General features: G+C 48.8%; 290 protein-coding genes and 10 non-coding genes across 300 annotated transcripts; 142 read left to right on the top strand and 158 right to left on the bottom strand.

Moving 5' to 3' along the window:
- Nucleotides 1-388: 388 nt before the first annotated feature.
- On the top strand, nt 389-2814 carry BKA55DRAFT_557472 (RanGTP-binding protein-domain-containing protein). Its single transcript, XM_046191803.1, has 4 exons — nt 389-513; nt 713-936; nt 1006-1040; nt 1120-2814. Exons 2-4 carry the CDS (start codon nt 757-759, stop codon nt 2759-2761), a joined length of 1857 nt encoding a protein of 618 aa, XP_046053706.1. The 5' UTR covers nt 389-513; nt 713-756; the 3' UTR covers nt 2762-2814.
- A 532-nt stretch (nt 2815-3346) lies between these two features.
- Nucleotides 3347-4368, top strand: BKA55DRAFT_502611 (uncharacterized protein; the record flags this gene model as incomplete). Its single annotated transcript, XM_046186938.1, has 2 exons — nt 3347-3399; nt 3558-4368. The coding sequence occupies 2 exons, from the start codon at nt 3347-3349 to the stop codon at nt 4366-4368; spliced, it is 864 nt and encodes a 287-aa protein (XP_046053705.1).
- Nucleotides 4369-4620: 252 nt separating this feature from the next.
- BKA55DRAFT_502168 (uncharacterized protein) lies at nt 4621-5527 on the bottom strand (the record flags this gene model as incomplete). The annotated part of the gene is made up of 2 exons (XM_046186903.1): nt 4621-4650; nt 4724-5527. 2 exons carry the CDS (start codon nt 5525-5527, stop codon nt 4621-4623), a joined length of 834 nt encoding a protein of 277 aa, XP_046053704.1.
- A 783-nt stretch (nt 5528-6310) lies between these two features.
- On the top strand, nt 6311-7428 carry BKA55DRAFT_685454 (casein kinase II regulatory subunit-domain-containing protein; the record flags this gene model as incomplete). The annotated part of the gene is made up of 2 exons (XM_046198800.1): nt 6311-6469; nt 6562-7428. The coding sequence occupies 2 exons, from the start codon at nt 6311-6313 to the stop codon at nt 7426-7428; spliced, it is 1026 nt and encodes a 341-aa protein (XP_046053703.1).
- A 1298-nt stretch (nt 7429-8726) lies between these two features.
- BKA55DRAFT_503397 (putative phytochrome-like histidine kinase PHY1p) lies at nt 8727-13198 on the bottom strand (the record flags this gene model as incomplete). Its single annotated transcript, XM_046187005.1, has 2 exons — nt 8727-9176; nt 9227-13198. The coding sequence occupies 2 exons, from the start codon at nt 13196-13198 to the stop codon at nt 8727-8729; spliced, it is 4422 nt and encodes a 1473-aa protein (XP_046053702.1).
- A 7737-nt stretch (nt 13199-20935) lies between these two features.
- On the bottom strand, nt 20936-22110 carry BKA55DRAFT_685452 (ketopantoate reductase PanE/ApbA-domain-containing protein; the record flags this gene model as incomplete). Its single annotated transcript, XM_046198799.1, has 3 exons — nt 20936-21895; nt 21950-22016; nt 22097-22110. The coding sequence occupies 3 exons, from the start codon at nt 22108-22110 to the stop codon at nt 20936-20938; spliced, it is 1041 nt and encodes a 346-aa protein (XP_046053701.1).
- A 9803-nt stretch (nt 22111-31913) lies between these two features.
- Nucleotides 31914-33769, top strand: BKA55DRAFT_590380 (uncharacterized protein; the record flags this gene model as incomplete). Its single annotated transcript, XM_046195081.1, has 5 exons — nt 31914-31967; nt 32044-32293; nt 32373-32864; nt 32901-33407; nt 33600-33769. The coding sequence occupies 5 exons, from the start codon at nt 31914-31916 to the stop codon at nt 33767-33769; spliced, it is 1473 nt and encodes a 490-aa protein (XP_046053700.1).
- Nucleotides 33770-36001: 2232 nt separating this feature from the next.
- BKA55DRAFT_502543 (uncharacterized protein) lies at nt 36002-38408 on the bottom strand (the record flags this gene model as incomplete). Its single annotated transcript, XM_046186931.1, has 4 exons — nt 36002-36594; nt 36650-37179; nt 37233-37631; nt 37690-38408. The coding sequence occupies 4 exons, from the start codon at nt 38406-38408 to the stop codon at nt 36002-36004; spliced, it is 2241 nt and encodes a 746-aa protein (XP_046053699.1).
- Nucleotides 38409-42118: 3710 nt separating this feature from the next.
- Nucleotides 42119-43005, top strand: BKA55DRAFT_534920 (uncharacterized protein; the record flags this gene model as incomplete). Its single annotated transcript, XM_046189649.1, has 2 exons — nt 42119-42262; nt 42319-43005. 2 exons carry the CDS (start codon nt 42119-42121, stop codon nt 43003-43005), a joined length of 831 nt encoding a protein of 276 aa, XP_046053698.1.
- A 1255-nt stretch (nt 43006-44260) lies between these two features.
- Nucleotides 44261-48737, top strand: BKA55DRAFT_557454 (ubiquitin carboxyl-terminal hydrolase-domain-containing protein). The gene is made up of 11 exons (XM_046191802.1): nt 44261-44457; nt 44602-44709; nt 44764-44939; nt 44990-45116; nt 45165-45751; nt 45802-46221; nt 46271-46521; nt 46566-46705; nt 46752-46856; nt 46907-47568; nt 47616-48737. The coding sequence occupies exons 1-11, from the start codon at nt 44437-44439 to the stop codon at nt 48478-48480; spliced, it is 3462 nt and encodes a 1153-aa protein (XP_046053697.1). The 5' UTR covers nt 44261-44436; the 3' UTR covers nt 48481-48737.
- A 368-nt stretch (nt 48738-49105) lies between these two features.
- On the top strand, nt 49106-51550 carry BKA55DRAFT_590376 (uncharacterized protein; the record flags this gene model as incomplete). The annotated part of the gene is made up of 2 exons (XM_046195080.1): nt 49106-49349; nt 49413-51550. The coding sequence occupies 2 exons, from the start codon at nt 49106-49108 to the stop codon at nt 51548-51550; spliced, it is 2382 nt and encodes a 793-aa protein (XP_046053696.1).
- A 128-nt stretch (nt 51551-51678) lies between these two features.
- BKA55DRAFT_557452 (uncharacterized protein) lies at nt 51679-53664 on the bottom strand. The gene has a single exon (XM_046191801.1). It carries the CDS (start codon nt 53417-53419, stop codon nt 51761-51763), a length of 1659 nt encoding a protein of 552 aa, XP_046053695.1. The 5' UTR covers nt 53420-53664; the 3' UTR covers nt 51679-51760.
- A 684-nt stretch (nt 53665-54348) lies between these two features.
- Nucleotides 54349-54978, top strand: BKA55DRAFT_534916 (uncharacterized protein; the record flags this gene model as incomplete). The annotated part of the gene is made up of 2 exons (XM_046189648.1): nt 54349-54403; nt 54461-54978. 2 exons carry the CDS (start codon nt 54349-54351, stop codon nt 54976-54978), a joined length of 573 nt encoding a protein of 190 aa, XP_046053694.1.
- A 191-nt stretch (nt 54979-55169) lies between these two features.
- BKA55DRAFT_503150 (cytochrome c/c1 heme-lyase) lies at nt 55170-56229 on the bottom strand (the record flags this gene model as incomplete). The annotated part of the gene is made up of 3 exons (XM_046186979.1): nt 55170-55437; nt 55492-56102; nt 56152-56229. 3 exons carry the CDS (start codon nt 56227-56229, stop codon nt 55170-55172), a joined length of 957 nt encoding a protein of 318 aa, XP_046053693.1.
- Nucleotides 56230-57000: 771 nt separating this feature from the next.
- On the top strand, nt 57001-59141 carry BKA55DRAFT_685443 (uncharacterized protein; the record flags this gene model as incomplete). The annotated part of the gene is made up of 2 exons (XM_046198798.1): nt 57001-59040; nt 59097-59141. 2 exons carry the CDS (start codon nt 57001-57003, stop codon nt 59139-59141), a joined length of 2085 nt encoding a protein of 694 aa, XP_046053692.1.
- Nucleotides 59142-63355: 4214 nt separating this feature from the next.
- BKA55DRAFT_685441 (uncharacterized protein) lies at nt 63356-64303 on the top strand (the record flags this gene model as incomplete). Its single annotated transcript, XM_046198797.1, has 3 exons — nt 63356-63406; nt 63467-64166; nt 64218-64303. 3 exons carry the CDS (start codon nt 63356-63358, stop codon nt 64301-64303), a joined length of 837 nt encoding a protein of 278 aa, XP_046053691.1.
- Nucleotides 64304-64656: 353 nt separating this feature from the next.
- BKA55DRAFT_685440 (P-loop containing nucleoside triphosphate hydrolase protein) lies at nt 64657-65758 on the bottom strand (the record flags this gene model as incomplete). Its single annotated transcript, XM_046198796.1, has 5 exons — nt 64657-65012; nt 65060-65284; nt 65337-65456; nt 65508-65634; nt 65696-65758. The coding sequence occupies 5 exons, from the start codon at nt 65756-65758 to the stop codon at nt 64657-64659; spliced, it is 891 nt and encodes a 296-aa protein (XP_046053690.1).
- A 328-nt stretch (nt 65759-66086) lies between these two features.
- BKA55DRAFT_557439 (apoptosis-antagonizing transcription factor) lies at nt 66087-67903 on the top strand. The gene is made up of 2 exons (XM_046191800.1): nt 66087-66185; nt 66235-67903. The coding sequence occupies exons 1-2, from the start codon at nt 66125-66127 to the stop codon at nt 67803-67805; spliced, it is 1632 nt and encodes a 543-aa protein (XP_046053689.1). The 5' UTR covers nt 66087-66124; the 3' UTR covers nt 67806-67903.
- On the bottom strand, nt 67853-68251 carry BKA55DRAFT_685438 (uncharacterized protein; the record flags this gene model as incomplete). The annotated part of the gene is made up of 1 exon (XM_046198795.1): nt 67853-68251. One exon carries the CDS (start codon nt 68249-68251, stop codon nt 67853-67855), a length of 399 nt encoding a protein of 132 aa, XP_046053688.1.
- A 186-nt stretch (nt 68252-68437) lies between these two features.
- BKA55DRAFT_557436 (uncharacterized protein) lies at nt 68438-72071 on the bottom strand. The gene is made up of 5 exons (XM_046191799.1): nt 71355-72071; nt 70963-70979; nt 69789-70857; nt 69472-69738; nt 68438-69423 (listed from the first exon to the last, which is right to left on the bottom strand). The coding sequence occupies exons 1-5, from the start codon at nt 71667-71669 to the stop codon at nt 68737-68739; spliced, it is 2355 nt and encodes a 784-aa protein (XP_046053687.1). The 5' UTR covers nt 71670-72071; the 3' UTR covers nt 68438-68736.
- Nucleotides 72072-75204: 3133 nt separating this feature from the next.
- On the bottom strand, nt 75205-76684 carry BKA55DRAFT_502092 (thiolase-like protein; the record flags this gene model as incomplete). The annotated part of the gene is made up of 3 exons (XM_046186894.1): nt 75205-75785; nt 75841-76475; nt 76554-76684. The coding sequence occupies 3 exons, from the start codon at nt 76682-76684 to the stop codon at nt 75205-75207; spliced, it is 1347 nt and encodes a 448-aa protein (XP_046053686.1).
- Nucleotides 76685-77809: 1125 nt separating this feature from the next.
- On the top strand, nt 77810-79422 carry BKA55DRAFT_685435 (cytochrome P450; the record flags this gene model as incomplete). Its single annotated transcript, XM_046198794.1, has 2 exons — nt 77810-77928; nt 78012-79422. The coding sequence occupies 2 exons, from the start codon at nt 77810-77812 to the stop codon at nt 79420-79422; spliced, it is 1530 nt and encodes a 509-aa protein (XP_046053685.1).
- A 14-nt stretch (nt 79423-79436) lies between these two features.
- BKA55DRAFT_557415 (Bud-site selection protein) lies at nt 79437-80972 on the bottom strand. Its single transcript, XM_046191798.1, has 2 exons — nt 80747-80972; nt 79437-80691 (listed from the first exon to the last, which is right to left on the bottom strand). Exons 1-2 carry the CDS (start codon nt 80930-80932, stop codon nt 79489-79491), a joined length of 1389 nt encoding a protein of 462 aa, XP_046053684.1. The 5' UTR covers nt 80933-80972; the 3' UTR covers nt 79437-79488.
- A 5546-nt stretch (nt 80973-86518) lies between these two features.
- Nucleotides 86519-87577, top strand: BKA55DRAFT_534905 (mitochondrial carrier domain-containing protein; the record flags this gene model as incomplete). The annotated part of the gene is made up of 2 exons (XM_046189647.1): nt 86519-87468; nt 87529-87577. The coding sequence occupies 2 exons, from the start codon at nt 86519-86521 to the stop codon at nt 87575-87577; spliced, it is 999 nt and encodes a 332-aa protein (XP_046053683.1).
- Nucleotides 87578-88127: 550 nt separating this feature from the next.
- BKA55DRAFT_t65 lies at nt 88128-88211 on the top strand. The gene has a single exon. It is a non-coding gene; the product is annotated as a tRNA-His (tRNA).
- Nucleotides 88212-90845: 2634 nt separating this feature from the next.
- BKA55DRAFT_557404 (uncharacterized protein) lies at nt 90846-92050 on the bottom strand. Its single transcript, XM_046191797.1, has one exon. It carries the CDS (start codon nt 91936-91938, stop codon nt 91183-91185), a length of 756 nt encoding a protein of 251 aa, XP_046053682.1. The 5' UTR covers nt 91939-92050; the 3' UTR covers nt 90846-91182.
- On the bottom strand, nt 90848-90929 carry BKA55DRAFT_t54. The gene has a single exon. It is a non-coding gene; the product is annotated as a tRNA-His (tRNA).
- Nucleotides 92051-92361: 311 nt separating the features above from the next.
- On the bottom strand, nt 92362-97783 carry BKA55DRAFT_557403 (uncharacterized protein). The gene has a single exon (XM_046191796.1). It carries the CDS (start codon nt 97521-97523, stop codon nt 92640-92642), a length of 4884 nt encoding a protein of 1627 aa, XP_046053681.1. The 5' UTR covers nt 97524-97783; the 3' UTR covers nt 92362-92639.
- A 1542-nt stretch (nt 97784-99325) lies between these two features.
- On the bottom strand, nt 99326-102087 carry BKA55DRAFT_590363 (uncharacterized protein; the record flags this gene model as incomplete). The annotated part of the gene is made up of 4 exons (XM_046195079.1): nt 99326-99940; nt 100082-100972; nt 101019-101833; nt 102036-102087. The coding sequence occupies 4 exons, from the start codon at nt 102085-102087 to the stop codon at nt 99326-99328; spliced, it is 2373 nt and encodes a 790-aa protein (XP_046053680.1).
- A 627-nt stretch (nt 102088-102714) lies between these two features.
- BKA55DRAFT_534901 (uncharacterized protein) lies at nt 102715-103845 on the top strand (the record flags this gene model as incomplete). Its single annotated transcript, XM_046189646.1, has 3 exons — nt 102715-102937; nt 102984-103347; nt 103407-103845. 3 exons carry the CDS (start codon nt 102715-102717, stop codon nt 103843-103845), a joined length of 1026 nt encoding a protein of 341 aa, XP_046053679.1.
- Nucleotides 103846-104030: 185 nt separating this feature from the next.
- Nucleotides 104031-104102, bottom strand: BKA55DRAFT_t53. The gene has a single exon. It is a non-coding gene; the product is annotated as a tRNA-Asp (tRNA).
- A 2606-nt stretch (nt 104103-106708) lies between these two features.
- On the top strand, nt 106709-108369 carry BKA55DRAFT_228025 (uncharacterized protein). Its single transcript, XM_046185264.1, has 8 exons — nt 106709-106935; nt 106990-107009; nt 107091-107127; nt 107183-107250; nt 107308-107565; nt 107620-107741; nt 107788-107849; nt 107896-108369. Exons 1-8 carry the CDS (start codon nt 106809-106811, stop codon nt 108360-108362), a joined length of 1161 nt encoding a protein of 386 aa, XP_046053678.1. The 5' UTR covers nt 106709-106808; the 3' UTR covers nt 108363-108369.
- Nucleotides 108370-108652: 283 nt separating this feature from the next.
- BKA55DRAFT_635519 (fungal-specific transcription factor domain-containing protein) lies at nt 108653-110980 on the top strand. Its single transcript, XM_046197011.1, has 3 exons — nt 108653-109453; nt 109499-109936; nt 109989-110980. The coding sequence occupies exons 1-3, from the start codon at nt 108726-108728 to the stop codon at nt 110833-110835; spliced, it is 2013 nt and encodes a 670-aa protein (XP_046053677.1). The 5' UTR covers nt 108653-108725; the 3' UTR covers nt 110836-110980.
- Nucleotides 110981-111968: 988 nt separating this feature from the next.
- BKA55DRAFT_685425 (uncharacterized protein) lies at nt 111969-112514 on the bottom strand (the record flags this gene model as incomplete). The annotated part of the gene is made up of 1 exon (XM_046198793.1): nt 111969-112514. The coding sequence occupies one exon, from the start codon at nt 112512-112514 to the stop codon at nt 111969-111971; it is 546 nt and encodes a 181-aa protein (XP_046053676.1).
- A 2463-nt stretch (nt 112515-114977) lies between these two features.
- Nucleotides 114978-116208, top strand: BKA55DRAFT_557384 (uncharacterized protein). Its single transcript, XM_046191795.1, has 2 exons — nt 114978-115245; nt 115297-116208. The coding sequence occupies exons 1-2, from the start codon at nt 115163-115165 to the stop codon at nt 116048-116050; spliced, it is 837 nt and encodes a 278-aa protein (XP_046053675.1). The 5' UTR covers nt 114978-115162; the 3' UTR covers nt 116051-116208.
- Nucleotides 116209-116624: 416 nt separating this feature from the next.
- Nucleotides 116625-116873, bottom strand: BKA55DRAFT_685423 (uncharacterized protein; the record flags this gene model as incomplete). Its single annotated transcript, XM_046198792.1, has 2 exons — nt 116625-116699; nt 116751-116873. 2 exons carry the CDS (start codon nt 116871-116873, stop codon nt 116625-116627), a joined length of 198 nt encoding a protein of 65 aa, XP_046053674.1.
- An 872-nt stretch (nt 116874-117745) lies between these two features.
- Nucleotides 117746-119304, top strand: BKA55DRAFT_227952 (uncharacterized protein). The gene is made up of 2 exons (XM_046185263.1): nt 117746-118246; nt 118298-119304. Exons 1-2 carry the CDS (start codon nt 117917-117919, stop codon nt 119114-119116), a joined length of 1149 nt encoding a protein of 382 aa, XP_046053673.1. The 5' UTR covers nt 117746-117916; the 3' UTR covers nt 119117-119304.
- A 116-nt stretch (nt 119305-119420) lies between these two features.
- On the bottom strand, nt 119421-120842 carry BKA55DRAFT_534896 (uncharacterized protein; the record flags this gene model as incomplete). Its single annotated transcript, XM_046189645.1, has 1 exon — nt 119421-120842. One exon carries the CDS (start codon nt 120840-120842, stop codon nt 119421-119423), a length of 1422 nt encoding a protein of 473 aa, XP_046053672.1.
- A 1454-nt stretch (nt 120843-122296) lies between these two features.
- On the bottom strand, nt 122297-123384 carry BKA55DRAFT_734271 (uncharacterized protein; the record flags this gene model as incomplete). Its single annotated transcript, XM_046201256.1, has 1 exon — nt 122297-123384. Exon 1 carries the CDS (start codon nt 123059-123061, stop codon nt 122297-122299), a length of 765 nt encoding a protein of 254 aa, XP_046053671.1. The 5' UTR covers nt 123062-123384.
- Nucleotides 123385-126058: 2674 nt separating this feature from the next.
- Nucleotides 126059-127108, top strand: BKA55DRAFT_685419 (uncharacterized protein; the record flags this gene model as incomplete). The annotated part of the gene is made up of 5 exons (XM_046198791.1): nt 126059-126361; nt 126417-126525; nt 126576-126660; nt 126732-126958; nt 127023-127108. 5 exons carry the CDS (start codon nt 126059-126061, stop codon nt 127106-127108), a joined length of 810 nt encoding a protein of 269 aa, XP_046053670.1.
- Nucleotides 127109-128084: 976 nt separating this feature from the next.
- On the top strand, nt 128085-129007 carry BKA55DRAFT_557379 (uncharacterized protein; the record flags this gene model as incomplete). Its single annotated transcript, XM_046191794.1, has 1 exon — nt 128085-129007. A coding segment is annotated over exon 1 (247 nt), but the record flags the coding sequence as incomplete, so codon positions are not given.
- Nucleotides 129008-129571: 564 nt separating this feature from the next.
- On the top strand, nt 129572-130948 carry BKA55DRAFT_534893 (uncharacterized protein; the record flags this gene model as incomplete). The annotated part of the gene is made up of 1 exon (XM_046189644.1): nt 129572-130948. One exon carries the CDS (start codon nt 129572-129574, stop codon nt 130946-130948), a length of 1377 nt encoding a protein of 458 aa, XP_046053668.1.
- Nucleotides 130949-131883: 935 nt separating this feature from the next.
- BKA55DRAFT_227656 (uncharacterized protein) lies at nt 131884-133462 on the bottom strand. The gene is made up of 4 exons (XM_046185262.1): nt 133308-133462; nt 132384-132468; nt 132190-132234; nt 131884-132130 (listed from the first exon to the last, which is right to left on the bottom strand). Exons 1-4 carry the CDS (start codon nt 133356-133358, stop codon nt 132012-132014), a joined length of 300 nt encoding a protein of 99 aa, XP_046053667.1. The 5' UTR covers nt 133359-133462; the 3' UTR covers nt 131884-132011.
- A 1565-nt stretch (nt 133463-135027) lies between these two features.
- BKA55DRAFT_557375 (uncharacterized protein) lies at nt 135028-136300 on the top strand. Its single transcript, XM_046191793.1, has 4 exons — nt 135028-135442; nt 135538-135589; nt 135655-135838; nt 135889-136300. Exons 1-4 carry the CDS (start codon nt 135310-135312, stop codon nt 136048-136050), a joined length of 531 nt encoding a protein of 176 aa, XP_046053666.1. The 5' UTR covers nt 135028-135309; the 3' UTR covers nt 136051-136300.
- Nucleotides 136301-136833: 533 nt separating this feature from the next.
- BKA55DRAFT_685416 (Homogentisate 1,2-dioxygenase) lies at nt 136834-138299 on the top strand (the record flags this gene model as incomplete). Its single annotated transcript, XM_046198790.1, has 2 exons — nt 136834-136901; nt 136955-138299. 2 exons carry the CDS (start codon nt 136834-136836, stop codon nt 138297-138299), a joined length of 1413 nt encoding a protein of 470 aa, XP_046053665.1.
- Nucleotides 138300-138363: 64 nt separating this feature from the next.
- On the bottom strand, nt 138364-139343 carry BKA55DRAFT_557370 (acyl-CoA N-acyltransferase). Its single transcript, XM_046191792.1, has one exon. The coding sequence runs from the start codon at nt 139100-139102 to the stop codon at nt 138392-138394; it is 711 nt and encodes a 236-aa protein (XP_046053664.1). The 5' UTR covers nt 139103-139343; the 3' UTR covers nt 138364-138391.
- Nucleotides 139344-143637: 4294 nt separating this feature from the next.
- On the bottom strand, nt 143638-144069 carry BKA55DRAFT_606580 (ankyrin repeat-containing domain protein; the record flags this gene model as incomplete). Its single annotated transcript, XM_046196599.1, has 1 exon — nt 143638-144069. A coding segment is annotated over exon 1 (312 nt), but the record flags the coding sequence as incomplete, so codon positions are not given.
- A 3729-nt stretch (nt 144070-147798) lies between these two features.
- On the bottom strand, nt 147799-151757 carry BKA55DRAFT_590355 (integral peroxisomal membrane peroxin-domain-containing protein; the record flags this gene model as incomplete). The annotated part of the gene is made up of 5 exons (XM_046195078.1): nt 147799-148159; nt 148210-148828; nt 149474-149942; nt 149993-151411; nt 151746-151757. The coding sequence occupies 5 exons, from the start codon at nt 151755-151757 to the stop codon at nt 147799-147801; spliced, it is 2880 nt and encodes a 959-aa protein (XP_046053662.1).
- A 1633-nt stretch (nt 151758-153390) lies between these two features.
- BKA55DRAFT_734264 (uncharacterized protein) lies at nt 153391-154483 on the top strand (the record flags this gene model as incomplete). Its single annotated transcript, XM_046201255.1, has 2 exons — nt 153391-153516; nt 153584-154483. The coding sequence occupies 2 exons, from the start codon at nt 153391-153393 to the stop codon at nt 154481-154483; spliced, it is 1026 nt and encodes a 341-aa protein (XP_046053661.1).
- A 3485-nt stretch (nt 154484-157968) lies between these two features.
- Nucleotides 157969-158577, bottom strand: BKA55DRAFT_685409 (uncharacterized protein; the record flags this gene model as incomplete). The annotated part of the gene is made up of 1 exon (XM_046198789.1): nt 157969-158577. One exon carries the CDS (start codon nt 158575-158577, stop codon nt 157969-157971), a length of 609 nt encoding a protein of 202 aa, XP_046053660.1.
- A 1106-nt stretch (nt 158578-159683) lies between these two features.
- On the top strand, nt 159684-163442 carry BKA55DRAFT_557349 (glycine cleavage system P-protein-domain-containing protein). Its single transcript, XM_046191791.1, has one exon. The coding sequence runs from the start codon at nt 160034-160036 to the stop codon at nt 163193-163195; it is 3162 nt and encodes a 1053-aa protein (XP_046053659.1). The 5' UTR covers nt 159684-160033; the 3' UTR covers nt 163196-163442.
- A 201-nt stretch (nt 163443-163643) lies between these two features.
- On the bottom strand, nt 163644-164257 carry BKA55DRAFT_685407 (glycine cleavage H-protein-domain-containing protein; the record flags this gene model as incomplete). The annotated part of the gene is made up of 3 exons (XM_046198788.1): nt 163644-163960; nt 164007-164069; nt 164119-164257. 3 exons carry the CDS (start codon nt 164255-164257, stop codon nt 163644-163646), a joined length of 519 nt encoding a protein of 172 aa, XP_046053658.1.
- Nucleotides 164258-165013: 756 nt separating this feature from the next.
- On the bottom strand, nt 165014-166670 carry BKA55DRAFT_534883 (serine hydroxymethyltransferase-domain-containing protein; the record flags this gene model as incomplete). The annotated part of the gene is made up of 4 exons (XM_046189643.1): nt 165014-166140; nt 166191-166422; nt 166471-166527; nt 166575-166670. The coding sequence occupies 4 exons, from the start codon at nt 166668-166670 to the stop codon at nt 165014-165016; spliced, it is 1512 nt and encodes a 503-aa protein (XP_046053657.1).
- Nucleotides 166671-167409: 739 nt separating this feature from the next.
- BKA55DRAFT_685405 (fungal-specific transcription factor domain-containing protein) lies at nt 167410-169241 on the top strand (the record flags this gene model as incomplete). Its single annotated transcript, XM_046198787.1, has 3 exons — nt 167410-167486; nt 167543-168359; nt 168408-169241. 3 exons carry the CDS (start codon nt 167410-167412, stop codon nt 169239-169241), a joined length of 1728 nt encoding a protein of 575 aa, XP_046053656.1.
- A 252-nt stretch (nt 169242-169493) lies between these two features.
- On the bottom strand, nt 169494-170337 carry BKA55DRAFT_534881 (class I glutamine amidotransferase-like protein; the record flags this gene model as incomplete). Its single annotated transcript, XM_046189642.1, has 3 exons — nt 169494-169778; nt 169827-170053; nt 170100-170337. 3 exons carry the CDS (start codon nt 170335-170337, stop codon nt 169494-169496), a joined length of 750 nt encoding a protein of 249 aa, XP_046053655.1.
- Nucleotides 170338-172205: 1868 nt separating this feature from the next.
- BKA55DRAFT_557342 (uncharacterized protein) lies at nt 172206-173222 on the top strand. Its single transcript, XM_046191790.1, has one exon. The coding sequence runs from the start codon at nt 172361-172363 to the stop codon at nt 172820-172822; it is 462 nt and encodes a 153-aa protein (XP_046053654.1). The 5' UTR covers nt 172206-172360; the 3' UTR covers nt 172823-173222.
- Nucleotides 173223-173374: 152 nt separating this feature from the next.
- BKA55DRAFT_660514 (heterokaryon incompatibility protein-domain-containing protein) lies at nt 173375-175498 on the bottom strand (the record flags this gene model as incomplete). The annotated part of the gene is made up of 3 exons (XM_046197556.1): nt 173375-174408; nt 174458-175322; nt 175490-175498. The coding sequence occupies 3 exons, from the start codon at nt 175496-175498 to the stop codon at nt 173375-173377; spliced, it is 1908 nt and encodes a 635-aa protein (XP_046053653.1).
- Nucleotides 175499-175604: 106 nt separating this feature from the next.
- Nucleotides 175605-177408, bottom strand: BKA55DRAFT_557339 (amino acid/polyamine transporter I). Its single transcript, XM_046191789.1, has 2 exons — nt 176131-177408; nt 175605-176082 (listed from the first exon to the last, which is right to left on the bottom strand). The coding sequence occupies exons 1-2, from the start codon at nt 177344-177346 to the stop codon at nt 175703-175705; spliced, it is 1596 nt and encodes a 531-aa protein (XP_046053652.1). The 5' UTR covers nt 177347-177408; the 3' UTR covers nt 175605-175702.
- A 2287-nt stretch (nt 177409-179695) lies between these two features.
- BKA55DRAFT_557334 (uncharacterized protein) lies at nt 179696-180915 on the bottom strand. The gene has a single exon (XM_046191788.1). The coding sequence runs from the start codon at nt 180708-180710 to the stop codon at nt 179907-179909; it is 804 nt and encodes a 267-aa protein (XP_046053651.1). The 5' UTR covers nt 180711-180915; the 3' UTR covers nt 179696-179906.
- A 415-nt stretch (nt 180916-181330) lies between these two features.
- On the bottom strand, nt 181331-183279 carry BKA55DRAFT_685399 (kinase-like domain-containing protein; the record flags this gene model as incomplete). The annotated part of the gene is made up of 2 exons (XM_046198786.1): nt 181331-182323; nt 182371-183279. 2 exons carry the CDS (start codon nt 183277-183279, stop codon nt 181331-181333), a joined length of 1902 nt encoding a protein of 633 aa, XP_046053650.1.
- Nucleotides 183235-185615, top strand: BKA55DRAFT_557328 (uncharacterized protein). Its single transcript, XM_046191787.1, has 2 exons — nt 183235-185531; nt 185578-185615. Exon 1 carries the CDS (start codon nt 183637-183639, stop codon nt 185413-185415), a length of 1779 nt encoding a protein of 592 aa, XP_046053649.1. The 5' UTR covers nt 183235-183636; the 3' UTR covers nt 185416-185531; nt 185578-185615.
- A 615-nt stretch (nt 185616-186230) lies between these two features.
- Nucleotides 186231-186461, bottom strand: BKA55DRAFT_685397 (uncharacterized protein; the record flags this gene model as incomplete). The annotated part of the gene is made up of 2 exons (XM_046198785.1): nt 186231-186391; nt 186440-186461. 2 exons carry the CDS (start codon nt 186459-186461, stop codon nt 186231-186233), a joined length of 183 nt encoding a protein of 60 aa, XP_046053648.1.
- Nucleotides 186462-186835: 374 nt separating this feature from the next.
- Nucleotides 186836-186909, top strand: BKA55DRAFT_t66. Its single transcript has one exon. It is a non-coding gene; the product is annotated as a tRNA-Val (tRNA).
- A 66-nt stretch (nt 186910-186975) lies between these two features.
- Nucleotides 186976-188459, bottom strand: BKA55DRAFT_606557 (uncharacterized protein). The gene is made up of 2 exons (XM_046196598.1): nt 188252-188459; nt 186976-188202 (listed from the first exon to the last, which is right to left on the bottom strand). Exons 1-2 carry the CDS (start codon nt 188321-188323, stop codon nt 187243-187245), a joined length of 1032 nt encoding a protein of 343 aa, XP_046053647.1. The 5' UTR covers nt 188324-188459; the 3' UTR covers nt 186976-187242.
- On the top strand, nt 187007-187080 carry BKA55DRAFT_t67. The gene has a single exon. It is a non-coding gene; the product is annotated as a tRNA-Val (tRNA).
- Nucleotides 188460-189469: 1010 nt separating the features above from the next.
- On the bottom strand, nt 189470-192970 carry BKA55DRAFT_590346 (NADP-dependent oxidoreductase domain-containing protein; the record flags this gene model as incomplete). Its single annotated transcript, XM_046195077.1, has 8 exons — nt 189470-190000; nt 190051-190101; nt 190155-190357; nt 190410-190734; nt 191215-191649; nt 191704-192163; nt 192213-192840; nt 192919-192970. 8 exons carry the CDS (start codon nt 192968-192970, stop codon nt 189470-189472), a joined length of 2685 nt encoding a protein of 894 aa, XP_046053646.1.
- Nucleotides 192971-194130: 1160 nt separating this feature from the next.
- Nucleotides 194131-197450, bottom strand: BKA55DRAFT_503257 (uncharacterized protein; the record flags this gene model as incomplete). The annotated part of the gene is made up of 5 exons (XM_046186991.1): nt 194131-194709; nt 194789-196035; nt 196100-196685; nt 196737-196960; nt 197018-197450. The coding sequence occupies 5 exons, from the start codon at nt 197448-197450 to the stop codon at nt 194131-194133; spliced, it is 3069 nt and encodes a 1022-aa protein (XP_046053645.1).
- Nucleotides 197451-200268: 2818 nt separating this feature from the next.
- Nucleotides 200269-200862, bottom strand: BKA55DRAFT_226747 (uncharacterized protein). Its single transcript, XM_046185261.1, has one exon. It carries the CDS (start codon nt 200756-200758, stop codon nt 200393-200395), a length of 366 nt encoding a protein of 121 aa, XP_046053644.1. The 5' UTR covers nt 200759-200862; the 3' UTR covers nt 200269-200392.
- A 76-nt stretch (nt 200863-200938) lies between these two features.
- On the bottom strand, nt 200939-203318 carry BKA55DRAFT_557307 (major facilitator superfamily domain-containing protein). The gene is made up of 3 exons (XM_046191786.1): nt 202741-203318; nt 201581-202692; nt 200939-201502 (listed from the first exon to the last, which is right to left on the bottom strand). The coding sequence occupies exons 1-3, from the start codon at nt 202969-202971 to the stop codon at nt 201244-201246; spliced, it is 1602 nt and encodes a 533-aa protein (XP_046053643.1). The 5' UTR covers nt 202972-203318; the 3' UTR covers nt 200939-201243.
- A 342-nt stretch (nt 203319-203660) lies between these two features.
- Nucleotides 203661-208336, top strand: BKA55DRAFT_502823 (peptidase family M1-domain-containing protein; the record flags this gene model as incomplete). Its single annotated transcript, XM_046186957.1, has 3 exons — nt 203661-204209; nt 204301-204784; nt 205506-208336. 3 exons carry the CDS (start codon nt 203661-203663, stop codon nt 208334-208336), a joined length of 3864 nt encoding a protein of 1287 aa, XP_046053642.1.
- A 375-nt stretch (nt 208337-208711) lies between these two features.
- On the bottom strand, nt 208712-209903 carry BKA55DRAFT_685388 (uncharacterized protein; the record flags this gene model as incomplete). Its single annotated transcript, XM_046198784.1, has 2 exons — nt 208712-209041; nt 209091-209903. The coding sequence occupies 2 exons, from the start codon at nt 209901-209903 to the stop codon at nt 208712-208714; spliced, it is 1143 nt and encodes a 380-aa protein (XP_046053641.1).
- Nucleotides 209904-210098: 195 nt separating this feature from the next.
- Nucleotides 210099-210832, top strand: BKA55DRAFT_557302 (uncharacterized protein). Its single transcript, XM_046191785.1, has 2 exons — nt 210099-210204; nt 210251-210832. Exons 1-2 carry the CDS (start codon nt 210144-210146, stop codon nt 210652-210654), a joined length of 465 nt encoding a protein of 154 aa, XP_046053640.1. The 5' UTR covers nt 210099-210143; the 3' UTR covers nt 210655-210832.
- Nucleotides 210833-212613, bottom strand: BKA55DRAFT_557300 (uncharacterized protein). The gene is made up of 3 exons (XM_046191784.1): nt 212300-212613; nt 211294-212073; nt 210833-211245 (listed from the first exon to the last, which is right to left on the bottom strand). The coding sequence occupies exons 1-3, from the start codon at nt 212346-212348 to the stop codon at nt 210980-210982; spliced, it is 1095 nt and encodes a 364-aa protein (XP_046053639.1). The 5' UTR covers nt 212349-212613; the 3' UTR covers nt 210833-210979.
- A 2666-nt stretch (nt 212614-215279) lies between these two features.
- Nucleotides 215280-216263, top strand: BKA55DRAFT_590337 (uncharacterized protein; the record flags this gene model as incomplete). The annotated part of the gene is made up of 2 exons (XM_046195076.1): nt 215280-215381; nt 215448-216263. The coding sequence occupies 2 exons, from the start codon at nt 215280-215282 to the stop codon at nt 216261-216263; spliced, it is 918 nt and encodes a 305-aa protein (XP_046053638.1).
- Nucleotides 216264-217026: 763 nt separating this feature from the next.
- On the bottom strand, nt 217027-217902 carry BKA55DRAFT_534863 (cytochrome oxidase c assembly-domain-containing protein; the record flags this gene model as incomplete). The annotated part of the gene is made up of 2 exons (XM_046189641.1): nt 217027-217583; nt 217641-217902. The coding sequence occupies 2 exons, from the start codon at nt 217900-217902 to the stop codon at nt 217027-217029; spliced, it is 819 nt and encodes a 272-aa protein (XP_046053637.1).
- Nucleotides 217903-219625: 1723 nt separating this feature from the next.
- Nucleotides 219626-220941, top strand: BKA55DRAFT_685383 (ribosomal protein L13e; the record flags this gene model as incomplete). The annotated part of the gene is made up of 5 exons (XM_046198783.1): nt 219626-219634; nt 220072-220105; nt 220170-220216; nt 220308-220466; nt 220546-220941. 5 exons carry the CDS (start codon nt 219626-219628, stop codon nt 220939-220941), a joined length of 645 nt encoding a protein of 214 aa, XP_046053636.1.
- Nucleotides 220942-221248: 307 nt separating this feature from the next.
- Nucleotides 221249-223320, bottom strand: BKA55DRAFT_502345 (armadillo-type protein; the record flags this gene model as incomplete). Its single annotated transcript, XM_046186915.1, has 3 exons — nt 221249-222762; nt 222811-223065; nt 223113-223320. The coding sequence occupies 3 exons, from the start codon at nt 223318-223320 to the stop codon at nt 221249-221251; spliced, it is 1977 nt and encodes a 658-aa protein (XP_046053635.1).
- A 572-nt stretch (nt 223321-223892) lies between these two features.
- Nucleotides 223893-224400, top strand: BKA55DRAFT_534860 (Pam16-domain-containing protein; the record flags this gene model as incomplete). Its single annotated transcript, XM_046189640.1, has 2 exons — nt 223893-223895; nt 223987-224400. The coding sequence occupies 2 exons, from the start codon at nt 223893-223895 to the stop codon at nt 224398-224400; spliced, it is 417 nt and encodes a 138-aa protein (XP_046053634.1).
- A 593-nt stretch (nt 224401-224993) lies between these two features.
- On the bottom strand, nt 224994-226397 carry BKA55DRAFT_671833 (uncharacterized protein; the record flags this gene model as incomplete). Its single annotated transcript, XM_046197982.1, has 2 exons — nt 224994-226225; nt 226282-226397. The coding sequence occupies 2 exons, from the start codon at nt 226395-226397 to the stop codon at nt 225085-225087; spliced, it is 1257 nt and encodes a 418-aa protein (XP_046053633.1). The 3' UTR covers nt 224994-225084.
- A 444-nt stretch (nt 226398-226841) lies between these two features.
- BKA55DRAFT_534858 (uncharacterized protein) lies at nt 226842-227876 on the bottom strand (the record flags this gene model as incomplete). The annotated part of the gene is made up of 2 exons (XM_046189639.1): nt 226842-227793; nt 227845-227876. The coding sequence occupies 2 exons, from the start codon at nt 227874-227876 to the stop codon at nt 226842-226844; spliced, it is 984 nt and encodes a 327-aa protein (XP_046053632.1).
- A 311-nt stretch (nt 227877-228187) lies between these two features.
- On the bottom strand, nt 228188-230148 carry BKA55DRAFT_534857 (uncharacterized protein; the record flags this gene model as incomplete). Its single annotated transcript, XM_046189638.1, has 3 exons — nt 228188-228994; nt 229279-230059; nt 230117-230148. The coding sequence occupies 3 exons, from the start codon at nt 230146-230148 to the stop codon at nt 228188-228190; spliced, it is 1620 nt and encodes a 539-aa protein (XP_046053631.1).
- A 906-nt stretch (nt 230149-231054) lies between these two features.
- On the bottom strand, nt 231055-233264 carry BKA55DRAFT_534856 (biotin-protein ligase; the record flags this gene model as incomplete). Its single annotated transcript, XM_046189637.1, has 5 exons — nt 231055-231545; nt 231592-231863; nt 231913-232488; nt 232539-233172; nt 233228-233264. The coding sequence occupies 5 exons, from the start codon at nt 233262-233264 to the stop codon at nt 231055-231057; spliced, it is 2010 nt and encodes a 669-aa protein (XP_046053630.1).
- A 176-nt stretch (nt 233265-233440) lies between these two features.
- Nucleotides 233441-233989, top strand: BKA55DRAFT_685376 (CHCH domain-containing protein; the record flags this gene model as incomplete). The annotated part of the gene is made up of 4 exons (XM_046198782.1): nt 233441-233505; nt 233570-233601; nt 233750-233814; nt 233921-233989. The coding sequence occupies 4 exons, from the start codon at nt 233441-233443 to the stop codon at nt 233987-233989; spliced, it is 231 nt and encodes a 76-aa protein (XP_046053629.1).
- Nucleotides 233990-234190: 201 nt separating this feature from the next.
- BKA55DRAFT_557282 (mitochondrial genome maintenance MGM101-domain-containing protein) lies at nt 234191-235389 on the top strand. The gene is made up of 2 exons (XM_046191783.1): nt 234191-234885; nt 234933-235389. Exons 1-2 carry the CDS (start codon nt 234251-234253, stop codon nt 235198-235200), a joined length of 903 nt encoding a protein of 300 aa, XP_046053628.1. The 5' UTR covers nt 234191-234250; the 3' UTR covers nt 235201-235389.
- Nucleotides 235390-236925, bottom strand: BKA55DRAFT_557280 (uncharacterized protein). Its single transcript, XM_046191782.1, has one exon. The coding sequence runs from the start codon at nt 236461-236463 to the stop codon at nt 235528-235530; it is 936 nt and encodes a 311-aa protein (XP_046053626.1). The 5' UTR covers nt 236464-236925; the 3' UTR covers nt 235390-235527.
- Nucleotides 236461-236925, bottom strand: BKA55DRAFT_671830 (uncharacterized protein; the record flags this gene model as incomplete). The annotated part of the gene is made up of 2 exons (XM_046197981.1): nt 236732-236925; nt 236461-236610 (listed from the first exon to the last, which is right to left on the bottom strand). Coding segments are annotated over exons 1-2 (177 nt in total), but the record flags the coding sequence as incomplete, so codon positions are not given.
- Nucleotides 236926-238586: 1661 nt separating this feature from the next.
- BKA55DRAFT_226345 (RTA1 like protein-domain-containing protein) lies at nt 238587-239960 on the top strand. The gene is made up of 4 exons (XM_046185257.1): nt 238587-239090; nt 239161-239221; nt 239269-239682; nt 239740-239960. The coding sequence occupies exons 1-4, from the start codon at nt 238787-238789 to the stop codon at nt 239864-239866; spliced, it is 906 nt and encodes a 301-aa protein (XP_046053625.1). The 5' UTR covers nt 238587-238786; the 3' UTR covers nt 239867-239960.
- A 7158-nt stretch (nt 239961-247118) lies between these two features.
- BKA55DRAFT_502202 (uncharacterized protein) lies at nt 247119-250610 on the top strand (the record flags this gene model as incomplete). Its single annotated transcript, XM_046186905.1, has 1 exon — nt 247119-250610. The coding sequence occupies one exon, from the start codon at nt 247119-247121 to the stop codon at nt 250608-250610; it is 3492 nt and encodes a 1163-aa protein (XP_046053624.1).
- A 4283-nt stretch (nt 250611-254893) lies between these two features.
- Nucleotides 254894-255946, bottom strand: BKA55DRAFT_685371 (uncharacterized protein; the record flags this gene model as incomplete). The annotated part of the gene is made up of 1 exon (XM_046198781.1): nt 254894-255946. One exon carries the CDS (start codon nt 255944-255946, stop codon nt 254894-254896), a length of 1053 nt encoding a protein of 350 aa, XP_046053623.1.
- A 980-nt stretch (nt 255947-256926) lies between these two features.
- Nucleotides 256927-258553, top strand: BKA55DRAFT_557263 (uncharacterized protein). The gene is made up of 2 exons (XM_046191781.1): nt 256927-257244; nt 257314-258553. The coding sequence occupies exons 1-2, from the start codon at nt 257104-257106 to the stop codon at nt 258079-258081; spliced, it is 909 nt and encodes a 302-aa protein (XP_046053622.1). The 5' UTR covers nt 256927-257103; the 3' UTR covers nt 258082-258553.
- Nucleotides 258554-262971: 4418 nt separating this feature from the next.
- BKA55DRAFT_590331 (fungal-specific transcription factor domain-containing protein) lies at nt 262972-264891 on the top strand (the record flags this gene model as incomplete). Its single annotated transcript, XM_046195075.1, has 3 exons — nt 262972-263626; nt 263691-264138; nt 264189-264891. 3 exons carry the CDS (start codon nt 262972-262974, stop codon nt 264889-264891), a joined length of 1806 nt encoding a protein of 601 aa, XP_046053621.1.
- A 1343-nt stretch (nt 264892-266234) lies between these two features.
- Nucleotides 266235-267845, bottom strand: BKA55DRAFT_534848 (cytochrome P450; the record flags this gene model as incomplete). Its single annotated transcript, XM_046189636.1, has 3 exons — nt 266235-266386; nt 266436-266699; nt 266753-267845. The coding sequence occupies 3 exons, from the start codon at nt 267843-267845 to the stop codon at nt 266235-266237; spliced, it is 1509 nt and encodes a 502-aa protein (XP_046053620.1).
- A 2171-nt stretch (nt 267846-270016) lies between these two features.
- BKA55DRAFT_660493 (uncharacterized protein) lies at nt 270017-274174 on the top strand. The gene is made up of 3 exons (XM_046197555.1): nt 270017-271711; nt 271761-273673; nt 273723-274174. Exons 1-3 carry the CDS (start codon nt 270221-270223, stop codon nt 273904-273906), a joined length of 3588 nt encoding a protein of 1195 aa, XP_046053619.1. The 5' UTR covers nt 270017-270220; the 3' UTR covers nt 273907-274174.
- A 60-nt stretch (nt 274175-274234) lies between these two features.
- On the bottom strand, nt 274235-275623 carry BKA55DRAFT_502679 (uncharacterized protein; the record flags this gene model as incomplete). The annotated part of the gene is made up of 2 exons (XM_046186947.1): nt 274235-274614; nt 274678-275623. The coding sequence occupies 2 exons, from the start codon at nt 275621-275623 to the stop codon at nt 274235-274237; spliced, it is 1326 nt and encodes a 441-aa protein (XP_046053618.1).
- An 886-nt stretch (nt 275624-276509) lies between these two features.
- BKA55DRAFT_685365 (uncharacterized protein) lies at nt 276510-277409 on the top strand (the record flags this gene model as incomplete). Its single annotated transcript, XM_046198780.1, has 1 exon — nt 276510-277409. One exon carries the CDS (start codon nt 276510-276512, stop codon nt 277407-277409), a length of 900 nt encoding a protein of 299 aa, XP_046053617.1.
- A 128-nt stretch (nt 277410-277537) lies between these two features.
- On the bottom strand, nt 277538-279911 carry BKA55DRAFT_734225 (acetyl-coenzyme A transporter 1-domain-containing protein). The gene is made up of 2 exons (XM_046201254.1): nt 278153-279911; nt 277538-278101 (listed from the first exon to the last, which is right to left on the bottom strand). The coding sequence occupies exons 1-2, from the start codon at nt 279547-279549 to the stop codon at nt 277759-277761; spliced, it is 1740 nt and encodes a 579-aa protein (XP_046053616.1). The 5' UTR covers nt 279550-279911; the 3' UTR covers nt 277538-277758.
- A 584-nt stretch (nt 279912-280495) lies between these two features.
- On the top strand, nt 280496-281746 carry BKA55DRAFT_226095 (Cenp-O kinetochore centromere component-domain-containing protein). Its single transcript, XM_046185255.1, has one exon. It carries the CDS (start codon nt 280831-280833, stop codon nt 281662-281664), a length of 834 nt encoding a protein of 277 aa, XP_046053615.1. The 5' UTR covers nt 280496-280830; the 3' UTR covers nt 281665-281746.
- An 824-nt stretch (nt 281747-282570) lies between these two features.
- BKA55DRAFT_226098 (uncharacterized protein) lies at nt 282571-283590 on the bottom strand. The gene is made up of 2 exons (XM_046185256.1): nt 282643-283590; nt 282571-282597 (listed from the first exon to the last, which is right to left on the bottom strand). Exon 1 carries the CDS (start codon nt 283398-283400, stop codon nt 282711-282713), a length of 690 nt encoding a protein of 229 aa, XP_046053614.1. The 5' UTR covers nt 283401-283590; the 3' UTR covers nt 282571-282597; nt 282643-282710.
- Nucleotides 283591-283663: 73 nt separating this feature from the next.
- On the bottom strand, nt 283664-285529 carry BKA55DRAFT_557249 (uncharacterized protein). Its single transcript, XM_046191780.1, has one exon. It carries the CDS (start codon nt 285414-285416, stop codon nt 283827-283829), a length of 1590 nt encoding a protein of 529 aa, XP_046053613.1. The 5' UTR covers nt 285417-285529; the 3' UTR covers nt 283664-283826.
- Nucleotides 285530-293092: 7563 nt separating this feature from the next.
- Nucleotides 293093-294854, top strand: BKA55DRAFT_502078 (cytochrome P450; the record flags this gene model as incomplete). Its single annotated transcript, XM_046186893.1, has 3 exons — nt 293093-293443; nt 293496-293766; nt 293815-294854. 3 exons carry the CDS (start codon nt 293093-293095, stop codon nt 294852-294854), a joined length of 1662 nt encoding a protein of 553 aa, XP_046053612.1.
- Nucleotides 294855-295990: 1136 nt separating this feature from the next.
- BKA55DRAFT_590324 (major facilitator superfamily domain-containing protein) lies at nt 295991-297728 on the top strand (the record flags this gene model as incomplete). Its single annotated transcript, XM_046195074.1, has 4 exons — nt 295991-296062; nt 296114-296325; nt 296388-297444; nt 297672-297728. 4 exons carry the CDS (start codon nt 295991-295993, stop codon nt 297726-297728), a joined length of 1398 nt encoding a protein of 465 aa, XP_046053611.1.
- A 64-nt stretch (nt 297729-297792) lies between these two features.
- On the bottom strand, nt 297793-297880 carry BKA55DRAFT_t52. The gene has a single exon. It is a non-coding gene; the product is annotated as a tRNA-Arg (tRNA).
- A 3312-nt stretch (nt 297881-301192) lies between these two features.
- On the top strand, nt 301193-302979 carry BKA55DRAFT_534837 (P-loop containing nucleoside triphosphate hydrolase protein; the record flags this gene model as incomplete). Its single annotated transcript, XM_046189635.1, has 4 exons — nt 301193-301264; nt 301366-301428; nt 301677-301815; nt 301871-302979. The coding sequence occupies 4 exons, from the start codon at nt 301193-301195 to the stop codon at nt 302977-302979; spliced, it is 1383 nt and encodes a 460-aa protein (XP_046053610.1).
- A 738-nt stretch (nt 302980-303717) lies between these two features.
- On the bottom strand, nt 303718-307797 carry BKA55DRAFT_225737 (mitochondrial inner-membrane-bound regulator-domain-containing protein). Its single transcript, XM_046185254.1, has 3 exons — nt 306410-307797; nt 306054-306355; nt 303718-305998 (listed from the first exon to the last, which is right to left on the bottom strand). Exons 1-3 carry the CDS (start codon nt 307626-307628, stop codon nt 303758-303760), a joined length of 3762 nt encoding a protein of 1253 aa, XP_046053609.1. The 5' UTR covers nt 307629-307797; the 3' UTR covers nt 303718-303757.
- BKA55DRAFT_557232 (MAGE family-domain-containing protein) lies at nt 307759-309109 on the top strand. The gene is made up of 4 exons (XM_046191779.1): nt 307759-307983; nt 308044-308263; nt 308313-308444; nt 308493-309109. The coding sequence occupies exons 1-4, from the start codon at nt 307957-307959 to the stop codon at nt 309038-309040; spliced, it is 927 nt and encodes a 308-aa protein (XP_046053608.1). The 5' UTR covers nt 307759-307956; the 3' UTR covers nt 309041-309109.
- On the bottom strand, nt 309110-309753 carry BKA55DRAFT_557229 (splicing factor 3B subunit 10-domain-containing protein). Its single transcript, XM_046191778.1, has 3 exons — nt 309624-309753; nt 309363-309569; nt 309110-309311 (listed from the first exon to the last, which is right to left on the bottom strand). The coding sequence occupies exons 1-3, from the start codon at nt 309744-309746 to the stop codon at nt 309267-309269; spliced, it is 375 nt and encodes a 124-aa protein (XP_046053607.1). The 5' UTR covers nt 309747-309753; the 3' UTR covers nt 309110-309266.
- A 658-nt stretch (nt 309754-310411) lies between these two features.
- Nucleotides 310412-314335, top strand: BKA55DRAFT_685354 (uncharacterized protein; the record flags this gene model as incomplete). Its single annotated transcript, XM_046198779.1, has 6 exons — nt 310412-311404; nt 311452-311744; nt 312527-313069; nt 313116-313304; nt 313356-313630; nt 313677-314335. The coding sequence occupies 6 exons, from the start codon at nt 310412-310414 to the stop codon at nt 314333-314335; spliced, it is 2952 nt and encodes a 983-aa protein (XP_046053606.1).
- A 2612-nt stretch (nt 314336-316947) lies between these two features.
- On the bottom strand, nt 316948-318408 carry BKA55DRAFT_502841 (uncharacterized protein; the record flags this gene model as incomplete). The annotated part of the gene is made up of 2 exons (XM_046186960.1): nt 316948-317180; nt 317277-318408. The coding sequence occupies 2 exons, from the start codon at nt 318406-318408 to the stop codon at nt 316948-316950; spliced, it is 1365 nt and encodes a 454-aa protein (XP_046053605.1).
- Nucleotides 318409-320710: 2302 nt separating this feature from the next.
- On the bottom strand, nt 320711-321427 carry BKA55DRAFT_557200 (uncharacterized protein). Its single transcript, XM_046191777.1, has one exon. It carries the CDS (start codon nt 321343-321345, stop codon nt 320860-320862), a length of 486 nt encoding a protein of 161 aa, XP_046053604.1. The 5' UTR covers nt 321346-321427; the 3' UTR covers nt 320711-320859.
- Nucleotides 321428-327792: 6365 nt separating this feature from the next.
- Nucleotides 327793-328857, top strand: BKA55DRAFT_534830 (uncharacterized protein; the record flags this gene model as incomplete). The annotated part of the gene is made up of 1 exon (XM_046189634.1): nt 327793-328857. One exon carries the CDS (start codon nt 327793-327795, stop codon nt 328855-328857), a length of 1065 nt encoding a protein of 354 aa, XP_046053603.1.
- A 1243-nt stretch (nt 328858-330100) lies between these two features.
- Nucleotides 330101-331290, bottom strand: BKA55DRAFT_534829 (ras family-domain-containing protein; the record flags this gene model as incomplete). The annotated part of the gene is made up of 8 exons (XM_046189633.1): nt 330101-330273; nt 330332-330589; nt 330647-330675; nt 330749-330771; nt 330836-330915; nt 331054-331080; nt 331174-331205; nt 331262-331290. The coding sequence occupies 8 exons, from the start codon at nt 331288-331290 to the stop codon at nt 330101-330103; spliced, it is 651 nt and encodes a 216-aa protein (XP_046053602.1).
- A 5386-nt stretch (nt 331291-336676) lies between these two features.
- On the bottom strand, nt 336677-337237 carry BKA55DRAFT_534827 (uncharacterized protein; the record flags this gene model as incomplete). The annotated part of the gene is made up of 1 exon (XM_046189632.1): nt 336677-337237. One exon carries the CDS (start codon nt 337235-337237, stop codon nt 336677-336679), a length of 561 nt encoding a protein of 186 aa, XP_046053601.1.
- A 1283-nt stretch (nt 337238-338520) lies between these two features.
- BKA55DRAFT_590317 (uncharacterized protein) lies at nt 338521-341994 on the bottom strand (the record flags this gene model as incomplete). The annotated part of the gene is made up of 2 exons (XM_046195073.1): nt 338521-341638; nt 341780-341994. 2 exons carry the CDS (start codon nt 341992-341994, stop codon nt 338521-338523), a joined length of 3333 nt encoding a protein of 1110 aa, XP_046053600.1.
- Nucleotides 341995-343431: 1437 nt separating this feature from the next.
- On the top strand, nt 343432-343985 carry BKA55DRAFT_557155 (uncharacterized protein). The gene has a single exon (XM_046191776.1). It carries the CDS (start codon nt 343517-343519, stop codon nt 343781-343783), a length of 267 nt encoding a protein of 88 aa, XP_046053599.1. The 5' UTR covers nt 343432-343516; the 3' UTR covers nt 343784-343985.
- Nucleotides 343986-344101: 116 nt separating this feature from the next.
- On the bottom strand, nt 344102-345485 carry BKA55DRAFT_685348 (uncharacterized protein; the record flags this gene model as incomplete). The annotated part of the gene is made up of 3 exons (XM_046198778.1): nt 344102-344857; nt 344909-345161; nt 345214-345485. The coding sequence occupies 3 exons, from the start codon at nt 345483-345485 to the stop codon at nt 344102-344104; spliced, it is 1281 nt and encodes a 426-aa protein (XP_046053598.1).
- Nucleotides 345486-345936: 451 nt separating this feature from the next.
- BKA55DRAFT_718210 (uncharacterized protein) lies at nt 345937-347743 on the bottom strand. Its single transcript, XM_046200941.1, has 2 exons — nt 347595-347743; nt 345937-347531 (listed from the first exon to the last, which is right to left on the bottom strand). Exon 2 carries the CDS (start codon nt 347428-347430, stop codon nt 346423-346425), a length of 1008 nt encoding a protein of 335 aa, XP_046053597.1. The 5' UTR covers nt 347431-347531; nt 347595-347743; the 3' UTR covers nt 345937-346422.
- Nucleotides 347744-348769: 1026 nt separating this feature from the next.
- On the top strand, nt 348770-349150 carry BKA55DRAFT_685346 (uncharacterized protein; the record flags this gene model as incomplete). Its single annotated transcript, XM_046198777.1, has 1 exon — nt 348770-349150. The coding sequence occupies one exon, from the start codon at nt 348770-348772 to the stop codon at nt 349148-349150; it is 381 nt and encodes a 126-aa protein (XP_046053596.1).
- A 78-nt stretch (nt 349151-349228) lies between these two features.
- Nucleotides 349229-352451, top strand: BKA55DRAFT_557151 (heterokaryon incompatibility protein-domain-containing protein). Its single transcript, XM_046191775.1, has 3 exons — nt 349229-349250; nt 349523-349856; nt 349907-352451. The coding sequence occupies exons 2-3, from the start codon at nt 349527-349529 to the stop codon at nt 352295-352297; spliced, it is 2721 nt and encodes a 906-aa protein (XP_046053595.1). The 5' UTR covers nt 349229-349250; nt 349523-349526; the 3' UTR covers nt 352298-352451.
- A 133-nt stretch (nt 352452-352584) lies between these two features.
- Nucleotides 352585-354672, top strand: BKA55DRAFT_557149 (pyruvate kinase-like protein). Its single transcript, XM_046191774.1, has one exon. It carries the CDS (start codon nt 352707-352709, stop codon nt 354387-354389), a length of 1683 nt encoding a protein of 560 aa, XP_046053594.1. The 5' UTR covers nt 352585-352706; the 3' UTR covers nt 354390-354672.
- Nucleotides 354673-354698: 26 nt separating this feature from the next.
- BKA55DRAFT_557147 (fungal-specific transcription factor domain-containing protein) lies at nt 354699-357162 on the bottom strand. Its single transcript, XM_046191773.1, has 4 exons — nt 356906-357162; nt 355845-356860; nt 355450-355794; nt 354699-355405 (listed from the first exon to the last, which is right to left on the bottom strand). Exons 1-4 carry the CDS (start codon nt 357047-357049, stop codon nt 354865-354867), a joined length of 2046 nt encoding a protein of 681 aa, XP_046053593.1. The 5' UTR covers nt 357050-357162; the 3' UTR covers nt 354699-354864.
- A 363-nt stretch (nt 357163-357525) lies between these two features.
- On the bottom strand, nt 357526-359900 carry BKA55DRAFT_635405 (uncharacterized protein). The gene is made up of 5 exons (XM_046197010.1): nt 359664-359900; nt 359585-359617; nt 359411-359526; nt 359256-359357; nt 357526-359208 (listed from the first exon to the last, which is right to left on the bottom strand). The coding sequence occupies exons 1-5, from the start codon at nt 359703-359705 to the stop codon at nt 357660-357662; spliced, it is 1842 nt and encodes a 613-aa protein (XP_046053592.1). The 5' UTR covers nt 359706-359900; the 3' UTR covers nt 357526-357659.
- A 299-nt stretch (nt 359901-360199) lies between these two features.
- Nucleotides 360200-360996, bottom strand: BKA55DRAFT_671802 (uncharacterized protein; the record flags this gene model as incomplete). Its single annotated transcript, XM_046197980.1, has 5 exons — nt 360862-360996; nt 360791-360801; nt 360485-360736; nt 360388-360436; nt 360200-360337 (listed from the first exon to the last, which is right to left on the bottom strand). The coding sequence occupies exons 1-5, from the start codon at nt 360865-360867 to the stop codon at nt 360200-360202; spliced, it is 456 nt and encodes a 151-aa protein (XP_046053591.1). The 5' UTR covers nt 360868-360996.
- A 144-nt stretch (nt 360997-361140) lies between these two features.
- On the bottom strand, nt 361141-363965 carry BKA55DRAFT_660478 (uncharacterized protein). Its single transcript, XM_046197554.1, has 8 exons — nt 363821-363965; nt 363728-363751; nt 363559-363677; nt 363068-363507; nt 362721-363016; nt 362224-362658; nt 361927-362162; nt 361141-361880 (listed from the first exon to the last, which is right to left on the bottom strand). The coding sequence occupies exons 1-8, from the start codon at nt 363878-363880 to the stop codon at nt 361448-361450; spliced, it is 2043 nt and encodes a 680-aa protein (XP_046053590.1). The 5' UTR covers nt 363881-363965; the 3' UTR covers nt 361141-361447.
- Nucleotides 363966-364136: 171 nt separating this feature from the next.
- Nucleotides 364137-368570, top strand: BKA55DRAFT_606473 (P-loop containing nucleoside triphosphate hydrolase protein). Its single transcript, XM_046196597.1, has 6 exons — nt 364137-364502; nt 364550-365394; nt 365451-365877; nt 365930-366082; nt 366130-367713; nt 367763-368570. Exons 1-6 carry the CDS (start codon nt 364404-364406, stop codon nt 368438-368440), a joined length of 3786 nt encoding a protein of 1261 aa, XP_046053589.1. The 5' UTR covers nt 364137-364403; the 3' UTR covers nt 368441-368570.
- An 810-nt stretch (nt 368571-369380) lies between these two features.
- BKA55DRAFT_557142 (uncharacterized protein) lies at nt 369381-371100 on the top strand. The gene has a single exon (XM_046191772.1). It carries the CDS (start codon nt 369413-369415, stop codon nt 370973-370975), a length of 1563 nt encoding a protein of 520 aa, XP_046053588.1. The 5' UTR covers nt 369381-369412; the 3' UTR covers nt 370976-371100.
- Nucleotides 371101-371368: 268 nt separating this feature from the next.
- Nucleotides 371369-371457, bottom strand: BKA55DRAFT_t51. The gene has a single exon. It is a non-coding gene; the product is annotated as a tRNA-Trp (tRNA).
- Nucleotides 371458-371975: 518 nt separating this feature from the next.
- Nucleotides 371976-373270, top strand: BKA55DRAFT_671798 (dienelactone hydrolase family-domain-containing protein). The gene is made up of 4 exons (XM_046197979.1): nt 371976-372272; nt 372327-372444; nt 372491-372831; nt 372885-373270. Exons 1-4 carry the CDS (start codon nt 372143-372145, stop codon nt 373085-373087), a joined length of 792 nt encoding a protein of 263 aa, XP_046053587.1. The 5' UTR covers nt 371976-372142; the 3' UTR covers nt 373088-373270.
- Nucleotides 373271-373282: 12 nt separating this feature from the next.
- Nucleotides 373283-374540, bottom strand: BKA55DRAFT_590306 (hemolysin-III related-domain-containing protein; the record flags this gene model as incomplete). Its single annotated transcript, XM_046195072.1, has 5 exons — nt 373283-373435; nt 373683-373911; nt 373967-374132; nt 374178-374269; nt 374392-374540. The coding sequence occupies 5 exons, from the start codon at nt 374538-374540 to the stop codon at nt 373283-373285; spliced, it is 789 nt and encodes a 262-aa protein (XP_046053586.1).
- A 717-nt stretch (nt 374541-375257) lies between these two features.
- BKA55DRAFT_718187 (uncharacterized protein) lies at nt 375258-375934 on the top strand (the record flags this gene model as incomplete). The annotated part of the gene is made up of 2 exons (XM_046200940.1): nt 375258-375314; nt 375398-375934. The coding sequence occupies 2 exons, from the start codon at nt 375258-375260 to the stop codon at nt 375932-375934; spliced, it is 594 nt and encodes a 197-aa protein (XP_046053585.1).
- Nucleotides 375935-376985: 1051 nt separating this feature from the next.
- On the top strand, nt 376986-380153 carry BKA55DRAFT_590305 (uncharacterized protein; the record flags this gene model as incomplete). The annotated part of the gene is made up of 6 exons (XM_046195071.1): nt 376986-377715; nt 377762-378042; nt 378292-378775; nt 378849-379159; nt 379218-379290; nt 380104-380153. The coding sequence occupies 6 exons, from the start codon at nt 376986-376988 to the stop codon at nt 380151-380153; spliced, it is 1929 nt and encodes a 642-aa protein (XP_046053584.1).
- Nucleotides 380154-381526: 1373 nt separating this feature from the next.
- BKA55DRAFT_590304 (uncharacterized protein) lies at nt 381527-383365 on the bottom strand (the record flags this gene model as incomplete). The annotated part of the gene is made up of 2 exons (XM_046195070.1): nt 381527-381670; nt 381716-383365. 2 exons carry the CDS (start codon nt 383363-383365, stop codon nt 381527-381529), a joined length of 1794 nt encoding a protein of 597 aa, XP_046053583.1.
- Nucleotides 383366-384120: 755 nt separating this feature from the next.
- Nucleotides 384121-384627, bottom strand: BKA55DRAFT_534809 (uncharacterized protein; the record flags this gene model as incomplete). The annotated part of the gene is made up of 1 exon (XM_046189631.1): nt 384121-384627. One exon carries the CDS (start codon nt 384625-384627, stop codon nt 384121-384123), a length of 507 nt encoding a protein of 168 aa, XP_046053582.1.
- Nucleotides 384628-385648: 1021 nt separating this feature from the next.
- BKA55DRAFT_590303 (fungal-specific transcription factor domain-containing protein) lies at nt 385649-390118 on the bottom strand (the record flags this gene model as incomplete). The annotated part of the gene is made up of 9 exons (XM_046195069.1): nt 385649-385689; nt 385984-386320; nt 386451-386691; nt 387329-387395; nt 387843-387982; nt 388037-388827; nt 388879-389734; nt 389794-389903; nt 390077-390118. The coding sequence occupies 9 exons, from the start codon at nt 390116-390118 to the stop codon at nt 385649-385651; spliced, it is 2625 nt and encodes an 874-aa protein (XP_046053581.1).
- A 1470-nt stretch (nt 390119-391588) lies between these two features.
- On the top strand, nt 391589-395908 carry BKA55DRAFT_685331 (ABC-2 type transporter-domain-containing protein; the record flags this gene model as incomplete). The annotated part of the gene is made up of 3 exons (XM_046198776.1): nt 391589-392370; nt 392420-393317; nt 393371-395908. The coding sequence occupies 3 exons, from the start codon at nt 391589-391591 to the stop codon at nt 395906-395908; spliced, it is 4218 nt and encodes a 1405-aa protein (XP_046053580.1).
- Nucleotides 395909-396410: 502 nt separating this feature from the next.
- On the bottom strand, nt 396411-396806 carry BKA55DRAFT_685330 (uncharacterized protein; the record flags this gene model as incomplete). Its single annotated transcript, XM_046198775.1, has 2 exons — nt 396411-396679; nt 396749-396806. The coding sequence occupies 2 exons, from the start codon at nt 396804-396806 to the stop codon at nt 396411-396413; spliced, it is 327 nt and encodes a 108-aa protein (XP_046053579.1).
- Nucleotides 396807-397678: 872 nt separating this feature from the next.
- Nucleotides 397679-399326, top strand: BKA55DRAFT_606460 (Six-hairpin glycosidase-like protein). The gene is made up of 2 exons (XM_046196596.1): nt 397679-397961; nt 398008-399326. Exons 1-2 carry the CDS (start codon nt 397770-397772, stop codon nt 399286-399288), a joined length of 1473 nt encoding a protein of 490 aa, XP_046053578.1. The 5' UTR covers nt 397679-397769; the 3' UTR covers nt 399289-399326.
- Nucleotides 399327-402210, bottom strand: BKA55DRAFT_557123 (fungal-specific transcription factor domain-containing protein). Its single transcript, XM_046191771.1, has 8 exons — nt 401975-402210; nt 401847-401927; nt 401167-401801; nt 400910-401112; nt 400842-400862; nt 400382-400783; nt 400011-400333; nt 399327-399960 (listed from the first exon to the last, which is right to left on the bottom strand). Exons 1-8 carry the CDS (start codon nt 402117-402119, stop codon nt 399371-399373), a joined length of 2400 nt encoding a protein of 799 aa, XP_046053577.1. The 5' UTR covers nt 402120-402210; the 3' UTR covers nt 399327-399370.
- Nucleotides 402211-402530: 320 nt separating this feature from the next.
- On the top strand, nt 402531-404760 carry BKA55DRAFT_534802 (uncharacterized protein; the record flags this gene model as incomplete). The annotated part of the gene is made up of 3 exons (XM_046189630.1): nt 402531-403401; nt 403450-403666; nt 403713-404760. The coding sequence occupies 3 exons, from the start codon at nt 402531-402533 to the stop codon at nt 404758-404760; spliced, it is 2136 nt and encodes a 711-aa protein (XP_046053576.1).
- Nucleotides 404761-405556: 796 nt separating this feature from the next.
- On the top strand, nt 405557-406338 carry BKA55DRAFT_534801 (uncharacterized protein; the record flags this gene model as incomplete). Its single annotated transcript, XM_046189629.1, has 2 exons — nt 405557-405668; nt 405722-406338. The coding sequence occupies 2 exons, from the start codon at nt 405557-405559 to the stop codon at nt 406336-406338; spliced, it is 729 nt and encodes a 242-aa protein (XP_046053575.1).
- A 425-nt stretch (nt 406339-406763) lies between these two features.
- BKA55DRAFT_590298 (uncharacterized protein) lies at nt 406764-407895 on the bottom strand (the record flags this gene model as incomplete). Its single annotated transcript, XM_046195068.1, has 2 exons — nt 406764-407486; nt 407548-407895. The coding sequence occupies 2 exons, from the start codon at nt 407893-407895 to the stop codon at nt 406764-406766; spliced, it is 1071 nt and encodes a 356-aa protein (XP_046053574.1).
- Nucleotides 407896-408156: 261 nt separating this feature from the next.
- BKA55DRAFT_734189 (uncharacterized protein) lies at nt 408157-408930 on the bottom strand. The gene is made up of 3 exons (XM_046201253.1): nt 408812-408930; nt 408643-408753; nt 408157-408592 (listed from the first exon to the last, which is right to left on the bottom strand). Exons 1-3 carry the CDS (start codon nt 408875-408877, stop codon nt 408437-408439), a joined length of 333 nt encoding a protein of 110 aa, XP_046053573.1. The 5' UTR covers nt 408878-408930; the 3' UTR covers nt 408157-408436.
- Nucleotides 408931-409071: 141 nt separating this feature from the next.
- Nucleotides 409072-409981, bottom strand: BKA55DRAFT_557119 (uncharacterized protein). The gene has a single exon (XM_046191770.1). It carries the CDS (start codon nt 409705-409707, stop codon nt 409204-409206), a length of 504 nt encoding a protein of 167 aa, XP_046053572.1. The 5' UTR covers nt 409708-409981; the 3' UTR covers nt 409072-409203.
- A 1131-nt stretch (nt 409982-411112) lies between these two features.
- BKA55DRAFT_502605 (major facilitator superfamily domain-containing protein) lies at nt 411113-413087 on the top strand (the record flags this gene model as incomplete). The annotated part of the gene is made up of 8 exons (XM_046186935.1): nt 411113-411419; nt 411469-411655; nt 411713-411885; nt 411936-412163; nt 412216-412457; nt 412514-412600; nt 412659-412860; nt 412921-413087. The coding sequence occupies 8 exons, from the start codon at nt 411113-411115 to the stop codon at nt 413085-413087; spliced, it is 1593 nt and encodes a 530-aa protein (XP_046053571.1).
- A 460-nt stretch (nt 413088-413547) lies between these two features.
- Nucleotides 413548-414298, bottom strand: BKA55DRAFT_685322 (uncharacterized protein; the record flags this gene model as incomplete). Its single annotated transcript, XM_046198774.1, has 3 exons — nt 413548-414067; nt 414103-414180; nt 414252-414298. The coding sequence occupies 3 exons, from the start codon at nt 414296-414298 to the stop codon at nt 413548-413550; spliced, it is 645 nt and encodes a 214-aa protein (XP_046053570.1).
- Nucleotides 414299-415030: 732 nt separating this feature from the next.
- BKA55DRAFT_635382 (putative C6 transcription factor) lies at nt 415031-418030 on the top strand. The gene is made up of 5 exons (XM_046197009.1): nt 415031-415612; nt 415662-416180; nt 416232-416896; nt 416965-417466; nt 417523-418030. Exons 1-5 carry the CDS (start codon nt 415115-415117, stop codon nt 417562-417564), a joined length of 2226 nt encoding a protein of 741 aa, XP_046053569.1. The 5' UTR covers nt 415031-415114; the 3' UTR covers nt 417565-418030.
- A 1123-nt stretch (nt 418031-419153) lies between these two features.
- Nucleotides 419154-420090, top strand: BKA55DRAFT_534795 (uncharacterized protein; the record flags this gene model as incomplete). Its single annotated transcript, XM_046189628.1, has 3 exons — nt 419154-419344; nt 419398-419451; nt 419505-420090. The coding sequence occupies 3 exons, from the start codon at nt 419154-419156 to the stop codon at nt 420088-420090; spliced, it is 831 nt and encodes a 276-aa protein (XP_046053568.1).
- Nucleotides 420091-420811: 721 nt separating this feature from the next.
- On the bottom strand, nt 420812-422223 carry BKA55DRAFT_590294 (putative MFS transporter; the record flags this gene model as incomplete). Its single annotated transcript, XM_046195067.1, has 3 exons — nt 420812-421605; nt 421656-422014; nt 422069-422223. The coding sequence occupies 3 exons, from the start codon at nt 422221-422223 to the stop codon at nt 420812-420814; spliced, it is 1308 nt and encodes a 435-aa protein (XP_046053567.1).
- Nucleotides 422224-424756: 2533 nt separating this feature from the next.
- On the bottom strand, nt 424757-425781 carry BKA55DRAFT_534793 (uncharacterized protein; the record flags this gene model as incomplete). The annotated part of the gene is made up of 3 exons (XM_046189627.1): nt 424757-424793; nt 424901-425680; nt 425738-425781. The coding sequence occupies 3 exons, from the start codon at nt 425779-425781 to the stop codon at nt 424757-424759; spliced, it is 861 nt and encodes a 286-aa protein (XP_046053566.1).
- Nucleotides 425782-432871: 7090 nt separating this feature from the next.
- BKA55DRAFT_557114 (adaptin N terminal region-domain-containing protein) lies at nt 432872-436247 on the bottom strand. Its single transcript, XM_046191769.1, has 5 exons — nt 436112-436247; nt 435736-436046; nt 434363-435680; nt 433500-434312; nt 432872-433449 (listed from the first exon to the last, which is right to left on the bottom strand). The coding sequence occupies exons 1-5, from the start codon at nt 436185-436187 to the stop codon at nt 433217-433219; spliced, it is 2751 nt and encodes a 916-aa protein (XP_046053565.1). The 5' UTR covers nt 436188-436247; the 3' UTR covers nt 432872-433216.
- A 53-nt stretch (nt 436248-436300) lies between these two features.
- Nucleotides 436301-436731, top strand: BKA55DRAFT_224316 (uncharacterized protein). Its single transcript, XM_046185252.1, has one exon. The coding sequence runs from the start codon at nt 436376-436378 to the stop codon at nt 436616-436618; it is 243 nt and encodes an 80-aa protein (XP_046053564.1). The 5' UTR covers nt 436301-436375; the 3' UTR covers nt 436619-436731.
- Nucleotides 436732-436844: 113 nt separating this feature from the next.
- On the top strand, nt 436845-437999 carry BKA55DRAFT_501863 (uncharacterized protein; the record flags this gene model as incomplete). Its single annotated transcript, XM_046186869.1, has 2 exons — nt 436845-437148; nt 437200-437999. 2 exons carry the CDS (start codon nt 436845-436847, stop codon nt 437997-437999), a joined length of 1104 nt encoding a protein of 367 aa, XP_046053563.1.
- A 1556-nt stretch (nt 438000-439555) lies between these two features.
- On the top strand, nt 439556-441206 carry BKA55DRAFT_501989 (aspartic peptidase domain-containing protein; the record flags this gene model as incomplete). Its single annotated transcript, XM_046186881.1, has 3 exons — nt 439556-439763; nt 439814-440889; nt 440943-441206. 3 exons carry the CDS (start codon nt 439556-439558, stop codon nt 441204-441206), a joined length of 1548 nt encoding a protein of 515 aa, XP_046053562.1.
- A 1200-nt stretch (nt 441207-442406) lies between these two features.
- BKA55DRAFT_557106 (uncharacterized protein) lies at nt 442407-445141 on the top strand. Its single transcript, XM_046191768.1, has 7 exons — nt 442407-442849; nt 442899-443134; nt 443179-443544; nt 443600-443759; nt 443812-444072; nt 444120-444454; nt 444507-445141. Exons 1-7 carry the CDS (start codon nt 442810-442812, stop codon nt 444837-444839), a joined length of 1731 nt encoding a protein of 576 aa, XP_046053561.1. The 5' UTR covers nt 442407-442809; the 3' UTR covers nt 444840-445141.
- Nucleotides 445142-445147: 6 nt separating this feature from the next.
- On the bottom strand, nt 445148-446999 carry BKA55DRAFT_501856 (major facilitator superfamily domain-containing protein; the record flags this gene model as incomplete). Its single annotated transcript, XM_046186868.1, has 3 exons — nt 445148-446091; nt 446144-446757; nt 446809-446999. The coding sequence occupies 3 exons, from the start codon at nt 446997-446999 to the stop codon at nt 445148-445150; spliced, it is 1749 nt and encodes a 582-aa protein (XP_046053560.1).
- Nucleotides 447000-447682: 683 nt separating this feature from the next.
- BKA55DRAFT_557100 (uncharacterized protein) lies at nt 447683-448928 on the top strand. Its single transcript, XM_046191767.1, has 2 exons — nt 447683-448130; nt 448201-448928. Exons 1-2 carry the CDS (start codon nt 447980-447982, stop codon nt 448911-448913), a joined length of 864 nt encoding a protein of 287 aa, XP_046053559.1. The 5' UTR covers nt 447683-447979; the 3' UTR covers nt 448914-448928.
- A 3865-nt stretch (nt 448929-452793) lies between these two features.
- BKA55DRAFT_475600 (uncharacterized protein) lies at nt 452794-453549 on the bottom strand (the record flags this gene model as incomplete). The annotated part of the gene is made up of 1 exon (XM_046186170.1): nt 452794-453549. A coding segment is annotated over one exon (756 nt), but the record flags the coding sequence as incomplete, so codon positions are not given.
- Nucleotides 453550-453858: 309 nt separating this feature from the next.
- BKA55DRAFT_671778 (uncharacterized protein) lies at nt 453859-454441 on the top strand (the record flags this gene model as incomplete). The annotated part of the gene is made up of 2 exons (XM_046197978.1): nt 453859-453989; nt 454087-454441. The coding sequence occupies 2 exons, from the start codon at nt 453859-453861 to the stop codon at nt 454334-454336; spliced, it is 381 nt and encodes a 126-aa protein (XP_046053557.1). The 3' UTR covers nt 454337-454441.
- Nucleotides 454442-459080: 4639 nt separating this feature from the next.
- Nucleotides 459081-460793, bottom strand: BKA55DRAFT_557091 (kinase domain-containing protein). Its single transcript, XM_046191766.1, has 2 exons — nt 460074-460793; nt 459081-460018 (listed from the first exon to the last, which is right to left on the bottom strand). The coding sequence occupies exons 1-2, from the start codon at nt 460681-460683 to the stop codon at nt 459243-459245; spliced, it is 1386 nt and encodes a 461-aa protein (XP_046053556.1). The 5' UTR covers nt 460684-460793; the 3' UTR covers nt 459081-459242.
- Nucleotides 460794-461181: 388 nt separating this feature from the next.
- Nucleotides 461182-462032, top strand: BKA55DRAFT_224195 (uncharacterized protein). The gene is made up of 2 exons (XM_046185251.1): nt 461182-461483; nt 461537-462032. Exons 1-2 carry the CDS (start codon nt 461347-461349, stop codon nt 461832-461834), a joined length of 435 nt encoding a protein of 144 aa, XP_046053555.1. The 5' UTR covers nt 461182-461346; the 3' UTR covers nt 461835-462032.
- A 1156-nt stretch (nt 462033-463188) lies between these two features.
- On the bottom strand, nt 463189-465604 carry BKA55DRAFT_635364 (uncharacterized protein). Its single transcript, XM_046197008.1, has 2 exons — nt 465415-465604; nt 463189-465336 (listed from the first exon to the last, which is right to left on the bottom strand). The coding sequence occupies exons 1-2, from the start codon at nt 465455-465457 to the stop codon at nt 463448-463450; spliced, it is 1932 nt and encodes a 643-aa protein (XP_046053554.1). The 5' UTR covers nt 465458-465604; the 3' UTR covers nt 463189-463447.
- A 2123-nt stretch (nt 465605-467727) lies between these two features.
- On the top strand, nt 467728-468491 carry BKA55DRAFT_557086 (uncharacterized protein). The gene is made up of 2 exons (XM_046191765.1): nt 467728-468162; nt 468216-468491. The coding sequence occupies exons 1-2, from the start codon at nt 468003-468005 to the stop codon at nt 468383-468385; spliced, it is 330 nt and encodes a 109-aa protein (XP_046053553.1). The 5' UTR covers nt 467728-468002; the 3' UTR covers nt 468386-468491.
- A 126-nt stretch (nt 468492-468617) lies between these two features.
- Nucleotides 468618-469073, top strand: BKA55DRAFT_534780 (uncharacterized protein; the record flags this gene model as incomplete). Its single annotated transcript, XM_046189626.1, has 1 exon — nt 468618-469073. The coding sequence occupies one exon, from the start codon at nt 468618-468620 to the stop codon at nt 469071-469073; it is 456 nt and encodes a 151-aa protein (XP_046053552.1).
- Nucleotides 469074-469757: 684 nt separating this feature from the next.
- BKA55DRAFT_557084 (uncharacterized protein) lies at nt 469758-473826 on the top strand. Its single transcript, XM_046191764.1, has one exon. It carries the CDS (start codon nt 469811-469813, stop codon nt 473678-473680), a length of 3870 nt encoding a protein of 1289 aa, XP_046053551.1. The 5' UTR covers nt 469758-469810; the 3' UTR covers nt 473681-473826.
- A 302-nt stretch (nt 473827-474128) lies between these two features.
- Nucleotides 474129-476560, bottom strand: BKA55DRAFT_734174 (uncharacterized protein; the record flags this gene model as incomplete). Its single annotated transcript, XM_046201252.1, has 3 exons — nt 474129-476293; nt 476346-476434; nt 476485-476560. 3 exons carry the CDS (start codon nt 476558-476560, stop codon nt 474428-474430), a joined length of 2031 nt encoding a protein of 676 aa, XP_046053550.1. The 3' UTR covers nt 474129-474427.
- Nucleotides 476561-476903: 343 nt separating this feature from the next.
- Nucleotides 476904-478072, bottom strand: BKA55DRAFT_557082 (U3-containing 90S pre-ribosomal complex subunit-domain containing protein). The gene is made up of 5 exons (XM_046191763.1): nt 477772-478072; nt 477537-477714; nt 477443-477488; nt 477287-477392; nt 476904-477217 (listed from the first exon to the last, which is right to left on the bottom strand). Exons 1-5 carry the CDS (start codon nt 478004-478006, stop codon nt 477036-477038), a joined length of 747 nt encoding a protein of 248 aa, XP_046053549.1. The 5' UTR covers nt 478007-478072; the 3' UTR covers nt 476904-477035.
- Nucleotides 478073-478245: 173 nt separating this feature from the next.
- On the bottom strand, nt 478246-479709 carry BKA55DRAFT_557079 (SH3 domain-containing protein). Its single transcript, XM_046191762.1, has 2 exons — nt 479301-479709; nt 478246-479207 (listed from the first exon to the last, which is right to left on the bottom strand). Exons 1-2 carry the CDS (start codon nt 479358-479360, stop codon nt 478473-478475), a joined length of 795 nt encoding a protein of 264 aa, XP_046053548.1. The 5' UTR covers nt 479361-479709; the 3' UTR covers nt 478246-478472.
- BKA55DRAFT_557076 (MmgE/PrpD family-domain-containing protein) lies at nt 479710-481967 on the bottom strand. The gene is made up of 3 exons (XM_046191761.1): nt 481493-481967; nt 480567-481344; nt 479710-480512 (listed from the first exon to the last, which is right to left on the bottom strand). Exons 1-3 carry the CDS (start codon nt 481763-481765, stop codon nt 479896-479898), a joined length of 1668 nt encoding a protein of 555 aa, XP_046053547.1. The 5' UTR covers nt 481766-481967; the 3' UTR covers nt 479710-479895.
- A 5849-nt stretch (nt 481968-487816) lies between these two features.
- On the top strand, nt 487817-490037 carry BKA55DRAFT_503207 (DASH-cryptochrome; the record flags this gene model as incomplete). Its single annotated transcript, XM_046186984.1, has 2 exons — nt 487817-488319; nt 488393-490037. 2 exons carry the CDS (start codon nt 487817-487819, stop codon nt 490035-490037), a joined length of 2148 nt encoding a protein of 715 aa, XP_046053546.1.
- A 342-nt stretch (nt 490038-490379) lies between these two features.
- BKA55DRAFT_223883 (cryptococcal mannosyltransferase 1-domain-containing protein) lies at nt 490380-492016 on the bottom strand. The gene is made up of 2 exons (XM_046185250.1): nt 491598-492016; nt 490380-491541 (listed from the first exon to the last, which is right to left on the bottom strand). The coding sequence occupies exons 1-2, from the start codon at nt 491851-491853 to the stop codon at nt 490442-490444; spliced, it is 1356 nt and encodes a 451-aa protein (XP_046053545.1). The 5' UTR covers nt 491854-492016; the 3' UTR covers nt 490380-490441.
- Nucleotides 492017-493599: 1583 nt separating this feature from the next.
- BKA55DRAFT_557064 (uncharacterized protein) lies at nt 493600-493825 on the top strand. The gene has a single exon (XM_046191760.1). It carries the CDS (start codon nt 493608-493610, stop codon nt 493806-493808), a length of 201 nt encoding a protein of 66 aa, XP_046053544.1. The 5' UTR covers nt 493600-493607; the 3' UTR covers nt 493809-493825.
- A 374-nt stretch (nt 493826-494199) lies between these two features.
- Nucleotides 494200-496680, bottom strand: BKA55DRAFT_223815 (uncharacterized protein). Its single transcript, XM_046185249.1, has one exon. The coding sequence runs from the start codon at nt 496487-496489 to the stop codon at nt 494336-494338; it is 2154 nt and encodes a 717-aa protein (XP_046053543.1). The 5' UTR covers nt 496490-496680; the 3' UTR covers nt 494200-494335.
- Nucleotides 496681-499230: 2550 nt separating this feature from the next.
- BKA55DRAFT_223657 (uncharacterized protein) lies at nt 499231-500822 on the top strand. Its single transcript, XM_046185248.1, has 3 exons — nt 499231-499256; nt 499352-500161; nt 500389-500822. The coding sequence occupies exons 2-3, from the start codon at nt 499416-499418 to the stop codon at nt 500588-500590; spliced, it is 948 nt and encodes a 315-aa protein (XP_046053542.1). The 5' UTR covers nt 499231-499256; nt 499352-499415; the 3' UTR covers nt 500591-500822.
- A 684-nt stretch (nt 500823-501506) lies between these two features.
- Nucleotides 501507-502770, bottom strand: BKA55DRAFT_223638 (P-loop containing nucleoside triphosphate hydrolase protein). Its single transcript, XM_046185247.1, has 5 exons — nt 502468-502770; nt 502378-502410; nt 502062-502301; nt 501771-502003; nt 501507-501718 (listed from the first exon to the last, which is right to left on the bottom strand). Exons 1-5 carry the CDS (start codon nt 502495-502497, stop codon nt 501655-501657), a joined length of 600 nt encoding a protein of 199 aa, XP_046053541.1. The 5' UTR covers nt 502498-502770; the 3' UTR covers nt 501507-501654.
- A 1284-nt stretch (nt 502771-504054) lies between these two features.
- On the top strand, nt 504055-504127 carry BKA55DRAFT_t68. Its single transcript has one exon. It is a non-coding gene; the product is annotated as a tRNA-Cys (tRNA).
- A 243-nt stretch (nt 504128-504370) lies between these two features.
- Nucleotides 504371-506902, top strand: BKA55DRAFT_590277 (centromere kinetochore component CENP-T-domain-containing protein; the record flags this gene model as incomplete). The annotated part of the gene is made up of 4 exons (XM_046195066.1): nt 504371-504734; nt 505284-506037; nt 506090-506731; nt 506779-506902. 4 exons carry the CDS (start codon nt 504371-504373, stop codon nt 506900-506902), a joined length of 1884 nt encoding a protein of 627 aa, XP_046053540.1.
- Nucleotides 506696-508192, bottom strand: BKA55DRAFT_223609 (SURF1 family-domain-containing protein). The gene is made up of 5 exons (XM_046185246.1): nt 507884-508192; nt 507324-507833; nt 507167-507272; nt 506796-507110; nt 506696-506740 (listed from the first exon to the last, which is right to left on the bottom strand). The coding sequence occupies exons 1-4, from the start codon at nt 508104-508106 to the stop codon at nt 507011-507013; spliced, it is 939 nt and encodes a 312-aa protein (XP_046053539.1). The 5' UTR covers nt 508107-508192; the 3' UTR covers nt 506696-506740; nt 506796-507010.
- Nucleotides 508193-509596: 1404 nt separating this feature from the next.
- Nucleotides 509597-511622, top strand: BKA55DRAFT_534765 (uncharacterized protein; the record flags this gene model as incomplete). Its single annotated transcript, XM_046189625.1, has 2 exons — nt 509597-509947; nt 510012-511622. 2 exons carry the CDS (start codon nt 509597-509599, stop codon nt 511620-511622), a joined length of 1962 nt encoding a protein of 653 aa, XP_046053538.1.
- Nucleotides 511623-511682: 60 nt separating this feature from the next.
- BKA55DRAFT_557047 (uncharacterized protein) lies at nt 511683-512833 on the bottom strand. The gene has a single exon (XM_046191759.1). It carries the CDS (start codon nt 512475-512477, stop codon nt 511797-511799), a length of 681 nt encoding a protein of 226 aa, XP_046053537.1. The 5' UTR covers nt 512478-512833; the 3' UTR covers nt 511683-511796.
- A 1135-nt stretch (nt 512834-513968) lies between these two features.
- On the top strand, nt 513969-515003 carry BKA55DRAFT_223318 (uncharacterized protein). The gene has a single exon (XM_046185244.1). It carries the CDS (start codon nt 514150-514152, stop codon nt 514924-514926), a length of 777 nt encoding a protein of 258 aa, XP_046053536.1. The 5' UTR covers nt 513969-514149; the 3' UTR covers nt 514927-515003.
- Nucleotides 515004-515025: 22 nt separating this feature from the next.
- BKA55DRAFT_557044 (uncharacterized protein) lies at nt 515026-516365 on the bottom strand. Its single transcript, XM_046191758.1, has 2 exons — nt 516122-516365; nt 515026-516076 (listed from the first exon to the last, which is right to left on the bottom strand). Exons 1-2 carry the CDS (start codon nt 516239-516241, stop codon nt 515081-515083), a joined length of 1116 nt encoding a protein of 371 aa, XP_046053535.1. The 5' UTR covers nt 516242-516365; the 3' UTR covers nt 515026-515080.
- Nucleotides 516366-516802: 437 nt separating this feature from the next.
- On the top strand, nt 516803-518241 carry BKA55DRAFT_590274 (ubiquitin-related domain-containing protein; the record flags this gene model as incomplete). The annotated part of the gene is made up of 3 exons (XM_046195065.1): nt 516803-516881; nt 516932-516984; nt 517039-518241. 3 exons carry the CDS (start codon nt 516803-516805, stop codon nt 518239-518241), a joined length of 1335 nt encoding a protein of 444 aa, XP_046053534.1.
- Nucleotides 518242-518515: 274 nt separating this feature from the next.
- BKA55DRAFT_534760 (uncharacterized protein) lies at nt 518516-519085 on the bottom strand (the record flags this gene model as incomplete). The annotated part of the gene is made up of 2 exons (XM_046189624.1): nt 518516-518759; nt 518886-519085. 2 exons carry the CDS (start codon nt 519083-519085, stop codon nt 518516-518518), a joined length of 444 nt encoding a protein of 147 aa, XP_046053533.1.
- A 520-nt stretch (nt 519086-519605) lies between these two features.
- On the bottom strand, nt 519606-521466 carry BKA55DRAFT_590273 (uncharacterized protein; the record flags this gene model as incomplete). Its single annotated transcript, XM_046195064.1, has 4 exons — nt 519606-519687; nt 519738-520046; nt 520095-520360; nt 520432-521466. 4 exons carry the CDS (start codon nt 521464-521466, stop codon nt 519606-519608), a joined length of 1692 nt encoding a protein of 563 aa, XP_046053532.1.
- Nucleotides 521467-522121: 655 nt separating this feature from the next.
- Nucleotides 522122-522785, bottom strand: BKA55DRAFT_685285 (uncharacterized protein; the record flags this gene model as incomplete). Its single annotated transcript, XM_046198773.1, has 3 exons — nt 522122-522322; nt 522372-522547; nt 522605-522785. 3 exons carry the CDS (start codon nt 522783-522785, stop codon nt 522122-522124), a joined length of 558 nt encoding a protein of 185 aa, XP_046053531.1.
- Nucleotides 522786-523222: 437 nt separating this feature from the next.
- Nucleotides 523223-525081, top strand: BKA55DRAFT_557033 (ketopantoate reductase PanE/ApbA C terminal-domain-containing protein). The gene has a single exon (XM_046191757.1). It carries the CDS (start codon nt 523526-523528, stop codon nt 524936-524938), a length of 1413 nt encoding a protein of 470 aa, XP_046053530.1. The 5' UTR covers nt 523223-523525; the 3' UTR covers nt 524939-525081.
- A 106-nt stretch (nt 525082-525187) lies between these two features.
- On the top strand, nt 525188-525973 carry BKA55DRAFT_557032 (PDCD5-related protein). The gene is made up of 3 exons (XM_046191756.1): nt 525188-525244; nt 525298-525386; nt 525439-525973. Exons 1-3 carry the CDS (start codon nt 525221-525223, stop codon nt 525713-525715), a joined length of 390 nt encoding a protein of 129 aa, XP_046053529.1. The 5' UTR covers nt 525188-525220; the 3' UTR covers nt 525716-525973.
- An 85-nt stretch (nt 525974-526058) lies between these two features.
- On the bottom strand, nt 526059-526990 carry BKA55DRAFT_503386 (coenzyme Q biosynthesis protein Coq4-domain-containing protein; the record flags this gene model as incomplete). Its single annotated transcript, XM_046187003.1, has 2 exons — nt 526059-526705; nt 526762-526990. 2 exons carry the CDS (start codon nt 526988-526990, stop codon nt 526059-526061), a joined length of 876 nt encoding a protein of 291 aa, XP_046053528.1.
- Nucleotides 526991-527393: 403 nt separating this feature from the next.
- BKA55DRAFT_534754 (uncharacterized protein) lies at nt 527394-528848 on the bottom strand (the record flags this gene model as incomplete). The annotated part of the gene is made up of 1 exon (XM_046189623.1): nt 527394-528848. One exon carries the CDS (start codon nt 528846-528848, stop codon nt 527394-527396), a length of 1455 nt encoding a protein of 484 aa, XP_046053527.1.
- A 453-nt stretch (nt 528849-529301) lies between these two features.
- Nucleotides 529302-530920, bottom strand: BKA55DRAFT_502779 (uncharacterized protein; the record flags this gene model as incomplete). Its single annotated transcript, XM_046186951.1, has 2 exons — nt 529302-530712; nt 530766-530920. Coding segments are annotated over 2 exons (1566 nt in total), but the record flags the coding sequence as incomplete, so codon positions are not given.
- A 2632-nt stretch (nt 530921-533552) lies between these two features.
- Nucleotides 533553-534950, bottom strand: BKA55DRAFT_502022 (kinase-like domain-containing protein; the record flags this gene model as incomplete). The annotated part of the gene is made up of 1 exon (XM_046186885.1): nt 533553-534950. One exon carries the CDS (start codon nt 534948-534950, stop codon nt 533553-533555), a length of 1398 nt encoding a protein of 465 aa, XP_046053525.1.
- A 4364-nt stretch (nt 534951-539314) lies between these two features.
- BKA55DRAFT_501884 (uncharacterized protein) lies at nt 539315-540681 on the bottom strand (the record flags this gene model as incomplete). The annotated part of the gene is made up of 4 exons (XM_046186871.1): nt 539315-539494; nt 539554-539769; nt 539881-540230; nt 540384-540681. 4 exons carry the CDS (start codon nt 540679-540681, stop codon nt 539315-539317), a joined length of 1044 nt encoding a protein of 347 aa, XP_046053524.1.
- BKA55DRAFT_557021 (uncharacterized protein) lies at nt 540601-541219 on the top strand. Its single transcript, XM_046191755.1, has 2 exons — nt 540601-540683; nt 540888-541219. The coding sequence occupies exon 2, from the start codon at nt 540983-540985 to the stop codon at nt 541163-541165; it is 183 nt and encodes a 60-aa protein (XP_046053523.1). The 5' UTR covers nt 540601-540683; nt 540888-540982; the 3' UTR covers nt 541166-541219.
- A 72-nt stretch (nt 541220-541291) lies between these two features.
- Nucleotides 541292-541624, top strand: BKA55DRAFT_685276 (uncharacterized protein; the record flags this gene model as incomplete). The annotated part of the gene is made up of 1 exon (XM_046198772.1): nt 541292-541624. One exon carries the CDS (start codon nt 541292-541294, stop codon nt 541622-541624), a length of 333 nt encoding a protein of 110 aa, XP_046053522.1.
- A 121-nt stretch (nt 541625-541745) lies between these two features.
- BKA55DRAFT_223214 (uncharacterized protein) lies at nt 541746-542880 on the bottom strand. Its single transcript, XM_046185243.1, has one exon. It carries the CDS (start codon nt 542576-542578, stop codon nt 541868-541870), a length of 711 nt encoding a protein of 236 aa, XP_046053521.1. The 5' UTR covers nt 542579-542880; the 3' UTR covers nt 541746-541867.
- A 136-nt stretch (nt 542881-543016) lies between these two features.
- BKA55DRAFT_685274 (uncharacterized protein) lies at nt 543017-544220 on the bottom strand (the record flags this gene model as incomplete). Its single annotated transcript, XM_046198771.1, has 3 exons — nt 543017-543126; nt 543191-543753; nt 543808-544220. 3 exons carry the CDS (start codon nt 544218-544220, stop codon nt 543017-543019), a joined length of 1086 nt encoding a protein of 361 aa, XP_046053520.1.
- Nucleotides 544221-545271: 1051 nt separating this feature from the next.
- Nucleotides 545272-546135, top strand: BKA55DRAFT_557017 (uncharacterized protein). The gene is made up of 3 exons (XM_046191754.1): nt 545272-545577; nt 545635-545721; nt 545772-546135. The coding sequence occupies exons 1-3, from the start codon at nt 545493-545495 to the stop codon at nt 545810-545812; spliced, it is 213 nt and encodes a 70-aa protein (XP_046053519.1). The 5' UTR covers nt 545272-545492; the 3' UTR covers nt 545813-546135.
- On the bottom strand, nt 546136-548559 carry BKA55DRAFT_557014 (WD40-repeat-containing domain protein). Its single transcript, XM_046191753.1, has 5 exons — nt 548094-548559; nt 547913-548038; nt 547522-547853; nt 546350-547472; nt 546136-546303 (listed from the first exon to the last, which is right to left on the bottom strand). The coding sequence occupies exons 1-5, from the start codon at nt 548290-548292 to the stop codon at nt 546140-546142; spliced, it is 1944 nt and encodes a 647-aa protein (XP_046053518.1). The 5' UTR covers nt 548293-548559; the 3' UTR covers nt 546136-546139.
- A 118-nt stretch (nt 548560-548677) lies between these two features.
- BKA55DRAFT_557013 (uncharacterized protein) lies at nt 548678-550008 on the bottom strand. The gene has a single exon (XM_046191752.1). It carries the CDS (start codon nt 549535-549537, stop codon nt 549046-549048), a length of 492 nt encoding a protein of 163 aa, XP_046053517.1. The 5' UTR covers nt 549538-550008; the 3' UTR covers nt 548678-549045.
- Nucleotides 550009-550689: 681 nt separating this feature from the next.
- Nucleotides 550690-552536, top strand: BKA55DRAFT_503066 (uncharacterized protein; the record flags this gene model as incomplete). Its single annotated transcript, XM_046186977.1, has 3 exons — nt 550690-551481; nt 551537-552410; nt 552466-552536. 3 exons carry the CDS (start codon nt 550690-550692, stop codon nt 552534-552536), a joined length of 1737 nt encoding a protein of 578 aa, XP_046053516.1.
- A 1260-nt stretch (nt 552537-553796) lies between these two features.
- Nucleotides 553797-556550, bottom strand: BKA55DRAFT_685269 (uncharacterized protein; the record flags this gene model as incomplete). The annotated part of the gene is made up of 1 exon (XM_046198770.1): nt 553797-556550. One exon carries the CDS (start codon nt 556548-556550, stop codon nt 553797-553799), a length of 2754 nt encoding a protein of 917 aa, XP_046053515.1.
- Nucleotides 556551-558408: 1858 nt separating this feature from the next.
- BKA55DRAFT_534743 (uncharacterized protein) lies at nt 558409-560472 on the bottom strand (the record flags this gene model as incomplete). Its single annotated transcript, XM_046189622.1, has 5 exons — nt 558409-559604; nt 559655-559803; nt 559864-560046; nt 560106-560133; nt 560304-560472. The coding sequence occupies 5 exons, from the start codon at nt 560470-560472 to the stop codon at nt 558409-558411; spliced, it is 1725 nt and encodes a 574-aa protein (XP_046053514.1).
- A 3621-nt stretch (nt 560473-564093) lies between these two features.
- On the top strand, nt 564094-566951 carry BKA55DRAFT_685267 (uncharacterized protein; the record flags this gene model as incomplete). Its single annotated transcript, XM_046198769.1, has 2 exons — nt 564094-564394; nt 564448-566951. 2 exons carry the CDS (start codon nt 564094-564096, stop codon nt 566949-566951), a joined length of 2805 nt encoding a protein of 934 aa, XP_046053513.1.
- Nucleotides 566952-568076: 1125 nt separating this feature from the next.
- BKA55DRAFT_685266 (uncharacterized protein) lies at nt 568077-568497 on the top strand (the record flags this gene model as incomplete). Its single annotated transcript, XM_046198768.1, has 2 exons — nt 568077-568293; nt 568457-568497. The coding sequence occupies 2 exons, from the start codon at nt 568077-568079 to the stop codon at nt 568495-568497; spliced, it is 258 nt and encodes an 85-aa protein (XP_046053512.1).
- A 2483-nt stretch (nt 568498-570980) lies between these two features.
- BKA55DRAFT_222436 (uncharacterized protein) lies at nt 570981-572063 on the top strand. Its single transcript, XM_046185242.1, has one exon. It carries the CDS (start codon nt 571084-571086, stop codon nt 571840-571842), a length of 759 nt encoding a protein of 252 aa, XP_046053511.1. The 5' UTR covers nt 570981-571083; the 3' UTR covers nt 571843-572063.
- Nucleotides 572064-572342: 279 nt separating this feature from the next.
- On the bottom strand, nt 572343-572903 carry BKA55DRAFT_685264 (uncharacterized protein; the record flags this gene model as incomplete). The annotated part of the gene is made up of 2 exons (XM_046198767.1): nt 572343-572675; nt 572727-572903. The coding sequence occupies 2 exons, from the start codon at nt 572901-572903 to the stop codon at nt 572343-572345; spliced, it is 510 nt and encodes a 169-aa protein (XP_046053510.1).
- A 1401-nt stretch (nt 572904-574304) lies between these two features.
- Nucleotides 574305-575840, bottom strand: BKA55DRAFT_501958 (uracil-O(2)--methyltransferase; the record flags this gene model as incomplete). Its single annotated transcript, XM_046186879.1, has 1 exon — nt 574305-575840. One exon carries the CDS (start codon nt 575838-575840, stop codon nt 574305-574307), a length of 1536 nt encoding a protein of 511 aa, XP_046053509.1.
- Nucleotides 575841-578019: 2179 nt separating this feature from the next.
- On the top strand, nt 578020-578782 carry BKA55DRAFT_685262 (translation initiation factor SUI1; the record flags this gene model as incomplete). The annotated part of the gene is made up of 4 exons (XM_046198766.1): nt 578020-578047; nt 578260-578334; nt 578492-578584; nt 578634-578782. 4 exons carry the CDS (start codon nt 578020-578022, stop codon nt 578780-578782), a joined length of 345 nt encoding a protein of 114 aa, XP_046053508.1.
- A 772-nt stretch (nt 578783-579554) lies between these two features.
- On the bottom strand, nt 579555-580624 carry BKA55DRAFT_685261 (uncharacterized protein; the record flags this gene model as incomplete). The annotated part of the gene is made up of 3 exons (XM_046198765.1): nt 579555-579800; nt 579866-580013; nt 580245-580624. 3 exons carry the CDS (start codon nt 580622-580624, stop codon nt 579555-579557), a joined length of 774 nt encoding a protein of 257 aa, XP_046053507.1.
- Nucleotides 580625-581248: 624 nt separating this feature from the next.
- BKA55DRAFT_685260 (uncharacterized protein) lies at nt 581249-582825 on the bottom strand (the record flags this gene model as incomplete). The annotated part of the gene is made up of 3 exons (XM_046198764.1): nt 581249-582515; nt 582573-582635; nt 582686-582825. 3 exons carry the CDS (start codon nt 582823-582825, stop codon nt 581249-581251), a joined length of 1470 nt encoding a protein of 489 aa, XP_046053506.1.
- Nucleotides 582826-590971: 8146 nt separating this feature from the next.
- Nucleotides 590972-595192, top strand: BKA55DRAFT_534735 (uncharacterized protein; the record flags this gene model as incomplete). Its single annotated transcript, XM_046189621.1, has 9 exons — nt 590972-591104; nt 592084-592117; nt 592174-592479; nt 592532-592664; nt 592727-592817; nt 592867-593054; nt 593107-593347; nt 593394-593461; nt 593531-595192. 9 exons carry the CDS (start codon nt 590972-590974, stop codon nt 595190-595192), a joined length of 2856 nt encoding a protein of 951 aa, XP_046053505.1.
- Nucleotides 595193-596219: 1027 nt separating this feature from the next.
- Nucleotides 596220-598852, top strand: BKA55DRAFT_556983 (uncharacterized protein). Its single transcript, XM_046191751.1, has 5 exons — nt 596220-596419; nt 596473-596552; nt 596674-596706; nt 597268-597612; nt 597661-598852. Exons 1-5 carry the CDS (start codon nt 596358-596360, stop codon nt 598707-598709), a joined length of 1569 nt encoding a protein of 522 aa, XP_046053504.1. The 5' UTR covers nt 596220-596357; the 3' UTR covers nt 598710-598852.
- A 331-nt stretch (nt 598853-599183) lies between these two features.
- Nucleotides 599184-600624, bottom strand: BKA55DRAFT_556981 (uncharacterized protein). The gene is made up of 2 exons (XM_046191750.1): nt 600238-600624; nt 599184-600134 (listed from the first exon to the last, which is right to left on the bottom strand). The coding sequence occupies exons 1-2, from the start codon at nt 600467-600469 to the stop codon at nt 599443-599445; spliced, it is 924 nt and encodes a 307-aa protein (XP_046053503.1). The 5' UTR covers nt 600470-600624; the 3' UTR covers nt 599184-599442.
- Nucleotides 600625-600956: 332 nt separating this feature from the next.
- On the top strand, nt 600957-601795 carry BKA55DRAFT_534732 (complex I intermediate-associated protein 30-domain-containing protein; the record flags this gene model as incomplete). Its single annotated transcript, XM_046189620.1, has 2 exons — nt 600957-601035; nt 601083-601795. 2 exons carry the CDS (start codon nt 600957-600959, stop codon nt 601793-601795), a joined length of 792 nt encoding a protein of 263 aa, XP_046053502.1.
- Nucleotides 601796-601991: 196 nt separating this feature from the next.
- Nucleotides 601992-604450, bottom strand: BKA55DRAFT_501781 (anaphase-promoting complex subunit 5-domain-containing protein; the record flags this gene model as incomplete). Its single annotated transcript, XM_046186864.1, has 3 exons — nt 601992-603495; nt 603547-603640; nt 603688-604450. 3 exons carry the CDS (start codon nt 604448-604450, stop codon nt 601992-601994), a joined length of 2361 nt encoding a protein of 786 aa, XP_046053501.1.
- A 1056-nt stretch (nt 604451-605506) lies between these two features.
- BKA55DRAFT_685254 (cytochrome c oxidase, subunit VIa) lies at nt 605507-606268 on the bottom strand (the record flags this gene model as incomplete). Its single annotated transcript, XM_046198763.1, has 5 exons — nt 605507-605552; nt 605685-605692; nt 605746-605905; nt 606028-606052; nt 606124-606268. The coding sequence occupies 5 exons, from the start codon at nt 606266-606268 to the stop codon at nt 605507-605509; spliced, it is 384 nt and encodes a 127-aa protein (XP_046053500.1).
- Nucleotides 606269-606495: 227 nt separating this feature from the next.
- Nucleotides 606496-609202, top strand: BKA55DRAFT_556970 (DNA lyase). Its single transcript, XM_046191749.1, has 6 exons — nt 606496-606818; nt 606868-606880; nt 606937-606982; nt 607039-607171; nt 607222-608784; nt 608912-609202. Exons 1-6 carry the CDS (start codon nt 606791-606793, stop codon nt 609022-609024), a joined length of 1896 nt encoding a protein of 631 aa, XP_046053499.1. The 5' UTR covers nt 606496-606790; the 3' UTR covers nt 609025-609202.
- Nucleotides 609176-610545, bottom strand: BKA55DRAFT_671728 (mating type 1-2-1 protein). Its single transcript, XM_046197977.1, has 4 exons — nt 610155-610545; nt 609836-610098; nt 609495-609788; nt 609176-609441 (listed from the first exon to the last, which is right to left on the bottom strand). The coding sequence occupies exons 1-3, from the start codon at nt 610355-610357 to the stop codon at nt 609577-609579; spliced, it is 678 nt and encodes a 225-aa protein (XP_046053498.1). The 5' UTR covers nt 610358-610545; the 3' UTR covers nt 609176-609441; nt 609495-609576.
- A 1221-nt stretch (nt 610546-611766) lies between these two features.
- Nucleotides 611767-613224, top strand: BKA55DRAFT_556968 (mating type protein MAT1-2-3). The gene is made up of 4 exons (XM_046191748.1): nt 611767-612185; nt 612246-612575; nt 612628-612801; nt 612848-613224. Exons 1-3 carry the CDS (start codon nt 611918-611920, stop codon nt 612723-612725), a joined length of 696 nt encoding a protein of 231 aa, XP_046053497.1. The 5' UTR covers nt 611767-611917; the 3' UTR covers nt 612726-612801; nt 612848-613224.
- A 1513-nt stretch (nt 613225-614737) lies between these two features.
- On the bottom strand, nt 614738-619128 carry BKA55DRAFT_556964 (ANTH domain-containing protein). Its single transcript, XM_046191747.1, has 5 exons — nt 618762-619128; nt 618565-618705; nt 618024-618511; nt 615552-617965; nt 614738-615314 (listed from the first exon to the last, which is right to left on the bottom strand). The coding sequence occupies exons 1-5, from the start codon at nt 618794-618796 to the stop codon at nt 615228-615230; spliced, it is 3165 nt and encodes a 1054-aa protein (XP_046053496.1). The 5' UTR covers nt 618797-619128; the 3' UTR covers nt 614738-615227.
- Nucleotides 619129-620577: 1449 nt separating this feature from the next.
- BKA55DRAFT_503000 (ribosomal protein L21e-domain-containing protein) lies at nt 620578-621251 on the bottom strand (the record flags this gene model as incomplete). The annotated part of the gene is made up of 3 exons (XM_046186970.1): nt 620578-620908; nt 621024-621139; nt 621216-621251. 3 exons carry the CDS (start codon nt 621249-621251, stop codon nt 620578-620580), a joined length of 483 nt encoding a protein of 160 aa, XP_046053495.1.
- Nucleotides 621252-621637: 386 nt separating this feature from the next.
- Nucleotides 621638-622355, top strand: BKA55DRAFT_534724 (uncharacterized protein; the record flags this gene model as incomplete). The annotated part of the gene is made up of 3 exons (XM_046189619.1): nt 621638-621702; nt 621782-621880; nt 621944-622355. The coding sequence occupies 3 exons, from the start codon at nt 621638-621640 to the stop codon at nt 622353-622355; spliced, it is 576 nt and encodes a 191-aa protein (XP_046053494.1).
- A 323-nt stretch (nt 622356-622678) lies between these two features.
- Nucleotides 622679-624082, bottom strand: BKA55DRAFT_501672 (Pre-mRNA splicing Prp18-interacting factor-domain-containing protein; the record flags this gene model as incomplete). The annotated part of the gene is made up of 1 exon (XM_046186854.1): nt 622679-624082. One exon carries the CDS (start codon nt 624080-624082, stop codon nt 622679-622681), a length of 1404 nt encoding a protein of 467 aa, XP_046053493.1.
- Nucleotides 624083-624431: 349 nt separating this feature from the next.
- Nucleotides 624432-629563, top strand: BKA55DRAFT_502099 (uncharacterized protein; the record flags this gene model as incomplete). Its single annotated transcript, XM_046186897.1, has 2 exons — nt 624432-624666; nt 624714-629563. The coding sequence occupies 2 exons, from the start codon at nt 624432-624434 to the stop codon at nt 629561-629563; spliced, it is 5085 nt and encodes a 1694-aa protein (XP_046053492.1).
- Nucleotides 629564-633235: 3672 nt separating this feature from the next.
- BKA55DRAFT_501972 (uncharacterized protein) lies at nt 633236-635242 on the top strand (the record flags this gene model as incomplete). Its single annotated transcript, XM_046186880.1, has 1 exon — nt 633236-635242. The coding sequence occupies one exon, from the start codon at nt 633236-633238 to the stop codon at nt 635240-635242; it is 2007 nt and encodes a 668-aa protein (XP_046053491.1).
- Nucleotides 635243-635975: 733 nt separating this feature from the next.
- Nucleotides 635976-637813, bottom strand: BKA55DRAFT_556949 (autophagocytosis associated protein). Its single transcript, XM_046191746.1, has 3 exons — nt 636959-637813; nt 636442-636907; nt 635976-636385 (listed from the first exon to the last, which is right to left on the bottom strand). Exons 1-3 carry the CDS (start codon nt 637480-637482, stop codon nt 636332-636334), a joined length of 1044 nt encoding a protein of 347 aa, XP_046053490.1. The 5' UTR covers nt 637483-637813; the 3' UTR covers nt 635976-636331.
- A 299-nt stretch (nt 637814-638112) lies between these two features.
- BKA55DRAFT_502997 (uncharacterized protein) lies at nt 638113-639105 on the bottom strand (the record flags this gene model as incomplete). Its single annotated transcript, XM_046186969.1, has 1 exon — nt 638113-639105. One exon carries the CDS (start codon nt 639103-639105, stop codon nt 638113-638115), a length of 993 nt encoding a protein of 330 aa, XP_046053489.1.
- Nucleotides 639106-639637: 532 nt separating this feature from the next.
- On the bottom strand, nt 639638-640637 carry BKA55DRAFT_502303 (nucleotide-diphospho-sugar transferase; the record flags this gene model as incomplete). The annotated part of the gene is made up of 2 exons (XM_046186911.1): nt 639638-640476; nt 640529-640637. The coding sequence occupies 2 exons, from the start codon at nt 640635-640637 to the stop codon at nt 639638-639640; spliced, it is 948 nt and encodes a 315-aa protein (XP_046053488.1).
- Nucleotides 640638-641769: 1132 nt separating this feature from the next.
- On the top strand, nt 641770-642216 carry BKA55DRAFT_685241 (uncharacterized protein; the record flags this gene model as incomplete). Its single annotated transcript, XM_046198762.1, has 1 exon — nt 641770-642216. One exon carries the CDS (start codon nt 641770-641772, stop codon nt 642214-642216), a length of 447 nt encoding a protein of 148 aa, XP_046053487.1.
- Nucleotides 642217-646876: 4660 nt separating this feature from the next.
- Nucleotides 646877-652696, top strand: BKA55DRAFT_503399 (uncharacterized protein; the record flags this gene model as incomplete). Its single annotated transcript, XM_046187006.1, is given in 4 exon segments — nt 646877-647347; nt 647412-652471; nt 652489-652495; nt 652520-652696. 4 exon segments carry the CDS (start codon nt 646877-646879, stop codon nt 652694-652696), a joined length of 5715 nt encoding a protein of 1904 aa, XP_046053486.1.
- A 1532-nt stretch (nt 652697-654228) lies between these two features.
- Nucleotides 654229-657212, top strand: BKA55DRAFT_503390 (uncharacterized protein; the record flags this gene model as incomplete). The annotated part of the gene is made up of 2 exons (XM_046187004.1): nt 654229-654704; nt 654755-657212. 2 exons carry the CDS (start codon nt 654229-654231, stop codon nt 657210-657212), a joined length of 2934 nt encoding a protein of 977 aa, XP_046053485.1.
- Nucleotides 657213-666188: 8976 nt separating this feature from the next.
- Nucleotides 666189-666411, top strand: BKA55DRAFT_556932 (uncharacterized protein). Its single transcript, XM_046191745.1, has one exon. It carries the CDS (start codon nt 666212-666214, stop codon nt 666374-666376), a length of 165 nt encoding a protein of 54 aa, XP_046053484.1. The 5' UTR covers nt 666189-666211; the 3' UTR covers nt 666377-666411.
- A 1008-nt stretch (nt 666412-667419) lies between these two features.
- On the top strand, nt 667420-670548 carry BKA55DRAFT_590243 (kinase-like domain-containing protein; the record flags this gene model as incomplete). The annotated part of the gene is made up of 2 exons (XM_046195063.1): nt 667420-667507; nt 668414-670548. The coding sequence occupies 2 exons, from the start codon at nt 667420-667422 to the stop codon at nt 670546-670548; spliced, it is 2223 nt and encodes a 740-aa protein (XP_046053483.1).
- A 2343-nt stretch (nt 670549-672891) lies between these two features.
- Nucleotides 672892-674627, top strand: BKA55DRAFT_671715 (uncharacterized protein). Its single transcript, XM_046197976.1, has 3 exons — nt 672892-673852; nt 673903-674090; nt 674141-674627. The coding sequence occupies exons 1-3, from the start codon at nt 673385-673387 to the stop codon at nt 674367-674369; spliced, it is 885 nt and encodes a 294-aa protein (XP_046053482.1). The 5' UTR covers nt 672892-673384; the 3' UTR covers nt 674370-674627.
- Nucleotides 674628-674783: 156 nt separating this feature from the next.
- Nucleotides 674784-676958, top strand: BKA55DRAFT_534713 (uncharacterized protein; the record flags this gene model as incomplete). The annotated part of the gene is made up of 1 exon (XM_046189618.1): nt 674784-676958. One exon carries the CDS (start codon nt 674784-674786, stop codon nt 676956-676958), a length of 2175 nt encoding a protein of 724 aa, XP_046053481.1.
- An 876-nt stretch (nt 676959-677834) lies between these two features.
- Nucleotides 677835-679849, top strand: BKA55DRAFT_685235 (uncharacterized protein; the record flags this gene model as incomplete). Its single annotated transcript, XM_046198761.1, has 2 exons — nt 677835-679294; nt 679348-679849. 2 exons carry the CDS (start codon nt 677835-677837, stop codon nt 679847-679849), a joined length of 1962 nt encoding a protein of 653 aa, XP_046053480.1.
- A 656-nt stretch (nt 679850-680505) lies between these two features.
- Nucleotides 680506-681300, bottom strand: BKA55DRAFT_556925 (Caleosin related protein-domain-containing protein; the record flags this gene model as incomplete). The annotated part of the gene is made up of 1 exon (XM_046191744.1): nt 680506-681300. The coding sequence occupies one exon, from the start codon at nt 681298-681300 to the stop codon at nt 680506-680508; it is 795 nt and encodes a 264-aa protein (XP_046053479.1).
- An 853-nt stretch (nt 681301-682153) lies between these two features.
- Nucleotides 682154-684456, bottom strand: BKA55DRAFT_556922 (uncharacterized protein). The gene is made up of 4 exons (XM_046191743.1): nt 684063-684456; nt 683354-684003; nt 682837-683304; nt 682154-682784 (listed from the first exon to the last, which is right to left on the bottom strand). Exons 1-4 carry the CDS (start codon nt 684274-684276, stop codon nt 682227-682229), a joined length of 1890 nt encoding a protein of 629 aa, XP_046053478.1. The 5' UTR covers nt 684277-684456; the 3' UTR covers nt 682154-682226.
- Nucleotides 684457-684627: 171 nt separating this feature from the next.
- BKA55DRAFT_671711 (uncharacterized protein) lies at nt 684628-685586 on the bottom strand (the record flags this gene model as incomplete). The annotated part of the gene is made up of 3 exons (XM_046197975.1): nt 685321-685586; nt 685046-685272; nt 684628-684894 (listed from the first exon to the last, which is right to left on the bottom strand). Exons 1-3 carry the CDS (start codon nt 685373-685375, stop codon nt 684628-684630), a joined length of 549 nt encoding a protein of 182 aa, XP_046053477.1. The 5' UTR covers nt 685376-685586.
- A 1-nt stretch (nt 685587) lies between these two features.
- BKA55DRAFT_t50 lies at nt 685588-685681 on the bottom strand. Its single transcript has one exon. It is a non-coding gene; the product is annotated as a tRNA-Glu (tRNA).
- A 297-nt stretch (nt 685682-685978) lies between these two features.
- BKA55DRAFT_734110 (IMP-specific 5-nucleotidase) lies at nt 685979-688225 on the bottom strand. The gene is made up of 5 exons (XM_046201251.1): nt 688063-688225; nt 687939-687974; nt 687630-687785; nt 687275-687580; nt 685979-687213 (listed from the first exon to the last, which is right to left on the bottom strand). Exons 1-5 carry the CDS (start codon nt 688085-688087, stop codon nt 686396-686398), a joined length of 1341 nt encoding a protein of 446 aa, XP_046053476.1. The 5' UTR covers nt 688088-688225; the 3' UTR covers nt 685979-686395.
- Nucleotides 688226-689171: 946 nt separating this feature from the next.
- On the top strand, nt 689172-690918 carry BKA55DRAFT_685231 (pyridoxal phosphate-dependent transferase; the record flags this gene model as incomplete). The annotated part of the gene is made up of 3 exons (XM_046198760.1): nt 689172-689216; nt 689271-689992; nt 690042-690918. The coding sequence occupies 3 exons, from the start codon at nt 689172-689174 to the stop codon at nt 690916-690918; spliced, it is 1644 nt and encodes a 547-aa protein (XP_046053475.1).
- Nucleotides 690919-692351: 1433 nt separating this feature from the next.
- BKA55DRAFT_221427 (armadillo-type protein) lies at nt 692352-696410 on the bottom strand. The gene is made up of 8 exons (XM_046185239.1): nt 696139-696410; nt 695833-695911; nt 695273-695748; nt 695027-695211; nt 693108-694969; nt 692881-693056; nt 692705-692828; nt 692352-692658 (listed from the first exon to the last, which is right to left on the bottom strand). Exons 1-8 carry the CDS (start codon nt 696226-696228, stop codon nt 692450-692452), a joined length of 3201 nt encoding a protein of 1066 aa, XP_046053474.1. The 5' UTR covers nt 696229-696410; the 3' UTR covers nt 692352-692449.
- Nucleotides 696411-698171: 1761 nt separating this feature from the next.
- On the bottom strand, nt 698172-700072 carry BKA55DRAFT_685229 (uncharacterized protein; the record flags this gene model as incomplete). The annotated part of the gene is made up of 4 exons (XM_046198759.1): nt 698172-698864; nt 698921-699289; nt 699341-699927; nt 699985-700072. 4 exons carry the CDS (start codon nt 700070-700072, stop codon nt 698172-698174), a joined length of 1737 nt encoding a protein of 578 aa, XP_046053473.1.
- Nucleotides 700073-702801: 2729 nt separating this feature from the next.
- BKA55DRAFT_556908 (Chloroperoxidase) lies at nt 702802-703951 on the top strand. The gene has a single exon (XM_046191742.1). It carries the CDS (start codon nt 702849-702851, stop codon nt 703764-703766), a length of 918 nt encoding a protein of 305 aa, XP_046053472.1. The 5' UTR covers nt 702802-702848; the 3' UTR covers nt 703767-703951.
- Nucleotides 703952-705823: 1872 nt separating this feature from the next.
- Nucleotides 705824-706414, top strand: BKA55DRAFT_685227 (uncharacterized protein; the record flags this gene model as incomplete). Its single annotated transcript, XM_046198758.1, has 1 exon — nt 705824-706414. The coding sequence occupies one exon, from the start codon at nt 705824-705826 to the stop codon at nt 706412-706414; it is 591 nt and encodes a 196-aa protein (XP_046053471.1).
- Nucleotides 706415-707463: 1049 nt separating this feature from the next.
- On the bottom strand, nt 707464-716058 carry BKA55DRAFT_590236 (uncharacterized protein; the record flags this gene model as incomplete). The annotated part of the gene is made up of 13 exons (XM_046195062.1): nt 707464-707544; nt 707815-708097; nt 708629-708713; nt 708888-709539; nt 709596-709658; nt 709726-711091; nt 712400-712462; nt 712763-712787; nt 712936-712993; nt 713042-713068; nt 713286-713302; nt 713333-715131; nt 715832-716058. The coding sequence occupies 13 exons, from the start codon at nt 716056-716058 to the stop codon at nt 707464-707466; spliced, it is 4746 nt and encodes a 1581-aa protein (XP_046053470.1).
- A 1490-nt stretch (nt 716059-717548) lies between these two features.
- Nucleotides 717549-719110, bottom strand: BKA55DRAFT_590235 (DHHC palmitoyltransferase-domain-containing protein; the record flags this gene model as incomplete). The annotated part of the gene is made up of 3 exons (XM_046195061.1): nt 717549-718234; nt 718285-718716; nt 718774-719110. 3 exons carry the CDS (start codon nt 719108-719110, stop codon nt 717549-717551), a joined length of 1455 nt encoding a protein of 484 aa, XP_046053469.1.
- A 6780-nt stretch (nt 719111-725890) lies between these two features.
- Nucleotides 725891-728354, bottom strand: BKA55DRAFT_503161 (uncharacterized protein; the record flags this gene model as incomplete). Its single annotated transcript, XM_046186980.1, has 3 exons — nt 725891-726718; nt 726776-727158; nt 727205-728354. The coding sequence occupies 3 exons, from the start codon at nt 728352-728354 to the stop codon at nt 725891-725893; spliced, it is 2361 nt and encodes a 786-aa protein (XP_046053468.1).
- A 3655-nt stretch (nt 728355-732009) lies between these two features.
- On the bottom strand, nt 732010-733890 carry BKA55DRAFT_734102 (CRAL-TRIO domain-containing protein). The gene is made up of 2 exons (XM_046201250.1): nt 733044-733890; nt 732010-732993 (listed from the first exon to the last, which is right to left on the bottom strand). The coding sequence occupies exons 1-2, from the start codon at nt 733541-733543 to the stop codon at nt 732198-732200; spliced, it is 1296 nt and encodes a 431-aa protein (XP_046053467.1). The 5' UTR covers nt 733544-733890; the 3' UTR covers nt 732010-732197.
- Nucleotides 733891-734950: 1060 nt separating this feature from the next.
- Nucleotides 734951-737590, bottom strand: BKA55DRAFT_534696 (uncharacterized protein; the record flags this gene model as incomplete). The annotated part of the gene is made up of 5 exons (XM_046189617.1): nt 734951-735994; nt 736044-736745; nt 736842-737153; nt 737286-737324; nt 737384-737590. 5 exons carry the CDS (start codon nt 737588-737590, stop codon nt 734951-734953), a joined length of 2304 nt encoding a protein of 767 aa, XP_046053466.1.
- Nucleotides 737591-739228: 1638 nt separating this feature from the next.
- Nucleotides 739229-740540, bottom strand: BKA55DRAFT_556872 (uncharacterized protein). The gene is made up of 5 exons (XM_046191741.1): nt 740345-740540; nt 739958-740284; nt 739777-739902; nt 739683-739727; nt 739229-739625 (listed from the first exon to the last, which is right to left on the bottom strand). The coding sequence occupies exons 1-5, from the start codon at nt 740345-740347 to the stop codon at nt 739617-739619; spliced, it is 510 nt and encodes a 169-aa protein (XP_046053465.1). The 5' UTR covers nt 740348-740540; the 3' UTR covers nt 739229-739616.
- Nucleotides 740541-740619: 79 nt separating this feature from the next.
- BKA55DRAFT_556870 (uncharacterized protein) lies at nt 740620-742845 on the top strand. The gene is made up of 2 exons (XM_046191740.1): nt 740620-740930; nt 741004-742845. The coding sequence occupies exons 1-2, from the start codon at nt 740915-740917 to the stop codon at nt 742677-742679; spliced, it is 1692 nt and encodes a 563-aa protein (XP_046053464.1). The 5' UTR covers nt 740620-740914; the 3' UTR covers nt 742680-742845.
- Nucleotides 742846-743039: 194 nt separating this feature from the next.
- BKA55DRAFT_685218 (uncharacterized protein) lies at nt 743040-743391 on the bottom strand (the record flags this gene model as incomplete). Its single annotated transcript, XM_046198757.1, has 2 exons — nt 743040-743210; nt 743263-743391. 2 exons carry the CDS (start codon nt 743389-743391, stop codon nt 743040-743042), a joined length of 300 nt encoding a protein of 99 aa, XP_046053463.1.
- A 1440-nt stretch (nt 743392-744831) lies between these two features.
- BKA55DRAFT_534692 (histidine phosphatase superfamily) lies at nt 744832-745896 on the top strand (the record flags this gene model as incomplete). Its single annotated transcript, XM_046189616.1, has 4 exons — nt 744832-745010; nt 745202-745465; nt 745544-745762; nt 745818-745896. 4 exons carry the CDS (start codon nt 744832-744834, stop codon nt 745894-745896), a joined length of 741 nt encoding a protein of 246 aa, XP_046053462.1.
- Nucleotides 745897-746836: 940 nt separating this feature from the next.
- Nucleotides 746837-748317, bottom strand: BKA55DRAFT_556865 (uncharacterized protein). The gene is made up of 3 exons (XM_046191739.1): nt 747876-748317; nt 746917-747806; nt 746837-746859 (listed from the first exon to the last, which is right to left on the bottom strand). The coding sequence occupies exons 1-2, from the start codon at nt 748002-748004 to the stop codon at nt 747288-747290; spliced, it is 648 nt and encodes a 215-aa protein (XP_046053461.1). The 5' UTR covers nt 748005-748317; the 3' UTR covers nt 746837-746859; nt 746917-747287.
- Nucleotides 748318-749725: 1408 nt separating this feature from the next.
- On the bottom strand, nt 749726-750547 carry BKA55DRAFT_220253 (uncharacterized protein). The gene has a single exon (XM_046185236.1). It carries the CDS (start codon nt 750349-750351, stop codon nt 749938-749940), a length of 414 nt encoding a protein of 137 aa, XP_046053460.1. The 5' UTR covers nt 750352-750547; the 3' UTR covers nt 749726-749937.
- A 7629-nt stretch (nt 750548-758176) lies between these two features.
- Nucleotides 758177-758615, top strand: BKA55DRAFT_220750 (uncharacterized protein). The gene has a single exon (XM_046185238.1). The coding sequence runs from the start codon at nt 758215-758217 to the stop codon at nt 758485-758487; it is 273 nt and encodes a 90-aa protein (XP_046053459.1). The 5' UTR covers nt 758177-758214; the 3' UTR covers nt 758488-758615.
- Nucleotides 758616-759047: 432 nt separating this feature from the next.
- BKA55DRAFT_220748 (uncharacterized protein) lies at nt 759048-759819 on the bottom strand. Its single transcript, XM_046185237.1, has one exon. The coding sequence runs from the start codon at nt 759602-759604 to the stop codon at nt 759137-759139; it is 468 nt and encodes a 155-aa protein (XP_046053458.1). The 5' UTR covers nt 759605-759819; the 3' UTR covers nt 759048-759136.
- A 2531-nt stretch (nt 759820-762350) lies between these two features.
- BKA55DRAFT_220155 (uncharacterized protein) lies at nt 762351-764105 on the top strand. Its single transcript, XM_046185235.1, has 3 exons — nt 762351-763122; nt 763189-763804; nt 763883-764105. The coding sequence occupies exons 1-3, from the start codon at nt 762499-762501 to the stop codon at nt 763969-763971; spliced, it is 1329 nt and encodes a 442-aa protein (XP_046053457.1). The 5' UTR covers nt 762351-762498; the 3' UTR covers nt 763972-764105.
- Nucleotides 764106-768136: 4031 nt separating this feature from the next.
- On the top strand, nt 768137-769508 carry BKA55DRAFT_718052 (uncharacterized protein; the record flags this gene model as incomplete). Its single annotated transcript, XM_046200939.1, has 2 exons — nt 768137-768736; nt 768793-769508. The coding sequence occupies exons 1-2, from the start codon at nt 768637-768639 to the stop codon at nt 769506-769508; spliced, it is 816 nt and encodes a 271-aa protein (XP_046053456.1). The 5' UTR covers nt 768137-768636.
- A 3945-nt stretch (nt 769509-773453) lies between these two features.
- BKA55DRAFT_534688 (uncharacterized protein) lies at nt 773454-775222 on the bottom strand (the record flags this gene model as incomplete). Its single annotated transcript, XM_046189615.1, has 3 exons — nt 773454-774657; nt 774722-774963; nt 775025-775222. 3 exons carry the CDS (start codon nt 775220-775222, stop codon nt 773454-773456), a joined length of 1644 nt encoding a protein of 547 aa, XP_046053455.1.
- A 3524-nt stretch (nt 775223-778746) lies between these two features.
- BKA55DRAFT_219736 (uncharacterized protein) lies at nt 778747-781007 on the bottom strand. Its single transcript, XM_046185231.1, has 4 exons — nt 780727-781007; nt 780548-780630; nt 779999-780472; nt 778747-779944 (listed from the first exon to the last, which is right to left on the bottom strand). The coding sequence occupies exons 1-4, from the start codon at nt 780800-780802 to the stop codon at nt 779012-779014; spliced, it is 1566 nt and encodes a 521-aa protein (XP_046053454.1). The 5' UTR covers nt 780803-781007; the 3' UTR covers nt 778747-779011.
- A 1339-nt stretch (nt 781008-782346) lies between these two features.
- Nucleotides 782347-783955, bottom strand: BKA55DRAFT_590226 (uncharacterized protein; the record flags this gene model as incomplete). Its single annotated transcript, XM_046195060.1, has 2 exons — nt 782347-783768; nt 783821-783955. The coding sequence occupies 2 exons, from the start codon at nt 783953-783955 to the stop codon at nt 782347-782349; spliced, it is 1557 nt and encodes a 518-aa protein (XP_046053453.1).
- Nucleotides 783956-784777: 822 nt separating this feature from the next.
- BKA55DRAFT_220116 (uncharacterized protein) lies at nt 784778-785757 on the top strand. The gene is made up of 4 exons (XM_046185233.1): nt 784778-784917; nt 785006-785132; nt 785223-785334; nt 785463-785757. The coding sequence occupies exons 2-4, from the start codon at nt 785063-785065 to the stop codon at nt 785659-785661; spliced, it is 381 nt and encodes a 126-aa protein (XP_046053452.1). The 5' UTR covers nt 784778-784917; nt 785006-785062; the 3' UTR covers nt 785662-785757.
- Nucleotides 785758-787822, top strand: BKA55DRAFT_220117 (uncharacterized protein). The gene is made up of 3 exons (XM_046185234.1): nt 785758-785998; nt 786059-786153; nt 786201-787822. Exons 1-3 carry the CDS (start codon nt 785854-785856, stop codon nt 787725-787727), a joined length of 1767 nt encoding a protein of 588 aa, XP_046053451.1. The 5' UTR covers nt 785758-785853; the 3' UTR covers nt 787728-787822.
- Nucleotides 787774-788401, top strand: BKA55DRAFT_219845 (uncharacterized protein). Its single transcript, XM_046185232.1, has 2 exons — nt 787774-787885; nt 787936-788401. The coding sequence occupies exons 1-2, from the start codon at nt 787840-787842 to the stop codon at nt 788220-788222; spliced, it is 333 nt and encodes a 110-aa protein (XP_046053450.1). The 5' UTR covers nt 787774-787839; the 3' UTR covers nt 788223-788401.
- Nucleotides 788402-788479: 78 nt separating this feature from the next.
- Nucleotides 788480-789373, bottom strand: BKA55DRAFT_556815 (uncharacterized protein). Its single transcript, XM_046191738.1, has 3 exons — nt 789123-789373; nt 788996-789067; nt 788480-788908 (listed from the first exon to the last, which is right to left on the bottom strand). Exons 1-3 carry the CDS (start codon nt 789319-789321, stop codon nt 788778-788780), a joined length of 402 nt encoding a protein of 133 aa, XP_046053449.1. The 5' UTR covers nt 789322-789373; the 3' UTR covers nt 788480-788777.
- Nucleotides 789374-791283: 1910 nt separating this feature from the next.
- Nucleotides 791284-793367, top strand: BKA55DRAFT_590224 (uncharacterized protein; the record flags this gene model as incomplete). Its single annotated transcript, XM_046195059.1, has 5 exons — nt 791284-791386; nt 791750-791863; nt 791925-792737; nt 792813-793277; nt 793345-793367. The coding sequence occupies 5 exons, from the start codon at nt 791284-791286 to the stop codon at nt 793365-793367; spliced, it is 1518 nt and encodes a 505-aa protein (XP_046053448.1).
- A 276-nt stretch (nt 793368-793643) lies between these two features.
- On the top strand, nt 793644-795799 carry BKA55DRAFT_219571 (mitochondrial carrier domain-containing protein). Its single transcript, XM_046185229.1, has 3 exons — nt 793644-794256; nt 794355-795099; nt 795157-795799. Exons 1-3 carry the CDS (start codon nt 794057-794059, stop codon nt 795367-795369), a joined length of 1158 nt encoding a protein of 385 aa, XP_046053447.1. The 5' UTR covers nt 793644-794056; the 3' UTR covers nt 795370-795799.
- Nucleotides 795800-796414: 615 nt separating this feature from the next.
- Nucleotides 796415-797022, bottom strand: BKA55DRAFT_534681 (Phox homologous domain-containing protein; the record flags this gene model as incomplete). The annotated part of the gene is made up of 3 exons (XM_046189614.1): nt 796415-796419; nt 796463-796784; nt 796882-797022. The coding sequence occupies 3 exons, from the start codon at nt 797020-797022 to the stop codon at nt 796415-796417; spliced, it is 468 nt and encodes a 155-aa protein (XP_046053446.1).
- Nucleotides 797023-797736: 714 nt separating this feature from the next.
- Nucleotides 797737-799973, bottom strand: BKA55DRAFT_219582 (Pre-mRNA splicing factor PRP21 like protein-domain-containing protein). Its single transcript, XM_046185230.1, has 3 exons — nt 798505-799973; nt 797993-798451; nt 797737-797930 (listed from the first exon to the last, which is right to left on the bottom strand). Exons 1-2 carry the CDS (start codon nt 799796-799798, stop codon nt 798141-798143), a joined length of 1605 nt encoding a protein of 534 aa, XP_046053445.1. The 5' UTR covers nt 799799-799973; the 3' UTR covers nt 797737-797930; nt 797993-798140.
- A 688-nt stretch (nt 799974-800661) lies between these two features.
- Nucleotides 800662-802666, top strand: BKA55DRAFT_590220 (uncharacterized protein; the record flags this gene model as incomplete). Its single annotated transcript, XM_046195058.1, has 4 exons — nt 800662-800792; nt 800829-800863; nt 801030-801474; nt 801526-802666. The coding sequence occupies 4 exons, from the start codon at nt 800662-800664 to the stop codon at nt 802664-802666; spliced, it is 1752 nt and encodes a 583-aa protein (XP_046053444.1).
- Nucleotides 802667-803912: 1246 nt separating this feature from the next.
- BKA55DRAFT_503301 (Dolichyl-phosphate-mannose-protein mannosyltransferase-domain-containing protein) lies at nt 803913-807050 on the top strand (the record flags this gene model as incomplete). Its single annotated transcript, XM_046186998.1, has 5 exons — nt 803913-804217; nt 804301-804590; nt 804650-804933; nt 804988-806454; nt 806511-807050. 5 exons carry the CDS (start codon nt 803913-803915, stop codon nt 807048-807050), a joined length of 2886 nt encoding a protein of 961 aa, XP_046053443.1.
- A 1025-nt stretch (nt 807051-808075) lies between these two features.
- BKA55DRAFT_219507 (uncharacterized protein) lies at nt 808076-810683 on the bottom strand. Its single transcript, XM_046185228.1, has 2 exons — nt 810369-810683; nt 808076-810203 (listed from the first exon to the last, which is right to left on the bottom strand). Exons 1-2 carry the CDS (start codon nt 810374-810376, stop codon nt 808190-808192), a joined length of 2022 nt encoding a protein of 673 aa, XP_046053442.1. The 5' UTR covers nt 810377-810683; the 3' UTR covers nt 808076-808189.
- Nucleotides 810684-813987: 3304 nt separating this feature from the next.
- BKA55DRAFT_503206 (S-adenosyl-L-methionine-dependent methyltransferase) lies at nt 813988-815215 on the top strand (the record flags this gene model as incomplete). Its single annotated transcript, XM_046186983.1, has 2 exons — nt 813988-814267; nt 814329-815215. The coding sequence occupies 2 exons, from the start codon at nt 813988-813990 to the stop codon at nt 815213-815215; spliced, it is 1167 nt and encodes a 388-aa protein (XP_046053441.1).
- Nucleotides 815216-815344: 129 nt separating this feature from the next.
- BKA55DRAFT_502869 (mate-domain-containing protein) lies at nt 815345-818366 on the bottom strand (the record flags this gene model as incomplete). Its single annotated transcript, XM_046186963.1, has 5 exons — nt 815345-816913; nt 817114-817154; nt 817501-817896; nt 818113-818207; nt 818260-818366. 5 exons carry the CDS (start codon nt 818364-818366, stop codon nt 815345-815347), a joined length of 2208 nt encoding a protein of 735 aa, XP_046053440.1.
- Nucleotides 818367-819518: 1152 nt separating this feature from the next.
- Nucleotides 819519-821693, top strand: BKA55DRAFT_635199 (uncharacterized protein; the record flags this gene model as incomplete). The annotated part of the gene is made up of 4 exons (XM_046197007.1): nt 819519-820097; nt 820153-820494; nt 820554-820616; nt 821042-821693. 4 exons carry the CDS (start codon nt 819519-819521, stop codon nt 821564-821566), a joined length of 1509 nt encoding a protein of 502 aa, XP_046053439.1. The 3' UTR covers nt 821567-821693.
- A 1-nt stretch (nt 821694) lies between these two features.
- On the bottom strand, nt 821695-830911 carry BKA55DRAFT_556775 (uncharacterized protein). Its single transcript, XM_046191737.1, has 3 exons — nt 830379-830911; nt 827761-830320; nt 821695-827480 (listed from the first exon to the last, which is right to left on the bottom strand). The coding sequence occupies exons 1-3, from the start codon at nt 830429-830431 to the stop codon at nt 822135-822137; spliced, it is 7959 nt and encodes a 2652-aa protein (XP_046053438.1). The 5' UTR covers nt 830432-830911; the 3' UTR covers nt 821695-822134.
- A 2462-nt stretch (nt 830912-833373) lies between these two features.
- Nucleotides 833374-834489, top strand: BKA55DRAFT_590211 (t-SNARE; the record flags this gene model as incomplete). Its single annotated transcript, XM_046195057.1, has 3 exons — nt 833374-833617; nt 833688-834387; nt 834465-834489. The coding sequence occupies 3 exons, from the start codon at nt 833374-833376 to the stop codon at nt 834487-834489; spliced, it is 969 nt and encodes a 322-aa protein (XP_046053437.1).
- A 1022-nt stretch (nt 834490-835511) lies between these two features.
- BKA55DRAFT_503065 (NADP-dependent oxidoreductase domain-containing protein) lies at nt 835512-836657 on the top strand (the record flags this gene model as incomplete). The annotated part of the gene is made up of 5 exons (XM_046186976.1): nt 835512-835569; nt 835633-835898; nt 835950-836111; nt 836163-836409; nt 836461-836657. 5 exons carry the CDS (start codon nt 835512-835514, stop codon nt 836655-836657), a joined length of 930 nt encoding a protein of 309 aa, XP_046053436.1.
- Nucleotides 836658-837111: 454 nt separating this feature from the next.
- On the bottom strand, nt 837112-838849 carry BKA55DRAFT_635188 (chaperonin 10-like protein). Its single transcript, XM_046197006.1, has 3 exons — nt 838442-838849; nt 838017-838387; nt 837112-837965 (listed from the first exon to the last, which is right to left on the bottom strand). Exons 1-3 carry the CDS (start codon nt 838496-838498, stop codon nt 837251-837253), a joined length of 1143 nt encoding a protein of 380 aa, XP_046053435.1. The 5' UTR covers nt 838499-838849; the 3' UTR covers nt 837112-837250.
- Nucleotides 838850-839304: 455 nt separating this feature from the next.
- Nucleotides 839305-840771, top strand: BKA55DRAFT_671675 (uncharacterized protein). The gene is made up of 4 exons (XM_046197974.1): nt 839305-839646; nt 839699-839911; nt 839959-840625; nt 840676-840771. Exons 1-3 carry the CDS (start codon nt 839524-839526, stop codon nt 840403-840405), a joined length of 783 nt encoding a protein of 260 aa, XP_046053434.1. The 5' UTR covers nt 839305-839523; the 3' UTR covers nt 840406-840625; nt 840676-840771.
- Nucleotides 840772-841223: 452 nt separating this feature from the next.
- On the bottom strand, nt 841224-841804 carry BKA55DRAFT_501947 (acyl-CoA N-acyltransferase; the record flags this gene model as incomplete). Its single annotated transcript, XM_046186877.1, has 2 exons — nt 841224-841467; nt 841518-841804. The coding sequence occupies 2 exons, from the start codon at nt 841802-841804 to the stop codon at nt 841224-841226; spliced, it is 531 nt and encodes a 176-aa protein (XP_046053433.1).
- Nucleotides 841805-842186: 382 nt separating this feature from the next.
- Nucleotides 842187-842260, bottom strand: BKA55DRAFT_t49. The gene has a single exon. It is a non-coding gene; the product is annotated as a tRNA-Val (tRNA).
- A 1201-nt stretch (nt 842261-843461) lies between these two features.
- Nucleotides 843462-846812, top strand: BKA55DRAFT_502650 (uncharacterized protein; the record flags this gene model as incomplete). Its single annotated transcript, XM_046186944.1, has 1 exon — nt 843462-846812. The coding sequence occupies one exon, from the start codon at nt 843462-843464 to the stop codon at nt 846810-846812; it is 3351 nt and encodes a 1116-aa protein (XP_046053432.1).
- A 166-nt stretch (nt 846813-846978) lies between these two features.
- BKA55DRAFT_502311 (glycosyl hydrolase) lies at nt 846979-847962 on the bottom strand (the record flags this gene model as incomplete). Its single annotated transcript, XM_046186912.1, has 1 exon — nt 846979-847962. One exon carries the CDS (start codon nt 847960-847962, stop codon nt 846979-846981), a length of 984 nt encoding a protein of 327 aa, XP_046053431.1.
- Nucleotides 847963-848637: 675 nt separating this feature from the next.
- BKA55DRAFT_685188 (uncharacterized protein) lies at nt 848638-849284 on the bottom strand (the record flags this gene model as incomplete). The annotated part of the gene is made up of 2 exons (XM_046198756.1): nt 848638-849071; nt 849125-849284. 2 exons carry the CDS (start codon nt 849282-849284, stop codon nt 848638-848640), a joined length of 594 nt encoding a protein of 197 aa, XP_046053430.1.
- A 1259-nt stretch (nt 849285-850543) lies between these two features.
- On the top strand, nt 850544-853440 carry BKA55DRAFT_219312 (uncharacterized protein). Its single transcript, XM_046185227.1, has 2 exons — nt 850544-853102; nt 853155-853440. Exons 1-2 carry the CDS (start codon nt 850709-850711, stop codon nt 853350-853352), a joined length of 2592 nt encoding a protein of 863 aa, XP_046053429.1. The 5' UTR covers nt 850544-850708; the 3' UTR covers nt 853353-853440.
- Nucleotides 853441-853995: 555 nt separating this feature from the next.
- BKA55DRAFT_556760 (eukaryotic mitochondrial regulator protein-domain-containing protein) lies at nt 853996-855362 on the top strand. Its single transcript, XM_046191736.1, has 2 exons — nt 853996-854538; nt 854711-855362. Exons 1-2 carry the CDS (start codon nt 854110-854112, stop codon nt 855251-855253), a joined length of 972 nt encoding a protein of 323 aa, XP_046053428.1. The 5' UTR covers nt 853996-854109; the 3' UTR covers nt 855254-855362.
- On the bottom strand, nt 855363-856648 carry BKA55DRAFT_556758 (protein-tyrosine phosphatase-like protein). The gene has a single exon (XM_046191735.1). It carries the CDS (start codon nt 856276-856278, stop codon nt 855469-855471), a length of 810 nt encoding a protein of 269 aa, XP_046053427.1. The 5' UTR covers nt 856279-856648; the 3' UTR covers nt 855363-855468.
- Nucleotides 856649-856879: 231 nt separating this feature from the next.
- Nucleotides 856880-857169, bottom strand: BKA55DRAFT_685184 (uncharacterized protein; the record flags this gene model as incomplete). The annotated part of the gene is made up of 3 exons (XM_046198755.1): nt 856880-856972; nt 857029-857095; nt 857153-857169. The coding sequence occupies 3 exons, from the start codon at nt 857167-857169 to the stop codon at nt 856880-856882; spliced, it is 177 nt and encodes a 58-aa protein (XP_046053426.1).
- A 2348-nt stretch (nt 857170-859517) lies between these two features.
- On the top strand, nt 859518-860130 carry BKA55DRAFT_685183 (uncharacterized protein; the record flags this gene model as incomplete). Its single annotated transcript, XM_046198754.1, has 3 exons — nt 859518-859664; nt 859742-859891; nt 859957-860130. The coding sequence occupies 3 exons, from the start codon at nt 859518-859520 to the stop codon at nt 860128-860130; spliced, it is 471 nt and encodes a 156-aa protein (XP_046053425.1).
- A 2728-nt stretch (nt 860131-862858) lies between these two features.
- Nucleotides 862859-865097, top strand: BKA55DRAFT_590202 (uncharacterized protein; the record flags this gene model as incomplete). The annotated part of the gene is made up of 3 exons (XM_046195056.1): nt 862859-863111; nt 864235-864400; nt 864467-865097. The coding sequence occupies 3 exons, from the start codon at nt 862859-862861 to the stop codon at nt 865095-865097; spliced, it is 1050 nt and encodes a 349-aa protein (XP_046053424.1).
- An 838-nt stretch (nt 865098-865935) lies between these two features.
- Nucleotides 865936-869704, top strand: BKA55DRAFT_219059 (uncharacterized protein). The gene has a single exon (XM_046185226.1). The coding sequence runs from the start codon at nt 866080-866082 to the stop codon at nt 869266-869268; it is 3189 nt and encodes a 1062-aa protein (XP_046053423.1). The 5' UTR covers nt 865936-866079; the 3' UTR covers nt 869269-869704.
- A 2082-nt stretch (nt 869705-871786) lies between these two features.
- Nucleotides 871787-873925, top strand: BKA55DRAFT_590200 (uncharacterized protein; the record flags this gene model as incomplete). Its single annotated transcript, XM_046195055.1, has 1 exon — nt 871787-873925. One exon carries the CDS (start codon nt 871787-871789, stop codon nt 873923-873925), a length of 2139 nt encoding a protein of 712 aa, XP_046053422.1.
- Nucleotides 873926-875013: 1088 nt separating this feature from the next.
- Nucleotides 875014-876702, top strand: BKA55DRAFT_685179 (uncharacterized protein; the record flags this gene model as incomplete). Its single annotated transcript, XM_046198753.1, has 4 exons — nt 875014-875580; nt 875684-875776; nt 875845-876385; nt 876437-876702. The coding sequence occupies 4 exons, from the start codon at nt 875014-875016 to the stop codon at nt 876700-876702; spliced, it is 1467 nt and encodes a 488-aa protein (XP_046053421.1).
- An 851-nt stretch (nt 876703-877553) lies between these two features.
- BKA55DRAFT_734061 (uncharacterized protein) lies at nt 877554-878227 on the bottom strand (the record flags this gene model as incomplete). Its single annotated transcript, XM_046201249.1, has 1 exon — nt 877554-878227. Exon 1 carries the CDS (start codon nt 878118-878120, stop codon nt 877554-877556), a length of 567 nt encoding a protein of 188 aa, XP_046053420.1. The 5' UTR covers nt 878121-878227.
- A 381-nt stretch (nt 878228-878608) lies between these two features.
- On the top strand, nt 878609-880052 carry BKA55DRAFT_556736 (Alpha/Beta hydrolase protein). The gene is made up of 2 exons (XM_046191734.1): nt 878609-879952; nt 880003-880052. Exon 1 carries the CDS (start codon nt 878838-878840, stop codon nt 879615-879617), a length of 780 nt encoding a protein of 259 aa, XP_046053419.1. The 5' UTR covers nt 878609-878837; the 3' UTR covers nt 879618-879952; nt 880003-880052.
- Nucleotides 880053-880656: 604 nt separating this feature from the next.
- On the top strand, nt 880657-881705 carry BKA55DRAFT_590197 (uncharacterized protein; the record flags this gene model as incomplete). Its single annotated transcript, XM_046195054.1, has 2 exons — nt 880657-881304; nt 881403-881705. 2 exons carry the CDS (start codon nt 880657-880659, stop codon nt 881703-881705), a joined length of 951 nt encoding a protein of 316 aa, XP_046053418.1.
- Nucleotides 881706-881876: 171 nt separating this feature from the next.
- Nucleotides 881877-884392, top strand: BKA55DRAFT_556731 (uncharacterized protein; the record flags this gene model as incomplete). Its single annotated transcript, XM_046191733.1, has 2 exons — nt 881877-883180; nt 883226-884392. Coding segments are annotated over exons 1-2 (2039 nt in total), but the record flags the coding sequence as incomplete, so codon positions are not given.

Below are 884392 nucleotides of genomic sequence, written 5' to 3'. Positions count from 1 at the left end.
GGCGAGTACAAGATGAGTTTTAGGCACCAAAGAAGCCTAACAACTTGTATTGATTCTGTGAATATCTTTCCTTGTGTTTTCCTTGGTGGGGGGAGGCAAAGAGCCAGGCAAGGTTTAGGCTGTGAAAATTATTGCCCCGCTATGGATGGATATCATGACGCCGCACCAACTGCCCTGGAGATTCTTACAGTAAACCTCATGCCCTGAAGGAAAAAGTTTAGAGGGGTAGTTTAGTGGGCTGGTACTGTGCGCGATCATCAACTTACACGTACATCTATCAAAAAAGGGACGGAACAGGCAGAATCGGGTGTTTGTTGTTCCAAGTGTCTCGGACAATGCGTTTGTATGCGCTTCAGCCTTATGACTCGCCTTTTGACTCATCTCATCATTCGAGTTCAAGCCTAATGACGGACTGGGTATCGACACCAGCCACAAGCAAGGACTGCACGTACCATACAACGAGGGGCATGGTTGTAATTCTCACACTGTACACGTTGCCCCTCTATACTCAGTGTAAGTGCCCGAAGCCTACACCGTCTATGCGTTGGCGGTCAATTACGTGCAGTGAATAACGCTGCTAACGAGCTACGACCACCAATCCAATGCGGCATGGAACTCTCATAAGGGGACGTGCAATCTTTTGTTTGTCTTTTCTCTCAATCCGCAGCTTCACCTTTTCTCTTCTATTAACATTTCTACCGGTGCTTCTAAGCATGATACAGTATTTGATAACGGCGAGTCTCGAATGTCCTGGTCATGGATGAGTTCCTCGCAACAGTTGGCGTTCAAGCCATGAGATATGCCATTCGCTCCGGTATCGCCTTAACTTCATCATACGCCGTCGGCCAATGTTCGAAATTACTCAAGTCAGTTGAAGACAAGGCTGTCCATGCTGAACTCAAATCCTTAAGAAACTTGCTTGATAGCAAAATAAAGGTGCGTCATAAGGCATATTCATTACTCTGGGGTACCTGGTTCTTGAGACCTAACCTATCACCATTGCAGATCATCTCACCAGCCATAGACTTGATCGAGTTCAAGTAAGCACCCCATTCGCTCATCAACTACACAACTAGTTCGAGCTACTTCTCCTAGTCCGATTCTAACACTTTCGACTAGGTCAGGTCGTGGAAATGTATTTCTCGAATCAGCAACTCCTCTTGCGAAATCATTGCATAAGGACATTGTCTCGCTGGGGCGTCGCATAGAGTCAGCAACTACTATCTGTTCAAACTCAAGTAGTAACAATGCCCAGACACGTTCACCATCTGCCAGCCACGATAACCTGCTGGCTATCATCACCGCCATAAAGGGTCTGCTGGACCGAATCGATCGTGAGATCCCGCTTTTGCAGTTGGCTATTACTGCGTCTGGAGAGAGCCTTTCCACATCACTACCTGCTGGTATATCACCATCTAGACTGCTGCAGGCTAGCACACTACTCACCGTTGGCGACACACAATTCGCACAAGATCCAACGAGACCAGTCCAAATTGGCCCAGTCTTTACTCTATCTCTCTACATGCTCTTTCTCGGACATGCATCCACCCTGATGCCACACAGCGCCTCCCAAGTTGCAGACACCACGATCTCTACGAATGGCCACTGTTCAGAAACCTCAAGCATCAGGGCTGGTTACGGGTTAGGGGAAGGGGAGCGGAAGCCACTGTGGCAGGAAGTATTACACAAGGCGCGAGTTCGCATCTGCAGAACTCGCAAGGACTACTACTTTGACAGTAAGCGAGGTTACTGTTCGAAGCCACTTAAAGACCACGATTTTCCTCTTCCAGCCCCTGAAGCGACCGGTGGGGGAGAGTATGCGTACCACCTGGAGGTCATCGAAGACCTTGACGATGGTCGTCTCCACGATGACGAACATAATATTCAGCCATATGACGATATCCCTCGAGCAGGCATTCGCGAATCCATTCCTGTGCATCAGTTATCCAAGATATTTTACACGGATACAGGCAGGATTCTGAACATTGGTTCCGCCACTGACAGTGAGCAAAGACCAGTCTTGCTTTTGAAACGAGATACTCAAGCTCTGCCGGCCCAACAGGAAACTGATGATATTGCTGGGTTTCTCGAAGGACTTGAGGACGATGACAAAAGCGAGACATCGGATTCGACCAGTGACGATGACGATGACCAAGCCGAAATAGACAGGCAACTTCTGGAGGGACTTGGCCGTCCGGTGCTGGAAGACCGCAATGTCGTGCCGATGAGCGAGCATTTCTTCAAGTGGAAATTCCCGTCACATCTTGATCCAGAGTGGATGGCCCTCGAGGTGTACGAAGAAGATGACGATGATGATGTTGGGGAAGACGACGATACCGAATCCGTGGATTCAGCGAGGCTCGAACTGCCAAACTGCATGACATCAAAGCCTGGGACGCCTCGTGACAGGAGATCTCTAGACTCAAATGTTGTCGATCAAATCAAGAGACTATCTTTGAACAGTCCTGACAAGCTGGGCTCCCTGCAATCAGTCACAGCAGCCGAGACAGAGAACTTTGTCGCTCGATCGCCATTCGGAGCAATCACGACGTCTTTATCTCTAATGGAGATGTTGATACGACTGGCTAGTCTCCAGGAGTTTCAGCAGACATCTCATCTGTCTATTCCCGACCACATCCTCACTTTCTTCCTAGAAGAGACGTCGACCACGGGGTTGATTGGCGAAACGCAATGGAGGGCTCGGAGCGAGGCAAAGCGTCGCATGGGATTCGATCCTTATACTGACGCACCGACGAAGTAGTTAATAATTTCTGAAAAAATGTGACAAATGCGTATAATTTGCCTGGGGACAACCTCTACTTGTGCATGCTGTGTGATATTCCATCGTGATATCAATAATTCACTTACTACAAGGGCATCGAAAAGATTAAACTCGATGAATTATGATCATCTCTATTCTGAGCAATTATCATCACTTGTATATGAATGATACGTTGACATAAATCAGCTCAAGTAATAATGTAGACTATTTGTCCGCGCGTACCAAGTTAAACGGAAGTGTTTAGAAGTTGACGACGAAACACGATGACACAACGAGAAACAGTGAGCGTTTCTAGAATTTGATTTTACCAACTCCTCTTAGTATTTATTGTTCATATATATATATAAGCCATTGACTCATGTTGACCATAACCCACAAATATTTATGCTTTGCGAATACCTTACCCTATGGTGACGACATTATTTGACACAGAAAGGTAACACCTTTACCGAGGCCGAGTTTCACATCTTATTAATCAAAGACTGACAACTCCAGCATCAACTTCTACGTAACAACAAGAAAATCATTCAATTGGGCAGAAAATAGAGCTCTTCATCATAGGAAATGGCTCCTCTTGTCCCTCGGTTCCATCTCTTTGAGATTGATGATCAGACTTGGTACGTACTTCAGCACCAAGCTCCACCAGCTTCGTCAACCCCAATATCTAAGCTCTACTCTGGAGCTTCAACCAACTGAGCCCGGAACAGAAAGCTTCACGATACTCGACCGAAACGCAGTCGCTATACCAACGTCAATCGTACTAACATAGTATCAGGTTTCCCGCCTTTCTTCGTGCTCGCGTCCAAGATGGCCTTACCCGCGCCTGGCTCTCCAACACGCCTCTCCAGTCCCAATCTCCCGCAAGTCTCAGCGCCCAAGTTTTGATCAAGCAGCTCAACACGACTCTACCCGATTATACCTATATTGATTTCTGTGCCGGTGGTGGTGGCCCTACGCCGTCGATAGCTCGTACCGTCAATGCGCACCTTCAGTCTCGAGGATCGGATCCTGTTCGCTTTATCCTCACGGACTTGCACCCAAATGTTGAAGCCTGGGAACAGGTTGCCCAGAAGAACCCGCTGTTGACGTACGAACGCAACTCTATCGATGCGACGTCTGCCCCGAAGTATCTTGTCAAGAGGGAAGATGGAACGAAGCCTTTCAGACTATTTAATCTGGCGTTTCACCATTTCGACGACGACTTGGCCAAGGCTATTCTGCGTGATACTGTTGAGACAAGCGAGGGTCTTGCCATCTTCGAGTTACAAGATCGTTCTTTTGCGAGCGTGTTGGCGGTTACGTTCTTAGGCATTGGTGCATTCTTCAGTGCTCCATTCTTCGCGCTCAAGTGGCGATCACCTGCAACATTTATCTTCTCGTGCTTGATCCCTATTCTACCGTTCGTTCTCATGTTTGACGGGTACATTTCAGCGCTGCGAACAAGAACACCCGAGGAAGTTGAGGCTTTGTTGCGGTCTTGTGGTGCAGACACGAGCAAATGGGAGGTCAAGAGTGGCAGTGAGATGCACCTCTGGCCTTGCGGATATGTCAATTGGGTCATCTGTAGACCTGTTCGTAAAAACTGATGTTACATAGTCTAACATTGATGATGTACAAGAAGTTTGCGACACCGCAATATCTGTGGTTGCTTCATCGAAACCACCAGTTGACTGAGCAGTTCACTTCTCCATCCCATCCCACACTCTTAACAGAATGCCAATAGTGTGCAGGGATGAACATGGAATCGCCAGGCTCTAGCACAACCTCGAAAACCCCCGCTGGCGCTTTATTGTCGTCCCAAATAGCAGCATGCAGCTTTTCCCGCTCCTCGCCGTGCATCATGTCCTCCGTTCGTAAACGACCATTGTCTGTCTTTTCCATTTCAGCTTGAATTTCGTTGAAGAGTGCGTCTCCTGACTTTGGTAGCATGAGCCTGAGAACCTTGTTCCCGGACAGCTGGCAGAAGAAGTTGGGGTTTGGATCTCGGTGTAGAGGTGTGTATGTCGGGACTATGCCGAGCCATATGCTAGAGTCATACACATCTCCCTTCCCAACAAACTTGATAATGTCTGGAGTGGGAAGGTCGTCCTGGAGGGTCTTGGGGAGATCCCCTATAGGGCACTGAGCAATGTAGACTGATATTCTGGGAAGCCCCATGCTCAGCAAAACTCTGTTGAAGTGGTATATCTTATTGAAAAGACGGAGAGGTGCAGTGAATCGATAGAAATCCCTGTTGGCTGTATTGTTGACTGTATCGTCGAGGACACCGTCAACCACAGCCTCCTGATTGAAACAGTTGTCCCAACTCCTCACAATGGCATCATCATGGATATCTCTGTCAAGAGAATCTCGAAACATCACAAGGCTGTCTTTTTGCTTCTGAGATGGAGCGTATATCTCATAAGTGACCACGGGATTGCGAAAGCGCCGGAAGTGCCATGACAAAGGCTGCCGTGGGGTGTCTGTGTAGGTTGTGTAGTATGGGTCTTCCTCGTCTATAAACCAGTTTTCCAACGCAGGCAGATTAGCAGCCGGTGAACCCTGGTCTTTACCAAAGACGACTGGCTTCTCGAGTTCGAATGATCGTGAGCGGAATGCTTCAGTGGTAGTGTATTCCTCGGCTACTGCTACCAGTCTCGGTATTCCCTTTCTTGGTGATATTGTCTCACTGAAATAACGGCATGAAGGAACCGTCTTTGATATATGCCGACTCCAGGGTGAGAAGGTGGATAAAACTTTGCTCATGATTTCCCTATTTTCGATCGAAATAGATTTTCATAAAATGAGTAGTGAGAAGAGATTGTCATGGTATTTCTTGTAGTTCCATTTGAGAATAGATCGACGTTATGTCCTGCATTCATTTAATGGGTTGGGTCACACTTTTACCACCGTCTTGAATATGAAAGGCGAGATCTATGCATCGGAACCGGCAAAACCCTGTCCCGAAGCAGGTACTGCGAGATAGAAGTGGAAACCAAGATTTATCTTTGTATATTTCTGTTGTACCAAAAACTCTGAATCCTGGCGCAATCGACGAAAGAGGAAATTGCTCTTCATTTATACAATTTTAGTTTATTATAACGGACACTCTTTATTGCATATTATCGCAATGCGCTGATGTTCCATACCACTGCTGTTGTTTTTGGTGAATTACATACCGGGGACATACAAACCTCCACTACCAACACCGATCGACTTTAGCGTAGCGCGTGCGTGCCCTCCACTGTAGGTTAGGTCAGGTTAGGCTAGGTGTAGTGCTGTGTGCCCGTGGCTCGCGATATCTGCGCCCCTCAAAATACTCACCACCATCCATCACCCCGCCTCGAGGTAGCTTTACAGCTATCCTATCCATACCGCGACCTTCAGCACAGCATATTAACGCCCTCGCAATACCTCGCATTTTTCTCGCCTCTCCATTGCGATTCATTCTATACTACGCCACTACCGAGCGCAATCCCTTGGCCCAGCCTCGTCAACTGGCATCCGTTGCCCCTCGACAACGAGAGAGACGACCACGATAGCGACACCATGTCGACCTCTTCGGGTGTCCCCGAGTCCTGGATATCCAGTTTCTGTTCCCTGCTCGGCCATGAATACTTTGCCGAAGTCTCGGAGGAGTTTATCGAGGATGACTTCAACCTGACTGGTCTGCAGTCCCAGGTTGCCATGTACAAGGAAGCATTGGAGGTATGTTTATCTTGTCTCGCGGGCGCGTCGACGTTTGCAGTTTTTCTCTCTCAAAGACCCAGAATTGCTAACGTTGTACCCCTGTCTCACAGATGATCCTGGATGTGGAACCAGAGGACGACGAAGAGGAGGAAGAAGAGGAGGAGGAAGAGGACGAAAACGAGTCAGACCCAGAACGCTTGACTAAAGCAGCCAGCGAGCGGAGGCATCACCGCATGGCCAGCGACTTGTCCGTCATTGAATCCTCTGCCGAAATGCTGTACGGCCTCATCCATCAACGCTTTATCTGCTCCAGGGCCGGCATCCAGCAGATGAGTGAAAAATACGAACTAGGCCATTTTGGCTGCTGTCCGAGGACAAACTGTGACCAAGCCCGCACTCTGCCTGTTGGTCTCTCCGATATCCCTGGCGAGGACACGGTCAAGCTCTTCTGCCCATCATGTTTAGACGTTTACGTCCCGCCCAACAGCCGTTTTCAGACCGTTGACGGCGCCTTCTTTGGTCGTACTTTCGGCTCTCTCTTTCTCCTTACTTTCCCAGAATATGACCTTACTAAGCGTGGCATCGAAGTGCTCTCATCCACGAGCTCCCGCGTTAACGAAGGCGATGGCCTCATCAACGGCATGTACGCAAAGAATATTGGCCCTGGTCTAGGCCGTGAGCGTATATACGAGCCTCGCATTTATGGTTTCCGTGTTTCTGAGAGAGCCCGATCTGGCCCCAGGATGCAGTGGCTCCGTGAACGCCCCACAGATATCAACGAGCTTGACGAAGCCCGCCTCTATGCAGAACAGAACCCTGACTCGGAGGATGACGACGAGAACAGCGGCCAAGCTGGCATGAATGGCAGAGTTATGGTTCGTCGACGCCCTCCTGGAAACGCTCGCCTTCGCCAGAGACAGAACAACAATGGTAGCCCCATGGCTCTGTCCACTAATGGAGCCGAATCCGAGTTGTAGAGTGATGGGCGCATGCGGCTGGTCTCATATATATCCCTTCGCGACTCCAGCCCCGGTAGATGTTAGGACTGTTAATGAAAGATTCCGATCTGTTTAAAGGGAACGTTTCGACATCAGACTACCTGGATATTTGGCAAGAATGCCTAATGACTGAGTCATGGAAACAAGGCGTAGACATACTGGAGACGCATTAGGAAGGGCTAACCATGATGGTGTCACGGAGTGGGAGGAAGGGTGCCATTGGGCTTTTGCTTTGCAGGATTAATGCATAGACGGCGTTGAACGTTTGATAGGTAGGCTATGGAAAATACACATCAAATGCACATTCACGACAGCTCAGGAACCAATCAATACGTGACTTGCAGAACTCAATGATGGCATGTGTGCTTAAGCTTAACACGTTATTACTTGTTTAGATCTCAGGGGATATGTGATCATCACTCGCCTATCCAAATTGCTCAACTTATGATGTGTTTTTCCTTCATAGGCATTAAGCATGAATTCTATGGATAGACATATACATGCTGCTACTCCTGATGCCTTTCGCCCTTTTCCTCCTCCAACCACTACCAAATCGCCAGACCTGTGGCGTCGTGTTGTACTCCCTCCCTCATGCGGCCGTGACCCTCGCAGGACAGCCATGCTGGAAATTCCCTCCTCGCCATGAGTTCGCTCGATGCTCTTGTTTTTGTAGAGCAGAAGCAGAGATCGATCAAGAAACAAGTAACAAAAACAAAAACCTTTCCTATCACCAAACACCCCGTCCTTGAACCCATGTTATCGTATACATCATGGTCCTCGTCTCTCGTCCGTTCTATGCTAACAAAAGGGAAGAACAAAGTAAAAATAAAAACAAATTGATAGACCGTCAGCGATTATGAGTGTCCACGCCGTACAAGAACTTTTCTGCTTGCATGGAAAGGATAGCCTGCGACATCAAACCGCATTGCGATGGTGAAGCGTACTTCAACGCCTGATAGCTCCGAACGCCCTGTTGCCATTTCCATTCCCATCATATCTATCGTGTACAGTGCGTGTATCCCGTGGGCTAAAAACCATTAAAGCAAAAAAGAAAAGCGAGAATGAAATAGGAAAAATAAAATAAAACGAAACTGGCAGCCACAGTTGAGGGGCAGCTGAGGGTGTGAATATCGAAGACGTCGAAGGCTCGAGAAAAACTGCCCGTCCTTTCGAGAGACACCGGTATATATAATCCCAGAGAGATGGGGGATGCTCTACATCAACCTTGAGCTGATGTTGGCCAATGGCATGTTTGCTGGTGCAATAGTGCTGGCGTTTTAAGTACTGGGCGTAGGTTCCACAGCACCGCCCTCCGCCTTAGCCTCTTCAGCAGCTACTGTGTTGCCTATATCTTTATCTTTGGCATCGTGTTCGGCCTTGGGTGTCGTCTCGTCGCTAGTTACTGAACCACCAAGACTGGCCCTTGGAAGAAACCAACCTCCACGTTCCCACTGACCTGGTTCGTATAGGCAAGCCTTGCGGACCTCCTCATCAGAAATACCGGCAAGCAAAGTGTTGAGGCGTTTGAAATCGATCGGCTTGAGTATCCAGCCATCAAAGCCGGCATCGACGTAGGTCTGCTTCTCGCGCTCAACGAGAGAAGCCGAAACCGCGAAAACCGGGATACGATAATTTGAACTGGCCAACGAAGAATGGCCTTGATGCTCCGCGGATGCCTCCAGTGACCTGATCATTTTTGTGCTTGTGAGTCCATCAACAATTGGCATCTTATTCATGTTAGTAACGTATTTATTTAAGTTGATTTAGAATGACTTACTTGCATATCCATTAAGACCACGTCAAACTCCTTTGATCTTTCGCGATACGCTGCGGCACAGTCTTCACCGTTTACAGTATGATGCACGCCATGGCCGACTCGCTCCAAACGCTTCCTCAAGATCTTCATGTTGATTGGGTCGTCTTCGGCCACAAGGACCTCCAGATGTTGTTGCTCAGTCATCTGAGTTCCTCCACTTGTGACGCTCTCTGTGGCGGCCTTTGTTGCGGGGCGATCGTTTCCTTTTATCTCAAAAAGAACACGAGAATGCTCGCTGGGCTGTGGTTTTTGGGGCACATCGTTGTACTCGTCGGGAATCTTGACAGCACGTATCAGAGTTTTTGAATCCACCACCGCTGCGCTTCCGGGTTCGCTATGTGGTTTGGTTGCCACAGGGCTTCGGGGAGGGCTCACAGATCGGCCACTGAGGCTGACGGCTCCGCTGGACGTGGGCCGCATGGAGCTTCCTCCTGGATGCACACTACCATGAAGAGGGTATTCATTGCTTTCCTTGTCGTTCAGAGACAGCGGCGTTGAGATCGCATCAATAAGTCGATCGGCGTCACTTTGTTGGCTACCATGGCTGCCACGGCTACTCATACTTCGTTGGCTTGCTCGGCTTCCTTGTTTCATTGATGAGTCGCCCCTTTCGACAGCAGAATTCATGGAGCTAACCCTGTCAACGAGTGTAATCTCCCCCTCTCGAGCAGCTGTCAGAGAAAGTGGGGCAGATGTTGCAGTGTTGGCGGAATCTGCACTGTTCATAGACTTGTTTGTTGGGCCACCCGTAGGGGCGTCTCCGTCTCCTTGTGAGCTTGGGCACTCGTTGGAAAGGAGGAATGGAAGTTGAACCACGAATCTTGAGCCTTGGCCAACCTCCGACTTTAGGCGAAGCTGTCCATCCATGTTTCGAACAATGCGGGCAACAACAGCAAGGCCGAGTCCTAATGTTCGCATTTCGCGAGGCATCTCCTCCAGCTTCTTGCCCGGCATAGGCGCGTCCTCCGAGCTGACCTGTTCGAGGTCACGGAACAATGTATCCAATTGGGCGGCACTCATGCCAATACCAGAGTCCTCAATGACAAAATCCACCACTGCCTGCCGATCTTTGACTTCTGACACAAAGACTTCCACCTTGACGTGGCCACTGTGCGTATGGGCCACCGCATTCGCAGTGACATTTGAGAGTGCTTGGCGGATACGCCGTTCATCGCCATGTACGAATCGCGGGAGCCCAGGATGTTGAACAACGGTGTAATGAATTCCTTTTCGTTTGGCATCATTCAGGAATGGACCTGTGGCTTCTCTAATACAGCTGGCAAGATCAAAAACCTCATCCTTGACCAAATTTTGTCCTTCCTCAGTCTTAGTCAAGTCTAGCAAGTCGTTGATGACATAGATCAAAGACTTGGAAGCAGAATGGGATCTGGCCAAGTTCTCGCGGGTTTCTTGATCGAGGCTGCCCTCAAGGGCGATTTCCAAATAGTTGATGATGGCATTAAGAGGTGTCCGGACCTCATGAGCAGAATTAGCAAGCAACAACCGGGTTAACTTGCTGTTCTGAAGAGCCATCTCTTTTTGCCTCCAGACCTCAATGAATTTGCCGTAGACGAGACAGAGCACGGCTGCGGTTTCGACTTGTTCTTCATTCCATTCGCGACATTTGCCAACAACAATTTCATGCCAGGTCTTGAAGCTCCTTCTTGGTTCCAAATAACCGGCAGTGCCCTCTCGAACGAACTTTTCGTAGGGGTTGCCGGCCCACTTGACTTCCTTGATCTGGCCCTTCCGGAAGAAGACGATGAAGTCGTTGCCGCCAACGCTGAGAGGTACATAGAGTAGACCGGCTACAACTTGGAAGCCAGGTGGATACCGTAGGTCAGGAAAGTCTTCTTTCACATCCTGCGATGCAACAACAGACGTAAGTTGTCGCATTCGTAGATATTCCAGCATCGCAAGGGCTTCCTGGCTTTGTTCGACAAGGCCCATGATTTTGGTTTCGCCTTTGATAGATAGCAGCCCAAAATCGGCATCAAACAGCTTCAAAAGATCCTCTGAAGACGCAATAATGTATCCAGAGGGATTCTTGTCTGTAGGTGCAGTGTTGATCAACTTGCGAGCTTGTAGTCGCGAAGCATAAGATAGTCTCTCAATGTTCCTGGAAGCGGTGTCACCGACAAGTCGACACATCTTCCGAATTGGAAAAGATACTCGCATGCCGTGATTACCATACGAGTGACAAGAAATAAGGCCCCATAACTCGTTGAAAGCATTGATTGATATCGACATGGACGATCTCACTGCCATGTTTTTGAGATATTTAATATGGATGGGAGACATGGCTCGCAAGTAGGAATGACTCATGTCCAGAGGAACGTCCAGGTCTTCCTTAGTCCTGCAAACTATTCTGGAGGTGTCTTGGTCCCGGTCGTAAAGCAACCTGACCTTGTTGAGTTTGTATAAATCGCGAGCTTGTCGTGGAATGTCTGATGCGGGAAAGTGGAGGCCCTTGTACAGATCTCTTGTCATTGATGTGTCAACAAGCTCTGTTACGACTTTGCCGTTGAAGGAAGAGTCGAACTGGTAGATCATGACACGGTGGAAGCCAGTCAATTCTTTGACTATGCCCACCAGGATTTTCAGGAACGCTTCCAAGTTGGGAGCTGAGGAGAGTTGCTCTTGAACCTGGGACATGATATCAAAGACTTGCATGGCACCTTGCTCGCCCCGCCTCTTTCTCGCACTTCTCAATATTCTTAAGGGTTTGCTGAGAACCTCTGTGCTGTCTTCGATTTCTTCCAATGTTGGATTTGACTGAAGGGTGTCGTGTGGGGTATCGAGCGTCAACTCGTCAACTGGTCGTAGAGGATATTCAACGTCATCGTCTAGTTCGAATTCGCAAATGATTAAATCGGGATGTGCTGGGTTTATGTGAATAGCACACCAGAGTTTTGTGCTTTTGCGCTTAGGGGACCGAATCGACAAACTAAAGACTTCAGGCCCATTAACGGCTGGATCTGCATCTTCGTCACGGATGAAATCGATGTGGTCAAGAAGATTATCCTGCTGTTCCTCCGTCAAAATGTCTAAGAAGTTTTTGAGTTGAAATATTTGTTTGGGCGTGTAGCCCAGCAATCGCTCAGAGTTTTCGCTAACGTATCGAGCAACGAAACAGCCATCATTCTCTTCACGGAGCGCAACGAGAGCACCGAATGTTTGAATCGCACCAGGAGTATGAATCGGTTCATCTTCGCAGCGCTGAAGGACACCATCGCGGCCTGTGATAACTGCATGGCCGTCATCGGTCACAACATGAGTGAATCGAGAGGTGACAAGGGGAACGTCAGCACTTGATTGTCCCGCAGAAGAAACATCGGGCTCGTGTCCAGAGGGTGCAAGCACAGGTGCGCTGCGGCCCATTGGTCCAGATTCTTCTGTTTCTGTTTCGTTGTCTGAAGTGGAGATATCGAGCTGAAGTGGTGTTGTGCTGCTTCCATGGCGGTTTGCATCTAGTTGAATGCTGGACATTGGGCCGCTCATAGTGTTCTTCCTCCGCATAAGAGCATCGATGCGCTCACTGTGGGCTCGTGAATGGTAATTAGCTGGGACGGTGTCTGACCGTCTCAGATCTGGCCCCGTGTCAGCTCGGGGAGCACCTGGGACATGTACAGGAATGCTTCGGCCATCGCGCTCAGGCAAGGTCGGGAAATAATCGTCACTGGCAATCTTACTAGGGTTGGGGTCGACGCTTATGACGGATCGTATAGGAAAGACTCGGTCTCCAGAAATGTCTGAAGCAGCAGAGTGATATCCCAATTGCTTATCTGATTCAACACTCCAAGGAGAAAACGGCGGATCGGAGTTTGCAATACTATTCTGCTCGCTAGGAGCAGCAGATGAGGCAGCTCGAGTCGTGCGTGTCGGAGTTGCGTCGGGAGGATTTGTTTGCAAGTTTGGCAAGTCTTGGCCCATGGGCCTAAGGGTTGATGAAGATGCTGTCGAAGACTGAGGTGGAGGGGGATAAGAAGTATAGGTTAGACGAGACGTAGACGAGGGGTCGTGTTCCTGCTCCTGTGGCCCTTGCTGCTCAGACTGAGCTTGGTTGACGTCCTGCTCGTCCTTCTCGTGAGGCGCATCCATGGCGATGCTGTCTGATCGCTAACCTAACAGTTGCGAAGCGGATGCTGAAAGGATGAAAGCCGAGAGGCAAAAGAGGGTGGAGAGAGAATGCTCGAGGGAGAGGTGAGGCCGGTCCTGTAAAGTAGCGTCGCGCATTCCCGTTATAACCGATATCGTGTAAGTGTTAGGGTGACAGCCTAAGAGGATCCCGTGAGATCGAACGATTGGGGTGGCCCAGGTGAAGTTGAAAATCGTCCGTGGTGTTGTCGTGGTTGTGGCCGTGATCGTGGTTGATTGCTTGCCAGAAGGAGCAGCGCAGAAGCTACATGCACAATGATAGAGCAGCTAGCGTTGACGGGAGTAACAAGATCCAAGTGGAAGTGACGAGGTTCCCATCCAATTCGATATCAACAGGGGTTCAGACTTAGAACTGCTCTCGAAAGACCAGACAGTCAAGGCCAGACCAGGCGAGGCGTATGAAACGAAACGGAGCTATCACGGTCGACAGACAGACAGACAATAGGCGGCGATAGATGGCAAAGGGCTGCGATGGCGTATCCCAATGCGGAAGGAGTGACGAAGTCTCTGACTGTTCAGGCGACTGATTATCGATTGATACGTAATACCAGTCTAAATGACGAGGTAAGGAAAATCGAGAAGAAGGCGAAGAGAATATTAATCTGCCAGCCCAAGGTGGCAGCTTCTGGCTGGGGGGAAGGTTTTGGCACAGGACAAAAGGTGCTTGTAGGATGTTAGTTGATTGTGTGGAGGTGGCGAGTTTCGATGCAGCACAGTACAGTGTGACGCCCCTCACTATTGACACCTGCCGGAGAGAAGAGGACCTAGAGCGAGAGTGGCCAGGGTAGCCCAGTGGCCACAGCGCTGAGGGTCAAGTGGAAATGGGAGCCTTGGGGGCAACAGCACAGGGCATGGAGCAGCACAGCAAGGCAAGGACAGGACTTCCATCCCTACCAATGGCTTGCTCACTTGCCTCACTAGCTCCGTCGATCTTGTCCATTTTCCCACTCTCGCTCAGCGAAACACCGCATTGCATTGCCAAGACTATTCAGAATCCCATCTTTATCCCTTGGAAATCCCATTATCCGCCATCCCTGGTCCAGGTCTAGGCTTTCAGGTTCCCACCAAGACCCACGATGCACCGGGATGCACTCCTCACGATTGAGCTGGGGGCAGCTCATATTAGGTAGATACCTTCTTCCATTGCCTTCCTTCTCATCGTCTATTGTAGACAGGTCAGCTCTAGCCATTGACTAAAGGGTCTCGTGATGAATAACTTGGTGGTTTCGATGACCCCAAGAACTTTCCAGCCCGAAACAATCCTCCACCACGAAACCATCTTCAAGCCAGACTTCAGCAGCCAGGGGAGGAACTGTACAGTGTCACTATGGGAAAACGAGCTTTTCACAGCATTCTCGCTTTTACTGTGCTCTTCCCTCTTGAATAACAGGCCCCGCCATCAGGCAAGGGTTCTGCCATCGCGACTACGGTACAGTTTGGCTCCAGTCTTCAAAGATTGCCCCATAACCTTTTCAATGGGGCATTTGGCTCAGTTTGGGCTGACCGATCATCGTTTTAATTCAGTTCACATCCACAGCCTTGCCCTGATCATTCTGTAGATTGCAGGCTTCTCAAGTGAAGCGAGATCGGCAAGTGTCCCTCAACCCTATTGATTTAAGACAAAAAATACACAACTCTGAGATGAGTCCTGACTCTCGTCAACCCGAGACCCGTACACGTTCCTATTTGCAGCATGATAGGCTGGTCTTTCACGGGAGATAAACCAACCTGGACCCGTGCGCTAATTTGAAAGCACATTACCATATTGCAGTTGTCATTGCTCTGTGAACTAGGAGTTGCCCGAGATGCGGCGACTCATTGACTTTGACGGGGATCGAGGACTTTAGAGCCGACCGTTGGGGGTTTCCGTCTTCAGTAATAGCTGGCATAAAACGTTCCTTTCCCCTGACAACGGCATCATGACAGAAATGTGTCATCCGCATTTTCAAAAGCTGATGGCATTCCCAGACCATGAAACAAGAATTACCGACAGGCCAGCCAGACCGCTCGACAATGTTGTGAATCGGCGATCAAGACACCCTAGACCTTTCCAGGACCAACCAGCCCATAGATGCTTTGCTAGCTTGAAGAATGGTCCCAAGAAGCAATTGGACCCCTCATATCTGTGCCAGTCCAGGTTCAGGGCACGATGGCGCATGGCACTTCGCTGACCCTTACCCGTTAGTCTCTCTCGAGGCTAGGGTACCTGCTGTCATGAGGTGAGTGAGGCAAAGTTTACGAGCCCCTCGCCGATCTCGTTACAGGGGTCTTGGGCGCATCGTGCACACTAAATAATTGCATCCAGTATCCTTAAACACGGGTGCGATGGCAGCCAAGTTCGGCATTTGTGCAACAAGATTTCAATGCAACATGCAATATCTGGAAGAGTCGTTTATCCATGATGGATGGGCTTCTCAGCCCTGACGTCTTGCACTGTGGGTGCGCCACATACGATCGTGACATCATTACAGCCGGTGCGTTCTCTCCGGTTTTGGAGACGTGCATGGGTAGTTTGGCAAATCAAACTCGTGAAGCGATTTGGGATCATGACGATCATCTCTTTGAATGCAGATCTTGTCGCACCAGCCACTGGTGGCGTCAACGACCCTTGATCCACTTTGTTTGTTAATCCGTCATATCCGCCAAGAATCCAGGGTACATTATCAACTTCAAGTTCAGCGGATTGGTTGTTTTTTTCTTGAAAAGGAAATGATTTGGCCGAGGAAACAAGTTTGACAGCATTAGCATTGCTCCTCGGAGGTACTATACAAACATTTATCTCTACATCGTAATTTGTGGTTGGTACCTGTTAAGTAACACAACCTCAAGACATATCTTGTACGTACAGTTGCCGTAGCTGTAAGCCGTCGAGAAATCTCTTTACATGTGGGCCATTTTGACAATGGTCCTTGAGATTTAAACGGTTGACACTGTCATTCGGGATTTGTCGTGTCCGCGTTGCCGCCTGTCTACGAGATCCCCTTTCTGATCATCTCATTTCACTAACTCCCATCAGTTTAGGCTGCAACGGAGGAGCCCAGCGCTAAGACCAAACACCGTTCCAGAGGTGCTCCGAAGGGCAACACTCAACAGAAAAAGACATCCGTCTCATATTAGGGGCAGCAAGACTCGATTCTGAAGCACGTCTTACTTCATAAGCTGGAGGAGAGACTGATTTGATATATATCCACAAAATAAAATCTCTGATCTTGGGTTTGCCAAGCTCAAATCAAGTGCCATCCGTGCTGGGAAGCTGACTTGCTAGACTAAGGTACAGTAGATTACCTTTATCCTTATATCAGATCTCGAGAGGCTCTCGCCTGACCCCTGCTCATGAAGGAACCATCTAAAGCCTGGTCATAGTGACCCAAAATAAGCTCCCCGACGCTAAGACAGTGCGAGAACATGCAAATAGTTTATTGGCTGGGAAGCTCTCAACCTGAAAGTCTGGGCAAAGACTCCAAACCTCTCAAGCCTCAAATGGTTTAACCACATATATACATACTATGTTGGGTAATAAACAAACTCAAATATCGTTTTCAAGACCCTGAATCCATAAAAGCTAAAACCGCTTACTCGTTTGTGACTATTACATACCTAAGTACCTTCAAATTGAAGCCTTGACCCCGCATGACATTTGGGAATGCTCAACTACATAAGGTTGCTGGTTGAAATCATCATGAGGGTTGGATGAATAGTCTGATATCTGGAGAAGTAGACAATTGTTCTCTCCATGTTTTTCCAAGTCATTCACTCACTCCGATGCCTCAGTCTCCCTGTATAACGCTCTCGACTACTGTAAGGTCAAACTGTAACGAGCCTGGGCTCTATACCTATGCTGTCACCTATTGCATGGTCAAAACAATACCTTGACATTATATTTTAAAGGCAACAAAGCAGACTGTGGGTTACAACTGTACATGATAATAAGGCTTTTGACGTTTGACTGTCCCGCACGTTGCTTGCTGACATGATTCTCAACCACCCTGCATTCATGGACCAACATACAAAATTCTCTTAGGCCCTTGAGACCTGGGAGATCTTTACCGCTTCTTGCCAGATCACCGAATTGGGTAATATATCAAACGTATCTTGATAATGGTGTGCTAAGCTGTAAAAATAGCAGAAAGTAACCACACCAGGTCGCCTATGCTAGTGATCCCAGGCATTAACGCTCTCATACAGCCAGAACACTCCTCTTCAATGTGATAATTTGACGTCTGCTCAAGTCGGTTATTCAATTACGACAATATAAAAGGCAAGGGAAGACACATCACCAGGAACTATCCTTGCTTAGCTTATTCGGTAGTTGTTACTATCCACAATAGACACGAAGTTTTGACATCGCAGACTGCGCTGCCAAGCAAATACAGCCATGTCTAGCTCGGGAGAGCAACACAGAAATTTGGCTACTAAACGATCTGACGATTTTTATCCATGGATACCCTGGTCTCGAACAGAGAAACCAAGCGTAACGATGAAGTGAGTGGGTTAGATTATGCCACGAAATCGTCTAAGCTCCAGATCAGTCAAGATGGAGATTGTGAGATATGACAGCTTTTGGCGATCCAATGTTCGAGAACGAGAGAAAGTCTAGGATGCAAAAGTGTATTTGCATGGTTCTTCCTAGCTCCATATGTTATGCATTGTTAGTTGCACGGTGCTATCTTCGAAGACTATTGGTTGGCTGAGCTTTCTTTATCTCGGTTGGTCGATCTACGGAGTTTGAAACGAGTAGCTTCATCGAGCTTATCCTAGTTGATCGCCAATACTTATCTCAGCTTCAGCTCCTCTACAGCGATGGGTTGACTTGTTAGGCGGCAAGTTGGGATTACTTCTTTTTGTTGCAAAGGCCTCAATTCCGAGCGCGGGCGGCTAAAGTCAGACGTGAAGCTGTTGGAAACATGGTTCGGGGATCACTCTACTACGACTGCGCCGTAGCTGAGCTGTACATACTAAGGACATGATTTCGAGAAAATAGGGCGGGAGACGAAGTATCTTGTTTTCGTGTCCATCTGCAAGCATGAACAACCGCCACAGTCTGATGCCACCTCATCAGTCGAACTTCCTACATACATACACGTGGAGGATGGACAGAAGGATTACCATCGAGAATCCTGCCGACCTTGCCCATCATCCTTTAAGACTTTCTTTGGTACAAGCACCGCTTGGTTGGAGTCGCTCCGTTGAACCTCAATGAGGATGAGTATCCACGAGCGTCTGCGCCCACCGAGGGAGCTTATAGCGTCCAGAAATAGGGAGGATCAAGACAAATTGAACATGCCTATTTTCGTCAGAGGATCGACATTCAGCTTGTGGGCCATGTGCCTCGATGGGATAGCAGCTGGGCTGCAGAACACACGATCTACATAATATCACCAGCCTTGATGTCAGCCAACCTGAGAACTCTAACAGGGTGTCTCGCCCGTTGCGGTATATAACTGACTGATCTGTGCTGCTCTTCAATGATCTGCGCATATCTTATCAGATCTTACTTGTTTCTAAATATAAACAATTACGTAGTGAGCTCCGATGACGTTTCTGGAATCATTTATCGTCAAAGTCAGAACTGGGACCTCCAATAAAGACAATAAACCAGCGACTACAGGACCAAAGGTTTATGGGAACACTTAGAGTCATAGTTTTAATATAAACGCTCTTTCTTTTTTCTTTGAGCTCCTCTGCTATACCAATGTTGTGACTTTTGACCTTGCCTCGACAAGGGGTTTCCTTACTCAAGGGTTTTGGTTCACCATAGTAGAACACATTATTAGAACAATGGTTAAGCATATTTATTAAGTCCTCTATTCAATGAACGGATATACTCATTTAATGCAGGGGGTCTTGAAATGGCTCTTCCCAAGCTTCCAAACGAATAATTCTCAGAAGTCAATAGTACGTTGCGGAATACTGACATGAGTGTGACAATGGGTATATATGAAGACAGGACCATATTAAATAGGCCTTACACAAGGAATGGGAAATCAACCAGCCAGAACGGTTAGCTGGTGATGCGTCTCAACGCCGCCGAGATAATCTGGTCAGGGTTATGATTAGTTTATTGTCAGACAATGATACACTCCCTGTACCTGGAGTAAATACCAAAGGGTTTGGCAACCGTTAAGAATGGAGTAAATTTGAATTGACGTTCTCATGCTCTTCGTCAGTCCTGGCCGTTCCAATTGTGCAGGGACAGCGGCCAACGGAGGCACGAGTTTGTTGTTTATATGGACTCTATCGCATGTTCCAGAATCCTAATGCATCAAATGATAACTTTTCTTATTTAACCTTTAAGTTTAATTTTTGCTTTAAGATATTTAATCCCCTGAAGATATTATTTGGGCTATGAACCCAGCAAATAGTTGGGAGCAAATGAGAACCATAGGATGACACTCAGAGCTCAGAGCCAAACAAGTCTAGTTATGAGTGATCTGTAGAGAAGTAACAGATTCTCTGGTTCTATGCTACTATGTAACTCAAATAAACCATATGATATAACAAATTGTGATGAGAATGCCTGTGAGCTGGTGCTAAGTGACTGAGAGATCCTCAAACCTTGTCCCTCCAGGCCATTTAGTATGCACTTTCAGCGAGGCCGAATAATATACAGTTGAGATTATTACGCAGCATTATAATGATAGGTTCAATTTGAATGGATTTGCCCAAGTGAAAGTCGACATTAGGTTTCAATCCCTCTGATGGACGCTGGCCGTCGAGAGGAGGATGTGAGTTTCCATGAAGCAATACTAGCATTACAATAACAAGATTATATGGTTATAAAATACGTTCTTCTGGCTATCTAAAGTTAATTTCACCGTTAAATCAAGTTAACAGAAACCTCACGCATTCCCTTTATCCTTTAGGAGCTTCACTAGTGAGGACACTCCAAGTTCTAGGATCCCCAGTGACTCTGAGTATCTTGAAGAAAGATAGTTCATAGAAACGGGAATGACTTACTCACTCAATATACACCAAATTAGAAAATGAGATGGTCTATCACCGTGGCACACCATAGCTTGAAGCTGGGAACGGCTGGGTTCAAGGCAGGAGAGTCAAGATGCAAGAGCAAAGAGACGTTTAGCGTCGAATGTTGACCTGAAAGACCTCGTAGTTCATTGGTAACCCGATTTAGAATTGCTATATGCCCCTCTATGTCGTAACCGCGATACTCAAAGTTCGTTCTTGGTATCTTACTCAGGAACAACCTAAGCATATTGACCTACGATTTACCATTGAAGAATGTTGCTGGCCTGTGTTCTTTCTACTGCATGCGACTGATCGTATTAATTCATTTAAAGATGCGTACCAGCTCAGAAAAAGGGGAACTGGCCACGTTATCAACAGTTCGTATTACGAGAAACAAAGCATTTTGCAAGGCGATTAAGTGGAAATCATGTGTATCAATAATTAACAATACACAATTCGCCTACGTCTTTGTCTTCAAATGACAACATTATACTGGTCTGAATGGACGATAAGAGAGTACCACTGGTTTACGAACAACATTCCAACTCAGAGTTTCCCCTCCCTCTTCCTCATGGCCTGCGCCGACCTCAAAAGCGCATACAAGCTCTGCAACCTGGGCATTTCAACACCTCTCTCCCTTGCAATCCTCACAGGATTACCCAATATCACCTCAAGCTCTAGAGGCTTACCGGCTTCCCAGTCCAGAAGCATGCTCGGCCTGGCGCCCTTATTGCGTGCTGTGCTCTCAACGATCTTCTCAGGTTTGGCCATATTGTCCGGGAAAGGTCTCCCGAGAATCTTGGGCACAGCATCTCGAATCTCATGCATCACGCCTAGGAGATGTCGCTGGAGCTCGTCATCTGCTACCATGTCGGCGTTGCCACGACCGCCTGAGAGCACAGCGGAGGGGTTCATGGCTGCGTTGATACAGAGTTTGTGCCACCGCACAGTCTGGAGACCGACTTCATCATGGGGATCCACGTCTTTTATACCACCCAGGTCTGTCCACCAACGACGCAGTGCTTCAGTCGACTCTGTGCCACGACGACCTAGCTCCGAGTCCTTCGAGGCTAAACCATCCGTGTAAGGTCCAATGCTGATACGCGTCCAGCGGTTCTGGCGAATAGTACCGGGAGAAGTTTGCTCTGCACTAACAACAGTAACAGCGCTGACGATGGGGTTGTTAGGGAAGCGCTTGCGGAAAGGCTCCTCTACACCGACACCATTCTGGATGAGGACAATACAAGACTTTGTGCCTACCAAGGGTTCGATGATGGAAGAGTCATCGCTGATATCTGGAAGAGCCTTTGTTGTCACAAAGATATAGTGCCAGTCTCGCTTTGCGCCTGATGAACTGGCAGCCGCAGCCGCATCGACAGATGGGAAAGCCGCGTCGGGGTTGAAGGTGTAATCACCAAAGCTTCGTGTCAGAAGCTTCACGCCGTCTTTTTGAATAGCAGCATAGTTAGAGCGAGCTACAAGAGAGACGTGAATATTTTGGGATGGCTACCCTTTTGGTCAGCGAGTGTATGCAAGTTATCATGAAGCTGGGTACGTTACATGATGGAGGCGTGAAGCGTAGAAACAACCAACGGCGCCAGCACCGATGAAGATGATATCAACGCGGCTATGACAGATGTATATGTTAGTAGTCGTTTTAGCAGTGGCTCATGCGCAATTGGGTATTGTATGATGGGTATTTCTTACCTGTTGTCTGCCATGATGTCGATGTATCGGGCCTTTCTAGCCTACACTCAGTACGGTATCCAATGAATGGCGTTTTAATTGCGCCGAGAGATATCTCGATAGGCTTAAGGCTTGATGAGTAACGAGTCAATGTATTGTTCCGATACAATGCAATACAATACGAGAACCACACGAGGTTGAATTACAATCATAGAAGCTCTAACTCAAGCTCAAAGCAACCCAGCCCCGCCACTTCCGCCCCGAACACCGAGGTCCATTCCGTAAGGGGACCGAGAGGTTGGAGATGGAGCACACCATCGAAACCCAGCAAAAGCCAAGCATTAGGATATCTCCTATACGATACTTGAGATTCTATACGAAATATAGCGTCTGACTGAGCAATTATTCAATCAATTAACGACATCTTCCCGTCGGCCGATCGACCGTCATAATAGACCCAATTACATACTTGTCCTCTCAAAAGGATCATGAACCTCGACAACACCATCTTGTGCCAGTGATCGGCCACCACCTGCTGTATACGGCACCTCTTTCCATCTCATCGGACTCACCCGTGCTCGTCACGTCACTGACAGCATGGCAAGCCCTGTGAGACTTGTGATTGAACTAAAGAGAAGCACCGCATGAGCGAACACAAGCACAAGTCAGGTTGAATTGGCCCTCTACTCTAGTCCCTCCAACATCGGATCGGATAGTTTTGGCATCAAACAGTGCAAGTTCCAGCTTCTTCTCGTGGTTCGCTCCGAAACACGGCAAATGCAACACGAGACGAAAACCAGTTATTCTAGTTCCCTTCGTCTCCCGTAATGTGTCAGCATCGTTGTTCAAACAAGGCAAGTAATCAATCAATCAATTAACCATCTCGGGAGCTATTCACACCCAAATTCCAAGTTACCAATCGGCGACGCCGTTCGCCCGGTTCGGAACACCCCGCCGATCGTTGATGATCGGTTTCAATGTGTGAGAATGAGAGGACAGGTCATAGAGACCAGCAACTATCATCATCAATCCCACGCGACGTAAGCCACGTTCTTGATGCAGGGAAGCTCTCATGATCCCAACCAATGTGTCAACTGCCGACTCATCAAGACTCGCAGCTATTGGAGCTGTTGCTGTCATCAAAAACTACTGGTCGTTTTTATCAACCCGACTGGATATCAAAGTACTACAGAATCAAAATGTCGGGTATGGTATTGATTGGTATGTGCCTACAGCTGATTCCCGGCTTCTCCAAGAAGTCAAGACGACATTCTCAAAGCCGGGTGCCCAGCAACGAGTTCAGATTTATCTATGCCAGAGCAAAAACATCCAGGTCTATGGAGAGCAGACACTGAATGCCGATTACCACGCTGAGAAAATCTCAACGCAGTTGCTGGCAAACATTACACGCGAGAAACTGTTGGGTATATGTTAGTGTTACGGAAAACCTATTATAGCATTGCCTCATGCTTGAGGCTCCCGCAGTACGCAAAGATGATGCCATGCTTAATGGCAAATAGCAGCGACGTGAGATACTGCTATCCCAGCCCTGTCAGGCAGCATCTTTCGCGTCCAGCATTCAAATCAGAGTGCACATAGCATGTCGGAAGCGGCCGCTTCCTAGACAGCTTCTCAAATCAGAATCATGACGATGAAATCGACGCAAGAATAGCCTTGGGCTACAGCAGCTGTCGGCGATCAGCGATGATGTATGGTATGTCTTGTTGAATACCTCGTGGCGCCCAGCCAAATGGTTGTGGTTGTGGTTGCGGTTGACCCCAACTTTGTTTGTTTGTGTGGTTGCAAAGGGAGAAATTTTCTACTTGTGAAAGATATGGGCGAATTTTGATTTTGCAATTTGGCCTGGTCAGCGTGGGGGTGGTTGTGATTAACCGATGGCTGGGTGACCAATTACATGTTTTCTTTCTCGAATCTCTTCTGATCCAATAGAAGCTTCAGGGCAAGGCAAGGCACCGCGTTTAAGCCAATCATCTTAAGATCACGCTCGAGTTGCCTTTTACGGTCGTCAACGGCCCGGCCACCGCACCGTTGTGGTCATGTTCGTCGACCTGCCTCACTCGCTCTCATGATCCATTGATAGCCACTCCATTTTCAGAATAAATGGAGAATCATGACAAGCCGGCCCGTTTGGAGATTCCTTTCAACTTTGTCCACCAACAACCGCGGCTGCCCTTGGTATACCGAGCCCATGAGCTGTGCCGTGCCGTGCCTGAAAGCGGTAGCCCCTGGGAGACGAGGCTCTGTCTGACAAGAACAAGAAGCTTTGCTAATATCATAGTCTATGCATGGAAACTGTCTTTTGCCAATTTGAAGGAGGTGCATTTCCCATTCCATTCTATTCCATTCTCCACTTCGGTTTTTTGTGGCGTTTAGCCGTTCAAGGCTTCATTAGGGCTCGCGTTTCGTTTCATTTCACACCGAGCCTCACTTTCCACTCTCGCAGTCGATGGTGGTAATTGAGCTGCGAGTATCCAGTCAAAGAGACTCCAGCAACAGCACCAGAGAGGCTCAAGAAACACATGACAAGGGTGACCCTCACCCTCTTGCTTGCCTTGACCTGAGACGAGGAGATTAGCCACGGATCGAAGCAGATGCGGCTAGACGGAAGCGCCATCGCAAGAGTCGACGTGCAGATTGAACCCAAGACTCTTTGGGAATCGCGCTCAACATAGCTACCGTCGAGCGTCGCAGAGGAGCCCCATCGCCAACAAAACAAATGTGAACGGATACCTACAGCCATAAAACTGCCAGTGTCGTTAGTAACCACATAACCGGTCAACAAATCTCCTCGGGTCTGTCTTGTAGGCGAATCATCGTTTCCTGGTAAGGGGTAGCGAATCCTCATTCCATGGACGAGTGGCCAACCTCCATACAGACGTGGCCAAGCTACCAAGGTCTTCAACGCAGATCAGCAACACTTCGTCGTTTGCTACGTGGTAATTAGCTTACAATGATCATCCAATTCCACTCTGAACATGGGGTAAAACTTTACCTAAGAAGCACGGATGCCAAAAGAAAACCGAGGATTAAAGTCTGCTGAGGCTTGTGCATCCCACAGAGACATTGATTGCTGTTGATTCATGTGCAAGAGCTGGCACATACTTTTTCTGCGGGCAATCAGAAGCCTGACAGCTTGGTCCAAGCTCCCCTCCGTTGTACCACAAGGATGCAGGGGCGCGGGCTTCTAGAAAAACTACTAGAACCTAGCAGATCAAGGGTTGGGGTGTCTAGGTGTGAAGCCAGCAGACAGCCAAAATCCTGTTTGGGGGAATTCCGCTATAATGCCAAGAACCAATCATATAAGCATTTAAAGATGCGGGATGGTGGGGGCGGGCAATGGGGCCCCCGATGGGATGTCTGGAGTCTTAGACAAAGCCAGGCAAGGATTCCGGTCCGTTTTCGAGTGACTTGAGGACGGTGCAAACTGGAGACATCCAACACTGTCTCGGGCTTCGTTCTGGCTTCTCGTTTTGGGTGTTTATTGAATGATGTTCAGTGTTGGCTGGCGCTTTGCATTTTCGAGTCTATCAATCTGAGACTGACGACGGGCCTAATCCAATCTGCCCGTCTGTGCAACCTCTAGGTTTTCGCTACAAAGCATCTCCTGCTTGGGCTACCAAGAGCCGAAGTCACACAGCCGCAAACGCAAACAAGTCAAGCTTGCAAATAGTCCGGGAATGAGACCTCTCGTCGACATCTCCGAAGTAAGGATGAGCGGATATCAGGCATTTCTATGGCGCCTATGTGGAGAGCCTGTTGGTAAAGTGTTGATCGATAGTGGGCCAAGAGGCTATAGTTAATTTCCCCAGGAAGTTATATGTACGTTGCATGTATAATATATCATGAACAATGGCAGGGAACATCAATGTCGTATTTCCCATAGATCTCAGGACATTATCAGCCAATTCACCGACCCCTGCTTTGTTCTTGTTTTTCCCCAGAGATGCGGTAGACTAAGTCACAAGTGACAGTGACAGATGCAAGTAAGTAGCAGACAGGTGTGTACAGACCCTACGTGAACCTCGTGGAGTAGGAGCAAGGAATGGTCTGCCAGAGTGCAGAATGGACCTCCAACTCAGACCTCCAATCGCTGGACACGCAGGAGATCACTCTGGTACCTGCGTGACGTTTCTGACACCGCATATGTTGCGGTCAGGCGACGAGCCTTTCATCTTCCCATTTTGAGGCGGAATCTTGATATTCTATACACACACGTGGACGACACAGAAAGTCATGTATAGATCTTCCCAGGCGGTCAGATCTAACTCCGATGACCCCTCGGTATCCCACCTCAGATTGAGGAGCGGGGGCAGGAGAGGCGGCTGTCGCTTTTCGCGGCTGTAGAATTCCTCAGACGGGACTTATTAATGCGGAGCCCGGAGTTGTCTTTTCCAGTTGCTAACCCTTGGACAAGAAGAAATTACTTCACTTGTCTGAACTTTGCTGGCTGGAGAGAAGGCGGAACTCAGCGACGCATCGTCATTCGCATGAAGTGTTACATAAAAGCGGGACACTCGTTGTGACTGGGCTCGTGGTCCTCATTCTTTGTGTGGATGAAGGGACCTGATATCCATTAGCAGTCAATGTAGCCGGCAAGTAAGACTCAGAGAATTAGGGTTCGTTGAATAAGTCAACAAGCATGATGTAGCCAACATAGAAACATCGCGGAGTACATATGATTTGACACAGACAACATGCACCTAAGCAGCGGCAGAAATCGGGGTCCCATCCCATGTTCGTCAGGCCTGGTCGGTTCTGGTGGTTAACGGAAGCACGATGATTGGGGAATAACTTGGTGTGCCTGGTAATAGATATCCTCCACGACCTGAAGGCGATCCTCAAGATTCGAGACAGGTTCGTGCAAGTCGCCGAAGCCGATCATCGACCGCCACACGCATCACATGGAGGAAATGACATTGACGTTGGTCCAAGGAATACGTCCAAATACTTCTCCTGAACGATCATGAGTCGTCGCTGCGTTTAAGCCTGGAAGCCATCTTAGTTAGAAGACAAACTCCCGGCACCCGCTCGCCCGCACTATCCCGTCGGGATCCGTGCATCGTGGGGGAAGTTGGGGAAATGCTGGCGTCTAAGCTGCAGGATGCTCATGTCACAATATACATGAACAAACGAGTGTCTACCGCACCTCGGAGGGTATCCGTTTCTAATGATTCCGGAACGAATCGAAACCAACGAAATTGAACCGAAAGTGCACCAGCCGGGCGGAGACGGATGGTTTTGTAATGCTGATGACGCGGAAAAGTTGAGGATGCCAATGGATGGATGGGTGATGTCTCAGCCACCCGCCCTGCACATCTAAAGGAAGCAATCACAGCTCTGGACTTAGTGCGTTGAAGAGACCAGCTGAGGTGTCAATCTATGCGGTGCATTCTTTGTTGGTCAGCTTGTCATAGGCTCAATATCTGTGCTTCAAATGAAAGACGAAGCACCGCATATAGTCCGAAGGATTATACCAAGATAGGCAGTCCAACAGGTAGAGACAAGGCTACAAATAGCATCGGCGAATCTCTACAGCCAAGACTGCTCAGCCTGGGTTACCTACCCCTGGATCGGCGGTCTGCACACAAGTGCACTCGTCATGGTAACACCGTCGGTGCTTAATTTGGTTTGGAGGGCACCCTGGGACCCAATGATTTGCAGGGTCCACGAGGGCCATCCAGACTGAGACATTGTCATGAGACATTGTCATCTTTGTCTTGATGCACATTCTCGGCATGTCTCGACACGAACACCAGAGAACCTATAGCTTCGTCGTCCAGCTCCGACACATGGAGCATGTAGGTCTGTATTGGCGCATAAGTGCGTATGATTCAGCCGGGGCGCTGGGGCTCTGTGGATAAAAGTCTCCGGGACGATTATAGGGCTTTTGATAATCTGGACCTTGAGTAACAGAGTCGCGTGGACTTTGGACAAGGGGCTTTAGTAGCATAATGATGCTGTTGCCTGCGGCAAAATGGAGTCAGCATCGTCAATCGAGAAGCGACGCACCGCGCAGCAACTCGAAGAGCTGTATGACAAAATGATTGCCAGGGCACCGGCCATCAGCCATCAGCAAGCGAGAGCGAGATTGCAGCCGATGCATGATAAAAACGGACTAGGCCGTATACTCGAATAGAGCCGCTTAACAAAATATATTCATGATGTATCGGCAATCAAAACCGAAACTCCCAATCTCTCACGGAGCCGCGGCGTTACTGTTTCTGCCAAGCAATCAAGCCAGGGCCACATCCAGATTTCATGAACAGCATTCACAAGACAAATTGTGGATGTAGGCGAATACAAGCGCGCCCTATCTAAGTAGCTGGAAGGAGTCTGATGCAGGAGGATGTTGATAGGTGGAGCTGTGGAGGTGCAATCAATCAGGATGATCTGGTACGGTGTGCCTACAGTGAGGCACAGTACATACGGTTGTCTTTACTTGAGTGTTCTGCAGCGGCACAGGCGGGAGCCTTGCAGTTTACATCCGTCGGCTCTGCCATTCTTTATGGAGCTCTAGAGGTAAGATGGCTATTAATATTATACTTGACATGGAGCCTGTTGGGGACGCATTTCAATAATACAATCAGCTTACCTTAGTCATTTCAGTAATTGCAATAACCCACTGACCAACCAACCAGAGCAAGGACTGCGAATTCCCGAACAGATACCGGACACCACCAACTCATCTTTGATTGATGGATGGATCGTCCCGAAGATGCTCCGCCGATAAGGTGCTGTGCTGCATGTACGTAAAACTTTTTCTTTTTTTCGTTTTTGATGACCTTCATCAATCTGCCAGCCTAACCTGGTCTGATCGTACCCGTTTAAGCTTCGGTGCAGCCAATGGCTGCAAGGCATTCTTGAACTTGTTGTGCCGCGATCCTCGTTGACGAATGTCGACTCTTGCCCTGCCCCCAGTCTGATAAACCCAGCCAAACGGCCACTAGACGAGCCTCTGAGATATGTCAATGTACCGTCACGTCAGGTACAGGGCAGGGCATTGTCTGCACGCGACAATACCTGCACCAGAGGTTCCCAGGTTACAATAGAGCCGATGTCCGGCTGCATGAGGCGCCATCTGGGCGTCAGATTTCAAGCCCAAGTCACAGCGGAAGTGGATTTGATGAGGACACGAAAATGTTACTGTCGTGTTGAATTTCATACAGCCGATTTTAATTACTTTCCTTAATATCGTCTTGTACAGTACAGTACGTATCGCCCGGTGGTCCTGTCTTTGTTGCACTATTCTCCTCTTGACTCGAGACACGGAGCGGCTGCAACACGAAGGATTAGGTGCAAGACCAGAAACTGTGGCTGTTTTGACCCTGAACACTGGGATTAGGATGTTAGTTTAAGCCAGTCAGCGTCTCTGCTGAGCCCGGATTCTCCCATAAAGTTAAGCATGGATATATTCTGATCGTCCCTCCGTCCCGTTATGCCAGTCAACCTAATTTACCCGCAGACACTCTTTTACGGTAGGCAATCCCGAAAACAGCAACCCCTTCCCATCATCCATTTACCTGGTTCCCGATATTGAACTGCTATTTTCTGCTCCGTATTGCCAATAAGGAGGAAGGTGATGTAGAAATTGGATTGTAATTACATGATTATCTTACTGAGGACACATGTGAACCACGAATCCATGTCTAATGCCAATGCATGCGGCTCCTCTTTCCCTTTCTCCTTCTGCTTCTCCTTCTCACTTTGTACACTCCGCATCTCTCCACTGTAATCTGTCTCGCACAAATCTTGTACTACTTCCCCCATTCAATCGTGATCCATCCACTATAACGTTCATGGATAAATCACCCTCCCAAGGGCCAGGAGCTCCACAAATCCCCCCAAGCTCTCACTCGACAGTTGATTCATTCATGATGACAACCAAATGGCTAATGAGTTTGAGAGCCTATGTATGCGAGCGTATCAAATCTTGTCCTTTAACACGGCTGAGAAATGTCGATCTGGAAGCAACGCAAACGCAGCGGCAGTATGTTCGGTAACCCTTCTCCCGCCGCCCCAATCCCACACACGAACGTATGCCCAGCGATTATACTGTACATCACAGGCTCATTCACGACTGAACCCTTGAGAGAAACAACCAGAGGACGCTATCCCGAACTCGGTCTCAATCCCACGTCTTCAGCAATGGCCCATGCCATGCCACGGGCCACAACGGAGGATGACCACTGACGATGCCTTCTCTATGCTCTCAAGCTCGTCATGGTTGCTCCAGAACCCTTGTCCCCCATCCCAGCCCACGCTTTCCACCCCGGTGCCCCAGCCCGGTCACCTTGTTGCTTGCGCCATCGTCCCACACTGCACAGCCGAGTATCCTCGATCGCGCCCGTGTCCACGACCTCCACGCCTCGCCTTGCTATTCAAGGCAAGGCAAGGATATTGGGAACATGGGCCCTAGGGACCGTAGGCAAAGAATGCCCAGGTTGAGCGGGCACACAGACGGAATTAACCAGCGAGAAAGCAAGAATTCGGTTTGACTTGTGCGGGAATCGATTCGGTACAGTACAACTAGATGATCAAGGGATCATGATGGTCCAAGGGTCCAAGGGTCACGGCTGGCCTGCTCTGTTGCTATTCACAGACACATCATATTGTGATGGATGTTATGCTGCCCACCACGCCTCGACGCTGCTGCTCTGGTCTCTGGCCTCTGAGCTCTGGGGGTTTTGTGCTGCAGTTCGTCATTATCTCCTGTTCTATGCAATGCCATAAAAGAGGCCCCTCTTCCTCGAATCTCTCCTGTGTCTTTCACTTTTGCTTCTTTCCTCTGTTTCCCAACTTCGCATTTGCACAGCGTCCTTCAGTGTGTTCCTCAGGGAGCACGCTTAGTTGTGCGGTGTGTTCTCCGTTCTCTGCTCTCTGTTCACCAGTTGGTGTCGGCCGCCGACGTCACCAAAGCTACATTACCAGGTCCGACGAGCAACGAACGCAGAACGAGAACGCTCCGACCATCCGGGCCGACATCTCCACCCACAACGTCTCCAGCAGGGCGGCTTGGCTTGACCTTGGTCGTCGATGTCGTTGTCTTAGCTGGCTTTGGCTCTGTAGCTGAAGGCGCCAAACCCGCTTGTGCTGTGCAGTCTGCAGTGCGCACCAGAAGAAACCCCGGTCCTGCCGCCGACCTCGTCCGCCCATCCATTTCAGGTATTCCTGCGGCGCACTCCCACTCTACTACTCTCTACACCCACCACTACAATCTGTATCGCACACCCAGGGCCCAGGGTTACAGTAGCGAGCGATCCAACCCGGCCACAAGCTAGGTCTAGGAACCTACTGTACCGTACAGTTCCAGAGGAGACCCCAAGACACCCCAAGGGAAAATTACCCACCCACTGGCCGGTGCATCTCCACTCCGTTCCTCTCTCTCATCAATTGGTGTTGTCCAACTTGCCCTCGAAAACTTTTATTATAGTCTTCTGCTCCCTCGTTCCTTGTCTGGATTCAGTTTTCAGCCTCTTCCAGCTCTGCCCAAGCTCCGCCGCGATATGTTACTGTAACTCAACTGTCCGGTTTAACAAAGCTTTCTCGACCCAGTTTCCCCAACCTCAATCCACTTCCTTTATTAGCGTGGGAGTGCTTTTGCGGGACACTTACACACAAGCCTTGGACATCGGTGTCGGTAGAAACCCACCATATCCTCCCTCCACCTTGGCCGGACCGAGCATACTCAACTCGAACTTGGTCACCTTGGATCCTACATATCTGGTTTTCGTCAAGAAACGACTGTTTTCACGATTTCCCTAGTTCGCCGTCTAACCTCGAGTCGACTGCACCTTGCGCCAGCCTACACCCCGCCAAAATGATAATTGATGGAGAAAAGTATGCTTGCGAGGCTTGCGTCCGCGGCCACCGCGTGAGCAATTGCCAACATTCAGGTAAGTTCAGACTCCAGACTGAAGCATGTTATGTATTGTCGGTCCCAGTCGTAGCCTCCGGCTGGATGTAACTTCCAGTACTCGTCCATGGACATGTCTCCAAGCTTCGCTCTGTTCCCCGTTGCTGACCACAACCCTTCGATAGATCGCCCACTTCAGCATATCAACAAAAAGGGTCGACCAGTTTCCCAATGCGCTCACTGTCGCGCCATGCGCAAGTCGCGCTCTGCTCACGTCAAGTGTGACTGCGGCGAGAAGACAAGTAAATGTGCTCACTTGCAGCCAGCCGTTGAGGGGCACACGGGTGAGCTTCCTCTGATTTCTCGAGGTGTTACAGACCTCGAGACGCTCGACACTATTCGCATTTTCTAAAACTTTCGCAGAGACATGTTGCTGCAACCATGGTGGCCATTGCAGCTGCTCCCACAAGAACGAGCCTGCTCTTGACACCGTTCCTGAGTCTGACTCGGAGCGCGAGTCTTTGACCCTGAGCATCAGTGGCCGTCCGAAGCCTCCTGGTCGACGACGACGAGCCAACACGGTCCATTCAGACGGTGTCCTGACCTTCGATCAGCATGGCAACCACAAGCCTGCCCACCGAAGCAACCGGGTTTCACAAAAATGTGGCCCATATCAGCTTAACAGGGTGAACTCGGCTCACAGCACTGGCAGCTTGGGCGCCGACAGCATGCTGCAGAAGAGCACACGGGAACCTCCCAGCAGCCGAGCACGCGCCGCTACCAATCGAGAGCGTCGAGTCAAGTCAGAAACCGCATCGCCCCTGATGAGCGGTGCAAGCAGCTTCCAGAACCTCAATGGCAACCTGCCTCCTCTGGATCTTTCAGGCATTGAGTACCCTCCTTATATGGCTAACAGCACGTTTGACCTGTTCGGATCTGGCTTCAATTCAGAAACAGATGCGCCCATGTACAGCGCTGGCCTCAGTGCTGCTTCAGTCGACTGGAGCCACTATGATCTTTCAGAGATGAAGGGCGAAAGCTTTACGCCTTCCAGTTATAGCCAGGCCGGCACTCAGAGCTTCAATGGTCTATTCGATTTCGGTAGCGGTTCAGAGCATCTTCCTCACCTGGCCAACACTACATCAACCTCGGGAGAGGTTTCCGAAGTGGAGGATCTTCTTCCCGGGGGAGACGGCGACTATGACGGCCTGGAAGGATTCAGCCGCGCCGATAGCTTCATCCGACAGAACGGTAACGTGATGACCAACTCGACCGACCTCACTACCATCGACTACGACAGCTTCTATAAGGGAGCAGACAGTGGCCCTATGGCCGGAGCGGGCCTATCCATGGTTGAGGACGACCCTGCTTTCTGGATGCCCAACTATAACGAGGGCATCACTACAATGGACGAAAGCCCCGATCCTCTTGGCCCTGCTTCAGTGCCTAGCTTCTGGGGCATGTGAGAAATTATCGGGGTTTCGAATATTTAGGCGTACACAATACCCATTCGGTTTTTTATTTCAAGTCATTAGGGTGACGCACCGGCAGGCGTTGAAAAATACCATACGAATTGAGGCCATGAGGGGCATGGCTTCTTCTTTTACTCATTTCGCGCGAAGAGCGCAAACACATATACGTTTTATACAGAGCCAATTTACGCTCACAACCACCCGCAAACCGATCGCATCTGCCCGATGCCTGGGTTTCTTGCCGTGATGATTACGACAGACAACATTCTCATCCATGAAGTAGATGGTTTGGGAATATTGATGAGCATGAGTTTTCCTACTATCGACTGGGAGGAATGGAAAGGATAGAGCAGGCGCAGATGGCTTTCTGAATTATACAAGAAGCAGAGCAAGGACAAAGAAGAGACGAGCAGCGCAATTTGTTTGGATGATTTAGCTTGCGGAAAGAAATGTGATCAAGACAGACAGAATCCAGTTTGAAAGCAATGGCAGACGGACTATGGCAGTCAGGCCAAGAGAAGAAGATCATGTTGCAATTATGGTCCGTCGAATTGCGCTCGATTTTATCTGCACATGGGGATTTACAAGCTGAGTGATGCAAAGAGGAGGGAGATTGCATATTCTAGACTTGATTGCCAAGCAGTTATTGCGTCTGTTGACTCAATTGTTTATCATCGTTCTTTGTTATTTCTGGTTCGATGTTTCTGCTTCTGGCCTCAAGCTGGGTACGACAAAGAGTACTCAGCGAGGACTTGATTTAACGCAATAGACTTTTATGACTGAGGACCAAGACCAACCGAGTCGAGGTCCATGAGCCAACACCACCAAATACCGTTCCATTCATACATACATACAATTAGTGATTTTGTCGACATGGATTGAGGATCACTGACATCAGCTTGCTTCGAACCTCGGTGGTATCACTTGTCGTTGCTACGAGATAACATCACACGGATCCCATTGCAGCCCGTCGTCGGACGCCCGGAGATGAAGTGGTTCGACCGGCCAAGTTGCGTGCTGCATGGGATATTCAAAAGGATGCCTTCTGCTGTCTGGGGGTCCAATGCAAGAGGTGCTTGACCAACAACAATGGCAGGTCTCTAGGCCTGGATTCAGAAACAGCCAGCGTTTCTTTCATGTTGTTGGTGTCCTATAGGCCCGGGCCAGCGCCGCCACAGATGGGCACTCTTATTTCCCCGTCATCTCTTTTTCTCCCCATGATTCCAGGGATCCCCAAGCCGGGGTCAACAGGGATAAAGGAAGACGTGGCACTTGGACCAGGACATCATCATCCATCTATATTCAATGTGTCTTGCTTTACGTACAAGCTCTGCTGATGTTCCTGATTGTTTCCAGACACCGTCGATCATCCGAGGTCCCCATGAAAATAGTCCAGAGGCTGGATACTGTCATGAAAAATGTCACCAAAGACCCCACACACATAAAAGATTCTTCAGCACATCTGCATGTACGCTACTTGCTTTTTTCAAGCTCGGAGATACACACAAACAAAACAGACAGATGCACTTTGCTTTTCCGTGCTCTGCTTCTGTGTTGTACATGCATCTAACGATCCATACCGGGCCCGGTCCGGCACAGAAGCATCAGCTCAGTGATGCAGGGCCTGGCCTGGTCTTTTTCTTCCTGACCTGCAGTCCAAGTTGCATTTGGAGGGGGGCGTACAGCGTATGTACGTACTTCATATCAAGCAAAGAAGGTTTCTATACTGCTTCTGAAAATGGCAGTCAGGTACGGTACACAAAACAAGTGTCTCGCATGTCCTCGGCCACGACAACCAACCACACAAGCTAAGTAACTAACAACTTAGCAAGCAAAACATAGCTTCAGGGATTTCAGGCCAGCCCCTTTGTCGTTCGCACGGCTAAGCGGAGCCATAGTATCCACGTACTTTCTTTCTTACTAACTAACTAATCGAATAGTAGAAGCCTTCGTCTTCAACTACGGTGTACTGACCGGCGGCTTCACAAACAAGTCCTGTTGCCCTAACTAACTGCTAGTCTGCCGGTAGTCGAGTGGGAAAAGCCTCTAATTTGATAAAGACCCATTTACGTAAACTCAATTCTCCCATTACTCGTTTCCCGAAACGTCGGTTTTTTTAGCTGGTCCGGTACTCGGAGATGGAAAAGTCAGTGTCGATCAGGTATAGCTAGAATATGCACGATTTTGACTTTGTCTCATTTGACGCTATATAACAGTTCGAGCTATGATTGACCAGACAAGGTTATGACAGCGTGGGAAAAACTCTGTTTTGGAACCGCTACTGCACGCGAAGGAAAAGTCCGGCTGTGAAGCTTTTTGATAGGACAATTATGGGATTACGAATATCAAAGTTGATAACTATCAAAATAGTATCTCAACAAAACCAAACGCCATCGTTCGTGGCACAAGCTTGGCAACTATCATCTACCATCATTGTTCCGCATTTTTCGTTACCCCAGTTTAACAAATACCAAGAAGGGGAATAATAATCAATCATACACGACTCATTGCCTAAACAATGGTCATCGCCTCTTCACAAGTGTGTGCATAGGTCTTGTTGTGTTTTTTTTCAATGATGTCCTATGCCATATCCAAATATCCTGATGCCAATGATGGCCCAAATGAGATATCATCACCTCCCGGCGCAATGCCCTCATGTGCTGTGGCAAGGTCTGCCAGGTGTTGAAGGCCTTGGCTTGCTGCCGCTTCCACTGATGATGTTGGACGCAAGAATTCCGCAAGTTTGTCGCGAACACCATTCCACATTTCGTTGGGCTTTTCCACGATGTCCTTGATCAACTGTGTGGCTTCTTCTCGCGACTTGTCGATCTTGACAAGCTTCGCCAGAGACATGGTGACAAGAGACACAAAGTGATTAACGAGTGGACTACGCAGGTGCTCATTTGCGAAGAGAAGGTTGATCACTTCCTTGGTAGGCCATAACGTCTCCGTTGGTGTGGCGCCTGGTGTCAAAAGCACAACCATGAGCTTGCAGTGCCAGTATGCCAGATGCACCACGGGATGCGACGTAGCCAAGATATGCGCCGGGAGATCTTCTCGGTAGTTCTCAACATAATCTGCGAGTATGCGTGCCACTATCTCCTCAGTTGTGGACATTCCCAGCTGCAATGTGAAGATAGCATGCCAGAGACTGTTGAGCAGCTTCGAAAGTCCTAGAATCCCGTTTAACAATCAACAGTTACTTGAGATGAACTGCGTATCACTTACGAGCAAGGTAAAAGCACACGTCTCCCAGGATTTTCTCCAGGCCAGGAGGAGCGACTGTACTATTGTCTGGTATCATTGGTGGTTTTCCTTTGCCGACAGCATGCCAACGGTCCATCAGGATCAATGACCACCATATCCGCACTGATAGCTGGTCATCTGAGTCTGAATCAGACTCCAATACCAACTCGACGGGAGTGTATCGCCATAGGTTGATCGAATTGGCCAATCCAACCGCACGAGAAAGCAAGTAGGGCAAAGTTGGTGATGAACGCCAGTCTGCGTCGATAATAAGCAGCAATAGCGTTTGGGCATGCACAATATAGGTGGCTTGTGTGGCATGGGCTTCGTCACTCTCGCGTTCCATAAGTAGCAAGCTAGCGAGCTTCGTGTCACCACCGGATCCTACGACAGCAGGAAGGGCATTGGCAAATGCATTCTGAACAGATGTCGGGCACTGCGCGAGTAACGCCTGCATTCGACTCTTTGTGCTTGGTAGTATCGGATACACAGGTCCAACAGTTGACAAATAACTAAATAACGACATGTTAGTTGCAGGAAGGGGGTTCGGCGAAGGCTCACTAACCTCTGTAGCATGCTTTCATCGATGTCCACGGTCTCGTGAGCATCGGGCATTGATACGTCCATGGCAGCCACGGGAGGTTTAGAGGGCGTATTGTCCGGCCTGATGGGTGTAGCTTGGGGTGCCAATGAGTTGTTATTGTTGTAAGATGAATATGCTTCAGAAGTCCCTGGCGAGGCCTGCATCCTGTGGTCCGAGCCCCATGGCATTTGTCGCGAGGGCGTGACAAAATCGTTTGTCGAGATACTGGAAAAGGGTCGTTTTCGGGCAGCGTCCTCGCCTTGGCTTTGTCGAGGTCGGTCCGTGGAAAAGAGTCTGTCTATGTCGTCTTGACTCAGGCCTCCATCGGACTCGAGCTTGTTCTCGATGCTATGGATACGATCTGCAAGTTCCTTGATATATCTGTTGAGGCTGTCAGTCTTTCTCCTTCGGTGGGTAACTACAGGTAACAAAATCATACCCTTTACTTGGGCCTCTTTTCTGCGGTACGCGGCTGAAGAGACATCTGATAGATGACCTAGCACAACTAGAACAGGGAGCGTCACCAGTATCTGACTGAGCGTCACACTTAATTTTCTTCCTCCGGCACTCGTCGCATGCCCTTGACACCTTTGATCGTTTTCTGGGTGGGATACTACTGTCGATAGGGTATTGGGGGCCCATGGGCGGCCCAACAGGAACAGACATGGCGTGCGACACCATTTGGTCGCTCGTCGGAGTATCGTGAACATAGGACGGCGTCTGCTGTTGGTCGGGGTCGGGGTGAGGCATGATGCTTCGCAAGTTGGGGTCTTCGACGTTCATGTTGGGGTCTGTAGTGGACATCATGGGCGCTCCAGCTAGGCCCTGGCCCAACTGGGCTGCGAGCTGAAGTTCTTCCAGATTGGCAGGACGAGGAACGTGCTGTTGAGGGGTTTCTGGTTCTTGAGGTTGCAGGTCATTCTGATTATGCTCTGGAACTTGTACATGCTGTACTTGTTCCGGCGCATGATGGTCTGGCTGTTCATGGTGAGGCTCGTGATGGGGCTCATGATGCTCATGATGCTCGTGCTCTTGGTGGTCTTGCGGAACGTCTCGACCACCAGTGTTGTAAAAAGGGCCAGCTTCCATCGCCTCGGCGCCGGGTGAAGGATATGAGATGTTGGCATCCTCAGCCTCGGTTTCTAGCTTTGCACTCATAGCTACAGCTGGCTTGACATGCAAATGGTACAGTCGGTTGGCACTCGAGGGATTTTACGGGCGAGGACGATCGTTAATCGACACATAAATATGCGGAGATGAGTATTGACAGGCGCAATGCTTCAATTGTTCCAATAATGAGACGCGATATAACGGCGTTCCACCAAATTAAGCCCTGCGCGACGCGCAACGATATCACTGGACGAAGCCATTGTTAGCAATAGTTCGACGCGATGTTGACCAAGTGCACACGATCGTGAACCAAGCGAGGGATGTCACGGAAAATGATTTTGCGGACAGACGCGACAACATGATTGTGTTCGTGCTGTGGATGAGGGAAGCTATATCTTGGTCATGGCGACTTACACGACTCTTGTTCTGGGATCTCGGAGCTGGATAAATGCGATACGACGGCGACGCCTCGACGGAAGAGGAAGAACTCGGCCCCGATGACTTGGGAATGGGCTGCCCTTGTGTGGGTGTTTTTGACAAGATCACGGAGAAGGAAGAATTTTTCGGAGTGTGGCGGGAAATGCTCGGCCTGAGCTGTTGCTCGCTTAGTCAGCTACCCTGGAGTTGGGTGTATAGGGCCAGCAGCCACCATGTAATCAATGAGACGTTTATCATCATTCCATCAGCTTGTTAGAGCATAAAATGTCAACTTGAGTTTCCACAGTATATGTTAGTTCAAGTCTGGCCTTTCTCAACCGCTTTGATTTATCGGCCCCCTTTTGTATTCATACGTCAATCAAATCCAACCATCCTCTCGTTAGAGTTAACCAGATGGTCAATGACAGACACAGACGCAGTCACAATCTTACTTCTGTGAACAGTGATTACAAACATAAGAATCGGTGTCAGGAACATGTAACTCACAGAGACAGCATGTATAAGTCGCCCATAACGCTATCGAAGTACCCTATCTCACGAACTACAGGTCTCCGAAGCTGTACGTTTACAAAGGGACTTATGACAAGCCACGATTGAAGTTAAAGGAAGCTGTAATACTTAGTAGCTTGGATGGGGTGAAATGAAGTCCGTGTGCCATGTCCTTAAATGCATCTTACTTGGGAACAGTGAAGAATAGCGTTCTTATACCGAGTCTCTTCCAAACTTAGCGTTTCCTGAAACTTTTAAGTCGTCTACGTAGTAGGCAGGCTATATAAAGACAGGTCAGAAGGGCACAACTATATAACATTGAAGCGATCCAATACCAAAAACACGATGTGAGGTGAGAGTCCTTGGCACCTGAAAACCAGGGGCTAGTGAACGACAACCTGCCTATCTCTTGCTAGCGTGCCAGGAAATGTTTCCGCATAAGTTGTGTAGCCGCAAGATCTTCATTAAGGAACGAATTGAATATGGAAAGAGCAGCGGGATGGTGTGTTATAGTTCGAGCTTAAAGCTTAAGTTAAAGATTGTGTGGTGGGAGTGGAGGTTACAAAAGGTCACCTATGAGTTACATTGGTGAAGAGGTAATTGGGTTGCAGTAACATTTCATTAATTCATCGTTAATACTGTCTTGTGCTCAGAGCTTCCTAACAAGACTCGGTCTTTCAACGTTTCCGACGCTAGGCTTAACACTCGGGATAATCGGATAGAAGAAAGGTATTCGTTACAAATGAATTTTGCGATAGTGTTATCGATGGCAATTAGGAACGGAAGAATGAGGTATTCAGGTTGAAGGAAGAGTCCTGGGTGAGCGCAGATTGAATCTCAGTCAGTTGTAATCTCAGAGTGCTGGCATTATGCCCTGATATTGGGATTTGAAAGGCCCTCTGGGTTATTGTCTTGACGAGAATCCACCTGTATAAGGTACTTGGTAATCATGTTTATCAAGGTCCCTAGACTGACCTGAACAAGTGTCGGAAATTCCCCCAACTTGGGTCTTGGACTCTGGGGAGAGGTGCCTGAAAAACCTCAACTGTCCGTTACTTCACCAAGGAAATACTCCCAGTCTACTGTACAACCATATGCTTGCGGAGGGAGCATTCGGGCTGAAAATGGATTAGATAGCCATCTTTGATACAACTACAAGTGTTAAGCTTTCGGATCTGCCCTCTGGTGTATCAGGATGCTAGCTACAGGCCCTGTCAACACCACGGCAAGACGGGACGTTGAGACTTTTTGAGACGTTGTCTCAATAACCCCTGGCAGCCGCATTCTCGGCGTTGTTTTCCGCGGCGGAGGCTAGCGGGTAAGTTAATACCCTAGTCATCTGTAGAATGAGGTCCCCGCTTGATTGCGAAGCATATCAAGGTCATCAGCTGTTAGTTAAACGAGCTTACATATGTTTGCTTCTGTTGGTCTTTACTGCGGACGGAGCCAATGAGACAAGGAATACTATCTGACAACTCACAGATGAAAGATCACCCGAAGAAAGTTGTACAATGAGTGGCGTGCTGGTGACGAAGTGATGGGACGAAATTGCTTGCTTTTGTTGTCTCGACGATTGATAACTGACTGGTAAATAACAGACGATATGACCGCACTTGTGCACTTTGGGGGTCTAGGGGGTTGAGACTTTTACAAGTCGAACCGCGGCCTTTCACTTTGGTGCAGCTGAATAAACTCTCCGAAATCCACTTACACGGGCAATTGATATTTTTAATCAACAACCAGATATCTCGTCTCAGTGACAAAAGTTGTCCCGAGTGAGAGGCCGGAGGCGTTCAAACATGGAGACTTTTTGAACAAGCCCAGGGATAGGAGAGTGGGTATTAGAAGAGTTCCGGGAACTCCTAGTGGGCCAAGGAGCGCTATAACAGCCCTGGAAACAGAGTGTGGTTGCAGCCGGAGCGGCAGTCGTGGGATTAATGCTTGGGCTGATTGATTGGATTGGATGGATCAATTTCGTTGACGATTCCAGAATCTCTCGAGTCTTGTCCTCAAGGAGCTGCCCTTGTACATCATTGGCCTTAACTAAAGTGAGTTAAGGAGTTCTAGAGCCCTGCATCTCGACTTTCTTACTCGGGCTTTCTCTCGATTAGCTTGGTCTTTGGACAAAGCCATGTCCCCTAATTGCTCTATGCTTATTAGATTGTTGAAACGACCCTAATTCTCCTTGTATCCGCGCTCATGTTATGGATCCCTGAGTTAATTACCCTACCTAGCTCCCTAGGGCGGCAACTGTAGGTACATACTACGTAGTATGGATTTTATCCTTGAACCTTGTCCTGCTCGCTCGTCTCATGGGCAATGCATGCAAATGCAAGGCAAGCTTATTAGTTGATTCGGCGATATGACAACCGCAAAAGTCCCTACCCTGCTTTGATTTACCTCCTTTGCTTCTAAGGTTTCCTACTAAGTTTATTTCGTAACCCGCGCGTTACCTTACATACTCTCTGCTGTAGCATCCACTCGCTCGCTCGTTCACTCTCGCTTTCTTTTCTCTTGTCTCAGACAATTTTTGATCTCCGAGTCTCCCGTCTCTCCCTTTTTTTGTTTTTGTTGAAACGCCCTTGTTTCCTTGAAATGGCATCATCGGCTGTCGGTCTCTTGCCGTAAGGTTTCGGGGTCTTCTCTCTCTCTCCTACTTCACTTTTCATTCTTCAGCAACAACACACTTTCAACTGGAGCTGACACAACGGCATTACACTTTCAATGACGCAGACAATAAACCCTTTTCGTCGTCCCACAGCAACTGATCTACCTTGTCACTTTTTAAGTTGGGTCGCACAACCGTTGACATCAACTTCACTCATTTCACCATGTTGCTAAGCATGGATGTCATGAAGGTGCGGGATTGGACCTATCTTGAGGATCCCCCTAAAGACATTGGTCCAGCTCGACATCTTCTCGAGGTTTACAGCAAGATTCCTTATAATGATTTAGACGGCCACATACGCCGCGTCGTAAGTATATGTCCCTGAACACTAGCACATAAGCTGATATGACCTTCTGCATTCAGCGAGAGAAGGCTTGGTGCATCTCACAGTACCCTTGCGTTGGGCGATGGAAATTTCTATACATCCCAGATCCAAAAGATCCTCGTTACCAACAAGCTCTCTTCCGCCTTAACGTCGCCGGCTCTAGAGATGTCCTTCTTGATCTGGGATGTGGGGTTGGACAAGTAATTCGGCAGTTTCGTGCAGATGGAGTTGACGGCGCTCAACTCATTGGCACCGACCTACAGTCCAAGTTCATCGATATTGGCTACGATTTGTTCCAGGACAGACACTCACTCGATGCAACATTTGTCGCGGGCGATATGCTTGATCCCGCCGACAAGGATATGGCCTCTTTGCGCGGCAAGATCACCATGGTTCATGCAGGCAGCTTTTTTCACCTCTTCAACTGGGTTCAACAACTTTACATTGGCAAGCGCGTCGTCGAATTCCTTAAGCCTGGCACCAAAAATGCGTTGATATATGGCCGCCAGGTCGGCACAAACCATCCAGGGCCGTCTTCGACTAGCACGCGATCAGCTTATTTACACGACCAAGCAAGCTTCCAGCGACTATGGGATGAAGTCGGAGCCCTCACCAAGACACGATGGCAGGTACAGGTCGAACCTACTGGAGAACCCATCTCTAAAGTCCCTGGGTTCAGCAACCACGCATTCCCCGTCAATTTCACCGTCTACCAAGTTTCATGAGAAATTGCTCCAATGCAATTCGCATCATAGCAACTTAACCGGAATGAGCGACGATCGTATTACGACCCCGGTCCCGCCTCATTTCTCCTCTTATCCGGCGACTTCGACCCTATCGTGAAGCTGACATTCTTCCAAGCAGCTTTTCTACTTTGGGTTGGTTCGCATATCGACTCATACTAGCGTCTTCGCGTTCAGTATTCCCGGTCGGATCCACGACCAAGGCCACGAAATGATGAGGCATCAAATGTTGGAATTTTTGGCTCGCCTGCACTTATTTAGACTCGGCGATTTACAACAAGCGAGCCACCAAGTTGCTGCCGATCAAACCTATCTTGGTTTAAAAAAAGGGTCGCCCAGCCTCTCACCGACCGGACTCGGCAGTCCCTTGCTGCGGAAACGTCTTTTGTGCTACAAGTATTCTCGATCTACGGATGCTCTCCCGCGATTCCTAAAACTCGAGGACAGGTTTTGCGGCATGATTTCGTGACACAAGCTGGCGGCTTTGTTTTATGGAACCACCAAAATTTCAGACAATGACTTACTTAGCAGTCAAAGCCACTTTGTGAAAGGGTTGGGCTGCTTGGAAGACCATTAGGCACGATTATTGATTAATGATACACGATGATATTTGGCGGCTGGCAACGTGCCGTGTTTTCATGCTCGGACACTTGACTCATGCTAGTCCTTTTTTGCGGCGTTTAGCGAATAGGTATAGAACAAGTTCAAGATAGACGGGGCAAGATAGACTGTATACGGGAGTAGATTAATACAACTGCAATTACTCTCAACAGCAACGTTGGCCAGTCTAGATGGTTTGTGGTTTATTCGTGAGTGAAATCTATATATACATGGCCGTTTGCCTCAAGTAAAGTACCTTAAGTGGATACACTCTTTGTAGTTAAGGTACCTAAGGTAGTTGAGTTTTGAAACATGGTGTAAGAAGTCTTCTTCAATTTGCACCTATATCGAATTGGGTTGAACAATAGTTGGTCCTGCTCATTTCGTATGGCCAGCACAGCACCATACAACGCACCTCCATGGGCAGGAACACCCACTAGGCTTACTTACCACAAGAAGAAGATAAACCGTAGCTTCTGCATAATGATCTGTGACGGAAAGATAGAAAGCTCTCTACCTTCCTCGAATTTGGAGTTCAACCGCGTCAACTTCGCGCGCCGGATGAACGTCGGCTAATGGGAGCTTGCTGCCCCTCCAAGCTTGGGAGCTGATATCCCACTTCCGTCACCGGCATTTACTTCTATCAAAGAATCCAATGTGTGAATATTGAACGGGCAAGCTTTATTGACTTTTGTGTTTTGGACTACCATTCTCGCTTCTCCAATTCTGCCCAGTCCTCTCGGAGGCTGGCGCACAAGCTCGCGCTCTTTATATAAGCTATGCGCTTACAGATAATGCCCATATCCTTTCACAATGGACGGCGATTGGGCTGAGGTATGTTTCGCGATGTCTGTGTCGTAATTTAAACCTTTCATATGTTTCAAGTATAGAAAGGTGTCTGTCTTGCATGAACTTGAAAATAATCATATTCAGTCGTGAATGAGGTGTCAAGCTTATGCTAACCCAGTTCTTCTACAGGTCACCCGGATTCCGTTCCCGCCTCCGGGCGTGCACGCGATGCCCACTCCGGTTGCGACTATGACCTTCGACAACTCCCAGGAACTACTTTGGACGGGTAATGAATATGTACGTCGAAAGGGTAAGACGCCGAAGCTGAACTGGCGCTGATTGGTGTTCCAGGGTCGAGTCACTTCCTTCTACGGGACCGAACTACAGCGGTATACCTCTTTCAGGGCCCATGCATCCTCTGATGGACCGATTCGTCAAATACTCGTTAATGAGAAAGGCATTGTGTCCCTGGGTGCCAAAGATGTGCATATGGCTATTCGGAGAGGACTGCCTATATGGCACATCAGGTAGGATGATACAACTGCATAGGAGGTTGACTGATGCTGATCTTTGTCAGACATGATGATATGAAAGATTTACGATGTATGAGCTTTACGTCTAAGGGAACGGCAGAGATTATCGCTGCAGGAATGCAAGATACAATGCTTGTCATTGACCTCATTAAGGGTGATGTTGTCAAACAGGTCAGTATCACTTTCTCGGTAATTGAAAGCTATACTAACTTCCGCTAGGTACCTACCGAACATCAGTACACGATAATGAGACGCGGGCGTTATATATGCGCCGCAACTCAGACCGGCTCTGTCAACTTACTAGATCCTGTCACATTTGCTGTTGTCAAGTCTTGGAATGCACACTCTGCCTTGATCAATGACATGGATGCTCAGCACGACTTCATCGTAACGTGCGGATACTCTTTGAGGCAAGGCCAGAATTATATGCTCGACCCTTTCCTCAACGTCTTCGATATAAAGAAGATGTCATCGATGCCCCCTATCCCTTTCCCAGCCGGCGCTGCTTACGTGCGCATGCATCCAAGGATGTTGACAACTAGCATCGTCGTCTCACAGAGTGGGCAGATGCATGTTGTTGACCTTATGAATCCTAACACGAGCGACGTACGGTTAGCTAATGTTACTTCCTACTTGAGCATGTTTGAGATTGCACCCTCCGGTGAGGCAATTGCCCTCACAGATGCTGATTGCTCTATTCATCTCTGGGGATCTCCAACAAAACTCCATTTCGTGGACTTACCAACTCCGATCGAGTTCGCGACTCCTGAAGAGCCCTTACCAAACATTGATTGGGGCCCAGATACGTGAGTTTTGATACCGAGTTGAACGTTTGTTCCTTTACTGATCGCTTTAGGCCCTTGAACATGATAGGATTGCCGCATTATCGAGATGTTCTGGCATCCGCTTGGCCAGACATACCCTGCGATGTTGGAGCGCCTCCTGTTAAGTTTGATCCACAGTTCCTGGCAGGGCTCAAGCCGACTGAGTTTGGACTGTACGGTCGTAATACTCGGGGTTTGCGAAGAAACCAGGCTGAGAACACTCGAAACGTAAATAAGTCAGGAAGCTCTGGGCTCAAGGCTCCCAAATTCCTCAGTGAAAAGGCTCGCGAGCTCGCCACTAGTAACGCTGCTGCCAATGATAAGAAGGCTGACGAGCTGATCAGCTCTCTTACTGATATGGGACTTGAAAGCAAGAAGTCTGACGTTCCAGTCATGTATCGAAATGTTGAGATCAAATACAGCAAATTCGGTGTGGACGACTTTGACTTCGGGTTCGTATTCTCCAATTTTCGCAAATGCAAGGTCACTGATCAGAAGCAGTTTTTACAACAGCACGCGATACTCTGGACTCGAGACTCATATCTCGAATTCATATGCCAATTCACTTTTACAAATCATGCACTTCACCCCTGTCATTCGAAACCTTGCTCTTCAACACGCTGCTACCTCTTGCGTGAGCGAGATATGCCTGCTGTGCGAGCTTGGATTCTTGTTTGATATGCTTCAAAAGGCTGAAGGGTCAATATGTCAAGCAACAAATTTACTAAAAACCCTAAGCAGTCATCCTCAGGGTATGTTGAGTGACGCTGATATGGATCATTACTAACTGGCTCAGCTGGTCCTCTTGGTCTACTCGAAGAGGATCCTCATGGATCATCTCTTAACGTTATGCTCCAGGGACTCACTCGCTTTCTCCTGGATAAAATCGTGCATGACTATAAGACTATCAACCCATCATCGACTGCCATGGACCAGGTTGGTTGATTGACTGAAATCAGATGGCATTTGCTGAATCGTCTAGGTACTGGCCACTTCCGCAACGACCTCAATCAGATGCATAAACTGTAGGAGCGAATATACTCGACCAGGATCAACATATGTCAATGATCTGCTTTATCCATCCCCTGTAAGTTTGATGCTGAATCTGTATGAGCAAAAACTTATCACTGCCAAAAGGCCGGGAGCCGAAATGCCAAGTTACCGCGCATCAGCTTTTCTCAGGTTCTCAAAAATAGTGTTGAAAGAGAAACGACATCTAAAGGATGGTGTAGTCGATGTCAGCGGTACCAAACCATAGCGACGAGAAAGAGCATTCACAGTATACCGGCTGTACTCATGCTAAACACTGCCATCACGAACCAAGATCAACGAATGCTTTGGTCAACACCAGGCTGGCTTCCCGAGGAGATTGGAATCATTGTAGAGCAAGGACAGTTTTTCTGTTACGAAGGGGAAGACCTGAAACTTCATCTCCAGAGGGGCATTCATAACATCACAGTCTATTCATTGACAGGTATGGCCATCAACATTGAGAGTGGACAAACGCAAAAGTCACATCTTGTCTCGATGGTCAATGGTAAGTCTCTTACACCCCATCGCCCCTCACGGCTGACCAAAGGAATAGTGGCACATGCAGAACCAGAAGCACCTGGAGAGAGTCGATGGCATCTTTTCAATGACTTCTTGGTGAGATCGGTCAGCACGGAAGAGGCACTTGCTTTCAACACATCTTGGAAGGTCCCTTCTGTAATTGCATACCAGATAAAGGATGAAAACAACAAGATCGATACTGAATGGAAGAACAACATCGATACTTCCATACTTTACCAAGACTTCAAGTATGTTCTAGCCTGCTATAAACTTTTATGTTGCTAACATTCTTCAGTCCAAACGCCGATCCATCAACAAAGACATATCAAGTGCTCAACCCCGAAACCGAGGCCCCTGGCCCCGATACTATCATTGCACTGGACACTGAGTTTGTTGCTGTGCGACAACCCGAAATTGAAATGAACTCTGATGGTGAGCGAGAAACTATACGGCCGATAGTGTACGCACTAGCTCGCGCATCAGTTGTCCGTGGTCAGGGGGAAAATGAAGGCACGCCCTTCATCGATGATTACATTAACATCAAAGAACCAATTGTCGACTACTTGACATCGTACTCGGGAATCACTGAACAAGACTTAGATCCTAGAGTTTCGAAACATAGTCTCTTGTCATTGAAGATGGCATACAAGAAGATGTGGATTCTTCTTAACCTCGGATGCAAGTTCCTCGGTCACGGACTAAAACAAGACTTTCGAGTCATCAACATACACATTCCTAAATCACAGGTCATCGACACGATCGACTTGTTCTTCCTTAAAACTCGGCTAAGAAGGCTATCGCTCGCTTTTCTGGCGTGGTATCTCCTCAAGGAAGATATTCAAATGGAGACCCACGATTCGATCGAAGATTCACGGACAGCACTCAAGTTGTATAAGAAGTATCTCGAGTTCCAGGATGCCGGAATCTTGGAGACGATGTTGCAAGATATTTATCGAGCTGGTCGGGAGGTCAACTTTAAACCGCCTCGCAAGGACGATCAGCATGTCCCAAGGACGGACACACCTCCACCTTTGCCAATCGATGGCTCAACAGGGCCGGTAACACCTGTCAGAAGTAACAACATTCTGGCACAGACACCTGGATCTGCATTTGGAGGTGGATCTAGCTGGACACCAGGAAAGGGATCACCATTACCATAGGAATCGGAAGGTGGAAATTCCAAGAATGAGGATCCAGGAGAAGAAGAGTTATTGATAGCTTTGTGAGCTCGAAGAGGTGGACGAGCATTGGAGGGAAAGGCAGCAGCAAATTCACCATTGATGAGATGGAAATTCAATCAGCGTTAGAGAGTATAAAGTCAAATTCGATATGGGAGAGTTGACGCTGAGCGTACAGTGGCTCTCAAACGCCTAGAAAACAAGTAGCGTACTTAGAGAAATTTGCTATCATAGATGAGTCTCCTTGTGTTCTCGGTTCAACGGTGATTGACATTGGCATCGGTACTAGATCTTAACTAGCTGAGCTCTTGCTTCTTTCCTAAGATAGGTACTCAACTTCCATTCCTGCCAAATGGAAATAGGCCAACAGAAAAGGGAAAGAGTGTACCCACTGCGTGTATCTCTGCTCATGAGGCATCTAAGATCGTCGAAGTCTCTTCTCCCACTCTCAGCCCTCTTCAACCACCTCGAAGTCGTCATCCGGATGATTCTTTACTCACCCTATCTCATGCTCTAGCACCTTGAAACTACTTCATCACCTACATGCATACTCACTCTCTACATGATTTGTCTGAAATATTCTAGACGGCAATCGTACTACAGCAAAATGGAGGGATACGACGACGATGACGCTCGATGTCTCCCTCGAATGCCAAGAATCTTCACTCCCCCTGACACTCAACCTGAAGTCGTTCTTTTCTCTACGGCCGCCGAAGATGAGACTTCCAGCAAAAGCAATGCTCTTCATGAGTTCGCAATCTGCGACACTGAGACTGATGACACGACTTGTCGTGACAAGGAAGCAGAAGCAGGCCCAAGCAATGCACCTCACTCGACCCTAATGAGCCCTGGTAATGGAAAAGCGATGTTTTAGAAAAATGATGACGCTAAAGAATATCCCGAACCCTCAAAAGTGTTCGCGATCAAGAATACACGATTATCACAATCATCTCAATCCTCGAACGGTTTTGTATCCGCAATTGATCATTATCAAGACGAGACTATTCAAAGACTCAAAGATATTGCCAACAAGGCTCACGCACTAAATACAAACCTGAATGGGGACCAATACAACAGCTCAGGCGAGACGACGCCAACCGGACGGTCCTTAGAGACAAATTCTTTCGAGTCGTCAACCCAAGACCGCGCACCACAACCCCTGACACGAGACCGCCTACGATCTATACCTGATGCAAGACTCAACAACCTTGGAGCAGTCTACGATCGGTTACAAAAAGCCAAGGAGGGTTCCCAGGTTGCTACAAATGGCAGTGATACGCCACGACCAGCTGACTTAGATACTATCTCCATCAACACTTCCAAAGCTCACGAAGCAGCTTTTGGGGATGAACACCAGGCATATTACATCTTCGACCCACGATCAAATGGCTCAGCATACTACATGTATAAAGATACCGAAGCAAATGATGGCTTCAAAGTTGAAAAGGTATCTTTCAAATCCTCAGCACCGGAGCCAGGGGTGCGCGCCTACCACCTTGAAGCTTCAGACAAGGACCAGGGCGTACTGAGGCATGGAAGCCACGAAGCGATCTGGAGGCTGGATCCATCTCAAGTTCCTGCAGTGATTATTGATACAGAGAGCTCAGCTTCCCGTGAAGCAGAGGCGGAAGTAGGCGATCCATTGTATGCCGGCGAAGAAGCTACCCAAAGCATCGCCAGAAAAGTGAGTGATCGCCTCCAAAAGATCAGGCACTTAAGAGAGCATCTGCATGTCATAAATGGTAAAGGCCAGCAAGTCCCAGAGGCTAAGGGGTTGTACCTTATTAGCGACAAGGACATCCGAGATGTCGTTAGCATTGTCCTGGACGAAACACTGAAGAATGGTCACATTGCCTTGCCTCAGAGAACACCTACAACAACAGGGTCATCTGAAAGTCGACCTTTACCACGGCTCGACGAGAACTCAAATGCTATCCTGATTCCCTCCCCGATGGCGATCGACCCAGCGACCACCATTAATTTGCCTAGCACATCTTACACAAACACCAACGCAACTGACATGCAAGTCCATACCAAAACTCGAGGCGGGGCTTCAGAAGCAACGACAACTGTTGTGACACGCCGAAGTATTGCTGAGATTACGTGGGCTCGGGCATATCCAGCAAATTATGATTCGAGTACACGGACACATTGTCGAACCGTTTCGGACTGTTGCTCACCCACGCATGGGGGCTCACATTCGTGTCCAGATGATCGCCGACAGAGTTACCAGAGGCTAACCAAAGGCGAGTCTGTCCTACGACACTATGCCACCCCAAAAAGCACAGCTGAGATACTGGCCGATATCATGTGCAATAAGAGTTTCGAGCAACAGCTGAGAGTTAGCGATGGGACCGTCATTACTTCTTTCCCCAGACTCTTCTCCCGTGACTGCACCACTGACCTCACCTTGCAAACTGAGAGTGACCAGTCGAAAAAGCGTACACCGTCCACGCTGTACCAAGACGGTGTCGATGCTCACTGCGGTCTCGACGAATTGGTCGCATCGAGCTCTCCTGTAGAGGCCCCAAATGTATACTCATACAACAACTCCTTGTTCGCTGCGAACCCATTCAGAGCGCACCCGACCAAACTGACTGCGTTGGGGAGACATTCACCAACTCCTCTTGCGGCGGAAAGAAAACTAAGTGCCTCGCTCGACGCAGATACGCGACGACGACGAAGTACTCAGGTCGCTGGTATTGAGGAGATAATCGATAGTCAAAATGGTTCACGGCAAAGTCTGATGGACAAAATCAAACAAGGAGGCCACAAGCTCTTTCACAAGAATCACTTTCGCAAACCGACTGCAGGAGCTCCGACCAGAACAGTCGAGGATGATATTTCGCCGGGCGGCTTCTTGCGCTCACGGGACAGCATTGTCAGGGAACTCACGCCTGAACCACCTAAGCCCGATGATTCAGGGATATACGAAGCCATGACGGGGAGCAAGCTCAACGCTCCACGCCCCAGAGAGGGGACATGCTCTGAAGACCATCAACCTCACGAATGTGTGAATGATTTATCGTCTCGCGAGATTTCATCGAAATAAGCGGCAACTGATGAGAAGTCAAGGGGGATAAGACATACGTACCTAGATAACTCATTTCATAGGAAGAATCGACCCTAATGATACTTTGAGTAAGGCATTCAAGTTTTGGTTGTCAGAAGAACGTTGGAGTAGGATGCTTGAGTGCACCATGAGAAACCAATGAGAGTGTCATCATGTGCAATTAATGTCTATTATCCATATCCTATGAGTCTATACCGCCTTACTAGCCCTCGCCTTGTTCTCCCTATGTCGTTTCTCCTTGGCAGCAGTCTTGCGACGCTTCATCCAGGATCTGTTGAGGTCGCGTCTGTTATTCCAGAACCAAGCCTGAAAGTCGCTTGAGCTTTGTGGGGCAGAAACATCCTTGTCTCCATCCTCGTCGAAGCCATGCTCTGCCATGTCGGGATCTTCTTCGCCCTCTTCCTCATCCTCGGGCCAGAAGTTACGCATTCGTGAGGGGTGCGCGGTGTCGGGCGTGGGCGCAGCACTTCTAACGTTGCGCCATTCGAAATCCTGGCGAGAAAAGGGCGTCATGGGCGCGGGAGTTGCGATGGTTTGGTTTGCGGGGTCTTGGTCCTCTTCGTCTTCGATGTCATCGTTGTCGGCACCTCCAAAGAAGCTGAAGGGCTCGGGTTCCTTCTTAGCGAGAATCTCTGTGGTGACCTCGTCGGGTTTGGCACGCTTATAAAGGGCCTCAAGGGGATGAACTTTGGTAGAGGGTGTTCCGGGAGGGGGTATCTTGATGGTGAGGCTGCGGGAGGAACTTGAGGACATGGGTCTTGTTTCGTCGGCTTTGATGGCTGAGAGGGGTGTTGCTTGTTGGGGTGGTTGGGGCGAATCAGCTTCAGAGTCGGAGGACTCATCGTCTGGTTGAGGAGTTTCTCTAGTCGTCTCTTTCTTCTCCTTCTTCTCTTCGACTTGAGCATCAACCTCCATTTCATCCTCACTCTCCTCATCGGATGAGCCGCTGCTACTAGTACCACTGCTACTGGTATCGTCATCTGACTCCTCGACAGGACGAGGAGTCGCCTTCTTGACCTTATTCTTCTTCTTGGGCGCGGCTTCGGGAATCTTCTTCTCCTTGACGGTCTCGACTACATTGCCATTCTCATCCACCCAGCCTTTACCCTCAACAAACTCGGTGGCTGTGTTGGCTTCTCCCTCATCGGCCGAGGTCTTCAAGAAGCTCGGGAACTTTGTGGTCTTCTCGAATTCGTGAACAATAACTTCGCGTGACTTGCCCTTCTTCTTGCGCTTTCGGGGTTGATCGTCCTCAGGGAGATTGGCGATGGCATTAGGAGGAACCTTGGTCTTGAGCAGACATTCATCTCCGTCGGTATACTTTGATTTTAGGCGCTTCTTCTTCTCGGTGTGTTTGCCATCCTTCTCTTTTTCTTTGTCCTGCTTGCTCTTCTTTCTTCTCTGATCGGCGGGCTCTGTCCATCCTCTCTTGACTTTGCGATCTTTCAGAGCGACGCCCTCGACAACCTCGGGATCACGCTTTCGTTTTCTCGATTCCTCTTTTTCTTCCTTTGTCTTTTTCTTTTTCTTTCTTGACTTCTCCTCTTCCTCCTGATCAATTTCACCAGTAGATTCAACCCTCTGTTCTGGTCTGGCCTTTTCGATTCGTATTTTGTTGCCCTTCAGCACAGCGCCATTGAGCTTCTTTTTTATCTTGTCAGCCTCCATGGTTGGTAGTTCGACAAAACCGTAGCGTCGCTCGGGAAAAGTCTCGATCGTGTGATATGAGATGTTGCGCGCCTTGGGGGCTGCAGAAGCTGGAACAACAATCTTGAAAAGCTCGGGATCGAGAGGGCTTATATGAAGCCTGATGTAGTCGCTTGAAGCAGACGTGGCTTCAGCCGACATTTCGAAGCAAATGGCGCTGTCGTGAGGAGTTTGTGCGACACAAAGAGCGTCGTTGAAATGAGTATGTCGCTTTCAATAAAAAGGGACGAGCTTTTACTTTTGCGATCCAATTTGGGGGAAAAAAGTTCCAGGGACCCTTAGAGAAAGATTCGCAACTTCTGATTGGTCAATGGAGCGACTTTGATCCGGGGCCCTTGATAGTAGTATATACCTGAGGTAAGCTGAGATAATTAGATAAAACAAGCATGGGAAATGAGAAACAATTCTTGGAAATTGGTAAAGAAAAACGGTTTAGGTTTTAGATTTAACCAAGAGAAAGTCTCGTCTCACGAGTACATGCCTGAAACTTGGTAGACAAGCTGACTAAATGATGTCTCACTTACCGCTCACATCTCAACTCCTTTGTCGCAGATATTCTGCCCAAAGAAGTATCTGCCAGATGGGATTATGCACATTTATCGGAGACAGTCTGAAATAGGAAATGGGATCTGAATCGATGTAACTCTACACATCATCGTTGCAGTTCTAGACTTTGGTGTCGATAGTTCCCGGGTCCTATTGTGACAGACCAGGGATCCTTGAAACTCTTGGCCTACGCTGCTGGGACGAATAGTGTCACAGCGAGCTTCACAGCAACCGCCATGATACAGGTCTTTTGGGGTTATACTGAGTCGAGATATTCGACATGGAGGCACCTCCAGGTCTAGAGTTTGGTATCATGTTCGATTCAACTCTATGCTTATGCTTAACGATGGCCACATATACTCTCAGCATATAAAAGGCATGTAGATCCTGTTCAAACAACCAGATTCTAAACAAATACATCACTTTTCATCTGTTTCTCTTCAATTCGTAAATCCCTGGAGGATCATTGTTTATAATAATTGTTATATCTGTCTTTATATTCTTCCATCACTCACCCATCCAAAATGCACTTCCCTGTTCTTCCCATCCTTATCACACTGGCTGGAAGCGCTCTCGCAGGTATGTATCCTCTCCAGTCCACATCTCTTCACGAGTATACCAACTAACGCATGTAAGCGCCTCATCTACCCAAGAGACAAACTCCTTGCTTTGTGACTGGCTCCGAGGCTCTCCCCGATGAAGTTTCGACACAGGCCACAAATCTGGCCTCCGTCATCACCTGCGACAATTCGAAAACAACTATCGATGGCGTCCCTGATGTGAGCTCTGGCGGTGTGACCTTTTCCTCCATCAACTTCGCCGAATCAGGTCAGAGTCCTCTGGCTTTCGCCCTCGACCGATTTGCAACCACATCACCCTTGGCGAACAACAACCTCGATGCGTTTCAGAATGAGCTCAATGTTTACCTCGCAACCGAAGCTGGTATCAGATCGACTGGTGGAAACCTTGCGATCAAGGTTCCCAAGTTTTTCTTGCAGTTCCAGATGGCTCGTATTCAACAGGCACAGGGTGCTGTGTCTGACATCCCTGGCCAGACCGTTGACCACCAGTTGGAAAAGGTGCTCAAGAATGCAGCTGGAGAAGATCAGGCTCTTCTTGATCAAGTGAACGAATTAGCTGTGAACTTGAACTAAGTTCTAGTTAATGGTATATAATACAGAACTGCTCCAATTCCTCCGTCTTCGACCTCGTACAAGTAACTCCTAGTCAGCTATCATTATAAAAATACATCCAATCATAACAATCAGAGAGGAGAATGCAATACGCCGGAACCTTTTCAGCAAACACCTGCTTCCATCATGACCCGAGCGCCAGAGAAATCACTTTAAGAAGAGCCGCGGAACCACGGCTGGGGATCCTGCTCGTGCCTGTCGCCGCCAATGGCCTTCCACCAGGTATCAGTACTCCAGCGAATGATACGCTCGGCGGCACCCAAGGGTGTAGCGGCAGGACGCACATCGAGGAAGAAGACAGGGTCGCCGTGGGCATCGGGCTCGCCAGAATAATAGTCGATGATATATCGGATCTCCTTCCTCTGGCCATTGATTTCTCGCGCAACGTACCAATCGTGTCGGTCAAAGGGAGGCTCGGTACTGAAATGTGTTAGCCAGCCAATCTCTCGCACATTAGAATTCACGATTACTTACCCAAACTTTGAAGGGTAAATCCAGCCTAGCACCTGCATCATGGTGGCCTTTGGTGTCAATTCCTTGGGTCGACCCTGGAAGCGAACGAGACTAGGCTCGGTGTCGACGCCATCCCATTGACGGTCAAGCTCCTCCTGAACATGGCCCTCGCCTCTCTTGCAGATCTGCCACCCCTTGTAAAGTCCCCGCGCAAATCGTTGTTCCCAACCAAGAATCTCCTGCCATGCGCCCTCGTTCAAGAAGTTGTGTACTGAAACCATGCCCTCGACAGCGGTGATATCGGTATCGGTGTATCCCTTGCGCAGCAGTGCGTTGTACATCTGCTGAGGAGAAGGGTACTCCCAGTTGCCATCACCAGTGCCCTTGGGAATGGTAGACTCATCTCGGGTTGTTGGGAGAGCGAATGATTGATTGGGCGCAGGTTTTTGCGATAGATCGGGGAACATGTAGTTGAGAGGGTTGAGCTGGGAAATCAAAGATTTGGGCTGCTCTTGGGTTCGGGCGGCGTGAGGAACGGGACATCCTGAGGTGGAAGGAAGATCGACAGGCTTCTTGGGCTTAGCCACAGGGTTCATGGCATCGGCGGACTTTTGGTGCATAGGGCAGCCAGGCTGGGAGAGTCAGCTACATGATAAAGATGGAATGGAATTGCGATCATACTGGAGGAGCCTTGGCGGTAGTAGCTGGGTGTCCGACAGGAACCGCAGGAACGGGTGTATCTGCCCAAAACCAACCCATTGTGAATGATTATATATTAGAACTGTAATGTTCGATGAACTGTGTGCGGAATGGAGTAACTCGGCGTTGTTGAACTGAGTGTTGAAAGAATCGAAAATTGTGGTTGGCGATGATGACAAGGACAAAGAGTTGGATGGATAGAAGCAAGAATTTCCTCTGGTTGCCTCTACTAAAGGAATGCGCCTATCAAAAATTTGAGGCCAGCCCAGAGCGGGAAGACCGGGGGAAGCCGCACCAAGAGCAGGTGGGTTACAGTGAAAATCGAAAACTATGTATTTCTCTTTACAGCGTTTGAGCGAATCATAAGGAGTCTATTGAAAATATCATGAGCATTATGACAAGAATTGTAGAAATTAGATAGAGAGATGATTGTTGAATTCATAATATCTGTGGTATCTCTCAGTATTTGATCTTCGAGTTAGGCTCAGTCAGCATTGATGATCCATCACGGTTGAAATATTCCTCATGATTCCTTTCCGATTTATTTCCGTTAGAAGAGATACGGTGGATGCGAATGTTGTACGTCACTCTAGTTATCAACCCGACGTCACTAACACCAATTGTTGCTCTAGCTCGTTCCCAGGGGATCCATTGGCGGGCATCCTTGTAGACTCTAGTCTTTGCATCATTAAGCACATGCTAGACTCGTCTCTTGTTTATATCAACTTCCGAATCTGACCACTCTCCGAATGCAATCGCCCCCAGGCTTTGCTCGAACATGAGAGTGTTCGCGTCAGAACAATTCCCTAGAAAGACACTCCCTCTTCCGAGATGAGAGCTGGCTCCTTCGTAGGCCGGCTTTTCGTCCACCCGGGCTTCCGAACTTATCCCAATGTCAACGCCCACGCCAGGTTCACCATCACGAGTCTTAGTCGTCGATTCGCATCCCAGAGCTCCCGCGGCCCTCGATTCACACAATGGCCTAAAGGCGCACCGAGAAGAATAGCTCTGCGTGCTTCCGGTGGCGCTGCGGCACTAGGAACAGCTGCTTTTGTTGAGCTGTCGCAACAAGAAAACGGCAATGATCAAGAGACAGGCGAGAAGCGCATGCTTGAGGTATCAAGGGCCGAGGTGAAAAAGGGCGTATCAGCTGATGCTCACGGCCTATCGAGGTTCGGAGAGCGCATCAAGTACTTGATCGAGCTCTTGATCATTGAGCCGGTGTGCACCGGTTTTCGTTTTCTCCAGCTTGTCGTCATTTTTGTTCCAGTAATAATCACTATCCCTGCCATATACTTTGGAAAGCGACAACCCGATAGAGATAATGAACGATCAGGCACGCTCTGGTGGTATGGCTTCTTGGTCAACGAGATGGAATTGGCCGGCCCAGCCTTTATCAAACTTGGACAATGGGCTGCTTCGCGAACCGATATCTTCCCTACCGAAATGTGCGAGATCATGTCTAAACTTCACTCGAATGCGCCGGCTCACTCGCTCCATGCCACGCGCGTGACTGTCGAAGCTGCATTTGGCGGCCGCCCCTTTGAAGAGATCTTTGACGAATTCCAGGAGAAGCCTCTAGGCGTCGGCGCTATCGCTCAGGTCTACAAGGCCAAGCTGAAGCCTGGTCTGGCCAAACCAGAGGAAGCTGATCTCCATCACTCATATCCTCTGGCGCAAAACGTGAAGCGCAATGTTGATACAGTGCTCAAGAGCTCTCCGCAGAGAGTACCCTCGTCCTATGTTGCAGTCAAAGTGCTGCACCCGTATGTCGAGAGGACGGTTCGACGAGACCTTCGCATCATGGGTTTCTTTGCTTCACTGCTCAACTTGATTCCAACCATCGAGTGGCTCTCACTGCCGGATGAGGTTGCTCAATTTGGAGAGATGATGAAGCTTCAGCTTGATCTTCGCATAGAGGCCGCAAACCTAGCAACTTTCCGAAAGAACTTTAAAGACCGATCTACAGCTTGGTTCCCATATCCGTACACTGAGTACACAACGCGAAATGTCCTTATTGAAGAATATGCACAAGGCATCCCATTGGCAGACTTTATGGAGAATGGCGGCGGCGTCTTTCAGTATGATATTGCCGATGAAGGTCTCGACGCTTTTCTCCGCATGTTGCTCCTTGATAACTTTGTCCACGCTGATTTGCATCCTGGCAACATCATGGTGCGGTTCTACCAATCTGCTCACCCCGAGTTGCGTCTGCGAAAGACATTGACAAAGGCGCATCCCGATGAGAAGGAAGATGTGACTGAGCAAGTTCTTGAACGACTTCGACCATATCGACATCGCAAGGACCCCAAAGCATGGGAGGCGGAGCTGGCTAAGATCGATGCTGAAGGTTTCCGACCTCAGCTCATTTTCATCGACACTGGACTCGTGACTGAGCTTAATGCTGTGAACCGGGAGAACTTTCTCGACCTCTTCCGTGCTGTCGCTGAGTTTGATGGTTACAAGGCCGGCCATCTCATGTGCGAACGCTGCCGCCAACCAGATGCTGTGCTCGATAAAGAAGTATTTGCCCTAAAGATGCAGCATCTGGTCCTCGGTGTCAAGAGCCGTACCTTGGCCCTCGGTAATGTTAAGATTGGCGATATCCTGCAAGAGGTGCTTAGCATGGTTCGAAACCATCATGTCCGTCTCGAGGGCGATTTCGTCAACGTCGTTATTAGTATCCTGCTCCTTGAGGGTATTGGCCGCAGTCTGAACCCCGATGTCGATCTACTCAGCAGCTCACTGCCAATCCTCCGTCAGCTCAGCGCACAGAGTGGTCCAGGTATGGCAAAGCATGGCGACTTTTCCATGCTAGTCGTATGGCTGGGATTGGAAGCAAGACGATTTATGCAAGCCAGCATTGAAGACGTAAGTTGCCCGATAGCAAATACCTGTTCTAGTCATAATATGCTAATCTTAACCAGGTCGAACGATGTGTCAAGTATGACCAGCTTTCACCCAATATATAATTATAAAGATCTCGTTTAAACTAGAATTCACGGTGTACAGCATCAGGAGGCGTACGGGTTGGAATGTTACATACGTGAGGCATATATGAGAGACGCGGCTTGACAAAGAAATACTCTTAGACGTGCGTAAATTCATTGAATTACTATATAAGCTGGTCCCCTTTCTAATCATGAGCCACCGCTTTCACGTAATAATGCCGTGAGTCTACATCATCGCTTGATACCGTCTAAATTGACGCTGTCTTGATTCACGCCTTTCTATCTTTAGGTGCCTATTGAGCACTTCCTATACCATAGATGCACCATAACGCCTTGATCCCTAGAATCACGAAGAAACGAAAAGGAACTCCTAATCCGTGCTGGCACTCAACTCCATAGACTTGTCCCATAAGTTCCTCAGTATGGCTGTGGTACCATCTTCCTCTTCACCACCAACAAGGCTTGATCCGCTTAGCCGGTCTGTCAACCTGCCATCGTCGTCGTTACCGTCATAGCTTGACGAGGCACCGTTTGTCCGTACCGAGGTAGGGCGTTTGGGGGTCATGGGTCGTCGAGGATCAGGCATACTGACATTGCGGGTGTGTTGGCGCATAGTGAGGTCTGTGGAACGTTTGCCATTTGTAGAGGCGGTGCCGGGGCGTGGGATGCGCAACGATTTGTCCATACCAGGGAGGTGGTTGAGACGCTCGAGTGAACGAGAAATAGGGTTGAGATGTCTTCGAACAACGAGATACTCCATGCCTGTACGCTCCAAGAGCTTGCCTACGCGGGGATCTCGACTGTTGCCCCCGTCATATCCGGGACCACCGACACCGATGAGTGGAGTATGACCAACTACACCTCCGACACCGCCAACTGCTTGCCCGGGCTCAATCACAGAACTGGCTCGCTGCAGGTTAAGCTTCTGCTGTGTTCGTGATGTTTGAGCGGCAGGCGGCGCTGCCCGTCGGGCCGTCTTAGGCGCTAATGCGCTGTCATCAATCTCGTCTTTTGGTGCGCTTGTTGGTGGTTCTCGGCGCTCTTCACGGTCGCCTTGCAGGCTGGTCACAGAACGAGGTTTTTGAGGGGCGTCATCGTATCGACGAAAGTCTCCCCGAGGTGGTCGGTAGAAGGATCCCTCACTAGTCAATCCAGAACCAACAGCCTCGACAAACCGGGACGTCAATTCATCCTGATTACTTCCCGCAAGAGTTCCTGATCCTAGGGCATCAGCAGAGGCTGGCGCAAAATGGCGAGGAGAGATCTGCGCCAGGTCTGCGCTCATTTGGGGCGGAGCTCCGTGGGACGGAGTGCGCTGTAATATGCGGGATGTGAGATACTCCTTGTGATGTATAGTCTCCAACTCCGGGCTTGTTGAGTTCCGCTGCTCCGGTTCGTGTTGCGGTTGCTCGGCCGGCTTTGGAGCGGCGGAATCGTTAGGTGTAACCGGTCTTGATCCGCCAGCGCGGTCGTCGGGATGGTGCACGGAGTGGTTACTACTGTTGAGAGAGCCCTTGCGGGAGAGGTAGGGGGAATTAGAGCCACTCGCGTCGACCCATTCGTCCTCCTCGTTACCCAAGTCAAAATGGACCTGCGACTTGCCGTGAGAGATTTGAGGTTGATAAACAATTGTTGTACTCGAAGCGCGCTTCAGTTCTGCAGATCGAGTGCGCTTTCCAACTTCTGTATGCGAGCGATTGCGCTTGAGTTTTGAGTGCGAAGGACTCTTGACAATCCTTGTATGTGAGGGACTTTTGACCAGTTTTGTCTGGGAAGAACTCTTGTTGAGTTTTGTATGGGAAGAATTCTTGGTCAGCTTTGTTTGGGATGCGCTCTTGGTAAGATTGCCAGACGAAGACTCGCGAGAAGAGAGTTTTGCGTCGCTGAGAGCTCGTCGATGAGAATTGGGACCGGACGAGATTCGGTGTTGCTGCTGCTGCTGTTCGATCTGATCGGGGGTATCGGTATGGCGACGACTGAGCTTAGGCTGCTTTGGGGCAGTTTTTGAGGCTGGGCCGCGGGCGTGGTGGAGGTGACCAACAGTGTGCTGTCGCTGGTGATGACGATGGTGTTTCCGATGCTGCTGCTGGTGTTGGTGTTGGTGTTGTTGGTGAACACCGCTGCTCTCGCTCTGTGAATCACTCTCCTGATGGTTGAGCGGAGGTCGTTTTGATTGGCCGCTCAAGGACGATGCGCTGTCCGCATCTCGGGTGTGAGGCATGGTTGTTAGGAATTGGAGGTATAATACAGCAAGATAAAGGTTGCGCGCAATTCGTTTTGGGTGATGCGACGATGAATTGGTCGTATCCGATCTCGAGTGGTAAAATATTTCAACTTTTCGCAACAGTGGCTTTTTCCCTCCTTCTCCTTTGTTGTGTTTGCGACCGACTACAATGTTATATTCCTTTTTTGGTTGTACTGATGCCCAGGGTAGGTATATCTTATCATGAGCGCTGCAGCAGCAATTGCAAATAAATACGTGACAAAGAATAAGAAAGGTTGCAGGAGATTAATTGACTTCGTGTCGTTTCAAAGATTAGGTAGGCAGTCGTCGTCGGATCGCGAATGGCGGTAGTTCCGTCCCCGTTGCCGATTATGGAGCTGGTCCCTTTAAGTCAGATTTGTAGGGCTCCCTTTCAGTGATGTCAATGTCAATGGATCGGCCGCGAGAAGAATCGGTGAGGGTCGAGAGTAGTGGAGGAGCGGAGATGGACCGGCGATCACTATGAGTCTGGAGAAGAAGTCGAGAAGATGACGAAGAAAGGGAGAGAAAATCAAAGAAGAAAAGTGCCTGGCGTTGAGCAGAAGCAACTTTTGACGTAAGGGAAGGTCTAGTAAAAAAAAGTATGGACAAGGTCGGTAGGCGAGTAAGAGTAAGGTAAGGTCTTGTTACTAGTATAGGCGAGTAATTCCAGACCAGACAGACCAGGCATGGCCCTAGAAGCAACGAACAATCAAGAGCCAAACAAGTCCAACAAGTAGAGCGGCGGAGATGAAGCTAGTCTTTTGCCGAGACACAGGCTGGCAGTGCTAAGACCAGTCAACTTGAGTTGAAGAGGAGGGGAACGCAAAAGAAGGCTTGCTAATTATCAAGATTGGATTTGTCCATAAAGGTTTTAGTTTTAGCTCTGACTCTGACCTTGAAGTATAACGTAGGTATCCATATAAGTATCCGTCTGAGTGTCTGCTTGAACACGGCCGAACAATAAAATGAGTTGGAGCTAGTGAGCGAACGAAATAATTACTTTGATCGTGCAGTAGCAGCAGTGATTAGCGAGTGAACAGGTTGAGGTGTGAGTGCGAAATGCCAAGCAAGCAAGCCAACAGAAGATTAGAGGCATTCTATTAGAATACGACTGAGATGAGTGAGATTCATGAGATTGGATATCTATAGATGGACGCAGGCGGACACGGAGCCGCGATCGGAACCCATGGAATGCCCTTCTTTGGCAAACCGAGGCCAATTACGAAGCCTTTGGTTCGCTGTGTAACTTGTCACAAAAAATGAACGAACCCAGAAACAAGAGATGAACTAAAAAGAGAAACATGGTTTGAGTTGAACATCACCAAATCATAAATGCGTCACCTGTAATACACACTGCATTAGCTGCCCTGTAGTACCTACGAACCGCTCGGGGCTCGCGGGGAACTAGGTAATCTGCTAGACGGAGCTTGGCTCGGCCTTTGCCTTGCTCTCTTCCGGGCCGACTTTAGGCGGCATAAGCGTGTGAGTGATTCAGTAATTTTTAACGATCGTGATAGCCACGATATACGTGGGACGAAAGAGTGGTAATATCGATCCATATGATTTGATTCTTGCTAATCAAAATCATATCCTCACTGCCTGTCTCCTTTGTTGTTTGAGCCTCTTCTTCCAAGACGCGAAAGCAAAACCTATCACCAGATATGATAGCCGATAGAAACGTATAGGCTACAACTGAGAAAGAGACCATCTGCCGTTTGTAGATATAATACTCTAAATACACTGAAATATGGCTCGTCAGATTTGAACATCTTTTTTTCTCGCCCTCGTCTTCCAAAAGCTTTTGGCGGTGATAATCTGGGTTGTCTTCCCTGGATACTACGCACGTGACCTTTAACTCCAACTTGGAATCTTCAATCTCATCAAGGAATCACACGAACTAACCCGTCGCCGCTTTCAATACTTACCTATCAGAACCCCCGATTTTTGGCATTATTCATCCCTTCCGACCTCAAAAAGAAGATCCGAAAACATGTCGTCTATCGCTGAAATCGAAGAAGAGAAGAAGACATACCAAGAACAAGTACGACCCCCCCATCCATTCCTGCATGATATGCCATTCATACTGACCCTTTTCCTCCAGTTCGACATCGTTCTTGGCCAACTACGCGATGACCCTGATAACGTCGAGCTCAAAGCTTTAAAGGACGAGTTGAACAGCTTCATCGATCTTCTCAATGAACAAATTGCTGAGCTCAAGCCTGCCCAGGCGCCCAAGCCCGCCCCCAAAGAACCATCACCGCCACCTCAGCCCGAGAAATGGTCTCGCGAGAACCACCCCGCCTTTAAGAAAGCAGCTCCGGCCGAGGAAGAGAAACAGGCTCCCATAAACTACCAGGTCAACGATACCATTCTAGCCAAGTGGGTTTCTGGTGACAAGGCTTTCTACCCAGCGCGCATTACATCTATCACTGGATCCTCAACAGATCCTATCTACACTGTCAAGTTCAAGACTTACGATAACACTGAGACCCTGCGATCTCGCGATATTCGACCTGTGTCAAACAAGCGAAAGGCGGACGGTACACCAACAACTTCGGCACCAGCAACACCTCCAGCCCCTGGGCTGGTTTCATCAGCGGGTGCGACGGTATATCCCGAGGCGAAGAAGGCAGCCGAGCAAGATGGTGAAGCCAAGCCTCCCAAGGCAAAGAAGATCAAGGCCAAGAAGGAACTTGAGAAAAACAAGAATAAGTGGCAAGAATTCAGTGCAAAGTCCAAGTTTGGAAAGAACCAAAAGAAGGATAGCATGTTCCGTACTCCAGACGGTGTTCACGGTAGAGGTATGCGCTTCTGTTTCTCATTTTATGAGTCAAATACTAACTTGTTCTCAGTTGGCTTCACGGGCTCTGGCCAAGCCATGCGAAAAGACCCTACTCGAAGCCGTCATGTCTATCAAATGAACGATGAGCTAGACTAATCACCTTTCTCTCTTGACAGGGCACTCGGTTCGATACTCAAGAGCACACGGGGGCGTTCGGGAAGTATCAGGAGCTTATTGCTTTGTTTGGTAACATGCCTTGCATTTGATCGCAGCAGAGGCTAACGACTTATCTTTCTGGCGTTTAATCCAGTTCTTCTTTTTCAGACTCAAGTATGTAGGAGCGACGCGGTCTTCATAGACCAGCCGAGGTTAATCAAATAATGTTACATGAGCACATAACACCTCTCCCCTTGACTTTGAGTGTTTTACTAAGTTGAGCTGACAGGAACCATTACTGTACAAGTTATTCTATATTGTTGATACATGGCGGCCGAGTAGATGGCTGGTGATCATGTACTACTCAGATCGATCTTGGGACAGATATCCTGTGCTATCTTCAAAAAGGCATTTGCCCTCTCGCTCGTAGGTTCTGCTACTACTGTAGGTTTTCCTCTGTCCCCATCGTCTCCAATATTGGGGTGTAGTGGGATATCACCCAGAAAGTCGATCTTGTGCTCTTGACATAGCTTCTTGACCCTTGCATTGGAACCAAAGATATTGGTTTCTCCGTGACAATGAGGACATGTGAACAATGACATGTTCTGTACCAAGCCAAGGATATTGACATCGACTGTTTTGAACATGTTGATACCTTTGACAGCATCTTTAGTGGCAAGAGTATGAGGGGTTGTGACAATGACAGAGCCTGATGATTGTTAGTAGAAGCAGACGTGATATCTCGTAGACACGCACCATCTAAAATGACCTGCTGGGTAATAGTCAACTGTGTATCTCCTGTACCTGGAGGGAGGTCGAGGACAAGGACATCGAGACCACCCCATTCTACCTCATGCAGAAGCTGCTGAATAGCTTTCATCACCATGGGACCTCGCCAGACTACTGGTGTATTCTCGCCCACCAGATAGCCCATGGACATGGTCTTGACTCCATAGTTCGTAAGAGGGACGAGCTGGTTGTCTTTTTTCTGTCAGCTCATACTCAAAGGTCACTATGAGCTCTAGTGACTGACTATTTGATAACCTAGGTTCTCCTGAGAGGTCAAACAAGGTTGGAATAGATGGACCAAAAATATCAGTGTCCAAGATCCCAGCACGAAAGCCAAGACGAGCAAAAGCCAGAGACAGATTTGCTAGTCGCCTTCGTTAGAACACCTCAAGTCTCAGGAAAGATCTATAGATACCTGCAACTGTGCTTTTGCCTACACCTCCTTTGGCGGATGATACTGCGATGACTTTCTCGACACCCGTGATCTTTCGACGAACTGGACGTTTACCCCAGGTTGGCGGTGTTCCTGATCGAGGAAGACCCTGGAATAGATTCAGTTATACTCAAACTCCATAACACTGAGCATCAAAGAAGATCACTCACTAATGGATTTTCATGTTGCAGCGCTCGGAGGCTTTGAAAGAGACGGGCAGATGTTGGACGCATACTGAGAGTATTTATAGCTTAAGACGGGATATGACTCAGGGCCTCGGCGTACTATAAGCTTGAACTCCTCAATTCTGAGTTATAGGGAGTTTTTCAATGTCGAAAGTGTCTAAATAAGCAACATATTGAATTGTCTACCCATAGGATATCAACAATACACGAGTCTGACCAAATAAAGTGTCATGGAACCCATAGACGCTGGGAGCTTGAGCTAGCGGGCTCTACAGGGCTCACTCCACTAACACTGAGTTACGACGATTCTGCCCTTTGCCACCGCCTAAAAGTTCAAGGCCATTCCTCAGAAAATTTCCAACGTGGGGGGGCTTCTGTTTGTTAGTGGAAGACTTGACAATTCAATCGATAACAATGGCTAAAGCAAAGGGTCGCGCAAAGCAGTTCCAAGACTTGGACGAGCCTATCGCCAAGGGTAAGTTGCTTTAATGTCATGTTGTTTACAACTTCTAATCATTTAAAAGACTACGACCCCGAGGCCAATGTCGAAGTTAGCGAGCATGGCAGCGGTAGCGAAGAGAGCGAGGACGAGAACGCGGGTACTGAGCACTATGTTTCTGTCGGAAAGAGTAAATTGAGGAAACAGGAAGGCTTGTCGCTTGGTCCCCAGTACCGAGGCTCTCGAGTCTCGCGAGATGCGCTCGAAGAAGAGAGCGAGGACGAGGACGAGGATGAGGATGAGGAATCGGGCGATGAGGAATTCGACGATCCTGAGACCGCAGATCTAGCACGCGACGAGGCTGAGGCCAACGACTCAGAAATCGAGAGCGACGACGCTCTTGGCGAAAGCGACGAGGAGCGCTTCAAGGAGTTTACTTTCCGAGGAAGCTCCAAGCCTAAAAAGCCTGCTAACAAGCGAGCTACCGCTGCTGACTACATGTCGTCTTCCGATGACGGCGGCGCTGGTGTTGGCGAAGATGAGGATGACGAACTCGAGTCGGATGAGGACGAGATGGACGATGGCCTTGACGCTCTAGTCGATGGCGAGGAAGACTCCGACGATGAGTCAGATGAGAATGAGGACGAAGAGGGCTCGGGAGAAGAGGATGAAGACGATGATGATAGCGAAAGCGATGACGAGGAATCAAAGGCGAAGGCTAAAAACGCAAAGCCCATGATGGCAGCCCTATCAACTCGGCCCGATGTTGACAAGGGCTTGGCAATCCGCCAGCAGCGCAAGGCTTATGACGGACTCCTCAACATGCGAATTCGTCTACAGAAAGCCCTCATTGCTGCCAACACCTTCGATACCCTCGACGCCAACCCCGAGTCCGAATCGGAACCCTATGAAGCTGCTGAAGAGGCAGCCATCAAGCTCCTCAACACCATCAGCAGCCTCAAGGATAACTTTGGACCATCTCGAGCTGGCGAGAAGCGCAAGCGTGAATTAGATGTCTCGATGACTACAAGCGAGATCTGGGAGCAATTACAAGCGGAGGAACAACGATCTATCAAATCGAGGGAGGATCGTCTGGAGAAGTGGTCTCGCAAGGTGCAATCTGTTAATGTCACAGCACCAAAGGGACTCGAGTCACGAAACAAGACTCTTGTCAGTGCCCTCAAGGAGCAACTCATTGACCCCGATAACCGTCTCGCCAAGCGCTCACGCGTCCCTCGTTCATGTGCCCCTGCGCAAGCTGCCAAGGGTGTATCAGAGAACAGCAACATCTACGACGACGCCGACTTCTACCAGGTTCTCCTGAAGGAGCTTGTGGACCAGCGCACAGTGGAGGGCTCATCAGGAGCTGGAGCTGGTGCTGCCATCCCCACGGTGGTTCTCACAGCAGCCAAGGACGTCAAGTCACGAAAGAATGTTGACCGCAAGGCCAGCAAGGGCCGCAAGATGCGATTCACAGTTCACGAGAAGCTGCAGAACTTCATGGCGCCTGAGGACCGACGCGCGTGGGAGCAGGGTGCTATTGACCGCTTCTTTGGCACGCTGTTTGGTCGCAAGATGGAGCTTAACGAGGACGAGAGCGAGGATGATATGGATGTTGATGTTGAGGAGGCGGGACTCAGGCTGTTTAGAAACTAAAGGGCGGCACTTAAAAAGTTGTAATTGTAGATGTCATAGACTGTTGCTTAAGCATTACCAAAATACCAGGTACAGACAAACATGGTCAACAAAACTATGTGAACTCCTAGATGCACCAGTGGTCCCCCTAATGTCTTGGTTGTTGAAGCTTCTCCCTCTTCTGTATAGCCATTTACGCGCATAAGAGCGCGATAAGAGGGCCAAATATGCCAGAAGGAAAATGCGAGCGCCGCTTGACGAGTTGCATCATCAAACGGTCGGCGGATAAAGATGAGAGCAATGAGGTTGCTCGTAAGAAGAAGGCCACCAAATGACTGAAGAATCAGAGCTGCCGATGGAGGAAGCGGTTGAAGTTGTGAGGATGGTTTCAGGATGAAGGTCAAGGCAGCGGGGGTCTCGATGAGAGCGTGGATGAGGAAGGGGATCGTTGCTGTAGATAGCATCATGATGATCCAATGATGGAGCTGCCAAGTTACCAGAGGTCAATGATAAAGAGTAGTAGAATATAGACAACGCTGAGAGTTTCAAGATAAACAGATATGGTTCACAGATCCTGACTTACTAAGCCAACGATTTGCTGACCGTACCCACAACGAAGACAAGGATGAGTTTATACATCTGATGTTTTATGCCCAAGCTTCTCACGATACCGCAGTATACAGCAGTCTCGTTTATTTATTGAAGTCTTCGCATAAATGTGAGATACTAGCGTCTCTTCCAACCATAACGGCCTCGGAAACGATTCAAGTGCCTGAACACGAAACATTAAATCTTCATTATAAAATGGTACATTACCAACTCAATTCGTATCTCATATTTTTGAGCGCCATGATACGCCACCAGATATATCCAAGATTATCCGGAAGTCAGTGTACAGGAGGGGATATCATATCTAAATACTGGTAATATACAAAATCCTCAGCATAGATGGCTAATACATCTCCTTGAACTGAGGAAAGACAGTACCATCAACCCCAAACATGCCGCCGTTGGATGCTTCAGAAACTTCAGCAGTCGGCCCTTGTTGTCCATCATTTTCGTTGTACTGGAATCCATTCAACCCTACATAGCCCTCGAACATTCGTGACATCTCGGCTTGAATTCGTGATCCATTCTGAGCCATCGAGTCTGGTGTTGCTGCTTGTGATTGCTGGCCCGGAATAGAGGGTTTGCGGAACGGTTGCTGCTGTTCCATATGGCCTCGGGCAAGTCCTATCATTCCTAACGCTGCTGTTGACTGAGGGTCGTCTTCGGCATTAAGTCCGAATCGCGGTGCCACATCTTTGAGCGATCGGATTGTGCGCCAAAGTCGCTGTGATGCCCAGCTCTTGGCGGATAGGTCCTTTACCAGCTCAAGGGCCATATAAAACTCCTCGCGACAAGAAGCGCTGAAGCGAACCGGGGCATGGACTGATGCGAGGAAGACGACAGCAATCGCAGATGTAAGGAATTGGTGGTAGAACACCTGTACTCGTCTATATAAGTTGGTTGTGTTATTCAGATGGCTAAGATATCGGATGGTGTCTTTGGCGATGTCAACTACACGTTCTGACTGCGCAGGATGTGCCATGATGCTTGTGGCGCTATGCAACACAGGCGTGTAAAGCCAGATCCGCATCTGCATATTGTTAGCTTACACCGACTGAGTATTAAACACAGCACTTACCTGATTCAGCCGCAAATATGTCCAGATTCGTAGGCGTTGCAGATTATAGGAGGGTGTCGACGTTATATGCTTCTCCTTGTCCCAGTTGCGAACCTTAACCTCTTCTGGAATCTGCTCATACCACTGTAACAACTCTTGGTCGACATTTTCCAGTTCCGTTGAGCGCAAATCGCGTGCAAGAACCGGCCCAAAATGAGCTACTTGTCGCCACACCTTTGCACCTATCCGAGAATAGGTGATCATGGCCACCAGATAAGGGTACTCCTCCTTACAGATCGTTAGCTAAGACAAGGACTGTGGTTTCACCAAATACTAACTGGAAATGGCAGCTCGGAATCGATTTCCTCATCTTGAACGACGAAAGGTAGGCCAGTTGCAAAAGCCCATCGCCTATCCAGCACGTATGCCGACCAGAAGCTGACAAGAGCATTCTTACGTTCCTCTTCATCCTGAATTCTCATTAGGCCTGTTCTTTGATGGATGCCAAGCTCCAGACATAAGCGTGCGACATGACCCATGACTCGCCAAGCCAAAACCTCGTCGTTGGAGAGAAATCTGTACCCAGCAACAAGAGCCAGGATTGGCAGGGTTGCAACATCCGCAGCCTCAGCCATGAGCTTTCGGTTAAGCACCGTTTCCATGCTCTCAAACAAGCGAATGGCTTTATCACTATGCCCATGCTCCTCCACCACTAGAGCACAGCACATGATAATTTTGAGCTGCAGAGTCTTATCGTCGTTGACTAATTCTCTGGGGCTTTGTTGTCGCAGGGTTTCGAGAAATGTGGTCATGTTCTTGGCATGGGATATCACGGTTTGAATGTTAAGCACTGGGTACATGATACCAATCTCTTCCTCATGCAGACGACACAGGCGAATCATTTCGTCCTTGTCGAATTCGTGGAGGGGATCTCTTGGTCGTGTCGACATGGGGCCCATACCGTCGTTGATGTGTGGATTTTCCTCGTCTAATATGCCTTTGTAGCCCATGTTGTTGATAGTATTGTTGGCAACGTCGAGACTAAAGGCCATGCTTGTTGGGCCCCGGAAAGAACCGTATTTCGAACTGTCCTGGCGGTTAAGCGAAGTAGAACTATGAGAAGGTGAAGGGGCGACTGCTGGCGTGCCGTGGCCGTGGGTCATTGTTCGATCACCAAGTGAAGAATAACGGGCAGGTTCGGACTGAAGGGCCTTGACGGTCTGGTGAAGCCAGCCGACTTCTTCTTGAAGGCGACCTAGTTGTGCTGTGACCTGCTTGAACTCGTCCGATTCCTTAAAGTTTCCAGAGCAGCAGTTCGGGGCATATAGACAGGCCAAGTTGAGGTTGCCGCATCGTTGGCAAGGAGTTTCGCCATTACATTTTATCTTTCGTCTCTTACATTCATTGCTATATGTTGTTAGCATTTGTCTTTGTTAGGAGCCAAGACAATGCCGTGTTCTGCTACGCGGTCGCGGCGAAGATGAACGCATTCAATGGTGGAAGGATACTGACCAAGCTATTGATATATACTATCATAGTGAAGAATGTAACGTTAGCCTGAACGATCTTCAAGTACAGTGACCCGGGAGTGGCCTGGGAATGAGTAGGATCAAAGGGCTGAAACAGGAGTGGATTCGGATTGCCGACCCAGCCGTCTGGGTTCGTTTATGTAGTGCAACAAAGAGGCCGAGATGTTTGACGTCCGAGGACTTGAAAGGGCTTGATAGGCGAGTATCGTGCAGTCTTGTGTCGCACTCTCTTGAACAATCCCCTCTTCGGTCGTCATTAAGCGCGTCCTGTCCTTCAAAGATGCCTCACCTCATCTCACTCATCCTTGTCTCAAGTGATCTCATCATAATGGTCCGGGGGTTGATAGTAGATGTAACGAGATGGTCAGAACTCACTCTGTTTCTTTTACTTCTTGTTTGCTTTGATCCATTGCCTTGACCATCATCTGTCGACTTCCTCTTATTGGCATTAGACGCGCTCGCACCGTGAGCGGAATTGTCGCCGACAGAGGCGGAACTTGGACTGGCATGATTCTCGTAAGCAATAGGAGCACCCGTAGAGGCTCCCACGGCGCTCCCGGGGGTACGGGCTGGAGTCCCGCCACGTCCGGCGCCGGAGCCGGGGCCGAGAGACGGGCTCGAGGTTGGATTCAATACAGGAACTTGGGCAAGGAATCGGAGGTCGCTTGCTTGTGTCTCGATCTGCTCCATTGTGCCGAAATGGCCATCGACTGTAGCGGAGTCGTCGGAAATGTGAGAATGAGAGAGCGATTGATGTGTGGGTAATATCTGATGATGAAGAACGTGAGGGTGAGTGTAGGGTGAGTTTGGTTGCGATTGAGGATGAATGTGAGGGTGATTGTGATTGTGATTGTGAGCGCGAACTGCTAAAGGTGACGCGAATTGTGCATGCGTAAAAGGTATTATCACTGGATTTCCAGTTGGGCCTTGGTCTGGGGCCACTAGGTCAGTAGCAGTAACGGGGCGCTGAGAACTGCGCCTGCGCCAACGCCAGGTGCCACCATCGTTCCTCCCAGGTATGCTCTGGTTGCTAGGATGCGAATGATGGCCTAGCGGTATACCCACGTGACCTGGATATACTGAAGTGATAGGAGCGGATTGCACGGTCCTGCTGCCATGGAAATCATCGGCTTCGATCACTTGTTGCTGCTGAATAACACCTTCATCCATATCCATCTCCCCCTCGGCATCCCCCACACCGAAGACGTGATAATAGCCCTCCAGCCTTGCTTTTCTTCAGTAATCACCTGAAAACTGAACCGTTACGCTCTCCCGTACGCACAATGCCGGGAAAGGCAATTTCAACCGGATCCAGCCAAAAGCGTCCCTCTTAGAACTGTCGGGTCCGCATGGACTGACCCAGAGTCTCGGAGCCGAAACCTAATCAGCACGTCCCGTCCACTGGGTAATTTCGATTGGGCAACAATTCCAATGAGGCCGGTGCTGGTTGGTCGTTGCAGATTCCTCAACAACGACCGAGTGTGTGTTGTGTTGTGTCGATATCGATGTTGATATCGTCTTGGTATCCATACAGTTGAAAGATGGCGATCGCAATAACAACCCAATATGATAATGACTGTGAACAATTGTCGAAACTCCTGGGTCTTCCAGAGGAAGTTGAACCCGGCTTTTGATAATAGCTCTTTGATCTCTCGGTTGGCGATTCCTCGACGTCGTGATATGCGATACTCCTTTAACACAATCATTGATGGGGATCTCGCTCAACTTAAACAACTATACCGGCTGTTGAATATTCAACGGCGAACTCTACAGAGCGCTCACCTCCCTTGCTCTCTGCCTTACCTGTGGAGATTGACCACCGCTCTAGCTTCCTTTGGACAATGTCCTCTTATCACGCCGCACGCCTAGCTTCATAGTCACAGTTTTGATGCCCTCTTGGCGGAGACTCCTCACCTGCACGCCGTCAAGTTACTCAAGGGGCATACAACCCACCCTACCTAGCTACCTGACAAGGCCCTGACCAGACATCAACTAGGCCTATGTAGCGTGGCCTTGATCCGAACAGGCCGGTATCGCACACGTCCCACGCCTTACGCTCAGAATACTCTTCTGGGCCATAACACGCATCACAGAAGTTTCAAGGATGGAGAGACATTGGAAGTTCCTTGGCCATCCTAGATCTTGAGTCAGAACTTGCAGGTTATGAATGAAGATTTCTTCCCATGGCGTCTAGGAGCTACCTATCGACAGTCACAAGATATAAAGCTTCGGTTCTCGAACTTGGGCTCAAGCCTCTTCCCCACGGCCGGGTCAGCAACCCCCGTCTTGCGCGCCGTGCACAAGAGCTTAAACCCCCGATACGTGCTTCACCTCTCATACGACCGCAAATCGAGCTCGTATCATGTAGATATTGGTTGTACCTTCATCGACTATCTGCGGGAAACTTCATTAACTACCATGCTAGTGTGGGTGGGGCCTCCGTCAAACCTGCAAGCCACAGGGTGCTTCATATCGAGACGAGTTCCTGTTTCGGGACGCCCTCGTCTTTGAATCCCTTCCGATTGGACTCACCATTGTTTCGTTAGCCGGTGGCTGTCAAAATGCCTTGGAACTCGTGGGATGACCCTGCCTAGTCAAGCCTTTTGTCTCCTGAGGCCCCAGCCATCCCTACAGCATACAGCATGGAAGCATGTTTCAAAGATCAGAGACTCGGAGGTCTTTAGCCTTGTCGATGCCACGAGGTTGAGGATCGCTTTGCCCACTTTGTTAGTAAATCCAAGCTGAAAGAAAATACGGGGCAGAATCCACTTGATGAGTCGTCATTGCTCAAGCGCTGTAAGTTGGCGCGGCAAGTTCCTTGTTCATCCTTGTGAGTTGACATCTTGGCGGCAGCTAATCCACTTCGAGGCTGTTTCTCGCGGATGTCACCTCAACTATGTGCTGATCTTTAACCGACCACATGGCATAGCGTTCAGTGTCAAAGCTGGCGGCGCTTTTGTCAGTCTCGGATTTCGGGAAAGGATTAACCTAAGCGACAAGGCTCTTACATGATCAGATCAAAATGCTGGAGAAACACCCCCTGCCTAGTACCGGTACATGAACGTCTTGTTACCGGGAGCTCCACTAGCCTCGGTATGCAGAGCGTGAACTTTGAAGAATATGAGGCCCTTTCGCTGAATCATATCTCGGCCTCAGAACGATGAGCTTGAGCGCTCTTCGCTGCGTCAGACTGGCTCGATATCTGAACTCAAGTGCTCATGTGTCGAAAATATCTTGTCAGTCCAACTTCAATCCAGCATCTCGACTTGAGTGCCCAGGGTCAGCCCTTTGGCTGGTGATTATCTTTGATTAGAAAGCCATTCTAGGGATCCTCTCATTAGTCTTTGATGCTTCTGTCTGATCTGTCATTTACGCCTTGTAACGTCCTATAGGATAGGACCCCTCTTTCTTTTCCCCTTGCATGCAACTAACGCTTCTTGACCCCAGTCTATACTACCGCGGTTGGCGTCAAAGTCAGGGCGGGACAAGCATTAAGAGTCATCAAGCGAATTTGTTGATGAAAGCCCAATTTCTTCTGCAGTTAGGCGTATCAGGGCTATCGTCATCGTATTTGAGACCAATGAGCAGACAACGTTGCTCAGCCGGGTAATAACCCATAAGTCGAGACTGTCAAGTCACTGAACAAGTATGGGTTACAAGAGGGATATCTGGATATGTTGACGAGTTCGCCGATCCTCATTCCTGATTTGATCAGCACACCAACCGTTGGTTGTTTTAGCAAGGCGCGCTTCACCTTCATCCATCATGCAGGAACAAGAACGGACCGCTCTCTCAAACCGGCAATGTATTCGGCAAAGGCTGGGGCTTGGCAACGGCTTTCTTTATATTCGGATGAGGCAAAGTTAACTTCTCTCCTTGGTGTGATGTCTCTGCTAGTTACACTTGCTTGCAGACGATCTTGCAGGTAACGCAATAGGAGAAAATATCCGTCGTACTTCTCAGACCGCCGCAATTCTCATGGCCTGCTCGGAACGAGGTCGTGACGACTGGTAACATGGTAATTATGGTTCGAGCTATCCGCACTTGATCGTTCTATCCATAACCGAAAGCGAATTGGGGGTCAAAGTATTAGAACACACCCCTTGTGGCAGACGTACAAGTGTACGTAATATCATTACCTCTAATCTTTTGTTGCTTGCTTCTAACTACTGTCAACCAACGCCCTCGAACTGTATGGTAATTCACCTTGTTTCACAACTCCATGCTAATCTAGATCTAGATGCTCCAACGATTCGGCCACAAACAATGCATACTGATCCTGTGACTCGGCCGGATCTCCGCTCGACTCACGGCCCCACTCGCCATCTCCGTCCCCGATTTCACTCGGTTCTGTCTCTGTTTCGGCCGGCGTCTCTGGTGGAGTTTCTAGGCCACGCAGGCCTGCGCCGTGAGACATATTCCGCTTCAACATGCACATCTCGACTGTGATACCAGGACCGAAAGCACAACCGACGACATAGTCACGAACTCGTCCGTCAGGTGCCATGGCATCCATATCTTTCGAACGTAGGCGATCCATGACACTGAAGATGGTAGCTGAACTTGAGTTGCCGTGATTGATGTATGTGTCGTAACTTGCCCGTTGGTGTTCTGGTGTAATATCCATGGCTCTCTCGGCGCCGGAAAGGATGGTAGCACCGCCAGGGTGCATCGCCCAGTCGAAGTCGGCTGCTTTATGGTAGTCTGGAGGGAGTTGAGGCAGAGCTGCCTTAAGGTCGTTGAAAGCTGGGCCAATTGAGGCAGCAGTGAGCTTGGGAACACGAGGTGTGAGAACAACTTTCCAGCCTGTCATGCTGTCAGTTTAGGTCTTACACAATACCATGGAGGCATTGAAGCTTACCAACTGGGTCGACATCAAAACCCAAGTCATCCTCAGTATCTGGTATGGTCCTGTGGTCCCAGCCGAGGAGGTCATATACCGGTTCAGAAGGTTCACCGATACCGTTGCTCAATACAGCGGCACTACCACAATCCGAGAAAAGGCATGCGCCTATTCTTGTCTGCTGTAGCTCGTTGATGCTATCTAGCTCACTTCGCACCATAGTGGTGCTGACCTCAAGTGCTACACACAGGACGCGCGCGGGCAAACCGCGTGCTTTATGACCAAGAGCTAGGTTCGCGCCTGTTCGGAGAGTTGCTAGTCCACCGCTGCAACCAACGCCATGAAGCAAGGCCTTCTCTACACCATGCGTTATGCCCAGACCTTTTGCGACAAAGTGGTCGAAACCCGGGTTTGCGCTGTCTGTGCATGTTGTGGCGACTATGTGGGTAATGAATCTTGTGTCAATCTTGGCCTCGTCAATGGCCTTTCGAGCGGCTCGAATCGCGAGAGGAACACCATCGGAGAGAAACAGACTGTGGAGCTCTGCTATCGAGGGTGCATCTTTCTTGTTAACAGCCGGGTGATCAGGTGTTCCAATAGATGACCGTGTGTCAATTCCGGTATATCTATTGATTCCAAGGACTTTTTGCATACTATCATGACCTATTAGCCACTGAGGGAGGCATCTTGGTGGTGGTGGTGGTGGTGGTGGTGGTGGTGGGGGGACTCACGAAGGTGTATCAGGATAGAACTTGTCACTAAGGGTGTTTAGGCAAGTATAATCTAGCGAATATGGTGGATACTCGGCGCCGATGCCGATAATGGAGAGACCCAGCTCTCCAAATGTGCTCGGAGCTGACATGACTGATGAAGCTGTCGTGAATGGTGGCGGGCGCTTAGATCTATATCCCCAACACTTTGTCTGGTTGAGGGTGACGGGATAAATGAGCTGCAGAAAAGCGATTGAGCGTTACAACGGTCAATTTAGTATGTTTGAATGGAAGGTTGACATCAGGCACATCCAATTGATATCGTTACAGAGGGATAGAATGTCGTTGACGTGTTCAATCGCTAATATCTGTTATCTCGTTTGGCCGCGTGAGCTTAATCGATGACGCTATCTTGATGCCAGGGTTAGGGTAGCTGCAGGTTTAGATGCAGGGGTTGAATAAATAATTGGGGGGAAAAGCAAAAAATGGTAATGATGATGGTGAGAGGAGAGAGTAATAGAGGACAGAACAAGTTGTTGTGGGAAGAGGAATTTGTTTATGCGGCTGTGACACCAAAATGCAGTAACCGCGAACCAAGACAAGGTAGATGTCACAGTAATGTCTCAAATATGGTTTGGAGGGGTTACCCAAGCGAGAGGGACGTTAACGATATGCCGAAATAGTTAAAAAGTCAAGTCAATGAATGAGATGAGCTGCTTATTCTGTCAAAATGATAATTTAACAAGGTTCTCACTTGTCTTCTCTGGGCTACGTTGATATTTATAAGCGTTGACTGTTTCCCACGGCGGAAAAAAGTAGCAGTGAATGCCTGTGATAACTTCTATGATCTTGTTTATGAAACGAATACTGAAACCTCGTTGGTTCATGCTTTTCTTGATTAACGTCATGCCTCGGTTGAGATGTACGTAAGTTGGACCGACGGATAGAATCACGTTCCGACAGAAGGTCTGGGGATATCTTGAATATGTTGATTAGGTTACTAGAGTGGTTGTCCATCGGATTTCTCGTGACGAATACGAGGAGCGAAAACACAGCCCTCCTTGCTTACACTACATGCGAATACGTTCACAAAGTCGATATTTACAACACTAAAGGGGAACTTCAATAGGAAACTCACTAAGGTATATACTCCTGTGGGTGTTTCTACTCAACTTAATAGTTTGTGGTCAATACGTGGATTCAAGGTTACATCATGACACCGCATATGGACTGAGACAACTTCAACCTTGCAACCCTCATTCACAACCAAGACGACAATGAACTATCTCAGCTTCGTCTTGGAACAGCCCATTGTTCTATCAGTGATACTCGTTTTATTCCTGTGTTCATTAGGGAAGAAAACAACCAAGCCTACGTGCAATGGCAAGCCTCTTAGGTTGGTATTCACTCAATTCACATACCACATACCCTATGCTCACTCATCATGCCACTTTGTCACATATACTAACAGTCAACCAGAAAACCTCCAAACTCACTACCGCTGGTAGGGAATGGTATTATCTTCCTCCAACCTCGCCAGCGTCTCTTCTCCTGGTTCCATCATTGCGAGCGTCTTTACGGCTATGAAAGTCTCCACATCACCGTTCCTACCCTCCCCCCAGGCGTCATCATCAACAATCCCCAGAACTTAGAGTTCATCTTTCGCCATGAGGGGATTTTTGAAAAGGGAGACTTCTTCAAACAGCGGTCTTGGGACTTATTCGGTCATGGTATCATCAACGTGGACGGCGAGTTCTGGCGTCTCCAGCGCAAGGCTGGTCTACGATTTCTTTCCACAGCTGCTTTGAAGACTCTGACAAGCGTGCGATTACCAGAGTACCTGGAAAAAGCTATTGAAGCTCTCAATGGCAAAGCAGGGGGAAGAAATGCAGTGGATCTGCAGGCTGTGATCCATGAGGTGACGACGCAGTTAATGGGACGAATGGCATACAACATGGAGATGCACGCTGACGACGATTTTACCGTTGCTTTTGAGCACGCTTCAGGAGCTACGGCTGAAAGGTTCCAGAACCCTCTATGGTTTGTGACAGAAATGTTCTTTGGAACTCGAATGCGTCGTTCTATCAGAACTGTCAAGGCATATGGGCAGCGCATCGTAAAGAGCGCAGTAGCTGATCGCGAGGAAACGAAGGGAAAGGCTCAATCGGATGCGCCAGGAAGTCTCATTCAGTCTTTGTTGGATTCAATTGGTGATGACGACCTTGTAGCAGATGCCGCACTGAATTATCTCTCAGCAGGGAGAGATACTGTCGCTCAGGCACTTACGTGGACGCTTTACCTTCTCATGAAGCACCCAGAAGTAACGGCCAAGCTATGCCAGTCGATCCAAGACCTACAAGATGAAGTCAGAAACCAAGATCACTCCGAGAACGACCCTGAACTTCTCACCCCAGTACGACTCCCCTACGTCCTAGCAGTCTTCTACGAAACCCTCCGTCTTCGACCTCCCATTCCCTTCGAAATCAAACAAGCTCAACAAGAAACAATCCTTCCTGATGGAACATTCCTCCCAAAAGGTGCTGTCGTGTTATGGTGCGCTTGGGCAATGGGTCGGTCTCACACAACTTGGGGTCCTGATGCAGATGAGTTTCGTCCAGAGCGATGGCTAACTACGTCTCCATCTGGTGACGTGATAGTTATGCAGCGTTCAGCAGCCGAGTTTCCTGTCTTCAACGGTGGACCTCGAGTATGTCTAGGGAAGAAAATGGCAGAGTTGGTTGCAGTGCAGACATTGGCGAGGTTGGTACCTCTTTTTGACTTCAAACCTGCTTTTGAAGGAGAGAGAGTCAGTAAGAGTAGTTTGACCCTACCAATGGAGGGAGGCTTGCCGGTCTACGTGCATCATAGAGAATCCTCAGAGACATCATGATAGAAAGAAAGCCATGTCTTAATACAAACTTTTATTACTCCTGGTATCGCTATATATAGAGTACGCCTAGTCAAATGTAATCTTCGATCCCGCAAATGCCGCCGTCTTCTCCGCATCCTTCGCCTGCTTCCTCGCTGCCCAACTAGGATGCAACGGTCCTTCATCATCCTTCTTCGGAGGCGGCCTCTTCACCTCGGGCTTGCTCTCCGCTCCCGCGCCGCCACCTTGCTTGGCCGCAAGAGGATTGCGAATGCCCTTCTTCCAGGGTGTTCGCGGGCCATCTCCTGGCTCTACAGCACCACGCTTACCATCCCATCCAGAATCGCGGCCGCGTTGTGTTTCCCAAGCAGGCTTTTGTAAGTGCTTTGCCTTGTTACCGAACTTCTTCTCCCAAATTGCCTGGCGGGCTCGTTGGCCGCGACGTTTCTTTGCTGGAGCAACATCAACGTCAGAGGCGGACTCAGAACCTGATATGTAACCGCCCATGAGTGTGGGTAGGAAGGTCGAGTCGCGAGGACGAGCGGATGCTGATGCCTTCTCCTTGCTCTTCTTCTTCTTGGCTGGGGGTGGCGAGGGTGAAGCTGAGATAGAGAGTTCTTCGTCATCATCTTCTTCCTCTGATTCTGAACCGAGTTCGGGTGCGGCATCTGAGCCAGAAACGGAAATGTCGTCGAGGTTGACCTTCTCTTTGCCCTTGAAGCGCTCGAATCTCTCATCGTCGAAATCGTCTTCATCTCCAGAATCGGAAGAGCCGCCTAGCAAGTGATCGTACTTGGATAAAGCCTTCTCTTCCTTCGCCTCATCTTCACTGCCAAGCTCTTCAGGTTCTTGAACAGGATCGTCATGATCTGAGAAACCCTCGAATTCCGACTCTTCTTCTTCAACCTCTTCCTCCTTCTCAATCGACGCTCGCACGTCTTCCTTAGCCGACCTATCCTCCGCATTTGACCCCTCTTCTATCCTGTCGGATGGTTGTGCCTCTTTTTCTTCCTTCTTGGACTTTCGTACGCGTTTCGCCTTTCCGGGTAGAGGGACGTCGAGGGCCTGGCAGAAGGTGGTGATGGCGCGGTTGATGGCTTGTTTCACGAGTTCACGATTATATAGTGCACTGGTAACATTATGTAGCGCAGCCTGTTCTTCGGGAGTAAGTTCGGGTTTGGGAACGCCGGTGCGAATCTCTTGGGGGAGGTCGGTGGATGCGGCGAGGTCCTTGACTTTGAGGATCGACGAGTAGAGGTGAGCGCGAGCTGTTTGATGAAGGTCAAGAGACTAGATAATTCGTCAGGAAAGGGTAATTGGGATGATGCGACAAGTCAAAACTCACCTTCAAGACCGTCACCTCTCGTTCCAATCTTTCCTTCTTATCAGGCTCAACTCCATCTTCATGAAGTCTCTTGCTATATCTCTGACGCTCGAGACCCTTTGCAGCCTTGAGTGCCTTTGAGACATCATTACAGTGCTTCTCGAGCTTATCCCCAAGATTGGGCTCCCCGCGCTTTCGTTTTGGCATTGTTGGGCCTTTTTATGTTGTTGGAAAACCGCTTCCGCAGTGTCGCAAAAAAGTTCTACATCGGAGCCGCAACGAAACTTCCGGCAGACCCACTATTCACGCACATGGCGATGGTGGGGGATTTTGATATTGGATCGATTTGGATGCGGGGGATGCGGCACCGATCATTAACTATCCATGTCTATTATAACTTTGATGGAGCTAGTATCAGATTGTGCATATAAAGAAGCTTGATAGAAGTCTATAGCTATTGTAGATGGTATGTGTTAGGCTAAGCAAAAGTAAACTGTAACTTATAGGTGCTGAAAGAAAAGTTAGATTCTGCGTCTATCAACATATATCTCTTTTCACAAACATGTCCTATTTCAGTCTCAGATACCTTTGAACAACAGAGGAATCCATAGTCAAGTTTTTACCACCGTTTTATGTCGGAAAGAAGAATATGTTGCATATTGAGTCCATATTTGATCACTTTACTCGGATTCTATCTTCCATTCCCTCGGACATCGACCGAGTGTAATTCAGAGAGAGCAACAATAATGATGCTTTTCTTGATATCATACAGTCTCATCCTAACACGTCATTCAGTTTTATGACAATGATATACCCGCGGTATTGTTCGGTTATGGTGTTTCAACAACTTGTTGATCCTATTTGGCTAACTGCCAAGCGGTGTATGTAATGTCCATTTGAAAAGCGCGATACAAGTCGAGACAAGCCTTTGTCCCTATAACCTCGGATATATCACACAAAATGCTTCGCCTCAACTCCTAGATCGCCGCCACCAACTATTGGACCCTGAATGGAGGCATTTAAACTGGGTGTGTATTAAGTAACTAATGCCATTCGCTCGAAACCCTGTTCTCAGGGAGATCTTTCGTAATGACGAGGCAATTCGGAGCACGTTGTTACATCTCGCAATCCGAAGGGCTCTATATTCAGTCCGTTCGGCTCGGTTAGTTGCCGGCCAGTTATCGTGGACAAGTTTGCAAACTCAAGCATCATCGTCAATCAAATCAACGAGATGCCGTTGGAGAGATGCTTGGTGGATCTAGACTGAGACTACATGGATCGCTGACAGGGGAGAGAGATACATTCCGCAACTTGAAGTCCGGCGCAGTCCTCGCTCGCAGCTGGTGTTGAGTAACAATTCAGCATAGCTTGGCAAGCTCAGCCGTGGGGTTTTAAGACATGGATCAGGGGTAAGAAATAAGTCGGGATGTGGACAGGAAGAGACCAATAATATGATTCTACAGGGCAGGCTGTGTTTCTCGCACATCAAAAGCCGAGCGAGGTAGCCAACCATTCATCATGATGTTATCTGAGGATATGACCTTGCGAGTTTTGCATTTCCGCCCAAACAATCTCAAACATTTACGGTGTCTCTTTTCGTCAAGTGTGATTCTTGGCGAGGAACAATATCTGGCAACAAATAGTAAAAGTCGGGTGATTTTGGCGGAGAAATCTGGGGGACCTTCGAGATGGAGTGTTGGAGTAACCCTGTTGGAGATGGAAGTCAACTCTATCGAGGCGTTGATACCCGTTCCTTGCCGTGTTATGGGGTGATTGGAAATGACGAGGCCTTCAAGATATGGGGGTTAAAATGGCTCAACATCATATTGTTTGACTTGTACAAGTCCCATGACGTGCTTTCCGAGGTGTTATAGTGAGACCTCTGATGCTCAAGATGGCATCCTGCATGAAGGACTGACTGGTAGAGGAGAACCCCCAAATACTCCAAATAGTCCTCCGTAACATTACAAGCTTACCATCTGTGTTGATTCCCCCAAGCTATCTAGATAATAGGTAGGTAGATAGGACCGAACAAACCGGAGATGTCATAAAACATTCGGGGCCCCGCACACTTTCTGTTCTTCGTCATATGCAAGAATCTCGAGATTTTGGGGTCAAATTACTAGGGCTGAATCTTTGGGGGTTGGGGTTCCAATGATGAAAATTCCCATGTCTCAACTCCAATTTTGGAGACAAGATCTTGGGCTATCGAGTCTTGTTGAAACCCCAACCTAATTCACATGTTTTTGCAATTGAATCTCTGCTATGATAAGATATGGAACTTAGGTTGGTAAGGTACCTAGTTAGCGGTCTGCTTATCGGTAGTGACGACTCCGAAAATTGGTGCCTCCTCGGAACATACTTCCTCGGGACCTGCGCCGGATTTGTAACAATCCAATGAGTGAGTATCGCCCTTGATCGACCACGCCTAGAATTTCTAGAGACTCCACTAGTGAGTAGCCTTGTTAATGGATGCTATCTCAAGTTGAGGCTCTTGTTTTAAGACCCATTCTAACCGCCCTAGCCGTGCCTTGATATGTGTGTCTGTTGTTGAGCGCCTTCAGGTTGCATTACATATCTTGTTATAAACGGGCCGTTATGAGCGGCTCTGTTGTTGAGAGAGTCAAGACAGTTTACATGTGAAATACAACATCAGCCTGCCATAACATGAGCTCATAGTCATGGCTTAGATGAGCGAATAGCCTTGATCTATTGAGCTAATCTTCACCCCATCTACGGATATCTTCCTCGGATTCCTGGAAAAGTGACGTGTCTACACAGCCCGTTGTATGAAGTTTTTCACACCATAACCGAGGATAGCAAAGATGAACGGACCAGTGTTGCGGCTTTAATTAGACAACAGCCAAGCTAAGCGTAAAGAATGTCGTAACTTTGGTATCCTTGCATCATGCCAGGACTTCAATGTCCTAGTTCGAGACGACCCTTGCTTGGTTCCTGATGACGGCCGGGGGTGGGACGGACGGAAATAGGGTCCGGGAACTAAACAGCTCTGTATGCAGCTGTAAGGTTTGAGAATTGGATGTTTCCATGATAGAACAGGTTTTTTTGACGCGCGATTTAACTACAGTCTGGCCATTGTGTTGGTATCTCGAAGCATAGAAGCTTTGGAGGGGTAGTAATGAGTGAACAAAGATCAGGGGTTTGCAGTGATAGAGTCCATTGGATAGACTCTCTGTAGCCGTAGCCCTGTGGAGTCTCTCAATCGGCAGTGTTGACGCCTGTATCCACTACGAGCCGCGCTGGTGGATCAGGTCCAGTTGCTGTTGAGCATTAATATCTTTTGTTGGTGAGGCTTGACTGTTGTGTTGCACAACTAACCAACAAGAGTCTCTGCTTTCTTCCTACCGAGTGGGATGTATCCGGCTTTTAGCAGGCAACAAAAGCAAAACAGCTGCCGTAGCTAGCACATGCAAGATGCAGCATCAGAAGCACATTACGCTCGCTTTCAAGGGACGACTATTCTGCATCTGATATTGACCCCGGCCCGGAACCGGAGTTGAAATCTGGCATAAAATGCTCAACAGGCGTTACATAATGGAAAGCCGGTCCTGAATTGCGGCGGCGCAAGCGGCCGTAGTACAAGCGGTAATTTGCAGACGCATACAGTTGAAGTCTCTACTATTTTCAGATCATATAGATTTTATTATCTCTGAATTACTCACCGGATTGACTCTGTATCTTTCCGCTATTTTATAAGTTTTAGACGGTGAATGTTGACTTTAATGGACAGATAAATCTAGCCTATCAGATAGCTCCCGTTTATTACCGTCGGTTGCGTCATACCTTGAACCATTCATTCCACCTCTCAATTTTGGTGTAGAAAAACACGAAAGCCCAGGCCTTGGCTTTGAGAGTGAGTTTGAGAGTGAGCGAGCGAGCGAGCTTGTGACTGTTTCACACCTGCCGTAGCTGCAGCCACTTCCACATGAATTGCTTTTGGACGTGGCCAGCCCCTCACTTTCAAGCGTAAGCAAGTCCAAACCTTGAGCTGCACTGCAGCTGGAGCTCTATTGAAGTGGAGATAAATGTAGAACAGTCAAATAAACATAGACAACGCTGATTCTTACAATAGCTTTGAGAGTATTGCTATGACTGAAGAATCGACGCCGGTCCAGCCAGTCAAGAACACGAACAAGAACCGGGTTTCTACCGTATGTAGTGTGATGCTGTAAGAGCTCTGGTGGTTGCAGTTACAGAAGAATGAGGGGTTGCCAATCCCGAGGCACCAACAGCGTCACGTTGATTACAACTCGAATTGGCTAACCTTTGTTACTGTCACTTACATAGTGCTAACTAACTAAACTCTCGGGATCTTGATCAACATGTCATTAATCCGCTTCCATCAAACCAGGCCCTGAAGTATCTACCCCGCAGCTCAACAGCAACAGCAACTAATATCACTGTGCAGTTGTATTGTTGCAGCCGATAGCCCGTAGCTGAACGCGTAAACAACAGAGCAACCACTCACTGTGCAACAGCTTACAACTTTGGGCCAAGCTTGACGCCGGACTGAACCTTGGTATGGTGACGTTCCTCGGTGAGTGGCTCGGCGTCTGCCCTTCTCTTCCATCTCTGGCCACTGGTGGAGGGTCGCCAGTGGTTCATATCAATGCGCCAGTAGATGCTGAGTTGGATCAACATCACGGCAGGTCTCGTGCTGCCTTTGATGTAGCAGTAGAGCTTCCTCTTTCTCGCCTTTCTCTCGGTTGTCGGCCCTCTTCGGAGAGACGCAATCCTATTCCCCTCTTTCATATTTATCTGAAAGAGGTATCAATAGCCCATCCTCTGTTGTTCTTTAATTCTGCCTTCCCTCCCACATCTTGCTCCTCCTTCATCATCTGAACGTGACGCAGATCCCAAAGCCTCTTTTTTGTCCTCGCTGCTACTCTATTGAACCATTGTTGAGAGACCCGCATAACAACAATACCCGTCTTGTTTCCCAATATCAACAGTTCCGGATTCTTCCTCTTACTCAACCGTCAACAAGTTGGGTCGCCGTCTCAGTCAGCTTTGTTTCGCCTTTCAATCTCCGCTGTAAGCAGTCCTCGCTCTGGGCTCGTCTCCATATCCAGTCTGTAACGTCGTCAAATTGTTCGCGGCAATTAGACGCGGAATCAAACGGGAGGCTCGAATCCTCGGATATCGATTTTCTTTCTGCTTGTTGTTTTGGTAAGCTCTTCTCTGTTGATGCCCATGTCATTGCTCTGCCGTGCCCTGTATCCAGACCCAGCTCAGCGAAGCCAGAGCCAAACACATCGACGGGCCATGGCGGGGGCAGATCCACTGTGCCGCGGGAGGGACCCAGCGGGAATCTACCCCCGGCCACAGTTCACACTCCTCCTCTACACACGCCCTCCATGTCCCTCATAGACCCCCCAAGACAAGCCTCGATATCCCCCACACCAGAAGGACATTCAGGGCCGGGCATCCACCTCCATCCAAGTTCCAGCCCAAGGCCAAACCCAGCGGCCATGCCACCGGCCTCGGGTCAAACGCCGGAAGTCTTCGGTTCCTGGATCATCATGTATCATGGCTGTGATTTGAGTGTACGGCCATAGTCGGTTGTAGTTGGTGGTGACATCCCATCCATAGCAGCCATGATATTATAAAGCCCCAGCCATGCCCACGTCTTGGGACTGAACTTGTACTTACACCAGACCAGTCTCAAGCAGCTCATCCTATCCATCCTCTTAGACGACGACTCACTTGAATCGAACTCGTCTTGACTTAGATCGATCTCTCCTCGACCCGAACCCACCTTACCCATTCATCATGAGCCAAACATTTAAACAAGCAGCTGAATCAGCTCGCTCAAAGACCAGCGATGTCTTGGGAGCTGCTCGAGGTGACTCGGCCGCTATTGCCAATGATATCCTTCACACTCCTCTCATGAGGGCCGCTCTCCCCTTCATCAACGGTGGTATCAGCGGTATGGTGGCCACAACTGTCATCCAGCCTGTCGACATGGTCAAGGTCCGCATCCAACTCGCTGGCGAGGGAACTGCTTCTGGTCCTAAGCCTTCTCCTCTCTCCGTCACTCGACAGATCATCGCCAGCGGAAAGGTCCTTGACCTCTACACTGGTCTTTCAGCTGGTCTTCTGCGCCAGGCCGTCTACACCACCGCCCGCTTGGGCATGTTCGACACGCTCATGAAAAACTTGTCCGCCCGAGCCAAGGCTGATGGCCGTTCAGTCGGTTTCTCAGAGCGAGCTACTGCTGGTCTCACTGCCGGTGGTATCGCTGCCATGATTGGTAACCCTGCTGATCTCGCCCTCATCCGAATGCAGAGTGACGGTCTCAAGCCCCTGGCCGAGCGAAAGAACTACAAGTCAGTCATTGATGCTCTCACCAGCATCGCCAAGAGCGAAGGTGTCGGTGCTCTCTGGGCCGGTGCTGCTCCCACAGTCGCACGAGCTATGGCTCTCAACTTTGGTCAGCTCGCTTTCTTCAGTGAAGCGAAAGTCCAACTCAAGAACAACACCGATCTCTCCGCCCGCACCCAGACTCTCGCTGCCAGTGCCATCGCTGGTTTCTTCGCCTCGTTCTTCTCGTTGCCCTTCGACTTTGTCAAGACACGTCTGCAGAAGCAATCCAAGGGCCCCGATGGCAAGCTTCCCTATCGCAGTATGATGGACTGCTTCTCCAAGGTTGCTAAGCAAGAGGGTCTCGGCCGCTTCTACCGTGGATTCGGCACATACTACGTCCGCATCGCTCCTCACGCGTAAGTCTCTTTGATACTGCTGATAGATACTGTTGAATAATTCGCTAACTTGACTCGCAGTATGGTGACATTGATCGTTGCTGATTATCTTGGCTGGATCACCAAATAAACGACTCGATAAATGAGAAATGAACGGTTGTGCGGATAGAATTCGACACCATCCAAGGCGTTATTTGGCGTGGGGCATTGTAAATGGGATTATTTTATGGATAGGAGCTGTAGGATACCATTGCTGCTACCTTTTAGGTCTTTCTTTTGTTATTAAGGCAGCATCCGACAGAATAAAGAGCAAATAAAGAATAAATGTTAAAACTTAATTGTTGAGCGGGTGATGTTCGTTGTGCAGGTCGAAGCGTAAATTGGCTCAAGGCAGTTATTGCTTCCTTTTCTCCGTGAGCTGACTAAATACTCAATGCAGGACCTTCAAAGGTAAATCAAGCCAGTATTGGACCTAGATGCTGTTGAATATCTTTGAGCGAAGAGTCAATTTCATAACAATTCTTGCTTTTTAGCTTTGGGAAGGCCGCTGCAATTGTAAATGATTTGTGCGTTTCGTGAGAGAAGCTCTGAAGCTTATACCAAACTCTGCCGATAACGGAGTGGGTTGAAAGCAGACGTACATAAGCTACAAATTTCGACCCCATGTCAAGCACTAAAAAGCCGTCATCGTATAGGGGTCAGTACATCAGTTTGTGGCTATCAATGAAGCACTGAAAACGCAAGTTCGAGTCTTGCTGACGGCAAAGTAATTACCTTTTGCTATTTTTGCTTGATTATGTTCATTCTTGGTGATGACTTTTTGGAGTTTTGCAGTGATGACGACGGCCCGGTTGAATTGCCCCTCCAAACCCCTCCATCACAAAGGATAGCGGAACAGTGGTGGTTAATTGGTGAACAATCACTTATATGCCTTTTTCTCGATGTTGAAGCTACCTGCTTTGTTTATTGCTGGTATTTTGTCTTTGTCTTTGGTAAAGTCAATTACAGTCTGTTGAGAAACCTTGAGCTTGCAAGCATCTACAGAAATAGAAGTCTCAGACAGCCAAGTTCAACTCATACAACCAGTAAATGAAAGACAGCATGTCGATTCAAGACTATTATACGAAAGATGTGCACTTGAAACTTTGTGTTATATTCTAGATTAAGATTTGACTCAACGAAGCTTTGCCAACTGTAGGGCTATAAATTTTAAACTATTTCAGACTCTGGAGATGCTTGGATATACCTTTTAAGGCTAACTTGTAAACTTAAAAGAAAAAAAGAAAAAAACTAGATTAAATAACTTGACGTAAACAAGTGCTCTTATATAAACGCAGGGCTCTTATATAAACGCAGGGCTCTTATATAAACGCAGGGCTCTTATATAAACGCAGGGCTCTCACGGAGTGAAGAACTAACAGCTTAGCTGATAATTTATTCAGTGCAACCTTACACCAAAAGACTCCAAAAATGCTGACAGCACATCTCGACAACTACAAAAAAAGCAGGATCTGATAACGTGTTTTATAAGCGAGTGACCCATATAAGCGAGTGACCCAAAAATCTCAACCTTCTCAATTAAATCGGCAATAAAAATACCACAAATTATCAGATCAATTAAAACTAATCGCTATATTCTTCTAAATTAACCTCAATTTCCTCCTGACAGGTCCTTGTATTATGCCCGGCCCTGCCGCATTTGCTACAATGTAAAACCCTCGGTCCCTTAGACCTTCCGCGACCACCACTTCTCGACGATTCGGCTGCTACCTGCGTATCAACATCCATCTGATCAATTGCTTGTGATGCCTCTTCTATAGTCAAAGGCCCTCCTTTCTGTAGTCTAGTCCTTTTCCCCCTCCGGCGTCGCTTTACTATCCGATTCTCTTGTTCAACTTGTTGAAGCCTATCCTCTAGTAGGACTATCTTATGGATAAGGACGCTTGTTGCCTTCTCAAAATGCTTAACAGCCTCAATAATTGACTCTGGGGAGCTGCTCTTATGGTTTCTAACCCTTCCCTGTAGATATTTAGAATGCGATTGGGCCTCTAGTAGTGTCTTTGGGGTCCTTGCAGTCCAAGGGGTTGAAGGTATCGTGACCTCTGCGGGAGGTGTCGGGGTCCGTAATTGCACATCAAGCTTTGAGATGACATTTTCTGGGTCAAAGGGAGCAAGCCCAGCTCCTCTAAAACCTCCTTTGATATTACTTTCTGTAATAGTAGCTCGGTGGGCGGCATGAAAGGCAGGAAAGAACTCGATCTTGGTGATGTGGTTTATAGAGCATCCCATTAGACGCTCTATTTCTCGCCCATAGGCCTTTTTCAGCGGCCCAAAGCACCCTACATCAAGAGGCTGGAGTAGATGAGAGGCATGAGCAGGCATACAGAGGGTAATAATCTTATTCTCCTCACAATATCTCTCGAATTCGATAGAGTGGTGGCTTTCATGACCATCGAGGATTAAGAGACGATAAGAACCAACTGATCGGTCCTTTGTTGATCGATCAAAGTGCTGTAGCCAGTCAAGACCTAGCTGGTTATTGGTCCATCCATTTTCGCTCAATGCAATGACCCAATCGGCGGGGAGGTTGCATTCTCGGTACCAATTGGCAAGATGATATTGGCCTGAACCAATGATGAATGGTGCGATCGATTGACCTTCTGCATTGACCGCTTGAATCACAGTAATCCATTCACGATTTCCAGGCTGTATCTTCTTTGGTATCCCTCGCCTTTCTGAGCTTGTGACGACCATTCCGGGCTCAATCATACCCATCATAAAGCCGGTCTCATCAAAGTTCCAGATATCAGCTAATTGGATACCGTATTTCGCGATCGTATTCTCTACGAGGCGAAACCAGCCCTGAATAATAGTCGGATCTTCGCATTTAGCTCTCTTATAGTCATATCTCCGAAATCGACATGCCTTTAGCTCTGGTTGTCGTTGGATAAAGTTATGAACCCAGAGCTTGCCGACTGGTAATGCCTCGCGATCGGCAAGTAGAGAATTGGCCATTTTTTCCACAAAATCGCGCCGAGGGGGGAAACCTCGGGAATCTAGGTCAAGGATAAATTGAACTATCGTCTGTTCCTCTAGATCAGATAGGTTCCGTGATTTTGTGGTTATATCACGCTTTGAATGAATGCCATTCCGGCGGCGACCTAAGGTGCGGTGATTGACCTGATATACAGTCGCCGCCTTTCGGATACTTAATTTCGGGTCATTTTGAAGGGCCTGAAGGGCAAGAAGTATCCTAGCTTCATATGAAGGCTGTGGCATATCGGGTTGTTGAAAGATATTGAATTGAATGATGATAATGTAAGTTGAGGGATTTTTGGGTCACTCGCTTATATGGGTCACTCGCTTATAAAACACGTTATATCCTCAAAAGTTGAAGTTTTGCCGTCAGCAAGACTCGAACTTGCGTTTTCAGTGCTTCGGAGAGCCACAAACTGATGTACTGACCCCTATACGATGACGGCTTTAGTTGCTGATTAAGCGAAAAGTTATTTATATTTATACACCCACAGCTTCACTCGGACGTGTAACACCAATTTAGAATGTTTACTTTGTCACTATAACCTGAATGATCGATGTATGAAGCCAAGTCCAAATTTATTATTTCTATATCCTCCTCTATTACCAGAATAACCTTTTCCTATCCCAAACGCCCAACGTAAAGAATGCATTCTAAATTTAACCACCAAACACCCAAAGAGTAGATCCAGGTTCTTTCTACTGATCCCAAACGACCGGTACATTCTTGAGCATAAGGCTCTTACCCACTTGGCGAGACCACATGATGCTCTGAATGAAGGTCCAGCATGTGTTGAAGATCTCCTGCTGCTTCACAAGGCTCTTAACCATTTGCCCATCAAGCATTTCTCCAGTTGCGATAGGTCCTTGAACAGGGCACTCCCACTCATTAAGCACACGCGAGCAAGCTTCTCCATGGAAAGTATCGTGCATGGTTCGCCGAATGGCAATGTCGTTGCGAAGTGCACCCAGCTGATCCTGTGTCTGGACAATGAGACGACCAGTGTTGACAAGGTTCTGAACAGCCTGCTGGAAAGGAGGTAGGACAGCCGTCAAGTGTGGCATCTTTCCAATGAAGAGACACTTCTCCAAATCTGGAACAGAGTCCCAAGGCTTCACCTTCTCTTGAATCTGGGGAATACTCCAGAGAGAACTGAAGTTATCGCCGAGCATGTTTATGGGACCCCAGATATTTCGTGGTTTACGATGAGATTGGACATAGCGATGAACTTCGTAAACTTCGTTGCAATCAGCAACGTTGGGACACCAATCCATTTCGAGCTTCTTCATACAGCAGCCATGATCCTCGCATCGAAGGTAACGTAGGACGAAGTGCTCAGAGCTGCAGCTGCAGGGGAGGGGATAGGCGAAGGGATCAGTGTAGACGTTGTTACCGTCGGAAATGACGGGCCGCGCATCGCAGCGCATCGCGTGAGTGAAGATTCGGTAGCACATATTGAAGATGTTGTAATGATTGTTGGTTTGAAAATTAGTTGATAGTTTAGCTTTTGAAACTGTTGTTTTTGTATTGATGTGAAAGTTGTAGTGAGGATTGCTTGGTTTCTGGTTATGTTGAAGCACTTGATATACATATATATACTCATAAGCCATAAACTCGTTTGAGTGGTGTTCTGAAGCTCCTTTGTTCATAGTGTGTTAGAACAAGACATCTTTAACGGTACAATGAGTGAACAAGCATGCAAGCAAACAAGTAGAGGACTTAATGCTGCTGTTCTTTAAGTCTTTTGTTGTTTGTCGCTTAGTGCATGTTCTGTGGCAGAACAAGTCAATGTTCGGTAAATGTATCCAGAAGTCACAGCTTTGAACACATGAAAGGTAGGAAGACATTCGCTGAAGTATGTCACAAGTGTAAAAAGAGCCGTAGCAAAGCATGGAGAACAACCATGTAACTAAAACTGTCATGTTCACCGAAAATTGAAGCTGCCAGTAGTTTCATTGTCTGATGCCAGTGGAGAGAAGGAAGAGTTACGCGGACATGAGAAAGGCACAAGCAACTGTCAACCAAGACATGCTCACTGAAGCGCCAATTAGAGATTCTTAAATCCAGCCTAAGGAGTTTTTGCTATAATGATTATAACTTCTATTCAACAAAACCTCTCGTCAACGCCAAACACCGCGACCCTGATGAAAGTGCACTATGACCTTCCAAACATCCAGATCTTGCGCCAGATGCTTTGCTTCTTCTCTTCTGAGTTCTCTTCCTTCACGTTGTGTTGTCCGACAATAGTCAAGAAGACCTGATCCAGCGTTGTTGGCATGACACTGTAGTGACCAACACCAAGTTGTTCCTTATTCTCCTCCAGCAGCACAACTAGGTGTCCAATGGCACTCTGGCTCAGATCTGTCTCTTGGTCTCTTGTGATCTCTTCCTCCTTGCGACCAGAAGTTGCTGCGAGGACTTGGCCAGCACGGACTGAAAAGCGGACCTGGCCATGATACGTCTTCTCATTGACATCGGCTGAGGGCAAAGTTTGACGAATCCAGTTTGTCATCCTGTCCATCTCCTCCTGCGTAGTGCGAGGGGCACTTTTGGCGACCAGATGAATATGTAAGGCATCACCGAAGCGATGGCGAAGATTGTCTGGTGTTCCAAGAGCAAGCATCCTTCGAGCAAGAATACCAGCACGGCCAGCCAATGCATCCGCCTCCTCCATGCTGTGTGTCGTAAGAAGAATCGACCTTCCAGGGACTGTAGCCTCAAGCGTCTTCCACATAACACGCTTTGAAGCAGCATCGAGACCAGAAGAAGGCTCATCAAGAAGGACAACAGTGGGATTGCCCATTAGAGCGATTCCTAGACTCAGTTTTCGTTTATTGCCTCCAGATAGAGCATGCGCCATGCGAGTAGAAAACGACTCGAGTCCTACCGCCTGCATAACAGCCCGAACATTGTGCTCAATGTCGGTGACACCTCTGATCTTGGCGTAGAATTCGAGATGCTCTCGTACCGTCATCTGATCCATAGCATCGAACTGAGGGCAAACGCCCAAGTTGGCTCGAGCACCTGCAAGGTTCTTGTTGACGGATATATCTTCCACCAACACATCGCCTCCATTTCGGTCTGGCTTGATATCACCTCTGATAAGAGAAATGGTTGTTGATTTCCCTGCACCATTCGGACCAAGCAGAGCAAAAACTTCGCCACGCTTGATACCAAAGGTGACGTTGTCGACAGCTATGTTGTCACGGAAGCTCTTCGTCAGGTGCATAACTCGGAGACCATGCTCATTCCCGTCGTTACGAGTGACTTTTTCGCGCTCATCAATGATGTCTTCGTCCACATGTTCCTCATCTGATTCGGCTTTGTTCCCTCTCTGGAGAAGACCTCGGAGTGAGGCTCCCGCTGACCCAGTATCGAGCCAAATCAAAAGACCAAAGAAGATGAGTGATTGGAGGATGAGGTATAGAATGGGTCCACCATAATACAAAATACCGCTTGGGTTCTTTGTCAGCTCATTGCCATTGCATGCCGTAGAAAAGAGGTTTGTAGAGATGAAAAGCGCCTTCAATGCTGAACCAATGGGGGCAAATGCGGAAATGACAAAGTGAACAAGACGCAGGGAGCTGTCAACCTTAGTTACGGGCGAGTAAGTCAACACCGACATGTACGCAATGATGTAGACGACAAAAATGAGAGTCTGACTCGCAGCTGCCCAGGCGTACGTTCCAAGTTGTGTTTTGGTGAAGAGAGAGATAAGGTACGCAAAGAGCGTCGAAGCTATTCCGTAGAGGAACAAGACGAGGAAGACGTAACCAATGTTGAACCAGATATCGGAGACAACAGCCCATATCGCCACCACGATGGCTGTGCTAACCAGGACAATGATCAGATCAAACAAGAGGTAGGCTATCCAGAGTGGGAACGGTCGAACACCATTTGAGTATTGTAAACCACGGACGAACCTGCGCCGCTCATTGCTTGGGTAGAGTGCGAAAAATGCAGGATAGACTGAGAGTGCGATCGACATGTAGACAATCATTTGAAGTGCGTCACCCGTAGTGTCACTGATGGGAATATCCAAAGGACTCCAATTGGTTGCGATGCTAACGTTGGACAACATGATATCGAGCATCTGCTGTGCCAAAATAGGACTGGAGATGAAGAGATTGGCGACCCATGCAAATGTAGGACCTTGCTCATCATCGCCCAGCCAGACTCCAGTGGTGATGTTTTTTCGATCCGTCTCGATCCTGTCCTTGAATTGCTGGAAAGTCTCGACCAAGTCAAGGCTGTTTGTTATGTCGAAGCTACTTTGTCCACCCGTGCTTCCACTTCCATCTTCACCACCGAAGATGGGATTTATGAGACTGAACATGTCAGTGCTCAACTTTGATCTCGGCCCAGCTAAGAAGAGTACTGATTTGTTGGATTCTTGTTGAGTGAACGCATTTTCCCTGGAAGTAGCTCGGGTTGATTGCTCTCCTGGCACGCAACTAGGCGTACTTTCGCCAATGATAAAAAGGACAGTCAATCCACCGGCGAAGATTGGAAGAAGAAAGGCAAGCAGATACAAAAATCGATTCCGCTTCAGAATCGTTAAGCGCTTGCGGAACAAAATCAAACTTTGTTTTACGTATCCGACTCGTTGTCCATTTGTAAGTGCCAACCCTGGCTTTTCGCTTGCGTTCTCTTTGGAGGTGACTTTTTCGGATGACGGGACAGACAAGGCGTGGTTTGCATTGCGGAAAGCTTCTTCATCTTTGATCTCCTCAGCAACCTGTAGGAAAACATCCTCGATAGTCGGCCCCGAGAAGCGATATTCTGTGATACCAGCCGCTTCAAGACTCTTAATGACAACAGCTGCGAGTTGTGAGGTGGGAGCAGTGTATGTAATGAGGTCGAAGGCATCCTTCTTGGCAACTTGATCAACGTCGGGGGTTTCTCGAATGCCAGTGTCCTTGGGAACATGTACCCGGTAACCACCGCCCATGTTGTCCTTTAAGGCCACTGAAGAGCCTTCTGCGCGCAGAGTTCCCTTGGAAAGGATGGCGATGTGGTCGGCGAGTAGATCGGCCTCATCCAAAAAGTGAGTAGTCAAAATCATCGTGCGTCTACCACGTTCAGCCAGAATGATGTCCCAAAGTTTTCGTCTCGACAACGGGTCAATGCCACTGCTGACTTCGTCAACGCAGCACACGGCGCTTCCTCCCGTCAACATGAGTCCCAGTTGAAGCTTGCGCTTCTGACCACCTGAGAGAGTCTTTGCAAAAGCCTTTCGCTTCTTATAGAGGTCGACGGATCTGATCAGATCTTCAATCGCTTGTGTGGTAGCCTTGGCGTTAGGAGCTTTTAGATGATTGAAGATTCTAATGTGCTCTTCCACAGTCAAGTCATCCCAGAGCACGTTCTTCTGGGGAGCGATACCAAGACCACCTCTGCCGTCGATTTCGATCGATCCACTTGTCAATTTGTTCATGCCTGCAATAGCATCGAGCGTCGTGCTCTTTCCACTGCCATTGGCACCCAAAAGTGCGATAATTTGCCCCTGGCCAATATCGAGGTCCAGCCCGTTGACGGCGAGCACAGGCAGCTTCTTATTGGGGCCTCGGCGGAATATCCTTGAGAAGATGCTGGGCTTGTAGGTTTTTGAGAATTGTCGCAATTGCACAGCGTTACTCCCAATCCGGTCCACGTCTGTCTGGTTGAGCAAAATCTTTCGGCCTGGTGTTTCATTGCTATACAGAGCATGTTCGACAAAAGCTCCTATTACTGGATAAGCAAATATCTGGACAATCAAGAATATCCAAATAGCAATGCCCGGGAGCGCCGAAGGGCTGTTAGGGGCCACTTTCAACAAGTCAGTCCGCATTTCGAGCTCCTCAAATCGTGCCATGTTGCTGATAAAGAACACGAAGGCGCTAGGTGTGAAGAAGATCGAAAGAACGGTAACCGGGACAGTGCCAGGAGAAGTGAGGGTTTGCGAGAGAATTCCGAGTAGGGCGACGGCCAAGATGGCAGTGATACCACTCAGCTGAGCCTTTCGGAAGAAGGATGCGAACAACATGGACATAGACGAGAAAGCAAGACCAGTGAGAAGATGGAAAATGAGGACAATGCCAACGCTAGTCTTGGCAAAAACACCACCGCGAACAATAATAGAGCCAATAATCCATGCTGGTAAGTAGATGAGAGAGAACGAAAGGTGGTGCGCAATAATTCTTGCGACCATAGCGAGCCATGGTTTTCGCACTGGCATCATCGCATCGATCAATGTGGACATGCCACTTTCGCGTTCTGTGGCAATGAACCCAGTAAGATGATATGTGACCCAAACAACAGTTCCCAGAAACGCAACACCCATCCAGCCCTTGATAGTCTTTTGGAATCGTCTACGAATCTCTCGGTCACGTTCTTCGGGTGTCATGCTGGTGTAGGGGTATTCTTGGGTACCATTCAAGTTGTTGGTACTCGAACTGTTGGCGAGAGAAATAGCTCTGTCGACGGAGTGTTGAAGAGGGATAATATAGATCTGCTGGTCGTTCGATTTGCTGATTTCGAATTTTGCAGCTGCAAGTTCGAAGGCTCCATCAGCCCGAATAGTGTAGTTCCAGATACCCCCAGGGCCTTCATCAGGCGAAGAAGCCATTACGATGGCACCAAAGCATCTAGACACTCCTCTCAAGTTGCTACGGCATTCTGCCCTCAAATCGTCTTCGCGTTTGATAGAGACAACATTAAAGTTGATGCTTACAGACTCGGCAGCATCTTCAAATTGTTGCTTCACAGTGCTGAATACCCGATCAATATTTCCTTCTGTGAAATTGTTGTTGACGAGGACCAATTTCTCACGTCCGCTATTGCTTGCTTTCTTAATGGCATCGCCGAGGTCGAGAACCGGGGTTGGTTTGCCGATACCAAATTCTGCTGGAGGAACAAGGAGGTTTTTTGTGAAACTAAAGAGCGCGGCCAAGAAGATGGGCAAGATAAAGGCCATCCAGATACATAGTGCAAGATGGCGCATTAAAAGAATGCGAAAATTCTTGCCCATAAGGGTCCCGACCTGTTTGAGGAAAGTCATGATGATGACTTTTGGTTTTTGAAACAGGACAGAAACGCGGTATTCCCGCGGGGGCGAATGGAAGGGAAGAGAGCGCGGTATAGGTAGACTACCTTATCCAATTAAGTTTTCAGGTTTCAATATTAAAATATGATTCGGAAAGGTAAAATGCTGTTGGCGATGCATCCTCTGCATCGCAAGGTTGAATGAAGTTAATTAAGTCCCTTAGCAGTAACGAGGTGTCGAGGCTGATTTAAAGTAATACCTCCACAGAGCACTAGAGCATCCACCAAGAGACCACTGCATATAAGCCCCGGAGACAAGTCTTGGCGCCATGGGGCAGGCAGCCACTCCTTAAGGAGCCTGCATTTGACCACCCGGAGCCGACGCCACCAGTCATCATGACTGTTTCTGAAAGACCTCAGCAGTTGACCTAATGAAATTCGAAGTACAGAAATCACTCAAACTTTATGATTTCGCACTCTTTCTATGATATGAATCTTGACACTACTGACTGATTGAGATCATAGATTTCTTGGAGCATCAACATCAGGGGAAAACTTGAGACAACCCGGATGAAAGCCCGTAACTTTCCTCCGCTCCGTACTGGCGTAGCATTATTGCGACGACAAAACTTACGAATACCTTATTAGCGAGCGGCCCGCAGAATTGGGTTTATATTTACGAGATACGGAATACGATTTTATAACGAGACCCAATTGCAACATTTTCTCTTTCCCTCTCTCGTTTCACCAACTGAGGCATCCTGCAGCAGCAACATCAGCATAAGCAATCCTCCCGCATTGTCCATTTATCCACTCATCTCGGCTGTGCCGTTTGACACGCGGCCCACCTGTCATATCACGATATTTCAATCTATGATTCTTCCTTTTCTTCAACAGACCGCGGACTAGATCCAGATAGGAAATCGATTCAAAGCGATACGCGAGGACCATTAAAATGACAAGACAAATATCCATCCAATAAGAATCTGCTCGCATGAAGGAATCGGCTCCGTTTACCATGAAACAAAGCTCATGTCGGGAGTTCGGGTCAAAAATCACGCCGATTATCAAAAGTCGATGCTGTCAGCCCAGGATGCCAGCCCTTGTAGCGTCGTGTTCTACACTTGGCAGACATTTTGACCTCGGTGCCCGATCAAAGTGATTTTAAGGGTCCCGGAAAAGGGATGCCTCTTCCGACTTCGCTTGACGATGTTGACAATGCTAGTACTCGAACATGATATATAAACTTTACAGTCTCAGGATGATTATCTTGGCTAAGTCCCAAGGCATATTGATATCATCTTCCTGCGTTGCGTTGTTTCCATCCAGAAAAAGATAAATACCCGATGCCAACTCTTGCGGCGACGAGAAAGATACTTCCTGCAATCAAACAAAGGGACTTAAAACGTACCTAAGCGCTGTTCTTGACAGGTAGGCTGGGTGATGAGGTCCTCCACATTCCACTCTGGCCCTGTGTCCAAATATTGAACACGAGGAGAAAGTTGCCAAGTTACTTTGTGTCACAAAAAGATCACAAGAAGCTGCACAGCCTCATTTTCGTAATGCTACTCTGTATCAACCCTCAGCAAGAACCGAAAACCTATCATGTTCTCCGTCTCCGTCTCCGTTTCTACGGCGCCGGTCCTCAAAATCGTACCGACGGGATGCCGGTTGCCGCTGTACGAGCCCGGGAGGCCAAACATGACCCGGCACTGATTGCAACGATCCTTCATTATATAGACCAACACGCGTCTTTGACACTGCCCTGTTGCAGAAAATGACAGTAATGGATATTTGCTTTGTTCTTTCCTCTAACGTCTATTCCACCAAAAACCCTCCGCCCATATCGTCATCATCTGCCATGTCAAACTCCTCAGTAACATCACTCGGCGCATCCTCAATCTCTTGATCCAGCTGTGCCTCTTTAGCCGCTTTATCATCCGCTGCCTTTCTTTCATCTGCATCCACACCGCTCCAAATCTGTTCTCTAATACGTAACGCCATCATAAACTTCCTCCAAGCCTTGAGTGCTCGGTGTCTTCTTCGCTCATCCTCTACTTCTTGCTCCAGATCACCCAGACTATCGATTATGGCTCGCACAGCTTCTTCGTGCTCTTTTGCGACCACTATGCCGGTTAGCACAGCTGTGCCATGTCTTCCTTTGAATGAAAAGCCGGTAAGAGCGGGTGCATAGTCGACTCCAGCCATAAATGCTGCTCGTGCTGCATGCTCGTGGATAATATGTGCGCCTCCCGCAGGAACCATACTTGGTACATAAACGTCGATGTTTCCAAACTTATTCTTCGGTACCACGCCATTCCACACTGGGGGCGGCTCGTAGAGCTCTGTCTGATCCTCGGTGTAGATAGGTGTCCCAGCATCTCCTTGGGCATCCTCATCTTGGTCATCATCCAGAGGGTTTTTGGGCTTAGCCTTCTTCGGCAGCCACTTCGCAGGTATTTCCAACGGCTTCACCTCCCGACCCAGGCGATACCATTTATCTGCACTTCTCGCAATTCGAACATCTTTCCGCCGAAAAATCTTCTCGAGCGGTCCTCGACTACCTGCAGCAACTGTTCCGGAAGGTGTAGCTCCAGGAACAAGAACTTCGTGGCGTCGAAGATGTCGTTCAAGCGCAAAGACTGGGTGGTCTTTGAAGTCCTGTACGTTCCGTGGCATAGGTTCTCTCGCCTCGATTCCTACGAGTTCGTTATCCTCGATTTGGTCGAGATCTGTCCGTCGTCGTCGGCCGTAGAGTTTCATGACCCGTCTCCACCAAATATCACCGCCTTCACAGGCAGTATCGATTCTCGATCTTCGGGTCTTTGCTGTATAAGCCTTCGCATACCTCCTTGTCACGTCTTTTGCAGTGCCATCTTCATCAAATGCAACCACGTAGGAAAGAAAGTTCTCCTTATCAGTAATGGGTGGCTCCAAGGCCTTCGGCTTCCAAAAAGTATGAGTGACCACAGCATCTACCGGTTGCCACTTCTGATGTCCGACATCAAGAATCTCGACCCAGTACACAGGATATGAGGATTCTTTTATTCTTTTGCGAGTTTCGAAAGTTGGCTGAGGTTTTGGGGGAGATATCGTCGGTGTAAAGTTATATGATGTTGCGTTTGGATGACCCAGCCGTCGACGTGCTGAAGAATCGCCAGTTGGTGAACCATATCCAGCACTGGCCATTTCTTGGTACTTAGCCATCGTAGCTCGTACTTGTGCATTCTTTTCTTCTATTGTCGAGCGTTTTTTCGGTTTTTGCTTCGGTTTTGGCATCGACGGGGCTCCAGATGTACATGCAAGAGGTTGTAGCGAGCACACCAACCGTGCTTGTACACCAGCACTTCGCAGAAGGGCGCAATATAGCTGTGCTCCAACGTCTCTGGACCCTTGTAGCTTTTTTGCCGCTTCTCGAAAATCGTCACGATCTAAGCAGCTTTCCATATCATCTGGTGGTTCATACTGTGCATCTGTCAGCCGAGATCTTTCGACTGAGCACTAAACTTACATCTTTCAACTGCTCTGGGTCTTCCGCCCACAGAGCACGTCGTAGACCCCTTTCGGTAACTTCATACTTCGTCTTCCATACACTCTCTGCCTGCTTGAGACCAGTCTTCAGGCTCTCGGTCCTTCCAAATTGTGGAAGATGCGCGCCGGGAGTGAGGTAGTTGACTGTCTTGTCCGTTAAATGCGGTCGCAGGTGATCCTGTACTTTGCCATCGTTACACCAATGATTGCGACGTGCAGCGTGTGACAGCAGACATAGAAGATGTGTTTTGTGGACATCCATCCGTGTCTTGCGCTCCTCTCTACTAATTGGTTTGCGCCGCTCGGCAGCCTTCTTTACCTGGGCCGTAGATGATTGATGCGCTGTAAGATTGAGCTCCAACGACTTTGGTTCTTCGGGTTTGCCTAAATCTTGGAGAGGTGCTGTAAAGTCCACATCCTCGAACACGATGTCTTCGTCCTCATCATCATCATCGGATTCAAGCTCCATGGTCTGCATCGTTGGCTGTGGCAAGGCAACATCTTCAAACTCAATGTCCTCGTCTTCGTCGTCATCTTCTTCCTTGTCTGCGACTTGTGCCGGAGGTGCTTTACTTGGTTCTGCTTGCTGTGGCGCTGCTTCTGATGGGTTTCCTGGCTCTGGTCTTGCCCTGCTTGGCCCAGCACGACGTCGTTTTAAAGGTCGCTCTGGCGATGACCGATCCCGTGAATTCACGCCAGCTTCCGCGAGCATATCTTGGTAGATCTCTCCTCCAGTCGGCACCGTAGCTGCAGCTCCCCTCCGAGCGCTTGCCCTTGTCGCAGGGCGTTTGCGACCTACCATTTTAGTGTCATAATGTGAATTGACTTAAAAGAACTGGTTTTTGAGTGAGCGCGCAACTTGTCGCAAACTTGGTGTGAGTGATTGCCCGGTTGCGTCATACGGGTGGCACTACAAATCGCGAGATCACGTGCGTGTCATGACCTGCGTAGCATCTCTAACAATGTACCAGTTTGGTTTCTGGTCGGCTTGACTAACATTCGAATAATCCAGTTCTATTTCCGTATAACATATCAGTACCGGTTTCCATATTCTGTATCAGGCTGCAGACTGTCTAGGCCTAGCATGGATACTTCCACCTCGAGACATCAGTGCTTGAGCCTACCCTGAAACCTTCAAACGATGAGGCTCAAGATCAGTAATTCCAAGTCCTTCAAAAGGAAACGGCTCAATTCAAAACAGTTTTGATTTACTAAGACCTCCGATCAGCAGATTACCAAGCTTTGTACTAGAGGACTGATGAAACTTGTTAACTAGAGAGGTATTGTTGAAGTCTCGGATGATCAGTAATCGGCCTATGCGCCCTAGCTTCCACAGCGGCCCCCACAATTAGTGTGCTTATACATCATGAAGCGTTCCTGGGATACTCATCCTTTTCCGCCAATAACTTTTCACACGCGCTCATTCAAGGTCGAAGTACCAGTTTGGACACGAAAGATGTTTGTGGCCATTCAACTTTCAATCGGCATTCTTATGGCCGGGTCCGAACGTCGTGTAATATTGTTGCATTCTCACGAAGCTAGGAGTATTGATATTTGTCAGTATGAATTGGAAGGACATAAAAAGGGGCAGTATGGCCTTTCAGGAAACTTTTATCACCATAAAAGATAACTTCAACACTATTCAACTATTCATTCATATTCATTCTCGATTCATCATGTCCAGCAAACCAATTGTCCTAGTGACTGGTGCAAATGGCTACATTGCCGGGCCTGTTATCGAAGCTTTTCTGAAGGCGGGCTATGCCGTCCGTGGAACTGTTCGCTCCAAGTCTTCAGCAGATCCTCTCATTAGGGCCCTGTCTTCATATGAAAAAGATCTTGAAATTGTCGAAGTCCCAGACATTGTCGCGGCAGGAGCCTTCGATATTGCCGTCAAGGGTAAGTGTCTTCCGTATCTGTGATAACTTAGATCTCACGATATTAGGTGTTCATGCTATCGCACACCTTGCTGCTGGGGTGAGCCTCAGCTTTACGGACCCGGACCCCATCCTTGAAGTCGCTATTCAAGGAACACTGGGTGTTCTCGAGTCTGCCATCACCGAGCCGTCTGTTAAATCGGTTGTGCTTATGTCCTCTATTGCCTCCATTGTTAACGGCAGTAAAGAAGCACCTGCTAGATTCACAGAGGCAGATTGGAATGACGAAGCTTTGGCAGCTGTTAAGAAGCTCGGAAAAGAATCACCCAGCCCTTTGATCTATGCTGCGAGCAAGGTGGCAAGTGAGAGAGCCTTTTGGAAGTTCCGCGATGAAAGAAATCCCTCTTTCACAATGACTGCTCTCAACCCAGTGTAAGATATCCCTGGAGACACTGCCAATTCATTAAGCAAGTCTAACGATATCGTCCAAGTTTTGTTATGGGACCGCAACCAGGCCTTGAGTCGATCTCAAAGATTGGTGGAACAACTGCCTTTATCTGGCAGATACTTTCGGGTCAAGAGATCCCCAAGCCATTGACACCAAATCCTGGCTATGTTGATGTTCGTGATATTGCACGAGTTGCTGTCTTCAGCGTCGATCACCCCGACAAGGCAAACCGGGAGCGCTTCCTGTTGGCTTCAGGACTTGTACCTCCCCAGGCTGCTGCAGACGTTCTTCGTAAAGCATATCCTGAGCGACAAGACATCATCAAGGCTGGGAATCCCGGGGAGGGATACTTTCCCGGCTACGAGTTTCCCGAGGAAAGAATTCTTGATGCTTCGAAGGCGGTCAAAGTAACTGGACAAGACTTTTATCCCGTCGAGCAGACAATCATTGATACAGCCAAGTCTCTTGAGAAGTTTTTGTAGGATTGATACATGCCAAAAAATAGTTAATAGAGATGATAAGAGTTATTATTCTGCGACTAAACCCCACCCCCTGAGCTACACATCAGGCAAGACTACAGTAAAAAGAAGCCTGCACTTCACAACGTCTACATTAAAAATATCTAGAAAAAGAAAAAGATAAACCTGCGTACCGCAGGTGGCTGGATCTCTCCCGCCGGGAATTGAACCCGGGTCTCAAGCGTGACAAGCTTGCATACTGACCACTATACTACGGAAGAATTCCGGGCGTTGTCGCCCAATGTAGAGAGGGGGGTTGTGATCAGAAGCAAATAATGGCAGTATATATAGTCTAAGCGTAGAAATATGCCTGCCTTAGAATTTAGAAGCGGTTTTATTCCGCGTCTTTGTAAGAGTTGCATAAATCATCCTTTGGAGCACTAAGTAAAGACACCATTGGCCTTCGAGATAAGAAGTTTCCCTAGTCTGCATTACTGGAGTATGATCTGGTATAAAAACAACTTCAATGTAAGGAATATCGTCAAACAAGCGATGCAGACTTCCTAGCTGGGCCCAGATGATAATGCATCTCTCTCTGTAGTTCGTGGCGGCAACTCAGGGATGGTCTGCCTTGAACTCAATCAACAATTATTATAAGGTGGTAATCTGCTTAGAATACCGATGATCTTGGTGATTTTAAAAGCTGACATGGTCTAGCTTGAGATGCCACGATAACAGGGTGAAGATAATGAGATCCAATGCTAGTTGGCACTAATAAGACTTCTAATAGGCGCAATCTAGGGTCCTACGCGACGGCTTCGCAAGGGTTCGCAGTAGTAATCGAGCTATGAAGCCAGTGTTTAAGCTAATTCCCCTGGCATATGCTTTCCGGTTCTCTCTTTGACCCAGGGGCCCTCGTAACAAGCTGCTGATGTTTGATGTCTGATTATCTGATCTCCCTATGCCGCTGTTTACATACTACCTACTACGTGCATTACCTCTCAAAGGCTTTTTAAGGTTGCATTTATAGAAAATTGTTCCTGGTTTTCAGATCAGCCACATCCGAAGTGGTGTATATCTCGCCTCTTATAGATGGGACTTGGATGTACCCATCGGATCTGGGAATATCACACGTCAGACAGTTGCTCCATGATCGACCTCATTCCCCAGGTATCACCGGTCGATCCTCAGCGGGAGAGCGGCCGCGGTGGGGCCGATAGATTAGAGCAAAGTCCCCTTGCTTTTGTCGATCTTAGCAATGAGTTATTGTTTGTTTAGTATAAGAGGCTTGACTGTTCTAGGAACGAGTACTTGTTCTGCCACAATGGATCCATCGCTTAAGGCCCATTAAGCCATTGTACTTTAGTACTCGATTATAAAGCTTTCGTGGGTATCATATATGAGGGATTGTCGTTCATATTAACAGATATGGTAAGCTTAGTCTTCATGGCCGCGAGCTACAATAGATGATACGGAATCCCTTTCAACCCCCAATAAAGCAGCTCAACATTTAACAAGGATAATGCCGTGACTCGAGAACATGACTACCGTGGAAGCTAGTCAAGCCAGGAACAGACTTCCTCTGCAGAGCACGACGTCAGGAAGATTCCGGGTATTCACTTCGCACTCGAATGCCAAGAATGTGCATCAAAAATGAGGTCTCGCGAGTTGCTAGCCTGTTTCAGCCCTGTAGATTCATGGCCCCGGCTGTTGAAGCTAGACGCTTACGCTAGTTCCTGGTGATAGGTGTGGCTTGTCCTAAGTTGTGAAGAATCAGCAACCTTGTCTTCCGCTGTACCTTAACTGGGATCGGCCATCCCCTCAGTGTTTCCTGTGTTGATTTGTGATAAATAGCATCAACTTCGCCGATAGCAGTAAAGGCTATGTTCGCTAGATATTGTGATCCTCATGTTAAAAGTCCCATATAGCAGAAACTCCGACAGGTATCTCTTATGCAAGATGGTAAGCTCGTAGGCGTGTGTGCATGGCCTGGATAGATAGACCATCGACTGACACTGTTCACAATGAAAACAGATTCCCCGAATACTAATGAGCCTTCCAGAAAATTGGGGAAATGATCTTCGATGGCGTTGAGACCGTTGCAGACTTCAGTGGTGTTGAAAGTTGCTGAGCCGGGCGCCTGACTCGCATCTCGAATGCGTATTGGAAGGTTTCCCTTGCCAAACTAAGCAATTCGGTTCTTTCCATCGATAGGCCACTACCGAGCCCAATTTAGCAATGGATGACGACCAACACCACAAGAAACATTCTGGGCATGCTCGTATTGGTACGAAAACTAACGGGCTCTTGTGGCTGAAACTTAAACAACCCCCATCTTAACGGCGTCTTCCTTTGAATCTTTACTAACAGGTTCATCATCCACGTCTTAATTTCCCTTAACAGACATATACCGCCTGTTAGTTGCGGCCTTGTGGACTGGGCAGTCCCTTGTCTCCCCAGGCATCTCCCGCTGACGGTTCAGAAAGATAGCTCCCCCGGCGGCCTACTGGCATAACTAGATCCTTACATGGATGCATTAGTTTGGGATCATGCTCGCTAGAATGACATGAATTGGCTTCGCAGTCTCTGACGCCAAACCCGGAGACGGAAAGGTTGATTGAGATACAACTTATATGGCCCCGTTCCCCGGTTTTCTGTCACTGCATTCCATAACGAAATCACCAGACGTGAGGGGACGCAGCTTAGCGCCTTGTTCACCACTACCGGTCTTCCAATACCGCTGTCTGTCGTTCTCTCAGAGGAGCTTGTGTCCAGCTTCTCGCCCATCCCGACGGATTTGGTACAGCCTTGGTTATCTGAAAGGTATTCATATATCTGGAGAACGGTGTTGAGCTGCCTCCAGGAACAGACACTTCATCTTGAAACCTTCCACTGAATACCGCTACCATCAAAGAAGACTCGCAAGTGTAACTACAGAGGACCATTATTTCGACACGAAGAAGTAAACGACTCATCGCAAAACTGTCATGGCGGCAGATGACTTGTCAGGGGCATTGCTCGCAGCATCGATAACGATAATTTCTCTTACTACGGTGTTTATCGGTACTCGTTTATGGATCAGATCCAGCCTGAAGACGATTGGAACAGATGACTGTAAGGCTTGAATGATCCAAAGTATTCAGCAAGAACGGTACTGACAGTTGATAGACTTAATTACAGCAGCATGGGTAATATTTCTCGGATGATGAGACAGGGGCAATAAACAATGTCTCACATATTCTATAACTCCGCTAACATGGCATCGGTAGGCATTTTTGACAGGACTCTGTATATGCACAATTCTCTGTAAGTTTCGTGCATGCCAACTAATATGACGAAGCAGACAGCTCACACGAAATAGCTGCGCAAGTGGGATTCGGAAAGCATATGAATGAAGTGTCGAATCAAGATCTTCAGAAATTCCTCAGAGCGAGTGGACATTTCACCCCAACCTACCTTAATTCATCTGCTGACCACTGTTCATAGTATACGACAGGATGCTCTGCGACCTTTAGCCTTGGTATCGGCTGCGCAAAATCGTCATTCGCCGTGCTATATCTTCGAATCAACCCTCAGCCTGTTCTTAGGATCCTTAACAAATACCTTATTGTCTTCTTAGCAATGCAGGCTATAGAAGAAACACTCATTGTTATCTTCCAATGCCGGCCTGTGATGGCAGCTTACATTGTACCTCGTCCAGCAGACGCCAAGTGTCTTGACCTTCGTGTTCTCTGGTGGTGTACGGTGAGTCGCAAAAAGCATGTGCGAGAGCTGCGGGTATTGATCGACTCTGAACAGTTTGTATTCAATATGTGTACCGACCTGTTCCTCTTTATCCAACCTATTCCTGCAATGTGGAGGTTACATCTTCCAGCGGCGAAGAGACTGGGCTTGATTGCCATGTTGTCCCTTGGTTTATTGTAAGTTGTCACTCATTTCTGTTACAGCTTGAACTTACCATGAAAGGGTTTGCGTCACGTCGATTATCCGCATCATATTTGTCACTCGAATTGGACCCGATGCTACTTGTAAGTCCTGTGCAACAACTCCTTCGCCGCTTCTAAGAGTGTCTAGATGAATTCGCTGAGCCCATGATATGGTCGCAAGTTGAACTGGCCTCTCTTATCGTCTGCTCCACAATCCCATGTCTTCGCCAAGTTATTCAAAAAATCCCCTGGCTCAACCACGCCTTGGGACTCTCGAGTGGCCGGAGAAGTTCGAATAACTACTATGGATGGAGCGGCTCCAAGAAGATAGGAGGATCTATCCCGCTTAAAAGCTACAACCAGAATCATAAGGAGGGCCACCTACAGAGCAAGTCAAAAGGCAACAACGCATATGGATTGACGAGCCACGCTGTTGGCGGTGCACATACCAAGAATGATAGTAAGGAGGAGATTTTCCCACACAAAACCGACGGCAATGGTGCTATTTTGGTCACTCATGAGATGACTCGGGATGTCGAATCACATACATCCTCAGCAGCACCTTCGATAGAACATGTTAATGACTATGAGATCAGAGATAATAAGGGGACATGAAAAGGGGAACCGGGCTATCGCTGGGTCATTATAAGGTTAATGTTGGTAGGTTGTAGTACCAAAATCCCGATAGCGCGTATTGTAAAGACAAATGCCAAAAATATATGTAGCCGGGAATTGGTGATTTCAATATAGAGAAATCATAGGCCAGGCGATTTATTAGAAATCCTTTTGTAAACGATCTCTACAGAAGCTGCTTGGTTTATACCAGCACTGTCACATGCACTGTACGCGGACTGTGTCATCACTTTCCCGCGGGGAAGCTAACTCCTCTTATCAACACCAGCTTCACCACACTCCGCGGAAAGTATTCTCCATCAACTTACAGCAAGATATCTTGCATTTCGGCTACGAAATACCAAAATGGAGCAGGTAGCTTCTAATCAACGACCGTACAGGTCCCATCTTCGACCGGCCTGTATTCCATGCCGAAAACGCAAGTCCCGCTGCCAGTCCGAGGCATCTTCCAGCTGCTGTCTCATGTGCCGGGCACATCGCACGGATTGCATCTTTCCCACGGAATCTCGCTCAAGTTCTCGAACCCCTCGGCGTCGGAGACAAGCAAGGCTGTTGACAACTAGAAGTCCCCGTCAAATCAGCCTGGCACCGGGACCCCCGGCAGGATCCATCTCAGACAACTCTACTGTCGAGCAGACAGTGTCTGTTATAGAACCAGCCTTGACTTCAGCCCTTAACAGGTCGTCGAGAAACACCACGTCCCATGAGCACCGAGTGTCCAACGTCTCTCCCGCGGTGCCAAGAAGCACAGAATGGCCCCAACAAAACGCTCAATCGGAGGAGTCACCTTTGGCGTTGGGCTCAAACGACGAACAACCGCACAATCTTCACATAGTTGGGCCTGCGGTCACTTCGGACAACCAGGTTTTGTCGGACTACTTATCTTCCATGCCTAGTGCCTCAAGGGGTTCACGGTTTATCAGACCAGCCATAGGCAATAGATCTCGACCTGTGCTATTTACTACTGTACAGAAACGACCAGTTGGGTTGGATTCGAACCTCAGTTTCGCAGAGGAAAGATTGCAGCTTATAGAGAAGATATTAGAGCCTTTCACCGGTGATCTTCTCGACGTGTAAGACTTTGACATATTCGAGTTACAATCACTAACATTGCTCAGCTATTTTGATAAGGTCAATTCTTCCTTTCCTCTTCTTGATGAAGCACATTTTCGTAAGCAATATAGAGAGAACAAATCCGGAATATCGCCAGCGCTTCTCAGTGGCTTATACGCCCACTCGATAACCTTCTGGAATAGCTCTCCTATTCTTTCTCGCCATCGATGTCCTGATGGACGCTTCATCTGGAATCTTGCGACTGAGGCAGCTTATTCCCAGATACATAGATCTCCAGGAATATCCACCATAGAAGCCTTGGTTCTGAATATAGGCGGTCGTGAAGTGACTGCTTTGATTGGAAATGGCGTTTTATTGGCGTCTTCAGTTGCTATGGCACATTCCCTGGGTTTGAACCACAGTCCAATACCCTGGGAAATACCACAGTCTGAAAAGAATTTAAGAATGAAGATCTGGTGGGCTCTGTTGATTCACGATAAATGGTACGTTGATAACACGCACAAAACCCCCCTTCTAGCCCTAACGTGTAGACAGGTTGAGTCTTTCACATGGAACCCCACCACTCATCTCTCCGACTCTAAATGATGTGCCCCAACCTCTCGTAGAGAATCTTTGTGAAGAAGGGTCTTCTTCGGACCGAGCTCTCAATGCTTCAGTGTACATTGCTCTAGTAAGCCTGACCGAGGTTCTAGACTTACACTTAAGGCACGTCCATCAATTCAGCCTTTCAGATGAATCCACAGATACGACACATTTGGAATTGGCTCTGAATAATTGGATAGAAACTCTGAGCGACGAAATCCGCCGGATTGTCATTCGTGGAAATAACCTGAGAATTCCTGGTGCTGCTAACCTTCGCTTGTCATATCTGACAGTCAGACTACTATTGCAGAGAATCGAACTTGAAGCTGAAAAGCGTGATCGCGACACAGGGGATAGTCGCCTGCTGAATCGTTATATGCAAGCTCGGAGAACTGCAGAGGATATTCTCATCTTGACGCAAGAGTTACAGCCCGAACATTTGGCTGATTGCTGGTTACCAAGCAGCGCTTTTGCATTTTCGACAACTGTTAGCTTCCTTCTCCGATGTGCACTTGAGACAGAAAACTCAACATCGGGGTTAGTTCAAAGCAGCTCATTGAGGATCGCCTCGGATTTATTGTCGGCTCTTCGTGAACATAAAGAGAAGCATGACTGGGATCTGGGTGATATTTGTTTGGCCCAACATGCAGACGTTGTCGAGAAGCTACGGGCCATGACGCCGCCTGAAGACCCAAGTTCTGAAGAGGCTTTGGACTTTTCTAGCTTTGCTATGGCGGAATCTTCTTACCTCGATCAGCTTTTCCCAAGTCTATGGGACCCTCTGCAGAATGTGTGGTAATAAACAGCAATTCTTTTCCGCGGGAAACTTGTCGGATGTTCACATCGGCTCAGCCGTATAAGCAACTCTGTGCTTGTTACTTGCGGCTACGCATTAAACACATGCATGCTATCCCTCGCGTCTTTTTGTGAAGAACATTGTGCCTACAGTTGTGCATCGGCGCTGCCATGTGATTGTATATGCTTCAATCAGGATAGAGCCTGGGGTCATGGTTCAAATATTTGACCCAATACTTCCGATTTGGTTCACAAGAGACTTACGAAGTAATATTGAACGACTTCAAACATTGCCGTGGCTAATCTTGCTATAAGTACATATGAAGAGAGACAACGTGGCGCCCTTGAACAATACAACCCCTGAATATGTAATAGAACCAGATGAAACCCGACACACCAGTGACTGATCCCGCCAATATTTATATAATAGTAGTAAACACACTCTATAAATGACAACTCCCGAGTTTCTATCAAAATCTCTTCCCCAATCACGCCCCATTTCGGCCTCGGCCATCATTCTCATCAAAGGAAACACATACTGGTTGTGGCTCATCTCTAACTTAGAAGCATTGCTGATAAGGCCATTCAAGGTTCTGCCTCAGTTACGCAGTAATGCTGAACCTCGATTCGCTCCGTTTTAGTTATTTTGTCGAATTTATTTCAAGAGACCTATACCCACTTAGAGCTGACGGTGGTCAGCAAGACAAAGATAGGAGCTTGGAGTTGACAAATAGTGCCTTGGTGATGGTCACATCATATCTCGCATCGACACTCAAAGAATACATCAAAAAGCGGGAGATGTAACTGAAAGCTACCTCAGGTATCTATTTATGGTTTCAATGAGAGGCGAGGATAGCAGCTTGATGAGTGTGTCTATAGTAAGTCAAACGACAACAAGGGTTCATGAAAGAGCAGCGACCTCTTTTTAGTACAGTGCCTTCGCCATAGCTCCTTCTAGAAGTGCATGAAATGTCGATACGATACACTGGCAGATAGGTTTATGCATCCTGAGACGGATGATCGAATCTTCACGTCGAAACTCCACGACTCACTTGGACCTCGCACATCCACGGGGCCTGCCTGTAAAACAGCTAGAAAGGAGCCACAGTTGTTTCAAAGCTTGTATCTAACCATATATTAGACCATCTCTTCAGGGCTTGTGTTCCCCTTGAAACTCTTGCGATCAGGATGCACAAACTTTGCCAACGAACAATCCCAGCTCCAATCCTCTTCGTATATGCTCGCCTCACCTCTAGCAACTCTTACTGCGAAAGAGTCGTCATCATAGTCCGGAAAAGCATCATAATATGTAAGCTCGTAAATCTTCCTGTTCGCAACCTCGATCGGGACACCCTTGCAGAGTAGCATTTCGCGGCAGTCTTCGCAATGCACGTAGATGGGTAATTTTGTTTCGGCGCAACAAAAGCGTACACAGCGTTGCTCCTGAATTAATCGAGCGCGCATGGTATCCTCGAGAGCGGCGCGACCAGGTAGAAATCCTCTTCGATTTAGGTGGTATACACACCAGTCCCGTTCTACGCCTCCAAGAAAGACTTCGATTTCGTCCTTGCCCATCTGGGATTCACAGGCTTCGCATACCTTATTCTCGCCATGTTTGGGATAAAACTTGCAGTGAGGACACTGGCGTTTAGGCTGGTCCCCAAAAATGTTAGGGGAGTCCATGATGACGGTTGCTTCGTGATCCATGAGTATAACACTACGGTAAGGAGAATTCGAGTTCGAAAAGTGACTTTAGTATCAGCTTTACAATATTCCAGTTTTGGTAATAAAGTGACAACGTGAAAAGTAAATGGCATTAACTAGAAAATCTGGGTATATATAGTCGTAAATCATATCTTCCGCTGCAAGTGAACAAACACATTACTCCTTGAAACCATGCGAGATAATGAACAGCCTCCTCTCCTCTTTGTCCTGCTAGTAACAAAATGCGCAGGCGTTGTGTTGATGTTGGTGAACAAAGGAATAAATGCAATGATGGTGGTAATCGTGCGTGGTAGTGGTCAAGCGCCAATTTGGGGTTATCGTTCTTCTTCGTATCTCTTTTCTCGTCATCTTTCGGATCGTCATAACATCGTCTTTTCCGTATCGGCATGCGCAAAGTGGTAGGGAGCATATTTTGCGGAAGCGGTTGCTGAACGTATCGTTTTGAGTTGGTGGTTGACTTTGACTCGCTTAACAAGGGCCATAGTGATGACGCCCAAAACCATAAGAACTTCAATGACGAGGAGGCCGATGTAAACAATGTTGAGGATTTCTTGCTCACGCAAATAAGCAATGGTGGTCATGCTGCTGGGCAGCGGTGCGGAGCTGGGAACGAGAGGCATAGCAGGTTTCTGTTCTCTTTGTTAGCGCTGAGGTGTCAAAGAGACTGCAAGTAAGTCAATTACCTTGAATTTTCCCAACCTGCGAAAACAAAAAAAACTTTTAAACGATACTGATATACTACTCTCCTCCTCTGAGCGAAAACTGTCGATATTTGAAAGAGTGAAAAGGTGAGCACGAGAGCGGTGAAATCACCAACAGAGGGGAGGCCAACAAAACTGGGAATCTGGGTTCTTTTTAGTTTGTTTCCTTGGCGCGAAACAATTGCCTATAGTGTGCTCCTTTCAAGGTTAGAAGTTGATAGTGACTGGGCTAGGGTTGCAAAATTCAATCAATGCGGTCTGGGGGAGGCGAGAACCGCTTTGACCGCCTGGAAGCCCGTGAAGGAATCCGTTTAAATACGAGAGGGGCGCCCATGGAAAGCCCGTAATCAATACTTTAATGCAGTGAGATATACGAATATGACTGCAACGATGACTGCAACCTTGGCTGTTTAGTGAGCGCCACGGGAACGTCAAGTGTCCTCTATTGCTTTGAGACTCTAGTCTCTCCCCTTTGTCCAACTCGCTTGAGAAGATGGGAGCGAGTCTGTTTTTCGTCTGAGCAAGGATGATGAAGACCCTTGTCAATGGAGAAGATCGCCAAGTTGGCGTGTGACCCCCAACGCTTGTCTAACGAAGCGGGAGAGTGGGTTGAAGGAGCAACTTTGCCATATGAGGAAGCGTTTAAAAGAGAGTGGCGAGGCATCACGACAAGTGTTGTCGCGTGATAATGAGGTTGTTGATATATCTGATGCCAGACAATGCTGGCCATAGTGGAATAGATATCATGGCATGATAATAGCATGAGCCTTTCTCCTGTGAACGAACCATTAGTTCGAGGTTAATGAACGAGGATTGTTGCAAATTGATGAGGACGGAAATTGAAGTCGCATTGGAAAAATCCATCAGCGCTTGATGGACAGGGGTCGATGCGATGCAATGGAGACGGATGAGCTGGCGTTAAAATTTAGCAAAGGCGGTGTTGAAGAGCAGATGATTTGGCAATGGCAATTGAATTCAATGGTGTAAGTTGACTTTAATTGAGTATGATGAGTCGATAAACATGTATGTTCATAACTGATCACACGTTCGTTGTCTTGAGCATTTTGATACGCCAAGTGGTTATTAAATTAGAAACTCACGGTACCTAACCCACCAAACGGGAACTACTGTACAGAGAGAGTATTAGCGCCCATAATAATAATGCTAAACCCAACACATAAAGCGTCTCCGAATGACACAGTTACAGTACCAAAAGCAGGAACAGAGGTAAACGCCTCAAAATGAAGGCAGTAATATCAATATTTCCATTACGCGTATCAAGACGCGTAGACAGTAAATCTCGTGGTGTTGTTTGTATGGCTTATGAGCATAATGTTGAGAGGATAACGGATAAGCCTCGATGATCATATGCAAAGACGATCAAAAAAGAAAAAGGGTCCTTCACATGTGAAAGAAAAAATCATTCTTCTGCAACTTGATTTGGTCCGAGATTGTCTCATCACCTCGCCACAAGAACGACGCAAGGGCAACCATGAGTGACAGCTTCTAGTTTGTTCTCCAAGAGATCAATCTCAACAATTCATGACGCTGCTAGAAGGTACTTGTTGCGCCACCAACCATGGGTGTGGGGTCATGTAGCTTTCATCAAGCATATCATGCCATCACACATGGCACCCATCGATGACGTCGCTCTCTGCCCCGCAGTGAGTTAAGCGTCTAAGCTCAAGGGAATGAGGGAGTCGCCTCCACACAAGCTCCTCCTCACACTGCCACTGCCTCGTTGCCTCGTCACGATCTATCACGGTGTCGTCATTCCTGCTTTTTATTTGCCTTGACTCTTTAAAAACACTTGCCTGCTCTTTGCTACCTCCAAACCTCAACACTACAATCTTGATACCCCTCATAAACCATACCAAAACACACAAACACAACAACACATTCATCATGTCTGCCAACTCTACTATCCACGTCAAGAACATCGCTTCCTCCACTAGCGACAGCGAGATCAAGGACTTCTTCAGCTTCTGGTAAATTCTTCTCACTTTCAAATTCCGTGATTCACAGCTAACATCCTTCAGTGGAAAGATCGCTGATCTCAAGGTCACCCAAGAGGGCGAGACCAAGACTGCCGAAGTCATCTTCGAGAAGGAGACTGCCAAGAAGACTGCTCTTCTCCTCAACAACACCCAGCTCGGTCCCAACCATCTTGAGGTCACCAGCGCCGGCGCTGACGGCGAAGACGATGTCCACTCTGCCACTAAGAACGCTGACCGAGACTCCGATGAGATCACCCAAGAGGAGAAGCCCCGCGCCCGTATTCTGGCTGAGTATCTCGCCCACGGTTATGTCATAGGCGATGCCGCCATCCAGCGTGCTCTCGACCTCGATGCCGCTCACAATGTTTCCAACCGCTTCTTCTCTACCCTCCAGGGTCTCGACCAGAAGTACCACGCTACCGACCGAGCCAAGGCCACCGATGAGAGCTATGGTATCACCCAGCGCGCCAACAGCCTCTGGCTCGGCCTCAGCTCTTACTTTGAGAAGGCCTCCAACACACCCACCGGCAAGAAGATCGCTGAGTTCTACACTCAGGGCAGCCGACAAGTCCAGGAGGTTCACGCTGAGGCTCGTCGCCTTGCTGATCTCAAGAAGGAGGAGCATGGTGGAAGCGCCTACAAGGCTGCTGGTCTCGAGAAGGTCTTCGGCAAGGAGAAGACTTCTGGTACTGCCGCTCCTGAGGCCGGTCAAGGCAGCCTCGGAACATCAGTTCCTGCTGCCTCGGCCGACAACGTTCCCAATGTGAGCGCTCCTGAGGGTGGTGAGAAGCACTAAGCTATAAAAATTGGGGAAATATGAAGTAATGAGGAAGAAATGGGGTATTTCTTGAGGTCTGATGAGATAGTCATATGACGGCTTGTTCCAGTCTGTTAGTTAACGAATTGTTACGACTTTTACGCATGGCGCAATCAATAAATTCCAGATGAAATTTGCCTTTACTACTTTTAATCGTGAATAGTAATCTTGCATGTAGGAGGAAGGGCTACAGCTTGGGAATCATGATATGTGAAAAGTGACCTCTTGGTTTATTAAACGGCCATCAACGCCGGAAATTTATTTACACGTAAATTATAGACAATTTGCATTCACATACACATTATGCTTGAGTTGAGAACGAGTTTGCAAATGAAGCAAGACTGCTTCAGTCATTATTAAGGTGCTATTTTTGCTGTGTTGCCCAGTTCCATCTGGCCGAGATATCGATAGGTCTTACTCAACTGAACTATTTCAGGTCATGATTTATTAATTCTATCCATGCACCAATCCATCAAGTCATAATCATCGTGGGTTCGTTTGTTCTACTCATGTTAGCAATTGTTCGATCGAGGTCATTCTTTCGAATTACTGACTATTTCTTCTCGGTCTTGGAGAACTTCTCCTCTACAACATCGTCGGTGAGACCCTTAGGGTTCGATGAGAGGTTCTACATATAGTTAGTATCACGATCAGGTACTGAATCTGGCGGGGTCCTTACCTCAAGCTGGCCCTTGGGGTCCTTGCCATCGGTCTTGTTGATACCGTGACCAGAGGCAGGAGGATCCTGCTGCTGGCGACCGCTCTGATCCTCAGGAGCTGGTGATTGACGTCCCTCAGGCATGATTGCTGTGAATTTTGAGAGTGTGAAAAGTTTCGAGATTGAATTACTATTGAGAAGTTTGTTTGAATTTGGAATGGTCTCAGATGAGGAAGAGTGAGAGGTTAAGTACGAGAAGTGGAAAACAATGATTGCAAGTTGACGTCGAAGGTGGGATTCTATGCCGTCATAGGGGGATTACATCATGGGCAGGCAGGAGGGAGATCGAGATGATGTTTTTTTAATGGACTAACGACGCGAGCCAATGATTTACAAAAAGAGGGTCGAGATACGGGCCTTTTGTGGTTTTAATTCAGGAACAGTGAGAAGCTGCTGATAAGTTGTTCTCAGTAGGTGTGAAGCTGTCAGAGCTTGTTTGTGACTTGAAGCTCCCCCACTTGCTTGTATTGGAAGTTTCTGGAGTTTATCATGCTTACTGTGAGTTTGATTAATGGTGACAAACATTGATAAGAATCATTGAGCGGTTTGTAATCCCTCCCGAGGTCGGAAAAGCTTGAATTGTTCTATTCATTGCGTCTTCTAACTCGTCATCAGTAGGCTCACAGAGGTTCGTTAAATGCAGCTTGAAGCTTGTCAATGTCACAAGCCTTAATAAATGGGCGAACCAAAAACACTACCTGCCCAACTGGTCACTAAAGGCATTATGGGACTTATTAAATCTATCAAAGTGTTCTAGCAACCCAGCTCACTGCCACCATGAGTTTTACAGGATGCGATGGAGTCTGAAACGAAAGTGTTATTATCTTCTCCAGGGTAGGCAACATGCATATTATCAAACATCCTCTATACGTACCGCAGTTTTCAAGACCCCACCAGTCGGAATCTTTCAGGGACTCCCCTAGGGAGCATCCAGTGTTTTAGCGTCCACTTCACCGGTGCAAATGGGGCCCATGCTAGTGACCGGCCCGCTGGACCCCGCTCACCCCTCTGGTGACGGCGGTCATGAACAACGCGCCAAAGCTCACCTCAACTTCCAACTACGCGTCACTTTTACTTTTATACAAAGCTCAGAAAACGACTAACTTTCCATACCAAATACGAATCTCATGACCGGCATGCCGGATTTAAACTCAGTCCCTCCCTCTCCTCATACTCTAGCGGCCTCTCGTCGCCAGTCTTCGACCCAGATGGCTACTCCGCCAGCCCCAACTTCGCCATCTCTTAACATCCTCCCTTCCAACCAGAATACGGTGAACCCGTCGCATTCGCCTTCTCTCCCATCGCCTGTGTTGAATGCTTCCCAACCGCCTTCTCAGACTCCATCAAATGTTCTAGCTGAGCCTGGTGTTGGACCTGGACCTGGACCGATAAGACATCCTCGTCCCTTGACCGCCGCCGAGCTTCATCTGCAGCTTGAAAAGGAGCAAGAGGCTGTGGTGAGTACAAGATGTAGACCGTGATTTGGCACCCATATCTAATATCTTTAGGTCAACCGTTTGACCCGTGAGCTTTCTCTCCTTCGAGCTGCTCAGAACGCTTCCGTCGTTTCCAACACATCTTCTACCTCTGCCGCCAACTCAACTCACGATGTACCCGAACAGTCTCTCCTTTCAGGCTCGGGTTTCTCAATCCCCACAGCCCGACATCATCGAACATCCTCGACCACGTCTCAGAGCTTTGGAAACCAACAGTTGTCATCGTCCTACGAAGCACGAATCCATGTCCCTCGTCCCTCCCAGGCTACTCCTCTCTCACGGCAGGATAGTACCGCCTCTCGAAGGAGCCTAACAAATTCTCCCGGACCGCAACACAGCAGCCTAGATCCGTCCAACTATTTCCAGCACCAGAGAATCCCCCCACCTACGTCGATTCCACCGAGTTCAGTTGGTGCAACCCCTGGAAGTATGAGCGAGCAATTAAGTCCCGGGTTGATGCCTACAACCATGCGTTACGAGGAGACAGCATATTATAGAAACGAACTCGAGACTGCCAAGAAAGAGAATGACGCTCTTAAGCGAAAGATTAGAGAATTAGAGAGACAGGTCCGCCAGCGAAGAGCCAGTGATGCAAGCCGACCCAGAAGTGGAAGCGCAAGCACCAGTGCCAGCGTGAGCGTTACTCCTGCTGGAGGAGCAAGCATAGCAGGTCCTCGAGAGGGATTACCCATTAGACCAGGCGGTGAGCGGGAACGAGGCATGACGACACAGAGTATTGCTAGTGTAGCCAGTGTCGGTGTTGGTGTACCCGAGGAGGAGCTCAAGGTTGGAGAGAGTGCTGCTAGTGCTGGAGTTGCACAGGGCCAGTAATGGCCCGAAGCGATGCTCACGGGTTACTCCGTTTCTATCAACTTATATAAATGCAAGGCTAAACGGCCATGAAATCACGATTAGGAATTGGCGTTGGATGCGGTTAGAGTTATGATAATAGCGTAGTATGCTATTCGAATCAAAATGTGCCGCTTTTCTATCCTGAAACAATGAACAGCAGTTCAGCTCATTAATAAACTCTTTTGTTTACCAGCTCCATGTAATTGACGACTCCGAGGGACCCCAAGGGATCTCTCAAGATGAAGGCTACAATGCGTTCCGTCACAACAAGTTGTTCTCCAGGCTAGTGATCGCACTGCTTGCACTTCACGGCCATCCCATTGTCCTGAGGCCATTTTATTGAAGTCGATTCAGCCTTCTCCTCGACAGTTCCCCAATACTCAAACTCAGAGGGTTTCCAAGTGGCAAACGGATCGAGATGCTGGGGATCCTTGCTATTGATGTAGCTCAGTACCGCTCTCTCTGGAACAATTCGAGGTTCCTCGACGACTACTTGTTCCCCATCTGGATATGACTCATCCAGAAGCTCAACTCTCGGGTGGCTCTCATGCGCCGGAAAGATGGCGAACCGATGAAGATGAACATTAGGGCACGAGGCAGCAAACTTGATGATGCGAGCAACTTCCGGGTCGCTGCGGCAGTTGTGAAGCATTATGTGTCGTAGAGTTGCTGAATGCCGTTGGATGAAGGTCCTGAAAGGTTTGGCGGAAAATGTGAATTGGATAAAGGTGAGATTGAGGGTTTTGAGATTCTTCCATCTTCCGTGAAAGAGGTGCTCCAACTGCCAACCAGAGTGAATAAGAGGGCGACCGGCAGATCCCATCTGATCAGTTCGTCTCCATCTGACTGACAACTCTTGAAGGTTGACTGCTCCCTCGAGAAAATAAACAAGTCTATCACCGACTTGTTCATAGCAATTCCATTTACCGCCAGCGGTATCAGTCTGCAGATCAAATGTCGTGAGTCCTCGCAAGGCACTCCTCCACTCCCAGGGGATCTTGGGGTATATCCATTCGGTCTCTCTGCCAAACAGCGGAGCAGTACACGAGCTCAGCCTTGAGAGTTGCGGGCTGCTGTGTCTGCAGGTAAAAACATTCCCGGTGCATATTTTCGGAATCAACTTGATCATCTCTTCAGGGGGTCCCATGGTCGCCTTGATCTTGGACAAGAACCAACGCATGTAGTTCAGAGGGTCTTGACATCTGAGAGTTGTAATTCGAGACGAAGACCGGCATAGAGCAGGGAATATGGCACATACGAGCCCGTCAATATGCTCTTTTGTGGCAGTGTCACTGATAGGACCCAGCTCAGACGTAAAAGTGTGCAGGTTGGGCGGAGAATCGACACAAGCCAGGAACTTGCGTCGGTAATCTTTGGCGTACTCCTGATAATTATCGTCTGTAAAGACTCGTCCCCATCTATCGCCGTGCGTGTCACGACTTTGAGCAGTGGTAAAGACAAGTTCTTGTACGTAATAAGGATATGTCGATGAAACCGCCTGCAGTCTCTCAATATCCCTTTTAGCAAATGTAACGTAGATGGTTCTGAACAGGCGAGACAGGATTACTCCATCAAGATGACGCCAGCAGAGACGAATAGAAGCAAGAGAATGTGGAGGAAGTTGTTCGATAATTATGTTTATCAGTTCTGGCGGGAGATTCTCGAACCGCGCAAGCTGAAGCGTGGGATATGAAGGCTCGGCCATGTTGGTCTAAAAAAAGATGTTGATAAGTTTGAGCCAGTATCCCATTAACGAAGATTGGAAGTTCGGCCCAAGGAATTAAAGAGAACGAGATGTCAGGTGAGTATGAATGGGGGAGCAGTTTGTTTGCTTCGAGATTGACTAAACAGTGGCGTCCCTGCATTTACCACTCGCAGCAGAGTTGTCGGTCAAGTACAGATGATTTACTTGGAATATTCATGCAGACGCAGATTCCAGCTCAAATTCAGAAGACTTATGCATGATGCCGATATAAACACCTGCATGCACCCGAAATGAAGGAGAATGATATTTGCGTTCCTATCCTCTCTCAGTGCCAAGCAGTGCTTTATTAAAAAGCATAGAGGTTTTTTACCAACAGGCTTGAGGAAGAAACTGAAATAAAACAACATTGTTCTGGAAGAACTCACGGCCCTGGTGGGAGAATCTGCTGATTTCAGTTGCTTGCAGTCTGAGACTGAAACTCCAGGGTTGCTGGGGTAAATGGAGATGGCGTCGGATAGCAACAGGAAAAGCAATGAGGTCAGAGACAACTCAACACTAGGAACATTTCACACCTGTAAGCTTGTTAACTGGGGGGGAATTTCGAGATGAAAACGGCTGCCTGCTTTTGAGGATATTGGATATTGTTATATATTGTGCTTGTTTTCACTTGGCAACGGGAAGTTGCATGGAGTTGATTCAAGTATACAGGGCTTACAGGGATGGATGTCAGTTGCGTATCCGAACAGTATGGTGTTTGGAGTTTTGATGAAAAATATACTGTTCCCAACATGCCCCAAACTCAACGTTTAGCTAAGGAACCAGTTTAATGTTTTTAGACTTATGATGGAACCAGAGCGAACGATTACTACCGAGAGTATGCTGCCAACCTCTACCATTTTGGGAAAATAAAGCAGGGAACTAGTCGTGAAATTTGAGGCTTGAGGACTGAGGACCGGATGTTTATGTAAGTTTAAGGAGCGCGAGTCTCAGAGCAGGGGTTCCTCGAAGTTATTATATGACCGGATGCAAGTCATCGACAGGGGTGTTTATGTAGGGCATCATATAACAGATCCATTATGGAAACGTATTTCAGCAATGGCTAAGTAAAAAAGTATATATCATGAGGAACTCAAGTTTGTCCAAGCATGACACAGTCACTCTCACCTTGCTAATGCTTGGGCAACTACCTTAGTTTATTGAGAGTGTAGTTAAGCAATAAGCTAGCAAGCGACACCAATCAGGACTCAATGTTTTGTGTAGCAACTTGGTACAGGCACTCAACCCCAATCATGTTCCAAACGAACAAGCTTGACTCATTCGTGGCGAAAACTCCAATTCCTCAACTCAAATGATTGAGCATATGTGGACAAAAGCTGGTTTGTGCTGACGTCCAAGTACTCCCAGACCAGTCGTAGCAAGCACAGAATAATGAATGTGGCATAGTTTGCTGACGTCTAAACAGACATCTGGACGTCTTCATCCTTCTTGACACTCTGTTGAGCATCCTGTTCGGAAACTTTGTCGTCAATCTTGTCAGCATCTTTGTCGACGATGATGATGCTTTCATCAAGCTCTTTAGAACCGTCAACAGGTACTTTGGCAACATCCACAGACTGGCTCAACACTATGAAACCCTTCTTATCAAACGATATCGAGAACCCAGCCTCCCTCAGACACTCCTTCATCTCCCTCTCAATTCCAGTCTTGTGCGGAAGCTTCTTCGCCATAGAAAGGACCTTCTCATACTGAACTTGGTGCTCCAAGCTTGGAATAATCTTGTACGCAGCGCGAAGAGCAACGAGGGAAATACGATTGGCAGCAACTTTGCGACCCAGGGCGGAAACCAGCTTAGCAACTTGGAAATTGCGACGGGAAAGCTTTGCCTCAGTAGCGCAAATTTGTTTCTGGGTTGACTCATGTTTTGCTTGTAGGTCTTTGAGCTGCTTACGCAGCTCGCTCAGATCGTCCCTATAAATACCCGCCTCGACCTTCACCTTGTCGAGGAGGACATGCAGACCCAAAATTTTAGAGTCTTTCTGTTCGAGCTTGGCTTCGTAGAGAAGGCGAAGGTCTCGGAGCATCTGAGCCTCGTTGGCGTGGAAGTCGTTCTGGGCTCGGAGATTTTCGATCTCGGTCTTTTGTGCCGCGTCGCTTTTTCGAAGGCTGCCGAGTTCGGCGATCATTTCTGTAATTTGATGGGCGATAATAGCCTCTGCCATCTTGATGTTCCTGGCGACTGCCAAAGCTTGCTTGTATCACGAGTCCTGACTGAGGTTAGTACCTGACGAGGGTGGAAATTGATGAAAAGTGAAGAAAACTGACCGACGGTTGCAATTTAGGCACATGTGCATGAATGGAAAATGCTGGAGGGTAAGCAAAATTAAGTACCTTGGAGATGGAAAAGGATACTATGATCATGAGGTGAACCACAGTGGCACTGCAGTGTCAATAGCAGTGGCCCCATATGACAAACCAACAACTCACATATTGTTGATCACTGGCGGACAATTACAATAGCCCTCATACAATAAGTAAATCAGCTGTTATCTTTGCGCATTGATCTGACCGTCATTAAGAGAAGTTGACCAACAACACTCCTGAGTATTGAGGCATAGCAAACGCATCTTGACCAACTGTCACTCTTTCACTCACAAGACCACCCCGACATTTCTCAATACTTTTAACCATAATTAAGAAGCAAGATAGGGGCGTTCAGGCCCCATAGACCGGATGTTCTCTTGAAAGGCCGCCGCTCCGAGAATCCCCCAGGCGGACAACCCATTTTTGAACGGATAAATCCTGGTTGCAGACGAGTATCGAAAAGTCTCACATATATTTACAAAACACGAAATGTGTATAGTTCCCTTAATCCATTCAAGTTTCACTTTGTTGAGCGATGCTCTTAATATTAATTCTGAACTCAATCAGTTCAAGCCTATCAATAAACCAGAGAATGCCACTATGTACTGGCAAGTCTCATCAAGGAGCCGTCCAATCACTGTACCTTATATATAAGCAGTAGCGGTTCCTCGAGGAGAGAAGAGAAGAGTACTGCATATCTCTTTCCCCAATCAACTCATTCAAAGGGCATGCAATTTGCCACTACACTACTAAACAACCTGCCATCACTTCCTCAGATTTCAAGCAAAATTATAGCCAAAGAGACACTCAGTTGCCCAGAGACTAAAATATCTGAAGACCACTGTAATGGGAAGCGTCTTGTTTGTCGCACGGAAGACACATACCAGCCCTTCGAATATCCTGCGAGGGACGACGCATAGTAAGAAACCACGAAGGGGGCGGCCCTTGTATAGAAATGTCACAGTAAGGCCAGTCGAATCCTCTTCATCAGAATACAGTCATAGTTCTTTTGAAAAATCCTTGCGAGTTTTGAGGTTCTGAAAAAGCGAACCAGAAAGGAAAAACCATCAAGTGATGATGACCCTCATGAGCAATATTACTATATATCCGAACTCTCATTCCGAATTCGACGCACAATAGCCCTCAACAAAACACCCGCCAGGGTAATCATAGGCGCCTTTATCTAAACGGAAAAGGACTTTTCCAAACAACAACCCGGTGTTAAAGAAACTCTAGTCGGGAGTCTAAAACTAGGACTGCGGTTAAGAAGACAATAGATGGAAAATCAAGCACCCCGGACACTCGGCCAGCCGTACCCGCCAATTTTGATGCCGATGGAAATTCACCGGTGACTATAAGCCTTCTGGGTGACTGGGATGAACCTAATCAAGAATACTTATAATATCTTCAATATACCACTCTGATCTCTCTACCACCAGAGATTGTTGGTAAAGTCGGCAATCACCCAAGGGATTCTTCGCCTTGAGGAAGAAACAAAGAGTTGTGGCATAGGTACCATTCCTCGATTACAGACAGAAGTACCTACTGAATGCAAATTGTCTTTTGCGCCCAAATCAACACGGATGCCATTGTTGATCCCACCATGTGGCCCACGCCTTTGACAACTTCTTATACACGCACAAGTACCAGAACAAGTGGTTTTTATAACCAGGACCTGTGCAAGCCCTTGCATGCAAGCAGCTGCTCAGGATGTCTGGGAGCAAATCACAAGTGAGAATCGAATGTCTATGGCAATTGATTTGGTTTGCGATTACTACAGTGGCAGTGGGTGTAAATGAGATTGACTTCGGCAGTGGCAGACACAATCGAGACAATAGCCTATCCCGATATCGCCATATCGTAGACTCATCTCAAATTCTTTCCTTATCAACATTCTGTCATCTCGTTCGGCCAAGAGGAGCACCAACAACGATTTAATTTTCACCAATATCATGTTCGCGACGGACCTCGGGAATGATGACCCGGGAGTCGTCGCGAAATCAATTCGGGTCTTGAACGGCAGAGATGAAGGCCAGTTGTTCAACACAACGACTTCCTGGACGGCGGCAGCTATCGCGGTGGTGAGGATTCAACATTCCTCAGCAACGAGGCCATTTACAAATGGGGCGATAGTCGCCGACCACGTCCAGTTGATAGCGGACTCGGTCCGTGTCAGTCTGCAATTACTCGGCGGTGAAACTCTTCATATAGACCATAAAGGGTTTGATACAAGAGCCCAAAGAGATCAGCGGTCAATGGCAATAACTATACGGGAGAGATGAAACACAAGTGGACAACGGCCCTGTTTTCCAACTGTCCACAAGAACCACGAAGTGATACCAGTCAACTTTAAATATATTTTCAGAGAGGTGTGCAACAATCCAAAATCTAGTCGAGCAACCAAGCCTGGAACACGTCCGGAGCAAGAGCGATCATTAAGAGGCACATAATACGCCGAGGAGGAGGAGTTTAACAATAGTTCACTTTAGATCTAGAAGAAAAAGTGGTGTTAATACCTGAATTCAATGACATTTCTGATTCCAACTGCACAGCATCAGATTACAGCTCAACGATCATTATGCAGCCATTCGCGACTTCACGGTTATTGTTCCTCAAACCTGAAACAATAATAACACGAACAATGATTTCAGGGCTTGTAGCACTGCTAAAGCACAGATGAATATGTATCAATAGAATAGAGCCTCATTCTAAACAATGGCAGTGGCAGACGGCTGGCAGGCCACTAGCCTGACAGGAGGCAATAAAACTCCCACAACCTCACGAGCATGCATAATTTCGATCTTCACACACTACATTTAAAACTTTATCTATTTCGTTTTAGAGAAAGCAGAAACATGAATACTGAGACCGATCTTATCCTAGGCCACGTCGCATTCGTGGCTGATCCCGGGAGTGATGTCCCCAGCATCAAGACTAAAGTCATTCAATTCGCTGATGCCCCAAGCTTCCCCCCGGAACTATTCCAGGACTCAAGTGAATTTTGGAATCTAAGAGGGATGAAATCATTCAAAGCCCGTCGACGAACTACGGAGCCCCTGAACAATGCGCTCCGGGTTCTCGACCACTCACGCTTTATCGCCGATGCCCTTCGACGCGACCTTCAACTGCCCAAGACGCCAGAGACTCTCGAAATTACAGTAAGAACCAAATGCCATTTCTTGTCGCCGGTAATACCATACTGACCCTAGATAGATCCTTTATGGAAACCCAAACCCCACATCTCAGTTCCTGGACATCTGCCAGGTTGGGCCCATCTCCGTCACTGTTAAGCAAGACATCCCATCATCTCTTGCGCGACTCGGTAAGCCAGGAATATTACCTGGTGGAAGTAGGCCTCTAATGTTGTAACAGATCTCGACTTTTCTCTAGCAGAGAGACGTCTCCAGTTCCACTACGGGAACGACGCATATCAATGCATGCGTTCGCAACACACAAAGTGGCAGATTGTCGAGAAAAGTCATGATACCTGATATATATCAGATTAAGAACTAATATGTCTCGTTACAGTGTGTTCCATCCTCCCAATGAGAGGATGGATAACTATCCGATCGTCTTCTGCCACCCAGAGACCTTCAGTGAGGCTCGGGACGTCGTGCCCTCTTCAGGAGCACCGGCTTCTGGGAGGCTGGTCAGGCACAACCAGCAACAACGCTGGTTATGTTTGGCTAACCAGACACCAGCCCAGATCTTGGTGCATCGGGTTGCATCTAGCAACCTGGATGACCCCATTGGTGGTAAGACCTTGAAGAATGCCTTTCAATACTTTATAGAAGGGTGCTAACAAAATCATTGAATCAGGGCCTATCCTCAGTACGAATGTTACTGGGGATCTTCTCATCAAACCAGAAGACCGTATCACCGTCAGATACGTTATCTGGTCATAATTAAGAAGGTGTTGCCTTCACAACCTACAACTAGCTACAGCCGTTCGACTGTCTAATATCCTATATATTCCTCTAGACTATACAGATTCAATTGATGGCGAGTAGAGCGATTTTGCCAATTAATTTTATATATATGCCGCCTTGGGCATTAGACACTCAGCAAGTGTTAGTTGACAGAACGTCTGGAGAAAGGAGGGCTCTCCGATGTCACTACGGTGACGAGCGCTTGCGACAAGGGCAAGCATTCCCCCTAGGAGATTCTTGAGTGAGTAATAAGTTTAAAGAATCTGCAGTTGGCGTAACAACTAACCCTTATCGATGCAGAGCGCACCAATCCATAAACGACAGTATGAAGACTTGTCCTCCCATCTTCTGTGATCCGGCGCCGCTGGATGCAGCTTAAGATTTTGTTGATGCCGCGGAGAACCACTGGGAGCCTCCCTCGGCAAAGCTGCTCAGGCGCAACGAACAACAACCCAGCCGGACGGCTTAGAGACATTCCAATGCATGAATAAAGCTTTCTTTCTATAGCCAGTTGTTATAGGTTCTGCTGCTGCTCCCATGAAAGCTATATCTGACAATTCTTTATGATGCCATCATGTTTGGTCCCGATCTCAATAGGTCAGTTAGGGAAGGTTCTCCAGCAATACTACAGTGACAGTCCATTCAAAGGACTACCCTCCCAATGTCCAAGCTGGTAGATTATTGAGTAAATTATTACTCTAAGAAAAGAAAAGAAAAGACCGAGACTGATGTTTGTTTCCGCAGGCTACAACACCCGCCTCAATATCATACCCAGCAATCAAGACCTTCAACGCCATTCTCAACATTGAACCTGGACGTAGCATCCTTGCCTATTTGTTCTATATATACAGTATTTCCTGTTAAATGACCTTCGCTTCCTCAAGACCGATCGTTTTGGCCTGAGTTCCATATCAACGTCTTGAAATAAACACTTGAGATATTGTAAATTAATCGGGTAATATATACATATAGGTAAAGGGCAGTGAGTTATTGCCGATACATTATCAATTTGCTTTAGGATTGTGACTAACTACAAATATATCAGCATATTCCCAACTAGATGGTCTGCCAGACGCGTTCCATATCATGTAGTGTGCAGCCCTGACCCAATTCAATGTGGGAAAGGCTTGGTGGAGATCACGAAGCCCCTTTTGAGGCGAAACGCCGTATGAAATCTCCGTCGAGATGGGTGCGACTTTCAGTCCACTTCTCCACACCTCATCCGAATCTCGCACTATGGCCAAGCTCTTCTATCGAGTTCAGCTGCCATGCCGCCGCATGGACGACGAAGAAGAAGCCATGTTACATCGCACACCAGACAAAGCAGAATTTTACAAAGAGTAGAAATATCCAGTCCGTAAGTTAAACTTCAGTCAACACCATGATTTCAGAAAAAAAGCCTAATAGAAACATGAGAGTTATTGCTTTGAATCAGAAGTAATGACGACACTGGCGTTTCGAATCTTGAACGGAAGAATAAATCGAGGCAATATGCGCATCTCCCTATGGAAGGAAATGCTTTGGCTTGTTTCTTTTTGAAAAGCAAAGGCTATACTCCGTAGTTTTGAGGTGCCGCCATTGTAATTCGAGATAAAGAAGTGAGGACAATACGGGCGTTTTCCGCAAGGATAAAAATGGGTCGCTCTCTAAACCATGGCTGTTGAGTCTATCGTAATTCTTAAGCCTATGTACAAGCTTAAAATAAACAGAAAATCACTACACTCTTTATAGTGTTGGTGTCATTTGAGTGTTGAATAAGCCATGTCCCATCGGCGGCTTTAGGGTGGACGTGCAAGGTTGATGCACTGCCTCATTAAGCGACCATGTTTAAAAGCCAGAGCAACTTCCTCCTTCACATTCATTCTTATTCTTACTAGGACCTCGTCACTCCGCTCCTTTTCAAATCAATCAAAGATAAAGAAAGCGCGATTTTTGTGCAAATTAATTGTCCATCACTGAGGGGATGAAGGGGATCTGATGGCCCCATACAGAACCATTACGCGGCCTCGATGCTCATTTTGAGTCCAAGCGACAAGACTTATGCGGAATACGAACAGATATGGGAGCTTCGTCATGGAATAATCAACCATTTTAAAGAAGGATTCATATTCGTAAGAGGATTATCACTCAATGGATTAATTTTAAATAAAAAAATTCTCCGTCTTCAAACAAGTCCCTTTCATCTTTGCTTTGGCTTTGGGTGGCGGCGTAAGAGCCGACTAATCCAATTACTCATGGGGCCACGCAATGCCACGCAACGCATCGTAGCTCCTCACCATCAAAAACTTCCTTCAGCTCCGCCCAGAAAATAACATGCCCAGAATACCAGCAAATCCATTTTCCCTCTTCCATGGAATCTTCAACATGAGACTCTTGCGGTTTAACCGTAAATTTTGAGTTAAACACTTCCTTGACTATGACTATGACTGCAACAAGACAATGCCCCCACCACATCCCCCCGTGTTATCCATCACGCACGAACACGATCATATTGTCGATGCTTCTATTTTGAGCATCATTAAGCCACCGCTGCCAAGTCGACGGCCGAGAACTGCTCAGTCACCGAATAATGCCGAGGTTTTGGTCCCGCCACTCATCGCTGGTGCACTCGTTGCAGCTTTCGCTACTGCCCTTGCTGATGGATTGAATAACGAACTCCTCACACACTATTATCTCCCCGAGCAAAAGTTTCGCGTCAACATTGATAGGATATTGGATCGATTATTGTCTGAGTTCACGTTGATGCTGTGGGATGAGTTGTGGGCTTTCTATTGCGACTCGAATCCGGACTCGACTGAGCAGATTAAGAAGTTGTTCGATGGACCTGTTTGTCAACTTATATTGATCCTTAATGGACCTGAAGCACCACGATGCTTGCTTGATAAGCTCGGCCCGGGTATATCAAGACGTCCAGCGACATGGTCCGAGTCAGCACGGGGCATTGAACTGCCAGTTGCTCTCCAACTCCTCTGCAGTTACTGGGATAGAGAATACCCGGCCCGCTCACCTAGGGGTACCCCAAATGAGATCGCTGCATCTCTTCATACCTACATCACGACAGGAAGGTCTGCGAGACATCTAATCTCAAGGATACGCGAGGTCTTGATCTCACCCCACTATGTGCAGATGCATCTAATGGAATCAGCTCTGTGGCACATCCTCATGAAACCCCCCTATCGACCCCCTGGAGACGGATTCCACGCCATCCAGTTCAAATTTGAGTGTCAACTCTTTGGCCCCCTTCAAGGTATTGGAGACCCTCAACTCGCCAAGATAGGCTCCTTGCCGGCTATTACTGGCACCGCAAATGACTGCGTGTACACCACGATATCTGAGTATACAGTGAAGCAATGGCCCAAGTGCGGCGAACTCCTCCTGGGATGTATCGAAGACGCCGTCAAAGAAGCTTCAACGTCAAGCTGCGAGGGCCACTCATTCACCGGCATGTCGATTTGGGATGGTACCGAAAACCCCTTCTTATGTCCCGGCCTACGCCTGCTGCATGTCGAAGTCGAAGATGGCTCAATACGGTTGACAGTCTCAGCATGGACACATACCATGATCGAAATATTGCAACAGATGGCATGGACTTGTGGAGCACTCAGCTCCTCGCCGTTTCAGGGTTCACTTTCTGAGAGTGCGGTTGAAGTGTCGGATTGGCAGTACATGGACGATTCAATTTTTGTCGAGTGTATTCTTTCGCATCGACCTGTGCCAGCAGGAGATGGCTCAGCGTGGTTAAAACAATTAGAAGGGGCCGCTATTGCAAACGGGTTCCCGATAAGTCATATCAGGGAAGATTCTCAGATGACATAGAGCGGAGGTAAGGAGGGCCAAAACGCAAAGAGTGTATGATGAGAGATTTTATTGTAGATGAAATGATACCCGTATTTAAGCATTCAATACTCCGTCAACAATTCGATGTTTGGGAGATCCGAGTGGGGGTAGGATGAGAGGACACCATGTATCCTTTCTGTCTTATTGAGAAGTGCGGTCAACAACTGGTCTCACTCTGTGAATGCAAGATTTGACCACCGTCTATTTCTGCACCATCTCGCCATTCTCACAATTACCAAGATATCTTTGTTGGTTATTGGCGTTCCTCGCCTGAATACCCAGGTTCCGGGCCGGAAGACATGCGTGAAGAGTCACGCGGAGTTCCGTGAATGCCTTCTCACTGGCTTTGCACTTCCGAGTAAAGCGATCAAAGATGGCCTCATAAACTCTCCATCAAAAGCGAGCTGGGTGATGTTGCTCTACCTTCCCGACGAAAAGGCGATGGCTTTCTTGAGTCTTGTCCTTCACAGCAAGGTGTAAGTGATCTTGCTGGTGCTAGTGTTGAAACTCGTCCCATCACCTTCAGTTGAAGGATCATCTGGTGGCAGTATGTGGGAATTCTAGGCGGTGGTGTCTTGCCCTCTTCAGCATGTTTCGTAACATCTAACAATGCAGAGACATATGTTTGTTGCCTTGAGCCCAGATTGCCACGATCCAACCAAAAAGTCGGGATTCGTATTGCATCTCATCATGTCGGTTGCGTCCTTTGTGGGTTTCTCCTTCATTGCGTAATCGGGTTTGGAAACGTGTCGGATGAGTCAGCCAGGCCAAATACAGCCTCTCCATGGGAGCATTGTTTCTGTTGAGAACGAAGAAGTGCCTTGAGCGGCTTGGTTGAATATGTCTCAACTCGTGTGCCCATAATTAGGTTCTGAGGAGATACCATCAAATTGGTGGGAGTGTAGTATTCGTTCCTGATAACCGTCGACAAGCCTCGAAATAACAGTACATAAATCCACTATTCAACGGTATCCATGGTGTTGCTCGATAATACATGATAAGTAGTAACATGACGTTTAACGAAATTGAGGGGTTTTACAAGTCAATCCTGCCCTCTCGTAAGCCCCAACTCTCTGCTGTCGAACATGGCGACTTTCAGTGGCTTAGAAACGTGATGGTGATGGGAACAATATTCGGTCGGCTTGTAATCCATGTCATAACCTTATTTTTTTTTTCGTCAGCTAATGCTTCCAGTGGGGGGACATTTCCGAGCTGGTTACCTTCTGATTCATCGTCCAAATGTATCCAACCCTTTTTACTTCGCCCTTCTCCTCCAGGGTAACATTAAAGCAAACTCCCCCGTTTATCCTCCATAGCTCTTATAATCGTATACGGAACAGGCGTCATTGCAGATACGTGGTCGTCACATGATGATCGGAATTGGCGTCAACTTTTCAATGGAGTATGTCTTCACTTGAACGGGCTCGAACGTCGATTGCGAGTATTTTCACGGATGGCTTGGACGCATCATGATGCTTGTTACTGTCGCTCGAGGCGGAGTCTGGCGGAATGTGGCGATGGAGGCTAGGGACTAAAATCTAATCGGACTATGCTAAATGAAAGACGGCGGATGAAGTGAACCGAGTCACAAGAAAATCGAATGGATGAGCCTCAAGGCGAGAACTAAATGGAGAGGCGTGATATCGTCAGTTTCACGTCCAAAGACACCGATACATACCATTCCCGGCTGGTTGATTATCCATGGGTTGGTCTATATCCTGGCAAAATACACGGTGGATTGCGTTGCAGTTATTCCTTGTTGCGTATGCGGCTGGACATGTCTATTCCTGGGGTTATGGGTAGAATGATCTGCCGTTGCTGAAAGAAAGTCGGTGTCGACCTGGTCTGAGCTTGATTTACTGATTGATTTCTTGCTTATCGTTGGGCCGTGCCGCGGGTACGTGCGAATTGAAGCTCCGTGGATTATCATGGGATCGCATCACGTGGAGCTTGTTCCGTTCCCGGGAATGAAGTCATTGCGCATCGAGCTTGTTATCGCTTCGTATCGCGTTCACTGTAAATTTGGAAGGGAGAGAGTCCAGATGGATGGGAAAATGAGTCAGAAAAGAAGTTCTCGTGATCAATCGGTTCAACGACATGCGAATCATCCAGTTTTACTGTTCAACTCGTCGTTCTTCGACTGCGTTTCGGCGCTCGCCTCTCGGCGGTCGAGTTCGTTTAAAAGGTGGCATGCTCGCTTGAGTGAGCTGATAACGCTCTAGCCAAAACTCCAGGTACTGAGTGAGTGAGCGAAAGAGGGCCAGGGATTAACGGGATCCATCCAAACGTCTCCACTTGATGTCGCCTGTTGCCGACCCCACTATCGGATGTTGACGATGGCCAGGGAAGACATGGGGAGAAAGATAAAGAAGATGATAATGTGAGGCATAGAACGCAAGAGGAAAAAATAATGAAGAGAAAATGAAGAGTTCGGACCTCAATACTGAGGCTAGATGAAGTTGTATAGACCAGTGAGCCTAGGAATGGAGGGGTGGCCGAGATGCAGAGATGCCCTCTTTATGTGGGAGTCGTCTCCTTGCGGCAGCGTTACGAAAACAGCAAGGTACATTTACATGAATTCAGGTACAAGGAACATGTCACAAGGAACTTGGCACGCGCCCTCTGCCCATGGGGAGACGGACGTATCGCGCGCCATCACGGCAGTCCCAACCTGGTCTCGAAAGCATGACGCTGGTACGATATCAGCGGCAGCATAAACAAGACCCTAGCTCAAGCCGATCTCAAGAAAGGATTCCTGTAAACATGACTGATTGACACCCATCTGATACCAAAGGCGTCTCGATTGACTCGGCGCATCAAGGTGCAAGCTAGTAGTTACTCGACTAGCCAATCGACCTGCACTTCCCCTCAGTTTGATGCCACAAGGTTCACGCGGGCGTTGCTGAAGGAGGGGAACGGGAGATGATGATTGATTGATTGATTGCAGAAGAGTCTCCATCGATGTCGTCTTTACAACAAAGGTGCCTCTTACTCCTTAGCTACAACCTTAGGATGCCCTCAATGCATGTTCAGCCGCAGTAGTGTAGCCATGCCTTGGACATATCAATCGTCAGGTGCGTTGTAAGTTAAGGCCAACAGGCGCCAAAGCACCGCACCGCATCCGCGAGCCGAAGTCTCCGGGGGGCACGGGATGGACGAGCCTGTGAGGGGCAGAAACGCAACTGGCGATCCCTCGTCATAGGTCATGACAAGGGGACAAGGGAATGGATGGCATGTCTGAATCGCACCAGAGTGCCAATCTTGTTGGTTTGTCCTGATCAGTCACACCTGCCCCTCTCGAGATCTGTTCCTGTAACTTCACCTGCAGTTTCCCAATTCTCTCACCGTCTCAAGATTCAATGATCGACCTCATGATTCTACCGCGGCCTTCCGCGAGCGTCAATTGCTCTGTGTCCACTCAATCACTCGATCGCCCGGGACCCATTTGCACACGCGCCACAACCCACAACGACCGATCGCAGTGGGTCCCTCGACAAGCTTTCCCCGGATTCTGGTGCCCTGCGCTAACCCAAGATGGCATCCAAGCGGGTACCAGACCGGTACGTAGAGCGGGTTCCCTGCGTCAGTGGGTTTGCAGCACGTCGGCGCTAAACCCGTTGCGGCTCCAGGTCTGGTCTGCTGAGCTTGGAGCCAGGGGCGTCACGCCTTCCGTCAGGCCAAAGTCACGCGATTGTCCAACAGCGTTTATCAGAGCACAACACAACACGGCGCAACAGTGTGTAATGATGGAATCCACAATAACTTGAATGCATTCGTAGGTACTCGTAACTGTACATTGGCTAGAGTAGCATTGAATTGTCTTGGTTTGAGGAACGGAGCGAGGCGCAGGCGCAGGCACAGACTCCTCAGTACCACAATCATCCTCATACCCCCCTAGGTCTCGTCCTTCCGGGTGAGGTGTGAGGTGGGCAGTTACCCCGCCCAGTCTGACGACAGCTAAGTACAGTACAGTAATGGAAGTGAGTGAGTGAAGCCTTGGATGACTGAGGATTCGCATGCCCCAATGCAAACATCGGACATGGACGACGCCGAATGGCAAGTGCGTTTGTGAATGCAATAAGTAACAACCCCTTCCCCTCCATCTGGCCCTTTCCATCTCCTCCCTCCTCATCACACCTTCAAAGCACAACAGTAATCCATTCTCACTTACAGTCTTCTGCTTTTAACGCAAAAGGTGCGTATCTCTTTTAAACCTTATACACCATCATTCCTCCCTTCAATACCTCTTTTCTGTAACATCATCACTAACATCACCATCTTTTAGCAGAACCAACTATCGAGCCAGATCTTCTCGATCAACCACATAACAACAACTCAACATGACGGAACCTCTCTCCAAGGTCGATTCAGCCGTGCAGGGCCTCTCAAGCTCACCTCCTGCCAAGGATGACAAGAAGACACGGCGACAAAGCTCAGCAGCAGCACCTGGCGTTTACAACGTCAATGACCTTGGTAAGCCTTGACATCACTGCCCCGATGGTTCCTTCCGATATCGGATAAGCCACGAGGGCACCGTTAAGAACTCTCCCTGACTCTTTTCTTTATAGAGGCTGAGGGCATTGAACTCGAGCTCGCGCCCGAAACCCAGAAGACTGGATGGTATGTTTAACACCGCATTCTGACTTACACACATTCATCAAGAACAGCCACTGACCCATTCATAGGAAGATCAACACCAGCCCCAACACAGTAGAAGACCCTGCCATTCTCAAGCTTCATCTCTCAAAACCGCCCGTCAAGAGAATCGACCTTCACTTCCCACTAGGAAAGGAGGTAACAGCACGAAACCTCAAGGGTGTAACAATCAAGGATGCATTAGATGCCATACATAAGGCATACAAGAAGCGGGTATGTTTGGAACCCTGACACTCTCCAAGAATACTATCTGACATGCCTAGGCCGATGATGAGCTCGACAAGCCCTACCTCGCTGGTTTCGAGTGGGACAAGGAAGAGTCATGGACCCGACTTGTTGTTCACCTTCAGACTCAGCCCACAAGCACATCAATGGGCGGCTCTGGTGGTGGCAAGAAGAAGAAGAACAAGAAGCAAGACGAATAATTGCTTCATACCACCCTAGTATCTGTCTCAATAGTTCCTATAATTCTTGATCGTTTCGCTGGTTTCGTTGCGAGTCGGCGCTCGGGATATTGCGTCTAGATATTCTCGGCCTGGTCATGTTGTATGCGACTGCTGGAAGCGTCGCTTGGTGTACACCTCTATAGTTCTTGTTATCGCTGGTCGGTTAGGTCGGCGTTTAAGGTTCCATGTATAGTGGTTCCTTGATATAATTTATAAATTCCCCACACAATTAGAAGTTCATGAACGCTGTGAAGTTAATTGTCAGTTGACGTTGAATTTGAGAAGATATGATGAGCCTATTGCCCACATGTTCCCCGGCTTAAGCTCCTCACCCATGAGGCCCACATGAGTTACCCCGCGGTGATGGCTTCGGTTACCTATAATCGGAAACCCTTGAGCTAGTTTCCGATCGGAAATCTCCAAGCCTAGCTACATCTTGGTTAATATAATTAATCAGCTTCCATATTCCTGTACAGATTTATTCCGACCATATGCGATAAAATCAGCTGTTATCGGGTTAAATCCCCTCTGTAAGGTAACATTCATCAGCGGAACACAGGCGCAATGCTTCCCCGGCTAACGTCGGGCCGTTTTCCATACTCAGTGCGGAATTGACAGTTGACGGCTTACACGGCTACAGAACGTCATCCGTTGATCGAGACAGGGAGTTTGCAAAGCCGTGGGAACACAGTTATAAGCTTCGTGCTCGCACATATACTGAGGGGAAATAACACTTAAACTTAAACAGCCAAAGATACCAAGATGCCTGTCACAGCGTTTGATCTCAAGGAGAAGTACAGATATCAGAATGGCTTCAACTGCTATTTAGAGTGAGTATCATTTCCGTTCTACGGTTTGTGAATATTTTCTGATGTTTTGCTAGATCTGAAGCTGTTGACGGTGCTTTGCCCATCGGACACAATTCTCCTCAGAAGCCACCTTATGGTCTCTACGCCGAGAAACTCTCTGGAACTGCCTTTACTGCACCACGACACGAGAATAAGCAGACATGGCTATACCGCGTTCTACCATCCTGCGCGCATCCTCCTTACGAAGAGGATACAAGGTCAACAGGCGAAACTAATAAGACCCTCGATGGTGCTGAGGATGGAAAACTGCATTATATCCCCAATCAGCTCCGTTGGGATCCTTTCGACCACAATGAATCCAAGGATCTAGACTTTGTCACTGGCTTGAGACTCGTGGCTGGTGCTGGAGATCCCACGCTTAAAGAAGGACTGGGTATGTATATCTACGCCGCTGGAAAAAGCATGGATGAGAGATCAGCGTTCTACTCTGCCGACGGTGATCTTCTCATTGTCGCACAGGAGGGCGCTCTTGATATCCGCACCGAATTTGGATGGCTTCTCGTTCGGCCTATGGAAATTGCTGTTATCCCTCGAGGCGTCAAGTATCAAGTCCATCTTCCCTCCGGCCCAGCTCGCGGTTATGCTCTTGAGCTTTATCAAGGCCACTTCAACCTCCCTGAGCTTGGTCCAATTGGTTCAAACGGTCTTGCCAACGCTCGTGACTTTCAGTCTCCTGTTGCTTGCTTCTCTGAAGACTTTGGAGCAACTGCTTCTGAGGGTTCGAGCAAGTATACTGTTTCCGTCAAGTTCAACAACAACCTCTTCAAGACAGTGCAAGCTCACACTCCCTTCGATGTGGTAGCTTGGCATGGAAATTACTATCCTTACAAGTACGACCTCGGACGCTTCAACACCATCGGCACGATTTCCTTCGATCATCCTGACCCATCCATCTTCACCGTTCTCTCAGCACCAACAAACACCCCTGGTACAGCAGTAGCCGACTTCGTAATCTTCCCACCGCGCTGGCTCGTAGGCGAAGATACATTCCGACCACCATGGTATCACCGCAACACGATGAGTGAATTCATGGGTCTAATCCAAGGCGGTTACGATGCTAAGAAGGGCGGCGCAGGTGGTTTCGTCCCCGGTGGTGCAAGTCTTCACAACGTCATGAGCGGCCACGGTCCTGATGCGGAGAGCACGGAGGGCGCGAGGAACGCAGAGCTTAAGCCTGCCAAGGTTGGAACAGGAAGTTGTGCGTTTATGTTCGAGAGTTGTTTAATGGTCGGTGTCACGCAGTGGGGATTGAGGACATGCCAGAAGGTTCAGGAGGGATATAATGAGGAGAGCTGGGGCGGTGTTGTTAATCACTGGAAGATGCCTGAGGGTCTGAAGGTGAAGCCTCATACTCTGTGAGAAACAAAATTGGCGACGAGATTGGGCATGAGTAACGATTAGCAAATTGCCATAAAATATGAACTTTTTACTATTCTATTTGCTTTGATGTTTTAAATGCCTGTTCTTAGAACGACATTCGATGGTAAATCCCTATCCTTGAACTCATAATCCATGTTATAGACAGTCTCTGGCCCCTCCTGTTTAAAGCCCAACTTCAAATACACCGACCTTCCCATTGTCGATCCCTCAGTAACACACTCCAAATTCCTTCTCTTGGCCTCATCAAGACCATACTGCACCATCTTAGACGCAAGTCCCCTCTTCTGAAACTTGGGATCAACAGCACAAAGATCCATTACAAAAATTGCAGGGGGAGACGCCGTAGCCTTTTCATTGATAATCTCAATTCGTCGCCCAAAAAGTGACTTATCCGCCTGAGCAAGAAACCTCTGCTCCGTCTCGTTCTCGGGGTACAACATCTTGAAGTAACCCGCTGCTTCAAGATCACTGGGAGGATTGCCATAGCCTGGTACAACAGAGGCCTGTTCCCATATCGCGAGGCCAGCGATGGTGTTGTCGACGGTGGCTTTTACAAAAATGGTGTTGGGCTGACCGTCGCGGTTCTTGGTGATGTGGGAAAAGCGATCGACTAGACGTTGAGCACCGACCTTTTCACCCTCGGAAGTGTCCCAGCCAGGGTTAAAGGCCATCCAGATGGCATCGCGGGTTTGGTGGCCAAATGCATTCGCGACAGCCTTGAACGCCTGCGTGAAGTCGTTTGGATTGGTGATTGGTTCGACGCGGATATCTGAGGACGACATTTTGGTGATGAGATTGTGAGTTTTTGGTCTCGTGAATAGTGAGAAGAAGTGAGAGAGAAAAGATGTTTTGTACGCTCAGCGGATAAATATGAGAATTTGTTTCACTACGAGTGAGGTATTACTTCTATTGAATGCATGATACTTGATCCACTTCTCTTCAAAGCATAGCCCCGTGGGGTTCTATGGAGTCGTCCAAGAAAACGGTGAACAATCCAAAAGACACTAACGGCTTATAACAAAATAGGATAATTTTATGGTTATTTGAGTATCTCATGATGAGTTTATGCATTGTACCCTAATCTTAGTGGCCAATTTAGGATAATATCCTAAACTTAGGTGACCTCTGTTCGGCGTGAGTCACTATGTGCTGAAGGTGCTGGCCTGTAACGCACGCAATAGCCAGCTACGACCCTCGAGAGGGCGTCTTCACTTTTGGTCTAGTTGGTATCTCACACTAATGGATGTTTCAGCTGCCGTATTCGGCCTTGTTCGTTATGAGGGCTAGTATGAGAATAGACAATCTTTTACATATCCAAATCTCGTATCTAACTCAATGGAACTATTCGACTCTGATCATTTCCAGCCCTAATAACAAGGACTGCAAATCTGTCGTCCTGCTAATAATCAGAATCATAGTTGTTGCCCCAGCCTCCTCCACTGTATTGCCCACTGGTAGCCTACTGACCCTGTTCATCGCTGTTATAGCCATTATTCACGCCTTGATCACTGTCGTAATTACCGGCTCCGTGTGCACCCTGTTGCTCTTCATCTTCGGAATCATATTGTTGAGTTAATTGCTGTTGATTCTGCTCACTGTGGTAACCCTGTTGCTGATATTGTTGTTGATAGGGCTCTTCTTGAGACTCGCTTTGTTCAGTCACTTGATTCTGCTGATGCCCACCGTGGTAGCCCTGTTGTTGGAGTTGAGGCTGGAAGCCTTGTGATTCATCCTCTTCCGATTCATTTTGCTCAGTGACTTGATTGTGTTGATTGTAGTAACCTTGCTGTTGATACTGTTGGTGGAAACCTTGTGGTTAGTTCTCTTCTGACTCGCTTTGCTGAGCTACCTGCTGCTGATACTGACCATTGAAATAGCCTTGTTGCTGATACTGAGGTTGAAAACTTGGCTGCGAATCTTCCTCAGACTCAGACTCTTCAGGTATAGGTTGTTGGTATTGTTCATTGAAGTGCCCTTGTTGCTGATACTGCTGGTTGGTGTATTCCTGTTGCTCAAATCCCCTAGACTGAACCGACTCGTCGACTTCATCCTCGGATTCATTGTTAACTGACTCTTCCTCGTCAGACTCGGAGTCTTCTCCGGCACTGCCTTGGCCTGGGTCTGTGTTGAGATCACTATCCGACTCAGCTCCCAAGTCGCGAGCACCCAGATCCTCTGCTTCTGAAGTCTCACTATCTGTAAAATCAGCGGACATGTATGGGCTATCCAGGTCAATTTCATCAGAGTCCGAGTCTTCATGAATCGATTCTTTGTCTGACCCTTCCCAATCCGAAATCTCGTCGACAGATGAAGCTTGACCTGCAGAAACCTCAGAGTCAGAAAGCTCAAACTCTTCTTCAGATACTAAGCCATCAGAGTCACTGTCGTTGATCGAGTCGGCTTCGTTATCAGACTCAGAAAACTCTTCAGAATGATCTGAAAACTCCACATGTGTCACCAGCTCCCGATCAGAGTCATATGTAGATTGCTGGCTCATACCTGCGTCCATGTGGATGTAGCTGCCATCATCGGTGATGCTTGGATTAGAGTAATTCTCATGAATCTCAGAAGACAGGAAATAACCACCAGCAGCTCCAGCTAAGACACCAATGCCGGCAGCTGCAGCCATCTTGCCACCAGACATACTTCCCGTTTCCGTCTGTTGTGTGTTTGGGTCGTAACTGTTTGTGAACTCTCTGTTTGAAGTAAAAGTTGAGGTTTGCGTCTGTTCGCCGTATTGTCCACGGTAGAGAGGTTCGGGATAATGAGGTGCTGGAGATATCGTGGAATTCTTGTCAATGTACTGATTGGGCTTCTGGCCAGAACTGCCTTGTACTGGGATGCTCGCAGGAGACTTGGCGCCTCCGGGGTCCGGTCCAATTTGTGATGGAATGGGCTTTCTTTGATCAAGAGTTGCCTTTTGAGGTTGAGCAGGGGTAGTAGATGGCTTTGTAGGGGTTGTGGTAGAAGGATTAGGGGTTGTGGGCTGTTTCTGTGCAGGTGTACCACCTTGAACTTGAGGCTTCGCTGGTGGACTTTGAACTTTTGAAGCAGGTGCTTGAGGTTTCTGCGAAGGTAAACCACACTGAACCTGAGGCTTTCCTGGTGGAGTCTGCGTGGTTCCTAGGGGACCTTGCATCTGGTGTGCTTGGGGCTCTGCTTTCCCATTTTGAGCCTGAGGTTTGACTGTTTGGGGTTGTACTGCTCCAGTGGGTGTTTCAGGCTTGGGTGGTACTGGTGCTGGTTTGCCAGTTTGAGCCTGAGGCTGCACCTGAGGCTTGGCAACTTGAGGTTGCGTTGCTCTGGGAGGAGCTTGAGCTTTGGGTGGTACAGGAGCTGTCTTCTCACTCGGCGGATGAGCCTGAGCCTGAGCCTGTCCTTGAGGTTTAGGCATCTGGGGCTGTACCACCCCAGGAGTAACTTGGGGTTTTCTTGTAGGCATAACACCTTGAGCTTGGGGCTTTCCTGGCGGAGCTTGTGCTGTCGCAGGATGAACTTGGCTCTTACCAGGTGCAGGCTGTGAAGCCCCAGTGGAAGCTCGAGGTTTGTTTGATGCAGATGGCACTGGGACACTTGGAACTTGATTCTTCCCTGGCATAGACTGCGTCGTACCTGTTGGAGCTTGTGGCCTGCTTGTAGGAGCCTGTGCTGGGCCAGCAGGGGCATGCGGCTTGCTCGGCCAGGACTGTGTCGTACCAACCTGAGCTTGGGGTGGTACCGGAGGAGACTTTGCTCCTGCTGGAGCTTGCGGTTGCTGCCACGGAAGAAACGAAGATTGTTGAGTAGGCCTTTCGGCCGCTGGCTGCAGAGCAGGCTTTCCTCCGACAGGTTTGCGTACTACCTGAGGCATAGGGGGTTTCGCTGCAGGCACTGGATTTTCAGACTGCTGATAAGGCGCATGAACCTGTTGCTGAGGCATATTTGGCTTCTGGGACGCGGCTCCAAATGGTTGATATGCTTGTGCTGGTGCTTTCTGACTAGCTGGGGAGCTAGAACCAGAACCACCACTTCCAGGCTGCCCCCAAGAGTTAAGTGAGGGAACGGAATACCTCTTCTCGAACTGACTCGAAGCCACTGGTGCTGGGCTTGAAGAAGCCTTCTGGGCTTGGCCGGTTGAAAATGGTTGGAATGTCTGGAAGGGCTGGGCTGAAGCCGGACTTGCTCCTGGGCTTGTTTGGGGCGAACCGGGATATGGAATATAGGCCTTCTGTGACTGCACTGTCTGAGCAGGTGCGGGAGATCCCGATGCCAGGGAACTGTAAATATCCCAACTTCCTCTCTGTACCATGGGCGCTTTCACCGGAACAGAAGAAGCACCACTACCAGGGGAAAGGACCTGAAGAGGCTTTGAAGACTGTTCCTTGGCTTTGACATCTGAAACACTTCCACTTCCATTCCCGCTGGGGATCTGGGGAGGTTGGTAAGTCGCAAAGGAGGAGACTGGTCGAGCTTGCTGTGTCCCTGGCTTTACTGATGGTGCCGTTGAGGTGCTAAGGGTTGTCATCTGGTTTTGTTGCACTCCCGCGGAGGCCTTCGGGGCTGAGATGCTAGTGGCTAAAGGAGCAGATGTGTTTGCCGTTTTCTGAGGCCGATTTTGGCTCTGAACCTGGCTCTGGGGCTTGCCCGTCACTTTGTTCTGCGGTGCAGGCTTAGGGACACTGCTGGGTGTCTTTGAGACCATATTGGCCGGAACCTTAGAGGACCTCCGAGACTTGGGAGGCTTTGAAGCAGCATCGGTGTTCGATGGAAGCGGAGCATTCTTAACCTTGGAAGGCTTGGCTTTACTCTTCATCTTGCTGCTTGCGTCCTTCTTCTTCCCATGTTTGGCCATGAACTCTTGTTGACACTCCTTCCACTCAGGATGCCAAACCTGATACCTTTTCTGATATCGTCTGAAGAGTAGCGAAGCGATCGATTGTTCTTCAGAAAGAAATGATACTGCTTTCCCTCTGAAAACGGCATAGAAAGCGACGGTGTGTCCTTCGCGACTTAGACGATCAAGATCCGGATTCTTTTCCAACAGGATGCCGGTGAGTCTCTCGTCGGACGCTTGAACAGCAACCATGATCATGGTGAAACTATACTTGTCCATGGCATTGATATCGGTACCGCCTTCCAGCAAGAGTTTCAAGAGGCTCCCGTGTCGGCCTTGGATAGCATATACTAACGCCGTCTGACCATCGTTATCCCTAGCATCAACAGCCACTCTGTGCTTCAAGAGAAGTTGTGTACAAGCCTTGTTCCCTGACAAGACTGCCTCGTGGAGAGCTCTTCTGCCGAGATTATCTGCGATATCTGTCCGAGAACGCCTCTCAAGCAATGCCTTGACAGCAGAAGAGTGGTCTCCAACAATGGCGAGGTGCAGAGGGGTGCGGCCCTGGGCATTCTGTCGGTTGACGTCTGAGCCCCTATCCAGAAGCAACTTTATGATACTGGACTTTTCTATATTCACAGCGTGATGCAAGACAGAGTTGCCATATGTGTCAAGAGCCCTAAGGTCAGCTCTCCTTTCAAGTAAAAGTTTAATTGCAGACGAGCTTCCTCGAAAGACGGCTGAAAATAGTGGCGTGTGAGATTGGCTATCTGCCACCGAGATCAAACTCGGGTCACGCTCGAGTAGGTACTTCATAATACTTTGATGACCCTGAAGGACTGCAAAGTGAAGCGCTGTATTCCCGCTGACTGCTTGGCCATTCGTCCTTGCTCCCGACTTGAGAAGTTGCTTTGATATACTCGAGTGACCATGGAGTGCAGTCAGGTGTAAAGGCGTCCTCTTTTGGCGATCCTGGACATCAAGGACATCATTCCCAGCTTTTCTAATGGCGACTGAGAGGAAATGAGCATGGCCATAGATGGAAAAAAGGTGAGTCCAGAGTGACCCCTGGAAATCGCCGAGTGTGGACATTTCTTGGCCAAGTTTAACCAAGACATTGAGTGCTTGATCCGACGGCCAACCCAATACCTTCAGAATCTTTGAAGCTTCTAGCTTTCCCAAGCCTGCAGAAGTGATGTGATAAGACCAACTAGTCCCAGCGTATCCGACGAGTTGGAGTGTTGGGTCTGTGCGAGCCATAGACTCCCATCTTGGTTCCTTGGGCAAGATTGCAAGGCATCGCAGAAGACAAGTAGCGATTGAATGATGAGCCTGCTGAATAGGGGAGGTCGTGGCACTTGCAGCCTGAGCTTTGTAGAAAAGGATATCCAACCCCTTCGAGATGAAGAAATCCGACACGCTGTCATGCATGGGCTTCACAACTTTCTGACCACCCACGGTCACGGTTTCAAGAAGGCCCCAAGAAGTAGTCTTGATCCAGGATTGAAAGCTATCATCAGAAGCGAATCGAGTAAAGTACTCTGTCTGTGACAATTCCTTGATGAAACAAACCTTAGGGAGGGCATCGAGAGCCAACGCGACCCGAAGCTCAGACAGACTAAGTGGCTTCGATGACAGGCAACACCATTTCAGGAGTGAAAGAAGACTATTGCTACCCTGATGTGCCATGTCCTGGAAGTAAGCGCCTAGCAAGAACGAGATTGGCGCGGGCGTAGGGGATGGCTGTTGAACGAGGGATGACTGCCCAGGTCCGAAGAGCTTGATGTGATTGATGATCAAACGAGCTGAGACGAAAGAAGAGCCGGTCTTTGTTGAGACCAACCGTTGTGTATTGAAGTCGATGTTGGAAAGTTGTCCTTCCAAATACTTTCTCAAACTTGATCCATTCTTCTCGTCAACTTGAATGCACGATCTTGGGAAGGGATCCTTCATAGGATAAGGTGTACTGGAAAAGATGATTCTAAGTCCATGAGTCGTAGCGGGATCCTTGGTGGGAATCTGAGACTTTTCGACGAACTTGGAAAAGTCTTGCACAAGCTTGGGCGCCGTTTCGCTCTCGGAGTAATTGATGCCATCGACATAGATGGAGACAGAATGGGCCCTGAGAATCTTGGGAAGAACCTTGATCAGCTCATCGAAGAGTTCTTGTGCGTTCCAAGCTACTTGTTGTTTGGGAGGTAAGCAAGACTGAATCTTGTCAAACCTGTCCTTGATGCCTTTGAAGGCCTCTGGTGCTTGAGGGACCAATTGGCGCAGAAGGGACTTGAACAGGCCTAGACGTGTTCTGGCCTCGTCCCCGGAAGGGGAAAAAGAATAGGTCAAGTGAATTGAACTTAGCCCCTGGCACGATTCAAGAGCTTGTTTCATCAAAGTTGACTTTCCACTCCCTTCTGAACCTCTTAGCCAAAGAAGACCGCTGGAAGTCCTCCATTTGGTAAAGAGGGCATCTTGAACCAGCCATTGATTTATACCAAGGTCTCCAGAATTGTGACCAATCTTGCTGTTCGCAACGGAGGGGAACTCGAGGCTCTTGAGAAATTCTGTGTAATCTGTCTTGGCATTGGGGGTGTGCAAAGGTTGAGCTTGAAAGATGAAGTTAGCAATGTGACAAGAGTATACATGTAGCATAAATACCTTGTTGAGAAGTATTGGGAATGCTGGAGAGTCTCTTCTTGTCGAAACTCTTTGTCTTTGGGGCATCTGATAATTGCTTCGGTGTAAAGCCTCGCGGAACGTCGGCAACAGGCTGTTTCGGCACAGTGCTCGCATAGTTTGTCTGAGGGTTGGATACAGAAACATCGGAACCTGCAAAATAAGGCATATCGTATGATTGGTCGCTAAAGTCAACTCTTGATGAGTAAGACTGAGTTGGCAGTTTTGTCGATGAAGACCCGGAACCGAAGGCCGGGTAGGGCTTGAACTGCCCGGTGGGAGATGTGAAGCTCATTGCGAGGGGCTGAAGAATGAAACAAGATAGAATGATAGGATAGAATGAATATGAAGAGAACCGAGGGAACAAGCCTTGGCAGTAGGAAGGGGTCCTCTATATATGTGTATGCAGTACTAACAGTTCTCCCTCCCATAAGAGAGACTTAACCGCCACGCACGGGCGGCACCATAAAGCCACTCCATAACGTGTACCAATATTAGATAGTGAAGTTTCAATACCTGAAATGTAGCAGTTGCATTCAATTCTCTCACAACTACCTCCTCCGTCGTCCTTCCTATTCAAAGTTGGGGGCCAAGTGTCAGTCCCTATGCAGCAGCCTTATAAACCCTGTATGCGAACCAAACAGGCAAGGATAGATGGGTTAAGCATATTGAGCTAGGTCAACCTTGTCTATACTCGACCGTTCAGAACTACATCTTCCAGCGTCGGTTGACTCCTACAATGTGCTTTGGCCCTTTTGTACTTACTCCCACAAGGTACAGCTCGCTTATGATGCTGATATGCACATGTTGGCCGATTACTTCTTGAAATCTACATATACAGGGAGTACAATTATATGTAAATATTAGAAACATTCATAATGTTCCTCTCGGCCGAGTGTCATTTTGTCACGGCTCCAGGATGCATGGAAGTCTTATGATATATACTCGTACTACCAAGGATTATCTTCTACCGCATTATCCTATTCGCTAGCTCGCTCAATAGACCTAATAAACTATCAAACCCTGCCTAAAATCCGAAGGAGTTTCCGGTTATGCTTACTTTCTTAGAGTATTGTTTCAGGAAATCCCTAAAAGCCTAGTATTATATTAACACCACAGAGAAAGCAGGCCAGGGGATAGTAAAAACGAACTTTAGACTTTAATTCTAACTAATAAAAATATTTAGAAAGGCCTAGAATATTTAGAGAATCTTATAGTATTTTATACTATTTTATAAAATTTAGGATAAACTTAGTGGGTTCTTTGACTTGGTAGTTTATTCACTCTCCCCGATTCAAAGTCTCAATTCTTCTGACACCCGGGGCAGGTCAGAACAATTGGGGGCCATTCTCAACCTCATTAACTATCCTGGAGCTTCTGTTCCAGACCAAGCTCGCCAAGATTCTTACCCATGTGTCAATACTACCTCAATTGCAGGAGCGTGATCCTACGCCCACCTTTTGGGTCGTTTCTCTTCAGCCTTGTGGAATTTCCGCTCCAATTGAGATAATAGGCCGAGACGGAATCTGCGCGAGTAAGCACTGAAAGTCTTGGGTCAATTTCAAATAGCCGCAGTGGCACGTTATATCCGCTGTTTCAAAATGGCTTGCAGTGCGGTTGCTCGAATAGGTAGGAGTCCATATGAAACGGATGGCCCTTCGCGTAACCATCGGCCTGGTCCAGACGGTACTTGAGTCGTGGTGGTTGCTTACTTTAGGTGGACGAGAAAGATACTAGATGAGGCTATGATCTTCTGATTTTGAGGCCAAAAACCGCCAAGAGTCCAAAGTTCTGAATAAAGACTTGTTTCTTGGAGGCGCTATTCGACTTCAACAGTACTATCTGCCATGGTGTGTCCATGTTGCACTATCTGGCCACTATTCCAGTTAGATGTTCAACTTGAGAGACTGAGTAGGAGAAGACCAAGAAAAGCCTTTGTCTTGAATTCCTACTGGGCTCTGTCATTCAGAGACTCCTTGTTCCTGTACCTCCTCACACAGACTCCCTCCTCCCATCCCAAGGCACAAACGTCCCGTACAAAACCGCCCTCTCCTGATCGCCTTCATCATCTTGAGACTCTACTTTCCATATAACAACAGCTCGGATGAATCCAAAGAGAGCAAGTCCCCATATCATGACATTGCAACCCATCAATACACCTTTGACACTGCGGCTCTCCTCTTGAAAGCACCGCGCCCAAAGCACGAGACTAGATACTGTCGTGGCAGATAGAATGAGAGACTCAAGGTAGAGTAGTGCTACAGACGAAAGGAGTTTGACTTCGTGGATCAGAAGACTTGCTGAGCAGAGAAGAAGGACAACGACCAGGGTGGGGTCCGCGAATTTCCAGAGCCTGTGGACTGTTAGACTTTTGGTCTAGAGGTTGTAAAGATGGTGACTTACCAGTTGTCAAAGTCGTTACCAGGTTCATTCTCCTTCCAAACGGTAACCCACATCAAGGCACTGAAAACACCTAGTGTCACCGCAAATTGCAACATGAGCACGAGTCCATGTACCACAGAACTAACAACCCATCTCCCCTCAACCCTCATAATAGTCACAGGAACATGCCCTCCATCATAACTATGCCTCTTCCCATCCGTCCTCGTCATAGACCCCTCCCAGTTTCTGTTCTCGCACTCTCCATCACCTTCATCTTCCTCCTCACTAACCCATGGAGGAAACGGCGTAAGCGGTGGCGAGCCACCTCTTTCATGCACAGTAGGAGCTCGAATGGTGAGTGCTGATTCGGCGCGGGAAGGGTAGTCGATACTAGCGAGTGATGTTCCTGGTGATGGACCGGAGCCGGAGATGTTGCGGTGATGTGTTGCTGATGAAGCGCTTCGAGAGAGAAGGTCGGGGGAAACGAGGGACGATCGCATTGACGGCGACGCTTTCGCAGGAGAGGTAAGGTTTCGTTGCTGAGGTTGTTGAGCGCGTTCGGGTGATAGGGAGAGGGTTAGGGCGCTGGAGCGGTTGCTTCTCTTTTTGCGAAGAGTGCGATTCGCATCTCGAGGAGGGACTGGAAGTTCCATGGTATATATATATATATACTCTTGTGGATAGTTGAAAGTAATGTGGAAGGGTTCGTTTGTTTTGGGAAGAAAGGGTGTCGGAGAGAGGTTGGAAGTCAACGATATAATGGCTTATGAAGTTGGCAGTGACGGGCACCTGGCAAGGAGCGACACCAGCACTACCACTAAACAGCCGTCGTAAAAAAAGGTAGTTATATCCATTTTGGCATACCGATGGACTATAGTCTCAGTGTGACAACCTTTTTTTCTGTGTATCCCTTTCAACGCGGCCAAGTGTCACGAGCCGTTCTTTGTTCTCATTCGAGTATCATCATCAGATCGAACTGCCGAGAACCGTCACTGCCTATAAGCTTGCGAAGGGATCAATTTCTTTGTTCTTAGTCAATCGAGTAACGTTATTGGTATCCGTCACAAGTCTCGCTTCCATACTCTTGTACATAATGATCAATCAGCCGTACGCCATCCCTCAAAACCTATCCCATTACCAGTCAGTCGTGCTTCGAATCGTCGACCCGTATGTCCCAATCCATCTAACGCCGATAACCTCAATGCAGTATCGTCGTCAAAGTGCACCCGTTACTCAAGACTCATTCGTGCTTCATCGCCTATCCCCCATTGTCCGCCGGGCCTACCTTGTTTCTGGATTTCAAGGGCCAACTCAGCACTTAGAGCATCGGCGTCATCATCGTTGTACAGACTACTCGTCCTACTAGTCCTACTGTCTCTTCTGGTGCGCTCTTTGTTATCCGCTCCGGATCGGTCAGCGATTCGTTTCCGCATCAAAGGCGACTTGAAGAAAGATCTGGAAGATGTCGAGTGTACTGACAAGGAATCGTCTGCTGCTTTGGAGCTCGCGTCATCGTTACTGACGTCTTCAGCGTGACTCTGGTCGGGCACAGCCCGTGTGGGAACCATGGTTTCGTTGCTGGAGTTGTATGGTTGAGACCTGAGTTTTGTTACTGAAGGAGATTCTTTAAGCTCCTTCTCAATCTCCTGGCCCTCTTCCGGCCGATCCACCTCAACCAACTCGGCATCACGATACCACTTTCTTCGTCGGGTCCAGCGACCCCATCCATCCTGACCCCGTTGGCCATTTTGCCACTGATAATTTGTTAGAGGACAATACGTTGCCATATATGATGGCTTCTCACCTTGTTGTCATAGAAGATCCAGCCATTCTTCCCCTCATTCCCATCATAGTCCACAGGACCATGCTCATCAGACACACCGTCAACACGCCAACGGGTTCCAGGAACCCATCGCCACTGCATACGACTTCCGTCTTCTACCTCGGGTAGTTCAAAATCATCTTTAGCGGGAACTGAGTTGTTATGGTCGTCCGTCCAGGCCGCTCGTTCATATGCGAAGAGATTATTCGTCCAGCCCAGACCAATCCATCGTCTTTGGTTCTCATAAATGATAAACGTGAACTTGACACCCGCAGTCTTTGCATTGCCATTCCTTCTTCCATGATTAGTCTGGAAGCTCGACGACTTGCCAAGGGCTTTTGCAAGTTCGGATTCCTGCTGTTGAGCAACACGGTCCGGGCCTTTCTTAGCAGCCTTAGCCAAGTCCTTTTTGAACGGTTGTTCAGGAGTATCAAACTGCAACCCGGTGATGGCGGCTGCAAGTCGTCTAACTGTGGAGCTTCTCCAGAGAATGGCCCGCGACACTCGCAGAACCCTTGCATGCCAAGTCAAGATGATAGTTCCGGCCACTAGTATTACACGTCTTGTTGTGACAACTCTCCAGGGCGGAACAGTAAGCGCAATCCAAATAGGCGTGATGATAAGCAGTCGCATGAAGATGACCGTCAGCGCAGGGCGCGTGGTCGCACTAGTTGGGGTCGTCTGAGTGCTTAGAAAATCCGTCATGTCGAGCAGAGGTTCCATCAGAACATTACATCTCCCAGTAAGTTGTTTAAGAGTCTCGACGATCTCGTCTAGTGTCTTCTGATGTTTGGTGTTGGTAACTTCGGAATTTCCCCTTGCATGTTTCGACTGTTTCTCGCTGGCGTTTGCCTTTCCATTCTGCTGGCTGCTCTCGCCGGCGTTTTGATTTGCTCCCTTGGTGCCAGCATTCTGACCTCGAATATCAGTCCACCCACTACTACTGAGGGGACTGTATCTCCGGCCGTACATGCCAACAATGAGTGCCACTCCTACCAAGACAGGGCCGGCCCACGTTATTACTACATCGCCATACAGAACAACCGCCCAGAAGAAGCACAATAGCAAGAAGCTCTGCCAAGGATCGCCAGTGCTCCAGGTGAGGAGACCTGCGAATGTATTTAACGGGAGGAGGAAGGGATGGCTGTAGGCGAGAGCGCGGGTGATCTGTGGAGGAGTAGCGAGGAGCAGGGGGCTCTTTTGATGGACGAGGATGGTTGATCTTCGGGACGATCGGGATGGTGTATTCGCGGAGAGAGTCACTGGAGAGAAAGATGCAAATGTCGGAGGAGCACCAGTATTTGAAGGTTGTGGTTCGTACGAGGGAGGTGATGCGCCATGAGACGCATCATCACGGGAAGACATGGGCGCCGGTGCAAGATGCGACAGCCACGGCGTGTCCTATTGAAGTTGTTTCGTTAATAAGCAGGCCAGACGATTCAATGGATATTTTGGCAAAGTCGATGAACAGTGTAAATGAGAGCTGTGATAGAATCTTGATCGTAGTGACTTGCCCTCGTGGCCGGCCGCGACGCGACGTCAGAGGATCAAGTCACTAGAGTGAAGCCCTGGATCTGGGCTGAGAGGACACAGACGGTTATGTCATGGGGCGCCACTTTAGCGACTAAGCTTCTAGGGCTGCCTAAGAGGTATAGAGGGGAACACAGCAACTGAAATGGACGAAAGAGGGATGCATCGAGATAAAAAGGGGAATAATAGTGAAATAAAGACTTACAAATGCTGCCATTGACAAGTCTCTGTCTTCCAAGTTTTGCGATTGTTCTGCAACGTTATAAGCCACTGTTCAATACAGGCGTCATTCAGCATTGGCATTACCCCAGATTGATGCTTTAGGCGCCTTGCCTTACCTTGCTTGCCCCGCGACGTCAGCTGTGCAGCGGCATGTCAGGATTAGATCTCAATGTAAATTCGTCTTCACCAAATTAAATCAATAAAAATGATAAGAAAAGACAGAAACATGTCAAAGAGACAAAGGGATATGAAAAAGTCCACGTGAGTTTCCTTGGTAGGCGCAGTCATCCATTCATGGCCTGTTCTTACTTTCTCTCTCGGCTTGGTTCTAGCTTATCACATGCTTTCTCGGCCACCAAATAACGGTAACGCGAAGCACATGAATCAGTTGCCGGAATGGACAAAGGCCAGGGCTTGCTTCTAGTGATCAGCAGTGGAGTCCAGGGTCTATCCTTTTCCGATGAGAAGTCACGGGTCTTTTACTAGAAGATGGCATCTTCGGAAGCTAGTATGAATTCGATATTGGCTCTCATTCGTTGCTGGAAGGCTCCCTCTCTGTGTGTCACTGCTGTCAATACAAGACTTCTAATAATGATAATTTAAACAATTTCAGAGGCTTCCATATGAGCTTGTATCACAACATGCACATCATAGCAAGTCACCTGCCATGTCACTTGCATGCCAAGACTATGATGCGACGGGAGGTTTCCCATGTTGCCGGCTCCTTTATCTTTTACGAAGCACTAAATCAATATGGACCATTTTCAAGACTCTTCTTAATTTATTTTGATGATATGCTAAAATATAACTGGTCCAAGAGTCACTTCAGTGCTGTGCAGCACTGCCTAGCTGCCAAAGATATGCTTTCATCATTCTGATGTTGATATTCTCATATCAATTATATCCGAGAAAGTCCTTATAGTTCACGCGTACAATGAACGACCTATGAATAGGTACTTCACGACTCTTAATCCTACAACAGCTTGTATCTCGATCATGTCTATAAATTCGGCCTGCACGTCTGTTTCACCTAGTATGAGCCCGAATGTCAATAACTTGGGATTCAGTCCACAAATGCTAGCACTAGGACACAGAGAACAAGTACAGAAGCGATTTGATCAAACAATCTTAATCCTCATTCATCAATCTGTCTTCCCAGGACCCATCCAACTCCCTATACCCAGACGGATCGTTCAAGATGTCTGATCAAAGACAGTGCCATCTCGCAGCCATCCCAATCGAAGTTTTCCATCGTATCAAGTCCTTCCTCCCGAACAGCGATGCCAAGACCTTACGTCTCACATCTGCTGGCTTTGGAAGCGCCGTTCTCTTGCACCTAAAACAAGTCTCTCTCAGCAAATCTTCTCAATATCAAAGTTCTCCGAGAGATTGCGGATAGCGATAAGTATCGCGAGTTCGTGGTCGAGCTGATATGGGATGACACGTCTTTCAGCCACGTGGGGAGTATGGCTCGTCCAAGAGTTCAGAATCGCCATAAGGACTTAGTCAAACGATGCCCGATGTGGTATCACCGCGGCTCCATGGATAGTATTGCTCGGCTTGAACACAGCAAATGTCAAGTTAAGAGTCAGAAGCATGCTGTCCCAATGCCCCAGCTGGCAGCAGCTATGTCACCAGAAGATTCCTACCCATACTACTACAACCTTGCAGACCAACAGCATCAGGAACACTTATCCAGAGCAGATATTGATGCCTTTTTGTATGCCATGGAACGATTCCCTTCCCTCTATCACGTAACCATATCGGCCAGAGCACATGGGCGCCTATTTATGCCTAGGTACGAGACTCCTATGATTCGAGCATTTCCCCTATGGCTTCGTGTATCCTCTCCCAGCGCACAAGGTTTTCGTTACAAATACCGATTTCTTGTGGGATCCCAAGGAGTTTTCTGTGACACCTGAGCTCATCACCAGGCGTGGTTTCTGTTCCGCTCTGCGCATGCTTGCCAAGCATGAAAAGCACAAGGTCTTTGAGTTCGTTGTCGAGGATCATGCTTATACTGACGGGGTGGACATCGATATTTTTGACCGGACGGGCTATACTTACGCAGACGTCATTTCTCTCATCCAGAGGCCCGGCTTTTCCAGGCTGGATCTGCCTATTTGCGCGGCAATGGTTTCACCTTCTGAGCGTTCTGGCCTCCCTGACAAACCCCTTGATTATCTTCATAAGACTCTCAAACAGGCGGAAAGTCTCAAGAGCTTGAACATATTTCACGGTGGCTTCAATGATGACAGGGGAAATGGTATTGATCTACGCTTACCCCTACTTATCAAGAGCCCATTAGAACAACTTCGACACCTCACACTCCGAGGCATCCAAATAGCCAAGAATGACTTGTTGACTCTCCTGGCTTCATTACCCAATCTTCGCTCTCTTGAGCTGCGGTTCTTTACGTTCTTGTGTCCCTACTCCTTCCCCCAATTACTTCTCGATATGCGACAGAAGCTTGGTTGGTGTAAGAGACCCGTGGCGATGAGACCAAAAGTCACGTTTGTCTGGATTGGCCCAGGGACGATAGAGGGCCAGATCGTCAAGCATATTTCTTACGATCTTGTGGACATTGCTGATGTGACTGAGCTAGATGAGTTTGAGCCAGCGCATGAGCCGCTAAATTTTAACTGCAGATTACAGCAGCAAGTCCGGACAACGGGATGGGCAGGCTCTTTGCGATGGGATGGTGAACAATGGCCCATCTAGCCTTGAATGTACCCAAGTATTGGAGATCAGGGACCAGAGGAGGAGATTAGGAAAGGCAAACAGTACAGGTTGCGGATTTACATGTTCATGATACTTAGGTAGGTAGTTGACTCTAGAGATCGCGTGTCAAGGGATTGTGCAAGTCAAGTCCATGAAGTGCTTCTGGCTTGCTCATGACATTATAACACATCAATGAATGACAAGATAGTACATGGACCATTTGGGCACTAAGTAGGCGATTATGGTGATGAAGAAATGTATTTCAGAATTGCACTACAAGCCAACCAGTGAACATATAACTCCAACCGTCATCTCCCCAAGCACACTGGACTCAACACCAACATTTATGAATCCATAGGCTGTTTCGTAGAATTTTGACAAAGGCCACGGGTCGTATCTCAATAATTCGTAGTTGAAATGAGATCGGAGAGTTTATTTGCCGCAGCCGGAGCAAGAGCCTGACACATGTTAGGATCGATGGATTGATGGGAATAGAGTCATGTTGACTTACAGCTAGAGCCGCAGTTGCAAGAAGAGGCACCAGAGCAGCCACAGTCGCCAGCCATTGTGATTATTGTTTAGTGGATGAGGTTTAAAAAAAAGAAGAGTTGAGTTTGTACTGAAAGTTTGTATTTGAGATGAGGATGAAGAAAAAAAGAGAATGATCGGATCATGCAGGGTCTTATATAGCATGTAGGATGCGGCCTTTGTGCGTTTATCTCAAAAAGACCCCTCCTGTAGAATGAGGGGTCCTGACGTGGGATTGCACTCTGGTTGGCGATCTGAGTTGGCCTTGTGGGGGTGATGTGAGTGATTTTGGCGGTTCCTTGACTTGGCCCAGCTTTTTAGACTCCGCGTGATGATCCACGATGGTTCGAGGTTTGGGGACAGGGTATCGCGGTATCGGGAATCTCGAATGTTCTCTACATGTCTATTCTTGATAACATTTGAAGTCTATTAACGCATTTAAAGGCTAATACTGTTGATTTTATTGGTGAGAAAAGGCCACATAATCCAGCTTTTCTGTCATTGTCATTGTACAACATGCAATCTTAAGAAATCTCAAGGCCAAGCTTTAAGGCTCGTCGCCACTAACATCACCCATCCTGGCTACATCTTCTGATTGGGTCGCAATAATAACTCGTCCTTGCCACTAACACCACCAAACCCGGCAGTTCACTTAGGCTTCTACAGTATTCACGTGGCTCGATCATTCACATAGCCTTAGCTCGTTATCTTGGTGAGGTAATGTGACGGTCTTATGCTTGAGGTAAGGCAAACGGAGAACGGAGCATATTATTCCATTGCTGACTATACATCAGTCACAGATAAGTTGAACAAGCAGCACTATATGATATACTTATTACCTGTCCGGTATATAAAACCAAGGACACAAAAGACCACGCGTATGTGTTATCGATGTGTTTCGGCAGAGTCAGTCTGGGGTAAAACAAGAAAGCGTGTGCAGCTCACTTGGGAATACAAAGAGCTGGCGATGGCAGTTTCCTCCCTCTTCTCAGATATGTTTCACAGAAGCATGTTATTTCTAGGTCGTATACCCAGTCTGTATTGAAGAACTCAATTTACTAGAACTGGATCAACATCCCTCCAGCTGTCACTCTCAAGGCAGAGTTGCCACTATCCTCAGATAGCAAATCCATATGCTGACTGGGTTCACTCAATTCAGTAAGTTCAAGGCCATAGAGTCAACGCAGTAGTGGCTCCGAGTGAGAGTCTCTTCTCTCTTCGTCGGTAACTTCCCTCAATTTCGTAAATGTCTTTAATCATCATTCATAAAATTATGAGGAATCTACTGACCAAGCGGACTCTGAAAACGACAAAGTTCTGTCAGAAGCAAAGTCAGGGGTCCAGGAATATAACTTAAAGTATACTTCACCCGGCGAACGAAACTATCGCAACATCTAATTATTGACCGAACTCTTTTATTCTGCAAAGGCTATGGTCTTGACAAGGGAAGCGACCACGAGCCTCAGAGTAATGTATACCGATGAACTCAACAAGGAGACATTTGACTAGTAATAGAACGCTCCTAGCAGTAAATGTGCTTTGCACAGAGGTGACTATTTCGAAGAATGGTACGGCGGGCCAGTTGACTTACGGACAGCAGCATCGAGTGGCAAAGCCTGTCAGGGTTGTTACCCAAACTTCGCTCCAAGTTCAACGAGAAGTATGGGTGACTTCATAACCTTTCCATATGGATAAGCATGAGTTAAGTTACAGATGATGACATAAACAGTCCTCCCTATTACCTGTTGTCACCAACTTTCATTGTTTCGAGGTATATGTAAGTTTTCTCAGACGAATCACGTCAGAGTACTTTTGTTGCTCATTGGGTGCTTCAATAGCTTTAGCTCGATATCGGTCCATTGATCAGTTAAGAACTGCCTGGAAACCGTCCCGTTTTGAAGCATGTTCAATCCCGTCGACAGATTGGCATCTACGTGGCCTTTGTTGAGTTTTCTGGCATCAGTTGAAGTCAATTGTCATACTATGTAGAATTTGGCATTATTGATGTCTTGTCGGTAGCGAATTACATATCATTCTATTTATACAGCGTTCCGCACAACCCGCTCTTATGTGTAAGGCAGTGGAGGTTGGTGACAGCTTCATAAAACATGCAAGGGTTTTCTCGCACAAGTTCCATGTCAATCATGACGCTTCTCAAGAGAGCGATAGAAAACTCTATATAATATATTGAATCATAAATATACAGTTTTTCCTCCCTCCTCCCAAGACATTCTTTCCTTTATCATTACCCAAGTGCAGTCACCACCCATATATCCAATACAACAACCACAACCACAACCATAATCATGGCCGACGACGAGATTCAACCTGTGGATAATAAAAAGGGCAAGGCTCTGGCGGCTATCGGTTTCACTTTTGCTTCTCTTGGCTTGGCTGGGTTCCTTCTTTGGTATTTTGTCTTGCGACCGTACGTAGGCACCTCAGACCTGCACCTCACGCAGCCAATCTTAATTCTTTCAAACAGAGCTGACCTAATAAATATAGAAGTGGCGATAGTGACGATTCCCGCCGCTCTCACCATTATATTCGCTCTCACCTTCGTCATTTTGGTCCAGGTCTTCTTGGTCCTGAATAGGCCGCCTCTTTCACCCTCATGTTCGTCATCGGACAGGTCAACTGCCAATTAATGGCCTCCATGTCACGAGCACGTACTCAACCACAACGAATATAAGCGACATATCACAATATGGAGAGAAAGTTTCGGGCTTATGACAATTCACGGGTTGTATCTAGGAGGAACCAGGCACAATCTCCTATGGCAATTGTATCCCAAGCTGGTTATAGGGCTAGATTAGGCAATAACATGGCTACCTTCAATTGATCACCACTTATACCTCTTGCATACTTGTGTCTCACTCATACCGTGGTTATTAGTATCTCATAAAGTTTGTGGTCCTTTGAATGTTCCCTGATACTGTTCTATAGTGGCCAAAAGCTCACAGGAACATGAACATTGGTTGTCTGCATGCATCGATAACATATGACAAACCTTCTCCCTGAGACATCTCAAATTCTGCTGTCCCAAAGTCCTTCCATATGTTAAGCTTTGGAGGACGGCCAACAGGTGCCATATTAGCCTGAGGTGCCGTGGGCTCCCCCATGAATAGCAGATTTTCTTCAGTTGAATCGGCTGTCTCGGATATGCATTCTTTGCATGCCCAAGGAGTAGGTCCAAAGGGGCAGCTGAATTCTTTATCTTCTGTAGCATCTTTCTTCTCCTTCACCTGCTGCTTTTCTAATGTGATGAATGAACTCCATGCCTTCGAGTTGTGTACCGGATAGTTGGTTTTCCGTTTCTTCGTTGTGGACTTTGACAAATCTTCATCTGCTCCACGTTTCTTTGTAATCTTTCCAAGTGGATGCTTGTCTTTTGCAACTCGTCGTGGTTGAACTCGAGTTGGTCCCGACTGTGTCTTGCTTGTTGTTGTTGACTGCTGTTTGACTTCGATCTGCTTTGTGATGTAGTTGAGCATATAAGATTGAAAGTGCGTTTCGCAAAGCGGTGCACCAGTAGGTAGCCTTATCTGAATTGATCTAGTTAACATGGTTAAAAGTGTTGATCTGTAAATTTTGATCTTTAATTGTTGAATAACTTGAGCCTTTCAGCCCAGAGTGCTCCTGTATCTTGGGTCTTAAACGTTGATGTTATGGCTGTCATCGGGCAACAGTTGCTCACAATCTATACCTGAACTGATGAACATGATGTATTCTTTATCAGGCACGGCCTTTGTCTTTCCGTTTCGTCATAATCAAATGTAAGAAGGCTTGATGGGATTTTCATGTCTTGTTCTACCTGTCTTTGTTTTACTTACACGGACTTCCCTTGATTATAATAGCGCTTTGATTTCTATGGAGCACTAATACGTCAGGGAGAAAGGATGGTTGCTTACTCCAGCTGTTAGCGACTGTGAAACCTGTTTCGACCTAATCATCTATTTCTAGACGTTACTCATCATGTTTTCGACATTCAGGAGAAGTAACTCTAAAACAATGCGTGATTCTCTTGCGAAAGCATTGGTTTGAATGACTGGTTTGTATCACAACACGACGTGAAATCATAAGAAACATAAATGAAAAGATTTACAGGAGATCCAGCAACTATTTTCTCATCACACTTCATTTGTATTACCGAAAGACCTCGAAGTAGAGGTTTTTCTGTCGTTGGTCCAAGTGCAGCTACCCTATGCCAAGACATCGGAGTTTGGAGACCCTGGCAGCCCTGGCCAGTGGGGGCTTGTACTTTATTCCGGTATTGCAACCCCGGCTTCTACACCGGAAATCCGTGCAAAGTCTATTTGATGTGGTCTAAGACTGTCACAAGGACAACCTGCATAGAGAATTTCTAGAAGGCGTACCAATAAATTCTTATCATGAACATCAAATCAACTGACGAACAAAAGAACCGGCCAGGCCACCCCGAGCTCGGGCCCAGGTTTCGGTCCAACGCCGAGGAAGTATTTTCAGGGCAGAACACAGTGGAACCAACCCCAGCTTGGCCTAAAAATCAAGCGATAAGACCCCCGCGGCTCATTTACCGACCACCTGATTTGTTATGGTGCATTTGACTCAGTGAAGAATTACCGTTGACTCGGTGAATTTGCGCGCGATAGGGTAAGGTAAGCGTGGTAAGTACTTATCTTTCACCGAGTCACTTAGTTTCACTGAGTCAAAGCCAACGAATCACAGCTTTTATCGCGCTTTAGTTGCCGCGCTGGCACTTTCACCGAGTCACATGAAATGTCTTCTGGAAAGGTTCAGATCCAGATGTACCCTCATGTACCTTTCCCGGCCGGTTTGGAGAAAGGAACCGGCGACATGATCGGACCATGACGGCCGACGCCACTCATGCTCATGTACCCTTAAAATCTTTGGATGCGGGCTGTGTTTTTGATAACACTTCATACTCATAATCAGTCTTTTTTCCCTCTTCCTTTCTTTCTTTTCTTCATAATTCAGAACTGAATTGTGTTGAAGAGGGGTCTAACAGGCAATCATCCCATCATGATGTCTGCCACTCGTATTGGACAACGGCTCTGCCGTCAGTCTCGTCGTTCTCCCATCACCCTTCAACCACGTCTCACACAATCCATTCGTCTCAATGGCGTATCCCGGGCATTCTCAGTTACAGCCCAAGTCAGCGCCCCTCGCTTCGTCGACTCCCAGAGCAGCACTAAGCTGCACGAGCATGAGCTCTTCTCAAGGAGACACATTGGCAGCGAGTCCAGCGAGCAGACAGAAATGCTCAAGGTGCTGGACCCTCCCGTGAGCTCCATGGAGGAGTTTCTCGAGCAGACTATTCCCCCGCAGGTTCGGAGGAAGCAAAAGGGTCTGAACCTCGTTGAACAGTGGTATGAGGGCGGCGAGGAAGCTGCTGTTCCCGCTAATGGTCGCACTGAGCACTACATCCAGCAGGAGATGCGAAAGCTTGCCAAGAACAACAAGGTCTACGAGTCTTTCATTGGTGCTGGTTACTATGGAACTCTTGTTCCTGCTGTTATTCAGCGCAACGTTCTCGAGAACCCTGCCTGGTATACCAGCTACACCCCCTACCAAGCTGAGATCAGCCAGGGCCGTCTTCAGTCTCTCCTCAACTTCCAGACTCTTATCACCGATTTGACTGGTCTCGACATCGCCAATGCCTCTGTTCTCGATGAGGCCACCGCCGCTGCTGAGGCTATGACCATGTCTATGGCCAACGCTCCCAAGGGCAAGGGCCAGAAGGTCTTTGTCGTCTCCAAGGACTGCCACCCCCAGACCATCGCCGTCCTCCAGTCCCGAGCTGAGGGATTCGGCATCAAGCTCGTCATTGGCGATGTCCTCGCCGACAACTCCAAGCTCGTTCGCGAAGTCGAAGGCGACCTCATTGGAACCCTGATTCAGTACCCCGATACCCACGGTGGTGTCCATGATTACCAAGCTCTTGCCGATATCGTCCACGAGAAGAAGGCTCTTCTCAGCGCCTCCACCGACCTTCTCGCTCTTACCATGCTTAAGCCCCCTGGAGAGTTTGGCGCCGACATCGCAATCGGTAACTCCCAGCGTTTCGGTGTTCCTCTTGGCTACGGTGGTCCCCACGCTGCTTTCTTCGCTACTTCTGAGAAGTACAAGCGCAAGATTCCCGGTCGTCTCGTCGGTGTTTCTAAGGATCGTCTCGGCAAGCCTGCTCTTCGTCTGGCTCTCCAGACTCGTGAGCAGCACATCCGTCGTGAGAAGGCCACCAGCAACATTTGCACTGCTCAGGCTCTTCTCGCCAACATGTCTGCTTTCTATGCTGTCTATCACGGTCCTAAGGGTCTTAAGACTATTGCTGAGGATATCTGGAGTAAGACCCGTCTTGCTCAGAGTTTGATCCTTGAGAAGGGCGAGTTTAAGCTTCACACTGAGGGTCTTCGCGAGGATGGCTCTGTTCTTTTCGACACTGTCACCCTCAAGGGATCCCCTGAGGCCATCGCCAAGGTTCACAAGAACGCCGAGTCTCAGAGTATTAACCTTCGCCGTGTTGCTGAGGACAAGGTTGGCTTCTCTCTTCACGAGGGCGTCACCCTCGAGAGCCTCGGTAACCTCGTCAAGGCCTTTGGCGTTTCTGAGGCCGAGTTCAAGTCTGCTCTCGAGTCTGACAAGGCTACCTTCCTCAACGACCAAATCCCTGCTTCTCTCCAGCGAAAGACCGGCTACCTCGAGCAGCCCGTCTTCAACCAATACCACACCGAGACCGAGCTCCTTCGATACATCTACCACCTCCAGTCCAAGGATGTCTCCCTCGTTCACTCCATGATTCCTCTTGGTTCCTGCACAATGAAGCTCAACGCCACAACCGAGATGCTTCCTGTTTCCGACCCCGGCATCAACAACATCCACCCCTTCGCCCCCGTCGAGCAAGCTTCCGGTTACCAAGCTCTCATCAGCTCTCTCGCCAAGAACTTGTCTGAGATCACTGGCATGGACGCTACCACTCTTCAGCCCAACTCTGGTGCTCAGGGTGAGTTTGCTGGTCTTCGCTGCATCAAGGCTTACCACGAGGCTCGTGATGGAGATAAGCGAAAGGTCTGCCTTATCCCTGTTTCTGCTCACGGTACCAACCCTGCTTCTGCTGCCATGGCTGGTATGAAGGTTGTTACTGTCAAATGTGACGGTAAGACTGGTAACCTGGATATTGAGGATCTTAAGGCCAAGTGTGTTAAGCATGCTGATGAGCTTGCTGCTATCATGGTTACATATCCCTCTACTTTCGGTGTCTTTGAGCCCGAGATCAAGCAAGTCTGTGATCTTGTCCACGAGCATGGCGGTCTCGTCTACATGGACGGTGCCAACATGAACGCCCAGATCGGTCTCTGCAGCCCCGGTGACATCGGTGCTGATGTCTGCCATCTCAACCTCCACAAGACCTTCTGTATTCCCCACGGTGGTGGTGGTCCCGGTGTTGGCCCCATTGCTGTCAAGAAGCATCTTGCTCCTTATCTCCCCGGTCACCCCGAGATTGATCCTCAGCGCATCGGTGCCGAGCGTGACAGCACTGCCGTTGCTCCCATCAGTGCCGCTCCTTGGGGTAGCGCCTCCATTCTCCCCATCAGCCACACCTACATCCTCATGATGGGTGGAGATGGTCTTACCAAGCAAACTGGTACCGCCCTCCTCAACGCCAACTACATCATGTCCCGTCTCCTCCCCCACTACAAGGTTGTCTACACCAATGCCAACGGCCGCTGCGCCCACGAGTTTATCCTCGACGTTCGTCCCTTCAAGGAGACCGCTGGAGTTGAAGTTGCCGACATCGCCAAGCGTCTTGCAGACTATGGCTTCCACTCTCCCACCATGAGTTTCCCTGTCTCAGGAACACTTATGATCGAGCCCACAGAATCTGAGTCCCGCGCTGAGCTTGACCGTTTCTGCGATGCCCTCATCCAGATCCGACAGGAGATTGCCGACGTCGAATCTGGCAAGGTTCCCCGCAAGAACAACCTCCTCACAAACGCCCCCCACCCTCAAGAAGACCTTCTCTCTTCCGAGTGGGACCGCCCTTACACGCGTGAGGAGGCTGCTTATCCCCTGCCTTGGCTCCGGGAGAAGAAGATGTGGCCCTCTGTGGGTCGCGTGGACGACGCTTATGGTGACACCAACCTGTTCTGCACATGTCCTCCCGTTGAGGGATCCGAGAACTTGTAGATAAAAAGGAAGAAGTAATGGTTTAACGATAGATGGTGGATGGATCATATTAAGCGATTGTTTTTATGTTTTAGCGGGAAAAGATATATCATATTCAACCATGATGGGTCCCTGACATGCATATGGAATGGTTTTTGGGAAGCTATTCAACCAAGGCGAACTGATCTCTGTATTGGCGGAGTTTTGCGAGATATGACGAGATTAGAATAAAAGTTCTAAAACTAGAAATTTACGAGTTCAAATATCCAAGTAGAATTTTGATCACAGGTGGAGTGAGCATGACTGGCATAAAAGACAACGTCTCTTGCTTTAAGACTTAGGCGCTCGTTATGATCAAACATGAACACAATCTGCAAACTGTGCCTTGAGACACCGAAAATTAATGCGAAAATTCTGATATCATTTGCTTTTAAATCACCAATTATTTAACATAGACAAAAACCATCGCTTAATGCTCCTCGAGGTGCTTAGCATAAGCAGCCTCGTCCATCAATGAATCAAGGGCAGAAACATCCTCGGCCTCAACCTTGATCAGCCAGCCCTCACCCTCAGGGTCCTTTCCAAGATCAGCGGGTGTGTCGACGATAGGATCGTTGACCGCCACGACAGATCCCGATACAGGAGAGTTGATGTCAGAGGCAGACTTGACGGACTCAACGCTGCCGAAGGACTCGCCCTCAGAAACATCCTCGCCCTGGGAGGGAAGTTCTACGTAGACAACGTCGCCGAGAGCTTCAGCGGCGTAGTTGGAGATGCCAATTGTGCCTGGGGATGTTAATTGATGAACTTTAAACCGGACGAATGAACTTACAGGTCTTGCCATCGGCTGCGACGTCAACCCATTCGTGACTCTCAGTGTATTTCCTCGCGAGGACTAAAGATCATTAGATTTGATTGAGCTTCAAAAAGGAGGCAGTACTTACGGTTCATGGAAACTGAGAAGCATCGTCGGGGAGCAACGCTGTTGACTTTGCAGGTAAAAGCAGTCTTGGGAGCTCGAAGAGCAGTAGATCGGAGCTTAGAGGCAGAAGCCCAAGCTTGACGAGCAAAGAGACCAGACATTGTGAGTGAGGAATGAACTGAGGTTGAATGAGTGAATGTGAATGTTTGAGATGATGATGATGATGATTTTAGGTGTCCTACTCCCCATTTACAATCCCTAGCACTTCTCATCCCCCGTCTTCGGCGGCGCTCCGGTCAAGTACCTCGGAGTCACTATCCGGCCCCAGTTCAAGCGGCGCTTCGTAGCGTCATAACAGTTGGAGAATCAGGTCATGAGCGGTACTTCTGTGTACCCACAACTGTTCGTAGCGGTACCTCTTATCTCGCCAAAAAGATGTCATGATAGGCGGTGTAGCCAGCTTTAGCCGCTCGTGAAAGGTATTCACTACTGACATCTTTCACTGAGTCAAGTACCGATAACCCCAGATCCAAGGGCCCTGAAATAATTTTTTTGGGTATGCGGGGAAGCTTTGGAATTCCGAGGAGTGAGATATTCGGAGTTTGGCTACGGGGAATGAAGTGCAAGGCAATTTTATCATGTAATTTTGGTCAATTGGGTCAATTGTTATTGGAGCAAGTCGGGCCCAAACTTGCATGACCATTGATGTGGTGGTTATTACACAGCCGTGGTGTTTATTGCAAACAGGTTAACTTCCAAAACTCTGGGCCATCATGATTACAACATGGACGATCAAGACAGCTACAACATAATAATATTGGTGAGAATCATGCAATAGACTCTTTAAACTCATGTAAATTTTGCTGTGATACTATTTTCCGAACGCCAAAAATGATCTTCACTCTTCATCAAAAACATCATGACTTGAGCCAAGGCTGAGGGAATCCTCCAACCCACTCAGCGACCTCATCTCGTAGCGCCTTAATCTCCTTAACATTAGATCCATCACCCAAGAACTCCAAAAAGTTCTTAACAGTACCAGGGTTCTTAGCACCCTTGGCCTCAGCAGCCGCGCGGGCATCCTTATCAACCGCTAGAGTGATCTTCACACCGCGGTCCACAATATCAGCCACGCGCTTGAAGTCCTCGCCGTTGAAGCCCCGCGTTGTCATGGCGGGTGTTCCGAGACGAAGACCACCGGGCTTGAGGGCGGAACGGTCACCGGGGACAGTGTTCTTGTTGCTGGCTACACCGACGAGTTCGAGAACACGTTCGACGCGTGCGCCGTCGACGCCCTTGGGCTTGAGGTCAACGAGGACGAGGTGGTTGTCGGTACCGCCTGAGACGAGACTGTAGCCCAGACCCTCGGAGAGTTGCTTGGCCAGGGCCTGGGAGTTCTCGAGGACCTTTTCTTGGTACTGCTTGAACTCGGGCGTCTGAGCCTGGCGAAGGGCAACAGCGAGGGCAGTGATGGTGTGATTGTGAGGACCACCCTGGTGACCAGGGAAAACTGAAGCGTTGATAGGGCCCTCAAGATCATACATTATCTGCTTGCCCTTCTTATCCGTGCTTCGAACGCCCTTGCGGTAGAAGATCATGGCACCACGAGGTCCGCGAAGGGACTTGTGAGTGGTGGTAGTAACGATATCAGAATCCTCAAAAGGTGTTCCAATAACGCCAGCAGCGACGAGACCAGAAACGTGAGCCATATCAGACAGAAGGTAGGCACCAGCCTCGTCGGCGATAGCACGCATGCGCTCGTAATCGATCAGGCGGGAGTAGGCAGATGTACCAGCAACGATAACCTTAGGACGGTACAGAAGAGCGTTCTCACGAAGCTTGTCGTAGTCGATCAGACCAGTCTCCTCGTTCAGTCGGTAGGGGAAGGTCTCGTAGTACTTGGACACCATAGAGATCTTCTTGTTGGGGATTTGGTAGCCGTGGGAGAGATGGCCTCCATGAGGGAGGTCAAGACCCATGATACGGTCGTGGGTGTTGAGGATAGCAGAGTAAGCGTAAAGGTTGGCGGGAGATCCAGACAGGGCTTGAAATTATTAGCATTGGCTGAGTATCAGAGGGTAAGATGAGACTTACGCTGAACATTGACACCCCATTTCTCAGGGTCAAGACGGAAGGTCTCGAGGGCACGTCTTTGGCATAGACGCTCAGCCTCATCGATGTGTTCGTTACCACCATAGTATCGTGCGCCGGGGTAGCCTTCAGAGTACTTGTTTTGCATAACACTGCCTAGGGCATCGAGAACGGATCGCGAGGTGAAGTTTTCGGAGGGGATGAGGTTGATGAAGTGGTTCTGGCGCTTCTCTTCCTACAATGGTGTGAGATTGGGCCAATTGGTATATGGGGAGTGACTTACACGCTTGAGAATGGCGTGGATCTCGGGGTCACCTTGCTCGAGGCTGGCACCGAGAAGCTATAGAGTGTCAGGTATTGTTGTATTTGGCTTCATTGAAGACTTACATCAGACTGAGAAGCAAATGTCCTGGTGGTAACGCGGCTGGCCAGAGATGGCTTTGTGCGAAGGTATTGCTGCCGAAGGAGCCTCAAATTCATCATGATGTGTATTATGAGGGGTATCTCTGCGTAAACTGAGGAGAAAGGAAAAGGAAGATGAAATTACGATACAGTCTCAAACAACAAGTCCAAGCCAGAGCAGCACAAGATCTAATAAGAATGTCCTTGTCCGCCGCCTTCGGCTCATGAGTTCCAGGACCGGAGCATGAGATCAAGATACCGGTACGTACCTAATGGTCCATGTCACCGAGTCAATCTTATCAAACGTCACTGAGTCGAGATCTAAAGCCGGGGGTGGAAGAGTCCCACATGATCCTCGGAGGTTTGGTCTTGGAGGGCCGGGTGTGAGTTACCTGATGGTACATGGCGCTATCTCTGAGCCTAGAACACTTTTAGAAGCTGACTCGGTGAACGGGGATGAAGTGGCTCGGTACAGGGTAACCAATTATTCCCGTTATGTAACTGAACTGAAGTGGCATTAGTCTAGAAGCATTCTCCGTGGCCTTGATTTGACTCCCCCACAACAAAAACAAACACGATCCACTCCCAAGGCCACGGACGTTGCTTTGCGGTTCGTCTCGCTTATTCCGGAGCCTCCATCCGATTTGCATTGCACCTGATTGATTGTGCCTGTGTTCACCTCTAACCGCGCTGTATTGTACTGCTTGTTTCCCACACAAAGCCAAGCAATCCACTTGCTTTGTCACCGAGTCTTTTCGGTGGCAAAAAAAGAGGGCTCAATATGTCACCGTCACCAACAAACCCAACCCCAAACCCCTCAATGCGTCCCGTGCCTATAATCCGCAGTAGGACGGGCTGTTTTACCTGTAGGAAGCGCAAAAAGAAGTGCGACGAGAGGTACTATAAACCACTCTCCAGACAGTGCTCTTGACCTGGCTTACGTGATAATGTAGTAAACCAATCTGCAGCGGTTGCAAACGCAATAAGCTCGACTGTATCTGGCCTGAACCACAGCCTGTCAAGGGACCATCACGGTCTTCATTTGGTGCTGCATCTACAAGCTCACAGCAGAGTGTTGCTTCGCTGAGACAGGGTCAGGATGCGGACTCGGTGAATGACCCGGTGATACCGGACCCGGTGCCGGAGGAGGACCGAGCTGCTGAGAATCCCGATGTACCCCAGAATGGCGACAGTTCTCCGGTGCATGGGCAAGGGGACACCCACATGGTCGATGCTGAAGCTGATGTGGATATCATTGAAGCTGTTGATGATGTTGATCAGTTATCTCCATCACAGTCATCTAACTCATCAGACTCACCGACTGTCATCACAACATGGGATGCAGATACCGCCAATGCTCTCACTCTCGCTCTGCCGCCCTCCCCAGACACAGGACTCTCATTCAATGGAGCTATTACGATGCCAATGTCGATGTTACCTGAGCAAGGACATCAGTCATATGAGCTCCTCAGTTACTACCTATCGCGGACGGCCAATAGCATGGGCAATGGGTCCACAGACGTCAACCCTTTCATCGCCAAGCTTATACCATTGGCCTTCTCAAAACCTCTTGTGCTACAACTCATCCTAGCTCAGAGTGCTGCCCATCGTCAAGCATCAGCAGAGAGACATCCAAGCGATGAGATCGCACAGAGATATTACACCGACTCGTTAAGGATGTTTAGGAACGTTGTCGATGAGTATGTATCTGGAAACGCCGAGAACACCCTCGTCTTGACCGTCGGTAGTCTCATTATGTGTTTAACTGAGGTCGGTACCGCTCACTTCATTACATGATCATTGACTAACATGTTACAGGTTGCCAAAGGAGACATTCACGGCACAATATTTGATCATTTAACAGCGTCCAAGTCATTAGTGAGCACATTACTCACAGGGACGCAGAATATGGTATATGACGACTTGCCAGACTTTCTAATCGAGTACTACATGCATATCGCAGCCACCAGCATGATCTCGATTGATCCTCAGTACAACTCGCAGTCATTACTCAGCCCTGACATTGAAGTCCGGGCCAGAAATTTAGTCGCGAGGAAGTATGTCGGCCAGTTATGTGGCTGCTGGCTCGAAATCCTCATTCTTATCTCCCAGATCTTTCACCTTGGGCAAGTAATGTCTTCGCCGACTGTCGATGGAGAGATTTCACCAAGCCCCGACAACATTGTCAACTTCGCTTTCCTTCAATCTCAAGTAATGGGCTTCTTTCCAGACCCTTCTGTCACGCCATATACACGTCTTGCTGGATTGGTCTGGAAACAAGCTGCCCTTTTATATCTCTGGACCGTCCTCGGCAAACCCCATCAGCAACCTGAAGGCAGCTTCCAACGAGCATTGGTAGAATCGGCCGTCGCTGAAGCAGTCACATTACTTGATCAATTCCCCGCCTCGGTCAGGATAAATACGAGTCTTTGCTGGCCACTCGCCGTTATCGGGTGTAGCACGTCAGATCCTACAGTCCAGCAAGTGTTGAGGACGCGATTGCAAACTATGTTAGACACAATTGGATTGGGAAATATGAGACAGACATTAGTATTGCTGGAGCATATTTGGGAGCAGCCCCCGGATCAAGTCAGTCCTTGGACGCTGTGTAGAGCGATGCGTGAGCGTCAGATCTGGATCTCTTTTGCATGAAAGGACACTATTAATCCCAGATACCCGCCTCGATATATAACAATAGAGTCCTTGAGGCACATGCAATACAGATGCCATATATATGACCGTCACCACCGATTCCTTTGTCCTCAATATGAGCACCTAGCTACGCCAGGTGGCTGTCGAGATTGAGCACATCAACGAGGCCACCGTCGAACTATTTTTTATCACTTATGTGGAGTAAATTACGTTGGATTTGGTCAAATAAAACGGTTTATATTGTCTAATTGTTTAAAGAAGGAACTCCCAAATCTTCGCAGCCACGAGAAGTCCATCATGATGCGCCCTCGCTCTTGTTATACCCTCCTCATACATCTCCTTTGAGAAGATCTGCTGGGCATATCTGGCCTCCATAATCTCCTGCATGATAAAATCGTCAAACTCAGGATGAGCCTGGAACGAAATTATACGCCCAGGCTTGTAGAGTCCTTGAACCTCACACCTTGAGCTGCTGCCGAGACTGACCAGACCTTCAGGAACTTCTAGGACTGCATCGCGGTGCATTTGATGAAGGCCCTGTTATTCTGTCAGTGACGTCTTATAGAAAGGCTTGGTGGTACTTACGAGAGACGAAACACCCAATAGCTTCTGGCCGGTCTCGTTGAGGTTGATTCTATCAACACAAACCTCCCATCCACCAGGGCTCACCGCAACTTTTGCACCAAGAGCCCTGCCAATGATTTGATGGCCAAAGCAGATTCCAACAATGGGTTTCTCAGTCGTCGTATAAACCTTCTTGACAAACTCAACAAGCTTCAAAATCCAAGGGTCATCAGCGAAAGATGTATGTTCTGTACCCTGTTAGCTTTGCAGATACGACTTGATAAAGAAACTTACTGCTTCCAGTCAACAAGAAACCATCAGCATCCTCGATATTCGGGTATTCTTGAGCTGTGACAACATCCCATTTGCTGAGGTCAAGGCTCACATCCTTGCCCTTATCACCAAGTGCTTCATTCTTCAAACCCTTGGTTAGAAGATCACGAAAGATGTCTCCATAAGAGCCGCGCTTTTCATTAACAGAAGGAAAAGGCGTATCGCACTCCAGAACAGCAATTCGATATGTTCGAGTCATAATGACGATATTGTGTGGTGATAGTGGTTTAGATCAATAAAGGTCAAGAGTGTTCGTTATCAAAAATTATAGATATCCAGCGCCCTTTAATCTACAAGAATCTCCCCACCAACATGGAACCTCATGACCATGTCGTTTACAAAGGACCCTCATTTTAGTAATGTTAGCCGGAATGGCGGAATGTGAGTCTATTGGTGCTTTATTCGGTCCGCGTTCATAGCCGCGCTTTACCGCGCTCCACATAGATTTGTACACGTTAGTATTGATCTTGAACATGGTTAAGGAAAGAGTGAAATAAGGCCTGAAAGCCTATCTACGGATCTTATCACTATGTCCTTCCGATAGTGTTTCTATAGAGACAGTGAGAGGCATAATACTGATTGAAGGTAATCTGTTTACCAGCGAAATACTGATTTCCGTTTTTCTCTCTCTCTTTTTCTTATGAGACAGATTTCAACAGGTCTAAACCTGGGTCTAGTCATATCAAAAGTCGTAGAAAGGATATATGTTATTTTATATTCACAGCTGTAATAACCTCCTGTAGCGATTTGCTTGGTCATGGTAGCACGTTCTGATACTGTGATCAGTCGGGAAATTCCCGACTGTCGGGAATCGTGACATTGTCTGATTCATACAAAGTATGATATGATAATATATGATTTGCTGAAAGGCTTTCAACTTTGTTAGACTGGTATATAAATCGCTTGAGCTATTTAGATAGTTTGAATGCTGCATGTATGTAACTATGATATAAGTTGTTGCTGTAGGAAGTTGCTTCAGGTTTCTTGCTTTAAATGATATTAGCTCGTCTCTCAGTGGATAAAAATAAGTCAAGGACAAGTCAACTTATCATTTCAACTCATATAGTAGCTTCTAATTCCAGTGGCATAATGGGAACAATCATGAGGAATGATATTCATCAGTGTAGCGATAATAGAGGCTAGATTAACGTCGATAACAGCTGAGAAACATCAAAATCAAGTCTCTCATAGCTATTATGTAGTTTATAATGAATTAGGTTCCAACTGACTGTCCTTGAGATGTAAGAGTTCTCATGTTCCGAATTTTGTACTCCAAGATATGTTTGATAGCCAGCTTACAAAATGATGATTTCAGAGGTGAAACTGGACATTGACTAAACACATCGAATGGCTCCACCGAATGAAGAGGTCTGTTAGAATAAAATTTCTATTATAAGACTGTTCTTGTGTTTGAGCGCTCTGACCATGTCGTTGAAAATTCATCGCCAATTCTTTCACGATATCGAACCAGCCACCTCATAGAGGCTCATATGATAAGATCGGATGTCTCGGATATAAAACGAGATAAATATTGCATGAACCTCGGTAGTTCGAATTAACAAGCATTCAGCAACACATGCAATTGCTCAGCTGAATCTCATCCATGAATGTGAATGTGGATAAGCCTTTGATTCCTTTGAATGTCAATCAGCCTCGGCCCAATTGGCAAGCATAAAAAAGAAAACACGAGCCAATGGGACGAAAGTTTCGTAACAAAAGCTCCTACGTTTGGATCAATTCCAGGCACTGCCGTTTTTTAGCGCATCAATTAACCAAGTTTCTTGAATTGGGTGGCCGAGCTAAGTCGAAACGAGCAAGGATATGGCTGAGAACAAAGAGCTGTAGACGTCATAAATATGGCAATCAATTACCACAATGAGACTGACACATTAACCGGAAGGGTTAAGTAGACACTACCAGCCAAGACCAGGTACTAGGATTAAGGTAGAGTTCTAAAAGGTCTCGTGTGAGAGGGGAGTTGCAGTGAGATCGGTGATGACAGACATTTTGTCCATGTTGATGATGTTATGACGTCCAAAACCTCTCATTTATAGTTCATCCATTATGTTATGTTATCCCAGCCTCCCATTGATGAGAATTGGGTTTGCTAAATCACTCATTAATTGACACTAGAGGCTGTACTTAAACCGAGCTGCATCCCACATCAAAATTGACCACCTTGCACTCGTCTCATCACTCTCTCATTGTCATCGTCGTGATCAATGGCTCCGCTCAGTTCCCCGCAAGATCTCGGCTTGGGTGCCATCCTCACCAGAGCCCTCTCTTCTCCAACATTGTCTCCTCCTCCAACTCTAGTGGCTCGGCAAAACACCGAGACTGTTACTGTTACTTCGTCCGGCGATAATGGCAACAGTGCCCAAACATTGAGCGGAGGCGCAATTGCCGGTATCGTCATTGGTTCGATTGCTGGCTTTCTTCTTCTTCTTTGGGTTATTCGGTCGTGTCTCAATTTGGGCGCACCACCTCAAGAACGGGAGAAGTGGTATCACTACAAGGAAGAGCCTCGACGACATCATCATCGCTCTCGAAGTAGACGATCGCATCGATCAAGCATCTCAGCACCCCCTCCAATTGTTGTTAGAGACTCGAGATCCCGCAGTCATCGCCGTGGACGATCGCCTGGATATTATGGAACTGATCGCGGCACACGTTATTACGTATAAGTGCTGCGCGACCGACACGACAATAAGCGTTTGCAACATAGCAACCTTCGCTTCAATACCTCATGATGCTTTTACAATGCATCAATTCAATTGACCAGAATAGGTCAGGTCCGATAAGGACAGGAGTTACGGCGTATGGATATGATTAGCACGTCATGCAAAATCACGACTTATGAGATGAAATCATAGATCACGTCACGACGGAGAGGGAATTGCACGTATACGAAGGCATTGGACTTATGTGAATATTTTGATACCATTTCTTGTTACGTACGATTACTATGAGAGCTCGAATTTCCCAATTATTGTTCAATTGCACATAAAGATGGCCCCAACCCATGTCCAAACCTTGCATACGCAACACAAGGCATTGTTTTTCGTATCATCTCGCACGTGCAACGATATAATTAAGCTTAATTGATAACTTGGCGCTCGCGTCACCTCGTCCACGTCGTACTCGGGTGAAGCCGTCCACGTCAGTGACATCTGACAGCTCGGCCGTGGCGCCGCAACACGTATTCAGAGGTTGTATCGCCAAGCCATGCCCTTCGTCTAAACAAGTTGAACCCTATTGAACTCCAGTTCCCCAAGTTCCAATTCTCCATTCATAATCCCATAAACATAAGCATCCCCAACTAAGTTCAACGACGTATCTGCACCCGAATCTCGACGAAATACATGGGGAACTTCAGCGCCTTGTAATATGCCCACTTCGTCGCCGACCTGAATAGTCTGGGGTGCAAGCCCGAGATGTCCTTTCTTCGTCCGAAAAAGACTTCTTTTGTGGGATGCAGAACTCCAATCAAGCTGTATCAACGAGGTTCGAGTCTTCAGGCTCTGATTTTGAGACCTGCTGGGCTGAGATTCCAACTCGATTTGTCGCACTGTTTTGTATGTTTGTCGATAAGGATGTAGTAAACTTGGCAGCAAGTCTCCATGGTCCCGAATTCCTATCAAAAACAAAGCTCTGGAAAGACTGGCCTCGGTGTTTTCGAGTAGTTGATATACCATATCTGGGTTCGTCTCTGAAATGCTCAGCCCTAGCATGCCATATGTCATCTCTCCAAACTGACCAACAAAATCATATGAATCATAGTCATATATTCCTGCCTGGTCAGCCGTCAAGGTTCTGGCCATTACTGACAGGACATTGTCTTCTCCGAACGTCTTGACAGGAAATGGGCTCAAAGCGAGATTCAAAATTTCAATCATCTGAGAACATCCCTCGACATCTTCCCAATATGCAGTTGTGACGGCAGCAATCGTGTCGAAGTAACAATATGGGGTGTGTAAGATGTATGGCGAGGTGATATCGTACTCGATGCAGACTTGTTGGTGAGTTGCTGTCGTGAAAGTATCTTCACTTCGTCGCTGAAGAAGTCTCCAAGGGATAGCTTGTGTATAGTCCGGAACCCAAGATGGAAGATTAGGGATGCGGTACCTACTGCGGTCTCCGATATAGCTTAAGCCTCGCCAGCCTATTGTGTTGAGTAGACAATGTGCTGCAGCTATCGAGAATACCTCCTGGACCGGTTTTGAATAGTCAGCAACTACCGGTTTCATGTAAGTATCTGCCGTGGTCGTATCTGACATTCATTAGCCAGGTCATTTTGTTTTGATATGGGGAAAGGTTACCAGATATTGCCAGCAGGCCATAAACCTTGTCCCTAGGATCTGTAGCATGCCTCGCACGATGATAGTCCACTTCAAACCCAAGCGGCGAAGGGGACGTCCCATTAACTTCCTTCTTCAATTTAGCTATCAAGTCGTAGGTGAAGTTCATCAGCCACGTAATTGCTGGTGTCCTTTGGATATCTTCCGTAACACTCCTCGACGAGTAAGAATCATGTGCAATACTGCTTCCAGCAAGGATAACATCAACAGAAGCATAGACTGTCCCGCACACAAATGTCATTTCTCGAGCCAGCCACATCTCCTGAAGTGTCCATGTCCGTCCAAACCAAGCATGGTCAGTGAAGAAACGAGTCATGGCTAGCAGTTCTGAGTCTGTGAAGCTGCACGACGCGAATACTTTGTCTCTCAGGACGATATGCTCATCTGAAAGGAGTTCTTGTCGGGTGATGGGTAGCCTTTGAAAGCAAGCCACTGCTGTCTGGGTGTATTCTCTTTCATGACCGAGCCAGACGATGACTTCTTCGGCATTCTTATAGATATTTGCCATTTGTGCAACTTGGGTGTTTCGTTCTTCTATATCGTTTTGATTAATGCAAAGAGCATCTATCCATATGGGTCCAAGACTTCCGGATTGACGGAGTGCAATGAGCGCATTGTAAAGGTTTTGTCTGACATGCATCTCAATCCCATCGATAAGGATAGCCTGAGTCGGTCGTGACCAAGTCTCATCCGTTTCATCTCCGCCAGGTTCGCCCCAGGTATATGACAGACATTTGTATATTGGATTGTCATCAAGGTGGGTAACACTCATCTGGCTCGAAACTACGACATTCTGAGTTCCAGGAATGATTTTTAGAAGTCGAATCTGTCCGGGTAGCAGCAGGGAGTCATATGTGTATACCATCTCGAAGTTATACAGAGCTGCGGTTCCCAATGTTGGTCCTTCATTGAGCGATTATGTTGCCAAGGATGACGTCTGAGATTGCTTGACAGGGTTGACCGCATGGGGTCCATGTCCCTTTTAGGACTGACCAGGGTCATGGTTCCTTGTAACGATATCTTGCAATCTTTTTCTTCTTTGCTTCAATAAAGGCTGGTCGGCAGAAGGAGGAATTCTTCATCGAAAATCACTAGACATAGAGCAGAATTCAAGGAATAATACACGGTTTGTATTTAATCTAGCTATTCGATGATAGTCTGTTGTTAAATCCACGCTCTAGATATGTTCACAGCACATACGCTGATTTAAGCATGATGATTCTTCATATCATCTTCAGGATTTGAAGTGCATGTGGTCTCGGCCATAGATGCACCCTCAAGAGTGGCACCATCCATGTTAATTTCAATGAGAGGGCCCTTGTAGTGTTTTCGACCATCAACGATCCAGGTGACCACAGCAATCAGAAGGATGACTCCGAAGGCAGCGATACAGTAGTTCATGTTGGTGGCAGTGACGGGAAGCTCGGGTGGGAATACGAAAAGGACGGTGGTGAGGATAGCCCAAGCAATGCCAACAAGACTACAAACCCATCGGACGGGAGTGCTGAGCTTGAAGGGTCGGTCTTCGGGAAGTAGGTTTCCGCCGCGGAGGAGATGAATGGCGGGAGGGATCGCGTAGGTGACACCTTTGAAATGTTAGTTGAGAAGAGATAGAGATGGAAGAGACAACGTACCGAGAGCAACAACTGAAGCTGCAGTGATAGCATTGAAAGCGCTTGAGCTTCCGAGAAGAATCAGACCGAAGATGATAACCCAAACTGTAGTCCAGAGAAGAGCGTTGAGGGGGACCTCGAGGGCGTCGTTATACTTGGCCCAGATATGGCTGAAGGGAAGACCTCGGTCACGGCTGAAAGCATAGGTCATGCGAGCACTGGTAGTCATGATGGCAGTGGCAGTGAAAACCATGCAGACGATGGAGAAGACGATGAGGCAGATACTTCCAGCCTTGCTGTTGGTAGCGTCGAAGTACATCTGCAGAAGAGCTCCGGCGGGGGACTCGATAACGGCTTGAACGTCCTTGAGAACAAACAGGAGGCAGGACAGGAAGATGAAACCGGAAAGCATGCCGATGAGAATGCACCAGATCATAATTCGGGGACCTTCCTTTCGAGCGTTGGGGATCTCTTCAATCATATGCGCAGCAGCATCGAACCCAGTAAGGGCAAAGGCACCCTGAAGAAGTCCGAGCATCCAAGAGAGACCATCAGGCCAGCCGACTTCATTGATAAACTTTCCATAGACGAAGGCACCACTTTGATAATCAGGAGCAGCACAGGCCAGAACAGTTATGCTGATGATGATGAATCCAGAGATACTCCATAGGAAGGCGGCTTTATTGAAGAGAGGAAGAAGTCGAGTCGCAAAGGCGTTGATGACAAGGGCGATGAGGGTGAAGGCCAGATAAATCAGGAATTGGTGCCACGCCTTGGCTTCGTAAGTAGGATGCATGAAGGTAATCGAGTCCATAACAAATGTGCTTCCAAGCAGAGGTGCCGTCGCCGTCAACACGACATAACCGGCAGCGTTGATCCAACCGGTGACGTAGCTAATACCCCTTGACCATTTTGGCCAAGCAATAAGAGCAGCCCAATGATACTGACCACCAGCAGTAGGATAAGCCGATAACATCTCAGCCAGAGGAGCAGCTAGACACAAGTTGCAAATACCAGCGACGATGAGACCCCAAATGACGGAGCTGGGGCCGCCGGAGGGGAGGGCGAGACTGATAGAGGCTGACAAGGCGGTCCATGTGTTGAGAATAGCAAAAGCGAGACCGAGAAGAGAGATTTTGGAAAAGTTTCGCTTGAGTTCCTGTTTATGACCGAGCTGTTCTAAAGCAGCTGAATCATCAATATGGACATTTCTGTCCCGTGGTGTTTGGGACTCCATGAGTACTGAAATGGGGAAGAATATCAAGTGAGGTCAGGGTGTGACATATTTGGAGGTTAGCAAAGCAGGTATTTAAATGCCAGACGTCAAGCCCGTTAACGGAGGATCACTTCTCCTGTTAGGCTAGGCTGTAACTTGGACTATTTGGTATCTAGTTCGGCGATCGTAGCTATCTCTGGGGGCGTCATTGTGGTTGCGTAACAAAGTCGCTTTTCCCCATCCTCAGGGAGCAAGAACACTTCTGACCCAGAAAAGGTATCAAAAATAACTAGTCTAAGTTCTACTAAAACCTATACTAAATTTACCTTAATCTTTTTGTCATTTAGGATAGAGGTCCTAAGTTTTCTTGCCTCCCCTAGCCCATGTCGCCGTGACAGTCTAGGGATGACGATCCCCCCTTCGCGGTGAATAGGATGGATGACGTTGTGGGGATTATGTCCCGGGCCGGGGAAGGGCCTATCTCTTTTTGTTCTAGAATTGTTTTGGGGTGATTGTCTGGGTTGGGGATTGGGCAGGCGATCCTTGGATGAGGCTTTTGAGCGCTGAGTTCGATTCATGTTCTAGAAGTCATTCATGGTATAAAATGTTTTGTAAGTTGATGAATTGCATAAGCAGGCAGCTGCCCAAGACAGCTATACTCCTGCAAGTAATGCAGTATTTTAGAACACTCATCGAATGATTACAGGGGTCTGTCTTATCCTGTCCCTCTATCCAGTACCCATACATATGGAGATCTTCTAAGCTGAAGTCTATGCTTGCAACAATAGCGCCTTTCGGAGCCGACTCTCCCAAAACCAAGACCATGCTCCGGAATCAGCGGCCTTTTAGTCTCAAACAAAATTTCCTTCTCCTATGCGCCCTTTTTTAGGCATGTCATATCTCCAACCCTTTTTAATTGGTTTGAAACACGTGATTATGGCCAGACTAGAATGAATCTAGCTCCCCCATGAACGGATATGCGGCTCCCTAGCTGAATTACCCCAACTAAGGAACAATTGGAGATAAAAATCAGGAGACCTCTGGAAAAATAACTCTAACAGGGTGAGGAGAACCTGGAGCTGTCTATCTTTGAGGCCCATTTCAGTGGAGATGTTCCTCAGCTTGGTGACTTTTGGATATTGTTCATGAATAAGGCAGATAATCAATTTGCGGCTCTTTGAACATATTCTGGTCCGTGCTGTCTGCTAACTCATCCGTCTTAACCGAGTCGACCGGCCGAACCGGCAGATATTGCATAAACGCATAGCTATCACGGTCTTTATCAGGGAATTATAACTCTTAGGACCGGCATCGACCGGCTTCTCAACGGGGTTGCCGTGCCATGTGGGAATATTAAATTGGAGCTTAGTGGCGAGAGAAAAAAGCTTCATTGTTGAGTTTCAATCCCCTGTATTAACGACTCTGGAGAAATGATTTTTATTACGTTTTGAAATATGACAAAATGACCAGTTTTACAGATTTTACAAGGCACTCCGCGATATGACCCCGCGACCCTGAGGGGTTTTACTTTTCCCCAGGCTGTTCTCCGACTTTTTGGATTTGTGTTGAGTAATGAATATTCACAACGTTCCACTTTGTTTTCGGAGCTTGACCGTTGGGTCGGAGGTGTTCCTTTTTGAGATGAGAGCATGAAGTCGTTATTGTTTTGGAGACGAGGCTAAAAGAGACTCGAACGAAGTGGAATCATCGGCATTTCAATACGGACCACCGAAGATGAGCTGATCATTAGGTCCTGTAAGTCGCAAGCGACGAGACGTTGGTGATGACGACGTTGATAACTAAGCCCCAGAATTCTTATTGCTTCTGACGAAATCCGTTAAATTAAGTTTGTTTTCGGGTTTACAGATAACGGTAACTCAAAAGTGACTACCTACACTGTCTCAGTAGATAGCTAATATCAAGTCAATATCTAAATTGAACTTCTGATATTGAGGCTCTGTCGCAAATCGATTCGCCAAGAGCCGCCAAGGCGGGAGGTGTATGGGCTTGACAAAAAAAAGGCAACGGAATTAGTTAATCCGATTCCGCCAACCCAAAACAAACAACACCAACATAACAAAACGGTCATCATAGTATCTTATCATCATCGCAATATGGCGCATGCTTACGACATAATCAACGAGTCACATCTTATTCCTAACGTTCAAGACTCATTTGGTCGTCAAGTAAGAATAATCCACCCTGGATACTACTACTCAGGCGGCGATCCGGATTTGGATGTCCTTATTTCCTTTCAAGCTTTTGATGACGGCGGTTCTGGGGTTGACGACTATGACACAAGCCCTCTTTAATATCCTAAGGGAATAAGAGTCTCCTAGCTAAAAAAATGATTTACTTACATAATACTAGTAATACTAACTACAACACCACGACCTTCCATTGACCTAAAGGGCCAGTCCTCTCCAAGATCTCCTAACGAGAGCACAGTACCAGAGTCTTAATAATACGGGGGTTCATTAAGACATAGACAAAGAAAATATAGAGCAGGCAGTGACTATTAATGAGCTATTAAAGCAGATGACACTGAGACGGCATCGTGCTCATTTTCTTCGACAGAATATCACAACGGCTCCAGAAGCTTGCACAATTTATCATAGAAGCGTTTGATCTCCCACTCGCTGTACTCCTCAAGTGTGTTGCGATCCTTCTCGAGAAATCCGAAGCCGTACTGGAAGATCTCGGCGGTCATGGCACCCTTCCAACCCGGACTTGTCACCAGCCGCTTCCTCTCTAGTTTCCTGCTCCGCAACTCCGCGTCGTCCTGGAATGCTTTGTCAAGCGGCTGCCACTCAGCAATCTCAGACAGCACCATCATCAAAGACCAGACTTGATAGGGCCAGAGAGGTTTGTCTGCTTGGTATTCAGGATGTTGGTACATCTCGGGAGATGCTTGTCGCCCCCAATCGAGAACATAGGGCTTGGTAAAGTCTGGTTTATTAGGATCCCCAAAGAAGACAAAACTTTCGGTCCGCAAAGCTGGGTGATGAATCCGAAAGTGGACGTACAGGGGCCGGACCTGTGTCGCTATAATTCTGCTGAGAGCACGCCTGTCTTCCGAGGAGGGCTTTTGGATGCGTGTGATGGCATCGCGCAGATGCGTAGGCTGCTCAACGCACCTGTAGATTAAGGCGTTCCTGCGCCCATCGTTGAAAAGGTGATCAATCATCAGGGTACGAGTCTCTTCTGGTCGGCTCTCCTCTATGGGTATTCTCTCTTCGACAGTTGGCAGATATGTCTCCAAGGTGTCTGGCACCGCTGTTATCCATTCGATGAGTCCGGGGGCAGTATGCTCGCCCCGAGACCATGTGCCTATGTTTCGCGGGCCTTCTGGGTTCGAATCGACGTTGTCTACCAAGTCTGGCATTTTGCTTCGCCTCAGCTGTGGAAGGTCAGTTGAGAGTTTTCACGTTACGGTGGAGCGGCAGACCTAGCAGGCTTCGGGGGTATTAGTTGAACATTTAGTTGGCCTCGGTAGCTCGCTTGGATTTTTCCATTTCAAGATTAGAAATGCCCCAGAGAAATATATTCCTAGTGCCACATTTTACTACGCAAAACGCTGCTAGAAGGGAGGAGGGTGGCTGTATCCCTGAGACCTACCGTGCACTGTTACTTCCCGCAGCCGTTGCAGGCCTACATCATTCCGCCTTATTCAGAACACAAGCATCACCCCGACATCAGCGCAGAACCAATCCATACTATCTCGCAGATCGTGTAACTCATAAGGGTCACTGCCTCCAATGCAGGACTTTCCCGGCTAGCCGTCCAGCCCTTAACCGCCCGCATACACAGGTGAAAGCCCGCGGTCCAATCATTTGCAGCGGTACCTTATGTTTTAGGTGTACAAATCTCTTTCACTGAAAGAAGAAATGATTAGATATACAAAATTCTCGTCCAAACATCAGGCTTAGCTGCCAACGAAACCCCTATGACCTCGTCATCCACCAGCCCCTCGGAGAAATATTGGCATCAAACTATTCCTAATGCCTACTTCTCCTCTGCCTTACGCATCCGTTTCGGTCTCGGCCGCAGAGTTCTGCCTGATGTTCGTTCTGATTCCCCTGAGGAGTGAGATGGTGCATCGGCATTCGGCGATGACCTCTTACGCTTGTGACCTTTCTTCTCCCTTTCGTTTCGAGACCTCGCAGACTTGACAGACTCTCCGCGCCTGGCTCCTGGCTGTGCCGGTGGACTGGGAGGCACGTTTAGCGATGCAATTGCCACCAGGTTAGGTTGCGATAGCTGCATGCTCTCATTGCGTTGCTTGGGCTGGAAGAACGCTGTGGGTACCGTTTGTGTCCAGTCCATGAGACTAGGTGGTGCGGAGTGTATCGTTGTCGTTCCGTTTGGCTGGTGCGAAAGCGGCGGTGCTGCTAAACTCAAGGTGGTATTCATCGGCCAGTTTTGTACGCTGAGTAGGTCGCGAGCCGTTGGACGTCGATCGGTGTCGACGGTGACCATAGATGCGAAAGGAAAATGATGTTGGTTCAGACTCGTCTGGAGGTACTCGTACCACTGCTTCCACTCCGGAAACTGTCTTCTCCTCTCGTGTTCAGGTTCTAAATGCTCTAAGCACTCCACCACTGTCACGCCGAGCCCCCATATGTCAACTTTAGGCGTCTGCTTCCTGTTCTCCCTGACTTCAGGCGCCATATACCATCCCGTTCCAACGATAGTGTTTGATGTATCGACGGCTTTGGCGATCCCGAAGTCTGTCAAAAAGAAGTTGCCGCCGCGGTGGAGGATATTCGGAGGCTTAACGTCTCGATGTATGATTGGCGGATCGTGAGTATGAACGAAATTCAGTGCCTCTAACATCTGGTATAGCATCTTGCTGGTTATGGTTCGCACCTCCTCTTGCGCTTGGTCTCTGAGCCCTTGCAGCAGATCGTGGAGGTCACCTTCATAGATAGGCATGAAGATCTGGATGTCCTGTCCGATTTTGAATCCTTGGGTGTGTGTGTACGGCACGATATGATGCTGATATGATTAGCGTGAGGCAAGCAGACTTAGAATAGGAAGCTTACATGCTTCAGCTTCTGAACCATTTTTACCTCGTTTTCCACTTTTATCCTGAAGTCGCTCTCGGAATGGATCTTCCACTCCGGCACTTCCGTCCTTACACCGACGATTTTGCAAGCGTAGTGCGTGCCGGTATACATGTCAACAACCTCGTGCACTTCACCTTGGCCGCCTCTTCCAAGCGGTTTGAGCTTTGTGATTCGGATCACCTTGTCCTTTTCCGGCTCGGGTGGGGTTCGGAACCGAGTATTATGGGATTTAAAAGCTGGCAATCCCTTGGGTTGCAGGTCGAGCGTGCCGAGTTGCTGCAAAGTTCTTTCGATTGTCCTATCATTGTTGGTCTTTCCCGCGAACGCCAGCCTCTCCTTGGTGAGTGCTGCTTCACTCCGGCCATGTGTTCTTCCTGGTATCAAGCGAAACTTAGCGTCACGGATCTGGAAGAGCCACTGGCGTTCGACGCCCTCGCGGTACAGGTCAGGGCGGAGAATCACGACGCATTGCCGACGGGTCTTCGATATTTGGGGACGAAGCAGCTCCTCCTTTTTCCCTTCCTCTTCGTTGAGTTCCTCTTCCTCTTTGTTGGTGATCAATTCGACGATCTCGTTGAGTTGCGCATCGCTATCTTCCGATACGCCGTGGAGAAGAAGCTCTCCGGTTTCTTTATTGAAATCGAAATAGCACTGATCATTTCTCCGAAAGAACCTATTCAGGATAACATCGTTGTGGGCTCGTCTGCCGAAGCTGACGAGATACGGTGGGCTCTTGGACTCTCGGTCCAATCCAATTCGCAGGCACAGCGTCTCTGGGTCTCTAGGGTTCGGGCATGTTCGGTCGCTATTATCTGGATCTCGAACGATCTCCAACGCACAGTCGTTCTCCGGGGTGAGGTAGAAAACCGTCTGATCGGCGTCCATCTTTGGAATGCATGATTAACGAGAAAAAGAAGCTCGAACGAGCAGCTCAAGAAGCGCTTAAGTATATCTACGTGGATTGCAGGCCATGGAGAGGGATACGGGGTCTGCGCTTAGCAAACAGCTTAAGCAAACATCCTTTGTTCTATCCTTCACTATCCCCCCTAACTTATCACCCATCAACATCCTTTGTTCTATCCTTTGCCATCCTTTGTTCTATCCTTCACCAGCCCCCCTAACTTATCGCCTATTAATATCCTTTATTCCCTCCTTCACCATCCCCTCTAACTTATCGCCAGCAACAGACCCTTTACTACCCTACGATCCTTAACAGTCAATTCCACGTCCATTATCATTTCGATGGCTCCACAGACGCGCGCAAAGCGCAGACTCAACAACACGCCAACACTACCTCCATCCGTCGAGGCCGCCTCTGACGATGTGCGCCCTCTATCCAACGGCGACAACCTCAACGACAACGGTCACCCGGCTGACGACCCGCAAAGCAAGGAAAGAGAGACATACTCTGCATTAGTATTGGGCAAGGAGATGCTGGTACCACGAACTTACGATCCTGATACTTACGATCCTGATGCGCGAATGCCGTGGACGCCCGAGCCAGAGCCCTATGATCCCGAAACCTATTCGGCTTGGGGTAAGAAGCACTTCGGCGAAGAGTGGTACCAATTGCGGAAGGCTATGATCGAGGAAAGGATTCCCTATGATAAGTATGAACCAGTGTACTTGGAACGCCAGCGAGCTCTGAGGGTGATAGAGCATAAGGTTGAAGGGCGGCCCTTCAAACCATACACTCAGTTTGGGGGAGAGAATCTCAAGGACCAAGGCTGGAAGCGCTTGTGGGCTCGAATCTCCAACAACGAGTTAGGCGTTCCCAGCAGTCCTTCCCCGTCCCCGCCATCTCTGCCACCTCCGCCACCAAGCGACAGCGATAGCGACCTCAGCGCCGAGTCTCGCGAACCGACGCCTGTCCCGGCAGACCCATGGGAACAACTAGAGTACAAGCGAACGCATTGGGCCTTGACTGAGGAGCAGTACCTGTTCGAGAGGTTCTTCCTCAAGGAGGGCATCATAGACAGGGCCAGGTCGCGGCGTGAAAATGAGCCGGGAAACAGGCAAGCCCGTGAGAAGCGCGAGCTAATGGAAAGCTTTCGCTACGTGGATCCTCCTCGGTTCTATCTCGAACAGGACAACATTCAAGACCATATCGACCTCCCCAAGAAGGGCTGGACGCGGGAAGAGATCGTTGCTACGTATGAAGCGCACGTGGCCATACTTGAATGGAAACGGAAGAACTCTCCACCAAGAGGATCTGGTGATTTCGGTGAGAATATAACCCCGGAAGAGGAAGCTGCATCGGCCAGCTGGCACCAGGAGTTCCATGACGCCTGGAATCGCTTCTACGGATCGCACCCTCCCGAATTACCAGAGCATACTAAGAATTACGGTGTATGGGATCGCTGGCGCAAAGGTACCTACGCTCGCATCTCCCGCCAGCGACAGCGAGAGGCCCTGCTGTCTGATACTACGGGCGATGCTGCATCACGTGCAGAAGAGTTGCAAAGGATTGAGGACGAAGAACGAAGAGACCGTGAGGCTCTAGAAAGGGCCATTAAAAGGTCAACAGAATTGACAGAAAAGGCAGAAAGAACGCGCCGCCTACCGCCACCTCAAACTCAGGAGGAAATGAATCATAGGTTCCGTGTGTGGGATGAACTCGACGTCCCTCTCAAGCACCAGAACAATCGAGCTCGCGAATATGGTTTCGGCGAAAGAACCGCTGGGCGCGAAGTACCGCAGCCGCCAGCAACAGCTCCCCGAGCAGGCGCCATAGGCGATGCCCCGGGTACTCACATGCATGGCTTCAACGAAAGATCCACCGAGCGCGAAGCAGTGGCGCAGTCGTCAGCAACGACACCTCAACCAGCGAAAGACACTCTTTGCAAAACTTATGGTGGTCGGATCACTAAGAATACATTGACGCACGCGGAAGCCTCGCCACGAACAGCACCCCAACGCCACAATAGGCAGCGCAAGACGTACAAGAAGGAGCGGGCAAGTCGCAGGCTCGCGAAGATGGAGCCTGAGTATGGGATGCTAGAGGATGCTAGAGGATGCTAGAAGGAGGTGAAACACGATCCTCCTTGAGATAACCAAGATAGTGGGCGAAGACGCGTTGATTATGCATTTTATCGAGCTCGGTCTCGAGCTTAGTAGCCACGATTATTATAGAAGGTATACAGACTGTTAGCTTAGATGAAAATACCAATGTGCTTTTAGTACCTCTCTGTTCCTCCTTCAAAACGTGACATACTAAAAGCATTCTGAGAAAGATGATAGGATAGAACTTAACAGACTTAAGCAGGCAGCATGAAAGCATACTCCTCCTGCTTAAGCTCTGCGCATGTCTAGGGTAGCAAGCCTTATAACCGACTTATCGATAAGACATCAAAACTCAAGACTCTACATTAGTGGTCAGCCGTAGTCTTTCGCAATTAACTTCGAACTTAGAAGCGATGTGAAAACATGATAATGCTTAGCTCCAATAGACAATGTCATAATTGTCGATGCTATAGTACCATGTCTGCCCTCCAATCGTCAAGTATCACACCTCGGTCACCGGTTCCCATTTGAATTTGTGGCGGTGCAAGTCCGCGTCAAGGTATCGTAGGTAGTCGCCCTCAAAGCGCCAGTATAAGCCCTTGCGAAAATCGGCGTTAACGCAGCTCAACGGCTCTCAGGCCAAAGCGTCCAACTTCAACATCCCGACAACCCTACGCTAAAGTCATAATCTCGTGTCTTTCATGTCGCTGTCTTTCATTTATTCAACCAGTCCAATAATAAAATCCAGTCTTCTTTCGTTACTTCTAGTCCTCCCAGTAGTTGCAGGAACAGCGCGGCGAATGTAACCGTAACTGCCTTCTGGAGTGCTGTACCTAGAGACTTCTAGGGTACATGGATGTTGATTGCGCCGCGGTGGCCATAGCCACTTGAGAAGCAGCTTGAAGGTCCCTCCTAGCGGCGTTGAACTCCTCAGCTATCTGCCGCTTCTCATTGTTGGACATGGAGCGATCGCTTTTCGCAGCCTCACGAATTGCTGAGATCTCGTCAAATATCCTCTGGTGGTCTGCTACACTGAGCGTACTGGCAGTTCGAGCGATAGACATTGAGGTGAGAAGCATAAACTGAGATAGGAATGAATGTATAGGAAGGCAAGCGGCTGGTTATGACTCTGGAGTGGTGTGAATTAAGGGGCCTCCAGTTTAACGTGTAAAGTGAGCATACCTGCAAAATGTTTACAGATATCTAGCCACAGGGTAACTTCCAGCACAATTAACAGAATTTCAAGGCAATAAGTACTAGGAAGAGGCTCAGAGGACCCCAGGTCTGAAAATAACCTTTCTTTTTCTTTATACATAACATCAGGTGGCAGTCCTTCAAGACTCCGCATCCAATACTCGGTCCGCAAACGCGCATCTCTATAGACGCTCCTACGCCCTCCCCTGGCACAATTCGCCAGAGATCTCATCTCACTAACTCAGGTTCCGTGGTCTAGTTGGTTATGGCATCTCGTTAACACCGAGAAGGTCCCCGGTTCGATCCCGGGCGGAACCACATTTTTGCGGATCCAACAGGATTTGTTTCTCATTTTCTCACCGCTCCTCGCTCTGCGAACTTAGACTCAAATCTGACCTCATTAAGCATCTCTATTGGTCTCGTGGCCTAGTTGGTTATGGCATCTCGTTTACACCGAGAAGGTCCTCGGTTCGAGCCCGAGCGGGACCATTCTTTTGCTCGTAAGCATTTCTTCCTTTTTATCACTCATTCAAACATTGGGGAGTGCAGTTATGCGTGAGTGACAGTATTACTTGTTCGTCTAGAAAGTCCAGTCTATAAAAGCTTCTTATACATCCGATGCCAATTCCTTCTCGTTGTTGCACTCTACCTTTAATGGTTTCGGTTCACGAAGTAGTTGTAATTATCCTCAACCATCTTCAAAGCCCTCTTATTGGCCTCATCCACATCTTCTTTTGGCAGACCCAAAGCCTCATTCGCAAGGCCATGCTTAGCTTCAAAGTTTCCATCACCATTGGGATAGAACGTTCGAGCATACATGGCAAGTCCAAAGCCAGAACGATCGCCCTTCTTAAGAAGATCCATGCCTCGCTGCCAGCGCTCCTTGGTACCCTCATACTCAATCTCCCAATCCTTATCCGTAGTACCAGTAATCCGTTGAAAACTGTCGAGCATCTCTCGCTGAGAGATGAGAAAGCTGGAGATGTAGAGGGGCTTGTTGCGCCACTGGGAGATGGTAGGTGACATGTCGTTCTCATCATCAGGAATAACCTTCAGGCTCAGAAGAGCGGCGAAAGCTCGACCACACTGGTCCCAGGTTGAAGTGTTGATCCGGGTGTTACCGTCATCGTAGAAAGTAACTTTTTTCTTGTCGCCGGCCAAGTCGAAGCCATACCATTCAGGACCTTGAGCAAGGGAGAACTCGTACCAGAAGGAGCAGCACATGGCAATCCATGAAGATACGCCGTTTTCTTCAACGGCATTGATTCCTGGGAACACACTTCCACCAGTCAGGTTCTCCTCGGCGAGTGACTTATTAGTAATGTCGATTCCGTAACAGTTAGGCATGATCCAAGGAACACCTGCTGTGGCGGCTGCTTTGATGATCTTCTCTTGAGTACCAGGGGGTGCGGACACTGAGAGGGAGATGGCGAGGAATTGTTGGCCTCGAAGGGCCTCAACGATGGAGTTCTCATCATCGTAGTCGACAGTGGCAGTGCGGGCGCCTTTATGGACCTTGCTAGTGCTGCCTTTTCGAGTGACGGCAGTGACTGTATGCTTGCCTGTCTCGATGAGGTACTTGGCCAAGTACTTGCCAACACTTCCACCAGCCTGTAACATGTTAGTTATTGAATAGAAGAGAGATGAAAAGGTTACTTACGCCAATGATGGCAACTCGCTCGATCTTGTTGATAAAGCCCTCAGGCTGGTCTTTGGCGTATGGTTGAGACATTTTTGAGATTCAAAAGATTTAATGTATGTGAGAGTGGTAGTAGTTGTTGAGTGAAGTTGATGAGTGTGATGATGATGAGATATTTCTCCAAAGGTCAAGACATGCCGACATCTTTATACTTGAGTGCTCACTACCAGCTTTGAGTATGAAGAACTTAATTGCCCGGACATTTCATTAACTCCTTCCCTCCCCATCATCGCCGTTGTCAATGATGCTATCGCGGACTTTGCATTTGGTGTCGGTCGAGACTTTTACCCTATCCGGTAAGTGCTTTTACCGTAACAGGTAAGAGGGTCTCCGGCTCGGTGCGAATGGCCCCCACCAAAAAGTCGCGAACCAATAAGAAGTCGTCAAATACGAGAATGAGTTAACAGACCTTAAGAGCCCCTTTGCAAGACAATTTAGGGTTGTATCGCTGATAGTGAAACCAAAAACGCGAGTCCGAGTTTATCTCCTTGCTCGTAGTTCGGACTTCTCTTAGGCCGGAGTCGTATGATGATTCATAATGTCGCAGCTTGAGAAAGTGCGATCTGCCGTCTACGGCAGTTGCTTCCCGAGAGCTCTACCTTGTTGAGCTGATCACTAGTTCAGAGGACATCACATCATAGGTGCTGATTAGAAATCGTCTTGTAGAGTTTTTCTGCAAATACTTACCCGAGTCTATGGATACTCTATCTGTTTTTAATATCAGGTGCATATATTCAAGCTAATATTATGCATACAGTACGCGAGGAACTTCAAGGAATATTCAACCGATTGAACATATATACAAAGTACAATCAAACTTTGTTCTCCACTACAATGAGAGCAACAGAGCAATTCCTAATAATATATCAAATTGTGACTTCTTAGCCAGAATAACCATCAAGGAGTCGAGGGAGAACGACATATCTCCAGAGTCTGGCTCAAAGAATCATCTCTGTAATGTCGAATCTCCTCACAACTATCATAAGAGTCTGGGTTAAGGGCACAACTTGATATCTAGATTCAATTAATTATATTCATGCTGCAGTTTAGGAGAAAATGCTTTGATTTTACATCTACTCTTCGTATTTCATATTTTCATGATGTCCAAGCTTCGAATATGGCCTCAATATTCAATGCTTTTCATACAACAAATCTTCCTTGAATTTTCATTAGAAGTCTCTAGCTCTGTCTAGCAGGGTCCATCTCAACCTTGTTCTTCGTAATAGCGTCAATCTCCTCCATAATCTGTGGCGTCAACTTATCAAGAATCTTCAGCGAAGCAACAGTATCATCCAACTGCTCAGGCCTGCTGGCACCAGTAATAACACTGGTAACATTAGGATTCTTAAGACACCACGCAATACCAAGTTGAGCCTGGCTGATGCCCAACTTATCAGCAATGGGCTTCAACTGGCGAACCTTGTCGATCTCCTCCTTCCAGTCATCAGTGCCAATGCGACCACGCATGAAGTCGGCAAAGTTGTCCTTGCTGGCCTCAAAACGGGAGTCCTTGGGGGGCTTGCCGTCAACTATGTCGTTGTACTTTCCACTGAGGACGCCCATTTTTAGAGGGGAGAATGAAGTGATACCGAGACCAGTGCGCTCGTATAGGCGTTGGAATTGGCCTTCCACTCTGTCTCTGACGAGGATGTTATAAAAGGGTTGCTCGGCGATAGGTCCAATCATTCTTAGATCACGAGCGATTCCGACCTGTTGTTGTGAGAATTTAGGCAGATTAGGTATAAGTGACGGTGACTTACAGCTTCGGCAATCTCATCGGCGGACCACTCTGATGTACCCCAGTAGAAAGCCTGGTGACTTTGTCAGCGTTGACACGATCAAGCTTGGTGAATGCTATGCAAACCTTTCCATTGTCAATCAGGTAGTTGAAAGCTCGGACAGTCTCCTCCATAGGAGTCAATCTGTCTGGCCTGTGAGCGTAGACAATGTCCACGTAGTCGAGTTGAAGACGCTCCAATGAGGCGTCCAGGCCCTCAATAATGTGCTTTCTTGAGAGACCATGGTTGTTGACAAGAATCTCTCCATTGACAGCGCCCCAGTTGATCTCTGAGAAACGTCAGCATAGAGCCCTAAACACCTGGGGCATTTGGAGACTCACTTGTGCTAATGACCAAATCGCTTCGCTTCCACCCAAAGTGCTTAATAGCCTTTCCCATAACAATCTCAGCCTGGCCAGCAGTGTAGTTCTCAGCGGTGTCGAAAAAGTTGATTCCGAGGTCGTAAGCCTTCTTCATGCAAGCAAATGCCTCCTCATCTTGAGCGTAACCTCCATAGGTCATCCAGCTACCGAGACCAATCGCAGAGACATGTAAACCAGATCTACCGAGACGGCGGTAGATCATACCAGTGTTTCTAGGTTCAGCCCAAGCCATTGTAACGTTTATGAGGCCTTTGTGAAGGAATTCTTTGCAATGTGAATGTTTCTTTATAACTTGGTCAGTATAAAATGGTGAAAACGGCTCGTCGCCGAATTGGGGTTGTGTAGCCGGAGAATATTTCGGAGATTGATTCGGAGCCGGGATGACTTACAGGATCGTTTTGGGAATCAGTGCCGCCAACAATTTGGGGGGGGTTGTTTGTTGAGCTAAATTGAGGAGAGTAAGAAAATTTGAGGTGTTGGCAGGTTGACTCATACGGCGAATGTATTACAGCTTCAAGTCAAATATTTGGACTGCCTTATTGTCATCTCTGAGCTTCTGCATCTGCAGGTGTCTTGCAGCGGGGAATTGCAGTAGCTCAACAAGGGTGCAATGGCGCAATATGAGGACCTCGTTGCGCCATAAGCCAGCGATGGAAGAATCTTCCAACTTTAGGGTGGGCTTGAGGCTTAGTTTCGTCTAAAGACCGTAATGTCATCGATCCTTTACCTAAACTTAGGTCGGTGTCTCAATTATCTGCTGGACCTCATCTTGCTCAGCAACATCGCGGGGCATCGACTCCAGTAGCATGCGAGTAAGCGGCGACGGCGATCGAACCAAATAGCCGAGGTCTAGAGGTGGCCAGCAAATTTGAGAAGCCTGGCCTTCCATGAATTGGTATGTCGGCATCGTGAGGTTCGGTTGTGCCGTCAAAAGCTCGGCAGTATCTTGAAAGGTTGACGGGAGGTTTGTCTCAAAGGCCACTGCATCGCCTTCTGATGCTTCAAGCATGCGGCCTGAATTGAAGATTGCATCCATTCGTATTGTGAGAAGTGAGAGTAAAGTACGATTGCCTCCTCGACAGGACGAAAGTATGTCGCGTAGTTGATGGAGTATTGGGCCAGATTGGTCGTTCTGTATTGAGTGATCGCTCGCAATTGCATCGATCACTGCTGTAGCAATCTCGAATGTCTTGAATTCCTACCACGACTGTAAGCTTGCATCATATTACACTTTACACGCAATGAGGCTCACCAGCGTCGGCCCATGAGACTCAAGCGCAGCCTTTGGAAGCTCAGAAACCAGACTCAGGAAGTCCTTGGCGATGTTGATCGGGTTCATGGAGGGTATGACAATCCCAAATCGAAGAGCCGCTCGCCATAAAACAGCACGCATCCACTGTCTTGTAACAAACATGTCTGCTCGCTGGACTTCATTTATCGGGCCCCAATCGTCATTGTCAGCTGAGTCGAGAAGCTTTTGCTGAAGAAGCTCCAGGCAACTTTGAGCCACGGAGGCCATGTTGGGTATGTCTGAGTCCGCGTCGATGTTGTGAAGTATCTCGAAGATGTTGGACTGATCAAAGACCCAGAACAGATGAACCAACTTCAGAAATGCTGGTAGAACCTCAGCACGGTCATCAGCTCCTCCGAACCAAGGGAAGAGGATGTTTGGTTTGAGTACTATGGGAAGCTTGTGCAGCAGGGCAACACCTCTAAGCCATAAGCATCAGTAAAAGATCCATCTTGAATGAAGATGCCTACCTCTCAGTGACAAACAGTAACCAGAGAATCCGTCGCGAAACATGTTGATCGGCTTCTGATAGCGAAGGATATGTAGACTCACGATCAAGCCTCAATATTTGTGCCTGCGTAATAGCTTCACGCAAGTACACAAGCGACTTTGTGCCTCCGGGCAAAGCATTCTCATGATAAATATGTAAGAAGAAGGAGATCCTTAGAGCATCTAATAGACCCAGCTTCTCACTCAGCCCACTTGTTTCCGCTTCCTCCACACTGGGGCGCCATGCAGTGCCCAGTTTCAATTGAGCAATAGCAGCAAGAGCCACAGCATTAGCAAGACATCTTGCTGCACCGCCTTCACTGGGATTCTGTCGAATTTTGTTCCTTAGGTCGGTTGCATCGACGATGGGCCAGATAGGGTACAGTCTTTCAGAATAAACCTCTAGAATGTCAAGTAAACAAGTTACTTCGTCAACAGGTGACGGTGATTTCTTGGCAATAGCTTGATCTGGGCTTGAGGTATCGCTCTTTACTCCATCACCTTGGCGTCTTCGCTCAATCTTATCCAGCGTTCTTGGCCTCAATCCTCTAGGCCCTCTCGTCCCTTGTGAACGATTGAAGGTACATTCTATACCTGAGGCTTCACATGCTGTGCAGGGGGGTGTTTCTGAGCAGCGGATCTTTCGAATCTTGCATGAATCGCAGGCTCGTCTTGCGAGCTTCTGACGAGAACTCGGAGGGTTTTTCGGAGGTCGGGAGGTAGATGGAGGTGGGGTCATGGCTTCAAAATTCAAGGTGTGAGTGAGTTCCAGTTCAAAGGATCACCGTTGGCCGACCAGTGGGAGAAAATAAAGTGCGGCAAATGAGAAGAGTCTGAAAAACGAATTGTTCCTGTGCTACGTTTGGTGCAAATGACGTGCTGAAAGGTTGTAATCTCGCCTTGAAGTACCCCTGTCTACCCCGGATTTTGGTGCCCTTTAAGCCTCGGTAGCTCCCCCGCCATTCTCTAACGAGATCGCCCTGGCATCTTTGCTTCCCTCTCCTCCTCTAGAAGATATTCTCTTGCTGTTACCCCGGGCGTCAGTCCGAGCTTGTTGCTCCTACCCTGTATTATGAATCAGCTTAAGAATACAAATACTTATGAAACTGTAACTAACACGAAAGGTTGGCAGAAGGCTCCTGTTTGACAATTAGAGCTGGACTTCGGGAGTTGGTAGGGGCACGGGAGCGGTGACTGTAGGCCAGGCTGTCTCAACGGTATCGTCCCATTGCTTCCAGGAAGCATCCTCTTCGGAAAGGGACATCAATGTAGCTGCCATTGTTCTTCAGCTAAATTTGGTGTAAGATTCGGCTAGGGCGATCTGTTAATGATATGGGAACTCGTATGGAGGCTGGATAAATGCCGTGCCTACCGGTCGAGATAATTTCGGGTTTGTGTGCGCTCCTTTAGCCTAGGACACTGAATCACGCTGGGATAGTTTCTCCTGTCACGATGAACGAAGGAGCTGGGCAGGTTACCAGTGGAGAACTTGGGAGGAACGTCCATTTTCGGCAGACGCGGATGGCTTCTCTCGGAGCATTATCTCATTGAGTGTTAATGAACTCAGTTAAAATTTGAGAAATATTGTAAAATCTATAATAGATTTAGAGTCTATCATCATAGAATGATCATAATCTTGATCTGTGGTTATGATCATCTTCCGATTCTATTCAGTGTCCAAGGTGAGTTCCTCCTCGCATAGCATGTGTGTTGAGTAATGGCAGACAGAAAATGGAAGGGATATATTGCTAAAAAGGTATAAAGAACTGAAAACTCCTCATTTGAACCATACTTCCAAGAAACACCAGGCAATCGCGAAACTCAAGAAATAGCTCGGTGTAACACAAGTGAATGCGACCCAAGAGACCTTCACGCCATACCACAACACAGCAACAGTCTCTAGATATCATCCTCCTCATCAGCAACCTTCTCTGCTAGCATAAATCTACTCTTTCCAGTCTTCTCATCAACCTCATGCTCAATAGCAAGCTTCTGCAAGTGACCGAGGATGTTCTCCAGCTTGGTATCCTTCTTTCTACGGTCCTTCCTACCGAGATTATCCAGCCAAGACAGCTTATTGAGAACAAAGTAAACGATAGCAATGACGACAGTTACACCGAAAGAGTAAAGCCAGACGATCACAACAGTTACGATGTCGACCCAGCCATTGCTGCTCTGCTTGAAGTTCGACTCGGGGTGGGAAATCTCGCCTCTACCGGACATCCAGCCAAAGAGGCAAAACAGAGTAGCGAGGATATCTACGCCGAGAATTGCGAACACTAGTTGCCATGATGGCCAGGTCTTGCCGCCTCGTGTGACGAAGATGAGCCAGTTCTCAGTGAGGGCGACTTCGAGGAAGAGGATCTCTTGGATAGAACCAAAGTTCTGAATGAAACCTCCATTCGGCAGGAACATAGCGCCTCTCAATACCCAAGTTGCAAGAGCTAGAAGGATCCCAAGAATCACACTCATAACCCACTATTTCAACGTTAGCCTTTGCCATCGACAGGTCAAACATCACGACCATCACAGGTCAGAATCATATAAAATAACTCACTATCTTGGGTAGCTGCCACTCTACAGGTCGTGGTTCCCAATGAGCATTATCATAAGCAACTGCAACAGTTGCCAAGTCTGCAAAAAGTGCAAGGAAAACGATGAGGTCGACTCGGATGGTTTCGTTGATGACGACCATAGAAAGCGTGAGATAGATCTCCAAGTGAAGACAGAGCGCAATACGGTATTGGATATACGCCTTCATTCTTTGAAATATCTGACGAGCGGTCTTGATTGCCAGGACAATTGTGCTTAGGCCTGGAGCGAGGAAAACGATATCTGCTGCAGCTTGGGCAGCTTCTGAAGCACCCTCAACAGCAATACCACAATCCGCTTTCTTCAGGGAAGGAGCGTCGTTAACACCATCACCAGTCATTGCCGTGAGATGGCCTCTTTGCTGAAGCATTTCGACGACCGTGTACTTGTGCTCTGGGAACACTTCTGCAAAGCCATCTGCACGCTCGACGAAGTCATGCTGTACACTTCCAGACAAGCCGCCATGGATCAGTCTCTCAGAGTTGTAAACCTTGGTTCCAAGAGACAGCATCTTGCAAGTTTCTTTTGCAATTGCAATTGCATCTCCAGTCAACATCTTGACGGGGACTCCGAGATGACCTGCCTCGATGATTGTCTGAGCTGTGTCCTCGCGAGGAGGATCAAACATGGATAGCAAACCCAAAATGACCCAGGGACCATCGTTCTTCTTGTAAGCAACACCAAGCGAACGGAAACCTCTTCGAGCAAAGTCTTGGGCTTTCTCTTTGTAGATTCGGCTTTCCTCCTCAGAGCCTGAAGCTAATTTCAGGACCGCTTTGGGCGCACCTTTGACGCAAAAATAAGTGTCGTTCCCGAGGCGGCAAACCGCAGTGATGCGCTTAGAGACAGGGTCGAAAGGTGTGAACGACTCAGTCACCCATCCCTGCTTGAGAATCTCTCGCGCTTCGGGGTAACGCTTGAGAGTAAGGATGGTGACTTTGTCGATTGGGTCTAACGTTCTGAGATTGTGACTAGAAGCCAGAGCTGCGACTGCCATCATCCAATTAACATCCTGGCCTTCTGCCAGCCAAGGATCGCGAATCGATAGCTTGTTTGCAGTCAACGTGCCGGTCTTGTCAGAACAGAGAATGTCGACGCCAGCAAGAGATTCAATAGCTGTAAGCTTTTGAACAATGGCCTTTTGTTTCGCGAGATAGGCTGCTCCAACAGCGAGGGTCGTGGTTGTCACCACTGGAAGACCAACAGGGACACCTTTGGATCGATTGTTAGCCAAATTTACTCTGTGATAATGGAGTTAGGGTTCTTTGGGACCTACCAATGATAAGAAGAACAAGAGCATAATGAAGAAGATTCTGCGATCCAGGCTCCGTCATTCCAATGTGGTGGAAGAATCCTCCAATCCAAGCTATGAGGATCCAGAACATAACGAGAACGAGAAGCGAGGTTCCAATGTTGTTCATGATAGCCTTGAAGTGGCCTTGATCCTTGGCTCCCTGTACAAGGTCTGCAGTACGGCCCACGAAAGACTCTTTAGCAGTGGTTTGAACAAGGGCAAACGCCTTTCCTCTTTTGCAACCAGTGGTATAGTAGACCATATCGCCAAGATACTTCTCGACAGCAAGTGACTCGCCAGTGATAGCAGACTGATCAATGGCTGCGAGAGGACGACTGCGATAGTCGAGTGGCTCTTGCTCATGAGTGTGATGATGAGCATCATGTTCTGTCGATGTATCATGATCTTGTTCTTTGTCTGGGCCATCAGCAAATTCATCTTCCTCATCGCTACGGTCGAGTTTATCTTCGGCTCGGAGGCGTTTGTACAGTTCAAAGTCTTCGGGGCGTGTATAGTCGCAGATAAGACGGGCATCTGCAGCGACTGTACCGCCTTCTTGAACAATGAGCTAGGGCATCAATCAGCAAGCCTGACGGTTCCAAGTGGAGGGTACACTTACAATGTCTCCTGGGACGAGTTCTCGTGCCAGAATTTCTTGTTCGTTGCTGTCGCGTATGACTGTGCATCGCATTGCGATATCACCCTTGAGACTAGCCACAACATCTGCGGCTTGCTTCTCTTGGTAGAACCCGACGAAGGCGTTAAGCATAAGAATACCGACGATGACTCCAAAGTCAACCCAATCCCCCAATCCGACCGCGAGAAGTGCTGCGACCTCCATAACTGTAATGCGATGATCAGTAAGTGAGTCCCTCAGATGGAGGATGCAAGATGACTTACCATAAAGAATTGGACCGGTAAAGAAACCAAGAAACTTGGCAAACATATTCTCCTTCTCAGAAACCAACTCGTTCCATCCTGTTATCTGCCTTCGTCTTTCAACTTCATCCGACGCAAGACCAGTCGTGAGATCCGTCTCAAGCCAAGCATCAGGAGTACCCTTCTTGGCGGGGGGCTCCTCCTGAGCATCGACACCACTACCAAACTGCCACCAATGCTTCTTCTTGACCTTCCCATCACGATCATCAGCTGCGCTTCGACGGCGGTCTTCGCGATAGTTGCTGATGTAGTGATCCAGGGCAGGATACTCGCCGAGACTGTCGTCTACAATGCTGGCGGCTCTCCCGCCCCTGGAAGCGCGAGAGGCCCGCCGGCCAGCGTTGGATTCCAGGTCATCGTTGTTGTTCTTGCGACGACGGAATAGTTTAGACATCGATGATATCGTTCAAGCAGATTATGATAGTATAGAGAATAGTTAAGGTCACGAGATCTACGTTTACACACTTGTCTTGAGAACAGGCTGCAAACACACACTCCGACACATCTTTCCACGCGCAACGAGCTGTTATTTATTGCTTTTCGCATTCTCTATGAGCGCATAGCTTACTGCCTTTTACGGATAGCTCTCTTCTTTCCAGCGTTGCAACCCGTTCACTGCAACCTCGCGTTCGCGAATATGAATATTGACCGACTTCCTGTGACTCTTGAGCGTTATTTTCCAGAAGCTCCCGTGTGATCCGGAAGGCTGATCTGCATGGCTAGAAGCGAATTCTCAAAGGGTTGCATGCCAGGATGATTCTGTCACCAGCAACACAATTTCCGTCAAGATGTACAATAAACAATGAGGGATTAAGAATTGAGTTTCTGGATATTTCATTAAAGCCGGGCGATGCGTGCATAATTATGACGACCTTCAGGTGCCGTATAGCCGTTGTCAATTCGTGATCTCGGTTCTGACGGATGTGATATTCGACAACTTGGATACATTATATAGTGTAGCCTCAACCCCGCGAAACTGTGAAAGATACAATTGGCCGTTGTATATTTGGAGTCATGCGGAGAGATTTATCGGCCAAAATGCCTGCCGAGTCGGCAACCCCCAGTGACCAATTCCTTGTTTTCGGAAATCAAGACTAGAGCTGAAGAGTAAGCTCTTGGGGTCTTCTAACAACTGGGCTCAGCTAAAACTTCCCGTTAGACCCTGACTTCAGAGGTGGAAGCATTTCCATGGAGATGAACTTCACCGACCAATGTCACATCACGTTGCGCGGTTGGTTCGGTTGGTTCAAATGCTGTGTCGTGTTTGCCCAAAATCACCGATCCAGTAACTTTTTACCTATAGTCATAAGTCGTTTGCTAGTACAACAAACCCCAATTTCCAAGTCTTTCTTGCTTTCCTATGCCGTTCCATTTTGAACTCCATTGTTGTTACCCGTCAACTCGAAGTGAAAGGGTCTGATCAGAGCATCTCTCTCATCGAGAGTCATCATCTTGAGCTCGGCAATATGTTTGATCTTAGTAGTGCTACAAAGATATCTGTCAGTTCACAGAGTCTCGAATGTATGATAGCGTCACTTACATTTCCTTGATCTAATCGTCAGCCGTTTCAATCGAGCTGGTCAACACGACTCTTCAGAGCATCCCAGCCAGTGAGTCGAGAAGTCGGGTAAATACTGCGGATTTCGTTAGTCACTTCGAATATCATATCATCGTCATATCATGACTTACTATCTGTACGATTGTTAGTTTCTGCAAACATCAATTCAAGAGTGATACGACATGCCTTGATAGTCCAAGTCCTCAGGCTCAAGAAGCTCATGTGTGTCAGGGGCCTTGAGCCTTGGTATGGCCACCAGCTTTGTGGGTGAAAGCACAGAACCCAGTGATATGTTTGTTGAAGGGAACGTTGATATAGTGTGCCGGATATCAGTTGAATAGTTAGAGGAGTCAGGACCAACTTCCCCCAACAGCCTGGACGACAGTCCTAAATGGCCTTGAGCTGGTGGAGCTTGTATTTGGATAGGATGTAGTTTCTGCTGGTGGTCATGATGCAGGAGATCTAGAGTTTGGGTCAGACACCATGCAGTGTGTGAGGAGAGTATTCATCATACAAGAGCTCCGAGAGGGCACATACCGTTCCTCTCTCTCCAATACCGAGGACAGATGTCAACTTAGGGGCAATATGTGAGTATTGAAGCCATTGATACTGCCCAATCATCTAAAGTCCATCTTAAATATACTGAGTATTATTCACAGTCACTCATCGCTCCACGGAGTGGACTTACGGGTAGCACCGCCTCGAGGGCAGTGAACGTGTTGTAGAAATGATTAGCAAACTATCCAAGACATGGTTTTTGTGTAACATATTACAACAACACATCCGGTGTCATCGTGGGACTGGACCTCATTAGCCAAACGTCACGTCATGCATATTCGTGGTAGCGCATACATGAGCTTCAATATCAGTCGACACAGACTCGAAGAGTTCTGACAATGCCATGGGAAGACCAGCGGGTGAAACATTGAGGAACTCGCAAAATCACTCGCATAAACCTGCCTGATAGTAAGTGTCAGCAACACCAACTCATCCAACTCGGATGTTGCTACCAGCACGAAAGATGGAGAACAAGTCGACAAGATAAGGGCTTCACCTATGTTAGCACAACGTCTGGCCAATACCAGCCGACTCCTTCAAATCTGCGCTAAGCATCCTGTCAACAAGCTTCTTGCAACGGTATCTCATAGCCATCCCTGACGGGCAGCCACATTTCACACCTTTACTCTCGCTTCGGAACCTCGCTATTGCTGCCGGCGGCATAGGTCTAGGCTGGCAGGAGCATGTCGATCAGCGATCGGTTTGAGGGAGTCGGCTGAACGAACGACGAATCGCACTCATCAGAAAGAGTCTTGTGGTTCGGCTTGCTCAGCGGGTATTGCAACTAAACTCAGTTGACTTGAGCATATCAACTTGTTTCAGTTCCCAAGGGACACCGTACAAAGATAGAATGGCCTGCGCTTGTTCAATGATGAGCTTGGGGATGTTAAGTTTGGCAGCCGCATGATAAAAATAGTCGTTGGGTTTCCATAAAAGGGTATTCCATAGCCGCAACACCATGTAAGTTCGCATCACATCAGATATGAAGGTTTTAGTGAAACAACAAGCTGGTATTGAACAGCGTCAACACATTTGCTGGCCTAAGACAAAATGACGCCATATTTCTGCAATACCGGGCTCTCACATATTCACTAGAAAGAAACTGGATAAATAAACACATCAAGCTCGATAAACTGTATATAAATCTTACTATCCAGCATGTTAGCGGCCAAATGTTACCAAAGCCTAGGGAACCCAATCCATACTTTCACAATAACACTCTACATATCCAACAGAACGAGTCCAAGAGAAAGAGCCGCGGGAGCGGCCTGGATGTAGAGAATCTTCTTGTTGGCCGTGAGACCACCATATGCACCCGCAACTAGGACACAGCCGTTGAAGAAGATCTGAAGCTGCTTCGAGAACTCAGGGTTCGGGTGAAGAAGGGACCAGATCAATCCAGCAGATAAAAAGCCGTTGTAGAGACCCTGGTTGGCAGCCATTGTCTTGGTCTGCTCAGCGAATTCGGGTGTGAGTCTGAAAGCCTTTCTTCCACGAGGCTTCGTCCAGAGAAACATCTCCAGAACAAGGATGTAGCTGTGTAAAGCGCCGACCAGGCCAGAGGCTGTGAGTCCGATGACGCCCATTTTGGCTATGTTTATTCAAGAATAATGTTGTTAAGAATGATAAATGTGTGAGACAAGGCGATTGAGATGGCACAAGAAGAATTGGACGGGAATTAAGTTCCAAGACAAAGTTGGCGATGTGCCTCGAACATGCTTAATTTGATGACTAATAAATACCACAATCACAAAAAATGTCATTGCGCTCGCATTCTCATCCGCGTTTGGGATTCTTGGCCGAAGGCAGCGGGAACAGAGACTAGAATCAGTAACGACTTGAACTCTAAATCTAAATAAAGCATGGATTGCTGTGAAACGGGCAGTTTTCGCAGTCACAAAAGGGTTTCACAACCGTGGCACCACAGGAGACCTTGCTCCAAATGTATAGAACATATCCAATTCGTGACCATTCTCAGGCTTTGAAGAAATTAACTGTTTAACATACAGCATATGCATATGTTGAAGAATACTAAATCGACCCAATTACCACATCACCCCTAGTTATCCTCTCAGTAAGCAAAGCGGAAATCGAGTCGCTTGTTTCCATCAATCTCTCGCTGTTCCTTGTTCGTCTGATATTCGAGCTTCTGTTCCGGGGTCATCTGCTCCCACTGTTCGATCTTCTTCTTGTTGAGGTGGATGAGCCAGAATCGTTGAGCGAGGAATGCAACGACCGAGAGGCACAAGATCGAAATGAGCACCTTGTTTCCGTTCTTGTAGTAAGGAGCATCCCACTTGCGGTAGATCTGAGAGCTTGTAACGCTTCCCCTGTTTTCTGTTAGTATGTGTTTGTTGGACGGGCAATGGCCGCGGGTCAAGAGCGACAGTCAGAGGGGTCTAACTCACATTTGAACGATGACGTTGTATGTAGCCGCAGCAATGGCTCGCTTCTTAACATCGAAAGAGTTCTCGGAAATCCAAGAAGAAACCAGAGGATGAAAGTAAGGGTATCCAGAGATCAGAGTAATGATAGAGAATCGTCCCCATTCTCGGCCCTCATCAGGAAGAGTGAGAAGTGCCGTAAGAAGTGGAAGTGACCAGATCTCTCCGAACAGACAGTGAAACGTCCTCTCATTGAAGTACTCAGAACTGTATGCCAGCGCAAGCATAGTAACGATCTGGAGTGCAGCAGAGGGTGCAGTGAGCAGGTTGCTAGCCAAGGTGCTGAACTTTCCAACTCGCTTGAGTGTAAGAGTCAAGTAAGCCTGAACAGGTGCGGCGGGAATGTAAGCAACGAGGCCGATGAAGTATAGACCCCAAAGCGAAGGGTCTGACCATGCGTTCTTGACATCCTGCCATGTAGCAGGCTCCTTCAATGCTGTAAGACCCTTGGCAGGATCATCTCGAAGGATACGGTTGATCATGATAACCTCCTCGCGCTCAGTGTACCAAGACTTTCGCCAGATTAGAGACGTGGTGCCTGTTGGCGAGGTAGGAAGATAGGCCATGGAGAGGAGACCAATGACCACGGTAAGAAGACCCTCGAGGAGGAGAAGCCAGAACCAACCGGGATGGCCGTTGACACCTCGCATCTCAATCAATCCAGCAGCAAGGAGAGCAGAGATGACACGGGCGATGTTGAGAGTAGACCAGAAAGCGGCAAGTCGAATAGACAACTCCTTCGAGGTGTAGAAGTAAGTCGCCATGAGGATGACACCGGGAATGAAACCACCCTCAAAGGTACCGATCAAAGCACGGGTAACGTAGAAAGCAGCTCGCCCGGTCATGAAGGCTTGGAAGGTTGAGACAAGACCCCAGCAAACCATGAGCGTGGGAAGAACATGCTTGAAGCCATATCGCTTGGTGAGGAACTGAACTGGGAATTCAGCTAGCAAGAAGCAAAGGACCTGAATGGTGGTTCCGTTGTTATAATCATCGGTAGTCAAACCGAGATCAGTCAAGAGGTCATCAGCGAGCGCGTTGGAGATGTTTCCACGATCCAATTGCAGACCAAAGAACTATATCGTATAAGTCAACTTCATCACCAATTGAGTAACAGCACATACCATAAGACACAACCAAGTCAAAAGCTTGAGATCAGTCTTTCGTACAGCCCGTCTCTCCTCTTCAGGAGTCCATGTAGCCGAAGGATCCCACCGATGGCCGCCCTCGTAGTCGGCATGAGGCGGCAAAGCATCTGACAATTGCTCTCGGCCAACTCCGACTTGCGACTTGGTGATTTCCACCGACACGCGCTGGGCAACTGCCGAGCTCGTCTCGATATCCGGATTACCCATTGTAAACAAAGAATCTCACTCAATAAGTTTTGGTGACTATTCAGAGACTCAATTGAAGTGATCGTCGCTGAGGATTGATCCTAAAACTTGGGTTCTCGGTCAGATATATAGAGACATCTACAGTTTGACCATGGATATAGTTTATCGCCGGAGACTCTTTCGGTAGGTAGTATACACAATAGTCCCCTTGGTGGGTGGCTCGATCGCGCACGCCATAAGGACATGAAGCCAGATCTGGTAACACTCAATTCTCATAGTCAAGGGCCATGATCCGCCAAGGGTTCTACGGGTGAGATGCAACAGGTGGATTAGGAATTCAGAGCATCATGCAGTGACCATCTGGCAGGGCACTTGTAGAAATTACAGCTATGAGATTGGTCCAAACCCCTCGTTAGAGCTGGGGTAGATTCTCCGAGAAATTCTCCTCTCTCAAGCATGCCATCATTAGTCCCGATGTCGTCTTTGCGGGGGGAAATGATTCGGCATTGTACGTTTGGCCTGTAACGGTCTGAAGATTCCATTCCTGGTTAGACTCATTCCCGTCATGCCGGGCCCTTGTTATTTATCAATGTGTGGTTATCCTCCGAAAGAGACTCCGGCTTGGATACAGCTTCACATAATTGTCACTGTTTGCCCTCGTTTTCTTATCAATTGACAAATATTGTTCGAACTCAAGCACATATTGCATCATGCCTTCTGCTGCACCCGAGACCGTTTCTAGCAATATCGTCGGCGGAGATGCCCAAAGCCGTCCACGTCTATCAGAACCCTTGACTTACACGGGTAGTCTTGATGACATTCCTCAGCTTGACGTCACCCCTGTCATCGGTCGTGAATACAATGGTCTTCAAATTCGGGACCTCTTGAAATGGGATGAGAGGCACATCCGTGACCTTGCAGTCACTGTTTCTCAGCGAGGTGTTGTCTTTCTGAAGAACCAGGATGTCACCCCTGAAGAGATGAAGGACTTTATGCTGCGGCTTACAGAGGTTGCTGGATGCCCGACTAGCTCAGGTTTGCATGTGCATCCTTTGACTGAAGAGGGTAGTGAGTTGGGTGATCAGATCAGTGTTATCTCAAGTGAGAAGCAGAAGAAGGGAGGTGGTTTGACACATCAGCTCAGCGATGTAAGCCGATATGCATCTGCTGGGTGGCACAGCGATATCACCTTTGAGAAGGTCCCCTCAGACTATGCTATGCTCAAGATTCACACACTACCGAAGACGGGTGGTGATACGGTATGTCTTTGCCACTCAGAGGTTCAAGCAGCCCACGTTGCTTGGTTCTGTTCTTCTCGGCTGTCACTTTCATCTTGCTAACCTCGAACAGCTCTGGGCATCCGGATATGAGGTCTACGATAGACTCTCAGACCCTATGAAGAAGTTCCTCGAAGGATTGACCGCGACTCATGACGCCAGCTTCTTCCACGACGAGGCACGACGTCTCGGTAACCCAATCCGTAAGGGCATCCGTGGCTCTCCTCTGAATCAAGGCGAGAACCTCACATCCGTCCATCCTCTTATCCGAACAAACCCAGTCACAGGCTGGAAGTCAGTGTTTGTCAACAAGGGCTTCACCAAGCGCATTAATGGATTGTCAAAGGATGAGAGCGATACACTACTCGCGTACCTCTTCAACCTAGTGACACAGAACCATGATGCCCAGGTCCGGTATCGTTGGAGCAAGAACGATCTTGCCATCTGGGATAATAGGTCAACTTTCCATTGCGCGACGTATGATTATGAGGAAGCGAGAGCTGGAGATCGAGTTTGTAGTCTTGGCGAAGCGCCTTATCTTGATCTGAATAGCAAGAGTCGCAGGGAGGCACTCGGTATCTAATACTCTCGGCTTATGGATAAAATTGAATAAAGAATGTGTAATGTCACCACATTGTACTGTCGTCTCTAGCGATAATAAGCGTATGATGACCGCTCTGTTAGTGGACCTCGGGGTGTCAAAAGATATCCGTAATACTCTTCTCTTGCGGAAATAAATTTCCTTAGGTACTATAGTCAAAGAGCCTGCCAAGTTTATACTGAATTGCGGTAAATTTAGGTAAACTTATCTAAGTCTTTTTGACACTTAGGACTAAAGTCCTGAAATTTTAGGTAAATGAGGATGAAGAGGTCTAAGTTAAGACGAGAATTGAAGACTTGATCAATCTATTTTAGTGCTCGTTAGCGATTAATATGCATGGCCCAAGCTTTTTATCCAAGGGTGTGGTCCAGTCTGCACGAAATCTTCCGAATCACACTCAATGTGTTTCTTCGAGAGCAATTGCAACCCTGTTTCCTTTTTCAGGGTGCAATGAGATTATTTTCGCGTTGCTGAGGACTCAATGAAGAATCAATTGATATCTTCAAGCCTGCGGCGGGCTCTCCTGCCGTTCAGTGCTCCTGCTCCCGCTGCTCCTCATTCAGCGCTGACGAAGCCCGGAGGTTACGATGCCGACCTGCCGATGATCCGTCGCACCTTCCATTCAGGACCCCTCCCCCGCATCAGCTCAAGAGCTAGAGCCTCAACTTACGGGTCAGCTCCTTCTATAACAACACCATATCAACCTCTTCACCGCTCTCAATCACATTCCTTTCTCTCCTCTACTTTTACCACAGCTTCTTCCTCTCGATCGATTCTCCCTCGACCTCTTCACAACTCAAAAGTCTCATCTCTCGTCCCTCGTCAGCAGCAGCGCAACTGCTCTTGTCGACGAGCCATGTATCGCAACGGAAACGACGTCGCTAGCGCGAGTCTCGACATACGTCGTGGACGCGAGGTTCTTCCCAAGAATGTCAAGCCCCTGCACTACGATCTCACCCTCGAGCCAAACTTCGAGACCTTCAAGTATGAAGGTACCGTCGTCATCGACTTCGATGTTGTCGAAGATTCAACCTCTATTGCCCTGAACACGGTCGAAATTGATATCCACGAGACACTCGTTGAAGCCAATGGTGCCACTGTTAGCTCCTCGCCTACCCTCGATTACAACAAGGATACCCAAACCACCACCGTTAACTTCGATAAGACGATTCCCGCTGGCCAAAAGGCGAGGTTGACTCAGCGTTTCACCGGTACTCTGAACGATGACATGGCAGGTTTCTACAGGTCATCATACAAGGATGAAAATGGCAACACCAAATACCTTGCTACCACCCAATTCGAGGCCACCGATGCTCGCCGTGCATTCCCTTGTCTGGACGAGCCAGCTCTGAAAGCGACATTTACCGTAACACTCATTGCTGACAAGGATCTGGTATGCTTGGGTAACATGGATGTTGCTTCTGAGAAAGAAGTCAACTCCAAGGTTACAGGCAAGAAGCGCAAGGCCATTACCTATAACAAGACTCCCATCATGTCTACCTACCTTCTGGCTTTCGTCATTGGTGACCTCAAGCACTACGAGACCAACAACTTTCGAGTCCCTATCCGAGTTTGGTGTACTCCCGATCAAGACCTTGACCATGCCGTCTTTTCCGCCGAGCTAGCTGCACGAACACTCGAATTCTACGAGCAACAATTTGGCAGCAAATACCCTCTTCCCAAGATGGACATGGTTGCTGTGCCTGACTTCGCTGCTGGAGCCATGGAGAACTGGGGTCTCATCACATACCGAGTCGTTGATCTTCTATTGGATGAAAAGACCAGCAGCGCCGTCACCAAGAAGCGCGTGGCTGAGGTCGTGCAACATGAGCTGGCTCATCAATGGTTCGGCAACCTGGTCACAATGGATTTCTGGGATGGCCTGTGGCTAAAGGAAGGTTTTGCGACATGGATGTCTTGGTATTCCTCCAACGCTTTCTACCCCGAGTGGAGGATCTGGGAAGGTTATGTTACTGAGGATCTCCGATCTGCCCTCGGCCTCGACTCTCTGCGCAGCTCTCACCCCATTGAAGTGCCCGTCAAGCGTGCGGACGAGGTTAACCAAATATTCGATGCTATCTCATATGAGAAGGGTTCTTGCGTCCTGCGCATGATCTCAAAATTCTTGGGCGAGGACGTCTTCCTGAAGGGTATCCGAATTTACCTCGACAGGCATGCATACAGCAACACTGAGACCACAGACCTTTGGGCCGCTCTCAGTGAGGCCAGTGGTAAGGATGTTGAGCGCGTTGCTGACATCTGGACCAAGAAGGTCGGTTACCCAGTCGTAGCAGTCACAGAAGACGAAAGCAAGGGCACAATCCATGTCAAGCAGAACCGGTTCCTTAGAACGGCCGACGTCAAGCCTGAGGAGGATGAAGTCCTTTACCCCGTCTTCCTCAACCTTCGAACCAAGGACGGTATCCAGGAAGATCTGGCACTCAACACACGTGAGGCCGACTTCAAGGTGCCTGACTTGGACTTCTACAAGGTCAACTCTGGCCATTCTGGTATCTACCGTACATCTTATACTAGCGAGCGACTTCAAAAGCTCGGTCAAAACGCCAAGGCGGGTCTCTTAGGTGTTGAAGATAGGGCCGGTATGATTGCTGATGCTGGTGCCCTTGCCGCTGCTGGTTACCAGAAGACATCTGGCTTGCTGTCGCTCCTCCAAGGATTTGACTCTGAAGACGAGTTTATTGTCTGGGATGAGATCACTCTCCGTGTCGGATCTCTCCGTGATGCTTGGATCTTTGAAGATGATGATGTCAATGAGGCTCTCAAAACTTTCCAGAGGGATCTGGTCAGCAAGAAGGCTAACGAGATCGGTTGGGATATTTCTGACGAGGATGACTTCACTGCCCAGAGAATGAAGGCTCTCATGTTCGGTAAGGCCGCAATTGTCGAGGACGAGCCTACCAAGAAGGCCGCTTTCGACTTGTTCGAAAAGTTCGTCAATGGTGATCGAGATGCCCTACAGCCCAATCTGCGACCTAGTGTTTTCGCTGTTGTGGTTACATATGGAGGTGAGAAGGAGTACAATGATATTTTGAAGGAGTATGAGACTGCCAAGCAAAGTAGCGAGCGAAACACTGCTCTCCGATCGCTTGGTTTTGCAAAGGATCCTACTCTTATCAAGCGAACTCTGGAGTACACTCTCACCGACAACGTCAAGACCCAGGACATCTACATGCCTCTCAGCGGTCTCCGCGCTCACAAGGAGGGTATCCTGGCTCTTTGGGGATGGGTAAAAGACAACTGGGACGTTCTCACCAAGCGGCTCCCACCTGGCATGTCACTCCTTGGCGATATGGTCGCTATTTCTACAAGCTCTTTCACACAGAAGGACCAGATTTCCGACGTGAAGAGCTTCTTTGAGCAGAAGGGCACCAAGGGATTCGATCTTGAGCTGGCGCAGAGTCTTGATTCTATGACCGCCAAGCAAAACTGGCTTGCAAGGGATAAGGAGGATGTCAGGGAGTGGCTACGCAAGAACAAATACCTGTAAATTAGTTGCATAAAGAAGTGAGACGAGATTCTCAAGCATGGTTGCATTTGCATGAATGAGCAAGTTAAAACAAGTAACCATCTTTACCATTCCGAATTTTATGCTATATACTTGTGCTACACCGATATGTGGTCTGTCCTCGTATAATCATGCAGAAGAGGCGCCACGGAACGTGCTCCAAAATTGTTCCTGTACAATAATAGAAGTCGAGGATATTAGCTGTGTGGGTTATTATCTCGAGATAGATATAGTTGGTCAGCTTGCTGCATTACATCAAGAGTATAACAACATGATGCAAGATTTCTTTGTTCGTCTATTATACATGTACAGATATACAGTCATACATCACCTCTGTTCATACACCTCACATGAATTTTAAGCCTTACCAGTCAGCCAATCCCTTTCCTTATTCTTGCCATATTTCCCTGTGCCAGTAACAGGCAGATCACGCTTCTGCAACTCCTCCTCAATAACCTTCCATCGACCAACAGCAACCTCACGGTCGATAGGTGTGACTCTCCTGTTGTGCACCTTGACGTTAGGAAGTGTGAACAGGGCCTTCTGATCCTCAAGAACCTCGGCAAGCTTCTTGCCCCGCTTGGCGAATGTTAGGGCTACAGTGATGAGCTCTTGAGGTGTGCGGGCGGCAGCGACCTTGACGTCGGGAATGAAGTGTCCTGTGAGTTGGTAGAGACGCTTGCGGATCTGCGTATTGTTAGTACAAGTCACTTCTGGCAAGAGATGGGAGGCATACAGCAAACTTGAGGTGGTCATCGTCAAGAGTGGCGGTCTTCCATGAGGGGTCCAAAGCATTAACCATCTGTTGAGCCTCCTCCGGAGAAATCTCGACCTTTTCCTCAACCTCACCGGGCCTAGCATTCTTCAACTTCTCTGTGACAACACTCCAATGAGTGCTGAGAAGAGGCTTTCCATCCTTAAATCGAATTCCCACAGATAATGTTCGGTCCAGGTGAGCCCTGTCACCAAATGGCCACTTCTTAGCCGCATATTCCTCAAGAAGTCCTCGCTGCTGGTACGAAAGTGACTCAACCAGAGCTTGACGAACGTAAATCTCCATAACTGCTTGATCCTCTACTCGGTTTGCACTGCCGAAGCCTTGGAATTCGCTCTCCTCACCCCAGTGGCCTGGTTGGTCCCACCATGTTTTGACGGGTGAAATCTCCTCCAGATCATCAATTGAAGTCGCAGGCGTATATTCGGTGTCGATAGACTCGACTTCCTTCTCGGTCATAGCTTCGGAATGGCTTAGGGGCAGCACGAGACGAGTGTTGCGCACAGGGTAGGGTCTGCGGTCGACATTTGATAGATCCAAGGCCTCCTCTGGCAAGTTTGAAGTCTGTTCTGGTTCCACTCGCTCTTGATAAGGATCATCGCCTCCAGGAGCTTCACCCTTCCACAGCTTATCTCGAAGCCATTCGGCCTTGCGACCGGCTCCGTGGACGGGGGTTGTTGAGAAGGCGACGCGGGCAACGAAGGGGACTCGGTTGACGGGGACGACTGTCGATGGGAGAGAGGCTAGAGCCCCTACCCGCGGTATTCGAGGCATTTTGAGGTGATGAATCGGCGGACTGAGGGGAAGCCGAAAGAGTCGTGATGATGGGACGGTTTGAGACCGAATTCAATATGGAACTTTTTCCAGTGTGGTTCTATTGGCCAATGGGAGTTTACGAGGCTGAAGTGGGTACTGTGGTTGACCCACCTGTTGTCAACTATCGATAGCCTCAAGTGATTGACGTGCGACCTTCATGATCGATAAGATACTATCCACAGCCCAAGATTAGCCGCAATGGCACGAATATCTTTGTTTATCCTCCTGCTAGGAGCTTTGGTCTCGCTCACCGCAGCGTGTTAGTATAACGAGTATCTACACTGAACAAAGCTGACACATTCCAGCCGCGCCAACCTTCTGTAAATGTACATGCTTTAAGAACAGCACCATTATCCCCCTCGGTCCTAAAGGCGAAACATCCTCATCCCAGCTCCGTCGCGCCGTTCTCGATTCCTCAACTCCTCAGCTCGAACCACGCTCGAAATCGAAATCATGCTCCGAATGTACTAAGGCCTTCTGTCTCAAGCAGGGCATTGACTTCTGCAAGGACGCGACAGAAGAGGACGTCACGACTATGTGCTTTCAGCGTGACAGCAACAAAGACAAGATCATCGTATGGGCTTTCATTATTGGCACTGTTGGATTGTTGGGTTGGGCTGCGTTCAAGAAGTTTGTGGCGTTGCGCCAGGGGCTTACGTTTGGAAGACAGGGCAGCAATTATGCTCCCATGCAAGGGAACTTCCGATGAGACGATAAATGATATGGCATCGTACTCATCTGTGTTTGGATAGGTGTGGTATCTGCGGTTCCATCACTCGGTAGAGGAGTCTGGCGTCCTTGGGTTATCTGAAGTTGACAGGAGGTCAGTTGACCCCTTTAGCAATGTTCGGAATATTCATGAGGTATATGATAAAAAGATCAGGCATTGTGCCAATTTCCATGCAACCTATATGCGCCGACTTTTCCATCACCTGACCTTTCTACCTAGGTCTATTCATTAACTCCCAAAACAACACAACATTTTTGAACTAAATCCTCGTATTCGACTCCTTCTATTCCACAGGTGCAACCTTCTAAGAGTGGTTGACCTTGCGGCGAGTGCGGACAGCATCAGCCAAGTCCTCGAGCACAACGGCTGTGTCCTCCCAGTTGATGCAAGCATCAGTGATGCTAACACCACGCTGGAGAGCAGCAGGACCCTCAGCGGGAACCTTCTGGTTACCCTCGCCAATGTTGGACTCGATCATAACACCAATGATGGCCTTCTCACCCTCACGAAGTTGTTCACCAACAACCTTGGCAACCTTGGGCTGGTTCTTGTGGTTCTTGGAAGAGTTGCCTGACACATGTTAGTATTTCAATCAATTGGTGTAGTTAGGAAACGTACCGTGGGAGCAATCGATCATGATAGCCTCCTTCTGCTTCTTGTCCTGAAGGACCTTCTTAGCAGCCTGGACGCTCTCCTTATCGAAGTTTGTGCCCTTGGTTCCACCACGGAGAATAACGAAGCAGTGCTCGTTACCCTTGGTGCGGGTAATAGCAGCAAGGCCCTGCTTTGTGACACCCATGAAGTGGTGCTGAGCAGCAGCAGCACCAATAGCGTCAATAGCAACACCAAGACTACCGTCTGTGCCGTTCTTGAAGCCAACAGGGAAAGACAGACCGGAAGCAAGCTCACGGTGAAGCTGGGACTCGGTAGTACGGGCGCCAATCGCACCAACGGAGATACAGTCGGCAAGGAACTGAGGAGAAATGGTATCGAGCATCTCGGTAGCAATAGGCAGACCCTTGCTGGTCAAGTCAACGAACAGCTGACGAGAAACGCGGAGACCCTTGTTAATCTTGAAAGAGTTGTCGATATCGGGGTCGTTAATGAGACCCTTCCAGCCAACGGTTGTTCGGGGCTTCTCGAGGTAGGCGCGCATCACGATGCAGAGATCGTCGGAGAGCTTGTCAGAGAGCTCCTTGAGTCTGGAAGCGTATTCCTGGGCAGCGGCAGGGTCGTGAATGGAGCAGGGACCGACAACGACGAGGAGTCTGTCGCTCTGGCCAAGGACAATGTCGGCAGCATCTTGACGGCCCTTGACAACGGTGTTTGTGGCCTTCTCGGGAAGAGGAATCTCGGAGGTGAGAAGAGCGGGAGGGATCAGAGGATCCTGTCCGAGGACTGGTTCGAGTTAGCTACAGTTCTTGGTGTGTTGCGAATACAGCGTGGGGGAATCGTTGCAATTCGAAATGCTGTGAGAGCCAATTGCAGAAAAGAAGCTCCCTGTGCGACCTCCGAGGTACTGAAGCATTGCGCCGCAAGCAGAGTTGCCACAGGAAGTATCATAACTTCCGACCCAACTACAGCGCATTTTCAAAAGAACAACAATCTCAGCGGAAACACTAACCTCTGGTGTCATCGGCAGCGATAGTGACCATCTTTACGGCTGAAGGCATTGTGAATATGTGAGCTGTTGAACTTCTCCTAAAGTTGAAATTTTGATATGGAGGGGTATAATTCTGATCTACCTTTGGCGGGAAGAGTTATAGTATTTCAGTGAAGCTCAACGGAGGAGGCGACCAAGGTGAGTCAAAAGAAACTTCAACACGAGCGCCACGAGGCTGGAGACGGTGATGTGCGTTGAAAAGGTAGGGAACAAGTATATAAAATCGAGAGAGAGATGGAGAGAGAGGTTGTAGACACAATTTTTAGCTTAGCTCAGGGTGACTCTCGCACCACTCATTCACTACCACACCGGAGGTCCTTCGGAGGGGACCCCACCGAGGGGTTGTGTTTTTTGCAGGGAGTTACATGCGAAATACATTGGCCAACTACGTCAGGGTTCTAGAATCTCTGAAATTATCAATGGTCTAAGCTCAATTGGCTCCGGTCTGGGTCCGTGGTAGAGCTCAACATCCATCTCGGTGAGGCCTGGCCAGTAAATATTGAGAATAGCAGCACAACTGAACATTAGACATGTGTCGCTGGCTTTGAGATAAATACACATCACATGTCCTTGGAACAAAGCTCAAATGGCAGACCGCCTATGCCGGAGGCTGCTGTATGCAAGAAACGGGCGATACCTTTTACCGCCGCGCTCACTTCCCTTTCAGCTCGTGGGTGCAACCTCCGCAGTTTTGTGAGAGGCCATCCATCATGCACCACGGTTCACTGTCGTATTGCATTAGGTCTTGGCGAGTTGGTGCGGTAAGACAGAGGAAACAAAATACTCGAATATCATCAAGTTCTCTCTGAGATGATCATATCTAGCCATTGGGTATCCACGATCCTTTCTCCCAGACTCCTATCCCCCCTCGTGTTCATTCACGACAATAATGGTCGGGCCTACGGAGTGTAATAATTTCGATCCGGGGTTCAAGGGTCTCGTCCCAAGAAACTAGCGTCCGATAGCACCGTCTACTTCTCCCTACCAATAGACGCGTCTCGGAAAACAACGTGAATCAAAATACGATAATCAATAGCAACCCTTTGGAAATAGGTAACATGGACTTCATATCCAAGAGAATTACATAGCGGGAAAACGGGACAAGGGATGAGTTTCCGGTGACGTCGGTATGTGAAAATATTGTGACACGGTCTGTTGGTATCGTGGCTGTTTGCAAATCTCCCCACGTTTAGAAGTTTGTATGTTCATCACAGCAACACAAGGAATGTGCGTCGCCGAGAAAAGGGGGGACAGCAAACCGTCCAACGATTATTCAACGATTTATCGTAATTCATGCAAACGAGGATGTGATACTGTTAAAGAAGAAATAGCTCGTATCACATCCCCCAGATAGTTTTCGACGATCGAGTTTTCGTACAACTCACAAAATACTTACTACCCTACATCGACTCGGATGACCCAATGGCCGAGCAATGGATCGACCAACTGCAGAAGCTGTCTCAGACATCTCCGAGCCAAATCGAGACCCGTTTCTGACACCTCAGAAGAACACGCACTCACTGAGATCCAAGCCGAGCAAGCGAAACATAGCTGAAACCAAGACACACAGAGTTCCGTTGCCAAATGTCAACTCTCACAACTCTCGTCAAACATGGTGAACCGCGTTGCGTCTGAGAGCCTTGCCTCGCCTCGGGGAGCGGATCTGTTGGTCCGTGAGACCCTTGTTGTTAACCCAGGCTGTCCACTCAGCCCGTCTCTTTACTTTTCTCGTGTAACTCGTGATAGCATGAACATGAGCATGAGCCCTCGTCATTCAAGGGTCGTGCCGATTAAGTCATCGGTTTCTTCAAGGGATCGCTCGGATTCTCGGCGACCCCACGGCTAATACGACTTTGGCAAGTAGCATGAGGCATTGGAATCGGATCGTCTGGTCTGTTGCAAGGTGCGCCGTGGCGTTGGTACAAACTTTTGGCTTCCTACTACGTATTTCTTGCACTTTCATTCACAGAACCAACCAACCAACCCCTTTTCCTTTTTGACAATCATTACAATTCAATTCAGTATCTTCTTTTGTTGAGCTTCTAGTTAAGCTGTAGTAGCATTCACTCTTTCTGTTTCCTTTATTCAATTAATCCGATTCGTCAATTGCTGTGCATCCCATCTTCAACCACCTCTTTTTATCCTTTGTTTACTTTCATACTTTCATCCCATATTCTTATCGACCAACGGCCTCGCCCTTCACCAACGTCCGGTTACCCCCAAGCTATATCCAAGACATTATAGATCAACTTATTTCCCCGCTCCTTCCAATTGTCTCACTTATTTTCTGATATTCACATCCTTATACCCTCTTTTGATTTGCTGTTGGTCCTTTTTTTTTCAAGTCACAGTCAGCCCCAACCAGCCCAAAAACCAATTCCCAGCCTCCGCCCACCCAGTTTTACTGTTGCGTTCCAAGCTTCGCTCCCCCCCACAGGCTATTACAGGCTACCACAGGCTGCCTACAGAGCCCAGCCGATCCACCCTAGTCCGTGGCTTCCTTCGCCGACGACAGGCCGCCACTTCCCTCGTGAATCGGACTCTCACTAACAACTTGCCCACGCCAACCAAACTCTCTTTAACTCTCTACAGCCCAACCTCTTGCTCTTTACCTTGGCTTTGTCATTGACGTTATCCCATCGCATTCATATTTGTCGGCAGCACCACCGCTGACTCGACGCTTTTGCTTTATCTCGTATTATCACGTTACTACATTACATCACTCGTCTTGCATCGGATACCCCCGCGGTACTACTTACTATTGTAACTACGACCCTCCAAGGGACCTTTTTCCGTCGATATTGCAGAGCCGTCTCCACCTGTGTTAATACCCAGGGTCCGACAGCAAGGTCGACATCACTTGATCCAGCTTGTCGGATTTGTTCAGTGTTTTCTGACCGCAACTACTTTTCCAACACATCAGTATACAACCAGTGACAAAATGTTTGCCGTTCAGCATGCTGGTTTCGATCAGCGGAAACGAGTCCGTGAAGAGGAAGAGCTCGCTAATGTCAACGGTATGAGCTTCAGTGAGCATCGCAGCGTAAGTTTCCCACAATCACAGCCACGGCGGCGTTTTCACATGATGTCGAATACTAAAATGTGGTAGAAACGTATCCAGTGCCTTCCACTCCGTGCATATCCTAGAACGACGCAACAATGGCAATCTGATTCGCCCATGCCAGCACCAAGCTTCGCCCCCCACGATCATCTTCAACCAGAAATCCGACAATGGCCATCGTCGACGAACATGACATCACAGTCACAAGGGGACACCGACATGGATATGATGCAGACAAATCAACTTCAACATCATGAACCGGGCCGACTTGAGGTGATGTACCAAGAATCTGACAACGCAAACGGGCGTCTGCCCACGCCTATTCAGCCTAGCTTTGCTGCACAGGTTCGAGGTCAACAGGCTGTGACAACCCCTAATGGTGTTGCAAACCTCGGTCACCAAAACACCGGCTTCGGCGATGATCAAAGTGTCCCTCGCACAATGGTTGGAGGATGGCAAGCCATCCAGAACGAACGACGTCTTCCCTCACCCATTTCCGAAGGTGACGATTCCATGGCATGCCAACCCATCACCCCTACCGGTATGCAATTTGATGCCAGTGCTCACGGTTTTGTCACCCCCGGTATGGAACATCCCAATGTGACTGTCGAGCCTTCACCTCCCCATGACGTGGAACATCCTATGATGGATGTGGAATCCCACTGCTCAGGTAATTCAGTTGATGGTGATGGTGACCCAACAACCCCTTCTCCTAGGAGAGGCCATATCCGCAGCCGACACACCGTCAACAACTGGACATGGCAACCAGGCATGAAGAAGAGCTTCAGCATAGGATATCGAGCAGACTGTGAAAAGTGCCGCTTAAAGGTTCCAGGACACTTCAACCACATCATTGTGTCTTAGGGAAAGTTGAAGATTATACTGGATCCTGATGAACAACCTTCACTATAGGACAATGGTGTAAGGCCGCTTGATTGGAGAGAGAAACGACAGAAGCGCAAACTTGCTTTTAGTAATGTCGTTTCGGGGGAAATTGCCTCCATTGGCTAAACGGAAAATTGCAGCCCTACGCCCTTCTTTTGCACTGTAAAGGCGTCAGGGAGTGGAGAAGTTTGCTACCTTGTGAGGTGATGCAAACAATCTGATAGCTCAGACTATCACAGACAGCCATGGTTCAGGCTCTGACTGGACCTTCAAAGAGACGGACTGGAATCTGCCAGTTCAGGACGATCTTTCATTTTTCATTTTGTTATCTGGCGTTATAGGCAATGGGAAGCGGGTACGGGTAGCATTTGGTCATTATGGGTATATATTTATCACCCTGAAAATAGGGAATCAGAAGTTAGCGATACGATCTTCAGATCGTCAGGTATGCATGGTAGTACCAGAATAGCGATAATGTCAATTTAAGTAATGGAGACATTCGCAGCTCATTGTCTCACTCAACTTGAAGAAATAGTGATGCTTGTTTGATCGCTTGGTATTGAATAGATATGGTAAGTAGACTTGTTCCCTGATGGTACATACAAGATGGTCCTCCGACGCCGTCTAATGCACTGCCAATCTACACATATGATACACTCCTTTTGGTCCCACCACATACACTCCGCTTTGTTTTCCTTCATGTTGCCATTCGTTCCTCTTTCCAATTAGAATTTTATACACATCACCAGAACTTCCACCAAGACTTGCTAGGAGTTGAGCCACCGACAGGCTCAACACCTAACCTGTCTAGGGGGCCTCCATTTTGTTGACGCTCCCGCTCTGCTGCCATCGCCTCCTCCAACCTCACCTTGACAGCTCCCGACTCCACTGACTGCGTCTGATAATTCTGGAGGCCTTCTGCCGACTCCTCCTCCTTCTCCCCGCCGCCTAGCACACCGGAGAAAATCCCTAGTACACCCTTTCCATTTGACGTCTTTGTAGCACTCTCCTCTGTGTTCTCCTTAAATGTGGGCTTGATGTGTTCTTCGAAATGTGTGCGGTGTGAAGGTGCCTCGAGCAAAGGCGGTAGTTTCTCGCCTCTTGCCTCGGCAGCTTGGTTGGCTTCCTCAACGAGGAGAATCTGTTCCTCTGTAGCTTCGCCCTTGATGTAGGCGAGACGTGCCATGGCGAGCTCATCGGCTTCAAGTAGCTTTTGAGCCTCGACCCATTCGGCTCGGCGGGCGCGGTTGTAACGAATCATATCCCAGACAGAGTATCCGGAGACAACAGCTGCAACGACTAAAATGCTTGTCAGCTGGCGAGTTCAGTCGAATGCCTTTGTACAGTCGTTCGTACCTGTGAACACCACAATGCTTCCCACCGTCCAACGATGCGCTACATCGAAGATTCTCCTCGAAGCATCAATAAACTTATCCGTCTTGCTAACGCTAGCATGCTGAGCAGCAAGATGAGCCTGTCGCAGTCTCCTCACTCGCTGCTCGGGTGTTTCGCCTGGGATGCGTGGTGTTCTCTGAGCGGCCTTCGATGTAGCGTGGGGGATTGTGGACGTAAATCGTGTTGCGTCCTTTACGCTCCGAGGGCCCATCCTGGAAGCCATTGTCTCTGCGTGAGGGAGGGTTTGTTTCACGGAGAAAATAATTACCAGGGCGAAATGATCGAATGGATTGGCCGTTGACGGGATGGATGGAAAGTGGTGTCATGAGATTTTTCGAACTGCTGCGAGTAGGAATTGTGGGAATTTGATTGGTGCGGAGTAGCTTCGGGCTAGAGGATGGTGGGCTGTGAAGATGGAGATATTGAGAGATGATGTCGACTACCTGGGGACCTCGATCCCAAGCGTCAAAAAGACTTGGGCAAATCTAGCAGAGGCTGAGGAGACTCTCTGATGAGCTGATTTTGGCACCCTGCCTCAAGGACGAAGTTTTCGTGCTTCTCGAGGACTGAGTGTCACTGTAAAATGGACATATTTCGATGAAGCCATCAAGATGTACGGTTAATCGATCTGGCGTTTGTAATGACCGTGGCAGTTTGTTTGGCACATCTCGAGAAAAACAAGCATGACAAGGAGCTGACCCTTTTGTCAACCATTCACATCCACGGAATGCCATGCTGTAACCAAGTGACATACGGGTCGTGTAGTATCGAATTATTGGCACATCATTTCACAAGCTACGGTGGTTGGGAGCGCCAGACTAAGGAGTGCCATATTGACTTGGACTTCACAACAAAACTGAATCGCGAGACTTCATAGTTTCACGGTTGGAGTTGAGCGACAACACTTCGCACCTGGCCCAGCTGTCACACACGGTTTAGGCGATTACAATCAATCTTAAGAGCAGGGACGTCATCTCACGACATCACCAAGCTTCATCAACATGGTACAAGACTCTTCTTCATGAGATAGCATCAAGCCATCAACACAATGAAAAGTGGTTTTAAATCAAAAATTCCGCCGACTATGGCCCCGAAGGACAATAGAGCATAGAGTGACTCCGCGATGTGCAATGCAGGCCCTCCATGCTGAGGAAGCCAATTCTTGAGCTGGCCTCCTCTCAACAAGGTAAGTATGAAGAAGAAAAGAAAAACAGAACAAGAGGAGGGAGGGAGAGCGGCCTTTTATAGGCAGATGGAGAAGGGGTTGATGCCTTGATGCTGAGGCGATACGTGCCTGGGAAATTGCAGGCAGCAGGGCAGGGGCCACTTTGTGTGGATGCTTGAAATTGTGCAACAGCGCCAGCACCTGTGTGCACCTGCCAAAACAAAATTGGGTTAAGATTTTATGAAATTATTTTCTGAGGGATTGCTTCCGCGCAACTGGTGGTTGTGGAGTGCATTCGAGAGAGAGAGAGTTTGCAGTGGCTAGCGCCAACGCTGGAAATGCACGACCAGTGACGATTTGACAAAGACCTTGCTGCTCCAGAGAGACTTCGCGCAGTACCTGCACCTTACATGATTATCCTTTGCATATTGTACATATTAGGTATACTTCAGAAGCCTCAGTGACTTCTCTTCAGTCGGAGCCTCATGATGAGAACTTTTTAGCTTTCCCTAGAACTTCATATCTGGTAGCATCCGTCTTGTGTACACGACGATGGCTAATCCCAGCTTTAATGGCTGCTGCTGAAATGCTGCTGAAACCATATTTCAATTTGAACCATTTTTCACTTGGGGGAATCTCATATCACAAAGATTTGATATTGCATCGTTTCCATACTCAGAGGATAATGAGGTTCAGCGTACTGAGACCTTCAATAGTAATTCCCATCAAGCATGCAAACCCTCGTCTTTGTGAAATTTCTGCCACACTTACAACAGCAGATATGGCACTTGTAATTACTCACATGAATCGCCAAAGTAATATACAGAGACGCCTGCGACTCCTACAACTCTTCGACAGTCTCAGCGTGCAGTACCGTTCTGAATCACTTACACCAAACCAGCCCAAGCTCGCCCGTCTAAATCCCGGCGGCGCCGCTGCAACATTCTCCCGATCATGAATTTGCAAGCCCACCCTTAGCACGTGATCCACACTTTGAGCAACTCGCTAACCCCCCACTAAATCTGCAGCACCAAGTAGGGCACGAAAACCCTTCTTGGAATTTGACAAGCCTCATCCCTCCGAATTTTACACGCCTCACGACCCGACATCGACAATCGGAGCACGTTGATCGCAAGCAGACACAATGGTATGGAGATACGCCCAATGCGATGGATAATATTCATCGCGCTCGAATGCATTCGCATTTGCTGACTTGATTTACTACAGGCGATCAAGCACAACCAGAAGCTCGTCAACAACCGTGAGAAGCACCACCCCCGAATAACGATATGATAGAGGACTTGAGGGACTGACTCCTTTAACAGACTTCCGCAAGGATTGGCAGCGCCGGGTTCGAACCCACTTCGACCAGGTATGACGATACACCCGACGAGAAGAGAAGAAACGATTCATCTCGGTTTTCTGGAAATTTATTTGGCACACAAATATTGACTATGGAATAGCCCGGCAAGAAGTCGCGGAGACGCACTGCTCGTCAGGCCAAGGCTGCTGCCCTCGCTCCTCGACCTGTCGACAAGCTCCGACCTGTTGTGCGATGCCCTACCCTCAAGTACAACCGTCGTGTCCGCTCCGGCCGTGGTTTCACCCTGGCTGAGCTCAAGGTATGATTTTATGCGTCTCGGTGGACTGCACACGACACGAGATACACCACAAAAAAATACAGATCTAACAACCATACAGGAGGCCGGTATCCCCAAGGCTTTCGCTCCCACCATCGGCATCGCTGTCGATTTCCGCCGACAGAACCTCAGCGAGGAGTCCCTTGCCGCCAACGTCGCCCGCCTCAAGGCCTACCAGGAGCGATTGATCCTTCTCCCCCGCCGATCCAACGCCCCCAAGAAGGGTGACACCAAGACCGACGTCTCCAAGATTGAGAAGGCCTCTCATATCTCCGCCACTCTCCCCATTGCCCCCACCGACATCGCTGTCAAGGAGATCAAGAAGGGTGACATGCCTTCCAACATCGAGGCCGGTGCTTACCGAACTCTCCGTGTCGCTCGTGCCAACGCCCGATACGAGGGTGCCCGACAGAAGCGTGTGCGGGATGCCGCCGAGGCCGAGTCGGCTAAGAAATAAACTTGCAAAAAGGGAACTGGTGTTTGAGGGTTTTGCTCTTTGCGTCTCTGAGACATGGGCAACGTCGGTTCGAGGCTCTGATGAAAGGCTTGGCCGGGTATGGAGGAATGATACTCTAGGTCCAGCTCAAGAAATTTACTGCATGATCACCGGCTTTGCTCTATCATTACTTGGTCAATGGATGCATTACGTGCATATGGTATCTCTTTTTTAAAAGTTACTCGTTATGATTTCAATGGTCTGAATGATTCGTAATGTGAAGTCTATGTTCCCAGCATTTGTGTCTATCAGGTATTTCGGGACTCTGCTACTCTTCTGCCTTTTTCCCTAGCAACTCTGTACCCTGTCGAATTAAACTTTGCAATCGACTCACTTGCTCTGACTCAAGAGTTTCCCCATTCTTGACGACTTCGGTACACAAAACCAGACAATTCTCTCTATCCACCTTGGCCATATTAGCCTGTTGTTTCGGATCAACCTGCTGAGGTTCCAGTGCCAGCTCTTCAGGAATTGCTGGGGGAATTTCTGGGGCGCCGCCCTCGATCTGTGGTGTTTCGTCGTTTGTCGTCTTTCCAGTGACTGCATAACTAAGAGCATCCATAGCTCCAGATACAGCAAGGACTTCAGCGATAACTTGGGCGCCGTCCTTGGATCGTGACATGAGAGCAAAGACGAACCAAGCCTCAGATTTCAGAATAGGCCACTTCTCTTGAGTGACGAGGAATGACAGCACTTGCGAAAGGTCATGTTCAGAATAGAACAGATCCCTTGATGGTGTCTTATCATCTTCAGTGTTCCATCCTGAAAGAACCTCCTCGGAAGGTGCTGTATGAAGACCTCGGCATACAGTAGCAACACTCCGTGCGGCTTCCAGTCGGGTAGGTTCCGTATCAGATCGATCAAACAGCGAGATCACATCGCGGACAGTTGTATGCTTGCCAGACCCCTCTCCATCGATTGCTCTGGGAGTAACCACTCGACGGACGTTATCTGGGCAGTTCACAAGCAGCAGACGAAGTAGTGAAACTGCCGAGAACTGGACCTGAGGAAGAGTATCGATAGTCAATATCCTTGGTACGCTCTTTGACTCCAGCAGGTCCCCTAGTAATGTTTTGTTCTGTGCCGGAATTGCGAGATTCTTGAGGAAAGACAGTGCTGAGTGAAGAAGCTGGGCATCCTTGATCTCGGGGTCGGAAAGAATTGCGATCAGAGGAAGATGAGCCTGATACTTCTGCAAAAAGGCCGTGGAAGCCTGATCTGAACGGGAGAGGTTGCCCAGAGCCAGACAAGCTGCCGACTGAAGAATGACATGCGGCTCCTTCAACCACTTAAGAAACGACTGGGGCACTGAGCTTTCAAGGGAATAGTGACCAGGGAAGGCGTCATTGCCAGTCAGATCAGCTAGGGTTGTAAGCAATGAAGTACACAGCTGTCCCAGTTCCTTAGCAGTATCTTCATCATCAAGCTCTGAGTCGAATTGGGTATGTGCGATGTAAAATGCCTTGACGAAGACGTCTGCTTGTTTTGAGTTGAGGAGTCGCTCTTGGAAGGATTCGTTGGCAAGATAACTAGCTGCAGTCGACACAAGAGCGAGGAAGTCCTCAATATCAGAGTTGTGGTCAGGACTGACGGCCAGCTTGAGGAGGGTCGACACGGTTTCAGGGCCTGCAACGGCTACCTCGCCATCTTGTTTGATGAGAAGAGCAAGGATCTTACAGAAGTAGGTGACAAGGGGGCTGAAGGCAGCACGATTGGGTGACTGAAGGAGAGTGATGAGATGACTGCTGAGCCGTGACTCTGAAGCAAGACGTTGAGCAGGTTCTACGAATATCAGTGTTGTCCCAATCGAATGTCATCATTAAGACTCACCATAGTCAACAAGTACATTGTACAGTACAGGAATCAAGTATGGAACAAGGCTCGTATCCTGAAGGTGCTTGATGAAAGAAACGATGTATTTGCCCTCAACAACTCGAGCTCGATTTTGGTCTGTATCAGCACAAGAATTCCCAGTAACACGTAGAGCCTGGACTTTGACACCGTGAGGTTGCTGTTCGTCTGAGGCAAGAATGTCAAGGAAGAACTCGAGAATTCCTGAATCCCCATAGGGTAGCCTCCATGCCACTGTGTCAAGGTTAACGAAATCACAAACGGTGAGGGGCTTCACTTACCATCTCGACTTCCGTCGCCCAATGCCTTGGCTGTAGCCTCTAGCGAAGCAGGATCTCGTTGCTTAAGAGTCTCGACTACTGAAGATAATAGCGTTGTTCGTTTCGCAACGGCATCCTGAGGTTCGTTGGCGGCATCGTAAGTATCGGGTGATGCTCCACTCCCTTCACGCTGTATCAGGACAGCCACATCTTGAGGTGTCATAAACATGATCTCAGCTTTTCTTGTGGAGTATGAGATGTGATGCTGAAGTTGGTTGTTGGATTAGTTACACCAATATCCACTTAAGATACCCTATACATTTCCATGGAAATGGGTGCTTACAATGAATAAAACTTCCTAGACCTTCACAAAAGTACGAGAGCTGAGAAAATGAATCTCTGTGCGCTGCTATGTTTAGAATTCAGTAACAGGTTTCAGTCTTGATTCGCGAAATTAATTTACACCCATGCATCTCATTGCGATCAGCTAACATTCTCTTCTCCAGCTCCATCGCGGGGCATATATATCGGTGAAGCTCGGTGAATGGTGGAACGATTTCTTACTACTCGGCTAAACTGCGGCAGACGTTGCTGCTGCCGGTTGATCGGAGGTGCAAAATTCCGACCTCGGAATGATCCGCCTCCGCCGACTTTGCACCCGGGGAAAAAGTCTCTAGCAGCGCCATCACGATCCTCTTCCTCGTCGCGAACGAGGGCCGCTATTTCAACGTCGCTTCTCAGCGATATCTCCACCTTTCCTCCCGATAGTCAATCCGTCTACATCACCCATAATCCTTCAAAATGGTATGTGCCCACGTCTTGGATCATGCCCGCTATGTTCTTTACTTCAAGAATCGCCGCGTTGGTTAGAGTGGCGGCTAACATATAATCCCAGGCGCACAAATTCGTGGTCACAGCCTTTCTAACAGGCTCCCGAATCCTCGGTCGATCATTCGTCGCCGCTTACAAGCAGGCTCAGGCTGCTTCAGCGTACCAGCGAGCGCAGGCCAAAGCTGGCAACACATCCGCTGGTGCCTCTCTCTCCTCCGGCATGACCCTCGATGAGGCATGCAAGATTCTCAACGTCAAGCCCCCAGCTGGCGGACAAGCCAACGTCGAAGAGGTTCTGTCACGTTACAAGCGACTGTTTGACGCCAACGATCCTCAAAAGGGCGGCAGTTTCTATCTTCAGAGCAAGATCGTAAGAGCAAAGGAGCGATTCGAGCGAGAGATCGGTCCTATAAGGGAGAAGATGGAGCAAGAGGCCGAAATCAAGGAGGGCTTCAAGCCCAAGGTCTACAAGGACTGATCTGTTTCCTGAAGCAAATAAAATTGGGAAAAGCGACACTTGTACGATGGCCTCGTAAAGGAGTTCTGAGGGACGGGAGGGAGGAGTTTACTTTCTCCATGTATACAATGTACATCTTCACTCGACTGCGGCATGGCACGGCGTTTATTGGGTTATCGGTGGCGTGATGAGCCGCTCGAGGTTGGTTGGTTCTTAGAGGAAAGAGAAAAAGACGGACGACCTATGCTATCTTATGTTTAATACAACTGTACGATATCAATGGAGCACTTTTGGGTTGGATGTGAGTCAAATGCAGGGGTGTAAAGCTGACGGTGTATATTTCGGCATCAAATGCATCGTCGAGATGAAGGGTCATGCCATATTGGACAATGTGGTCTTGTGGCTCATCATGACAGTTTAGCATCTCCAAGAGAAACACACCTCATTGGGTATTGATCTATTATAAACATAAAGCCATTCACAGTGCCAGATTCTTCTAAGGCTTATAAGCCACCTCTAGGTGTTACACGTGGTGTAAAAACAGGCTAAGTCATGAAAAGGAGCAATTGCATTGGAAGATCAAAACACGAATTTTCCCACCCACGAAATGTGAACACGCTGATTCAACTATACCCATGTAACCAATTATACAAATGTAACCAAAACTATCTTCCATTCTGTTCCATCCAAAGCACAATCCCAAGATTAAATCCAGCCATAATTTCTGGTTTGCACCGGCTCTCCATTTGTCCTCCGTCCATGAAGCAGCGTATGTTCTTCTTGTCTACGATAGGATCTGTGAATTGAGAGTGGCCTGGGTATTTCGAGCGAATTTGGATACCCGCTGTCCTGGCTGTAGATACTCGAAGTAGTCCGATCTTGAGCTGGATCTTGAGCTGGCACTTGAGCTGAAGGGGTCCAGACTTGATGTTCAGGAATAGCGGGAGGAGTACGTGGGCTGTATGCATGTTCTACGTCAGCGGGAGCTTGACCTGGTTGCACAGGAATAGGAGGAGGAGAACCCGGACTGGGCACACGTTCCTCTAGAACCTGGGGACCCGGTTCTTCAGGCTCGTCTATTGGAAATCGAAACCGGTTCCTGTTGAACCAACCCATGATGACACCTGCCAATGCTCTGGCCCGGGGTCTGTCGGACCCTGAGTCTGAATCGTCGAAGGAGCTGCCCCCAACGGCACCAGCATGACCTCTTTGGTCCTCAGGGCCCTGATCAGGCTGAGGCTGACGGAGGCGTTGAAGGTATTTCCAAGCAATAAGAGCGGTAAATAAGATGGAACTTATAACCCCTATCACGATACCGGCTATTTGACCGCCAGTGGAGCGATTCTTCTTTGACGGTGGTGGAGTGTCGGTCTCTTCTGGGTCCGATGTTGCTGAACTCTCACTCATACCCATCGACGTTGCTGTACTTTCATGCAGACCCATCGATGTTGCTGTACTCTTTCTCAGACTTATAGTAATGGATGCCGTTTTAGTCGTGGTCTCGGTCTCGGTCTCGGTATGCGTTGTTGTTTTCGTAAACCAAGAAAAGGTAGTGCCATCATCGGGACCTGGGAGAGTTGACCATCCAACACGAGGCTTCGTCTGTGTTATTCTGATACTCGTGATGCTTGGCATCTCCTTGGGCAGTTTGAGCAGTGTAATCGAGCTGGTTATGACCTTTTCTGGTCTTTTAGGGCCATATTGACTGCGGCATTCGTCGCAAAGCCTTCTGTAGCCTTCATCATTGTCCTCATCGTATTTAAATTCATCAGTGTCGTCCTCGGGCATCTCCGGGTGGGTTCTGAAGGAACAAGTATGGTCGTCTGGATACATGCGACAAGGGCCACTATACAGAGAGAATATATTAGCATAGTCTTGAGAGATGATGAAAGTATGACTTACCAACCTGCCAACACCCAGTCGCGGTTTCTCGTCATGTCTGTGTCTTCGGTTTTGCAGCGGAGTGCAGCCACGGGTATTGCCATGGCTGCCAGGAAGGGAAACTTGAGAAGCAACATTCTTGCAAGATGTTTGAAATAATTAAAATCTTTGGATATTAAGAGGTTAGTGTAGTCTGTTCGAGTCTTTAAAGAGCCGTAGCAAACAGAATAATCTTGGGGGAATCAAGACGAAAAAGGGGCGGAACGTATGAGATGAGGGCTATGTCCAGATGTTTTGCGTCTCAAGTTCCATTTTATATTCTTGTGCCTGTCGGCTTATATATATATATACATTTGTTGATAAAGTTTGTGCGTGAATTCTCTCATAGCTGTTGAAACTCTACGACAGTTGTTTGCTGCAGATTGTAGCGTTTGTCACAGCATCACATGACGTTTATTCAGACACGTAGTCAAGGTTTAGGGAAACAGTTTAAGTCTGAGTTATATGCGAGGTTTAACTGGAGCTTCTCATATGTGAAGAGAAATCAGGCTTTGAGAAACACTTTCTTATACCAAACTTTGCTATTCTGCAGGATTTCTCGAACTAGAAGCTTCGCCTTTATAGTACTTCAAACCCTTATTATATCCGTCTTTATCGATATCAAAAGACATGCAACGTGTGTCGGTAGTTAGAAGCATATTTGCCTCAGTAGAGCGATGGGGGGCAAATACAGTCTTGAGCCCTCGACTGTCTGTCCAGTTCGATGGAGTTGGATTTGATCGCGAAGTTTCCGAGAATCGAGACACGCCGTAGGGAAAATTAAAGCGGATATTGGTGCCGTTTCGGTTTCGACAGTATTTTAGATAGCGATACATTGAAAAACCTATTATACCAAGGACGACGCACACACCGATAGCGACACCCACTACCCCGGCTGTTGTTAGAGAGTCGTTTGAAGAGGAAGCTTCTGTAGTTGTTGGTAGATCTGGCTGTTCTTGACTAGTAGTATACAATGTAGTCAAGGTTGAGCTGGGCGGTATCGTATCATTTATAGTAACAGTACTCCAAAGTGATGGATTAGTGCTCTCATCAACGCTGGGAGGGGACGGAGGGTTGAGGTATATGGTTGACCAACTTGTCCAAGCAGATTCCGTGGAATGGGGTTTAACATCTTCCACTGCTGTTATTGTAATATGGGTAGTGATCTTAGAAGTGACCTTGGGCAATGGATCGACAGGACCTATATGCTTTGTTTCGAATATAGTGGTAAATGAAGTTAAAGTTGCCATCGAGGTAAGGGTTATCGTGTGTCTTGAGGTGAAGGTCACAGGTTCTTGAGCCTCTTTGCGTGGGATTGTAATAACCTTCGCGTAGGTGGAATACGGTTCCTGGTTGGATTTCATGTCGCTATAGGTATGACCTAACAAATCGATGAAGATACGGGGCTCATTGTGGATATAGGAGGTTTCTTCATGCTCGAGTTCCTTATTTTCGGTCGTTTCGAGGTCAGGAGACTGGCTTCGAGTCTCGTCGCTGCCATAATGTCAGGGGGTCCAGCGAATCCAGGGGCTCGGTTGTACTTACATGTACTCGAATTTGGGAAAAGGAACAGGCATCTTGAGCTCTCATTTGAAGTCTTGTAATAATAGAGAAAAGCAGTCTGTAATTTTTATGGTTCGTCGAGATCGCTCCCGGGAGAAAGCCCCCAGAGCTCCAGTATATAGTCGCCATGCTGAGCTGATTCAAGGTAGTCATTCGTTGTGAGTTGTTGGGTAATGGAACTTATATAATTGTGAACAGACTCATCAATAGTAGTTGAATCAGTGAGAGATAAATGCTATTTGTGTAACTAATAAGTGCTATCATCAGACTCTGCACCTGTGTCAACCTACGTACAACCAGAATCATTCCCATGCCGCGCAATCATTCATGACTTCCAAACCACCGGCGCTGGCTCTTCACGCTGCAAAGGCTCTGTGTAAGCATTCTCAAAGGGAGCGTTGTCGAGTTGGATGTTGTTGATCTGATTGTGTCTAGGATGTGAACGGAGCTTCATGAACACGGTCGCCATGATGGACAGGAAAAGCAAAAATAAGGCCGCGGCTAATACCAAGACCCATTCGGCTGTTGATAGAGAGGTGTTTGGAGGTTCAGCAGCAGTTGGAAATGCCAAACTAGGTGAAGTCGACGAACTTGAAGTCAACTCCTCGCTAGAGGTTGTCGGAGTTGGACCTGGCAGCGTCAAATGGCTGATGATACTGAGTATATCAATATCGCTGCTCGTGGTCTCCGTAGGGCGCAAGATCAGAGTGAATATCTCTTGCCTATGCCTTGTATACCAAGTGAAAGGTTCCCAAGTCTCGGTACCTATGACTACCTCACCATTTTTGGTGGAAGTGCTATCGACCTTGTCGATGACTGTTACATCCTCTCTGTCTTTGCCTGGGAGTTCTTCTGATGCAAATGTAAAAACTGGCTTGAAGCCAGATGGAATCGTGCTGTAGACACTGCCAGTCAAGTCCACCAGCTCTCGACGGTCATTATGGTTGTTGGACGAGACGCCGGTCTCATGAGAAGTGGAGACCTCCTGATTCTTCATGGCCCAATAGATGTTGATATTGTCGATGAAAGAAGGGACACGAGCCAGGCTTTTTACTTCGATGATTGGGGAGTTTGACAAATTCTCGTGGAAGTTTGAGAAGAGATCGAACACGACAGGAGGTGTCTTGGAGGACTATATATAAGTGGCACACTAAGGTGATTCGAGGTATTTCAATCTAATGACAAGATGCATTTTATATGTTGTGAGTCACTAGACGAGAGCAGATAGATCCGACTGTAATCAGGCTGCATAATGTATCGACTCAGAAAAGGCAATGATATTTTGTGCAACTAAAGAAACTATGGAAAGGCTCTGCATCCATGTTCAATCATATCCTTGTAAATCAATGTCACCATGAGCCGTGAATATTTTCAAGCTTTCCATCCATTGTCCAGAACCGGTTGTTGGGGCTGTACCTCCACACGGTTGTGAGATACATTGTTGAAAATGAAATTACCTGGTCGTTCATATCGCGGTTCATGTCGTGGTTCGTATCGCGGCTCACATCGCGATTTTCGTCTCTCTACACACCACAATATAAGAAAAAGGATGGCTATCATAATCAACACGGCGAGAACACCTGCCCCAGCTTCTATTACAACTATTTCGGCATCTGATAGAGCTGGTGTTTCGGAGGGAGTTGCGGGAGAGGAGGATGGTAGAAGTTCTGTGCTTGAGGCGGTTGTGTATGATGTAGTCCAAGAGCTTTCTTCACTCGATGTATAAAAAGATGAACTGAGTAGAGTAGTCTCGGTGCTTAAGCTAGGCACATCAGTAGTCTCCTTAGGTGAAGTATTCTCTGACCCCTGACCGAGGGTCGTCACGTCTGACGTGCTGCTTGGGGGGATGAACTTCGTTCCATCAATAATGGTGATTATCTCTATCTCGGTACCTGCGGTGAGCCTTCGCGGAGCACTGGTAAAAATCGATTGTTCTGGCCGAGTGATTGTGGTGAATCTCTCAATAACAGTCAAGTCCTCAGGGAGATTCGAGATGCCTTGGTCAGGACGCTCTGTCCATGGTATGGTGAGTACTGGCTTGAAATCTGGAGGGATTGTAGGGTAATTATGATCAGTGAGGTCTTTGAAATCACGAGGCCCGTATCTTTGGTAGATTGGTGCAGCCTCATTCTCGGACAGTGTTTCCCCTTGGTTGTTCATGTTGAGGTTGGTAGATTCCAGATCGGGTTCATCAATGCTGTTGATAAAATGAGTAAAAGTCCAGTATACTAGCCTATTTATCTTGAAGACTTACGTGAGATTAGGATCGGTAATTAGGAAGCACATTGTGTGTTTGAAAAATGTATTTGTGTCTACCCAAGGAGGATGACGTTGGCGAAGGGAGCGAGCAGTCAAGAATTTCACGTTACAGAGCAGTCCTCCTAGAACATTAAATACTTGTAACGATGGCCGACTCAAGAAACAGATTAACATTGACTAACTGCAGTATCATCTGTGGTTAGATGCTAGGCCTGACAGGGCCGTGAGTAACAGAAAGCAGAGATTCATACACCCAGAGCATAATTCCAGCTCTGGGCAATTGTACCAGAACAAAAAGCAGCCCAATAGCCATGTATTCAGTCCGAATAAGACATATATAAGATAATCTGGAAAATTCTTCGTTACTGAGCGACATCTGATGTTTGGGATGACAGCATCACTCTAATAAAAAAGAGCTGATGACAGGGAACACATATATGAATGATCCAGGTACTTCTCTAGCTCTTGATTCTTCTCCTTGAATTGACTCGCAATCTCTGAGACCTGGCCCTGCGCTCATCGATATGCATTTGATACTCTCCCTGCTCATTCTTCTGGGCGTCGACCTTACCAAGGGGTCTAATTATTCCATCAAACGCTGTCGCACTCTCCATGACCTCTGTCAGTAGAAAATGTACCTAATGTGACGGCAATAGAGGAGATACAGTCAACTGTCCGCAGGAGTCTGCCATCCCAAGGTCAAGACGATCATCCAAGATCCAAGATGTCGGTACAGGAGGGTTTAGGTCGCCGTCTGAACTTCCACATAAGTGAAACAGTTTTCAGGAGGACAAGTTTGTGATTTGATTCTCGATATTGACAGATCATAAGATGGCATGGTGTAATTGAAAGGCAAGTGTGGTAATATACATGGATAGCGTTGGTCAATGCATATCTGCCTACTTCCAGCGCCTCGATGCCACATATTTACACTCACACCTTCCTCCTGACCAGGCCCTTCCAGTAATCAAAGCTATTTTCATCACTCTGCAATGCCCAGATCTTTCCTGTCGACCTCCCACTAGCATCCATCTCTTCGACTTTCAACATTCCCCAATCCCGCGTGATTCCCATTACACGAGCCTTGACACCACCTTCTGCCTCAAGAGTAACATCTTGTCTTGTGTGTAGCCAGTGACGGTAGTACCGGGCTTCAAGATCAGCTGAAAACCCTTCTCGAAGGAACTGAGCGTAGATGGCTTCTATGCGTGTAAGAACGCGGGCTAGAAGGGTTTCGAGATGAAGTTCTGGTGCGCCTGAGGGAACGAGGTCGGATATGGAGATTGTGGGACGAGGGTTGATGGTGTTGAGGCCTACGCCGAGGATTATTTGGTAGTTGCCGTCGAAATAGAGACACTGAGAGAGAATACCGCCGACTTTGACGTAGTGCGGTTTCTCTTGTGACTTTGTGGGATCAAGGGCATCTAGCGATGTTAGACTTGCTCTTACAAGGTGGCGGAATTGACTTACAAATGTCGTTGGGCCACTTCAACTTGATGGGAATGTTCTCGTAGCCACGATCATAAGACTGCACAGCCTCAACCATAGCAATAGCCGTGATATACTGAATAAAAACTACAGGGCGAGTCACAGCGAGGTGAGCTGGGTGGTTGATAACAGTCGAGAAGATGAGCATTCCAGGAGGAGCAATCCAGACGTTGGAGCCACGGCCACGACCGGCAACTTGGGTGGTAGCTGAGACAGTGAAGCCGCTTGGGAGTTTTGGCATGAGCTTCGGGTTTCTGGTACACGTCAGTATTTCAAGTCTCCTATTTCGAAGGGGGTAAATACTTCTCAAGCATGGTGTTGGTACTTGTGACCACTTCGCCGTACATGAGCAAATCACCCCATGCTCGAGCAGTGGGTTCAATCTGTCGATAGTGCTTTAAGCTTGAAAAGAACAGGCCATGATTGAAATGCGGTGTAAGCTTGGGATGAGGAAGACCCTTCTCGTGGGGAAAGATCTTTTTGATGATCTTGCTGTAGTCAATGCTACCATTCTCAGAGATGTTGGAATCCGTTGTCTCCGTCAGAGATTGCTGAAGACCTTCGAGACTCCAGATGGTATCTTCATTCTGGATGTGAAAGGTATCCGTTTCCGCTCGAATCCATTCTTCGCCGTTCTCCTTGTCGATGATGTCGCCCCAGTCGGTCAATAGCTCGGATACGCCTGTGTTGGTAATGGAAGAGAGGTGAAGATGGGAGAGCGATGGTACACCTGTATCGTGAGGGCTGACCTCAAGACCGAGCTTTATGAGACATGCCTTGAGAAAAGCAGCTCGTTCCATATCAGCGTCGGCTAGCTTGGTGACCAGTTCATCGTACCCAGGGACATTTGGCTGAGGATTCAAGTTGGCCGCAGCGAACCTAAAGTGCGTCAGTAAGTACATGTAGACGGGGAACAGATGGAGACGTACTCTGGGTGAGGACCAGTAAGCAAAGCTTTGCCATCCCCAACTGTGCAAAGAACAACTGCTGCTTTTCCATCACCACCGTCGACATCAAGCTCCTCATCGTAAGTAGCCAGAACCTCGACCTTTCTATCCTTAACCGAAGCAGCATCAACAAAGACACCTCCTCCGTTATAGTAAGAGATGATCTCAGACGCAACCTCTTGTTCAAAAGCACCTTTAGGTACCGTCAACCGCACAGCCCTCGCTCCCCTTTCACTCCGATACTCAAAGCCTTTGAACGCTCCACCTCGACAGGTACCAGGGAAGAACCCTAGCTCTCTTCGCCCAACTACCTCCATGGGCTTGTTTCCCACTTCGAACTCACATCTCTGCGTTCCGTAGTAGCCACCAGCACAGAAGCCTAGATATGAGCCTCCTCGACGAACATAGTCGCCAATACGACGATTTCCCTCACCATTCAATGCCTGGCAGTAGCCGAGATCGCCGCCACCTGGGAACACGAGTAGTGCACATGTTGCTTGCCATGGCTCTTTGAGAACGATGTTCTCGGTGATGGGGATGACGGCGTAATTGGGGCCGAGAAGACGGCGGAGGGACCAGATACAATGCCGCACTGACTCAACTGTAGTGCCGAGGCCTTGGTAGTGAATCAGTGAGTGTAACAACCAGTGAAAGGAGACGATGGATCGAACCTGTGTAAACAAGTACGTTGAGCTTTGCCGGCGCCATTGTCCGTATTTGGGTGATTCTGATGATATCGACGCTGTATGTGTAGTCTTGTCACTTGACTTTTGCTGGATCTCGCCTCAGCCAAATCTCCGGCTCGAACCACCTTTAACCTCTTTCAACGATAACACACACAAGACTCAATCACCACAGTTTGTCGAAAAATACCAAGCGAGATTATGACAAAAGAAGAGAGTAAGGCTCAGCAGAGCACACAAGAAGATGATGATGAACCCGATGAATGGTGAGTGAGCGCTCTTTTCCGTTGAGACACCGAAAGCCGAGGCCTTTGCTAACCGCTGATGAAGGGACAAGCGGATCTTTAGCACTGGATGCGCTGGTGAGTCTCTCCTTTTATACACAACTCGATGGCGAAATCCAAAGGACGATATAGGGCCTCTGTGAGGTTTTATAAGTCTACGCCTCAACCACCAGCTCATCAGCCGTTTTGTTGAGAAAAAGCTTGCTAACAGACATGACCAACCTAGATGAGAACGCAAAAATGACGGATTGCTACTTTGAAAAGAAGGATTGGCGCGCTTGTGCTGCAGAAGTGAGTATCATATCATAAATCCAAACCTGATTTATTTTATTTCTTTCGAGATATCTTATCATATTGCTCTTTATGTTGTCATAGACTTGAACTGACAGTATCACAGATGGAGCAATTCAGACAGTGCTGGAAGGCTCATAACAACGACGAGCGCACAGAGACCAAGGACAATTGAAGTCGCATTTGGGGATATACAACCGCAAAATATTGTATTATTACTGTATAAAATGTATACTAGCAAAATTAGGATCTCCTTTTCGGGCAATTAGGAGAAGATGGCGACCCGATGCCTTCACTCAATCAAGGCATCATGATATGATATACACAGTATTAACACTGTCCCCACCGGACAATCTATCCACCCGTCCTTGAAATTATCACCACAGCTTCATCAAGCTTGAAGCTCACCATATCCAACTCACCAAACCAACCCATAATGTTCGTCCCCCGTCGCGCCCCCTTCGCCGCCCGAAGACTCCCCACATCCATTCGTCCAATTGCACGATACGCCACCGAAGCATCAGACGTGACACTGCAAAAGCCTGCTGAAGATGTCACACAAGTGAAGCAAGAAGACGTTATCACAAAGCCGAAATACACTCCCAGAGCTAGATCTGCACCTGCACCCGCGAAGCCAGCACCTGCGAAGTCAACACCTGCTCCTGCGAAATCGACATCTGCGCCTAAGACGTTTCCTGCAAAGCCGACGACGAGCAGCAAGAGCTCTAAGCTGGAGAGTCCGCACAAGGCTGTTGCAGTGTTGAAGAGCATTCTGAGCGAGACTAGCGAGACGGATACCGAGAACACAGAGCACATCAATTGGGAGACGAGCTGGTATGGTCTTGGTGTGAAGCCTGTTACACCTGAGCAGAATGAGATTCTCGCAAGACCAGTTGATGCTGAAGATGTGGAGGTCAAGCCCGATGGTATTATCTATCTGCCAGAGGTCAAGTACCGACGGCGGCTGAATGAGGCGTTTGGACCGATGGGTTGGGGAATGGTCCATCGTGGGGATGTTGTTGTCGGTAACCAGATCGTGACGCGTGAATACGCTCTCATCGTGAACGGCCGGTAAGTAAACAAATCTCTAATAGCATCACATTGACTAACAAGAACAGCATGGTCTCACAATCGCAGGGTTACAACAACTACTTCAACCCCGAATCTATCCCCGCCGCCATTGAGGGTGCCAAGTCCAACGCCCTGATGCGTTGCTGCAAGGATCTCGGTATCGCCTCTGAACTCTGGGATCCAGTGTATATCCGCTGGTTCAAAAAGCATTATATAGAGGAACGATGGGTTGAGCACCAGGTTACCAAGAAGAAGAGGACTTTCTACTACAAGAAGGGTCTCGCTGAGGCAACATACCCTTACAAGTTTTGTTAGACATCTGTCATGTCTCCCTTGTAACTGCATTTGTATAGAATCTTGGGGCAAAATATTTCAGTGTATGATACGGATGGATTAGACATATGGCTTTGGCGCATGGAGCGATACTGTAGTAATTTGGAGGAAAATGCATGGATCAAGAATCATCAGACCAAAATCTGGGGTTATCTTGGAGAAGAATGAGGTCATGTACACCAATTCCCATTTATAGATATACACTGGAGCAGTTATCGCTTCGAATATCAACGGGCCCCTGTCAAAAAACACCATATCTATCTAGCAAGACCCATGATCATTCAAAACCCACTTCCCAGAATGGAGCTTCTATCTTTCCCTTCCGGAGGCGCTCGCTCCGCCTCCCGATGTGGCATCACCGCCCCATCCCCAAGGAACCCATGAGCCTGATGCATTTCTAGTGCCGGCTCCCTGGTTTCTTCGGCGCACCTGACGATGGTCTTCATCCGAACTAGTTTCCGCGTCGATCCTCTCAAAGTCGGTTTCACTGCGACTCTTGCTAATACCACTCCATGCGCTTAGTCCACTAGGTGGTCGCTGGGTGGGTTCATCTCCCTCGTTGTTATCATAACCTCCGTAGGCCATCGGATCGCGGCGAGTGCCTGTGCTTGTCTGGGCACGCTGGGCTTCGGTACGAAGATCCTGGGCCTCCCGATCAAGTGCCGAGATCAGGACATTTAAGCGATCGCGCTGAGCCGAGATGAAGTCCATTCTAGCACCAGACTCGCGAAGATGCGGTGGGATCAATGCGCCCGAGTTTGTGGCCTCACCTCCAACCGTTCTCGTACCAGCCGACTGTCCACCTGCGTTCGTAGCAGCTGCCACGGCGCTGGAGAGCAGGCTGTAAAAGTCGGTCCCGGTGCTGTTGTTACCAGCCCATCGCGCAGCAGGGACGTTGAATCGTGACAGAAGCGACTGCGTATAACCTTGCGCAGGCTCGGGGGGAGGCGACTCGGGTTCGGATGGTGGAAGACCGAGGACCTTGACCTTGAACTGCTCGATAGCGAGCTTGAGGTAAGATATTCCGGCAGCAGTCAAGCGCTCATGTGCGCTTGCGATGAAGTCGTCAATCTGCGTCTCGTTCTTTTCAAGATAAGGATGGACGTATTCCTCGTATAGACGTCGAGCGCCCTGTGTCTGTGGGAGGATGAGGTAGAGGAGGAATAGTAAACGGAAGTAACCGTAAAGAGGGATCCTGCTGGTGTCAGTAGAGAAGATGTCCGATATGAGTTTTAGACATACCATGAGACAATAAACCAAACCCAAGACTCAGCGAGAAGACAACAACTGAGCACGACCCAGTACATCAGCCATGGCGTCAGTTGGGTGGGATCATGTGTCTTGAGCGCTTTGTAAGATGCGAAGATAGGAAACAGATAACAGGCGACAGAACTTTGCAGAACAAGCGAATAGTCAGTAAATCAGATCCATTGGCGTTGCGAAGTGATTGAAGTGGTTATCGCAATTGCAAGAATGACGCCTCATGACGAAGAGGTATAGGGCTGAAGCTTACGATAAGAGCATAGGAAAAAGGTCAAACATGGCTGCGATCGGAGGTGAAACCTCGTGCGTGATTCGAAAGTTAAAGCTGAAAAGAAACAGGGGTTTTGACCAACGGAGAAGGGGGTAATTGTCTCCGAGAGGTTTAAGGAAGAGGAAAAAGGGTTTATTGTAGGTGTAATAGAATAAGATTGAAGGAAGGTAAGGTTTAGTGGTTGAAGCTGAGCTGAGCTGAAAATGGAAGTGGTGCAGGCGGGTGAAGTGGGCGCCGAAACTCCCGCGAGCGGGGGCGGGGCACTTTTTTCGCGTGACGGTGATGGCTTAGTGAGTGACCCACTGAAAGTTGGTGCTACAAATGGAGGAATAGCATCGAGTCAAAAGAGCTGATCACCTGAATGCAGACTTGCCCCTCGTGATAGAGGCGAGTGTCTTTTGTTGAGCACAATGACGATTTTTATTCTGATTCCTAAAATGAACACGGTATCTTTGAAGGTTCTGACTCTTTCAGTTGTCTAGTTGGTACACGTGGCTTGGTTGCGAGTCCTGTATCTTGAAGACAAGTGTTTTCATATTCGTGGATAGCATCTAGGCATCAACCTTTTCCAAACCAACTGCAGCAATTTATCTGCAATGGACACCTAATTACCGCAGATACACAAGGTCTGTGGCCGCAACTGTCGCCTGGTGAGGATACATGATACGCGTGGTAACAAGAGTCTTACTTAACCAAGATCTTGGCAAGAAAATTTATGCAAGACTGAATCCATAAAATGGGGAAAGACAAAACAAGAAAATATCTTATCAGTGATAGGATATGGACGGGATTATAAATAGTTTCAAATTGAAGGATCGCTAAAAAGGTTTTGAATTGCCGTTGACAACGGAGTCGGCATGACTCGGGCCCGGTCGGAGGCGCGGGCCAAGCCTCGTGCTCCGGCTTGGCTGAGACCGAACTTCAACTTCAAGTCGGCACCAACATAACCGATATCTGAGAAACCGTTGAGTTTCATTACTTGACACGAGAATGTCCTTATTTTCTCTTTATTCGTCATAAAGAAACACAAACTGACAACTGGTTGAATTGTCATTTCTTGATCTGATTTGAGCTGTAAAGTATCTATCATAGTTGTCAAACCTACCCTACATATCTTGACAACTTGGACCAAACTGGCCGTAAATATCCAGAATTTAAGCATAGACTTACAGTGAGGGCAATGCTTCATTAGGGCTGAGTGCGAATACAACAATATGTATGCTAAAATGAATCTAAAATAAGATCAACATCGCCTTAGACCCTTAGTGTCCTGTCACAATGCAGCCATCACCATGGACTGTATATCCGGTCACCACTGCCGAGCCAGATCATGCAAGGTACGGACAAGACAGATGTCCGTTACTGCCGAGATAATCATGCTAGGATCACTAGATATGGTGTAATGATAACGAATTTCACAATATATCTTTGCATATCCAATGGCTTCTGGCTGGCTAGCCACGTTCTCTACCCCTATGAACAGTCCACAACAAACTCTAACGCAACAACACTCGTGCCAACCATGCCATGCTGACGTGGAATCTCATTAAATCTAGAAATAGCTAATCAATCTTCCTTGTATCAATGGAATTCATAGAACTTTATAAAACTCAGCCTCATGTTCCATGTCCACTTCGCCCGTCCGCCTCCCGCGGGCGCCCGATCGGCCGGAGCCCCGGATGGACGGGGCACCCGGACCCACCTGATCCTGAAGTGCACAATCGAGTTTTCTTCTCCACCGCAGCTGAAATAATATAGGAATTCAGGATCAGTGGTGTGAGTTGACGTAGTTGGGTCGTTATGCCCGCGGAGTCAGATCCTGGGTATTTGTTCCGACGGGTGCCGAGATCTGAAATCTTGAATCCTGCCGCTTTATAAAGACGTGAATCTGCTGTCTTCCCCAGATATACAGCCCATCATATCATAACAACAATCGAACAGTAAACAAGAGCGAGCTTTGATCAGATCCTGCATATCCAGCCCTACCGAAAAGTTTGTCAACTCTAACTCGACGACGGTGTGAAGATCGCAAAGATGAGCCATTCACCATTACCCGACGGGCTTATCTCATTCGGCTCCGATGCCAACTGTACACTTGAATTATGTCCCCTCGACTCGAGTATACTGCGATACCAACCAAACATTCCCGCCAATGCCATCTTCATCGGAGTATTCGGAATGTCCATGGCTCTCCACATCTTCCAAGGTATCAAGATGAAGACATGGGGCTTCATGTCGAGTATGATGGCAGGATGTATTCTCGAGATTGTCGGTTACGTCGGACGACTTATAATCCACGATAATCCATTTGACTTTATTGGCTTTCTATTGCAGATCAGTAAGTGTTTCCAGTTCAAATTCGAACAAGGGATGAATGGAAAGGGGGAACTTTACTAACTCTGGCCCAGTCTTTATCACCATTGCCCCCGTTTTCTTCTCTGCTGCCATCTATGTTCTTCTGTCCCAAGTGTAAGTTCCCTCAATTCACTCAGAAGAAGCACAACTGACACTCTCAGCATCAACTTCGTCGATCCAAATGTCTCTCGATTCCCTCCCAAGTATTTCTACTGGATCTTTATCCCTTCCGACATTATCTCCCTCATCCTCCAAGCCGTCGGTGGTGCAGTCTCAGTCGTTTCCACAGCGCAGGACGACGTTAAGACTGGAGAGGACATCTCCATCGCTGGTCTTGTCTTCCAAGTCGTCACTCTCGTTTGTTTCGTTGCATTGTTCATCGACTACGTTATCAGGGCTTCCAAGTCGCCGGCCCGATATCGCCTTACGAAGCCCATTCTTACTTTTCTCTTCTTTCTTTTCCTTTCAACTATCTTCATCCTGATCCGATGCGGCTACCGCATTGCTGAGCTCAATGGAGGATACTTCAGTGCTATCTTTCGAGACGAAGGCCTCTACATCGCTCTTGAATCCTGGTAAGAGCTCATTAATGCCTGTCGCGTTTGCAGTGACAACTTACTGACTGTTATTAGCATGATGTGCATTGCTGTTCTTCTATTGAATGTTGGCCATCCCGGATATGCTTTCAAGGAAACTCCCGAGTTTACCAAGGAAATGGACCAAATGGACCAAGATGACACTACTGTCTTTGGAGACTAGGTCTCGTCTTCGTCAGAACTTGTAAGATGGAAAGTAAGATGGAAAACATGCTCGCCAGGACAACGAGATCCGGAAAGGAAACTCATCAACTGACCAAGGCGAGCTCAACGGATTTCTCCTTTATTATCAGTATTGTGCCTCGAATTTTAGCGTGTATATTGATAGTGTGGCGAACATGGCGTTAAGATATGGCAGATAACTGCCTGGAGGATTATAGATGGTCTTTAGAACATGGCACAGGATGTGCAGGCCTAGGTACAAGGCCCTCGCGATTGGACAACATGGGGAAGCTTAGATCTCCTGTCGAGTTCGTGGTAAAAGTGTTATATAAAAGCAACAAAAACAAATAGATAAAACAGTTCAAAATAAACAAAAATACAAAAAAAGAAATAGGAGAGAAGAAGGGAGAAATACATGCTTCAGCACCCGTACGAGATCAGTTGTTTCCACTGTAGTATTGTCGAGTCTTCCACATGCATTTTGTAGTCTGATCCGGGGACAAGATGACGAGTGCAAATGACTTTGCTCTGATACATCTACGCCGAAATAACGCCTACTGAACGCGGTATTGGAACCTCGCCAAAGGTGAGTTAATTGTCCAGAGCGGTTAGATAATCGGAACATCTTGTTCGCCTCGGCCTTTGAGGTGATGGGTTTGGCATTTCATGTGAGTATCAGACCACCTTGACTTTGCCAAAGGCACCGACAGGGGAAAGGAACTCCAGTCGTATCTCTAATCACTAATGCTGAGTCTGCATGCTGAGAGCGAACTTCATCTGATGGTTTCTTAAGGGATGAGCCGAGGAATGGAGTAAAGAACACCACTTTCGTACTCGCTCCTGAATATTCATCTGTGACATCGGTCACGTATGGCTCGTTCTGCGGCGTACTGTTAGTTCTTGGGCATACCTCGATCATTGCTAGATCCACCGTGCAAGCTGTCCAAGTTCATCTTGCCAATGGCAACGACAGTCGATACCGGCCATGTTGGCTCCAATAACCAAGTTATAGTAAAGCCTCGAAATTGAACAGTTTGACAGACGAAAAGCTTGAGATTGTCTCGGCAGACTGGAGTGACAATTGACGGAAGTGCAATAGACTTTCGTTCTGGGAGCGATCCCAATCATACAGACAGCATCGTTCTGGCCCGTAGTATGTTGTATCTTCAATGACTGTAGATTTTCACATCATTGCGCGAGCTGGAAGACCTGTGTTGCCCTCCAAACTAGATAACAATACGTCGGCCCGAGAGTCGAAATCCTCTTGTCTTGCTTGACATATCTCCTATCAATTATTACTGTGAGTTCGTTCATCACCAACTTACCCCACGAATTTCACTCGAGAAATTAAACGGAGCGGGTGGCTTTTTCAGAGTTTGGTGTATTCATTAAGCTAGATCCGAGGCCAGGTAGGGGTGGACCGTTCAGTAGATTCTGCATGGTAAGCTTGCTTGGTAAGGAAGCGGGTATTGCTTAAATGAAGACAATGATTCATGATTTCATGACCACATTTCGCCTCCAACCGTGAAGCGAACTGCATCACGATGGCAGATGGAACGGTTGTTTGCTGTTATGCGGAGATTATACCGGCCTAGTAATATTAGCGCGTGCAAGGGCAAGTAGCAAAGACCTGGGATCCCAGAGTCAAGATGAATTGACCGAGAGAAAACACTTAAGATGACGCAAAGGACCGAGGGACCCTCTGAGAAATTGGGGTATCGGAGGAACCGCAAGGTGAACCCAACACTATAGAGGGCACTGTGTTCCTGAGGCCAGAGTATGTGGTTTCAGCAATGAATGGTTTCCGGTGTGGCGGAGGAGCCCTAGAAAATAGACACTTGAGCGCATTTCGGGAGGAAATGAGTTGGTATAATAATTCTATACACTGTATTGGATGGAAAACGCATTGAATGATTTCTGTTAAATAGAGACCGGGATCTTGGTGGGCAGTTGCCATATAACATTTGCGTTACTATTCCATAACCACTGCACCAGGCTTATACATCCCGGAGGTAAGTATGTAAATTCACCGTCACCACCGTAGACAGTACCCAATAATTAACTGGGGTTGTGAAGATTGATCTGTAATCAAATCGCCTTGGAAGCTTCTGAAGAAGCATGGGAGGAACATGGTAGTAGTTGACGAGGCTGAACAAAGCGCCTGAACTGATAGGGCTTGAACACCGAATGTCATCATGTCGGTTGTTGGCGAGGCGAGCCGTTAGGCGGTCCCAGCGAGTTGGGTGAGAAACCGGGGTGCCAGGTCTATTCTCCTCAGAGTTGTGATCAACAAACAAAGAGCTGAAGACCATTCAATTGGGGTCGCCCAAGCTGAGCCGAGCTGTTGCAGGCCTCGTCTCGCCTCCTACAACCGAGAGCACTTATCCTTCAGCATAATGTTAAAATCTGTTCCTTTTCCTGCGAGCAGAATTTGATATGAACATGTTGAATTCGGATAGCGCAACGATGGCCAGGACTAGCGCCGAGTAACTCTCATGAACCAATAATTAAGGATCGTTAGCGTAATCGCGTTCATGTCGTGCAAATTGAGGACCATTTCCATACCAAGAGAAACATCGACCATGAAGGAGATCGAGCTGGTGGTTGCTAATGATGATATGGGGAGAATATTTTCCGCGTCTCAGCAGTTTCCAGCAAGTTTGAAAAAGGTAGATCCGATTTGCACGATGTTACCTTTCCAACCTAAGGTAAAACCCATGTGCGTAGCATCCACCAGGACAGGGCAGCCCACCTTTTATCCCCTTGAACGTTGCAGCCAAGATTGGATTTAGCTCCAGGCACAGATCTGTTATTGGCTCGCGGAACGCTCCCACCGTTGCCGCCAACCAAGGGAGCTGATAGGGGTTTGTCTGAGCCTGACATGTCGGAGTCAGCGAGCGCTCGCCGCAGAGCGCCGCCTAATAATGGCAATTGGCTTTCAAGTAAGGATCATAGAATAGCCGTTGTAATAGACTTTGATCGATGCCGCCATAGGAAGCATGTACTCACACCAATTTTGTTGGTGTTTGACAAATAAAGAATAATCTATTCAGAGAGCTTGCTGAAGGCTTAAGCAACGGCAAGCCTCATCACACTATCACGCCTCCGGCAACACCTTTTTCAATATATATAACGACAGCAACAATGACCTCAAAGGCGCATGAAGCCTCGAAAAGACGGGAAATCCTGGAGAGCTACCTCCGCTACATGATCGGTGCGGCTTCTTTCTGCTGAGTAGGAATCGAAATCCCGGGAATTGTATGAAGCCATGAGTGGAACACCTTCATCTTGTTACTATGCTGATCTTCTGACCATTCAATCATTCTTTCGTAGAGGAAGTGGCAGGCTTGGGCTGACTGCGTTTGTAGAATGGGTTTTTGGAAAAGAAACGGGGGTCAGGATGCCGCTTTACACCTTAGACATGTGTAACCAGGCACAAAGGGGTCGCACTATCCTGTTCTTCTCGCAAAACAACCCCGGACGGGCTGTGGTTGAGGAGAAATCGTGACCGAAGATCCAAACATTAGTCGAGTCTGTCTGGAGTAGGAGGACCGACAACGTTGAGCCCTGATTCGTCGAACGGAGAGTTGAGCTTAAAGCGAGCAAGGACTAGCAAAGTAACAGCATGCGTTGTAAGCCAATGCAATAAACATATGCAGAGTTGGGTTTTGGAACGAGTCGATCAGGTTCCGAGGATGGCGCTTTTGACTCGGGAGTTTCCTCCGTTAGTGGCGAGCTTCTTGGTGGTTCTGTGAGGTTAAGTATGACAGTAGGCTCTGTTCAACGTTATCTGGACGATTTCATTAGTTTTGGCTCTGGTGCCAGTGTCGACTTTAAGACTTGAATGGGACAACTGCAGGGGCTCTCATCTAAGGTCTGGCAATTGGCTGGTGGGGGCGGTGGAGGATTTTGCGAGTTAGTTCCCCCATAACTAAGTGCTGACGGGTGAGTAACTGAAAATGTCCGCGCTGCAACGCTGTAACTTGCATCCGATTTGACACCGTCAAACCTGGGTCCTAATACGATGAAAAAAGTAAATAGGTGAGCATCCTGCAAATGTGGTTATTGCGATGGGGCATTGCCTAATTCTTGCAACTATGGTTGCAGGATGTGGCTGCAAGCCCCAAGGGTATTCAACACAAGTCAGAGTTTAGCCTAGCGGACGATGGATAACGGCTGCGATCCGTCCAATCTCCATTCGTCGTCGAAAGGGAGCGCCTTTTCTGTTTTGGATTTTTGAGTTTCCACCGTTCGTTCTTGAGCTCCAAGAGAGTTTAGATACTCGATAACGGAGCCCCAGACGTTTAGCTGTTGCTGTACTAGGGAACGGATGGCACGAGACGACAATGTGACCAAACCGCGTTCCTTGCAGTAGCTTCTGCAACGGGTGGTGGTTCTTGCTCAAGTGGAGAAGGTCTCAAGCCCCAAGACGCTGACCCCTTAAGCCAAGTATGAGACTAACGAGCGACAAAGAGGGGACTATGACATTGCTTCTTAGCACTGCAGCCACTGTCTCGTACCCTGTTGATCTTTGAAGTGTCGGATGATAAAGCCAATGGATGGTTCTGTATTCTCCTTTGAAGCATGATAGGTTGCACTCGAAATATTTGCGACGGAACCTGGTTTCGTATCAACGTCACAAGCATCTGTAACATATCATTTCCACCTCAAAACCAAGCTGAATAAATATTTCGTGACATTCGAGATAGGGCCGTCGGCTGCTACTCCGATCCCTTGAGGCGTCCAAATACCAAGACGCAGGTGGTGGTGGCGGACAGGTATGTAAGACGGGTTGCAGTCTGCAGCAAGCAAAGCACCCGTCATGCGTGGCCCAGCCAACATGGGCAGAGTCTCGAGAGCTGGGCATTGGAAAGCAAGGTAACCAAAGCCATGGATCTTTATGTGCGACACGGCATGGTTTGTGGAGGACGTCTGACTGACCTGGGATTCGGTTCTTAAATTGTTGCGTTGGACATGTGTAGTATTTTTGTACTCACGAACAGGAGATACAAGATGCAGAAGAGTCACATTGATCACAATGGCAGCAAGGTTGATTAGAGTACTCAACCACGTTTCCGAGCCTGGAGATGAGCGAGCTTCTCGTTGCTCTACACGCGTTCCGATGATTGACGCGTAGAAAAGGAGATTCATCTCCGATCGTGATTGTATATTAAGAGCCGTGTTGGTTCGTATGAAGTCAAGATGACGCTGACGGCTGATCCGTTTAACAAACACTTGGAGAATCCCAGTGCTAGGGCCGTGAAGGTGTGTGAGGTTGGCCCACGATCTATCGGGTCAGGTTCCATGTTGAAAATCATCCATTAGTGGAGGCCGGATGGAGTGTCCCTCCTCTGTGTTGAACTCCCAAGCCCACGACAGTCCACTAACCTGCACGAAAAGCCAAGCAGTCCACTGAAATTTGGGCAGACTCCAGGGCTTTCAGTTAACAGAAACTTGGCAGTTAACTGAAGTGAGGGCTGTTCGTGCCTGTCTCCCTTGCCGCACCATCTCGAACGGCCGGTGGACTCCCCTCCCCCCCTGCCGTATGCTATTCACACCCCCTAAATCTTGCCCTGTCCTTGGAGGTGAGATGGATGTTCCGTCCCCTGTGCAGCTGGTACCAACTCAGGGAGAAATGGACTGTTCGTCCCATGTCCTGCAGCGTACTCGCCTTGATGAAGGTACTTTGCAGCGAACGCTTAACCACCTGTTTTATGATCGCTCTCATGTACCATCCTTGTCAACCATGAGCCATCGTTTCATTCAAAGCTAAATCCGTATGATACTTTAACGGTGTTAAGCTCTGGCATCTCAGCCATATCTAAGAATAAGAGGTAGTTCATGAGAAATGCCTCAGACTGCTACCTATTTGATCTCCTCGAATACAGTAATCTTCCATCTATAATAGTGCAATACCGTTAATTTATGATGCAGCAGGTCCGACTGAACAAAATGGTACCTGCCTGTTGGCTTTCCCGCTACCATTCCCCTTTACGACTAGGCCCCCTGTCCCCACACCCTCCTTTCCCCTGTTCCTGGCACACCCCACTCTCATTCCTTCCTTCGTCTTTTGCTCTGGGGCGCCCTGTCAATCTAATTCCCCCTTCATCGTTGGCACCAAATTTCTCATCCTACTCAAAATCTTGAGAATTTGTTGGTTCTATTGGCTCAGACACGCCTCGTCCTAAACGGTCTTCTTTCCCGTTCTCTCGTTTGTTAACTTCATTCATTCTTTTCCCATCCATTCATTACTCTCATTGACCGTTGCCCTTCGACTCGCCTTGGTACCTGTCAGGATCACGAGTCTTGTGCCGATCCAGTGGTACCCCAGATTGATGAGATCAAATCAAACTGCCGGCCAGCAAGTAACCATTTGACAAACCTTCTCCGACACGATCGACTCGCACCCTGTGACAGCATTCTCCCTTGAGATCCGTAGAGCACAGTCAAACCAAACCAAACAAGGCCAATTCGACTCACCACTCGCTCAAGCTTCTAGCGGAAATCTCGGTTGTTTTGCTTTGTTCATTCTCTCCCCGAGTCTGAGACAACCTCCTTTAGCCATCAAACTTGCCTGAATCCTTTCCATTTCTGGACTCGACATCCGACCCGTTCTTTAACCTAACTCGGGTACCTGCGTTTTCCTCATCCCTCTTACAAGAACTCATCTGCTGTCGCTCGCTGTCGGCCTACAAACTTGCCCTACTACGACCATATCAATCCACGAGGCTCTTGAACGACGACAAATCCGACGACAATCCTGCCGTGCGAATCCATCGAGTAAAAACAATCTTGCCTCGCGTGCCCTGTGTGACTACCGAGCCACTTAGCCCGCATCGATATTGGTCTTCTACATCAGCAGAGGCTGGCACACATATTCTGCCAGCACGGTTTTCGTCAATTTCACATCTGCAGGTACGAAACTCATTTCTTATTAAAAGCGATTGGTTGTTATTGCATGGGAAAACATCTGCCCCCATTGTATATCGAAGCGGCCATCCGTGTCCACCCTTGCATGGTCATGAAGTTCGAAGAGCGACCGGGTCAGATAATTTCTTCGTGAAGTCGCATACCGATCAACAATAGCCAAGCTAACCAACATAGTGTTTGAAGCAAGGTTGGTATAGTTACCAATCTAATTCGACCTATAGCAACTTATCAGTTGTGATGAACTGAACGCCTCGCAAAGCATCTCCCACGACAATAATCAACCGAGGCAAAATAACGTTTCATCCTCGGGACTTGTCTTCATTATGAATAGATTCAGAGGCAAGAAGAAGGGCAAGGATGACCTCGAGGCTCCACGGCCATCGATTGAGTCTGAGTCTTCAAGCCCCTTCAGAATGTTCGGCAAGAAGAAGGCTCCGGAAGAGGAACCTAAAAAGGAGATCGACCTCGCCACAGCCCTTCCCTCGACTGATGACTTTCGAACAAGTCTTCTCATGACCAACCTTTCGGCACGGTTCTCTATGCTGCGCGAGCAAGATGACCCAAACACCAAGGTTGGCAAAGCTAGTGACGATAGTGTTCTGTTCCCTAAAAGACAATCGAGAATGATGGACTTTGGATTTGCTGCAGGGTTGGGCGACATTGCCGAGGTCGAGTCTATTCGTGCCCCCTTTGCACGCTCATCAATGCAGTCTAATGATGATACCGGTTCAACAAACGGGAGTGTGATGGGCCGGTCGAAGCCGATTGAAGGAAACAACTTGTTTGGAGGTCGACAAAAGGTTTACAAAATTGGCACTGGAGGGAACAAAGGGGCTATGAGTGGTCGTGTTCTCTATGATGACGATGTCGCCCAGTCAGCTTTTCAGAAGTGGAGGCAATCTGAGAAGGACAAGCAGTCATTCGAAGACCTGCAGCAAGACGATTTGATTTACTCAGAAAATGCTCGGCCCGAGTCTCCTTCTCAAACCGAGTACAATCGAAAAAGAGAGACAAACTCAACAACATCGTCGGGTCCATCTGCAGCTCGGGACTCAACAGCTGCCACATCTATCACATCATCTCAACCCTCATCTTCAGTCGTGGACCGAGAGTCCTTCGTGCGCACATCTCGGACCGTTAGCCCAACACCACCAATGGAGCGAAGCGTAACCAGAACCCGTCGACTCTATGAGCAAAGCTTGAACCAGGATCTCCAGGACCAACAGTCATCGGCTCTCTCAAGAATCGATACGCTATCAAAGCGAACACTCGGCAGCAGAACACCAGATCTGACACCTCCCGTCCCTTCTCCAGCAAGCGCAACATTTGGTGATCGCTTCATCACTCGATCGGTCCTGGCTAAGGCTAGTGCCCCTAACCTACGATCTTTCAGCCCTCCATCTCAAATGAGCCCTGTGGACTCGATGAACAAATTCCCAAGCATGGACCAGAAGGCCTTTGGTGCTACACCTCCTCTCAGCCCCCCTATTAGTGAGACAGGGGAGGCTCAGCCCTTTGATCGAAGCAGAATTATCAGCAGGACCAGTAGTCAGTATGATGAATCAAGGTACGCTCAACGGCAAATGCAAATGCAGCAGGGTCGCGAAACTCCCACCAACCGATTCCGCACCGATTCCAACTCGTCACTGCCAGGGCCTCGATCTCGGTCGTCTTCTGCCCACCGCCCGCAAATGGAAAGGAACGAATCGGGGTCTTTCCAGACTGAGCCAACCGTCCAAGAAGAGTCGCAGCATTCAACCTTTTTTGATGAAGACGATGATGATCAGTCTGTCGTGGACGAGTCACACCTTCAGCCCATCTTTCCTCTTCAAGTCAATGTTGAGAAGCCAGCTGATAATGAGCACCCAGCCTTCAGACGCACTGCAGTACCAACGCCTCTGTCAGTTGCTGAAGGAACTGGAGTTGCGCCAGCCAGCTCAACAGAGCAATTACCCAAGGACTCACCTACTTTGGGACCTACCTCTGGTGGATTGAGCGGTATGGTTAGGCAGCATCTTCGACATGACAGTGGGGCCTCCTCGATTTATGGAAGCTTACCCAATGATGTTGACCTGAGCTCACGATTCCCTCCCGAACGCCCTGATGCACACACTTATGAGCCCAAGGCGGTCGACTCGAATGCCTGGGAGTCAATCGAGAGAGACTTGGCTATGTCAATTGACGGCAGCGTGACTAGTCCTACTAGATCATCTGGTTTGATGGAGGCCCAGATATTGTCTAGACCCGAATCTATCCAAAACCCGAAACCGCAGGTCAACCCACAGCCAGAAGAGGAGACAGATGACTTTGCTCGTCATCTTGCCGACGGTGCGCGACGTGTCAGGGAGAGACTCACTTCTTTTGTCGAAGCTGATAGCAGCATTTCGTCACCGGAACCCCCGCCTCTGTCTGAGCTTCCACCTCCACCTCGCCCGAACGCTTTGGGTATCTTGAAATCCAAGTCGAGTCTTGGCTCTTTGGTTGACAGAGGTCGAGGGGACAGAGAGAATGGCAGCCAGTCCAAAGCGAAGAAGCTCCTTGGCCTCCGAGGCCCGTCACCTGCCCCTGCCGCAAGTCCATCCCGCCGTGGCTCATTCGAGGCGAACGAGAGGCTAACACAGTCTCCTGAGCCAAGGGATGAAAACCTGCCAAGAGATAGCGAAGAAAGGGAAGGCGTCCACGCTGGCCTGAAGGCTTTCCGACAAGCCCGTCGGGAACTCCAGAGGATGAAGGAACTTGAAGTTCAGCAACGATACCAAGGACCCTCGAAGCCTCCTTCAGCAGGCAGAGAACGAGCCCAGACTACGACATCCCGACCACCATCTCAGGAACGTAGACCACCCCCTCCTGTCTCATACAATCGAGTCCCTAGCGAAGAAGCGAGGGCCAATGCTGGCTCACGCGCTGGCTCACGCGCTGGCTCCCGCTCAGGATCCCGAGCTCCCTCTGAGCGTGATCGAAGTGGCTCTGAAGCTAGCAGCGGAGGCAGATCTGGTAGTCGACCACCACGCCTTAGAAACGGATCCGTACCTCGTGATGATTACCAAGGACCCATGGGATCTCCGGTTGGAGGCAATGGCAAGCCTCGGCAAGGCCCGATGATGAGAGCACCAATGATGCCAGGACAAGACATGCGACGATCACCACGTATGCCGCCTCAACCATATCCCGGCAACGCCTCGCCCGGTCCCTTCAACCGCCCCGACAACAGCTTGCATATACATCCTGTCTATGGACACGATTCCGGTCACCCCTCACCAATCTCGCCACTTAATGGTGCCCCTTCGCCTCACGGCGCACCTTCTCCCCATGGATTCCCTGGACCTGGTCCTGGCCCCCAGAGACCGTATGGACCTTCTTACCCAGGTGGAATGATGCGCAACCGAGACATGTCGGAACCTTCAATCAAGCCGCCAATGTCGCCCATGGGTCACCGGGACGGCCTTCGACATAACCCTGGTCTCAACGGTGGTGCAGTCTCTACGCCTAACCTGCATAGCAACATGACTGCTCCCCCTTTGCCACCAATCAACCCTCGACGCAAGAATACGGGAGCTACCCTTGCAGAAGGCACCATGAGCGCGCATCGCCGCCCGATGAGCCCCAGTATTGCGAACGACCAACGCAGTGGCTTCCGAAGTGATGATGATGATGGCGCAGGGATGACCCGCCAGAGATTGCGCAAAGCCACTAGCGAGGCAAACGGTATGAACGCACGAGCAAGATCAATGCATCAAGCTCCTCCTCCGCCTATGGCAGCACCACCTCTGCCTCCTAGCATGAGCAGCAATGCAGTTCCCGGCGGTATGATTTAGCAGTGCAAACGATCACTGTTTTCTTTATATTTCTTTCTATTCTCTTAATTCGTCTTTTGCCGACAGCACGAGACTCATGACAAAGATACCTCACGGCCCTTTTCATTTCATAAACTTAATCTCAGCGTCCTGAATCATCGAACAAAGCCTTCGATGATAGGACCCCAACATTCGTGTGTATTTGTGGGGTGAAGGATTTGTCACTCCTTGTATGTTTTCTTTTGGGGATAATTCGGTCATTGACGGATGGATGGTGGAAATCTAGTCTCAGGCGCAAATTAGCCAGGCTAGCAAGAGATCGAGCAGGTCCTTGATTCGAGTAGCTGGCGTCAGGCAAGGTGTGGAAGGAAATGATATGTCTGGAAGTAGAATGGAAAGGAACAAGCGGGCATGCATTCAACAAGGCTGGGGAGGTGTTTGGTTTTGTACGTATAGGATTGGAAGCTCACGGCCGAAAGGCGTAGTGAGGATACTACGTCAGTTTATAAAATGTTGACCCATGGAGTGTTTTCAGCATTTCAAAGGATGGCCATAGTCGAGGAATGGGGAACAGGCTTTCGTGTCCTTGTTGATATGTCTTGAGCGTGATATGCCCCCCACGATTCCATCAAGTTTCATGGATGAGCACCTCGGCCCGTAAAAAACAGGTCACTGTCGAGAGTCTTGTTTTTCACAAGAGTAAGTCAGAGTACACAGAACATCACGAGCTGCATCACAACTACAATAGAACAGTCTCACAACGTCATAGAATTAGGCTTTGTTCAAAATTTTGCCATATTCCTATTTCATGTATTGCCTCCAGGGTATGCCAGCACCCCGCGTGCGACTTTTTGCGTCTCTTCAAGCAGCCACTGCTGATCTGACGGGATCTGACGGGACAAGTTGAGGCTGCCAGACTCCATTTTCACTTACAATCAAGGCTGTTGCTACTGTTGTTTTCTGCATTTATTGTCGGTGCGCCGTGGCAATGTGGTTCCAGCTTGTGGACATTGCATTTCCAAGCCTGAGAGAAGGGCCGACGTGAGGTTTGCTACATTATGTAACGAAGGGAATTTACCGGAGGACGGCTCGAGCTGTATATCGGGCGAGTCCGGGACATTGCGCAGAATTTGGGGGAGTTTTTTTATGAAACAAGGGTCCAACGGAGGGTTCAGCAGTGGCAAATAAATCTGGAATTGGCAATCTGCATTTATGATTGGAGCGTTTCATTTCACGATGTACTCACCAATTCAAATCACTGCATTAAGCGCCGGAAGAAAAGACGCCGAAAGTGGGTTGATACAACTTGGTATTGATTCTTGTCTCTAACTCTCAAAAAGTCAAGTCGCCCAAAAAGAGACCGCGGGTATCGATTATTGTTACAGTTGAAAATCCGTTGCGATTCATTCCCCGTTAACCCCGAGACAAGTCCAAAACGTAAAAGCATAGAGTAATAGAACGCCCAAAACCCGACGTCATATCTTTCCCATGGCGCCTTCGCATAAACACCCCCAAAGAGGCTGATAGCAAAGCTTTTGCTATTGGAAAAGAGGATAATTGCTTGAAGAACCAGTCGCTGAGGTATCAATCAACAAGAAGTGAATTGGTGAATGTGACGACCAGGTCATAGGTGAGAATGGAGGAGCAGGTTCCGGGCAGAACAGAAGCGCCGTCGTGGAAGTCGTCAAGAAGTCGTGTCTCGTACCATCGATCGTATCCAGACTCTCATCTCGTCACGCTGTAGGCCTTTGCCATGATGGAGATCCATGCAAATGTTGCAAGAGAAGAGAAGGACATTGCCGTCAAGACGTCTCTGTGGGTGAATTATTTAGCACAGAGGGCAGTTGTTGCATTGCTTGTGGCCGCAAGCGGTGCAGGTGGTGCTGATGACAATCATGCCTCCACACTGGCAGCAGTACTCATAGGCAGGCATGTTGGTGATGTTGGTTGGTGATGGAGTTTTGTGGTGTTGAAGTGTTGGAGTGGTCTTGTTGAAGTTGAAGTGGTCGTGGGTTGGAAGAGTCTGGTGAGTGTTGATGAAGAAGAGAGAGAAAGGTCAGCTCGGAAATGGAGGGAAGAAGAGGAATATAAATAGTTGAGGAGGAGAGAGAAAGAAGGAGGCGAGGCAGGGTAAGGCATAGTAAGGCAACCCAACGGAAGGGGATACCCTCAGAGTGCTCGGATATGTTGATCGGAAGTCGAGCGGATGAATCAAATGAGAGACAACGTCCAAAAGAATGGGGGTTAAATTACTCTGTACTTGGAATGGGCTGGTTTCGGCATCTTCTAAGACGGGTAGAGACCTGGCCTAAAATCCACATTCACACATTTTCAGTGCAGGTCAATGTTTATCCCCGAGCCTAGAGCCTCAGCCAGAGCAAAGAGTGGGCAGTTTTTTTCTTGTGTGGTGGTCACTGGTGGTCCTGACTTACACGCTTCGCGCTAGGCAACCCTTAGATTTCAAGGTTCAAGGATCCCTTGGCTTGGCTTGTGTTGGACGTCTCCGCTCTTGGTGACACAAGCGTTTGTGGTGAGGGGAACTCTGCATGTGCCGTACCGAAGAGAGGGTGGGTGATCTCAGCTGAGGTTTTTACTGGTTGGTTAGTGGAAGCGAAGACATATACTTTTTACAGTACGATTTTGATATCGATATCTCTTACATTCATGCTTATTTTCTGTCTCTTACTATTGTCTGTCTTTTATTTTTGTGATGGTTTTGCCTTGCTTTTGGACTGAGGCTTAGACTAATTTAACTCAGGACCCTGGCGTCACAAGCTAAGGCAACTCCCATGTTGATGCGTAGGAATGTTCACGCAGGATACGTCATCGTGCAATGACGATGGGTGTCTTAAGGTGCCTAGCTCGATCTTTGAGATGGAGAGAAAAGAGACACGGAACGAGCCAAAAAGTAACGAGGCAGTGTGACGAGAATGTCTAATCCAACCAATACCCTTCAAAAGGTTGATCCATGCCATCCAGGCTGGTCCCTCGTCACTTTTTTGCTCACTCCACGTTCACAGGCCGCTAAAGAACATTAAAGCGAAGAGCAGAACATCCGTCCACTCACAACCCCCGTTCATCATCTCCAGATGAGGCTAACGAGACAACCCCCAAAGTCGGCTGTTTCTTTGGACTCTTGCAAGATCTCAGCTTTTTTTTACAGCTGCCTGTTCCCATCTCATCCGCACGCATATGTACGGTTTGGTATGGTGTGGTAGACTCACAGGGAACAATCCATTGCATCCGAAGAAACTCACAAAATTGGTGATGATGAACTCAGAACTGCGCCTCGTACTTGGTCATTCTTAGCTGACAAGATCATCAAGATCAAAAGCTGATCACACCCTTTCGAGCTGTACAACTTGCGGGGTAAGAGACTCTTGTCACCACCATTCATCTGCCGTAGCAGAATCACAAGTCCAAACTCACTTGCCGATCTGACAAGAGTCCTACGGATGAATGCTACATGCTACGACCCCGGATTTTCGCCTCTCGATGCCCAAAGATTCTCGACTCAAAAGCCTCCTTGGCCTCTTCTTTGTTAGCGGCGAACGGGATGACGCATTCCTGTCGGTAATTTGCAGCTCCCAGCACGAATCGGGTCGACGGTTGCATTGGTAGGGTCCCCCCGCGCGCAAGGGCATGCGCCACCGGGGATCGAGAGCCCACACACCCCCAGAGGCTATTATGAAACAGTATGGGGTAAAGCTTTGAGAGATTCGATATCTCTCGCCTGTCATCGTCGAGCATTTGACAAAGTAGCCTGACTGATGCGGTTGCGGTTGCGGCTGCGCTTTGGTCTCAACGGGTGATGGGAAGCTCGGTAAAGTTAGGAAAGCGGCTAAAGAGGCATTTTTACTGCTTTATGCAAATATTTATTCATGGTCGTTCCCTCTTTTTGTAGGTTCCGTCTTGCACGTGGAGGCCGATTGAGATGTTAATGGTTGATTTCGTCTCCGAGCGTCCGACGAGGCTATTGCCAGACTTTGACAATTCAGAACAGAATCCCCATGAGACTTCATAATTATCATTAATCAGTATGACCAATAACAGGTAAAGCAAATTAAGTCAATTTGGTATGTAGCAATTGTTTGTTTCGCTTACTTAACGACCATGTTCTTGACGCCAGAAAATGCAGTGTGTGGTTAGTAGTGGCCTGTCTTACCATCCTAACCCTAATCCCTGAACTCCAATGCCAGATTTCATCCGTCCTCCAGCAAAATCTAAATCCATCAACTCCATAACGAAATGTTTTATCCCAATGATATACCATTCTCCTGTTTTCTATCCATCTAACCCAGTGTTTATTCGAATCTGAAGATCTGGCCACTGTTGCTGGTCATTCGAGGGCGCTCGTAGTAGTACGCAGGCGGCTGATGATTGACGGACTGCAGCGGAACGATCTCCTGGGGTTGAGCTTGAAAGTGCTGTCGGGGCATGCTGTCAGCAGGCCTTAGTTGGGAAGCTTGAAACCTCCCGAGAAGATCAGCGAGCAGTCGATTGTGTTCCATCAAAGTTCGGATTTGTTCGTCCTGCTTCTCATTGTTCTCCCTCATGGCTTCGGCCGCCTTGAGCATTGGCTCTGAGATTCTCTCCAGAGAAATGTCGTTGTCGGTCTGCGTACCTGCGTCTCGGAGGACAATTCGTTGCTGCGAGGCCTGAAGCTCTGCAAGCCTATGGACTTCAGCAGTGAGAAGTGCTTGATCTACTTGAACGCTTGCACGTTTGTTCGCAGGCTGGGCTGGGTGTTCAGGGGCAGGCCGTTTGACAGCGCGAATGGGACCGCCGAAATCACCTTCGACCGATGGTCGAATAATGTTGTTCCTGTAAGCAGCATCGACTTGCCTTCGATCTGTTCCTTGGCTACTGGCTCCAGGTTCAACTTTGACTCGGGGTGTCTCTGGCTCAGCTGAGATAGGTGTTGATACAAAGGGTAGGTGTTTCCTGAGCTGGTGCTCCACCCATTGCTTAAGGCCGCGCTTTCTGACTTCTTCGATGAACTTGACATTGTTGTTGCCGAAGGATTCATGAACCGCAAGTGTGGCAAGGAAGATTTCAGGATCAGGCTGAGCATCAGGTCCAGAGACGCGACACCAGGCTACAAAGTTCTTGTAGAATTGAGTATCGCTCCAGCCACGACGAAGATTACTCTTCTCGATCAATTCCACCACACGCCGATACAGAGCAGGATGCTTCTTGGCGTCAGGGTGAATGCGAGCGATTGCGGCGTCCCATCTCTCACGAATAGCTTCGACGTCGTCCCTGGAGATCATGGGCTTGGAGGACTTTGCCTTTCTTGCGGGGGGAGCTTCGACCTTATCAGTTGTGTTGTCGGCTGACTCTGTTTCGGACGACATTGTCATGGCGATGTTGGTAAGATGTAGTTGACTGATGCATGTCAGTATTGGACGAAGCGATGAATGGTTGATACGACTGATGATCTGACCCATGAGATGTAACGAGATGATGATGGTGATGTAAGAAGCAAAGAGAGAATAAGAGAAAGGAACGAATTGTGGAATTTATACCTTGAAGTCAAGAGGGTGTGAGTGATTTAGTGCAACCTATCGATGGATCGAGGATGCTAAAGGGGACGAAGCATTTGGCGAGTGAAGAGAAAAGGACGGAAAAGATGAAGACGAGATAAGAGGAAACCATACAAGTCTATAACAAAGAAGTGAGATGAAGAGAGAGGAAACAGAAGGGGAGGGAGGGAGGGGAATCTGTGGTCAAGTCACAATGTTGTGGTATTTTGCACCAAAAAAATGAAAAGGTCAGAGGTTTCCTGTAATGGAATTCCCTTTGATGCCTCGAATTTGGTTGCACTTTGCACCCTAGCGAGATTCCCTAATGTGCTCGAGTGGGCTTGTTGTGCCCCAGTTGCGGCTCTGTTGGTGTTGCTAAGCGTCACCAAATCGATGGGCCCCTCCAAGCGGCATCAGAGCCACAATCGCTCGGCCGGGCCGCCACCACCTGCTCAAAGATTTTAAGAATTTACCTAAGACTCATCCTAATATCATAAACTATGCACTGTGATTTACTGATCTTTAGGATGCTTTGATCCACATGAGGACCCTTTAAGCCGGCAGAATTGGGGATGGATCGTGCCAAGAGCTGCATGACCTGATATATCAGAAACATACCATGTCAGCATCCTGCATCGCCAATCATGCCTTGCAATCGATCATGCTATATAAATATTGGCTACCTATCTCATATACATATAGTGCCACAAGTGGTGCAAGGATATTGCAGATCGTGGGGTTGGGCGTTGAGTCCTGGGGTATAAAAGGGAGGGTCACTCTTGGCTGCACGCAGAAACATATCAAGATATCTTCTTCATTTACATACAACATACTCATCTGGCACTGCTCAGACAAGAGACTGAATATATACGTCACTAATATCAGCATTTTCGTTCGAGTTCCATCTTTGTGGCAGACATCATTTGCCCTACTCGGCACACAAGCATTGCACTGCTAAAGCACTTGCATTGCCAGGCAAAATCATTGCCATGGTTCGAGCGATCAATCTTATGCCACCTGCAGGGCGGCGGGTGCCTGGAAGCAAGTCCAGAGAAAGTTACCCCTCTCCACTTCAAAATTACTTTCCAAACACAACACACTCTGGCTTCGTGACCACATCACGAGAGTTGGTGAGTATCCCCTTTCACGGTTTTATATCTTGTCAACTCTACTAAACTCTGTGTTCTTCGTCTATAAAGGTCATCTTTCCTGAATCCTGTACCACATCCTTTTCCCCTTCTCTCCACTCTCATTATTCCCCGTCTGCCCACTCCTCACGCAATCAACAGAGCACACAACGAGAACAGACCAAACCCTATCATTTTCAAGTTTCTTTACTCGACAGGGTATTTTGTTCCTATCCTACACTTCTACTTCAAATATTACATCTTCTTACCTTCAAGATGGTTCGTACCTTGCACATGAGCCACCGCCACCCCTTGACCGTGGACATGTTCGAGAGGAACGACTATCTGCGTTTCGACCTCGAGCACCCCCAACAGGCTGTGATCGTACCTACAAAATACAACAGCCGTGCCAAGATGGAGAGAGATGTCGACGAGATCGTCGCCAAGATGAAGGAAAGTCGCGAGCGTTTCGGGGTCATGGGGCGAGACAAGATCCTTAACCATGGACATGTCAGATCCACCATCTCGACCGCCACCAACCTCGTGGACTCCATGCAAATCATCGTCAAGAGGTATTACTTCGACAGAGAAGAGGGATTGCGCATAAAGCAGCAGCGCGAGTATGCTGCTATTGAAGATGCTGGCATGTCCAAGCCTTTTAAGCATGCTGCAATTGCTATTCGCTACAACATGGACCTCCGCGAGAAGTGGTTCGCTTTCAAGATGTCTCAACGCGGCCGTCAGCTCGAGGACGGTCTAGAGAAGCTCAAGCGCTACAGTGCTGAGGCACTGTTCGTTTCTAATGGAAACGAACCGCATTGGGGATCAACCCTCACCTGAGACCCTCTGCCGCTTCAAGATATCCGACACAGACGCCCATCTACCTATGGCCTAGAGCCCACTGGAAATTTGTCTGTTCAGATATATCCAGCTTGAAGTAAGTCTAATCGTGTCTGTTGCCTCTTCTTCATACTTATTCCATCCAGGGATCTCACTTGCGGGATCTATTGAGAATGAACATTTTGGGAGCATATCGAACAGGGACTACGACAATGGATTTCGTACTGTATACCATAGGCGTTTGACGACAGACCCATGGATTTTAATTAATTGGAGGGATCGGCACGGGTACGCACAGTAATGGTTATTTTGGAGTTGCTATGCGTTTGTTTGTGTTTACATCTCAAGGGAATCAACGTTACCAGTAGTATTTGTTGCTACGGCACTGGTACAGCTACGCATTACGGATTACGATTTACGGAATATTCATCAGGGACATGAGAAATACTATGAAGGGCATCGATGTTAATACACAGGACATCGCATTTATTCACTTGAAGTGCTTACTTGTTTGTGACTGTTCTGCTTCTACTTGATCGTGATGGCTGTGACTGCGAAGTGCTTCTGTTCGCTGTCATTCCATGCTGGCGAGAACATCGCGTGGGCAACAAAGACGCTTGACTGTAGCATGCCAACCTCCAGGCCTGAGATGCCCTCGCTGTCTCTCCTGATGTGACTCATACTGCTACGGCGGACAACTCAAGATTCACGATCATAGTTTTCATCAAAGGTCAATCATTGCAGAGACTGAAGACTTGGCCAGTGGTAGTACGCAAGACATGCTCATCAGTGAGTCAAGAGTGTCGTCTGTAAACTTTCCACAAGATGCAAAGTATATTGGCTCTCAATTTAAACCCATTCAACGTGAAGATCAAAGTTCTCACGTACTGAACCTTGTCTCTTACAACCAATTTGGGTCTCCACCATCGCAGCGATTCGTTGTCTTGTAAGCCCCTTCCGTCGTGTAAGTGCGAAGTATATGGCTGTCACGGTGTCTCGAAGAACGATAAGGTTTCGCAACGGTAGCATAAGCTTCCATTATTGTTCATGCTAGATTGGGAGACTCGCATCGTGGTGATTCGTTGTTTTGGTAGCCCCGTGCAACAGTTTGTAAAGTTTAAGTTGATTGGGGAGATTAGGGTTTCGAGCTTTTCTTGACGTCTTGTGACTTAGTCAGTCTCGAGGTTAGACTTGAGAGTATATCGAGAAGCATACTGACGTTTTGGTATACGAGCGCTTTGGGGGCAATCCTGGAACAAGGTCGATTCGGGTTGCTTGTAACTCTGAGCTTGTCTTGGGCTCTGTCACTTTTGTTAGTCAGGATTCTATAGCTTCTGGGATGCTTTCGGGCGGCCTTGCTAAGTGAAACTGGCGAATCTTCGCGCAGTCACTGGTGAACGTGATCGAGTTGAGTCGCTGGTGGCCCTGCGGTCGTTCGGGAGGGTTGCCAAAAAGCTAGCCAGGAGATTGAAGATCCAAGGAACTGGAGCGGTCTTTCAGAGGGACAGCGATCGAACACTCGTGTGTTATTCGAAAGATCCTGAGTAGATTGATGGTCGCATGTAGCGCTGAGCGTGCCGTGAAGCTTTGTCAGTCACTTCGGCGATCCTTGTTCTTCGGTGGATGTATGGCAACCCTACAGAACGGCGGCGGTCAAGTTCTCTTGTACCAATTCGTACATATTGAGTAGAATGAAGCTTGTGTGAAGCGCTGATCTTGTCTTTTAGAACTCCCAGGGCGCCCGCCTAAGTTGGGTGCTTCAGGGGTTCTCACGTAACCTTGCAGTTAGCTTCTAACACGGCGGCGGTCGAGCGCTCTCGTACTCTTCGGCGGAATATAGATCGACTGGAGGTTGAATGGGACACTAAGCTTGTCTGTAGATCTTGTAAGCCTGTCCGCCACCATTTTCTGCTTCAGGGGTTCTTGTGCACACTTACGGCAACTTTGCAGGGCGGCCGCGGCCAAGCGTTTTTGCAGTAACTTGGGGATCCGGAATCGACTAGAATATATACGAAGTTCCAAGCTCGTCTTGAGGCTTTGTGAGCCAGTCCGCCGCGGTTCGTGACTTCAGGGGTTCATGGGCAACGCTTACGGGACGACGATTGATGAGCGCTCAGACGATAAGTGGCAAGCTCAAGGTCAATGGCAACAAGTCGGAGCTTCGAGACAGTACATGCATCCTTTTCCAGGAAGGACGTGATATCAGGGGGTCTCGAGCGAAAATGCAGTGGAACAGCGGTATCATACTCAAACTTGAGCGCTGGCGGCGGAAAGCGAGGCTAGTACTTCTGGTCACTTCCTGTGGTCATTGCTATCGTTAGTTTGACTGGCGGTAAACTTCGAGGGCATCAAGAAGCCTTAGCTGCTAAGACCTATGTCAGTCTTGACGTCGATTGTGTGTGCTCGGAGTCCTGGGATCTCGTTGACAAGCGGTCTGGCTGGGGACTACAGCTGGAGAGTCTGGCCGGCGCAACTACAATGGTAGTCAAAATGCATGATGTTTGCGTTTAATCTGGCTCAGGAATGAAGTTACAGTGCCAGGAGATGGTTCCGCCAACTTCCTGACATTACAGCTACAGCCGGCTTGACTGGGCGGACAGACTCAGGGGTCAATGAGTGTTACCATCGACAGCTCGGCTAGCTTTCAGATGACACAAGACACTCAGGGAGCTTGCTTTGAGTGAAGTTATCTTGTCCGGGAGGCTGTAATTCAAGGAGATCGAGCAGCATCGTCTGGAGGATGGCTGGAGGGTCGGATCTTGTGCGTACTTCGATTGAAGGAATACAGAGCCACGGGGAACTGCTTTGAATCGTTTGCACCATTTCATGAAGGTGAAAGCTGAAATACAAGCTGGATGGAGATGCTCAAGGGCTTCAAGCTTCGTGATGCTCGTGTGAGTGGAAGACGATAATGAAAAAGGGGCGTTTGGGAAAACAAGGGGGGGGGGGGGGGGGGGGGGGTTTATAGTCGCAGAATGAGAGGAAGGAGCGTGTCTCGACACCTCAAGTTTGGTTATGGAGAGCAAGAAGCTGTTTCGATTCGATCGGAGCGCTGCTACCTTGATAAGCTTGACTGTGTGGAATATTTCAGGGGCCAGGTGTCTTACCTCATGGGCGTCAGTTGCTCCTCGACACGATGGAAGGTACGGAGGGTTCTCGGTTCGCTTTGATGCCCTCCCAGTCGGGTCTGAGGCTGTTGGTTTACTGGAGATCGGGCAGGTCTGGGCGGCGGGTGGTTCAGCGGTTACAGAGTTCCAGGTCTTGCATAGAAACCGATGCTTGCACTTGGTTCTTGCCATCGCTGCGATGACGAACTCTAGGTAATTACAAGACTGGATGCAAAATAGGACTGCGAGGCTTGCTGTGACGTACTGTGTTGATGCTGCAGTGGCAGCGTAGGGAGAACCCGAAAGGGCACTACCCTCGGTCGTCGACGCCAAGTTGTTTTGGACCTTCAAAATTGACTAGACTGTGTATTTTGGTGTTGGCATATTGCAGGGTCGAAGGGGCAATAAATTTGGAAGGACGGTCGTTTTGGTATTGGCGAGTGTCTATGCCGCATCATCGCGCGGGAAAACAATTCTGGCCTATTGCACTGACACTGCACAATATTTTCAGACCGAACAGCACAACAAGGCAGTTGCCCGTTAAATCACGATATACTGAACAACCATTTTCACTGTTTATGGACGCAATTGACATTCTTTGGGAAATTGCGAACAGCCCTCCCCCAAAGCCGTGTTCGTCTCAACTCGCTCTTTTGGAAAACGGATGATGGAGGCGATGCCCGTACGCAAGTCACTGATGTCCTTCTGACCTTCTTCTATGCTAACAGCTCGAACATCATATCCAGGAGCCACCTACTCCCGTCGCTAACCTTCCCACGTCTTATGATCCGAGACACAGAAGAGGTTCGAAACCCGAACACCCACGAACCGAGCGAGGCAAGCATCCTTTGATCCCCATGCACCTGAATACTGGTCGTCGATACCATCGAGATCACACTACAAGACCGAAGAAACAGACCGAGCATCGCCAAGCACCGAGCTGCTCGTTACGAATAGGGGTATGTCGAAAAGGACGAGTTTTCGCTCCAACGTTACATTCGATCGAATTCCGTCCCCTCTCGACATGGCATCAACTTTCATGTGAGAACGAACCATTGGTCATTGTTAGAACAAAGGAAAGAACTTCAGCAGTCGGTATCGGGCAACTCGACAACCCCTTACCGCGAGAGGCAGCGTAACCTGTTTTTGTTACAAGTTCGCCGAACCGAATGACTCAACGAGCAAAACTCAATGAAACTCTTACGTGAGGTTATCCGGGAATAAATAGTCTTTGTCACTGGTTCATTGCAGTTGGTCATCAAGTGGCGGTTATTTCCGAACAGTCGGAGTGATCCATTGAAAAAGGCAACTTCCGCCCTATCAGGCCATGACTAGATCTTGTCTTATCTGTTTTTATAGATTATCAGGTAGTATTCTAGATCTCATGAGACTACCGGCATGCAGCAGTGTCAAAGATGGTGTCTAACGAGTTGGGGAGATGGTCGAAAGGTTGCAAAATAACTGCCATATCCGGTCTAGTTCCAATCCCCGCCCGGGTCCGGCCATAGGTGAGACGCGAGGATCGTTCAGCGACAACTAGAAACTTAGACTGTACAATAAGATATTCTTTCCAAATATTGCCTACTACAGAACGCAATTGCCTGCAATCATCATTCGATTTAACCTTGATCTGTAATTGTGGCTCTTGCTTCTACGCCGCACTCCCAGAAGCGGAAGTCTGCCTCACTCTTATACGTTGATCGGCTGGACCCTTGTCCTGGCATTTCATTCCTACCTACACTGTTGGCTTTCTTTTTCCCTACGTATATACGCGGAGTACCCCATGGCTCCAGGAAGTAAAAAGAAGGGGAAAAAAGTACCTTCTGGACCTGTTGCCGACAAGCCTTGTCATAACTGTCGACGTCGAAGACTTCGCTGTGATCGTCAACTCCCCCACTGCGCAAAGTGCGACGCCAAAGGTGTTGAGTGCCTGGGCTATTCTCAAATCTTTCAGTGGACGGGCGCTGTTGCTTCGAGAGGAAGATTGGCTGGTCAGCAGTCCAGCGCTGCCTTGTACACCCCGGCACGTCCTTCTACTGCTCGCTCAAGAGCTTCGTTATCTTCTGTTTCTTCCCTCTCTTCAAATTCACCTGCCTCTTCCTCCTCCGCCTCATCCGTCGCTTCACCATCCGTTCCTTCATCATCACCCGCCTTTATTGCCCCGAGCCTTTCTCAAGTCGAGGAAGTTACAGAAACGTCAGAAGCCGAGTCTGGTTCGGAAATAGACTTATTCAATGACATTGACAACAACATTGATGATGAGAACGACGATGAAGATGATGCTGCGACCCCCCTGGCGAGTGGTGATACACAACTCATCTGTACCACCATCCACAACCAGAACCATCCCCTGGCATCGGAAACGTCGACTCCGTGGGTGCTCGTCGATCCCTTGTACCAAGACATTACGAGCAACCACAGACAGTATCTCGCTTATTGTAAGCATCCCAGGACTTCATTGGTTGGAGAAACGAGAGAGACATGACTGACAAGCATAACCAGTTGATGCGCGGCTCAGTCGAGATTTTGTAGCCTACGACGTGCCCGACAACCCCTTTCGAAACCTACTCAAATTCACTCAGGCCCACCCTCTGCTACGTCAGGTCATCATCGCCGCCTCGGCGACGCACATGTACAACCGCTCTCGCCCGTGGCTGTCCTCGGACTCACTAGATAGAGGTCTTGGCCCGAGAAATCTGCTTATGGATGCTCTCGAGGCTAAGCATCAGGTATTACGCATGTTGCCGTCTGCACTGCAGAGTATTGAGTCTATCGGGGGTGACATTGTCCTGGCGGCGATTCTATTCCTGATCAATGTAGAGCTGATAGAGTCTGGTAAACATAACTGGAAGGCTCACTTTGATGGCGCTGGGAAAATTATGAAGTTGCTCGGGCCCGTGTCTGATGTTGATGAGAGCTTGAGGGACTATATCGTATCTGACTGCTTCATGTGCGTGATCTTTATGCCCGCCGCCACCTCCTATCGCTAACATTTGCCAGATATTACATTCTAGAGTCAACATTCCGACCAACAGATTCGGGCTCGCACTCATATTTTGAATCATGTCAAGCGCTACAGATACTCGGCAAAACCACGAATAGCTACTACTGCTGCCCACCAGAACTCCTCGAAATCATGCTAATAGCAGCTCGACTTTCCAATACAAAACCGGACGATGTGGTCTCGGCTGACATGGTCACCGCTGCTGGAGCAGCATTACTAGACCGTGCTAGGAATTTCGACGTTATACCGTGGGCGCAAGATATCGACCTCAGCACCATCCCTTCCACCGAACAAGATCCGGTCTTAAGTCGTTTTCGAGTTGCGACATCCCACCGCCTCGCCATCTGTCTCTACATCCTCCATGCGATACCCGCCGTGGGAGCTTGGGTTGGTGAGGATCTCGCGGACACGATATTTGCCGAACTACATCAAGTGCTGAGCATTATTCCCGACGACGATACGAATTTCAAGGCTACGACATGGGTTACGTTTGTGTTTGGTGCGTGTGCCAGGACGCCGGAGATGAAGGACTGGGTTACTGTTCAGATCAAGAAGCTTATGCTTGAGTCGCCTTGGGGATTCTTATATGCTGCGAGAGATGCTCTCCAGATGTTGTGGAGTGTTCAGGCCGAGGGTATGCCGATGACGAGCTGGGTGCAGACATTGAGGGATCTACATATGGACTTTTTGATCGTCTGAAGACGGGGCTTTCGTCAACAGCACTGTTGGGTCAGAGCTCGAAGCTCTGGATGGCAAGAGGCTTGGAAAGCTACTGGAAGTCCTCATATACCGATATTTTATCACATCTTTGATGTTTCAACGATCTGGGTCTGGCGTTCATTGGGTCTTTCAATCCAGGGTATACCAGGGTGGACGCCAACAGGGGCGGTTTGGGATCCAGGAGTATGTTTGGCATGGGGCTCAGCAAACTGAGCACTGGACGATTATCTACGGCGCTATGATCTATGATTTACAAGTCTGCCATTGTATTGGCGACGCTTCCAACAGAAAATAATTCCTTTAAAACTTCTTGCGTCAACAAGTGACGGCCATGTTTCCTAAACCCTTACTCAAGCTCCCCTTGATAGCGCCTTTCCAATCAGCCAGCCCCCAATGCTTCTTGTCAGCCCCAACAAGGCCTGTCAAACCATCATCCACTACAAACCGCCTATTTTCGGAACTCTGGGGCTTAGTAACCACGGTCAGCTTGAGGTTGTACACTCCCCTCGACCGAGTATGTCACACAATCCCCACCTTGATTGCCCCTGACTGACGGCTTTCGGAGAACATGTGCCCCGGAGAGATGAGCAGAAACAACTGTGCCAGGTGGTGTTCTTGCTGAAGGCACACCTCGTGGTTTCGGGCGGCGACATTGTTGTGCAGGCGGGCAGACGTCGGATGGCTTCCGGTTCCCGCTGGTGATGGCACGAGGGTTTAATTTGAGGTTAAGGTAATTCGATTTGTTGGGATGACATGTCTGCGTGGGATTCTGGGTATTGAAGGATTGGTGGTGATAGGACGGAAGATATTGAAATCGTCCGTCCGTTACGAGACGAGTAGAGTCTTGTCCGTCCTGTCTCATTACTGTAGCATGGCGAGGCTCGGCCAAGCTGAACGAGCTGATGGATGATTCATGATAAAAGGCCGAGCAAAATATTCGTGAACGCTCTCCAATGTCCAACACTTAGTCTTTGTGTGTAGCTGGCAGAGACATGGTAGATGATTAACAAGGTGATAAGAGTAATACTACATGAAGGTTGACAATGGGTCTACCGGGTCCCATATCTAGAAAGTAGAAAGCTCTAAATTCATTTGAGTGAAAGTCCCGTCTCCATGAATACATCCCGCATAGAAGAAAACAATTACTCCCCTCTGATATCCCGTATCGTTTGCGCCAGTACATGAACCCATTGCTTAGCTCCGACTCCATATTATAGCACCCTGTAGCAATCGTAACTTGAACTAGCCCCCATCATCTGCCGGAGATTCCCCCAAAATACATCAAACACGTACAGATCATATAACAAATTGCACACTATTTTTTACCTCTTGAGGGCCACTCGGCAGCCGTTCTTCGAACACAAGGCCAAAGCATACAACTCCATCCACTCCTCATCGTCCCTTGACTCGAGCACACTGTAGGTCTGCGCCATCCTCGCCACGACGTAATGCGTTTCCAGAAGAGCGTACTGTTCTATAATCCGACGTTAGGTTTGTCCCACACACATCCTTACAAGACTTACGACCAATACACGCGCGAGCACCGCCGTTGAAGGGCAGGTATCCCCAACCAGGTCTCAGATCCTGCCACCTTTCAGGGACAAACTCCTCGGCCTTGGTCCCGAAAACATCTTCGTTTCGATGCATGGCGTATACATTGTAGAACATGGCTGTTCCTTTGGAGATGAATAGTGATGACTTTCCGTCGATGCCGCCGCCACGAGGGATGGTGGTGTCTTGCACTGCGACGCGGGCGTTTGTGGGGATGACAGGATGCAGCCTCAACGCTATTGGGATTTTAGAAACGGTTTAGGGCTGAAATGCGGGAGGTTGGACTTACATTCGTTGACGCACCATTTTAGGTAGGTCATGTCTTTGAGTTGACTTGCAGTAGGGGGCTCTTGGCCAGCGGCTCTTAGAACGTCGTCTCGGAGCTTTGCATATATCTCAGGCTTCTTGGCCAGGAAAAAGAATAGATTGCCGAGAAGACCCGATGTAGTGTCTCGACTTGCAAGAAGAATGTGTAGGATATGATGACTGAGCCCTTTTCTGTCATTTGCTATAGCCATCATCGCTGTCAGGAAGCTGCTGCCTGAACCCCCCTCAGAATTATTCAGGGACTCCTCGATGAAACCATCGAGATACTCGTACACTCTTTTCTTCGCCCTCTTAGCTGCAAAGTTGAATTTGAGGGAGTGGAGTGGACCGAGCTGCATTTGTTGGATGATCTCTTCGGAGCAAACCATGTAATCATCCACAAACTGCTGTTCCCGAGCGTGGTCTGCATTTTGGCTGAGCATATTGGTCGAGTGCCCCATGAGAAATTCCGTCGAGACATCCATGGTAAGAGCCAAGAAAAGAGGCTGAAGATCAAAGTCAGAGCCATCGGTAGGGACATGCGGGAGGAAGGACTGAAAGTTTCGTTCGAGAGTGTCTAGAAAGTGAGCGGGATTGTCTTTCCTGAAACTTTGTCTCAGTACAGCCCGGGCATCCTTCCAAGTATGGCCTGATAGAACGAAGATGCCTTGACCAAAGATATGACCAATGACTGAAGTTCGAAACTCGGGAAGGTCAAAGTCATCATAGGCAGTGGCAAGGATTTGTTTGATGTTCTGAGGATCGCAAGTGTAGACGCTTTGCCAAGACCACCTCTTCTCGATGTAAGTAGTGCCCATCTCCTTGAAGGCTTGCCAGGTACTGTCAAGATATCGTTCAGGGGATTTCTCAAAGAAGACCTTGTAGAGGAAATCGAAACCAATAATAGGATCTCTCACGGGCACCTTGCTTGTAGCTTCTTTACAGCACTGGGCTTGTGCAAGTTTCCATCTTCGAAGGTATGTCTCAAGTACACGAAGAGGAACAGGTAGAAGGAGAAGAACGATAGTGGCAAGCAAATGCTGCTCTAGAAACTTGATAAATAATAGACTGAACATGTTGAAAGAGGCTGAAGTTGATAGTCTTAGGGGAGTACGAGTCGGATTGATAGAAGTGGAAGGAGGCTTGGGCAGCCATGTCCAAAGTGGGATCAGGGAGGTAAAAGTACAACAAAGGAACCAAGTAAAAGCCCTCAAATTATCCCCGAACCTTTGGATCAATGTCCCAAATCTAGAGCACAAGAACAAACAGGGACATGCAATGCGTACGCCCCCTTTTATTGAGGTTGGCCATGCGGATCACATCCCGAGTACTGTACTGTAATGTGTTGGTTGGGCTGCTCTCCGTTGTGCAGTCTCAGGCGCCACGATACAATCCCATTATCCCAAAAACAGAGCTCATAGCAACCCTGGAGCCTGTTCATTACGACGATATACTCTCTGAGAGCGTTTATTGGAGCTGTTGGCTCTCCAATCAAGCCGTCTATCTAGGGCAAGGCTTAGAATAGGGTCCCTAGTATATGCTGCCCCCACAACAGACAGACGTGTGCTGTCTGCTGTCGCTGTCACTAACAATACCATCTGCAGTGCGACAGAGAAACAAGAAAATCGAATCATGGATCTTTATCTTTTTACCCTTATCCTCTAAGTGGCATCGGGACCTGGCGTAGATTAACGGGGGATAGGATACTCAGGCTTGTATCAGGAGGGCAACCCACATACCGGCTGTGCTGGTAATTGCTTGGTCGGTTGATACCATCAGCTGAGGATATTGCTTTCTCAGTCCTGAGAGGTCAGCGCCACTGGTGACACGAGTGATGACGGGTTCTATCTTGGTCAGGGGTAGGAGAGGAACCCGGGAACTGACAGCGGTGCATGAGCATGAGGCATGGGCATGAGGCATGAACACACATAGGCAAGGCAAGATTTCAGATGCGGCACAGACCGAGACAGCGTAATGTATCTTACCATGAGACACTGACAATTTACAGGAGCTTTGCAGAAGTTGTGCCATGCCAAGATACACTTGAAGATTAGGTCCGAATACCTCGATACATTGTATAGTATCCATGCATGATATGCAGATTGATGCTTTTGGGACATAGAAACCTGCCTAATTCTATGTCTACCTTGATAGAAGATATAGACCACACCGCCAGAGACCGCGCAGAAGGAACTGCAACCAACAGAGATACGACTACACTCGAGGTTACAGAACAGTAATATCCTCTGTCTTGATATGTCTCTCCCATCAATGTCTTAGGTTGAGGACTGAATCTTGTCTTGGCTGCCGCTAGTAACCCGCATTGTTTTAGTCTGTCTTGTGGAGATGCTATCGTGTTTAACTACTGCATGTCATTATCATAAATATCTTTTTAGGCGAGGCGAAGGCGGCTCGGGACGGGACACTCGGAGGTCGACCGTTTTCCTTCCAGGGTATCCCCTGAAAAGAGTGAGGCTTTAAAGGTCACTTGTCAGTACTGAAGGTTCACAAGGGTATGGGTGCATACAAGTGGAAAATGGCATAGAGGCATTGGGTCCCCAGAATTTGGGTCTGATAAGATTCAGGATTTATGATATGTCAATATCAGATTGAAACAGTTGGAAACGTGAAGAATTGATGTTCCGGCAAACAACAAGTCAAAACCCGCCTCACGGCAGATTACGGCGATCATCCTGTTTCCCAAACGTCCGCATTAGTACTATTGTCTCAGATATAATGTCTTAGTTCGTACTTGTCGAAGCACGCACACACCCATGCCCCGTGCTCAAAGATCCTGCAACCTGAAGGTCATGAATAAGACAACAACAGCAGCAGCAGACCAGAAGCAAGACCCCGGGAGAGCTGATGTCGTGCTTCCAGACGATAATACATGCGGTTCCGTCGTTGGCTCACAGGGCGAGTGGCTGTAGACTCGAGATAGTGATTGGATCGGGTGCGCCATCTGTGCTACTATTATGAGCTCTCTCCGACGTGTACAGTGTCAGCCGGGTTCGGGCGGACCAAGCTGTCGGATCCTTCTATTTTCTGCTGTGATTTGTTGTATGTTGAGGTTGCATTGAACTCTTTTCAAATGATCTTACATGGTTAACGAGTCAAGTCAGTATCGTAGTGCAGTGTAGGTTGTGCCTAGTATTGGTGTTAGTGTCAAAATGGGTAGATGCTCAGATGCTGTACACTCTGAGGACCGTCTACTTTTGGTTTTCAGCAGATAATTTCTAGGGATCGTATTTAACCCTGCAATATTCCCTTCATGGCCCTTTACTTTATGCTGATCATCTTTCATCGGTCTCTGTACCACTTACATGCGTGTTCAATATTCGTTTTCTGATTCAGCCTCTTTTTTTCTGCCCTCTCTTACCCTTCCTTCCCTTTCCCACTCTCTGCTTTTTCTTCACCTGAACACCATACTACACTACCTACACCACACACTATGGAGCCAACTGTCTCACAGGAGGGTAACTCGATCGACGCCTCAAACAACGAGACTACTGTTTCTGAAGTATTTGGTCATCCTATTCTCGATTTGCACCTTACGCTCTGGGATCTTTTCCAAGACGCTGCTCTTTCGAGTCCAGACGCAGATGCTATCGTCTCGCTTTGGCAACCACACAATCACTTGTCGAACGACCATCCCCAAGCACCCAATGGCACTAACGAGTCATACCTAAGATGGAGCTATTCGCAGCTGAAAGACAAGGCAGAACGACTCGCCGAGTCCCTAGAAAGGTTGGGCTGTCGAGAGGGTATGCGACTAGCCGTCGTTCTTGGCAACTGTGCTGAATGGGGTCTCTTCTTTTGGGCAGCGGCCAAGATTCGCATGGCTTTTGTGCCCCTTGACGCAACAGTTCCTCGAGATGCAAAGAAGACGATACTATCCGTCAAGCCACATGTGTTGGTGGCACAAGATGCAGAGGGCGCAAAGGCTCTTGACCTTTCTGACGCCCAGATTTCACAGTCAAGTGTTTTTATACTGTGTGCAGGGGGCGACCTCGATAGCTGGCTCAAGCTGTCTGGTCTTTTGAACCCTACAGAGCAACAGGACTCGACACGCACGATCACAGATAGTGTTGACTACAACCAAGACGAAGACCCAGCACTAATCATCTTCACAAGCGGAACAACAGGCGACCCTAAAGGATGCTGGCACACGAACCGCAATCTCATCTCCCAGTGCTGCGACTTTGACCCCGAAGTCAACGCCATGGGACCGTTGAGATGGCTTATCCACACGCCCGTCTCCCACGTCTTCGCCATCAACAACGCCCTTCGCGCATGGCGCTGGAGTGGCACTGCTGTGTTTCCCTCCACGTCTTTCAACGTGGATGCCACTCTCAAGGCCCTTGTGCAAGAGAAGTGTTCCATCATGTCAGCCACTCCCACCCTCGTCAAAGCCCTCATGGCACATCCCAGCTTTCCCAGTGCAGATCAACTCGATCTTCGTATTGTCACCATCGGCGGTACATCTATCGGCGCAGAAGACATTCGACTAAGTCGCGAAGGTTTAGGTGCCCAGATGGCCATCCAAGTCTTTGGCATGAGCGAAGGCGCTCCCATCATCACCTGGCAACGATATGACCCCGATCTGGTAGATGGCTGGCATCCTGGTGTTGGCAAGGTTCTTCCAGGAGCGGCAGTGAGGATCTGCCGGCCCGAAACACGAGAAATACTACCTCGATCGGAGATCGGAGAATTGCACATTGGCGGGACATCTGTCATTACGAAATATTTCAACAGGGGTGCTGATGGGTCCATGTACACTGATGAAACGGGCAACTGGTTAGCCACTGGAGATCAAGCCAGGATCGATGAAAAGGGCGTCGTGTATATCCTTGGCCGGTACAAGGATTTGATTATTCGTGGCGGAGAGAACATTTACCCTATCAACATCGAGCGGGAACTCCAGCAACTCGATGGCTTGCAGGCAGGTTGAACATAAATCCATGCATTCCCTGTTACTAACTCTTGGACAGGTCCAAGTCATCGGGGTGCCAGACGATCTGGCTGGCCAAGTTCCTATTGCTATCGTCGCTCTACCCGAAAACATGACTAAAACGCAAGTCATCGAAAAGGCAAGAAAAGCCGACCAACGCTATGCCCTCGACAGCGTTTACACCCTACAAGAGCTCGGACTGGAGAGGTTTCCGTTGACAGCTCTCGGCAAAGTCAAGAAGCAACAGCTCAAAGCGCAAGTGTTAGAGCATCGACAAGCGAACAGCGCACCCAAGATTCAACTCAACAATAGAGCATCGACACCACCCTTCGTCGACAAGCTGCTTGATATCTGCGAGCAACTCACTGGCACTCGGCCCTCGGTGACGGAGAGTTTCAAGTATCTCGCCGACAGCATTACTTTGCTCCGTTACTGTGATCATGTGCTTCGCGTCTGCGGCCAAAGACTATACCTGCAAGACTTTGTCGAGAACGATACAGTCGAGAAGCAAGCCCATCTTCTATTATCTCGAAAGCTACAACAAGCTCGCCTTGTCATTACCCCGGAAGTCCCCAAGTACCATCCGCCCTCATCCAGACAACAAGCGCAAACCTCTAGCTTCAGCTCTGGGTTTACGGGTACCCCTGCCGAAGAGAAGGACACGTTCTTCTTTGCAAAACGAGCGGTAGTACGCGCAGGCTTCTCCCCTTCCGACATAGAAGACGTTCTACCGATCAGACACTCGCTCCATCGGACGGCGATCGGGTCACGGCCGCAGTCCTACCACAACCGCATGGTGTTTCGCGTCTGCAACGTTGCGCAGCATCAGATTCTGCGCGCCCTGCAAAAGGCACTGGACTCGAGACCGATGCTCAGGACGATTGTGTTCCCTGCCTTGAATCGTGTCCCGTTTCACGCTGTACTGGCAACCAGTTCCGCACTTATTGATCAGCTTGTTCACGAGGTTGAGGTTGACTCTGAGGATGATGCGTGGGGCATCTTCAAAGATGATTCTCCGCAGGGCCATTCATCGCCTTTCATGTTTCAAACTGATGTTGTAAGAACTATGTCAGATGGTCAGCTGTTTCTGAGTTTCACGTTCAATCACTCTGTTATTGATGCGCTTTCGATTACTCAATGGTATCACGAGCTCGATCACTGGATTCAAGACATCAACGCTGATATTCCAGCCTTGACCCCATATCGATTATTCTCAGACCTTTTCACGCAGTATGAAGGTAGTGAGCCTGCGCAAAAGAACATCGCATTCCATGTACGTAAACTTCGCGGCGTCTCTCGCTTCAGCGACGCCTTGTGGCCACCTCAGCAAGCCCCTGGCGTGATGATTGCAAACGACGAAGGCTCACCACTCGCAAAAGAGCGTCGCAAGGTTCGTGATAAAGTTTGGAATGGCGAATGGGATACTCGCGCACACGAGTTCCAATACCCACGTTCTGGTCGAGTCCTTGCATTGTCGGGTCTCACAAAGCTACAGGAGGAACACAACATCCATCCGTCACTGTTCACCAAAAGTGCCATAGTACTGTTCAACGTTCTTCAGACTGGTTCATCCCACGCACTGCTCAATGTCTGGGAGAGCGCACGCTCTTGGCCTTTCATTCCGAAGTGGATGGACAAGCTCCTTCCGCCAGCAATGAGTATTGACGGTCCTACTGTTCAGTGGGTGCTGAACATGACTGAAGTCACCCGCAACCAGACTGTGCTCGAGTTCCTCCAGCGCATGCTGGCTGAGAGTGAAGAGACAAAGCAACACGAACATGCTCCCTGGAACAAAGTTGTTCAAAACCTCAGCGACGAAGGACCAGCTGCAGTCGATGCGTCATTCAGACAGTCTTTCGTCTGGGATGTTTCCCTAGCCATGAGTCTTGCAAAAGGGCCTCAATCCAATTTCGCTTCTCTTGAGCCCATTGCTCGTTATGACTGGCCTGACTGGTAAGCCCAAACCTCTCTCCTTCTGGGCCTACAACTAACACGTCGATAGTGAATTTTTCTGGAACGCGTTTATGATCGATTCAATCAACCTGTATTTTATTGCTTCTTGGGATACGGCGCAAATGAACGACAAGGAAGTTGAAGGGCACTGTGATGCTTTGTCCGATGTAATGAGAAAACTTTGCGATGAAGGTAGCTGGGACAAGAAGTTGAGCGATGTGTTTCTACTATGAGTAATGATGGGATCACGAATGGGAATATGAAGGCGTTGTCGGGGATATGATATTGGGCGATGTGCTTCGACTACATGAGAGCTATGACGGGTATGATGGGATCACGGCAGAGTATTGGGAGGTGTTGTCTATGTTTTTATTGTCATTCATTTCCTAATCATTTCCATTTTTAAGTCCAACTCGATGTCAATTTCTTCTATCCAGGTACCAAAGGGCAAGTCTAAGCCCATCAAGAGTCAATCCTATCCATGTCTAGACCTAATAAAGGAAAGCAATACCTCAACAACCACCGTGTTTCTCTATCATACACAACAATCGTTTACCTCTCTCAGTCGTTACGACCCCGACTCACAGAAGACTTCACCGAACTCTTAGAGTCCCGTCTCCAATATGAAGGATGCAGAGGACTCATTCCACGGTTCGGATCAGCCTGGAACGTCGCCAGTTTTCTGAAACGTGCAGCCGTGGTGAGTGGTTCAGTTACCGTTTCAGGGATCCAAAGCTCACATTCCTCCCGATGTATTTGATTCCCATCTTTCTTACTGAAAGCCACAGCATCGGTGACGATCCCCATGACTTCAAGCACGACAGCGGCGCGAAAATCCCAATGGCAAAGGACATAAATCCACTCAGCTCGAAGCTCATCAGCAGTACGATAATCCTTCTTGGGTAGAAACCTCTTGATCTCATCGTCCATGAGAGCAATAGCTGTGTGAATAATTCCACAGTCTGCTGCTGGACTTCCTGGGCTCAGTTGGGGTGCGAATTCACCATAGACATGCGTGAGAAAGTCTTCAAGGCGGAGAAGACCAGCCAAATCACGAAGTTTGAACCCTCGATCCTCAGAGCGGCCCTTCTCGTCTTTTTTTATTGTCAAGTGGCGCGTCCAGAGCTTGCTCTTGTTGTTGGGACGCTTTAAAGGAATGACACACCCGCAAAGCATGTTGGGTGACTTACCGCACGTCACCATATCTGTTCGAAGGCGAAGTTCCAGAACACGAAGACGGCGATTAAGTGCTTGGAGGTGGCTTTCTGCGAGGATTGGGTGATACTCTGGTCGAAGCTGAGGGAGCATGCGACCAACAACAACATCGAGCATAAGATCAACAGCCTGTCTGAGAATCCCGGCATCAGAAATGACACAGTTCGGCTGCATTCGAAGCATAAGGTCCCAGAACAACTGAGTTGAAAGCCAGAGATCTTCATATCGAGCTTTTATGTCGTCCATCTTTTCACACTGATTCTGAACCTTCTCTAGGAACTGCGATCCTGAGAGGTTAAAATCTTGACAAAAGTAACCTGCGATCGGTGAGCGAAACTCTCTTACACTGAACAGTTGTAGGGGTGAAGGGGTTCCGAACATACCCGCTGGACTGGAAATTCTCGAGTCGACGAGCTCTCTGTGATTTTGGCTTACTGCTTGCGGGGAAGAGATAGGTCGAGCTTCCTCGGTTTCCATATTGCGCTCAGAGCTCTGAGCCGGCTGGAGCGATTGCTCTCCTGGGAGTTTAAGATCTGGACTAAAATAACCAGCAACAGGTGAGCGAAACTCGGATATATCAGGCAGTCTAGAGTTCTCAGGGGGGCCAAACATACCTACTGGACTCTCTATTCTCGAATCGATGGATTCATTGTGAGGCTGACTCCCAGCCTTCGAGCCAGGACGAGACCCTGAGGGGCCAGGAGTATCTCCTCGAGAGCTAGACCTAGAGTTCATATTTAAAGCAGGCACGATAAAAGCTGAAGGTGAAAGTTGGGGAGGGGGCTGAGAGAGAGGATGGTTGAGAAGTTCAGACGGAATGGGCTCGTCAAAGACTTCTGTAAACTTTGACTTTCTGGGAATGTCTGGCTTGGTAGACTTTGAAGACTTTCGGTTCAACGCGTCACTCAATTTCCAGGGACATTGAGTTGAGTTACAGTCTTTGGGGTCAAAATGTGTGTTGGGAAGTGTAGGAAGTGTAGGAATGGATGGCATTATATAAGAACCTGGAACGGCCAAGCAGTGAATTCTTATTCAAGGGTGACAATTAACCTGGCAGTCCTAGATAAGTGAAATATGAGTGTTTCTGGCTGAACAAAGACTCATAGCATTGGGTATGATCTATCAGTTTAACATCCTAACTTGTCCAAGTGAACCCAACCCTCCATCAAAGAACATCAACCACATCAACATTCCCACTACTATACGTTCGTTCGTTCAATCTGTCTTCTTCACAAATCAACTAGTTTAATAACCCTAGGACATGCCTGAATCTTTAACAAATTCCTCAAAGAGCAGTAGTCCATCTATGGAACAAACAGCAAATTCACCACACCCTCTTCATGTTCAGGCCCTTTGTTCAAAGATCCTCCCGCCCACACTCCCGCTGTTCCCGTTCTTCACTAAACCGTGCTTGTATAAGAATCTTCAGTCTGCCAACCCAAAGTATCTTGGCGCTTCATTCACATCAAAATCTTCTACAGCAGAGCTGAGGTTTTTGTTTGCTTGTAGGCCTCATCTACTGACGACCACTACTCCCATCACACCTATCTCCATTCCAACAGGCCTCCCAAAGCTTCTTCTCGCTACTCTCCTAAAACCTTCCAATACTTAGATCACCAGTATGAGTTATCCCAGCGGTCGCGAGCACTACCACGAGCCTCTTCCCCTCCGTTCGGGCACCAAACCATACCGTACCCTACTCTTCTCTCAGCGTCCTCGCAACAACAGACCTGAGCCCTTTGATCTCGGTTCAGACTCCAGCTTCGGCGAATTCTTCAGCCCTGTTAGTTCTATATCAACTCAGGGTCCTACCATTGCAGAGATTCAAGCAGAGTTCGGCGCTTTGATTGGCAACACCGATAACGGTGAGGGCTGGGGAGAACAATTCCGACAACAGAGGGCTCGCTTGCATCCTGTCCCTAAGATTGAGCGTCCTTCGGTTAATATCCTTGAACCTCCCTCTCGGAGATCTAGAGCGCCTATGTCTTCAAGCTTGGGAATACTCCCGTTTGAGAGCAACCCATCGTCTGAGTATAGCTCATCACCCACCTCAGAATATCATACTCCGGCTCGAGTACGAAAAGTCTTCCCTAGATCGCTAGGCATTGAACTGGCAAGGCAATTTGAAGCACCTCCGTATGGGAGCAGCTCATCATCGTCTGAGCCCAGTTCGGTGACTTCATCTGAGAGCCACAGTCCCGGTCTGTATATGCGTCCGAGTGAGCGCATTCACCTTCTCCCACCCACTCCCAGATCACCAAGGGTTGAGGTGACAAACCCAGTTGATAAACTACAACCTATTGCTCGACATCCCTACAGACACGGTTCGTACCTGAATGACCGTTACGATTACTCGACTGTAGAGGAGCACAGGCGATGTGAGGAAGACACCGGGGAGACATGGGGCGATGTATGGCTTGACTTTTTGTACTTGAGTGTCTTGTTTGTGTCGTTTATTTCCGTTATCTTTGTGTATGCATGGGTTGTGCTTTCATTCCTCCGCGCCTGGTGCCGTACATAGCGAGCAGAGCATCATGACTTTAGAATTTGGAGTTGGTTTGGGTAGGTATGGTTATAGCAAGCTGGGCATCATATATAGAAATTGTATGGCGTTTGGCTTTATCGGGAATTGTCGAGACAAGAGTTGAAGCTATGTATTAATATCAGACTATTTAACCCATTAGAACTAGGGTAATAACTAAACAAGCGTTTGTGACTTGACCGATCAGGACTACTATCTTGTGAATGAGCAACCATCCAAGTATATTGTGCTAATATGTCCGCGGGTATCAAGCACTGCAGCGCGTGCTTCCCAATCTACTACTTGTACATGTTGCCAAATTAACATTAGATTTCTCCCTCCTCTTGATTTATCGCTTGTTCTCGTTTCCCGGTGCTAATCTCCATGCCCGCAGAGGTAGACTCTGGAGATGCAACACCTTTGGCTTGATGTACCAGAAGAAAGTTGCAGCACCAAACAGGACACATAATATGTTCACTGTGTAGTATCCGTCATGAATCATGTGACATGTTCCGCCACCAGCCTCACATCTCTCTTTCTCAGACTGCACAGCGCATGAGAAGGCGTCCTTGATAAGCGTGCCCTTGATTGTCGTGGCATCTGACTTGCCAGGCTCGCATGTAGCCACAGTGAAGCTGTCGACGAGCCGGAGTACGAAATATCTGGGGAATGTGCCGCCCAGGTTGCAGACACTAGAAATTGTTAGCTTCGTAGCCACGACGTATGAGTTCGGTGTTACTTACGTTGCAAGGAGAGTCATGTAAGTGCCGCCAATGACGGGGTCAGACACTCGAGCATGGAAAGCGGAGACAGCGACAAACATGATGGTGTTTGTGAATGTTGAGAAAAGGTGTTCAGCGATAACCACCAACAGATACCAAGATGTAACTCCTTCATCAGGGAAAATGGCGACGACAAATTGAGCGGAGAGAGCTGCAACAAGTCTACCCACAAATCCCCAGCACCAAAGGCGCATGGGTGTATACTTTTGCGACCACATTCCAGCATAGTAACCCAAGCCAATCTCGAATGGGAAGTCGATGAGAACCGTCAACGCCATGTTGTCCTTGCCAAAGCCCTTGTCGAGGAGCTTGAGGTTTGTAACACCGTCATTAGCCTGGAATCCAATCTTAGCAATCAGATGAACAATGATAATAGTTTGGACGTTCTTGAGCTTGAGAATACCCCACATGATGCGGTAGACATCCCAGACACCATCTTCGTTCTGCGACTTGTCCTCCTTCTTCAAAAGGCCAAGTCCAATGGTAACAATGATGTATGACCAACCCCAGAACTTGAGATATCCTCCTAGCGAGAGAAGACCATCATCTGAAGGAACTGCTCTAAACCACTTGTTGGCAAAATCAGCGGCATTGAAGGCGAGGAAAACAGTGTATGACATAAAGTGGCCAGCAGTAAGACCAACAGTCTGCGCAGTTGAAGCGTAGGATACATTTCCAGGCGTCAGGAGAGTGAGCGCCCAGCCGTCCACAGCGATATCTTGGGTGGCGCACATGAGAACGAGGAAGAACCACCAAAGCATAAACGAAAACGCTGTCATGCCGCCAGGTTTACCGGCGGATGCCATCATGTCTTCAACATGAGATCCCAGCCAGAGCATGCCGAAACCAGAGAGAAACTGGATTGGGACGATCCATGTCTTGCGCCGACCAATCTTGGGACTCCAAACAGCGTCCACGAAAGGACTCCAGAAGAGCTTCAGAGAGTAAGGATATGAAGCAAGACTGAAGACACCGATCTCGCTGTACGACATATGGTTCTTTAGCAAAAAAGGCACAGAACCTGTGGCCAAGCCCATAGGGATGCCCTGCAAGAAGTATAGAAGCACTAGGAGGAGAAAGTTCTTCTGGTCTTGTCGAGGAAGGTCGAAGAAACCGTGATTGTTCAGAGAAGGGGTCTTCGGAATCGGATCGTCGAGGGAAAAGGACTCGCTCTTGATGAAGTTGGCAGCGACGTTATCAGCGTCTGGGTTGGCCGCCTTGCGGCGCATCTCTACTCCGCTGCTCATTTTGCCGTTGCCGTTGAGATGACCGTTTCCATTCGCATCCTCTGCTTCTGTCTTGATCGTCAGGGGCGGCCGGGCGGGTTTGTTTTGAGGTCGTCGAGCCCTGGCGGTCATAGGGGCCAAGAGTAAAGGAGAGTCGAGACTACGGCGCGTACAGTATAAATGAGTGGTAGTACCGTAGAAGGATGTAAAGGGGGGTTGAACGAATGCGACGAGGCGTCAAAAGCGTCAAAGTCAGTTGCGGGTGGGTTCGAGATGTCTTGTCGTGACGTTTAATATGGAGAATTTCAAGGATAGGGGTTGTAAGTTGTGTAAAGCCAAGAAGTAGAATTTGAAGAGAAGTAGAGAATAATGTTTGAGTGAGTAAGAGAATGTAGTTGAAGGAATGAAGAAGAAATGGAAGACTTGTATTTGTCAGTTCCTGAAGTACTGAGCTAGGTTGGTACCAGTAAATCTGAAGCGGGCCTCAGATACAGAAGGTCACTACTGGCCTGCGTTTCGGATACGGTTTGGCGTGTAAAAAAAGGGAACCTAGCAGGCTCCCGCTACCGTGGCCTTTAATGGTGAAATATGATTGGCCTGTTTTCTGAAAATGGATCTAGGATCTTGAATGGGGATAGGTAAGGATGATTAATTCTTTAGCTGGCCTTTTTGAAAGGCTTCAGTGGCGATAGGGTGTCAACTACGTAGGATAAATCTCAATTTGACGTAACGACAACGGTTGAAATGCTCGAACCCCTCTACAAAAAAAGTTTCCAAGCCGTTGAAACAGTTGTAGCTGATCCTGTACCCAACAAGGTGCAACACTCACAAACCGCTGAGTGAACCTAGCAGACCCAAACCCCAAAAGCCAAGGACTCTTCGGAACTCGCGTCTTTCCAGAAGAGGAAGCGCGTCAGGGGTTGACTGCTGATGATGTTCCGGGGTTATGGCCAATAAGAGCATGTCCAGTCTGTCACTGGCGGATGACTTACAGATGGAGACCAAGACATGACTGAAATGCTAACAAAGATGCAGTAGCAATGGTAACATTATACGGATACTTGATTATCCCCAGAAAAAATACTCATAACCTCCTATACTTTGACCCGTGCACTGAAGGCCATTAGAGGTCACATGCCCATCCCATTCGATGCTAGTCAAATTTTGGAAACTTGACAACTCTTATCTTATCGTCCCCCCGGTCATAGCTTCCACCAATTGTAGCCAAGGAACCAATTGTTTGTAAACACAATGTAACAAAACAACAGCATCAGCAACCTTACTCACCATCTCTTCATCCCATATACACTTGAACAACCATGTCGTCCGAAATAGCTGCTCCAACCGATGCCGAACTTCTTGATCAAGAGATTATAACGCTTAAAGAACAAGGTTAGTCGTCATATACTTACAATGGCGCATTCAAAACATGATCTAATGCATACAAAAGCTGCTGCTCTGCGCAAGTCGCTCAAAATCGAAACATCAACAATTCTTGCTGCGCCCTCGACACAAGCTTTTCTCAAACCATCAAAGAGCTTTCTATCGTCTCGAAATACCCCTTCCCGTACGAAACTACTCAGCGAAGCCGACAAACAAAAAGCATACAACCAGCAATGTCTGTATCGCATAGGCAGCTCTGTCACTGCTTTCAAGGTCCAAGACCCTGATCCCAACGCAGTTGACGGTGGACATGTCCTTGGCTTGCGCTTCGAAGTCATGTCGAAGAGCCAGTTCGTGCTCCCTTACTATGTCATGCTTAACAGACCATACTTCAATTCCAAATACCTGCGCATTCATCGAAATACTCTGCCTTCTGCGATACCCATAGCTGGCTTGGCAGCCCGTTATCTTCCGGCGCCACGGCCTGAGAGTGACAGGTCTCCCCAACAGAACCTGGATCGCTTTGTCAGAGCGCTTCGAAGAGAAATTGTGCGATATCACAACCGGCTTGGTGTTTCTGCGGACCTGCGGCGAAGCCTTGGATTGCACGATAGGATGGACGATACGGTTCTGCCTGATGACATTGTCGAGGTTGGAATAGCTGATATCGAGGCCAAACAGATTCGCTTTTCTTGGGCTGATGATCGAAGTGGCAGAGTCGTTATGGATAATGACGGCAGGGTCGTCAAGCTTGTAATGTTCGGTAGAGAAGGCCGTGATTGGGAGACAACGAAGGAGCTCTATGGAAAGTATGAGCGAATCGAAGATGTGGTCAAGACCCTCCAGGCATATGTCAATGGTTGAGGTCCACGATCAACGGCAAGTCATCTTGGACATCAACAAGCTTTTGGTGTGACGCACAGAGCTCCCCATCGACGGGCCTTCAAGTATGAGGCGGACCTACATGGTACGGTATTCTTGAAGAACCGAAAGTGGCCTGCTCGAGGGTGAGAGTATCGTACCTCGATATGCGCTCAGCGAGCTACAGTCACTACTCTGCATGGCAGTCGATTGAAGTGGCTGTTATCGCTGCCCCTTCAAGCAGCAGGTCCTTTGGCACCTCGAGAATGCAACACCAAAGAAGCGGTGTCAGGATGACTATGATGCAGCTACGAGCCACAAGGATCACAATGCATTGCACACGCTTATCAACCCAGTGAGGGCATTACGACGCTTGCTACCTATCGGGTGCCTGGTATTGTCAACGTGTTGCGCCTGAGAGAGTTCGCATGGGCTGTTGAACTGTCGGTGTGTCAGCGAATATGGTGAATAACGCCAACTGGAGCACCAGGCTGCACAGAGTGACACGATATGATCTGCCAACAAGACTGGTCACTGTGTTGCGTGGATAAATGCGCTACTAAGGATCCGAATAAGAGAATATTCGAGTCTCGGATTCCTGGAGTCGTAGTGGGACTCTGCTCTGTGTCATAATGCTTCAGTATCACCGAGATAGCTCAATTGATACACAGCCAGATGTGTTTCTAGTCAGTTGCCTCGTGTCCATCATCTTACAGTGGTTGAGTGGATCTTGAACTTTCGGCACGATGGCTTGCACCGTACTAACAGAGGCCAATGCCAATGAGTGAAGTTTGGTAAATATGTCGTGGGCCATGAGAATCTCTCTACAGTAGAGCTGCGCTTGGGTGCATCTCGTAGCAACAAATACAAATTAACCCTTTGACAACTCATGCAAATCCCACATGCCATGCTTCAGGTTTTGCAGTATCTTTGAGTCTAGCGTGGTCAGCAAGCGAACTGCAAACAAGACAATTGACATACCTCAATCTTTTCCATGCACACTTATACCCCCGTATTCCTTCGTTGCAGTGATGGTGATTCTCCTATGTTCACCAATCTAATGGCTTCTTTGCTGTCGGTGCAGCCCCGGAACCAAGTGGTTCATCCCTCTCCAACCTAACCCCAGTCTCATCATCCAAAATGCTCCTATCTATCTTCCACAAAGCGACTTGCTCATCCACGATCTTCGTCCACTTCCTGACAAGTGGATGAGCATCAGCCACATCTGAAAACACAACATCTTCGGCCCCCGCAGCTAGAGTGACCTCATATTTCCAGTTACCATCTTCAGACCAATATTCAGGTGTAAATAAGCCTTGCGTACTTAGTTCTTCGTGCGCTTGTTTCGTGAGCTCGGCGAGTTTGGAAGAATCTGCATCGTTGAGCCCACGGACAGCTTCGTTGATGCCTTCGAGCAAGCCCAAAATTTGACCTGCTCTCATGCCAACGCTTGCACCAAGACTGAAACCCTCGTCAAATCCAGCTTGTAGACTGCTTTCTTTTGAAACGGTAATGCCCTCACGGTATCCAGCAGTTGTGTGCTCTGTTTGCAAGCGGCGAATATCTGAGGGGTGTGCTGTAGCTGACTCATCGTCATGGCGATGTTCTGTGGGCGATGAAGGTCCTGAGCCAAAAACGTCGTCAAGAGCATCATTGGCGGGTGCAGTATCAGCTTGTGCGTCCTGAGGACGAGCGGTATATGCTTCGTCGATCATTTGCTCGACTGGTTGAAAATGCATATTTGATGTTGAAAGTGATCAAGGTTTAGGGTACGTGGGCTTATTCAGGTGCAGTAAAGATTTGATGTTTGACGTCGTAGAGTGGGACTCGTTGGGTGGCGCCAAGAGGTAAAAAACCCCTGCATCTGCGGAAACCTTGAGGATGATCCGCCTTGATCTCTTGGACTTATAAGCTATCTGTGTAAGAGGTCAGTTTGGCAGATGAAGACCTTATTCTTGAAATTGTCACATAAGGTAGTGCGCTTGAGGCTTCTGAATCTAGAATGACCCAATCCTCTGAAAATTGGCATGTCAAACTGGGGAAAGCTTGGTAATCATCATTCATCATGGCTAATCCTGTTCTGCCTACCTACACATACTACGTAGGATCATAACGTTTATTATCCTGGTCAAGTACTTAGACACCATCCAGACAGTATCATCATTCTAAGAAGCGACCGCTTGCTCACCAGCATGTGCAGGCATCCTTCCCTCGGTGTTCAACGGCTGCAACATGTGATATTTCTCGCGCAAATAATCCTTTTGGTTCTCTCTCATCAACCCCAAATCTAGCAAAAAGTTGACCACGTAAAGGAAGTCCTTGACATGTGGCCTTAGTCCGTCCTCTGCTTGGCTGTGCGCTGAAGGCAGAGCGAGCACGTCGGCAATTGTGCTGGCGATCTCAAAGAGCTTTTGTATGATACCGCTGCCTTGCGTCGCTATACTCACAATGCTATCCAGCTGCCCGACCAAGCTGCGGAGTTGTATTGATAATCGAGACGCTGGGAACTGCAGCGATAGGCCTTCGTGAGTCGTATCTGATGACCCTGAACGCAAAAGTCCTTGTGAGAGCGCTAATTGCCAGAGCAACGTGCGAAGCCAGAGTCTAGTGATGAATAGATCCGCACGCTGTAGTTCTGTGAAACCTGCGTGTCCCTCGGAGTGCATCCTTGCCTCGGCCGCTGCAGCATTCATCTCAGCTTGGTCAAGTTGTACTTGCTTGCTTTCAATCCACTGCACCGTTAATCCGCCGATTGCACCTCTTTGAGACTGCCAACATGCGAGGAACGTCTCGTCCAAAGTTAGGAAGAGTTCTATTAAGCAGTTGAAGCCAACTCGAATATGTTCTGGCGTAGAAGAGTCCGGCGCTGAAAGATTCGTGTGTAGAGGCCCCATGATACTGGGATACCCATCAGCGATGGTAAGGAATCTCTCGTGGATGTAGGCTTCCCAGTAGACTTGCTGAAAACGGGCCATAGGATATGGTGTCCGTGTAGGATCTGGTAATGTGCGCTGGTGAGCCTCCATGATCTGAATTAGTGATATTGCCTCCCGGATGAAGCTGAAACTTCGGTCGAGTCGAGGCAGTCCCATAGTTGATATCTCGAGGTAGATGCATGTCACGATGCGCTTGATGTTGTGAGGCATCACCTCATCTACACGTCCTGGACCATGGGAGCCAACGGCAGCACGGTGTTGTGCTTCGAGACTGTGATACACCAGATTGTTTATTTGAGCCGCTACACTGCCATGTGAGTTGTCCGCGGTTTGTGATAGAAATGTAGTAACAGCTGCATATGCGTATATCAAAGCTGCATCCTCAAAGTTGTGATGCATCATTGATATCGACCTGACAATTTCATCAGGAGTGATAGCAGGGCTGAAAGGATAAACCACCTTCTCAAACTCGGGCAGTAACGAGTGAAAGAAGCCTGTGGTGTAGGCCTCAGAGTTTGGCGAATAGGGGCCTGATATCGCTGAACCAGGGCTACTCCCTGGTGGCCACTCACTAGCCGCATGAGGCGTTGAGTGAACTGCCGAGGGAGACACAGAGGCGCTTGGCGAGAGTGCGGTTTGCTGTTGGTGCTGGAGGTTTGCTTCTCTGGCCTGGGCTACAAGACGCCCGCGCTTCGGGTTCTGACGTTTCCTTGGAGCAGTGGATCTGATGCATTGCACATCAAACTGGCGGCATGGCGAGCAGGGGTTTCCATCATCGCACTTGACCTTGCGTACTCGGCAGCCATGACAGGCGGGCATCGCGAAGGGACAATCGTATTAGACAGTGCAGAAGTTGATATAAGCAGTTACGAAGAGTGGAGGTCAATGTCTGTCTGTCTGGAGACGAGGCGCGTTTAGTTTAGCAACAGATGGGGTCAGGTCACGTCTGAGAGCCCGAGCGGAGCTAAACGTATGTGGAAGGCAGGCAGTAAAAGTCACGTGAAGAGCGAGTACCGTCATCTACAGGTAGGTGGCTTACAATTGAATGCCAGAATAGCAATTGAAGCTATTCATTCAGTAAATTGACATGAGCTATAGTCTCATAGGACACTCCTTAGCTGTCAAATAGTGATCAGAATAGTGGTGGAGTTCTTTGTCGAGCTAGGTGCTATAGATAGCTGGGCTGTAGTTTGAGCCGTTGACTCGCGTTTAGCAAGGACGTAGCCAGATAGCTCGTTCCCCTGATTCTCATTCTGATTCGGACTCTCAAACTCTTATACAAAGTTTATAGACGTTGCGTCTCCTAAACTAAAAGCATATCAATATTGCGAGTCATTGACATAAGACCTTGAACACGATAGGCTGCTGGACGTTTGCTCCGCATGCACATTGCTTTTTGGTGGTAGATCTCGCGTACATGGTTGGTACAGAGATAGCATGAACCTGACTTAGACCCTTGAGTTCATGAGCAAGCATGAATGTTACCCCGAGTTAGATAAGTATGATTCGGTTTGTTCATGAACTGAAACTGAGCTATCTTTGGTTGATGCTGGCGACGCTGAAAGCTCAATCAAGGTTGGCCGATATTCCTTTCGTCGTAATGAAAGATCATATTTCACATGATCTCATTAGCCAATTGTCCCTTACATGACTGTTTACAGCCGGGGACATTAACCCGAGGTTATTAACAAGGCGGTGTCCTGATATTGAAACATTATCTACCCACAACATGCAAAGATTGCTCAGTCTCGACTCGTTTCATCTTGCACCACATAATACTGATAAACCTCCTATTTCTATATGTCGTACCTTGCAACACCCTTGGTGCAACATCATACACTATAGTCACAAGTCGCCTGGCAGGGTTGACTTGTTGGGAAATATTCTGGAACTGTAACCCAACGGCAGAAGAACCCACAGGCCACAGCAACCATGTTTCTTTTACGAGCCTCGTTGTTCAAAGCGGATCTTGTCCAATCTGACATCTCGGCCGGTAGTGGTACACATCCCTAGAAAATAACAGGCGGTCTGGGATGCATAGTTCATCTGTCATGGGTTTTTCTCCATCACGGGCTTCCAAACCCTATTCCAGATTCTCGGCCAGCACAGAATTTTCCTTCGCCTACTGTTATCAACCTTACAGGTGGACGCAGTTTTGATCCTGAAACCCTGTAATTCCCCCGGCAGCAATACCAGCTGACTAGCTCGTCGGCACCGGAGCCACGGTTCTGAGTCTGACGCTGCCGCGGTCCGGGGCCTACGGGGAATGTGATCCCTGCGTCCGGACATGCCTGGGTTGGGTTCAACTCGTGCTAGACAACGTGTCTGTACATATGGATGTTTGCCAACGACTTCTGACTTAGACAGAGAAGCGGTCGACTTGTGATGTATCCGTAAATCACACCCCCAGCATCTTCTTTGCAACATCCCGTCCCTTTTTTCGATGCGGCACTTGCACGGCATCTGTCGAACCCCCAAACCACGTTCAGTTCAGATTTGCCTCTGATCGCATGGCGAGCAGGGATTCCATTGCAACGGTCTAGCACATCCTATCGAGAAATGAGCACCACCGCCCCGGGTGATCTGACTCTTTCGGTTCCATGTACCGTGGAATTAAAGAACCCACCCACCACAGTCAGGGTCGGGGTGGGAAAATAAAGGAAGGGGAAAAAAGGAGGACGGGTATGATGGATACCGTACTGTACATTTGGTTATTAGTTAGGATTCGGAATTTCAAAAAGACTAAGACAGGACCGTCCTCATGGAACGCACTCCGATTGGCGATCTCATACCCTCAGACCCTTCATCAACGAGCGCCGTTTAGAAAAAGTCTTTCGTATTTCCTGTACGGAGCACCCTTGCCCAAATTGCTGTTTGTTTATTGCCAGTGACATTATCAATGACCGAGGTGAAACTTCTTGGGCTTGAACCGCCCAAATAATACAGTAGAGATAGCTTCTTGAGCACATCTTGTTGTCTGTCAACTTGGAGGCTCGCGTGTAAGAGGATGGCCCCAGAATACCAACATTGACGTGTCGCAGTTGTTTGGCCCCAAACCTGTCAAATGTCGGAGGAATAATACCTTACCCTTACCAATAACCACCCATACCTTGCTTTACTTTGCTTCACTTCACTTCACCTAGCTAACCGTACTCGGGATCTTCCTTGCCACTTAGACAATCCCAATCCCCGGAACTTCATGAACAGTATCCGAGCGATCGGCAGAGGCACGGGACCGTGGACCTGGGATGATTTAGCAAGTTACAAGGCCAAGCAACAGCGTTGCCGTTGGTGCGGTGCGATGCGATGCGATGCGATGGGCAACGGAGGATGGTGGGAACTCAAACTCCAGACGGCCGTTGGTATTTACTCCCGGTTGGCTATCTCGTCTCGACGGACTGGCAGGGCTGTGACAGGCGGTTGGGTCTTTCTTAGTGTCCCCGGTTGAAATAATAACGTGGTCATGACCGTAGTCCGGGAAATGAACTGGCTCGTGCGAAGGAGATTCTTGGCTAGGCGATGGAAGTTTGGAAGAGAGAGAAAGGGGCCCTGTAACTGTACAGTAGGCACTGCAACATCGTGTGCATCAATTACACGATAACCTGCAACATCAACATGGTTAGCATGACAGAGCTGGAGACTCTAATAGACCAGCTCAGCTAAAGGCTAGGGCCAACCCGAAGCGGTGGGCATACAGACGTCACTTAACTTACATTGGGAGACAAAAATTGATGCAACACGGCCTGAAGAACCGGGGAGACGTGTACATACTTACTTGACGGACGCTTTTGTGCATCAACGCAGCTGGTGCGGTGTGGTATGACATGGGATGATGAGAGGTTGCGAATACGCTTTTGCTTCTATTGTAGGTATGTACAGTACAGTATTGTTTTATTCTCTATTGCTTTTTTTTTTTTTTTTTTTTGGTTTGAATCAGTGTTTTTGCCTTTTTGTTAGTCAGTAATTAAATGTATTGACTTTTTTTTTTTTAATCCTTTGTTGTCTCCCTGTTTTTGATCTTGTCTCAATCAGAATGATGTGTCGTTTGGATCAATGACAGCCATGGCGACTTGTCATAATGCCACACCGAGAAATGCCATCATAGCTGAATCGCTCACCGTCCCTTTTTTTTTCTTATTCTTCTCTTTTGTGTCTTGGTCTTTGCTTTCTTCCTCCCCTTGCGCCCCAACGTATTAGCGAACTTTTGGTCCCCAAACAGCCCAATGCTCATCGTGGCGTCTCTTCTAGAATTCTGTTTGGAATAGAGGTCCCCAGCAGGTAGCAAGCCTTATCCTGGTCCCCAAAGCCGCTCTTTTAGTATTCCCCACAAGCCTCCTGCGCTGGTCCATCCACCCATCCTCATCCATCCCTTCGAGTTTGACAACCCCTGGTCCATATCAAACGCCCTTGATCTGGTTCATCTCGCTCGCCCTGCGTTTGGCAATTCCGATCCCATAGTGCAAACTGGAGAGTTCTCTCCTCTCATGTCTGAGGTATCTTCTCTCTTTCTCATCTCATCTAGATGATAGACATAACGCCACAAACAATGGCTCCCGATCCCGAACAAACAAGTTGCCACCTCTTGTAGCTAGTCCAGGGCCCGGATACTTGAGTTGTCCTCCCGACAGTCCAGTGCCAGTGCTAATTCCCAGAGGCTCACGGCTCACGGCCCCTGCCGATCCTAGTAACTGTAAACACAGGCACAGGGGGGTATTTGGAGGTTATCAGGGGTGTAGCAGAGCGCTGACCGCCTGGTTAATGACCAGACCAGACTGAAGCATCGGTGCTTAGGTTAGAAGCCACGCGAGCCTCCAAATTTCAACGGGGGTGCTGGCTGTAGTCTCCCAGAAATGAAATTTAAGACAAATAGGTCCCCGACATAAATTCTTCTTTTCGTGATCAGTATCCCTTTCATTGGTTTTTCATCAATATTCTTCGTTGTTTGTGCGTGCCCTTGAATTCCAGTCGCTCTGCATCTTATCTGCTCTGCCTTTCTCTGCCGCTGTTTTGCACACAATCTGCAGCCACTCTATCGTCTCATCAACATATTGTCTGAATTTCTGGGACAACGAACCTATTTGCGATACTCAACAACCACAAAACAAACACCTTCAACATGCCTCGCGGACCTTATGACACTACTGGCGTTGCGAAGCCCAGCTGCCCCAAGCCCCCGAAGGGAAAATGCCCCCAGCTCGTTTGCCAACAATAGGACGATGCAAGCTTTGCGATAATACTCTGTCATGAGCCAGCATACCTCAGGTTAGTTCTCTTGCACTCCCAAACTCTTACATCATGTTTTCTAACACTCCTCAGTCATGCTGTAAAAAATCAAGCCAACATGCTTGCACGAACTGCGCACTGCTTTAGCGATGATGATATCGACTGCCGATCGAAATAAAAGGAACTCATGGGATGACGGTGCTGTGGAGTTATGCTTTCTTCTGTTTTGGGACGGTTCGGAAAAGTACTAGACGGAATACTCAGGTCTCGGGATTATGATCTATGGGATTGGATATCAGAAGAGGAGGAAATGGTAACATAACATTGGATGGCTATAGATTTGAACGTACATATTAGTGCGTCTTTGGTCGCAGGACCAACTTAATATTGATACTGATACCTTACCTAGTACCTATTGAAATACGATTTGGAATATCGCATAATCGCTTGGCGTTCCAGTTGGATCTGTCGACAACGGTCCGTTTGATTTCAATAGTGCAACCGTTTTGTGGACTATTGAACCACCGGTAGAAAACGTTGTTGCACTGGTGCAGCCCTACAGTATTAGCTATGAACTATCGTGACCTCGAACCAATTCGCCGGGTTGGTTGGTGGAGATGAGAGTGGGATCTTGTGGAACCATGGTAGCCGACGATGTAAGAAGGGCTAACTGCATATTACCCAGGGATATCCCAGATGATGGATTTCGGAATCATACATCTTGTCTTCTTCAGCTCATTTCAAAGGAATTATCTTAGCCTTCTCGCTTGAGAAGCAATTCGCACCAGCGAGATCAGCAGGGCTTCCATATTGATTCTGGCACTCTGGTCGTGCCATTTGGTTAGCTGACGCAAGCTTCAAGCCATCAGGGAGAGTGGAACGACAATGACGGTGGCAATTGGATTGATCGACGATGGAATGAGGAATACGAGGGGTTTTCGAGGGAGAGGAGAGCTGAGGGTTGGCGATCGAAGGATCTGAAACCCGTTTATCCGTGGCGCGTTGGTTCCAGACGAGGTAATGAATGGCCGTTTTCTTCCCAAGGCATATCGTTCGCCGTAATTAAAGCAAAAAGCCTCATGAAACTCCCTAGAAATGCAAGGTCCCGTTGATCTTGTCGCGTGTCGTCACTATCCAACTAAGTAAAAAGTCCGTCCTGCGGTTGTGGCTACGAGGTTGAAGTTGATATCCATGTGATGTGACTTTTAGCGCGGGAGGTCTGACGATGCGGAAGCAGCCGCAGTCTAGAAGGTGCAGAGACGTCACAGACAAGACAAGACAAAATTTACAATGGAGGGGTCACAGCTCTTATCTCTTTAAGCTTGACAGCCCGTGTACATGTGCAGTAACTTAGGTGCTTCATATCTGGGACTAATAAGAAACTGGAGGCATTTACCCCGGATTTCTGTGTGGGGGTGGAGTATTAAACGCGGGATGTCGAGTTGCAAACCCCATTTATATCAAAGTTAACCTACCTTACCCTCTCGATCCCGTGTCTACCTCCGCTACTGCGTCTTTGGCTGATGCATGAGATCTGATGCGGCATTCACACTTGGAGGGTAGTAGCTGTATCGTTATCTAGATAATCTAGTGTCTGTTCAGTGCACGGATGATGAACCATACACTGGTGTTGTGATCTATGGTATAGCTTCAACTTATACCACGAGATGCAGAGGTGCCTCAGACCCAGTAGTCCAATACCATTCTTTACTCCAGCATGACTGTTTTATACTCAATTAATCAGTCAGTATCACGACATTCGCCAGGTTTCATTGATACTTAGTGACTTAGTGGCGTGATACATGAAGCATGCAGACCGGGCCGGCTTATTTTTCTCATCTTCGCCGGCGATATTCGTAGCCGTAGGATGAAGCTATATCATGCAGCCATTGTTGTCATTAGATTACTGGTACGGTGGTTTTCGGAGCTTTAAAAGTGGACAATTGTTGTTTCTATAGCAGCTTGACATTGTACGGTGTGCCAACCATGAATGGCCTCAGAATGGTCTGACATATCCGGCATTCTCGTACCAGCTAGATATCTACGCAAGGGTTACGTTTGCCGGATCGTCCAAAACAGTCGACAGCTCGACCGTTTCAGCACTATAGTACCTTTTAGGCCAGAGTATCTCCGAGTTGTCAATGGCAACAGATCAATGAGTGAGATTGGTGAGGGGCTGCTCTAGGGTGGCTGTTCAAAGGTATCATGGCGATATTTGAAGGCATTCAGATGGTTGTGAGCGGCAAGGAAGCGGTTAGATGCACAATCACGGCGTCTACGCTTTCATTGAATAGGTGTTTATTATTATTATATACATTAGTTGATGTAGTATTGTAGATATAATTGTATACATTGTACGGAGTAATGATATAGAAAATCAAGCTCAAGTGATATCTTCTGCACATATGCCGAACAAATGCCTACATGGCCCGTGAGTACTTCTTAGCAGTACGTCAAACACTCATGAGCATTATCTGTGTGTCTTTGATCATCTCATCTCCCACTTTTTTGGTCAATGTGCATTGAACCTAATTAGCTCGGATGCAACCGATCAAAGGCACGATTTCATCCCATTTTCGTTGGTCAATCTGCCCTTGTCACCGCCAACCACCAACTTCCAACCTCTCACAGAATCCATGTCTTCCGCCTTTACAACGACCAACCTCTCACTCTGGAAAACTCTTTATAGAAAATTGGTAACCAATTCATCCGCCTAACCCCTGAATCACCAACCTCGAGCTAAAATGGTTCCTGATTCTCCCTCTCTAACGTCGTAGCGGTCCAATGGTTCTTCCCTTTTAAGACAAGCGTTGCAAGCTCCCCGGCTTCCGGCTGCACCACCTATTGGCTTGATTATGTGACCACGATCGTTCGAATTCTCGTCAACCAACGATCTTTACAGCACTTGCGGTGACAGCTGGCCATGCCCTGCAAGACAGTACCCGAATTGCTGTTCACCGCCTGAAGGAGTCTCCACGCGGCCCGCTCGCGCACCCGGGAGAGGGTTCCCCGTCTTCCAAGCCAATCCGCTACGACCGATCGAGAGGTCTAAAAGTCCATGCGGTGAAGGCTTGACCATGCTCATGCCTGAAATACAAATGCAGCACCACCTCGCATGCTTCTTGACAAGAGATCTATCTCCTCAAAGGCTTCTGCTCTGCAGCCTGGAGAGCCCATGGCCACTCCAGTAAAACATATTTAATCTTTACTTCCTTCAATGACAATACCGTCCTGTTAGGGCGAGTCGCTCATGAATGGCTTCCAACACCTTCATGGCGGTCCAAGAGACCATTGCTGCCCTCACCTGGCAGCAGACCGGATGCTTGCTTGCGGGCATCTGGCTCATCTATGTTGTCCAGCTTGTGATTTGGAGACTATGGCTCAGCCCTCTGGCCCATATCCCAGGTCCCAAGCTGGCCGCATTGACTCAATACTATGAGTTCTACTACGACTTTATCCTAGGAGGACAATACACCTACAAGATCATCGATATGCATGAACGATATGGCCCCATTGTTCGCATCAACCCCTGGGAGGTCCATGTTGGAGACCCCGAATTCTTCTCGGAGCTCTACACTGGACCCAGCCGACGTCGGGACAAGTGGACATTCTACACCCAACAGGTAAGCAACTATGTACTCAAGATAACACAGATCACAACTAACGCATAAATAGTCCGGCGCCCCTCGTACCCGTGTTCCTCACCCAACTGCCCTCGCAGGACCCAAGACTGCGACAGAAGGCTCTCTTGCTGCCATCGACCACAGCCTTCACAAGTTGCGGCGAAGTGCGCTGAACCCTTTCTACTCAACTCAGACTGTGCGCGAATTGCAGCCGGTGATCGAGGAGAGAGTGGAAGCTCTTCTGGATGCGTTCCTCAACTACGCTGAGGTGTCCAACGGACAGCCTCTTGATGTTATGTATCCCTACTCGGCTTTTACCAATGGTGAGTCATCAATTTCCAATACAATGACAACTCTAACAATGACCTCAGATGTCATCAATGAATACGCTTTTGCTCGAAGCGACCATCTTGTCGAGAAGCCTGATTTCGGTGCTGAAGTCACCAATGACCTTCTCATCGGTACTCACATGGGACCTTGTGTGCAGCAGCTCGACTGGGTTCTCACTCTCGTCAATGCTCTACCAGAGTCCATCTCAAACCGATGCATGCCGGGATGGGGTGGTTTCTTGAAGATGAAAAACGACATTCTTGAACAGATTCACAGCGTCGATCCTCCTCAAAGCAGCGGCAAGTGGATGATGGATGGAGGTCACCCTACCATGCTCTCCACCAGGACTCGCTCCGTTCGTGACAAGACTGCCTCTCGCCAGACACAGGAAAGCCAAATCACTGTTCAGGGTGGCACTCTTACTACGTCGTGGGCTATGTCACTTGCGACTTTCCACCTTCTGAACCGCCCCGAGACCCTTCGCAAGCTTCGCGACGAGCTCTTCGATGCTATCCCCGATGCTTACGAGACTATTCCTCTGTCAAAATTGGAGAAGCTCCCCTACCTTCGTGGAGTTGTCAAGGAAGCTCTGCGCCTTGGCATCGGAACTAGCAGCCGCCTTGCACGCGTTGCCCCCGATGAGGCTCTCGTCTACCATGATCGTGAGAACGATGAGGAGTGGAACCTCCCTCCAGGATCCATCGTTGGCATGAGCCCTTACAAGACTGTCATGGACGAGAACATCTTCTACGACGCCCGTGGCTTCCACCCCGAGCGATGGGTTGAGGATGGAGAGCGACTTGACAAGTATCTCAACATCTTCTGCTCCGGTTCGCGCATCTGTCTCGGCATGGCTCTGGCTCACGCCGAGCTTTATCTTACACTTGCCAAACTCTTCCGCAGATGGGGAAGTGGTGGTGTTGTGTATGGAAGCGATGATGGCGACCAGCGCTTTGGAGACGTCGGCTACCTCAGCATTTTCGAGACACGAGTTCGAGACTGCGAGATTGATGCCGACTACTTCATGCCTATTCCCTACAAGGGATCCGAGGGATTCCGCTTCGTCTTCGAAGCCTACTAAGTGAAGCCAAACACTTCACTACTATATCAAGGGTTAGGTATTTCTGCTTTGCTCTGCTTTTGTCGCCACTGTGGCTCTTACCCCTGCTCTGCTTTGCGATACCCAACACCTTTTATGTCTTTCTTATGAACCTTTTGATGGAAATGAGTTTATATGATGGAATTACGATCATGTCATGTCATGAGAAGTTATGAGTTTCATGTTTGATGTTTATAAGATACGGCACATACGTGCCTTTTTCTATGTCATGAGTTTACGTTTTGCATTGCTTTCCAATAGCCTTCTGGCTTTGTTTGTTACCGTGTTTTGGAGAAGAGGATGTTGATCCTAAAGCTTTGCAGCATCTGTGTTGAACATGGATGAACAACAAGGCCTTTACAGTCAACACCAAATCTTCAAGCCAAATGAGGCGCACGGATTAGAGGTTGATCTTCTTTGTCATGATAAATACGATATATGGACTTTCACGAATACCGAATCCGAAAGGATCATGAGATACAGAACTGTATCCTTTTTCTTGTGTTGAAGGCCAGGGAACTGGTTGGATAGGAGAATCGGAGAAACAGAATCATATCAAATACCCTTTTTACGAAAAACATCAGATTCGATAAAAACAACGAAAAATTACAAATATCCCATTCAAAAAGCATATTTTCTAGCTTCTTCTCAATGTGACCCTGTAATTCGCTTCTAGTGTCGATCTATCACCTCGTATTGAAACATTCACGGCAGTTCCATCGATAGCTCAAGGATTAGCAACCATCGAGAAAGCATCAAATGTGGAGTGCCTCCGTCAAGAGGTTGCAGCAAAGACCCCCTAAATTACAGGGGATACCCGCACGCCACAGACCTGAGACCATTCACATCCACTCTTCTAGTGGTAGTGACGCAGCTATTTCTATTGGGCCTGGTCAAAGCAAGCAGCCACCAAACACCACGTTTCTGTTCCGAGATCAGATGCCGTCAGACCAGCAAGTGTCCACTGTCTCCTGAGCTTCTTTCTTCGGTCTTTTATTCATTTCTTGTCCCTTTTCTTCTCTGTTTATACATAATTGCCATTTTGTTTCCTTGTACATCCGTTCCATATCTCTGTCTCTGTTCATTACTTCAAATCCATCTGTCCTCATATAGCGCCAATGTCTACTTTCGATCCCGCAGCGAGAAAGCGAGTCCTCCGGGTCATTGCTGTCTCGCTACTCCTCGATCTGGTATGTGATAAGAACAATTCAATATGGTTTCCTTACTAATAAAGTTGCTAGATTTCCTTCACCTTCATCCTTCCCTTGTTCCCCAAGCTTCTCGAGTTCTACCGCGACCGTGAAGGCCAGGAGCCAATCGGCCACGACGGACCTCAAACTCTCCTCCAGACCGTCCTATCAGGCCTCCACCGATACAAGGCTTCTTTCTCCCGTCCTATCGAGTCGCGACATGACATCGTGCTGCTGGGCGGGGCTCTAGGCTCTCTGTTCTCGTGCGTAACCGTCGAACAAGCCAGTAAACGTTGAGGCGCAAGCTGACAATCTTACTCTATAGACTTCTGCAAGCCATTGCATCTCCTCTTATCGGCGCCCTCTCCGATCGATATGGCCGTCGCAAAGCTCTGCTGGCTTCCATGTGTGGCAACATTCTCTCTGTCTTGCTCTGGGTCGCTGCTGTCGATTTCCGTACATTCATCGCAAGTCGTGTCGTTGGTGGGCTATCAGAAGGCAATGTCCAGCTCGCTACGGCGATGGCAAGTGATATCTCGGACGAGTCGTCTCGCGGTGCAACTATGGCTTTGATCGGCGCGTGTTTCTCAATCGCTTTCACCTTCGGTCCTGGTCTTGGCGCGTGGCTCAGCACATTCTCGACATTTACGGCGAACCCCTTTGCCGCAGCTGCGGGATTCAGTCTTGCGCTGATTGTTGTGGAAACAGTGTATCTATACTTCAGCCTGCCTGAGACGTTACCATCGCTACGTGGTGCTCAGGCTAAGGACGACGGGAAGAAGAAGGCCACGCCCAAGGCTATTGAGAGGACCAACTCTCACTTTCTCTTGAACGCCATCCACTTCGTCTTTCTGCTTTTCTTTTCCGGCATGGAGAGTTCTCTGTCTTTTATGACATACGAGCTCTTCTCGTTCACTTCCGGCAAGAATGGAAGATTACTTGGCTATGTTGGTCTTGTGGCTTCTATTCTCCAGGGTGGTGTCACACGACGACTCCCACCTTTGATGTCTGTTCGAATCGGCACCCTCGCTTGCCTTGCGTCCTTCATTCTTCTGGGACAGGTCAACACAATTGGTGGTCTGTACCTTGCTGCTACGTGCCTGGCCATTACATCAGCTACTGTCGTTACGGGTCTGAATGCACTTTCCAGCTTCGAGGCTCACGAGGACGAGCGCGGCAACAAGCTCGGCATGCTACGAAGCTGGGGTCAGCTCGGTCGAGGTCTCGGCCCTATCCTGTTCACAAGTGTGTACTGGTGGGCTGGCCGTGAGGTGGCATATGGTATGGGCGCAACAGGTATTGCTGTTGTCGCTGCGGCGGTGTTTGGTGGATTGAAGACACCCAAGGGTGTGGACACTAAGGGCAAGAAGGTTGAGGGTAAGGTCCAATAAGGGCTGTATGAAGGAGATTTGTATATCACATGGATCTTGGTTAAGCTGGACTTGACTGAAGGTACATAGCAGCATTCATAGATAATCGTAGCATATTCTGTACGCTTGATGCTTTACGCTTAGTTTTGGTTTTACTTTCGACATGAGATTTCTACGGTGGTGGTGATGTTGGGCAGACTTGAAAGTTGAGTGTACAGCACCCTACCTCCTATTGCGAGAGTCTCCCAAGACAGGAAGACCAAGGGGGTGTTCGAACCGCATTGCGTGCAGAGTAAAGCGTTGGTTACTCAGCCAGACTTGTGCAGCAAAAAGTGGAAGCCCAAAAAATGCAAAAAATACCACCCGCACCCGGATTTGCACCAGGATCCTTGGCTATCGCCTATACTGTTATAGGAGTCCAACGAGTTAACTATTACTCTATACGGGCTTTCGTTTGCTTTAACCGTTCGACCACGAGGTCTTTGGTAGCGCTTGTTAGAGAGGGTACTGTTGTGACGGGCTATATCCTGTTGAAAAAGGGGCGGTTATAGGCAGTGACGGGATGCTGCGGGTTCACAAGACGGGAGCGTGCAGGGCGCTGCACAGTAATTGGATAGAATTCGGCTTTGGGGGGGCGGTGGTATTCGAGTCATCGGCACTGTTACTGTTATTTCGCGGCTGCTGATTGAGTGATTGAGTGGTCGCAGTGTCGTTGTTTCGTGGTGTTGATGAGCTTCAAACCCGAATACACCTCAACTCTCGGGATTTCGATAGAAAGCAATTGACTTCGAGATCTGAATAATCAATTAAATGGCCAGTATCTTCGGTTTTGGTAATTCGTCTTGAGCCGTACTGTCTGGGATAATGTGTACGAGCTTACGATACCCAACTCAGACATTCATGTGTAACACAAGCCGGGGGGAGGTTGTCTTTATATGGATTTTGGAATGGCTCCGCTTGGCCGCCAGGATAGGTCAAGCTCAACAGGGAGGTGATAGCGGCACTCAATTTTCACAATTATTACCATTGGTCATAATAAACATACACAGACTTTCATAATGATCCCTCGATCCTCGATACCAGTAAAGCTTGGCTTGTATCAGGTGGTGTATCATGATGCTACCCTAAACTCGACATCGAGATCATCAAAGTTCTTGATACCTCAGGTTCTCTACAAAATCACATCCAATACTGGTAGTAGCGGTCTAGAAAAGCGAAGAGAGCGTGAAATTTCTCATCGATGAATCATGAGACGTTCACATATGCTGCATCCTCCACGGAAGATATCGTGAGACTCAAGTGAAGTGAAGGAGAATTTCGAGGCGACAGGCCTCCAGCGGAGCCGATGCATGCAGCGAGGGCATATCCACAGTGGACAAACACTCTCAGACAGAGTTCTCCATAATGGCAATGTGACAACAAAAAGATATCAGGATGGAGACGATGAACACTAGCCGCCGTGAGTATGCGCCCAAACAAAGCCCAGAGATTGTTGACATGTGTCGCAACAATCCATCAACAAGGGCACAGCCTCCATGAGTTCAACGGAGAAATCTCATGGCCAAGAAGATCCCACAATGCTCAAGAGTTCTTCATTAGGCTTACACTGATACGTTTCTGCCATCAGAGCCATCAGGGTGGCAGTTGGACGGTAGTTTCAGCTGTGTCATACGGATAAAGTGCAGTGATGCTAACTTTTGTGTTTGACAATCTGGCAATTCCTCAATGGCTCGAGATATCAGAGTGGCACTTGAGGCTGCATGAAATCGCAAAATCCTCATCTGGACCTCCACCAAGAGCACGACTATCCCACAACAGATCAAGGTGAGCTGCAGCTGTGCTTGATGTGGGCTCCACAGTGGCTGGACATAAGTTTTTTTGCCCCTCCTTTTTTTTTTTTTTTGCTCTGGCGCGCTTGGTCGTTGGTTAGAGCCTATTGATCCCAGCAACCTTTGCTTGGGCTGGACTTTCATGGAGGGGTTGTTGACAAGGAGGGGGAGGGGCACAACACGAGTAAACAATAGCTTGAAGAGACACAGGCGCAAGACCAAGACGAGAAAATGCAACAATGAGCGGAGATTATGGCCAAAGTGATTTACCACATAAATGTTGTGGATATTGATGGATGGGATCAAATACATGATCTACGTGACATCATGATACCTACTGAACTGTTGATATTCGCTTCTTCCTCACTGTATTACCCCTCCAGCTTGAAAATTTTTGATATGAGACAATCAACTTCCTGTTTGACCACCTCACAGCGACAGGACATCCCAGCCAAGGCTAGATCTTCCGTGCACTGGTCGCGCAGCGGTGGTGGCAACCCACAGGCGCTAAAAGAATCAGTGGAGCATGACGTTGATTCGTGCAGGGAGTTTGAGCCAGAAACAGACCACGCAAGAGAGGAGGGGCAGTTTTGAAGCTCCCCCTCCCTCGATGATCGAACGTGGAAGAAAACGCAGAGCCAACAGAGAGAGTCATTCGGACAGAATACTCGTATCGGCATGGCATTCTCGCGAGAGTATTCACCGAATACAAGAATAAGATGATAATATTACTCAAGTGACTCACGCCGTGGTTGCGTTGGGCTGACGGACGTGAAATTGAGGGGCAAAAAAAATCCTGAGATGCTGCGTTGGGCAGAACAGTCCCAGAGCCATGCTCGTCTCGTAGCAGGCCACAGGCCACAGGCCCCAGACAATTTTAGGACGCGCCCGCGCATCCACCACACGAAAGGGTAACCCACCGAGCCTCGACCGCCAGCATGATCGAATTTTTCTTCAGGCCGTAGTGAGAAATTTTCCTTTGGGCGGCGATGCGCACAAGAAAGAATCGCAAAAATTCTGCCCCGCATGTACCCGCCTAACAGTTCGCTTGTACCTCCACACAAAGCCAGCGCCTTTGATTGCTCTGGTGGAAGACAAATATTGAAAGAGGTCGAGATAGGTTATTGAGCTGCTGATAGAGCAGCTAAAGGCGCTATGGTGATGTTCTTGTTTCTAAATAACGTACGTAGTACACTGGAAGACAGCATATTTACTGAGTTCCTTTTCGAGTGCCGAGGCTTGTTCGTTCGTTGAGAATCGATACGTGCTACGCTGAACCTGCCAGCTTGCTCATCCAGATATCAGCTTTGAGAGCGGCCAGCAACACCGCAAAGACTCCTCAAAATGCGCAGCAGTGTAGAGTGTGATCTAGGAATGGCCACAGTAGATACTTGATCAAAACCACTCGATTTTAACGACAAACCTCTGATATCTTTTCCTCGTCAAGCTTCTTCTGCCCCTCCTCGTACCATTCCTGAGGTCTGACCAGGCCTTTACTCACTCGCCGTCATTATGCTTTACAGCTTAATGATTGGCTGATATGACCCACTTGCCTTGTGAAAAAACCTCTGAGCTGTTAGGGCTTCCCAAGCTGGTTGCCCCGCGGCGCTGCACCTGCCTTTCACCCCACCCCACCCCTCCTTCCTCTGGCTCACCTTTTAAATCTCCTCCTCCCACCACTTCCCTTGAATTTTTTCTTCTCTTCCCTCCTCGTCTCGCATACCCGGTTCAAGCATCCGATCTGCGATTTTGTATGTGCAACCCTTCAAGGCCTTGATGAAGAACATCGACAAGATCTATTGCTTCATCGCAAGTTTCTTTCGCGATTCTCTTCGTCATCGCCTGCTTTCCTCGCATCGTCTCTTCGGCCGCTGACCTTTTCACAGCACGTACATCAAAAACCTTATCACAAATCATCCACAACCGTCAAAATGGGTAAGGAGGACAAGACTCACCTTAACGTCGTCGTCATCGGCCACGTCGACTCTGGCAAGTCGACCACTGTAAGTACAACCCTCGACGATATGCTTATCTGCTTTCGTCAATCCCGACCAAGACCTGGTGGGGTATGCTTCAATCGCAACATGCTGACAGTATTTCACAGACCGGTCACTTGATCTACCAGTGCGGTGGTATCGACAAGCGAACCATCGAGAAGTTCGAGAAGGTTAGTCACTTTCCCTTCGATCGCGCGCCCTTTTGCCCATCGATTTTCCCTTCGACTCGCCGCTCCCATACAACTCGAAACTTGCCCGCTACCCCGCTCGAGGCCAAAAAATTTGCGGTGCGACCGTAATATTTTTTGGTGGGGCATTTACCCCGCCACTCGAGACGGTCGCGCTTGCCCTCTTCCCACACAATCACAATGAGCGCGGATCATCACGTGTCAAACAGTAACTAACCACTCAATAATAGGAAGCCGCTGAGCTCGGTAAGGGTTCCTTCAAGTACGCCTGGGTTCTTGACAAGCTCAAAGCCGAGCGTGAGCGTGGTATCACCATCGATATTGCTCTCTGGAAGTTCGAGACTCCTCGCTACTATGTCACCGTCATTGGTATGTTGTCGCTAATGTCTCATCACAATCATCATTGTACTAACGTTTCATCCAGACGCTCCCGGTCACCGTGATTTCATCAAGAACATGATCACTGGTACTTCCCAGGCCGATTGCGCTATTCTCATCATTGCCGCCGGTACTGGTGAGTTCGAGGCTGGTATCTCCAAGGATGGCCAGACCCGTGAGCACGCTCTTCTTGCCTACACCCTTGGTGTCAAGAACCTCATCGTTGCCATCAACAAGATGGACACCACCAAGTGGTCTGAGGCCCGTTACCAGGAGATCATCAAGGAGACCTCCTCTTTCATCAAGAAGGTCGGCTACAACCCCAAGGCTGTTGCTTTCGTCCCCATCTCCGGTTTCAACGGTGACAACATGCTTACCCCCTCCACCAACTGCCCCTGGTACAAGGGTTGGGAGCGTGAGATCAAGTCCGGCAAGCTCTCTGGCAAGACCCTCCTCGAGGCCATTGACTCCATCGAGCCCCCCAAGCGTCCCGTTGACAAGCCCCTCCGACTTCCCCTCCAGGATGTCTACAAGATCGGTGGTATTGGAACGGTTCCCGTCGGCCGTATCGAGACTGGTGTCATCAAGCCCGGTATGGTCGTTACCTTTGCTCCTTCCAACGTCACCACTGAAGTCAAGTCCGTCGAGATGCACCACGAGCAGCTCACTGAGGGCCAGCCCGGTGACAACGTTGGTTTCAACGTGAAGAACGTCTCCGTCAAGGACATCCGACGTGGTAACGTCGCTGGTGACTCCAAGAACGACCCCCCTCAGGCTGCCGCTTCTTTCACCGCCCAGGTCATTGTCCTCAACCACCCTGGTCAGGTCGGTGCTGGTTACGCTCCCGTCCTCGATTGCCACACTGCCCACATTGCCTGCAAGTTCGCCGAGATCCAGGAGAAGATCGACCGCCGAACCGGTAAGGCTACTGAGGCCGCCCCCAAGTTCATCAAGTCTGGTGACTCCGCCATCGTCAAGATGGTTCCCTCCAAGCCTATGTGTGTTGAGGCTTTCACTGACTACCCTCCTCTGGGTCGTTTCGCCGTCCGTGACATGCGACAGACCGTCGCCGTCGGTGTCATCAAGGCCGTCGAGAAGACCACCGGTGCTTCCGGCAAGGTCACCAAGTCCGCTGCCAAGGCCGCCAAGAAATAAGCAACTTATTTCTGAAATGACAACCTTCTGTGGGATCTCACGACTTCGATCTCACGCCCAAGGGCTGATGTACTCGCTTCTACGACGAAATGATCATGTTGGCATGAGCACTCGGCTTTTGTCTGGGGGCACATAATGAGAGGCAAAGAAAAAAGGCCAGGATCTCGGTTGTGTGCAAATCAAAAAAAGAATAGAGAGTCTAGAAGTGATTCGTGCAAAAATTTCTTGTTCCTATATGATGCTTGTGATGTGATGTGACTGCTGCAAATGAAGCTTGTGATGTTACCAACGCTCAATCGCTGAAGTGCTGCACCCTTCTATCCGCTGTATGTCTCGCAATATTTGTACGTTGACCCCGATCGTCAACGTGTCAATAGGTTGTTCGGGTGGACTGCTCATTGTGCGTGGCAGTCAGTGATGCAGTCTGCTCTGTACCGCGATGTCTTGATGCTGTATTTTGGTGTGTCTGATGATACATAATGCTCCCTTCCTCTATATATTCGTCTAATGATGATGTTACATATGATATACATGCTATTTTAACATACAATATTATCTTTTCCTTCTCCTTCTGCGTGTCCAGAGCTACCTCTTGCAATGTTTACGGTCTCCTCATTTGCAACGTTGCATGTCACAACCGACATTGTGCTGTAGAGAAAGAGAGGCGCGAGAGAGTGACGCGCAAGCATCATGAATAATCGTCCTTGTTCATACCGACATTCGTACTCCTGACATCGTTTCGGTCGTAGCATGTCCAAACACTTCGTTTGGGAGCGGCTCAAGGCTTCCTGCGTTTCGAGTTACGCGATGTCGATTGTATTCGTTTCGGACCAGGCTTCTTCTTTTGAGCGGGCTTCCTTTTAGCAGGCTTCTTCTCGTCTGGAAGGGTGTCGAAGAAACCAACGACGCTGTTTTGGTCCTTTTCTCTGTTCTCTGAAGTCGCTCGTCTGGCAAACTGAGCAGCAAATGCATCTGCATCTGACATTGTGGCGGGCTTCCATAGATCTGGGAGGGTATATTTGCTTGGCTTGTCCTTGGCTTTCTTGGTAGCTGCTGGTTTCTTTGGTGTTGCTTTGGGCTTGGGAACTGGATCCTGGGCTGCGAAGTACTCACTCTGGACCTTCTTGCGAGTCTTCTCCTTTTTAGTTGCAACATCTTCCTTTTGAGGTTTCGTGGGTGTGGCCTTCTCTTCTGGCGAGTCGTTGATCGGAGTATCCTTAGGAACGCTCGTCCTTGACTTCTTGTGGTAGTAGGCAGCATCGATGCCGTAGAGCTTCTTGTTGTCTTCACTCACAAAGGCCTTGGGGCTGGCGTACTCGTCGAGGAAACTCATGAGATCATCTGTCGCTTTGCTTTTAGTAATAGCATCAGGCTTTTCCTCCACAGCCACTTCCTTGTCAGCCACTTCCTTGTCAGCCACTTTCTCGTCAGGCTTTTGCTCGCCAGGCTGTTGTTCGTCAGGCTCGTGTTTCTTGTCGGTGTTGACCTCAAAGATCTGGCCCTCTGCTGCAAACAATGCGTCTATGTCATCAAAAGTCTCAACTGGAGCCCCTCTCTTTGGCTTTAGGCCCGGCGTGCGTTCATCTACGCCGCCACGGAAATCAAGCCTGCCATTGTTCGCCCTCGTGGCTGACTCATGCTCACCGACACGACCATGAGAATTAGATCTGTCATGACCTATCTTGATGGCTGGTCTATGTTGATTGACACGGCCATGCAGCTCAGGCTCGTCACTGTCTGCGCCAGCGGATCTGGATCGATTGACGCGGCCGCGCGAATCAAACTTTTCATTGTCGACAATGACATCCTCAGGGAGACCTTCTTCAGGCAGATTGTAACTGAAATCTTCTAGTTGGCGGCTCTTGATGGATTTGTAGCCTTCAGACCAAGAGAAGCATTTTCCAGTGGCCATGTCTTCGACCAGTTGTAGAAAGCTCACACGTCTCTCACCCTTGAAAGCAACTGGGTTCTCGTCTGGTAAGCCAGCCTGGAGTGTAATCTCCTGGCGTTGGCCGCCGTGCTGTCCAGCTTCGATACTAGAGTAGCGCAGCGTGTGGCCATTCCAAGGCATTTCCACCGTCTGATGGATCTCAGTCCCACGGAAATCGTAAAGGACGTCTCTTTTTTCAGTGTTCATCCTGCCGCTGCGACTCCCTCGCAACCATGATCCGGGAACATTGAGCATGGCCTGGCTAGGTGTTCGAAGTTGACCTTCACGAAGGTTGAGTTGCGATTTCTCAAAGAAACTCTTCAGGCCTGTGTGGGTTATTTTGAGAGTATAGGAGCGCTTGTGCTCAAGGCGGACATCGACAGCCTCTGTAGGAAGCAGCACGTCGCTGTTGTGCCAGGGCACATAACAGTGGGCGGTTACGTCGTCTGGGATCTCGAAGTTGTCGAGGTCGGCCTGGGGGTGGACGGGGATGGTAATATAGACGGCAGGATCTGCAGGGGATTTCTTCTTAGGACCTGTTACTGGACTCTTTGGAGGATCGACGTGAGGTGAAAGGTGCATAACAATGGAAGTAGTCTCCTTTAGAGGCAGGTTGTTGTCGGGTTTGAGGGCGGAGAAAGCAGCGGGATGGGGTGTAAGGGGAGCTAGGATTCGGCGTTTGCGGTAGAGCCCCTTTATCGAAGTGCTAGCGCTTTGGTGTAGGATATGGCCAAACGTTGCTGTAGTAGCGTCTGTATTTCCAGTGCGAGGACATTTCTCTTCGGGAATCACTGATAGGGAGGGCAGCCTGAGGGGTGAATTGTTTTGAGTGTTCTTGTTGATGGGTGCGACAATTCTCAGCCACTTCTGAAGCTTGTCTCTCCATGACATAGCCCGAGCCTGGCGTTGTATAGGGACCGGCTGGCCAGTGACTAGGTCTTCTTCGTTCGATGGCGGAAGACACTGGAGGACACCGTGATCGGCGCCCGGGACGACACGGCCAACGATTAAGCGGAATACTGTGTCTGCAAGATCTTCTGTCTCGGTTGGAGGCTCGTCAGGGTTGGGCATCCAGGAGACGCGCAACTTCTAGAAGCCAGTTAGTATGATATTGTACGTTTTATGAGCAACTGGAATTTCATACCTCCTGGGTGCCATGCCTTACAGGGGTAATGGAAGTCTTAGTTAGCCGGCCGAGCTCCTTACGCTCTGTCGACGTCAGGGCTACGGATCGACTCTTCGGAAGAAAGGGGGCAACGTCGATAACCCGGCTCTTCATCCTCTGCACGGCCTGGTCGATATAGGCGAGGATACCGTAAGTAGTTGACTTCTTCGCTGTAATATTAAGGCGGCATTTTGGGGTATGTAGTGTTAACTTCTCGTCTTCGCCAACTACGAAATCCCTTCTAAGCTCCCAGAGCAGACGCCCTATGTTGTTGGGACCATCTATGATCGTCAGTCAGCAGATATACCACCTGACTCAGGTTTTTGGGAACAAACATGTGAGAAAGGGGAAGATGTCAGGGTCCATCCAAATGAACGCTTTTCCAAGATCGTCCACATGTTCCTGAACCTCGATCTTCCATTTATCCAATACGATCTTCTGAGCAATAGTGGTCTTATCATTACCACGTAGTCGAACTGAGTTCACTGATGTCCATGGTACACTCTCTTCTATCCACTCGTAGTTTACTATGTCATGATCCTTGGTTTGTGGCTTGCGAGCACTATGATACTCCCGGAGCTGGGTGACTGTGAAACCGTTGCAAAGAGCGTCAACGAGCTTGTCGATATCCGTTAAACGCAAGATACGACTCACGGGGCGAAGCTCGTCGATATTTTTGAATATCTCTTCAGCTTCGGGCTCTGTCATTTCGGTAGGAGTCAACTTCTCCCAGTCAAGATCTGTGTTTTCCAGGGGTTCCGCTGCCATCACGGTTGGGGCTGGCCGCTCGATGCGTGTCCTATTCGGATTGTTGATGATAATGGCATCAGCTGGCATTCCCAGAGTAGAGACTCCAAGGGATTCGTCGTGCATGAGGCGATCGTGGAGACGTCTCTTTGGTAAGGGCATGAGTTCGTCCCCAACATCTTGGGCTTCTAGTTCAGGTAGTGCAGATACCTCGATCCCTGGCTTTTGCGATTCTCCCAAGAGGTCGTCCAGCGCATACTGTTCGGAACTAGGTGAACGTCTTGACGACGATTCGGGGAAATCGGGCAGATCAGGTAAAACATATCCTGACGCTTGTCGTTGTAATGAGGATTCGTCCAATGCATCGTCCAGTATTGCTTGTGCATCGTCAATTGGCTTCTCGGGGGATGTCTCGTCGTCAGGAGAAGCCTTTAAGTCGAGATCAGGTTTGGAGATCGGGCCCTCGTATAATCGAATTTCTTCGGAGCTTCTAGTTGGCTCAGAGTCGACGTCGGTGGTGGAGGGATGATTCGGAGCCGATGTCGCATCTTCTGACTCTGTAGGTGAAACCTTTGACTCTTCGTCCACTTGCTCTTCTTTCAGCATTGTTTTCGAAGCGTCCGTATTCGTTATAAAAGGCTCAACCTGGTTCTGCCCTGCATTTCCAATGTTGGATGTATATAATCGTCGTGCCAAACCTTCATGGACTGGACTTGGCCGGAAGCCCAATCCAGTGCTGCGTTGTGTTATTAAGCCGAACCTGCATGCCAGGCGAATTCGCGGCACTCGGACCGCTCTAGAAATCATCGAGAAATAAAGATTAAAAAGGGAAGCCCCATGAGGGAGCAGAATGCGACAATGCGACCGAAATTACCCAAAACTAGAGATCAGTGTTACTAGAAATTTTATCCGATAAGCGATAACTCGATAAGCGATAAGCTACCTGCTTGATAAGACTCAACGCGTCTAAGTTGGGGAAACCGCGTATAGCCTTTCGTCAGTAGGTATAAGCCAGCCCCTCCATCTTTGTCATTCATACAAGTCGCCAATATTTGCATCATTGTACCTTTAGTTGCATTGGTCTGAGTGTCTGTGTAAGATTGATATTGAGTAACAACAACTGTTTGCCATTACTATGCCTACACAAAGGCGCCGCCGTCCTGTGTGTTCAATTCGTCCGTGATTCACCAACAGAACAAAGCTAACTTACTATACGCTTCAGGCCGAAGACGAGGAATCAGAGGAAGATGTTCGCCCTCGCCAACGGAATAGAATCGAGTCTGAGGACGAGAACGAACAAGAACCAAGCGACGCCGAAATGGATGGAGACCAACGCCATACCCAAAGTGCTGACGATCAACTGGTGAAGAAGCTGGTGCGGTATGTTATTTCCTGCGAATATTCGAGAACCGCGATCCGTCGAGACGGTATCAAAGAACGAGGTAACAATGGCAACCGTGGATTGACAGGCCAAAGCTAATTCAAGCATAGTCCTCGGCACCCAAGGCCGATCTTTCAGGCGCATCTTCGACTTGGCGCAAACACAGCTCAGACGAGTCTGGGGCATGGAATTGAGGGAGTTGCCTGTTAGAGAGAAGATGTCACTCCAGGAAAAGCGCCAAGGTACAGCTATCATCCATCGTTCCTGATCCAGCTACTAACAACGCATAGCTATGAAGGCTAATGCCCAGCCCAAGCTTGGTTCTGGTGCCTACATCCTTACATCGATATTACCAGAAGCGTATCGCCATGCAACAATTCTCGCCCCATCCAAGACACCAAGTGCGGACGACGAGGCTACATACGCAGGATTCTACACAATGGTCATTTCATTGATTTCTCTCAACGGCGGAGAACTGAGCGAACAGAAGTTGAAGCGTTACCTTCAGCGGCTCAACGCCGACCAGAATGTGTCAATGGACAAGACAGAAATAATCCTTAAGAGGATGGAGAAACAAGGCTACGTCATCAAGAGAGTTGAAAGGCCACCTTTGGGCCAAGACGGCGACCCAACTACAACTTGGCATGTGGGCCCGCGTGGAAAAGAAGAAGTTGGCCTCGAAGGCGTGATGGGCATGACGCGAGAGGTTTATGGCGACAGCTGGAACGAGGATAACGAGAAGAAGCTTCGTGCAAGTCTTAACATCAGAGATGCGCCTCAGCAGGATGGCGAAGAGGACGACGAAGCTGTGGGTGAAGCTAGTCGAATGCAGGATTAAGACAGAAGGGACAAGGACTAATGTCGACATTATGATACCCCAATACAGGCCAAATAATTAATCTTAAAGACCGAGACTGTTCGCAAGATTGTATGGTGAAATATCGTATTGTAGGTCTAAATCTTCCCTACCATAGGGGTATTAATCCTTGACGCCTTTCCAAATTCCCGAGCGAAACCAAGTTGAATATTTTAACTCTGTATACAACGTCCTATATTCGTCTGTTCTAATCCTCGCGTGGCGGAGGAGGACCACAAGGCTGTACCATTTTCTACGCCCAAAAGTTAGCTGTTGTTCTCTAACCAGTAGCAACTTCACATACCCTGATCATCTGCGCGCGAATCTTGGAGATAGGTTCATTCTCAGCAAGCGCGATATAGGAGAGAAGAGGTCTGTGGCCGGCGATGGAGGAGTATGTGTCGCGCTGGATGTTGGTGCGCCATTCCCAGCTGGTCGTGTCTGGGTGACCAGTGCCGACGTATTTCGCTTGGAGGCGCTCGAGTTCTTGCTGGGTGCGGAGTTTGTCGGCCTTGCTTTATGTCAGCATTTGAAGTCCATAATTCTGGAATTGGATGGGGCATACCATGTTGCTTGATATGAGAGATGGTTGTTTGTTAGCAGACGAATGCGCCCAGATCGCGAAATGATGAAAGTTGATGCGACTGATAAGATAGGGCGCCTCGGTATGTGCATAACGCCAGGACATGTACAATACAATACCTTACCTGTTGAAGTGACAGGAATTGATACAAATGAAATATTATACTAGGAAGATTTACTTCATCTCCTTTTTTATTAAAAAAAAAATTATATCTAAGAAATGATTCCGTTACTGTCATTATGGGCATTGTTATCTGATTCATGCCAGGCAGTTATCTCAATGTAAGTCAGGATGTTGACTGGTGCCGCTCACAGCCTTCTATCCAGGCCAAAAACAAAGGGTGTAATGCATATCCTCTTATCCTACATAATATCTTAAAAGTATAGAAGCAAGAGAGAATTTGATTATGGCCTGGTAACGATTGAGGAGGAACCAGTTGCCCAGCTGATGTACACCGCTTAAACATCGGCAGTTTGGACTTTACCTACAGATCTCCAGTCAATGACCCCTGCTTCTCATTTCATCAAGAACAATAGACGGCGGTAACACGAATTGATAAATCACAGAAAGGCCACGCATTAACTACAAGCTGGTAAGCCATCGACCTAACCAGTACCGTTTCCCATATTGTATATAAATTTCAACAACCTTAGCTTTACTGGCCTCTTGCCAACCCCCCGAATCAATCATTCTTGCAAGTTTACCACTTAGAGATCAAGAACGGATTCCATCCAGTCACGTCAAGATTGGGAACTCCCGCTGCTGGGGAAATGGGTTCAACTGGCAAGGTTGCTCTGCCAGAGCACTGGACAGAGTTGAGCGCAGCCAGAGTGCACAGACAACAATGTGCCGACGAAGTGGATGCCATCAAGAAGACGTGTTTATCAGAATGCGAAAAAGCAAACGTGGTGGAATGCGAAAAATGTTTCCCCAAAGTCCTCGACAGGATGCGTGCTCGATATTGCGATGCTGAAGGCAGAGAGTGGTTCTCAGAGCGAAGAGCATTTCTGAATGAACTGGACGTCATGTTTACCGATGTTAGAGATCACAAGAAGATCGACCTCAAGTCAATCGAAGACAGTATTGCATCGGAAAAAGAGGCATGGTACCGCTGGGTGCTACGCATGTACCCGCAGTTCCTCTCAGTAGGAGACGGCGGGGCAGACCAAGACGAACTGAGAGCAATGCTAGACGACCCGGTTAAGCGCTGGGAAGAGCTTACTGAGAGGATATGGGAGGGTGTTGGCAAGCCAGCCAACTGGGAAGCCGATGTGGACTCCCTTACCGATCAGATTACAGTCGCCAAAAACGATGCAGCATCATTGAAACAGATCTATATCAACTTCTTCTTCAAAGATCCACAAACGGGTGAGGTGGTGGAAAATGCGCAGCAATACCTAGAAGCGTATGCGGCCAGCGACACAATGTCCATCGAGCAAGTCATTGACCGGATTTCACAAGATCACAAAGCGAGCCTTACGACGGAACCGCAACGTGATCATCACAAAAACCGACTGGATGAGCTGCGTCGAGCAAAGATGGCGTTTGAGCAGAACAGGCTACAGAATAAGACTCGAGCCCAAGCAAGCCAAACGCCTGCTGTTTCCCAGGACCTATACAGCCTACCGCCATGTGCGGTTTGTGCAGATACAGTGGACCCTAAGAATGTTCTCTCGTGCTCTGTCTGCCAAGCACTTGCTCATATGGGTGGCCAAAGGGAATTAACAGTATGGTGCTCGGATGATTGCTTCAACAAGGGTGCTGTGAGTGTTGCAATATTCTTCAGACTGGATGAATCTAACCTGAGCAGGGCGATCACAATGAAATGGAGCACGACTGCGAGAGCGGAGATAGATGTGTGCAGTACGAGGACGAAGACATCGAAATGCAGGACTGGACTAGCAACGCAGTGGCGTGCGGAGAATGCATCGATCAAAAGAGGGATACTATATACTGCTCCATTGGATGTGCAGCATCCAATCTCGCAAGGCATAGACACGAAAAACATGGACTCAAGACGGCTGCCTATGAGATTAAGAAGCTGGCAGTACCGTTATGGGATGTTGTGGACAAGACTCTGAAGGAGGCAAACCCGGGACTGAAGTATACGGTGGTTGAATGAGGTGTAGATGTATTAGTTCTGTCAAGACGACGGTTGGTGTATTATTATTTGGGTGTTAGTATAGGTTTCGTTCTGGCGTCTCAGAGAAAGGGTCTGGGCAAGATATCAATTAAATTACCAGTGTATTCATAACTCTCGAGCGCTATCTTATCTCTTCTATTCTATTGCCCGGGAGAATCGTTTGAGATTCTACGTTCCTACTGGCTGTATATATATGTGCTTACTTGATGTTGACAATACATGTCAGCTGTCTTGTGTGGGTCATAAGATCCGAGAGCTGTCGGCGATTGAGCATGATTCGGTTCCTCATTACCCCGGCGCAAGTCACGACTCTCGCTTTCACATTGTCGCATGAGGCATCTTAGGCTGTTTCTCCTTCTTTCTTTCATTGTTCAATCGCTGGACTCGTATGTCTTTCAATTGATCAATTCAACATTAAACCGCTACCAATCGACATCTCGCACAAATGCCGAGCGAGTCGCCATCAACTGAGACTTGTCCAGTTCGCAAGAGGGTCTCAACAGCCTGTGAAGCCTGTCGCGCTACAAAGATAAAATGCCAACCGAGTGAGCAGCCTGGAGTCTGTCGCAAGTAAGACCTCTCAATCGGAGATGCGTTTACAGACCATGATCTGACGTGGAAAGGTGTCTGGAGTCCAAGAAAGAATGTATATCGCGAACAGGCCCGCGAACACGCAGACGAAGAACAAAATAGTAGGAAATATTCTGTCGCATTGGGGAATCGGGCTGATAACTTCATACAGCGCGATAGAAACTCACCAACCACCGCCTCCGCCACCACCAGCGCCATCAAAGACTTTTACCATTGACTTTGAAGTTCCAACACAATCAGACGTCGATGAGAACTTTGACAACCTTCGCGACTCACATGCGCAGTTCATAGACTCGATATTTCCATCAGATCCAGACACGGATCTCAGTAGCTTCGAAGACTCACCTCTCACGGGCTTTCCTACACCATCTTCGTCTCACACACATTCGATACAGTCTCTTCATGCAAAACCCCAGTTCAACCTTGACTCTGCGGAGTCGCTGTTAGTTTCATTTCGGGGGATGTTGGTTCATTATCCTGTTATTGTGTTGAAGCCTGATGAGACGGTGGCCAGTCTTGCTGCTACGAAGCCTTTTGTTTTGTTGGCGATATTGGCTGCAGCATCTGGATCGCGCACTTTGCAGGGACATACGCTCTATGACGATGAATTCCGAAAAGTGTTGGGCCTCAAGTTTGTGGCAAGCGGTGAGAGGAGCATGGAATTGCTACAAGGGGTTCTCATCTATTGCGCTTGGTTAGAATCAGCCCTGAACCGATTGGCATGTTGTTAACATTCACAGGTACCCATTTCACCTAAGACCCAAGAACAGACAAGCCTTCCAATATTACCGTATGGCTTGTGATCTGTTAAACGACCTTGATCTTGACCAAGAAATGCCTAATCTTGAGCACACGATACCGGGCGATATGAGCAGTATGCAACTCGACAGACTACGGGCGTATCTGGCATATCACTACGCCGTGTCAAAGTACGTTCTCCTCAAAATACACCAGCACCAACTTACTCACAGTTTGGACAGCTTCCTCTGCACTTGGAAGAAGATAGATCTTCTCATGCCTCAGTGGACGCCCTGGACCACAACGTGCTGCGAACTACTTCACCGCCATGCGGAAGTTGATGGTGATGTGTCACTGAGCTACCTTGTTCGACTTGCAAATATGACGACCACGGCGAATAATTCGATACGAGATAATGATCCACAGGTGAACCAGCAGGTTCAACTTATGCTGTTGGGACTCGAGACGCAGCACAGGGAGATGAAAGAGATCATGGTACCACATCTCTCTCGTTCAGGTAAGCCATCATTATTGCAGTGCCACCATTTTCTAACGTTATCTAGCACCTGTGAAACTCGCACATCTGTTCTTCGACGTCTTTTTGCAAGGTGGTGCCATCTTCTACCTCACACGCACCAACACAAGAAAACCTCATTTCATCCACCCATCATCAGCTCGTCTCACACGTTGCGTGAATAACACCCGCGCCCTGTTCGACTACCTCCTCAATCTCAACAACTTCCAATATTTCACAAGCATTGATTGGACAAAGTTCATCCTCTCCGTAATCCTCGCTGTGCGACTCTCTTTCCCCATATCTGATGTTCCAGACTGGGATCATACTTGGGCACGCTCACAGTTACGGTTTGACGAATTTCTCGAGTCCATGTGTGACGGACCGGAGGATCTCACACCGTCGAGTAAACGTGTCGACGTACTCTCCGCAAGTCGTGTGATACTGCGTGTTGTGAAAGCAAAGTACGACAGACGCATTGCTATGCTCACAGCACCGAGTCTGACTTCAAAGGGCGTGGGACACCAAGGATGTCCCATGTTCGATAAAGATATGCAGCCATACATCTCGGCGTGGGACACAGACTTTGACATGAATTCCGCAATGCTTACACCGAGTCTGAGTATCGATGGGCAGCAAACTATGTACCATGATCTATGGGCGACTATGACCATGGGTTGGGCAAATGATGGCTCGGTGGACTCGTAGAGCTAGTGGAGTCTCTGTCTTTTGTATATCTACCGCCAATGGGTGCAATATCTCAACTATCCTCAAACAGTTGGCGTTGTCAACATCGAGCTTGAACACGACTACCCTGGTAAACATGTGACAGATGCTTCATTCACGTAGTAAGCAATCTCATAGCTACAGTTTCAGTTTCATTCTAGGTAATTTGCATACCCGATCCCTGGGTTCATCGACTACTACAGAGTACTGCAACTCCATTTCCACTGTCACCACCGTCGTCCCAAGTTTATCACACCCGCATGAGCATCCCCCTCACATATACCTACATAAACACCAGAAGCAGATTATCTGATCAACCTCTCAACTTACACCCTACCCACCGGATCATCTCCGCCTCTTCTCTCATCCAATAACCTCAGACCACACAATCTCTGTGCCTCTGCAGGCGTCTCAACATAGAAATCACCCATTCCCACCCCCTGTCCCTCGCCCACACACCCCCTTGCTACCGGTTATTCCCACATGACAACCTCCCTTGTCACACTGCATCTCTCCCCCTTGCCAATTTCCGCGCCCGTCTCGCCCGCCCGTCGAGGGCTCGGCCCGCGAACCTGGGTAAGCTATATTGTTATGTAGTAGAGTGTAACCCATCTACAGGCTGTAAACAGAGACAGATGCATATTGGCAAACACCATCCTTTGGGGGCTCCCGTCACCGGTTCCCGAGGGTGCGTAGCACGAGCACGAGCATCTACACAGGCACAAGCGCCTCGGTCTGTGTGCGAATCGCCGAGTGCAGCGAGTGCAGCACCACACGAAGCGCGTACTCAGATACACGGCCTACTTTAACTTGCATCTGTCAAGCCACACAATGCTACCTTACCCTGTCAGCATTCGTATGCGTGGAAGTCTCAGAGCCATTGGGTAAATAACCCGGCTCATCGAGATGGATATGCCTCACCGGTGATGGTGGTTGATACTCAGATGATCAAAACTCTAGGACTTAAGCATATACAAGTTGCATTTCTTGATCCTGGACGAGGATATCGTCGGCTTCAGTTTCGATGCACCATGTTCTTAAGGGTAGTAGTTACAACGCCAAGCTGACTGGGTAGGTATTGAGATTGAAGGTGCAATTCAAGCGCTGACAAACCAACAATCCCGTGATGATGAGGCTAATGGTATGAGAATGCCCCGAAAGATTTATCAATACTTTGTGACAAGGACGGGGATCAGACAATTCAGATCTAGACTCATTGATGTGGCAGGTCAGGGCAAATTGGTCAAAGAACGAGGGAACAGAATGTCATTTACATGCACAGAGACACAAAGGCTAAAAACAAACAAACAACTGAAACTTGTACTCTATCACTAATAACCGCCTACCGACCGAAGGTAGGCATCTGTAGCCGTGTTGTTGAGACAACAACATTTACCAGAAGAAAGCCTGTAATCCGCCGTGATATGCTTCATCCACCTTAATGAAGATGTAAAAGGCTGTGCTTGCTAATGCATGCCCCAACTCGCGTGAAAGCCCAAATTCCGATGCGCGGAAAAGAAAGAAAGAAATAGAAAAGAAACGCCCGATTCCTACGCCTGACGCGGTGCCTATATGGATATATCGCGTTAAGCCCAGTCCCTTCCCAATGTTCCATTCAATGCTGTCCTCCCCTTCCAAATGCGACATTTGAATGAGCTCTGATTCAACAGCAACAGATAAGCTAAAGTATGCCTTGTGTCGTTGCCCAAGTCTGACCAAGATAACCATCAAGAAGGACTTCAAACGCCAGTTTCCGTTGTGATGGATCAAATAAATGAACTCCTCCATGCCGATGCGGTTTGCTGGAAATGCCCAGGGGTGATATCTTGGTATGCGTGTGTGTGTTGAGTCCTTGATCTCGTGTAGCCGTCCAATCCCATGCTCCAATCCTTCTGAATGCAAACGCGGGACGACCGCTCCAGTTTCTTCCATGCTCCAGGAATCCTGATCCATCCTTACCTTGTCCCAAATAAACTCCCAGCGTTGATATGAACCAAATGAATCTCAATAACCCGCGCTTCCTTGAACCCCGTTCTTTCATGCAAAAACACTCTCCCTTGTGACTCGCCACATCTCAACTCCTGACCATCATTCTTCTTTGCTAGTCTCAGCAATATTTCGTCGTGCTCTACTCTCTTTGTTTTGCTGCTTTTCTCTTCTTCTGGTTTTGTACCGTAAAGTTATAGATCGCGCCTCAGTTGCAGTTGCCAATTGTATGGAGAGAAAACAGGGTGCGGCCAAGTCGAAGGTTGTAGCTCGAGTTTGTGGCTTAAACTCGAACTATGAGATCCAGGCGAACAGTGCACTAAGTTTAATCAGATCAAGATTGACTGATACTTGGTATCTGTCGGCTTTGAACCATATCCACGCCCAGCCTAGCCATCCACAAGACGACTGTGAATTGAAGAAGCACTCCCAACTGCGAGGAATCAAAACGCCGTATATAAACGATGAAAATAAATGGGTGTTCGTAAAAATGGGGAATCATTGAGCAAAATGAAAGAAAACATAAATAAGCAGCGCATGACAGGTAGAGTCACACAGGATACCGAAGCAGGTGGACTATAATCGTCGACCATAGTCGAGCAGGTTGTTTAATTTCCCAGCATGTAAGCCGAACCGAAGGCTGATGATGGAGCATGGCCACCATGAGGCGATGGCGTAGCATGGTTATTGAACACAGGAACAGGCCAGGCTTGAGGTGTGAAACCACCAAAAGAGCCAGCGGGACTGGGGTTCATCGGGGCGGCTCCATGGAAGGGACCTCGGCCGTTTCCAAGCATTGGTTGGGGAAGACCAGGAGGTGGTCCAGGAGCTGGTCGGTTAGCTGACCCGAAAGCATTCACAGAACCAGCAAGGTTGCCGTTCATTCCACCCAGTGCACCCGGGTTTGCATGAGCAGGGTTCTGACCAGCTCGCACACCAAGGGGGTTCTTCGAGAAGCTGAGTCGAATTCCACCCTTATTGCTGTTGGACAAAAGTTTCCCGTAGAGTTCGGTCAATGCCTTCGAAGCGAATGGAATGTCTTCGAATTCGACAAAGCACATAGGCCCATTTCCTTTCGTGCGAAAACAAAGACGCTTGTAGCCCCGCTGCTTGGAGAAGAGAGTCTTGAGCTCCTCTTCCGCCGTATCCATGGGAAGGTTACCAACATACAGAGTATTGCAGGGCGGATTCTGATCAGCTGTATTGGCGTGTGGATAGTTCATGCGTCCGAATGGTGATTGGTTTGGAGCCTGGTATCCAAAAGCACCCTTGCCTGAGGGAGACATAGGCCCAGACTGTGCTGACAATCCGCTTCCATACTGAGGTAGAGATGAAGGAGCGGAAGGTGGCATGTTGGTGTTGAGTGAAAGAGCAGTCAACCCATTGATAGGGACAGTAGGGGCTGTGGCCCTGCGCGGTGCATTGACGTATGAAAGTGCATCATCAACAAGGTTGGGTGTATCATAATTATCGTCAAAAGAATCATTGGCGATGAGGCTCTTCCCTGTCACCCTGCCAGGCTCCGTCAGGTGATTGCCGATGGGAGATTGTGAGGAGAAAATCCTTTGCAAGTTGGCCTCAGTCTGAGGAAGCTCGTGTCCAGGGTAAACATTGGTTGTTTGAGGGGAGATGCTCTCCAGTGGTTGAAAGACCCCGTTGTGAACAGGTTCTGCCGGCTGTTGGTGCGTGACAGGGGGGTCGTCGCCGAGAATTTCGACTATCATCTTTTCACCGGAAGTGTTCGAGCACCCATCCAGCAGCCTTTTGGCATCCTGGGCGCCTGCCATTGTTCGGAATTTTAGCAATGCTGTAAGATAGCCCTGATCTGTAGATTTTTCCACAGGAAGCAGTTCGACTTCAACAAGTTCTTGCGACCAAACCAGCATGAACCGCAGTGACTCCTTGGAGGTCTCTAGTGGCAGGCGCCGAATGAAGACGGGAACCGTGGGGGGAGATGAGGAGCCTATCGGCGCCGGTGCGTATCTGTGGATATCGCGCGAGATCTGGGTATGAGTATATGGTGGTGGCATATGCCGAAAGTTAGGAGCGAGAAAACTAGGTGTAGCCATGGCTGAAAATGTTGCGGCAGATGCAACAGTACTTGTGGTGTTGGATAGCGTTGTCGTCGCAGCAGAGGGGCTGACTGAAGTAGTGGATGGAGGCGGCAAAGGACTTGCGCGATAGGAAAGATTGGCTGTTGGAGATGCTATCCTTGCTGGATCGGATGGTGGTGCGCTTCGATCAATGTTCATTGCCCACTGTTCAGTTGCATAAGTTGGAACAAGACCTAATTCGCCGGGGAAATATGATTTGGGGTTAAGCGAATGCGACGATCGAGGAGATCTGGGAGTTCAAGGTTGTCGTGATCGCGTTCGTCGTGGATACAGGCGCAGTCGCGGGCGCAATCGCAAAGTTGAGGATGAACGGTGTTGTCAAATTTTGAGAGATGAGTGACAACCTAGTAAGGGCGACTGGTTTGAGGGGGATCGCAAGCTGGCGCAATCCGCCTTTACAGAGTAGTGAGGATCGAGATAAACAGTTGCGCGTCGATAAGTGACAGCGATGATTGACTCGAATGATCAAGCCGTATGCAATTGGGCCTGACGGTCGCTATAATCAAGACAAGAATGATGTGTCGTCTGTACGTGCGATGTCGCGTTAGCAAGATGATGTATAGAATGCGCTGAGAAAATGACGTGAAAAGGAGTGCGACAGGCAGACTGTCGCAGTGAGCAGAGCAGGCAGGTGTGTGGTGCAAGTTGCAATGAATGTTGCGTGGATTGGGGAGGGGGGCCGTTGTGGTTAATGTAGGGGGGCGCCAGAAACTCTCCATACCCCAGCCGCAGGACATGGCTACCTACCTTAGGTAGGGGAGAAACGGTAGCGGTAGCGGTAGTGTCTGTAGCGAGAAGATGGTGGGAAGGATTGGAAATGCTTGGTAGATTTGGGGCTGCGTGGGAGGTATGGGTGTCCCGAAGACCAGACTGGTATGTGACGGAGATGCGCTGGGGTGAGGGAACACGGGATTGTACCTTGGTGCCTGAATCAAGCGAGCGAGCTTTAAACACCTTGTGTAAGAGGAGCCAAGGGAATGGAGACCAAGCCAGAGAGTGTGACTCGGTGGGTAGCAGCAGAGTGACGGGACAGGCGGAATACCCCTAAAAGCTCAGATAACACCCAAGAGTGGTACGGATACTGATGCCAGTAGTTACTTATCCTGGGCTCCCAAAGATTGAATAGAGAATGAAACAACAACCCTGCGAAAACTTGCAAGTGTGTGTGCGGATAGAGGGATGATGTTGGGAATGAAGAGGAGAAACGGGGAAATGAAGTGGATAGTTTGGAAGAAGGACACGGGAGATGGACGGAGAGGGGGTACGAAGACCGTGTGATATCATTAACCACCTTACCTTAGTAAAGTAACTCACTTATTGTAAGAGAGATACAGATGATGTGTAGGTAGGTAGTGGAGATAGGTGAGAACTTAGAGGGTAACAACGGCAGCGAGAATCGCAACGTGCGGCGCGGGCGTAAGGTAAGGTGGTGGTGGAGGTAAGCTGGTAGGGTAAGGAAAGGTTGGTCGGTAGCTAGAGGTGAGAATCTATCGCATGTCCTGGTAATTCCTCAGCTAGGCCAAGGTACAGTAAGGTCGGTTTCTTTCTGACGCTCGGTCCAAGCACTGCTGATCGATTTGGTATCTTGCTTGGGCTGGGCTGGGCTGCTTCGGCTGCTTCCAAGTCTTTGGTTCACTGGAGTAAATTGGATCCGTCCCTGTCCTTGTTGCTGCTCCAGGGCGCGCTGAACGCTTTGCATGTGTTTGGGTGGACACGGCCTTTGCTAGCGAGTATCGTGTCCGGGGATCAGGTCCGGGGATCAAGGGGCTCAGGAAAGCTTGGACTAAAGTGGAATGGTTGAAAAATAGAGTGGTTTTCCGCTTAGCTTCGACGATGCTATTGTTGATTCATACACCTGAGAAAATGTTGATGAGTAGAAAGCTATTAAAGAAGCCCCAGGGTTAAATACGGAAGATGGCGCCGGTCGCCTTTATATTTGATATCCAAGGATCGAAATGCGTCTCTTCCAGCTCCGGCAGTGGTGCCCTGGACTCGGTGTTGTATGTATGCGGTTGACCGATGCAGTGCAGTCGAAGCTGTTTCAGCCGCGATTGAGACTCGATGTGCCTGAGATGGTTCGAATGTCAGATTAGCCATTTGAGGTCCAAGCGGTCATCTGTATCATTACGTACCTACACAGTCAGTTGCTTCCAGGTAATTCGCAGGCAAACCAGTCCGTCCGTACTATGAATGAAGAGGGGTAGAAATGCACTTTGAGAGGTCAAGGAGGGTCTCGGATTTTTAATAGACGGGCTCAAAGGGAAGCGAAAGTTTATTTATTTATGAAGCAACCTTGGACCTTACACGACCAAAGCCTCCCCCAGTACGGAGTACTACTCGGCAGTACAGAACTTGACGCACACAGATAATTTAACAACTTATTTTCTGTCCGACCCGAATTAAAACTCACTTTACTTTAAATTCTAACCACAGACCTCCCCCAGACTGGATGCAGATACGTTGACGCAAAGTTTGTATGTGTGCATCAGCAAGAAGGTGAGAAGAGACTCTGGTAGAGTGGGAACTGATTTGTTGGACCAGGAGGTGAGTGAATGTGAGTGACTGAGTGGGGTGTGTACGCAATTCTTTTGGCGTCAATCGTTTATTCGTCTCTGGGCTATCGTACCAATCGGAGCACGATCGCATGGGGTGATGCAAAGTCAAAACAAAAGAAAGTCTGTCTACCTGAAGGTTAGCGTAATCCGGCGCCATCTGGCGAATGAATGACTTCTTCTGAGGTTGAAAGTGGTGGATGCTAAAGATGGAGGTCGACGCTAACATTTCACAACCAGCATCAAAGAAGCAAAATGCCGACCAGACAAACAAGGAGGAGGGGGAGAGGAGGGGGAAATGCGCCAAACCAAAGACGAGCCAGACAAGTAAAACATACATCAGCGAGGGGCAGGTGATGTGATGTAATGTAATGTTGGGAATACAGTAGGTATCCAAAGGTCAACAAAGCAAATTCAAACATTGATCCCCATCAGAGGCAGCTATAGAAGACGTATTCAGTGTCGCACATGATCCTAGTGGCTAAACGCAATAACATTACGGGCCGGTATCTGTCATTTCACGCCGCGTCGCTACCGTTCGATTGCATCCAAGGCTGGCAATTATCCAATGGAGATGGCAGATTGATTGGAGTTTGTAGATTGGATGGTTGCTAAGCCTGCAAGTCAAGCGCCCTTGAATGGAGAGATCTAAGATCAAACAAGGTCATCAAGATCGAAGTCTGTCATAGAACCCATCTGGGCAATCCCTTCCTACCCAAACCAGCGAACAACGTCGTCAACAGTGCAGTACTTTCCATCTCGTCTTGTTTCCCCCGGCGGCTCCTACCAATCTTACATACGTGCAGCAGAACAAAGAACAGAGAGCGGGGAAAGATCTTGCTTGGCCATCCACAACTCGCTCATGCAGAATTAATTACCAGGCTGCGACTTCCTCACCCTCCTCGGCAACTGAATCGCCGAATGATATCTCGGCAAGCGGGGACATGGAAAGTAAGCTTCCTGCTGAATTGGTGGATTTACGATCACGATGATGACAGAGTTGGCACGTAGTGTAGTGTAGGTATGAAGCTTTTCACGTCACGTACATCATAACATTAGTATTTACATCATTTTGCTCTTATTACAAAACCAAACCAATGGACTTGGTAAGAGTGTTCTTTACTACAGCACAAGCTTATCGTCAGCTACTTCCATACCAATGAGATCATTCGCAACCGCGCCTCAGCCTGAAACTGAAGGGTCCAAACGCAAACTCAGACTTTAATTCAACCCTCCCATGGACACAAACAAGATCATCAGGGCCATAATCACCCCAGTTTGGCTTTCGCAGAGCTGTTGTCATCATTTGTCCGTATTATCGTCGTTGCACAGAACCCAAACTCGGGCTTGCGACTTTGTTTACTTTTCGTTACCTTGTGGGCGGCATACAAGCAGCCACAGTAACACTGCCTGCGAGCTCAACTGGGTGTGGTTAAAGTTCGTCTGCATCTCAAATGGACTGTAACCTCGTGCTGCTGCAAACGCAACCTGGCTCTTGCCTGGATGTTTGTGGCAAGACGACGTTGACACGACAGCCAGGGAGGGGAACACTGCTTCCTTCCAAGAAGACACTCTAATGATGCGAAACCAGGGAACTCTGACCGAAGCATGAAAAACACGTCGGCCCGTTGAGCTATCAGCACGCAAATAAAAGCCATCCAAAGTGCGCCCTCTACGTACCGAGTGCCTCTGGGGCGTGTTGTCCCGACAGGAGCCACGTCTACCCCCCATTTTCGAGGTGCCCGTCGAGAACATTTTGGACCCTCTAGCGAGTCCCCAGTCCTGTCAACCTCCCACCTCAGTTACAACTAAACCACCCAGGGCTGTGGCCGCGGGCGGGAGGGGTACACAGCCGGTGAGCCAGCCATGCAGCAATTGTTAACAGGGGTAAAACAGGCCCCTCCCCTACCTCCTCCCCTGGCCCTGTTAATCAACCAAGATCCCCTGTCGCTTGAAGCTTTCTTCTTGCCGTGTTTGTCATCTTACTGTCCACTGGCGAGCACGGTCTGGGTGAAGAGGATGCATCTCTCACCAGTTTCATGGTGTCGATAAAAGTCAATGCGCTCGTCAGCGCAGACTAAACAGTATATAGAGGACAAAGCAATGGCGGGCCTCGGAGTCTTGTGCTTCCGGAATTCGAGGTTTGTCCATGTGGTTGTGCAAAATGAGAGGACTCACTTGGTGTGACTCTGTCAATCTGGTTCATGGTCAAGCAGGTGCATGGATGACCATGGCCATGTTTCTGATACACCCACAGGTGCCGTGCGGGAAACCTAACTTTCCACTTATATCGTTATCAAGCTCAAGATTGAGTGACACGGCAGAACAGCCTTGGAAGTAAGACACCACTGCCAGTATCCCGCCTGCATATAACTGCTGGGAATAGACGCAAGAACGACCTGACTTTCCAGATTATTGGGCTCCGGATCGATCGAACGGCCCGCTTGCATCCACAGGCCTAATAATTGGCCCCCACCGCGGACATACAGCTTGGGGAATTGGAACTGAGATATGCGCTAGTCAAGGCCAGTTTTGACGATTAGGTGAAACTGCAACAGCTGCACAGTTTCAAGCTTCACGGAAACATACATACTTGGGAGCTCAAGACCAGGGGGCTTGTCAACGGAAACCAGGCATCCTATGAGTGGGGTCATGGCTTGAACTCTGCAGTGTACATCAGGAATGGCTCCGCTTGGTTCCAATGCCTGGATATCCTTCTCGTCCCGGCGATGTTTCATCCCTTCTTAAAGTCGTACAGACCCAGCCACAGATAACCGACACTATGAATTAAGAGACGGATCTTAGAATTCGTTCAGGAATCACCTCGACAGTCCTTGGAACCTTGACAATGATGAATCCAGCTACACCTAGCTCAGCTTCTAGTCGAGTTCTGAATTGACCAAATAGCAGAACCTTTGTCCTACAAGGCTCTCGTGCCTCCTTGGATGAGCACCATGAGACTTCCGACAGCAACAGCCCTTTCAAAGAAGGGCATCCCTTCTTCTCCCTTGATCGGTAGCATGCCTTCCTCGCACCCATATCACTTTTTTCAGCCACCAAAAAGGCACGGCCCCTGGAGGATACCCGTTCCAGAACCGAAGCCCACTCCACCTCAGCCTCCTCATTCCCTTTAAGGATGTGAAAGCTGAGACTCAAGCTACTGGATGACCTCATAGTCCTCCACGTATCGTAACTCTACCGTTACATTCGATATTTGGAAGCATTCTCATTCTCATCCTTCACTATTATTTTGAGCCGGATCCTCCAAAGGCTGTGCGGAGAATGCAGGGAGGATGCAATGACACCGTCAATGAATCGTCATTTTGAGTTATTCCTGATGAAAGTACGGAGAGGCATCAAAGCATATTCAATTGATACTGGCATATTCATTCCAGGACCCCATCTATCAATGATTCAGCGTGCTGGCACTTACCACAAATCTCAGTTCAGTGGATGATAATTATCTTTCGCCAGAAGGGAAGGTGTGTCAAACCTCACTTACTCTTGTTACAAATGGCCAAACAAACCGTACATAGGTAGTTCACTTCCAAAGTCGCCTGGGGTCATCTATCTCACCAATGATGGTACACACGCTTTTTTTTCATCAATAGAGAGGAAAACACAACAAATGTAACAATCTCTTTCTCCGTTGCCGAGACTGAGTCATAGGCTTATCGCCTGCCAAAACCAAGGTTATGGTGTTGTCGCAGATCTATTGCCCGGCGTGAGGATGCTATGTACACCTTAAAACTTGAAGGTTGACGTTCCTGGACAACGACCCTGGGTCGCATCGTCCTCCAGCCCAATTGGGTCATCAATACTAGATCCCGATTGGGCTTTTGCCAACCCATACCTTCAGAAAAGCTTGGGGAACAGGACGTTTTGCACCCCTACGTTTGGTATCTTATTGGTTTGGACAGAGGTGTGTGTGATCAGACCTCGTGGTGGTATCGCATAGCGTCTTACCAGTCATCGTACTGATGACGGATATGAGGAATCTTGGAGACTGAATAAGCGCCTTGTTGGGAAAATCAATGTGAATTTTCAGCAGCTTATTGCTGAGTTCCAAATTTGCAAAGGCGGGTTTCACGTTGCGTCGAGGGTTGCCCACAACTCTTCCAGGCATACGCCGCCAACAATCCAGCCGCACATACGGGGATCTCTTACTAATTTCGCTTGTTTGGGGCGCCATCACATCTCAGATAGGTACAATCGTGCACGTTGGGGCGATCCCCATTGAACGATTTGTCCATTGCTACCCACGCAGGAAACCAACATGTGGTCTAACGGTACCACGTGAATGACGGATTGCGGCTGAGTGCAACATTCTCAGGCACAAATTCAGGGTCTTGGTATAAAAATTGCCAAACGCATACGCTCACCGAACGAGTTGGCCATTCAACAGAACCCAGCCATTGATCTGAAGTCGAAGATATTGCTAGCTACGTACCGCAACACGAGGTTATTGCAGCATAGAAAGGAAAGCTTAGATTGCTTCTCGTTGAGTTGCTATCCGCAGGTCATTGACTTTGACCGTCGTGTGGAGGGAACCACCCTGCTTTGTTCGATATGACAGGGATCCCCCTGGCGTGGCATTTAACGCCAACAGTCCAGCCCAATTTACAGGCCCGCGCCCTAGTCCGTGATCGAGGTCACCGAGGCATGAGCGTGCCAGGCCCGGCATGTTGGACATCGGAACTGGTGCGTCTAAAGCCCGTCACATCCCGGTGAACCCCTCGCTAGATGCCTGGTAAGAATGAATGATGCAAGGCCCTTCGAGGCTCAAGCAAAGTCACGACTACCATTTCGAGAGGCCGCAGCCAGTCTGAAAACTTGGTTTTCTTGACCACAGGCGGATAATCTCGGGTCTGGCTTCACCATCAGATGAGACCACAACGCAGTCAAGTTATGCACTGCGTGCTGATGGGTGACGCGCCCTGGTGTCGACGTTGGGTTCCATCAATTCTAGACGAAATGATCGACGGTGTCGGTAACCGTCGATACTCATGTGACACATTCAAATCTTCTCTCCCTTCTCGAGACAGACTAGAGTCCTAGCAGCCACTGTCTAAGTCGTTGGGTGGATAATCTTGTTCACACTAACGTTGAACCCTTGCCTTGAGACAAGGAGATAACTACAGAGCCACCTATGACGAGGGAAGACGATCCTCTGCGCGACTACGTGAAATACTCCGAAAGCAAGGGATAGCTGTTGGTTCAACGCGAACTTCCATTTTTCTCACCCCTGCGTTTTCTGTTCGACTTTTCTGCTGTGCTCGTTTCAGTTGCTGACATGGTTTTGGCAAACAAAACAACTGTCATTGTTTCAGCATCGGGTCGTCAGTACTCCACGGCCTCTGAAGCCAGAAGAGTCAGAACAACCAAGTTGGCAAAAATGATGCTTGGAACAACGGGGATGAAAGCTTACACCCAATAATTCTGCCCCAGCATAGACTAACAGACAATTTGCAGACGTGCAGCTCGAGGTTCCTGGGCTAGACGATGACAACCACACCCTCCCAAATCGACCGCCTACATTGAGCAATCTTGAAGGTGATCAATTTCATCATCCGCACGATCATATATGATGACGAAGATGACTGCCAAATCTCTTGTATAAGATCAACGGTCGCCTGACCAGCAATAATTTGCCTATTTGCCGACTTGGCATTCATGCCGGGTGTTTCAATGGATAAATGGCCATAGAAAGGGCAAGTTATCAATCAGCACATCAAAGTTCTCAGCATCTTCTGCGAAGTTCTGAAACTACACAGCCTCAATATGCAAATATTGTTGCCACCTTGGGGCTTACGGCTGTCTCGAATATAGATTGTTCATCTAGTCTTTCTCAAGCAGAGCGGTTCTGCCGGGCCTTCGAATCACAAGGAAAAGCCCATAGCGAAATGTCGTTTATACCACAACCAGTTGCATACCAGGGCTACTGGGCTCTAATGAATGCCGATTTTCATTCGTGGATCTCGGCAATGTAGCCTCTTGTTGAGATTTGTGTGTAGAAACTCATGTCTACTCTGTCGTCCGAAAATAATCAAGCGCCTGGCTGAGACTGCTAACCTCCGAACAACCATGGGCACCCGAGAGGTGAACGGGGAACATGGCGATGTGCACCAGAACCTTAGCACTTCTTCAGTGAATACTGAAGGAAGTTCTCCAGCTTTGTGTTCTTCAACCCCAGAATTTGTTTGTGCATTGATGTCCCCATCACTGTCATGAACTGCGTTACATTACAACAGTAAATGCAAGAAGCAGGGATTCATTGCCATTGGGGGCCTTATTTATACCAAGCAATTCTTGTGCCGCATTCTTCTCCTCTCTTGGTCTTGTCCTCTTCATCTTCATCTTGGTCTCCGGATTTCAAAGCGTCGGCATCATCAACAACTTCTGGAGTGGATAGCCAATACCTACCAAGCTCGAGACGACCCGCTAAAGCTAATTTATCGGGCCTTCAAGGAACAACACGATACGATAGGCAGATTAAAAGGTGAGATTGGGCTGGACCCTGCAAAAAAGGGCTCAGACTCCACACGGGAGATATTTTTGGTCAAACGGCTTTTGGTTTGATAGCTGAGCAGTTGAAGCTGAAGCTGGGGCTAATTTGTTTGGGTTGACAGGTCAGCAAATCCTTTTTCAATAATCGCAATCACTATCATACCGTGTTTGTTTCGTCCATCACTCTATACTTACAGAGACAGTACACCATTTGCCGAGACCATTTCAACTCTTTTCACAGCAAAGATCCTACCTACCCTAGTACATACAACAGTCAGCTATGGAGCCCACCAACGATATCAAGGGCCTCATCCGCCAGTCACCGCCCGTTGATGTGTCTAAGCCCTACGATGCCACAACTCTCAAGGGCAAGACTATCGTCATCACCGGTGGTGCTAATGGTCTTGGCTCTCACATGGTTCGCGAATGGGCATCCCATGGTGCAAATATCATCATCGGCGATGTCGCTGACGCAGCGGGCGAGCAGCTCGTAGCTCAACTTGCAGCTCAGTATCCTGACTCGGCCTTTGCCTTCCATCATTGCGATGTCACCGACTGGGAATCACAGGTCAGTCTCTTTGAGACGGCTGTTCACGTCAGCCCTCATGGAGGCATCGATATTGTCGTTCCCAACGCGGGCATCATCCTTCCCGACGTCTCCATCCAATTCGAAGAGCCTGTTCTCAAGAATGGACGTCTCCCAAAGCCCAACACGGCTCAGTTTGATGTCAACATCACGGGTGCTGCCTACACCACTCACCTCGCCATGTACTGGCTCCCTCAGAATGGATCTTCCCCGCGAGATCGTTGCCTGCTTCTCGTCGGCTCGCTTGCATCTCTGTGCCCTTTCCCAACTCAAACCATGTACACGATGAGCAAGCATGCTATACTTGGTCTCTTCCGCACTCTTCGTGCTACGTCGTTCCGGAGTGGCGTTCGTGTCAACATGATCACTCCCTACTATGTCTCCAAGTCCAACATGCTCAAGCTCCCCATCGAAGCAGCCTTCCTCTCAGGCACAGCAGGCGGGGCAATGATCGAGGATGTTATTGATGCTGCCACTCGCCTCATAGCTGATGAAGAGATTGCGGGTCGTGCGCTCTGTGTAGGTCCCAAGCTCAAGTCCGCTGGTGTGGAGGGTGTGGAGGACGTGGATGCTCTCATGGCTGTCCAGGACTCTGAGAACAACGGTCAAGGGCGCGCTGTGTGGGAGTGTTACGCTGATGACTATGACAACGTCGATGCGTTTGTGAAACGCTTCATCCTACTTCTGAACGCCGCTGAGAGAGTCAAGGGGTGGTTTGGTATCTTCACTGACATTTGGGGCATGCTGCGACGCAAGTGAGCGGCAGCCGAGGATCGTCAACGATCCAGTGTGGTCACCTTGGGTGTCAGTTTCATGAATAGTTTTGCGGTTGGATTGGGATCAATCTTTGGAGCCACGTCATAGTCAAGGGTTGGTTACACACGAGATCGTACATGCAGACCAGTACCAAGTCATGAGGATAACATGAGACGTGTCATACTGGATAACAGGAACATGGGCATTAATGTACACAAATAACAAGTCAAATGATGTATTGTGATGATAAGATAAGATCTCGTATATATGACGAGTTGTAGCCTCAAGGCACGAATGTCGTTGGATAAGTTGAGGTGATCTGAACACGCGGCTCGTCACAGCTTCATGCAGTGATTTTTAGGAGATGGTGGCACAAGGGATGGCGGGTGAATGTTGTGTGACATGTCACGATAAATTCGTGGCCAAACTTCACGACGACTGCAATGCAAAGTCAAGCTTAGTCAGTGATACTCGAAAACTCGGAAGATAGTTCACGTGGTGCTGCCACACAGCTTGAAGAGAAGTTCCGAGATGCGAGTGACCCAGGGGGAAGGAAATAGATTGGGCACAAACTAAAAGTCATCCTTGTCATATCAGAATTGAAGCTGATAAATGCATGCATTTGCATAGCTCATGCTGCTTCATTCTCGTGACTTGGAGCATTCGTATCAATGCAAAGGTCGTCCTACTTCATCATCTACACAACAGTTTCTTATCCATCTCACCGTGGTTCAAGAAGTAGAATAAAATACCCATATGAAATCCTCAAAGCAATAAACAGGTGCAGAACCTGTATCCCAGGTCGATATCCAAAGCCACCAACGCCGTAATATGGAATACAATATGGGAAGTTGTCGATCCCAAAACACCCTCTGCTTAGCTCAAGCATGCGATGCCATGCGATTCGATTCGGTTCAATTCAATTCGGTGTGATGCGTTATGTCGTCTATACGCGTCGGTCTCGTTTCAATAATGCGATTCGATTCTGCCGCGAGTCTGGGGCCAGATCGCAGTCAAATATCCGTTCGCCTCATGAGACCGCGAGGTCGTTCATGTGGTCCTTCCGAAAAAAACAGATATCTTTGATAGATTTATTTTAAATGGCCGTGATACGCGTAAAAACGTGCTGTATAGTGTGAGAAAATTGAGGGGAAAATGCCGAGGCCTAGAAAATTGAAAGAAGTGAAAAAATTCCAGTGCTTGGATGCCATCCAGTGGCCATTGTTCTGAAAGCGGTTCATTAAGTTCACAGGATCACACATCGGGGTGAATCCTTCTTTCGGCGACGTCGTTGACGTCTATGAGAACTTCGGCCGTGATCATACTTGTAGTCGTCATTGGGTCCGTCATTCGCGTGTTGTTCGTCCTCTTTACGCAACATTTGCCTGCAGAGATCGATAAAGACCTCATCAACGTTGGCTGCATATTGTTAGTCCGAATGCGGCGAAAGAAGCCATGAGTGGACGGGCAAACTCACTCCTTGTCCTCGCGCTAGCCTCGTAGTAGGGTGCGCCCCATCGTTGTGAGATGGAGAAGCCCTTGGCTCGGGGCACAGCGCGATTCTCCTCCAAATCGGCTTTGTTACCGACAATAACAAGAGGTACATTTTCATCGTCTTTTATCCGGATGATTTCTTCGCGCAAACCTGCTAGTTCGCTTAGGGAGGAAGACGATGTGATACTGAATACGAGAAGAAAACCTTGACCGGTTTTCATGTACAGATCCCTCATGGCGACTGTACCAACATCAGTACGAGGGTCGTGCGAAAGCTGTTGAGACATAGAGGACCTACCGAATTGCTCGGTCCCCGCAGTATCGAGGCTAGAGGCCGAGTCAGTGACACCTCTTCTCCAAACACGGATTGAGTGGTGAGACAATCAAGGTGTAAACTCACATTTCGAGGATAACTTGACGTCCCTGAGACGAGCGAGTCAGTCAGAAGGGGTCAAGCAGTGGCATTGTTGCCGTGCGCAATACTCACATCAACCTGAAGCTGCGTGCGATAAGAATCTTCTATGGTGGGATCATAGCTCTCGATCCACTCATTGTGGACGAACTGGGCTGTTCTCGCATGAGCCTTGTGCTGCAAAGGGGAAGACAGGGAAGCGTAGGAGGATTGCGGATGCAACGGTGGGACGCAGGCGCAGCAACATGAAGAACATGGGACGAGGGGAAGGTGAAGGGAGAATGACAACTCACCAGTTAAACAACTTTTGCCCACGCCGCCTGCCAAATGATCAACGAGTCAGACAAGCGCACATGTAAGAAAGGGAGAGTCAAAGCGAAAGGGTTGCGTGGTGGTGTTGGGTATGGACGAACCTGCTCCCAGGACTACCACATGGAGTTCGCGACTGAGTAGTGAATTAGTATCAAGTACTATGGAGCGTTGAGGGTATATGAGCCAAACCTGGGCTGGTAGTGATAATGTCGTGGCATGATGGTAATAAAAAACTGAGAATTTCGTGATGAGCGAGTGTATGCCGAAACAAGGCGAGCGACAAGCAATATATGACCCTCAAAAAAGGTATATCAATCAAGCGATAAGAAAAATTGGGTTGCTGATGATGATAGTGAAACTGAACGTGTTCAATGCGCAGTACGAGCGAGGGAAAACCAGACACTAATAAGTCCGAAAGTCGATAAATTGGCGATAAACAGGTACAGATAGATCGGGGAACTGTTGGTGAGGAATGGGACACAAAAAAGTCGAGACTAATCGTGCCGGTTGCGGTTATGTATGTTTTTGGAGTCTCACAGCCTTGAAGTTGATGGTTGAGCACCCAATCGTATATTGCGACGTTGAAAGAAACCAGCACGCGCACGCCAGGAGGAGACACGGGCAGAACCGAGATGTTGAGTCAAGCTCAAAAATAATGGTGTGAAAACGAGCTTGGGGAGGAGGGAGTAAAAGAGACCGAGAGGGGAGATAGAGCCAGCCAGATGGATGACACTAGAACCAAATAAAAATGTCCAGGATTTGTGATGCCTGAAATTGAGTTTCCTCGTTTGGTCCCAGGACCGGGAGTCTGGGAAGCGCCCGTGGCGGCTAGCTCGAGGGTTTTCCCTTGGGGAAGCGGAGGGCAGCCACTGAAGGGTACGTACGCAAGACGGGAGACGGTCGTTCTGTAGACGGCGCCTCTTTTTGACTTGGGTTGGTAGATTCTCAGAGTGCAAGGGAGATGAGAATGACCGGGGAAAGGCGGTGATTTTGTTTCTGGCTGAATTAAGGCCAAGCACCGCCCCAAGAATTCGAATGCTAAAAAAGAGGATAGTGCTTAAAATGTAATGGTTGTCAAGTTTTGGCGTTCTAGAACTGGCTTGAACCGAAAGCAAGATCTTCAAGGCCCGGGACCAGGCTGGATCGGGCTGGACTCGGCTGGACTAGAGCTTGGGACGAATCTAATATGACTGGATTGTCCAGAGGTAGCACCCAATTCGAGAATGGTGGGGATAATGGCGGCAATGAGAGTGATGTAAGGAGAATTGCTGTATATATGTTTGTTTGCGTGCTTGTATGTCGGGGTTTAAGAGATGTATTATACCCGCCGCTGTCTGATAGACCAGTTTAGAAGGCAGCTTCTCGACAGTGGCAATCAGGCAGGGCGCCAACGAGGCAACTTATAACTCAATGATGACAGGGAGAGAACGTGGCTAAGACCTGCAAATGAGAAAAGAGAGCGTAGCAACAGGCATCCGTAATAACAATGAGAATTCGGAGGGGGAAAGTCAAAAGCAAAACTTGGCCAGGGGTCTTTATAAGAAAGATGTCAAGGTGGAGGGGCCTAATCCATCAATGAGAGTCGGAGTAAAGTAGTAATAGGGAGTCAGTGAAAAAAGAAGGTTGATGGAGCAATGTATCATCGGCAGACTGTGGCAGCCGGGTACAGGGATAAGCTTGTGAAGGGCAACACGACATATGAAAGCGACTGGACAGAATCAGAACCACGAGACAACTGGCGAAATTCAGATAGACTGAGTACGATATGGGGCATGAGGCGAAAACCTTGGGGCAATTCAGCGCCCCAAGGTCATTACCAGAGAGTCACTCTCGGCAGCCAGTCATCGTCCAGGGTTGGCAGCTGTCAATCGATGACAATCAGGAACACGGACAGGAGAAGAATAGAACGAAAAGATTCGGCCAACACGAGCCGAGTTGAGGATCTCTAGCTGGGATCCGGTATGGAGGGGCTTGTTGGAGAGAGCCGGATAGAGAATATGGTTGGTCCATGAGTGAGTTGGCTGATTCCAGGCGACTTTCACAAAGCCTCCTGGTCCCTGAAAATATTGCATTGTTCAAGGTCGATGGCCAAATAATCCGACGTGAGCTTGAACCGGGCAGTGCTAGACTGCCATTGATGGGCTACGGATAGAAGGGGTAGGAGACAGGCGGATGGAGCGTCAGGTCCCGGTTAATGTTGGTGCAAGGGTATCGTTTGGTGGTCCACTCTCTGTACCAGTTTCGCAACGTTCCTGAATGTCTCGGATCCAATGATTAACAGCATTGATGTCAGTGCAGCAACGACGTCAACATCTGCTATAGACCGAGGGCGCACGACGCAAGAGTGAGGATAGAAGAGACTGAGGGCCCAAGTGGAACACTTGGACGAAGACATCACCAACCCCAGGTCTGATGAGGCCAGATTTTTATTTCTGGGGCTTCTCTCTGTATCTTTTTCTCAAACTTGACTCCAGTAGCTCGGGAGTGCTCCCAATGCCGTGGTTAAAGATGGTCATCCATTGGTCCCCTACAGTTGGGGCTAGGGGAGGGCTAAAGGTAGCGGGAGACGATATGGCGGACGATTTGGGCGGTCGGCAGCCTTGGATTGCAGCTGCAGCGGAGTTGAGGTGGGTCACTAGGAGGATGACAGCAGCAGACAGCTTGGGGTGTGGATCGGAGACGTCTTAGGCCTCGGCCACAGGGGACGGGGGAGCAGCATGTTTCGCCGCGGGAGGGGAGGCTGAAGGGTCATTGGCAACGCGCTATGCGAAATACCCGCTTCTAACAACCGAGTGAGCCTTGGAACCGGGTCGACCAAGAGTTGGATCGACGAGCGGCCGCTGGAGAAAGTGTCCCAGTCTGGAGACGGAGATGAGAAGGGGGAGAAAGCCACATCACCAACGTCAGTGTCTTCTCGAGTGAGGATTCGCTAATTGCTGTGAGCTAGGCCAACGGGAGAGGCTGGCTGCTGGGCCCGGTGTTGAATGTGATCCTTGCTTGGGGTGGCTTGGCTTAGGCTTGACTGCCGGGACCAGCAAGAGGATTGGGACTGGAGATGGCACGCACTGATGTCACCATCAGAAGTGGTTCTGGGCGATGCAAATCATGATTTGCGTGCGACGGGCTGCAATGCAGATGCAGATGATGATGATAGAAGTGGACACATTGTTTTGCTGAGTTTTCAGGGTAAATTGAAGTCGGCCAGCCGCTACCTTAGGCTGAGGCCTAACTGCTTGGTAGGCCGCTGTCAGTAATGCCACGTGCCTTCCTCGGAGCAGCTGTCTATTCCCATTGTCATTTCCATCCGATGCCGTCTCCATATGCACTGATCCTGCCATTTTCAGCACACTTGGACCCGACGTCATGGAAGCATTAATTTAGTTTGCTTTAGTAAATGAAGTGAATGAGCCTGAATGGTCGCATTTACGAGTGTACCTGGGTATGATCTTCTTCCCTCTGCATCTTGTAACTTGTCCACCATTACATCTCCACCACATCACGGCAGTAAAGAGTGCATTTACGAGTGTGTCGCCTCGTTCTCCCCTACCTGCACATCATTCCAGACCATCCTACCTTACGGATCACAAAAGGTACAAAGTGATTCCCGAGTCCAGGCCTCGGAACAAAGGAGATAGCCTATCTTATTCGAGGGCGTAAAAAGAAAAGTTAATGAGTCAACAATTACTACATATTAACCGTACCCGTCCGTTCACTCCACCGGTGTATGTACGCCGGAATACTTTTTCCTGCCCTTGCGTTGATGTGAAAACTCTTCACGGCTTGCATCTGTCTCGATGCCTGGATGCACGGTCAGATTCACATAAACAGATCTGATGCATCCATACCCAAGATTTACGGAGTAGATCGGTAGTCGAGCCGGGAACATCCTTGAAAGAAACGCTCTGTACCTGCACCGGCTACGGTATCCACGATGCGCTGTTCTGCACGTTGAACCTGCAGAGTAACGTCGAAGGTGTCTTTGCATACACTCACTCGACATGGTCGTATTTGCTTATGTTTCAGCAAGATACATGTCAGGCTGAGATGTGAATCACTGTTTCCTCTCTCCCCTTTGGGATATATTGCCATCACCGATATGGGCTGGAGGTGGTATCAAAACACCCAATCTAGGCCCTCCGGATCGAGGATCGAATCGAGTGACGTTACAAACAAGCCACTCTGGGACTTTTCAGCCCTGTTGGCTTTTACGCAACGACACGTCAAATATCAGTTCATGGCGCAGCGCAGGGTGAGATCCTCTGAGACTCGGTGTATGGGAAAAGAAAGGTTTTGATGAAACTGATGTCTCATTTCTATGCGATGCATTGTTTGCTCCTCTTCTTGTCTCCTTTACAGTACGCCCTTGAGATGAAAGCGTAAAGAGACAACTTCAACTTCGCTTAATGGAGGGTACTTGTTTGCCGTGTTCACGGAGATATCAGGTCTGGATCTAGGACATATGTCGGCCAACTGAACCCAACACAGCGGTAGAGGGCGGGATGATAAACTTTTCTGGCGCCCAACCAGAGTTGTAACCCTCTCCCATGCCCACATCCAACGGTGGGCTTCTTAAGGCTGAGCCTGATCAAGTGACAAAGGCAAAGTCAATTAAAATTGAACAGCCAACAAGAGGCCACAGCCAGGATAATCTTTAATTGCCGATCATTTAGAGTTTCACTCAAATCGGGTCATTTTCCCTCTTCCCCGTTGTAATCTTGGATCTGGCTCCCGTTCCCACTCCCGCTTCTGGCGGCGGAATAATTCCCAGCCAGTAGATCGCTAACCAACACTCATCATGTGCCAACATCAGTAATCGACCAAACGCCGCAAAAGGCTATCTCGACTCATCTTGATGTAATATTATTGATTCATCTCGTCTATCAGCTCGCCACAATGCTCTTGGCTGGATCATTTCCGCCAGGAATGTGCAATTGGGAGGGTGTGAGGCCTGGAGCCTGGGCATTCTTTCTTGGTGCTAAGGATGGAAGGCTAAAAGTTGACGCCTCTATAACGTCCCTTAGCGAAGGGTATGCAGTAGTAGATACCAGAAGGAGGCTTAGAATGGGTCTGTGTTTCATACTGCCCTAGAAGACTTGACCTCAGCCTTATACAGACAAACTCGTCTTCTGTGCTTAGAATTATACGCCACACAGGGTAGCCAGTTCTCCTCACTCTTGAACACCCAACTCCTACTCTTCACCCATAGTTTCACTGCTCAAGGGAGACCTGAAAAGCTTATAAGTGCCAATAGAATTGAATCCTCAATGCGTGGTTTGAGAACAACTTTTGCAAGGAGACGTTTCTTTTACTGTGCTCGCTGATATGTCATATGGCAGTTAGAATTCTATTCGATGTGTAGGCAGACAAACAACGAACATGACATCACGTCAGCCGTCAATGAAAACCCAAGTCTAACGACTGCAAGCCCAATTGTATTTTATGTGGCTATCGCTTAATTTCCAAATAAATCCTCTTATCAAGAGAAGACCCAAGTCCAACGCCTTGCCATTGCTGCATCCACAGCCCGAATAACCCGTTAATAAATATTAACAAAAGAAAAGTAAGTAAACTGTGAGCGACAGATGCATATCCAAGCAACCGAGCCTAATCATCGTCATTGTTCTTCCACTGCACCTTCACAACACCCATCAGAATCCCCATGATCAACGCAACGAAGAAGATCATCACCGCACAAAGCGCCAAAGCGAGAATCTGCAGTTTCCTCCTCCGTCGCGCTCTCGCTGTAGCCACTGGTCCCATCTTGTACGGTGCGTTCAGACTAGATCCAGCACTGCTGCCTTGCGGATATGGCCATGGAGTTGAAGGCGGGTACTGAGGCGGAGGTGGGGAGATTGGCGATGGTGGTGCGAGTGGAGAGTATATCGCTGGCGGACGGGACGGATCGTATGGAGGTGGTGGACTTGAGGGTATAGCAGGGGACCATGGTGATGGTGTTGGGCTGGAGTATGCGGGGATGCTGGCGCCGAAGTGTGTTGGCGGTGGTGTTGAGTAAGACTGTGGTGATGGTGAGGATGGCGATGCGCCGGGAGTAACCATGTTTTGCGGTGAGTGATCGCCGGGTCGATAGGGAGAGTCGTTGGGATATGCGGCGTCTGGGATCGAGTCTGACGGATGACTTCCATGCCGAGGATTTGGAGCGTCCATGGTTGAGATTTTGTTGTGGTGATGTTGTGATGTTGTGATGTTGTGATGTTGTGAGGTGAGGTTGAAAATGATATCGTGATGCAACAAATAAATGTCGCAGTCGCACAAACCAACGACGAGCTCCCTCTGATCCGTCAACGTTTCACCAACACCTCATCCAACTTCTCAGATGAACTCTTTCGTTTGTCGTCGCGAAAAACAAGTTCTGTCAAGCTTGTCGCGTATCCATAATCTCCTGCCCAAGTGTTCGTTTCGTGTAAATTTGCCCTGTTTCGACCCCAACGCTCCGTCTCAAAAATCGACACTCCTGGATAAATATCCTCTATTTTCCTTGTTTTTCGGCAAAACGCATTGAAAGTTGAGGGTGTTGGATAAACCGACCACTCTCGCTTTGTTGTTAGCGACGCCTGCCGATATATGAGTGCGATATTTGTTGTTTGATGAACCGTAACACAGGATATTAAAAGGAATGGAATGAGCACAACAGCAAACCGAGAATAGTGAGATTAAGGCAAGAATGGCGTGAGAAAGAGTGAAGAAAGGGAAAGACGGTAAGAAAAGAAGCACTGCCCCCTTCTCACGGGCACGGGAACTATAACAAGGATTGGCACAAACGAGAGAGGAGTCTCCCAGAGCCCTTCAATTGCGGGGGACTTTCCTATTCCTTAACTTTGGGGACCACTCTGTGGGAAATAAGACGAATTAACGGTGTCCTGCACTGCCCCCATGGCGCCAAGCCCATGACAGGGGATGTGAGGACATGGTATCTGGGAGAGTAAAGATAGCAGATGATCGACTGTAAAGGCTTGGCTTGAAAGAAATCTCATGATGGAATAAATAGCCATCTGCTTTACGGAAGTCAGGCCTCGTTCGCGGCCCCCGGATATCTGACAAGATCGGTCTGAATGGCTTCAGCATACGAATATAGCATCACTGCTTACGAGGCGTCTCACCTCAGAAGAGGCACCGTAAACTAACACGTTAGTCTAGTTGCCGATCTGAAACCGGTTCGACCCTTGCAAAATCTCCGTCAAGCAAATTCCTCCATGCTAAGATCACCAGGATCACCCTCATCACCTCGATTAGACTCATAAAGTGTTGATCAATCCGCATGGTTCAATCCATGGATACAACTCTCAAGACCAACATGCGATGACAATACCATTTTTCTTTTGCTCAGAGCTCTCACAAATTACCCTAATATCGCTATTCTACAAATCAAATCAACCGTCGCTGTTACCCTCCGTTCCTTCACTCCTAAACTCCTATTATATCCATATACCCTAGTATGGAGGTTTTGTCACATTACTCAAACTTCCCTCGCTCGGTCGACTATCAATTCCTCGAAGGAGATCCTGCAGATCCATGGTCTTCGTGTTCTGTGAGCGTACCGACTTAGGCCGAGTCCCATCCCCTCCTCGGCTGGTCAGGCTGCGCCGTGCCGATTTATCCTGGAACGACGTCTCAATCGACTGAATGGGACTCCTCTTGCCCCCGAGCAAGTTTACGTCTGGCAGTGGTGGCACAGGAGGAACCGACTCGTCCTCCTGGTCGTTATCGTCATGTAGATTTGGCGCTCCTCCAAGGGGAGGATGAGCGCTCAGAGGTCCTCGCTTGGAAGCCGTGCCAGGGCGCTTGGTGCTAGTTGGGCTACTTGGCTGATCATTCTGCGTAGCAGGGTTAAAGCTCATCTCTGAAGGACTGTAATCGTAGCTAACCATGCTGTCTCCGCTGTCATCGTCCCCAATGATGGCTGTCTTAGGTGGAGGGTTGCCTGATAGCACAAGCTTCAGCTGATCCACCGACGCAACGGTACCTCGGTTGCCTGTTGAATGGGCGGGGGAGGCAGCACTCCGTAAGCTGCTCTTACGGTGCTTGGGAATTGTTCCCTCTCGATCCTTCTCGCGATGGCCATGCGACGAGTGAGGTCTCATTAGATTGTACTGGCTTCCATAAGGTGATGTTGGTCCATTCCCGTTGGCGAATCCGTTTCCGTTCGTCTTCACTGTGAGGTGACCTCGATATGTGCCCGAGGTTTCTGTCTTGGATCCTGTCAAAGATTCCGACTTTCCAGCAGCGGCAAGCATGGCGCCCGCAGCATCTCTGGTCCAGTCTGCCAGCATCTGCTCGCGGAATACAGCTGGCAGCTCCGAATCAGGCTCAGGTTGTCCGGTCAGAGTTGAGCCTAGTATCGGCCCTGAAAGAACCCTACCCGGGGACGGGCCAGGACTGCCAGGAGGTGCTCGAAGACTGTCGTGGTAGTGCGACACAATGCACTCTACAAGCGCCTCTCTGTCGTCGAAAGGAAGTAGTTCTTCTCTTTCGAGCGAAGCAGAGTCCCAATCTGGCTGCGAGCGCGCCTCACCCGGAAGTCCAACCCTATCAACTTCTGGGGGCGGCATGGTGATGCCCTGAACCCAAAATCCCTTTCTTCTGCGGCGGGCCACCTCTTGCTCAATGGCTATACCGATGTCAGAGTCCTTGAAATCAAACTTCTCGGTGAGTGCCCAAAAGTATCCATGACAGAGGGCTGCAGTTCGGACCTTATACAGAGGCGTGTCAATCTCCTGGATATCCTCTTGTAGTCGGTAGATCATTGGCAGGCCATACCGAGCGGCATTAACGCCCAGCTGCAAGACCAATCTTGTAAGAAGGATATGGAGCATGACAAGATCATTCTCGTACTCAACGAACTGGAGGGCATTGTCGTAGATGACCAGATGCAGCAACGCCAGAAATTGCGACTGTCGTGGCTTGGATCCTCGCTCTCGATGGGAGGCATTTGAAACGGCTCTACGGGTCTCCTTGTTGATCTTGAGAGACGAGCGGGAACGGGGAAGCTTTTCCTCGATAGCTATCTCATTCGCGAACGAAGTTTCTCGGTCAAGCCATGTAATGAGAGCGTCCATATATGCCTTACGAACGTGACCATCTGGATCACGTAGAAGCCAGTGGGTTCCTTCCCAAACATAAATTGGCACAGGGTTGCGAGACAGACCCATGTTGCCGGTGAGCTTCTTCTGAGGGTTTGCAACTAGGAGAATTTCCTTGATAGCTCGAAGGCCAGATGCCCTGCCCGTGTTGAGGGAGAAATAGTGGTCAAGCTGCTGGCTGTCACTCAATTCGATGGTGGAGGCGCCGGGCCCAGCTTCGTTGTTTCCATTCTTTTCGCCTCCAGGGGAAGAGTTGACGCTAGCAGATCGAGAAGGTTTGAGACGCAAGATAATAGCGGAAATCATGTCTGAGATCTGATCTGCGTAGTAAACATGAGTAGCCAGGTCGCCAATGCACAGTTCAAGTCGGCCCACAAGATGCTTAGTCTTCTGGCGCACGACTGATTCAGACTCGAGGGCAGCAGCGTTGCCATCATCGCTCTGGCTGGTCGGTGTTCGCATCCTGAAAAGCTTCCTCATCTGCCTGATCAGACCAAGTAGAACATCCATCATACTCAATCCAATGAGATTGACGTCGGACCGTAGGAGGGAGCTCATGATTGTTACCAATGCGAGTTGTTCGTCCAGTGTAGAGTCCTGCACAGGAATTCGTAGCAGGGTTTCTAGAGCAGCAACGAGAATTGTGTATCTGTCTTGTACGGGAGCCCAGCGCGAGATAATGCCGTATATACTGATAGCCCAACCGTTGTCTCGTTCTCGATCATCATGGAGTTCCACCACGGAGCTACCTTGTGCAACCTTTTCTTGGATAAATCTCAGGAGAGAGACCGTCGCGCCGTGGATCTGGGAGCGGGTAGGGACAATAAAGATACTCTTCAAACATTGGAGGGCTAATACCCCAACCTCTTCTTCCGCAAGCTTATCGACATCACCCGCAGTTCCTGAGAGAGCAACAGGATTCGGGTCGTTTTCTCCGTCGGTCCCAACTGTCGCAATACTAGTTCTCCGCCTGAGCTGCTTTTCGGTGTCGACTTTTTCCTCCGTTTCGAGTCGTTGATGTAGAGTGTCGAGAAAGTCGGGGGTTTCGGACCACAAGTTCTCGAGAATGCGAGGCATGATGACATCCATTTGATTGCCCGTGATCGAAGATAGTGCATCCGCCGTAGAGATGCTACGAATAGCTTCAAGGCCCGCGTTCCTCCATCGAACTTTAACAGGGGTGGTGAGAGATTCCTTGCCTGGCGCAGGCTTCGTCGAAGCAAGCTGAACATATAATCGAACAATTTCCTCGTATTGTTGGAGGTAAGTCTGATCAGCCATGAGAAATGCGGCGTCATGATAATCGCAAAAGGCCGCAAATGTGGGAAGGGAGGACTCGATCATGGTGATATCGTCAGATCGGAGGACGGTGTCGAGGATTTTGAGTACGAATGGAGCAATCAGGACCGAGTCCTTGTGAAGCTTTTCCATCAAGGCTGACAGAATTTGTAGAGTGACTTGAACATTCCTGTCGAGGGGCACATATTAGCAATCATGAATTCCGACTGATCATGACAAGTCCCAAACGTAAGATCGCATTACGGGAGGAGCCTCGAAGTGGGTGGATCTGACACATCGACGTTTTGAAACTCAATGACATGCGACGTACCCAATACGTAGACGCCAGACGTCGCTGGCTGTCTTCTTCTCCAAAAAAGCGCCAATCTTCTGGATCTTGGAGCGACGACTCGTAGCATAGTAGAGAAGGTAGCTAAGCTCGCTGCTATTCGGCTTCACATCTACAGCGCCTTTCGTAGTCCGCGGATAGCATTTTAGGACGAGGACCTGGTGCTTCGGCCGACACTTTTGCTGAATTGCGTTCATCGCGCTCGCGTTTCTGCTGAGCTCAGCCAGCCCCGTCAGGTCGTAAAGAGAGATTCGGTGAAGTCAAGGGGACGAAAGGCGAGAGGTATAGGAGTTTGAAGCAATGAGACAAGCAGACGAGCAATATCGAGAGACCAAAAGCGACGCAGCCGAGGGAAGTCGCCCTGAGTTGGCAACCTGTGTTTGAGGTGGTAAGTCGGGGAAGGGAAGGGCCAAGTTTTAGATGGAAGGTGAAGGGACCAGACTTCGGGACGGGAGTTACGGGGGTCGAAGGTACTTCTTAGGTACCCCACTTGCTGCCGAACTAAAAATCTCAGCCATCCCAGTGCAGTGAAATTCCCTTGGGCAGAAAGCGGGAAAAGGAGAAGAAAATCAGCAACAGGGATTATAAATAGGAACAGGGGGAAATTAGTTGTTCATCGTAATCTGTAACATTAGTTGGTGAATAGCTGATGCTTCAACTCAATCGCATGAATATTCGTACAGAAGACCAGACTTGATACTGCCCTAATCTTTTGGTGACTTGCCTGCTTCTTCTCAGTCAAGTACACGTTGTCTTTCACGTCTGTGCTGTGCCTCTTGTTAGGCTGCCCAGGGGTTTCCTATCGGGTTCAGCGGATGGCTTCTAACTCCGAATTTTGTCTTAGTTTGCGAGCGAAGTATCGTCAAAGTACCTCACTAGAGTCTAGACCATACTTCCCTGTCGACTGCCTGTACTGACAAAATGGAGCCCGCGGAAACTTTCATGCATGTCTTGGATATTCGCATTGTCTTATTATGTGTGCGTTGTCTTGAGTTAATCTTTCAGCTCAATCAATGTTTCTTGTTTACTCACTTAGAATGGATGGCTTCACTGCAGGGAAAGTTCTAGGAATATCCTCGATATTAGGCTAGTGACAGCTGTGACACAATTGTCGCCATCACACCCACCATTATAAGATCGACATCATCGTCATCATCATTCTTCACCAGAGTGCAACAATAGTACAACCAACCCCAACTCGGGTCCTCCCAAAACGCTTCTCGTCCACCATGCCATGCTTTTTTTTAATCGTAAGTAAGTTACAGATTGCTGAGCCTCTGGAGCGCCGTGGCTTACTCTGGCCGCCAGAAGGATCCATTGACGTGTTTGTGAATGTATCAGGCTGACAGACAGAACTGCACTGTTATCGGCTTAATTCTTTTCATCATGCGCTCACTTGTTCACCGTCATTCATCAACCCAGCAAACATCGTGAATGGATGTTTCATCCAATCCCCAACAGCCGCATGCAAGAGTGATTTTAAGACACTGTCAGCATCACCGCTTCCGACAGAATGGTACAGGGTGAGTACTTGGCTGTCAAGCTGCTACTTTGACCAGCCACGTCTCAAAACGTCGTCATAGTAACTATCGTCCGTTTCCCCATTTGGAAGATCTACAATATCAAACGCCGTAGTAAAAAATCGTCAATATGTTGATCATTTGCAATAACCTATTCTAGCTGTGCTCTTGACACGATATTCGCGCAAAGAAGCGCACAATGCCACGGTCAGCTCCAAGTCCACTTGCTCGCATTGTTCATGCAAGTCTCGTCCTGTCCTTTTCCTCACCGCATTCTTCTGCTCACCTCCTATGCCACGTTGTTTCTCTTACCCCAACATCTTCACGTTACTTGACTTGCATCGTCTCCCGATTCTCATCTAAACCCGCGGTTTATCTGTCCATCTCGGCCGATTCCGCTCAAGTGGTAGACTCCACACTAGACGTGCTGGCCGTCAACTGCATGACACTTTTCGCGACCGGATGATCCGCATTCAAGACCGGCTGAACTTGGATAGAAAGTGCCCCATGTCTGTAACGGTCTTCCGGCAATTGATTCTCGTCAGCCTTGCATCGTGGTAATTAAATGCCCTTTCTGTTGTGTCCGGTGCAGCCGGTCACAGAGGCCTTGTGACCTATGGACGTGACGGCGATCGTTCTTGTGACACTAGCAAGGACGAACCTCAACATTTTCTGTTCTTTGCAATGTTTGAAGCCGTTGTACGCGTAAGATATTGATAATTTGAGCAATGCGAAGATTTCATGGACAGATCTGTTGGGGAACTGAATACTGCTATTTCCGCGCTCAGTTTTCCTTGTTATCCAAGCTATCAAGAACATCATCAACGACAGTCTGGATATCATAGTAATACATCCAGCTCGATTTCTTGCACTTCGTTCTTCTCACCTTTGCTTCAATCTCGTCGTCCACGGATAACCTTTCTGCCGCAATCTCTTTGCCAATACCTGCATACCAGTCCAGAACATTATATAGATCATGGTAATGTGGTGACCTGATGCGATCGTATAACTCCAGTGCAGCCTTGATACCTCCACCTCGAGTCCAAGCCCACTCGAGGGTTTTGGACAGTGTATACACATCCTCAAGGGCAAACCCAGCTCCCGCCCCAAAAGCTCCTGACAAGGGATGCGATGCATCTCCGATCAGAGCTATCGAATCAAGGGCAACTACTCGATCTAGTCGTGGGCCGGAGAACAGAGCAAATTCTTGAGTCTCCCCCTTTGCTGCTAGTTGAACAACTTGGCGAACGGGCTCGCAGAACCCATCGTATTCGTGAACAAGTGTGCTGAAGTCAAAGGGTCGGCCCCAGCTAACGTGGTCTTGACCTTCCGAGGGCCGGGAGATACGTGCTGTGACCTCAAAGTCGTCGTCCCCCAGCGGACTTGTAAAGACGTATCTACCACCTAGATTCTGCCAGAATGTCGAGGCTTGAGGAATAGTGCCAAGAGCATTAACTTCAGACTTGCTGATAATGGTGCGATATGCAGACTGGCCATTGTATTTGATTTTGTGCGAAGGAAAAGTAAACGACCGGACGATCTGGATGGTGTTAGCGTTTTGATCTTGAATGCTAGATTGTGCTTTACTTACTGATCTTATGCCATCTGCAGCAACCAAGAGATCAACTTCATCTGTAAAGCCATCCTCGAATCGGATGATCACTCTTCCACTGGGTAGCTTTTCAACGCCAACAAGCTTCTTGGAAAGCTTGATTTTTGACTGATCAACCTCTTTGAGAAGAGCTGCTTGCAGCTTGGCTCTCCTCTGACGGCCGCTGCGTTGGTGGATGGGTGTATCTTCAGGATGATAACTTTGCTCAATAAGCTCACCCGTTCGCCCGTTTCTGACACACAGTCAGCTTTGGAAGTTTGCTGATCACTTGCAAGATGACCTACCGCTGTTGTCCACTGATACCGTCAGGAGACCTCCACAAGTCACTGGGTTTGATGTTCTTGGCTGCCCCGTTCCATTCAAGCATCTTCCATGTATGTAGTTGAAGACTGATACCACCGCCTGTCTCGCTGATCTCTGGCTTCTTCTCATACAAAGTCCAATCAACGAAGGGCAACTTGGCAAGGGCAATTGCGGCACCTAAGCCTCCTGGTCCTCCACCGATGATAGCAGCTCGGATATTGCCATTGCTATTTGCAGTGTTCTTAACAGTCATGGTGGTGACTGGATATATACAGACGAGCAATGAGTTCAGGTTTGCGATCAAGATGAACCTTAGTTGTTGAAAACAGATCAAAACTGAGGATAGGCTTTCTTTTGACTTTATAAGAGAAGATAAGGAATTGGCATGGTAGTATTTCAGTAAATACTGATAGTGATGAGGCCATTTCAGATGTATGGCGCAATCAGTTCGACGGATTGGCAATTGATTAAACCCGCAATCGGAGGATTCTGGGCCATCTATTAGTGGTCCAATTGATTAAACAATTGGATCTGCTGATTAATAGTAGATAACTCAAACGGTGATTTTTAACATATCTTACGACTTTAGTAGTGACGCCTATGTGGGATGCGAACAGCTTTAGGATGAGACGCTTCATCAAACATCAAGTGGGTATGGTTGCACTGAAAGGACTTCACTTATTCGACCGCTAAGTTGACTAATCTCCCAACGCCTGTTGAAGAAGCTGCTTCACTGTAGCCGGATCCCAATCCACCAGGACTCTCTCCTTTGCCTCATTCATCTTTCTTTCCACGATCATTTCCATAGACCTTTGGGCCTCCTCCCCTAGAAGATGAACCCTTGTTGCCCAAAACTGAGACTCTTGTATATCCTTATCTCTAGGCCCAAAGAACTTCTCATCCAAGTACTTCCAGAATATCGTATCGAATACCCAACTCTTTCTCGTAGCGTAGTCAAGCCAGAAGCGACCACTCAACCAGCTCTCATGCATATAAGTTGATAGTTTCCCCGGAAAGTTGATATCCTCTCCTTGTTCGGCATCTTCCATTGCAAGTAGCCAGGGTCTGAGTCTGTCATCGTAGACTCGCGACCAATCATCGATTCCAGAAGACCACAGCTCTGGAAGCTCCAACAACAGCCACCAGGGCGGATCGAGGCTGAACTGCGTAGGAGCGGAATATGCAAACTCCTAGTCAAGAGCTGCCTCGATATTATCGCTAAGGTTTAAAAGAATATTATGGGGCCTCAGATCGTCACACCAAAGTCGAAACGAGCCAGTTCTATTTGGCATCGGGCACGATAATTCCAAAAACTTGGACTGGGCTGACCAATTATCCTCAAGAAATCCAAAGGTAGACAATTGACCCTTCTTTGCCAGTGAATGAAACAAGTATCGCGCTACGTACTTATTTCGGCAGTCGTCCTCTGATTGAACAAGATCGTTATGCTGGAAAAGCAACTGTGCCATGTGCATAGATGCCGAAACGGTGTACCATTCGTCGGCTCTCTGATAAACCTGGTTCGATGGTGGGAAAACTGATCTCGGAATAGAGGCCATATAGACCATGTCGTCCATATTTTGGGTGATTGGTCGGCCAGCCACTGAATGATTCTCGTTACGCTCAACTAAGGACCCGATCTTATCCAGGCTTGGCTTGAAGAGCTGGATCAGAAGCTTGCACATCTTCCAATAAAGCCTTATGAGATCCTCTTCATGTATCCCTGGGTCCAGAACCTGTGTCTCCTCAGGATCTTGATCAGGCTTCGCAAGGGCATCTGACATGTTCCGCCTACTTTCTATGTATGGTAAGATCATAGCCGGTCCGATTTCTGATGATGATGATGATGAAGTGTAAAAGAAGAGCATAGGAACCGGTATTTCAGTGTGTTTGGCAAGGTAAGACATCGTTGCAGCTTCATAGAGAGTCTTTTCTGCGGGGAACTGTACCAGATCGGGGCACGGTCGCCGAACAATAGTATCGAAGCCATCTCCTTCGCAGCGGACTCGATAGAGAACATTATACCCGCCAAAGGTAACTGGAGGGACGAAGGATGCATGCTGATCGCAAACATCCTGGACAAAAGACTCAACCTGACGACAGGTCGATTTGAGTCGAAGCCGCTTGTAGGATTTCTTCCAAGCCTCTTCATTTAGACTCCATGCAAGATGGTCAAAATTTTGCCGGGCTTTGGTCATGGCAACGTAGCAAGCGGTAGGATTAGACACTGGGCAAGTTATTCAATGACATGCGAGTGAGAAAACATGCAACATTTGGGGGTTGCAGATACAACTGCGTGCTGTATGCCTGAGGCAGAAGATTAATGATATGACACAGTCGACGACTTCGAGATTTGCTTTACCTTATGTATTCTGTACGTACTTGAACCGGTGTACTCTTTGGAGTTGAACTTTTGAAAAGAACTCTCCAAGACAAAAAGAAGGCACCCCGGTGGGTTAAACTGCTCATAACCCTCACATCCTATTCCAAATGTGAACCGCCGATGAACATCTGCCGGTTGTTTTCTGCGTCGTCTCAAGTCGTGCTTACACGATAAGAAGCCAAAACGGGTTCTAGCAAGGTACTTTTGAGACCTTCGTTTCTGTTCTGTTGATACATTGAGGCCTGAGAGACACTCGCCTTGGACATCAAGATCGCGGTTTTGGTGTGGAACACGAATGTATCCTCGCTAAGGAGGATTTCCTATTCAGTCGCGAATGTGGTAGCACATCCCCCTCATATAGCTACTCGCAGCAACTTGATCATTCGACAATGATGGCCAGCTGCATGAGGCATGCATGTCGGAGGAAGATAAGTCCTACGGGAGCAGGCGCTGAGGTTCGTGCTTCTAACCGAGGCCAGCCACCTCGCCCGATAACCAGGTCCCAGACCGGCCGGAGGAGTTGCAGATTATACCCCTGGCGATTTACTCGCCACCCGTAGCTTCCGTGAGACATCTTTATCGGCAGATCATGATAATTCGGAGAAGGGCTTGTTGCTTTCAATGTGGAGTGTCGTATCTGTAGAGCAACGCTTTTGGAAATGTGCGAAAGCAAGGAAACATGCATTGTGGTACGTGCATGGAAATTGAGAGGGGAAGTTTGTGAGACGCTGCGTGAGAAGTGCAATGTCACAGTGAGGATTTGCAGAGATCAACCTTGTTTGGAAATGATAACGAGAACCGACATATCTTCATGCGCCGTGGCAATACAACCTTGAAGGTGATCAATAAAACCCGCACCAATGAACATTTTGCCAATAAGCCTATCAATTATTGACACAAATGTCATGTCACGTCTAGCCTGTGATGCAACAACATTCGGACTTTGTAAAATATCTGCATGTATGTATCATTTTTGAGAAGAGAAAATTGCTTGTGTAACAAGTGTAATCAAAATGAACAAATCACACCGCCTCACTTTCAAGTCCGTCTGCCTCGTCTAGGCAGGAATCCCGATCCCGCTCGCATTGATCATGTTGCGAACCAGCTGACTTGGAGTTATATATTCGGGGTCCGGGTCCAACAGTCCAGTCCCCATGCTTGATCTGGACACTTTTCAATTATCTACCTCTCCCTGGAGAAAAATCTCTACTAAGCAACTGCACACTCTCAGAAACCACTATCAAATCAACCCAGTCATTACTGAAAAATTCAACATGTGCACACAGACAGAAAACGTGGAAGAGTGCAGCCGATGTGGCTACACAACTGCCATTCTAGACCCGATTGAGGACTGCGGTTTGAGATCTCCGCAGTCGTTCGGCGGCCCAAAGATGAACTGCTACGTCGGGAGATGCTTCGGCGTGGCCTTCACTTCATATGTCGATGCCGTTATTTGCCAGACTTGTGTTGCGAAGGAGGAGCGGGACTGCATCAGACGGAACAACAAGAAGGCTGCTCAGGTCTTTGAGAAGTGATGGATTCCTACGTGAAGAGATGGGCGAAATGGTGTTTGTATTGGGATCGGAGGATGATAGGTTAATGATATGATTGTCATACGTATGGACTTGCTGGTTACTGGGATAGCGGAGGACTGTATTAGCATAGGTAACTGGAAATTGATTAGGTACTTGGCACTTCAAGAAAAACGCAAAAGAAGGCACCTTGAAGCAAATGATGCAGATCATTGAAGCACCGCAGCGAGAAGAAGCCAATGCTTTACCTGTAGAGGCATCCTGCTGTCTGTCTGCCTTGTGACACAGCCTCATTCCAGCATAAAACCTCTGAACCCCGCTTGAAAACAATCATATCAAACCCTTGAAAATTGGCATATCATTATCAAGACCTACCAAAATGGAATGGCATGACACCGAGTGTCGTCGAATGGATCCTGTTCCATTTGACAATGACCTCTGGACGTGCCAAGCCTGTGGAACAGTTGGTCCTCTCAGATTCTTTGCTGACTCAATTGGCAAATGTGCGACCCCGGAGCTTGCGAGTAACGATGACGTGCACAAAGAGCCCATAAAACGTTTGTCGTGGCCAGCATGTGTCGAATATTCTCAAGAATCATTCAGTCAAGATATTGAAAAGGCTTTGTGCCTCGTGAAAGTCAATTACCCAAGAGTAGCCACAGGCGTAACTTACCGAGTGGGAGAAGTGAGCGATGCTTACGGCCGAGAGGTGAGCTCTGACACCTACAGCAAGTACTGAAATCTCACCGGTTAAATCAGATACTCCCTGTAATTTACCCCAAGTTTACAGAACGCTCGCAAATCCGGCTTCTGGAGCTCTTACCTGGGCCTCGAGAAAAGGCCCTCGAAGGCCGATTCCAGGTAGTCGACGTAGAGCAAACGCCAGCCTACCAAGCTTTATCATATACATGGGCAGATGGTAACAATGATGCTTCCCTGTGTCAGCGCATATTTATCGGCCTTGGCAATAGAGCTCTGCCCATCACGCTCAATTGTCATCAAGCACTGAGCCGTCTACGTCGCGAGACTGAGTCTTTGCTGATATGGGTGGATTCTATTTGTATCAATCAATCTGATCTTAGTGAGAGGTCTGACCAGGTTGCCATGATGGGCACTATCTTCTCACAAGCAACGGAGGTACATGGATATGTGGGCGAAGACCCTGACAGCATCGAAGGCGGAGAGGTTGGGGCAATGACCCTCCTCAAAGGTGAATTCAAGTCCTCCAAACAGCCTTCGAGACAGTTTAACGACAATGCCGAGGATGCTTTTGGAAGATTCTTCAAACGGCCATTCTTTTCTCGCCTGTGGGTGGTACAAGAAGTCTTACTGGCCCGTTCCATCATCCTTCACTGTGGCGATTCGACTACACCAGTATCTGGGGACATGTTTATCAAAGCAAAGTCACGCAAGGCCGAAGTCCCTTGGTGGCTAACGCAAATAGGATGGATCGGATCACATTCAAAGGGCGATATGCTGGAACTCCTCTCCGCAACCGCTCTCTGCAAGATGAGCGATATCAGAGATAAAATATTCGGCCTCGTTGGGTTGGCTGATGGCAAGGAAGCCGAAGTATTGAAAGCAAATTACAAGCTGATGGTACGAGAAGTATACATTGGGACTGCCCTGTACCTCATCCAGCAAAGAAAGCGGCACAACATCATTGAACTTGCCGAGTCTATGACAAACCTCAAACTTCGTTCTATGTACGGCATCCCCAGTTGGGTTCCAATGTGGGATTTGCAAGAGACTGCCTACAACTCAGTCGACCTATCGGAGCGATTGGGCGAGATAGAGCTTGGCTGGAAATTGCGTTGGCATCGGGATCCTATTCTCTCGTCACTGACGGGGAACCCTCCCTCTCATCTATTCAGAACCGTCCCATTCCTAACCAACTATGACATAGCAGGAAATATGAGCCCGACGACGCAAAGCTTCAAGGCTGTAGATGCTGAGACAGGCTGTCTCATCACATCCGGGTATGAGGTCGCCGTTTTATATTACACCAGCTTCATGTCTGGTGATGAAAATGCCACAGTTGACGGCTTGTTTCGTGAGACAAATTATCATATGCTCAACAACTCCGTTTTCCTTGCCATCAGCGGGCCCATGTCAAAGTTCCGAGCCCAACCAGAACGTATACTGGGGTTGAGTGACCTCCTTGCTTTGGTCAAGATATCCGGCTGCAGAATGCCTTTTCTTGCCAATAAGCATATACAGGATGGAGATACCGTCACATACGAACTTCTTTATCCATGTGCCTCGGCTATCATCTATTCGATGAGCAAGGATCATCTTTACAGTAACCATCCTGATTTTGACAAAGTCTGCACCCTGGAAGTGTCGTATCCCCTGACTCTGGAGATTATCAAATTTCTCTATCACTGGAGGCGCATGCTCAAGTTGAGAAGCCAACCATCTGACGTCAATGAAGCTGATTGCTCTTCCTTGAAAGACGAAGAAATTCGTGCCTGGAACTTCTTCATCAGACATTCAGTTCTCACTGGTACTCAGGAGGTCTCAACCTTTTCAGGAGAAAGACAAGAGTGGAGGCTTGAACTGGAATCAAGCCCTGGCTGGAAGACAAATCGGCAATCGGTACTAGTGGACAATTTGCTGTCAGAGCTCGCGGAGCTCATGAACTTTTGGAGCTCGGAAGCCTTGGATGCTGTTGAGAAGCTGATGGAAGAACTGGACATTTCAAAGACGACTCAGGAAATAAAGCACTGGCAGAGGACTCTTGGTCGTTTTTCAACACGCTTTTGCGCCCAAGGTTGGAAGGGCGACGCCGATGCCCAGCGCTCGTTAGCAGAGGCAAAGCTTCGAACATTGAAGAAAGCGCACGAGTTCCTCTTCAACACTTTCAGTAAACTATTCCCCACATGCGCTAAGAAAGAGACAATGTTTTTGATCCCGATGGCGTTTGTTGAGATTTCTCAGTTATCGGAGTCGTGGCTGGGAGGTTATCGAGATGAGGAAGAAGCGATTGCGATCATGGATCAGAGGTGGATGAACTGTACGAGCTTGTTTTCAGTACTGGCTGAGTCTGCGGAACTTCGTGGAGAAGCTAGACGAGTATTAGAGGGAAGACAAGAGATGTCGAGAATGTTTGGCATTGGGAGGGAATCTGAAAGGATCGTGATCGAATGAGGCCCATATTGGTTTAGCTTTCTACTCTCGAACAATATGATTGGTAGATGAGCCTAGTTAAAAACGAAAGATATTGGAGAGGCGCGGGTGTCTTCCTGATTGATCAAGAAAGGAATAAATGTGATGTGTTTATGCCGCTGCCCTGAAGATCAGGTAGGTCTCAGTTGGAACGTGGCACAAATAGTGAATGCTACAGTGGTATTGCTGACTCGCAATGGGAAAGGTAGTCGTGCACTATGAGCGATAAGATAGAGGAACTTTTGAGGGACTTGCTTGATCAGGTTAAGTGGATGTCTGCTGGTGATCCTTCACACAACATTTTCTCAAATACCTCAACCAAGTTGACTCAATTCTTCCAACCTCTATCAAATATCGCACTTGGAACAAGGCAGAAACAAATAACACCAAAATGTCTCTCGCCATCGAAAGCTCCGCTGTAGGTCTAGCCCCTCTTCCTCCCACAGATACCCTTCTCAGCTTGCGAACAGGCAAAATCCGCCCGCTCGGCGGTGTAAACATCCGCACCGCCATTAACAAACGAGCGCGGCAAGGAAAATGGGAAGTGACCCCTCTTGGACTCGTCGGCGATGAGCAGCAATTCATTCACCATGGTGGCCCTGAAAAGGCTCTCCATCAGTATTGTGCTACTCACTACGATGCCTGGAACGCTGAGTTGCCTGGTCGAGAGGGCCTCTTCAAGGTTGGTGGCTTTGGAGAGAACCTGTCTACAATGAACATGTCTGAGACCAATGTCTGTATTGGAGACATATTTCGTGTAGGACGGGAGGTGCTCATTCAGGTTTCTGGACCGAGACAGCCGTGCTATAAGCTCAACCATCGCTTTCAGCACAAGAAGATCTCGGCGATGACGCAGTCTAGTGGCCGAACCGGATGGTATTATCGCGTTCTTCAAACTGGATTCATCGAGCAAGGCGATGCTTTGGAGCTCGTTGAACGCACTAACCCAACATGGTCTCTCTCGCGAGTTCAGAAGTACCTTTACCATGAAAAGGACAATATTGAGATCTTTCAGGAACTGGTAACATTACCTGCCCTATCTGAAGAGATGGTGGGAATATTTCAGGGTCGACTTGATCACGGCACTGAGGATATGAGTGGCCGTCTTGAAGGTGATCGAGTCCCTGTCGTCTGGAGACCTTACAAGCTGGCCAGTAAGACGGACCTGACCCCAAGGATCAAATCCTTTATCTTTGAATCTGAGGACCAAAGCGAAGATTTGAAGTTTGGTCAATTTCCATTCGTGCGGATCCAGTTTGGCCCTGATGGAAGCATCTCTCGTGCCTACTCTGTCGTGTCCGGAACCACGAGCCGCTTCGAACTTGGCATCGCTCGGGATGATAACTCAAGAGGTGGATCTATATACCTCCATGACGATCTCACTGTTGGAAATGTCATCAAAGTCGCCCCAGGGCACAACGCTTTTGCATCGCAGAACGGAGGGGTGGACTCGAATGCATCCAAGCACATCTTCATCATCGGTGGTATCGGAGTTACAGCCTTTCTTGGTGAGATCAAAAGACTATCTCGGGAGTCAGCTGAAGTTGAGATTCATTATGCTGTACGAAGCCTTAAGGATGCAGCCTATTTGAGTCGCCTACCACTCGACAAGACAACCATTTATGCAAAAGGCGATGGCCAACGACTCATGCTGGGTCAAGTTATCCCTGAGCTTACAAATGACAAGAAAGACGTGCCTATGGTTTATTGTTGCGGTCCAACATCCCTCATGAACGCTTGTCGTAACCTGACCACCAATCTTGGATATCCAAAGGCCAACGTCCACTTCGAAGAGTTCGGCGACGCCACAACAGGAACTGGGGAGCCATTCGAGGTAGAAATCAAGTCAACTGGTCAAAGAGTCCAGGTACCTCGAGAGAAGTCTCTTCTTCAGGTTCTCTCCGATGCTGGGTTTGAGATCGAGTCGTCGTGTCTGGTAGGGAACTGTGGCACATGCATGGTGGACTATTACAAGGGAGAGGTTGACCATAAGGGCGTGGCTCTAGACGAAGAGCAGAAGAAGGGATCTATGCTGAGTTGTGTTAGTCGCGGGAAGGGGAAGATTGTTATATGATAAAGAATTGGAAGGTGGGCGTCTGTCAGTTAAAGCATGTCTTGTCGAGACAGTTCTGGGGACTTTCAAGTTAGACTTAAACTTTCCCTCATAGAGTCCTGTCTGACTAAATCTGTTGGACAATGGATCTCTCGCTAAAAGACGAATATATTTAGTGATTTGAAATTTTACTGGCCTTTCCGAACACATTCGACAAGGAGAAGCCCCGAACCTCGAACGTCAATGCTCCTATATCGCAGACAGAGAGCACTAGCAACAGAGTGTAATTTGAAGGATTCGCAAGACTGTTGGGATTGAGCTGATACCTGGCAAGAGAAATTCAAACAGCTCTTTGTTTATATACCGAACTACTCCCTATTGACAAAGTGATACCAGAGAACTATCCTGCGCTGTAGTCCTCGCCAATCCTGGTCAACCTTTTCTGTATTCCCCACTCTCACTCTCACTATCGCTATCAACTCAAGCTAGTATAGTGCTACTCATCGTCTGCCGTGCCCATCCCTATGATCTCAGCAGCTACATCGCGGAGGTTCTTTCGTTCTTGTTTTGCAAAATCCATGTTTACAGGCCAGTTTGACTTAATGAGGCTCATGAGCCTTGCTATGATCTGAGGGTCATCAAGATCCTGAAAGGTTGTGAATTGCTTGAGGGTCACCAGGTCCTGAGAACGCATCTTTGCACAGATCGTTCGTAGCGCGAACTCTGCCATAAAATAACATTTACCTTGGTTGTCGAGGCTCTCTAGTGCCAAAATCAAAGTTGAAAGCGAGACTTGATGGCCTGGAGAAGATGCCACTTCTTCTAGCGCGATAAAACTAAGCTTGAGGAGGAACATAAAGAGCCAACAGTCGTGAGTTTCCGTCCCATGCCGCAGGTAATAAATTCGTAGCACGAGATCTTGTTTTAACCGAGCATCTCGATATATCTCTGAGGACGTCATATCCAGTGCTTCTGTGTGCTCATCCAAGTCTGCAAATGGCTTGAAGAGATCCATCAGAAGAGACCAATATTGAATACTGCAGCAATTAGAAAACAACTTGAACAAAGGTTAATTACGTACTGTAGCTTCAGTTGAAAAGGTAGAACTATTCTCCCTGGCTGCAAGTCATCTGGTAGATCCTCGAACCAGGACTGTAATCGAGCATAGAACTCAGCTGCCTGACTGAGGGAAAGTGACGGGTTCCGTCCAGGCGGAAACGAAACGAGTGCGATATCGTTGAATATGGTCCAAAACCCCAAGTAAGCCTTGAAAGTTTGGTGATATTTGGTTGATATGGATACTTGACATGAGGGGTATCGAATCCAGAGATCGCCATACCAGAATGGGAATTGGGCGGGGTCCGGACAGGACGTCTGAGGTGGCTCTGTGATCAGAGGCGGGTCATAAAACATGGAGGACATGATTCTGTTTTTGATCTCAGCTTCAGACGGAAAGGGGGAACGTAGGAAAACTACCCTTGCCAAGCGAAAAGAGCCCAGGCTGTCACTTCACGAACGACGTTAATATCTGAGTCCGCATATTGCTCCATGTTTTCCCTGGGCGAGTTGAACAGACCCATGCGCTGTGCGAGAGCTACGGCCTTAGTCAAATACTGATATGAGGCGCCGTCAACACCCTGCTCGTTCATGGTAATGTTCATCACGAGCATCGCCTGAACTGTTGTGATTCTTGATCGATCAGCTTCAAGTTCCAATAAGCGCCGGACCTCGGCGAGGAATATATAGCCAATATTTCGTGGGTTCCAATGCTCATTGCGGTGCGCAACCTTGGGCGTAGCGTGGCAAGCATGAGCTAAGACAGCATTAACAAGTAGGCTGGAGCAGAAACGTTGAGATCCAGAAGTCAAATCTCGGAGGAAACATTCTTTGTGAAAGAGGGGGAACGCGGTAAATATATGCAGGAAGTAAGCTTCCATGAGACTGTGTAGCAAAGACTCATCTGTGCACACTGTCGTCCAGGCAGAGATCGTAGCGCGATCTAGCATTGGTTCAACTAGGTTCGCAGAGTGGTATGGCATATAATATGGGGCCTCTAAATCCGAAATTGATTGGGACCCAAACGGTTCTGGAGGCTCCTGTCCAGGATATGGCGCCTCGAGAACCAATGCTTCCATATATGTACTCTTCGTTTCGACTAGGACGCCAGGCATCGCACTCCGGTATGGGAATGTGTAGCGGAATTGAGACGAAGGGGCTAGGTGCAGCTGCATCAGTAGATCCCCATCCTCCACCAAGCTGAAGATAGCATCAGGGTCCGCTCCTGTCCGAATCTGCCTCAAGATAGAGAGTGCTACATCCTCGGGCTTCTCTCGCAACATCGAATAAATGGTTTGGAAGCGACTGTTACCAGCTTGAACCTCGGAGTATTTACGTTGCAGTGCCCGATGATGCACCTTCAAATCGGCCGTCGGATTCAAGTAACAATCAGTGTTGCGACGCTGACATGGTGAACAAGGCCACGGAACAGTGCACTGCACATATCAGCCGAGCTCTCGCTTTAACAAAGACAAGTGTACCTTTGACTTCCGTTTGCGACATTCTTCACAGGCTGAAGACACGGGCTGTTTGCGCTTTCGCACAACTATTTCTCGTTGGGGCACAGCGGCTTGGGATTCCCCTGTTTTGACAGGAGCAGGTAAGAGACGAAATGTCTTACCCATAGCGAAGTATTTTTGAAATGAACCGTCAAGATTATGGTTGTAGGAGATGCCACGCTTAAAGCGAGTGGTTGAAGGGAACAGACGCGCTAGATAATATGTGTTCTTTGCCTTTGTGTTGGGGTTAGAGCTTTTTATTGCCCCCCTCAGCCTTATGACTATACCATAGTTAATGAGATAAGGGTGCAATATAGGTTACACAGCAGCAAGACACGTCAGAAACACGGACCCGGCATTACTATGAACCGTAAGACTCTAGATCATAAGGACATCATAATTATATCCTAACTATTCATTGAACAAGTTATGCCATTGTAGCTGTTCTTTCGACTCTTTTTCTTACTCCTTTCTCGCCGCTTATAGCTAACTTTTTAAGTTTATAACTAGTCCTGTTATACTTTTACATAGTATGCAGCATGTCTCATACTACTAGGAAATATACATATTCAGGACAATTAGACTTAATATATTTAAGCTTAGTTTAGGATTATTATTCAAAAGCAGAGAAAGTGATATCTCTTGAATTTATAGGAAGGCAAGGATCATTAATCTTGAAACAGTAAGCAGCAAGCAGGCGAACAAAATCATGTTTCCATCCTCATAGACTTTCCACCTAACCCGAACACTTTTCAGCGTCAGCATCGTCCTTTTGAGGGGCCTGTGTGCTCTCCTCAACCTTTTCCTTAGGTTCTTCCTTGCTCCCCTCTTGACTTGATGTGTCCTTCTTCTCTTCTGTGATATCCTTCTTCTCGCCTTCGCCACCCTTCTCTTCAGCTTCCTGCTTTACACTCTCTTGAGTCTCCTTTTCTCCCTGAGAATCACCATCCTTCTTTCCCCAGATCCTCACACTGGGCATGGAAACATTACCCAGTGAAGACACGGAGCTAGGCACCTTGGGCATACTGGGCATGCTTGGCATGCTGGGAAGATTTGGCATTTGCGGAATCTTGTTGGGGAGCCAACCTTTGGCGTCAGCACCGGTTTGCTGAGCCACGCCGAAGAGGTAATTGAGGTAGGTTCGCTTCTCAACTGTATCAGCGCTCTCGATATCTGCATCGCCAACGATACCCTCACCCTTGTCGTTAGGGAGGGGTACGAGGGAGGCAGCGTTAGCGATATCCAGGGGTGACTCGTCCGGAAGTCCAGTATCATTTTCACTATCTTTGTCATTTGCGCCCTCAGCCTTCTCATCTCCTTCAGTTTGGCCGGGATCCTTTTCAAGAATCTCCTTGGTAGTCTCGGTCTCTTCAGTTTCTTCAGGAGGTGTCTCGCGGAATTTCGGATCATCGAAAACGTTCTCCTCGCTCTGGAACCACTCTTTGATGAGCTCAGCTGACTTGTCCGTCATCTCCTCGTAGCCTCGATGTCTCTCAGGCCTGAACATGTTGAGATGCGCTTCAATCTCATCTTCAGCTTTGGGCATGACGCATCTGTCGAAGATAGGATAAGCTGAGTGACTCTCCTCAGGAACAGCACAGAATGTCCGCTCAGGGACGAAATAGCCTCCGCTCCAGTAGCCATTCTCACCAAGAGAGCAGTAAAAGTCATGCATGCCAACACCCTTGAGTGAGCCGATGCGTTCAAGTCGACGGTTGAGCTCCTTTTGTCGTAGCAGTGCACCGACAAACGTGACATGATCCGAGAGCCAGGCAAAAGACTTTCCGACATTTCCGCGGTTGATATAAGCCAGGCCTTGTCCAAGGGCATCCATACCCTGGCGGTAGCTTTCGGCAACAGACTCCTTGTTTATGTTCTTCATGCTTTTCATCCCCTGAATGATGGCCTCTCGGTTCATGTACGCTGCTACACCACCAGCTGCGATGGCCCCTACTGTGCCCGTTTTAACAGCTACAAGCTGCCATGTCTTCCATTGAGGTCCCCGTGTGCTGCCTGTAACAGCAGTGGTTGCAGCCCGTCGGGCGCTGAGCCTTGCAAGACTGGCGGGTGCAGCGGCAGATATAGCAGTCATGACATTGAAGACGCTGTTGACTTTTTGATAGTTGGAGAAGGCGCCATATACGAACATGGAGCGGGCAAGGCCATTGTAAGGAGTGTCGAATGTGAGGATGCCTTGGATTAGTGGAAATAAGGGGTCATTCTCGTCTCCATTGTTAGCTCTGTCGTTGATGGCTAGGAACAGAGTATCTGCTGCAACGAAGCCCCTGGTAGAATGTTAGACGGTGTATTTGGGTGAGTCTCATCAACATACCCCATCGAGTGAGCAACGAGAATAACTCCTACATCTCTGTCATGAGGAGGCCATGGCTTTTCTGATTTCTTCTTTCGGATGTCCATCACCCGCTCCTTGAGCCTGTGCTAAAGGTTAGCATTCTGGATGTTTTTGATTTATTTGAGTCGACCTACCACTCTAGAAAGCCTTCTGCGGCTTGAGCCAATTCACCAGTAGTCTCATACTTGGGATATACGACGGATTCAACCTTTTCGTCTGGGAGTTCTCTGGCGACTGCTTTCTTGAGGTCCTTTGACGGTATAAGTTTGAGCTATGGAGACTTGTCGCATTTAGCGTGGGTCACTCACATAGGGAAATTCATGAAAGGTATTATCGGTACCCTAAAAACGTTAGTAGCTAATAGCTTAAAATATGTGAGTATCATACCTTGAATCCGTGGATGAAACAAAGCAATAGAGTACGCGGCATCTTGACAATTCGATGTAAATTATCGATGTAAATTATCGATGATTCCGTCCAGAAGCAGAAACCCTGGGGTTCGGAGTAATAATACAGACAAATAAATAAAGTTTACAGCACCTCAAACAAATGATGACGTTGTCGGTTGTAGGACAAAGATGATGGGGTTCCAGGTTTTCCAGCCACACTGGATGGAAGTACGCGTGGCGAGTGTGTATGGTATAAAAGAGCCAATCCAATCCTGTTGTGGGGAGATGAAAGGCGTTGACGTTGTGTTGGCGTTAACGTCATTTTATGGCATGGTGCAGCACTAGCACTGGCGATTGGCCACGTTTTGGCTGTTAGTGCAATCAGAAGATCGAGATCAAGATCAGCCTTGAAAAAAAGCTTGATTGTTTCAGATCCTTGTCTAGAACGAAGATGAAAAGGAAGATGAATTTTAGAGGCATTTAAATTACTTGGAAAACACTAATAACCATAACTTGGAGACCTGAATATTGGCCTCATTTTGCTTTGCCACCACTTGCAGTCTTGACCAACTCCTCCCACTCAATATCCTCTTGATCATCAGCATGGATAAAAACACTCATATTGACTGCTTTCTTCAAATATTCCATCGTACTAGCATAGAGCATGCGGAGCTAATTTCTCAGTTAGTAATTTGAGCCAAGTTAGCATGTGATAGCCATACCTTGATAGGTGAGTTCTGTGGGACCCAAGATATAAAGATCGTCTTGGTTCTGTCACCTTTTGTCAGTAACTTTCAGTATGAAAACAGTAGAGCTCACCTTTTCCCATCTTCTCCAAGATCATAATCAACATCGTAGAGAGCATAGCGCGGAGCTGACTTTCCAGACTTGTCAACCGCCGAGAGAAGTTTCCGGCGGAAAGTCTCATATTCGGTATCAGGAGACGTCTCTTCAACAACAACGCTCTGCTCGTCGTCGGTTATCTTGAAGATAACGAACTTGATCTTGCTCGATCCCTTTGCAAATCGAAGGTCATTGGCTGCGGTGATGCAGTCTTGGTCAATCAAAACGCTGTGTATCAAGATTAGCCGTAGATCGTAGGATGGATCAAATTAGAGGACTTACCCAGAAGCAGACTTCACACAAAGAATAAGTTACAGTAACGTTAATGAGCTGCAAGGTATAAGTAAACTTACCGCCATTTTGTAGGTATTGCAAGATTAATCACAGACAGAACGAAGAAAACAACGTGATCAAGAAGAACTGAAGAGATGTGAAGTGTCAAGTAGATTGAATTTCCAGTAGCAAACACATATCAGCGAATATCACATTCATTAAATAGTCGAAAGGTTTTCTACTCCCACTAGAAACCAGAGTTTCGTATCTGCATTCTCGGAGAAACATTCAATTGTCTAAGGGTCTCTGCCTAGTCAGGCAGACATGTAATTCACTGCTCATCAATTTGGATCCAGTTTCTGTACTATTCGCTATGAAAGAGCGGATCGCATCCCGATGTTATCATAGTAGCCTTGAGGCTAGGAAGCAATATGAGGGATTTGCCACGGCCACGAATTTGAGGCAACAGTAATATTCAATCTGGGACATCAAAAGTCTTGCCAAATATAGTTGCCTTAGAGAAGCCGCACATGTTCATCAGCTGCCTGATTTTATGGAAACTCTCCACCAGTTACGCGTTCCAAAGACGAAATATGTAATTTCGTTTATGTTTCAAGTGGTGTCAAAAACTCCGATCTCATGTACATAATGAAGCTATTAATAAGATCACTCCCCAAAGTCCATAGCAAACATATCAGATGCAGGGGGTTGTCCATTGATCCAATCAGCCAATATGTTGGTCATGTCGTCATTGAGAAAGTCCGCAAAACCATCAGTTCCAGCCTGTTGTTCCGAAGGCTGACCAGTCACCTCAGTCCAAGTCAATGGGACATTCTCCGACACGCCAGCCACCTGGAGTGTATCATTACGCTGATCATACATGCCCACTGATGTATTTCGAGATTCCACCATGCGACGAGCGAGTCGTGCGAAGGTAGAGCAGATTTGATAGAGCTTCTCAGCACCAATGTTGATGTCTCGGGCGCTCCGGAACGTGGTGACTACTTGCTCGAGAAGTTCTACGTCTTCAAGACTAGATGCTGCTATCGAGTGCAGGAATATGACGACGAAAGGTGTGAATGACGCGTTGTGAAGAGCCCTGCTAGTGTAAGCTGACAGGTCTGAACAGGCTAGGGCCGGCTTACCAGTCGATGTAGTCTGCTTTCGAGAGCATCTTGTCGCCACCGTAGCCCGAGAACGCGCGAAGATGACTTTGCAAAGAGAGTCTCGCGGCGTGAAAGCATTGGGATGTCATGTCTGTACCTACTCCTGGCATTGCTGGAGCTCGTAACAGAATGGTTAGAGTTGAGTAGTACATGATGTCCCAATGGGTCATTGAAAGCTTAAGAATTTCCACAAAGCGCACTGTGCTTCCATCCATCTGCGTAAGTGTCAGTTCAGTGATCAGAAAAGATTTGAATAAGACCGAAATAGAAGCCTACATGATCCAATTCATATCGCCATTGGTGCATGTCAGCAACCAAAGCATCGATCCATTGTCTTCGGTCTACAGCAGGGGATTGCAGACCGGTAACAGAATAAAGCTTATCAAATATCAAACCTTGAATCTTGGCCAGCCTAATGGCCAGTTGAAACAGTTCAGTCCAGGGCTTCTCGGCTGGGTCGTCCGGTATAGTAGGATAATGCGCATCAACTTCGAAGTCCTGGACTCTCGAGGCATTGCCGAAATGGAGAGAGTTTGTTTTATCAAAAACATAAAGAGTCCAGAAGAGTCGACGTTTGTTGTCAGCGAAGCCACTTTGGTCTTTCTGATAGGTTACCTCTCGATGGTAGCCCATCATCTGACAGTGACTGAGGCCTGCGTTGACTAAGGAACGAGCCAGGACAGGAGCGGCTTCGTTTTGAATCTTGAGAACCTAAAGTGAATAAAAGGTTTGATTAAAAGCCTGGCTTCAAAAGAAGTCTGAGTATAACTGACCGCGGCTGTGATAGCCAGAATATTCTCAAAACTGGGCACCGTCATAAGTTCAAAGGTTTGGAGACCTCGGTCAAAGTTTCGCTCAGCCTGCGCTTTTAGTTCCTCCAGATTATGCTCTTCAGCGAGGCTATCCTTTGTGATGATAAACTCACGGAGGATAAGTCGCATGATGCCATTGACGCTTGTGATATGTCCAAGGGTCACTGGTTCCGTTGGGAAGTAGACCCTTTGACATAGATGCTCAATTAGACGTACGTCAGTAAGGGCTTGGCCAGGTAAGAATCTAGTTGGTTGAGCTATGAAGAGGGTTAATATGAAGTCATCTCTCAACATATAATGGCTACTACCTTTGATCTTGCGTAGAATAGTAAGGACAAATGAGGCTGGTAGAGGTGTAATCTCTGGCATGGAGCGAGTCGAAGCAGCCAAGGGCAGCTTCTTATCATTCTGATTTTGGAAGATGGAATTTAACTGGTTGAATGATTCGCTGATTGTCTGTGCTGCTTCAGGACTCTCCGTAGCTGCAGAACGTTGAACCTCTTGGCTAGCCTGGACAGATTGCTGAAGAAACGATGATGTTCCCTCGTACAGGGCACCACCCGGAGATGGGGCTACATCGTACACACTAGGATCCGAAGAACCAGCCGGAGAAACAGATGAGGTCTCTTTCGGGCCCGCGGGCGCGGATGCTGAAGCAGGCGTGGAAATCAATGGCTGTTCGGGTTGTTTGTCTAGGCGCAACTCAACCTTGGCCAGTCTAGCCTCAAGAGTTGCCACATATTCTTCTCTTTTCCGAATTATGAGTAAGTTTAAACGAAGAGGGAGCAAACGGGCTTACAATTGACTTATTCGATTGTCTGGCTTTGGACGTGCATCTGACTGAACAGAATGGGCTTGTTGACAGGTAATACCCGCAGCTTTACAATTACCACAAGGATGGGATCTGTCACAGCGAATCTAGAACAATCAGCATTGAAGAGACCAGTTTGAGTAGGTATAGTAATCACCTTGCGGACTTTGCATGCTTCACACTTTTGCCTTGTTAGAGTCTTGAGACAGATTGGGGATAAGAGGGGGGGCTTTGTCTAAGCAGTACGTACCGCTCGTGGGACCTGGGAGAGCCTAGCTCGCCTAGCCAGAATAGTCTCCTCTCCTGACATACCCGAAATAAACCAAGTTCCTTCCACTAAGCGAAAATTAATGCAATGTGAGGTAAAAGCTTGTGTTGCGGGAGAACGGGCTCACGGAGGAGAGGGAATGCTGACACCTCGCTACCTCGGAGGCGCGGGCCCGTGGCCCCGAGCCCTACAAGATGCCCCTAATTTTGTTAGTGCAGATCATATCGATTGGCTGTCCATGTCTCCCGCGGGTCCGTCCAAATAAGTGATCGAACAGGCAGCGTATTCAGGGATGGGGATTGACTGTCTTGGCAGGGAAATTATGGGAATGCAGTCAGCATGAGCCATTCTGTATGACCCGCTTGCGTGAGTATGTGAGCTCAGACATGTCAACGGAGGAAGGAAATAAGTATTCCACAACGCCACCGTTTTAGCTCGACATCAAACAATCTCAACTACAAAGTTCTTTCACTTGAGCGTTCCTTTAGGCTTCTAGCCTTCGTTCTTACTTTCTCTTCTTCTTCTCTTCATCACTTTATTAATAGGTTCTCCACTAACCTCCAACATGGACGCCGAGAACGAGAAGAAGATCCTTGTCGAGGATTCGACTACAACAACACAAAAGGACGAGGCTGAAAAGCCGGCTGAACTTGGAGATCTATGGGTAGGAATATTCTACTGGACTGAATGTTCATAACTCACACATTATAGCGCGTATTTCGATTCGCCGACCGCCTTGACTGGATCCTCAACTTCACATCCCTTATTTGCTCTATTGCTTCAGGAGCAACACTCCCCTTGATGACTATCGTTTTTGGACAATTCACCGGCCGATTTAGCGACTATGCGAGTGGCAAGATTGATCCTGAAGGCTTTCAGGACGAGGTCAACACGTTTGTCCTATGGTTTGTCTACCTCTTTGTTGGCAAATTTGTCCTCAGCTACATCGGCACGATAACTATCTCGATTTCCGGGATCCGAACAACACGAGTCCTTCGACAGCGTTTCCTGGAACATCTTCTTCGAACCGAGATTTGGTACTTTGATACGGCTAATGTTGGATCACCTGCGACTCAGATGACTACCAACGTCACACGCATCAACCAAGGTATCGCCGAGAAACTGTCACTTCTGGTCCAAGGGCTCGCCATGTTTATCTCATCCTTTGTCGTCGCCATCGCAGTTCAATGGAAGCTGGCCCTGATCACCCTGACTGTCGTTCCCCTTTTCTTTGTCATCATTGGCGTTGGAATGGCTCTTGACGCGCCCATCGAAGCAAGGGTCCAAGGCACTTACTCCCAGGCCAATGTCTTCGCCCAGGAGGTCATGGCTTCCATCCGAACTGTCCATGCCTTCTGGGCACAGGGCAGAATGACAGTGCGATATGACGGCTATCTCAAAGAAGCCCACGTGTACGGAAAGAAGAAGTCTTTCATGTATGGTGTGATGAGCTCATCAACTTACTTCTGCATGTACGCTGGAAATGCTTTGGCCTTCTGGCAGGGGTTCCGCATGTACCAGAGTGGTGAGATTGACTCTGTTGGTACTGTATTCACGTAATGATCCCACTCTTGACTTGCAAAATCAGAAATAACTGACCATTAACTCCTAGAGTTGTACTATCTGTCTTATTGGCATCATCATCGATCGGTCTCCTATATCCACAGGTTCCCGCCTTGGCCAACGGTGCTGCAGCCGCTTCCGAGCTCTTCAAGATCTTCGACAAACCATCTTCACTAGATCCTCTCGGTAACGAAGGCAAAGTCCCCGAAAGCTGCCACGGCCACCTCGAGGCCGAGAACGTCTCGTTCTCCTATCCCTCACGACCCGACACACAGGTTCTCAACAACATCAGCCTGAACATCCCAGCAGGCAAAACGACCGCGATTGTCGGGGCCAGCGGTTCTGGAAAGAGCACTATAATTGGCTTACTGGAAAGATGGTATCTGCCAACTTCTGGCCGCTTCCTACTTGACGGCGTGGATGTGTCCATGCTCAATGTGAAGTGGCTACGGTCTCAAATGGCTCTTGTTCAACAGGTAGGGCAATTTCTCTCCATTCTCAGTTGAAGTCGATCTAACACTGTTGTAGGAACCAGTTCTATTTAGGGGAACCGTCTTTGAGAATGTGGCCAAGGGTTTTACTGAAGCACAGAAGGCTCTCAGCCCGGATCAACAGAGGAAACTAGTGCAGGAAGCCTGTGAAGCCAGCTACGCCCATGAGTTCATTCAGAAGCTTGAACAGGTAAGCACCTTCTTCCAATTCTATCCCTAATGCCTGACAACCTCTAGGGCTATGATACATATCTCGGCGAGCGAGGCGGTACACTCAGTGGTGGCCAGAAACAGCGAGTTGCCATTGCACGCAGCGTTGTCTCTAATCCCAAGATCCTTCTCCTTGATGAAGCAACGAGTGCCCTCGATCCTAACGCTGAGCGAATCGTTCAAAAGGCTTTATCGCGAGTTTCTCAAGAGCGAACAACAGTCGTCATTGCGCATCGCCTATCAACCATCAAGGACGCTGACAACATTGTCGTTGTTTCAGCCGGCCAGGTTGTTGAGCAAGGTACCCACGACGAGCTGCTTGCGCTCAATGCTCACTATGCCAGACTCATTCGCGCGCAGAACTTGGCAGTTCCCGTGAATGAAGTTCACAAGGACATAAGTGCAAAGCAGGGTATGGTCGAAGTTGATACAGACGAGGAGGTGGCACGCGTCATGACGGCCCAAACTGAGGAGTCCATGGTCCTCAAGGATGGTGATGCTAAGCCAAAGGACCGCTCTATTCTGACGAGCATCTTCCTTATCCTAAAGGAACAAAAGGCCCTGCTCCCTCACATCATTGTCGCTGGACTCGCCTGCAGTATCGCCGCAGCTACCTGGCCGGGCCAAGCTGTCCTGTTCTCCCGGCTTATCACCGCCTTCTCTTCTAGCCAACCCTCCGAATCAGATGCCAACTTCTATGCCCTCATGTTCTTCGTCATCGCTCTCGGAAACCTTATTGCGTACTTCACCATCGGCTACATCGCCAACCACGTTGCTCAATCCATCTCTCACCAGTACCGCCTTGAGCTGTTCAGCCGCATGGTCGTCATGGACATTGACTTCTTTGATCGAACTGAGAACTCATCTGGCGCATTAGCTTCGACCTTGTCCTCGGTTCCTACGAGCTTAACAGAGCTTTTTGGACTGAACATTTTTGTCATTCTCGTCATGGTAGTCAACCTAACTGCCAGCTCAGTTCTTGCACTCGCATATGGCTGGAAGCTCGCTCTTGTGATGGTGTTTGCAGGATTGCCTCTTCTTATGGGATCTGGCTACTTCAAGATCCGGCTTGAGTCTAGACTTCATGAGAGCAACGAGGTGCGATTCCGTGAAAGCGCCAGTCTCGCTAGCGAGGCTGTCTCCGCTTTGAGGACCGTTGCCTCTTTGACTGCCGAATCGGATTTTATTCAGGCATACTCTGAGACTCTCTCAAGTATCGTCGTCCAATCAGTCGCATCTCTCTCAATCTCTATGATTGCATATGCATTCTCACAATCCATTGAATTTCTGGTTATGGCCCTTGGATTCTGGTACGGCTCGCGACTCATCTCTTCTGGAGAATACACATCGGAACAGTTCTTCCTCATCTTCATGGGTGTTTTGTTTGCTGGTCAGGCTGGTGCCCAACTCTTTGCCAACTTGGGTAGTCTCACAAGAGCAAAGGGTGCGGCAAACTATCTCCTTAACCTACGGATGGAGCAACCAGTCATTCGAGAGACCGATGAGAACAAAGACCGAGGTCCGGATCTTGACCAGCCCATCAGTGTTAACAACGTTCACTTTAAGTATAATAGTCGCAGTACTAAGGTTCTTCACGGGATTTCAATGGATGTAAGCCTTCCCTTTACCCCTCTCACATTCACCTACTAATCTTTCCCAGATCAACCCGTCTCAATTTGTTGCTGTTTGCGGTCCCAGTGGATGCGGCAAGTCAACCCTGGTATCTCTGCTTGAGCGATACTACGATCCTACATCTGGCAAGATCTGCGTTGGCGAGCAAGACGTTAAGGATGTTTCTCCTCGTCTCTTCCGCAACGAGATGTCCATAGTTCAACAGGAACCTGTCCTCTACGAAGGAACTGTACGAGAGAACATCTTGATGGGTCTTGATGGCGACATTGAAGACACATCTGACAAACGGCTCAACGAAGCTGCTCGACAAGCCAATATTCTCGATTTTGTCTCTTCCCTCCCAGAAGGCTTCAACACTCCATGCGGTGCACGAGGCACAGCATTCTCAGGCGGTCAACGTCAACGAATCGCCATTGCCCGTGCTCTTATCCGCAAACCGAAGCTACTTCTTCTCGATGAGGCAACTTCGGCACTGGATACACACTCGGAGCAACTCGTCCAGGAAGCACTTGAGCAGACGAGAAAGGAAAGCGGATGCAGTGTGATTGCGGTTGCTCATCGACTTTCGACTATTCGAAACGCTGATGTCATCTTTGTGCTTGTTGGTGGAAAAGTTGTTGAGGTGGGAACGCATCAAGAACTTCAGTTCAAGGGAGGTGTGTATGCGGATATGTGTCAGGCTCAGTCCCTGGATAGAGAAGCTTGAGGGATAGACTTTTTGTTTTGTTTGGGATGTAGATATAGACTTTTGTAGCCATCGTAGAGAGCTCATCTGGCTCGTTTCAGTTACATTCTCATTATTAATACTTGGAATTTATTAATATTTGCATTCTTATCCAAGAGTTCTCACATCTACGTGTTCACTCCTTGAGGTTGGCAAGCGGTATCCTACAGGTTAGGGTGAGGTCTGACCTGAGAACAGTGACATACAACCCCTGCATATATATCTCATCATTCGGTTCGCCCCGTGGGAGCGGTTGGTACAGTAGTGAGCACGGAAAAGTTTCTGAAACACGTAATTAAGCCTATTATTAAGCATCCTACACTGACGATATTTACCAGAAACACATGGGACCTTACCGCGATGGCATTCCTCTTATACTCCATTAAGCCAACCCAACTAAGATGGATTTCCGTTTTACCCAACAGGCTGAATTACTCCAGACAGAAAGGCCCACATCTGCTGCAACATAATGCCAGAAAAGGGTAGCAACAAGATTCTTATCCGTAGAAAACGGAACAAGACCTGGATAAAGAAGGTAACGAAATCTAGAAACGTCGGAACCTGGCTCCCCGACTGGAGCTACATGCTGACAAGTCCCCATAAAATGCTGCAGGTTTAGAAGGAATCTAATACCGGTAGTTGAGTCAGATAAAGTGTGGCTTAGAAGATCATGCCCCTTGAGGCATATTCCCCTTTGAGAAAGGAACGTTTGTATGATACCATTGTCGTAAGTTTAGTGATTGGGACCTTTCCCTAATAGGATGGAAGTTGCTCCTGGAAGGATTATATCACAGTGATAGCCGTGCTGTAGGAACGTTGCATTTTAGCCTGTTAAGCCAAGGTGAGTTGTGACAGGGTTTGTTGGTTTTTCCCCTGCAGCCAATTACTACAAAGGGCCGAAGCTTAATCCCGTGTGTTACCTCAAAGCAAAACAGGCAGCAAGACATAAATACAATGATAAACCGCCCATATGAATTGATCTTCTTTTCCCAAGCGTTGATCTTTATCTCTACAATCATGGCATCTCCACGCTCTCTCCGACGCTTTGTCTTCGCCTCTCTCTTCTCCCTAGCTTTTGCTCAAAACAAGGCTGAGGAGTTGACAAAGTGTCTCGACAAGGCTGGCGTGCGAAATGTCATCGAGTCTGACAGTCAATGGGCCGCGGAGACTACTCAGTTTCAGAAGCGTATCCGCCCCCAACCTGCTGCAATTGCGTTCCCCGAATCTCGGGATGAAGTCGCCCTTGCGCTAGAGTGTGCGCGAGACGCTGATGTCAACGCAAATGCCCTTGGTCCTGCGCACTCGTTCCAAGGAAATGGTTTCGGAAAGCCCGGGAACTTGGTCATCAACATGGCTGCGTTTGACGACGTCAAGTATGACTCCAAGACCACCCTCATGACATTCGGTGGCGGTACCCACGTTGGTCCAGTTGCCAAGTATCTTTGGGACACTGCTGGCCGTCATGTTCCTCACGTCCGTGGTGCCCACGTTGGTGTCACTGGATCCAGCATCGGGGGCGGTTTTGGTACCACGTCGCGTTATCTTGGTACTCCCATGGATAACATTGTCGAGGTTGAGTACATGCTGTATAACGGCACCGTTGTCAAGCCCGGAAAGGGCTCTGAGCTCCTCTGGGCTGCTAAGGGCGCTGGAGCTTCCTACGGTATCATTCTCTCCATGACTACCAAGACTTTCAAGCCTGAGTTCAACAAGGCTATCAACTTCACTCTCTCCATGGGTAACCTCAGCCCCAGAGACGGTGCCAGAGCTCTCGTGGCCATTCAGGACTACGCTACCAGCAAGGAGTGCCCTGATACGTTTGCTTTTCGATGGAGCTTGATGGCTCCTCCTTACGATGGCACTGGATACTTCTACGGTAACCCCGACAGCTTTGACAACGTTATTCGTCCTCTTGTCAACAAACTCAAGACCATCAACTCCAACGTCGAGGTCAAGAAGACCGTCCTTCCCTGGTGGGACCTTGAGGTCGCTGTTGCTGGTGCTGGCATGAATCAGCCCGACGGTGGATTCCTCGGTGGCCGAGCATTTTACACCCAGTCTCTTACCACTACGACTGACCACCCTCTCACCCTTGAACAAGCACAAATTCTCTTCGAGAGCACAACACTGGCCTTCAACCGAACTGACCTCACAAAGTTCGCCTATCTTGATCTCTGGGGCGGTGTCTCCCGCAACATCAAAGACAGCGACACAGGTTATGCTCATGGGAGAAACCTGTGGCTGATTCGCTGGGACGCAAACTCCGTCAACCCCTTCAGCTTCCCTGCTGACGCTATTCCTTACCTGAGAGGTCTGATGAAGCCATTCGAGGATGCTCTTGTTAAGGGCGGCTCCAAGCTTCGTGGCTTCGTCAACTATGCTGATACTGAGCTTACTGAGCAGGAGTGGAGCTCACGTCTTTATGGTGCTAACTATGAGCGCCTTAAGAAGATCAAGGCGAAGATTGATCCTGAGGGTCTGTTCACTGGTCATAAGCAGTCTATCCCTCTGCCTTAAGCTTTGTAGTAAAGACAAATGTTTATTGTTTATTGTTTATTGTAGGTCGATTGGAAGCAAGATAGTTCCGCTCAAGGATCACATAGAAGAAAAGATTAAGCCGGAGATAAATTATAAAAATAAGCTCATCTTGTCTATTTCAATGTCTATGAATGAAATGGTTGCCCCCAGATTCATGTAGAGGGTAGTCCGTGAATTACCCACCCAATTGGGTAGTGAGTGGGTCAAGGGCACTTGATGGCTCATGTAATTGGCTCAATGGATCTAAGCTTAATTTAGCTTGGCTCAGTTGTCTTGAGGGGGCGATACATAATTTCCAGCTAAATCATCTTGTTGACATTCTAGCTTGGCTAAAATAGATCCGCCTCATAAAAAACCGAAAAGAAAAAAATATGAGGCACACCGGATTTGAACCGATAACCTTCAGGAATCTCCGTGCTTAAGAGCTGGAATCTGACGCGCTACCGTTGCGCCAGCGCCCCACTGTTGATAGAAACGTTTTACATAAAAAGAATATACTGGCTTGCTCCGTGATATGCCCAGGTAATGAGAATTGGTGGTATTATAATCATCCAGTCTTTACATCTCTGAGCTATGAGAAGTTTTTTATATAGGGTTTAGCTTCTTTTAAAATATATATCTACTATAGATTTTTACTTTTTATTAAAGTGCATATTAGCCATAGCTGGAGAGTCTTAACGCCTTCATAAGCTAAAACAATATTGAAATCACGAATTGGACACTAATTAGCATATTGGGGACTTAACCATAATCCTAAGTGATGACAAGATTTAGGTTAGTCTAGCATAATTTTAGAAAGCCCTTTGACTAGTTACTCTTGGCACCGTCATTCAAGATATGGAATTTCTTGAGGGCAGATCGGGGAGGGCCAAAGAGCGGCATTTTCTTTGAAATAAGGTTGTATCGAGTAAGCATATTCCCCTGTCACCCCTGCCCCAACGTCGTCACGGACTTTTATCATTCTTTAATGCCGTCCAATCCAGGAACGTCAAGATCATAACAGGGGTAATGACGACAGTCAGGTTCCTTTAGCCTGATGATTACTGAACCATTCGTAAGCGACACCTATCCTGAATCGTTTTATAAATTCCCCTCCTCCTTGTTGCTGTTCCACTTCGACATCTTGAGACTCTGCAAGCCATCATAATGAAGTTCTTCCAGCCAATCGCCGCCTTCCTGTCTCTCCTCACCTCTGTCACCCCGAGCGGGGTGATGGCGGCGGAAGGCACGGCAGTGAATCAACATCAGAAGGGCGAGACTGTGAAATACCAAGGATGTCAGTATTCCTTCGCATATAGCCTTGGCTGAATGCGCAATTGACTATATATAGTGAATCTCTATGTATCCAAGCCTGGGAGGTTTAACCTTGGCTACAAGAAGCCCGGGAAAAGAACCGGTGTTCTTCTTCTTACCGATGTCTATGGCATCCAGCTGAAGGAGAACAGAGAGTGAGATTGTCCACCCACTTTAACCTTTCTTTACTGACTGATGCAGATTGGTTGATGACTTTGCCAAACAAGGCTTTGTTACTGTTTCACCCGATTTGTTTAATGGTTCTCCAGCAAAGGAAACCCCAGACTTCAACATCACTGAGTTCCTTGCCAAGCATCCTCCCAGTGTCACTGATCCAATTGTTGCAAAAGCAATCAACTACCTACGCAATGAGCTCAAAGTGAACTCCGTCGCTGCAACAGGCTATTGCTACGGTGGACGTTATGTATTTCGTTCACTGGGCCAGAACGGCAAAGTTGATGTTGGCTTCACTGCTCATCCCAGCCTCTTGGCTACTGACGAGATCGAGGCTGTCAGAAAGCCTGTATCCATTGCTGGTGCTGGTCAGTTTCAGCGCGTAATAATACAAGGAAATCAAAAGCTAATATGGATATAGCCGAGGATCAAATCTTCCCCCAGCCCAGACAAGCGGAGACTGAAGCTATCCTCACCAAGATAGGCAAGCCTTTCACTTCGGTTCTATACAGCGGTACTACCCATGGCTTTGCTGTTCGCGCGAATGCATCGAACCCGCAGCAGGTTTTTGCGAAAGGGGAAGCGTTCTATCAAGCTGTGCGATTCTTTAATGCATGGGACTAATTTACAGCCCACAAGCTACAGATCAAGGGCTCTTGAAATGAATAGCAGGGGCCTTTCACTTTCTTTCTCTTGTAAGGATTCCTGGCACAGGACAGGGAACATGCACCATATAGTTACCTGATAACATTGTCCATACTTGTGATGGCCACAACCATTTCAATTTGAACTTGGAGGCATCTGAACCAGAATGGTTCTCTATATACACCGGGGTCCGTGTTCGTGACAATAATCAAAATTACCAAGGCATCCCATGACGTGCATCATGCCAGCAACGATGACAGGAGCATGAAGTATTTGGTGACTTTGTCCCACGATGTCGAATCTTCCTGGGAAGAATCTCCCAGGCACCTGTTGTAGAGGAATGTATCAGTAATCGCTGAAGTTCAGGCGCGTGAAATAGGATGTCAGTTGCTTTACGTAGTCAACTTATTCGAAGAGCGTAAGCAAGCACACCAATACCGTTAAACAAAGCCACATATGAGTACCAAATCAATCCCATCCTATCCTTTTGAACGTCCCAGCCATACTTAATCACAGCATGAATAATTGGTGCAAAGCTGCTAGCTCAAAAGGCAGAATAAAGGGCTCTGTGAACAGCCTTAGCTTTGACAGTTCGAAATCTCGGATGCATTGTGGATAGAGCGCACAATCCAGCGTTAACTGACACCAAGCCCCAGTACATATTACGCAGAAAGTGGTCGCAGACGAAACCGTAGTATATAAGGGGAATCATGGCGCTGTACATGAGAATAAGGATGCAGAGGTAGTCGAATTGAACGCTGAGATGATGGACATGAGAAGGATGGTTTGAAACTGTGTGACAGCTTTATGAGTGTCAGAATCAGATTAGGCTAAAGATACTGAGAGGGATGGGCTTACGTTGCGGATAAGAAGAAGCATATGGTCACGCCAATGAAGTATATTGTGCGTACTGCGATGTCTTCGCGAGTAGCAACCTTATACCGGGGAGGGATCTCAGTCGTAAAGACATAAACCGGAATAACCAAAAACAGAATGCACCCTAAGATATGGGACCAGATATTGACTTGACATGTATGTATGAGTACACATGCTACTAGGGAAGATTTACCTGTTTCATTGTGTATAGATAATATACTTCGGACGCTTTTCTTGATGGAATTAGAAGAGGCTCTGTAGCCTGTCTGAATAAATTGACTTTCACTTGTAAGATTAAACAGTCAGCTGAATGAATGTAATATGGGCGGAACACTCACTGTAGCCACTCAGCTGATGCGGTCACTGTGTCAGTAATGTTTCAAATAGTGACATTGAGGCTGAGATACTAACGTATGTCTGCTATGCGCAACAGACCCTGTATCAACACATTTCTCCCAACGGTAGTAACATCACCCTCATCGTGAGAAGCTTGTTCTGTCGCATCAATAAGTGGTTGAGATGGAGATATGGACGCTGTATTCCGATTGCGTGACATGTTGATCAAGTGCAAGCAGCTAAGCGGTGCAAAAGTTCTGAACCCAAGCTTGTAATAAGTGCTAGTCTGGTAGGGCTGAAAGGGCAAATGAGTTGTTTATTGATTCAGGCGCTTATGTAGTGGGTTCAAGAGGCTGGGATACGACCCAGACGGACGAGGAACTCTGGGGATAACCTGGTCTTGCATCCTCACACTCGCTCTATGCGTCTGGAGTGCCTTACACCTGAGCATCCTTCCAAAGGGTAATACGCCGCTTCAGCATTGGCTACGCGTATTTCGCTGGGTACTGTTGGGAATTCTTACGCCTGAGCTCGTTCTGTGGGCATCATGGAGGCAATGGAAGAGCGCTAAGCTTCTCACGACTGACATGCAGAGAGTCCTCCAGGAGCAGTCCCCTGAACAGCCTCCAAGGCGTCATGAATGGACAGAGTTGCATAGCTTCCATGTTTGCATGGGTGGATTTGTCGTTGACGCTGATGAAGACTCGGATCTTTTCCCAAATACGCAGAGGCTGACATGCTCGCCATCTGCAGTTCTTCTGGGCCAAATGTAGTCATCTCCCTGACATAAATCCCAGCGGCATCAAAGACAAACCCAAAACAGATAGCCTGGCCAAGGCTATCGTTCTTCTTCAGGCTCTATGGTTCCTTATACAAATCATTGCTCGAATTGCACAGAGATTGCCAATTTCGCTCCTCGAAGTGAACACTATTGGCCATGTCCTGTGTGCACTGGTCATTTACCTTCTCTGGTGGCACAAGCCCCGAGAGGTTGGTGAGCCGACCATCTTACATGGACAAGGGATCGATAGCTTGGTTTCTTTTATATACATGAGCAGCAGAATCAATAGCGTCCAGTACCGACACGGGATTAGACCTGCTGCTTGGATTTCACCAGAATTGGAGAATTTGGTCTACACTACCCCCAGAGATAGCGAGGATGCCAACACTACTGCGACAGAAAGCATGGAGAACAAAGTCATCAACTCAACAACACAAAAGCAAGGAAGCGAGGAAAAGAGCAACTACGAGCCCGAGAGAACTCTCGGATCCTTTCGGGCTGGTATCCGACGACAGGACACAGCAAATACTGCCGATCGAAAACGAAAACTCGGTTGGGAAGTCGACGAGAAGGCGAACAACAACGCTTCGTCTCGACTCGCTCGTCATCGTCTCTTCGCTCAAGCCATTCGTGACTTTCCCTCCGTCAGGGACCAATTCTCTCAAAAGACCCCAGAGTCTTATGGATTTGTTACTCAGCTGCATCAATACGTCGTGCTCAACGCCGTCAACTGGCCCACGGACTTTCTGCTCCGTGCCGTAGACACCCAAGTTGTCGGCATGGCGCTTTGGTTTGTGTCTATCATGTACGGCAGTGTTCATCTCGCCGCATGAAGGAGTTCTTCCCAAGTGACGTAGAGCGTCTTCTTTGGCATATGTCAGTTGGGTACATTACTGCATGTGGCGTATGGCGGGTTGTCGCTCATGTTCTATTCTACTTGTGGCCGTGGCCTGGTAAATGGTGGGATAGATTTGTCAAGCTAAGATGTCATTGGTCTCAATATGTTGTTTATGGATTCTTGATGATGTGTGCTGGGACCTTTTACGTCCTGACTCGAATTTACTTGACTGTTGAGGGCTTGGTAAGCCTCAAAGCAGCACTGGAATCGTTGTACGATACCGTGAACTGGCTCGACTTTATTCCACTTTTCTAAAGAATGTATATGTCCACGTTTAGTCAAACTCTCAAGACCTTCCACATCGCCGTGACTATACAGATATTACTAAATTAATAAATTTCTTTAAACAAAAATAGCCAAACCAATCATTTCCTCCGTCACCCTTAAGGGTGACCACTTTGCTAGTAGCGTGGACGTGGTAAGGTGAAACTCGGAAGCACCGGTGATAATCCGTAAACACCGACAAAACATGAACTGAACTTATGCATGTCACGTCGAGACTCATGAGACGGAAGATGCCGACCCAAGAGTCCGAGAATTAAGACCAGCCAAATCTGGCTAATAATGAAACTCAGTTGTGTTCACCGCTTATGCCTCTTTGGTCTCGTAGTTAGTGACTAATATTCTGACGAACTAGTTCCGAAAAGGATTATGCTCGGGCTTCTCGGGCTTGTCACATTTATCCAATTGGCTTCCGAACATCGTGGCTAATATTTAAGTTTGTTGTTTGAAATGTCATCAAGGCCACAATAATGCATTATCGGAATAGGGATTTGTCACCAAGTGAAACTCGGTTACGATTGGCAGAAATCCCGACGTTCCTCCTGTGGTGGGTTGACATCGTCGGCTAGCTCTGGCGTCAGGTATACTAATGAGCCGATGAGAGAAGGATATAAAGCAGCCTTGAACTGCTGCACTCTTGTTTGGTTGATCCATTCGTAACTCACAACCCTTCCTCGTTCTTCAACATCCATATATCTACCACAATGTCCAATCATCCAACAGCAATCCCACAGGGCTCATGGGTTCTTGTAACAGCCGCCAATGGTCACACTGGGAGTCACATTGTCTTCGAGCTATTGAAGAGAGACTTCAAGGTCCGCGGCACTGTTCGGGACTTGGAATCAAGCCAGTGGCTACTAAAGGATGGCTTTGTTTCCAAGTACGCCGAACGCGGCAATTTCGAGCTTGTAGTTGCTGATACGACCAAGCCCGATGACTTCGACAGAGCCGTACAGGGTGTCTCGGCCGTCATCCACGTTGCAGTCATTGGGGACGTGGTCCCTGATCCCAATGTTGCTATCCCAGCAACTATAGAATCGGCCTTGTCTGTTTGTCGATCAGCAGCAAAGGAGCCTTCTGTGAAGCGGTTTGTCTTCACCTCAACCTTTTGGGCTGCTACCTTTCCAGTTCCTGGTGTTAGTGATACCATCACGAACCTTGGCACTTGGAACGATGCTGCGATTCAAGCTGCTTGGGCCCCTCCTCCATATGAACCGGATCGAGTTCTGCCGGTGTATTTCGCAGCTAAAGCTGAGGCAGAAAAGGCAGTCTGGAAGTTTGTCAAAGATGAGAAACTCCCCTGGGCAGTCAACTCGGTCAGCCCTTGTGTTATCCTTGGCGACCTTCGAGATGATAAACATCTACGGTCCGTACCGCCCCAGCTGATTGAACAGCTGTATTTGGGCAATCTTGAAAAGCTGCAAACTCCTGCTAGTAAGTACTATCTCTGCAACTGATACTCTTGGCTAATTATGAGAAGTGTATTACAGCCACGTCACCGATGTTGCGATTATCCATGTCGCTGCGGCAATTGACCCCGAAGTACAAGGTCAACGCATCCAAGTGCTCGCAGCATCATTTACATGGAACGACTGTCTCGATATCCTACGGAGGGCCTATCCAAATATGAAATTCGTTGACAATTTCATTTCTGGTGACCCGAAGCTGGTATACAATATTGAGAACAATATCGCTCCTGGTCTGTTACAGAAGTGGGCAGGGCGCGATTGGATCAGTTTGGAGACGAGTATCAAAGAAGTGGTGGATTACTTGATCAAAAGGAAGAGACTGGAATATGAATAGGCAGGTGTCATTGCAGACATCCATGAATCTGGTTATCATGGCTTATCCGCGAGCTTATTATCATTAGCCTAATAATCGCGGAGCATCAGCTGACGATTGGTTTTGCCCCGCTTAGTCAGATTCGTGGTTAAGGAAAGAACAACAGTCTGACATTCTTTTCTTCCTTTATCTTTGTCATCCTCGTACTTTAGCTTATCAACAATGGAGAACCCTACTACAGACACAGAAAACCGATCAGTTGCCCAGAGCCAAATGACGCTAGTTAGAAGAAGAGGCCGCGGCAGATTACCAAAAGGCCAAAAAGGCAGTGAAAACCCAAGCTCTCGGCCAGGAACACTACAATTCATCAACTCCGCTCATCCAGACGAAATAACGAATACCAATAGTATCAGGTTGATAAGATCACATGCAGCAAAGCTTTCACGTGCTCTTCAGAAAGAGAGAAAGCAAGATGAAGCTCTTCTCGAGGAAGGCAACGCTGAGAATGTTCAAGCGGAGGCAGAGTTGAGATCGATGATCCACCCAGCAAGTAATACACAATACCGAAGGATCATGCCTAAAATACAGCCACTTGAGCAAACAGGAGATCACCCACCGAGTCCAATCCAGTTGATTGGAGGTGCTCGCAGTGACGCATGCACAGGATTTGCAAGACCACTCTCAGATGATGAACACTATCTCTTTGACTTCTGTACGTCTATTCTTTCATCTACTTTCAACAAAATGAACCAACAAAGTGAACCAACTAACAGTTTCTATCACAGACCTAAACTATGTCATTTCTTACGGATACACAGCATGCTATGCTCAAGACGATGAGCAAAACTTTAATTACCTAATGAGGCACATTTGGGTACCCAATGCAATGTCTACACTCAGCCTGATGACCGCTATCTTCCATGTGGCGTGCCGGAACTATGTCACCGCCACAAATAACAGTCTATCCAGCAAATTTGGTGTCAAAAAGCTTCAATACCGGCTTATGTGCATTCAAATGGCTAAGGATGCCATCGAGTCGGAGGCTGTCGCTACAGATACAACAATTGCATTGGCTATGCTTCTGGCCTCTGAAGCAGTGCGCATCCCTTCCAGGGTTTTATTTCATTAACAAAAAACTAACTTTATTATCACAGTTTCTTGAAGGAGATATGAATGCATACTGGAGTCACGGCGCTGGCGTTATGAAAATGGTGCGAGCGAGAGGAGGTGTTGATATGCTGGGAATGTCGGGATTCTTGACTAGAACTGTCTCGGAATCTATCTATCTCACGCAGACCAATATGGTAGCTGGACCAAATATGTTGGACCCAAATATCAATGTTTCCTGAGTTGCATTCGATAAAATAACTATCAAATTTCATAACCTTGAACAGATCCAGGATCGAACTATGCAATTCTGCATGAAAGCCCCACGGACGTATTTTATCTCAGTTTCGTTCAATGAATTTCCCAAGTACGCGAACATACGGTATGATACGCACCAATGACTACATATGTCGGTACGTGCGTTGCTAGTAAGCCGAATAATTCGGCACCGAACAGTAGTTTCCGATGAGATGTGAGAGCGCACTGGGCACAGGACGAACCTCTCTCCATTGACCCCAGCCCATAACTCTTGGTACGTCAGGGTCTTTCTGGGCGTCTTTGTGACTCTCGACTGTTACCCCTGTTTCAAGATTCATCTCGAGCTTCCCATCGACCGCGCTGGCATAGAATTTATAGTCCGTGTCAGGCTTAAGTTGGGATTCATCGCTGTATATCATTTGTATCTTCATTGCCCCTGTGGGTTTTAATCCTGGCCAGATCAATCCACGGAACTCGTAGGGAACGCGCTGACCATTTTCATTTATGGCGGACACGCTTATACTGTTAGGAGTGTTGATCGCGACAATTCCTTCGAGGACACGCATCTTTGAAAGAGTGTTAGTGAATCGCCGTATGACTTTTAAAACCGTCACCTTCTTACCTTGATGGATAGTGATGATATTCGAGGGTTTTCAAAAATGTGCTTGGTGATAGGCTCAAGGTCGGCGGTCAGCTCACGGGTTGAGAGACTAGACAGATTGTAAGAAGGAAATTTTCATGACTGATCGGAGGTCAGGGCAGGTTTATATATGGATTTGGAGGACGCAGTCTCTCAGGCGTGATATTTGGTAATAGTTTATGAAAAGGGTGTTACTTTCATATCTTATGAACTTTGCTTACACGTACAGTATGTCATCTTCTATTTACGGGTGACTTCTATATACCTCCAATGAGATGGTCTCCAACTGAGAGGCTGATAAGCAAAAGCATTTTTGTCTTGATTTCAAAAACTCTGTTTTGAAATACAGCCTGGTGGCAAAAAGCTTGAAAATCAAATCTGGCCTCTCAGTGGTTAGTGTTATTTTTAATAGACATTACGGCCTGGGCGAGGTTGATCAAATCAACAGATTGAAAAGTCTGTTTCTACCTAAGCTAAGTTGTACAGACACTGGCTTTACAAATCTTCAGTGTGCAGCCTGATATCACCTATCATTATCAAGCAACATAGGAGGCTCACCTAAAGGTTGGCCATTATTTAGTCAAGGGCCACAACGGTTTTTAATTTCAATGGGTATATGGAGAAGCGTAAGATTGCTCAGTTGGCCGCCCCCCATTTCGAGCTAACAGGCAGTTATTTATCTTGTCGCGATCCGAGATTATGATTCAAATTTGAGCCTGGCGTGTCTTTTGCAGTTGAGGTCCGTGGCTGAAAGCCGATCTTTATCCTATAACTTAGGAATTGGTAGGTTTGTGTTTCTGTCTAATATCTTGTCATATTAAATCAATGAAAGCCTTCACAATCAGGCTATATCTTACCTCTATGTTCTTTATCGTTGGCCGAGGTAACGCAAGCAGTGGAGTGTTACTGTGGTATCAAAATGCCATTTGGTATCCTTATGATTAGACTGCTTCCGTATTTTCACAACATACTTCTTCGACGTGAAGCCCGCAAGAGGCTAATGGATATGCTTGGCCGAATATCCTCAAGGATCAACAAAACTAACATGAGCGCATCAGGCAATAGAAACATGTAGAGAAATCTGCGGTCCGGGATAACCCGAACGAGCTTCTCCTAGCTTCATTTCCGTTATCTGAAGCGATCATCTTCGCTTTAGGCATCTCATCTTAGACGATATAAGGTCTATTGAGCCTCGATACTCAAGGTCACTTCAGTGCAACCACCTAACTGTCGTCACAAAATACTATAATACTTGTTCGAATGAACAAACTGTCGATTATATCAATTTGGAGTGGCGAGTTGGAATATAGATACAAGTTCAAGACAATGCAGTTCTATTCATACTTTCTTCAGGTTGCTGGGTCAAGCTTGGGTTTGAATTAATCGCAAAAGTATCATAGCTTGTATTTGAACAGCGAAGATAGGGCAACTGGGAAACTAGTCGCCGTCTATCAGGGCTTAAATTGAATTAGACCTATGGGTAGATGTTTTCAAAAGCCATCCATGAAGATGTCCACCAAAGGTAGAATGCACATCTCCTTCAATGGGTTCATCATCTTCAGAGTCCAAGTTATCAATCCACTCGTGTTCTCGAATTGCTCTCTCAGCAACTGGGAACCCATCATCTCCACGAAGTCAAGTGAATACATTTCGAGTCGCCATTTCAGAATTCTCGTCCTCTGAATCATACTCCTCGTAGTCCACCTCCAATTCCGAGACAGAACCCAGAAGCCCTCCATTCTTCAGCCTCGTTGCCATAGTCGGAACCTTAGGACCCTGCTGAACCTTAGTACCGTCGCTGCAGTGCCAAGTAAGATGCGAAAACCTGAGACTGTGGTCCTGGCCACAGAATATATGTTCGTGAACATCGATATTTGTATCCTCTATGGCAGTCGAGCCGAATGGTGGGAAGGGAAACAGCGGCGGAATGGTATAATTAAGGTCATGACAAAGATAGAGTAATCTGAATTCATCGGCACGTGAGATTGACCGGGTGTCAGGAGCGAAGTGAGGGACTGGCATCTGAATAAAGGACATGATTGTCCCTGTCCACGCAGCTTCTCCAAGATCGATATTCCACCAACCAGCGCGGCCTTCTCGAAGTGCTTTATCGTAACCACCTGTGATAAACGAACCAAGCCATAAGAACCCAATATCAGGGTCTCTTCTGATCATAATTCGCAAAAGGGAATGGGGGTTTTTGATCGTATCAAGAACCGCAAATGAACCCTGCAGCCACATTCCACATAGGTTGCTTGACACTTCAACCTCGCAAAACACACTGGTAAGAAGTGCTTTGGTTCCTTTGGCATTGCAGCTGAGTGTCAATAATCTATCCAATTGAACTTTGTTTATGCCCGTGACAGTTGAAGATGTTTGGTATAGGCGTCCATCCTCTTCCGTTTTCTCACCCAAATGGGTTTCTGGAATTGGTAGGGCGATCGATCGGCCGTCATATTTGGAGGCAGGGATCATCAAGGCTCCTGCCAAGGATGCTAGATAGACATCATCATCGATACGATGGACGCTACAATATTCGGCCAGATAGCTACATGCTGCTGATAAGGCAGTTGATACATCTGCGGATGCTGAGGTTGTAGACTTTCCCTCTGCCGAGATAAGGATGGGAATTTCTGACTCAAGAGATATGGACCATGGTGAATGAAGACATCTGCCCTCCTTGTTGGACATTGTCGCACTCCAGCCTCTTTCGACAGACAGTAAGGCAGTCCACCACTGAACAGCACCTTTGCTGACTGCTTCGAGATTTATGGTCACTGGAGACTTGCTGTTGTGTTCGGGCGGTGATCTGCTGGTGTTTCCATTTGACAAAGGAATGTCATGTCTGGATAGATGGGCGAGCTCAGCCCATCTGGCGGAAAGAATATAGGCCCAAGCCTGTAACAGAACCGATATGTGGTGACTATGCTTTCCAAAGATATCAGGCAGAGTTGCCCTTGAATGTCGGCCATCTGCCGTTAGAATCACCCTGGTTGGCTTATCCCAAGCAACGTGGAAAATAGATTCAACTTTGAAGGGCGGCAAATGATCAACTTCATTGGATGCAAGCCATGTCGTAGTGGCCTTAACCAAGGCGACGTTTCTGAAGTTTTTATCGGTCTTGACGTTTTGGGGAAGCCGGGGATGATCGGGGAAGGCGGTTCGCAAGCGCTTAAGGCAATCTCTCCACAAGTCCGTCTCATCAGAGGATGTTCTATGGAGTGCAGACCATGTCTGATATCCTTTGGCGAACGCGCGGTGAGCGCATTGCTTGTTAGGGCGGACTGCGTCCTGCATAATTGAAAGAGCGCTAAGGACAGCAGATGTCAAAAATGAATATATAAGAGGATTTCTTTGTTCATCAGCGATACTGAGTTCCTGAACAAGTGTTTGGCATTCCGCCATGTAAGCGAGCACAGACCGCCAGGGGTTGGTAATAGCCGCAGTGTGCGGGCCAGTCAGGGCTTATTGAGTTTATACTGTTCAATGTTTTCGAGAGAACTTCTTGGCCAAGCTGTTAGACCGTTCGCTATAAGCCATAAAGTTTTTCAGTTCTAGTTAGGAGTCCGTTATCTCTGGGATAGAACGTTGGAACTGATAATAGGATGTCGAATTTTCAAGACGCTTGCGACTTTATCAACGTTTTTCATCTGAACCTCCTCCACAAGTAAGGCTGTGTTCAGTCCAAGGTTGAACGATTTCTACCTGACGATCATTATCAGCATGACCCAAACTCCTTCCCTTTATGGGCTGGCAAGTCTGAATGGGCTTATGATCTTCCTCAGGGTCATTAGTCTCACCGTTGACTGGAGGGGGAACAGTAACTCATAGTGAGGTTCTAAGAGTCTCCAATTCGGATTAAAGGGCCGGAAGTTAATGGATAGGACTCCAGGTAAGACTGAGAGATATGTGAATTGAGTCTTCTCATCAACCGTTGGCAGAGCACCCGTTTAATTGCATTATGATATTGATGAGAACAGCTAGCGTTAATAACATTGATTAACTCGATGTGCTGGATTTGGACTGAAGCGACATGCTCTGTCACTGAGGAGTCAAGAGATTGTGGTTATATAAGCTATGGAGGGAATTGCAAGCCATAACATTAAAATTTGTGTAGATAACAGAGGGTCAATCATGAATACTCGCTGGGGAAACTTCAATCTTCCAAGGCCTTCCCTTCGCGACCCCAGCAATGTTGTATATATAACCCAAACACCACCGTCAGCTGTCACGCCCACAAATAAGCGGGGCGAATCAATATCTTTCTCCGCTGTCTCATCAAGAAGTTCTTGGTAAGGGTTGCGATACCATTTGGCTCCCAGAAGTCGCATTTTGGCGCAGTGAGCCTCTTCCTTCTCAGGATCATGTGACATGTTGGTCCGTTGAAATCGGTCAAGACCAAGAAACTCAAGTTCTACCAGAGAGCAGCTATGAGTGAGGTAGCCCCCTTTAGCAGGCCAACCGATGGCTGTCCCACCAGTACGGTCACCAAAGCCGCTTCGTGGAAACACTGTCACCCCAAAAGGTCCATACACGTTCCCACCCGATATTCTAGACATTTTGGGTATATTAGCCACTGATGTAGAGTTGCTAGGATTTTGATTAAATAGATGAGAGTTGCAGGATAAACAGAAAAGAAAACAGATGTAGATGAAAGTGAGTGAAAGCATTAGATTGCCTGTTAAAAAGAAATTTTTAGGGAGGTTTAATAATTTAACTCGAAGGATTATTGCCGATGCCTGAGAGGGATGAGTGAGGTTTATATAGCTGCCTGGGGAATAGTTGGTGTTCCGTTCCTGTGGCCAGCACACAACAGGCATCTTAGCTTTCCAACATAACAAGGTACCTTCGTGCCAACAAGCTACTCTGCCCTATCAAGCACAGAATACAAGCATGACTCGTATAAATAATGTCTTGCATGTGATGAGATCCATGACACCAGCCTACTGCAATATCAATCCTTCGACCAGCTAGGTGAAAAATGCTGACTTCAGTTGTACGACCAACAGATTCTTCCTTTCCTTGTCACATCTTCAGTATACAACTCATCATGAAATGGCTCGTCCGTAATTAACGACCATGGCCAAGAATAGATTGTTTCAAAATCTGCTGTTGGTTGGTCTTTATGAGAAAGCTCAACAAATCAGATTCATGCATTAGGCTCTCGTTCCCAAGCAGCGTTGGTTGGCTCATGTCTGTGCTTAATGCAATGGCCAACATCATATGATTCTTCCAATTTCTGAGTCCGAGCGGGGGCATCGATTTCTTTCAGCGGCTGCACTTCTAATCATCTCCTTCCGTAAGTACTTCGTACAGAGGCAGTCACATCGAATATTAGGCAGACGTCTTTCGAGCCAGGAATGATGGTCCGAGCGGGAATTGAAGCTTTTGCAAACTCTACTCGTAATCTGATCTCAATTTGAGCGCCGCTTTGTCATATCCTAATCGAACTTCCTACGTTCAGGACAACCGGGACCCTCTAGAGTTGTGTTATCTCCGTGAGTTCTAAGATGACCGAGTGTGATGGGGTGAGGATATGCTAGGGTTTTGAGTGTGATTGGTTGTGGTTTTAGTATAAACTTATTTTGTTTCAAGATTCTTGCAGTCAAGATGTATTGTATCTTATTGAGTTCTATAGGTTTTGTACCTCTATGGGTAATCAATTACGTCCCTGTCCATAACTCTATGGTATCCATCTCGGACCAAACCATCTCAACGGGCTGACAAGAATTGAAGGCTATGCAATATCCCGTCGCAGAAATACAGCATCAACTGGAGGGTCTTCATCGTCCAAATACAAGCCAGGCTCCATATGAATCAGTCTGTACCCTCGCCTCTCATACCAGTCCTGGTTCGTTGACTAAAACGTGTCAGCCCTGTAAAGTGTAAACGTTCACAACGACTCAGACTTACACCCAATTCCCTTCCGTGTTTATCGCGATACAACTTCTTCTGCATCTCCTTCTCAGCGGTATCAAGAGCGAGGGTTTTAGCACATAGCGGCTCGTCAATTGCCATTGACTCAACGATGTCCATGGCTGCTCGACCGATGCCTTTGCTTCGAAGTGCTTTTGAAACGTAGAAGGTCTTAATCCAGTAAACGCCTTCTTTCGGGAGATCGAGTACAAAGTTCCCTGTTTTCTCGTTTCTATCATCGAGTGAGATGTGGCCCACGGGATGGAACTTGGTGTGAGTTGGTGTTCGCGGTTTGGCCCTGAGGCTTTCGGCTGTGTCAACCAATGGTGCCTTGTCCTGAGAGACGTCAGTCATCGCAATTATTTATCAGAGTCAGAGGCTTACTGCAGGGTACGCATCCAAGTGTAGTTGAAGTGTTTCGCGGGTTTCGGCGTCATCTGGTCGCAGTGTCTAGTCAAAGTTAAACCTTCGCTATTGTGAAGTGAGCATTGAGAAAACTCACAATCCAAAAAATAGATTTTTGACCCGAGACTTGTCTCTCTTTCCATCCTTCAACTAGATTCTTATCCCAACCACATTGCACTCGTTGCTCGTAAATGCGGTTGACATGGTCTGGAGACTGGGGGTCCCAGGGGACTAAGACCAGCTGATCATGACGAGTTGCCGACGGCATAGCTGAATCGTTTTTGTATCGAAAACCCAAATTACTGTCGCATTAAGAGTGGGATAGAATTGGGGAGACAATTCGAAAATATCAAGACAATCATTGAGACTTCAATGAACTATTTGTCATACATGGTAATGAGTCATTGGAGGGCGCGGAATACGAGTTTGTCCGAGACAGCTGGTGCGATTTCGTCGCTAAATGACGCGCCGCGGAGTTGGACATTTCGCCCCGGACTGCCTTTCTAGTTCAAGATAACGAGATTTACAGGAACTTTTGAGTACTATAAGCTCAGTTGGGTTACTTCAAGGCTTACAATCAATGGCTTGCCATTGCTTTAGGTTTCAAGAACCGACTCTGTTCAGTGGTTCCACTTATTATCCCTGGGTTCTCTGTCATCTCCACGCTCGTGCAGCCAGCGTCTTGATATGTATTTAAACTTTCACATGTATATCTTGGTTCGGAAGACCATATAGTGAAATGGATTACTATATAACTGCTATATTCACGTAAATACATGCTTTTCACGTAATCATAAAATACTGACCGCCAACACCGGGTACCATTTCGGCACCCACGGTGATACACAGTTGTGCAGGGTAAGTGGTGTGCAGGTTTAAGGCCTAAGGTCGGTTTGTTGAAGCCGTATGGGATATCATTCTTCGGCAGTTACAACTGACCAAAGAGGGGTCTGTATGTTTCTTTGTGCATCATTGTGTATCAGTCTCCGCAGGCATATGAGGGCGTCTAGTTGGAGAGGGACATCAAGTGGGTGGAAAACTTATCTTCGGCCCCTCTGTTCATCATGCACGCCTGAGTGTCTTGCTTCACTATCCACCGGTGAAAGTAACAGTACGTCAAATTATAGCTAGCTCCACCGGTCCTTCTTGTCTGACCAACCACCTTGGGAAGTTCTTAGCTTTCCGTGTCAATCTCATGCCAACCATGCGTAATCATTCTATATCCCTTCTATTAAATCCACTATGGTATACCCGACACGCGCCCCAAACCCATTTGCTAAAGAATACAAATTATAGAGAAATTGCCCTTCCTAGCGTATAATCATCAACTGTCTGTCAAGCTCCGTATCCCTTTCCATGTTTGCTTTGCAGATTGCACTCCTTCCAAGTCGAACCAGCTCGATAACAAAGTCATTGATGAGATTCATGTGTGAGACTTCGTAAGTAGTCAGACGCCGCACTGGGAGGTTATTGATAAGATCAGCCGCTGCCTTGAGAAGCTCGAGGTCTTGCTCTGCTCGTTCGTGAAGTGGATACATAAGGATGTTGAAGAAAATAGTGATCATGGCTGCTGTGGGATAGAAGACGATAATCCTACACAAAAGTTAGCCACAGGGCTAGATTTAATTGGGGTAAACTGCGTCTTACCAAAATGCTTCACCAGCGACTCCACACATCGCTGCTCGCAAATACACAAGTGTCGAACGACTAGCTTCCAGCGCAAGAGCAGTGCTTGATTCGACCCCCGGGATCCATTCCGACTGATCTTTAGAGTTTCCAGGATCAGGCTCCATGCATCTCCCACTCGCCCGATGAATTGCGATCATCAGATGATGGTAATCGAGATGCAGAGTGATGTGTCTCATACTGCGTGGTAGATGCATCCCTTGGAGAGCGACTTGAGACTCATTGGTGATTGAAAGTGCAGGACGGAAGGAAGGGGGCACTGATTGTCTCCATGCTTCGAGCTCTTCGTCAAGCTCTCTGATGTCGCAAAGTAGCTGAGCATGAGACTTCTTCGCAGCTTGAGCCGAATATAGCATACGGCTAGTCTTGTCTTTAATATGGCTCAGGCGAGGGTCGCCCGGAAGGTGAGGCATGAGACTCTCTTCTTCGAAGGAAACTTGGGGGAGGTTGTCATGGAGGTTGGGAAGGTAATCATAGCATTCGAAATAGTTCTCCGGAAGTGTAAGATCGCAATAGTCGTCGGACATAAGTGGCGGCTGACCTGTCCGTAGAGCAATATCTTTATCAAAGATATAGCATAGCCAGAATAGCAGTCGAAGTTGGCGACGTTCCCTCTCTGAACGTGTTACTTGTGAGCTTCGCGGTTTACAGGATATGTACGCATGTCCACCAAGTGTGAATACCATGCGGCACGCAATGGCATGAAACATGGCACCAGATCGAAGGCGTCCAGAGAATATCTCATGCATGTTCTAGTCGTTTGTCAGTTATGCTTGGGTTGAATGTTCAGGTCAAAGGCCTACCAGCATGAAGACTATTTGAAGGTTGTTGACACTAGCTATCTCAAGGACGTCTGTAAGTAGATAACGTGCCTTTGTGGCACATAAATCTGTATCAACGTACGGCATGTCCACGGATGAGTCTTGAAAAAGTACTATCATGGAAACAAAAGCCAAGACGCCAACCTTGGCACTGAGGTGCTCCAAAGAAGGTGCCTCACCTGTATGAGGCTGATACGCTAATTCGATGGTATCCTTGAAAAGAACCCGTTCCACGACAGGAAAGACTAAGCTGAAGGAAGAGTGAATAAATGCGTCGAAAACCTTCTCAGTAATACTCTTCTCAGGGAGTTCGTATAAGTCGCGTTGGTTATGGCAATAGTGGGATGCTGACGATCGGGCAGGGTTAGAGTGGTCTTCGGCACCTGGGTCGAACAGAACTTCTTGACCAGTCTTCGCGGTTATCCATTTTCTACCCTGCTCTGACAGCAGAGGCATTCCATTATGCTGACTGATGTGGCCGAAGTGACAACCACCATAATGGAGTTGCCCATAGGAAACAGAGCTGGTAAAGCCACCAGCAGGAGATGGAGCTTGAGATATGAACGGCGATCCTTGGGATATACTTGCAGAGCCCGAATCTGTAGCTCTCAAAAAGGAAGAAGATGGCCGGTTGAATGAGAATTTTTGAGGGGTATCGTTGGCTGAGTCTCCAGTACCAGGGTCTGAACTCTTGTAGGGATCAGTGACTAGTGAACTTGGAGTCAATGGTTTGGCTGCACTGGTCTCGGAGTTTTTCTGATTGGAAAGTGTCTGAGAAAGAGCATCTTCAATGCGCTTGAGGCGTTCTGCAAGGCTTTGCTCTGACGTTTGACGAGATCTAAGAGACCAGTTAAAATGAAGTACTCCACGGGGCTGAACGCCACGGTTAGAACCTACCTAGCCTTAGCTGTCTTCTTACGGCCTCTCACTCGGTTAAATGTACAATCCAAGCCATGGTGCTCACACCAGTTGCAGGGTGTATCTGCGCTTGTTGAATCGCATTGGATCTAGAAGAATGAGGGCAGTTTGTTAGCCAACGGGGTAAAAAGGTGATACACCTTTACGGAGACAGGCATGAAGGATGAGCAACATCAATCTCGCCAAGAGATGTATGGAACCGATCGATAAGGGGGAAGCGGAGGTGCCGGGAATGAACGGAGATGGGGCAACGGATACGTACCTTTCTCTTATGACAGGCATCGCAGGCCCGTTTCTGCATCATGATTTCTTATTCAACTCTGACATGCAAGTATGACTAGATTGCAGGAAGAAGGAGGTGGGTTAGTTCGCCGAAATCGAGTTTGGCCAGCTTCTACGTTGGCCCAGTTCCACAACTGAACCAAACGGCCGGAAGATTGGAAAAAGTGACAGTGAACAACGATATGGTGTAAGCCTACGGCTGAAAAGCCAAGATATGAGGCAAAATGAGGCTAATGTGTCAAACTCGCGGTCTTTTCGCCAAAAAGTCAACGACCGAGAGATTCGTAAACGCGGAACATGAGGCTCTCCGAGGATGGTTCGGAAGATGATGTCGAAGAAGAATGCGACACGACCGCTGAATAAGCGGAAGTAACTTGAAGCAGAAACGAGAACGAGGTCAGCGCTAAACGATATAAGACAAAGTGTCAAACCTTGAACCGGGATCCCACGTGAAGATCACGGCCTAAACCTGGACTAGACATGGGTTGATCTGCCGAAGACAGTGACTAAGCGGAGGATTCATGATTTCCTCTTCTTCCGGCCCATTTTTACCAACGGCAGATACTTTTCAATTTATAGATCCCTCTCCAATTACCCCTTGAAATGATTCCTGTTGATTCTGTAGGGGGTCAAAGTCGGAAAGACGGCTTTAAAATGACCGACTCGGATGCGGCTTATTATCTTTTGCGTCATTGAACTTTTATACTTTTTTCTCAGCCGGAGCTCGTCGCAGTTTTTTACAGTCCGTCTCATATGTTAACGAATGCGAAGCTGGCTGTGCGGGCCTGTTTCTCGTAGTCGGTCTTTCGCACTTATTCATTTGTCCGCAATTGTGACAATCAACAGTGCATTCCTAAGCTGACTGCTTGTAATTGGAATCATTATTGTCATTTCTGTTGTAATGTTTGCTGAAAATCACCTCACGTTTCACATGCATGTGAGCCAGGCCTTGACGCGGCTGGAATAGCCCCTGTAAAAAGCGCTTTTCGTTCTGCATAGACTGCCTGGGTTAATGGTTGAATCACCACTATTTCCAATTACACTATGTACGCTGCAGCCACCAACAACACTAAGGCAATTGACTAAGCGGTAAATTTGACACTCGGCGTCGGGCGTAGAATATTCTTATCAGGGTCCGTAGATCAACAACATCCGTCAGATCCAAGTGGATCGAAGAACCCGCTCGTACTAAAATGCTTGTCAAAACAGGAACCAGATCCAATTATTTTATTGGTCTCGCTATTTGTTCCACCCTGCTGTCGGACACCGAAAAAGCCCGTCAGTCTCTAAAGCCGATGCTTGTCAAAACGTGTAGTAGTTTATAAGAAGCACGCAGCCACTTTGCCTGTAAAAAGATGCAGGAACAAACACCATCTTATACTTCTTTAGAGTTTTGTTTGAAGACAAAAGCTCGGTGCGCAATTCGGCGGTCGAGGCTACTTTCTTTAGCCAGGGCGAACTTGAAGCCCACCACCAAAACAACAACAGCAAAATGGACTCGGACAGTAACGACTCGCAAACGGTCTATGAACCGACACCCATGAAGGAAATCCCCCACGATGACACCGAATGGTCTATGAAGTCTGAGGTGGTGGAGTACAAGGAGAGGGATAAGGCATCTGGCTTCCCTGACAGAGAGCTTGGTGTTACATGGACCAACCTCACTGTCGACGTCATTGCTGCTGATGCCGCCATTCACGAGAACGTCTTGTCACAGTACAACATCCCCAAGCTCATCAAAGAGTCTCGTCAAAAGTCACCTCTCAAGACCATCCTCGACAACAGCCATGGCTGCGTCAAACCTGGAGAGATGCTCCTTGTTCTCGGCCGTCCTGGCTCAGGCTGCACAACACTTTTGAACATGATCGCCAACAAACGACGAGGATACGCCGGTATCAAGGGTGATGTCCACTACGGATCCATGACAGCCGAAGAGGCCAAGAACTATCGAGGTCAGATCGTCATGAACAATGAGGAGGAAGTCTTCTACCCAGCTTTGACTGTTGGTCAGACTATGGACTTCGCATCTCGACTCAAAGTGCCTTTTCATCTCCCCAATGGTGTCAACTCGCACGAAGAGCTGAGAGTCCAGTCAAGGGACTTCTTGCTCAAGTCTATGGGTATCGAGCATACTATCGATACCAAGGTTGGTGACGCGTTCATTCGGGGAGTCTCTGGAGGAGAACGAAAACGAGTCTCCATCATTGAGACTCTGGCAACGCAAGGCTCAGTCTTTTGCTGGGACAACTCAACCCGTGGCCTCGATGCCAGCACGTGAGTACTGATACTGAAACCCTTTACGTACTTCTCTAACTTGATCCAGTGCTCTAGAGTACACCAAAGCCATCCGCGCCATGACCGATGTAATGGGTCTCGCCTCCATCGTCACCCTCTACCAAGCAGGCAACGGCATCTACGATCTCTTCGATAAGGTCCTCGTGCTCGACGAAGGCAAGGAAGTCTATTACGGTCCTCTCAAGGAAGCCAAGCCCTTCATGGAGAGCATGGGCTTCATCTGCCAGCATGGCGCCAACGTCGCAGACTACCTCACTGGTGTCACTGTCCCAACCGAGCGACAGATCCACCCCGATCACCAGAACCGTTTCCCACGAACCGCAGACGCTCTTAGAGCAGAGTACGAGAAGTCCCCCATCTACGAGCGCATGCGGTCTGAGTACGACTATCCCACTTCTGCGATCGCCGACGAAAGAACCAAGCTGTTCAAGCAGGGGGTTCGTCAGCAAAAGGACGAGAAGCTTCCCGATAGCAGCCCCATGACGGTCGGCTTCATCGCACAGGCCAAAGCTTGTGTGATACGTCAGTACCAGATTGTCCTCGGAGACAAGGCTACCTTCTTCATCAAACAAATTTCCATGATAGTACAGGCTTTGATCGCTGGCTCTCTGTTCTACAATGCCTCTTCTGACTCGAGCGGTCTTTTCATCAAGGCTGGCGCCGTCTTCGTGGCTCTCCTCTGCAACTCTCTGGTTTCCATGTCTGAGGTCACCGACTCGTTTACTGGCCGTCCTGTTCTTCTCAAGCACAAATCCTTTGCTATGTACCATCCTGCTGCCTTCTGCATCGCGCAGATTTCGGCTGATATACCTATAATCCTGTTGCAGGTCAGCACCTTCTCAGTTGTGGAGTATTTCATGGTCGGTCTTACTGCCACGGCCGGACACTTCTTCACCTTCTGGATTCTTCTCGTTTCCATCACAATCGTAAGTGTATTACTTCCAGCTACTATTTTTTCAGTGCTAACACTAGTCATCAGTGCATTACCGCCCTTTTCAGAGCTGTCGGTGCGGCTTTCAGCACCTTTGATGCTGCTTCCAAGGTTTCCGGTCTTCTCATCAGCGCCACAATCATGTACTCTGGCTATCTTATTCAGAAGCCTCTCATGCACGATTGGTTCGTCTGGATCTTTTGGATTAACCCTTTGGCATACGGCTTTGACGCTCTTCTGTCCAACGAGTTTCATGGCAAGATCATTCCTTGTGTTGGGCACAGTCTCGTACCAAGTGGTCCTGGCTTCACCAGTGGTGATCACCAGGCTTGTTCTGGAGTAGGTGGAGCCAAGACTGGAGTGAACTTCGTTACTGGAGATGACTACCTGGCATCTCTCTCGTACGGCCATGACCATCTTTGGAGGAACTTCGGTATCATTTGGGCTTGGTGGGCTCTCTTCGTTGCCATCACCATCTACTGCACCACCAAGTGGCATGCTTCCTCCGAGGACGGACCCAGTCTGGTTATTCCTCGAGAGAACGCCCACATCACCGCTGCTCTCCGTCAGTCCGACGAGGAGGGACAGACAAAGGGCGAGAAGAAGATCATGGGGAGCAGTGATGGTGGTGTTGTATCTGGCGACGACACCGATACCAGTGGCGAAGTGGGTGGTTTGGTGCGCAACACCTCTGTGTTTACCTGGAAGAACCTCAGCTATACTGTCAAGACTCCTCAGGGAGATCGCACCCTTCTCGATAATGTTCAAGGCTGGGTCAAGCCAGGCATGTTGGGGGCTCTTATGGGCTCTTCTGGTGCTGGAAAGACTACGCTGCTCGATGTTCTGGCTCAACGCAAGACTGAGGGTACCATTCGCGGCTCTATCATGGTTGATGGCCGGCCGCTTCCGGTTTCTTTCCAGCGGTCTGCAGGCTACTGTGAACAGCTTGACGTCCACGAACCTTACGCTACCGTCCGCGAGGCTTTGGAGTTCTCTGCCCTTCTCCGACAAAGCCGTGACACTCCTCGTGAGGAGAAGCTCAAGTATGTTGACACTATCATTGACCTTCTGGAGCTTCACGACCTTGCAGATACTCTGATCGGCCAAGTCGGCGCCGGTCTGAGTGTCGAACAGCGCAAGCGAGTTACTATTGGCGTCGAACTGGTCTCCAAGCCTAGCATCCTCATCTTCCTTGATGAGCCTACTTCTGGTCTTGACGGACAATCTGCGTATAACACCGTTCGGTTCTTGCGGAAGCTGGCTGCCCACGGCCAAGCCATCCTCGTCACTATTCACCAGCCCTCTGCCCAGCTCTTCTCTCAGTTTGATACCCTTCTTCTCCTCGCTAAGGGCGGAAAGACAGTGTACTTTGGCGACATTGGCGAGCACGGTAGCACGGTTACTGGCTACTTTGGTCGCTACGGGGCTCCTTGCCCAGAACATGTCAACCCTGCTGAGCACATGATTGACGTCGTCTCTGGACATCTCTCGCAAGGCAAGGATTGGAACCAAGTCTGGCTGTCTTCCCCTGAACACGAGGCTGTCGAGAAAGAGCTCGATGGCATCGTCAGCGAAGCTGCTTCCAAGCCCCCAGCCACTACCGACGATGGTTACGAATTTGCTACCTCTCTGTGGGAGCAGACCAAGCTCGTCACCCATCGCATGAATATCGCCTTGTATCGCAACACAGACTATATCAACAACAAGTTCGCTCTACACTTGTCCTCTGCCCTCTTCAACGGCTTCACATTTTGGCAGATTGGATCGTCTGTCGCTGAACTTCAATTGAAGTTGTTTACAATCTTCAACTTCATATTCGTCGCTCCCGGTGTCATGGCTCAACTTCAACCCTTGTTCATCCATCGTCGAGACATCTTCGAGACGCGTGAGAAGAAGTCCAAGATGTACTCTTGGGTCGCTTTCGTGACTGGTCTGATCGTTTCAGAAGTCCCTTACCTGATCGTTTGTGCTGTAATCTACTACGTCTGCTGGTATTACACCGTTGGTTTCCCGAGCGATTCTACCCGTGCTGGCGGCACCTTCTTTGTCATGCTTATGTATGAGTTCATTTACACTGGCATTGGTCAGTTCATTGCTGCCTACGCGCCCAACGAGGTGTTCGCAACACTGGTAAACCCGCTTGTCCTCACTATCCTCGTGTCTTTCTGTGGTGTCCTTGTACCCTACTCCAGCATCCAGACCTTTTGGAGGTACTGGCTCTACTACATCAACCCTTTCAACTACCTGATGGGTAGTATGCTGACTTTTGACATGTGGGGGGCCGATGTCAAGTGCAAGGAGAGCGAGTTTGCTCGTTTCAGCCCTCCCAACGGTACCACATGTGGTGAATACCTCAAGGAGTGGCTTACACACGTACCTAGCAAGCTGATCAACCCCGATGCGACCGAAGAGTGTAAAGTGTGCACGTACAGCAAGGCTGAGGACTATCTCCGCACTCTCAACATCAAGGAGTACTCATACGCTTGGAGGGACGCCGGTATCACTGCTGCGTTCGTTTTCACTTCGTATGGTCTTGTTTACATTCTCATGAAGCTTCGAACCAAGACTTCTAAGAAGGCTGAGTAGGAGCGATGTCGCAACCTGATTCGGTCAGGTCTTATAATTAGTTCTTTTCTTATTCAAATATCATCATAGACTGTATAGAAACCTTTAGACTGCGCAACTAGACTATCACCATAGCACCCATCATAATAACAAATTGTTCTTACCATAAATTCAACTAATATTTGGTGATGCTGCTTTCCCAACGAAGGGCTTTACTACATCCCTCTGCACTATGATGGTCCTTACAACCTACAACCACCTCCTAACCACAGAGGCCATTTGGCATTGTTCCAGTGGGTACCACAGCTGATGTTCTGGCTTGGCTCGTCCAATAATATTCCAGGCTCATTGGGAGCTCAGAAACAAGAGTTTCCTACGAGCATCGAAGCTGTGTCTCTGATGCAGGTGTCAACCTACAAAAGCTTGGAAGTTGTTGATCAATATCTGAATTATACCTCTATCCTACAAGCTTATTCAAGGCCTTCGATTTATACATTTCTTATCCTCCTTCCAAGAGGTTGAGCTACCAAACTAGTTTGGTGTTCTTCTTGGTCTTCTGCTTATCTGGCTTCTTAACCTGCACCACAAACTTCTTGTCTTTAGGGCTTTCATAACTCAGATATGGGTCCTCAAGTAGTTCCTTCGCTGTTGCACGTTCCTCAGGAATCCACTTCAACATGCGCTTGAGAAAATTAACCAAGAGGTCTCGTTCTTCGCGTTCAATATTCGGATATGGCAGGCTCTGAAATGTGAATGACTTTTCGGGTAGGAGGTCGGAAAACAGGAATTCGCCTGGCCTTATTAGTGATGCAGTCCTTAATTGTTGCAGACCAATAACCTACGGTCCTCCGAGAAGTATACCTAGTGAACGGAACTTCTCATGTCCACGGTCATAAAGCTCATCCAGCATTGGACCCATTAGTGGAATCATTTGAGCAACGCGTAATCGGTCTTCGACATCAACAACATTGAGCAGTCCAGAGGCAGGATTCAAGCCTAGAAAACTAAGCAGCACGAGACCGAAATTCCATATATCAGCAGGATATGACCAGTATGCTTTTAAGCAACACTTCTAGGGCCTAATAATTATCAGGTATCAAGATCTTGTAGAAGTCATAGGTCAGATGACACAATATGACGAATAACATAAGTAAATGACTACTCCCTTTCTCTTGATATAGTATCTCTGAATACATTTATCTACAACCTTGCGAGTCAATATTGTACTTCAATATACGTACGGCGTAAAGCGTTATGCTAATCTGGATAAGTGGGGCTCTTTGGCTGGTCAAGATGAGCTGGCTACCCTGAAGCTAGAACGCCTCTTGTTGAGCAAAACAGAGCGCGAGATTTGGACACGTATTTGTTCTCTGAGATGGTTTTCATGTATCATATTATACCTATACAGTGATAATCATAGAATTCTCCATGTAATCACCAACATTTCATAGCTTGTTACGTCCAAAACTCTCTATAACACATAAGAAGCATTTATACCAGCGATGACTGATTCAGGTGTAGCGTTGGAAAAAGCTTGACGATAGATAGCAAGTCAGGCAACAAGTGAAAAAAGATAGTAGATCAGTCCCCTTGTCCTTTTGATACCAATTCTATACGTTTTATCTTCTTATTGCTTGCCCATTCCGTCTGAGTGCCTTTCGATGCCAGTGATGTCATTCAGATGACTAAAGATCATGCAGCGGGCATCGGGTCAAGTCTCGGGCTAACTCTCTCGGAACTTCGGGCATTTCTCATTCAGGCTGAGGTCTAAGACAAAAGACCACTGTAGATCTAATTATGACCAGCATTTAAAGGAACCAATACTAAACAATTCAGTCAAACTTACACACTCTACGGTAATCACTCCCCTATATCAGAAATCATGACAATCTCCAACGGTGTCAACGGTCACACTAATGGCCACGCAAACGGCAATGAGACTGCTCCTTCAAATAATGGTACCTTGTTTGCCAAGCCTCACAAAGCGTCCATATCATCCATCGTTTCAGAGCTTTTTGAGGATAATATCACAGCAAAGATCTTCCACGCTGCAGAGTCAGGCCTTGTAAACAACGTAAGCGCAACTTAGCTCGATATGTACATCTCACTTACACCGGTAGAACCCCCCATTGGCATACCCCGAATATGTCCCCCAGACTGGGTCAGATGCTGGCAAATATGTACTCAGAGAGAAGCTCTTCTGGACATGCGGCTTCTTCCCAGGTTCCATATACTCGCTGATTGAGCGTCTCATCAAGTTTCCGCAGGCTTCAGCTGGAGACGCTAATAAGCAACAACTGCTCAAGCAACTGCTCGCGGTCGGACGTGCTTGGTCCGATCCGCTTCATCAGTATGCACAGAGAACAGATACTCACGACATGTCATTCATGATCCAGCCATCTATGAGAGTTCGCTGGGAGACTCTACACGAGTCGACGGCCCTTGAGTCTATCATCACTGCCGCGCGTTCACTCTACTCAAGATACAACGCCAATGTCGGCGCTATCCGTTCATGGGATGTACTATCCCAGAACGGCGTCGACATATCAAGCATGACGGAGGACTTTCTCGTGATTATCGACTCGATGTGCAATCTCGATCTGCTGTACTACGCGGCTGCACAGACTGGCCAAACTGAAATGGCTGAAGCAGCAACAGCTCACGCCAAGGCCCTGATCAAGGCCTTGCTACGAAAGGAGACAGACGAGTCTGTTGGAAGAACCATGTACAGCACATTCCATGTTGTCAACTTCGACCCCAACAACGGATCCATCAAGGAGAAGAGAACCGGTCAAGGCTACGCGGCCAACTCGACTTGGGCTCGTGGACAAGCTTGGGGTATTCTGGGATATTCGCAGACGTACAACTGGACCAAAGACCCTGAGTTCCTGGATGCAGCCATTGGACTCGCTGAGTACTTCATCTTCAGACTACTCAAGTCCCCAGACTGTGTCGAAGTCCCTGTCTCCGGAGAGAACCGCACAAAGGGTCGATACGTTCCTCTGTGGGACTTTGACGCCCCAGTTGATACTTCCGCTCCACTGAGAGACTCTTCAGCAGGTATTATCGCCGCGAATGGTATGCTTGTACTCTCACAAGCTCTAGCTGGAAGTGGATCGCCCGACTTGAGTGAGAGATACCGATCAATGGCGATTCGAATTGTCAAGGACACGCTCGACTTCTCACTGGCACAGGAAAAGTCGAAAGTGGCGCTGCGAGCAGATGGAAGCTTTGAGGTCCAGGATCTGAAACCTGATGCTCACTTTGAGGCTATCCTGAAGAACGCCACGGCCAATCACAATGCCAAAGACTATAAGAGATACTGGGATCATGGGCTGGTTTATGCGGATTACTACTTGATTGAGTTTGGGAACAGGTTGTTGAAGATGGGATTAGTATAGACACATCTTTCGAAGTTTCAAATGCAGAATTAGTGAAAGATCTTTTCAACTTTAGTCATTATATAGTTTCTATATTCCCTCGTCATCCTAATGTCCAGTTGTTCATCGAGAAAGGACCCCCTTGATCATCAATCGTCTGAGCTGTAAACATCATGTCATCAAAGCTGATTACTCGATCCAACTGCATAAAGTCCTGGTCCATAAGGACGGTTGAGATGGCTGACAGCTCATCTGGTGAATTATGTTCCACCCCGGGATTGGTCGGAGATATCTGGGGGAGGAAGTTGAGCTGGTTACTTGGGACTTGAGAAGTGCCAGGATTAAGAATAGATCTCTGGGACCCGCTATCAAATGAGTTCTGCAATAGGCCGGATGCTACTCCGCCCTGAGCTTGGTTGCTGTGCTGATTTTCGGTTTGCCCCTGATGAAGACTATTGGATGTCTGCGTAACAAAGCCATCGGTTGAGTATCCAACAACGTCTGGAGAATAATCCGGATCTTCCTCGCACTTCTTGTGAAGAGAGCGAAGTTGAGCGCTGTACTTTCCGGCTAAGGAGGAGTTCGATTTCGAGCGGAATAAGGGGCCTGCCCATCGCTTGGCGAAGTCGTCGAGACTTTCGACTAGAACCCAAAACTCAGGGGCTAGGTCAGTTTTGTAAAACTTCCAGTGCACTAGGGGATTATCAGTCGAAGATCGTACGCATTGGAGTGGAGTGTCTTACCAAGCAATGCACGCGCACTGACGAACACGCAGAACGCGAATTGGCTATTCACGGGACTGTTCTCCGGTGTGTACTTGAGATATTTCCGTGTGATTGTGGCCGTCTCCGCTGCGGCGATCTGACAAGTCTCTGCACTATGGGCACTAGGCATCCGTACGATACTGGTCCATTGAGGTGATGGGTATGCGATCTGCTGATGCAGTAAGATCATGGAGGTATTGTGAGTAATGTGAGCAAGTGTTAGGTTCGGATCCATGTTAATGATGGTCGGTCTTCGAGAGATGTTGGAGTCTTTCCATTTTTGAGGGAGGAACATCTTCCAGCTGCCATAACTGTTAGTCAATGTCTCCAGCGTAAAAATGGAGACGTACTGGACAAGACGTAAGTCCAGTTCCTTAAACCTGGTAAGCCAGTTCCCAACCTCTTGACGATCCCTGAAATTAATTCTCTGTTGGAGGAAGTAGGTAGTAACTCGACTCAAAGACTCAGTCGCCTCGATGCAATAAGCGAACGCCCCGACAGTTGTCATATCTACTGTGTCGTTGCCCTTGGGCGCCGTCGTGTTCGTCGATGGTGTCTCGGGCGGTGCTTCGGCGACTTGATCAGGACTCGGGTAGTGCGCTGGAAGGAATACGATCGAGTTCCCCATCTTCGCGGCTGAGCGATCCCAAATACCGAAGTAGGGAGTCAGTACTGTTTCTTCTTTATGCCAAAGACCTCCATCAGCTGGTAATCGTCTGCGCACATCGTCGGACGTTAAACTGGTGTTCCATCTGAGCTTGTAAGTAATGGCCTGATATTAAGATAATACTTTGGTTTGTGCCTTCTTACCCAGTCATCACAGAGCAAAGTCTAAGCGATTAGCTGGTGTCAACACTTATCAGCTGATGTAAGCCTACCTGTCAAGGTTGAAGATGCTCCAGAATACTCTCCTCCGCTCCTCATCTTGAGTCCAGTTCTGTGACGGCGGTAAAGATGTCAATGGTTTTAACAACGGCCCTTGTTGTCGGTCATCCGTTTCGACACTGAGCTGAAGATACTCGACAGTCCTTGTAAGTGAGCCTATGATAGGCCAGGCCCTGGACATGTCTCCGTTACCCATCTGCCAACGCTCCAGTCAGATATTGTATACTTTGTAGAGATGCAGCGCACTTACGTCTGTGAATGCTATAATACTCAGTGCTTGTAAGTTCTCGACTGACATGGCGTCCATAGCCGATAAAAGCACTATACTTCTGGATCTCGAAGTCCATGTCTCCAGCTCCTTTTCGGGCAGCTTTTCATTCTCATCATCAACAAAGCGGATGGCAGCGACCACTATTGCATGCAACAGCACAGTGAGGCAGGGCAGTTGCTCATGGTTGTAGAAGCGACTCCTGAACCGTGTCTCGTGAAGAATGGGTATCCATGGCTGAACCAGAATGAAGTACGCATTGATGACTTCTTCTAGGAGTTCGGGAGGGGGTAACTGGCTTGAAGTGCTCCCTAACTCATTGAGCTGGCTGGCTAGCTCTATGTTCGGATTGCCGCAGCTATCCACTCTTCGCCTCTTTCGCGGTTGGTGTTGGACATCGTTCGGGGATGATAGAGATGCGGATGCTGGCGTTGTGTGTTGGGCTTGGGCTGTTGATGAGTGAGCGGGCGGTACTGGCAATGAGCCCCCTGAGTTGGAAACCAAGCCTCGAAGTTCCTGAATGAGACTTGAGAACGCCCCGATGATTTGTGAAGACTCGGATGACGGTGCTGGGTTGTTGTGCCGCGCGTTATCGAATACTGTGTTCTCGAGAGCCTCTGATCTTGGTTAGTTGTGAGTGGATTTATCACCATTCTACATACCAACACGACGATTCAAGCCTTCTATAACCCCGGTCTTGATCCCCGGTTTGTTCTTTTTCGTGTCGTATACACAAGGCGAGTCTTTGCAAGTCAGTTATCATATCTCATCCTTCGACGCCTCGGCATACCCAATCTCTGACAATGATTACACATTGGCTTATCTCTGGAACAGCGGAGCTTTCGCCGCCGACACCCTTGACACGAAGGGACTTCGGCGTCCCCAGCGGCAGACCCATTGCCAGCTCCGCCTAGCTGCGTATTCTGATGGTCCATTTTGCTTGTGATTGTGTGGTTATAGAGTTCGCCCGCTGCCCGAGGATTTGCATAGTTTATGTAATAAAGAGAGAGTTCGGAGAAGAGGAGGCGTTCGCGTGTCGATCCTTGACCAAAAACAAGCTCTGGATCGTTACCCCATGGGGATGGTGTTGTAAGCGAGCCAATGGTTGGAGATCACCATCGGCTGATGATAGCTTCGGATGTGAATGGCCCGACGCCCGAGGCTGGAGCTGATCAATTGTCGAGAGCTCATGAATGTCGTGTCGTGAGTCAAAAGTGCCGTTTGTAGTGATTATGCTGAAAATTCCGTAAATTTGGTTCTACTTGTTGAGTCTGTTTAATCTCTCACCTTGTGTTACTCAGAATCAAGAATTTCGCATTCTCCAACCTCACTTCAGTTACACTAAAATGCCGCCGCTACCAGGATTCTCCGACAACCCTTTCCAAAGCCGAGATGACTTTATTGAAGCCATAATTGCTCTAATCGACCCTCTAAAACAACATTTCTCACCTGGCAAGTCTCGCGTTCGTATCCCAGTCGCGACAGGTGCACATTTCGATGAGTCGGCAGCACAATTAGAAGGCTTTGCACGGCCCTTATGGGCGATCGCGCCATTACTTTTCGGATATGGCTCCATCGCCAATAGAGACCTGGCAGCCCGTGTAGATGAGCTAGTCCAGCCATGGGTTGACGGCTTGATCGCAGGAACTGACCCTCAGCATCCGGAGTATTGGGGGGCTATGAACGACATGGATCAAAGAATGGTGGAGGCAGAGATGATAGCGTTTGCGCTCATAGCAGCACCGAAGCGATTCTATGAGCCATTGAACGAAGACCAAAAGAAGAACATCATGAACTGGTTGAGCTCGATTCGCGGAAAGAAAATGCCCCCGACGAATTGGCGCTGGTTTCGTGTCTTCTGCAACCTCGCTTTAGTGAAGACTTGCGGCGTCCCTTTTTCACAAGTCAAGGAAGAGATGGATTCCGACCTTGAGCTATTAGACAGTTTCTACATCGGTGATGGATGGTCAGCGGATGGCCCTTGGCAGACAGTCGAGCAAGCGAGACAAGAAAGGGAGCTGGCTGAGAAGACGGGACGTCGAGATACCGTCGGGACCGGACGACAAGCAGACTACTATTCTGGTAGCTTCGCTATTCAGTTCTCTCAGGCCCTCTACTCTAAGTTCGCCGCTGATCTGGATGAATCGCGATGCGAGATGTATCAACAACGAGCCAGAGACTTCGGAGCCCAGATATGGAGATACTTCGATTCTCAAGGTATGCTATAAGCAGAAATGAACTTAACAGCAGACTAACAACAAACAGGATCTTCAATTGCTTTCGGTAGATCCCTCACGTATCGCTTTGCCTGCGGAGGTTTCTTTGGCGCGCTGGCGTTTGCCAAGGTGCCTAATATGCCTAAGCCGCTTGATTCACCAGGAGCAATTAGGGGGTTCCTAGCCCGGCATCTGAGGTGGTGGGCACATAATTCCAGTGACATCTTCTCAACTGATGGCACTCTTACAATTGGATGGCTGTATCCGTAAGTCGATCGTAGTACTAAGTAGATGTGTCACTAACACCGGCAGAAATATGTACATGGCCGAAGACTACAACTCTCCCCAATCCGTGTACTGGTGCCTCAAAACACTTATAGCTGTTGGCCTGAGTGCCGACGACGAATTCTGGAAATCCGAACCCCTTCCATATCCGCCCTTTGAACCCCCGACACAAGTCGTCCGAGCTCCTCAGCAAATCCTATGCAACCACCCGCTCGGAAATCACCACTTCATGCTCACTCCAGGGCAATTCGTTGCTTGGCCGATGAAAGCCAACCAAGCCAAATACTGCAAGTTTGCATATTCTTCAGCTTTCGGTTTCTCCGTCCCCACGGGCCCCCTGATCCAACAGATTGCTCCGGACAATCAACTGGCGCTGAGCCGAGATGGTGGAGAAACTTGGGCAGTGAAGTGGAAGTGCGATGAAGTCAAGTTTGGCACCATGTCGACAAAGACTGATAACCAGAGCGTGATGAATGTTTCCATTGCAAGCGTGAGATGGTATCCTTGGGGAGATCGAGCCGTGGCTGTCGATACGATCTTGATCCCGCCGACTGAACAATGGCCGGATTGGCATGTAAGAATGCACCGCATACGATGTCAGAAGCCCATCGAGTCGCTTCGCGTCGTTGAAGGTGGTTTCGCTATAAATGGCCGTAAGCAAGCAGATGGGATGAACTTGCCAACGCTTCCAGTACCCGACGATGCTGTGCCTGGTCGTTTCGAGGGCAGCTTCTCAGATGAAATATCAACAATCATCTCTTCTAAACCCGGCTCTAGTGGTATTATAACTGAAGCTCTTTTCGATAGACAAAGGGTTGAGGTGGAGAGCTTCCCTCTGAAGCCGGACTCCAACACGAATATCGTTTGCCAGCGAACATTGATTCCAGTTGCATCCGTAGACATAACAGCAACACTGGAGCCAAGTCAAGAAGTGTGGTTGAAGAGTTCGGTTTTCGCTGTTTCGTCCAATGTTGGCGAGGGACGACAAAGTGATGTGGCGAGTCTCAGGGAGAGATGGTCTCGATCTCCGACCATTGAGGTAGAGAGCTTCGAACAGATCTTACACAATATGTAATATTAAAGAACGAGTATTATGACAATAAGCAGGTGTATTTCGGCAGCACTACGAATAGTATTGTCAGGATAAGGGGCATGCCACTTACTTAGTTTGGAGTGGCGGTTTATAGCCTGCTATCCGTACTTTGACCCCCAAAACAGCGGGAGAGTAACGCTGCTGCCTGAAAGTGTCAGTAAGAGGTGCTAGACAGGGCGGCGCCCATCAACAATCCAGGTGTGGTCAGCACAGGCCCCTAATTTCCACGTCCGGCAGAAATGATACTCCGAAAATTGTTGACAACGAATCAGCACATCCGAACGGGCAATATCCCGCTGGAAATAAGTAACTATGAACATTAAGAAGGCAATGAGAGCCTTGAGTTATCTTTTATTGTGGCCAGGGGAAGCAGCGGAGCCAAGTGTCCGCCGACCTATGCTAGTCCGCGTGGCAGCAAGTGCAGTCATACACTTGCTATTTGGGAAGACTTCTTATGATTTCATCAGTCTATAAGACAATATAATGCACTGGATGAGTGTTTAAAGTCAATAGGGTCGAATGTTGTGGAATAATCACGGAGTTGCCTTTGTCACTGACCCCTCCGCGTGATGAAGCCAAAGACCAATGCGGAGCGATACCTGAGCACTGCCAAGGCGACTAGACCTCCCTGAATATTGCCCAACGTGCATGAAAGAGCCTTGTAACAGAGCCCACCGCGGAAAAGTCACGGGATTCGTCATCGTCCCGTCTATTTCAATCGCGTTTCTTCGCCTCGGTTTTTGTTTTTTTCTTCGCCATCCCCATCAACAACAACAGCATGCGGGACTTTACTCCCACTCCCAGCCCGGACAGCCGTGCTGACTCCCCCACTCGCGAGGAAAAGGCGAAGGCCTGTCATATCATTGTTAAGGGTCAAATCAAGGAAGAGAGTAAGTAGAGAGTCGGCAGTTACGAATCCGTGGCAAGGCTAACTATTGCATAGTCCTGAAGAGGGCTAGACGCACCTATCCCAAAGTGCTTCCTCCTCCCAAGGAGCCGATGCTAATCTGCTACATCTACTCAACTGGTGCATACGCCAAAACCCGCAATCCGCTCGCGTATATCTCCAGACCCACTACTCTCGGTCCGTCTGAGATTGACTGTCTGTCCAAGTACCTTCGATCTTTTGACTCCAGCCACCCTAGTAGCTACATGAGACTTCACCTCATCCAGCACGGGGATCTTCACTACTTCTTGACCGCTGTATTCTTTGGTTGGGACACTGACAAGGAAATTGGGCCTCAGCCTGTCCTTCGTGAGCGAGTCCTCACCGACTATGCTTTCCGTGCTGGCCTTCTAAACCATGACATCGGCCCCATCATCAACAAGGATGGACTCCTTGATGAGTCTGGACGCCGCTTGTGGGACTATGCCTACATGGCTTTCAAGGTCGACCACATTACCCTGGAGTGGCGGGTCTCTTGGGTGGATCGTAACGGCAACGCTGTTGAACGCGATGACGTGGACCTCTTCGGCTGGCTTGACTACAAAGCCGCTGTCAAGGAAACCATCAAGAACTTCGACAAAAAGCAAAACCAGCGAATCATGGCCTACAACTAGAAGCTCGCCATCTACGCCGCTCGCAATAAAGTCATGAAGTTCCGTGAGACTGGCATCATTCAGAAGGACTACTGGCCTCGCCCGGAAATCATCGAGCCCGAGAAATGCTTCCTTGTCAGCCACCACCTCCCCAACGCGGGCGAGTTCGTGGTTAACCAGCCCGACTACTGAGTATTAAGAGTTTGAGACTAGGTACTACCAGGACTCCAAGGGCTTGTCAATCACATAGGGGGAACAAACTCGCTAGTATCATGTAGGCCACGAGGCCCAACATGTTTTTTTGTCAATGTCAGCTGTCTGAGGTGGCTCTATGAATTAATCGTTTCATGGAATTATGTAGCCGTTGACATCGGAAGATAGCAAATGAAGGATTTAAGAAACTCTAATTCCCGCAACTTGATGCTGTACTCGTATATAACAGCTTATCAGGCCTCACCATCACAATATCTTTGGGATATTCTGCCTCGTCTCTCTAATGCTCGGTCTCCAGCGTCACCCTTGTCACTGTGAGTGAGATAGTCCAGTTTATTCCACACATCCCTCAGTCTTTGATCATACACATCTTCACCAAGCTCTGAGCGATCCCATATATCCCTGTATATCCCGGTTGTCTCAGGAGATTCTTCAGGGTCGATGCGGTAATCATTTTTCTCGTCGGGCAAAATTGGTAGGGGGCTAGGGGTTTGGTCTTCAGAAGTAAGAAAGTTGAGGAGCTGTAGCTTTTGCTCAGAGGTCAAGCGACAGATTCTATAGGTTACGTTCTCTCTATCAGGATGGATGTATATAGCATCCCGGTCCACGTCAAAGCCTGGTGTTGGCTGGCGCCGGTCGAATAAGACGACACCCCCAAGAATTCGAGATTCGGCCCAATACCCAACCATTTCTGCTACCCCGTTGGGGTACCTATCGTGGCTTAAATACCAATGATGAAAGAAAATCGTGGGTTCAGGCCCATTTGGGCAGTGTGTCCACCAAATCTTGTCGGATTTTGGTGGTGCCCATTCAATGACGCCATCGTTCTTGTGCAGGCCTTCATCAAGATTGAAGAGAATCACAGCGATCTGATGGACTGCTATCGCGATTATCTCGATGAGGCGTGTATTGAAAGATCGTGACCCTGGAGAAGCAGCTTGGTATGCGAACAGAAGCTGGTCACAAGGTAATTAGTTATTACGATAGACGTAAGACTATATGAGAATCGATACTCACTCTAGAGTCGAATTTAAGTATAAGAGGGTCAAATCTGCTGCGGAACTCTCGTGTCTTGTCCAGAACCCCTGCGCACAGCTCGTCGTGGCAATGATTGATAGGATGATCACGGTGAGGCATTCCACCTCTTGATTCAAACGCGACCTCGCCCAGGGGCAGTCCATCGATGATTTGAGCATATGTAGTCTCTGCTACTTCAGTATTGAGAATGCGTGCAACTGCACTCGTAAAAATATCCTGATGGGTTTCATCTAAGACGTCTATCGCGAGTTGTTTGAACTCTGGACCAGTCTGGTTGCTGGTAGAGCCACTTTGAGCTGCTGATTCGTCAAGTTGTTGAGACGACATCTGGATTGGCGAAAACAGTATTTTTGTGAATCAATTGAATGAAAAGATTGGGTTTAGTGATGGGAAAGCAAGGGCTCTGTAGATGGGAGGAGTTGAAGGCGCCTAAGATTTACCGCCGACCAAAAAGCGGTAGGGTGCACTGCCTACCCTAAACGTACATGGTCTCGTAAACTTTTTGACTTACACCATATATAGTAATCGATGGATGTTGGCTCTACATTTATGCAACCTCGCACCCGTTAACTGAAACATGTAGTAAAATCCCTCAAAAGTGAATAACAGACTAGCAATTGCGCTGATCTGGGAATGGAAGCATGCAAGAAATTCACGGAGAAGGACTGTGTGAACTCTGTATCGTGAGATGAAGTGGGCGCCGTGCTGGTTTTGTTATTTCCTTTGTCTGCATACTGGTTTTGACTGGAGTATCCTGGCTTTATGTATTATTGGCTATTTGAAATAAAGAGACTGTATCCATTTGGTTTTCACTTATATATGAAGGTCAAATTAGGTTTTGTTTTAGTAGCGAAGTTCCCGGTCGACTCTAGTAAACGCCATTCGTAAAATCAACCACAATGGCCTTCTCGAGAAGACCACCAACGTTAGCTATGAAAGCTTGATGAGCCGGGTCAGTCTTGACGTAGTAGTCACGATCCTCTGCTGACTCAAAGGTCGCAACGAATCCATGGGTTATCCCGCCCTACCGTCAGTCAGCACCAAATTCACGCAAGGATGACAGGGCGGAGTTACCTGCATCCCCTCTGGCGAGTTATCCTTGCCGCCTTGCAGTGACGCAATGTAAGGCTTGTTGCTTGTAGGGTGTATACATTGGTCTTTCAGTTGGAGGAAATCATCGCATGTCTAAGTGAAATCGGGTTGTCAGTCAATTGGCCAAACAACCTTTATTTGTGTCACGTACCTTTTTGATGTCGTCTTGGTCGACATCGGCTTTGAATTGAAAGAGCACAGTGTGAGTGATTGACATGTTTGCGGCACCAGCTTTTAGATGTTGTTGAAGATGTTTGGTCTGGTGCGGAGTATTCTAAGAATTAAAGATCAAGACGTCACAAATAGGACAACGGTGGGAACCCAAGACGCCATGTTTTCGAAGCTTATTGGTCAAATACATCCTCTATATCACGTGGAGCATTTACGGTGTGTGAGACCATCTTTGAAAATATTTGTCTCGTACTTTGCAAAATGAAGTTCGGTTTCAAAAAAGAGAGAGTAAACCCATTGAATACATTGCTTCAACCTGAAACCTCTCGAGGGAAGACACTATGAACATGACGCATAATTTCGGTGCTGCTCTCATACCCCGCCCTCATTAAGTCTGGTATCGCCAGGCAGAGCCATCGCCAATCGAGCCAGGTCCTGGAGAAGCTTTTCATGCTGTAGAAGCCGCGGACGTCTGGACATCCCCGCAAACTCCGGTGTCACAGGCTCACCGTAGGTCAGCTTGAAACAGAGGACGTCTGTGGATTTGATGTATTCTGCGAATTTGGGAAGGTCCTCCACGACCAGTCTAGCGAGCGCATGGAGCTGGAACTCGATTGCGAAGTCGTAAATAGCGATGGCTCGGGCAAAGAGGTTGGTTGATTTACATATGCAACGACACTGGCCGGTGTGGAGGTTGTAGAATCTGCCATTGCGCAGAAATACAGTGACGATGTCGATGATGCATGAGCAACGCCCGGAATACAGGCGTCGAGTCCTGGACTGACGGGGTCTGGTGAAGTGTTTCTCAAAGGCTGGATGATTGGAGACTTGTGAAGCAGGTATTTTGATTCTCTTTTTCTTGTTGTTGTAGATCATGTATCTTCCAACACTTGGAGCAGTTAGCAACCAATCATAGCACGGTTCAGTCACGAAGTAGGGCTCTTAATGCTTACGGAACGTTGTTCAGGTCTGCCATGTGGCGGGTATAGTCTCCCGGGTCCGGAGCGATGTGCGAATAAGCTATGGGACTTGCGTGCTCAAACCCCTGTCGAGTTGAACTAGGCTTGGTAATGGCTCCGCTTCGCCTGTCAGATGTATTAGATTTTGTAAGGACGATGAAAAGAAGGGATATCATTAACTTAAAGTTCTGAGTGTCTTGAAACTTCCCAAGTGACGCGCTTCCTTGTACGAGAATCGAGGTTGAGGAGGAAGATGGAAAATGAAAAAGTGGGTTCACTCTAAGATTCCAACAATATCGAGTCGGGTTTGCAGCATTTCACAGTGGACAAGCCTATGAGTGGGGCATGGCCAGAAAGGGGAAACGAGCACTACGACTCTGCGTCTGAGGGATCTTGATATCAGATCCCTAGCTCTCGGTTAGTCCTGACCAAGTTGACCCCTACTTGCCCGTCTCTTCGCCGACCCCCACGAATACAACGCAGAGGAGGTGGTGCTGCCATCTTGAACGCCACTGCCTGACTAGTACCAGGCATTATGCATCTCAGGATCGGATATAGAGAACGGAAAACAGGTCTGGACCACCTACTGTGGAACCATATGTTGTTGGCGTTGACTATAGTTGGGATGAGTGAGGCTCTGCAAGAGTATCTTACAAATTCTTTCTCGAATGCTTCATTTGTTTTTTGTTATAACCCCCCTGGAACCCAGATTTTGTTTATGAAACGAAAGTTTAAATGGTGATTTTGTTGTCTAAGCTATAACTCTCATAGGCCTCTGTCGATATCCCAGTTACCCGACCAATTGACACTCGAAAACAACCGAAGACCGAATTCTCAAAGACAATGCATACTTGGGATGAGATATATCATGGACATATCCCACTTCGGGTCCGAGTTTATTTTGCGCAATGGTTAAAGATAAGGGACCCCGTCCGTTATTACCGTCTAAGGCTAAAGGTGTCATCAACCCCAGAATCACGCAACACGCACCACATAGCACGTCCCGACGTCGGCCAACCAACCCTATCAGAAAAGAAGAGTTGGAAAATCGCTGCGACTTTCTATCGATTAAATCGACCCATAGTTTCGTTCACTTCGGCCAAGTTGGGTAGCAGCGATAACACCCGTGGACCCCATCTGAATTGACGCGATCGCTAGCAACAATGACTGCATACCCACCATGCAAGACACGGCGTATAAAAAAGAACTGCAGATCTCGCCAAGTATGAGCTCGTTTCTAAGTAACTTCTTTGTGTCTGTCTCAACCCCAAGCCACGCTGCGCCAAGCAACAACGGTGCCTGCCAAGCAAACACCATCAGAAATGGCTGAAGTCAAACAGACGACTGCCGTTGCGGTCGATGATCGTCGCTACGATCGCGATACCGATAACTCAGCGACTGAGTACGAGGAAAGCGAGAAGCGCGGCAAGTCGTGGAAGAGCTATGTCTGGGATACATGGGAGTTGCCCAAGGAGCAGCGATGGCTTCTTTTCAAGGTTGATGCTTTTGTCTTGACGTTTGCTTCGATCGGTTACTTCCTCAAGAATATTGATCAAACAAACGTCAACAATGCTTTTCTTAGTGGGATGAAGGAGGAGCTCAACATGTATGGCAACGAACTCGTCACCAGTAAGTCACCCATACCATAGGCGTTACGAATCCAACTGACATCCGACAGGCACATCCATCTGGACCGTGGGTTATGTTGTCGGCCAAATCCCTTCCAACTTGCTTCTCACTCGAGTGTCGCCGCGCTGGGTTATCCCGTCACTTGAAGTCGGTTGGGGCATTGCAACTATCTGCACTTCAGCTGTGCACTCATACAAGGCTTTGTACGCTTTGCGATTCCTGGTCGGTCTCTTCGAGTTAGTGAATCCAATTACATCCCTATCTACATGATCCAGTTGGCTTACATGCTTCAGATCTGGCTTTTATCCTGGTATTCACTACATGCTCGGCTCCTGGTACACCCCTCGCGAAATCGGCAAGCGCGCCATGATCTTCTGGTTGGCTGGTAGCATCGGTAACATGTTCAGTGGCTTCTTACAAGCAGCTGCTTATACGAACTTGAATGGCGTCCACGGTCATGCAGGCTGTAAGTCCTCACCACTCCTCCTTCGATACGTAGCGCTGACCAACGCATAGGGCGCTGGCTCTTCATCATCGACGGCATCATCACCCTTCCCCTCGCCATTGCTGGCTACTTCTTCTTCCCCAACCTTCCTCAAGACGGAGTCAAGACTTGGTGGACTACACAAAGGGAGCACGAGATCTCTGTTGAACGGATGAACGCTATCGGGCGGGCTGGAAAGGAGAAGTGGACAAAGGCCAAGCTCAAGTCCATTCTGCTGAGCTGGCACACATACTTCCTCCGTAAGACACCGGATGCTACGAGCCTTGTGATTTTTACTGACTTAAGACTTAGCTATGATCTATGTCCTCTGGAACAACGCATACCCCCAGCCAGCCATGGGCTATTGGCTCAAGAGCTTCAACGCCGACCCTCCCCCTGTTCCCGGCACCTCTTATTCAGTCGCACAAATTAACAACTTGCCTCTACCGTCGACTGCAATCTTCATCGTTATGGCTCTATTCTGGGGCTGGCTTTCCGATGGGCCCATGAAGGGTCTCCGATGGCCTTTCATCTACGCCGGTGCCATAATCGCTGTGAGTTCACTACCATTTTCAAATATAAAACAGACAATGACTGACCCCTTCAATAGATGGCCTTCAACATCGCTCTTCTCAAGATGCCCCTTTACGGAAACAACAGAGACCGAACTCTTGTTTACTGGTTTGCCAACATTGGTGTAAGTCTCTCACACCCAACATAGCGGAGAACGGCAGAAGTGCTCACAAAACCCTTAGAATGGCGCCGGCCCCCTCATTCTCAGCTGGATTAACGAGATCTGTTCCGCCGATACCGAGAAACGAGCCTTACTAGTAGCTGCGGCTAACGACTTCGCTTATGTGGTCCAAGCCGTGGCTCCCAACTTTGTCTGGAAGACGACGGATTTCCCCAGGGCTGCAAAGGGCTACACATGGTCCACCGTGCTCAACGCTCTGCTGAGTAAGTCACCCGAAAACCTGATCGATCAACTGGGTTATGCAATACTAACTGTTTCATCAGTCGTCTGGACCGCCGTTGTTCAGCTCCTTCTGGCCTGGGATAGGAAGAGGCAAGCAAAGGCTCGGGAAGTGGTATCAGAAGATTCAGAGGCCAATTCACAAGATGAAGCACACGACGATGGGAAGACTTCTGGGTATCCTGCCGAGAAGAAGACGGATCTTAATTAGGGCTTTCAGCTTCAGAAGATTGGATAAAGGAAACAGTTCAAAGGTCATTGGTGGCAGCTGTAAACCTTTAGCCATTGGGCCATATTTCTGAATCGTTAGATCGTCCGAAGACATTTCTACAACTTATCCGACGTGCTTATATCTGAAATCATTACTCAGGAAGTAAAGGCTGCTGGTGATCTCTCGCACCTTCTAAACCGTAGACGCCGGCTTTCTTTTTCATGTTAGAAGTACAAAAAGCTGGTCTGAACCCCCTAACAACCGACACGCCTCTGGAGCATTTGCAGCATTTGCAGAAACATCCCAACCCGTAGCCTTCCCAGGGATTTGTTCTTTCCATCACCAAACTTGTCTCGTTTGACTTGAACCAGGGCACCTCCTAACTTCACCCTTCTGTCGAGACTAATGCTTTATCTCTGTAGCGCCGTAAAAAAGCACAGATAACATGTTGATATCTGTCTTACTCCAAGGGCCCGCCCTCTGTCTTTACAGAGTCTTCCCCAGTCTCCAAAGGTCCGTACTTCTCTTCATACTGCTGGAGCTTGTGCTTCATCTCGATCATTCCCACGAGGGCGACGTTGGCGAAAGTTCGTCTGGCGCTATTTCCGCTTCTGAAAATGGTGATCTGGTCCTCGGTGATGGTCTCTTCGCTCATGGCAACTCGTTGGGTGAAGTAGTCAGCCAATGCAGTCTGGTTGCTGTGAAGTGTCCAGTCAGCATCTTTGAGCATCTTCATGAGCTCGAAGATTGAGAGTCGATCAGCCATCTTGGTGAAGTCGACAAAGGTAAGTCTAGCGAGTTCGTCCATTTCGTACTCCAAAGCGAGACCGTGGGCCGACAGACAGTGCTGCATCCCATTGTAGGATTCCAGCGATCCGTTCAAGCCGTCTGACTTACGTCTCTGCCATTTTCCGTTGCGGAGATAGCGGATGAAGGCGTCCGTCTGTGTTTCGTTCAGCCAGTTGAGCTTCACGACACCCCTGTAAGCGTCGTAGGAGAGCCTAAACTTGGATACCTATCCAACAGATGGACTGAGATCCAGTAGATTGAGTCATCACCAAACATGACCTGGACGGTGCTATGGGGATAAGGACTAGTGAGTGTTTGGTCAGTAAAGAAGCTGCCAAATAATGTAAGCGTGTAGCTTATGCTTCGAATACTTACGACTCGGTCAGATAGTTGCCGTAGATCCAGACATTTTGACCATTCATCGTCAGGGACTTTCTAGAGTTTATCTCCAGTTTTTAAATTTCAATAGTGGCTTGATTGAATCGTTGTCTGGCGACTATAAAGTCAGCATAAACCAGATCAATCTTTGCAGACAAGCACTAACCCTGAGATGTGGGAGCATGTGAAGGAAGAAGAAATTCCGAGGTGGGCAATAACCAAAGGGACGAAACATGGACGCGGGTCTTTAACAGTAATATGCGGTCATTCTTAACATGATAGAAGAATAAATCAAGGATAGATTAACATTTTAATAACTACTAAACTATTAATATGTCCAAATATAATAGGTAAATTATTACTGATGCTCCCAGACTTTAATAAAAGGGCATATGCTTGAATTTGAGAATCATAGGGCAGTAAATAATTAATTCTTATTGCAAACTAACCTCTTTCCTTACTACTGAGTGCAACATTACCTTATATTTATTTCATTACTTGCCAGGCCAATGTCCAATACTCGCCTCGCCCTATTGGTTTATGGTCCCAGCTTTCATAAAGCACGTTTGGCTGTTATATACTAACTCAATATCTCTTATTTATGTATGATAAGTCTTACCATATCAATAATTATGCTAGTTGTTGATGAGGCAAACCTTGTTTGTGAGCTAACATCCTCGTCAGTGGAGCCAATAGGAACCTTTGCCTGCCAGCTGAAATCGATAGACGCTCTTTTAACGCTCAGGCCATAAGCGCGTCTTATTCTCCACCACTCACCTCTGTTCACTCAGTACCCATCTCATCATTAGCTTCAAGTCCTATCAATTGGTCTTCCAGCCCCCAGGACCTTAGCTCCAGCGATGGATACCCAGCCCGGTAATTCCGAAGTCAATCAAACCAACCGAAAGCGTGTCATCACAGCTTGTCTGACCTGTCGCCATCGAAAAGTCAAGTGCGATCACACACAGCCAGTTTGTTCGCCATGTAAGAAGGGGAATCGCGTTTGCACTTACACCAGCCAGCAACCAACTTCCCAGTCTTCCCGCCCTGGAAACGGCAACCGAGTGTCAAGAAGCAACCGACCAACTGGCCAAGACGAGATCCGGAACCGCCTTGAACGGTTGGAGCAACTTCTAGAGCGTGTACTCGGCGGTGGCCCAGCCATCGCACAACAGCCGGCGGAGACAACTTCCAATCCGGAACATCCGTATTCAAAGCATCAGGGACTGGGTTCATCACGGAATCCTCAGTCGGAAACCTTATCAACCGATGGTTATGATGGCGCTTTGCTCCTTGAAGGCCAGGGGGGTAAATCTCGCTGGGTATCATCTCTTCACTACTCTCTCCTGGCCGATGAGGTAAGTCTACTTCCTCACTAAAGCTTCTGTCCCTGACAAAAGACTCCAGATCCGTGATGTTAAGATGCTGCTCGGAGGCCCGTCTGTCGATGCACCAAGGGAAGGCTTGCCGACAGTTCGATTAGATTCCCCCTTTCCATTTTCAGCATCTTCGACGAATGACCTCAGGACATGGGCGCCGACTTCAGCAGACATATGCTTGATTCTATTTGATATCTTCTACTCTCACGTTGATCCGATGACTAGGATAGTTCACAAGCCTACGCTCAAACGACGACTCATCCAGTACATCGATTACACATACGGCGTGAACGCTTCAAGCTCTGACAATGAGGACTTTCCGGCCGCTCACTCCAGGGAGGATATTCATACCTTCGAACCTTTGGCGTTGGCTGTCTTCTACTCAGCCATCAACAGTCTCTCGCCTGAAGGCGTATTGTTGCAATTTTCTGCTGAAAAGGAATCACTTCTTTCCCAATTTCAATGTGGCGTGCAGGTTGGTCTTGAGAGAGAGAACTTCTTGACTACACCAAGCATTGAAGTACTTCAAGCATTTGTACTGCTTCTGGTTAGCTTGTACTCCCATATCAAGTCTCAGCCCTAGTTAACTTGCCCCTAGACCTGTCAGTCGCGGGAAGATGACATGGCAAAAACCTGGACTCTTCTAGGTCTCGCTCACAAGATGGCGCTTTCGCAAGGTCTTCACAGAGAGCCCTCACTGTTCACGTCCACGGGCATGGACGTCATCCAAGTCGAGATTCGCCGCAGGTTGTGGCATCAGATATGCCACCTCGACTACCGCTCTGCAGAAAGCAGGGGTCAAGAGCCGACTATATCAGACGAGGACTTCACTACCTTTCTTCCACGAAATATCTCGGATAAAGATCTCATTGAAGGGGGTCTCGACGGGACATCAACACCTGCTGGGTTTACCGACATGACGGTTCATTTGATCCGTCTGTATGGTCACCATTGTTTTAGACGAATTGTTCGAGGCACTTACAAGCTTGAAAGAACGACCAAATCACAAGAAGCCAAACATAATGGCAACATGAACCCAATTGCTAAGCTTCGGTCTCTATTTGAGGAGGTTAGGGGCATGGTGGATGAGATGGTCAATCATTTCCAAACACAATATCTACAATACTGCAGTCCCCAGATTCCGGAGCAACGAATGGCAATTGGACTCGCAACAGTAGTTGAATGGCGTTGCTGGTCTATCTTCTGGTTACGAACGCCGAAGCAGTACCGGGAATCCGTGATTACGCCTGAAGTCCGACAAATGTACGTATGACCCCGAAACAATGCCCACAGCCTTTCTTTGACAAGAACCAAGGCTGATATACCTTAAGAATATTAGATAAATCGGTCAGCCTCATCGAAAGCTTGAATACGATGTCAGGCGATAAAGACGCCCAGCGATTTGGATGGCATATTGGTGGTCATGCATGTTTCCAACCTATCATGCATATTGTCTCAGAGCTTGACATGCCCGACCTCGAGGCTCCCAACCGACAAGCGATACGGTCACGCGCCTTGGACGCATTGAAAAAGACCATGCTCACGAGGGGGCGAGAAGCAACGCCAATGTGGAATGCGATGAATCGCATCATCTCAAACAGCCTCGCCAAATCTACCTCGAGACATTTCACCATGACGCCATTCCAGGCTGCGCAGTCTGACTTATCCGTGAACGAAACACTCCAGGGACTAGCTTCTTCTGCCACTGTACCGGGCCCAGCACTGCTGCTAGATATGCCAATACCCGGAGAATTTACATCATCAGCTTTGTTGCCTAACCCCATAACGCTGGGTAGTATAGAAATGCTGGAACCTGATTTTATGTTTGACTGGGTACGTGAACCTTCATCTCCCCTGAAACAAACACTGCCGCTGACAAGATCGACTAGGGATTCTGGAACATTGATCCTACAGCTCCTGATGCGTATTGAGCGCCATTGCTGTTCGGCCTGTCGCAAACTAAGGCCGGCAGCCCTGAGAAGACGTGCTGTACAAGTCTTAGGGAATCTCTTGGTGAACGGATGGCTAGAGTCGAGCCTCTCTGAAACGTCATTGTGTTATTGGCCTGTCTGCTAGATATTCATGACTCCACTTGCTCTTAAAGATCACGAAGTCAATTTTTGTGCTTGTAGACTTGTTTTTGGGAGGATAGGGGGGGCTTCGTCGTGTGCCACATGGAAGTCCTATGCGATTCGGTTAGTAAAGGCTGAGAAGAAGCCACAAGCAACTTACAAATAACTTTATACCATGCTGCATGAGACGCTGTTCGAGGTCTGCCATGGCCTAATAGTACACAAAAGATCAGTTTTTGTGCTGGGCAGTTTTCAGTGCAGTATACTAGGACACAACACTTTCCTTTTTGAAAGGCTACATCCTGTTGATGGCTCCTGGTCGAGGGCGAATCTATGTGTTAATCTTCTGTTAGTCGTCTGGTACTAAATCTAATGATTAGAAACGCTCCACCGGTCTCGACCTTGCACCTGATTCATCTGGTATTCACCACTGCATTCGGCGGCCATCGCCTGATCACATATAGAAGGTATATGGGGCTAGTTACTCCGAAGTTTACAGGATCCAACTCTTAAAGGGCATATCTGGATGTATGATCGATCTAGGCTAATTTTCCTGATTCAGGGGCTGGGCAAGACGGGACAGCGCGCAGGTGACAGGGGAGCAAAGATAGTAGAGCGATTGTCGGTATGTATAATCGTCCACCAAATTCACGCTGGTCGTTCAGCGTCCTGGAGAGACCGCAGGACGAAATTGACTGCTCAAGTGGTGAAAGATGTTGTGAGAAAGTGCTGTAGCAGCACCTGCATGCGATTCAGAGTTTCTACAATGCAAAATGGGTGCAGTATCGGAATAGTCCTCACTGATGTTTTATGACTCTCTCTTTCTCATTACTCATATGTTGGTGTGGTTAGTGACAGGGTAGTCAACGAATAACGAAATGTAACATGACTCGGTATGGGGGATCGTGAGGTCATTTCGAGTCCTGTAGCATCGACAGCAGAACGACTTTCAGTGTTTCTATCATCATATCAGCTTGGGAATCTTGTTAGCTCACCTCAATATCCTTTTAGTAACAGAGGGTCTTGGTGAAATTACTTGACATCAACTTACCTAGAAGAGTGTTTGGTGGCTTGCATCTGAGGCTCTGAGAGAAAGCAAATGGTTTGAGGCAAAATAGATCTGTTCTCAAACGAAATAAAGTTCAGCAGTGAGTGATACCAAAAAGCTGCAGCCTGCAAGGAAGACTCACCACTGACAAGGGGGTGGTCCAGCGGGTAGTCACATCTCTTAGTGGAGCTGCAGGCGTCTGGCCCACCACAAAGCTCAGTCTCACAATAAGAAGAGGGCCAAGGAGCGAGATTGTGCGTTTGTGTTACACAAGAGGCTCGGATCCTCTTGTTTCCACCCACAACTTTTCCCTCTTTCCCTTCTTCTTCCAACACTCCTCTACAAACTCGGCAACCTGCTTCCCCTGCTACAAGAAAATCAAAGATCGAAAGCAGACAACATGTCTGACAACCGCAACAACCACAAGGAACCCTCTAAGCGGGAGTCTCGCAGGGACAGGTGGGCTATGGATGTCGCTAAGTCTGGTGGAATCATTGGACCCGTCGAGTTCAAGGGCCCAACCGAGCAGCAGCCCGCCGGAGCCAAGAGCTCTTCTAACGGTGTTTCCCTCACTGACATGGGTCAACGTCTGTATGTATCGGTCTCTTCTCCTCTCATGTTTCTTTGCTGACAATCAACTTCAGTCTTGGTGCCGAATCTTCCAAGGATGCTTCCATTGCTGCCATAGGCCAACGTCTGTATGTATCTGTATCAACCTGTCTCGTTGTTCCTTACTAACAATCAATCTTAGTCCTACTTCCCAGCTCACAGTCGCCATCCAGTTCCCCCATGGCGAAGTCTGCTTGCCCTGGCCTGTTGTTGGCCGCTTCCCCGTGTTCGCTGCGATGTTTGAGGGTGGTATTCTCAAGTGGCCTGGTATTTCCCAGCGTCAGGCTCAAATCATCACTCATTACCTACAGACCGGCAACTACAATATGGTTCCCTGCAACATTTTGATCCATGAGGAGAGGTTGGAGCGGGAGTTCGCCGATGCTTTGGCAGTCAACGCTCAAGCGGCTGCTTTCCATCTTCCTGAGCTTTCCGGTCTGGCTCTGACCCACATGGAGCAGTATGGAAACATGATTTCCCTTACCAGAATCCTGGTCAACTTCATGGCTCAGGGCGAATGGTACCAGCGAAATGGACTCTATGTTATAGACTACGTGATTCGCCGTTCAACCTCCACGATCCCGCCAGCATTTCAGGCTGACCGCAGGGAGTTTCGACTCCAAACTGGCGATCCCCTGATCGACGGCCTTGTTGGTGCAATCAACAGTCTCCGCTTCCCTTACCTGCCCTCTCCTCCTCCCCCTCCCCCTCCCCATCGCCACTACTAAGTCCAATCCTTGAAGACATCGCAGGTCACTGTAAGACTACTGGATCTGTTCCTAAAATGCTTCCAAATGCTAATCTCATTCAAGATCAGGCCATGACACCTTGAAGTTATCTCCAGAACAGCGGACTTCGCGCATGCTCATGGAGTATAGACCCTTGAGACTGGGAACTAAGGTAATTACAGAATATATTCAATCTTCGAACTACATTCTGACCAGATGACAGCTTCGGGATTTGAATTAATGATGAGGGTTGCCAGGAAGACTATTCGAGGTACTAGACATGGCCCGGTTCTTGCATCATAGCACAATAGGATAGATAGGCTACCCCAATAGGCGCTCTGGGATATTTTCGTGACTCAATGGCGTGATATTTTGATGTAGATTATTGGATTGTAGGTGACGACTTAGGCTGTTATTCCAAGTGATTATCATTAGGCTGAAACAAACCTAATTAGTTTTCAATAAGATAGATCCAGCCAGCCTACTGAAAACAACCTTTTATCCCCGACAAACTTTCAGGCAGCATTAACACTCACCCATATCTAATAAATACTCCCAACAACACGCCAATGATTATACGACTTTTCCATGGGAAACCAGCCTCAATTCTCGCAGGTACAAAGTGATTATTATTAATAATCTATCTACCAGAATCCTCTTCACCTGCTTTTACTGGAGCAACATATCTTTCACCATGCCATAACCTCCCCGGCATCTCCAACTAGACCTTCTTCAGGAGTTGGGCACCTTCCTTGAAGACTCGAGCGGTGGCCATACAGAAGCTTCCAAGAAGCATAGACGCGCCCGCAAAGCACATCAGCCCGGTAAACCTGTTCCCTTCGCGATCCTTGATGGCCCCTTCGATGGGAAGTCCAGTCAGAGCGCCCAGGGCAATCGCCAGGCAAAAGCCTCCCAGCTTGACCCCGATCTCATCGACCCGATCTTCGGCAAGGGAAACAACGCACGGAGGGCCCAGGCTGACGAAACCGCCACTGGCGAACCCAAAGAGCAGGGCGAAGGCAATGATACCACCTTTAGAGGTGTAAAACTCGAGAGGAAGCCAAAATGCCAGGACGAGAGCTCCGGAGAAACTAGTCACGATGACCATGGTGTTGAAGTGGCCGACCTTGTCACTGATCCAGCCAGGCACGATTCGGCCAAATAGGGAACCGGCGTTGGCAATGGCCAAGGTATACACAGCGAAGTCTTTGTATCCGTGAAGTGAGGCCATCTCCGGGAGGTAGTTCAGGGGTGCGAAGAGACCCCACATGGTGAAGAAGCAGCCCAGGATGAAGAACCCCCAAGGTCCTCTCTTGAATCCGTTGATCCCACTGCTGGGAATATTTGCTTCTTTTGCTGGTCGCGAGACTTTGCCGAGAGGTGGGAACGGGGAAGAGCAGAGAGCATTGGCGACGACTAAGAGGATTCCTTGCAAGAGTGCAGTCCAACGAACAGCAGACGCAAACCCGACTTCCTCGATGAGTCGAGGGATCATGCAGGGGTAGATCACACCTCCTAGACTCATATTAGCAGACTGCATATAGAATAATGGTTTGCTGCCTTACCTAGGCTGCTTCCAGCAGAAACAATACCAACAGCCAAACCCTTCTTTGTCGAGAACCATTGAGTGGCGGTTGCCATGGCGGGAAGAGACAGACCGGCGGCGGCCAGACCAAAAGCAACTCCCTGAGCAAGCATGACTTGCCAGTACTTTGTGCAAAGGCTCAGCATGCAGACGGAAAAGACAGCCATGATACTGAAGGGCAGGAGTGTCTTGCGGCATCCGTAGACATCGATCATCTTGCCAACAGCGGGACCGAACATGAACAGCATAAAGATCTGGAGTGTAGTGATCCAGGCCAAGGCAGACGACGTCTGGTCCTTGAACATGACTTCCGAGTAGTACAACTGAAACATGCCGCATCTAATATTCAAATGTAAGTGAGCGGTTCTCGCGATGGGGAGAGGTCAAACTCACGCGTTTACGTAACCAACGGAACAGAACTGCAACAAGAACGAGCCTGCGACACAAGCCCAGGCTTTGGCTCCTCCGTTGGGGGGAGTTCGGTCATTGTTCTCGCTTGACTTGTTGCTCTCGAGCTCAGGTGAATCGGTCATGGTGGAGGGATGCATTTTTCCAGAGAGGACGTTGAGAAAGAACTTGACGCGGTAGTGGATAGAAGAAAAAGCTGAACCGATAAAATCGGAATAAGTAGAAGACAGAAAGAGATTCATGGTGAACAGGTGTCGTTGTCTTTTATGTCGAGTTGAGGGATTCTTTGGTTGATTGATCGAAACTTAGACGGACCAAATCTCGTGCGAGGTTGAGGAATATGTCACAGTATTGCGTGCATAACAACTGTGCTGTATGGACCGGTATAATCCTTCTCGGTCTTCACTAAGAATTTCGTACGAACTTGACCTCGCACGAACTTAGCTCACCCGAAAGACCCCTGTTGACCAGGACAGGGGTGTGATTTGGCTGACGCTAAGCCCATTATGGATTGGCTTTAACCAGGACCCCTGACATGATCGGAAATCACTAACAACCTGCGAAACTTCATAACTGCCCAGAGTAGCCATAGCAGTAAACAAAAAGCTTATTGTGCCTCGATTTCCAGTAATTCATATCACTTCTTTAAGTTCTCTTGGATTGTCTCCCGAGAATGACAAGACATTTCTTTCACTATCTATAATATGCCCTTTACCTCGAGATTCAGCTACAAATAATATAACTGGCTCACATTTAGAGATTATTCCATAATACCTCTTTTCAATAAGACGGAATTTTGTCTTCCATAAATCCGAATTCTCTCCGCGGTCAGCTGGCCCAACTCTGGAAGCTGGTACTTGATGTCAATTTTGTAGGCATATACAGTGGTGCTGAAATCGGTGGCACAAAACTCTTGTTCTGTACCATGAAACTTGAGGTTCTAGTACTCCTATGTGTGTATATAATGTAAAAACACACGTGGCAAGGTGATAAGTGATGTCTAAGAGGTCTAACATAGTTTGACACTTCCAGTAGGCGAGAAAGTCTGGATAGGGCATGAGTAATTCTTCCGGCCATATGTACTCGCCAGACTGATTTAGTTTTGTTCAGCAGATAACAAGTTGAACACTCCTCGAGACGAGGCTTTAACCAGCTGGTCTTTATTCATATCAGAGGGGCCAACGTCCGATACCTCTGCTGATAGTTTACCCATCACTTCTTCATTGTGTGATCACTAATAAGTAGATCAGCCTGTTGTAGTGCTATATGTTGGTCTTGAGAACGTGTGCTTGGCGCATTTGAGCCGTCTGATCATTCACTTCCGGCGCGTCACTCCACAGGCGACCTACAGTTACAGGACTGCATTATGCAGTGTCAGCCCAGTGTCAACTAACTACTCTCAGCTCTTTTTTCACTGCAGTGACAACCTACAGTTAGCATCTTCGCTCACTCGGATGTGGTAAGCTCTGAAGTACAGCTCCCGCAAGCATTCATGCGTTCCAACATGAGATCCAAAGCACCATTACATATGAGTGTCTAATTGTAGAGTGTCTTTCATCACCGGCTATAGTCTTGGGTGTTGTAGTGTTTACCGTTTGGCAAACTGCCAGTCCCGCGCCCCCTTTTTTATGGAGTTGATGAATGGACGTAGCTCCAAGATACCTGTAGCAACAGTGTTGACAGTGACATCAGGTTCTTCAGGAGTAAGTCCATGGGTGGATTGCCTCAGGCAAACGAATCTTCCGCATTCGAGCCTTTGTGTCTTGTGATTGCCCTGGACCGTTTTGTTGACATCCAAAAGAAGGGCGGTCACGTGCAGCATTCACAAACACTCAGTTCATCTGCTCCGAATCCTAATTGCTGCCTATACTCGCAGTTTTCTGGTAAACTCGCAAACTTCTGTGATTTCGCACGCTCTAATGAACCTGGCTTGTTCGAGCTTTGTACTGGGGCAGCCAATCCCTCGCTTTCATGGATGTACAAACGCCTAGCCCTGGTGAATAAGCATGTGGTGCTGGAAGTTTGCTGCCCTGTTGTTATGTAGCTGAGACCGTAGATGTGCAAAAGCAATATGTTGTAATTAAGATAGATTGTATCATTCCTGTGTTCTTTCAGTCAATGAATTAACGTGGGCCGCTTGTTGTGACTGGAGGTTTCCTTCGCGCATGATTTTAGTGTTGACCAGTAGGCTCCAGCCCTGCACTCGATAGGTACTGATGCAAGCTTCCGCCTTCCAAAAATGGTGTACAATGACTCTATGAAATAGGTAAATAATTCATGGTAGGCATCGTCAGTTTCAAGCGCATCTCGCTCTCGCAATCGAGGAGTTACCAGTGACTAGATATAATGTCTCAACTTCCCTTGTGCGTTTCAATCATGTTGTGAAAGAAGTGGTTCAGTGAGCCTAGGCTTTTTAACTGGTATACTCTTGGAAAGAGGCGGGATTTCTGTGGCCTTCTGTGAAGGTAAAAGAAAGGTGAAGATCAAAGTCTCCAACTTCCATGCGCCCTCTGTTCTTCTTCCGAGTCCGCATAAATACAGTGAGATCAAACATTATGAACAGACCACTGTCGTGGTTAATATATATAAGGACATGGATGGACTGTATTCCGGGGGATAATCTTAGCTAATACTACATGGGCAAGACTCCTTCCCACATCCCCTCGTGGTCAACTACTGATAACCTCCATCCCCATTATGCCAGCCAGTCCTGCTACGACCATCATTACATGTCCATCGTTACATCGTGTTCGTCGTTACATTTCCTTCGTGCATCGTCCAAAACTCGATCGGTCGTTGGATACCATTGTAGCTTACCAGCGGTAAACACCGGGTGGGTAGTTGGCCAGGTCGAGGTTGATGAGGCCATCATCGCCGATCACCTTGAGCTTCCCGTCGCTGTCATAGGTCCCATCCTCTGTTTCCAACTCTGTTTCAGCCTCGGTTTCTTCAGCCTCGGTTTTACCTTCGGGCTCTTCATTAGTCTCGGTTTCCTGCTCGGATTCTTCTCCAGACTCCTCCTCGCCATCTTCGTTGATTTTGACCCAGGCGTTCTCTCCGCGGTTGAGAAACTCATTGAAGCTCTGCAGATCCGCCTGACGCTCGGCCTCAAGGGCCTCCATGAGCTTGTCGTTGCCGTCGTTAGGGCTCCAAAGGGCGGCTTGGGCTTCAACCCACTCATAGTTGAGATCAGGATACAGGGGATCGAGAACGCTGTAAGTGTAGGCCAGCATCAGGAAAGGCTCCATGTACGGAAAGAGACTCTTCATGTACTCAGTGGCCTGATCCTTCATTTTCGTGATCTCGCTGTAAACAGCCTGGGAGTACACATGGATACCAAGATCAAAGGCCTCTTCGACGTCCCGGCGGAGAGTAAACTTGTGTACTTCATGAAATGGGACTCTTCCAGTGTAGAAGAAACGGACGATGGCGTTCCTGACGTCCTGGGGAGCATGTGGAAGCGAGATGATGCCCCATTTAGTAACTCTCTGGAGGAACTCAGGGCACGTGAGATGAATTGCCTGGGCGTGAACGAACTCAACCCCAGGAGGTAAGTCACCGCCATCCCCTGCGCCAAAGTAGATGGCAATCGTGGCGCTGTTAACATCGGTTCTCAGTACTCCCTAACGTGAATCGATACAAGTGTCAACTTACCCTTGGCCAATCGCTCGCTCTGCATCTTCAGGTGTCACATCCATGGTAGCTCCGCTTTGGAGTGAAGGTAGTTACCTAAGTCAAATTTAGCACGGAAAAGAAAGGAGGAATACGCTGAAGGAAAAGAGACACTCACGTGTTGTTTGTTCGGGCAGAAAGGTGGAAGAAGTTGACTTCGAGCGGAAGTCGAAGAATGTTGAGAGGGTTAGGAGAAGAGAGGGGGGAAGAAGCTCGAACGCGAGAGAAATGTTTTGATATACGTGCGGGTAGAGCGATTTGACGTGTGACGAAAAAGGCCCCGGTGCCCGGGTGACCTTTTTTACAAGGCACACCACACTAACGAAACGTCACTGGCCTCCCAAACCAGACATTCATACGCTACTCTTCTACAATTTACGTATCTGGTCCCCTAAAGCTATCCTGCATGAGCACTGAGTGCTTGGCTGTAGACCCACATGTCTTCACAGGAATATGTGTGCTCTCTGCTATTATCCCCCTCCATACACTCCGACATATCTCACGACCCCGTCTTCCAAACTTCATCCGCAACTTGTCATCCCTTCACAATGTTCATCTTGACCTTGTATTATCGTTCCTTCACATCTGTGTCGCCAGGGAACAAAGCAGGCCCATCGATGACTCGACTGTGCATCGTTGCCTTCGAGTGACGCTGACAACGCTTACATCCAACAAGCGTTACGCGCGCCTCACCCTTCAAATCATGCAGAATGTCACTCTCTTCACCAAGGACACAACCATAATAATCGTACATGCGTTTATCCTAGCCCCTGGCTGGTCTTCTTCATCTAATGCCTCCAACCAGTGCGCAGTAACTGACTACCGCAAGGCTCTGACACGCTCTTTATTGCATAGGACGCTTCCTGCTCCCAGATCAATCACAGTACTTTGCCAACCACGATATCGCAGCAGTGGTACTGGTCAGCGATGATTCGACACTCGGCCCCCTGACCTTCTTAGCAAACCATTGGGGATCGTGAGCACCAGACCTTATCAAGTCGGCGACTGGGGCGCTGCAGCTTCTTACAGCTCCCGTGTTCCCCCTTAACAGTCCCTTTCAACCATTCAGGAGATCTTGAGGCGCTACAAGTTTTGGGGCGATTTGTCGGAGACCGTTGTGTTTCATTGCAGACTGACGTAGCTCGCACGCTGATCAATCGTCCTTCATTGCCTTCCTCCCACCTCTTCAGCTCTTCAATGAGCCTTTAACTGACCAGATGTCAAGTCCATTCAACTGTGCTCTTGCTGGTCCCACCTTGCTGACAAAAATGCTACAGGTTCTTCAGCAGCGCTGCCTCAAGAAGCACCCAACTCGCTAGAACACCATCGTGATCGACATAACAACCGAAAAGAAGTTACCCTACCGCGCCATCAGCTATTGCAGCACTCATTGACCTCCAAGCACCCCCCCTTCAAAAGTGTCAGGTCCCAGGGGGAGAAGAACGCTCCCAAGGAGACGAGTTTCTTGGTAAAGCCTCAAGTTGCCACGGACCGCCCCTGAGTTAGACAAAGACAGTCCTGCGGACCTTGGAACCCACTAAATCACTGTTTGAACTTCAATACCGCTGCTATTGAAAGAAACATCTGTTCTACAGGCTTCATTATAATCGCCGCGGCGGTCCGTCTCTGTCTCGGCATTCTCAGGGGCTGAACTGTTTCGGTACGCTTGACCGCTTGTGCCAGGGCCATTTCCACGAGGCTGCCTTTAGTGCAACCTACCTGTGTATTTGACAATTTGATGGCAATAGCCGATAATCTTAAGGTCAAAGAGGCTCAGGGGTTGAGCGCTCTTATACCGAGACATGCACTCATAGTTCTTAACGTCAACTACCCTATCAGGAACCCATCACTATTCGGCCTTGCTCCAAAAGGCACTCTTTGGTCAGGGAACTTACCCAGGTAAACGCCTTGCTCGTTGTTGGAAGTACTTGACGACACCTAGCAAACTGTGGGCTCGGTTTGCGTTCTTCTCATCACTCTGTGCAGCCAGGATTCTATCAGGTTTCTATGAATTGACCACTGTACTTGCATTATCGCTGACCTGTTCTGTCTGAAAAACTATTACCGACACACTCTCCCCTATGATCACGTTCAACGATCCCACATAACCCTCGAAGCTCCCGCCGCGACCATGTCTTCACAGACTCATAGGAGAGCATCCCCCAAATCATCCCAGAACCAAGATAGGGGCTACAGTTCTCCCCAAGCTTCGACTCCATCAGAATAAACGCTCCCCTTAGTCAAAAGAAGAAACCCCTCAGATAACGAACACTGATAACCCGTTTGCGCCTTTTCAAGCCCTCGATCGAAAGCTCGGCGTATCTCAAGCTCGTTTCAGACTCATGTAACATCAGCATTCTCGTTTGAATACAGGTCGACGGTTTTCTCTGTCCTATTCGACGGGATGAGCAACAGGCCCCTTACCCCTAATTCCCAAAAGCCATGAGAACATGTAGGCATTACACTGCGCTCACCTTCTTATTGCGAATCGGGAATCTAAAGAGCATCTTCTTAATGTTGAAGCTCTTAAACCGAGATAGTCTGGAATATTGGTCAATGTGTCGACAAGGCTTCTCTCGAGCACTAAAATTCGTGCCAGAGCGCTGAAGACTCGGGCAAGCAAACTGTGATTTTTACTATAGTCATGCACGTTTGCTGTCGGCATTTCAAGATTCCTGAACTGACTCTTGACATTTCAAGGGATGGAAACATCCCACCAGATGCTCTGTATATCATTTCAGTCCGCGAGGAAGCACTTCACTACCGCCATTAGCAGACCTAGGCGAACAAGCGAACTGAGATTCTTCTTGACTGAGAGGTGGAGACTTGCCAGTAGTAATATACTTGGTGGCTTCCAGTTCGGTGTGTATGCCAGCTCATCGATATTGCGAGGTCACAGCAGCTATGGGGAGACTTGTCTTGGATACCCTTTACGGTGACGGGATGTATATTATCAGCTGGGTGAGTATAGCGAGATTATGTCTTCTGCCAATTCTTTTCAAGGTGCCTTGTTTCTCCATGTTCGAGTCTAGTTCATTCCTGCTTCTCTGGTGGACACATTTGTGGTATTGATGCATATCTGTTCTTGAGGGGTATGGGGTCTCCTTCTGCCAGCAGCGGAGTGAAACTGCGAGGCGATCTGTTGGATTGTGAGAAGAATGATGCTGACCCCAAAGCCAAGCAGACAACCCGATGTTGTTTCATACGTTTCGCCCCCCCTGCAAGGAAACCCTCACCACCATCGCCAATTGGGTTTCCCTCTTTTCTTCGGAACGGACTCACCGAGACTTGCGGTATATGTCCTTCGCTTAGGAAGAGGATCGACTCCATTTGCTGTGTACGAGCATCTGGAACATGTCAAGAGAATGGCGACTCTTCAAATACGTCTCGCATTGTTTCTTCATTGTCTCGGACATTTTGTCCACCATGTTCATGTATTGCGTGTCACGTCGACGGATATTCTGCTCTTCAGAACTCCTTTGAGTCCCAAGCAGCCCGTCTGAACAATTGCATCTTTTGGTAGCAATAAATGTCTTCTATTTCACCGTCTGAACGTTGCTCTCTCCTCGTTGCCTATAAACCAGTTGAGAGACTCCCTCATGCCAGTAAGTTAAAATAAAGAAACCTGTTGCTGACATATTCTCAGAGGCTATCATTCTCTGAGTCGATGCTTCAGCGATGATGCAATTAGAAGACGCTCCCTCAAAACTCATGAGTTTGACGAGGCCATGACCAACATTCATACTAGCCAGGCGAGAACACTGTGTCGGGTTGAAAACCAGTCAGTAACAATGCTATAAACTGTAGGTCCATGCCCCTGAAACTCGTGACTGATGTTCTGAGTTCAAGACCGGCAGGTTCAGTATATGAAATTGAGTCTCAGAGACATCAGTGATCTTTTTCAGGCGAAGACTGGTATTTGCGACTCACAGGTTTGTTCAGGGGTTATCTTTGGCTTCATTTGGCCCTTGGGCGTTCATACAAGGCAAGCTTCTTCTTCTGACTTATATAGTTGGTGGTTGATCATGTTCCACGATCTGTCGTGGATCTTCCATGATTCGACTTCTGCGTAGGGCATTTCCACAACCTATTATCGATGCTCCTCCTCGGTCTTGGCCTTACCGTAACGGATGCTCAGCCTGCAAGTATAGCAAGAGCCTATGGCATTAACTGTGTACCCATTGAGATCTCGCAAAGCCAGACCAAAGTGGCCACCATAGTCGCAGGCCGGCGTATCCCATATCATTCGGTTATTGTATGATAATCCGTCTTACTTTGTGACCCTTTGAGAAGTTTCGTTGATGATACCATGTCGCCAACTATTTGTATCTAGATACCGAGCTTATACAATGGACGGCATCTGAGCGAGCTTCAAGGTTGAACGTCATCAGCTTTAATTTTCCGCTTGACATGCCTCTCGTTGTCTGCAAAGAATCATTGGCATCGGCTATTATATATAGGTTGTCGTTATGACTACCGGTGCCGTAAGGAGAGCTATCTCAGACTTGGTAGTCGTTGCTCGGTTTCATGCTGATACCAGTACTTTGCAGGATAGTTCTTCATTGCCATGCCGTGAACGTGCAATGCGCCCCTTTCCCTTACAATGAGCACGGTACTCTCTGCCATGCTTGGGGCGAGCAGTAGCAAGATGGTGGGAAAGGCCTTTGCCGCGGCTCTCGTATACCTTCTTCCTGGGCTAGCATCCTGGAATTCAGCTGATACACTATGCTGCAGAGAATCATAGAGCATGAAGCGGATTCAAGTTGGGTTAAACAGATCCAGTGCCTGGTGACCAACGTCTCTCAGGGCTGGATACGAAAACACACGTTATGTCGTGCCTATCGTAGGGCTGCAAGGGCAGGGAAAGGGGCACTTGGCTGGCGATGGGGCTCGAAGTAAGGGGGGCCCCGAGCTTCAGGATGGCCTCGAATTAAGTCCATGAATCAACAATGTACTGCTTTCTTTGTCCCTTATGGCTCTTCATCAGGATCCCCCAAGCGAATTGAGAGATTATAGCTGAGGATAGCACCACACAAGGAGAGAGATAGGCAATTCTCGTCTCTAGGAAGGATGTTTGGTGGCCATCTGCTTCTAAGATGTACCGAAAAGATCGCGGCTTTTCAGGGGGGGTTGCATCGTTAGCTATATACAATTGAATCGAGAGTTGATGTGTTAGTTATTACCTGGTTCCTTGGTCACTAGTACTTCTTACATTGCCTTTGGCTCCTTTCATGATGTGAATTGTTCCCAGTCCATAGTTAAAGTTTGACGGAGCATCAGATGGCTCACTCTGGCAGCGGCGATGTGCTTTTTATATCACTCAAGGACGCCTACATTCGGAGCTTTCTTCAAGCTGGTCAAAGTCAAGCCCGCTCTGTAGATGGGCATTAATACATTAGCCGATGCAACATTGCTTGTTAGGACAGAATCTTGTACACCAGGAACTTAACCTTCTTATATATACTTGTAGGATCCAGGGGAAAATGAAGGAAACAGTGAGATGAGGCTTCATCTTCCAGCAAAGATGTTCCAATCTTCCCTATCTCCGTTGGGCCAGTTCCCTGGAATGGGCCGACAAGACAGGCCAAGAATGGGTGATCTGGTTCATCTCACATGTTTCTGTGTGGCTTGAATAGTTCTATGTCAATGGGCCGGAGGTGATACGAGTCACTGATGTGACTCTATATTGATCTCGGCCAACTTGTCGAACACCATCGGTTGCTGTTGTTGGCGCACGGTCGATTGAATCTGTTGTGCCTCTCGGTGAAGCCGTTTATAGTGGGATTATGTTGTGATGAGAGAGTATGAGATATTGAGCCAGCCAAATCGACCACTAAAATAGCCATTGTCGAGGACTAACATCACTGACCCTTGCGGACCTGGGTTTGATCACTCCGCAAGGCAAAGAAGTCTGGATGCAGGATGAGCACTTCTTCTAGGATGCTCACCCAGTTGTTGTTGTCGTCGAAGTTCAGTATGCGTGATCCTACCAGCCAAGGTCTCAAAACACCTCTGTGCCCTGGGTGGCAGACACAGCCGCAGGCTCGCTCTTCACCCACTTGATCTATACTGGTACACATTCATGTTCCCCCTCATCGGTATTGTCATCGTCGTCTTAATGGCATTATCATGCCCTTGTTCCATGACTATACAATGGAAGCGCTTCCTTCTTACTGTCGGGTAATACATGAGAACCTCTTCTGCAGATTCATGTAGGTATTGTCAATTCCGGAAGCATGGTCAGCGAGACGATGACATACAGCACCAGCACAACGCTAGGCACCAGATCCAGTACCAATGTAATGAGTATAGACTAAGATGGAAAACATCCTTTGCTTGCTTTTAAATGAATGTGATTCTATGCTTCGAAGCAATATATTTAAGTCAGGAGGATGGTAATAGTTGAAGGGGAAGAAAGAAGGGGGAGGATGGAGGCGGTAAGAAATGAGATATATGTACTTCAGGACCGCACGTAGAGGAATCAGTGGGAGTCTCATGGCCTTCCGAAAACTGCGTCAAATCGTTGGCAAAATGGAATGCTTATTTCTCTTTTGCTCGATGCAAAACCTACACCAAACTACAAAGGGCTTCCTTCACCTGTTTCATTTTGTTGTACGAAGCAATACGAGTGATCATTTGCTTTGATAACACCAACATCTCATGGACATTAACGCCAGTAGCCGTAGTATACCACACCCACTAATTCCCTGTTATCCCCAATCAATTGTCCTGGCTGTGACGTTGCCTGAGTAAAGCTCAGGGATTAAAATGAGTGACGGCGTGCCAACATTGTCATAGTGCGGCAATCTCACTCGACCAAAACGGAAACAGAATAGTTACACAAACACGAAGCAAGAGAAACATGAGCCCGCATACTATATCACGTCTCTGCCATAAACGCGCAATCTTATGCTACACACATGGTCTGATGCTGCGACTTGAACATGCACTGGCTCTGCAACCTGTGTCACCCACAAACGACAAAAGCATCATCAATAAACCTCATATCACCGCTTACAAACATTTAACTTGGTCTAGCAAAGTAGCACCTGCATGCTGAGCAATGATTCCGGAGCAACTGGCCTCTAGACAAGTTGCATGTCCCGAGTTTTGCTTGCAGACAATTGTTACACCTCACATCAAGTCACATTTCACTGCATCAAGTCTGAATAGGTAAATTCCATCTTTTTGCAACAAATAACATGGCCCCAACAACCATGCTCCGATAAAAAAACATGCTCTTATACCTTCTTCGCTTCCCTCTAACCACCCAATGAATATCCCCCTTATCACTTTTACGAGCCTTTAACCCCCCCAAGTGACAATCGTGATTCCAGGATAAGAAAACGAATCGTAAATAATCACATTACTGCCACACTTGTACGGTATGTCTAAAACCGTGACAAAGCTTTCGATACATCATGATCCTTTCAACGCCCGCTTTGCTTCTGTTGTTCATCTCTAAGCGACCGACGCGATGACTAGCGCAGCCACATTCTCCTCTTCGCTTCGCACCGTGATCTTTGTCGTGACACCAGTTTTTGATGAATAAGCCATCCGTACGTTAGCTACCACCCGACCTCCACCGACTGTCTTGCCGAGAAGCTTGAGTGTGTGAGTGGTCTGGTTGACGGGCACATCGGTGCCTTCGAGAGGCTGGAGCGACAAAGCCTTTGTGAGTTGCTCTGTAGCGTCTGTGAAATAGTCAGTGCCATGTCTTCTATGAACTCGATATTCGACTTACCCGCAATGCTCTCCATGCCGCTCAATTGGAGGGTCTCTGTGACCTCCTCTCCAGAAGCACCAACCTGTTCCCAGATGTGGCTAAAGTTGCCAGCGAACGTGGGGATCACGTAGTCACTACCAGCAAGGTCGAACTCGGCCACCTCGTACTCATCATCGTAGCCAGAATCCTCGGGCTCGCCTGTTGAGGGGTCGATCTCCTTGCTGGTGAACTTGAGGACGTTGGAGAAGGTGGAAACGGGCAGAGAAGCCTCACCGCCAACCTTCTTGAAAGCGACATAGACCTTACCAGGCTCATCAGTCGCGAGCTTCTCAGCCTGGATGATGAAGACCTCCTCGAGCTCGTCATCGTCTGCGGGAGTAGCGACAACGGAGACGTTCTCAAGGACAGTGTCGGGCAAGGTGTTCTTAACCTCATATTGGAGGACAATATGCTCCTTGAAGATGTGCTTGACCAGGCTGACAACGTACTCAGTCTCGGCCTCAGTAAGCTCGATAATAGGCGAAGACTTGAGGACACTGCCAAACTCCTTCATCTCGGGGATCTCGAGCAGCTCCTGGGCATACTGCTGAGCCTGAGCAGAAGCAGAAGCAACAGCCTCGGCTCCGGTAGGCTTAGTAGGGCCAACCTTGGGAGCCTTGAGTGTAGGGGCAGTGGCAATCAGCTTCTTGGATCGGTCCTCAGCGTCGGCCTGCTCCCGAGTAACCACAGGGATCTTGGAAATATCGAAGGGACTATCGAAAGCGGACTTGTCGTCTGATGTGACGTACAGGACAAGCTGCTGCTCGAAGTAGGGGAGGGAGAACATGTTCTCTGTTTGCGCATTAGCGGTGATCGACAGTCAGTGGTTAATTCATGCTTACCATTCTTGACGAATCGAGCAGCCATCTCATCATCCTCCTCATTCATGAGCTTGAGGTTGAGGGCAGCGCGATCACGGACCTCGTCATCGACATCATCCAAGCATCGGGTGAGGAGAACACGGACACTGCTCTTAACCTCGGGATCCTTCTGTCCAACACCGAACTTGGCGAGGGCAGTGACAGCAGCAGCTCGCACAATGGCGTTCTCAAGAACCACTCGGTTGTAAATATATCGGATATACTTAGTAGGCTGAGCGGTCTTGGGGCCCTCAAGGCCAATAAGGTGAAGGATTCGGACAGCCAGCTTGGTGAACTCGCAATCCTCAATAAATTCGCAGAGATGGGCAAGCGCATCCTCCTTGGAATCAGGAACGAACTTGATCAAATCGAACATGCTCTCCACAACAGCCCTCTTGAACTCATAGCCACCCTCATCACGCAGAATACCGCTGAGGAAGGTAAGCATACCAGCCTGCTTGCTGGGGAACTTGAGGCAAAGGGTTCGGATGGCCTCCACAATCGTAATCTTGAACTCGTCGGTAATCTCGGACATGAAGGTGGAAATCTGCTTCATTAACCTGTCGACACTGGCCTCGTTACCGGTCTTAAGGAGCGTGGTGATGGCGAAAGTGGCAATGGATCGGTTGCTGTTGGAGATGAGAAGCTCGATATCGGGGTTGCATGCGTTAACGGCGGTAGGCTTGAAGCTGGCAAAGTTGTGGAGGATTCGGAGAGCGGCGAACTTGGTAACAGCGCGAGGAGAGGTGAGGAACAGTTGAAGAACGTGGACAGCTTGCGCTACCTCAGCATCGGTAACATCTCGCATATCGCAGATGGCCTTAGCAGCCTCGAAGTTGACCATTTCGCTCTTGTGTCGCAGCCAGCCATCGAGGAGCTGCATCATGGGCTTCCTCAATGAAGCATCCTCCTCAGCGAGCTGTGCAGCAAGTCGAACCAGCATGATGATAGCAGCGGGGTTCTTGAGAGCACCAGCAGCGCCGAATTGCTGAACCATCTTGACAAGGGCCATTCGATCGTGCATGCGCATTTGATATAGAAGTCCGACAGCGTGGTATTGCGACATGGTCGAGTGGTTCATGGGAACTTGGCTGCTTGAGGTAGAGAATCCAAGGGAGAAGCCACCAGAGGACTTGCTAGAGGCAGCAGCCTCTTGGGTCTCGCTCTGCCATCGTCGGACGACATCCTTGGCGATAGGAAGAAGGTGGTATGAGGAAACGAGAGCGGCAGAGGATACCGAGGGGTTCTTATCAACAATTGCAGTCTTCATAACTCGTTCGATCGATTGGACGGTCGTGGCCTTTACAGTGTCAGCATCCAGGGGTGTCGGTGTACCTGCCAGCAAAGCAACCTACATCGATAATGCGGCAGAGGGCGCGAATAGCATTTGGTCGGTAGATAGCATCGGTGCTGCCGCCGGTATCCTTCATAATCGTGCTGGTAACCATAATAATATCCTCAGCTGAGTTGGCAAGCTCCTTGATAACAAGGTGGACCATCTGTCGGAGACTGGCATCCTTGTTCTGGAAGAGCTTCGAGATACCGAAGAAGAGAGTTGTAGCTTCGTTGGTAGGGAACTTCTCTCCTGTGTAGAGAAGGAGAGCGATCTTGGTGAGTAGAATGCGACATCGTCGAGGCTGAATAGGAGAGCTGTTGAAGAGTCGTGCTGTTGGACTATTTAGCTTGACTGTGGGGGGGAGAAGAGGAATAAGGCGATTGAAAGAGACGGACCTTCTTGGAAGACTTGAGTTCGGTCAACCTTGACTAGCCCGAGGTCGGCATCTTCGTCCTTCTTGCCGTAACTCATGTTGGGCAACTGGGTTGGGGTGAAAGGTTTGGTCGAGGGAGACTTGAGGTTGCGGTCGAGGCACTCCTAAGGTAGAATCACCACGTCGCAGTTACGCTTCAGGGATGAGTGGTGCCGCATCACGTGATCTTATCAGCCCCTTATCGGACGGGGATTCGTGTCAACTTTGGCATTGGCTTCAGCTTGAAATGTCGACGGTAGGAATTCAATTGCTGATTCTTCGATCTTTTGCAAGGGCTAAGCTTTCTCCTATGTCTTTCATATCTTCTGCTCTCATACGATTGGCATTTTATACCATTGTCCCGACTGGTATGATCATGGTACTTAGGCAAGGTTGCTGGAGAATGGAGCACTGCACCTTCAGGTACCCGCAACCTTTCAGGTGCTCAATTAAACATACATTGATACTCTTAACATATCTTAATAGGTAGATTAACTGTTAGAGATTGCCCTAGATAATATGATCATCATATTTAAATGTCAAAAAAGAGTTCCTGGAGCACTTTTCATAGCTCTCACCTTCAACAAGTGACATCATGTCGACCCTGAATCCACCCACTCCGAACTTCTAGCCGGACCCAATTTTCCGGCTCGCATCTTTAAATCCTCCAGCTTGATTCTCTCAACCTCAATCCACGACCCAATTCGTCGCCCAGAATGAAGTCTGTAACACGGCTACCACTTCGCATCGCGCCTCGGCTCGTCCAGCGCCCGGCTTTCGTCCGTCCGATTCACTCGACCGCTGTCAAGGCCGCAAATGTCGCTCCGGTGGTCGGCACCGGCCCGCCACCAGAGCCGCCGATCCAGCCCGCCGAGAATGTCCATCAGCGAGTCGCCAGGCGCAGGAGGCAGGCTGAGATGCTCAAGAATGCTAAGGAGCTTCGAAGTGCTAGTGCTGGAAAGGGAGGTGGTGGTTTGAAGAAGCGATTCTGGAAGGATGTTTCTGTCAAGGAAGTTGATGGTAAGTAAAGATACTTACCCCACCATCAAAGCGTATACTGATGAGATACAGGTGCTCTTCAAGTCTTCCTCGATAGCCGACCCTTGAGACATCCTGTGTCAAAGGAGATCGTTCGAATTCCCGTCACAAAGCCCGATCTTGCCTCCGCTCTCGCCCTCGAATGGGATCTTTTGACTTCTGCCCAAGATGCTACAAGACATCACTTGATCCCTCTTACAAGTCTTACCTGCCGAGCTCTCGATATCGCCGCGGCTGATAATACCCCTGGAGGTGAAATTTCAGAAGTCCGGAATGCCATTGCCACAACGTTGTTGCGATATCTCGATACCGATTCTATTCTCTGCTGGAACCCTCCTGCAGGAGAACACGATCTCAAGAATGAAGCTGGAGAGTCGCTACGAGACGTACAGAAGCGCACAGCTGAGGAGGTTGTGTCTTTCCTGACAACACATGTTTGGCCAGGCATCACCATCAACCCTGTCCTTGACGGCCATTCCATCTTGCCTCAGTCACAGGCACCTGGAGTTCGCGAGATTGTTCAGGGCTGGATTACTGGTCTCGATGCCTTTGAGATTGCTGGACTTGAACGTGCTACATTGGCTGGAAAGAGTCTCATTGCTGCCGCACGATTCGTCGTCGAGTGGACTGAGGGTTCAGTCGCAAGGGGTCATTTGAATCCTGGTAAGAAGTTTGGTGTTGAAGAGGCCGCTGTTGCTACCAGTCTTGAGGTGGATTGGCAGACCGGACAGTGGGGAGAGGTCGAGGATACCCATGATGTCAACAAGGAGGATGTGAGAAGACAGCTGGGCAGCGTCGCTCTGCTGGTATCTGGCACAGGTTTGAAGGCATAAATAATATGAGGCTGGATAAATGGCACGACTTGTAAAATATAACGACATGTAAATTACCAGCTAGATAAAAAGGCTTTGGAATACTTTAGATGGGCCTCATAAAAATAAACATATTGATGATCATCTTAGTCCCTTATTTTCACTGACTTTTCATCATCAAGTCGTTAGCCAAATTAAGCCCACTGATGGCCCCCAACCACACTCCAAGAACATGCTGTAACATCGAATCACAGTGAGGCCGCCGATTAAGAATTACAACCTAGAGACTTGAGTACCATTATTAAGGAGCAAACGTCGTTGTACATGGCTTGCTCATGATCAATGCAATCTTAAAAGTCCTATGTCTTACCCTACATCAGCTTCACGAACAAGGATTCCACGCCAGGGCTGAGAGCCATCAGCCCAAATAAAGTAAAACAGACACACCAGTGCATTCGGGTAAAACTCTGATTGTCGAGTGGCAGGCTAGGATATGCTTGAGAAATGAGGTGGGGGATCATCGAACGTTACTGTAGATAAACTTCCGATCATCTTTTTCTTGCAACCATAAGAGTCGGCTTCCGTGAGCTTAATTTCCACAAGCAACAGGGTCAAGTTTGATTGTGTGTCCAATCGCTTCACACGTTTGCATCCAACGTTTCACTTTCTATGCGACTTAGAATAAGCATGCTATCGTATTTCTCCCAAGCCTCCCTCTCTAATTCATCAAATGCCCGTTCTTTGATCTGTGGCACAAGGCGCAGAGCCAAGGGACGAAATCGCCACGGGCTGAGATCCCTAATCCCAATTGAGCTTCAAAGACATCATCCGCTGCAAAAGGCCGCGCAAGCCCCTACCCTTCTGATTTTTAAGCTGAATGTTAGTCCCGGGGTTTAAGGGATCACCCTCTCTTACTGCATCCTTCAACTGGCCAAGGCACTATAGTGATTGCCGTGTTTCTTGTGATCAGGAAGAAGACGAGTCTCATTGGGAAATAACCGATGATCTGCTTGGATAGGTTTAGCCTGGTTGCTAGGAAGAGAGGCGGAGTCATGATAAATGAGCCAAGCTGAATGGATTACGCCTGTAACGTGAGACATGGGGGGCTAGCGAGCCTTGAATTGGCACTCTGATTCAACGTAAAGAAAGACATTGTTCGACAGAGACAAATAATAGCTGTCTCTTGTTAGGAGAGATTCACTATGCAGAACACATGATTTGAATAGAAACAGGTTACACAACTGAAGACAACAGAGCCTTCTCATGCGCAAATTAACGCCCCAAAGCCCAATTATGCAGGTCCAAAACCCCTACGTCAAGGACTTTTCAGCCGTACCGTATTACTCAACGTCTAAGCAAACGCCAAGACCGCAGCCAAGCACATCCCGCTAATTCCGTCCCTTTGATCCTAGCACATCCACCAACCAAGGCGCAGCCCGGGGGTGAGGTAGGCAGGGAAAACGCCACTGGAAGGCCTTGGAGTTGTTAGTTTAAAGACGAGGTAGCCTCTCCCCCCTGGGGGCGTCGTCGAAAACCGTTGTAGTCTTCTGCAAAAACAAAACACCACAGAAGTCATCATGAGGTGGACTACGATAACTACAGCCGCGGCTCTGCTCGGCAGCGTCGACGCCGTTAGCTTCCCGAGATCGAAGGCTGGTAAAGGTTATCTGTCGATGCACGTTGGTACCGTTGAGCGAAACAAGAATAAGCAGCACGATAAGCGTCAAGACGGTGACGCTATCGCCGTACGACTCGAGAACAAAGATTTCTTCTACGCGACAGACGGTATGTCACTGCAGCCTCCATAATTAACTACAGTTGTTAATACTCTATAGTCGAAATCGGTACTCCTCCTCAAAAAGTCACAGTCCTGCTTGATACCGGCTCCAACGAACTCTGGGTGAACCCCGACTGCGAAGAGGCTCAATCCGCTCTCCAATACAACCAATGTCTCGACTTTGGACAATATGAACCTCGGAAGTCAAAGACACCACCGATCGGTCCTTTTGGTGGCGAGACACTCAACTACGGCGACGCGTCCGACTCATCGACGCATACCTCTGCGACGATTCGATACTACACAGATCTTATGACATTTGGAGACTCAAAGTTGAGGAACCAGACCTTTGGTGTTTTGGTTGAGAGCAATGGTATTTCACAGGGTATTCTGGGTCTTGCGCCTGATCTGAGGGCTGGTTTCGACGGCGATGAGCCTTATAGCTTATTGCTCACTTCAATGGCTGATCAGGGACTTATCAACAGCCGCGTGTTCGCGCTTGATCTACGACATTCTGATGATACCGAAGGTGCTCTGATCTATGGTGGTATTGATCGCAGCAAGTACATCGGCAAGCTGGAGACACGGCCTATCATTCGCGGCGAGGGTGGTGAGTACCGTCTCGCCGTGGAGTTGGATAGCCTCGGCGTCACAATTGGCGGTGATTCACAGGACATTCGTGTTTCGAGTTCTGATTCCAACGTTATGCTCGACTCTGGAACTACTCTCACCCGCATGCACATGTCTGTCGCGCGACCAATTCTGGAGGCTCTCGATGCCCAGAACGATGGTGAGGGCTTTTACATGACCGACTGCGAAAACCGCGATCTCGATGGCACGGTTGATTTTGGGTTTGGCGATAAGATCATTAAGGTTGCCTTCAGCGACTTTATTCTTGAGCTTGGACCTGGAACGTGCTACATTGGTCTTGTACCTACTAGCGACCAGCAGATTCTTGGTGACTCTGTTCTGCGAGCCGGATACTTTGTCTTCGATTGGGATAACAAGGAGGTTCATCTTGCTCAGGCTGCTGATTGTGGTGATGAGGACATTGTTGCTGTTGGATCTGGCTCTGATGCTGTGCCCAGTGAGACTGGCAAGTGCAAGAGTTCCGATATCACAGCCACCGGACGTGTAAGTCATGAAACCCTGGTACTCCTGCGTGATAAAACTAACGATGTTGATAGGCGGCTACTGCCACTGGTACAGGCCGCTCGTTCCCTACCTCCGCGTACACCACCACTTACACCATCACCTCATGTCCCGACTTCGAACGCGACTGTGTCACAGGCGTCGTGACGACACAGACTTTCAGCGGTCGACCAACCGTCACAGTTACTGCCGGAGCCGGTAGTGGCGGTGATGATGATAATGCAGCATGGCAGCCTACGCCACTAAGCTGGGTGTTTGCCGTCATTGGCGGCTTTGCTCTCGGAGTCAACTTGTTGTAGAGGGAGATATGACTGTACATATTTTGATGACATCTCTTGGACATGATGATTGTAATTGATAGACCGCACTCAGGGTATACATGGTATGAAACATACGGCGGCGTTTGATCTTTGCATTATCTCACTTTGTACCCATGACTTACGTGACTTGGAAATTGCCTCAGCTGTACTGGGCCTCTCCGCGTGTATGCTGTGTACTGCAGAAGGGAGCACAGCATGTCATGGCTTCACAATCGGGAGATACTTTCGGAGAATTTCTTCCCTCGATGTAGACTTTTTGTGCTCCCATGGTGTTGGATCAATGCGCTCTGCTCATGGTGCCGCAACAGCTGACAGCCACATCTTGCGCAACGCGGGAGGAAGACTTCGGATATCTCGGGAGACACTCTGTATCCACCAAGACTTGCTCGTGTCTGTGTAATCATAGGCGCGGTAGTGGTTTGAGTGTTTTCTTGAGAAACATCGGCGCTCTGCTGTAGAATGCAGAATCGCGACGGTCGATGAATGGCATCTCTTTTGAAGCTCTCACAAGGCTGTCGTGTATTGCCAGGGAATTGCGAGATTTCTGAGTCAGAGAGTTACATCGTGCGTCCCTTTCAGAATTATGCTGCGCAGTAGCTCTTGGCGGTGAGCAGGAGACTACAATTGTGACTCTGATTAGATCGAAAGTTAAAAGAATTGTCGCTATGACTGGACGAAGTGGTTACTCTGATGAAAGCAATAGAACTAGGGTGTCGGAGCCATTTTCATCAACACGCTAAAAGAAATACATGATGGTCTGTAATCAGTAGCCAGAGCCAAGTGTGTAGTTGCTCTTGATGAGTAAATTCGGTATCTGGACATCATTCTCTCTGCCTTTTTAGGCAATCTGAGTTGATCCTAACTGGTGGACGTCAGCGCGGGCAGAAACGTGCAACGGTAAGCTTATCTGAGCTTAATTTGACTTTCGCTTGTAACAAAATGGTCTAAGTTGTTCGCGTTGATACAATACAGCATCTCCTCATGCCATGGCGTCGATGATAGAGTCGTAATTCATGGTTATATGTGCATTCTCATCGAGGGACAACGCTCCTTATCGAGACGGGAGACGTTGGACATGGCGGAACTAGGGCGGAATTCATGCAAGCCACTTACCGAGGCATCAAGATACGATACGGTCCACTCCCTCTACCCCAATTCCTGCAACGATAGAAGACATACAGAAGCTACTAAGCTCAAAAATACAATACCAAGAAATACTGTCAACCTTAATTTTTTTTAGTCACATGCACCTTTACTTCAGCTTTGACCCTAAACAAGATCTACGTAACCCTATGGCAACGACCCTATTCATCTACCTCGGCTGGCACCGAGGTCTTGAATCGCAGCTAATAGGGCCAAGATTGGTGTAATGCGGAGATGGTGGAAATCAAATGGCGCTAAATTGGGTCTTCCCCAGATTTGGAGGAGGCCCCGAAGCGACAAGGAGGAGAGAAGAGCAGGGAACCAACTACGTAGTACATATTCAGCTCCTCATCTTTTTTCCCTTTCCTTTCATCTATTCTCCTCATTCTCTCCTCTCCCCTCTATTCTCTCGATATCCTCACTTTAATCCCTATTCAAGATGGTCTTCTATCCTCCTCCCTCAGTTAGCCTGCCCTTTGGTAAACTCACCCTGTCGTTAGTTTCAGCTTCTCTGCTCACATTCCTTAGATCCTCCTGAGTCAATCACCATCCCCGACTTCATCTTCAGCGATAAGCACGCTCGTAAACCCATTGCTCAGTCTAGAAATCCCTTCACATGTGGTATCTCCGGTAAGACGTATACCACAGAAGAGGTTATCCAGCGTGAGAAACTTCTCGCGCGCGCTCTTGCAAAGCGTCTTGGCTATGATGTCCACGATGGAACAGAGTGGGATAGAGTAGTGGCGCTGTTCTCAGTCAACACTGTACGTTTGAGCTCAGTCACACAAAAACTCAACTAACGTATAAGATTGACTACATTACCATGACCCATGCTGTTCACCGTTTGAATGGAATCGTCACACCCGCCAGTGCCGCATATTCCGCCCCAGAACTCGAGCATCAGCTTCGCTCATCCGGCGCCAACGCACTTTTCACTTGTGTTCCTCTTCTTGAGACCGCTCTCACTGCCGCGAAGGCAGCCGGTATCCCCGAGGATCGCGTCTTCCTTCTACCCGTGCCCGGCTTTGAGTCTAAGCCACCTTTCAAGTCAATTGATGATTTGATCGCAGAAGGCAAGGATACACCTGAGCTTCAGCCTCTGAATTGGATCAAGGGTCAAGGCTTGAGGCAAGTTGCGTATCTATGCTACTCCAGTGGAACATCAGGTCTTCCTGTAAGTCTCGCCGAATTTTGATGAGAAGAATGCATGAATGGCTCACAAATTGTAGAAAGCCGTTGAGATCACGCACGTCAATGTAATCGCAAACGTTATGCAAATGACGGTCCAAAATGAGGAGGGCCGTAAAGCAGCGGGAGTCGACACTCAGGTTCAGCTTGGTCTCTTACCACTCAGTCACATTTACGGCCTCGTCCCAGTCGCTCATTGGGGTAATGCCATCTCACTCTGTTCTTGAGTCTCACTGAACTAACTCGTACCAAGGCATCTACAATGGCGATGAAACAGTCATTCTGCCCAAGTTCGAGCTCAAGATGTTCCTTGCTACCGTTCAACGCTTCAAGATCGAACAAATGGCCCTCGTCCCTCCCATCATGGTCCAAATGCTAAGTCACAAAGCTGAATGCCAAAAGTACGACCTCAGCTCTGTCCGCTTCATCTTCAGCGGCGCTGCTCCCCTTGGAAAGGAGACAATCTTTGGCTTGAACGAAATCTGGCCCAAGTGGAATATCTGCCAAGGCTACGGTATATCTCCCTTAATCACGCGTCATCTCTCATCACTAACTTTGTAGGTCTCACTGAAACATCACCCGTGGTCTCGTCAACCACCGAACTCGACATCGACCCCGGCTCCTCAGGATCTCTGCTCCCTGGTATCAAGGCTAAGGTCATCGATGCTGAAGGCAAAGAGGTTACAGAATACAACACCCCGGGTGAACTCTACGTCCAAGGCCCCAGCGTCGTTTTAGGATATCTCAACAATGCAAAGGCCACAGCCGAGACCTTTGTGAACCACAGCGATGGCCGCTGGATGCGAACAGGTGACGAGGTTATCGTTCGCAAGTCACCTAAGGGCATTGAACACCTTGTCATCGTGGACCGAATCAAGGAACTTATTAAAGTCAAGGTAAATTTCACTATCTCAATGTCTCTGCTCAACCACTTACATACTTCACTAGGGCCACCAAGTCGCACCAGCTGAGCTCGAAGCACATCTTCTCAGCCACCCTCTTGTCGACGACTGTGCCGTCATTCAAGTCCCTGATGACCGAGCTGGCGAAGTCCCCAAGGCCTTCGTCGTCAAAGCACCCGAGGCCAAGGGCAAGTCCGACGAGGAGGTCACAAAAAGCATCAACAAGCACGTCGAAGAGCACAAGGCGCGGCACAAGTGGCTCAAGGGCGGCATCGAGTTCATCGATATTATTCCCAAGAGTCCTAGTGGCAAGATCCTGCGACGTCTGTTGAGAGACAAGGAGAAGCAGGCCCGAAAGGAGAAGGGGGCCAAGCTGTAATGATATGGTGTATAGAGAGTGTAAGAAAGAGAGGGAAAATATTATGCGCTTCTTATGAGGAAGCGGAGCGATTAACGACTATTAGATGCAGTTTCCAGAATCACTCGTGAAATCACATTGGTACAAGTCCGAGCATTCATCAAAGCACTGAGACGACTGCCTTGTATTAAAGAAAGTCTAGTTGAGATATCTATAAAGCGAATGGAACTTTTGTATTACATCAATGCATTAATCTTTACCTGAAGACTCTTAAGATCCTCCGCCCCTTTTTTATCTAGTCTTCTTCACACGTCAGTCCAATAGACCTCTTAGAAGACCATGCCCTTGGCCTGCTTGCTCTGAGCATCCTTCTCCCTAATGTCAATGTTCCTCCACATGAAGAGACAGACGATACAGAGGGGGATGAAAGCGCAACCAGCGTAGATCATCTTCTGCTGCACATAGTCATAAGCAGCAATAATGGCGTCTCGCTCAGGGCTACCAGCAGGGTAAGACAACTGAACGTTGATGTCGCCATATATGGTAGCAGTCATGTTCTTGGCAGACTCGGGAAGCTGCTTGGCAAGCTCGGTGGGGAGCATGTTTGTCCAGATGCCACCAGCAATAGCCACACCGATGGAGGAGCCGATACCACCAAACATACCCCAGATCGCCAGAGCGACGGCGACATCCTGATGCTTGACGGACGACATAACTGCGATACGGGCAGTCAAGGACCAGATACCACTGTAGATGCCGTTGAATAGCTGACACATGACGAGCCAGTTGACGGCGGTTTCAGGGTGACGGAAGTGGATGAGAAGAGCGGTACCGAGAACCAAGAAGGGCACACCAACGAAAGAAGGCCACTTGAAGCGTCCCAGGTATCGAATGGCGATACCAACGAAAGGGCCAACGAAGGCAGCCATCAGAGAGAACGAGTTGAGGATGTAACCAGAAGTAGTGACACTCTCAAAGTGAACAACCTGCAAGTAAGAACCGTAATAGGTATCCCAGCAGAAGATAGACGCAAACATGATGCCATAGATTAAACAGGCACCCAGAATCGTACGATCGGCGAGTAGGTGAAAGGGGAAGTAAGGCACGGGGGCGAAGAACTTTTCCCAGACGACAAAGCCGGCAATCAGAACAACACCAAGGATAGGCATGGCAATGATATAACCAGTGGCCCATCCATTGGGGGCAGTAGCAGCGATGCTGAAAGGGAGCAGGAGTAGAGCCCAACCGGCACTGGTGAGGAAAAGACCAATAACTAGAATAGTGTTAAAGACTGTGCGTTTAATGTGGATAAAGATTAAGCTCACCATCGAACTGCACAAAGTAATACTTGAAAGACTCCCAGATAGTGCGGTTGTGAACCTTCTCAGGGGCAAGACCAAACTTCTTGGCCTTCATCTCATTCATAATGAAGATGACCATGACGGGAATGCAGAACGCCAACAGGATAATGCAGAACGAACCAAAAGCCCATCGAAAGTTGACATTCTTCAAGAAGAGCTCAGCAATCTTGGGTCCAGCGAAAGTGGAGCTGATGGTAGGCGTGTAGTTGATACCCATGATGATCAACCGGTTGCGGAGAGTAGTGGTGTCAGCGACGACAACGTCAATGACATAGATGAGACCGAGATGGCCAACCCAGTAAAATGTATGAGCAGCAGCATACATCTCGACACTGTTGCATGTGGCCTTCATGATCATACCGACAACGATCAGGAGAACCATGGCACCGAAACCCCAGACTCGACCCCAGATGTCAATGATCTTGGCAAGAGTCAAGTTCCAGACGGCACCCAGAATCGAGGCTACAATACCAGTTGAGGCGAGAAGACCATGGGAAGCGAAAGCCGAGGTGACGTAAGGAATGAGGTTACTTTGCACATTCTGAAGAAGACTATCGACGAAGGAGACGAGGAAAAGGCTGGAAAGTCTAGAGTCAGTATGGCCATGGCAAGGCAAGCTAACCACTTACAAGACAAATGTGGCAATCAGCATCTTCTTGGTCCAGACGCTGGTGATGGCCTCGGCTTTCTTGACACCCTGCTGCTTGAATTCATCATCGGAGAAGTCCTTGAGATCCTCATCGGCCATGATGTTGTTGTTGGCAGGAGCCTTCTCGATGTCTGGAACAGACACATCGTTGACGGGCGTGGGCCCGTTCATGGTATGAGTCGCCATTGGAACGAAGGATGTTGGAATCGTTCCAAAGGGAAGAAGTGCTCAATTCTGCTCAATTCTGCTCAATTCTGCTCAATGGAGCAAGGGAAGAAAGAGAAGATTAAGCTGAAGGACTGCTCAGTTGATGAGGGGACTAGAAGATCGCATTGAAGGGGAGAGAGCACCCATTAAGTACCTTGCCCTACCAGGCCAAGATCGTAGCTCACTACAACTCTAGCTACATAGGAAGCTCTCACTAGAGCGAGAATTGGGAACGGGATAGGCGATGATCATCCATGGCTAGATTTCACAGAACGAATCCTTCGGGAGGCTAAAACGGTAACTGGTCTCCGATGGGTAGACTTCCTAAGCCCACCTATAACTGGCCGCGGTACGTTTGCCATGAACCAGGTAAGGATTAAGCTCATTGCGACCCTGGGCAATCAACGGCAGAAAGCCCCTGTTCGAGAAGAGCCCTCTCGCAGTAGAGACGTCCCTGGTTCTTGGCTGGTGAGAAAAAGACGCACTAACACCGATCATCCACGCTCTATTTGCTTGGCCCTACGAGTCTAACCTTTGGGAATAGCACCATAGATGTGCCAACTGGAGACCTTGCAGTATCGAGAGCACCATCTATTGGACAAAGCTTATTTCCAGAAGCTATCCGCACATCGACCGGGGTGAGTTGGCCGAGAGTGGCGTCGCTCCAACTGCTTGGTACGGTATGGCGCCGTTTGGTGTTGACCCCCAAGAACACCAAACGCAAGTTTTTCAGCGCTAGTCGCATATCTGATCATCTGATAATCTGATAAGCAGCATCACCACCGAAGATCGCACCTCTTGGCCTTTCACCTTCACTTTCCAGTGTGCGGCGTAGCATTGGCACATCAATTTCGTCCGTCCTTCTCCGAGTACAAGCATGTGATGGAAAGTTCACTAACATTTTTGCCTCAGAAAAGGCGAGAGTTCCTCCAGGGTTCCCTTGCATGTCGCTTATCATCTATTGCGAGACAGATGGGATCGGTCGTAAAACCAACAACCAACAGCGCGTTTATGGCGTTTCTTTAAACGCAGCACTGCATAATAGGCCGTGGGGCCGTATAAGATTATTTTCCGGCAAGTGGGCGCTGGTCCATAGTAAGAAAAGCCAGACTCCGATTTGGCCCTGATGAGTTTTCAGGTCATTTCTAACCAGGAAGGGCAACAGAGGCGCTTTTTGGCGTAAATAAGGTCGCGAGCCTTGCTCTTGGCATCAGGCAATCGGAGAAAAAATGGGCAAGCCACCAGAACGGGATTCCGAAGCATAGTCTTAGGTCCTGGGCCACATCTCGAGGCTCTGCGGGCCGGTGCTCTCTTCTTTGTCCTTATCAATCTTACCGTGATATAACATTACAAGATCGAGACTTGCCCCAGTGGCCTGGAGCTCCACAGGCCAAAGCACGTCTAACTGATTTCGGATTCACTGACAGAGCTGTTGAAGATCCGGCCAAAAGGAAGTCGATTGTCAACTTGAGGCAAATTCTCTTCCTCACCGGGGCCTTTGGCGTTCGGTTCAACGTCTTGGCAAGTCATCTGTCCAGTCTGGAAATAAGCCTTACATCTAGAGCTTGTAATGTGGCTCGGAGCCATGATACTGGGTTGAATCCACTGTGGATGTTGAGAATTGGATTGACTGCTGCCTGGCCAATATGTTTCGTTTTCTTAACCTGCTTGTCGTACTCATGTGGGGGTCCGGTGATTGATAGGCCGATTCTGCTGGACCACATCCGAGGAATGGTCTTGTTTGATGTTCTAGACAATATGAATGCATCGCAAGAACAGGCCGTCCGGGTGACATTTTCCATAAGGTGGGCCAGAGAAGTCCTTGTCGTAAAGTTAGAGGCTCTTGGCGCCGGGGAGCAGCAAATCGTCTCCCAATAGCATCGCAGTATATCCGAACTACTGTAGTCTTTTTTGTAAGCAGGAAAGAGCCTTGTCTTTCCTGGGACCAAGAAAATGGTGTAAAGAGGCCGAGATGCACGGCCGATCTGAAGTTTGGCAAGGAGAATGGAGTCTTGCGAACCTCCCGATTTGATCCGCCAAAGCGTTCCTCCAGTTGCCGAGGATGTAAATGCACTTGGGATGGAAACAATCACTCGGAGAGTATCACATCTCATGATAGCACTCTGCGAGGTGAATGATGTCCCGATTCAACGGCATCGAGGGCTGGGTTGCGTTGCATCGCCGATCTGGTGTTTGCCACCAACTGTAACTGATTGATTTGATAAGATTAGATTATCTTGAAATGCTTAAATTGCCATCATGTCTTGGCATTAGACCCTAGTGGCGCTGCGAATCCTTCGAGTGTCGTTGATCCATGATTTTTGTGTGCACATGATCGGAGAAGCTGCCGGTCGTCTTACGACATTTGGAATGTACATAAATCCTAAGGAAGCAAACGATTTGAGGAACGCGTGGCCAAGCCAGGGGAGGTAAGAAAACTCGACATCAGTATCACAAGTGACAGAAATACTTGGTTAACTTTGGGATAGCCTTGGACAGCCTTACTTTGAACTCAGGAAGCTTAGATCAGATAATTTAGTATCCTGAAAGAAGGCCTTTGAGCTTTCTTGATGCCAAGGTAGAGTAAAGCTGAGGGCATCCGTATATAAAATGCCCACCATGCCGATATCGCAAGTTTCTATCATCGAGCTCGAGAGGCCCTGAGACTTTTAACAAGGATACTCAGGTATTCGTGGGGGTTTCCATGCTGCTTACACTTGACACTATACATTCTGTGTAGTCGAACAAGGATGCTATCAATGGCGACATCCCTCTATCAGTAAACCATCTGTAATACCGCTGAAAATGCTTGGCCTCCTTGCTTCGAGAGCGTAGAGGGATATGAGGTAGGATGGGGATAATTTCGTAAAGAGTTTGTACCTCATGTTCCACGTAAATTTGCGAACGATGGTAAAGTCTTCCTTGGGCGTCGGTGGCAAGTTGATCGCTGTCAAGTCTGTGGAAGAAACGCAAAGTTTTTCCAATGACCAGAAGATACGTGCAAAATGGAACAAGAAATAGAAGCGGAATGTCAATGTCATAATGTTGTCGAGTGGTGATTCTCAGAGAGGGCCCAGAAGAGTGCTATTGAGTAGGTGCTGCCTTCCATCTTATTCGGTTCTCGCATGACATACAAAAAGGTATTGGTCTTTATCACAAACATATAGAAGCAAGAAAAGACGGTTGAAAGAACCATGGTTCATCATACGGTCCTTGACAAATGTTCTGTGATGTTGGATTGGCATTGCTTCGATTTGATTTCAGCATGTTTGCGTTAATACTATGGTAGGTGAGCTACCTCAATGGCAAGTGGCTTCAACTGGTAGTGTGTGTTATTCAGTAGCCAGCATTTACATTCTTTAGACAGCCAATTGTGCTACGAGTTGTCGACGGTCGATAGAAGCGTAGTCACTACAGCCAGTGGTAAGCTGCCGAGGCTTCTTCAGAGTCATCAAATGTACAAAATGATAAGCCATTTGCAGCTTCACAAGAGAGAAATACTTCACGAGTAAAAACATAGGCGAGCATTGGGAATTGATTCAAACAGAAATAAGTCGATATTAACATTAAACAACCAGCCAGCGGGTATATATGCTTCTGTGCATCTCGGCTCAACTGGTAACTTCCCTTGCTCTTTTTCTTTTCTACTTCATTTTTTTCTTCGACCTCCAGACTTGATGTCACATGAGGATCCGGTCAGTACCAAGTTTCCACACTAATGCATAGTTCGTAAGGATCGTAAGAATGATACATGTTTGATGAGCGCGCTGTCTAGCTTCCCTGGAAGCCCAAGCGGTCTCGGGGTACGGGCGTACATAGCATACATACAGGTCCCGCCTCAGGTACCAAGACCTAATCTATAAACAACAAGGAAAACAGAGATGATGTGCGAAGCGCATCATGACCCTTACAGGGCAATGGCAACAGCCAGGATGGCGGCGGCGATGCCCATGCCGTTGCGAGCGGCACCAGCAGTCACGGGAACGCCAGTAGCGGTGGGAGCGGGGAGACCACCGGTGCCGACAGCAGGCTTGCCGGTGATGAGAGTCTCACCAGCGCCGGGAGCCTCGTAGCCGGGAGCAGGGGCCTCAGTACCAGCAGCGGGAGCGGTAGCAGGGGCAGTCTGAGCAGGGATGGGGCCGTTACCAGCAGGGCCGGAGGTGAAGCCAACCTCGGGAACAACGATCTCAGTCTCAATGGTCTTGACGGTGGAGGAACCCTCAACAGTGGTACCGCCAGCGACAACGGGCTCAGTGATGGTGGTAGCGACGACGACGGTGGTGTAGTGAGCAGAGGTGATAATGGTGGTGCCAGTAACAGTGATGTGCTCAGTGACGGAGTCAGCACCGGTGGCAATACCGGGGTTCTTCTCGACGTAAGGAGCGCAGATACCCTGGAAGAAGGAGACGGCCTGGGCGACAGTGTCGTCGTTCTCAGCGTGGGCGTAGAGGCACTCGAAGACGTTGTCAACGAAGTCCTTGGAGGGGCAGTAGCAGGCAGCATCAGTGTTGTCCTTGCAGTCGGAGACGTAGTCAAGGAAGGTGTTCAAGCAGCTGGGGACGACATCGGGAACGTTGTAGCCATCCTCAGGAGCCTTAGGAGTCTCAGGCTTCTCGTCGGAGCCAGTCTTCTCAGGCTTAGGAGCCTTGTGAGTGATGGTCTCAGTGACGGGGCAAATGGTGGTGGAAACGGCAACAGTCTCGGTGACAACAGCAGGAGTTCCGGCGGTGACAGGGCAGTTGGTGACCTCAGGACCGCAAGAGGTGATGGTCTTGACCTCAGTAGAGTAGATGGTGGAGGTGCTGTCGTAGCTGGTGACAATGGTGGTGTGCTCCTCGGGAACATCAGTGGTAGCGTTGGGGGAAGAGCCCTCAGTGGTCTTGGCAGGCTTCTCACCAGTGGGCTTGTCGCCAGTAGGCTTCTCACCAGCAGGCTGAGTGTAACCGGGCTTGTCACCACCCTCAGTAGGCTTGGTCTGGCCGGGCTTGTCACCGGTAAGAGTCTCAGTGACAGGGCAGATGGTGGTGGAGATAGCGACAGTCTCGGTGACAACAGCGGGGGTACCAGCAGTGACGGGGCAGTTGGTAACCTCAGGGCCGCAAGAGGTGATGGTCTTGACCTCAGTGGTGTAGACGGTGGAGGTGCTGTCATAGACGGTGGTGATGACGGAGGTGTTCTCGCCAGCGGGGACGGTCTTGGTGTTCTCGCCAGCAGGGACAGTCTCAGTGTTGTCACCAGCAGGGGCAGAGGTGGTCTCAGAGCCAGAAGAGCCGGAAGTGGTCTTGCCGCCAGCAGGGACAGTCTTGGTCTCTTCGCCAGAAGGAACAGTCTTAGTCTCCTCACCAGCAGGGACGGTCTCGGTGTTCTCACCAGCGGGAACAGTCTTGGTGTTCTCGCCAGCAGGGACAGTCTCAGTGTTGTCACCAGCAGGGGCAGAGGTGGTCTCGGAACCAGAAGAGCCGGAGGTGGTCTGCTCACCAGCAGGAACAGTCTTGGTCTCCTCACCGGCAGGGACGGTCTCGGTGTTCTCACCAGCGGGAACAGTCTTGGTGTTCTCGCCGTAAGGGACAGTCTCAGTGTTCTCACCAACGGGAGCAGAGGTGGTCTCAGCAGGAGAAGAACCAGAAGTGGTCTGCTCACCGGCGGGGATGGTCTCAGTGTTCTCGCCGTAAGGGACAGTCTCAGTGTTCTCACCAACGGGAGCAGAGGTGGTCTCAGCAGGAGAAGAGCCGGAGGTAGTCTGCTCACCAGCGGGAATGGTCTCAGTGTTCTCGCCGTAGGGGACAGTCTCGGTGTTGCCACCGGCGGGAGCAGTTGTGGTCTCCTCACCAGCAGGGACGGTCTTAGTGTTGTCACCGTAGGGGATAGTCTTGGTGTTCTCGCCGGAGGGGACGGTCTTGGTGTTCTCGCCATAAGGAGGGGTGGGAGGCTGAGGCTTGTCACAGTCGAAGTCGATCTGGGGAACCTCGACACGGCACTTGTCCTTGGGCTTGTTGGGCTGCTTGGGGTAGACGAAGCGAACATGCTTGGCACCACCACACTGGGTGTTGTAAACATCGGTACCGTCCTTGGAGCAGTCGGCCTGGTGCTTGCAGGTAGAGCCGTCAGGCATGTCATAGTGGAACTCGAGACGGCAGTCAAACTCGGGTCGGACGTGGAACTTCTTCAGAGAGAAGGACTTCTCCTTGCTGCCAGCGCCGCAGCCGAAAGAGGGAGCCTCCTCCTTGGCGGAGCCACAATCGGCAGAGATAGACTTGCCAAAGTGTCGGCCAGTGAGATCGCGCTTCGACTTGTCGGTTCCACAGGTCCAGCCCTTGAAATCAAAGTCGTTGTACTTCTCGAACTGGCCGACCTGGAGGTCATCCCAGTACCAGCCCTTCTTCTGGTTCTCCTCACACTTGTTGTCGATGGCACGGGGAGGAGTGTACTTGGGAGCATCCTTCCAGTTACCCCAGTGAGCGGAGACCTCGCCAAGGCTGGCAGTGAGAGCCAGAAGGGCAAAGTTGGCCTTCATGGTGAAAGATTTGTCGGGGGTGGTAATAACTAGTTGTATGTGTAGCGAGTGTGTTATATGCAGAACAGAATATTAAGAAATGGAGTCAAAGGAAACGAATGACTTTGACACCAGAACAAAAAAGAGAGAACTTTGATGTAAAGAAAAAGGGAAAAGAAAAGAGGTGAGTGATAATCCAAAAGAAAGAGTCGAAAGAGGTGGGAATGAGAAGCATCTATATACCCACGAGTCTCTCTATCTATCAAAAAAGCTGGAGGAGTGCTTGCCTGCGGAGGCAAAGGGCGGCCAGCCCGGCATCTGGTGCCAAACATGGCTGGTCTCCTCTATGGCCCATGCCTGGTGGAGATACTACCGGCGATGGGAACCCCTGATACTCAACCAAGTCAGGTTGAGCACCGGTGGTCGGCTGAAGGTTCGAAAAAGTCTCTCCAAGAATTCAGGTCCGTCCGGTGAGGTTTGACACAACGGTTCGTAGTCCAGGGCGGCTCAGGGACACTGACAAGGATGAGTATCCGTGACAGGGACCCATGTCGTTAGAAGTTTCTCCATCGACAGGGGCCTTCAACAGCGGCTCGGTGCAAGCCCAATGATCTGTGGGAGCATTGTCCAGGGTGTGTATCTCTCTCAGGTCTTGGCTGTGGATGGACTGATGAGCGAGCTTGCTCACACCATGCGAAGCGCAATGCCCAACGGTAGCCAATGCGATGCTTGTGCCTGGCCATGGATGGGAAGCAACCTTGTCGTTACTCGCCTTGCCGAAGTGGTATTCTTAGAAAGGTTAACATAACTTTTTGTTTATGCTTGACAGGGCTTGCTTCAGCTGGTCCATCTCCCGCTGCTGGGCTGCGCTTGAAGAGGCCGCAGTGCATATCCTGATCTCCAGGCGCTTGCCATGAGAAAACAGTGCAGAATGTGAACCAAAAGGCGGTTATGCATATTCTGATTAAAGCTCCGAGGCGCTACTGCATGTGTTGATGACCACTAGCAGAGCGCCTCTCAGTAGGCCAAAAGCGAACAGAGCCTCTAGCCAGTTGCCGAGGTGGGCGTTTAGAGCATTTTTGCGGGGCATCGACCGCGGGAAAATTCACACCCCGCTGTGAGGCTTGCACTTGGACGCTGAGATAGCTGTTAACTAAGACAATGAGGATACCTCCTATCAAGCAAGGAACAGAGACAATTCAGGTCATGGATGTGTACCTCACGTTACAGTCAAGTACCACAGACGCATAATACCTGTCATAACTTACAACGTCAAAAGGGGTTCGTTCTCTTTCCCTGCTTGAGATGTTTCTTTCCTTTTCCCCACGACAAATTGCTCCTTCCGCGTCTGCCGTCCATTTCTTGGGTATCATCCATCTCTACGAATGGGCAAGTGCAACTGATGAATGAAACGCTGCGCCACCTTATTAGAACATGTTAAGAATCAGGGGCATCGATGGCCCGGGCCCGTTAACGTCCCGCACAGGCTTCTGCAGGTACAGGTACCATATCCGCCAATCGCGCAGCAGCGCTTGCTTGGTGCCCTGGCGGTTGCCAATTGGTCGTTTGGGTATTTTTCGGCGAGCCACTAAAGGTGCTGGATCAAGGCATCAAAGGCACTTGCTTTTGTTTTTTGTTGCGGATTTTCCCCCTAATGGGAGTATCGTAGTCCGGCGCTGTTTCCCCAGACCGCCACCGCAAGCCACTGACGGTTTGTCGCGACAGATGGTGCCAAGGAATCCTCGCTTGCAGTCAGACCGTTACCGACTCGCTACTGGGAAATAACGTTTGGCAGGTCACTCACTTGCTCGTTCCCTGACCTGGAAGGGTCACTTGTTAGCAGCGAATGGATGCTGGGAATTATCGCGATTCCATTATCAAGATTGGAGAATGTTTCTTGACAGATCCTAAAAATAACATCGCCATGTGATTAACCCTCGCACTTGTTCCTCTCCGTGGATCTACAGCAGGCCTCCGAAGAAACCACGATTGAGTAAACCTTACACCTTCAGCATGTCAATATGGTTCAAACGCGGGTTGCTACGTCAAAAGAGATTACAGCACCAAGGGACTTGGCCTATTTTCCCTTTTGCAGCATCTCGCCGATTGATAGGAGAACGGAGATATTGTAGGGCCAGTCCATATATCCACCGTTTCCACCGGACTTGACGGGGATGCAAATCACGGAAGCAGGCCATTTATAACGGACAAGGTTCGTGGAATAAGTGATCATGGATCTGGCTAACACGGCCAGACGCAGGCTTGGCATAACTGATGGCCTGACTGATTGATTCCAATCGCTTTATTGGTACATCATCTCGAGGCCTCATTTGCTGTGATAGCTCTGAACAGGATGGAAGCTCCAATTCGCCGCCTATTGCTATTCATGATCACTGGTCTTCCTTAAGGCTAGACTATCCCCAAGTCTTCCAGGTACTGTGATTACTGGGAACTTGTTAGTGGACTACGAAACATGGCGCTTGCGTACCACTCGAGATCTATGCATAAGAATCACAGTAGGGTAAGGAAACGTGATATAGACTCTCAGCTATTACTTTCATCATGCCGAAGATGGCCAAAATTAACAACGCCGAATGGTCTCGTGGCTACCCAGCTTCCATCTCTATCTTTAGCACGGAGGTACTGGCGTTCATTTTTAGCACCTAGCGCTACCACCCGTCCAGTAGCATGGCGAGACAGATCCTGGGCGCGTGTGTTTGACGCCAAGGAGTCTCAGGACCAGGCCGCCCTAGTCTGTTTCAACATCAGGGCAGCCAATCATCAATTACTGAGCAACGAATCTGCGACGAGGCCAATGTCTTCCAGCCCTATCACCCTTCAGAGGTTTTTTCCTTCACTATCTTAGCAGATCCTATTCTGGACCTGAGAGCATCCCAAAAGAGAGGTCGCAAGGGAAGAGCGACTAACAAGGACTCTCGGGTCAGAATATCGCAAACCTACCCGTCCGGTGTTTCTCAAGTCCGGAACGATCGGCAAATGCTTGTTTGTTTTGGCAATCATGAAGTCCCGGGTAGGTTTCGGCGATACAGGAAAGTATTCGCCTGCAACTGAAATCGAAGCCAAACAACATCCAGACACGATGCGATTCATTATGGAATAATTTGTCAGGTTGAGGTGTCATCTGAATGTCTTCAATAGTCAACTGAATCCCATACCAACCACGTTGCAATGTTCTGTCCCAGAGAGAGCTTTGAAGACAACAATTATCTGTTTGCTCTTACAATATCAAAGTTTGAGTTACCAACCTTGAAACTATGCTTACTTGGCTGGCACCAGAATGGGAAGTGCACGGATTGTTTCATTCAAAAGTTAGAATGACGAAAAGGGCAGCTTGAATAGCCAGTCGCAACTTGTGGTAGCCCTGTGCTTCACCTGAATCCCCAGTCTGCAACCGGCCTTAGTCAACAACGATAATTTTGATCTCGCCGGACCACACAAGCTGACTGATTTCCTATGTCGTCGAAATTGCAGCAATACTTGCCAATACTGACTTATCAAGTGACTAGCTGCAATCGCTTACAGGATTTCGACCGCACACTCCACCGACTTCCGCGCACTCGAGATCAACGGAACTATTGATGAAAGCTCCGGTGGCTTGCTCGCGTCATGGCGTCCATGAGCATTAGCCTACGTGCGCTACCAATCGACATTGATGGGGCCCCATCCAACGCCTGTTCTTTAGCTTAAAAGTTTCTCTGTGATGGTATTCCCGCAAATAAGAAACGATGTCCCATGTTCACAACGGCGAAAAGCGGTATTCCAAAAATGGTTCAAGTCAATAACCAGGTTGAGATCTTTATGGAGTCCCTGTGCTGGTACTCCTGATAACATCGAGAAGACCATGTCGGTAATCTTGACAACGTACCATCGCCGTTGTCGTTTCGTTTTCATCCCGGGATTGTCATATTGTCGATAGCTTGACTAGCTTCTTCTGTATGCCACCGCGTTCAGTCGCCTAAAGCCCAGGCTCGCGGAATAAGGTCGAACCATCATCGAATGTAACGATGCCCTGAAGACCCCTGAAGACAGAACGATGCAGCGTTACAACGCGTGTTCTTGGGCCGGACAGGGGAGATCCCGGCCGAGACTAGTTCGAGTGTCCTGTTGGGTTCGACTTAGCGTTTTCTCTTCTGGTCGTTCCATGTTTCGAGTTACGGCCGTGGCGGCTTTGGATGAAACTTGCGATCTGCCAGACACTACTCTGTACACAAACGGTAGTTGTATTTTTTGTTTTGAACGTTGAGGTGACATGGTTCTTTGCTTTTTTAGTAAGGTCAATTAATTGTCACCAACAAGTAACAACCAGAAAACGATCTTGAGAGCAGACCCTTGCGAGGCACCCAGTGACCAGACCGGTCGTACGTTTTCATGATAATATGTTTCCGCAGCAAACGAAATAAAATTATGCTCAGGCTAATTCTGCTGCAATATGCTGATCGTTAGTCACCTCATCTTCGATCGATTAGACAGTGGATTTATCGTTCAGGTGGTCGATCAGCTCGCGCCAAATAACTCCACTGATCGTCATATCCAAGCGTTATTCTTCGACCTCCGGGCGTTTCACGGACTGTCTCCAGCTTACACGGATCACAGCTGACTCACCTTGCAGCAGTTGGGTTCAGCCAGGAGAAAAAGACTATCACATTGGCGTCGAGCAGAGTCCTGGCATGTGTGTCTGCTGTTGCATTTCAGTTGGTTCACTTGTCAGTTTCCTTGCAAGCACTTGCATGGGTATGGAGGTAGCTTTACAACCTCTCAGGGGAACCAAAGGTTTCTATGACAATTCACCTCCACCAACCCTGATTGAGTTCACAAGACCCAACAAAGGCTCAGACTTGCGAGCGTACCTGCATTTATCTTCCGAGTTCCGTCCATTTAGGGACCGGACGGATGCTGCATTGGGTTGTACAAACCTGAACTTGGCCGATTCCGTTACCACTTCGGGGAGCTAGGAGGTGGCTGTGAAGTTTAGAAGTTTCCATTTCTTTGCCTTTCTTCCGAGCTGAGTGGTGGAATTCTTGCCGGGTTCACTCATCCTGGTCCTTCTTCCGGTCAACAACGGAGTTAAGCAATCACAGTCCCATAGTTCTACCGTGAACTGAGAAATTCCGACCCAATCCGCGTATCACTAAGCTGGGTTCTTCATCACTGGACTATTGTGATAAGTAAGGTGACCAAAACCTGTCGAGAGTGAAAGCACAAGCTTTACAAAAGCAAACAGAGGCTTTCATGTGACAATCAGTAGCTATTCTGGAAATTGACCGGGGCCAGTTTCACCATGGAGAGCCACTTGAGCACGAAAATCCCATATTGCTAACTTTCTCAATGAGTTAAGCATTCAGAGTGCGCATTGGCCCTCTTAAATTCGAAACGACGATGTTGAAGCTGAAGAAAGTCAAACACTGGCCTGCCGGCCTGTCGATGTGACTGGGAGGGAGGCCTTTGAACGCAGGAAGATCTTCCACTTGACCTGTCACCTATCTTGGAAAGACATCTGGCACGGGAAATTCATTGCTCAATACTGGATATGATCGTTCCGATGCGATCTGAATGAATTTCTTGATTTCTATCAACGGTATCTAAATATCATATATCCCCTGATCTATATATCACCAATGACGAAAGTTCAACCCAATCGCATGGGAACATTCAAGTTCAGTATCGCATAATGAGTTTCCCTCGTCAGATCCCTTTTAATCCAGGAGTTTACGCTCCCAAGCTTTCTCTGCAAGAGGTAGAGCCCACTTACTCATCCACTCCGATCGCAGTACCTGATCAGCTGTCATCCGTTCTTCTGGTCTGAAGCGTAGCATCCCTTTGATCATATCTAGAAAGGCGTGACTCTCATCATGATCCATGTGTTCCGTGCCCTCTTCCATTCTCGGTTCCTGGATATTCATGTGAAAGCGCTTTTCAAGCGACCAGAATTCCCTTTTCCCTTTTGGCTGCCCGTCTTCCTCAAATTCATTCAACTTTGCCTCCCACTTCTCCCACCATTCCTGTGGTAGTGGGCCAAGTGCATCGATCTGGTCAGCAATTACCTCATCCCAATTGAAGAGAAAGCTGCTCATAAATGGTCCATCACCCATGACCTCCCATACCATAAGTCCCAGGCTCCATATATCAGAGGAGAACATGAGGGGTTTCGTGGGATCAAACTTAGCTTCTGGTGGCCGGTTTTGCAAGTGCGTATAAGACATCAGTCTGGTTTCCTGTAACGGGTTGAAGGCTGTTCCAAAATCGGCGAGCCACAGCTTGGCTTCGGGCAGCAAAACCTCGTCGCTGGGTTTGCCGAGCCAGTTTGGCGTATAGACTTTCTTTGGCACTGATGCTGAGGTAACCGGCTGACCGTCGGTTCTAGCCACGGGGTAAGGCTCTGGCTTATAGTATTTCTCATACACCTGTTGGATGGAGAGGTGGTCGATCTCAGATCCAGGCAATTGGAGCAACACATTTCTTAGATGAATGTCTAGAGAGGATCAGATGTCGTCTGAGCGACCCAAACACGTGGGTTGGGTACTTACCACCGTGAACAAAGCCGGCCCGGTGGACGTATGCCGTTGCCATGATGAGCTGTGCAGACAGTGCCCTGGCTACGTCAAGTCGGAATGAGTTGTATCTAGAAGTCTTGATCGATTCGGCCACGCTACATTTGGCCGGTGCAGTGACAATGCAAGGGTGTGTGCCGTTAGGCCCATTAAGTGTGAAATGATCAAGTACTCGAGTGATGAGGTGACCAGAGAATTCGTTGGTCGGATTGTCAGCCAATTTGAGGAGAACGTCTCTCTCTTTGGAAACTTGGTCAGCCGTGCCGACTTTGACGGCGACGTATTTATTGAGCTTCTGGTCGCGGGCAAGCCATATAGTAGAATAACCGCCCTTGCCCAGCTTATCGACTATGATATATCGCTGATTCAGCTTATCATTAACCTCAATGGGATGGTAACCTCCAGGACAGTACCTGTCGATATTTTCGACATTCCTGTAGAGCTTGTAGGTTGGGAGATCTGCAGTGGTGGTAGACATTGCTCTTTGAGACAGATTGCGGTAGTGGTAGTAACGCCGTGTCCAGGAAGTGCAAAGCGGTAATCTCAATTGAGGCTCGTGAAAAAATCGGTAGCTCCGGTGAAGCATCTCGGATTTGATTTCGAACTGGTGAGCTTATATGATATCTCGTCAAAGTCTCAGTGAAAGCAATGGGCGTGCGAGACCTGCACATGCCGAGTCCAATACTCAACTGGTAGTGGATGCCAGTGGAGGCGACCGGCTGCTTGAAACCGTAAGGTGCCAGAGCAGGAAACTGTCTTAGTCAGCAGGTAGACTTTTTATAGAAGTGATGCCATTGGAGGCAATTACATGGTGTGGCTTAGGTTTTCCACTCAATTGAATACCGCCCGTAGTAGCCGCCTGAGCAACTCCACCATGGTCACTTTCTGATCAACAATAAATATGATCACCAACAACATCACCAACAGATGCTCTTGTGCTCATGATGACTGGCTGCAGTTATTAGTTACATATGCGCGCGCTTCTATGTGTGCATATTGGCAATGCCTCTGGCGGTTACTTGATATGCTAGCCCGAAACCTTGACGGCCAGGGCATGGATGATTCTACAATTGAACCAACATCGACAGCGAACGTCTTATGATGGGCGAAGTAGATTACCATAAACTATAAATTCAACGCATTTCTCCGACTCAATTGTGTTTGGCAAACAATCAAACGGTCTATCTCATCTACATCACAATACTCCATCACAGCTCAAAACTTGAACCACATCTAATCGTCCACCACAATGTCCACTGTCAACCGAGTTAAATATTTCTTCCACAAGAACGCAAGGCTCACGGAAGAGAAACGAGAGGCACTAGTACGTCTGGCTTACCAGACAGCGACTGCAAAGAATCTGTATCCGAGAATGGTCTTCATTAGGTACGTCCTGGGATGTTTTATTATTGTCACTCGAAATTCTGACTCCCCGACAGGTCTGATATTCACGACACTACCATAATCAATGGCAGATACCAGAAAGACCCCCTTGGCGATCATATAACTATGTGTTTCAAGGACGACGAGCATATCCGTGCAGGCACCCATATTGCTTGCCATGGTTATGTCGACGACAAAACGAGCCTGGAGTTTCGTGAGACCACAGACACCCCAGAAAAGTCCGACTCTACCCTTAAAAGGAACGATGAACCTGTGTGGCCACCAAACAGCAAGCTTTACGAGTACCCCCACGATGGCTATTACAGTCACCTGGATGGACAGAAGAAGAAATAGCCTGTAGTTAACTAGAGAGGTGGGAAAGGTTATGGGCTGCCGGACGTGTGTAGTTAAATCGAAAATAGTCATTGGCTTTGTCTCGGCTTCTCTTTCTGGTAAAGGCCGTGTCAACAGGTCAGTGGCGCAAGTGATCAGTACATAAGATGCATTTTGTCCCTTTCGTAGAACCACATGTAGACATAATCAAGGGCCAATTCAAACACATATAGGTACCCCTAGCATGAACAGACATGGCCTACTTCCATCTTCCTAAATCCACAATTTTATTCATCAGCACCATACTATACAAGGCTGCCATAGGTCAACCGATGTTTTGTGCAGAAACTACTTCTTTGTTTATGGCGGTGATTGTTCTTGCGGGATGGCACAGACTGGCCTAAACAGAGCTTATCTTGTTGTCATCTTTCCCGAAAGTGTGTTCGGTTCATGAACATACTAAAGTGCCCAAGAGAGTCGTAGGATATATATACCTTCCTGTATATCTATTTTATGATATTCCGTTCTACTCTCTTACATCGCACATTGTTCTTTGGTGATCGAACTGAAGACAGCACGAGAAAACTAACCCACACGACACAATCTTTCAGTATGGCTCCAACCAGGACACGCAAACAGGTCCGTTTCAGGGATCAATATGAACGCCCCAGGAATAAGTTCTCCTTAAATGAGAAAAAAAAAAAAGTACGGATGGCATCAATATTCTCACCAGAAAGGATGAAATATGCCGTTTCATTACCGGCGCTCTCTCTAGATTTCTCAAACCCATTGAGATTCCCACCAACACCCATCTCATTGAGCATCGGCCCTGGGGCGCAGGAGGTGTATATACCGTTCGATCTGTTGAGCCTATTCTGCCCAATACTCGGTATGATCTCGCCACGCGTGTCATTATACACCATGAAATAGGGTGGGTGCAGGTGATCTTCTCCATTGCGAGAGGTTTGTTTGATAGAGTCTCACTTCCTCCTGTGCAATGGCTTGAAGTGCCGAACATGGAACTTACGTTGAACAATGGTATGAAGGTGTGCGTTCAGATTGAAGACTCTATCCATGGACAGTTGTTGGCTTCTTATCTCAAGAAGTTGGACTTGCTTGAGTTGCTAAGGAATGGACCTGCTGATTTGGGAAACCCGCAAAGAGACAGCGGGGGAGATATTGAGATTGACTGAAGAGGTTACGGTAGTCATACAGATTGTAAGGTATTTTGGAGTTAGGAGTCACGGTGGTGGAGTTGGACTAGGTTGCAGCCATGGCCTGGTATGAAGGACTTCACTGATCTCAGTTGGTAAAATTGACCTAGATTCCATATTTGCACGTGTTTTCCCATTAGACTGTTTATACACGAATATTTGTTCGTGGAAGGTTTCTGAATATATAATCGTTTATCATAAGCTATTACGCATAATATAACAAAAGGTGAAGATGAGAAAACGCCAAGAGACCCTGAATTCTTAACAATAGGAGATTGTGCCGGGTAACTGAGACCACAAAACTCGCAAAAAACTCCTTAAACTAATGGACCTTTGTCATGCATCGATACAATAGAACCATGATGTAGTATGCAGTGGCATTAGTATATTCTGAATATTGATCCATTATGGCACTCAAGCTTATCCGCTGCCTTGCATCCTCCGTAGTCTTTCCTCTGCAGCTCGTGCTCTCCTCTCACGCTCCAACCTCATCCTCATCTCCGGCGTTAAACCTCTCTCCTCTGCTTCCCTCCTCTCCTGTGGTGTCTTCTTGAGCCCCGCCACCAGAGCATTTCCCTTCTGTTTTCGTCCCTCTGAAACCTTTGGGCCTTCAACTTGTAATCTTTCCTCCTCGGCGCGCCGACGCTCAGCCTCCTTGTCACTGGCTTCCTTCTTCTCTCGCTCGTCACGCTTATCGGCTTCAGCCTTGGTAATGGCTGGCGGCACCTTGGCATCATCCCAGGACCACTTGGACTCCCCAAGCTCGGAGCGGGCAACCCGGAAGGCATCCCGCGTTGAGCGTTCGCCAGCAAGTTCGAAGGGTGTTTTCCCGTCGCTGTTCTTTATAGTAGGATCCGCGCCACCACGAACGAGAAGACCCAGTACTAATGGTGCAGCGTTTTGCGCAGCAGCGAGATGAAGTGGTCGTGGTGCGTGGTGATTCTGCTCCACAGGCTGAAACTCGAAATCGGCCGATATGTTGTTATTCTTGAGATATGAGAGCAGTGCGGGTACTTTCGATCTTCGCACAAACGCTTGAAGTTGAGACGTGTGGAGCAAAGCAGTCTCTTCCTCTTCTGTCAACTTGGGTTTTGAGGGCTTCGTACTCGTCTTTGTCGGGGTCGCAGACTCCGTATCCTTCTTCTGTTCCTGCACAGGCTCTATCTCGCGGACTTTGAGTCGTGTCAGCTCGATAAAGGATCGCATGAGTTCATTCTGCGTCGCTCGCCGCGTGCTGAAGGGAAAGCCCCGCAGTCGAGTATCATTATGCTTCAACACCTGTCCCTCATATGGACCGAAAAGCGTTCTTCGATTTGTTACACCTGTCGCTCGGATGAATAGCAACTCTGATGTGTCGATGAGGGCTTTCCAGTCTTGGAGAAGGGTCCTCACGTCCTCTACCAAAGCTTGTTCATTGTACCGTCGCAAACTTGAACCAGCTGAGTGTGCAGCACCCTTCGCATTATCGTTGGCTGATTGAGAACCACCTTGCTTTCGTCGGGTTGTGTATCGATGGAAGGTCTTGTGCGCAAGTACTGTCGCTTCCCGATTCATGGTCGTGCCGCTCTTGTTGGGCCGTGGGGCAAGAGATACAACCATCGCCGCAAAATGACCACCTCCAATCATGCAGAGAAATATGTGAGGGCCCTTGTACGCGACCTCTGGTAACGCACCCTCCTTGGGAATCTTGGGCATGGATATAGGCTCGACCTGCTTCTTCTTCAACACCTCCACCAGATCCTGGTTTCTTTGTTCCTCGCCCGTCAAGATTGCGCGATACATGCCGAAGTAGGTCTTCTCTGGAAGCAGAGGAGAGCTGAACCATACTAGAGGTGGTTTGCCGCGACCTGGTTTTCCTGCAGTTTCGTCCTCATCATCTCCGTTTGCATCGTTCGCCTTATCAGCCAACCTCGCCTGCTTCTTCAAAAGCGCAGTCAGTGTTGACTCTTGTCGGCCATCTTCCTCCTCCTCTTCTGACTCGTCTGAATCAGAACCTGACAATGATTCGTCTAGGTTGCCAACGAGCTTCTCGAATTCTGCCTCTGACACGGGTTTTTGTCCTCGCAGCTTTTGTTTGAGGTTATAGTGGTGAAAATCAGACTTAAGATGCCCCCGCTGGTCAATCACTGTTGTGAATGTGAGACCGCATAAAGAGCACGCTTGTGTCCCAACGAGAGTCGTATCTGACGATGAGGCGCTTTCAGAAGGAGATGTTTTCGTGGATTCGGCAGCAGCAATAGCTTCGGCTTCGGCATCTGTATCAGATTTGAGTACCAAAGTATTCAAAACCTCGGCGGGCAGATCATAGACTGGTCAACACGTTAGCACTTTGCGACACTCAGACACGCCGATCCATGGCGGGGGAGGGGTCTGAGATGAATACATACGATACAAGGGCCGCCGAAGAAGATCCTCGTTCGTCTTAGCCATGGCGACTGATATATGTACTTGTGGGAGTACAGAGAGCCTGGCGGGAGAATTGGAGTTGTTCTGAGCTGATGTCTCTGTCGCGATATTTGAACTTTTTAACAGCCCAGCTGAGGGCCATGCGTCTGCGTCATAGCGATTGACTCTGCGCCCCACCAAAGCTTGAGTCAACCGGCCAGACAAGAACCCCGCAAAGCCACAGAAATGGCCGCACCGCCTCAATTCTCACAGTGTGTCAACTGCTAGAAGTGGAGAACTCTCTATTGAGCTCTATTGTCCACACCCAGACATCTACCATTTTATTGGTCCAGAGTTAGAGTCCATTAAACCCTCCACTAATGACACCCCTCCTCTACAGGTCCTCCCCAAGCTCTTCTTTTACAATTCTTCTTCAATCTTCATCGAAATCTTTTTGCTGTGCAGTACAATTGTCTTCAATCTTTGCCCTCAAAACAATCATTCCAGCAATTAGTTTACATTCACGTTTCATCCCAATTCTCTCATCTTTCTTCATTGTCTTCTCCAGTCCATTGCACTCAAGCTTCACAATGGCTGCAACCCTCGAATCTATTCTCAGCACTGTCTCCATGATCGAGCATGAGCTTGCTACTCGTGAGGACCTTGCAGCTATCAACAGTGCAAAGCTTGACGCGGTCAAGAGTTCCATCAAGCAATTCTCCAACCCCAAACCTCAACTTGCTGGTAATAACCCACAGCATCTTAAAGATGTGATGCAGACTGAGCAACTCTTGCGTGCTGCTTGCCTCCCTAGCAGTTATCAGAGAGCACATGCTGTTCAGTTTCACGCCCGGGGACTGCCTAAGCAGGCTGTCGCTCAAAGGGTCAATTGGACTCAGCCTCTAACTCGTGCTGCGACTCGCGTCAGAGCTCGTCAAATATCCGGCAAGTCCCCTTGTACCGACACCCGACACCCAGCCCCTACCATCGTTCAAGCCCGAGAGCTAGTCAGGTTCATCAAGTCTTCTCCTCATGCCCGTCGCATGCCCCTCTCTAAGATCGCTGCTACCCTCGGATTGGAAAGTTCTGAAATTGCCATTCGCAATGCTCTCGGTCGTTACGGGTTCAAGTTGTACCCGGCCGTCGTTCGTCCCTACATTAACGAGGAAACCCGAAAACTCCGCCTTGAATTTGCTCTCAGCCATGTCAACTGGACCATCGAGCAGTGGAACAAGGTTCTCTTCACTCTCGAAGTCCGAATTTCCCTTACAGACGCACATGAACCCTTGGTCATTCGACAGTCCGAAGAGGAATTTCACCTTGACTGCATCAACGCTGAGCCTGCTGAGCCTTCAACCTGCAATGATACTGAGCTGTACTTCGCCCACTTCTCAGGCCTCACGGGTAAGGGTCCTCTCATTGCTTGGAGCCGCGACGCGGACAACAAGTTCGGCCCCCTCAGCCCTGAGAATCACTACAAGGTCATCTTCCCAGGCTTCTCCAAGTGGATTGACGGTCAGCCCTCTGGATCCCGCTTCGCTATGCGCCCAGATATGTGTGCCCACGCCGCTGTTGCCGTCAAGGACGAGGTGCGAGGACGATTGATGCCCATCGAGCACTTCCCCCCCGCCTCACCCGACCTGAACCCCATTACCGAGATATTCAACTGGGCCAAGGCCAATCTCAAGAGCGACAAGGACAGCTCTCTTTTTGGGGAGGTCGCCGAGTGGCGTATCCGGCAAGTTGTACGAGGCACCTGGAACAACATACCTCAGGAGCACATGAGAGCACTCATTGAGAGCATGCCTCACCGATGTCAGGCTGTCATTGACGCCAACGGGATGTATACCCGAGACTAAATATAACAACTACGACTCACAACTTCACGATTACATGAAAGAACTGCATTTACGCTGACGACCAAAAAAGTGACGACGATACGACAACAAAAAACGGCGATGGTTGACGAGAGATAACCGGCATGACTGGGCATCAATCGACAGGGGTTATGAAAGGGGGGCAGGGACTGAGATTATGTTTATGATACCCATCTGTTTCAATAATGCTACACATTTACTTCCAACAATCTGCACTGTGCTTATGCAGTGATTGTGTAGTCCCTGTGATATCATCGCCAGTTAAACGTTGGTCCAACTGCGGAGCAGAGCTCTCCATCCATAGCAAAGCTTACCCCGCACGTCAGCGCTCCAGTTCAACCCTCCAGGCGGTATACCACCCTAAAACTTGGCACGCGAGCTTAAGCTTTATGCTACCGCCGCACCTTATCTTGGTCTGGCCATCCCTGTCGAGCTGTCCACCAATACTTTTTGGTATCAACGTCACTGCACATCATTTTTCAGCTGTGAAAGTACGATCCCCCGGTCTCACGTACATGTCCTTGTTTTTAGTTGCGTCAGTGGTTTCTTTGCCATACAGTGAATCAAGAATTGCTCCTTCCCCCGCCTGATGTGCTGCGTGACTAGTCGTATAAAAGGGAGGATCTCGTCCGCTTCTTGATCTTTCCATCTTCATACTCATCAACCTACATACTCCAAATTCCAACCTCGAACTCAAAACTCAAATTATCATCATGGATTTCGTCAAGAACCTTGCCGGTGGCAACAACAACGCCAACAAGACTGAGGGCCAACAGGCTCCTCCCGAGGCTGGCGGTAGCTTCATGGACAAGGTCAACGGAATGGCTGGCGGTGGCGCACAGGGCGAGAAGAACGAGGACGGTCTTGACAAGGGTAAATATCTCCATCTAAATTCCCATATATTTCTATACTAACAACCTTTGCAGCCGTCGATTTCGTGCAGGAGAAGTTCCTCGGTGGAGGCGACCAGAGCAACGAGAACGCCGCTGAGCAGGCCAAGGACGAGGCTATTTCCGATGCTATTCGCGACCAGTACAAGACCGCCACAGGCAGCGAATTCCCCATCTCCGACAAGGACAAGAAATATGGAGCTTAAAATGGTGTCGAGGATCACGCGAGCTCTGAGGCAAGAGCGAAAACAAACAATGTACGATTAGATGATGACAGCACCTGAATGATCACGAAACCTATTACGTTCTAATGAGACAATCCTTTCCTTGTTGATGTGAATACTATTCTAAGCTATCCCCTTTTGTCAAGTAGCCTCTTACCTATTCACCATTGTGAGAAATGCCACCCTTTCATCACCTCAAGTTCATGCTGCCTTGATGCAGATCGCCACCAAAAAAATCTCATCAGCCATTGAAAGTGGTCGGCGCGAAGGCCATGTCCGAGTTGGAGGAACATCCTCATCCTTCGAATATCAGACCTTTCAGTCTACCAACTTACTCCAGCAGCTTCAATGCCTTCATGCGCATGAAAACAACCGTCTGCAGATGATCAATTGCGAGAGGCAAGTTCTCGCTGGCAGCCAGGATTCGAGCTGTCTTGACGGTGCTCCTGATCTGTCGGCCATTCAGAGGCATGCTGGCCAGTTTCGCAATCGCATTACTGTCTTCAGCCAGCACCTTGTTCTCTCTGACGAGGAAGTTGTACCAGATCTTGGCCCGGGAGGCTGGCTCCAGATCCTGGAAGACGAACGAAAGATCGGCAAAGTGAGAGGCAAATCCGGAAGACAATTGCCCAACAGCATGACCTTGAGTAGCAGAGCGGGTTTGGCTTAAACAGAATACACTGAGGGAGAAGATTGCTGCAAAATAAATCCGAAATCAGACATCTCGTACTGTTTTCGCATATCTTGACTAGGTGCCTTGTCTTATACTGTGGTGATCCACATCCTGAACATCAAGATGATAACTCTATGCCCAAAACTATTACACAATTTTCATTCTTCTATTGCTGTTACAACAAGTCAGCAAGAAAACACTTTTCCTGTAAGCTTGGCCTTTATGCTTACTGCTACTCCCCCCACCACTTCAGCTATATCAGTCATACGCCGATCCAACAAGTGGAGTATCACAACATGATGATCCCATAGCATCCGCAGAACTCCAATAATATTTTCTGAAGTAGCACAGGTTTAAACCACTTCGAGTATCATCCTGAAATTATGATCCAATCCTGTCAAAGACACAAAGTCGCCCTATGGGGTTCTTAGGGACGATAAAAATATCCGGCAGACCGGCATAATCAAGTGGATGAGATGCTGCCGAGTTGGGAATGGAAGCAAATATCTATTGGCTTGTCCAAAAGATCTGCTGTTAATCTTCAGTTTAACTTAGTCGCTAATGTTAATAAGAGTGTCGGGTACTTCCTTCTTGGTCTCGCCGGACACCTTTCCGTCTTAGGCTGCTGCATCTAACGGCAGTAGCTGGGCTGACGCTATTTAAGTGACCGCTTCCCTGCCTCATATCACAACAATACATCATTTCAACGACGATTGCATTCAATCTTCACTACAATGACGCGCTGCAATGAATCAGAAATCATAGATGATCTCCGCCAAACTGAAAGTGCCACTAAGAGAAAGCACACAATTCGCCAATTCACAAAAGCCTTACGACGTGAAGACCGCTTCCAGCCAGCATGGGACGCTGCAGGAGGAGCTTCAGGGCTGGCCCGCCTGATGGCCGAGTTCAGCATTCGAGACGTTCGTGATATGTGCAAACGTCTAGGTTGGACGGCCTCAGCTCAGAAAGCACAGCCTCAAAGACGTGCAGCTCTTGGAGAATTGGTCACGATACTCTACGAGGGGCGAGAAGATGATAGGCCTCTGGCCAGCTTCTACCAAGACATCATCCCGGCGTGTAACCTTGAATTGGTACAGAAGTTTGAGAAGGACAGGAGGATCGAATGGACCCCTCCACAGACCAAGCGTCTCTTCCTAGGTCATCGCGAGCAGCACGAGGATAAATTCCTTGGTGAAATCTTCTCCAAGGACAAAAATATTAGGTTCTACCAGCATAGAAGGCTTTTCCGTGGCAACATCGGATTTTGCGAAAAGATCTTGACAATTCTTCTCGCAAAAGAAGGCAAGGTCCACGTACCATCTGATTTGATCGATGAAGTGGCTATGCCCGTGCTTAGGCGCCTTCTCAAGAGCAGATATGACGACGGAACTCGCATCAAGTACCTTAGTCTTGTACTCCAATGTGTCCAAGAACACGAAGAAGAAATTGCAGGGCAGCTTGTTCTCAGACAAGGTGGCTTGCTTCAGTACACTGTCGATCGGTGGGCCAAGGCTGCTGATGATAGTGAAAGCAAGCGACAATATGAATCTTGTTTGGTACAGGCGATCGAGCTTTTACCGAAAGAGAAATCACCAATCGACTTGGAGAGAATACGCCAAACTTTGAGGGTTCCCTGGGAGCTAGATGTCGATGGCAGATATGACTTTTTTCGTCTCTTCATTTTGCATCACAAGGACTATAAGATCGACATCGAAAGCGACTCGGAACAAGATCTTTCCCGACTCAGGAACCTTCCTGAAAGATCTTGGCCCTCTGACCTGTTTTTCACCATTAATTACAAGAAGTCGTTGCGTCTTTTTGAGAAGCTGGAAAGCCTATTTCCCAAGAACGACTTCCTTCAAGTTGCGAATCAGAGCGGAACAATACTCAATCAGTCTCAGGGACACATCAAGCACAGTGGCTTTGGGGACGTTGAAATTGTACGAGCTTTGCTGATCTGCAAGTCAAACACACAAGATGAGCACCCAGGGTGGAGTGATCGCGCCATTGGTCTCATCAACGAGAGGAAAACGAATGCCCAACAGGCTCGTGAGGCTGTGGAGCGCGCATACTGGGCGAGAAGTGCTTTGAATCTCTGCGTCGCCGTTGGAGACCTGCAGACTCTGAACGACACTATTATCTGGTCTCGGCGCTTCATCAAGGACTCTCTCACAAGCTATAGTTTGTTCAGTGTGAAAGTCTTCAAGACAAAGGAGATTGAAGAAGTGTTGGGTGCTATGCCAGATGAGCGTGTAAGCTCACCAGAAGCTGTGGTATCGTTCACATCAGCCCTACGCAAGAAGTACATTGAGTTTGCAGACTATGTTCTCATCAACATCGTTGAGACTGCAACACTCGCAGTCGGAGAGCCCGGATTCAAAGTTCAGAATTGGACCTGGCTGTTCAATCTCGTTATGGCTGTGACTGGCCAACGCATGAGCAGACTGGAAATGTTCTTCAAGAATCTCGCAAAATGCTCAGAGGCGGATCGTGAAAGATGTCAAAGGTACATGATGGAAATCGTCTGGAAGCCAACAACGGATTTGCTTATCGAAGCTGGAGCTGTAGTTCGAAATCCAGCTTTAGCGACCGCACATGGCGGCTCGCTCTTCGACTCTCTCACCACTTCATCGAATCGTGAGTCTGTCAAGGGTAGCCACGTATACCGTTTACTTTCAAGAACATCTCTATCGCCTCCCTTGCTTGCAGAGCTGGCACGATTCCTTATCGATAGGATGAGGGAGCGACTGGGATCTGAAGCCATACGTGCGCAGATGCAGGATATTGTATTCGTCATTGACCGTCTGGCTTCTAGCGATCAGCCATCACTGGCGTGTCCCTTCATTCGTGACTTGGTCCTGGACAATGAGGGCGCCAAAGAAAGCTCTTCTTGGCACCGCCATCTTCTCAGTGTCGGCTTCCTCTCTGTCCTCCCTGCCAAGGCTGCAAAGGAAGTACTATACACTATGGCCAGTGCGATTAAGGAGAAGATGCGAGAACAAAACCAGAACACGGACGCTAAAGAAGAAGCAGAAAGATCCAAGGAAACCACTGAGGACGCATCAACAGATCCCAAGCCCTCTCAGAGACCGTCCATCAAGGTTACTACTGTCAAGATGCTCGCCCAGATCTTGCAGTATAACCTCTTCATGGACCCCTCTTCATCCTGCGAAATTCTGGTTGGTCTCCTTGCGGAAGCACGGCATATCGATATCCGTATCACCATCACAAACAGTCTCTTTTCAATTTTGGAGGAACCTACTTGCCCAGCCACTCTACGAAAACGAATTCTTGACGCGCTTGAGGAATACATCATTCCAGCAGCCGCACAGCTCAACGAGAGACGCGGACTGACTGAAGCTGATTGGGTCGCTGCTTCGACTCAAGACACTCCATTGCCTGAGATTGGCAACGAAATTCCTCTTCTAAAGCTCTTGATCTTGAAAGTTCGGGGGCAAAGTTTGAACGAAGAAGACAAAAAGAGGCTCGCGTCACTGGTTATGGGTGCAATAGAGCAATCGGCTGTCAACAACACCCGCTGGATGAAACTCTTCTTGGCTAAGAACAACTTTTCTCTCGACGAAGAGATTCCACATCTCCCCGTACATCTCACTACAGTATCTGCTCTTTATGGGCAGCTCCAGCCCTACACACCTGTATCAGTCTTCAATATGGTTCGCTCCGCCGCACTAATCAATATCGACCCCAGCCCTGGCATACAACACATCACAAAGGCCATCCAAGAGGACCCGGAGCTCGTTAACTCAAAGGCAGGCAAGCATTGGGTTTCACAATTTTCCAACCCTGGTCGCGATTCGTTCAAGTTCGGAATCTTGCTGTCTGCGGCAATGGTACAGCAGAGTCCTGCCGACCGAGACTCTAAGCTGGCTGAGAATGGAGTGTCTTTACAGATGCTCCAGTCCTTTGTGATAGAGTACACCAAGAGATTGCTCAAGATTGGCCAAGCCGATATGGTGATGACGCTCGTCATGAGACTTGGCGGCGGACGCTTCGAGGACCGACAGAATTGGAATGAATGGAGGGAAAACTCGGTGCCCACGATCAAACAGATAATCTCGAAGACAGAAAAAGTCCAAGAACTTATCCGTAATAAGGAAGTCGAACCTCGCAGGCTACCCAGTGTGTTCCGGATGAGACTAAGAACGATACCTGTCCCCCTGTCCGATGCAAAAGCCGAAGAAGAGCAGACATTCTTAGAAGAGCTTTACAAGCTCATCGGGGACCTCGGAGGACGTCAATATCATCCGTATCATATGGACTTTCAGAAACTCAAGGAAGAATTTGACTACTGGCCCCTCACACAGTCATTCGGCCGTGTTGCACTCAACTTGGCAGAATTACAGGACTATGATCTTGCTTCCACAGAACAGCCAACACTCAAGGATTATCTCTGCTGGGAGGTCATAGGTCATATACTCACCAAGGCAAAGGATCCAAAGGATGAAAATGTTGTTCAAGATGTCAGGCAGTTGATGCGGAAGTGGGAAACTTGTGAGGATGAAGCAATGAGGTCAATGGGGATGAAGTTCAAAGGATTGCTGAAAGATCATGCCGAAAAGACTTGGTATAAGCGAGAATAAAGAAATAATTACGAAATTAAAAGATGAATCTCGATCAATTATCACTCCCTTCTGAGTCCAAACGGATAGGCATAAACTCAACAGATGCCGGTTATGGAGCGGCGTGACCTTGAATCACCTACCTCATGGAGGCTGGTAATGTTACAAGGGGTACCTGGCCAATTCTGGCTATTGGTTCTTATATATTACAGGCTCACGAAGTCATTGTAGTGTCTTTTCAAGTACAAATCGTTCAGAAACGTGTCATTGCATTTGGGTATGTTGCTATAACAATAGAAACTACAATAGTATCATGCCATTTCACGGGTTTCATCCACCACCATCTACTATCTAAACCACCAATCAATACAGATTTCTTTGAAACAATGCAAGGTCTTTAAACTGCCACACTACCCAGGCACCCAGGCTTATAAACACAAGAAAGAATGTAAGTCATAGCATCATATCAGTAGCCATGAAGAATGTTGCCACAAACACCACCAGAATAGGAAAAATAATCGACGACTGTGAGGGTCTCTGGGCTTTTGTCGAGTCGCTTGAAATAACGAACGAAGGCTCGGGCATGCCTGACTGGGTCGGAATGTCCGCTTGGACAACCGATGCCGCTGAAGCAGCGCTGGGTAGGGCAGGGATGTCATCCGCAGCAGTGTCATTTTCCTGACCATTCTCTTGCCTTCGTTCTATGTCAGCCATGGCACGTTCCTTCAAATGAGATGGTGATGAGTACATTGAAGGGCCATTTGTCGGCTAGACTGTCATGACCTTTGTTGCTGTGCTCTCTACTTGCGTTGGTATAATTACTGTGATGACCTGAGGTCCTTCATGGGCGCCGCCAACAGCGTTGGAATCGGTAGGATGAGGGGGTCCTGGTTGAACAGGAAGTCCTGGAAGCTGAGGTGAAGCTGCTGGTGCAGGCAGAGCGGATTTCATAGGTGGTGCCGTGATTCTTGGTGTTTCGGGCCCGAGATCACCGTTCCCGTTTCCGTCATCACTGTTGCCACTTCCTGTACCGGAGCCTTCCCATCCAGCGCCATCATCGTCATTTGTAGGATTATCTTGTGGGCCGCTAGGGGCTTGGCCTTCTGGAGAAGTTGAAGGCGGAGGCGCAGGAGGAGGGTTAGCTGGTTGTGGGATTCCTGGGTCACCATTTCCTGGACAAGAGCCAGGTATTCCACCGCAAGAGACCCCGTTGTCAGGAGAAGCGTTTGTATCTGGTTGAGAAGGAGGGGCAGCTGGTGATGGACCTACATCGGGAGGAGGCACATTAGGACTACTCGGTGGCGGAGGGTGTTCAGGCAGGTTGCTAGATCCTGGATCATGCCCACCGTCACCTCCTTTGTTACAAGGTGAGTTTTCGTCCCCAGGGCAGTCATTTGGAACAGCAAGGGGTGCTGGCTGAGGAGGCGGCTGGGGCGATGAAGGCTCAGAAGAGCCACAGCCAGTGTTCGCGTTGGGATCCGAGCACTCATTTCCATTGCTACCATCGCCACTTGGAGGCTGGTGAGAGGCGGGGCAGTCTGGTATGCCGACCTCAGCACCACATGGAGGGTTTCCTTGAGCAGGGACGGGACCAGGAACAGGAGCGGGGCTTTGGGGACTGGAAGAATCCGGTGCTGGAGGTTGAGGTCCAGGAGATCCAGGAGGTGGCTGATTCTGGTTGGCACACTTTGGATTGTTGACATCAAAAGAGCAGTCCACTGAGCCGTCAGTATTTGGAGGAGAGGTTCCAGCAGCATTATTTCCAAGAGAGTTAGCATCTAGCCCTGGAGGCGCGTTCTCATCACAATCCTCTCCCAGGCCACCAGTTCTATCTTGATTTGACGCTCCTTTGCCTCCATCAGGGCTTGAGGGAGCTGGTGCAGGGACAGGAGCGGGTTGAGGTCGTGGATGTCCTGGGTTATCTTGGTTGGGATTATCAGGTGAATTATTTCCATCGGCAGCATCTGGTCCTGGAGCAGGAGGGGCGTTGGGCTGGCCATCCTGCGGGGGACTGTTGTTTGCAGGCGAGTTGGCAGGAGCAGGAGCTGGAGCCGGAGCTGGGGCAGGCTGAGATTCGCCACCGCCGTTGCCAGATTGTGAAGGTCCATTATTGGAATTGTCTTCTTCGCAATCGGCGTTAGGATCTGAGGACTCAGCTCCATCATTACCACCGCCTCCTCCAGTGCCTGTACCTCCCGAAGGGCCACCTTGACTGTTACCCGAGCCTGCTGTGTTTCCTGGTAAGGGCCCATTGTTTGAGCCTGTGGCACCCCCTGTTGGGCTTGCTCCGGCATTAGAGTTGCCATTCCCAGCTCCTGGGGAGGCAGAGGAACCACCATTGGGAATAGATTGGTGAACTGAAGCGGTGGGTTCGGGGAGAGACAATGTAAGAACACCATCAGAGCCGGCTTTGCAGTCGACAGACAAGCTAAAACGACTTTCAAATCCGAAGCTGGCTGAATCAGAGCGTGAGACGAGAGGCATGAAGTGCCTCGAGGCAAGACTTATATGTTGTAGTTCCACTGGAAGGAGATTACTGATGGAAGCACCATGATGAGAACAAGTGGAGATAGTATGTGCCAAAGCTTGACCATACTGATCAGTGCAAGAACTGGCTAGACATGAGAATAGTTCCTGTGGATATAGTCAGCAACCATCACTCGATGCAATAGAAGCAACCACCTACTCGCTGAACGGCCATGTCATAACAGAGACCCTCAACAGTAGAAATACCATGATAGTGCATAAGTTCGCGAGAGCAAATGGTAGCACATTCTACAATCTTTGTCAGAATATTCATTGGCAAGAAGGCTTAGAATCCTTACCTGGTGTAGGTGTATCGAGGCTGTATGTACAGCTAGCTAGGCTCGATAATAAGCCAGCGAACAAATGAGGCCGCATGGCTGTTTGAGAAGCGAGAAGTTATTATGGGGGAAGTGTGCAGAAATCGGGTGCTGGTTTAAACGACAGTACCAAAAAGTGAGTGAGTGATCAAGGGATGGGTTCCAAAAAGAGAGTGAGATGCGTTCCAAAAACGAGCTTGAGCTGAAGCTGAAGACAACGGATGAAGATGAAAAGTCAAAGATCGAGGGCATCTTCAGGGATCAAGAAGTAGGCGGATGTTCTGATGCATAGGGGGGAGGTGCGGTTTGGTGATGGTGAGGGTAGGAGCAAGCGTCAATTCTGGAGGCAGCCCCTTCCGTACAGGAGAGATCATCTACCGTAGAATGGAGAAAATGGAAAGTGAGATGGTATCTTCTGTATTGTGGAGATAAGCAGTCTAGCAGGTAAGATCTATAAACAATCGAGGGTAAGTCTCAAAACAGAAACAGCTTCATAGCATTCAACTTTTCTTGTGTCAGGGTATCACATCCATCTAATAGAACAACAAAGCCAGCGGCTTCTTCTCATCACCGTATCTGTCCTTGAACTCTTTCTTGGATAAGAAACGAGCTAAGGGCATCATGGTATCCTTCATGTCCATCACACCTCGCTTCTTCTGGTCGATATGCGAGGCATCAACGACTAGACGCTTCAAATTATCCAGGGAGAGAGCGCCTGTTCAAGTCAGCGCCTGCTTGTAACTTTGAGGGCGATCGAAAAGGGAAGGATTGATACCGAACTTACCGTTGTCGATGAGATCCATAAGTCGGGCAGGCGTACCGACACAAATGCCGGTTTTGTGGTTCTGGAGGAACTTAACTTGTTCCTCGACTTTCATATGCTTGGCGAACTTGCATGTGTTAGCAATATTGTTCCCATTCATCTTGAAGAGAAACATACCAATTTCGCGACTGAGTTCTCTTTGCTTTGAAACTTGCGCATCGACCTGCCTATAATCAGTCTCTTTCTCTCAAACTGGGTCGCAACAACGTACCTGACAATATCGGCAGCTCTCAAACCCGCTCCTGCAACAATGAGGGTATGAGGTGAGCCCTTCTTCTTGGGCGCCTTCTTCAAACCCTCGGGATCCTCTGACACCTTCTCCAGGAAGTCGGGGAACTTATCCAATGTTCTTGACTCTTGCCATGAGGTGGTATCTTGAATCGCGTTGGCTGGAAATTGTGAGTGAGATTTTCAATAAAAAGGCAATTGGCAACATATATTCTTACCTGATACAGTCATATCAGAAATCTCAACAGCGCTCAAGTCGGTGCCGAAGCGTCCCAATTTCTGGGCCAGATGATCGGCCAAGAGCTGGTTGTCCATCTTGGTAAAGAGTGTGTTGAGACCAAGCTCAGTATCGAGCAATTCATCGTCGGGTGCATTCGCCTTTCTCTTTTTACTTTTCTTTGGCTTTGGCTGAGCGGAAGTGTCCTCTGCTTGGCGCTTTTTGGAAGTCGACATGATGAAGGCTGTGTCTTGATTATGATGTTGTTGAATTCTTTCGTTTAAGATTTCTTGAGCGTCAACAAGAAATTTTGCGATGTACAGTGCACATATTGATCATGGCTCGAATTCGCGTGATTATTAGAACATTCGCACTGTATTAAGCACAGTATACCCGGTCAATCAGCTCCACCAGCCATGATGAAGAGCGCCTCATGAGAACCAGCATGGACTGAAAATGTTCAAATTCTATCGGCATTGAATTTAAATATCGGCTTCACGGGTATTGCGCCAATCATTTCATATGCAAGCAAATCCTTATCTTAGCAGCGGTCATTTAAACTCCTGTATACTAAACTAAGACTGACCACAGGCTCAGTATCGTCCTGAGATACTTGTCTATGAACCTTTCGAATCCCTAACGCCCAGTATATGCGCCCAGTGACTTAAAAGCAAGCCAATGCATCTTTCCACTGTAGAGACTCTAGAAAATGCTGTTGACGATGTTTCCTCCGATGGTGGCACCAGCACCAAAGATAGCTGCGTTACCCAGCTTCTTACCAAACTTCTTGCCGTACTCGTTGACCTTGTTATCCTTGCCGTCTCCCTCCTGTCCCTGCGGTTGTCCAGATCCCTCGGCGACAGCCATAGGTGGCACATGCGAGTTGTAAGGATTCTGTTGAGGAGGAGGACCCTGAGCGTAAGCAGGGTAGCCGTACTGAGGCTGGGGAATAGGCGCCACAGGTTTCTTGGTCTCCTGGTCGACGAGAACGTAGTTGCGGGGGAAGATTCCCTCCTGTCCTGTGCGCTCGTTCCGGCCCATCCACCAATCCTGGTTCATGTACTCGTACACGGCGATACGATCATCCTTCTCGAATCCCAGGTCACGACCGTCGGAGGCAGCGTAGCGGTACAGGGCGCGGGCGTTGGCAACAGTAGGCTTGATGTTGCGGGGGGGAGGACCAGGAGGAGGTGTCTGATCGTAAGCGGGTGGCGCGGGCGAATGCGACTTGACTTTGAGATCCTCGAAGGCCTTGGTAGGAGGCGCGTGAGCGGCCGGTGCGGGAGAAGCGGCCTTAGCAGCGGCGGTGTTGTTGTTCTTGTTGCCGGTCGCAGTCTTGAGGGGGCCCGAGAGGGAGGACTCGGCGGGAAGAGCGGTGTTGATGGTATCGTAGACGGAGTCGTCAATCACGCCTCGTTCAAGGAGGTTCTCGAGTTCCTTTGTGGTGTTAGTTGATGTTCAGTAGGAAGGCCTAGAAGAGTATGGTGGCGCCAATGGAAGTTCCGATGAGGAGGATGCGAAGGCACTCACATTTTTGATATTACGAAGCGACCGGTTCACTTCAATAATAGTCTGGCGATCTGAGGCCATGATTGCGGATGGTGCGGCCGAAAGGGTCCGGACTTGCGATGCGGGTATAAAGATGCGTTTAACGCTGATAAATCAATGCAGGTTCTGATGGGTTTGGAGACACTGATACAACGTGACAAAGGTACAGTAATGACAGGATGTCAGGTTGAAGTTAGATGCAGGAGGAGAGTGTTTTGACCTGTTACCAATGCTTCTTGGGATTCGGAATTCGGCCAAGCACCCAAGCCAAACCCCTACCAAATAAAGCGGGCATTTGAGGCGGTGCTGCCCCTCGCTCAACCCGACCCAATCACGAGATTTGATAGTTCGTAAATCGCTGAATATGGCTGCGGTGCAACAGGCAACCCAGACGCCTTTTATTACACGTGGGAGTAAGGAAAGGTGCTCATAGATTCTTTCATTGAAACTTGTTGACTTTTTATATTCATTGGTTCATTTTAGGCGTGATATTTTCATTCTATCCAAGCCATACATAGCCTTCTTTGGGCTTTGCGATTAAATATGCGTCCTCCACCTCTTCCATTCATAAATTCCTTTATTGCACGAACTTGCTGCTCTCAACAGTGTATAGATCAACATACTCATCAACGGGGGTAGACTCAAGCTTCTTGGCGTCCAAGTTGAGCTCCACAAGCTCCTTAACGCGGGCCTCGGGGTAGTGAGGGCCAAGGTGGCGCTTGTACTTCTCGAGAATGACGGGCTTGGCCTCCTCACGGCGGAGACGGTGGCCAAGAGGAGCCTCAACAGCGACCTCATCGAGGACAGTGCCGTCGTTAAGCTCGACAGTAAGAGCGTTGGAGATGGTTCGGAGCTTGGGGTCATGGTAATCCTTGGTGTACTGAGGATCCTCAACACACTTGATCTTCTGGCGGAGAGACTCAACCAGAGGAGAGGTGGCAGCCTCACCACCGTCGACGTAGTCAGTGGCCTCAAGACGGCCGAAAACAAGCATGGTGGCGCACATGTACTGGATACAGTGGTCACGGTCGGCAAAGTTGTCCATGGGCTTGAACTGCTTGTCAATGATGCGGATGCAAGCCTCGTGGGTTCGGCAAGTGATGGACTTGATGTCAGCGGCAGACTTGCCCTGAGACTTGAGGAGGTGGTGAATCTTCTCAGAGGCCTCGACGGCGGTCTGAGAGTGGAACTCGGCTACTAAATGTTAGACCTATCTCATATATACTGACTGCGGTGATTTAAACTTACCAGGGTAGGAGACCTTGAAGAGAACGTTCTCCATGACATAGCTGCCATAGGGGCGCTGGAACTCGAACTTCTGTCCCTTGAAAAGGACATCGTAGAAACCCCAGACGGGAGCGGACAGGACAGTAGGAACGCCCTGCTCACCCTTCAGGACCTTGAGAGCCAGGTTGACGGCACGCTGGCAAGCATCACCGGCAGCCCAGGACTTTCGGGACATGGTGTTAGGGGTGTGGCGGTAGGTTCGCAGAGACTGGCCATCAACCCAAGCCTGGGTAACAGCGTCGGCAATCTGCTTCTCGTTGAGGCCGAGCATCTTGGAGACGACGGCGGTAGAGGCGACCTTGACAAGAACAACGTGGTCAAGACCGACCTTGTTGTAAGAGTTGAGGAGAGCCAGGCAACCCTGGATCTCGTGTGCCTTGATCATGGCCTCAAGAATATCCTTGACAACAAAGGTCTTGCCACCAGCGAGGTTACCACCAGCCTTGTTGGTACGGTTGATCCAGTCAGCAACAGCGAGAATAGCACCCAAGTTGTCAGAAGGATGACCCCACTCAGCAGCGAGCCAGCAGTCGTTGAAGTCGAGCCATCGGATCATAGCACCAATGTTGAAAGCGGCGTTGACGGGGTCAAGCTGGAAGGGAGTACCAGGGACCTTGGGACCGTTAGGGACAACGGTGCCAGGGACAATGGGCCCAAGGAGCTTAGAGCACTCCTTGAACCTCAAACCTTCAAGACCGCAGCCAAGGGTGTCGAGAAGGATCCATCGAGCAGTGTCGAACTGTTGAAATATGAATTAGCAATGGATTTTAACGATTGAGTGCCATTGAGTTCTCGTGATAATTTGTTGGTGTTGAGGTTAGAAGCTTCGAGGCGGGGTATTTTGCCGGGGTGCAAAATCGACGCCTCGGCAGATTGACAAAACTCACAGCAAGCTCAGAGTCAATGGTCTTGTTGGCGACATAGTCGGCAATATCCTTGATCTCAGGATCGTATTCACGGTCGGCGGAAGACATGTTGGGCGCTCCTGATCGTCTAGCAGCAGAAGTTGAAAAGGCGGCACCGTGAGAAGCGGGAAGAGAAGAGCGAGCGGCGCCGAACGCCGAGCGGGCCACGAGAGGGGCGGCGACACGAAGACCCCGGGGAGACTGGAAGCGCAGCTGCTTGGAGGCCGTTCGGAGGGTCCGGTTAACGGCAGACATTCTTGGGGATAATTGGCTTGCTGTCTTCTTCCTGCGTAACCACGAAGAAGAAGGACGAGGTCAATTGACGTGGGTGATGATGAGGGGTATCACAAATGCAACGAAGGAGGAAGGGTAAAGAGAACAACCTCTGCAGGGCCTAATATCCTAGAGATTTTTGTCTTGGAGAAACTTGGTAGGTATTCATATTTATTACGCTCGGCTGTAGGCGCTTCAGTTTGCCGTAGCTTACCGCAAAACTCCCTCGGCTAGCCGCCGGCTGGACTTACTCGTGGACATTTGTCATATTCACACTGTACAAACGTCGAGTATTATGATAGAGTTGTACGGTGCGAACAGTCCAAGATCTCCAATTATCACGATCAGAAAAATGAAGTCTTTCAGGGGCTTTTCTAGTGAGGGGAAACTCAAACCCCATATACCAGCCAATCAATGCACTCAATTGTTATCTTTTGTTGAATTGGCTTCAGAGTCTTGTCCTCACTGACCAAAGCTATCCACTTGAAGGATCGTTGGAGATACTATTTATTGATCATATGTTTGGCTTCATAGGGAGACCAATATGCCTGTGCGTTTTTCGTTATTCGTGTCTTGGCCTGGAACTCACGCAGTATCCATCAGCCGAGCTGTAGTTTTGATAAGATCGATGGCTGATATGTAGCAAAACGCAGGGCATAGATACTCACGATCACAAGCCTCAACTACAACATTACATTTACCTTAGTTGATACCGTTAGATTGCTATCCCTACGTATCTCAAGCCAGTGCTTTCAGTGTTCTGTATACCTTGGTAATACAACGCCTACGGGTTATAGGTAAAAGCTAATATTAAGAATTATCTATTAAGGAGGAAGCCTCCTTCAACTATCTTTTTAATTGAACCTGTTCGTGATTCCCCATCTCTACCCCAGCTTCCCCTCGCCGAAAATCTGGGGTCGTTTTCCCCACGCTCCGTCGTCGGACAAGATACGCGGACATACGACGATGTGTCCGACACGCTCCGACCGAGGATATCGTTGCCTTCGAGTTTATCATCTCGATCCGTCGGTAACTGATGGGTATTGAGGGTTCTGGCAGTACTCGGTCGGTTCAGACATGGCTGTTCATATCATGCATGTATCAGTCAATAGCCTACCCGGTAGGTTGATAAAACATCCAGATAGCATCAATGACGAAGTCGGCGTTGAACAATCTGCGACAGGGTCTCAGTGATATAAATTGTACATTACCATTGGTGGCCCTATGGTTGTGAGTATGAACCAATTGAGCTTTGTGCCTGAACCAAAGTTGCAGGCGATTTTTTTTTTGGAGATCTCGATTCAAGAGAAATATGACGAACATCGCTTACATGTGTAGTTATGTCGTTGGGTCGTTATGCATAAGAGACATCTGCATATTGCTGCGAGGAGAATCTGACTGCAGGAAGGATAAAGACGATCCGAAGCCTTGTCTCAATTATTATATGAGCTATGAGCCGAATATACTATTGCCAGCGTTTTGATATGGTCATATGCAGCAGCTCATTCGTAGCGGCTTATTTTGTCTTGTAATGTCTGAATAGGCTTTGTCAACTCAGCTATCTGAGTTCTATCCACATCTTTGCTTCGTGGAGTTCCAACGCGCGCTTCAGTGAGACATTGTGACAACCCAAAAGAAAGCAATAATGCACCTCGCGAATATCAAAATGTCGCGAGCAAGGCCGAAGCCTTCAAGCGCCCGTTTATGCGAGTCTGGATACCATGACATGGTAGGCGTTTTTCAGGTTTTGACCGGTTCAACATCGTGGCGTGTAGTATTGCATTTCATGTTCTAATTACGACTTGGTCTATCAGAGGGCGTGTCGGAAAAGATGATCCAATGCAGATTCGCATGATCACACGGAGTAAGTAGAGACTCAGGATCGAACAAGATCGTGACAGTTGAAAATATATTGATACAGGGTAGCTCTAAGTTAACTTGACGTAAGTTTCTTAGACTAGAAATATGATAGAATCGATAATTAGAGATTGCCCATGCTAATCAGGGCCTAAACTCCTTTCTGGATCATTGGAAAACGCTTTCTAAGTTAGCTCTGAGTAGAGTTCTTGTGTATGAACCCTGATCTTCATCGCAACGTGCGATGACTTCACGATAGGTCGACGAAAGCGCGTTAGTAGTGGCGATCCTACGCGATCTCAAAAACAGTCCAGAGAGTGTCGTCATGAGCGATGTCATGCCCCTGACCGAAACCCACGAATAGCTCAGTGCAAAGCAGCATCGCGATGGAGTATCCAAACAAGAGAACATGAGCTGGTTTGATACCTGCACATTCAAGAAATGGGCTTAATCGTCGTCATCATTGCGCAACTTATGCTGCAGTTTCAGGAGGATAATCGAAAGGTTGGTTATTTCTCTGAATCATAGCACTGGCTAACCTGTTAATACAGGAAACACAGGGAGATTCGTGGTTTCAAGACGCGTGTGATTCAGTTGCATTGATTCACGAGATGATTCTGGGAAGTCTTGCAGCTTGTGGCTCGGAACTGGTTGCGACAATACCCCGGTCGAGGTTATAGTGAAAAGCTTGGCTGTGATCTGCTCTGCACTCAACTCCGTTGGCCATCGGAGAAACACCGATTGGAAATCGTTGCATGTGGGCTTTATGCAATCAATTATTCACACGACATTGTTAAAATTTGAGACACGCATGTTGCTGAGACGGGAGAAGGCTGGTCCAGGCTGGGCAGCAAATATCGGGTTGATTGATGTGTTTTGGCATATGAGAAAAGCTGGTGATCTTACGAAAATAACTTCTTGATATTTTCTAATGGGAAAACCAGAAACTCTATTCATAAATGCCGTTTGAACTACCGTAAACTCAGATCAAACAAATTGCTTGCTTGCGTGCGAGCGGTAGAGCCATCATCAGCAAAAGATATGTAAGAGAGCCATGAGCCCGATCGTTGGGAACGCACGCTATCAACGGTTATCGGAGACTGGGGTACCTTTGATGGAAAAAGGGCTGTTTCCCATGTCGGTAGAAGAAGAAAAAGAAACAGAAGAAAAAGAAACGAAAGGCAAAAAAACATCAGGCCATTTCGGGGGAACACGACGCTCGGATTGATTGGTCATGGATCCATATGGACATGGATGAACATGGGCCAGAAAATGGGTCTGAAAACTCTCGAGTCTGGACTTGACTTGACAGGATCTAGAACCCCCTTGTTCAGCTCGATGGGCGTGTGTTAGCACCCTACGTGCAGATCTGAGAAACGGGAATCAGTGATGATGTTGATAGCCGGGCTTGACAGCAATTGATTGCTGCATACTCGTGATAGTTGCAACCATTGCAGTGAATCGTGTACCAGATCAATTTCCAAAGCAACTGCATCAACTAAAACACTTGAGTCCAATTCACGGGTATTGAAAAAGCCCCCATCAAGTCGTGATGTCATTGATCGGCTAAACTGGTTGGACCCTGATTTCTCAGAGACCCTCTCTCGATCACAGTCAAGCTCTCAACCATCACCACGATCACCAACACAGCAGAAGACCACAGGATACGACACGCGGTACGCCACAGAAACTTGACAGCCCGCAAAGGATCCATTTCTCACGAGGTCTTGTCCCGCCCCTTGTCGTGTCTCAGAACGTTTGCAGGCAGCACAACACAGCACAGTACCAGTAGTCAGTGTAACAGTCGTACACGCCCTCGCGATGGCGATGATAATGTCGATAGCCATGCCGCTGCATCGCATCTCAATCGTTGGCGCGACACCAGATCACGTCGTGCAGATTTGACACACAAGACAAGGAGAGGAGAGAAGTGAGGCGGAGACAACATTGAATACACGTACGCAAGTAGTAGGTGAGGCTTGATAGGGGGGAAGCACAACAGTCAAACGTTCATCCAGGGCGAGCAAGCTGTGATCAATTTAGACATGATTGACGGTTTACGGATATGAGGTTTCTGTTTATGGAAATCTTCCCCTTGTTAAGTGTCAGCTTAGGAACGTCAATCATTAACGGTCTAGTTTTTGCTAAGTTTGGTGAAGTTCTCACCATCAAGCCCAACCCCACTTACTGTGCCTGAACGCGACGAGACGAGACATGAGGGCCGAGCCTGGTCGGACACGCCCTGAAGCCCCCTGTAAGCCTCCAGCTCCAAAGCAAAAGAACTTGAGGATGAGGTGCGAATGGATGGATGCAAGACTGCGCGTCGTCCCGCCCCAGGCCAAGTAGAATCACCTCACCTTGGGTTGCATTTGCTGAGGTACCTAAGGTAGGTAGGGAAAAAAAGATCATCGCTGGAGCGAATAAAACTTGACACACTTTAAACTTTTTTAGCAGCCTCTTTCCTCCCCATCCCCTGTCATTGCTTCTGCTGTGGCGTCCAATGGCTTGAGCCCTACCCTTAAACCCTGTAGGCTAGAGCTCCCGTCTTTGGTCCGATCCAGAGGTTCGTTGTCGAGGCATGGGAATCGACACTGGATCACGACAAAGCAAAGCGCATCGTAGCAACATAGCAAAATTTACAGTCAAATCATCATAGCAATGGCGCGCCTCCGCCGCAACAACCGGGTTCTCCGTCATGGGCCGATCAGGGTCCAAATGTCGATTGGTCTCTTTACTTTTGCTTTATTTTCTTTTTGTTCCAAGTTCTGAATTCCTTTCTTTTTGTTCTACCGGTATCTCCATCGTCGTCGCCATCACCTCTTATCACCGATTTTACCTATTTTGGACCTCGCTGTGGCATCGTATATCGTGTTAAACAACGAGATACGGATATCGAGCTACCCTTTTAAATCAAAAAACGCGCTTTTATGATTGTCCCGAGCTTCTAGACCTGGACAAATCGGAGAGTTATTAGTGTATCGATCACTGCATTCTGCAGGTCCGGCCCCTTGAACGAAAAAAAAAACAACGCCGTGGCCTAGGAAGGAGGATCTCCATTCACCTCCTGTACCTACCTAGTCTAGATTCTATTATCATCGTCATCATCTGCATTCAACTCTCACCTTGTTCTCTCACTCCCCCTGTTACGATCTTCTCTCCACTACTTCGGTTGGTTGAAGTTCATATCTATCCTTCCACACTCAACTCTCCTGCACTCATTCTCTGTCTCAGTCTGCCTTTCAGCTGCAGACACAGACACCCTCCTCTCAACCATCTAGACTTGGCCTCTTGAGTCAAGTTGAGCTGAACCGGGGTTCAAACAGCTTCACTCCCGCGTCTAGGGGACCTGAATGCCATCATCATATCCACTATCAACTACCAGAAGAACCCACCCGTCACTTCACTCACGCTAGGCTCCCGCCTAGCTTCCTCCTTCCCATTCAAGGGTCGCGGGCAGGCGATATATACACCCCTGTGGCTACATCCGCATCGAGGCGACGACGTTGCTTCACGGTATATCTGGCTAGGAACCGTTGAAGCTGTTAAACTAAGCTAAGACGAGCTAAAGCTATAGTAGTAGCCAGATCCCAGGTTCCGATATCCATGATCTAATTGATATCTTCAGTATCCGCTGGTTCCCCTTCTAGTCAGACCAGATTCACTTAGCTTTGTCTTAATCACTTACGCAATACCTACATACAACCCGACCCGCTGCCCTTCTACCTTCAAGACTCTTCTGTCGAGTTACCAGACTCGTTTGCTTCTGAGAAGTTTCTCTTCCTATCCAGCTTTCGTTCAACTTCGTTTAGCCATCATCGCATTATATCTTCACAAGTACGGAGTCTAAACCCTTGTTAACGCCCACAAATACAACCACTTTCTACTCAGCTGCTGCTGCTGTTACTGTACTGTACACGGCCCAACCAAATACCTCCCACACACTCTCCCCCATCCGTTTAAACGAAATCACTCAGTGGCCCGAATATTGAGCCCTCACCCCATTCCAAAACTAGGCCCCTCCCGCACAACCACATAGTGGAAGATCTGACAAAGTCCGCCATTTCAAGATCTCTCCCTTCGGATCCGAAACCAGGTCCCTGAACTACATACCATACCATAAACGCCCCATTTACGCCTCAACTTGTATTAGGATAACATCATTGTAATCTTGACATCATGGCTGGGAATAAACTCCTCGTCTATCTACTTCGACGCGATCTCAGGGCAACCGACAACCCTATTCTTCACCACCTGGCCACTTCTGACCATGGTTTCACCCATCTCCTCCCCATCTACATTCTTCCTCCCCACCAAATCGAAACCTCAGGCTTCGTTGCTGAAGGACAAAAATCCCCTTACCCCCCAGCCCGAAGTCAGGTAGGCCGCTTCTGGAGATGTGGCCCCGTTCGAGCCAAGTTTCAAGCTGAGTCTATCTGGGATGTGAAACAACATCTTGAGGTCATCGGCAGTGGCATGTTGGTTCGTATCGGAAACTTCGATCACGTCCTAAAGCATTTGATCAAGTCCCTGCATGATAACCATCAATCTGTCGATACGGTTTGGATGACCGAGGAAGTATCGAAAGAAGAGGTTGATGATCAGAACGCTGTAGCATCTGTATGTTCTGAGAACAACATCAACTTCAAGCTTTGGCAGGACGAAAAGTATTACATCGACGAGTAAGTTCAGCTTATCACTCTTCTTGAGTGACAAGAAGTCTATATTGGATAACTCACTGATGCTTGTGAATAGCCGCGACACTGGTTTGGATAACCCCAAGGAGCTTCCAGATGTTTTCACAACCTTCCGCAAAACTCAAGAACCCCTCCGTGAGCGCCCTCGCGCCTCTCTCCCTCGTCCGAATGTCGGATCATTACCGTCTTTCCCTTCATCGTGGGCACCAGCTCAGGCATCTCCGTTTCAAATTCCTGACAACTACAATGACTTTGAACAACGTCTCCTGGAGCCCATCAACAGTATGGTGCCTGACCCTCCTGCCTATCCTGATGATGCTAGGACTGCACACCCATTCAAAGGTGGTGAGAAGCCTGCCTGGAACCGTCTTCGCCATCTCATCAAGTCAGGCTCCATGACTACTTACCAGGAAACCCGCAATGGCCTACTCGGAACCGACTACAGCACCAAGCTTTCAGCGTACCTGGCACTCGGATCTATCTCGGCTCGCTCTATCCATGAGGAACTTGTCAAGTTTGAGGATGGCCAAGAACAATCCTACTCTCGAGCTATAGGTTTCGGACAGGGCGAGAACGAGGGCACCAAGGCTGTCAGATTTGAGCTCTTGTGGCGGGACTACATGCGATTGTGTACCATGAAGTTTGGCTCACGTCTTTTCAAGCTTGATGGTTTTAAGGGAGCCAGTGGCAAATATGATAAAAAGTGGAAGACAGCTCTGAAGGAGGAGGCCGACGCCGATCAAGATCCTTCACCTGAGGAACTGAGTGATATCATTGACAGGTTTCTTCGAGGAACAACCGGTATGGGTTTGATCGATGCCTCGCAGCGAGAGCTCTATCATACCGGCTACACCTCGAACCGAGCCCGACAGAACGTCGCCAGCTTCTTCGCAAAGCATCTTGGCATTGATTGGCGATATGGAGCTGAATGGTACGAAGCCATGCTGGTAGATTATGATGTGTCTTCCAACTGGGCGAACTGGCAGTACGTTGCGGGTGTCGGTAACGATCCCAGAGGCGATGCACGTATCTTTAACCCAATAAAACAAGCATTCGACTATGATAACAACGGCACATATGTTCGAACCTGGGTGCCTGAAGTCAAGTATATTGAGAAACTGGAAAATGTTTTTCAGATATGGACGACTGACGACGATGAGCTCATCAAGTACGGCATCATCGATGATATAATGGTCACTCATCCCGTCAAGAGGATCGATTTTCAGGTCGATCGAAAGCCTCGTGGTCCTCGACGACCTTACCGATGGAGACGGGGAGGACATGGACGTGGTGCCCGTCGAGGTGGGGGCCCAGGAAATGGTTCTGGTGACTATAACGATGGCCGACGATCCTACCACAATGGGCCGCCTTCACCTGAGAGCGATCGCCAGTTTTACCATGGAGGTGATGTTTACCTGCAAAGCAGTGGCCAGCCACGAAATGGCTGGCCTCAACGGGGAAACCAGATGTCGTGGCGAGGCAACTCTAACGGGCACGGTCCTAACAACCACGGACCTTCTCCTGGACGAGGAGGCCACATGGCCCCTTTCCGTGGTAACGGGTTCCAGCGAGGATTCAATACCAACTCCTTCAATGCACCACCTCCCAGGCAATACATGCCTAACCCTCCTTGGCCTCCTCAGCAATTTGCTCCTCAAGCCTATCATCACCAACTTCCTCCTCACCTTGGACCCCATGTCTAGCAGACAGGGGCCAGGCCACTCTCCTTCCCATCACGGTGGGCTTTTGATCCCGTTGGGCAGCGCTGGTATTGGAACCAATAGACAATGGACTATTGGAAAATGTAATTGTGCGAAATTTGGATTCTCTCTCTTTTGTCGGTGGAGTCAAGCGATAGTGGCACACGATACCTGTTATATTGGACAAAAGTTGACGTTGCAGCCAATAGAATGGATAAGGTTGCAAAGGCATATATGTATTTATAAGAAACATCCAGCGGGATCATGGATGTCCTTCGATAGGACATGTGTGAATACACACAAGTCTGTTTGCTTTTAACATTCATCACTTCAAATACCTTGTGATTGGTGATAATTTCGAAACCCTATTCATTATGATGCCAATTGTCGTCTAGCTCTTTCTATCATTACAGTGTCTCGTTCCAGGGTCTCCAGGACTGTTTATCCCAAGTTGGCATACATCTCACCTGCTCTGGTGGATCAAATACCCAATCTATCGCGCTATCTTCTTGACCTTCAACTATGCCCGACACATAGCCCTTCAACTTCTTTATATCCGCGGCCTTCTCATCAGAATACTCAAGATTCACACTCGGCACAACTGCAATCTTGCGGAAACCCCTGTACCACATATCCTTACAAAACAACTGGGGTTCGCCCTGAAAACACTCTCCTTTGCGAGTATCTCGAAACCGAAGACCATGTAACAATGGCGCTGCAGTAAACGCTGTAGCCCCGTTCCAGCAGGCGAAAACTTGAAAAGGCTGTTTTGCATAATATCTTGCGCGAGTATCAGGGGCGCTCCAGAAAAGGTTCCACGCAGAATTCCAATTCCCGTCCGAGCCAACTTCGAAGAACGAGTCTCCTGATATTGTACGGGCTATCCAGATGTCGTAAAAGGTTGGATCGGGTCCAACATAAGTCCAGTCCATAGCGCAAGTCATGTCTGCGTTGAGACTGTGTCGCTGAAGAGCGAGTTCGAGAATATCTTCTGCGCAGGCGGATACATCGTTGATGAAAAGGACTGTTGTGTCGTCTGTGACTTTCACTTGTTCTTTGTAAAGAGGAGTGAGGGCTAGGTTGCGTAGTTGGGCAAGTTTGCGGATGCGTGCATTTCCTTGTGCTGGGTTGATCTTGGAACTGTTGTAGAAATAGACCAGACCGATATCTTCTAGGAAGGGTTTCAGAGCTGAAAGTACATCGGAAGTCCCGTCAGGTGAGTTTCCTTCAACAATAGACAATGCGCATCGATGAGGTCCGAGGAAGCGAACAGCTTCAACGATGCTGTCCATCAAGCGAGGAAGAATGCCTATACAGTCTCGTAGGTTGAGAGCGAAGAAATAGTCAATTTGCGGGTCTTGAACCTCATCTCCGTGTCGCGATCCCTGAAGGATCTTGTAACGGTTGACGTTTAGAACAGGGCATTCTAGAAGGGGGAGAACCGTTGATGATGGATTGAGTATAGCTGAGATGTAAGGTGATATACGCTCAGCAGACAGTATAGTACCTATACGAAATGAACACAGAGGTCTTGGATAAAGACGCAAGGTATTGTAGACTCACCATTTGAGATCGTTGGAGTTAAGAGTGAGGTTGCAGTTGGAGTTGGCGTATGCGAAGTGCTCTCTTGAATCTTAGCACTTTTTGTAGTGACTGTTGCCGTTGATTTCAGACTAGGGCCTTTCTCTACCTCGTCTTGCTGTACAGGAGTGTAAGAACTCGAGCGCCAAGTAAGGTGATCACGCCTAAGATAAAGACTCGTAACGACAAGTAAGAAGCAAAAGACTGCCAGCAGTGGTGCTATAAACCTGCGATACATGGCTTCAACGAAGCAAAAGGCTCACCACATGAGTTCGTTCATTGCTAATCTAGAAATTTTGGAAAAAAAGAAGAGAACAGACGTGGGCAGAGCAAAGAGGAAACCGGTTCAGTCACAACTAACAACCAACAGAAAGTTCCCTTGTAGGCGACAGGGGATCACCATACCAGGATGTGTATTTTTGGGTCGTCTAAGCGCCCGAGTTTAAGTGAGGATAACCTGGTTGTTTGATCTTCCTGAGAGGACCAATGGTGATCCATAAGGCTGAATGGCATATTCAAGTACTCAACTTGGTGAAGACTTGCTAAATAAATCTGATACCTAATTATTTACATGTATGATAACTTCGAAAGCACAATTTGTCTTCTAATAATTGAGCAAAGTAATGCACATCTTCCTCTTGATACAGCAGCACCCTGGACTCCAAGCTGCATGTTGGTTGTTAGTCGTTGCGAAAAACCCACTCTTGAAATGACAGGACACTACATTGCAACCCACAAACAACATCCCACCATTAAGAAATGACAGAAGGCATGAGAGGGCCTCCTTAACTAATGCAGTTCCAGAGATGTCCCAATGCCAAAGTCTTCTGTCGATAGATGCTTAGATATATGTCTGAGCTCTCTTTCAGAGCTTCATACTGGACGATAGACATCATCAAGAATGTATAATCCTACAGAATAATTCCTCCATATGTTCAAAACGCCATAACAAGGCAGTTATAAGAAACCCAAAACAAGGAAAGACCCAATGGCAGACTCTGTGCATGCGCCCCAAGTCCTCGGGTTCTGGTGGAGGGCTGACTCAACCAACAACTATACCCATGTAAGCTGAGTCTTGGAAAGTGAAAACATGAGCAGAAAGCTTGGATCAATTCAGAATGATAAGGAGGTGTTTTGGCCCCTAGGATCTTCATCGCGAGTTACCATCTTGTCTTCTCTCTGAGTCTCTGACCGTCTCTCCATGTTGGAGTAACTCAACCTTCACGATGAGGCCTCTTTCCTTATATCATCTACTAATGGTCTCTCAAATTTTCCCATCTTCCAGTCTCGCTATTCATGCGGTATTTCCTCCTGTAACGAAAGCCCCTTTTCTCCCACAACCGAGCAACATCCTCGAGCCACGGGCTATGTGGCTATCTAGACGGTGATCCCAAAAAGAAAAGAACTGCCGATTCCGGATTCAACTGTAGAGTTGATACTCGCAATGGCCTCTGGGGCTTTTGTCCTACAACTGTTCTAACAGCTTCGGATTGTGGATTAGCGGGGAGTTGTGTTGATCGCCATGATTGCTCAGACGGATGTGGTATGACTGGCAGCAAGGACTTGACGACATTTACTTGGTACAGTACTAATCTGTATCGATATTCTTGGGGCTTGAAGCACTGACATGAAGTTAGTGGCCGCAAATCATTCTGTTCCATGGCCCTTCTCACCTTCGGCGTGGATCAGACATACTCCTATATCGCCTGCGGGACTAAAGCCACTACTGATCATTACTATATAACCCCAACCATCGGTACCACGACAACCTCCGAGTCCACTGAATTAACCACATCAGAGACATCACAAACACCCTCAGCCACCTCCAGTGATACAGCATCAAGCACCACTGATATCACGCAGAACGCTTCTACAGAAACGATAAGCGGTTCTTCGGAGGAGGATTCATCATCTGTAGGCTCCTCGACTAACCTTGGGGCCATTATTGGAGGACTCATCGGAGGGCTCGTTGTTATCTGTGGTACGATAATTATGGCAATATTCCTGCTTCGAAGAAACCGAGGTAAGGATACTCAGACGGGCACAATAGAGCAAAGTACAGCAAACATTTCGATGCGATATTGGAGACGCAGCAAAACCAAAGGACCACAAGAACTTGGAGGCTGGAATATACATGAAATGCCAACTGAGGAACAGAATGAACGTCAAAATCCCGTGGAACTTGCTGCGTGATTTAGCAGACGGAGGAGGACATCTGATTGAGTATGGTCATCGACTAGGAGGAGTTCAAGCCCATGAACATTGTATTATTAGTCATTCGAGCAGCCATGGGATGTGATTCGTGAAGAAAATCAAATTGTGAGATATATAAGACATAAAGTATACATATTCAACCGAGTAAACCGCCGTGCCCAAGGAGGAGCTGGACTGGTCCGATACGCCGTGGACTGATGATGCTAATAACAAACCCGGGAGCGCCCTTATCATCAAGTGGAATTAATAAGACAAAAGTAAAGAGAGCCGCAACCCGAAAGCAAGCACTGCAGTTTGAGCCATGACCATTGGCAGTGAATTGAGGCAGCAAAGTTTATCATGCCTCTTTTGTTTATCCAAGACTCGCTTCCTCGAAAATGCTGTGGGCCAAAAAGCCCAATGCTCAGGTTTGATTTCTGCTGTGGCCGTTAAAGTAAAAACATTGTATGAGTGGCAACATGAAGGTCGTAAATTCGGCAAATGGGGTATTATATATGAAGACACACTCAGACAGGAGTCCAGTCCTTTAGCCATGGGTGAGACTGGTTCAATTCTGGAATGACAGCAGTGCTGAGGCTGCGCTCTCCAACTATGTTTCCGAGAGAATGGTTGATCATTTGTAAAGTAGCACGGCGGGAAGGCTCGACGGCGACAGGAAGAGCAGTTGGGGGAGGAATTGGCGCAAGAGAGTTGGGAGAAGGGACAAGATCGAGGTTATCTGGGACGGTTGAGTCAAACCGACCAGTCTCCTTGCGATAGCCAACATGCACTAAAGGTTGGAACGATGCATCATCCTTTGACCACCAAGTCCAATGGCGGTACTCTCGACGATGGCCTCGTTCGAGCCATGGGTACAGATCAGGCTCGATAGTTTCTTTGGGAATTGAACCAAATGGGAGCCAGCCATAGAAGAGGGGCCATGGATCGCGAAGAGTCAGCGTATGACGATGCTGAAGTAGGGCAGCACGAGGGACAGCCATGCTGAGATCATGGTAGGCAGTAGCCGTAGGGTCATCTTGATATGATTGAGGTGCCCCTGTCCATACCGCAGTAACAATATCCGGGCGAGACAGGGTATCGTATGAACATCCCTCGTCAAGCGTAGTCAGATAGTTGCGAATAAAATCCAAGATCTTGGAGTTACCAAGAAGGAAGAGGCCATGCCACCACATGGCTACACGAGGACGGCGGAGCAGAAAGATCTTGATGAGCATCTCGAAGTCGCAGTGTTTGAAGGCGGGCTGAATGACGCTGGTGATGGCAGCCAACCAAGGACTAACAAGGTTGCACTGAATATCTGGTTGCCAAAATATGCTCCAAAGGACTGGCCCCAGAGCGTAAGGATGCATGCTCAGCGTCATGTAGTAGCGTGCTTCCGCCGTGTATCGATGAACATTAGCTGCCTGGTCAGCCTCCATGGGGGTGCTCTTTCGTGGTTTCAGAGATGGCCTGGGTAAATGTGGTTCTAGCTTGGCCATACGATAGAATGGAATTGCGAGGGCTGCAAGGAAGGCAGCCTTGATCGGTGACAGGGTACTTGTATCTTTAGATCGGCGGGGTTCATGGCCAATACCAAACAAGTTACAGAACTCGATCAAGAGGTCCGTAGCTTCGGTGGGAGCTGGGGGTTCCACATCGCTGTCAATTGAAACTTGACCTTCGGTAGCAATGATGAAGCGCACGTCACTAGTGAATTTTGCATCCCATGGTGCACATGGCCCCCCTTGGCCATCGGCGGCCCAACCTGACTGTGACGCCAGAATCGCACAGAGCCAATGCACGAGGCGTGAGGATACGCCTTCAGGGAGGTGAACCAGGATCTCATTCTGGGCGAGATCCCCGATCGTGTTAATCGGGACTGGGCGGAGACAGGAGTCGGTGAAGTGGATCTTTCTGTTCTGGAGTTGCAGTAGCCGTGTGGAGAGAATGTAGGACCAACACACGGTCAAGATGGCGAGCCCTTGCGGGGCATTGGAGGCATCAGCTGTGCCAGCTGGATTGCCATAGTGGCAGGCGCTTGGGTCTGAAGAGATGATGCAGTTGATGGGTGATGGATAGCTGAGGCGGAAATATTTGGTGGTGCCAGTAACGTTATCGAGGTCAAAATCAGGTCCGTCCCGAATGTGAGGTTCCGGATCCGGGACGAGCCAGGTTGGGGCTCCGGCCAGGACTCCCTTTTGCGGCACGGATTCGGGGAGAGCAGGCATATCCTGGAGCATGATAGACAGGTCGAGGCCAGGGGGGAAGGTGCCTCTTGGTAAAGCCAGCGCCTGGCTCACGAGTTGCTGCCATGTATGGCGACCATTATGAAAGATGCGACGGACGTCGACTTGCTTTGGAATCAGAGGATCGTCCACATTGTCGGCGACGGCAAGGAATTGTTGCTCGTTCAAGGTCGGGAAAGGTTTAGAGGACCGGAAGGAGTCCGGCGCAGTAGAAGCAGCAGTCAACTCAGTGATTTGGGAGGCATGAGTTTCTCCCTCAACATCTGAATGAGCACTTGCATTTTCAGGCTGGGGTACAATGGCTGCTTCAGAGAGGCCAGTGACAACGGTAGAACTCCAAGCAAACGGGCGATCGAAAGAATTGTCCAGTTCGTAGTCCCCGTTAAGGACCCAGGACCGGACATGGTCCATTCCTAGGTCCCAGGTCATCTTCATTGTGACAGAGGAAAATGTGAGCTTGTTCTAAGTGGTCAACCAGTCGGTGTAAGTGCTCAAGACGACAACAAGTCCACTTGACGCAGGGTGTTGAAGAACTGGGCACAAGCAAAAGTAGAGCCTCTGACAACGAAAAATAGAAAAGGGAAAAGAATAATTAAAAAGGACTGAGGTGTGAGAGAGATTCGAGGTAGATATGAAAGATATGGGGATAAAAAGACAGGGGACAGTGTAACAGAGAAAAGCTGAAGATTCCGGTGGCCACCCACCCTGGGAGACGTTATGTATAAGAAAAGAAGCAAGCAAGCAAGCAAGATGCATCAGAACTGACTACAGTCAAAAGCGCAGAATTTCAGGCTGGGGCGGGTATGGCTGTATCTGGACTATTGATACGCGGCGGGCCTCATCTCGCATGCCCATTGTTTGTGCTTGCCAGTTGGACCATGATGCCTGTGTTTGACATCAGTTGTCCAAGCCATGACAATGTCCTTCCTTGACCATGTGTGTAGAATACCGAGTAATGCGGGTACCAACGCTGGTTGGGTACGGAACGGGCTCAGCTGGTTCAGCTGGGGGTGTAAATCGAGATGGAGAAGGAGATGGAGTGTCGGAGGAGCCGGGTCAGAATCAAGAGAATCTGAAAATGACATGAACAGTTGAGAGGTTGAGAACCGAGAACTGAAGAGAGACTAGACAAAGAGGGCCAGAGAGCATCAGAGACAAGACACGGGAGCTTGCAGGAAATGTCAAAGTTGTGGACATATCAGAACCCCTGTCAAGATTTTGGTCTGGCAGTGTTTCTGCGACAAGAAACAGAGCAGAAACAGTGTTGTAAGATGGAGAAAAGCAACTTCAGGTGGTTCTGGTTGCAGCAAACTAGGCAATTGGAGGGACGGGGGGGAAACATGGGTGTCACAAAGCCAGGGAGCGTAGTCTAATGAGGCGTACAATAACTACGAAGCGGAGTTCAAGCCGTAGGCGAAGCGGAGATGGCGACGACAAGTTCGGCAGAGTAGAAATGAAATTTAGAATTAGCAGAGGCGTTGGAGAAAAAGAAACAAAAAAGAAAAGACGGTATAAGAGGGAGCAAGACAAGACTGAGTCGAGTGGACATGGCTTGATGATGGAGGATGACGGTTTAGAGAGGGTTGAGTGGATGATGGGGCATTCAGCACGGGGCAGGGACAAGGGACATATCGACAGGGATGGGGTCTTCCACTTCTCTATTCTTTCTTTTCTTTTTCCTCTACTTCCTCCACTTGAACACGCACTCACTCGCAGTTAGGTTACACTTTCACTTTACAGGCGGCTGTCAGTTGCGGCGTAGGGAGGTGCCGGACCGCAAGGTATCCCAATATCTCTTGCTTGCATAAGGGCAGTTAGTGAGGTGGATGTGGATGTGGAGGGGGAGGGGCATTCTCGAGACACGTTTGTTAGTGGGAAGTCTTTGCTTTTGCTTGTCGACAAAGAGGCAGTGCGGCCGTTGAACAGTCCACGTTTTAACGCTCTAAAGACCCTTTTGCTCCTCGATCGTCATACAAACGAGGTGAATGACTCGCTAGATGCGGTCAAATAACTCCAATAGTCGACTCCATTTAAGAACCATCCCATTTCAAGGGTCCCATCCTTGATATTGGGACGTCGGAATAATGGAACGGATTCCCCAACCCTCGACCTTTCAGCTGGGTCAATATGCACCATGTTGCGCCTCTAAGCTGCAGATGGCCTCGGCTTGATCAAGATATGTCATATGGGTCCGAGAACCTCCATGTCGGTTACACAGTGGTTGATAGACGTCCACCGCATATTCAGGGTTGACTCAGCATCAACATCAGCATCAGCATCATCTGCAGCTGCAGGCGCAAATGCACCTGGGAACTGGGGTACCTCTACCGTAGCGTAGCGTTGCAGCACGGGATCTGGAGTCTGTAGGCCAGTCACTGGTGCCATGACGGATACCTTAGTCGTAATAGCCGCTGATTAAGTTGAGCTCGTGGACCAAGAGCCCGGCTGGCATTACAACCTGAGACACATCATGTACGTGCGTACATAACGTGCAGCGTGTGTTTAGTGGCATGAATTACGTGCCGGCCTAGAGGGAAATAAGTGAAAAAAAGAAAGGTTCAGACTAAGACAGTCGGGCGAGGAAAAAGAAAGTAGATGGCCCTAGACCCGAAAATGCAGTTTGACAGTGAAGAGACTTGGGTTATAATAGCCTATTACTGGAGACGGATAGGCTATCATTACGATGTACCGCTTTCTAACATGGAAATTTGTACAGCACCTGGTTGACTCTATCGTGGAATACTACAGGTAGATTACCGCAATAGAGTGTTCATTCTGACAGGCAGTACCAATATAGTGGCCAACCAGTAACTTTAGTGTATTTTTATCCATCATATTCCCGGCAGTCAGTATCTCGGCTTCTCCCGCCTTCCCTAGCTTCCCTTACTATTGGGTTGGATTATCACATCAACCCTCACATGAACATCCAATCCTACTCTTTTCTGTACGTTTTGGCACGCGCAGATCGACTCTCCTCAGAATTTCACACCCCGAGTGCAGCCTCAGCTGCGAAACCTTTCGATAGGTTGACTAATAAGGTGTCTACTTGCACAAGCATCAGCGGTACGCTTCCGAAACAGCGCTAGACTAGTTTGGTCCGGAATATTTCCTGCCTCAAAAAAATTGTCCTACACCGACGATCAAGCAAACAGCAGCCGTAAGCGCAATCCTCCCAAGATTATCACACTGCACCTAATAGCCTGTAAGTTTGCTCGATCGAACCATTGTGTGTTTCTTCTTTAAGCCACATGTTTTACATTGCGACGCGGCACAAGTTCACTGACGTGATAACGGCAGATTCTGCATCCAGAGCCCTTCCTATACGATACTATTTCAGAGCAACCCACCTTAATTACCGACAATGAAGAGCAAGCGCGCAAGAGAGGCTGCCGAGGTCGACGATAAGCCTGTTGCTTCTGTTAATTCTGAGGCCCCAGCCAAGAAGCGCAAGCGCAGCGAGGATGATGGGGCTGATCTGAAGAAGGCTAAGAAGGAGAAGAGGGACAAGAAGTACAAGAAGGAATCGCGCAAGGAGCGCAAGGAGAAGCGCAAGAACCTCCAGGACCTCCCCGAACAAGACGATGACGAAGAGGCGGCCGAGGATGCTCCAATGGCTGAGGCTGATGACAAGCCTGCGGATGCGCCAGTAGAGGCAGACAAGTCTGCAAAGAAGGATAAGAAGGCCAAAACCGACGAGTCGCAACAAAAGGACGACGCCAGCGTTGATGTTGAACCCAAGGAGGAGCCAAAGAAGAGCAAGAAGGACAAGAAGAAGCAAAACAAGGCATCCGAAACAACGACCACCAACGATGAATCTGCTGCTGGCCCTGATGCAGAGGCTGCTGATGGCAAAGGAGACCGTCACATTGTCTTCGTCGGCAACCTGCCCTTCACCGCCACTGCCGAAACAATCAAAGCCCACTTTGCCTCTCTCAACCCAGTGTCAGTTCGCTGCATGAGCGATCCCAAGGATAGCAAGCCCTGCCGTGGCTTTGCCTTTGTCGAGTTCGAGAAGGTCTGGCATATGCGAACATGTCTCGACAAGTTCCACCACTCCGAGTTCTCAGATGGTGTCTCTTATCCCCGCCGCATAAATGTCGAGTTGACGTAAGTTGCTTTCGTATTTCTGTCTTAAATGATAACTCACCTCATTGCTTTGACTCCACACCCCTTTCCCTCCAGCCTGATTCAATACAAAAGCACCTCGATCTGTGTAACCACCCTAGAACGACTAGTCTTGACTTGACTCACGCTCACTACTGCCTCACCGACACTCACCTGCACGAACAGCAACTTCATACATGACTAGAAAATACGCTAACTCTGTGTAACAGTGCCGGTGGAGGTGGCAAGACAAAGCAGCGCCAGGACAAGATCAAGGAGAAGAACCGCAAGCTCGACGAGAACCGCGCCAAGCGTATCGAGCGCGAGAGGACGGCAAAGGAAGAGTCCAAAGGCAAGGGTGACACTCGCCAGGCTGGCGAGGATGGCATTCACCCAAGTCGACGTGCCCACGTCCCTGGCAACCGCTGGTAGAAACAGCTTACCAGGCCTCAAGTCAAGGGTGTGAAGCTCAAGAAGGAGTAGGTTTTTGAGGGTCTCTGAATGTGTTTTAATGATTTGTATTGGGACCGGATACACAAAAGTTGAGTGTGCATTTACATGATAGTGAGAGATACCCAAAGCGGATGGACCTTTGACCTCACGATGACGAAGAGCATGGAACAGTAGATGAATTATATTTCTATATCTACCACTTCGTTGACTGATCCTAGGATATTTCTATTTCAGGTGAAGGGTCTACAAGCAGACTGTTGGTGATATATATCAATCAGTGCGAGGTATAGATTCTTTTCTGTTCACGCTCCAGGCTAAGTCAACGTATACTCTATTGAGAGCTCTAAAAGCAATGCAATTTCTTTCGCCCAATTAACACACCAAAGAGACCAGTTCAGAATGAAGACAGATCGATCGACCACTGCTGGAAGAAATCCAACGACTAGACATGCAGAAACGACTTGCCAAAATGTAACAGTCTCGAGATAGTGAATGCCAAATACAAGACATGATAATCAGGGTCATTCAGCATGCCTCCACAGGTAAAGCGGACACTTCTCGAAGAAAACATCACAAAGCAATCGCAAGCAGTCATCTGTCCAAAGTGCAAACCGGTTCTTGAATTACTGGCAAAATCGGTATAAACTCCGTGAGGAGGCCACAGCATGAGATATGAGCAAATAGAGATAAATAATAAAAAGCAACGGTTGGAAACACGTAACCGCAGATAGTAAAACCCAAAATTCATTCAAGAACCGCCTCGCAAATAAAAGCCATCGTCATATGCAGTTGCCTCCGCATGATCGTTGCGAGGGTCATGATCTGGGGACGGGTATCAGGCCTCGAGAAAAAAGCAATAGCCTAGTCCAGCCCAGCCACTCCCAGGGATATTCCGTCAAGAGCCGCCGTCTTGTATCGCTGAATGCCTATTAAGCATTCGTCCTGAGTTCTTCGTGTCGTTTCGCGTCATCCAGACGCTTTCGTTGAGAAAATCAAACGCGTGCTTTTGCCACGCGCGGGAATAGCGTTCATTAGATGGATATCTACAGAATGGAGCACTTGTTCTTCTTTTGCTTCGAAGGTGTGGGTCGGGGGTTAAGAACAGCTCTAAATAGGAATTAGATGCGTACTGGAGCACATAATCACGATTGATGCTTACCGGATGGCCTCGTCAAAAACGCTCTTGAGGTTCCTTTGAGTGAGGGCAGAACACTCGAGGTACTTGTAGGCCTTGATCTCCTTGGCGCAAGTCAGCGCCTGCTCGTATGACACAGGCTCCATGCGCTTTTGTCGAAGCGACTCGAGGGTGGAAGCGTCTTCTCGAAGATCAAGCTTGGTTCCGACAAGGATAATGGGAATGTTAGGCGCATGATGATCAATCTCGGGATACCACTAGAGAAGGTGTCAGAAGAGTCGACGTGTTGTGGCGATAAGGGGGGAGGCGACGTACCTTGGCCTTCACGTTGTCGAATGAAGGAGGGCTGACGATGGAGAAGCAAATGAGAAAGACGTCGGTCTGGGGGTATGAGAGAGGTCGCAGTCTGTCGTAATCTTCCTGACCAGCAGTATCCCAGAGGCCAAGGCTAATAGGCTTGCCATCTACCATAACACTCGCCGAGTAGTTGTCGAAGACAGTGGGGATGTATTCGCCGGGGAAGGCATTTGTGGTGTATGAAATGAGTAGACAGGTCTGGAAGCACAGTCAGCGGGAGGCTCTTGTTGTGAAAGCCATCGCGTTGTAAGCGGCTGTTTGTTGTCCAACGTACCTTTCCAACAGCACCATCACCAGTCACCACGCACTGTAGCAGCGGTCAGCCAACCATGTATTGCGTCAGGTAACCATCGGCTCAACAAACCTTCAACGATTGCACGCCGGGCTGAGCCATTGTTGCGATCGGTTATGGGGAAAAGCCGAAGGAAATGGGTATAAAATCGACGAATTGTGTCGAGGCGCAAAAAGTCGTCGAGGGGCAGATGGGGATGATCGAAGCGACGATTGTTGTGTCTGTACGGAGATGGATGTAATGTAGAGTACAGGTAGAGTAGAGCCTGGAGAGGGGCAGGTTAAACAGGCAGGACTCGAAGGCCGGATGACGGAAGGGAAGAGGTGCGACGATGACGATTTTGGATGCGACAAGCGGCGACAGAACTCGAATGGATCCTCAGGTGAGTTTCACAGCTGCATAAAAAGATAGGTCAGAGAAAGAACTTGACACAAAACCGAGGTGTAGTTCACGCGTTTTGTGCCGCAGAAGGTGAGGCCACAGGAGGAGGTTCAACGATGGGAGCCGCTCCACCTCTATCAGTATCAGTGGACTAGACTGGACTAGACGCCCCGAAACCCAGCAAGCCCAGGCAGGACCACGAGAGAGGCGCCCAGGGTATGCCACCAGTAGCCACCTCCCGTGCCACCTCAGGCCCTGTTCGCAGTAATAAGCCAAGACCTAGCCTCGCCGACTAACTTAACTTATCCGCTTGGGATAGGATAGGCTTGAGGCAAGGCAAGGAGTTGATGGCTATCAAGAGCTTGCTCAAGGCTATAGGCGCCTGGGGGTGGGGGAAATGCAAGGGCCCAGGGGCCAACCAAGCACCGTAATTTGGGGTAAAGGCAGCTCACCTGCTATATCGCTGAACTCCTTCGTGGTAAGGATTCGCGGTTAATGACCGTCTTGGCTAAGATGGACTCTCGGTTGCGGCTGGGGATGAGATTGAAGATGCCGGATTGGATGGAAACCGAACAAGATTCCAGGTTATGGAAAGAGAAGAAGATGGAGAGGCTGTAACAGTTGGGAGAAAAACAAAGGCAAGGAATAATACCCAAGCTACAGCAGATGAGATTATCCCAAGACCACACAAGGCGCGGCTATTCAAAGTGCAGGCGGTGGCTGTCGGTGCAGGTGAAAGGCGGAGAGAGGCTGCGCGATTGTCAGTTGGCGCAGAATACAATAAGCTCTGTACCATAAAGAAGCAGTACCCCCTCACTTATTTTTGAGACAATGCGATCGAACAATTATGAGCTGCGGCGGAGAATTTGAGAAACACCGAAGCCTTCTGCTGCCATGCTATTTATCTGTCCCTATTGTACATGGCAATCCCTAGCTGGGAAGGGGATAAAGGAGAACTGCTACCGTAATGAACAAAACCACCGAATCATGAAACCTGGCCGATCTCTTCAGTTGAATTCAACCTCCATGACTCACGCCAACCTCAAAGCAGAAACAATTGATATCATCACAAGCTCTTTGTTAAGAATCAGGTAGCACTTCAAGACAGGGATCAACAATAAAGAGGTTGGAGATAAAGATATGAAGACCAGGGATGCATGTTGAGAGTTGTTGAAACCTCCATTGGGCGCTTAGACCCTTGTCCAGAAGGCCACTGCTTTCTGTTCTGCTGCACAAATCTACATAACCTAATAGTTTGACGCTGTTGACAAGTAAAAAGGATCGATAGCTCAGTGGTACGAGCGAGGGATTGCAGATCCCTAGGTCGCGTGTTCGATCCACGCTCGGTCCTAAGACTTATTCTTTTGCTTCTTTTTGCGATTGCTTGGCGATCTCATCTTACATGTAATCTCATCTGCTTGCTTACATCGAGCTGTCAGCTTATTTGATTCAAGAATGTTCTGAGCGTTTAATATTTCGAACTTTGTTTTCATTTTTTGCCTAAATACCAATTGGTAAGCGTTCTCTCTAGTTGATATTGTAGATTTGCAGACATTATACTAATACAACTTTAGTAACCGACTGATATCACGAAATGGCTTCAGGGTTGTTTTCCAATGTCTCTCCATGGCATATTCCCGCCATGTTTATGGGCACCGCTTTCACTCTCGGTGGTCTTCTTCCTTTGAGAGCCCCAGACCGTGCTATGCGCGAGTATGGGTTGCCTGAGGGCATCGTCCGGTCAGAACCAGCGCAATTAGCATTCGGTATCTACGGCACTCGTGTGGCTGCTTATGGTGTCGCTCTGTGGACGTTCTATCTTCGTGGTGAATACCATGTAGTTGATACGCTCATGAGCTTACTCTTCCTGTGGGGTGCTGCTGATCTTTGGATTTGCCTCAAGGCTGGTGTACCCAGGACAGCTATTTGGAGATTTGCGAGCAGCATCATTATTGGCGGTTACGGATATCTTGGATTAACTGCGAAGGGATCTCTATGAAGCTCTGCTTTGCATAGGATTGTTTGGGTGGTTTGAGGTATCCTCCAGCTTCCATCTCACCCCATTGACTGGTGGGAATATCAAATACACATCTACAACATAGCATCGTTGTCTGTACAAATCGATTTAATTGCACCTCAAGATGTCTCAAATAATTGTGATCACGTCTGCCATGGTCATTTACCTTGTCTAGCTTGTATCGATGAACATGCAGGTAAATAGTCCGTGCACTCAAGCTCCCCTCGTCGCGTATGGCTGAACCTTGTCGCGTTCCCACTTGAATTGACATTCATCATTGACATGGATCGATAACATCAACAATAACCGAAAATACAAATAATTCTCCGAAACGCTGTGCTCGCATTACGCCCAGGTCTGCTCAACGTTCTATGGATGAAAAACTCAACGATTTCGATACATTATCTGCCAGTTGAGTGGCCGTCGCTCCGCCAGCCACTCCGGCGCATCTAAACAAACACCACAAATATGTCAAGTCTATCGCCGCCAGGTAAAGCCGCATCTCAAGAAACACCCGCGCGAACTCCTTCGAGAACTCCGAACCGTCGCGCTATCAGCGCTGAGCCGTACTCTGGCGTTCACACACCTCTGGATCGTAGCGGCGCCCGAGACCTGCGTGCCTCTCTTCGCCGTGGTACACCAGCATCTGCCGGTCGATCCAATGCGCCGACTCCTCACGCCAAAGCCGCTCGTCGGCTGCTTGACCAGCGCCGGACGGCAATGTTCACGCCTGGAAAGAACCGCAGGCAGAGCATGTTACAGCAGAGAGAAACACCCTTGGATATTTTACGAATGCTTGGTCGAACACTAGCGCCTAAGAGCCAGCCTATACACTCGTCATCTTCGTCGTCTCCAGGAAATAAACGGAGCTCATCGCCGGAACAGAGGGAGGAAAGCAACTTGTATGATGACGACGATGATGAAGACGACGATCTACTAACGAGGCCGCCAAGACTATCCTTGCCGTTAGACATTGAAGATGCTTCTAGTACCAGCTCAGATTTGCCCCCACCAATGTTGTCACAATTAGATGAGGACAATTTTACTATGCAGTCTATTGAGATGCCCCGAAGGATTCTGAACGAGTCTCGGCTATCTCGAGGGAGTCCCGGCAGTGAGCGCATGAGCGACTACTTCAACAATGAAGCCACAGAAGATGATATTGGCGAACCATCAGATTTCTTCCCCGGTCTGCTGGCGGATCTTCAAGAGAGAGCTAGACAGGATGATATGACACTTGAGCCGTAAGTTGATTACTGGCGAATTAAATGTAATGCACTGCTCACATATGAACAGGATAGAAGCGGACCGGACCCGGCGAATGACCGAGGGACGAGGAAGCGACTTCAACTTCGAGTACCCTGGTGGACTTGATGATGGAACTATTTTTCAAATGTCTGATCCCGCCAACGATATTCAAGCAACATCCCCCATTGTCGACCGGTCTGTTGCTGGAGCCGGGGCAGATGAAGTTCAAGACCCCCGCCCCGATATTATGTACGGATCTGACTCCGATGCTGGCGGCGCAGACTTCGGAATGGATGGTTGGGATTATAACGATGGCGGTGTCGACGATCATAGTTCGATAAATGAAGAACCAGGGGCAATACCAGAGCCAACAGTCACAGCTGGGATGCGTCATGAGCCGGCTGGTGATAGGCTACCTCGTGGTTTGAAAGCAAACAAGAAACGGAAACGGATATCACAGCATGGTATTGAGTACCCGTCGCTGCCTCCAGCTTTCGTCAAGCGAGTGGCCCAGACAGCTCTCCAATCGTCAGGTCTCGGCAACCAGCGTCTGTCGGCTGAGACATTAGATGCACTTATCCAATCTTCGGAATGGTTCTTCGAGCAGCTGGGTGACGATCTAGGGGCCTATGCGGATCACGCGAAGCGCAAAACAATTGAGGAGAGCGACGTCTTCACACTCATGAAAAGGTATGTTATCTCACTGGGGTATCAGCTCCGTATTTTGTTCTAGCCAGAAATTCTAATATCGTACAGACAACGTCAGATAGGACCGCGTTCGTCCATGTTCTCCTTGGCACAGAAACACCTCCCAAGAGAGCTCCTCCAAGAGCTGAGAATGCCAGTTCCGCAACCCGCTAAGCAACACAAAGCAAGGCGTGTGTCGGATCGAGGCGACGAGGGAGAAGTTGCAGAAGATGTAGAAGACACATGAGTTTTATACGGTGTATGCATGATGAGATTTACAGCTTACAGGCCCTTCGAACGGGCTACACGACGAGCGACATCGTTTGCAGGCTTTTTGACTACCATCCAAAGCATGATGGATGTTGCGACACAAAGGCCATACCTAAAGCAAGGAGTTAGAGCGCCCGGTGCAGGTCGACATAGAACGAGGCAACTTACCAGGTAAAGATATACTGGGCGTGGTTGTTTCGCAGGTTGACCTCCGCGGGTCGGCCATAGGGAATACCTCGAGTCTCGAAGTCGACCATTTGCATGAACTCGGGTTCTGATGTCGTTAGCAAGGCATCAAGAAGAAATATTATGATGATAGACATACCCATAGTAGCCTCAACCCAGACAGGCTGACTGCCGGTCAAAGCAGCCATCTGCTTCACATCCGGGAAATAAAACATGCCCTTCTTGGGCTGATTCTCTGGTGTAAACATGTTCTTCTTCCACGGCTCTCTTAGAAGTCCCTCCACTGTAACCTCACCCGTCGGTAGTCCATCAGGTCGTGTCCTCTTATCTCTATGCTTCTTGTCGATCCAGCCTCGGTTCACTAGAATTGTCGTACCGTTCTCTCGCTCCAATGGTGTGACTACCATGTATCCATCTGTCCCATCACGCATGCGCGGCCCAATGAGCATTTCTTGATCATGTCGAAAACGGCCCTTCGCTACCACACGGCGATAGTCGAAGTCATGAATGGCATCGGGATCGATGGTTGGTGGGAGGGGTAGAGGATCGCGGATTAGTCGGTCTTCGAATTTGGCGATAAGTTCGGATTTCCAGCCTAGACGCTGAACTTGCCATGTTCCGAGAATGAAGGCAGTGATGGGGATAATAGCTAAATTAATTAGATCATACCCTATTCAATTGATGAGCTCAAGAGCATACCGAGAATGATTAGACCTGGGCCATGGCGTTTTCCAACACGGACAAGCTTGGGTGGTCCATCGAGAATCGAGACGAATTCTGGATCGTCGGCTGATGTCTGTTGCTTGCGACGGAAGAAGGAGGATGTGAATTGTCTCCTTGGTGGTGCGTTTGTGAATCTTTTACACCGGGGGATTTGTTTTGACAAGCGCAGGCTGCGCAAGATTGTATTAGGCGCGTTCATTATGTCTGATGGCGCATTGAAGGCGTGAGGTTAAGGTGATAGCTAGCTTTGGCAATGATGTCGATTGTGGTGGGTTCGGTCGGGAATAGGACCCACCCAGGACGTTGAACCCCCTAGGATCTGATACGGCTCACCAATATATCTTACATCGGGTTACGCTTTTGATATGGCCAAGCAATAAGTCCTTTTGTAATTAAGATTGCAGGCTTCTATTAGAATATGACTTCTACCCACTCTAAGATACATTCAGTGAGCCTTGTTGGATCCTATGGGATTGGCATCGTATTTCAGCCAGATATTGAATAACTAACACCGAGTCTGACGGCTTTTGCACCCAGGAATATAATTGGTTGATACAGTCCTTTATACAGTGCAATACTGCTTAGTCAGGAGGGGTTCCATGTGTGGTGCCATACTGTGTTGTGTAACCTAGCGTCGTTGGAATCGCTTTGTGAGCTCGCGCGGGTCGGTCGGTCAGCCACATAGAAGTACGGTAATAGCGTCAAAGTTGAAGGTTATGAACAGATAAGTTGATAAGTTTGGGTAGCTATGTGGAATCCGTGTTGGATTTGATATGCAGATTGCGATAATTCACCCAGACTGCTGCCTATCCTGCCTAGCTGGCCTGTTTGCCTTGATCTTGGTGTTTGTCCTGGCAATTGACAATCACGTTGCAGGCACAATCTTACACGCTTTATAACATACCCTGGACCCCGAGTTTGGATGGCAATTCAGTCAGAAGTTGAATAACATATAATTGGTTGACCAAAATACAGTGCAATCACTGCTTAGTCAAGAGGGGTTCCATGTGTGATATCGTACTGTGTTGTGTAACCTAGCGTCGTTGGAATCGCTTTTGACATACCCTGGACCTCGACTCGAAATGGATGGTATTTCAGTCAGATGTCGAGTAACACTGCATATGCATATGATCAGTTGAACAAGTTGCTCTACACAGTGCATTCACAGCTTAGTCAAGAAGGGGCTCATGTGTGATGTCGTACTGTGTTGTGTAACCTAGCGTCTCTGGAATCACCAACCTCGATATCAAAGCAAATAAGGCTGCACCGTCAGCTTGCCTCAAACTTCAAATACCCCTTGAATCCCGAAAAAGCAAAAACAGATGCAATACTTGTAGCTTCCTACAAAAGTGGCGAAATAATTTTAGCTTTCATCTTCGGCGGTCGGAGATAGGTTTGTGGCAATATTCCTACTCATCTGCAACCACCTGCGGCCACCCGTGATGTTCAGGACCTTTTGGTCCGACTTCGATTAACCAACACGAAGATTCTCTTCTCTCTTCTTTGGTTCAACAGATGCACTGCATTACAAAAGGTTTTCGCCATAAAACTGAGACATACATGTTGTTGAGATAAGCAAGAAACGCCACGAATCACCTGCGTATAAGTAGGCTGAAGCGCCCGCCTCACTCTCACATCCTCACTTTCACCTCTATTCTTTTCCCTACCAAAGTTTACATGGAAGTCACCATGGACAACCAACCCAAGCGAGTGCGGCTCGGAACAAAGAGCTGTACTGAATGTCGTCGTCGAAAAGTGAAATGCGTTTTCGACGATGACCAGGCTGAGTGTCAACAATGCAACAGACACTCTCTCACCTGTCAGCCGCAGAATGCAGAATCTTTCCCAGAAGATAAAGATGAAATCATTCAAGAGGTTTCACAGTTTGCCGGGCAAGTCGAGGCACGCATGATTCGCATGCAAGCTGCAATCGACACCTTGGCTAGTAAACTTGACTCGCAAACCAACCCCAAGGCAAACCATAGAAGTAATGCAGGCTCTGGAGCCGAGTGCTCTCAGATTTATAGCCAGCAATTTGAGGTTGGTGTCTGGAAGCTCTGAAGGTCACATTGGCTTGAGTAATCTAACCATCTTTGCATCACAGACACCACAATCGCGGTTGACGGCATCGCTCAAGGGGCTTTTACCTGACAAGCAGACTCTGCCCAAGATTCTGGAGTACACTGGGAGGTTCACCAACAATTGGACCTGCTGGCCTCTGGCATTGCTGTCATATCAACAACAAGAGAACGAATTCCTCCCTGTCCAAACAGTTACGCTGTTTGATGCTGGGTTTCCGAAAGACATCGAGTCAGCGTTGTCGTTCGTTGACAAGTCAATGCAATCACCAAACCCCGGTGTTGTCTCAAAATGCACAGTCTGGCTCTGCCTATCCTTCAAAGAACTACCCTGGAAGTTCAAAAAACAAGGCGGCGTTCGAGCACCACTATTGGAGTCAAGTATCCTTATTGACAATTGTATCGCTAAAGTTGAAGCCCTGTATCAGGCCAGCTCAACACCGGTCTGCAACATCGACTTTGTCCAGGCACTGATCCTTCAAAACGAGCTATTCCTCTCCATAGGTCGCCCAACAAAGGCATGGAAATGTATTAGGGCTGGCATCGAGAACGCCATGCTTCTGGGCGTACACCATGGCCGGTCCAACCTTGATCGAGGTATATGGGAGGAGTTGTGGATACGAGACCGACAGCTTTCGCTATTCCTTGGGATGCCCCAGGCAGTCCCAGCGCAATTGTCGCCCAAAATAATAGCAGAAAAGTGCTCAATGACTGAAAAGGAAATCTTTCGCAAGATAGCCACGGTATCAGGCCTTATTATAAGCCAAAACCAAATGAAAGACGACTGCCCCAGTTCCACAATCACACGCACCCTCCAAGAAATGAAGGAATTAGGTGCAATGATTCCGGAGCACTGGACGAAAGGGCACTCGAGATATATCTCTTGTCTCCCGCAAGCCTTTACTCACGCCAACATCAAGATCTTCCACCATACACTTGAACTTATGATAAACTGGCCCTACTGTCAAGTGCCAATCGACGCTATCAGTTTAGAAGCTGGCAAGGAAATTGACGACTTTGAAATGTCAAGGAAGTCCACAGTGGAAGCAGCGGTAGAAATCTTAAAGGCGCACCAAGACATGAGAACCCTGGAAGTCGAGCCGCATGTGGTGATGAGGGCTGACTTCCTAGATTTCCTTGCTTTCAAGGCAGCGCTTGTAATGGCAGCAGCTTTGGAATGCAAGAGAACCCCTTTCTTAGACGACGTAAAGCAACGATGCTGGAAATTGATAGCTGAGTTGGCGGACAGACTAGGAGCGGCAGCTAAAGCATTTGGTAACGCATTTACCAAGCAGGCTGCCCTCACACTCAACATTCTACATGGCGCAAGAGAAGGGGAGATGATATGGTCTGGAACGTATCGAGTAACTATACCCTACTTTGGGAGACTCGAGATTTCTGAAGTATTCAAGGTAGCGCAACTAATCACACGCAACCGCAAGGAGTCACGCCCAAGGAAGATGATTGTCAAGATGGAATCGAACCATGTCACCTCTGGACTGCCGTATGAGCATGTGCCGGAACTGGAACTGGAAGCGGACTGGACCGCAGTGGAATCTATCAGGACTATGGATATGGAGTATGGGTGGAAGGGCGTTTTTGAGTTTGATTGTGTTAATCAGGTGGCAGGCTTCTGAGATGTGTTCTGGGCACCGACCCGTCAATATAGGAGTAGAACTAAATATTGGTCAATTTTGTGACCTAATGAGACGTATGCCATCTACAACTTTTGCAGAACATTGGATGCAGATGTGTTCTAACACCCTTCAGTGACGGAATGACGAAGCATCTATCATGGACATCTCTATTCATTACAGTCCACCTCCCTCCATCGCAGCCATCATCTTTCTCATCTGTGAACCATCGCCTCCTCCAGGGGCACTCAGATACACAGCCTCTCCAAGCATACGCAACTGCATAGGGAAACGAGGATCTCCATAGTAGTCAATGATCTCCTGCTTGCTCGTCGTCGTCTTCAAGTTCTGCCACTGACTCAAGTCCATTCCTAAGTTCTCACACTCTTGCTGCTTCTCTGGTGTCCACCATGAAGGAAGTACTCCTCTTCGAACTGACGCCTGTCGCAAGAAACGTTGAAAACCCCGAAGTCCGTTTGGGGCGCCGCCGTAGAGACTGTCTCCATCTGCTTGACCTTCAAGGTTGTACATATCGTCCATACGGAGGCGATATGTGTCAATCAGGAGTCGATAGACGTCTTTCTCAGGACGGTTTTGCAAGTAAGTGCCGTTATCGAGACGAGTAAAGGGGTTGGGAACAGACTTTTCCAGTCCCTTCTTCGGGGACTGGCTCATTTCGTCTGGATCATGGACGTTGGAATCAGCAAATGAGTCTGCCTGCTTTCCACAGATCTTCTTGTGGGCTTTCCAGTCGGTCTTTTGACATTCGCGAGAGCAGTATGGCGTGGTGGAACACTTGGCACACCGCTTAAGCTGGACTGTAGGTTCTTCCTGGTTGCAGGTAGTGCAAGCAGCCATGGTAGAGTTGTTAGTTGCCAGTCTTAGTCTTCGGTCTTGAGTCTTTGGCCCTTTGTTTGATAGAGTTCAAGTTGATACCAAGAGAGGAGATGTGATTAAGTGATGTGGGTGGCTTAAGGTTTGCGGGGATATGAATCAGCCAGGATCACCCTGGTCACTATCATCAATTCTCGACTCTTCTTCTACGAACAATTATGATATGATATTGCTCTGCAACTGAGGCTCTTTCCGGCTTAGACTATTCAATATTCCCGTAAAAGTGACCAATGGATGTTTCCATTCTCAGTATAGGCGGCTTCTTTGAGAACTGCCCAAGGCACAGTGTGAATGTTGTCAAGCTCAAACAAGTTAGTGACTCCCGTTGAGTATAAGTCTCAACTATGGATACTTTACTTAAAGAACGTGAGTTGCGGATATATATACATAGTGTAGGTTATCATGTAACGTTACTTACTCCATGACGGTTTGCACGGACAGCCAAACAAGAGTGTAGTCTCAGGCTTGTCACCAAGTGCTTGCTGCAGCTTCACATTCTTTGTACATGATTGCCTCACGGTGGCTTACAAGTGATAGCGCCAATCAAGGCAAATTAAGAGGATAAAGGCTCCTTCACACGGCGTCTGAAGTGTCTAACAATACCAGCCTAGGTAGGTGAAGACGACTGGCAAGATGCTTGTTAAGACAAACATGTGTTGGTTTGGAGTCTTTACTAGCAGCTTGCACTTCGTTTTCGTAAAAGCTAGTGACAAACTTGTATGACCTTTGCCTCAGTATAAAGGGAATGGAGGTAAACTAGTTCTGAGCATATCTAGGATTGAGGCTTGGAGAGCTCTTTGCGTTTCTTCCTACACTCTTCAAGCCCAAACAACCTGCGCCTGTTGCCCCAAGGAGATGACCAGACCTACCTCATGACACATATTATTATGTAGTACTTATATCTAAGTCTACTGTAAGTCAATATGTAACTGAGACCATGGCCCAAATACTAGCAAGTGCCAAACAGGGATCTATCGTGGTACAACAAGAGGGAGACTGCCTGTTTCTTCCTTTAGCCTTTGAATGCTATCTAGCGAGCTCAAATCCATGTATTTTGCATCGTGGGTTTTGCCTGTTGAGACATGTTGAAAGAGACCCCCAACCATCGTCATTCGTGGCATAGATTTCTGACGGCCAACAACCTTGCAAACGGGGCCGGATATATTGATTGGACCGGATGCCATAATTACCGCTCCAGGAACCAAGTGCTGGTATGCATAAATGATAGCTAACGTTAAGAGCTTAGGTTGCGATCTGCGATCTGCAAACTGCATAACCGGCAGTAGCTTGATCTTGGCTCATCTTCGTTACTTACCTACCTATCTAGGTGGGTATATTTCCAGCGGGTTAATTAACCCCTGTCATATAGATTTCTGGATGACAATGACTCACAAATGAACTCACCCGCCCGTCTCTTGACTTCCCCACCCTATGCTGAGCTGAAAAGCATCAGATTCAACATGATGTTAGTCAGCGATATAACTTGCGAAGCAATATACAGCTTATCAAGCCTAAGAGAAGTGCTCGAATTTCGGGTGTGACTGGGACTTGTAGGAGAAAGGCCGCTGCCAATGTATTCACCGACCTCGACATCTCCGATGCCGAATCCACCTTGAGACTGGGAAACCAATGTCTCATGAAAAGTACCAGGACCAAGAAAGCCCCCAAAATGAAGCAAAGATGCGGATTACTCGACTTGCCAGTGGAAATCCGGCTCAAAATATATGACCTGCTCCTCGTCAGTCGATTTAACCGATGTGACCACCCATACTGGGCAGTTGGAGACAGTTATCAGAAGTTGATCATGCTGGATGTACTTCAAAATCGACGGCACCGAACAATGGAGCCAGCTATACTGCAAACATGCAAACAAATCTACCACGAAGCAGTCCCAATTCTTTACTCGCGGAACGTCTTTCGCATCAGCGGTGCGAGTTGTATGTCTCAACTTATGGATCAGATCGGGCAGACAAACACAAGGATGATTCAACATATTGATATCTACATACCTCCTAATTGTAACAAGTCTTCGTGGATGCACCTGTTCCAAGTCCTGCCCGAAACGACCCTGTGTCTGAAGAGCGTAGTCGTTAGGTGGTGGGGGATCTATAACAACCTTTGGGAAGAAAGCTTGGGAAAGGATATACCTTTTGCTCAGGCCCTCGCTAGACTTTCGAAACTCGGCATAGAGAAGCTGAGACTAGAGGGATCCTACGCTAAACCCTGGCCTGCGTACTTTCGAGATAAGTTTGGGGCGCAAATGGTTGACGTGGAGGATGGTTGTCCGCGTCCGCTCAGAGGAGACAACGACGATGACGATACACGCAAGTGGAGGGCGGATACTTTGGAGAAATTCAGAAAATACCAGGAAGGAACAGAGTCGCTGAATCCATGGGAGGGAGATCGCCATTGAAGCATTTTGCCTTGGCAAGCATGAGCTTGTCCTTCCTTTCCAGATACATGAATATATTGTCACCATGCGCATCAACTGAGTCACAAGATAGAAGCATACAGCCAGGGTCATGCATTATACATGGCCGGTCTTTGAATAAGTATTCTAGCAAGATTCATGAAAGTGTTTCTATTGTCTTGGTCACCATGGTCTCAATCTGCTGCCATCTGCGCCGCAAGAGTTCGCGCTGGCTACTCGAGCCACTCTCTACCTCATCTATATCACCGAGTGTCTTTTCAATGATGTTCAAGAAATCTTTCAGGGCTGTCAACAATAATTCATCAACCTCAGCCTGTGATGAACGTCCATCGTCTTGAGCATCAAAGAACCGCTGCCATTGTCTTTGTGTGCAGCATAGCATTCGCAGGGCGACCTGAGTTCTGTGACAGCCTATTGTCTGGTCATCGAGAGTGTACCGTCCGAGAAAGTTGATACTTTCAAGGTCGGCACGCTGTGTCTTGTTCAGCCGTGGAAGAATCACTTCATCTAGATAAACCTCGTCCCATCGGTTTGTATCCAGAATGAATCCGTACTCGGAAAGTAAAAAATCATTTGAGTGAGGGCCATACGATACGTAGACTTCCTCACCTTGGCGATAGACTCTGTCAGCTTGGACGCTGTATCCCAGGGCTGAATATGCGAGCTTGCATCCTTGGTCAGCATGATTGAAGAGGTCGGCTGTTGGCATGCAGACTAGTCGGTCAGCATGAGCGTAGCCTTTCATCTTGGGCATGCTGTTGTAGAAGGTTCTGGTGTTGATAAGCACCCAAGAGTATAGGTACTCATCCCTGGTCAACTTTGGGAATGCTTTCAGGACAATTTCGCACTCGCGTCTGAATGTGGTATTCTGATTATCCAGGAGGTCCTTGGCCCTTTTAGGGAGAAGAGCTTGAAGTTCACTCGGCCACATCATGGGCACACCAGCCTCTAGGTCTTCCCGAGTTGGTAGGACTGTTTTCCATACAGAAAAGTCATCACTTTCGTCAAGGGCAATTTCGGCAGCCAAGACGCCATGAACTGAGACTCCTTGAAGGGCTTCGGTGATGTTCTTTGGCACTGTATCAATAGTGCGAAGTGCCTTCATTGGCACACTCAAAATAGTTTCATTTGGCTTAAGAAAAATTAGTATAATTCCGAAAGGGGACTTATTGCTCACCTTGATATCGCGAGTTGCGACAATACCAATACCTCGACCTGGAAGAATTCGAGGTTCAACACCTTTTAGTTTGACTCCTTTACTTTCTGCCCATGGCAGAAAAGCAGGATCAATGAGCATTTTGGGCCAAATCTACTCTCAATAGGAGAAGTTAGAAAGTGAAATAAAAAGTCAAAGCTGTATAAAATATGTACATGTTCCCTTTGACTCATTCATTCACTTTCATGTTAGATCCTTTGCAAAGTTTCTACTGGATGGCGAGCTCAATACCGCTGAGTAAGCCCCCGAAAACCGAAGGTCGGCGCTGAAGCCACGGCCACGTGATGCCATAAGCGTCATAGCTAGCTCTCATAGCTGCCTTCACTCATGATGGTTTGGTTCACATCCATTCAAGCCTTGTTTGACCGAGCATGATCAGAGTTGATTCTTGCCAGTAACTTTTTGTTTTACTTCTTTAACTGTCCGATTTATTTGTTACACAATTAATTCAGACGTTCTTTCTTGTTCATTCACATGACAAATATTCACGAAGTCTCAAGGGAGTAGAAATAAAGACAAGACAACTCTAACCTTAACAACACGTCGCAACTTTATCTTGCTCACAATCGCTCAGTCGCCCACTATTTTTTCAACTTTTCCATAATTAAAGTCAAGAACTTCTCATCGACAACATAATTCACTATGTTTTACGAGGGAACCCTTCAGGAAGGCATCTCGACAGCCGTCGGCCAGCAGAAGCTCGTTCTATGTTTCGTGACAGGTATGTTTTGTCATCACGCTGACCCACGCAATAACTCACATGCCTTTTAGATGAAAGTGATGAGAGCACACAATGGGAAAATGAGTTTCTGGTCGATGATACGGTAGGGATTATGGAAATCTGCAGATCATATGTGATGGGGCTAATTACGGTGTAGTTGAGCGACTTACTCAAGGAGCATTCTATTGCACTCCGTCTCAAAGCTGGGTCCGAGGAAGCCGGATATCTAGCTCAGATCTTTCCTCTACCACGGACTCCGACTGTTGTTATCATTAAGAATGGAGAGCTGAAGGAGTATATCACACCGGGGACCAGCAAAGAGGATTTCTTGCGGAGAGTTCAGACTGCTTTCAACTCCACAGCTGCAGCTGCAGCTCCAACCACCACTCAACCAACCCCAGCACCAGAGCAGGCCAGCCCACCACAACACCAGACAGAGACACCTGCAGCTTCAGAACAGCAGAACACTCCACCAACAGCAGCTCCTTCAACGTCAGAAAATGTTCGTCGGATATTAGCTGAGAGGGCTGCCAGGCTGCAAGCCCAAAAGGAGGAGAACGAGCGCAGGGTGAAGGAGGAGCGCGCGAGGACGAAAGAGAAAGCCAAGGCTGAGGCCGAAGCTGGTATGGATACGGACAATGCCCGAGCTCACAAGGCAGCTGAGGCAGTGAGGAAGAAGAAACAGCAAGACCAAGAGGAGAGAGCGCGAATTCTCAAGCGCATCGAAGACGACAAGGCAGAACGACGCCTACGTGCCGAGCAGCGTGAGAAGCAGAAAATTGATAAGCTCAAGGGTGGCGACGTTGCGGCATCGTTAGTGAGCGCACCAGAGACGAAGCTTTCTAGTTCCTCCAGGACCGGCGCGATAACGGCTCTTCAAGTACGCTTATTTGACGGATCAACGTTGAGGAACCGATTCAAGACGACTGCGCACTTGAAGGAGGTCCGACAATGGGTGGATGAGAACAGAGGCGATGGTTCACAGCCGTACACGTTCAAGCAGGTCCTCACACCTCTACCGAATAAGAACATTGACGAGACTGAGGAGGGCAAGCCGTTAGGAGACCTCGGGCTTTCTCCGTCTTCGACACTGGTGCTTATCCCTGTCAAGAAGTTTACGACCGCCTACGATGATTCACAGGGCATTGTTTCGAAAGTCATTGGATTCATTCTCAGAATTTTCACATGGTTTTTCAGTCTCTTTGGAGGCGGTGATGAGCGCACCGGGCATCAAGGGCCTACGAGCGATGCGCCGGCCAGTTCGCAGGAGCGGGTTCAGTCATTCCAGAATCGCAGAGATCAACAAAGAGATCAACAGTTGTACAATGGCAATTCGGTAAGACCCGACAGCCCACTCTGAATCATGAACTTGCTAACACCACAAAGCTGAACTTTGAGCCACGACCAGAAGAGGAGGAAAAAGATGATTGAAGGGGTTTCCCAATTTGAGTGGGAGTAATGTCTTTTTTTGTTGTATTATACAATTGACAGTGCTGAGATGTAACAGTAGTATTTCCCCGCCAGATTCCTATATGCACGCACGCTGTCAGGAGATATATATCCCCGATGTTGTTTCCCTTCCCATAGTGATATCAAGTCCCTTTTGTTCCCTTTAACCTCTAATTCGTCCACGCTTACTGACCGGCGGCGGCCTGGCAAGCCTTGAGTTGCTCAAGGTACCAGTTGCAGATCTGCATGTTTCCGTTGTTCTCATCCATGCACTTTGTGAAGTTCTGGGCGACACCAGCGCAGTTGTTCTGGTTCCAGGACTGCTCTTGGGTAGCGGCCTGGGCCTGGACGGGGGCAGCAGCCTCGGAGGAACCGCCGGAGAAGAGACCGCCGATGGCGTGGCCTACTGAAGAGCCGATAGCGACACCGCTGAGAACGAGTTAGCCACACGTGTTCGAAGTGTAAGCTTTACAGGTGCTTCGGGGTCTATTGCTCCACCCGGAGCTTGGAACTCCGAAGACACCAATTGTTGTAGATTCGCAAGGGGATGCTTACGCAGCAGTGCTGGCCATCTGACCGAACAGTCCAGGGCCCTGAGAACCGGCAGCCTGGGGAGGCATAGCCTGGGCAGGAGGGTGAGCAGCGGCGGGAGGAGCAGCGTGGGTGGCGGCAGGGCGAGTCTGCTGAGGAGCAGGCTTAGGAGCAGCAGCGGTAGGGCGCGAAGGAGCGCGGCCGACGGATCGTTGACGAGGCATTGTGGTGGTTGGTTGTGAGGTTTTGCTGAAAGATTTGGTGATGTGGTGTTGGTGTTGAAGAACAGAGTTCAAGATGTTGAGTTATGAGGAGAAAGATCGGAAAGAAAGAATACCGGAGGCACGGATTTCGGAGGCGCAAAAGAATCAACCAATCACAAGAGGCAAATTTCAACGATGGATGGGGAAGATTGGCCAGTAGGGCCTCGGTAGAGGCATTTCCCCAAGTACCAGGGGTCCAGAGCACTCCAGGACCTTCCGTTGACAGCCGCTGGGCAACTTTTTAGTGGATACCTCCATTAATTGAGTCATGAGGTTAGTGAAGGCTACGATTGATTACGACCGCTTTCAACAACGGAGATATCGGGCATTTCACTATCGGATATAGGTCTTTTGTAAATGCAACAAACGGTGAGTAAAGCAGTCTCGCAAATTCATTCTAGACGGTAACTCTAGAGCGGTCTGTTCTACTATATCAAAGCCCTGTACTCCATTTTCGTTATACATCTCATAAACGCATCGTTTACGGTGTGCATCTGCCCATGTAACGGGGATACAAGCAAGCTTCTCGCACAGTCCAGAGCTTGAGAAGCCACGCCAGGAAACTAAACAGTTGTCAGTATACATCCAATTGTTGTGGTGCCAAATAACGTACCGCTCAGCTCCCAGACCGTATCCTCCGTGAGGAGTAGATCCGTACTTGCGCTGGTCAGTGTACCAGAAGTATCCTGTTGGATCAATGCCCTCTCGCTTGTAACCGGCCATGAGCTCCTCATAGTCCCAAATTCTCATGCTGCCACCGACAATCTCGCCAACTCCAGGCATCAGAACATCGACGGACTCGGTCACCCGGGGGTCGTCCTTAGCCCTTGACATGTAGAAGGACTTGATCTCGACGGGGAAGTGAGTGAGGAAGATGGGGCGGTTGATCTCGTCGGTCATCTTGCGCTCAGCAGCCTCGGCACTAGTTCCCAGTCAGTTTGGGCGCATTCAGAACTCACGAAACACTTACATATCGTCGCCAAAGGTGTGGTCGTTGCCATCCTCGTTCTTAATACCGCGCTCTCGTAGCCAGTCGATGGCATCAGAGTATCGCATGCGCAAGAATGGTCGAGAAGGCTTCTCGAAGTCAGGGTTGTACTTCTTAATAGCCTCAGCGGCAATAGGGTTGTCGAGGGTCAGGTCAATCACACGGCAGATGACGTGCTCAAGATGGTCCAGGAGGTTGTCGAAGGTAATGAAATCCAGTTCAGCCTCGACGTGGGAGTACTCAGAAAGCTGCATTACAGTCAGATGCGGTTCACTCGGATAAAATATCTAGCGAGTTTTGCCAAAAAGGAGATACTTACATGGCGACGGGTAAGAGACTTCTCAGCACGGAAAGACTTCTCAATGCAGTAGCAGTCACCAAGGACAGGCAGGACAGTCTCGAGGTAAAGCTGACTGGACTGAGTCAAGTATGAAGTCTCGCCATAGTAGTCGAACTTGAAAAGAGTAGAACCACCCTCGACCTGAGTCTGCACAAGGGCAGGGGGGCTGACCTTCTTGACATCCAGCTCGTTGTAGACGGTGTGGAAAGCATCCTCAACGATGTCGCGAACGAACATGACAGCGGCGGGCTTCTCGTGGCGGAGAGTAAGGTGGCGGAGGTTCATGAGGGTGTTGATGTCACCGTCAACGGGGACCAAGTTGGTGAAGGCCTCATCACCACCAGGGGCCTTGGCGATGACCCTGAAGTAGTCGGCGCGAAGTTCGCGATCGAGAGGGGCGTGGGCACCGGCGGGAACCTCCCAAAGCTCACCAATGATCTCGAGAGAGGTCTCTCGTGAAAGGGTAAGAGCATCGTAGGTCTTGGAGAGATCTCCAGAAAGCAGACATTGCATGTAGTTGAGACCGCGGCGCAGGGTCACAAAGATGAGACCACCCTGCTTAGCAACACGGTTAACACGGCCCTGGACAGAGACGCGCTTGACTCCCTCAGTAGGCTCATCCTTGCTCTTTCGGAGTGTACCAATCTTTGAAGGGTCGGTCTCCTGGAGGTTGATCGTAACAGGCTCAGGAAGTGAAGGGTCGTTGGTGATCTTAAGCTTCTTAGCCTCCTCGAGAACAGCCAAACGAGCGGCCTCGTCCTGGGCATCCTTCTCAGCTCGCTTAGCAGCAGCCTCGGCCTTCTTCTTCTGCTGAGCAGCGTAGGCGACAGCCTTCTTCAAGGCTGACTTGGCAGCAGGCTTGTACTCCTCATCGTCCTTCTTCTTAACTTGGTACTCGGACTCGGCTCCGTGGCGGTAGTAGGCTTCAAGAAGAGTCTTGAAGGGGGCGGCCTCAGTGCCCTGAATCTCGGGGAGATCGCTTCCGGCTTCTTCGTCGACGTAGATAACCGCCATTTTGTGCTGTGCTATGTTTTCTGCTTCAATCGATGCGAAAACAGAAATCGCGGCCTTGGGTTGGAACTTGGAGGGGTTGTGGTGCCCCGCGATTGTTCCCCTTGACTCACGTCCGATAATGGTGGGGTGAAAAATTGTTAGTCACCTCAATGTCTTATCTTTCCACGTATTAAAGCGATAAGAGCTCAACTTTACCAGAATCCTTATGCGATGCCGGAAGACAAGGTAGATGCTATCCAGTAAGGAGCTCCTGTAATTTTGATACCTTATCTTAACTTCACAGTATGTGCTAATTGAAATACATATGTATCTCTCCTCTCGAAGCCAAGTTCATGGTATCTAAAGAAACACAAATTTCGGAAGCAAGCTGCGTTTCATAAGAGTCTGATGTCTAATTGTAGATGTCTCATCACTATCTCCCTAATCAAAAAAGTCGATCCCAAGTTCCGAAACGCCATGCCCAGTGAAATCAACTTTTCAAGGAGGCCGTGTAGGCCTCATCCATCTAAGCCCTTTGCGTTTTGCCTCACACGATCTGGGTATCATTGTAAGCCTCCTCCTGAATCTGCACGCTGAAATCAATCATCAACAGTCGGCGCCAGATTCTGTGCATTTTCTAACCCTTTGGCTCATCGGCATACTTCTGGGTTGCGATTCAGTTCTTTGACCTATTCTTTTTGTTCTTCTTCTGCTTCTTCTTGCTCTTGTCTTTTCCTTCAGCAGAAGAGCTAGGTTGAGATGGAACAGGTGACTCCTCTGCAGGTCGCTTTCGGTTCTCGACAGACTTGAGCAGTGCCTTGGCCCGCTCCTCTGCAATCTTTTCGGCGAGCTTGTTGCTGATTGTTTTGTTGTCACCCTGTGAAAAGTTAGTCTTGGATCCGTTGTGATTTTAGAAAGCTACATACCAGGTCCGCCTTGAGGATACGCGCGGTAGCCTCTTGGTTAATAGTCAGAGTACGCGTTTCAGGCTCCGGAGGAGACTCGATGTTCTTGATCTTTCCAAAGTATTGCTGAATTCGCTTGAGCTCAGTAAGAACGGCTTGTGTTTGTGTGTCATTGCCTTCGTTCAATTTCAGCGATGCTATCACGAATGTTAGTATTAATCATCTGGCGTCGTGTGGATTTCGGGAAAGCTCACAAAACATTAGAGATTCGATTGCGTAAGCTGTGAGTGAGAACAGTTTTGCCTTGTCTAATAGGGGCAACTGAGAGGCCATGCCTTCGAGGTTGCCCAGCAAAGGCTGTAGCTTTTCTTCGAGATCATCAAGCTGATTATCCAGCCGGTCAAGATCCGGTGTGATATCCTTGACGTCTGTCATCTTGACTTCGTTGTGCGTGAGTATGAATGTTGAGAGGCGCAATGTTGAGATGTTCACATCGTCGCATGAAAGACTTCGCTCAGGCGCAGAAACTTGTCAACCATGAGACCCAATTAGGCTTAGCGACTTTGGCATTCATGAAGCGAAGTCATGCAACTAAAGGGTAGCGTATGTAGACGAAATCTCAACTTCCTTGGGCTGAAAGAAACAAGTGAGTGTTGAAAGTGTAAGCTCTTCATAAGTTGCGAAGCTCTTTCAGCTTCTATGATTTTAGTTACTAGCATTTCTTTTTCATGATGCTTGTAGTCTTTCAGTATCACTGATTTCGGTATCAGCCCGAACGATATCGGAGACGAGCACCCATTGGCCAATTATTGATACTTCAAGCCCCACCACTGAAGATCGAAAACTTAGGCTCTTGTTACTCTAATTGGCCATGGTCTAAGTCCAGCTAAAGGAAAAAAACGGGCTCGCCTCTGTCATTCTTTCAATGCATCACCAATCTGCTATCGATATCACCACCTTTAAGTCAACTCAACGACTTCACAACCTGACGAGAAAGAAACCCGACGCATCTCTAAGCGACTTTACCAAAAGCCGTGTCCCACAGGCCAGACCTCATCGCTTCTCGCTCGAGTCCGGATGCGCGTGTGCGCATAATAAACTACCGATCTTTCGGCTTTTGAGCCACCTTTTCTCTTCACGACGACCCGATCACTACCGTCAAGCTGGCAATTCTAATGCAACCGCGGGCGACCGCTCAAATAGCGAGGACATCGACCCGATGGCTCCGAAATAGGCTCAATTTCGGCTATACACGACTCTTTGCTTCGGCAGTGCCACCGACAGAACAAAAGAAACCAGAGGCCGTGCCCCCAGAACTGGGCAGTGCGCCATCACGGCCATGGCAAAGCTCTGGTACCCAAGCCGGATCGGTGACACCTACGTCAACAAGCCCTTCGTCGAAATTCTACGTCCCCTCGGTTGTCATTCCAGCTGAAGCAGCGAAATCTGGACCCGTACATAAAATTCATATCCTGGGCGAAGATGTGAGGTCAAGATTCATCGCCCACGCTCTATGCAGTGTTTACGATTCGGTTGAGACGGTACCATTTCGCGAAATGCCCAAGTCAAGATATCGAAATGTCGAAAAGGTTCAACGTGACAGAACGAGGAAGAATGCGTTTGCCGAGAAGAATGCAGCCATGCCCGAGGACAAGAACGAGCCAATCCACGAAGTTGTACCTGAACCTGACCGCTCGCATATCGATGAGTTGATTGTTACCGGCCGTGGTTTTGAAGCTGTCAAGGCGATCGTCTCAGTCAAAGACCGGATCGACGATAAAACATCGATTTGTCTTCTTAATGATGGCATGGGAGTTCTCGAGCGAGTCCGCGAGGAAATTTTTGACGGAACCCAGCCTGAGCCTAACTTTTACTTGGGCCATATGTCGCACGCGCTCGTTTTCAACCGGAACAGGGATTCCGTTAAGCAGTTGAAGACTGGGCGAACAATTTTCACCAAGGCCGATCCGATACTGAATGCGCAGAAAGAGCTCTATACCCCCGCCGAGCAGCAGCCCAGTTTGATGCATTCTTTGAAAAGGGTCAAAGAGCTTAACACAACTTTCAGCACTTATGAGCACTGGCTAAGGTTCAAACTGCCTTCCATGATGTTCACAGCTGCTGTTGAGCCCGTCTGCGTGCTCCTTGACCTCCCATACCAAGGTCTGATGGACAATCGATCTGCTCAGAAGATGATGAATCAGCTTCTGGCGGAAATGGCTCTGGTGACGGAGAACATGCCCGAGGTCAAAGACTCGCCAGACCTCATAAAGTTTCTCCGTGGAGAAGGTCTGAAGAAGTTCTGCTACCGCCGCATTACTGGCAAGAGCAAGGCTCCTAGTGATCTGCTGCAGCGCATCAACAAGGGTCTACAAACAGACATGAACTATCAGAATGGATACTTCTTGAAGCGAGCCAAGATTCTCGGCATAGACACACCAACGAATCAACTGATGGTGCAAATGATCAAAGCCCGTCGCGCTGAACAATTGGCAAAGTTACAGTCCATCATACCAGTCCAGGAGGCATCGCCAAACGATGTTAGGAAGAAGACTCAGCAGCGCATGTTAAGAAATGGCTTTTTGTAGAATAGGGCATTGACGAATTGCATCCTTGGCGCTTGGAGCATTCTATATATAATTGGATATTCTTAAAATAGCACTTTAACTATTCAAACTGAAGATGGTCAACAGTTTCTTCTTTATTAACAGAATATGGACACCAAATCAAGAGTATCATGATGTTTAATGTGTTGCTTGATTTCGCTTACGTAACCCAAATGCCCCTCCTACGATGTGCAAAGCAACCCCGCGGCGTTGGGCTGATCTCGCGACTTACAAAACCGTTAAACAACGTCACGTATCAAGATCATGGATGACGCAGAGCTAGAACAGGTAGCTCACTCTCGTGGCTTCTATCGAGAAATAATCACTGATGTTCTTCACAGTTACGAAAAGCTCGTCTAGAGCAACTGAAGGCTGAGGCTGGTGGCAGTGGAGGCGGTTCTTCTGGTCAGGAACAACAGCAGCAGCGCCAGTCAGTTATCTCGATCCATATCGTGCGATGCTTTCTTACTGACCTTAAATAGACAACAGCAAAATGAAGCTCGCCAACACATCCTCAACCAGATCCTCCATCCCGAAGCCGCCGACCGTCTAGGCCGTATCCGACTTGTGAAGGAGGAGCGCGCCGCCGACATTGAGAACCGACTTATCACGCTTGCGCAGACAGGGCAGCTACGACAGAAGGTCACTGAAGAGCAACTCAAGGAGCTTCTCAATGCTATGTCGGAGAGCAAGGAGGAAGAGAAGATTGTTGTGAGCAGACGCAAGGCGTGGGATGATGATGACGATTTGGACCTGTGAGAGGTGCTTGTGATACCATGGAATTGAAGATCAGAGCGAGGAAATAAGGCAAATTCGTAGGCGGGACCTGCTTTTCTGTCTCGAGTGAAAGGAAACAAAATGAATGTGATGGCTCGGTGCAGAACCTGGGAAATTTTCCTCAGATTGCTGAGGACGCCGATCGGGGTTTCAACCTGTATGGTTTGATGATGTGCATGATTCAATTTACTTCACAGTCGGATTCTGGAACAATAACTTTGGCCTCAATAACAACGCTAATTGGCAATTCTAATATGTGACACCTTTAATACAGTAAAGTACAAGTATTATACGAGAAGTTAGATGGAAGAGGACCAGCAGAGAATTATAGCCCTTGCTCTCTCAGTTCTTTGAGTCTCTTCTTCTCCTCCCTCTCCCTCTTTCGAATGTCTCTCATATCGGGCGGTTGCTCAATACCCAGCTCTTTTCTCAAGTCACTAACGTCATCCTCAAGTCTCTCTTCCCAGAATACATTGATAACCTCTTTGCTCCGTGCTCCGTTCTTCAGAGCCCAGGGTAGATATATCGAGGCGAATCGCTGTCTCTCGCTCCTCTTCATGGTAGCAGCCGCAAAGATACTCAACCCGGTCATGGGAAGCAAAGTATTGGCAAACTCAAAAGCCTTGAGAGCAACTTCACCCTCGCGCACAATGGGCAGGCCAGTCAAAGCGTGGTAGAAGTCGTGGCACTCGCGGTATCGCTGCATGACATATGCGCACTCTTCGTCGTCGATGTACCGCACTGTAGCTCGGGTGTCGGGGGAGACGCCTTCGCGATCGAGCCAGCCTACGTAGGCGCGGCCAACGGAGTTTTCGGGCAGTGCGCGTAGAGCTTCGAGGGAGAGGGTTTTTGAGGAAATTCGGGGTCGAGCTCGGAGGATACGACGGCCGGTTGGGTCGGCAAGCATGGCGTCGCGAAGGCGGTAGATAAAGTAGGGTGTAGCAGTGGCTTCGCCGGTAGCGGCGATGAGGTCTAAGGGAGGTCAGCCAGGAAAACAGAAGGGTTATATAAGGGAACAAATCACATACCATGGCGATAGGGATCGAAAAAAGACATGACGCTGGCTCCAATGGCCAGCCCAGCCCGTTCAACTCTCGTTAGAGGAACATGGCCTGGGTAGTTTGGTGGGGGGCGGTTTAAGCTGGTGAAGCTCCTCGATGACGAAGAACAGCAAGATGCACAAGATGCTGCCCGTATCAATGTGCTAGCATTCCGGGCAGATCCAATTGATCTTAGTTTAGGAAGTGCGCTCTCCATTTGGGCTCGTTATCTGAGGAAGATGGTAGTGGTTCGATGTTTAAGCTCTGGTGGTGATCCGATGGGCTAGGTCATGACTCAGCTTTGAGAATTACCGAGAGAACCATAACGAATCAGCGCTGAAGTTTCTTAGGTGGAACTGTATGTTCAATTTCATCTAGTTTGACGGAAATAATTTAAGTTTTTGTATATCTTATCAAGATCTCGGCAAGTCGACGGAAATAATGAACGAGTCTATTCACAGTATCCGAAATGATATCTTGGTTCTATACTGTAACCAGCCTCGTAAACTCAACCCTTCCAGCAAAGGTAAAAACAAAGAGAAGATGTTCGGAGCAATAAAGGCTTCATATTGATTGTGTAATTGATCAGGTACATTCGGGTCTTGTACTCTAGAACTACCTTATTCAACCCGAGTCGCTGTGGCCAAGAAATGTATCATGCCGAACCCCGGATTTCCTCTTCTCCGCACCCATACACCTTTTTTTCCGATTTGCCAGCCTCCCAATTCAACAACTTCATGCATTTGATGACCTCGCGCCTCCGGCCCCGGCGGCGGCTTCATGTGGACTTGTTTTAGAGTCGGTGGGGCTTGTCGGAGCCTGAGCATATTACAAACTTGCTGCTCCGTCTGTCTGACTATATTCAAGTCACACGAGCAGCCTTTCACCCCTGGTTCAAGAGTGAGAATCTCCAATGACTGGGGGAGGGCGTCATGTAGCATTATCTGTTGCTCTGTACCTTCACCTGTGGATCCAACTAAGTTGAGCCTGCCAATGTATAGATGTCTAAGGCCTGTCAGTTCTCTGAGAGATCCGACGTAGTTATGTGGCCCGGCTAACTGAGGATCGTAGATTGGTTTCGATATTGAAAGCTCGACCAAATTCTGCCCAAACTCTCTCAGAACGGAACCAAAGTCCTCAAGATTGCTTGTAGGATCGTCATGGCCTCCAAAGCCCTCAAGGGCCAAATTGAGATGTTTGAGATTTCTGAACCTCTCCAAGATGCGTTTGAGTAAATAGGGTGTCAACGCGCAGTTGTCAAAGTCGAGACTTGTCAGGTTGCTAGGCACATTGCTATGACACAAACCTATACAAGAACCGCGCAACAGTACAAAGCCGTCAAGTTTCAGGGCCTTGATATTTGGATGGTACAGAAGGCCCCTCAAGGTTCTCGCTCGTGTTGGCGGCGCATTCGGCGAGTCGTAACCGACTCTGAGAGCTACCGTCTCGAGATCGCGGAAATAGCGCGTGTTGGGGACAAGGTCATGGCGGGAACGACCTTTGTCGCTCTCAAGTCCATCACAACCGTAGTCCTCGTCACGGTTGAATCTCTCACTCAAAAGAAACGGCATAGAATTCATGTCGTTAAGTGTCAGGTCGATCTTTTGCAGACGTGGCATCAGAAGCAAGAAGAGCGCTCGCAAACTTGGGTATGGCCTATCCCATATATCGGATTCCAACTCGCGCAGTATGACAGTCCTGAGACCTGGGGGAATGCTATCACAGTCGGTTGATAGGGAAAAGTTTAAGAAATGCTTGGCCAGGCTGTGAATAAGATCAGGGGACGCTATGTGATCGAACCTCCCGATGCAGAGCTGCTTCGTGTTGAGACCTAGTTTAGGATCTCGCTGTAGGTCTGTTGCAAGTTGCTGCCATCGTCGACCGTCGTCCTCCTCAAGGAGAAAAATGTTTGTATAAAGGGATGCCTCCGCAAGCGGACGGAATTTTTTGCAAACGCGGCTCAGGGACAAGAGTGACGAATATGAGGATTTGGGGTCCTCTTCATCTTCCGCATCCTTGCACTCAAGGTTGGAAAAGATGTGAGCCAAAATCTCGTTGGGCATGTGCTGCATCATGGCGATGGTGATTGAGGTAGTGATTGAGGTACAGTGGAATGGAAATGAGGGCAGAGAAGATGTTGGATGCCAATGGATTATGAGCAGGCTGCCAGCTCATACTTGCTTTAAGTACTAAAGGTACTTACGTTAGGTACATATGTTGTGTAACACACGATAGGTAGGGTATCACCAGAGTCACATCATTCACAGGCAGGCTGCGACCAAATCAAGACTATTGCCGTAATCTGGAATGAGACCTTACGTATTCGCCAATTACACCGCTTTCTCTCTAAAGATGTCTCTTTCCTCTTTCCTCAGCTGAAATGTCTCGTGTGTATCACACCGGTTACTCGTAGAGACGTGATGCAATGAATCTGTCACACAACAGTCTGCTTGCTTTTCCTCAAATTGATCATTTCTTTCCAAGCCACATTTTCATATCTCGTTAGGTAGGGAGATCCAATATCCATCCTAATCCCCGCGTATCAATTCAAGTCTCCGATAACGTGGCTCAGTGGTAGTCAAACAGCGTAGTTCTGCTGTGTTCTTGACGCTCCAGCCCTTAACTTTGGTGAAGTTGGTGAGCCTGTCGTCCTGGTCGTTCATATAACAACCATATACGACCTCCTTTAGGTTAGGGAATCGATTGTTGTTAAATAAGCGAATCACTTCGTCGTCGTCCGCAGCAGACTCTTGTGCCTTAGTGTCGCTATGTTTCGGCCAGTACTCGTCCACGAATTCCATTTCAAACGTCTCAAGTGATCCAGGCAAGGCTTCCGTTAGTGGGATTGTGCCCTCGCCTGCACCAAGAAGCACAAATTTTGGAACTGAAAGGTGTCGGAGGCGCTCAAGTCCTTTTAGAGAGCCAATCTCGCGTTGAGCGTACTCTTCGTCCTCGTAAAATCTCAACTTTAGGCTGACAAGATCCTGTCCAAAGTTTCTGAGAACGCTTCCAAATTCTCCTAGATTCACCGCCAAATCCGTATCCTCTATGTCGTAGCAATCTGTAAGATCCAGGTCCAAGTTCTGTAAGGCCTTGCATCGAGAAAGATTGTACTGTAGGAAGGCAGGTCTGATCATACCGGCATCGATTCTCAAACTCTGTAGCCCGCTTTGGAAGTCTTGGGCCATGGATTTGTTAATAATGAAGGAGGGTTCGAAAGGTGATAAGAAGAGTTTCTTGATGTTGGGAAGGAGTAGTAAGGGTTCCATGCTAAAGTTGCTCCAATCTCCAAGCTTGAACGGTATTGGCGACCAGTGTACTTCTTCTAGTTGACCGAGGTAGTTCGCAACTAATTCTGGTCGATCTGATATGCCAGGTTGGGGATTCTTCAACTCTCCCCCTAGGATCCAAGTCAGTGCCTTGGATTTTGTCTGGTGGTCTGTCAATGCGACCATCCGAAGGTTTGGCATGAGGGCCAGAAGCAAGCATGTCTCAATCTCAGTGGTAGAGTGTCTGTCTATATCTTCCTTCAGTAGGTCTCGGAGTCGACTAGGGATTTCAACACGTTCAATGCACGGTGGCCAAAACTCACTGTCGACTAAGGAAGTTTGCCAGTCTCTTGAGTGACTCAGATCGATTGCACGGATTTCCGACCTTAGCTCCGAGTTTGAAAGGAGCGTACGGGCGAGTAATCCCATCTTCATCTTGTTCTGTTGCCTGGATACATTTACACTTGAGATGGTACGATACAGATTTCGCCTAGCCAATCTGTAGAACCTATGGCTGACAAGACACAGTGATGTAAGAGTTGGGATATGAGTGTCTTTGCGGAATGGATACAGGCCTTGATCCGATCCATCATCGAGATCTATGGTATCCTCCAAGTTGGAGAATACAAGCTGCCAGATCTCATTACACAAGTATGGAAGCATCTTTGTGCTAGAAGCTGCGTTAGTCTTCGGTATCTCCTCCTCTTTCTAAGCGACACTTACATGTGTTGAGTGTTTTTAGTGAAGTGGGGTTTCGAGTCGTCAAAGATCGAGGGAGCAGAATTAACCACAACGAGAAGACCGGCTCCCAAAAGCTTTTTATAACCCCCTAGAAAGAAGCTTTTGTGAGCTTCATAACTCTTGGCGATTACCTGAAGCTTGATTTCAAAGTTAGATGCGCCTGAACTGGATCAAAACTCAGAGCTAAGAGCTTATTTACCAACTGTAAATATCCTCCTACGCTGTACCGTACATGAAGCTTCTTATTGTGAAGTCAGACTTCGGTAAGGACATACTCAAGGGAAGTCACAAATGACTGAAGGACAACCAGTACATTAGCTAAGAAAGTCTCACCCCATGTCAGTATAAGGTAGATATGGCTGACGCCCTTTGAAGCGCATTTGTTGCCGTCTAGCGGCCAACACTCAACAACCCAATCTAAGTCCATGGGCTACCAAATACTATCTAAGCCATTCAAGTCTTGCGTATTTATAAATACTTTTCGCTTATCGTGAGCTAATTGAGCTAGGTAATCTTATTCTAACTTCTTACTGGGTCTCATGAGAACGCTTATTCTGTGGAGCATGTCGAAAGAGCCAGGCATTTATACGCAGTGGACATCTGATTCCCAAAGGAAGATTTGTTGAGAAAGGACAACTAGTCTTCATTCTTGATCCTCGCTTTGAGCTCTTGTCTCACATGCAGCCAAAGAACATCATTGCAACACCTGTACTGTACAGCATGATCCCAAGCCCGGTGGGGTTCGCGCAGCAACGTTCAAAGTTACAATGGCAAGCAAGGTCTCTACACCAGTCGAACACAAAACATTACATGATTGCTGACTCGCTATGCAATGACAGATTTGCCTCTGGTACGGGAAAATGGGGAATATTTCCACATGCCATGAAAGCTACATTTCAGGGAAGCATGGTCAACAAGATCAGGCACAATAAGACACAAGCCATCCAGCTGTAATATTGGCCCAGCGTGGGTCAACTACCCCCCTTCTAGAGAGGGGGGCAAAGGGACTTCTCGACCCGCCGGGTAATGGTGGTTTTTATTGCCTGATTGGACGAGTCGAGTTTCTCGCAAGCAATTTTCTCAAAGGATAGATCTTCATTATCTGTTCGTCTACGTGAGTTCGGCTGAAAAGCTCCGGAGTTGTCAGGGATCTAAGTATATCGTGCGACTTGTCAAGTAACCTATCACAACCTCTCTTGCGCAAAAGTGCAATCTACAGCTATCGAATCATTGAGTATCTCGTAAGTCAAACTGTGACTTTGTATAGATAGCATATGCCTAATGACTTCTCAACCAATACTGTGTGCTTCCAGCGCCAAAGGTAGTGGGGGAACAGCCCTCCCTGAGAAAGGGTGCCACCACCGACAACTCCCTTTACCTCGCTGATGAAGTATTTGCCAAAGTCTCAGTAGCTAGTTAGATGTTCTTTTTAATTCTGGCGATACACGGGATTTTGGGCGTTTTCAGAAGCATCGACCAGAGCTTTGCTGAGAACGATGTTTCTCCTTTAAGATGCAAAGACAAACTTTCGAGGATCTGACCGAGTTCATCCTTTCAAAGTACCAGCTCTAAATCATAGTCTCATCTGCTTCTAGCCACTTGGCTCTCGTTTTTATTTTTTTTATTTTTTTATTTTTTTTAAAAAAAAAAAGAGCTCGGTCAGTCGAAATATTCTTCAGTTACTACTCTACCAAGGGGGTTTCCAGTTGCTTTCTGTTCCCTTATCACTTTTTCTGCCCTGAAACTTCGCTTCGTTTAATCACAAAGACTCATATTTTCTATTTACAAAGTAGATGATCGAAATGCTGTGCAGGTCTTGAAGTCGAACGGCAAGCCATACCGCATGATAATTCCAAAGGCTTCATAGAGGAGCCACTGTCCTGGGGGTTTCAAGCCAGACAGAGAACCGATAAATTGAGGCCCATCTCCTTGGATCAACTCATCAGTTCAACGCAATTTAATCGGCGCCCTGGACTTAGTTAATTAGTCGCTGAGTGCAGAGTCTGAATAACAACAATGAGACTTGGATTCAAGACACCTGAAAGCCTTGACATATACCAGCTATTTGCAGTAACTCCTTAACATAATACATGTTGTAGCAATACCAAAAAAAAAGTCTAATAACAATCCAAAAAGCAATTCTAATAGTAAATCAAAAGGCAAGAAAGATACTCGCTCGGGCAGCCTTGCTCAGTGCAGAGACTACTGTTAGTCCAGACTGAGCCACTCTATACCCAAATCTCCTAAACTGCACATCTCTTTCACCTCTCCCCTACTTCCCTTCTTCTTCCTCCTCTTCACATTCAGATACCATACACTGTACTTCACCCTTCTTCTTCCTCCTCCTGGATGGTATCCTCCTTCGCGTGCCTCTTTGCCTCTTTGGTCACCTTGTCGGAGCAATAGGGGCATCGGCGATTGTGCTTCATTGAATAAGCAGATTTACATCCACCGCATATAGCGAGATGTTGTTTCTTCACACATCGGGTTTTGGCACTTTCATTGCACACAGGGCTGTCTTGTCAACTTCTGTAGTCATCCATTTGGGGCTTTACTTACCAATGATGTTTTCCTTGTCGCTTGCATGGCATGATGATAGTTTCAATTATCAGCTATGTGACTGGATTTGGGTGTTTTCTTTTGTGGTTCAAATGATTGCAATATGATTTGATTTGGTAGTTACTTTTCGTGTCATCTCTAGGTAGTACTTATACAAAAACGAACATAAATCAATTCTCTAGGCTTCTTTGTCTCCCATCTAAACTCCTTTCAACCTTCTCGTGAGGGTGTGACTGGCGGACAGACCAAAGCTTTCAACTTGTATTCCAAGTCTTCCCAGTCTTCTTTGTCAAACTCACCCTCGCCAATTTCCAAAAGAACACCCAGACTGTCTTCTTTGTGCAGATTTAGGGCGACTTCAACAAACTTGCGACAGATCTCCAGCCTGCTCATGGAGCTGAATGCCGCAATGAAGACGGCTTCAGCAATGTGGGAGTCTTTCGTAAGAGCACAGTCTCCTTGCCCTGACAATTCCTTACACATCTCTTTGTTGTAGTGCGCTCGATATCGTTGTAGGTCGTCTGGAGAATCCTCAAAGCCTGGCATATGGGGCCAGCCATACATCAAAGGATCCCAGTCCCTAGTGATCCATCCTGGATAAGCGGCGTACCCAAGGTGACGTGGTACCGTCTGGCAATGATCCCAGTCAATGAATCCAGTCACTTTTCCTTCTTCGTCCACAAGGACGTTCTGGGAATCAAAGTCGGGTGGACACAGAACAAAGTGAGAATGAGAATGAAGAAGTGGTGAGTTCTCCAAGAGAATTTTGAGCACTTTGGCCTCTGCATATCCCCAGACGTTGTCTCTAGTTGCAGGCTCCATGCTGCACGCCATAAACTCATCTGTTGAGAAGTATGTGCGCCCAGCTTTAGCATGCACACTGCCATCGTCCTTCTCATCCCATTCAAACACTGGACCGACAAAGATGGAACCGTCTTCTGCTTGCATGAGAGAGCCGATTTTGTCGAAGGTCATGGAAGAGAATTTAGCCATGATGGCTGCGATGCTGGTCAGAATGTTGAGACGAAACTGTTCTCGCGCCTCGGCATCCATTGAGTCTTTGAACCAGACACTAGACACGGTCTCTCCAGTAACAAAGCTCATGCAGATGAAAGGCGCACCAATTTCGTTGTTGTTGGTTGGGTCCCAGCTGTACACCTCGGGCACAGGCGCTCCGGTTTGTTCTTTGATGAAACGCATTGTTGTGACTTGCGACGCAAGGGCATCTGCTGCTGCCTTTGTCATTCCATAGCCCCAGCCTGTAGCGGGGATTCGAATAACGAGCTTGACGGTTTCTAGCTGCACAATGTGGACGATGTTGTAGGAGCCGGAAACTGTTTTAAGAAGCTCTGCATTGCCCGGGAGAACATGCAGCACATCTTTGGCGATTCTAGTGGCCAGAGCGAGGATGGACTCCTCGCTAATGTCAACGAGAGGGCCAAAGACATCACGATCAAGCTCTGAGCCGTCATCAGAGTCGTCATCAGAGTCGCCATCTGAGCCATCGTTTGAGCCGTCGTTTGAGCAGATGTCCGTGAGGTCGTCTGAGTTGATTTCTGAATCAGTGTCTGTCCATGGGTCTGAATCGTATTCCAAGGGGCTCAACATATTGGCTAGGTGAGGTGAATTGAGATTGAGGTTTGCAAAGTGTTGTTGATTGACAATGAGGGTATGGGATCACGAGAGCCCGTTGAGTTGAAGTTGGTGGTTGTTGGGTCTTAGGTCGTGGAGTTAGGTATTTATAGATCAAAGGCCATTGAATCTCTTCGCACCATGTGCTGACCTAGAACAAACAACCAACAACTGTTCCATTGGTCCACACATGCACATCTTGAACACTTTCTTTGTTCAACATCTTTAGCTTGAACATGGACGGACTCGAGTCACATTGCCCAGCACAGACCCTGAACAAATGTTTGCCTTGGAGAGTTTGTAGTCAGCCTTGGCAAAGGGCGGATGAGTTGAATGGCGTTTTGAACCAACAACCACCAGCCCAATAAAGAAATATGCAGGTCGTTGACAATTACAGATCCTCTATCAACTTTTACGAATAACTACATGAAATTATCTTTGTAGAATGCAGGAAACTTCAAAGGAGACCAGGTAAGCCAATGCTGTTCCAATGCACGCCTCCGCGTACAGGGAGGAGGGAATATGCATGACAATTGCAAACACAAACTTCTAGAAGAATGAACTTCATGTTCTAATTCACTGAACAAATTTAAGTAGATTGATTGTTCGTTTGTTTTTGAAAGGAATCGGAAACTTGATGTCAAACCTAAGTTGTAATGTCTGAACAGAGAGAGGTTAGGTGACTGAGGTTAACACCAAGTATCTAGGTAATGGAATCACGATGACCCAATGATACGTCACTCAATCTCTCACGGGCTTATACCGATATCTTCTATCAGGTACCTAGTTCAATTCCTACGATCAAAATGGCAAAATTGAGAGACAGATGTAGCTCCCTAGACCAGTGACTCCCTGGAAGCTGACTGGAGTGATGGTATTACTCGATTCTCACTCTCTTTTAGTCTTCACTCTGGCTTTCTCAGTACTCTTATATTTTTATGCCAGGCCTATCGTATTTAATGTGTCTTTTTAGGCAATTAGCCAATCGCTTCACAAATTGAGTCGTGAGTTCCGTTGATGTGGCTCCGTCTATACAAATTTGAACGGCGACCAACCACGACTCGGATTTCATCCTGTTTTCGGATATTAGAATGCAGCTTCTTATGACTTTTAATAATTCCATATAAGATCTTCATCAATTTGAATGACTATGTCGATACTAAGATTTAACAGTTCCTAATTTAGAACAGTTCTCTCCAAGATCAGATGGCTGAATCACTGAATCATTGAATGACATTGAGAGTGAATCACAAGCAGTAGCAGTAAAGCGCACTGCCAGACTAAAGCTTGAATCTTTCTAGCACATATAATCAAGAGTTTGTTAATGTTAACAGATTTGCATACTTAAAAATCATGCTCCAAGCTCCTGCTGCCCCTGATGCCCCTGAAAAGGGGAGACTGCACCCTCGAGTGCGCTAGATCACCTGACAGCTGGTAGTTGTTATTCTTGACACTGGCAGCTGAGGGAAGCACCGCCTGACGCCTTCCTCCTTCTTTAGGGGCCGATGTCGCAGGCAAGTTCCTTCATCTTGAAAAGCGGTATCACGTGGGGGCTCGCAGACGACACGGGAAGGCAGATGCCTTACATCTGCACTCAACCCACTTGCCTTCTCAAAACTGCACAGCTTCGGTGCCACTTCCTCCCACTTTGATCATTTGAAACAGACTTCGGATTCATCACCATGGATCACAGCCCGTTTCGCGATACAACTGCGGAGGATGCCATCCGTCTTGAAGACGGCGCAGCTCACCCTCTCCGCGAAAATGATCTTCATGGCAGAAGATATTTCGAGTTACTTAGTATGCGCCGGCAGCTTCCAGCCTCAGCAAAGCGCCAAGAGTTTCTCGACCTTTATCATCAACACCAGGTAGCTACACTCTTCACATCTAGGAAGATGGCACTAATACCTGCAGGTGATTATCGTGTCAGGCGAAACGGGTTCAGGCAAAACCACCCAGATACCGCAGTTCATCCTGTTCGACGAGCTTGGGTCATCAAAACCTATCGCTTGTACACAGCCCCATCGACCATCAGCAATTCCAAGTGCAGAGCAGGTCGCCTCTGAGCTAGATGTCAGAGTGGGTGAAGAAGTGGGATATCAAGTTCGCTTCGATAAACGCGTCTCCCGGGTCAAAACACGCTTAAACTACATGACCGACGGAATGCTTCTGCAGCTGGTTCAGGGCAATGGTTCCTTCGGTAAATACGTGAGTATTGTACCGAACGCCTTTCGCCACTTGCTAACACCTCCTGAAGAGTTGTGTCATCATTGACGAGGCCCACGAGCGCACCATACCGACAGACCTGCTTTTAGCACTATTGAAACGTGCCTTACCACTCTTTCCTGAACTGAAAGTGGTCATCATGTCAGCCATCCCTAACGCGGATGCATTCCTGAAATACTTCGGTCAAGGCAGTCATCTCCCTCTATCCGGCCGAGAGCATCCTGTCGAGATCCGGTATCTCCAAGAAGCGACCCCTGATTACGCTAGTCTAGCTCTTCATACTGCTAAACACATTCACGAGACTACCGGAGATGGTGATATTCTTGTCTTTATGCCGTCTACTGCCGAGATCGAAGATGCTTGTGGACAGTTGCGATCGGCAACCTGGGATCTTGAGGTGTTACCCCTTTATTCTCAGTTGGCCAAAGCTGAACAGGAAAGAGTCTTCAGACGATCGTCTCATCGTCGGTGCATCATCTCTACCAATATTGCCGAGGCCAACGTGACTGTTGATGGTGTTGTCTACATCGTTGGTATGTTGGCCATTATCAAATTACTATTCAATTCCGAACAGAGCGACTTACCATGATATTGAGATACTGGGCTGGCCATTGAGTCCCGCTACAATCCCCGCGTAGGCCTCCAGACAATTTTTACCGGGCCAATCTCCAGGACTGCAGCAGAGCAGCGAGCCAGTCGCGCTGGCCGAACTAAACCAGGCGTATGCTATCGCCTTTACACAAAGGAGGACTACGATGAAATTCTTCTTCCGACAACCCCCGCTTCTATTCACACTAGCGATCTTTCTCGTTTGGTCCTACAGATGAAGGCTATGGGATTCGATGATGTAGCCAACTTTGACTTTATTGACAGGCCTGATCCTGAAGTCTTCTTCCGTGCTCTCGAAGATCTTCTTTCTATGTACTGTCTTCCATTTTCTCATCTCGTTCTTTCTTGACACTAACTGAGAATAGGGGTTATCTTGATGATACTGGGACTATCACTCCAAAGGGTGAGAAGGCTTCAAAGCTTCCAGTCCATCCAGTATGGTTCAACGCCCTTAAAAGGGCTCATGAACTTGGCTGTAGTAGCGACATGATAACTATCGCAGCCATTCAAAGCACACGGCATCCGATCTTTATCCGTGGCCATGGCCCCAATTCCACTCCAGGTCCAGCACAGCGGTTTGTCTGCTTTACATCTGATCACATCACCCAACTCAACGCAGTGGACACATATATGAAGAAGGAAGACGAGGCCGAGGATCTCAGGCATGAGGGGATTTACATCGACATACAGCAGTGGTGCTCGGATAATTCTCTCAGTATGCGTGCCCTTGAAGAATTCAAGCGTATTCGCATGAAGTTGAGAAAGTCATTCGCCGATTTATTCAAGGATAGGCCCAAGCGATTCGCGCTCGAGGTCTCTGAATGTGATGACAATCTCCGCCAAGCGCTTGCTTGGGCCTTCAGTCATCACGTCGCTTTCAGCGACGTTGGCAGTGGGAATGACCGCTACAGAGTTCTCCATCACAACTGGCACGCTGGTTTATCTCCTGAAAGCAGTCTTGAAGGGATCAACCACAGGTGGGTCGTTTATGACTCCTTCCGCATGACTAATTGTCAATTCCTAACAACAATCACGGCCATCGAGCCCGAGTGGCTCAGGGGCGCTAAGAACTTCCGGGAGGTGAGCTGGGCGTTGAAACGTGGGGGCAAGACTGGCCCGTACAAAATGCCACTCGCAAAGGCATCCTTTGAAGAGGCTTGTGGGCCACGCACCAACGATCAAAAGGATTGGTGGTAATGAACATGTTTAGCAGTGGAAGATGTTATGGAGATTTGTTGTATTAAGGTAGTCACATGTGTTCACATGTATGTCAAGGAGCTTAGCTTTGAGTCGCCCAGATTATCGATTATCTTTGCCCTAACACTTTTGCCTAATCCGTTGACTATTTCTTATACACTTGCCCTGAGCCGTCGCCAGGTCCTCCTTCGTATGCCATTATAAACTCTCCATCTTGTCGACAACATTGTTTCATGAACAAATCTCAGCATCTGTCAAAATTACCCCCGTTCAACCATCACTAACATCAATATCACTCATTCCTTTCTTCAGTTCTTGCTCTTTTTGACTTTCTGCCACAAGTTGGGCTTCTTGAGGGTTCTTCGAGATTCAATCTTGGTTGAATCTGTGCGTACGATATGAAAACATCCCGTCATCTCGGAAATGAAGCTCATGTCGGGGGAGTTCGATTGCCGAAACCTCTGAGCTCGCACCATAGACTTTTCAACCTATGTGGGCCATTAGTTACTGGTCTTCCAAGGGTCTCAAATCAAGTGCTTGTTCTTACCTTGCGGCCAAGTAGCTGCCACTCATAGAAACGATCAAAGTCACCCCAGCCAAGTCCAACTCCTGGAGGGCGCTTGTATGAAACAATATGGCTGCGGCATGTCGCCGAAAGGATATTGGCGCCCATGTCTGCCGGGTTGATGAATGTTTCAGAATGAGAGATAGTAGCTCCCTGCTGGGAGTCCGGCCCAAGGACGCGGCCGGGTTGCCAATACAGCTGAGGGAGTGGTTCGGCCATTTCTATGTCCATGCTTCCATCCTGTGACTCCTATTTCTCAGGCCTGGAAAGGGCTACTGCCCCGTCGGGAGGGGTCTGTCCTGGGTTGACCGTGATTGCCAGTCCCGATATCTTGATCCCTTTCGCAAAGATATTTGCTGTGCTAAGGAAGGGTTTACCTGCTTCCCAGACATCCTGCAACTTTGGAATGTCACGATGATCGAGATGCTCTGATTTCCTTGGTGGGAAGCAGTCTGGATACTGCACCTCGTGGTTCACATTCTGCCGGAAGGATGCAGCTGGTGGTGGAAGGTTCCTTGCCGAGGGGTAAAAACCAGGATGCTCGGCAGGGCGGTGATGATGATGTGATGAAGGACCCGGGTATCTAAGCACCTCGTAATCCTGGAAAAAGGTATGAGGGTTAAAGCTTTGAAATTTGTTCGAGAACGAGAATGGGTTTTCTCGTCGAAATGGATTGTCATAAATTTCTGGGCGGTCTTGGAAGGACGAAGGCCCGTCTTGAAAGCGAGCCCGTTTCTTTAGGGGATGTTAGTTAAGCCACTGTGAATCACTCGCACGCTGCATCTTTAGGAAAGCATCGCTGGAGGAGAAACTCACAGAGTTGGTAGCCACGTGCCCTGTTCTTAGTATTCTTCCGCAGAAAATGGCGCCGTTGAGATTGTTAATCGCATAGCTCGCATGGTCGTGGCGATCGAACCGAGCCCAGCACCAGCCGCCGTGAGATCTTTCGCCGGCTTCAGGCCAGTAAACAGTGCACGATATGCCGCAGTCCTGAAGAAACTGTTCGAAGTCGATTGGATCGGCATCGTAGTGGACGTTTCCAACATAGATAACAAGGCCCTGAAATTTATCGTATTCTTCCACGTCGCGAGGACGCTTGCGCGTAGCCATGTCTGTCGGAATCAGTATGCACGAGGAGATTTCAGAAAAGAGCGCTGATGTTGTTCCGACTAAAAGAGTGTCATCTCTGCGCGTGGTGAGAGACGGGAGTGTTGGGGGGGGGGGGGGGGGGGGGGGGGGGGGAGGTGTTGAAGGAGGGGGGCGCTCTTTCCTTTTGAAAGATGAGATGAATCGGTGCCTGCCTGCCTTCCACTTACCGCTGGGCAACAGTGCACTGCCTCCCGGCGGGGCAAAAGAAATCCAGGCGTTGAGTGACGGATTTTAATTGATACATTGTTTAATTCGGACTGAGATGCCCTGTGTTCAATACATATATGGTAACTTGGGTAATCCAGACTGTAGACTGCATGACAGAACAAACAGAAAGATTATACAAAGCCTCACACGACTCAAGTCACTTATTAATACTCATCGCATATTGCAATACCTAACACCTAAATCTCAATTTTCATGGCTCCTGATTGTGATCTTGTAGCTGATGTCTGTGGTTGCCGATCAAGTGACGCACGTCTGCATGACTAACAAAGCAACCACAACAATCCGCATCAACAACTTCAGCCTCCCCAACATAACATTTATTTCTCTATTATTTCATCTCAAAATGACAACCAGGAACCTCAATAAAACCTGGAGAGACATCGTATTCGAGCAATACCAAGCCGATCTCGAGGCAGATTCCCCCTTTCCCATTCGCTACCTCATCTTTCTCCACCGATGGAAGAAGGATACCTTCATCAGCATCCCAAACAAGATCGAAATAATGACCTTTCGCCGCGCTATCTTGGACTTTGTACGCTCTAGAGATGGGGAAGAAGATCCCACTTTTAGCAATGAGCATATTTCGGTGTGGCCGCGGAAGACGTTTCGCGAACGTCAGGAAGAAGAGGCTGCAAAGGAGGGCAATGAGACTAAAGAGACTGGGTTCTTGGATTGAAACAATGTCACATATTCTTCTTAACGGCAATGAGCGCTGTCATATGCCATTCATACCCCATGTATGCAATCCTCGAGTTATCAAATAAACGCTAGATTCAGAGTCTGCGCTGTGCTATCTCCTCGAAGTTGACTTCTCTCGACGGAAACTCAAGTGGGATTCCACCATCAACCACCCTCTGACTGAACGTGCTCCTGTGTCGTCTCCCGCAGTATTCGTATCCCTGATGCTAAGCCATATCTTCTAATCAACAGTCTTCCCAGTGAATGGCCAATTGTGCTCAATATGAACCACAATATCCATCCACCCCCTCTCACGAAACTCGGACTCAATACCATCAATGATACCATCCCACTTGGTCTCGTCAGACTCTTCAAGGCATCCAATGTACACGGTGATAGGGTTGTCTTCGGGCTTGGAGAAGCCCCTTCTGGTGAGGGCGAGAGTGCTTAAATGATCGCGTGTTGCATTGGAGGAGTCGAGATGGCGCTTCGCAACAGCACGAATGTCGTCCCATGGTAAATCTTCCTCGACAACGCCGATGTACACCGTCTCGTAGTTTTCCGGTGCTATCATCTCAACGTGGAGACCTCTGTGGATTGCGCTTTGGAAGTGTTTTTTCATGGCATCCACGATTTGTTCGACCGTTTGCGCCCACTTTGTCTTGCTGTCTTGCTTCCATGGTGACTTGATCAAGACAGTTGGGTTCGTTCGACGTACGACCAGTTCGATTTCAGTCTCTGGCCCTGAGATTTTGTTCTTCTGGAGGATTTTCTCAACTCGGTCGAAGATCTCGCCTTGTCGATCGTAGATACTGGATGGTAGTTGCGCTCGTGAAACGTCTAGGGGCAGTCGTGGAAGGGAAGGCCAGGCGGCGCGATATCTGATGCAAATAACGGGCTGTTGAGTGTCCATCGCGATGGGCGGGTAGATTCTGGGGGCGGGATAGTCCATCTTGATCGATAATTATGTGTGATGACAAAACTAAATCAATCCGGGAGAAGACTTCATGTCCCTTATATACTCGAACTCAGTCCAGGCAGGATCACAATTCACGCAACTTCCTCTCCAGTGACTCACGAAACTTAAACAAAACGCTTTGTTGACGCCAATGCCCTAACCTTAACATCCATAAATCTATGTTACACGTGCCCAGTTACTGCTTTCCATTATCCCTCAACCTTTTTCACTCGATGACACATTCATACGGGTTCGCAAACTGCCCAAAACGCACTCATCGTTGGCCTAGAGATCGGAAATAAATGCACACATATCAGACTCTCATTTCTGTCCCGGTTTCCCTTTGTCCGTGCTTGTGCTTGTGTTTGTGTTTGTACTCAGAGGCGCCATTGGAATCGTTTGGCGCGGAATATTAGGTCCAACGACGGGGTACTACTCTGGTCGTGGTCTCTTCGCCCCATGCGGGTTGCCCCAGTCGCCGCCGCCCTGGTTCTGGTTGAAGCCAAAGCCGGGGTTGAAGTTGGGAGGCATGCCTTGGAAGCCTGCAGTATATTAGCTTTGCACTCAAATAGGCTCGTTTGTCGGGCACTAATAAGGATCACTCACCAGGCATACCGTTAGGTCCCATCATGCCCATGCCCATGTTTCCAGGCATACCCATAGGCATCCCACCCATAGGATTCATACCCATCATGCCTCCTCGACCACCTCGCATACCACCAGGGCCTCCGCGCATGCCCCCTCCCATCATACCTCCGCGGTTGTTGAAGCCAAAGTTACCACCACCGCCACCGCCCATGGGTCCATTGTATCCACCTCCCATGTTATTGTAACCACCCATATTGTTGTTGTTGAAGTTGCGATTGTAACCACCTTGGGTCATACCGCCACGGTTGTAGCCGCCACCCCTTCCTCCTCGGAAACCACCACCAAAGTTACCGCCCATATGGCCGCCTCGGTCATTGTTGTATGAGCCGGATGGTGCACGGCTTTGATCCTTGCCTCTGGCAGGGGCATCTTTGGGGAGGGTTTTGAAGGGGTTGTTGGTAGTGGCCCAGTAGGTCAAGGTGAGCTTCTTCTGGGCCCCTTGACCTTCAGCTAGAATCTGTTCGATACGACGCTTAGTGGCAGTAGATGCTTGAGGCGAGTAGAACTCGATATAAGCTTGGCTACAAATCTGTCAGTCATCTGGGTCCCGACACTTGGAGCTAAGAATTTCGTACCCCTTGCTTTTGCCATTGACCTTGTGTTCGCTGAAAGTGATATCCTTAATCTCATCTTCGCAATCGGCTTCTCGCGCCCAACCTCGAATGTCATCATCTGTGTTCCACCAGTTAAGTTCCGAGATCATGAGCGCAGTTGTGGCAGATTGGTCAACTGGTCGGCCATCATCCTCCTGTTTCCTCTTGGTCCCTTGTTGAGAGCCATGCGCTTGATGATGACTTGAATCGTGGCTGCCCCCCGCATGGTGGTGGTTGTCGGCATGGTACTCTTCCATGTTCTGGTCGCCATGGCTATCCCTTCGATCATCGCCTTGGTGATGACCCTGGTTATTGTCATCGCCTCGGTGGGCATCTTGTTGATGGTCGTTGCTCTCATCGCCGTAGATATCGATCTCAAAATCTTCTTCAGCCATGTTTACTGACTAAAAGCACTTGGCACAGATTAATGCCGTGCAGATATCTGGGGAGTAAAGAGGATATTGTCAAATGTGATAATTAGGCTGCCTGCGAGATACAAGAGTTGGCCTCTGGTCTTTACACATAAGTTATCAGCCATTGAACGTTCCATCGCTAACAAACGCTGCCCACAAGACTCAGAGGCCTTGTACACCCGAGAGAAATGAATTGGACTGGAAGCTTGCAATACGTACACTCCGCGTAACAAGATTGGGGTCCTATTATAGGTATAACCCCCTGATAAGATGGTTCTTGACTCAAAGATGCGATACTGAGGACGAAGCTCTGTGCTTGCAATCCTCGCTTTCTAGCTCCCGATATTCCGAGCGAGCGCTCAGATACAGATGGGGAGCAACGGAATAGAGGATGCCGTCAGCCCGATCAATCTCCTCCTTTCCTAAACCTCGATTTCGAAACAGACCGCGATCGAATTCGTTTGCGAAGAATCGCCTAGTTACAGGGATCTACGTGTGTTAGTTGTCCCAATGTTCGATCGCCAACGGCCGTGTTCAAGCGTCGATTTTGGCTGATGATTGAAATCAGGCTCTGGCGCGCTCCAAGCTTGATCGCAAACAAGAGAGGTCGAATGGGCAATTTGTTGTAATCAAAGCGTGAGAAACACTTTGAAGCTTCGGCCTAGGCTCGTTGTGAGAGTGGAGGAGGATGGAAAGATGAAGGGAAAGAGGGTTAGCGGATGACGGAAGAAAGAAGAGAGCTTCACGCTTTCTTTTCTGGGGAAGAGCTTCGCAAGCAAAAGCACTGCAACTCGCGGAAGCTGGCGTCTACCTGCTAGCGCCTGCGCGTTTGGGGCCCGGGGAAATAAGCTGGGAAAGAGAGCAGGCACAGGCACACAGATCCTTCCCCACAGGCCACCTGACTCCACTGAAATGTAACTGTCAGACAAGTCAGGTCCAGGTCCCGGGTCATCTCTCGGGCCGAGCGAAAATCAATCTGGCCTTGCCCCAATTGGAAATTAGGTAAGGTAATTGTTAACACGTCGACGCATCAGAGGAGAGGCCAGAGAACAGAGCTGTGCTGTCCATTAGATTAGCTAGGATCACCACCAAAAAGAAGTCCCCTTTAAACTTCAACTCTCCTTTCTTCAACCCCTCGCGACTCCGACTCAATTCGACGATTCTGCCTTTTCTTCTACTCAACAAAGCTACATCTCTTCTTTCGCGGCATCTAATTTTAATAACTCCCCTTTCTTTTCCACATACACACACAATATGTCCGACCAGGTTCAAGAGATCCTCGAGGTTCCCTCCGAGTTCGTCAAGGACGGAGTTCAATTCGTGCGACGATGCACCAAGCGTATGTCGACTCATTGCGCACTCACACCTTTACTTTTACTAATATACTACTCTGCAGCTGACCAGAAGGAGTTCCTACGACTCTGCCAGGCTGTTGGCGTTGGTTTCCTCATCATGGGCGCTGTTGGCTACGTTGTCAAGCTGGGTATGATATCCAATTTCCTCCGTGTGTAACATTGTCTAACACGTTCCCAGTGCACATTCCCCTCAACCACGCTCTCGTCGGTAGCGCATAAACGATCACACGATCAGGCGATGAAGAGATTCTGGATAGTGGCGACTTGACAATCCAAAAACCCGCGCTGCGGGGGTGGAAACGAGGGCGATCACAACAATTTTCTTGCTGCGAGTACGTTCAATGGGGCGGAGTTAAATGAAATTATGGCGGGCACGCGACACACTTCTTACGCTGGAATTTGATCGAGCGCCGTGAGGATGAGAAGGATGTGCTTTCACGTCTAAGGCGCGGTTTGCATGGGGTTGAGAGATATCCTTTACAAGACTGCTGGCTAAGGTGACCAATTGTACAAAATATATCCAACGTTATTTCTGGCAAACTTGACCTAATGCACTCCATATGTTGAGTTCTGATATAGCTCAGGTTGTTCCTTGAGCAAGTGGTTGACACTCTGGCCCATTGGTGGTTCTCCTTCATCGTCCATGTTCTCATTATGCGAATGTAGCGTGCATGTTCCTCTTGCCATGTTATACCCATTCCAAGCAGACGCTATTGATGTTAGCTAATGTTTTCAGGTGAAAATGGGGGAACATACCAACAAGGAGAGGGGCAGTGGGATGCCAGCTCGCATCGCGGACGCAAGTGCCCCAATTGCCTGGCTCATCGAAATGATAGAAGCGATGTCGATTGTCCATTGGCCGAGTGCGCATGGTAGCTTTCTTGACATCCACAATTCCAGCCAAGCTTGCATCCATGTTCCAAATGTATACCTTGCCATCGGTGCTGCCTGAGTATACGTATCGTGAATTAGTGGACGACGGAGGTGAAAAGTGGCATCGAATAAGAGTTCGAAGGACTTTATGGCCTCGGAAGGTCACAAGCGAATTATCATGGGGGTGCACATCCCAGTCCTCGTCGTCATATATGCCACCCCGGTAATCGAAGCCACTGGTGTTCACATGTGCTGTAGGATCAAGTTCGTTGTATCGATCGGTTGACATAGCCATACGTATATCCCATAATTTCATCGACTGGTCTTTTCCGTTACTGAGAATATATCGTCCATCTCCCTTGCTGTCGATGTATGTCAAGCCTTCGATGTGGCCGACGAAAGCGCCAGCTTCTCGGTTATCGCCCATGCTTCGCCGATCCCAGACTTTGATCGTTGTATCGTCGGAACCCGAATAAAGAATGTGCGGTGACATCTTGTCAGCAAAACATACAGCGTTGACATCGTCCGAGTGGCCGCGGACGTGGTGGAGAACTGTTCGCGACTCGATGTCATATACCACGATTGAGTCCGCGCTTGTTCCAGCCACCAGTTCTCTTCCATCACCTGAGAACCTAACAGACCAGATACCGAAGCCACGTCGCCCATGCCATCCGTGCCGTGGCGGACCGTCATCCAAATCCAGTGTATAGGGATCCCCAGTATCGCTGGGATCTGTAGGAGCTATGGAGACCATAGTCTGAATAGAAGTGTATGCGAGCCATTTGTTGTCAGGACTTAGAGACGCATCTGTGAGTGTCCATTGTCCCCAAGGGTAGCTGACTGTCTTATAATGCTTCCAATTGTATGGGCTGGAAGTGTCGTACATTCGAACTTTGAAGTCTTGAGAGCAGGCGAAAAAGAAGTTTCCATCGTCCGAGAACTGTCCAGAATACACAGGGTCATCGAAATGAATAATTTTTTCGGCTCTCGTTTTTGGTAGTAAACTCTGGACACTGTCAGCCAAATCGCATTGATGGAAAGGTATGGGTTCATGCCTGGTTGATAAGAGCATTATTTCGTATCCGATCTTCACGATTCCCCAAAGCCAACTCCCGTTCGAGCATCCTCGTAGCAAGTGGCCTCCTCGCTCTGAAGTTATAGTTATTTGCACCAAATGCTCCTGATCGCATAAGCTTCATGCCCTGCTCACTTGGCACTTTCGGAAAGCGATTTGGGTCCTTGGGCGTTCGACGTCGGTTGAAAGGCCAATTATTTAAGAACTCGGCGTCATCCCCAGGATTATCTTGGAAAAGAACACTGGTAAGATCCGGGCTCTGCATCAAGGCAATAAGTTGTCTCCGAGTTAGTAGTCCTGTTCTAGCACCAGCTAGTTTTATCCCCAGTGTCAGTCATATCTTTCAGAATCATTGAAACCCCGAGACTTACTCCGTACAATGTTTACGAGCCGTTGCGTGTCAGTAACTCCTTCAATGTCGTCCTCGTCTTCGTCTTCGTCCTCGTCGTCATCACCTCCATTCTCCATCAAGATTTCGATGTCACGATCATTGGCACCTATATGCTGCGATTAGTGAAACTTGGTATGACTCAAGCAACGGTTTAATCTTACCTTGAAAGTCGTCTTCATCTTCTTCATCGGGTTCATCCTCATAGTCTGGGTCTTCCTCATCCTCTTCTTCATCTTCATCCATTTGATAGTACCAAGCCGGTCCCTCCGATGATTCATGTGTGCTCTCATTACGGTTCTCTTCGTCACTTTGATCCACTGAAAGCGGTCGCGAACTCCTCTCTTCTTCGAGAGGAGCCATGTTTGAAGTGGGTGATGTTTGGTGAGACGTATGAAGGTCGAGATGAAAGCCAGATAAAGAATGCTTGCTAAGCACGAGACCTTGGAAGGGCGATACGGTGAAGATAGTAGTGAATGTGATCGAAAAAATGATAAAGGAACTATTTTACAGGTTACATGCGAGTTTCGGGCAATACTGGTCTTCACGGAGGTCACGACGGGTTAATAAATTATCAATGATGCGATGAGTGTGATGCTTTAAGACAGGTACTGCATCTGTTGGGTGAAGTCAACTTAGAATGGAGGAGCTCCCGGAGCTTGTGACGACATCAGCCGGAGATAAGATAAGCCCCGCGATAAGCTACCCTGGACTCAACATTCTGGCAAATTGGAGTTTACAAGAATCTCATGTTTTGATATCAACTGCATATTTCTGGACATTTCAGGCAGGTAAAAGGATACATAAATTACACAGCATAGTCGATTAAATAGTATGCAAAACTGGTGGAAGGTCAGAACTACACCAATTTTCATTTGGGAGTGCAACAGAATAATTTGATGACATCTACATTATCATTGTACTACTGAGGATATGTGCTAAGTTGACCAATATGTTGACTGGTACAATAAAAAAACGAGTTTTGTCAACTCACCAGAATACCTGATATGTGCTTCTTGCGCCTGACTGACCTGGAGTAGTTTACCTCAGTGCAGATTGGTTCAGGACTCATTCTTCCATCACATTGAAAGAATACTTTAGACCACAGTGATCGCTTCAAGGAACAACACGTCCATCCTGACCTGTAATATTATGAGGGTGTAAAATCTCAATACCAACCGACCGTAGCCTAAGCATAGCGACCTTGTCCAATCGACGAGCTGGGAACCTTTGCTTTCCATCAACGCCCCAAGTGAAGCCTGGCTGGGAGTTATGAAGCTCAACCCAAGCATCCACAAGGCCATTGTCTTGAATCAGGGTATCGTCCCGAGGAAGAACGGCGTTGAAGTCACCAGCTACCAGGCCACGCCCAGCTTCTCGCAAAAGTCCAGAAACGATTGACAGTTGTTCAGAGCGTTTCGAAGGCTGAAGAGGGTGTGAGTCGAGGTGCACATTTATAAGTCGCAACTGAGATGTCTCATTTGATGGTGACGAGGGTACAGAGGCATCGCAACAAAGAGCGTCCCTACCAAAGCGACTGGGATACTTGACTCTCCAGACTGGTCCTAGGCTTGAGCTGTTAAATCGGTCCTTTGATAATAGCATCATGGTCGCGAAAAGATGACCTCCCCAGTTAGTCAAGTCTTTCTCGCTTGAGTACCATGATTGGCGGATCCGGGGGTGCTCTAGGTGCAGGCTTGGAGACTTCTTGGAAAAAACATGATATCAACGTGGTGTAAGCCAAGAATATGAGATACGATGGCTTCCGAGCGTTCAACTGAGAACTTTTCCCCTGCGTCAATGTTCCAAGAAACAACTGTGAGGTCCAGAATTCTATTGCCGACATCCGATGCTGCTTGGCAGCTCGTGTTTGAGGTTTCAACGACAGCCCAAGATTCAGTTGATGGAATGAATTGGTGCCAATTTTGGTGCCACGATTCGTTAGTGGACGCAATGCCTGAGGAGTCTCTGCCGAGAGCACGAGACTCGTCGTTCATGATTTTAATATCAGGAAATTGCTTTTTGCATGCAGCAAATAAATGAATAGTGTTGTTCTTCGGATGTGTAAATGAATGACCCCCTGTTTAGCATCATGGAAATGCCACTTCGGCCCCTGAAGCTTGGGTAAAAATACCTGGCCCCTAGGCTACATAAGGCTTAGTGCTCCACGGCTGGGGCCACGTCGCCACAGAATTCGGTCGTCCTAGGGTCCTTCTCCAGCAGGGTGATACCCCTGTAGCCATTATTTTAGGCCCGTTCAAGGCTGCAGCTGTTGGGAAGGAGCAGGGAGAGAGTTTCCTCCATCGTATCGAGTACGGAGCGGATCTTCCATTTGATTGCCCCTATGTAAATCCAAACCAATCCAAATCATCCAATTCAATATCCAAACCTCCATCTTCATTCCAGTTCCAACCTTTCAACTCCCTTTTTGTCTCTTTAACTCAAGTAGTCAACGTGTAGCTCGATCTTTGCTCCGCACGTTGATCGCCTTGTGGGAGACCCCTTTCTCATTCCTTGGTGTCTGTAACTGTCGGAAGTCAGCATCAGGGCCATCTCCGCAAAGTTTATTCTACCTACGGCTACCTTACACGCGACTTCGATTGTCGCAAGGTTGTCGGCTCCAAACTTTACTGATCAACGATCCTTTTCGACACTCTGCTCCTCCTTTCGAATCGCGGCCTCGACCGCCGACAGTTTTTGCGACCTAACGATCGAATCTCTGTCTTGTCAACTCAACAATAACGATCCCAACTGCCCATCATGAAGATCCGAACCACACACTCGCCTTTGATCCTTCTCCTGCTCCCTGCTGTAGCAAATGCGCTTTCTAATGACATTGCCGACCTACCTGCTCCAGGAGCTGCGATTACAGAACAGACCGATGGCCTTCCGCAGGCTGGCGTAAAGCGTCATGATATTCCAACGAAATATGCCCCGGTTGATGGCAGAGACGGAAAGCCTCACCATGGACCCTTTATCGAAATAGATGATCACAAGAAGACTCCTGAAGTGGCCCTTGATGCTGGATCCGATACTGCAGCGGGATCTGGCCCAGGAACCGGAGCTGGTGCTGGAGCTGGTGCTGGAGCTGGTGCTGGAGGTGGTACCGAATCCAAAACTGGAACCGAGGCTGCTCCCAAAATCGACAGCAACCCAGATTCCCTTCCTGGACTTAAAGGCCGACCCGAAGACCCGACTGTCGTAGATGGCGAAAAGATCCCCGAAACCAATGATGGCGTCATGTTTGACACTAACCGAGTCCATGCTCAAGAAGGCACTACTGGAACCGAAGGCGGCGTGACTGAGAGGTACAGAGCCCGAAAACTTGAAGAGGATCTCGCTGGCGAGGAGACCTTCAGGAAACCCTCATCACCTAAGGAGGCGCCCCCTCTGCCACACAGTGAAGAGGAAAAGATTCGCGCTTCTGGTGGGGACAAGGTCAAGGAGCTTGGCGACGAGACTGGCAGCGCGAAGCCAGAAGACGTTGTGCCCAAGGCTGCAAAGCCTGTCATCAGCAATGACGATAAGCATGACTACACCGCGGGACTGGAGGTAAGCAAGAACTGCCATCCGTTATATCCTAAATCAATAACTAACATTTATACAGAAGCCTGCCGATCTCCCCAACCGACCTGTTGGACAGAACACACCCGTCCAAGATTCTACAAAGACTGAGCCCATCGATCTGAGCCGAGGAAAGACACACGATGGACACCATGATGAAGAGAGTATTATCCAACCATTCCACTCTTTTGTGCTATCCTTCACCATGATTTTGGTCTCTGAAGTTGGTGACAAGACGTTCTTGGTTGCAGCTCTCATGGCTATGAAGCACGACCGTATGGTTGTATTCACTGCTGCTTTTGGCGCTCTCCTTGTCATGACTGTTCTTTCGGCTGTTCTGGGTCATGCTGTTCCTACTCTCATTCCTAAGCGTGTCACCAGTTTCCTCGCTGCTGGCCTCTTCTTCGTTTTCGGTGCGAAGCTGATGCGAGAGGGTATGCTGATGGACCCTAATGAGGGTGTCTCTGCTGAGATGCACGAGGTTGAACAAGAACTTGCTGAAAAGGAGAAGGAAATGGGCCGAAAGCGAGGTGATTCGGTGTCTGCTTACACTCTTGAGATGGGTATGAATGGCAATGGACGCAGGTCTCGACCTAGCAACCGTCTGATGTCTCCTCCTCGATCACCTTCTCAGTCTCCTGTACGAGACGCTCGCTCTGGCTCAGGTGCTGTTGCCAGCATTGTTCAGGGTGCTACCAACCTATGCTCTCTGCTGCTAAGCCCTGCTTGGGTTCAGACCTTTATCATGACCTTCCTCGGCGAGTGGGGTGATCGAAGTCAAATTGCTACTATTGCCATGGCAGCCGGTCAGGATTACTGGTGGGTGACCTTGGGTGCTACGTGCGGCCATGCCATCTGCACTGGTGTTGCTGTTATTGGTGGTCGAGCTATTGCTGGCCGAGTTAGCCTGAAAGTTGGTAAGTTAGCAATCTATAATTTTCTTGTTGAATCAAACGAGCTAACATACTTTAGTCACTGTCGGCGGTGCCGCTGCCTTCCTTATCTTCGGCGTTATTTACCTCCTGGAGTCTCTCTACAGCTAGAGGTGCCCTCTCGAATGCCAAAATTTCTTTTCTCGCTAATAGACCACGGTTTGAGGACCTATCGTCATCTGAGACCATTTGCCTACTTGACGCCTAACTCGTTGTAATATTTAACGGCCTCTCTCTTTTTTCTGACAGGAACAAGCGACCAAGGGACCAAGATCTTCAGGCGTACTCTGCTGGGGTAGATCTTTTGTATAATTACGTGGCTGAGACAATCTCAGCCTCATATTCGATTCAGTGCACATGGACACTGATCCCCTTAACCAAGACGTGTGGCTTGGAGTATTGGGAAGGGGAATGAAGACTAAGAAAACAAACGCAAGGGAGGAGCACGAACTGGAAAGGAGGTGAAAAAGGGAAGAGAATCAATTGGACTGTTCACCAATTCTTTGTACGAAATGTTGGGAGTTGCTTCAAGCCTTGTACGAAATGGAAAGGAATGAGCCTGAATGATATTCATGGATTCGAGCTACGATTAGTTGTAAATAGCTGCTGTCTCGGTATAGCCGTGATGATACATTAATGTACGACGAGGCATTACAAGACATGTCCGAACAAGAATAATGACTCGTTTTGACATCACGCACATTTGCATATAGGCTTCTATGGGGTCATCATCATCAAGTCACTGCAAAAATGATATTGAAAAGGAGCCGGTCATTTATTCCACCCGCCATTCATTAAATCTGCCAGAGGTATATCCTTCTATCATCTGTCCTTGATCAGCGACCGGACCCAAACATCCTTCAAGCTCGCATCGTCTCCCTTTCCATTGACACACCCACCAACAGCTAAGCACGACTCTGACAACTACCTCAGATCTGGGCCAGAAACCCCCAGCTATGAGCAAACTTTGACAAATTCGTCACCATCAGTGAGTGACCTTTCATTTTCTTCATGATAGACCTTTGCAGTCTCTCTTTTCCCACCGTAAAACAAGGCAGTAAAAACAACATAGCAAGAATGAATAAAAGCAAAGCAAAAATAAACCTCCTCAATCATCATCAAGGTATAGCACGTTCCCGAATTTCCAACATTGGGAATACATGTGTGGTATCTGACAGTCGATCTCAAACATCTTGATGTGCTCTCACATGTCGTTACTGAATCAAATAAATTCTCGTGACAATTGACATTGGACTGGTGGCTTCGATATCTCTATACTGGAAAAGATGCGCTTCCTTCAAACGTTTCTGTCGTCATTCGTATTATCCTCCCCCATCATGATATGGAGTTCTGGGTATCGTAGTCTGACGCTCAATCCTCATCCTCTTCGTTGATTGGGGCAGGAGTTCGTCGCTCCGTACGCCTCTTAGGTCGTCGGTGTCGTGAACTGCTGATGTTACTGGCCGAATCATCAGGCATGATGTCGACATCATCAAATGCCCAGTCATCGTCACTTCCCGGATCACGATCGCTTTCGCCAGCCCAAGCCGGGCGCTCATAGCCCGAAGCTTGGGAGTTTCCGGAGTTGGGGCCGGACAGCACGTCAATACGACGGCGGTTTTGCAAGTTCTGCATCAAAGCAGCTCCTCGCTGACGCAGTGCATTCCGGACAACTTCGGCCTTCTTATGCAACTTCTCGAAGGCATCCTCCAAAGTCTCCATTCCCTTATAGATCTCTCGTTCAATTTCTGCAATGGCTGCCATCTCCATCTCCTCATCGTTTGAGACGGCCTGTCGACTTCCGGGCATCCCTGTAGTGTTGACACTGACGAATGAGGCTGGTGTTGTGCCTCGTGAGTAGACTGAAAAAGGAGTCGTGTTTCTCGAACTGAACGACGATGAAGCTCGAGGTCCAGGGCTCATCGTTCGTGTGTTGTAATAGGCACTAGCGGGGGTCGGTCCGCGTGATTCAGGGTGAGGAGTTTGCGGCACATCATCATCAGCTCCTGACCAGAGGAAGCCATCGAAGCGACCAGAAATAAGAATCTCCCATTCTGAATTGTTGATGTTGGAAAGTGCAACGAGGAGATCATGCGTATGCGGGTTCTTAACCAGATACGTAGCCGATTCAGCGTCTCGTGGTACTTGCTGCAATCTGTATAGCCGCTGCAGGGCCAGGCCGGTCTTGATGAGGAAATCTGTTCGTGGTCGATGTCCTGGTGTAGGAGCACGAACTGACGACTTCAGCTCCTTCGAGCCGGTCATGATAGCGTTAAAGTAAGGGCGGTCCTCTGGGTCAAGGTTTGTGAGAATAGCAAAGGACAAGGTCTCGTCATCGACATCTTGGGGAGGTGGCACTGGTGTTTCTCCAGTGTTGGATAGCCATCGGTCCACAGCAGAGCGAACTTTCTTCGACTGGCGGAGATAGTGCTCCCTAAACTCCTCCGCAATATCAGGGTCCAGTTGGACAGGCGACTGAGGTCGAGGAGGCCTATCACCGGAGATTTCAGCAGCCTTGGTGCCAACTTCGGCAAGATCAAAGGGCGGCCACTGCGGGAGGTCAATTCGACCGCTCACCCACTCTAACACATCACCCCAGTTGAGACCATCGTGAATTTCATGAGGGTTATCGCACATGATACAAGTGCAACCATGAGGGGGCAGGTCGCGAGAAAAGACATTCTCGAGGCGGTCCAACAGCCTGCGAGCAACAGAGCGGTGTCCGGTAGCGACAGCAATTGAGCCCTGCTTGCTGAGTACTGTGTTGTACTGGTCCAATAGATTATGGAAGGGAGCAAATAGAGTGTCTGTGCCGACCAGAGGAGGGTTTGAAGGTCGGTTCCCATTCTGACGGGGCAAAACAGAAAGGAAGTTTTTAGGGGCTGTGTAAGCCAGGCCACCGTTCTGAAGCAAATAGTCGACTCGTGGCATATCGTGAACATCGAGCGCGGGAGGGGGAGGAGGTGGCGGAGGCGGAGGAGCAGCACCAAAAGCAGACGCAGGCGTTGCTGTCTTTGAATGCAGGTTCGAATCGACGTCTTGGACATCAACGACTGAAGGAGTCTCAGGCTTGGCATCCGGGTATCCATGAGGAAAAGGGGCTTGGGTTGGTGTCCTGGGAGATGAATCCTGAGCGCTTGAGGGAGAAGATGCTCCATCGACATCATACCTTCTGTGGCTTCGAGTCGATGAAGTCCGATGCACAGAGCGATGAGAAGAACTAGATGCCCGGGACTCAGAACGGCGAATCTTGTCGCCAGAGCGGCGCGACGAAGATTTGACATAGGTAGCTTGGCTCGAGACTCCAGACCGACGACTGACGCGGGAGCGCTCCTCGTTTCGTGATGCCGAGCGAGAATGACTGGATACTCTCGACTTTGGCTGTTCAAGACCAGCCTCGGATGCTGGGAGTTCTTCTGTAGGCGTTCGGATCCTTGGAGTTTCCTCTCTGAGTGTCTCAACCTTTCGTGTTTCATCCTCGGGGGCTTCCTCTTTGGGAGACTCGTTCTTGGCTGGGTCCTCTGGCGTCTCCTCGTTCACAGCGGTTTTATCCGCATCCAGATCAGTTCGGGGTGGACTGAGCGGCACATCTGGGTTGCCACTTTCAGAACCCTTGGGGGATCTGGAATCTTCTGTAACTGGAGCATCCGTCGGTTCAGGAGTAGGCGGTTTGGGACTACGCTGGCGAGGGAGAGATAGGGAGTCGCGACTAACGATAGCCTCCTTACTGTGTGCCTTGCTGAAAGACGGGTAAGGCATTGAGATGCGATCAGAAAGAATAGATGTGGCAGCTGTTGACGTCCTGGCCATGTCTGAGCTAGCCAAGTCACTGGTCGAAGCTGCGCGGTGATGACGGTGTTGGTGCTCGTCACTGTCTCTTTCCCTACGGTGACGGTGACGGCGACTAGATGTGTGAGAAATGGTGTCGCTCACCTCACTGAGCTTGCTTCTAGAAGATCGTGAGGTGCGATGTCGGCGACGCTCGCGGTCGGGGTCCCTATCCTTTTCCCGATCATGATCTCGGTCGCGATCTTTGCGGTCCTTTCGTTCGGATTTGGAGCGTCTTGCCTTTTCGCGCGGCCGCTCATCGGCTGGGACCTCGACGTCGTGGTCCTTGGAGGACATGGTGGACCATGGAGATGTGGTAAGAGTACCGTATGGCAGATAGTGATTTCGCGGTTATTCGTGATTGTCGTCGATAATTCCAAGGGGTGTTCAAGAAAGCGGTCAAGAATAGTGGGCGCAAGGAGGAGTCGATAATGATATCGCCGTATGACAGGGGAAAAAGCGAGGATTAAGCAAAGTGAGATTCAGGCTGTAAAAGTGAGAATAGTGGTAATGTTAGGCGAGTTTGGTTACAGCGAAGCAAAGCAAAGTCGTGAAGAGGGGATGGTTGTACTGGCTGTAGAAGTGCGTGAGGTGAGGCGCATTGAATTGGATAGAAGCAAGCTAAGCGCAGTGTCAGGCTCGGCTTGGTTGGTTCATTCCCTGCAGCCCAGGTCTCAGGTCAGGTTCCGGGAGAAGAGTCAGGCACTAAGGCAGGACAGAAGGACCCTCAAGACATGCATTTCATCCATCCATTCCTTTCCTTCTTCCTATTTCTCACCGTCAGAAGCACGGTTGTAGTGAGATGCGGGCGATTAACTCAATGTTTCCTGATTTAGAGTCGCCTATTAGCTCCCCAGCCTGCGATTTAAAAACTCGTTTAATAGGGGATCGGAAAGCTTGGACTTTCACTGGGGAGTGATTCAACAGCGGTGATCAACTGAAACTGTAAGGGATGGATCCTACAAAAATGATGTCAACCTTTAGAGGCTTCGAGACCAAGAAAACCAGTAAAAATCACAAGCAAATCACCACCAATTTTTTATTTCTCGTCATTGACAGAGCCACCACAAACACACAAACGCATACGCAATCTTCATTCTACACAGCCCGATTATGGAAGCTCCCGTTTATCCCGTCTCCCGTGGCCCGGCCCCTTGGGGAGCAAGAAAACTTCTGCTCTTTAACTAAGGTGCCAAAAGTCTTTAGTCTAAAGGGCTCATTAAGTCTATGTCAAACTTGCCTAAGTCTTTTTGTCGCTTGGGATCGAGGTCTCAAGTTTTCTTACCTCCCCAAGGCCCGTTCCCCAAATTCTGCTGTGGAGCCCAACTTTGTTGAACAAAACCAAAGCCGAGCATGGGCACACCCATTAAAGAGATTTACAGGGGAGTGCTGTAGATGCGAGGTTGGAGGCTGGGCACAGAGTGAATGACGACCAACCACCCTTCAACATCTTAACCGCCTGTCCACCCCTGGTAGAAGCATATGGAAGCCATATTTAGAACATGAGAACGTGTGACAGAGGCCTTTGTGTTAATATCATTCATTCCTTAGAGAATGCAAAACGGTATGCTAGACTAGATTCATATGACTCAGAAATATCTCATCTCCATCCACAGCTGCCACGCATCAATCTCCATCTTAACGGCCCATATTCTCACTCAATTCTTAGCGGTGCTGCCCAATCCTTCAACCAACGATTGATTAAGCGCTCAAACCGTCACGAGTTCCTGCAACATCCATTCACAGGCTAACACAACTGACAACCGTCACACTATCATTGGTGATAGGCCGCCGAGTACGCAGCCCACGTATCACTTGCATATGCTTGCTTCTGAAAATAGTTTGATCATGATCTTCATTGTATCGATCCTAATATATCCCAATACATCTTCGTCATCTAATTGATCCAGGAACGTGATATAATTCACCACGTTCGCGCTTCTTTTCCCCATCCGTCTCATTCAAATTAACGCCAATTCCGTTTATCACTTGCGCTGTTATTTGCAAATTTTCGTAGAGCGAGCGGTATAATAGATATTCATACCACGACGCTGCTTTTAGCCACGCCACCCATGCGCATCGAAGCGGTAGGCAGATGTAGCTTGCGGGTATCTCCCTCGGCTGAATCCCGAGATAATTCGTCCAAAATCATCATTTACAGGCGGTCGAGAAGACCGTTGCTCTCGAGGAGCAGAACAATCTGATGCACAATGGATCGGACGTTCTGCTTCTCAAGGTCGACGACGAGGTCGGGCTTGGCAGGGGCCTCATAGGGGTCATCGACACCGGTGAAGTTCTTGATATCACCGCGGCGAGCGGCAGCGTAGACACCCTTGCGGTCAGTCTTCTCACAGAACTCGAGAGGAGTGGCAACGTGGACAAGGAAGAAGGGGCCGGACTTCTCGACGAGGTCACGCGCAGCCTTGCGGGCCTCCTCGAAGGGAGCAATAGGAGCAGCGATGACAGCGGCACCAGCCTTGGTCAGCTCAGAGGCAACAAAGGCAATGCGCTGGATGTTGAGGTCACGGTCCTTGCGGGTGAAGCCAAGCTCGGGAGAGAGCTCGTGTCGCACGTTCTCACCGAGAAGCATGGAGACGGGGCGACCACCACCCTGGTTGAGAGTAGCTTGAAGAGCACGAGCGATTTGGTCCTTTCCGCTGTTCTGGTAACCAGTCATGAAGACAGTGAAACCCTTCTCAGCAGGGAGAGGGTTCTCCTCACGAAGAACCTTGACGACCTCGGGGTAGGAGAACCACTCGGGGATCTCCTTGCCGGTTCGGAGACGGTGTCGGAGCTCAGTACCGGAGATGTTGAGAGTGCGGGTACCCTCGGGGATCTCGTTGACGGGGAGGTACTCGTCGGAGTCGGGGAGGTAGATCATAGCCTGGAACTCGACCATCTTGATGCCAAGCTCCTCCTGGTGCTCCTGGACGAGGACCTGAGCATCATAAGGGCCGTAGTGGTCCTTGCCCTGCTTGTTCTTTCCGGGACCGGCGTGGTCACGACCAACGATGAAGTGGGTAGCACCGTGGTTCTTTCGGATAATGGCGTGCCAGAGAGCCTCACGGGGACCACCCATTCGCATAGCGAGGGGCAGAAGAGCGAGAGCAGCCATGCCGTTGGGGTATCGGGGCAGAAGAGCCTTGTAGACACGGACACGGGTGAAGTGGTCAATGTCACCGGGCTTGGTAAGACCGACGACGGGCTGGATCAGGACGTTGGCCTGTTGGGAGCGGGCGGCGCGGACCGTCAACTCACGGTGAGCTCGGTGCATGGGGTTTCGGGTCTGGAAAGCGACGACCTTTTGCCAGCCGAGCTTGTTGAAGTGAGCGCGGAGCTCAGAGGGAGTGACTGGTAGTTGTTAGTCTCATGTTGCCTCTCAATTGCTCGTAGTGACTTACATCGGAGGTCGAGGAAATCGTAGTGCTCGAGACGGTTGATAGCCTCAAGCTTACCACCAACGTAGAACTCCTTAGCGGTGTCGAAGAGGTATTTGACACCGGGGTGAGTGTCATCGTCGCTGCCGAAAACCTTCTTGGCCTCGTTGACCCTGTTGTATCCGTATTAGCACCAATGCCACATGCGAGTGAGAGTCGTTATGATCACGTACTTGTCAGGTCGGTAGACATCCTCAACAGTCAGGATAGCAAGGTTTCGGTCGTCACGGAAATCGCGGAGAGTGATGCGAGCACCAGCCTTGATACCGAGCTGGTCGATCTGGGCCTGGTCAACATCGAGGTTGATAGGCATGGAGAAGAGAGCGCCATCAGCGAGACGGTTGTTCTCAACAACGCTAGAAGACTCTGTTAGCTTATGAACGAAGCCATTGAATGATTTCACAATTCAACTTACCCATTGTAATCCTTCTCAGTCAAGAAACCTATAAAATAACCAGTCAATCTCTATTATTTCTCACTCATGATAGAATCGTCGCCGTCGCAAAGTGCCCGCCGGAGCCGGAAGATGCGGGGGCGGGGCACCGAAGTCAACCCCCCATCATCACAGCGGGGGAAACAAAAGATCTTCACAGGTAAAGCAGGAGGCGCATACCTTCGAGAGGAGAGAAGCCACCGTTGAGGATCAGCTCAAGATCGCAAAGGTGTCGCTCGCTGAGAGTAAGAGCGGGGAGCTTCTGAGACTCAGCCTCGAGCTCGGCCTGGCGAGGCAGATCGCGAGCGAAGAGGTCCTTAAGGACACCACCGTGAGGAGTGTTGGCCATTGTGATGTGAAGGTTTTGTGGTGTTTAGGAGGGAGGAAGATGAACGGAAATGTCAAAAACCGAGTCGTGTCTCGGGGTTTTGTAAAAGAAAACAGAAGTTGGAGCACGCAATCGTGGGGGTCAACGATTGCACAGGTGTTACTCGGAGGAAGACGACGACGAACAGACCAGAAACAGAGGACGAGAAGAATGAGAATGAGTAATAGGAGAGGAGGATGTGCTTTGATTTTAAATCCACTACCTACCAGCGGGATATAGAAAAGTACCTTGATCTTCAAGCCCATCCACTACAGAGAGTACGGATACCACATCCACCTCAATATTCTTACATCCACCCTGTCATGATTAGTCCCCTCTCCCCGTCCCCTAGCTCAGACGATTATTACTGGGGTTAACTGGACCGGAGGGGTGTGTATGATGCAGCGAGTAAGGGAAGAAAAAATTGCGTTTCCATGGGCAAAACGGACGAAATCGGCCAATGCACCCAATCCTCATCCTCTGAACGTATCCTCACACTCGAAAAGAGGAAAAAAACAATGGGGTCGTGGTTTTAGCTCTCAATGACGTGCTCGGAGCTTGAGGCTTATACATGCCGCCGACGACCCAGAAGACCAATCAGAGACGACATGACCGGGCAAGGCGGCACTAGGTCGTCGGAGCATCGCTCTCGGCGGCGTTGGAGGGCATGGGGGGATCATGATGAGAAACTTGAGTAGATTCTACGTTTTCCGAGGAGTTTATTGAGGTTGTTACAGGTGCAATGGGTTGAGATACGGGCGTTGATGTTGCGGCTTACACGCTGAAGAAATGTCCATGCTCGGAACTCGCAACACATCAAAAGGCGATTACAAAGCGGAACGAGATGCACAACATGGATTGGATTATCATTTTCCTATTCGAATCTCTCATGACCAATTCAGTTCCTGGTACCTTGGAAGCGGCAAGGAAACTCTTCAAGTGCTGCTACAGCTGCAGAAGGGTCCCTCTTTAGCCCCCTGGTTACGCTTCTGTATCCATCTTCAGCGCAAGGGTAAACGAAATAGATTCAACGGACATGTTCCATGGCATGACCAATCGACCACCCATTCATCCACATGTAACCCACGGTATGCATCTATATCCACTAATGGTTTGCTTGCAAAAAGAATCGTGGCTTGTTGAGGCTTTACAAGATGTTCCCTCCTCCGGGTATCTCTTTCAAGCTGACTTGTCTTGTCATGATAGTATTTGAGTTTGAAGCAGCTTAGACATGAAATCTCTTTAACAACGCCTTGAATATAATTGCCTCCCCGATCCTGATCCTCCGTAGCCTTGCATCTATACGGTTGCTAGGGGGCATTTATTCAGTTTCCACCGACTGGGGCGTCAAGTTTCCCCGAGTCAATGCGGTTGTCGGGCGATCGCCCGGCAAATGGGGAAAAGACGAAGCACGCCTTTTTTTCATTTCCCCTCAGTCATGATGGATCAGAGATCTTATCTTAGTAATCACGCAATTATGTGACGTTGATACGACACTTTTGAAGGCTTTGACTGATCGGCAAGGCCACGCGGAAGCAAATATCTTCAATTTGGAGATCGATTTTTTTTTCCTGCAGGGCAAATCCTAAAAATTTCCCATCAGGCTCACTCGTCTTCTCTGAGATCTGGTCACGATCCAAGGGTCTATGATTACAGGCTAGAGGTATGGCTGGACAACATATCCAGCTTCGCAAGGTACCGTTTGGAGCCTTCCGAAATTCTGTAGGAGGCCCATATTGGATGTGAGGTTGGTGTCATTTGTTGAGTGATTGCTCTTCAATTGAGTTCTTCCTCAAGATAAGCGTACATAGTATGTTCTTGGCAACACCCCTGGTGACCTGGAATGAGCTTAGAATACTCATACAGATACTGTATATCAGGTAGTACACAGTGAGGATGCTGGAGAAACGCGACAGCTGACAAGCTTGCCTCATTTTGTGGCATTTAGTCGCAATCGTCCGCCAAGACCCCAATCCCACGATCTAGCCCCATTCACCCACCCGCATCTTGACGAGGAAGCCAAGAGTCATTGCTTGGGTCAAAGCTGCGACCGACGGTCCGAAAGCTGGTTATATATAACGCAGACATGCCCTTTTTTGAAGCAACTCTTCTGCTAATTGTACACCATGAAGACTAATGTCCTGGCATTGTTGATGGATAATACCAATATCCAGTATTGTAGATATGCTTTTCTGCGACAGGAAGAGCGGTATTGACCAAAATATCAGTGGGATAGCTTGCTGGATTGGAATGAAAGACAATTTGCCAGAGATTCTCTTAACTTGGCACATGACTCCAGTCAATTATCCAGACGTTCTGGGGTAAGTTCTGTAGAGGACGCTGCAAAACGTTTCGTTTGCAACGCTCTATAGCCGCTATTGACATGATGCATCACTTTCACCTCTCTCCAATCAAAGGACAATCCAAGAGCTGCCAAGTTGCAGAAAACAGTCGCAATCGTTGCAAGCCCGACACGTGGAAAGGGCAATTCCCCGCCTCTTAATTTTTAGTTTTGGAGAAGCGTTGCTGGCCAATCGATAACAGCCAACTCCCCGATGGTGACGCCAGAAGCCGGTGAGAGCGAGCAAAACCTTGCTATACTGAGTCGTGTAGTGAGTACTCAGAACGAACTTTCGGTGTGAGCAATTTGCAGCAATTTGAGTGAATTGATTATCTTGCACGAAATATCAACCTTTAGAGAGATAGGACTTCATCAATCAAGAGAGGACTTTTGTCTGGGGTTCGGGTCTAGAACATGTCGTGATGGAAGAAGATGCCGAAAAACGATAAGCGCGGTCAGGTAAATTGAAAGTATTCTCGCTACTGCTCACGCCAAATTTAGTGCGTGCCCAGAAAATGTGGTTGGATCAAACTTCTCCAAGATCTAATCCCAACCTTCCCTGTTTCCGTGCATTTACCAAGATTCAATACTTGGTCTAGTCTCAAATTGCCGTTGTTTTTCTTTTGACTCAAACAGAATAAGCTCTTGTCTCTCATTGAATTCAATACCTCTCTCTCGGCCTGTTGCGAATTAAATCTCGAATCTTTCCTCTAATTAAAACCCCTGCAGCTACCATCCCGTCAACCTTAATTCCCGCCCGCCGTGAGGTTGCCGATCTTTAGTGGCTTCTCCCGGCCGCTGCGCCACTGTTGTGTCTCTCAAAGTCTTGGGGGGTCACACCTACGTCAAACAAACACGAGATTTTGCATTGGCACAAAGAACACCAAGCGTTAATCTCCCGCGAGTAACTTGGCTTCTTCTCCCTCCTCTGCCTAGTTCAACCTACGTATGTTCGATCATCGACAAATTTTCGTTTACGTTTTTGCGACGAACCCCTTTACGCCGTTATAGCCGCATGCGAAATTGTCAAAATATTGCTCGAGAACGTCAACTACCTATCTGAGACCTGCAGTTCCTGATCTACATGCCCGAATCGACCAAATTTCCACCACCGAACTCCTCAACGACGTTACACACTCCCTTCACTCCTACACGATAATATTCGATCCCAAAGAGAGTGACGACGATATCGTGAAAACTGCCCTGGCGGGCTTGCCCGCTTTCCGCATCTTCCGACCCCCTTACCACATCTCATCGTCAAGATGTTCGCGACACAACGGCCTCTCACAGCATTGTCATGCCTCCTCTCCGCCCTGAGCGTTATACCAACTGTATGCGCTCAAGATAAGGTTTACATCAACGGAACTGGCGACAATGGAGTTTTTCACGAACGTCTCGATGTTAGCCGGACCCCATCATTATATACGGGCGACTTTGACGACTGTCTGAATGATGGAAGCCTGTTCAATGTGACGGGCTTCGACACGGCCTATTATTCTGATAACCTCACTGTGTCGTTTCACGTCTATGGGAGCACCAACATTCGCCAGGAAAGTGTCATGAGTATGTTGCGAAACTTTATTACGCCCTGCCTGAATAGTCTAACCAGATTCTAGTGCATCTTTCCATTGAGGTATACGGAGAAGAGCGTTTTAACAAAACATACGACCCGTGCGCAGAAAACGTCACAAGCCTTTGCCCGTTGAAGGCCGGTGAACCCATCGAGGCATACATTACAACTTCAATATCTGCCAATGACATTGCGGGTATCCCGTCGATTGCTCTCAACATTCCCGACCTGGAAGGATACTCGCGCCTCCGGATCTTTGCCAACTCAACACAGACAGAAATTGGATGTTTCCAAGCTACTATGAGTAACGGAAGGACCTTTTCACAGCCTGAAATTGTGGGATCAATATTGGGAGTATTCACTGTGTTTGCGGTATTGGCCTCATTTGCGACAGCCATCTATGGCGTTCAGATCCCGCATATAAGAATGCACTACGCCCATTCTTTTTCGATTCTGATCATTTTTGAGACCTTTCAATCAATCTTCTTTTCCGGGGCACTATCTGTCAACTGGCCTGCCCTGCTTCCTGCTTGGTGGAGTAACTTCGCCTGGACAGCTGGCATGTTTGCAAGCCTCGACATGATTGATGCCATCAGCCCATTTGCTGGCGTCTCTGGGAATGCCAGTCAAGTTGGCTCTGCAGGGTCGATTCCCATCAACAACGGTGGTGGACTTGCGCAGCAGATCTTCGGCCGAAGCCTTGGAAGTCGATCTGTTCCTCAACTGGAGAGTGCTGTTCACTCGTTAACCCGTCGCCACGATTTCAACCCTAACAACCCATATGACTATAACTGGGCTGGTGAGCCTCGAAATCCTGGAATGCCACTCCCAGGTGACTATTCTGGCTTCCCTGGTGTACTGTCTGTGGTCGGCATCCCTCGAAACGACGCGTTCATCATTGGTCTCATCTGGTTTCTTGTTGTCCTGGCAGCCGTGGCTCTATTTGTGGCATCGTCCAAACTCGTGCTTGACTTGTGCCGCAAATTCAAGCTAATCAAGTCCGATGGCTTCGACTTCTTTCGTTCACATTGGCTCGGATACATGGCCGCGGGCCTACTTCGAACGCTCTTTATCGCTTTCTTCGTCATGATGACACTGGCGATGTTTCAGTTCTCTATCAACGCTCCACCGGGCCCGACTGCTATTGCTGCAGTTATTTTCGTCATGTTCCTGGGCTTTGCTGGTCTAACAGCGTATGCTTGCTCATCCAGGCTACGCGAGGGCAAGTACGAGGTTGTGTCCGATACGCTTCGCTTTGAGCAAGGATTGATCCTCAAGAAAATTCCATTTGTGGCAACGACACTTGAAAGCTCCATCGGCGAGGAGGAACAGGCTCACAAACCACGCCTCTTTGCCAGCCTGCCTATCCGACGCATCAAATTTGTCGACAAAGACCCCGAAAGGCCCAAGGTTCACCAAGACGAGCCCTACATCAAACGTTACGGATGGCTTTCGGCACGATACCGACTCTCCCGATGGTGGTTCTTTACAGTCTACTTGGCGTATCAGTTTATCCGAGCATGCTTCATTGGCGGAGGTCGAGCAAGCCCCTTGGCCCAGGTCTATGGTCTCTTTGTCTTTGAAGTCGTTGCTTTGGCTATTATCATCAAACTCAAGCCTTTCGAAGGATCTCGCAACACGACAGCGGCGATTTGGTTACTATCGATCTCGAAGATCGTCACCACTGGCCTTTCCATTGCATTCTTGAAATCCCTCGACCTCAGCCGCGTTGCAGCAACAGCCATCGGCATGATCATCCTTGTAGTTCAGTGCTTCCTTGCCGCAGCCATCTTGGTCCTGATTGTCCTCGGAATGATATCGACGTGGATGTCTTTGTCTCGTAACCGCGAGGATTTCCCAGAGAAGATTGACGATTTGCGAGTAAGGTACTTCGAGCACATGGAAGATAGAGCAGGTACATCAAAGCCCAAGGAAGACGAAGTGGATGAGCTTGCGGAGTTGTCCAAGTCCATCTTCAGCGTCAGCAACGTTCGACGCAATACCCAGAACAATGCGTTCCCAATGGTAGAGGGTTCAAACTCGCAAGTCCCATCTCATCCAGCGCATCCACTCAACCGACGCAGGGCAAACAGTGGCGGCTCGAGTCGTTACTCGGTCAATAGTTTGCCTCGAAGTGGCCGTACCCACCGTGCGTCGTGGAGTGCGAAAGACTTCGCAGAGTGGGATGCCGACATGAATAGGGGAGACACATCTCGAATGAGTCGCATGCGAACTAGCTCCCTGCGTATGCAAGCATCGAGGTACTCTGGTAGTCGGCCACCAATGACACCGACTCGAGAATCCGCCGAGTTTCCTCGGGTGAGTATTAATACCATGAGCCCAGAGGACAAAGATGCGATCGTGCAAGACAAGATCGAGGAGAATGCTGCTACACCAAAGAGAAGAAAGAGGACTGTAAGCTGGGCAGATCAGAGTTCAATCTGCGAGGAGCCCATCAACGAAGCTCAGAAGGTGGACGATAAGCCACTCGAGAAAATAGACTCGACAGGTGGTCGAGAAGAAGAGGCCAAGCCAAAACCTGAACAATAGTCGCCTTGGACTTCTTACGGAGATTCTGGATTGTTTCTCGCAAGGCGGCATTGCCGACTACTCGCATTTGGATTTTATTATGACCTTGGCGTTTTGCAGTTACCCAGATTCCCCTCTGCCCAGTCAGCGATGCTTGGCTGCTGGGTGTTGAACATTTGCATTTTGTACATATCGAGCATGCTTCGGTCCTCCTGCCGGTACAGGAAGCGAAGTTCGAATTCTTTCCATTGGAGTATATTGAGATGCGACATGAAAACACAAAGGCTATACAGGAATTAGTCAACAATGATGTCTGGAGTTTCAGGTTTTGGGACCTCAGATTGAGAACAATTATAGATAGTTAATACATCACTTATGATACAAACACTCAGAATCACCTCATGAGAGCACAATACCTGGGCATTTGACGTGCAACGTATCGGACTATTGTTGGCATGTACCAAGGTAAGTGACAGTGCCCTTGAAAGTGTTGCAGTGCACAAAACTCAATGGTCAAGTATCGCATTAAACAAGGCGTGTTGCACGGTCATTTCAGTGTCTAGAATACTGAAAATTTGACAATTGTCATCTAACTCTAATAATAAACCATGTCTAAAACACTGGGAATTGGCCGTTATCATCGAACCTAATAATAAACTAGAAATTGAACAGTCAAGCATCTCTTGTTGATATGATCGGGCTCTCCGTAGTTACGTTGCACATTCTACAGCCTTTTCAACCATGATATCCCTTGATGGTCATGTCGGATTCTCAGATATCGTTGTTGAAGTCTGCTTATAGACTCTTGGTTTGTTGGGATTGGGTTGAACGCAGCAGTGCCTGCTTTCACTATTGAAGCAAACACTCGTTCACCTTTCTCTATCAAAAGACCCTCGTTTTCTTATTGTCCCTGTTGCAATTATTCTCTCTCTATACTGCAAACACTGCGTCAATGAGAGGAAACCTCAATGAAGCGTTTGGCTCTATTGTCAACGCCGTTCGCTCCTTCTTTGCGACTTTCCTTCTATTTGAGACTGACCGTCACGACTTACAATCTCGTTCTTCTTCTTGTTTATCATTCATCGACATCTCAAGCTTCATTTGACTACTACAAAATACATACATCACTCTCACCAACTGTCTACCATGACGGACAACAACAAGAATGGCAAGAAGCCCGAGGAGAAACCTCTAAGTGAAGAAACCCGCGAAGACCTGCGCCGCATGACAGCCAGCCTCACTGATCAAACCACCATCGAGACGCTCTCCCGTGCCGGTATGATGGCCAAGAATAAGAGAGAGCAGTCGCACTTCACTCGTGAGAAAGCGGTCGCCCGCGTCGAGGCTGGGGAGAAGAAGGAGGGTGAGGCTGAGGGGGACAAGGAGGAGAACAAGAAGCAGATTTGAGTCTAAGGCACTTTGACGATGCGAAACTCGACCTGCAATGGTCGTTTGAGCTTTGATCGACTATCTTGAGGGTAAGATATATTCACTACTATCTTGAAAGCACACTAATAGTAAACTAGCTGTCCCGCCTTACAAGATCAACCAAGATACACAGACATAGGCCACGAGTTGCTATCCGAAAAGGACAATGGACCGAGAGATTGACGAAGGTCCAAGCGGGGGATCGGAATATACTGCGACTCGAGTGTGACTCACGAACTCGAGAGTTTCTTTTCTTTACTTTTTCTGTTCTTCTATCAATTTCCTTTGTCTTACATACTAGGGCATGGAGGAGCGTTTCTTTTTCTGTAACAACCCGCAAGAGGAAGCATGGCATGGGCATGGCAAGGAATGGAATCAGCGGGCATTGATCAACTGAGCACGAAAGAATAAGCTGCAGCACCGTAATCACGTTTCCTCCTTGAAAAAACCTGGTAAAGCGCTGTGAGTATGGAACATCCATGTGTATGTATGTGCATTAGCGCGAGACAACAATACGAACGGCCAACAGCATAGTACAATACCCGTTTGTACGTTTTGGAGGCTTGCATAGAGCATCAAATCATGGCTTTTTTGGAACATCATCAGGTCATTGCTTACAAGTCGATTCCCGTTTTCCAAGAGTTGAGACAGTTTGAGGCGACAAGTGGAGTTGCCTCAGGTAGGCTGTAGGCTATGTGATGAGTTCTCACGGGCTGCGGCTGCAGCTTCAGCAGCAAACGATGAGATCTGTCTCACCCAAGAATATGCTGTATCCTTTCATTTGATCGTCATTCACTTCAAGCCATGCCATGCAGTGTCACTCTCATTCGTTTGCTTACTCCGCCCGCATGCATACAAAATAAGCGCTTTCATGCTGTATCCCGTCTCACCGGTCTGGGGGAATGCATATGTAGTTGCGTTGCATTGGTAGGCGTAAATGTCAGTATCCTTTCAGCCTTTACACGGTAGAGACTTGTTATCTCTGTCTGCCCAAGTACCGACGGTAATAACAAGCTTGACTAATTAATTAAAAGCCAGACCCATATCAGCTTATTGTCAGGGGGGACCCTTGTTAGAGCAACCATATCCTGCAAGTACACGTCTTGGCGAGCCTGGACTCAACTCTTCTAGCCTCTCCGGCGTTTCAATCTCGCAATCAACTCTTAATTTGGGATCACAAGATAAACTGAAGGAGCTTAGCTTAACATTGACGGGATGAAGCAGGGGACTCGGGTCAGGATTCAAGGGTCAGGCCTCAAACTCCAAGATCGAATGACTTGATCATGACACGATCTCATCCAAGCACCCTCATCTCTTTAGCCTGGATCCGCCTGCAAACGATCTGTAAGCGAGGCCCTTCAGATCGGCGGGATATCGAATCAAGGCCAAGGGAGTATCCGGGATCTAACGAGACCAGACCCATCGAGCGATTTTCTTTATTTTTAAGTATCTGATATGAGACAAGTCCACTTCGAACCCGATCTTTTTCTCCGATCTCAGATACGTCCAGGGTCTATATGCCCCCTGTCTCTCTTACAGCCCATCGACCCGGCTGCAGCTCGATCGAGGCGCACAAGTTGCCATACAAGGGCTGATATAGAAACGGTGACACCCATAGTGCGGGCGGACTCTGCCGGATCAGTTCATCGCCGTTTTATGCCTGTTGGATAGTCTTTGGGGTGTGAGTCGCAACAAACGGCTGCGTACAGGACAGTATATCATAGCTCAGCCGTTAATTTATGAGCAAGGATGAGCACCCTCTCCTTCTGGTGACCGACAGACTCGGAAGTCCGAGCCGTCTGCATCTACCCATAGCGTAGCGTCCTGCACCTTGGAGAATAGAGGAATCGAGCTGCTGCGAGGGGGTTGATGTCAGTCGCTGCAAGCACGATTCGCCCCCGGTTGTCGTAGGCTATGGCACGTTCAAACGACAACTACAGTAGCTTATCTGAACTGCATGCATTGGGGGCAGATAGCCGTTTGCGCTTTCACCCTGGTCGACACTAGAAAAAGCAACCTCCCGAGACTTGCAGGGGACAACAAGACTCCTGAGGCGACGACAACTCTCCACTGTGAGATCGTCCTTACTATCCTGACAAGTCAACTGACAACATATTTGCTTCTACCCAGCGAGGCCGGGCCTATCATCACGAGCCTAACGATGTTGAGTAGGCGCAAAGAACACTGAGACGGAGAGAAAACGTGGCGGCGCCATCGATAGACCTTTAAGGCCTTCGACAGCAAGACTAATGCCGTTTCCCGCGGAGATGGAAAGGCGTCCCGTAAGGAAAGCCGTTGTTCCCGCTTGATAGTGGAGTTTTGAACTGAAACTCGAGGCAACGGATGCAAGATAGATGTAAGACTCTTCGTTTGCTCATGCCTGCAACTAAAAGAAAGACTCCGTAACACAAGGGAGTCGAAGGAGAAAACAGAAAGACCTATGAGTCGATGAATGATGTCCTGGTTTGCATCATCGTCTGTAGCCAGAATAAAGAAGAGATCCTCCTCCTTGTGCAACATATTCAAGCCAAGTCTCCCCAGATGGAAACCTGCTTTTCGTAACCGCCATCTCCAGCCTCCATCATTACACCACCTCACTCTTCGCCAATCAACATAAGAAACATTGCACTTATCCTCAAGCTCTATAGCTATCGCTCCTAACAGTTGCCGTCCGGCTACTTCCAGTTACCAACACCAAGCTTTGCCCAAGGGATAGCCCGCCACCATGTCCCAGTTTCAGTATCGTTGGGTCTTCGAGTATCCTCACGTGGGCTTGAACATGGTTTCTGAGTCTCCTCCTAAGCTCCACAATCTTCATGAGCCCAGTGAAGGTTCCGACCTCAAGCTAGACCCACACGCCTGTTCTCACGAAATTGCTTCGGATACCGACACAGATGATGAAGACAGTTTAGTTGACTTGGAAGATCTGGAACACAACAATCCTGAATCCGATAACAACCAACACAGTGCAGAACGTGGTCGCTGGCATCCGCATGCACTTCACTTCCTCGCTCAAGTTCCTCAAAGTGACGCCGACTGGTCCCGCTACCTCTCTAACAACGTCGATGTCCGCTCCTTGTGCTATCGTCTCAAGATACCCTACCTGTTCCCGGGCTTTCAAGCTCACCTCAATTGGCCACGGTTCTTCAACGAATGTACCTGGCATCTTGCCCGGGCTTGCAACAATCCCCCGCTTGGTTCCCTCTTCTCACTCATTTTCGTGGCTGCCTGCCATGTTGCGCTCATCGATGGCTGCCCGCGAGAGGAAGTGTACAATGGCCTGAGGGCTTGTGTGAGACAGTGCGGTATTTCAGAAGACGAATTAACGCTACCCATGTTAGACAGGGTGAGAAATGGAGTTATCACAGGCATCGGAATACTCAGAGAGTATAGTAAAGTGGTTGGCTGTCGTGCAAACGAAATTCCTTTGCATGGTAAGTTTGAAAGATTCCAGATTTTCCCCATACCAGAACTCTGTCCCTAAGTCTTCTCCAGCACACAATTGTCTCCAAGTGTTCCAATGTTGCAACCCTGCCTGCATCCGCCTCATTAAAGAGCAGATGTCATTAGGCTATCGGCCGACAACACCCCTCAACTCTGAATACCTCGAGATACCCTCTCTGGTTTATGAAGTGCTTGGGGGGCGGCACTCCAAGTGGGAGTAAGGTCTGTCCGTGTCCTCGCTGACTCTATCCTCATGCCTGACTATTGCTCATAGATACGAAGTCATCTACCATATCCTGTGCCCTCCAGAGACCGAGAGGATACATGTATATGGTAGTGTTGATATGACTAGTGTGATGGAATTCGATGAACGCGATGATGTTGTTGAATGGGATGGGAGCTTAGATACTGAGTTAACGTGTGTATCCAGTATCGCTGATAACTAGGAGGTGCTGTACACGTGGAGATTGAATAGATAAAAAGAATCCGCCATCTCAACCCATGTGTCCATACTCGCTGAGAGCTCTTGTGATAGAAGATTCACCAAACCTGACGTTTAGAGCAGGGTGCTGTCTGGAACAAGATGTAGATGAACCGAACACTCCCATTTCCCTGAAACTGGATCCCCATTTCGTTCAAGTGAATGACCGTTCGTGGATCCCAGTTATGCATGATGGCCTCATTACTTCCGCGTGGGATCAGTTCAATATGCGCATTTCGGTTGCTCAAGGGCACGAGCAGCGCAGTGGAATGATATCCCGGCCACAAGACGCTGCCTTTCTGCAGTCGGAAGGCTTCGGATCGGAAAAAAGGTCTCTGGAGATCTTGGATGACAGCACCACGGCTGGTAGCCCATCTCACAAGTGGTCCACTCTATTACATCTGGTCAGAAGACACTCGATTGTTACATATACTGAGACTTACCAGGCCCCGAATCACTTCATCACTCAATTCTGCACATGGCTTTTCCAAGCCATACGTGCCTAATCTCGATTGCTTCTCTCCAGGTGTCGAAGTGAGCACTTCCACGATGGCCTTTTCCTGGAGGGACTTGATGTGGTCATTGAAGCGGTAGACTTCGATGTAAGGCACCTGCGACATGGCTTCAGGGGTTGGGGGCGTGGGTTTTATTGGGCTTCTGGTTGAGGAGAATGCAACGTTTGGTGTTCAAGCGGATAGTAAAAGCACACTTGTTTGTGACTGTTGAAATTCCGTGATAAGAGCACTGGGACGAGGATGGAAATAACGGTGGAGAAACCCGGCGGCTTTATACTTATGTTTTATGAGGGAGCTGTAGCGTAGGCGATCAAGTATGTGAGCGTCGAGTTGCACTGCTGTCTGTTGGCTTCCACATGGGTATCTGCGACGCATAAGCAGCAGCAGAGCGGCAAGGTTCCTAGGGTGAGCCCGGTCTGTATACCACCATTATACTGTGCATCCGGCCTGAAGAGGTCCCTCGATAAGCATTGCATTGCATTGCATTAGTTCATCATTCGCTCGCTCCACGCTCCGGCAGCCCGGACCCTTGTGCCGTCACCCAAGGTGTCTCAAAACCTCGGTGGAAATAAGGGAGTGTCGCTTGGCGAACGGCTACCTGCAGGAGGATATTTCTAACATCAACGTTAGTGCAAGGAAGGTTCGTTTGCTGTCATTCGTCCGACAACGCGACCGGGGTGTTATGATGTTTGCTATAACATCCTGGTTCATGATGCATTTCGCTGATCAGCGGGAAGGGAGCTGCAGCCAACTGTTGAAAATTGGTCGAGCTGGTGCCGTGTCCAAATTCAAGATGAAAAAGAGGGGATACATTCTTGTTCAAGATAGAAAAAGGCGGGCCTTCATATGAGGCTGTCCCGTTCTCGTGGAATCGCACTAATCAATCCATGCTATGAGCAAGCAAAATCGAAACACTAATGACCCTCGCAAACTATCATCGAAACATCCCGCCCGGCAGCAGAGCCGAACGTCTAAGCGAGGATGAAGGTCATGGAACCGGATGGCGATCGCAAAATGATGGCTCGATTTTATTTGTCCAGCACATTTGTCCCAGGCTTATGTGTCTAATCCTGCCTATAACATGGCTTGTGTGGATTCCACATCAAGAAGCGGCTGCAGTACTCATGCATGAGCAAACGAAACTGTCACACTCTGGGACCAATGCGGACAATTTGCCTCGGTTATATGACGAGAGCGATACTGTGTGGGAAGCATTGGACAATCAGCTTTCGTATCGCCAATCCCTAATATACCCTAGGTCGTGCAGCTATTGAAGGCCGTGGACACGGACAGTCTGGAGTACCGACAGATCAAGAACGAATATTCTGAAGGTGGGGAGTTACTTAGTCGATCGGCTAGACGATCATCTGCTGCGCCCTTCTAGCCCCATTCGCCGCATGTATGGCATCAAGGTGCGTTTGCATATCTAGTTCATTTGCTGTTTGACAGGCCATGGGCAGCTTTGACTGAGGTAGCGTGGACAAGATTGTGTTCAGGTTGGTGTGCTCAGTGTCCTCTGGGGGACGACTTGAGCAGCTTAACAACATTGTCGTAATACCCTTGTACTCCTCCGTACTTCTGCAGTATCCCGTGTATATCGACCTCTTCAACCTCCCTTGTGTTCTCTCGGCCGACCAAGCCCGTGTTCCTTGTACTTGGTATCCTCAACATCTCCGTCTCAACGTTCCACCCGCAATCTTCCGCTATTTGCGTAACCCAGTCGACTAAAGATGCAAACATACTCTTTGATTTGGTCCTGTCTCGGGGCGGAGGTGCTCGCCATCTGTCTCCTGTAAGATTGTGGCTGCAACATGGTATCATGATGAAGGGGCATTGAGATATGGCGGCAAGAATTGGTGTCCAAGGTGTTAGCTCGTCGGCGTGGTTGGAGATTATAAATGTGCCCTTAGGGAAAAGGCCGTCATGAATATTTTCAGAGTTGACGACTCTCGTATCATCACTAGCTGTCTCCCTGGGAATGACACTGGGAAGTAAGAGCAACCTCTGGAGGGAATTCCCAGAGGGTGATCCTGGGAACGGTGAGTTGTACTGAGACCAAGACCTACGCTCGCGGGCATCGAAACCCCATCCAGCATATCCTTCCATCCTTAGGATATAAACCAGTAGCCCGTTTCCGCAGCCGATGTCCACAAATCCTGGAAAGCCCACATCGCTGTACATCTCTTTCCACAGCTCAATCAGAAATGCCGCGATACCGAGATCCTCGAACACATGTTTTGTGGGATCTGTAGTCTCAAGCCAGGACTTGACGAGAGCTCTGGCGTATTTGTTCTTAAGTTCAGAGTACTTATCCTGAAACCTCTCTCGGGGTACAATGACATCGTGATGAACTCTCTTGACGTAGCCTCGAGCGGTGCTGTGACCATGTTTGTGGATGGTCTGGAGAAGATGGTAAGCAATCCTCCCCAATTTTACTTGGTCGACCTCTTCCTCGCCTGTCTCAGGATCAAAGAGTGCAAAGTGGACGGATATGGTGCCTGTGTTGGTGGCTACATCCCATTCATGAAGCTGACTGATACCCTTGACCTTTGGGTGATAGAAGGGTAGGTCTGCAGCAGAGGAGGTATGCGGTATATACACGACCAGTGATCTTGACGGGGTGGCTTCCCCGTCAGCTTCTTGATCCTTATGACTACTGGAGTGATAGAAGGAGCATGTCTGGTCTAATGGAGCATCGCGAAGTGTGTTTCGGGGTATCAATCGGCGCACAATGGTTCTCTGCCGGCTGAATCCTTGGAAGTCTATAACCCAAGGGTAGCCTTGGATGATACCGTCAGCTTCAGGGGCAGAAGTCTGACTGTCATCATCGAAGAGAACATCTGCACGAAATAACCACTTGGAGTTGAGGTTTGGGTTCTCAACAAGGTTGAGCATAATCATGTCGAAATGCTGAGTCTCAAACGTGCATGTGTGGCGGCACATAGGTAACCAGGTAACTTCGCCGCAACGTTCGCGGATTACGGGCGGCGATCCCGGAGGAAACTCCTCGGGCTCGAATGGTGCTTTCTTTTGAAACTCCATGCTCAGTCAATATCCAGAAACGGAAGGGTTGCCGACAGGTCCGAAGATGCAGGCTGAAAAGTGGTCAGACACTGTCTGGTGCCAGCAGCCATGAGGTGCGTTCGGAGGGTTACCTTGACCCTACGGTGATCACCACCGTCAGAACGTACTTAATCGGATTTGGTCCGGGATTTAAGTTCCCCGGGATAGTGACGGTGGTCGTGGAGATCGCGAATGATGCGAGCACGTATTCAAGACTTCCTCCGAATAGGGCTAGCTGTGCCCCAGGATCTAGGCAGCTGAAGTTTGAAGCCCTGTTTAGTAGTCTCGGCTCCGGGAAGCGAAGTGAGATGGTTCGATCTAGGGCCCAAGAGCTGGGCGAAACACCCACTGATAATGACGAAATAGTCTACTGTAAGAAACATGTGCTTCGGTCTTGGGAAACGAGGCAAAAGTGGCACCGAGTTCTGTGGAAGCGGGCGGCGGGGTGTAGACTAGGGCTCAACCCAAGCTTGCGTGTGAGAAGGCAATGCCACGGTCAAGGGTAACAGAAATGAAACAAGGTGGAAGAGGTTATGCATTCCATGTAAGTCTGTACAATACAGTATGAGGTGGTGATCCGATGTTGCCTTGGTGGTTGCTTTACGAAAGTCCCCCGAGTTGGCAGCTACTTTACTGTTTCGTTCTTCCCTCACTCCCACATAGGTTGTCTATATCATAACGCGGCACGGAAGGAGCCTTCCGTGTTGACATCGCTGCTGAGATCTATAATATTTACCACCCCTGACCTGATTCTGGCAGGTACCTTTGTGGTGGGTTCTTTTCGGCTCGAAAACCAGAACATCTTGCTTGATCTGACCCATTTCTCTGCACTGTTGCGATTTGTTTGCATCATAAACTGGGCTAATAACTGCGTTTGGGTAAAAGTCACTGAGGAAATGCATGAACGAATCAGGAAGTTCAGGGTAAGTGGCGGTGTCGCTTCAAAGGCTGACTCTTATCTGAGTTGCGTCCTTCCAACCACATGTTGCATTGAGAAGAGTCACTCCGTCACTCATCACATCAATCCAACCCAAGGTATTGCAACACTGGCTTTTCGGATGTCAGGATGTGGTCCTGCGCGTCACAAGCGAAGCCCGTGTGACTTGCAGCAATAGTGACAACCAACAACTTCTGCTAGACCATCAGAGGCCTCAATACAACGCAACGCAATGCAATACAACACAACGCCGTACTTTTCAGTTGAACAAGGACTGCACAGGACGATGAAATCACAGGTATCATATCACAATATGTACCAAGGCGCAGTGCATCCAGCCAACAAAATGCCCGACAAATGCTACCTTTCCAAGATATGTGCCTAGAGACGGAACGCCATAAGGTACCCGGTGAGCTTTCACTCAACAACAGGCCTCAATCGATTGAATGCGATTCAAAGGAAGCTGGATTCGGGGGTAAGACATCTGCCGCTTTCAACGGGCTTCCCGAAATAAAGAAAGGACCAACGGTGGCTGGGCTGGGCTGGACTGCCGTGTATTGGTTGGAGCGTCCGGTAAGCTACTCCGTAGATCTTGGCCAATATCGCGGCTCGAGAGAATGACTGCTTGCACCAATGGCAGTGGGAAATATCGCATCGATTTTCAACTTCCAGAAAATGCCTTGCCTGCTAATTTGTACTTCTGAAAATAATCGATAAACAAAAGTGTAACATAAATAATGGAAATTATAAGGAATATTTTATTCGCAGTTGCCCTCAATAACCTATTTTCAACTTCCATTGCGTTACCGCCTAGCCACTGTGTGATTCAGAGCCCCATTCATAGATAACAGTGGATGTTCACCGAATTCATCTCACAAGGCTTTCTGCCTGAATATTTAGGCCAACACGTGAGCCAATGGCACGCCCGTGCTGCCTCCTGCCTCCCACCAAAGCCTAAAGCCCACTTACTCATCTTTGCCCCTCCCCCTTCTACCAAACTCTCCCGACTCTTTCTTCTCCCTAACAACGTCACCAACACAAATACCCGCAAACTCCAAAGACTTTGCAACCTTGCAAACCTCGTCGCTAGACATCCTCATCGCTTACACGCACTACTCGACACTTCCACAGCGAGGCGCTATATTGCCAGCGGTCGCTGAAAACATCCTCTTCCCCTTTACAAAACCCATTTCCCAAGGTCACCCCAGTACCTCCGAGTTTATGTCCATCGAAAATCTCAAGACCTACGGTGAGTCTCTGCTACCCTTGAGAAATCTTCTCCCCGACTCCGGTCTTCATCTGCGCGGATCGTCTCGACTATCGGATATTGACATGCCGTCTCATCCTTTCGTACCTGCATTTGTTGCCGCCAAGCCACATGTTGAATCTCCACTCATCTCCATATCCCATCACAACAAATACGATTTTGAGGAACACCATAACTAACCATCGCGACACTAGACCCCTTCGCCGAAGCCGACGAGGACACCGGAGAAACCAAGCAGACGCAGAATTACATCCATATACGCATTCAGCGTAAGTCACCTTCTACTCCAGCCTCGCTAGCCATGGGCGCATTAAGTATCATATCACACACCAACCTCACGTGAGATTGCCGTGTGATTGAATGAATCCATGTTACACCTGGCTCTAGGTAGCATCGCTTTCGCGTACAATGCTAACATGTCTCCAGAGCGTAATGGACGTAAGACTTTGACCACTGTTCAGGGTCTCCCCAAGAAATTTGACCAGAAGAAGATTCTTAAGGTCATCAAGAAGAAGTTTGGTAAGCTCCACACTCCGCCGCCGCCGACTACGAGGCTAATGCGAACCAGCCTGCAATGGCACTATTGTCAACGACTCCGAGATGGGAGAGGTGATCCAGCTCCAGGGTGATCAGCGCAAAGATGTTCAGGAATTTCTCATCGACAAGAAGGAAGGCCTCGAGCTAGATGCCAAGACCATTAAGGTCCACGGTTTCTAAAGCTCTGCATGCCCCGTCGTCCTGTCAGTCGCCGTTCCCGGGCGTCTTGACGTAGAGGGACAGGGACGCATGGCCTCCCCGGCTTGTGCCTTTTCCGGACGTGTTCTCTTGCTCTCGCAACAGACACACCGAGGCTCGGCTCCGATTACTCTAGGACGACGGGCATCCACTCAGGGCGAGTTTTACTCCTGGTGGCTTTTTTGGAAGAGTATTTATTCTTATGCTGCGCGTTCTGCAGCAGGTGGATGATAGCTTCTCGGCATCCACCTTGCTCACGTGCACGAAGACGAGGCTACGGGCAAAGCATTTGTTACTCAGACATGGCTTGTCAGTCACTCGTTAGTCAGATATGTCTACATGGGCAAGCCCCGCAGTAGTCTCAGGCAAATACAAAGTCGATTCCGAATCCTTGACGTTTAAAATTGATGTGAATTTGTTTCAATCCTAGTTGTGGTGGTAGATTGACGTCAGAGCCCACCCGTAAGGCACGGCAACTGGAGTCGTGCTAACCAAAATCCAGGCTTCAAAGCTACACACTGCTTGGATATTACAGACTATTGTATACATGAGTTTTCGGTTACAGCTACAGCCACACAGAATAATCAGACATGGACAGCCCTAGCGTGGGCGGGGATATCGGAATTCCAAGAGAAACAAAAAAAGTCGCTGAAAGTCATTCGTTAAGGAAAATAACAACGGTTCGCCTGCTCTCGTATGCATACACAAATACAGAGGCATTTCATTCGCCTGAAGACAGCTGTGAAGTCCTGTTCTACAAGTCTTCATGCTGCTCGATGCTTCCCCTGATCTGAGTGATTACGCGCGATGCCTCGTCAAAGGCGCGCCGACCAGAAGCTACAATTGGCATCTGGGGGTAGTCAGGTGTGGACTGATGAAGGTGTACCAGCAGAGTCACCATGGTGATGGAACAAGCTATGGAGAAGACGTTGATAGAGGTGGACGTCTCCTTGCGAATGTTGATCTTTTGGTGAGTGATGTGGTACATCATGGTAAGAGTCTGAGGCGTAGTTGTTAGCTAGTAAACCTTGGTTGCGGTGAGTGCCGTGTGCGGGGAAGACATACAGTGGCTATGCCAACCCAGCCTGGGAGGAGGAGACGAGGGTCTTGGAAACCACCCGTGAAAGAGAGCACAAACGCAGTGAGATATGCGTTACAAAAGTTGGTTGTGAGCAGCCGAACCATTGTTGCTTGTGGGGTGTAATTGATGAGCCTGTGAGCTAGTTAATATGGTGGTGTATGGCGAGACAGGTCGCAACAGGAATGACGGGATAGCCTACCATCTGGACATCAGACAGTCTGTGAAGAAGAATGATAAATATCCCGAAGCAAAACACTAAGCAACGTCGAGCATATCAGCACAGCACTTTTTGGCTTTCGATCTCCTCGAGGGATCTCCCAACGCACCCATATAGTTGCGAGCCCAGTCTCAGTCAGGGCGTACCGCGGATCTGCCTCGACACTCATAGCCACAGATCCTCCCGTCGTTGAAGGCACAACAACTACAATTTCTGGCCCTGGCAAGACACGTAACAGCAGTTGAAGCGCAGAAGGCAATCCCCACCACAACGCCGGCAGAATAGAGAAGAGCCGCAAGGCAAAAAGCCACGGGTGCCATGGCTTCGGAACATTAAGAACGACGGCGACACGGGGCTGGAGAAGAGAAGGATGAACGGGACCATCGATCTCAGGAGGAGCTGTCGTTGTCGTGGGCGGTGGCGGCGGAGATTTGCTAGACTTCGAGGTCACGGGCGCAAGCGGTTGTGGAGGTAAAGGTAGATGGCCTGTAGAAGAGCCCCGACGAACGGGGGGAGGATTGGCCATCTCACATCGATCGTTCAGGCCATCTGAAGCAATTCGCGATCAATTGTGTGGGAACTAAAATTACAAAGACCAACAAAAAAAAAAAAGGAGGGGAGAGAAATCAGGTCGACGCAAGGGGGGGCAGCCTTGGTAAGGCAGCTGTTGGTGATGGCGTCAAAGGAGGAGGACAAGCTGCAAACTGCCTGCACAATTCAGATTGAACCGACAGGGGTCGTGGGGGTCTTGCCATTGGAAGTGGGAACACAGGACCCTTTCCGACGTGGCTAGTGGAAGCTGGATCACACCTATGGGTTAGGGTTGACCGTGGCAAAGCATGGCTGCATGGATATCTCGAGTATTAAATTTCACGGCCAAGAAATTCATACTTATGTAGTTTGATTGATCTCTCAGATATATGCAAATATTGAAAATTGTCTCGATAAATCGCCAGTGAGCATCACATATCTCACAAGGTTAATGCAGCTTCTTATAAGCTTGACCAAACTCCGTTTTCCTGCTCTTACAGGCCCACCATGCCACGTACATCCAAGTGATTCTTAACTCCTCAAAATCATAATAGATAACACCGGCAGCAAGTCAAAAGATTCCCATAAAAACATAAATGTGACCCATCATCTCTTCCTGTTATCTCGCTTCGTATTGATCATTGCCCACATGTTTGGATCGCTTCGGGGGAACATTGCTGTTCGTCCGACTAACCTCAGCCGAAATACTCGCAAGACGCTTTTTGCTTTCATTCCGTTGCAACCCGGCAAGTGCGTCCATCAACTGGGTGCGAGAAGAGTCAATGCTCAGCTTCTGGTCGTCGCTCTCGTCGCTATCAGTCTCCAAAAGCACCTCGTCATCCACACCCACATGTTCTGTCGAAGGCGGTAAACCAAGATCCTCCTCTATCAACGGGACCTGCTGCCGCATCCATCGTAAAAGCACTTGGTGCCTCTGGGCTCCACGCCTTGCCTCGCGATAGGCACAAGTAGTCTGGAGAAACACCTTGATCGCATCCTTCCGACGTTGGAAATAATCAAACGCTTCCATTGCAGAGTCAAGCTTGGCTTGGGCCTCAAAGAGCTTCCGTTGTGCTACTGCTCCCCTGACACATGGGTTCAGCAGATCCCGTTCCGCTAACAAGACACTTGAACTGGCTACCTCCACAGCTTGTCTTAGATTGGTCCTTTCACCATCCGGTGATGATGTATATCCTGCGGCTTCAATCTGATCTCGGTCTTCGTGCGATTCTAGCATATTGGAGTCAACGAGTGTCTGCCAGGCGCTTTCATACTGTTGGTTATAGCGCTTATACCACGAGTACTTTTTGCGTTCTGACACCTCAAAGCATAGATACTCAAGCCATTGTGATAATGGATCCTGGTCTGTCGGATCTTGTTTCATATGAAGTAGCGTGGTGAAGGACTGTTTAGAGAGGCACTTAGTACATCGCGCCAGGTATTCGTCAAATGTGTCCCGGTTTCGTCTAACTCTCAGCTGATAACGGCAAAACTGGTTCCACCTTTCCAACTGACGTTCAAACACCATCCATTGTTGCGTCCCTGATCCGGCAGCGTCTTGTTTCCAGTACTCAAGAAGCTCGGCATGGTTTTCTGGATTCTGGGCGACTTGGTCAATGAGCTCGCTGGAATACCAGGGGCGTCCTCCAGCTTTGGTCAGTAGGTCATGGAACGCCCTCTCGCGTTTGATGTCGTCGGTATATTGCTCATCAGGAGACAACGGGGCCTTGACCTGGGGAATCGGGGAAACTCTCTCGGTAGTTGTTAGAGTTGTACTAGACTCATAATCCGGGTTCCACCATGGCAGCATGCCCATGTAACTGCCGGACTTGTCAACTGGGCGTACTACGCTGGAGATGTCTGGCAGAAGATCGCAATAGAGAACCCTGGGGATCATCAGAGAATGAAAAAGACAGGTAGAGACGCATGAGAGATGGGGTTACCCGTACTGTAGTCCGTCTCTCATCCAGCGGGTGACCTTGTCTTGCCCTTGGGCCTCGAGGGATCTGAGCTCAATGTCAGACGAGTTCAAGAAGGAGTCAGAGCAAGAACTTACAAGCGTCTCTCGTTTTGCTGCCGTTCATCTTCTTCCTCAGACCACTTTACGGCTTTGAAGACGTGATCCATCGGTTGGTCTCTGGATTTGGCGACTGGGACTGGTATAAGTGTGACTGGCGGGCTTTGAGGCTTGTCCATTTGGTGACTGTAGTTTCGGCGGCTTCTCTTTTGTTTGTCAAGTCAGAATTGACAAAGTGTCCGTGTGACAAGCTGAACTGGATGATACCGCACATTAACGGTGTACGAATGCGCTTGTAAAGGAAAGACGAAGGGCCGGTGACGGATGAAAGATGCCACAAGTGAATGCGTCACAGATGAATTTTGAGTGAGACAAGGGGAGAATGGAGCAGATGAAGCAAGACAAATACGGGACGGATCGTGAATGTCCTGAGGCTGAGCCTCCCTAATGGCCGAGAAGCCAGCCTTAAGGTAAGGCAATTTGTTTTTTCCCTCTTGCCTTCCCTTTCATTTCCAGCCCAAGTAGGGAAGTTGCATGTAAGGTCGTACGCACGACCCTGCTTGGCTGTCGCAGAATGTGAATTAATGACTGGAAAGCGCGGCCCAAGGACCAAGCGCCCCTGTATCTGAAGTCCGGGCGAGCACTCCCATGATCCGCGCCCTGCAGCAACAAACCTAAAGATTGGAAAGACACGACCCGGGTAAGTATCCGCGATTAGCGTCGGGCAACTTTCATTGGATGCCGACTGAGTGTTCTGGCATCTGGGCTCCAGGGAGGGGTGCCCGCTGTGGGGAAGATGGAAGAAGCCGCCCTGGAATCGAAGCCTTCTATCCATTCGATTGTGTCACTGTTTCCATCAGTGAAGTCTCAGTCTCAGTCTCATCTTTACCATTGCCGCGGGTTAAGCGCCAGAAAGTTCTAGGCAGCTGTCAATCTCTTAGCTTCAAACGATCTCAAGAGACCCTTTCTCATGCCTCGGCTCAATCGTATAATGTCCATGTTATCATCACTGTTACCCTGGTCCCTGACCCACGCACCATAAAGAGTATGCAGCTCATTCATGGCCTCGTGCATTTCCATTGCCACAAGGGACAGCTCAAAAGTTGGAAGTGACGACGAGTTCCTTACATGCATCATTCTGTTCTTGTGACCTCTTCCAAGTTTCCAGGTCCCGTCTATCCCATCTCATCTCCCTTGCTTCGTATCTAGTAGCATTGACCTCTCTCTGTTTTTGTCATCAAATCCCATAAAGTGGAAACTGATGATGAAGCGGCCCTCGCTGTTTGATATCCATTACCAAGCGCGATATCCTCAGATAGATAATCACCGAGTTCGTGCCGGTCTCCATACTTACACGAGAGATTGTCTCTCACTCCAGGTTTGATCCAATACAGGCTCGGGGATTGAGGAAATTTTGAGATTTCGACCAGAAGTGTCTAGATCGGTCTCTGATGGTTATGGGGAACCCTGTAGTCTCTTTAACTGGTCATTCTTTGGTCCTTTGATCAAAGGCCTCAAGCCTTTTTGCATCCCGAACATAGTAGTGATGAAACCAAGCTTTTGACCCCGTTTGGCTCATTTCCTGAAGATCCATGAACTACGAGATACTACGCGACAAACAACACATAACATAAGTTTTTAGGTTTTTTTTTGGCTCCAGATCCCAATTGGTACACTGTTGAATGGGCGTTGACGGAGTATCCAGGGACTTGTTCTACTTGGTCCATTTGGTGGTTGCCTCCGTCATGTCGAGATCCAATGCTTACCCTAGAGAAAAAAAGGTGCCAGTTCACTTACACGCATTCTCACCCGGCTTTCATTAGCTGAATTATACAATGACAAAGGAGAAGGTCCTTTTACAAGTGGGATGATTTAAGTTCATATCGGTACTTTTTTCTTGTTGTCTATTGATACTAGGTTACGAACATGCTCACTTGCATTGAACTAAATTGAAGGCCGGAGAGTGGCAACAACCAGTAGCATCAATTCCAACTGATGACGGTTACTAAGAATATTTTTTACCTCCATCTCTATCACGATGTAGCCGATTCTATGAACCCCGGTTTCCTTCCTTCCATCATGGAGTCGCAGCTGAATGGTCTCTGGCATCATCCATGCGCTTGGATTTACAATGCCAGTGAAATCTCAGAGCGCGCTGAAGCAAGCACATCCCTGAAGCCTTGCTATGGGCGGTAACATAATTCAGTATTCTCACGATGGAATTGGACCACTGTCAGCTCGGAGGAAAGCTCGTGGACGTCGTGGGCTGTATCCATTAATGAGCACGCCCAGTCTTCGAGCAATGCAACGCCTACCAAGAGCGCCCAAGACCAAACTTCGCTGCGCAGAGCTCGAGTGGTATTTAGTGAGTCCGAGGCCAGGTTTCGAATGGAACTGATCCGCTCTGCCGTGTTCTCGTAGGGTGGTAGGGGGAAAGGGTGAGCCGCCAGGACAATCCGCTGGGGGCAAAGTAGAAGACACCACGAATATTCGTTTCTGGGTGTCTGGATATTTGATAGGACTGCAACAAGGCTTTCTTGGAAGAATACTCGTGTTGAGTTTCCCAGGGAGCTGAAGGTGAATTGCTCGAGCGTTATATCGATCTCGATTTCGGAAGAAGGGGAAGTTACTGCCGTACATTTCTCAAGTCAGCATGGGCCAAATTATCCTAGACGTGATGAGAACCAGGGATAGTGAACTCGAAAGAAGACAACATTTTCTGATCAAACCATCTTCAAAATCTCCCAGTCTGGTTCGATTGGGAAGGCTCAGGAGACTTTGTTCGAATGCCCTGTGCCTCATACATCCTCACATTTTGGCCACTTGCTTTTTCCCTATATTGGTTCTTTAAAGCTAATGTATTTACCACAGCGCTCCAATATCTGTATCTCGATTAGTCGTCAGTTGTATGTACGAACAGAAACCGTAACGGGCCCTGAACAGGATAACGAAAAACACCACTGATCTTGGAATACCGTGCTGTTTGTGAGCTTGTTGGCAGTCTGAAGCTGAAGCACACGGTGTCTGTTAAACTCACAAGAGCCTTACTGAGATATACTCTCTCTTTGAAGTTCTCTGTATGGGTATCCTGCGTGCTTCATACCGAGGGAGCACCATGTCGACTCCTTTCCCAAGCGCCTCCGAGGAGATGAGCGGGGTTTGATGCCACTCGAATCTTGTAGAGCCATCCTACAATAGTATGAGTCTTAATCGGCAAAAGAATGAATTCGGCACATAAGTTAGTTAGAGCTATGAAACTGGAGAAGATAAGTGTTGGAGAATGTCGCCAACTCAGGGGTAGACAACGCTCCTTCTCGGAGGCACAGAAAAGCTTCTCCCACAGAAACCTCAAACATATTTCTATGGACACACAAGCATTTTGATAAGTTCCAAGTCTCTTTGACCTGATTATAGTATCATTGAATGTCTTGTAGGCAGGCAATGGCTGACCAGTTCCTCAAACTTTGGCCGCCTGATGCCCGGACTTCTTTAAACGCTTCGTAGCTCGAGCCTGATATCTAATCGACTGTCGTAACATGTTTCAATGGTATGTGTCGCATCCAGAAGTAATGTGCTGAGGTTTGATTCTCGGATTGGTTCTTCAGGGTGCGTTCTTTCTCAGAGTTGACGGGCAGCTGTAAGGATTCAACTGCACAACATCCGTTAGCTCAGAAATTGAGTTTTGGAAAGTATTGAGGATAACAGGTGGATGGACTTTGAGGCCGCCTACTGAGTGCAATGTGAAAGATAGTTTGAGTGTGTAAATGGAGCCTCACCGTGGAACCCCTGAGATCCTTACTCGCTCTCAACAAGATGAGAAAAGAGGGCGAGAAAGCCTGGCTGAACAAAATGTTTCGAGTTATTTGATGAGCGCCTCTGATAGTAAGTCCGGAGACAAGCCAGCCCCTGAGTGTTGGGCGAGGCGTGTAGATATATGAGGTTCTCACACAAATAGCCTTTCTTGAGCGCTCTTCATGAGCATATAATTTCTCAAAGCCGGAAAGGTCCTGAATGATTTCAGCGAGCCTGGTGACGCGAGTTCTTCAGGACAAATAAGCTAGTTCTTGGGATACTCGGTTTAGACGGTGTTGGTGCTACTCGTGAACGAAGGGGGATCGAGACTGGTTATGGGAATCTTTTGTCGGAAAAGTAACGGCCAAAGCGTACAAGCCCCTGAGAAAATGGTTAGCAATGGTTTATGCCGAGTGAGTTGGTTTCTAAAGCTCCAAGGGAAATCGTTCCGCAACCTTGAAAGAAAAGGATCATGCCAAAGAACGTATTGAAGCGATTGTATGAGGGCCGAATGTGTATGAAACATAACACGAACCTGTGGTATCACTGATGTGTCCTCGTCAGTTTAGTCAGAGGCATAACCCGTTCTTTGGGCTTCTGTCGTGAGCCCCTGAAGGGTCTTTTGGTAAACCTGGATGTCCTCCAAAGAGTACTGGAGAGCTTATTGCTTTCAACGCTTCATCCAACAAAGGGTATGGAGAAGCCATTCACTTTCTGACAGTCAAATTCGATATTGTTGTAAGATCCCATGGTTTCACTCTGCCTTGGTCACAGCCACCGCTGAACGAAGCTGTGAACAACGACTAGCTCAGTGAGCTCTAAGTGTAAAAGCAATTTGACTCTGTCCATCGTACCAAGGCCAGGTCTTGGGATTTAGCTTTGCGGTATACCGGCCCTCCAGCCCCAAGGTCATGGATTTGGCCAAGACGATTCCAGCGAAGTCATTGTAGAATACCCAGACGGCGATCTGGTCATCGATGATTCTCATGCGCTCAAGGACGAACGAAGCCGCCTTGGCGGGACCAAAGGGGGAGACAATGAGTTGGAGTCGGTGCGCATCGGTATTGCCTGCAGCTCAGGGGTCTTTCTTCTTGGCTTGTAATAAGAGGGTGTCCGATGGTGCAGACAATGAATGTGTGTCTGTCGTGGAAATGATCCGACTGTTCCTAAGCTCCTTGAGCTGCTCGTTGGACATAAAAGTAACTGTCAGACAACGTTTCCACAGGCAAGGAGAGGACTGAGGCTTCCAACTTACAAACTCAACCCAACGTAACCGACCCCCCTGAGGGATGGCCGTCATACTCATCAGATCTTGCTGTCTGCATCTCTAAGAGCAGGCCAGGCGCCATGTCCAGTGCTCCTGGGTAGGGGGTATCGGGGACGCTGTAGGGTGTCTCCAACTGTCAGCTTATGCTATACCGTCTTGTGTCGCCAGGGGCCATGGGAGTCTGCATTGCTAGAAGTCCTTGTCAATATACTACCCACCAGAGCCTCAGGGTGTGAGATGCCCTCAGTTGTACGAAGAGGAGACCGAGACCTCGACTGACGCCTCTATGAAAGCAACCGCCGCCTTGATCCCAATGGCCGCACTCTGCACTTGTGTTGACCCCGGGCAGACTCAGCGAGCTTCACGTTACCTCTGAGATAATTAATTCTGTTATTGAGTGAAACCAAGCTCACTGTCGACCAAGGAAGGGCTGGCGATGGCTACAGAGGACTCACACGGCAGTATTCGCCGCCTTTCGGGCGGATTATCGCCCAACCCCTGGGAAGCGACGAGCGCTTGAGTGCTCACTAAATATTGAGTCTGTAACTGATCGAGGAAGACGGATGTGTTGATCTTGACTTGGCGGTGCAAGCTGCTGATGGTTCTTCCCGGTCGGCGGTCGGTAGCGCCTCAGGAGCATGATGTCGACATCAGCCCCTGGTATCTCTTTTGAAGAGTAACAGCAAGTGGCATGGCTATCATAAGTCAATAAGACAATGCGAGAGAGTTCTCATGTACATGAGAAGACTGCAGAGGGATCTTTACAGTGGTGATGTAGTGTAACGTCATGCCAGGTGGGGAGGGTCGTCCACCGCCAACTTGAGTGATCTTCAACATGAAGACATACGGAAGCTCCAAGAATGATAGAGCATGCTTGAGAGACTTAGAAGTATCGTGGATCTTTATGGGAAGGATAGATAATGGTGTGTTGGTGCAAGGTGGTGGAATTACCACTAGGCGCTGTAGACCTGAAAATGGCTGGTATGGGTCCAAGATTGATACCTCACGAAATCAGCGGAATTATTTCACATGGGCAGTACAAACAGCGTCACAAAGGTCTGGTGAGAGTACAGAAACAAAATGCTAGCAGGTCAAAGGATTGTTGAAGAGTGTTTGCTGTTTGCAGCCTGTCATTCTTTTGTCTTGCTATTTTTCTTTGACATTTAGTATTTTACCTGCAGTTCTACGATTCACAAATATGCATTCACAGAAGACAATAGAATTTCAACCTAGTTAGAAACACAGTTTCTTTTCAGGTACACTTCCAGTGGAGTAGGTATATGGGTATACTTATGGCATTGCAAGACTCATGAATTCTTGTAGGCCTATGACATGCAGTCTACGCAAACCTTAGTAGTTTAGTCCCTAAGAGACATCATTCAGGGGACATAGTTCTCGTGTAACAGTTGATGTTAGCCCATATGCGAGAAGTCGCCGCACCCGCCGACGTCGGTATCCGGCATGATGCCATGTCGCTTCAACACCATAGCTGCTTCACAAACACATTAAATCACATAAATGAAGTTTGAACATGTATTCGTAGCACCAGGGGTCATATTCTGATAGTTTGCATCACCAAATCTTCATTCTTCGTAGGTCCAGAGTGATCTGTCGTAGCAGTCGGAGTACAGACAGTACAACTGAACTTGCCCTACCCCTGGATCCTATGTTTCACCGTGTCGTGCCCCTACCGCCGATGTGCTCACCGGGGCCTGGCTCTCTACTGTATCTCCACCCCGCTCCCAAGCTCACAACTTCTCCCCCTCTTCTCCTCCATCATCACCAACAACAAGCACGGTAAGTCCTTTGTTTTCAACAACGCCACCATATCACAGCTCATATCGAATACCTTCTTATCAAGAAGATCATTTTCATCATCTTCATCGTTTTCTCGCGTTCTGGCACTTGTTGTTGCCCCTTCACTCGTTGCCGTTCGCGTGATCCTCTCTCTCTTCTCGCGAGGAGATCACGAGCTTCGCCTTCGCAACTCACCACACAACACATAACAGACTTCAGAATACGATAAATACTGAGCTAAAGTCCATCTCACCGTCTTCATCATCTTGCGTTCTGGCGCTCGTTATTGCCCCTTGACTTGTTGCCGCTCGCTTGGACCTCCGCATCTTCTCACGAGGAGATCACGAGCTTCACCTTCTCAACTCAACACACAACAAACAACAGGCTTCAGATCACGATGATTAACGAATTGAAGGTTATTGCATCATAACCATCGTTTCATCGCGTTCTGGCACCTGCTGTTGCCCCTTTACCTGTTGCCGCTCGTTTGGTCCCCCGTGTCTTCTCGCGAGAAGATCATGAGCCTCACCTCCTCAACTCAACACAACACACAAAACAAAACAGACTTCAGATCACGATAAATACTGACTTGAAGGGTATATAGTGATACCATCGCTCCCATCTCTCAAGTCAAGCAAGAACGCAGAAAAGCGCGCCAACAAGGTAAGTGAATCGCTACCCCCTTTCATCAAAACATCAAAACCACCACCTCCTTCTTTTCCTACACTTCCTGAACTTCTCTCTTCTTCCTTACAACATCCCTCTCTCGACTTAAAGCTCACATCATCGTGTTACTCCTTACCAGACCTCATTTTTCCGGCGAGGTAAACGAATCACTAGCCCCCCTCTCATCAAAACATCAAAGACAAAACATCATCTTCCTTCTGCTTCCCCTCCCTACACTTCTTCCTTCCAACATCCCTCTCTCCACTTGAAGCTAACATCATTGTGTTACTACTTACCAGATCTCCGTTCGCCGACAAGGTATATGAATCACTGTTCCCCCCCTCATCAAAACAACTGAACCACCACCTCCTTCTCCCATCCCTACACCTCTTCCTTCTTCCTTCCAACATCCCCTTCTCAACTTGAATCTTAAATTACTGTGTTGCTACTTGTCAGACCTCAATTCGTCAACGAGGTTCATGAATCACTGTCCCCGCATCAAGCCATCAAAACTACACCCTTCTTCTCCTCTGCCTACACTTCTTTCTTCTTCCTCCCAACATTCCCATCTCAACTTGAAGCTCGACTCATCGTCTTTCTACTTACTAGACCTCAATTCGCGAAGGGGGTTCATGAATCACTGTTCCCCCACCCCCACTCATCAAGACATCAAAGCCACATCCTCCTTCTCCTCTCCCCACACTTCCTTCTTCTTCCTTCCAACATTCCTCTCTCAACCTGAAGCTAACATCATCGTGTTGCTACTTATCAGACGTCACTTCGCCCTCGGTGCCGCCATCATCATGTCGACACCTGAGTACCGAACACCGCATGCAGCCGCTTCTACGAACCGCACGCTTCGAAACGCTTTCTCTGCCCTGAACATGCACTACTCGGGCGACGAGGAGGACTCGGAGAGTGATGGCTCTCCCAGATGTAAGTATATCCTTCTTGTTCTTCTGATTCTTCTCCCTGCTCTACCTTGACCGCGAGCACAAGCGCCGGGTTGTTTGATTTCTAGCGAAGACACACTGGCTTCTTGAGTCTCGTTTTCTCATTATTTATTATCTTCTATTCCTGCTTTTCCTTCGTCCATCAGTTCTTTCTTCAGCGCGAAGTCGGGCTCCTTTTGTTTTGATCTCTGGCGTCAACCTGTCAAGAGACGCTCATCTCGCGCAGTCTATCTCTTTAGGAATCCCCTCATCTCTTTTGTACCCTCTTGAAGAGAAAATATAAGCGCTTCTTCTTCTTCTTCTCTTGGTTCTCCTCCTCTTCTTGTTTCCTCTCCCTGTTCATATTCAGCGCGCCAGACTTCGCGCTGTGGTTTGATCTCTAGCAAAGACGCTCGTTTCGCGCAGGCCTACTTCTTTGCAAATCCTCTCATCTCTTTTGTATGATCTTCAAGAGGAAATACCAGTGCTTCTCCTCCTTCCTCTCTCTCTTCTGTTTGTTTCGCCTTCGACACGAAGTCGGGGTCTTTGTGGTTTGATTTGTGGCGAAGACACTCGTTTCTGGAATCTGCAGCTCTATCGCTTTGGGAATCCCCCCATCTCTTTTTGATTGTCTTGGAAAGCAAACATCAGCTCTTCTACTCCTCTTTCTCTTGTTTCTTTTCCTTGTTCTCCTTCAGCACGAAGCCGGGTTTGCTGTGGCTTGATCTCTGTAGAAGACACTGGTTTCTCGCGGCCAACGTCTTTGAAATTTGTTCATGTCTTTCAAGTTGCTTTGATGAGAAAAGATCTGCGCGCTTTCTTGGAGTGTCGATGGCTACTCTCGTAGTGTCGCGGCAGCTTCTGGGGTAGCCCCTTTTCGTGTCTTTTGGCGAGCAAGCAGCTCAGGGGCTTCTCCCGAACAAGCTTTCTTTTTGATTCTTTTTGCCATTTCCGGAACAAACAGATATGCTAACAAAGCTCAGCCTCTCCTAGCCGACCGCTCTCTAACTCCAAAAGGTAATCACTGGTTTGAGAACGAGTTCAAGTTGAACTTTGCTGACAGAAGTCAACAGCATGCCATCTCTTGTCCAGAAGGACGATGTCGCTCAGCCTGGATACAGCTCTTATCCCTACAACAACACTAATCAAGCAAGAGAAGGCAACGCCGACTACTCAGGGGCCGTAGAGCCTACCGCTCAGATTGTGGCAAACCAGATGCTCATTCCTGAGGAAGCCCTCGCCGGCGGGTTCATGTCCATGAACGAAGTTGTCCAAACCGTCGCCGCTCTACCAGCTAACGTGGATGCCATTGCCAACATCCCCCGAGAGTTCGACGCTCAGGCTGTTTACCCTGGAGATGCCTGTCTCTTTGTGGCCAAGTGAGTAACTTGTCTGCTTGTCGTGTAACTCGTGTACTGACCTTGAGTTCAGCCTACCTCAACACGTCGATGATCTCACCTTGAGGGCTTCTCTTACCAAGCATTTTGGCAAGTTCGGCACAGTCTTCGTCAAGGTCAAGCGTGACCGCACCAGACACATGCCTATGGCCTTTGTTCAATACACTGTGAGTCGACCATGATAGCCCATCAGTCCTCTATGACGCATGGTGAACTAACTTGTTATTAGCAAATCAAGCACGCCGATGTTGCGGTGCGTCAGGCCCGTGGAGATATGATCCATGGCCGTCCTATCCGAGTTGAGAAGTGCGGCGGAAACCGTGCGTCCTCCTGGCAAAATTTTCTGTCCAGATGCTAACTTTCTCATAGTCGCCTATATCATCTTCCGCAAAGACACTCGCCCCGTTCGCGTGGAGGAGGCTCATTCTATTTTTTCCCGCCATGGACCAATTAAGAAGATCGATGTTCTTGACTACGATGCTCAGACCAAGCTCGCCGTTCCTCCTAGTCTTCTTGTTCTGTTCTCTAGATTTGACCCCAAACGCGATGTCATTCGGGTAAGTTCGATCTTAGACAACTTCATTCATCGTAGAGCTAATATAGTTCAAGGACATCGGTACTACTACGCCCTTCGTCATCATGGCTTTCGATCCCAAGATGGTTCAGAAGCGTTCTGACCGCCCAGCCGACGATCAGACCTTCATGGAGATGTACGAAAAGGACTGTCGCTCAGTCTTCTTCGGCGGACTGCCTCATTACGCTGACGAGGCTATGGTCTACCGACTGGCTGGAATCTGTGGGAATGTTCGTTCTGTTGATCTACGAATTTCCCCTGACCAGGACGGTGGTCGTAAGTAACTCCAGTCCTTGAGCTTGGTCTCAACTAACTGTCCCAGTCCCTCACCCTTGGGCTTTCGTCGAGTACGACGAGTTTGATATCCCTGACAGAGCCATAGAAGAATTCGTAAGTTCTTCCTTTGTCTTCCGTTGGGCTCTGAGTGCGTACCGAATGTCTGCTAACACCTGTTCCAAGAACGGCAAAGAAGTTGAAGGCTGCTTCCTTCGGGTCGAACGAAAGAGAACCAAGCCCACCCCTGAATCTCGTGTCACTGGTTCCCAAGTCATTGGCACTCGTCTGCCCGACTCTGGTTCTCGCTTTCCCAATTCTGGCTCCTCTCGTATGTCTAGCTCTGGTTCTTCTCGCATGCCTGGTCACGTGGATGATGCTCGCATGTATCCCTCACCTCTCCGCCCTATCAAGCGTCCTCATCGTCGCTTTGGCTCTCGCGTCGCCTCCACGGCCGCTGCCCCAAGCACCCATCGTCGCATGTTGTCGACTACCGGTCTGTCTCAAGAAGAACTAGAATTTCTTAAGACTCACCGACCCGAAGACGTACTCGAGCTAGCGAAGGTGCAGCCACGACCGCTGCCAGTTCCAAAGCTGGCGGTCCCAAACACTAGATTAGACGAGGTCACTCCCGTCCAATCCCCTGATAAGTACCCTCCCACCGCTGAGTCTGGAAACATGGTTCGTTTCGCGCCCTCTCCAAGCACCCTGCCATCCCACGCTGGATCATCCCCTATTCCCCTTCAGATACCTGCACCTCCCGCGGAGTTCAGTCCACCGAACCTTCGGGCTTTCAAAGACCGCCTTGCTGCCGGACACTCGCGGGTTACGGCCTTTTCGCCTGCTGCAGAACTTGCCGCGGTCCGATGTGAGGTTGCTGCCGAAGACAAGGCCAACGGCAAGGGACACCGCCGTGCTGTGTCCATGTTTATCACTACGAACAACCTGCCTCCCCTTGACCTCTCGGAGAGCGACGACAGCACCTGGCGCGAGAGTGGAAGCTCGCAAGACGAGCAGGGGTCCCGGAAGAAGAAGGCCAAGAGAGGCCTTATTCGACGTCGCCATCTGTCCGAGGAGAACTTGAAGCGCAACCTCTTGTACCAGGCCAAGCTCAAGCGAACCTATGCATCTGAGGAGAACATGCGCGGCAGACCTATTTCTCGCGAAACCGTCCAACCTCGTGGCAAGAGTGGGAAGTCTCGCAAGAGCGATGCCACCGAGCGAGCTCCTGAAGGCCAGCTCGTCGTTGCTTCTCAGCAAGCCCCTGAGGGTCAGCTTATCGTTGCTGCTCAGCAGCCTATGTACCAGCCTGCTATGCCCTACACGCACATGGTCCCTCAATACCCTCCTCCGATGCCACCCATGGGCTACATGCCCATGCAGCCTCAAGCGATGGCTCCCGCTCCCGCTCCTGGTGGCTTCACATACATGGACATGCCTCATCACCCTCACCCGCAGTTCCATGAGCCTATCCAGATGTATCCGGGCCCCTCTCACCATCAGTACGCAGGCCCAGGACCATCCCAGGTTCCGTATCCCCCTCCCCCACATCCCGCCCTCATGTATCAGGGGCAACCTCAGGTGCCCTTCCATGAACACCACCAACGCGAGTATCACGAGCCCATGCATGTGTCCCAAGATGCTCGCAACCACCCATACCAAAGCCATGGTAGACCTCAGTACCAAGGTCGCCGCCATGCTTCGTACGCGCATCCTCAGCAGATGCATTACCAGGGGAATTACAGCAGTATGCCCCACTCTAACTTCGCTCCCCATGGACCAGCAGAGTCCTACCACCAGAGCCGCCAGCGACTGGAAGCAGAGCGTTACCGTCGCTACAACTCTTAGACGTCCAGACGCCCTGCCACAACCTCTATATCCAGGTATACAGCAGATGGCATCTAAGTGTTCAACAACTCTTGGACCATCAGACCTGGCCCTTCAGCTCGACTTTTTTGGCGCCTTTATTCGGCATTTCCCATCTTTTCTTTCGATTTTCCAGCCTGTAAGTGCTATGCACAGCTATATATCCATGCGAGCCTAGGAGCCTAGGCTCAGTTGCCATTTCTAAAGCTCGACCTGATCGCTCTTTGACGACTTTTTTTTGTTTCTCAAAAAGTTTCCTTCGCAACCGGCCACCTGTTTTTTAATTCCCCGCCAGGCACATCACCGCACCAGCATGCTAGGCATGCATTTCCCCGAGCCACAGCACAAAGACAGACGACAAGATTTACAAGAGACATCACATCACACCAATCATATCGGCTTGGATGCCCTTAGACAGAACAGATCTTCGACACAACAGGGTTGGATGAGACTGGATTGCTTTCGGAACCACGGTCAGATACGAGAGACGAGGTGTCTCTGTGGTTTTCTCGTCTATGTACGGATTTGCTTACTTGACGATTTCTTTTCTTTTCGTTCCTGTTCTTCATTTATACTGTCAACCTCCCAGAAAAGCACAAAAAAAGAGAACAAGGGAGCAATCCCACTAATAGGACTTTGTCCCACCAAAACTCTTGTCCCTGTTTCTTGAATGCACGCAATTGTGAATGAATGAATGAATGAGTGATGATGTGACGATATGACTGAGACTTACAAAAAGGGCCGAAAGTTGCCACATCCAATGATATGATATGATATGATGTCCCTCAGGGAAATTCAGCGTCGGCCGATCATCCATCGTGGGCCATGATCATGCGGTTTACAGTGGCCCATGGATACTACAGTGACCCCCACTCTCCGTAGTAAAAGCGACAAGCATTTGATGGTCCAGATTTCCTCTATGCAGTCAATTTGGCGATAGAACGTTACTAGATCGGGTGTAGAAGGAGGTTCTATTCCTACGCTAGCTAATCATACCAGACCAGGAGCGACTTTTTAATTGACTTGAGTTGCAATTTTTCTCGCACTCTTCTTCCTCTTCACTTACATCGTCAATTGACAATTTCCATTGAGAAACGACTTGGACGCATCTCATTAACGAAGAATCGTCGCCTTGATTTAACTCACAATGGGTTTTCCCTCGTACACGGCGTCCAATGCCGTCATCTATGTCACTTACGCCCTTTTCCTGTTCGTATCCGATATCGCTTATATTTTCGTATTGAAGCTGACTTTCGGAACAGACTGATGGGAACTGGCATTGCTTGGAAGATGAGAAATCAGTCAAAGGCCGATTTCCTTTCAGGAAATGGAACTCAGACGGGTTAGAAATTCCCAGTTACAAGATGCTTGTGAGAGGTGACAAGGCAACTTTGCCCCTCCACTCACAAACATCTCAGTTTTCAGCTCCCACTACAAAGAACACAAACTAACCACAATAACAGCCTTCCCTCTGGCCCTCAACTTCATCGCCTCCGGTGAGTAGAGCCACAAGAGCTCTTGCTACAGCACTCCGGAGCGGTGGCAAACTGCAACATGTCAGCAAAAACGAAGAACATGGCTGTGAGACCTCACACAGAGACTCCAACCTGACACTTCTCGGTCGAGTATATACCAGTCAGAAAATGAACGAGCAGGTTCGTACATTGAAAGAAGATCTTCCTTCTCTTCCCCCTCCCCTCCTGAGTTGCTCTCAGACTCTGTTGCTACTAACCCCATCCAGCTCAGTTGAGGTCACTCTCAACTGAGCTCGGCTACTCGAACTACCTGCTCCAGAGAGGCAATCTCGGGAGGCTGGGGGGAGAGGATGCGGCTCACTACGGGCGCTGAGTTGACGTATCGTCTGGATCCAACCTCGGAGCGTGTTTGCGATTGCAGACATGTCCCTTCTGGGGAGATCCTGGCGTGCGACGACGAAGCTGAGATTGTACCGTAAATACTCGATCAAGTTAATGCTTGCGTGGGAAAAGTGTTGCCGCTCCAATCTATCCCCTGCCCCCCCCCCTTTTCAACGTTGGAATGACAACTGACTCTTGTAGCTCTCGGATCCGGTATTCTCTTCTCGTATCCCGAGTTGGCCACCATTTCTGGTGTCCAGGGCATGATCGTCTACGCTCTTGCGTCGTCGCTGCCTATGCTCATCTTTGGATACCTCGGCCCTATCATTCGACGACGATGCCCTGAGGGTTTCGTCCTCACCGAGTGGACTCGCCAGCGATACGGTGTTATCACTATGCTGTATCTGAGCTTCATGTCTCTTGTGACCTTGTTCTTGTACATGGTTGGTGAGCTGTCGGCTATTGGGCAGGTTGTTAACGCCATGACTGGCCTCAAGCCTCTTCCGGTTATGATTGTCCAGTGCGCTGTCACTACTATCTATACCTGTGAGTTTCCCTGTGTTGCGGTTACATGGCTTGTCTAACTGTCTACAGCCCTTGGTGGATTCAGAATCTCGTTCATCACCGATGTTGCCCAAGGTACCATGGTCATCGGTCTCGTCATCATAGCCGCCATCACCATTGGCGCTAAGACCGAGATTCAGCGACCTCTCATCGAGGAGTCTGGTCTCACCAAGTCCAACCTCCTCGGCTGGCAGCTCCTGTACATTCTACCTGTTGCTGTCTTGACCAACGACTTCTTCCTCTCCTCCTTCTGGCTTCGAACTTTCGCCTCCAAGACTGACAAGGATCTCCGAATCGGTACCACCATCGCCACGATCGTCATTCTGTGTATCCTCACTCTCGTTGGTTCCACTGGTCTCATCGCCGTTTGGTCTGGAGCTCTGTCTCTTGAGGATGCTGCTGGTTCTGGTTCAGTCGCCTTCTTTGTGCTCCTCGAGACCCTTCCCAGCTGGGTTGTTGGCATTGTTCTCGTCATGGTCGTCACCATGAGCACAGCTGCCTTTGACAGTCTTCAGTCTGCTATGGTCTCTTCCGGCTCCAACGATCTCTTCCGCAACAAGCTCAACATCTGGTACATCCGTGCCTTTGTCGTCCTCATCATCATCCCCGTCATCGTCATCGCTCTCAAGGCCCCCTCCGTTCTTCAGATCTGGCTCATCACCGATCTCATCTCCGCTGCTACAATTCCTGTCCTGGTCATCGGTCTCGTCGATAAATTTTACTGGTGGCGTGGCTTTGAGGTTGTTGTCGGTGGTCTTGGAGGTATCCTGACCGTCTTCATCTTTGGATGCATCTACTACGGTAACGCTCAGGAGGCCGGTGAGCTTCTCCTTGTGCAGAAGGGTCTCTACGGCAATGACTGGAGTGCCTTTGGCGCTTTCGTCGCTGCCCCTGTTGGAAGTCTTCTCTGGGGCTGTGGTGCTCTCGTCCTCCGTCTCTCTTACCAGTACATGTCTGCTAAGATCCGTGGACATCGCTTTGATGCTTTGGATCGTCCCGTGGACCTTCGTCCTTCAAGCACGGAGGAGGACATTCCCACTGAGAACCTCGTTTCTTCGACCCCTGGCAAGTTCTTTTAAAGGGGACACTAAACAGATGCCTTTGGATTCTGTTCTATCATAAAAGTTTGGCAATCAATTGGGGGTTTGATGCAATATCGGTTTCGTGGTTGGAAGGTTTAGCAAAAAGTAATCGATAGGTCAATCAAGAATATTTATACCAGTATTTTAGCATAAGCCTAATCTTTCAGCTCAGGAGTTCCCATGCCACAACTTTTTTACCGACCTGCAGCACTAGCTTAGAACTCGCATAGCATGAGAATTACTATGTCTGCCAGATTAATCATTTATTTTGTCCTGATAAGAACGGAGCCAGGACATGCCATAAACTGCCTAGCGATAGCACTCAGTTTATATAACAAGACGCCAGGGATACCACAGTGACAATCTAGTAAATGGCATCCCCAATAATTCATGATCCAGCAGAAACACCACTGTACAATATCCAATACCAAATCAATTGATCTCTTCTCATTCGCTTCTCAAGAATACTATCTTCAATGTCACCTTCTACGCGTTGAATCCTCAAACATGCTCTCAAATGCACCATCACACATATCAGCAACTGATCGCTTGAACTGAATTGGAGAAGTACTTGATAGCTGTCCGTTCGCCGGTCTCAATGCTAAGGTATTCTAAAATAATAGTACAAAACATGCTCATCGTACAATACACACTCTCATTTTACATGTCTCCTCCTCCTCCGCTCACTAACATCATGAGCATTACAGCGTATTTATACAATTGCACCTTTTTATTTCAGAGGTCCTTCCCATCCAGCTCGCTTGGCCTGTTCCCTGGTGATCCAATCCTGCTCCTCCTGGAACGCTTCTAGTGTTGTTGGAGAAATGGTTCCCCATATGCGCCATGGTCCAGCCTGGAATGTCTTCTCGTTGATCTGTCGTGAGACTACCACGTATTCCATCTTGTCCTGCACCTTTGTGCTTCCGGGGATGAGCTCGCCGGTGGCCTTCTTGTATTTTGCTACCTTTTGTGTTGAGGCAATCGCAACAACAGCCTGTTCTGTGCTGTGCTCCTTGTCGTGAGGATTCACGTTGTGGACCTGATGTGCCATCACGCGAGGGTATGCCCATGTCGAATTGAGCTTGACAAGCTCAAATGTAACACGCTCAGCGGGGTTTCGACGATCGATAGCGGCGATGAGCTTCTTTCCGAACTGGCCCAGACATAGCTCGTTGACAGCAGCCTTGTCACCGGCAGCAAAGGCCCCGAGCATCTCCATGTACATGTTCTTCGCTGTGGGTGCAATCTTGCCGCGGGCGATCTTCCATTTGGGCCGTGTTGTCCAGTCAGGCATAGACTTGAGCTTCATCTGGAGGAGGGAGAAGTATTCGAATCCAAATTGTCGAAGCCGGTACCATGAGTAGTTGAACAGGTTGGAGGCGCCAGAGGGGTATCGTGAGAAGGGGAGAGAGACAAATGTGCCTTTGCGCTGTTAGTCTTCTCTCCTGGTTTAAATTACTTGTCTACAGCCTCAATTGGCGCTTCGAGAAGTCTGGGGTCCTATAATAACTTCATCATAACTCACCAGGAAATAAAGGACCGCCCCCACCCTTAAAGTACTCATCGTTGGCCTTCTTCTGAATCGCCGACATCGACTGAGTATCCGTCTTCTTCGTATCCTTATAAGCCGCCTTCTGCATCTCTCGAAGAATCTTTCCCTTTGAGGGCATCGACATGTGTCGACATTGCACCCTCGCCGCTCCGAGAACGCTTTGGCGCAGAGCGGCCGGGCGTAGCGCCATTGCCGAGGAAGACATTGGCGAACCTTTTATTGTACGAATTTGCTGAACCGAGAGAATCGAGACGTGGGAAAGGTTTATAGGGACACCCGGTGGTTACCCGCGGCGCAGGGTCATTATCGAGCTCGAGCTGGCTTCGGCAAACTACGTCTTCTGCCGTTGAAGAATTTCTTGGGTTCTGGGCTGATGACGGATCAAATATGCCCCGCCGACCGATGCAGCGTTGGGTGGTGAAAATGTGGGGGATCTCCAGCTTGAATTGAACCAATTGGCACATACTAGACAGGTGCAAATTATCAATATCCCCAGTTGCAGAACCGCAACTTTACAACGACATCATAGCTCAACAGCCTGATACTCGACCAAAGGGTCAATTTTAGCCCTTGCACCGTTATTCTGGTTATATCTCATGTTATTAGGCTCTCGGTGAGCCAATTGGGCTCTAGAAAACAGCTTGCGACAGCTTCAAACTCGATATCATACCTAAACACCAAAATTGCCCATCATGAGGGCCACACAAACACTCCTCTCAAGAGGCTTCTTCGGCCGGAGTATGGATGAGCTCAAGCGGCGCACGCAAATAGGTAATTTGTACTTAAACTCTAGAATGTATGGAAGCTAACTGTCGCAGCTGTGAGCTTCGAGGCCATCAAAGGCGCTACACAGCCCAAGCCTCTTTACGATTTCAACACCCCCGGTAGCGTCCGCGACTGCATTGTCATGACTGATAAGACCATCGGTGGCTTCTCAGAGAGTAATTTTGACTTCCACAAGTCCGACGATACCAACAACGACCCAAAGATACCCTCCGCCTATGCCCGTTTTCATGGCAACATCTCTACTCGCCTCCCCTCCGACCGCCCCAACATCCAGCGAACTGGCTTTTCCGGCTTCCGATCTCCAGATCAAAGACCTACCGCGTTCGGCCGTTCCATGTGGGATATTGATCCATACATCTACCTCGCCCTCCGTGTCAAGTCGGATGGCCGCAGTTACTTCGTCAACTTACAAACCGAGAGTGTCGAGCCATCAGATCTACATCAACATCGATTATTCCCTAAGCGGCCAGGCCAATGGGAAACAGTGCTAATAAAATGGAACGACTTTGTCAGGACGAATCATGGCTTTGTGGTGGAACCTCAGACTGAGATGCTTCGACAGAAGGTCTTGACCGTGGGTATTGGACTAACAGATCGTGTTGACGGTCCGTTTGAGCTGTGTATCGAGAGAGCGTGGGCCACCAACGATCCCAGTGAAGTGGAAGTCACAGAAGAACCCGAGGCTAAGACTCTTACGGAGGGCGGCCAGCTGAGGAACAAGAAGGGAGAAAAAGTACGGTGGTAGACAACAAGCATTGCTGGTGTTATATGGGGAATATGGCATCATTGCGTGTGTATTCATAAAGCTTCATGATCTTGGATAAGAATCCCCTTTAGGGCTGGCTGACATAGTACCCGTCTCTGTATAAATAAATGGTATAATGAACTCCCATATCTCGTTTCTAGCCGTGCCAATGATTCTTGTTTGGCATTACCGATGCCTATCCGTCAAGACTGAGTGATTCAGCAGTTTTCCGCAATGATACGTACGCTGCAGCGTAATCTGCAGCCAGAACCATATCCCCAGTCAGTTTCATGATCATTGCCTTCTTTGCCATCATTTGGCATTGCATATTGATGTCTTCGATACTTGAGTAATGGTCAAAAGACTTCTGCACAGCTGCGAGAGCTTTCGTCATGTATTCCGATCGTTTGGCTGACTTGGGTTCGCATTTACCAGCAAGTCCCATGTTGGCATCGGCGAGGTAGCTGTAGAGCTGGGCTGTCAGACTCTCAGTCTCACACTCCAGGGAACGAGGTATGACAGCCAACAGAAGCTGAGAAGCTGCTTCAAATTCCTTCAAAGAAACCAGAATATTTGACACAGAACCGATCGCTTGCCAGAGGCAGGGAATGAGACGAGCTCCCCACGATATGCTCGCTGCTCGCATTGCTGTTGTAAACCCTCTCTGCGGCCGGCCACACTGATCAAGAAGGGAGGCTTTTAGGAGCAAGAGTTTGACCTTAAGTGCCACATCCTTCTTCTCATTCTCTAATTCTGACATCATGCTATCAACTTTGGCAAAGGCAGCCTGAAGATCTCCACGACGGGTGAGATAGTCAATATGGAGGGTGTCCACCAAGAACGCCACATCAGGTTCAAGGTCATCCATCTTTGATTGAAGGAGCTGAGACAGAAGCCGTTCAGCTCCTTCGAGGTTGTTGTGATGCAAGTCCCTTTTCAGCTTGATGACACCTCGGTACTTGTGCCAGTACTGACTAGGCTTCCAGGACCTCAGTGAATTATCCTCCAAGTCTTCCAATTTAGTCATTGCATCGTCATAGTTTCCCTGTGAAGCAAGTAATAGAGCGAGTCGGCAAGTTAACTTCAGCTCATCATCGAAGATGGCATTTCGGGCGTGGCATTTCAGGAAGACCTCGCAGGTTGCTGACGATAGGGTCGAGAGTCCGAGCCTGTCCCATAGAGCTGAAGTGAGAGAAAGGTGTGATCCAAACATGTTTTTCATGTTCCTCTCGACGATAATGTGAGAGCTTCGCACAATCGACTCAAAAGCTGTAGCCACACTGTCACCATTCAATAGTCCGAGTTTTGCTTCGCTGAGGAGAACTGAGCTCCAGAGCGTGAACATGCCTGTCTCTTTGGCCTTTACACGGAGGAAAGCCAAGTTTTCTTTGCCAGTACCGAGCATGCTGGTCGATTCCAGATTCTGGACGAGATCAGGATGGGCACGCCCGAAGTGGAAGAGCCAGTTCAAGGCAAAGTTGAGGCAAGTCATGTCTCGGTTCTCTCGCGCTGTCGACACGGTTTCAAGCATGGCTGCTACAGCTTCTTTGTAGCAACCGAAGTCGGCTTGCAAAACAGCCAAGTTCATCAAAGCATACTGGTAGAACAGGCGATCTCTGTTCTGCATGGTGTAGTCAAAGTAGCGGTGCAGATAGTCGAATGCAGTGGGATAGTCTCCAGCTCTCCACGCATCGAGGAATCTGCCCCACGTTAGCTAAAAGGTTCACCGATATTGATTGAAGGTAACGTACTTGAGATAATGGGTGAGACTAGGAATGAGATAGCTGTCGTTGAGTAGATCATGAAACTGATGACGGATTTCGAGGGGTATTCTGTTTCCAAATTCTAAACATGTCAGTACGCAAGATCATCGGAGTGTGAGAGTGACTTACTCTGCATCTGCTCGATTTGGAACTCGAGGAGACTCTCGATGTCATCTGTGCTCACAGGGAGCGATCCACTTTGATCTCCTGTGAGCATGTCACCGTACGCCACAGAGGCCAAGTCCATGACGCTCTGGTGGTCCCAGTCTTCCTGCTCGCCCATCAAGAGAACATTGTCGAAGCTTAGCCGCCCGAAGCTTGGAATCCTGCGCTTGAGATAAGGGGCCGTTGGTTGTCGATATCGCACAAAGTGCTTCCATAGCTCTGCACAGTCATGGAAGGGTAATCGCTGGTATTCGAGTCGCGATCTGCGCACAAAGGCTCCAAAGGGGGAGTTCGCTGAGAGCTTGATGCCTTCTTCCTCTTCCACTGGCTGGCCTAACTCAGCCAGTCTCTTACGCTCCTCCTTAGTCTTGGCCAACAAGCCAGATAGGTTATCGAAGAAGTTGTGCAGTGCATCCAACGAGTTGATATTCCACAGCTTGCTTAGAAATTGATCCCATAGTTTTCGTCCAGGCATACCCATGAGAAAGGGGTAGCTCCCAAGAAGCTTCTCAAACTCTTTGATGCTTATGACGAGGCTGACGGTTTTCTCTGCTTTGCTCCATCTTTCGGACTGATCGGCGGATGTTTTTGGTGAAGAATGGTCCATGAGATGAGAAGTGACGAAGGAGAGCACAGGAAGGATAGCATCACTTGGTACAGCTCCTTCAACATAGAGCTCCACGAGAGCGAGTAGGCCAATCTTGGCCGGGTTGAGATAACGAGCCATTTTCAGGCGGAAACTATCACACGATTATTGAGAGTAACGGTAAATGATGAAAGAGTGAAGAGTCACGGGGTGAGAACAGGGTGAGAACGGCTCAAGTGCCAATGCCCTTCAATTCGGCACCAAGACGCGCCTGCCAAATTGTTAACACATAGAAACGCTCCTGTCCAGACAAAATCTAGCTACCTTAATGATATTCTGACCTTCCCATCTGAATCAACAAACTCTCATTCGATGAGAATAACAACTGTTGTCTCTTGGTTGGCGCGTCTGGTCGCGATGTTTCGTTACTGGTGTTTGTTATTTGGCCGGGGCATCTTCGGAGTATCCCTGTCAAGACGACTTAAAGTGGGATGACACAATCTCAATTGGTAGATATGCATCACGACGTCAAAAGGGCAGAATAACAGGATATACAGTGAATTGATTACAATTTTAATCATATTAATCCAAGCTTGATGAATTATTTATTGATAAGGGAACCTGTTGAATATAAGTCCTAACGTAGACAAGATCTGTCTATGGCCTGAATCTCGAGAATGGAAACCAGATGAAGAGAATAATGAGCTTAGATGATGTCAGACAATACTTAGAACATGCTTAGAAAAGAATACGGAGTAAATTCAGGCAGAACTTAGAAGAAAATGACATGATATTAGTGGTTTTTAAGACAAGATTTAGACAAGACTTGCAGGCGTTTTAGATGAGAAATGTAGAAACCTGGACTAAAATTTAGAGCTTTACAGACATAGATGTGAAGATGGCCGATAAAAATTAGACGACGGATGTCTATACACAGAGAATGATAAGGCTGAAGCTAAACCAGGTAGTAGCTCTAGAAGACAAGGAAACACTCAACGACCTAGGCGAAGCTCAACTAGTCCTTATACATGACACATCCAGTTTCATGTCACTCAACATACTCAAGATTCATGGTCAAAATTTCAACAATCAGTCAATTCGAGTCTAGGGAACATGTACAAGGTATCTCCAGAGGGAGTAGTCCGTGACGGAGTAATCCAGCAATTGTCCAACGCATGAGCTGTCGACAAATCATACTTAGGAGGCCTTGTCCTTGTTGTGGTAGTTGACCTCGTCGTTCCAGCTGTACACAGTTAGTATGATATTCACAAACGTCATAGAGCATGACAGCTCGGAGCTCAATGGCGTGAGAGCTGGCATCCAAGCTTCTTGAAGCTCTTTTGAAGCTCTTGTCCGAAATGATGTCACAACTTACAAGAGAGTCTGTGAGATGTCAGTAAAGTGCCATTGAACCAGAGTATTCATTCCAAACTCACCTTGTCACCATTACCCCACTGGTAGTTCTTGGTGCGGATGTTCTGGTAAGGGTACTCGGTGCGCTCCTCCAGAGGAGGCATGTGGTTCCAGTGCTCCCAATGCTCGTTCCAGAGCCAGTAGGCGTTGGCACCGGCGGCGATAAGGCAGGGGGCGACACCACTTCGATCTTGTTAGCCATTGCTATCCCAACGCATAACCACTACCTCATCGTCTCCAACTTCCGATACTCCGGGTTCGACGCCGGATTCGTAATTCGCTCAAGGGTTCGGTTTCGGACGTACTAGAGGGAGATCTTCTTCCACAGCTCTGTCCATCGTCAGCAACCACATCCAAAGCTTCCAATTGACCCAATTCTGCGTCGTCGGGTGTCGACTCACCAGTGGTACCGACAGCGTGCTCCTTGATGTGCTGACGCTCCTTGATGAACTCGTTCTCGGTGGTGCTGGCAAATCGGCGCTGGAGGGGAGCGCGGAGCTGCGCAGTGGCGCGCGTAGCAGCGCGAGTGAATCGTACGGCGGACATTGTGGACGACGACGTTGTTGTTCGCTTTGACGGTTGGTGAGTCTAAGGCAAGTTTGTGATCAGGTCATTCTTGAACAAGCTCGGTTAGAACCGCCAATGAAAGTTGCCTCAATTGTAAGGTACCAATTTTTTCCCCGGCTGATGGCAGCGTACACGTGATCTCGTGCTGGGGGCGCGACGTTGAAGGCTCAACACCACGCGGTGGGGCTCTGCGTCATTGTAGGAATCGCGACCTTTTACTTCGGGTGTCTTGTTCTTGAACGACAATAACTTGAGCCCCACCACTCTCACGCTTCTGAATCCTTTTTCAGGGCTTATATGCGACGTTTTCTTACCAATCTGTCTCTCTATAGCTGCCAATTCACCCTCTTTCTCAACTTATCGCGAAGTCTCTCTATCTTTCAACTCATGGTATTCAGATCCTCAACACCACGAGATGAGATGTGAGACACCCATCAGGGCTGTTTCTGATATTTCATGAGGCTTTTCAGCACTAAATTCTACATCTCATAAGCTGCAATCATGGTGTTTCGGATAACCACCTGGAATGGTGAGTTTGGCCGCCTCTTTCTTGGCTCTTCCACTAACATCATCTGCAGTCAATGGCATCCGGTTCGTGATTCACACCGAAAAAACCCTAAACTCATCCTAATGATTCGTCATCATAGAAATCCTTTCGGTTATCAACCTTGGAGAGAAAAGAGAACCTTCCAAGTGCGCTCCTTCAACTCACAACTTACACCTGAGCTCCTCAACTCACAACCACACAGGCTATGTTCGAGATTCTTGAAGCAGACATTGTTGTTATGCAAGAAACCAAGATCCAGCGAAAGGACCTTCAAGATGACATGGTTCTCGTTCCCGGCTGGGATGTCTTCTTCAGCTTGCCAAAGCACAAGAAAGGTACGGCACCCACTCTCATTTGTGCGCTGCAACGCCTGACAATTCTTCAGGATACTCTGGAGTCGCTATCTACACACGTAACTCAAAATGCGCGCCGATACGAGCAGAAGAAGGCGTCACCGGCATCTTGACACCTCCCAAGTCTACAACCAGATACCGCGACCTCCCTGAAGACCAGCAGATTGGCGGCTACCCCCGACCCGATCAACTTGACGGCATCACCGACGAAGCGACTCTTGACTCTGAAGGCCGCTGTGTCATTCTCGAGTTCCCCGGCTTCGTGCTCTTTGGAGTCTACAGCCCCGCTACCCGTGATGAGACTCGTGATGACTTTCGCATTGGTTTCTTCCAAGCACTGGAAGTGAGAATACGCAACTTGGTCGCCGCAGGCAAGCAGGTCATCCTCACGGGTGATCTAAACGTCGTCCGTTCCGAGCTTGACTCAACCAATGTTTCAGAGACACTACGCAAGGAAGGGATTGAACTCAGCGACTGGATGAACGCACCTGTGCGGCGCATCTTCAACCAACTCATATTTGAGGGAAGTGTGATAGGCGAGAGAGACGAAGGCCGTGAAAAGCCTGTTCTCTGGGACCTCTGTCGTTGCTTTCACCCGGAGCGAGTGGGGATGAATACATGTTGGGATACCAAGCGGAACACACGACCTGCAAACAACGGCAGCCGGATTGACTACGTGTTGTGCAGCGATGGCATCAAGAGCTGGTTCAACTACTCCAATATTCAAGAGGGTCTGATGGGATCTGATCATTGCCCGGTCTTTGCGACCTTGTCGGACAAAGTGACAGTGGGCGACAAAGGGTGTGCGTTACTCGAGATGATGAACCCCCCGGGTATGTTTAAGGGGGGCGAGCGTCTACGAGACTGGAGTCCAAAGGATCATCTTCCTTTGTCTGCAAAGCTTATACCAGATTTTGACCGCCGGCAGAGCATCCGCGATATGTTCACAAAGAAAGCCGCCCCTCCACGAGAGTTGACAAACACAGACTTACCTGCAGAGCCCTTGAAGAACGGAAATAGTAGCGCCTCAGGGTCACTCGACAAAGCAGACGAAGCTTCAGGGTCACAGACCAACATCGCCTCCACACCGAGGCTGGGAGAGACTACCAACACAACCAAGCTTTCAGCATCTCAGCCTAGCTCCAAAAGACCTGGAACGGCCGCTGACACGACGAGTCGACCGTTTAAGAAGACCAAGTCTTTGACAAGCGCCAACGACACCAAGAGCAAGGTGGCGCAGGGCCAACGAACATTACAGGGATTCTTCAAGCCAAAGGCTCCCGCGGCTCAAGATGGTAAGGCAGAGCTAGTAGCGGCAAGTTCGACGCCATCTACAACAAAGAAACCTACAGGATCAGGAAAAGCGCCAGCAAGCGCGCAGAGACTATCGAATACCCCGCAAGCTACACTTTCAGAAAAGTCATCACCAACAGTCCCTCTACGCGGCAAGGATCCCGACCCCTCCGACAGGGTGTTTGACCCGATCGAAGCCAAGGAGTCGTGGTCTAAGCTGCTGGGCAAGAGGGTTGCACCAAGATGTGAACACGACGAACCCTGCATCAGCTTCACCACCAAGAAGCCCGGAGTCAACTGTGGTACGTTATACAGCGGCAGCTGATCCAGAGTGCATGCGGTGGCGTTGCCGTTACACAACGCCGCGGCTGCAACGTCGCTTACCGATGCAAAGTCAAACTCAGAAAGCTAATTTTGATGACATTACAGGTCGAATGTTCTACATCTGTCCGCGACCGCTAGGACCATCAGGTGAGAAGGAGAAGAACTCGGAGTGGCGCTGCAGTACATTCATATGGAGCAGTGATTGGACTGGCTCATGATGGGAACTCGGGGAGCTGGGAGTGCAGGAGCCTGGTTGGGAATTTTGTACATACACTACGTTAAGAGCTGTACGGTAGAGAACTGATATGTGTTAAGATTAATAGTACCAAGTAGTCATGTCACCGATAGCATCGTAAGCACAATAAAGTTGAGTCTTTAGTCTCTATTGTATTTCCTGTCCACCACAGAACAACGTGATACGTTGTCGATGTGCTAGCTACCTATCCATTGGGCTGTTATCTCCAGAGAATAGATGCTACCTATTAACTAGTGCAACAATAAACAAAGCGAGTGGGTTGCGCCGCTTGCAATCCACGGGTATCGTCAAATCCACAAAGATATCGCTTCCTTCATCTATGTCCCAAACTCAGAGCAACCGAGATTAGGTAGGCGACAAGCAAGGTATTCCAGTCTTTCTGTATCAATCAGAATTAGTAACTGTTGTAAAGCTTTGTATCCTTTGACTTACGTTTGTCGTCTCACGATCATGCTCAAGGCCACAAAGATGGCCAGTGCTCATCGAGTGAAGAAGTTCCAAGAGTGATGAACTCTTAGGCGGTGATCTGCTGTGTACCAGTAGTAGCCGCAGTGTTTCTGTCAGAAGAAGTGTTGTTGCGGCGGCGTCGCTCAGAAGGACGACGAGGGCGGTACTGGTAGTCGGGGTACTGTCGGCGATGTTCGGCCTTTTTCTCATCCGCCATTTGCTTGTAGAAAGCGCGAATCTCACGGGTCTCGGAGTTCCAGAGGCGGCCAAGGACCTGGGCTAAAACGATGTCAGTGATGTCTTGTAAATCGGCATATACTACTTACAGATTTCATTGTTGGTGATGTCGGGGCGTTGAGCCTTGACCGACTGGTGACGTTCCTTGCGGTAAAGAATGTAGGCATTGGGAGGTCGTGGGATCTTGGCAGGGAAAGCAGGTTTCTCAGAACGGTGAATGAAAACAACTTCAGCGGCACCGGGGATGTTGACCAGCATTCCACCCTTAGCGAAGAAGTCGCAAGGAGCTCCAAGGTAGTAGCACTTGTTCTGACTGTCGCGAGCAAAGAGGACGGGCATGCCACGTTCAACCCTGTTTGAGAATCGTCAGTGAATTCAGGTGAGGAATTCTGTGATAAATACACTTACATGTAGAGGTTGGCAAAGCCGGCTTTGGCACCGGCATCCATCTCTTCGTAGAGGGAAGGGAAGATCTTGAGGAGCTTGTTCGAAGGGTTCTTGCTGTCAGGAGAAAGGCACTGGTAGATGCTATCGATGTGCTCCAGGGTCCATTTGCTGGTGAAGACGATGGGGCTGGAAGCGCCGGGTGGCATTAAGATGAAGGTGGCCATGATCGTGGTTATTGAGACCTAAGCTGGCACTGCTGGCGTTGTAAGAGATGTGAGAAATCTTCTTAGAGCGAGTTCAGGAACTTCAAATAAATTGAAGAAGATTTGTTGTTGTGAGGAGAGAGAAAAGAAAAGCAGATGAGCAGCCATGCCTCGCATTTGTAGCAGCGCCCTGCAAACGCCGCTTTGCAACAAAAGGCTGAACGTCTTATTGTTTCTCTATTGACGCAAGAAAGTGGGGCATTCCAGAGGCTAGTGGGGCTTCGTGTACGTACTTTTTGATTCCTAAGAGACACCTGTCGCGCACTGTTCTTTGTCCGATACATTGGTCTGTGCGATCCCGCTGCGCACTGGAGCCCAACACTGCGCGAAGCCACAAGGCCCGGCTATGGGCTAGTGATACTTGGCATGCCAGGGGACTGGCGATCTGGGTTACTCTCCTGAGCTTGGTGTTCTTTGAATGGAGGATGAGAAGGTTTAATTAAAATGATGAGGTGATTTCTTTAGCTGGTTGTAGAATTATCTAAACTCCCTTTTCAAGAGATGAGAGTGGATATTTACCCTCTTACAGTTCATTGGCAACATGTAGTCGGTGTCTTGTTTTAGGAGTTCCACCCCAGACTTTTTCTAGCTTAACTTTTTCCCCCAAGACATGTTCAGGTGTAATTGTGATGCATTTAATTAGGTACTAATACTACTCTAATATAGCTATGATATGCATTTCTCTCGAGTCTTTCCTGTGTCTTTGTTAGCAACTGTACTAAAATCAACTGAAGTTAACGATTACACTCGACAACAGCTGGTAAACGTCAGCCCCTACTTCACCAGCATTAGCTCCATTGTGCAATAAATCATATGGTATAAGTTGGTACTTAAGAGTACTGTTAGGAAGATGAACTCTTTTTGAAATATGAGATACAACCTGTAAAGCCATGTTAAGTTTTTTATTACAAACTTGAACTTATTGTTACACTCTGTTTATAAGAAATTTTAACCTTGCTTTAAGATCTAACATTCTTAGCATATTAACCCTTCCTCTCTTCAACTCTATGTATAGAAATCTTACATATATTACTATATAGAAATAATTAAAGTAGATTAATTACTATATATTAAGCAAAGACTTATACTATTATATATAATCCAGGCAAACATCTTACTGGTAATTATTCTAAGTGACATACAATAACCCAATAACCATCATGCTGGATGGATGTGCATTGATTTGGCAATCTCTTGATGTTGTCTTGAAAGTTTCTTATATCCCAGGTGAACAGAGTGGTCGGCAGTGTTGGTGTGTTGCTAACAGTGCCAAGCCCTGGCGGCGGCGCGTAAACGCCATCTTTGGATCCATGCTCTGGTTATTGATGGCATTGTTTATGGGTGTGAATTTCTAGAACCCCACTGTATATCAAACCCATCGCTTTCACCGGGACTTCTCTCCCTCTTCACCTACCCACTAAACATCATTCTCCCGAGTCAGATCTTCTGGTCTTTGTGCTTGGGTGCTTTTATATCAGCGTTCTGCTTTTCAACATTCTCCGTTCTTGACTCGCTAGAAGCATGGAATCTCAGCCTGTGAACGGTTCGCCCATGCCTGCTCGAGCCACGATGCAAGACATTCAAGCTCTCTTGAATGGGGAAGCTCTCAATCATCTGGCGCCTGTTCCCGGGGGTCGATGGCAGATGTTGTCTCGTGTTAATAACATCATCCTCGTTGCCTATGTTTTGGAAGACGGTACCCAGGTTATGACCACCACGGTCAATCTGGCATTTGATGCTGAGACTGCTACGACCCTTTGTTGGCAGCACATCTACAACTTCCCAGCAGGTAAGCGCTTGGTTTCTCTTACTGAACTCCGAACTTGAGACTCAAACAAAACATCAACAGGCTGTAACCCAGACGGAACTTGGGCAGACGAGAGTCCACAGGCGCCACCTGCTATTAACTCAAATGTGCAGATGGCAACCTCGGCCCCAATGAACCAGCAGGTGGACAACACTTGGACAGCCGGCCCCACGGTCCTCCAGGCTGGCGGCGCACCAGTCTTAGCCATCCCTCAGCTCGATGCTTCGTATCAACCCATCAACACCGTCCAGGGCCAACAGCAGCCTCACGAACAAGCCCAGGCACTCGTCGCACCAGGCTCGGGAGCGATGGGTCCGTTTCAGCATGCGCAGCCAATCGACATGGCTGGGGGTCAGCCCGGTGATCTTTCTGGTAAGTTTGTCCACTCTTCTCAGAGCTTCTCCCATAGCTTACGGTGTAACAGCGTTCCAGGATGGAAGCCATACGATCTTTGATGCTGGACAGTTTGTCGCCCAGAACGGACCGATCCAGAATATCCATCAATGGCAGCCCTTCCCGTAGAAAACATTATCGCTATCATTAAGGCTTCGCAGGAGGCCAACGTTTGTTCTTGGAACACATTTGTGCTCGATTGAAGGTTTGTTATTCTATGCGCTCTCTTTGGAAGTTCTAACATGACATAGCAAGCGACGAGACAACCTGCAAAGTTGTCAGATTGACGTTGCGTCACCGAGAACGTCAGGGTTTTTTCTTCGGTTGTAGTAGGTGATGTGGCTAGGAAATGGCTCAGGGTAGAATAAGATCAACTCCCTCTTAGATGATGCTTTGTCACAGTAACGTATTGTAGGCAAATACACTTCGATCATTCGCCTCTCATGGAACGTTCATGGCTCAAGAGAACATTTCTGTTCTTCTTGGGAATAGTTCTGATGATTAAGAAAACTGTGAATATCATGGATTTTTTAATTATGGTGATTGGTCGATCATGAAGTTACGTGCCAATCCTCTGTATTCCTTGCATTTCTTGGCTGAGGTTGGAATTATGTTTGGTACGGCCCACAACGAGATCTGAAGGTGGGAAAGCGCAACGCTCATGACAGCTAGAATGATTAGCTATCAGACTCTTGGCGATGCTCACGTTTGAAGGACACAGGGTTTAAATTACAGTGTGAGATCACACAGTCCGTAGACCCTGGTCCTAGACGTTGTGGGCGATACAACCCTGGACCGTAACCAAAAAAAACCAGGGCGGCACATCCGATTGCCTTTCGATTCCAATTCTTGCTTCGACCCTGACGAGCAAAGGGTTCATTCTTGAGATTTGATACTGATTTCCGGAGTTCATAAGTGAATCATCGACTCAGATATTGATGCCTTTCATCTAAACCGTTCACTCGAGGACACCTGCATGTATATCTACTACGTAGGTAGTCTGTCGTTTCAATTATAAGATCAACCGCCAAACGAAACATTGGTTGAGCTAGCTCCATTGGGTCGAAGGACGCCACAGGGTGGGAGACAAAATAACTCCAACACACAAAAGTCACGATGCAACCAGTATTGCTAATATCAAGCCTAGGTTTAAGGGATCTCTACGATAGCCGTCACGGCAATTGAGGTTCTTTAATTCTGCAGTGATAATGCTTGAGAGCAGGGCTCCAGTACATAAATCATTGCTTGTTTGGCAACATGGGCAAGATTGCTTGACCAAACGAGATTGATCTGCGATTCTCCCTTCCTTGTAAGTCGTCAGCCCTACAGCTTGAAGCGGAAATAGCATGGGTGTGTCACCATCAGCGATCGTGGGGGACCAAGAACCGGGCTAAGATCACAACCTATCCACTATGGTTTTAGGTCAGTGGCGGCCGTAAGGAACTAAACTGGACTATCAGACTATCCTGCTTGAGACATGGACATTTAGACTGATATCTTACCACCATCAAAGAGCCCAGTCTCGAGGAATGCTTAAGTTGGTTCCGAATTAGTTCCCCTTCGCTGAGTATCTTGCAAGGAAGGTTGCAGTGGCTATGAGTTGGTGGCGTAACCAGTGCAGAATTGCTTTTGGAAGCAAGATGCGTAATCAGCGATGGTCATACAGGGCAATCCTTGACATTTCATCTTCTATACGTTTGTGAGTAACGAAATAAATGAAAGGTATTTGACTGAATCACATATTGACTACAATTGGTCATCTGATGATAAATTCGGCTGGTTACAGGCCAATTGACGAGGGCAGTGAGGAGGCCAGGGTTATCGTGATATCAGGTATTCAGTGTCATCTTCAAAGAGTGTTATGGCTATCAAGGGCACAGTTCTCCAGTACAGTATCCGATTGACAGCTTCCGACAGTTTCACTTACACCTGACAGTCTCAGACATGAACTGGGATACAGCTGTTTGCGTAACATCGTTGACGCAGTTTGCACAAGGCATGTGCATTCCACTTGGTTTCGCGAGTGTATCGACTCTCAGCCTGCCTGAGTCTAAACAATCGCTTCACCGTCTGACTCCCCGCACTCAGCTCCAGCTGCAGAGGAAACGAAGATTCTCAGACGCATGTCTTACAGATCCAAGAATTCGGAAAGTGAACATATTTCGCTAAGCTACGCCTGTTTCTAACTAGTAACACAAGAAACACTATCCGCATCGCCGGCCCAACAGACACTAAGCCAGACTAACACGGTTCCATCGAAAGGGACCACGAGTTTCGTTCTTCATGAAATCCTCCGGTACTGTACGGACCGGCGACGGTTACGGGTAGTCCGTCTCTATCTCGCGTCTTTGCTCGCGTCGCGAAATAAAATGAAGAAATGGGGAGTGTAATTGTCCATGCTCAATGCCCAGACTTCTTCCCCTCCTCGTGCCATACGAAAAGCGACCAAGACTACGCAAGTGCAAGCCATCCCCATCAACTCTAATACCTTACTATCCAAAGGGGGGGTTGGGGTTGGTGTGTGTGTGTCTCATTTGGTTGTGCAGTCTCACTCTTCAAGCATGATTGGTCGCATGTTGATAATTGAGGCTGAAGCCGCGAATGCCTTCAGCAGACCCAAATCTGCGCCCCTTACTCTTCTTGGTATGAGATCTTCCGCATCTCGCCCAAACGATGTCGAGCCGACGCCAAGGCGTTCTCCAATTGGAGGATCTCGACCTGTTGATTGTTGGTGGCTTGTCAGTCCATGATCTTACACGAGGGGGCTAAAATAAACTTTGCCGGATATAGTAACCGTTACGAATGCACTGGCCCGGGAATGAACTGGACCTGTGAGTGGTATCGATGTGTCATGGTAGTTGTGATGTGATATGTGATGCCACGACAGGGGGAGATGAGAGAGGCGACCAAGGGAAAGGGTTGCCAAACACATGACGGGGAGGCTGCTAGACTTACTTGCTGTTCCATCTCCCGCACCTTAAACTCGTGCGCTCCAAGCTTGGAGTAGTCCACCTGGTCCTCCTCTTGGCTACGCTCCTTGATCAAGCTCTGCACTTGGCGCACCAGTGCTCGACATGCCGCACCCACGGCCTTACTGGCCTGCTCGAGCTTTTCTTGGCTCTTGGACATGAACCCTGCCTTGACTCTGCTGGCAGCCACAAGCTGGGCAGTCGATGCCGCCACGTCGTTCGAGGCCACGATGAGCTGTTCTGGACTGTTGCGCCCTGAAATCACTCCATCTGCTGTCTCGATCAGAGTATTAGTCGACGACGCCACAGCCTTGGCAGCAGAGATCAGTCCCTCAGTCCACCGGTTGTTCTTCTTGTAGAACGCTGTTCGTGACGTCGATCCACGACCTGCCTGCACGATCTCCTGCTGTGTCACTGTCGCCGCCTGAATCAGTTGCGTAATGGCGTTGGTGATCGCCGTCGCCGCATCCAGGATCGAGTCGTTCACCTTGAGCTCATAGGTTGAGTAGCCATCACGAGGCTTGTTCTTGAGCTTGGCCAGTCGTGCAGCAGCTGCGGCAATTGCATCTGCAGCTTTACTGAGCTCCTGGTCGACGAGGTCACCCAAGTCTCCCTTCTTGTTGGCGAGCTTGCCGAAGCCAGGGGCAAACGACTCAACAAGCTTGTTGAGCTTCTGCAGGTTCATCTGGACGTCGTTGTTGCTGTTGATGACCACATCTGTCTTTTGCAAGGGGTCCATGCCCTCAAGTCGGAAGCTCTGAAGACCACGGAGGAACTGCACAGCTGAGATAGCAGGCTGGCGGGTTCCGTTCATAAGAGCATCGGTCTTCTTATCATCTGTAGCTAGACGGGTAAGACCCTTGGTGTTGCTGCAGACATCAGCAATCGCACCAGAGAAGACATTGATAGCCTTGATGAGGTCGGCGTGTGTCGCATTTGGTCCATCCGCGATGAAGTTGTTGAAGGATGTAGCAAACTCCATAGCACTAGCTGAGGCCTTCTCGATCTGTGACAGTACGTAAGAGGGAGAGGCATTCTGGTTACCAGCCTGCATGCTGGAATCCAACTCGTAGAGCGCATCATCCACGCGCGCAACACCAGCCTGAAGAACAGAGTCGATAATGTCGTTGATCTTGTCAAGGTTGGACATGATGAGGGCATCAATCTGGCCATCCAAAGCATGATCGGTGTCACCCTGGTTCATCTTGAGCTCGTTGAGCTCGATGAGAGTCTGATCCATGCCCGCCTTATACACCTCAAGCTCCTCCTCCTTGTCACGGAGAAGCTGCTCAAGGTCAGAGCTGCCATCTCGGAGGTTCATTTGAGCATCTTCCAACTGTCGTGTCTTGTTGCGCAGTGCCTCCTCGAGATCCGCCATCTCACGGTTGTACTTGGCGAGCATTGTCGAAAGCTCATTGCCCTTGCTACGCTCGAGGTTGTCGGCCTTGTCCTGAGCCAGGCGCAGTTCTCGCTTGAGCTTCTCGACCTCATCCTTGCTGCTGCCAGTCGCGCGGTCCTTGTCGTGAAGAGCGCGGTCACGCTCACGGATCATGTCGGCCAACTCGAGGTTCTTGGTCTTGATCTCACGCTCGAGCTTCTCACGTCGATCGATGGCCTCCTGAGCGCTGGCCGCCTTGAGTTGAACGGCCTTGAACTTTTGGAGGAGATCGAGATGCTCGTGTCGCAGCTGAGAGTAGAGCTTGGCCAGTGCCTCGTATTTCGTCCTCCATGTGTTGACCTGCTCCTGGAGGGCCCGAATCTGGTCATCCTTGCTGTTCATTTGCTGGCCGAGACTGTTCTGAATGTGCGACAGCTCACCCTCCAGAGCCTTGACTCGCTGGTCGTACTGTTGGAGCATCAGTTGATCACGCTCATACTGAGCGCGCGCGTTCAGGTTCTCACGCTCCAGCTCGGCGAGGCGTCCCTGGGTTTGCCATTGTGCTTGTTGCGCCATGAGCGCCTCTTGCTCTCGCTGTTGCTGCTCCATCAGTTGCTGTTGTTGTTGCTCAAACTCACGTTGAGCCTGAAGTTGTGCCTGCTGCTGGGCCAGGAGAGCTTGTTGTTGCTGCTGCTCAAGAATGCGCTGCTGTTCTTCATACTCTCGGTTCTGGCGATCCAACTCGCTCTTCCAGAATTCGTTCATCTCATCGGGGGCGTCGTTCTTGGGCTCAGGTGGAGGAGATGGCTTTCGCTCAATCTCCTGTTTCGGCCGCGCGGGTAGCGCAGGTGCATCGTCGTCCTCGGCCAAGAGGTTTGGAGGATCTTGAGGAAGCTTGGGGATGGTGATGAGACTGGTAAGGTACCGGAGGTTTGAGCATTCGTAGTAGAACTTAACTAAGCGATAATGCTGTGCGTTGTAACGTTCACGAAGAGGTTCAAGAGCCTCGTCATCACCGGTTGCTTTAATGATGTTAACCCTAAGGATCCTAAAGGTGGGGTGGGGGAGTGAATGACTGACTTGAATGCATTGCGCGCAGCATGCTCGTGATGAACTTGTAAATTCCGTAGCTCTCCTGAACAAGGGGCACGAGGGCGGCAATTCGGCACTCGTTGTTTCCAACATTTCGGAAGTGCGAGAAGATCAGCTTTTGGAACTGCTCAATCTTATCCTGCAGCACCATCAAATCGCTGATGGTCTCGTAACCTTCATTGGGGTCGTTGATAGCCTTCAAGCTCAGGTACTCCTCATACTCGAAGGTTCCGTTGAACTCGGGGTGCTGATGGTGGAAAGAGAGCTTCGCAAGTAGGTAATAAACGTATTCGCGGATCAAAGGTGCATAGCCGCGCATGCCTTCTCCTCCTCCGCCCATTCCGCGGTTCAAGCTATCGATCCATGCGCGGTTTGCCATTGCCTCCTTGAGAGCACTGGGGTGGCCTTCTTGGAGTACCTTGTGGATTGTGATCAGGGCCTTGAATGTCTGGACTTCATCGGCTAGGATAGGTTGGCTGTTGGTAGTCGATCAGCGGAAGTTGTCATGATGAGGACGTATGAGACGTACACCTTGATGCCGGACCAGAAGGCGGCGGAGGACCGGTGGTCCCATGTATAGACGATACATGCTCGGACATGCTTTCGCTTTGGAGAGATCTCCTCGGCGTTTGTAGCTTTCTTGATGTTGATGGCGAGCTCTTGATCGGTTCTGCGCAAGACGACGGGGTTAGCTTGTCGGACATGAAACGTGATGGTGTCGCTGACTTGGTATGCTCGGTGCCGCGCACAGCAGCAGCCATGTTTGCAATTGGTGGCGGGTAAGCTCCGCGACGCTATTATTCGATAATAGGTAAAGATGTTTGCGCAAGGAAAGTTCGTCGGGTCTTCGACGATGCTATAGTAACCCCTGGAAATCACGAGACAATTTCCCAGTCAGGCCGACGCCGCGCAAGCTTAGGAGATTAGGCAGAGAATAAACCGTAGGAAATGAAAATATGATTAAAGAGATCGAGGCAACGAAGTTTGTGAGGATGCGACTGTAGATCGAGTATTCGCGGTCGTCGTCAGCCTTGACAAATCTTGGGCGACTCTTGGGCGTGGCTCGTCTCTGCGATTCGATGGATGTCGTAGTAGCTTCAGTGGCTGGGCCGCAAGAGCCAAGAGGGGAGCGTCATACGGGTACGTATCGTTCGTTGTGTGGAGCACGGCTGTGGAAGACTTCAGTGAGCTTCCTTGAATTGGTGGCCAAATTATCCCACTTAGACGACCGCTTTGAAAGGTTCCAGCACCATTTTATGGCATCTCTTAAAACGAAATTCTCTGTATATGCTTGTTTTGGATTGTGTTGGTCCCTGTGAATATGTAGCTAGAGAGCTTGGCTAGAGAATCATTGTATGTGAATGCCTGAGAACGCTGCAATATTTTAGAGTTCACTTTTTGTGATAGCCTAGACTACCTTAATTTATGAGCATATCGTCTGAGTTTCACCACTTAATTTACGAGCATATTGTATAAATTTCACCACTCTATACTCCTTAACTTTGATCATTTTGTATGATTTCTTATGGAAAGAACACCACTTATCTCTGGTCATTTCATGTAATGGTTCGATGACACTCCCGAATTTATGGTTATTTCGATATGCACCATTCTTTTGCAGTATACCAGCTGGGAGTCTTGCGGAATGCTTTCGGTGTACAAGGTCAACTCGACTCATGTACCGTATTGAAAGGCTCTCTGTTTCATTATGATCCTCGACATGCGAAATGAATCTGTCTAAGTAGTGTAACAACAACTCATATAAGCTTGTTTTATGAGCCACTTTAAGTGTCATGCTAATTCACGACGAGTTGACTAGCTACGAGGGCGACACAGAGATGAGAAACGGTTGAGAAGGAATTTGATCCCATCCATTGACAAGAGTCCCATGTGGCACTTGGATGCTATTCTCAATATAAAATGCTGCGTGAGCTCAATTGCTTGTAAGAATGGACAAGTAACTTACAAGGCCAGACGTCTGAATAATGTCAAACGCAGAGGTACAGGGTAAGCGGCCGGTGACGATTTATTTGAAGTGCAAAAACAATCCTTGGATCACACTGAGCTGCAGACAACACCAATCGTCAGAAATAGGTGGTCTCTATAAACGAGAATATTATCACAGAATGATAATCCCTGTAAGTACAGTGTAACGAGGGCTCACGTTACCAGACGACATAACTGGGTGAGCCATACTGTGACACTTGTCGATCCAAGAATGGACCTGAATCTGTACATGGCATTGACCCTACAACTCAATATTTGACAAAACGACATCGTTTTATCACACGGAATGAATGAGGGAGAAACGCCAGTTCATTCAGACTTCAAGCAAACACCACGCCCGTTATATGGACCAGGCACAATTCACTACAGGTATCTTCAAATACAGACAGCGGCATGCTTCAAACGATGTCTTTTTTTTGGTCTCATTGCCTATGGACATCAAAATGCAAGCCCTTGCCATGCAGAGTTTCCCATCCGGACGCAATACCCCAGGTAAAAAGAAGCCAGCACCACCAACCCCGCAATATCTTTTCTTTTAGATCGTAGTCTCGTAGGGAAGAGGAGTGACGGTCTGAGGAGGGTTGTCGGCGAGCGACAGTGTGTGAGCCTCACGGGGTCCAGCGGGCTGACGCTTGACCTGGACGACGGTACCGTTGGCCTTGGCCTCACGCTTGGCCTCGGCGTTAGCCTTGACTCGCTTGAGGAAGTCCTCACGAGATCGGGACTGCTGGATGTGCTCGATTCGGACGTTGATTCGCTTCTCGATGTATCGGTGCTTCACCTGCTTGTAGATGATGACACCGACAGCAGACTTGGTGACGTTGTAGATGACACCAGTCTTGCCGTGGTACACCTTGAAGGGCATACTGTAACCATTGTTAGCCCTCCTGTTCCAATGCCCACAAGAATTCCTCCAAAAAGCGTCCAAGTCTCGCAATTTCGCGTGTATTGTCGCATGATGGCAAAGGGAGCTCTGCTTACCCCTTCTGGACGGCACCGTTCGCCTTGATGTCGACGATATCACCAACGCGGTACTGTCGGAGATAGGTGTTCAGGGCAATCATACCCTTCTTGCGGAAGTCCCGGCTGAAGGCATACTAAAAATTCACATCGTCAGTCTCATGCCAACGTCGTCGAAATTTCATTCTCGCAGGAATCGGTGGTTGAACATACGCGGGTGCCCGCTCTCTTTCCGTAGGAGTGACCCATCTCGAATGTGATATGCCGGTACCGGTCGGGTTGGGGTTAGTAGTCGTGGTTGGCGAAAGAGATGGTGAAGTCCTTCGCTTTGGTGTTGTGGATTTCTCGAAGGCGGCCTTGTGGGAGCGGGACCTCAGATTTTCCGAAAGTTTTTTCCCACCTTAGTAGGGCAAGAGCGATTGTGGGTGGCTCCTGCCCTTCACTTTTCTTAGGGTTCTTGTGCTAGCACACGTGATCTATGAGCTCCGCCAAATTTCTGTCCGCACATTTTGCTACGAATCGCATCTTGTGAGAAAGTTCAACTCCCGCAGAACACCCAAGGAGCAAGTCAAGTGAGTATATCACCACCACCACGAGTGCATCACCAAAGGACATTAATTAACAAAATCTTCAGGATGCCTCCCCGCGCCCACTCCAAGACCTCCCGTGTCCCCCGCCGACCCTTCGAGTCTGCCCGACTGTCAGTATCACCGGCCACTGAACATGAGCTTGTCTCTGTTTAAGTCGTATGTGAATGAAGACTGACCGAATAACAATAGTGACTCCGAGTTGAAGCTCGTCGGCGAGTATGGCCTGCGCAACAAGCGTGAGGTCTGGCGAGTCGGTCTGACTCTGTCCAAGATCCGTCGTGCTGCCCGGTATGTGAACCTTTGCACTTTTGCGTGCGCTGATGAAGAAGAGTCTTCTAACAAATTTCACAGTCAGCTTCTTACCCTCGACGAGAAGGACCCCAAGCGTCTCTTCGAAGGCAATGCCCTCATTCGACGTCTTGTCCGTGTCGGTGTCCTTGACGAGTCCCGCATGAAGCTCGATTACGTCCTGGCTCTTAAGATCGAGGATTTCCTTGAGCGCCGTCTCCAGACCTGTGTCTGGAAGCTCGGTCTTGCCAAGTCTATCCACCACGCCCGTGTCCTGATCCGCCAGCGTCACATCCGAGTCGGAAAGCAGATCGTCAACGTTCCCTCTTTCATCGTCCGTCTCGACTCCCAGAAGCACATCGACTTCGCTCTTACCTCGCCCTTCGGTGGTGGCCGTCCCGGCCGTGTCCGCAGAAAGAAGGCCAAGGCCGCCGAGGGCGGTGAGGGTGGTGAGGACGAGGAGGACGAGGAGTAAATGCAACCAAAAATGCAAAAACGGTTCTCCCTGTCTAGGGCACTTGGTGATGGAATACCACTCATGGGAAGGGGATTCTCTTCATAGCTTGCGGCGTTGGCCAGAGGATAAAAATGGAATGATTTCACCGGATAACGACAAACAAAAATTTCCCGGTGTCTCTCCACCTGTGTACATGAATCTCATGAAACATGAATCCAATCACGACATCCACCCATAATTTTTCATCTGCTGTGAATATTTCGATGTCAATGTTGCTATCGCTACGTATCTGATGCACCCTGTTATGTAATAGTATTGTAATTATGTGTAGTAAGGCATCGCTATGTCAAAAGTTCATCTTTGCCCAGTAGCTTTGCCATTGGGTCATTCGTCACCGTCCGTTTCCTCCTGTACTCATCCATCTCCTCTTCTGTCACGCCATTCATCATTTCTTCTCTTGTCCGCTTGCGCGGCTGCTCTTCCTCCTTGTTCTTCTCTGCCTCCTCCTTTGAAGGCTCTTCTGTCTCCTCCTCATCATCCTTGACCAGGTTGGCTCCAGTTCGTTGACGCTCAGCTGCCTCCCATGCCAATTTTCCATCGTCCCCAGTACAGTAACTGTTTTTGATGAATGAATGACAGCAAGCGTAGCCCCATTTGAAGTTGGACCACCAGCTTCCCCATACTGAAGTATGATTGTTGATGAAAACATCTTCGGCATACTTGGACTTGGCCACCTTCTTGGGCGCACCCTTGATCAAACCAGCCTCATCGTACTCAACAAACGTCTCGGATTCGGTGATAGCCATGTTGCGCAAAGCAGCCGGCATAGCCTTCTGATCTCCACCGTACTTCTCGAGCAGTAACTTCTCTCGTTCCGCACGCTTTGCCTCTGCCTCCTCCAGCTCCTTCTTTCGATAAAACTCTCCTGCCGTGGGGTTTGCTTGCAGATGCTGGCTTGTGTTACCAGACTTTTCTTGAGCCTCCCATGCGTATCGCTGGGCATTCTCGAATGCGCCGGCATCGCCTGAGGATCGCATGAAACCCTCCTCCGCGAACGCATCTGCTGCCTTGTCTGCCGTTGCACCTGCATCGACCAGTGATCGTGTTTTCGGATCGTACTTGGCAGATTCTAGATCGAGGTTCAAAAGATACTTGGCTGTGTCCTCTCGTATTCGCAGTTGTCGTGTTGCTGTGCTCTGATGTTTACTCATATCATTCTCTTCCGCATACTTGTCGCCTTCTTCTGTCTCTTCATCGGCATTTTCGTCCTTAGTGGCCTGCTTGCGTAGCTCCTCCATCTGGTTGAACTCGTCGACCACGCTGCGATACTCCTTCGCATCGTATCCATTCCAGCGATCGCGCTTGGCGTCCCATCCCATGTTGACGTCTTGAATCACCTCATCGGCCTGAATATCTTTGCCTGTCCATTTCGCACCCTTCGCTCGTGGTCGACTCAAGCAGTCTTTCTTCTTGTGTGTCATGGCACCGCAGTTTTCGCAAGCACCTTTGCGATACTTGGTAGCCGCCGGGCCGGCTTTTCTGCCTCGATCATACCATTGGGATTTATCGTTCTTCTCTTCGCGACGCTGATGCTGGAGGTAATCATTCTCGTCGCCTTCTTCGCCGGCGTAGAACGGGCGTTTGCTGATGAAGGATGGGATGTAGATGTTCTCTTCCTTCAAGGCGGCACCAGCGCCACCAGGGCCAGTACTTGGGGGCGGTGGTTTTGCGGGTGCAGTAGGCATGTTGGGTAACGTGCAGCTTTATCCTCTGTTGGATTGTGCGAAGTGCCACACAATGAAATAAAAAACCGAAGCACCAAATGTTCAGAAGTCAAAACGGGTGATGCCTCAGTCGCAGATCACTGAGCCTAGAGCGGCAAGTTGTTTAGATAAGCGGTCTTATCTGCACGTGATCGCGCGCGTCTGCAAGAGGTTGGTAGCCATGGCAAAACGCGTCTCACAAACAGTCGAGGTTACACAAAGACCTTCAGAGTGAATTGAGCTTATTGAGAACACTTCTTTGAGCAATATTCGACTCTTTTGTCCTCAATAAACAGTTTTGAGCCCCTGATGGATTCAAACTTCGCAGAATATGGACTTGTTCCGGGTCAGACTCAACTGTATCGACCACTATCAAGCGACACCCTCGCGATATGACCCCCAGCTTCGTAACGACATTCGTCCCTCTCAGATTTCCAAGGGACCCAGAGTCCCTGTTGTTCGCGTGTTTGGATCTACTGAAACGGGACAAAAAGTATGCGCTCATATTCACGGCGCATTCCCGTACTTGTACGTGGAATATGAAGGAGGCTTAACTCCTGATGAAGGTTCGTTGAGTATACTAGTGAAAACCTATCAATACTAAATTATCTAGTCGGTGCTTATATATATCGCTTTCATCTGTCCATAGATCACGCGTTAGCAGTCAGCTACCGACGAGATCAGAAAGGTGACAATGCAAGGTTCGTAGCAAGGATCACGCTTGCCAAGGGTGTCCCCTTCTATGGCTTTCACGTGGGATATCGCTTCTTCTTGAAGATTTACATGTTTAATCCTATTGTCATGACAAGATTGGCGGATCTTCTCCAGCAAGGAGTGATTATGAAGAACAAGTTTCAGCCATACGAAGCACACCTTCAGTACCTTCTTCAATTCATGACAGATTTCAACTTATATGGATGTGATTATCTGGATGCATCTGTTACTCGGTTTCGATCCCCAGTCCCAGAATATGAACAGGGATCGAATTCGTTGCACAAATGGCACAGTCAATCAATTTCCGGAGATCACATTACCGATGAAACTACGCTTCCTCGAAGTAGCCACTGCTCGATAGAAGTGGATATATGCGTACAGGATATTATCAACCGATACAAGGTCAAGGAAAGGCCTCTTCATCATGACTTTACGGAAAGAACCAATCCGCTTCCTGGGGGCATGAAGCTTGTCTACAGCATGGCTGGACTGTGGAAAGATGAGACGAAGAGACGCAAACGCAAGATGCAAGATCCGTCTGAGGGCAGCAGCCCATTTCCTCCAGAAGTCCTTGTATCAATGTCAGCCAACGCTCGCGACTCTCAACCGCAAGGTTGGCTTCACGAGGAAGAATACAGGACTGAGATTCGGAATCTCATCTCTGAAGAAAAGCTTAGTGCCGACTCCGAAGAGCTTACCTTTGAGACGTTTGCGAAGCCGCATCCATACGAAGAGCATGTCAATACTACATTGGAATCAGTTGAAGACCTCTTCCCATCGAAACTTGCACCAGCTTTGGGATTGCCCTTGGGTGTGGAGGCGGAACAAGATCTGAGAAGCAGTATTGTCGTTGATGAGGGTAAAGTACGCCAGGCTGGAGAAGCGCACAATGACTTCTATCCTGAAGATTCCGATGAAGAGGCCATTGCGGCGCTTGTAGCAATAGAGAAGGCTGCCGCAAAAGGCTCTCGCGGACCAACAGACCAACTACCAGAAGAAGATCTTGAGCTAGCAGCAGCTCTCAACATCGGCCCCGAAGGATTTGATAAAAAGACATTTTGGAGGTCGACCCTTGGGGTCTGTCAAAGTGGCCTGGTAACTGGCCAACTTCCTGACATCCCAGTGAATCAAGAGTTGCTCGATTATGCTGAGAACGAAGGATTTATTGGACGGACGGAGAAAGCACCAACATTTACCTCGTCGAATTCGACCCAGCTCAAGCGACTGCTGGACGAACCTCTATCATCCCAGGCGTCCAACAAAAGGTTTAGACTTAATGAACAGTCTGTGATTGACGAAGATGAAATGGACTTGGTTCCTGTTCCCTCAACGGACGCTAACAAGAATCTCGCCCCCTCCTTCAGAGGAGCTTCTATTCTTAAAGGTCCTTCATCGCTCAACAAAAATACCGGTTCTGTATTGAAAGGCATTTCTGGCTCCAACCAAAAGCTGAATTTTCCTACCGTCAAAGATCAGAATGATCCGAACACCAAACTCCGCCTCAGTCAGATGAGCCAGAAGTCTGCTTCTCAACAGACCGATGACGAGCGTCACACAAAACATGTTTCGTTTGACCCCAGCAATTTTCTCCCTGCTGAGGCAGAATTGTCTCAAATGACTTTGTCATCCTCCATAAAATCGTCCGGAGGACACGAAGACGATGATAGTCGTGAATCGAAAATCCAGCGAGCCATGGGTAGATTTGCCAGTCCGCAAGTACACTTGGTTTCTTCTCTACCCCCTTCTGCGGCCGCTGTGGCTTCTTCCTTGAAAGAATATATGCTTCCTGATGTGATCTATCAAGATGCTTATTACAGTAAGGAGAAGGATGTCCCTGGGCGGATGCGAGAATATGCTGGGAAGGAGTTTCGACTGGAAAGCAACACACTGCCTTTTCTACCTGAATTTGACCCAACAGGGACATCTCCAGCCAACTACGGGCTCAAATATGAGACTTTTGACAAGACCACCGCAGAACTTCGGTATGAGCGACAGAGGAAGAAGTGCTCGTTGAGAAGCTGGGAGCTTGCGAATCCACCGCCCACATATAAAGAAGTCGAGGAGTGGTGGGCAGAAAAGGAACGCAGAGCAAACTCAACAGAAGGGTCCAAAGTGCCATCGACTCCCAGGCAATATCAATCTCAGATCGATGGGCCCACGCCAAAGAACAAGCACGGATTCAAGTACACCCCAGGCAAGAAATCGACCAGCGTGCAGCATGAGGTTCAATACATGAGCACCATGAGCTTGGAGGTTCATGTGAATACCAGAGGGAAGTTCGTGCCGAATCCTGAGGAAGATGAAGTCCAGTGCGTGTTCTGGGCGATCAAGTCTGATGGAAATACTTCTGGGAGTCAAGATTCAGCTGGTTTCCTTACAGGAATCCTGCTGTTGTCTAATGACGCCGACTTTACTCGGCGTATCCAGCGACAGACAAATGCCGAAGTCATTGAAGAAAATTCTGAACTGGATCTCATGGTTCGAATGGTCGAAATCGTAAGGAACCATGATCCCGATATCCTTACCGGTTACGAAGTCCATGGCAGTTCCTGGGGTTACTTGATTGAGAGAGCACGACTCAAGTACGATTACAACCTTTGTGATGAGTTTTCTCGCATGAAGACAGAATCGCACGGCAGGTTTGGCAAAGAGAACGATCGTTGGGGTTTCAATACCACATCAACTATCCGGGTTACCGGTCGACACATGGTAAATGTCTGGAGGGCAATGCGAGGAGAACTCAACCTTCTCCAATACACCATGGAGAATGTCGTCTGGCACCTACTCAACCGAAGAATACCTCATTATTCTTGGAAATCCTTGACAAGTTGGTATAAGAGCGGCAAGCATAGAGAGCTCAACAGGATGTTGAGATACTACCAGAACCGCACAAAGATCGATATCGAGATTCTGGACGCCAACGAACTGGTTTCGAGAACCAGCGAGCAGGCACGGCTTCTGGGCGTGGACTTCTTCTCAGTCTTTTCACGAGGATCGCAGTTCAAGGTAGAGTCGATCATGTTCAGAATTGCCAAACCAGAGAACTTCCTACTTGTTTCACCAAACCGCAAACAAGTTGGTGGTCAGAACGCTCTAGAGTGTCTACCACTTGTCATGGAGCCACAGAGCGCTTTCTATAATAGTCCTCTTCTGGTTCTTGACTTCCAGAGTTTATACCCGAGTGTCATGATTGCTTACAACTACTGCTACTCGACCTTCTTGGGACGAGTAACCAATTGGAGGGGCATGAACAAGATGGGTTTTACTGAGTATAAGCGCCAGCAGGGTCTTCTTGCCCTACTGGAGGACTACATCAACATTGCTCCCAATGGTATGATGTATGCAAAGACAGAAATCCGCAAGTCACTACTCGCCAAGATGTTGACTGAGATACTGGAAACTCGAGTCATGGTGAAGAGTGGCATGAAGCAAGACAAGGATGATAAAACTCTCCAACAACTTCTGAACAACAGACAGCTTGCTCTTAAACTGCTCGCCAACGTCACCTATGGTTACACTTCAGCATCATTCTCTGGTCGTATGCCATGCTCCGAGATTGCAGACAGCATTGTACAAACCGGCAGAGAAACTCTTGAACGAGCGATTGCTTATATCCACTCGGTTGAGAAATGGGGCGCCGAAGTCGTCTATGGCGATACTGACAGTCTATTCATTTATCTGAAGGGCCGAACAAAGGACGAGGCTTTCGATATTGGTAATGAGATTTCCAAGGCAATTACCGAAATGAACCCTCGACCCATCAAACTCAAATTTGAGAAAGTCTATCATCCCTGCGTTCTCCTCGCCAAGAAACGCTATGTCGGTTACAAATACGAGAGCAAAGATCAGGTGAAGCCCGAATTCGATGCCAAGGGAATTGAGACTGTCCGTCGTGACGGTACTCCAGCGGAGCAAAAGATCGAGGAAAAGGCACTTCGTCTACTGTTCGAGACTGCAGATCTCAGTCAAGTCAAGGATTACTTCCAGAAGCAATGTCAGAAGATCATGCGCAACAATGTCTCAGTACAAGACTTTTGCTTTGCCAAAGAAGTGCGTCTGGGTACATACTCTGACAAAGGTGCACCACCTGCAGGAGCTCTCATCAGCACCAGACGTATGCTTCAAGATGCTCGCGCAGAACCGCAATATGGTGAGAGAGTCCCATATGTTGTTATCACGGGTGCTCCAGGAGCGCGACTCATTGACCGATGCGTTGCGCCCGAGGAACTTCTCAGCAACCCTCACTGGCAGCTCGATGCCGAATACTATATCTCGAAGAACTTGATTCCTCCTCTGGAGCGCATCTTCAACCTTGTGGGTGCAAACGTACGCCAGTGGTACGACGAGATGCCCAAGGTGCAGCGTATTTACCACGCAACTACACTGGGTAAGAAGAAGACGACTCTCGAATCCTACATGAAATCCACACACTGTCTTGTGTGCGGCTCCAAGTTCTCTCAGGAAGACAGTGCTCTTTGTCCATCCTGCCGCAAGAACATTCCTTCATCTCTCCTTACACTCCAGACACGGCTCACAACCGAAGAACGTCGCCTTCAGGAGGTACTCTCGCTCTGTCGCAGCTGTTCTGGCCTTGGACCTATTGAGGACGTTCAGTGTGATAGCAAGGATTGTCCTGTGTTTTGGACACGCATGAGGCAGGTTAGCAAGACGAGGGGAGAGCGCAATGCAAGTCAACCTGTGATACAGTCGTTGGTGGAGAGTGTGGAGAAACTGTCATTGGAGTGGTGATGATGGAGGATTTTTAAGTGATTATGTGTTAATTACGAGGTGGTATTGTGGTTTTGTATATGCATTGCGAGGCGTTTGGACAGTGTTGAGTTGGATGGTGCAAGATCATGGGATGCAGTTAACTACCCTGCAGGTTCAATTATTTTTTTCATATATGATATTGACGATCATTCATCGTTTAACCTGGATCACTTAAATCAAGCTGTGATTTACAGTGGTCTCTTTTTGTATGGTAGTTATTGCAATGATTTTAGAGGGTCATCAAACGTTGCTTGTCATATCCAGAGTCGACAGACGTTAATAGTCCTCCCATTCGACAAACAATCACGATTCAAATTCAGACTCACATATTAGTTTCATGTTTCGACTCATACCCTATATTACTTGGCTTTCACGACTCTTATTTCAATGCCGGAGCATATTGACCGTGGACATCGATGTCAGTCCATATATCTATCGCGGTCATGGAGCCATGATTCCGACGGAGCGGTTTACCGCATCACGGCCCCACTTGTGATTCGTCTGAACCTGGCGTGGCCGATTGAAGGTTTTTGGTCAGTCCCATTCTTAGACAAAAACGACGGGCGCTTCTTGTCTCAAACAATTTATTTACAGATACGAAGACGCCAACACTGACTCGATGGAAGTGAATCATGCACATGCGATAGTAGCATAACATGTGCCTATATCGTCACAGAACCCTTGTTGAGATCTAACCCGGGTCCTCCGGGACTATCAGCAGCTGGGCAGGAAAGCCAGGTTCGAAGGGCTTCGAGAGAGACCCCTGTCAACAGTAAGGGACCGAATAGTTCACGATAGCGGCCGCTGATCATCAAGCTGCTATCTGTACCGTGAATAGCATGCATCAGAGCCTCTCCAGCCAAGGTGAAAGAATCACATGTCTAGAACAGCTACGGATAGAGTTCCCCAACATTAATCTGTGCACTATCCACAAATAGATCTCAGGTACAGGTCCAGGTCAGACAATCACTGACATGTGAAGCAGACCGAGATCGAGAGCGAAGCTTAGCGATCTAGATCAGGGACCAACTTGGCCAGCTCAACCTTGCTTGGATGGGTTGGTTGGTTTACGCGGCGCCTCCACATTCCCGAAGTCCAAAGACAGCCAGCCACATGGCATCGCTGACTCTGATAAAAACGACCGGAGCAAAATGTGAAAAAAGGAGACGGGGAGGGGCTGACCTGGATGAGACGAGACTAGGGCTTGGCTGGGCTGCAATGCGTTGCCAGCAAACCTCACCTTCACCTATCTCCTATGTATGACTCCTTGAGATATATTGCGCGGTGTGAGGTGTGCCTGTACTGTATGATGCGTTGTACAATGTACAGTATCCGTAAGCTCGGCTCCAATGTGGAGAAAGGAACAAGTCATTTTTTGGGGTCGCGTACCGTATTTTGGTTAGTATTGACCAAAACATGAGTTAGCTGTCAATGCCTAATCAAATGCATACATACCTGTTAAGATAGAGCAACAGGCAAGTAAAAAGAAACATCGATTTGCCACAAGGTACACCGTCTAGATCATCACCTATGTCAGTAGGAGAGCTATTGATTTGAGTTGTAGAGAGTCGAGAATGTGCCTGAGCGAGGGCTGGAAAGATGGCCAAGATTGACCCCAAGACCCAATCAAGAGCTTCTAGATATCAGCCAGCTCCAAGCTAGAACGTTGAAGGGGCCGAACCGCAGTGGAGGTTGCCCTTGCAGTGGAAGACTGGATGCGTTCCGTGTGGTCTGGTGTCTGATGACTGCCAATCATGTAGATCAAGTGGCCAATATCGATGATGATCTGAGGCCAGGATGCGACCTTGACAAGCTTGATAATTCGACAACTGACAGCCAGGCACAGCTTTGAGGGATGTCAAACATATCCTGAGGAATTCCGTAAGGCTCCAGGTTGTATCAAGGAAATTGTGATGAGGAACAAAGATTGTAGCCGATATTGGATTAACCTTGTCTTGCTCCAGTAGGTACCTAATTGGAGTCTTTCGAAATCATATGGGTTCCAGTGATAAGGTATCGATATTATGGATGTCGAATATCGCTTCTCCATAGGTACGAAACAGCTATATGGCTGTAACACTGCCGAAGGATCGATTCAACGACCTAACCCTGTACAAAGGGTCTTCTGAACTCTGTCCGCCTGCGTAGAATCGGCAGCCAACCCCATGCTGTGAATCCCCTGCCCCTGTCTGTCTCGCACATCAGCCGAGAGGAGCGTCTAGCATGAATCTCCGAGGGATGGCCGCAGAGAGACCGCCGAAGTCTGCTAGAAACAAGAAAGTGTATCAAGAGTCTTGTACTACTGAGATAGTTTAGTGACTCCATCTATGATATCAAATTGATGTAGATTCTTTGTTAACTTTAACAAATGTTTGTTGATCGTACCGTCCGTGTCCCCGTTGTTGGTCTTCCCGCCAGTCCGGTCTCTGCCGCAATGCCCCGTCCCTTGCTAACAACAGAAGCAATTCAAATAGTAACAGGCGACTTTCGTCGGCTGAGATAGTGGAATGCTTGTAAAACCATATCAGCAGCAATACAGTGGTAATATCGCCACGAGCTGCAATCTAGTCAACGGAACGCAGCTAAGAAGTCGTCTACCGCCGAATCATGGCTTGTTCTGTGTAAGACCGAAATATGACTGCAAGACACGGCCCATTTGGGGAAATATACTCCCGTCTCGGCAAGTCACCGATTCCATTTCCAGCCATTCCAGCTCACGGAGGAGGGAAGGACAACATTCAGCATCCAATTCAGCCAAATTGGATATCCATTACAGGGGGTCACACCAGGTGCTTCAGAAGTTCAATGCGCTGCGCTACAAGGGGCCCGACGCTGTAAGGCGAGCTGCCAGGCGCCGCCACGACCCATTGGGCCCAAGGGTGGTCTGTTACCACATCCACTAGAGAGCAACTTATTACCGGCAAGGCGACCCTCCCCACACCTTCCCTGGTCTTTTCGCGGCACGCGCACCTCCTTCCCCCCTTCCCGGGCAGCAAGAACGGATACTTTTGGGGGTGGCAGGTACCGACCCGAACTTGGCTTTGGCGCAGGAACGAATCATCAATGTCACCGTCTTTTCTCTAATTTGCTCTTACCTCGTTTTGACTCATTCCCATATCCCATATGATCTTGCCATCTCTCCACCTCCAAATTTATTGCTCCCCTCTCCAATTTCTATTTTATGTCGATTTCGATATTATCTAACAACACGCCTTTTTGCGCTACCTGAGCTTATCATCGTCAGCGCAAACAATACGTAGCCGACCTTCTTCAAGATAAAGGGTCCTGTGCCTTGCGCTTGGCGGGTCCCATTTGCGTCATACCTAGATCTCGAACTCGCTCAACATCCCTTGAATTAGGTCTCGGATTTGGTCTCACCTTCCCTCTCAAGTCAGTAAAAGGAAAGAGACAATCATAACATAAGCCAATTCCTCTCACTTCGCCTTCCTCGACTTTTTCCCAAATTCGAATTCATTTCATCTCGACGACTTTAACGACCAGGAACGACTTGCATCAGTACCAAGTTTTAGGAAATCGACTAGAACAACTTCAAACACCCTATGCCTTCCTAACGAAAAATCGATCCCACACTACTCCTCCGATTTATTCCACGCTCCGCAGTGACAGACCTTCTGCACGCCTTCCATGATCATGGCTGCGAGGTTCACGCCCGAGGCTTTTCTGCCATCGGGCGCCTACGACTCTGATGTTGTTCTTTCCCTGAATAACCATCTCCCTTATCGCAACACGTCCAGTATTCCGTCTCCGCCTAACTCGTATCCTCGAGCTGGAACCCTTCGTCATCAATATCCACAACACTATCTCAACCCATGTCAACCGCAAAACCAAGATTATAGCCAGAGTCAATTTCAACGCGGCCGAATTCCACCCGCGAGCACCTTGCCACTTCAGCACAAAGATTCATCTCCTCTCTCACTAGAGTCTTTAAGGGCAGCTCAATCTGTTCCGCCGAGTTATCGACCATTTCCGCAACAGACTGAATCTTTCGACACATTCGACGCCCGTCCTACGACTGTATCTCCCACTCACGGAGGTCCGCCTCCCGTCCCAGAATTTCGCTTTCCGGCATCATCTACAGCTCCTCTACCCAACGTTTCCTCGTCTTCCGGGCTCGTTGGTGCATCCCTCTCAAGATCTGTCTCGGCAGACGCAGTGGCTGCCTCTCAATCATCAGTGCACGTGGTTCAACGCCTTGTGCAGCAGAACCAATTGATCCGTGAAGCCTGGGAAGCGGAGCGGAACCATCTTGAAGCTAATCGACGACGAGCTGAAGAAGTCTATCAAGAAGAGCGGATCATCATGGATGAGGTCCGGGATAGCTGGGAGGCCGAGAAAGAGGGCATGGCCCGAGAAATTGAAGAACTCAAGGAACGCGTTTATCGACTTGAAGGAGAGAACAGTGCACTCAAGGCTGTAACAGCGCAGAGCATCCAGGTTACGGGCGTGGTATCGCCTCTCGCGAGTCAGCGTGGCGGAAGCGGTGAGGGCTCGATGGACAGTTCCTACTTCCAAGCTCCACCAGGACGACTCGCGTCAAGGGGACAAAATCCAACCATTCCAGCCGGTCTTTCCATGTCTGATGCGTCATCTCTCCCACCTGGTCTTGATGGTGCATCCCGTCGACCTCACTATTTCCAGTCAAGCAGCGCTCGAGTATCTCCCACAACACAGCCCGAATCATCACCTTTTGTCCCTCTCGACCCTAGGATGCAGACACAGAACCCAGTGGCCAAGGACTTCCTATCGTCCCCTACAGAGGACGTAGCCACTCCTGTTCCAGTCATTGATGTTCAGGAAATCGACCCTAAGTTGGAAGGTATCCCACTCAAGGCTACTGCGGTCCAGAAGCCCACATTCGCCGGCGGTGCATCTCCTCCCGAAAACCCAGCATCCCCTGTAGCATCCCCTCCCGGTCCTGCCACTCGAAGCCCAGAGCAGTCTCGACGCCCCACGAATGCCCGGGCCTCATCCAAGGAATACACGTTGCAAGCTCTTTCTGCTGTCGAGTCTCGACGGCTAACAATGCATGCCGGCCATACACCCAATCATTCCCTGTCTTTGTTTCCTAAAGTCAATCCGACCGACCCAGGTTCCATCATTGGTGAGGGCGCCACGCCTACCGTTGAGTCTGTCATCAATCTGGATGCAGCTGTGATCGCGGAAGAGGAGAAGAAGGACACTCTGTCAATACCAGTGCAATCTGATAGGCGCGATTCTAAGGTGTCGTTTATATCAGTTACAGAAGAGCTCGACCTAAACGCACCAGATGTCATGATGGAGCCTAGCGGCAGTGACAAAGCTCTCAAGGGGCCACTCATGCTAAGAAACATGCCAGCCAAAGATGAGCTCTTTTTTGAAAAATTGCACGAAGCACTGGAGCCTATAAGCCAAGGACAAAACGCTCTCCCGGCCGTGATGCAAGGTCACGGGTTGGGATCTATTGCTGGTCCATCTGGCTCCAACGCTCCCGCACATGTGCCTAAACAGGCCCGTCCAGTCGGTGGGGATGGATCTGCTGACGCCCAGCGAGATGCCGATGATAGTGACGGCGAGGGCAGTGGCAAGGCTATCGAAATTGACGTTCCTTTAAAGTTGAAGAGCACGTCCAACTTTGGTGCCCCTTTTGGTGCCATGTAGGACAGCATCCAAGGAGCCACAAGTCATCGAGCCAGCTCGAGCTCGTGCAATCAGGTTCCACCGTCTTCGCCGGAAGATTTGGAGCGTTCTCAAGCATCCCCTTGACGTCTTACTCACGATGATGAAATGTTTTCGCGTTGAATGCCTATTGAGCGGTCTTGAACGCACGTCACGATTTATACGCCTGTCAAATTTGCGAACTGTCTTTTCACCTCGGGTTGGGTTTCCAATCAGGTTCAACGGCAAGCGAGCGCACATGCGATTTTATGGGACAAGGGATAAAAAAAAAGGATGCACATTTATAGAACAGGAGTATAGGAGGACTGGTTATTAGACCTTTTGCGTTTTGTTTTATTGGGGATCACGGATTCTACAACATTATTGTCGCAATAGCGGTAAACAGTGACGCGTTTATGAGCTTATGACAGGAAGGCAGGCTCACCTGGAATTGTTTTATGCAAGTTGGAGCATTGGTGGAGGTCTGTGTTTGAATACCCTCTGAATGATAGGAAGTCGGTGTCGGAATCGGATCGAGGACTTGTTGGGCGAAAATGGTTAAATGGGAGTTGTCTGGAGCAAGACTTCATCTGCTGGTTTTCGTGGAAGAACACAAAGGTGTGGGTCGTAACAAAGGGAGTTGAGGATATATATATCAGTAGATATTAAGGAAATGGCCTGTGGGCAATAAGGGATTCTCTTTCATCAGTGCGGTATCTGTTATGTGACTTGTTTCCACGATGTTCCCTGACGGTCCCTTTTGTTGAATGCCTTGACTAACATTTCTATCTTCTTTGAGCCACGACATACGCAACACCGCGAATCAAGTTGTACGTCATCAAAAGATTGAATGGGTGATGGTCATCAGGCTGACACATTCAAGTAAGTATGCATACCGTAGACACCGTTCCATGTATTCATGCTGGAAGTGAAAGAATCTACACTGTCTGAATACAGTCACTACCATAGAAGATCTTATCAATCGAACACCGTCAACGCCTATTCTCCTGATATAGTTATTCCCAATCCATACGTTCATGTCCATCTGTATCTCTTGCTCACACGTCTAATCTCAGTCATTGTTTCATCCGATTAGACACCCATGGTGAAATCGTGCTCGATACCAGGTGTCACACTGGCCATGAACTAGAAATAAGGTTAGGAAATGGAGAACAATTCCACGAAAAAAAGGATAAACATACCTTGAGGAAGACAACTAGGTACTGATCCACTCGGATAGCGACCTCCTGATCATCGATCTCGGCCTCCTGGACCTCCTCCCACTCATCCTTGTCCGCTGCCTCCTGGACACCCTTGACATCCAACTTTCCAATCTCGTCCACCAGGCCCTCCATACCAGAGGGTGTCTGGCTGCTACCGGCACGAAGCTTCTCGCGACGTAGGCGGAGAGCGGCATCGGCACGGTCGAGTAGTGTCTTCATGACTGAGGCGTGCTTACAAGGATGCACAGAGGCCATCTTGATGTTGTTCGCGAAGAAGGGGAAGTCCTCAAGTGTGACTGTCTTGTCCTTGTAGTCACCGACAATGTCCTCTGTCATGTCGTTAGGGGGGAGAGGCTGGCCGCTGGCAAGATAGCCTGAGAGATACAGACGGGGTGTTCGGTAGTAAGGGGAGTACATGATGTAGAGGGTGTATGTACGGTGAGCGCTGATAGATGCTGTCAGTAGACCTTCTTGGGACGCGAACTATGTTGCATACCTGTTTTTGGAATCGGCGCCAGAATCACGGATGATAGCCTCATCATCGTCTTCATCCTCCATGTCAGGAATCTCATCATCATCCTCCACAACCTCTCGATCACCGACATTTCCGGAATCATCCACCGTCCTCACCTCCTTGACCTTGAGCGGCTGGGAACTAGCCAGGCCACCGGTCCTCAACCAGCCATCCTCATCGTCACCAGTAGCTCCCTTGAAGTCCTCGCCGTCGTTGACAAGTGCCTCCTCATGACCCGCATCGCCTGCAAAGTCGTCGTTTAGACGTCGGTGGCAGGGAACGTTGCGTGTGACGAGGAACTGCTTCCCGGGAGGAAGATGGCTCACTCGATGCTCAGGAGAGTCGGCGTCGCCCCACGACCAGGTCGGGAACTTGTACACAAGGTAGTCGCCCGCAGCGAGGAACTCTTCTGGTGTGATTTGACCGGTCTGGCGGAAGGTTGACTTGTGGGAGACGGGAGTATAACGATCCCGTAGGGTGTTGACAGTGGAGTATATGTAATTCATGATGGCTCCGCGTCGGTTCGCTCGTTCGATAGATGTGACGTCTCTCGATGTTCAAGAAGTCGGACAGATAAGCTTGTCGTAGTAGACTGAAACGCTGTATCGTTCAAAGGATGCGGGGTTGAGATTCTGTACAGGCTTGATGACGCAAGTATAGAAATAAGTGAAGAGTTAGGCAAGAATAAAAAGGTTTAGAGTATCTCGTCGTCTCTCCGTCGTCTGCCTGAAAAGAAAGGGTGGATGACTGATAAAGACAAATGTGTCAAGGTGCCTGAGTAATAGATATTCACTGGTGAGGCGATCACATGGAGGTGTATGCCTGGACCCCTCATTGGCCGTGACGTGGGGAACAGCCACTCAGAGCCTGTTGAGCTTGACTGATGTGGGTAACGAGCTGGGCTTATCTTATCAGCATGCACGTCATCTTCCAGAGGCTCTGCTCACGTGTATACCTTGAACGTCTCCTGAGCAGATGAGAATAAGTCTGGTGCTTAGATCACAAGGACAAGAGAAGCAGAATTAGCCATGGTCAATGAATTGGTATAAAGTGATCAAGTGCTCTATTCGAAATATCGTGGTATCTTTTCTTTCTCATAACAATATTTTAGAAATACACGTCTACAAGCCCAATGCTCATTGCTCCTCCTGAGCCTCTTCCTCTTCCTTCTTTTTCTTCTGCTCTTCACGCTCTTTCTTTTTCTCTAATAGCTTCTTCAGCTTCTTCGCTGAGTTGAAAACGCCGTTCGTGCCAGCTCCACAGGACGCGCATGTTGGATCCTTTCTATATCTCTTCAGAGCACATGGCTCACAAAAGTAGTGTCCGCACCTGGTCTGAATAGGTTCCCTATAAGGCCCCTCGCAGATGATGCATGCGAAAGGAATTTTCTCCAGCATAGCAATCTCTGCCTCATCTTCCGCCTTCTCTTCCTTCTTGTCGCGGTTGGCGCTCGCGATGATGGTACCCCCTAGGTTCTTCTTCCCCTTGGTGACTTCCTCCCATTCTTTATCGAGCTGCCAGCCTTGCTTTACGTCCGTTCTATCATGTAAGTAGATGCACGAATCGCCAAAGCCACAGTGACCGGTCTTTTTGTAATCTTTGCAGATATCTGGCTTGAAGTCCATGATCGTGATGGTACGAACATTTGAGGAGGCCTTGACGGGACCCTTCGCTCTGTTGGGCGCATCGGGGTTCTTTTGGATGAAAGTCGTCTGATTTGCGAGTCCTTTGTATGTTCCATCTGGCTGTGAATCCTTTGCGGCAGTTCTTGTTGAACCTAGGAGATTCTTTGCTGATAGCGCATCCTGAGAGTCTTCATCGTACCAGTTGCTGTGTTTTGTCGCGTCATTGGTACTTGTAATGGGAACATTGCGGTCTGCCGTATAAACCGTCGCTGAAAGATCCTTCTTCCCTGTTGCTAAGTCTTTAGAAGATGCTGTGACGGTGGCGGTCTTCTTGCGCCGCTTGACGCGCTGTCCAGACTCGTCTTCTGATGATGAGTAGTCGCTATCATCACTATCGGCGGGTGGTGGCGTCGCAGGTCGTTTTCGTAGGTTCGCTTTGCCCTTTGCGCCTCGCTTTTTGAATACTGGGGCAGGAGCTTGAGGTTCTGTTGTTGAATCGGCCATTTTTGTGGTTTTCGGTGGTCAATTTAGAATTGACGGGGGTGGTTTTTGAATGCGACCGTTGGAGATTGGAAATCAAACTTTCTTAACTGCAAGATGGAGGGATCTAGAAATGATCATGTGACTGCGCGTAGCGTTGGTGTCAGAGTCGGGACCAGTCAAACTTGAACAACGTCATTTTGCAATTGCCAAGTCTTTTTTCTTTTTATTCGATATGAGACCTCGATTATATCCTTTCCTTTTGAACTCGTTGTTTTCACTGAAATGTAGTTCATCCTCGGTGAGAATGGATCCATTTGAGGGCCAACATCCAGGATGCACATACCCCATATCGTTCAGTATTACGAGGATATGATCTATCAATCAGTAGAGGTACCTCAAATTGGCATCCTTCTTTAAATTGAAACCCCAGGGTGTTTTGTTGTATATAAAAATGATCTCTTATTGGTTGCCCCTAGACATTTTCGAATTACCATAACGCCCGGAATGTCTCCCATAATATCACCAACGCCCCCATATATGTCGCCTTTCTGCATCATCCAGGATGACCATCTCGCCATGATCCGATAAATAAATGCTCAACGAGGATGATTGGGTCTCCTTTATCATGAGTGTGTTCTTGGGGCAGCCATCCAAAGCTATCCTTTGGCAGGACAAGCACATCACCAATCAATCGAGGCTCTTCAAGTCTATCTAGTTCATCTCCGGTATGTTCCACGCCTGTGGACTCCTTGAAATAGTCCATGAGAACTTTTGTGAAAGCAAATGGTCCAGTAGTCGACATGACGTCCTCAAAAGAAACTGCCTCCCCGGGCTGCTTGGACTCAAGAAGCTTCTTGAGATCCTCTACCACTTGGCTCACGAGCGTCTTGATGGCAGGATGATTTGGCTTGGCTAACACCGAATATTGACATAACTGCACGGAGTACGGAGAGCCAGGCCAGATGGGCTGTTTGTGATGGTCATTCTCTATTCCAACGACAAGATTCACTGAGCTTTGAAACTGTTTTGGGATCCATTTCGATACTGGCTGATGCGGGTAAACGTCGATATCAGCCCATACGCCACCTTCGCGCAGCAGTATCAGGTACCTCAAGAAATCGGCTTTGAGAATTGGATCCTGCAGGCTTGTGAATACGTCTAAGATGTTGGCATCAAATCGGTCGCGAACATAGGCGTCATTGTTGGTATCAGTAATGCGCTCGTACCGCCAATCTGGATTGACTACACGCCATTGATGTGGAAAGCCAACCGTTCTATCAGTTGGATTCTCTGTGTCGTCTTTCCAACTTTGCCATATCTTGTGTGGAAAAGGTTCCTGTTGAAGAGTGACAGGAGCCGTAGGCAATGGGTCTTCTTTAGCTAAGCTGCTTGCTATCATGTGCATTAGCAAACAACCCAGGATGAGTGTGTGCGAACAACTAACGTCTTATCCTGCCACTATATGCGTAGTTGACAGCTAAAAAGATGACGATCACGACGGCTATCGAGGCAGTGTAGACACACTTTCGGTGCGCAAGAGCCGGTGATAACATCGTGGCCAAACTGATTCAATGAGTTGAAGGGAGTTGAAGCGACAGAATGCGATCAGCTTCGGGCAGAATTACAATAAGACAATTTCAGCCCTGTCGCCATTAATCGCGGCGATGGATGGACCCCTGAATCGGTGTGGGGCCGAGTCTCCGGCCGTGTCGGGTGAAGCGCCTTGCAGCCAATTATCGATCCTCTCTTGCCGCCCGGTATAGGATACCATTTAACCACAACTATCTTCAACCAACACACCAGTGAGAGTTCATGATATGGTATGATGTGGAATCTACAACCAACATAACTTCAGCCCTCGTTAGAAATGTCCCAAAGCCAAGTGATGATCGGGACAATTCCTTGGAACGATAACTGCTGGCTCAGCCAGCGAGCGTCTATTTCTGTATAACACTAGACCAGCGGCTTCGTGCAGCTTCTCATACACTCCCTTGAACTGCCAAGGTTGGTGTAACCAACAGACCTAAAGACGATTTGTTGCATGAGTCTAATCTCTGATCTGTTGGGTCGCTCTTTAGTTTTCTCTTCATCCTTTCTACCCAATTTTCCCTCAAAACTCTGTGCTTCTTTTCCCTGCATGGTACACACACTTCTCTGTACTGTTATGCAAGTCGATTATCACGATGAAAAGTTTCCTCCTTTCTCTCCTATTTCTTACCTTCTCCCAATTATGTTTCGCCTCCAACAAGTGTTACTATCCCAACGGCATCGAAGCCAAAGACCACCCTTGTGATCCCAATGCAAAGCAGAGTGTCTGTTGCTCGGGAGGCCTAGGGACAGTATGTCTATCGAACAAGCTATGCATCGGGGCCGATGGAAATACCGTGCGAGGTTCATGTACGGATAAGAACTGGGCATCACCCGAGTGTGCTATGTTCTGCCTGGGTGGGTGACGATCAGACAAAAGATATCGCACAGTTGTACTTACTCTTCCCAGGCGCTGACACAGGAGGGACTGACCTGATCTAATGCTCCAACATTACAAACAGTGACACGTCTTATTGTTGCGACCACAATACCAACTGCTGCAACAGCGGCGTTGGCAGATTCAATGTATTCCCATCTGACCCAAAAGTTTGGGCGACATGGAACCAAAAGGCGACTCAATATGACGTTGTTGGTACAATGATTAGTGGCAAGTCCACGACCGAAACCGCATCGGCAACAACAGATGTCGCATCTTCGACAGCCTCTGCTTTTTCTTCATCCACCACAACAAGCAACGCATCTCTACCGTCCAGTTCTGAGCCGGGCAAATCAGAGTCATCTGAAGCACCTGCAGGGCTTTCCACTGGTGCAAAGGCAGGAATTGGGGCTGGTGTCGGTGTTGGAGCCATCATGGCTGTTGCTGTTATATATCTCTTTTGGAAGATGCGCAGAAACGAAAAGGCTGCCAAGCAGGGCGAGCAACAGCCATCTTTGAGTAACAACTCGATGACGGATGCTCGGCAACAATCTCAGTACGTGTGTGCTTCGAAGGGGTATCAATATCAGCCTCAAACTCCACAAGAGCTATCTGGGACTCCGTTGCAGGGCTATAATGGGCGGGCTGAGTTGCCAGCACATAACTGACGTCCGTGAAAGTCTTGTCTAAGATCCAGGGTGATGGGAGTTCTGGCTGAGCCCGTGTATATATCATTAGATTACGCTTGAAACATTGAATATGTAGCATAATATCATTAAGAGTTAACGTTGACGATATTCTATGGTAGAGCATTTTGAGATTGATGATGAACCTAGTGCTTTGCAAGACGTGTAAATTCAGATTACTTGTCTCGGCTTAAACATGGGGCATACTGCATGATCATTTATTTAGACAGCAAATTTTGCATTCTGTAAATAGGGTTTTTGCACAGACCTGGAGTTTCTGGCACCTAGACCCTGATTTTCCTAAGTCATGGGCAGCCTCACTGAGGGCAAATATTCAGCCAAGCAGGGGAAGCCCTGTGACCAAGACGTATTTTTTTTTTTAATTCAAAGCCATTTGTACTCTTTCTATTTCCCCTGGGAGCCTGAATGAATTGTGTGATTTTATGTGCTGATATGTTCGACGATCATGAGTCGAAGTTGCTACCCTGTACCCATGTATTTGAAGCTCAGAGAATCGAGCGTCACTCTTTGAATTGGAGTTTAAGGCGAATCAAGGCAGACGACTTAACTTATGTCTAAGTACTGGAGCTTATCGCCCTTTGACTACTAGGCAGTTGCTTGTATGAAATTAACTGCCGCAATCTTTGTTGATATCTTCGTTTGACGCGACAGATGCTACTTCAACACATTGTCACAGAAACATAAATGACACGTATAGTACTCACTCCATTGTCCAACGATGGTCTCTATTACATCAGAAACCCCTTTCTCCCGCAGGATACATGAACTATGATTCACCAGCAGAGGCCATCGTCAAAGCAGTGCATGGAAGCGATATTGAGATGTGAGGCTTAGTTCTGACGTGTCTGTAGAGGAGTTGCCCACAGAGCTGCAATTGGCCAAGACGCCAAACGATAGCTCAGAACCAATGCATGTCGTATTAACCAAACGGAGCTGAGAATTACATAACCAAAAAGATCCAATGCAGGCAAAAGAAAACTTTCTTTTAGTTTCTGCTATTTTATTTTTGGACACGGTCTGGATCGATCGCGGGCAGCTCCAAATCCAGATCTGATCAAGCAAGCATCACATCACATCACATCTCATCTCTTGTTGGGAAAAGTAACCGACAGAGGGCAAAAAGTGAAAGCTTGCAATGCCAATTAGTTAGTCAATCGTCTCCGCTAACTAACAAGGTTTGGCAGCTAAGCGTAATTGGCCGAGGAGACCCTGGTCAAGGACAACCTTGGCAGAGAAATGAGATGAATGAGGGTGTTTATGCGGACCGTTGGAGAAATCTGGGCGCTTATTGGATTTCGTTTTGTGCGCATCTTATTGATGATGTGATGACGGCATGTGATACTAGATAATCAATTCCTGGTGGTGGTTGGTGATGGTGTCGTGTTGTTGACTGCTTGTATCTGACCAAAAGTCAATATCACGAATCGCGCCATGTTGTTTGTTTGTTTTCAACCATTCCAGGCTACTCTCCTCGAGCTTCACAACCGCTACTGCATGCACATGCAAGCTAATCATGCCCTACCCATAACTATCGTTTGCATAAACCCCGCAGCCTTGCTCCAGATGACACCTCGAGAGTAGCAATGCATCTTGAGCTCATTGCTACAGAGACATGTTGAGTAAACAAGGAAAATGTCTACAATTGAGTTCCCAACACCGGATGATCACTCAAGATTTTGGCTCGTGCTGATGAGTTGGCGGTTCTGCTAGCGGCATTGAATTCTTCGATGGGCGGGCTGGAAGCTCTGTCTTTGATGTGAGGCGTTTGCCTAACGGCGACTAAAGAAAGTGTGGCAGCTCTTGACGATGATGAAAAGCCATCGCGAACGCCTTAAGTCGAGGCTGCCCTGAGGGTTTATCAGACTGGACCTATCATAGCTGGTGTTGAAGTTTCCAAACCGCATGCAGAGTGCAAATGTTTGTATCGATATCGAAACATACTGTCCGTTGGCTGATTGTAGATGCAGATAATCTTTTCATTCGTCCACTCACGCATGACAGCAAGAGAATAAAGCTGGGATGAGCATAGCGGGTAGCCTACAGTAGCATTGTAAATCAAGCCCGCTCGTTACGTAGCCAATAAGCATATCCTTGTCTGACCCCTTCTCGAAGCTGGAACACAGACCTTTTGAAGGTCCTTGCCATGGAATTTCAGGCGCAGAATTGGGTACGATACTTTACGCAAACAAGCTGATAAGAAGCAACATCGAGACAAACAATGCATTGAGTAAACAGGATCGGAACAAAAACAAACAATGAATAGCTCAGCCTGACTAGCAGATCGAGCTATGTATCATCCAGAGACAAGTGAGATTTTAGCTACTACTGTATCAATCAATAATGCGGTGTCTTTCACGGCCGTCCCACTCTCCACGTTCCACTATAGACTCCACGTTCATCCCAGTCATTGATACTCTCATTCCCGGTTCAGCAACTCCAAACAGAAGAAGCCAAGACTTGAGAGGTTCTGCAGCGCACTGCAGTCAGCAGGTCAAGTCCCTTGTCCATGGACATCTCGGTAGCCAGCGTAGCTCGACGCAGGTACTAACAACGCAGGGGCAAAACAGCGGAAATCATCAGGTACCGTGCAGAACCGCTAAAGCAAAAAGGGCCTGTATACCGCAAGTCATCCAATCCATAGCTGGTTGGTAGCTAGGAATAGCAACATTCGGTCATTCACAGAGGAATTCACTGTAGATAGCCCAGGCTGCTTAGATTCCCATGAACGCACAGCCTACAAACTGGAGCCTTTTCCTTGTTCAAACCTCGTCATTCAGTGAAGTTAGATACCTAGACAGACCCGAAAAAAGAAGAAAGAGAGGGAATCAGAGTGCTCAGCTTCACTTCTCGCTTCACCCTGGGCCTGGCCTGAGCTAGCAGCTGTTCCCCAGTCAATTCTCCATTCTCCTTACCTGACCGTATCCTCAAATACTTTTTCACAAAAGTAATCCTAATCCCTTCTCTCTTTTTCGTCTTCGACCTCTCTCTTTTTTCTTCTCCTCATACTCGTAATACTAACCCAACAGCAAAAACCAGCGATACCGACGGGCGATAGGCGATAGCCCCGAAGGAGACGGAACGGAAACAAAGGGAAAACAGACGGCGCGTTTACTTGACCTCAGTCTTGGATGCCCTCTACCAATCACTCGGCATCGTCGTCCCCCTTTCGATACTGTCCTGTCTTTTAGGTCACCGTCACGGGGCCATCCATTCTTTATTCTTTTTTCTCAAGGACAATCGATTTCGACTTCGACTTCGACTTCGACTTCGACGCGACTCTTTGAAAGAACTTGCTCCTTCAGCAGTTCTTGTTGCTCAACTTTCACTGTTACGGACGGACGTCTCTCAATCACTAGTGTATCTGCATAATTCCTTTTCCTACTGCTTCGTATTTCAGCCAACCTCGGACCCTTTTACAAGGGCGAAAACGTCACAGGCCGCCCGCCCTTGAAATCAGTCGATCCACCCCAGTCCACTCTGGAATTGAAAAGAGACTTTGTCGCCGGAGCAGACTCCACCTGAGGGTCAGGTACCAGCGCGCACCAGACAAACATCTCTCGCTGTCGCGCTCTCTCGAGTCTGGACTCATCTTCTTTTTCTTCGTCGTTTCTTTTCCGCGTCAATTTCAACAAACGCCCACGTCACTGCTGGGAAACTCTGCCTGCGCCTCCTTTGTCGCCGTTGGCTTGGTTGCATTGGTAACAGAACGCCCCTCGAGCGGTAACAAGCGTTTTCGGCCGTTGGAGATACTCTGAGTTGCCAATTCCACTCGGGAATGAGCAATAAGATCGCTGTCGCATAAGTCGTCGGGAAAACATTCCAGGAGCCAGCACCAGAAGCTCCAAATACCACAACTACCTTGGTCTGTCAGAGGTGCGACGCTTGAACCAGAGTCAACAGGGGTAAATTCCCACTAATTACTGGTCTTGGTCTTGGTACAACCCACTGTGTGTGTGTCGTGCAGTCTGCCTGTGCTTTGCTCTGCTCTGCTTGTGCGTTGTGCGCGTGTGTGCTCTGCTTTGCGGTACCTGACTAAGGAGTGTTGTTGACTTGGACACACTCTCACCCGCAAATCTGGGCATTTCCAATCCCATTTTCTCTCGACGACCGACCGACATTTCGAGGTTTCTCCCGTTTGCGCTGCATTACACTCATTCTTTGAACTCTCTTTTTGCTACTGAAAGCTTCTTTTTTTCTATTACGGTCTGAATCGCCTTTCACTTTCACTTTTTTTTCTTCCATAATAAGTTCTTTTTTTTCTGTGGGAATTGTCTTTATTTTTTGTTCTCGCAGCCGGGTCTGCTCTCTTACAGCACCTTAGCTCCAATCTTACGCACTCTCCCTGCAGGTGGCATTGCTGCAATCTGACTGGTCTGTCTAATCTATTACGGTACCGGTACTTTAACAGGTGCTGTACCCCGTCTTTCAACAACAAACACAACCCCAGCTTCATTTAGCCAGCACAACACGTTCGAAACTCTCAACACACCACAAATACAGAGCCATCACCCCTGCGACGGGCCTGCTACGTCGTCCGTCTGCGTATCTTGATGGTTTCAAGGCGTGATTGAGGAAGTTTTCCTTGCCCTCTTCGGAAGAGGGCCACTTTTGCTCTGCAATCATGGCTTCTTCACTGGCTTCCGACAAGCCAAGCTTGCCCGCTCCCGGCGCAGCGCAATATGACCCTTTTATCACAACAACACCGCCTGCGCCCGCGCCGGTGCCCGCTCACCACCGATATTCGAACTACGATCATGATTTCTTCGTCACTGGTCCTGCTTCTCCCGAATCCGCCAAGCGAGCTCTCGCTGCTCATTTACAAGAGACCGAGCGTCGCCTTGAGGAGGCGGGAAAACTGGGTAATGCCTTGGTTCTCCAGCGCAAACAACTCACCGAGCAACTGAAGGAGATTGAGAAGGTGAACAGCGAGGAGGAACTGTCACAAGAGCTTCGCGAGCGAATGGTTGGCATCGAGAAGGAGTTTAATACATTAACTCGAGAGTCCGCCCGGAATTTATTGCCCAAGCAAAGAGTTCCTAGCAATGAAGTCAACCCCAATTCACCTTTCGCGCCCGAGAACAAGGGTGGTAGAGTATGTCGCTTTCGCTTTCCCAGCGTCTAAATATTTTTTGCAGTTGACTGACATTTATTTTTAGCGATCTGTTAGCCCATCCAAGTTCGAGAGTCAAGCAACAGGTTCGCCTACGAAGCTGACCGTGCCTAATCGCAAGATTCGCAACCAGCCCTCCAACCGAGTTCACGATATCGAGTTCGCCGCCGAAATTAGTACTTCTCTCATCGCGCAAGTTCGTAATCTGCAAGGTGTTCTCGCCGAGCGAGACGAAGAGAATAAGGATCTCAAAACTGAAAAGGCACGACTTGAGCTTGAAGCAGAGGGTTTTCAGCAACGCTTCAAATCCCTTGATGAGAGCGAGAATCGATATAAGGAGGAGAACTGGAATCTTGAGACCAAGTTGCAAGAGCTCACTGCTCAGCACAAGGAAGCATTGGATCGTGAGAAGAAGCTCACTCAGTCTCTCAATGTCATCAAGACGGAAAAAGTGACTATTCAGCGAGAACTTGATGAAGTCAAGGTGCACCACGCACGATTGATTGACCAACATGCCGCTGCCGTCAAGCAACACGATATTGAGCTTGGTACTGTCAAGCGCAATATTGCCATGGCAGAGGGCGAACGTGCTGCTATGCAACGCCGAATCGATGACCTTACTGGACAGAACCAGGAGCTTGCCAGGGCCTTCGCATCTCAGCGACGAACTGTCACAGAACTGGAGCCTACCATCCGCGCCAGCGACGACGATCTTGAATCATCTGCCGACCATCTCACTCCCGAGCATTCACCGCCAGTGTCCCCTATCAAGGGCACTCCCCGCCATGCCATGCTTGAGACCGAGACTATGAAGTCATCTCTTTCCCACGCTCAGCGAACCATCCAGAGTCAACGAGGTCTGCTCCACCGTGAGAAGACCGAAAAGCTTGAGCTTCGACGCATCATCCAGGACCTTCGCGATGATCTCGAGAAAGCACGAAGCGATGCTGGTGAACACAAGCCCCACCGAAAATCTCGTGTTAAGGAGTCTAAGGAATTCAAGAAGCCTCCCCGTCTGCTTGGATCATTCCGCTCTAGCAGACAAGAGGTTATCACTGACGACGGCGAGTGGGAGGACCAGCATGATGTTTCTCCTCGTGCCTCTGTCTCGCCAATGAACTCTAGGTCTCCTCTCAGCAACAGCACCCAGACTATTCTCCCCAGTATTGAGACTTCTCACCCAACGGATTCTGAGCAGTTCGAAACCGCTAATGAAGGTGGCGAGTCTGCATTTGAGACTGCTAATGAGCGTGGTACTGAGACCGAGGACTTCCAAACAGGGGCCGAGGAAATGTCAGGCAGCGATGATACAGAGACTGAGGGTACGACCCGAGGCTTTGGTAGCATGAAGAATGCTCCACGACTTCCTGCCGGCTTCACTCGTCATGCAAGCAGCAACTCACTGCATAGCACTGCATCGACTTCTGGCGACGAGGACGACTACTCATACACCAAGACGCCAACTGGCACTATTGGTTCTCAAAGGAGCAGTCGCTTCCGTATGAGCCGTAGCATTTTCAACCGCTCCAGACAAGTTAGTGAGGAACCTACTTTCCAAAGCAGCCCCGTTAGCTTTGCCAGCAGCCGAGAGGGAACACCCCAGGCCGGAGGCCAGAGCCTGTTTGCCGAGCTGCAAGATTTCGGCGGTAGTGACGACGACTCAGCCGGTCCTGGTACACCCAGCCGCATGCGCGCTCGCTCCATGACTCCCGGTTCTATTCGCCGGGGATCATCACCACGACCTGCGGTACCTCCCATGCCCAAGGTTATTATGGTGGATAGTGGTATGATGACTGAGCCTGTGAAGATTGTTCCCAGACTTTCTGGCCTTGGAACGTCTCAGATGGTTACTACTGATGCTATGACGGATGATGGAGACGAGCATTTCGCTGAGTCCCCTGTTAGTGTCGTGGCAGCGATCCGACGTGCTTCCATGCATTCCTCAATCGGACCATCTGGCGATCGTGATCGTCGTATTCCTTCTTGGGCATACGACAGCCTCGCTGACTCCAGGCCAATTTCTATGGTCTACAGTGATGCTGGTGCTCAGCACGATCCCGACATGGAGAAGAACTTGGCCTTGTTCCCAGCTCCTCCCTCTATGCTACCCATCCTGCCTCCCAACTTGACCATGTCCTCGATCGCATCTGAGGAGGTTGAGCCTGTTTTGGAGTCTGAAGTGGTTCCAACTCCTCCAGCACTGACTCTCACAGCTCTTTCTAACCAGAGCGTTGAGCCCGTGTCCGAGCCTGAGAGTCTTCCTGATCTGACAATGACCTCGATCATCTCTCAAGAGCTTGAGCCTCGCGCTGAGCCTGTGATCCTTCCTCCTGCTCTCAGCTTGTCTGGTATCGTGGCTCATAGCCTCGAGCCTAAGGCCGAGCCCGAGGTGCCTCTGCCCGATCTGTCCATGACTACCATCGTCACCGAACAGGTTGAGCCCATCGCAGAGCCTGAGATTCCAGCTCCAGCCCTGAGCCTCTCCACCATTTCAACCGAGACTGTTGATCCGATTGCTGAGCCACCTGTGGAGCCTGTCATGTTCATGCCACCACCTCCGGCTCTGTCCATGTCCTCCATTATTGGCGAGCACGTCGAGCCTATCGCCCACAAGAACCCCGAGCTCAGCATCTCCAACATCAGGGGAGAGAACATTGAGCCCATCTCCGAGCCCGCTGTTCCTGCTCCTGAGCTTCTTATGTCTACCATTCGAAGCGAGCACGTTGCGCCAGTTGCGGAACCTGAGCCCGAAGCTGTTATCCCGGCTGTTGTCGCTCCCTCTCTGCCTCCAGCTCCCGCTCTGAGCTTCTCTGCTATCCAAGGAGAGAATGTCGAGCCTGTCGCTAGCAAGGCACCCGAGCTTGCTATGTCTAACATTGTCGGTGAGGCAGTCGAGCCTATCGCTGAGCCGGTACCCGTGCCAACCATCTCTCAACTCACCATCTCGACAATTCATGGTGAACAGGTCGAGCCGGTTTTCGAGTCGGCTCCTGAGCTGACCATCTCTGCCATCCAGCGAGAATATGTCGAGCCAAGTGATCTCCCTGCTCCCGATCTGGCTCTCTCATCCATTGCTGTTCAATCCGTTGAGCCCATCAACGAGCCTGAGAAGGTGGTTCACAAGCCATCACTCAACATGTCTTCCATCTATGCCGAGGGCTGCGAGCCTCGTGAGGAGCTCCCTCCCACTCCCACTACCCTCGTGTTTTCTGGTCTATCTACACAGAATGTTGAGCCTGTATCTGAGCCTGCCCCATCTCTGGCTTTGTCTGGTATCACCTCTGAGAACGTTAAGCCTGTTCATGAGCCTCTTCCCCTCCCTCCTACTCTGGTCATGTCCGAGATTGCGACCGAGGGTGTCGAGCCTGTCAGCCCTGTCTACAAGACACCTACGCTCCCGGCTTTCGGATTCTCTAACATCGAGTCTGTCGAGACCTTCCCTGTCTCTCCTCGAACCCCTAAGAGAGACGGATTTATTCTGCCCCGCGATATGAAGTCACCTTTCATTGAGCAGGATGTGCCCAGAACACCTGAGAACCAGCGCAGCATTGATCAAGGGTCATCGCCTCTCATGGTTGAGGATGAGAACGGCCAATCTCCTAGCGATACTCCTGAGCCTGCCACTCCGGACTCCGAGCGACCTTTCGACAAGCCTGTAGTTATTATGAACGACCAGGGTGCGCAGACATCTCTCACGGCTGATGTCATTGATGCCATGTTCAAGGCTCGTGCTCAGCCTGCCTTCAGCCATCAGAAGAGCCTGTCGATGGCCAGCATTGGAACTCCGGGAACCACTGGTACCTCTGGCACGGTCCGAATTCGCCGATCACAGGAGATGTTCGAGACTCCAAGCCAACACGAATGTGACACCGATGATGTCTTCAACACCAGTCCCATCCGTCGCCCTGGTAGCTCCAGAAGTGGTAGAGCATCCATCCAAGATGCCCCTCCTCTGCCTGCAAACCACCGCCAAGTCATCGAGGCTGCGCGATCCCATTCGTCTCACGGCACCCAGAACAACATGGGACCACCTCTTTGGCCTGCTTCCGCGCTTAAGCAGAGGCCAACCACACCAGGAAACAGGGCCGCCTCACCAGCATCCACAGCTCGTGCCACGCCTACACAGCGTACTGTCCGAAATCCTGTCAGCTACGGTGAGCTCGGAAGACAATCGCCATCGAAGCATACAGCAGCATCTAGGAAGTCATCTGTATCCTCGTTCGCTTCAGAGCTTGACACTCGATTTAACATGCGTCCTGGCGAGATGGGCATGGATCCTTCTGGGTTCGGACCCAACACTGACCCCCGCATGATCCAGGCTATCACCCAGACCATGATCGGTGAGTATCTGTGGAAGTACACTCGTAAGACAGGTCGTGGAGAGATGTCAGAGAACCGACATCGCCGCTACTTCTGGGTTCACCCTTACACCAGAACTCTTTACTGGAGCGACCGAGACCCCTCAACCGCCGGTCGCACTGAGCTAAAGGCCAAGAGTGTTCCTATCGAGGCTGTGCGTGTCGTTACTGACGATAACCCCAGTCCTCCTGGACTCCATCGTAAGAGCTTGGTCATCATCTCTCCTGGCAGAACCATCAAGTTCACTTGCGCAACCGGACAGCGACACGAGACCTGGTTCAACTCTCTCTCGTACCTGCTTCTCCGCACCAACAATGAACAAGCTAATGTCGAGGACATGGCGGAGAACTTCACTCGAGAGGATGTTGATGAATTCAACCCCCAGTTTGGTCAGCGCGCGGCTAACGGAACACGACCTGGAGCACCCCCCTCTCTGTCGTCTTACAACTCTCGAACAACCCGTAATGAGTCGCCTGCAGTTGGTATGTCTATGAACATTCCAACTCTGACACCCAAGGCTCAGCCACAACGTCCCACTGGAACGCTGAGCAAATTGAGTGGTTATTGGAAGGGAAGCCAGCTGTCTGGCACACTCACAAGCCGTCGCGGTCGTGGTAGTGCCCATAACGTTAACATTTATGAAGCTAGCGAGGCACACGATAGTGCCGAGGATGTGAGGGAGATCATCGAGCGGCAGGATAGGGAGGCTGACCGCCTCGAGAATGTTCGAGCATGCTGCGATGGTAAGTTTATGTGGTTACAAGAATGAGAGTACATATGCTAACAGCGCCCTAGGCAAACACGATGTTGGAACTCTTCACCATTTCTCTAAGCGAGGCCGTCATGGCAACAGCACTCACACGCACTCTCACCCAGGACTTACACACTCTCATACTACTATGTCTTCTCTACGCTCTCGAGTTTAAGCACATGCAGACTCATACACCTACACATTTATTCCATTACCTGTAGAACACCATTTCGAGCAATACACTGTTGTATGGCGAACACCAACTGTTACGACCGACATCCTTCACGGACTTTCACGAGACCTATGATTTTCTTGACTTTTCTGCTGCGCGTCCTTGACAATGAACCCAGGAGCACTGCACCCAAAAGACTATAATCACCTTACTACAGCCAAACACCGGCTACGACCTGTCAAACTTTCCTACTTTGTCTTTGTTTCTTATAATACTGTATGCAAACGCAATCACAACCAATCAACCACAATTAGATCTGCCGATCGAGTCTACTATCGACGGAGACGGAAAACACCAAAAAACATCAACACACCACACTGCATTTTAGCCAACACATTATTTGTTTGAGCAGACCTCTCTCAATCGGATCAGCGCATGGGAAGCTGGGAACGGACCTACAGGAGTTTTTGTCTTGTCTACTATCCAGGTGTTGTCTAGTATAGCACAGCTCACCTGAGAAGTATTGATTCATGTACTGTTCTCGAGGCTGTGGTCAAAAAAGAAGGAGCTTGCGTATAGACGCGATGTGCTTGGAGAATTTCTAGGCGAGGGGTATTGATGACTGAATGAGATTTTCGTATTAGACTGATATATGCTGTCGTTGTGAGGTCTATCTATTGTATTACTGTATTTCGACTTGTACCGGGCTTAAAAGCTAATGATTCGTTTGTTTGCTATAGACAGCCCAACATTGTCATTTGAACCATAAAAATGTTGAGTTTATGAGCTGTTTGCACTTATTAACCGAGGCCGAGGACAGATTTCAGTTGATAAGTGGTCATATGTAGCCTCCACCCAAAGACAAGAGACCTTGTGATGCCTCCACTAGATTTGAGTTTCAGGTCCCAGCAAAACCGGCCTCGACTTTCATGGTTGTTAGTTCGGTACGTAGTTCAGCCTATTCCCATCGAAGAATTAGTGCTTCTACGGCGATCATTAGTTTTGCCAGATCAAGTATCCTGTTAGACTTGAGAGAACCGTGCCTCACGCGATGTACGGGGCTTTGGAGATATTCATTTCCTGGATGTAATAATGAGAATATTAGTGACTGATAACTGTATTTATCCATGAGACCCGCTGAAGCTCCTTCATTCTTTTGCCGTTTTCTCCGTGAATAGGTCGGCTCTACAAGGTACCTTGTCCTAGTCGTGAACGGCGGGGGAGGCCTGTCAGCCAGTGGATTCATCACATGACGTATGTAGCCCGTAAGCTCGAGGTACCTAGCCTTACCTCACCTTCCTTACGGTACCTCTAGCCTCTAGCGGTGTCACTTACACTCACTTGAAAGTGCCAGCCTATCAACTAACTCCGCGTATAATCATTCCGTCTCCCCCAACCAAGAACTCACATCGTCAACTACTTTTTTCTCCCTTCAATAACTGATCGACCTTAATCTTTTCCACTCCATCCGATGCGTCTTTCCCGCTGTATCCTCTAGCTATAGCCTAGGGTGTAGTATAGTGCCCCTCCTGCGCACAAAGCTCCCTTGAGAGAGCCTTTGTGGCTCCGGAATTCGGAGCCATGGCCAGCTTCAAGTCTCTTCTCATAGCATACGTCCTCGGCGGATTGACTTTTATACCGCTGGTGATAGTGTCTGTGCTGGCGTTCATATTCTATACCTCCCCCGTCGTCGACGACACCGCGAACGAACCGAAATACAGCCCTATTGTCGACAAGGACGATGATACAACCGCCCTCGAGGCCGCTAAGCGGTCGCACAAGAAGGACAACCGCGCGCACGAAAACGACCTCGATGTAGCCGCCGGCTTCTTCGCTGTGTGCAGAGAGTACACGCCCATGGGGATCAATGCGAAGCCTATCGAACGGTCAACGCCTGTGGGATCTACAACCGTGGCCCCTTCGAGCCCCAGCGTCTATCAGACCATGTACCGGAGCATATTCGAGAGGAAGCCCACACCAGGACCTCTAGACAACAATAGTAATAGTACGAGTCAACGGCCCAAGAATGCGGGCAACGTTTTCTATGTGGTATTGAGGTTTGTGCAGCTTATCCATACCCCACATCCCTTCGCTGACCTTTGTCCAGACATGGCCATCTTATGTTATTTGACGACGAAGAACAAGTTGAAGTTCGGCATGTTGTTTCTCTGGCATACCACGAAATCAGTATATACTCAGGTGGCGATGTCACGCCTGAAGGCGAACTCTTCATCAAGCGAAATGCGATCCGTTTGTCCCGAAAACAGACTGGTACCGAATTGACCTCCGATAGCCCGGTTTCTAAACCTTTCTTCTTGTTTTCTGAAAACTGTTCAGCAAAAGAAGACTTCTACTTTGCCCTGCTCAAAAACCAAGAGCAGAGTTTTGGGGTGGATGGCCAAGTGCCTAAGCCATTGCATTTCGATGTTAAGAACATCATCTCACTGGTCCAAAAGCTTCACTCTACGGAAGAGAACGTCCATTCGAGATGGTTGAATGCACTGCTTGGAAGAGTCTTTCTGGGAGTCAACAAAACAAAGGATATTGAGGCCTTTATCCGTGAGAAGCTCACTAAAAAGATCTCGCGGGTGAAACGACCTTCATTTCTCACTCACATCACCATTAATGGAATCGACACCGGCGAGGCAGCACCCTACTTTACGAATTTGAAACTCAAGGATCTTACAGTCGAAGGAGAATGTGTCGTTGAAGCCGACGTCAAATACTCAGGAAATGCTCGTATCGAAATCGCTGCCACGGCAAAGATCGACCTTGGAGCTAGATTCAAAGCACGAGAAGTAAATCTTGTTCTCGCAGCTGTTCTCAAGAGAGCTGAGGGTCATATTTTGTTTAAAATCAAACCGCCACCAAGCAACCGAGTCTGGGTAACTTTCCAAAGCATGCCCAAGATGGAAATGGATATCGAACCCATCGTTAGTGCGCGGCAAATTACTTATACTGTCATTCTCCGACAGATTGAGAACCGTATAAAGGAAGTTATTGCAGAAACAGTCGTATTGCCATTCTGGGACGATATGCCATTCTTCAAGACGGAGCACAAGCAGTGGCGAGGCGGTATCTTCCAAGGAGATGATGCCACAGTTCCTACTGATGCTGAGAGTATAGTTGCTGCAGCAGGAGATGTCGCAGCTGTCAGCCATTTTGATGGAAACCCAGATTTAACAGAGGAGACTAAACCTTTGGACAAGAGCCATACAATCCCTGTTATGGAAGCAACACCGCCACCAACGGGTCTCTTTGGGCGCAGACTTAGCAGGACAGGCACCAACCCTCAAGCTTCTGCTTCATCAACCAGTGTCGACTCTAAGGGACCAGGTGCGAGCCCAGTATTGAAGCCCAAGATCTCTAAGACGTCTCTACAGCCTATCGTGGGTACTGATGCCGCTCACGCTGATATTTTCAAGCCATCGACATCACCCCCTGATCATGCGACCAACTACATGGCTGCTCTGCACTCGCGCTCACACGACGCTTCTCCCAAACCCCATCAGACTGCAGACGCGCCCTTAGAGTCATCATCTGCTTCCCAACGGTCAAACCGGTCTTCACGCTCTTCCTCATCGGCAAACGAAGCCCTCAACAATGGTGTCCCGGAAGATACTCAGAAGACGCCAGTTGCCATGGGACGTCGCAACACGACCTCATCAACTGGTTCGTCTCACACAGATGAAAGACCAGGATCCTCCGCTGCCTCTTTGAAGGAGTCCGTCAAGAGCCAGACAGGGTCATTGGGAAGGAGTTTCTTTACACGCCGTGAACATCCCGAGGTACCTGTTCAAGAGGAAGAGGAGACAGACTATAGTGAAGCTTCTCGAGATCATCAGCATAATCCACTCCAGAGACAGACTACGCTCGCGGCTGTTTCGAATGCAGCATTGCAGGCCAAACAATGGGGCTGGAATGCCTATCAACGACACAAGGAAGCACGAAGACAGGCGGAACAAGCAAACCATCTTGATCTCAGTCAGCCCATGGGAAGAGGCCAGCCACTACCTCCTCCGGGAACACCTCTTCCTAAGCCTACAAATGGCATGACGCGGATAGCACCCCCGACGAGTGTTCCTACAAGGAAGCCAGTCCCTGGACATAACTCGGTAGAATCTCTCGAGACTCACCACGAAAACCATCCTGAGCATGAGCATGAGCAACATGGTGAATACCGTCCTCCTTTACCTTCTCGTGGACGACGTAGACAGAGCCACGCACCTGAGCCGGACAATGGACAGAATGTATTCGTCGTGGCTGCTCCAGAGGACTCTCAGCCCGCCACACCATCAGGCGATGACCCTGCAAACCATCAAGTCTGGGCGTCAAGCGATGAACAAACAGTGACAGACAGTGGAACATCTCATCCTCCCTCAATGATCACAAACGAGTCCTCACTTGTGCAAGAAGACGAAAAAGCAGCCAGTCCTATAGTGGCAACGCCTGCCCCTTCAGCAGCAGCAGACGATGATGAAGACTTTTCTGGATGGATGGACAATGAACCGTTAGATATGGAAATCAACGACCCTGTACAGCCCACTGCACAGGAAGTCAAGTAACAAACAAAGAGATAGGATCAGGCGTTCTGGGCTACGCAGGTTGGGGATGACTAGAAGTCTCTGATGGAGCAAGCTCCCTTTAAACTTGCTTTGTTTTATAATTACTGTTGGATTGGCGTTGTTGGACGATGGATGGGCTCTTGGTTATAGGTACTACATCAGAAATACCTTAGGAACTGAGTAGTAATTACGCTGCCTACACTGGGCATCGAAATCGCTGTGTCTGTCAATGAATTGCAAGTGTCGTCTGATGTGCTTTACTTGTCTTGGGCCGTCGAGCTAGCACATGAAAGAATGGTGCTTGAACATGCTGAGCAGCAAGCGTTCTCACGAGCGTGTCCCAGGTTGATAGCCCTCAGCTCGCTGAACAGAATGACAGATAGCCAGATAATATTTCGAGAGCGTTGCTTTGACTTCAAAGCAGCCCTCAAGGCTTCCGAAATGGCAAAGAACTCTAAATCATACCGAGTAAATGCCCTCGTCGTGTTGCTCTCAGCTCGGTTAACGGCATCTTTGACCCTCACATCCATCACTGGTTGGCTTACCATTCCTCTAAATCATTGAATGAAGGCAATCAAACAACAGCGTGGCTATCACACATGTAAGAGATTATTCTCACATGGTCATTTCACCGGATGGTTATCGTCGTGAAGCCCCACGTGTTAGTCACAAAGCAGTTGAGTCGTGGGCGATCTCGGAAGATATTCCAATGCAAGAGACGCCCCTCGACTGATTAAACAAAGATACAAATGCAAGACAAACATCGTGAAAGTTCCGTAACGCCGAGATGGAGGTGTTGAAAGAAGTTGAATGCAGGCATTGTGTTGTGTCGGGTTCCGGGGGCCAAGTTGTATGCGTGTCAAACAGGCCAACTGGACAGCATGGTCATGCCTGGTTTTCATTGTTGCATTCACTTTGCCACCACTCGGCAGCAGCACAAGTGTCAGATACCAACCGATAACAGTTCTGAACTGGCTCGTCTTCGTACCGAGCGAATGTTTCATGTGCCCTCGTGTATATCACATCGGCCGAGTAAGCACAAAGAAATGACGTCTATAGCCAGCATCAAGTGCTCACTGTAACGAGTAACCAGCCTGGAAGGTAGCAGCTCAACACCCAAACAGTCTATACCCTCGGTTCTTCAGAACGGACAAGCGGGAGAAGGTGATATCGAGGACCTGTGTGTTGCTTTAACCCAAGTTGGTGTCATGTTATGCAACAGAAAGCATTGAGCAAGGGCAGAATGCAGCATTCTTGATGATTGGGTCTGCTCTCAGCTCAACTCAGCTCACGGCATCGTGAAATTATACTGTGTAGCACCATCTGTAGTCCGTAAAGGGTGCGCAAGGGCCGATTCGAGTCCTGCTTTCCCGCCACTGATGCACCCCAGATGCAGATGAATTTGGTGATACCCAACGCAGAGAAACCAACGCGTGGCAGACTCCATCACCATTAGGTAGTTTTAGTCTGGTCCCCCAGGTTCTTCGTTCGATTTAACGCAGACGTCTCCGCCAAGAATATGGGGTACATGGCGGGGGAAAACGGAAGTGGCTTGCTCCTCATCCACAGTTATCCTCGTAGTACAGAAGATAGCTTTGGACGTAGGTGCCTGTCTCAACAACTTTATGTGTTTCTTAGGCGAGACCACCAGGCCAAGAAAAGCCAAGGTTCAAGCGACGAGCTGTGCCGCTGAGAATGCACGTTGCTGCGTTGAGAAAAGAGCTTGTTTCCCCTCACCTAAAATAGCATTGCACTGTAGCAGCAAGCCTCGATAGTCGCTTTCTTGGCCATGGGAACCCCTCGTCAGTTACAGTGCAAATGGTAAGCTTGTTAAAAAGCTTGTTGGTCAGTTGCGCGGCCAAGCCGACGCCAAAGGGGTCTAGAAAAGATGCATGGAAAGAGTAAAAATACCCTGACCATGAAAGTCTATCTCCTCTTGTAAGATGCTCGGCGATCCTGGAATTGACCAATCCCGTGGTTGCCTTTGGGCGCCGAGAGACTGAGGGGAGAGGCACGATAGCATCATCTCACCCCTCATCTCAATAACCTAACCGACAAGTAGGGTAAAACGCCAACACCTGGTGACATGCCTTGTGCAGCGTCCACAACTGTCACTCGTCATTGAAAGCAACGCCGTAGCCCAGATCGATATAGTTTCCTTGAGTTTAAATGTCATGTTGCAGTTCTGTACTGTAACCGCGACCCCACGTCTCATGATGATACGTAATTGGTGTCTCGCTCGCTCTGCCGTACCAAAGCATGGGATTGATAAACGACAGGTGCGCTTATTCAAAGAGACTCTCAATTCAAGAAATGCTGAATCCATCAAGCAAATAATGTTGTAGGTGCCGAGATGAATGACGCCACCATGACCTGAACAGTCCATGGCTGGTGTTGATGTTGATTCATTCCATCAAGAGGTTGCAGTACGGTACAGCAATTGAGTTGTGATGGAGCTCGTGTTTCCAGGCTGTTGGATTCAGTCCAATGGAGCCACTTGCCAACTCAGGCAAGTAAATAAAAGTTATCCGCTGAAAGCCGTTCAATGTGCCTTGTTAGCTTGCTTGGCTTGGCTAAGTTGGCTTGTTGTGGTGAGGCATTTTCTGTCCCTCGTCAACTCTCAAGCGGAGCCTGTCGCTGTTGCACCGTAACTACCGTCCATATCCATACAGCAGTACAGTGCTGATGCATATCTCCTCTTATTATGCCCTGGCCTTGTACGTGTCAGGTATTGCACTTGCAGCGGGTCTCGAGTCTGGAACATCGTGGGCGTTAGCATGGCAATTTTCGCCAAGCAATTGACCAAACAAGAAGAGCAGTTCATGTCCGCTTACACCTGGAGCAAATGAATGATCATGGCCTGAGTCTCAGACCCTGAGAGTTCTCAATTGGCCTGACAAGGAGATTGTTCATCGGATGTAGCAGTTCTTTTGTGTAACCGAGCTGGTCTGACATCAACTGAGTGTTGCAAGGCTGAGCGAAAATGTCATACCTGTTTGCGCTCCCCAAAAACGTGAGAGCTCACTGTATGCAAGGCATCGAAACAACGCCAGGTCCAGTGCATCGGCGTGGGATGTCTAGGGCCCTGCAGTTGTCAACCGGCAGCGAGACGCCGTTGTCGACAGATCCAATGCCAATTGAACGACGATAGGCTCGTGTAAGCTAACCACGGACGGACCGACATTGGGTCACGGATGCACACTCCCTCCTGGTCGTAGCTGGCACAGTTATCAGAATTGGATCTAACTTCGGACCACACGTTATCAGTAACTGCTCTTCGGCTTCACCTTTGAGCTGCGAGCCGTGCCTAAGCTTTCTTTTGACTTTTGTGTAGCAACAGCAAGAGCTGAGCTTGACTTGGTCTTTACCGTCCTAGGTGTAGTACGTCTCACCCAAAGCGAGAGATCGAAAAGGTGTGGCAAGATCCGGCATTTGCTTAGATCTTGAAGGTCCCTCATCCGACCATTCGGGCTTAGTTATCTTGAAGGTGTTGTGATGTTCAAGCCAATCGACGTGATACTCCATGGGCTCATGCAAGTCTTATCCGCCACTGTTTGATGCACGATGCAAAACTTTCTTTTCGAAATCCAATAGCAGATATTTGCGGGCCAACGGGCCAAGAACGCAACCTCTATCGGACTTCAACGCCGTGATCAGGTAATTCTCGATCCTTTTGACGTTTGTTCAAATGGGACTTCTTGGCGTCTCTCCTGCCTGTGTGGCATGATAAGTTCATGGATGACTCTGGTGGGACCAGGTCTCGCATCCATTATGAGACTACCTCGATAGGATCGAGACATCTTTGTCGACGAGCTTGATTTGCAGTAAAGATCAAATACCTATTCGCAAGACTTTGAGATCGGCTATAAAAGTCACGAGGTAAAAGCCGGCTTGCTAATGCAGGCTACTGCTCGTTAGCTCAGATGTAAATGCTACTTTCTTGGATATCGGCATGTGTGATAGTGATAGCAGCGGAGTCACTACTGGAGAGAGCCACTTCATGTCGTGGAAATGGAGCAACCGAGTATGGAGAGAGAGAGAACTTGAGGTTTGACGCTGTGGTTCTTGATTATTGTGTTAACGTGCCGCTTGTGGGTATCCTGCGCTCGCAACTGACGTCTTTGTGCTTGTCAAAACTTGTAAATCCTCTGACTTCAGCTGATACAAGGCCGATCATGTGTTCAGCTTGAGGTCCCTTTACGTGTCGGTGAACGTTTGGGGTCGATTCTCATAATGACTAGATTCATACCTGACGTAGAATTGCGTAAGACGAACCACGTATCTCAGCATGCTGAAGCATTGCCTTCAGTGTTTGACACTCGATAAGCCTATGATGAGGTACCGGGCCGATGAAGCTCCCTCTGGTCAGGCATCAGTATCTGATCAGAGCCCTCTTGCCCAGTTCATTAAGAAAGACCCTTGTAAATGCCTTGCTTGGCATCTTTAAACATTCGACTCTTTGGGCTTGACAATTGACCCTTGCCGAGAAATAAAAGTGATTTGCAAAGCACGTTCGGCAGATCACCATTAAGGCTGCGGTGAAGAGAGAATTAGACAATTAACCCATGGACGATGTAGCAGCGTCCGTCTGCCAAGCACTTCCGGTGCGGTGGCTCAAATTGCCAAGTTAAATCATTGGCTTTAATGCGCTCTAAATGCCGTGTTTGAGTCAATGTGAGATTGATTGCCGGTGGTGAAGCTCGAGAACTTGACTTGACAGCCTCATCATTGAACCTTGGCCCCTGATCAGCAGCAAATACCTGAATACCAAAACATTAGTTTGAGTCCGTCAAGGCATCAAAATTATCAACACTGCCGTCGGGCACGGGCCGACAGAAACTCAGTTTGAATTAGAAATGACCGTCGATCGTGAGTTGTTTAACTCAACGTGTACAAGACTTTGTTTCTTACACGCGGATAACCTACGGCCAAGACAAGATTGACGATATCCAGTGTCCAATGAGCGATCAAGAGTGTGTTAGAGACACAAGAGACAGGGGACCGTGCCACGGGAGATCCAGGGATTAACTCCACCTCCTTGTCTCTCCGGGGCGCATATGACGCACTCGTACCCGTGTCAGCCATCCCTGTCATGCAGAGGCGAGAAAGATGGCTTGAATGGTGTGGCCTGGGGTGGGAGTGGAATGGAGATCCCGCACCGGACCGGCTTTGGAGGAGCTCCCGACCTTCAGTAGGCGCTTCCAGGTTTATAAAACCACGAGATCATTCAACTCGAAACCACAGCCGCTGCAGGCGCGTGTGAATATGACGATAGAGTCATAGGCTTCATGAGATCGTGGAGAATGGGCCAGGATTCCACCAACTATGAGTTGTGATTAAAGACGAGCTAGGCAGCCCCAGAAAGGTCCCTTGATTCGCTGCACTGGTCAAGATCTCGGTGTCGAGCCACTCAGAGCTGCCAGAACAGGGGAAGACATTGACGGTCTTGGCGACAGTCTTGGCGACAAGGGACTTGAAAGACCAAACAGTGCAGATATCAACGTCGTGAAGCCAGATTTGCGGTGCGACCTTTGTATCCCCTTGTTTCGCGAATAAGTGGAAATTTTGATGACCATCATTTCCTGTTTTTATTATTTGCTCGATGTCAAATGTCTGGAGAAGTATCCTTATCCCTGACTTGCTCAGAGAGATCACAGAGAGGCAGACCGACACTTTGTCCCTGCTACGCCAGGGGGCTTCCCGAAATCCAATTTGCGCTTAATCAAATCCCATGCGATTTGCGTTGCACATAAGGAAACGTAAATGCCGCTTGCTATGTCTATCAACGCCGATCAGGCGTGACATGTATGAGTTAGAATTCAAGCTTACTTTGAATAATCTCAAACCGCCGCGCAACTTGTCTTACTTGTGCGTCACTTTGAGGCGCAATCGCAATGCAGCGAGGGTATTGACGGGAAGGGACGCGCAAACGCAGATCTGTGTCAAAGGACATTCGTCGTCCGGATACACAGCAGCACCTTGCGTGCGCGTCTCTTGCAAAGTTGAACAGGGGATACTGCAGACAGTAGTGACGAAGTGAAGGCGATCACTGTCGGCAGATTGAAACCAACCCGGAGGCAATGGCACTGGTCGCAGCTTCTGAGGTCGAAACAAGACCGCTCAAAATACGTCGGTCTAAAACTTCACATGAGATAGCTCCGGATAGCGAACCGGGATTTTCGCATCATTGGAGGCTTGTTGACCGGATAAGCGCCGTTCAATGTCCGATATCAGAGCCGCAACGGCAGGCAAATTCTGGGCTGATTTTGACAACCGCGGTGTCGCGGATGAAAGGATATGTCTGATTGCGGCTCTTGGATGTCATACTGGCCAATCCCAGCCAGGATCCGGCACCATGGCAAGGCTAATGATTCGCATGCAAATGCAGTTGAAGTTGGAGGGGAGGGAAATTGACGGGTTGTTGATCAGTTACACTCAACTCCGGCTCCGTGGAAAATGCTCGCCGTCCTTCTCTTGATGGGAACTGCCGTCTCTCCCGAGCAACTCCAATCAAGGGCTTGAGGCGCTTATCCTGGTGGATTTTGATGCTGCCGTTGCCCTGAGTGGTAGCAGTGCAGCCGGCTATAGAGGACCGAGAGACCTATAATTAAATTTCCCAGGCTCCGTTTCATGCTATCAGGTCCAGCCTCTCCGTCGACTCAGGCGAGGCGACAGAGCGGGTACGCGTGGTGGTAGTTGCTAGCGCGGTATTGGTATTGTCCGCCGTTCATATCCCATAGAATTCCATTTATGCTTCAATTGAGTACCAGTGGAAGAAGCATAAGTTTAGTCCAATCGTGGGCTGTACTCTTCATCATCCCATCACAACTTCCTCAAATCGTAGGCTAATTTTATACAATATACCTTGCCTTTTGTGGAAACCTCTGGGATATAAACCCGCGGCTTGCGTGGGGCATTTTCGTAGCAACGCAGTGGCCCAGTCGGTCAGCTAAATTGGCTTTGAATGATGGCTGAAATTGGCTCAAAGGCACGCGAGCTGGCTGACATGCCGTAAGGGGTTGAAGGAGAAACTTGACATGGCATTCAGCCATTGCACCGCCAGTTGCTGACGCCAGGTTCGTTCCCTTTCGAGGCCGGGCGAGACAGGGCTGAGGAGAGGCGCGGGATTATTGACTGCTTGCGCCTTGTTCAGGAGATGGTAACGCTAATGATTTGATGAGGGCAGCAACACGAATGCTTCATGTGGAGATTCATGATACGTGGAAGATCGTCACAAAGGGTGAGCATTGAGCACGAGACACGGGTGCTCATCATGGAATTGACTGCTGTTCCTGATTGACTTCTCGATGATGTAACTGAATTATCTGATGAGCTGGAAGATTATGAGTCCCGTTGTGCAGCGTCACGATCGCTTTTTGAAAAGTCTTGGCTGTGACAGGGTCTCGGGCAGATGGTCGCTCTGGAATTGCATGGGGTTAAATCTGAGATGACGAGACAAGATCTCAACAAACACGTTTTGGAGACAGAAATTTCGGTGAATGTTTGTGGAGATGTGGGAGATGTAACAACGAGGTTGCAATAGTTCAGTTCATCACGCAAAGGTGTATAAGGAAAGTTCATGATGCATTTGCACCTTGTTCATGATGTTTGGAGATTTTGGCACTGGAGACAATGCGCTTACCCGATGCAGGTGAATGATGAGTGGGTGTCCGCTGTCGCACTTGAACTTGCACTTTAGAGCAGGACAGCGAACCGCTCGCTCCAAGGGACCCCAGGTGGGGAAAGAGAGGCCGGGACAAGGTGAGCAGGCCAATGAGAAAACACGAAAAACTGGCCGAATTGCTCGCCGAGGCTTCTCAGCAGGTACGGTACAACGTTGATTTGATGGCATCTGCATTGTCATTTGATTAGCGGGAGCTTGTCTTGAAGACTCAGGAGAGCAGTTGCATCACATAAGGTATGTACATATGTTTCTTCAGAAGCCAAAAGAAACATAAAAATAAACTATTATTAGGTCTCACGCTGTTGCTGTATGGTCGAGGCGCTGCAGCTCTAGAACCCAAAAGGCAGCTGCTGTCACCGAATGTATTGGTAGGTACTGTAAACAGGAGGCTCAGGGCAGGGCAGGGCTTTAGGATCGCCAGACTAAGCGACAAAAATAGTTAACTAGTTAGCATAAACTCAGGGGGCTCTTTGATGAGTTTATTTTGGCACCCTATCTCGAGGCCAGGGCAGACTCAGGAGCACTGGACCTCAGTAATGCAATCCAATGCAGATGCAGAGACAGAACCTGGAAAATTGGGGCACTTCGGTCATCGTGAAGGGAAAGACAGTTGGCCAAGCTTTTTCCATGGCTCACCCACGCATAATTTCCGTGTTGGCGCTTCTGCTCTACCTCGACTTGGCCTGTGAACTCCAAGCTGACAGTTCTCATAACCTTTGAAAGTACCTCGGGCTTTCCATCAAAAGAAACGCCTTTGCTATCTGGTCTTGCACCTACGTAGTTGAAGAATTCCGCACTCTTGTCGCACCCCTAACTGGGCTGCATCTTTCTGGGTAAAAGGCGATTCCAGTCACCCACTGGGTCGCATAAGATGTGGATTTTTAGTAGATAAATCACGCACTGTGCTTATATGTACGTATTTTACTAGGCCCGACGGAGCAAAATGGACCAGTCAAGTTTCGTTTATCTATCCAAGGGTTCCATGGACGGGATTAATAAACCAGAGGACACTTGTTGATTGCTGCTTTTCTCTTGATGAAGCAAGCAGTTGATGGTCTTGATAACTCAGTATCAGTTCTCGGTCTCTTTCTCCGTATCCCGATCTCCAAAACTTATACCCCCACTCACACATGAACCATTTTTCTCTACCCCAACCCAAGCAGAGTTACCTGCATGTCAATCATTGCATCCAATACAGAATCAGTGAAAATTTTGGCTTTGTGTATCTGTACGTACACTCGATACTGTACGTGCATATCGCTGAAGCACTCAGACGAGTAAGAGTGAGAATGAGAATGAGAATGAGAATGAGAGTATGCGCACGCCCCTCCCCATGGCGCATCCACATCCACATCCTGACCCTTGTCGATGTTCCCCACGTCGACTTGTGGTCTGTGATCCACCTCGAAGCTTTGCCAAAGTAAGAGTGGAGGGTTCCTTAGTTCGGTTTGGCTCTGGTGGGCTGGGAATAGACTGGTGAAGGGACCGAATTGATCGACTGCACCGAGTAAGTAATAGTGTAGCAGCTTCATAACTTGTACGGACACAAAAGACAAGCTGCGCGCTTTTTTCTGCTCGTCTTCTTGCTTCAGCTTTCCTTTCCCCTTAAACATTTAAACATCTTCTTTCCCTTACTTTTATATCCTAAAAGGGAAGACTTGTCGATCGTGCTGCTCATTTGCTTCACTCTCACGGTTATAATCACCCGGCTACTACTTTTGATGCCGCCCCCTCCTCGTCTTCTTATTCTCCTACGACCAAGTCGACGTCCCATGTCGTTTCTCTAGCATCCCATTCAACAATCGTGGGAGATCATACAACGGATAACAGCGTGGTTGAAGACAAAAGAGAACAGTCATCGTTCAATTGAAGACCGAAAAACGGACATCGAACCCCGTTTGAACGCATCGACATTCGACAAGCATTCTAGGCTTACACTGGCACGAGATCTTGATCAACGCAGTCAAACGCCCCGGCATAATCGACCGTTCACAATATATCAGTTGTCAAGTTTTGAAAAAGGCACCATACGCTCAAACGCAACACCTTTTTCTTAATCACGGTATTCTACAGCAACCTCGTGGCTATTCCTCTGGGTCAAAGTCTGCTGCCAAGATCGCAAATCTTGGATACCATTTCGCCGCAACGATTCGGTAGTGCCGTCAAAAGCGTTTCTCGCATTTTGCCGACGAACCAACCACAAACGCCATTCGCCCAGCGACAGAAGCACAACACAGCACTCTAGTCGCTGAACCGTCTCCATCACTCAACTGACCCCAAATCCTTGGATGGTGTGTGGCTCTGACTTACAACTCTTGGTCCCTCGCTGCTGTTAGTGACCAGCTGCCCTCCCCCAACCGACAGCACTTGCTCTGTACTTTAGGCGCCGCCTGTACACCGAAGCTCTGTACCCCCCTCTATTTGACACCGTCGCCATTCACTGCAAGCCCGTCCGAGATAAAAACAGCAGAAGCGCCCTCAAGGCTCAATCTCGCTATTTCTCAGCACCAGACTTCCAAAAAGATGGGCATTATGGCGGCACTCTCGGCCCCAAGGGCCATGGTAGCACCCCACCAGCACCAACCACAGGGACCCTCCACCCTCGTCACAGGTATGGACATCCAATTCTCTTACTGTCGTTTGTCTCTGTAATCAATGGAACTGTTTCTCTCCTTGATTTGCCTCTTTCTATCCTCCCCCAAACCCATCTGGGCAAACATTACCCGTCCATTCGCCCGTTTTAATTCAAGCCTATTCCTGTTTCTATCCCCCCCTCGTGTTCATGTCTTGGGTTTCTCTTTGATGAGCAGCAACTCATTTCATTGTTTCTCCGCTTTTGTTTTTCTCATGTTCATTTCGTCATTCCCACGTCCACCGGAAGCGAGAAGTCTCTCCATCTCCGTGGACCCTGCGCCGCGGACCAAGCTGCAAGTTGAGTAGTGACGCGATAAACGTGGGACCTGCAACTGAGCCTAGACTTGGCTGAATCAAATCGGCTTTGAGCGACGGCTTTTGTAAGTGGGCTTGCACTTTTTACTTTGTTCTTTGCTGAGAAAGCAAAGGCAAAAAAAAGAACAAAGTAAACAGCAGCAATTGGATGGATGCAACCAGAAAGTTGGGCTCTTTCGGACATTCGCTATTTGTTTATTTCCATCACAATTTTCCCCATTATAATTCCGTTAATGTCACTTGTCACTTGTCATTGTCACCGTCACGTCCCTCGCTGTGCCTTGTTGGGCTGAGGCTAGACTTTACAAATTCATGACATTTGCTGAGCCTTGGCATACTTTGAGGGTCTTGGTCCAGTTTATTTATTTTACTGCATGATCACTCGTTCTTCTTCCCTCTTACTCACAACTCACGTTCCATTCTATTTCTGCCTCATGCACCCCCCGGTTGATCCCTAGTTCCCCTAGTCTTGCTCCATGTCAACCCGAACCCTGCAACTGCAACTTCTCCAACATCAAGATCAAGTCATCCCTGCCTGCTGACGTCTTTTTGCTTGCTCCCGCCACAGATAAAAGTACCTCATCCTCTACCTTTCGCCCAAACCAGTTTCAGTCCCTATCGTCGCCTCGCGAATATAGTACCGACCTTACTGAATCAATTGTCCTAGAAGAAGGTGGTGAATCTGGAAGCGAATCCGCCGTTGAACCCGTCACACCTGTTAGTGGTCGCCAGTCCCAGGACTTCACCCTTCAGAGCCAGGACCTGCAGGACCTCCAAAATCTGCAGTCTTACCAGACGGCTTCAGCCACATCTTCAGGAGTTGTACCTATCGCGATCCCCAACTCAGGAAACACCAACAAAGGAACATATATATCACAATCCGTTAATAACAGCCGACCTCCTACTACTTACGAACCAAGTACTCCAAGAGCAACAGAACCTGAGCCAGGCAGTTCTCTCACCCGTCAATCAACTCGAGGTTCCATCTCCACCTCGAGTTTCAAGCGCACCATGTCGAGCTTCTTCCGCCGATCAAATTCCCACGTTAAAAACGATTATATACCCTCGGAATCTGCAACACCCTCGGTCGTGTCCGCACCAACGGAACCCCAAACAAATGGCCAACCACGTGCTGCAGCTCGCCGTCGTTTCTCCATGAACCGCTCCTCTGCCACTACTCGTTCCAACTCGCCCCCTTCGCCTAGCGACAATGGATTGGAAATGGCTCCCGCGCATTGCGAAAGTGCCTCTGACAAGTCTCTTCCCAGTCAAGGAGACTTCAAGAAGAACCGTGCATCGACTGGTCTGACTCTGCGCGGCCGAGCTATTAACTTCGTTGGCGCTCATAACACCAACAACCGAGGAACCGGGCACAAGCGTCCTGAATTCACGCGCAGAGCTAGCAGCTATGACAGTAGCCGACCTAACACCCCTCTCCCACCTCCTGCGGAAGGCGACGAAACAATGTACCCACCTGAACGAAGTGTCTGGCCTCTTCCCCCTGACTCCGGTACTGGTGCCAAGGCTCGACGCATGAGTTTGAGCCTTCCTGACGATTTCGCCGTGGACGTAGCTGAGCTTCAGAACGAATTCGAATACCAGCGCAAATTCCTTGGTCGTCATGGCAAGCATCTTGGCAAGGGTGCTGCTTCCAAGGTTACCCTCATGATGCGAAAAGGCTACCCAGAAGAGCTCTACGCCGTCAAGGAGTTCCGTGGCAAATCGCACCGGGAAAGCCAGCAGGACTACGAGAACAAGATTAAGTCAGAATTCAGCATTGCGAAGAGTTTACATCATCCCAACATTGTCGAGACTTTCCGTCTATGTACCGACCACGGACGATGGAACCACGTCATGGAATACTGCTCGGAAGGCGATCTTTTCAGCTTGGTCTCCAAGGGCCATCTCAAGGGTGACGATCGCAAGAAGGACCGCCTGTGTCTCTTCAAGCAGCTCATTCAAGGTGTCCATTACTTGCATGCCAATGGCATTGCCCATCGTGACATCAAGCTTGAGAATCTTCTGATCACCAAGGACAGCAAGCTCAAGATTACCGATTTTGGTGTATCGGAAGTTTTCTGTGGTACTCACCCCGGTCTTCGTGAAGCTGGCGGACAGTGCGGCCGTAACATGAGCGGCGAGATCCGCCTCTGCTCACCTGGTATCTGTGGAAGTGAGCCCTACATCGCCCCCGAGGTCCTCGCCAAGAAGCAAAACTACGACCCCCGAGCACTCGATGTGTGGAGTTCTGCGATTGTCATGATCTATCTCACCTTTGGTGGCGCCATCTGGTCCCGCGCTGTCCCAGGAGAGCTCCATTATGACAAGCTTGTCAAGGGCTGGGAAACATGGTACGGGAAGCACCCTGAGTGCGACGCCACTATCTCCGATACGGATTACCCCAAATGCTACGCCCTCGACGTGGGCATGTCCCCACCTGCTCTCCGTCGTCTTGTGCTACAGATGTTGAACCCTGATCCGCAAAAGCGTATCAGTATCGAGGACGTCATCCACAACCGCTGGTTGAAGAACGTCGAGTGCTGCCAGGTGGAATCCTACGATGACCCCGCTCTTCTCATCGATGCGACCAAGAAGGACAACACAACCAACGGCAACAAAAAGATCTTTTGCCATAACCATCTACCCCCGAAGGGCACTGGCTCCCACTCACTGGGCAAGATGCCAGGCCAGCCGGGCTACTAGACGACCTAATGACTGATGGAACGACATTTGAAATGTCGTACAAACACTAAACAACCATTTCTTTGATACTAAGAGCACCATTGGATTGTGCGCCTTATAACTTTTGCATTCACCTATATTGGCGTTGGGGTCAAGCTGGCCATGGATGAGCGGCTAGGCCTGCATGGTTTGGAGTTGGTGAATTTCGGTCGCTTCTTTTCTTTTGCACTCCAACCTGTACATAGTATACACCCTTTTCCCTGTTTCCGTCGGACGACGACGCACTACAGTCGACGAGGATGGGGGATGTCTTACAAGCAAGCAGACATAATACCCCCGAAGAAACAGTCTCTTGCTCTTTTGGAATCTGGTGGATAATGGATATTTAACACGCCATTGGCCTGCGGATGGACAGAAAAGTCGGGTAGAAGGATGACCATGGGGGTTTATCAATCCACCCGTTTTACTCTTTTCTATGAGTTTTTGGATTCAAAGATGCGCGCGACCCCTTGAAGATTGCTTATTCTACAAGTATCACTTACATATACGTACGTATGTATATATGGGCTTGCTGCTCTGGTGCTCTTGTGCCATTGCTACCAGTCTTTTCTGCGAACTAGCACAAGAGACTTGCGTTCTTTGTTTATTCAATTATTGTTACTTCTGCCTCCGTTCCTGTTTGGGTATCCATAAAAGAAGGGCCGTCTTCGGGACCACTTGGTGTTGTGGCCGTGATATTTGACGTCTTTATCAGGTGCTTTGACCTTTTAACATAGCGGTTATCAATCGCCTGACGATTGAGTAAGAGCATTATCTAGATTTACAAGGATTGAAACGAGATCTATTTTACTAGAAGGACGATGGAAGCATTCCACTTGTTGGTATCGTAGCACGTTATATCACATGTCATTGCTGCAAGAATGATGTTTATTTACTCGAGTGTCTATTTACCCGGCATTTTGGGACAGAAGAATACACTCCTCTGTGGCGTGTACGGATGCGCCGATGCTGTGGGCTGGGATTTTTTCGGTGATACATATCCAGAAGCAACAGAAAGCATCCCACGCGATATGCACGCATGTCTCACCACGATGATGATTATACTGTATTAGCCATAACCAAAGTGAAGTCGGGCTGAGCGATATATTGACTTGGATATGATGCTGGAGCGGTCTCACCGCTGATCAATAGTAGCAGTGAAAGTGGAAATGTCACAGGATCTCATTGGACTTGGACACAAAGTGAGGCTTTGCGATGACGCTGAGTATTGGAGAGGAGTGTGATGCTTTCAGAGCATGTGAATGAGAGAAGGGCGTGACGCTGATACGCCCTCACGATATCCCTCACCGGTCGTCGTGGGTTTCCACTGAGTTGCACTGGTGTTGGGTGTCTGTTCCGGTTACCTGGCTAGGGCTGAAGTTGTCATCAACACGAAGGTTCTGGACAAAGTTGAGACACAGTGTCAACCCCCCACGTGGTTAAGAGGATTTGACGGAACAAAGAGAGTCTCACGACCAATGTCTGGTTCACAAGCTCTGGCTTCAGATCACATTACTCTCTTTGGAGCGGTTCTACATGCATGATCCGCGTGACCGGTCATGCTTAACACTTACTCCGGTACACAACTCATGCAGCATCGCGGAAATAACATGCCGAGCGAAACATAAGAAGAACTGAGGCTGATCAAGCGCGACTACCGCGCTGCACGAGGGAGAGCTGGCACACCGAAAGAAGCCTCCTCGGATATCAGTGCCGAGAAGAAGGAGGGCTGATTCGTGCCCGCATTGGAGATTTCGTGGGGGTGAAGGTGTTTTTTCTTTTGTTTGTGCTACCAGCGGGGAAGTTGTGATTGTTGGGATATTGGAGAATGGAAGTGTCTTCCCCAGATGTAACACGAGAACCCTGGGGAAAGAGGCTGGCTGAGGGATGGGGAGTGAGAATAGATAGATAGTTTTGTGAAGGAGTCAAGGTTTGAGGGTTGATTTGGTGGACGGTTACTTTTTGAAGTCTGAGCTTGATGGCGGGGAAGAAAAATAAACTTGCCGTGCCGTGCCGTCAATTGTAGGAATGCGAAAATGATAGTGCTCACCTTTTCTGTAAGCTTAAAATTGAATGATACCTGATATACTTTGATAATATGAACTTCCCTTGTTTATGAGTCCTTTCGGTAGCCAAGAGCTTCAAGTGCCGATATGAACGGCACTTAATGTGGAGCTCGGCCGACGGTGGGTCCGCTTCGTCCCGGAGCTTGTAGAGGCAGGGAGATAGCTGTCTTCTCCGCGGAGTCCGCTCATCGGACATTCGTCCAAAGATGATCTAGGAACTTTCCAATAAATCATTACTATACAGTAAATAAGTCTTTATCTCGTCTCAACATATATCCACCATCTGCCCCGTGTTCTATTCCTGAAACTATCGCCGAAATATCGGAAGTCCGCTACAACCCGGCTCCGGTTCCTTAATTAAACCTTATTAGGATCTAAGCTTAGTGCGCCCAGTTAAAGTTTCTCTGGCTTCTGGAAAACGTTTCAGATACACCGTCAACTGCCCAGATTTAATAATTCCTCCAATGGTTGATATAAATTTACGGGTGGAATAACCGACTTTCATTCCCAAAGTGGGATGTCTTCTTCAACTGCCGCGTACACAAGATTACAAACATGGCCTGAAACGGAGCACCTACCGAATTACCCGATCTGAAAAGGGTTCTTGTCAAGATGTATATTAAGACGCTGTTGCATCGTAATCATATGGTTCTGTAGCATTTTGTCTTCAAGTTACTACTGGCTAGTATTCATTCATTTCTTTGTATTTCATTCATTCATTTATCAATCGTATATATCGTCCCTCGTTCACCATGCGTGCCGCTGCATTCATCACTCTTCTCGCCTCCGTGGTCTCTGCCACTCCCTTCGGCCAACGCTCTCAAGTTCTCGCCAGAGCAAGCGAGACTTGCCCCGTCGTCTTCGATGGTCGAGTTCCCGCCAATGCCTCTCTGACCGACTTTGACAAGGAGAATGGCGGCGGCTGGAACCCTTACAACCCCGGCTTCGTCAAGGGAAACAACATCTCCTGGTCCGAGATTCTTCAGCTCCCCAAGACCAAGACTCAGTCGCGCTTCGATACTGAGGCTGGTACCATCCCTCTTGAGGTCACTATCAGCGATAAGAGTATATTCATGAAGCAGCTTGGCTTCAGACGTGCTGGTCTGCAGTTCAACAAGGATAGCAATGAGGGTAGCCCTGGATCTAAGGGTGTTAAGACTCTGCACTTTAGCATCCTACAGGATGACAAGCGCCCTCTTAACCTCAGCCATGAGTACCTCGTGAGTATATCCCGTACTACTATTGAGGTTGTTGATGCTAACAAGGATAGAACGTCTGGCACGAGAAGTCCGATTTCTCTGGCAACCAGTTCCAGTTCCAGGCCGGCCAACTCATCGGACAGAACGGCACTGCCGCTACCTGGAAGCTTCTCGACCAGGACTTCAAGCTTCTCTGGGAGACTCCTATGCTCAAGAAGGTTTGGCAGAACTTTGCCATCACTCTCAACTACGAGAAGAAGTAAGTTCCTACCAACACCACGGCACAAAGAGCATAGCTAACGATCACAGCACTATCCAAGCCTATTACTCCAAGGGATGCAAGCCTCTCAAGGTTGCTACTCAGCCTATCGCCCGCAACTTGACCGGTCAGGGACAGTTCCAGATTGGTATCCTCAAGAAGCCTACTGGTACCGATGATGTTGCCAACTCTGGATTCCAGGAGGCCAACTTGAACGAGGGACTCATTTACGGTGGTATCTTCCTTGAGGACAGCGCGGATGGGTGTATTTCTCTCTAAGTTCTTGCTTGACATGGACGCTGTAGATGTTGTCTAATAATGGTCTAGTTCTAGACTCTACGACATTACGTACCTATCGGCTTCTAGAGGAATGTACCAAAATACCTTACCTTGTTTTATAATCTTCATTGTGGTGCATGATGTGTTTTTCTCGGCTGTTGTCGAAACCTTTGAATTGATGCGCCTGTTCGCGCGAAATTGTATTCGAGGATCAATATGATTGGTTTTGTGGTAAAATTGAGTGAGATAAATCTCTTGTAACAATCGCATGTATGGTTGGTAGCTGTAACATGGTCTGATCCGTCTTCATTCTTGAAAATTCCATGTCACGTGTTGCCCCAAGTTGAAGCTTTACGCAACTTTTCGAACTCTCGCCATCAGAGAGTTAGGAGCTCTTGCCCAGTTCCCACGAAAATGGCACCTTTTTCCTTGTGTCAACTGTCAAACGCGAGCCGCAGAATCTCCTTGAACCTTTTGCGTCAACATCGAAACACGCTCGCGGTTTCGACACGACAACTACGCCCAATTCGTCTCTCTCTACAGCAGCCCAGATTTCTTCACACCAGCGACGACGCGAAGCCAGACCAATCGAATAGCGATAAAATCGCTAAGGACGAGATAAAGATTGATGGTTCTCTCGAGACAAGCGACAATGCGAAGGCAGAAGAATCAACACAGATCAATAGCGATATTGCTGCCGAGGAGGGTATAAAAGCCTACAGCTCTCTCGAGACCAGCGACGAAGCGAAGCCAATCGTAGACCAGTCGGCCCAAATCAGCAGCGATACCGTTACCAAGAATGATATTGGAGCTGATAGCTCTATCGAGACGAGCGAAGATGCAGAGGCGGACCAAACAACCCAGATCACTAGCGATATTGTTGCCGAGCATGATATAAGCGTCAACAGTGCTTTGGAGGCGAGCGACGAATCGAAGCCAATTGAAGAGCAATCGATTCACATCAACAGCGATGGAGATGCCAAGGATGATATTGAAGCTGATAGCTCTATCGAGACGAGCAACGATACAGAGACAAAACAATCAACCCAGATCAATGGTGAGGTCGCTGTTGATGTTGAGATAAAAGTCGACAGTTCTCTTGAGACTAGCGACAATATAAACCTAATCGAAGACCAATCGACCCAGATTAATAGCGATGTCGCTGCTGAGGATGGTACCAGACCCGACAGTTCCCACGACACAAGTGATGGTGTAGCGCCTATCGAAAACGGCGCGACTCAAACAAACAACAATGTTGCCATCAATGATGGCACCACAGTTGATGCTTCCCTTGAGACGAGCGTTAGTGCGACGCCCGCTGAAGCAGAGTCAATTCAAAGCAACAGCGACATCTCCACTGATGCCGGTGCTGCAGCTGACAGTTCTGTCGAGACGAACGATAATCATGTGCCTGTCGCAGACGACTCGGTTGAAAGCAACGACGATACTCCTAGAGAGCAAGACATCGGTGACAGTGATGCCCCGACCAGGGACCTTCCTACCTTTTCCTCAGATCCAAAAGATGAGCCTAAAATCAAGGGAAGGCCATGGACCGAGGAGGAATTGGCCCAGCTCGAGGAGTTCATCAAACGACCAATAATCAGCCTGAATTACATCGCAATTCGGATGGACCGAAGTGTTCCCAGTGTCATGTCCCAGCTCAGTCAGATTGAAAGGCGTCGGGGAATCAGCATTTTGGACCGAACTCGTCCTGAGACTCCATGGCAACATCCAATGGATGCCACCCCAGAGCAAGTCGCAATATTCGAAGCGAAGCAAGATGAGATGCAACAACGTATGGAACACATCGTAGAAACACTCATGACCTTGCCAAAGAGCGACCAGTGGGAAGAAATTCTCAAGTTGAAATCTGCCTCAGAATGGGCATCAGCGATATTGAAACTAATACCACTGCGAACCTGGCACATCTTGGCCGCCGACCGGCCGCCAGGTTACAAGCAATACATGACCATTCCATTCATTGATCGGTATAAAACGATTGGCGTGTTCGCCCGAACCTACCGGCGCACCGTATACATAGGCTTAGCTGAGCAACCATTTGGCATGATGGTGCCGCATGATTCCAAGAATCCCGAGCAACAAGACCCAACAAAGAAGAAGCCCCACAGAGTAAACAAGAACGATTCCAAGGGGTCGGTCGTCCCGTTGATCCCAGTGTCTTTATTAGACTCTAAGAGGTTAACTTACAAGGAAAAGGTTGAGCAGAAGTATGTACTTGGACTTGCAAGGGCAGCGCTCACCGCATGGCTTGGGGCACTTCACAGAAACGGTCCTCTTGAATTCCGCCAACTGTACGCATGGAAGGATATAGATTGGAGTGGCCCTATTGGTATGGGTCCTTGTAACCCCCTCGAGTACAGAATCCGTCTTCCGTTGACGCCAGCGGAAAGTGCTGCCAGAAAGGCTAGTAAAGAGGCAGCATGGAAACGGGAGGCAGAGGAGGCAAGGAGGTCAGAGGAGTCATGGGGGTCAGAGGAGCCATGGGAGTCAGGGAGACCAAACGCCTTTGAGAAGTGGGCTACTGATGCTGCAAAAAAACCTAAGGATCCATATAGGGGTCATCTGTAGAAAAGTGTATGATTTGCTAGTCAAGAGCCAGTCGATAGGCTGTGTATGAATAGAGAAAGTGAAGCCTGTCATGACCTCCTATGTCTCTTCCTGATCTCCATGACAACTCAACAGAACTGAGACCCGATTCCACAGAGACTGAATGATGGGCGAGGTGGTGGGATTTCTGGTGAAGATCGGGGTATGGTTTTTACATGATAGTCATCATTCCGAGGATCTAAATCACAAATGATTGACAAGTCATCGAGCATGGAAGAGCTGCGCTCATATTTTGCCCTCGGGATTGGTCAGTGTATGAGAATTGAAGAGTCTTCCAACTTACTTTGTGATCGGGCCTCCAAGAAGTCGTGATATTACTTCCATATTTGCAGTAAGTTTTAGGCGTAAATGTTCCAAGCGAGGTAAGAATACGGGGTGAAGTTATCTCTTGAATATCACTTTGGAATCGGTTATTTCATAAAGATCATGGTTACTCTAGAGTCATCCATCACAATTGAGTCGCAATGTGTATATGGCACACATTGAGAGCTGAACACAAGCTTACGACTTCGATATTCTGTGGTTGCTAATGATGCTCTAGGTCGTATTCTGGCGCAGCACAGCAGAGAGTAGTGATATGCGTTATATAAGGAGCAGCCAGTAGATATCCGTTCTTTTATGCAAGCATACACAATTGTGTTTATTGTCGTCTCACGCAAGCAGAACCTATCAAGAGTCAGGAACTGTGCGAAGCTCGTATTCTTTGTCCGTCAAGTCTCCTCTGGCTTGTCTCCGCGTTTTGTATAACTTTGACAGAGCCCCCCTCTCTCTTCCTGTACCTACACATCGTCACTTCAGAGGGACTACACCTCGACATCCATAACAGTGTTTCTCGTCATGAGCTGCAATGACGGCCAAATGGTGGTGACTCCCGTTTGGGACAGCCCACGTACCCGTCCACGTTATGTGTTGGATGTCTCGAGTTCTCCGCTTGAGATCTCGCGCAAGTATCCCGAAGAGCCTGAACGAAAAGTTGACGACAATGACTTCTGTCCTCTGCACATACCGACCAGGGAGAATGACGGAGCAAAGGATACCAACGCCGTGGACTTGAATCATGAACAAGCAAGGAGCACGGGGCAGAATGGATCTGCAAAGGATAAAGCGAAGAGAATGCCTCGAGATATGCGTTCCCATAACATGCATAGCAAAGCCAGGCTTCAGGTGGATATGCAACGTTATCTTGGGCGAAAAGAATTCATCAGCAATGAATACTTAGGTCAGAGCGTTGATGATATACCAGGCAACAAACCCTCACCATACTCTATCATGCCAAAGGAGTCACCGGTCTCGCTCAGCTCGAATGCCTGCCTATCTACAACATTGAGATTAGGTGAGCCGATCCACATCAAACCATCAAACGTCCATGTCGATTCCAAGACTCACAACTCGGCGACATCGCTTTACGATAATGTCGTACCCCCGGGAGATATTACACTCTTAACACCCCCAACAATTATTCTGAGCTCTCACGGTTCCAACTTTAGTGGCAGGGTCGAGCCTTTTCTGGGGAAATTGGGAGCATATCATTCCATGGACGAACACAATGTCATTGGGCTTGCTAAAGAGTATCATTTGCCTTCAAAGCCCACTTACAGAGCAGAGCTCGCAAATACTTCTTCTCAAGGGCACGAAAGTACCTTTGGTACAACGCCGGATGGCGAGAAGATATCAACAGAAGATTGTACGAGTTCATGCGACCTTGATGTCTCGGATAGCAATAGCTCTGATGGGACAACCCCTATTCAAGCCGTCGAGGTTAAGAGCCATGCTATTACAAAGCTACAACAGCGCAATGTGGCTAAAGCCAACACGAATATGGCAAGGCCTCGCCAGATTGGACTGGCAAGAGTGAGAACTGAGATACTCTCAATAGCTGGAACGCGACGGGCACAGCGGCTAAGCAAAAGCTCCAAATCTTCAGATAACGCATCAGAAGAAGCTATACAAGATGAGCCAGAGGAATCAGTATTGGAACAGTCTAAGGAACAGCAGGCTGAGTGGAGGCCTCCGAACAGCTGCGATTATGTCCCCTCTACACAAGCATCTGGCGGAAATAGAGATGCCTCCTCGTCTACGAACCCAAACAGAGACCAGCGTGGCGACCCAGATGACGGAAATTACGACACAAATGAAGAGAACACTGCCCAGACCCAGAACAGCCTTTCCGGACCGATAAGGAGCCAAAGTTCCCAAAGATTTGCATGTCCTTACCAAGCATTCGAGCAATTCCAAGGTTGCTTTAGACCTGGGCCTCGAAATCCGAATGGGGGATGTACCAGTATCCAACGTTTGAAGTAAGTCGGTTGTAAATACGGGCATGCTCAAAATAATACTAACTCGTGAGTAGACAACACTTATACCGTAGGCATATGCGGTCATATCGCTGCACCAGATGCTGGCAATCGTTTGAAAAGAAAGAGAGATTGGAAGCCCATGCTTCCCAAGCGGCATCTTGTGCATCGAAGGATATATCATCAAGCGAAAGATTTATGAGGCCCGAAGACGAGACAGCAGTTGGCAAGTTGGGCTGCTTTGGTTCTCCAGAAGAAGCGTGGTGGAAAATGTTTCAACTCCTTATTCCTGGTGCTCAGGACAAAGAGTTGGGATTTTTGAAGATTCAGTATTACCCTTGTGAGTCTCTGTCACTCGAACTATCATTAAAGCTCACCAGTTCCGACTATTCAGATTACGTCTGCACCGACTCCTTCGATGTCCCCTCCATGAGCTTTTCAAACGTGTCTTTCGAGCTGGACCAGCCTGATGTTCCAGCTGAGACATTACAAGAAGGGTGTGTATTTCATGTCATCTTTCTAGCAAACTTTTCCCAAATTTCCTATGGTCAAGACTGAAATCTTGCCGTACGAGCAGTTCAACATTCGTGAATGGCGTTCCGCAGACTGCAATGCCAGATATGAACCAAGGAACCTTTTTATACAATATGCCTTCATACACAGCTCACTTACCTCTGTTGAGTTCAACCATTGCGAATGAATTGCATTGAGAAGACCGTTACTTGCAGAAATCGGCTCCATCGTCTGTGGCTCCATCACAAAGCCTTGGTTTCGGTTCGCCAGCTTCAACACAGACGCGGCACCCCTCGCAAGATTCGGAATCTGTAGATTCAAGCCGAGAGCAGAGACTTATGCGCCATATCCAGATGCTTAGAGAGAAGTATTCAGAGGCAGAAACACAGATCACATCCTTGCAGGAAACCACTCGCAACACACTGACTCAAATTATTAGGGCTGATGAGGTTATCGAAAACCTCTTGGCTCCCGACAAAGGTCTCCCGAGTCATATCTACGAAAGTCTGTTCGAGGTTTCGACTATTCTCTCGAACATTAGGAGGGGCTTGAGATGATTAACTGACTAGCTTGCTGGAAAATGAATGCTTTCTAACGTTGCTATCTAGTTGGCTCTTTGGGACTTGCAGACGATATCGTGGACGGAATTGAGGCTATGTTCTTCGAGGACGGGTGCTTGGTTTTGGCCTTTCGAGAGCCTGCTAGATTGGAGCAAAGAAGTTCCTCATGCCAAAGCTCTTCCTTTCCATATAATCGCCGCTTCTCTCTCTTTCGTCTTTGATCCTCCAAAACAGGCTTCCGTCGTAACAGGCTCGCAGGTCATCCTTTTTCACAAGACCATCCTCTTGGAGAAGCACATATGTTGTCCACCACTCCATGAAGGCAAAGGTCCAACCAGCCGGGTCGGCCGCACAGCGATCTTTTGCCCATAGTCTCCATAGATCATCAGCAGTCAAACCCCCTTCACCTGAGGTGTCGAACCGCTGAAACATCTGCTCAAATCTCTCAGGGCTGAAGTTTCCATCAAAATCGAAGATGCCTGTGTCGGAGCCATGTTTGGCCTTGTGGATATCATTGACATAGATGCGGAACAGGGGGTCAGGCAGCCAACTGTGACCTAGCCGTGTTGGATATGAAAAGAAGATGGGAATCAGAAGAGATCCTATTGAGAAGAAGAGGCCGAAACCGAGCTCGCGGAAGCCGTTGTAGACGTCCCATGGATGTATGATACCGTCATTGTCGCGGTCCCAGAATTGAACGTGTTTCTGGAGAGGGCTGAGCTTTTCAGAATGATCTGAGCATACTTTGGCGTATGTACTTTTGCTGAGATGGCTATCGACGTCGTTGGGTGTAGGCTGTGAGATGCCGCTGTGGTTCTCGGCCATATTGGCATTGGCACTTTTATTTCCAATCGAAGAAGCGAATAAACCAATTTTAACAGTGGAGTTGGCTCTACTATTGATGTAAAAGGAAAGATATTGCTGTCTCATTGTCATTATGCTGTGGCTAGCCTTGAGACACCGTTTACGAGCAATTGACGTAATTGCAACACGCACATCTCAAGGCTTCTAACATGTGATTCTACCCGATTCTGATATCAATGATGCGCTGATAATAATAGAAACATATGTGATCTGACGCCAAGAATAGTCGCGTATTTTTGAATTGTGAGAACTGGAGACATCCTCTTACTACCCGCGATGAGTATATGGGAAGTCTATATTCCCTCTCATCTTGACTTGCTGGATAAGGTTGTTCTTACACGGCGGTTTAATTATCTGGTAGGATTGCAAAGTGAAAACGTGAAGAAGTGGAGGAAGAAATGGATATCATCACGACTACATTCATTCACCTTTCGCCATCCACCTCATCTATCCTACCTCTAACAGAAGTCACAGACGTCAGCAACACTGAATACACTCCTTTTTCAGCTCCAGGCTAAACGCGAACAATTTAAAACTACGCTATACAACGCTCATAAACATGTACAAACAGTACAAGACCAACTTGCCCAAGAAACATATCAACATCAAGAACAATCTCCAGAAGAGCCGCCGCCTGCCTTGCAAGCAGCCGAGGAAAGTGCTTCACAAGATCGTTCACGCTACACCCTGTCATACAAAAACCGCTATACTTGGGCCTCTTTGGGCAGGATCGTCAATAACTTCCATAGGTTAGGGAAATATCAGCATAAGGCTTAGGATCGCGATGAATATAACTTAGGCTAGACTTGTATAAACTCGTCACTCGAAGTGATCAAAATACAGAATTCTTAGCCCCCCCGAATTCTCTCTCTGCCAGCGGTCATCTCAGGTCCATGATCAAAGAGGCCAGTCAGAGAACTCTTCATTGAATTTTAGAAAATAGTGGTGGTTTGTTTTTATTAATAGTCAATCATTACATATCTAACGGCCAAATCAAGTTAATTGCGCATCATCAGCATTATCTCTGGTGGGAGACTTCCTTTCCACTGAATACTCTCCCACTCCAAAGAGTCCTCCTCATACTCTGGCTTCGATAAATAGAATTCTCCCAAGATGTGCTTCCCTTCATCCAGGTATCTGCTACCGAGATAAAAGTATGATGGATCGGTCACAGACAGAACCTCTTTCGCGTGATCGAAGCGAAATCTCCCAACACATGCCTGGCTTCCATCTTCATAATGAAACAACAAGCCGGATATTGATCTGCTCCCTTTCTGTGATTGTTCTCTGCAGATCTGAACCTCTTTAACAGCATCAAGCGAGACTTCTGAGGTCTCAACTGGATCTGTTTCGGATTCGGGGATAAGTCCTGCTGGTAAGGGATCCTTGTCACTTGCTTCTACAGTTGGCGATGCGAATAAAGAAATGCCTTCCAAACGAGGGCTGAAGTACACTCGCATTGGAGTGCCCGTTGATTCTTTGGCTATGCATTTCCATTCGCTGTGCGGTGAGCTGCTTCTTCCTATGGTAAGTGTTCGTGACTGATTAGTGACCAGCTAATACGAGTCAGCTTCAAGCTTCAGGGGGGTACGGTGTGTCGAGTCTTACCATTACCGCAGTATCTGATGTCTCTGATCGTCTCTCATCTTCAGATGTGTCCTTTTCGTCTGATTCCTTTTTTGTGCGTAGCCAGACTTGTTCAACACGTTCTCCGGAACTCAACGGATGGTAAGTCCAATGAGGGGCTGAACTTGTGGTCGAATCATCTGACTTTTCCTTAGGCAACTTGTGCTTCGCCATTTCGTCCAGCTCACGATAAAATTCATAGGACTCTCCAGTTTTGTGCATATGAAGATCGACCAGCTGACCCTTATACCAACAAGCAGAATATCCCGTGATCTCAGGCTCATTGAACTCTAAAGCCACCATGCGAGCTTCTATAGTCATACCAAGGCTTGAAGATGAATCGTTGATGACGTGGTAAGCCATATTGTTCAGTGCAGCTGGGGCCATGGGATATGGCCAGCAGATAGTGGGATTCAACGGAGCAGCTGCGAAGCTACGCAGCTTGAGGCCCTGCCTTGACGTTAGAACGGCAACTGATGATAAAAGGTACAAAACTTACATCGTCAGAGAATGAGAGGGCTTTGCTGGTGATCGGGAGTGTACGCCACCAGCCTGAGTTACCTTGTTCCGTCGTAACAGCTGCAGCATCATTAACGATCTGACGAATACCGAAATAATCTTCTGATATGAAAAGAAAGTTCTCTTCCTGATCCTTGGAGTCTCTCCAGAGTAATCGACTTCCTGGCTGTGGCGTATTCGACAAAGAAGCTATATACTCAGTTCCATCCAGATTAAAGTGAGTGGCCCACACATCCTTCAATGGCTCAATCGTGCATTGGCTCGACTGAGAGGCATGAGATAGGGAAGCAATCGCATAGTGAAGGACCAAATGTTTGCTGACCATCAACAGTATCTCTGGTGGTAGATTTGTGAACTTCTCACTCATGATCCGGTGTAAGTGGTTCAAAATCCACTCTCGTCGCCGCTCATCTTCTTGAACTGAAGGCTCATAAGAGTACCGAGCAACTTGCACAAAGGCTCTCTTCTCAAGCCCAAATGATGAAGCAATCTCTGAGCATTCAACGTGATATCCGATTGTTGCACATGATTCGTGATCGCTTGTGCAGCGTCTGAAGGTTGCGTGTAACTTGTTATCGTTGAAGGAATCGCACGATTTAAAAGCAGTTGTTTCAGTGCCACCAGATGCTCCTTTCACATAGTCAGTCAGCTATTGCTTCTCAAGGTTCAATTTGGATAATTGAACTTACTCGCTGTGATGAGGTCGCCGGGCTTGATCGTAAAGCGACACCATCCGCATCGACGACTGACACAGTAAGACGGATAAGGTACCATAGGAGGAAGAGGGTTGATATAATTCAGCGCATGCCATTCCCACCCTTCAGCGAATTCCATCCATTCCAAGTCCATTATTCGATCAAGTCGGCGAATTTCTTCAGAGCTGAGTCCTCCAGCGTAGTCCATGAAAGAAACACGAATGGCTTGAGGCTGGAGGGAGCTAACCGAGTATAAATAAGCCAGCCAACCTAAGCTGAACCAGAACAATGAATTGGGACGGACTATTTGATGATATCACGTGGCTTCATTTATCCAACGTGAGAAATAAGAGGGAATGGAGAACAAAGGAAATTATGTTTGTTATATAGCCTGATTGATACCTACTTCAACAGTGTATCATTGCCAAGACGAATGTATACATGCGCGATACGTGTAAGCTTACGCCCCCATTGATCAAGTATGCGTTGAAATTACTGGGCAATCCATAGATACTATTATCTTACACGTAATTCTTCAAGATTTGATACTAACTTCTATTCAGTGTGGTTGCTGATTGATCCGAATAGCCGATTGTGATACGATATGTTCGTTGTTTGCTTTTGCCCAACATTTTATCTTCTTGAGTGTAACAACCTTGGCTAATATGCGGTTGATGTAGCCAAGACTGGTTATAACCCGACCTTCGTCCGTGGTAAAAGATCCCCCTGATGATATCAGTGAGACAGGGATGTACTTATCATTAAGGAAACCCGCCATTTGATTGGGCTCATGCGAGTTTGTGAACCGGCCCGGTTTGTATTGAAGCTGGCTGGGTCAGTAGGTGGCAGATTTATAAGTATCGCGCTCGAGCTTTTAAGTCTTCGAATACACTATGAACAAAGCTCAAGCATTTGTATGACTTGGTAAATATCGCCTTTTTCGATGTTTTCACGAGCTGCCGTGAAAACATACTCACGGGTGAAGGAAGCTCTGTTGTCACATAAGGACCGATATGCCACTCTTGCGTGATGACTCTTGAAAAAATGTGTTGAGTCTTGATTTTGTTGCTTTCAGAGGACGATTGCAACAGGCGAACTGGATACACTGAGTTGTTTGCCAAGGTTGGTGGATCGAATGAAATGAGTTGTATGCATAGAGGAGGAGGCATAGCATTTAGAAGCTTTACGACTAGATCACGCGGCACTGGATAATGGTAGTTACTATGTGTTAAGAAGATGCAGGACAACGTACTTCTCATACAGGCGTTGATAATGAAAAGTATCCGAGTGACATGACATGCATGCATGCCTGGCTGTTTGCTGTTGTTGTTGGTTGATATGTTCGTGACAGTATCAGGCCATTTTCAAGCTGGTCGACCCGTCGTCGATGGCTACAATACTATGAGATATCGGTGCTAGGTAGATATATCCTTGAGGCTTACTTGCTCTAGATATCATTCAACATGATGATGGTAAAGAAAGAAAGGTCAAGAGGTCAAAAATGCAAAAGAGAAAGATCCTCCGGTACAGGGAATCGAACCCTGGGCTCCGCGGAACTGATCCCTCAGCTGTAAGTTGAGAGCGCGAAATGTTAGCCACTACACCATACCGGATGCTAATTGGTTGAGAGAAAACTCCAGTATTTTGTTATATCATGGCTGCACACTATCAGGATGCCATGGGTTTGATCGAGCTTTTTGAGACCTAGGTTCTTTCTTGGTTGTCATATCTGTCAAGTGTTTTCAGAGTCTCATATATCTCGATGATAGGAAGATTCGGGATAACCAGTATTCTGGATATTATGTATGGTCTGCCAGATATCGCAGTTTTACAATCCCGCTAAAGCATCAGAGAGGCTAGCGTGGTATGAATGACAATGGTGAAAGCGGTTCAAGATAGAGTGAAATTCAGTGGGTATTGTATTTAGAAGTCTTGGTAGGTATCAAACTCCAACGTAGATTATTCCCAGAAATAAATACAGTTTACTAGATCTTGATTTCCATCATTATCCTCGGCTCAAAGATGAATCAAGATATGTGGCTGATTGGAACCAACATCATTGTATCTGGGATAGGTTAGGCCAATCAAGTAATTGATCCTGCAACGGTTCCTGTCATTCGTCTTGATACAAATCGAGGCGGATCAATCTTCCTTGTTGCCAGAATGTCGACGGGCTTGCTGCTGATGCCACGATTGAAGGCGAAGGTGCACGTATATGTGTGACTCTCCTCGAGCAACAGCCAATCTACTGGCGATTGCGACAGGACTGAGCATCAGGATGTGCCCGAGACAGACATCTCAAGCTGGAAGCCGAAATCTCCCTGCAATCAAGACAATTTCTTTTGCATCAGATCAGCCAACTCGTCGAGCAGCTCCACCGTCTCAGCTGGGCTGGCGATCCAGGCCGTTGTTCCGACACTTCTCGCCTTGAAGTCATTGGAGCCAGCACTTAAGAATTGATCGCCTACGTGCAGGGTGTTCTCTCCGCGAATGGCGCCGCCATTCTCCTTGCTGCCAAACCACTGCTGGCAAACAGTCACGCCCCAGCTCTTGTCACCAATATCGACAAATACATCATTACCTCCGTTGAAGGCACAGAATGGCACCCGGCGTGATTGGCTTGCCACTGAGGGCGGAATTGGAGGGGAGTTGGGTCGGTGCTTGGTCGGGCGCTCCTCGCTAGATCCAAGACTACTGAGCTCCAGGATGCGTTGAACAACGAGAACAGTCTCTTCAAGGCTCTCACGGGCGATGCGAGTACCTGGCGTCTTGGGGATAATACCAACAGCGCGGTCCTTGCGCATGATCATAGCAGGTAGGTTTAAGTTGTTGACACAGTCACGAAGGGCACCTTCGGCAACATCCAGCAATCTTGTAATGTCAGCATCCGACCATGAGGCCATCTCGGGTGTCAGCCACTGAGTGCGCGGGACAGGAGCTAGCTTGTAGGGCGAGGAAGGTGAGTACTCAAACAGGTAGTTTGCTTCACCTCCCATGATGACGATGTTTTGCTTCTGGATAGGATCCAGATCAGTTGCCTCCGCAATTGCGTCAAGCAATCCGTGAAGACGCTCATAGTAGCGGTCGGCGGATGTGTAACCAGCAGCCGTGACAATACCAATCTTGATGTTCTTTCGTAGCAGGTCTGACACACGTTAGTTTGCTGTTTGCTGTTTGCTGTTTGCAACTTTCGTGAACCAGCTTACCGAGAAGACGGGGAATCACAGGACTCAATGGCTCAAGATTGAACCCATCGTCATACAGGGTTACATCACCATCGAACGTGGCCAACTGCAGTGATCCGTTTGTTACAGCCATGGACTGGGCTGAGTTGAGGATTTGCCGAACATCGTTGAAGGATGGAGCAACAAATCTTCGAGATGAGATATACCGTTTTCTGTCTTGATACTTGAAAGCTGCCTCCAGGGGCAGCCGGGTGAAGAAAGGGCCCGCAGTGGGGATCAGCATCCGCAACTTGGACGGGAGCATGGTGTCATCTTGCTGACGGCTAACTGCTGGGAATCAGAAATGTTTGCTGTGAAGGTGAGTTCGAAAGCTTACTGTGATCATCAATCATGAGCTCAACGTCACGCATAATCTCAGCGTAACGGCGGTGAGCCTCTTCGGCCATCTGAGTAACACTAGGTCCATCTCCAAACACTCCAGTGGGCTGAGAGTAGAGAACGAAGGGGACAGCTAGAAGACCTTTAACCCATTCTGCGATTCGAGTTAGCGGGCTGAGTCTGAGGTGAGGCGTGACAACAGTGGGACATGTGATGCGGGGATGAAATGGGAAAATGATGAATCAAAAAGACTGTGTAGTCTGTAATGATGTTCGTGATATGCTGTGGCAAATAGAGTCCGACATACCAATAAATTGGTCTCTTCGGTGTGTCTTGAGGGCATCTGTTTGGTATCGTGAGCTTGTGTAACCATGAGTGTTTGGATGACCAGAAGGGAGGCTTGAGGTGGGGTTATTGACGGCTTAACTTACACTCGACACGGTAACGGGTTGTCATCGTTGCAGTTGGTACAAGGTTTCAGTTGATGTTGAAGGAGTTAAAAATACTTTGTAGGATGATGAATTGTGAGAGAGAAGAAAGGAGGGAGAAGTTGTTTGTTTGTTTGTTGTTTGTCTTTGATAAGATGAGGGGAGGTGAGGGACGGTGTGACTACTTGCCTGACCTAGGAGGAGGTAATCTAGACCTCGCCGTCCCTGCCCTACCCACCATTGACCTCCTAATCCTTGTGACGTACGGGAGCCGCCGTAGCGTTGAGCGGGGAACGCCGACCGCTAAGATAGCCCAAAGCTATAGGGGAAAATCGTTTTGATTGGTTCGGGATATTCATGATACCCCTGTCAATCCCTCCTGCATCACGGCATTCACATTGATGAGATCTCCCACACTGCTACTGGGATACCCTAGACTACCTATGCAGGAGCCTCACCTTTTTTTCTCTTCTTGCATGATGAAACTATGCGATGAGTCCATAGCTACGAGAGTTCATTCTTGGTAGAGTTTTTTCTTGAAGACTGGTTAAGAGTTGGTGCGTATGGCACTCTGAGTAGCACTTCGAGTACAAACAGAGACTATCACTCACAGCCAAAAGTCAATGTTAGGGGAGGATGATTCACAACAAACCAAGTATCACACCCTAGTCAGCTGACAGAAGCTCTACCAATGACTAAAGGATCTACAGATAGACTATGCGTAGCTGTGATCTTACTACAGATCGGCAATGTGTAGCGTAAATCGTCCGCATTGGCCCTCACTACTATAGTGGCTGGCTGAAGCCAGTTACATATGCATGTCTCAAACTGCTGTCAATCCACGGCGCAAAACCTGCTCATGGACCAATAATCAAGTTGAATGAGATGCGGTGAGACGCCCCCAAATCAATATAATTTCGTGGCAACAAATGCACATAAAGGATCGATATCTGGTCATGTTCAGATTCTTTCCTATTCCGGTCCCGTTCCATCAAGTTGCTGACAATGGCGATGATACCGCGAACTTGACGACTGCGGCAGACGAAGTACGATATATGACCAACTCAATAAGATCGAAATACTAGTGTCATCGATCGTTTCCGGTGGAAGAAATGAGGGCACAGCTTGGGAGCTCTCTCCCACCAGGAGACAAGCACGTAAGAACTCTCGTCCACATCGTCAAAGCTCACTATGCTGACAGGCCTCACCAGGGCGTCAGTGTGTATATACCGACATGGGAAGACACTGTAGCTTGGGCTGAAAGAGACCCCGAACTCATAGCCCAGCTAAAGACCGGATACCCTCGATTTTTCGTCCCTCTTGTCGTCAACGAACTCGCAGAACGATTTCTCGAATGGACTTCTGAGGGAGCTTCAGGAATGCTTACATCCGAATTTCGAAACGAGCTGAGGCAATCGTTAATCGAGCCCGGACGATCGGCGATGCTTATAACAGCATGTCATCATGCCAAAGGCCTTCAAGAATACCTACAAAGGCAGCCAGATTTGAAAGCATTTGTCTTCGTAGTTGAGTTCGACGGTGATATTCATCTTGTCAAGAAGTCAGAGAACAGAACTGACTTGAACAAAATCTATGTAGTCGTCTACCCTCAAAGAGGAGCCAGAGAGGCAAAAGCATTTTGGCAACATACCGGGTTTGGTATCTCGAGTCGAAGGGCGACATATTGGTTAGAAAATGCCCCTTTCTTAAACCAAGACCGCGCATTGCCTGCGGCCACTCTTCCAATCCAGGAGGCCAAAGATGCCAAGCTTGCCATACAACAACGGATTGCAGACTCGTTCAGTACCAAAGACAACAAGTTGAAAAAGAGCGATGTGTTATTATATCCCACTGGCATGTCAGCTATTAGCCATATCCAGGATATCGTCAGTCTTTACACTACAACGACAAAGAGGACCATTGCGATCTTCGGGTACGTCAAAGGCAAACCTGATAATTGACCAGACTAACGATGAATCCAGATTTTTATATGTCGATACTTTCAAAGTCCTAAACGAGATCCACGGCTACGAGTGTAAACTCTACGGCGCTACACAATCCGACCTGGAAACCCTTGAAGAAGACCTGGCAGCAGGTCTGGAGCTATGTGCCCTCTTTACAGAGTTCCCTGGTAACCCAATCCTTGGCTCCGTCGATCTAGAGCGAATAGAAAGAATGTCCGATGAATACAACTTCTTGTTCGTGGTTGATGACACAGTCGGTACATCGGTAAACGTCGACGTTATCTCACATTGCGATGTTGTATGCACAAGCTTGACAAAGATGTTTAGTGGAAGCTGCAATGTCATGGGAGGAAGCGTGGCCCTGAACCCAAAGGGCAGAGGTCATTGGGATATAAAGAGACGATTAAAGGTTCGTTCAGTCAACACCTACTTTCCGCTAGATACGATTGTTATGGAGGAAAACAGCGCAGATTTTGAAGATCGAGTTATCAAAGCCAGTCAAAATGCAGAGCACATCGCAGATATACTTCGCAAGCATAGTTCGGTTGGGCAAGTCTATTATCCAAAGGGAAGCCCGACACAACAACTTTACGAGAAATATAAACGGCCTGGAAAAGGGTACGGGTATCTGCTATCTATTCGTTTTAAGACCCCGGCAGCTGCCATAGCGTTCCACGACGCTCTCGATGTGGCAAAAGGGCCAAGTTTGGGGACCAACTTCACTCTAGGCTGTGCATATACGCTCTTTGCACATTACCATGAGCTTGACTGGGCTGAAGAGTATGGTGTTGTTGAGCATTTGGTACGAATCAGCGTGGGGATCGAGAGTGATAAGTTCTTGGATGAGGTTATCAAGACAGCTCTGGATGCAGCTGAACGAGCGAATAAGAAGTGAAAAGAAAGTTGTGATATAACTAGAGGAGACATTTTTGTCAAGATTCAACATTCGGCTTTGTCCAGCCTAAAATACTCACATGCGCAGAACCCCTCAGCCACCGAAGCATCCATGCCTACTTGTGAACTTATTGGTTCCTAAGCCAAGGGTTGCAATAGAGGAACCACCACATTGCCACAACTAAGAACACCAAGATTGACCCGCAGTTTTACAAGTCGCAGTATGTCAGTGGGACTTTGAGAAAATCATTAGAAATCGTTGAATATCCTACCGAGATAAAAGTATAACTTTTGAACCGTCCTTCTGTGGAGATTCCCAACGTTTAAGTACGAAACTTGTGAAAGCCAAGCCAAATTTCGAGAGACTGTACGCAAACCTCATGAAATATCAGGGGCATCGCTCGTTATAAATATATGCCAGTTCCTTCCCGTGCTTCACCGTCTGAAGCAAAAGCTGTCCCCTCCTCAACCTCAGCCACTGAACCATAATGCGTCTCCTCCTCTTCCTCACCTGTGTAACCCTCACCCTCGCCTCCGTGCGACTCACCTGAGAGTACCCCAATGACAAACACAAATTCCTCACTGGCCGCTCCCTCGACATGAGTCTACGTCTTTCCCTGAAGTCTCAACCGCACCAGCGGCGTGACAGGCTATAATTCTGTCGCCCACAACTGGACATCCATCTTCGGTTCCACCACGACCGTCCTGCCTAACAGAGTTTTGTAGAGGGTATCAAGGAGGATGATACTTCTGTGAGTGCCCTGGTCAAGGAGAACAGTAGGGAATCTGCCTGAGGAGAGGAGGGTGAACCCTTATTCTTAACTGCCTACGGGAAATGAAAGACCGACCCAAGCCTTCGGAGAAATTCGACGAACCTACCCGCCTCGTCAATAATACGAGACCAGCCGACTCTCTCGCATCATTCATACCACTGGGGGGGGGGGGGGTCAGACCCTCCCCTTCAGCGTCTGAGGATAGTCTGTCTGTAGGACCATCTGGCAGTGAAGATAAATGATGACTTTGAACCAAAGATGGAACTATCGATTGTATTTATTTGTTTGTTTGTTTACCTTTTAACTGGGACTGCTCAGCTCAAGAGTTGCCATCGCCTCTTCTTTTTGTCTCGTGACTATGATCTCATCTTATCTCAACTTGCACCCTCGAATCGAATGAACTCTTGCTCGCCTCATCCGCAGTCTCGTCGTTGTCGGCTCATTTTCTCATTTCTCCTCAGCACAAATTTCCCGTCAAATAGACACCCTCGTAAACTGCTTCATAATCCAGCTCCCCTATACCAATCATACCCACGGCACTCTTTGGAAGGGGTCCTCCAGTAGGTGGGCTCATCATTGTTTGCACGTTCTAAATCTCTTTCTTTTGGTATGGGCTCAACACATTTCTTGGTCTCCGGGGAATCTTTACTCCTGCCCTGACATGAACGAGGAAAGGGATATAACAAAATGGGGGTAGAAACAACTCCAATAACTCAGATCACTCGTGATACGTGTACGACATCCTTCGACAGCCATCCTTTAGCTGGCACCACCGTTAGGGGCGCTGAGATTGGCCGCCATCGCAGCAGCCTGTTGTTGAGCCAGGAGCTGAGCTTGCTGGGCTTGCTGCACCTGCTGTGCCGCGATCTCATCGGCCTTGACCATCACGGACTGAATCACATTCTGATCATCAGCCGTGAGGTGTCCAGCCAGGCTGCTGTAGAACTGGGGTTGCTCTTGTTGCATTTCTATCAAAGTCAGCAATGTCTGACGACGTGTATAGGATTGACTCACTCATGAGAGTGCCGCGGAATAATTGGTAAGGCTCAATCTTGTCGAGTGGCGACTCGAGCAGGACAGAGTCCTCGCCGAGATCGTCCTCCTCAACGTCATCAATCGCTCGGCTGAACTTCTGGGCCTTGATTTTTTATTAGCATTATACCGTAGTCATTGTGTAGGATTATACGTACCTCCTCGTTCAAGAAGTTGAGATAAGCAGTGCTCTCGTCCTTGGACTCGTTAGTCTCGCCTGTCTCCTCCTCCTCCTCAGCGTTCCAGTTGGCCTCGTCATCATCCCACTCATCTTCCTCGCCGTAGTCATAAGTGGACTCGAGGTGGAAATCGTCACGGAGAGCCTCGTCGCGGTCTATCACCTGTTAGCTGTGACTCGGTTGCACTAAGGATATGTAAAACTTACTCTTCTGAGCGGCAGGAAGGGAGCGGAATAGTTCAGTAATGCCTTGAAGCAATCTTGGCCAGCCAACAGAGACACTGGATGGCACGTGCTCAGGGTTCAGGCTCAGGAGAGCTGAGATGGCAACGATGCAAAGCTTCTTGTCGTGAACACGGGTGAAAGAAGTCATGCTGCCGAACCAGAGACTAAAGAAACGGTTTGTCCAGCCCTTGTTCTCAAGTACCTGAAGGGTGAGAAGTGGGTTGTAGTGGATCGAGTTGATCACCATCTCCATGAGATGGATGCGGTAGCTCTTCACCTTAACATCTTGGTTGGCAAGGATGCTCATGGCAATGTTGATGAAACCCTCGACACAGCTATCAATTTGGCCCTTCAAGCTAAGCATCATAGCCTCGGCCAGTTTGCAAGCACATATCCTCTCAACGCCTCCCTGAATACTGTCGGTGAACATATCAGCGACCATGGAGTAGAGGGCCTGAGTGTACTCGGGCTTCTGAGCGAGCTGGGGAGCACCAAACTGGACAAAGTTGTCCAAGGCAGGCAGCATATCCTCGAGGTAGTATTCAGCACCAGCCTTGAAAGTAGTGTGAATCAACTCAAAGGCCTGCCACATGGTGGGAGAGATGGACTTGGCAGCGAATGTGCAGCTATCGATAATTTCGAAAACCTCGTTGTAGAGGTCATAAAGCTTGTTCTCCAGGGTAACCTTGATGACGGGCATAAGGACAGCCTCAATGTGAAGCAGGACGTCGGGAGTGCTCTCGAGTGTGAGAATCAGAGTTCCGATGGTCTGCAGAACACCCAGAGCAGTAATGCTCTTGTCGTCGTACTCGTTGTAGAGCTCACCGTCATCGCCAACCTTGCTCTCCTTCTCGAGAAGCTCGCGCACAATTCTCATATAAGTGTCTCGGAGCTGCTCGCTCAGTGCGACAGCAAAAGGAGTCAGCTCAGTGGCGAAGACCTCGACAAAGTCTTCCATGACGTTCGCGAGCGCATCGATATCAGCCTCATTGGCAAGCTTGAGCAACTGCTGCATAATCGTGGGAATGTTTTGCTGCATGCTTGTTCGAATGACATCGTGGCGGATAAGAGGCTGGAGAGCGAGAGCGGCTGTGACACGAACTGGGAGAGCAGGGTCGGCCATACAATCCAGGATGTGTCGGTAGATAGTAAGGAGGTTGTTCTGATCTTGGAAGTTAAGCTGCTCGAACTTCTCGATGGTGTCGCAAGCACGAGCGCGGAGGTAGCCCTGTGGGCTGGTAAAGTCGGGGAAGACATAACGGACGAGGAAGTATTCGACCTGATCAGCAATGGGGCTCTTCTTGCCCAGAATAACAGGTGCCAGGGTAGCGATCATGCGCAGGGCACCCTCCTTGGCAATGTGGTTTTTCTGATCATCCGCAGCCTGCTCGTACTCGGTGACAACGGCGTTGACGAACTTGAGAATCTCGAAGGTCTCCTTGCGACGGTTCTTAGTAAGGTTGACAAGGAAGTTAGTAGCGGCGACATCAGGGGCAGACGCTTCCTCGAAGTAGTTAAGCTTTCGGTGAAGGTACTCGTCGGGCTCATCCTCGAACTGCTCGACATCCTCCTCGGTAAGGCAAAGAACAGGGAAGACGAAGTGAGTAACAAGGTTGGTAAGATGAGGCTTGAGGTGTGTCCACATCTCCTTGGGTCGTACCGACTCGTCGAGGAAGACCAGAGTATAGGAAAGGCAAGGTCGGCTGAGCCAAGAGGTTTTGGCAACCCATTTCTCGATCTCCTGGAGGTAGTGCTTGAGGATCTCGGGGGCAATGTTCGCGGTGAAGTCCTTGGCGAAAGCAAGTGCGTCTTCGCCCTTGCCAGGACTGGCAGGGTTGCCATGTCTGTGGATTACATGTTAGTTAAAATCACCGACATTCGACATATGTAAGCAGTCCTACCGAATGAAGAGGCGGTTCAGGTTGAAGAAAGCCCACTTCTTGGCCTTCCACCAGTGATGCTTCTCACGTTCGTGTTGATCACCCTGCATAGCGTTGGCGGGGCAAGCCTTGGAAACCGTGTGTAGGAAAACAGTGCACCAAGCGATGTTGGTGTCACGTTGTCGCAGCGAAGGCGAGAGTTCCAACTGCGAACAAGGTTAATACGTGGCTCCTGAGCAAATACATCATATCCAGGGGAGTGCGCACCCATGTCGCATGCTTGTAGGCCTTCAGGGCCAAGTGAAGCATTTCACCAGCCTCATCGCTCTCCTGGTTCACCAACTCGTTACAGATGGCGAGAAGACGGGGGAATGTTGCCTCCACAATCTTGTCAAAGTGTTGTCGGTCATCGCTGTCGGTCGATTTGTAGCGGAACGCACGGCAGATGGCGAGCAGACACTGCAGGCCAGCGAGAACGGAACCGGGGTTATTCGTGTTTAGAAGCTCGACGGTGAAGTCCATGAACTTCGGCCAACGGGCGGGAAAGTCATATTGGAGAATTCGTTGGAGGACGGGAATGAGCTGCTGGCGGACGAGGGTTTCGGACGTAGCGAGAATTGGCAGAAGGCGGTCTCGTACACGAGCCTTCTCTTCTTCAGGGATTATAGCGGTGGGGGGATCGGGAGAGTACCCCTCATTATTGTACCATGAGCGATTGACGCGGTTCTTGACATAAATCACGGCTGGAGTGGAAGTTGGTCAGAAGCGAACTGATGAGGAAGCGCACAAGTAGGCTTGATAGAGGGCACGAGAGTTGGTAGACATACTCGAAAGGCGGACACTAGACTCCTGTTCGGCTTGTAAGATATCGAGCAGACATTCGAGAAATCCGGGCTGTTCTTCAATCTAGAAGGTAGACAAGACAAATTAGCAATCTAGTTCTTTGTGGACTTGGAGGCTGGCGCAAGGGACGCAGCCGCACAAAGAGGCGTTGGGGAAGGGTTTCCAGAGTAGGCGGGAAAGATGCCAGCCAGCCATCGTATCAAAGAGCAGAGCAGATGGCTGGCCGATTCCCTGCCAATACCCAAGCACAAAGGGCTTCCCTCGACCAAAGACACAAACGCAGGACGCACCTGTTTCAACTGAAGCTCAGCACGCCTTCGACTGTCTGCATCAGGGTCCAAGCTAGTGGCGAGCAAGGACCTCACAGCGGCGGGATCCATGATGAAGGGTGGATATGGAGAGAAGTCGACGTCGAGGCCGAAGAGGATGGGAGTGAGGTTGGAAGAGATGCGGACGAAAGAGGCGGAATCAGGATCTGTCAGGTCTGGATAAGGATGGCGAGCGACAGATGGCGGGGCATCTAGAGACAACCCAAAAAGCACCCAAAGAAAAGCACAAGCAAGTCCAGCCCAGCTAACTTAGTCCACAGTCCAAAGGCTACGAGCCACGGTGTGAAGCAGAAGCAGTCTCAAGTCGAGCGAGGTGCTGAATTAAGTCGACGCCTTGGAACGCGACAATAGCTTTTGTTGAACAAGAATTTTCTTGGTGCTTTTCCTTGAAAAAGAGCTGAAATATTAGGTCCCGATGGACGATGCCAGAGGCCCAAAAAGTTGTAGTCGGCAGAAAGTACCACCAGGGCCGTCCGTGTGTGCGAGTGTCCAGGGGCTCGAAAAGATGGGAAATGGGGGTTCTGATTGGGGCCGGGTAGGGCTCCAGGCCAAGTGCGCGGTGCGGGTTTGTGTGTGGGACACAATTCGGTCACTCGGCGGCGGAAGCTTTCAAAGCTGGAGACGGCGTCGGGACGGAGTCGAATGAAGTCGATGAACTGGACGAGGGGAAAAAAACACACGCACACTTTTTGCTTGCAGGTGGGTCTGTCTCGTTTTTTCTTTCTTTTCTTCGGCGAGTATGACGAACATTGAGTCCTTCTGGTTATAATGTTTATTGAATGAAGCGAGAAGCATCAAAGGACGAAGATTCATTGGAAGACGATTATAACGTGGTGGTTTAGGTAGAAGCCCAATTAGTGGAGGGTTCTCATGCACTGTCGAGCAAGACGGGAACTATTGATGTAAGGGAGGCATATTCACTGCTTACAAAGTCAAAAGCTTGAAAATGACGGAAAGTTACGATGACAAGCAGTTGAATGCACCTGCCACCAGAACATAACATCCAAGGCAAGAGCAATTGTGGCAGCTCAATGCAAGGGTTCTCACGTTGAACACACTGGAACCAACAAGCCTCCGAGTCAAAGCAATCCAATTACTCCAGGTAACCAATGATTGTGGTACCTACCGATGCACCAAACCTTGGCGATGGTGTCAAGTACCGTAAGCACCAAACCCATCCACAGCGCCTCGCAGGGCAGCACGAGTATGCCACGAGAAATGCACGAGGTCACCCATGGCAAAATGGATGATCACTTTTTAGGGTCGGGCCAGGCAGGTCTCATTTCAGAAAGGCCAAGCGCTTTTCCCGGAAGATAATATCTTGAGGCAAAATTACTAGCCCTTTGTGGGATGTCACTGATATTACCGGTACATTGGAAGGATTCACTTATCTCATGCTCTGTACTCCGTAATAACATGACAAATCCCCACGATAGAAAGACCGTCATAATAACAGGGAGAAAAAAAACGAAACAACAGAACAAAACAACCAAAATAGCCAAAACAAATTAAATAAAAAAAAAAACCAGTTAAATCGCAGGGTCCAACACCATAGTCACTAGCGCCCCGCCATTTCTCTCACCGCTTTTGGCTTAGATGCAGAAACTCCAAATTTGTCGGTTCTTCAGCGGGCCTCGGAGACGTCACGATCGTCATTCTTTGATTCAAGGGCAGAAACTTCTTTACATGAAGCATAACATGATTCAAGCCTGCAGAATTCACTGCATGTCCTGACAGTCAGTTGTGGCAACTCTTCACCGTTGCATGAATTAATGGCGGCTCAATAGTTCCAGGGAGAGGCTATTGTGAGACATTGGATTGGCTGCATTGGCATTAACCTCTTTCATGCGATTGGAAAGTGTCACCTGAGCACAGATGTAGAAGCTTTGCAAACATAGCGCCTTTCAATTGTTCTGTCTATCAATGTCCCATCGGCGTTTAGAACCCCGTCTTTACCATCAATATCAAATGTACAAGCAATCCCCTAGTGGGACCTACCCGCCGAACTCGAGCCACACTGTGGCATCTCGGGGTTCGAGGCTGGCCCTCCCCTCATAAACCAGAAGACATTGAAATGGTGACCACCACCACTCCAGAGTCCCCTCCCACGACACCTCCAAGAACCTGTGGCCAACGATATCAGGATGGTTGGCTGGGTTGGAGTCCTCTGGAGCCTCTTCGAAGCTGTTGAATTGCGCGTCGAGGAGGTTTGGGTGTTCAGGTACAACCCCAGTGGGATCGTACCCGAACTCGAGGTACATGAGCTCTCGACCCTCACCCCCGAGAAGCATAGGTTCCTGCAGCCCGCTAAGGCGCACTTCCCCCAGTGCTTCTCGGCGACCTCCTGCGAAGCGGAACAACATGCCAGAGATAATCTCTGGCTTGTGCTCCAATCGACAGAAAGACACCTCAACAACGCCCGCCAGGTCGACAGAGCCACCGAAGAAATCCTCAACGCAGTACCTGAAGTCAGGAACAGGAGGTATCGTGGCGAATGGGTCAAATTGACTCAAGGGCCCCAAGGGGGAGGGACTTCGGAAAGCAATGGCACCAACTCCTACTGGGGCATCACTCCCGTAGTACATTGTCCTGACTGATCCTCGGGGAAGGTCAGCCAGGATCCAGGTGGTCTCGTGAAGACGAGTGGCATGAGCGTGGTAGATTTCTCGACCTTTGCTTGTACGAAACTGTTAGAGTTTGTCAGCTTTACTGTACGTACTTGATATGGTTGAAAACAACTAACTCCAAGACCACCGATGACACCCTGGGTGATGCCTACCCAAATCTCCGTCACTTTCTCTTCATCCTCAAACGGAGCAAAGAGATTTGCTGCGTCAAGATCACGACCTTCTGGGCCGCCGTGACCTCCGGGTACATGTATATGTACTCGAGCTAAGATTATGGCCCAGAAGGTCGTGATCCCGGCCATGCCTGGCTGGTTGACTGTCACCGGGGCCATTCGGCCAGGCCTGCTTGCCGGCTGAAACCACCGTAGTTCTCGGGGATGAATGGGCACCGGAAAGGCAGTCCTGTGATCACTCTGTTCTTGGAGTTGGGCTTCCATGCATGTCACGCACCATTCTGGAGCGGACAGCTTGCGGATCTTGACCCCCTATTGAAAATGTTAGTTAATGGTACTGATGTCTTTGGTATGAAAACTTACGTCGTGATGCGCCAGTAGCAAACACTCCCCACATGGGATATCTATGGCGAACCACCATACGTCAGGAACTTCACCAACTTCGAGCCAAGTAGTCGAGTTGGTGACTACTAGCTGAACGACTCCAAGATGGTTCACAGCCACGTAAACGACATTAGCCGTTTGTCCTTCGAGCGGCTGGAACAACTGAATCGCATTGTCTGGGATCTCATGCTCGTTGTTTGAAAGCGCCGTGACGTATTTTGTTCCTTGAAAATCGGCAATCTGGGCAAAAATGGGCTTGGTGAGTAGAAAAGTGAATTCTCGTGGACTGGTGAGCTGGGCTTCCGTTGTCATGGTCATATAATCAAGAAGCAAGGTCTTGGCAATGGATCGTAGAACTACAGATGTTCTGCTAAGCTGGAGTTGTGTACTTGATGACGATCGAGCAAAGTGAAGTGACAGTGCTTCGGTAAGATTTGAGCTTGCCCACTGGAGTACCTTCCTTTCTTCTAAGCGTGCCCGCTGGGGATAAAACTCGAGACGGTTCACATGGAACAAGTCATAAACTACAGCTCCTGATAAAACTCTGTGACAGCCTGGATGGTAATCTGCGATAAGGTCAGTACTCAACTTGAGCATCATCAAGACCGAGTATGATTTCATACCTTGTGTGCGGTTGGGATCTTCGTCGAGAGGAAGGCCACAAAGGAAGCACCTCTCAGCCTGAGGCTGGCCTGTATAGTGTGTAGGCATGGTTTTTAGGACGGATTTTGTGGTTTAACGTTTGTAGTGTCAGAGTGTTTGTTGATTTCGTATGGTATGGTAACACGGTCTATAAAGAACTGCGAAGAGGGCGGAATAAGAGTGGGTTGATAGTCGACTGAAGGTTCTAGGGAAGACTGTCCACGAATAGTGTGAAGGTGAATTCTCGGGATGCAAATCCAGGAAACCGGTCTTGAGGGAATGAAATGATGATATTGATAAATTTGGGATGGATAGATGTAGTTATTTTGTTGGCCCTTTCCAGGCCACTGGTGAAAAGGACAAACGGAGAAGGCAGCCGTAGGATGAGACGAAAGACGTGGTGATGATTTCCTTGACGAAGGTTGATAGTTGAGAGGTGAATGTGAGTTTCGTGATGGTCAAGTAAAAATTGAAGATGCATTCTGAAATGCCAGTGGGGCCTGACGGGAACCAACACTGTCAAGAAGCAGCACCACACTGGTGAACAATAAGGTATATTGATGTAGGTGCGATATTGATCGTTTCTTTGTTGGCTATTGTTCATTCAATACTATAGGGTACTTTGGCCAGTGAATGGATGTATTCTGCTGCTCCAACAAGAACGTCACTTTTTAGATGAACAATCGTTAATGGTCGAGACTCTCAGACATTGGTCTTCTAGGGTATGCTTCAGGAGTTTTATCGATATTCCTTCAAGGTTTGCTGAAGTTTAACTTGACTTGGTTCCTCAGAACAAAAGTATTTCTGGAAGCCCTGCGAAGCATGGACTCATTCTTCCTCACTATGTAATGTGAGATCAAATATTGTCCGATGCTTCGCAGGACCTCCGATGTCCTGCTGAGTTCCTGTTCAGCCTTTGTTTCGCCCTAAGCGAAACAAAGCGAATGTCCGGTCAGCGGTCATTGCCTCTGCGTCACTCCTGGTGGTCCGAACCCGAGGTACAAGAGTCTTTGCATCGTGCCTGGTGCGTGACTTAGGACCATCTGTCCACATTCTAGATGTAAATCTATAGACATTGATATTAGATATTCGGTTCGCGGTTGACAGAAAGTAGCAATATACCTGAGCTAGCAGCCTCTACTGGCAGGCCGCAAAGCCCGCAGCGCTTGGTTGTCATAGTGTTCATCGTGTGCGGCAGCGAATTGTGGTATCATAGAGTAGTTTAGTTTAGTATACAGGAAGAGGGTTTTCCGAGATTGTTTTCCCTTCAAACTTTTTAGAGCCATGATGTTGGATTGTCGAATGGGAGGGAGCATTGAAGTTGAATGGTGTATCTTTTCATCTCAAGAATCCGTAACCTCTTAAGATGGGAGACTAAGTTCTTGTACTGGGCATGGCAGTTCCTCGCCCTTTTGATCGCGCTCTATGTGCTTTGAATCACGGGATGAATCGTTGTCTTCTTCCGTGCATCCTTGGAAAGGACATTTGTACTTGTTTCCTTTATAGATTGCTTTGATGTGTTGTTGCAACAGGAGCCTCGCCTGTTGACTTGCAGGTATCGCGCTCCTTCATCAGAGTGCTTGGAGTTTGGTGTAAGTCCATCAGGACATTTGAGCAGGGCCAGTGGTTTCATCAGCAGAAAATCTCTTTGACCGATTCAAATATAGTATAACTTCAAATAGACGAAGCGAGTGAAAAGATATAGTTGGAGGCATAATGATAGTCATTGAGGTACGTCAGGCCAAAGTCTATATTGGTCTGCAACCGATCTTGAGGCACTCGTACTCAGCTCCAAGTTGCGCTCCGTTTGTCTTCAATGTGTGTATATCTAGAGAGACAACTGGTGGTGGGTTTGAGAGAAGAATGGGTTGGAAAGTGAGGGGAGGGTGTTGAATTTATAGTCATATCTTGATGAGGACGACGTGGTTTGTGTCTTCTTCGCCATAGGGGAATCTTGGCTGGTAAATTGCTTGGCTTTACTACACACTTATAACTTTTTTGGCATATAAACTGGTGCAATCTTGGAGCCGAACTATTGATGGTGAGGAAATAATTGAGTCTATTATGCCATGGTTGATGTTGTTGTCAGTCACTGTCCAGCAATCTTGACAAGTTATCGTTTTCCATCAGCCAAACGCAACGTGGCTCAATTAACGAAACAAATACTTGTATAGATTTTGTCCCCTTCCCTATGGCTGTGTCCAAAAGTCTTTTGTGTATGCCCTTTGCGTCTGCATCAAGCAGATGTGCCAACCTCCAAGTCAAGCAACTGGGTAAAAACAAGCAGACAAATCTTGCTCTGCACATCAATCCCTGATACCCTTTTACCTGAAAGCCATGTTTCAAACTGAGGAGCCCATGGATATTTGCGTTTGTAGGTCAAACCTGGTCAAATCTTCTCATATTTGTTGTCGCATGATCTGATGTCCAATTTATTCGGATATTTGCATGGTGTTACCTCCTCACCGCAATTCAAGCTAATCACACGACGGATACGACTTCAGAGACTGGGATGCCATCGATTCCTGAATTACCGTGGTAAATTCTGTCACAGTCTGTGTCAACCAGCCTAACCAGCGCCCAAGTTGGAGGGAGGAATGCCCCTGCACTCTCGTGCTGGCAGCTATTTATTGGTTGCCTTAATTGAGTTTGCTATGGATGATGCCGCGGTCAATGCGCAGAATGCTACAGTATCCAGCCAAAGAGAGATGTTGTTTTGCTGCTTATGCTCTAGGTCGAGAATGAGGCTGGCTGAAGCCGTTAGCGACAATAGTGTCCGTCAGCTGTTATATCAGTGGCTAACAGCTCGATGAGCGTGAGGTGAAGGTCAGAAGGTGAGTAAGACATGATACACTGTATATGTGAATCCTATTCCCCTCTTTCTATCACATGCTCGTATTGTCTTCTTCCATTCATACTCTTCTTATCATCGTATAAGTGGTGTTTCAATATGGCTTCATCCTCAGAACCGCTCGCAAAAGGCACGTATGCTCCTTCGGGTCCAAACGACATACGCGGTCCCTGTCCAATGATCAACACTCTCGCGAATCATGGTTATCTTCCCCGCAACGGCCGAAATGTTCGTGTTGAAGAAGTCCTCGCAGGCATGGACGCAATTGGTCTCTCCAAGCCTCTCGGTGCTGCCTTTGCCAATCCCATCTTTCAAGAACGCGCGCCTTCAAAATTTCACGATGACCCAGTTGTCAAGAAGTCTTTTTTGCAAAGTATTTTGCAAACGATCAAGGACCCTTGGTCTGTTTTGGGTAGATTCGGTATGCGCAAGCCGGGTCAGCTGGACTCTGAGGGTAACAGGGTGTTGAACCTGGATCAGCTTGGGTTACCCAACACAGTTGAGCACGATATATCTTTGACCCGTCGGGATCATCAACAAGGCGACAACATCAGTCTTCAGAAGGACCTTGTCGAAGATTTTTTGGCGAGTTCAAAGGATGGCCAGACTCTCACTGCGAATGACCTGGCAGAGTTTCGCAAGAAGCGCATCGCCAGACAGAGAGAGGATAACCCAGGTCTTCAATATGGGTCTTTCGAACATGACCTTGCATGTGCGGAGATTGCACTGATTCTCAATGTAATTGGAACTGGTGACAGTGTGCCGTGTAGTTATGCCAGGGCCTTTTTGCAGGAGGAGAGGCTGCCGATACAAGAGGGTTGGAAGAGAGAAGAGTCGAGGTTGGGTATAATTGGGTTGCTTACCAAGAGGAACGGTATCAAGAAGATTATTGGTATGGAATTCAAGTCTTGACGTCAAGGTGATCTCTCATTTCACTTCTGTGACGATTTCATCTGGTAAGCTTTCTTTCATCTTGTTCAAATCACCGGCTGGTTATGTAACAGATAAATAACGAAGGCAATATTGATACCTAGCTTGGCTAGTTTATACAGAATGATAACTTTTTACTATATCTAATTTTATGCCAACAACTCCCACTACAATTCCTCCCTCTTTTAGTGATGTTGTTTGTCCATCGGCCATCGTCTTTCTATCCAATTGATCAACATGGCATCCACCGTCCACTCCTTCTCTTGAAATCTTGACCAAGTATGTCTATCTCAGGTGGCAAGTGCGAATACGGGGGATCCAGTCACGCGGGGATCGTGACGGGTAGTTGCAGTTTCACCAACGATGGCTCCTTCCTGCGAGATGCAGCCGGCCATGACATTGGAAGGTTGTTGCATAAATTCGCGCTTTCTGTAAGACGTTGACCTGCAGTCAACCTGTCCAAGGTACCTACCTAGCCTCTCTCTGACTGTTTTCTCCTGTCACCATCCATCACATCCATCTTCTTACGTCTATTACTCACTTCATAAGCTGTCATCCAGCAGACAAATCCCTGCAACTCATCTTATTTGCCGCCTCATTCAAGCCTCTAAATTACCTACAATGCAAAAGGACTATTCAATCACCATGTTGAGCAACAAGGCCCACGGGATACGGCATAAAATAGCTTTCAAAACACTCACTCCTTCCACAATCCTCAAACAACGACCAACAAGTCAGTCTTGTCCGATTTTTCCAATAGAGTTGAACACATAATACTAACACTGCGTTCGAAATCAGCCAGCTCATCAAGCGCAAGGGTTTGACACCCGAACACTCGCGTACGAAGACGACCGATCGCAAAAGTTCAAGCACATAAGTTTTATTAAAGAGATGTTTTAATTCTTTACTGATTATCTATTCTTACTCAGGCAATACCTGGATTAATTCCACAATCATTGCCTAGTTGGCATGATGAGCAATAAAGGGCCAGTAATCACTGTTGTCATTAAGTTTGTGTGTCATTTCAGCAAGATAGATCCAAGAAATGGAACGCATCAAGAATGTGGGCTGGTATCTCTCTGACTCTCATGACACAACAAACACTCACCACAAGCCAAGCTTGTGTTTGGTATGAGCTCGCGCAGCCACCCGACTCGCCTTCCCACACCGTACCGTACCGTGCCGTAGCGTAGCGTAGCGTGCCGACATTGACGCCATCCTGTCAAGCGACTTCACCGCGAACTCTCTCTCCCATTGCACAGGGCGGCCGAGTTTCCATACAAGGTTAGATATGTTGAACGCTCTGCTCTGTCGTGCGGTTGTACTTGTCCTCCAGCGCACGTCAGCTTGATCCTGTACCGAGTGCAGAATCTATCTTGTCTTGAGTCCAAGCATGCTAGCTCGATATGCGAATATCTATTATGAGCTTTACCTGCAGCGTATGCGTAACTCGACTCGACCGGGGCTTCCATGCTATGGGCAGGTGCTTGGGTTCCTGTCACAGAGCCTTAGCCTCTATCAAGCCTCGGGACGAGGAATAGGCTCGGACTTCATCACACAACTTACACAACTGCCCGCCCGATGCCGCGGGCTTACGTCTCGGACAAATTCACTCACTTTTCACTAACCTAAACAGCAGTTTTCGGCGTATAGGCCCAGAGATAAACAATATGATCGACCACGTACCGCATCAACACCACAAACGGCCGACCCGGATCATCATGGTTACTGTGGCCTAGCCTACGGACACCCGCAGCCTTCGAAACTAAGCCGCCCGGTTCTCACAACACCCTGATGATACGATACGCACGGGTCCGTACAGCCTGCCAGACGATACCAACAAGGATGGGTCAACTAGCTCTCTGCGGTGCTTCCACGGCCAATGTTGATGTTGTTGCCCAAGAACTAGTACATAAACCTATACATCAAGAGGTGATATCCTGCCAACTTGCCAGGACAAAGACTTACAAGCACTTCTCATTCCAATACCTGTCCAAACATTCTAGACTCGTCCTAACGTCAATACTTATCTTGTCACAATGATCTTTCCAGTCAGCTCCGACTCTACCCAGACTTCTAGCTCTGATCCTGTCGCCAACCCGCCAGCTCAAACCCCCGAACCACCTCGCTATCAGGTCTTTCATATTGAACACTCCCCTGGCACCCACAAGATCTTCATTCCAACAAGCTCTCCACGACCGGCAGGCTATCTCTATCATGTTCTGGAATCTTCGAGCCCTGAACATCCACAGCCTACCATGACTCTGGTCTCCGATATCATCGAGTCTCTAGGTCAGGTTGGCAACATTCATGATAGCAAATGCGTCGGCTCCATTGCGTCCCAAGACCTCGATAATGCGTGCGCTATGATCAAGAGTCACCCAAGACCGTTCGATCCTTACGAGCCTGCCAACGCTCCTGGTAGACCGGGCCGTTGCGAGCTTTGGATTCTCTCTGTCATCGATACTCTCCTTGGAGATGGCCTCCTCCAGCCGCCTCCGCCGGAGCCTCCCGCTCGAGGCTATCATCCTCCAAGACATCATCACACAGCTCACTGCACTCACCAACGACTCTACTCGTATCATCCCTACCGACGAAGGAGCCGCCCGGCTTTGGACCGTGGTCAATGATGTGCCTGAGATGCACTGACACTGCTGCGAATACTTGAGGCAGCAAAGAGATGTGTCCAAGGGTCAACAAAATGCTGGAATTTGACATGTGTTTTCGCTCAAAGGAAATCTTAATTTGAACGTACGGCAGATAGAAACATATTGATAGTGGGGTAGCCAACTCTTGTATTCATTCAACAGACTTTTGCAACAATAAAAAATCATGAGATTCAACTCTTTCAATCATTCCGCCCCAAGTGAATAAGAAACAAGACTCATAAACTCCCTGTATCCCTCCCAAAGCACCATCAAGATTGAACAACCATAGGATAAAAGACAGACGCAAATAACAACGGCCATAAGAGATGTATCCACGGATCCAGGATTAAAAAAGAACAGAAAAGTAGATCAGAGCCAACCCGTCTAAACCCTCAATTCATCCTCCCGCCGCGCCGTCCATGCTACCAATCAGGCTTTCTCATAGTACCAAGCACACAATCGTCCGCATAAAAAAGTTCCGGTTCTCCAGTTTTGATCAAAGTCCAGTAGTGTTGTGTCATATGTATGTACGGCTCCGGAGATCACGTTGTGCTTGATTCAAGGTTGAAATGTCGTTCCGATGACTGATTCCATATGCAACACAGTAAGTCCTGGATAAAGGTATCCCAACGCCAGGTTGCTCTAAATTGTCGACTTTCACAATTGCCATGTGGCCAGCAGGGTGTAGCAAATATCCAGGCTTGAGCAAGTTGACTCATCCCAAAGGTTACTCAAGAAAGTCGGCCTGCGGTGCAAACAGGAGTGAATTCAGTAGAATCCAGGGCAACAAGCGACCTATGTCGCAGACAGTAATGAAGCAAGTTGCGATCCAGTGATGTGAAACGAGTATGATTCCAGATTCGTAGTCATTGAATCACCTTGTTCGCATGTTACCTTGGCTCCTTGCAAATGTATTCTTAGATACTTGTTTTGTTTCTTTGTGTCCCAAGCAACCCATTGCAGACGCAAATGAGTACCAGTATCGTCAGCGACGAGCGTGAGCAAACCTCGGCTGAGGTAAGTTGTCCAGGTCATGGGATCCAAAGCAAAACATTGCTTGAGTAGGAAGAGATCCAGGCAAAAGCAAACATCCTCATGGAGTGGGTCCATTCCTTGGTCAAGTGGGAGGAATTTGCCAGGTGGTTGATCAGAGTCCAAGTATGTCCAGGAAGTCCAGTAAGAGGTATCCAAGGCCAAAGAGTTCATGTATGCACCTAGCTGCTTGAGTCAAGTCTGGCGAGTCAGTGTCTTTGCGATTCATATCGAGACAAATATCCATGGAGAGTCCATAAGTGGAAAGAAACGTGAAAAGGGGGAAGCAAAGGGAAGCAAAAATTCCTTTCAAAGGGTTGGCTAATATATACAAGCTCGTTCAAACTCACCTTGCTGTCCGGATGCCGGCCTCTGCCAATTATTATTCCGATGAACACCGCGTCTCGACGATGGTAAACACCGAAGAATCCGGGAGCTAAAGACATTGGGGTCGAGAGCAAGAACCAGCCAGATCCAGGAAGAACGAAAAACAGAATACTCCCCCTGAGGGCGCGTCCGGACAGCAAGGTCATGATATCGAGATACCACCCCAGATCCACGTGGTAAGGGATGGCTCCCTTTCCTTTTCCCAACTCAGCGCCGTGTCCCAGTATAAAACGTATGCAGCATGGTCTCATCCGTAAGGCAAATAATGGTGTATAGTCGATGAGGTCGTCAATCCAGGAAAGGCCCATCCACAATGCAATGTCGTCATAAAAAGAGTAAAGAAAAAATACACCAAGGTATGCGTCTCGTAAGGTCCAGTTCGTGTATCCAGGGCATCATCGGTAGCAAACAGTTGGCACGGTACGTCCAGGGGTATTATCGACTCCAAGGGAGATCCAGGTTTGTAGAAGACGGAATCAGCGTCCAGAGGGATGGAATTTGATACCTTTCCAGTAGGAAGCTCCTATTGAGATGCAAACTTGCAACTCGGTGGTGGCACCAGCCAGAGAAAAGAAATCTGAAACCTCTGAAGGGGATCATATCCGGAAGAAACAGAAAAGGATGAAATGGTCGATCCAAGGAAAATAAGCCGTACTCCATATAACCCGGTCATTATGCAGAAATCATCACACTCGCGAGGAGGTCGGAGTGCCTCGTCAAGTCAAGGCAGGGAAGGGAAGGGCACAAAGATCCGGCCTTGGTCCTCCGGGAACACACCTTTTACCGGCGGCTTGATCGGTGGTGTCGGTCTGTGCTGTGCCTGTCGCTCTCTCGTTCACTACGTCGGCTGCTGGAGGTACCACTGGGATTTGTTTGAGTATTTGTTGGTGTCGCGGAAGCGCGAGTGCGGGGGGTTTCTTCATACTGTGAGGCCTGAGTATATCCTTGTGCTGTTGATTGACCTGCTAAACCTTGAGTGTTAGTAATTCGACCATGTGGAAACCCGCCGCGCGGGTGTTGCCTCCGCTATACGCACCACGACCGTAAAAGGGATCCTGGGGCTGCATCGCGTAGCCCGCAGGAGGAGCCTGACCTGAATATGGGTAAGCAGTGGCCGTATAGCCTTGTTGCGTGGGAGCAGCAGTGGCATAGGCCTGCTGAGCAGCAGCAGCAGCTGATGACGCCATCTGGTTAGCGTAAGGGTCGTATGCGCCTCTGGAGCGCTGGTTTGTTCCAACGGCCACGTAAGGGCTCTGGGAAGCCTGGTAGGATGGATCCATGGTGGCCGCGGTAGTAGAGCTGAACCTAGTATCCGCCGGGGGAGGAGATTGCTGGGCTTGGGCATAACCGGCAAACGCACCACTACTTGAGGCACCGTAAGACTGGCCGTATGAGCCAGCGGCTCCAGTGTAACCGGGAGCACCCGTTCCTGGATATCTGGGACCATCAAAGGCAGGGTCACGAGCGTATGGGTCGGTCTGATAAGGGCCCTCGGTGGGACCGTGGTGCTGACGCGACTGGTGCGTCTCCGAGTAGCGGTATTGCACTACAGGTGAGTTAGATGAGTGTCTCGGCGGTACGCCAACGTTTCTCGAGGCAATAGTACCTCCAGAGGTATTGCGCGACGTCTGCGCACGCCTTTCACTATCCCATCGAGCAGAGTCTGCTTTCAGATCCTCAATCATAGCCTGGCGTATATCATTAGCATTTGATGGATAGTTATAATGCTGAGAAAGAAACTCACAGTTGTAAGATTCCTGTAAGCGGTGATGTAGTAGCCTTGCACGGCTTGGCCTGTCTGAGGGTTCTGTTGTGGTGAAATGTGAGCCATTTGTTTATCGCGATAGTGGGGTTCACCATGGTAGACGGCGTACCTCGTAATGACCGGGACGCACGAGAGCATCGTTGCCTAGATAGCGGCAGATGTCGGCGGAGATGACTTCACGGTCGATGCCATCGCGAGGGACGAAGTATTCGTTTTGTCGTCCTGTACCAGAAGTGGTAGGGGCAGCGTTTCGGGATGATCTCGACATGTTGATGTGTGGGGAGGATATGGCCGACGAAGAGGTAAGATGAGATGAGGAAGAAGAAGAGATGGAAGAGAAGGTCGACAGAAGAGCGGGAGAAGAGGAGATAGAGCCGGAAATGGGGGAGGAGGGAGACGACGTGGAGAGAGCTGAGAGGGTAGAACAGGCAGAAAGAGAAGAAGCGGGCAGGTGAGGATGAGGAGGAAGAAAAGGCGAATGGCGGTGGTGGGCGGTGGGCGTATCCTGTGGGTCTGCACTGTCTATTGGCTGTGGTAATGGTGGTGCTGATGCTAGGCGCTGACGAGGGGATTTCCCACTGGCAGAGTGACTTGCAGGAGACCGAGAGGCCAGAAGACGTCTGCTGGCACCAGTGCTGACACTGGAGCTCGAGCTCAGATTGGAATTTGACCGGCAGTGGGACAGATTTTGCTGACGGCGAGACGCAGTTGGCTGGAAGCGTCGCCTCGGCGTTGGCCTTGGTGGAGATGCAGGAGAAGGCAGAGGAGGAGGAGGGGCCAGTCCAAAGACAGATGTTGCTGGTGCTGATGATGGAGGTGCTGGAGGGGGGAAAGAGAATGAGAATGGTGGCGATGAGCATGCAGGAGGTTGGTTATGCTGATGCTGATAACCAAACCCGGAAGGTTGAGGTTGCTGATGACTTGATATTGATGGGTCGTCGCCCACAAAACCCTGATACTGTTGGGCGTTGTGATTTTTGTGGTGGAGCTGGTTCTGATTTTGCAGTAAGCCAAGATAGTATAAGCTGGGGTCTCCCGGCCGTTCGAGACAAGACGGAGACTCTGCTAATATCTCGTCTATTGACGAGGAATTTCCCTCTTCAGGCTGGGCTGTCAACGTGATGACTGATTCTTCCCTGGGACTATCCGTGCCGGACGCTTGTCTCCCTCCTTGACCGAGCCCAACACCAAGCTGCGGGATCTGCAACTGGCGCTGGCCTTGTGCGTGGGTGCCCTGATACTGATCCTGATCCTGGCTAGCCTGGTCCTTGCCTGTTCCGTGCTGCCAACAACCCTGCGTCCAGTGGCGACCTATTTTGGTGGGCCATTGGACGTTACCGAAGCCAGATGCGGTTGGCACGTTCTGGGTTTGCAGAGCTTGCTCTACAGCGCCTGGGTCCTGGTCTCGAGGTTGGGCTTGGACTTTGGCGGTGACTGACGACACTTGGGCACCGTGAGAGGCTGGGCTAAACCCTCTGTTTGTCAGTTGAGAGTCTCTAGGTTTCAATTTCTCTCCAAGATTCAGCTCTCGACCTTCTTGTGACTCTGCGACCAAGCGGTTTCCGGCTGGCGAGTCACAGCGCAGCCCACCGTATGCTGAATGATCAATGATTGCGGTGGCGGTCACGGCGAACGCCGCTTGTTGTCAAACGACTTTTGACACCGCGACAAGGCTTGTCGTATTTGTGTGAAACTGCTCAAAGTCCCGTACCTAGGACTTAACATCTATCCTGTCAACTGAGGTTTTGCACCGTGATGTACCCCTCGATGTGGTGTGACAGATGCTCTGTTGGCCACTTTTCCTGTCTTATCCCATTAAGGAAGTACAGATGTCTCGTCGTCTTGGTCGCAACGTGGCTTGTCCCTTGTTTGTTCCAAAGATAGCGAAATTGCGTCAGTTATGGGGTACTTTGATTGAAATATCAATTCTCGAAAATTGAACATGGAGAAACGATTCAATCTGTCGTTTATTAAGATCGAACCCGTCGCGGTCCGGATCAAAGATCGAAACGGATCACGACCTTGTCTGTGCTGGCAACGCAGGATGTTTGGGTCCTTTGGGGACAGCTATTGACAACCAAACAAGTTGCAGATATCAATAGCATGCGCGGCAGATGACACTTCCAATATCGCTCTGTTTCTCGCGTACAAGGCTATCCCTTGTTTTGACGATGCCCAACGACCACTCGAGCCTTCTTCTCCGTCTGTGGTAGGATAATGATGGCGGCACGCCGTCTCTAAGTTACGATCGCCCTCAAGCGGAGCTGAGATACCTCGTACGAAACTCGAATAGGCGACATCAAACTTTGGTTTCTTCAAAAGATCAGCGCTTGTTGGTGAGACTAGTACCGTAGTGCCGTGAGGTAAATTGTAGGCGATCAAGAGAAATAATGATGGGGGTACTATGACGTCTTGCTTTCCAACTTGGGATTTTCTTTTCTTTTCCAGGGAAATGCCGCGATCTGTAAGAACGAGGCTACCTTGCCGAAGTGACAGAAGAATGGGAGTGGACGAGAAGAATGAGCGGCCACAATATGTGCCATCGGCTCAGCTCATCATACACCTCACACTGCTGCTTTATATCCCTCGTCAAGTATTCAATACTCCCGATATGTGCAGATTCACTATCGCTCCTCAACTCTAAGCGACACGTAGATAGATGGAGCTGGTCGCCAGTCTACTCAGCTCTTCGTCACCTATCGTGGGAAAAGCTGTGCCTCTATTCCGTTGCCGTTGCAATATTTGGTCTCGCCCAACTGTCTCGGGACGTTGGGCATCCTTACTCCTGTGGCTCCTTGTTTCTCCATGTCATGTCCCAGTCGTTGTCGCTGACCGTGAATTGCAACCTTTAACGCCCACAAATGATAGGCAACGTGTTTACACAACGGGATGCTTGTCAGATGTTGCGATATTCCAACAATACCGCAGCTGCATTTGAGGCCTATTCCCGGTTTGAGACTTTGAGTGGCTGGCGGTTGGCTTTTCGGCTGCACTTTGGAGGGTGGGTTGGGTAGCAATGCTTGCACCAATTGAAGCCCAACCCTCTACGCCTAGGTCCATGTGTTCGGTGCCCAAGCCTTGCTGTCCAATCATCTGGGGAAATTTGACCCAAACTTGTCAACGTCTTGGCATCCGCGAAGTCGTACATTTTGTCATTATCTTTGATGGTCTCTGTACCTCCATCAGCAGATTGTGGTTTTATCAGAATGCTTCCGGCCTCTCCGTTGACTCAGGATGAGGCGCGTGCGTAAGAGCACGACAGCCTCATACTTTGTTGATCCCCCTGATGGGCGGTTCGGCTATTCGCAGCCTTATCGACCTGTCAAGCCGCTTCGGTTGTTTTGACAGACTTGTGTGACCAGGAATCTGCAGGTTCCCTAGATTGTGCATCTGTCTCTTTCTTCAAGGGGCTTCAGAACGCCAACGAAAAGTGGATTATCGCACAGCCACGGCTGTACGAACAAGTCCAAGTCTAGTGTGTGCTGAGGAGAATGGTGATAACAGCCAATGTAACATGTCGTCTTCTGGCGGCAAAGCCCAAGTCCAACTGATGCCGGTGCATCGAGTTACCTGGATAGCCTTCCATTATGCTGTGATCTTTTATCGACGATAACGCAAAGTGAGCGTGAGCAATTGCAACACAAAAGTTCAAAAGTTCGTGCGAGAAACCACACAGTGATCGCTCCCTGTTCAACCAAATTTGAGTCGACTTTGACCTTGCTCGAGTTTGCCTCCCCGGTTCCTTCTTGAAGCGGTTCCTTGCGTCTTTTGCGCAGAGTTACGTGCAGTAGGTTGTCGTTCAGCGAATGTCGGCTTGACACGTTCTGCGTCCTGCAGATCTTTGGCCATATGCCAATCCATATGGTTTTGCAGCGCTTCCGGGTCCGCGAAACTGGCTTTGCAGCGAGAGCATACAACATCGATCAATGAATGCTGATTTTGATCCACCTGCACATCGAAGGCGCTCTCATGCGATGGTGATGCGTAAGACTGATGCATGGCAAGGTCGGATTCATGGCGGGCCTCATAATCATACTTAGTAGCGAAACTGGGGGTCTTTTGGGTGGGATCTGATAGCATAGAGTAAGTTTTGGAGTCTTCCCCGTGAGTATGTGAGTCGGTTAGGAGGCTTCTTTCGTGATCAATGGAGGGTCGCTTGGAGAAGAACCGCTGAATGCCACCATCCTCGACGCGGCGTTTCTTCGCGGAGGGTTCCGGTCCAGTAGAAGATTGACGGTTATCGGGAATCGACGATCGAAGAGCTTCTGCCTCTTCCCCCTTGACAAGAAATGCGCCAATGCCCATGTTGCCTTTGACGCCATCTTCAAAGCCTGCTACGCTGAGACTCAAGTTTGCGCAAGGCCAGACTCCTCTCCCTTCTGCGATTATCTGCGAAAGGAGATCTTTAGCCAGTTCGAAGAGACTGCCTTCGTCTATGATTCTGCCTTGGGGGATGGGCGCTTGCCGAGATCGTACTTGTCCCTCATGGCGATGATGTAAGTTCATCGTCCTCGGTCGTCTCTTGTTTTCCGAAACTCCCTCCTCAACAAGGCGAGCGAATATGTCGGCTGCGAAGATTCTCAGCCATCGCGTTGCTTGTTCTGAAGAGCTGATAGTTGGACGAAAAGATTTGGCCGATAGCATCGACTTGATCCGTGTTCTTGAGTTGACCTCGCTTGTGTCAATGCCTCGGATAGTATTATATATCCAAAGACCTATATCATGGCCAAGCTTTGCTTTCATAGTTGTCAAGGGGACGCCTAACAGTTCAGTGACACTCTCTGTGTTGAATGCCGATACGATCTGCTCTCCGAGTTTGCCACCCAAGTTTCGAAGCTTTGTGATTTGAAAGCCAGCCATGAAAGCAGACACAGCTCGGTTACGTACAACAGTCTGTTTGTTTGGTTTCTTGTATGCCGAGCCCAACTTACTGAGAAGCTTGTTGCTAGCTACTCCAGCTGAGCATGTGTATCCCAACTTCTGTCGAACTTCAGCCCTGACATTGCGAACGATCTCAGATCCGATGAGGATTGCCACATCGTCCCAATCTGGGTCGGCCGTTTCCTGTTCCTCATCCAGATCGATCAAAGCATCGGTCTGCCAGTCGAGCGCGGCAATGGATGGCAATGGAAGGTTCTCAGTAGGGTCGTCATAGGGGGGTGGGTTTGATAATTCTGGAAAGCGCTCCAGAAGGATCAAGTGGATTTGGCTCGAAAGATCAAGGAAGACCTCATCGATACTTGCTTTTTCCACCTTCTGGAGATCAAGCGGCAGAGCCTCTTTGATACATGATAAGATCTTCCGAGACTGAAGACGGTAGTGATCGAGTGAAACCTTATCTGTTGCGATGTGGGCGGCAGCATCCTCGCGGTATGCCCACTTGTCGTCGCCTTCTCTCCATGTAGCTACGTGCTGGGCAATGAGTTCGGGGCACAACTTTTTTGCTTCTTCGACATTGCAATGGCGTCCAATACCAAATTCGCGTGCAGGATAGTTGACTGCAATGAGACCTTGCCTGGTGGAATGTCAGAATTGGAAAGTAGGTAGGGGAATCATAATAGTAGGAGTAACGCTCTGGTGGTAACTGAGAGAAGAGGGCTTCTGGACTGGAGATAAACCCCAGCGTGGCAAAACGAGGCTTTCATTTCCATGGCTATGAAAGACCACCGTCTATGGATGTAATCGTGACAACTTTGCCTGCCATCATACAATTGTGACCGAGAACCGTGAAGCGGCAAGGGTCATTGTTACACAACCTGGGCCGGGAGGTCACGATCTTCGGAGAATTAAACCATACGATTATTCAAGAGGTTCAGCTGAGGGTTGTTCTTGGAGGCTGCGAGATGAATTGTTGAATCGAATCTTCATGCTCTACAGCGTTTCAGAGATTCAGAGGAGGAACATTCTCTGTTCCGCGAACGATGAGCAGTCATGCCAACAAGCATCAAGATGTTCAGTGACGGTCCATCTCGCAAGCTTGAGAGTAACACGATGCAAGCCTCAGCGAAAACCAATTGCTAGTGTCCAATCACTGCTGCATCCCAAGAGAAGAATCGAGCAATAGACTCGATTCTCAGGCCAACAAGGGTTCTGAGGAATCGGAGAAAAGAGAAGGCACGTTGTGTTCCATGAGAAGTGTGAGAGTGCAGGAAAATCAGGGCTTGACCTTGGTAGTCTTCTGGGACTCGGGAAATAGGAAATGCATTTGTGCTCACCATTGTTGAACGGCTAACGGCTTGTCCTCTGAAATACCAAGTCTAACCGTCTCGCACTGCGCATAGAAGGCGTCGAGGTCAATGTGAGCAATGACGCGCAGCGGGTTAGAAGTGTTGGACGAGGCAAGTTGTGAGAATTGGCGATACGTGAACTGAGAACGCCGTCTGCCTCCTTCAAGCAGTGGTGACGAAGCCCCGAGAGGCCTGTGGAGCGGTGACGAAGCCATCAGATGTGAGGCTTCAATATTTTAGGGCTTTATTGACAGTGAAAAATGCATTCGTGTTGTGCGGCTACTGCAAGGCGTTGGTAATGCAGGCGGTCGATGTCTCTCTTCACGGAGAATTTCTCGTGTTCGCGAACGCCACAAACAATGCAATAATGTCGCTCTCTTCAAAAGCTCTCCACGAGTTGGAGCTGAGTTCCTTAAGGTGCTTGAGAAAATTGAGATATGATCCCACAAGGAGTCGTAAGCTTAAGATGAAGGTAGACGTTATGAATGGAAGGAGGAACGCGAGATGTGATAGGTCCGCGCCAGTGCCATTCACCTCCTTCACAGAGTAAGATCCACTTTCGAACATCGTTCCTTCTTGCCTTTAGATCACGTTCATTTACAATATGATATTTCTAGTGGAAGAAACTCGTTCTTTTTTTTTTTTTTGGCTCTAGGAGAAACGAGTTTTGCAATGATAAATGTTTGCTTGAATAACTGTTGTGTTATCGAGGTCACACAGCTGACATGCAGAAACATGCACGATGTATATTCAAACGAGATCTTGGACCAGAAATCACAAAATTTCAATAAGGTACCCTATAGAAGCTCTCCTACATGAACTTCCTCATATTCCAGTGAAATTTCAAGTCTTCACGAATTTTTTATGTACAGGGAGGTTCTTTGGTTGCTGAGTGTTAAGAAATCCATTCAATCCGTGACAAGCTACCCTGGACCATGTCGACTGCGATGGCTTCAACCTGCATCTCAACCCACCATACGGAGCTCTTCCCCTCCTCCCTTCAAGTAGCACTACCTATATCACTTATTCCTCGGGTGACTTAGAATCTCGAAGAAATGCTCATCTGGCTCTTCATAGTTCTCCTTCACAATCACCTACCCGCTTCCCCAGCGCAGGAACTTCAGCCTTCTTACCGCCTCTCCACGTACATACGACCAAAGCTCGTAGAGAATACGGGATCCCGTCCGCTCTCCCATAGTCAAGCTGCGAAGCGCCGGATTAGTAGTTGGGTCGGTGACGACCAGCGAATCCCCGGTGTTGTATGTTTTTTTTGTGTTATTCGACATGTCTTTTTGCCTTAGTAACCATTATTCAGGGTACTGCATATAAACGAATTGGCTGGGAAGCCTGTAGTTAGGAAGTGATCGTTGTCGGGTGAGTCTTTTGTTCAGCGTTCACAATAGTCAAGTCTGTATCTTTGTGATGCTCCACTTGTGATATCTGAAGCTCCTATCAACACCCACACTCTCCAGGCAAGGAACAGCGGCAACTTTGCCGAGTCCAGGTGCGTGTCTAACCAACCGATCCCAGTTACAACATAAGAAACAATGCGACAAGTGTTTGCGCTCATTGTGATGGTTAAGTTGGACTATACCAACTAGTTCTAGTCTTTAAACATTACGTATACCGATTCTGTCCCTTTCCACTTCTTGATCTTACTCCCCTATAACAAATGAAATAAGTCTTTCTGCGACTCTTTGGGTATCTAATTCGAAGTCACCGCCGCCGCCCTCTTCTCAGGGTCCCTCCCCTCTAGTCCATACCGTCGTTTCAGTTCCTCTAACAGTGGCCCAAACTCGTAGTCGCTCACCATGCTATCATGGCGGGTACAGGGCGAGTGGCGGATGGGTAGAAGCCACTCGATGACGGAGTTTCCCATGATGGATTTGAAGTTTTGCAGGTAACCCAGGTGCCATGGGTTCTCTCCAGGTTCTGTCTGGAGGATGGCGAATGTCCGTCTAGCTTGCTGGTCTCTAGCCGCCATTGCGTTTGGTCGTGCGGACGCTGCGCCATTCACTTGTGTCATTCCACTGGTGTGAGCTGCATCTGGGGTCCTAGGGCCCTCTCCGGGTCTTTCGAGTGGATAGGTAATGGTGTTGAATCGCTCGTTTGATGGGGTATCTGTCGGAACCCGAACTGCCAATCGAAAGATCTGGTTCTTCCTAAACATGTCGACATTGGTGATGTTTTGAAAAGCAAATCTTAAAGCCGTAGCTGTCATGGTTATGGCAAATAAGCCGAAAAGACCACCAAGTGCCAGACCAACAATAAGTCGTGCGTCAATACCCAGGCCTTCTTGTAGGCGTAGGCTGGTAAGGTAGCCATTGGTGGCAATAACAATTACGCAATAACAAGCGCAGTAGAAGCAAAATTGTATAAAAAAGTTAAAGGCTGCTGAAGTGTTAGTTATTGCATAAGGTTTCCCTAGGGTTAACACTCACAAGTTTCCGAGATGATGCCGCCCATCCAGGGACACACATGGTCCATCTTGTGCACGCAGTGGCCATATTCGGTAGAATGATGCGACCGGTCGGGCTTCCAGTTTCTGCACTCGGAGCACCATTTAGGGAAGCCATCGAGTTCGCAAACAAAGATATCCTTGCTGTAGAACGACTCAAGGCCAGGGCTGTCGAGTTCGTCGTCTCGAGGGGCCCATGACGGTATTTCGACGTCGGCTCCGTTGCTCGATCGTTGGTTACGCTCTTTCTCGAGGGCTTCCCTTTCGGCGGTCCAGGGCACAAAGCCAGCGTTGAATTGAACCGTTACGTAGCATCGTATGTAGGCTGTGACCATGAGAAGGAAGAGGATGGAATACAGGACAATTAGAACAACGCCGGTTGCCGTCTTGCCCCTTTTTTGCATGAAATCCTGGACTATTAATTGTCAGAATAAATGTTTGACAAGCAGCAGCACAGCACGAAACCACTTACCGCAGCAATAGACAATGATATCATAGGTTGCGTAAGCCACGAGTGCTAGCATCAGAACAGGAAGCGAGCGCGCAATCCATCGCGTGGAACGGCGTTTGCTGGTTGAGGGTTCTGGCATCTCATCGCTCCATGGGTTGGACCAATTCGACGAATTGTTGGAGTGAAGGCTGGCGGGCGGCGATATCACGGCGTTTGTAGAGAGTGACGAGCGTGTACGGGCTGATCGTGGACGAGTAGTGATCTCATCTTGTGTTGTCGCATTGGCAGTATCCGCTGCAATAACAGTGATACCAGGTCTGGCCAAGTCCGCCAAGCCCGACTCGTCCGGGTGGGTCATCACAGTGCCTTCTATCGCTACCGTTTTCCAAAACACACTGTGTAATTACCCAATGTGGTAATGTTAGATGGAAGGCTCCGAGGTTGATATTGATAAAGATTCGATCGATATATATAATCGTCGACAGATTTTGGTTGAAGAAATGACAAAGTCTCATACACCCAAAATGAGCAGCATGTGCGATACTTATACTGAATGTAATTGCACTTCAAGTTCCTGTCGCTAGGTGAGTTCGCAGTGGGCCATCAATGTTACTGAGCAATTGTCAACTTAGACTTTGATACTCTCGAACCTATTTACATGGGGCGACACACAGCAACATATCTTACTTACTGATAGAGAATTTACTACATGGGACCCAATAAGAGTCTTTGCATACATGTATAACTTTTTTCAACAGAATCATGGTTGCTGAAGTACTAATGACTGCATTTTGGAATGTTGTATGGTCAAGTGACCGTACCTTTAACAAAATTTCACCGACGTGACAGAGAAACATGCAACTCTAAATATTTGAATCTAATAAACTCATTGAGCTACTTATACCAAAGCCCAGTCCATCATTAAGAATGTCTCTTATGGGACTGACTTGAAGTGTTGGCGACTCACATCCAATTCTGGGGTCCATAACCCCCACTGTCTCTGCCGCCCTCTTCAATGGATCCATCCCAATGCCTTTGTTCTCAGCCGAATCGAGCATCAACCAACAACACAACCAACAAACCAATAAATCTTCATTTCGTTACATCGTAATAACAAAGCATCATCCTCTAATTGAATGGCTGTCATCATCTGCTCCAGAAGCCGCTATTCAAGGATCCCTACACTTTGGACGACTTCGAAGTGTTTGTGAAAGCCCCAAATCAAACCAATGGTACACATTCTGCCTCAAATCCGCCTTATATGCAGAGCTGCTGCACTAACGGCGGATTCTATTCACTGCATTTACAATTCAGATCAAATGAGGTTTGCCTTCTTTGTGATGTATTACTATTGAGTCTATTTTTAGAGTATCAAATATTTGAGCTATCAGAAGATCTACTGGCTTTCAAAAGGAGGGCTGAGCCATTAAGAACTCCTAAGCGACTCGTCAGCGTCGGAGAGTACACGTACACATCGAGACTAGATATAGTGAGGGTTTCCATACTGGAATTTTGAGGGGATTCGAGGAGTCTATTGCTGACTTGAGGCCCGACAACTTCTTGCTTATATGCCTGTCCTGGGCAAGGCATAGCAGGGGCCCCTTAATTAAAGAAATGCCACAGATCGCCTCGGTTATCATGCCACAAGGTTTATGCCTCTAACATTATGACATGTGAGCCAAAGAATCCTTTAGCAATGCTCTTGCTGATTCTGAAGCTTTCGTTATTGGTCACGATGCAGCAGCCTGAGGAGGCTACGACGGGACTGGTGCTAGACCTTAGAACCAAGGAAGCCACGCATTCGATATCAGGCACCAAGGGAACTCCCAATTCTTCTTCAGAGTGCCTAAATCTAGATTCTACCTTATATTTCATCCGTCATCTTCCTTCGCACATGGGCATAGATTTCACCTACTGAGGGCTACAACGTCGACCTCACAAACGTCTTTCTATCAGTGCAAAAATCGGAAAAAACCACGAAAAATGACTTCTGACCTTTGCAGAAGCCGTTCTCGCCTACTTCGAAGATCGTCCAATCCGCTTTTACACACAGCATGGCCTTCCCAAGGCTCAATAAGCGTGTTTTGCCGACAGTGAGCTGCCATCAGCCCATACATCAAAACCCCTGCGCCCGTCTACGATCGCCATTTTTCTCAGCAGCACACAAGATACATATAGCGAGAGCCTTATGAATACTGTGGTTTGATCACTGGTTTTATTGAGAAAACTCTGCTTCAAGCTCGATAGAATTCCAACTCTACGGTTGCACGCTTGTGTGAATTTGCTTATCATACAACCCAGCTTTATACAAAGTTCAAGAAACAACGCTTAGCAAAGTCACCATGCGGCTCTTTATGACACTTGGGTATTTTCACATTGGCTATGTTTCTACACACAGTATAGGCAGGCTGCTGTTGGTGTGTCGACTTCTTATAGTTGCACTTGCACTATCTCCCAGGCTCCTAACGCGGTTGCACAACACCGTGGGGGCAAGGCAGCCTTCAAAGAAACATATAAGCTCGTTCCTCCGTCTTCTCTCTTTCTCAGTTATAATCTGAGCCTGTTTTAATTCTTACATATCACTGTCCTCTCATTTTGCTCGCACTTGTCCTGGGTGACTTTCTGAGGCCTAGGGGTTTGGTGATACAACCTGATCAAGCAAATCATTGTTTCCTCTCCATGTAGCGACAAATTGTAAGTTGACACCGTTGAAGCAGTTTACTTTTGACAAGAACTAATAATCCAATATAGATACAAGTATTCTTGCTATATTGAAGAATCTTCGATCATGTCAAGACATGTAGGTGGATGATAAGCTCTCGAACACAGGGGGTATCATCCACCTTTCATGGAAGCTTGGTTGAGTCAAAGCTGTACCATGTCGATATTTTCCTTTCAACTCGTGGGTCCCGAAGAACAACCAGAACACCAAACCTCACTATTTCGAACTATCTATTTTTCTGTATACATCGGGTACTTAGTCTAGGTGTTTGCTTGCCTTGTTTGGCGACATCAGAACCATTTGGCGACCCACGCTCAAAGTCCTAAAAGTACCTACCTTTGTGCTTTCAGGTGCTTGGCAAAGGTACCTGGGAACTTAACGAGGTATGTTATTCTTCGGCTTTATTCTTGTACCGGGTTCCATAGGTTATGTTAACATGCAAACACAGAATGTCATTGCATAAGGGGTTTGCACTTTGAACCAGGCTTTCGTCACATGCCTACACCAAACCGGCATCGACGCTCAACTGCTCATCCAGTGTCGGTCGACGCAGAGCCTCATTTCCCCAAACATCAATCCTTCTCTTTGGGTTTGTCCCTATGGCATTCCCTCGCCCTGCTGAGTTGGATTTGTCAAAGCTTGCGACTATACCGTGATTTCGACCCTGGCGGTTAGTCCAACACCCCTTGGCTACCCATTTCCAAAGCGAGGACCCCGCTCTTACGAACGAACGACAACCCCGCCCTGCTTTCCAAACATACACTTCATACGCACGCTACGTTACAGCAAACATGCGCAATTCCAAAGTCCAAGCCCTGTCGACGCTGCTGAGAGGCATTTCCCTTGCGGGAATGAGTTTCAAGTCTCCGTCGTCGTTGTTGTTGTTGTCGCTAACTATCGAGCTCCAGGGGCTTAGCAGACACTAACATCCAGGTGGGGCTTGAAAGACTGGTCAACGACGTTTGCCCGCACTTGCGATATTCGACATCTTCATTTACAATGCCCATGGAATTTACCCGAGGCCATTGAGAAGCTAAGTGAGAGTTGAAAGCAGCTAACAAGGTATTCCTGCCAGTTTGTGGCTGAGGCATGTATCTTGATACCTGATGTGCGGTTTCTAGACCCCTTCTAGAGCTCGCCTCAGATTCACCATGTGATCATAGATAATGCCAACAACGGCTCGCCTCAGCGACAAGAGCACCCCCCTTCTCAAGTATTCGACGATCATTGATTTCCTACGAGCGATGTCGACCGAGGCGAAGCTACTCTCGATCACGATTCTCATGTCTTCCTTGGGCAGTGCCCAAATGCGCAGCAGGACAGAACTGATGGCAACGATTCTCTTCCAGTCCCTTGGAAGATGGCCAGACAAATAGTTAGTGAGTCAGGGTCATGGCAACTCCATTGTACGCTCGGGGAGTATGAGGGTTGAAACTTTCTCAAACCCCCTATCGACCGACCCCTTTGAAGCTTTGCGATGTTCGCTATCTCAAACCGTCACACTATAAACGACTATGACAATTTCAATCAAATACGAGTGTAATTGATTGCTCCGATGCGAGGAACACTCAGTCCCTTTGACTATCAACCAGGTGACCATGGGGCTTCCAAACATGAGGCTTGTTTGTTCATGGTTCATCAAGTGGCATCCAAGGAAACCACAATATTCTCAGTGATGCCTTGTTTGAACGTATGGTTGAGGTTGTTGATAACATGAATTCGGCAAGAACGTTTTTTCTCTACAAAAGAGGTCAGAGCCACCGCTTTCATGATGGATTCGAACTCATCCAGTCCTCTACATCAAAAGCAGCTCTTCAGCTCCCCAGTCAGAGACTTAAACCATTCTATTTCTCTCATCACACCAATTTCTCTTCATCACGTCCTTAATCTTACCAATATGAACGAAACGTGGCTTTGGGAATGCGATAACTGTCATTTCGACAACACATTCAATAGCAACAAACAGTGCACGAACTGGCCTTGCCAGGCTTTTTATAATCCTCAGACATGCAAGCGCTTTCGAGCCACAAGCCAAGACAAGTAGATACATCTTTTAGAAGGCACGCCTCAATCAGAAAGCATCGCACCCATAATGCGACTATATGCATTCGAAAACAAGCTGAAAGATACACTATCAGTATGGAGATGCATGGCTTTGGAGAGCCTTTGATCCAGCATGAAGCAACTTCGATCTCACAGCTCTACATTTTGGATTGCTTCTCGGTCTGCCAGTCGAGTTGAGATAGGAGGCATATCCAACTGGACGGCACAAAAGCAACAGCAGCATGTTGTGCTATGCAGCAGTACATCATGACGGTCTAGACAAAATCATGGGAAACAGTACATGCCCCTGGTACTATTGTCCAAGGGAGACAGGCGGCGTCTTGATGGCGGTGTATGAGCACCGCCTTATTGTCTTTATGTCTTTTATGACTCTCTTTTGCGATGATCTGGTGGCGGTCATCTTCACACTCACTTTGGTGTTTAAGTGCGGATATGTAACTGTCTTCTTTCATTTTTCATTTCTCTTCTTGATACTTTCATGTTCCTGCAAGTATCCCGGCGGATGTTCATCTGGTCTGGTGTTGTAGGATGTCAGTATCTTCGTTACCTTTGCGTTTCTCTTCTCTTGTTCTATTCTGGCTTTCATTTCTATTCTCGAGTGTCTTAGAACCTTTATTTACTACTTCAGGCTTTCATTTATTCGGTATTATTTCTCCTACTGTTTTCTTCTTTAGACTAGATGTATGCTGCAATATGCATGGCGGTCTCATTTGGCACGCCCTTTCATTTGTCCGGACTGGCAAGCTGATAGAAAAAATATTTATCTTGATCATACATCCTCAGATTTCCCTTAATAAATATGTGACTGCCGTGGCTAAAGTCAGGCCTGAATCGAGGCGAAGTCTCCTGAACGTGTCGCGATACACCCAATCTTCAGCGCAGCGCCTGGCTTCAGTGAGGTTGGAGTAATATTCGAGAGGTGACAGTGGTTGGTCAGAGCGGCTTAGTCAACTTCTTACAGGGAAGGGAACCTAACAGCATCACATTATCAGAACATACAAAAGAAGTATCATATCATGTTGCCGATCGCGGCCGTAGGTTCAGGAGCATGACACGTAAATAAAAGGTTCCTTTTCTGTGGTTAATAGGCTACCTGTAAGCTTCCAGCCTCGATAGGCTTACTTTCGGCTCTTGGGATCAGGGGAGAGGATACGCTGAGCCATGTTACTCCATTACAACTTCAATGTTGAGTTTTACTTGGAGTTCTTGTCTTTATAATTAATGATTAGAGATCTGTCTAGATAAGTTAATGGAGTTTATATTTCTTGATCAGAACTTTCTTAATCTCGGTCAATGAATAGCCTCTCGTTTGATCATCCCTGAGAGAATAGATGGATGGCTGTAAGTGAATGTGTGAATTGCCTGTAGAAGCCAGCCTACCCGCACGGCGTGATAAGCGACGAGAGTATGCATCTTGACCTTTAGAAAACAGCAAGTTTCCTTTTGAAGCACTTCTTATTCGCAATCGTGTCGCCTAGGGCTCATGTATTGACAATTCGTGACATCCGTCTGTGTCAAACACCTGAAGCTCGCCAGAAACCTGCATCGACACTCCCCTCTTAGACTGCACAACTCGAGATCGTCCAAGCCTACAACAAACCCCCAACTCTACCTTGCACTCCTCGTCCTAGGACGAAAAATGCCAAACGAATGCTCACAAGCGCAATGCGCATTTGTGACTCATCAATCCTGCGCTACAAGCTTTAGTATAAGAACAAACATGCCCTAGCGCAGTACGTTTAGCTCTGACGCCTTGTTTCGCCTTGCAATGCCTTGAGGAGTCTATGTATCAATCAACCTGCAATTTACAAACATCAAACATCAACCAAAGACATCACAGGCTGAGTAGTTATGAATGTGCAATCAAGTTTGATTCAGTGCTTGTGATATGCAGTTGCATAACCCCTGATCCTTGATGATCAATGTCTCGCATCACATTTTGATCACGAGAAATACACATTGTGCTGAACACAGCCGGTAAACACTTCCAAACATCATTACAATACGTGTTGAACAGTAAAGCATAAATGATAGCTAAGCAAGGTTACAGACCTCCAACAGCCGGCCAGCCATCCATCCGTTCCCTGATACTGTACAATGCCAAACCTTGGCTCCTTGTACGCCCTGACGCCCGTAGACAAGCAATAAAATGAAGATAATGGCGGGAAAAGAGCAAGATTAGCACCCAGATTTCCTATCGCTCCCCTGTTCCTGTTCCTATCCCGATTCGTTTCTCCTGCCCCTATTCTTGATTCGTTTCATGATGCAATGGAGCAGTCCAGGTCTGCGAGAATGCCTCGTTTATCAATAAGCACAAATCCCCATCCCAACGTCGTCAACCCTCTGATATTCCTAATCGTCTGCGACCACCCGAATCTCACCATCGCGTGAGATATCCAATGCCTGTCGTGGCGAGGCCACTCGTGATGATGTCCTCCTGAGACTGGATGTTGTCCTCGTCACCTTAGTTGACACTTTGGTCACTGAAGAGCCCTTGGCTCGGCTTGTAGAGACAAGGCCGACACTCGATGCACGCTCCGATGCCCGCCTCTGTGGAGTGCGCGAGTATGTCTGAATGACTCGTTTGGTAGTCGTCTTCTTAAGGAGAGCTCCAGTCGAGACACGTCGCTTAGCCGGCGACTTTGAGCCCAGAGCCGCCTTCCTGGTTGTCGAAGCCACTGTCGAAACACCCTTCTTGAGAGCATTTGCTGCGCCCTTGGCCATCTTAGAACCGGCATTGGAAATGGCTCTCTTCACTCCCTTCGCGGGCTGCACCTTGCGCTTCTTTGCATTCTTGCCATCGTCCCCCTCGTCTCCGATAAGCTCCTTAAGCTTACGTTTGCCTGCCTTGACAGCGCCCTTGACGGCATTCTTGAGGTCAGTCTTGGGCTGCTTGACTTCACGAGGCTTAGGTCCGAGAACACCACGGCAGTTGGGTTCTCCGCAGAGACATTTCTGCACATTCTTGGCAGAGAAAGGGTCAAAGTTGTAGTCATATGTCAGCTCATCACCTGTCATGATGGGCTTATCACCCGCAAACAGAGCCATTCGCGGCTGTCCGGAAACGATCCATTTAATCATTCTGCAATTTGGGTTGCAGCTGTGATTCACGAAACGCGCGATGCTTCCTGTTGTTGCGTCGATGATCATATTTTGATCGAAGCTCATGAGATAGTAGCACTTTGCTGAGTCAGCCGAATTGTCCAATCAAAATCGCAAAACGACTTATAAACTAACCTCATTGTCCTTGTACACTTCGGTCATGCGTCGCTCACACTCATCTTCAGTGATGATTTCTCCGGCGTACTCCATGATAATCTGGTTGGGCCTGAAGCATCGGTTGCTTCGGACACCATATCCACGGTCGGAGGTTTTGATCACCTCAACACCAACTCGGTACTTTCCACCCTTGTTTCGGCGCGCGGTGAGAGTGGCAAAAGCACGGTTGGTACAATACTGCTTGCCCGCGTTGCAATTTTGCTCATCACATTCGTAAAGCATAATTCGGTTTTGGCAGCTCTCGCCACAGCCATCTTCGGGCTTGCAAACGCACTTCGATGAATAGTCGTGAAAGTGGGGGGACTTTCGCCAGTAATCCTTGGATTCGCCAATGAAGCGATCTGGACAACGTTAGTGCTAGCCTTACAATTTCGGCACAAAACTTACTCTTTGTCATTTTCTTCCATTCATCGGGCTTTGGTTGACCTGGTGGAAGGGGGTTGCAAACCTGGTAGGGAAGCTTGAAGTCGCGTCCTTCAATGAGTGTGCGCAGACCGTTAAACATGGGCAAGGGCATTGTCTTGTTGACGCGACCGCTAGGAATAAGTTCCGGCAGCTGAGCCAGAGCCTTCTTCTCTCCCACGCTCAACCCCTTAGAAATGTCGATGGGAGCATCCTGTCCAGCGTAAAGACCCTTAGCAAGATATTTCTTGACCCGACGCTTCCTGGTGTTGATCACGGGCTCGGCTTCAGCTTCTTTGGGCTCCTCGGCAGCTTGTTCGGGCTCAGCCTTCTTTCGTGAGGCTGATCTAGCAGCCTTGGGGTCAACAAATTTTCCGTTTGACCAGACACTCAAAACCACAGGCTTCTCGTCGATGTGCGCAAATTCCTTAGTGTCCTGCAGACGCCTGAGCTCGCGTGACATAGGCGTCGAGGGCTTTTCCATCGATTTGCGACTGCGTTTGGTAACCTTTGAGTTTTTGGTAATGGGTGTAGCTGCGATAGGCGCAAAGACACTAGCCCGACGCGTCGAAGAACGCCTGCTCGAGCTACTCTCCTCCGCGATCTTCTGGCGACGAGCGCGGGGGGAATCTAGCTTGCTTGCTGACTGTGTAGCTCCCAGCGCGTCGATACCACTGCGCACGGTTTCGGGAGTTGCACCCTGAGTACGACTGGACTTTTCCATGTCATCGCCCAAGATTGGGCCGGAGATGGTTTTTCTTCTTCGTCGTCGGTCCGCAACGATGTCTCCTTTGGCGCGTCGCTTTCCATGGCCGGCCGTACCACTCAATTGAACAAGATTGTAAACCGGGGCACTAACGCGGCTGCGTCGAGAGCGAATTGGGGTAGGTGGCGGCGCATTGGCGGCGCTGTCGGTCTCTGTAGGCTCGATGGGCTCGGATGTAGTAGGCGCGACTTCGGGAGAGCCAGGGTCGAGTGCAACGTGAACGACGTCGCGTTTAGGAGAATCGGAGTGAAGACTGGCTTCATCGGCGACGGTAGTAGGGGGTGTTGAAGTCGCGGACGCGACATTGGAGGAAGAATCGTCCGTGGTACCGACCTCAAAGGTGCCCTCTGAGGACAATAAGAGTGCCATTTCGGCAGGGGCAAAGCTCGCCTGAAGAGTGTAATAGACTGTTTGACGCGAAATGTTTAGAACCGAGAAGTCATTCAAAATGTTAATAAAAAAAAGTGAAGAAATGAATGGTACGAGTAAATTGAGGAGAAAAATAAGTCAGGACGTTGTGTTTGACAAAAGTTTAGTGTGTAGAAGGAAGAAAGTGTGAGGCAGAGAGTTAAATGAAAGTGAGAAGCAAACGCGGCGCGCCCAGAGATGGAGATGGGAGTGGGAAGGAGCGTGGGCGACTAGACAGGTACAGTAATACCTAGTCAAGTGGGTGGTGCTTTCCCCCGCGCGCGCCGGTCCAACCTTAGACTTGCCCAGGGCAGGCAAGGAAAAGGAAGGTAAGGTCCAAGGCTAATGCTTGGTACGTACTATGGTAGTTTCCGTGTAGGAGTAGTAAAAGCCGAAAAGGAGAAGGAAGGATCGATTCGGCGACCGAAAGGGAATGCGGAGAGAGTGTCAAGTAGACGTGAAGGCAGGAGGTTGATGTGATGTTGATAGAGGAAAGGAAGAGGGGAGCGATCAAATAAAATAGACTCAATAAAAGTGAATCACTCTTCTTTGATGAAGAAGAAAGAGGGTATCAGAAAGACTTACAGATAAAGCAAAGATAATCGGGTTATTATATCTTGTGTCGTGTTGTATTGTCTTGAAAGCAGTTCAACAATAGATGTTGATGCTGCGTTTGGACCTCGTCGCGTTCTTTGTTGGTTGATTTAGGGAAAAAAGTGGGATTGGGTGGCCAGGACGTGACGAGGGTCAAAGAAATAGAGAGATACGAAAGGAGGGGGGATGAAGGAAGGAAGGGTAAAAAAACGAGATGAGAGAGATATAGAGACGAATAGTGGAGAATAAAAGTCTCGTGCTCAAGTGTAATACACAAATACCTAGACTCTTGATACAACAAGAGATAGATAGATGGTATCGATGTGTGCAGATGTAGTTGTAAGATGGAGTGAGAGAGGGAAGAGGCTGGGAGAGCAAGGAAGAGAAGGGAGTTGAGTTGAGTTTAGTTTGCTCGCCCCCCAGAAAAAAAGGCTGAGTGAGCGCTTCGATGGGATGTAGGGAGCAAAAGAGGAGAAAATCAACAATTGGATGCGAGGATGAACATGGCTGGCTCAATTTCGAGGCAAACGCGAATCTCCTAGACCAAGGCCAAACTGACAGACCAGACCACCCGAGGTTCAAGAGGCTACTTTTATTTTCGATGACGGTACGATACCTGCCAAAGCATCCATGGAATTAGAAAAATTGCACCTGATTCTATGCACATGTTTATTTTGTGATGGCATGCATACACGCTTGATATTGCTCGAGTTACAGGTCTCCATCTCGATATCTCGTCTTTCACTGCTTTGCCACTTTCAGCCTTGACGATATCTGACTCAGATACCACCGCTTTATCCGAGCGATTCAAACTAGTGTATTCATTCAAATCGGACGATGCAAAAATTTGAGTATATATATCGCCCGTTGTCGAGTTATCTCAGAGTGACGATATCCGTATACCGCACAAAGCCTCGTTGAGCAGCATCTCGGCTACCGAGTACCGGAGGTGGCATGTTTCAGCACAGACGTGATCTTCATATGATTGTTCAATGCCGCAGAATCAGTTCGAGTTTCGTGTTCAATCCAAAAATACAAAAAGTCTCATGTTCTAGAAAATTCTCGTGAGTGACGTTGCGTTCCCTGTTCAGGGGCCAACGTGCGAGTTACTCCGAAAAGGGCGGGTACTGAGGTTCTCACGGACCTCAAAACACTTCGACACTGCACGCCAAACAAGAGCGAGTTCAACACCTCAGTTTGCCCATTGAATCCGAAAATTCTATTTAATCTTCAGAACTGAAGAAAAACCTTCAAAGCCAACTTCGCTCTATTTGTGTCCACAACCTTGCATCTGAAGTGCCGTGCACCAAAGATTCCCTAGTTCCGGATAACACTCCCTTGCAGAAACAGAAAGCCTATCACTCGATCCCGGAGATTCGTGTATTCTTATCGTATCGGTGATGTTTCGACTGATCTGAACCTTTCCAAAGTGAACATTTGCCGAAAAAATACGCATATGGCCCATGTAACCTGAAGGATCACCAAATCACGGGTTCTAGTCCGGCTTCATCCCTCCCCTGCAACTCCAGCATCACCGCGCCCAGTATCCTCCACCAAGCGATCCATTCTGCTCAAGATTCCAACCGCTTATATTATTTCTATTCCCGTGGTGAGTTGGGCGTGATTAAAAAGCTTGACTAATACGGCCAATAATGATCAATAGAAGTGCCTCTCGATATATCGTGAACCATTGGCACCTGTGCACTGAACGACTGGCTCGCATTGGTCTCTATCCGCCTCGTGCAGTTTGTTACTCCTGTTTGCTACAAATGTTAACAAATTTAGATTCGGTATGCTTCTTTACGGTATCATCAGTTCAGTGCCATGTACCATCTACAGTGGCGTATCACCACAGCATGTGTACATACACATGATCGAACCAATTCGTTACCGAAGCTTACTCGCATTGATCTCGACTGTCCTTCGTACAACAAGCAGTATTTTTCTGTCAGCATCTAAAGGCTCCAGTCAAATTAGAAGTTGTGATCTTGCCAATCGAGCCACAGTCACCCCCAGCAGTGCTGTATCGTTAAGGTCCAGGCGAGCGAATGCACTTGAACAGGACAAGGGCATCCAATCTCTACATCAGGGCCATTCTCTCTCGCTAGCACAATATTAGGGAGGGCGTCTACAAATTATGCATTGAGTGGTATTTTTTGGGTAAATCACTGTTATTCTAAGACAATTCACGTTATCTGATGAGCAACGTGCTAGTAAGGCTGGTGCACATATCGACACCAGTGCCAACCTCGGCAGCAGAATGGTCTCTTAGAATTTCTGTTGTGATATACAATTCATTCCCTGTCCCATTCTCTCGTAGATGAGCTTCCCCATGGAAATACTTACGGTTATCCTTCTATAAATTTGGTGATGTCGAAGTTCCATCGAAAGTGACGTGTCATCGCGGCCGGTGCAGTTACGGGGATCAAGGCCAGCCTCTCCACTAACGCCGCTCGTTCTCGTTTACGCCCACTGTTGACTTCCCTTCCAGTGGTTTAATCTTCCTGTATCGGTGTATATCGCTTAACTTGAACTCGTCTTCACAGATAGTGTATGTTTCTGATGCGTCAGCGATGAACCGAATGCTACAAAGACCATGACTGAGGTTATCAGTTGTTAACCACGTGAAGTGAAAGACATTCCTTGACAAAACCCAAAACACAAAATTTTGTTTGACCTTTGACTTCAAATTATATATCCCTCCAGAGGTATTTGGAACACGCAAAGAGAGCCGATAGTCGAGAGTTGTGTCCACTTTCATTACCAAGTCGAACACTCCCTGGTTGAAAGGTCACTCACTCCCTCTTATCAACACCAAACGATTCCTCAATTGTATTAACCGTCTATCATTGGTCATTTATACCGCAACCGTCACAAACACACGATGGAAATGTATACAGTCTAATCATCCTAGCATCGTCACAACCCATCAGCAAACGCGTCACTTTTCAGGTCCCCTCTCTACATCATGACTCTAGGGTACAGCCACACAAGACATCACAACACGACATATCCGGTTATTCAGACAAAACTAGCATCTCGATTCTTAATCTCAGTCTATTTTAGAACTATAACATCTCTAGGCAGTGATTTTCACCTCTGGTGCGCTCCTCACAACTGAATGGGGTATTGTTTATGGTATGAAATCACACGGTTTCTTGGTATCCTTCACTCTCTCCTTCGCACCTTTTTTCTCGCACACAATACTGCTCAGGCAGCCGTCTCCTTCTTCTCAGCATCGGTAGCAAGAGTCTCCTTCTTCTCAGACTCAGCTGGGTTGACGGACAGCTTCTCCAGGGCCTCCTCGATGGGCTTCTCTCCAGCTTGCTCGACAGCCTGCTCAGCAGTCTCGGCCTTGGCTGCCTCTACAGGAGCTGGAATTGGGGCTGGGACAGCCTCTGCAGCAGGAGACGGAGCAGCGGCGGGGGGCACGATAGGCTCAGCAGTGAGGATCTTCTCACCAGCGGGAGCCGACTCGGGAGCTACGGCAGTCTTCTCAGCAGTGGCAGAGTCGGCACCAGCAGTTTGTTCGGGGACCGCAGCAGGTGAAGGTTCAGCCTTGGTCTCACCAGCCTCAGTCAACGAGACAGACATGCCCTCCTTGACACTAGGTCCTTGACCACCATATTCCTTGGGCAGGGTTGAAACGATACCCTTCAGCTCAGTGGCCAGTGTAGTGCCAGAGGTCATGGGGTGGAATTTGCGGAGGGTAGCGGGCGCAAGGAAGAGCTTCATCGCGCCAAACATCCATCCCATAATGGCGGGAACATTGACAAAGTACTTGTGCGCGAGCAGCTCCGGATAAGCCATTGAGAAGACGGAGATTGTCTCCTTGCTGGCGGCCTTGACGGCGGGGTCCATGCGGAAGAAGCTGACATTGAGGTAGTCGTGAACTTGGATCATCTGATAAGGATCCTCGCCTCCCTCGGGAATGGGCTCAGTGACTTGGTCGAGCTTGAGCTTCTGAACGCTGAGCTCCATGATGGCAGCGCGCCACTTGATGAACCTGGTGCAGAGTTAGTGAAACTGTTCCGCGTAAACCGAGGTAGAACTCACTCCTCTACATTGCCGAAAGTGGCCTTGTTGTTCTTGACAGCACCGTAGATGTTCCAGGTGATGATGGTCTCTTTGCCATTCTCTCCCTTGTGAACAGTGACAAAGCCCAAGTCCCCAAACTTGCTCTTGTCGAAAGTCTGAGTGACGAGTGCGGTAGGGTTCATCTTCTTGCGCCACTCAAGGGCCTGAGTGAACTGCTTCTCAGCTGCCACGGGGTCATCATTGTTGGCGCGGAGAAACTTCTGCAGGACGACTTTTGTTGGGACGTGGTCAATGTTGGAGAGCTGAACACCCCACATCTCCTTGTGAAGTGTCTCGGTGAAAATATCATCAAGGCGAGCATTAAGCTTGGTAAGAGGCGATTCGGGAGCAGAAACCTCAGTTTTGGACTCATCTTGAATAGGCTTCTCATCAACGACCGTTGCAGGCGCCTCAGCGGTGGGCTCAGAGGGAGCTGCAGGCTTCTCTGCGGGAACGGTCTTATCCTGTTCGGCAGCCATGATAGTGGTTGACGTTATATGAAGGTGGGAAAGATGATGAGATGAGTCAAGTGATGGAAATCGTGGGGGGATCGACAGGCCTTTTTGTGTTCAACTTGTCCGTGTTGACTTGACGAGTCTTGTCTGACGCGGCTCCTGAAATGGTTTGTTTTGACCCTGCCGAGCGAGACGGGAGCGGGAACCTAAGATGGGAGTACAATAATAAAGGGCAAACAAACACGGGAAAGTGAAACTCGTTTGGACGAATCCAATTCGACTGATGCTGTTTGTCCGTTCAAGAAGGGAACACGGACTATCAGGTGAATGGAAGACGGAGTAATACCTATACCTAACTTCCTGTAGGTACCATATTATTAAGGGAGACAGAGGTGACGGCTGATCCTACCTTAGTGTCCGTGGGCCAAGGGCGGGAAACGCCCTGCCGTTTCGGCAAGTGGAGATGAATGCCGTTACAGCACTCGGGTGCACCTTCTCATTGGCTGATAAATAAAGTTATCCACGTGGAGCTTGGTGGTTTTCTAGAGGTTTCTCGCTATAATTCCAGCACTAACTAAGGGGCATCTTCTACGCCTGGACCTGAATAAACATGCAGCTTTTCAGGGCTGCATTAATCAATTGATCCATTCTCAATCAAGCCTTATGCACACGCCCTGCTTAAGCCCATAAACGGCAGAGTAGATTCAAAACATGATAAGTGACAAAATGTAACCGTTGATAAGCCGTTTCGGAAGTATATTCCGGACAACAATGAGAATTATCTTTCGAAAAGGTGTTGCAAAATGTGAAACAGGCGGAGCACAACATTGCTGTACGTACACTGTACAATCAATATGAACCATCAACCCAGTCAACATCATAGTACTGCATCAGAAACATCACAAGTTATCAAACCGGCATTTTTTTTTCCTGCATTTTTTGTTTTTTGTTTTTTATATAGCCACTAGAAACCTAGAATGACCCAAAAGTACAAGCAATGTCCCTTAAACTCCAAACCATGTTAGCGTCCTCTGTATAACCCTCAGCTGGCATCAGTCCTCACTCCCGAATTAAATCCTGCATATTAGTGCGCCACAAGTTTGCTTCCTCCAGTCTTTTTTGGTCCTCTAGCCTTGGCCCCGAGTAAGTCAACCAAAAGCTGAGTACCAAATATTGCCGAAGAAGTAGCTAGGGGGTCTTGGGTGTGGATAAAGATGGCCAAAGATCACTGGTGACGTAGTCCAGTGAGATGCTGAGATGCAAGGTGCAGTCCGAAAATGAAACACAAAAGAAGCGAAATGAGTAGCCTCACAGGGCCGTCTCAAAAGAATAAATCGGGTGGCCGAATTGTGATGTGCAAAGTCAAGGAGCAAACCAAGTTGGTATTAGGGCACCGAAGCAGAAGCAAGAACGGTGCTGCTAGTTGTTTGTTCAGTTGTAGCCGAGAGCACGGCCAAGGATTCTTTCGATAGCTGAAAGCTCGAGGTAGGCACACTGTCCCAGAGTCATTTGATCAAACTGAGGACCCTGGATGTAGTTGACCTCGTTGAAAAAATAACCCCAGTATTCATCAGTCTCCTTGAGTGTTTCCTGAATAACAGTACGCTCATGAATAGGGCGGACCAGGACATCACGAGTACTCTGCTCACGGATTTGACGAATGTACCAGTCAACAAGGTCGAGAGGAGCGTCGGGCTTACGCGTGATGGCGTACTGGTGAGCCCAGCAATTGGCGTTGGCCGGCTGGTTGTGACGGCGCTGCTGCTCCACAGGGATCATCTGAACCATGAAGGCAATGTTATCCTTCTGAAGGGCGGTAAAGCCATTGCACTGCATCGCAGTCTGAACAACTCGCTGAAAAAGCTGCGAAGTGAGGTTGATAGGATCATCCTGCTGCGAAACTGATCTGCTGAGCAAACGAAGGAGCTTGATGGTCGCCTTGTACATCGCACCACGCTGAGAGATGGTGATGTGGTCAGCGGCATACCAGGGGAATTTGCGCAGAGTGCTAATGAGACACTCGTAGGGGCGCTGGGGGCACTCCTTGGAAAATGGAGATCGATGAGGGACTTCAACATGCTTGACGAGCATGACCATTTCTTCAGGGGAGATAAAGCCTTTGAAGTTCTCCCAAGGCTCTTGATAGTTGTTGGGAAGTACCTTCGGAGTTGCGCCATCCCAAAACACGCCGTGAGCAAGAGGGAAGAGATCCTGCATAAGAGCAGATTGGCTCGACAGCTCAACCTCAATCGAGCGTTCACCAAGACGGCTCACACGGCCAGCTTGAGCGTGCTGGTGGTGCTTTTCAGCACAGCGCATTGCGTCCTCCATGCTCACAAACTCGACGAATGCGTCCATGGTCTTGGACGTTGCCCGATCCATTATGATGTGGACTGGCTCATTGACGTCGGCCAACATGCGGCTGTTGCGACCAATAAAGGCCACAACTTCGGCGCGCTTGATTGAGAAGGGTATCTAACGAAATCAGAAAAGTCAAATGTAAGGATGCTAACCAGGTACTCACGTTCTTAAGACGAACAACGCCGGCAGCAGAGGCTTTGGCTGAGCCAGGGCCGCTCACAAAAGGAAAGAACTCAGGGTTCATCGCAGTCTCAAAGGTGGGAAGGCCTGAAGAGGTATCTATCAACTTTGAAAGCTCAGGGGACATGTTGCTGGCGAAGTGCCCAGCCATAGGGGCGGCGAGCATGGCCTGCTGCACAGCAGGCGGAGGCAGATTCGGGAACGGAATCAATGCAGTAGGCTCAGCACGTTCGGGACTACCAAAAGGGTCCTGGGGGGCGGATTCATGTGTCATAGGAATAGTCTGCAAACCCAAGTTAAATCGAGGAGGAGGCAAGCTGCTGATACCATGGGCAGATGAACGTGGCGCGTAGTTTCGCGGCTCTGTCATATGCTGGCTAGGTCCCGAGTTGGGAGTAGACTGTGAAGCACTCATGCGATGTCCGCTGTAGTGGTGCGGAGTGTGACTGGGGCTCGCAAGAGAAAGACCCGAATTGTAGGAGACACTCTGAGGCAAGCTGGGGTTGTAAGCATTGGTCTGCGAGACCCCAATAGGCGTGTAGAACTGCTGGCCTCCAGTAGCAGGGCCGGAGCGAGCAGAATGTTGGCTGGCCGGCTGAGATGCCGATGAGTGGCCATGGGGAGGAGACATGAGGCCAGTCTGTCCTGCACTGCCAGAGTTGGCGCTCTGAGTATGCTGGGTAGCCTAAAGTTGCAAAGGTTAGGATGGGTCTTGAAGTAGATTTGCCATAAGACTTCATGTATCTCATCATTACATCAAACAGGATAAGCTAAGACTTACAAAAAGCTGTGTGCCATGGGGAAGACGATTGCCAAGCCCTGAGCCACCAAATTCTCCAGTGTTGCTGTTTGCAAGATGATTGCCTTGAGAAGCCTCGTTTGTTGTAGCAGCATTCGCCGATCCATTTACGATAACATGCCCAGGGCTATTGGCGGACGAAGGCGTAGCACCATTGGCCATGCTGTGGGAAACATGCCCAGTTATTGAAAGAACAGCAGCATTGTTGACCATACCATCGATTGTATCGCTGGCTGCACCGTTAACTGTCTCAGCGGCCATGTTTATGCCATTGCCTTGGATGTGGCCTCCCATCTAAGGGGCCGGAGCATCGGGGGCGTATGGCATGACCAAGTAGCTTGCATGAGCAACGCCGTCCGAGGGGCTATTGGGCGGTGCCATGGGAGGTCCAGAAAGGCCAGCGTACGGTGCAGGAAGCGCCGTTACCGTAGTCATGCCAGGCTGAGCACCAGCATATCCGCTAGCCTGTCCAAGAGTTAGTGGGTGGTTGAGACACCATATCACTGGGAGTCTCTGGCACTTACCTGAAGAGCATTGTTAAGAGCCTGCTGGGCTGATGGGACCCAAGAATTCGAGTTGGAAATCACATGTGAAGCGGCCTCAGGTTGGTGTCCGCCGTCTGTACCTTGGGGACGGCGAGTCTGAGGATGAGGATGAAAAGAAGGAAGATTGAAATGCGGGTTGGAAGTAGGCGGCCTAAGGCGTTGGGCCGCGGAGTCTCCTTGAGCCATCGGGAGCACAGAGCAATCGGGCTGGCCCAGAAGTGATCGGAGTTGGTTTGACTTGAAGGAGTTGTCAGTCGTGAAATTAACGGCATTGACCAAACCATTTTTCAACGAATAGATGTTAAACTGCAATACTCTAGATAGAGGTCCCTTGTTGGAGGTATCGAGTCCGGGTGCGGGAGAAACTTACCAGTCGAAACTTTGTGCCAATGTATTTCTGGTACGGCAAGGGACAACTTGGGAAGGGCAACTGTATTTCTGAACTTGGTAACTTCAAAGTCGCTTGACTTTGAGACAATTTGAAGATCAAAGAAGATGGTAGAAGCTCAGGCGCCCGAAGCTGTTGGTGAAATGAAAGAGAAAAGAGGAAGAGATCAGGGGAGTGTTGGGAGATTATGGTAGAACGGATGAGGGCACACGTGATGATAGAAACTTTTCTTGAAGTTCGCTGTTAGTGTATCAAACCAAGAATTAAATGCAGGTACAAGTTTAGGAAAAGAATGGAGAGGAAATGTTTGCAAGCGCTCGAGACGATGGGTGCGCCTGAGGAGTGCACGTGATCTTTTGAGCTTCCCAGACACTCAGTCTTGTTGTTTCAAAGACATGAGTCAAATTTGAGGTGAAATACAGGCAAAAGCTGGTGAGAATAACGGAGTCAAGGTGTTTGCAGCTGCTTATGTTGTCGACAGCTTTCAGGGAGTGCGAGTGACTGAAAAGTACTTACGGAATGGCAACACCCCCGCTGATGATGGCGACGGTGTGAAGCTGGAGAGGCTACTGAAAGAGTAACGCCGGCGCAATCAGAAAGTTGCGTTCAGGACGCGCGCGTGACTGTTCGGGTCTTGGGGCTCGCGGTTCGCAAGGCTCGGGTATGGCGTGCGTAAGGACGTGGGCAAGAAGATAAGGAAATGCCTTCCGAGTATCGAGAGGCTAGCTTTGGGCTTTCTAGATGATTAGCGTTGTCGAGTGCAAGCGTTGAGCGAGAAGTCGGGATTGAAAGGATGAAGGTTGAAGAATGGACGGATAGAAAGTCTCCCTGCTTCAAGAAGCAATGTACAGGATACAAATCTTGGTCAATAGACTATCTTGTAAGGTTTCAAGATGGTCTGAGTTAATAGTGTCGTCGAGAGCGGAACGACCCAAATGATCAAGGTTGAAGAGTGGCCAGGGTTTGGAGGATGAAAGGAAAGAAACAATGCCAATTGCAAAAAGCAGAAGGCACAAGGAGAAGGCAGAAGAATCTCAGTGACTGATTCAAAGAGATAAGAGTGCAAGCTTGACTTGTTAGCGTTGTCAAGCTTGAAACAGTGTAATAGGCACTTGTGGTTGAATGTTGTTGAGGATCAAGTGAAAGTTGCTTAGCAACAAAGCAGCAATAGCGTCAAGCAATTGTCTCCAAGAAGAAGATTTGTGCGAGATTGCTTTAGCCTGACAGTGCTGGGCAGGTGTCTAAAGCAGCAGAAGAGAAGAGGCTGAATGCAGTGTACGATAGAAAGGAGGTATTGGAGGCAGTTCTTTGCAAGTGATTGACAGTGATACTTACTATTGTAAGAATCGAGTTCAGCAGTGACCAGTAACTAATAGAATAAGGATAATGATGAATATAGTTACGATAAAAAAAATGATAATTGATGAATTATGAATGATGAGACAATGGTAGTTGGTTTAAGAACGTGTTGATGTCTTACGTAAAGACCCAGTGTCGACATGAGGCAATCACGATTATGCCTCCTTCCTGATCACCTTACCCATTTTGGTACTACACCATAGCCTCTATCTCAAAGATAGCATTGTCAGATGCAATAGAGGCTTCAATTCAAGTAAGAACAGCATTTCAATTCGGTATGGTCGGCAAAGTTTGTCTAATGTCGTTATCTTGAACCTCCTTCCTTGCCACAACATGAGGCTCGCCTGTCAGAGCCTCTGCAGGTCAACGCTATCATGGATGGTAGATACCTTTTGCCTGGTCACAGAAACATTGCGACAACCGACACTCCCAAGCAAACTCCGAGCCTCAAACCAGCTGAGGGGTTCAGTCAAACTGCGAAGATCAGCATCATCTCATAGGTCATGACAATAGCGATTGGGTTATTCTTACAGGTGTAAGGAAAGATTCGGCCACGAATCGTGCTCGAGCGTTCAACTGCGACAAGTTAGCGCGGAGTGGCTTAAGATTACAGTCTGATTCTTACAAATAGCTTCATCTCAGAGATCTCCTTGTCAACCTCTTCCATAAACTGAATAATAAAGTCGACAAGCTTGTGCTTCAGCATTTCCTCAGTGTGGAAGTTTGTTATCAGGAAAGAAATGTCATAACCCTACAACGACGTCAGTCAGGGGTAGCTCAATGGTATCGCATGACCAGTGACCGACCTTGATAGGTTTCCTCCGCAGAATGAAGAAGGACTCCGCACGTTGCGTCAAGAATCTTGTAAACTTATGGACCAGGATATGCTCAATCTCATCGGCTTGCTTGATCTTGATGCTGATACGGACGGAGTTGATGCTGGGCTCAATCAAGACACGCTCGTTCTCGTTGCGCGCAATGGTCAAGGGCTGCAGCAGGACCTCGGGGGATGTCTGGGCCTCGATCTCTGGGACGTTATGTCGCTCGGCGGTTTGGGAAGCAAAGTTGGAGAGGGTGAGCGCGGCGGTCAAGCTGCTGCGTACGCATTGCAGGTAGGGTCGGAGGGATTGAGACTAAGCGGGGGATAGCTGTCAGCTTGCGGTCTGGATCGTGAGATATCATTGAGTATGTACCATGGCAGCAAATACGTCCCCAGACGTCCTCAATCAGCTGGAGATAGCACGAATCAAGATGTCGACAGTGAATACGGAGCTCGGCGGGGTCGGTCGACGTTGACGTTGGAGGTTGGAGCTTCGGCGAGGTGAGGCGCAGTAGTTAGTGAGGCGTCGCCAGACCTGACGTCTCCCGTGTCTTTAGGTGGGGCGATGATGGGGAAACTTGGGGGAGGTTCACGTGTAAAGCTTGAGCCTCAAGAGCTCTCTGTGGCTTCATAATATCACAGCCACAGCTTTACTCTCTGGTTGCCCCCGCGGAAGCTACACCGCTTTCCCCACTATCATTTCGCCTTCGTCCAGGTACCACTTGGTGACGCACCTCTAGCATCTTCCACGCCTTGCAAACATCGACCTTGAGCAAAGGGACGCTGACTCAAGACGTTTTCTTTTCCTTCTGCTGCTGTATTGTCCTTTTAGATCCTTCTTTTGCCAAAAAGAACCGAATAGACGGCATCCAGTGCCTTGGCAGACTCATCCTCATCTTACTGCACCCCTCCTTCGACGCTTGAGCTCCGATAGACCCAAACCATGTCGTCCATATCAGGTCAGTGATTTTCCTCTACCCGTGGTTACATGGTCTCTATCCAGTTGCGAACAAACGTACTAACCGATCACAGTCGTGGTGAAACACCAAGGCAAGAAACATAATGTCGAGATCGACCCCAACTCTACTGGCGAGGACTTCAAACTCCAAATGTTCAGCCTGACCAACGTCGAACCCGAACGCCAGAAGATTTTGATCAAGGGTGGTCAACTCAAAGATGATGCCGATATGAGTAAACTCGGCTTGAAGAACGGTCAGGTCATCATGATGATGGGTACTCCAAGCGCTGGTGGCGACGCCCTTGTCCGACCAAAGGAGGCGATCAAGTTTGTCGAGGATATGACAGAGGCTGAGCAGGCTCAACAAGTCGGTGCGACACCTGCTGGCCTGATTAACCTTGGAAATACATGCTATCTCAACTCGACCCTCCAGACTCTGCGTCTGATTCCAGAGCTTCAGGAGGCGCTCAACACGTACCAGCCCGACGGCAACGCCAGCAGCTTTATGATGACAGGCACGAACATGGACTTGGCATCTCAACTCTCGAACTTGTACAAGAAAATGGGAGAAACACAGGACTCCTTCCCTCCCATGAACTTCCTGAACGCTCTGCGAGTGGTATTCCCCCAGTTTGCGGAAAAGTCTAAGACAGGACAAGGCTTTGCTCAGCAGGATGCAGAGGAGGCTTGGTCGCAGATCGTGCAGCAACTTAACCAGAAGCTTCGCATCAAGAGTGAAAACACCCCTGAGACCTCCTTCGTGCAGAAGTACATGTCTGGCGAGTTCAGCTCGGTAATGGAGTGTGATGAGGAAGAGGCGCGCAATGCCGGCGAACAGCCCATCATTAACAAGGAGAGCTTCGCCAAACTCAACTGCCACATCGATAGCTCAACGAACCATCTGCGAGATGGCATTGCCGCCGCGCTGAAAGAGAAGCTTGAGAAGCAGTCAGAAGTCCTAGGTCGCGATGCCGTCTACACCAAGACTTCCAAGATCTCTCGTGCTCCCAAGTACCTGACAGTGCACTTTGTGCGCTTTTTCTGGAAGCGGGAGACTCAGAAGAAGGCCAAGATCATGCGAAAGGTGACTTTCCCCATGGAGCTTGATATTGTTGAATTCTGCTCCGACGAATTGAAGAAGGCTCTTATTCCCGTGCGCGACAAGGTTCGCGAGATTCGCAAGGATGAAGAGGATATCGAACGGGCCCGTAAGCGACGTAAGAAGACTCACGATCAGGACGTCGGCGATATCCCAGGCGGCGCTGGTCTTCCCACCGAGAAGGAGAAGAAGGAAGCCGAGAAGAAGGAGGGCAAGTCAGCAGATGGCGACGTTGTCATGGGTGAGGAGGGCGAGACATACAAGACGGACGCCGACATCGAGGCCGAGAGAAATACTTCCATTCTTGAAGCCAAAAAGGAGCTCAACGCTCTGATCAACCCCGAGCTGCGAAACGATGATGGCGCCAACCAGTCTGGTCTGTACGAGCTTCGAGGTGTCGTGACACATCAAGGTGCCAGCGCCGATAGCGGTCACTATACCTCATATGTCAAGAAGTCTGCACCTGTTGACCCCAAGACTGGCAAGAAGGGCGAGGAGGACGGCAAGTGGTGGTGGTTCAACGACGACAAGGTTTCAGAAGTTGAAGCTGAGAAGATTGCGACTCTCGCCGGTGGTGGTGAGTCTCACTCTGCTCTCATTCTCCTGTACCGAGCCATTCCTCTGCCCACTGCCGAGGGTGTTCTGGAGTAAAGAAAGCAACTGGGGAAAACTTTACTAGAAGTATATGGCCACCTGGGAATGGTGCTAGATGATTTGATGAATAAAAACGGACAGGAGCATGGCATTGCATGGCAGGGCGGTCAGGCGTAGGGAGAGAGCATGACATGTAACTCAATCAATAAAACGTTAATTACACAATTAAATGTTTCGATGGAAGCTTCGAATCTATAGTTTACTCTCAAGCCTCTCTATAATGTATGCTAAACAGATGTTCGTGTCCAGCGAACCACTTTTGAACCACCCATAACGCCTATGCTTCGTTCCCAATAAGATGCTCATAGAGTTACAACATACTAGTACAACAGCACCAATCCTATGATCTTGCCATGTTCATGGGCTTTCCTCTTTTCTTGCCTTCTCAGCCTCGCGTTCCTTGACACGGACTTCGAAGGCGTCCATTTTTCTTTGGAGAACAGCCTTTTGTGATACCAGAGATTTTCGTTGGGATAGGAGGGCAGCTATTTGTTCGTTGGGGGATGTCGCCCGGAACTCTTGAATAGCCTATCTCAGTAATTAGCCATATTACTTTTGGGGTCTCTTTTGTCCATTTTACCTCTTTCTTCTCATTATCCGTCTTTAGTTGTGCGCCTGTGATGGTGCCGGCAAAAATGCACGCTGCGAAGGCAACGGCCCAAACACCGCGCTTGAACTTTTCTTGTCTTGTCCACTGACGCACCGCCATAGTATGAATTATTGTCGCCCGGGAGATTGTATGTGTCACCAGTATCCCTTCCAGATCTCTTCTGAAAGCTTACTGCGTTGTCGACGTGACAGCTTGTGAGAGGTAAAATATGAACCTGATGTCGTGGAAGGCCAATTCGTGGAGCTTAGGGTCGGCCGTGACTGGCTGGACGGTAGTGGAGACGAGATTTTCGATCTGGGAGCAAGGAATTGAAGCTCAATCGGAGGAGTCGACGGCGTCGGATCTTCAATAGAATCGGAGGCGGATCGCCGGGTCGCGGCGGAGGAAGAATTATCGGCGTCACGGAGGTTGGGCGCCGAGTGGATCTTTTGCGGTAGCGGTGGCCTTACTAAGCAGGCTGCAGCTGAGACTGCAGTTGTAGTGGGGATGAGGGGCATCGTGGGGGAATGAGGTGTCGCTGATGTCACAGCTTAAGGTAGGTTGAGGTCAGAGGAAGTCAGTAAAATATTGGTAAGGATTGGTAAGATTATGAAGATTTGACTTGACATTGTAGGTTCAGAAGGTGAAGAGTTAGATTCCAAGGAGACGAACAAAGAAGGCCAGAGATCAAAGAATTGGAAGGGTTTCTGGTATTCGTACAGAAGGAACAGCAATGGGTGAGCTTATCGAGACTCACGAATCACATTTTGGAGTATTTGCACCTGACGAGAATAAGATTTACGACTGTTTATTTACTCCTCGTATTGTTGGTTAACGTGTTATCGTGAGGATGAAGAGTTTCACTTATTGTTTCACCCATTATTCCATCTTGAGCCATATTCCAGCGTAATACTTACTGTAAGCAAAGACCAAAGACGCAAGTTGATACCCAACGGAACGTGCGTAAGTAATTTCAACCACTATTAAGCAAGCGACAAAAGCGGCCGCCGGATAATAACAATGGCATTTATCCTGCAAGAAGGACCCTGAGAGACTGACTACCTTGTCGGTTCTTTCCAAATATGGGCGAATGTTTACGTTGAAAGAACGTCAATGGAAGACGCGGAAGGTGCCGCTCCTCATGGTACCTGACTGATGAGACAGCGGGGTTTGTCACCCAAACGTAATCCATCCACTTCATCTTCAACACCAAAATCAAGGTTGGAGATACTCCATTCCCCATCTTTTCTCCTCCTTTTCTGAGGAGTTGTTTTCGTCTTTATTTTCTTGCCCAAATAAAGTCTTTTTGTGTAAATTGGATATCCGCTGCTTCCATTTCATCCGCAATACCTCACAAAACTTCGATGTGGTTCGTTTAACCCCGCCATCACCAGGCCACAGTCACGTCAGATCATATTCCTTCTGACCACTCGAGAAGCATGGCTGACACCTGATGCAGAAGTTTTCAGACCCTCACAGACTTGATATATTCAGACATTGGACACTGGTAGTTGCCTTAGATTCAAGTGAATCCTCAAACATTCACATCAAACTCCAAACATGTCGACTCCGCGTGTCTTTCTTATTCGCCACGGCGAGACAGAATGGTCGCTTGATGGTCGTCACACTGGCTTGACTGATATCCCTCTCACTGCCAATGGCGAGAAGCGTGTTAGAGCTACAGGAAAGGCTCTTGTTGGGCCGGATCGTCTCATTGCCCCAAAGAAGATTGCTCACATGTAAGTCTCCCTCGACAGAGGATGGTTCCCGAACATTCAGTACGAGAGTATTCCGGGGAGGCCAACCATAGGAAGACTTTTGCACCGAAGTCTTCTAAGAAACGGCTGCGGTTTCGTAATTACACTATGTCGCCTTATCACCAACCATCAGTTAATTTGTTTGATCTCGAGCAAGCTAATACGTCGCCCAGTTACGTTTCACCGCGGAAACGTGCCCAACGCACATTTGAACTTCTCAACCTTGGACTGAGACGTCCTCTTCCTTGGACACCTCACGGCGCTCCTGATGGTACTGGCCTTCAATGTGAAGCCGAGGTTGAGGTCACGGACTACATCCGGGAATGGGACTACGGTGACTACGAAGGAATCACAACACCTGAGATTCGTAAAATCAGAGCTGAACAAGGGATCAAAGGATCTTGGGACATCTGGAAGGATGGATGTCCTGGCGGGGAGTGAGTATCTGGCTAACTTTGTTTACCCTATATCTGAACATCACCGTCCAACAGCCGTTCCATCTAACACTATCATAGGGCTCCTCACGATGTCACCAGAAGACTTGACCAATTAATAGAGGAGATTCGTGAGAAATATCACAAGCCAGCCATGGACAAAGGAAGCGATCAATGTGGTGACGTTTTACTTGTGGCTCATGGTCACATCTTACGTGCCTTTGCTATGAGATGGGCTGGCTACGCTTTACGAGAAGGACCAACTTTCTTATTGGAGGCAGGTGGTGTTGGAACTCTCAGGTCAGTCGAGGCAGCTTATTTCCTCTATGAACCAAGTTTACTGACAATATACAAGCTACGAGCATCATAGAATCGAAGAGCCGGCCCTTCTACTCGGCGGCGCTTTTGTTGTTGAACTTGACGGTCAAGATTAACCGCTATCCTAGATCAAATCTTTCAGGCATTGGCGCCCAGATGATTTCTTAGAGCATAGAATTGATTATTTGATGAACATGTCCTCGGATCGCACCAACAGCTGAGCCAAGTCCCCCCTAGTCCAGGGACGGTAATACATAATCCCCCGACGATCAGACGCTAATGACATTGCATCACTCAGTCACGACACGACCAACAGACGTTTCAATAATCGAAGCTGGCCTCGCACAGACAGCGGAAGGGCTAATGTCATCGATACGTATCTTTCGCACTTGAGCTGGCGCTTTCGACGGAAATGACCAGACCTCCGTTCGGTGGCACTGGCGTCAACAAGCAAGTCTGTTTCACACTCATTTACCAAGATCAACCCAAATGCCTCTCAAAAATAAAGGGCGTGTGCAAAAGTACTTCAATAGGGCAAAGCCTTGTCGCACGACTTGGGCGACCCTTGTTATGGGCGTTCTGGAAGCGCGGATGAGGCTGAAGGGGCGACACTCACATGATATCCCTTTCCCGCCTACCAGACACGGGATCGCGCCGCCCCGGACAAGCCATTTTCCTCCGTCTCTTCTCTTCTAAAGACGACATTTCTAATTTCCAATAGCCTACTTCAACTCCATCGACTAATGTGTCAAGAATGGTTCACTTCATCCCTTGACATCAAAAGTGGCTTGGCTGCTACCGGAAGAATGCATCCGCACACCATAACTTACAGTCCCCCCTCTGGACAAGGTTTGCTTCGACCGCAAGGGCGGGACGGGACGGTCCAGTTGAGTATAAGGGTGTGAGGAAGGCTTGAAGGGAGAGGTTTCTTCGGATATTGAGTCTGTTGCTAGGGCAAAGGGCTGACTTATCCACGCCGGACTAGTAGTAGCCTCCGGTCACGAACGGCTGTTTTACCAAAGCATGACCGGACTGTTGGGTCTGAAGGGGTGTTTCTGGGCTGTAATTGGGCTTTAATGTGAGATTGAGTCTCGATCTTCATTCCAGTGTCAGGTGGCTGATGTAACGTTAGTAGGAGTACTGGGAGAGCTGGGTACCCTGGACAGTCAGGCTTTGGCCCCGACAGCTGTAGATGGCTTCAGATTGCCAAATTTACTAGGAATTATAATTGATCATGTATGAGACACCCAGTTGGACGGATATTGTGTAATCAGAGTTGTAAGTATGTCTTGATATCTATCCAGCCAAGTAATGATACTCAACAAGACATTCTGTGTCAGCTTTGGGAAGCCGAATATCGGAACGACGGCCATTGGCAGCTTGCGTAGTGTAAACTATCAACACCGTATGAGATTGCTCTGGTATGCACCTGAAGGTCATATCTTGTCTCTAATGCTCGACGGTCCATTGTTGAAGGGCAGACGAAGCAGTCCTCGTAGACACTCTTTTATGGCTTTGACGCTCTGGCAATAAATATCCTCTTAGTCGTAGTTGAGCCCTTTTTCTCGCCATGGCCATGACCATGTTCCCCACTGCCGCCGTGATTGCTCTCATTGTGCTCGTGATTATGACCATGGCTGTGCCCATGTCCGTGGCCATGATCATGGCTGTGACAATCCTTGAATGTGATAGGCTCCGGGAGCTCTTGGTAAGCAAAGTCTGTAAGTCCAGCGTCCTCAAACATCTTCTTGATCTCATCCTCAGTAAACCCATGATGTGTTATACCACGCAGGGCGGCATCCTTGGGGTCTATCTTATGGGCAACAAAGTCAATGATGAAGAGGACACCGCCTGGTTTGAGGCGCTCAGCCAATTTCTTGGAAGCTAGATCAGGCTTGTCAAAGTGGTGGAATCCGAGCCCCACGCCTGCAACTTCGAAATCGAAGAACTTGCTATTAGCAAAGGCTGTAGGGGAGGGGTCCTTAGGATCAGCCAGATTGCCTTGATAGGCTTGGCGGGAAGAGCCCTGCATGCTGTTAGGATATTGGAGTCTACGAGCCCATGCCCATGTGATGGATTGGTGGTTAGTACTAACTTGGCTTTGAGCTTGGGCGTTGTACACCTTAACCATTTCCTCCGACAAGTCAATGCCTATAGCCTCACTCGTATGCGGTGCTAAGACCTGTAACTCATTGTCAGTCCAATTCAACGTCTCGGAGCTCATCTCTCCCAGGAGGGGAAACTCCCACCCTCGAAAGCATGCCGGTGCCACAAGCGTAGTCTAGCAACCTGGCATCTTGCTTGACGCCAATGAAGGGAATCCTCTCCTGGATGCCGCGCTCTAACTGCACAATCGCATCCGCATTGCGCTGGTCATACTCGGTGGCGATCTTTCTGTAATTGTGCTACATTAGCGACGGACTTGAATGAGTTGTGTGGCACTGCATCGCTTGTCGCAGTGTGCTCTGCTAACATGGAGCATAACAAATGACTACCAATAAGCAAACCGCATACAGTCAAACGGGTTGGCGATGATCATCCAGTACAAAAACCAAACGCTCATTCATTATACGCACCCAAAATAAGCCTGGTTTTCGGATACGACGTCGGCCATGGTTGCAAGGTCGGGATCAGTGTTAGGTGAAACAGTGACCAAGTTGTACAGGAGGAGGAGCAAGTATGGTCGCATAAGACAAACGGTACCTGTCGAGAGTCCGGACGTGGTTTCACGGAGAGTCGAATGCGGTTGATGCGGTGTAAGACAAAATTCTGTCGACTTCTCAGTTTGGCTGTCTTATACAAGTTGCAGCGGGGACTTTTCGGGCAGTTAATTTCGTGTCGCAGACATATGTTCGCAGAGTTTTGACGATATCTCCGCCGTCCATTATCAAGTCGCCGACCAAAGAGAAAGACCCCGCACTTGGTCGAGGGCTGTTCTGATACTGGTAATGCAGTTTGGCTCTATGACGACAGGAGTAAACAGCGCAGCAATATCTCCCGCCCGTTAATTAGAGACACGGAGCCAAGCTCGATCCATTGATAGCAACTACACCGCAACAAACGGCGCGGTACAACTTGCACTCGGTGGTTGATGAAACATGTTCCTCAACCTGTCGGGATTCGAGTGATACGGCAGCCATTCAATGATCCGCTCATTGTAGAACACTGCAGATGCCTCGACAACAAACGTGGCCGTCTTGGACAGGCCGTGCTTGAGGATTTGACTGGGTACGTGCTGTAGAGAAACGTTTGGCCTAACAAACCAGGATCGAATTGCGGGTGATCCGTGATCCTGCGGCTGCACGAGCGCACCGGTCCGCCAACCGCGAGGGGTGCACTGAAGGTACAATAAGGCATAGTACGTATCGAAAAGTACATGACAGTCAGTGATCACAGTCGTAGTCGTATTGTAACCAAGGAATAGTCATGTAAACGGTCAACTGCAGGCATTCCCCATCCCCCATCCCATTCCTCATGTCCCAGGTGTCACGGTGCCCAGGGCCATGCAGCCGTCTAACCAGCAAAGTGGTACGAGTTGGCATCCCGCCTTGTGAGCCTTGCTATGCACAAAGCCCAAAGAGAAGAAAGGGCGGGGTTTCATCTCGCCCAACGCTGATCGCCGGGCCTGCAAGGGATGATACCATCCCGCAGCAGCTCCTTTCTTTTGAAGCGGTAACAACGATGCATCTCGAGTGCTGCAGCAGATAGGTCATTCCAGGAAAGGCGATGTGCATCTACCTACTGTCTCAGGTCTGTTTCCTGCCCCTGGCCGGCAGTTCTTTTGTTGACCACTCTGGCCACTCTATCACTGCTTGTATGTCTTATGAGTGTGCAGATAATAATTTCACCAAAGTCGTTTCGCCCGCCCGACTGGGATACGAGCCCGTCACAATGCAAGCGAATGAAAACGATGATCTCTGCAGATAAAAAGGAATGCAAATGTCGGATGGATGCATACGGAGTATTGTAGTCAGATCGACCACCTCACCGCTTAACTGCCATGGCAAAATACAATTTTTCTGGTACCGGGGGGTTGCCAGCTTCACCAAAGTCTTGCTCCGTATGCCGGGATTCACGGCACCTCGAGATTCGGCAGAAGGTCTTCCGTGACGGCGCTCAAGACCAGTTCTTACCCGTTCTTTTGCTGGTCGCCTTAATCACTGGTGGCCGGCATCGAACGTTGTTTGGACCCGCTCAACGGAGACACAATCGCGGTTGGGCTGGCTGAACCTGCGATGGATGAGAATTCGCTGGACCAAGACCGAGACAATTGGCACCACAACAAATGCAAGGTGTATTGTATTCATCATCAAATTGAAGCAGAGCAAAGAATAAACCCGGGGCGTGTCTTCTCGCAGGGGCCCCGTTCCCGTCTCGTCATAAAATGGCACTCCAGGCCAGATCAACGCGCATTCTTCAGCCTGCAGGTCGCCGTGCATGCAGGCGAGGTCTCGTGGTGCGATAGTACCTGGACAAAGAACACCTCTTGCTTGCTTCGTGGTGCTGTATCTTGAGGCCAGTGTCACGTCACACATGTACGTACAAACGATGCACCAAACGGCCCGTAACATATTTCTTCAAGTCTCTTCTGTTTGAGGAATTGAGGTGTGGACTAGGCTCGCATTGGCTGGGACACGGCAATAATTGGCTTGCTCCTTTGCCGAAGAGGGGATCGAAGCGGAAGTGACAAGGGGCTGACTGACGGCGGCTTCTTTTCCAATATTGGCAAAGAAATCGGGTTCTGCGCTCCTGTTACTAAATTCGCACTGTAATTGTGTACCCGGGTCTTTGAGGGCGCAGGATGACATGCAGCCCCGGGATGGCGCGAAGTGTCCAGCGACCGTGCCGCGCCGTGAAATTGCGACGTGGCAGGCTTTGCTGGATGGATGCAACTGTAGTTGCAGCCGTCAACCCTTGCTCCCGTTGTTTTCCCCCCTCCCCTCCAGGCCCAGAATTCCTTCTGCATGCAGTGTTGTATATTTATTTTTGTTAGCGGTCAGGAGTGCCAGATATTTGGGTCGCTGCCACGCCATTTAAAAAAAAATATGACTGCTCGACTTTTCTTGGCGCACCCCTGGGCTGACCCCCCTCCATTATTTTGTTGCAAGTCAACAAGCAATCAAGTCCATGAGACGGTAGCCTCGCCTGTCTCATTAAGGTATGGCGGCCCGACCATTAAAGCCACGGCGCCCGAGGAAAACTGGGACTGATTGCGGGAGACATGCAGCCTACTCGAGCTAGCAAGGATCTTCCGCATGAGCTCTGACTCACGTGATTATTGGCCGACGTGTGCGATTGGCGGACCGGGCCTTGCCTCAGCCAGCCTTTGGAGGTGGACCCTCCAGATGGAGTCGAAACTGTGACAAGCGAGCGTGACGGCAGCTTATGGTGCAAGCCGCAATGTCAATCTTGACACCAGCCCCGGGGAATCGGGACAGCCTGAACATCACTGCGGCCTAGGTATTTGACTTGGCTTTTGTGGAAATAAGAGAGTTTGTCGACGTGATAACGTTAGATTTGGCTGTATTGCTGTTTGGCTGTTGCCAAAAGATCTGGTACAACCCCAAAACTGAATTTTGTGCCAACTCTGGATGCCTGCATCAGTGCATAGGCTTTACAGAGCGCTGCACATCAGAGCAAATGTCTTAGTTGTTGGACCTCAACTTTGCTTGTGTTTCCATTGGCCGACTGTTTTGCAGGCTGTCAGCATTGGTCAGATTCGTAGTGTTAGCCTACTTCCATGGTGAATCATACATCAATAGCTACATATAATATACATCAGCTTTCCCGCATGATTATGAGGTCGTTGCTTCTTTCCGGTTCTTGGCACTGATCGTATCTCACCTTACTCCACGACAAGGCTATGAGTCTTCTTTGTAATGAGGACTTTGGTACTGAAGTGGATTATCGATCGTTTCTCAAGTGACGCTTTGGCGGCGTTAGACCCTCGCGATTGCTGCATGTATGTTATTGATTGGCCCTCATCGTAGAGTGGACTCTTGAACTCTATGGCCCGGCCCGTTTTCTGTCGACCCATTGCATGCGGTAGCTGTTGGTGGTATGTACTGTGTGCCGGACAGAGATCGTCGAGTCGAAGGGGCTGCCCCAATCTGCGCTTATTATTGGTACCAGGGAAACAAGGGAAAAGCAAGGTTAAATTGAGACACGGCAAGAAAACACCTTCCCAGCAATTGAAGGAGTCCGTCCGATTGAGATCTGAACCAAGGAAAAGGGTGTGTTGAAAGAACCAAGAGTCTTTGCTGCGAATCTTTTGATTAATATGATAAGGTGCCTCGCATCTCAGGCAAGAAGCTTCCCGTTCCCATTCCACGGAAAGCGCGATATTGAAAAAGAAGGTGGCATATCATGACAGATGGTTAGCAGTTGGAAGGTACCACTGAAATCAAACGTGCTTACAGATTACCTCATGTCCCCTCCTTCCGTCACCGCCCGTGCCCGAGCCGCAATGTTCACTTTCTCAAGTGATACGCCTCCAATATTTCAACAAACCAACGAGCCTCAAAAAGTCTACTGACTTTCCTTCTTGAGTCAACCATTTATTCTTGGATATTTTGTTGCCTGAGAGAGTTATGATTCTTGTTTTCAGAAATTTGCAGTGGCAACGAGCAACCAACGACTGTCAAGAACGGAGCGACAGGGATCCAATGCACTCAGCTTAGGGCCAGTCCACATCCTATTTCCATTGTAGCTGACGCGACAAGACAAAACATCCAATCCAATACTTATTATCATTTGTTACCCCAGTTGACTTGTATTTTCTTTCGATCTTCTATTCGAACAGGTACCTATGCATAGGGATTTAGGAGTAAGCCCTGTCAACGTTGCCCGCCTACCTGCAAATCCACTGTCACAGTGCCTCAACAGATTTCCCTGCAGCCAGAATCGATCATGTGAGCGACGATCAAGAAGCCAAGGATATTCCGGGATCCCATCCGGTCGTTTTTATTCGACCATCAATGTTTGCAGGGCCCCTGGCAGATAAGTCTCTCGTTTCAGGCATGGAATAGTTGTTGTTGTTGTGATGATTGACTTGGCTAAGGCCCTGGTTTCTTCTTCTTCCTTGTTAGGGGCCAGCGAAAGAAAGCTCAATGATCAGGCTGTCGACAGGAGAAAGACCGGCGCTCTGATAGGTCAGCTTCCTTCGTAATCTCTCCAACAAAACAAAGTCATAATCGACAGGGATTGGCAGCTCCGCTCATCTGGTATGTACCAGGGCCTCATCAACACTCTGCTCCAGTTCTTCAGATGGATCAAAACTCGCCCATGCAAATGCATCAACAGCACAGCGCCATCTAACTACAGCTATTGTGCATACATTCTCATACTCACTGGTTTTGTGCTTCGGCATTGGGCTATTGGGCTCGGCAGCCGAATGTCTCGGTGCAATGTACATCCTGGTCACGCATTCCATGTCCGCCTGAGTCTAGCGCACCACGTCTGCTGCAGGATGAACATCAACGTTGGGAGGCTGGCAAAAGATGAAACGACTAAATTGCAACACCTTTGTCAAGCCTGGGCATGATGCCCCAGTACAAGGCCCCTTGTAGCCAAGATTCGCCAGTGTTAGCGATCGTTGATCCTCTCTATGATGGCTTCTGACGACTCATGGTTGACTTGCAGCTTCTGTCCATTCACGGCTGGAGTCTTTTCACGTGAAGCAGACTTGACGCGGCTTGCCGGGTTGGTCAAAGTTGTCTCCCTTCAAAAACCCGTCCCTTCCTTCGGACGGGACAGCCCTTGCGGCCCGATGCGCACCTAGAAGCCGCATGCCCCGTATGGCTCAGACCACCCCAGCCAGGCCCACCAAGAAACCCGACACCACTGCGTCAATTTTGGCACTCTGCCAGTTCATGCCGCGACGATACCTGTCTGTTGCACTGGTTGCTTACCGACAATTGAATCACAAACTCGCATTTGCTACCAGCCTTGATTGCGTTCGCCATGGATTATTATTCTTGGCTAAAACCGGCCAACTCGCCTCACTTTGTTGTGAGGATCTCCTGGGTTGGCATCCTTCAAGCCTTTCCTGCATCGTACCGAGAACAGGCAGAAGGTCATTTGGTGCTGATTGACTCACTGATTTAACCGAGCTGGCCAAATGAACGCCCCCATAGGCTTGTTTGTGGTCAAGAGCAATACCATGAACCGAAGGGCAGAGGCATTAAAGAGAGCTCGACTCCGGTATTTAGCGGTCAGCAATCTGAATATGGCTAAGCCAGCTTCCTTCAGAACTGTATGGTCCGGCAACCCTAACACCAAGGCGTGAGATTGGACATCCTGCAGACATAGAAGATGCATATCGTCATGCACGAGCAAGCAAAAACGTAACATCGTGCAGTGCTGGTCGGTATTATTTGACAAGGTCATTGACAAATTCTGCACGGCCGGCGAATAGGAAGGCCAGCGGCATGGCGAAGGAAGGCTCGGGTGTACATGGTCGGGACGGGAAGAGCCTTTTCTGTGAACGGCTCAGGCCATATCCGTGCCTGTTCTCACGAAATCGATTCCCCGATATGCGTTTTTACCAAACTTTTGGGGCCTCGGCCTACTGCGCTCGTTGATACTGTAATCTGACGCAAGTGACGTGTTGGCCCATCCCACACACGCATGATGCTAATGGCCAGGTTGTTGCGGCAAGGGATGCAATCGCAGCACAGACACATCCACATTCTCTCTTTTGCCTATGTCCTGACTTCTCATACAAAGAGGAACAGTGGCTGCGGGTTTTCAGCTGATAAGTGTTCATGGATTGACTTGATGCTCCGCAAATACAAGGCACCCCCCTTCGAAACAGAATTTCATTGCCCAAAGCTAAAGAAGCCCGCCGCTCCCGTGCCTTGGATGTGGCTAGGGATAGAAAGACGGGTTACGCCCCTGATTGGCTCACTGCAAGTCACTTGAACAAGCACCGTCTCTGATAGCGCCCAGATTTCTGTCCCAGTTTCCAGAGAATCGGAGACTTGCTCCACCGTCAGCGTTCGTGACACGCAACGATCCGGCATCCAGCGATTTGGTGCGGTCGGAGGACTGACCAATGATAGACTTTGACCCCAGGCTTGTCTCATCAGAGGATTCGACTTGTCGGTCAATTTACTTGTCACTTAAACTAGGTGTCACGGTGTTGTCTATCAGATTTGTGGCTCTGCTTCCAATTCGTTGTGGTCAGCTCCGCGATCGGGGCCTTGATTCTGCCATCATATACATGGCTTTTGCCTCAAACAAGATGATGAGATGGCCACATGTCGCTGTATTTCTGTATGCGTTTGTGGTTAGGCTGCCGACTTGCGGCTTGTATCAGCCACTGGATCTCATAATGATCGGCAATCATCTCGCTTCAACACCAACACCATCCAGCATGCGAAAATGCCTCTAGCCCGAGTAACTTGAAGATTTGGTGGAAGACTATCGGATCCCGCAAAAAAAAAAAAAAAAAAAAAAAAAAAACTTCTCCGCACCACCTCGTCAGTACGAGGGCCAAGTCCAAACTGGCTTCAAGCCAACACACCAATCAGCATCATCTATACAACCTTCAGTATTTTCAGGCAAAGTAACTTATGCCGTGTGGAGGGCTGCATAATCATACAAACGAAACCATATTTGGACCAAGGGGTGACCTCGAAGGCAATGAATGTTTGAGAGGGGTCATCGGACATGCATACATACCAATGCTTTTTCCCATGAGCAGTCAAGACAGTGTGCTATGACCCGATCTAAAGCGCAGGGCAGCCGTTCTATTGGGTTTGTCTGAAGCCGTACTGTGTGCTTCCTCGTGTCTGACTGGTTGCTTATTTCAAGCCAACTCTGGCGCCGATGAGTGAGCGTGGAGCTGAGCGTCGACCTGCATGAGTCGTGTGGATGCTCGTCACCTGGTCCCTGTCAGGGAGGGGCACCAACCCAAGAAAGTCCAAAAAACATCGAAGGCACATGGACGATGAAGCAGGGATGAACAGATGGACCACGCTGGCTAATACCTCGTGCATGTCCAGGGTTATACAGCGCGTTTGGTTGTCAAGCCCGGCGCTATCTCGAGAGTTGCGGGTTGAACCGCAGTGCATTTACGGATAGATGGCACCCAAATGACGAGCTCTTGGTGGGGTTAACGGTAACCGACGTTTACTGTCTCGTGGCTCCGGATCAAGTATTCAATCATCATCATCACAACGGCATGCTCTACACCTCTACACCATACAAAACATGCGTTGATAAGCAAAGCCGTTGCATTTAGCCCCCCTTGATCCGTTTCCAGACAATACTGCTGCCCCGAGCATGATGTCTGCGTGCACTTCAAACAGCATCAAACGACGCAGGGTAGCGTTTTCATTTGTACAACACGATTTAAACTGAGTTGTACTTTCGACAACACCACTGGGAGTGAGTCCTTGTACGAGCAGTGCCGAGTCACATCACGTTGACTTTTGACATCTAGCCAATTTTCCTGCCTGCCAACCTATTTGCTGCCTGGCTGGCACGATGCAGAGTAGACAAATTCGAAAGTAAGCATCAGCAAAGCGGATCATCTCGGTCGATTACTACCACGGTGTGCATCAGATCACATAATTTATCAAGCATGCTGTGAGTGGGATTAACCAGTCATGGAACTGCTCGCACAAATCACTTTTTTCTTTTTTCCCTCTCCGAATCACCGACCTGATGCCATACAACAAACGACACAGATGCTCACCGCATAACTGAATCAATTATTACAGACAGGCCATATCTTGTTAGGATACTTATGCGGTACTTCACGCATGTCGCATTGCATAGCCTAATGTTTGACTGTCGAGAGCTCCTGTGGTGACCTACATAGCGGTGAGCAAACGCAACTCATAGCTTGCCGATAACTGCGTGTCAGCTCTTTGCTTGTCCCGCAGCATACCATCTCCTCTCGACTGACCCCGCGTTCAAGCAAGCTAAGAAGGGTAGCATGAGTGATATGAATCTGTTCGTTCGTATCTGCCATAAATAAATACCTATCTGCACCGAGGCGTCGTTTCTTTCTCCGGGGACTACTGTACGAGAGCGGCACGCCACTTGGCCGTGGGGTCCAGTGCAATGGCTGGATCTTGACGGTAGTACCTTTTTCAAAAAGTACTCCATTAATACTTGGTCAACGAGTTGGCCATACATAGAAAAGTGTGCGATACTGCGACGGTAATGATTGTCACAAACATGTACATTTTCCTTTCTGTCTAACGTCAATTCACCGACAGTAAGTAGTGTGGCAGAGGCTCTGGCAGCAGATACCCAAGAATGAAATCGGTCATGGAGTTTGAATGGATGAGGACTGGCATGGTCCCAGCGTTTCAGCGTCCCAGGATCCTAAGGTAGCTTACAGCACCAACGCAGGCCGGACCGTCCCAGGTAACCCAGCGCCGTGCAGCCGCGATCATTGGCGAGACCTTGGCCCTGTTCATGTCATCTCAGAAAGTCGTCATGCATCATTTCCCAGTTCGTTCTCACCAACTTATGTTCAAGTTTTGTCAAAGGACAACAGCAATTTTTACAGACGAAATCACCAATGGAGGAGGTTGGCCTTCATGGACCAACATATTCGTCTAAAAAGCGAGGCCCGTCGAGCCAATCGTTCTCGCTGGCTTCGACATCGAAGGGATAGATAAGCTTTACCAACTCTGCTGATATGACTCAAGAGTGATCTTGAAGAGCACTGAATAACGAGTGGGCAAGAAACACTGAAGTGACACAGAAAAAGAGTAGATTCATACAGAGGGCCTGAAATAGTGAATTGCAAGGGAGCAGACGAGACCACTGCACGAAGCAGAAAGCGGTTGAGTTGCATGAATGATACATACAAGGGATTCGCATGAAAAGGAACACTAACTAACTAATTGCGTCGGCCATTTCCACTATCGTCGTCCAAGGCTCGAATCCGCCGCACCGAGGTCCACCAAGCGAGCCCAGCAGCCAGGTCCCACGACTGTTACCAGGGTCGGGGTCGTTTTCACACTCATGCTCAAACTGCCAGTATCATCATCATCATTCATAGACCTACCCCTCTGAGAGGCTACGCATAGCACCCAAAACATCTGGCACACACTCACAATGCATCCTGCGGCCGCCTCTGCAACCCGCCGTCGGGAACAAGCGCAGAACCCCAGAACACGCAGCGGCCCAAGGTTCGGGGCTCTAGAAACCCCAAACCATTCGTTCGCGCAGTGCAACGCCCTGACAGCATCTATTGTTCTGTCCCTGTTTCTAACGAGATGGACGATAGCCCCAGCAGCGTTACACTGATTCATGATTGGGCAGTTTTCCCAGTTATGAGTTCAACTCAGCGGACTACCTTCACGATGTATGTATGTTTCTAGGCATGGGAAACATTATAGAGCCTCTCGGCTTCCATTGCTTCACTCATATCCTCTGACTTGGTTGGATACGATGTCCTAACCAGGCTGATGCCACATCTAGCAAGTCGCTTTCTGAGCTCCGGGTGCATCTTGCCTCTGATAGGTTCGGCCATTCCCAGGCTATCAATGCCCACCTGCCCAACTCTTACGTACGTCTATCAACCACGACTCTCACAAACGGGCCACCCTTTTCCCTTTTTTTGTGTGTGCAAAGCTCACAATGTTTGTTCTCCCTGGTTAGAGAGTGATCCACAAAGATGCTTGCCAGCGCACGTACGCACTCGAGGAGAAACATCTTTTGTTTTGCCAGCTAATTTTTAAGACCTGGGCTTGCCTTGTAGGCGGATCCGGCGTTTGTCCAGCCATCATACATAGTAGTTACTCGCATCTCTCATCTATTGAGGGATGCATTCATGCGGCTGAGACGCTTGGAGCTTTGCTCTGAACGGAATCAAACACCAGCTGGACTTGCCCAGCATCTCCTTGGTCAGATGGATCCACTACCGCTTGGGTCGCCGCCTCGGCTGTTTACCCCTCGACTGCTGTAAGGTACCAGCAATTATGCTACAGCCAAGTCATGATTGAAGGACGAGATGGTGTCGGGCGTGTGTGGTTCGGCCCATTTGACGCCAGACAATACACAGAGGATGCGGTATTCGTACATACTACCCACATGCTGTTGGTGCTTCTGTACACACGCTCAGAAAGACCCAGCATTTTATATCCTGTGACGCTTTGTGCTGCTGCGCCCTACGCTCTGTTCCCTGGTCATGCCTCAGCCTTGATATGCTGAACCTTTTCCAAACCGCTGGAACGCATGAGCACACAAGATTGGCAGCAACAGCAACATTGGATGTCAAACCACGACGCTAATAAAGAACCCCTCACCTGGAAATCCTTTTACTTGGACGCCAATCGAAATATTTCACTCTGGCCTTACGCGAGAGGCGAGAACAAATTTCACATATTGCTAAAACACAGGCGTTGTGTTATTGTTCTTAGTTATGTATCTTCGGTCATGTCCCCGCCTGGATTTGCATCCATATCTGGTTTGTGCCTCTTTCGAAAAGCACCAACCCACCAAACCTTTGGCCTCGTGACTATTGCTAATTGAGGCGGCAAACGACGGGCGTTGAACGAACCTTGTGGCATTTTGATCTTTACAACTACGGGAATTAAACCTTGAATTGCCGCGCTTTTGCGGGTGTGCCATTTTTGGATATGTACTGACTGGCAAGTCTGCATCAGTCTGAATGGGTTTATGCCGAGGACTTGTGTCTGACTGTGTCCTCTCCCATACGACATGTCTCTGTTGTGAAATTGGATGAGTTGATACACAAAATGGGCCGAGGGAATGGAGCAACACGAATACAATGAGCTTGAACAGGCAAGAAGAGCTAGTCGACAGCCACGGGCGTGGACGGTCAGGCCAAGACATGATCAATCTGATTGAAGAACATAGTCTAAGGGTCTCAGTAGGCCCATCAGGCAATGCCTAGAGACAAGACACGCGAGAGGGAGGTGCCGTGCCCGTTGAGATGTGGTTGTCGGTGGACATTCCAGCCGGGAGAAGAGCCCAATGTCCAAGCATATTTCTCTTGCCCCTCGCTTATTAATCTTTACTTTGCGTTAATATTATGGTCTGAGACTTGTTTGGTCTCTGCAATTACCCTTATTGATAACTGTTATCCGCTGCCTTGCTTTTCCGCCCTCTGACGCTTCAGAGGCTCGGCACGACGAGGGCAGAGTCCCAGAGGATCGGTTGATAGGCCCAGTGCCTGGAGGCAATAGCCTTGCGCACCTCCAAGGATCTCCAACTCCCCACAGAAAGCCTCTTTTGTGCTTGTCTCTTATTGAATCAAGGATGCATGTCAAGGAGGAAGCAATCTTCTATTGTGTCGCGTCCTCTGTTTGAATTGCGGCCCTGGTCCAAAAGAACAAAGACGATGCGGTGCGCTGCGTTGCGTTGCGATACATGCTGGGCCAATCGCTTACGGTCCGTTCCTCGAGGCGTCGATGACTATCTGTGTAGGTACAGACTTGCCATTGTCACTTGGCTAACCTCAACTTGTTCGCGGATCTCAGGCTTCCAGATTTTACGACTACTTATAGGCACTAGGTAGTTATTCTACCCGTCAGTGGTTCTCAAGGCAGTCCACTCCGTTGCAATCAGTCTGGTACGTGCTCAGCTGGTCTTTTCATCTCCCGGGCCGGGCTGGCTTCTAGTCCTTGACCTTAACGCCAGAAACGCCCTGGGCCCGATTCTATGCTTTGTTTCCTTTACATCTAGTTCTTATTGCCTGCCTCTTTGGAAGTTTGTTAAATATAGTCTACCATTGAAAGATCGATAGCTTGTATCAGAATAGGCGCTTGTGCAGCTTAGTTTTTGTTAGGCGTTTTGCCGTCCATACTGTACTGTATTGTATGGAGACTTGGCTGAGACCATGATCGTTAATGCAGTCTCATCTTGCCCATACTCGTAGGTTTGCTTCTAACCTAATAATTAGTCGAACTGGCCTGGCAGCCTGGCTCCTGGGTACAGTACCTGGGCTAAACTCAGGACAGGGCAGGCTGCTCGGGCTGCAGCGGGTACGGTACCTTAGGTACCAGGTCAGCTACTAAGGAACCTAACCTTAGGGGCTTGCCTACCTCAGTACCTAGATACAGTGCACTACAGTACCCCGAGGACGGGAGCTGTCCCTAAAGTGGTTTTTTGGTTTTTGGGCCATGAGGTGCCCTGCTAACTACCTCCACTAGCTGGGGCCGGTTCCCTGGGAACGGCACGACACCGGCCCATCCGTCCCATTAACTTACTCCCGCCCTGGCCTTCCGCCACTGCCCTGCCAGTCAGTCCGTCAGTTCAGTCGGTCAATCCACACAACATCTCACCCTAAGAAACCCCCCTTCCTTCCTACTACTACTGCACTGCACTACACTACACTGCGCACTACACTACACCACGCTGCACCTGCGCCTGGCCCCTCGCACAAACCCTCTCTTAGTCGCTCTCGTTAGACTCACACCCCTTCATCCCCTACCATTAGCTCCCCACTTCCCTGTCGCCGCAATTGCATGGGATGAGGGCACCTTCTGAGAGAGAGATACCTTACCTGTAGCTTGACGTGGTAGGTATAGCACCTGCCCTGAATTTACCTTACCCTCACCTTAACACCGACCAACTCTCCCTCACCTTCCCATCTTACTTTTCCATCATACATATCCTCTCAATCCTTCAACTCTCCACTTGCAACCTTCTCTCTTCACCATCAACATTCCCATCAAGTGCAACCAAAACACCATTATTAAAGCCGGAATCTCATTCCTGTTTGACGTTGGTTCAGGGGATGGCACCTTGTTTGTACTGTTGTCACCCGTGAAGGAAAAAGAAACAAAGTTACAAAAAAAAAGAAGGAAGGTCGCTCAAACGAGGACAAACCACGCTCTTCCCGTTTCTATTCGGGGCGTCAAACATATCTCAATCTCACGTCGATCGACAAACGCTTTTTTTTTTGTTTGGTTTTTTTTTGGGGGGGGAGATATCTCCTCTTGCAGACACGCACAGCGAGACAGACAGCAGTAGGAGGGAGACAGTACATATTTTGTCTCTCACCTGACTATTTCCGCACCCCCAAGAAAAAGGGAAAGGAAGAAAAAAAAAAGGGCCCAGAAGTGTCCCCTCTTTTATTTATTTTTTCTTCCCTCACCCCCAGTACCAAGTCTCAAATCCCAGTCCTCTCAAAGCAAATCCACAATCCACAATCCCCAAAAACCCCAGGCTCCATTTACGGTTGGGTGGTTCCTGGTTCCTCCCACGCACGTACACCGTCGACGTGGATCAGATTGGATCGGAGGTTCCTCCCATCCCTTCCCTCCCTCGCTATAATTGTCGGCCTGTCCTGCCGCACTCTTCCCGCCCACGTCAGAGACCATTTTCACCCTCCTCCGCCTCTCAGGAACCAGAACCTCTGTCAGGCCAGGCTTTGGATTGCGGTTCCAAGACCTCGTGGAATTTGCTGTCATCTCCCGCCGAGACATACACTCAGTCACTCATTCTTGACTCGCAGCAATCGGTCATCCCGTCGGCCTACAAGACAGTAGGCACAAGACACGCGCGACAAGTCAAGAGAGTAAAAGCCAGACCAGGATCTCGACGACTCAGTTTAGATTACTTGACCATTTCCTCTTCCCTCCACTTCGACTTGGTCTTGGATTATTTCCACCGCCAAATGCCCAGTCGCAGAAACGTCCCTCAGCTCATTCACCTGCACGCATTTGGTATCATCGTCGCTGACCGCATCTGCCCGTCTGCGGCCCTTTGCGCCTCAACATAGCATGGCCGACGACAGCTACCGAAAAGAGTATCCCCAGCAGAGCCGCCCAGAAGACACTCACTCCCGACCCCAGTCACACTATCCTCCTCCGCCGGATACCGCGCAGCGGCCTTCCGACGCTCCTCCGTCCAGCATGGCTACTTCAGTTACTTTGCCCTCTATCCACGACTCTCGCGGCTACGGCCCGCCGCCTGCAGCTCCGGGACGTGGCTATCCTGCCGACCCGCGATACGCATCTCCCAATACCGTCAATGGTTACCCTCCTCCCGGCCATCAGCCTCCGCCCGGTCAACCTCAACAGTACCTCCCGCCTTTGCAGCCGCAATCTGACCCCCGATCTTCGGCCTATCCTCCTCCTCCGCCGGACCAACGAGGTGGCTATTACGATGACCGCCGTCCACCATACGGGCAAGAGCCGTATGGCACGGATCCCTACTATGCCTACTACCGTGGACAACCTCCTCCTCCAGGACCCCCACCGCCAAATGGCCACCCAGGCTACCGTCACATCCCCGCTGGTGTCTATGAATACCCCCCAGTCGGACATGGCAATGCGCCTCCTTTGACACAGGCAGCCCCACGACAACGAACTTCAATTGCTTGTAGATATTGCCGGAAGAGAAAGGTTTGTGACTGACGCGGTGTTTGAGGATTGTTCCATTGCCGCTCAAAAAATGCTGACTATCTATAGATCCGCTGCAGCGGCTACCAGAGCGCCCCTGGTGGCAAGTGCCAGAATTGCGCCCGTATGAACCAAGAATGTATCTTTCAACCCGTATCTTCTTCAAGCTCGACAGCTTTTATCCCCGTGTCAGCGCTCCCAGGAGGTGTACCCCCAGGCACTCAACTTTTCGGTGCCTACGGGCAACCACTGGCACCAGGCACAGTCCCGGCACCTCCACCGCCTCATGCTGCTTATCAGCATTCTAGTGCCCCTCCCCCTCCTGGGAACTACTACGCACCTGTCCAGTCACCCACAGAATCTTTCTCGTCTTATGGCGATGCGAGAACTGATGACGGTAGCCAGCTTGCAGGGCGACGGCGTCGCAGGACGTCAGAAGAACAGGATGAAGGCTACAGACTGCCTCCGCCACGAAGTGCCGTGGACGAAGACCCGCGCAGAAGGTCTCCAGCAGAATTTTCAAACCACAGCAGCCCAGGTGGGGTGGGGTACCCTCCGTATCAAGGTGCAAGACAGAGCCCACGAAACCCAACGAGCGGCAGTTTGCCTCAAGCTGCAACAACTGGTAGTTATGCAGCTTCTGCACCCGGCGGTCGTTCCCCGACCGGCCAAAATGGATCAAGTGGTGCGTCCACCCCCGCGAGACAGGGACAGCAGTCCCAAGGGGGAAATGCATCGATCATGAGTCTGAGCAATTTGGTAGATAAAAGCGATATCGACAAGACTATGATTGACAGGCTCAACCGACCTGCACCTGGTCAACCTGGCGCACGACGAGATGTCAGCCGCTGAGGGGATTGCAGGTGAGAGTTGACGCTGCCGGACACGTCAACGGAGAGGGTCGGAATTATATATGACAACGCTTGCCGAAGAGTCTGTTGGTTTCCGCTGGAAGGCTACCGACAAGTTGATGACGAATGCATTGTTTTTAATACCCTTTCCGAATCGATTACACGCCTACATTTTCGTTGACCGGGAAGTGACAGGAGCGTGGCTCAACTGAGGAGGAAAAAGAAAACAGCAGGCGGAGGGGGATCGCGATAACAAATACAGGACAAGATGTCAGGATCTAGAAAAAGACGCGAGTTTGGCAACAAACAACCCCTCCGTTCGGTTCTCATGGTTTACTGGACTTGTTGTTATGCGGAACTTGATTTATGTGAATTGTCCTTGACAGACTGTTCGTTTCTCGAAGGGGGAAAGAATTTGCCCGAAAAAGCAACCACTGCGAAGTCGTTGTATTATTTTTAATCGGTCGGCCACTATGTGTTTCCAGGAAAGACGGATAGCCTCACGGCACCATACGGTTTTGTTTTGTTTATGCTGATGCTTTGTCACGTTTGTACATTTGATTGAGTTGGTTGTGTTATCTCTTCTGCTATTGTTGCCAATTGGGTAGAGAGAACGAAAGCCGTAGCGATATGGCCTCGTGTTATGTTTAAGGGTGGGGGTTCTGGAGACTGGAGGAAAGAGAAAAGCCAGATGCTAGCAAAAGGTGCTGGAGGAGAAGATAACATGCCAAACAGAGTCAGCGAGCTCAGGGCTACGTGAGGAGGATGATAGCAAAGGATGCGGGGGTGATTCTGAAGATTACTTTTCACTTTTTTTTTTTGTTTTTTTTGCCTACGCACTTGAGTACTGATCGCGATGGTCAAATCCAATAGGGTGACAACCATGTATAAACAGAATTATTGTTGAGAATTTGATCAAGACTCGTACATGATGTGATATGGCTTGTGATTCAAGGGCATTTCATGTTGAAAAGACATTTGCCTGCCTGTATGGTCTCGTCCCGTCTCGTCGAGCTCATCTCTGTCTGTTGGACTGGACTCGGTGATTAGGCTCTTGTCTCCACTGTGCTCAGCTAATGATTGGTTTCTTACAGGCGCAAGCCCGGGCGGAGAAGGGAAAACGAGCCAATGAGTGGCTCAAGATTCAAAGGCACAACCAACAGATGGCCTTGGAGTAGGCACTGACAGTACTGAATGTGTTTACGTGATACACTAAAATCAAGCCAACCGAAATTACTGCCTATGGACTTAACAACTGAGGGACGGAGTTTGGAACCAGTGGTTGATTGTCAATGTATTACACTAAGCTACCTAAAGAGGAAGTGTCGAGTAAGCGGAGATGCACAAAGCTGGAGAGGGGATGAGGAGACAAGAGGAGAAACTGAAAGAGAACAGGTAAGGTCTTGCAAGGCAAGGAGCCAGGGACTAAGTGGCAGGGACAAAAGAAAGACTAAGAGCTAGCAACTAGAGCTACCTAGCAGGCTAGGGATCAGGGAACAGGCCTCTCAGAGAGGGGAGGAGAGGAGGTCTTCTACAGTACAGTATGAACCGAACAGAACAGTCTTAGAGGGGATTGGGCGAGCAAGATGCGAGGTTCATCAAGTGTCACCCGAAGACTCCCGGCGGATACGCGGCAGATACCGTTGAGATTTACAAGGGTAAGTATTATTCAGTGGGAGGGAGTAGGTACAGTAAAATGCTTTTGAATTTGATGATGATATACGTACGTACGACATGGGCAGTTATTAGAGTGCATGTACCTGAGAGTTTGGGGAACGGAAGCGGGAAAGGCGTTTACAGTAGTAAGGTTTGGGGGGCCGTAGGGACATTACAGCACATTATTTGAGCCAGTATCGCCCAAGGGACAGAAACGGCGTTTGCCTTTGACTAATTGACGGCTGATTAAGAGAAGAGAAGAGGAGGGAAGGGGAGGGAAGGGATGGGATGGGATGGAATGGCGGGGGGACGCGAACTGTACAGGCGGCTCTTTGTTTGTTATGGAGACCTCCAGCAGTCTAGCTCTCTTGGTGTGGTTTACGAAGAGCGGTGGGATAAGATGCAGATAGAAGATGTAGGTGAGAGAATGGAGGATGCTAAGAGAGGGGTAGGGCAGGCAGAGAGAAGAGACAAACATAGAGTCGATTAGATCCGATCCACATGGTTAGAGATGATATTGACCACTACCTAGACAATAAGAGTAAGAGCCTGGACTCGGTCATGAATTGCATCTTGAAATGCAGCCTCGCGGCATGCATACATACATACATACATACAGAACAGTGTGGTCCATTGCAGTAGTGGACTGACCATGGCTGGCTGATGCAACGGGTAATGGGTTAGTTACAGTAGTTTCTGGAGAAGAGACTACGGCAGGCTAAGAACAGTAGGCTAGAGGGGAGGCTTTCTGCGGCTGTCTATCAAACCGTTGACCTTAGTGTTGACAATCCAATTCAAGCCAAGTTCAAGGGTGTGTATGTCTCATTATGTGATTGTGTGTGAGCGTGAGCGAGAGCGTGTGTGTGCCTTGTCAAGGGAGGGGAGAAATATTGAGAGACACTATCCATATTCCCCCTCCCTCCATCGGAATATTTCCCACCGCCCCGTACCCTCTCAACAAGGACATCCCCTGTCAATCCTTTTCTTCTTCTTCTTTTTTTTTCTTCTTTTTGTTTGAAAAAATAATAAGGGCTTCCATAGGGATGGAATGTTGGTCTGAGCACTCTCAGTCACAACTTGTGAGGACAAATCAAGCGGCAGCGCAGGGCGGGAAGAGCACATGACCTTTGGCTGATGTGGTCAGCAAGACATGGGTAGTTTTAGTAGATTCTTGGCTGATTTTTGCAATTGATTTGTTGGTCTGAGCTCTGAAGATTTGTTTGTTGGTGATGTAACTGTTCAGCTTTGGCAGGGCTTCGACTAGCGACACGAGCCTGTCCTTGCAACATCAGGCACCTACAGAGGGACTAAGAGCCACGAGATGAGACGAGATCAGACTCTCGCCTCAGGTACGAGCCGTAAAATCGATAGATTAGCGGACGATTATAGCCGTGACACTGGTTTGCAATGGTCCGAGCGGTTGACTAACTACTGTACTTGATATTGAAAAGTCTAAGCTCAAACGCGCCTAAGAATAAAACAAAACATTCATCTTCTCGAACAAATTTATGATTCCCATACACTGATACAGATGGCATGGTGTTTGCAATCTTGGTAAATAAACGCGGCATTTTCGCCTTTCTCTAATATTGATTGATTGGTATTACAGTGGGTAGAGCCAGGGGTAGTAATGACATCCCTTCCGCCGTGGTGCATCACAATTCCAGGGACCCGGTTTACAACGTTCTCTGCCTAGGTACTCACTGGAAATGCGCTCCAACGGCAGGGGATTAGGGTCAGGGCAGGGCTTGCCGAAAGAGCATGCATACGGTTAGGGATAGGGAGGGATATGGATCTGGATCTGGACATGAATAGGGGATAGAATAGACACTGTAGCTAAACAAGGGGGGGACTATTGACCGACGCCGCGATCAAGAGGGGGACAAACTTGGGGGGCGTGTGAGTACGCGATTGAGTGACTGATGAATTGAGAAGTGGTGATCTGATGAGGCGGCAAGGTTTTGCCTGGGCTGTGCTTGGCCCTTAGGCATGGTCCCAAGACTGACTGGACGAAGGATCTATGGTAGAACAGAAGGGAGCAAAAGTGGAAATGAGTCAAGCGAGTTCGGCCAAGGGAATAGCCGTAGACTGTAGACGGACCAAAGGGGGGCGTGTAAGTCACTGCCTTAGTCTTGAAGATGAGAAGTCTCGCAAGCCGTTGGTGATATGATTGTGGTTGTGATTGTGACTGCGAGAGACTAGAAAGCGGGGAGGCAAGATATTGGTAATGCAAACAGTAAAGATCAAGCGGGAAGAGAGTCTAGAGCTGATGCTGTAAATCCTTGCTGAGCTGACTTGGGCTTGACTCGGACGACCCATTGCCACCGAGACACGAGTCTGATGCGAGAAGGTTTACGTCTACTGACTGTTATGTGATCAAGCTGTGATAAGCCAAACGTTGCCTGCCGCTGTCAAAACGTGATTGACGAGGCTATTTCTGTAGAGTTTGCCATGATAGGGTTTGTGGCACCCTAAGAAATTCCCCTAAAAGCCGGGGAATGTCGTCTTGAATAAGTATTCGTCGAGATGAAGTTGATAGAGTTTCTGTGTCTCAAGTCGTGTCGAAGTTTCAGAGTCAATGATGAGTCTATTTGTCTACAGCGAAGGATTGTGATAATCAAAAGGGCAGACTGTGCGGCATTTGACTCAGACATGAACAAATCTCCGTAGTCAATGATGAACTGATGTAGAAAGTATCAGGCATGTCGCTGAAATGCCAGTGTAAAAACAAATATCCATTCTTGAAATGTACGCACGCAAAGGAATGCGGGTGGCCTCGAATTTACAATCCGAGACAAAAGAAAAAGGGGGTTCAAGAGATGAAGCTACAGTATACATGCCAAACCACGAGATTGCGGTGGACCAAAACCGCTATGGACCGTCCCGACGGAACGAGACGACTCTCTGAGACATTGAAGAATGGAGGGAGAGGAAGAAATGCATTTGGTTGCAATATGAGTTCTGTGTCTTAGACATCAATCTACTTTGATCATCAGGCACTCGGGATAAGATGGTGATGAAGATGTTGCAGGGATGTCTACAGCAACAGGAATGCACATCCAGAGACATAGCAATATCTCTTGTCTCTCAAGGAAGTGGCTTTCAGCTGGGTAAGGTATGGAAATGCTACCTCGGGGCTACAGCTACAGCAAGTGAAATTCTCCAGTTGCGGCTCTACCTGGCGATGACCTCCCTTTGGTGTTTTTGCCTCATCACCACCAACAAAAGTTGATCAACACTCTACTTCGTACACGCCCATACCCGACACTCTGGGAAAACCAAACTCGGTTTAAGCTTCTTCCACGCATAGAGTTAAAGCAGAAAAAAAACTCTACATTTTCAGCTGTCCACCTGCAATCTTGCTTCCCGCGAACCAGGATACCCGGATCGCCTCCCATCTTACGTATTCCTCCCAGCTCGTCGGGACCGGAAGGGAGCGCATGCGGACGTTTCTGTGCTACGTGGAGAACGAATCTGGCCGAAAACGATTCTTCGCAAAGAGCGGTCGAGAGGCACTGGAATGCAAATGACGTCTTTCTAAACCGAGACCGAGAACGAAAGGGTCCGGATGCGCACGGGAATGGCTTCGGAGGTTCCGTGAACGGCCACGGCCACGGCCACCCGAGAGTGGGAAAACGGGCGGGAGCTGAAGAACCCCGATATCGTAGCCGTGACTGCCTGACTTTTGAGTTCGGCGATGGTGATGGTGATGGTGATGGGAGGAGGAAGGAGTTTACCAATCTTGACTTCCCGCTTCCGGACGACGGGACGTCACGGGATAACGGACGGTTCCATATTACAACGGGAAGGATCGAACTCTACTACTACTGTTATCTTTACAAACTTGGAAGAGGCAACAGCACAAGTATAGCTGAAAGATGAACCCCACGGCAAACTCCGTTCTGGGCCATTGATTTCTATTTCCATCATCATCATCACCAAATACTAGCCCTATCAGCCCGGCGATGCCGTCTTCCATCACGAGACGAACAGGGCCCTCTTCTTTCTATATCCGGACGAGAAGGATCATGTCACCCAAGATGTTGTGGAGATGAAGGGGCGGTAAAGGGATCGAGAGCCGCGCCCGGACGTCGGATTTTGCTTCGTCTGGAACGACTCTGACGCCACGGGCTGGTCTTGACGTTTATGGATATCCAACTGTCTAGAACCGGGATGGGTCTACTCAGGCAGGAGGACCGAGACGAGAGAGTAGTTCACTAGATCTCCGCGTGACCTACTTGACTCTTCCAGCTTGGGAACCAAGGCAAGAGTGTTTGCGCTCACTATGGGACTCCCTTTGTCCCCGAGCACGAATCAACAAGTTGACACTTTGTCATGAGCTCGGTCAAGACATGACAAGTTGCTTCTAGAGGAGGCGATGCAGGTGCTTTGATCAGGCGTGGCCATTCAGCGACGATGACCAAGTCCAATTGGACACCGAAAACAAGAACCATTTAGTCTCCATTGCTACCATCTTCCAGACTTCTGCTGACCAGAAATCCATCGTCGTACAGTAACGATCGGAGACACCAAGTCCAAGTACTTCCTCGAAGAACAGACCGACCCATAACCAGCGGGCAGCTCGCTTCTGCTTGACTTGTCAAAGGGGCCAAATAGTTTTGGCTTTGGCTTTGGCTTTGGCAGTCAGGCTCTTCGACTGTTTGATAAACCAAACACAGACTCGATCCGAGGACCGACTCGGCGGCGAACGATTATACAATGGAATAAAGGGAAAGAAAGAAACAATGTTCTAGCTACGTTCTGAGAAGTGCAATACCGCCTGATTATGGTGTCCTTGTTGGATTGTAGGTCGTGTTATTTCCAGTCGGATTTAACTGGAAGGACCAGGGGCTATAACCAATACCAGACTTTGGTTAGGTTACCCCTGCATTGAGTAATGCACCAAGAGTCACTACATTTTGGTCATTCCGAATACTCTCCCGCTGTCTATCTATACCCGGCTTGAAGTCAGCAAGTGTTGAACTGGTCATGCTTGTCGGCTCGCCGTCATGGTATGGCTCAGACGTGATATGCTTGCAGACAGAAGTCCTGAGTTGCATGCTGCCGTTAGCTCCAGGACCTTACACCACGCAGGCATTACTGTAATTTACCAAGTTGCTGCTTCATATAAGTTCATAGTTGAAGCTGGTCAAGAGCAACACGGTCTGAAAAGTCTCGATGATCTCACTGTTGATGCAAGCCATGCAACAATACGTTGATAAGCACGGACCCCATGCTTGCCGCCGACCTTCCTTCTTAGCAGTGCTATCACGGCTTGTATGCTTTATCAATGGGCTTTAATACTAGCTGTCGCTCTGCAATTTGCGAACTTTGATCGAGACAAGCAACCTATAAGCACCTTCAGCAAGGCTGACTGTTATATACCTCCTTCGTTGAATGCTCTACTGTTTAACATCGTTGACAGGCTTTTGTTGACCAAAAGCCTCTATATCTTTGTTTGATTCTTCTGGCTCGTTCCTTGCTCCCCGCTCGTCGGCCAAATTCCCTGCAGGGCCGCAGATCAACCATTTGGTACCCTGTAACTTGTTTTCACCAGCTCAGTGCCTCCGTTGTTGATACTGGACCTTGGGGCTCACCTTTCTTTCGATTCATTGCCCATGTCTACAGCTATTCTGGTTTCCACTTTCGTACGTCTCGCTTGAGCGACACTCGTCGCCTTAAGAGGACTAATGCGGCCGGGCCGGAGACCCGGAAACACAACAGGGCGCTCCACACTGTGTGAGGGAGAAAGAGGGTGTCTGGCCCTATTTTCTGCAATGAGAAACCGGCCAGAGCCCATCTTCCTTTCACGAGGTTGGTGGCTACGTAAAGTTGAGGGATTTTGGTATATGGACCCATGAGGTATCACGACATGTCATGATGGCGTTTGTTGGCTGAAGAGAAGGGACGGGAAGGCCCGCGCGGGTAAAGAAGGGATGGAACCAACGCATGACAGGGGTGGCTTTTAGGGCGACATGCAAGATGAGATGGAGCAAGGGTGCACTAACTTTGGCTCCAGAGAAACGGTCTCTGGGTTTGGTGCTGCGATTCCACCGTCATCAAGATCGAGACCCAAGGTGGATGGACCTATTGGGCGTGTAGTTCAAGTTCCCGCATCAATGCAAACTAAAGTAACTATAGCTTTGGCTTCGGGTTTGGCCGTCCAGCCTCCCCGTGGCTGGGCTGGATACCATGGGCCCGAAAACACCCTCAAAATAGAAATGAGTCAAGAGAACGGACTCCCTTACAGACTACAAGGCTCGTATTGAGTCATTAGCTCATCAGTAACCCGATGGTAGTCTGTTGATCTATTTGAGTCTGTCGGATATCCCGATTCATGGGCATGCCGGTGGCATATCGCTCATGAGTAGCTTAGTCAATTCTCTCGTCAAGGTCTCGACCGAAATGGAGATTTGCGACATGGCCGATAATGTGTTATACTCTATTCAAAATAGGAAGATATTGGATAGCCAGTCATGAAGCATCGATGACAAGATCGAATCGATAGTGCAAAAGAGAGGCGATGAACTTCAGCTAGAGACTACACAGCCGGCTGTATCTACCTGACACGATCTCGTAACTAGTGAAGAAGGCTTCTTATTTTGTGGGTGCGTGACATTTGATGTGTGAACGCTGCAAGGGGCATAATAGTCTGGTATGGTGTTGGGGAGTCGTCAAAGTCTCAAGTGTTTTCAGCATGATGGATCATCGCAGCTGAAAGCAAAGCCTCTGTCTCTTAAACGACCTTTATGTGAAAGGTATTTCAATACGTGTCTTTTCGCCCGTGATTACCCTAGACGCATGTCGAATGGCTAGAGATGCGCAGAGTAGCGTAGGGACTGCAAAGGTGTCGATTGTCCCTGGGGGTATGTAAACACGAGAAAACATGTCTGTGGAGAAATGAAATCAAGTATATATATTACAAAACACTGGCCTGTTTCCTTATATGTTACACGCAACTGTATATATTGGTATCATGCTTGATACCGTGTGAAAGCTGGTCATGAGTCTGTAAGGCGATATTAGAGATGATGGATGATAGCTGACATTCAAGAAGAAGGATAAAGGTTGACGTTGAAGAGAAGGGTTTGGACCTCATGAATGGAAGGCCTGCCTACAGGCCGGAGCTCAATTGGCATGTTGTTTGAGTCTTGTTTGACGACCATTTGAGCTACCATGTTCTCAAGGCTGGTGTAAGTCCTCTGCTTGAAACACGGCATGTTGCGAGGGCACTTCAGCAGCAGAACAAAGCAGCAGCTCTAGATACACTTCAGGCTTGTGTCAGTGCTTGCAACTCGGGGACGCCGTCTCAGATGACTGGGTGGTAGATGCCCATATTGCTTGAGGGCAATTGGACACATGGCTGAGGAGGCGAAAGAGAATATTTGCAAGTGACGTGTGTACTCTCTGACCTCCAGAGTGTCTATGTGATCTGTTGCATGCTCAGAGAGGAACCTGGGGGATAATATTGAGAATTACGTGTCAGTTTCAGTAACGTCAGGCAAAGGCTGGTTGTTGTTGAGGCAGCATAAAGCGTGCAGACTCGAATAAAAGAGGATAAGACACGATCGTAGAATGAACTCGGAAGATGGATGGAATATGTAATAATTATATTATATTTTATGTTTTATGCTCATCAGGTCGTTTCTTCGTCATATTTTCCATGCGTCTTGTCTAGTAGACGCATGTTGATGTAATCTTTTTTTCTATTATAGTATCCTTGCCGATATGCATGTTTATATGTAACTGGTAGCAAGGTGTCGCAAAGGGGACTTTATTCCGCTGGGAGCATCGATGGGTAGCTTGGCTGCGGCCATGGTGATACCATCAAGGGCTTGGGCTTCCTCCCCGACTCGTGTTCTCAACGCAGACCTCTTCGCGCACTGCGACATTTCCACTACGGGCATCTCGTTCGAAGACAAAGCATCTTTCAGCGTAAATGCCCATCTCGTTCCTTCTTCGCCACACGTCACCTAGCCGTCGCACCATGACTCGCTTCCAACCTCCAACGTTGAGCACGATATGCTTCCAAGGCGTATGTGAGCCGAGTCTCTCCTTTTCCTGCACGAGCAGTTTGAAGGTTTGCATCGCAGCCTCTCGATCGCGGTCGATTCCCGGAGACACTTGTTCTAGAGGATGGATTATGGTCTGGACGTGTAAGGTGAGGGTGTGCACAGCTGGGAAGACACATATAGCCCTGAGAAAGGTAGTAGGATCGCATAATCTAGTATCTAGGTCAAGTTCGAGGGTGTGAACGAACTTCAGCTGTTGACCTAGTTGGGCTATATCAACAGGTGCCAAGGTTGGGCATTTCTGGCCATCTTCTGAGAACCCGACGTGGTCCCTCAGTCGTAGTACCTGTAGCGACTTTCGATGTGCTGCGATAGATTCAAGCTGGAACAATCGGGTATGGCAAGTGATGTTCAACGCCTCGAGTGCCTCAATGTGATCTTTCACCAACAAGTTCAACCCAATAGTGGCATCCTCTCTCTTGTCAGGCAGATGAGCACTGTAGTCTTCCACATGGAGTGTATGTAACGCGGAGAAGTCTTGGAAAGGCACTGAGCGAAGAAAGTTAAAGATGGGCACAGATATTAACTCGAGCGACTGTATCTTGGAGAAATCCCAGTGTTTCTGAACATCCTCAGCTGTATGGCTCCAGTCGTATGACCGCAGCATCAAGTCGACGATGGGTGGCATTTGTTCTCCGGGAGAGAACTTGAAGCATGTGCCTTGACCGCGATCTTCGTAGCGTAGTGTTTTTAGCTGTCTAGATTGGACGAGGAGCTGTTTTAACGAGCCGAGCCTAGTTGACAGGACCGGCGTCGGGTTGGCAAGCTTCAATGATGCCAACAGTTCTGAGGGAATCGATCTCGTAAAAGTATCCAACGGATTACCATTGTAGTCTCGTCGCAGGGGAAGGTCCTCGATGTATAGTTGGGTGCCGTTCGAGTTGCAATTGTGCAAGTGACGGAGGTCCGAAGGTAGCCACAGGCCCTCTGCAGGAATGTCGCCATCTATGTATCGCCATCTGTTGTCGAATCTATCAGCAAGAGAATGAAGAGATCGAGAATGGGTGTCAGTACCGAACCGACTTCAATCGCTTGATACAAGATAATATTCCTGTAATCCTTGTAGGATCCAAGTTGCTTCGTATTGTGACATGATTTGTGAGACGAGAGATGTGCCGAGAGACGTTGGGATATCGTTGTTCAGCATCTGGTGCGACGAGAGATTCGTTCAAGGTCAGGAATCGGTAGGCGATAGGTGTAGCTATGGCATCGAACCTCTTAGAGACTAGACGCACAGACGTGAGTGGTGAGTCTATGTCCCGAAGCTAAAGAGTAGCTTTTAGTATTGTATACTTGTGGCAAAATTGTATGGAGGTTGTGACATACCTGTTGAAACACAAGAGCCAGAAGTTCTGAGCTAAGGCGATTCAAAGATAGAACCGGCAAACTTGGGGCCTTGTGCGAAGTGTCCATGCAATAAGAGGATTCCGATGACCTGGGTGAAAGGCAGGGCCGAGCTGGTGGTACAGAGTACGATAGCGTGATGGAGGGTGCGGGAACCAGTAGCTCGGTAATAGATAGCATGGTAAGATGCCAGGCTCCGAGCAGATGGGCCAAAGAATATGTTTGGCAAGGAGAAATCGTTTCGGATTTGTGAATAACAAGAACTGATGGGCAGGACGCTGCTTCGTCTATGTATAAGTCGGCCAGCTAAGATGATGTCCGGCAATGACCACCGGGCGTAAACTTTACTTTTTTTGTTTGATGACACTAGACTAGTTGGGGTGAAAGTAACGAAGGATGGAAGACGGGCACGCCTTATGCGGGCTAGGAATCAGCGTAGGCACAGTAATCCTCGCTCGACATGGAGTTATGGTCCATCAAAGCAGAGCGGTTCCAGCAAGACGGAACCATAGCAGGGTTGGTTGCCAGGATATGAGAGTAAAGGCGGGAGGGGTGGAATGATATCCACCAGGATTATGTATGGACATGTCCTTTGCTCAAGCAAGGAGCAGGAGAGTCATGTATGAACGAGATACATTGTCGGTGAGAGAATGTTGAGAATAGTCAACAGATGCCTAACTAGGAAGCGAACGAGAGATGATGATGGTCATGTCACAGAAAGAGAGAAACGCCAGACAAATGTTAGAAGCTCGGACTATCTCGAGACAACTGAGTGACCATAGAGTCAAACTAAAAACGGAGAGACCAGGAGGGATGTGTGGAGATGGCTGAGCCGCCGAAGCGACTAAGATCGGGGCTCCCTTGTGTGGAGAGGCTAAGAAAGCAAAGAAAGGAAGACAGATACAAAGTGTGGACGAAGAAGAAACAAGGATTCTAGTCCAGGTTCGGGAGGTGACAGATGAAAGGTAGGCATGGGGCGAAAGCCAAAGCCAGCTATTGTCGCCGTTATGACTTTGAACAGAAGAAGCTAATGAAACGGGACGAATAGTGGACAGAGAGCAGAGACATGGTGTGTAAAACGACATCAGGTACAGAACTGGGAGGAGATTCTTGCGATACTGCACATGAGGCGTCGTCTCTATGAGGAGAATGAGAAGGGATGACCGTATGTTGATCAAAAATTGGGAAATTTTGATGCATCATCACGCCCTAGAGCGTCTTCGAACCAGGATAGCCATGCCAACGACCGAGGCCATTGGGCGGGGACTCAACTTAAGAAATAAGTCGAACATGATGCTGTATCTCGTGATGAATCGAGTCCTGGCGAGGCGAGTCAAGGCGGGACAAACACACGAGAGACTCAGCAAGATTGCGTACGCAAAAAGCCATGCGGTTCTATCCGTAAGAGAATAAGCTTCATCGTAGTAATAGGGGACCGCAACCCATCGAATGGAATGGCATGTGACATTGATGCCGTGTGCGGGCGCCTCCCGATTCCATTGTCTTACAGAGAAATAAAAGTCAAGGTCTGATATATTCTCGCAAGAGTTCCCCGAATCGGGAAAATGGACCCAATTGAAGGGAACGGCGGCCCCTCATGGTTTCAATCTCTGGAACCAATCGCAGTTGTTGAAGTGCCCCAGACCACGGTGCGGCGCGCAGCGGGGAGAAGAGAAACTTGAGCATTCAATCGCATTCTTCCGAGATCCTTGTTTGACTGTCAATGTTAACCTCGTTGCATTGGATGGCTCGAGTGTTGATGGGTCGACAGAGATCTCGGCCGATGCACTAGCAGGAGAAGCCACATGAAGATTTGTTGTCGCTTGAGATATCGTGTTGTGCTTGAGGCTTTGTTGGCCTTGAACCCAACGCTATAGGTTGATTTAACGTCGAAGCAAGCATTTCCTTTCTTGGATTTAGCGATGGATCCCAATGGCTTGGCTTGTTGGCGGCTCATCGACCCTAGATCCCGGCCGCTGCGGTGATATCAGCTTCAGGCATGCCATCAAATGCAATGCAAGTTGTCGGTTTGAGGACCAAATTTTCTTGCTTGGCTCTTCAACGGAAATGGCAGCTGTCATACGAGACCTTCCCATGTATGTTGTTTACCCAGCGGTCCTTGTTTCCTTCCTGATCCTGGGTTGGCATGGTTGGTGCCTTCCTGGGTTGCAATCAAGATTTGTTGCTGTGTTGTTCTGGAAGGAAGCATGGGTTTTGACAGGTGATTGCTTTTGATGTTGAGCTTTCCCGTTTATTTATAACAACCCCCAGTCCGTTAAGGCCCAAACTTCATTTTAACATCTCTACAACTGACCTGTCGCATCTTATCCCTGGATTTGTTTGGTGATCTCCTGAGGTCTGCTTTACGATCGTTCTTCATCCGCTGGGAGTTGTCTACCTCGAATCCATTTCGGTGCATCCACTTTCCGAGTATCCTTGCACGTCTCATCAGCTTCCAACTGCAACTTTACTATTACATCGCAGCAACGCTATGTTCCTACATCTCGTGTGTCCTCAGAAGGCGGGGCAGGCCAGGCCCAAACTAGATGCTGAAGCAGTGGAACAAGAGTGTCAAAGACCCCGTCCACGCTTCCTCGATAGCCATGTACGGCGTCATCTGCAACTACGATGTGAACTCGACGGAGCCTGCTTGATGCAGTGCAACCCAACAACTTCTCGTCCATTCCCCTCCAGTTCATGTCAAGCATAGCCGACATGATTTGATGACAAGTAACGGTCTTGAGCTTCTCAACATTCACGCGGTGATGATAGTGACGGGCAATGCATATTGTCACATCGTAAATATGCCAACTGCCTATTGCAGATAATTGTGAACAATTGAACACGGGCTTTCACATGGGTTGATTATGGGTTGGTCGTTGTAGAATGCGACTGGCTCGGTAAACGCTGCTCATGGTTACATTGACTAATTAGTCGCCGTGCCCGGAACGGCAATCATAGAATCCTTTCAAGGTCCCAGTCAGCGATCCTGGGGTTTTTACGCCTAGGTCCCGCATACCGAGATTCAGTGCTTCAAGATGCGCGCTCTCAACGGTTTCAACCATTCTACGTTGCATCGCGCCGCTTCAATCTGTTTTCACAGAGGGCTACAACCAGTGTGGATGAACGACCGTTGTCTGTTGTCTTTCATGTCTCGGTTAGGTTTGTGTTACTGTTCATCAGCGACAAGCAAGAGAGACCCTAGCCACGCTGTCGAGTCCGAGACTCGAGAACATAGACCTGAGATTTGCATCTGCAGTGAACCCCAAAAGGCATGCATGACTCTACATCTGTCTGCCCGACGTCGATATTCGATGTCAGCAGGGTCCAAGGCTCCGACCTGGTGGATCATGGGCCACGCAGCGATCGTGAAAGTAACCACACTTTGCTATAACCGACTCCGACCGGCTGAGAGGAACGTGGCACTATTGGATACCTAATTGAATTTGTGAATTGACCTTGGATACCGCAACCTTTTCGATCCCGGAGATGCTTCGGGCTGAAACATGTCCTGTTTCTTTGTCGTCTTGATAGCGATAGCTCCCAAATACATCTCATATTGGAACCCAACGAGAGCGGTGACCAAATCTACCTCAACTTTAAACACTGACCGAGACATAGTATCAAGAACAAGTCGTCCTGAGGGCTGAGAACGGGTATTGATGCCCTTGCCTTGACGCAATTAACGATACGATAGGTACAACACAAATAAAGAGAACGCTATGGGAATCTGCCCTTTCGCCGCGCCAACCTATTTCATGCATGGATGATAACACAATCATGTCGATCCAAAAGCACAGTTCCACCTTTCCAAAAGAGTCCATCCCCCAAACTTGGGGTTACTCGACCCAGGCCGCTGACATCTCAAATCGAAGCAACGCAACACATTCTAGTAATTCTACTAAACTGGGGCGCTCGTTTTATAGACGGCAATCGTCATGCGCATCTCTCCATCCCCTGAAATCGCTTCTAGTATCGGTATATAGGCTCCTTGCTCTTGGGTGGTGGTCCACTGGGCGCATCGTAGATGTCATCATCGTCTGAGGCTTCGTCGAGCCGTTGTTGTGCGGGCGGCTGAGCTGATGGGGTTGAAGCTCCAGCGCCGTGCATGTGGACCTTACCAATGGCGCTGTCTTGACGACCTAGATAGCTTTCTGTTGGTTTGAAGCCAGGATGGAAGGGCTCATATGCAAGGCGCTCGTGTTCGGAGTACTGGGCCGCTGTGTTGGATGGTGGCTGGGCCGAGGGAGAATTGCCTGGCTGAGGGTCTGCGAAGGGATTCTCGGCGGACTCTTCGTAGGGTCGGCTCGAGCTTCCCTCACCAGTCTTGGGCGGAGGACCTGGAGGTGGTGGGTAGGAGTGTGTCTCTTTACCCTTGCCGGAACCTGACCCAGATGCATTGTCAAAGTAGTGGTTGTTGCCGTTGGTCTCAGGTTGAGACTCTTGCTGTTGCTGAGGCTGAATTTGAGGGGTCAAACTGGGCGACTGTGAGTCGGATCGTTCGTTCAAACCCAATTGTTTTCGGGCACTCAGGACAGCTCGCTTGTGCTGGTTGAGCGCAGTTTGCAGCTGCTCATTGGTGTCGATGAGATTCTCCATCGTGTCGTTATCAGGAGTGGGATTCTCAGACGTCATGTAGCCTTGAATACTGCGGGATGCGCTTGAGCATCGATCGGCAAACTCTTTGATTAGCTCATTGTCGAGAATCTCGCCAGGAGGCGTGTTCATGACAACCTGCTCAAGGAGTTTCGCTGATGTTCGGGCTTCTTCGAGTCGGCTGGCCAGCTCAATAGGGTCCGGCAGGCGCTTGTTCGTGTGATGTCTTGCAAAGTAATTCTGCGAGTGCGGGTTTGGAGGAGGGGTGTTATAACCGCCTGGCGACATCATTGGTTGCTGTGGTGCCTGCAACAGCTCGTTAGTATGAAAGGTCTCAAGACCTGAATCTTGTGCACATACTCCGTAGTTCTTGTAAGCTTGTTCCTTCTCCTTTTGCCACATTGAAGTGAGCAAGGTCAAGTTTTCGTCGTACGCCTTGGTGTGCTGGAAATCATCGAGTGTTTCCATAAGAATCTGGCGCACGCTGGGGTCTTTCACGGCCTTGAGGAGTCCTCGCACAGTATCGACAAACTTCTGGTCTAGGTTCCGCGTAAAAGTCGCGCCGGGGTTGTCGGTCAAGATGCGCAAGAGCATGATTGCGTTGTACTGCCACGATGGCTTTGAAAAGTATTCTTTGGACAGGTACTTGCGGATCAGGCGCGCGCATTCAGCGGCAGCGGCTGGGGAGGATTCGGCGGCGTCGACGATAGGAGGGAGAAAGAGAACTTCATCTTGCTGTTTCGCCAAAGCGCATGAGATTAGCTGAGGTATGATATACAAGGAGGCGACTGTAGAGCATACCTTGGACTTTCCTCCAGACTCGCAAAATGCTTTCTAGGCTCTGGTCAGCGATGGCCAGACGTACGACAGGGACGGTTTCGCAGGATGCGCGATAATGTAGGGACATACCACGCTGTTGTGAGCTGTAGCTTCGGGAGTTCCGGCTGGTGTCGTGCCTGATGATGAAGCTCCGGAGGGTCCGTCAGATGCTCCTAAGAATTGTCAGCTCTGGACGTATGTTGTATTTGTTTTGCGCTGCCCGAAACTTAAGGGGTCGATCGCAAGGCAGCGCGCATGAGGGTACGTACGATTGGAGACATTGCTGGCTTTTCTTCTGATGCTACCGAGCACCTTGCTCATACCAAGACCCTTCATGGACTTCATGGCTGTGTTGGAAGCTCGCGCCACAGCGGGCGACTTTGTGGGTGGAGGAATCGGGGGGTTTCTTCAGGCAGGAGGCGAGATGATGCCTAGAGTTATAGCGGTGTTCGGTTGATGAGGAATAACAAAGTTGTTGAGGTCAAGTTGTGTCTCGAAAAGTTCAAGATCTTGGGAAATTAAGGCTCAAACGGGAAGGCGCCGAGGGTCCAATGCAATCACTATCACGGTTTCAGAAGCGAACAGTGATGTTGGTTGGTCTTGGTACGTTTCTGCCTCTCGGAGCTGACGATGCTGGAGCGAGCGTCGAATGATTGGCGCCGTTGTCTGGGAGTAGTAGCAAGGGTATTGATCCTTTTGGACTGGTTTGAGGTTGAAGACAAGTTGCTTTTGATTTAAGTGCTGTAGTATAGTTGATGATGACAAAGCAAGAAGTGCACACTGATTGTCCAGTGATTCTGTTGTTTATTCGTAACTCTTCTGTAACTGTAACTGTACTCGTTCGTTTCTTGTTTGGCCTCGTTGATATTCAAAGTTCGGAGTTGTTAAGGGTCCGTGATGCGCCTCCCGCTAATACAGCCCCGTGCGTCACCCACTCTTTGGGCTGGGATTTGCAGGGTCCTACAAGGCCGAAATAGAGCAATCTTGCGACAGGCAAAAAAGTTGAAACGCAAGGAAAGAGAAGATATCAATTAATGCACCAAATAAACACGAAGCTCTAGACAACAGACTAATTATCAACAAATATAACTACCTTGACCTACCTGTAAAGCGGCCGCCGTTGCACAGCCTCATCACCCTACGCAATCAACCCCTCTCTATCGCAGCCATAACACATGACATTAGCATTACCATTAGCATTGGCATCGTGTCTTGGCTTCACTCTGGGCTTTGTAATGAAATGTGCCGGGCCTCTTCTCACTAACGTCCATCCATAAAAAAAAAAAAAGAGACGGACAAAACAAGAACGCGTGGCATTTCAATATGCGGAGTGCTTATCTAAAAGGTGAAGATCCGCGCTATCTCCACAGTGGGAGCCGTTCTTCTGGATCTTTAATACGCGGCCCGAAGTTTGAAAGCTGGAGAGACTGTTATAGTGCACCTTTGAACATACAATAGAGGCCGTTAACTGAGAGGTAGAATTTGTCAAGCTATTAGCTTGAGCTACGTAAGCTTCATCTACTAAGATCATGCATGTCTCAAGAATCTGACACTCGGAGATCGCATATGCCATGAGGTTGACAGGGGTCGCGCTGTGTTCGTTAAATTGCTGCGGACTTCAAGTTGTACAAGTCCGACAGACACTCAATCCACTCGGCAGTTTTCTTTGCGTTGGTGTAGCCTCCAAGCGAGCATCTGATAAGCAACACCGTGTTCTGTCACCCAGGCCTCCAACGCATGCTCTCACGACACCCTCTCGTAGTCAAAGTCGTGTCTATTCTTCATTATATCTCAGTACAGCTCTTGACCGCCATGCAAAGTCTCCATAACAGACGACTCGCTGGTCATGACCTCTTGGCGCTAGCTACTGACTGACCACCCTCCGCCTCCTAGTCCTCGTCATCACCCTCGTCGTCCGACTCATCTTCCGAATCCGGTGATATGTCCTCCACAATCAGATTTCCTGACCGTCCAATCTTCTCCCCCATTGTCACCGTTGTGCTAGGCTCGTACACCATTCTGGGGAGAATTGAGGCGATTCGGAACTTGTACTCGTGCTCGTACTCCCCCGGCTTGTCACCACCCGCTGCACCCTCCTCTTTAAGAGCACTGTAGCACTCCACAAAGGCGTACAGGTCCTCCAAGGAGGCATCTTGGGGGAACCGCCGCACAATTCGGCCGATACCCGATTCCTCGGGCATCTTGAGTGCGACTCGTACCACGCTCTTATCGCTGGTTGGTGGTTCGGGCACAATAGTCGTAGCTCTCCATGCTATCCATTGCTCGCGCTTCTCTTCGAGTCGCTGCGCTGCCTCTGCTTCTTCCTGCGCGCGTTTCTCTGCTGCAGCCGCGGCCGCCGCTGCTTCTCTCTTCTGGCGTGCGCGCTCTCGGTCAATAGCTAGCGACCGCTCGTAGGCCGAGTCTTGCTCAGTTCGTAGATTTCTGGTTACTTCCTGGGCTGTTCGCTCTGCTCGTACCCCATCCAGATCTGCACCGTACTTTTCGATTGCTGCTCGAAGCTCTGATAGGTATGTGGAGGGGGGCATGGGTCCAACAAGTCGCTTGACGATCCCCATTCGTGTACTACCCTCCTTTGGTGTAAGGCAAACCAATGCCGAGAAGGGAAATTTGGTGCAGATGTACTCCTGAGCCACCTGGTATGCCTCAGAATCCAAGACGTTTCCGCCCCATAGGATTATGTTGTTGGAAGGATCATTGATGAAGTTCACTACTTCTGGTGCTAGTAAAGTCTCCCTGACGAAAGACTCAGTATCATCGTGCTCAGGCGACATCAATACCACAAGCATAAACTTGAGGTCCTTCTTGGCTTGATCATGCGCCTGAGCGACGCCGCCCTCGAAGAAGGGCAGTTCATTCTCTCCATACTCCTCTTCGAACTCTCGCTTGAACCGCGAGGCTGTGTCTCGAGGCATGAGAGGTCGGCGACCATTGGTACCTCTGAAGCCTGTCGATATTCTGCTTGTAACAGCCCGTGGCCGAATCGAGGCGGGCAAGAAGGACAGCGCATAGATCAAAGTCCGAAAGAGAGTCGAGGCAGCTCTCCAACCTAAGCTAAAGGGTGTGAGAAGCAGGCCCAGCAGCCATGGTGTTCGATTTGTGACAGGGCTTTGGGGCACGATTCTCGGAGCTAGATCCGTGCGCTGTCGTGGTGAAGCTCGAGGGGCACGAATTGCCTCATCAAAAAGGCTCTCTTGTAGGTTTTCGTGCCGCGCTGTTGCTCGGGGTATTTCTTGTTGTGCTGCAGCTATCGGGTCTGCAACTTCGCCGTCGAAGAACTTGGCGATTGCGATCTATGATCCATCGTTAGAAGGCTGAAAAGGAGCAAAGAAGTGATTTTCATACCTGAACGTTCCATTCGGAGCGTCGGAGAAGCGGAATAGCATCGCTGATCTCTTGGTTGGTTACTTGTGTATATTGATCAAGAGCCTCCTGCTGACTAGTGGACAGTTGTCCCAAGTCCATATCGCCTTCAGCCATCTTGTCAACCTATATCATCCACACTCCTCTTGTTGCAGGGGGCTTGGTGAATGGCTTTCAAATGAACAGCAAAGAGAGGGGAAAGAATCCGAGTTCAGATGTGCGGGAACGAAGAATGAATGCGGTCTACGCTTCGCTTGCTGGTGTAACCCCACGGTGTTATAAGATCCAATACATTGAGCATTCGTAAATAAGTGGATGGAAGATTCCGGCTTCGCTGTATATAAGAGAATAAAAGAGTGTGTAGAGAACTTAAGAATGTCAAACTTGTAGAGATAAAAGAAGTTTGAATTGGACCTTACTGAAGTATCTTTTGTACGTGATATCAATAGAAGAGAGCTAGAGGTGAGGTTAACGAATGATGGCATCAAGCGCGTCAGAGCTAAAGTGGGTGGGCTTGCTTATCAAAAGTCAGATTAAACCCGTTTTGGGGTGGGCTATTCTTCGGAACAATGATATTGATTGGTGTCTTGGGAACAGCGAACTGGCTTCAGGTTTGGCGTCATGCCGTGGAGACACATGGATAAGTATATTTCCATATAAAACAATAGAAAAGATACTACGATTAAGCGCATTGCTTTGCTGGGCTCGCGACACCGCAGGCTTGTTCACCCAACCCAACTGAAGTGTCTAGTCCCTCCACCAAAACTGCCCCCCCACCGCCCACATCCACACCTAAGCCAACCACTCGTTCAACTCCTCCATACCTTACCTCAACCTCACCTCTCCTCCTCCCGACCTCGCAAGACTTTGCTTGGTCCCGCTACAAGAGGCGACGGTCCGCGCCTTGTTCCCCCTCGAACACGGTCCTTGGCTTCCCGCGCTTTAATTACTGTTCAAGCTGGGCCGCGACGGTCAGCCTCTGAACCCCGCCGTTCGTCTCGTTACTCCATGGGCGGCCGCTCGCCTCGATCAATTGAACAATGGGAAATGCTTGCCAGAGTCAAGTAGGTGCTGTTTTTGTCAGTACTCGGTCTAGGTCCTGCGGGCATTGTTATCTGTACAAGATCGTTTATCAGTCGGCAGCTTGCTAACGTTCTGCTCTTTCAGACGTCGTAAACACAGCCAAGCGGGCTGCACTACCTTAAACACTATATACTACTGACCATGGCGACTTCGCGATATCAAACGGCCGATCTACGACGCCAGGTCGGGTCCCCGAGACCCAAGGGACGCGGTTCGTTTGCCCTCCACTTCCATTCCACGATATCGACACACCCCGCCATCAAATCAAGCCCAACATGAACGCTGACCTGGGCTCTCCCAGAGAATAAAGATACACTATGCCGAAACGTACTTATTTATGGCCATTGTCGATACGAAGATCAAGGCTGCGCCTTTAGCCACGACCAGAACAAAAATAACTCCAATTCAGACTTGTAGGTTACTTAAACTTTTGTTTTGGTTCTTTGTTGTTTCGTTTTCGGGATGGACCCATGATGCGAAAGTTCGCGGTGCCCAAATTCGATCCGACTTCGCTTGGTTTATACAAGTTTACATACTTCAGTCATGAAACGCCTCACCCTATCGGTTCCACGGGGTGTGTATTTGGTGAATTTGTTAATGAGAGGCTTAAAAGTAACAATTTCATCCATTGCTGCTACATAGGTACTTTTTCTGTTTGTAGAGGCTTCATTGCTGCAGCAGGAAGGACCATGTGTCGCATGACCTCTCCGCTCATCGGCCGATGCTTCCCTCATCACTGATGACTTACCTTGCCAACTTTACTTCAACTCTTCCAAAACACTACACTCCCATGTATGAGCAACTCATGATACTGCATCACTACTTCAGATATATCATTTCCATATATCCCACGCTCTTTCATATTCAAGTTGACTCTTAACGAGCTGATACGCCATATTCAGCAACTGACACTGCAATTCCGGACCTTCAAGATGGCTAATGATGATGGATCCAGATCCAAGAAAGCACTTAACGTCGAATCACCATCTTTCACGCCCGCTAGCGTTGGGAGTAAAAAGGCTACTTTCTCTTCACAAGCTGCCAGCGCTCCAGCTTTTACACCGCGTGGTTTAGGCTGTACGCCCCCCATTAATACCCTTATCCTTGTGCTGGTTAACTAACAAGATGCTTGTAAAGCCGCCACTCCTGTTGGACCTCAAGATGGCGACAGCAGCGTCTTTAATCCTGCAACTGTCCGCGAATTTACCCCCAATTTTGACGTGAATAACACGGTATGGTTCGTCACAGCCAATGTCAAGACTCTTCGCTGATTAAATAGACTACTCCAGCAAATGGCTCCGCTCAAGATGGCGGAATCTCTTACGACCCCTTCACCGTGCCTACCTTGAATCAAGGCATTACTACTCCTCAGTACAATCCTTATGCCGAAGACCCAGGTGCTCTCGGTGGTCATGGGGCAGGGTACTTCCCAGCACAAAACGCGTTTACTACTCCTGTTCAGCCTCTGCAACACCATCTATACTTCCCAGCTGGGCCACGCCGAGATGATTTGATGCCATACCATCGTGTTCCCCACGATTTTTTCCTGGCTGAGAAGGACCGAATTGAGATTGTCAATAAGCTTGAAGCAACTGGTCAGGTTCTTCCCAACTCACAGTTACCGCAACTCGACAATTACCACAACTTGGTGCCTTTGGACACAACCCATCGAAAAAATGCTAATATCTTTGGCTATCCGAGCTGGGTCTACAAAGCTACCCAAACTAAATCGGGTCACACTTATTGCCTCAGGCGGTTAGAAGGTTACAGGCTCACCAACGAGAACGCCATTAGGCTTGTCAAGGAGTGGCGGCGCATCAATAATGGCAGCGTGGTTTCTATCATCGATGCGTTTACCACCCGCGCCTTCGGAGACAGCTCACTCATCTTTGTACAAAACTATTTCCCCCTCTCCAAAACACTTGTTGAGGCTCACTTGACTCCAAGCAGTACCCATGGCACACGCTTCCAAGCGAAAACACCCATTACTGAGAATGTCCTGTGGGGTTACATCTCACAGATCGCCAATGCGCTCCAGGCTATACATTCGGTCAATCTGGCAGCACGATGCATCGACCCTAGCAAAATCATTCTTACAGACAAAGGCCGCATCCGTCTCAGTGCATGCTCTATCTTGGACGTTGTTCAATATGATGCTCACCGATCCATTCAAGAGCTTCAGCAAGAAGACTTCATTCAATTCGGCCGGCTATTGCTCTGTTTGACGACTAACACCCTGCCAATCCATCTTACTAATTTTAACATGTCTTTGGAGCAATTGTCCAGGGTGTATTCAGTCGAGCTGAGGGATACCGTGTTATGGCTCCTCACCCCTCAGCAACCACCAGCACAGAAAGGCATCGACGAATTCGTACGCGGAATTGCTGGTCATATCACATCCACGTTTGACCAAAATCTTCAAGCCTACGACAAGGCCCGCGCCGACGTCATGCGGGAGGTCGAGAACGGCAGGGCTGCCAGACTGATGATGAAGCTAGCGACCATCAACGAGCGATATGACTTCAACGGCGATCAGAATTGGTCCGAAAATGGTGAGCGGTATATGCTCAAACTCTTCAGAGACTACGTTTTCCATCAAGTGGACAGCAACGGTAACCCAGTTCTGGATATGGGACACATGCTTCGCTGCATGAACAAACTAGATATCGGGACGGAGGAGAGGGTTTGTCTTACCAGTCGAGACGAACAGACCAGTTTCCTCGTCAGCTACAAGGAGCTTAAGAAGATGCTGGCGAATTCCTATGGAGAACTTGTCAAGGCGAGCAAATCAGGTCGAAGCTTTTAGTCCCAGCAGAAACAACAACCTGGCTCGTGGCAAGTTTCAAACAAACACGGTAAAAGGCCTCAACAACCACGAGGATTTTAGAAAAAGCCATATCAGGGGTGGGGAAGACAGTATGGGACTGGATTTGATGGTAGATCGGCGGATATTGGTCCTAGCAAGTCTCGTGCAATTTCTGTTCCCGTAGGGCCAAAGTCTTACAGGGCAACAGAATATTTTCCAAGGAAACAAAGATATCAGGAGAGAATGAGATCTCAAAACGAACCTGATCATAATTCGCCGGAGGTTCCCAGCGAGTCATACCAAAGCTTTGGGAAGAAACCAGAACGCAACGCACAGGAAGGCCCAAGCAAGGCTTCACCACGGCTTGAGAAGGGATCAAAGGACGACTTACAGGAAAAACCGAGTCCCCAAGACAGCACAGAAACCCCGGCTATTAAGAAAAAAGTTGAAAGGGAGAACGATAGGACGAGAAGAACAAAGAGCACCAATTTTTGAGAACAGTCTCAGAGAATCACGAGACCTTGGGTACATAAGGGCATCGCCTTGGATCTCTCAGGCCCTCGTAACTGGCAATGTTGCCAGAAGATTTCCGGCCTCGTGTCATACAGCGCGATGGGGATTAGAACATTGGAAGCAACCTACAGGATCAGGATGGTCTGCCGTGACCGATGATGTTTAGACTGTGCGTGTATATGGCAGAGTTTACTGGTGGTATGGAAGCAGAGCGGAACGAGATAGCGAGGAAGTAGCTTATTTGCCTTTTCAATATGATATATTGCCTTCATTCATTACAATAGTCTATGAAGTGGCGGTTGACGTAATGATGATTCCGCGATTGGAGCCAGGGGTTTTTGTACAATGCTGCTTTTGATGCCCATACATAATCCAAAAATGTCATGCTAGTAGCTGGCGATCTAATTGTGTCGCTCGATTTCTTGGAGTTAACCCAGCCTAGACACGGCCGCAAATATGGTAACCGGCTCCAGGTCGGACGTTTTGTTGTTTGCCTTTGTCGTAATATTTGTTTCCAGCTTGATAACGGTTGACTCCTCAGTCATCCTCGGCTTGCACAAAAGGGTTGGCAATCTCTTCGCTGCCGTCGACTGGGCTTACGAGGACAAGGAGTGTACCTCGAACAACTACGAGGCCGAGGGATCGAGTCGACTCGTTGCCTTCGTCGTCTGTAGTCATCGTGTTAGCTGCGAGTACATAGCAAGGAACGAACAGAAATGGATCAAGAGATGGTTTGTAGGCGTCGCGCGTCATACCTCGAACAACCTCGTGTACATCGTCTAGTACCAGGTTCATAAGAGCATCATAGCCCTTCAATGTGCCCTTGACTAAACCAGAAGTTAGTAACTCTGATTCCTTTGCGCGCAACTTAACCAAACATACCCTCGCGACCGCCGTTAAACTTGACAGTAATCTGCTTGTCCATATACTTGCCCAAGTCAAGAATGTTCTCCTTCTTGGGTCTCTCGCGCTCCTGCTGCGCGCCTCCCGCGCCGCCTCCTCCACGACCGCCTCCGCGTCCACCTCGGGGATGCGATCCTTGGCCACCGCGGCCGCCTCGGTGCGAGGGTCTATCGGACATGGCGTATCTTGGGGGGCTGGGTTGAGGAGATGAGGTGTGATATTGGTGGTGAGCTTGGGGTTTGGGTTGAAGTTGGAACTTGTGATGGCTTTGGTGGGGTGAGTGGTGCTAATCTGATTACGGTGGTTCATGCGTGTGGATTTGGGCTGTGTGTGGGGAAGTATGTGTGAGATTGGTGTGAGAGTGGATTGAGAGAACAGAGCTTGATTTGAGCTTGATACATACGACTCGGCCAATAAGTGGTCGGAAGTTAATACAGCAACACTTCTTCATGTGAATACGATAATCATAACTCACACCGCGTAATCATCCACCAACTGCAGGAAAGACACTGATCATCAGAAACAAGTCTAACAAATTGCAGCAGAGCTTTGTCGATTAGTGATGGTCACTTACCGACTTTCAGTGCCGCAATACCGAGCGTGATACTATTGGACTGCCTCTATAATGGACGGAAGTACAAGAACACGAAATATCGCTCGCGTGCCTCGGAGACCAGCGTTGCAAATTGTAGTAGCAGATCGACGAGCAAGCATCCCCTTCAGCTTGAGCGGGATGATGCAGCGCCAGTGATATTGCCTCACTCATCTGACTTGAAACTAGATCCATGCAGCTTGAGCTTGTCTCTTTTCTTGTTTACCGCCTGTAAATCATCACTCCCTCCATCCGTGCAAGCTACCTTAGGATATGCAGCAGCACAGCCTCATACAAAGATCCCGCGCTGGGACATGCATAAAGGCGCCTATGTACAGATTAACAGGACTGATATGCGACAGTAATTGTATGACTATGAGTTGTTTTTTGGCATATACTTGGCTCATCAGGAGGAGGCCTCTTAATATCCATCATGAACTGTCCAAAAAAGGAAATCAAGCTACATTAGCATTGGGCCTTGAGCCCGCTCGCCCGCCGTTAGTTGTACGTCTGGGCGGCTGGCAGTGGTTGCAATTGATGCCATGCATTAATAGGGCATCACCATGGCATTTGTGTCTGTCAGTTTCGAATTGGTTGCTGCTTCTACCGCCCTTTGTCTTTAAATCCTCTTGGCCTACCTCATTACTTCTTTTCTTTGAACTTTTCAATAATCTTTCGTCCTCAAAGAAATTATCAACTATCGTCGTCCTTTTTAGGCGCTATATGTCGGAGATTTTGGTGTTGGCGTACCTTCCATTCATATCCATTCCAATTAACTCGACCGTTCTTACATTCGGCCTCGCACTCCTTCCGCTGCACTTTCCCCCACATGGTCCCGATTCCCCGGCACTTTCTTCTTGCTCCAAGGCTCTCTTTTCCGCATTTCCTTGTGCTTCTCCCCCAGCCCGTCCAATATTTGAACCCTTTCAATCTCCCTTTTTCTCACTCTTGAAGCTCCTCTTCACCCACTTGGACTCCAACGTTACCCGTCGTAGCTCGGTGCGTTATTTTGCGCGAGGGATTTTCTGTGCTGGAATAAAATTGAGCCTGCTCCACGGGGAATCAACAATTGTTCTCCTCTTGGCACCCATTTACCTGCATATCTGGGGGGACGGACTTTCTAATACTACAAAATCGACATATCCTCTCAATTCATCGTCAACTTATTCTGGCTTCACTCCGTCGCCATGAATATCCAATAACCGCTGTTGTTGTCCCTCCTCTCTCTTCTCTCCTCTCAGTCAATCAATCAACTGAAAACCCCGTCGCAATCCCTTCGCGACGTTGCCACCCACCTGACTCTAATTCGTCCTACCGTCAAATCTCTCATACAAGCTTTGATATCTCCCTATTCTGTCCACTTTTCAACGCAATCCAGGCAGATCTGTCCGCTTCACAGAGCATTTCAGGGTTCAATCTCGGCTAGGACGTTTGTTGGTCAAGCGTAAGCGCCTCATTCTGTCACACGGCTGGCCTGGCATCCAAGCTCGTCTATCAGTCTTGGCCCTTTGACCAACATACCGCATTTACACACATCAATCACCCATCATGGGCCATACTTCCGACTCGGAACCTGCAAAACGAAAGCGTGATGTCGATGATGCCGGTGGTCAAGGTCGCGCTCAGCACGCACCTACATCTCTTCAGCAAGGTATGTCTAGTATGTCAACAGCCGTCAAAGGCTGCACCATATTGTGTCGCCTCAAATCCTGAGACGTTTCATTTGTAGCACCACATACGAGACTGTCTTGTTTGCCTTGATCTCGTTGTCATAGCACACTTGCATGTGTCCTCGTGTCTCCTACATTCTTCAATGCATGTCGTCGCCTGATGGCACGCGCAAACGAGACGGTACTTGAAAAGCCGATGGTCTTGGTTTGACCCCTCGCCGGACGTAGCGTTTAGCTCGACTCCTCCAGGGACGCACATGCTTGTTGCTTTTGTATCCGGCTTTCTGTCTTGGTGCGCTGGCACGGCTTGTTCGCTTGGAGGATATGCTAACCCAACCTCAAAGGCGTTCCCGGTTATATCCACTATCTCCCGAGATCAAATGCATCACATTTGAGCCTCGTACAAGGTGACGCAGACACATTTGCCGACATTATCGGTCTGATTGGTGAATATGAGAGTAAGGATGCCAAGAGAATTGTTGAACCTTTAATGTAAATCCATTTACTGACATGCATCAGGCGTGTTAGACAGGCATGAGAGTCTTGCCGCAAGTCTTGGGGCTAAACTTACCGGCCCAAGACTCTTGAGAGGCATTGAGAAGTTTTTCGATGGACCAATCAAGACGACACCACTTCAGCCATTCTCCAACCCCATAAGCTGGCTGGATGTTGTCAATTTTGCGAGATCAAACCCCAAGGATTTTACACTCGTTCAAAAAGCGGATGGCTCCCGATGTTGTCAGTTTGTTCTCAAAGGCTCACAGGTGGAGATTATGGAGGACGATTGGCGTTTGGTATGGTCTGGCGCTTTAGATCGTTTCCCCCTTGATCACCCCCTTGAAGAGGATGAGACGGCAGAGCTAGCGACATTGGATATTCTCGAACAAAGAACATCAATTCTATACAAGAAGGCTGACGAAGTGGCGGCAAGAGCCCGTATTCTCAACCATCGGCTAGGGCAGAGGAAGCAGGATATTCGTCGACGCAGGAGCACACAGGACACACCGCCGTCACGATACCAACCCCCTAACAGCACCAGCAGTAACAGTTCACAGAGAACGGCCAACTTTAGCGCCGGTTATGATTTACATGCAGATTTGTTGCAGCAGTTTCTCGCAGCTTCAGCTTCACCACCACCATCTCGGTCAACTTCAGTTACAGGAATCCCTATAACCACTTTGAGCCAACCATCTCCATCGCACAGCACAACCCACTCTCAAGCGCACGGCCCGAGGTATGGTGGCCATACAGCAGAGACAACGGTGCAGCCTGTTATGGACAGCCGCGAGGCAGCTTTCCGATCCCTTATTACACAAAGGACTGACCAGCTGGGTAAAGGAGATGTGATCAACCCACCGTGTGATCGCTGTCGGCGACTAAGGGTTGAATGTGTTAAACATTTGACAGCATGTTCAGGATGCACCAAAAAGCATGCAAAATGCAGCTGGAAAACAGTCACAGATGACGAGTTCCGGCAACTTAAGCGAGACATGGGTCTCAGGGATGAAATGGATGTTGATGGGCAATCAGACAGTGGACGAGGTCCTGACACTTTAGAACCTAAAGACGGACGTTCAAGTCGACTTGGAGAGCGGCAGGAAGCAGGCAGGACGTCGGGGGATAGAACACCAGGAACATACGGTACGGATGAGGGCTCGAGGCCTCCTAGTCGGGACAACGGACATCTTCCCAGTACAATGGAGCCGTCGACTGCGTCAATGCATCGATTCGATCTGAGTGCAGAACGACATCGACTCCCTTTTGGAATGGGGCAATCAGCCAGGTCGGATCACAGCAACCATTCGGTCGAAACCTTAGCACCTGGAGCAAACGCCACGGGGTTGGCGAGTTCGCTGGCAACACCTTCGAACAGTACGTATAGGGGCAGTGATGGTTCGTTGAATCCTTCAACAAGCTGATACTGCATCAGTCAGAATAGCCCCGCTGGCGTTTTACGCATGAAAGTACCGACTTGTCAGAGTCAACGCACGGAGATGAGATGACAAGGAAGAGAGTGTGCGGGAAGAAGTCAACGTTTTATGAGTATAATGAATATAAAGACATTTAAAATCTTGTTTAATCATCTCATCGCATTCAAGCATTGCCATTGTTTGTGTTTGGTGTTTTTTTATCTTGGCTTTAATCGCCTTTATGTAGCCTCAGACCCACATATAAGGCACTTGCTGTCGAATAAATACGTATCTTGAAGACCCGCCAGCGCCACTTTGCGGATCGAGACGCATCTCATTCATCCAGTGGCAGTCATAGAAAAAAAGTTTTGGCAGGAGGCGATTAGATAAGGCACCAATGACCTACTCTACCGCTACTGCCACTGCCACTGCTACTGCTTCGCTGATTCATGAAAAGATTCTCCATCTTTCTCAATCACCAGAGGCGATTCCTCTTCTTCATCACTACTTGGCGACTGGGCCCTTGTCTATCACTCATTGATGATCGCACTACACCTGCCCTCTTAATTATACGGCATCGACAAGCTGCACTGCAGGTCGCTCTTGTCCCCCGACGGTCCCGCGCAAAGTCGAAATTTAACGACGAATCGACTAAAGGAACTAGTAAAGGCAACAGAACAACCAACATTGACGAAGATCAAGAGCCCCCTCTTACTTTACACTTGACAGCTCCGCCTCACCATGTCACACCATCAGCCTACATCGCACATCATGTCGAGCCACGACGAGAAACCATTCCATCATTCCCATGTACCAATCGATCACTCGGCGCTCATCCAGTCCCGGGAGACTGGCGATGTACTTCCCGATGATACCCCCATCCAGGGCAATGTCAAGGCATTGCCCTTTGCTAAATCATGGGTTCACATGTTTGCTGGCGGGTAGGTGAACCTCTATGCGATCCCCAACTGGCTTGCGACGACTTATCGTAAGACTAATTTGCGGGGAACTACGAGACTAACTTGATTGTGATCTATAGTGTTGGAGGAATGACTGCCGCTGCTGTTACAGCTCCCCTCGATGTGCTAAAGACCCGATTGCAATCCGACTTTTACCAGGCCCAGATCCGAGCTCAGCGCGAAGCTCAAGCCCAAGTCATTGGCCGACTAAACCCTGCCCGAGCCGCTTTATATCACCTCAACGACACACTTCAGATTCTTGGCTCAGTCTACAGGAATGAGGGTTGGCGAGCACTCTTCAAGGGTCTTGGCCCCACCTCAGTTGGAGTTGTACCAGCTCGATCCATCAACTTTTATGTCTACGGCAATGGAAAGCGCTTAATATCTGAGCATTTCAACAACGGCGTAGAAGCTCCTTGGGTCCATCTATCGGCTGGTGTAGCAGCCGGTGTCATCACCTCAACGGCTACAAACCCTATTTGGATGATCAAGACTCGTCTACAGCTGGATAAGAATGTTGCAGCTGGCAGTGCGCAAATGCGCAAATATCGCAACAGCTACGACTGTATACGTCAAATCATCCGGGACGAAGGCATCCGCAGTCTCTACCGTGGCATGAGCGCTAGTTACCTCGGCGTGGTGGAGTCAACGATGCAATGGATGCTCTACGAGCAAATGAAGGCATCCCTAGCTCGCAGACACAACAAGATTGTTCGCAGTGGTCGTGAGCTTACTTGGTGGGATAACACTGTCGACTGGACTGGAAAGGGTTTCGCTGCTGGAAGCGCCAAGCTGGTCGCTGCCGTTATCGCCTATCCCCATGAGGTACGTCATCAGTTTGGGACATTGGATCTTAACGGGATACTAACGATGGTGAAATAGGTCGCCCGAACACGACTGCGACAAGCGCCTATGGAGAATGGACTGCCCAAGTATACCGGCCTTGTTCAATGCTTTAAGCTTGTCTGGCTTGAAGAGGGTGTCATGGGTCTATATGGCGGTCTGACTCCTCACTTGATGCGAACAGTTCCCAGCGCCGCCATCATGTTTGCTATGTATGAAGGCATCCTCCGGCTGTTCCACACACCCGCGTAAATCATGGAGACAAATGAGTAACGCACCGAATCGACACAAAGCGATCGAGTACTAGGGCCATACCTGGAACTGATATCCGCTCATCGATATCATGTAACACTATCCGACACGAGTCGCTATGAAGCTTTGAAAGCTTTACAAACACTACTCGCTCTTGTATCACTGTACAACACCTAAGGTCTTCCAACGAAGCTGGGACAGGAAGAATCACGAGAATCTAACAAAAGGGGAGATGGCGTGGTTAAGGCGTGTTTATTTTCGGCGTTTGGCGAGTGGATGGATCTTTAGAAGGGAGATGTAAAACACCTGCACTCATGGTTATGCTCATGCTCATGCTCACATAAAGGTCATGTACGAAATTATGTATAATAGGAGAGGCGCCTCTATTTTCTGGATATCATCACACATTGACCGTACCGTCATAAGCGTGTGCGCATTCTGGAGATGAGAGAACTCTGTCTCTATGGAATGCTAAAAAGAAGCCAATACGACTAAATATCAAATCACTTCGCTGACTTTGCCTTAATGTCCTAAAGAGTGCGCTTTAACTTCAAGAGTCTGGGTCTCATGAGTCGAATCACTCTTGTTATTCAGAGTAGATCATATGGATACAAGATAACCCATCAGTCCATCAACGCCCCAAGCCAGAGAAGGGAGTCCCAGAACTTCGAATGTGGGATGGGATGCAAGTTGAAAGAACAGCTTTGGAGGACTGAAAACATAATGACTGGACCAAAGTTTGCTTTTCCCATATGAAACAAAAAGGGAATAATATGTACGTGAAGAGGAACGCCAATTCCACCCTCTCCTTTCGTTTCTTTTCGTTTCCTTGATGTTTCTGATGTAGTCATGGGGAGGGCATGTTGTCGAGAAGGGCGTCTCGCTGGTTGAGAGCCGGATTTCGCTTACGGAGCTTTCGAGGTTGGCGCGGAGCTGAAGTTGGAGATGGAGAGCGAGAGCGGGAAGAAGACATGGCTTTGAATGGCCAGATCAGGCGGAGGCGTCACCAAGCGTTGCGATCCCAGTTAGGGTCTGCGATTTTGTGTCAACCTAGACATCATGATAGCAAAGATAGACATAGCAACAAACTCACCCTGAACAAAGGCAGCCAGGACCTTGCTCCCCGTCTGCAGGAGGGGATGACCGACGACGATCTTGAGGAACTTCTCGAGGCCTGCGCGACGACCTTCGATAACATCGTCGCTGAAGCGGTTGGTGAAGACCTTTCCGGGCAGAGGAGGGATAGTGACGCGGGCGCTCTCGCGCTCGAGAATGTCGCGAAAGTACTCGAAGTCAGAGTATCGACGACGGACGCTGCTCTGGCGGAGCTTGAAGGCGGGGATGTTTGTGCGGCAGAGGATTTCGTAGTCTGTGTACATGTGACGGCCCATGCCGTGTGTTCTTGGGTTGCGGACCTATATATGGCGCTTTTTAGCATTTCCCGCGTGTATCTCTTGTCCGTCTGACGGTATGGGGTTGCGGATATGGCGCATGAGGGAGAAGAGAGCGCACCTCAATCTCTAGAAAGTTCTCGGGAGGACCGTAGATCTCGTCAAAGCTCTGCTGTCGCGTATCGGGCATAGATTGCAAGATTGGTCGGTGGAATTGTGAGCCGGGCGCATCGAGGCCGGAGTTGTCCTGATCGGACGCCATGTTTGGCGATGTTATAGTGAGTTTAGTTGTTAAGATAGATACGGATACAAAGAGCTAAAGTTGTAGGTCGTAGTCGGCTATTGGCGCAAGGAAGAGGTGAGGTTGGTGGTGATGTTGTGTAGTGTAGAGCGGAGAGAGTGATGTTCACTCCAGTTAACGCTGTCGCATGAGATGAATGAGGTCGGAGGTGGAAGTGGAAGTGGAAGAGAGTGGAAGAAAGTGGAGGTGCGGGACAGGACAAGACAGGGCGGGGTACTTGAGCAATTGGTGGAGGACCAGGATAATCAAAAGTACCTCTTTCTTTCTTTTCCTCTTCTGCATTTCCTTGGTCAGTGATATAATCGTTCAACGAATAACGGGTATTAAAGCCTGATTCGGGTCACTCGGACTCCGTTCTGTTGATTGATGATTTGTTTGTGTAACCATGAGCGTTACGACATTGCATCGTACAAGTCAAGACGGAGATATCCAACCAATAAATAGAGACAAGACCTAAATATAGTGGCTGCTATATTTCTGAGACAACATTAATTCATTTGATTTGGCTTGTGAGTATTGAATATTGCGGAAGAATTGATGATATTGTTATATATTCAAGCAATAGGGGTCCGAGGTGCTCTTTGAGAGCATCGGATGGCACTCGAGCAACAGTCTAGAATGCTTCATTATATATCGATCCAAGCTGCATTGACGCGGGACATCTTTACGTCTGATTCAAGCATTTGCCCATCATGAGCATGGTCAACCGTCTATTTGTCTGTCTTGCGACATGACATGATACGGCCGTAGTTGAAGATGTACGTTTCCATTCATCTCCTGGCAGCCATCCATTCACCCAATTCTCAGCCAATCTACTACTCCAGACATTCTCGAATCGGCATCTCCAAAACTCTCGTGCAAAAACTGAGCTGCATCAAACAAGTATAAGCCCATATGATTAACGAAACGCCATACGCCAGATGTGCCTCACCTTGGGCCTCAACCTACAACGCCTACCGCGACATGTAGTTTTACACATGATCCGTGTACACAAGAACGACATGCTCCCTTGATGGTTGGCCTATTCTTTTCTTCGTCGTCTCCGAGCGGGGGTACGATCTGCCCATCAACCGAGTTCCTCACTTCTTGTCAGCGAACTTTTGGTGAATAGCGCGGATCTGATCTTCGACGTTAACATTCTGCATATGGCCCAGCTGTGCTTGGCTCTTGGCATCCATGGCGCCATCGTAGCTGTGGATGGCAGCCTTCTTTCTGCGCGCTAGCTCATCCTCAGAAATGGCCTGTCCAGTGACAGGATCGAAAACGTCGCTGCGTTGGCTGGCAAGTCGCTTGAGGTTGTTGGCGACATCGACATGTATCGTATTGGAGGATGCATAGCGCGTGTCCGCCTTAGCCTTCTGTTCCTTCCAGCGAGGATCAAGAAGTTCAACTGAAAGTATGTTAGTATTCTGACTGAATGAAATGTTATGACGGAGCACTTACTTCGCATATGAGCCTCGAGCTCATTCATGGGAATCTGCTGTTTACAGTTGGGGCACAGCGCTGTCTGCGCACCCTGTCTGTTGGCAGCCTTCTGTGCGGCACGAGGTACGTAGTTCTCCTTGATCTTCATCGGGGGAGCACCACCACGTGCTTCAGTAGTAGCCTGCTGCTTTCGTGCTTGTTGCTCTGCGCGTTCCTGTATACGGCGCTCCTCTTCTTCCTCCTGGGTTGATCGCTGCGGTTGCTGTGGTTGCGCTTGTGGAGCAGGAGAGTATGGCTGCACAGGAGGAGGCATCTGAGCGGGTTGGTAGGCTGGCTGTTGAGGGGCGATCGGATAGGGGGCGGGTTGATTGGGGTATGCGTTGTAGGAGGTGTCTTCGTCGGGCATGGCTTCCTCAATTCGAAGGCTGGCGCTAATGGATGCATTGTTGCGGTCTTCGAGGGAAGCGTACTGGAGATCGGACAGGTTTGTAGGAGGTGGAAGGTTGGCGTGCTCGTCGGCCTCATTGAAAGTGATGGTCTCGACAACAACGAAGTCGCCCCAGTCGATCATTGCAAACTCCTCCTTCGCCTTAACCTCTTCCTCCTCCTTCTTCTGTCGTTCCGACTCGACATATTTGGCATATTCGGCTCGTTGCTTGGCGCGGTTCAACACAAGGAACTTATCATTGATGTTGGCTTCGAGCTCCTTTATGCGCTCTTCTTGAAGCTTTCCGCCTTCTCCGCCGAGACCGCTTGCACGTAATAATGTTGTGTATTGGTCGATAATATGCTGGAAGAAGTTGTGGAGAGTGTGGTTAGGGATGAGGAAGCCGAATTGTGGGTTACCAGCTTCGCGCTGAGCCAACTGTGTCATAAACTGCCGCCCGTTCTTGGCTACAAAGAGAGCCGATAGTTGAATCACATCCAGATCCTTTCGGTTGATGCGAGGTGTTCGCGCGGAGAATTGGTAATCGGCAGGCTTCGGGGGTCCCTGAGGCTTAGGAGCCTCGGCCGCAGGTTCACCCACGCGACCAGCAGCGATCGCTGTACCACGTCCACTCCTCACCTCATCGAGTCGCCATTCGTAGAAGGGATGGTAGGCATCGGAAGGGTTAAGAAAGCTGAACTTCGGGTTTGATCGCTCCTTTTCGCGAATGCGATCTTCGAAGACAGCACCGTTTCGCGCTACGTAACCGGCTGTCTTTTCAAGAACATTTCGGATCTCGCGAGGAGGAAGGACTACTCCAGCGGGAGGTTTGATATCGTCGAGAATATTTGCCGCGGCATCGCCGTTGGTTGTTACGGCTGCCATTGTGAGGAGAACGCGCTGAGGAAGGGGAAAAGGCTGATGGAGCTGCGGGTGGAAGGCAGGCGACTTTGGAAATTTCGAGGTGTTCTGGCGACGCGAAGCTGTGATCGGCGAATCATTGTTCCGGGGAGTTTCAGGTTCCTACCCGCGATCACCTCGACTTTGACGACAACTTTATTTTCACCTGCTTGTAAGTCTCTGCTTTCATGATAATTAATAAACTGTGCTATTCTAGTAAATGACGGCTCTGGAACCCCTATTCTCTATCCTTTTCTAATCTGATAGGCACTCTAGGGCTAGAGCATTGTACTAAACAGTCTCAGTCACTCATTTGACTTACGAAATGACAATGTCCATTACAGCAATTTCTTCGTTAGAGAAGATACTATGCTTCTCTCAGTCTTTAATAAGCTAGGTTAACAAATACTATATCCGGTGTAAACTGCCTGGAACTACACTTGAACAGTCAGTTAATGTACATGAGCTTCTGTGGCTTGATTGAACATTGAGATGCCGATACTATTGGCCAACCATCTCATGATGTTAATTGGTTATATCCTGAATTACAAGCATTGGTGACTCGCACGGTCCGGAGAGTAGACACTCGCTTCTGCAGGAAGGGTCTGAATATAATCTGCTCCTATCCGTGACAGGTTTCTCCCATAATTAGATTCTTCAACGGCTAGTTACCTTAGTGGCTATCTCAAACCTTCAAGGGCTACCGCTTTAGGTCATGATGAGACATAAGCCATCAACTTGACATGCCAATCTCTGGCTTATCGTGTTACTTCGGATTACTTCCACAACTCCACGCACAATATCGGTTAGCATCTGCATCTGAATCTGGATACCCCGCAATACCCTAAATGACGTTTATCAGCTACCACGGAGCATTCGCCGTTTTCCCCGACCTTCAACCCCAGGCTGGCATAGTATCTTTCAACACACCACCGGTATTCGGCATTCAAAACCGCGATCCAGAGTCCAGACCTGTCAAGTCTCTCGGGGGGTCTTATCAATAGCCTCGTTGAAGACAAGGTCTGGTTAAATACCAAAGGGCTTCTTCCAGTGGGAAAAAGTAAAACACGCAAAACTGGAGTCGACTCTCGGTGTAAAGCTTCTCCGTCGTCGACACAGCTGTCGCATAAATCCCTCCTCTTCTCCATGAGATGCCGAGATAATTCCTCAGTGCAGCTTTGAATCTCATATAAGCCATTATCGATGGAGTTGACAGAATGGAGAAACTCTGCCCTTGAGGCTGCTTCTCAGTCTCTGTTTGATGAGAGCTCCACCCGGTCTGAAGATGCCAGTGTCTTATTAGTCTTCCTCTCATTCTTTTCACCCTGCGAGAAAATTCCCCTGGAACTATTTACACGGGGGTCAACACCTCGAAAACGATGGACAATCGAGGGAGAAATTGAGCTTGTCGATGCGACCAATGTTGGCCTGGTCCCGTGGTTGGTCGACATACTAGCAGATGACCAAAGACTTACACGAGCCTTTCGTGAACTATGTCAATTGGCAGCTGTGCTCAAATATCCAGATGAGACGTATCACTTGAATGAAGATATGTCAGCGCGAGTCCATCGAAGCCTTGCTCCAGATGCACTCCCGTTCTGGCGACAGCAGACCTTGATTGTGGCCTATAGAGCCATACCCTGGAAGTACATCGAGTTCCCGTGAGTCTGAAATCGACATCCAGCGAGCTTGAACCGCTGACACTACACAAGAGAACCTGTGGTCAAATCATTCTTACCACATCTACACCATGTTGCTGAGGCGTTCCACGACTGTTTCGATGAGTTGCCTACAGCCACGAGAACTGACTTCATGCTCACACTCATTGAAGCTTTCCGGTTCCCAGACATGGCGTGGAAGTATTTTGCAATTGGCCAAGCAGAATTGGCCGCTGGACGTTTGAAAGATACGCACCTTCGGCTCTGCATTGGCCAAACCAAAGCAGTCTTGGGACGTCTCAGTGGAAACATGGATGAGGCGACAGAAAGTCTTCAGGACTTCATATCCAACGACCCGGCTGCCGCTGTGAATAAACGCATACGTTGTGAGGTTGGGGTCGCTATCATCCAACGTTCCCTAAACTCAATCCAGGTGGCGGACTTGTCCACAGCGCAGAAGTTATTGGAAGATTGGAATCCCCATGGAGATGTTCCATCGCCTCTGGAAGAGGTCCTCAGCTTCCGTAAACATTCATTGCTGGGCAGAGTTATGCGATTGCAGGGCAATTTCGATGAATCTCTAAGACTGCTGGGGATAGCACACGAAATGTCGCAGAAACCGAGTCAGCTCGTCTTTGATGAGGATCTTCGAGATCTGACATGCGATTTAGCCGATGCTTTGAGAGAACTTGACGAGCCTATGACCGGTGAAGATTATCTTCGCACTGAGATCATTCGGCGCACAGAGCGGCCTGACCCTTTGACTGGCAAATCGCTTCTGGAACTGGCTTTATCGGAGGCTCTCTTCGCTCAGGAACGCTATGAAGAGGCAGAGAAGATATGCGTCGACATCGAGTCACGGGCTAGTCTTCTGAAGTACGAGAGACTGCGGGTATATGTCATCTTGGCAAAGCTGTCGCATATCAGATCGGATTTCGAGGTTGCATTATCGCGATGGAGTGAGGCGATGCAGGCCCTTCAAGAGTTTTCTTTGGTCGATGGACAGGTACATACTATCATATCTGCATCAATGGCTGACGTGTTGGATGCCCAAGGTCACAATTGGTTGACACGAGAATCTCCTCGCAGGGCGTCACTGAATGAGTTGGCAAAACCCGAGGGCGTTCCGCATTGGATTGCTGGATTTCGACAATGGGCAGATTATTTGCAATCTCGGGGTCGACATGACTTATAGTTTTGTCTGGGGTTGGGCTGAACAAAAGTCAATGATGTTATTATGAGTACGGTATATGCTGAGGTCGAATTGAGATACCCTATACCTAGTTGGTTGGATTGCCTACCCCCACGGTAATAAACACGACACGATAACGTAGAAGGAAAAGCTTCATGGTCTAGAACGCGTGTTTCAAGTAGTACGTAGCAATTTGGAGATCAAGGGCAGAAAAGGGGTTAAGTTGTCCGTGTACCTGAATGTTTAGTGTCGTTTTGTTTGGAGCTGGAGCCACATTCGAGGGAGCCGGCCCCTGTGTGGCTGCAGTAGCCACATCTACCAGATATCTCGAGGTACTGTATTGTTTCTGATATAGAGATAAGATAGAGAGGCCTGGAGTCGTAAACAATGCAGTCATGATTCACTTACAGAAGCCTCTTGACAAGCCATTGTAGATATCGAATGCCAAACACGTTTGCGGGAGCTGAAACCAGTCGAGCAACCCTCAAGAGCTATCGCCAATGGCCGATATTCATAGGTCTAATGGCGCCTGCTGAAGCTCTGTTCTGAGCCTAGCGCTGCGGGGACGCCAGGGGATCTTCACGGCCGGGGCCGGGTTTGATTCGCTGCAGGGGTAAAGGGATGTTAGGGAGAGCATCCACTGGGCTGACGCTGACATGTCCAGTTAGAGCTCAGACCGTCAGAGACAGGAACGAACCGAAAAGGCCACTGTAGCTACAAATTTTTGAGAGAGGACCTGACCTGGAAGGAAACGGGTACGTCGCTGGACGCGACTGCTCGTATCGTACTGCAACCATCAATTACCCATCACCATTTATAGTTGCAGTCTCAGCCCGCATAAGGCAACTAAGGTAACTAACTGCTAGCTGAGGTGGTGCTAAATATCCCCTGAAGCTTCATCATCCCTCTTTTTTCCACTTCCCGTTCCTTTTTATTTTCTTACTCCTTGCAAACTATCGCCCAACATCCATTCTTCCCCCCAGGCTTTCTTACATCGCCTATCGTCCGTTGATACCCGTATCACAACGGCGGTCTGCGATTGAGTTTTGGGTTCTTTTTTCTCTTCCTTTTCTATTCTTGTTCACTTTCTGTTTGTCCCAGAATCGGCCATCGATGAGGCATCTCTAGATCCTCCCGGTTTCTGTTATAGCTCTTCTTCGTCAACTCTCGTTACTTCGAACGAACGATTTGGACACAACGTCCCCTAGAGATCGAATCGACTCGAATTCTATATTGATACTCGATTACCATGGCTCGTACGAGGGGCAAGAGTCCCCAACCGCCAGTCAAGGCCCCGACGCCTGTGACCGAGAAGCAGCAACCTTTTGCAGCTCCTCCTCCTCAGCCCCAGACCACTGCTGTCACCACCAAGTCCAAGCCCAAGAATAAGAACACCAAGAATACTTCGTACAAGTCCGACGGTGTTGAGGACAACGATGTCTTCCTCCTTCCCGTCTCCGACTACTGGGTAGCCCTGGCCCTCATCCTCGTTGCTACCATTGTTCGCGTGTATAAAATCTATCAGCCCACCAGCGTTGTCTTCGACGAGGTCCAGTGCGTCCCCCCAGCCAGCTGAAGCTCTGTTGCAGCTTCCATGCCCGTGTCGTCCATCAATGCGCTAACTCATATATCAACAGTTTCGGTGGTTTTGCTACAAAGTATATCAAGGGCAAGTTCTTCATGGACGTTCACCCTCCTCTGGCCAAGATGCTTATTGCCCTTACCGGATGGCTCGCTGGTTTCGACGGAAGCTTCGACTTCAAGGAGATCGGCAAGGACTACATTGAACCTGGTGTTCCCTATGTTGCGATGCGAATGTTCCCTGCTATCTGCGGTATTCTCTTGGTTCCCTGCATGTTCTTCACTCTGAAGGCTGTCGGTTGCCGCACAATGACTGCTACCATGGGAGCTGGCCTGATCATTTTCGGTTCGTATCTCTCTTGGCCCTTTAACTGACTTGGTGAGACTGTTGCTAACTATCTGCAGAGAACGGTCTTCTTACCCAGGCTCGTCTCATCCTCCTCGATTCGCCCCTTGTCGCCGCGACCGCTTTCACCGTCCTCGCCTTTTCTTGCTTCACCAACCAGCACGAGCTTGGCCCTTCCAAGGCCTTCCAACTGAGCTGGTGGTTCTGGCTTGTTCTTACTGGCCTTGGTCTGGGTATCACCGTCAGCATCAAGTGGGTTGGACTCTTCACCATTGCTTGGGTTGGCTCCCTCACTCTTCTTCAACTCTGGGTCCTTCTTGGTGACAACAAGAACGTGTCCATGGTAAGCACTCGATCAAGTATTGGTAGATGAACATTATTACTAACGGATGAACAGCGTCTTTTCACTAAGCACTTCATGGCTCGTGTCTTCTGTCTTATCGTCATTCCTCTCACCTTCTACATGGCCATGTTCGCCATTCACTTCGTCTGCCTCAAGAACCCTGGTGACGGTGATGGCTTCATGAGCTCCGAGTTCCAGGCCACCCTCAACAACAAGCGTATGAAGGATGTCCCCGCCGATGTCATCATGGGCAGCCGTGTCACCATCCGCCATGTCAACACTCAGGGTGGCTACCTCCACTCTCATCCTCTCATGTACCCTACCGGTAGCAAGCAGCAACAGATCACCCTGTACCCTCACAAGGACGACAACAACGTGTGGCTTCTTGAAAACCAGACTCAGCCTCTTGGAATCGATGGCCAGCCTATCAACGGCACCAAGGCCTGGGATGCCCTTCCTGAGCCTCAGTACATCACCGACGGTACCGTCCTTCGTCTTTACCATGGTCCCACTCATCGCCGCCTTCACTCTCATGATGTTCGCCCCCCTATCACTGAGGCTGACTGGCAAAACGAGGTTTCTGCCTACGGTTACGAAGGATTTGAAGGAGATGCCAATGATTTCTTCCGTGTCGAGATTGTGAAGAAGAAGACATATGGATCTGTCGCAAAGGAACGTCTCCGTACCATTGAGTCTAAGTTCCGCCTTGTTCACGTCATGACTGGCTGTGTTCTGTTCTCCCACAAGGTCAAGCTCCCCGATTGGGCCTCTGAACAACAGGAGGTTACATGTGCCCGAGGTGGAACTCTTCCCAACAGTCTGTGGTATATCGAGGGCAACTCTCACCCCCAGTTGCAAGGCGATGTCGAGAAGGTCAACTATCGCAATCCTGGTTTCTTTGGCAAGTTCTGGGAGCTTCAGAAGGTTATGTGGCGAACAAACGCCGGTCTCACTGACTCTCACGCCTGGGATTCTCGCCCCGAGTCGTGGCCCATTCTCCGCCGTGGTATCAACTTCTGGGGTCGCCAGCATAAGCAGGTTTACCTCCTCGGAAACCCCATCATCTGGTGGTCTTCCAGCGTTGCCGTCGCCATCTGGGTCGTCTTCAAGGCCATTGCTGTTCTCCGCTGGCAGCGCAGCTGCAACGATTACTCCAACACCACTTTCAAGCGATTCGACTACGAGATTGGTACTTCAGTTCTCGGCTGGGCTTTGCATTACTTCCCCTTCTACCTGATGAAGCGTCAACTTTTCCTCCATCACTATTTCCCTGCTCTCTACTTTGCGATCATTGCTTTGTGCCAGGTCTTTGACTACGCCACTGCCCGCATCCCTGGAGCTGGCGCCCGGGATACCGCTTTGATCAACCGCATTGCTACTGTCTCGTTCCTTGTCCTGTCGACCGCTGTCTTCATGCTCTACTCTCCTCTGGCCTACGGAAGCCCTTGGACCAAGGCCGACTGCAAGCGCATGAAGCTTTTCAACAGTTGGGACTTTGACTGCAACACCTTTTATGATAGCGTGAGTTTCATGGCGAACACTGAGAAGATATGAACCTTGGCTGACATCATTCACAGTATGACAAGTACAGCGAGGTCCCCTCCATTAGCTCGTCTGTAGTCCCTACCACCTCAGCAGCCAAGGGCGTTGAGCCCAAGCAGGAGGCCCCTGTCCCCCAGAAGCAGGAAGAGGCTGTCATCTCTGGAGCTCCTCCTGCTCCTGATCAGGCCCAGGTTGAGCACAGAGTCGTTGCCAAGGAGGAGAAGGTCGAGTACCGTGACCAGGATGGTAACCTTCTCGACCCTGAGGAGGTCAAGGCTCTTGAGGGCAAGGTTGAGTTCAAGACCAAGTACGAGACCAAGACACGCGTTGTTGATGAGCAGGGCAACGAAGTTCAAGAGCCTGCTGAGGGCTGGGACCAGAACCTCGCTGGTGTTGCTCCTCCTCACCCCGATGTCGAGGGTGTCAACAGCGAGACTGTTCAGAGTAAGGATGAAGGTGCCGCCGCTCCTCAGGATGTGGCTGCCAGCAAGGACGGTGAGAAGGAGGCTGAAGAGGCCAAGGCTAAGCCTGCCAGTGAGAACCAGCAGGATGCCACCGTTAAGGAAGAGCTGTAGAGTGTCCTAGGCCTCCGTCTCGCTCAGCAGCATTTCCAGGTCACTAATAACCCTTCCTTTACTCTACAACCGACCTCATTCAAATCTCGCCACAATTCATGTAATATCATGTACTCTATCACTTACGACTTATGGAGGGAGGATGGGAAAATCCCTGATGGTCTGATATTAGCAGGCTGGAAAGGAGAAAGCGATGTCTTGTTCTGAAAGTGAGATATTATAGAAAACATCTAAAAAGAAGGAGGAGACGAGGTTACGCGGAACCAGAACCAGAACCAGAACGTCTAGCAATGACGTACTCTCATTTGTTGGCTTATATCGAGGGTAAGATTGTGACATTGGTGCGATTGGCAGCGATGTACACATTTATCAGATAATACATTTTCATGTTCAAGTTTGAGTGTTGTCCAATTTGTTGAGAAGAATGAGACCACGAAACAGCAAGATGACCGTAATATTCCTGACACAACATCATTGGTGCACGCTTCAAGAAGCTGGTTGAGCGAACATTAACCTGAGAGGTTAAGTTGAAAACCTGGGAGTGTCACAAAGGACAAGTCTGTTGTAGTTGGTATCATATCTATTACTACTACAACTAATGGCAGCGTCAGAGGGCATGCTTGACGGCCTTGAGTAATCTATTGTGTAAGAATGCCAATGCATGCCTGCGTATTGTGCGCTCTTGTTGCACAATATCAGCAACCCAATCATGAACGCTCGGGATAACAAGAAAAAGCAAAGGACAAGTACGTCATTCCAAAAAAGAAAAGCCCATTTCCTATGTCGTTGCGCCACCCGGAATGAATGATGCGCATATTTCCATCAAACGCCAGCAATGAAATCCCATCTGAGAAGTACGCACGCAGTCCATAAACGACCAAATGATTGCTTGCTTCCATCCATCCTTCCATCCAATTTCCGTACCATATTCGTTCAAAAAGGAAATATTAGGGGCCAATCACCACCCCCTGAGCTCATAATAATTGATTCCCCCAGCGCATAGAGTAGTAGCACCGAAAGGGCGCAATCCAAAACAATGCGTGCGATCCTGTAGCCCAAAATAGTATACATAGTCGTACACAAAGTCCAGTGGCGTCGATATCATCGACTTCCAGCGGGCTTTGAAGGATGTTAAGTTCTTAATCCGTAGTCGGGATTGTGATAGATAGTCGCTTCGTTTCCTCCGAACCAGAATTGCTCTTCACATCAAGAGACTGGACGGAGCTGCGCACACTCCTTGCTCCATCAGTTTGCATAGGAGGCGTGTGTGGCTCTTCGATCGGGCCACTCTTGCTTGTATCGCTTCGTGTCCGTTCTATCGTCATCGGTGGTGTTTGAAAGCCAGGAACTTCGAGGTGGTCAGACCTTACACTGCCGTCATGGCTGTTACGCGGACTCTTTTCCATATCAACAGAGAGGGGCGCTGGGATGCACGGAATGACACCACCACCAATGCGAGACCAGAACATCTGCTCCCTGAGTCGCACACTCTCCTCCCAGGCAGCCTTCTCATGATCCTCATTGTCCGCTCGCCAGTGACCATCCTTAACCATACGCAAGAAGCCCAAGAAGTCACAAGTTGACCGTACGCGAGTCAGGCAGTACTTGCACAACGGATGCCGTTGAGCAGAATCGGTCTCACTTGTTCTGAATCGATGGTTTCGTAGATACTGAGGGTCCTTGCGTGAATCACCGCAGAGCGCACATGGGTAAAATTGCGGCTTTGTCAGTGCTACAAGGCTGCCAGTGGTTGGTACGGGCTCAACCACCAGAGATCCGTCAGCGATGGAGGCGATGACAGATCGACGAGCCAGCCATGACAAGCCTGGAGCCATATCCAGACGAAGTGTAGGCTCAATATCTTCAGCCAGAACTCGCTTGTAAAACTTTGTCTCCTTCAAGCTTGGCAAAGGAGTAGCAGATGCGTTTGAAGCAGCACTGACGGTAGAGGCCGGGGTGTTTGGAGACTGAGGTGCACTTCCAGCCCCAGCAATAGGTGTGCCAAGTGAGGTAGTTGAGGCGTTGGAGGGATGAGCGCTTGATATCGAGCCACCAAGTCCAAAGCCAGTTAGAGCATTCAGAGCACCTACTGAACCTGAAGAAACGCGGCTGCCAGGGCGGTTTCGAGAAGTTCGTGCGAGGATAAGAAAATCATCATATGACGACAAATCGGTTCGCAGAACGGGTTGGAGAAGATGCGAGAAGCTTGTCGGGTGAGCAGGCTCGACGGAAGCGCTCCAGAGTGAAGCAGCAGGCTCCTCAGTTGAAGATCGAAGATCATCACGAGTATCAGGTTTCGTCAAGCCGGGAGAAGAGGGAGCAGTAGGGTTATTATGATCTCCTCGTTCTGAAGCCATATGTTCCATAACGTGCTTGAGCTCGACGAGTTGCTCCTGTTGAGATTTTAGAATGCTCTCAGTATCGGCAAGCTGAGACTTGAGTTGGTCATTCTTGCGTTGAAGAGCCTCATGGTCAGCCTTGGCCTCCTCCTTGGCGGCAATCACCATCTTGTTTGCTTCCTCGAACAATGCAGCTGTAAGATTCTCGAGCTCCTGCTCGATCTTCTTCTTTTCCATTTCTGTGTCAAGTCGCTTTTGACGTTCCGCGGCAACCTTGGCCTGCCAAACCTTCTTTTCGTCCTCAACGGTGTGCTTGCGAACCCATACGTCACCAGCCAGCATTTCGCGTTGTGAGGCATTTTGAGTCTCGAGCATGCGAATTCGCTCCCGCGCAGCATCAAGTTCGTGGCGAGCGGCGGATAAAGAGTCGTCTAGGATGGTTTGGTGATTTATAGCGTTGATGAGCTTATTGCTGAGGGTGGCGACTTCGTCATTTAGATCGGGGTGATGACTGGGAGTCGCGACACCGCTATCATCGGCCGGGCTCATAGCACGGCTTCGAGGGTCGGGTATTGTGCTCATCTCATCTCCAAAGTCTGCAGGTGGGTTCGGTGAAACAATCGGTAGATGTGTCGAGGAGGAAGATTTAATCGGGGTGTGGTCGGGAGTGAGCGAAGGAGTTCGAGGGTGATAGCTAGGGGTCGCTGCGATTGAGGAGAGAGATCGAAAATGACCTAATGACCGCCGAGACGCTGGCGATTTTGTCGCGAGTGGTTGACCCCAACCGGAGGCGGCGGCGGACATTGGAATAAATCTACAACGCGTAAGCTCAAAGCCGATAGGATGTGGTGGTTAAGTTTGGTAATAGAGTTCGGGCTGGAGAGTATGTGTGACGGAACGAGAATAGAAGGTGGAAGCGGGTGCGGAGAACGGAAGTATCCTGAGTCAAGAATTCAAGATGGAAAAGATGGCAACGTACGAGTCCATTGTGATCGGGCGTATGTGTGTCAGTTGAATACGTCCTGTGCTCTCGGCCCGGAGAGAGAAAGACGTGACCTGACCTGGCGTGACAGGTCAAGATGAGACGACAAGTCCGTTGAGCGACCGACCAGACGTGGAAAAGTCAATCCCTCAGAGAGTTTGGAGAGGGAATGGAGAGAGATGGGCGGACCCTCCGGAGCCGACGAGTGACGACAAGCCAGTCCAGTCAGGTAAACGGCTGTGAGTGCCAAATGGGGGGACGACGGACGGGAGATAAGAGAGAGATCCGAGCGAGTGACTGTGAGACCTCGGGGCCTGAGACAAGATGAGCCACGTTCCACAAGCTCTGAGAAGCCGATGATTGATAGGGTCGAGAAATGCTGTGGCTTGTTTAATTCGAGTACTGTTGCCAGGCTCTGGCAGCAGACACGAAGAGCGTAAAATGAGAAAGAGAAAGACAAGAGAGAAAGCGAGAGAGCTCAGAGATCCTAGTTTGTACGAATACGTGGGTATTGTATGGTATGGTACCGTCCGTACTGAACCTGAACCGTACGGTAGCAGTGTAGCACGGGCGGCCGCGGTCCCTGGTTCTCCGCAAGCTTGTGAGATGGAGATGGGTCCTAATCCGACAAAGTCCCAGAAGTCGTGTCGTATCGTATCGGTCGCGGATCGTAATTGGGAGGTGGAGTCGTTTGGGAAAGTCGTTTGACGATATAATGATGCAGACGAAGCAAAAAATAGAACAACCCAAGATATTTTGATTCAAAAATACCCAGGGACTGGAAAGGCAAGAAGGGGTTCACTTCAGGTTGGTAAGAACGACCATGCGCATCATGAATCGCGCCTTCTTGCATGTTCCCCTTCCTTTTCGCCTCACTCGTCTTCCAATCTCGACTCGCTGATGGAAGGAGCATCAGTACGCCCAAGGCATGTACCTCTTGGATGCCGACCACTCAGACAGCAGAGATCCAGCAGGGAAGGAGAGACGCGATGGGGTCGAGGCCTTGGTTTATCCAACCAAACTCTTTGAGGGACCGCCTGCGCCACGAACCGTCTGCTGACGCCACGCTATCACATCGCAGGCGCTTGCCGATGAGTTAATCCTTGTTGGGAATAGCCAATGCTCACGGTTGCTGCGGTGGTCGATTTCTCGATACTTGAGAGCGAAGTAGACCTTATCGAGAAAACGACCTAACGGGATGCGCGTTCAGTGCGAGCCCGTGCGCTAGCGATTCAAGGCAGGGGCCGTTCCAGCGCCCTATCCGGTCTCTTTGGCAGCTGAGGCTAGGCCGAAGTTTTAGTGGAAGGTCTTCCGTGGATTATCGCCAAGTTTACAGTTCCAGCCCAACCCAGAGCCAGGCCTAGGCCTCGTGCTTGACCAGGCTCTTGGGTCTCGTCTCGTTCGGAGTCTATTGCCATGGCTCAAAGTTACGAGGTGAAAAGGGGAAAGGAGTAGAAGGAGAAGAATTCTTCCTGAGTCGTGCGTGACTGAGAAAATATGAGACGAGACGAGTTTGCAGTAGCACAGTAGCTACAGGGTCATCGTTTGATGAGACATGGCCAATTGCTGCTGCTGCAGGTAAAGTGTTTCCCTTTGCTTAGCTCCAAGTGGAGGAGAATTGATTTGGCAAAAGTGGGCAGTGATGACGGGTCCATTTGAGAGTGAATCAATCAAGTTTGGGCAAGGATGACGATGAACTGGCCGACAGGGACCTTGGAGAGGATCCACCTTTCAAAGCCACGTCGAGGGAGGAGCTAAACGGAATTGAAAGGGAGAGTGAAGCGAGACAAGCGCAAGCCATGACGAATGCCAGATGCGATCCAGGGTAGGTCGTCGATATCGAACTGGACAACAACAGGCATGAAGCCTGTTTATTGCAGATCAACTGGAATGTATTCCTCTAAATCAAGAGCAGATCAGAGAATCATTCAGCAAAGACGATCATTTTACCCCTGACTAGCTGCAGCCCCTGCAGGTCTAACGTCTTGTGCATATGTTGGCGTGTTGACCAAGTAACATTACACGTAGTGAGTGATATGCTGTGGTTGTGTGACACTCACTGCAGTGTTACTTGAGGCTGAATTGATGAGTTGGCAATTCCGTTAACCGCCTCAAGATCCAAAGTTTCAATTAAATCATTGTCAAGTTCCGTTATTTGTCTGTGCCCAGGTCCAAGTGCCTCCATCCATGTTAGTTATCTCTCCAAGATAAGGGTCCAATGTGACCTATGACATCAGAGCAAGCATCTCCCTTGAACGTCAAGTTTAATGGAATAACGGCCCTTGCATCGTCATTATTTTGCCCTGAAAAATAGCAAGGACAATTAGTCCATGGATGGTTTCACAGCAATAAACAAGTCGCACAGACTCTTGATGTACATTCCATTACTTGCCCTCCAGGCGTCAGGAGACTTAAGACTCAGGGTGAGGTGAGAAAATAAACTGGTCAAAGAGCAAGCTAAGCTCATCATAAACTACCCTAAGATATTCTAATCTTTTTTGTCACTTAGGACTTTTATTTGAAGTTTTCGGCTCTTGAAATGATCATTAGTCCATTTTATCACCACTGCCAAATGACATATCCCTAACCAACAGCCAAGAAATGTCTCGATACAGCCGTGAAAAGCCGGAACTTCCCTTAGAGTCCTTTGACTAAAGAATCTGGGGGCTGAGATATTATGATGAACGGTGTTATAACCTTCTGGGCGAGGATCTTATGCAGCCAGATGGAATTTCAGCAGAGCCTCGCTATGTCAGCAAATCAAGCAGCCAACTCAGACGGCGGGCAAAGAAAACATATTTCTATCGTTGTGAAATTCATGTTGCCCGTTTTTAGCGGTTCGATCTGTTGTCTTGTGGACTTGGCCTTCTTTTAGTACCAGCCTAAAAGAAAAAGAAAAGAAAAAGAACTTGAAAGCTAGAGTAATTAATATAAATACGTTCGTCTACCATCCTCCTTTGTACACAGTGGTATCTACTCTTCCCTTTCATGTTTAACTGACTGATATACGGCCGGTTTGTTCTCATAAAAACTTTCCGGATCTTGTAAATTCATCATGACCAGGAAGGAAAATTCGAAATGTGAAAACACAAAAGCTATGCTTTGATGATTATTAGACTACTTCGCTCTCCCAACACTCAGACCGTAGGATGCAAGCCTCCAAGCTTTATGAGTAAGCACTATCAGTAGCTAGCTCTTCCGAATCCTTCACGTAGTGATCGTCCCTATTCATGAAAATGCTTTTATCATGACAAACGTGAATCAGGCAGTGTCAAGGGAATACCGCAATCTCTCGTAATATTCATCACGGCTAGCGTCTAAGCCAGTTGTCGTGGGGTTAGGTGATTTGGCCGACTTCAGTATTGAGAGAGTGATCTGTATTAGGTGGAAGAAAATCCGTGAACTATGTGAAGATCTAACTGTAATGAGGAATGACTGCTCTTTATGATGGTGTGAGGCTTACAGTAAGCTGACGCTAACCGTGATGAATATCACCAGATCTTACGGTAGCTGCCTACCTATCCACTCCATATAACATAAATAAGCACTCATGTACCCGAGGGGAATGAAATCTTCTCATGTTGTCTCTTTCAGAGTCTGTTATCAAGTCATCATTATGGCAGCTTCACTTGTAGAATCTCTAGCCATAGATGGCAAGCACTTTACAGAAACAGGAGATGAAACCTCCAGACAGAAAATCATAGCTACAGCCAGCGCTCTCATCCAAGAGCTTGAAAACCCAGGAGAGCAACTTGCGAGAATTGGCTGGGGCGAACCAACTCGGACTGCTGCTTTTCGAACGCTCTTTAATCTGGGGATACTTCAGAAACTTGGACAAGAGCCTCAGAGCAGTAAGCAGTTGGCGGCTGGTACCAAAGCTGATCCTGTATTGGTTGGTATGTATTCGTTCAGTCTCTCCTGTAGTTGGTGTTGTTCTGATTGATTATCCTGTGATAGCTCGAGCTCTCAAGCATTTGGCTGCAAATGGCATTATCAAAGAAGTCGGCCAAGACTCGTATGTTGGAACGCCATTCTCCATGTCCACCAGAGATCCAACTATGGAGGGAGGCCTCATATACAGCTTCGAAGGCATGATCCCAACATTCCAAGGTCTTCCTGAGTTTCTGGCTCAGACAAACTATCAAGTTCCCAAAGATGCCAACCATTCTCCTGTTCAATATGGCTTGAGAACTGATAACCCTTTCTTCAGTATTCTCAGAGATAATGCTCGTCTAGGAAAAGCTTTCAACAGTTTCATGGCTGGTTACGCTAAGGCAAGACCTCGTTGGACTGAAGTGTATCCATATAAAGAACGACTGGGCGAAAACACCAATGCTAATGCTCCTTGGTTGGTTGATGTTGGTGGTGGCCTTGGTCATGAGTTGCTAGGCTTGGCTTCAGAAAAGGTCCTTGGAAGATTGGTATTACAAGACCTCCAGGCAGTCATAGAAGAAGCCAAATCATCTGGTAACCTTCCCGAGATTATTGAAGCCATCCCTCACGACTTCTTCACTCCTCAACCAGCCGAGTACAGAGGCGCAAAAGCATATTTCATGCGCCTGATTCTTCACGACTGGCCTGATGCAGAGTGTGCCACCATCTTATCTCACCTTCGAGATGCCATGGACAAGGATCGCTCTCGACTTCTCATCAATGAAACTGTTCTGCGAGATGTCGGCGCTCCTTGGCAGCAGACGAGCCTCGACTGGACGATGATGGGAATGTTGGTGAATCGCGAGCGAACTGAAAGTCAGTGGCATCGGCTCCTCAATGACGCAGGATTGAAAGTCACTGGAATCTATCACAAAGGCTCTGAGAGTGTGATTGAAGCGATGTTGGCTTGAGTAAACTTATGAGATTGGGTTCTCTTACATGTAAGGGTGCTGGTCAGCTGAAATACGTGGCTGAAAAGAGCCATGAAAGATTCTTTACTTTTGTCTATAGTCCAGATCCAGAGCCATTACGCAGACATTCTATGTCCCGTCATCCTCTCTCTCCTTCACATCGTTTACGCAATCTTGCCAGCTAATCCACTTCATATACACACATTCAATAATCGCAATAATAACCATACCACTTCCAAGACCGATCCAAAGACCGTCGAGCTTGAGGTTTGGGCTTCCTAGCTCCAGCCATATGGCAAATGGCACGGCAGCAAGGTAATTGACTGCCAGGACAACCCACGCAGCAACAGACTGCTTTGCCAGACCTCTCAACACACCGTTGGTGCCGCAGATGATTGAGTCGATGACCTGAAAGCATGCAACAGCAACCATTGATCCTGTGGCAAGGTCTCTGACCGTACTGTCGTCGGAGAACATGTCTGCGAGCGGGTTTCGCAAGACGTAGAGGAATGCGCCATCGAGGATACCAACCACGGTGAAGACGCCAGAGTATAAAATAGCAGCACGTCGTGCTTCCTTGAGTGCCCCAGCACCAACCAGATGACCGAAGCGAGTGGTGACTGCAACACTTATCGAGAACGGTATATGCCATGTAACAATGGAAAGCGTGTTGAGAACTGTTTGCGCAGCCAGATGACGGGTACCAAGGTAAGAGGTGCTGACCATGAGGATCTCAAAAGCGAGCCACTCTGCAAGATTAACGGCGGTGCTTGCGACAGAGAGACGGACCATGGGGCCCCATTCACGAATCGCAAATGCAGCACGGCTATCCCAGCCGCCCCAGCATCGGTGAGACTTCTTGCCAATGAACACGACATACAACAGAAGAAGCGCAGGTCGAAGGTTATTAGCAAGAGCCTGGCCGAAAGCAGCGCCATCGAGGCCCATGTCAAGTTTGACAGCAAAGTACCAACTCAGAAAGGCATTGACGGGAGCGCAAATAATGAGAATGACCATTCCAGGAGCAAATTCCCCCTGCGCTTGAAGAAACCTCTTACCAGCCTCAAAGAATGCATAACCAGGCAGTCCGACGAGGCTAACCCGCAAGAAAGAGGCGGCTTTCAGAGCGAGGCTTCGCTGAGGAACGAGTAATGGCAGAATCCAGTGGGAGCACAGCCAAATAGCACCGACGGGGATCATGACGATTGACATGAACACGATCATTCGCTGAATGTGCATCCCGACGCCGGTATAGCGACCAGACCCGTAGGCCTGAGCACACAGTGTATCGAGAGCCGTGGCCATGCCCTCAAAGATGGTGAACCCAATGATGTTAATCGTTGTTAAACCCAAACTTGAAGCTGCCAATTCCTCAGCACCTAAACGACCCGCGACAATGGTTGTAATGACAGTAAAAGAATACTGAAGAAGGTACGTCGCGATCAAAGGGAGGGAGTATTGGCATAGTAGTTTCGCTTCAGCCAAGAGGCTATGGACGTCGGTCAACGACTTTGCCGTTCCATTTTCGCTGACTTCTGATATCCTTGGAAGCAAAGGCGAAGTCTCATCGTGTAACACGCCATTGTGAGTGTGAGTGTGAGTGTGAGTGTGAGTGTGAGTGTGAGTGTGAGAGTCTTGGTGACCCTCACGGCGCCGACGTTCGCTCGAAGGCATTGGCGGTGGTGTTATATATATTGGCTGTCAGTCTCGGCTCAATTGATGAAAGCTCGAGCTTCAATAGCGTTTTTGAGCCCTGTGAGATCCACTAATGGAGGGCGAATTGGGTAGAGGATGTTTATAAGAAGAATTCTTCAGTGCCAAAGGCGAAAAGAAAGACGTGATCCACCGATTTCGGACCCAGCAACGAAAAGAGAGAGCTAAACCAAAGACAGAATGACAGACCCACTTAGAGAACTCAATTGTTCATAATTGTTTGATGCTTTTGGACGACTCATGAACTTACATGAACTTTGTTGAACGAGAATACCGTGATTCGTGAATGGTCTTCTGATTTATGACGTTCTGTCAAATCAATTGAGGCCAACCTTATCACGTGGTATTGATGTCAGGCCCGTTCATTCATTCGCCATGCCTGAAGTTTGTTGGAAGTAAATCAAGCACCATATCATTATATTTGAACCTGGGAGTCGGTTGAAATACCAAGGAGCATTAAACTTCAAGACATGTTTTCCGTCTCAGAGTGGCATCAACGAGACGCAAAATTCCGCCCTGTTCGAGAAGAGAAATGTACTCAGCTTGGAAACCGTCAGTTCACCTCAAGGAACAAAGTCTGAAGTACTCACTCGCGATTGGCCAACGGTCAGATAGCCTTTTAAGCCCATCGACGATAATCACCAAAGCATCTTTCATCTGTGGTTCATTGTCTTCCCGAATAAACCATGAGCATGCACTACAAGCAGTATAAAAACATCTTGCTTGAAGAGGACAATCTGACTGAATCTGAGCCAACTTAGGAGTCAAAGAACCACCTAGCGCTCTCAGACCTTGAACGCTAATACTCTGCAATTCTGTTTCGTGTGTCAAGCGTTCTCGACTTGTTATTCCAGGGGCGTCAGGACAACCATAAGCTCCGTATAGGAGCGCTTGGGCACTAATGCAAATGGCGGAAGCACATGCCAAAGATGACGCCGAAGAAGAAGAAACGTTGCTCAAGGATTGTTCTTCAATAGAAATTTGTAGTGAGGTTAGTGCTCTATTAAGGCTCTGGCCTTCCTGGACAACATGCAGGATGTCGTGTGAGGATTTGGTTTTCAAATGTTTGTGTGTAATGACCTTGCCGAGCATATGAGCTGCTTGACATGTTCTAGCAAAGGAGCCCAGAGTTGTGATGGAGCTGAAGCATGCTGTATACAGTGGCTCGCTTGGCACTGTCTTACCCAAAACCCAGTCTTCATCGTTGACTGGTAGTAGCTCGTCAGGGCAAGGTTCTGGAGCGGCAAATGGTAGTCCACTTGTGTCGATATTGATGAATCTGAACATAGTTTTGTTAGATGGAGGTTCAAGGATGCAGAGAAATGACCTACCTGTCAAGCACAAAGATAGTCCACCATGTTCTGCGCTGCTCTTCTCGTTTAGACCAAGAATCAGCAAATTTGAAGAGCTGCTGTGCATCTCTATCATGCCAACTCATCAGTATCCCTAGTCTTGCCGCTCGACTGATGGTGAGATAGCAGGCAGGATATATAGCCTGGCACGCCTCATAGAGAGCCAGCAGGACCAAAGACTGGGCTAGGCGAAGTGAAACTAGGCCTGCACTTTCAGCAGCGGCACACAGAGTTTTTGCCAACATGTACAACGGATGTTGGGATGGAGGCTGTCCGTTGGGTCTGAGCGTGCATATTTTCATACATAAAAGTAGTAGATCATGGCAAGCATCTTGACTGAAAGGGTCGGCATATGTGATCCGCTTTCTGCTAATCATAGGAAGCCACTCATGCACTGAAGAAAAGTAATTGTGATAGAGGACTGGCAAGTCATCTGGTTCCAAGTGCTTGGCTATAATCTGCTGCAGATCGACTCTGGGCCCAGGTGCCAATGCATTGCTGGTGGTTAGGGGCGTGAAGAGATCTGGATCCAAGAAGAAGGCCAGGGGAAACGGTTGGTTGGGTTCTGATAGAGATGGTTGGCTTGTTCCATCCGGGTGAGAAGCAGTTGGAGGTGGTGGAAGTTCTATATATTCACATTTTTTACCGAGGCGGGCACACTGTAAGCCGTCAGTTTTAGGCTATGCCTGCCTCATTTCTGAGCCGTACTAAGGAGCAAGATGGCAATTCTCTCATGCACTTCCTCTTGAGGCGGCTGATCAAGTCAGAGATGCTTCAATTAATTAAGGATGAAGCCTTACCGACATGTTGCACATGAATGGCGAGCCACTGGCATCTCGATCAGCGCAACGTTGACGGCCTCGTAGATCTGTAGTGATTGCAAAGCAGCTTATAAATCAATAGAGACCTCTTACGCAGCAGCGTGAGCGTGAGCGTTGGGGTGAGATACCGTGAACAGGCCGAAGAGATTGATTGCAGGAAGAGGAGAGAGAGGCTGAGAGCGGAGGTGAGCGGGTAATAGGGAGGCAGAAGTGAGACAGAGGCGGATTGGAGCGGACTTTAGTGGAACCGTTCCTGTTTAAGACACCAACCAACAGCGAGACAGGCATTGGAATAACGCGATGAGACTGACTGAGAGGGAGACGATTAATAATGAGTAAGAAGGTATTTTCTCAGAAAATATATAAAGAGTAGAGATAAATAGACCATTATCATACAAAGCACAATCCACACTCAACATGACCACCAAAAAGCTCATAGTGGTCATTGGTGCAACAGGTGGTCAAGGAGGCTCTGTTGTCAACTCCTTCATCACTGACCCAGAATGGCGTGTTCGTGGCATCACTCGAAACCCCTCAAGCCTAGAATCAAAGAATCTCGAGGCCCGCGGTGTTGAAATAGTTCAAGCCGACTTGGGCGACAGAGCCTCACTAGCCAAAGCTTTTCAAGACGCAAATGCCATCTTTGCAGTCAGTGACTTTTGGGGCATCTACAACGATCCGAAGAATCGAAACAAACCACAGCCGGGACAGGCACTCAACGAGTGGACAAAGATACAAGAAACTCAACAACTCAAGAATATCATCGATGAAGCTGCCAGACTATCAAGTCTAGAAAGATTCATCATATCCTCACTCCCAGGTGTCACGAAATTGTCGGGAGGAAAGTATACGAATGCTTGTCATTTTGACTCCAAGGCTGATGCAGAAGAGCACGGTGCACAAAACCAGCCAGAGCTATGGGCAAAGACGAGTGTATATCTGCCGGGATACTTCTTGAGTAACTTCTTAACTCATCCAATGGCCCAGCCTGCCAAGGTCAGATCCTAGTGTCAGCCATGATGTCAGAATATTCAAACTGACGATGTAGCAGAAAGACAATGGAAACATACAATTCGCAAACAACCTAGACCTCGACACCAAAGTTCCTCTGATATCACACGACCAAGACTCTGGTCCCTTGGTCAAAGCCCTAATTCAAAACCATCCAGGGAAAAGTGTCATTGGGTATCGTTCTTGGATCACACCACGGGAATTCGTAGGAATTTTCAGTAAAGTGACGGGATACAAGACTGAAATACTACACATACCACCCGGACAGTTCAGCTTTGACTGTAAACCAGAGTTGAGGGCTGAATTGCAAGATAACTTTGCATTTTGTAACGAGATCGGGTTTCATGGTGGTGGTGATTCTCCTGCTGTTCATCCCAACGAGGTAAGTTCTTCTCTTGATATTTGTGATAAGATAAAGGTGGAAGCTGATCTGTACTGCAGCTGAATCCGCCTCCTCAACTAAGAAACATCGAAGATTGGATTAGAGAACAAGATTGGCCTAAAGTTTGGGGATCTTGAGACATAGGTTGGAGGAGTGAGAGTCTGTTTAGAAGTAATACAGCTGAGGCTGCTCATGCTGGCAGTCGAATGTGACTTTATAGTGGTACATCTTGATAAGAAACTCGGCCTATCGAAAGTTAAATAATTGAATGGTTATCGTTACTATGCTCTGAATAGAATTGATATCAGCCTTTGAACCTACCAATAGCGACCACAGGTGGAGAACACAGACCAACTGCTGCAAAACCCCTCAGACTTGAAGTCTACTAATTCAACATATTACAAACTGGTCGTTCAGTGGAGACCTACCCATATTCTTTGACCGCCAAGCCATGAGCACATCTGAAAACCATCGAACCATAGTCAACGTTCTCGCCAAGAAATTCGCTCTTTAAAAACCAACCATGGAGCCAGCTCAAAAGCAACAGCTCGTGGTCGTTGCCTCAAACAACATCCCCAAAATCAAAGCCACCCGTGAAGGCTTCACACAAATGCTTCCAGACTCTTATGACTTCCAGGGCATAAGTGTAGACTCCAACGTCTCAGACCAACCCTTCTCAGACGAAGAGACTCTGCGTGGCGCAACAAATAGAGCACAAAACGCCCAAACAGCACGACCAGAAGCTGATTTCTGGGTTGGCATCGAAGGCGGTGTTGAGACTCACAACGGCTCCATCTGCTCTTTTGCTTGGATTGTGGTTATTGGAAAAGATGGCAAGATTGGCAAGGCTCGAACTTCGGCATATTTTCTACCGGAGAGGACTTGTAAACTACTGAAGGAGGGTGTTGAGCTGGGGCATGCCGATGATATGGTGTTTGGACAAACGGATTCAAAGAACAAGCAGGGTTCGGTTGGGCTTTTGACTGGTGGCGTTGTTGATCGAGCGGCGTGTTATACACAGGCCGTCATTCTGGCGCTGATACCCTTCAGGAATGCTTCTTTGGACTTTTGATGAGTTCATTTTGATATTGTACACTCAAGGCTCTCCAGGAAATGATCACAAATAATATAATGATTCTGTAATGCGATACATGACGGACACTTCGTTTCACTTCTGGAATCCAGTGAAGGACAAACTTTCTCGCGGATAAAAACGCTTTTTATTAACCTGCCCACAAGGAGTGTAAATTATATATAAGGAATTAAAAAATTAGATATGCGTAAATGCGTGTACTTTTCCACCCCTTCCATGCTATCTCTCCACTGTTATTACTGTTCGCTCCATCTCTTGACAAATTCTGTAAATGCATAGACAGTAATATATGTACAGCCATGACGCCACGCTGTATTGGGCACAAATAACAAAGCCCCAATCATTGATATATCCAGTAGTGGGCTAACATGAACTATTATATATATCCAAGAATCGGGGTAAGGGCGGCCGTTACAGGTCGAGTTATATTCCTGGGTTGGCAAACTAAGAAACAAACTTAGGTATGGTGGTAGAAGCATGGTATATGCTGTGCGTATACGAGTAGGGAGTGCGTATATAGGTAGATTAATAGACAGTGAGGAATGGTTTAACGATCCGTCGCTTCGTTCCAGTCGCCCATCTCGGGCATGCCGTAGGGATTCCACTCTTGTCCAGGATAACTAGTCGCACTCATCTGAGGAGGAACCTCTCCATCTGAGTCAGCATTAGGATCATAGTGAATCTTCTCTTCTTGCGAATCAATTCGCAATGTCCGCTTCCGGGCATCCTCTGTATCCTCCAGTTCAGCGTGGAAGGATGGGCCTCCCCTGCTTTTTGGCTCGGGCGGGCCTAGATCACTACCACCAGAGGGGGATTGCCTCGTAGAGTTGGGGCTGACACTACCCGGTGCACCAGATGGGGGACTGAGTGACACACCCTGAGACTCTTCTGCCTTGGGTGAGAAATGTGAGCTGGCACCCGCCGCAGAATGACCTCCCATGAAATCACCTCCAGCAAGCGCAGGCATAGGAAGGCTAGGAGCCCGGGACTTTGAGCTGCCGTTCTGCTCCGTGCCTATTCTTGGGGCAACGTGTTGGGCAGGCGGAGGATTGCCACCGACTCTAGGGCTTCCGCTAGTTCTGCCACTATGGGGACTGTCGCTGTTAAACCTCTGCATATTGGAGGTTCCTTGATGGGTTGCATTGGGTTCGTTTCGAGGAGCGGCGTCTGTGTGCTCACGCTCTCCCTCCTGAGTGTGGTCGTGTTCAGGGTTGGCAGCAACCATAGCTTGTAGGTTCAACAGCGAAGGACGAGGTGATGGGGCATGAACTGGTGTAGGAGAGTGAACCTGAGTAGGCGTCGAGACATGGACAGGAGGCGATTCCTCTCCGGGAACATTTTGTCCTATCGGGAACCCATACTGCGGGCTCTGAGGCTGCGACGAGAACTGAGAATGCTGAGGACTTCTGTATGATGAAGGCGTGTTTGGGCTGTGACCAATTGTTCCGTGCCATTGGCCAGGATAAGAAGCCTGCCTCTGTTGGGGTGGTGGGAATTGCCCAGCAGGGGGAGGCATCTGAGGCTGCCATTGACCCGGGGGCTGAGGAGGAGATTGGAATTGTCCCTGTTGCTGTGCGGGAGACTGGAAGTGACCTTGCTGCTGCATAGGAGACGTGAACTGGCCTTGCGGTTGAGGAGGTGATTGGAATTGTCCCTGTTGCTGTGCGGGAGACTGGAATTGACCATGGGGCTTCGGCGGAGAATTGAATTGGGCCTGAGGCGACTGTGTAGGCGGGAACTGCCCTTGCATTTGAGGAGGAGATTGATATTGATGACCAGGTTGTGGCTGGCCCATGCCCTGAGGACTTGAAGCGAAAGCCCCAGAAGGGCTTCGGAATTCCTGCTGTGGCATACTTGGGCCGGTAAACATTGATGAGTAACGCTTGGACTGCGCTTGTCCCATGCTCTGGTTGCTGAACTGAGATGACGGGCGAGCAGTTGGCACTTGTCCGAAAGGCTGGCCGCTGACCTGCGAGGATGGACGGGGAGACTGGGTTTGTCCATACGGAACTTGACTAGCAAATTGCTGCTGGGGCTGCTGAGTGACTTGGGGCTGTTGAGGTCGCTGTACAGGCCGCATCTCATGGTTCTGATAAGCCTGCAGATCGGGAATCACCATTGACTGCCGATTCTCCTTGGAACCTCGTTTAAATGCTCCAAGGATCTTGCTTGCAGTCAACTTGTCGTTCTCGCCCTTTCCTTGACTCGCTACTGGCTTATTTGAGACCTGTGCCGACATGCGGTTCCTCAAGCCTTTCCACTTTGAAGCTCCCGGACTTCCCTGGCGAGCTGGCTGATTAGCGACCTGAGGTTGCTGGAGAGCAGCCGAGCCGTCCTTTGGAGGGACTGGAGGGCCTGAATCGGAGTGCTGCATCTGAATAGGTGGGCGGCCAGGAGAAGTGGCTTGTAAGTAGGAGCCTGGCATATGCTGACCGGCAGATGAGGTGCGAAGGTTGGGCTCATACTGCTGCCCTGGAGCAATCTGGTAACCGCCATGTTGGGGGTTCATCTGCTGAGGGTGTGCCTGTTGCTGAGCGCCGGGAGGTTGCTGCTGGAATCCAGGAGGAAACTGCTGTTGTTGCTGTGGAGGTGACATTCCCATCCTGTTGGCAAAGGTCTGCAGTTGTGGCGAAGTAGACACTGCGGATACAACAGGCGTGTCAGGCTGCGAAAGCTGGGAGGATTGTCGCCTTCCAGCAGCCAAAGTGGTAGTGTTCAGACGAGGACTCTGAGTAGCCATCGACGATACAGACGGCGGGCCAGTTTTGGACATTTGCGACACTGGAGACAGGGGCATATCATTATCTGATGCACCATGACTAGGCCTATTGTCATGCCTGAAGGACATGTTTGGGGAGTCTGTAACTGGTCGTTGGATCTGAGTTCCCTCCTGTTTTGCATGCGCGAGCTTGTCAAGCGACTGCGACGATTGCGACGCATGGTGGAACGACGGTTGAGTTGTTGGGGCCGTGCTTGGGACATTGAAAGAGGTCTGCGTTGTCGGGGCAGATCGGATCGCGGACGCAGCTGGTGAGATCGATCGCATTCTTGCAGCTCGCGCGTCCGGGAAGCTCTGTCCCACGCTGAAAGGTGTCTGTGGAGTCCCATGACGACTGTAATCAATCACTGACCCGATAGGAGGAGTTCCGGCTGGAGTTGTAGAGCCAAAGCCTAGAGGTGATGGACGTGAGTTGCGGTAGGCAGATTGAGCGTGCTGGGTATCTCTTATTCCACCAGATAGAGGTCGGGCAGATGACATGGGGGATTGTTCCCTAGATATCGACTGTTGATCACCAAATTGATGAGGTCTCTGAGGTTGGGGACTAGCCAATGGCGGGGCAGGGCCATGAGGGCTTCCAAGCTGACCCCCTGGAAGTACAGGGCTGGTCAGTTGTGGTCCCGAAGGTCTTCGCCCCTGTGTCTGCAGGGCGGGCGGGTGAGGGGTACCAAGCTGGGGACCAGAAGCGCGACGATCATAAGGATGTTGCATCTGGGGTGACGTAGTCTGCTGAGACTCCTTGCTCTTGTGGACATGTCCTAAAAGGCCAGAGATCAGTCCAGCAGCCGAACCTCGTCTCTTACGGCGCTCGTTAGCATCAACCGGCGGTGTACCCGTTGGAGTCGGAAGAATCTGGTTGAAAGTAGGACCAGCAGTGTTACTTCGCTCGAAGCCTGGATGAGCAGGGCGTTGCAGGGATACTGGTTGCTGAGCTCCCAAGTGGCTTGAGATCGGCCTTGAAGAGGTGGGTGTACCAGGCTTTGAGGATGTACGACTACTTGGCCGATTGAAGACATTCGTCATAGCAGCCTTGGTATTGAATGCCGAAAATCGCTTCTTCGCTGGAGGAGTAGCAGATTGGCTCATCTCGTTGGCCAAGTTTGAAGTAGCTGCGCGTGGAGGACCTACAGGTCGATGCTGACCCGAAGCAGGATCGAAGTCAGGGTTGAGCCGAGATCCCCTTCTCTCTTCCGTCGATGTGGCGGGCCTGCTCTCATCCGGGCGTGGAGGGGGAGGCATTGAAAGCCTTTCTCGGCTCTGCTTACTCCTCAAGCCTAGCATGAAACTGGCTCTGGACTTCTTCTTGTCATGGGCTCCGTCCGTCGTCACACTTGATACAGAAGCCGCATCGTGATGGACCTCAGCGTGCGGTGGTTGAAGTTGCTGCTGTTGTTGCGGAGGATGAAACTGCTGACCGTGGTGATCCACAGGCGTGCTTCGTCGCTCAGTCGAGCTCTTCCTGAAGCGATGTCCAATATCCTTCAATAATGCTGAGGCCTTCTTAGAACGTCCCCGATCTTCATTGGTAGCGTCACCTGTTCCTGTTCTGGCAATGCCCTCCTGAGAAAAGCGTCTTATGAACTGTGATCCAGGGCCGAGATGGCCTTCTTTGGAACCGCTCGGCTGTCTTTGATGGCCAGGGAAGAGACCAGGGTAACGATTGGCAGACGAAGGTGGCACCTCAGAAGGCTTTTGCCGTTGATGATGCTTATTAGCTGTAGAGCTCGAAGAGGGTGAAGGAGGAACATCTCCAGTTTCTTTGTTATAGCCAAAGAAGGGGTCATTTTGGGATTGCTGTGAACGCTGTGAGAGTTGTGAAAGTTGCGAAGCATTTGTGCCAGCTCGGTTTCTGTTAACCATGTGAAGAGGTTCGGCCAGATGACTCTCTTCCAACTTCCATTGGCCTGATGGAGGAACGGCCTGTGGTTTAGGAGTAACGCGATGAAGAGGTTCAGATAGGTGACTTTCCTCCAACTTCCAGGGACCAGATGGAGGAAGCCTTTGAACGGGGTTGCCTCCCATGAGCTGAGGTGGAAGTAATGGTAGCGTTGGAGGCTTGTATCCTTGAGTTTGCGGTGGCATAGGCCCAGGTTGGACTGGGTGCATCTGGAATGGATGCTGTGGTCCCCGAGGAGGTGATTGCTGAAGTGAGTGGCGCGGTGATTGTTGCGGAGGGGGTGATTGCGGTTCTGATCCATCCACATCTTTCTTCGACTTCTCTTCCATAATAGAGTCTGTCCCAACCAAAGTAGACCCGACAGTGACCTCAGATGTCAGTGTTCCCTGCTGACGAGCAATTTCGTCGAAATCTTCCGGTTCAGCAGAAACGTGCTCAGCGATAGGTTCGGTAGTCCTTTGCTCGGTCGCTGTCGATCTCGAGTTTACGTCAAAAGTCGATCCTCTTCTGATGGGAGGTAGTCCAACAAAGGATGAATGACGCCGAGGCATGGCCGAGGGATCGTGTGGTTGAGTCGGAGTTTGAGACTGAGGTACATTTGCCATGGGTTCCTGAGAGATGACTGATGAATAAACAGACGTCGGTTGAGGTGATGGGCCAGCAGGGTCCTCTGGAGGCACCATACGAATACCACCGCTGGCAGGCGTAGGAGTTGCACCGCCAGACATTGGCTTACTGGATGGCATTTGGGTGCTGGAACCATCCTGAGGGTGGCCTTGATTTGCAAGCATGGCTCCTGATTGCTCAGAAGCTTTACCCTTGGCAAGGTCTGTTCCCTTGAACGGATCCCAAGTAGACTCATCGATAGGCGTTGGAATGTACCATTGTGATCTATCATCATTTTCTTTACTGGCGGGAGCGGAGATAGAAGCGGAAGCAGAGGCAGAGGCAGATGGATCTTGTGAGAGCTGAGGCCCATAGCTCTCGTGTGAAGCAAGTCTCTTACCTGGTTCGCCAGTCGATGGCACAGGGCCAAACTGTAGCATGCTAGAAGATTGGGAGGACTGGGGAGCATGATACGACTGGGTCGAAGGCCTCGAGTTCACGACGTCTTTCTCGGAGGAGTCATCAGCGCGGGATCTTGTGAGACGATCTAAACCCCACGATGCGCGTCTTTCAGCTTTGAACTTTGTTTGCACCGGAGATGTTGGTTCGCCCTGTCAACCAAAGAAACATTAATAAACACTCTTGTCACATAGCCTGATGGATGGGCAACATCATGATGGATGACAATGCGGGAGGAGAAAAGGGAACAAGCGTCGTAGAATTCCTATCTCATACACCCGTCTCGTCATAAGGTAAGGTCAAGAGTGATCATCAGCCCCGAAGTGCATGACGAAAGGAGATTTAATCCAACAATAACCCTGCTCCGAGGGAGAAAAAAAAGGAAGAAGCCCATCACAACAGGTTCTAAAAAGAGAAGCGTCAGTGAAATACCTTGTCCCCAGTTCCACGCAATTTGCTCTTTCCCTTGCTAAACAATCCCTTGCCCATCTTTCCAGCAGACTGCATGAGTTCCTTGCCCTTGGTTCCAATCTGGTTGCTCGAGTTTCCGAAGCCGCTGGAGCCGGATGGCACGGATCCGCCAAGTCGAGATCGCCCTGCTGGAGGCCCTGTCGTAGGCGAGCTTGCATTAAGATACTGCTGATAGTATGGCTGTTGATTGTGAGAAACGCTGGGACCTGGTGCGTGTCCCTTTTGACTTGTGGGCACCCCGGCCCCGGAGAAGGAAGAAGTTCCGTTCGCGTATTCGGGATGCTCGGTCATCAGATTAGACAACCAGTTCTCCAGACCTGACTCCCACGCTTGGTGTGTAGCCAAACCCGCTTCAAACTTGAGCGTCCTTTGAACGGGTGTTGCCAGGCTCATGATATCGCGCCATGGAGTAGTCTGAGGGAACTGACTGGGAGGAAGAGCTTTAGTCGACTTATCTGGGGGTGGTGATGCTGACGTAAGATTTGAAGGTATCTGAGTCAATGTTTTATTCTCTGCAACAGATGGACGGCGATTGTCAAAGGCTCGCGGAGTTGCATCATCATTTTCGATAGAGACGGGAGAAGGGGGCTCCAAAGTAGCTGGCTGCTGGCTAGGCGGTAGCGTACTGGCTTTGGAAACCTGATGCGAAATGCCACCAGAAGGTGGGATGATGATTTTGGGAGTCTCAACATTTCGAGGCGACTCTTTGCTCTGGCCAGCAACATCTGAAGCCTTATCTTTTGGAGATTGAACTACCACTGGTGCTAGAGGTGAAGGAGACGCTGGACGAGGAGATTCGTCGTTGAAAGTTCCAGCGGGCGGCTCGACAGGGAGAATCTTTGGTGGGGAATCGAAACCAGCCTCCCAGGAGAATCTACGTCGTGAATCAGACTTAGGTGACTCAGGCTGAGCGGTAGGCTGGGATTCGGTAGACACCACGGTGCTAGACAGTGGTTGGACAGTCGACTGCTGTTGCTGCTCATGCACTGGAGGGGTCTCTGTCTTGGGCTTCTCTTGGACCTCTGCTTCGATTTTCGATTCCGGCGCGGATTTCTCGTTTGAATCGGCCCAATAGCTATCATAATCGCTAAGAGTATAACTGCTGTTACGCGTGACACCCCGGTCACCTGGTGTCAAAGACTGAGAATTATCGAGCAGGGGTCGAGACACCGCAGAACCTGGTGTTGGAGCAATGGGGCTCAGGGACCTCATGATTTCCTCACTCAAGACGTCACTTTCCTTAACAGGCGACGAATTGAAAGTGTTCAGAGACCCTTGTGTCAAAGCAGAATTTGGCTCGTAGTTCGATGGAGAGTAATCCAGCTGTCGAGGATGCAGGGGCTCTGTGGGCGTAATCTTCGAGTCGGTGGCTGATGCAGGCTCTCTGGGTGATGGGAAAAGTCCCTTTGAGTTCGGGCTTGGTGTACGCAGCGGTGGAACAGCTCGAGGATCGTTGACAGGGGCGAGAGAGGTACTGCTGTTAAGCCCAGGAGTGCTGGCGTTGTCTTCACTCTCCCTGGGCTTCTCTTCCAGAGTTGCGAGATTTCCGGGGCTATCAGTTGCTTGGTTGGGAACTGAAGGTTGGTCTTGCTTGGTCGGGTCTTGAGCAGAGGCAGGAGCGCCCGAATTGTTTCCTGAAGAGAAGAAGTCGGCGCCAAATACTGACATTCGCGCAACATCGGGAAGCTGCGGGCTGACAGATAATCGCTTTCGGTCTATGTCTGCAGGTGAATGAATCACAGTTTCTTCCTTTTCACTAACAGGCTCCGGAGAAGTAATGCTATCCAAAGTGGGAGGATCATGCAACCCCTGAGATCCTAAACCAAGCTCCTCACGCTTCGCAAGAATGCTATCAAAAGTTGGCTGCTTCTGGACCTTATCAATCGCTGGGCCATCTCCTTGGCCGTATCCTTGCCGGTTCGGTTCGTCGATTGGGGGTGTAGAGCGATCATCGGGTCTAGGTGCAATATTCTCTGCGATGGACAACGGTGACCCGCCCAGCTTACGCTCATCATCTATATGGCGGAAATCGGGTCGAATTGAAGGCGAAGCACGAGCAGCGGAACTTGCGGTGCTCTGCGGGGTAGAGGATCGAACGTCAGGCTGTTGATGATAACTGGGCGCTTTCGAAGAACCAGCGCCTGAAGACAAAGGAGCAGGTGATTCGGTTCGTCCTGTAACCGGCGACGAAACATTATGGGATTGTTCTGGGTGGCCTGGGTTGGGCACATCCGGATGGTTTGTCTGAAGCTGTAGTGAAGGCGCGTTGCTTGAGCTACGAGAACTGGAAGCGACAGCAGCAGCCAATCTCGGCGAGGGTCCAAATGATTCGGTTCGCTGTCCGACCGGTCGGAGACCTGTTGTTACTCGAGGAACCGGGGGAGGCGGTGGTGGCTCGTCATCCTCGAACTCGTCGGCGCCCCAGTCGTCACCATCATAATTCTGAGTCGGCGCTTGGACCCATTTCCTCGTCTTGGTACGGTTGACGTTGACCTGATATCCTCCAGGTGTTTGGGGAGATCTAGAAGCGATTGCGGATTAACAGTGAGGAACTTTAAGATATGGCGAAGGACCATTACAATGGAGATTGCGACTGCCCTTGCGCATAAGGGTTATTATATGTCCCATCCATGTCGTGTTTGGGGTTATTGGCCAAACTCGACTATCGAAGCATTCTTGGACGACCTTGAGATGCTTGATGAAAATCCAGCGTTTTGGCGGCGTCGAGGACAGTTGAACTGGGAGGACGTGGCAATGGGATTAGGTGTACCGGGCTATTTATCGGGTTCGGCGATGAAGATCGGCGGCGGAGAAAGTAATGCGTCGGTAGGTGACGGACAGTTGGTTAAGATTGATAAAGAGCTTAGAATACAAGGTCTGCAACTCAAGAAAGACAAACAGCAAAATAAGCCAATACAAGAGGAAGGAGAATGAGATGAAGGTAGCAAGCAGAACAAAGGAGGTTATGGCAAAACAGTAGATGCCAACGACAACTTGTGAACGATGGCGACAAGATGGTGATAGAAACAAGGAGGCGGAGTTACGTTTCTGGTGGTGGTCGGGAGCGAGCGCGAATGCGAATGGATGGTATGGTTGAATGAATGGTGCGGTCAGGCACTTTTGTCACCTTTAGCTTAGTGCTATGCTGCCCGCCGCTGTGGTAGCCCGATGGAGATTGGATGACGGAGGTGGATGGGGCACTTCAGGCGGTTGCTGTTCTAAAGACTGGGGGCCACGGACAACTTCAACCACTAATAAAAAAGAGACAAGGAATAGAATACAGAGGAGCATCAAGATACCCCAGTCTGCCCAGCCTCGTTGAAACCCAAGAAATAGAAGATCATTGCGAGGATTACATTTTGCGACGGTGATTTTTTATGGCAGCCAGTATCATACAGGGGACGACTACCTAGAAGCGACAAAAAAAGAAACCAAAATGGGTCGATCGATGGAATGAAATTATCAGCGGAGTCAACCCAACATTAGATCCTTATTATAGGTCCTCGCTGTGGCACGAAGTTACGAGATCGTCTGCTGGGCTCCCGTCACTTCGCGTAAGTGCATGGAATGGATGTTTATAGAGCAATTAATTAAAATCCACGTTGATAATTATCCAAAGTATCCTCGGAGACATGGATCAAGAATTGGCCATTGCTATTTTTGACATATCCTTGCTTTTCATCCTGGGGAAACCAGTTATTGTTCTACGCCTCGGGATATAAGACAAAGAAGAAAAGAGTTTCAAGTCCATCAAGTAAAGATACTCGTTAGCTCGCGTGTTTTTCTGTGTTAGGCCCCCTCCGATGTTGCACATAAGGTACTGTAATCATTTCTCGGAGCCTTGCGAGATTGATCACCTGAATCACGGCCGTTGAAGAGTTTATAGTCAAGGGGGCTTAGTGCCTAGGTCCTCGTCACCTATCCACTAGAATGGACCCTTTTGACGCCTCGTGATAACTTTACCTTTATGGTACTGGCCTCAACATCACGAACTGCGAACCCTTTGCATAACATGTGGCTTTCTTGGCCCCTTATATCTCCTCATTGCTGTATCATGTATGCGAGTTTTACACAGCATTCAACGCAAATGTCACACGTAGACACGGATTTCAAGTTACACATCCACACGTGCCACCATGGATGTGAACAAAAAGACAGCAACGTCTTTAATAACTTGCTTTTGATAGGGCAGGTGACGTCCACTATGACACGTCTTAGGATACCGGGGTTTTGAGTGCTGGCCATCAGACGGTGGTTGTTTGTTGACCCTAGCCACCAATTATTCCAGTGCCCGTCTTAAAGTCTGCAGTTGCAGTGTTACCGATTTTTGGTTGATGGCATGGAAGCTGTCAGATATTGCGCGTCTGGTAAAGAATAGTAAGGGGTTCAATGCCGTCATTCCCGCTCACCCTAGGCTCCACTTGATTGCAGAATAAGATGATTGGGTTTGGTATACGAGGCAAAGTTCAGACTTTGGAGCTATAAGGAAGCGACGGTGATAGAATTTGGATACGAAGAAATGGTAGTAATTAAGGTATGCTTAATGGTGTGCTTTACGAGCTGTCAACAGCAGCTTCTAATGAGAGCATGTAGTTATCGTGTAGATTCTGGCATTAAGATGATTGACAAATGAAGAACTTCCACCTACTATATGTTTAGTACATTACTGTATACCAAGGATCTCGAATACTAAAGAGACTAATAAAATATATAGTCTTGAGTAAAACTCATGATTAACTCACGATGCACAGCTTCAACTCTCCACGTAGACATGAAGGCCATGATTGTGATAGCACTTGTCAATCTCAGCAGAAGTACATATTCAAGGCATATCGATACTTACCTATAGAAAATGCTTTGCTACCTACCCTTGTCAATATCCCCTTCGCCGATGCTGTAGCTACAAGATCTTCTCCAAGTTCAACCTCAAACTCAGCCACATATAAAGCCACACATATAATAACAGTCTGGCCAGCATTAATAAAAGAGCCAGCGTGGCGGATCACACTCACTGACTGAACCTACCCCTGCCCCTCGACCAGACTGGACCAGTCTGGAACAAGCCAACGACACGTTCCCCAATCGTTCAATCAATCCAATCTCCTTTCAGACGCAGCGATAACCAATTCAAATCAAACCTCATTTGTCTCTGGCATTCTTTGTTGCGCATCTACCGTTAACTTAGCTCTCAGCCTCTCTCTAGTCTTTTTCTCCATTTAGTACCGCCCCGAGGCTTCGCGACACTTTAATTCTCTCTACACATTGCGCTTTCGACCAACTTCTTCGATTCGAATCGTCAAAAAGTACTCCTTTCTAATTATCCTGCTATTCGTCCGCGTCACCCCTCGACGTTCCCTTCCGCCTGCGCTGCCAACCGAGACCTTATCCGGACCCTTCCACATCGACGTTCAACATTCACAACTCGACACATCTCCAGTGAAACACAAGTCGCATAGGTGGCATATTTATCGCTGCTATAACACCGATCCCCCGACTCTTTTCGAGACACGAAGCCGCGCTGGCCGCAGTCTGACATCTCCGCTTTTATCCTTAACCCCTCTTAATTTGGCCACCATGGCTGTCGCATCTATTCAAGACCGAACCTCTGAGTTCAAGTCGGTACTCGCACAAGCACAGCGAAAACAATCCTCCTCAAAAGTCGGCTCTCAGCGCCGGTCTCTATTGACCGATGCGCAAAAAGATGCCGCCAACGGTCATGCTGGAGGTCCCCCAAGACGATCCGAGTTCGCCCGGAAGGCTGCTGAAATTGGACGTGGCATCTCTGCGACTATGGGCAAGTTGGAGAAGCTAGCTCAATGTGAGTATCATTCACCAATCTGGAGGCGCGAATGCCCGGCGTAGTTCATAATTCTAACCTGAAGAAATAGTGGCGAAGCGACGAACCCTTTTCGACGACCGTCCCGTGGAAATCAATGAGCTTACTTTCGTCATCAAGCAAGATCTTTCGTCTCTGAACCAGCAAATTGGAGCTCTTCAAACACTCACCAAGCAACAACACCCCAAGGCCGATCAGGAGGGCGAGCACAACAAGAACGTTGTCTACCTACTACAAGGCAAACTTACTGATGTCTCGGTCAACTTCAAGGACGTTCTTGAGGCCAGAACCAAGAACATCCAGGCATCGCGATCGAGAACCGAGAACTTCATCTCCTCCGTGTCGCAACATGCGCAACCATCAATTCAACAGTCGGCTTCTCCTCTCTACGGAACACCAGCTCGCAACTCACCCGCGCCGGGAGCCCAAGATACTCTGTCTCTCAACCCCGTCGGCGATCAACAGTTGCTGATGATGGAAGAGGCACAGCCTTCCAACACATATATCCAACAACGAGGCGAAGCGATTGAAGCGATTGAGAAGACCATCGGCGAGCTTGGCAGTATTTTTGGACAACTAGCTACCATGGTTTCAGAACAAAGCGAGATGATCCAGCGCATTGATGCCAACACAGAAGATGTGGTCGATAACGTCGAAGGAGCACAGCGAGAACTTCTCAAGTACTGGAACAGAGTATCAAGCAACAGGATGTTGATTGCCAAGATGTTTGGAACGCTAATGATTTTCTTCCTGTAAGTTCACCTTTCGTCTCCAGGACACTACCAAGACTACCGTCAAAGGTGATTAGCAGTTACTAACAAACTTGTAGGATTTGGGTTCTTGTTTCGGGCTAAACCTTGACGACGAAACGCAACACAAGACACGAGAAAAAGAGGCGGGCGCAGAAAAACTTGGACCAAGGAAGGGAGTTTACGGCACATGTTTTGTTGTAATGGGGTACTATTCGATAGGTGCACTTCCTTTCCATATGTACGTATGTTTGTACCTTATACTTTGTAGTCGTTTTTTCTTAGAGATGGATTGGAACGACGTAGCATAGAGAGAAGGGTCTTGCAGGAAGACTCGTCGATGGCTCATGTTGGGGGTTTCAGGATTGATAATGAATCAGTAGATCCTCAATTGCATAGACTTACGAATTGAGTGACAAAGTATCAGGCATATTCGTGAACAGTGGGATTGTTTGTGATTGGTGTCATGGCTTGACAGTGGGCGATAGCTACAACCCCCACGCTGATGGGAGAGGTATCAAGGCTGGGATATGAGATATAGCCGGTATAGCATCACCAGTCAAGAATATATAAAGAGGCAGAGTCGGCCATCGGCCCTTGAGCTTTTCCTACTCAATTTCTAGCATATAACCAAGTGTAGACATTTCCCGGCATTCTCTGAAAGGGCAATAACTCCGTAAACAATATCTTTCAACCTTTGGGGGCATCGTCGGCCGGAGTTCTCACCGACCTCTCTACCACTCCAAGTTAGCCTCAACTCACCATCTCAAGCCTCGGAGCAACCCCACCCCGAGAAATCTCCATCGACCAGCGCTTTTCCGTGCAAACTGCACCCCAAACTTGCTCTAAGAGGCAAAAATGCCCCTCGAGCTCGGTGACATGCCTAGCGTTTGGCGGGGTTCACCCCGCAAAGATGAGCGTAGATTGGGGGGGTTTTATCGAAGAATAATAGAGTAGCTCGGTAGATTAAGCTACGTAGGCATGAGGGGCATTGGGTGATGTTCATGATGTGGCAGCGGTTTATAACCTGCAGGTCTCCCGCTTCTGTACGTGTTTCTTCTCTCGTGTTTTGTTCTAGATCTCTCTCATCTTCTTCACGATATTCATTGTCTTACAAGATTCACACAATGGCTCCCTCTACTTTCAAGCTTAACACTGGCCAGGAGATTCCTGCCCTTGGTCTCGGTGCGTTGTTTTCACATGTTTCTACCTTAGAAAGCTCAATTGACTGACTCTTGTTATTTGTAGGTACCTGGCAGTCTCCCGCTGGCGAGGTCGAGAAGGCCGTTGCATATGCCCTCAAGGACGGTTACAAGCTGATCGACTGCGCCTACTGCTATGGAAACGAGGAGGAGGTCGGTGCTGGTCTCAAGGCTGCTTTCGAGGCTGGTGTAAAGCGTGAGGACATCTTTGTTGTCACCAAGGTCTGGGCTACTTACAACACCCGTCCTGAGCTTGGTCTGGACAAGAGCTTGAAGGCTCTTGGTCTTGACTATGTTGATCTTTTCCTGGTGGTAAGTTACTAGTCAGAAGATCTGTTGGGTTTATATGCTAAACAGTCATAGCACTGGCCTCTTCTCCTCAACCCTGAGGGTAACGATGACAAGTTCCCCAAGAAGCCTGACGGCTCCCGAGATGTTATCCGAGACTACAACCACGTCGATGGCTGGAAGCTCATGGAGAAGCTCCCTGCTACCGGCAAGACTCGCGGTGTCGGTGTCTGCAACGTATGTCCTCACACGTTCAGTTCGTCAGGTCTCAGCTAACATTCGGTATAGTACAGCAAGAAGTACCTCGAGGAGCTTCTGCCTCACGCCACCATCGTCCCCGCCGTTAACCAGATCGAGAACCACCCCAGTCTGCCTCAGCAGGAGATTGTCGACTTCTGCAAGGAGAAGGGTATTCACATTGAGGCCTATAGTCCCTTTGGCAGCACTGGTGGTCCCGTCATGACTGCTGAGCCTGTTGTCAAGATTGCTGAGAAGAAGGGTGTTTCCGCCTCTACTGTCCTCCTCAGCTACCACGGTAAGTTTCATAAGATTACTTTTCAAGGAGGTCTTGCTAACATATATTTAGTCGCCCGTGGAAGCACCGTCCTCGCCAAGTCAGTCACCCCCGAGCGCATCACTGCCAACAAGACCATTGTCGACCTTGACGACGAGGACATGAAGGCCCTGAACGACTACTCAGAGGACCTCGTGAAGAAGGGTGAGGTGAAGCGATATGTTTACCCTCCTTTCGGAATCGACTTCGGGTTCCCCGACAAGTCATGAATCAAAGGTCGGCTATAGTTATATGACATTGGGATGAAGGACGAGATATGATAAAAGCGGCATTAAATGACATTGCATCTATAATAGATCAGAAGCTCAAGTTAGCTTCATAAATAGAAAAAGTTAAAGTCTTGAAGAATGTTCGAATTTGTTCCATGTGCTAGTCCTTGCATTGAAGTTTTAGTGTCATGATACTTCGAGATTCAAGCCGTAGGATACACTCCTAGATCGGAGTACGATGAGAACTGCCAGACGAGATGCCGAGTTTGGACTAGAACTGCTGGTGTTTCGAATTTAGCATGTCCAATAACTTGTCATTTTGTTTGAGTCTTGACGAGAAGTTTTGTGCTTGTTAAGTATGCAACTCTCTAACACCCTCGCCATGGGCATGTTCACTCGTCAGTCAAACATGTGAAGTATGACAGTGAGAAAACTTAGAGTAATTATCACAATTAGTTAAATGTCTCATCATTTTGCTAGAAATCAGGTATCTATAATCCCCAAGACCCCATACAACACGCCTTTTACCCCGTTCATGAATACCTCACTCGTAGACTCACACAACCATTATTGGTTTACAACCGACCTTTTAGTCATTTTTCACTGAAGTCCACCACAACCTTAATAACAAGGTTACCTTGTTCGTCTCTCACTTTGCCAGCCATCTTGAAAGCATCTTCAATATTCTCCATGCCCTTGTATCTTTGAGTGACCAGACGGCTCACGTCAGGCATGTTGGCAGGAGGATTGGCTAAGAGCTCAATGATCTCCTTGTATGTGTTGGCGTAACGGAAGACACCCACGATGTCTACTTCGCGAAGAGCAGCAGCAGACATAGGGATGGTAAGGACAGGAGTTCCCATGCCAATGATCATGACCTTGCCTCCAGGCTTGGTAGCGTAGATAGCTGTTTGCACACAGGTTTCTACACCAGTGCACTCGTACACAGCTGTGACCTCACCGACAGCCTCTCCGTTGACCTGTGTCTCTTTCACCATAGCAGCAACCTTTTGAGCAAAGGCAAGCTTGTCCTCGATAGTTTGTGGGCGCTCCATGGGGACGACGACTGAAGCATCGGCGAAACCGTTGTTGATGGCAAAGTCAAGACGATCCTTGAGAATATCGGCGATGATGATGGTCCTGGCTTGATCAGCCTTTGCGACAGCGGCTGCTAGAAGACCGACAGCACCGGCGCCGAGGACGAGGACTGTTGAGCCCTTGGGAAGGGCTGCGCGGTCTCGGGCGTGCATTGCGACTGAGAGAGGCTCCACGAGAGCGCCGAGATCGAGAGTGACATGTTCAGGCATTCTGAGCCAAAGTCAGTACATTCCTCAACTCACAACGCTTCAATTGTCTTACTTGTGACACCACTTAGCAGGGTGATTGATTCTCTCTTGTAGAGTTCCCTGCGCATGAGGATTGGCCTTCGCCGAGCTACGGAACTTCATTCCACGGCAGATGTTGTAACGACCCTCACCGCAGAGCTCACAAGCCTCACAAGGTAGACCGACCTCAAGAGCGACATGGTCGCCAGGCTTGAGATGTGTAACTTCTGAGCCAACGGCTACGACTGTGCCTGCGGACTCGTGGCCGAGAGTAAGAGGTTCGCGAACGATGATGTCGCCGTTGCGGAAGTGGTTGTAGTAGTGAAGATCGGAGCCGCAGAGGCCGGTTGACTTGACGGCGACTTGGACTTCGTTGCTTGAGGGTTGAGGAAGTTCACGCTCTTCCTATCAGTTGAATCAGTTGATTGTCTTGGACGCAATTGAGTTAATGGTGCTTACCAGACGGAGATCCTTCTCTCCATGAAGGACGGAGGCCTTGACACGATCAGTTGCCATGATGAAGGTATGAGAGAGGTGAGAGTGGTGATATGACGATGAGAATGATTAAAGATGAGCAATTGGTGACTTGTTGTTACAGAAATATGCAAGAAATGTCGAAATGTTACAGATGCAAAAGTTATTGGAAGATCATGGATCAAGATGAGAGCGAGAGGTGGGTTAGTAAAAGGCGGAAACAGAAAAGGACATTCAAGCCAGGGCCGATGTCGACCAAATATCGGATTGGACAGAAGCTATTCGACTATAACACTCCGTTATTGACCCAAGTAAGCTACTTCGTTGAGTACCATCGCGGAGAGAGGACCGAGATGACCTCGGAAAAGGCGCCCCACGATAGCATTGAATGCCCCGCGACGAGACCGTCCCATGACGTCCAATGCCCCCATGACAGCAAAAAAGGAAGAGAGAATCTTTATCCGCAGTGGTAGAACCAGTGCTAGCGTGCCCCCACTGCCCTGTATCCCGCGGGGTGAAGCGCTAAAGATTGAGCCGTTGGGTTAGGATGATCCACTGTGTTGGAGATGTTGGAGAAGCCCAGGGAGGAAATGTTGGCCGATTCATGAGCCGGATGAAGAGAAGTGACAAGATGTGTCTCTACAGAGGATTTATCCTGCATTGGATTACTTATAAGATGGTAGCAGGTACTTGTCTGAGCTGAAGTATCAAGAGCCAATGCGACCAGTCTGTAAAGATATCTCATGATACAGAATCACCCCTCTGCGGGGATCTCGAAAGCTCGTCTTCGGCCTTCTCTCCGATCATCACAAGCCGGTTGAATGTAAACCTACAAGTAAACCTGCATTACAAACAAATAATCAATTGGCCAGTTCTAGTCCGGTCCAGTTCACCTAATTAGAACCAATCCGGCTCCTCCTAAGTCGGAGCTCAAGAGTTAACCCCTCGGTCATTAATAGCGTAGCACCCCATCCATCTCATGGTGGAACTGACTGCCCCTCGTTGAATGAACCCAAAAAACGTCGATTGCTCACGACGTCAGTAATCTACACGCTAATACTGCCAAAATGTCAGCTTCTTTCTTCTCCCTTGAGGGCCAAACTGCTCTTGTAACTGGTGGTACTCGCGGTATTGGCCAGGCTGTAGCAATTGGTCTTGCTGAAGCTGGTGCGGATATTATTCTTGTTCAGGTATGGAACGTCTCATGATGAGGCCAGAACTTGAGACTAACTGGACATACAGCGAGATACTACATCACAGTCAACAAAAGAGTCGATCGAGAAGCTTGGTCGCAAGGCTTTCATCTATACTGCCGATCTATCATCTCAAGAATCTGTTGCTGGCCTTGTGCCCAAGGTCTTGGCCGATGGACACCAGATTCGCATCTTGGTGAACTGCGCTGGCATTCAGCGGCGACACCCTTGTGAAGTCTTCCCTGACAGCGACTTTAATGAGGTATGAAATGTCAATCTCTGTTACATAATGTATCTAACGAGCTACAGGTCATTCAAGTAAACCTCAACTCCGTCTTCACCCTCTGCCGTGACGTCGGCGCACACATGCTCAACCTCGAACCCTCTCCCATCACCGGCCGTCGCGGCAGCATCATCAACTTCGCCTCCCTTCTCACCTTCCAAGGCGGTTTCACTGTCCCCGCCTACGCCGCATCCAAGGGTGCTGTAGGCCAAGTCACCAAGAGTTTCGCCAACGAGTGGACCTCAAGGGGTATCACGGTGAACGCCATTGCTCCCGGTTACATCGCTACCGACATGAACGAGGCTCTTCTTGCGAACCCAGAGCGTCTTGCTAGTATTACTTCGCGAATTCCCGCGGGTAACTGGGGTTCACCGGATGACTTCAAGGGTACGGCTGTGTATCTGGCGAGTAAGGCTAGTGGGTATGTGAGTGGACATGTGTTGGTTGTTGATGGCGGTTGGATGGGCCGATAAACGATGCGTTCGAAGGTGGTCTCTGAAGCAAGCTTGAAAATAGATTATAATATAATATCTTCGACGTTTTTACAAAGTTGGAATGTTGAGTGATTAACGACGGGCGCGAACAAGTCTTCGCTTGGCCAAGCGAAGGGAACCGCTTGGGTCGATGAATGTCGTGACTCGGTTTGTGAGATGCCTGGCGATATGGAAAGCATTCGGGTTCTTGGATCGAACACTGCAGCAATCAACTTGGCAAGTATTCGACAGTATCAGGTTATCACCTACAGTGATTGCAAGGCCGCGATTCGGACTTTGATAAACGAATGGCTCAGCTCGTCGGACATTTTGATGCTGACTTGGGGATTTCGAGGAAGAGACTTTGGAGCACTGGTCAAGACTTGACGAGACTGAAAGCTTTTCAACTGGTCCATTGTAACTAACAATTCGGGTTTTAAAGCAGGTTTACGCGCATACTTATTGCCCATTTGCATGTGCTTCGAATCGGAAGCCGAATATGGAACCTCACTCAGCTGAGGATTCATGTCATACAACAGCTTACATGGATTTCCCCCGAACGTCTCGGGGTTACCAGTAAGATCTCGCTCATATCCGCCGCTCGATAACTGTATAAACAGTGCAAGAAATGTCGTCTATATTCTCCGTCGAGATCTACCTCTAAATCCACCCAATATCGTGTCCTCTTTAGATTTTGCTTCCTGCGCCATGCGAAACCGCATCAGTCTCTGTGCAACGCACGTGAACGACAACAAAAGGAAACATGCGCATGCGCCACGCATACACATTTCATAATATCGTAGAATTACTTAATGAAATCACTGGGATTTACTCTTTGATCCTTCATAGTAGTGGGCCATCTGCAAGCCGGCTCGTCGGAAGCCGCACTTGACGTAGAAACCCTCGTTGGCTTCGCTGCAGTCGAGAATGCTCTTGTAGCAACCGACTTGCTCGGCGATGTGGTCGAGGGCTTGTATGATTCGGAGACCGAGCTTCTTGCCCTGTTGGTCCTTTGCGACGGCGATATCTTCGATGTGGCCTACAGCGCCCAGGCTGTGAATGCTACAGACTGTTAGCGATTGTTTGAAAGAGATTGGAGGCCATTGACTTACAACTTGCGCTCAGTGATCAAGGCACCGGTTCCAACAACAGGCTTATCACCTCGCGAGGTGTCCTCAATGATGATAATGTAGTAACTGCCAGCAGCAAGCATGTCATCGTACTGCTTGGCAAAGTCGGCTTCGGTGATGTCGCCAACAGTGGTCAAAACGCGCAGACAGTCGAGGAAACCGCTGGTAAAGTCGGACTTTCGCAGAGCGCGCAGAGTATATCCCTCGGGGAGAGCGGCGCTGACTTCAGCGGAGAGGAGGTTGGCGCTGAACATGCCTTCTTGAGCCATGGCGGTGTCGGTGTCGATATGGCGGGGGATTGTTTTTGGCGGGGTTGTTATCGAGGGGCGCGGGATATGGACTTTGTTTGTTAACAAAGATATTCAAAAAGAGCAATTGAAGAGAGAGAGAGAGAGAGAGAACCAAAAGGATATGTGTAAAGTTGAGATATTATCGATGTAAGATCTAGAGGTGATTTCGTCTTTTTCCGTTTCAGACAGAATGGGCGGAGTCTTGAGCTGAGCTTGGCTTGTCCTTTCCCGTACCTTTTGTGTTAGTGCCCCCCACTGGTTCTATATCGGTGACAATTTACCATCATCGCTCAGGGGTCAGCCATTCACAGCCTCAAGGCGATCCCGAAAACTAAAAAGGAGCTTCAGAGGGCAAAAAGTGTGGTTCCGCCCGGGATCGAACCGGGGACCTTCTCGGTGTTAACGAGATGCCATAACCAACTAGACCACGGAACCGAGGTACTTGATTGGATGGGAGTGAGAGAATCAGTTGGAGCTCAAGATTGTGCTGGTGGCGGCGGCGATGAAGCTGTTGTGAAGTTGTTCCATGGTTCACTTATACGGGTGGAAGGAAAGTTCCAATCTTATCTATCAGCCAGATAGATGCGTCAAGGGGCCTCTCCTAGTAACTCCATTACATAAATTGAAGCAATGCAGTCCATGCTGTGGTTCTAGCAATGTCCACGTTGTGCGATACTGGCGGTGACAATAACATCAGGAACACAAACGGTCGCCGCACCAGATGGTCCCTTCTATTTACTTGAGTCAAATCACATGCTTGAAACCTGACATGAATAGATTGAGAGGCGTTTTAGTTATTAGCATCAGTCTTGTCAGGCTTCAAAGATAAGTTACACGCTGAATCCATGTCTCAAAGTTCCGCTGTTTTGTTTCTCATCGCCAATAATTCGCGTCTAAAGTCCAATGACTGATTGTTTACTGAAGACATTCGCCAATCCTATTATCTTCTGAGGCATGAAGGGTCGCATCAAGAGATTGAATGTTTTAGACACTCGAAATTGGATGGCTTCTAGGCCCTGATAATCGGTATCAGATACTTTACAAACTCGGAATATTCTGCTTGACACCATTACGATAGCGCTGTAACATCAAGGTCCTGATCAGGTACAAAACTCGATTTACAAGGCGAATTATAGCGACGCGATTAGACACTAATTATCTGCTAAAAGAGCAAGGATTTAAATTGATGAGTTGTCAAGCATCAAGTCTTGGCAGGTACAGGCTCCTTTATCATGCAATCACATGCAAATCTGTTTCACATCTCGTCATCTCTGTCTCTCTCTCTTATTCCCTGTATTCTTTCATGTCGTCCAACCAGGCTCACAAGCGACATGTCATTAGTTCTTTGCCACGTTCTTATTTACATTCCGGCCATGTAATTGGTGTTATTCGTGGCCACCCTTCAGTGTGTTCCATGTGTTGGGATTCACGACGCTAAAGTTGAACTACTCAAACTTCGCTCAAACCTCGTCTCAAAATACGCCAGAAACACTTTGACCTCTCGTTTGTGGTTATTCCATTAACAAACATTCAACGTTTATGCTAGTATCGTTGAACTACAACTATCCCGCCATATCCACCCTACTTTCGCCCCTCAACACCATTACGATCGGGCTTCAATGACAACCACTTCGCCATGGATAACAAAAGCATCATATCGGCCGAGGACCTACCTACACAGCCAGGCCGAACACTACTCCCCTCACCAGTAGCTCAAGCCGTTAGTCTTGCAACACGGTCAACATGCTTAGCTATTCGTCTCAGTTCCAGGGCCGGATCTTACGGTCTAAGTGCTGCAAAGGTAACCACTTTGTCTTCATTGGAACTTGCTCGCAGCATGGTCGAAACTGTTTTATCACAAGCAGGAAGAGAAACACTCTCGCGGTCACAAAGCTATATGTCTACCGTTGAAGCCGAGTCCATCATCGAACGAAGTTTCGAGCATCTTCATCATGCCATGTCCCAGGCCGTCTTTTGGACAAGTGCAGGTTTTCATTTCACAAGTACAACTTTCTCCATGGCTTCGGGGATATCGCAACTACTTCTGTCTTCACTCGATCAGATCTTCGGCTCAACTGATTCGTCTCGAGCCATTGCGAGCATTGTCACCCTGATTAGACGGGAGTTTCACGATCCCGCCACCGGCATCCATGGCGATACTGTTGGTATGATGGACCTTGTGCTTGGGCTATGTGCTCTGGCATACCTACAAAGGTGGTCCTGGAAGATGGTCGAAGAGGAAAAAAGACGGCAGGACTCCGAAGAAATAATATGGGACGTCGTTGTGTTAAATGATGGCGAACGTGTCGACATTCAAGATCGTATTACTCGAACACCAGTCTTCACGAGGCCAGCCAGTTCAACATCTCGAGACGCCAGTCCTACCAAGCTCGAGCAAGCCGTCATTGGTTCTCAATCTGCACCTTTTCAAGAGGAAGAAGCTGTCATCGACCAGCTCAAAGATGAAATGGTCAAGAAACTCCCTCCCGACACCTCCGTTTCCATTTCCAACACAGTGTCATCGACACAAACAGTTACCATTGACGTTGATGGACCTCGCCCATTCCCTCTACCCTTACTACCAGGTGCCGAGGTTATCGAGACCAAGGGATTTAGTAATCAGGCAGGCCGTCGCACCAGTCAAATACTGAACGACCCTCCCGAAGCCTCCAGCTACCGTGTTGTCTATAGGCTTGAGAGGTCAAGGACTGGTGACATTTCCTTTCAGGGGTCTCAGGACATGCCTGTCTCTGTTATTGATGTATCAAAAGAGGACCCGGCCCCTGAGGTTCCAGCCAAAGAGCCTCCCCAAGTGCCGAAGAAGACGAGAACAACAGGAGTCAAGTCGCCTCCGCCACAACGTTCAAGGCCCATCAAAGGTACTAACGATCAGGCATCTCGAACTTCTCCTCAGGCCATACAAAAACCTCGAGCCAGTGCAATACGGGATGAAAAGGGGAAGTTCATACGACCAACCTCCGCATCACCACCATCATCGCCAGTAGAGATCAAAACTCCACAACGTGAAGCAAACCAAAAGAGACCACGCGCACCTGTCAACTCCTCACAAGTCACCAACAAGACCAATCCTCCGCGAGAAAGCACTACAACTCCGAGAAGAGTGCTCCCAAAGAGGAAATCAGACTCTTCGACTACTAGTCAGACAAGCGAGAAAAAGACTGGTCTTAGACAGGCACTTCGAGAAGGAAGTCAATCGATTTCCAACATTTGGAACAAGGATTCACCACCTCCAGAAAGCAAACCGAGGCCACAGTCAAGGATATCAACTATCAACAAGACTGGCAACAAACCCATGCACAGTCCGCGCTCCTCCTTGGATCAAAAACGTATCGAGAAGGCGGAGCTTATACCGCGCAACCCTTCTCGTGCCAGCTATGTCTCCGTCCATGAACGTCGTCGAGACTCTATGATATCGCAAACAGATACGTACTCCATCCACTCAGGATATGGCACACCAACCCATTCCCCCAATGTTTCGCTGAGTGGCGCAACATTCGATTCCTCTTGGGTTCAACAAGCCCAAAATGATGGTCTCCTTGCACCTCCTCCAATTTCTGCCGGTTACCGCAGGGTCCTTCGTAAAAGCCCAAGTCTTTGGAGCATGGCATCCAATGATTCGCAATCATCACTGGTCCTTTCATACTACCATCAAAAGAGCGCCTACACAGCGTCAGATGCACTTGGAGGTCTTCGACGTGATGGTATGGTGAATGGGATATTTCCTCAAGCACATGTTCTTCGAAACATCACGAGGTATATGAGGTTCTCGTCTGCATCGTACGGTTCCGCGTTTCTCAAGTTCATGGGCATTTCGAAAGACATGCCCCTATTGAGAGCTTGGGATAGCACCCATACAGATGTCAGGCATTTCGTCCATCATACTGAATCAGACACCCATAGTGTTCTTCTTGCCTCTATTGTTGATCCACAAGGAGGAACGGACTCTAGTGGTTCAACCGGTACTGGCGTTCCTTTGGTACACTACATCTCCCTTGACCATGATGCTAAAGCAGTCGTTCTTGCTTGTCGAGGTACACTGGGTTTTGAGGATGTTCTGGCAGATATGACATGTGATTATGACGTTTTGACGTGGCGTGGTCGAGGCCACAAGGTGCATAAAGGTGTTCATGCTTCAGCTCGTCGTCTTTTATACGGTGGCGATCGCCGCGTGCTGGTTACTCTTCGAGAAGCATTGCTCGAGTTTCCAGATTATGGACTTGTTCTCTGTGGCCATTCCCTTGGGGGCGCAGTGACAGCATTGCTTGGAGTAATGCTTTCTGAACCAAACCCAACAGGCACTGGCTTTGTGACTGCGATTGAGGGACCAGAAAGAACTGTTGGTGATGATCTGTCTGATGGGCTTCTACCCGTTCATTCTACGTTACCACCAAGACGTCCTATACACGTTTATGCTTATGGACCTCCCAGCACTATGTCAGCATCTCTACGCAAGAGGACTCGTGGTCTCATTACAACCGTGGTTCATGGGAACGACATTGTTCCATATTTGTCGCTGGGAGTTCTGCACGACTTTCAGGCAGTTGCACTCGCTTTCAAGAATGACCAACAACAAGCCAAGGCGGAGATACGTCAACGCATATGGCAAGCCTTCCAGACTGGTGTAGCAGATAAGTGGTACGGAGGTTTGCCATCTGTGCCATCAGGAGACTCGTCCAAATGGGGTCATTCCGTGTTACAGGGCCTCAGAGCTGGTATGACGAACCGTAAGCTTGTCCCACCGGGAGAAGTTTTTACCATCGAGACACAACGGGTTTTGAGGCGAGATGCATTCTTACTACCAGAAGAAGATCACATTGGCAAGCCAGCCCAAAGAATTGTAATGAAATATGTCAAGGATGTTGAAGAGCGCTTTAAAGAGCTCAGATTTGGAACGAGCATGCTGATGGATCATAACCCAGCCAGGTATGAAGAAGCCTTGAACAAGCTTCGTGTTGGAGTCGTGTAAGTGTAAGTGGGACTTTATGCTGATGAGTTACGATACGGAATGATTCGGAGGTTTTGTGATTTGGGTGTACAACAACATGGGGTGTTTCGCGACGGAATGACTTGGATATGTGTGGTCTATTAACATCAATTGTATCTTTTTATCTCATCTGCAACGCTGTAAACATCTAATCAGCTGTAGTGGTGATGATCTTGCCATCATCATCGTAAAAGATCTCCTTAGCCTTGACAGATCTCAAGTGATCCACACCCTTGCTCAACTCGCAGTCATGGTAGAAGAGATATGTCTTGCCCTTGAACTCGACAATGGAGTGATGTGTCGTCCATCCTAGCACAGGCTCTAGGATACGTCCACCATAGGTGAAAGGTCCGTAAGGGCTGTCTCCTGTAGCGAAGCACAGAAAGTGTGTGTCGCCTGTTGAGTACGAGAAGTAGTACTTTCCGTTCCTCTTGTGCATCCAAGCCGCCTCGAAGAAACGTCGGTCATGGTCATCTCCCAGAATAGGCCTGCCAGTCTCAGGGTCAAGGATCTGGATTTCCTGGACTTCATCGGCGAATTGGTGCATGTCCCCGGTGAGCTTGGCTACTCTTGGTCCCTGAGCGGGAACACCCTCGCCGCTGACCTCCTTAGGACCCTGCCACTCGGGGTCGAAGATGTCGTTACCCTTCTGGTAGCATTGCAACTGTCCACCCCAGAGACCTCCGAAGTACAGATACGCCTGTCCATCCTCATCCACGAAGCTCGCAGGGTCAATACTGTAGCTTCCCTTGATGGGCTCTGGGTCAGGAGTGAAAGGTCCCTCAGGCTTGTCACCGACAGCAACACCGATGCGGAAGATTCCCTGCTTATCTCTGGCGGGGAAGTAAAGGTAGAATTTGCCGTTCTTCTCAGCGGCATCAGGAGCCCAGAGCTGCTTGGAGACCCAGGGGATGTCTTCCGTCTTTAGAACAACACCGTGGTCAACCACCTCAGCTGGTGGGTCGAGGCTCTCGGTGCTGAAGACATGGTAGTCGGCCATGTCGTACTGGTCACCATTGTCGTTGAACTTGATATCGGTCTCACGGTCGTGAGAAGGATAGACGTAGATCTTGCCATTGAAGACATGAGCCGAAGGGTCGGCGCTGTAGACGTTGGTGATGAGAGGCGCCATGATGTATGACTTTTATGAGATGTGGTGTTTTGATTGAGGGGGTTGATGACTTGCAGTGGCTTAGAGAGGACTGCCTTTAATATTTGAATGAGAATTGTAATATGATATGGATAATTGACCCCGCGTTGACTTGTAAATGCGACTTGAGGCTCATCTCAATTGATTCATTTACCCAGTCAGGCCACGCAATTACCCGGGTTGAGTTCCACACCAGATCATCAAGTGAGAAAGCCAAGCCAAGCACCTCGGCATAATGCATATGCTCTCAGTGGGAGAAAGATAGGTTGATGAAACGGTGCGACGGCTTGAATTAGCCGCCGGTAATGGGTTTTGTCCGTTCAATTGTGGCGTATTTGTTCCTGGGATATTTTACCCAAAAACATCGTGAGAGTTTTGTGGTTGTTCATCATATGTTGTCTGATGCAAGACATTTGCCTGTTGAACACTGACAGCGGAATTTAGGCAAAATAGCTACAAAATGCCGGCATGTTTTAATATGCATAATTTAGTTAGCTTGAGCCTTCAGGGTAAGTGGCAATGTGGTGCGGTAATTCATGGGACCGTCATTATCGACGTGTAATTCGTTGGCTAAAATAGAGAGGGTCTTGGTGGCCCTGGGTCTTTGAGATCATCAGGTTGAGAGTGGGAGATGGGGCTGGATGAGATATTGCGGACCTAGAAGTCTTGGACTCCAGTCTCGCCTTGTCTTGTTGATAGCTGAGCCGAGGATTCATCCTCATCTATCCAACTTGGCTCTTCATCGTCGAACCAAGCATCTTGAACGTCTCGTCTGATCATGGTATCGAGATCTTCATCTGCGTCGACGGGCTTATAGTCAAAGTCCTCGTCTAGACCATGAACGAAGCGCTCTTCAAGGAACGCATGCCATAAGAGAAGGCCATGAGCTTTATCAGCTGCTGGCTTCTCCCAAGGATGTTCAAGATCACCACCTGAGCTCTCAACGTCACCATCTTTGAGCCGCGAGAGCTTGAGCTCTCCTCGTTGCAAGTCAGCCTCGAGGGTTCTTCCATAGCCTTTTGCTTTGCCCTCGGCTTCACGCTCCGAGGCTGACTGGAACCTCTTCACTAGCCGCTCGTACAGCACGGGATCTAGGCGCAAAGTTAGGTTGGGAGCTGGGGATGATCGAGTAGTACGGCTTTACCAGCGAGCTCGTGCTCCAGGTTATCAAAGTATGACGGATGCCGACTAAGGTACTCTCGTCGTCGGTTCTGCGCCTGAATTTGTGCAGTCCAAGATGGAGATTTGGGTACGCGAGGGACGGGCCTGTCTGGTTGCTCGCCCAGAGGTTTTATGGGTGCCATAATAATGTATTGGGCTGAACAGCTGTGCTCTTGTTACGTGGTAAGAAATGTTGTAAGTTATTAATGATTGATCGACAGAAGGGTTGGTGTATGCTGATGGCGAATTGATGCGCGACCAATTATGTCAGCTTCTAAAGCTGTCAAGGTCCCCACAAGATCTCGAAATTTGAGGTTGGCGTGTTACAAACACCAAGACCTTACGTATTTGGTCGCCAAAAACATATACTCGTTTCCCCTCTTCTGCTATTGTCATTTTCTTGCTTTATGCTCTCACCCGAGTCTAATGCGTTAAAGCAAATGATTGCTGAAATGGCTGCAATCACCAACATCTTCAGATTGGGTGTCATTCTTTAACAAGAAGAAGATACTCCAACCGGAAGAATATGCTGCCAAGCTTGAACGTTCTGGCGATGTCATGGAAGAGGGCCGCGTAAAGTTCGTTCATGCTCCGGCTCCCAATGGCCTCATTGAAGGAGAAGCTGGGGTATCAAGCCACGGGGCACAAACGGTGCAATGCATGAGCAGCACTGCAGCATGTGAATTCATTGTTACATGTGAGATGTGACACAACCTCAAGAAATGGAATGATCTCAAGACGTCAGCTTTCGACTCTGTAAATCTCTTGATGAGAGATTCAGACTGACAACAGAGTTCAAAAATCAGCCCCAACGTTGAATGGACCAGGGACCCATCTTTAAAGAAGACTTTCAGAAGCCTGTTGTCAATATTTGACAGGTGAAGCGATGGTCTGAACAGAAAATAAGTCCAATTGACCTGGATAACCCCTGTCGATGGAGACGCTCGGGTGGCTTTTGAATGGGTGTAACCGTCTCGAATGGGTGCAATGAGCTGTGCATTGCACAGCTTGAGCCAATACAGGCTCGGCTTAAAATTGCACTGTACAAAAAACGAGCGCGCAATCACGATCGTAACGAGGCCCGAAAGCACGCCCAAAACCAAGCTTGCTTGCCTGTGCTTGATATCCTGGGGGAAGCTCTGGATCCCATCGACACTGCAACGGCGGATCTACCCCTTGGAAACTATTTTTTACTTCCGTGATATCCATGACAGGCCTTTTCTCTTCCTTTCCTGATTCTGGTCTTTATTCTTGGGATCGTCAGGTTCTTTATTCCCCTTTTAATCCTTATCGGCCTCGCTTGTTGATACCCTGTTCGAAGAGCTTTTGCCTGTTTGCTTGTCGATAATATTGCGAAGCTCGGTACTGACCATTCACTTGCAATTTTTGTTGTCTTCACTCATCCAATCTTTTAATTTTCGTCTCTTTTGTCTTGGTTATTTCTTAACCGAATGTGCATGAACAGTCGGAACGTTGTCTTAGTCTCCCTGTTATATCGCCTCACCTTCAAACTCCGACTCCACGTCCCCGTCGCGTCCTGCCAACATAGGATGTCAATGTCAACCTAATGGGAGCTACCGATATCGCCTCGCGCCTTCGAGCCAAGTTCACCAAAAGGCGACACTCGACGGCGGGTTCTCATGCATCTTCAAATCGGAGCATAACGGACACCACCTCGTCGTCGTTCGGGAGTCGTCACTTGTGGGATCGCGATCGTGATCGAGCTCGTGATGGAGACGGGGATCGTTCGTCTCAGCGGGCTGTGAGCAATTCGAGGGGCACAGATAGTAGCCGACGTGGTATGACAGCGACGCCTGATAATTCGCATCGACAGCGCGAAGATGGCGATGATTTAGCAAAGCTTGGGGTTTCTCGAGAGGTTTCAGAAGCAGCAAACTCAAACTCAAACTCAAATCCAGAGTCAGCGGCCAAGAGTTCCTTGGAAATAGGTGCTGAAGCAGCGGTCCCACCCGCTAACGACAATTCCACAGCGCCTGACACCACGAGCGAACCACTGAAACAGCCGTCTCCGTCTCCGTCTCCGCCTATGGATCAGCAGAGCCTCGATGACCTGGATGAAGAGCCTGACACAACCGCCACTAGCTCTAGCGACCAGCTCCCGCCCCATAGCGATCTGCACCCGCCACAGCCTCATCCACGACTTCACTTCAATCAACCACCGTTGCTGTCTCCCTCACTTCATCCTTCTGAACAGCCTTCACCATCGCGTCTGCGCCAGGCAAGCTCCAATCTCGACCGTATTCACGAAGACTCTCAGGACTTAGAACCCCCATCACCTACTGCGCGCCCAAGAAAGATCGCAAGTCTCGAGTTGGACGCTGGTTCTGAGCTTGCTGGTCACAATGACGACGACCTGTTGAGTCTCGACCAAGCTCCCAACTCTCCAAAGTCTGCCGCCTTTGTGCCTCTGGCGGCAGCAACCCCGACGACATTTGTCGCACCGTCTCCTGGTCTCCCACAAGCTGGAACCCCTGGCTCTCCGTCACGACCAGCCCCGCCGCCCCGACGGCAAAGCTTGCTGTCGAATCGCCAGACGACCTTGATCAATACGCTCCTTTCAAGCCCATCCGCAAACGAACCCGGATACAGTCAGAACAGCACATACGCGCCTATTAACGGAAATATGGTGACCCGAAAGATCTGGGTCAAGCGACCTCATGCCTCGCCGACCCTCGTTACCGTCAACGAAGATGACCTGGTCGATGATGTCCGCGATATGATTCTACGTAAATATTCAAACTCACTCGGTCGAAGCTTCGACTCTCCAGACATTAACATACGTATTATTCCTCGCGATCAACATTCAGAACGTGTTCTCAACCCTGAGGAGCCCATGGGCCGGACTCTCGATGCTTATTATCCAGGTGGACAAACCGTTGAAGAAGCTCTTGTAATTGACATTCCAAGACGTGCGCCCAAAGCTTCCCCACGCCCCGTCGTTCCAGCATATGTTGGTAACATCTACTACAGCGAGGACGGTCGGCCTACAGAAACAAGCGATGGCTACTTTCCTTCGGTCGTCGCCCATCCTGGCGCTGTCGGCTCACCACATCTTCCAGTTGCGGTTCCAGCGCATGTTAATCCCCAGGCCCCGCACTCAATCGCAGTATTAGGGACTGGCCATATTCCTCCTATTCCATCGCCTGGTAGATCACGCGCATACCGCGATCGTCCGGATCGTCCCAGATTAGGCCGTACTCACACATCGTCGCCAACACTGATTGCTAACGGCTCTGCTGTGTCACTGGCCGCCGCCGCCGCCGCGAATCATGCGAACCACGGTACGCAACACTTCAACCCGAGGCTACCACATTCACGAACTCATTCAAACTCTTCAGATCAACCTGGTATGCCGCCTGCTGCCCCTCCTCTACCGACACCTCCTGCCCCCGAGCCTTCGGCAGTCCGTGTATCGACACCTCCAGTCAGGCCAACTTCACCTCGACCTACGGCGAAAACCAAGAAGAATAAAAAGGCCGAACATCCTAGTTTACCGCCGGGCATGCTCAATGGCGGCGTGCCTCCTATCAATGTCCTGATTGTGGAAGATAACCCCATCAACTTGAAACTCTTGGAAGCCTTTGTGAAGCGCCTCAAGGTGCGATGGTCAACCGCCATGAATGGACGAGATGCTGTAAAGAAGTGGAGGAGTGGTGGATTTCACTTGGTTCTGATGGATATCCAACTTCCAGTCATGAACGGTCTCGAAGCGACTCGTGAGATTCGAAGATTAGAACGAGTTAACTCAATTGGTGTCTTTTCATCATCTCCCGATGGTGTGGTCACGACGGAAAACCCTGACGAACTCGACGACAAAGACCGCCTCCAGAATCCCTCCTTGTTCAAGAGTCCTGTGATTATTGTCGCTTTGACCGCTAGCTCCTTGCAGAGTGACCGACACGAAGCTCTAGCCGCTGGTTGTAACGACTTTTTGACCAAGGTATGTAAATCGCACTGACAGGGCAGAGATATTTAGCTAACTCATGATACAGCCCGTCAACTTTGTCTGGCTAGAGCGTAAGGTAATGGAATGGGGTTGCATGCAGGCCCTCATCGACTTTGACGGCTGGCGCAAGTGGAAGGAGATTTCTCAAGAAGCCGAGGAGACCGCCGCTGCTAAGAAGGCAGCAGTCGCAGCAGCCAAGGCCAAATCAAAGAAGAACCGACTCTCGATGACCAAGCCCGGTTGATAGCTTCAGTTGGATGTACGAAGATACATGCCTTACAGCAACTGGGCTGGTCTTGATATTAGAATCTACGCCAGGAAACAACAAATATTCTGGTAGAATTCGAGACGAGCCAAACACGAGTCATTGGTATTATTCACCCGCTGAGGCAACAGCAAACATGAGTTGCCTCAGAGATCTATCTGCTACCCATAGTTTTCGTCATAGGATTAATGTTTGGCATTTGATGTTTGTTGGGAGCTGGGTAAGAAGGGATTTGTATAATGGTTGCAAAGCATGATGACGCAGGTAACAGGTACATACGTATACCAATGTTTATAATGCCACAAGACTTGAATAATACATGTCGAGAGGACGCAAGCTTTAGTTCGAAGCTGCAGCACGATATTGATGTTTCTGGTAATGTGAACCATGAGCTCGAGTACGCTTCAGTTAGCGAGGTAAGTCCAGTCGTAGATTGTACCAAGGCTTGAGAATCAATTATACAAATACTCCTCATCTCATCTCTTGGACAAGAGCTTCTATCATTGTCCCACTACAATATTAGCATGAGGGTCCTTAGGTGGATCGCGAGGTTGGTGATGCCGGATAATTAGAACTTCCGGTGGATGAAAATTACTGCACTCTTTGGAACAACATTAAACACCTCCAAACAAGCGCAGCCTTTTTCCGACCTGACATCCAACCAATTCTAATCAATTGGTCCTGGGTCGCATGTAATGCAGCAGAGAGTCAGAGAGAATCTGAAGCTGCTGTAACCATGCCTCCTCGAGTGCGCGGTGCATCGACGCCGCTGGCTGGCCTAGATGCCACCATTTCCCTCTCCACGAGGACCTCCGCCTCGTCCACTCCGTTCCTCCGAACCTTCTCGACAACACCATGCCGCGAGAAGATGAGCAAGGGTCGTGCGAAGATGTTCGAGTGGCTGAGCTCCGGCACTGGCAGGAATCTTGCCGAGCCTGGCAATGGTCCTAATTACCTGGGTCCTCACAATGATCAGCCTTTTCCTCTCAACCCCCTCTTCCGAAGTCAGCCTGTGCTCTCTGATGCGACGAGGGAGATCATCTATGATAAGGTGACGGCGAAGGGAGAGTCTCTGAAGGCGGTGTCTGCTGAAATGCACATCGACGTGAGGAGAGTTGCTGCAGTTGTGCGACTAAAGGAGGTAGAGAAGCAATGGATTTCCGAAGTAAGTACCATCCCAACGAAGCTCTATCTGCCCTGCTATATGATGAGACCAAACAAAATTTTCGATTAGTCTTGAAGACACATACATGGTTATACTTTTATATACTCTGATAGCATCATCTGATTTGGGCTTGCATTTTACTTGTTCGATAGCAATGCTAACCAACTTCAAGGGCAAGCAATTGGCAACACCATACGCCAAGGCAGTTATGAAGATGCTACCCAAGACACATTACAATGAAGGCGAGGAGAATGTACCTCACGAGCCCATCAACGAGATTCACGTACACAACCTTACCCTACAACAACTATTCACTCCCGTGTCAGAATCCCGACACTTCACAAGAGAAGATGCCGCCAAGGCCTTCCATGACAAGATGCTCTCCGCCGATCAACGATCACCTCAACCCGAGCTCATCAAGATGGAGCGAGACATCATCAAGGGCACTGCACGACCAGACGCACTGGCCAAGTTCAAGGCAGTCACACAAGCAGACGAGGACAGAGTAGCCAAGAAGATTCTAGACGAGCGTAAGCGCGAGGAGGAGCGAACAAGGCGCGTCAAGACAGATCGCTACGAGTTCCGCTTTAAGGAGATTAACGTTGATGATGTCGGTCGTGATGGTCGGTCGAGGAAAGGAACGGGTTGGCGGTATGGTGCGCCGTTTGAGGACCGCAAGCGTGGGTTGGTCAAGATTCCTACGTCGGTGCCTTGAAGTGTATGAATATATATGGGATATGGGGTGGCGCCAACTGTACTATACGAATACCAACGCCATGTATTAATTAGACATGGACTGTATACTCGTCCAGAGATGATGAACAGCGCTTGCATTTCTGTATGTGATCTTCTATATGAATCTTGCTAACTTTGTGCCATTGACATTGATGTTCCTCATAAACATGAGTCTTTATTCATATCTCATCGAGACTATTGCCTGCTCTCCTCAGGGACAATCAAGTTCTTTCGAATCTGCTCAAGATCATCCTCTGTCAGACCGCAGTTCTTGACAACATACTCCTCGACAGAGCCATGCTGTTTACGAAGTGCTTCCAAAGCAGCAAGCATGTTCTCGGGTTTGGCTCCCAGCAATCGTTGAGCACCTTCAGGGTTGGCTCTCAGTTCGGGGCTCTTCATCACAGCCGCAAGAAGCTCCTCTCTAAAGTCACCAAGGCCAACCTCAGTCAAGCCATACTCGTGAGCGATAGTCCCTTCATCCACACCGCATATGGATAAGATGAAAGCGCAGACTACACCAGTCCTGTCTTTGCCAGCGGTGCAATGAATGAGTAAGGGTGAAGGATCCGGTCTGGCAAGATGTGAGAGAATAGTGTTGATAGAATCCGTTCCCGTCTCCCAGATTCCCCGATAAGCTTCAACAAATCCCTGACTACCCTCGGCAGTATAATTCCGAAAGCGCAACGCAATAGCCTCCGGGCCGTAATCCTCGTCTAGAAAGACCGGAGTGAAGACCCGTTGGGCACCGGGCCACTCTCGGGTTCCTGTAGCGTAGCGCTCGATCTCAGTTCGCGAGCGCAAGTCGTAGACGTGTGAGATCTTGAGGTCCTGTAGCGCTGAGACGCCGTCTTCGGTGAGACGGGATGGTTCCGCTGAACGGAAGATGAGGCCGGATCTGATTGTGTATCCGGGGCGGGACTTAATAGGCAGCGGATGGCCTCCGAGATCTCGGAAGTTCGGGAGGCCGGCGATGGCATGGAAAGGAGGGCCGAGGTTTGCCATGACTCAAACGCAGTAGAGAAGTTAGATAGTGCGATATAGTGTCTACCTTAGATCTATTACAGGTAGAGTTATTATTGTAGAGGCCTTGTCAAGAGAGTAATATATGGCGATTAATGTTGGTTGGAGGTGGGGCGTCATCAGTCATGCCTCGGTCCAGAGACGGGTATAAGTCAGAGCCAAATTTAGAGCCTCTCCCCTTTAAAATGATATTTGTGTTGAAAATGATTCATTTGTTGTTTAGATATGTAGAGTTAGACTAAAGTTTTGTCTCATCTTGTAAGTTCCAAGTTTGTCAATGTCCACAATCACAAGACTTAGCACTGGTAGGCTAGCAATAAACAGTCACTTCGAAGGCCATGATGTTAAAGAGCGTAAATAGTTGGATTTTAAGATAAATAAGCCAAACAAAGCAAAGCAAGCGCGAGCCCCCCTTCTAAGTTTTCGAAAGACCAGGTATTTTAAGCAAAAAGCCCAAGACAAACGTCCTCCAACTCCAAAGATCTAGGCCATCCACATCTCCTACTAATACAAGCTGAACCAGTCTGCAAGAGAAAGATAAAACCTCAGTGTCAAAATCGAACTGAGTCGGGCGTGTCACATCTTAACAGTAGATACAGCGCCCGCAGCGAGGGACCTGACAAGCAGGGCAAGAAGCGTCAAGCTCGAGATTCTGCCAGCCGTGGTTGCAGTTGCACTGTAGAAGTCAGTATCGTCTCGAACATTTTCAATTTTGGTTTGTTGATCACATACACATTGCCACTGAGATACGGCGTCGACGAGTTGCCCACGGTTACCAGCAGAGCAGGCAGTAGAAGCGCTGGAAATGGTTAGACACTATTTATGTAGGTAATAATAGCGGATGTTTTCGACTTACAAGTTAGCGCAAGCCATGGTTGATGGTATTGTTGGGTTGATTTAGTAGTAGAGTTAAGTCTTTGAGGTGGAGTGTTGTAATCCGTAGACACAAGATGTGTTAGAGTGTTGGTGAGTGTTGGTGAGTGAGGAACTGTGTTGGTATCATGATCAGACATATGCAGATGCTATGGTTATATAGAAAGATATGGACAATTCAATGCAAGGCGTACATGATCGGAAGGTCTGTAAGTTACGAGTTCCATTCAGCAACAAGTCCATTGTTAGTTGGCACAAATCACACGAGATGAAGTCCAAGTCAGTGAATACCAGGGATTAAAGTTCGAGGCGATAGCAGTGCCACGTTTGATACTATAGCTGCGATGATTATCTGCTTGAAAGAGTGTTTCCATCTTGTTAGTGGGAATACGAAGCAAGTTTGCAATAGTCGTTGTTTGGCTATGGAGCGAAGGGGACAGGATGAAAGGGGGATGCCTCAGGGAACTACTGCAGGGCGATTGAGCATAGCCCTGTTTCTGGAAGGTTTAGGCTCGTTGTTCTTCGCAAATTCGAAACGCTTGGTTTGTTTGTTCGACCAAGGCAGCTACTTTGAATCAGCCAGGAGTCTTGTTTAGCATCGAGTCTCGTCTCGTATGCGAGGCGATGCTGGAAACTAGACTGTGCCTCAACAGCATGCAGTTACAGCTAGGCAAAACTATAGGGAATAATACGGCATTTGATTCATTCTATCATCCTAACTCGCCTCGTATTCATAGACCCTACAGAGGAACCGTTCCCTCAATTCAAACATGAGGCTCTGTGGGATGCGGCTCAAAATCTCATGTGACTCAGCAATTTGGTTGGCAGGCTGAGTCAATTGAAACAAACACAGCCCCCTCCAGTTCCCTGCCAAACCATGTGGCTTTCTAGCCAATGATATCCAATTGATCACTGTTTTCGGCATGAGTTTATTAGCCTCTAAGTACTCAGAAGCGAGAGTCGGGGGAATAATGGCAATGCCAATATGAGCATTTCAACGTCGTATCTTGTCCCGCAATTCTGGTGTTCTGATCCTCGTTATTGGGTTTAGCGTTTACCGGAAACGCCGTATTACTTGAGGCATCTGCAGCCAAGATTGATGATGCTACACATGTTCCTTGATGAACCCGGGGTTTTGGGTGAAGCAAGCCTACCCTATTCTCAAACAGCGCTTTCACACGATCACATTAAGCTCATGATCAGGAAACAATGTACCAGTAAATTAGCATAGCCTCGTAAACTATAAGCTTATTCGATTGACTCAGGCAGCGATGTTTATCCTCGCCAACAGTGGAGACGTGCTTGTCATGAGTGAGACGGTTGGAGCTTATCCAATCAACCTCACACTTTCGTCCCTCGTATTCTCACCGACTTCCAAAAACCGCATCAACAACATTGGGCTTCTCATGGATATTAGCTTAGTCTACTCACATGCCATTCTTACGAACATGTGATTTTCAACTCGAGTTAATTTCCCACTTGTCTCAATATGTGAATCTCAAAAGTCACGCTTGAAATTGTCATGCGCGCCATTAAATTCGCTGACTAACTTGGTAAGCCTCAATATGATGGATGACCTCAAACTTCGAGAACTCTTCTTTTATCAGCACTAGTTTCTCGAGACCACCTGATCTAAAACATTTGCATTTTCAACGATGCACATTCCTGAACCCCCAGACCGAATTCCGTTTTTGTTTCGGGGCGAAAATACTGTAGGGCGGTCGTGATAGTGATGTAAGATAAGAACTGTTGGGACTGTTGACGTTGAACTTTGAAAAGACTCAAACTCAAGGTTGTAAATTACCTGCTAAACTGATAAACTTTAACAACTCACCCGCTAATAATTTTCAGCTCTGGATGACTTTCTCTTGAAGGGATCGATCACAAGGCGGCCTCTAAAGAACGGAAGTTGGATAATCCGAGGCCTCTAGAACAGAGACTCAGGGTCTAGATGTCAGGTCATGCATCGACTAAAACAAGCTTGCTCTAAACTACGTCATCGGTCATATCAGTGATTCACGACAATTTCCAAGGGTGAAATTAAATTCTGTTAAGTTTTAGGTCGATCTCGCTTCTTAGGTCGCAGGAATGACGGCAGAGGCTTCCCCTTCGCTACGCTATTAATTAACTGGCGGTCTACCCTATGATATCTTGCCAAGGTTGACAATTTTGTACGCCCAGTCAAAGTGACGCTTCAGTGACCAGCTCATTTTTTGACTCATCCTAATAAACCCGCGATCCTCCTTCTTTTGCGCCTGCGCCTGCGCCTGCGGTCAATTAATCACTGACCCGCTTCGACCGACGATAACCTCATCCCGTCAATCTTTTCTCGTAATATCTAAGCGACCATGGGTATCAAGGATCTAGCTATTAGCTATGTGGTGTTTTCCACCATCCACTTCTTCCTATTCGCACTGGCTCTGACCACTATCGGTTTGTATGGTACCGACCTTCATAATGCGAACAAGCAGGGCAAATACTCTGATTCTAAGTGGGTGGGTGACTCCCTCCGTTCGTCAATGTGCAAATGCACATTGTTACAATACAGTGCTTACAAAAGTTCAATGCACAGGTCTACGCCGTGGTCGTTGGTAGCATCTCTGCCGTGACGTGTGTACTCTACTTTATCCCGTTTGTACTGCGCGTCGCCGGCTTTGTTGTCGCGATATGGGACTTTATTCTGTTTGTCCTCTGGATCGCCCTCTTCGGCGTCTTTGGCAAGGTGCGTTATCAGTGCTTACTGCAAACGGTCGACGGCATCGTTTGGCTGACCTGTGAAACCTGCAGATGTACATCAATGAGGACGCCGAGGGTGACGGTGGTGTCAGACGCATGAAGAACGCGGTCTGGGTTGATCTCGCCAGCGCCCTCCTCTGGCTCATTGCTACCTTGGCGGCCTTGGGCTACTGGTGGAAGCACCGTGACACTCGATCCCGCTTTACTGGCCGCGCTCATGTCTGATCAAGCACAAACGGGTGCATCAAACCCCCTCAGACAGAGACGGACATATTGAGGATGGTTGCATAGGGGGATACACAAATGCAACTCACGACGGAGATATTCGGCAATGGTAATGGAACGGTAATGGGAGGGAGGCCTGCAGGTCGGGCTGTTTGTGTGCGTGTGTGCTGGGATGAGAATGGATGAGATGAGATGGATGTTGGCACGACTTTGATACCATTATTTTCTTCTGTGTTTCCTTCCTTTTCCTTTTTCGACAAAGACTGCTTGTTCCTGAAACACTAATATCTGCACTGAACTCAAAATTTATCACTATCAACTGAATCGAGAATATCACACTTATTAGTGCAACCATCTACGGCAGCCTCCCGTACGGCGTGCAACATCGTTTGTGAGATGGGTGGCTAGATCTACCAATGGCCGCCGGCATGAGTGAAACTTGCTTAACCAATGGACAGTCAACGGACAGTCACTGTAGGATTTATGCTGTGAAATCACCACCGACATTGGCATTGGCAGCACAAGCCAAGAAAGTGCAGCTTGCCGAACCACCGTTTACGCCAAGACAGAGTGATATCCGAGATACCTTTTCCTTAGTACCCTGAAGAACGTCGATATGGCACCACCACAGCGAAGGATGTTGCACCAAAGAGACCAGGACCAAAAGTAGAAAAGAGAGAGAGAGTAAAGAGGGGCGAGCGTCGATCGTCGATCGTGGACAGGTTCGCCTCCAACGCTTCTGAGGGGTGATGTGACGATGACGGATTTTTCTCAGAGGGAGAAGGGGTCTTTTTCCTTTTTCAAGGGTCCGGCTTTTGACTGGCTGCGTCTACCGCTCTGACCTTTGTGTCTCGACCCTGACCCTGAAGGGATGAGGATTTTCGACTCACGGGCGAGACCAAGCGGCGCTTGTGAGCGGGCCAAGCCAAGCTACTCTCTTGCCATGACGTCGATCAGATGCCTGATGGAAGCTTCAAGTGGGGGCCGCTTCTAAAAGCCCGTTTGTTTTCGGTGCAAGGATCTGTTGATCTCTTGTATTCTTTGTTGATACCGGCGGAGATGTTGGGCAGCTTTGATGGTGATGCGAGTGTTGATCGTATCCTGTAGAGGCGGTAAGTTAAGCGATAAGGACAGTAGGTGGGAATAAACCACGACAGTTGACATTCGATACGAGCGGTCAAATGCGCAAATGTCTCATTGATACCATCTTTTTCTGGTTCATGGTGGTTGTGAGCAAGTTGTAGTGATACGAGGGTCTAAGATTGCGAATACCCATAATGGTAATTGTTAGCAAATGCGATCATAAGTTCCCGAATATAATATTGATCACATTTTATCCACCTAAGAACTGACCTTGCACGTAACAGTACATAATACCTATAGTACATGCAAAATTGTCTCTCCACAAAGCGTGACTGTGACTCTTTGGTGCCCTAGTCTTCCAAGACTTGGAAATCAAAATATTCGCGGAGTCGGCTGAATGCACCGTCTCAAACGGCGTCATTGATCAAATACAAACCAAGGAGGGAGGGGGTTTTCAAAGGGTCCCTACAGCAAATCTCAGGGACTAATTCGTCAGTCGGACGTTTGACCGCGAGTTCTAATTCGTCTCTAACAAGGTATCGTCGCTTTTCATCTGACTCTCGCTGTGGATGTCACAACAAAATAAACCTGTGTGCTTGGTTTCTTTGTTTGCGTTGGTGGCTTTGAGCGGCTCACAGGGGTCGTCCCGCATGTATTTCCTTGGCGTTCTGTACGGATACGGCGCATGCAACCAGGTACAAATCAAGGGTCACCCTAACAGAATGTGCCTCAAAAGTCCTAGCGGGATACCTGCCAAACTCGTGGTTGCATGTCGCGTTTCCAAAATGGGTACCTTTAAGCGGGTTCCAACATCGGAAACATTGGGAAACCCGCTGCAGAGGTCACCGTATGAAGTGGAAGTGATCCACTAAACTTCGCCTTGCCCTGGATCTTGGGCTCTCGTCCCGATGTTCCTCGTTTGACAAACTCCGGACCTGATTTGTTACGAGAGTCTAGAATTCCACTTTTTGGTGGTTGGGAGGCGCTGGAAGGAACCAGGATGGAACGGGAGAGCCAAGATCAATTCTGACATCCATGGAAGAGTGTGTCTAGCGAGTGTGTCTCGCTTGCGATAACAAAACCGTTTCGGAACCCTTCGATCTTCATTTCTTAGGGAACCCTTCATTTCTCGCCCAAATAGGCATACACTTCACTCATCTTACTCACTGTACTGTACTGCTGTGCTTGCTTACATACTACACTGCAGTGCAGCGTTGTGTGTTGTGTTGCGTGTTTGCCTTTTACATCTTGACGCCGCCATCACATTCTTGAGTTACCGCTATTATTCGCCTCTCTTCCTTTATCCATCCTCCGTGGCATTCCGTCCAATACATTCATAAAGTCACTCTATTGTACTCTTATTATCTCTCTTGGCCGCCCGTCATTTGCGACACCGACCTGCCTGCCCCTCACTGTTTATCATCAAACCTCCCCGACTGCCGCGACCCTCCCCGTGAGCGCGACCCTGAGCATTCATTCCTGTCCACTCGATCTTCTGGTTCCTCTCAACCCTTCATATATACTTATGCAGCGACGTTGGCGCCTGATTCAAGACTCGGGCTGGGTTCTCAGTCAGGCGAATGCTTATTCTCCAAAAGACCAAAGACTCAAACCTCAGACATTGAATCACGACTGCAACGACGATATGGCCAGTTTTGCCAGAACCATCAAATCTCCTTACTTATCGCCTCGACTGCGACCTTCCATGTCGGGGCGTTCCATGTCTGCGAATTCCGACCATTCCAACTCTCCTGAAAGCCCACGATCCGAGGAAATTATTGGCGAATTTGACCTATCTGGACGAAACACCCCAGCGATTCCATCCTCAAGACAAAACCAACCACGAGACGGATTCTTTGACCTTGACGACGTTGGTTCTCGCACTTCCTACTTTTCAGGTAAGCTACCTTAGCATTGACATTGTACGGAATGCTTGGAATGCATATCCAATATCCAGTCGTTTGACCCCTGATTGCCCATCCATCCCCACCTTCCTCTGATGATCTTCCATCACCTGGCCTCAAATGAGTGATCTCAACCTCTTTGCGGCCGGACGTCGGGGCTATCCTCCGGCCGATGATCCCGGACGGAGACGGGCGGTGCTCAACCCGGCAGCTGGCATCGCATCGTGCAAAAACCTCCGAGGCCAGACACGTTCTCTTTCTCAGACTTGGTTCGGCGCCACAAGTTCCCCTCAACGAACCCAAGAGACCCTGACACATGGCATAAAATCTAGTTGTACACCACCAAAAAGTATGTACAACGAATGGATGCGATGCTGTGTAAAGAAAGGGGTGTTTGTGCTGAGGAGGTCGAATCATGTAACAGCCGCCTCCACGCTGCTGTCCCTGTCCCACGGCGCAATGCATCAATAGTTATGCCTATCAACGCTACTCAAGTTAGTTATTGGAGCATATTAACCAATGATTCATCCGGCGATTGACTGGCGCAAAGCGCGCCGGGCGGGATTGAGGTCTCGGGAGGCTCCCGCACCCCCCCCCCCCCCCCCGTTTTCGAGAATGCCATATTGGCTTCTCAAGCTTCTCCATCTTCAACCATCAGATCAATCTTGAGTCGTTGCTCTTCAGTTGACTTGTCACGCTCCCCATTCCCACAATTCTCCTCACTTTATTTCGCTCATCTTTTCCTTTTCCCCTCAAATCATCTGCCCTTTCTCCACCTCTTCTCAATCATTTCCGAGTCAAAATGTCTCTTGTACGGGGATATGGCCATGCTTTATCGCGCTACTGATGTCTCCCCCCACACTCACTTCCCAGCCATCGCGGGGTAGTCTAGCGGCCCCCATCGACTATCCTCCCGGGGTTGGCCGTTGAGTGACGCCTGCACTGAACTGGACTGCACTACCGGCTTTTGCTTGAAAATGTTCTTATATCCTGTGCTATTCCTCAATTATCCTGTTTTCGATCTTGTTGTCATCGACCCTCGTCACTACGCATTCGGTCATCGTAAACCTTATTCTCTTCTCAAAAGCCCTTTTTTTACTTACATGTCCCCTCTTAGACGACAACGAGAAGTCTGCTCCTGGCACTCCATCAGCTCCCTCAACCCCGCGCAGCCGCAGCCACGTTCGACCTATAGCTATCGATCTACCTCAACTCAAGCGTTTCACTTCCGCTCCCGCACGCACGCCTCCCGAGCCCTTATCTGCAAGAGGTGACCTTCCTGGGTAAGACATGCCATGTTATCTCAATTCATTCCATTGATCTTTCCGCGTGGACTAACACCGTTGCAGAGGTTACTTTCCACTCCACGAGGATCCTAACAGTCGTGTCCATCGACCACACCCTTTCCAACATCATCCGGACACTCGCATGAGCCGTCTCATCTCTGAATCGGGACCAATCTACGCGGACTCTCCCACTTCTCATCCAGCCCAAAGTGCAGTCATGTCTCACTCAAACACTCCCGTCGCTTCCTACCTTGCTCCAGGCTTCCATGACCACCCTGTTCCTATGGGCAAATACTACCCATCCAACTACGAAAGTAGAAATGGCGCTCAATCAAATCTACGACCTCCCTTGTCTGGAAGCGTGTCGTCCAACATTGGAGCCGATTCCAATGCAATTCCTCGTGCAAATTCCCAGTCGAACCCCGAGAGCGAGCTTCGTCGTAAGTTACAACAGTATCAACGCGATATGATTGCACAAGCGAGTATGGCTGCAAATGAGCTTATTAGCAGCTCGGCCAAATCTGGCGATAAGCCTGGTTTGTCACTCAATGACCTTCCTCTCCGGGACTCTCGCTTTGCTACTCCCGGCTGTCAGAAGCCCTTATCACCCAGACTTCTTCCTATGGGAAGTCCTGGCCCTGTCACCCCCATGGACCTCGAAGCCATTGGAGCTGGCGACTACATCAGTCGCTAAACTATGGCGCCATTTGACAAATTTCTGTCTCTTACCAGTTATTGTGTTGGGATCTTGAGATAGAGTGGCATATGCATACAGATTGGGCATGGTTCTTGCATTGAAACTGGCTGGACTTGTTATTTTCATTCGACAAAGGGCGTTGGTTGGAGAGGAGCCCATCAGTGGCCTGATATTCCTCCTAGGTGGCATTCAGCGTGTTATTTAGCTGCATCTGGTACAATTTGATACCGTACGTGTTGAGGCATGATACCCATAGAATACATTTCATTTGTAAGGACTAAATGGTGACCGCTAGGCCACTCATTTCCGCAGATAAGTATATGCTACGTTCCGTGATACCGAAGTGATCCTTGACCGAGGAGATGGTATAGTAGTTTTTGATGCAGCAGTCATGTAAGTCGGTAGGACTAGGCAATGGTTTAGGCAGTACCATTGAAGACCTTGTTCCCGTCAGTGTATTTCCCTTCCACGCCAGCTCCGTTATATCTATATATTATCAAACCTAACTTATAAGCTCTATCTCGTATTACTTTAGCTTGCAAAGGTCTGAGAAATGGATGACAAAGAAGCAGAGCAAAGACATAGAATTTTGAATATATCATACAAATTACTTTTGCTTCTGCCAAGATCAATGGCCGTGAGATTAAGGCACAATGCCGATTTGCGCTGGATGCACACGATCTACCCATTTCCAAGGTACCAATGGTGCTGCCTGTAACTGAATCAGAGTGCACAGGGTAGGCGGAACTCCAGGCAGCAAGAGCTGTGGGGCGAATGTGCACGTGATCTGGCGTCGCGTTTGCCTGCTATTCGAGTCAATTCAATTTAACTCTACGCGTTCCGCCTTGTACACCTCGTGTTAGTGAAACCCGGTTTTTCCTGTGCTGTAGCATATTCGAGCGACCTTGATGTTTTTCGAAATGCTGAATAAGGCCTTGTTCTGTGAGCTCGAGAGGTCATACCTAGCTTTTCACCAAGGATGACTTCTTCCTCAGTACCGACGACTGCCCTTGTGGTGGATTTCATTTGTCTTTTTACGCACGATCTGAAGAGAAAACAAAAAAGGTGGCAAGATGGAGTGCTAAAATATCACACGTTCAATAAGCGTGTCATGGTCTACGACGACCGGAATCATTTCATCGGGGATGCACACTGGCAAGGAGGCGGGGACCTTGAGCCTGGTGATGAGTTTGAGCTGGATCGTGGTGCTGCTATCGTCCAAGTTTCGGACTGTACTGGACAACGAGAACAGGATCTGACGGAGTTGCTGGACAAGCGCGCAAAGGAAGTTGAGAAGCGGCGGACAAATGCTGGAACGACACGAACACCAGGGTCGACCGCAGCAGTTACTCAAACACCAAGAAACGACCAAAATGCCCCTCATTTTCAGCTCAGACACCGCCCGCTTAATGATATTGTTGGAGGAACTTTGAGAATTGGGAGGGCTGTCATTTCTCCTCACTCGCCATATGAACAGCGCAAGATGGCCGAGAGTCCTGGTCAGCAGCAGGATTCACCGTCAGAAGATGCGCGGCCGAGCAAGAGGAGAAGACGGGAGGAATCGCCTCCAAGCAAGATGGGGCACGCTCGGGCTCTATTTGGAACTGCTTTGACTCTGACCCCGTTTTCGTCTTCAATACCGTCAGCTCGAAGTCTACCATTACATGACAGGGCTGCTGCAAGACCAAAAGTTGCATCAGCTGTCACACGAGATAGCACATCCCACGCATCAAGACGCGCTGATAGGGGCTCAAAATCACCACCGCCTTCTTCTAATACTGAGGAGATGGAGACCAGCGCTCTTCGTCAGACTGCACCCCGCCGGGTTTTTACACAGCGGGCATCGTTAAAGGAGCTACTGGCAGGTAATGAGCACAGTCGGACCAGCGAACTTCCTCGGACGCGAGATACTCTGCCAAAGAGTCGTTCGAAAGCATCGAAACAAGCGAGACCCCAGCAACCACCTGAGGATGAAGTTGTTTCACTTCTTACCCAAGAGCCCGTATCATCAAAACCTCGTCGTGATGCCGCCGCGAATAGCCCCCGCAACGCTCGAGGACATCAGGAATCCAATGCAGACAAACCATCCAAATCCCGAACATCTGCGCCCAAAACGTCAGAAACAGTTGATTCTGATAAAGGCGATGAAGAATCACCAGAAACCGACGACGAAGCATTTCTCAATTGGTTGGCGCAAAGTGAGGATTCTCCAGCCATGGCTCAAGCACCAGCGCCACCAATGGACAACCGCCCACCACGCCCGAAGAAGGCAAAGGGTGATCCTGTTCCAGCAATCCAAAGGCCTGCAAAGGAGTCTACTCGGAAGGTCGCCCAAGAACCAATTGTTGTCGATGAAGATGAAGACGAGGATGTGGAGGCACTACCGCATCCAAAGACCTCCCGAATCCGCCCTGAGAGTGCTGCCTCAGAAACGATCAAAAGAAAAGAGACGAGCACCGCGGAACCTCATGGCACGAAACGAACATTGAGTACCGATAGCGCAGCCGCAACAGAATCCGATACGGACAAACCTCCTCCTGCGAAGGAACCGCGGACAGAGCTCAGGATCAGATCAAGACAACGGCGCGGGCTGCTCATGATAGCCCAAAGCAAACAAGTTAGCCGGTCAACATTAGCAGGAAGATCAGTTCCCTTCTCATCAGTAGCTGGAAGCGATACACACAACACATCGCATACTGTCGCTCGTGCTGCCTCGATTTTCGAAGAACCCCAGGCTGCCCAGAGAATCTCGACAGAGACAGCCGCTTCAAAAAAGGTACCCATGCAACAAGTCTCAGCTGAAGCAAGCGAGCGCCAACGTTCTCTGGAGGAGCCTGATGACCAACCGATCGAGATCCGTAACCCGAATACAGAAGAGGCGGTCCGTGAGAAGGACTTAAATAATGAATCTGAGGCCTTGGAAGAGCCAGAGGTCGAAGTTGTACCGAGCGACGATGCAGTTCCAGTCAGCGAGCTTTCTGAGGATAGGAGATCCCCGACACCTCCTCGCCGACGCACAAACCCAAGTCGGCACACGCGAAAGAGGGCAGCCCCAGTCGTGTTCAGCGACAACGAGGGGGAAACCTCAGCATTCGATTCTCCACCAATATCCGACGATGAAGAAGAAGGCTTGCCTGCCGCGTTGAAAGCTGGTCGAAAACCTGAACCCAAGCCCAGTTCCGGCCCGCGTATCACCAAGATGTCACGGAAAAGCGTCAAGAGCAGAGAAATTATTGGATTTGTTATGCCCGATGAAGATTTTCCAATAGCTGGTTTCAATATCGGCCATGCTGGGCCGGTAGAAGCCAAAAAGCCAAGTAACGACCCTAGAGTAGGTGAGAAGCCTCCAGGCAAAGCTCGCGACGCACCAAAGGCACCAGGAAACAAGAAGTCTGTCAGCGACGGACTTGAAGCGGAACAACCACAAACGAATGGGAAACCGCCTGAGGTAGAACAACCCTCAATAAAGGAAGAAGAACCTGGAGCAATTGGGCCTTCCACGACTGGGAAAAAACCAGAAACAATACAGCAGTCCGCGCATAGCAAAGCATATGAAGCAGCAGAACCTCCATCGCAAGAAAAAGAGAGGGCAACCGAAACAGTACAACCCTCGATGAACGCAAAACAGCCTGAAAGAGTTCATCCAACAACGAAGGTGCAAAAACAGGAAGCCAGCGCATCCGAAACAGGTTTGAGAGGACCTAAAGTACAAGAACCCTCAACCAAAGAAAAGGAATCCAAAGAAGTACAGCCTACGACAAGTGAAAAAGAACCAGAAACAGTACAGCCCTTGACGAAAGAGAATAACCCTGAAACTCCCGCCCCTCCAACAAGTGGAAAAAGGCTTGAAGCAGCAAGACCACCAACCGACGGAAAAGAACAAGAAGAAAAGCAACGACCGCGCATTGTGAACCCTGCGACTAGAGGTAGGAAAGCCGCAAGAAAACAAGATGCGGCCGGGTTGCCGCCTCAAACACTGGTTCAATTTGAGCCTGCTACTTCGTCTCGCATCGCCCCAGCGCAGCCACCAAAGAAGTCAGCCCCCGCGAGCAATGTGCCCCAGTCAGAATTGCCGGTGTTCTGCAGAGCAAATGGTGGTGCTTGGAGCAGGCATGCTGAGGACCTGCTAGGTATGACGAGGCCTACGAGAAGAATGCCTCGGCGGTGATATGGCGCCACCTCATGTTTTTGTTTTCTTGTATCAGCCATAGAACTTCTCCCTATGATGATGGCCTTTTCCGAGAACCACGCCGTTTATTCAGGTGTTCTGAGTTTCTCTGGCAAGTCGTTTCTACCGATACTACTTGCGAATACTTTTGGCATTTCTGCCTTTGACGTAGGCCCCTACGTCGGTAATTCGGACTGACATTGCCTTCGCATCAGAGCTGTCAACATCCAGTCTTACCCTTATTCTCTTGAGCAACAACGGACGCACTGGATAGGAGCTCCTCATGTGAGGGCTTCCATGGCTATCCCTGACAGTTCTCATCGATGTTCAAGATGATTCGCTAAATCTCACGAAATGAAGGAGTTTGATAATTGGGAGGCTACTGACTAGCCCTAAACCTGTCGAGGAACAAGGAGCCGCTCTGAACGACTCAATTCTCTGGATCAGGGTTTGTTGTGTTTGAGTAACCAGGGATGTTGGTCGGCCACGAAATCACACGACTAATACTTCTGCTGTCCGATGCGTTCCGCCCTTGGCCAGCTCATCCCAGTTCCTCGCCAACAGTATGGCTGTGTACAGAAACTGCCGTCCAACAAGAACACTGGATGATACGGCAAGCTCCAAGCACATCTATCCGATCAGTCCATTCAGTCTTTGCAGCCACGCCCTGTTGTGGAATCACCGGAACGTTCTTTTGTGAGCGAATGGAAACTTGCAGTGCCTCAGTTGTGCTACAGGAGTATAGCGAGCAAGCAAGAGCAGTGGATCTACGTAAAGTATCTACGCGTCGCCGATAGAGTCATCTCGGCGCCTTGTTGTTAAGGTTTTGGTGATTTATCAGCATGTTGGGGAACGGCGTTCGGGAAAGGGAATGGGCTACAGGCGTCAAGGTGGTCCTGTACTGGCGTCTATCGTGTTAGATTTCCTATTCGGACGTTTGGCGAACATAATCAGAATGAGTCGAACTTTGGGATGGTGTCTCCCCCCGCAGTACCCCTTGTTTTGTTTCTCGGCATGGTTCACGCGGCCAATATTTGGGTTCTGGTGTCGTGAACTAAAGGATGGACAAGGTGTGGATCCTGGGAAGTGCTGCGTCTGCTTACTTGATGCCCAGATAACCAAGGTCGGGCACAATGGTGCTGGTTCCACTGGAATATATAAGAGGCTACTGGGCCCCGTCTTGTTGTCTCTCATCAACCAACTCACTTGGCGTTCAAAACGGAGCCAACGATGCTACCAGGAGTTATGCCATGCCAAGACCGGGCTCCGATCTGCCTTGAGGTTTTTACACTTCAAATTTTGACGAGAGTACACGATTAGAGTTCTCACTCTAAGTTTTGCCTTTGCTTTTTGGCCTTTATCTTCTCATAGGAGAATGCCCACGCGGTGTGAGACGAGACAAAGTTACATGGTATGAAGAATGAAGAGTCATAGCTGAAGAGTTTCCAATAGTTCGCACAATAATGATATGATGATGCGGCGTTTCCCCAGTTGATCGATGATCCTTGAGACCATTGAAACGAGTTATTTGTTAACCAACAATTGCTGAGCCATGCTACGGCCTCCGACTTAACCGTAGTGTAACTAACATATGGGGTCAAGTCGAGTCGAACGAGTTTCAAATCTGGGGTTGCGGAAGTTGAGTCATCCTCGTATGCGGGCTTGAAAGCATTGACCAACAAGAATGCTTTTCTCTCGCCGAAGTCTTAGCTCTGATGGTGCAGATGGTGGGTCAAGGTGACCAATAGGCATATTTCTTGGGGCGGATCTTACAAAAGTTCAGAAATCTGATTGGTGGTTGGGTGTCACTCTGCCTTGTCACGCTTTACCTTTTCGAGCACGCCGAAAGACTCAATCTCCTCCACTCTGACCTTCCCTTGGAGTGCTGCGCCATGCTTCCGCCCGGGCACTTGCGGCTTCAAACAGACAGTGAAATACTTCGACGACGCCCTCCCCCGTGGCCTCAGGCGTTTCCTCCTTCACTTCCTCTTTCTCGTTACTATCACGACTAATTCGATTATTCGATCAAGATAATATCTTGTATCGCAATAGTCCTCTACAGTATTGACACTAAACACAACGCACGCTAAACTAACACCGAAACTGGCGACAAGTTCGGTACTTCAAGGCTTTGCCTGTCTCTCTACCCCCCTTCAGTTCAATCTGATACGCGTCAACGAAACAAGACTCTACGCATCTCTCTTGGCGCAGTCTTCCTGTTTCTCACTTGCACGTCCCATTTCGAGCGATCTCAAAACACCATAGTCTCTCGTTTGACTCATTGACAAGTACCCAAACGCTTCACGTGAGAGTAAGCAGGTCGGAGTAAGCAACTATCCGAACCTGTCACACTTATGCATCGATCGACTAACAGAGTCGTATCTAGCCAACTGACGTGACCTACCAAAGCTCTCCGGGGATATTGGATTTGGAGAGTACACTGCAATCTCAACGCCTTGTTGCCGTCTTCAAAATTCTGTCTTTTCAAGTTAACCTGAACGGAAATTTTGAGCTTACGATGGCGTCCAACTCCAACACTCTTCCTCAAGGATTCTCGGTTTTCCAGCCTACTCTTGGTGCCCAGCTCCAGTTCTTCCCTGCTATCGGCACCCGTGAGCTCGATGAGATGATCAACGCTTACATGCCTGGACCCGCCTCCAATCAGGAGAAGCGTGCCAGCATTGCTCTCGACTACTTTGAGTATGCTCACCTGACGGGGCAGACTTTCAAGTTCTACCCTATCTACTCGCTTTCTGCTGCCGACTCTCCTGCTACTGCCAGCCCTCTTCAGGACTCTGGTTATGGATCCTCTTTCAACACTAGCCCCGTCACCTCCAACTGGGACTGGAGTAACGTGAACACCTCAAGCTCTTCTCGCCGCTCATCTCCCAAGTCGACCTCCAGCCCCCAGGCCACCGATTTCTCGAATCTCCCCGGCATGAAGATCATGACCAAGGATGGACGTGATGTGACCAACTCTGCTTCCCGAGGATCCAAGACAAAGGAGCAGCGAGATCACGCTCATCTCATGCGAATCATCAAGGCTTGCGACAGCTGCAAGAAGAAGAAGATTCGCTGCGATCCTAGCCACAAGAAGCGTGGAGTTTCCAGCACAGCGGCTCAGCCTGCCAAGGTGACTAAGAAGACGAAGACAGTAGCTCCAGAACCCAAGGTTACTCCTGTTATTGCTCAAGATGCCTTTACGCAATTGACATTCCCCCAGCAAGACTTCTCAGTCGACCTCGACAACCTTGCTGCTCCTACAGAACAGGGAGTTGAGCCATGGGAGCAATTCGTTCAGTTCCCTGCTGAGGATGACAACTATGACTTCTTCAACGACCCAGAGGGCTACTTCTCTCCTGGATCCTCCTCCTTCCTCTCTGAGGACTCTACGAAGCCTGTTACCCCCACGACAGACCAAGACTTACTTCGTCGCCGTCCAGGCGATGCGGACCTAGCAGGACTTACCGATCTTGCGGCTTATATGCCATTCAACCAGACCGAAGCCAATCACGACTATGTGGACTTCAACCTGTACTCTCCTGCATCAATCTTCTCGGAAGATGAGCGTATGGTCCCGATTGAAGTTTCCAAGCAGTCTATTAGTCAGCCTAGGTCACCAGCACCGAACCCACTACCGCCAAACGAGTCCTCGAGTGGCTTCTATAGTAGTGGCGGCGAACTTGGCGGCGGCGATCTGAATGGTGATCTGTTTGGATCACTTTCTGTGGCCTCATCATCCGCACCTCAACAACTCTCTACCCATGGCCAGCTCGGCCGCGAAGACGTCTATCGCGACCCTGGAGCTGGCCTGGAGTATTACTCCAGTACACCAGAGTCTAGTCTCGGCTCGGATCTTCTGAGCTCGGGCGCGAACTCATGGTCAGACCGCGACGCGCAGGTCTCTGTGTCTGAACCGCTGTCCTCTGTGGACTCTCAGCTATCTACGAATAGTAACGTACGTGTCTCACTTATTATCCCGCTTATGATGGAACGGCAACTAACTTCGGAGAAGGTGACAATTAGTCGCGATATTATCGAGGGCCGCGGAGTAATAACAGCACAACCAGAGTCTCGACCACTCGAGACAACTACCACCACTACAACCGCCACTACTACCACGACTCTGGACACGCAGTCTACGGAGACGATAGCACAATCAAGCTATCAACCAATCGTGACGGAAGACACAGAAGAGTCATCGGATTGTCGAACATCCGAGAATCACACTGTGACCGCCCAAGCAGTTCTTCAACGTGTCGATGCCCAAGGCGACCTACATCAACCAACTTCTCAAGATGCCGAGATTCACAATGTGGCGGAAGATATATCCCAACGTTCTCCCGCGCCCGTTGTGCCAGCTCATCAAACGATTGGCCTGGAAACTCAATCTGACCAGTCAAGCATGGGAGCACTCGCATCCATTGCTGCGATGTTGATCGCCTCGACCGTTTGGTCCTATGCCTCTCAGCAATTTGTCCTCCAGGACAAATCTTGGGAGCAAAAGACACAGTCCGCTGCACCCAGTCAGCGAAAGGTCAAAGGTATCATGCCCAGCATTCGAGAGAAGATCTGCAGGTTGCAGAGCACGACACGAAGCGGCAAGACGTCAGTCGGTCGAATGGTCTCGATGAACAGAAGTCTCATCGCTGTGTAGCGATGAATCCTTGTTGCGCACCAGGTGGAATGAATGGAGTTGGTATACAGGCTTTTGGCTAGAGCCATGATAGAGCTTGCACCCTTTTTTATTTGTTTTATTTATTGCATTTAGCATTGGGAGTGAATGGCCGCGCAGTTGCGCTGGTCTTGACAGGGAATGGCTGTTGCTATAGAGCGAGCATCGAGCCCAAAATCAATTGAACTGGCCTCCAAGGCCGTATAATATTTAAATCTGTGTCCCGCCGAGTGATCTAGTATATGTTGCCTGGTGATTAATGAGATGAGCAATGTACAAAGTTTGTCCTGCTTGTTTGTGACGGATGGCCTCACCGTATTCTAAATCTGTGTTCCGTAAACCCTGAGGAGCCGTGATTTGATGAGCGATCTTGAAAGCGGGTCATCTGTTTTAGACGGTGGCTCAAACACGGATTAGCGCGACAAAGCGAGTATGAAATCTTCTCTCAGATTGAAGCAGGACATGAGTATCTTGAACTCTCTCTCTTACTTTTAAGGTTAGGGGAACTTTGATCAACTATTTCGGGCCAAAAGGGGAGCCTTACTACTTTTGTCTGTCATTAATTTATGTCTGGGGCCATAGGAAGACACAGCACGACGATACCTTCACCTTTTTTGTTCAGCGGCATCTATACCATCTATTGTCTGTAATCTAGTGATTGCATCTGGCGATGAGTTTAGGGTGACAGCCAACTTTTGGTCGTCTCTTTGAACTTTCTTGTTAAGTCTTGTGTGAGCTCTGATTAAGCTTACCGGATTATTGTTATCCATTGCCCGAATTGCGAATACACAAAGGCTTGTGTTACTCGGTTTTGAGACGGCATTTGGTGTCTACCTATGGTTCAAGAAGGAGGAACAAAGGTCGAGGGTCGAGGACGCAAACAATAAACATTGGAAAAAGAAGGAAGCTTTTGGATACAAGTGAAAGGAGTATTTATAACGAGGGTACGAAGGTGAAGAGACTCGTTACTGAGAAGCAAAGAGCAGGATTGAAGCCTGGGGGATTGTGAGTGAGTGAGGGAGGGAGTGAGTGAAGGTATTCAGAGATTGAAGAAGGAGACAAAGACAAATATGGGAGTTTTCAAGTCACTTGGTCTTTCGCCGGCCAAAGCGGCAGGTGCAAAGGCCTTACGTCGACTTTTTGGGCGGGTGCTTCCAGGCGAGACTGACAGTGCCAGTGACACTGATCAAACGGGCAAGGGCAAATCCAGCAACGACCACAATATTCAGAGGGAGAATAACAACAGCATAACAGATTCTTCATCTACAAAACATCAGGATACATCTGCCCCAACTGATAATCGCCAACAACCACACGCCCTCACTACTGCTGAAACATCTACAACTACCTCCGATATGGTGTCGCCTCAGAAGCGCGTCCCCCAGGGGATTGCAGACAAGGAAAACCAACCGCCCAATCCGGCTCAGCTGTCAGACTCGCTCTCTCGTCTAAACATCGGAGAGGATAAGGCCGTCGCGACTTCTCCTAAGCCTGTCGTTTCCACTGCCCCTGCTGTTGCTGCCGTGGATGCAGCTCCAGCCGTTGAAGCTGTACCTGCTGCCCCCATCTACACAGATCCCGCTGTCATAGCTGAGCGAGCGATCCACATGAAGTTCACCGAAGAGGCTCTTGACATGGTAAGTCTATCAACACACTTGCAGATGGCAAGCCGTTTCCCGCCCTCTACCAAGACTATACATTCCCCATGAGCGTGAACCTTGGACTAACTCACAGTCCTAGGCGCGACTCGCTCTCAGAACCAACGAGACACCTGTGGGCTGTGTTCTCGTTCACGATGGAAAGGTTATTGCTCGAGGCATGAATGCAACCAACGTCACTCGAAATGGCACTCGTCATGCCGAGTTCATGGCCCTCGGCGCTTTACTATCTTACCCCCCAAGAATGGACCAAGGACAACCTACCTGAAGCCCATGCCTGAGAATCAATCACCCGGAGCTTCTGATACATCTTCTGTCGAATCAGGACCCGTCGATGAGGGCAACGAGGATGGATCCAAGGGCCACCTCTACCCTTATGGACAGAAGTGCCATCCTGATGCGCGAGTTGATAGATCCATCATTCGAGAGAGCATTTTGTACGTCACTGTAGAGCCGTGCGTCATGTGTGCTTCTCTCTTGCGACAACTCGGCATCAAGAAGGTCTATTTCGGCGCAGTCAACGACAAGTTTGGCGGAACAGGTGGTGTCTTCAGTATTCATGCAAACTCACTTCCTGTCAGTGCCGATGGCCAGACTGCCAGCGCACACCCAACACCAAAGCCTGCGCAGCTTCCCGACGGAAGTGGCACGCTGGGCGTCTCGTATCCTCCAGGTGGAGGTGACGGTGGAAACCTCGAATCTGGTTACGAGATTGAGGGTGGATGGGGTCGTGATGAGGCTGTCGCTCTGCTCAGACGGTTTTACGTCCAGGAGAATGGACGAGGTAAGTGACACAGACTACTCGACTATTCTGACTGATGTGCTGACTTTATAGCTCCCGTACCCCGCAAGAAGGAAGGCCGTGCAGCTCGATTGGCTGCCATGATGGAGGGTGAGGGTACTGGAGAAGGTACTGGCGAGAGCAATGGTGAGAGCAATGGCGAGGACAATGGCGAAGGCAACGACGACGAGAACAGTGAAGAAACTCAAACTCCAGATGCCGCTACCCCTGTACCCGAGTCCCAAGTTCTCGACTTGCCCACCTCAACTCAGACTCTGAAGGAAACGCCTGCGCCGCTGGGTGATCGCACCAACATCTAGAACAGCGTTGTCGCGATGCCGCTGCCGCACCAGCGCCGAAAGAGTAACACAGCAAAAGATGGAGCCACGGACTAGGTGCCCACATCGCAAAACGATGAGCACGTTCGACGGCGATAACTTGTGTCAAGAATGGGATTAATGTCATGGCTATGCAGCCCATCTGATGGGCGTGCTTGACGGAACTACATACATCAGCCCCAGGAGACCACCCGTGCCAAAGTATTGAAAGCACCATCGGCGAGGAAAAACTCATTTTAGGCGTTCGGAAGGTCGCGTTGCAGTTTCGGTGGAATTTTTAACAGGGTTGCTGCAGGAGGATAGCCTTTGACGTTTACTTGATGTATTTTGGGCGAGCATGACACTCGAGCGAAGGACACGGTGTGCGAGCCGCTGAGTCACAGTTGATTCGGGGTAAAGGAGAGTGTTGTACTAGGGATGATATTATGGCTAGTGGTAGCATGAGATACCTATGAGTAAGACACTTGATGAATGGACGTGGAGTCCTGAATAAGACACTATGCGTGATAGCCCATGTCGTAGAGAGTGTAGATCACAACAAGACCAGCATCTTGGACATGGAGGCCGAAGCCAGACTCGCTGACTCCTTCAGCTTGACCGAAGCAAGTGACTAATTCACTGACTAGGCCACAGTGTTCACTTGATCACGTTGAGATCGTATCCAATAGCTGCCCCTTGTGGCTTCAACTTGAGACCGACGATACGGTTCAAAGACAAACAGGAATGGCGCATGAATGGTGTCGCAAGATAAGCACGTCTCAAGCTTTCCGTATTCGTCGGAAATAAGTTACACATTGCTCTATATGCCTATCGCAGCCTCATGCACAACCTCATCATAACAAGTGAAACCAATAGTTTGTCAGTGCGTAATTATCGTAAGTCGCCGGCTCCATAGCTCGCAAGCCTACAAACGCTTCCACTGCCATAACAACCCGTGTCACAAGATAAAGCAGTGGGCTTCCAACTTTGATAATGGTCAATGGCCCATCCCATGTTAGACTCATCTTCCTGAACTGCATACAGATAACGGATGTGATGACTGAAACGAGTGCGCTGATTCGCCATAGCCAACGCTCTGCCTCTGATGGGAAAGAGGAGGTCCAGGATACTAGATGAATGGCTCCGAAGGATGCCCCCAAGAGGCAGAGAAGGGGCCAGTATCTGGTCATGTAGAGACTTGAGACCCATTCAGTAATGACATTATCAGCCTCCACCTCAGTGACAGTCGGCTCGAGCTTTTGGGAGTTAGGCTCAGTTGTAGAAACAATTTCTCCTGGGTCTCGTTCTGGGTCCTCCATCACCCCAACTTCATCGCCCCGACAATCACGAGGCACAACGTACCAAGCGATAGAATCGCCCTGTTTCTGATTGGGGTCAGAGGTGTCGTAGGTACTCTCCATCGCCAAATTTTTGAACCTGCAGTGACGATGTCCTTGAGCTTCTTCAGGCGGAATAGTCTATTAGACACATCTGTTTGAGCCGTAGTTCCAAGAGCTATACGAAGATGTTTTGCACGTGTGAGCACTGCAACGTGAAGCACACAACTTAAACTCCCTGTCACATTGACGCGTTGCATCACAGATTAGCGAGCCCTGCAACTCCACCCTGGTATGGCCGAACTCTAGTATTTCTTGACTTGGTTGGATCTCAACGCTTCAATAGAGACCTTCGAATTTTCTCGCCTACACCGTATCAATATGGTCGCGTTCTCTGCCCTGCGGCCGACGATGCTGAGGTTTGGTCTGACTTTGGGCCTGCCCGCCATTCTCTATTTCAGTATCTTGGGAGCGTTGGTTGTTGCACCCTCACTACAAGCTCACGCAATTTACCTTCATAAAGTCACTTTGACATGGTTCAAGGATCTAAACACGCCAGAACAATTTGGATTCGCTCATCATCAAGTTACACCCTTCTACATCTCTACACCAGATGGAGTCAAGCTACACACATGGCATGTACTCCCTTTAGCGACATATGAGTCGCACCAGGAAGAGTTGTTGGCTCAAGGGTCAGATGGTGGATTGGTTGAGAAATTCGAAGATACCTTAAACTTCCGTCTATTGAAGGAGAACCCAAATGCTCGCTTGGTTCTTTACTTCCATGGCACCAGCGGGACTATGGCAAGTGGTTGGCGCCCTGATAGCTACCGCTCCCTCTACTCAGCCGACCCTGTCAACACCCACGTTTTGACATTTGACTACCGCGGATATGGAGAGTCCACTGGTTCACCGAGTGAAGATGGAATCATCACAGACGCGGTTACTGTTGCCAACTGGGCTGTTCATACTGCAGGCATCCCTCCTGAGCACATTGTTATCTTCGGCCAAAGTCTGGGCTCAGCAGTAGCCATTGCTCTCGTCAATGAGCTCGCTCACAGGGAACCCTCCGTTCATTTTGCTGGACTGGTTGTTACAGCAACGTTTGCAGACATCCCCCAATTGACGGCCACGTATCGCATCGGTGGCTTCATCCCAGTGCTTTCACCAGTAGCAAAGGTGAAACCGCTATTCGCATTCTTCGCCCGACAGCTTTCCGGTACTTGGGACAACATGTACAGGCTGGGGGAGTTTGTCAAGGGTGCTGAAAGGTACGACATCACCCTTCTGCATGCCGAAGATGACACAGATATCCCCATGGACCATTCCATCAAGCTCTATAGAGAAGCTATCCGTGTCGCAGAGGGTGCCAAAGACTTGTCCGAGAATGAGGGCGCGCTCCTCAGCAGGATAAGCAGCGTCGAGAAAGGCCGCGGAGAAGGGGGTTCAATTACCGTCTGGCCTACCAGAAAGGGCAATATTAGACTCGAGATTTTGAAGTATGGAGTTCATGACAAGATCATGGCTTATCCTGCGACTGGACTTGCCATCAGCCGGGCATTCGCTTCCATCAAGAAATAGATGCGCATAGAATATACAGAACATAGACACGTTTTGTCTCCGATTCAACATGATCGACTTCACCATCGAAAGCGATCTGCTTTCAGCCCTGCGTCCCCATCTTTTGTCTCAACTGAAGAACCACCTCGACTTGACACTGTATCACCTAACAACACTGCGGCCGTACAGAACTTGCAGTGACAATTCTGCAGATACCAAACCAGGGACATATAGCGAGCAGCCCAAGACTGCTATTTGAGGTGTACCTCGGTTATCTCCATGTCACTGTGGCATGGGAGAGTGACTCTGCTTGCCAGACATACGAGCTGTTGAGCTATGACGGCCATGGTTATGTACTGGATTGATTAGTCAATAGGCACATACGACCAAAGGTAGTGGAAAATACGGGATCCCGTCCGCTCTCCCATAGTCAAGCCACTAACCGGCGGATTAGTAGTTGGGTCGGTGACGACCAGCGAATCCCCGCTGTTGTATGTTTTTGTCGACTTCCTTTTTGACATCTGCGGCATGCCCAGATCAGCTGTATCAACTGAACCGATTACTGGCCGTATTCTACTTTTTGCGTCTACTCGTTCTGAAGCTGTCACGAACATGGGCCTTTGGCTGTGACTGTCGCCAAGGTCATTGTGAGGAGAGACTCGTGACCCGCCTGTCCCACCTTTTTTACCTACATGCCATCTACTCACATGAGATCACTCGAATTGAATCTGTTGATAGTAAGCTATATAAATACTCTGATCAAACGAAGCCGGAAAGATGGTGATCTGGGTGAGAACAGCCGTCTTGACAGTAGTACAGCAGGCTCTCATTTCGACCATAAAACCTCCATAAAACCAACAGAAGACATTGTAACCACGAAACCAGGTGGTTAACGTTAGTTTAACGTTATCGTAACGTTATGCATCCTTCAACTGGCATAATCTTCAACGTTGTTGGTGGACTTGATCATCGTTGAAAAGATATTTAATCTCGAATTGCTTGACAGGATGGCGGGTGAATCTCAACTCTTCATTTCTCATGTTATACGATCAACACCATCATGACCGAAAACAGACAACGCAGCGTACTTGTTACTGGAGCCAATGGATATATAGGTTCAGCAGTTTGTCGAGCCTTTGTTAGAGCAGGCTGGAATACCTATGGTCTCATTCGAAACCCGCAAGCTCGAGAGGAACTTGCACTTTCTGAAATTATTCCGGTGGTGGGAGCTTTCACCGATCTCAGTTTCCTGGAAACTCTTTCCCAAGAGGTCAACACTTTCGATACAATAGTCAGCTGCACGGAAAAGATCCCAGGCTATGCTGCACACTTCGAAGAGGTTATGGCTTTTGTCAGGAAACTGGCTGAGAGGAGCAACGAGAATGGAGTTCGGCCTCTAGTTCTCTGGTCGTCTGGATGCAAGGACTATGGCATGACTGGTCTCCACGGTACACCTGGCCTTGCGCCTCATACTGAAGAGTCGCCATTGAATGGACCAGAGATGTTGAAGGAGCGTACGACAAACTCTGCCAAGGTCTTCGACTACACGGACCTCTTCGATGCGGCAGTCATCAGACCAACATGCGTCTTTGGATATTCAAACAGCTACTACGGCGCTATATTTAACTATGCGGCTGATCAGCGAGAAAAAGGATCAGAAGTTCTTCGGGTTCCTGGGGATCCCAACAGCATCATGCACGCAACTCATGTTGATGACTGCGGGGGGCCTATGTTTCTCTTGCGGAACTTGGTGATCGACGAGCTGTAGGTGGCCAATCCTTCAATGTGTCTGGCTATCGTTACGAGACACTCGAGGAGGTTGCAGGAGCTGTAGCCAAAGAGTACGGCTTTGAGAAAGGGGTTCAGTTCGTCTCAGCTTCTGAGGCAGAGCCATCATTTCCTCCAGGACTGCATTTCGTCTTCAGCTTCAGTCAATGGGTAGGAAGTAAAAAGCTGCGGTCCTTGACGGGATGGAACGATAAACGGGCGTTGTTCTCCCAAGGGATACACGCTCATAGGCTGGCCTACGAAGTCTATAAGGGCCGGGGTCATGCTAATGTCGCTGAGATACAGAAGAGGATTGGAGGGAACTTTAATGCAGAGAATTAACAGGGGCTCAAAAATTGTTTGAGATGATCAAATGCGACTCGGCATCTAGAAGCCGTGGATAGGCCCGGGAGGTACGGAAACAGCTCTATAATGACGTAAGAGAGAGACAAAATGATTAAAAACGATTTTATTCGGATCGCCGGAGTCAGTTATTCATGTGATTTTTACCAGGTTCTTAGCGGTATAATCTGAGTCAGTGTGAGACCTCTTAGTTATTCTTATCAGCACCTCGGCACCTCTGGAAGACCTAATTCAACTAAACTACCTACTAATGAGGCAGGCAGTTGATCACTATTCAAAGTCAATGCAAAAGGAACAGAGTTTGGTCTAGACCAGCCTAAACCATCCCTGACCAGTCAATCTCCTCTGCCGTCTGACATTGCATCGTGCTAACGTTTGCTCTCCCGTCGTATCAAACATTTAAATCTTACCTGAACCCCACAAATGACTTCAAGCGCAATGGAATGTCGATCTCAACGTCTTTGGCCTAAACGATAACGAGTGTGCGTACCTCGGCCTGTATTCCTTCAATTGACCTTTTGAAGTTTGAACTTTCTCTGTCGCGTCAATCCTGCCCCTTAGACACACGAGAGGCGTACAAAGATGGCCCTCAATCGCATCAAGTCCCATGGACTCGGCCACATCGCGATAGACGACGGTGATACCGACAATGGCCCTTCGAGTAATGTCATCGACGACGGTCGCGTCCAAGTTCAATTCCACGACACTCCCCAAGCGCTGGCCCAATGGTGCGAACACCTGAAAGAGACGTTCGCGGGTGATGGAGCAGATTCAGAGCATTTACTACCACCGAAGCCGTCGAAACCGCGTCGAACAAGCACCGTTGCTTTCCTCCCGGGTGTAGAGAAGCCAGCCGAAGGTCCGCGACTAAATATTGCGATCCATATCGTGGGTTCTCGAGGCGATGTTCAGCCGTTTATTCCGATCGCGCAACTTTTGATGAAACCTCCCTACGGTCATCGAGTACGAATATGCACGCATGCTAGCTTCAAGGAGTTTGTGGAGGCGCAAGGTGTTGAGTTCTTTAATATCGGCGGAGACCCCGAAGCTCTCATGGCGTATATGGTGAAGAACCCTGGATTATTACCGAATAAGGACAGTCTCAAGGAGGGCGATGTTGGGAAAAGACGAAAGGAAATGATGGAGATCATCTCTGGTACTTGGAGGAGTTGTATCGAGGCAGGCGATGGAATGGGAGACCCTATCAAAGCTGCAAACGTGGAAAATGTGGATGATCTATTCCTTGCGGATGTTATCATCGCTAATCCTCCATCGATGGGTCATATTCACTGCGCTCAAAAGCTCAATATTCCATTGCACATGGTATTCACAATGCCATGGTCACCCACCAAAGCTTTCCCCCATCCTCTGGCTGCTATGAGCTATGGAGATGCCGACGCAAAGGTCGCCAACTACCTCTCTTTCATGATGATGGAGCTTCTAACATGGCAAGGGTAAGTATCTTGACCTCCATTCGAGCCATTGACTGACAGTTCCAGCTTGGGCGACCTCATCAACAAATTCCGCCGTCAAACGCTTCACCTTGATCCCATCAGTCCAATGTGGGGATTCCAGCTTCTCTCTCGACTTCGCATTCCATACAGTTATCTCTGGTCACAAACACTAATTCCCAAACCTTCCGATTGGGACGAACACCTAAACATTACCGGCTTTTCCTTTCTACCGCTCGCAAGCTCTTACACGCCTCCGAAAGATCTCCTGGACTTTCTCGAAGCAGGGCCTCCACCAATTTACATCGGTTTCGGATCGATCGTTGTTAAGGATCCGCAAGCGCTCACGAATATGATCTTGAAGGCAGTCGAGCTCGCGGGGGTTCGGGCGATCGTGTCAAAAGGATGGGGCGGCGTCGGAGTTGGCGAAGTCCCCGACAACGTCTATCTCATCGGAAATTGCCCGCACGACTGGCTATTCCAACGAGTATCAGCTGTTGTTCACCACGGTGGCGCCGGGACAACCGCTGCCGGTATAGCGGCCGGACGTCCGACTGTTATCGTTCCCTTCTTCGGAGACCAGCCTTTCTGGGGTCAGATGATGGCTCGCGCCGGCGCAGGACCCGTATCAGTTCCCTACAAGGAATTGACAGCGGAAATACTGGCAGAGAGTATCAAGTTCGCTCTCAAACCGGATGTGCAAGAAGTCGCCAAGGACATGGCTATTCAAATCGGTGAAGAGGATGGAGCTGGTGGTACAGCGCAGGATATCCAGGAACGTCTTGACATTGACAGCCTTCGTTGCGATATTTGTCCTGATAGGCTGGCGAGCTGGCTTGACCGCAAGACAGGAGCGCATCTTAGTGGCTTCGCCGTCGGTTGTCTCATAGATGCTGGACTCCTTCAGTCCCAGAACCTCAAGCTACTCCGGCATAGACACTGGTACGTGGATGAAGGAGCCGAATACCCTCTTGTTGGCGCCGTAGCCGCCGTGTCAGGCTTCGCCTCAGCCATAGGAACCGCCACATCCGATTATGCCGAACGCCTAAGGAATTCCCCAGGCCGTGGAAAGACAAGGCGCTCCAGCGTCCACGACACGCAAGAAGAGGTCTTGACAGATCCTGAAGAAGTTAAGACGGGAGAAGCCCGGCTCCGAAAAGGTCCACGCGGTGCAAATCAGAAAGACATGGAAATACTGGCACGGAAAATGGCAAC

The sequence above is a fragment of the Fusarium redolens genome (assembly GCF_020744475.1).
Source record: "Fusarium redolens strain MPI-CAGE-AT-0023 chromosome Unknown BKA55scaffold_3, whole genome shotgun sequence".
Lineage (NCBI taxonomy): Eukaryota > Fungi > Ascomycota > Sordariomycetes > Hypocreales > Nectriaceae > Fusarium > Fusarium redolens.
Note: the sequence above shows the minus strand (reverse complement) of the source record. Positions and strands in the feature narration are given on the sequence as shown.

Excerpts from the sequence above, each read along its gene's own strand:
- BKA55DRAFT_557200 (XM_046191777.1), bottom strand. The coding sequence starts at position 321,345 with ATGTATGTTTTACTTGTCTGGCTCGTCTTTGGTTTGGCGCATTTCCCC.
- BKA55DRAFT_557119 (XM_046191770.1), bottom strand. The coding sequence starts at position 409,707 with ATGATCTACAACAACAAGAAAAAGAGAATCAAAATACCTGCTTCACAA.
- BKA55DRAFT_660478 (XM_046197554.1), bottom strand. The coding sequence starts at position 363,880 with ATGTCAGGAGAGGAGACTATTCTGGCTAGGCGAGCTAGGCTCTCCCAG. Across the intron at positions 363,508-363,558 it reads GACAATCGAATAAGTCAATT|AGAAGAATATGTGGCAACTC; the intron begins GTAAGCCCGTTT and ends AATTCGGAAAAG. Across the intron at positions 363,017-363,067 it reads TATTCTACGCAAGATCAAAG|CTCAACCAACTAGATTCTTA; the intron begins GTAGTAGCCATT and ends CCCTCTTCATAG.
- BKA55DRAFT_226747 (XM_046185261.1), bottom strand. The coding sequence starts at position 200,758 with ATGGGCGTCATCGGACTCACAGCCTCTGGCCTGGTCGGCGCTTTACAC.
- BKA55DRAFT_556775 (XM_046191737.1), bottom strand. The coding sequence starts at position 830,431 with ATGGATGGGACATATAATAACCCTTATGCGCAAGGGCAGTCGCAATCT. Across the intron at positions 830,321-830,378 it reads GGGCAGTCGCAATCTCCATT|ATCTCCCCAAACACCTGGAG; the intron begins GTAATGGTCCTT and ends AATCGCTTCTAG. Across the intron at positions 827,481-827,760 it reads TGCGTGGAACTGGGGACAAG|GGCGAACCAACATCTCCGGT; the intron begins GTATTTCACTGA and ends TTTGGTTGACAG.
- BKA55DRAFT_223815 (XM_046185249.1), bottom strand. The coding sequence starts at position 496,489 with ATGAAGATGACCTGGGACCTAGGAATGGACCATGTCCGGTCCTGGGTC.
- BKA55DRAFT_557403 (XM_046191796.1), bottom strand. The coding sequence starts at position 97,523 with ATGACTTTCCTCAAACAGGTCGGGACCCTTATGGGCAAGAATTTTCGC.
- BKA55DRAFT_557149 (XM_046191774.1), top strand. The coding sequence starts at position 352,707 with ATGTCTCTCGCCATCGAAAGCTCCGCTGTAGGTCTAGCCCCTCTTCCT.
- BKA55DRAFT_556736 (XM_046191734.1), top strand. The coding sequence starts at position 878,838 with ATGGCAAGTGGTTGGCGCCCTGATAGCTACCGCTCCCTCTACTCAGCC.
- BKA55DRAFT_557033 (XM_046191757.1), top strand. The coding sequence starts at position 523,526 with ATGCAACCGCGGGCGACCGCTCAAATAGCGAGGACATCGACCCGATGG.
- BKA55DRAFT_223318 (XM_046185244.1), top strand. The coding sequence starts at position 514,150 with ATGAAAAGTACCAGGACCAAGAAAGCCCCCAAAATGAAGCAAAGATGC.
- BKA55DRAFT_223214 (XM_046185243.1), bottom strand. The coding sequence starts at position 542,578 with ATGGACTATCCCGCCCCCAGAATCTACCCGCCCATCGCGATGGACACT.
- BKA55DRAFT_734110 (XM_046201251.1), bottom strand. The coding sequence starts at position 688,087 with ATGACAACCCGTTACCGTGTCGAGT. Across the intron at positions 687,975-688,062 it reads AACCCGTTACCGTGTCGAGT|ATGCCCTCAAGACACACCGA; the intron begins GTAAGTTAAGCC and ends GATACCAAACAG. Across the intron at positions 687,786-687,938 it reads CCGAAGAGACCAATTTATTG|AATGGGTTAAAGGTCTTCTA; the intron begins GTATGTCGGACT and ends CTCGAATCGCAG.
- BKA55DRAFT_671715 (XM_046197976.1), top strand. The coding sequence starts at position 673,385 with ATGCGTGCCGCTGCATTCATCACTCTTCTCGCCTCCGTGGTCTCTGCC. Across the intron at positions 673,853-673,902 it reads ACCTCAGCCATGAGTACCTC|AACGTCTGGCACGAGAAGTC; the intron begins GTGAGTATATCC and ends TAACAAGGATAG. Across the intron at positions 674,091-674,140 it reads ACTCTCAACTACGAGAAGAA|CACTATCCAAGCCTATTACT; the intron begins GTAAGTTCCTAC and ends TAACGATCACAG.
- BKA55DRAFT_220750 (XM_046185238.1), top strand. The coding sequence starts at position 758,215 with ATGCCACATCTAGCAAGTCGCTTTCTGAGCTCCGGGTGCATCTTGCCT.
- BKA55DRAFT_219582 (XM_046185230.1), bottom strand. The coding sequence starts at position 799,798 with ATGGCAGCCGTAACAACCAACGGCGATGCCGCGGCAAATATTCTCGAC. Across the intron at positions 798,452-798,504 it reads GCTCGAGGCTCATATGCGAA|TTGAACTTCTTGATCCTCGC; the intron begins GTAAGTGCTCCG and ends ACATACTTTCAG.
- BKA55DRAFT_718210 (XM_046200941.1), bottom strand. The coding sequence starts at position 347,430 with ATGACCAAAGCCCGGCAAAATTTTGACCATCTTGCATGGAGTCTAAAT.
- BKA55DRAFT_220117 (XM_046185234.1), top strand. The coding sequence starts at position 785,854 with ATGGCTAATGATGATGGATCCAGATCCAAGAAAGCACTTAACGTCGAA. Across the intron at positions 785,999-786,058 it reads TACACCGCGTGGTTTAGGCT|CCGCCACTCCTGTTGGACCT; the intron begins GTACGCCCCCCA and ends ATGCTTGTAAAG. Across the intron at positions 786,154-786,200 it reads ATTTTGACGTGAATAACACG|ACTACTCCAGCAAATGGCTC; the intron begins GTATGGTTCGTC and ends CTGATTAAATAG.
- BKA55DRAFT_557404 (XM_046191797.1), bottom strand. The coding sequence starts at position 91,938 with ATGTGCTACCGAATCTTCACTCACGCGATGCGCTGCGATGCGCGGCCC.
- BKA55DRAFT_556964 (XM_046191747.1), bottom strand. The coding sequence starts at position 618,796 with ATGGCTGCTGCTGTGCGCGGCACCGAGCATACCAA. Across the intron at positions 617,966-618,023 it reads GCTGCGCGCAATGCATTCAA|CAACCGGTGATGACGAGGCT; the intron begins GTCAGTCATTCA and ends ACATCATTAAAG. Across the intron at positions 615,315-615,551 it reads TGCGGGAGATGGAACAGCAA|GTCGAGATCCTCCAATTGGA; the intron begins GTAAGTCTAGCA and ends AACAATCAACAG.
- BKA55DRAFT_671675 (XM_046197974.1), top strand. The coding sequence starts at position 839,524 with ATGTCAGCTTCTTTCTTCTCCCTTGAGGGCCAAACTGCTCTTGTAACT. Across the intron at positions 839,647-839,698 it reads CGGATATTATTCTTGTTCAG|CGAGATACTACATCACAGTC; the intron begins GTATGGAACGTC and ends CTGGACATACAG. Across the intron at positions 839,912-839,958 it reads CTGACAGCGACTTTAATGAG|GTCATTCAAGTAAACCTCAA; the intron begins GTATGAAATGTC and ends AACGAGCTACAG.
- BKA55DRAFT_671728 (XM_046197977.1), bottom strand. The coding sequence starts at position 610,357 with ATGGCCACCTTCATCTTAATGCCACCCGGCGCTTCCAGCCCCATCGTC. Across the intron at positions 610,099-610,154 it reads GGCTTTGCCAACCTCTACAT|GGTTGAACGTGGCATGCCCG; the intron begins GTAAGTGTATTT and ends ATTCTCAAACAG. Across the intron at positions 609,789-609,835 it reads CATCACCAACAATGAAATCT|CCCAGGTCCTTGGCCGCCTC; the intron begins GTAAGTAGTATA and ends ACATCGTTTTAG.
- BKA55DRAFT_219059 (XM_046185226.1), top strand. The coding sequence starts at position 866,080 with ATGACTTCTTCCTCAGTACCGACGACTGCCCTTGTGGTGGATTTCATT.
- BKA55DRAFT_556865 (XM_046191739.1), bottom strand. The coding sequence starts at position 748,004 with ATGAGCTCCGAGACGTTGAATTGGACTGACAATGAGTTACAGGTCTTA. Across the intron at positions 747,807-747,875 it reads ACGCCCAAGCTCAAAGCCAA|GGCTCTTCCCGCCAAGCCTA; the intron begins GTTAGTACTAAC and ends AACAGCATGCAG.
- BKA55DRAFT_228025 (XM_046185264.1), top strand. The coding sequence starts at position 106,809 with ATGGCGGCAGATGACTTGTCAGGGGCATTGCTCGCAGCATCGATAACG. Across the intron at positions 106,936-106,989 it reads GACGATTGGAACAGATGACT|ACTTAATTACAGCAGCATGG; the intron begins GTAAGGCTTGAA and ends GACAGTTGATAG. Across the intron at positions 107,010-107,090 it reads ACTTAATTACAGCAGCATGG|GCATTTTTGACAGGACTCTG; the intron begins GTAATATTTCTC and ends TGGCATCGGTAG.
- BKA55DRAFT_556760 (XM_046191736.1), top strand. The coding sequence starts at position 854,110 with ATGCCTCCTCGAGTGCGCGGTGCATCGACGCCGCTGGCTGGCCTAGAT. Across the intron at positions 854,539-854,710 it reads AGAAGCAATGGATTTCCGAA|GGCAAGCAATTGGCAACACC; the intron begins GTAAGTACCATC and ends ACCAACTTCAAG.
- BKA55DRAFT_556932 (XM_046191745.1), top strand. The coding sequence starts at position 666,212 with ATGCGCACGCCCCTCCCCATGGCGCATCCACATCCACATCCTGACCCT.
- BKA55DRAFT_557249 (XM_046191780.1), bottom strand. The coding sequence starts at position 285,416 with ATGCCCGCCTGTCATGGCTGCCGAGTACGCAAGGTCAAGTGCGATGAT.
- BKA55DRAFT_557014 (XM_046191753.1), bottom strand. The coding sequence starts at position 548,292 with ATGGCTCCTCTCGAAGAAGAGAGGAGTTCGCGACCGCTTTCAGTGGAT. Across the intron at positions 548,039-548,093 it reads AGATGAAGACGACTTTCAAG|GTGCCAATGATCGTGACATC; the intron begins GTAAGATTAAAC and ends CGCAGCATATAG. Across the intron at positions 546,304-546,349 it reads CACTGCCCCTCTCCTTGTTG|CGTCTGCTTGGAATGGGTAT; the intron begins GTATGTTCCCCC and ends TAACATCAATAG.
- BKA55DRAFT_557349 (XM_046191791.1), top strand. The coding sequence starts at position 160,034 with ATGATGTCTGCCACTCGTATTGGACAACGGCTCTGCCGTCAGTCTCGT.
- BKA55DRAFT_557106 (XM_046191768.1), top strand. The coding sequence starts at position 442,810 with ATGGTCTTCTATCCTCCTCCCTCAGTTAGCCTGCCCTTTG. Across the intron at positions 444,073-444,119 it reads GAATATCTGCCAAGGCTACG|GTCTCACTGAAACATCACCC; the intron begins GTATATCTCCCT and ends CTAACTTTGTAG. Across the intron at positions 444,455-444,506 it reads AGGAACTTATTAAAGTCAAG|GGCCACCAAGTCGCACCAGC; the intron begins GTAAATTTCACT and ends ATACTTCACTAG.
- BKA55DRAFT_606557 (XM_046196598.1), bottom strand. The coding sequence starts at position 188,323 with ATGTCTCAACCATACGCCAAAGACCAGCCTGAGGGCTTTATCAACAAG. Across the intron at positions 188,203-188,251 it reads AGCGAGTTGCCATCATTGGC|GCTGGTGGAAGTGTTGGCAA; the intron begins GTAAGTAACCTT and ends AACATGTTACAG.
- BKA55DRAFT_671798 (XM_046197979.1), top strand. The coding sequence starts at position 372,143 with ATGAAGTTCTTCCAGCCAATCGCCGCCTTCCTGTCTCTCCTCACCTCT. Across the intron at positions 372,273-372,326 it reads GACTGTGAAATACCAAGGAT|TGAATCTCTATGTATCCAAG; the intron begins GTCAGTATTCCT and ends GACTATATATAG. Across the intron at positions 372,445-372,490 it reads CAGCTGAAGGAGAACAGAGA|ATTGGTTGATGACTTTGCCA; the intron begins GTGAGATTGTCC and ends TGACTGATGCAG.
- BKA55DRAFT_557091 (XM_046191766.1), bottom strand. The coding sequence starts at position 460,683 with ATGCTTCACCGGAGCTACCGATTTTTTCACGAGCCTCAATTGAGATTA. Across the intron at positions 460,019-460,073 it reads GGCCGGCTTTGTTCACGGTG|ACATTCATCTAAGAAATGTG; the intron begins GTAAGTACCCAA and ends GATCCTCTCTAG.
- BKA55DRAFT_557114 (XM_046191769.1), bottom strand. The coding sequence starts at position 436,187 with ATGAGTTACGGCAAGAAGGACGAAGATGCCGACCTCGGGCTAGTCAAG. Across the intron at positions 436,047-436,111 it reads AACTCAAGTCTTCCAAGAAG|CACGACTCTTCAACAGCTCT; the intron begins GTCCGTCTCTTT and ends ATAGTCCAACAG. Across the intron at positions 433,450-433,499 it reads CGGCATGGAGAGCATTGCGG|ACGCTACAGAGCAACTCACA; the intron begins GTAAGTCGAATA and ends ACTATTTCACAG.
- BKA55DRAFT_556815 (XM_046191738.1), bottom strand. The coding sequence starts at position 789,321 with ATGTCCGATAGACCCTCGCACCGAGGCGGCCGCGGTGGCCAAGGATCG. Across the intron at positions 789,068-789,122 it reads GTTTAACGGCGGTCGCGAGG|TCAAGGGCACATTGAAGGGC; the intron begins GTATGTTTGGTT and ends CTTCTGGTTTAG. Across the intron at positions 788,909-788,995 it reads TGTACACGAGGTTGTTCGAG|ACGACGAAGGCAACGAGTCG; the intron begins GTATGACGCGCG and ends CGATGACTACAG.
- BKA55DRAFT_556908 (XM_046191742.1), top strand. The coding sequence starts at position 702,849 with ATGATACACTGTATATGTGAATCCTATTCCCCTCTTTCTATCACATGC.
- BKA55DRAFT_557263 (XM_046191781.1), top strand. The coding sequence starts at position 257,104 with ATGGTTCGAGCGATCAATCTTATGCCACCTGCAGGGCGGCGGGTGCCT. Across the intron at positions 257,245-257,313 it reads TGACCACATCACGAGAGTTG|GTCATCTTTCCTGAATCCTG; the intron begins GTGAGTATCCCC and ends TCGTCTATAAAG.
- BKA55DRAFT_556922 (XM_046191743.1), bottom strand. The coding sequence starts at position 684,276 with ATGGACTACGCTGGAGGACTCAGCTCTGAAGAAATTCGCCGACTTGAT. Across the intron at positions 683,305-683,353 it reads CCCTCTCATTCTCTGACGAT|GGCCTCAAGCTGCGTAGCTT; the intron begins GTAAGTTTTGTA and ends ACGTCAAGGCAG. Across the intron at positions 682,785-682,836 it reads CATCAGATACTGCGGTAATG|CTGGTCACTAATCAGTCACG; the intron begins GTAAGACTCGAC and ends GACTCGTATTAG.
- BKA55DRAFT_557375 (XM_046191793.1), top strand. The coding sequence starts at position 135,310 with ATGACGGAACCTCTCTCCAAGGTCGATTCAGCCGTGCAGGGCCTCTCA. Across the intron at positions 135,443-135,537 it reads TTACAACGTCAATGACCTTG|AGGCTGAGGGCATTGAACTC; the intron begins GTAAGCCTTGAC and ends TTTTCTTTATAG. Across the intron at positions 135,590-135,654 it reads GAAACCCAGAAGACTGGATG|GAAGATCAACACCAGCCCCA; the intron begins GTATGTTTAACA and ends ACCCATTCATAG.
- BKA55DRAFT_221427 (XM_046185239.1), bottom strand. The coding sequence starts at position 696,228 with ATGGATCCCGCCGCTGTGAGGTCCTTGCTCGCCACTAGCTTGGACCCT. Across the intron at positions 695,749-695,832 it reads GTCTAGTGTCCGCCTTTCGA|CCGTGATTTATGTCAAGAAC; the intron begins GTATGTCTACCA and ends CTTCCACTCCAG. Across the intron at positions 692,659-692,704 it reads ATTCCGCGGCACTCTCATGA|AAATGCAACAAGAGCAACCC; the intron begins GTGAGTCAATCC and ends TGACTTTGATAG.
- BKA55DRAFT_557307 (XM_046191786.1), bottom strand. The coding sequence starts at position 202,971 with ATGGGTAATCCGGATATCGAGACGAGCTCGGCAGTTGCCCAGCGCGTG. Across the intron at positions 202,693-202,740 it reads TGACTTGGTTGTGTCTTATG|TTCTTTGGTCTGCAATTGGA; the intron begins GTATGTGCTGTT and ends TATACGATATAG. Across the intron at positions 201,503-201,580 it reads TACAACGTCATCGTTCAAAT|GGGAAGCGTTACAAGCTCTC; the intron begins GTGAGTTAGACC and ends AACAGAAAACAG.
- BKA55DRAFT_227952 (XM_046185263.1), top strand. The coding sequence starts at position 117,917 with ATGACCGGCATGCCGGATTTAAACTCAGTCCCTCCCTCTCCTCATACT. Across the intron at positions 118,247-118,297 it reads AAAAGGAGCAAGAGGCTGTG|GTCAACCGTTTGACCCGTGA; the intron begins GTGAGTACAAGA and ends TAATATCTTTAG.
- BKA55DRAFT_557439 (XM_046191800.1), top strand. The coding sequence starts at position 66,125 with ATGGCTAAAGCAAAGGGTCGCGCAAAGCAGTTCCAAGACTTGGACGAG. Across the intron at positions 66,186-66,234 it reads GGACGAGCCTATCGCCAAGG|ACTACGACCCCGAGGCCAAT; the intron begins GTAAGTTGCTTT and ends ATCATTTAAAAG.
- BKA55DRAFT_557044 (XM_046191758.1), bottom strand. The coding sequence starts at position 516,241 with ATGCTCATTGATCCTGCTTTTCTGCCATGGGCAGAAAGTAAAGGAGTC. Across the intron at positions 516,077-516,121 it reads TCGCAACTCGCGATATCAAG|CCAAATGAAACTATTTTGAG; the intron begins GTGAGCAATAAG and ends ATTTTTCTTAAG.
- BKA55DRAFT_557282 (XM_046191783.1), top strand. The coding sequence starts at position 234,251 with ATGTTCGTCCCCCGTCGCGCCCCCTTCGCCGCCCGAAGACTCCCCACA. Across the intron at positions 234,886-234,932 it reads GCTCTCATCGTGAACGGCCG|CATGGTCTCACAATCGCAGG; the intron begins GTAAGTAAACAA and ends TAACAAGAACAG.
- BKA55DRAFT_557300 (XM_046191784.1), bottom strand. The coding sequence starts at position 212,348 with ATGCCTTCAGCCGTAAAGATGGTCACTATCGCTGCCGATGACACCAGA. Across the intron at positions 212,074-212,299 it reads CGCTGCCGATGACACCAGAG|TCCTCGGACAGGATCCTCTG; the intron begins GTTAGTGTTTCC and ends AACTCGAACCAG. Across the intron at positions 211,246-211,293 it reads CATGATCGATTGCTCCCACG|GCAACTCTTCCAAGAACCAC; the intron begins GTACGTTTCCTA and ends AACATGTGTCAG.
- BKA55DRAFT_635364 (XM_046197008.1), bottom strand. The coding sequence starts at position 465,457 with ATGGCTAAGACGAACGAGGATCTTCTTCGGCGGCCCTTGTATC. Across the intron at positions 465,337-465,414 it reads TCTTCGGCGGCCCTTGTATC|TCTATGATCTGCCCGCCGAG; the intron begins GTATGTATTCAT and ends CGTGTTGACCAG.
- BKA55DRAFT_557076 (XM_046191761.1), bottom strand. The coding sequence starts at position 481,765 with ATGTCTGCCGTTAACCGGACCCTCCGAACGGCCTCCAAGCAGCTGCGC. Across the intron at positions 481,345-481,492 it reads CCATTGACTCTGAGCTTGCT|TTCGACACTGCTCGATGGAT; the intron begins GTGAGTTTTGTC and ends ATATTTCAACAG. Across the intron at positions 480,513-480,566 it reads CTTCAAGGTCTCCTACCCTG|CCGAGTTCCACTCTCAGACC; the intron begins GTAAGTTTAAAT and ends AACATTTAGTAG.
- BKA55DRAFT_557452 (XM_046191801.1), bottom strand. The coding sequence starts at position 53,419 with ATGTCGGCTGAAGCCACGTCTGCTTCAAGCGACTACATCAGGCTTCAT.
- BKA55DRAFT_557334 (XM_046191788.1), bottom strand. The coding sequence starts at position 180,710 with ATGCCAGACTTGGTAGACAACGTCGATTCGAACCCAGAAGGCCCGCGA.
- BKA55DRAFT_220253 (XM_046185236.1), bottom strand. The coding sequence starts at position 750,351 with ATGTTACGGGCCGTTTGGTGCATCGTTTGTACGTACATGTGTGACGTG.
- BKA55DRAFT_556983 (XM_046191751.1), top strand. The coding sequence starts at position 596,358 with ATGGGTTTTCCCTCGTACACGGCGTCCAATGCCGTCATCTATGTCACT. Across the intron at positions 596,553-596,673 it reads AGGAAATGGAACTCAGACGG|CCTTCCCTCTGGCCCTCAAC; the intron begins GTTAGAAATTCC and ends CCACAATAACAG. Across the intron at positions 597,613-597,660 it reads TGTCACTACTATCTATACCT|CCCTTGGTGGATTCAGAATC; the intron begins GTGAGTTTCCCT and ends AACTGTCTACAG.
- BKA55DRAFT_557147 (XM_046191773.1), bottom strand. The coding sequence starts at position 357,049 with ATGGGTAAGACATTTCGTCTCTTACCTGCTCCTGTCAAAACAGGGGAA. Across the intron at positions 356,861-356,905 it reads GTCGCAAACGGAAGTCAAAG|TGCACTGTTCCGTGGCCTTG; the intron begins GTACACTTGTCT and ends TGATATGTGCAG. Across the intron at positions 355,795-355,844 it reads GCTCTTTTCGCTTGGCAAGG|AATCATGTCCTCCATGTTTT; the intron begins GTAGTTTTCCTA and ends GATCAAAAACAG.
- BKA55DRAFT_219845 (XM_046185232.1), top strand. The coding sequence starts at position 787,840 with ATGGGACTGGATTTGATGGTAGATCGGCGGATATTGGTCCTAGCAA. Across the intron at positions 787,886-787,935 it reads GCGGATATTGGTCCTAGCAA|AATATTTTCCAAGGAAACAA; the intron begins GTCTCGTGCAAT and ends ACAGGGCAACAG.
- BKA55DRAFT_635405 (XM_046197010.1), bottom strand. The coding sequence starts at position 359,705 with ATGCCGCGTACTCTATTGCTTTGTTTCATCCACGGATTCAAG. Across the intron at positions 359,618-359,663 it reads GTTTCATCCACGGATTCAAG|GGTACCGATAATACCTTTCA; the intron begins GTATGATACTCA and ends TAACGTTTTTAG. Across the intron at positions 359,358-359,410 it reads GCAGAAGGCTTTCTAGAGTG|GCTCAAGGAGCGGGTGATGG; the intron begins GTAGGTCGACTC and ends CCTTTAGCACAG.
- BKA55DRAFT_734102 (XM_046201250.1), bottom strand. The coding sequence starts at position 733,543 with ATGGCTGCCGAACAGGATAAGACCGTTCCCGCAGAGAAGCCTGCAGCT. Across the intron at positions 732,994-733,043 it reads ACTTTCGGCAATGTAGAGGA|GTTCATCAAGTGGCGCGCTG; the intron begins GTGAGTTCTACC and ends ACTCTGCACCAG.
- BKA55DRAFT_557384 (XM_046191795.1), top strand. The coding sequence starts at position 115,163 with ATGTCTGCCAACTCTACTATCCACGTCAAGAACATCGCTTCCTCCACT. Across the intron at positions 115,246-115,296 it reads AAGGACTTCTTCAGCTTCTG|TGGAAAGATCGCTGATCTCA; the intron begins GTAAATTCTTCT and ends AACATCCTTCAG.
- BKA55DRAFT_223638 (XM_046185247.1), bottom strand. The coding sequence starts at position 502,497 with ATGGCTCAGCCCGGCGTGCAATCGTTGAAG. Across the intron at positions 502,302-502,377 it reads GTGATGGTGCTGTTGGAAAG|ACCTGTCTACTCATTTCATA; the intron begins GTACGTTGGACA and ends CTGTGCTTCCAG. Across the intron at positions 502,004-502,061 it reads TCGACAACGTGAAGGCCAAG|TGGTATCCCGAGATTGATCA; the intron begins GTACGTCGCCTC and ends CACCTTCTCTAG.
- BKA55DRAFT_557123 (XM_046191771.1), bottom strand. The coding sequence starts at position 402,119 with ATGGACCATCAGAATACGCAGCTAGGCGGAGCTGGCAATGGGTCTGCC. Across the intron at positions 400,334-400,381 it reads CTGGACTTACGTCTTGTCCA|CTGGAAGATGTTCCTCCCTC; the intron begins GTACGTCTCCAT and ends CAGTTATGGCAG. Across the intron at positions 399,961-400,010 it reads CAGTGCGCGTGCATTGCTTG|TGCACTGGAAGTTTTACAAA; the intron begins GTAAGACACTCC and ends ATAATCCCCTAG.
- BKA55DRAFT_557084 (XM_046191764.1), top strand. The coding sequence starts at position 469,811 with ATGACGCGCTGCAATGAATCAGAAATCATAGATGATCTCCGCCAAACT.
- BKA55DRAFT_556970 (XM_046191749.1), top strand. The coding sequence starts at position 606,791 with ATGGTGTTTCGGATAACCACCTGGAATG. Across the intron at positions 606,983-607,038 it reads GAGAAAAGAGAACCTTCCAA|GCTATGTTCGAGATTCTTGA; the intron begins GTGCGCTCCTTC and ends ACAACCACACAG. Across the intron at positions 608,785-608,911 it reads GAAGCCCGGAGTCAACTGTG|GTCGAATGTTCTACATCTGT; the intron begins GTACGTTATACA and ends ATGACATTACAG.
- BKA55DRAFT_557472 (XM_046191803.1), top strand. The coding sequence starts at position 757 with ATGGATGAGTTCCTCGCAACAGTTGGCGTTCAAGCCATGAGATATGCC. Across the intron at positions 937-1,005 it reads TGCTTGATAGCAAAATAAAG|ATCATCTCACCAGCCATAGA; the intron begins GTGCGTCATAAG and ends TCACCATTGCAG. Across the intron at positions 1,041-1,119 it reads ATAGACTTGATCGAGTTCAA|GTCAGGTCGTGGAAATGTAT; the intron begins GTAAGCACCCCA and ends ACTTTCGACTAG.
- BKA55DRAFT_556872 (XM_046191741.1), bottom strand. Across the intron at positions 739,903-739,957 it reads TGCGGAGGAAACCTATCAAG|GGTTATGACATTTCTTTCCT; the intron begins GTCGGTCACTGG and ends ACGTCGTTGTAG. Across the intron at positions 739,728-739,776 it reads TCTCTGAGATGAAGCTATTT|TTGAACGCTCGAGCACGATT; the intron begins GTAAGAATCAGA and ends AACTTGTCGCAG.
- BKA55DRAFT_556949 (XM_046191746.1), bottom strand. The coding sequence starts at position 637,482 with ATGAATTACATATACTCCACTGTCAACACCCTACGGGATCGTTATACT. Across the intron at positions 636,908-636,958 it reads GGCGCCGATTCCAAAAACAG|CGCTCACCGTACATACACCC; the intron begins GTATGCAACATA and ends AGCATCTATCAG. Across the intron at positions 636,386-636,441 it reads ACCTAGTTGTCTTCCTCAAG|TTCATGGCCAGTGTGACACC; the intron begins GTATGTTTATCC and ends CCTTATTTCTAG.
- BKA55DRAFT_557454 (XM_046191802.1), top strand. The coding sequence starts at position 44,437 with ATGGACGGCGATTGGGCTGAG. Across the intron at positions 44,458-44,601 it reads TGGACGGCGATTGGGCTGAG|GTCACCCGGATTCCGTTCCC; the intron begins GTATGTTTCGCG and ends GTTCTTCTACAG. Across the intron at positions 44,710-44,763 it reads TTTGGACGGGTAATGAATAT|GGTCGAGTCACTTCCTTCTA; the intron begins GTACGTCGAAAG and ends TTGGTGTTCCAG.
- BKA55DRAFT_557032 (XM_046191756.1), top strand. The coding sequence starts at position 525,221 with ATGGATGACGCAGAGCTAGAACAG. Across the intron at positions 525,245-525,297 it reads ATGACGCAGAGCTAGAACAG|TTACGAAAAGCTCGTCTAGA; the intron begins GTAGCTCACTCT and ends TGTTCTTCACAG. Across the intron at positions 525,387-525,438 it reads GAACAACAGCAGCAGCGCCA|ACAACAGCAAAATGAAGCTC; the intron begins GTCAGTTATCTC and ends GACCTTAAATAG.
- BKA55DRAFT_219312 (XM_046185227.1), top strand. The coding sequence starts at position 850,709 with ATGGGAGCTACCGATATCGCCTCGCGCCTTCGAGCCAAGTTCACCAAA. Across the intron at positions 853,103-853,154 it reads GTAACGACTTTTTGACCAAG|CCCGTCAACTTTGTCTGGCT; the intron begins GTATGTAAATCG and ends CTCATGATACAG.
- BKA55DRAFT_557021 (XM_046191755.1), top strand. The coding sequence starts at position 540,983 with ATGCCCTGTGTTCAATACATATATGGTAACTTGGGTAATCCAGACTGT.
- BKA55DRAFT_635519 (XM_046197011.1), top strand. The coding sequence starts at position 108,726 with ATGGAGCAGGTAGCTTCTAATCAACGACCGTACAGGTCCCATCTTCGA. Across the intron at positions 109,454-109,498 it reads ACCGGTGATCTTCTCGACGT|CTATTTTGATAAGGTCAATT; the intron begins GTAAGACTTTGA and ends AACATTGCTCAG. Across the intron at positions 109,937-109,988 it reads CTGTTGATTCACGATAAATG|GTTGAGTCTTTCACATGGAA; the intron begins GTACGTTGATAA and ends ACGTGTAGACAG.
- BKA55DRAFT_223609 (XM_046185246.1), bottom strand. The coding sequence starts at position 508,106 with ATGAACGCGCCTAATACAATCTTGCGCAGCCTGCGCTTGTCAAAACAA. Across the intron at positions 507,834-507,883 it reads CCCAGGTCTAATCATTCTCG|CTATTATCCCCATCACTGCC; the intron begins GTATGCTCTTGA and ends TAATTAATTTAG. Across the intron at positions 507,111-507,166 it reads GCCCAGTATATCTTTACCTG|GTATGGCCTTTGTGTCGCAA; the intron begins GTAAGTTGCCTC and ends TCCTTGCTTTAG.
- BKA55DRAFT_606460 (XM_046196596.1), top strand. The coding sequence starts at position 397,770 with ATGACAATCTCCAACGGTGTCAACGGTCACACTAATGGCCACGCAAAC. Across the intron at positions 397,962-398,007 it reads AGTCAGGCCTTGTAAACAAC|AACCCCCCATTGGCATACCC; the intron begins GTAAGCGCAACT and ends TTACACCGGTAG.
- BKA55DRAFT_734225 (XM_046201254.1), bottom strand. The coding sequence starts at position 279,549 with ATGACCGCCAGGGCTCGACGACCTCAAAACAAACCCGCCCGGCCGCCC. Across the intron at positions 278,102-278,152 it reads TACATGACTCTCCTTGCAAC|TGTCTGCAACCTGGGCGGCA; the intron begins GTAAGTAACACC and ends AACAATTTCTAG.
- BKA55DRAFT_557064 (XM_046191760.1), top strand. The coding sequence starts at position 493,608 with ATGGCAATATTCCTGCTTCGAAGAAACCGAGGTAAGGATACTCAGACG.
- BKA55DRAFT_557339 (XM_046191789.1), bottom strand. The coding sequence starts at position 177,346 with ATGGAGTCCCAAACACCACGGGACAGAAATGTCCATATTGATGATTCA. Across the intron at positions 176,083-176,130 it reads AGCTTCAGTTGTTGCTCTCG|GTGTCACCTACGCGATCCCT; the intron begins GTACGTTGTCTC and ends AACATTTCAAAG.
- BKA55DRAFT_224195 (XM_046185251.1), top strand. The coding sequence starts at position 461,347 with ATGTCCACTGTCAACCGAGTTAAATATTTCTTCCACAAGAACGCAAGG. Across the intron at positions 461,484-461,536 it reads CCGAGAATGGTCTTCATTAG|GTCTGATATTCACGACACTA; the intron begins GTACGTCCTGGG and ends ACTCCCCGACAG.
- BKA55DRAFT_556968 (XM_046191748.1), top strand. The coding sequence starts at position 611,918 with ATGGAATCTCAGCCTGTGAACGGTTCGCCCATGCCTGCTCGAGCCACG. Across the intron at positions 612,186-612,245 it reads CATCTACAACTTCCCAGCAG|GCTGTAACCCAGACGGAACT; the intron begins GTAAGCGCTTGG and ends AAACATCAACAG. Across the intron at positions 612,576-612,627 it reads TCAGCCCGGTGATCTTTCTG|CGTTCCAGGATGGAAGCCAT; the intron begins GTAAGTTTGTCC and ends ACGGTGTAACAG.
- BKA55DRAFT_557086 (XM_046191765.1), top strand. The coding sequence starts at position 468,003 with ATGGATTTCGTCAAGAACCTTGCCGGTGGCAACAACAACGCCAACAAG. Across the intron at positions 468,163-468,215 it reads CGAGGACGGTCTTGACAAGG|CCGTCGATTTCGTGCAGGAG; the intron begins GTAAATATCTCC and ends CAACCTTTGCAG.
- BKA55DRAFT_226345 (XM_046185257.1), top strand. The coding sequence starts at position 238,787 with ATGAGCCATTCACCATTACCCGACGGGCTTATCTCATTCGGCTCCGAT. Across the intron at positions 239,091-239,160 it reads TGGCTTTCTATTGCAGATCA|TCTTTATCACCATTGCCCCC; the intron begins GTAAGTGTTTCC and ends ACTCTGGCCCAG. Across the intron at positions 239,683-239,739 it reads TACATCGCTCTTGAATCCTG|CATGATGTGCATTGCTGTTC; the intron begins GTAAGAGCTCAT and ends GACTGTTATTAG.
- BKA55DRAFT_557013 (XM_046191752.1), bottom strand. The coding sequence starts at position 549,537 with ATGATGCTATTATCAAAGGACCGATTTAACAGCTCAAGCCTAGGACCA.
- BKA55DRAFT_557232 (XM_046191779.1), top strand. The coding sequence starts at position 307,957 with ATGCCTACACAAAGGCGCCGCCGTCCT. Across the intron at positions 308,264-308,312 it reads AGACGGTATCAAAGAACGAG|TCCTCGGCACCCAAGGCCGA; the intron begins GTAACAATGGCA and ends ATTCAAGCATAG. Across the intron at positions 308,445-308,492 it reads ACTCCAGGAAAAGCGCCAAG|CTATGAAGGCTAATGCCCAG; the intron begins GTACAGCTATCA and ends AACAACGCATAG.
- BKA55DRAFT_557302 (XM_046191785.1), top strand. The coding sequence starts at position 210,144 with ATGGCACGAATATCTTTGTTTATCCTCCTGCTAGGAGCTTTGGTCTCG. Across the intron at positions 210,205-210,250 it reads GGTCTCGCTCACCGCAGCGT|CCGCGCCAACCTTCTGTAAA; the intron begins GTTAGTATAACG and ends GACACATTCCAG.
- BKA55DRAFT_557151 (XM_046191775.1), top strand. The coding sequence starts at position 349,527 with ATGGAATGGCATGACACCGAGTGTCGTCGAATGGATCCTGTTCCATTT. Across the intron at positions 349,857-349,906 it reads GCGATGCTTACGGCCGAGAG|ATACTCCCTGTAATTTACCC; the intron begins GTGAGCTCTGAC and ends CGGTTAAATCAG.
- BKA55DRAFT_226095 (XM_046185255.1), top strand. The coding sequence starts at position 280,831 with ATGGCGCATTCAAAACATGATCTAATGCATACAAAAGCTGCTGCTCTG.
- BKA55DRAFT_557079 (XM_046191762.1), bottom strand. The coding sequence starts at position 479,360 with ATGGCCTCAGATCGCCAGACTATTATTGAAGTGAACCGGTCGCTTCGT. Across the intron at positions 479,208-479,300 it reads CGCTTCGTAATATCAAAAAT|GAACTCGAGAACCTCCTTGA; the intron begins GTGAGTGCCTTC and ends AACACCACAAAG.
- BKA55DRAFT_635188 (XM_046197006.1), bottom strand. The coding sequence starts at position 838,498 with ATGGCAACTGATCGTGTCAAGGCCTCCGTCCTTCATGGAGAGAAGGAT. Across the intron at positions 838,388-838,441 it reads GAGAGAAGGATCTCCGTCTG|GAAGAGCGTGAACTTCCTCA; the intron begins GTAAGCACCATT and ends TTCAACTGATAG. Across the intron at positions 837,966-838,016 it reads CCTGCTAAGTGGTGTCACAA|AATGCCTGAACATGTCACTC; the intron begins GTAAGACAATTG and ends ACTTTGGCTCAG.
- BKA55DRAFT_220116 (XM_046185233.1), top strand. The coding sequence starts at position 785,063 with ATGGCGACTTCGCGATATCAAACGGCCGATCTACGACGCCAGGTCGGG. Across the intron at positions 785,133-785,222 it reads CCCGAGACCCAAGGGACGCG|AGAATAAAGATACACTATGC; the intron begins GTTCGTTTGCCC and ends GGGCTCTCCCAG. Across the intron at positions 785,335-785,462 it reads AATAACTCCAATTCAGACTT|TCATGAAACGCCTCACCCTA; the intron begins GTAGGTTACTTA and ends TACATACTTCAG.
- BKA55DRAFT_557100 (XM_046191767.1), top strand. The coding sequence starts at position 447,980 with ATGTCGCTTATCATCTATTGCGAGACAGATGGGATCGGTCGTAAAACC. Across the intron at positions 448,131-448,200 it reads CAAGTGGGCGCTGGTCCATA|AGGCGCTTTTTGGCGTAAAT; the intron begins GTAAGAAAAGCC and ends GAAGGGCAACAG.
- BKA55DRAFT_557280 (XM_046191782.1), bottom strand. The coding sequence starts at position 236,463 with ATGGTATGTCTAAAACTCATATCGGACATCTTCTCTACTGACACCAGC.
- BKA55DRAFT_660493 (XM_046197555.1), top strand. The coding sequence starts at position 270,221 with ATGGAGCCAACTGTCTCACAGGAGGGTAACTCGATCGACGCCTCAAAC. Across the intron at positions 271,712-271,760 it reads AGCAACTCGATGGCTTGCAG|GTCCAAGTCATCGGGGTGCC; the intron begins GCAGGTTGAACA and ends ACTCTTGGACAG. Across the intron at positions 273,674-273,722 it reads CGTTATGACTGGCCTGACTG|TGAATTTTTCTGGAACGCGT; the intron begins GTAAGCCCAAAC and ends ACACGTCGATAG.
- BKA55DRAFT_220155 (XM_046185235.1), top strand. The coding sequence starts at position 762,499 with ATGGCCGACGACAGCTACCGAAAAGAGTATCCCCAGCAGAGCCGCCCA. Across the intron at positions 763,123-763,188 it reads GATATTGCCGGAAGAGAAAG|ATCCGCTGCAGCGGCTACCA; the intron begins GTTTGTGACTGA and ends GACTATCTATAG. Across the intron at positions 763,805-763,882 it reads CGGCCAAAATGGATCAAGTG|ATAAAAGCGATATCGACAAG; the intron begins GTGCGTCCACCC and ends GCAATTTGGTAG.
- BKA55DRAFT_557328 (XM_046191787.1), top strand. The coding sequence starts at position 183,637 with ATGGCTCCACAGACGCGCGCAAAGCGCAGACTCAACAACACGCCAACA.
- BKA55DRAFT_557047 (XM_046191759.1), bottom strand. The coding sequence starts at position 512,477 with ATGGCTGCTTGCACTACCTGCAACCAGGAAGAACCTACAGTCCAGCTT.
- BKA55DRAFT_556758 (XM_046191735.1), bottom strand. The coding sequence starts at position 856,278 with ATGGCAAACCTCGGCCCTCCTTTCCATGCCATCGCCGGCCTCCCGAAC.
- BKA55DRAFT_219571 (XM_046185229.1), top strand. The coding sequence starts at position 794,057 with ATGTCACACCATCAGCCTACATCGCACATCATGTCGAGCCACGACGAG. Across the intron at positions 794,257-794,354 it reads GTTCACATGTTTGCTGGCGG|TGTTGGAGGAATGACTGCCG; the intron begins GTAGGTGAACCT and ends TGTGATCTATAG. Across the intron at positions 795,100-795,156 it reads TTATCGCCTATCCCCATGAG|GTCGCCCGAACACGACTGCG; the intron begins GTACGTCATCAG and ends ATGGTGAAATAG.
- BKA55DRAFT_557082 (XM_046191763.1), bottom strand. The coding sequence starts at position 478,006 with ATGTCGACTTCCAAAAAGCGCCAAGCAGAGGACACTTCCGCTCAGCCA. Across the intron at positions 477,489-477,536 it reads AGAGCTGCCGATATTGTCAG|GTCGATGCGCAAGTTTCAAA; the intron begins GTACGTTGTTGC and ends GATTATAGGCAG. Across the intron at positions 477,393-477,442 it reads AGAACTCAGTCGCGAAATTG|TTCGCCAAGCATATGAAAGT; the intron begins GTATGTTTCTCT and ends AACACATGCAAG.
- BKA55DRAFT_227656 (XM_046185262.1), bottom strand. The coding sequence starts at position 133,358 with ATGCCTCACATTATCATCTTCTTTATCTTTCTCCCCATGTCTTCCCTG. Across the intron at positions 132,235-132,383 it reads CGACGTTCGAGCCCGTTCAA|GGCGAAGTAAAAAGGGTTGG; the intron begins GTGAAGACATAC and ends CTGGAGGAGAAG. Across the intron at positions 132,131-132,189 it reads TTTGGACGATGAATCAGAAG|GTTATGACATGGATTACAAG; the intron begins GTAACCAGCTCG and ends AAAAAAAATAAG.
- BKA55DRAFT_734189 (XM_046201253.1), bottom strand. The coding sequence starts at position 408,877 with ATGTCAATCACTCACACTGTGCTCTTTCAATTCAAAGCCGATGTCGAC. Across the intron at positions 408,754-408,811 it reads ACCAAGACGACATCAAAAAG|ACATGCGATGATTTCCTCCA; the intron begins GTACGTGACACA and ends GATTTCACTTAG. Across the intron at positions 408,593-408,642 it reads ACTCGCCAGAGGGGATGCAG|GGCGGGATAACCCATGGATT; the intron begins GTAACTCCGCCC and ends GACTGACGGTAG.
- BKA55DRAFT_557436 (XM_046191799.1), bottom strand. The coding sequence starts at position 71,669 with ATGGAGCAGATCGAGACACAAGCAAGCGACCTCCGATTCCTTGCCCAA. Across the intron at positions 69,739-69,788 it reads ATTCCGAGCTGCCATTTCCA|GAGGAGTACCCTTATCTGGT; the intron begins GTTAGTATTTGG and ends ACGATCTGTAAG. Across the intron at positions 69,424-69,471 it reads CATATTTGCGGCTGAATCAG|ATGCGGATCTGGCTTTACAC; the intron begins GTAAGTGCTGTG and ends AACAATATGCAG.
- BKA55DRAFT_606473 (XM_046196597.1), top strand. The coding sequence starts at position 364,404 with ATGGACGCCGAGAACGAGAAGAAGATCCTTGTCGAGGATTCGACTACA. Across the intron at positions 365,395-365,450 it reads TCTGTTGGTACTGTATTCAC|AGTTGTACTATCTGTCTTAT; the intron begins GTAATGATCCCA and ends ATTAACTCCTAG. Across the intron at positions 367,714-367,762 it reads TTCACGGGATTTCAATGGAT|ATCAACCCGTCTCAATTTGT; the intron begins GTAAGCCTTCCC and ends AATCTTTCCCAG.
- BKA55DRAFT_557229 (XM_046191778.1), bottom strand. The coding sequence starts at position 309,746 with ATGTCCTGGCGTTATGCACATACCGAGGCGCCCTATCTTATCAGTCGC. Across the intron at positions 309,570-309,623 it reads CTCTCATATCAAGCAACATG|GCCGACAAACTCCGCACCCA; the intron begins GTATGCCCCATC and ends ACATAAAGCAAG. Across the intron at positions 309,312-309,362 it reads TTCGCGCGCAGATGATCAGG|AAAATGGTACAGCCTTGTGG; the intron begins GTATGTGAAGTT and ends TTTTGGGCGTAG.
- BKA55DRAFT_219736 (XM_046185231.1), bottom strand. The coding sequence starts at position 780,802 with ATGAAGTCCATGAAGGGTCTTGGTATGAGCAAGGTGCTCGGTAGCATC. Across the intron at positions 780,631-780,726 it reads AGCCAGCAATGTCTCCAATC|GAGCATCTGACGGACCCTCC; the intron begins GTACGTACCCTC and ends GACAATTCTTAG. Across the intron at positions 779,945-779,998 it reads AAGCTTACAAGAACTACGGA|GCACCACAGCAACCAATGAT; the intron begins GTATGTGCACAA and ends GAGCTGTTGCAG.
- BKA55DRAFT_223883 (XM_046185250.1), bottom strand. The coding sequence starts at position 491,853 with ATGTATCGCAGGTTTATAGCACCACTGCTGGCAGTCTTTTGCTTCTTA. Across the intron at positions 491,542-491,597 it reads AACTCCAACGATCTCAAATG|GTACTATACTGTCTGCTGAG; the intron begins GTGAGTCTACAA and ends CATTTCGTATAG.
- BKA55DRAFT_557142 (XM_046191772.1), top strand. The coding sequence starts at position 369,413 with ATGATAAACCGCCCATATGAATTGATCTTCTTTTCCCAAGCGTTGATC.
- BKA55DRAFT_557415 (XM_046191798.1), bottom strand. The coding sequence starts at position 80,932 with ATGCCAAAACGAAAGCGCGGGGAGCCCAATCTTGGGGATAAGCTCGAG. Across the intron at positions 80,692-80,746 it reads GAGAGGTGACGGTCTTGAAG|TCTCTTGACCTTCATCAAAC; the intron begins GTGAGTTTTGAC and ends CGAATTATCTAG.
- BKA55DRAFT_223657 (XM_046185248.1), top strand. The coding sequence starts at position 499,416 with ATGAAGAGCAAGCGCGCAAGAGAGGCTGCCGAGGTCGACGATAAGCCT. Across the intron at positions 500,162-500,388 it reads CGCATAAATGTCGAGTTGAC|TGCCGGTGGAGGTGGCAAGA; the intron begins GTAAGTTGCTTT and ends TCTGTGTAACAG.
- BKA55DRAFT_225737 (XM_046185254.1), bottom strand. The coding sequence starts at position 307,628 with ATGATTTCTAGAGCGGTCCGAGTGCCGCGAATTCGCCTGGCATGCAGG. Across the intron at positions 306,356-306,409 it reads CATCTTCCCCTTTCTCACAT|ATGGTCCCAACAACATAGGG; the intron begins GTTTGTTCCCAA and ends TGACGATCATAG. Across the intron at positions 305,999-306,053 it reads TAAGGCATGGCACCCAGGAG|AAGTTGCGCGTCTCCTGGAT; the intron begins GTATGAAATTCC and ends ACTGGCTTCTAG.
- BKA55DRAFT_635382 (XM_046197009.1), top strand. The coding sequence starts at position 415,115 with ATGGATACCCAGCCCGGTAATTCCGAAGTCAATCAAACCAACCGAAAG. Across the intron at positions 416,181-416,231 it reads AAGCATTTGTACTGCTTCTG|ACCTGTCAGTCGCGGGAAGA; the intron begins GTTAGCTTGTAC and ends ACTTGCCCCTAG. Across the intron at positions 416,897-416,964 it reads ACGCCTGAAGTCCGACAAAT|AATATTAGATAAATCGGTCA; the intron begins GTACGTATGACC and ends ATATACCTTAAG.
- BKA55DRAFT_224316 (XM_046185252.1), top strand. The coding sequence starts at position 436,376 with ATGTCGACGGTAGGAATTCAATTGCTGATTCTTCGATCTTTTGCAAGG.
- BKA55DRAFT_220748 (XM_046185237.1), bottom strand. The coding sequence starts at position 759,604 with ATGTCTTGGCCTGACCGTCCACGCCCGTGGCTGTCGACTAGCTCTTCT.
- BKA55DRAFT_557155 (XM_046191776.1), top strand. The coding sequence starts at position 343,517 with ATGCCACGGTCAGCTCCAAGTCCACTTGCTCGCATTGTTCATGCAAGT.
- BKA55DRAFT_556981 (XM_046191750.1), bottom strand. The coding sequence starts at position 600,469 with ATGTCTTCCTCGGCAATGGCGCTACGCCCGGCCGCTCTGCGCCAAAGC. Across the intron at positions 600,135-600,237 it reads GGGCGGTCCTTTATTTCCTG|GCACATTTGTCTCTCTCCCC; the intron begins GTGAGTTATGAT and ends AACAGCGCAAAG.
- BKA55DRAFT_557017 (XM_046191754.1), top strand. The coding sequence starts at position 545,493 with ATGTCCGACCAGGTTCAAGAGATCCTCGAGGTTCCCTCCGAGTTCGTC. Across the intron at positions 545,578-545,634 it reads CGTGCGACGATGCACCAAGC|CTGACCAGAAGGAGTTCCTA; the intron begins GTATGTCGACTC and ends ACTACTCTGCAG. Across the intron at positions 545,722-545,771 it reads TGGCTACGTTGTCAAGCTGG|TGCACATTCCCCTCAACCAC; the intron begins GTATGATATCCA and ends ACACGTTCCCAG.
- BKA55DRAFT_557342 (XM_046191790.1), top strand. The coding sequence starts at position 172,361 with ATGGCTCCGCTCAGTTCCCCGCAAGATCTCGGCTTGGGTGCCATCCTC.
- BKA55DRAFT_222436 (XM_046185242.1), top strand. The coding sequence starts at position 571,084 with ATGTCCCAGTTTCAGTATCGTTGGGTCTTCGAGTATCCTCACGTGGGC.
- BKA55DRAFT_226098 (XM_046185256.1), bottom strand. The coding sequence starts at position 283,400 with ATGCATTTTCAACCAGTCGAGCAAATGATCGACGAAGCATATACCGCT.
- BKA55DRAFT_557370 (XM_046191792.1), bottom strand. The coding sequence starts at position 139,102 with ATGTCGTCCTCAGATATCCGCGTCGAACCAATCACCAATCCAAACGAC.